The sequence below is a fragment of the Symphalangus syndactylus genome, chromosome 18 (genome assembly GCF_028878055.3).
Source record: "Symphalangus syndactylus isolate Jambi chromosome 18, NHGRI_mSymSyn1-v2.1_pri, whole genome shotgun sequence".
In the NCBI taxonomy this organism is placed as follows: Eukaryota; Metazoa; Chordata; class Mammalia; order Primates; family Hylobatidae; genus Symphalangus; species Symphalangus syndactylus.
In genome coordinates this window covers 32412065-33565497 of record NC_072440.2, presented here as the reverse complement: position 1 = coordinate 33565497, position 1153433 = coordinate 32412065, and the positions used below count along the sequence as shown (strand labels likewise).

The following is a 1153433-nucleotide window of genomic DNA, read 5'->3' as shown; positions in this document are numbered from 1 at the left end:
CACTTGAACCTAGGAGATGGAGGTTGCAGTGAGCTGAGATAGTGCCACTGCCCTCTAGCCTGGGCGAGAAGAGTGAAACTCCGTCTAAAAAAAAAAAAAGAGAATTCACATAATCAAGGTTGGGTGTGGTGGGTCACGCCTGTAATCCTAGCACTTTGGGAAGCCAGCTGAGACGAGCAGATCACCTGAGGTCAGGAGTTCGAGACCAGCCTGGCCAACATGGTGAAACCCCATTTCTACTAAAATATATATGTACATATATATATGTAATATGTACATGTTTATATACCGATATAGGTATATGTTTATATACCTATATCGGTATATGTTTATATACCGATATAGGTATATGTTTATATACCGATATAGGTATATGTTTATATACCTATATCGGTATATGTTTATATACCGATATAGGTATATGTTTATATACCTATATGTGAGTGTGTTTTTATATACATATATATATAAATTAGCCAGGTGTGGTGGCACATGCCTGCAGGAGAATCAATAACTTGAACCTGGGAGACAGAGGTTGCAGTGAGCTGAGATCGTGCCACTGCACTCCAGCCTGCGCGACAAGAGTGAAACTCCGTCTCAAAAAAAAAAAAAAAGAATTCACATAATTGAGGCTGGGCCTGGTGGCCCTCGTCTGTAATCCCAGCACTTGGCTCACGCCTGTAATCCCGGCACTTTGGGAGGCCGAGACGAGCGGATCACCTGAGGTCAGGAGTTCGAGACCAGCCTGGCCAACATGGTGAAACCACATCTCTACTAAATATATATATATATTAGCCGAGCGTGGTGGCACATGCCTGTAATCCCAGCTACTCGGGAAGCTAAAGCAGGAGAATTGCTGGAACCTGGGAGGTGGAGGTTGCAGTCAGTTGAGATCACACCACTGCACTCCAGCCTGGGCAACAGAGTGAGACTCCATCTCAGAAAAAAAAAAAGAGAGAGAATTCACATAATTGAGAAGAAAAAGAACTAAAAATCAATTTAAGCATCCATCTAAAGAAATTAGAAAATGAATGGCAAATTAAACCCAAAGAAAGAGGACAAAGGAAATTTAAGATAGAGAAGCATCAAATACAAAAAAAATTTGAAAAACTGATCAATTTATAACATTCTTTGTGAGACTGATCATGGGAAAAAGAGAGAAGTTACAATATTAGAAACAAAAAAGAGGACACCATTGTAGATCTTTTAAACATTAAATATATCATAAAGGGATATTAAGAACAACTCTATGCCAACAAATTTTCAAAGCTTGATAAATGTTCAAATTCCTAAAACACATACACATATACAACTTAGCAATACTGGTCCAAGAAAAAATATAAATATAAAATCTGAATACTTCTATAACTATTAAATTATTAAATAATTTGTACTTAAAAGCCTTTCCTCTTCTATCCTTCACCCACCCCCAACCAAAAAAAAAAAAACAAAACACTTCAGATGCTTTTTAGTGAATTCTAAAAGCCTATAGAGAGAAAAATCTGGTCACTGATAATGCTGTGAAGGCTGATAACAGACTAATCCTTAGCAACACTGATACTAGAAAATAAAGAAGCAATGATTCCAAAATCATTTTGAATAATTTTCTGTACCACCGAAGCAATCCATCAAGCACCAATCAAGCTGTCAAATAAAGAGAGCATTTTTGGATATATAAGGAGTCAGTAACTTTAGTGAAACAAATTCTTTTAGGAAGTTACCTAGGGATATACTCTAGCAAAATGAGGCAGAAAGCTAAGAAAGACAACAGAGGAAAGATGGGCAGTAAGGACAAAACCCAATCCAGGGGACTGGCACAGTATTGTTTAAAAAATAATTTATATATATAAAATACATAAAATGTATAATATAAATATACACACACATACACAAAATACTAAATATACATACAACAAAATGTTAAGTCTTCTGAGTGGTCAGATATTAGATGAGTTATTTTGTGCTTCTATGTATTTTTAAAAATATTAGAGATGTATTACCTTTTTTATTTTTTCAGAGATCAGATCTCACTATGTTGCCCAGGCTGGTCTCGAACTCCTGGGCTCAAGCAATTTTCCCTCGGCCTCAGAAAGTGCTGGGATTACAGGTGTGAGCCACCGTGCCTGGCCCAAAGATATATTACTTTTGTAATCAGATTTTATAAATGTTTTCTTTCTTTCTTTTCTTTTTTTCTTTTTTCTTTTTCTTTTCTTTCTTTCTTTCTTTTTTTTTTTTTTTTTTTTGGCTGGGGGACAGAGTCTCACTCTGTTGCTCAGGCTAGATCATGGCTCACTACAGCTTCATACTTCTGGGCTCAAGTGATCCTCCCACCTCAGCCTCTCAAACAGCTGGGATCACAGGCATGTGCTACCACACTAGCATTTGTGTGTGTGTGTGTGTGTGTGTGTATACAGGGTCTCGCTATTTTGCCCGTTAGTCTCAAACTCCTGGGCTCAAGTGATCCTCCCCTCGGCATCCCAAAGTGATACTATTACAGGTGTGAGCCACCACACCTGGCCTATAAATTTTACTTTTAGAGAAGAAACATCACTGCTCTTTTCCTATTCCCCATCTCAATTCCTTATTTAAAAAACTCTTAGTTAATTCAGTGCTAAAAATAATTAGGTCTTAATTAAACTCAGGTCTAAAAACCTCATAGTGAATTTCTGTTTCCAGAGTGATTAACTTGGTTTTTTTGCTTCAAATACATTCTTGCCTCTAGAGGTAGAGAAACTTAAGTTTGATTTGTGAAATAGTTTGGCTTCCCTTAGGGTTTAAAGGGAAAAGTCCACATTAAATTTACTTTGCAATTTTTTAAAATTCAACTTTTCCAATTCAAGATCTAGTTACTCAGGTATACCTCAGATTAACTTTCATTAAAACTTCTACTTCATGGATTTCTTATGAGGATTAAATAAGGTTGAAATGTTGAAAGTTCACTTTCTACTGAAAAGTGTTATTCCCACCTAAGTTATTACTGAGGGGGCAATGTGGAAAAATGAAAAGGGTTTTGGAGTCAAACAGACTGGAGTCATCACTCACTGGCTAGGTAATCTTGGACAAGCTTCTTAGCCTCTGGAATTTAATTCCCTGGAATGTCATCATGAAGGCAGGGGCTGTTTTGCTCTCTGTTGTGTCTCCAGCACTGAGAATAGTGCCTGACACATTCTATGCTCAACACACGTTTGTTGAACTCTCTGTGCTTTAGTTCCTTCATTTGTAAATCATAGAAAATTTGACATGTAATAAGAGTAATTTGTGTCATTTAAATCCACAATTCAGCTTTCTAGAGCTTTGGTCATATGGCAGTGTCCTCCTTAGGACTCACATACAAATGACAGGTATTTATCATGAAACTATTCCCAGAGGTGGGCAAATGCCCCTTTAAAGTCCCTTTTTAAGTTGTCTATGCCCTTTTAAAGGGCACTGGCAGGGACTTCTGGCCATGGTGTAGTAAAGAGGTCGGCAAATACTCACCTAGCAAACAGCTGGATGAAATTGTCAGAACCAGACATTTAAGCGCTCTGGAAAATTGACTAAAGGCAGACAAATTGAGAAGTGCTTATTTATGAAACACTGTTAAACCTCAGGTACGAGCAGTGGGAGTCTGTGGGGTTCTTGCCTGGGGTACTCCCATTCCCATCCCACTCCATGCTCCAGTGGCATGGAGGTTCCAGCAGGGTGGGACTGGCTGTGGAGCCTGGCGTCTTCACTGCCAAAGGAGGTTGACCTGATTTGGAGCAAAGGGCAGAAAATGCCACCTAATGGTGTAGTTAATAAAAGTAGCAAACCTGATAAGAAATGAAAGGAATAGGTCCACAATTCTACTAATCTTAGTTTCTGGTTCTGGTTGGGATGAGTGGCAGACCCACTGACTAGCAAGAAATAGAACAGTGACATATTCTGGCAATAAGAGAGCCAAGAGAGACTTGACAAGCTCTCCACACCAGGCATCTCTGGCTGACTGTAGACTGCATGCATGTACAGGGAGACCTGAGAGGGCCTAGTAAGAAGTAAGACCTGGGACAGACTTCAAAACTGCCTGAGTTTGAATGTACTCATAACCTCACATATAAACCCATTGACAGGAGTTGGAAGTCCTATTGGCTGTAGGAATTTTGGTACAGCCTCAGACTGATCAGTGGCTGACCACCAGGTTATGCAGGGGACAACACCTAAGAAGCAAGTTAAAACATAAGATAAATATTTTTTTAAAATGTAGCAGGGACATTAATGCCCACACCACAGGGGAGGCATGTTCATTTATCAGGCTACTGCCTCTTGGCTCCAAATTCACCCTGTGAAAATGAATCTGAGTACTTTAAATATTTTTCCTTTGCCAGATGGCACAATGTCAAAATTTGTCAGTAGAAGGCGCTGGAGAATCATTACAGTAGGAAAGGATTTTCCTTCCTGGTTGTGGTGTCTTTCACCGGGCAGCTCCGGTAGAATGCATGGTTTCATCAGAATACAGCCCCTGTAGTGTACACGCTTGCCTAACACCATGCTTCTGTAGCATGGGCAGCTTCTCTAGTGCTAGGATACTGCACAGCATGTCATACAAAGATACAAAAGTCTTGAGAAACATTGTCAACCTGAGGGACATTTAAAAACACTCCACCCAACAGCATAATACCCATTCTTTTCTACTGCACACAGAACAGTCTTCAGAATAGAGCATATGCTAGGCTGTAAAACAAGTCTCAATGAATTTAAAAGAACTGAAATTATACATAGTATGTTTTCTAACCAACACAAATTATAAATCAATAACAAAAAGAACTTTGGACCTGTATCATAGGTGAGACATCTACTTCTAAGCAGCCTTGCCCAATACTATGAGAAATAAATGAAGTGTTTCTCACAGTGGTTAGAGGAAAATATATACATTAAGTGACAATATCAGAAAACAAAGTCTCAACAATGTAAGCTCTACCTTAAACTAGAAGAAAAGAGCAAATTAAATCTAAAGCAAGCAGAACAAAGAAATAATAAAATCAGGCCAGGCTCAGTGGCTCACGCCTGTAATCCCAGCACTTTGGGAGGACAAGGCAGGCAGATCACCTGAGGTCAGGAGTTCGAGACCAGCCTGGCCAACATGGCGAAATAATATATTTACTAAAAATACAAAAATTAGCTGGGTATGGTGGCAGGCGCCTGTAATCCCAGCTACTCGGGAGGCTAAGGTAGGAGAATCGCTTGAACATGGGAGGCAGAGGTTGCAGTGAGCTGAGATCATGCCACTGCACTCCAGCCTGGGCAACAGAGCAAGACTCCATCTCAAAAAATAAATAAAATCAGAGTTAAAATCAATAAAACAGAAACAAAAAAATAGAGAAAAATAAGTGACATTCGAAGTTACTTATTTGAAAAGATCAACACATTTGATACATCTTTATCTAGATCAACCAAAGAAGAAAGTAGGCACAAATTACCAATATTGAGATTGAAAGAAGCTTTGGGAGGCCACGGTGGGAAGATCATTTGAAGCCAAGAGTTTAAGACCAGCCTGGGCAGCATAGTGAGACCCTGTTTCTACAAACAATTTAAAAAATTCGTTGGGCATGGTGTAACATCCCTGTAGTCCCAGCTACTCAGGAGGCTGAGGTGGGAAGATATCTTGAGCCTAGGAGTTCAAGGCTGCAGTGAGCTATGATCGCGCCACTGTTCTCCAGCCTAGGTGACAGCAAGACCGTGTCTCAAAAAAATTAAAAAAATAAAAATTGAAAGAGGGAACATCACTACTGACATTACAGAAACTGAAAGGATAATAAGGCATTTTAACACTTTTTTGTCAACAAATTATAAATTACATATTTACATACGAATTATATACTTGCAACATATAAAGATTACACACCATAATCATGTGGACTTTATCCTAGAAATATCACATAATCATGTCATTTCAAAGCATTTGGAAAATCCAGCATTAATGTATGATGAAAACTCTCAATAATCTAGGAATGTAAGGGCATTTCCTTACCTATTAAAGGGTGTCTGAAAAACTACAACATCAGCAAAATGTAGAGCTAGACTCATACTTAATGGTGAATCACTGATTGTTTTCCCTAAGGATCAGAAACAAGTCAAGGATGTCTGTTCTTATCACTTCTATTCAACATTGTACTGAAGGTTCTAGCTAATGCAATAAGAAAAGAAAAAATAAAGGCATACAGATTAGAAGGAAAGAAAGAAAACTGTTCCTGTTGATAGACCATGTGATCGTATATGTAGAAAATCCAAAAGAATCAACATACAAGCTACCAGAACTAGTTTAGCAAGGTCTCAGGACAAAAGGATGGGGTACCGCTATAAAGATATCCAAAAATGTGGAAGCAACTTTGGAACTGGGTAACAGGCAGAGGTTGGAACAGTTTGGGGTGCTCAGAAGACAGGAAAGATGTGGGAAAGTTTGGAATTTCCTAGAGACTTGTTGAATGGTTTTGACCAAAATGCTGCCAGTCTCTTTGCTAAATCTTTCCAATAACTTCCTCATCTTCATCTGAGATCACCTCAGCCTGGACTTCATTGTTCATATCACTACCCACATTTTGGTCAAAACCATTCAACAAGTCTCTGGGAAGTTCCAAACTTTCCCACACCTTCCTATCTTCTTCTGAGGCCTCCAAACTGTTCCAACCTCTGCCTGTTACCCAGTTCCAAAGTTGCTTCCACATTTTTGGGTATCTCTATAGCAGTACCCCCCTCTCAGTGGCACCAATTTACTGTATTAGTCCGTTCTTACACTGCTATAAAGAACTGCCCGAGACTAGGTAATTTATTTAAAAAAAAAAAAAAAAAAGAGGTTTAATTGACTCACAGTTCTGCATGACTGGGGAGGCCTCAAGAAATTTACAATTATGGCAGAAGGGGAAGCAGGCACTTTCTTCACAAGGTGACAGGATAGAGTGTGTGCAAGAACGAGGAAGTGCCACACTTTAAAACCATCAGCTCTCGTGAGAACTCACTATCATGAGAATAAGATGTGGGAAACCACCTCCATGATCCAATTATCTCTCACCTGGACCCTCCCCTGACATGTGGGGATTATAATTTGAGATGAGATTTGGGTGAGGACACAAAGCCAAATCATATCAAAGATCAGTATACAAAAATAATTGTAGGTTTCTACATACAAACAAGCAGTCCAAAAATAAAATTAAAAAACAATTCCTTTCCCAATAGCATCAGAAAGAATACTTTTGGAATAAATTTAACAAAGAAGCGCAAAACCAGTAGAACACAATACTGAAAGAAGACTTAACTAAATAGACATTCCATATTCACAGACAGGAAGCCTCAGTATTGTCAAATGACAATTCTTCCTAAATTGACCTATGAATTCAATGCAATCTCTATCACAATCCTGGTGGAGTTTCTTAAGAAATCGATAAGCAGATCCAGAAAGTGAAAAGAACCCAACAGTTAAAACACTTGGAAAAGTAGAATAAATCTGCATGGCTTATACTACCCAGTTTTAAAACTAACAAAACTACAGTAAGTAAGACAGTGTATCAAAGAGAGTCCAGAAATAAATCTTTCAACTTATGGTCAATCGAATTTTGACAAAGGTGCCAAACAATTTAAAGGGGGAATGTATAGTCTTTTCAATGAATGGTGCTAGAACAATTTGATACCATATGAAGGAAAAAATATATAGACCCATACACAAAATACACAAAATATAATTAAGGAGGGATCAAAGACCTAAATACAAGAGCTAAAACTATGAAATTTCTGGAAGAAAACACAGGATAAAATCTTTGTGATCTTGGATTAAACAAAGATTGCTTAATTGTGACACTAAAAACATAATACACAAAATAAAACGTTGATAATTTGAACTTCATCAAAATAAAAACCTTTTACTCTTTAAAAGATATCATTAAAAAAATGAAAATAAAAGTTACAGATTGGGCAGGAATATTTGCAAGTCATATGTCCAGATTTGCAACTAGAATTACAAAGATTAGAATTACAACTAGAATTGCAAAAATTACAGATTTGCAACTAGAATTACGAAGAGCTCTTACAACTGTATAACAAAAGATAAATGTCTCAATTTGAAAATGACAAAACATTTGAATATTGGAATAGACATTTCATCAGAGAAGAAATATGAATGGCCAATAAGCATATTAAAAGTTGCTGAACATTATTAGCCATTAGGGAAATGCAAATGAAAACCACAATGAGATACCATTACATACCCACTAGGGTGGCTATAATCAAAAAGGATAATACTGAGTGTTGGTAAGGATATGGAGCAAATGTAATGCTCTCACATCACTGGTGGGAATGTAAAATGGTACAGCCTCATTGGAAAACAGTTTGGCAGTTTCTTAAAAAGTTAAACCTAGGCCAGGAGTGGTGGCATGTGTCTGTGGTGCCAGCTACTAGGGAGGCTGAGGTGGGAGGACCACTTAAGCCTGGGAGGTCAAGGCTGCAGTGAGCCATGATCGAGCCACTGCACTCTATCTAGCCTGGGTGAAAGAGGGAGACCCTGTCTCAAAAAAAAAAAAAAAAAAAAGTTAAACTTACCATATGACTCAGAAATTCCCCTCATAAATATCTACCCAAGAGAAACAAGGCTTGTATGTGAATGTTTGCAGGGATATTATTCATATAGCTCAAAACTGGAAACAATCCAAATGTCCATCAACTGATGAATAAAAACCAAAATGTTGAATATTCAACAATGGATTGCTATTCAGCAACAAAAATTAATAAACTACTGATACATGCTCCAACATGAATGAACCTCAAAAACATGCTCAATGATAGAAGCCAGACACTAAAGACTATATGTTGTATAATTCCATTTATATATACTTTCCAGCAGAGGCAAATGTATAGACAGAGACAAAAAGCATATCAGTGCTTGCAGGAGCTGGGTGTTACCGGAGTTGATTTACCTTATCAACAGCACACTTGAGGTGGTCTATGAATGTCTGCTGCTAAAGTTCTTAGAGGTTCCCTGGTCACCTCCTTTCCTAACATTTGTGCAATTCTTCCTGCAAATCTGTTAGGTACCTTAGTCTTGTAATAAATTTTGTTTTCTTTTGTGTAGTCAAAGACTGTTAAGGTTTCTAAACATGCCTTAGTCACATCCCAAATCAAGATTTGGTTGTGCAATTATTTCCTCCACTCCATGAAATACCCTTGCCATCACTGTGTACACTTTTTTCAGTTTAAGTTAGAGTCATTTCTTTAGTAGTAAAAAGTAATGCCAATGATAAGGTTCCAGAGCTAGCCCACTAGAGACATCACGAATTGAGAGTTCTGGATCCTGAAAGGCAAAGGTCACGTGGTTTAGCACAGGAGAAGACTAAGAGTTTCTGCTTCAGTTTTGGAAGAGTACTACTCCAAAACACGTTACACATGTGCATGCACACACACACATGCACACTTATGTATGCACAGTTCTTACTCTTTTTCTGATTATTTCTAGTACAACCTATTTAGCTTTCTTCCTAAGAATATAATCAGCACCCCTCTTACAAACGTAAGACTACTTACAGATCTTTCCTTATCTGAAATTACTCCTAAATTATTCCCTACTATCAAAATTGCCTTTCAGATTCCATAGAATAGATTCATAGCAGATCTCACTCATTGAAAACCAAAACAAGAAGACTAACAGTCATCAAAGCCTCTTCTTGTAAGGACATCTCACACTTATCTTACATACTTTCCCAGCTCTAGCATTCTCTTTCTGTCCCTGTACACCCCAGAACTGCTCTCTCCAAAGTCACCTCCTGGTTCTCAGTCTAGTAAGTACCTAAAATCTATCATGTATATCTTTCTCTTGTTTTTTTTTTTTCTGTTGCTTTATTTACAGGGGTTTAGTTTTTTGAATTTTTGGTTTCTGGTTGGCTCTTGTGGGCCTGAGCCTCCTTGTGAGCAGCTTTTTTTATTTTTTTCACTGAAACTTTGCCATTACGATTCCTATGCTGTTGTATTTGAAGGTGTTGGGTTAGCATGCAGATGAAGTCAAGAGGCCTGGAGATAAAGAATAGCTGAAAATTGGAGCCATGAGAATGATTACAGAGTTTGGAAGCAGAACATGGCATGGAGGTTGGAATTTTAAAGTATATCTCAGAAGTCCATGGTAGAACAGTCACATTGGCCGGAGTGGCAGGGCTGGAATAGGCCCAGGTTTGGTAAGTTTCCCTGAGAGATTTATAGAGGGATACTGTTACCTCTTCTCCACACGGAAGAGTTTGAAACCAGCCTGGGCAGCATAGTGAGACCTCATCTCTATAACAACAACAACAAAAACAATACCCCCCAGAATCAAAAACTTTTTCTTCCTTTAAATTTTGTGACTATCCTCCCTTCCAATTTTCCTTGGGGCTTGATTTGTTTGTTTGTTTTTTTTTGGCTGTTTGTTGTATTTGTCTGTTTAATGTTGTCCACAGCACTTTTCCTGCTACAAACGTTCCTGGTGTATCTATATCTCCTCTAAATCTTAAGTCAAGTGCTATATCTTAGTTCTAGACATTTGTCCTAAATTTCATTTCAGAATGTTGTCCATAATGGATCTCAATATTTTCTGCTCTTTCCTCTCAAAGCTGCTCTTCCTTCATATTTTTGGACCTAAATTATGACACTGTTTACTTAATTCTCCAAGCCATGAATCTAAACTCCTCCTTCTGCTTTACTATTAAGAGTAGATTAAGTCCATTAAGAATACTGCTTTTACAACCTTCTAAACCAGTGGTTCTCAGCATGGAGTTTGCAGACCACAAGAAGGAGCTCACCTGGGAACTTGTTAGAAATTAAAATTTCAGGCCCCACTCCAGACTTATTGAATTAGAAACTCTGGGGATGGGACAAGCAATTTGTTGTAACATGCCCACGGGTTGATTCTGATGCACACTAAAGTCTGAGAATTGTTCAAAACTAGTTGTTAATCTGAGAGATCTATGGTTGGACTTCAGGAGGACCAGAAAGCATAAGTAATTGTAGCTAAAACTGAGTGTATGTCCATATATATTTTTCTGAGTGGACAGCTTTTATTCCTTTCATCTTCAAATGAGTTCAGTGGTTCTCAAATTTGGGGCTGTTCCTTGCTTTCCATTACTACCACCTCTTACCTTGGTCGACGACTTCATTATAGCTTATTCAGATTATTGCAATAACCTACCCAGTTTCTTTGCCTCTAGTCTATACCCTTTCCAATGTTATCTCCAGGTTGCAGTGACAGTCATCACTTTCTTTCTTTCCTTCCTTCCTTCCTTTCTTGAGACAGGGTCTTACTCTGTCACTCAGGCTGGAGTGCAGTGGCACAATCACAACTCATTTTCACTGTAGCCTTGAACCCCCAGGCTCAAGCAGTCCTCCCATCTCAGCCTCCCCCGTAGCTGGGACTACAAGCATGCACCACCATGCCTGGCTACTTTTATGTTGTTACTGTTTGGTAGAAAAGGGGTCTCTCCATGTTGCCCAGGCTGATCTCAAACTCCTGGGCTCAAGCAATCCTCCTGCCCTAGTCTCCCCAAATCCTGGGATTACAGGCATATGCCACCGCACATGGCCAGTCATTTTAGAACACGAATCTGATCATGGTCATTCTTCAGCTCAGAGGTCTTCAGTGGCTCCCAGCTTATGATAAAGTAACCTCTACCATGACAAGTAATACCCTTCATAAAGGCTTATTCCTTTGCATGCATCTCTAGTCATTTTCAGCCCAGCAATAATAGACTTTGAATCTTCTGGACCTCACTCGAGCTCTCTTTTACCTCCCTGCCTTTGTATATTCTACATGCTCAGTCTGGAATGCCCTTCACTGCTCCTCCTTCCCTCCTTGCCTGGGTAATTCCTATTTGTTCAATATTCAGCTTAAGCAATATTTCTTCTGGGAAGTCTTCCATTAGAACTAAGTCCTGTGTGCACTGAATTCCCCCATGCTTATCCCTATGGTAATAATAATTCTCAAACATTTTGGTCTTAGAGTCCCTTTACATTCTTAAAGATTATTAAGGACTCTAAAATGCTTTTATTACTATCCATATTAGAAATTAAACCTGAGAAATTTGGTATTTTGAGATTCATTTAAAAATAATTATAAGCCTCTTATGGTAATATAAATGACGCATTTTTTCCTTAGTAACTGAGAGTGAAGGCAAAATGATGCATTTTTATGATAAAATATTTTTCCAAACAATTGGTGAGAGGACTGGCATTGTTTTACATTTTTCAAATCTTTTAAATGTCTGCTTTAATAGAAGACAGCTGAATTCTCCTATCTATGTATTCTTTATTTTTTTTTAACTTTTATTGTAGGTCCAAGGGTACATGCGAAGGTTTGTTACATAGGTAAATTCATGTCATGGGGGTTTGTTGTACAGATTATTTCATCATCCAGGTATTAAGCCCAGTGCTCAATAATTTTTTCTGCTCGTCTCCCTCCTTCCACCCTCCACCCTCAAGTAGACCACAGTGACTGATGTTTCCTTCTTGTGATCATGAGTTTTCTGTGTATTCAATCTGTTGTGATATGTTTTGGTTGAAATATATGAGGGAAATCTGATCTCATAAAGATAAGGTGTTGGAAAAGGGAAAACTATAGCCTTTCCAGATAGTTCTAGATATTATTCTTTGATACTGTACCAAACTTACATGTGGTAGTTTCTTAGCCTGCATTGCAGTGTGGACTGAATCTGAAACTACATCAATTAAGCACTGAAATCCATCAATCTATCTTGCACATACCAGAGGCTTTTTGCCTTTGTAATGGCACCCACTGGCCATTTGAAAAATCGGTGTCCACTAACTTGTAAAGATCACAAAAATGTTGACATATTTCATTATATAATGTCAAAAATAAATTGTTAATATCATGCTTCTTTTACTAGAAAAGTCTTTAAGTACTGGAAAGCTGTCAAGCTCAAGTTGGTGGATACAAGTGTAACAAAATTTGTATTTTTCCGTGAAAATTCAAAGAATTACACTAGTGCTTTTTCCGGAGACAACCATTTCACGTGGGCATGTAGCGGCAGTAGTTTCCATTTTTTCACACATATTCTTTAAAAGACGTGTATGCAAGGATGGACTTGAAAAAAAATACAATTTTTAGTTCTTTGTGAAGGACATTTTAAAAGTGAAACTAGCATATTTTAAAACCTTAAATGTTGTATGATGTGAAGAATACAAAATGCAACTACCAGTACCAGACTGGCGCCACTGCCTTGATTGCTGCTAAGGTGTCAGCAGTTTAATCTTTTACGTTACCAGTGCAAATGTCAACAAAGTGAAAAAGGTCAACAAACTCTTAATATTATTATGAAAGTCGTTTTGACCTTGCCAACTTACTGAAAAGGTCTCGGTACCCTTAGGGATCTGCGGAGCGCATTTTGGGAGCAGCTGCCATGGACTCACTATTGTCTCTCATTAGGTTGCAAGTTCTATGTGAACTGTCTATAACTGTCTGTTACGTGCCCTTGCCTAGTAGTGCCTGGGACATAGCACTCAATAAAAATCAATACCTGTAGAACGAGGGAATAAAAACAGGTTATAAACAACCCCTGCACAGCCTTCATCTCACTGCCTCTTTCCTTAACTCAACCTGAACCTACGCATTTTGTAAAATTTTTTTTTTCACAATTAGGACGCCTGCCAATTTTTAAAAATAGTTGGAGTTGGGGTGCTGCCTGTATGTGATAAGGCTGCCCTATAGTTTGGTCAAGTGTTCTTCCGTGTTGCCCAAGAGTCATTCCTCCTTTACAGTCCCGCACGAGCAGGCCAGGCCGCTTGGTTTCCCAATCCGAGACTGGAAGGAACCGGGTAGACAGGAGCACAAGACTCTCATCGACTTTTGGGGAAGACAAAAAACACCGATAAAAATCCAGACGGTGAAACGAGCAGCAACAGCACCACGCACCCGGGAGCTGGAGGCCGCAGCCTCGCGAGAACCGCCGGGTTGCCGGGCGACGCTTCCGGCTGGCGCGCGCAGCCCCGGGAGCAGGGGAGTTGTGAAATGGGCGGCTAGATCTGCCCGGCGCTGTGAATTCGCCAGCGGGAGCGCGCTCGCGGCCGCGCGTTCTCCGCTTTCCCGGCTGCTTCGCTGACGCGTCGTAGACGTTGGGGAGCGGGAAGGCAGCGGCAGCGGGATCGGGATGAACAGCGGCGGCGGCTTCGGTTTGGGCTTAGGCTTCGGCCTCACCCCCACGTCGGTGATTCAGGTGACGAATCTGTCGTCGGCGGTGACCAGCGAGCAGATGCGGACGCTTTTTTCCTTCCTAGGAGAAATCGAGGAGCTGCGGCTCTACCCCCCGGAGTAAGTGCTGGAGCTCGGCTGGGGGAGGGGCACGGGCGCCATAGAGACCTCGGGAGCCGAGGCGTGGAGGAGAGCGCCGACGCGGGCGCGCAGTGCATGTCACGTGATCGCCCGGGCTTACCTTGGTGCCCATATTTGATTAGGGCACCGGGGTTCTGCCGTCCTGCTCTCCTTATTAGTCGGATTTGGGGGGTTAACTACTGCACGGAGCCCTTACCAAGGATTTAGAATGGTTGCCCTTTCCGTGCCTCCGGGACTTGTGTTCGCTGCTGGGTCTTCGAATTCCGTATCCCCTTCCTCTTATTTCCCCCCCGAACTTAAGATGGCCGCAGGTGGGCCCGGAACAGCGCTCATGGCAAACGCCTCAGAGCGTTTTTCCACTCTGAAAATCGCGGAGACCGCGCCTGAGCCACTGTCCAGTTTTTAAGGCCTTGGTGTCAGGCCGTTTTGCTGACGAGAAAGCCTGCTGCTGGTGACAAGATGGAACTGGGGCTGTATTTGTTCCCCAGGACGGTCGCACAAACTTAGCATCTTGGTTTATCTAACCGAGCGCATCCATGTTCCCAAAGATCCTGTCTGTTAGCCCTTTTGGCAACAGATTAAATTTTCCTCCTGAAAGGTCACACTGTCCCAAAGCTTTCAGAAAAAGTGTAGGTCGGTGCAGGGTTATCCCTCACGTATACATTTAAAGTCCAGACCTTGGCTGGCATTCACAGCTCGCGGCCACTTCCCAAATACTGTATTTTGGAATGGTAAAACTTCCCTCGTACGATATTATTTAGAACACTCGCAAGGGGTTTGCAGGTTGTTCACATTCTTGCACACATAAACTTTTTTTTTTAAATGATAGATCTTACAGTATTAAGATCCTCCTTTTTTTGTTCATTATATCAAAATCCTTTGAGGGAAGGGGTAATTGTTACCCAAGATTTATTTCTTTAAAAAAATTTGATTTATTTCGTAGTGATGCATTTAGACCTATTTTTCTTTAGTTTTCTATCTTAGGTTATAACAGTGCTGTTGCATAGCTATATTAAAGTTGTGTGGATATTTAAAATTTCCTTTTTAAGTTTTTCTTGTCTGCTTTTTATTTTGGAATATTTCGTGGATACAGAAAAGTTGAAAGAGTAATACACTGAAGATCCATGTTCCTTTCACGAGCATTTTGTCTATTTTTGGCTACAGTTGATTATTAAAATTTCCCCAGTTATTCTAATAATGCTTTTTTGTCTGCTTTTGATCTAGTATGTAATTAGATACACTGTCTCCCTTGAATATGCCAAGTAATCCATGTATTAATAGTTAATCTCCTTTAATCTAGGACAGTCCCGTCACCTTTTAAAGATTATAAAGTCGTGACATTGATATTTTGTTTTGTAGTTCATTTTGTCTTGTAAAATGACTCGTAATCTGAGTTTATATAGATGAGATATATAGATGAGGTATATAGAGATATGTGTATATATATATCTTTATATTCATGACGAGATTCAGGTAATAAATTTTTGACGAGAATACTGCATAAGTGCACGCACATACATTTTGATTGATTAACCGTGGCATTATTGCTTTAATTAACTTTTGGAAATGCTTTCAGCCATCTCAATTTAAGTTCTCAGAACATTTCTTAATAGTTGAGAATTGTTTGGGGGAGTGCCGTATCCTGCAGGCATTGGAACCAGTCAGTAAAATACTTTGTACATGAACCTTTGTAAATCTTGCTTTCAAGGCCGTGGTAATAAGGTATCTCATAGGTAGAAGAAATATATTGCAGAATGTTCTTCATTATCAACATAATATCATTTATTTGGTTGAAACCTGGGTTTGGGTGACAACAGATTGCCATAACTGACAGTAATGGGCCACTTTTTTGAAATCAGATATTATTACTTAGTCAAAGAGAATAAAAAGTTCTTTACTTAAACATATGGAAGATTACCGTAGCGTATTTCACAAACTGTAGCACAATAAGCAAAATTGTTGGATACGTGTAACATATATAGGCCAGGCAAAATCCTCAACTAGTTTTTCCCTAAGTGTAATACTAGATCCCTCATTCATGTTTTGCAGCAATACTGACATGCTTTATTCACAGGTTTTCTGCTTCGTAATGAAGTTGTCATTGCCTGGTCCTTATATTAGAAGACGTGTTTGCAAATTTGGACTGAAATGGATAAAAAATGCAATAGTAGTAGTTGTATTGAAAATATATTGTTTTGCGGTGTCACATAAATTATTTTATGACATCCTTAGAGCTGAGTAGAAACTTAATCGTTTTAAAATTGGAAATATATTCATATTATATTTATTTTCAAATACATATTTCCAGGTATATTGGAAATACATTAATAGAATGTGAAAATAGTTTCTCATTAAAATTTTATGATTGAGCCAGGTGTGGTGGTGTGCACCTATAGTCCCGGCTACTCAGGAGGCTGAGGTGGGAGAATAGCTTGAGCCCAGGAGTTTGATTCCAACCTAAGTAACATACTGAGATCCCTATCTCTTAAAAAAGAAATGACTTAAGTTGCTAATAAGAAAATTCAGATTTGAAATTTAATTATTTTGGCATGATGCAATGGTTGAGTTTCATCTTTATTTTTTAAACATTAATAAGGCTAGGGAATTCGCGTGAACATTCACTGTAAGCGTTAAGAATTCTTATTTGTAGTTTGTCATCCTTTTTTTGTGCTGCCAGTTGATAAATATGTAGAATTACTATTAACTTTTTGCACAGTAAATCAGTCTCACAGCTTGTGAAAACTTTCTTACACAAGTAAGAAATCCTTGTTGTTTTTTCGGTAAATTTTTCATTGAGGTTTAATGTACCTACAGAGAAGTGCACAGGTCATAAGCGCAGGTTGGTGAATCTTTACAAAGTAAACATACAGCACACAGTCAGGGTTATCTGCACCCTGTAAGTTCCCTGTGACCCCCTTCAAGTAACTAAACCCTGAAGGGTAAGCCTACCCTGATTTGTAACACTAGACATTTTTCCTGTGTTGATTTTTTTTGCTTGTTGATTTCCTTCACTTCTCTGGTCTTCAAAAGTTCTAAGAAAGAATGTAAAAATCTGTCAGCTACTTATTTAAGTTTATTTAGTTAAAAAAAATATAACCACTAAAGCCACTTTATAGAAAATAGAGAAAAGGAAAGAGCACTTGTGATCCCACCACTCTGTCAAAGCTTCTCTCCATTTCCGTGTATTTCCCTGCAGTCCTTTTCACATGCATTAATAAATATTGGACATATTACCTCATTGGTTTTAAAAATAATTGTATAGTGCTATCATTATGTAATATATGTAATATATCGTAATCAAAGGAATCACACTGTGATTTTAAACTTTTTTCACTTAATATGTCATAAGCATTTTCCATATTGCTGTTTTATTTATAGTAATAATATTTAGAGATTAGTAATTTCTGAGTGTATTGTGTGTTTTTGAAATTCTATTGTTGGATATTTTGATTGCTTTTTTTGGTATTACAAATTAGTGGATTTTAGCTAGAAATTGGGAGGTGTGTCTTTTTGATTGTCAACAATGATTAGAGAGCCTGTTGGCATTTAGTAGGTAAATGTTAGCAATTCATAAGTAGTCTTAAACAGGAGGAATTGTGCTAATCCATAGGGCCACTGAAGCCCAGTGGAGAAACCCTGTTATAAATAATGCACCAACTAATATTTTTGTACATGATACTGTATGCTTTGCTCATGTTTTGGCATATCTTTTGTGGTAGGTCCTCTGTCCTCTAAAGGATGTATATTAATGTACATAAAATATTACACATATTATTACCTCATTGGTTTTAAAAATATTGTATAGTGCTATCATTATGTTTAATAAAAGACAAAATAACCAGTTAAGGCCAAGAAATTTAATTGATGCCCAAAAAGTTGGTTCTTTGGTTTCTGCGTTTACCTACCCAGTGAGAAGTTGTAATTTTTTTTGAAAAATTGATAAGATTTTGTATTTTAAAAAACCAAAACTTAAGTCAACGAATGAGGTCAAACTAAAATCTGCTAAATTTGGGTACTGCTATTTTCTTTTTTAAAATTTATTTATTTTTATTTTATTTTTTTTATTTTTTTTGAGACGGAGTCTCGCTCTGTCTCCCAGGCTGGAGTGCAGTGGCGCAATCTTGGCTCACTACAAGCTCCGCCTTCCGGGTTCACGCCATTCTCCTGCCTCAGCCTCTCCGAGTAGCTGGGACTACAGGCGCCCGCCACCACGCCCGGCTAATTTTTTTGTATTTTTAGTAGAGACGGGATTTCACCGTGGTCTCGGTCTCCTGACCTCGTGATCCGCCCGCCTTGGCCTCCCAAAGTGCTGGGATTACAAGCGTGAGCCACCGCGCCTGGCCTAAAATTTATTTCTAAAATTTTATTTATTTAGTTAAGCAGAGACAGGATTTTACAATCGTGAGCCACCGCGCCTGGCCTAAAATTTATTTCTAAAATTTTGTTTATTTAGTTAAGCAGAGACAGGATTTCACCATGTTGCACAGGCTGGACTCAAACTCCTGGGCTTAAGCAGTCCGCCTGCTTTGCATCCTAAAGTGCTGGGATGACAGATGTGAGCCACTGTGCCTGGCCTGCTAGTTTCTATAGATGCATACATTTAGACCAAATGGAATATGTCACCCCTTTTTATGTTTTTTTTTCCCCCAAGGTCTTCCTCGGTTGCCCAGGCTGGTCTTGAACTCCTGGGCACAAGCAAGTACACATTTGTTTGATGAGCTATCTGTGTGTTGGCTTACCACTCTAATAATTTTAGTTTATAATGGTCAAAATAAAATAGTGTTACCATACCTGAAAATTTCAAATGTTTGCATTTTTATAAAGTAAATGTAAGTTGATCTTTATTTTAAGGAAGGTAATTGGAAATGAAGATTAAGAAAATTGGCCCGGTGCAGTGGTCCACGTCTGTAATCCCAGCACTTTGGAAAGCGGAGGCAGGCAGATCACGATGTCAGGAGTTCGAGACCTGTCTGGCCAACATAGTGAAATCTTGTTTCTACTAAAAATACAAAAAATTAGCTGGGTGTGGTGGTGTGCACCTGTAATCCCAGCTACTCAGGAGTCGGCAGGAGAATCGCATGAACCTGGGAGGGGGAGGTTGCAGTGAGCCGGGTTCCCGCCATTGCACTCCAGCTCGGGTGACAGTGTGAGACTGTGTCTAAAAAAGAAAAGAAAAGAAAATTGCTTCAATCAGTGGAGTAGCCATACCTAGTATCCATACTTCCATGATAATACTGTTCAGAACAGACCAACATTTTTTTAACCAGTTCCCAGGCTTCTGAAATTTTGGCGGCATATCTTCACATGTGGTTGCATTACAAATCAGACTCAGAATTCCTATTCCTGTGGATGTTTTAAGTTTGAAATGAAGTAGATTTCAACTAGGGGTATTTGGAAATGTGGTTTTAGTTTTCAGTAATGCTTACTTATGTTTACATTCCTTCACAAAAGGATCTGTTAATTTAGAAATGTTGCTTCAGAGATGACTGTCAGGCTCTTGAAGATTTCAGAGGCAAAAGAGTTATTCCTGTTGGAATTGCTAGAGCTTTAGTAGGTTATTATAATCATAGATTGTTTTTGGTTACAAAGGACAGAGACAGTGTTACTCAAGGTACATTGAGAAGAGGCATTATTATTAAAAAGAAAGATTTCACTACATTGAAAAACAGAGATTGTAGTACAGCCAGGCCTCATGGGAACTAGGACTGGGAACTGGAAGGGTATCAGCAATCAAGATGACTATCTGCTTCTTTCTCTCCAGTGTTTATTATCAGTTCGGTTTGTTTCTGTCTACTCCATTTCTTTGCATACCTATTATGTACTCATCATCTGGCTTACAGCTTACTGTAAGTCACCTTCCAGCCCAATAGAGAGAACCTGATTGATTGATGTAGCTCAGTTGGTTGAGCCTGACTTCCCAAATTAGAGGTTGCTGGTCAGCCAGGGAAATGGGCCCTTGAGACTGGTGACTAATCATTTACGGCTAGAGAAGCTTATAGGATCTTTTGAGGGTTTCATATAAGGAAACCGTGCTAAGTCCTGTGCCAAAGCAATATAGAATGTCTTGGTAGCACATGTAGGAGGCTGTACCTAATGATTGCGGTATCTTAAGATGGTTTACCAGAAGACTTGGAAATTTGAGCCTTGAAGAAAAGTGGAATTAGCATTCAAAATGGGCGTTAGGACATCATAACCAAATGGAACAGCATATATGAAGACCCATATGTTTGTGATGTGTTGCTGGAACCACAGGTAAAATTTTTGGGTGCGTTTCCATGACAAGGCAAGAACAGAATAGTACCTTTAAGGAAATTTGATTATGTGGAGTGACACAATAAAATTTCGTGTTCAGAAAGATCACTGTGGGAGCTTTTGTGGAAGACCATTAATAAGGATTTGAGGCTGGGTGCTGTGTGATTTGTTAAGAGCTGTTAAGTAATCCACATGAGAAATCATGAGGGTCTGAATTAAGGCATTGGTAATGAGAATGATGAAAAAATTAATGTGACAAATATTTACAAGGTACTCTAAGCAGGATTTATTGACCAATTGGATGAGGAGGACAGAAAGGTCAAGGATAATTTATCAGTTAGAATAAGTAGAGTTTTGGAAATAACTTCAGATCTTTGTAGTTTGACAATTTTTTTTTTTTTTTTTTTTTTGAGACACAGTTTCACTCTCTTGCCCAGGCTGGAGTGCAGTGGTGTGATCTCAGCTCACTGCAACCTTTGCCTCCCGGGTTCAAGCAATTCTTGTGCCTCAGCCTCCCAAGTAGCTGGGATTACAGGTGTGTGGCACCGCACCTAATTTTTGTATTTTTAGTAGAGATGGGGTTTCATCATGTTGGCCAGACTGGTCTCAAACTCCTGACATAAGGTGATCTGCCCGCCTCTGCCTCCCATAGTGCTAGGATTACAGGTATGAGCCACCCTGCCTGGCTGACAAAATATTTTTTAGACTAAATTCATGGGGATGGGATCTTTATTCATTGTGGTTATTCACTCTGGGATGAAGTTGATGAGTCCCAACCATCTTTTGAATGTTGCCAGTCATTGTGGCAGAGGGAAAGAGTCAAACAGTGGTTCTCAGAGCTCCTTCAGAATAGTGACACATGTCAGTTCTGCTCATATTTAACTGACCAAAGCAGGTTACATGGCCACACCTAACTTAAAGGAACAGAAAAATGGAATTTTATTGTGTACCTAGAAAGAGCTTTGGAAGTAGTTGGTGGGCAGTGCTTAGGACGGTCACACTAGTGACTCCTAGGTTTCAGACTTGGGTAATATGGTATCTTTTACTGAAATATGGAATATAGGGGACAGAGGGCAAGACTGGTAAGGAAGGAGGTTGATGAATGTATTTTCAACTTATTTAGTGACCATCAAGGTGTAATATTCCAGCAGGCACTTTTACCTGGGAGTCTAGAGCTCACAAGAGGCCTGAATTGGTGATTTGGTCATGTAAAGGTGGTGAGTTAAGTCTGGATGTGCATACAATTACCTCAGTGTCAGTACACAAGTTGCTTTGACTTAGGTGTTGGGTTGGGTAAGGCGGGATTTTTGTTGAGGGCTGAAGTGAATCCTGAATTGGATGCCCTTAGGCAGAAGTGAGTTGGATGCTAAGAGGTACATCCTTTTTCTTTTCTTTTTTTCTTTTTTTTTTTTTTTTGTGAGAAGGAGTCTCGCCCTGTCGCCCAGGCTGGAGTGCAGTGGCATGATCTCGGCTCACTGCAAGCTCCGCCTCGCGTGTTCTTTCACCGTGTTAGCCAGGATGGTCTCGATCTCCTGACCTCGTGATCCGCCCGCCTTCCGCCTTGGCCTCCCAAAGAGCTGGGATTGCAGGCGTGAGCCACTGCGCCCGGCGGTACATCTTTTATTTTCAACTTTAATTAGCCTTACTAATTGTGTTAATAATGTAAATAGTTTTAAGTTCTAAATGCAGATGCATTTTATTATCACATTGTTTGGTTAATAGCATAAATATATATAAATTTAACCGTTATTAATGTGGTTATTCTACATTGTTTAAAGATGGATTTGTTCCTGAACGTGAAGAATTACAAAGAAATCTGGATTTTTGGATTTTAAAAATGGCTAATGTTTGTGGGATTGCTAATTTAATAGTATTTCAGAATGGTTTAAAGATTCTTGATTAGTTGAATGATTACAGTTGCATGAAGTTTGGAATTAGATGATTAGACATTAGATGTTAACTTTGCCATTTACTAGTTCTGGAATTGTAGTCAGTTTTCTTTCCTGTTTTGTAAACAAAAGTAAATGACTATTAAGTCATATATATTTTTTAAGTGATCTTTTTTTAATGTGAAAATTTTAAGTGATCTCTCTTTTTTTAATGTGAAAAATCTTAAATGTTTCAAATAGATTTTAATATAAAATCTATGTTACAGATTACGTATATACTTAAGTTTTGGTCTTTTTCTTCCTGCTAAAGACAATTACAGATTTTAATGAAAAGTAATTATGGATAGGCTGACCAAATGATTGTGCATGAGGATAGTATATTTTCGAATCTAACAGGATGTATTCTAGGAAAAGTTCCTTTCATTTGTGCTTTGTCTGCTTCATTTTTACTATCTGCCTGCCTGGATTAAACTGAATCAAGTAGGACCAGTTAGAGTCTGTGTTGCCTATTAAATATGTAAGATTTTGTTTGTAAAATCTTTTGTCTGGAAAATCTTATCACTGTCCAGCTCTGGTGTATGCAAAAGACCTTAATTTAAATTCCATATTACCTGATTGTTTCTAAGACTATTGTGAAGTTTTTTAGTGATGTAAATGCTTGGGAAACACATTTAGGAAGAATTGGAATGATAAAATTTGAAATCTTGAGGATTGGAGCTTTTATAAAGGGATTTTTGCTTACATATGATACACTTTTTGAGTTAATTTTTGGGTTAAATTAGCATTTTTTACATTTCACTCAGATTAAGGATTGATTAATTTGAGTTCCAAGTTTTACAAGTAAGGCAGTAGGCCTGCCTGGATTGCCTTCTGTCGTGGTAGACAAATCACCATTAAATGACTAAGTTTCACTATTTTATGTGTTAATGATCCTTAATAACAAAAAGTTTTAAAGTCTTAATTTCGTAAGATTATGTAAAGATTAAGAAAGAAATTTTAAGTGAAAATGATAAAACTAAGCAAATGTTTATTAGTTCAATTGTTTTCTTTTTATCTTGCAGCAACGCACCTCTTGCTTTTTCCTCCAAAGTATGTTATGTTAAGTTTCGTGATCCATCAAGTGTTGGCGTGGCCCAGCATCTAACTAACACGGTTTTTATTGACAGAGCTCTGATAGTTGTTCCTTGTGCAGAAGGTTGGTATCTCGCTTTTTTTCTTCTTATTTGAATTTCTGTCCTGTCTGTTATTGCCTTTAGCTTTCCTAGAGATTGGCAAGTAGACAGTACTCTTGGTGTGTGTATGAAAGTAAGAATGAAATTTGGAGAAGGTAAACATTTTTACCTAATAGTAATATTAAAATGGTTAATTTATGACATGTACATTTGAGATTTTACAATTTAACATTCATAAATTGGCTTCTGGTTTGCTTTGGCTTTCTGTAGTCAATTTGCAGATTGCAAAGAAAGCTTTCTGAAATTAAAAAAATAATTGATATGGGAAATTATTTTAAATGCATAAAGAAGCATTTACCCTGTGTGTTCAATATTAATACTATTACAAATGAAAACAGTGTACACATTTTGGCAAATTGGGGTTAAGTGATATTTATAAGAAAAATATTTGTAATTTATACTTTCAAGTACACTCTTAAGGTAATTTACCTTAATTGTTACTATGAGATCATTATTTTATATTCAATGTAATTTGCTTTGCAACTGGAATTTAATTTTTTCTTTTATTGGCCCCAAAAAGGGCAGGAGGAGTGTTGGAAAAAAAGGAAAGCAATTTTCCAAAGCCTCCATGAAGGAAATAGTTGTTGAAGATAGGAACAAAGGCCTTAAAGTATCCATTAAATTTTATGACCTGAACTGCTTTAAGAACTAATTATTACTAATATTTTTTAGTAACTTCTGTTTACAGAGCCACTCACGTGGCTCTGTGCTGAATTTTGACACTTCTGGTGTGTAATTAACTTTTATTCAGAGCACTGACTAGCATGTGTACAGGATTTTAGAATTGGGTTATTATAAATTAAAATGTCTTAAAGTAGATTTTCTCTGGTGGATGATTGTAACTGAAACTGTTTTAAACATAAAGGTTTATGGAAAACAGTTTGATGGACTTTCATATGTAATTTTTAAAACCTCTTTTAGTGGCCAGGCTGACATTAAAATAATATATAATAAGCAGTTTGCTGCACTTTCAAGGTTTTATGCTTATTTCAGAATGCCTGTTCTGGGATGTCAAAAACATTACAGTCTAATACAGTGAGTACCAGGCTCGTATTTTTTAAGTCCCAGAATAGGACATTCTCAGTATTTTTCAGATAAATTTGGAAGTGTCTTTCCCATGCTTGGGGATTATAGTGGGTAGGGAAGAGATAAAAATGGATTAAAGTTAATTATTGGCTAAATATATCTTTATCTGCTGATCTGTAAGGCTACAGTAAGCCCCAAATTGGTGAGGTGGGAAAGGAGCTGGTGAATGGTTTCGTTCTACAAACTTTGTAGTGAAATTTCATACTGAGGGAAACTGCATGGGAAAAAAGAAATCAGGTAAAAGGTTTATTAAACTGGAATATTACTTATATCAGAAAATTAATACCACCAATAACACTGGATCTTTTATTATGTTAGCTTATTACTGAATTGGAAGGAAGAATTTTATCAGTGTTGCTTGGTTGGAACCTGCTATATTCCCATAGAATCTTTCATATGTCTGAGAAGCCCTACTGTATTTTGCTATAAATGTTCAAGATGATGGGCATGTAGATGTCCCTTTCATTGTTTATTTTACTTGATAGAGATGAATAAATGCACAGTCAGATGTACCTTTTTAATGTTTTTAATATTACAATTTGGACAGTTTTACTGTTTTTGAACAGAAAAATTTAAGCATACTTTTATTGCAATTTAGTTATAAGTAAGTAAATATTTTGAAACACTAACCTGCAGTTGGTATTGGTGAAACATTCAGATATACGTTTTTCATTAGTTGTGTTAAATACGGCAGAGATGAATTTATGGAACCTCAAGAATTTCACAGTGAGCTGTTAAAATACTGATTATGCACTACAAGCAAAGAAATAGTGCATTATTATACTAAAAAAGATAGCAGAGTGAGTGTGAAATAACCAAAGGAAAGTATTCCAGTGGAGTAAGTTCTGTAAGAGGAGATGTGCTGTGGTGCTGTAAGCAAGCAGTGTTGTGTTGACCTCACTGAATGCATCCTTTCCTTGATGTTGAACAAACAGCATCATGACATAAGTGAGAAAAACCGTAGACAAAAATTTAAGAAGTTTTTTCAGTTTCTTTGAATTGTTGTTTTTTAGTGTAGACAGTAATGTGAGAAGATCCTAAGCTGTGAAAGTAACATTTGATGTGTAACAGTTTCATGCTTATTAAGCCTTAGCCTTTGTTAATAAAACATGCCATTTCAAAATAAAATATGCTTTCATTATACTTGTCCAAATATGACCTCTTTTTGTTGTTGCGTGCATTTCAGATTTCTTTTGATAAATGTTAACACGTAGAAAAAGATACGGTCAAACATAACAAGGGTGTCAGCCTAATCATCAGTCATAACTTTATGTCCACATTTTCTGGTAGATGGATTTTGACTATTAATTTGGTTTTGTATGTTTTCTCTATGTGATATTTGTGCATTATTAGATGACTAGACTGGCCAAGGCAGACCTGTTACACTTGCCTGAGTTAGGCATTGTTTGCCATGCCACTAAACCTGCCGTCAAGTGAAACCTTCATTGGGGAAATGAGATCGGAGTCTGAACCGCAGAAGATGGACGCCCTGTCTCTGTTTTTTATTGTTTTACTTTAATTTCATTTCTTTTTCTTTATTTTGTCCCTTTTTTTTGTTTTTGTTTTTGTTTTTGTTTTGTTAAATCTCTTTCACTTTAACTTGTGAGCTGGTTTTCCCAGTTCTTTGTAAATGGTATTTCATTAAGGGTTCATAATGTGTTGCAAATTATATTGGGAGATGATTAGTAGAGCTCAACCTTAAGATAAAGCAAATTTTCATGTGGTAAATTAGGATACAGTGTTGTGAAGCTCATTGTGAGTCTTAATTCGTGTGTATGGACTGATAAGGTACATTTTATTCTTGAAACATTAAAACACTGATAAGTATCTCAGGAACACTTTCTGATCTCAGCGCAACATTTTTCTAGTTTTTTTCCCCCTAGTCTACATCTCTCATAAAAACTGATAGCTTCTAATTTTTGTCCTTCCCCCTGGAATTTTAGGCATACAAAATCATCAAGGAAAATAAGTAAATATAACAATCTGGGAGTAGAGAAGAGCCTCTCGTTTTTATGATGGTTATTTATTATAGAAATTATTTCCTTGACTTACGAAGACTTTTTGTTGCCTATGTGGGGAATGGATATTTGAGAAACTTACTTATTTGTGTGTAGGTTTTTGTTAGCTTGAATTTTTTGTTGAATATTTTTCAGAGGTTACTAGCTTCTAAATGGATTCTGAGATTAGGACTATTACTTTAATACTGTGAGAGATGTTTTCCTCAGTTGACTTTGAGGAGTATAGTTTGGGAAAAATGCTAAATGCTTATTTGTTTTATACTTTTATAAGCTCTGTTATTTGGAGGGTAAATTTGGTAGAGTTCTGTCTTGGAAATTAAGCAATGGAGCTTTTTCTTAAAGTACTTTTACCATTACCTTTAGGTAATTTGAATAAGTATATAGAGTAATTAGAATGGTAATTAAAAGTTAATTTATTAAAAAATGTGCTTATAGTGGAGTTATACATTTATAGTAGTATACTATATTTATAGTAGTATACACTTTTGAAAGGCAGTGAGAGTCTGACAACCTACTGATATTTAAGCTAAAAGTGAAAGACTTCATAATACTAAGTAGTCAACTTTTGGCCAGTGTTGAATACCCTTTTTGTTTGTATAGTCTTTCTACAATGTCTTCAATAGGTAGTTTTGCTTATTAAAGGACAAGTAATATTAAATTTGGAACATTACTAGATTAGAACTTAGTTTCTTTAGGTGCATACATTAAGGTAGTGAAGATGGAGTTTCTGCCTCAAAACCTCAATTTATCAAGAACGTTCAGGTTTTACAAACCTTTTAAGATAATACCAATTTATAACATAAAACAGGTGAAATCAATATAAATAGTATAGTGTATATGTGGGTATATATAAATACATGTGTTAATACCAATAACTAATACATATAAAGCAGATTATTGTTATTTGATGTTTTTAATAAGGCCTACCTGCCTTTTGTTGATGCATGTTAAGAAATCTGTTCTCCAGAATTTTTACTGAAATAATAAAGATAACTTTGTTTTTGAAAGTAGTAAGGTAATATAAACTTAGATGCTGCAAAGGTAGAAAATAGTAGGTTTTATTTGCTTCCTATAAATAAGGCATAGCCATTATTTAAATCAAGTTTTAAATTCCGACTTGAGTTCCATCCATGTTTAAAGATACATTCAGATAATATTGTTTAGGGATTTATCTCTGCACATGTGGTTGTTTTAAATATTTTTACAACTGAAACCAGGCATGCTGCTTGTGAAAATTTACTGCATATGCTGTATTTCAGTTTAGCATGATTTTGTGCATTGTCTTTTAGAACACTTTTGGAGAATTAATAATAGAAATGCTTTACCAGCTACCACATGAGTGTTCTTCTAAATATATCCACATGTAGTCAACTATTTAGGAATTTTTTTTTTTTTTTTTTTTGCCTAAGGGGGATAAGGAAAAATAACGTGCAAGTTGCAGTCCTTCTCAGGAGTGATTGATTAGAATTCAGCAATGAATATGAAAAATCATACTTATTTCAGAGTAAGTTTTTCATTTTTTTAGGTTGTAGGGAGTTTTTTCCTACTGAGTGTTATTAGATTATTTTAATGTTACTATTGTTATTAGGCAATTAAAATGTTTTTAAGCAAGCTTTAAGGCATTAACCTCCCTCTTCAGATAAGTATACATAAATTGGTTCTAAAAGTTAATAAGAAGTTTTCTGAAACCAGGGAACTTTTTTTTTCCTAAAACATTTTTAGTAGTTTCCCAACGCATATTTTTTGGAACTGAATTCTTTTAGGCATCTCTGATGTTGATGAGATGCCTTATTAACTGAATGGATGTAGGCTTCCTTTTACGTTGAAGTTGATTACATGGAGTAAGTTTTTGTTTTCTATTTGAAATTAAATGGAATCTGTTGGAGGGTTATCAAAATTGTTTGCATCACAAATAGGTAGTTTCAGTAACAGGATAGGGGCACTCATTAAGAAATTTCAATTCGCACATATTTGTTTTTTCTTTTTCTTTTTTTTGACTAATTTGGTTATTTGCCATTTCTGGGGATTAAACTTTAAAAAATGTTCTTCTTTTCTGTATCTGATGTTCTGTGTGCTATTAGTGATGCAGCCAACACGAACGGTTGTCATGTGTAACACAACTTTCGATCACCGCGAAAACACCGTCCTGGGAAAGCGTCCATGCTTGATATCGTTTGGTTCATGAACATTAAGTTTCCAGTACAGGTGACCCATAGCTCAAAGTGTTAAATAATTGTCTACATTATTCAATTTTTAAAATAATATTCCATTAATGAGATTGTTAATATTTGAAGTTTTGCTCACTTTTATTTTTCCTAGTAGAGCAGGATAAAAGGAAAGACTTAAGTTCTTATTTATTTCTTTATACGGATCTGATAGATAGATTCATTTATTATTATTATTTTTTAACTGCAAGGGTAATTGTAAAATCATAGTGTAAAGTTTGTGTGGTGTTTCTGCTTTTTGTAATGTTTGGAACTTGCCTCTGCAGGTAAAATCCCAGAGGAATCCAAAGCCCTCTCTTTATTGGCTCCTGCCCCAACCATGACAAGTCTGATGCCTGGTGCAGGATTGCTTCCAATACCGACCCCAAATCCTTTGACTACTGTAAGTACTATGAGCTCTCTTATGAAAGAGGTGAACGTTCAACTGCGTGTGACCAGTTGAGTAGAGAGCTTCAGATTATTTGCATTTGGATCTTCTTTTTTTTAATAGGATTCAAAATCACTGCTTAAACTTTTTTTTCCCACTTTATCACTGACTTACCCTGCGTTTTGGATTTACTCCTGAAGTAATAGGGGATTCATTTAAATTTGAAACCCAACTAGATTATTCACTAGAAAATCAGTTATTAAAACTCAATATTTTGGATAGCATAGAGGATCTAGGTAACTGTATTTCTCAGTTAATGAGGATTAAATCCATTTAAAATACGTGAAATGATACACAACTTTGGTAATGGGAAAAAATAGGTGTCTGATTTTGAGAAAATGTAATAAGGTGAAAACATGGCAAAGTATTTTTCCATTAACTATGCAGAATTAAATCATAATTTAGTAATGCTTCCTTTGTGATTTCCAAGTGGGATTAAAAAAGGATATTACCATTACTGGCTCTTGGTTTTTGCTTAAAAAATTCTGGCCATATTTATTTTAAAAGAAGTGCCATTTTTCTTCAAAAGACAACCTAAAACAAAATACAAAGCTTGCCTTAATTGGAAGTTGAATCTAGCTTTGTGGTGTTGGATAGGGATTGAACTAAGAAATGAGCTATGTGATTGTTGTTAATTTATCTAGATTGTAAGAGTGGTTTCTGAAATTTTGAAGTGCAAAATTTTAGATTTGCAGTTTTTACATAACATTGCTATGCTAAAGACCTGCATTCTGATTCTTGGGGGGAAATGTTTTTTAATTGAACTTATGTGTTCAAGGAACAGAATGGTGGTCAGTATGGTTGAAGCATAGTGAGTGAGGGTCATGAGTGTTTGAGATTGGAGGGAATAGATAGGACACAGATTATGGTAGGGCTTTTTAGACCATGGAAAGAGGGGTTCTAATTTTATTCTTAAGGTAATTAGAAATCATTGATGGGTTTTAAGCAGGGATATGACATGATTTGACATGTTTTAAAAAGATCAGACTGGCTGCTGTGATAAGAAGTGACATTGATTTCATAAACTTCCGTTTTCACCATTAGCAAGTGCCATTACTTAACAGTTGTTAAATCTTAGTTCTGTATCGTATTTGTATATATAGTCCTTAATGGTCAAAATGTTCTCTAATAGCATAAGTGGAAATGAAAAGAGTTGTCTTTTTTTCCTGGAAAGCTCTTTTCATTTATTCTGAAAAATTTTTTCTGTTTTCAAATTCTGAGATCTTATATTTCTTCTAATTTACATTCACATTAAAAATAATACGTTCCTTAATGCTGAAAGTAAAAACTGAATTTAGTAATGCTGTAGAAAGATCATTCAAAGTTTTTTTTAAGGTTTTTGTCCTTTTCCTACCATGGCATAAATAAGGTCTCAATATTTTAGATATATTTTCTTAGGTAAACTTTCAGCATGGTAATAATACCCATTTCTTAGGGTTGATAAAAGGATTAAGTTACTACCTCAGTTAAATTCGATGCTATGATAATTGTTGACTGTTAGGAACTCATACAATCTGTGTTTTTTAATGACCAAGGTACAGTTGATTCTCATTCTTTGTGAATTCTGTATTTTTGAATTCACTTAGTGAGTAAAATTTTTTTGAAATCCCCACATCAACAGTTGGAGCACTTTTGTGGTCGTTTGTGGACACAGAGTGATGAAAAATTTGGGTTTGTCTATATGCACGGAGGTCGAAGTCTTCTTGTTTTGGCACTCAGGCTGTAAACAAGCATGCAGTCTGTTTAGTGCTATGTTCTTTGAATTGTGCTTTTTGTTGGTGATTTCACTGTTAAGATGGGCCCACAAGTGTAGTGCCAAACTGCAGTGTAGTGTTCCTAAGTACAGGGAGATTGTGAAGCGCCTCATGGAGAAAATATTAAATACATGTATTAGATAAGCTTCATTCAGGCCTGAGTTGTAGCGCTGCTGACTATGAGTTCAGTGTTAATGAATCGACAATATATAACAGCTAAGGTGTCTTTAAACAGAAGCACATATAAAATAAGGTTAAATATTTTATTAATTAATGTAAATGTGACCAGAGGCTTGTAGGAACTTCAGCCTGTATTTTCCCTAGGAATAATGGTTCAATATTCAATAACTCATTGTTCGTGGAAACTATAGAACGTAGCTACCTCAAGTAATGAGAAACAGTCTATTTTTTAGGGTCAAGTTTAAAAGTGGCTAAAATATCCAGACAGTAAAATATATTTTGAATTACATTTAAAACTAATGTGACCTTACTTTTAATAAGTCAGACATATATATGACTGAAAATTTGGAGTCCCTGGTCTCCTTTCATTCTTGTTGAGTTAGTTCATTCTTTTCAAGATTAGAGAATGGTAGCTTTGGATACTGATAGAAAATATGTGTTCTGTGTGTTTTTTTGCTTCTTTCGATAGCTTGGTGTTTCACTTAGCAGTTTGGGAGCTATACCAGCAGCAGCACTAGACCCCAACATTGCAACACTTGGAGAGATACCACAGCCACCACTTATGGGAAACGTGGATCCTTCCAAAATAGATGAAATTAGGAGAACGGTTTATGTTGGAAATCTGAATTCCCAGGTAACTAACTTAAGAAGAAACAAAGCAGCAGTAGCCCTTATTCTTTTTCTCTTCTTAAAAATCGTATCAGTGGATACAGTAATATTTACCTGATTTTTTTAAATGGATATATTTTATCAGAGTGTCACTTTGTTTCCTTAGACAACGACAGCTGATCAACTACTTGAATTTTTTAAACAAGTTGGAGAAGTGAAGTTTGTGCGGATGGCAGGTGATGAGACTCAGCCAACTCGGTTTGCTTTTGTGGAATTTGCAGACCAAAATTCTGTACCAAGGGCCCTTGCTTTTAATGGAGTTATGTTTGGAGACAGGCCACTGAAGTAAGAAATCCTAAACAAAGAAATTTTAATGATTTTGAAAAAATTTAAAGTATTTTTGATGTAATTAAGGCTTTTTTTTCTTTTTAATAGTAATTGGCAATTTGTGGAAAGGAAGACTTTGTGTTAAGTATAAATGAAATACATGAGATACCATTTTAGTCTTTAAATTCCTTTATTTAGAGACACTTATTTTCTCATTTTCTGTTTTCTAGGGTCTAATTCAGTGTTAACATTATTTATATACCCTGCATAACGGTTGTAGGTCTTTTTCCATAAACTTTAATAAGTCAGGTTGGTTTTACATTATGTCTCTAAACTAATTGAGCAACTTAACATGTGGGTTGAACTATAGTACTTCCAGTAACAACTGTGGTAAATTCAAAATCTACAGAAGGAAATTATAAGTGCCCAGAAATGTTTTAAACCAGAAATTTTGACTTTTGAGGTTTGCTTGCATCCTTGTTTGTAAAACATTGATAATGGCCTTCGAGATACTCCGGACCAGAAATTCTATTTCATGCAGATTGTTGAGGCAAATATAGTTTTGCTTGAATTTCATAGGTTGCTTTAGTTGTACAATTTGATCAGGATTTTTCTGTTAAGGATAAGTTTTTAGTGGGTACTTGTCTTCTTAGTGTGGAAGGGGTAAAGCAAGACACATAATATCCATTTATGTGTATCAGAGAAGTCACTCTTACCTAGTAGAGGAAGAGTTTTATCAGATGCCTTGCACATTCAAAGCTATGTCTAACTCAGCCATGGTTCAGCGTTGGTTAAAATGGTGCACATAATGTGATATACAGGTAGCTTTCCCTTCTTCTAGAGTGTACAGGATATCAGTAAGATCTTTTGATCTGAAAATAGAAATGATTCATTTTCATATTGGTATCAGCATTTTAATTTATTTTAATTCTAAGCTATGGAAAAGCACTTAATCTAGTCTGTTTGAATTAAGTTAGCTAGGGTTCAATTTTTCTTTTCTCCCTGCTTTTGGCTGTATTAGCAAGGAATGATAGGAAGTGAGGATGAGAGATTAATCATAGTTTTGAGGTTGCTTTTGGTTTTTCTGTATATCATTCTTATGTGTTTCTGAGATGTCCTCACGTTTATAAATATGTGTATCATATAAATGTTTGTTTCATGTTTTATAAAATGTGGTGTGTATTTGTGATATGCTAATATTTTTAATTTAGAATAAATCACTCCAACAATGCAATAGTAAAACCCCCTGAGATGACACCTCAGGCTGCAGCTAAGGAGTTAGAAGAAGTAATGAAGCGAGTACGAGAAGCTCAGTCATTTATCTCAGCAGCTATTGAACCAGGTAAGTCCATAACGTTGTTACATAGGTCATAGTTTAAAGATCATAGAATCTTAGAACTGGAAGGAATTTTAGAAATCATCTTGTTCAGTCACTTCATTTTACAAACAAGAAGACAAACTCAAGAAATAGTAAGTAGCATACTCATGTCAAAGAACAACTTAGCCCATATTTGAGGCACTTTAGTCTGAGCCAATCAGCCCTGTATTTTCATAGCAAAATCAGTGCTCAGAAGTGATTTGTTGAAAGCAAAAATGTTATTGCAAGGCTAAAAAGAGTAAATATATTTAAAACGTTACTGCTCAGCAGGTTTACTTTTCCTCAGCATTTTAATTTTAAAAATAGAAAAGAGAGCCCGTGATTTAGAAAAAAATACAGATACTGTATTTTAGTAAGGTAAAGGAACACCTATTCAAACTTTTGTGTTGCTAATGAAAATAATTTAAAAACCCATTCTAAAAACATCTAGGTGGTTTACATTTGAGCAGATTTTCTAAATCAACACTCAGAATTTAAGCTTCAATTCTAGCTGAATAGGTGGAGAAAGGACTTAAAATCACTGTCACAGGAATTACAGACATGTTATAATCGTACGTTACGGCAGCAACAAAATATTACGAACAGCTGTTTATAATCATCTGGTTTATATGTACTGCTGCAGGGTGGCTGCACTCAACGAGTTTATGCAATGACTTTCTTGGATGTTTCTGAAGGAGGAGGATGTACAGAGAGTAGGCCCCTTGCACTATATGTGGTACATTCCACTTGTGCCTGATTATTAACTGGGATCTTTAATTGTTCTGAGCTTACACTGCAAAGTGATTTTTTCCTCCCAGAGTCTGGAAAGAGCAATGAAAGAAAAGGCGGTCGATCTCGTTCCCATACTCGCTCAAAATCCAGGTCTAGCTCAAAATCCCATTCTAGAAGGAAAAGATCACAATCAAAACACAGGTGAGAATTTCTGCTGTCTTATTTAAATTATTTTAGTTTTGTATTTAAAATATTAAGATTTTATGAGTTTTCGTCAGAATATCAGAAGTTAGAAATTTTAGTAGTGTACACCTGAAGTGTGGTTACCATTAAATATTGTTCTAATTGTAATACTGTATTTGAGAATGAAATTTTGTCTAATGATACTTAATTTTTAAATATTTGAACTTATCTTTGTTTTTAGAAGTTAGTTTTGTGTCTAAAGATACTCTATTCCAGATTTTTCTAAGAGTAAACTAGTCTTTATATAGAATTGACAAAAGGTGTTTTCGTTCTTCATATTGAGAAAAGGGAACATACGTAGTGACCATGCTGAAAATAATTGCTCAAGTTGCAGCTTTTTTGTTTTGTTTTCCCAGTTTATTCCAAGTCTGGGGAGCACCACCCCAGATCTTTCACACAATTCCCTATTTTCAGTACCACGTATCCAAAGGAACACTTTGAGTCCTTGGTATTGCTGGTGATAAGAGCCTCCTCTGCCCACTTTTGGACCTGAAACACAGGAGTAACTTGCAGTTTCAGCTTCAGTTGTAGTACTTTGCTTAAGCTCTGTTTATCTTATTTTTGATCATAGCTTTGTCCTTTTGGTTTTCTTTATCTGTCATTTCTTTGTCTTTGGTATAAAGGGGACCTTAAAATGCAAACTTGGTAATACCATCCTAATTGGAAGTACCCTAAAGATCATTACTAAAGTTACAAATTTTGTTGTCCTTTTTAAGGTACGGAGGGGGCTGTTGTTGAAATGTGAAAGTGTGTATAGTGGATCCTAATTGCATGTTACGTGTACATACGTACTCATATGTATGTCTTGAGAGAGCAGGGAGGGAAGAGTGTATCTGTGTATGTTGGGGTTTTAAAGAAGGAGAAAGGATTTGGGGGAGGGAAAAGGAACCAGTTTGTTTTACATTGTTTTTACCAGCAGGCTCAGTTTACTTTGTTTTTTTTATGTGTGTGTGTGTTGGTCAAGGAGATTCAAAGAATGAGGAAAAATAGGATGTTCTTTCTTAGATTCTAGTAAACAAGTATACACCAGATACACTAGTGTATACTTGTCTATTCTTCGTTTGCAAAATCTCCTTTGGAATATGGTTTTACTGCCTTTGTCCAAGGACTTACAGTAAGACACTTTCAGAACCAAGTGAAGGAGGTTGTTTCACATACAAGAATAAGGCAGTGCAGCAGAGGCCAGAATCAGGAAACGATAGTGGAACAGAAGCTGCAGTGGTACTAGACTGGATATTTCTATATGTTGACAGGATGTGGTGAGGGTAAAGGAGATCAAGGAAATAATAGAATTGGGCTGAAGAGTAATATTACAACTTCTTTTCTGAGGAAGACTGATGACCTGAATCTCGTATTGTGTTGATTGTAAGAGAGAGCTAATGTCCAAGACTGGAACAAGCCAAAACTTGATGAATAAAATTGTTGTTTCTTTGATGATCTAAGTGAAGTTTTGTGTGCTTTATGTAGATCTGTCTGTACAAATGTACACAAAATGTCTACATAGCATTAGAAATAATGTATATATGTTCCTTTTTTTCTTTGAGATGGCAGTTTCAGTCTTGCCCAGGCTGGAGTGCAGTAGCTTGATCTCGGCTCACTGCAGCCTCCACCTCCCAGGCACAAGTGATCCTCCCCCTTCAGCTTCTCGAGTAGCTGAGCCACAGATACGCACCACCACGCCTGGCTAATTTTGTATTTTTTGTAGGAACGGGGTTTTATCATACTGCCCAGGTTCGTCTTGAACTCCTGAGCTCAAGCGATCCTCCCGCCTTGGCCTCCAAAAGTGCTGGGATTACAGGCATGGTATACATGTTCTTAACTGGCATATATACATACATACATATTTTTGTCAGCATATTCTGTTTTTGTGCATGCATGTGGAAACATGTAGCCTTAAGTTCATGAACAAATGCAAAAGAGAGAATGAGTTATCTTTAAATGAGAAAAAAAAAATTCCTTACCTAAAAACATTTAACTTAAAGATTCTGACCTGGAAGGATCCCACTATCCCGCAGAAACCAGGAAGGGGATGATGATAGGCCTTTCTTGACATTTCCTCCTCTGCTAGTGGGAGTTGATATCCTTGAATCTCACCCTGACCTATTAGACTTAGCATGAGCGTGGGTTGCAGGAACCCTTTAACTTAAAGGCCCACCTTCTACTTTTTCACCATTTTGAAATGCTTCTAGAGCCGTGCTTCCTACCTCCCCACCCTCCCCCACAGCCTTTCCCTATTCCTTCCCCTTCTTATGGTTAGAGAGAGGAACGGGTTTCTTGTCACTGTGACCTTGGCTAGGACTAGGGAGGTATGTTTCCATTTTGTCCAAGTTTTGATGCCTGTTTTATTTATTGAAACATAGAAAAGATGGATAGTACTATAATTTTTATAATTTTAAGTAACCTTTATAGATTAGCACAGGAACTATAAGACATTTTATAATATTTTAATGGAAAACAACTGATTTACAAATGAACTTTGATGCAGCATAATGGTAAGTTGCTGTTTTTTTACAGTTTAAAAATAAGATTTTGCATTATTCAGAATAATACAATTTCTCATTAAAAATGAGAGCTAATGATAAATCTTTAGTTAAATTAGATCTGCTCTTGACTACTTTTAGCATTCTTAATCAGAAAACTACTAGTGGGTAGTTTTAGTAGACAAAAATATTTAACGTCACAGTTAAAATGTAATAATTACTCTTAGTCACTGTCTTTTGACATCTCAGCTGCAGGGTAAGGTTGGAAGCCAAGTGATCGGTGCTTTTTATTATTAACTTATTTATGAGAGTTATACTTAATTTTTAAAAGTAAGTTTTGCTTAAGGTTGGAAAGCATTGCTTTGAGGAAAACAAAATAATTACATTTTTAGCAAGGACAACTTAAAGCGGAAATCTTATAGTAAGACTTTTTATTAAGTGTGTAGAAGCAAAGGCACTTTAAAAGATTACCCTATGTGGATATCTATAAATGGACTAATAATGTTCTCAGTTTTGCAGTTTTGTCTTAACATGTACTCCTTAACTTTCATGGCTCTTAAGTACTAGTGATAAAGATTTCAGCAAGCTATGAATTATCTTCTTGTATTAAAAACATGATAATGTGATTTCTTATCTAGGGTCTTTGGAAAAAAATAAAAAATAATGTATGTTGAACCAAATGAGGCTAAAAAAATATATATGGAATGAAGACAATTGTGTATTATTTTTAAAGCCAAATAGTAGATGAATAGTTTAAATGGAAATTAGCTATTGAAATTTTGATTTGTAGTGTTGATTAGTATTTCAATCAATCAGCATTTTGACTAACTGAAAAATGTGTTTAAAATCAAAAAAGATTTTGTTATTAATGAGGATTATTTGAAGGTTTTTCTGGTTTCAAAGCATACCACAAAGCATGGTATTTTTTTTTTTTCTTTTCTTTTTTTGAGATGGAATCTCGCTTTGTTGCCCAGGCTGGAGTGCAGTGGTGTGATCTCGGCTCACTGCAACCTCTGCCCCCTGGGTTCAATTGATTGTCCCACCTCAGCTTCCTGAGTAACTGGGACTACAGGTGTATGCCACCATACACAGCTAATTTTTGTATTTTTAGTGGAGACGGGTTTCACTGTGTTTGGCAAGGCTGATCTTGAAATCCTGACCTCAAGTGATCCACCTGCCTTGGCCTCCCAAAGTGCTGGGATTACAGGTGTGAGCCACTGGGCCCGGCCCACTGATATTTCTTTTACTGATAATTGTTCTAAATTTATTAAAACATGACTATCAAGATGAGTTTTAGCTGTATAAAGGATACTTATAGAAGTTCATTCAGCTTCCTTGGAATACGTACATAAAGATATAAAGTTTACATTTATGTTAACTTTTAATGATGATGACATTGAGAGTTAAGAGTTTTAAATATTTACTTTGTGCTAGAGAATACCACGCAGTTTTACATACGTCATCGTTGTAATCCTCATGACAGCCCTAAGAGATGCAGGTATGATTCCTACTCCACTTTATAGAGGAAGAAACTCAGGCTTGGAGAGGTTAAGTGACTAGCCAGAATTCTCACAGGTACTGAGTTCTCCCAGGTACTGTGTGGCAGAGCTGACTTTCAGAGCCAGATTGTCAGACTCCAAAGCTGTTGAGTCTAATCACTTTGCTATTTAAGTTTGTACATCTGTTTTGTTACAATTTAATAAGTAGTTAGGATACCTCATTATGAAAAAATCACATTCTCAAAAAACTTTTTCAGTGAGAAAGGGGGCCTAGTCCATATTGGAATAACAGTTACTTTTCCTGCAATTAAATGTTTCCTGCAGTTAAAGGTTTCTTTTCGTACAGGTTGAGACTCACAAATTTGAAAATCTGAAATCCAAAAGGCTTCAAAACTTTTTGAACGCTTTCATGATAAAAGAAATGCTCGGCCGGGCGCGGTGGCTCACGCTTGTAATCCCAGCACTTTGGGAGGCCGAGGCGGGCGGATCACGAGGTCAGGAGATCAAGACCACGGTGAAACCACGTCTCTACTAAAAATACAAAAAATTAGCCGGGCGTGGTGGCGGGTGCCTGTAGTCCCAGCTACTCGGAGAGGCTGAGGCAGGAGAATGGCGTGAACCCGGGAGGCGGAGCTTGCAGTGAGCCGAGATTGCACCACTGCACTCCAGCCTGGGCGACAGAGCGAGACTCCGTCTCAAAAAAAAAAAAAAAAAGAAATGCTCACTGGAGCATTTGGATTTTTCAGTTGTGTGTTTGGGATGCTCTACCAGTTTTATATGTGTGTATATATAGAATGCAAATATTCCAAAATCTCCAAAAATGTGAAATTCAAAACACTTTTGGTTCCAAGCATTTCACATCAGGGATACTCAACTGGTAGCTATGATTAAACAGCTATAAAATCAAGGCATTGCAAATCCAATATTTGATTATATCTAGTTTTAACTTATGAGTAATGATTTTTATTTTCCTGTCACAGTAGCGCTGTCATTAGGACTGTGCTTCCTTTTATATATTCTTTTTGTTTGTTACGACAGACAGCACGCATTCACAGGAACTTCTCAACCATGTAACCACTACTCCCTGTCATGATGTGTTATGACCAGATTACATACAAGTCAACAGGGAAAAATCTTCTATACTGATTTGAGGCATAAAATGACTAGCAAAAACCACATCTGAAAATATACGAAATAACTGTTAAAATTCTTTGTTTCTTTCTCTGTTCTAGACGACGAAATAATCCAGTAAAGTTTCCAATAAATGCGTTTCAGATTATGTAACTAAAGTATTATTTAAGAGAAAATTTTAAAATATCGTTAAATACTGTTAGGACAGATTTAAAATTTTCTTTTTTGAAAGATGGTAAATTCTTAAAAGTTGAAATTCTAAGAATAAGTTTTGATATTCTAACAATTTGTTTTTCTTTAGGAGTAGATCCCATAATAGATCACGTTCAAGACAGAAAGACAGACGTAGATCTAAGAGCCCACATAAAAAACGCTCTAAATCAAGGGAGAGACGGAAGTCAAGGAGTCGTTCGCGTTCACGGTGAGTTTTAGAGAAATTAACAATAATTTTTTTTTTTCCTCAGAGTTCTATTAGTGCTAAGGGATAATATTTTAATTGGCTTCATTTGTTAAAAATCTGTTGTGGTTTAGGTTTTTAATGAGAGAAATTAAACCTTTTTTATTGTTTTAGTAATCTAGGATTAATATTGATTGCCATTGATATGAATCTGATGTCAGTGTGACTCATGAGGTTTCCAGACTACTCAATTCAGCTTGTGTAATATGAATAGCTTTGTTTAGCAGCTTCTTGTACACCTGAGCTATATAAAAATGTATATGTAAATGTCTGTAGCTACTATAAATTGTCTTGTGTTGGTAATTGTTGAAGAGAGAGAGGTCTTTTTAGAGGAGGTAGAATTATTTTAGTTATGAATTTATTTTTGTTTTTAAAGGGACAAGAGAAAAGACACTCGAGAAAAGATCAAGGAAAAGGAAAGAGTGAAAGAGAAAGACAGGGAAAAGGAGAGAGAGAGGGAAAAGGAACGTGAAAAAGAAAAGGAACGGGGTAAAAACAAAGATAAAGACCGGGACAAGGAACGGGAAAAGGACCGGGAAAAAGACAAGGAAAAGGACAGAGAGAGAGAACGGGAAAAAGAGCATGAAAAGGATCGAGACAAAGAGAAGGAAAAGGAACAGGACAAAGAAAAGGAACGAGAAAAAGACAGATCCAAAGAGATAGATGAAAAAAGAAAGAAGGATAAGAAATCCAGAACACCACCCAGGAGTTACAATGCATCGCGAAGATCTCGTAGTTCCAGCAGGTTTGATAATGCTTAAAATTTTTACAAAGGGATTTGCTGATGACAATTGGAAACAAAAATTTTTACGGAGGGAGAAAAGGTTATTGTACGCAAGTGGAACCTGTAAAGTAATATAGGAACATTTTCTTCTCATTTCAGAGTAAACATTTCTGTAGCAGAGTGGGGAAAGAGATGATACTGGGCAACATTATTTGAAAAGTTTTAGCTATTCTTTGTAACCACTATATTAATAGAATAATAATAATTGTTATTTTCTTAAGGGTGGGATGGCAGGAAAAGGTACTTTTTTTAAGAAGCACATTAAGAATTTGCCTCTTAGGCTTTTTCCTGAACTTTTTTTGAATGGCGTGATTAATTTTAATATGTAAAATGATTGCTGAAGTTGCAGTGTTAGCCCTCCTTGTCACCTGAGTTAATTTTTATCCTTATTTTGTTAAGTGCGTAACATTTAAATTTTGGTTATGTTTTATTGTCAATTTTAAGGGTTAGAGTTTTTCCTTAGGACTGTGATTTCAGTTTATTAATAGGTTTACTACCACCAGGTGGCAGCAAGTTGCCATAGTAACAGCTGTACAATGAGAACAACTTTGAGATTTGAGATTATCTAAACCCACATCCTTTACTTCAGATGATACCATGACTATAAATGGAAGTTCCTAACTTGTACTACACTATCTTAAAAATATTATATATATTAGCAAATTTTTTGAAGATTTTTTAAGATGGTTTTTTAATAGAAAATAATTTGAGGTAAAGGAATGTATGTTTCCCATTTTTAAAACTTGTGCTTTAGTAGTTTAATACCAGCCTTTGACTAGATAATAAAAGATAATCGTAGACATTTATTGTGCACTTTACTATATGCCAGACATGATGTCAGCAGACTTTTTCATGTCTCATCTTATTTAATTCTCATAACAGGCCTGGGAGAAGATTATTATCATCACTGTTTTAAAACATGAGGAAGCTGACGCTCTGTATGAGAAGTATAGTAGCCCTTTTCCTTTATTTTAGAGATTAAGTTTGAGAATTCTCTAACTAGTACTTGTACTTACTTTTAAAAACTGCCTCAGAAGCATAAAGTTGAAAGCAGTAGTATATGTTAGAACAAGGCTCAAAATAAACAGATCACTGCTGGATTTCAGCACATTGAACCACAAATTGAGGAATTAATGTAACCTCCTTTGCTGTGGGTATCGGTTACACCTTTACTGCAAAGTGATTTTATTGATTCTGTGTCACACATGCCTTTGTGTTTCTGTGATTGTTTAGACATTACCTTTCACAGCACCAAATACTATTTTAGTTCCTTTTTAATAACGAATTTACTGTTTTTGATGACATGGGAATGTTTGATTTTTCTCGGGCTATTTTAAGTTGTTTGGTGTAGAGGAAAGTTCAAGAGTTCACATTCATTCCTAAATATATATGTATATGTTTTTTGAGACAGAGTCTTGCTCTGTCGCCCAGGCTGGAGTGCAGTGTCATGATCTCGACTCACTGCAGCCTCCCCCTCCCCAGTTCAGGTGATTCTTGTACCTCAGCCTCCCACGTAGCTGGGATTACAGGTGTGCACCACCATTCCTGGCTAATTTTTGTATTTTTGCTAGAGATGGAGTTTCACCATGTTGGCCAGGTTGATCTTGAACTCCTGGCCTCAAGTGATCTGCCCTCCTTGGCCTCCCAAAGTGCTAGGATTACAGGCGTGAGTCACCGCACCTGGCTCAAATATATTCTTCAATAACAACTGGGGCCTTGAGAATAAAAGATGACTAACATTAGTGCATAAAGGCAGCAATTTGGAATGTTTCATGCTTTCAGAAGAGCTTGGTAAAGAGTTACAATTTATTTCTTTGAATTTTTTTTTTTTTTTTAGACAGAGTGTCACTTTGTCACCCAGGCTAGAATGCAGTGGCGCAATATCTGCTCACTGCAACCTCTGCCTCCTGGGTTCAAGCGATTCTCCTGCCTTAGCTTCCCGAGTAGCTGGGATTACAGGCATGTGCCACCACACTCAACTAATTTTTGTATTTTAGTAGAGATGGGGTTTCACCATGTTGGCCAGGCTGGTCTCAAACTCCTGACCTCAGGTGATCCATGCACCTCAGCCTCCCTGAGTGTTGGAATTACAGACGTGAGCCACTGCACCCAGCCAAGAGTTACAATTTCTTGTCTTTTAGCATTTTTCTGCTTTTCAGATGTTCTGATTTGTTTACTAAATGGAAAATATTTTAACTGTTCAAAAAATAGTTAATATTTTTATTTCTAACATTGTCTCCTAATTTATACTTTTAAAGAAAATGATATTAAAGAAGTTTTTAATGCTTAAAAGTTACTGTCATTAAAGGTGATACCAAGAAAGGGAAGTAGAAAACAATATTTATTGAGCACCTACTCTGTGTCACACTCTGCTTTGTACATTACAGATTTTATCCTAAATCCTCAACAACCTCAGAAGACTTGAATTATTAATTGTCTTTATTTTTCAGTTGAACAAACAGATTAGGTTAAGTAATATCCTGGTTGTGTAGCTGGGTAAGGTGTATAACTCAAATTTAAGTCTAAATCTCACCAACTTTAGTTGTTAATACAATTTCTTTCTCAAGTAATTGTCTAGATTGCTATCTATGGAGACTTTCCTCTCATTATCATCAGCTAGTAGGTATTAGACATCCACTTGTACATAGTACTTTCTGAGCAAATAAGTAAAAGAATTACACTGATCAAGGCAGAGCCATTTTGTGTAATCTTAAGGTCTGGAATACGCTGACATTCACATGCTTTGAAAAAAGTATTTTTGGTTCTTAGGCTGAGCTGTTAAGAGAATATCATTGATGTAATGAAATAATGTATCTAATTTCCACATTAGAAGTGTAGTTTTGGAGTGTCTTGGGAATAAAAGTGGGTAATGGAGGAGAGAGTCTTAGGTAGAGGTAGAATTGAGTTGTGTTCTCAGAGTTCTTGAGCTTTGTATTTTAATATATATTATATATACCATGTGAGCATTTTTTATTTTAGAAATGAAAAACTTAAAATATTTTATTAGTCTCTTAGAATCAATTTCCTGAGATGGTAAGGATAACATGAATTCCAGAGGATTTGGTTTTTCAGCTATGTGGTCACTGATTATCAGAACTTGTGAGATAGATCATTGGGTATGTCCCCATACCATATCCCTTAAATTATAGACCTAGTAAAGTTCATTGTTTCTGAGTTGAAGTAGTTTAGAATATGTATCATTTGCTAATCTGATAAGCAAAATGGTTTTTAATAATAAAAATGTAATCTATTTTGTAATTATTCCTGTCATATGTACATCTCAGATTGTAACTATTTTGCTTAAATCTAAGCAACTTGTACACTAAATTTTAAATTAATAGAACAACAGTAATGAAATGATAGGAGGTTGGGGGGAAAAGCAATTTCTCTCCAAAATGATAGTAATGTAAATGCTTTTTAAAGTAGACGTTGTTAATAATTGAGTATAGAAAGTTCACATTTTACGAGGCAATTTATGTTTCAGTTCTTGAAAAGGGCCTGTTACTTTGTTATAATCCACAGTGGGGCTCCACAGTGGGGCAGCAAGGAGCTAGATACATGACAAAGGATTTGAGAAGCGAAACATGTTTTAGCTGCTGAGAAAACATACTTAACTTGAGAGAAGCAGAAATACCATTAATACTTTTTCTACTGAAGAAATTGTTCAAATAAATGAGGTGAAAAGGAGGAGGTCTACCCTTCCTAATATGAAGTCTTAGATGATGTTTTCATCAGTCTGTAAAATTTATGGTTCATAATTTGACCCACTCTAAAGTTAGGTAATTGAACATGCTCGTAAAGGACATAAGTTTAAACTGGCCTCTAAAGAATACTGTTCATATGAGAATATCAAGGACCCTTTGGTTTTGTATATTTGAATTGCCGTTTATTTCAGTTGCTGTTTTTAAAAAGGATGTGTTTTTGGCTTTCAGGGAAAGGCGTAGGAGGAGGAGCAGGAGTTCTTCCAGATCGCCAAGAACATCGAAAACCATAAAAAGGAAATCTTCTAGATCTCCGTCCCCCAGGAGGTAGGTTGGAAGCTTGTGCTAAAACTAAACAGGAGAAAGCAATAAATATTTTTTGAAATTTTAAATTTCTGTCTTTATTTTTTAAACTTTATATTTTGAATGAATAATACATATGCATCATTCAGAAATTAAAAATAAAAGTTATATATCAGGAAGTCTTAATTTCCACTCATGCCCATCTACACTGTCCCTGACTTCATGGGGTTTTTTTGTATATGCTTCCGGTTTCATATACAGATAGCAAGATGAGAATGTATCATTTTTTTCTTATACAAAAAGCAACACAAAATCCACACTGTTGTGCACTTGGTTTTGTCATTTAACTACCAGGAAGTCTTTTTGTCACGTAACTTACTAGGTCAGAGAGAGCTTCTTCAATTCCTTTTTATAATTGCATAGGCTTCCATCGTATGGCCGTACGTTGGTTATGTAACTAGGCTACAGTAGAAGGGGTTTTTTGAATTTTCTTACCATAAATTATGTAATACTGTAATGAATAGCTTTGGACTTAAGTTGTTTTTAGTGTGAATGTGTGTAGGAAAAATCTCAAGAAATGGCATTGTTAAGTTAGATAATAAGCATGTTTGTAATTTTTGAGAGATACTTCCTAATTATCCTCTATAAGAGTTGGCAGCAGTTTGCACTCTTTAATTATGAGAGAAGTGACCACTTCGTACATTTGAAAGCCATTTGTATTTCTTTTTCTGCGAATTGTCTGTATACTCTGCCTATTTTCCTGTTGGCCTTTTTGTTTCCTTTTCTATTTCCAAGAACTCTTTTATATTAGAGAGTTTATTATTTAGTGTTGTGATTATAAATATCATTCTCAGTAATTGTAAGACTTGATTTTACAAAGGTTTTTCATTTTTAAAATAACTTTCTCTTTTTCTTTTATGACTTCTTATGTGAGTCACACTGATAAAAGGCTTTTCCTATTCCAAGATTATGATAGAACTTTCCCATTGTTTCTTCTTGTACTTTTGTGGTTTTATATTTTGCATTTAAATATTTGGTTAGAGTCTTATTCTTATGTACAATATGGCATATGGGTTCAGTTTTATTTTACAAATGCTTCCCTGTTGTTGCAGTACCATTTGTTAAAAACTCAATTTTTCTAACATTAATTTGATATGTTGCCTTTGTCATGTGCTGTGTTTTTCTATGCGTGTTTGGGTCTATTTCTGGGTCTTCTGTGCCCTTGGGTTGGTTTGACTGGCTGTTCATGTGCCGGTGTTCCACCTTTTTAATTACTGAGATTATACAGTGTTTTTAAGTATTTGGCAAGGCCTGTTCTCTATACCCCTCATTGCTTTTATGAGTATGGTTAGCTTTCCTTTCAGTGGTTATTTTTCCACTTGAACATGAGTCAGTTGTCTGCATTCCAGAAATAAAACCTATTGATGATTTGTATTACAGTTGCATTCGATTTATAAATTAACTTAGGGAAAATTGATAAACAGGTTTATTAATAAATAAAGATTCATGATGACAAGTCGTCTGTCCAGGAATGTGGTGTATCTGATGAGATTGGGCACGTTCAGGGTGATACGGCTGTAGACAAGGAATGTGGTATATCTTATTAGGCCATCGTTGGTGTTTTCAGGAGTATTTCAGCATTTGTTTCATACAGGCTTTATGCAGTTCTTAATTCCTAGAAATTTTTTTTGTTGTTGCTGTTGGAAATGAGGTATTTTCTTTCATTATGTTTAATTGGAGGTTAGGTTTGTACATAGGAAAGTTATTGATTTCTGTATATTTATTTTTTTAATCCCACTGCCTTACTAATTGGTTATGGTTTTTTAGGTGATTTTCTGTGATTTTCCAGTAGAGGGGTCTTTTGTTTATTTGCTTATAGGTTTTTGGCTTTTGTGAGAATAATGGAAGGCTTAGGATACTATAGATGCAGGCCATGTTTGTATTTTTGAAACAAATACTTTACCCAGGAAAGTCAAAACTTTTCTCTTATGAACTGAAGTTAGACAAAAAGATACATTCAGAAAACGTCACTCTTGTCTCCATTCCTTCTGCCTTGTTCCCATTCACCCTGTGTAATTGACCAATCATTTGATTGTCTTTCCTTTGTTTCTCTTTGCAAAATGAGGCAGATACATACTCATTTGGTTTTATTTTCTCCTTATTGCAGTACATAAACAAATCTTGAATATTCGAAAACTTTTAAATAGGCTATACCAAATAGTGTTTTATGAGAACACATGGTGGCCTCTGCCAAAATGACTTGTGTATACTTAAGAAACTAACTGGGTTAAGGGTGGGGTAGGTCAGGTTGTAGGACTCATTTATGTTACTTTGCAAACCAGCTTACTGTTAATGCTTATTAACAATGCATTATTTTAGATATCCAGTGTTAGAAAAGGATATTTTGTCAAGAATATAATAGATCTTACAATTTCTTAGAATTTAACTGGCATATCAATATTCTTACAGCAGAAATAAGAAGGATAAAAAGAGAGAAAAAGAAAGGGACCACATCAGTGAAAGAAGAGAGAGAGAACGTTCAACGTCTATGAGAAAGAGTTCTAATGATAGAGATGGGAAGGAGAAGTTGGAGAAGAACAGTACTTCACTTAAAGTAAGCAGCAGTCATTCGGTGTCTGGCACTTGAAATGGTTCTTTATTGCATACAAATGGTTTTAGACTGAAAGCTCTTTGGGGAACAGTGTCTTGTACATTGTTGGCATTTTAAAAATATTTAAAATATTTAATTGGTAATTTAAAAAAACTAAATGTTGAAGAGATAAGAGCCAATTAAAACTAAAAGAACTAAATCCTAATGTGGCATGCAATAAGAAAAATTTAAGAAATCAACAGTAACAAATGTATTTGATTTTATATAGATAGGATTTCTGCCTGATGCCATTTTCCTCAGTTTATGTTTCAGCAAATTTGAAAAGACTGTGTAGTTAACATTAGGTTTGTTGGGTTAGAATACCTAATGGAAAACCACATTCCACCAAGTGAGCTTTTTTGTCACTTGGATAAATATTTTAAGTAGTTGTGAATTAAGTTACTTACACTGGTAAAGTATATTTGTATTTGGAAATTATGAATTTTGGAACATCTATCTTACAGTTTTATGTACTATAATACTGATAGAGGATTATCATCATCATCAATAACATTGATAACATTTATTAAGCATTTACGATGTGCCGGCCACTGTTTGTTCTCATTTAACTCTTTTAAATTGAGGGTAGAAATTGGAGTGTTCTTGAACAGCCTTTTCCAGGAGGCATAGTGACTTCCTTTTCTACATTTCCTTATTTTTGCTGCATTGGTTTCCAGATTAAAAATCTATCCTGGCATCCTTGGAAATTATTTCACTCTTTCAATAGATCTGTCTCCGTTTTTCAAGTCTGTCAGCAACATTTACTGAGCACTTGCTTAAAATTTCTGTTCACCAATTCTAGTTAAATTTCCTTGGATTGTCCATCTTTTATGAGAATACAAAGGGGAAATTGATAGTGTTTGCATATTCGTTTTCTGTGAAAACATAATGGGAGAAAATAATACCCAGTTTTTTAAATTCACAAAAGATGAAGTTTCACATTTTTGTCGTAATAGCAGGCAGTTCTTGAGGAAAATATTAAATGCATACCTTAATTACTCATTGTAGGAGAAAGAGCACAATAAAGAACCAGATTCAAGTGTAAGCAAAGAAGTAGATGACAAGGATGCACCAAGGACTGAGGAAAACAAAGTACAGCACAATGGGAATTGTCAGCTGAATGAAGAAAACCTCTCTACCAAAACAGAAGCAGTATAGGACCGACAAGTGTACCTCTGCGCTCAATGCTGGAATCAAATCCAAAGCTTTTAATTCTCTCAACAAGATGTAAACAGGAAAGAAATCTAGTTGAGCATGAAGACAGGACCTAACAGCTTTTACAGTTGTTAGATGACTTTGTGGCCATCTTGTTATTGAGTAAGAAAATAAAGCATGGACGTCATGAAAATAACAGATGTTACCCAAACTCATCTTCTAAAATCTGTGCATTTCCATGGTGGCTGACACACTTGTCATGTGGTTTGTTAGTGTTTGCCAAGAACCATTGCAAATAAATTGAATATCAAAGATCCAAGTTTGTACTATCCCTAAAGACTGGAGATAAGCATTGGAGGCTCTTTTAAAAAATGCTAGTTACTGAATTTTGTATTGTTTTACTTTTTTTTTATTTCAGTATATACAGTTTAATGATGTGCTTGAAATTGGTGCAAATATATACACACCCTTGTAAGTGCAAAGTATGTAAGAAGTTTTAACATTTACTTCACAGGACTTATGGTGATTGTGTTAAATTCTCACTATTGTGTTTTCTTTTGCTCACTGTTTAGGACAATTTTTCTTTAAAATAGTTTTGCAGATTAAAATTGCTTAAATAAGTGGATTAAAAAACTGACAATGCATGCTACTGTTCTCTTTCAAAAGGAAGAGCAACCGTGTTGAATACTAATAATGATGAATTAGTATTCAGTGTTTAGAATCATTGGGTCTACCCACAAAGTGAGCATTTCTTTTTAAATTTTCTTGACATTTCCAAGCTTATTATGAATAATATTGCAGTGTGTCTTGTCAGCTGTAGGTGGCAAAGGTGCCCTTATAAAAAAGGAAACTGGCTTTTCAAAATGGGCTATGGGAGCACAAGCTGAAGCTTTAGTGCCTTCTACAATGTGGTATACTGTTTTCTAGAATTTTATATGTGCTAGTCATTCTCAATTCATATGGAATCTAGATGGATATTTCATTCATACCCATAGAGAAGTGTGTAAGTGGTATGTCAGAAGAGCTTCTTACTGATTTCACCTAAAATGAGAAGGAAGTCCTGTTTTCAAGAATGACGTTAGAGTCGTGCAGCTTTGGGACCATCAGTTTTATACTGTGATAATTGAAAATGAAACATGTTCTTATTTTCCTTAAATCGAAGAAAACCCTTTAGTTGTCTACATTGGATGGCCTTATTACCTCTCAATCATCTTTTCATAAATGATGTGCAGAAATTGTACTTAAGGACTTAGGAGTATATGGGAGGTTATTGGTATTATGTTTAAGGATACGTTTACTTGAGTTTAAGATACAGGTCATCCATTATTCTTAGGCTCACTTTTTACAGAAAGTATGCAAATAGTAAAGTGACAGCACTGCTAATGTTTTTCCCCAGTACTATAACTTGTGGTTTCTGAACTCATTATTGTCGTATTTCCAAAAAAGTAATACCTTTAATTAGTGTATTAAAAAATTAAGTATAATTATTTTAATGCAATCTAATACAATCAGATTACTCAGTTGCCTTACCTCATGGGAAGAGTTACTTTTTTAGATCTAAAAAGCTGAATAGCATGTTAGTTACTTGGTTTCAACTTGAGTTTTCTTTTAATGTTAATAAGATTGAAACTTAATTTAGTGGGGAATGGAAAGAGTTGCCCTTGTTGCAAGTAATGAAGCCTGATTTGATTATGAAGCTGCTTAATCACTCTTCATGTGTTCAGAATTACTGTTTGTTTGTTTGTTTGTTTTTCCTTTTTGTCACTGTGTACATTAAAATTTTGGAAGATGCTTTACTATGTAAAGTATAGATGGTCATTTTAATCATTCAGCCGTATACGGTTGGCTGGTAAACAGCTTATTCTGATACAAGAATGCTTGGGTGCATATGGAAAGATTGTGAAAGAGTGTGTCTTGCATCAACAGCTGTCTTATTTATGATATATAAGTAGAAATACAGCAAATGTTGGAATCTGTTATTTTTAGTACCATTTCTTTAATAAAGCTAAGTATTTTAGAGGAATATTTGTTTATGCATTTCAAAAAAGCATTTTAGTTTTATCCTGCTCGTTTTAGTTGGCATAGAGATTGTTGTGACGTGGAGAGTGCATGTTTGTGTGGTGTCTGTAAAGCAAGTCATTTAAGGTAAGAGGTGTTTTCTTGTACTCTGGACCTATTACATGTTTTTTTATGTTGGTAATTAACATTTAATTTAGTTCTTGCTGCTAATTATTTTCTTTGCTGATATTTATTCAGCTTTAAAATAATCGTACTATAATCTTGAAACTGATTTGTAAAAACTGAGTAGGAATACAAGAGATCTGGAGGAACAAATCAGATTGTTATTGGGGTTTGACATTTTTTTACATGGGCTTATGGAAGCAAGGCATTCTAGGGTCTAGAGGGATGTTTGTGTGTGTGTGTGTGTGTCCATGTGTGCGCATGCACACGTGTGTATCTGTTTGAGACATACTTTCTCTGTTCACTTAAAAGAGCTCATGTTTTCATTTGTTTATTCTTTCAGGGTATTTTGTTTTTTTCTTTAAGACTTCTTTTTTTTAAATCCCAGGTAGATGTTGTCAGATAAACTTGAGGTAAGGCCAAGAAGACAGACATTTTATACTTGATACTTTCTGTAATTATCTTTTGTAGCTTGATTATGTAGAGTACCCTCTGTTCCTTAAGTTGTGGTTGCTATTTATCATTGTAGACAAATTCTGTTGCCTTTCAGCAACGTACACTGAACTAGTATCATAAGATGGTGCATCAGTTCATAAGCTAGTGCATCAGTTTTGTCTCAAAACTTTTAAATCCTGAAGTTCTGCAGTTATCGTCTTAGTTATTTTCTATCTAATTAGCTTATAATTGCAAACACTAGTCAGCTTGTGATCTCTGTGTTTCAAGTTCTTCACGAGATTCAGTACCTGCTATGTTTATCTTTGGCAGTGCCAGAGGCTTAAATATTGACATGCTCAATTAAAAATAAACACTGGCGTTTATAATGAAAAGGTTTTTTTGTGGGGGGGTCAAGAGAATTTATTTTGTGATAGTAATAATTTTCAAGACCTTCAGTCATTCCTATGTCTATGTTGCTATCTTTATTTTAAAACTTAGAACTCTGATCTAACTCCCCTCTCAAGTGAAGATACTGTGTAGATTCAAGAAGTATAATGTAGAGTAATAGGCCTTTAAGTTTTTTTTTTTAATCTATTAGAAATAAAGAGCATGATTTAATTATTGTTGAATTAACAATTAAAATGAATCCCTTTGGAGGGATGGCATTGAATAACTTATAATTTCAGTGAATCATTTATGTTTTCATTGGAAGACAAGTATCTGATTTCAACTGGTGCGTTATGAAGTGGAGCCATTCCCACAAAGTAAATGTGCAGTGCCCTTATGTTTCTTGTGCTTAAATATTTTTTATTTTCACTACATATATATTATTTTCTCATGTTTATTTACTAATGTAATTTTCACTTAAAATTAGATTGTTTATTTTCAAATTTTAAAAGCTAGTGCTCTTAAAAGAGCTAAATTATATTTCTGGATCAGGAGTTTAGTATAAATGTAATAAAATTTTAAAATAAAATTGACTTCCCTACTTAATCTTGGGTTTGTGGGTGAGTTTGTTTTTAGTACACTTTTATTGGTGGTTTTGCCTGAAGAGTAATACGTTATTATTATTACTTTTCTTTTTGAGACAGGGTCTCACTCTGTCACTCAGGCTGGAGTGCAGTGACATGATCATGGCTCACTGCAATCTTGACCTTTCTCGGCATGGATGATCCTCTCACCTCAGCCTCTTGAGTAGCTGGGACCACAGACATGTGCCACCATGCCCAGTTAATTTTAGAATTTTTTTGTAGAGACAGGGTCTTGCCATGTTGCCTAGACTGGTCTCAAACTCCTGGGCTCAAACAATCTGTCTGCCTCAGCCTTCTAAAGTGCTGAGATTACTTGAGGTACTGCACCTGGCAATAGGTTATTTTAAAAGTAAACGCTAAGCCATTTATGACTTTGGTTATATTCAGTCAGTTGGATTTAGTAACTAATAACTAGCTTTCTTCCATTCTAAGGTACTTTTTTTATAGTTTCTAGCAATTAGTTTGTTACAATTAGCTTGTATCAGATATAACATTTCTTAATATAATGTTTATAAAAGGTTTTAAGTCTGTTGCCTGATTTTTAAATTTATATCTAGTTAACATTTTAATTTTAAAATTGCCAACTTTTGGGAGATTTCACATATTTTACCTCTAAATTTTATTTTTCCAGGATTGGTATGGAGGAGTAGTACCTTCTATTCTTGGTTTATTTTTATTTACTAGACATAATTTCTTAACTACATATGTAAGTATAAATTCATAAAAATCACACTGAAAGAATAGGTTGGTTTCAACCATTTTGAGGGTACTGGTAGGTAACACACTGTTGGGGAATAAACTAACGAATCTCTGATTTCTACAATAGATTTAAGTATGAAATTTGAGTATACTGTGTAGCTGTGTAGATCAACTTAATGCTTTAAAAATTACCTCCTTAATGATTAGATTAATAGAACAGTGTTAGATTATCGAGGGAAGAGTTTGGAATGTAAACAAACATGCTGCATAGGTGGTGTTTATTTGTGAGTAGGACTACTTTTAAATGGTACTAGTAAAGATTTATCAAACAATGCTGCTATTATGTTGCTATATTTTTAATAAAATGAAAGTCTTAAAATCTTGCCACTGTTGAGTAGTAATTTCAACTATTTCTGGAACAGTTATTTGCATATTTACATATTATTTCTATAACTGAAAAGTGATAATGGGCTTTTCCAGTGTTCAAGATGACTACCAAAAATGGAAGGTTTTGCATACAGGGCAATCTTCGTGTTTTGGGGCAGTTAACTCCCTTCAAGGCTTTTCATATTAAACATTTTGCAGTATCCAAGTAAGTGATAGCTGCTCTCTGAATCTGCCTTTTCCCCAGCCCCCACAAATTCAGCTTCTTGCTAGGATATTTGTACAATGAAAACTATCACGTTGTCTTTTAACCACAGGTGGAATGCCTTCTCCCATTTATAAGAGGTGTAACTCTCCATTTGGTGAATGAGCTGTGTGCTCATCAGGGTGGTCACTTAGGTAAGACAGCCTATTAGCCTGTTAGTCTAAAAAAAAAAAAAAATTACCTGTTAGATAAATTTAGAATCCTGCATGACCTGATGGCTTAGCTGGCCTAGAGATGTTGACGCTGTGTATATTGATTTATCTACATAGGCCATCTATCTTAGCTGCCTTCTGTGACTAAAGGACATGAGCCATTTTGGTTTTCTTTTTTTGTTGTTTTCTTGGTAGTTTTTTTTTTTTTTTTTTTTTTTGAGACAAAAATCTCGCTCTGTCGCCCAGACTGGAATGCAGTGGTGCTGTCTTGGCTCACTGCAACCTCCACCTTCCAGGCTCAAGCGATTCTCGTTCCTCAGCCTCCTGAATAGCTGGAACTACAGGTGCCCGACACCATGCCCAGCTAATTTTTGTATTTTTAGTGGAGATGGGGTTTTACCATGTTGGCCAGGCTGGTCTCAAACTTCTGGCCTCAAGTGAGCCTTCCACCTTGGCCTCCCAAAGTGCTGGGATTACAGATGTGAGCCACTGTGCCTGGCTGCCATTTTGGTTTTCAGATATATTAAACTGCATGTGTAGGGGTGGGAGAGCAGAGGCCTTTAAAATGCACCCCTTGCCGGTAGTGGGTTTGTGTGTGTGGCGTTCTCCACAGGACTTTTTAAAAGCAATGCCAGGTTAGAGTAGGAGCTGCTTTGAACAGCAGACTTCTACCAAATCGTAATTACTTAAGGAGTATCATTATAGTAATTTAGTTTTTATAATTATCATTTTCTTACCTTGGGAAGAACATCCTAAGATTTGCAGAAAAGTATCTCTTTCAAAAAGTATATTACTATATTTAATGTAGTAATAACCACAATTGATTATGAGAGGTGGTAAATGGAATGAATTATGTAGGCATGACCTTCAGTACCATGTTTCCCTCTCTCCTGAGCTTCAGTCACCTTTTCAACTATCTGACACTAAGAACTCACTAAATATCAGCTATTACAATACTGGGTATCTTACTAGCACACTAAACTTACCTCGTTCCAAATAAAACATTGAATTTTCAATCCCAAGTGTATGCCTTTCTGTTTATTGTCTTTCACCAGCACTACCATTTTTCTAATTCCACATTGCCATCGTTACAGGCATACATCTTTTTTTTTTTTTTTTTGAGATGGAATCTCACTCTGTTGCCCAGGCTGGAGTGCAGTGGTGTCATCTTGGCTCACTGCAACCTTTGCCTCTTAGGCTCAAGCGATTCTCCCGCCTCAGCCTCCCAACTGGCTGGGATTACAGGCACGTGCCACCATGCCCGGCTAATTTTTGTATTTTTAGTAGAGATGGGGTTTTGCCATGTTGACAAGGCTGGTCTCGAACTCCTGACCTCTGGTGATACACCCACATTGGCCTCATACTGGGATTAAAGGCATGAGCCACTGGGCCCGTCCGCATACTTCATCTTCTGGCACTTTGCAGATACTGTGTTTTTACAAATTAAAAGTTTGTGACAACCCTGCATTTGGCAAGTCTGTAGGCACCGTTTTTCCAATAGCGTGTGCTGACTTGGTGTCTCTGTCACGTTTTCGTAATTCTTGCAGTATTTCAGACTTTTCCTTATGGTGATCTATGGTCATTGATCTTTGATCTTACCATTGTAATTGATTTGGGACTCCACAAACCGTGCGCATATAAGATAGCAAAGTAATCGAGGAATGTTTGTGTTCTGACTGCTCCACTAACTGGCAGTTCTCCTGTCTTCCCCTCCTCAGGTCTCCTATTCCCTGAAACAGCAATTTTGAAATTAAGCCAATTGATAACCCTATCATGGCCTCTAAGTTTTCAAGGAAAGGACAAAATTTCATGTCTCTCACTTGAAATGAAAAGCTAAAAATGATAAAGCTTACTGAGGAAAGAATGTTGAAAGCCCAGATAGGCTGAAAGCTAAGCCTCTTGTACAATGCAGTTAGCCAGGCATGAAAGCCAAGTTATGAATTTAAAGAAGTTGAAGGAAATTCAGAGTACTACTTTGGTGAACACATGAATGATAAGAAAGCAAAACAGCCTTATTGCTGCTTTCGGTGGTCTGGATAGAAGACCAAACCAGCCACAACATTTGTTTAAGCCAAAGCCTAATCTAGAGCAAAGCCTCAACTCCAATTCTGTGAGGGCTGAGAGGTGAGGAAGCTGCAGAAGAAAAGTTGTAAGCTAGCAGACGTTAGTTCATGAGGTGAAAGGAAAGAAGCTATCTCTAACAAAAGTGTAAGGTGAAGTAGCAAGTGCTGATGTAAGAAGCTGCAGCAAGTTATCTAGAAGTAGATTTTCTAGAAGCCAAGGTCATTGACGAAGGTGGCTACATGAAACAGTAGATTTTCAATGTAGATGAAACAGTCTTATATTGGGAGAAGATGCCACCTGGGACTTACGTAGCTAGAGAGAAGTTAATGCCTGGCTTCAGAGCTTCAAAGCACAGGCTGACTCCTATTAGGAGGTAGTGCAGCTGGTGACTTTTAAGTTGAAGCCAATGCTAATTTATCATTCTGAAAATCCTAGTAGAGTCCTTAAGAATTGTGCTGAATCTATTCTGCCTGTGCTTTATAAACGGAACAAGGCCTAGATAACAACACATCAGTTTACAGCATGATTTACTATTTTAAATCCAGTTTTGAGACCTATTGCTCAAAAAAAAATTCCTTTCAGAATATTACTGTTCCTTGACAATCTCCTGGTTGCCCAAGAGCTCTGATGGAGATGTACAAGGAGATTAATGCTCTCATGCCTGTACAAACAATATTCATTCTGTAGCCCATGGATCAAGGAGTAATTTTGACTTTCTAGTCTTATTATTTAAGAAATATATTTTATAAGGCTATAGCTGTCATAGATTGCGATTCCTCCGATGGATCTGGGCAAGGTACATTGGAAACCTAGAAAAGAGTTACCATTCCAGATGCCATTAACATTTGTTATTTACAGGAAGAGAACAAAATATCAACAGGAGGCCAGGCGGGGTGGCTCACGCCTGTAATCCTAGCATGTTGGGAGGCTGAGGAGAGTGTATCAGTTGAGGTCAGGAGTTTGAGACCAGCCTGGCCAACATGGCAAAAGCCCATCTCTACTAAAATACAAAAATTAGCCAGACATTGATGGGTGCATGCATGTAATCCCAGCTACCCAGGAGGCTGAGGCACAAGAATTGCTTGAGCTTGGGAGGTGGAGGTTGCAGTGAGCTGTGATTGCGCCATTACACTCCAGCCTGGGCAACAGAGGGAAACTGTCTTAAAAATAAATAAATAAATAAAAATAAAAAAACAACATCAAGAGGAGCTTGGAAGAAGTTGCTTCCAACCCTCATGGATGGCTTTGAGGGGCTTAAGACTTAAGTGAAGGACTTCACTGCAGATGTAGAAATAGAGAACTAGAATTAGAAGTGGAGCCTGAAGATGTGACTGACTTGCTGCAATCTCATGATAGAACTTGAAGAGATGAGGAGTTATTTCTTATGGATGAGCAAAGAAAGTGGCTCCTTGAGATGTAATCTACTCCTGGTGAAGATGCTATGAATGTTGTTGAAATGACCACAAAGGATTTAGAATATTACTTAAACTTAATTGATAAAGCAGTGGCAGGGTTTGTGAAAGGATTGACTCAAATTTTAAAAGTACTACAGGGGTAAAATGCTGTCAGACAGCATCACATGCTACAGAGAAATCTGTGAAAGGGAGAGTCAATGTGGCAAACTTTATTATTTTAAGAAATCGCTACAGCTACCTCAGCCTGCACCAGTCACTACCCTGATTTATTAGCAGTTACCAACATCAAGGCAAGACCCTCTACCAGCAAAAAGATTATGACCCACTGAAGGCTTAGACAATTGCTAGCATTTTTTAAGCAGTATTTTAAATTAAGGTATGTACACTTTTTTAGATAATAGTGGTATTGCACACTCAATAGGCCATAGTTATAAAACATAACTTTTAAATGCACTAGGAAACCAAAGAATTTATGTGACTTGCTTTATTGTGATACTTACTTTATTATGGTGGCCTGGAACTGAACCCCTAATATCCCTGAGAATGCCTGCAACTTCCGTCTTGTCCCCACCCTCAGTCACATCTGCTAAGTCCTCCCAATTGTGCATTTCCTCTGGAATATCTTAAGTATGCCCTTGTATGATTTTAGTTACATGGAATAGAATCACTCTAGCAGAAAAGTAACTGTAGTATTAGAATTGTCATTTTCCTTTTAGTCTGTTTTTGTAGCCTAGTAATTGGTCTTCCAACCCCAGACCTTTTTCAAATTCATTTCAACATATGTTGCCACTTGATTAAATGTATTTAAATTGGTCTGAGTTTTTTTTGTAATTTCGTTCTGGTTTTGGTATAAGAGTCATGCTTGCCTAATAGAATGAGTTGGAAAGTAATTCCTTCCTCTTCACTTTTCTGAAGGAATTTGTGTCAAATTGTTAAGGTAGAATACCTCAAAAAAGCCAACCTGAGCCTGGAATAGTCTTTCACACTACAAATTCAGTGTTAAAACTAGATTGAGAGTTATTCATGCTATTTATTCTTAAATTCATGCTATTTATTCTTATTATTTGTTTTGTTTTAGAGTTGGGGTCTCACTGTGTGGCCCAGGCTGGTCTCAAGCTCCTGAGCTCAAGAGATCCTCCTCCTTCAGCCTCCTGAGTAGGTGGGACTACATGCACACATCCCCATGCTTGGCCCTTGTTCATTTATTCTTAAATGAGCATTGATGTTGTGTATCTTTAATGAAATTTGTCTATTTTATCTAACTTGTCAACTTTATTGCCATGAAGTTATTCATGATACTTCCTTATGACCTTTTAATACGTGTGAGATCTATAACGATGTCCTCTCTCACTCGTAATATCGTTAACTTGTGTCTTCCTCTCTTTTTATTCTGATCAGTCTAGCTAGAGGTTTATCAATTTATTTTCTCAAATAATCAGATTTCACTGTCATCAATTTTTCTTTTTTAGTTCACTGATTTCTGTTCTTTATTATTTATTTTCTTTTTCTTCTTTTGGATTTAGTTTGCCCTCTTTTCCTAGTTTAAAGTGTGAACTGGAGTCATTGACTTCAGACCTTTCCTTTCTAATATATGTATTTAGTGCTATACATTTCCTTCAAAGCACTGCTTTAGCTGTATTCTAACAAATTTTGCTATGTTGTTTTTTCATTTTCATTGAGTTCAAAATACTTCATAATTTTCCCTTAGATTTTGTCTTTGATCCATGGGTTATTGAAATGTGTGTTAATTAGTGTCCAAATATTTGGGAATTTTCAAAGATCTTTCTGTAACTGATTTCTAACTTAATTTCATCATGGTTAGGACACATCATTTGTATGATTTAATTCCTTTGAAATTATCTGAGACATGTTTTATGGTCCACAAATAATCCACTTTGGTGTTTTGCATGCACTTGAAAAGAATGTGTCTTGCTTTCGTTGAGTGAAGTAATCTGTAATACCAGTTAGGTCATGTTCGTTGATAGTGGTGTTCAAGTCTTCTATATACTTAATAATTTTCAGTCTGCTTTTTCTATCAATTCAAAGTCTTGAAATTTCCAACTGGATTGTGGATTGTTTTATTTCTTTTAGTTCTGTTTCTTTTTAATTTTTAATATTTGTGGGGTTCATAGTAGGTGTATATATTTATGGGCTATATGAGATGTTTTGATATAGGCATACAATGTGTAATAATCACATCAGAGTAAATGGGGTATCCATCACCTCAAGCATTTATCCTTTGTGTTACAAACAATCCAGATATACTCTTTTACTTATTTAAAAATGTACAATTAAATTATTATTGACTATAGTGACTGTTGTGCTATCAAATACTAGATCTTATTCATTCTTTTTTTTCTATTTTTTTTGTACCCATTAACCATCCCCACACTTCCCCTCTACCCACCTGACTACCCTTCCCAGCCTCTGGTAACCATCCTTCTACTTTCTGTCTCCATGAGTTCAATTGCTTTTATTTTTAGCTCCCACAAATAAGTGAGAACATGTGAAGCTTGTCTTTCTTTTTTTTGAGATGGAGTCTCACTCTGTTGCACAGGTTGGAGTGCAGTGGTGCAATCTCGGGTCACTGCAACCTCTGCCTCCCAGGTTGAAGCGATTCTCCTGCCTCAGCCTCCCGGGTAGCTGGGATTACAGGCATTGCCATCTTGCCCAGCTAATTTTTGTATTTTTAGTAGAGATGGGGTTTCACCATATTGGCCGGGCTGGTCTTGAACTCCTGAACTCAGGTGATCCACCTGCCTCAGCCTCCCAAAGTGCTGGGATTACAGGTGTGAGCCACCACACCTGACTGGAAGCTTGTCTTTCTATGCCTGACTTATTTCACTTAATATAATGACCTCCAGTTCCTTCTATGTTGTCACAAATGACAGGATCTCATTCTTTTTTATGGCTGAATAGTACTGCATTGTGTATATGTACCACATTTTCTTTATCCATTAGTCTCTTGATGAACACTTAGGTTGTTTCCAAATCTTGGCTATGGTGAATAATGCTGCAATAAACATGGGAATGCAGACACCTCTTCGATGTACTGATTTCTTTTCTTTTTGGTGCATACCTAGCAGTGGGATTGCTGGATTGTATGGTAGCTCTATTTTTAGGTTTTTTTTTTTTTTTTTTTTTTATGGAGTCTTGCTCTGTCCCCCAGGCTCGAGTGCAGTGGCGTGATCTCGGCTCACTGCAACCTCCTTCTCCCAGGTTCAATTGATTCTCTTCCCTCAGCCTGTCAAGTAGCTGGGACTACAGGCAAGTGCTACCACGCCTGGCTAATTTTTGTATTTTTGCTAGAGACAGAGTTTTGCCATGTTGGCCAGGCTAGTCTGAAGCTCCTGACCTCAGGTGATCCACCTGCCTTGGCCTCCCAAAGTGCTGGGATTATAGGCGTGAGCCACTATTTTTAGTTTTTTGAGGAACCTCCACACTGTTCTCTGTAGTGATTGTACTAATTTAAACTTCCACCAACAGTGTATGAGGGTTCCCGTTTCTCTACATCCTCGCCATTTGTAACTGCCTGTCTTTTGGATAAAAGCCATTTTAACTGGGGCGAGATGAAATCTCATGGTAGGTTTGATTTGCATTTCTCTGATGATCAATGATGTTGAGTACTTTCTTTCTTTCTTTTTTCTTTTTTATTACATCACAGTTCTGTAGGTCAGAGTTAAAGAAGGCTTGCCTGGGTTCTCTGCTTAAGGTCCCACAAGGCTGAAGTCAAGATGTCAGACAAGGTAGGCTCTTAGCTGGAGGCTCTGGGGATGAATCCAGTTCCATGCCCATTCAGGTTTGGGACAGATTTCGATTCCCACATCCTTCCTAGTTGTCAGCTGAGAACTGTTTTCAGCTTCTAAAGGTTACTCATATTCTTCTCAAATTCCCCTCTTCCATTTTCGAGCCAACAGCTTACGTCAGATTCTTCTCTTGCTTAGAATCTGTCTAACTTCCTTTTCTGCCACTGGCCAGAGCAAATTCTCTTTTAATGGGGGCATGTGATTTAATTGGTCCCAACTGGATAATCTCTTCTTTGGTTAACCCAAAGTCAACTGATTTAGTAATATTAATTACATCTAAAAAAATTCCCTTTTTGTCATGTAACATAACATAATAATGGGAATGGAACTAATCATATTCATAATTCAAAGAGAGGAGAATATACAAAGGCAAGGGTCATTGGGGGGTCATTCTTAGAATTCTGCCTACCCCAAGTGAGGAAGTGGGAGGACTCAAGTGACTCTTGGGATTTATGGTTAAGGTATTTGGGTGGATGGTGGGGCCGCTCAGTGAGGTAGGGAAATCCAGGGCAAGAAGTAGAGTCGGTCATTCATTCATTCATTCACTGACAGGATCTTTCTCTGTCACCCAGGCAGAAGGGCAGTGGCATGATCCTAGCTCACGGCAGCTTCAAACTCTGGGGCTCAAGTGATCCTTTTGCTTCAGCCTCCCAAGTAGCTGGGACTACAAGCGTGTCCCACCACACCTGACTATGGGGTTTAGATGTGTTGAACTTGGGGTATCTTGCTACATCTAAGTGGAGACTCCAGAAGGTAGTGGTAGATATAGACCTGAAGCTCAGAAGAGAGGTCTGGGCTAGAGATACAGATTTAGGAGTAATTTTCAAACAATTATAGTTAAAATCAGGCAAGTAGATGAGCTCACCAAGGGTGCATGTGAGAAACTGTCCAAGGAAAAGACCCTGTAGACATTTGCATTAAATGGACGGGTAGGAATAGGAGCCTGGGAATTGTTAGAACCATGGAGAACTAGATGACGATGCATCACGAGAACGCTAAAAGGCAGTTGTGGGCAGCTGTGTCAAGTGAAGCATACAGGGTCTGTTTCAAATAAAGATTTAGGATAGTAAGTCAACCAAATCCACATGATTCGAATAGTCCTTTTTGCTGGGAACAGAAAGCAAAATGTTGAGCAACTTTTCATACACCTGTTTGTCATTTGTATGTCTTCTTTTGAGAAATGTCTATTCAGATCATCTGCCCATTTTTAAATTGGATTATTAGATTTCTTTTTCCTATAGAGTTGTTTGAGCTCCTTGTATATTCTGGTTATAAATCCCTTGTCAGATGGATAGTTTGTAAATATCTTCTCCCATTCTGTGGGTAGTCTCTTCACTTTGTTGATTGTTTCATTTGCCAGGCAGATGCTTTTTAACTTGATAATTACATTTGTCCATCTTTGCTTTGGTTGCCTGTGCTTGTGGGGTATTACTCAATAAATCTTTGCCCACTCCAATGTCCTGGAGAGGTTCTCCAGTGTTTTCTTTTAGTAGTTTCATAGTTTGAGATTTCAGATTTAAGTTGGTTTTTTTTTTTTTTTTTTTGAGAAGGAGTCTCGTTCTTTCACCCAGGCTGGAGTGCAGTGGCGCGATCTCGGCTCACTGCAGGCTCCGCCCCCCGGGGTTCATGCCATTCTCCTGCCTCAGCCTCCCGAGTAGCTGGGACTACAGGCACCCGCCACCTCACTCAGCTAATTTTTTGTATTTTTAATAGAGACGGGGTTTCACCATGTTACCCAGGATGGTCTCGATCTCCTGACCTCATGATCCGCCCACCTCGGCCTCCCAAAGTGCTGGGGTTACAGGCGTGAGCCACCGCGCCCGGCCTTCAGATTTAAGTTTTTAATTTGTTTTGATTTTTGTATATGGTGAGAGGTAGGGGTCTAGTTTTATTCTTATCCAATTTTCCTAGCACCATTTAATGAGGGCTTATGCTTTCCTGAATGTATGTTTTAGGCACCTTTGTCAAAAATGAATTCACTGTAGATGTATAGATTTTCTTGTGGGTTCTCTATTTTGTTCCATTGGTCTGTGTGTCTGTCTTTATGCCAGTACCATGCTATTTTGGTTATTATAGGTCTGCAGTGTAATTTGAAGTCAGGTAATATGATTCCTCCAGCTTTGTTCTTTTTGCTCAGGATAGCTTTGGCTATTCTGTGTCTTTTGTGATTCCATATAAACTTTAGGATTTTTTTTTTCTGTTTCTGTGAAGACTGTCATTGGTATTTTGATAGGGATTGCATTAAATCTGTAGATTGCTTTGGGCAGTATGGACATTTTAACAATATTGATTCTTCCAATCCATGAACATGAGATATCTTTTCATCTTTTTGTGTGTCTTCAATTTCTTTGATCAGTGTTATATAGCTTTCATTGTAGAGATCTTTCATTTCTTTGGTTAATTCCTATGTATTTTATTTTATTTATAGCTATTATAAATGGATTACGTTCTTGATTTTTTTCAGATTGTTCACTATTGGCATATAGAAATGCTACTGATTTTTGAATGTTGATTTTGTATTCTGCAACTTTACTGAATTTGTCTATCAGCTTTAATAGTTTTTCAGTGAAGTCTTAAGTTTTTTCAAACATAAGGTCATATCATTTACAAAGAAGGATAATTGGGCTTCTTTTTGAATTTAGATGCTCTTTCTTTCTTTCCTTTTTCTGATTGCTCTAGCTGGAACTTCCAGTATTATGCTGAATACCAGTGGTGAAAGTGAGCATCCTTGTCATGTTCCAGATTGTAAAGGAAAGGCTTTCAGTTTTCCCCCATTCAGTATGATACTAGCTGTGGGTCTGTTGTACATGGCTTTTATTATGTTGAGGTATGTTCTTTCTATACGTAGCTTTTTGAGGTTTTTTTTTTTGTTTTATCATAAAAGGATGTTGAATTTGTTATCAAATGCATCTTCAGCATCAATTGAAATGATCATATAGTTTTTGTCTTCATTCTGTTGATATAATGGATTACATTGATTTGCATATGTCAAACCATTCTTGCATCCCTAGAATAAATCCCACTTGGTCATGATGAATGATCTTTTTAATGTGTTGCTGAATTTGGCTTGCTAGTATTTTATTGAGGATTTTTGTATCAATGTTTGTCAGGGACATTGGCCTGTGGTTTCTTTTTTTATGTGTCTTTGTCTAGTTTTGGTATCAAGGTAATACTGGTCTCATAGAATTAATTTGGAAGTATTCCTTCCTCCTTTATTTTTTGGAATAGTTTGAGTAGGATTGGTGTTAGTTCTTTAAATGTTTGGCAGAATTCAGCAGCAAAACCACTGGGTCCCAGGCTGTTCTTTGCTGGGAGACTTTTTATTATGGCTTCAATCACATTATTCGTTATTGGTCTGTTTGGGGTTTGGATTTCTTCATGGTTCAATCTTGGTAGATTATATGTGTCTAGAAATTTATCAATTTCTTCTAGGTTTTTCAATTTATTGGCATACTGTTGCTTATAGTAGCCTCTAATGATCCTTTGAATTTCTGTGCTGTCAGTTATAATGTCTCCTTTTTCATCTGATTTTATTTATTTGGGTATTCTCTCTTTTTTTCTTAGCCTGGTTAAAGATTTGTTCATTTTGTTTATCTTTTCAAAAAACCAACTTTTTGTTTCATTGATATTTTATATTATTTTGTTGCAATCTCATTTATATCTGATCTGATCTTTATTATTTCTTTTCTTCTACCAACTTTGGGTTTGATTTGTTCTTGGTTTTCTATACTTTAAGACTGTTAGATCATTTATTTGAAGTTTTTCTACTTTCTTGATATAGGCACTTATAGGTATAAACTTCCGTCTTAGTACTGCTTTTGCTGTATCCCATAGGTTTTGGTATGTTGTGTTTCATTTGTTTCAATAAATTTTTCAATTTCCTTCTTAATATCTTCGTTGACTCACTGGTCATTCAGGAGCATATTGTTTAATTTCCATGTATTTGTATAGTTTCCAGAATTCCTCTTGTTATTGATTTCTAGTTTTGTTCCACTGTGGTCAGAGAAGGTACTTGATATTATTTCAATTTTTTGAATGTTTTAAGATTTGTTTTGTGGCCTAACATATGTTCTATCCTTGAGAATGATCCATGTGCTAAGGAGAATGTGTATTCTGCAGCTATTGGATGAAATGTTAAGTAAATAACTATTAGGTTCGTTTGGTCTATAGAGCATGTTAAGTCCAATGTTTCTTTATTGATTTTCTGACTGAATGATGTGTCCAATGCTGAAAGTGGGGTATTGAAGTATCCAGCTATTATTGTTTTGGGTCTATCTCTCTCTTTAGCTCTAATAATATTTGCTAAACTGGGTGCTCCCAAATTGGGTGCATATATATTTACAATCGTTGTATCCCCTTCCTGAATTAACCCCTTTATCACTATATAATGACCTTCTCTGTCTCTTTATTATAGCTTTTGTCTTTAAATCTATTTTGTCTGATATAGGTATAGCTATTCCTGTTCTTTTTTGGTTTCTATTTGTGTGGAATATCTTTTTCCATCCCTTTTTATTCAGTATATGTCTTTATTGGTGAAGTGTGTTTCTTGTAGGCAACAGATTATTAAGGTCATGTTTTTTATCCATTCAGCCACATTATATCTTTTGATTTTGCTTTCTGGTTGTTTTGTGGTCTTCTCTTCTTTCCTGTCTTTATTTTAGTGTAGGTGATTTTCTCTGGTGCTTTTTATTTTTTTGTGTATTCATTGTATGTTTTTAGATTTGATGTTACCATGAAACTTGCAAATACTATCTTATAACTCATTGTTTTAAACTGATGACAACTTGATGCTGGTTGCATAAACAAACAAGCAGAAAGAAAACTAATAAAAACTACACTTTAACTTCACCTCCCCCTTTTTAAACTTTTTGTTGTTTCTATTTATATCTTACACTGCCTATGTCTTGAAAAGTTGTTGTAGTTATTGTTTTTGATTGGCTCATCTTTTCATTTTTCTCCTTAAAACATGAATTGTTTACACACCACAATTATAATGTTATAATATTCTATGTTTTTCTGTGTACTTACTATTATGTTTTGTACCTTCAGGTGATTTCTTATTGCTCATTAACATTCTTTTCTTTCAGATTGAACTCCCTTTAGCATTTCTTATAAGGCAGGTCTGATGTTGATTAAATCCCTCAACTTTTGTTTGTCTTGGAAAGTCTTTGTTTCTCCTTCATGTTTGAAGGGTATTTTCACTGAATATACTATTCTAGAATAACATTTTTTTTTTCCTTCAGCACTTTAAATATGTTATGTTGCTCTCTCCTGGCCTGTAAGTTTTCCACTGAAAAGTCTGGGGCAGATGTATTGGAGCTCCATTGTATGTTACTTTTTTTTCTTTTCTCTGGGTGATTTTAGGATCCTTTCTTTATCCTTGACTTTTGGAAGTTTGATTATTAAATACCTTGAGGTAGGTCTTCTTTTTTTTTTTTTTTTCGAGATGGAGTCTCGCTCTGTCGGCCAGGCTGGAGTGCAGTGGCGCAATCTTGGCTCACTGCAAGCTCCACCTCCTGGGTTCATGCCATTCTCCTGCCTCGGCTTTCCAAGTAACTGGGACTACAGGTGCCTGCCATAACGCCCAGCTAATTTTTTGTATTTTTAGTAGAGATGGGGTTTCACCGTGTTAGCCAGGATGGTCTTGATCGCCTGACCTCGTGATGCGCCTGCCTCGGCCTCCCAAAATGCTGGGATTACAGGCATGAGCCAGTGCACCTGGCCGAGGTAGGTCTTCTTTAGGTTAAATCTGCTTGGTGTTCTAAAACCTTCTTGTACTTGAATGTTGATATCCTTCTTTAGGTTTGGGAAGTTCTCTTTTATTATCCCTTTGGATAAACTTTCTACTCCTATCTCTCTCTACCTCCACTTTAAGGCCAATAACTCTTAGATTTGCCCTTTCAAGGCTATTTCCTAGATCTCATAGGTGTGCTTCATTCTTTTTTATTCTTTTTTCTTTTGTCTCCTCTGTGTATTTTCAAATAGCATGTCTTCAAGCTAACTAATTGTTTGTTCTGCTTAATTCTGCCATTAAGAATTCTGATGCATTCTTCGGTATGTTACTTGCATTTTTCTTTTTTTCTTTTTCGAGACGGAGTCTCGCTCTGTCACCCAGGCTGGAGTGCAGTGGCGCAATCTCGGCTCACTGCAAGCTCCGCCTCCCTGGTTCACGCCATTTTCCTGCCTCAGCCTCCCGAGTAGCTGGGACTACAGGTGCCCGCCACTGCGCGCGGCTAATTTTTTATATTTTTAGTAGAGATGGGGTTTCACTGTGTTAGCTATGATGGTCTCGATATCCTGACCTTGTGATCCACCTGTGTTGGCCTCCCAAAGTGCTGGGATTACAGGCGTGAACCACCATGCCCAGCCTGTTACTCACATTTTTCAACTCCAGAATTTCTGCTTGATTATTTTTTGATTGTTTCAATCTCTTTGATAAATGTATCTGATAGGATTCTAAATTCCTTCTCTGTGTTATCTCAGATTGCTTTGAGTTTCCTCAGAACAGCTATTTTAAATTATCTGTCTGAATAAACACATATCTCTGTTTCCCCAGGATGGTTCCTTGTGCTTTATCTAGTTCATTTGGTGAGGTCATGTTTTCCCAGATGGTCCTGATACTTATGAATGTTTATTCGTGTTTGGCCATTGAAGAGTTAGGTATTTATTGTATCTTTGCAGTCTGAGCTTGTTTGCACCTGTTCTTCTTGAGAAGACCTTCCAGGTATTTGAAGGGACTTTGGTGTTGGTATCTAAGCCATATCTACGGTAGGGCACACCTCAAGCCCAGTAATGCTGTGGTTCTTGGAGACTTATAGGGGTTCTGCCTTGGTGGTTTTGGATAAGATATGGAAGAATTCTCTGGATTACCAAGCAGTGACTCTTGTTCTCTTCCCTTACTTTCTTCCAAAGAAATTGAATATTTTTCTCTCTGTGCTGAGCTGCCTGGAGCTGGGGGAGTGGTGACACAAACACCCCGTGGCCACCACTACTGGGACTGTGCTGAGTCAGACCTGAAGCCAGCACAGCATGGGATCTTGCTCAAGGCCTGCTGTAACTACTACCTGGCTACTGTTTGCATTTGCTCAAGGCCCTAGGGTTCTGTGATCAGCAGGTGGTAAAGCCAGACAGGTTTGTGCCCTTCTCTTTAGGGCAGCAATTTCTCTCAGGCCCTGGGTGGGTCCACAGATAGTGTCAGGGAGCCACCACCGGGAGTCAGAAACCTTAGAAATCTATGTGGTGCTCTATTCTACTGTGGCTGAGCTGGCACTGAAACCACACGACAAAGTCCTTCCCACTCTTCCCTCTCCTTTCCCCAGGCAGAGGAGTCTTTCCCCATGTCAACCATCATGACAGGCCCACAAGGAGCAGTGCCAGGCTACTGCCAATGTCCACTTAAGCATCAAGGACACTTTAGGCAGTTTGTGGTGAAGGCTACCAGTCCTGAATCTCTCCCTTCAGGGCAGCGGCTCCTCTCTGGCCCAGGGTAGGTCTAGAAATGCTGTCAAAGAGCCAAGGCTTGGAATCAGGGATCCCAAGAGGCTGTTTGGTGCTCTACCCTACTGTGGCCGAACTGGTATCTAAGCTGCAAGACAAAGTCCCCTTTACTCTTCTCTCTGCTTTTCTCAAGAAGAAGGAGCCTCCCCTTGTAGCCACCACAGCTGTGAATGTGCTGGGTCACACCTGAAGCCAGTACATCTCAGAGTCTCACCCAAGGCTTACAACACCGCTAAGTATTCAGGGACCAAGAGCTCTTTAGTTAGAAGCTGATGAATCCTGCCAGGACTGTGTCTTTCCCTTCAAGGCAGTGGGTTCCCTTCTGGCCTAGGGTGTATCTGGAAATGTCATTTAGGAGATAGGGCCTGGGATGGGGCCCTCACAACTCTGCCTGGTGCCTGTCCTACTGTGGCTGAGCTGGTATCCAAGTTGCAAGACATAGTCCTCTTTACTTTCCCCTATTCCCAAGCAGAGGGAAGGGGCGTCTTTTAGAGCTGTGAGCTGCACTGCCTGGGGTTGGGGGAGGGGTGGTGCAAGCACTCCATTAGCTGCCTCAGCTGGTGTCTCACTAGGTCACATGCCCCCCAAGTCTACTAGCTCTGAGCCCAACACAGCACTAGGACATACAGTCCTTGTGGCCTAGACTGCCTTTCAAGTTTATTTAGAGCACTTTAGCCCATGGTGGTCAGGCTTGCTGACACTCAGGTTTTGACCACTGGGATGGGCGATTCCCCTCTGGCTAGGGCTTGTCTAAATGCTCCCTCTGTGGGTGTCCGCTGAGTTCTGTCTGGCGTTGACAGCACTGAGTTCCAATGCAAAGTCCCACAATTGCTGTACTTTCCCTCCTCCAAGCATACAGATTTCCTCTGCACAGTACATGTCTGCTGCTGGGGGATGGGAGAGGGGTAGCATGGCAATTCAAGACTGTCTTTTCTACCCTCTTCAGTGTCTCTTTCAGTGATATTAAGTTAAAACTAGGTACTGTGATCACTCGCTTAATTTTTGTTTCTTATGAAGATGCTTTTTTGTGTAAATAATCGTTAAATTTGGTGTTCCTGTGGGGAGGATGATCAGTGGAGGATTTTATTCAGCCATATTGCTCTGCTTCTCTCCCTTTTTGTTTTTTGTTTTTGAGATGGGGTCCTGCTCTGTCACCTGGGCTGAAGTGCAGTGGTGTGATCATAGTTTACTGCAACCTTAAACTCCTAGCCTCAAGTGATCTTCTTGCCTCATGATCCTGAGGAGGTAGGACCACAGGTGCATGCCACCATGCCCGGCTAGTAAAAAAAAAAAAAAAAATTGTAATAGATAAGGTCTTACTATGTTGCCCAGGCTGGTCTTGAACTCCTGGCCTCAAGCAATTCTCTCACATCAGCCTCCTGTGTAGGTGGGATTACAGGAATGAACTACCATCCCCAACTTAGTTTTGTTTTTGTTTTATGTATTTTGAAGCTCTGTTATTAGGTTCATAAATGTTTCAGATTGTTATGTCTTCATATTAAACTGACCCTTTAATCATTATTAAATTACCCTTTTTATTTCTGATATTTTTGTTTTAAAATCTTCTTTCTGAATTTAATACTAGCATTGCAATTACAATTTGTTTCTTGTTTTTTTTTGTATTAGCATTGTATAATCTTTTCCTATCCTTTTACTTCAAACTTCTTTGTGTTTTCATATTTACAGTGCGCTTCTTGTGTGCAGTGTATAGTTTGATGTTGCCTTTTTATCCAGTCTGACAACCTCTGCCTTTTAGTTGGAGTGTTTAAGCCAGTTGTGTTGAATGTGATTATTGAGATCACTGGATTTAAATGTGCCACCTTGCTATTGTCCTCTATTTATCTCTTCTATTTTTGTTTCCTTTTTCCTCTTTGTCTTCTTTTGAACTAATTGAATATTTTTAAAACTCCATTTTATCTTCTCTGTTGGCTTATTAGCTAACATTTTTTGTTTTAATTTTTAAGTAGTTTTAGGGTTTTGTGTGTGTGTCTGTGAAGTGAGTGTATTTTTAAAGTGATTCACTGTCTACTTTTATGTAATATTATACCATTTCATATATAGTATGAGAACCTTACAATAATATTCATTCATTTTTAAACTCCCAAATTTGTGCTAATTTTGTCCTGCATTTTACTTAACATAGGTGTTGAAATCCCCATAATATGGTGTTATTTTTGCTTTAAACAGTTTTATTAAAAAAATAAAAAATTCCTCATATTTACCCATAGATTGACAATTCATGGTACTTTTCACTTCTTTGTGTCGATTCAGATTTCTACTTCACGCTATTTCTCTCCTGCCTGAAGACATCCTTTAGCATTTCTTATAGTGCAGGTCTGCTGAGGATGGATTCTTTCACCTTGTTAAAAGAAAAAATCTTAGACAAATTACATTTAATAGAGTTTAATTGAGCAAAGAATGGTTCAAGAATTGGGCAGCAACTGAAACAGAATAGGTTCAGAGAGACTCTAGCACAGCCATATGGTAGGAGAAAATTTATGGACAGAAGAGGGAAAGTGATGCACAGAAAACAGAAGTGAGGTACAAAAACAGCCAGATTGGTTACAGCCCTGCATTTGGCTTATTTGAACACACTTTGAACAGTTGGCTGCCTTTGATTGTGTGGAACTCAGTGATTGGCTCATGAGTAGGTTATACATCCGGTTAGGTTAGAGTTCACTGTGTACAGAGAAACTGTTAGGCCAAACTTAACATGTGTAAAGAGACAGCTTTAGGCTAACGTTAACAACCTTTTGCATGCTGAACAAGTTTTTGTGTCGACTTATTTTTTAAAGATATTTTGGCTGGCTATAGAATTATACATTAATTTTTTTTCTTCTCTTAGTTCTTTAAAGATGTGCTGCCACTGAACTCTGGTTTACTTTGTTTCCAACAAGATGTCTGCCATTATTCTTGTTCCTCTACATAGAATGTGGCTTTTTTTCTGTAGCCACTTTTAAGATCTCTTTTCTCATTGGTTTAAATCAATTTGACTATAATGTGTTTGGTGTAGGTTTATTCATGTTTATTGTGCTTGTTGTTCCTTGAGCTTCTTTAGTCTGTATTTAGAGTTTTTGTTAAATGTGGAAATTTTCTAATCATTATTTCTTCAAATATGTTTTCTTTTTCCTCCCTCCCCACTTCATGGTCTCCAATTATATGTATTTTAGTCACTTGAGGTTGTCCCACAACTTGCTGATGCTTCGTTCAATTTTTTCATTGTTTCATTTTGGGTAATTCTGTTTCTGTATTTCTGAGTTTACTAGTATTATGTAGTTTCTAATCTGTTAATCTCATCTAGTGTATCTTAAAAAAAAACCCTCAGATATTGTATTTTGTAATTCTCTGGGTTCAATTTAAGTCATTTTAACATCTTCCATGTTTCTATTTTCCAAGCTTAAATGTAAAGTAATTTCAGCATGTAGAAATAATTTAGATTTTTACCTTGTTGGGTGCTGATTATTTTGGTATTCTGTAGATATTCTTGATCTTTGTTCTTAGATGCACTTCAGTTACTTGGGAACAATTTCTTTCAAAGCTTGATTTTTAAGCTTTGTTAGAGATCAGCTTTTTCTCCAGAGATAATTTTGAACATTCCTGAAGCAATATCCTTCTGAGTACTTGATGCCCTGGGAATGTTATTCCCTCCACTGCTTTCCACCAGGCTCTTAGAAACACAAGCGATTTTCTCCTCGTTTGAGCTCTAGGGATTTTTTTTTTTTAATCATTCAGATGTTTTTTCCTGGCCCTTGGTTGGTTTCTCCCTGTACATATGTTGATCATTACTTAGCTGAAGACAAAAATAGACCTACCCACAGATCTTCAAAGCCTTTTCTCTGTGCAGCTCTTTTCTCCACACTCTGTCCTGCCATCTTGGCCTCAGTGGACTCCCAGCTTCATCAGCTCAACTCAGACCACTGGGTTTCGCCTCGCTCTACTTGAGCCTGTACGCTTTTTCAAGGCAGTAAGCTGGGGCACTCATAGGGCTTACATCCTTTGTTAATAAGGGATCACTAACCTGCACTGCCTGATGTCCAATGTCTGAACCCCCCCGCCCACCACCCCCCCCATACACGTGCACACACACATATACATATCTAGTTTTTTGTTGTTTCAGGTGGGATGGTAAACACAGTTCCTGTTATTCACTTTTGGCCCAAAGTAGAAGTTCAGTGTCATAATTTTTAGCCTGTGTTTTTTGGCTGTATAGTTTTTGCTGATAATATATTTTAGTTACTACAAAAAAAAATTGACCATGTAAACACATTGCCAAGGTCCCTCCCAGAATTTTGGAAGGGGTTGGTACAAGTGAGGAGTTTCTGAAACTTAAACATTATTAGCTTCACAGTAAATCCCTGTTTGGGTCTTATTTAGGAAAAAAGGAAGGACAAGAACTAGCCTCAATCCAGCCCAATTAGACTTCCCCCAAGTGCAACGAGGCCAATGACAACCAATGATGGAGGCAGTGTTTACAAGGACCAATCTCTTGACGGATCATTTAAAAACTCTTTAAAGATTCAGGGAAACCACCCAGCCAGAATGTTGCTATCAAGACCCGATGGATCTACTGTGTCTCCAAGGTAAGGCAGCTTGGAGTCGAGGTGGCTCAGGAGGGGATAGAGATATGGGCCATCCATCCAAGAGATTGCTCACCTGCATGGAAGAGGTCTCACCTTACTCCTTGAGCTGAGTCTGTGTTGCATGCCTACGTATTTTTTGTCCTAGCTTCGAGTTTCTGTGAATTGCATGGTGTGAGAGCAAGCTGATATCGGAAACTTGACAGGGTGACTATATTCAATAATAACTTAATTGTACATTTTGAAATAACTAAAAGAGTGTAATGGGATTGTTAGTAACACAAAGGACAAATGCCTTGAGAAGCTGGATACCCCATTTTCTATGATGTGCTTGTTTCGCATTGCATGCCTGTATCAAAACATTTCATGTTCCCCACAAATATATACATGTCCTAGGTACCCACAGAAGTTAAAAGTAAAAAAATTAAAAAAAAAAAAGAAACTTGGATAGAGGTTAAAGTGAGATACACTATAATCAGGATAATATGGTTATAGAACAAATCATGAAACTAACAATTTAAGCTAAACAATTTAAATTACAGCTAACGACTTAGATTGTTGTCATGTGTATAGCTGGTGGTGCAAGGACAACTTTTGAATTTTGAAATTATATAGCTAGTGTGTTTCTTTTGAGAGTTCTCAAGGTTCATGAGCATGTAAGCTTTTCATCATTGTTAAGAATAATAATAAACAGTAGTAAATTAATAGCAATAATAAAAAATGTGTTCTTTAGCCGTCTTCTCTGAAGCAAGAAAGGAATCTGGCAGCCTCTCAAAGAAACTGTGAAACCCAGGGAGGTGGGAGCAAGACTGCTGCTAACCTCTTTGGTGCCTTTGTGCAATTAGGAAAAAGTGCTGCCACTGGGCGATGCAACCTCATGGGTGCATGGCCTGGCAAGGGGAGCTCAGTTTGGAGATCAGGCTCCTTTGTCTCGTGGACTGGGCAAGGTTGCGCAATAAATAGACTACAAAATTGTTGGTGAAGTACCGGTTGCAGGATGCTGCTTCAAGTCTCCTTCCTTCATTCCTAGCCTCTGGCTGGCCTGTTTGGCAGGCAGAGGAATGACAGGTCAGTGAGAGATTTGTTGATTTAACAAAAGGATGAAAACTTGACTATGAAATCCTGAGCCCATATAAATATGCTGCAGAGGAATGAGAACAAACTGTCCACAAGCAACAGGATTTTAGAGCTTGAAAGGATCTTGTAAATAATGCAGTTCTTTCCTTTGTACCTTTACTTTACAGCTTTGGAATCCCAAAGCCCAAAGAGGAAGTGAGGAGCCCCAGGTCCCACCATTAGGTAAGCAGCAGAGTCTGGGAAGGACCTGGGTGTTGTGATTCTAGCCCATGTTCTTTTCATGACCCAGCATTCAACCATCAGCAATTTCTTTTCCAATATTTACCACTTTTATAAATTAATATATGAATAGATTTTCTTCCAGTGTGCTTCTTAGACTACAATTGATCTTGAAAATACACATAAAAATGTAAGTTCTCTGATTCAAGGATTACAGGACTTCCAAACATCATTTATAGTATTTGAAAAACTGCAATTTTAATTTCCATGGAAATTGTGGCTTCTAGCAGTAATAATTCCATTACTCTTGATGAACCAACCGAGTCAACACAATTTGTGTTCAAAGATGTCCTAAAAGGCTGATGTAACTTTATTATCAGTACATGACTTTTAAAACTATTATAGCTATTAAAATAAACAATGAGAACATCTTCTAACATGGCTCTAATATGATTTCCTGTTCTTCCAGGTCAGGTGGCAAAAGTTTAATGAGGAATTTAATTGCTTAATGAATCAAATAGGTCGTGTTTTTGCTCCAAGGGTTGAGGTAACACTAGTTCAGATGAAATATTAGAGTTTGGGTTAGAGAGTTTTACCTTCGAGGAATAAGATGTGCTTTAGAAATCATTTTCAGGTCCTCCAAATACTTTATTGTGCTTACCTTCATACCCTTACTAATTACTATGCTTTAAAATCCACCAACCTTAGAGCTAGATTTCATTTTAGAAATATTTCGTTATCTCATTTTACCCAAATGGCATACAGTAGGGCAGCCATAACAAAGTACCACAAACACGGGGTCTTAAAACAACAGAAATTTATTCTCTCAAAGTTCTGGCTAGAAGTCTGACATCAAGGTGCCAGTAGGTCCACGCTGTCTCTGAAGGCTCAAGGGGTGAGTCTGTTCTATGCCTTTCTCTTAGCTTTTGGTGTTGTCAGCAATCCTTGATGTTACTTGGCTTATAGACACAGCTCTCCAATCTCTGCTTCCGTTGTCGCATGACATTCTCCTGGTGTGTGCCCTTGTGTATCTCTTCCTCTTCTTATAATGACACCAGTCATATTGGATTAAGGGCCCATCCTACTCTAGTATGACCTGATCTTAACTAATTATATCTGCAAAGACCCTATTTCCAAATAAGGTCACATTCGTAGGTACCAGGGGTTAGGGCTTGAGCATCTCTTTTTGGGGAACACAATTCTACCCACTGCAGCATGTGCCCCTACTGCTTCTATGAATACAGAACTTTACAGGCTGTCATTAATTACCAAAGCTTTCTGTGAGGCTCTTTTTGTTGGTAAAAGTAGGATGCAGATGCAGGGTACAGTCACATACATACACCATTACTGTCCTCAGAAGGCTTACAGTCTCATAAAAAAACTGATCGTAAATCAACCTGTAGCTATTCATTAGAAAAAGTCCTTTAAGGCTTAGTCCATTTGGACTGTTATAACAAAATACGTTAGATAGGTAACTTATAAACAACAGAAATTCATTGTTCACAGTTCTGGAGGCTGGGAAGGGCAAGATCAAGGCAGCAGCATTGATGTCTGGTGAGGGCCTGCTTCCTCATAGATGGCACTTTCTATGAGTCTTCACGTGGCAGAAGGGGCTAACAAGCTTCTTCAGGCCTCTTTTATTATATAAAAGCACTAATCCCATTCATGAGGGCTTTACCTTCAAGACCTAATTATTTCCTAAAGGTCCTGCCTCTTAATCCTATTGCATTGGGGATTAGGTTTCAATATATGAATTTTGGGGAGACGCAAACTTTCAGACCATAGCATGTAGTGACGGGAAATGCCAGGAAAACATGGTTTACATAATATGGATGGGGGGCCTCTCTGAGGATATGACATTAAACTGAGACTTGAAGGATGGCAATGAGTCAGCCATGGGAAAGATAAGGAGAATGTTCCAGGTAGAGTTAACAGCAAATACTAAGGCCCCAAGGCAGGAAAGAGCTTACCACTTTCCAGGGACTAAAGGAGCAAAGAGGGGGAGATGACAGAAGATGAGATTAAAGATGTAGGCAGGGGCCACATCTTTACTCTTTAATTGCCTAATGGGCAATGAATAGCTTCCAAACTTTTTTACTGCAACCCTACAGCTAAGAAATACCTTTGACACACTACCTGGTCCATAGACGCATATATACACAACTGGACAGTAGATGGGAAGATAGTGAATCGTTGTCAGATTTTTTTGTTGCCTTTTGGAGGTAGCATCTCCGGATCTCAAGGATTGTGCATGGGAAGGTGAAAGGATTCCAGATGATGCTCAGCAACTGGGCTTGAGTAATTGTGTTGAAGGTGGTGCCAATAAATGAAATGACAGCCTGGAGGAGGAGAAGGATTTTGTTGGGGAGGGTGTGGCTGAAAATAAACAGTTCTGTATTTGACATACTATGTTTAAGATACCTGGATAGTAGTAGGAAAGCAAACTAACTGGCTGTTTTCTTCTACTATACTCTCAACACTCAATGTAGAAAACTTCACATCAGGTCACAAAAATGTGTCAGGGTATTTCTGCAACAACCAATTCTCCAGCAGACACCAACTGGGTGTCCTGAATTCAGCTCAATTCTGACACTCTAACCTAGAGTCAGATCCCACAGGTTGGGGCTCAGTCCCACAAGACAACCTCCTATTTCCGATGCCAGTTGAAAATCCCAGGTTGTGACTTGTGCTTCTAATGAGTGGGTACAAATTGGGGATTCCCATGACCCCCTCCTCAGGTTCAATCATTTGTTAGAGCAGCTCACAGAACTCAGGAAAGTGTTTTATGTTTCCTGGCTTATTATAGAATGCATCACAAAAGATACAGATGAATGGCCAGGTGGAAGAGGTGGCGTGGTGGCACACATCTGTAACCCCAGCACTTTGGGAGGCTGAGGCAGGAGGATCATTTGAGGCCAGAAGTTTAAGACCAGTCTGGGCAACATAGCAAGACCCTGTTTCTATTTAAAAAATAATAAAAAGTTAAAATATGTATAAAATATATATAAAGGAAGAGATGCATAAGGCAAGATATAAGTAAGGTGTCTTGGAGCTTCCATGCCCTCCCTGGGTGTGCTAGCAACCTGGAAACTCTCTGAATTCTATTCTTATGGTTGCTATGAAGGCTTCATTATGTAGGCATGAGTGATTAAATCACTGGCCATTGGTGATCAACTCAACCTACAGCCTCTCTCCCCTTCCCGAAGGAGGGTGGTGTGGGGGTGCTGAAAGTTCTAACCCTCTAATCACATGGTTATTTCTCCTGGCATCTTGAGGCTCTCCATTAGTCCCCAGCTGGGGATCATCTCGCTGGCATACAAAAAGATACTTATAACTTGGGAAATTCCAAAGGTTTTAGGAGTTCTGTGCCCTGAAACTGGAAGAAGACCAAAATATGTTATTTCTTCTTATAAATCACAATATCACAGTTACTGAAGTCAAAACCACAGAGATTATCACTTAAATAAAAGGAAGCAAGCTTCTTTTGCTTCTGTCTTGCTGCATAGCTCTGAAACCCAGTCCTGCCTTTTGTAAGAATGAGTGAGTGTGTGTGCACGTGTGCTGTGCTGAAGGGCTTTTCTGAGGTAAAGCGAAGTTCATGAGCCAAGACTGAGCTGAGCTGTCCAAATTGGTTTCAGCTGATGGCCTTTGTTAGTGGAGTTTGAATTCCTGCTGTCTGTCTTGTTATTTTTTTCATTTTCTTTCCAAATTCATTTCTGGAGCTTGGGGCCTCAAAAATAACAAGTTGTTAAAATGACTGAGTATGCTGTCTGGCTCCACCGAGCCCAACTTCCCCCGCTATGTGTCCTAAGCAGGACTGTGAGTCCTTATTTTCCAGATCAAGCTCAGGGGAGAAGTGGCGGGGAACCAGGTCTGTTGATCCTCGCTCAGCTGGGGGAGGAGGGTGAGGCAGGTGGGGAGGAGGGACATGAAGGTTGGGAGGGCAAGAACACGGAGGTAAAATGGTGAGTCAGAGGCAGGTGGAGATGCTGGCAAATCCTGGCTTATGTTCCAGAGCATTCTTTAGCACTCTTAAGATGGAACTGAAGTCTGGAATTGCAGAGCGGAAGTCTTTCGGTAACAGAGGCCTCTTTGTTCTGGCTCAGATCCTCCTGGACCACAGTCACTCGAGGAAGCCTGCCCCACACTTACAAAGACAAGACCTCGCCACATAGCATCTGTCCTCTTCAAGATCTGCCCCCACCAAGGTGTGTCTCCAGACCAAAACCACAGTCAGATTGAAGCACAGCTCAGTGCAGAGGAAATACTGAACACAGAGAAAAAATGGCAAGGCCCTAAATAGTAGGTTCAGCAGGCTCCAGGGGCCGAGTGTGGAAGTGGATATTGAGGGCTTGGAACTGGTGTTGGGAAGAATAGAAGGGTGGGAAGGTGAGAATTTATGCACATGGAAGCCCTCCCAGCGAAGACACCTGGGCCCATCCTCACTGGTGCCCGGTTGCTTTCATAGCTGCGGACACAACTTAGGCCCACAGTTAACGAGGAGGAAGGCAGAGCGCGCTGAGCAGAGCACCAAGGAAGAGAGCTCGGCTAGCCGGGAACTTCCGAATGGATTTATTTGGTGAGGCCAAGGAACCCACTGCCTCCACGGTGTTCCTCCAGGAGGCTCCTCCCTTCACTAAGGCAGCAAGGAGTGTGCTGCTGAGGGGAAGGTATAGGTATTTTTCAGAGGCTCGGGGGTGGCTGAAGGCTGGGGCTGACCCTGGGCCATGTTGCCTCCAAACTGGCCTCCCTAGTGTCAGTGGGTGTGACACCAGTGGATGCAATTAATCCAATAGGCAGGGGAAACATCAACGCTGGTTTCTAGTGATAAGGACAGCAGTGCTTTCTCAGTAGACTTGACCTGAAGAAAGTGCTCCTTCTCCCACAGTCCATCTCTCAGTGAACAATTTTGCCATCAGGCAGCAGCTCAGGCCAGAAAACTGCAGCCAGTAGCCCCAAGTCATGCCCCGACTGCCACCAAGTCCTGCTGTTTGTGAACGTTACTCACACGTGAGACGTCACTCTTTTCCCTCCTGCTGCAGTTCAGGTCCTCATCAGTTCTCATTCCGATTCTTCCTGGAGCCTTTCTCCCTCCCTATGTCTAACCATTGTACACAATGGTCTTTCACAACTGCAGGCTGCTCATGCCACTCCCCTGAAGAAAATCTTTCAGCGGCTTCCCAGTGCCCTCAGGGCAAAATCCCAGCTGGGGTGTGACATGCCAGGGGCGATGACTGAGGCCTTCCAGCCACCCCAGACCTACTGGGCTACCTGGAGGAAGTTGGCCTGCAGCTGGGGAGAGTGAGGCCGACACCTGTTGGTGAGCACAGCTGAGGAAAGGAGAGAGAGAGAAATTGAGGACAGTTTTTGCACTAGGATTCAAAATGCCCGAGGCCTGCACCATCCCTGGATGGCCTGGTTATAAGAGACAATGAATTCCCTTTTTATTTTGGAATTCACCTAATTTGAATTGGGCATCAGTTACTTCCGTTGAAAGAGTCCTAATTCAGGCCGCATCAGTTGCTCCAACCTGCGTTCCTGTCTCTTTCTGTTGATGGCAGACTCTGTGCTCCACACTCTGCTCCTACCACGTGGCTCCCTTTCCTGCCCTTGCCTTCTCAGCTTGGAATGCTCTCTGTGCCCCACTGCCTCCAATCCCATTCATACAAGTGCAAATTCCACCTTTCCTTCAAGGCCCACGAAGAGTTCCCTCAGATATGATCAAATGGTTAGCCGTGGTTTCCTTCCCTGCACATTGCAGCTTTAGCCTAAAATATTCCGACATAGCAAGTGCTTCATGGTGCACAGAGAACTGTGGTCTCTCAGGAATGAACACACCGTGCTCAGATTGCAGTGCTAACAGTGCCCCCAAGACAAGACAGGATCCACACCATTTATCATAGAAATTGATTTTTCTCCAGCATGTATTACTAAGGCAGATCCATCTTACTTTGAACCTGGAATGTGCTGCAGCACAAAAATCACAATAAGTATTCAGCAGCGAGGTCAGTCGAAGGTACTGATGCCCAGAAACATAAATTGTTTCATTCTGATCTCAGTGAGACTCAAGAGTGGCTCTGCAGTTTTTGCACAAAAGTCCTTCCAACTATTTGAGCCTTTTCTTGCATGTTATTTGGCGTCTAAGAGGAGGCTTAAGAGCCATAGCCAAGACCTGCCAGTTCACAAAAATTTTACTAGCCTGTATTTTTTTTTTGAGACAGAGTCTTGCTCTGTCACCCAGGCTGGAGTACAATGGTGTGATCTCGGCTCACTGCAGCCTCCACCTCCCAGGTTCAAGTGATTCTCCTGCCTCAGCCTCCCGAGGAGCTGGGATTACAGGCGTGTGCCACCATGCCTGGCTAATTTTTTTGTACTTATATGAGAGACAGGTTTTTGCCATGTTGGCCAGGCTGGTCTCAAACTTCTGGCCTCAAGTGATCTGTCAGTCTCAGCCTCCCAAAGTGCTGGGATTACAGGCATGAGCCACTGTGCCCGGCCAAGCCTGTACTTCTTTTGAGCTTATGGATTGAACTCAATTTTGAGATAATCCAACCCAACCCAATATTGTCCATTGTAGCATTCAAGGATTAAAGTGGGAGCACATTGCTAAGGTTATTCCAGCTTGGATTCTGTGAACCAAGAAGATGCTTCAGGGTACATAGAAGTTTGCAGAACTTAGTACGTCTAATTATTGTCAATAAGACCAATGTAAAAACCACTGTCACGCACTGAGTCTGTTTCCTCTTTTGTCAAGGAAGGAATAATATTATCTGCCTTGCAGGTTTTTGTAAGAATTAGAAATAATACTTGTAAAGCACAGTATCTGGTAGAAAAAAGATAGTATATGATTGCTGTTATTATTATTAATATTACCAGTTACTGTTTATAACTCAGAGAGTTATAAACCAAATACTAAGGGGGTGCCATGGAAGAAGGAGAGAAAGGCTTCATGAAGGATTTGTGGATTTGGAAGAAAGGAAGGATGAATAAAGCTGGGCTTCTAGGGCTGGGTGTGGTGGCTAATCCCAGCACTTTGGGAGGCTGAGGTGGGCAGATCACGAGGTCAAGAGATTGACACCATCCTGGCCAACAAGGTGAAACCCCGTCTCTACTAAAAATACAAAAATTAGCTGGGCGTGGTGGTGCGTGCCTATAGTCCTTGCTACTTAGGAGGCTGAGGGAGGAGAATCATTTGAACCCGGGAGGCAGAGGTTGCAGTGAGCTGAGATCTTGCCATTGCACTCCAGCTTGGCGACAGAGCGAGACTCCATTTCAAAAAAAAAAAAAAAAAAAGCTGGGCTTCTATAGGTGAAGGTGAGAATAGGCCTTTTGGTCACAGGTCTGGCTCTCGTCTGGAGAACATTCTCCTTGCTCTCAATTCTTATCTACAGCATGAATATCTTTCCCATTCATAAAGTTATATTCTAACTTCGCCACCGCGCAGGCCCTTCACCCTCCTCTGTTGATGTGATGGTTGTATATTATGTCTGCATGCCACAAAAACCCCGGCAAACAATGTTTGCATTTTTATCTTCAATTGTTATGCATATTTTGAAGAACCCAAGAGGAGACTAATAGTCTTTCATATTTGCCAGATATTTGCCATTTCTGTTTCTCTTCCTTTGCTCCTGACAATCCAAGTTTCCTTCTGGTATCATTTCCCTCTGGTCTGAAGAACTTCCTTCAGTCGTTTTTTAAGAGCGAATCCGTTAGCAATGAATTCTCCTAGTTTTCCTCCATCTAAGAATGTCTTTCTTTACCTTTGGTCCTGAGGGATATTATCCAGGATATAGAATTCTAATAGTTCTTTTCTTTCAGCACTTACAAATATCGCTCCTCTTCCTTCTGGCCTCCGGATTTCTGAGGAGAAATCTGCATTTATTCAAATTGTTCCCTATAAGTAGTGTATCATTTTTCTCTCAGAGCTTTCAAGATGTTTTCTTTGTCTTTAGTTTTCAAGTTTGATTATGATGTGTCTGGGTGAGATTTCTCTGGGTTTTTCCTGATAGGGTTGCTGAGCTTTTTGTATCAGTAGGTTTGTGTCTTTCACCAAATTCAGGACATTTTCAGCAATTATTTCTTCAAATATTTGTTTTACACCACACTCTTCCCTCTCCTTATAAAAGTCTGATGACATGAATGTTAGACCTTTTGATGTTCCACAGGTCTGTGAATCAACCCAGGGACTCATTCTTTTTGACCTTTTTTCTCTTTTCTGCTCAAATTGTATAATTTCTATTGATGTAACTTTACATTCACGGACTCTCCTCTGTTGTCTCCACTCTGCTTTTAAACACCTTTAGTGAAGGGGCTTAAATTTAAAATTTCAGTTACTGTATTTTTTGAAATTTTCCATTGGCTCTTCTTTCTATCTTCTGTTCCTTTGCTGACATTTCCTACCTTTCCGTTCATTTCAAGAATGTTCACCCTTACTTGGTGGAGGACTTTGATAATAGCTGCTTTATGGTCTTTATCAGATAATTCCAACATCTGTGTTATCTCTGTGTTAGCATCTGTTGCTTGTCATTTTTAATGGAAATTGAGATATTCCTGGTTCTTCATATTCCAAGTATTTTTGAATTTAATATTGAAGTTTTTTTTTTTTTTTTGAGGCAGAGTCTTGCTCTGTTGTCCATAGTTCACTGCAGACTCAAACTCCTGGGCTCAAGCTGCCCTCCTGCCTCAACCTGCCAAGTAGCTAAGACCACAGGTGTGAGCTACTACACCTGGCTAATTACAATTTCTTTTTTTTGTTGAGATAGAGTCTCCCTGTGATGCCCAGGGTGGTCTCAAACTTTAGGTCCCTAGCAGTCCTCCTACCTTGGCCTCTCAAAGTGTTGAGAATTACAGGCATGAGCCACTGTGCCTGGCCTAATGTTGAACATTTTGACTATTGTGAAAATTTAAGTATTGTTAAAACTCTGAGGTGTATACGGATATATTTTCTTTGGGATTTGCAGATCCCTGCACTGGCGCCAAATTAGGTATCGTCAATTAAGATGTATATTAAAAGTCAATTGAAATAGTTCACCAAGTAAAGGTGAACATCCTTGAAATGAACGGAAAGATAGGAAGTGTCAGCAAAGGAACAGAAGATAGAAAGAAGAGCCAATGGAGAATTTCAAACAAAAAATGCAGTAACTGAAATTTTAAATTTAAGCCCCTTCACTAAAGGGGCTTCAGAGCAGAGTGGAGATGACAGAGGAGAGTCAGTGAATGTAAAGCTAGATCAACAGAAATTATACAATTTGAGCAACAAAGAGAAAAAAGATCAAGCAGAAAGTTCTTCACCAGTCTTTTGTGGATTGTGGTTTTGGTGGCAGGTGCTTTTCCAAAACTTTGCAGTGCTATTCAGATCTGTCCTACGTGTGTGCCACCTAGTGTCCTGTCTGACACCTGGGTGCTGACTTAACCCTTTGATTCAGCTCTCAAAGTCATTTCTTGGCTAGTTAGGAGCAGATCCATGCATGCACAGCTTGACCATGAGCCCAAGAGTTCATCAACAATTTTATGGGATTGATTTTCCACACTCCTTTCTCTGTGTGATTTCTTCAGTACTTTCCAGTTTCCTGGGGATCTCCTTTTTTGTATTCCCCCCAGAAAGCTGGGTTTTATTGACCCTGCTCTGTTGTTCACTCCCACAACTGCATCTGCATTCAGGGCCAAGTGCTGGGAGGACAGAGAGAAAAGAGCAATGGGGATTTGCCCCACCTTTTGGGACTATTGCTCCTCTGATCAGAGAAGAAGGTTCCCCTCCCTAACAGTTTCAGGTGTCTGGGGCCCCCTTTGCCACCACGGTCTACCAGGACACCTATTTACTGTTCCTGAAACTTGGAACTCTGCAGTGATGCCCACTCCTCCTCTCTCCACTCCTTCACCCTTCCCACCCCACCAAGGCCAAGCAAGGCTATTCTGGAGTTTAAAAAAAATGGTAAGCTCTCCACTGGTTTGGTGGTGCTTTGAGAGCCGATCCTCCTCCCCAGTCCTTTTCTGTTTTTCAGAGTTCCTAAGTTGCATTCTGTTCAGGTTTTATAACTATATTCAGTGGGGGAGAGCCAGAGGGGTCTTGCTTATGTCATTTTCCCTAGAACTAGAACCCCACTACCCAGAAATCCACATTGCCAATATTTTGGAGTCTTTTTGTGCAGTGTATATTCTGGACACACACACTCACTGTTGAAATCACACCCTATGTACCGTTTAGTCATTTACTTCTTTCAATATCATTGTGAGAATTTTCCAAAATATTATTAAAATATGAATAAAATATTTTAAATCTGATTTCAATGTATATTTGTCATTGAAATGTTAGCAAAGGAGAAAATCATAAACAATGAAACAAATATGTAGTCCACTACGCAGAAATAACTCTTAACATTTTGATGTATACCCTTCCAGGCTTCTAAACACTTTGCATGTTTAAATAACTGTGCATACTACTCTGAAAGTTGCTCTTTTTTTTGAGCTTGATAAATTGTATTAGGTTGGTGCAAAAGTAATTGCAGTTTTTGCACCAACCTAATATTTTCCATACTTTTGAATAATCTACAGGACATTTTAAAAGGCTGCACTGTCTTCTATTACATACATGTATTAGAATACATTTGACTCTTGAACAACATAGGTTTGAACTACATGGATCCACTTTTATGTGGGTTTTCTTCTGCCTCTGCCACCCCTGGGACCAATCTCACCATTTCTTCCTGCTCAGCTTACTCAATGTGAAGACAATGAGGATGAAGACCTTTGTGGTGATCCACTTGCACTTAATGAATAGCAAATATATTTTCTCTTCCTATGACTTTTTAAATCACATTTTCTTTTCTCTAGCCTATCTTGTTGTAAGAATACAGAATATAATACATATGACATGCAAAATATGTGTTAATTTGACTATGTTATTGGTGAGCTTCTGGCCAACAGGAGGCTATTAGTGGTTATGTGTGGGGGGAGTCAAAGTTATACATAGATTTTTGACTGTGCGGAGGGTTGGTGCCCCTAACCCCCATGTTGTTCAAGGGTCAATTGTATATTTAAATAACCAGAAATTGTACATTGAAGTTGCTTATAGTTTTTCCTTTTAGAAGGGAGAATTTAATTTTAGCATTTACAGAAGTGACTCTTTTTGTGCATCCCTACTTTTATTCTTAGGAAAAATCCTAACATGTAATTGCTGGGACAAAGACATCGTATACTTATTGCCAAATCATCCTTGAAAAGATTGCACCTATTTAGAATATTACCGTATCCCTGCACTTATGCCAATTATTATTCTGGAGTCTTTTGTCCAGTATACATTCTTTTAAAATATATTCTAATCTAAGAGATTAGTATAGGCCATTTTAAAATTCCACTTAGTTACTATTTTGTATATATAGTAGTCCCCACTTATCTGCAGGAAATATGGTCCAAGATCCCCAGTGGATGCCTGAAATCTTGGACAGTACTGAATTTCCATTTTAGCTAAGCACTTACCACACATGGTGGCTATAACTTTCACAGTTTGAAGTTCGACAGTAAAACTTACACAAATTTCTTTTTCCTTCTTCACAAGCTCACTAATAGGAGACTTTGTTTTGTTTTGTTTTACTGCAGATCTTAGCAATCTCAGCATGCAGTTTTTATTTTTCCTTATTAAGTCAGGAAACTTCACCCCTTTACTTAAAGGAAACACTTTATGCCTCTCTTTAGCATATCCAAACTGCCAGCATCACTACGATTGGAGTTTGGGCCATTATGAGGTAAAATAAGGGTTTCTTGAACACGAGCACTGTGATATGTCAGCAGTCGATCTGATAACCTAGCTGGCTACTAAAAGACTCATGGGCGTGTAGTGTAGACAGTGTGGAGACGCTGAACTAAGGGATGATTCATGTCCCAGGCAGGACCAAGTGGGACACTGAGAGATTCCATCATGCTGTTCAGAATGGTATGCAACTTAAAAGTTATTAGTTGTATATTTCTGGAATTTTCCACATAATATTTTTGGACTGAGGTTGACCATGGGTAACCAAAACTGCAGAAAGTGAAACTCCTGGTAAGGGGGGACTACGATGGAAAATTATTTTTTGATTGAATAATATTTCACAGTGTGGATGGAGCATTTTGTTATTATTGGAATTTTTTTGTGCCACTTTACATAATTCTATCATGAATGTATGACTCTATCACTGTCAGTCAGCCATCAGTCATCTATCTGGCATACTTTTTCCACAATCTAATTTTTTTATACTTAATGTGACAGTTTATATACAGTAAAAAAACCAGGCAGAACTAATCTATGCCATTGGTAATCAGAATAGTAGTTACTCTGAGGGGTTAATGACTAGAAGAAGTGAGCAGGCAGCTTGCTTGCAGGGGCTGGTAGCATTCTATTATTTATTTATTTATTTATTTTTTCCTTTTTAAAAATTATACTTTAAGTTCTGGGATACATGCGCAGAGCGTGCAGGTTTGTTACATAGGTATACACGTGCCATGGTAGTTTGCTGCACACATCAACCCGTCATCTACATTAGGTATTTCTCCTAATGCTATCCCTCCCCTAGCCACCCACCTCCTGACAGGCCCTGGTGTGTGATGTTCTCTTCTCTGTGTCCATGTGTTCTCATTGTTCAACTCCCAATTATGAGTGAGAACATGCGGTGTTTGGTTTTCTGTTCCTGTGTTAGTTTGCTGAGAACAATGGTTTCCAGCTTCATCCATGTCCCTGCAAAGGACATGAAATCATCTTTTTTTATGGCTGCATAGTATTCCATGGTGCATATGTGCCACATTTTCTTTATCCAGTCTATCATTGATAGGGATTTGGGTTGGTTCCAAGTCTTTGCTATTGTGAAGAGTGCTGCAATAAATACACATGTGCATGTGTCTTTATAGTAGCATGATTTATAATCCTTTGGGTATATACCCAGTAATGGGATTGCTGAGTCAAATGGTATTTCTAGTTCTAGATCCTTGAGGGATCGCCACACTGTCTTCCACAATGGTTGAACTAGTTTACAGTCCCACCAACAGTGTAAAAGCGTTCCTGTTTCTCCACATCTTCTCCAGCATCTGTTGTATCCTGACTTTTTAATGATCGCCATTCTAACTGGTGTGAGATGGTATCTCATTGTGGTTTTGATTTGCATTTCTCTGATGACCAGTCATGATGAGCATTTTTTCATGTGTCTATTGGCTGCATAGATGTCTTCATTTGAGAAGTGTCTGTTCATATCCTTTGCCCACTTTTTGATGAAGTTGTTTGTTTTTTTCTTGTAGATTTGTTTGAGTTCCTTGTAGATTCTGGATATTAGCCCTTTGTCAGATGGATAGATTGCAAAAAGTTCCTTGTAGATTCTGGGTATTAGCCCTTTGTCAGATGGATAGATTGCAAATATTTTCTCCCATTCTGTAGGTTGCCTGTTCACTCTGATGATAGTTTCTTTTGCTGTGTAGAAGCTCTTTAGTTTAATTATATCCCATTTGTCTATTTTGGCTTTTGTTGCCGTGGTGTTTTAGTCATGAAGTCTTTGCCCATGCCTATGTCCTGAATGGTATTGCCTAGGTTTTCTTCTAGGGTTTTTATGGTTTTAGGTCTTATATTTAAGTCTTTAATCCATCTTGAGTTAATTTTTGTATAAGGTGTAACAAAGGGGTCCAGTTTCAGTTTTCTGCATATGGCTAGCCAGTTTTCCCAACACCATTTATTAAACAGGGAATCCATTCCCCATTGCTTGTTTTTGTCCAGTTTGTCAAAGATCAGGTGCTTGTAGGTGTGTGGTGTTATTTCTGAGGCCTCTGTTCTGTTCCATTGGTCTATATATCTGTTTTGGTACCAGTACCATGCTGTTTTGGTTACTGTAGCCTTGTAGTATAGTTTGAAGCCAGGTAGCATGATGCCTCCAGCTTTGTTCTTTTGGCTTAGGATTGTCTTGGCTATACAGGCTCTTTTTGGGTTCCATATGAAATTTAAGCAGTTTTTCTAATTCTGTGAAGAAAGTCAGTGGTAGCTTGATGGGGATGGTGTTGAATCTATAAATTACCTTGGCAGTATGGCCATTTTCATGATACTGATTCTTCCTATCCATGAGCATGGAATGTTTTTCCGTTTGTTTGTGTCCTCTCATTTCCTTGAGCAGTGGTTTGTAGTTCTTGAAGAGGTCTCTGACATCCCTTGTGAGTTGTATTCCTAGGTATTTTATTCTCTTTGAAGCAATTGTGAATGGGAGTTCACTCATGATTTGGCTCTCTATTATTGGTGTATAGGAATTCTTGTCATTTTTGCACATTGATTTTGTATTCTGAGACTTTGCTGAAGTTGCTTATCAGCCTAAGGAGATTTTGGGCTGAGACAGTGGGGTTTTCTAAATATACAATCACGTCATCTGCAAACAGAGACAATTTGATTTCCTCTCTTCCTATTTGAACATCCTTTATTTCTTTCTCTTGCCTGATTGCCCTGGCCAGAACTTCCAACACTATGTTGAATAGGAGTGGTGAGAGAGGGCATCCTTGTCTTATGCCAGTTTTCAAAGGGAATGCTTCCAGTTTTTGCCTATTTGGTATGATATTGGCTGTGGGTTTGTCATAAATAGCTCTTATTATTTTGAGATATGTTCCATCAATACCTAGTTTATTGAGAGTTTTTATCATGAAGGGGTGTTGAATTTTATTGAAGGCCTTTTCTATATCTGTCAAGATAATCATGTGGTTGTTGTCATTGGTTCCGTTTATATGATGGATTATGTTTATTGATTTGCATGTGTTGAACCAGCCTTGCATCCCAGGGATGAAGCTGACTTGATCATGGTGTATAAGCTTTTTGATGTGCTGCTGGATTCGGTTTGCAATTATGGAGGATTTTCGCATTGATGTTTATCAGGGATATTGGCCTGAAATTTTCTTTTTTTTGTTGTGTCCCTGCCAGGTTTTGGTATCAGGATGATGTTGGCCTCGTAAAATGAGTTAGGGAGGAGTCCCTCTTTTTCTATTGATTGGAATAGTTTCAGAAGGAATGGTACCACCTTCTCTTTGTACCTCTGGTAGAATTTGGCTGTGAATCTGTCTGGTCCTGGCCTTTTTTTGGTTGATAGGCTATTAATCACTGCCTCAATTTCAGAACTTGTTATTGGTCTGTTCAGGAATTTGACTTCTTCCTGGTTTAGGCATGGGGGGATGTATGTGACTAGGAATTTATCCATTTCTTCTAGATTTTCTAGTTTATTTGTGTAGAGGTATTTTTTTTTTTTTTTTTTTTTTTTTTTGAGACGGAGTCTCGCTCTGTCGCCCAGGCTGGAGTGCAGTGGCGCCCTCTCGGCTCACTGCAAGCTCCGCCTCCCGGGTTCACGCCATTCTCCTGCCTCAGCCTCTCCGAGTAGCTGGGACTACAGGCGCCCGCCACTACGCCCGGCTAATTTTTTTGTATTTTTAGTAGAGACAGGGTTTCACCGTGGTCTCGATCTCCTGACCTCGTGATCCGCCCGTCTCGGCCTCCCAAAGTGCTGGGATTACAAGCGTGAGCCACCGCGCCCGGCTGTGTAGAGGTATTTATAGTATTCTCTGATGATAGTTTGTATTTCTATGGGATCAGTGGTGATATCCCCTTTATCATTTTTTGTTGTATCTATTTGATTCTCTCATTTTTTCTTAACAGTCTGGCTAGTGGTCTATCTATTTTGTTAATCTTTTCAAAAAACCATCCCCTGGATTCATTGATTTTTTGAAGTGTTTTTCATGTCTGTGTCTTCTTCAGTTCTGCTCTGAGCTTAGTTACTTCTTGTCTTCTGCTAGCATTTGAATTTGTTTGCTCTTGCTTCTCTAGTTCTTTTAATTGTGATGTTAGGGTGTTGCTTTTAGATCTTTCCCACTTTCTCCTGTGGGCATTTAGTGCTATAAGTTTCCCTCTAAACACTGCTTTAGTTGTGTCCCAGAGATTCTGGTTCATTGTGTCTTTGTTCTCCTTGGTTTCAAAGAACTTATTTTTTTCTGCCTTAATTTAGTTATTTACCCAGGAGTCATTCAGGAGCAGTTTGCTCAGTTTCCATGTAGTTGAGCGGTTTTGAGTGAGTTTCTTTTTTCTTTTTTTTTTTTTTTGAGACAGAGTCTCGCTGTTGCCCAGGCTGGAGTGCAGTGGCACGATCTCGGCTCACTGCAGGCTCCTCCCCCTGGGGTTCACGCCATTCTCCTGCCTCAGCCTCACAAGTAGCTGTGACTACAGGCGCCCGCCATCTCGCCCGGCTAATTTTTTGTATTTTTAGTAGAGACGGGGTTTCACTGTGTTAGCCAGGATAGTCTCGATCTCCTGACCTCGTGATCCTCCCGCCTCGGCCTCCCAAAGTGCTGGGATTACAGGCGTGAGCCACCGCGCCCGGCCTTGAGTGAGTTTCTTAATCCTGATTTCTAATTTGATTGCACTGTGGTCTGAGAGACTGTTTGTTACGATTTCCATTCTTTTGCATTTGCTGAGGAGTGTTTTACTTCCAATTATGTGGTAAATTTTAGAATAAGTACGATGTGGTGCTGAGAAGAATGTATATTCTGTTGATTTGGGGTGAAGAGTTTTATAGATATCTATTAGGTCCTCTTGTTCCAGAGCTGACTTCAAGTCCTGAATATCCTTGTTAATTTTCTATCTCGTCAATCTAATATTGACAATGGGGTGTTAAAGTCTCCCACTATTATTGTGTGGGAGTCTAGTTCTCTTTGTAGGTCTCTAAGAACTTGCTTTATGAATCTGGGTGCTCCTGTATTGGGTGCATATATATTTAGGATAGTTAGCTCTTCTTGTTGCATTGATCCCTTTACCATTATGTAATGGCCTTCTTTGCCTCTTTTGATCTTTGTTGGTTTAAAGTCTGTTTTATCAGAGACAAGGATTGCAACCCCTGCTTCTTTTTGCTTTCCATTTTTTTGATAAATATTCCTCCATCCCTTTATTTTGAGCCTATGTGTGTCTTTGCACTTGAGATCGGTTTCCTGAATACAGCACACCAATGGGTCTTGACTCTTTATCCAATTTGCCAGTCTGTGTCTTTTAATTGGGGCATTTAGCCTGTTTACATTTAAGGTTAGTATTGTTATGTGTGAATTTGATCCTGTCATTATCATGCTAGCTGGTTATTTTGCCCGTTAGTTGATACAGTTTCTTATAGTATTGATGGTTGTTACAATTTGGTATGTTTTTGCAGTGGCTGGTACTGGTTTTTCCTTTCCATATTTAGTGCTTCCTTCAGGAGGTCTTGTAAGACAGGCCTGGTGGTGACAGAATCTCTCAGCATTTGTTTGTCTGTAAATGATTTTATTTCTCCTTCGCTTATGAAGCTCAGTTTGGCTGGATATGAACTTCAGGGTTGCAAATTCTTTTCTTTAAGAATGTTGAATATTGTCCCCCACGCTCTTCTGGCTTTTAGGGTTTCTGCTAAGAGATCTGCACTTAGTCTGATGGGCTTCACTTTGTGGGTAACCCGACCTTTCTCTCTGGCTGCCCTTAACATTTTTTTGTTCATTTCAACCTTGGTGAATCTGATGATTATGTGTCTTGGTCTTCTCGAGGAGTATCTTTGTGATGTTCTCTGTATTTCCGGAATTTGAATGTTGGCTTGTCTTGCCAACATTCAAACAGATTGGGGAAGTTCTCCTGGACAATATCCTGAAGAGTATTTTCCAACTTGGTTCCATTCTCCCCATCATTTTCAGGTACACCAATCAAATGTAGGTTTGGTCTTTTCACATAGTCCCATATTTCTTGGAGGTTTTGTCCTTTCCTTTTTATTATTTTTTCTCTAATCTTGACTTCATGCATTATTTCATTAAGTTGATCTTCAATCTCTGATATCCTTCCTTCCATTTGATTGATTCGGCTATTGATACTTGTGCATGCTTCACAAAGTTCTCGTGCTGTGTTTTTCAGCTCCATCAGGTCATTTATGTTCTTCTCTAAACTGGTTATTCTAGTTAGCAATTCATCTAATCTTTTTTCAAGGTTCTTAGCTTCCTTGCATTGGGTTAGAACATGCTCCTTTAGCTCAGAGGAGTTTGTTATTATCCACCTTCTGAAGCCTACTTCTGTCAACTTGTCAAACTCATTCTCCGTCCAGTTTTGTTCCCTTGCTGGCGAGGACTTGTGGTCCTTTGGAGGGGAAGAGGCATACTGATTGTGGAATTTCCAGCCTTTTTGCACTGGTTTTTCTTCATCTTCATGGATTTATTGACCTTTGGTCTGATGTTGGTGACCTTTGGATGGGGTTTTTGTGTGGACATCCTTTTTATTAATGTTGATACTATTCCTTTTTGTTTGTTAGTTTTCTTTCTAACATTCAGGCCCCTTCAGGCCCCTCTGCTGCAAGTCTGCTCGAGTTTGCTGGAGGTCCACTCCAGACCCTGTTTGCCTGAGTATCACCAGCGGAGGCTGTAGAACAGAAAGGATTGCTACCTGTTCTTTCCTCTGGAAGCTTCATCCCAGAGGGGCGCTCACCAGGTGCCAGCTGGAGCTCTCCCGTGTGAGGTGTCTGTCGATCCCTGCTGGGAGGTGCCTCCCCATGAGGAGGCACACGCGTCAGGTACCCACTTGAGGAGACAGTCTGTCCCTTAGCAGAGCTCAAGTGCTGTGCTGGGAGATCTGCTGCTCTCTTCAGAGCCAGCAGGCAGGAACGTTTAAGTCTGCTAAAGCTGCGCCCACAGTCCCTGACTGGGGCTGCTGTCTTTCTTTCAGAAATGCCCTGCCCAGAGAGGAAGAATCTAGAGATGCAGTCTGGCTACAGCAGCTTTGCAGAGCTGCAGTGGGCTCTGCCCAGTTTGAACTTCTCAGTGGTTTTGCTTACATTGTGAGGGGAAAACCGCCTACTTAAGCCTCAGTAATGCCCTTCCCCCCACCAAGCTTGAGTGTCCCAGGTTGACTTCAGACTGCTGTGCTGGCAGCGAGACTTCAAGCCAGTGGATCATAGCTTGCTGGTCTGCACAGGGGTGTTATCCTCTGAGCAAGATCACTTGGCTCCCTAGTGTCAGCACCCCCTTTCCAGGGGAGTGAACAGTTCTGTCTCACTGGTGTTCCAGGCACTACTGGGGTATGAAAAAAAACTCTGGCAGCTAGCTTGGTGTCTGTGCAAATAGCCACCCAGTTTTGTGCTTGAAACCCAGGGCCCTGGTGGTATAGGCACCCAAGGGAATCTCCTGGTCAGCGGGTTGTGAAGACCATGGGAAAAGCATAGTATCTGGGCTGGAATGCACAGTCCAAGCATAGTATCTGGGCCGGACTGCACCGTCCCTCATGGCACAATCCCTCAGGGCTTCCCTTGGCTAGGGGAGGGAGTTCCCTGACCCCTTGCGCTTCCTGGGTGAGGCGATGCCCCACCCTGCTTCGGCTCACTGTCCGTGGGCTGCACCCACTGTCTAGCCAGTCCCAATGAGATGAACCGGGTACCTCAACTGGAAATGGCAGAAATCACCTCCCTGCTGCACTCATCTTGCTGGGAGCTGTGGACCAAAGCTGTTCCTATTTGGCCATTTTGCCAGCCACCCCCCACAATCTAATTATTTGTTTATTATAAATTTAAAGAATGAATTTACTGGATCAAAGATTATTAACTCTTTTCTTTTTGCAGACATATATATATATATATGTATGTATATATAAAGTATGATTTTTCCCTCATTATTAAAGCAGTGCTTGTTCATTACAGAACGTTTAGAAAATAAAGATACATATAAAGGAGAAGAATATCCCCTGTGGCAGAGAAGGCTCACTTTACAGTCCACCAAACGTCTTGTTCCTTTTTCCATAATTAGTCTGGGGATAGATTTTGCAGTCCCTACCTCTCACCCACTGCATCTACATGTGACCAATGATGTGTAAACAGGTCACTCTCAAGCCAAGACTTTGAAGTTACTAGTGTACTTTCCTCAAGATGTTTTTCTGTCTGCTGGAAGGAGGCAATTGATAATTAGCCTCTAGGGGATGTGAGGAACCAGGAGATAGAAGGAGTCTGGATCCTTTAATCACTGCATGGACGAGCGCCCCCTGCTGACTAAGGACCCCTGGGTTTCACTGTCACATGAAACTGTTGGGTTAAGTCCCTGGAATTTGGTGATTTATTCTTTAGAAAGAAACATTGTTAACATTTTGGTGTATTTTTTCTCAGTTTTTTTCCTATGCATTTTTTTCTCTTTAGATTGTGGAAAAAAATTTTTTAAGGCTATTAATGTGTGTTACCAAAATGCTTTTCAAAAATGCTGCTTTAATTTATACTCAAACAATACCATATGTGAGAATGGCTTGGTCAGCATTGCTTGTTTATAGTTGCTGCATTCTTACAAATATTCCTATAACAACCTACTTACAAAACCCTTCTAAAATATGTGGCAATCTTCTAGATACCTTATTTCTCTTATCAAACTGTAAAGTTTTTGAGATTTGATGTTTGAATGTCCTTCACTGTCATAATAGCTTAATCCACATTTGTTAAATGACTTTTAAGCCCAACGTTCAGAATGTTTACCAAAATCTATTTGAACATTGACATAATATAGTCCAGCAAATCATTGTTGGCTTATTAGTTTACTTTCAGAACAGCATATTTTTTTTGTCATCCTTTCAAGTTGACATTTAAAGGCTTGCCATTGATTACATCATTTTAGAGTCAGAACACTAAGCAGTTCTCTGAGCTCATCTGGCTTCCCAGTCTCCAGGGTCACTTCTGCTCCATCCCGTTCCTATTCATTGTTCACTTAATTATTCAACAAATATTTTTTCAGCACCTGCTATGTGTCAGCACCTAAGTTATGGCTGTGACCAAAACAAAGATTCCTTTCTCATGGAGCTTACATTTTAGAGGGGGAGATGGATATTAAATAATAAACACAAAAAGTAAATTTAGGTATTAGTCCGTTCTTGCTATAAAAGAATACCTAAGTTTGGGATAATTTATAAAAAACAGTGGTTTATTTTGGCTCACGGTTCTGCAGGCTGTACAGAAAGCATAGTGCTGGCATCTGCTCTTGATGAGGGCCTCAGGGAGCTTCCAATCATGGTGGAAGGTGAAGGGGAAGCAGGCACCACATGGCGAGAGTGGGCGCAAGAGTGGGGGGAGGTGTCACACTTTTTAAACAACCAGATGTTGCGTGAACTCAGAGGGAGAACTCAGCACCAAGCTATTTATGAAGGATCCGCCCCCATGACCCAAACCCATCCCCACAAGCCCCCCTCCAACACTGGGGATTACATTTCAGCTTGAGGTTTGGAGGGGACAAACATCCAAACTATATTGGACATGTTAGAAGATATGGAAGAAAAGAGGAAAAGCAGGGTAAGAGGGAGTTTGCAGTTTAAAATACAGTGTGTGTTAGGGTAGGCCTCATCAAGACAGTGACATTTAGGCAAAGACTTGAAGGAGGTAAGGAATATCAAAGAGACAAATCATTCCAAACAAAGTAAACAGTGTGTGAAAGGCCTGAGGCAGGACTGGGTTGGTGTGTTCAGGGAGTAGCAGGGAGGAGGCACTGTGTCTGCCTCAGGGTGAGGGAGGGAGGTCAGGCCCGGGGTGTGAGGCAGTGGAGCACGGGAAGGGGCATTCGAGGGCTTTGGCTCTTGCTCTGAGTGAAATGGGAAAGAGAGGAGTGACATGACCTAAGTGACACGCTGACTGCTGTGTTGAGAGTAGGCTGCAGACAGACAAGAAGAAAAGCAGAGAGCCAAACGGAAGGCTATTTCAAAATCCAGAAGAGATGACCGTGGCTTGGATCAGAATGGTAACAGTGGCTACAGGGAAAGAAGCAGGAATTTGGGTGTATTTGGAATATAGAGTCCATAGGATTTCCCAATAGACTGTGGATATGGGGGTGGAGGTGGTAAAGGTCTCTACAGGACGGGTAGAGAGACCTTTCTGAAATGTAAATCTAAATTGTAAATGGCTGAATACCTTGCAATAGCTCCGTTTCTCATTCACTATGAATAAATGTCAAACAAAACAAATAATTGACAATGTATAATGTAGCCCCATAATGTAGCCCACGACTGGTCTTATCTCTCACTTTCTTGCATTTTAAACTGATAGGAACATATACTACACTTGTTCTTAGCTAAAAGGCTGAGAAGTGGTGCCTTCTTGCACTTTCTACACTAGCCACAACCAACCACTGACTTCTCACTTTCCATCTCCACACCTTCTACAGTGCAGCTCAGGCATTTTTGTTTTCCCCCCCGGAAAGTCTTTCCCAACTTTTGGTGTATTAGTTTCCTGTGGACACTGTTACAAATGACCACAAACTTGATGGCTTAAAACACAGGAATGAATTTGGTCACAGGATTGAAGGCCAGAGTCCAAAGTCAGAATGTAGTTCAGGCCGCACACCCTCAGAAGGTTCTGGAGGAGAATCCCTTTCTTGACTGTTTCAGCTTCTGGTGGCTGCTGGCGTTCCTTGGTTTGTGGCTGCATCACTCTGATCTCTGCCTCTGTCTTCTCATGGCTGTTTCTACTGTGTGTCTGTATCAAATCTCCCTCTTTCTCTCTCATATAAGGACACTTATGATTGGATTTAGTGCCCATCAGGATAATCTCCCCATGCCAATATCCTTAGCTTAATCACATCTGCAAAGACCCCTTTTCCTTATAAGGTAACATTTACAGGTTCCAGGGATTAGGACCTGATCTGTGGGTGGCCTGAGTCAGCTTGCTATACTTGTTAGAGGCCTTATATCCCCAGCCATAGCACTTGTACACTCAGTTGTAATGACCTATTTCTGAGCATGTATACACACACAGATATTCCTACTTCTCAAGGTTTCTTAAGGCCAAGGATTACATCTTACGAATAATCACTGCTTTCCCCGCCCCCAGCAGTTTCTAGCTCACAGCTAATGGTCAGGACACATTGATTGGGTGAATGAATGAAGATTCGTGAAGCAGAGTTTGTAACTGCCGTGTACTGTTGGGACTTCATAATTTTATGAAAATGAGATCAGGATTGGATTCCTCAGTTATCTGCACAGTGGCTTTTCTTTCTTTCATTTTCTTTTCGTGTCCAGCTGTTGCATTAGAACAACCTTATTAAATGAACCTGCTCCGTCTAGGATTTGGGTCCAGTTATAGCCCTTGATAAACATAGCAATAGTTGGATAAAAGAAGAATACATATTTTCCTTTCACTGGTATATAAAACCTAGAATGCAGAATATTTGCAGTTAGCTCTGGGTGCTAAGAAAGTTGATCATGCTGCCTATTGGAAACATAAGATCTCTAAGGGTTATAGGTGGGGAGCAGGGTATCCTGATAATAGTCCTTCCTTTGTTATATGGGTGGTCATGATAGTGTGTCAGGAGGTGGGTGGGACTGCCAGGGAAGTACTTGGGAATTGACTATGGCTTTGGCTTATTTGTATGCTCCTCTGCCTATTTGGGTTAGGATTTAGCTGGGGCACTGGTTGGCTTAACATGGTGGGACACCATGAGGGACACACAGGTCAATATAATCTCCCAAGAGTCTACTTACCAAATGGTTTCTGATTTTATTTCCATTGCCCTAGGGCTTAGTCACACGCGGCTACAAGAAAAGTAGGTGTGGTGGCTGAAAAGCAAATCAGTGTTGTGCTTTTGCAGTGGATTCTGTCTGTCCAGAAAAGGCACACTATTTAATTGCCCATCTTGGAAATTTTCTTCCTGTGTTCCCATCATTTTCTTCCTATGTTCCTTTGATTATTGTGAGACATGTTTGCAGATAGCAGTGACCTACTTTGCTACATTTTTGTAAATCACATTTATTATCAACCTTGATAGGGGGCCAGACGTACTCAAACATTACACTAGTTAAAAACACACGTGCTTTCAGACGCCTGTGGGGCAAACTGTGGCACATTTAAAAATTCTTGAGCAAAGTCTGGATAAATGAAATGGTAAATCCCCCCCGCTGTTATAGAAATGCGATGATTTATATTAATAGTCTGCCTTAATGCAGAGTCCTCTTGAATGAGTTCTTTTTATTTATATCCTCCTTCCTTGTACTCTAGCAGCTTGTCCCAAATATCCATTAGGTGGCCTCAAGGCTAGGGAACATGGATCTCTTTTTTATCATTGAAAAAATTCAAAATATGTTGACAATGAGGGATTAGATGGAGAAAATGGAGTTAAAAAGGAGAGGGAAAATGACAGAGTGCTATAAGAAAGAGCTGTTTCAGCTGGACACCTTCTAGGTCCCTTTAAACTTGCTGTCACGTCTCATGACATTTCTGCAACAACTCTCACTAGAAACTAGTATTGTGGTCTCTTCTCTGCTGTGTGTGGGTAATTTAAAAGGGCCAGGAAGATCTTGAAAGCCTAGCCTCATTCCCATTAGAGGACAGGAGCAGAGTAGGAAGGAGCTGGAGTAGAAACAGAGCTGTCTAGATCCAAGAACACTGAGCCTGGTTTTGCCATCAGTGAGGACCCGCCCTTTGCATACATATTCTCTGGAGCCCTCTGCTGTGACTGCCAACTGGCAGTGCTTATTGTCTTCCCATGAGTGTCTTTAGAGCCTGTCCCCTCTCACCCCGACAGAGGATGGTCTCTGAGTCCTGGCCAGCCCTGCAGGCTCTTATCTGGCTCCCAGCTCATGCTCAACCGGTCCCCACTCAGGAGAGCTCTGTGATGGGTTAAAATGAGGACTCTCCCTGAAAGGTGTTTGCATTTTAACAGGAGACACTTAAAAAAATCTAATTCTTACTATTATATTACAAACATTATTATTGTAAATATTAGTAAGTATAACATATACACAGCTCAGAGCCCAAATTTTAAGTGTACAGCTTGAATTTTTGCAAAGTAAAACCACAATCCAGATGAAGACTAGTATGTTAGCAGCACCCTAGATGCCTTCCTTGTGCCATGTCTGGATCGCCTGGCCTGTTGCCAAAGGTGACTACTATTTTGATTCCTATAAGCACAGATTAGTTTTACCAGTGTGTGAACATTATAGCACTGGAATCATAAATATATACAGTTGACCCTTGAATAGCGCAGGGGTTAGGGACAGTGACCCTCCACATAGTTGAAAATCCATTTATAACTTTTGACTTTCCGAAAACTTTACCAGTAGCCTACTATTGGTCCGAAGTCTTACTGATAACACAAGCAGCCAATAAACGTATTTTTGTATCTATATATATTGTATACTGTATTCTTACAATAAACTAATCTAGAGAAAAGAAATTGTGATTAAGAAATCATAAAGAAGAGAAAATATAGTTACTATTTTCATTAGGAGGAAGAGTATCATCATAAAAGTCTTCATCCTTATCATCTTCACATTGAGCAGGTTGAGAAGGAGGAGGAGGAGGGGTTGGCCTTGCTGTCTGATGGGTGGCAGAGGCTGAAGAGAGTCTGAGTCTAAGTGGACCTGTGCAGTTCAAGCCCTTGTTGTTCAAGGCTCAACTGTGCTTTTTTGGATTTTTTTTTTTTTTTTTTTTTGCTCAAACTGATGTCTGTTAGAGAGTTATCAAGGTTGTTGCTAGCAGCTGTATTTGCTCTTTTTGTTGCTGTATAATATTCCATTTTGTGGGAAAACTTCATAATTTACAGACAGTCCCCAACCTCAGATGGTTTGGCTTAATGGTTTTTCCACTTCATGACAGCATGAAAGCAATGTGTGTTCAGTAGAAACCATACTTTGGGTACCCATACAACTATTCTGTTTTTTGCTTTCAGTACAGTATTCAATAAATTACATAAGTTATTCAACGTTATTATAACATAGGTTTTGTGTTGGGTAGGGGATAGGCTAAGCTACAGTGTTCAGTAAGGTTAGGTGTATTAAATGCATTTTTGACTACAATATTTTCAACTTATGATGGTTTAATTGGGACATAACATTGAAAGTCGAGGAACATCTATATTTATCCATTCTATTGTTGATGAACATTTAAATGGATTTGGGCCACAATGACTCGCACCTGTCATCCCAGCACTTTGGGAGGATGAGGTGGGCAGATCACTTGGGGCCAGGAGTTCAAGACCAGACTGGCCAACATGGCAAAACCCTGTGTCTAATAAAAATACAAAAATAAGTTGGACGTGGAGGTGGATGCCTGTAATCCCTGCTACTTAGGAGGCTGAGGCAGGAGAATTCGCTTGAACCTGGGAGGCGGAGGTTGCAGTGAGCCGAGATCATGCCACTGCACTCCAGCCTGGGTGACAGAGTGAGACTCTGTCTCAAAAAAAAAAAAAAAACTCCTGTGAATATTCTTAAACGTGTCCTCTGATGCATGTAGGAGCAGGATTGCTAGGTCACAGAGTGAACATATATTCAATTGGGTAAATATGGACAAGTTCCAGAGTGGTTCTACCAAGTTACTGTCCTACCAGCAGTGTGTGAGTCCTAATAACTACATACCTCATTGCCAGTATGTGGCAGTGTCTTTTTTTTTTTTTTTTTAGTTTTAGCCATTCCAGTGGGAAGGTAGTAGTGTTTCATTTGGTTTTAATTCACATTTTCATGGCAACTAGTGCTATTGAGCATCTTTTCATAGACTTATTGGCCTTTTGTTTATTCTCTTTTGTGTAGTGTTTGTTTAATTTGGAATAGATTTCAACAGATGGTCTACTTATCTGTATATCCATGTACATCACATATATATGTGTGTATATAGCTATATCTAGATGATATGTAGTCAGATATACATAAATTTCTGATAAAAATGTAATTGAGATAATTAGTATATACTTGTAACTGATTGAAAATTGGCCCTAATTCTCCACCTTTCCCTGTAACCACAACTTTTGCAATATAATTTGAAACTCCTCCCATCAAGAGGCAGTGTTAGTTCCCTCCAATCTTTGCTGATCTTTGACTTGTTTTGGCTGATAAGATGCATTAGAAGTGACAGTGTGCCAGTTCTAAGACCGGGCCTCAAGAGGCCTTGTGTACTTCCTGCTGCTGCCATAGTAACAGGCTGAGGTTCGCCTGATGGAGACTGAGGAGTGCTGAGGCACCCAGCTGACAGCCAGCACATTCTTATTAAAGAAGAAACATTAACATTTGGTAAATGAACATGGTATCATATTTTAATCTGTATTCCTTTGATTACTAGTAAGATAGAACATTTAAAAATCTATTTAGTGTTCTTTGCTTCTTCATATCCTTTATACATTTTCCTCTTGGAGAATTCATCTATTTGTAGAGCTTTTTAGGTAAAAAGAATATTAACTCTTTGTATTGTATACAGAAAAAATGTTCTCTAGTTTTTTATTTCCTTTTACATTTTATTTATCAACTTTTTATATGCAAAAAGTTTTAACTTTTTTTTTCACATCAGTTGGGTAATGTGCCTACATGGTAACAAGCCTTGAAGGAGGCACATTTCACACATGAGTGTGAAAACCCGGTTATCATGCTTACCAATCACAAAAAGATCATTTCAACTTTTTATGTTGTTAAATGTATTAACATGTTTCTTTTAAGTCTTTTTTTTTTTTGGTGCAATGATAAGAAAAATAGTCCCCTCTCCAAAGTTATATAGTTATTTACCCATCATCACCTATTAAGAAACACAGATATTCAAAGGAATAAATCTCTACTTGCACAGCATGGAATTGATGGGCAATTTAAGAAGATAATGTGGGCATGAAGCCAGTATTAATTAGGATGCTTTCATATGCCAGTGACAGAAACTCTGCCTCAAATTATTTAAAAATAATGACATCCTTTAGCAGCTCAACAGTTTTTTCCACAAACATGTTTGCTTTGTTTTTTTTTTCTTTCTATCACAATGCCATCCTTGTGCTGTTGCCTTTGTTTTTAGGTGGTTCTTTTCACCATCACACTGTGGCTGCCGGTGGTCAAAGGGCAACAGGCTTCCTTGTCCTATCCAGGGAAAAGTGAAGTGTTTCTCCCAGTCATGGAATGTATGCTCCTCCCTTCAGTGTAACTGGGTCATCTAAGGTCATGGACTCACCCTTAGACCAATAATTAGAGAATACTAATTAAGAATCATCTTAGATCAATCAGGATTCCCTTTGGGAATGAAAATTAGATGATTAAATATCTAACAGAATTGAGGTTTGGACAGGAAGGAGGAAAGGGAAAACAGATGTTGGACAGGTCACTGAGAGTGTTTGCTCCAGGTCCTCTGGACATCCCTCAAATTGGGTGCCACTTCCCAATTTGTAGTCTTAAAAAATGTAGCCATTTCCCACATAGTCTAAAACAATTATGGGTTTTAGAGTCAGCTGCCCCCTGGTTTGAATTCAGGCTCTGCCATTTATCATCTGTGGCACGTGATGTAAGTTATTCAATCTCTTTACATTTGTTTCCCCACCTGTAAAATGGAAATAATATCTATCTTGTCTGGCACATAGTAGATCTTCAATAAATTATTATTTTTTATTATTATGACCATTCATAAATCAGCTCATAGTTCCAGTTTCCATAGCTGTTTTTGTCTTATGACATTTAAGTCAATTTGTGGTTATGATGCTATATTCTATGTGCTTTGAGGCCAGTTTTAAACACCGAGCTGGCTTTTCTTCCCAACCATATTTTCACTTGCCCTTCCACTGTCCTTCTGTTTCTCTTGAACTTCTATGGGCTTGGGTGTTTTCTGCATTTTATACATGAACGGCATTGATTTTTTTTTTCCAGTGAATTATCTCTGACTTACAGTTCTGAGGGTTAGCATATACAAAAAATGATTCTATGGTGAAGTTACCAACTCTCTAACATATTTTAAATCATCTTTTGGTTTAATAATAAAAACCAGCTCCCTTTTCCCATTTGAAATTACATATGTAAGCCGAGTTCTTTAATTTATATCACCTCATGCTTTTCATGTGAAGCTGAGCTTCTTTGAAGCATCACCTGTTTGTGCGTGTGTGTGTGTGCGTGCGTGCTTTCCCCCAGTGTGACACAAGGTAATCTGTCATTGTGGCAGTGAAGAATGAGTCTCATAGATAGCAGGATGGAGAAGCAGAAAGTCTCCTTGTGCTGCCATTCTGGGCTGATGACCTGGGGCCCTTTCACACGTCATAGCAGTCAGCACTAACACTCGGGTCATGACCAAATGAAGTGTCTGCAGCTGGCAGCTGTGATGAACTGGTCTGGAGCTGAGGCATACCTTTGTTTTTCCTTCCAATGATGGGAGTGACTGCTTCCCCCTTTAACAAAACAATACATGAGCCATCTGGGCCTCCTTCACATATCCTGAAACACACCACACCCACTGGCCTATGGGGCGATTGTTACCTTTGCACAAAAGCAACGTGCCCCCCACCAATATTTTCAGAGGCAATTGGATCTTTCTTCCCTCACTGTGTTTTCTGTTTCTTCCTCAAGGGAGATATCCCATTAGTCCATAAGATTGGAAGGCAGTATAGACTAATGATTAAGCCTACAGGCTTAAACCGGCCTGCCCATGTTACTAGCTGTATGGCCTTGTGCAAGTTAGTTAACATGTCTGAGCTTCAGTTTTCCCATCTGCATAAAAAAGAAAACAGTACCCACCACAGAGTGTTGTTGAGAAAATGGCTTAGGGGATCCTGTACATTGTTTAGAATGGCTCCTGGCATGTAAATACCAGGTAAATACTCCACAGGTGGGAGTGTGGATAAGAGTTGGGTTTTTGTTTTTTTTTCCCTGCCATCAGGGAAATTTATGGAAGATTTACACCTGCTTACTCACTTGGGAATTCTTTTACTGCATCTTGCTCTATTTTTAAGTTGATTTTTGTTCAAACATCCAATTCTGAACACTGTGTTTTGGAGACCAGTCAACATCACTCCATTACTCTGCGGGATGGCATTAATCCTTTCAGAGGAGTTATGAAGAAGCACATCTTCATTGTTTAATAGAGAAAAACAGCCTACCTATTTAGTGAAAAGCCTTATTGTTTGTAACTTCCATTTTCCACTCTTGCTTTGTCTTTTACAGGAAAAGCTAACCTTTTGATTTGTATCCTGCAGAGTTTTATGAGATCCTATGTGCTAGGTCATCTCTGTAGCAGGAAAAGGGCTTAGAGACAAGTCTGGGCAGTGAGTGAGAGGGAAATAGTTGTTCTTCTTTGAGTCTCACTGGACCATGGAAGCCAAGTGTGTATTGGAGGAGGCTGGTTGGCGTAATCAAATGGCGTTGATTTGATTTGATCCAAATCTTGATCCCAGAACTGGGCAAAATCAAAGTTGGTGCTCCTTACTTTCTATCACTGTTTCCTATAATTGCCTAAGATTTGGAACACAGCTACACATGCAGCCTCATCACATTTTTACAGATTTAAACCAAGTGTCAGCAAATTACGACCCATGGGGTCAAATCCAGCCAGTCACCTGTTTTTTGTAAATATAGTTTTATTGGAACACAGCCGTGGCTATTCGTTTAAGTATTGTGTGTCGCGGCTTTTGTGCTACAGCCGCAGCACTGAGTGGTTGTTGAACAAATGGCCTGCAAAGCATGTGATATTTACTATCGAGCTTTTTCCAAAGTTGGTCTTGGTTTAAACAATTCCAAGTGGATTCCTTTTTATCCCTTTTCTATCCAAGAAGGGAACAACAAACTCACCATTCAATGATTTAACGTTTCTGATTGCTTCTAGTTTTGTAAACTTTCCCCAGCATGTGATGATGTGAGGCAGCGAAGTCCAGTCATGTAGAGGGCAGCTCAGCCTTGGATAAATCTGCTCTGAGCACTGCCACTTACTAACTCCATAAGCTTTGAGAAATTGCTTAATCTGCCTAAATTGATTTGTTCTCATTTATTCACACCTTAAATTAAAAATACTTACTGAATACCTACTGTGTGGCAGACACTGTTCTACGTGTTGAAGACATAGCAGTGAACAAAACAGGTAAAATCCACAACCTCATGGAGTTGTCCTTCCACCAGGTGGAGGCAGACACTCAAAAAAGAAGTAAAAGTTTGTAGTAGAAAGATGACAGTAAGTGTCATGATGAAAAAGAAAGCAAGAAAGGGGGACAGGAAATTTCAGGGCAGGGAGAGGGTGGTTGTGGGGCTGCAGTTTTAGGTAGGGTGGTCAGGGAAGCCCCAGTGAGAGTGGGATTTTTGATTGAAAACTGGAAGGAGGGAAAAGAGGAAAGTAGTGGAAATATGGAAGAAAGAACATTCCAGGTAGAGGTGTCAAAAAGGACAAGACCCTGAGGCAGAATGTGTCCAGCACACAGAAGGAACAGCAAGCAGGCCAGAGGGCCTGGAACAGGTTAAATGAAGGGGGTCTAGCAGGAGAGGAGACCTGAGTGATCAGTGCTGGGGCCGTCAAACCAGCGTCTGCTAAGTTATTGTAAAGATGTTGGCTTTTACTTTTAATGTGATGGAAAGCCAGTGGAGAGCCTTTTGAAGAAAGAGGGACTTAACCTGATTTAATTTTAAATGTTTGTTTTTTTTTGCTGTTGTTGTTGTTGTTTGTTTGTTTGCTTTTTGAGACAGATTCTCACTCTGTTGCCCAGGCTGGAGTGCAGCGGCTGGATCTGAGTTCACTGCAATCTCTGCCTCCCAGGTTCAAGCGATTCTCCTGCCTCAGCCTCCTGAGCAGCTGGGACTACAGGTGCCTGCCACCAAGCCTGGCTAATTTTTGTTATTTTTAATAGAGATGGGGTTCACCATGTTGGCCAGGCTGGCCTTGAACTCCTGACCTCAAGTGATCCACCCACCTTGGCCTCCCAAAGCGCTGGGATTACAGGTATGAGCCACCGTGCCTGGCCTAATTTTAAATGTTTTAAATGGTCCACTTCTGGCACTATGTTGAGAAGACACTGGGCGTGGGGAGAGTGGGCAAGAGTAGAAGGCGTGACCAGGCAGAAGGCGACTGAAAAATTCAGATTAGAGATTATGGGGATTCAGACCAGGATGGTTGTGGTGAATTGGAAAGATGTGGTTGGATTCTGGCTATATTTTGAAGGTAGATCCAACAGGATTGCTTGACAGGCTAGATGTGGGGTATAAGAAGTATAAAGGTTTTTGATTCATACCTGTGGAAGAATGAGACAGCAGTTGGGGCAGGTTTTGGGGAAAGATAAAAAGTTTGATTTTGGATGTGCTCAGTTTGAGACGGCCGTTAGACAAATGGGAATATTAAGTGGACAGTTGGATTTATGAGTTGGGATGCTGGAAATTGACATTATGGAGGGGTGCTTTATTGGTAATGAATGGTAAGGGTGTGACCGTGGGAGTGAGTGGCTGAGGTAGATCTTAAGGACCTGAAAAAGATCATCCACATGGGTATTAAAATCACCAAGAATTTTGATACGAGTACTGCTGAAGAAAGTGGCAGTCAGCCAGACTCAAAACTCCTACAGGAATTAGGGCAGTAATGTTGGGTGGGGGGCTCAGTAGATGACTGCCATAGAGGGTCAGTGGGTGGGAACAGTGCGATGACATAGGACATGCAGCCCAGGGGAAGGGGCTTAGGGAAGAAAAGGGATCTAGAAATGGCAGTGAAGGGCAGAGGACAGCTATCCCATCCCTGAACAGTGGTTGAAAAGGCATGAGAGAGAAAATGTCCAGCACTTAAATCAGCTGCAGGAGAAGCAGCATCCTCAGGCTTCAGTTAGAGCAAGAGGTGAAGGAAATGAGCCCAGAGGTGGCTGAGAAGAGAGGTGACTTTCTTTTCTTTTTTTTTTTTTCTTTTTTTGGAGATAGAGTCTCACTTTGTTGCCCAGGCTGAAGTGTAGTGGTGCAATCTGGGCTCACTGCAACCTCTGCCTCCCGGGTTCGAGTGATTCTCCTGTCTCAGCCTCCTGAGTAGCTGGGACTATAGGCACCCGCCACCATGCCGGCCAATTTTTGTATGTTTAGTAGAGACGGGGTTTCACTATGTTGGCCAGGCTGGTCTCAAACTCCTGACCTCAGGCAATCCGCCGGCCTCAACCTCCCAAAGTTCTGGGAGTACAGGCATGAGCCTGTGTAGTTTTAGAACCATGGGGTCTGGTAATTTGTAATCTTGCTGAGGGACAAGTTTGAATTGTTCCTGCTGTGTGTGAATCATTGGGCTCAGGAGGAAGTTGGGGATGAGGTGTGTGTGTGCTGGACAGGATGGGAGTGCTGAGGTCTGGCTAGGTCCCCAAGAAAAACGGGTGATTTTCTTGAGGACTCGTTGTATGATCCAACAGGCACGGTGGAAGAATGTCAGAAGCTATGGGTGGGTAGTTGTGGGAAATAGGGGTCAGAAAAGACATAGAGATGCTTTGGAGTCCTGGGCTTCTTATGGTGGCTGATGTAGCGGAGATAAAGGATCTGATGGTGACAAGGCAGAGGGTGTAGTCAGGGTGTGAGCGATGGGAGGAGGAAGGGCAAAGAGGTCTTGCCAGAGCACTCTGAGTCCTGCGGCCCCCCTTGGCTCCTGCAAATGGAATTGCCAAGGCTGGAGTGGGTAAGGTCTACCTTGTGGCATGGGGCTCTTCCTCATTCCTGGAGTGGGTAATGCTCCCCCTTGCCTTCTGCCATCAGAGTCACTGAGGTCATAGCAAGGAACAGAAATCTAGCTTTGGAAAAAGAGCTTGCTGGAAGATCTCTCATGGGCTGCAAGGGCTGTCTGATGTTGGCAGCGGGAGCTCTCTGTACCTCTTTCCAGTCTCTGCTGCTAAGACTTAGCAACCAACTTTCAGTCTGTCTTGCTGTCAGTTCAAATTTGGGCTTTTGAATGGCCCATTCGACAGCACCAGGTGGTAAAAGCATGTTTCTTGGGAAGTTCCATTTCTGGATTGTGGGGCAAAGATCGGGGAGTTCAGGAGATTGAAGATAATTGTGAATTGGTCAGATACTTGCCAAAGTGTCTAATTCACTAAACTTAAGCATCTCATCTGGAAGTGTGTCTGTGGGGTAACAATAGTATTCTTCTCCTTCAGTTGAGCTGAATGAAATAAATGTATAGACAGCACTTCGTACAGCCCCTGGTATCCAGTGGGTACTCTGTGCCTATCAGCCATTAGTTTTAGAACCATGGGGTCTGGTAATTTGTAATCTTGCTGAGGGACAAGTTTGAATTGTTCCTGCTGTGTGTGAATCATTGGGCTCAGGAGGAAGTTGGGGATGAGGTGTGTGTGTGCTGGACAGGATGGGAGTGCTGAGGTCTGGCTAGGTCCCCAGCAGGACTCCCAGCAATGAGCACTGACATTTCAGCATGCCTTTGTTGTTCTTTATCTGGGTCTGAAAGGTGCACACTGCATTTCTATTTGTATTTTATTGCTTTTTATTGGGGAAATTCTCCTATAGAAACTTGCTTGAACATGGGGACCCCTGATGGTCTGGGGACTCATTCTCTGCTAATGCCAAAGGCCTCGGTCAGTCTCCTTTGGTGCCGTCTGCTATAGCAGACGCTTCATCTCTCTGACCTTTACGGCTGACCTCCGCTAGCTTCTTTTGTGTGGTTTTCCACTTAGTTTCTATTAGGACAGCTCTTGAATGTGAGCAGCCATGCATTCACCCCTGGATGAGAATTTTAGTTAGCTCTTTTATTTGGTCATTTAGAATTTATTGGCTTATGTATCTATCCGAGCACTTGTGGATAAATGTGGGCATGATGCATGGGTATGCCCTCTATTGTGTGCTTTAAAGAGATCATAAATGTATCGATGGAAGTTGTATGATAAGAAAAATGAGGTTTGTGCTGAAATAATTTGGGTTCCCACTGAGAAACCTTGAGGGCACCTAAATGTACTAAGTCTGTAATGTATTATTGAAGAGGAGACTATTCTCATTCAGATCACAGTGATTTGCAGCTGCTGCAAGGTCATGGAGACCCTTTCTGTGATCGCCTCTGGATTGTCCCAGGTAGCAGAGAATGCTGAACTGCTGATATCAAATGCTGATTTTTCTGATTTCTTGCTTTATTGCTGTGGATCTTGCTGTAAAACATGGGCACAATTTTGGGGAAATAAACTGCTATAGACTTGAGGAGAAAAAGCCCTAAGGCATTTTTTTTTGACATGAGCCATAAATAAAATACAGTGGTAACTCAGAAAATAGATGGCTATAAAAATTCTTTGAGCATGTTACTGATGGTATTATTTGATCATCTTCCAACAATTTATCCCATCAAATGTCTGAAAAGAGTAGAGAGGTGACCAAAGACAGGTGTTTAAAAATAGATTATTTTGAAAATATTGGCATTTTTATGCCTACCCGCCAGTGACAAAGTTTCTAAAGCCACGGGAGTTTTCCTCATAATTATTTATGACAAGTGATGAGCCTACAATAAAGTCTCTTATTAGTACTCATGTTCAGTCGGGCATGGAATATACTGGTTTGTTCTCTTTATACTATCATGGTGTTTTGTTACTTCATTCTCTCTGGTTTTAAAGGATTTCATGGCAAAATACCTACCTTATTCCTTTAAGTGGATTTTAAAGTAACCATGCTGTGAAAAGTACTGCATGTTTATTATGAAGTATTTTGATTCCATTTGCCTGATTCTTGGAAGAGGAAAATTTATAAAGTTCTGTTATCAACTTGAATGGAAAAGAATCATATTTTTATTATGTAGAAAAAGTCATTAGGGTAAACAGGACATAAGCATTAGACTTTGTATATGGATAAATATTTCAATTGTCACAGACCATAAAACATTGCACCCATAATACACAATTAACTTAACTCTAGACTGAAAAGCAGAGGAGTCTAGTTTATTCCTGGCCCTGTGTTGGGTCCCTCTTCTCTGACCTGGCTATAGCCTGACACCCTCCATGCTATCTTGTGGCAGTTCAAAGAGCTCCTGGGCCGTGGTGGGGTAACTTGCAAAGCAGCTTTCTCACAAGCCATTGAGAGAGAATGGACAGTGTTCTAAATGTAGATTTGGTGTAGGATGCAATTTTGGCATCTGGATGGCCCTTCCTGAGTGGGCCAGGGCCGTTTTCACATGCACTTGTCAAGGCTGATGCTGGCATGCAGACTAGGGCTGCATTAGCCCCAGGGAGGCAGTGACCATGTGGCCCCCCCACAGAGATCCCTATCCACCTGCAAGACGGCAATGTTGGACTCCAAGTCCACCTCTGTGCACCTGTCCCAAAAGAACGCAGCTGTCATTTGTGTGAGATTTGACATACCTTCCCCCAAAGCCAGGATATGATAATCCCCATGTAGATGTAGTTGACATCTACGTGAGAGCCTCAAGACCGTTCCTATCATTTTTTTCCCATCTGACTTTCCCACCTGCAGGCCTTTGCACAGACTCTCCCCTCTGCCTGGAACATGCTTTTCACCAGCCCTTCTCCTGGCTACTTTCTACTTGTCTTTCAGAACTCAGCTTAAATTTCCTTCCCCTGGCAGCCTTTGGGGCCCCCAGTCCTGACTGAGGTGCTCTTCTAATCCCCCACACTTCTGTTAGTGAAGCCCTTCCTGCTCCAGAGTGAAACTTTGGTTTGTATAACTGCCTCTCCCACCAGGCTATAAACTATTTTCTCTGTACTTTCAAACACTGCTTCTCTTTTACATTTGAATATTTAACTCATCTTGACTTTGTTTTAGTGTAAAATGTGAGGTAAGGATTTGACTTTATTTTCCAGATATTACTTACAGAAGAATCCTTTCCTTAGCCTTTTCCGTATCTACACTGAGAAGATCACGACATACCATCCAAAATTTATTGAGAGACCTCTATGTGCCAGCCACAGTGGTTGATGCTGGGGATGCAGAAATGAGTAAGGTGCTGCTCCTGACCTCAAGAGGCTTCCCTTCTGTTTGAAAAGACATAAATATAAACAAGCATTCGTTGGATTATATGAAATTGTCATCTTTGTAGGTCAAAAATTGTCAAATATTGGCAATTTCACATGGCTTAACCCAATATAATACAAAATAAACACAATGTTTTAGGTTGCGTTTCTCTGAAAGTGGAACCCTAGAAAATATACACATAGATGGTTTATTTGGAAATGATTCCAGAAAGAGACTCAGGAAAGGAGGGAGAACCAATACACAAGGATGCTTTTTGGAGCTGGCTGGTGCTCAGGCCACCGCTGTTTGAGCAGCTGAAACGTCCATGGAGTTTTGTGAAATGTGCCTCAGCAGGGTCTGCACAGGGGACAAGGGGGGAAGCTTAATCCACAAGGGGCCCAGAGGGATTAGTTACCTCCCTCCAGTTCTTCTGGTGGCCCTGTGTGTGTGTCCAGGGGGTTTCTGTTGATGTGCCAGTCTTGGTATCAGAGAAGGCCTGGAGCAGGAAGTGAGAGATGAGCAGAGAGGGCTGAGTGGAAGTGCGGGTCAACTACACCTGTGTGAAACTGATCGAGTGGTCTGAGATGAGTTGCTGTAGCAGTGGCTGCAGTGAGGGATGGGGCTGAGAAGATGTGAAGAGATGTTGGGTACAAATGATAGTAGTGGTATATCCAAAGAGGAATGGTTAATTCTATGAGAGTTTGACTGGGAGGAAGTAAGGAGTAGTGACTAAGGAAACGGAGGGAACCTTCAATGATTCATTGGCACCAGCGTGGGGGGCTGGGAGTGGGCATTCTGGGTGGAGGGAGCAGCATGAAAGGACACAGCACACTGGGGGAGCTTGGAGTAGATTGACATGGTGGGCACGGGGCTGGGCGATGGGATGTGACCAGAGAGCTGCGCAGAGGCCAGAGCAAGAAGAGAACTTGGGGGTGTATGAATTTGCTAGGGCTGCTGTTACAAAGTACCACAAATCAGCAGCTGAAACAACAGAAATTTTTTGCCTGTAGGCTGGAAGTCCAAGATCAAGGTGTCAGCAGTGTTGGTTTCTTCTGAGACCTGCAAGGAAGAATCTGTTCCATGCCTCTTTCTTAGCTTCCTGTGGTTTGCTGGCAATCTTTGGTGTTCCTTGGCTTATAGAAGCATCACCCCAATCTCTGCCTCCTACCCTCTTTATACAGAACACTCTTCCTACAGTGCTGTCTCTATGTGCATGTCTGGGTCCAAATTTCCCCTTTTTATAGGGACACCAGTCACATTGGGTTAGGGCCTACCCTAATGACCTTATTTTAACTTGATTACCTCTGTAAAGACCCTCTCTCCAAAAGAATGTTACACATTGAGATACTAGGGGTAGGACTTCAGCATGTGCAGTTTTGGGGAAATCAGGGAATCTGCTGGGAGTCAGAAGCTGAACAGAGCCACCTCTGCTGGTCTTGTTGGGCTGTCAGTTTCCTTTGTCTTCCCATGTTTTGCAGGGAGCTGCAGGTGTTGAGTACTGCTTCTTATACCTGGGCTCGTTTCTCTTCCAAGGATCTTACTTGCATGTGATCTTGCAAGGCAGTTCTGTGGGGGTATATATTTGAATAGGGTTTTTAGACAATGTCTTCAAACATACGAATCTGCAACATCTTTCGGGGGCTAAATAACTCTTTGGTCAAATTTTATGCCATGGATTCGCCATGATTCTCTTTCTTTCTGGGACTTTTTAGAGGGTTATTTTGTGTGTATATGTTGTTAAAGAAGAAGGCTGGTGGTAATGAAATTGGGTTTTATTAGATACTGCAGAGCTACTTACTGACAGGCTTTAAGGCAAGAGTGGCATGATAAGATTAGTGTTTTTCAAAGATCGTTCTGAAAGCAGGATAAAAAAGGGATTTGAAGAAATCAAACCTGGAGGCAGGGGTGCGGGCAGATGACTCAGGCAATGATTCAGGCACACAGCAATGAGAGCATGAACTAAGACTTGGATGCATGGTAGAACCCCCAGGAGCTTTAAAAACGTCCCAGTGTTCAAGCCCCACCTCAGACCAATTAAACAATCCCTGGAGGCTGGGCCCACACACTGGTGTATTTTTATTGACGTTCCCTAGGTAATTCCAATCTGGGGCCAATGTCATGAATCACAAATCTAAGGCAAAGCAATGGGGAAGGTCAATGGCAGATAGGGTTAAGAGATTTTAAGAAAGTAGAGTGATGGGCAGAAAACTAACTAGAATGAATCTGGTGTCTTGCTTACTTAGGTGTTACTCTAGCTACCAAGTGTAAATTATACATTTTTAAGGAATTAGAATATGCCGAGATACACTTAACACCAGAATTGTATTAAATATGACATAATCTTTCTTTGATTCAGAAGGCATTTTGAGACCTGCCTATATATCTCTAGGACACTGTTACATACATAAATACACTTGTCATTAAACACTACACTAGATGTCCACATATAGAAAGAAAGGATTGCATCACAAACTACAGCCATCCGCATCTTCCTTGACACCATTTCACCCACATCAGTGCCCTGCTCAGAACCTTTAGTGACTCACCGGTGTTTACAAAATAAATTCCAAATTCCTTGCCTGGAGATTCAGGACTCAAGGCTTCCACCCATCCCACAGATAAACCTACTGCTCAGCCAGCCTATTTTCTATGGGTTTTAGGCTACTTCCCTATGATAATTAGTATCAATATTGGGTGTGTGATATACACCATGCACTGTTCTAGGCACCAAATACTGTATTCTTTCTAGTTCTCATAACAACACATATGGTTGGCTTTATTGTCTATCTTACATGTGAGAAAACTGAGGTTCAGTAATGTTATGCAGCTTGCCAAAGTTTTCACAGCTAGTGATGAGCAGAGCTGGGATTTAAATCCACGACTAAAGCCCATGTCATTCCCACCACACTACACTGTGCTCCAACAGCAGCACTTCAGTTTCTGCCGTTTTGCACGCTGTAATTTCCTTCTGATGTGGCCCTTCTCCAGTGCTGTGCTGGTTAATGTTTAATAGCTGGCTTTCTCAATGTAGCTTTGACATGAATGTTGGTTGGCATTTTAATTTACATTAATGAGCACATCAGAACTTGACTGTTTATCAACGATGTGAGGGACTTCTTTGCTGAATCAGATAATAATTTTTTAAGCGCTAGAAGATTTCTTCCTTTTTTGGGATCATTTGCAATATAACAACTACAGATATGAAATATTTTTAGGTTTCTTCTGCATGGTTAATATTTTTCTATCACTTTCTCACCTCTAAACAATCAACAAAACAACAACTCAAGCCATACTTTGTGGGGTTTGCAGATTTCTGTTGTGTCAATACTCCTGCTATAAAGTTAGGAAGAGATGCACGGAGACGCACTCTTATGTAGTATTTCCACTGTAGAGATGCAACCGATGTAAATAATCTCGAGAACAGAGATAACAGTAAAACATAGTAAAATAGTTAGGAAGTGATGAGTTCTGAGTATTTACTGCATTTTAAAAAATTTTTACTTTAAGTTCTGGGATACATGTGCTGAACGTGCAGGTTTGTTACACAGGTATACATGTGCCATGGTGGTTTGCTGCACCCATCAACCTGTCATCTAGGTTTTAAGCCCTGCATGCGTTATGTATTTGTCCTAATGCCCTCCCTCCCCTTGCCTCCCACCCCCGACAGGCCCGGATGTGTGGTGTTTCCTTCCCTGTGTCCATGTGTTTTCATTGTTCAACTCCCACTTATGAGTGAGAACATGTGGTGTTTGGTTTTCTGTTCTTGTGTTAGTTTGCTGAGATTGATGGTTTCCAGCTTCATCCATGTCCCTGCAAAGGACATGAACTCATTCTTTTTTTATGGCTGCGTATTTGCTGCCGTTTAAGATAGAATTTATTCATTGTAAATTTCTATAATTTAATTTTCAGTAGCCGCCACATTTAACAACTGCCTCACAATATTTCTGAGAATGTAACAATCAGCTCTCAGGAGACAGTGTGAGCCAGCTCCAGCACACCACTGCTTTCCCTCTTCCTCCCCACTGGCTCAAAGTCTACCCAGTCTTCAAAGTCCAACCATAACTCTAGCATGCTAGAAAACCTACCAGGTACATCCTTTCTTTCCTTATTGCCAGAAAAAAAGAAGAAAAAGAAAACCTACCATGTACAGTCATGCATCATTTAATGATGGAGATTATGTTCTGAGAAATGTGTTGCTAGGCAATTTCGTTGTTGTACGAACATCATAGAGTATACTTACACAAATCTAGGTGGTATAGCCTGCTACACACCTAGGCCATATGGTATAGCCTATTGCTCCTAGACTACAAACCAGTATAGCATGTTACTGTACTGAACACTGCAGGCAACTGTAACACAATGGTAAGTATTTGTGTATCTAAACACAGAAAAGGCACAGTAAAAATACTGTATAAAATATAAAAAATGACATGCCTGTACAAGGCACTTACCAGGAATGGAGCTTGCAGGACTGAAAATTGCTCTGGGTGGGTGAGTGAGTGAGTGGCAAGCGAATGGGAAGGCCTAGGACATTACTGTACACTGTTGTAGACTTTATGTATACTTAGGCTACAATAAATTTCTAAAACAATTTTTCTTCCTTCAATAATAAATTAACCATAGCTTACCATCATGTTTTTCACTTTATACACTTTTTTCCTCATTCTTTTTTAACTTGGCTTTTTTGTAATAACACTTATCTTAAAACACAAACATTGCACAGCTGCACCAAAATATTTTCATTCTTTATATCCTTATCCTATAAACTTTTTCTTCTATTTTTAAAGTTAAATTTTTTAGCTTTCTAATCTTTTTTGTTAAAAACAAAAACACAAACGCACATATTTGCCTAGGCCTCCGCAGGGTCAGAAGCATCAGGGTCACCGTCTTCCACCTCCACATCTTGTCTCACTGGGTCTTCAGGGGCAATAACACGCATGAACCTGTTATCTCCTATGATAACAATGCCTTCTTCTGGAATACCTCCTGAGGGACCTGCCTGAGGCTGTTTTACAGTTAGCTTTAAACAAATAAAGTAGAGTGAGTATACTCTAAAATAATGGTAAAAAGTATAGTATAGTAAATACATAAACCAGTAACATTGTCGTTTATAATCATTGTCAAGTATTATGTACTGTACAGAATTGTATGTGGTGTCTTTTTGTACAACCAGCAGCACAGTAGGTTGGTTTACATCAGCATCACCACAAACACATGAGTAATGAGTTGCACTGTTACACTGGCTGGCTACAATGTCACTAGGCAATAGGAGTTTTTAAGTTCCATTATAATCTTCTGGTGCCACCATCGTCTATGCAGTCTGCATTTACTGAAATGTTATGCAGTGCACGACCTCCCCACCAGGCCTTCTTTCGACCTAAATCTTTCCGAAATCCTTCAACCCTTTTAGCCGACACCAGTCCTTAGCCCTTATCTTATCCTATTGCTCCATGCTGTCTTTTGGTTTGAGTCAATCTGTTTCACCAACATTTTCTTTTTTTGTGAGACAGAGTCTCATTCTGTCTCCCAGGCTGGAGTGCAGTGGCGTGATCTCTGCCCACTGCAACCTTGGCCTCCTGGGTTCCAGCGATTCTCCTGCCTCAGCCTCCTAAGTAGCTGGGATTACAGTCTCCCACCACCACTCCCGGCTAATTTTTGTATTTTTAGTAGAGTCGGGGTTTCACCATGTTGGCCAGGCTGGTCTTGAACTCCTGACCTCAGGTGATCCACCCATCTTGGCCTCCCAAAAGTGCTGGCATTACAGGCATGAGCCACCGTGCTCAGCCTCTTTCACCAACATTCTGACCACCTGTGAGGACAGGGAGCTTGCCTAGTAACCATTGCACTTTCTGACGATACTTAGCATCATCTTCACGCATGCGGCACTTGATACTATAATATTGATCTAGTTGCTTTTTGGATGAATTACTCACACGCAGTTGTAAAATCTCCATTTGTCCCCACCTCATAAAGTTGAGCACAAAAATACCAATCTGGTTCCAGGTGAATGGGAGTTTATTTGCCTAGCTCAGACTCTGCTGACTTCAGGGGCTGCAAAACTTGCTCAGCGTGACCTTGGCATGCGCTGTTCACATCTCCAGACTCACTTTCTTTGAAAAGATCATCTTTGGCTTTCAGAACCCTGGCAGCCCACACGCAGGCATCATTACCGTACAGCATTTCCTGCCTCCCTTGGGTCACTTCATCCTTTTCTTAGGCAGGAGTTCTGTCTACCTGTTGAATTTTGAATGAAAACCCAATGGACGGAAGCTCTGCGCTGAATTCTCTCTTTTGTTCCTTGCTGAGCCTCCATGAATATGAAATACCAGCACAAAGGGGAGAGTCAGCAGGTAGAGATCAACACTATCCATATTTAATGGAGAGGGAGTCTGAGTTCACAGGTGGAAGAGCCAAGTTAGAAGAAGGCCAAGTTCAATAACTTGCCCGTGCTCACTGAGTGAGTGTCTAGCAAAAAAGGAAATGAATATCTTAAGACAAACTTCCAGGATTTGTGCTTTAACGTAGCACCATCATTTTAATGCCTAAGGAGGAGGGAAAAAGAGAAAACAAGCAAATAAGAACGGGATGAAATAACTATTGGTCATCAGAAAATGTCCCTCATCTGCAATGGAGTACAAAAGAGGGGCCAGGGGCCCACATCCTTCACCAAGAATCTCAGCTCTCTGTGACTTGGCGGCCCAGACTCTCCAACCCAATTTCTCTCTCCTTAGGAGGAAGACACGGAAACGCTCACAATCTCTACCCTCTACTAAACAGCCAAGGTGGCAGGGCAGAGCTGCCTGGAGCCCAAAGCACAGTAGTCTCCCTACTGGTCCCCAAAAGTGTGACTTTGGATGTGGAACCCACAGTGATACTGGCCAGTGGCTCTTGGTAAGGCTCTCCCAATGACTGCATGTCCCAGCTTTTTCTTCTCTGGTCCCAGTGGTTTTTGACATCTTCCCAAGAAACTCCTTTGGTGGCAGCATGATCGGTAACAGTGGCTTTAGTGACAGCACCTGCAGTTCTCAATAACTGTTCCTTCCAGAAACCCCCTTTGGGGTCCCCGACATCTCTCATGTGTCTCCAGCCTTCTCTAAGAGGTGCCAGGTTTCTCTGCAGCTGGGCAGCCATCTGTTAGCACCAAATATACAAATATATATATTCTTATAATAACCACATCGACAAATGAAACCTGGGTTCCATCATCACTTCTATTCCTAGTCACACATACTCCTTTTGCATTGGACATAGAAGCACCAACGAATATCACAACCCAGAAAGATCGAACACTTTTTTAACCTATGTTCAGTCAGACTATAGGTTGCATTCTTGTTCACATAGCTGCTTGCTTATTCAAATAGCCGATCCATTCTCCAACTACCCTGATATTTATTGAGCACCTAGTATGTGCCAGGCACCACGGCATGGAGAATTAGACCCAATCTTCCTGTTCAAGGTGCTCACAGTCTGGTAGTAATAATGATGATGATAATAATAATAATAATGGCAAATACTGATAGAATGTTTAGTATGTGCCGTTCCTCAGTAGCATGAGATAAATACTATTATTCTACCTACTTTACAGATGAGATAAGCAAGGCTCAGAGAGCCTGAGTTGTCCAACGTTCACACAGCTAGGCAAGTAAATAGACAATATTTCATGTCGTAGGCCCATGACACAGGGAAGCCCCACGTACATAAAGCGTACTCAGATTAAGGTGTGATTCAAACTTACCGTGCTTATATGCTTGCATTTAATTCCAATTATCTATCTACTATATACAGACATCTAATTCCAGGATTTTTCAGAGGTAATTAAATTTTAAAAAGAAGGAATACTTATTTTAAAGAGAACGCCACAGGGAGGCACTAACAATAAAAATGAAGTGTTCATTTCAAATGAGAAAAATGTTCAGTTTTAGGGTTAGCGTGACCTTTAATTTACATGTCTTCCAGTGCTTCTGGCAAAACTCAACCCTCTTTCTGGAGAAGTGGTCTTTACAGTGATGAATTAGAAAGGGCCAGAAAGATCTGTGATTGCTAAAGAACTCTCAGGAAACCTTTTCAAAATAGGAAAGACCAGACACATGGAGCCAATTTCCTTCCATGTGGAAGAAGGTCTGCAGACATAGACAGGAGAGAGTCTTGAAGCAGCCGAGCTGCTCTTGACACTGTGGTGTCTGCTGAATGTCACCTCCCTCTGTTGTGCTAACACTGGCAGTTTTATTCACCCAAAGGTATACCAGGTCTCCTTGCACTGATCTTTTGAGAACTGACAGAGGGCATTGGAACCTAATCATAGGACCAGCAGCTTGAGAGGCTTAATAAATACACACTCTGGCTATAGCCAGATGATGAGGGATGATACCAAATCCCTCATCAGCTCTCTCAGTTCAGCGAAGAAGAAAAATCAATACACTGCAAACTCCCCCAGGTTTCATGGGATTGAAAGAAGTTCTTCCGCTGACATATTCCGCCGTTTGTTGCGCTGTCCTGGAGAGGCAGCCCACAGTTTGCTTTCTGTCTTCTTTTGATATTCTGCTTTGGCGATCAGCTAAGAATCCTCACCATGATGAGAACTGAATCCTCCTCGTGGTATTCTTCCACACCTGTTTGGGTTTTTCCTGTCAGAAGTTTTTCCTGCCAGAAGGAACAGAGGATGGTGCCAAAAGGAAGAAGCTTCATGAGCTATTGGCAGCAACTCCACACTCATCTCTAGAAGAAAAGACTTTGCTTCCAACGTGCTTTTGCAAAGCAGTAATTCTTCACTGATGTCTTCCTAATCATACTTTCCCTAACTACAAATAGTTACAGTTAATCTTTTTAAGTAACAAAGGACATTTAACTAAAATAATGCTTTGTTTGATACTAAGAGATTTGGGGCTTTTGTCAATCTGTTTGAACTGAAGTATGAACCACTGTGTCATTTTGGCATTAATCATAATTCCTTGCCTTCCTGGCCTCTGGCAGATAATGAAGCATTTTCACATATATTTTGCTATTTTATTCTTCAGACAACTCAATTAAGTGATTAGGTCAGGCATTATATTCCTTAGTTTGAAGATAAGAAACTGATGCTCAGTAGGGTTAGGTATATCTGAACCCCCTAAGTGGCAGAGCTGGGATTGGAATGAATGTTTTATTTGCAGCACATATAGATATGCAAACATGTTTGTTTGAGACAGGGTCTCACTCTCTTGCCCAGGCTGGAGTGCAGTGACGCAAACACAGCTCACTGCAGCTTCACCCTCCAGAGCGCAAGAGATCCTCTCACATCATCCTCCCACGTAGCTGGGACCACAGGCACGCACCACCATGCCTGGCTATTTAAAAAAAATTTTTTTTGTAGGGACAGAGTCTCACTTTGTTGCTCAGGCTGGTCTTGAACTCCTAGGCTCAGATGATCCTCCTGCCTTGGCCTCCCAAAGTGCTGGGATTGCAGGCATGAGCCACCATGGCTGACCTCAAGCATGTATTTTTGTATCATATATTCTGATTTTTATTTTATTGTATTGGACATATATTTTATTGCTTAGGGTTTCCTATGATTCTCTGAAGATTTCACAATATAGGTATGACCTCCTCAACAAGATTATGAACTCTCTAAAAGCGGGGATCCTGTCTCGTGAGTACGTGGAGTTCTGTACAGGAATGATGAGAGTGTGGTACATATGGGCATAGGGAAAGGCACTAGACCAAGAATCCAGAGACTGAGGTTTAGCCTTGATGATCCTGCAGACTGGCTCTGGGACAAAAGGCAAGCTGCTCACCCTCTTTGTTGCCTATGAAGTGGGGATCACAGATACTCAATAGACAATACAATACACAACAGCGAAAACACAGTAAGACAAATAAAATGTTTAATAAACATGCAGTACATTAAATTGTTGTAAGAAGTGGGAACTCACCATGCACATATGAGGTATAATTTGTTAAAAATTTTTCACTGTAGAAACTTTAAAACACATTCAAAAGTAGGGAGAATAGCATAATGAACCCTCCAGACTCCATCTCCTAGGTACAATGATCAACTCGAGGCTTAACTTCTTCAATTTCTACCCCCATCCGTTCCCCACCCACGCTGGATGACCTTGAAGCAAATCCAAGACATCGTATCTGTATGTTTCCTAGGGCTGCCATAACAGGTGGCTCAAAACAACAGACATTTACTCTCTCCCATCCCTGGAGGCTAGAAGTCTGAGATCAAGGTGTCATAATTGGTTCCTTCTGGGTGCACTGAGGAAGCATCTGCTCACACCTCTCTCCGAGCCTCTCGTGGTTGCTGGCAGTCCTTGGGGTTCCTAGGCTTGTAGATGCATCACAACCTGCATCTTCATGTAGCATTTTCCTTGTGCTGTTGCTGTGTCTCTTCTCTTATTTTTTTTTTTTTTTTTTTTTTTTGAGACGGAGTCTCGCTCTGTCGCCCAGGCTGGAGTGCAGTGGCGCAATCTCGGCTCACTGCAAGCTCCGCCTCCCGGGTTCACGCCATTCTCCTGCCTCAGCATCTCCGAGTAGTTGGGACTACAGGCACCCGCCGCCACGCCCGGCTAATTTTTTTTTGTATTTTTAGTAGAGACGGGGTTTCACCGTGGTCTCGATCTCCTGACCTCGTGCTCTGCCCGCCTCGGCCTCCCAAAGTGCTGGGATTACAAGCGTGAGCCACCGCGCCCGGCCGTCTCTTCTCTTCTTACAAGATGCCTGTCACAATGCATTAAGGGCCTACTCTACCCCCGTATGATCTCATCTTAACTAATTATGTCCACAATGACCTTATTTCCAAATAAGTTCACATTCTAAGGATCCAGGGAAAATGTGAATTTTGAGGGTTACTATTCAATCCTCTTCAGCTGGACATATTTCTGTACACGTCTCTAAAAGAGGACTATTGCAATAAAATAAAGCCACAATACAATGATCACACCTCAAAAAAGAGCCATAATTTCCTAATATCATCAGGTATCTAATCAGACATACATTTTTCCAAGTTTGTTTAAGGCAATATCCTCATTATTTGATACACGTCCTAAAGATCTTTTAATCTACATCACACCTACTTTTGTTTTTCTTTTGCTGTATATTTTGTTGAATAAACTGGTTTGTTCATCATATAGTTTCCCATTTGAATTTTGCTGCTTGCTTTCCACTGATAGCCTCTCAAGGTGATTGATGGCTGATATGGTTTAGCTGTGTACCCACCCAACTCTCATGTTGAATTGTGATTCCCCAGTGTTGCAGGTGGGCCTGGTGGGAGGTGATTAGATCGTGGGGGTGGTTTCTAATCGTTGAGCACCATCCCCCTAGTGCTGTCTCGTGATAGAGTTCTCGGGAGATCTGGTTGTTTGAAAGTGTGTAGCACTTCCTCCTTTTCTCTCGCTCTTTCTCTTTCTCCTGCTCCACCGTGTGAAGATGTGGCCGCTTCCCCTTTGCCTTCTGCCATGATTTTAAGTTTCCTGAGGCCTCCCCAGCCGTGCTTCCTGTACAGCCTGCATAACTGTGAGTCAATTAAACCTCTTTTCTTCATAAATTACCTGGTCTCAGATAGGTCTTTGTAGCAATGTGCAGACTAACACAATGGAGTTTTAAAACACGCTGGGTGCAGTGGCTCACACCTGTAATCCAAGCACTTTTAGAGGCTGAGGCAGGCGGATCACTTAAGGCCAGGAGTTCCAGAGACCAGGCCGGCCAACATGGTGAAACCCCGTCTCTACTAAAAATACAAAAATTAGCTAGGCATCGTGGTCCACACCTGTAAACTCAACTACTTGGGAGGCTGAGGCATGAGAATCACTTGAACCCAGGAGATGGAGGTTGCAGTTAGCTGAGATTGCACCACTGCACTCCTGCCTGGGTGACAGAGTGAGACTCTGTCTCAAAAAAAATCATATGAATTCATGGATTTCATAATATTTGGTATTTTTAATACATTGCAATTATTAACCTATTAATACTCAAATAGATCCCTCTTTAGCCAGTTGGGCCTTCAGGTTGACTCCCGAATTATTTGTTTTTGTCTTTGACATGGGGCCTTAATAATCTTTGGTAGTAGCTTCCTTACTTTGTGGTATGACAAGATGTTCTAGGCTTGTCTTATATGTTTCCTGCTCCAGACTCAGAAATTTAAGAAACCTTTGTTCCTTTTAGTGAGAAAAGATACTTAGAGACCACAATCTGGGCTCTAGGTATGCTGAGCACACTGAGTTAGTCATTGCTTCTAGGTCTTGTCAGTAGATAGAGGTAGGGATTCTTATTTCAGATAAAATATATTATTAGTTCTGCCAGTCACGGTGGCTCACACCTTTAATCCCAGCACTTTAGGAGGCTGAGACTTCAAGTGGGTGGATCACTTGAAGTCAGGAGTTCGAGACCAGCCTGGCCAACATGGCAAAACCCCATCTCTACTAAAAATACAAAAATTAGCTGGGCATGATGGCAGGTTCTTGTAATCCCAGCTACTCGGGAGGCTGAGGCAGGAGAATCACTTGAACCCAGGAGGCAGAGGTTGCAGTGAGCTGAGATCGCATAGCTGCACTCCAGCCTGGGTGACAAAGTGAGACTCTGTCTCAAGAAAAAAGACTATATATATATATATACATATATACGTATATATACATTTATATATGTGTATATATACGTATATACGTATGTATATACAAATATGTATATACGTATATGTCTATACGTATATACATATATACACACATATACATATATACATATATACACATATATATACATATATACATATATACACATATATATACATATATACATATATACACATATATATACATATATACATATATACACATATATATACATATATACATATATACACATATATATACATATATACATATATATATTAGTTCATAGTAATAGTTTAAAATTAAAAAATTTAGAATAAGAGGCTTTTTAAAACCACACCAATTGTACATCAGTATCTCCTTTCTTTCAAGCTAAAAATCTTGCTTCTCAATGACAACAAAATACTCATCTGTTTTTTCCCCACAGTATGTACATAATAGTCTTAGAAAAACTATACCAACACTACAGCAATCAATAATTTGATTACAGAAAAAAAGTATAAGATTATTTTTCAGTTCTTTTGTCATTAGGATATGTCCCACTAGAGATGTACGGTCAAATAACTGGGTTTTAAAGTCAGTTGTGAATCCTCACCTACCATTTCACTCACTTTCTTTTTCTTTTACTGATCATAGATACCATTTTTCTGTAAAGTGGCATTGCCCAGTGAGTGTTTTCTACCACCAGGGCAGGCTACCTGACCTACAGACCCAGTTCTTCAGCCGTCATCAGTATTACTTAAAAAAAAAAAAGAAGATATTATAATCAAAGGAAGTTGGCAGAGTCTTATGATGGGCTATTATGTAGCCATTCAATGTGGTATTTGTGAAGAGATTGTGTTGATGTTTGAAAGCGTGTATAATAAAAATGGGGAAAGCAGGTTGTAAAAGTATGTACCCAGGAAATGAATTCTGAAATCTGCTATCCATACAATGAAACAAAAATTAGGCATACCTTTGTAAAATATAATGTTTTAACATTAAATATACCTGTTTTGCTACTCAAAAATAAAAGTCAATTGTAAAGGTACTTTCATTGTTATTATGCCACCAACTGGATACACATTTAGGCTCATTCATTTCACTTTACTTTTGATTTTATGTTTTGTAAATTTTCATTTTGTTGTATGATTATATGAAGTATATATTTGGTCTGAAAGTGACATCACAAAATAAGGCCCATTCAATGAAGTCCAAATTTTCTCTTCCCTCTTTCTTGTATCCCTTTCTCCTCTTTCCCATAAGTAACATTTTATCCTTTTTATTTATGGCTGCTGCACCATTTAGATAATATAAGCAAATACTTATAAACTATCATTCTCTTTTCTTTATAAAAATATAAATCTTTTAATATTCATCTAGTTTTTTTTACTACACGGTTTTTAGTTTGGTCTCTCTGTCACTGCTCTGCTCCCCTGACTGGTACATATTTGGTATTTAGGAAAGCTTGAAATTGTGTGTTAATGGTTACCTTTATATTAGTATCTTTACATAAAACCCTTAGTTACACCTTTTTTTGGCTATTGTCTGTTGGTTGTCTAGTAAGAGTGATGTTGAAATTAGATCGTGACAACTTCATCCCATACACTTCCAGCTTCTGATCTGAAGTCATAGCTTTTTACTCCTAGTTAATACCTAAATGTAATTAGTGAGTTTATCCTCCTTTTCATACATGATCCTCATTCTCCCTCCGTAGTTGAGAGATGTACATTACTTACGTTGTCAGAGTGTATAGCCATTATGTACTACACTGTCTCCTTTACAGCCACCAATCCTTATGTTGATGTCCCTCCGTATATTTAGTAGATGCCTTAGGAACGTTTTAATGGAAACACATTCCTTGAGTTCTTGAATGTTTGTAGTTTTTTTATGGTCTTTGTATTTGTGCATCAGTTTGTTCGGATATCAAATCCATGACAAGATGTGAAATCATTACATTTTCTATCCTTGTGTTGCTTAAATATGTTATGTAATTACTTTTTTGCATAAAGCATTATTGTCAAAAAGTCTGATGATATTTTGATTTTTATTTCCCTCAGAAGTTACTTGGTTCTTTGGCCTGGATGCCCAAAGATACTTGTCTTTTCTTTTTTAAAGACTAATTTTACTAGAATTCATCATTCTAGGCCAGTATTCCTAGGTATATAGTGATATCTCATTATGTACTTTTGTAGTTTCAGGAAAGTTTTAATTTTTTTTTTATTTTCGCAAAGCTTTACTGAATTATAGTTTTTAGTATTTGATCTGTTTCATTACTTTGATTTGGTTTTTCAAGAACTTACACAGTCTTGGATCTTGTCTGTCTTCTCTAATTGTCAATTTTCTCAAATTTCTTTTACCTCTTCATTTCTTTTTTATTTAAAAAATGTCCTGCCTTCCTTCTTATATTTCTCTTAAGGCATGCTTTTGTGTTACTTATGGCTTGGTCTTTATTTCTGAAATAAATTTTTTTTTTGTTTCTAAGTACTAATCACCTCCTTTTTATATCTTTTTTTCTCATCACCTAATTTATGAGTTTTTCTAATTCTTACTTGTTTCATAGATTCTATTATTTTCTTCCTTTTCATTTTTAAAATAGTAGGTTACAGTTCACTCTAATTGCCCAAAGGGATGTTCTGATCCTTATTCATATTTTCCTTAGAATAACTTTGAATGAAATCAACTATAATCCCCCCTCCCCAGCTTTTTTTGGTCATTTCTTTAAGTAAAATGAGTTTCCTTGTACTTTTGCACAAGAATTGAGGGAAGACTGGGCCAGAATAGTATTTTTAGAATAAGGCTTTGGAGCTTTCTCTTGTGTTGTATTTGTGAAGTGATCAAAACCTTCTGAGATCTGAGACCCTCCCTTACCTGCTTTTAACTGGGCTTTGTCTTTGCATTTCCCTATTGTTATTCTGTTTGATTTGGACTCTCCTCTTAGCAGTTTCTCTTCAGAGTGGGGCTTTCTCTTGGAAGAGAATTTTAGCTTATTATTTTTGAGAGTTTCCAGAACCCAAACTGCTTAAGCACATCCAAATTTTAAATCTCACTGTGGTCTCCTTGGACATACTTGCAAATTGTAGCTTTGCAGAACCCCTTTCCAGTTTTGGTTACCAATCTCAGGATTTTGGTATTGCTATTCTTGTTGCTTTGCATGTTCTTATGAAAGCATACTGTTATGACTGCCATCTCTCTATAATCCCCTCACTGTAGTTTAGCATTCTTCTTATTATAAATTGAGTGTGTTTTCTATACATTTAAGAGCCATTTTGCATTCCTTTCACTGTGAACTGTGTGTTTATATAGCTCTCTAGCCTATTTTTCTTTTTTAAAAATTCAGATAAAATTCACATAAAATGTAATTGTTTTCTTAATCTTATTGTAAGTTTGTTCCTTGCTAGTATATAGAAACACAGTTGCTTTTTGTATATTCATCTCGTATCAAGGATTTTTAATATGCGATCACTTCATGACTGAACAGAGATAGCTTTACTTCTTTTCTAAAGTGAATGCCTTCTATTCACTTTTCTTGCCCAGTTGCCCTGGCTATGACTTCCGTTACAGTACTGTATTAAATATAAGTATGGCTATCCTTATCTTCTTCCTGATTATAGGGGGATATTTTCCGTCTTTTACCGTTAAGTATGATGATGGTGTAGGTTTTTATATAAGTCCTTTATTAGGTTGAGGAAGTTCTTGTCTATTTTTAGTTTATTGTGTTTTTTTTTTAAATCGTGAAAGGGTGCTGAATTTTCTCAAACGCTTTTTCCGAATTCATTGATATAGTTATATTATTTTTGTTTTTTATTCAATTGATATAATGTATTACAATTATATAATGTATTACCAATTATCAATTTTATTCAATTGATATTAATGTATTGATTTTTTTTTTTTGGATGTTGAACCAACCTTTATTCCTGGGATACATCCCACTTGACCATGGTGTATAATCCTTTCCATATGCTGTTGGATTCAGCTTTCCAGTATTTCATTGAAGATTTTTGCATGTGTATTCATAAGAGACGTTGGTTGGTAGTTATCTTTTTTTGTAGCGTCTTTGTCTGTCTTTGTTACTTTGGCCTTATAGAATGAGTTGGAAAGTGTTCCATCCTCTTCTATTTTTTGGAAGAGTTTGAGAAAGATTGGTGTTAATTCTTCTTAAACATTTTGTAGAATTAGTCAGTGAAGACATTTAGTCCTGACCTTGTTGGAAATTCTTTGATTACTGATTAAATCTCTTTACTTGTTATAGATCTATTCAGATTTTCTATTTCTTCTTGAGTTAGTTATGGTAGTTTGTGTGTTTCTAGAAATTTTTTCATTTATCTAATTTGCCGACATATAATTATTCATAATATCATTTTATAGTCCTTTTTATTTCTGTAAGGCTGGTTGATAGCAATGTGTCCTCTTTCATTCCTGATTGTAGTTTTCTCTTTTTCTTCATCAGTCTAGCTAAAAGTTTTTCAATTTCTTGGTATTTTTAAAGAACTGATTTTTGGTCATTGATTGTCTCTGTTGTTTTTCTATGTTCTACTTTGTTTATGCCTGATTTAATCTTTATTACTGGCTTCCTTCTTGCTTTGGGCTTATTTTGCTTTTCTTTTTCTAGTTCCTTAAGGTAGAAAATTAAGCTATTCATTTGAGATCTTACCCTTTTGAAAAGCAGGCCTTTAAAGCCATGAATTACCATGTGGGCACTGCTTCTGCTGCACCTCATAGATTTTGCTATTGTATTTTTGTTTTCATTCATCTCAATGTATTTTCTAATTTTTCTTGAGATTTCTTCCTTGACTCGTTGGTTCTTTAGAAGTGTGGTATTTAATTTCCACATACTTGTGAATTCTTCAAATTTCCTTCTGTTGTTGATTTTCAATTTTATTCCATTGTGGTTGGGGAGCATATTTTGTACAATTTCAATATTTTAAAATTTACTGAATCTGTTTTGTGGCCTAAAATATGGTCTGTCCTTGAGAATAATCCATGTACTCTTGAGGAAAATGTGTGTTTTGCTGTTTCTGAGCGAAATGTTTCATTGATATCAGTTTAAATGTAGTTGATTTATACTGTTGTTCTAGTCATTTTTTTCTCTGTTGGTCTTCTGTCAAGTCATTCCATTATTAAAAGTGAGGTAGGAAAGTTTCCAACTATTGTTGAACCATTGATTTTTCCTTTTAATTCTGTCAATTTTTGTTTTTTGTGTTTTAGGGCACGATTGTTATATACATATATGCTTATAATTGTTATATTGTATTGATGTATTGATCATATTCCCATTATATAAAGTCCTTTGTCACTGTGACACTTTTGGTCTTGAAGTCTATTCTGATACTAGTATACTCATTTTAACTCTGTTTGCAAATAATATGTTTTTCTGTCTTTTGACTTTCAACCTGTGTTTGCCTTTCAAACTAAGTGAATCTCTTGTATATAGCAAATAGGTGTATCATGCTTTTTAGTATCCTTTCTGCCAACCTCTGCCTTTCCATTCAATAGTTTAATCTTTACATTTAATGTAATTATTAATAAGGAAAGATACCCTTCTGCCATTTTTCTATTTGCTTTCTAGTTGGATTATCTATTTTTATTCCTTAATTCCTCAATTACTGCTGTTTTGTGTGTTAAATATATATTTTCTAGGGCACCATTTAAAAATACCCTAATTTTTCTTTTCTTTTTGAAAGATAATTTGGCTAGAATTCTTGGTTGACATTTCTTTCTTTTAGTACTTTGAATACATCATCCCACTGCCTTCTGGCCTTCATGGTCTAATGAGAAATTGTTTTATTTAGAACACCTTGTATGTGGTGAGTTGCTGCTTTTTGTTTTCAAGATTTACTCTTCAACTTTCAACAATGATGTGTTTGATTTGTGTCTTGGTATATATCTCTTTGAGTTTATCTTAATTCGACTTTGTCGGCTTCTTAGATGTGGAGATCAATGTTTCTCGTCAAATTTAGGAAGTTTTTGGCCAATATTTTTTCAATTATTCTGTCTTTCTTTTCCTCTCTCTCCTGATACTCCTATTATGTATTTATTGGTATGCTTGATGGTGTCCAAAATGTTTCTCAGACTCTTTCCTTTTTCTTTCTGTTCTTCAGATTGGGTAATCTCAATTGATCTATCTTCCAGTTTACTGATTTTTTTCTTTTATTTGAAATAATTTGCTGTTGAACCTCCATTGTAAAACTTGAAGTTTCGTTATTGTACTTTTTAACTCCAGAATTTCGATTTGGTTCCTTTTAATAATTTCTATCTCTTTATTGATATTCTTTAATTGGCAAGATGTTGTTTTCATGCTTTCATTTAGTTCTTTATGCATGGTTTTTCTTAGATCCTTAAAGACATTTAAACAGCTGATTCAAAATCTACCTCAGGGACAATTTCTACTGATATTTTCCCCACTGTGTATGGACCATACTTTCTTGTTTCTTTGCATACTTCATAATTTTTTTGTTGGACACTGGCAATTTTTAATATTATAATGTGAGGATTCTGGAAATCAGACTCTTCATCTTTCCCACAGTTTCTTGTTTCTGCATGTTGCAGTTACTGTTTTTAGTGGTTTTCCTGAACTAATTTTTTAAAAGTCTGTATTTTTATCACTTGTGACCACAAAAGTGTATGTTCTGTTACCTTAGTGTTCAGCTAATGGTTGGATACAGAGTTCCTTACATGTTTTGAAATAAAAAAAATCTGCCAGTCTTTGTAGAGGGGCACTATGTGTGTGTTGGGGTACAACTTCAGTAAACAGCTTTGTTTGAGTCCTCACTTTCTGCTTATGCAGAGAGGAAAGTCAGTCAGAGGCAAGAGCTTAAGGTGTGTTTAGGTCTTTTCGGAACACGTGCCCTGTCTTGTTTGTGTGTGGTCTTCTAGATTACTAGAACTATGTTGGAGCTTTTTGAAGACCTTATTCCTCAATACATATAATTCCTCAGCCTTTTCTTCGAAGCTGTTTTGTTAGTCTATTGTTTGCCCCAACTGTTATCCATTGCTTCGCATAGCAGCAACTAAAACATTTGCCTGTAAATGTTTTTGATAAATGTCCCTTGGGTAGCAGTTATAGTGTTCAGTGAGTACCAGTTGGGTGATCAATCTGTTCTCTCACTTGTTTCTGGATTTTGAGTCACAGTGAGAAAAATTTTCCCTCTCCGTAATTCTAGAGCAATTGACCAATGTTTTCTTATGGTATTTGTATAGATTTGTTTTACATTTAAGCCTCTAATTCACTTAGGTTTTAACATAGTGTGTGGTGGGAGAAATGTATCCAATTTTATATCTTTCATATGGCTGTTTAGTTATCCTCTCTGCACTTACTATCTTTTCCTACTGATTTGAGATGCCTGCTTTATAATGTACCAAATTCCCGTGTGCCATTAGTTCTAAGTTGGTTTTCTATTCTGTTCCATTTGTTTCTCTAGTCTTGTGCTGATACGACACTGTTTTTCATTATAGAGGCTTTATAATGAAAAAAGTACTGTACTCCCCAAATTGTTTTACTTTTTTTAGTTTTTTTTTTTCTTCTTCTGGTTATTCTTGCTTGTTTGCTTTCCAAATGAACCTTGTAATAAACTTGCTTTGTGCCAGAAAAAAATTATGATGATACAGATGGTCCCTGGCTTACAATGGTTCAACTTACATTTTTTGACTTTACAATGGTGTGAAAGCAATACACATTCAGTAGAAACCGTACTTCTAACTTTGAATTTTGATCTCCTAGACTAGCAATATGCAATGAGCTGAAGCTCTCAGTCAGCCATGTGATCATGAGGGTAAACACTCCATACTCTACTACTGTGTTGCCAGTGTTTTTTGGATACTGTGATTTGTGTTTTTGCATCCCATCATGTCTACAAAACATTCATTTTTATTTTTGTTTTATTTTCCCTCCATTTCCTGGTGATGAGACAAAATATCCATTTCTGACTTACAGTATTTTCAAATTACAATAGGTTTATCTGGATGAAACCCCATCATAAGTCAAATCTGTATTTTATACTGGGAGTGTGTTTTGTGTATATATTATCTTCATAAAATCTGATGTGCCAAAACATATGTCTCTGAATTTCTTCAAGTATGCTTTTGGAACTTTAAGGGGTATTTTGTAGTTTTCTTCATAGAGGTTTTGGGCATTTCTTATTACATTTGCACACAGGTATTTTATTTCATATCTTGAGGTCATAGATGGGGGCATTTTCTTCTACTTAACTGATTTTTGTTTCTCTATATGAAACCTCTTAATTTTATAATCTGCTATTTTGCTGCGATTTCTAGTAGTTTTCCCATTGATTCTTGGGGTTTTCCAGATATAAAAAATATCAGCTGCTGGGATATATATTTGGTGGCTTTACAAGAATTGTGAAAACCCCATGTTAACAAAGTTCTGGGAGTTAGTATTCAGTAATAAGACCCATTAATCAAGTTATTCTCTCATATGCTTCAGCATTTTCTAAGATGTTACTTTGATTTTAGGCCTAGATCGGCCTCTTGCAAATATAATTTGTTTTTTCTTTTGAGACAAGGTCTCACTCTGTGACCCAGGCTGGAGTGCAGTGGCGTGATCAGAGTTCACCGAAGCCTAGACCTCCCAGACTCAGGTGATCCTCTCACCTCAGCCTCCCGAATAGCTGGGACTACAGGTGTGCACCACAACGCCCAGCTAATTTTTGTATTTTTTGTAGAGATGGGTTTCACCATGTTGCCCAGGCTGCTCTTGAACTCGTGGGATCAAGCGATCTGCCTGTCTCAGCCTCTCAAAATGCTAGGATTATAGGCGTGCAACACTGTGCCTGGCTGCAAATAGAATTTTTAAAGTAGCATTATCACAACTATCTTAGTCTGTTTGGGTTGCTATAATAAACTACCCTAACTTGGTGGCTTATAAACAACAGAAGTTTATTTCTCACAGTTCTTTAAACCAGGAAGTCCAAGATCAAGGCTCTGGCAGTTTTAGCATCTGATAAGGGTGCTTTTTTCTGGTTTGTAGATGGTGCCTTCAAGCTGTGTCCTCACATGGTGGGTGGGGCAAGGCAGTTATCAGGGGCCTCTTCCCCGCCCCCCATCACGTGCACCCCCCACCCCGAGACAGAGTCTTGCTCTGTCACCCAGGCTGGAGTGCAGTGGCGTAATCTCGGCTCACTGCGACCTCCGCCTCCAGGGTTCAAGGAATTCTACTGCCTCAGCCTCCCGAGTAGCTGGGATTACAGGTGCCCGCCACCACACTTGGCTAATTTTTGTGTTTTTAGTAGAGAATGGGGTTTCACCATGTTGACCAGGCTGGTCTCGAACTCCTGACCTTGTGATCCACCTGCCTTGGCCTCCCAAAGTGCTGGGATTCAGGGGCCTCTTTTATAAGGGCATTAATTCCACTCATGAGGGCTCTGCCCCTATGATTTGATTACCTCCCCAAAGCTCCACCTCCTAATGCCATCATATTGGTGACTGGGTTTCAATATATAAATTTTGGGGGCGCTCAAACATTCAGAACATGGCAACAACTCTTTATATCCTCAAAGACACATATGTACACAGTCATACATGATCATCTATTTTGCTTTTGAGAAATAAATGTATGTACAGGGCTGAATACATTCTACCCAATGAGGTCACCAGGTAAGTTAGTGCAGTATTTTTGAAAATGCTATGAAACCCTTCACCTATAATTTGACAAAGTTGAGGTGATAGTTCCTTAAATTTTGCTACCATTCTTTTAAATGCAATTTTGTGCCTATCATTGCTTTTTAATCATAGTAATCCAATGTCACTACATGAGAGTTTGCTATTCCATTCTAATTCTGAGAAAACAGAGGCTCAGAGGCTAGTCACCTAGCTAGGAGTGGAGCAGAAATCAGAACTCAAATTTCCTAAGTCTTAACGTTCATTCTTTCCAAGATCTCAAATACCTGCAAATCCTGTTGCTGCTCTTACAGCCCATTTCTTACCTGTCCTCAGAGGAATCAGGAAACAGCTGCTCAGCATCCTCTATTATAATATTCCTTCATATGCATGAATTCTGTGATTTTGTTCCCTTCCAGCTTCCCCTTCAGCAGATTAAATAGCCCTGATTCTGTTCCTTGTAGAGTTTATCTTCCAACTCTTTTGTCAGTTCTAACAAAGAGGTTATGACCCTTGGGTTCCTGCTCAACAGAGATCTTCCTCATTATTTTTTAACCTTTATACCTCCTTCCAGGGAGAGTTAAATAAAGCCTGTGGATTTTTGATCTGAATGTCTGGCAGGCGCACGCTCACACGGAAAGGTTTCCAGCAGGGCTTGCTGATGAAAACCTCACGCCAACTACGGAGTCTCATTCATGGCAAATGAAAGGTGGTGGCACCTCTGCTTATCCCCAAACCCACAAATGGGAACGGTGAAGGTCCAAATTCCAGAGCAAGTCCCATTTTGGCAGGAAGAGAGGTTTTAATGAGAATATTTAGAAACTAGCAACTGCTGGCTAATTACTTCAGGTGAACAATTCTTCTTTGGAAAGGCACCATCCTTTCAGCTTGCTAATCATGTGTAAAAATTACCCCGACCCAGAATTTCATTATTGCACCTGAACCAGCCTGAAAATTGGAGAAATTAAATGGCATAAAATAGAAGCAATAAAAAGGAGAATAAACCTTGAACATTAACAGCTACACAGTGTTCTGGATGCTAAAGCACAAAGCATGTCAAACACACTTCAGTGGATTTTAAGAAATCCACCAGATGCCACTTGTCCTTCAGCATCCTGGGGCTCTCTTCCTAGCCTCTTCTCTCTGTACCCACAAAAATGGTGTCCGATTTGGATAATGACAGGGTGCTTTTTATCTTCCATAAACTACTACTTGCTTTTTCTCCTTCGGGGAGTGACACGTGGCTGATATCACTGTCTTTCAGAGGAAATTGATTCATGAGTCAGAGAAATGGGTTCAAGTCAGCCTTTCATGGATGACACCAACATCTGTTATGAAGGGAACCTTCACAGACCTTTGATAAAAGGAAGCTGTGGAGAAAGCACTGTTTGGGAATAAAATGGCCTTAGTTGGAATTTTTGCTCTGCCATTAAATAGCTGGATACCTCAAGAAGTACTTCTCTGAGCCTCTAAATCAGAGTTGCAAACTGGGTCTGGCCTGTGCATCAGTTTTCACCTGCAGACATCTTTATTTTGGCTAACAAAATGTTTTATTTTTTTTCCATAGTCCCCACCACTCCCTGGAGGTCAGACTTAGCTGGCTTCACACTTTGACATCACCCACCTGGCCCCCCTAGTGTGCCATCGCTCATCTCTGCGATAAATCTTCTTAGAATAAATGTATCTATGTTTCCCTAGTTTGCTGTTGCTCACTTGAGGTTATAATTTCCTAAAGTCAGGAAACTATTTAACTTATTTTCTTCTAGCACAATATTAAGGGCAAATTAGTACTTAATAATTACTCATTGGTAACGTTTGTGTGTATTAACATACACCTTCTTTTTTCCCCTCGTTCTTTCTCGCCTTTCTGGGAAAACCTAACAGTGCTTAGAAAGCACATTTGGGGACTGGGCGCAGTGGCTCATGCTGTAATCCCAGCACTTTGGGAGGCCGAGGTGGGTGGATCATGAGGTCAGGAGGTCGAGACCATTGTAACTAACATGGTGAAACCCCGTCTCTACTAAGTAAAGTACAAAAAATTAGCTGGGCATGGTGGCACATGCCTATAGTCCCAGCTACTCAGGAGGCTGAGGCAAGAGAATCGCCTGAACCCAGGAGGTGGAGGTTGCAATGAGCCGAGATCACGCCACTGCACTCCAGCCTGGGCGGCGGAGCAAGACTCCATATAAAAAAAAAAAAGAATGAACGTGTGTTTGGGGAATGGCCATAAGGTCAGATTTTGTTTTACTTGGACTTTCCCTGCTCCAGTTTGGACCTTTCATATATTTAGAGCCACAAATGCACAGGTATCTGTGTTTGGAAGGAAATTGTTTTGGGCTCTTTTTGTTAATTGATGCTAGCACATTGGGTTGTGATGAAAGGAGACTATATGTGCAAGTAGAGCAGAGATGATCCCAGAGGTTATCTTGCTCAACACCTTTGTTTTGCAGAGGGAACAACTGAGCCCCAGATAGGGCAAGTGCCTTGCTTTGAACCCCACCCCAAGGGCTAGAGCCCAGTACTCACTCTGTTGAGCTCCAGCTTCTATGTCTCATCCACTCCAAAGAGGCTGTATTCTGCTTGGGTCTTGGCTCAAGACATTCATGTAAAGCTAATTAAATCTTTTAAATTGAATACCTGTACTGAGTTGCTAAAATTGCATTTTTAAAAATGGAGGTAATGATGTGTTCTTAGAGAACTAAAAATCTGTAGGCTAAGTTTATTTTCTCAAAAGATTTATGAGTCGAGTCACAGAAACCAGATGATTAAAGAATGTAAAGATTAACTCAATTATCATAAAATTCTGTATATTTAATCACATTTTGAGATAATCATTTAGTTATGGTAAATGTTTTTTGCTTCCATTTTCCTTTATTTTATTTAGTATGAATTATTTTATTGTTCCCAAGAGGATATAACTTTACAATGAGTTAAAATGTTACATTGCATTTTCTTTTATAACATGGAATTCTACTATACTGCATCTAATTCACTTGTGTTCACTTAAAGGCTGGATTATTTAGTGTTTTTCAAGTTACTAGAAATATAACTTCTCTTTTTCCTCATTCTCTTTTCCTTTCCTTTTTCTCCTCTTTTTCTTCATTCTTCTTCTTTCTCCTAAAATAAATCCTTTAGCATTCTCTCCTGCTGGCAAAGGTCTACAGAGCTGTAGCATATGAGAGCCAGAAGGGGCTGCAGAGATTCTCTTGTCGGGTGCTCCTGACCTGTGGTTCACCCACACATGTGAAGTCCTAGGTGGGCTTTGGTGAGAAGCCCAAGAACTTTGAAATTGTATGCAAAATTCTGTGTTCATATGCACTTCTCTGGGAAGAGGGTCTGTTGGCTTCATCACATTCTCAGAGGGGTCCTTAACCCCAAAGGTTAAGTAAGAGTCGCTGATGAGTAGAACAATGCCTCTAGAAATCCAGATAACTCATTCAGGATCACATGACTATTTGGTGACAGAACCGGGAGTAGAAAGTAAGTCTTTTGGATTCCAACACAAGGTTTATTCTGCTACACCAAGAAAGCAGTTTTAACGAAGTTTTATATATAGTTGTTATGGCTCCTTAAATCTATATTTCATGGATGGCCTAGGAATTAGAAAAAAAGTACTTATAAAATCAGATTAATTAAAACGTCTTAACCTACACAGACCAAAATGCTTTCTAAATTCCAAGGGCTTTAATTCCTTTCATATAAAATTTCACACACTCTGAGTATGTCTGGTATCATATATAACTGCATACAAATAGAGAGAGAGAGTATGTTGGAGTGGGAAAAGCAGAGAAAACTTCCCAATTAGCAAGTGTTTTCTGCTTCTTAACTCATGGGGGTACCCTTCCTTGGGAGTACCCAGGATTTCTTGAAATCCCCAGAGTATACATTCTGCGATGTCTTTCTCTTCTATTCAAAAGAGTGTAACCGAATGCAAGGGAGAATGAAGCCCTTAACAATTGCAACACCCCCGATAACTGACTGTGAAGCCATAAGGACGCTGGATACCACTGCCAGGAACCACAGTCCCATGGAGCACTCTCTTGTAAAGCCTGCAGCCACCAATCCCCTGGTCTAATAAGCCAGAAGAAGACAGTGCTTTCTGCGGTACTTTCTATCAACTCCTCTTCTACCACTCCTCATGGACACCTAATCCTGCCTGGGTGCTATGAGCCCTCCCTGTGGGCTGTGTGATCAGGAAGGATCTATGATCCTGGTGTTCACACTCCATTTTAGCAGTTTCATCAGGTAGTAGAGATTTCCAGCTTCATTGTCCACATTAATGTAAATTGTCTTCCTTTCAGGCACAAAGATCAACTCCTTCCCAAATGCTCTGATCATGGCCAGCTCATTGATTGTTAACGACTATGAATGGATATTAAAATTCATCTCTGAACCTCTGTTTAGTCCTCAATATGCAGAGAGAGGCTTTTCTCCCCCCTCCGATGGTAATAAAGATGATGATTTAATCTTTTTTTCTCCTGCTCTAATAGGATGCAGATGAATCATGCCGAGGCAGTTTAATCACATTTGTCATAATAGATGCTGTCATTCTTTGGATTCTGTTTTATTAGCAGTATTTAAAGATCTACAGCAACTCAGATTGCTGCTCAGTTGGCCCAACAGCATGACATCTATTTCCAAAAAAAAAAAAAAAAAAAAAAAGGATGAAAATAAAGGAAAGAAAGGAAGGAAGGAAAGTAGGAAGAAAGGAAGAAAGAAAAAGTTAACTAAGCCTGTGACAGAGGCTGTTTGAAGCACTGGGCCAGGCTAAGGTCTGCTTGAGAGGGTGCCAGGAGCCAAGGCTTGGGCCCAGAGAGGAGCAGCAGCGGGAGGCTGCCTTTGAGGCTGAGCCACTGACCACACACCCTTGAGTGATGGGCTCCTGAGACTTTAGGTGTGTGTGCCCCAGGGAGGACACTGAAGTTGGGTCTTCCCTACAGCTTTCAAGTCTGGACTTTTTCTTGCTGTGGTTTCCCCCCTCTGCCCACATAGATTCCAGGGTTATTGGACCTCCATGACTGATGTTTTGAGTGGGTCTTGACAGTGCTGGGCTCCTCAGATCCACCCTTTCCCTCAGCAATGAGATGATCAGGTGATTTTGCTGCTGCTTTTTCCCCACTGGATTCACCATCCCTCTCTGGGCTGTCAGGAGCAGGCAGTGAGTTTTGGCAAGATTAAGACCTCAGCAGCCCACAGAGGCATGTCTTTCAACTGTCTGGATGGGAAAATTCACTAAGCCTCGGGCTATGGTGGCAACCGTGTGGCATCACGTTCTGGAGCACACAGCACTTGGTGGCAGCACACTATTCTTAGAGGGTAGAAGGGATGAGTTTTTAATACATCATGACCATTATTTGGTCTGTGAGAAAGGCCATCTGCCAGGATCCATTTCCTAGGTGGAGGGAGGGAGAAGGATGCTACGTAGCAGGCAAGTTTCACAGTTGTATTTCCTTGGCCATTAACTTAGAGTCTGGGTTCGAAAATTAGGTATCACCCTGTAAGCCTCCCAGTATGTGAGTGGCCATTATGATATATGAATAAATCTAAGCCCCTCATGGTAGAAACTTCTTTGATTGACTTTTATACATTTTTTGGCAGAAGCCTCTTTAAGTGCTTTTCAGACTTTTTTTTCATTAAGATGGAAAAGAATTTTAGATTATCTAGCTGCAATGGTGTGTATGCGTGTGTGTGTGTGTGTGTGTGTGTGTAGAGTTTTGGATCTTGATATTGAAAGAGTGACAGTCCTATAGTCTTTCAGGGGCAGTGTTTGGGAGGAAGGCTTGTAAATAAAGAGACTTCTAGTTTATTTCTTACTAAACTATCTGTACAAAGACCCAGTACAATATGAACATTCATATCAGCACCCAAAACTAGACAACCCATGTTAGTCCATTCGGGCTGCTATAACATAAATACCAAACAAAATACTGGATGGCTTTGTAAACAACAGAAATTTATTTCTCACAGGCTTGGAGGCTGGGAAGTCCAAGGTCATGGTGCCAGCAGATTCAGTGTCTGACTAGGGTTTGTTTCCTAATTCGTAGAGGGTGCCTTCTCACTGGGTCTTCACATGGTGGAAGGGGCAAGGGGCTTCCTGGGCCTCTTTTATAAAGGTGCTAATCCATTCATGACGGCTCTGTCTTCATGACCTGATGACCTCCCAAAGGCCCCACCTCCTAATACTATCAATTTGTGGGTTAGGATTTCAACATGAATTTTGAGGAGAGATAAGCAATCAGTCCACTACACAACCCAATGACAGAATCTGGAAGGGACTTGCTGTAATTTTAAGGCAGATGGGATTGGACTAGGAAAAATCTACTAAAGTTTTAGTTTTTTTTTTCCAAAGCAGACTGAAAAAAAAAAAAAAGTCAAGAGATATTGCATGTCTCCCTACAATTTGTCCTCTCACTAAAAGAACAGGTCCTATGTAAATTGAAAACGATCAGTTTTACCTTTTGGGTACCCCTCTTTGAGGCTGGAAAAAAAATTTTTTCCCTCCCAGGTGCCTCCCTTACCATCTTTCTACATATAGGCAGAGACTAAAAAAAAAAATCTCAAAATCATTTGAGCATATGTGTGAGCGCATGTGTGTGAGAGAGCATGAACATGTAGGTACAATAGCACTATATATTCTGGGAGATGTAGTCTCCATGAATGAAGCACTAGATTGGGAGCAGAGACATGAACACATTGGCAGAATTCCAGTCTCTCATGAACTCTGTTTGTTCAAATATAAGGGAACAAGGAAGAAGATGCATGTAGATACCTCCGCAGTCAGTCAAAGGATTATTAATGAAAACTTTTACGGAACTGAGAATTAGCCTGGGAAACTGGCATATGACACTGTCTTTTGACAAACTCTGTTTAGAGAGATGCTTCATTCAAGGAAGACAGAATGATAACATGGGGCACATAAAAATATTGTGGCGAGCAAAGGAAAGGATATAATATCTGGGCAATTCAGAGGAAAATCATACCTTTCAAATCGTCACAGGCTGGGCACAGTGGCTCACGCCTGTAATCCCAGGACTTTGGGAGTCCGAGGTGGGCGGATCACGAGGTCAGGAGATTGAGACCATCCTGGCTAACGTGGTGAAACCCCGTCTCTACTAAAAATACAACACATTAGCCAGGCATGGTGGTGGGTGCCTGTAGCCCCAGCTACTTGGGAGGCTGAGGCAGGAGAATGGCATGAACCCGGGAGGCAGAGGTTGCAGTGAGCCGAGATCGAGCCACTGCACTCCAGCCTGGGCGACAGAGCGAGACTCCATCTCAACAAAAAAAAAAAAAAAAAAAAAAAAAAAGTCATCACAGAACACAGCACAGAAGAAAATTTCACAAAGATTTTGAACTTTCTTAAAATATGAATCAGGGGAGGAAGTCAAAAGTAAAAGACAGCTGGAACGAAGAGGCCATTGGACAAGATGAAAAAGGAGTTGGATGAATCAAGAGATTGGCTCATAGCTAGAAGGCAACTGCAGAATTAACAACTACATCAAAGGCAGCAAAAGCAGAATTGGGGTGAAAAAAAGCAGAGTGCAGATGTCCTACAATCGCCTTTAAAGAGATTTTATTAATAACCTAGATTTTAAACTTCAGATAAACGAAAAAATTAAAGTGGATAGAAGAGATGGAGAATGTACTCAATTCTTTATCTCTAATAGGTGAAACTGAAAAAAAAAATGCAATTATCTATTAGTTCTGAAAGAGATCTGTGGTTAAAGAATTAATTTCAGAAGCTTGAAGTTATTTAGTGGAATTAAAAAGCTGATTTTCAAAACCCTGGATAATATAAAAACCAACCAAATAAACATAACACACACACACACACACAAGAATCTAGAGAGTAAAACATAAAACATAGAATAGGAAATAAATTATCCTTACTTAAAGAAATATGTTCCATGTTCTCAGGTCAAAAAACATAATCCAACTTTATATTGTTGAGAAGCAATAGATCTAAAACAAAGTGAAGCAAATGTTTAAATATAAAAGGATAGGTATATAATGATAATATAAAAACAGAGAAGGAATATAAATATGAGGTAGAATATAAGGAACAAATTAAACAAGATTACGAGGCATTTTATATTGATAAAATAATATTTTTGCCAAAAATATATAACTCTCTTGAACCTTTATGAACTAAATAATATTGCTTTAAAATACACACAACAATTGCTGTTGGAAGTAGAAAGAGAATTCAAACATCAATAACAAAAGTTACTTTGTAACATATATAATTGCTATTGTAGAATTTACAATGAATAATTCTGGAATTTATGTATAAAATTTGGTTTGTGAATATAAATAAAAAAAATTTTCCAGCATCCATGAAAACATAATTAAAACTACTTCAAATAGATCAAAAAAAGTAAGCAAATTTTCCAAAAAGTAAAAATTAATAAAACAAAATTTAAACAATTATAGAAATTATAAAACACTTCTTTAAATAACTTTTGCGTCTAAATGGAAATAAAAACTGCAAGTACAGATGGAGGAAATAAGCATCATCCCAGAGCCTCATTATACCCTTAATTAGAATGTTCCATTTAGGAATTTATGGAATCTCTTCTCTGCATATCATTAAGAAAATACTAGAACAACTATTCTTAGAATGGATTATGTAAGATTTCTTATAGGCAATGGTTATTCTGAGGTTTCTAAATATATCTTCTTTTCTTTTTTTTGAGGTGGGGCCTCCCTCTGTCTCCCAGGCTGGAGTGCAGTGATGCCACCAGGGCTCACTGCAGCCTCAACGTCTTGGGCTCAGGCGATCCTCCCACCTCAGCCTCCTGAGTAGTTTGCACTACAGACATGCACCACCATGCTTGGCTAATTTTTGCTTTGTATATTTCGTAGAGACAGGGTTTCACCATGTTGCCCAGGCTGGTCTCAAACTCCTGCACTCAAGGGATCCTTCTGCCTTGGCCTCTCAAAGTGCTGGGATTACAGGTGTGAGCCACCCTACCTGGCTCTAAATAGATCTTCTAACTTTAGGAGGAGGCAAAGTCACCCCCTCTCTCAATTAAAAAATTATTTCTTTCAATGTCGAAAGCAAAATAAAAAACAAAATTTTATTTCCAAAATAAGCAAAAAAAAAAAAAAAACCCAAACAATAAAACAAAATAAAACACCCAATTAAAAAAAAAAAACACACAACAAACTGAAACAAAACAAGATACCACCACCACCACCAATATCCGTGTGATCTGGCACAGTGCAAGAACATTTTCCAATCCACACCCTGTCTAAGTCTCCAGTTTGTCATCAGCCCACCACTCTCTGATTGTTTCACTCATTTAAATGACCTGTGTGGCTCTGTGCATTTGAGTTTGCAATCCTTGATAAAGGCTAAGAGCTGAAGAACTTAGATACTTACTATCTTCTTTTGGGTTAACAGCTATTATGCAGGAGTTTGCACTCACTTAGCCTGCTGGTGGCAGGGCTGGGGCAGTCACCCCAGGTGCAAAATAAGTTCAGTCGAAGTCTGTACTGGGAAGGCTGCAGCAGGGCTGTGTCAAAATTCTGAGGAAAGATCACTGTCCAATCTTGATTGTGAGAAGAGTTAACTACATCTTCCTAAAGCAAAATAGAGAAATGGAAAAATGATTAAGGAATGATTGATAGTAGTTGTAGATTTATTAGAATAGTTTAAATAAGATTTCTTATAGGCCATGGCATTCTAAGTTTCTAAATATATTTTCTAGGTCTACTTCGTTCCTAGGTGTTTTGCATTCATTCATTTATACTCACCTCATTCCAAAAAGGATTTGAGGCAGTCGGTAAGGTTGTGGCATATTAATAGATGAATGGTCAGCCCCAGGGACAAGCAAAAGAGAAGTTTAAGATCAATAATAAGACTGGCTAAATGTCAGTCTGCTTTTTATTATCACGTGCACTGGCAATTCTAAACAATGTCAGTGATAAAATATTCCTCCTTGCCGAGATAGACCACTTCACTATTTGTTTTAAATACAGAAAATATTTGTATCTATTTAAAATAGGTGTTTGTACTTATTTTAAATTGCGTTTCAAAATTGTGTATCATTTCATATAAATTGGAATATAGTTTGTATCAATGCTTCATTTGTGACAAAACTTTATTTCCAGTGAAAAATACATGTGATATGCCTAAAGGATAACTGGTTGGATTTCTATAGAACCCAGCCCATGACTTGCTTAGATACATTAAACTGCCTTTCTCTTCAGAGCACTGATCAACCATCACCATTAGCCTAGCCCCATTTGTGCAGTTTAAAGTTAAGGAACTAGGAAAAAATAAGATTTTTGGCATGTGCTAGTGTTTCAAGCCTGCATTTAAAAAATGTCAGGAAATATCACCCTAATTTCTCTTTTTAAAATAGTTGTCATGTATATCTAGTGATTAGCAGGACTGACGTTGTGCTACATTTAGACTCTTAGTAAACTATTTCTTGGATGAATCTTTTCCTAAAATGGTCCATTTCTATAACTTACCTATAACTTATATCCATATGCATTTAATCATCTTTAATTTGTAACACCATTCCAAGTATTTTCTCATTGGTTCTTCTTCATCAGATTAGGATGTTTATGCTCCCTTGTGGTAAGCAAATGTCACCTTCTTCTTCATAAAGTATTTGCTTAGTGTTTCATTTGTGCTGTCTCATTCCATGAGAGGAAGGGGAGGTCTGCAAACTGAAAACCTTTTCACTCTTTGGTGTCTTGCCACTTTTCAATTGTTAGGAAGCAGGCCCCACACAGGCAGGTTAATGTCTTCACTTGACGTGGAAATATTATCAATCTGCTTATGTGACTTTCTTAAGAAGGTGTTAGGCCCTTGACTGTTCTTTGAGAAAACTAAGATAAAGCAAGTGTATTTTAACAAAATATAGTGCTTTCTGCCCACCATTCTCTTCATTTTGAGTTATGGGCTTCAGTGATACCTTGTTCCTCAAGAAAATTACTCTCCATTACTCAGTGTTCAGATCTCTGTCTGAGTGGGTGTCTACCAATTCCTTTTGGCAGTGGTGTGTGCCTGACATGGTGGGATGGTGAGGAGGGACACCTGTGCGGATTGAAGATGTGGCTCCTGCCAGCTGTAAACCTGCAGAGGTGTATTCTTTTGCTGCAATTCGATGTTCTTGTAAGTTGGTCTGTCACCATCAGGCTCATGAGGAAAGGGACCCAAGAGAAAACAGAAAGCAGCCTGAGCCCTCGAGGGTCTTATGTGTTCCATAGTTTAGGCTAGTGTTACCAGGGGGATGAAATTGTTTGCTATTGCCCAGACTCAGATGGCAAAGACAAGTGTGGCCCAGATTGAAAGGAGTGCAGGAGGGCTGTGGGCTGTGCCCAGGCTCATCCCTGACAATGCTGCCTGTTGGGTTTATCATACTGGCCACAGATAAGGCGTTTGGGCAGCTGAGCCCAGGTATTAACATGTAACTTGCATAAATTGTTCAAAGGAGCTTTGGAAAGCATCAGACAAAAGTGTTGCAAGGAGAACAACACAACTGAGAAAGGAGATAGACAGGGCTACAATCTCCTGTTTTACAGACTTTCCCGTTCCCTTCCTTACATTTTCAGAGGAAAAAAAGGCACAAAATGCAGTTGTTTTATAGCTTGCAGAGGAGTGACTTTGACAAGTTGTGGAAGGCCCACAGAGGACTGGCACTAGGGGATAGGAAGTCCTAATTGTCAGAAGGAGAAACAGGTCTAAAGGTTTTTAGACACCTCTTTAGGGGTTAATTATGAATATGACTTGGAATATCTAATATATTCTTGCAGATGCATTCAAATCCACAACAATTTTTCTTTGGTCATCTCTCCTTTCTTTATGCTTATGTCAGAGTCCTTGAAAACTTGGTTCCCTAGTATTACCACATAGCCATATATTCAGGCAAATGGTCCAATAAGGGTTATATTAAGACTGTTTAACAACTGGCAGTGCAAACACCAACCAGTCAAATGGCACCCTAATGAATCAATACAGAGGCACACAACTGGCACAGCTCTTAGTACATGCTGGCTGAGTGTCAGCCCTGGGATGACAAGGTGATCTGACCTTGGGAACTTCAGAATGTCTTCATGAGCTGCCCCACCTCACTGGAAAACAGGCGTGCTTGCTCTTTCTCTCCCTGACCATGTCTGTCTACTTCTCTCTCACACAAGAGAAATGAGATTTATCAGAACCAGATTAAGGGTCAGGCATACCAAGGCAACAATCTATAAAAAGCACTAAAACATCACTGGAATAAAAGAGAAATATTATGCCAGTTAACTTAGGGCTTCTTAAAAAACTGGTGAAGTATAAATTTCTCTCTTATTGAAATAAACAGTAACCTGAAGTGGAAATATAAGGCACTAATCTATTTTGATATATGTTTCTGTGTGGGGCAAGATTCATGTGCAAATGCAGATTGCACCACCAACTCTGAGACCTGCCAGCTGATGATTGCCTGAAGTCTGGGTCAAGTTCAGCTGAGAAATTGGAAGTAAACAAACTATGGTGTATTGCTCTATCCTAGACTTTGTAACAATGGTCATAGAATTTAGAGATTCTCAATAGTTTGTCACTGGGACGTCACACATGGGTACACATATGCTACAAGATATTGTTCCTTTCAGCCCTCAAGGTGGTTGGACAGGGCCTGCAGAGGTGGAGTTCCTGAGCAGCCTTGTATGGGGCTCCTTGGAGGGCAGTCTGAGTGGAGCAGAGTCTGTGGCTGCTCTGTGGTGCCCCTGGGTGACAAGCGTGATGAGCAACAGCCAGCACTTATAGCTCTAGGTTGATGTGTTGTGGGCGGTCATGGTGCTCTACCACTCAGAGATCACTTGAGCAGCTGCCTGCTGCAGAGTACATCGATGCTGCCTGTTGTGGACAAGGGTCCCGTGGAGCTGTTGGCGAATTTGTGGTTTTGATGCCTAAGGAGCAGATGGTTGAATGTGGGGAGGGGTAGAGGTTGTATATGGTTCCTATGGGCCCAGCTCCAGGTCCTGTTTTAGAGTTAGTCGCTCTCTCTATGTATTTTAGTCTCTCTTTCTCTGAATTAGTTCTCTATTGCTGCTGTAACACATTACCATAAATTTCGTGGCTTTTAAGTACATAGATTTACTGTCATACAGTTCTAAAGGTCAGAGTCCGTAATGGGCTTCACTAGACCAAAATAAAGGTATTGGCCAGGTTGCATTCCTTCTGGAGGCTCTAGGGAAGAACCTGTTCCCTTTCCTTTTTTAGCTTGTAGAGGACACTTGTCGGCTCATGACCCCTTCCTCCAGCATCAAAGCCGATAGCCCACCATCTTCAAGTCTCTCTCTGACTCTGCCCTCTGTTTTTGTTGTTGTATCTTCTCTGCCTGACTCTCCTGCCTACCACTTTTCCATAGAAGGACCTTTGTAGTGATATTGGGTCTACACAGATAATCAGGATAATCTCCTCAGCTTGAGATCCTTAATTTAATCACGTCCATAGGGTCCCTTACCATGTGAAATAACATATTCACAGGTCTCCGGGACTGCAGCAGACATCTTTAGTGGGCTATTATTCCACCTCCCATACATATGATGGCTGCCCTTGTCTGATCTGCAGCTGATTCACCCTGAAGGATGACATTCATGCCCTCTGTTTGAGTGTTATCATTGTTTTGAAATACTTGAAGTGAAAAAGTTTGTTGGATTATAAATCTATTCTCATCATTAAAAATATTTCATTATGATATTGGCCAATGGGGAAAAAAGAGTGGTTAGATTTTTAAAATACAATTTGAACTGTTATAAATTTTTCAAAAGTTATAAAAATGATTTAAAAATTTGTATTATCATAATTATGAGAACAAAATTTCTCATTGATGTGACTCACAGACTTGGATCATCATTAAAAACTCTTGATCACAAATTGTGTGTAGCCATTTCAGCTTTAAAATCTGGTATAAAAATGTTATGGCTGTTACGTTCATGGAAGCAAACTTGAGTTTCTAATTCTAATTTTAAAAAATGTAAAAATTGCTGGGAAAGTAATATTCAAATGCAATATTTAACATCTTTCTTAATATTTTATATTTAATTTTTTATCATGATAGCATATAAAACAAGAAAAAAGTCACAAGGTGTTTTACACCAAGCTCCAAAGAGATATACCCATACCTCCCCCAGATTACCACAGTGCACTCTACAAATATTATCATCGTGTGTGGATAATGTGAAAAAAAGTTGGAGAGAATGGATGTGAGTGAGATCATCCTTTGTGACTGTGTAGGACCAACGCATAGCCGTTTTAAAGAAAATACTACAAAATGATAGACAATTTCAATGTAAGATTGATTGCTATGTTTAGAACACATGATAGATCCCTTATTTTGACCATAAAGAAAGAACTCTATAGCTTTTATTCATAGAAATTAGCCTTTCCTAATGCCTGCTAGGGAATGTTGAACAAATTCTTATCACGTGAAGGGGTTTCCAATTATTAGTCTTCTGTGGGTACCCCATGTTTTGGTCTTTCCAAATTATTTCTGAAAGTTTCCTTAGATTCTTTTTCTTTTTTGGAGACAGGGTCTCACTCTGTTGCCCAGGCTGGAGTGCAGTGGTGGGATCATGGCTCACTGCAGCCTCGAACTCCTGGGCTCAAGTGATCCTCCCACCTCAGCCTCCCAAGTAGCTGGGACTATAGGTGTGCACCACCATGCCTGGCTAATTTTAAAATTTCCTGTAGAGATGGGGTCGGTCTTGAATTCCTCGGCTCAAACAATGTGTTGGGATTACAGGAGTGAGCCACTGCACCTAGCCCATCTTTGATTGTAAAATAAATCTATAAATTTCAAAGAATTTGAGTCAAAATGTCTGAAGAAATAAATATTTTAGGTCAGGCATGGTGGCTCATGCCTGTAATTCTAACACTTTGGGAGGCCAAAGCTGGCAGATTTTTTGAGCCCAAAAGTTCAAGACCAGCCTGGGCAACATGGCAAAACTCTGTTTCTACCAAAAAAATACAAAAGTAGCTGGGTGTGGTAATGTGCACCTACAGTCCTAGCTACTTGGGAGGCTGAGGTGAGAGGATGGCTTGAGCCTGGGAGGTGGAGGTTGCAGTGAACTGAGACTGTGCCACTGTACTCCAGCCTGGGCAACAGAGCCAGACCCTGTCTCATTTAAAACAAATTTTGTTCTAGTACGGATTGCAGTGGACACATTTATTAAGAAAGCCAGCAGAAAGGACCTCATAAACCCATGTCCTATAATGGGGTCCCTGTTCTAATGTGCATGGACACGGAGGCAGGGAAGTGGGTGCTGAAAGGCAGTTTCACACAGTTCTGGCCGCATAACATTGGACCTTGGGGCATGAACAGACACTTCAAAAGGAGGCATACAAGCAGCCAACAAACACATGAAAAAATGCTCAACTTCACTAATCATCAGAGAAATGAAGATAGCCACAGATACCACGTCACACCAGTCAGAATGACTTTTATTAAAAAGTAAAAAAAAACAAAAAAAAACAAAACCCAAACAGATATTGGCAGGGATGCAGAGTAAAGGGAACACTTATACACTGCTTGTGACAATGTAAATTAGTTCAGCCACTGTGGAGAGCAATTTGGAGATTTCTTAAAGAACTAAGACATTGAACTACCATTTGACCCAGCAATCCCATTACTGGGTTTATATCCAAAAGAAAATAGATCTACCAAAAAGACATTTGCATTCACATGCTCATTGCAGCCCTATTCACAATAGCAAAGACGTGGAATCAAGTCAAGCGTCCATCAGTGGTGGACTGGATAAAGAAAATGTGTTACATATATACCATGGAATACTATGCAGCTGTAAAAAAGAATGAAATCATATCCTTTGCAGCAACATGAATGGAGCTGGAGGCCATTATCCTAAGTAAATTAACAAAGAAACAGAAAATCAAACACCGCATGTTCTCACTTACAAGTGGGAGCTAAAAATTGGGTACACATTGACATAAAGATGAGAACAACAGCCACTGGGGAATAGGAGTGTGGCAGGAGGGAAGGGAGAAATGGTTGAAAAATGACTTATTGGGTACTATGCTCGCTACCTGGATGGATGACAGGTTCAATCGTACTCCAAACCTCAGCATCATACAACGCACCAGGTAACAAACCTGCACATGGACTCCCTGAATCTAAAATAAAAGTTTAAAAATAAACTAAAATATCTTTGTAAAACAAAAAAGAACAAACCTTGGTCCTGGAACACTTTCCTACCAAAAGATAAAGAGCCTACATGGCCTGCACTGGGTGTATTGGCTTGTGTGGAAATATCTTTCCCTGTTGCAAGCCCAATGTATGCTCCTTTGTCCTGATTGGGCAGGTGCAACACATGGCACTGGGCCAACCCCACAGCTGTATGTTTCCTCCATACGGTCCCCTCCATACAGGGAGGGGACTAGGTCCTTATACTGTGGCAGGGGTACACATAGCCAATTGCTCTGTGTGGGCTGTCAGGAGAGATCTGCTGGCCATGGGATACTGGCACACATTGCTGAAGCAGCTCTTGCTGTAGCTCTTCTCTGTGTAAGTCAAGTGTTGCTCCATCCAGTGCTTGACTGCGTCATGTTTTCCTTGGCGACTCCAGCACCATAATGCAATGGGCAAAGTGTTAGGACTTCTCTTCCTGGTGGTTGGCATAGCGGTCGTCTTTGCTATCCTCTTGGTCTTAGAAATCCTCCCTTGGGGTTGGTAACCAGTGCATGGGATTCTCCTCCCCTGGGATTGATAACGGTGAACGACATTCTGCTTAACATGGGGCACAGTGAGAGCCTCTTTGCTCCCCAGGGAACCCTTGGAAGGAGAGGCCGAGAGCAGCTTCGGCAGCACCACATGAGGATAGGTTGTAGGGAAGGAAGGCAGGAGTTACTTGGGTAACCTGTGGCCTTGGTCTGTTCCAGGCATCTGTCCTCAGGTTGGCCTCTTTCCAAGCCTACCTCTCTCTGCCAGCCCTGTCATTCCCCACCTCCAGGATCGAGAAGCTGGTAGTCCACACAGAGCTTCTGGCCCCATTTCATCTTGTAGATGTGAAGACAAAATTCTGTCCAAGTAGTCTTTTCCTGCTGAGGTTAATGCAAGTTTATTCTCTGCTCTCAATACCTTTTATTCACTGCCTGATGTTGTACCACCTCCCACCCCAGGTCAATGGTTCTGATACCTGTTTATGACATAGGGCGACATGCATAATAACTGTATCTCTTTCATTCCCCTCTTCTGATTCAGAAAGGTCAGAATCCCCAAACAGGGGTCACTTTAGTACTTGGTATATATTGATAGTAAGTGCTCAACAAATCCTTGTTGAATGAGTGAATGTATAATGAATGAAGAAATGAATTTTATGGAACAGATTAGATTGCATACTAAATGTTTAAGGGAAAATTATCAGGAACAGGAATTTATCAAGGGCAAAATCCTTAGGTCCCATTTTTCTGATGTGCCCTTTTAAGCTTACATTCCTAGAAGTTAATTATTTATTGAAAAAGCAGTTTATACTCATTGCATCTATTTTTTACAGTTACAGAAAAGTATAAAGAATAAAATAAGAACTGTTTATAATCTCTTATCTCAGAGATAATCACTCCTAGCATTGCCGTATATTTTTCTAGACTGTTTTTCTAGTCACATATGCGAGTGTGTGTGTGTGTGTGTGTGTGTGTCCGTCTGTCTGTCTGTCTGTTCCTGTGTCGCAATAACGAGATACCTCAGGCTGGGTAATTTATAAAGAAAAAGGGTTTCATTGGCTCACAGTTCTGCAGGCTGTACAGGAAGAATGACACTGGCATCTATTTGGGTTCTGGTGAGGCCTCAGGAAGCTTACTCACGGCAAAAGCGACGGGGAGCAATGTCACATGGTGAGAGTGGGAGCAAGAGAGAGAGCAGGGGAAGGTCCCAAACTCTTTTAAACAACCAAATCTCGTGTGAACTAACTGTGCCAGAGCTCACTGATCACCAAGGGGATGGTGCTAACCATTCATCAAGGATCTGCCCCCATGATCCAATCACCTCCCACCAGGCCCCAGCTCCAACAATGGGAATCACATTTCAGCATGAGATTTGGAGGGACAAACATCCAAACCATATCAATATATAGTATATATGCTTTTTACAAAAATAAAATTCTGTGATGTTGTTTTATAAGATGTAACCCTTGGCAGTACAAATAAAACAGTGTATTTAAATGTTATGTTAATGTAGATCAACCATCATCCTTCCTATATATTTAGAGTTTATGTATGTATTCACGTGTGTGTGTGTATGTATAAATATAAATATATGTATATATATGAAGACTCTTATACTTCAAGATCCCACAACTCTGGCCTCTGGCCAGGCTTCCTTGAGGCATGGGAGTCAGATAGGCTGGGGCATATCTTGGCCTCCCTCCCATATGGACCCTTGAGTGGGTTGGTCACTCAAACTTGTAGATTGCGTTTTTACCTTGCACGTTTTGTCTGCCTTATAGGATTATTGTAAAGTTAAAGGAGATGAGATGCATTCTGCATCTCATCTACAACTCCTGATGCCAATAATGATCATCCAATAAATAAACGTTAATATCCTTCTCTTTTAAACTTTTGTTTTCTTTTTGAGACAGGGTCTCACTCTGTTACCCAGGCTGGAATGCAGTGGTGTGATCCTGGCTTACTGCAGCATTGACTTTCCAGGCTCAAGGATCCTCGCATCTCAGCCTCCAGAGTAGCTGAGACTACAGGCTCACATCACCAGGCTTGGCTAATTTTTGTATTTTTTGTGGAGACAGGGTTTCCCCATGTTGCCCAGGCTGGTCTTGAACTCCTGAGCTCAAGCGATCTGCCCACCTCGGCCTCCCAAAATGCTGGGATTATAGGTGTAAACTCTTTGTTAAGAAAATGATTCATGCCTCTAAGTTATGCCTCCTGGCTTTTTTTCTTAAATAAAAAAGATCCATTTTATGAACAGATGAACTGAAATTACCATTATTTTGGTAGTTATGTCAGAATGTCTCACCACTGCACCTTCACAGTTTGCATGAATTACTGGTGCCGCCCAAGGCTAGCTGTCAGGGAGCTCAGTGCAGCAGCGAGGCAGTTTGTCACATCTTTATGTCTTTCTTCTTTCCTACACAGACACAGGCAGTCAGTTCCAAACACGCCATTTTCTAATATGAAGGGCAGCAAACAATGATGGCTAAAAGCAATTTCAGTACCTTTTCTCCACTGCCTGATCGTGCACCACCTCCCACCCCCAGGTCAATGGTTCTGATTCCTGTTTATGACCGTAAGCTCCTAAGGGAGCCTCATCTTCAGCCTTTCTTATTATGTTAAAGGCCTGTAGTCCTGCTGGGGCAGAGAGGCCCACCAGAAGAGTGAATAGTGGCTCAATGTTTCTCAGAGGCCCAGCAGTATGTAATTATTCCAGTAATCCCGTAGGCATTCAGATTGAAGTCGTCATCATCCGTGACAAATAATTATTAAGTCCCACTTTGTGTTTGCTTTCTAGGTATAATGAATGAGGTGGCAGAAGGTTTTTTGATTAAAAGGACTAAAATCCATTTAATGCCTGGATGGACATCAGAATTAGGTGACGGATGAATCATGTGACAGTCAAGGCAAGAAATGGTCTTTTCCAGAGTGGATATAAGCACTAAGGTGAGAGTCTCCAAGCATTCCTTAGACTTTCTAGTTCCCACAACCTTGGGGACTCTGCAGGTGCCTACTGGGTAAGTGCTTGTTAATTTATTGTGTTTAGTATTTTAGAATGATAGAAACTGTTCTCTACTTCGGAAATGTGCAAAATAAGTTTAAATGTTGATAGTGTGTAACGATGTCTACATTCGCAAGTGGGGAAGAATTTAGAGAATTAAAAACAAATGTGTGAGCAGCCTCTTTAGATGAGCAAGGGAGGCTGTTCTGGTGTCCACCTGTGGACAAAGTATAATAATTTGTCCTCAGGCATAGGTGCTTTGGTGTCCTCTGAATGCATCTATGTCTAGTGGGGAGGAAGAATATTACCTAGCTTCAGTTTAGGCATAAATGAATGAGAACAAAAATGCGTAGGCTTTGGCATAGTTTTGAGAAAAGATCAGTGCTTGTTAAGATTTCTAGACTCTTGGATCCTGGGAGGCAGTGGACAGAGAGTGGTGGAGAGATAACAATGACACTGCTGCCTTCTGTAAATGTCCTTATCTGCAAAATGTCTGGGTTGGACTGTCCAGCTTGAGCTCAGTGCTCCTTTCCTTCCTTGTCCATGGTTACTTCCTCCTTTGGCTCTTTCCCATTTATTTATTCATTTAACATTTACATAGTAAAGAACTGTGGGGCAAGACAGCCCCTGTCCCCCACCCCCCAACCCATGTGGCTCCAGGTAGTAGGAGAGACAGATAAATGAGCAGATGGTTGCAGTCTAGTGGGGTAGGTGACATGCAGCCTGAGGACAGCTGGAAAATGTCAGGCAAAGGGCTGTGATAGGAGAACTTGAGGAGGGTGGAGAGGGAGTATCCCAGGAGAAGCCTGGAAGTGAGGGAACAAGTGAGGTATGTGCTATCGGGGGCGCAAAGTCCTTCTATTCTCTAATTGGGGGTCTGCGAAAAGCAGGAAAGTGTATCGTGGAGAGCAGTAAAGAGGTCAGGAAAAGGCAGGACACTGGAGGTTCTTTTCCCTTCTTTTTCTTACTTTTCTTTCTTACTTTGAAACCTCTCCATTTACGTGGACTTCCTCTAGCATGGAAATATGGGGACAAATAAATCCCCGGCCCCATCCACGCCCCCCACCAGCCGAGTGCTCTCGGACATGCAGGTCGGATGGTAGGAGAAGTGGTGGTGGGCTTTGTTGTCCAGCAGAGCGGTTCTCAAGTGCTCGCAGACATCAGAATCGCCTGGAGAGCTTGCTGAAACACAGACCGCAGACCCTCACCCTTGAGTTGCAGTTTTAGCACATCTGGGGTCAGGCCCCCAAATCTAAATTTCTTACAAGTTCCCAGGGGGTGCGGCTGCTGCTGATGGGTGGTCCTCACTCTGAGACCTGCTCTAGACCCTCCTTTCTCAACCTGTAAGTCCCAGAACCAGCAGCATCAGTATGATCTGGGGCATGCTAGAAATGCAGCATCTTGGACTTTACCCCAAACCTCCTGAAGCGGAACCTGCACCACAAGCTCCCCGGTGGCTCCCATGCACGCGACAGTCAGAGAACACTGCTCTAGATGTCCAGAGCCTTTATTCCAGGACTTTGAGATGTTTCCTCCAAGCAAAAAGCCTTCCACGAGCTCCCGCTCAAGTCCTGGGCCTGTGGTGCTGAGACAGGACAGTGGTGTCTTGGTGCTCAGGCCTTGGGGTCAGGAGGGAGGAGGAAGGAGATCCCGGCCATGAGAGAGAGACCTCCGTGGCCACAGACTGCGGGCGCCATGTAGCAGAAACACTTTCTCTCCTTGGTGCATTCCCGCAGCCTGTGAGGGGCTCAACAGCACTGCTGAGCCACATCCTCCCGAGCACACAGAGAGGCAGAGGGCTGGACCCCATTCTGGATGCAGACCCCACGGCACCAGGCTGGAGAGTCCTGCCGCTTAGGTCCTCCCTGTCTGTCTGGCCCTCTCAGAAATGTGCAGTGTTGGATCTAAAACACATAAAGAATGTTTATAGATCAAAAATAAGAAGGCAAACAACCCAATAAGAAAATGGGCAAAAGGTTTGAATAGGTCTGACAGAGAAGATATATCAAATGCCAATAAGCCCATGAAAATATGCTCAACACCACTAGTCAGTAAGCAAACGCGAATAGAACCATAGTGGGATACCCCCACACTACACCCATTAGAATGGTAAAGAAATAAAACAACAGAACACAATCCTGATCATAACAAGCATTGGAGAGGATATTGGGCAGCTGGAACTCTCACATAGTGCTAGTGGAAATGTCAAATGGTACAATCACTTCCAGTTTGTCAGTTTCTTAAAAAGTTAAACGTATACTTACTGTATGAAATAGCCCTTCCGTTCCTTAGTATTTATGCAAGGAAATGAAAACGTGTATAGAAAAACGTGTACACAAATATTCACATCAGTTTTTCTGGGTAATAGCTCCAAACTGAAATGAATATCCAGAACAGGAGCATGGATAAACTAGAAAAAAAACTAGAAAATAAAATGCAGGATTGATATGCACAATGTGGATGAATCTCAAAATTATTAGGCTGAGTGAAAGATCCAGAATAACAACAGCCCATACTCTATGACTTCATTTATCTAAACTCTAGGAAATGGAAAGCAATCTATAGAGCTAGAAAGCGGCTGACAGAATGATTGCCTGATGAAGGGGTGGAGGGAGGGATGGGGCAAAGGGGTACCAGGACATTTTGCAGGGCAATGGAGATGTTTGTTATCTTGATTGTGGTGGTGCTTTTACAGTACTGTACATGTGTCAAACTGATCACATTGTGCACTCTAAATATGCGCAGTTTAGTGTACTTCCATCATACTCCAATAAAGTCGAGGGCTGTGTGCCCCATTTCAGCGTTGGGAAAGACAAGAGTGGGTGACGAAATGGCCACCCTGGGGGTATCTGATGTTCAGAGGCAAGACAGAGCCTTGGGAGTAGGAAGAGGTCTCAGCAGTGTAAGAACACCCAAAAGCTTAATGAGAAGGTTACAGTCAGAATCTGTGTGTCTGTTGACTGTGTCAGGACCCTGAATAGATTCAGGTAATTTACCAGACCTTTACTGGCCCTGTGCTGGCTTCAGAGATGGAGAACAAGAACAAGACATATATAAGAATTATTAGGCTGGTCACAGTGACTCACGTCTGTATTCTCAGCACTTTGAGAGGCGGAGGCGAGTGGATTACGTGAGGCCAGGAGTTAGAGACCAGCCTGGTCAACATGGCGTTTCTACTAAAAATGCAAAAATTAGCCAGGTGTGGTGGCACATGCCTGTAATCTCAGCTACTCAGAAGGCTGAGGCATGAGAATTGCTTCAGCCTGGGAGATGGAGGCTGGAGTGAGCTGAGATTGCATCACTGCATTCCAGCCTGGGTGACAGAGTGAGACTCTGTCTCAAAAATAAATAAATAAATAATTAAATGCAGAAATAGAGACATGCAGAAGAATGATGAAAGGGCAGGAATTAATTGTTGGCTGGTGTGGGGACACAGAGCATTTGTGCAAGAGAGAGAGAGAGTGGGAGTGCTCTGCCTGCCCCCCTGCATCCCCAGCAGGAAGTGAGAGTGAGCACAGAAGCTCCTTCATTTGCTGTCCGGAGCTGCCATTGTTTAGTAGTGTTGTATCACCTTGGTTATTTATGCCTCTACCTCAGTTTCCTTACCTGTAAAATGCGGATAATACCTATCCCATAGAGTTATAAAATTTTCTATTAATAAGCGTTATTTTTAAGAGCAGTTGTAGTTTGTGAAGAAATTTTGCAGAAAGTACAATTTCCCATATACCCCTTCTCTCCCTTTCCTATTTCATAGTTCCTCTGGGTTTCGACAAATGCATGTCATGTATTCATCATCACAGTATCATACAGAACAGTTTCACCGCTCTAAAAATCCCCCGTGCTCCATCTCTTCGTTCCTCCCTTCCTTCCTCCCCCACAACTCCTGGCAACCACTGATCTTTTTACTGTCTCTGTGGTTTTGTCTTTTCCAGAATGGCATATAGTTGGAATCACAGTAGGTAGCCTTTTTAGACTGGCTTCTTTCACTTAGAATATGCATTTAAAATTCCTCTATGTCTTTTCATTGCTTGAAAGCTCATTTCTGAATAATACTTCATTATAAATATAGACCAGTTTGCTTCTCCATTAATCTACCAAAGGGTGTCTTGGTTACTTCTGGTTTTTTGACAATTATGAATAAAGGTACTATAAAAATTTGTGTGGAGGTTTTTGTGTCGATATAAGTTTTCAATTCATGGGGGTAAATACCGTAGGAACTCGATTGCTGGAAAGTACAAGCCTATTTTAGTTTCGTAAGAAACTAAACTGTCTTTCCAAGTGGCTGTGCCATTTTGCATCCCCACTAGCAATGAGTAAGAATGCCTATTGTTCTACATCCTCACCAGCATTTGGTGTTGTCCGTGTTTTGGATCTCAGCCATCTGTAGGGTTTCCATAAGCACTGAATAAAATGATGAATGTAAATCTCTGATCACAGGCCCCGGTATAGAGGCGTTGTCGGTTTCCAGCAGCTGTTGTTACTATCTTTGAGTACCTTTCCTCCTTTCCCCATGCCCTTCCTCCTCTTCTTGGCCTGCTTTAATCCTCTGTTTTATTTGAGGCACAGTTTTCAGTTTTTAATCTTTGAAAACTCTTTCTCCTCCTCTCTGCCAGCCTCTTCCTCTGAACTCCCTGTCACTTCTAATTAGACTTGTGACATGCATGGTTCAAGAATCACTTGCAGTATTAGTCAGGATTCTACAGAGAAACAGACCTATAGGAGATTATCTACTATCTATCTATCTATCTATTATCTATTATTATCTGTCTGTCTATTATCTATCTATCTAGAAATATTTGTTTTAAGGAATTGGCTGCTCACATGGTGATAGAGACTGGCAGGTCTAAAATCTGCAGTTTGGGCTGCAGACCCAGGGGAGACCTAGGGGAGAGCAGATATGCGGTTCAAGTCTGAAGGCTATCTGATGGCAGAATTTCTTCTTGCTCAGGGGAGATCAATCTTTTGTTGTACTCAAGCCTTCAACTGACTGGATGAGGCCCACCCACATTATGAAGGGTTACTGCTTTACTACAAGCCCACCAAATCGAAATATTAATCTCATCAAAAACACCCTTACAAAAACATCCAGAATAATGTTTGACCGAATCTGTGGGCATTGTGGCCCAGCCAAATCACATAAAATCGACCATTGCAAGTATGTGGCTAGTGTTTTGATGTTAAATTAGGAGCAAGAACCTTGTTCTGAACTTTTTCCATCCCAGCCAGCTCTAGCACTGAGGCAGATTCTAAACGGGCATGATAAATACTGGCTGAAAGAACGCTTGAGGGAAAGAGTCCTTTAGTTACCTGGTTTCAGATGTAGTATGGGGGGGGATAAGGTGACTGCCATAATACCAGAGTGATCATTTACATTAAGCCATTCTTGCTTGAAGGAATTCACTACACAGAATAATTTTGAATTATGTGAAAAATTTACAGAAATTTTAAAGACAATGGTATTTCCAAATGAATTAGGGAGGCAAATTATTAACCTTTGTGATTTTGACTACCTGCCTCCTCTCCTTTTATTCCTTCTTCACTTTGGAAGGATATAAAATAGGAATGAACTGAAACTAGACTTGCAGGTGTCCAAGGTTTCTATGGAGACAGATCTTTGTCATTATTACTCTGTGGGTTGTTAGGAACTCACCTGTGAGGTACAGTGAGTGGAAAGTTCTGAGAGTCTGTGGCTTGGCCGTCGTGACTGTGTAACCAGTCTTGGTCGGTGGCCCAAGGTCTCTGTCCTTTCAGGGTTCAACCTCCAACCTTATTTCTGCATCCTTCATGTTGGAATTCACACTCTGAGGTAAATACACCATAGTACAGCTAAAGAAATAAGCAAGGAAAGGCCAAGGGGATCATAATACACAGGGTAGTCACCATGGTCAGGCAGATGTTAGCTCACAAGGACAAGAGAACAGAGGCATTTGGATAAATCCAGCCATCAGGAGCAACAACTGCTGTAAATATTGTTGAATCACACACTTTCAGAACTGCAAAGGTTTTTGAGGGAATAAGGTATAGCTGGAAGGAACACAAGATTGAAAGTCAGAAATTCTGGGTTCAGAACTTCAATCTGCCATACTTATGTGCAGTCTTAGCTGATCCAAGTGGCCTCTCTGAATTTCAGCATGTTTATTTCTATATTTGGGAAATGAGATTTTATAATTATATTTTATCTTCATAGTCTGTTGGAGCAATTGAATGAGCCACCATTTGTGAAGGCTCTATGCCAATATTATTATTGAGCTACACTCTTTCATTTTACTAGTGGGGAAGCCGAGATTCAGAGAGGTTAAGTGATTTTTCCAAGGTAGGATATTGACGCTGTAAAGCTTTGTCTTTTCTTTCAGTGCCTTGTGGTTGACTCATGGATGACGAGAATCGCTAACATTCACTGAGCAGTTACTGTGTGCCACCAACTGTGCTAAATGCTTTGTGTATATTTTTTCCTCAGCAAAACCTCATGAATTTGGTACTTGTATCAGTTTCTTTCTACTGCATAATAAACCCCCATGTCGAGTGGTTGAAAACAATGCCCGTTTATTATCTTACACTTCTGTAGCTTAGAAGTCTGGGCATGGCATGACCGAGTCCTCTGCTCAGGCTCTGATGAGGCTGAAATCAAGGTGTTAGCCAAGCTGTGTTTCTTTCTTGGGGTTTTGGGGAGAATCCACTTCGAAACTTATTCAGATTGTTGGTTGAATTTAGTTCCTTGCAGTTACAGGGGTAAGATTTCCACTTCCTTGTTGGCTGTCAGCTCGGTCTTGGAGGCCTCCTATACTTCTTGCCACTTGGCTCCTGTAGGCAGTTAACAACCTGGTCATTTCTACTTCTTTCAGGCCAGCAAGAGTTCATCACTCTGGCTTTTTTTACTCTGTGTCCAGTTGAAAATGCTCTGCTTTGAAGGAGCTCACCTGATGTGGTCAGACCCACCCAGACAGTCTCCCTTTCTTAAAGTCAATCAGTGCCATGTAACATAACCTAATCAAGTGTGTGAAATCTATCATATTTACAGTCCTGGAAATTATACACCAGGGAGTATGCATCTTGGGGCCATCTTAGAATTCTACCTACCTTGGCACTATTATTAACATGTCCATTTTACAGGTGAAGAAACAGAACATAAAGGTTAAGTAAACTGCCTGAGGCCACACAGTAGTAAATGAAAGAGCCAGGAATCAAAACTAGGACTGGCTGCTTCCAGAATCCATGCTCTTAGGCCCTCTGTTGTGCTACCTCTTGCTGCTGCCAAGACCCATGGGGCTCTTGAAAAGACCCTGTTCTTCTGATCAGGAGGGAATGATAGTGCTCCGTCTGACAAATAAATCTCTGTTGGAGATGGCCGCCTACCCATAGTCACCAAAGTTTACCCAGTGGCAATATGGGCCATGAATATGTTTCTTCTGGTTACTATGCTGCCTTAGGCCAGCAAAAACATTCTGGGGCCCTTAAGTGATACATGAATCCAATTTCAGGAAACCTGGTGGGCTACTGCAAGAGCTGATTATGTCAAATGTCCTTTTCAGTGTCTCTAAAGAGGTGTCTTGCAGGTGCTAGTCTGTTTTGCTTCCACCCAGGTAAAGCACATGCACCCCTGTATACACAGTTCTCTCTCTCTTTCTCCCCCACCCTTTTGAAAGAGGCATCATGTGTGAGGACAGCAGGTGTCACAGTCATAGCAGTACCTATAGATGCAGAGGGGAGATGCCCAAGTGGAACCCATGCTTCATGATGCCCCCCATCATATAGCCACACACCTGCCATCTCCTCCTTCATGGTGTCTGTGCCTCCCTTCTGATGAGGTGTATCTGGACCCAAATGCTGGGGCTTAGGGGATGTGGGAGGCTGGCCAAGGAGTGTTTTATTTCTGCAAGGTAGTTCCCTTACTGCTCAGAGGTGAATAAGCAGGGAAGATATCATGCTTGCATTTTATAGCCCTTACTGTTGACCACTGGAAGAGATTTTGGGTTTGAATGAAATATTCACAATCACCCACACATTGGCTTTAGTATTCATCTCCGTAGATATAATCCTTTAAAAACACAACTTAAATTCCTTGGCTTGAATTCCTAAGCTTATGTGCAGAAATCAGGAAGAGAGGATGTGCTTTGGTTGGAACTCATTGCTGATTAGGGACATGGTATTTGTATAAGGGTGGGGAGGAGTGAGATTCTTCCATGGGGGCAGGTTCTGGACCCCTCAAAGCAGCACATTCGCAAGCCCGACGTATAATTTGGAGCTTCCGTGTATGCTCTTGACGTCTTTCCAAACAAGGTCTGGTAAACTTCTCCAGGATGTTCTTCCTTATTCCTTGGAAGGTGGTTGATATGGTTTGGCTGTCTCCTCACCCAAATCTCATCTTTAATTATAATGCTCATAATCCTTATGTGTCAAGTGAGGGAACTAGTGGGAGGTGATTGGATCATGGGGCAGTTCCCCCACGCTGTTCTCCTGATAGTGAGTGAGTTCTCACGAGATCTGATGGCGTTATAAGGCAGTTTTTCCCTGCTCTTGCTTGCTCTGTCTCACCTGCCGCCATGTAAGACGTGCCTGCTTCACCTTCTGCCATGATTGTAAGTTTCCTGAGGTCTCCCCAGCCATGCAGAACTGTGAGTCAATTAAACGTCTTTTCTTTATAAATTACCCAGTCTCAGGTATGTCTTTAAAGCAGTGTGAACAAGACTTAATACAGTGGTCTCAGGGAGATGACGAGAAAAGACAGGAACTCTGTTAGCATAGTAACCCTTTGTGCTTTTGTGGCAAGCATGGTAAATAGTAACAAGAGGAACATTGATTTGTTTGCTGGGGAGGCTCAAAAGAACCAACTAGTCCCTCTAGCTTCATTGAGGGGGTCCACTGGGGAGGCATTAGGAGATTGGTTGAAAACACTGAGGGGGCTGGGCACGGTGGCTTACACCTGTAATCCCAGCACTTTGGAGGCCAAGGTGGGTAGATCATCTGTGGTCAGGAGTTCATGACCAGCCTGGGCAACATGGCAAAACTCTGTCTCTACAAAAATATTAAAATTAGCCTGGCATGGTGGCACACGCCTGTAGTCCCAGCTACTCCAGAGGCTGAGGCATGAGAATCGCTTGAACTCTGGAGGTGGAGGTTGCAATGAGCTGAGATCTCACCACTGCACTCCAGCCTGGGTGACACAGAGAGACTCCATCTCAAACAAACAAACAAGCAAAAAACATAAAAAGGTGGGGGTTGGGTAAGGGGGAGAAAACGGAAGGAAGGCCAAAGCAAATGTAAGGAAGAAAGATGTGGCCTGTGTGTGAACTGGCAGGCAAGGCAAGGGGAAAAGGGACAAACTCCTGTGAGTTGTCCATTGACTCCATGTGAATGTGAGACCACCAAACAGTAAGTGATGGACTGTGGTATCTTGCCCTTGCAGGGGTTATCTGTATAATCTGACTCTTGCCTCCTTATACTTCTCTGAGCTCCTCCATTGGATTATAGGAGTTTCTTGAACTAATATATGAAATAATCTTGAACATTACACACCTTCGTTATTCTCAAAGGCATCATGTGGTCCATATGACCTTGACCTTGGTGGCAGGGGCAGAAAAGCTCCACACACAGCCTTCCATGCTCTCTTCTCTTCCCTGGGGCTTGAAATCTGCAAACCACCCTCCCTTCCTGTTAGGTCTGCCAGTGCTCCCACAGTGGAGGGCATTCACTGGGAGCAGGTGGGGAGTACCTGCCTTAGGGAGGCCGCTGGCAGCAGCGAGTGGGTAAGGGCGGCCGTGGGCAGCTGCATCATGGCGGCTTTGGTGGCACCAGTGGGCCTGTAGGCTCCTTGGCTCCCCTTGGGCAGCAGCAGCGGCTCCTCCAGCAGGAGCACCACGTGCAAGTTCTTGTCCACAGGCAGCAGCCGCTTGCAGACGGTTGGGTAACCCCCTTTGCCTTGGTGCTCCTATGCCCAAACCAAACCTTTTCTTTCTCGTATGTTCTTCCAGGCCTTCTACCACTTCTATAACTAAGCGTCTGTTTACATCCTTTTCTCCTCAAAATATCCCCAGGGGTTTCATTTTCCTGAGCAGACACGGACCCAGCCAGCAATCTTGCCCAAGTCTAAGATCATTCCCAAAGGGGGCCCAGACTTGCCTGTTTTTGTTCTCTTAGCTTTCAGGTTCGGTGTGACAGCTCTGTGGAGCCTCGCACGTATGGTTAAGAATCGTTAATATCATTGTCTTTTTTTTTTTTAAAGGCAACCAACCAGGAGACTGATGGACATATCAATATACTGTAGTGACTAAAGCTAGGGAAGAAATTATAGGACAATGTACAGTGATAGAAATTTGAAGCTGAATTTCTCTTGACAGCCTCTGTCCTTCTACTCATCAGGATGTTAGCTGTTACACAAACTTTGTCAAAAGGTGACACAATTGTCAGTCAATGTTGTGTGATGAACTTGGGCTGACACTGGTTGCTCTACTGATTTTTCTTAAGCTATACTACAGCAGGTCCTCAGATGATGTCATTTCATTCAAAATCATTTTGTTATAACACTGATGAGAAAAAAAATTGCTTCCCAGCTGGGGCCATTGTCTATGTGGAGTTTGCATGGTCCCCCATGTCTGTGTGGGTTTTCTCTGTGTACTCCGGTTTCTTCCCACATCCCAAAGATGTGTGCATTAGGTGCACCGGCGTGTCTAAATAATCTCACCTGGAGTGAGTGTGGGTGTGTGTCAGTGCACCCTGTGATGGGATGATGTCCTGGCCAGGGCTGGTTCCAATTTTGCAGCCTGCGCTGTTAGGATAGGCTCTGACCACCTGTAACCCTGAAGTGGTATAAGTGGGTGAATAATTATCTTACTCGTTTTTATTAATATTTCTTTTTTTTTGGTGGGGGGATGGAGTTTCACTCTTGTCGCCCAGGCTGAAGTGCAGTGGCACGATCTTGGCTTACTGCAACCTCCACTTCCCGGGTTCAAGCAATTCTCCTGCCAGCCTCCTGAGTACCGGGACTACAGGTGCACACACCATGCCCGGCTAATTTTTGTATGTTTGGTAGAGACAGGGTTTCACCACGTTGGCCAGGCTGGTCTCAAACTCCTGACTTCAAGTGATCCGCCTGCCTCGGCCTCCCAAAGTGCTGGGATTACAGGCATGAGCCACTGCGCCCGGCCTATTAATATTTCTTAAATGGATGTATAGCTCACATTTATTTCAGTGTTTAACACTAGAAATGTTTTGGTCTTTATTTAGAAGTTTGATGATATTTTTGCAACCAGAAATATGCCATAGGAATTTAACTCTTGTCTGTATCAAATAGCCAATGGAAAGTTGTTATCTTTTTTTTCCTTTTTTTTTTTTTGGTGCTGGTTGTTTTGTTTTGTTTTGTTTGTTTTGTTTTGTTTAGAGACGAGGTCTTGGTCTGTGGCCCAGGCTGGACTGCATGGCATGATCATAACCCACTGTAACCTCAAACTTTTGGGCTTAAGCAATCCTCTCGTCTCAGCCTCCCAAGTGGCTAGGAGGACAGGCATGTACCACCATGCCCAGCTGATTCATTTTTTTTGGTAGAAATAGGGTCTTGCTATATTGCCCAGGCTGGTCTTGAACTCCTGTCCTCAAGCCATCCTCCTGTGTTGGCCTCCCAAAGCACTAGGGTTATAGGCAAGATTGGTTTTATTTTAAGTTGCAGTTTCCAAGAACCCACTGATGACGTTAGGTGAGGACTTACTACGTATTTCACAAAGGGGATGGGTGATATGAATATGATTTACTTTTAGAGAATGAAGCAGGGCATGAGTGATTAAGTGATAGTTTTCAAATACATATTTATTTATGTATATTATTTTGAATATATGTTTCAGGTGAGATGATTTTAATTATGAGTAAGAATAATGGCATAAAGACCTCAAAAGGACTTAAGCAAAAGAGGATTTATTGGGCTCACATGATGAGAAGTCCAGAAATGGGTAGGCATCAGTGCTGGCTTAATCCAGGGGCTTTTGCCCCATTTTCCTAAGATGTTCTTGGTTCTGCTGGCTTCTTCTTCCTGGGCTTGTAGCAATGTCTAGAGAAAGAGTTCAAGGGTTGTTTCTTCAAGCTTGAGAAGCCCTCAGAAAATCTTTTCTCATGTCTTCTAGGTCCAAATTCAGTCAAAAGCTCATCTGGAACCAATTACTGGGAAGGCATTGGAATGGCATTACCTTTGGAACATTCTGGAACTGGGAATGAGATTAGTTTTCCCATATGGGCTGCATGGAGGAGGATGTTTCCCTGAAGGAAATCAGGGTTTGGTTGGGGAAACAGAAGATAAAAAGGGGTACCTGGATAATTAAGGCTGTGGAAGAGCAAAGTCCCTTTGCTGTTCTGACTCCAAAAAGCTCCCCATGTTAGCTATGTAACTGATGGCTTACAATATTTATTCATTCAACAAACATTTATTGAGCTGTTAAATCTGTGCTGAGTACAATGCCAAATGCTAGAGATACAAAGAATAATGAAAATATTGTCCTATTCCCTCGGGGATTTTACAGTCTAGCGGAGGAGACATATCGGTGAAAAGATTATTATGAAAAATATATGAGATAGTTGTTGGATAGAGATAAAGTGAAGTGTTATGAAAACTCAGAGGAAGAAGCAACTAAATCCATGGGTAAGGGGGCTGAGGAGCAGAGGTCTGGGAGGATGGGGGAGGCCATTCCAGTCAGAGGGAACAGCATGTGCAAGGGCACAGAGGCATGGAAGAGGGTGGAATGTTCCAAAAAATAGGACTACCTGTGTGAGCATGACACAAGGTGAGCACGTGGGGAATGGTGAGAAATGAACCCTAGGATCCAGGTTATAAAGAGACTTGGGCTTCATCCTGTACACGATGGGGAGGGGAAACTTAGCAGGTAGGGGGCCACAGAATAGGAGTAGAAAGCGTGCTGTGGTTTTGGTGTGGACAATGAATTGTGGGAGGTAAGCCCGAAAGCAGGGAGATTATTTCAATGGCCAAGTGAGAAATAAGAGTCAGTGAGAACCTGAACAGAGGGATAGAGGGACTGGAGCAGAGGGGACAAATCCAAGGGAAATTTAGTGGGAAGAACCAGCTGGTCCCGGTAACTGCCTGAATCAGGGGAGAAGGGGGAGGTTGGGAGGGAGTTGAGAGAGAAGGAATGATGTGAGTCCGGAATGCCTGCTTGAGTGGCCAGATGGTGATGGTGTCGGTAACTGAGGTGGGGACCCCAGAAGGAGGAGGAACAGGTCTGGGGAAGAAGATGAGTTCAGCTGTGGACAATTGAGGACAAAATGCTGCAGCCATTGGTAGTCCTGGATGCTATCTAGGTGGCAGTTCCAGTGGCATCCAGAACTACCAGTCTGGAGATCAGGAGTAGCAAGCAGGGGAGGGTAGGATATTTGAAATAGAGGGCCAGGAAAGGCCGTTATAAAAAGGAAACATTCAAACAGACACTTGAATGAAATGATGAAGCAAGCCTTGCAAATGTTTCACACAGGTAGCTAGCCAGCTCTCCAAGCTGCTCTTCCTAATGGCATTAGGGCCATGGAACGGAGTGTTGGTGGGAAGATGCTCACTGACCAGTAAAGGCATCTTCTCCTCTCTCCTCCTCCAGGTCCATGGGGCAGGAGGCTGTTCATCTGTGAACTCCAGAGAGGCTACTGGCCTTGCTGTTGAGTGTGCGCAGGACTACAGGATTCCCCAGATCCCAGCTATGCCCTCTTCTTCCCCCTTCCCGCCCCTGATTTTTGAATCCGGCATTAGAACCTCCCAGGGCTTCCCTTTAGGGCTGGACTGTAGCCTGTATCTAGCGGCAATGCGCTCCTCTTGGTGCAGATACTGCTTCTGAACACTAGAGGGCTCTCCTGAAGACCCATCAGCCTGGATGAGATCCAGGAAAACGTGTCCTCTGAGGATGGTTTCTTGTAGGATTGTGGTACAATGGATTAAAGCAGGGGTGTCCACTCTTTTGGCTTCCCTGGACCACATTGGAAGAAGAAGAATTGTCTTGGGCCACACATAAAATAGCTAAGGCTAACAATAGCCAATGAGCTAAAAAAAAAATTGCAAAAAAATCTCATCATGTTTTGAATTTGTGTTATCTCATAAGTTTATGAATTTGTGTTGGGCTGCATTCAATGCCGTCCTGGGCCGCGGGTTGGACGAGCTTGTATTAAAGCATCATACAGCTTATGCAAGCTCAAATTATATTCTAATTTGGGCTTCAAAACCACCTTATCTGGTAAACGCAATGACTAAGACAAGAAACTCTCACGAAAGTCTTATTTCTTTTGTTGAATGAATGAATGATAAGTACTTTTGCAAAATTCCAGGAGAATTTCCAAAAAGGGATGTGAATAGGAAGTAAAGCAATTGCTGTTTTCCTATACTCAAGGCAAGCCCCAGCTGAGTGTTATTCCCTGATGACCCTTCCTGCTGTTACTACTGATTTGGGCAGAGACCTTTACTGGCTTCCTGATAATAAAGCCCTCATAGGAGGGAATCTCTCAACAGCAGAAGGCTGTGGCTACTGGAACACTGAGTTCTCTCCGACACATTGAAAAGGTATTGTCTTGCTACAGTGAAGTCTTACTGTCATGAAATACACTAGACTGGTAAGATGGAGTTTATGCTAGCCAGGTCTGAATGGTACAGTAGTAAAGAACAGCAAATTCATTGGGTAAAAGGGAGAATGTCTACCTTTTTTGGATAAAAAGCATTTTAAAAAATCTTATTATTTCGAAAGGGAACATGCTGTTTGTTCTTCAACGAGGTTATTCTTTAGTGTCATACCGTCTGCTAAGTTAGGTCTGTACCAGGCAATATATCTTAGATTTTTGACCCACAAATGCCATATTCTTGCCACTACAATTATCTACCATGTCTAAAGGAAGCAGGTTTATGGTAAGCACCAATTTAAATAAAAATGAAAAATACAGCAGGCCTGAAGATACTCTGTTTTTTTTTTTTTCTGTTACTGCTGCTACCATATTGTGCATTGGATGTGAGTTCTCAAGTTCTGGCCCATGGGGAATGGGCAAGTGAAGATGAGAATTGCAAAAGCTATACGACCAATAGGCGAGTTTGGTGAATTCATTGTTTTGCCATCCTAAAAATAATAGCCATGAAGGCTTTCATATCTGCCACCACTAGATGTCACTAGATATCAAGCTTCTTAGAACAACTGCGTTAACAGGCTTGAACAACTGCTCCCCTCATTCTATTAATATAATATTTTAAAACTGTATCTGTACTGTATACATTTTCCACATTGAATCTTGTACATTTAATGTGACATTCATTCCTAGGAACCGAGCTTCATTCTGACCATAAGGCAGCTTACTTTTTGGATAGGAATAACTCCTCTAGCCTCTCCTTTATATGACAAGTGAATTCAGATTTCCTTTGCTGTTAAAATATCCTGGTAAAGATGTGCATGATTCTGTTTTCACGTTGGCAAAATACTTGTCCTCTGATGGGTTTTGGCTGACTCAGTGCAACGTGACAAAAGTAGAAGCTTGATTGCCTTGCCTATGATTTAGGCTCCTCAGACAGTGTGATGCTTTCACAGAGGTCATTTTAGCCATCTGGGGCCTTCAGACAGGGCCACCATGTAAACCATCTGGGACGGGTGAAGAGCCTGTACTGGTTTAGAGACCTCTATAGAAAAGGTCTTTGCTAAAACAAAACCCTTTTCTTTGAAGCCCCTTATTCCCTTTATCTTTCTCCAGGCTTTCTTGTCATATTTTCTATGACAGCTCTCAGGGGACCAAAGCCAGCAGAATTTTCTATGCCTTGGGAATATCTATCTCCATCAGTAATTCAGACAGTAGGAAGGAGAACTTGTCGTGTGTTCCCAAAGGGGCCCTTCAGTTGTGATGTTGACGACTTTCTTTGTCATGAAGAATGGAATTCAGGGCTGCGCAGATCCGCAGTCTAACGCTGAAGCTTTGGAGCTATATGAGGCTTCACAATTTCCAGAGCCCTTTCACATCTACCACCTCACTTTATTCTCTTAAGGGAGGCAGGGTGGGTATTTTTATTTCCATTTCACAGGAGAGGAAACGGCAGCTCAGAGAAGTTAAATGGCTTGCCCGAGGTCCCTCAGCTACAAAAGATGGTGTCATGAACCCCGCTTGCATCTCTAGGCTCCCGGGCCTTGAGACCTCCCTCCCCCCATGACACCAAGCTGCTTCCTGTGGTGGAATTGTTAAGGGCCACAAGAAGTGGGCCTCTAGCAAGGCTGCTTCCTCAAAGCTGGCAAAGGATCAGAAATCTGGGGCGGGAGAATTCAGGGCAAGAGCAGAGGAGTCCCTGGTCTCTCTGCTGCCAACTGCCCACCTTCTCAAGGTATCCAACCAAGGCAGACTAAATGATTCGGATAATTGCTTGAGTGGCACTGCTTGCTGAAACTGTTATTTAAAAGATGTGAAAAAGATGGAAAGTACAGAGGAAGCCTATAAAAATACCTCAACAATTGCAAGGCATTTTGGGTAGAAAAAGCATTCAAGATATAAAGCTTGTTTCATTCAAAAAAGAATAATTTAGAAGGAGAATTTGAATATTGTTGTCAAATCAAAACCCAGAACTTATCCTGGCCTTGGAGTGTAAGAGAAAATGGACAGGATGGAGTAGACTGAGGCATTGGGAACAACTGTACCAGGTGGGATGAATTGACTGCCTTTCCCAACCCTGAGAGTCAGGCACGGGTGGGGGAGAGTGCTGGGAGAATTCTTTTGTCAATATCAGGAGCTACTGTTTGACCGAACTATATCTATAAAGCATTTTGCTAACCTGATGAAAACCACTAGCTAATCACTATAATAACCCGTTAATCTGTTGAGTGGGATCCCTTTCCTGATGAATAGAGACTTTGAAAAATACTGCTTAATCAATGATGACGACTGAGCTAATTTTCCACCGCAGTCAATATTTGACTGGATGGAGCTGAAATTTCCTACTTCCCAGCCATGGCTGTTGGAAGTAAAGGCACCTGTCTGGTGTTATTTCTGAAAGAGGCCCTACTAGCAAAATCCATGTTTGTGAACTCCTATGCAGCTTGCTTTTCAGGCATATTCTGAAATACCAGTCTTTTCACCAGATGCCTAATTATTTCTTAGGTCCAACCCGAGTGCCATTTGAAAAACAGGCAGTAATGTTTGCCTTTGATTTCAGCGGTTCGTTTTGCAAGACTAGCCCTTCAGTTCTCATTAGAGCCAGTGGTTTTCAACTTTGGCTGTATCTGAAAATTGCTTGGTGAGCTTTTAAAAATTGCTGATACTTGTGCTTCACTCTTGGATGTTCAGATTTAACTGGTTTGGGGTAGAGCCTGGGCACTGTTTTTGTTTTTGCCTTCTACCTAATTATTATTATTATTATACTTTAAGTCCTAGGGTACATGTGCACAACGTGCAGTTTTGTTACACATGTATACATGTGCCATGTTGGTGTGCTGCATCCATCAACTCGTCATTTACATTAAGTATATCTCCTAATGCTATCCATCCCCCAGCCTCCCACCTCCTGACAGACCCCAGTGTGTGCTGTTCCCCACCCTGTGTCCAAGTGATCTCATTGTTCAGTTCCCACCTATGAGTGAGAACATGCGGTGTTTGGTTTTCTGTCCTTGTGATAGTTTGCTGTGAATGATGGTTTCCAGCTTCCTCCATGTCCCTGCAAAGGACATGAACTCATCCTTTTTTATGGCTGCATAGTATTCCATGGTGTATATATGCCACATTTTCTTAATCCAATCTATCATTGATGGACATTTGGGTTGGTTCCAAGTCTTTGCTATTGTGAGTAGTGCTGCAATAAACATACATGTGCATGTGTCTTTATAGTAGCGTGATTTATAATCCTTTGGGTGTATACCCAGTGATGGGATTGCTGGGTCAAATGGTATTTCTAGTTCTAGATCCTTGAGGGGTCGCCACACTGTCTTCCACAATGGTTGGACTAATTTACACTCCTACCAACAGTGTAAAAGCGTTCCTACTTCTCCACATCCCCTCCAGCATCTGTTGTTTCCTGACTTTTTAATGATGGCCATTGTAACTGGTGTGAGATGGTATCTCATTGTGGGTTTGATTTGCATTTCTCTGATGACCAGTGATGATGAGCATTTTTTCATGTGTCTGTTGGCTGCATAGATGTCTTCTTTTGAGAAGTGTCTGTTCATGTCCTTTGCCCACTTTTTGATGGGGTTGTTTGTTTTTTTCTTGTAAATTTGAGTTCTTTGTAGATTCTGGATATTAGCCCTTTTTCAGATGGGTAGATTGCAAAAATTTTCTTCCATTCTGCAGGTTTTCTGTTCACTCTGATGGTAGTTTCTTTTGCTGTGCAGAAGCTCTTTAGTTTAATTAGATCCTATTTGTCTATTTTGGCTTTTGTTGTCATTGCTTCCGGTGTTTTAGTCATGAAGTCTTTGCCTTTGCCTATGTCCTGAATGGGATTGCCTAGGTTTTCTTCTAGGGTTTTTATGGTTTTAGGTCTAACATTTAAGTTTTAATCCATCTTGAATTAATTTTTGTATAAGGTATAAGGAAGGGATCCAGTTTCAGCTTCCTACATATGGCTAGCCAGTTTTCCCAGCACCATTTATTAAATAGGGAATTCTTCCCCATTTCTTATTTTTGTCAGGTTTGTCAAAGATCAGATGGTTGTTAATGTGTGGTGTCATTTCTGAGGCCTCTGTTCTGTTCCATTGGTCTATGTCTCTGTTTTGGTACCAGTACCATGCTGTTTTGGTTACTGTAGCCTTGCAGTGTAGTTTGAAGTCAGGTAGCGTGATGCCTCCAGCTTTGTTCTTTTTGCTTAGTATTGTCTTGGCAATGTGGGCTCTTTTTTTGGTTCCGTATGAACTTTAAAGTAGTTTTTTCCAATTCTATGAAGAAAGTCATTGGTAGCTTGATGGGGATGGCATTGAATCTATAAATTACCTCGTGCAGTATGGCCATATTCATGATATTGATTCTTCCTATCCATGAGCATGGAATATTCTTCCATTTGTTTGTGTCCTCTTTTATTTTGTTGAGTAGTGGTTTGTAGTTCTCCTTGAAGAGGTCCTTCACATCCCTTGTAAGTTGGATTCCTAGGTATTTTATTCTCTTTGTAGCAATTATGAATGTGAGTTCACTCATGATTTGGCTGTTTGTCTGTTATTGGTGTATAAGAATGTTTGTGATTTTTGCACATTGATTTTGTATCCTGAGACTTTGCTGAAGTTGCTTGTTAGCTTAAGCAGATTTTGGGCTGAGACAGTGGGGTTTTCTAAATATACAATCATGTCATCTGAAACAGGGACAATTTGACTTCCTCTTTTCCTAATTGAATACCCTTTATTTCTTTCTCTTGCCTGATTGCCCTGGCCAGAACTTCCAACACTATGTTGAATAGGAGTGGTGAGAGAGGGCATCCTTGTCTTGGGGCACTGGTATTTTTAATAAGCATCCCAGATGATCTCATGGGCAGTCAGGATTGAGAACCACTGCGCTGGGTGAGCTGCTTTAGAGGACGCCCTTCTCACAGGTGTGGGTAACAGAGAAGCCCAGTTAGCATAGCTTTCCACTCTAGTTTTCTGTTTCCGTGAAAGAAACTTTATTCAGATAACTTAGTGCAAACATCTACTAATCAATAATTATTTTATTTAAGAGCTAAATCACATTTTAGCACCAAATTGAAATTTCTACCATCACTAGATATAATTTGCACCACAATTTAATCCAATGTTCCTCACTGTGTTTTTTGACCATTCCTATCAGAATCCTATCAGAATCCGAATGCTTATTAACATACAGATTCCTGAGCCCCATTCTTGACCTACTGAATCAAGTACCCTGGGTGGAAGCCCAGGAATCTGCATTATAGCAATTGTTCCAGGAGAGTCAACACTAATGCTTAACTGGTTTTCAGTTAATATTAACCCTGTTTGTCCTGAGGGTAATAGTAAATCTCAGTACTTTTAGTGTTTTCTTTTGTTTTTGCAATTACAAGACTTCTAGCCCTGTGGTCTCCACCATTTCTCCATCAGAACCATACACTTTTTTTTTTTTTCTGTATAGACTGTTGACTACTGAGAGGGTGGCCTGATTTTAAACTTTCTGGCATCCTTAACCAACTAAAATGTCCCTTGTATCTTCTCTCAATTCTGTCACAAAGCAGAAAAAAAAGAAAAATGAAGTAGCAGCATGATATCACTGATCTGCTTAAGAACTCCATGATTGTCTGTTTTCAATTAGCAGTTTCCCTGCCAGCTGGCCTCTAAGTCTCTCCAAGCTTGCCCTGGTAGCAGGTATCCAGCTGCTTAGTGTTTGCTGATTTATTTGCATCAAATTGTCCCTTAATAACTGTCTCTCACAGAATCAAACACCTCTGCTTTTGGCACAGTTTTCTCTCAAGAGTTTGGAGTTACAAAGCCAAGCTCTATCCATGATGCTGGAAACCCATCATTAGAGAGCATGATGTAATTGTGAAGTAGCTGTAAAATGGTTTCTCATGCGTATGAAATATTTCAGATTCCTGCTTTACTATTGTCCCTTTCCTGGTTCTGCCCTAACAGTAAAAAGATTCTGGGTGCCTACCTCATAATTCTACTGTTATATCTCCTTAAAATCAAGTTGCCTTGAATCCAACTCCCAGCCACACTGAAGGATCAATGTGATGACTTCTGAGTGAAAAGACCAGATTAAGAATATGCTAAGAGACCATGTTTCCACACCAAACACATAGAAATGTCAGAAATATTAATAAATTATTCAGTCAAATTAAAAAGAACCAAGTTGAAATCTTAAAAATGAGAAATAGTCATTGAAATAAAAAGCTCAGTAGATGGGTTACAGTATAGCTTAGACACAGATAAAGAGAGAATTAATGATTTGGAAGATGGAACTGACAGTTTTTCATATGTAGTATAGAGAGATCAAGAGATAGAAATATGGCAGAAATTAGGAGTCATGGAGAATAGAATGAGAAACTCCAATGTATATCTAATAGAAACTCTAGGAGCAAAGAACAGAGCTCTGTAAGGAAAGAATAGCAATGATGATAAAAAGCCAAGATTCAAAGACACAGTGGCTGAGTATTGTCTAAATATGGAGATATGGGTTTCTAGAAAGAAAAATTCAGAATGTCAAGAAGGATTGAAAGAGAAAAAAAATCTTTTGATGAGTTGCATTGTGGTAGAACAGCAGAATATAAAATCCTAAAATCCACCAGAGTTAGCTATGAGTCAACAGCAATCAGACTGACAGCAGACTTTTCATTGGAAGTTGTTAGAAGACAATAGATACTACTCTGAAACACTCTAATCCTAGAATTTCATATTTAGTTGTTAGGAGCCAACCTAAGCCTTATTTTTTGGGTAAATTTTGGTGGCCTCCAGTGATTAGTAGTGAGTGAGATTTCCTTCTGCACAATCTTGCCACCGGGTAGGATATTTATAATAAAAGCAAGTATCAGGGTGAATTCTACCATGGTAACAAGCATTTTTTGGTAAGCAGGCACACATAATAGTCATGCTTGTTCTTATAAGGTCAATTAAATTGTATTTCTCCATTCTTTAGGCATTTCTACTAATGCCTAGCATAAAAGACTCTCTAGAGGCGGATATGATAATATTCTAGAAGCAGGATCAGCTGACTTTCCTGTTGGAAATTAACAGGGTCCTCTGTGAAATGGTAGAACACAGGTAGAAAGCGAGCCCATTGCTTGCAGGGAGTTCAGCTGCTGGGTGGACCTAATGTTACACCCTGTTCATGCAGAAGTGAAGGAGGTACCTGTACAATATTCCTAACCAATCTGCATAGTATGACCACCAATTATTTCAGCAATGAAAAAATATTTCTAAATCATCATGCCAATTAATGCTCTCCAGTGGTTTTAGACAGCTGTATTTACTGGGCTTGCAGAAGTTGCCTCTGAGGAGTCTAATCTTGAATGGGATCTTTCAATTCTAATTAACCAACCTTGGAGTGTTTATCATTGATTATGTACTTCCAATCTTTACCAACCACAACCATAGATTACAACTAGCATATATTCAGAAATATATGTCATGCTACTTCTTCTGAAATATTTTAAAACAAACTGTAGACTATATAACACCAGCTGGATGATATTTTAAAAGTGAGGGAAAAATGAAGATATTTTAGATATGAAATAACTTGAAGAGTTTACCAGTCACAGATAGAAATAATAAAGGATGTTGTAAAGCTGGAATAAAAATGGACCAAAAGAAAGGTATGGGATGCAAGAAGCAAACAATAACTTATTTATATGTTTAAAAGCAAAATATAACTGAAATTCTGACATAAAAATAACAAAGGTTCATTTGGGAAGGAAGTTAAAGCAAGCTAAAGTTTAGGAGACAGATACAGATACCAAATAACTTTAGACTCAGTTATAAAGATATAGTTAAGTATGTATTTTAAAATCTAAAGAGTAACCACTAAAAGAATGTACATAGAAAGTGAAACTTTTATTCTTAATTTAAATTAAAAAATTTAATTTAAAAAAAAATTGCAAGTTTTATTAAGTTAAGAATTAAGTGAGGTAAGGATGTGAACCATCGAGCACAGAGTTTGTCCCACACAAGACACTTTGGATAAATACTGCAACTGTAGTAAAAGGTCTTACTGAGGATTTATCTTGTCTTTTGCACAAGAGATGAAGTCACTGTGGTGAAACTGAAGAGGAAGCTTTGTCCTTTTTGGATGACGGTGGGAAGGAGAGAAGATGAGGTATGCGTCAGGATGGAGCGGGGAGGGGAGGATGAGAGGGGGAAGGGAGCAAAGGGAAGCTGTAGGAATTTATCCAAAGGAAAAGACATCATTATATTGAAGGGCCATCTGAACCCCTGTGTTTATTGTAGCACTATTCACAATAGCCAAGACCTGCAATCAACCTAGGTGTCCAACAACAGATGAGCAGATAAAGAAAATGTGATATATATATATATATATATATATATATGCACACACAATGGACTATTAATTAGCCATAAAAAGAATGAAATCCTGTCATTTGTGGCACCATGGAGGGAACTGGAGGACATTATGTTAAGTGAAATAAGCTAGGAACAGAAAGTTAAACACTGCATATTTTCATTTATATGTGAAAGCTAGAAAAAGTTGATCTTACAGAAATGCAAAGTAGAACAGAGGATACCAGAAGCTGGGAAGGGTTGGGGGAAGAGGGGGCTAGGGAGAGATTTGATAACGGACACAAAATTATGGCTAGATGGGAGGAGTGAGTTTTAGTGTTCTGTACCACTGTAGGATGACTGTAGTTAACAATAACATATATATATATAGTTTCAATTAGCTAGAAGCAGGGATATTGAATAGGAGGAGAACCAATGGATTTCAAAGGCTGAAAAGAAAGATCTGCTTGCTTTATAGGGGTTGGAGGCATAGGGCTGTGGATTACAGGGAATTGAAATAGTCAGAGTTCTTGCTATGTAAAACAGATTCTGACAGGCAATCCCTGGAATCCTGACACCTGGAGAAGGGAAGGAGGGAGTATCAGCTAAGAACTGCTGTCCTAGAGCCCTTGCTGGGGAGAGGGGTGCGCAGCCTTCACTGAGCTGGGTATTAAAGTTGACCATCCTCCCTCAGAGGACCAAAGGTATAGGGCCAGCACAGTGTGGAGGGAACATCGCAGGCTGTGGGGAGTCAGAGTTCAACAGCCATGCTGGTGGCAGCAAGGAACCAGGCAGGAGTGGATTATTCAGAGACCAGTGCTCTCTTTGCTGAATGTGAGAGGCGGCCTGGCCATTAATATGGGGCTGAGGTTATTAGGAAAATACTGGACTTATTGCTTTATGGTAGGTAGGTGACTGAGGCAGTTTCATTTTATTTTATTTTTAGGATATATATATATATAGAGAGAGAGAGAGAGAGAGTGAGAGAGAGAGAGCAAGAGAGAGAGAGAGAGATTGAGTGATGGATGCATGCTAGCTGTGGCCTGAATTAATGGAGCAAGTCTTTGTTCTGTGTCCTCTTGGTAAAGATAGGAGAATTCTTTAGTGCTCTAGAGTTGTCTCTTCTCACTGGGGCCTTTGGTCAGGAAAGGCGGCCATTCCGTGACGAGAAACCCAGGAGCAGGACCTGTGCCCCTCCTCACACAGGATACCTACAACAGGCATTTGTAATGACTTTGAAATTCATGCACTACTTTTCTCATTTAATTCTTATAATAACCTTGCAAATAGGCATTTGTCTCCATTTTAGAGATGAGAAAATTGAAGCCTAGAGAGGTGCAGTCATTTGCCCCGGTCTCATGTTGGAGGTGGTGCTCAAACCCAGGCTAATTTCAAATTCTGCTTTGCTTCCCATAGCCTATTCTCCCCCATGAGATTTCACAGTGCCTGTGTGAAGTGCTCCGGATGTTGGGATTGAATACAATGGCAGTTCTATTGCACACATTTTTCTTTCTTGCCGGGAGTCTAGGCTTTAAGTGCATAAATAATACATAAATTAGTATGTTGAGCTGATTCCCACAGTTTTTCAACAGACCTTCAGTTCTTCCTGAGATCAATAAAGCTTAAAATGAAAGAAAAAGCCAACTCAGCTTGTGCGTGGATCCTGGACCTTGCTCTAATACGGACCCCGCTCCTGGAGTGTAAGCCATGCTTGACGGCTCAGCTTTCTTGTCACTAATGAGGTGGGATGTGGTTGTGCATTCAAAATCTAGCAAGGACGAAGTGAGTGCACCACTGATTAAACATGGAGAGAAATTTCTTTCCAAAGGGCTGTGTAAGAGGAGAAGCAGGAGAGGTATGTAAGATTTCTCGTTTGTGCAATGCATCCTCTGAACCACTGTGATGCCACGGGCTGCTGAACTTTCCACAGGGACCATTAGGGACGCAATCACACCGATGGAATGAAAGGGAAAATAACCAAAGACAACAGCAACAGCTCAAAACACCAGAAAAAGCAGCAACACTATATCTATCCATCACTGGCCCAACTCGACATCTGGAAAAGAACCCAGAGTAGCTGCCAACCAGATGGCCCCTTGGTGTAAGTGGGAGGAGGTACCTGTCCAGGCACATGCAGCCCTACACAGGCTGAATTTCAGGCCCCCTCGTGCGGGAACCCTCTTCCCAGCTGTACATGGTCCCCTGAGCATTTGCATGTAATTCTCTCATCTTTCCAGCCATTCTTTTTCTCTTATTTTCCTTGTTTTAAAGGCTCGGTAGCTACCTTTTTTTTTTTTTTTTTTTTTTTTTAAGGACCATGAAGCTACAGCCTCTGACATGATATGTAGATAAAAGACGTCACGGGGATAAGAGCTAGAGAAAGCTTTAACGAGAAGAGCTTAGACCATTTTCAAAGCTCCTCCACAGTGCACGGAGGGGCCCAAAGCTGGCGGAGCGCTGGGTGACACGCTCCTGCTCGCACCAAGGCCTCGCTCTGATGAGCTGGGCAATTGGGAGACTGTTTGAACAGACCAAAGAAAAATATCAAAAGGCAAATTGGAGTTAGGGAGAAAATGAATAGCCCATGATCTCCAAGGGAGATTACAGAGGTAATGACAAAGCAGGCAGGTTTTTAGAGGGGCTGTTATTCCAAGAAAGGTAATTTTGTTCAACTTTTTTTTTTTTAACAGAAAAGAGGATGAAGAGATCAGCACTAGCCAAATCATCACTGTCAGATAAAAGATAAATCTTTCATTAGGAACCATATCTTTGCATGCCCTTTTGACATTGAAGAATATATTTGATGTAAGGATTTGGGGCTTTATCAAAACTATAGTATTCTAAAATAAACAAAACCACAATGTCATGTTTTATTGGAGAACAGCCATAAAAAAATGAAAAGAACTTTTAAGATTAATAGCACATTTTCCCTGTAGGAGCTTTGCTCTTTTTGATAGTTTTTTAAGATCCATACTCACAGAACGTTTGCATATTCAGCAAACATAGGCTTAGATAACAAGAAGAGCTGCCTTTAACCCCTAGAGATTCAGACTCCATCCAGTCTTCCAGTGCCTGCCAAGCTTGACAGAGGATAAAAGAAACCCTAACCAAGAAAAGACCCTCATGAAACTGTCCTGCTGCTCCACCTCCTGGGACTTGGTGCTTCCACCAGGTCCCTCCTTCCTTTCTCTATCCCTCCTCTCATCGGTCCCCCCTCTTACCTGGCCTGGACCGTGCACCTGCCAAGTCTCCCTGCGACTGGCATTGTGCCCGTGTCATGGTTCCTGCCTTTGACTTCCCTAAACCTGTGCCCCATCACCATGCAGTCTGTTCCCATCCCGCTGGGGAGAGCTCTGCCACCTGGATGGTCTCCCAACTCATTACCATTGGCTGTAATTCCCGAGTTCCTTGCCTTTCATCAGCCCCTAGCTTCTCTGGACACCATCTTCCGACCAGCCAAGTCTCCTCCTCTTGCCTGCAGCTGTGTTCCCACCTTAATATCTGTCCTACTCTGGTAGACAAATACCTTCCCCAGGTTTCTAAGCCCTTGGTCTGGCTTATAAAACACCACTTCTTTAGGAAGAGTTCATGGATCTTCATTTTTGAGCTCTGCCATTAATAGACTGAGAGACCCCCTCTCTGTGTTTCTGTTCCATTCTCTGGTGACTTAGACTCCTCATCCTCCACCCAGTGTTTTTTCTCTACCAAGAGTCTCCCTTAGTGCACGCTCCCTTAGAATGTCAGCTTCTACGTGGCCCATTTAGCTACTTTGTCTTCTCTCTCTCTGTTTCCTTCCTCCGCTCTCTATCTCCCTATCGGTTATAGGTTTACCTTTCAGCTTCCCTTGATTGTTGCCTCACTCTCTGATAGTTTTGAGAAATTTTATTTGTGCAGCTTACACCTTTTATTTATTTATTTTGCATGAGGTTCAAAACATACAAACAAAGCAAAAGACAGAATTCTCCTACGAATTGCTTGTTCATGGGACGGGTGTCTACTTCTACTCTAATCAGTCTGGCTACAGGTCGTCCATTTACAGAAAGTACTGTGGATGTGACCTGGTTTCTAGGAAGGTCTTAGGGGTGAAGCAGGCACCTGGACATGTCTAGCACTTACCATTTACTATAAAGTAAATAAAGTTCAAATTGAAAAATAATTAAGAGGATCGAGCTATTCCAGGTGGATTAAAAAATGGCCTCAGCAGGAGAATGGCATGAACCTGGGAGGCGGAGCTTGCAGTGAGCCGAGATCGCGCCACTGCACTCCAGCCTAGGCAAGAGCGAGACTCCATCTCAAAAAAAAAAAAAGGCCTCAGATCTTTCCAGACTATCAGAGTTCACCAAGTCATCCAATCCTTGGGGAAATAAAATTAATGAAATCAGATTCTGAAATATTGAAAAAAAAGAGAAAACACACAAACTCAAAAAACAAAACAAAACAAAAAACTCTGAAGAGGCAGCTTTGTGTAGTAGAAGGAGTAGTGAATGAGACCCAGAAAACTTGGGTTGGAGTTGTCTGTGGCACATTGCATGAGGCATTTCTCCGGGGCTGTAGTAGACACTGTGACCCTGCCCTGATCTGTATCACGGGCCCAGGGACCCACCTCCCAGCTACTGTGGGCACTGAGATCTAACAGCTCACAGCTGTTCCTTTCTCTGGGAACCATCCACTTCTGATAGCAGCTCCCTACTTTTTGGGGGAAAGCCTACAGCCAGAGCCCTTCAGGCCAAGACTGAACTTTCCCGAGGTCACATCTTTAACCAGCACTTGCTTCTTCCTTATACTGCTTCTCTTAGTCCCTCAGATGTTTTTCCTGAAGAGCACTCCCTCAATAAATCATGGGCACCCGAATCCCTGTCTCAGGCTCTGCTTTTAGGGAATGTGTGACCTAAGATAGCAACTCAGTTTACTTCTCTGTGGAGTGAAGTGGGAGGCTGGGTTGATTAGCTCTGAGGTCCCTTCCTACTCCGATATTCCTTGGTTCTTTTTTGTGCATTATCTCACTTCTATTTCCAAAATAGACCAAGCTTAGAAGAAAACTGGTGATAGTATTGGAATAGCTGCATTTCCAACATAACTGACATAAGCTAAGGGTGTCTTAGCTAATCAGATCTCAACACTTCCTTCGGTTACCCCTGGCAATGGGATTTGGAAGTGTTGCAGGGGTGACCACTGTGGTGTGATTTTTATCAGTGTGCTTATATTATACACACACAAAGTTCCTGGCTTTCTGAACCATGCAGACATCTCAGAGTGCTGAGTTCCTGGAATGTGAACCTATTCAGTCACTTCTATCAGCCTGCCTTGGTACTTGTCGACACCTAGGCAGATATTTGGAAGTCTCACATGGTGTTCCTCACATAGAACAATTTGTAAGTCATTTACAGCAATAGGCAGACTGTGTTCCAAGTTATTTGTATCTAAAAAATGTTGGTTGCACATGATTGTATTATTTTCATTCTTGGCTTGGGTCATGGAAAAACTGAAGATGCATTAGATCATCAAAGTTAATGGTACAAACAACCCTGCAAAAGAAAGGATCTTGTCCCAAATTAAATCTCTTATAATATAACTCCTCTATTGGATGGTTAATTCTAACTATCCAATGTCTCCCATTTTTGTCTTTAAAAGCTACCAGCCCAGGCAACATGGTGAAACCCCATTTCAACAAAAAATACAAAAAAATTAGTCGGGAGTGGTGGCATGTGCCTTTAGTCCCAGCTACTCAGGAGGCTGAGCCTGGGAGGTCGAGGCTGCAGTGAACTGTGATCATGCCACTGCACTCCAGCGGGGGTGACAGAATGAGACCCTGTCTCAAAAAAAAAAAAAAAAGTTAACAGCCTTTGCCAGAACTTTCTCATATGACCATTGCCAGGTAGCCATCAGTGACTTTCATTTAGGAAACCGTATTAAATGAACCTAGTGAACATGCAGTTTTTGGTGTGGAACTCAAGATCTGACTACTTTCTCTTCTACTGACTTCATCTTGTTAGCATAACAAGGCACTCAACACTCCTGTGACTGAATGAGTTTTGCCATCAATGGGAGATAATAATTATTCCCAAAGAGTTCTCTGAGTGTTGCTTAGGGAATTCTTAGAAAGTGCTTGCCGCACCCCCAGTAGGGCTCCTAGTAAGCTCACAGTGTTCCTTCCAAACACACAGAGCTAGCTGGGGATCATAGCAACATTGAATTCAGAAGTAAGTGGCTTACTGCTGTTTGTGTCCCCAGATCTGAAGAGTCCAGAGCAGAGACCCCCTAGGGAGCTGCCTCTGCCCTGGGCTTTTCTTTGAGCTCTGAATGGAGTCTATGGTGGGAGAAGAAAGGAGGGAGAAGAATTGGCATCTACTTACGGGCTTTGTACTAAGGGCCCTGCCTTATGCCAAAGGGATCCATGGAGTGGACTCAGGGTCTTTTACTGTGTGCTGTGTGTCCTCTTCAGTTCATTTTCCTAAAATCCAGGGCCATCCAGCTTCCAGGGTTCAGGAGAGGAATGGTTCGATGGAGATAGGACTGGGAGACAGAAGACTGGGCTCTAAAGACCAGTATGAGCTTGGCCAAGTCAGTTAACCAGCCAGGACTTAGATTTCTTCACCTGAAACAGAAGGGGCTGAGGAGAAAATGCCTCTTTCAATCACAGAATTGTGCCATTTTAGACATGGTAAAATCCCAGAAATCATCAAGACCAACCTCCTCACTGATGGATGAAGAAATGGGGTTGGAAGAGTCACTTCTGCACCTGCCAGGTCTGTGCTCAGAGTCACTCAGCATGGGAACTATCATCACCGTGACTCCTGATTGTGCACCTGCCAGGTTTGGTGCTCACACCAAGCTTTGATGATGTTGGTGACCCAGAGTCAATTTCTGGGTTTAGTTTGAAAATAAACTTTGGGACTCTCTGGACAGTTCCTGGCACCTAATTTGCATGTACTTCTCTATCCAGTGTAGGTAGAGTGGGTGTATAAGGAGAAATTTTAAAATTTTAGGTTATTGCCAATTTCCTTACATACCTGATGTTGTAATTTGAATGTGTCTCCTCCAAAATTCAGGTATTGAAACTTAATCACCAATGTGACAGAATTAAGAGATGAGGCCTTGAAGAAGTGATTAGGCCAGCAGGGCTCCTCCCACATAAATGAGATTAAAGCCCTTATAAAAGAGGCCTCACGCAGCAGTGTTTGTCTCTCTTGCCCTTCTGCCTTCCACATGGGAGGATGCAGCATTCTTCCCCTCAGGAGGACACAGCAAAAAGGCACCATCTTAGAAGAAGAGAGATAGGGCCCTCACCAACTGGTACTTTGAACTGTGACTTCCCAGGCTCTAGAACCATGAGAAATAAATTTGTTCTTTATAAGTTACCTAGTTCCAGGTATTTTGTTAAACCAGCACAAAACTGACTAAGACTCCTGAGGAGAAAGTGAGGGGTTCATTGGTACAATACTCAGTTGGGTGGTGATGGGAGTGGGCACTGGGTGCGTGTCCTACTCAGAGCATAGCACAGTGGAGGTGGAGAGAAGATGAGAAGCATGAAGGCTGGTTGGTGATAGAAGGGTATGGGTATTCCTCAGCATAATTCCTGGTGTTACTGATTAAAGGGCTGTGGATTACTTCTGTAAAAGAGCTCAGACCTTGGACACGTTCACTAATTCAATAAACAGGGACACTACTGTGGGTTGTTTTCCAGGGCTGAACTGAAAGAACACTTGGTTGTCCTACAATGATGGAGTTATAGAGTATGGAGACCCAAGATTAACCTTTCCAAAGCATGTGCTGGGAATTACTCTGGGTGTAGGTGTGGAGAAAGGAGAGAAAAACTGAGAAACTCAGAGACAGAGTTTGAAGAGGACTTTGTAAGTGAAGGTTTCTACCATCCCTTGGTAAGCGTGTCCCTTTAAGGAAGAAAGGGGCTGGCTCCCATTTGGATCTACACATCCCTGGGGAAGATATCAGAATTTTCCATTAATAAACTTAGTTTTAAGATCCATAAAGTCTGTGTGGGGAATTGAGTTGGTAGTCAAACCCTTGAATTAAAGCTTGATTTCAGAGTCTCAGTAGGTGTGGGTGAGGTGAGGTGAGGATGGCATGGGTGCCTCACCTAAACAAATGAATCATGGAAAATACCTTGAATCACCTAGCCCCACCTTCCTCCCACTGCAGGAATCCCTCACACAACAGCTCAAACAGATAATCCTGTAGCTTCTGTTTCAGTTCGTCCATTGACAGGAAACTAACAAACCTCTTAACAGTGATAGGCTTCAACAACCCACTGTGGGCTGACGTTAATTGTTAGAGGCTGCTTCCTTGCATGAAATTAAATATGCCTCCCCTTGGCCATAGTTCTGCTCTCTAGAGCTAAACAATTATATTGACTTTCAACATACTGTCATTCCAAAGAGAGCTATTCAGCCCCCACCTTACTCTCCCCCACTGTTTTCTTTTTCAGGCTAAATCTCCTCAGTTCATCCCCTTGTTGATCACAGATCACACTTCTAGATTTCTCTGAGCTCCTTTGGATGTCTTCTGATTTGTCAACATGTGCTATGGCCTGGCTTCTTTCTTCTCTCTGCAAGCCAAGAGGACCATAGTACTGGGCTTTCCTGCATGTGGCAGTTGGGAGTTTTCTGAGCCTTCTTGAATGATTTTTTTGGCACAGTCTGGCCTGCTCTGTGCCTAGTGGCTGCCAAAATGTTGGGGGACTTTGCCCAGGTTGGAATAGTCTGAACTGGAAAGCTTCTTTCCCCAAGAAGTATAGGGGAACTAGGTTGGAAAAGACTTGCCTGTCCTCTTCAGGGATCTGTCTACTCCTTAGAATAGTCTGTTCCTCTCATTTTCTCAAAGATCATGGCCTCACTAAGGCCCAAGGCCACAGCATAGAATTAATTTTGGTCCTAAAGAAGAGTAGATAATGATCTGGCATTCCTGATCTCCATCCATCCATCCATCCATCCATCCATCCATCCATCCTCACATCAATCATTTATCAGCATGCACTGAGCACTGACTTTTTCATAGGCAATGAACTAGGCAGGGAAATAGGACCTGTGAGATGCGGCTTCCTGCTGAGGAATCTCTCTTCTCTTCCTGAGCCCACCCCTCTGTAAGTAGTCAGAGACTCAAAGAAGACTTAAGAAGATCCAGGAAGATTAAGGCAGAGCCTCAAGAAGGTCACAATCTAAAGTAAGTTTATAATGAAACATTTCAATGAGGGGTGATATGGCAGTTACCCCCATGCTGCTGTTCTTGTGATAGTGAGTGGGTTCTCACAAGATCGATGGTTTTATAAGGGGCTTCCCCCTTCACTGAGCACTCATTCTCTCTCCTGCTGCCCTCTGAAGAAGCGCCTTCCTCCATGATTGTAAGTTTCCTGAGGCCTCTCCAGCCATGTGGAACTGTGAGTCGATTAAACCTGTCTTCTTTATAAATTACCCAGTCTCAGGTATTTCTTTATAGCAGCGTGAGAATGGACTAATACAGTAAACTGGTACCGAGGAAGTGATGTGCTGCTACAAGGACACCGGAAAATGTGGAAATGACTTTGGAACTGGGTAACAGGCAGAGGTTGGACCAGCTTGGAGGGCTCAGAAGAAGACAGGAAGATGTAGGAAAGTTTGGAACTTCCTAGAGACTTGTTGAATGGCTTTGACTAAAATGCTGATAGTGATATGGACAATGAAGTCCAGGCTGAGGTGGTCTTAGATGGAGATGAGGAACTTGTTGGGAACTAGAGCAAAGGTGACTCTTGCTATGCCTTAGCAACAAGCCTGGTAGCATTTTGCCCCTGCCCTAGAGATTTGTGAAACTTTGAACTTGAGAGAGATGACATAGGGTAGCTGGTGGAAGAAATTTCTTTTTTTTTTTTTTTTGGATCCATATATAAAACTTTACTGAGGTTTACAACAGTGGGGAATTTAATAAATGAGAACTGTATTACATTTCTATTTCTGCATAGCAAATTACAACAAACTTAATAGCTTAAAACAACATCTATTTACTAACTCACAGTTCTGTGAGTCAGAAGTCCAGGCATGGAATGACTAGGTTCTTAGCTCAGGATCTCACAAGACTAAAATCAAAATCAAGGTTTTTTTTTTTTTTTTAATTATACTTTAAGTTTTAGGGTACATGTGCACAACATGCAGGTTTGTTACATATGTATACATGTGCCATGTTGGTATGCTGCACCCATTAACTCGTCATTTAACATTAGGTATATCTCCTAATGCTATCCCTCCCCCCTCCCCCCGCCCCACAACAGGCCCCAGTGTGTGATGTTCCCCTTCCTGTGTCCATGTGTTCTCATTGTTCAATTCCCACCTGTGAGTGAGAACATGTGGTGTTTGGTTTTTTGTTCTTGTGTTAGTTTGCTGAGAATGATGGTTTCCAGTGTCATCCATGTCCCTACAAAGGACATGAACTCATGCATTTTTATGGCTGCATAGTATTCCATGGTATATATGTGCCACATTTTCTTAATCCAGTCTATCATTGTTGGACATTTGGGTGGGTTCCAAGTCTTTGCTATTGTGAATAGTGCTGCAATAAACATATGTGTGCATGTGTCTTTATAGCAGCATGATTTATAATCCCTTGGGTATATACCCAGTAATGGGATGGCTGGGTCAAATGGTATTTCTAGTTCTAGATCCCTGAGGAATTGCCACACTGACTTCCACAAAGGTTGAACTAGTTTACAGTCCCACCAACAGTGTAAAAGTGTTCCTATTTCTCCACATCCTCTCCAGCACCTGTTGTTTCCTGACTTTTTAATGATGGCCATTCTAACTGGTGTGAGATGGTATCTCATTGTGGTTTGATTTGCATTTCTCTGATGGCCAGTGATGATGAGCATTTTTTCATGTGTCTTTTGGCTGCATAAATGTCTTCTTTTGATAAGTGTCTGTTCGTATCCTTTGCCCACTTGTTGATGGGGTTGTTTTCTTTCTTGTAAATTTGTTTGAGTTCTTTGTATATTCTGGATATTAGCCCTTTGTCAGATGAGTAGATTGCAAAAATTTTCTCCCATTCTGTAGGTTTTCTGTTCACTCTGATGGTAGTTTCTTTTGCTGTGCAGAAGCTCTTTAGTTTAATTAGATCCCATTTGTCAATTTTGGCTTTTGTTGCCATTGCTTTTGGTGTTTTAGACATGAAGTCCTTGCCTATGCCTGTGTCCTGAACGGGATTCCCTAGGTTTTCTTCTAGGGTTTTTATGGTTTTAGGTCCAACATTTAAGTCTTTAATCCATCTTGAATTAATTTTTTATAAGGTGTAAGGAAGGGATCCAGTTTCAGCTTTCTACATATGGCTAGCCAGTTTTCCCAGCACCATTTATTAAATAGGGAATCCTTTCCCCATTGCTTGTTTTTGTCAGGTTTGTCAAAGATCAGGTAGTTGTAGATATGTAGCATTATTTCTGAGGGCTCTGTTCTTTTCCATTGGTCTATATCTCTGTTTTGGTACCAGTACCATGCTGTTTTTGTTACTGTAGCCTTGTAGTATAGTTTGAAGTCAGGTAGCATGATGCCTCCAGCTTTGTTCTTTTGGCTTAGGATTGACTTGGCAATGTGGGCTCTTTTTGGTTCCATATGAACTGTAAAGTAGTTTTTTCCAATTCTGTGAAGAAAGTCATTGGTAGCTTGATGGGGATGACATTGAATCTATAAATTACCTTGGGCATTACGGCCATTTTCATGATATTGATTCTTCCTACCCATGAGCATGGAATGTTCTTCCATTTGTTTGTATCCTCTTTCATTTCATTGAGCAGTGGTTTGTAGTTCTCCTTGAAGAGGTCCTTCACATCCCTTGTAAGTTGGATTCCTAGATATTTTATTCTCTTTGAAGCAATTGTGAATGGGAGTTCACTCATGATTTGGCTCTCTGTTTGTCTGTTATTGGTGTATAAGAATGCTTGTGATTTTTGCACATTGATTTTGTATCCTGAGACTTTGCTGAAGTTGCTAATCAGCTTAAGGAGATTTTGGGCTGAGATGATGGGGTTTTCTAGATATACAATCATGTCATCTGCAAACAGGGACAATTTGACTTCCTCTTTTCCTAATTGAATACCCTTTATTTCCTTCTCCTGCCTGATTGCCCTGGCCAGAACTTCCAGCACTATGTTGAATAGGAGTGGTGAGAGAGGGCATCCCTGTCTTGTGCCAGTTTTCAAAGGGAATGCTTCCAGTTTTTGCCCATTCAGTATGATATTGGCTGTGGGTTTGTCATAGATAGCTCTTATTATTTTGAGATACGTCCCATCAATACCTAATTTATTGAGAGTTTTTAGCATGTAGGTTGTTGAATTTTGTTAAAGACTTTTTCTGCATCTATTGAGATAATCATGGGGTTTTTGTCATTGGTTCTGTTTACATGCTGGATTATGTTTATTGATTTGCATATGTTGAACCAGCCTTGCATCCCAGGGATGAAGCGCATTTGATCATGGTGGATAACGTTTTGATGTGCTGCTGGATTCAGTTTGCCAGTATTTTATTAACGATTTTTGCATGGATGTTCATCAAGTATATTGGTCTAAAATTCTCCTTTTTTGTTGTGTCTGTGCCAGGCTTTGGTATCAGGATGATGCTGGCCTCATAAAATGAGTTAGGGAGGATTCCCTCTTTTTCTATTGATTGGAATAGTTTCAGAAGGAATGGTACCAGCTCCTCCTTGTACCTCTGGTAGAATTCGGCTGTGAATCCATCTGGTCCTGGACTTTTTTTGGTTGGTAAGCTATTAATTATTGCCTCAATTTCAGAACCTCTTATTGGTCTATTCAGAGATTCAACTTCTTCCTGGTTTAGTCTTGGGAGGGTGTATGTGTCCAGGAATTTATCCATTTCTTCTAGATTTTCTAGTTTATTTGTGTAGAGGTGTTTATAATATTCTCTGATGGTAGTTTGTATTTCTGTGGGATCAGTGGTGATATCCCCTTTATCATTTTTTATTGCGTCTATTTGATTCTTCTCTCTTTTCTTCTTTATTAGTCTTGCTAGTGGTCTATCAATTTTGTTGATCTTTTCAAAAAACCAGCTCCTGGATTCATTGATTTTTTGAAGGGTTTTTTGAGTCTCTATCTCCTTCAGTTCTGCTCCGATCTTAGTTATTTCTTGCCTTCTGCTAGCTTTTGAATGTGTTTTTTCTTGCTTCTCTAGTACTTTTAATTGTGATGTTAGGGTTTCCATTTTAGATCTTTCCTGCTTTCTCTTGTGGGCATTTAGTGCTATAAATTTCCCTCTACACACTGCTTTGAATGAGTCCCAGAGATTCTGGTATGTTGTGTTTTTGTTCTCGTTGGTTTCAAACAACATCTTTATTTCTGCCTTCATTTCATTATGTACCCAGTAGTCATTCAGGAGCAGGTTGTTCAGTGTCCATGTAGTTGAGCGGTTTTGACTGAGTTTCTTAATCCTGAGTTCTAGTTTGATTGCACTGTGGTCTGAGAGACAGTTTGTTATAATTTCTGTTCTTTTACATTTGCTGAGGAGTGCTTTACTTCCAATTATGTGGTCATTTTTGGAATAGGTGTGGTGTGGTGCTGAGAAGAATGTATATTCCATTGATTTGGGGTGGAGAGTTCTGTAGATATCTATTAGGTCCACTTGGTGCAGAGCTGAGTTCAATTCCTGGATATCCTTGTTAACTTTCTGTCTCATTGATCTGTCTAATATTGACAGTGGGGTGTTAAAGTCTCCCATTATTATTGTGTGGGAGTCTAAGTCTCTTTATAGGTCTCTAAGGACTTGCTTTATGAATCTGGGTGCTCCTGTATTGGGTGCATATATATTTAGGATAGTTGTCTCTTCTTGTTGAATCGATCCTCTTACCATTGTGTAATGGCCTTCTTTGTCTCTTTTGATCTTTGTTGGTTTAAAGTCTGTTTTATCAGAGATTAGGATTGCAACCTCTGCCTTTTTTTGTTTTCTATTTGCTTGGTAGATCTTCCTCCATGTCTTTATTTTGAGCTTTATGTGTCTCTGCACGTGAGATGGGTTTCCTGAATACAGCACACTGATGGGTCTTGACTCTTTATCTAATTTGCCAGTCTGTGCCTTTTAATTGGAGCATTTAGCCCATTTATATTTAAAGTTAATGTTGTTATGTGTGAATTTGATCCTGTCACTATGATGTTAGCTGATTATTTTGCTCATTAGTTGATGCAGTTTCTTCCTAGCCTCGATGGTCTTTACAATTTGGCATGTTTTTGCAGTGGCTGGTACCAGTTGTTCCTTTCCATGTTTAGTGCTTCCTTCAGGAGCTCTTGTAATGCAGGCCTGGTGGTGACAAAATCTCTCAGCATTTGCTTGTCTGTAGAGTATTTTATTTCTCCTTCACTTATGAAGCTTAGTTTGGCTGGATATGAAATTCTGGGTTGAAAATTCTTTTCTTTAAGAATGTTGAATATTGGCCCCCACTGTCTTCTGGCTTGTAGAGTTTCTGCTGAGAGATCAGCTGTTAGTCTGATGGGCTTCACTTTGTGGGTAACCAGACCTTTCTCTCTGGCTGCCCTTAACATTTTTTCCTTCATTTCAACTTCAGTGAATCTGACAATTATGTGTCTTGGAGTTGCTCTTTTCAAGGAGTATCTTTGTGGCGTTCTCTGTATTTCCTGAATTTGAATGTTGGCCTGCCTTGCTAGATTGGGGAAGTTCTCCTGGATAATACCCTGCAGAGTGTTTTCCAACTTGGTTCCATTCTCCCCGTCACTTTCAGGTACACCAATCAGACGTAGATTTGGTCTTTTCACATAGTCCCATATTTCTTGGACGCTTTGTTCGTTTCTTTTTATTCTTTTTTCTCTAAGCTTCTCTTCTCATTTTATTTCATTCACTTGATCTTCCATCACTGATACCCTTTCTTCCAGTTGATCACATCGGCTACTGAGGCTTGTGCATTCATCACATAGTTCTTGTGCCATGGTTTTCAACTCCTTCAGGTCCTTTAAGGACTTCTCTGCATTGGTTATTCTAGTTAACCATTCATCTAATCTTTTTTCAAAGTTTTTAACTTCTCCGCCATGGGTTCAAACTTCCTCCTTTAGCTCGGAGAAGTTTGATCATCTGCAGCCTTCTACTCTCCACTCATCAAAGTCATTCTCCGTCCAGCTTTGTTCTGTTGCTGTTGAGGAGCTGCATTCCTTTGGAGGAGGAGAGGTACTCTGATTTTTAGAATTTTCGGTTTTTCTGCTCTGTTTTTTTCCCCATCTTTGTGGTTTTATCTACCTTTGGTCTTTGATGATGGTGACGTACAGGTGGGGTTTTGGTGTGGATATTCTTTCTGTTTGTTAGTTTTCCTTCTAACAGTCAGGACCTTCAGCTGCAGGTCTGTTGGAGTTTGCCAGAGGTCCACTCCAGACCCCGTTTGCCTGGGTATCAGCAGCAGAGGCTGCAGAACAGCAAATATTGGTGAACAGCAAATGTTGCTGCCTGATCGTTCCTCCGGAAGTTTTGTCTCAGAGGAGTACCCAGCCGTGTGAGATGTCAGTCTGCCGCTAGTGGGGGGTGCCTCCCAGTTAGGCTACTTGGGGGTCGGGGACCCACTTGAGGGGGCAGTCTGTCCATTCTCAGATCTCAAGCTGTGTGCTGGGAGACCCACTACTCTCTTCAAAGCTGTCATACAGGGACATTTAAGTCTGCAGAAGTTTCTGCTGTCTTTTGTTTGGCTATGCTCTGCCCCCAGAGGTGAAGTCTACAGAGGCAGGCAGGCCTCCTTGAGCTGTGGTGGGCTCCACCTAGTTCGAGCTTCCTGTCTGCTTTGTTTACCTACTCAAGCCTCAGCAATGGCAGGCGCCCCTCCCGCAGCCTTGCTGCCACCTTGCAGTTTGATCTCAGACTGCTGTGCTAGCAATGAGCGAGGCTCTATGGGCGTAGGACCCTCCGAGCCAGGTGCGGGATATAATCTCCTGGTGTGCCGTTTGCTAAGACCATCGGAAAAGTGCAGTATTAGGGTGGGAGTGACCCAATTTTCCAGGTGCCATCTGTCACCCCTTTCCTTGGCTAGGAAAGGGAATTCCCTGACCCCTTGTGCTTCCTGGGTGAGGCGATGCCTCTTCCTGCTTCAGCTCACACTCGGTGTGCTGCACTCACTGTCCTGCACCCACTGTCTGACAATCCCCAGTGAGATGAATCTGGTACCTCAGTTGGAAATGCAGAAATCATTCGTCTTCTGTGTCACTCACTCTGGGAGCTGTAGACTGGAGCTGTTCCTATTTAGCCACCTTGGCTCAGTGAAAGAAATTTCTAAGCAGCAAGCCATTCAAGAGGTGACAGAGCATGAGATTTGGGAAAATTTGCCGCCTAATGATGCAATAGAAAAGAAAAACCCATTTTCTGGGCAGAAATTCAAGTTTGCTGCAGAAATTTGCATAAGTAACAAGGAGCTGAATATTAAGCACCAAATCTCCAGAAAATGTCAGAGACCTTCAGTGCAGCCCCTCCCATCACAGGCCCAGAGGCCTAGGAGCTAAAACTGGTTTCCAGCTCAGGACCCCACTGCTGTGTGCAGCCTAGGGACTTGGTGCCCTGTGTCCCAGCTGCTTCAGCTATGGCTAAAACAGGCTAAGGTATAGCTTGGGCCATGGCTTCAGATGGTTCAAGCCCCAAGCTGTGGCAGCTTCCATGTGGTGTTGAGCCTGCAGGTGCACAGAAGTCAACAATTGAGTTTTGGGAACCTCCACCTAGATTTCTGAGGATGTATGGAAATTCTTGGATATCCAGATAGCAGTTTGCTGGAGGGGAAGAGCCCTCATGGAGAACCTCGGCTATGGCAGTGGGGAAGGGAAATGTGGGGTCGAGTGCCCACACAGAGTCCCCACTGGGCCACTGGCTAGTGGAGCTGTGAGAAGAGGGCCACTGTCCTCCAGACCCCAGCATGGTAGATCCACCAACTGCTAGCACCATGCTCCTGGAAAAGCTGCAGAAACTCAATGCCAGCCTGTGAAAGCAGCCAGGAGGGGCATGTACCCTGCAAAGCCATGGGGATGGAGCTGCCCAAGGCCATGGGAGCCCACCATGTGGAGCCCACCACGTGGGAGCCCACCATATGAGAGCATCCACATGACCTGGATGTGAGATATGGAGTCAAAGGAGATTATTTCAGAGCTTTAAGATTTAATTACTGCCTGTTTGGATTTTGGACTTGCATGGGGACTGTAGCCCCTTCATTTTGGCTAATTACTCCCCTTTGGAATGGGTGTATTTATCCAATGCCTGTACCTCCATTTTATCTAGGAAGTAACTAACTTGCTTTTGATTGTACAGGCTCTTAGGTGGAAGGGACTTGCCTTGTCTCAGATGAGACTTTGGACTTGGACTTTTAGTTTAATGCTGGAATGAGTGAAGATTTTTGGGGAATGTTGGAAGGGCATAATTATGTTTTGAAATGTGAGGACATAAGATTTGGGAGGGGCCAGGGATGGAATGGTATGGTTTGGCTGTGTCCCCACCCAAATCTCATCTTGAATTATAGTTCCTATAATCCCCATGTGTCATGGGAGGGACCCAGTGGCAGGTGATTGAATCATGGGGTCAGTTACCCCTGTGCTGCTGTTCTCATCATAGTGAGTTAGTTCTCATGAGATCTGATGGTTTTATAAGGGGCTCCCCTCTTCACTGGGCACTTATTCTCTCTCCTGTCTTCTTGTGAAGAGATGCCTTCCACTATGATTATAAGTTTCCTGAGGCCTCTCCTGTCATGCAGAACTGTGAGTCAATTAAACCTGTTTTCTTTATACATTACCCAGTCTCAGGTACTTCTTTATAGCAGCATGAGAATCAACTGATACAAGGGGACAAAAGGGAATATCCCCTTTACAGGATATATTAAAGGAGATGTAAGAATCTCAGGCAGTAGGATAGGAAAACTGGGGAGGTAGGAAGAAATAGCAAGCTTAGTTCAAAAAGCATATACTTAGATCACCATTATGCCTTTTGTTTAATTGAAGTTGATACCCTTAATTTCCTGAAAATTTATACAACTCTAACATAGAGTAGGATGTGTTCATATTTATGACAAGGGGGCATGGATTTTTAAAAACGCCAAGAATCCCTGGCTTGAAGCTTACTGGGAAGTGTTGGGCCCTTCCCTCACTGCTTCTGTTCTCCCTTTCTCCTGAGATGGATGTAGCTATTTTTACTCTGACTGCTTATGGCTTACAGTTCACTGATTCTGAAGAATGGGGAATCTTTTCTTGGCACACCCTATAGATCAACTTCTGGGACATTTTCTACTTCAGGTCTAGCTGCTCATGGAGCGGGGAAGCTGAGGAATAGAAGAGAGGTTAGATAGCAGGAATAGACATTTTGTTGCTGTGTCCTCTACGCACTGTCTGGCTTCTCTGCAGGCCTTGCTGCTTCCGTGCCTGCAAACACCTAGTGTTCTTGGACCACCTCAAATGCTTTCCTTTAGTGAAACTGAGTCCAGGCCAAAGGTGGCAGATAGTCTACCCCCACTGCATACCACTGGGATGGTGCTGACATCCCAGAGGATGGTGCCCATGGATGCAGAACAGTCAGTACTAATCAAACTCACAGTCAGTTAGGAATTTATTAATAGCAGGCAGGGAAATATGCCAGGGTTTGCAGCATCTCATTTGGCTGCCTTGCACCAGCTGCTAGAACCAGAGGTTCCCATCCCTGCTCCCAGAATTTGCTCTATCTTCCAGGCAAACTTTCCCAGGTCGAATTGCCCAAAGATTTGTCTCATCTAGATCCCGGGGGACTTTGTTCCTTTAGCTTTGTTTGCTTTAGTCAAGCACCTGTCAGTTCCAGGTGGGGTTTTCCTGTGTATATAGTAGGTGTTCAATAAGTGTTTGTTGAATGAAAGGTATATCGGGCTGTTAAAGGAAAGGTGTATTGGGCTGATGGCAGGAATGGTTTTTGCCAGGTAGACTTCTTGAATCCTGGAAATGATTTTCATGGGGGGAAACATTCCTGTGTGTATTGAGAGTGATGAGCTGGTGTAGTTTTACTACTCAGTTCCCTGCAGAGAAGCTGGGCAGATCATGTGCATTAGAAAGTCTGGAGGTTGAGAAGGAGAGCCTAGCATGCTGAGTGTGTCCGCAAACAGAGATATTAGCGAGGCATCTGAGTCTGACCAGCTCAGGAACCTCGGAGAAGGAGGTGGGCTGCCTCAGGGGAGGTAGCTCACCAACAAAGCCCCATGAGTCTCAGTAAGTGGGAGCAGGGCTGGTTCCATAATTTTCAGGGCCCAGTTAAAATGAAAATGCTGAATCCCTTGTGGAAAAATTATAGACTTTCAAGATGGTGATGGCAGATCATTAAACTAATCACAAACTCTTCTAAGTGCAAGGCTTAGTGCAACAAGTCGGGTTACATGGCCCTGGGTAGGAGTCATTGCCTGTCCATATTTCCACTTTAAAGGTAGACCAGTGGTAGCGTTTTGGGAAAGTATTTTCAGTCAGCTCCTCTCTGATGCATTCCCTTTTTACTCTTGCCTTGACCTATTAGCATTAAGCCTGCTTTGCTCTGGTTGCAAACTCACTGTTTGTTCGGCATTACCTCCTCGCTCTGCTATTAGCAGCTAGCAAGTCTGAGGTTCTCCATGGTGAATAATATTATCTCTAATCCTTTCAGAAATGCTTAGTGGTATTTTTACCCCCATTTTACAAATAAGAAAACATATGGTCAGAGACACAAAGTAATTTGGCTAAGGCCACATAATTTGTAAATGACAGAACCATGATCAGGATGGCTTCAAAAACCCATACTCTTTCTATTCCCTACCTTTTCTTTGAGGATACAATTGTGTCTTGTTAATTTCTGTGTCATCTGCAGGGCCTCACACATAGCAGGCTTTCAATACTTTTTCTTGTGATAAGAGAACCAGTCAGAGGTGAAACTTGAAAGAGAGATTTAGGGATCTTGACTCCCAGGTAGCTCTCTGTTCACCTGGCTGTGGTACCATCCTGTCTATTTCTGAGCATCCTAAAATAAAGATAGCTGCTGCATATTAGGGGTTTCCTGGATTATGGACCTCAATTGATTTTAAGGGTTCCCTTGCTTGGGCTTGATTTGCACATCTTCCTGCCTCTCATAGGCACTGACCTCATTCCAGCCAACTGTATTGTCCTGGGTGGGTTCTCTGACTAAACCTATCTCTTCTCCTGCCCTGGGGAGCTGGGCTGATCATGCAGAAACTTAAGCAATTTGCTCTACCCTCTTTTCCCAAAGACTCAGCCAGTGCAGGTGCCTATCAGCTAGTTCTTTGCTCCCTTTCCCTCAGGCTTCACCCTGACCCCCTCAGCTTTCCAAAAGTGCCTTCCAAACAGAAGGTAAGTGCAATTGCTATCATCTCTTCAGGAAAGAGAGGAAAGAGCAAGTGAGCACATAAGCAAGGAGACCATTTTTATTTTTATTTTTATTTTTGAGACGGAGTCTCGTTCTGTCACCCAGGCTGGAATGCAGTGGCGTGATCTCGGCTCACTGCAATCTCCGCCTCCTGGGTTCACGCCATTCTCCTGCCTCATCCTCCTGAGTAGCTGGGACCACAGGTGCCTGCCACCATGCCTGGCTAATTTTTTGTATTTTTAGTAGAGATGGGGTTTCACTGTGTTAGCCAGGATGGTCTCGATCTCCTGACCTTGTGGTCCGCCTGCCTCGGCCTCCCAAAGTGCTGGGATTACAGGCATGAGCCACCACGCCCGGCCAGGAGACCATTTTTAAATGATGCCAACGAGTCTACTTCCCATTCTTGCAGGGTAGGAGGAACATGGAGGTGAGCAGTATTCCAGGTAAAGTCACTGTGTGCGGCTATGCCTCATTTTATGCCTAATCAGAGTCCATTCCAGGAGCCTGCAGGACATTGGAAGAGCAGATTTCACCAACATTGTAGATTCATGTAAAATAAAGCCTAATTGCCTTCCTACTTTCTAAAGCAAGACCCACATGTACAGGTGTTTCTTGGCTTATATGTATTAGTCCTTTTTCACGCTGCTGATAAAGACATACCCAAAACTGGGCAATTTGCAAAAGAAAGAGATTTAATTGGACTTACAGGTCCACATGGCTGAGGAAGCCTCACAATCATGGCAGAAGGCAAGGAGGAGCAAGTCACATCTTACATGGATGGCAGCAGGAAAAGAGAGAGAATGAGAGCCAAGCAAAACAGATTTCCCCTTTTCAAACCATCAGCTCTCATGAGACTCATTCACTACCGTGAGAACTGTATGGGGGAAACTGCTCCCATGATTCAACCATCTCACACTGGGTCCCTCCTACAACATGTGGCAATTCAAGATGAGATTTGGGAGGGGACACAGCCAAACCATATCAGCTTATGAAGAGGTTACATCTGATAAACCCATCATGAGTTGAAAATATTGTAAGTCGAGGTGCAATCAATACACCTAACCTACCAAATATCATAACTTAGCCTTGCCTACTTTATACGTGCTGGGAACACTTACATTAGCCTACAGTTGGGCAACATCATCTAACACAAAGCTAATTTTATAATAAAGTGTTGAATATCTCATGTAGTTTATTGAATATCTCCTGAAAGTGAAAAGCAGAATGGTTTTATAGGTACTCAAAGTACAGTTTCTACTGAACACATATTGCTTTTCCACCATTGTAAAGTTGAAAAATTGTACATCAAAGCAGCATAAGTCAGACACCTTCTGTACACTTCACTGTGCTTGACACACCCACTGTGCCTGACACACCCACTGTGCCATGGACAGGTCATGTGGCCCAGAGCCTTTGCCTTGAAAGATTGTCTACCATGCCCTGCTGCAGCCTGGACCCTTTATTAGAGCCACCTCTCTCTAAATTATTGGTGCCTTGCCTAGCTAAAATTCCCCTGAGTCTCTGAGTGTGCCCACTAATTTAAGACTCTCCAGTTCAAACTCTTCTCTCATTTTCCTTTGAGTGTGATTAGGTTAGTGCTTTGTGCAGCTTGGGATCTCACTTTGCTGAATTCCTTTTCCACTGGCTTCTGATGAAGAGTAAATTGAGAGGGCTGATAGGGGTGTTCTGCTGATTCTTATTGTTTGGCACAAGGGGATGTGTTGGCAAGTCTCATTTTGAAACTGTCACTTCTTCAGAATATGCAACAGGACAGATTTTTACATAAATAATGTGGAAAATTGATTGTATGTGCCTGCTGGGCCACAGGGAATTTCCCTTTTGGAATCAAAATTTAAGAGATGCAATTCTGAGAACACTGCAGCTAACTGAAACTTCCATTTGGAAGATCCCATTCTCTTGAGTCCTTCTATGTAAGCTGGTTAAAGGTTTATGCTGCTTTGCCCCTCTTTGTTGCTATATTTTGTAACAGCAGAGGAAGGGGGAAAAACCCTGATCTTCTGATGTTTATTTGACTATTGAGGCTAATTGTTCATTTGCTGAAAAGAATAAAAGACCAAGGGTCTCTAAAATACTACATTGTGTGTGTGTGTGTGTGTGCGCGTGTGTGTGTGCGTGTGTGTGTGCGTGTGTGTGTGCGTGTGTGTGTGTGTGCATATATGAGTATTTTTGCTTGTACATGAGCATATTCTTTGTCTGTATGTGTTAGAAAGTGAGATGTGAGCATCAAGCTTAAAAATAAAGGCAAGAACATTTTATAAAGAATATTCCCTCCACCTCTTTTTTTGTCTTTTCTCCTACAAGGCACTGCCTTCCAGCTGTAATTACACCCTGTATTTAACACTTGCAGAGAATCACTTACACATGTCCCTGCATATTCTTGCATCTTCATGTTTATCTTTCAATATATAATTGTGGTAGAAAGACAAAAGAGATGATCAGATTTCAGGAGTAAGAAGGAAGACAGAAGCAAGCTGAAATCTGAGATCACAGCTCTTTATAAATGTTTGACTCAGGAAAGAGAATTCTATCTGCTGGACTTGGCGCCCAGACAAAGCCTCAAAACACAGGCAGACCTGCGCAGGCCGTTAGAAAAACCATTTCTCCAGAATATGTGTCCGTATAGAGAGGACGAGGAAAAGGTGGTAAAAGCCTGCCTGAGATTGTAGCCACTGGAGACTGCTGATGAAAATTGTGCATAGCTGAAAGAGCAAATCGCTCTAGTTTTTCAGTGATTGCGCTGGATTTTGAAATTAAACCCAGCGGGGCGAACGTACCTGCCTGAGCTTCAAGAGATGTGGCGGGCTGGTGGACTTGTGGGCTTGTGAGCTACGAGCATCTATGTTTCAAGGTGCAGAGCTCTGTGCTTGTCCTGCTGCAGCATCCATGTGACTTGAGTCTCAGGACTGGTGATCTCTTTTTAGCCTATGGTAGTAGGCAGAAAGGAAGCAGATTCTACCTGGAGAGTGTGGTGGGAGAAGCTAAGGGCGGTGGCTTAGGCAGTAAATCACAGTTCCTTCTTTTGTTTTTTTTCCACATCAGGGAGGCTTTAATCCTACTCCTCAGGCTATGCTTAGGGGTGATTTAAACTGTTCAAAGTAAAGACCAGCTCTCAGAAAGCCTTCAAGATTTCTAATTTGATTAGAATTTACTTGGTGCTAAGCGGACAGAGGTGCTGGAGTGTCTTTTTTTTTTTAGCAAGAGTTAGGTTTTAAAGTCGGCTTGCGGGGTGAAAATTGCAGGTAGTCACAATTAGGCTTGAAAATCCTTTAACAAAGTATCCATCAAGCTGCTCAGACCGGGGAAGGGTGGGGAAAACTGTGGCTGGAGGGGATTGCCTGTTCTCCCTCTCCTCCAGGTTCACTTGGGGCATTTGCTCTCAGAGAATGGAGTAGGACTGGCAGTATTGAAGTGATTTTTCTCCCAGTCTCATCCAGCCAGCTGGGCATTCTTGAATTTGCTTAAGTTAAATCTATGTAGGATGCAGTTTTACTGCACCAATGGTGGGCCAAAAAAAAAAAATGTGCATTTGCCTTATTTGGAAGAGGAGGAGGGTGGGCAGAAAACCTGGGACTTGATATCCCCAGCCTGACTTCGGGGACCTCTGGCTTCACTGCGACACATTTTCAGGGCCTCTAGCTAACAATTAATAGCTAATATATAACACTGAAAATGTGCTAGACATTGGTGAAAAGCTCTTTATGTATATCAACCTATTCAATACCTACAATAACTCTGTAAGATAAAACTTTATTATCCCATTTTATAGATGAGGAAACCACATTTTAGAGCTCATTCACAGTTTTGTGCCCGAAGTAGCCTATGAAGATGATGAGTGTCAGGAGTGTGTGGGTAGAGGACATGGAGAGGAACTGGAAATTTCAGCCTCTTTCTTGGGGCCCAATGGGGATGTTGTTAAGTGGGAGGATCTGCACTGTTCATCCAGTGGAGTTTGGTGATGCCAGATTCAGCTGCCTTGCTCTCCGTCTCTGGGCTTTTGCACAGGCTGCTCCCTCTGCCTAGTGTACTTGTTCCCCCATTTTCACCCCGGTAACTCTTATTCATCTTGTAATTGCCATATGGGTTCTTCTGGCCTGCTGACAGACAAAACCAGTTCACCGAAACAATGGTATAGCAGTAAAGAAAGAGTTTAACTGACGTGAGGCCAACCAGGTGGGAGACAGAGTTATTACTTAAATCAATCTCCCTGAAGGCTCTGAGGCTAGAGGTTTTCAAGGATAGTTTGGTGGGCAAGGGGCTAGGGAATGGGGAATGTTGATTGGTTGGGGATGAAATCATAGGAGTGTGGAAAATGGTCCTTTTGCACTGAGCCCCCTCTGGGTGGAGGGGGTCACAGGACCAGTTGAGTTACAAGTTGCTGGTCCAGGTGGAGTCAGCCTGTAGTCAGAAATGCAGAAGTCTAAAAAGACATCTCAAAAAGCCAATCGTAGGTTCTATAATAGTTATGTTATCTATAGGAGTGATGGGAAAAGTTACAAATGTTGTGACCTCCAGAACAAGAGCTAGTTGTCATGTAACTATGCCTACATCTTAGCAGAATTAAGGACTTTCATTAGTTTTGCAAAGGCAGTTTAGTTTTGGGAAGGGCTATTATCATTCTTGCTTTAAGATTAAACTATAAACTAAATTGGTCCTGAAGTTGGTTGGTCTATGCTCAGGAATGACCAAGGAGAGCTTGGAGGTTAGAAGCAAGATGGAGTCAACTATGTCAGATTTCTCTTACTGTCATGATTTTGCAAAGTTAGTTTCAGTCTCTCCTGGGCTCCTGTAGCTGGATTAGTGCCTGTCATGCCACCTTTCAAAACTCTCACTCTGTCTCATTTACTAGACCAGATCGTTTTAGCCAAGGATGAAGACTTTCCACTGCTGTCTGCTCAGCACTCAGCACAATGCCTGGCTCACTGTAGTACTCAGTAAAGGCTTGCTAAATGGATGTTGAGTAAGTAAAGAGAATACAATTTCCTATCCAGTTCCTAAAATACAGACATCTCCCACTTAATATTAGTCATCCTCTCCTAAAATCAGATGTTGTGCACAAAAATGCTAACCAGAGCTGTTTCCTATTATTTGAAATGGGAAAAATTACAAAATGGTGCACATCAACCCCAAATCCTTAGCCAATTTCTGAAAACATAGAAAAATGCCTATATGTAACTAAAAAACTTATATTAGGGTGTAAAATGCTTAAAACATTCCTTCATGATCCCAGACCACTAATGTGGTTGTTGACAAACAGCTACTTTGTGGGCAGTAAAATCTTCTCTTCCTGTGTCATGGCTTTCCTCTCTGGTTTTACTTGCTTCTACAAGTTTTTTTCCTATACTTTCTCAAATTTTGGGGACGTTTTACAATACTAAGCAAAAATCAAGGTAAATTATCCAAGTCTGTGGAAATATGTTTGGAGCAAGCACAGCACAGGCAGAGAATGGCTCACACTGAATATGAAATCCTACCAATTGAATATGGAATTTAACTTGTCTTTTCCATACATTGTTTGGTTAAAAATAATGCCCTAGTTTTGGGTATGTAAATGTATTTTTTTCTAAAATTCATACGTCACCTGAAAAATGTTTTATCATAGCCAGTGCCTTCCTTTCTTCCTTCTGTTTTTCCTTTCTTCTTTCCTTTTTTCCTTCCTTTCTTTTTTCTTTCAAAGTATTTGAGTCCGTAAAATTTGGATATGACCAAGGAAGGGATCAGAATATGCCACGTGACATAAATATTATTTTGAGTAAAAGGCATTTGAGAATCAACAGATGCAGGAAGAGCCTTTCTCTGCACTCCCTCATCTGCCTAAAAGCAGAACCTTCCAAAAGAATTCTGCTATCATAAATCCTGATTAAAGGAATTACTAGGCGGAAAGGGTGACTCCTGTCACCGGAGATGAGAAGTTGACACTGGATGCATAAACACACCTTATTAAAATAATCCTTATTGTACTATGATGTGATTGTGGAGGCTGAGAAGTCCCATGATCTACTGTCTGCAAGCTAGAGCCTGGGATAGCTGGTAGTATCTAGTCAGAGGCCACGTCATGCCAGACTTCTATTGACTCTGATAGAAATGGCAACATGTTTGAAAGGCCAAGGAAGAGAACTAGAGACAGAGAACAAGACATAGGGTTTATTGGCATGATTTACATACAGGGATGGTCCAGTGGTGGTGGGCTGGACAGGAGAACCACTACCATTTGTAAAAAGCATGCAGTTTATATAGCATTTTCACTTAGCACCCTCCAACTAGCAACCTTCACCTAGCAACCCGCATTTAACCCAAAACAAAGGGCCTCAATTCCTTATACAGCTTGTATTCCAAGAGATAGGCCAGGGGTTCAGATGTCCTTTATACATAAGGAGTGAGTCTTTATGTTGGCCACTCCTGAATTCCTTAGCTTGAGACTCTGAATACATATTCTTCTTAGACCATAGGGTCATTCTTAGGCCATGTTTCAATTGTGGCTGTCAGGTCCCTCTGCCACACAGCCCAAAGGCCTGAACACCAGGAGAACTGATGGCTCAAGCCTAAATTTGAAGGCCTGAGAACTAGAGGAGCTGATGGTGTAAGTCCTAGTCTGCGGGCAGGAGATGAATATTCAGTTCAAGTAGCCAGGTAGAGAGAGTCTCCTTTCCTCTGCCTTTTTGTTTGATCCAGACCTTCACCAGATTGCATGGTGCCCACTCCTGTTGGGAAGGGCAGTCTGCTTTACTGAGTCCACTGATTCAAATGCTAATCTCATCTGGAAACACCCTCACAGACACACCCAGAAATAACATGGAACCAATTATCTAGGTACCGTTTGACCCAGTCTAGTTGATGCATAAAATTTACCTCTTCCCTTGCCTTCCGTTGGTTTCTTTATATATTTCTCAGTCATTTCCCACCATTTGTTGTCCCTTGAAACCCTAATCCCTTCTCCTTGTTAAAATGGTATATAAGCTCCAAGTTCTAACAGCTTCTTTGAGCCACTTTCTTTGGGAGCTCCCAAGTACATACATGAATAAACATTGTCTTTTCTTTTGCCAGTCTGTCTTTTGTTGGTTTTATTCATAGACCCCCAAATCACTGAACCTAAGAGGATAGAAGAAAAATTTTTCTTCCCTGATACTTTAAAAAGGTCCACTTATTTCAAAACAGGACAGAGAACTGTCTTTTGTGAAGTTTTTATGAATGGTGATGTCAACATGGATCACCTGTCAGTTCTTTAAGGGTGGGAGACCTGTCCCTAACTCTGAAGCCTTGGCCCTGAAGTGGGCTTGGATCCCATTTGAGAAATCTACCTACATGGCTCTTGGCTCCTGGCGATTCCTCCATCTCTCTGGTCTATGGAGATGCCCAGAATTCTTGACTCATCAGTGTGATTAAGACACTACATCTTTTGTTATAAAAGCAAATATATTACAAAAGCAGAGACATTTAATATTGGTTTTTCCCTTCTTTCACATGGTAACAGAACCCCTGAATTTTAGCTGAACATAGAATGAAGACTACATTTTCCAGCCTCCCTGGCAGTTGTTGTGGCCACATGACTGGTTCTCATCAATGGAATATGAATGGAAGTGATACGTGTCATATCTGGGGTATTGATATTTTTGGAAGCCTAGGGGTCAACAAAGATCCTCAACATTGTCATAAAGCAGTTTTTTCCAGCTAGACCTTGTGCGAACTGCTAGAGCTCAAGATTGCACAGCTCACATTTAGTGAAATCGAGAACACGTTCAGCACAGTCCCTGACATGAAGGAGGAATTCAACAAATACATGTGTTGAGTGAATGAATGGATGAATAAAAGACGTTAGAGATCTAGGTGATCATGCTGAATGTTGGTCTTCTTTCATTATTCAGGATGGATGACTTATGAGTCAAAGACAATCTTAGTTCTATTTTCAGTGCCCCTAGGCTGCTGATTGCTGTCACCTGCACCTCTCCATTACCTGTATGAGATCCCTCTAGGTGGTAGCACCCTCCTTATTTTGTGTGGCCACACATGACCCCAATCCTCTCATAGGAGTTTTGCTAATTCGTTGAGGCCTGAAAAGGAACAGAGTTGAAACTAAAGCATGTTGTTTTATGGAATTTGCCAACCTGTCTTATATCATAGCTAGTTTCTTTCTTTTAAAAATGTATTCCATGGAGTCAAGCATAGATTATCAAATAAAGGAACAGAAACTCACTCCTTGTGTAGCAGGAAGAGGGTATAGCACCTTGGGTATAACAACCTTTTCCCATACAAGATAAAGTAGAAAGGGCCCATTTGAAGCCTTCCAGAGCTCAGTTACCAAGAAGTGCAGGAGTTCTCAGAGCTTAATTTCCTTGTACCTGGTGTGGTTACCTTGAACTTTGCTCCCAATTGAATCAGGCCTTAGGGTGCACTAACCCTCCTGCATAATAGATCTAGCCACTCAGGGAGGGAGATAAGCCTGACACTAGCTAACAGAGGCTTTCTAAGCAGCCTGCCTATATCCTTAGCACTGTACCCTTGGATTTTTATCTTTTTTATTTGGAAAAAACTATTACAAGGACATGGGGCCTAACAGCTTTGATTGTCTTGATAGTTTGTTGATTAAGTCCAGGAGATGCTGGCATCTGCAAATACACCTTATTAGGTATGATCAGGCAAGTAAATTGTCCCTGCCCTCCAGCATGCTGCAATAATTAACTCTAATACCAACAACTAAAAGTTAATCACAGCAGGTGCAAAGCCAGGCTCTCTTTGTCTGCCTGCAAAACCTTTTTCCCACCATGGCTTCGTAAGGTGTTAGCTCTGAGACTTGGAACAGGTGCTTTGTAAAAGAGCCTTACCTTTCTGTAAAAGCATTCCACATATTATTATTTTAATTTAATTAGGTTTTAAAAAGGTTAACCATGACATGTTAATAGCTTAAGTTTCATATTAATGTTCTGAGAACACTGTTTAGCCCAGCCACTTATGATTCAAAAATATGTTTTTCCAGAAAATGAATTGGCTTCTAGGACAATTACAGAAAAACAGCTTTCATTTGATTAAGATGGGTATCTTGCTATTAAGAAATGTTGTTGAAATGAAATATATATAAGACATTGAAAAACATTAAAACTTTAGCTGATACAATTCATCTTTGAGAGAGGGAGATGGGGCAGTATGTTTATGGAGATTATCTCAAAGGTGGCTAATGTCCTTCAGCAACAGGCGAATTAGTGGACTGTGCTTGCGATGTGCTGTGTGTTGTCTACCTAATGTTTTATTTATTTGCCTGAGAGCCACTGTTTTCATTAGGGAGTTTAGAGAGCAAGGCAAGGTGATATTTACTAGCCTGGCAAACGAATAAGCTCTGTTCATGTTTCTTCTTTTGCTATCATGGCTAATCATTGTTTTTAAAAATAGCTGTTCAATATGCTAATGGATCCTGTGGAAACAGGAATAAACCATAACTTCCTGTAGAGGGAGGGAGCAAGGAATAATTCAGTCGTACCTGCACATATGTCTACTCTGTGCCACGCATTGTGCTAGCTCTGTGGGCACAGAGGCGATGAAGCCAGGGGCCTGCCCTCCAGATACTCCTGATGAGCAGGGAGCTGGCATCAATTATACAATTAACCCTCATTATATAGTGTAACAGGTGCTTTTCTTGCCCCAAAGAAACACAGGGGACAAGTAATGAGTTCAGTCTGGTGTGATTGGAGATGGCTGCAAAAAGCAGGGAGGAGCTGGGACTTGAAGGACTAGATGATTTTGCCAGAGGTAGACTGTTGCTTAAACCAGTGGTTCTCAAAGCTGGTGGAAGGTGTGGCGTGTGTGTGTATGTGTGTCTGTGTGTGTTTTGTGTGTGTGTGTGCACAGAGGTGTGTGTTTTAACCAGTTTTCCAGGTGATTCTGATCCTAACTAAAGCTCAGAACATGCTGATTCATGGCCTGTCTGGTCAACTGTGAGACATTTGACTTGACCAGAGCTTTGAGATTGATGGGGGTATGGAGGGATGGGGTACCAGGCTGTGAAGCTGGAAATGTCAATTGAGGTCAAGTTGGAAGCAAGGGAAGGGAAGATATTAATATTTATATTAGCTATCTGTATGTGGGCTTTTGTAATGATGGTTCTGGTGCCAGGTAACAGGAACCAGCTGGAATGAGCTTAAACAAATAGGAAATTTGTGAAAAAGATACCATGATATCTCATCGCTATCCAAGGGAGAACTCAACAACCAGGCCCCAGGAAGGTATTTTTTTTTCTTTCTCTAGTTCGTTATTTCCTTAGGATAGATTCCCAGATGTAAGATAACTGGTTCAGAGAGTATGAACAATTTCGTGGCTCTTGAGGGATGTGGCCAAGTAGCTTCTCAAAGTTTGTAGCAGTATACAAGGCCACCAGCATTGAACATAAACACTGGTTTTACCACATCCTTATCAACATTAATTTTATTGTTTCTAATTTGATAGGGGGAAATGATGCATCATTGTTGCTGTTTCAATTGATTGATGACTAATGAAGTCATTAAAAATGTGATTATTGACCAACTGTGTAGCCTTCCCTTCCTGAAAAGGATTTTTTTGTCCTTATTTTATGAGGAGAGGACCTACTCTACTCTCCAGGGATTCAGAATAACCATAATTCTATCAAAATAAAGAGGAAATCATATTGGTTTCGGTGGCTCCAGAGCTGTCAGCTTAACAATGGGAGCATCATCATTACTGTCTTCATTAGCAGCTGAAAAAGCCAAGGTGCCAAGAGAACCTGCCCAAATCCCAGCTCTGCCACTTACAGGCCTCGTGATTTGGTGTACGTTTCTGCATTCCTCTGAGCCCTAGTTTCGTCATCTGTAAAATAGGGTTAATCCGTCCTACCTACTTATATGATATTTTGAAGATCAGAATGAGGTCAGATACTTGAAAATGCTTGATAAACTGTAAAGAACTCTAAAAATGTAAGCTATTGCTATTATTATATTGGCTTGTGCAAACGAACAGTCTCCGCGACATTGCATCAGGTCAGGACTTTTACCGTTGATTGAAAAGTAGAAACTTCAGCCTTTTCACTTCTCACACATGGGATTCAATTCATAGATGCAAATTCAGGAAAGATATTTATTGTGTTTGAGATATTTTTACTCCTACCAGCAGGTGATGGGCTTCACAAATATGTAGAAGGACCTGACATTTCAGACCTCTTGGGTGCATAATTTTCTCCCGCTGTCCCTCCCTCCCTTCCGTCCTTCCAGGTGCTAAGCACTGGGAGTAAATAGCGAGCAAGAGGTGACCCAATTCCCGCTCTCATGGAGCTTGTGCGCTTATTCAGAAGGACATGCTGCCCAGTGTCCCTAGGTTTGGCGTGGGTCTTTAAGTTGATTGAACACTGCTTTACAGTTTATGAGGTAGGTTTATAGCAATCAATATATTTGATTCTTCCAACTTCATCATGAGGAAGACTAAGAGGCATAATATTTTGGAGTCAGAAAGGTGAGGCATCTTGCCTAAAATCCCATGGCAGAGTCCGTTGTGGGGCCGGGACCTGTGTCCAGTTCCTTGGTGACTAATTTGGTGACTTTTCCATGACAATACACTCCTCTGTCCTTTTCATTCTCATATATGCAAGGGGTTAAACTTAGCCCTGCTTTGATGAGGGAATCAAAATAATGGGATTCCCCTGCAGAATCCTAACTCACCTTAAAACTGGCATGGCTTTTGTGATGTGTGAAATGCTGCTCCAAACGTAATTAAGAAAAGAAAGCCTGGCAGCCAGAAATTAAAAAGCTAAAATAAAAGAGATACCGTCTGAAAAGTCCCCACTGACCTAAAGAGCCAGGTAGCGGGTCCGCTGGGGTCAGAGGGGTTGTTGCTGGGAGGTGGCTGTGGCACTGCAGCAGCTCAGCTCTGCTCTCTGATGGAAAAATGTCCTGCCAGTCAATGGAATTACTGGAGATGGTTCTGAGGGATAAAGGGAGATAAGTGAGCCAGATAGAAGAGCTTGCAGAAAATTGAACAAAACCAGAAGAAGATGAGATGGGCTAAAAAAAAGCAGTTCAGGGAACCTGGGTAAGAGACCTTAGCCTATATTCACTGAGGAGGGAGAGAAGAGGTGCAGTCTACACAACTGGCTGTTGGGGAAGGTTGGTCTGAGACATGGGCCTGGGAATGGCAGTTTCACTTCCTCCTCTGAGTCCTCTGCACATCGTGGCTGTACAGTAGGATGATTTACTCGCCTGATGATCTCCTCCACTGGGCCGTGAACCCTTACAGGGAGAACTACCGTGTTGAGCTTTTGTGTCCAGCATCTGGTAGGGTGCCCTGGGCATATCCATGCTAGCAAGCTGGCATCATGGGATTGTGTGAAGCGATGCCTGCTAAATTTCTGTTTAATATATTATAGTTTTCAAGGCTTTGAGATATTTTGAACATGAAATAATAAATGCTACTACATACCAAGTATTCCCTGACTTAAGGCAGGGCAGGAGCATAGAACTAGATTTGGGAAATAATTCTGTCCCATGAATCTGCAGGTGAAACATAGATATGGGACAATTACCCTGTAACCCAGGCCAGGGTGATTTTTTAAATACCCAAATTTCTGGGAAATGGCATCATTCTCTGCTTTAGTCTCAGGGAAGAATGGTTTGGCTGTTGGCTTCTGAATCAGATATGGGCTGTACCATCCTGCTTTCCCATGGACAGAAACAGCCTGCTCTCTGGGTTCACCTTCTGAAGGCTGCAATAGAGAAAGGTAATAATGAGTCTCTTTTCTGTACCTGCCTCCCTACTCTTTTCCTCTGTCTTTTACCTTCTCCAGCCTCATCCATACATGAATGCCTGTAACCACGACAGCAGCTTCCTGAGTGCCTCCAATTTCCCCAGCCTTTTGGGACCACCTTCCAGTTGACAGTGCAATAGAATGGCTTGAATCTTTTTCTTGGGAAGCCTAGTATTCCCCCAATATCTCCAAGAATTATGGATAGTCTTTTGTTGCTTCTCTAGCTCCAAGTCCCTGCTTTTAGTGAATTCTTTCTTCATCTTTTCTCATTGTCTTTCCTCCTGTGTATACCGTCCGTTTCCGCACATCATCTCCCCTACAGGGGCACAGCCCCTTCCTTCTCCTTTAATTCCCGGGACAACCATACACACAAAGCCATGACACCTGGCCGAATTTTGGGGTGCTGACTTTACTGAGTACCATTGATTACGTTGTCGTATCATATAACAAATGGTTTTCACAAAGTCAGAGAAAAAAAACAGATAAGATTGGAGCCTCCTCATTTTCATTAGGTCTACTAACCACCATGTTGTTTTGGGTCTTCCACTCTCTTTCCTTCTTCACATCTCTTTTTTCCTTCCCTGAATTGCTTTATTCTTCCCTTGCAGATTGCCTTTGGAAACAGACTCAGGAGAAGGATGGGGAGGAGCTGAACTGAGCCAACCCCAGTTATTCTTCTGAAGTTTGCCAATCGTGGGGTACATTTGCAAAAAATAACTCCCAAGAGGAGGGATACAAACCAGGGTGGAGAGAGGCCAGGAAAATTCTTCACTGGGAAACTATTCTAAACCTGTTGAAATGTGTTAGTTTGTCATTGTCTATTCTCAGCCCAGCCTGACAAGCTTTCATATCTAAATGTAAAACAGTAGCCAAAAGGAGACTCTGTGATTTCCAGTGTTTCACTGCTCAGATAGTTTCATAAAGTGGATTCCTTCCACATTTTAGCTGCCACTGTCACTCTTTAGATGTTAAGTGTCACATGCCAGCCAGCAGGCAGCTCAAACCGTCACTGTTGGCTTCTGTTTTCATTTATTTCAAGACAGCTGTCATTTAAAATCAACATTTATTGAGCACCTAATAATAGGTCTGGGCTAGGAATGGTGGAATATACAAATTGGATTAAGACATGCTCCCAGCCCTCAAGGGAGTCATGCTCTAGCAGAAAATAAACATAAGGTTGTGTTATATCCTCTAAAGGGCTTTTGAAAAGATTACAGTACACTACCTGTGAAGTAGGGAAGGCAGATGATGACCTGACTTGAAGAATGACACAACAGAAACTCAGAGCTATGAAGTCACTGGTCCAGACTTTCACAGCTAAGAAATGATAGAACCAGAACTAGGACCTGTGGTTTTTGACTCCTGATCTATTCTCCTTCCTTGTATCATAGGCGCACATTGGGTATATCACATTACCAGAAAGAGAAAAGAATGTTCCGAACGTTATTGGATTGGTTCCACATATGGAAGAAACTTACCAGCTCTTGGGAAAAAGAATATGTCATGGTAGGCAGTAGTTTTCCTCTTTATCTTTTTTCTTAAAAGCCGGTGTCCAAATTCATCAGCCTCAATAAACCATATTGGGATGATTGTCAGGAGAATTGTATTCCAAGGGATGTTTAGCTTTTTCATGTTAGCTAGGTATAAATTCTTGTTTTATGAAAGTTGTTATCCTATTCATGGGTAGATTTCTAAGCAAATATTACTTATGAGAGCTGAATAAAAAATTGTTGACACCCTAGAGTTCAATAAACACTTACTGAAGGTACATAATTAGGCAATTTGTATGATAAAGTCTATTTTGATATAATTTACTATTTCTTAAATCTTATTTATTTTCTCCTGGTTCAAGAAAGCACAGTGAGGAAGATGTGAACCATGAGTGTACAAAGTCTGTGAGGTGGTGAAATCCTAGAAAACAGAGAGGCAGAGCAGACACTAAATCTATTTTCAACATCATCCAAATCAGATTTTCATAGTGAACTGTCATTTTCTTTATGCAAGGCTTTATACATTCCAGAACTGCTGTCAGCCATATTGAAATGTATGTGGACTCTGTCTCCAGAGCCACAAAGCAGAGAAAGGAAGCAAACCTTCATGGCATTACTGAGCTGCTGAACAAACAGCTCTGGAAGACTGCCTTTTTCTGACTTGCTTCCTTATTGTTGGGTCAGGTTGATGTGAGGTTTTTGAGTACTTGTAAAACAAAACACCAAAACAAAACAAAACACATTTGCCATTTTAATTGTCTCTTTTACTTTACTCTTTCATTAGCATGAATAACTGAGAGTTGGACTATTCTGAGATTTCTGTCTCTGATAGTGTCAAAGTTCTTCTGTAGGACTGTACCCAGATGATCTAAACATGTGTAGGTCTTTGCTGTGATCACAGAAAAATATATGAAGGTTGTGTGTGTGTTAGTTTGTGGGAAAAAAGTCACAGTGATTGATGTAAATTAATCAGCCCCTAGCATGGTTCCTGGCATGGATGCTTGATAGTACTTATTGACTATAGATAAATACTTATTGACTATTGGGCTATAGACCTCTGATAAATGTAGAATAAATTATTATCTCTCTCTTGAAACCATCACTATGATATTAAACACTTGTCTGCATATGGCTTGTGTGGTTTAAATATGTCTTGTCATATTACTCAGTATTATTTGATAAATAATAGGATTGTTGTTTGAGAATAATAATAATCGTTACCATTTATTGTTTTGTAGGTGTTAGGATCTGTGCTAAGTATTTTGTATATGTTGCTTCATTTCATCTTATTAGTATTCTATAAGGTAGGCATTATTATCCTCATCTTAAAAATGAGGAAATCGAGGCTTTCTTTTGGTGGAAAAGTTCTTAACATAATATATTCAAATGTACCAGTCTTTTTATTTGTAATCAATCCTGTAAGTGTCTTCTTTAAGAAATCTTTCTCTATCTTAAGGTCTAAAATATATTCACCTAAATTTTCTTCTAAAAGTTTCAATTTTTTTTGACATGTAAGACTTTAATTCTTCTGGGGTTGACTTTAACATGTGGGACCTTTGATCTTATTCCATATGGACAATTATTTTATTTCCAACTCTATTTAGTTAAGAGTTTCTCCTTTCTCTTCTGACATATCTTGCCAGCTCTGACATACATCAGTGATCCACACGTGCATCCACACAATGAGGTATTCTACAGCAGGTCAAAGCAGCCTACATGCAGCGATATGAATGAATCTGTGCAATATGTGATGGACTAATGAGGAGAGCGTGTCAAGAACCAAGAAATGTGGTGAATCGAATTCTGTCCATCTGAGGTCCTAGGGGAAAAAACACAACCCAAGGTTAGAGCAAGTTGAATGATTTGCCCAGGCTCACTTGGCTGGGAAAGAGGTAGAGCTTCAAAACTGTGAAACCAGTTCATCTGAGTCCAGACGCCAAGGTTTTCCACCCGACAGTGCAGCGCAGTCCATTTTATAACCTTCCTTGAAGAGGTAACATCTATACTTCCTACTGATAAACAGAATACCATGCAGAGTTAGAAGACTCTAGAAGGTGCCTCCCTCTTGGATCCCCGAGGTCCTCGATCCATTAGCTATCTCCCCTCTCCCCTGTGTCTCCCACCCTCACCTCTTCTAGGCTCCTTTCCACTAACAGATACGCTTGAATTCTTGATTATGCTTGCATATACTTGCATCTTCGCATTACTTGCATCTTGAAGAAAGAAGAACAAACCCTCCTTTGACTTCTTCCCCCTCCCCTCTCAGCACTTGGTGTATCTTGTCATCACAGTTCTCACTTGCTTATCCCCCTCTTACACAGAAGCCCTGCAGGGCAGGGTCAGCTTTCGTGTTCACTGTTGTGCGTACTACCGAACACAGGACTGGCCTGTAGTAGGCTTTTAATAAATATTTGTCTAATTAATGAATAAAGGTGGTATACTTACATGTTTCGAATCCCCTATTTCCAGTTTTGCCTCATCCTAGACTCTTGAAAGAGTCCTGTTCTGGGGTGAGGGAATGTGAAATTGTTCTAGATGAGGAACTGATGATTTAGTAAGCCAGCCTTGTGGTCCGGCACACTGCTACCATGTCTTCCAGTTCTAGTAACCAGGTTCTTGCTTCATTCCTGGTTAATAAGCTTCTACCTCTTAGCTCAGTGTCAGTAAAGAGATCCCTGCTCAATACCTCTGGCAGCCCAAAGACATGGTCCTGCAATGAGCCTTAGTCTTCTGAACTGAGTCCCTGCCACCCTCACTACATGCTCCAACACAGTTTTTTCTCCAGCCTGCAACCCATGTACTTCTCCCCAATACACCAACTTCATTCTGCTTTGTGCCTCTTGCAGGGGCCTTCCAGAGAGCTGCCATATCTTATACACCACAAGCCATCTGCTCACTTTTCTTCATGCAAGTGCCCATTGTAACATGTCGCTGAGCCCCAGACGAATCCAGCCACTGTCCAGGGGGTCCTTAGGATCATTTCAGGCAGAACCACTGAGCCCCAGATTCTTGCTGTCCATGAAGGATGGGAAGGTTTTAGGGGGAGTGGGAGGAATGGGACAGGAAGGCAGAGGAGAAGGCAGGAGAGCCCCAGGAAGCTGGTAGTGGTCAGTCTTGGTGTAGGTCCCACACCCTGTCTGAGGAAGAGACTCTGTCACAGTGGGAGTGGGTGGCCCAAGCTGAGGAGGAAGCATATGTTATATGTCTTCTATTTCCAATACCTACCACAGAGCCTGACATAAACAGGTAGTCGGCAGATGTTAGTGGAATGGCAGGAACATATTCAGTGCAGGCTGTATCCCTAACACCCTATGTGACTTTGGACTAATCAATTCACCCTGAGCCTCAATTTTCCCATCCGTTAACTATGGATCATCATGACTCTCACGTCATTTCAAGGGTGAAATAATTTAATGCACTTGGGAATGTGACATCGATAGCCTCCAATATTTTTTCAGCATGTTGTCCTATCAGTAGTAGGTTTTAAATATACATACTCCAATGTAAGTATATTTATATATTTTAAAATTACATATTCATTCATTATTATTTACATAATACATATTTTTAAAGGATTAGGCAAAAATAAATAGAAGTTCTAATGTATTCTTCTTATAACCAAATGAATGATCTTGTGCACCCCCGGGTTGCATTTATCTTACTTTGGAGATCATGACTTTAAAGTCTGATATACACAGAAGTGGGAAGACAAAATATTAAACTGTTTTTACTCACAACACTTCTGACTGAATGCATGGTCTTTTCCAATGCCACTTCAACTCTCAGACACAAGCTGGGTGTACTAAAACTCAATTCAGTTTTGACATTAGCTACCTAGAGTCATCATCAGATCCCACAAATTAAGGATTTAGTCCCACAAGACCGTCCCCACTTTCAGATGCCAGTCACAAGTCCCAGGTTGTCACTGGCACTTCTGACCAATTGCCTATAAATTCAGAGGGTTCCCACAATACACTCTGCAGGTTCAATAATTTGCTAGAATGACTCACAGAACTCAGGAAAGCACTTTACTTAGTATTAATGGTTTATTATAAAGGATATGATGCATGAACAGCCAAATGGAAGAGAGGCATAGGCCAAGGTATGGGGGAGGGCGTGGACCTTCCATGCCTTCTCCAGGTGTGCCACCCTCCCAGCACCTCCTTGTGTTCGCCAAATCCAAAGATCTCCAAACCCATTTGTTTAGAGGGTTTTGTTTTTTTTTAAATGGAGACATGATTGATTAAATCATTGGCCACTGATGATTGAATCCAACTGTGTTAGTCCATTCTCATGCTGCCATAAAGGACTGTCCCAGACTGGATAATTTACAAAGGAAAGAGTTTTAATTGACTCACAGTTCTGCATGGCTGGGAAGGCCTCAGGAAACATACAATCATAGTGGAAGGGGAAGCAAACACGTCCTTCTTTGTGTGATGGTAGGAAGAAGTGCAGATCAAAAGGGGGAGAAGCCGTTTATAAAACCGTCAGATCTCATGAGAACTCATTCATTATCATGAAAAGAGCAGCATGGGGGTAACTGCCCTCATGATTCAATTACTTCCCACCCGGTCACTCCCATGAGACATGGCGATTATGGGAACTACAATTCAAGATGAGATTGGGTGGGGAGAGAGCCAAACCATGTCACCAATCTCCAGCCCTATCCCCTCTCCTAAGGTCCCCAGGTAGGAATGATAGTTTCAACTGTCTAATCCCATGGTTGATTCCTCTGGCAACAAGCCTTCATCCTGAAGCATTTAGGGGCCCACCAAGAGTCACCTCATTAGCATAAACTCAGGTACAGTTGAAAGGGGCTTGTTATGAATAACAAAAGATGTTCTTATTACCCCTATCACTAGGAAATTCAGGGTTTCAGAAGCTCTGTGTCAGGAACCTGGGACAAAGACCAAATATACATTTCTTATTGTATCACAGATGTCTATGGATTGCTGCTCATATTAGCATTTTAGTGGCAAAAATGTAATGCCACTAAAGTATTGCTCACCGACATTTGTCTGATCAATAAAGTACGTTGTATCAATGGTAAAAATATACACCACTCCCTCCACCCCATAGGATTCAGTAAAGTTACTTTCATATTAAATTTTAAAATGCTGATCATAAGCATTTATGTTTTTCCTGAGTTGGCTCTCAGCCAGAAAGGGTGGCTCACCACCAGTTTAATGTCACTAGTAGCCACATGTGTTTCCTGGAAATGTAAATTCTTGCACTTATTAAAGCAAAATTCTCCTTAAGGTACTATAAACAGATGTCGTGGAGGCATTACCCACAACAGCAGAGAAAACTTCCCTCTTCTTGCTCCATCAAAGAAGTCACATTGGCGATAAGCTGGGGTTCATTTGTTCCTTCACTTAACAAATACTTATGAGTGCAAGGCACTGGGATAGTCCCTGGAAATAAGAGATTAAACAGGAGTGATATGGTCTTACCCTTGTTAAAAGAAAAACCTTCAGATAAATTTAACAGAGTTTAATTGAGCAAAGAATGGTTTGTGAATTGGGCATCCGCGAACCAGAACAGGTTCAGAGACATTCTGGCATTGCCACATGGTTGAAGAAGAGTTATAAACAGAAAAAGGACAGTGACATATGGAAAACAGAAATGAGGTCCAGAAACAGCTAAATTAGTTACAGCTTGGTGTTTGCTTATTTGAACATGATTTAAACAGTTGGCCATCTTTGAGTAGCCAAAACTAGGTGATTGGTACAAGAGTAGGTTACAGCCTGTTTACACATCCAGCTGGGTTACACTTCACTATGTAGGGAGAAACCTTTAGTCTGAAATTAAAATATATAAGAAGGAGGCTTTAGGTTAAACTTAATTTAACACCTTCAGGGACTTTACACACTGAGGTGAAAGACGACCACATACAAATGAGACAATTACAGATAGGGTTAGTCTATGAAGGAAATACTCTCAGTGCTGAGATAGTGAACTGTGGGGGTAGGCATGGAACTGCCTGATGGTCAGGGAAAGCTTCTCTGAAGACGTGACAGTTCAGCCCAATCTGAAGGATGGGAAGCCTTGTGAGGAGTATGTAATCAGGCCCTGGGACAGAGTGTTGGAAAGCATGAGGTGGGAAAGGGAAAGATTGGAGAGTGGTAAGCTAAAGGGAGAGGGGCACAATGCACAGTTCAAGAGGAAGATAGAGACCATCCTTGCAGGAAGGCAGAGATCATCCATGTAGGAAGGCAGGGACCATCCAGGCAGGAGGGTAGAGACCATCCATGCAGGAAGTTAGAGACCATCCAGGCAGGAAGGCAGAGACCATATGATGCAGGAAGGCAGACAATCCACGCAGGAAGGCAGACACCATCCATTCAGGAAGGTAGAGACCATCCAGGCAGGAGGGTAGAGACCATTCATGCAGGAAGGCAGACACCATCCAGGCACAAAAGCATAGATCATCCATGCAGGATGGCAGAGACCATCGAGGCACAAAAGCAGAGACCATCCAGGCAGGAAGGCAGAGATTGTCCATGCAAGAAGGCAGAGACCATTCATGCAGGAAGGTAGAGATCTTATCATGGTTTACCTTGTGAAGTCATGGTAAGGAATTGTGATTTTTAAGTACAATAAGAGATCATTAAAATGCAGGGAAGGACACTGTTTAGGGAATATGCTGTGAATAACGGGTTGCAAGCCTGGAATTGGAATGGGCGGTTTAGTTGGTATAATGGATGTGAATCACACCTCAAGTATGCGGCAGAAATGTAACTCAGAATCTTTTCTCTAAAAATTTTGCTTCCCCATTCTTCTGGGTAGTAGAAACTTTATCTAGAGTTCAGCTTGTATAGATTCTAGACAATTGAAGACAAATGCAGTCACTTCAGTGTTTATCATTTTAGGGCTTCACTGTTCCTCCTTCTCCCCTATTCCCAAGGGCTGGTTTTGGGGTTTAGTTACATACCCTCAGGTCCCTGGGGAGCTGGATTCTGCTCCATGGACAGCATCAGGAAGCCCAGCAGCTTCCCTGAGATGAGGTCTCTGTTGGATTTTTATCATATTTTCTTCCTCTTGCCAGGTTCTTGCAAATCAATAGGCCCTAGATTATTGAGACTACCAACTCTATTATGAATTTAAAACTGTCTGCTAAGAAACTCAATTGAATTTTGTCTTTTCTCTGCACTGAGGTAGGTACAAATGCAGGTCACTATGGGACAAACTGCAATGAGAAAAAAACATTGCAAATGATTCCAAATGTTATCTCTCTACACTTTTTTTTCCTGATGAAGCTTTGAATATTTTCTTATGCTATCTCCCAGTCAACTGCTCACTTCCCACCTCATTGTCTGGCAGCAGGAAGCTGGGGCAGAAAAATAGCAAATCTACTCTTTTTGTGGATCCGTTCTTTTCACGGACTTGTTCGTGAGGCATCCATTGCATCAGGGAAGATTAGGACATCATAGCAGGGAATGCAAAGAGAAAGGAGCTTCTTTGTTCAGCTTTGAAGTATTCAAATAAGATCTTAAATATCAAAACAATAGCAACGTTTTGAGAGAAAAATATGCTCTGAACCTCTATGGGCTGAGGCCCCGGACTAAACAGTAGGCAAAGAAAATGGGTCAGCATAAGCTTTCTCCACCCCTAGAGAGCAGGTAAGGATTTCCCAGGCTACAAGGGCAGAGGCGAAGGGAAGAGTGGTGCCCAGGCCCCCATCGCAGAAAGTGGAGAGTTGTTGCTTCCAGAAAAGAGTGAGGGAAGGAGCAAAGAGTGAGGCCTGGTTTTCTGTCAGAGGAAATAATATTCCCCCATGTGCACCCCTCACACCTTGAAGTACTAGGGGGTGGGGAAAGACAGAATCCAGATGAAGAACGGAGGTCCTCAGGTCAGAGTAAGGTTTCAGTTACAGCTGGGAGGCAGGGCAGGCATTTAGTTAAAAGGGTGAGGGCTGGGGACTTTGTTTTTCCTGGAATGTGAGTTTCAGGAAAGCCTGGGTGTCAGTGTTGTATGAGAAGGTCGGGTCAGGAGAAACGAAGTGCATGGTTGGTAGAGAATACAGATAATCAGAGGGACTTAGGTCTTGGGCAGCAACCAGGGAACAGGACTGGGAGGCTTCGTGGGCTTATGTGACCCCAAGGGTTCCACCTCCAGTCACCTGGGAAGGACCTGGGTCTCCAGAGGAGCCTGGTGACTCCTACCAGCAGCCTCCTGTGACTGAGGGGGCACGAACGAGCTTATGGGCTCCAAGATGAGAATAACAGTCATGGGCAATGAGTAGTTCCACATCCTTCAGAGCGCCTTGTGCTTTGCCTGGTCCCTACAAGGTACATAGGAAATGGATAATGAGTGAATAAAAATGTGGCTTCCCATTGAATTAGTTTGCTAGGGCTGCCATAACAAAGTACCCAAAACTCGGTGGCCTGAACAATAGAAAGTTATTTTCTCACATTTCTGGAGGCTGGACATCTGGGGTCAAGGTGTTGGAGGGTTGGTTCCTTCTGAGGGCTGTAAGGGAGACACTGTTCCCTGCCTCACTGCTTAGCTTCTGCTAGGTGGCTGTCACTTTGCGTTTGTTGGCTTGTAGGCACATCACCCCACTCTCTGCCTTTGTGTTCAGTGCATTCTCTCTGTGTCTCCATCTTCACAAGGTCTCCTTAAAAGGTCTCCCACCCTATTGGATTGGGAGCCCATCCTGCTCCTGTGAGACCTCATCTTAACAAATTATATCTGCCATGACCCTGTCTGATGGGTCATATTCTGAGGAAGTGAGGGTGAGGACTTCAGCATCTGAGTTTTTGCGGGGACACAATTTAACCTGTGACACTTGTCTCCAGCTCCTCTTTTGCTGGAGCATCATCATTTGAACTACTGATATCATGTATGGAGTTAGTTTCACACTTCTCATGTGTAGAAAAGTAGCTTTTTAAGTTTTCCTTTAGCTTTACTAGATTTCTACCGCTAGTCACTATGGTAACTGGTACAGGAAGCCCAATCTAGTCATGCCCAGTTCAACTCAGTCCAATTCAGTAATTTCTCAGTCTATTTGGGTTTAAGCTCAGTCACATTCAAGTATTTCTCACTCCCCCCAACTCCTTGGTGGGACAAGACTGTTCTTCCCTTTGTGGTGATGTTACAATGCAGTGGCACTGAGGAAGTGCTTGGGTTTACGGTCATTTGAGCTGACATTCATGTTCTGTGTGCTGTCTGGTCTTGATCGTCGGCTTCTGGTGAAGACCCCCCACCAGCATTTGCTGAAGCAGGTTGGGCCTACATCTTGGGACCACGCTGCCATTAATAGCTGCATCTCACTCTTATGTCCGTAAGACTCCATCAAGCTCTTTCCCTGGAGCCTGGGAGGATCTGGTTGCTCTCCCCACAACTGCTGGGATGTACAGGATCCTGCTCTCTGGCCCAGTGTTCTGGACTCTTTAAATGGCAATCGATCCTCTGTGGGTTTATCTGCAGGGCTTTCCAATGTCCCAGAGCTGCAGGTAGAAAGTCACCATCTGCCTCTTTTATTCCTGGATTTCCTGAAACATACTTGAGGATTCAGCTGTCTGTTTTCACAGGATTCATTGTTTATGGACTGTTATTTCTTAGTCTGCCTTTAGTGAGCTGTAAGCCTCCTGTTCACCTTTGCGTCCCCTGTACCCAGCACAGTGTCTGACACATTGAAAATGTTTAGTAAAAATCTGTTGAATGAATGATGCTGGAGAGCTACCTTCTGGAGAGAATATGTGACATCTGCAGTGGATGCTATGTCTTAGACATTACAATGCAGTGGATAAATCATGGGCCCTGGAAGCAGAGTGGATCCTCATTCAGATGCCAGCCCTGCCGTCTGCTAGGTGCACCACTTTGGGCAAGTGACTCGAGCTCTCTAAGCCTTGGCTTTCTCATAGATGGGAAACGACTTCATAGGTTGGGATTGGGTGTAAATTAGATAATGTATATAAAGTACTTAGCATGCCTTCTGCTGCTTAAGTAAGCACACTGTAAAAGGATGCTTTTATTATTATATGACAGTGTTTTCTTTAGCTTCTGGGAACTCCTCAGAGCTTACAGATAAAATGGTTACCGTGAGCTCCAATGAGAGACCAATGTTGCTTTGCCTTAAATCCATGCTTGGCTAGTAGTTGAGTTGGGTTAATCAAGCTGAGCTCTTGCAGACTCTGGAAAGGAGGAGGTGAGAGCAGCCATGGCTGACACCTCCATGTTGGGTCCCCTGAGAGCCATGGCCATCTTGGGTTTGACGCTTGCAGGTCAGCCTAAAGGATGCATGATCCTGGCAGCTGCTCATGTGTTCAGAGAGAGGGAGAACAAAGTTGCTATGGTTGAAAAACAAAACCACTTTTTTTTTTCTAGAAGGTATCAGAGGGTGGATCTGGACTTCAAGTTCCAGAAGCATCAGAGATAGACTGGAAGATTCTAGGCTGTTGGGGAGGAAAAAGATGTATTTTCCTGGCAGGAGTTCCTTTTAGGATTTAGGGTATAAACCACTCTATGGTCATATGCTCTTATCACTGTAATGAAACAGTGGAATCCCCTTCTCTTCTGTCCATTTTTCTGTTCTTCACCAACTATGTACAGAAAGGCCTGGGTGAGGTGGGGGAGCGATGACATCACTCTTTTCTGTCTCTAGGTTGAGCAGAAGCCAAGTTGAAGGCTGGCTCCTATTTTCCGCAATTAGGCCTCAGTTTGTTGTGGAAATTTTCCAATGTGCCATTCTATTCTGAGCGCCACACTTTTATTTTTATGCAGGAAACTGAAAGGTGTCTATCAAGTCTGAAGGGGTAGGTGAGTTGTCATAGAATACTGACTTCCTTGTTTCTAAAATGCACAAGGGGAAAATAAAGTCATTCACAACTGGTACCAACACACCAAAAATCAATCTTATGTTCAGAGTGGAGTTTAATGGAATAAGCAGACTTCTGCAGCCAACTCCTGCAACAACTTGCTGCCTTGGTTTTCTTGATCGTAAAACGGGGACGAGAATAACAATCCTAATTAAATTACTGTTAGTTATTTCAACTCCTAATAGCAATAACTGACAGCATTTTTTCGAGTGTGATGTGCCAGGTGTTGTCCTTCACAACCACCCTCAGAGGTAGGCTTTATTATTTCCATTTTACAGGTAGAAGAAACTGAAACAAAAGGAAGTTAACTAACCTAAGTTTGCATAGCCAGGAAGTGCAGGACCAGGACTTGGATGGACTTAGACAGTCTGACCCGGGTCAGCCAGTCCCTAATCATACTTTAATCTGGGCTCAATAATAAAGACTTGCAAATGCTGCTTGCTGGCGAGTAGTACGAGGTCATCTTCTGTAGAAGTGAAGTGAAGTGATACAGGAAAAGTGAATTTTCCTGATAAGGGAAGCTTTATTCTGTAGGAATCTAAGTTTAATATTAGCCATTTGACAACATCTTTTCATGAACATCTCTCTTTTCCTCTATTCTTAAACAGAGTGTGCAAAAAGTGACATAGCCATTTATGCCCTGACGTATGTAACCTATCCTGTGAACCATGTGCCTCGCTGGCACCCCCAGGCACCTCCATCTCCTACTAACCAATGTTAAAGGGAAAAAAAACTCTCAGCAAGTTAAGTTTAGCAGAGTTTAATTGAGAAAAAACCAATTTGCAAATTGGGCAGCTTTCAAAACCAGAACAGGTTCTAAGAACTCTGGCCAGCAACACGGTTAGGCAGTATTTATGGATAGAAAACGGAAGTGAGGTGTACAGCTTAATTGGTTACAGCTTGTGCTTGCCTTATTTGAATCCGTTGGTTGCCTGTGAATGACTGAAGCTCAGCTGCTGTAATGGGCTGAGACTCAGCTGTTTGTTACAAAAGTATATTCCTAAATTAGGCTTTCAGTTAGTTTCCACACTAAGCCAGGCTGCAGTTCCTTGCTCTTTATGAAGGACCCAATTGCAGAGGCAAGCTCAGGCTAAATTTAGATCAATTTAACACCAAGGAGAAAAGCATTGATATTGACCCATTTTCCTGTTTATATAACTGAGGCACAGAGAGGTTAAACAACTGGCTCTGGGCACAGAGCCTGGATCGAGCCTGGACTTTAACTTAAGCATTTTGGCTCCAGGGCCCTGTGCTCTTCCTGACCGACATTCCGAATTATGACACGGTGGAGTCTCCATGGCCTTCTAGTGGCAGTGACCACCTTTGCTGTTTATTGATCTTTGGCTCTGTGTCAAATACTGTGCTAAAAATGCTAGAATGAGCTTGTCCATCCCGCAGCCTGTGGGCTGCATGCAGCCCAGGATGGCTTTGAATATGGACCAACACAAATTCGTAAACTTTCTTAAAACATTATGAGATTTTTTTTCTTATTAGGTCATCAGCTATAATTAGTGTTAGTTTATTTTATGTGTGGCCCAAGATAATTCTTCTTCCAGTGTGGCCCAGAGAAGCCAAAAGATTGGACATCCCTGTGCTAGAAGCTTGATGTGCTGCATCTCACTCAACCCACTCCACAATTCCTCTGAATTAGGTACTGCTGTAATCCTGTTTTAGAGCTCAGGGAACAAAGACTTAGAGAAGTTAACTAACTTGCCCAACAACACATAACTAATAAGTGGCAGAGTTAAGGTTCAAGTTAATAGATACAGCACCAAAGCTTGTGCTCTTTCAACTATGCAACTCTGCTTTTCCATACGGGCCTCAATAAAACAGATGTTCACGGTTGCTGGTGATTCACACGAGGTTTGCCCCCCGCCCCGGGGGGCTGGGCACAAGCTCCTTTGCTGCCTTCTTTCTGCTCAGCTGCTTCTACCTTCCCCAGAGTTCCAAGTCTTGGTCTGTCTCACTCAGCAGTTCCCTGGCCTGGTGGGATGCATAGAGACTGAGCCGTGCCAGTCAGTGCTGGTTATATCTAGTTCACCCTCAGGCTGAGTCTGTCATTCAGTAATTTTGCAAGATGACCTAAGAACTGGTCTCCATCCCCATCTCTGTTCTTTCATTGGGGGCAGCAATTTAGTATTTTAAAAAAATCTGTGAGGAGCCATTATTAGTGCAATTCACAGATACACAGAGACCCTGAGAGTAGTCACGTGCTCCTTTGCCCAGTAGCACTAGGGTTATCGTTTCTATGGGGAACAGGGTCAAAGTCATGCTAACAAAGGGATACGCCTTCTTCATATGGAATCAGACAATGTTGTCTTCAGAGAAAAATCAGTCCTCATGCAGCAGGCATAAACCTTTAAGTCTGAATTAGGGTGTTCAAGAATGCGGGCTCATTTAGTCCTGGAAGCCCACCCAGGTCGGGTTTGTTGTGAACACGGTCATCCTTGTTCTCATGGTCCTTAGATGTGGTGATTCCCTGCTGCCTCTGGGCCGTGCTTGACACATAGAAAACTTTGGCTTTGATTCTAGTCCAACTTGCCATGATGCACTATGCAGTCATTTTTCTCTGGAGTCTTTTTTCTTTTATATTGTGGCTGCCAGGACTTAGCTCATTTTTGCTTTTATAACCCACAGAACAATTGATCTCTATTCATTCCTTTTCTTCTTTCTTTCTTTGTCCCTCCTTCTCTCCCTCCCTTTCACCCTTTTCTTCCTTCTCTCTTTCTTTCCCTTCCACTCTTCAACACAAACCTGAAGGAAAATATCTAAAAATATGGAGATTCTAATACCTTTACATTTTTTTGTAGAAGCCCTATTCATATTTACCAAATACCACTTCTCTATGGGCTTAGGCTTTTAAGACAAAAGGCAGACATATTTGCAGGCCACGTCTGTTTTCCACTCTGCCTCTTGTTTCCTACTGACTATAGATGTACTTCGGAGATATTGCAGATTTGGTTCCAGACCACTGCAATAAAGCAAATGTCTCAATACAGGGAGTCACACGATATTTTTTGCTTTTCCAGTGCATGTAAGCTATGTTTACACTATACTGTAGTCTATTAAATGTGCAAGAGCATTATGTTTAAAAAACAATGTACATACCTGGATTAGAACATATTTTGTTGCTAAAAAATACTAACAATCATCTGAACAGTGAGCGAAGCACAATCATTTTGCTGGTGGAGGGTTTTGCCTGGTTATTGATGGCTGCTAACTGATTGGGGTGGTGGTTGCTGAAGGTTGGCTGGCTATGGAAAGTCCTTAAAATAAGACAGTAATGAGGTCTGTCATGTTGATTGACTCTCTTTCACAAAAGATTTCTCTGTAGCTTGTGATGCGTTTAATAGCATTTTACCCATATAGTAGAACTTCTTTCAAAATTGCCGTCAGTCCTCTCAAATCCTGCCACTGCTTTATCAATTATGTTTAAGTAATAGTTGAAATTTTTTATTGTCATTTCAGCAATGTTCACAGCATCTTCAGGAATAGATTTCATCTCAAGAAGCCACTTTCTTTGTTCATCCATAAAAAGCAACTCCTCATCCTTTCAAGTTTGATCATAAGATTGCAATTCATCTTATGGGTCTATTTCTAGTTCTTTTGCTATTTCTACCACATCTTCAGTTACTTCCTCCACTGAGGTTCTGAACCCCTCCAAGTAATCCATGAGGGTTAGAATCAACTTCTTCCAAATTCCTGTTATTGTTGATATTTTGACCTGTTTTTGTGAATCACAAATGTTCTTTATGGCATGTAGGATGGTGAATCCTTTTCAGAAGGTTTTCAATATACTTTACCCAGATCCACAAGAGGAATCACTATGGCAGCTATGGCCTTACAAATGTATTTCTTAAATAATAAAACTTGAAAGTCAAAATTACTTCTTGACCCATGGGCTATAGAATGGACGTTATGTTGGCAGGCAAGAAAACAACATTAATCTCCTTGTACATCTCCATCAGAGCCCTTGCATGACCAGGCTCATTGTCAATGAGAAGCAATATTTTGAAAGGAATCTTTCTATTCTGAGAAATAGGTCTCAACCAGGGGCTTAAAATAGTAAACCATGCTGTAAACAGAAGTGCTGTCATCCAGGCCTTGTTTTTCCATTTATAGGGCACAGGCAAAGTAGATTCAGCACAATTTGTAAGGGCCTTAGGATTTTCAGAATGGTTAATGAGTCTTGGCTTCAACTTGAAGTCACCAGTTGCATAGCCCCTAACAAGAGAGTCAGCTTGTTCTTTGAAGCTTGGAAGCCAAGCATTGACTTCACCTCTCTAACTAGGCAAGTCCTAGATGGCATCTTCTTCCAATGTAAGGCTGCTTCATCTACAGAAAGATCTGTTGTTTAGGGTAACTACCATCATCAATAATCTTAGCTAGACCTTCTGGACAACTCTCTGCAGTTTCTCATCGGCACTTGCTGCCTCAGCGTGCACTTTTATGTTATGGAGATAGCTTCTTTTCTTAAGCCTCGTGAGTCAATCTCTGCTAGCTTCACACTTTGCTTTTGTAGCTTCCTCACTTCTCTCAGCCTTCATAGAATTGAAGAGTGTTAGGGCCTTGCTCTGGGCTAGGCTTTGGTTTAAGGCGGTTTTGTGGCTGGTTTGATCTTCTATCTAGACCACTTAAACTTTCCCATCTCAGCAGTAAGGCTGTTTTGCCTTGTTATCATTTATGTTTTCACTGAAGTCACACTTTTAATTTCCTTCAAGAACTTCTCCTTTGCATTAAAAACTTGGCTGTTCGGCCCAAGATGCCTAGCTTTTTGCTCATCTTGGCTTTCAACATGCCTCCCTCAAGAAGCTTAATCATTTCTAATTTTTGATTTAAAGTTAGATATGTCCAGGCCTGGTGCAGTGGCTCAAGCCTGTAATCCCAGCACTTTGGGAGGCCAAGGAGAATGGATCACTTGAGGTCAGGAGTTCAAGACCAGCCTGTCCAACATGGGGAAACTCCGTCTCTACCAAAATACAAAAATTAATCAGGTGTGGTGGTGCATGCCTATGGTCCCAGCTACTTGTGAGGCTGAGGTACGAGAATCACTTGAACCCAGGAGGTGAAGGTTGCAGTGAGCTGAGATCACACCACTGCACTCCAGACTGGGCAAGAGAGTGAGACTCTGTTTCAAAAAATAAATAAAAAGAAGAATAAATAAAGTGAGATATGTGCAACTCTTCTTTTTACTTGAACAATTAGAGGCCATTATAGGATTATTAACTGGCTTAATTTCAGTATTGTTGTGTCTCAGGGAATAGGGAGACCAGAGGAGAGGGGAGAGATGGGGGAATTGCCAGTCGGTGGAACAGTCAGAACACAGACATTTACTGAGTAAGTTCACCATCTTATATGAGTACAGTTTGTGTTGCCCCAAAATAAAGATAATAGTAACATCAAAGATCGCTGCTCGCGGATTACCATTGTGGGAGGGGAAAAAGGTGACAGCGTCCCAGTCACTTCATGAGATTCAGCCAAGACAGTTAGAAGGACCCTGGTTATCTTGGGATGCCAGCAGATGTGGAGGGAATCTACGGACCGGCTATGGCCGAGAGGATTTCTCATCCCTTCAGACCTCCTTAGCACTGAGGTCACTGACTTACCTCCCTCCCATAGGTGGGCAAATAGCCTGAAGGACAGGAGACAGGGTGTTCCACATTTATTTATCCAGCAGGTTCTATCAAATAAGCCTATGTGGCAGCCAAGAAATTTTTTTCACTTTCCTTTTATGCAAAAATGAATGAGTTAGTTCTTGCCCTTGAGAAGCTCAAAGTCCAGCATAAGAAACAGAATCTTATGCAGAAAATTATAGTCCCTAGGGCTGTGTGCATGTGTACGTGTGTGTGTGTGTTGACTATTTTCTTACGTTTCTGTCTCTGCCCCAGCCTTCTCGAGGATATTGGAAATATTCTGCCCTGCCTGCCACCTCTCACCTCCTCTTTCCTGGAGCAGGAGGAGTGACTTACCTGTTTGCTGGGAAAGGGAGAAATTAACACCCACTGCTCCACATGGGAAAGAAGGATGTATTAAGTTAAAGGTCCCCATTCTTTCTCTTTGAAAACAGCTTCCTCTTAGCAGGTATGCACGCATGCATTCTCCTCTGTGTGACAAGAGATTTACTCTGTCACGGGAGGCCTAAAGTGCTCCAGCAGCTCCAGGTGACCAGGTGAATAAGTCAGGACAAAGACAGGGTGATTGTACTGGGGGTGTGTGGCATGTCAGGAAGCTTGTTTGGCTGCAGGTGCATCACTTTTCCGCGTCCAGCTTCATCTGTTAAGTAATGAAGCTGATATTGTGAGCTCCATCTCTCAGACTCATGTGCATTTCTCAATTGATTCCAAAAGCACAGGGGAGGGGTGGCATTTGTAGTTTCCCTTAAATCCTATCACAGGACGAGCACCATAACAGAAATATGAACAGAGGGCTATGGGGTCAAAGAGGAGGGGGTACTAGTCAAGAAAGCCTTCACAGAAAAGGTGACAATTGAGCTGGGACTTGAATGGAAGGCATTAGCCAGATGTGACCCAGGAGCCTGACAGCCTATCTGATTGTTTTTTCTCCCCACCTCAGCCTTAGCACAGAGCAGGGGACCCAGCAGGGGCTTCATAGCTGTCTGTGGAATAGAGAGATGACAAGCCCTGGAGAGTATTCTCCGAGAGGGATGGAGGAGTCCTGGGAAACATGGGGGGGCCACCCTTCTGTCACACATAACCTACCACCTCTGATGGCCTGAGGGCCACATGAATGGTGCACAGCAGGAAGCACAGGGCTCTGCCTCATGACTGATCTCACAGGAGGATAGCACTCAAAGCTCTGGGTGGAAGAAACTCAGAAAGCAGAGACAGCGGGATGGAGTGTGAGGAAGATCTAGCGCTGAAAGTTCGGAAATCAAGAAAATGCAGGAGCTTACCGTGAAGGGCTTTGAAAGAAATTGAGTGCTTGGAAGAGAACCAAGGAGAGCAATTCAGGTGACATGGAGTCAAGACTTTTCCTGATACAGAATGCCAACTTTGTTAGAGGATTTCTCCTGGGAATTGGTGGTCGGTAAAACATTAAAGGACTCGAGGAAAACCCACTGCACAGGCAGACAACCAACTTTCGTGGAAAACCAAGGACTAGAAAATTATTATTGAAAATTTGTTTTCTTGTGGTTAATCATTCCACGTTTGAGAGCTGGTGGTTTTTCATTGATGTAATTGGTGATTACATTTTCTAGAGGACATTTTTCATGTCAAGCAGACAGTGACTTCAAAGACGAGGAAGGATGGAACTTCATGGAGCGAAAAAGAAGTGCCATGCTGACACAGTGAAGGGGTGAAACTGGATTTGACAAAAGCACCCTCTTGCATCATCAGCTGCCTTTAAGAATCAGTAAACATGAGCTAATTTTTGAAATATAGTTGCAACTCTGTGATAACACACTCTTTGGGGTCTCCGAGTGACTTGGCTGTGTGGAACTTTGCTGGTTCAGTCCAAGTTCACCTAATCTCTCTCTTGCCTCCAGTATATACTGGTATTAAAAATAGTCTCTATTCTGACGGGGGAAGAGGACGATAACAATACAGTGTGGCAAGTGTATGGATAGATAGAATAGGATGCTATTCTTATCCCTGAGGGGACCTAACCAAGCCCAGAGGAAGGTCACTGAAGGCTTTCAAAGAGGCCGCAATGTCTGAGATGAGCTACAAGAGGAGTTACTGTGATTTATTACTTGGTGGTGGCTGTTAAAGTTTTCCTTGGAGCTAATGCTTTCAATCTGCCCTTCTTTTATGTCACTCCTAGCTCTTGACTTTTGACCACCTGCGTTACGATCTGTTTGGGGCTATTAATATCATCAGTATCAGCAGTGTCCTGGCTCCTCTGTACCCACTTCCTCACCCTTGATTGTCTCAGCTGGCCCTCGTGATGCCTGTGTGACAACTGACCATGGGTAGCTGGTATGACCCAAGGGCCTTGTTCTGTTTAGGCCCCTTGTGTATTAATTAGGCTCTCCCAGACGTGAGGACCAAAGCCATGCTCCAGGATTGGAAGGCTATGTGAAGGTCACTGGAATTAAGGGGACAGCAGATGTCTCAGCAGCTGTGCAGTCAAGACTCCTGGAGATCTGGGACATGGTTCTGGAGTGATCAGCCTGGCATTTCCTTATAATAGAAGCTCTGGCTCCTGGCTCCAGTGACTCTCCTGGGCTTGACGGTTAGCCTGTCAGTCTCGGAGCTGTCACTGCCTCTGCTGCTGCTGTTTTCCCCTGCTCCTCCTTCCCCCTGTCTCTTGCATTTGAGCATCCTCAAGGAATTGCTTCCCCAAATTCTGGGTCTAGTTGACATTGCTTGGGTAGCAGCTTTTCTTTTCTTTTCTTTTCTTTTCTTTTCTTTTCTTTTCTTTTCTTTTCTTTTCTTCTTTTGTTGTATTATTTTACCAACGTCTATATTAAAGACACAGAGTAGCAGGTTTTCTTGAATCAAATATGACAATGTATGTGCCAGGAGCCACCCCATGTCTGCTTTGCCCAGAAGGGGACCCGGGGCATGCCAGCAACCTAGGTCTCCACCTAGGACTGCCTGGTCGTGGGGAGGAGTTTCCATTCCTGACCACACCCTTGGTGCCAGAATGTCCAAGTATTCTGATCACAGCTCATAGAGTTTAGCCTGTACTAGGATTTCAACAGGATTCTCTACCTTGCATCCCCAGTCTTGATTTCATCCTCACTGTGACATCATAGTTCACTGCCATTAACATTTTATTAGGTTGGTGCAAAAGTAATTGTGGTTTTTGCCATTAAAGGTAAAACTTAATACCTTCTCAAGCTATTATTCTTCTAAAACAACACAGTCATGCCTTAAGATGGACCATGAGAGCTACTTTTTTCTAGGCTTGGTGGTTGGCCCTGCCTCAAAGGCGCTCAGCCTTTCAATCCATGGCTCAGCTCTGACTCCTCACATGCCCTGGGCACTTACTCGCTGGGCTTTCCTTCCTCTCAGCAGACTTCATCTTACTCCTATCCCTCTACTTGTTATAGTTCTAGGTTATATTTCTTTTAAAATTTGCATCATATCACCAATTTTCATCTTTTTCTTTTTAAATTTTATGAATATTTTACTTTATTTATAGAGACAGAGTCTCACTATGTTGCCCAGGCTGATCTCAAACTCCTGTACGCACATGATCCTCCTGCTTTGGCCTCCCAAAGTGTTGGGATTATAGGCATGAAGCACTGCACCCGGCCAGTTTTCATATTTTAAAATGGGAAATAGAAAGTCCCAAGCTAGGGGTGCAGCCCAGGGGCTACCCCAGGCACGGACAAGGTAGGCCAACCCCATAGAGTCCAGATCCCCCATACGATCCATACGATCTTCCTCCCGTTCCTGGAAAGCCTTCTAGGTTGCAAAGCCAGCCATCTGGGACAGCCACACCACATGACACTCTTTTGGAAACTCTGCAGAGATGAAGAAGAAAGACTCCATCTAGAGGACAATAAGTCCAGCCTCAAAAGTAACTCAGTAGAGCTACTGGATGTGGCTGAGTTATTAAAGGCCATTCAGGGTGTATGCTAAGGTGATTTTTGACCGTCATAGGAGGTCTCCAGCTTTCTGCTATTGGCCAGGTCTGCAAGCAGCATATATTATGAACTTAAGGGGATATGGGTAGTGTTGCTCTAATTTCAGTCTTTCATATGCTCATCTTCATCATTTTGACTTTACATCACCTAGACTATGATTTATATTTATTATTATGCTATTATTATTAATTTGTTTAAATCTACTGAAACAACTATAACATAATATTCACTTTAATCTTATAATAAGTAGTATCTGTGAAATCATATTTCTGATATATTACTTATATTTTTCCTAATTAATATTAAATAAATTCAGAACAATTATAATAAAATATTTGCTTGTGTACATGTTAAGCATTAAGTCCTCTTGTATACCTACATGGGGACACATACCACATTTTGTAAAACACAGCCACAGAGGACCTTTAAGTGCCTGGAATGGAACACTTTCTATGTCAGCAGACTCCATTCTATTCAATTGATTCATCTCTACTTGAGAAGACTTCCAGAGGAGTCTCCTTGATGCGGCTATTCCTGATGCTTTGTCATTGTGGAAACCAAGGTCACTTTCACCAGGAACTTTAGTACCTTACATGTGACAGACTTCAAACTCTCTCAGCTCAACAAATATTTGCTTGCTCACTATATGCAAGGTGCCATGCGAGGTGCTATGGATGGGGCACTCACTCATGGCCCTACCTCTAAGCAGCTCCCTTCCTCTGTGATGTTACGAGGAAAGCTTATTTCCAGAGGATGATGGCAAAGAAAAGTTACTAGGATACGATGCTGTGCCAGAAACCCCACTGAGGAAGTCTGTGGCTTAGGCTGGAGGTCTAAAGGGAACCTCTCCCTCCCCTAAAACCCAAACCTTCTGACCATTCTTCAGCCCATCAAAGGACAGAAAATGAAACAGGGAGCATGGGAGAGAAGAGGAGAGAGAGATAGATGGCTAGACCTCCTCAGGTCCATTTACGTCTGCCACAAGGTCTAGTCATGTCCTAGGATTTCCAGTTCAGAGCCTCCCACCACCATCCCTGCATGGGGAGCAAGAAGAAGGGATAACAGAGAAGCCTATCTGGAGAAAGTGCCATTGAGGCAGATCCCTGAAGGCGGGTAATGTTTCCAAATTCATAAGTGGATTTAAAGCCCCCTTTAAGGACAGAAATGTTAGTTCTTTCGGCCATTACCTCTCTGGTCAGCCTCCATTCATCTGGTATCTAAGTAGAAATTAAGTCCATAAATATCCGCAACAGAAAATTATTATGGTAGGGATCCCTGGAACAATCTTCCCTATGGCCTGGGTAGCTCTATGAAAATGCCACTGTGCAATGAGACTTCCTGTCTTTGGTCACCAGTCTGTCTTGTAGAGTAGGAGAAGTATGTAGCCTTAGATATGAGCCTGGTTAATGCACTATTGGAATACTGAAGTTTGATTTTGTGCCAATGCCATGATAAGCATAGTGTGTGTATGTTCTGTAAGCCTGTATTTGAAAGTGTCACTCAGCAACAGTTAGGACCATACTCAGGTGGTCTCATTTGAGGAGAAGCCCCATGCCCATCTCTTGGGGTCAGCTTAAGCCAACAGGATCTGTGTTGGGTCCTGGCCACTGCTGTTCCACCTGCTGGGACTCCATGAAAAGTTAAGATGGCATCACCTGTCCCTTTCTGCCATCAATGTGAGCATAACTCTGCCTAGGTGGTAAGAAATTATAACCCTGAACTCCTAACTTCATCTGGGGACACTTCCTTTTCCTCTCCACTGGGTCTGGGGAGAATAGGAAGTAGAATGAAAGCTTAATTGGTTTTTTGCCTGCACTGTGAGTCTGGCTCTTTTTGTAAACTCCCATTAGATAGAAGAAAAAGAACCCACTTTATTTCTGCCACAGGAATGAGCAAATTAGTCCTTAAGCGGATGAATGCAACATCAACTCTGTCACCAGCTCACCAGCTGTCTAAAGAGAACGGATGACTCTTTAGACAACAACAACAAACACAGCACTTCATACACTTGTGAGAGACTCAACTGGAAGTTGTCTGCAACCTAGCAATTGCTAAAGGCTACACGAGACATCTGTCACTTGAAAGAGATAGTCTAAGGGACATGCTCCACATCACTTTCACTGAATCCTCTAAGTACCATTTGTATATTAATTCAGGAAGCAGCAAGTGAATGCTTTCGAGGTCCTTAAAGAAAAGTCTAGCAGGAGTTAAGACTGAATATTACGCTTTTGAAAGTCTTGAGAGTTGATGGAACAAAGATCATTTTGCAAGTGTCTTCGTATTTTTTGTATGTTTATTTTTGAAAGTGTTACTGGTTATGCGAGTCATGTTACATTTTCTAAAATTCATTGATAGGAAAAAAAAAAAACATCTTTGACCAGATTAATGTATTAATTCTCCCAACAAACCTTTATGGAATGTTTTTTTGTGCACCAGGCTCTGGGCTAGGTATTGGAAAATGGATGAAAAAGTATGTTTTCTTTTGTCTGAAATAAGCTCTGGGTAGCCCAAGCTGCATTCGTTTTTGCTATATCTGGCAGGAGCACCAAACTAAATTTAGTGTTCGAGTACATTAACTTCTACTTCCCACGCACAAGTATTTTATTTTTGTTATTAATAAAATGAACTCTTATTTTTCTTATTGAAAAAACTATATTGTAAAGAGTTATTTCACATTGTAAAATTTTCATATAGTACCGAAAATTTTGTCAGCTCTCTCTTCTTTATACATCCTCTTATTGTACTTCTTAGTGACATCATTAATTCAGTGTTATCCATGAGTCCAGCTGTGAAATACACGTACACATTCACTGTCACACACACTTGTGTTTTATGCCAGACGTTTCACACACACACACACACACACACACACACACACACACACACACACACCCCGAGAGCAAGGAGATTGGAATGGAGTACCCCAGGTGCAGGCAATAAGGAGGTGCATTGTTATAAGACAATTGTAAAAAATAACCTTCTAAAAGTAAATATGCTTTTTTTTTTTTTCTGTTGCCCAGTCTGGAGTGCAGTGGTGCGATCTCGGCTCACTGCAACCTCCACCTCCCTGGTTCAAGCGATTCTCCTGCCTCAGCCTCCTGAGTAGCTGGAACTACAGGCACCCGCCAGCACGCCCAGCTAATTTTCGTATTTTTTAGGAGAGATGGGGTTTCACCATGTTGGTCAGGCTGGTCTCGAACTCCTGACCTCGTGATCCGCCCACCTCAGCCTCCCAAAGTGCTGGGATTACAGGCGTGAGCCACTGCACCCAGCTGTAAATATGCTTTTTATTAGCACCATGAACCACTAATTCTAAACAATGTCAGGGATAAAATACTCCTCCTTATGAGGTAAACTTCTGTCCCCAGTCCCCCTCCCCTGCTGCTAAACTTCTGAACATACACACATTTATACATAGGCAAACACATTTATATAGGCAAATGTATAAAAATATATGTGCACAACATGTCTTTTGTAAAATACAATTGGAATAATATGTATTATTCTTGAAATATTTTTCTATTAATTTATATTGGACTTCTTTCTACATCATTTCTTATATATCAAATTCTTTCTTAATGACTGTCATATATTCTATCATATGAATGTACCATAAATTTTCTATCCAAGTCCCCTATGTATGTATATATATTTACTATTACCATGAAAGATAGATGAGTTTTGTTAATCCAGACTGATAGTCTTTTTCTTTTAGTAGGTAAGTTTACCTCATTTATATATTTTTAAATAACAGATATATGGGTTGCGCCTAATTTTGTCACACTATTTATTTGGTTACAGTATATTTATATTTTCTGTTTATATTGTTTCCTTACCTTTTTTTTGCTATTTGTTCTGTGCTTTCTTTTTCCTTGTCTTCTAATAATAACATTTGAAATTTTGATATAGTTAAACTTCTAATTTTTGCTTTATCAATCTTCGACAGTTTTTATACCGCATCATAAAGGAAGAGGAAAAGTTATATTTCATACTTTCTTCCAGCTCCTTCCCCTCATCTTACTTTGTATTTTTTTTATGCTACTGAGATTTATAAAGCATACCAAGCTGAGCTCTGGGAGCATTATTATACACTCAGTGGTCACCAGCACTTCCTTCATCCATGACTTTCCCATTCACGACCTGACTTTAAACACTTCTTACTTATCTTTGGGTTGGGTTGGCTAGATTTTGTCATCAAGTGTCTTTTTTTTTTTTTTTTTAAGGACCCATATATGTGCTATGTTATTAGAATTTTACATTATTAAAATTATTTTTCTGCTACTTTTAAACATAAAACATGTGTTTCTTGGGCCACGCATTTTTTTCCCCATCAGAATTCTGTAGAAATTGTTTCACCAACTTTTTGCACTGAATGTTGCCATCGAGAAGACTGAGGTCAGGGGTTTTCTGTTTTTGGGGAACATGCTTTTAATTTTTGAATGACTGTAGGACTCTTTCTTTATTCTTAACTTCAGGGTCCCCACTAAGATAGGGTTCAAACTTGAGGCTGTATTTTCCCTTGAACAAACACTGTGTGTTCTACAGATTGTAGTCAGTAGATTTTTATATTTTTCTGTATTTCAGGTTTGCTTTTTTATATCTTTGAATATTTGTTTGTTTCTCCACATTAGGAAGATCGTAGACATGAAGAACATCCTTACAGTGACTATATTGTCAGTATCATCTATTCTTCTGGCTACTTCTAATGCAAGTATCTTCTCTATAATCTCTTTAATCATCTGTTATTTTCCATTTAATTTTGTATGAATTTCTTGAGCTATACCTCCATATTCCTGTTTTCAGTATTATATTTTCTTCTTGCTACCTTTAATGTGACTGATTTTTATTCCTATGTTTGTATTATTTTAAATTTCTTCCAATACTTCTTCCGTTCATTTTAAATTTTCTTTTTATTCTTTCGTTCTCTAATCTTTGATTCTATGGTTTTTTTAAAAATTTTATTATTATACTTTAGGTTTTAGGGTACATGTGCATAATGTGCAGGTTTGTTACATATGTATCCATGTGCCATGTTGGTTTGCTGCACCCATTAACTCATCATTTAGCATTAGGTATATCTCCTAATGCTCTCCCTCCCCCCTCCCCCACCCCACAACACTCCCCAGAGTGTGATGTTCCCCTTCCTGTGTCCATGAGTTCTCATTGTTCAATTCCCACCTATGAGTGAGAACATGCGGTGTTTGGTTTTTTGTCCTTGCGATAGTTTACTGAGAATGATGTTTTCCAGTTTCATCCATGTCTCTACAAAGGACATGAACTCATCCTTTTTTATGGCTGTATAGTATTCCATGGTGTATATGTGCCACATTTTCTTAATCCAGTCTATCGTTGTTGGACATTTGGGTTGGTTCCAACTCTTTGCTATTGTGAATAGTGCCGCAATAAACATACGTGTGCATGTGTCTTTACAGCAGCATGATTTATAGTCCTTTGGGTATATACCCAGTAATGGGATGGCTGGGTCAAATGGTATTTCTAGTTCTAGATCCCTGAGGAATCGCCACACTGACTTCCACAATGGTTGAACTGGTTTACAGTCCCACCAACAGTGTAAAAGTGTTCCTATTTCTCCACATCCTCTCCAGCACCTGTTGTTTCCTGACTTTTTAATGATGGCCATTCTAACTGGTGTGAGATGGTATCTCATTGTGGTTTTGATTTGCATTTCTCTGATGGCCAGTGATGATGAGCATTTTTTTCATGTGTTTTTTGGCTGCATAAATGTCTTCTTTTGAGAAGTGTCTGTTCATGTCCTCTGCCCACTTTTTGATGGGGTTGTTTGTTTTTTTCTTGTAAATTTGTTTGAGTTCATTGTAGATTCTGGATATTAGCCCTTTGTCAGATGAGTGGGTTGCAAAAATTTTCTCCCATTGTGTAGGTTGCCTGTTCACTCTGATGATAGTTTCTTTTGCTGTGCAGAAGCTCTTTAGTTTAATGAGATCCCATTTGTCGATTTTGGCTTTTGTTGCCATTGCTTTTGGTGTTTTAGACATGAAAAGACTGCCTTTTTTTGTTGTTCCTAAACAGACGCCTGTAAGATAGAAGGCCACCCATTTCCCCAGGCAGCCTCCCTCACTCTGACAATGTAAATTAACAGCACATCTTCTCAGGTACAGGACAAAGACAAGACTAGAAATTGTCCCTCTGCCTACCCAGGAGACAAATGCATGTTTGACTTCTTCCACTACCCTATGTTTATCTTACCTTATGTAAAATGCAGATTCACGAGAATGTGACCACTCACCTCACTACAATACCCTTTCTCTTTTTTTTTCTTTTCTCTTTCCCCTCCTGTCCATTTTTCCCCCTTTAAATATTGAAGCCTTCAAAACCCTCTTTGGAAAAAGCGGGGGCCACAGATCCTACTGTGACTTGTGTCTCTTTTTCCTGGGTGCATCCTCAACCTTGGCAAAATAAACCTCTACATTGATTGAGATCTATCTCAGACATTTTTCTGGTTTACAACATTATAAGAGTTGAGACAGGAAGGCCTTGTGGACCTCAACTTGGGACCTGCATGTTGGGCAGCTCAAATTTTTCACTGTTCTGCACATGCCCATGAATGACGGTGAAAGCCCCCAACCTTGATTCTGAGGTCACAAGCAGATTTTAGTAAGTAGGCAAATTTGCAAATTTGGAATCCATCAATGATGAGGATCAACTGAATTTTGCTTCTGAAATATTGCTTTTTGCCCAGCTTTAAGTTTTAACTTGTGGACTTTGGTAGATTGATCTCACCAATGGCCTTCATATCGGTCTCCCAGTGTCAGACCCCACCCTGCAACTCTTGGTTCCCTCCTACTTTGATTCCAGGCTTGGATTAATGAACCTGATATGAGCAGAAGCTTGACAAGCACATGTGCATTTTCTCCTTCTCTTTTGGACCTCAGCCATCACCATGAGAACATGCCGGGTTCACCTGAAACAAGGGTAAGAGAGACAAATGGAAAGCAGAGTTGCCCCATATGAGAGCGTTCTAGACCAGACAACCCTGAGCAGCCCACTGGCTGCCCACAGGAGAATGAGAGAGCCCAGTTGAGATCACCCCAGCCCCATTCTGGATCCAGAGACAACGAGAAATAATCAGTCATTTTTGGTTTAAGCCACTATGTCTTGGATGGTTTGTTGTACATCAGTAACGAACTGATATGAGACTTGAGCATCTCTAGTTTCAATTTAGGGATGATTCAAGATCTTCTGGAAGATCTTCTGGAAGAGCACCAGGCAGCTATTGATACTACAGCTACAGATCAATGTCTCTGTCTTTCCATCATGTGGAAGGTGGAAAAGGAGCTCAATCATTTCAACATAGAACAGGGCTTGAGTAGAACTGAGAGTATGGTTTTTCACATCTAGCTTTCCCAGGCCTTGATGAGTGGGTGCTCGTTCCTTTTTTTCTTTCTCTCTCTCTCTTTTTTTTTTTTTTTTGAGATGTAGTCTCGCTCTGTCACCCAGGCTGAAGTGCAGTGGTGTGACCTTGGCTCACTGCAACCCTTGGCTCACTGCAACCTCCACCTCCCGGGTTCAAGCAATTCTCCTGCCTCAGCCTCCTGAGTAGCTGGGACTACAGGCGAGAACCACCATGCTCAGCTTATTTTTGTATTTTTAGTAGAGATGGGGTTTCACCATATTGGTCAGGCTGGTCTGGAACTCCTGACCTCAGGTGATCTACCCACCTCGGCCTCCCAAAGTGCTGGGATTACAGGTGTGAGCCACCACGTGCTGCCGGTGCTCATTCTTTTAATTGAGCTTTAGCTTGATTAAAACACAACATGTTATTTTTAAAAATTCCACTGATAATGGTAGTTATTTTATTAATTTTGCACTGAAAGAAAAAAATCAGGCAGGAAAAAGGGGGGGAAGGTAGAGGCGGAAAAAAGGAAGGGAAATAATTTCTCATGTTCCAGCCTCAGAACATGAAGGGAAATTCACAAGGGGTACAATACATCAATAACTACAGTATATTTCTCTAGAAAAGCTGCCGGCCCCAAGGCATAATAAAAGTTACACTTAAGAAGACCATAAGCCTTTTAAAAGTCACGTTTTGAATCAAAATAATTTTCTTATAAAATATTAATTCTCAAAAGGAGTCGTAAAATATGAACACAAAATGGCTTAGGCTATTTTTATTTCTGGCAATAAAGCTAAAAATTCTTAGAGAAAATGACAGCTACTAGAATGTAATTCTCAGAGTCAATTAGTGAAAATGTGAGTCTGAAATTCACTCAGATTTGATTGAATCTTGGAGTGCACAGTTAGTGGACAGCAGCAGGCTCTGTGCTAGGCACTGTAGGGCTCACTCATCCAGGCTGTCAGAGAAACCTCAAAATACAGCTGGAACTCAAAATGCAGTTATCATTGTTTGGTTGCTCTGAATTTATTTTCTGGACACTGAATTTTAAAAATGAAAAGGTAGGTATGAACTAAAGACACAAACTAGAGGTAATTATTTAAAAACAGAAAAAACCCAAACTCACTTATTAAAGAACAGCTCTCAGTGGAACTGAAAGTTCTTTAATTAACTGAAAATTACCTTATGAAAATTTATGCAAATATGATACTTTTCAGTTAATGCCAAAACGATCAGTTGCCTGTCTTATGAATTTTACTATTGAGGTTTTGGGTACAATAAATATTCATTTTATGATGCAGTCCTGTAACAGTATGAGTCCCTGAAGTCAGACTCTCTGGGCTCAAATCTTAACTTTACCACTTATAAAATATAGATTTTAGGTAAGTTTCTTATCTGCTCTGGGCACCAATTGCCTAATATGTTAAATGGAGATATTAATATCACCTGCTTCATATCTTTGCAATGTGCATTAAATGAGATGATATAAGTAAGTGTTCATTCTATGTTAACTATTAATAAGTATACATTAGCTGCAACCAAGAACAAGGCCTTTCTCCGATATTTTCCAAATCCATTCTCTGACCCATCCCTAGTGTTGGTTCCAGTTCCATCCGTGTTAATGCCTTCCTCTTCTTTTCCCCAGTAGTGAGTGAATTTCAGGTATTTCTGTGAGAATCCCACCAGGTGCACTTCCCTCCCTAGAACATGTGAAATCGAACACTAGTCTTTCCAGATTTGGCTGACTACACCTAAATCAGCTTCTTGGAGTGGGAGACTAGAGGAAATGGGGACCAATGGTCTCAAGACTGTTCAAAGAACCTGTTCCCGGGCTGCTGCTGAACCCTATAATGCCACTCTCCTCTCCTCCCAAACTCTGCCCATCTTTTCCTGCCTCAACTTCCCTGCTTGTCTGCCTCAACCTAGAAGTCCCCCCTGGTTGCTGGATCTGTGAATTCCCTGCGAAGGGATGGGCCCTATTGATGACAGTCTCTAAAGCTATTTAAAGTATTTGTTTACATCCTTGTTGGATTTCCATGTGCTATATTTGAAAGTAACCAAACTTTAATTCTTTATAAATTCGTTCATTCATATTTTTTCTACATTGAAATAATCTACTTGCTTATGGCCCCAAATTTCCAGGGATTTTCCGCCCAACCCTAGGAAATCCTGTGCACCTGGTAGACTCTGAGGCCAAAATGTACCTGAGTAAACTGAATGTATATCCTTGTTCTCCTCTTAACACTTTTTCAAATCTATTTAAGTGCAATTCCAGTCCAGAGCCTCTGGCAACTCCCTATTGGACTTGCTGAGCCGACCTCCTGATTGACTGTCAATAGAACAATTCTCATCTTGCCTTATTTAACGTATATGCTCTCTTGAGCTCTTGTTACATAAGCAACATAAAGTGTGGGGGGTCACGAGGGGTAAGAAGTAATTTAGAGTTGTAGGATGAGGTACAATTTGGAAAGGCCTGACTTCAGCTGACCCAGCCTCTGGCCATAATTCCACGTCGCCGTCCACACCGACTGTCATCAATCTTTCCTCTTCCAATTAGCCCCCTTCCCTAAAGAACAGTGACTCACCCACAGTTACATGGCATCCAGTACCAAAGCTAATTAGAAGTTAGGTCTCCAAGCACTTCCTTCTTTTCCTTAGCAAAAATTCCTTGTGTTTTCAGAAACTGGGGTTTAAAACAAAGCAAAACAAAAAATGCTGTGATAGAGGATAATGATGCCCCTTTGTGTAATGGAATCTACATTTGCATGCCAGCGTGTTTGTTTGGGATTAATAAAAGAACAAAGGAAGACTGAGGCAGGCTGTAATATTGTTTAAATCATCGTAATAACAGTAATGGCTAACATTTATTCAGCATGTACAATAAGCCACACATTGTGGCGAGAGCTTTCCATATTTTATCTCATTTTGACCGCCACCACCCTCACAACAACCCTATTTTTCATTTAAAAGACCTATAGTAGTGCTTACCATGCCCTTGATAAATAAAGCATAATACAGATGTGACAGGGATAATATTTTCCAAATATTAAGCCAGTGCATTGGAATTCTTCTCCTCTGTAGTCCCGGGTAGCCATTTTCTACCTTATTTTGTCCCTGGGAAAGGGGCAGGATTTGATGTGATGTAAGGAAGGTCAAGGATAGAAAGAAAGAGGAAGAGGAAATCCTTTTCCCTCCATCCCCAGGGGCTGTGGGAAGAAGAAGGGGATCATATAGGGGAATGAATAAAGTGATAGAAACATGAGGCCTCTGTGCTTCCTCTGGCTGGAGTCCAGGGAGATGTGTGAATGTGTGTTTGTGGTGGGACGAAGGAACACTGTTAGTTGAGGTAAAACTTGAAATCAGAGGAGATCCTGGTGAGACATCCTGTTTGGGACTCAGGGTGAAAACTGCCTTGCTGAATGAATGACAACCTGAGCAGCCAGGCTATAAGGTGGAGAGAATGCCTGGGGCCTGAATGGCATGAAACAGGTCAGCAGTGATGACTGAATAGCTCCCTACTGTTCATGCCTTTGTCTTCCTAAGTAACAGAATTCCAATTTGGGGGTAGTCATTGACTCAGTTAAAAGACTACTTTTCCCAGTCACCATTGCAGCTGGAGTGGCCATAGAACTAAGTTATGGACAATGGAATGTAAGCAAAATTTGAGTGGAACTTCTGGGAAGCCCTCTTAAAGGAAACCAGCCTGGTAGGGAGATCCTTCCCATCCTTATATCTATTATGTCCTATAAATTTCTATTGCATTATGCCCAGAAAACCAGACATAATGGCTGGAGTGGCAGCTGCCATCTTGTCCCACAAGTTGATCTTGAGGACAGAAACGTGCAACAAAGCAAACAGAGAGAAAGCCTGGCTCCATGATGGCTTCATGGAACCACCACACAAACCCTGGATTATCTCCCTCTAGATTTTTTAAAATAAGAGACTTAAGCCTCCTGCTTTAACCCAACACTGTTTTAGTTTTTTGTTAGCTAGAGCTGAATGTGATCCTAAGAGATAGAGCCTACTTCGTGTTAGGCTGAAGAGATTGTGGAGCAGGTGGGCATGAGGAGGGAAGTTCACAGTGATTGAGGTGAAGTAAAACTGCAGCTAAGGGCTGAGAGGCTGGCTGCTTAATCTGGGGATTGAATGGGAGCCACAGCAGATTCCAGGAATTCACAGTTCCAGCAAGGGCCCACCTGAGGCCCAGTCAGCAGAGAAGGTTCACCAGGCTGTGATTTAGCCAAGGGAATGGACAACATGAGAGACAGACACCACCAATGGATAGCAGTGGCCACCCTGCACCCAGGTGAAGAAGGGGTATCAGACGAGTCAGTAGACAGCACAAGGGTAAGCCCAGGTGGATCAGATTTCCCCAGAAAGCCCCACAAAGGCCAGCTGTTACCATAAGAAGGAGAAACGGAAGGGAGAGAAACGGTGAAAGATTTGGTGTTAATCTGAGAAAGACTGAATTAACTAAAGAAACTGCTATAAATGTTTGACTGGGCTTATTCTCACTGGATTGGACTAAATTTGTTGTCTTCTCCTACTATCCAGTTGGCAGTGAAGGGTATGAAAAGGATCAGTTCAGACACAGAAAAAACAGATACTAGATACATTTGTTTTGCAGATCTGAGTATGGTGCCTAAATTGGCACCATATTTTTATCTCCATTTCACAGATGAGGAAACGGAAACTTGGAGTTCAGTAAATTTAAAGTCACACAGCTATTAATCATGCCCATACTTAGTATTTCCATGTCTAACAAGTTTTCGATATGGGTGTCCAACCTGCTTCAGTCCAAGAGAAGAAGGATTGGGTAGTTTGTACAGCCAGAGTTTACTTGCTTTGTGTGTTCAGTGTTGGGTAGCGGATTGAATTAGAATTCATTTTCAGAGCCTCTCCAAATTCTAAACTCCTTTGTGCTAGATTATGCAGCATTTAGGAACTCAGTGATCTTGATCTCACCCCAAAATATATCAGCATATGGATATAAACCTATCATTCTTGTCCACTGAGATTGTCAACATATACCTGATTTTTTAAATGAAAGTCAAAAGCCTATAGATTGGCTCCAAACATAAAGCGGAAAACTGAGTCTAATAGATTTAAGGGATACTGATTTATCAGGGTATAGCTAAAAGGAAGTGAGAATGGCAAATCCTAAAACACTGACCTTGGATCCTTGAGCAAGTCCCCATAGCTATGTTTTTCATTTTTCATGCATTTATTCATTCATCAAATTTTTTTTGCCTCCAATAAGCCAGGCACAGATTGAGTGGGAAAGAAAATAACTAGGAATAGCGGGTAGAGGCTGATCTCTCCATGCCCTATTATCTCTTTGTCATTTCTGCAACCTTTCCTACCTCAAATATGCCAATTATTCCAGAAAATTCTATTCAAGCCCTCAAAATAGAGAACATCTAAAATACAAACATCTTGTAAATTAAATGTCTAGGGTAAGAGAAAAGGTGAGAGAAATGAATACATAACACCTCCCAAAGGAAGGATTGCTCTCAAATTCTAGACTTCAGTTCTACACGTTATCAGTAATATCTGTATTTATGATTTATATACTTGATATATGTATTTATAATTATGATTTATGTATATTTGTCTATAAAATGTTAAATTATTAATTTGACTTCCTCTTTTCCTAATTGAATATCCTTTGCTTCTTTCTCTTGCCTGATTGCCCTGGCCAGAACTTCCAATACTATGTTGAATAGGAGTGGTGAAAAAAACCATGATTATCTCAATAGATGCAAAAAAGGCTTTCGATGAAATCGAATCTTAGGAATTTTTTTTTTTTTTTTGAGATGGAGTCTTGCTCTGTTGCCCAGGCTGGAATGCAGTGGCATGATCTCAGCTCACTGCAACCTCTGCCTCCCAGGTTCAGGTGATTCTTCTGCCTCAGCACCCCGAGTAGTTGGGATTACAGGATTGTGCCACCACACTCTGCTAATTTTTGTACTTTTAGTGGAGATGGGGTTTCATGATGTTGGTCAGGCTGTTGCTGGTCTCGAGCTCCTGATCTCGTGATCCACCTGCCTCGGCCTCTCAAAGTGCTGGGATTACAGGAGGAATTTATCTTTTATTGTTATTATTATTATACTTTGAGTTCTGGGGTACATGTGCAGAAGTGCAGGTTTGTTACATAGCTATATATGTGCCATGGTGGTTTGCTGCACCCATCAACCCGTCATTTACATTAGGTATTTCTCCTAATGCTATCCATCCCCTAGCCCCTAACTGGTGACAGGCCCTGGCATGTGGTGTTCCCCGCCTTGTGTTCACGTGTTCTATTGTTCAACTCCCACTTATGAGTGAGAACATGCGGTGTTTGGTTTTCTGTTCTTGTGTTAGTTTGCTAAGAATGTTGGTTTCCAGCTTCATCCATGTCCCTGCATAGGACATGAACTCATCCTTTTTATGGCTACATCGTATTCCATGGTGTATATGTGCCACATTTTATTTATCCAGTCTATCATTGATGGGCATTTGGGTCGGTTCCAAGTCTTTGCTATTGTGAACAGTGCCACAATAAACATATGTGTGCATGTGTCTTTATAGTAGAATAATCTATAATCCTTTGGGTATATATTCAGTAATGGGATCGCCGGGTCAAATGGTATTTCTAGTTCTACATCCTTGAGGAATTGCCACACTGTCTTCCACAATGGTTGAACTAATTTACACTCCCACCAACGGTGTAAAAGCATTCCTATTTCTCCACATCCTCTCCAACATCTGTTGTTACCTGACTTTTTAATGATCACCATTATAACTGGCGTGAGATGGTATCTCATTGTGATTTTGATTTGCATTTCTCTAATGACCAGTGATGATGAGCATTTTTTCATATGTTTGTTGGCTGCATAAATGTCTTCTTTTGAGAAGTGTCTGTTCATCCATGTTTGGATGGGGTTTTTTCTTGTAAATTTATTTAAGTTCTCTGTAGATTCTGGATATTAGCCCTTTGTCAGATGGATAGATTGCAAAAATTTTCTCCCATTCTGTAGGTTGCCTGTTCACTCTGTTGATAGTTTCTTTTGCTGTGCAGAAGCTCTTTAGTTTAATTAGATCCCATTTGTCAATTTTGGCTTTGTTGCCATTGCTTTTGGTGTTTTAGTGATGAAGTCTTTACCCATGCCTATGTCCTGAATGGTATTGCCTAGGTTTTCTTCTAGGGTTTTTATGGCTTTACATCTTACATTTAAGTTTTTAATCCATCTTGAGTGGATTTTTGTATAACGTGTAAGGAAAGGATCCAGTTTCAGCTTTCTGCATATGGCTAGCCAGTTTTCACAACACCATTTGTTAAATAAGGGAATCCTTTCCCCATTTCTTGTTTTTGTCAGGTTTGTCAAATATCAGATGGTTGTAGATGTGTGGTGTTATTTCTGAGGCCTCTGTTCTGTTGCATTGGTCTATATATATGTTTCGGTACCAGTACCATGCTATTTTTGTTACTGTAGCCTTGTAGTATAGTTTGAAGTCAGGTAGCGTGATGCCTCCAGCTTTGTTCTTTTTCTTAGGGTTGTCTTGCCTATACAGGCTCTTTTTTGGTTCCATATGAAATTTAAAGTAATTTTTTCCAGTTCTGTGAAGGAAGTCAGTGGTTGCTCGATGGGGATAGCATTGAATCTATAAATTACTTTGGGCAGTATGGCCATTTTCACAATATTGATTCTTCCTATCCATGAGCATGGAATGTTTTTCCATTTGTTTGTGTCCTCTCTTATTTCCTTGAGCAGTGGTTTGTAGTTCTCTTTAAAGAGGTCCTTCACATTGTTGTATTCCTAGGTATTTTATTCTCTTTGTAGCAATTGTGAATGGGAGTTCACTCATGATTTGGCTCTCTGTTTGTCTCTTATTGGTGTACAGGAATGCTTGTGATTTTTGCACGTTGATTTTGTATCTTGACAGTTTGCTGAAGTTGCTTATCAGCTTAAGGAGATTTTGGGCTGAGATGATGGGGTTTTCTAAATATACAGTTATGTCATCTGCAAACAGAGACAATTTGACTTCCTCTTTTCCTAAATGAATACCCTTTACTTCTTTCTCTTGCCTGATTACCCTGGCCAGAACTTCCAATACTATGTTGAATAGGAGTGGTGAAAGAGGGCATACTTGTCTTGTGCCAGTTTTCAAAGAGAATGCTTCCAGTTTTTGCCCATTCAGTATGATATTGGCTGTGGGTTTGTCATAAATAGCTCTTATTATTTTGAGATACGTTCCATCAACACCTAGTTTATTGAGAGTTTTTAGCATGAAGGGCTGTTGAATTTCGTTGAAGGCCTTTTCTGCATCTATTGAGATAATTGTGGTTTCTGTCATTGGTTCTGTTTATGTGATGGATTACATTTATTGATTTGCATATGTTGAACCAGCCTTGCATCCCAGGGATGAAGCTGACTTGATCATGGTGGGTAAGCTTTTTGATGTGCTGCTGGATTTGGTTTGCCAGTATTTTATTGAGGATTTTCGCATTGATGTTCATCAGGGATATTGACCTGAAATTTTGTTTTTTTGTTGTGTCTCTGCGAGGTTTTGGTATTACGATAATGCTGGCCTCATAAAATGAGTTCAGGAGGAGTCCCTCTTTTTCTATTGTTTGGAATAATTTCAGAAGGAATGGTACCAGCTCCTCTTTGTACCTCTGGTAGAATTCAGCTATGAATTCATCTGGTCCTGGGCTTTTTTTTGGTTGGTAGGCTATTAATTGCTGCCTCAATTTCAGAACTTGTCATTGGTCTATTCAGGGGTTTGAGTTCTTCCTAGTTTAGTCTTGGGAGGGCATATGTGTCCAGGAGTATATCCATTTCTTCTAGATTTTCTAGTTTATTTGTGTAGAGGTATTTATAGTATTCTCTGATGGTAGTTTGTATTTCTGTAGTATTGGTGGTGATATCTGCTTTATCTTTTTTTATTGCATCTATTTGAGTCTTCTCTCTTTTCTTCTTTATTAGTCTTGCTAGTGGTGTATCTATTTTGATCTTTTCAAAGAAACAGCTCCTGGAATCATAGATTTTTTGGAGGATTTTTCGTGTCCCTGTCTCCTTCAGTTCTGCTCTGATATTAGTTATTTCTTGTCTTCTACTAGCTTTTGAATTTGTTTGCTGTTGCTTCTCTAGTTCTTTTAATTGTGATGTTAGGGTGTTGATTTTAGATCTTTCCTGCATTCTCTTCTGGGCATTTAGTGCTATAAATTTCCCTTTACACATTGCTTTAAATGTGTCCCAGAGATTCTGGTACATTGTGTCTTTGTTCTCATTGTTTCCAAAGAACATCTTTATTTCTACCTTAATTTTATTATTTACCCAGTAGTCATTTGGGAGCAGGTTGTTCAGTTTCCATGTAGTTGTGTGGTTTTGAGTGAGTTTCTTAATCCTGATTTCTAATTTGATTGCACTGTGGTCTGAGAGACTGTTTGTTGTGATTTCCATTCTTTTGCATTTGCTGAGGAGTGTTTTAATTCCAATTATGTGGCCAATTTTAATGTGACGTGGTGCTGAGAAGAATGTATATTCTGTTGATTTGGGGTGGAGCATTCTGTAGATGTCTATTAGGTCCGCTTGGTCTAGAGCTGAGTTCAAGTCCTAGATATTCTTCTTAATTTTCTGTCTCGTTGATCTGTCTAATATTGACAGTGGGGTGTTAAAATCTCCCACTATTATTGTGTGGGAGTCTAAGCCTTTTGTAGGTCTCTAAGGACTTGCTTTATGAATCTGGGTGCTTCTGTATTGGGAGCATATATATTTAGGATAGTTAGTCCTTCTTGTTGCAGTGATCCCTTTACCATTATGTAATGGCCTTCTTTGTCTCTTTTGATTTTTGTTGGTTTAAAGTCTGTTTTATCAGAGATTAGGATTGTATAGGATTGCAGCCCCTGCTTTTTTTTTTTTTTTTTTTTTTTTTTTGCTTTCCATTTGCTTGGTAAATCTTCCTTCATCCCTTTATTTTGAGCCTATGTGTGTCTTTGCATGTGAGATGGGTTTCCTGAATACAGCACACCAATAGGTCTTGATTCTTTATCCAATTTGCCAGTCTGTGTCCTTTAATTGGGGTATTTAGCCCACTTACATTTAAGGTTAATATTGTTGTGTGTGAATCTGATCCTGTAATTATGATGTTAGCTGGTTATTTTGCCCATTAGTTGATGCAATTTCTTATAGTATTAATGGTCTTTATAATTTGGTATGTTTTTGCAGTGGCTGGTACCAGTTGTTCCTTTCCCTGTTTAGTGCTTCGTTCAGGATCTCTTGTAAGGCAGGCCTGGTGGTGACAAAGTCTCTCAGCATTTGCTTGTCTGTAAAGGATTTTATTTCTCCTTTGCTTATGAAGCTTAGTTTGGCTAGATACGAAGTTCTGGGTTGAAAATTCTCTTCTTTAATAATGTTGAATATTGGGCCCCACTCTCTTCTGGTTTGTAGGGTTTCTGCTGAGAGGTCCACTGTTTGTCTGATGGGCTTCCCTTTGTAGGTAACCCAACCTTTCTCTCTGGCTGCCCTTAACATTTTTTCCTTCATTTCAACCTTGGGGAATCTGATGATTATATGTCTTGGGGTTGCTCTTCTTGAGGAGTATCTTTGTGGTATTCTGTATTTCCTGAATTTGAATGTTGGCCTGCGTTGCTAGATTGGGGAAGTTCTCCTGGATAATATAGTGAAGTGTGTTTTCCAGCTTGGTTCCATTCTCCCTGTCACTTTCAGGTACACCAATCAAACGTAGATTTGGTCTTTTTACATAGTCCCATATTTCCTGGATGCTTCGTTCATTTCTTTTCACTCTTTTTTCTCTAATCTTGTCTTCTCACTTTATTTCACTGGGTTGATCTTCAATCTCTGATACCCTTTCTTCTGCTTGATCTATTTGGCTACTGATACTTGTGTATGTTTCACGAAGTTCTTGTGCTGTGTTTTTCAGCTCCATCAGGTCATTTATGTTCTTCTCTAAACTGGTTATTCTAGTTAGCAATTCCTCTAACCTTTTTTCAAGGTTCTCAGCTTCCTTGCATTGGGTTAGAATGTGCACCTTTAGCTGGGAGGAGTTTGTCATTATCCACCTTGTGAAGCCTACTTCTGTCAATTTGTCAAACTCATTCTCCATCCAGTTTTGTTCCCTTGCTTGCAAGGAGTTGTGATCCTTTGGAGGAGGAGAGGCATTCTACTTTTGGGAATTTTCAGCCTTTTTGCGCTAGTTTCTCCCCATCCTCGTGGATTTATCTGCCTTTGGTCTTTGATGTTGGTGACCTTCAGATGGGGTCACCACTCTGAGTGGGTGTTCTTTTTGTTGATGTTGATACTATTCCTTTCTGTTTATTAGTTTTTCTTGTAATAGTCAGGCCCCTCTGCTGCAGGTCTGCTGGAGTTTGCTGGAGGTCCACTCCAGACCCTGTTTGCCTGGGTATCACCAGTGGAGGCTACAGAACAGCAAAGATTGCTGCCTGTTCCTTCCTCTGGAAAATTTGTCCCAGAAGGGCACCCGCCAGATGCCAGCGAGAGCTCTCTTGTGTGAGGTGTCTGTTGGCCCCTAATGGGAGATGTCTCCCAGTCAGGATATATGGGAGTCAGGGACCCACTTGAGGAGGCAGCCTGTCACTTATCAGAGCTTGAATGCTGTGCTGGGAGGTCCGCTGCTCTCTTCAGAGCTGTCAGGCTGGGTCGTTTAAGTCTGCTGAAGCTGCACCCACAGCTGCACCTTCCCCCAGGTACTCTGTCCCAGGGAGATGGGGTTTTATCTATAAGTCCCTTACTGGGGCTGCTGACTTTTTTTCAGAGATGCCCTGCCTGGAGAGAAGGAATCTAGAGAGGTAGTCTGCTTTGCTGAGCTGTGGTGGGCTCCGCCTAGTTTGAACTTCCCATTGGTTTTGTTTGCACTGTGAGGGTAAAACCACCTACTCAAGCCTCAGCAATGGCAGATGCCCCTCCCCTCACCAAGCTGGAGCATCCCAGGTCGACTTCAGACTGCTGTGCTGGCAGTGAGAATTTCAAGCCAGTGGGTCTTAGCTTGCTGGGCTCTGTGGGGTGGGACCTGCCGAGCCAGACACCGGAGGGAATCTCCTGATCTGCCGGTTGTGAATACTGTGGGAAAAGCACAGTATCTGGGCCAGAGTGTACTGTTCCTCCCAGTACAGTCTCTCACAGCTTCCCTTGGCTAGGAAAGGGAAATCTCCTGACCCCTTGCCCTTCCGGGTGAGGCAATGCCCCACCCTGCTTTGGCTCACTCTCCGTGGGCTGCACCCACTGTCCAACCAGTCCCAATGAGATGAACCAGGTACCTCAGTTGGAAATGCAGAAATCACCCACCTTCTGTGTCAATCTTGCTGGGAGCTGCAGACTGGAGATGTTCCTTTTTGGCCATCTTGCCAGCTCTCCCTTTTTTTTTGTTTTGAGATGGAGTCTCAGTCTGTTGCCCAGGCTGGAGTGCAGTGATGTCATCTTGGCTGACTGCAACCTCCGCCCCTGGGTTCAAGTGATTCTCCTGCCTCAGCCTCCTGAGTAGCTGGGATTACAGGTATGAGCCACGACACCCGGCTAATTTTTGTATTTTTAGTGGAGACGGGGTTTCACCATGTTGGTCAGACTGGTCTTGAACTCCTGACCTCAGGTGATCCATCCACCTTGGCCTCCCAAAGTGCTGGGATTACAGGTGTAAGCCACTGCGCCCAGCCAAAATTTATCTTTATAGATATATTTGAACATGTGCCGAAAGATATTTGCTATAACATTGTGTAAAATAACAGAAGTCAGAAATAATCTGAGTGTCCATGAATATGGAACTGATGAAATAAATTAAAGTATATTTCTACAGTGGAATACTCTGCAGCCATCAATAAGACTGAAGTAGAACTAGAGATCGACTTTTATAGATCTTACATGGGACTGTTTTAGCACTTTGTTAAGTGAGAAAATTCAAGGGTCTTCTGTATGTCAGTATGATGCTATTGTTTGATAATAGCCCGTGAGGTGGGAAATTTATAAAGGAAACAAAAAAAGAAAGAAATGTTTCTTTCTCGTTATTGAAAAGCACTTGCTAGATGAAAAACCCTGAATTTGTGCTGTATGTGCTGAATGTGAGTCTAAACCGCAAATTGGTTCCTTATATTAACATAGATCTCTACAGTCAGCTAAACGTTTTAATGCTTATGATGTGCCTGAGATAGGCAGGAGCATAAACCAGGAGTCAGACTGCCTGTGGGTTCCCACCAGGTACTGTCCTTGCTTTTTCTCTGGGTGAAGCAGGAAGGAGTGTGAGGAAAGCAGAACAGAGTTCAGAAGAATCTGGTGGAAACAAAATGGGGAACGGGCGGTAGAAAGCCTGAGACAAGGGCACTACACGCCTTTGTCTCTCCATCGATCTCTCTCTGGTCTCCATCTGGTCTCTCTATCTGATCTTCTCTCAGCAGGAACACCTCCCAGTCTGGATATGCTGCCCCATGGCCCATATGTGGAGCTGATGTGCTGAAGGATAGAGAGGAAGAGAAAGCTGTAGTTCCTCACCAGAGCAAAGCAGCCCCTCTGAGAGGGCGAGTTAACCAGGCATCCCCACAGCCTGTCCCAGCAACTTTATGTGCCTGGCATTTAGGGTTCATTAATCATTCAGTGGGACAGATTCATCGTAGCCAAACAGCTCTGTGTCACCGTTTCCCTTGTGAATAGAATGTGAACATAATTAAATATTTGCAAAAGGCGGGCGACAGATGGGCTGTTTAGAACAGCCTCATTTATGGTCATTAAATCGGACTTTTTGAGACAGAGCACCTGGAATGGTGATGGTCTCCTTCCGGGAAGGAATTGTAAACCCCACACTATCTGGTGTCCGGTTCCATGAGCTTTCCCAGAATCCCAAGCGACTTTCCCACAGTCCCCCACCCAGGTCCCCAGGTCTCCCCTCCCTAACCCATGCCACTGTGGATCCTGCTTTCTTTCTTTCCCTGTCTCAGTACACAGGGACTCATCCAATACCGCTCAGGTCCTTCACTGCAGAGGCGCAGTTTTCAGCTCTTGGAGAGCAGACAGTGGGGGGATATGGGCCCTTACCTCTGGTGGCATGATGCATAGTCACCTCTGCTTTAGCTTGGCCCATTCCTGAATCTTCTTCCTTTCTTAATTGTGCTTGGGAGTGAGGTACTAAACTACAAATACTGGTATACAGCTCATTTGTGGAAGTAATAAACAGCTCTCATGAGAAGGCTGACGCACATTAGGCTCTGCGGGCATGGAGATGTCCCAGAGTCCTGGAATCTGCATGTCTGAACTGCAAGGGATGATGGAGGCCTAACTCCTCCTTTGGCATGTTTGGGACCCAAGTTCAAGAGTTGTGAAGTGCTGTCTAAGGATGCACAGCTGGTCCTCAATACAGCTGCACTGGAAGCCAGTTTGTTCAATTTCAGAGGTGTGCTTAGACACAGTGATTTGATATGTGGGTGGGGTGGAAGGAGGTTAGTTTTCCAAGGAAAAGGGAAAGGCTCTATTTTGTGGTTTCTTTTATTCTATGGTAACATTAGAGCCCTGCAGGAGTCAGACCCAAGGACATTAAATTCCTACATTAAACTCTGAGGCCTCATGCGTTCCTTCACACTCTCATCCTAAGGCGCCCAGTCTCCTCTAGAGCTTCAGCCACAAATGATCCCATGCCACCCTCCCTACCTCCCTCATGCATCCAGTCATCCCACCTGAAGGCCCAGGGCCTCCTTCTCTCTGAAATCCTCCTAGCAGCCCCTGCCAGCCTCCACCACTCCTGAGGAGCTTTTTTTTTTAGATGGAGTCCCGCTCTCTTGCCCAGGCTAGAGTGCAGTGGCGCGATCTCGGCTCACCGCAACCTCCACCTCCTGGGATCAAGCGATTCTCCTGCCTCAGCCTCCCAGGTAGCTGGGATTATAGGTGTGTGCCACCACGCTGAGCTAATTTTTGTATTTTTAGTTGAGACAGCGTTTCTCCATGTTGGCCAGGCTGGTTTCGAACTCCTGACCTCAGGTGATCTGTCTGCCTTGGCCTCCCAAAATGCTGGGATTACAGGCATGAGCCACTGAGGATCTTTTTATACTCTGATAGAAGTGTTGGTAGATTCTGCATGTCTGTCCTCTCTTCTCAACCTGCTTTAAGGAACTTGCGAGCCATGTTTGAAAAGGACAATGAAGGCTGGTGAAGCACAAGTGCCACGAGCTTCATAGGGGCCTCATGGGGCCTAGAATCCCTGCAAATTTGACCTCCTGCTCCACGGCACCTGCTTTTCCTCAGGCTCCAGCAGAGGAAAAGTCAAGTGGGCCAGGCCCTGCAGCAGGCAGCTCATGGGAAAGCTTGAGTGGAAACAGGCTGGCTTGTGCTCCTGTTCTCTTTCTTGATTTGCTTCTTTTCTTCATTGTCCATCTCTGACTTGTAGTCTTTAGCTCCAAGCTGGTTTCTGCTGCACCATCTAGGAGTGTGGCATTAGAGGAGATGGGCTACTAGGAGGTCTAAAGTTCCTACTTCTGCCACTATCAACTATAGGCCAAAGTATTGAGGAAAAAGAATAAGATGAGAGATTTCAGTGAGATGTGGGAAAGAACTTTTCAATCATTCTGGTTACCTACAGCCATCAGCACACTCAGAATTTTTGAAACTCTACCCAGAAAGCCTTAAGGATGGCACAGGAGGAATCTGTATCATTTAGTTTAGGTGTGATTCTGTTCTGAGGTGGAAGGATGTATTAGAGCTGTGTTTTCCAAACATGGTATTGTATGCATCCAATGAACCATATATGTTTTAGCCCGTTCTCACACTGCTGATAAATACATACCCGAGACTGGGTAATTTACAAAGAAAAAGAGGTGTAATGGACTCACAGTTCCACGTGGCTGGGGAGGCCTCACAATCATGGTGGAAGGCAAAAGGCATGACTTACATGGCAACAGGTGAGAGAGAGTGAGAGCAAAGTGAAAGGGGAAACCCGTTCTAAAACCATCAGATCTCGTGAGACTTATTCACTACCATGAGAACAGTGTTGGGGGAATTGCCCCCGTGATGCAGTTATCTCTCATCTGGCCCCTCCCATAACACGTGGGAATTATGGGAGCTACAATTTAAGATGAGATATGGGTGGGGACACAGCCAAACCATATCAACATACAAAATATTAGATGATATGTGGATCAACATTGCTTATTTTAATATTAAATATCCTAATTTTAATTAAATAAGTATCCTAATTTCAATATGTATTAGAAAAAGGTATAACTACCACAACTAAATTCTAGTTTTATGGTTATTATAGCCTAGGATGAGTCTAAATAAAGGTGAATCAATGTATAGTTGATTTAGGAAAAAATATTAAATGAATAGAATTATAGGCATGATGCAGGAATGGCAAAAACCACAGAGGTGGCACACAGAGGGCAGAAGCCAGGGAAATGGCGGGCTCCGTGACAGAGCTCCCACCCTAGTTTCTCACTCCCACAACCTTTGTAAGAGTCTCAGCATCATTTAGATATTGAAGGTCTCCTTTCACCAACTGTCAGTGTTAAAGGCATTGTGACGGGGAAGATTTCGCCTGGCTAATGTGAATTTCAGGTGTTTGGTGAGGAGGCCCCTCAGCCTGACCTGGGTAATGAAGAGCTCTTCTCCCTGGCAGCAGAGGCTGCTCATCATCTGCCATGCAGCGTTGGGTGCACGGCCACTGATGAAGATAGAATGACCAGGCCTGCACCATTATTAATGCCCGTGTTGGATCTTTGAGCATCTGTAAGTGAAACAGTGACATGCCCTTCACTTAAGCCCAGGAGGACAATGAAAGCTAGCGTGCAGCTTGGATGGGAGCCAGAATCAGGCCTGTTGTCAGAGTAAAGAAATTCATTAAAGAAGATCTCATAGCAAGGGCTGAAGAGAGGAAAAAAAGAGGAGGTGGGTGCTGATGGAGAGGCAGCACATTAAAACTTTGTCCCTTGTGACAGGATGCACAAATGTCCCTGCCGCTTGAGGAGATTTATGACAGAGGCCTGGGAGGGTTTTGTGAATGCTGTTGATTACCTAGCCACACATCTGTCAACCCTCCTACTCCCAAGTCATAGGCCCATTTGCCTTCTAGAATCAGAAGAAAGGACTATGATGACATCTCTGTACAGGCAGTAAGATGGTAGAATTCCCATCAGGAGGGTGTGCACCCAACAGAGAATGAAGGCATCTCAAGTCCAGCACAGATAGTAAAATGATAGTTTGGGATCCAGATGTTAGTATGCCTTGTACAAGTTTGCAAACTTAAAGGGGCAAGGCAAGTCATATAACTTGAAGTGTGCCAGGAATACAGGTGATAGGAAGCGCCAGAGATCATGCCGCCCACCTGGAGGGCTCCGTGCCCCATTTAAAGGGGCAGCCACTGCTTAGCACCAGCCAATTGTTTCAATAAGGGAATTCAGGTCTTTGTTCCTAGACCTCTGAGGTTTCAGGAAAAGCTAGACATAGATATTTTTAAAATATATAAAATCTTCCAATTTGAAAACATTTAATTTACAGTTAAAAATTTTTTTGAAATCTTAAAAAAAAAAGAGAAAATACTAGGTGGATCAAACAAAACACATCTGTGGACTGAATTTGGCCCGTGGGCCTCTGTGGTAGGCAAAATAATGGTCACCCAAATATGGCCATGTCCTAATCCCCAGAATCTGTGGATATGTTATGTTACATGGCAAAGGAAAATTAAGGTTATAGATGGAATTCAGTTGCTAGCCAGCTGACCTTGAGACGGAGAGGTCCCTGGATCACACAGGTGGGCCCCATGTAATCACAAGGATCCTTAAAAGTGGATGAGAGAGACAGAAGAGTCAGAGACAAAGTGATTTGATGTGAAGAAGATGCAGTGCAACATTGTTGGCTTTGAAGATGGATGGGGGCCATGAGCCAAGGAATGCAGGAAGCACTGGAAGCTGGCAAGGGCAGGGAAACAGATTCTCCCCTCCAGCCTCCAGAGAAGAACACGGCCCTGTTGACACGTTGATTTTAGTCCAGGAAAACCTGTTTTGGACTTCTCCACTACAGAACTGTAAGGTGATGAGTTTGTGTTGTTTAAGTCACCAAATTTGTGTGAATTTGTTATAGCAGCAATAGGAAACCAGTACAGTCTCTATTTTCAAACTCTGATATAGAGATTGAGAGGGGGAATGGTAAATACAGTGACAATAGAGGAATACTGTAAAACTCTGTTTGTCTTTTCTAATAATGAGGGATAAATGCAGAGGATAAATGCTAGGCTTGGCTGCTTAAGTTCCTTAGTGGCCATTTTGATTAAAAAATACCTGCCCAGTTAAGCAGATGCATCTGAACTTTTAACTATGAGACACCAAGGCCAATACCAGGGGCAGTTTTTGGATCAATGGCTCAGGGGATCTCTAAGTCAATAGTACCCAGTTTACAGTGGCAGAGATCCTTAGGGTTTACCACTATCTGTGAGGTCTGCTGTATTTCTCTGCCTCCCTTGTGGTTGGGTTGGGGCCATATGGCCAAAGAGGTGTGGGCAAAAGTGACAGAAGCTACTTTGAGGCCTGATCCTTCAATAATCCCATATGATTTCCTCACTGTTTCTCCGCTATGGTCACCCTGGAGGCCTTGTATTCCAGTTGATGAAGCTACAAGATAGAGAAGGGCTGTTCCACCTGTGCCATAAGCAAGAAATATACTTTTGTTTTGTTGAACCACTAAGATTCTGGGGCTGTCTGTGGCAACATTATTTACTCATTAGTTACTGAGTCTACAAAATGAACAAAACAAGATGGCAGAGTGGATGTGGAGAGACAAGTGAGTTGAAAACCCAGGAGAGATGTGTGCAATGGTTCAGAGTAGGACCATGTTTTGCCAAGTGTGATCCATAAACCTCTAATGAAGACTGAACACAGGTAGGTGGCAAACAGAACATTAAAAAAAAGTTCATAAGCACGCATTTATTTGACTATGTATTAGAAGATATTTTATCCAGCCTATATATCCACCCTGTAATTTCATAGATATTTTTTGCCTAGGAGTCAACTAGGAGTTTTATATTTTAGATATAAAAATTATTAAATAAAAATATACAAGTGGTATATAGGTATGGAAGAAAAATATGAAGGTGGCATTTGAATAACTGAAATTTGGGGACGATGGAAGGAGGCATAGGAAAATAAAGGTAGGTTGCAGTATATCACTGGAAAGAAAAGACAGCCACCATGGCCACCGTGGCCACTATAGGTCAGACACATTTTTTAGCTCTAAAATTCTAGGACTTAAAGGAGACCTAAAACTACCAGCTCCTTGTTGCCTATAAAATCATGTCCAACTTCTTACGCCTGGCATTCAAGACATTCTAGATATCTGAAATCTAACAATAGCTTAACTTGCCAGTTTAATTTCTATTGATCTGTGTACATGATTCTACCACCGAATTCCACCCAACTTGTAAGGCACAGCTCAAATCCCATTTCCTCCATGAAGCTTTATGATATTGCCCCCAAATAAAAGTGATTTTACCGTCTTTAAAAGTCTTAGGGCACCTATTCCTGGTACCACCCAGACATTTGGTCTTTAAGTAGAGTTACTTGTGTAAGCATCTTGCCTTTCCATTTAAATCGTAAGCTCCTGAACAAGATTAAGTTCATTAAATTTTTCATACTTCCTGATAATTTTCAGGAACATCAACATATTCGTTGTTACTTTTTGTTGTTAAAACATCTGTTTCTCATGCTTCAGAGATTTTCAAAACACAAGCCAAAAATTGCTAGATATAGCAGAATTGAGCTCTCCTGTGACATGAGGATAATTTATTAAGCTTTATGTTTGAAGAAATTTCTAGGCTTTAATGAAGATGGCTGTTGGGAATTTCACGAGGTTTGCTATTCTGTAGTTTATTAAAATGGTCAGACTGTTGGTGAAATGTTTTCAGGCAGGGTGTTCAAATAATAGCAACTGCTTAAACAAATAAGACCTCAAATTTAAATAACAGAATTTTATTTCTCACTTATCTAATAGTCAAAGCAAGTCAGCTTTCCTTGACTGACTGGAATGTGGTCGTCAGCGTGTGGTTCCTTCGGTCTCATGGAAGAGAATGGCTTAGCCATTCTCTAAGACCTTGTCATGTGTATCCAGCTGGCAAAGATAAAACAGAATGTCAGGTGATGACAACAGGATTGCAACTCACAGCCATGGGTAAAACTAGTTACATGGCCACAGCTAGATGTTATAGGGATAGGAAATGTAATCCCTAGGTGCTTTCCATCACAATTCCTAATTGTGCATGCTCTCTAGTCCATAGTTAAGAAATAGGACAGCCCACCAGCTGTCTTCCAGGTTTACCCATCACTTAATTTGACTTACAAAGAAATGTGGAGGGGTTTGGGAAATAATTGGAAAAACAAAGGAAAACACGAGGGAGTAAGATGACCTGAGAAACAGATGAAACATAAACAAAGCCCATCTGGAACCTTAAATTGCTCTCTTAATATTTTTAGGAGATGAAGAAAGCTCAGGTACTGGAGTGCAGGTATGCTGAGTTCTGGAATGGGAGAAGCATGGAGGGAGTGTGGCTCCTTTAGTCTGTGTGTTTCTAAGTAGATTTATTTTGGGATTCCCATCAAGTGGAGGAGCAGAGTTGCCAGGCACTTCCATCTGGACAGCTGGCCAGGATATGCTGCTTCTGTGATTGTAACTACTGGATATGGGAGAAAAGAGCAAATAGCACCGGCACTCAGGTAGAACACTATTTTCTTTCATTGCATTTTCAGCTGTTCTTTTATTTGAACTTTAAAATAATTTGGTGTAATAGGGAATGTTACCATTTAACAGATTAGAAAAGTGAGGCATGGAAATGACCCAAGACCTCTCATTAATGTCTGAGTCAGGACTAGACCCTAAATTTCCCAACTCTGCGTTCAAGGCCAACTCTATTACAACACAATCTACTCTCTGGGAAATAGTTGGTTTTAGGCAAACATGAGAAATAGGTCAATTCTGTTCTCCAATCTTCCAGATTTTCTCTTCTATATGCTTTTGCCATCTCAAAGATCAGTTCACTAGTTTCAGTCAACACTTGCTCTTATTCCCTTGGTTGTGCTAACTTGTCCCTCTCCTAGGGCCATTGGCTTTTTTTCGTAGGCTAAATCTAAAGAGATGTGGCTCTATGAGTGGACATCCTATGGGAGGATCTTGGGAGCATGAGGGCCTGTTCCAGCACCTATGAAATGTAATTAGACAATCACATGCTCCATAAATCCAGTTCTGCCTTCAACCAGCATTGTCAGAACCATTACTTCTTGCCAAAGTATAAATCACACAAGTTGAATTTTATAGCTGTGAAGAATTTTGGAAATCAGCCAATCTAGCTATTTATGTTTTGGCAATAAATATATGAGTACTTGAAAAGACATTCAATTCCACTAGTGATCAGAACAATGCAATTAAAATGAGAAGATAGTTTTTCCCTGTCAGATTGGCAAAACCAAAAATTTATCCAGTGTTAGAAGGGGTTTGGGAAAATTGGCTCTCTTTTGAGAGAGCCAGTCTACACCTATGTTGTTGTATGTGTAGATTAGTAAATTTTTTTTGGGGGGGGTGGTACTTTGGCACATTTCAAAGCAAAAATTTAAATATTGGTGGACATAGCAATTTTACATCCAAGAATCCCTATACCTACAGAGGTGCATAAAGTTATTTATGTTCATAAATAATTGTGATTAATTATAATGAAAAAATAGAAAACACCTAAATGTATTTCAATAGAGGAAGGGTTAAATTAATTATGGAACATTTATATTGCCATATTGTGAAATTTTGTGAAATTATTAAAAAGAATGAGTTAAAAATGTAAAATGGTACAATTGCTTTGGAAAACACTTGGCAGTTCCTCAAAAAGTTAAACAAAGAGTTACCATATGACTCAGCAGAATATACCCAAGAGTACTGAAAACATATGCCCACATAAAAACTTGTGCATGAATATTCACACAGCATTATTTATAATAGCCAACAAATAGAAACAACCCAAATGTCCATCAGTTGATGAATGAATAAGCAAAATGTGGTATATTCATAAAAAGAAATATTATTTAGCCATAAGAATAAGTATTGATGTATGCTACAGTGAGGATCAACCTTGAAAATATTAAACTAAGTGAAAGAAACCAGGCACAAAAGGCCACATATTATATGATTCTATTTATTTGAAATGTCTGGAAGAGGCAAATCCATAGAGACAAAACATAGATTGATAAGTTCCAGGGACTGGGGAGAGGAAGAGAATGAGGACTGACTGCTAATTGGTATAGGGTTTCTTTTGATGATGATTAAAATATTCTGGAATTAGATAGTGGTAATGGTTGTACAACTTTGTGAATAATATACTAAAAACTAATGAACTATACACTTTAAAAGGGCAAATTTTATGGTATTGAATTATATAATATCTCAATAAAAAAGAATGAATTAGATTTAGTTGTCTGAAATTGAGAGATGTCTCTGGTCCATTGTAGGGTTAAGGAACAAGTTGTGTGGAACAGTATATAGCCTATTCTTACAACATAACAAAACAAACTATATCAGTCATGGTCCAACCAGAAAAATAGAAAGCCCTATAAATATTTAAAACAGAGGAAATCTAATACAGGGAATTGATCGAAAAGGTAAAAGGTACCCTACAAACTTAGGTGATAATATTATCAGAGCCCAGATGCTGAGGCCGCTTATTGTAAGCAGGAACCACAGAAGGTCTTTCCAATGGGAGCTGAAGCCATAGAAAAATTGCAGCTACCACCAGAGATGCCACAACAACCAGGGTGACGGGGAGAAAGGCTTTTGGCTTCTCTCTTCCTCCCACCCTCCAGTCTTACCATATCACCTCACCCCCGCCTCCCCGCCACACACACACACACACACACACACACACACACACTCGTCATATCTACTTAGAAGCCAGAGGGAAAGAGAACCTGAGAAAGCAGTTCCCAGAATAGAGAAAATGTGGACCAAAGCATGGATATAAAAACAAACAGGCAGTTGCCCTACATGATCAACCCCTTTTGCAACCTGGCATTTATTCTTACTTGCCTAGCGAGGCATTTGTCATACAAAATCAAAATGTTCTCACTCTCTCCCAACAAGGGGAGACCCAAGGTCCCACTAGTTGTCATATCCATTTCAAGTGCATGATTTCCAACTGAAATTATCCTTCCCAAAGGTCTGGATGCTGCTTCTCCTAGTCTAGATGCCTGTTGACTTAGTTGTAAAGTTAAATATCACCAACAATCGTCATTTAAAAAAAAGGGAAAAGGAAAGTAAAAGGAAATAATTGAATAATATAAACCTAACAAAAATGTTTATAGCTGCTAGGGTCCTCATTTCTGTCACTGGTCATGAGACAACAGTTAATTTTTGTAACATCCTCTTTCTGTCACCCATTCTCTGTCACCTTGCCCTTACTCAGCACTCCACCTGGTTGGGGTCCTTGACCTGGTGGGGTGACTGAAAACACAATTCCTAAAGGCTCTGAGTCTTTAGTGGCCATGCCTTTGTTGGATTGTTTTAGTCTTTTACTGATCTTTACTTGGAAGCAATAAGAGGCATCTCAGCATATCTTCTGGCTCCAATGATGGCCTCTTTACCTCCATTGTGTAGTAGGAACCCAATTTTCCCCTTGTTAATTTAAATTGATTTCATTTTCTGTGTTTTGATGCAGTGACATGAGGAAATCCAAATAGCTAGATGGCAGTTTCCCCTTCTCCTTCCTGTCAAAGCACTCCTCACCTGGAGACAACTCCAAGATTGCAGGAACAGGAAGCAAATCTCTAAGAACAGGTGTAATAGTTAATGGGATCGATCCTTATTCCTTGGTTCCCAGAGTCATGTGTTCTGGCTACACAAGAAAGAGCACCAACCGTTTGTTGCAGTTAAAAGCATATATTGCATTCTATAGCATGGTACCAAACCTCACAGGGTGTTGTCTTTCATCTCGCACTGTAACTTGATAGGCCAGCTGCTTCTGGGCAATTGAGGAATATGGTAAGGCTGGTAAATTCCGTGAGTGTGAAGCCATTGCTGTACTTCCTTTAGTATAAAATGTATTACTTGCTCAGAATGTTATGTGAGATATCATGATGATAAATGAAGAACTCCTTAAGACAGTTCCCTAAGAACTCCATGGACAGTGGTGCTGACAGAAGAATGCAGAGCTCATTATATCAGGGAAGTTTTGGCATCCTGTTGTAATTGAATGTAGGCAGTTGAATCCAAGTTTCAGTCAACCAATCAAGAAAACTGTAGAAACTGTTTCCAGCTGCATGAGCTAGAACATTGTCTGGAATCTTGAGTAAGTGAATCCTTATTGATAAATTCAGCCTCATCTCATGTTATTTTCTATTCTTGGACTCTCATCCTTACAATTTACTTGCACAGCTGTTCTCCAGGTTCCTGCTCATATGAATTAGCATGATCTTACATTTCCTTTGGTGCATAAAATATTTCTTCCCAGAACAGATCTTGCTGTTCTTCCCTGAGAGTACAGTGGCATCTAATTCTATTTATGCATCCAGAGCAATGAGAACTGATAGGAGTAGGTCTGGAGGAGAATAGTATCCTGTTGCAGGAAGTTGCCTGAGATTTGATTTTTACATTACAGAATTTAAACAAGGGAAGGCTAGCTTTCACAGACAGGAGAAGCCGGTCTGGCTCCACAGAAAGGGGGCCCAGAGGGATTTGTCAGTTCAAGCTTGTAAGCATTGGCAAACTACCCAAATGTCCTCTCAAGGCTCGGGATCCCATGTCTTCTCAACTAATGTCCTAACATTAGCCTATGAGACGTGGCTAGGTTTTGTGTTAGTTTACACTGTAACTTGCAACATGCACAATCAGATTTTCGGCCAAATCTTTAGCTGTCCACTCAGTGGTTACTAGAAATAAGAGATTATTTTAAGGATGCTAAAGAAACCCATTGGTTCTGTACCTGTGCCTGAGCTGATAGTTTCTTTTCTGTGTTTGGTACCTTTAGAAGCAGAAGCCACCTAACAGCTTATGCCCATTGAGTGAAAGAGTTACAGTTGTTGTTTAATTACAAAGACATGCTCTGAGAAATGTGTCCTTAGGTGCACTTTCACAAACTTAGATGGTATGGCCAACTGCTCCAATCACCATGGTATATGAGGTCTGTTGTTGACAGAAACATTATTATGTGGTGCATGACTGTATTTGATTTTCCAAAGCCCTGTCTTAACTGGCACATTATCCCAAGCAACCTTTAGGTGACAATTTAAGTAAATGTGTTGCCACTGCCTGCTACATTTTACTTCTATTTGCAAGGATAATCACTATATTTATGCTCTACCAGGTGAGCAACCCAAACCAGAATTTGTCTCTTCCTCCACCTTCCCCCCTCCCTCCTCCTTCTCCTTCTTATTCTTCCTCCTCCTCCTCTTCCTCCTCTTCCTCTTCTCTTTCTTCCTCTTCTTCTTCCTCCTCTTCTTTCAATAGTTTTTGGGGGAACAGGTCGTGTTTGGTTACATGGATAAGTTCTTTAGGTGTGATTTCTGAGACTTTGGTGCACCCATCACTCAAGCAGTGTGCACTGCACCCTGTGTATTATTTTATGCCCCACCCCCTGCCGCCCTTCCTCCCAATTCTCCAGAGTCCATTATATCATTCTTATGCCTTTGCATCCTCATAGCTTATGAGAATATACGATGTTTGGTTTTCCATTCCTCAGTTACTGCACTTAGGATAATGGTCTCCAGCTCCATCCAGGTTGATGTGAATGCTATTATTTCATTTCTTTTTATGGTTGAGTAGTATTCCATGGTGTGTGTGTGTGTGTGTGTGTGTGTGTGTGTGTGTGTGTGTATCTATATATATATCTATATATTGCATTTTCTTTATCCACTCATTTGATGAGCATTTGGGCTGGTTCCATATTTTTGCAATTGTGAATTGTGCTGCTATAAGCATGCATGTACAGGTGTTTTTTTCATATAATGACTTATTTTCCTCTGGATAGATACCCAGTAGTGTGATTGCTGGATCAAATGGTATAAATGGTTCTACTTTTAGTTCTTTAAGGAATCTCCATACTATTTTCCATTGTGGTTGTACTAGTTTACATTCCCACCAGCAGTGTAAGAATGTTCCCTTTTCACCACATCCACACCGGCATCAATTTTTTTTTATTTTTAAATTATGGCCATTCTTGCAGGAGTAAGGTGGTGTCGCACTGTAGTTTTGATTTGCATTTCCCTGATAATTAGTGATGTTGACTATTTTTTCATGTGTTTGCTGGCCATTTATATATCTTCTTTTGAAAGTTGTTTATTCATGTCCTTAGCCCACTTTTTGATGGGATTATTTGTTTTTTTCTTGCTGATTTGTTTGAGTTCCTTGTAGATTCTGGACATTAGTCCGTTGTTGGATGTATAGATTGCAAAGATTTTCTCCCACTTCCTGGGTTGCGTGTTTACTCTGCTGATTATTTCTTTTGCTGTATAGAAGCTTTTTGGTTAAATTAAGTCCCATCTATTTATCTTTGTTTTTGTTGCATTTGCTTTTGGGTTCTTAGTCATGAACTCTTTGCCTAGGCCAATGTCTACAAGAGTTTTTCCAATGCTATCTTCTATAATAGAATTCTTATGGTTTCAGGTCTTGGATTTAAGTCTTTGATTTTTGTATAAGGTGAGAGATGATGATCCAGTTTCATTCTTCTACATGTGGTGTGCCAATTATCCAGCACCATTTGTTGAATAGGGTGTCCTTTCCCCACTTTATGTTTTTGTTTGCTTTGGTTGGAGATCAGTTGGCTGTATTTGGCTTTATTTCTGGGTTCTCTATTCTGTTCCATTGGTCTATGTGCATGTTTTTATACCAGTTCCACGCTGTTCTGCTAACTATAGGCTTGTAATATAGTTTGAGGTTAGGTAATGTGATGTCTCCAGATTTGCTCTTTTTGCTTAGTCTTGCTTCAGCTACGAGGGCTCTTTTTTTTGTTCCATATAAATTTTAGAATTTTTGTTTTTTTTTTAGTTCTGTAAAAAATCATGGTGGTATTTTGATGAGAATTGCATTAAATTTATAGATTGCTTTTGACAGTATGGTCATTTTCACAATATTGATTCTACCTATCCGTGAGCATAAGATGTGTTTCCATTTGTTTGTGTCATCTATGATTTTTTTCAGCAGTTTTGTAGATTTGCTTCTAGGGATCTTTCACCTTTTTGGTTAGGTATGTTCCTAACTATTTTATTTTATATTATTGCAGTTGTTGTAAAAGAGGTTGAGTTCTTGATTTGATTCTCAGCCTGATTGCTGTTGCTGTATAGCAGTGCTACTGATTTGTGTATATTGATTTTGTATCCTGAAACTTTACTGAAGAATTTGTTTCTTAATTCAGAATCTGGTTCTTAAAACTTGTGCAAGAACTATATCATCCAGCAAAATAGAAACTTTTCTGGTGCCTAAAACAAAATGAATCTGCAACAAGGTGAATACACTTAACACTACTGAACTGTACACTTAGAAATGGTGAAGATGGTAAATTTTATGTTACGTGTTTTTTAACCACAATTTAAAAAAACTAGTGTGAGTCTAGTATAGAGAACTGGTTTCATTCATGAGTAGCAAGTGAAAGAAGCAAATAGGAGAGAAACCATCCAGTGATCAGCAGGAAGCCACTCCTGCCCCTCTGCTGGAGGGACAGAGGGAGGGGATCATGTTTCTGGACCTTCAAATCAAGGTCATCCTCTGGGAGTTGGAACCTGAAGCTGAGGAGGAGGTGCCAGAGAAGGCAGAGAGAGGCTCTTCTTCCCTCCTACCCTCTAATCTTGTGTTAGTGCCTCCCATTGGCAGAGCTGGCCAAGAGCCCATACAAAAGCAGAGCAGGAGAAGGGCAACCAGTCACTTGACCTGTGTGTTAATCTTTTTGTAGAGAGATGTAAATGCACAGAAATAGTCTCCAACAACAAACTTATAAAAAATAATGCACATAATATTCACTAACAATAGTATATTACTAGCCACTGCAGAGACAACCTATAGTCCCTGCCCACAAGAAAATTATCATTTGGGTTCAGGGTTGAGGGAGGAAACGGAGTTATGAAAGAATATAACACAAATAGGTTTTTGAGGTATATACAATATTGAAAGAGCATAGTGAAGAGAACTGTGCTCTGTTGGGGGCTAGGGGTCATCAATGAACACATCATGGAGTGAGTAAATTCTGACTGGGCTTTAAGGCCTGAGTAAGAAGTTTCCAGGCAGAAAAGGGGAGGAGGTATATTCCAGGCAAAGGAATCATCATGTGCAACTAAACAGTTGTATAAAGATTGGTTTGAGTTATTATTGACTAGTTATTCTAAGTATGAGGTTCTTTGATTAAATACATTGTATTAATTTGATCAGATTTCTTTTTTGATTTTGGAATTATCTTTTGTTCTCAAGTCTCAGACATTTTCAGAGGTCCTTAAAAATCCAATGGACCATAGCACTATGCCTGTGGTGTCTAATGTTTAAAACAGTCCTATCTGGCCCCAAAGACAAGAAGCTATAACCATGCCAACAGGCTGTTCCATTCTTCTGTGCCAGGACATGTGGCAGCTCAGTATCTAAGAGGGCACACAAAAGGCCATCTTCCTGCCTCTGCTGATCTCCCACAGACTCCTCTGTAGCACATCTCAGGCCCTTTTCAGGTGGCACACATAGAGCAGAAGCCCCAGGAACTATGCCTTTTATTTTGGAAGAGAGGATGGTCAGTAACCAAAAATGACACCTAAGCAGTCAACTGATCCCATGCGTGACCCACTTCACTTCTCCACCTGCACATTGGAAAGCTCCAGGCAACTGCTGGTGATATCAGGGGTAAAGTGGGGAGTAAAGGGTCCTAGCCCTTCCATTCACAAGTTAACACATGCACACACTCCCAAAGAATGTTTTATCCAATCTGTGTGTTATGAACTGAATCATGTCACCTCCAAATTTATATGTTGAGGTCTTAACCTATAATGTGACTATATTTGAAGATAGGGCCCACAAGGAAGTAATAAAGATTAAGTCATAATGATGGGTCCTTTGTGTGATAAACTGGTTTCCTTATAAAAAGAGGAAGAGACACCAGATCTCTAAACCTCTTCCCCATACCAGCATAAAGAAGACGCCATGTGAGGGCACAGTGAGAAGGTGGCCGACTACAAGCCAAGAAGCAAGCCCTTGCCAGAAATCAACCCCGACAGCAGCACTGCCCAGTCAGTGGTGGTTGTTATGGCAGCCCGAGCTGACTAATACACTGTTCTTTAGATTTAAGTGATGTATTCTAAATTACATATAAAGTCCAAAGGGTGTTAGGGAATTGGAAGTTGGGTCTGTAAGCCTTTCAACCTATTATAGTCTCTCTAGTTTCTAGGGATGATCATGAGACAGAAAATATAAAAAATAAAACAAAACAAAAAAGATAAATAATTGTAAATGAAAATCACAAAACTCATAGGAATCAAATGCTACAAAAAGAGTACAGTGAACAATTTGGAAAAAATTCACCTAAAAAATTAATTTTATAAAACAATCTTACAAAGTATTTATAATAGTGCTTAAAATATTCAAAGAGCTAAATTTAAAAAGAATCCATAATAAAACATAAAACTCTGAAACAACAAAGGAGAAATGAAACAATAAGTGAATATGAGAAAAGATTAAATTAGAATATTGGAAATAAAAAAATGTGATAATTGAAAATTTAAAAACCCAATAGATAAGATAAAACTTTAGGCTGGTCAAAATCAAAGATGGAATTAATGGATTTGAATGTAGTATTGAAGAATTCATCAGGATGCAACATAGAGATTGAAGAGAATTTTTTTAAAAATGTGAAAGTACATTTGGGGGACAAAACAGATAAATAAGAAACCGTAACAGATATCTAAATAGGGTTTCCAGAAGAAGAAGGGAATAATGAAGAGCAATCTTTGAAAATATAACAGCTGAGGATATTCCTGAATTGAAGGAAGACATGGTTTTGATTGAAAATGCACCTGAGAAACAAATAGGATAAATAAAAGTAAGCCAACACTGAGACACATTATGGTGAAACTAAAAAACACCAAGGATAAAGCCAAGAATGCTCTTACAAGTGATCAGACACAAAAGGCACTTTATCTACAAAGAGAAACCAGTAAGACTGACAGCAGACTTCTCATCAGCAACGATATTTGCCAGAAGACAGTAGATTAAGTTCCTGAAAGCATGGGGAGGAATTAACAGTCAACATAATATTTTACAGTCATTTAAACTATTATTCAAGAGTGAGAGAAAAATAAAAATTGTTAGAAATGCCGCATCTAAAAGAGTTTACCATTCTCAGAAATAAATCATTACTTTTCTTTTTTGAGACATGAGCTCACTGTCATTCAGGTTAGAGTGCAGTGGCATGATCTATAGCTCACTGTAGCCTTGATCTCCCAGGCTCAAGTGATCCTCCCCTCTCAGCCTCCCCAGTAGCTGAGACTACAGGCACGTACCACCAGGCCTAGCTAATTTTTTTGATTTTTTAGTAGAGATGAGGTCTTGCTATACTGCCCAGGCTGGTCTTGAACTCCTGAGCTCAAGCAATCCTACGTCCTCAGCTTCCCAAAGTGCTGAGATTACCGGCATGAGACAACGTACCCAGCTTAAAAAAAAAACTTCTTTAAGATGAAAGCAAGCCCAGAGAAAAGGCTGAATTACAGTAAACAATTTTGTGCATGCAAATAAATAAGTCTATTTTAGAAAATTGTTTTTTAAGAAAAAATTTTTATTTTTTATTTCAATAAGTTTTTGGGGCAACAGGTGGTATTTGGTTACATTAATAAGTCATTTAGTGGTGATTTCTGAGATGTTGGTGCACCCATCACCCAAGCAGTGTACACAGTACCCAATGTGTAGTCTTTTATCCCTTGCCAACCCCCACCCTTTCCCCCGAGTCTCCAAAGTCCAAAGTATATGTATCATTCTTTGCCTTTGTGTTTCATAGCTTAGCTCCCACACATGAGTAAGAACATGCAATGTTTGGTTTTCCATTCCTGGGTTATTTCACCTAGAATAATAGTCTCCAGTTCCATCCAAGTTGCTGTGAATGTCATTATTTCATTCCTTTTTATGGCTGAGTAGTATTCCATGGTAATATATATACCACATTTTCTTTATCCACTGGGCATTTGGGCTGGTTCCATAGTTTTGCAATTGCAAATTTGTATGTGCACAATTGTTTCTTGTAGCTACTTATTTATTTTTATGCACACAATTTATTACCACTGAGATGGTTCTTTCATAAAAAGATGGTTCTTTAAAAAAGTTGGTAAATTTAACAATTTGTTTAAAAATAATTAAAATTTTTTTTGTGTGTTGAAAATTTGAGGGTTAAAAAAGGATAAATAACCAGATGGGGAAAGGGGGTGGTCATTGTTAGTTAAACTGTGCTAAGCCCTTTTCATGTTCTAGAGGAGGATAGAAATAATGAACAAATTTAGACTTTGTGAGAAAATTTATGGCTAAATGTTTATGTTAAAAATTTAAAGATAACTGCCAAAGAAGATAAACACGGTTTATAGATTGCAAGCCAGCAGAGGCAGGGAAAGCAGAAATATAGAAAAATGTTATCAATCCAACAGAAGGTGGTAAAAGGGATAGGAAATAAAGATAAAGGATGGTAAGCAGAAACACAAAATGTAGTGGCAAAACTAACTCCAACTCTATCAGTGACCAGAATAAATGCAATAAGATTAAATTCACCTATTAAAAGATAGATTATCTGATTGGATTTTTAAAAGAGAAAGACAAGTTATATGCTGCACACAAGAGCTGCACTTAAAGGCTGAAAAGAAAGCATGGGAAAAGATATGGCAGGCAGAAACTATGCAGAAGAAAGCTGGGATTTCAAACTAACTTGAATTTAAGGTGGAAAGCAGATGATTCTAAAATCTCAGATTTTCTCTTTCATTTTTCTTGAGGATTCCACAGTGACCTACTGCATGTCTATTCAGGGTCTCACAGTTATCTCCAACTCAGTTTTGCAAAACTGACACCATTTTCCTTTCTAGGCTGTCTCTGAAGCAACTACTGACCCTACTCTCCACATAGCTGCCCAGTTACCTTTGGTCCCCAGGCCTGTCACTTTTCTCATTTGGTCTTGCATTGAGTATTAGGGCAACCAAAACATAGACCATATTTCTCACCAGGGCCCAGAGGCTTCCTGGAAAATGCATGCACTCACACCTTTGAGGAGAGTGCCCCACTGGAGTGCCAAGAGCAGAGGCAGGCTCCCTGCAGGCGGACGCAGTCAGCAGCAAAGAAATTGGGACTGAGCTTTCCTGTCAAAATTGGGTCCTGGAACTCCTGTCTTCTTTCTCTGATCCAGCTTTACCAAGAAGGAGCAGAATGGAGCAGCAATGCTGGCAAAGCCCACAGCAGAAAAGAAAGCTCTGCTGAGAGGTGAGAAGTGGCTTAAGGGGGACAGAGGCTGGGAGAACAGCGAGTGCTGTAAGGGTAGTGGGTGGGTGGTAGGGAAGGAAACTGCCGGATACAGACCCACCACTGTCAGTGTGTCAAATCCTAGCCCATCTGCATGCCTGCCTCAGAGAAGACAGGAAGGGGGAAGCGGGGGCAGGAAGTGTGGAAGCCTCAGAATATTTTGGCCCTGCTTGTATTTGACTATGTCAGTTCCAAAATGTTCACCTCAATCTGGCAGACGACAGTGCCTTTTACAGCAACACAAATCAAATATTCTATTGGGTCGATGCAGAGCAGTCATTAAGTGACCCACCTTGGGGACTTGGATGCATCATTGTCGTCAAACTGGTACTTCACTGTCAAGCAGGCACACGTCCGACTGCTAAGGCATGGTTATTCCATGACCCAGACTCGACCACGGGGACAGTAGCTGCAGCGCCCTTGTAAACCCCAGCCTTCGTTCTGCATAGATCCGCACTCTGCCTTAAGTGAATTACGTAAATATTTATTTTTTAAAATGCAACAATGAGGCAATTGCTTAAACAGAATACATGCATTTTTGGTGGCTGTTTCTCTTCTGTACTTAAGGGGTCAAAGGCAAGGCAACCCTCAAATAGTCTGCAATTCTGGGAGTGGCCAGAACATAGAAAAGTGTCTGAAGAGCAGGAAGGAAGCCCCTCACTTTGACAGGCCTATGGGATTCCCCCAGGGGCTTAATTACTCTGCTGTCATGATCCTCTGTTGCTGGCCAGAGATTGAGGCATGGAGAGACACTTGCACAGTTCGAACACACGCCTTCCCATCCTGGCCCTCGTTTGAAGGGGAAGCAGCCAGGGCCCTGGGCCCCAGGAAGACCAGAGGAGGTAAGGGCCCCACCTCCTCCAAGCCCCCAGTGGTGGGCCACTGAGGCCTGCCTATCTGCCACGCTGCCTTGGTTTTAATGAAAACTGTCCATGTGCTGCTACTCACTCCTAATTATTTGTGCTCTGGCCTGGCTGGCTGACGTGTTTATTTTGTGGCTGCCAGAATGGTGGAGATGGTTCTTTCATAAAGAATCACACCGCTTTCAAGTTGAGTTTTCTTTTTGCCCATCATTTGTTTTTGCAAACATTTCAGGATTAATTGAACACTGTTCCCCCTTCCAACCAAAACACATGCTTGCCTTCCCTGCACAATATGGCGATCTTGGCATTCGATCATCTCTGCACACTTTCATTTCTGAGTCCCTAGCGCTGACAAAAGACCAGTCTCAAGTAACCCCAGGCTGCTGTGTGGGAGAAAATTGAGTTTCATTTCAGATTAGCCTCTTCAGTTTCTGTCTCTGAAAAGCTCATTTTCTATAAATCTACGTTTGGATACCTTCAGGCTCACCTTGAGCATGCAGCTGCATATCTTTTGCTCATCTTTTTAATTATCACTATGGGTTTGGAAGCTTCTACAATATGTCATGTTTTGAGTAAGGGAAGAAGGAAGAAAAGAGTTAGCTCTGGGCAGACATTAGAAAGTGTCAAATAAAAATTGTTCTTCTCTAACATAATTTCACTATTAAGATGCCATTGAAAAAAAGTAGCTAGGGATTAAAATGACTGTCTCCTTTATTTCTCCTATTGCACACCTCATCTTGTAAAACAAAACAAAAACCAAAAAACTTTCTATCAACCCCATTTTCACCCCCTCTGTCTTTCTAGTGTTGCTTAATCCCAGTTGCACAGAAGAATCACCTGGGTGTTTTAAAATGTAGCAGTGCGTGGTAGGCAGAATAATGGCCTTTCAAAGATGTTCCCATCCTGACCTCCAGGATCCGCTGCCTTCCATGTGATTAAGTTAAGGATCTTAGGTGGGAAGACTATCCTGGATTATCCAGGTGGGCTCCAAAAGTAATCACAAGTGTTCTTAAAAATAGAAAAAGGAGGCAGAAGAAGAGAGTCAGAGTGAGATGTTACCACGGAAAAAAGGCACAGAGAGATGCAAATTTGTTGCCTTTGAAGAGGGAAGAAGGAGGTCTTTGGAGGTTTGAAAGGGAAAAGAGGCCAGGCACAGTGGCTCATCCCTGTAATCCCAGCACTTTGGGAGACAGAGGTGAGAGGGTCACTTGAGGCCAGGAGTTTGAGACCAGCCTGGGCCACATACTGAGACCCCATCTCTACAAAAAATAAAAACATTACTTGGGTGTGGTGGCATGCACCTGTAGTCCCAGCTACTTGGGAGGCTGAGGTGGGAGGATGGGAGGATTGCTTGAGGGTAGGAGATTGAGGCTGCAGTGAGCCGTGATCATGTTACTACACTCCAGCAGCTTGGGTGATGGAGTGAGACCATGTCTAAAAAACAAAAAAGGCAAGGAAACAGATTCTTAGAGTCTCTGGAAAGGTCTGTAGCCCTTCTGACACACTGAATTTAGCCCAGTGAGACCTGTGTTGAACTTGTGACCTATAGAATTAGAAGATGATAAAATTGCATTGTTCTAAGCCGCTAAGTTTGTGGTAATTCATTTGCAGCAACCATGTAGGAAATTGATACATCGTGTACATTTTCTCTAGACTACCTGAACCCAAATTCTGTGAGGTGGAGCTGAGGCATTAATAAGGGTTGAAAGCTCTGCAGGTGATTCTCTTGTGCAGCAGGACTGGGCACCACTGGGTTGCACTGTTTCCAGGTCCTCATTCCTCCCTGCTCCTCAGCCCCTTACAATCTGCTGCTGGGCTCCCAAGTGCCTCCGAAGCTCTTCTCACACACCGGTTGCCTCCTTGCTGACAAATCCCCTGGACACTTCTCCCTTCTTACTTTACTTAACACTGGACACTTGACCATTTCCCCATCCTGGAGCAGTCGCCTGCTTCAGCTTCCCAGACACCACGCGTCTACTGTTTCCTTCGCCTCTCCTGTCATCCTTGTGATTGGCTGCTGCTTTTCCTTGGACCAATCCTTAAGTGTCGATGCTGGGAAGGCTGCACGTTAGGGTCTGTTCTCTTCTCACTCTCTGTACTCTTCCCAGGATGTTTCCTCTATCCCTTTGGCTTCTAGGTAGTGATGGATACCTACCCTAAATCTTTTGCTCTGATCTCTTTCCTGCCTTTCACAGCCATATATTCAACCATCTATCTCAAGCCCACTGTATCTAATGCTGAACCCATTTTCTCTACCATAATTTCCTTCATCTGTCTATGATGTTGTTATCCCTGTGGCAACTCAAGCCAGAAACCTGGAAAGCATCCTGTCTCCTTCCACTCCCTTGCCTGTTCCTCACTCAAATCTGATGAATCACTTCTCTCCATCCACTCACTACCATCTTGGTTCAGGCTACCTTCATCTCTATCTGAATTATTGCAAGAGCCAAAGCCATCACTCAAAGACAAAAATGCCATGACTCTGTGTAAAATACTTTAACATCTCTCTCATTCTAAGGAATGAACTCCAGCTTTTCACTTGTTTTCAAGACATAGTGGCACTTTGCTCCTATTTTCCTGTCCAGTGGCACCTCCTCCCATGCTGGCCTCTATCCTCAGCCCACCCTCTCTCCAAACTCTATCCCCAGGCCATTATGAACCACCGTACTTTAGTCATCTGAATTCAATATGCTTCCTCTTACCTCAGGCTTTGTACATGCCAGTCTCTCTTCCTAAACATATTCTTGTCCCACTCTGGGACTAGCTAAGTCATCCCAGGCATTGATCGCAACCTAGCTGCTGCCATGGACTTTTGTCATTTTTTTAGCTACTTAGCATCCATTCATCCTTCCTTCAGTATCCTGATTTCCTTCTGGAGAATTAACCCTTTTATCCTTTGTGTCCCCTTGGTTGGATGGTAAATCCATGTGTCAGGCCCCTGTTGCAGAAGCTAAAGGGTGTAAACTCATTTCTCTCATGGCCCTGGTACAAGGAGGTAGATGAGCTGTGACCTAAGCTGGTCAATCAGACGCTTTCTTCCAGGATTTTGAATCTTGTACAAATAGCGCAAGGATGAATGAAATTGAAATCCCTCCATGTTAGTGGCAGAGCTCTGACCAGAGTGTTCTGGCTTAGAGATCCTCCCTGGGTTCCTGCTTCCTAACCCTTCAAAGCTGCTTTTCTTTCTGCCCTTTATAAGCCTGTTTCTCCAGATTTTCTGTTTGTGCTCAGTACCCTTCCATTAAATTCTTTTATATTTAAGTTAGAAAAACTTGGTTTCTCTTAGCTCTTTAACTATATTTTCTCCGACTTTGTAGCCTGGATGAAAGGCCTCTCCTATGGGCTTATCCTACTCATGGTAGTTATTATTTATCTTTTTATTTTTTTATTTTTTATGGAGACAGAGTCTCGCTCTGTCACCCAGGCTGGAGTGCAATGGCGCGGTCTCAGCTCACTGCAACCTCCGCCTCTTGGGTTCAAGCAATTCTCCTACCTCAGCCTTCCCAGTAGCTGGGACTATAGGCACATGCTGCCATGCCTGGCTAATTTTTTGTATTTTAGTAGAGACAGGGTTTCCCCATGTTGCCCATGCTGGTCTCAAACTCCTGAGCCCAGGCAATCCGCCTGCCCCAGCCTCCCAAAGTGGTAGGATTACAGGCATGAGCCACTACACCCGGCCCTCATGGTAGATATTACAGTGTATTAAAATGGCACTTTACTTCTCTTTCTCTCCTACTAGACATAAGCTTTTTGCGAGCAGGGACAATACCTTGTTTATTATTGTATACCCAATGCCAAGGACTGCGCCTGAGATATAGTAAGCATTCAACAAGCCTTTGAGAACAGTGCAAATGCAGTTTCATCCTTTTATGTGAGCAGAATAAATGTGGAAAAGGCTCATAGTCTATTGGTTCCAATGTTTCCAAACAAGCTATTGCCAGCTTATTTAAATTATTGCCAAAAGTTTTCATTAACACTTCCCCTGCCCATGGACAAAGCGTGTAGACAATTGTGCAAAGTGTAAAGCAAACCAAATCAAACCCAAACTGAAAATATCAAAATAGACACTTCCACTTCCAGGAAAATGAGTAGACATACTTTTCCCTATTCCATCCCCTAAATGCAGCAAAACTTCCTGGACAATATATATAAAACAAATATAAGGAGATTCTGAAAGATGGAGAGAAGAAGGCAAACCAACGAGGGCCTCCAGAACTCATGCAGTGATGTGGTGGTGAGTTCTCTGAGTTTTCTTTTTGCTTCATATGTCTCAGACTCAGAGCTGAAGAAGCTAGCAACCTGGAAACACTAATGTACACTAATGTACAGACAGAAAGAACTCCAGCAAAAACCTGTTCTGTCTAGGCAAAGGACCAAAAAAGGGATAGCCTAGCAATAGCTGCCCTATTCCAGTCAAACACCATAGAAAACTATGGCCCCATCCCCACCAACACTAGAGAAGGATGAGTGGGGAGCCTAGGATGTCAAGAGGTACCCAACTTCACTCCTGCTGGGGTGCTGTCAGAGAAGGCTGAGTGGGGAGCCAGGACTTTCATCCCCAATGGGTGGTAACAAGCACCTTCTTTTCTCCACATGATATTAGTGGGAACCACCCAGGGAACCTGGACTTTCACCTCCACATGGCAATAACAAGGTGTGTATTTCCCCTTCCAGCTGGGGAGGATTTGTGGAGGCCTACTGGGGATGCAGAACTCCCATCCCACCTAACAATAATGAGTAGCTCCCTTCTCCAACCAAATGGAGCCTGTATGGAGAACACAGACTTAAACGCCCAGTTGGAATTAATAAAGTGATGCCCTTGTGTACCCTGCCAGAGTGGTGTCAGAGCAAGCCAACTAAAACAAGCCTTAAATAAGATCCCAAACCACAGTACATATTGTCTAAACTATCTAGGTTTTTTGTTTGTTTGTTTGTTTGAGACGGAGTTTTGCTCTTGTTACCCAAGCTAAAGTGCAATGGTGTGATCTTGGCTCACTGCAACCTCTGCTGCCAGGTTCAAGCTATTCTCCTGCCTCAGCCTCCCAAGTAGCTGGGATTACAGGCATGCACCACCACATGCAGCTAATTTTGTATTTTTAGTAGAGATGGGGTTTCTCCATGTTGGTCAGGCTGGTCTTGAACTCCTGACCTCAGGTGATCCACCCGCCTCAGCCTCCCAAAGTGCTGGGATTACAGGTGTGAGCCACTGCACCCAGCCAAAATATCTAGGTTTTAGTAGAAAAAAATAGATTTTTTAAAATAGAAATTTTATTGAATTTATTAAAAATAGATTTTTAATAGATTCATTATCACAAGAACCAGTAAGATCTAAAATAAAGAAACACAATCATCAGGATGACACAGTTGTTAGAATTATATGACAAAGATTTTAAAGGAGGTATCATAAAAATGCCTCAACTATCAATTACAAATGCACATGAAACAAATGAAAAAACAAAACATCTTGTCAAAGAAATATAAAACCTCAGCAAAGAAAGAGAAGCTATAAAGAATAACTAGATGGAAATTTTAGAAGTGAAAAATATAATAACCAAAATGAAAAGCTCAGTTGATGGACTAAACAACAAAATAAAGATGAGAGAGGAAAGAGTCAATGAATTGACAATCATAGGAATATCCAATTTTTAAGAATTGTGCAAAATAGATGTACATAGTTTCAGGGTACAAATGATGATATAATACACTCATATAATTTGTAAAGATAAAATCAGTGCACTTAGTGTATCCATCTCCTTGAGTATTTGTCTTTTCTTTATGTTAGAACCATTTAAATTTTTCTCTTGTAGCTATTTTGAAATATACAATAGACTAGTGTAAACTATAGTCATCCTCTTTAGGACAGACCTAAAGAAGCAAAGTAAAGACTTTGCTTTAGAAACTGAACTAATAATTACTATCCAAAGAAGGTGTATTAGTCCATTCTCATACTGCTATAAAGAACTACCTGAAACTGGGTAACTTATGAAGAAAAGAGGTTTAGTTGACTCACAGTTCTGCAGGCTAAATAGGAAGCATGGCTGGGAGGCCTCAGGAAACTTACAATCATGGAGGAAGATGAAGGGGAAGCAAGCACATCTTACTGTGGTGGAGCAGGAGAGAGCGAGCTAAGGGGGAAGTACCCCACACTTATAAATCATCAGATTTCGTGAGAACTTACTCACTATCATGAGAACAGCAAGGGGGAAATCTCTCCCCCTGATCCAATCACCTCTCACCAGATCCCTCCTGCAACACTGGGAATTACAAGATTTGGGTGGGGACACAGAGCCAAACCATATCAGAAGGTGAGACAGTATTTACAGTCTGAACCTAACCAGATTGATGACCTGCTAAAATAACAACAGCAGCAGCAAAATCAACACGCTACAAATGATTTTAACTGGAATGAAAGTCTACACAACAAAACATCACATTGTCAGGATGCAATCCCGAATTACTCAGTAAACAAAGAACCCAGAAATGTGACCAATTCTCAAGGGAAAAAACAATCAATAAATGCCAACCTATGTAAACCAGACATTCGATTTATCAGACAAAGACTTTGAAGTATGAGTATGCTCTAATGAGAGAACATAAGCATACCTGAAATGAGAGGAAAGATAGACATCCTCAGCAGAGAAAGAGAAACCATAAAAAGAGCAAACTGGACATTTTCAAACTGAAAAATACAATATCTGAAATTAAAAATTCACTGGATTGGCTCATTAATAAAATGGAGAGGATAGAAAAGTCAGTGGGAAGCTAAATCTGCAGAAATTATTCAATCTAAATGACAGGGGAAAAAAATTGTTCTCTTCAGTTCATTAAAATGTGTATGACTATTAAAAGGAAAAACTATAACATTGTCCGGTGGGATTTTTAACATACGCATATATAATACATATGTGTATAATACATATGACAACTATGACATAAAGATCAGTGCTGGAGGCTAAAAGGATCTGTGTGGTTTTAAGACACCTACATTTTACTTGATGTAAAATATTAATTCAAAATAGAGTGTGACAAGTCAGGAGGGTATGTTGTAATTCCCAGAGAAACCACTAAAAAAATAATAATTCAGAGATATATCCAAAATGCCAATAAATAAAGTGAAATTTAAACTAAAACATTTAAATTAAATGAAACTCAAATAACCCCAAAGAAGGAAGAAATGAAGAAAAAGAGGAGCAAAAACAGATGACCTACACAGAAAACAAATAATAAAATGAAGACCTAAATCCAACCGTATCAAAAATTAAATAAAGTATAAATTTAAGCACACCGAGAAATTCACTTTAAAGGCATAAACTAAGAAGATAGTAAAAGATGCATCAAACAATAATAGAAGGCTGGAGTGGCTATATTAATATTAGACAAAGCAGACTTGAAAACAGGGAATTTTACCAGCAGTAAAAGGGGGCATTAAATAATGAAAAAGGTATATAAGGGGATCTAACACTTCTAAATATATATTCAGGAGTTGTTGTATTAATAGTTTGATTAAGAAAACTAGTTGATTATAATTTTTTTTTTTTTTGAGACAGAATCTTACTCTGTTGCCCAGGCTGGAGTGCAATGGCACGAACTTGGCTCACTGCAACATCCGCCTCCCAGATCCAAGACATTCTCCTGCCTCAGTCTTCCAAATAGCTTGGACTACAGGTGCACACCACTACACCTGGCTAATTTTTGTATTTTTAGTAGAGACAGGGTTTCACCATGTTGGCTAGGCTGGTCTCGAACTCTTGACCTCAAGTGATCCACCTGTCTGGACCTCCCAAAGTGTGGGATTACAGGTGTGAGCCACGGAGCCCAGCCTGATTAGAATTTTTAACAGCTTGTCTTGGTAATGTAGGCAGAGTCTAAAAAGAAAGAGTGTAGTCTTTATTGGAAATTTAAAAATAGTAATTATGGTATCCCATCAGTTGTTTCCCAGTCTGTGAAACATCCCTTGGAAGAGCTTGTTCTGCCATCATACAGGGTAGGAATCTTGAGCCAATGTAACAGATGGTTTCTGACCGGCTGACCCCTCATTTCTCCCCTAACAGGTGTGAGTGTTTGACACTGTAACTTTGACCTGGCATGAGTAATCATAAATGATCCTACCTGCTAACAGCAATATTCTACTTATTGCCCTCAGTTCTAGTTTGCAGAATGCTTTCTGCCTACCAACTTACTGAAAGAGATACTGCTGGAAACCAAAGCCAGGGCCTTGGAGATTCTCTCATCTCCCAGCTTGCATGGCCCCCTCCTTCTTGACTGCAGGAGACCCCGGTGGGTATGTCTGGCTTGACATGCCACTAGCAGGTGTTTCTTGAGTGTTCTTCTTTCCTGGGGTGGAGAGTCATGATCTGATTCTGATTCTTTCTATATTTTCTCTCAAGGTAAGGGAGAGATTATGGGCCAGCCTATCTACTGGCCTTTGACCCATTTACCAACTGTTCTTCAAGTCACAGTATAGAATCTACAAAGGAAAGTTGGGAATCAAAAAAGATGTTGGTGGATTGCTGCAATTAAATAAAACAATGAGGGAATTTTAAGAAATAAACATCAAGTCCAGGTTTATGTTTATTCTTTTCTTATCTTTTTTCTTCTACCCCAAAGATATTGCAGGTTTATGTTTAAAAGATCAATTTCATTAAAATCAGCATACAGGAGGCCACTGTAAGGAGCCCTGAGAAAATTGGTAGCAAGGTCACTAAGAGTGAAGCTAGCAAAAATCAACTTTAAATGGATGAGGACAAAGAGCACACACATACCCACATACACACATAAACCTACGGACTATTCTCATTCATGACGATCATTGCCACAACCCTCAATAAAATGTGTGCAAACAGGTAGCATATTAAAAGATTAATATTACATGACCAAAGGAATTTATTCCATGAATATAAGGGTGTTTCAATATTTGTATGTTTATTAATATATTTCACATTAATGGATTCAAATATTATAGAAAGATTTCCATCAGTTTTTTGAGAAAATTCAACATCTATTCTTGATTTTTAAAAAAAGTTTTAATAAAATAGGATTTAATAGATATTACTGTGTTATGCAAAACCCAGTATTATGCCTATCAGGAAAAGAGTAGAAGCATTCCTATTAAAATCAGGAACAAGGAAAGAACACAGCATCACTACTGTAATTTATCATGGCCTAGTGGAATTTTTCAGCACAATTAGAGAAGAGAAAGAAATGGATGGTTCAAAAGTTGGGATATAGGACATAAAGTTATAATTATTAGCAGATTTATTTGCTTCAAAAAATCCAAGAGACAATAAATTGAAATACTGTTATAGTCAGGGAATGTAGCAAGGTAACTAAATAAAGGTAGTATATGGAAATCAATAGCCTTCATATATGCAAATTATAATCAATAAGAACAAGAGGCCCCCAAGGGCAAATACAAAATACGTGAAATACTTAAGAATAAACTTAAGAAATGTACAAGATTTATAGGATGAAAACTTTAAATACTAATGAGGATCACAAAAGGACACTTGAACAAATAATATACTAAACTGATAGAAAATTATATCATTATAAAGATATTAATTCTCTTTAAGGTAAACTAAATGTATAACATACTGTCAATAAAATGCAAACTGCAGTTTTTTTGGAACTAGACAAGCTAATTCTAAAACTTATATGGCCCTGATTGCTTAACAGGTAAGGCTTTGGCCTCCTAAAATTTATATGGAAAAAATAAACAATCCAGGAAAGCTAGGAAAGTTATGAAAAAAAATGAGGCAACTGTTTCTACTAGATATAAAAACATAATATTCAAAACAATGTGACACTGAATGTTAAGTAGATAAATTAATGGAAAAAAATTAGTCTAGGAAAAGATCCTCAAGCATTGAGGAATTTATTTTGTGATTTTTCAAAGCAGAGGGTGAGCCGATTATATGTTGGCATTTACCCCCATTCCCAACCTTCCATGCTCCCTTCTGCCACAAATATGCTGGCTGGAAGCCAGAGTGCCACACTTCTGGATTTTCTTGTCAGCTGCCTATGGTAAGTTTCTGCAACTGAGGGGCACTCACTGGTTGGGACTGAGGAACAAGAGGTGAGAAGGAGCCATTTTTCTGCTTCTGGTGCCTCTTCTGTCCGCAGGAGTAGCTTCAACAGCAGGTAACGTGGGCTCCACCAGCATTAGTAAGAATGGTGGTAGTTTGAGCAGCATCCTTAGACTGTAAGTTCCTGGGTTCCTGCTCAATGTCTACAGGAATGTTCCAAAAAAGCAATGGCCCTGCAGCCAGCAGCTCAGCAGTGAAAATAAACTGTTGGTTTCCAGCCCAGGGGCACTAGCAGCATCATGATCACAGACTAATATCCCTTTCCCCTGTTGCTTCTTTAGCCCTTCCAATTCTTTGTAACAAATTGTTTGCATTAATTTATTCTCTGCTGGAAATATCTAGAGTACTTCCACATTTCCTAACAGGACACTAGCTGATCAAAGGAGAACATAGCAATTATTCAACAAATGATATTGGTGAAACTAGGTACAGTAACTCTTCACTTAACATTGTCTATAGCAGGGGTCCCCAACCCCTGCTATCAGTCTGTGGCCTGTTAGGAACCAGGCTGCACAGCCCGAGATGAGTGGCAGGTGAGCATTATGGCCTAAGCTCCACCTCCTGTCAGAACAGCTGCAGCATTAGATTCTCACAGGAATATGAACCCTATTGTGAACTGCACATGTGAGGGATCTAGGTTGCACACTCCTTATGAGAATCTAATGCCTGATCATCTAAGGTGGAACAGTTTCATCTTTAAACCATCCCCTGCCACCCTGGCCCATGGAAAAATTGTCTTTCATGAAACTGGTCTCTGGTGCCAAAAAAATTTGGGGACTGCTGGTCTATAGGTAACTGGAAACTGGACACATAATGAAACTAATTTTACCATAGGCTAATTAGGAGAAACAAGAACTAAGTTCCTATGGCATATTTCTGGCACAAAAAAAATCACCAAACTTCTAAATAAATATCCCCAACAGTTCTAATCTTAAACATTGAAATAAGTATGAGCTATACAAACATTTAAGAAAGATTAATAAAAATCAGTAAATGACTAGTCAATTTGTGGTGAGTCAGTGAGTAATGGCAGGTGTAGTGGTGGGTTAAATGAAGGAATAAATGTTTGCAAAGTGAAAATCGTGAAGAGCATCTCTTGCCACTATGCAGTTCCAAAACAGTCATAAATGTGGCAGATTTGCTGAGTGCTTTTGTACCTCATCGTTTATTGTTGTGCATTTGCATGATTATTGAATACTTTATGAACTTTTACTTTACAATAATTTGTATTCATTCATTCCTTTTCCAGCCGGCTTATTTCAGTTCAGGGTCAGGGTGGCCAGAGCCTATCTTGGCATCTCAGGGCATAAGAGGGGAACCAACTTTGGATAGGATGTCATCCCATCACAGGGCACACTCCCACGCACTCACTCTTGCTCACACTGGGACAATTTAGACACGCCAATAAACCTGAGGTGCATATCTTTGGGATGTGGGTAGAAACTAAAGTACCTGGAGAAAGCCCATGTGGATGTGGGGAGAAGGTACAAGCACCACGTAGAGAGTGGCTCTGGCTGGAAAGCAATTTATTTTTCTCGTCAATGTTATGAAGAAATGGTGAACTAAACAATGTTATTCGAGGATCTGCAGTCAACTTCTGGAACTAAAAAAAAGATTTGATTCCTTACCTCACAGCTTATACCAAAACATAGTTTAGGTGAATCAAAGATTTGAATATAGAAAAAAATACACCACAAAAATATAGAAGAAAACAGGCCAGGCACAGCAGTTCATGCCTGTAATCCCAGGACTTCGGGAGGCCAAGAAGGGAGGATCACTTGAGCCCAAGAGTTTGAGACCACTCTGGGCAACACAGTGAGACCTGTCTCCACAAAAATTAAAAAACTAGCTGAGCATGGTGGTATGCAACTGCAGTCCCAGCTACTCAGGAGGCTGATGTGGGAGGATTGCTTCAGTCTCAGCTACTCAGGAGGCTGAAGTGGGAGGATTGCAGTGAGCCATGATCATGCCACTGCACTGCAGTCTGGGTGACAAAGCAAGACCTTGTTCCCCCACCAAAAAAGAAAACACACACACACACACACACACACACACACACACGTATGTGTATATATATGAACACATGGCAGATTGTTAACCATATGCTCAGAGAGCTGAAGGTCTTTCTTTCTTTCTTTCTTTTTTTTGAGATGGAGTTTTGCTCTTGTTGCCCAGGCTGGAGTACAATGACATAATCTTGGCTTACTGCAACCTCTGCGTCCCGGGATCAAGCGATCCTCCTGTCTCTGCCTCCCCAGTAGCTGGGATTACAGGCATGTGCCACCACATCCAGCTAATACTGTATTTTCAGTAGAGATGGGATTTCGCCATGTTGGTCAGGCTGGTCTTGAACTCCTGACCCCAGGTGATCTGCCCACCTCAGCCTCCCAAAATGCTGGGATTACAGGTCTGAGCCACCGCACCTGGCCCTAAAGGTCTTTCTAAGTTGCTCCAAATAATAGAAACATTCGAAAATTTAATTTCATAAGAAAGTTGGCATGAAAAAAAAAATCCCACCACAGAGGAAGTTAACAGACAAACAGGGAAAATATTTGCAATTCATATTCTCAGACAAATATCAAAACCCCAACAGAAAAATCAACAAAGTTAATGGACAGACAGTTTACAGAAAGGAAATATGAATGGTTTTCTTTTTCCAAAAAAAAAAAAATCAGAATTCATGAATGAAGCCATCTGGTCCTGAGCTTTTCTTTCTCGGGAATTTTTAAATTCATGATTCAATCTCCTTACTCACTATTGATCTGTTCAGATTTTCTATTTATTCATGATTCAGTCTTGGTAGGTTGTATGTATCTAGAAATTTATCTGCTTCTTCCAGGTTATCCAATTTGTTGTGATATCATTTTCCGTACTACTCTCTTATGATCCTTTTAATTTCTGTGGCATCAGTGCAAGGTCTCCTCTTTTGTTTCTGATTTTATTAACTTGAGTTGTCTCCCTCTTTTTCTTAATCTAGCTAAAGATTAGTCAATTTTGTTTATCTTGTAAGGTGTTGAATATCTATTACCTTGATTGTGGTGATGAGATCATGGGTGTTTGCATATGTTCTAACTCATCAAATTGTACACATTAAATATGTGCAGTTTTTATATATCAATTATACCTCAATAAAGCTGTTAAAAAACTCACAATAAGGAAATTGCACATTAAAATCACAATAGATACCATTTCCACCTATCATATTGGCAAAGATAAAAACAAGTTTGATAACTCACGGTGGCAGTTTTAAAATACATCCACAAATTCTTAGATACTCCTTTGCTTTAAGAGGTAGAGCTTAATTTGTCTCCCTGTGAATGTGGTTGGACTCAGCAACTCACTTCTAATGAATAAAACATAGCAGACATGGTGGTTTGTGGCTTCTGAGACTGTCATGAAAGGCACGGCTATATCCTACTTGCTCTCTCTCTTGGATCACTCTCTCTGGGAAAGGCCAGTTGCTGTCAGGAGGACACTCAAGAAGTCCTGCAGAGAAGTCCACATTGCAAGGAACTGAGGCTTTCTGCCAATCGTCATGTGAGTGAGACGTTTTAGAAGTGGATCCTCCCACCCTGGATGACTGCGGCGTTGTCCAACCTCATAAGAGTCAGCGAGGCAGAACCACCCAACTAAGTTCCTTTAAATTCCTGACTCACAGAAACTGAGAGATGAGATAATGTATGCTATTTTAAGCTATTTAGCATTGTGGTAATTTTTTTTCTCTGTGGCCCAGGCTGGAGTACAGTGATCTCAGCTCACTGCCACTTCCACCTCCTGGGTTCAAGCAGTCCTCCCCCTTCAGCCTCCCAAGTAGCTGGGACCACAGGCACAAGCCACTACATCCAGCTGATTTTTTGTGATTTTGTAGAGATGGGGGTCTCACCATGTTGCCCAAGCTGGTCTCAAACTCCTGGGCTCAAGCAATCCGCCCACCTTGGCCTCCTACAGTGCAGGGATTATAGGCAGAGCCAGTGTGCACAGCCTACTGTTACTTTTTACACAGCAATAGATAACTAATGAACTCTTTCTGTAGTGAGGTGTGTGGGAATAGGCACCCTCATAAATTGCTAGTAAAAATATAAATCAGATCAATGTTTGGAGACATATTAGACAATATTACAGTAAAAATGTAATTCCACATTTAGGAATTGTTTAATTAATATTTCACACCTGTGCAAGTGTAGCATCCAAAAATACACTTGCACAGGTGTGAAATATTAATTAAACAATCTTATTTATTGTAGCAGTCTTTGTAATGACCAAGGACTGAAAACAATCTAAATGTGTATCATTACTAGGACTAGTTAAATAAAGGTGGTACATCTATATGATGAAATTCTACACAGCTATTACAGAGAATAATGTAATTCTAGAAACAAAGAACAAAACCATGTGCACAGTACACTACCATTATATTATACAAAATAAAAGAATGTGTATAGATTATCTTTGGATAGATACACAAGAGACTGATAGTGGAAAAGATGGGATACAGGAGTGGGAGAGAACTTTTCACTGTATGTCTTTTTTTGATACTTTTTGAAAGACAGTTATTTTATTATGTGTGTATATTAACTATTCCAAAAATGAAAGTATTAGAAAACTAAAATAGATGAAAGGTCATTCATGTTAAGAGAATGTTTATAATGTGTTGCTGAACTAAAAGCCTGGAAAGCATTCTACTACAATCATGATAGCTAGGAGAATATCTTCATGCATGGAATATAACTTAAAGTCATGACCTAAGTCATTGTATTTCCTTCTGTCTAGAGGAAGAATAGATTTATAGGAGGTGGATGGTCTGCTTAGAGGCTAGACAAAGAGAAATCTAATAGGAAGGGTTTGTTGGTGTTTACACAGACCATGAGAGAAAGGCAGTATTTAGCAGACATAAGTAAGTACTTTAATATTAGGGCAGTATACTTTACGTGATTCAAGAACATTCTGCTTTTTTTTTGTTTTTTGTTTAAGTTCTGTGCTCAGTAAACTTTTAATTACTAATTGTTTCCCTAGGTTTTTACAAGCTATCTGCTTAATATTAGACACAAGTATCAGTCACTGCAAAAATATAGATCTCATTAGAAATTTTTAAAAGGCATTTTCCTTTATACATCAATCTTTTTGGAGTTGGATTTGTGTGAATCAGGCCAAAGAGCCAGAACAGCAATGACTGCTCTAATATGATGGAGTTTCTAGACACATAAAACTGAGAAGGAGAATCCACTTAGATTCCATCTCCCTCTGAGGCCTAGTAGAGTAGCCAGCCAATCTCTCTAGGAGAGTTTACTCTCAACTTCTAAAATGCAATAAGCATAATAGAGCAAAAAGAAGAGCATGCTGAGTAGCAGTTCATCTGAAAAATCCCCATGTGGTTTGATGATGTGATCCAGCTAAGAAGGCTGATGAAAGCTCAGTACCCATCATTACATAGGGACCACATAATTGAAAATCATCACCTTCCTGGGTTCTTTTTCTATTTGGAAAATCTTTGACTTTTATAATTTGAGAGGGGTGTGACCTAAGATGCTGTCAAATTTCCAGATTTTCTGGCACCATTATAGGATATCATTGGCACTATGAAATACATGCATAATAAAAGTCAAATTAAGATTTGGATATGGGGAAGTCAGCTAGGCTCACTCACTTGCTGGATGATTTAAATGACTTAAAGGTTACACTAACCTGGTAGCATCAGTTCCATTTTGTTTTGTTTGTTTGTTCCATAACCATAAATGGCTACATTGGATAGGCCTTTAGAGTCACTCACAAATAACTGAAACTGCAAATGTTAACTTGGTGACTGTCAAAAGCCAACTCTACTGACCCTAGCTCTGGGCACCTCACTTAAAGGAATCATTGACTAACTTGAGAGGTTGAGCAGGGGAATATTTGTGTTTACCTATACATTATCCATCCATTCACTTACTCATTTGTTTAACTTATATTTATTGAACATCGCTTTGCCAAGAGCTATAGTATGTTTTTGGTAATCTGCTGCTAGAAACAGTAGAGGGAACTTCAGATGCACTGCCAAAAAGATTTAAAGGGGACATGACAGCTGTTTTCAATTTAAAGGGGACATGACAGCTGTTTTCAATCAAGGGGACATGACAGGGAGAAGGCTTATCTATGTTTTTCCAGAGGGCACAATTAGGTAAAGTGAGTAGTGATAAGAGGAGTCAGACTTGGGCATAAATTACAGAAGAATCTTTACCTTTGTGAGCTGACCAACAATGGAATCCACTGCATTGCAAAACCATCTTTCGGCAGGTCAAGAAAACTGCCAAAGCACAGATAAGGAAGATGGGGCCCAGAAAGATTTAGTGACCTAGACAAGGGCACATGGCCAGTGAATGGAGGGCCTGGCTTGGAATCCAGAATGCAAGGCAGTCCAGGTCATTCAACCCTTGGCCGGTAATGATTTTAATTTTTGCTTTTTCAACCACAAAGCTTCATGATGGATTATAATTTTGATGAAGTACATGCTCTAAGGCGAATGTGTGGGAGTGAGTCTCTGAGCTAGCAAGTAAATACCCACATCTCAAACAGACTTTGAAGTTCCATACATGTGGAATACACAATAATTCTTGTGATGTATAATAATTTCCTTTTGCTTCATTATGAAAAGCAGTTAGTGCTTATGGTAATGAACAAAAAGTAAACTAAGAAAGTGAAGTTTCCTATCAGAAATATGAAGGTTTGCATTAATTAGAGTGGCATGTTAAATTCAATGATGATATGCATCTGTGAGGTGCAATTGCTTCATTGAATTTTCCATAGTTTTGGCTGTCTGTCACAGGAGCATTTCAAATGTTCAAGGAAATGATCAAGAAGAACAAGTATTCTGTACTCATTCCATTGTTTTCCACAAGTTCCCTTGTTCTTTTGCTCTAAATAATTTGAACACTAGTTGTGGGGAAAAAGAAAAGATCCCTAATCAATTCTTACGAAGTGTGGGGAGGTGTTGCACACAGGTGTCTCATGACATGTGGCTTCCCTGGAGGTCCACACAGCCCATAAAAGTCCCTGGCTCCTCTGACTTGTCAGATGTTCTGGGTTGGTGTGACTCCAAATACAGTCTCAAGGACAGACACCAAGTCTGAGATGTTTCTGCCTTTCCCTTTAAGGAACAGGCCTATTCTTGTCAGCTCTAGGCCTGAAGGCATTGTTTCAGAGGCAATCACTTTAAACATTTCCCCCAGGACAGCAGAGGCAATTCAAGCTTAAACAGTGAAGCCATAGCAGGACTTTTCTGGAACTTCCCAGCCCTCCATGTTTCCCTAACATAGTATTCTCAGAGAGCAGGCTGCAGATCACTACCAGCAGCAGCAGCATTAAGGAACTTGTTAGAGATGCAAATTTTCGATCCCCACCCCTGAGGCACTGCATCATAAACTCTAGGGGAGGCCTCAATGAGCTGTGTTTTAACAAGCCCTCCTAGTGATACTGATGCAAGCTGGAACTGGAGAGCTGCTAGAAGTCCTTCAGGAGCAGAAAGAGTGACTTGGGTTTAAATGGTTGGTTTGATGTCCGATCTTGGCCAGCCAGCTCTTTCTCCCCCAAAAGAGTGCTCACGGAAGCCAAAAATGATCTGAACATCTCTGTGTGCATCAAGAATCTACAGGGTTTGTCTGGGATTTCCCGGAACATAGAGCAGTAAGTAGAAAATGCTATTAGATGCCTTCTGTTTGGCTCCCTGTGGTCTTGCCAAGGTTTAAGTGGCACTCTGATTTTTCATAAAAGGAAATAGAGATGTCAGCACACCCATGATGAACCACGAACAGTGATCCAGCTTGTATAAGCTGTGCCGAGACCCCCAGACCAGCTGCTTTTTGTATATTTCTACCTACAAAGCTGTCAATGCAGTAATTTTGCCAGCTCCAATTTTACATGAGAAAACCAAAACCCAACCATTTATATGATTCATATCTTTTATTACTAGAACTTTACCAAATTAAATGTTCAATAACTAAAATAACAAATTCTCTGCCTCTCTGTTGCTCACCTAGTAAATACTTCAATCTCCGTCATTTCCCTCCTCCCTTCCTCACTTGGTTCTTGTTTTTCTTCTTTATGGCAGGCTGTGTTTATGTGACAGCTGTTTTACATTGATATAAACATGCACCCCACTCCAACTGAATAAATGTCAAGAGAACAGCAGGAAGCCTATTTCTTCCCATTACATCCTATCCCTGCTATCAATGTGTGTGCCCACTAATGACAAGCAACATTTGCAGAGGCCACACGTGGAAGGTTGTCCACATTCCAAGAGAGACCAGGGATAAGAGAGGTCTGAGTTATAAACCCAGAGTGGACCCTCCTCAGCAATACTTGGTCATACCTGCTCCCTGTTTATATTGTCCGTGTGTTTACCAAGGCCAGGGTAAAAAACCGGAGACTGCTAAGAGGGGAAGAGATGCAGAGGAATAGGGTGGTGGAAGGGGAAGACCTGAACTCGCATCAGCAACCCTGAAGCAATGTCTCCATAATTCAGTGGTTTGTGATTTGGAGAGAGACCACCAACACTTTGGGATTTTTAAAACAAAAAACATGACATTGGTCTGAAGTGTCATATTTCCAGGTGGTGCTCTGTGAGCAGAGGGTTAACTGTTTAATAAAGTCTTTCTCTTTTCATTGAAGGCAGTTGATTTCAAAATTTAACCCTGAAATGTCTGCTTTTTTCCCTGTGATCTGGAGGAAAGAAAGAGGGAAGGAAGGGGGGAAAATACTATAATTTAGATATTCATAAATTCTAAAGAGAGTCCTGAATACATGTTCTCACTGAAAAATTAACACTAAAACCTTGAGGTGTGGTTCCCTCCAGCTGGAAAGGGCTCAGGAGGCTCTCCTGTGCATTTTCCCTCAATCCCTGGCTGGAGGGCTTGGGGTCAAATAAGGAACCAGTCCTTGTTCCACTGCTTAAGTGATGCTTGTTGACAGCCTGCGTGAAGTAAACTTTGGGTTTGTGGATGAAAGTGGGCCTCTTCCTATAAACCTCTCCCTGGCAGTTAAAGAAAACACAATCTGTTATGAATAGACCAATCTGGGTTGGCCTTTACCTGGATGGCAGAATTCATTCTCTAGTGAATTTTTTGTTTGTTTGTTTTTGTGTTTTTTTTTAACCAAACTCCATGTGCTAAATAAAGGTCAGTGAAACAGTAGGCAGCCTGTTTCATTCTATTATGTCTCTTTCTTGCTACAGACCAGTTTAGCCTCCAGATCTTCCTGACAATACAAGGCTTTGAGGGTGGTGCTGCCACAGAGCTCTGCATGGCAGGGCTGTCCTGCTGTTCTATTAAGAGTCAAGTTCCTGAACAGCATCAGGATCCCGTGGAAGCTGGGGTGAGTGAAATTGTACCTAAACTGTGGGGCAGGGTCTGACTCAAGCTCTTGGAGGGTCTTGTGCCCCCACTGGTGTCCCCAACATGGAAACTTCCCCCTTAAACAAAATTCTGGGGCTGGGGGTTGTGGGTTGGCAGGGGGTTGTTTGGGAGAAAAGATCCAGTATGTGGTTAATGTAAAGACGGTACATAGGTTATGAAATGGAGGGCATTCCTAAAAAAATGGGGGCCCCAGAGCAAATCAGTGTGTTATTTCCCCATATAGTTTACCATGTACAATTAATTACACTAGAGTGAATTACAGTAGGAGCCCTGAAGGTAACATATAGAGCACATGCTATGTGCCTAGGCATTGTTCATAATATACATGCGAATTGTCCTTAATACTATGGATTCTCTCATTTGATCCTCTTAATAATCCTCTCATGCAGACACTCTTATTGTCCCCAATTTCACAAATGAGTGAATGAAGTTTAAGTAATGTGCCTGGGGTCACACGAGTAATTTAAGTGGAAAACCAGGGGATTCTAAATCAGGTGCTGTAAACCTAGCCTTTAAGCTTGACCACTATTAAGAATGAATCTCAACCTTTAATGGGCAACGAGTCCTCTAGAGAGCTTGTTAATAGCAGAAATGGATTCCTAAGGTCCGAGGTAGGACCTGGGATTCTGCATTTCTATCAGGCTCTCAGGAGCTGCTGGTGCTGCAGAGCTGCTCCAGGCTTCTGGCCACCTCTGGGTAAGAGGAAAACAATTGCCCAAGGGCCCCGGGCCTGGCCTCCCCTTTCTGAGCAGTGTGTTTCCCATTTCACCACCAGTCCTCCCCTCCCTGAAACCCAGGAAGGAGACAGGGAAAGGAACACCTGGAATTTTGGCTGTGACACTTACTCCTGGACTTTGGAGAAGGCCTCTGCATACATGGCCATGCATCTCACCCCCTTCCTTTCTTCATGACCCTAGGGGACAGAGTGTCTAGCAGCAAGAACATCAAAGCTGTACCGCACAAGGCTGTTGATTTCCCAGCCCCAACCCCTACCCTTGTCTCTGTTCTGATAATTTAAACTACATCTTACAGCCACAAGAAAACATTTTTGTGCATTTCTCATCTGTACTACTAGTGTAATGGAAACCAGCCTAGATTGGAAGGCAGGGGCTTGAGTTCCATCCCTAGTTCACATCTTTTTTCACTCAGAGGCTAGAAGCTTAAACTTTCTAGGCCTTCATTTTTTCTATTTTTAAATGGAGCTAGTGAAACTCATATGGCTTGGGTCTGTGGCCCCACCCAAATCTCATGTCAAATTGTAATCCCCAATGTTGGAGATGGGGCCTGGTGGGAAGTGATTGAATCATGGGGGTGGATTACCCTTTTGGCACTGTTCTCATAATAGAAAGTGAGTCATTGTGAGATCTGATTGTTTAAAAGTGTGTAGCACCTCCCCACTCTCTCTCTTCCTCCTGCTCTGGCCATGTGAAGACATTCTGCTTCCTCTTTACCTTCTGCCAAGATTGTAAGTTTCCTGAGGCCTCCCCAGCCATGCTTCCTGTATAGCGTGCAGAACCATGAGCCAATTAAACCTCTTTTCTTTATAAATTACCCAGTTTCAGGTTGTTCTTTATAATAGTGTGAGAATGGACTAATACAAAAACTAATCCCCAATGTGTGGCCTAGGGATACTCTAAGGACTAAGAAACTTGCATTTATGAAACAATTTGAGCTTCCTTGGAAAGAAGTACTCATTATGGAAATGTGTAAATAATAATATAGGTATTGCCAAAGTCTATGAATGCCTTCTGTGGCATTCAGCAACTTATTAGGCTTAATGAACAGTTCTCCTTCTGTTTGGTGTTAAAAACCTTACTCATTACAGCATTTCCCTGAAGTAGTCAAAGGAAGTGGCTTGCTTGAAATTCATATTTGATTTCATCATCAGTCAAATCCCACTCCAGTGCCAAGACACTGCATTTCTAGAGACTGAATTCCCTAGGCCAACTCAAGCTGTAGTATCAGTGAGTGGCCGGGCTTCTATACATAAACAGGCAAAAACGGGACAATTCCATTGGCTGTACTAGAGGCAGACACCCTGTAATGGAACCCAAACTGTTTCTTTGTTTCCCTAAAAATAGCCAGTCATTTGGTGAGTTCCAGACAGGTTCATATTCCCATCGCCAGTTTGGGGGAGGCGGGGCTGGAATCGTTAGAACAGCAAGAAGAAGTTTTCCCAGCATTCTGGGAAGGAATGTAGGCTGAAGAATGTGTGTGACAGGCACTTTCAATTTCTATCCGAAGTGCCACTTGGCACTTCCTCTACAATGTGTGGGAAAATTGTTTTTTGTCTTAGGGCACGATTGCTTTCTTCAGAAGAGGAGACATGTGCCTGGAGCATTGTCTGCCTGGGAGTCGGGCAATCACGTTGTTGAGACGGTGATTTCTCTTGTACATGGAATGTCTTAACAATCTTTCTATGACTTCATTACAAAGTTATGTTTTTACCTCCCCTGTCTCTTGGCATACAGCATGGAGTTCTCCTGCCTTTTCCCATTTGATTTTCTTTTGTTCCCCTGCCAAATGCATTGCAAAGTGAAGGGTTCACATTGCTGGTGATAAGGCTGTGGAATCAGAAATCATTGATAAGCATGGGGCAGGGCTGCACAAATCTAAATGCACTAAGAGACCTGAAGGGTTGGTTGGTTGGTTTCCTGCCACACAGATTATCTTTCAATTTCATGTAAAGAGATGAAATGGTATGTGGGGTTTATAATTCACCGAATGTCCCTCAATCTAATCAGTCACCTCTCACACAGACCATCCCCTAAAGGCTGGTATATCTGGCTGCTCTGGTCTGCTTCTCTCATTTGTTGCCCACCTTTCCTAGGCTTCCTCTATTTCCTCTTCCCTCCGCTTCCTCTCTTTTTCTTCTTTTAAGTCTTTACTTTGTGTCTGGGACAGCCTCCCACTTTCCTCCCCACCTCACTTAAGACTGAAGTCAAGATGTTCTCCTCTCGTAAATTTGACTACTAGTCAGAGTTATATCTAGATATAATCCACTATGCAATCCCAGCATGCCCACCTCAATTTTCCTTTCCCCTCTAGTTTCCAATTATCTTTAAAAAAAAGTCGGAATTAACTGTTACCTCTCTTGGTAGGTGTGAATCCAATATAGTGTTCCAAATATGAAAATATGCCTCTTTTCTATAATCCCAGCACTCTGAGAGACTAAGGCAGGTGGATTCCTTTGGCCTAGGAGTTCAAGACCAGCCTGGGCAACATAGCGAGACCCTGTCTCTACAAAATTAACAAAATTAGCTGGGCATGGTAGTGTGTGCCTGTGGTCCCAACTACTTGGGAGGCTAAGGTGGAATGAGTGGAATGAGCTGTGATTGCGCCCGTGCACTCCAGCCTGGGTGACCTGTCTCAAAAAACAAGGGTGGGGGGATGGAGAAAGAAAATATGCTTCCAGTGGTTGTGAAAACAAAACCAATTCCTTGTAATGTACACAAGTATCCCCTGCACCCAGGTTGTGTTTTGGTTCTGTCTAAATTGACCAGTGCTGTCTTCTACCCAGTTCCCTTTTTGCCCTCTCCAGAGAGCAACACACTCAAGGGCCCAGGGAGGATTGGTTTATTTCAAAGTTCAAGATGCCCCATTCTTTATGAACAGCCAGAATCGGAGTCTTTCTGGTGTAGCTTTCTCAGTTGCTGGCTACTGCAGGTGAGCATGTGTTTCACCACCCGCTTCTTGATGGCTGTTTGACCTTGACCTTGCAAAACAGGAATGATAGTATATACCATGTGGGATTATTGTTAAGGCTAAGACAAAATAATTTATGTAAAATATTTAGCACGGAGTCTGGCATATATTAATGGAAATGAAAATTTGTTAATTCTTTCGTTTGTCAAATACCTACAAAGCATGGAAAGAAGTTCCATTTATGACATGAAAATGCCTTTGCCCACTCTCCCCCACCATGCACAGCCCCTCCTCACTCTATAGGGAACGATTTTGATTCACAAATCAATTCTCCCTTCTCCACTCTCAACTTTTATTTTTGGCCCTGGAGGCCGATACGTTCCAGCATCCTAGCTAGAGCTGGCTATGACTCAATACCAGTGAAGAACCATAATAATCATTGTTGTTATGAGATGGACAAAAGTCCCCTCCTGACTTTTGGGGAAGACTTTGTCTATATGGCTTTGGAGTGCTCTGTTTTTACCTTTCTACCCACAAAGAGTTGGTTGACATAAAGCATACAAAATAGTTTGCATTTCCTTTACATGAAGAGATCTTCTCTCACTTATCCAACTCAGTGCATTTGGTAAGGCATATTTTTAAGAAAACTTTTCCAACAGTGGAGGCAGCTGCTGGAAAGTTTTTTGTTTTTTTTTTTTCTTTCATCCTGATAAAAGCACTCAGGACACTGCCCTGGTCTCTCATGTATGTATTCTTGCTGGTAACATACTTCGGAGGCATTGTTTTACTTTCATTGTAAGTGCTTTGGACTTTAGGGAATTGAGTCTTGTTGTGTTTTGATTTGTTTTAGTTTAGATGTGTGTGTGTATTTGGCAGGGGGTGGGTGAGGGGTGGGTGTTTCATTGCCTGCCAGCCAGCCTGTCCTCTTCCCACTTTCTTACCTTTGCTCTTTTCTATCTATCTTTTCTTAAGGCTTCTTTTCCCAAAGGAATGAACAGTATCTATGTACTTCTCAAACACTCAGTAAGACTCAGCCCCTATCCAACTCTAGAACATCCTTCTTGGTAATTTAAAATAAGGATGCAGAGAGTATGGTCTCACATAATGAGCCCTGTCCAAGTTCTAAATCAGTTAATTCAATGGTCAATACACTGACCACATGCAGGTCAGTTGCTCCATAATCACTAGCCCTTGATGTGATTTGATTTACCTAGATTGACCATTTTGGCTTGACAACTTAACTGTTCTGCAATGTAATATATTGTTTTTCTATTATTAATTATGACTGTGGAAATAGCCAATTAGAGAAGAAAACTATTGAATAGGGATACCAGGAGGACACTTCTAAATCTGTCTGTCAAAATCACTTTCAGCTGGAACAAATGTACACTAAGGCTCTGAACAAAATTTCTGGGCTGATCACTTTTGATTGATTTGACTGCTTAATTTAGTCAAAATACCTACCAATTTGATCAGGTGGCCAATTTGACTGATAATGTATATCTGACACTGCATGTACCCAACAGTGCATTCAAAATGGTCTCTATAGCAACCGTTTTCATTTGTTCATTTACTTATTAATCCAACATATATTTATTGAGCATCTTACTGCATTCTAGGGGTTCTAAAAACTGGAGCTACAATAACAAACAAAATAGTCCTTGTCGTCATGGAGTTATGTTCTGTGGGGAAATAGACCATAATCAGGAAAGCAAATAATCCATATAGTAATTTTATTTTTTATTTTTATTTAATTAATTAATTAATTATTTTTGAGTCAGAGTCTTGCTTTTTCACCCAGGCTTGAGTGCAGTGGCACCATCACAGCTCAGTGCAACCTCAACTTCCTGGGCTCCAGCAATCCTCCCACCTCAGCATCCCAAGTAGCTGGGAGTGCAGGTATAGGCCACCATGACTGGCTAATTTTTACATTTTTTTTAGAGACAGGGTCTCACTATGTTGCCCAGGCTGGTCTCAAACTCCTGGGCTCAAGCGAGCAATTCTTCTGCCTCAACCTCCCAAAGTGCTCGGATTACAGGTGTGAGTCACCACACTCAGCCTGTATAGTAATTTTAACAGAGAGAGGGGCTCTAAAGAAAAAGAAGGCAAAGGGTTGGAGAACAATAAAGAAGATCATTTTATATTAAGTGATGACAGTGAGCCAGTCTGCAAAAGTGACATTTGAGTCAGTATGGCAAACCCACTATGATGATCTCTTCCTGTCTACCCATTTTCTTCTGGAAGAAATCCTGGAAAATTTTAGGTTTAAATCAATTTCCCTAATATTTACAAAAATTACTTCTAAACTGGCACACCACGTCTGTTTCTAGAGCTTTCATTTCTTCAGGTTTTACCAATTGTAGAAGATAGTGTAGATGAGCAGATTTTTCTGAAAGCCACAGTTTATGATCTCTTCTTTGTCCATTCAAACATGTCTTCTCTAATTTTTGCTTTCATTTGTGATTTAAGAGTCTTTATCTTCCCACAAAATAACATATATTTAAATAGAGCTTAAGCAAGTGCTCAGGCAAAAGTCCATTTCAGAATGTAGAGATGAAACAATTATACCACAAAGTGTCTCTTCCTTCCCAATCCTACTTCTTAAATAACATTTTAGTCAAATCTCCCAAGCCTTATTCCAAAAAAGAAAATGTCTTTGAAATTCCTGTAGTTCCAACCATGAAATATGTCTGTTGTGAGTTTTTAGTTTCCTGTCAAAGGTTTTTTCTTCCTTACTGAAATCATCTAAAGAAAGTATCTGAAGCAATTGGGATTTGCCCACAGTTTGTTTAGTTGAACTGAGAGGCTAATTGGATTTAGGAGTTTTTCCAAGGGGAGACCATGGTTGCATGAATGAATCATTGCCTACCCGTGCGGATTCAACATGTATAAAAGAGAAAGATGCAGTTCTGTGCACATATGGAAGCAGATTCCCTCAGGGCCATTCTTCAGAAATAATAATAACTAGCATTTATTAGTGCTTTCCAAGTGCCAGGTATTGTTCTAAAACTTTTTAAAACTTATTTTTCAAACTCTGTGATTATCTTCCTTTTATAGATAAGGAAACTGAGATGCAGAGAATTTTAGTAACCATTCCAAGATCACACAGCTAGAATGGGCAGAACCAGGAATAGAACCTAAGTTGACCAGATCTGGCACTCACCCTCTTTACCTCTCTTTATACAACCTCTCAGTGGCAATCTGTGGGAGTTGCAGCATATGCAGCCAGTGTGTACAAGTGTGACATCATGAGTTGCTTATGTCCTGGCATCCTTCCTGGTTAGTTTGTAGCCCATTCTGATTGGTAGGTACCTGTGCCATACTGATTGCTAAAAATTTTGATTCTATGGCAGCTTTAATCCACTTACCACATCTCCAAGCTCTGGCTCTATGTCTTATATGTCGTTTGCTGCAGAGGCCAACAGGATGTCAATTTTGCTGCTCAATTGTAGCAGAAATATGGTACACAAACTGAAAATGTTCTTTGTATTCTTTGAAGATTTGCTGTTTCATCTTACTCATTTGATACATTAGGAAACTGGGACTCAAAAGTGAGAAGAGGTCCCCAGATGCACTCAGCTCTGTCCTTGGTCTAGAACCCAGGTTTCCTAATCACTGTGCATCCTACTGTATACACCTTCTTCCTCCCCTCAACTCCTTCCACGAACTGTGGCCTCAGAAAAGCTCAGAGCATAGACAGAGATTAGGGAGGGCATTTGAGAAGGGTAAAGAAAGGTGGAGAAGGAGAGTAGCATATTTGTGACGTGGTATCCCATCAAAGCATTTTGAGATATTGCCATAATGATGGATTTCCATGAAACTGCTCTACCTGGTCCTACTGATCACTCCTCTCTGGTCTACTGTGTGGCTTCATTGCCCCTCCCCTAATATATAATATTGATGCTCTCCAGGGGTCTCTTTCAAAGAATACATTCAAGCCTATTCTCCTGGCCAACTTTTAACTGACATGACTTTACTTACCAATGACACATCAATGATTTATATCTATTTCTAGGCTCCTCTCAAGATATTTCAAGCTGTCTATGGCCTCAGTGGCTCCAGCTCAACATATCAAAAAATAAAACCCATTATTTCCTCCCCAAATCTAATCTTCCTCCAATATCCCTCCTCCATGACCCCTATCTTGGTTACCACCAACACCATGAACCTGGCATTTGAAACACTGTTGCTCCCTAACTCACCTTCTATTAATTGTCAAGACCTATTGATTATACTGATGAAATCTCTCAAATCTGTCTTCTTCCACCATACATTAATGCAGGCCTCCTTATCTTTCTCCTGCATTGAAAAACAATGTTGAATTAAGTCTAATATACATATACATTTAGTATACAAATAATTGTACACATGAACATACCCATATGACCAACACCCAGAATCAAGAAGCATAGTATTACCTGAACTACATCTAAGTCCTACCTTCTCAAAGACTGGTGGCTGAAATTCCACTGCTGATGTTTGTTCATTTTCAGGCCCTAATAGTTACCAAAATTCAGATATCCAAGGTGTAGTAGTATTTCCACCTATCATCAGTTAATGTATAGCTAAGTGTGCGAATGATTTAAGAGCACAGTTAATAAATACAGGGAGAAAGAGCATGGGCCACTGGGGAATTGAGAGACAGAAATTTACCCAAGGGTTGGAGGATTTTGAGAGAAGTGGCTGGAGATGCTGATCTACACTGCCAAAGACAAACCAGCTGCCTGACTGTTTCACTGAGGACAGGCTCCTGTGGTAATGAAATAGGGTAATGATATCCCCTTGCCCCCAAGTGTTCTGCTCATTATTTGGATTCAGTGATTTGTTGTAGAACTTGAAGGAGTTAGAAATAATAACAGCAGAAATAAAAGTGAGGGTGAAACTCCTGAAGCCTTTGAAGTTACAGTAGGTGAGACCCGAGACCTCCGAAGTCAGAGTAGGTAAGACCAAAGAATTGAAAATCCATTTATGAGCGTTTACCTAACTCATGTTATATCAAGTTCATTCTCTGCCTTACAACAGATCAAAGCAAAATTCTCTGTGTTGAACTGCATTTCAGGGAAGATCTTAAACAGCACATTACTTATCCGTAATTTGGTCCACAGGAAGGAGCACCTTACAGCAAGGCTTGTATAGATAGCTTTCTTGTTCCTTTTCTGCAGGGGCCTCTTTCTCTAACCTTAAGGTTGCAATTTTACCCCCAACTATATTTATGCTTTTGGCTACTACTGCCACAATCCTACCTATTTAAATAGCTATTTGTGTAGAAAAACTCTCTAGTTTTCTTTATAGCCATTAGAAGAACACTCAGATTTATTTTTGATGACTTGAATATTGATTAATATTGCTGGTTAAAGATTTTGAAAAAAGGGTCTTCTTTAGGCTGGCTCTCATGCCAAGAAAAATTGATACATGCCATGGAGTTATGTCAGAATAATTTTTAAGCCCAATTGAATAGTGAGAAAAATTTTCAAACGCAATTGAGTTGATCCCAGCTCTATCAGACACTATTCAATTGCCCTTGAAGATATAAAGAGGCAACCAATTCCATTTGATTTCTTCAGAAACGATGGGATGGCTGCTGAGTGACAACTGATTCTCACCTTCTCAGGCAGAACTCAGTTATATTAAAAAAAAAATGAAGGACATGTGGTTAAAGGAATACTTAGTGGATGTCAGTTAACAATTAATCAGATGCCTCTTTGCCCTGCAAAAGTTGGGCTGTAGTGATGAAAGGAAATACTTAGGATACAGTAGCACTCACATACCACACATTTATTCCTTCATTAAGCAGTCTATGCAGTGCCAGGCACTGTGCTAGGTGCTAAGGCTGTAGAGATCAGGTAGAAAGACTACAGTCATTTATCTCCCCGGCTCTATTCTCCTTTCTCTGGTGACAGTCCCTGATTTGGGGATGGGGAATCCACCCTCCATGCTGAATCTGTGCAATCTAAAGACGTTTATCCCAAAATTTAGGGGTAGAATGTGTGATCTTGGCTTAAGCCAATTACTGCATTACATTCCTCTGGCCACAATAATTGATTTAAGAGATGCCACGTAGCCTAAACTGGTCTAATCAGAGTGAACCTCAGACTTTTAATAGAGCTTTCCACAATGAATCTTGCTCTTTTTTCCACCTGAAAGTTGTTGGCCAGTAAGTTCATTTCACCAGCACAAAGAGAGAGCTCAAAGAACTTTGGGCTCATCATGGAGCTTAAGCATTAAGCCTGAAGAAGGCTCAGCCAAGGAATGGTGAAGAGTGGTTACAGTGAATTATTTAAGCTCGGAATCTAATTGTAGTGGAAGCTAATCCTAAACCCCTATACCTTATAGCCCCATATCCAACTTTTTGGGTAAGAGATCAGCAGGAATTGCTCAGTGGATCTAGACAGAAAAAAAAAAAAGCCTGAGCTGAGTCTATCTTCAATCTGTATTAACTTAGGATCAAGAAAACTGAGGTTGGTAGAAAGAGAGCAATAGAAATATAATAATATTTATGGGGGGGAAAAGGAGTGGTTGGATTCTTTCCTTCCCTTTATATGCACTTCATCTTCAGGATGATACTGACTCAACTGAATGAAAAGTGAAAAAAACAGTTAAGATTTCTAAATCTGTGACCCTAAGTAACCAGTACAGTCCCCGGCTTTTTAGTGAATTGATTTGCTGTCTGAGTGACCTAGCCAAATCAGGGACAAACAGCCTTAGTATAAGCCTTTAGAGTGTAAAATACATAGAAAGTAACCAACAACTCTGAAAGATCTTAATGTGACACTATGGAATGAAGTGGAGAACCCCCTAGTTTACTCAAAATGCATGGTCTTCTGTGAAATACAAATTGAAGCAGAAGAGTGGAGGGCTTGGTTACTGAGACAGCCTGGAGAGACAGTGGGTACTGGCTGATTCTGAGATGCAATTTGAGGGACACAAAGAAAGTCCCTTCTCTAACCTCATGATTTTGCTAGGAATTTGGGTCCATTTAATGTAACGGGAGAAATGTACTGCCTAATAACAATCTAAGAGGAGGCATGAAATCATGTGGCCACGTCATATGGCTTCAAATGCTGCTAGATCATGTATGTGGCAATGACAGCTGCTAGCCCATGTATATAAATTTTAACATTGTCATCATCACTTTCATCATGATGGCAAATGTGAGAAAAATGGGGCATGGGCACTCAACTTCTAGCACTCTATCTGGTATGCCTTCCTATTCTTCAGAAGCTGGAGAGCTAAAAGAAGCATTTGCTAAACACCCTTGCAGCTAGAGTTCTTGATGACATTAGTTTTCTTTAACCAGATCCACCCAAAGGAGATTTGAAAGGCAGAAGTGAGGCATTGGACATCTTTCTACTGTTTTTGCAATATTTTTCTGGCAAGCACACTTGTGAAGGTGCTCCACAGCACCTTCTGTGGAGGATTTTCTGCAGCAGGATTCCAGTGTCCAGTCGCTGGCTTCATGGGCATCAAGAGGTGGTGAGGTGTGGCGCACCCTGTTTTTTTTTTTTTTTTTTTTTTTTTTCCAGTGCACATCTAGCAGGCATGGGTGGAATCTTGGAGCTTCCAGTTGCAGCATCAGTAATGTCCCAATCCCTGGATCACAGCAAGGATACCACTGGGAAGTCAGCAATTCTAGTGGGAACCTTATGAGTAGCTACTTTCCTGCCTGAGGTCAAGGTAGCAGTTCCCCCTAATGACCAGTTGCGTAGGGTTGTTCTTGTAGGCCCAATCTAGCTCCCTATTCTAGCCTTTCTCATGAATTTGCGAGTACCCATGACTTTCTACTAAATCTGCTTTCACTTAAGGTAGCTAGAGTGCTTTGTATTTTCTGCCAGTGAATGCCAATTGACACAATCACCATGATCCAAAAGATACACATTGAAAAGGTAGAAAATACTTGGCAGGGGGTGGGAGGATGAGAATACACAAAGTGACTGAGTTTTGTGCCCAAACTTAGTAAAGTGAGGAGAAATAATTAAAATCAGGAAATCTTCAAGCAAAAAAGAAAAATGAAGTGAGATCCTAACCTTACAGCATACACAGAAATTTATTTATTGATTGATTGATTGATTGATTGATTGATTGTTTTGAGATGAAGTCTTGCTCTGTCACCCAGGCTGGAGTGCGGTGGCGCAATCTTGGCTCACTGCAACCTCTGCACCTCCAGGTTCAAGCAATTCTCTAACTCAGCCTCCACAGTAGCTGGGATCACAGGCGTGTGCCACCATGCCTGGCTAATTTTTCAGCACACACAGAAATTAACTCGAAATCTATTAAAGACATTAATGTATGACTAAAACTATAAAACTCTTAGAGGAAAACACAGGGGTAAAGTGTCACAATATTGGATTTGGCAATGATTTTTTTCTTGGATATGACACCAAAGAAAGGCAACAATAGAAAAACTAGGTAAGTTGGACTTCATCAAAATTTAAAACTTGTGCATCAAAGGACAATGCCAACAGACTGAAAAGACAACCCACAGGCTAGGAGAAAATATCTTCAAGTCATATATGTGATAGGGTTTAATATCTATAATAGGTATTTTTAAAACTCCTACAATTCAACAACAACAAAAAAATAAACAACCTGATTCAAAAAATGGGTAAGGAACTTGAATAGACATTTCTTCAAAGAAGATATACAAATGTCCAATAAGCACATGAAAAAATGCTCCATGTCACTAGTTCATTGAGGGAATGCAATTTAAACCATAAGGAAGTATCACTTCACACACATTATGATGACTATTATAAAAAGCCATCATAATCAGAATAAATCTGATTATTTGAAACCAAATAATCAGAAAATAACAAGTGTTGGTGAGGTTATGGAGAAATTGGAACACTTGTGTACTATTGGTGAGAATGTGAAGTGGTTCAGTCCCTGTGGAAAATGATATGGTGGTTCCTCAAAAAATTAAAAATAGAAATCACAATATGATCCAGCAATTCCACTTCTGGGTATATATCCAAAAGAAATGAAAGCAGGGTCTTGAACACATATTTGTATGCCCATGATCATTGCAACATTATTCAAAATAGCTAAATGGTGGAAGCAATTCAAGGATTCTTCAGGGGAAAAATGTATAAACAAACTGTGATATATACATGCTATGGAATATTACTCGGCCTTAAAAAGAAAGGAAATTCTGGCCAGGTACGGTGGCTCATGCCTGTAATCCCAGCACTTTGGGAGGCCGAGGTGGGTGGATCATGAGGTCAGAAGATTGAGACCATCCTGGCCAACATGGTGAAACCCCGTCTCTACTGAAAATACAAAAATTAGCTGGGCATGGTGGCACACACCTGTAGTCCTAGCTACTCGGGAGACTGAGGCAGACTGAGAATCACTTAAACCCAGGAGGCAGAGGTTGCAATGAGCCAAGATCATGCCACTGCACTCCAGCCTGGGGACAGAGTGAGACTCCGTCTCAAAAAAAAGGAAAAAGAAAGGAAATTCTAACTTGCCTCCTTTGGAGAGGCTAATCAGAAACTCAAAAGAATGCAAGCATTCATCTCTTATCTACCTATGACCTAGAAGCCTCCTCCCTCCTTCAGGTTTTCCCACCTTTTCTTCCAGTGGTCCCACCTTTCTGGACCAAACCAATGTTCATCTTACATATGTTGATTGATGTCTCATGTCACTTTAAACTGTATGAAACCACTATGCTCTACCTTGGGCTACAACAAGGACGAATCTTGAAGACATTACACTAGGTGAAATAAGCCAGCATAAATTACATGCTTCCACTTTTATGAGGTATCTGGAGAAGTCAAATTCATAGAGGCAGAAATTAGAATGGAGTGTGAGCCCCGAATATCTGAGACAGGTCTCAGTTAATTTAGAAAGTTTATTTTGCCAAGATTGAGGATGCACTCCCATGACACAGCCTTAGGAGGAGGTCCTGACGACACATGCCCAAGGAAGAGCACAGTGGTTTTATACATTTTAAAGTGACGTGAGACATCAATCAACATATGTAAGATGAACATTGGTTTGGTCCAGAAAGGTAGGACCACTGGAAGAAAAGGTGGGAAAACTTGAAGGAGGGAGGAGGCCTCTAGGTCATAGGTAGATAAGAGATGAATGCTTGCATTCTTTTGAGTTTCTGATTAGCCTCTCCAAAGGAGGCAATCAGATATGCATTTATCTCAGTGAGCAAGGGGTGACTGAATAGAATGTGAGGCAGGTTTTCCCTGAGCAGTGCCCAGCTTGACTTTTCCCTTTAGCTTAATGATTTTGGGGCCCCAATATTTATTTTCCTTGCACATTTCCCCCCTGTTTCTTTTTAAAAATCTTTTGGAGAAAGCATTTTAGAAGAAAATGAGTCTCTGGTCCCTGGTTTAGTCTGATCTCTCTTGGCTAGAATGGTTTATTCCTAAACAGTAGGTCCTGAGTTATAAGGAAATTTCATTTTTAGCAGGTTGTGAAGTCTCATGTCCTATGAAGAGAAAATAGGGGGAGGAAGGGAGAAGAAAAACAACAGACAAAAGAACACTCCTGGAAAATCAGTAGGCCACATTACTCTGAAATCCATACATCAGCAGGAAGGTATGAAAATTGCAGTTCTTTTCTTTTCTTTTCTTTTTTTTGAGACAGAGTCTTACTCTGTCACCCAGGCTGGAGTACAATGGCACGATCTCAGCTCACTGCAACTTCCACTTACCAGGTTCAAGTGATTCTCCTGCCTCAGCTTCCTGAGTAGCTGGGATTACAGGCACGCACCACAAGACCTGGCTAATTTTTGTATTTTTAGTAGAGATGGAGTTTCACCATGTTGGTCAGACTGGTCTCAAACTCCTGACCTTGTGATATGCCCGCCTTGGCCTTCCAAAGTGCTGAGCCACTGTGCCCAGACAGGTTCCTGTTATTTTCTTCTGAAGTTTGAGTTGTTTAGCTTCAGTTCCCAGAGCTTTACAAAAGCACAGGTTAGTTTTCAGTGACTCCAAATTAGGATAAATGGAGGAAAACATTGAAAACATTATTTTGAAGCCTTGTAGCAAAAAAATTAGAATTTGGTCCAAACTGTAGAAAATAATAAAAATGGAAAAACGTTAGGCAAGACTGGAATCTAATTTTTCTGTCTCCAGTTTACCATTTTTATTAAAAACAAATCATGGTAGGACTGATTTGCTTTATTGTACTTGGCCCAATTATTTATATATGGTGTAGAAGGAATAAGTATTTTTTACATAGGCTTTTAAATTGGCTTTGATGGAACTTTGTTCCGTAGAAGGAATTTCAGACAAGACTTTTTTAAAGCCGAGTGCAGCCATGGATTTTTACCATCAAATACCTGTGAGTTGGGTGAATTCCTCTCCTCTTGAGGTTCCAAGATAAACTTGGGGGCTCCTGGGCCTGTCAGAAAGTGGCATTCTTTACTTACCACAGGTCAGGAACCCTGTACAGGGACTGTATAGACAAGGTGTGAGGCAAGTTTTCCCAAGGGACTTTTATTGTCTCCATAAATCAAGTTTGATTCCTTAAAAGAAAGCACACCATTCTGGCCAAAGCCTTGGTAAAATAACCAGTTTCTCCAATTGTGCCCTGTTATAAAGGAAAACAGATTCTTATTGCACTTACGCAAATAAATGTATTGCCATAAGTTAAGAATACTCACAAATAGTTTCCAAATTCTAGAGAAATCAGGTACAAAGGAACAAATGTGTTCTAAATTTTGTTCATAGTATACTGAATTGTTAAAAGCTGTTAATAGCTCGAAAGAAAAGTTTCCTTGACTCTGAAAAAAACAAAACAAAGGATCAGCAACCTTTCAAGCAAAAAGTAAAAAAGATTACTTCAGTCGTCGACTAGTTCAATCCATGTAGTTAATTCCTGCTCTGCTTGACAATCATGAATATTTTAGTTCTCCATGAGCCCTGAAAGTTTTTCTTTTATTCTGGTGTCATAATCTACAAAGTTATCAAAAACTTGTATTCAAGAGCACCTGTTAGAGTTTTATAGCTGATTATAAAACAACCTTCTGAAGAGGACCAAAACAAGATAACAATTGTCTGTGAAAGACAAAAACTTTTAGGGCAGCCATAATCAAAGACATGATTGAGAAGTAAATTTGTTAACTCAGTGGCACACAATAATTTAACATAACAATTATAATTATTACTGATAATATACATTAAGTTATATCAGAATTATAGGAGTTTGCCATAATTTCAGAATGCATACAAATAACATTTATATAAATACAGGTCAAAGAAAACAAACACCACTTCAAATTTGACAATGTTTCTTGTATAATTTTTATACCAATAAGCCAAATTATATCACTTTTGGACTCTAGGAAACCTAATATCTTAAAAGATTAAGTCTGTCAGAAAAAGACAGAATTTAAAATTTGATTTTTGAAAGTTTATCAAATATCAAAGGTTTAAAACACTTGATATCACAGGTCATTGTAAAATAAGTCATTCGTTTGAAAAAAGTAATAATGCAAGGATTTCAAAAAAAGGGCAGAAACCTTAATTCTTTGAGAGAGGAGACTTAACTTTCCAAACAAGCTCTAATAAAACAGCATGAATCCAAATTATTTTTTTTTCAAAAATTTATAAACAATGTATAAAATTTTAATCTTGATCATAAGATGTAACTTCCATAAGCCTTTTATAACCATTATACACTTGATTAAGGAGTAGGTTAATGCTTCTAGAAAACCTTGTTAATCTGACACAGGGATCCATATGCTGGTCTTGCATCAGTGTGCCTTTGATATTAATGATTAATTTTTAGAGAAACTGAACTTATTTTATCTCTCAAAATTGGCCCTTACAATTGCACATGCCCACCTCTTCCGTGATAGTCCCTGGGCCTTGAGAAGTTGAATAGCTTTAACTTCTGTCCCTGTGTCTTAGGAATGCAGTTTATTTTGATTGGCATCTTCTACCGGGCCTGAAGATGAGGCTTTAATTGCTGTCAGTGTTTAAAATTTAGCAGAACTTGGTGTCCTTTTTAGACCCAGGAGTCAAAACCCTGTAACTCAATGTCACAAGTACTTTAAAAGCACATACAGAAAGATACACAGATGTAATAACCTTAACTAAAAAAAAAATTTTTAATCTCAGTTTTTTCCATAAGCAAAGAAAAACTTAATAATAATGGCATGGGAATTGCTTCAATAAACTGTAAAATCTGTTAGTTACCAAAAGGCAAAAGAAAAGATCTTCTGGACTGCACAGAATATTATGTTGGAAGAAAACACTTCCTTTAGACCTTTAAGAAAACATTGTTAGCATTAGGTCACTACAAACAGAACTCAAGGACAGAACTTATATGAGCTGAAAGTGAGTTGAAGGAGAACATTACTATTTCACACCCATTAAAAGGAGAGAAAAGCCAGATATAGTGACTCATGCCTGTAATCCAAGCACTTTGGGAGGCTGAGGTGGGTGTATCTCTTGAGGTCAGGAGTTCAAGACCAGCCTGGCCAATGTGGTGAAACCCCGTCTCTATTAAAAATACAAAAATTAGCGTGGCATGGTGGTGCACACCTGTAGTCTCAGCTACTTGGGAGGCTGAGGCAGGAGAATTGCTTGAACCTGGGAGGCAGAGATTGCAGTGAGCCGAGATCGTGCTACTGCACTCCAGCCTGGGTGAAAGAACTAGAGATGGTCTCAAAAAAAAAAAAAAGAGAGAGAGAGAAAACCAAAATAGTTTAACTTTAGGTTAAAAAAATTAAAATCTCATATAATTTATTAAGAATAAGTCGATCCCTTAAGAAAATTTCATTGTTCTAACCAATTATTTAGTGTTTAAGTGTTTTTTTTACATCAAGTCCAATCTCTAGAAAGGCCATTGTAATTTCCCTTTAATTATAAACAACATGATCTTATAAAAGCTTTTTTTTTATTGTGACTTACACAGACCATACATGATATGCTTGGACTTTCTAGTTTGTCCTGAACATCCGTCTTCCTTAAACAACCAGTCATTTTATTCTAGGACTAAATTTACCATACAAGATTCTTTCTCTATAAAGTTATTTCTCTTAAGCTTTCTTACAAAAAACAAAACAAAACAAAAACCTTTATTTTTATAACTTTCTTTACATCTCTCTTATTTCCTGGCTCCTTTTACCTCATATATAACCTTTAAATAAGCTTTGAATTAGATAAAAATTGTTCACCTTTTTAAAAAGGAAGCACATTTTTTGAAAGAATGTTTTCCTACAAATACATTTGTATTGGAAAATACCCAAATAATGAAATATCTATTATTATTATTACTATTTTTGAGATGGAGTCTTGCTCTGTTACCCAGGTTGGAGTGCAGTGGCATAATCTCAGCTCACTGCAACCTCTGCCTTCTGGGTTCAAGTGATTCTCCTGCCTCAGCCTTCAGAGTAACTGGGATTACAGGCATGCACCACCATGCCCCACTAATTTTTGTATTTTTAGTAGAGGAGGGGTTTTGCCATGTTGGCCAGGCTGGTCTCGAATGCCTGACCTCAGGTGATCCATCTGCCTCGGCCTCCCACAGTGTGGGGATTACAGGTGTAAGCCACTGCACCCAACCTGAAATATCTATTATTTAATTTAATATAAGTTTAGATTCTAAATTATGATGAGTTTGTCTACAAGTATTTATCCAATTACATTTACCCAATTATTTTATTTTGATCATTTACCTAGATTATTTATGAAAACTGTGATTGTCATTATATAAAGTTGTGGAACCACCACTGCAAAATTATAACTGAGACAATGAAAAAGATCTGACCTAACTGACTCCATCTTGCTTTTAACCTCCAAACTGTCCTTGTTTATTCCTGGGTGCAGGCCAAACTAACTTTCGGGGGAACTTAGTTTGTACTTTAGCTTTGAAACAAAGACAATAACAGTCCTTTCCCAAAACAAATATTACTGCCTGTGGACTAGACTGCCTAAAGCCACAAGATTAGAAGTTGTGGTGATCTTACTAAATTCAAGATGTAGCTATTTTCATTAAACCAATATCAATGTCTTATTTATTAAAAATTACACAAGTAAAGATCATCCTGTCTTGGGCTTGGTTTGTAGTTTTTTAAACCCTATACCAAATTTTGACACCTTATAGTATTTGGCAGGGATAAGTATGAAACTGCTTAAGTAATAAATGCAAACAAAAATATATGCTGGCAATTCTTCAGACATTTCTAATATTATTATACTTTACCAATAATTTTTAAAATAGCGTATTTATTAAAAATTTTACTTAAGTTACATAAACTTGACAAAGCATTTGACTACCTTTTATTTTTTCCTTATAATAATTAGAGCTCTTTTATATATTTTCAGTAGTGAAATATTGGGTACACAACACATAAACACATAGATGTATTAGGCATGCCAATAGAAGTACATCTTATAGATTCATAAAAACCTTTTCCCCCATCTTATACTTTCAAATTCTTGATAACCTGTTTCAATAGGTAACCTATATCAATTCTTGATAACCCTGGGCAGTTGTCAGCTAAATAGTTTTAAATTTGCATGTTAAAGGAAACAACTCAGGTGAAAATAAAATAGTAAAATTTACATCACAAGGTATGGAGAGAAAAAGTCTGGTGTGCTAGAGAGAAATGAAAATGGATTTAATTGCCAATTAAACACACACACACACACACACACACACACACACACACACACATCCTATAGCTTTTACTTCAGAAATTTAGCCATGAGATAAATACAAATTCACTGGCTTGCAAATAAAAAACCTATTGGATCCAAACTGTGGTTTTTTTTTTTAAATCACAATAGAAAAATAACAGCAGATTTAAAGCAGGCAGAAAATAAAATAGAGAAAAAGGAGAACTTAGGAACTCTATAGTTTGCAGGTCAACCTTAGGGCTCCTTTTCTTTAATGTAAATGTGCACAAAGACGATATTACTTCCATTTTACATAAACTCTGGCAAGTACAGGTACCATAAAACCTACAGAGTGCTCGCAAGAGGGTCATTCTTCTTTTCTCCTCTTTCTTAAATTATTTGTTTCACACTTTTTTTTTTCTTAAGAGAAGGAACTGAGCTGTAGCCTAGGGTTTTTGTGTGGTGGATTGATGTGTGCTGCTTGTAGACAGAACTCCACAGTGTAGGCCGGGTGCGGTGGCTCATGCTTGTAATCCCAGCACTTTGGGAGGCCGAGGCAGGCGGATCATGAGGTCAGGAGATCGAGACCACAGTGAAACCCCGTCTCTACTAAAAATACAAAAAAATTAGCTGGGCTGGTGGCAGGCGCCTGTAGTCCCAGCTACTCGGAGAGGCTGAGGCAGGAGAATGGCTTGAACCCGGGAGGTGGAGCTTGCAGTGAGCCAAGATTGCGCCACTGCACTCCAGCCTGGGTGAAAGAGTGAGACTCCATCTCAAAAAAAAAAAAAAAAAAAAAAAGAACTCCACAGTGTGTCACCAGTGAGTTGTTTCTGTCCTGTTATGTGTCTCAGTTTCTCTCTCCAGAGGTCTATGACCTCTGAGAGGGCTCCAAACACCGGGTGATCAGGCCTTATTTGCATTTCCTAGATGATGCTTTTTTTAAAAATTATTTTTTGTTGGGGATTACCCTTCAGGGTAATTGATCTTTAAACAATAATTTCCTATGAGGAAAAAAAATAACAGCCAAGACTACTTCCTGTAAACTGTGCTCAGCCACCCCTACTTTGTAGCTCTCATTCACCATTACACATGCCAAGGTCAAATCCTTTCACAGTACAAGGTAATCTCTGGTATCCCCGAAGCCAAAGAGGTCAGGTCGTGCAATACAAGAAAACAGAGCTTTAGACCTAAGAAGAGTCTGCCTATGACTCTTGAAACTCCACAAAGGAAACAGAACACCCCAAAAGGGGGTGAGTGGCACCTTTGTTCTGAATTCTTTAAAGAAGTTCAAGTCATTAGAAGCCTTCTCTAGATTTTTGGTATTGTAGATGGCAAAAGGGGGTAGGACATATAAGGTGGGAGAAAATAAGTGAAAGAACACTTTTTTTTGAAGACAGGAAGGCAAACACAGAAACCAAGTGCATATTTTTGGGGTTTTTTGGGTCTCCCCCTTTGCAGCTGGGAGGAATTTTAGCCAGATTAGAGAGGCTTTGTTAAACTGTAATTTGGAATTCTCACTTGGATTTGACCAAGTCAGGAAGAGTTGGTCAAATCTGATGGGAGAAAGACCAGAACAAACAACAACAACAAAAACCCCCAACAATATGATCACTGAGCGCTCTAATGGTAAGGAGAAATTAAGACCAGCTGGTTGTTTAACTTTAGCCAAGACAAAACCCCAATTCTGCTACTTACCTAAGGATGGGTCTCAGGCTGAAGACTGCCCTCTACCATCCTAGAAGCAGGAAAAAATCTCAAACTTGTCCTCTCTCCTGGGAGCGAGCTCAAACTCCATAAAGAAGTTACCTGCCTTCCATTGTCATGGAAACCAGAAATCTTGCCTTCCTTGTTGGAAGCAAGTAAAACTCCAAAAAAAAAAATGGGGTTGGGGGAGTTGTACAGCAAAATAAACTTTAGATCTTGACCAAATTTTGGGAGATCAGGGATTCTCTGGAGGATGTGCTCTCAGATCTCAGCAAATTGTCCTATTGGCTTAAGCCATAAAGTTAGCTCATGCTGGTACCAAACACCAATAGGAGATTTGTCAGAATCCCTTCACGGTTACCAAAAATGTGAACCCTGAGTATCTAAGACAGGTCTCAGTTAATTTAGAAAGTTTATTTTGCCAGGGTTGAGGACACATGCCTGTGACACAGCCTCAGGAAGTCCTGATGACATGTGCACAAGATGGTCAGAGCACAGTTTGGTTTTATACATTTTGGGAGACATGAGACATCAGTGAACATATGTAAGATGAACATTGGTTTGGTCCAGAAAGGCAGGACCACTCAAAGCTAAGGCAGGATGATTTGAAGCAGGGAGAAGACTTCCAGGTCATAGGTAGATAGGATAAGATGGTTGCATTCTTTTGAGTTTCTGATTAGCTTCTCCAAAGGAGGCAATCAGATATGCATTTTTTTTTTCTTTTGAGAGGGAGTCTTGCTCTGCTGCCCAGGCTGGAGTGCAATGGCACAATCTTGGCTCACTGCAACCTCCGCCTTCCAGGTTCAAGCAATTCTCCTGCCTCAGCCTCCCAAGTAGCTGGGATTACAGGCACGCACCACCATGCCTGGCTAATTTTTGTATTTTTTTTTGTTTTTTTTTTTTTTTAGTAGAGATGGGGTTTCACCATGTTGGTCAGGCTGGTCTCGAACTCCTGACCTCGTGATCCACCAGCCTCAGCCTCCCAAAGTGCTGGGATTACAGGCATGAGTATCTCAGTTAAGCAAGGGGTGACTTTGAATAGAATGAGAGGCAGGTTTGCCCTGAGCAGTTCCCAGCTTGTCTTTTCCCTTTAGCTTAGTGATTTTGGGGCCCCAAGATTGATTTTCCTTTCACAGGTGGTTGCTGATTGGGGAGCAGATGGGAAGTAATTGTTTAATAGGTACAAAGTTTTAGTTGGAGAAGATGAAAAAGTTTTGGAGATGAATGGTGGTGATGGTTTCATGACAATGTGAATGTACTGAATGTCACAGACTGTACCCTTAAATGGCTAAAATGGTAAATTATAGTTATGTATATTTTAACACCATTTCAAAAAAAAACAAGAGGAAAAATCTAGGTGATAGGTTTTCATTAGGAAATACTAAAAGAGACCTTGGTAGGATGTGGAGAAAGAAAGACTTAAGAGGCAAAATATAAAATAATGGGAGAGAAGTTCTTGGGTAGCTTGGAGAACAGATTTCATTATTTGAGAGTCACCTATCTCTAAACTTTTAGAAGAGGAATATATAAATATATTTCAGTTAGTATTATTGTATTTTAAATGAGAAGTAATATACATTTGTATAATGTTGATGTGTGTTACACTCAAGACAGAATTTCATGGATCCCATATGTCCATGTTTAGGTCTCAGACTTAATTCCCCAGTAGGACATTTTAATCTATTTACAATGTAAAATAATAATGATAATAATATAATTTGAGAATTGGCGAGGAGTAATTGTCCAGGTTAACTTGTAATAGTACACCATGTATTTGCTGTAACTCTTCTGTGTGACATCATAGTGAAGATTTGATTCAATTATGAAAGATAATCTGTTGGGAAGAAGTGCCAATGATGTTTTTAAAAGAACCTGTGAGTCCTGGAATACTTTGATTTCAAAGTAATTAATTCCAAGGGGAAACTTTCTGAGATGAATAATGAAGTTATTTGGCTACGAGAGCTTTCATAGTCATGAGGAAAAAAGGAAGCACAATTCTTTTGTTAAATTAGCATTGCATCACAAAAAAGAGCTAAAAAATGATTGATTGCAAGTATAATGTAGGGAATAGAAGCATCTGGTTCAGGCATAAATAACGAGGCTCTTCAACAGATGGCACTAATCTGCGTTTAAGCCTCTGTAATCTCACCTTTTCAAATTGCTATGCCTTTCTCAAGATGGGCTACTCTGGGTATCAATGTGGAGCAGATAGCACAGGGGAGAGCAAGTGTCTTCCTGGCCTGTCTCTCTGTGAGGAAGAGGTGTTCAGTGTTAAGAAAGGGCTTGTGGCAAGTATATGTCTCTGGCTCCAATTCAGCCACAATCACAGCTGAAATCCGGGAATGAAATGGCATTAAGTCCAGTCAGAAGGTTTTAAAGGTTTAAATTCTCCCCATTTCTAATGCAAAACTGAAAACCTAGCTTTGGCAAAGCACAAAAAGATAACTTGTTTTTTTTTAAGTCCTGCATCTCCATACCAAAGAGAGTTAGATTACATTTAGAGTCTAACTTTAACAAAACCAGAAAGGACTAAACAGCCCCTTCAAAGTTGGTGGCATTGAATGGATCTTCCTTTTCTTTTCTCTTGAAGAAGAGTTGCAGCAACATCCCTTCCAACTGCGGTGTGTCTGCCTTCAGGCTTTCTTAACCTCCAGGCAGCCACGCAAACCCTGGACACTGGGCCTCTGAACTCTGCTTCTAACAACTCACAGCGTAAGAAACTGGGAAAAAATACCTTTGCAGAGAGGGCTGTAGATGCCCAGTATTTCTGAGATCATATAGGGTTATGTTTCCTTTGGATTTAACTATTGAGAAAAATGTCTCTTTGGGAGACATTTCTCCTCGGGTAATGCCACATCTAGGCCTGGCTTCCCTCGATTTTCTGCGGAAAGGCTTCTAACCCATGGCAGGATCCAGCCTGCTTCACTCTCAACCTGACCCTGACTCAAGGCAGCTCGGTTCCTCAGCCAGCTGCAGCCATGATCTTTGGCATCATAATGCAGGTTACGTCCTTTCTCTAATCTTTGGGAACAAGTCCTGTTCTTATAAACAGCCACCCTGTCTTCTCATGGGAGAAACTGCGTAAATTTTCATGACCCTTTCTCATCAATTGAATTTTTAAATTGATTTTTTGGTAAAATAAAACAATAAAAAAAAAGTTGTTCTCTGAGCTGACTGGTTGCCTGTCTCCCTCTGGCCTGCCCCCTGCCACTCCTGAGCAGGAGTCTCACACAAAGTCGCAAGTGCCCGGGGCTAAAAATGAAGCTTTACCAGCTCTAAACCTTTTCATATCGAGTATCTCTAATGGTTAAGATAAATATTTGTCTTTTCATTTTTTTGCTTCATTGCCGACACACTTGAATTTTCCTGACAGTAGAATGCTGAGTCTTATCTCTTATCTCTTTGTTGGGGGAGTAGCTTTTATTTCATGTTCTGCGCCAGGGAAACACAAGCAACTGATTTTATAGAATTTTTCTCCCTCAGAAATGACTCATATAATTGAGGGTTTTGAGGCTGTGTAGACGTAGCATATACTTTCTCCACTTTTCAATACTTGAAAAACCTCATATTGGTGTCTGATACATTTTTAATTACTGATTTTAGCTCAGATTTTCAAACTATAAAGCTCTTGCTATATTCGAAAGTTATCTCTCAAAGATTTATATTCTTTGCTGGGTGTGGTGGTTCATGTCTGTAATCCCAGCACTTTGGGAGGCTGAGATGGGTGGAACACCTGAGGTCAGGAGTTCAAGACCAGCCTGGCCAACGTGGTGAAACCCTGTCTCTACTAAAAATACAGAAAAATTAGCTGGGCATGGTGGTGGGCTCCTGTAATGCCAGCTACTCTGGACCTCAGGCACGAGAATTGCTTGAACCTGGGAGGTGGAGGTTACAGTGAGCCAAGATCACGCCACTGTACTCCAGCCTGGGTGGAGAGACTCCGTCTCAAAAAAAAAAAAAAAAACGCTTTATAATCTCCATGAAAGTCTATCAACTGAATAGTATATGAAAACATAAGTTTGAATCCCTAATAATTCCCTGCTGCAGTAAATACAAATGACCAACTGAAATACAAACAAACAACACCTTCTTGTCCAGTTTATTTTTTCCTGTATATGTGATGGCTGCTAAACATGTTCATTTCCCCGGTAAACTGCTCTTCTTAAAGAGAATATCCCAGTAGACTGGGGGAGGGGATAATTTAGGGGACACAAGATGAATGAAGGTGTATCTGTGTTAAACTCCATGTGACTACTCCTATTCTGGAAACTGAATTATATTTGCCCAGATTACAAAAATTGATTATTTGCACACATTTCCGGCAAAACTTTGGAAATGCCGAATTATACCAGTTAGGACTTTCAGATTATAGGTTGAACGCATGGTCAAATGTATTTGGTAAACATAACAGCTACTTGTTGTCTCTGTGGCAGCAAAAGCTCTGGAAAAATCTGCAGCTGGGAAGGTGATGAAAGGTTCTGGACACTTGGTGCTTTCTAGAATGGAGTTGTGGCTCTGTACAGCACTTTAGAAAGCCAGAAGCAGCTGTCAGCTTGGGCAGGCTGAAAAAGTGCATGACATCAGATCAGTCTGAGCCTCTCTCATTATTATGCTTGAAAACTAAGCTCTGATTTTTTCTTATCTTGCCCAAATTCCTATCTAAGGGGTCTGGGGAGTCATGAACTACAAACCATAAATTCTCATCAGATGGGTTTTATTTAACCCTTTATATTGTGACTTACTTTCCAATCTGACTCTGGCATAATATTATGTGACAAAGAAGAAAATCAAAATATTTTACCCCAAAACATGTTTCTTTGCCATACTTTGAAATGACCCTGCAAAACCGTCCTTTGTGGAGAAAAATTTGCATCTGTAAAGAACCTCTATTAAGATAGCTAGATCTTTTTTCTTCCAGGCCCTCCCAATCCTGAAGAGATTAACTGAAAGTCTAGCACCTTTTAAAGATCTGAATAAGAAACATGTGTCATCTATTGTCTCTCAGGGCAGCCACTATGAGACTTCAAAAGAACCTTGGTCTCACAGTCTTATCTCAACCAGAACATTTCCTTTCTATTGATCCCAGGTCTTTTTTTTTTTTTTTTTTGAGATGGAGTCTCACTCTGTTGCCCAGGCTGGAGTGCAGTGAGGTGATCTCCGCTCACTGCAACCTCTGCCTCCCGGGTTCACGCCATTCTTCTGCTTCAGCCTCCCGAGTAGCTGGGACTACAGGTGCCCGCCACCATGCCCGGCTAATTTTTTCTGTTTTTTAATAGAGACAGGGTTTCACCGTGTTAGCCAGGATGGTCTTGATCTCCTGACCTTGTGATCCGCCTGCCTCGGCCTCCCAAAGTGCTGGGATTACAGGCATGAGCCACCACGCCTGGCCAATCCCAGGTCTTTAGACAAATTCAACCAATTGTCAATCAGTCAACCAGAAAATGTTTACATTTACCTATAGCCTGGAAGCCCCGCCTCTCTGGACCAAACTAATGTATTTCTTAAATGTATTTGATTGATGTCCCATGCCACCCTAAAAGTATAAACCCAAGCTGCACCCCAGCCACCTTGGGCACATGTTCTCAGGATCTCCTAAGGGCTATGTCATGTGCCATAGACACTCATATTTGGCTCAGAATAAATCTCTTCAATTATTTTACAGCATTTGACTCTTCATCGACATGCTTCATCTAGGTGCTAAATCTGATTAAATCGAATGAAACTTTAAAAAAACAACCTCTGTGTTTTAACAGGAGTTATAAAAATTATCCATAGCAAAAAGAGTTATTCATGTAAAATTTCGGGGGACTTTGCATGTTTACTAGATGATTGAGAAAGTGACTCTACTTTTGCAAGCTATTTAATTCTTTTTCTATTTATTTTCTTCTTCACTTTATTATTACAAAGAAGAGGCACTATGCCAGAAGTTAGCTAATGTGAGCACTATCTAGGCATAGTTTGTATATGGGAAATATAGGTAATTAAATGAAAACATAACTTTTATAAATACTCAGTAACAAATGAACCCCATGGGAACCTTCTGCTTTGTTTGTTCCCTTCTAAATTCACCTTTTGCTTTCCTGTGCCTTTTCCATTTGTCCCAGCTTGTACTTTCTCCCCGTCTCTACCTGTTAATATTACATGATATTATTACAGCACAAAACACGATCCTTTATGAGGCAAGATATGATCTCCACCTTTGACCTTCATACAACTTAATTTCTGTGCCAGGCACTTGACACTTATCCTGAGAAATGGCTTGCATTAGAGTTAACACAACAAAGGTCCTGATTTGACTTGGGGCAGTCCAGATTTACCTCAGTTCCTGGCATCCCTTCTTATTTACCATTTGCCCTCATTTTTTTTTTTTTAACAAAGACTTAATGTCATTAAAATGAGCCAGGATGGGTTTCATAGATCTCCACTTCGCACTTCCACTTTATGCCACAATGTCATCTAGCAGTTTGGGGGATTCACACACTGAACAGAATTCTCACTTGAACATGTAGTTAATTATAAAGATGACTAGTGGTAGTCTCTGTCTTTCCCTAATTTTTTTTTTATTATACTTAAAGTTCTAGGGTACATGTGCACAACATACAGGTTTGTTACATATATGCTTGTGGTGTATACATATGTATACATGTGCCATGTTGTTTTGCTGCGCCCATTAACTCCTCATTTACATTAGGTATTTCTTCTAATGCTATCCCTCCCCCATCCCCCACCCCACAACAGGCCCCGGTGTGTGATGTTCCCCGCCCTGTGTCCAAGTGTACTCATTGTTCAATTCCCACCTATAAGCAAGAACATGCAGTGTTTGGTTTTCTGTCCTTGCGATAGTTTGCTCAGAATGATGGTTTCCAGCTTCATCCAAGTCCCTACAAAGGACATGAACTCAACCTTTTTTTATGGCTGCATAGTATTCCATGGTGTATATGTGCCACATTTTCTTAATCCAGTCTATCACTGATGGCCATTTGGGTTGGTTCCAAGTCTTTGCTATTGTGAAGAGTGCTGCAATAAACATATGTGTGCCTGTGTCTTTATAGTAGCATGATTTATAATCCTTTGGGTATATACCCAGTAATGCGATGGCTAGGTCAAATGGTATTTCTAGTTCTAAATCCTTGAGGAATCGCCACACTGTCTTCCACAATGGTTGAACTAGTTTACACTCACCATCAGTGTAAAAGTGTTTCTATTTCTCCACATCCTCTCCAGCACCTGTTGTTTCCTGACTTTTTAATAATTGTCATTCTACCTGGTGTGAGATGGTATCTCATTGTGGTTTTGATTTGCATTTCTCTGATGACCAGTGATGATGAGCATTTTTTTATGTGTCTGTTGGCTGCATAAATGTCTTCTTTCCAAAAGTGTCTGTTCATATCCTTTGCCCACTTTTTGATGGGTTGTTTGATATTTTTCTTGTAAATTTGTTTAAGTTCTTTGTAGATTCTGAATATTAGCCCTTTGTCAGATGGGTAGATTGCAAAAATTTTCTCCCATTCTATAGGTTGCCTGTTCACTCTGATGGTAGTTTCTTTTGCTGTGCAGAAGCTCTTTAGTTAAATTAGATCCCATTTGCCTATTTTGGCTTTTGTTGCCATTGCTTTTGGTATTTTAGACATGAAGTCTTTGCCCATGCCTATGTCCTGAATGGTATTGCCTAGGTTTTCTTCTAGAGTTTTTATGGTTTTTGGTCTAAAATTTAAGTCTTTAATCCATCTTGAATTAATTTTTGTATAAGGTGTAAGGAAGGGATTCAGTTTCAGCTTTCTACATATGGCTAGCCAGTTTTCCTAGCACCATTGACTAAATAGGGAATCCTTTCCTCATTTCTTGTTTTTGTCAGGTTTGTCAAAGATCAGATGGTTGTAGATGTGTGGTGTTATTTCTGAGGCCTCTGTTCTGTTCCATTGGTCTATATATCTGTTTTGGTACCAGTATCATGCTGTTTTGGTTACTGTAGCCTTGTAGTATAGTTTGAAGTCAGGTAGTGTGAAGCCTCCAGCTTTGCTCTTTTGGCTTAGGATTGACTTGGCAATGTGGGCTCTTTTTTGGTTCCATATAAACTTTAAAGTAGTTTTTTCCAATTCTGTGAAGAAAGTCATTGGTAGCTTGATGGGGATGGCATTGAATTTATAAATTACCTTGAGCAGTATGGCCATTTTCACGATATTGATTCGTCCTATCTGTGAGCATGGAATGTTCTTCCATTTGTTTGTGTCCTCTTTTATTTCGTTGAGCAGTGGTTTGTAGTTCTCCTTGAAGAGGTCCTTTACATCCTTTGTAAGTTGGATTCCTAGGTATTTTATTCTCTTTGTAGCAATTGTGAATGTGAGTTCACTCATGATTTGGCTCTCTGTTTGTCTGTTATTGGTGTATAAGAATGCTTGTGATTTTTGCACATTGATTTTGTATCCTGAGACCAAGATGGCCAAATAGGAATAGCTCTGGTCTGCAGCTCCCAGTGTGATCAACACAGTAGATGGGTGATTTCTGCATTTCCAACTGAGGTACCTGGTTCATCTCATTGGGACTGGTTGGACAGTGGGTGCAGCCCGCGGAGAGCAAGCCGAAGCAGGGCGGGGCATTGCCTCACCCAGGAAGCTCAAGGGGTCAGGGGATTTCCCTTTCCTAGCCAAGGGAAGCCATGACAGACTGTACCAGGAAAATTGGGACACTGCCACGTAAATACTGTGCTTTTCCAGTGGTCTTAGCAAATGGCACACCAGGAGATTATTTCCCCGACATTTTTAAGATGTAGTGTCAACTAACATTTTCCTTTCAAGGACAGCTGGCAGGACACTCACTGATTAAAGCAAGTGCTTGAGATGCAGGCAATGGAGGACAGCCTGCTCCTGCCAGCCTCAGGTGGTGGTGGGAGGGATTGACACTGTCACTCCAGCTGGACACAGGGGTGCTCCAGCTGAACAGTCCTGACATCCCTCATGCACAGACAGAAGGTTGTTGAAATGCTCTTATGCAGCAGTTCTCTCCTTTATCATATGGTGCACACAAATATTGATTTATTTTATTGTTTGGTAACACTTTTTTATTTCACAAAAAATCCTATCATCAGCTCATCAGCATGAGCTTTATTATTATTATTAAGATAAAACCCACAAACAAAGAAATCCCACTATTTTAACCAGTTTGAAATGTAAAACTCACTAGTTTTTTAGTATATCTGCAACTTTATGTAACCACCACCACTAATTTCACATTTCCATCATGCAAAAAAAAAAAAAGAAAGCCTTGTACCTGTTAACAGTCACTCTCCACCTCCCTCTCCACCTGTTCTCTAGCAATCACCAGTCTATTTTCTGTCTTCAGGGACTTGCCTATTCTGGATATTCCATAGAAATAGAATAACAGAATATATAGTCTTTTGTGTCTGGCTTCTTTCACTTAGCACAATGTTTTCCAGGTTCGTCCATGTTGTAGCATATACTGGTACTTCATACCTTATTATGGTTGAATAATATTCCCCCGTATGAATAAATCGCATTTTATTTATCCATTCATCAATGAGTGAACATTTATGTTAATTCCACTTTTTTACTATTATGGATAATGCATCTGTGAACATTTGTATATACAACATGTTTTCCATTCTCTTGAGTAGATCACTAGGAATGGAATTATTGAATCATAGGGTAACTATGTCTAACTTTTTGAGAAACTGCAGAAGCGTTTTCCAAAGTGGCTATACCATTTTACCTTCCTACCAGGAATGGAATGTATGAGGGTTCCAATGTCTGCACATCCATGCCAACACTTGTTAATGTCTGCCTATTTGATTATAGCCATCCTAGTAGGTGTGAAGTGATATGTCATTTGGCTTTGGTTTAAATATACTTAATGACTAATGATGCTAAAAGTCTTTTCATGTGTATGTTGGACACTTGTGTCTCTTCTTTGGAGAAATGTGCATCCAAATCCCTTGCCCATTTTTTAACTTAGGTGGCTTGTCTTTTTATTATTGAATTTAAGACTTCATTATATGTTTGGATCTTAGACCCTTATCAGATATATGATTTGCAAATACTTTCTCCCACCAGTGGGCTGTCTGTTCATTCTCTTGATAGTTTTTTTTGAAGTACAAATGCTCTTAATTTTGATGAAGTCCAATTTACCTATTTTCTCTTTTGTTGCTCATGATTTTGGTGTCATATTTCAGAAACCATTGCCTAATTCAAGGTCATTAAAACTTATACCCATGTTTTTTTCTAAGGATCTTATAGTTTTATCTTTTACATTTAGTTTTTTTTTTTTTTTTGTCCCTTTTGAGTTAATGTTTCTATATGGTATCAGGTAAGTGTCCAAATGTATTCTTCTCTTATTGATATTCAGTTGTTCCAGCATCATTTGTTGAAAAGACTATTCTTCCTCCAGTGAATGGTCTTGGCATCCATAGTTATAGGATATTGCTGGACTCTCTCTATTCCATTGACCTATATATCTGTCTATCTTTATGCCAGTAGTACACTGTTTTGAATACTGTAACTTTGTAGTAAGTTTTGAAATCAGGAAGTATGAATCCTCTGATTTTGCTCTTTGTTTTCATAATTGTTTCTGGGTATTCAAGGTCCCACTTTGTCTTAGCTTCATGTTCAGTTAGTGATTAAATAAAGATTGCTTTCAATGCCTGGAACCAAAAAAAATTCCCAGTCTTTCTAGAGAGTCCCTGTTTGTGTGTCAGGTTTGCCTTCAACACAACCAGAATGTTTACTCCCCTGCTTTAGTCTGTACTTCACACTTCTACAGAGATCTTTCCTGAGCACGGACATAGCTCTGGGCATACATGTAATCTGCTAGATTCTTAGGACTATGTCAGAGCTTTTCAAAGACCTTATTCCCTAAAGCATCTCACTCCCAACACTTTTCTCTCAAATATTTTGGTTCATCTATTATTTGCCCCAGCTGTTATTAATATGTATTGCTTCAGCAGGGACTGAAACATTTGCCCATAAATGTTTTTGATAAAAGTTTTCTGCTCCTGTATCAGCGTTATCACAAGGGGAGAGTATCAGTCAGATGACATCAAGGTAAGCCATTTGAGCAGGTCTTCCAGGGAGCCAACAGACCGATCAACTGACGACAATTTACAGATGATGTGTTTTCAGCACTCTCCTCTCCTGGTAAGGTACAGGGAATGTAAGCTATTACTATTAAGGCTACCACTGAGATAGGGATTGGAGGATTGGACTAGGGTAGGTTAAGATGCCACAAAGCTCATTGTTGTTACTGAGATCCAGCTCATTTTTCTTGAATAAGTGCTCTCTGCGTTGCTGCAAGCTTTTAGTTAGTTTTCAAAGTTCCAAAAAATTTGTGATTATTTTTGCCAGTTTTTTTCATTGCTTTTATGGAGGAATGGGCTTTGGGAGCTCCTTATCCATCATCAATTTTCTCTCAGCAACAAGCTTTTTAAGAACACATGTTTAATAAAAAATTAAGAACTGAATTTTAGTTTCTCAAGAAAATCAATGGTAGATGTATAATCTTGGCAAAAAAACAATTCATTTTTACCATTCACCAAAGAGGTAGTGATGATTTTCCTGACCACTTGAATGCAGACGATACAAATTTGCTGAAGAATTATCAAGATCTACTTTCAAAGTAGTTATTCTATGAAGACTGTATCTGAGACAATTTCACATGTGTAGCTGCAGAAGTTTATTTACATATTACAATCTGAAATATGACTTTTTAAAAATAAAATGATTGCTATTCTAAATAGATTTCTCTCATTGTGACTCCTAAGTTCTCTTGTGTATATACAAAAGATAGAGTGATAACTGTCAATGTGTTGGGTCCATTAGCAAAGCAAGAAACTTACAAACAGATAACTGAGGCCTGTTTTATATTTGTGACATCAGATGCTTCAGAGAGAAAAATCAGTCAAATTGATAGAAATGGTGGTTCATTTTTTTCATCAAATTCATGGGGTCAAATTAAATCTTTTGAAAGTTCATTGCATTTAATTTGAAATACTTGACATCAATGTAGATTTTATTGTAAATACAGTTCAAAAGTTTAACACTGAAAATAAAATAATTTGTTTTTATAGTGTTAATATAAATACAAATTTTGGTAGAACACAGCATTACAGCAATAGCAATGTTCTTACTAAATTAGGAAACAGAGCAGAAATGTATTTGAAATGGGTTTTGTGCAAACACAATTGATAATTTTGTGTTCAAACAAGCTGCAGTATTCTACCAGTCAAAATAGAAGTTTTAGTTATCAGGATTTACAAATATTTTTATACATGCACAGAGTAACAGAACTATAAAATTTTCTGACAAAGCTGATGCTGAATACAGAAAAATAGTTCAATTTGGCTGTAAAATATTTTCTGTCTTCATTGTCCTTCATCAGTCGGAATTTAGAAAATGCTGTGCCTTTGGAGAACTACTTTGTAAATGTACCTAAGCGACCTAACATGGTAGTATGTTATTTTGTAAATAAGTCCTTCAAATTTCGACTGCATTTTGTTCAAAAGCTAGCATTTACTAATACACAGAAGCAACATCCTTGACAAATTTTATCCTACAAAATTAATTGCCAAAGAAAATTAGTCTGAATAGAGACAGAAAGGCAGTGCTTATGAAAATATTGAACTCAAATATTTATACATTTTAATTTTTAAAGGTAGAATTGATGCTATCCTCCATTTAGTAGAATTTACTTTGAGCTTCCTGTATACCTCGGCTCCTGTAAGAGTGTATTTTCTAATCTAAAATGTTATAGCTGGGCCAGGTGTGGTGGCTCACGCCTATAATCCCAGCACTTTGGGAGACCAAGGCGGGTGGATCGCTTGAGCCCAGGAGTTCAAGACCAGTCTGGGCAGCATGGCAAAACCCTGTCTTTACTAAAAATACAAAAATTAGCTGGGCATGGTGGCATATGCCTGTAGTCCCAGCTACTTGGGAGGCTGAGGCGGGAGGATCACTTAAGACAGGAAGGTTGGGGCTACAGTGAGTTGTGATCGTGCCACTGCACTCCAGACTCCAGACTGGGTGACAGAGAGTGATCCTGTCTAAAAAAAAGAAAAAGAAAAAATATATATATAGTCTACCAGGAGAATTCAGTTTAAGATATCAACAATATCAAATTTAGTAATTATAAATGCAACTTTGAAAATATTAGAATAAATTTTATGAAAAATAAGGAAACATTATACAAAATATACTTTAAAAAGTATGTGGGTCAGAAAAATAACAATTATATACCATTAGAAAACAGATGTAAATTTGAAAATTAATTAAAATACATGAATATGTTCCAGGAATCATTATTCTGTTGTTTAATGTTCAAATAATCAATATAAGAAATTTTTGAAAATTTCACTTTAATATACATGGACATGTAATTTTGTTTGTGAATATGTTCATTTAAATTTCCTAGAAAGTTTTTATATTTGAAAATAGTTTGAACAGAACAGCTTTGTTGATCCAGTTATATCATGATGCCAATTTGTTAGTTAATAAGAGAAAGTCTGTAAAAATTATGTAACTGTAGTTATTCTTAGTGCCTTTTTACTCTCAATGTCCTGGTTTGGATGATGAATTACATTACCCTAGTTATAATTATTTGTCATGTACTCAGAATGCCTGGACTTCTGGGTAATAACAATAAATTGATGTTAAGTTCTGTCTCCTATAAAGCCCACCAAAATGACTTAAGGGAATAAAATGCTTTAAGTCCATAAAGCCAAAGAGTAGAGGCATGGAAACAAAGAATGCAAAATGGCAAAAATTGTTGTAAGATTTAAGGCAGATGGATGGGGGTACCTTATTAAACAGAGCCAAGAGGCTTCAACCCACATTTGTGCCTACAGAGGGGCAAGCCCATCACTCCGAAAAACCCCAACAGCTTCAGGACATGTAGAAAAGCACAGGTCAGGCATGAGGGTGAAAACCACCGGTGTTACTGAGAGAGCCTGGGTAATGTAATTATTACCAGCCTTTCTCAACTGGGCATTCTGCAGAGGATTAAACCCTGCAGAAAATGGTTTGAGCTACTCATCTCTCAATTCTCCCAAGGACCACACAAACTTACTGCCTCTCTCCATGTATAGAAGAGAAGTTTATTCATTCCCTATAATGGATGGCTTAGCACATCAGAGCTGAAGCCTCTTGCAGCACCCCAGCTTAGAAAGACCAGCTGGAACCTTCAGGGCCGCCTGCCACTCTGAGTAGATACTGTTGAAAACACTGAATTCTGAAGCCCTTGGGCCCCTTCCTCCAGCTTGCTTTCTGAATGCCAGCAACAGGATTTATACTCTGCTGAGGCAGATTAAAAGATTCTTCCCTGGGGAGATTGAAGAACTACAGAGAAAAGACCTACAAATACTGATAGTGAAACCCTCCAGTTGACAAGCCCTGCCCAGACCCCAAGTTTTCAATCAACATTTTAGAGTCTCCCTATTGTATATGAGTGTCAACAGATTGCCAGAGGTTTGAAGGAGCCATAGGTGTGAAAGACAAAGGCCAATATCAGCAAATAGAAGAAAATAAATTCCGAGGCAGCAGAGACAATGAGAAATTGCAAGCTTTAAAGTAACTGTTAACTAAAAGCCTCAGAGATACATTGCATCCATGAAACAAAAAGAGTCAGAAATGTGTTGGATATAAACGTTTCTGAAGAACATTTTGAAGATAAAGTTGTGGAAATCTGCCAGAAAACAATAGAAAAAAAAGGAAAATAGGAGAAAAAAAGAAGAAAATTAGAGAATGAATTGAGGATCTAAAAAGAATTTTAGAGCTAAAACATAAAACGGAGAGGAAATTATTAAGGAAAGTATATAAGATTCCCTAGACTGAAGGACTCACATCTCTAGATATAGAAGGTTCTATCAAATTCCCTGCATAAATAATAATTTCAAAATTATCCATATTAATGCATGTTAAAGAGGGAATAAAGCAGGTCACATGCAAATGATGAGGAATCAGCCAGGCATGTGGCTAATACCTGTACTCCCAGCACTTTGGGAGGCCACAGCGGAAGGATTGCTTGAGCCCAGGAGTTTGAGACCACGCTGTGCAACATGGCAAGACCCTATCTCTATAAAAAATTTAAAAATTAGTTGGGCATGGTAACATGTGCCTGTGGTACCAGCTACTTGAGAGGCTGAGGTGGGAGGATAACTTGAGCCTGAGAGGTTGAAGTTGCAGTGAGCTATGATTGCCACACTGCCCTCCAGCCTGGGCAACAGAGTGAGAGGCCATCTCAAAAAAAAAAAAAAAGGAAAAAAGGGAATCAAAGTGACAACAGGTATCTCATTGGCACCACAGAAAGCTTGAAGGCAATGGAGCAAGACCTTCAAAATCTGAGAAAAAGAGTCTATGTTTCGTTTCTATAGTGGAGCCAAACATACTGTTATTCTAACCTCCTTGGCTATTGTTTTAAGCTACTATGAACCTCTTGCTCTTCAAGTTTCTTATTTACTTCTCAGGGCTAGCACGTATCCAGAGTTTCCCTTGAAAGAACCCAAGATTTTCCCTTATTTCCATGCTTGGGTGGCCTGCAGGCCCCTAAGAGGCATCCCTACTCCCAACCTAAAATTCTTAACCCAGATAAATTATCAATCAAATATGAGGGAAGAATAAAAATATTTTCAGACACTTACCTCCCATGCATCCTTAAAGAGTAGCTAGAAGATGTTATTTAGGGAAACAAAATAAGATGAAATAGTTCCCTTGACCCGTTTGCGGGACTCATGAATGGATGGCTCATTTACTCTGTCCACAGTGCTCAAGCCCCTTGCAGGAAGGGGAGCATGCAGGTAAGCAGGTGCAGGAGGTGGGGTGAGTGTCTTTGGGAACTAGCAGGGACAAACCCTGTAATGGCCTGTGGCAGTGTCTAGGGGTTGCCTGTGACCTCTAAAGCCCCAGAGGGCATGTGTTACAGTGTGCTTTTTTAGCTTTGCTGTCCAAGGATGGCTTACATGTTAAACAGCTCAGTGGAGAGTCAGTGTGACAGCCTCTTGCACCCACACGGGTCCTTATCCAGTGCCCAAGAAGAAAGAGATCACATGGACTTGAAGGATGATGAATGTGGAGATTTTATTGAGTAGGGGAAGTGGCTTTCAGCGGATGGGGAGCTGGAAAGGGGATGGAGTGGGAAGGCGGTCTTCTCCTGACGGTAGTCTTTGACCATACTACTTCCCCAATCATAGTTTCTGATGTCCAGCTACTTCTTTTCCTCTCAAAGGTCAGACACTTCTCTCTTCTGTGTGTATGTCCTTCTCTGTCACGCTGCTCTGCTCCTCTGCCAGTGGAGCTTAGAGTTTTTATGGGCACAGCTTAGGGTTTTTATGGCCAGGCCAAAAGGCAACATTTGGGTGGGAAAACAGAAATGTGAAGTTCTCATTTAGGGCCATGAGTTCAGGCTTGAGGGCAGAGCCCTTGCTAGGGACCCTGCCCTCTTCTACTTCCTCTACTCAGTATTTCCCTGCCTCATGTCTGTATCAAAGGGACTAAATCAAGAAAAAAGGAGTCAAGAGATCCGGAAATGAAAATCCAATAGCAGTGAAGAGAAGTCCCAGGATACCTGTGTGCAGCAGCCTGGGTGTCAATCAGCTCCCAATGGGACAGAAGGACCGGGGATGCCAGGAGGGAGGTCTCCAGGAATGAATTGCAACCAATAGATGTTGTAATAAGTCTGACTAATGAAAAATATTGTCAAGAGCAGTCTTATAGAGCTGTTGGAACTGTAGGAAGAATCAGCAAAAGGCACACTGAAAATTAAGCAAATGGGAAAACAATAAGATCAAATGAAGAAAATCATAAACATTACTTGGCTTAGCAATACACAACATTCATTCAACCATAATTGTATACACCTTAGTATTAAGTAAACAAAAAATTGTGATTTAATCACTTTGAGAGATTGACAGTAGAGGAAAGGAACCAAAGTCATAAATGAATCTGTTTGTAAAAAACACTTTCAACAAAACTTTACCAGGCTCCTGTTGTGTGTCCAGCTTTGTGCTAGGCTGAGAGAGCAAGGTGATGAAGATGTGTCTGTAAGGATTGCACAGTCTGATGGGAGAGATTGCAAATTAATTTGTGTTAATAAGCTGTTTCCAGCAAATTCCCTGAGGCCTTGGTTACAGGTATGCCCATTCCTTTCTGAAAGCTCGAATCCTTTAAATGGATGGCAATTTACACTTGAAAAAGGATTCTTAAGTTAGCAATATTTTCACCGCAGGGACCTTTTCATTGTGAGCTTTTGGTACATTTAGTATTGATTTATACACAGTTAAGTGTTGTATAAAGTTAGAGACAGGCTGCAATCCTAAATTTCCCTTCCCAACCAGGTAGAGTGTTATATCCTTGGATTTTAAATATACTCAAGGAATTGCATAACTTTCTCCTCACTACTCTATATTTATCTCTTGGCAGGGGACTAAGCTCCACTAGGCTTGCCCATTTCCTTGGGCCTCTATGAGTACTATAGTTCCCCTAGGATTCATTGTATTTATGGAACACTTACATGATTCACTTGATTCAGAAACAGGATGATAGTCCTGCTTTAACATACCATTGGGAGGAGGTCTGGCAAGGTCTGAAGGTGAACAACCTCTTTGACAAGAAAGGAGGGCATTTCCTGGTAGGAAAATGTGATTTTAAAAAAATTAAGCCATTGGACCTCTCCATCGGAAAATGAAATCTTGAATCTTTGAAATTTCTATCCAATAGAATGTTCTGTGATATGGAAATGTTCTGTGCTGTCTAATACCTTAGCCCCTATGGAATTGGATTTGTGTGACTATATAGCACATTGGACTATGAGGCTATTTAGTTTTTAAAATGTGATTGGTGAGAACAAGAAACAAGTTTTAATTTCATTTAACTTTAATTCATTTAAGTTTATAATTAAATGGCCACATGTGGCTAGTAGCTACCATGTGGGACAATGCAGGTCTAGAGAGAAGCTGTGTTATTTGGTTCAATAAGTCACTAGATAATTTTTTCGGATTTTCTGAACCTCTTATTTAGGAACTAATAATAAGAACCTAGAACTATAAGGGCCTGATTGATTATTTTAGAGAGAATGTAAAAAGGGAGAAGTAGAGATAGGCTTAGGGAATAAAATAATCCAAAGTGGAGGCTGAGGTAGCAGCTAGACATGAGAAAGACAAAAGTAGTGTCTTTGAAAGATGAGAGTGATGGGGTGGGGGAGGGAAGGAAAGGGAGGGAGGTTGAGGGGGAGAAAGGAGGGAGAAAGGAAAAAAGGAAAGAAGAAAAGAAGGAAAGGAAGGAAGGAAGGGCCCAGTGGACCTTCCTTGCCTGCTGCCTAGACAGAGACAATTTATCAAGACGGGAATTGCAGTAGAGAAAGAATTTAATTTGTGCAGAGCCGACTGTAGGGGAGACCATGGTTTTATTATTACCCACTCAAATCAGTCTCTCCAAGAATTCAGGGATAAGGGTTTTTCAAGACAATTTGGTGAGTAGGGGCCAGTGAGTCAGGAGTGCTGATTGGTTGAGTTGGAGATGAAGTCATAGGGAGTTAGAGCTGTCTCCCTGCACTGAGTCAGTTCCTGAGTGAGGGCCCACAAGACCAGATGAGCCAGCTTATCCATCTGGGTGGTGTCACCTGATCCACTGGGGCTGCAAAGTATCTAAGCACTCATCTTATATTTTTCAATAGTGATGTTATCCCCAGGAGCCCCTAGCTACATGACTCCTAAACTATAACTTCTAATCTTGTAGCTAATTTGTTAGACCTACAAAGGCAGTCTAGTCCCCAGGCAAGAAGGGGGTTTGTTTTGGGAAAGGGCTGTTACCATCTTTGTTTCAAAGTTAAAGTATAATCTAAATTCCTCCCAAAGTTAGTTTGGCCTATGCATACGAATGAACAAGGACAGCATGGAGGTTAGAAGCCAGATGGAGTCGGTTAGGTCAGATCTCTTTCACTGTAATAATTTTCTCAGTTATAATTTTTGCAAAGGCAGTTTCAGAATGAAGGAAGGAACCAAGGAAGAAAGCTTAGAAAACACATCATTGATGAATGACTGAGCCTGGGGGCTACAGGCTGCTGGGAGAACCCAGCTTACTGACAGATCACACTACAAGTAGTGAGAACTCAATTCTTTTATTCATCTTATCAAATTAACCACTCATTTATCTGAGTAATGTCTTCAAGTTTAAACATTTACATTGCCATGAATAAATGAAAATGTATTTCACCTTGGTTAGCATAATCAAAGCCATAATTTTCTTTAAAATTAATAGATGAAGTCTAATATATACATTTACTAATTAGCTATTTGAACACCATGTGCACAATGGTACATGTACACAAACACACACTGATAATCTTACCTTACCTCATTTCCATAAATTACCTAAATCTCTCCTTAATTTATTGACTGAAGAAATATGAGCAAAGAGCCCAAGGAATTTCCTGTCATTTCTCTAGAATGCATATGTCTTCCCCTCAGCTTGGCAGTAAGGGGCCCTAACCTGAAATGTAGAACTTGAAAATTTTTCACACACACACACACACACATGTGATGCTTAGTTTTTAAATAAGTCTTTGGGTAAATGAATAGATGACCAAAATCATCTGGGAGCTTACTTTCTATCAGAAGAAATAGCAAGTTTCTTTGGTCCAGATTTGGACAAATGCCTTTTGTCTTCAGAAAAGTATTAAAATTTATCCTAAATTATCGTAGATCTGTAAATCTAGGCTCCAAAAGTTACTCCCTTTGGAAAGTAAAATGTAATAAAATTTTAATAATTCAAGTTTGACTCACAACATTATTACCAGGGCTCATTGCCTCAGAGAAACCATTACTACATCAAAGGTGACTGTAGCAAGAATTAGTTAAAACTCTGTAGGCTGATGAACAAGAATTGATTCAATGGTGTTTATAATGAACACAAATATCTATAGCAATACTTGAAGTAATATGCTTAATTATGTTTAGAACTTTATGCTGGGTTCTGAAACACTTGTTGACTTCTTTCAAAAGTCAAGACTTGCTCAACAAGTCTTTATTTAAAGCGCTTAAGATATTGGCAGGTTAGCAAATTTCAGCAGATTAGTGGGAAAAAAACAGCACTGTTCAGGAAAAGAAAAAACAGACATTTTGGATAAAATATTCTTCAGAGAGGCTGAAATTTTAGCACCTTTTCTTTCTCAGCTTCTTCAGTTCTTGTACTAGAAAATTATAAGGGTACAGATACATTTACAGTGACATACATTTGTCAGTCAGTGACATTTATTGGGTCTGCCCTCTGCAGAAATGTGAACTGACATAATGTGAGGTATTCAAAAGAACTGCAAGACCAGATCTTCCTCTCAAGAAATTGCACCTGAAAATAAATGAAAAGCATATTCATAGAATAACACAGCAAGAGCATATGAATAGAGTAAAATCTCTAGGTACATAATTAATGAAGGCTCATTGAGTAGAGGAATTAAGAGAATTGGGTCAAGTTAATCAGGAAAAGTTCTCAAGGAGTGATTTTAAAGCCAGATTTGAAAGGTGAGAAAGAGTTTAATGGAATGGGGTGAGAGGATACATCCCTCATTGCTTGCCTATCCCCGCTTACAGATGAGTGTAATTTGGGGCTTGTGCAGCCAATGTCATTCTTCACATTGGTTAATGGTGTAACTGAAGCAAGGCAGCGTTACACTGAAAATGCTGCTCAAGTGCCATGTTACAGGGCAGGCAGGGGACAGGTTGGTATTCTATGATCCTACTCTCTGAATGGCAACTTCCAAGCTAACCTCAGATCAAAAGGAATAACGAGTACAGAGGCTTCTTTCTTTTTTTTTTTTTTTTTTTGAGACGGAGTCCCGCTCTGTCTCCAGGCTGGAGTGCAGTGGTGCAATCTGGGCTCACCGCAAGCTCCGCCTTCCGGGTTCACGCCATTCTCCTGCCTCAGCCTCCCGAGTAGCTGGGACTACAGGCGCCCGCCACTACGCCCGGCTAATTTTTTGTATTTTTAGTAGAGATGGGGTTTCACCGCGTTAGCGAGGATGGTCTGGATCTCCTGACCTCGTGATCCGCCTGCCTTGGCCTCCCAAAGTGCTGGGATTACAGGTGTGAGCCACTGCACCCGGCCAGAGCCTTCTTAAGAAGAGGCAACTGAGGTTAGGAAAGCATGCTGTCCATTTTGAAACAAAACAGTTGCTAAGCAGAGCTGACTGGAGGCACCATGAAAGAAGGAGGGCCCGTAGGGGAGTGCGCCCCCTGTGGACCACGGGGGTGGCAATGGAGCGAAAGGAAGCCCAGGTGTTCCCTACAAGGTAGAGAGGAAGTGTGTTGCTAACTACCAGGTGCCAAATACCTGCTTCTGCTCAGGTAAGGTGATTGCCCTCTCAAGGAGCAGGGATGGCCTGGGGGCGGTGGGTGGCATGAAAGGTTATGAGTTCAGGCGATTATGATATGGTGTAGCAAATATTATCCTAGAGGTGAGTGAGAACACAGTGAGGACCCAGGGACATGTGTTGCCTGGGAGATGTCTGAAGACCACAGAGCTTGTGAGTGACATTTGACTTTTGAATCAGGCCATGAAGACTCAGTAGTCATTTTCTAGGTAAAGAAGGTTGGGAGGTCATTTCAGGCAGCGGGACAAGCCAGTAAGAAAATACAGAAGCATGAAAGTGATGTTTCATGTTTAAATTATACATTTATTTTGTGAGATGTTTCTGTGTCTAAAAAGGCACAATCTGCACCTTAGAGGAAAGACCCCTACCTTCCGGGCAAAGGAGAGATAAGGAAGAAACGTTGGTCAGCACACTTGTGTAAAGTAAAGCAGTCTCATGAATCCAGCTGCTCATCTGTAGGAAATCCCAAGGTCAGAAGAACACGTTGGACTGCACCATCAGAGAGCTGTCAGCAAAATCCGGACTGTGGCAACTCAACTGGCCCCACTTGCACTGTAAGGCAAAGAAAAGGACTGTGGAGGTGTCTGTAGGTCAAAAGAAATTTAAAACACATTAGTGAAAAACTGGGCCAGACAGAACTATAGTTTTTGTCACTTGGTGAAAAGGAAAAACATAAAGGAACACAAGAAAGAGACTTCTATGAGAATTTGGGACCAGGGCACATGATGGGATTTTTGCAGTCACTGGAAATTTCTTTTCTTAGTCTGAATGGTGGTTATAAGGGTGTCTGCTTTAATTGTTCATTAAGCTTAACATTTGTGAGGTTTTCTGTAGAAAAAAAATTTTAAATAAAATTGTAAGTAAAGCTTTTCCAAGGGTGAACTGAGTTCCATGCAGAGATGAGTCTCACTTGTAGACAGAGGTCTTGCTGGAGCCAAACCCAGGACCATCTTAACTGAACCAGAGAGAGTCTGACAGGAAAGATTGAACCTGCTAAAGGCAGCAGAGATCAGCTCTGCCTTCCTCTGGCTGTGAGAGCACCGATGCTGGAGGCACACTGCCCCGCCTGGTGAGCCATCCGCTTCCACACCTGTCTTTCCCAAGGCAGCAGTTTGTATCAAAAAACAGCCAAATAACAAACTATATGCATTATCCTAGGTTCTCCTTGCTAGAATGCAGCAGATATTTGATTCCTCCAATTACTGAGTAACTTTTAATTTTAGGTACGTTGGCTGAAAGTGTATTCATTAACTCTTCAGTTTGCCTTTTAAGATGGAGATCAATGTGGGTCTAGGGCAGAAAATAAAAATAAAAGCATGTGCAGTTCTCTCTTACCAATAATCTATGCATTGTGCAGGCCTGGTGTTGACTTTCAGATCACATCTCCCAGTTCCTGAGACACTCGCACATGTTTGTTTTGTACTAAGGAGTTAAACATCTCAAATGGTAGGTGTCAGCATTCAGTGTACACGAGTGCAGCCAGACATTAAGCAGGATAATAATAAAGCAATAAGTAATATGGTTAAACAAAGACATTCCCAGTTGCCCTTGTCTTCTTCAAACATCTAATGCAGATGTTTCCGTCCTTATTAGTTCAGTGCTTTGGTCTCTCTCTGCTTTTCCCCTGGCATGGTGGAAGCAGTGTGTCTTGAAGAGAGCTTTCACATAGAGAAGGCTGTCAGCCTCTCTTAAATATAAGCAAGTAAAAGTAACTAAGGACTGTTTGTGTGTGTGTGATGCTTTTGATACTGGTCCCTGTAGTCATTCTGGCTTGCTCATTTTAATGAGTAGGGTTTGGTCCTTGCTGTCTTTGTATGTATTTTTAACTCCACACACGGAGGTAGGGAGGATATGTAGGAATAACAAATCAAGGATCAGATGCTTCAGGTCAACAGGACGTTCACAAACATACACTTTTCAATGTCATGACCAAGGTCAATTGAAACTGTAACACCACTTGGCAGAGGGAGAAGAGACATAGGAAGAGCTTTCAAAGTTTAGAGGAATGAACCAGCAAAAGTTAGCCAGCATGTATTAGTTATTCATGTAAGAGAGAGCTCACTTTAAATATTAGTTTTCATGCTGATCTTTTGTACAGAATTTGTGGGAGGCTAAAACCTCAGCTTCCTGGTATCCTTTTGAAATGAGTTATTCCAGATAGCTGAGCACAATGAATAGCCAGAAATTCATCTAATTAAGCACAAAATATTTTTAAAAGCTTATTGGGTGGAACTTTCTGGAAAATGTTTTATGTGCTCTTCTGAGTGGCCAATAGAAAGAGTGCAGACTTTATGTTCCATTGTTCAATTCCCACCTATGAGTGAGAACATGTGGTGTTTGGTTTTCTGTCCTTGCGATAGTTTGCTCAGAATGATGGTTTCTAGCTTCATCCATGTCCCTACAAAGGGCATGAATTCATCCTTTTTTATGGCTGCATAGTATTCCATGGCATATATGTGCCACATTTTCTTAATCCAGTCTATCATTGATGGACATTTGGGTTGGTTCCAAGTCTTTGCTATTATGAATAGTGCTGCAATAAACATACATGTGCATGTGTCTTTATAGCAGCATGATGGTGCCTGTCGTGGGGTGGGGGGAGGGGAGAGGGACAGCATTAGGAGATATATCTAATGTAAATGATGAGTTAATGGATGCAGCCCACCAACATGGCACATGTACACATATGTAACAAACCTGCATGTTGTGTACATGTACCCTAGAACTTAAAGTATAAAATGTTATAATAATAATATTTTAAAAAAAGGAAAAGAAAGAGTGCATACTTTAAAAACCAAGAAAGCTGGAATACTCACAGCCCCATTTACTAATTCAATGTTCTTTGGTAAATTAATTATCTTACTGAGCTTCCGTTTCTTAACCCTGTAAAATGGGCACAATTGCATTATATAGTTAAGTATCAAGTAAATATTGGTTAATTGTGAGAACTCTTCATTGCTGACCTCTCTTAGGCTACCAGCCTGGCTCCAGTCTTTCACATTTTAGAAAGACATTGTCAGCAGGGCACAGTGGCTGATGCCTCTAACCCCAACACTTTGAGAGGCCAAGGCAGGCGGATCACCTGAGGTCAGGAGTTCAAGACTAGCCTAGCCAACATGGCAAAACCCTATCTCTTCTGAAAATACAAAAATTAGCTGGGCATGGTGGCAGGTGCCTGTAATCCCAGCTACTCGGGAGGCTGAGGCAGAAGAATTGCTTGAACTCAGGAGGCAGAGGCTGCAGTGAGCTGGCTGAGATCGCACCACTGCACTCCAGCCTGGGAGACAGATGGAGACCCTGTCTCCAAAACAAACAAACAAAAAAACAAAAAAAGAAAGACATTGTCTGGAAAAATGCTAATGTCTCACCCGGAAGGTCACAGAAACGGTGGAAGGATACACTTGACGAAGTTGGAAGAATCCGTGGTTTGAGGGGTTCTAGAAGGAACTGGGATGTTTGTGTAGAGCTGGTTCTTAGGGCTGAGTATGCAGCATCTGTGTGATATGGTTGAGAACTGAAAGTTTCCCCTGCCATCTACCTACCGTCATAGGATGCCCTTTTGGGGTAAGACATTAGTCCTCTAGAACTTTTTTATTACACAGGGTCTTAGAAGGTATGTGACAGACATGGCAAGACAACACAGGGATCCCTCTTCAAGGAAGGACACGCTACCCAACTGCAAGGTGTGTGCTTAGCCACAGCTTCCAGCTGTTAATTCAGGGTCAGCCTCAGCTTACTGGCCAAGATCACATTCTTTTTGGAACATCTGCCAGCCAGTGTCTGAGCAAGCGGATGATAGCTGAGGGCACTGACAGCATGCTTTCTTCTTCATGTCTTTCAGCCAATGACTTTGGAAGACAGTGGTGCTAGGCCCTGGCCATTTTGGCCCAACTTTGGAGCCCTCTACTGGGCAGTAGCTCCCATTGGAATGGCAGAGACTGTCATGTCTGTATCACCATCGGGGGTTCTTCCTGCCCGATCTTGTTTCCTCTTCTTTCCTTTCATAGTGTTATTCCCTAGTAAACCTTTTGTACACCTAACCCTGTCTCAGCATCTGTCTGCTTCCTGGAACAGAATGGGTCTCACGTCAGCTAGGGCGGGGAGGAAGCATTAGCACAGTTTAGACCAGTGAGTCAGGGTCCAAGAATGGGGCAGACCTCTGCACATTTAAAAGAGGTTTAAATGAGTTTAAAGAGGATGAGAAAAGTTGTGAGGGCACATTAGGGGAGACTCCAGGCAGCCAGGAGACAGCTGCAAGAGTTGGGGTTAGGGAAGAGGGCAGTGCTGTCTTCTTCACCATGAGCTGAGGACCGGATATAGAGGGGGGTCCACTCAGGGTCAACCAGGAACGGGGACAGACACAAGGCAGGCAGGGAAGTTGCTGAACTGTGCTTTACACAGGTGATCTTCAACCTCACAATAACTGCCAAGTTCGATACAAATAAGAAAAAATGAGACCCAGACAGGTTTGATATTCATTTAAGCTGGTAAATGGTGAGAGTCAGCCTGTAGCTCCCTTGAGCTGAGATGCCTCTGGAAAGAAGGAGATGAATATTTCATACTTTTTTTGGGTCCACTCAGCATCTTTCGCCTTTGGGAATGGGTGGTATTCATGCAGCCCTGCCTTTCTCATGGTGAAAGGTGGGAGGCAGGGAGTGGCAGAATGCAGGCTGACCAATCAGATTACTCAAAACCCCTGGATTTAGGGAATGATCTGGGGAGAGCATGTGACCCAAAGGGGCCAATCAATGTATTACCCTGCCTAGGAAATGATTTGCTAGTGCAGTACTACTGGGTCTAGGGTGTTCTGAAATGTTCTGAAGGGATTTTTGGTGACTTCCTTAAAAGGAAGATGTCAACTAAAGTTTAACTACTATAGTTGGCAGATACTGTATAATCTTAGAAATGGGAGGTATAAGGACAAGTTTTAATTGTTCAATACACAATAGTTAAAAAGGAAGGGCCGGGAGCAGTGGCTCAGGTCTATAATCCCAGCTACTCTGGAGGCTGAGGTGGGAGGATCACTTGAGCCTGTAGGAGTTTGAGGCCAGCCTGGGCAACATATCAAGACCTCCATCTTAAGAAAACAAAATAACTTGAAGGGAGGGTTGTTGAGTATTATTCCAGACTTGTACATGGAAAATAGATACTGTCTAGGCCTGAACTCCTAGACTCCAATGGCTGGTTTTATACCTGTCCCATCGTCAGGCGCCACTGAGCTGCTGCTTCATGTCTCATTGGTTTTATGAAACACTTGGATTAGCTGGTGGTTACGGTAGTTCTACCCTCAGGGAAAGTGCTGCTGCTTCTTCTCTGGTTCTAAGATGATATATCTGACAGGATCCTTGAAAGTACCTCTAGCACTCCTTGTTTCAAAGACTGTGAGTCGTATTGTACACGGTTACTCCTACGCCACCTCTACCCCCAGGGTTTGGTTTGAGAGATGCATTCAGTGTTCAGCCCATCACCCTCGACTGCTGACTTGCTGGCTTCCCCAGCTCTCTATTTCACTGTCTCCCACCCTCCACCACATCATAGTATTCAACAGCTCATTAATATATGTAGTAATTAATTATACATTAATTATTGTATGTAATAATAAACAGAGCCAATAGACTTGGCCTTGTTTTAGGTATTGCGGATACAATGGTGCACAAGACAGACAAGTATTTGACTCCTTAGGGTTTCTATTCTCGGGATAACTCACAATTAAATGCAAGTTGACATTCAATTAAATGGCCCACCTTATTCCGTAAACACACTTCTCTGTGTCCACATACATCCTTCTCCATGTCTTGGGGGAGAAACTGTCCCTCTACCTACCACTTGGTTACCTGGGATATTTCCTATCCCCTCTTGATTCCTCATGGAAATTTCTCAGTAAATCAATTCCTCACTTGGTTTGCTAGTGTCTTCATTTGATTGGCTAATTCCCTCTGCATGTAAATATAAGCCAATAAAGTGAAGGGCTCATATAGCCCAGTCTTTGGGTGTTACTAAGAAAACAAATGTGGCAATACAGGTAGAGATTGCATGAAAAGCAAATACCCTGTACAAACATTAATGCATTTTATCCTTTATTATGTGTCATTAATCAGATTTCTAGAACCTTTTTGAATGAAAAAAAAATTAAACTCTTGACAAATAGTGGTCTCACAAAGATGCTACCAACTGGTAAAGTCTTTCTGAAATAATTAGCTCTTCCCATTTTCTGATAATTCTGTCTAAATGTGCTTTATATATATTGAGGCTATTTGGTTAGATGCATACAAATCCAAAATTGGTTTTTAAAAAAATTTTTGGTTAATTTCTTCCAATTATCGGAGCATGAAGGCCTGTTTTATGCCTAGTTATTGCCTTAAAGTTTATTTTTTCTGGCAATATTGTCACAAATCTCTTTTATTATTCCCTTATTATATCACTGCTATCTCCTTATGTTTAAACATTCTGTGTTGCTAAGTTTCAGACATGACCCTTTTAAATAGCTTATAATTTGATTTAGTTTAGTTTTAAAAAAGAAACTAAACACGAGAGCCCCCTGTCTTTTAAAGAAGTTGAATTCATCTACATGTGATACAATTTCTGAGGTATTTGAATTTATTCTGCCTTTTATGTTGTGTTTTCCATGTATCATTGTTTGTATTTCCCTTTTGTTTCCTCTTCTGACTTCTATTGGGTTTAAACTTTTTTAAAAATCAACTTTTTTTTTTTTTACGAGTTTGGAAGCTACACATTTCATTTCTATTTTTGTGAGTTTTTTCTTTAAAAATTTTAACATGCACAGCTACCGAAATCTAAATTATTGTTGCTTAGTATTTTAGTTCCATCTTATTTTCAAAACCTTGGCCAAACCTGTTCACTGCTTGTTTTTGCAAATACAATTTTCCTGGAACCTAGCCACACACATTTATTCATATAATGTTTATGGCTGCTTTTGTGCTACAACTGCAGACTTGAGTAGTCGTGACAGATTATATGGCCCATGAAGCCTAAAATATTTACTGCTAATTTCTTTACGGAAAAAGTTTGACAACCTCTGCTCTAGACCCTCATTCTGAAACTTCTATTAGACATAAGTGGGCTTCATTCTCTACTTTGTGTCTTTAATCCCTAGTTTTCATTTTTTTATAATTTTATCTCTCTGTGCTGCATTCTGGGTAATTTTCTCTGGATTATGTTTTAGTTAATACATTCCTTTAAAATTATGTGTAATCTAATATTTAGTCCATCAATAGAATTATTTATTCAGTGATATTTTTCGTTTCTGGAAACTTTTTAATTAAATTTTAAAATCTGTTTGTTCTTTGCTCATTATGGCATCTATTCTCCACCTCCATTGCCCATTTTGAATGTTTTTAAATTGACTCATCACCTTGAGTTTTTATGGTAGTTAACCTTCTGTTTGTATCTGCTGGCTCTTATTATGGTGCGTCATTTCCTTTAGTGGCACGTTGCTTTTGTTCATGAGCTCATCTTCAGTGAAGATTTGATTTTTCTTCCTGTAGTATTTTAGTGTGTCCCGGGGTTTTGGACATATCTTACTAGAGAAGTTTTAATTTTGCTTTTTTTCAGATATCTCAGGGATTCACTGCTCTGGAATCAATGTTTACATTAATTTCTTGGCTTCATAACTCCTGCACCTGTGAGCAATGAAAATTTGCACTGCATGTTGGTACATGGTATAGGCTTGGGATTTGGATTTTTTTTTAACTGTAGACTTTTATCTCTCTACTCAGACCCGTAATAGAGATAAGCATCCTGTGCCTTACCATTTACTTTTCTGAGCCTGTAGCAAGAAGTTTGAAGTTTGTTGGGACACCTTTTCATCAAGGAGGCAACTCTTCCAGGGTTCCAATTTTGGCTGGAATCTTGTTTTCATGATTTTACCTTGAGGAGCACAAGGACACATTTCCTGCTCTCTATTCTGACCCCTAGCTTGGGATAGTGCCCTATCCAGGTTTGATTCCTGGATTCTGTCTTCTACCATGTCCACTCACAAGCATAGCACTCTGGCTTCTGTTCCTCATCATTTCCTTAAAAAACACAAACAAACTCCTAACATATAGTAAAGTTGGCATTTTTGAGGTTAGACTTCTATGAATTTTAATACATACAAATTTGTGTGATTAGGATACGGAACGTTTCCATCATGGCAAATTTTCTCATCATTTCTTGCAGCTAGACATTTATTTTCAGTTCAGCATTGTATTCACTTTTTATGTTGTCATTTATGTATTATTTCTGTGTGTGTGTTTTAGGAGTGGGGGCCGGTTAACTCAGTTTGCCATGTTTTCAGGACCACAAGTTGGCCCATGCGCCTTCTAACCAAAACGCTCATGGTAGTCATCAACAAATAATCCAATCATCTCATGTAGTAGTCAGGGTTCTCCAGAGAAACAGGCCTATAGGATGTGCGAATGAATATATACAAAGAGGTTTTATTTAAGAAATTGGCTCATACAATTACAGAGGCTGGTAAGTCCAAAATCTTTAAAGTAGGCTGTCAGGTTGGAGACCCAGGAAAGAGCCGATGTTGCAGTTCAAGTCTGAAGGCCATCTGTTTCAGAAGTCTCTTTCCTCGGGGAGGTCGGGCTTTTGTTCTATTTAGGTCTAGAACTGATGGGATGAGGCCCATCCACATAAGGCAGGGCAATCTGCTTTACTCAAAGTTATCCAATTTAAATGTTAATCTCATCCCAAAACACTCTCGCCCAAACATCCAGAATAATGTTTGATCACATATCTAGGCACAGTCAAGTTGACAGATTAAAATTAAGCATCACAAGTCTGTCCCTTGTCAACTTGGCACCCATATGCATCTTCTTAAACCATACTTAATCATAAAAATAAAGACAATAACAGAGTCACATTTCCACCTAACATGATACAACTATCTCTTTTTTTGTTTGTTTTTTGAGATGGAGTCTCACTCTGTTGCCCAGGCTAGAGTGCACTGGCGTGATCTCGGCTCACTGCAACCTCCACCACCCGGCTGAAGTGATTCTCCTGCCTCAGCCTCCCAAGTAGCTGGGATTACAGGCGCCCACCACCACGCCTGGCTAATTTTTTTGGTATTTTTAGTAGAGGCGAGATTTCACCATGTTGGCCAGTCTGATCTTGAACTCCTGACCTTAGGTGATCCTCCCGCCTCGGCCTCCCAAAGTGCTGGGATTACAGGTGTGAGATACAACTATCTTACATACAAGTGAAAATGTACTACTCCTTTCCCCAGAAGAGGATTCAAAGTCCCTGGGTGTTGCCTACTCTTTTCCTTGGTATCTCAGAACTTAAATACTTTGATAAAGACAAGCTAAATACTATGATATATATATCTTATGTTAGGTGATAAAGGGATAAGAGTAGGAAGAAAACAAAGATGTTTGATACACACATGCACATATAACAAAATAAAGAAGAAATGCTCATGTGAATGACAGTCCTTATTTCTGTAGCGGGTCATGTGGTTGTAGCTGGTATTTATAACTGCCTTCTTCCACTACCTATTCCATATTCCCTTTGTTCTCATCAAGCACCTTAGCTTGTTATAGTTCTTTACCTGAAAACAGGGGGGTGGGGATGACATCCAAATCCTTCATTCCTAAGGAGTCTGGGCCATTCGTAGCCCAGCCCAGATTGGATTATTGTAGTTTTCCACTGACTTTAATCACAGGACATTGTAATAACAAGAGATGCCTTAAGGGAACTCCTATATTCCCCATGTAGTCTTCATTACCTCCACTGTGGGATAGCAGTCTTATTTCTCCCTGGTAGTCAGAATCAACCACCCTAGCTGGTATAGCAACACCCTTCATTGTCTGTTGATTTAGAGGCATAAGGATCCCAAAACAGCTGCATGGCAGAATCATTACTGTGATCCTGGTTGAACTAAAACCTCTAGGCTAGCAGAGCATAAGGTCACAGGGACAGAAAACATTTTGCTAGTGAGTCAGTAGTAGTAATAATGATGCCACTCCATTACCATCCTTTGATTCCTGGACCCACGAATCTTGGCTATGAGTACTATACATCCAATTGTACTATATATTGGATACTGATTTAAAGTGTATACAGCCTTACAGAGAACCTTGCCCCAGCCCTGCAAGATATTGCCACCTAGATGGCATGAAACTGTAAGGCCTACCTGTAACGGAGTCTTCAAAAGGCCATACCAGTGTTCCATCAAGCCAGCTTCTTAAGAATGATGGGGGACATGGTAAGACCAGTGAATTCCCTGAGCATGGGCCCATTGCCACACTTGATTTGCTGTGAAGTAATTTCCCGGATCAGAAGCAATGCTGTGTGGAATACCATGATGGTGGATAAGGCATTCTGTAAGTTCACAGATGGTAGTTTTGGCAGAAGCATTATGTATAGGGAAAGCAAATCTGTATCCATAGCAGTGTCTTTTTATTTCTCCTAGCACATAATGTTCTGGGTCAATCCTCCTTTCTAAAACAGTATACAAACATAAACACAGCTTATTGACTTGTTGCAGGTACCATAAAAAAAACTGGCAATATGGAAAGCCCATGAAAGAATTAACAGTATTTAAAAACCAGAACAAATTTAATAACCCTTTGTATAAATTTGCTGCATCCACAAAAGTATGGAAACATTCACATTCCAGAAATCAACCTGAGTTACAGAAGTTAAAGCCTCTCCAAATACGTCCCCAATTTTCCCTGATACTAAACACAGTCATCTTCCAGAAAGAAACACCAGTGACCCATATTTTAAACTAAAGCACACACCACCGCTTTTCGTAAAAAAGCAAAGTCATTTAAAGCAGCTAATTAAAATACCATTTAAGCAATTGCAGTGGGTAACAGGATCATAAAATCATTATTAAAGTAGAAGTTTGTCACTGAAGCTTCCACATGATCTTATAGACTGGAAGTAGACTGGTCAGGCTTCATAGACATCAGCTAAGTGAAGGCACCAAACTCCATTAAGTCCTCAAATTTCAGTGTCTTCTTTTTTTTTTCTGAGCGTCACTAGAACAAGAAAGAAAAAGCAACGGTAAGAGAAATATACCATGACCTACGATAGGGATTAGTTTGAAATTTTAGCTATAAAAGCTTAGTGTTGGTTTTTTTTTTATATGTATAAGCCATCTAGGTCAAATACTTACTGAATACTTATATATGTTTGTGCTTTGCTGGCCATTCTGGGGAAGGATAAAAGAGGTATTCAATGCTATGAGGTGCTTCAGCCTAACTGAAAAGACGTGGACAATTAAAGCTCAGGGCAGTGAGTATGACAGAGTACCAGTTAGATGTGAGAGGCAGTGACTGCAGCAGATCTCAGGGAACTGTGAGATGCTGACCAGTAGCACTCCACCCTTAGCAGCTATTCACAGCAAGGATGAATTCACGACCACAAATAAATTATGTATTGTTTGGTTCGAATTTGGATAAAATATTTTTATAACTTAAACTACCCAGTCATCTGTGTTGCCTGGAACAAGAACTTTCTAGGAGGCCCAGGGATTCTGCCCTGCTTCAATTATAAATTCCATGCCCCATGGAGTTCTTATTCTTAAACCTGTAAGTCCTGGCCTAGACACTCCCAGGCAGGTGGCGGACAGTGTGAAAGGACAGGCTAGCAAAGAGCCTCTGCCCTGGGAGCAGCACATATCTTGGTGCAGCCTTCTTGCCAGTGCTATTCTCCCTAGCTTTGAACTTCCAAAGTCCCTCTGCCTAGGTGTTCCAGCTATACCTGATCCTTTTACATTTCCTGTTCTCTGGATGGTACTTGCCTGACTGCTGGGGTTGGCCTCCTATTTCCAGTTCCATCTACTTCCCTCCATGTCCTTCAGGGCTTCTCTGACCTGTCGTGCCAACAGATTGCTCATGTTGGTAGAGCTCTGAATCCTAAACAGCCGCTCTGAAGCCTGCATTCACTCTATTCTGGATGATTTCACTCTTTTGATCTGGAAAAGGAAGAAAAGCCTTTGAGTGATTGTCCTCAGAGGTACCGTGTTGGTGTTCTGCTCCGCTTATGCTTTCAATGTGGCTGTGCCTCAGGCTCCTGGCTGCAGCCCATTTCTTTTCTCACCTCCACTCTCTCTCCCTGGACAATCTCATTCCCCTATGCCTGTAAGCTTCGTCTTTCCTCTGATGAATCCCCAGTCCCTCCTCCAGGTTTTAGAGTATCTGAGCTGGCCAGGGACCTAAGCTGCAAGACACAGAGGCTAACTGAAGCACTAAAGTAAATTATCAAAGAGATATTGTGTAGCTCCCAGAGTTGTTCGAAAAACTGGAGAACAAGACATAGAAAATAGGCTGGAAGAAAGGGAGGCAGAGCTAAGCCACAGCATTTGTCCAAGGAGGTCCCTACTGCCCCAAACACTGGACACCGCAGTTTGTTCTGCCAGTGTTACTCCTTGGGAAATGGGTGTTGTTGCCACTTCCAGAATGAATTATCTACTGACCTTGCTTCTTTGAGCAACTTGCCCCTAATTCAGACTCTCAGATGGGTGCATCTGATTGGCCAAACCTAGATCATGTGTACATATCCTAGCTGCAAGGGGGCCAGGAAAACAAAAATCTGGCCTTTTAAGATTTTACATTGGGATATGGATGCATTCAGTGGGGAATTTTCCATCTATCCAAAGCAGATGACATTGGACAATAGAAATAAGTGAGAGAGAAAGGGAAAGCAAAGAATGGAAAGGAAAGGAAGAAAACAAACGTCCACCACAGAGACATGTTTTCAGTTGCCCACTGTACAGCTTTACTAGATCTCCTACAAATACCTCAAACTGTGTGTCCAAAAGGGAACCCTCCATCATTTATCCCCAATGTATTCCTCCTCCTCTCTTTTCTTTCTTGGTATCTGATTGTTTCCTCATTCATCCAGTCACTCAAGCCCCTAAACTCAGTTATTCTCCCTCCCTTCTAATGACTCTGGTCATCAAATGCTTTGGATTACATATACTTTATGTTTCTAAAATACATCTCTTTTTCTGAAAGGTCACTGCCATTCCTTCAGGTCCAACACTCATCAGCTTTTGTCCAGATGAGCACAGAAGCTCCCCACTATTCTCCCAGCCTCTAACATTGCTCCATGGCACTTGTCACAGTTGCCATTGCATTTGTTATGGGATTGATTGTCTGCTCCCCATCATCTTCCTGTTCTACTTGATTCTGCCCTCTTAATGCCAACTCTTCAGTTATCTAACAGTAGAACAGTGAGAGAACCATCTCTAAATAAATGGAATTAGGCTTTTTTATTAGAATCTCAGATGACTACCTTCTGCCTTTCCTCACCCTGAGAATTGTGACTATGGAGTCACAATGTTGCCCTGTAAACCTGACTCCTAGAAAGAAAGTAAACTGAAAGGAAACAAATGAGAGGCTAAGTACATCAAATTTCTTCTCAGGTCACCCTGAGTTCACTAGACCTGGAATGGAGCATGGTGCTTATTCTCACTGTTGAGTTAGAAGTGTGGTAACTAGTCTGTTAGATGGTGCCCAGTGGGACACATGTCTTAGTATATATCCTTTTCTCTTCTCTCCCGCACTGAACCTGAACTGGACCTGTGACTCTCTTTAACCAACAGAACTTGGCAGAATCTAGTGCTGGTCCTGGAACTAAGTCTTGAGAAGACCTGGAGGCTTCCACTTCTGTGCTTTTGGAAATGCTGAGCTTCCGTGTTAGAAGAGTAGCTACCTTTCCGGAGACACTACATGGAAAGACCTCATGAAGAGGCCATATGGAAAGGGAGAAGCCTTGTCCAACCATCTCCACCAAGGCCCCAGGCATATGAGAGAGCCAACTTGGACAATCTGGTCCTGTTGAGCCCCCAGATGCCCATAGTCTCAGTTGACAATATGTGGAGCAGAAGAACTGCCCAGATGAGCCCAGTCAACCCAGTGAATCATGAGAATAAGGAAATGGTTTTTGTTTAAAGCTTTTGTTTTGAAGTGGTTCCTTATGCAGCAGTAGATATCTGAAACAGGGGGCATTGATTAGGTGTGTGGTCTTCTTTAATTATTCATTTAACTGAACTCCACTTCCAGGCATTTAGTATGTTCTTCTGTGGGTTGATATTAGCTATTGAATGCAAAACCCCTCTAGTTCACAATCAGCACAAGTCTTTGATTTTTTTTAAAAGACGAGCTCATTTGATGGCCCTTATCAATATTTGAAGCCCAGAAAAGCACATACATAACAAAACCAGAGCTTCAGGCTATAAATGGAATTGGCTCGATTCTTCTTGCTCTGTTCTGCATCAGCCTTAGCATGGCACCATTACTGTGGTCCATGAGATAGCTGTTTAGGGCCCTGAAATAGATGGATCTGAAGTTCCCTTGGCAAGGAATAAAGACAATAATAGGTAGAAGGATGAAGAAGTTTTAATTTAGAGAAATTTTACGAAGTAAGAAGGAAAATAAAAGAAAGCCACCAAATTGAATAATGTCCATCGTGTTTAAAGATGCTAATTCGACCCACTAGCACCAGGGAATGAACCTTATCTTGTGTTGACATTCCTCCTTACATAAAGTAGATTTGTCACTGAGAGGCAGCTGTCTGGCCAGGAACTGTGTCTCCCAGCACCCTCTGCATCTAGGTGTGGCCATATGACTAGTACTTACCAATGGAATGTCAGTGGAAGTGACATGTGTCACAATGAGCCATGGCTTTTAAGAAGTCATTATTTCTTTTCCATGTTCCCTTTCCCATTACGCTGGCTGGATATAAATGATGTCAAGGCCCTAGGGGATGGCAGAACTCCCAAATGGAAGAAAGCTGGATGTCTGAGTCATGGCAAGGAGAGCCATTCACCAACTAGGGAACCACCTAGAAATATTCCATGGGAGAAATAAACTTTTGTTGTATTTGAGCATTTCAAAACCTGAGGTTTATTTGTTGTAGCAGCTAGCATTTCCCTAATGAATATAGTTGTTCACTTATTTGAAAATTCACATAGATTTTTCATAGATGAGATCATTACTAGTTCTGAAATTAGGAGGGAAGTTCATTCATTTTCCTTCTCCTCTGTTCTTACATCTGTGAAATGGGGCTAATGCTCTGTATCTCCAAGGATTGTTCTCATACCAAATGAGACACTATGGTATTCACAATAAATGAGATACTATAGAGAAATTTTATGAAGTAAGAAGGAAAATAAAAGAAAGCCACCAAATTGAATAATGTCCATCATGTTTAAAGATGCTAATTCGACCCACTGGCACCAGGGAATGAACCTTATCTTGTATTGACATTCCTCCTTACATAAAGTAGATTTGTCACTGAGAGATACTATAGTATCTCATTTATTGAACATTACCATAAACCGGGCCCTATACAAAGCACTTTACTTACCTTATCTCATTGAATCATCCCAATAATCCTATGAAGTAATTTCAGTTAGCCTCCATATTTCACACATGAGAAAACAGAAGCTTAGAGAGATTAAGTACTGGTCCCATGTTACACAGCTAGTCATGGCAAAGCTAGTAATCGAACACAGGCAGCCTGACTTCAGAGGCCACATGCCCAGCACCAGGCCTCTCTGACTAGGACAATATAGAGCACTCAGCATGGAGCCTGATACATAATAAATGAACAATAAACACGAATTTTGTTTTCCCTCTGCTTTGAAGAAAGAGACAGTAAAAAACCCAAGTATAAACATACACATTTTTGGTTAAGTGCACAAAATACACACATAAGCAAATTTACACAACCTTCACTTTATTCACAGTCATATTCAGCTAGTATGTTTAAACTAGAACTAACACTAGAATTTCCTGGAGTTCATGGACAGCACTGCTGTACAACATACATAGGTCATCTCAGCCAAGAAGGTTGTTTTGTGCTCATAGCCCAGCTGCAGCTGCATGCTTCGAAGAAGCAGCAAGAACACTGAAGAAATGAATCCCAACATGACTAATGCATTTTAAAGTTGCTTGTGAAACATTCATGTTATCGATCTGCGGGAGGAAAACTGACAGAAAACCTAGCTGAGGGATGGACATTACTGTAGGAAGTGCAGGAACACTGGGTCCCTAAAGTCTTTCTCATTTCATTTTATATACCACATATTTCTTGAAGCAAACTAGTTTAAACACCTAGTCTGAACTATATCTTAGAAATAGACCGAACTTGATAGTTTTGGTCATGCAGCACTTTGTATACCTGAAGTACTTTTTAAAAAATGGGAATGCTAGTGCTTTCTCTAAAGTCCTATCAACTATTATTAGATTGTCTATAGAACCCAAGCTCAGAGTGCTTTTTCAAAGAAGGTGCAGCAATTTTCCCCATTCTAATTGCCATACCAAGAGTAATCTGTCTTCTGGGCTTTGGAGCTGCTGAACCACTTTATTCTTTTGCCTGAAGTTTCATCAAGGCAATATGCTTAATCAATGTTTGCTGATGTTTATGGTCTAATGCCTACTGACAGCAGGTGCAAAAAGAAAAAAAACACAAAGTGAATCTCCATTTGCATGAAAACCTTCCTTAAATTCACCAGCAAGCTGTTTTGCTGTAATTTTAGTAGACAGGTGATTTTTCATGGCACCTTCATGAGTTGCTTTCTCCCCTGTCACTGGCTCCATTTCTCTCCCTGCTGTTCCCAGAAGCTGTGGTCTTATTTATGCCACATGTGGTAGCCCCTTTCAGACTATCTACTTGGCTCGTTGATCAACTCTCCTTAGTGCTTGATTTTCATATTCTGGTCCAGGAAACAGACTCTATCCCTGAGTAACTTAGAAGCTGTTGCTAACTTATGTGTTAAGCCATGCCAAAGGTGGGCTATGGGATTGTACAGGCATACCTCAGAGATAGGTGTGTTTGGTTCCAGACCACCACAATAAAGTGAGTCACATGAATTTTTTTGTTTCCCAGCACATATAAAAATTATGTTTACATTATATTGTAGTTTATTAAGTGTGCAATAGCATTATGTCCAAAAATATATATTTATACCTTAATTTAAAATACTTTATTGATTAAAAAATGCTAACAATCTGAGCCTTCAGTGAGTCATAATCTTTTTGCCAGTGAGGGGTCTTTCTCCATGTTGCTGGCTGCTGACTGATCAGGGTGGTGTTGCTGAAGATTGGCGTAGCTGTGCCAATTTCTTAAAATAAGAAAACAAGAAAGTTTGCCACACCAGTTGGCTCTTCTTTCCATGAAATATTTCTCTGTAGGATGTGATGCTGTTTGACAACATTTTACCCACAATAGAATTTTTTCAAAACTGGAGTCAATCTCTTCAAAGCCTGCCACTGCTTTTTCAAATAAGTTTAGATAATGTTCTGAATCCTTTGTTGTCATCTCAACAATGTGCACAGAATCTTCACCAGGAGTAGATTCCATCTCAAGACATCATTTTCTTTGCTCATCCATAAGAAGCAACTCCTCATCCATTGAAGTTTGGTCATGAGATTGCAGCAATTCAGTCCCATCTTCACGCTCCACTTCTCATTCTTGTTCTCTTGCTATTTCCACTGCATCTGCAGTTACTTCCTCTACTGGTCTTGGGCTCGTTACAGTCATCCACAAGGATAGAAATCAATTTCTTCCAAGCTCCTGTTAGTGTTGATATTTTGACCTCCTTGCATGAATCATGCATGTTCTTAATGACATCTAGAATTGTGAATCCTTTCCGAAAGGTTTTCAATGTACTTTGCTGAGATCCATCAGTGGGATCACTACTTGTGGCAGCTATAACCTTACAAAATGTATTTCTTAAGTAATAAGACTTGAAAGTTGAAATTTCTCCTTTCAACTGGGCTACAGAATGGTTGCTATGTTGGCAGGCTTGAAAAAAATTTAGTTGCTTTGTACATCTCTATCAGGGCTCTTGGGTGACCAGGTGCATTGTCAATGAGAAGTAATATTTTGAAAGAAATCTTTTTTTCTGAGCACTAGGCTCAACATGGACTTAAAATAGTCAGTAAACCATGCTGTAAACAGATGTGCTGTCATCCAGGCCCTGTTGTTCCATTTATAGGGCACAGGCAGAGTAGATTCAGCATAATTCTTAAGGGCCCTACGATTTTCAGAATGGTAAATTGGCTTCAACTTAATGTCACCAGCTGCATTACTCTCTTAATGGGAGAGTAAGCCTGTCCTTTGAAGCCAAGCATTTACTTATCTCTAGCTATGAAAATTTTAGATGGCATCTTCTTCCATTAAAAGATTATTTCATTTAAACTGAAAATGTGTTTAGCGGTAGCCACCTTCATCAATGATCTCAGCTAGATCTTCTGGATAACTTGCTGCACCTTCTACATCAGCCCTTGTTGCTTTACCTTGCACTTTTATGTTGCGGTGACAGCTTCTTTCCTTAAACCTCATGAACCAAGCTCTGCTAGCTTCCAACTTTTCTTCTGCAGTTTCCTCACCTCTCTCAGCCTTCATTGAACTGAAGAGTGTTAGGGCCTTGCTTGGGTTAGGCTTTGGCTTAATGGAATGTTGTGGCTGGTTTGATCAGGTTTCCGGAGTACTCAAACTTTCTCCATCTCAGCAATAAGCCTGTTTCACTTTCTTACTTTCTTATATCGCATGTATTCACTGGAGTGGCACTTTTAACTTCCTTCATGAACTTTCTCTTTGCATTCACAACTTGGCTGACTGGCACAGAGGCCTAGTTTTTGGCCTAGCCCAGCTTGCTACATGCCTTCCTCATCAAGCTTCACTGTTTCTAGCTTTTCATTTAAAGTGACAGATATACGACTCTTCCTTTCACTTGAACACTTAGAGACCATTGTAGGGTTATTAACTGTCCTAATTTTAGTATTGTATCTCAGGGAATAGGGAGGCCTGAAGAAGGGGGGAGCGATGGGGAAACAGGAGACAGACAGGGAAGCGTACACAGCATTTATCAACTAAGTTAGTTCACTATCTTTGGCGCTTGATTTAAGGCACTCCAAAAATATTACAACAGTAAAATCAAAGGTCCCTGATCATAGATCACCATAACACATATAATAACAATGAAAAAATGTGACACAGACACGAAGTGAGCACATGCTGTTGGAAAAATGGTGCCAACAACTAGATGCAAGGTTGCCGCAAACCTTCAATTTGTTAAAAAAAAAAAAAAAAGCGATACCTGCAAAGCACAATAAAATAAAAATGAAGCACAATAAAACAAGGTATGCCTGTATCTTTTCAGAGACCTCAGAATAGCTTCACTGACCCAGACAATCTATTTCCAATGGTATACGATGGAAGGGAACTTAACCTAGGGAAGTCCATTAACCTTAATGATAGTCACTTAGCTAATTACCCTTCAATGTGCATCTAACTATAGCCTTGTCCTCTTTCTTTCTTGCTTGCTTGCTTGCTTGCTTGCTTGCTTTGCTGAAGCAAGGGAGATGAGTGGTTCACCTTTCTGCTCCCCATTAGGGAAGGGTAGCTGATAAACTGAAGACAGTGTACAGTGCTTCAGGCAGGCATTTTTTCACTTTGGCTTCTTTATTTCAGTTGACCTTAGATTCTTTTAGGCTAAGGTGACAGTTTATTATCCATTTCTGTTAAAGGGGGAAAGAGGAGAAGAGCTTGGCCTCTTAGAAAAACTCTTATTGATTCTCTGGGTTATTAGTGTTTCCATGTCTACTCCTGTCCTGCCAATATGCAGGGTTGCATTGAAGATCATGCAAACTCCAAGGTCGGTTTTAAACATTAAAGTAGTATTCAAAGTTAAGGCATTACTTTATCATGCAGAACTCTTAAAATTTTGGTAGCACCATGCATTCACAGCAGACTGCTTTGAATCTCAGGGAGCTACAATTAAGGCAGCAAAATAGAACCACAACGTTAAATGACTGTTTAGTTTGCTCTTTCTTGAGGCGGGGAAAAACACACCAACTGCCTTAAACAGAAGCACTTCACAGACTCCCTGAGGACATGATACACATTTGAAAACAACTGAGCTGTGAATGCACCACTGCTTCTCCACCTGTGTGGCTTCTCCCTCTACCACACATTATTTCTAAAACACTATAGGAAGATCTTGCTAAATCAGTTTTAAAAAATAATTTATAAAAAAGAAAAAGAGATGGGGGTGGAAACAAAGTCCTTCAGGGGGTTCAAAGGCTAGGCACAGAACGACAAGGAAAGAGAATTAAACAAAGCCATGCGAGAGAAATCTCAAAACAAGATGCTTCAGAACCAGTAGAAATTCAAGATCAATTGTGTCAGCAGATCAAAGACAAGACCCAGCATAGTGAAGAGTATTAACTATCACCAGGGGAGACGCATCCTACTTACTAGAGTGAAACAGACACTTTGTTCCTCTAAGGTGATAAGGCTGGCTTTTGAGTAAAGATCAACCAAACTGAGCAAAGCAGTTACATTTTCCCAGAAGACTGTGGTTAGGAACTGAAGAAAAGGTAAATTCGCTTTATAAAAAGAATTCTAGGCAGCTTAGTTACCAGAAAATTTAGAGGCAAGAGTTCAGCCTCCCTGTTAGAGGAGCTATTGTATCTAAACAGGGTCTACATCCCCTTGGCAGGTATTTTGTAGGAAGATCTCCTCTGGCTGTGCTTTAGTGAGTGACCCTTGCTGTTTGTCTGGCAGGTACGCAAAAAACCTATTCCTCAATTTTAATTTAGCAGACTTCAATAAATGTATTGTTGGCTAAGAATCAGGAGCATGGCGTGATGGTAACAGTCAAGGTAGAAAGACTTGGCAGGAACTACTGGACAGATTTGTCCAGACTCTATTTAGAGACCTGCAGGAGATGGAGAGTGATAGCCTGCCAGTGCTCTGTCTAGCCACCAGGAGTCTGTATTCATCCCAGTACTGGAATACTTAAAACAATGCTTGAAATGAACCATACTGTTCATGCAGTGCCAATGATATGCATACCTAGAAAAGTAAAAAGGTAACCAAGTATAACTAAAACTGAAGTCTTCTGAATGTCTATCTTTTTGGTTAAGATAAGGAAGAGTGCTCTCTTACCAAGATGTGATAAGTACCCATATTCCTGATGGCCCATAGTCAATAGTAAAATAATTCTCAATTCTAAGGAGCAGATGGTGTAAACAGAGATAAAGTATCATGAATGGCAAGTGTGATTAAGCAAATGATTCAAAATGCAACGCAACTGTCATATAGTGGTTATCAATGTTGATATTTGCTATATAGCAGTTCCATTGCATTTTCTAATAGATGAAGATAGAAAAATGGGACACTTTGGCTATTAATTGAATATTTGTGTGGGCTGGGAAATTATTGTTATTGTGAAGTAAATTATCATTGCCATGGGGTACATGAGAAAACGGGACCACAGAGGAGTAAGTTCAGCCAATTTGTTCTAAGGGATGGGTAGGTGTGTCTGGAATGATAGTCCAGCTTCAGATTTGTTGATTACCTCATTGTAACATAGTTCCTACCACTGCTAAGTCCATGTCAGGAATGTTTATCACAGACACAGTCTCGTAAGTTCATAAATAGGTTGATTTGGAAAATTATGAGATTCCAGACAGCTTGTCCTTCCTGGTCCCCTCCCCAAATCTCTCAGTTGATAGAGTTTAGGCAGAGGTTGGATGAAAAACCTTAAGATTTCTGATTAAACTTGGCATTCACGTTAATTTCTTTGGCTTGAATTATCATTTGGAACAATTTCTTTGATAGATTTTGTATTCTACTCAGAGCAAAGCATCTAGCACACTTCTTACCTGTTGAATGAAGACGCCAAAGAGATTAAATGAACTGATAAGCTAATTCACTTACTCTCAAAGTATTTTTAAATCTCCCAGTTGGATTGTGGATGCATCCACTGCTTCTTGAAGTGCTTTACATTTTTGCTCTATATTCTAAGACTATATTATTATATGTGAACAAATTGAGTGAGCCTGCGCCTCTAGACTGTGAACTTCACAAGCGCTTCTCAGTGCCCGCTGTGGGACAGGACAGTTAAAGCAGGCTGGAGTTAGGCATTTCTCTTACCCCAGGTTAACTTCTGATAAAACCCCAGCAGGTTAGAGTCTGGTTAGAGTTTCTCCTGAGAGCAGGCCTTGTTAAGAACAGACTGCTTCTGGCATATTTCCAAAGCATTCCTTTTCTCCTCCCATTACCAGAAGCATGAGGGGGATTTTCCTTTGATACTTACTATGAGAACCTGGTCAAGCCCCAGGAGATAAAACCCACAAAAGTATGAGAACTTCTCTATGACTGGGTTTCTCTGGAATTGTTTTTAACTCTCAGACTTGTCTACACATAGCTTCCAGCAATTTGACAATTACAGTTCAGGATTTCCTACCCAAGGACTGGTTTCCGGGGCAGTTGCCACCAAGTCTTTGGTAAGTCTTGAGTACGCACGCACATTTAAAACAATTTTTTCTTTCTGGTGAATGGAATATTTTATCTTTATAAAGTATCCCTCTTCATCTCTGATAATGCTTTTGCCTTAAATTTTACCTTTTCTAATGTAGTCACAGTATTTTTATTTTGGTTAGTGTTTAGATGTTATATTTTTTTCCATTGTTTTGCTTTCAATCTTTCTATATGCTGATTTTTTAATGTTATCTCTTATCATCATATTTTTTTTGTAAATTCTAGCTGCTGACCTTTGTCTTTTAATGGAAACATTCAGGTCACTTAATTGTTGATGTGTCAGGAATTAAATCTACCATTTTATTACATTCTTGTTATTTCCATCTTTCTTGCCATCTTTTAGACTGACTAGAGTAGTTTTTATTATTCCATTTCTCACCCTGCCCCTGGCTTGGTGGCTGTTCTGATTATCTGTTGTTACATAACAAACCACCCCAAAACTGAATAATTTATAACAACCATTTTAGTTTGGTCATAATTTTGTAAGTCGGGAACTCATGGAAGGATTTGGCTGGGCAGGTGATTTTTGATCCACATGGCATGGCCGTGGAATGAACTTCTAAGATGGCTTCTTTACTCACATATCCAGGCCATGGTGCTCTTTAGCCAGTCTCTCACTCCCTACCTTCCACTCACTCCACATTGTGACTCATCTTGTAGAGTCTCCCCATGTGGCTTGTTCTTCTCACTGCACAGTTATTTAAAATACAGTCATCCCTTGGTAGCTATTGGGGATTGTTTCTAGGACCTTCTGCATATAGCAAAATCCAAAGATGCCTAAGTCCCTTTTATAAAATGACATAGTAGTATATGCATATATTAAGCACATCCTATCATACACTTTAAATCATCTCTAGATTCTTTATAATACCTAATACAATGTAAATGCTGTGTAAATAGTTGTTATACTGTATTGGGAATAATGACCAAAAAAAGTTTTTACATGTTCAGTACAGGAGCAACAATTTAGATTTTTTTCAAATATTTCTGATTTGCAGTTTGTTGAATCCATGGATGTGGAACCCACAGAATACAGAGGGCTGACTGTAGTCACATTTACATGAAGGCTGGCTTCCATGAGGCAGAAGTAGAAGCTGTTAGACTAGTTTATGGATTTCTTGGAATTGACACAGCATCACTTTTGTCATACTCTTTGTCATATACTTTGTCACAAAGAAGTGACAGAGCCCACCCAAATTCAGGACAGTAGAGAAATAGAGTCCATCTCTTTTTAGGAGAGAGGCAATATCACATTGCCAAAAAACACGTGGGAAGATAGATATTGCTGTGGCCATACATCTGCCACTGATTATACATATTCAAAATTATATATTTTTAAACTGTTTTTGTTTTGTTTTGCTGCTTGCCTAGGGGTGGAAACATACATACTGACTTATTATAATTTAGTATACATTAATACTTTTACCTCTTACTGGCCAATGAAAAGATCTTAGAACACTTTAAATCTCTCCATTCCTACATTTATGCCATTGTGTTTATGTATTTTATTTCTGCATTTAGTTAGAATCACACCAGAAATTATTACCACTGTTTCATACATCAATATTCACTTAGATTTTTCCACATATTTGCCCTTTGGTTGCTTTTCATTCTTTCCTATATCTTTGAGCTTCCAGCTAGAATCATTTTCATTGTATTTCCTTTAGTGTTTCTTATAATGTGTGTCTGTCAGTCACAAATTAAGTTTGTATCTTCTTTTTTGTGTATTTCACTTTCATTTTTGAAATTCTTTTTACTGATTACAGATTTATATTTTGCAGGTATTTTGAGGACATCATTCTATCATTCTATTGTCTGTTGACTTTCATTGTCTCTGTAGAGAAATGTGATGTTAATCTAATTGTTGCTTTGAAGCTCCTTTGGCTGATTTTAAGATTTTTCTTCTTTCTTTCTCTTCCTTCCTTCCTTCCTGATTGTTTGTTTGCTTGCTTGCTTTTAGTAATTTTGTCATTATATGTCTTGTGATTTTATACTGAATTATTCTGCTTGACATTTTTGGAGCTTCTTGAAAAGGAGGCTTCATGATTTCACTATTTTTTGGAAAATTATCAGCCATTATCTCTTTAAATATGGTTTGTGTCCTTTTCCCTTAATCTTATCCTTCTGGTACTTCCGGTACATGTATTTTAGATCTTTTTCAGTGAACTCCTGTCTCTTACACTCTTTCTTATATTTTCTATCCTTTTTTATTTCTGTGTTTCGTTCCAGATATCTTCTTCTTCTAGTTCATGAATTCCCTCTTCCACTCTATCTAGTGTAAAATTAAGCATGTAATGAGTTTTTAATTTTAATTATTGTATTTTCCGAGTTCTAGATTTTACATTTTATTCTTTTAAAATATAGTATCCAGATCCAACATGGGACTATTTATAATGTCTATTATTTCTCTTGGTTTTAAATTGCATGTTCTTGTTGGTTCATGTGCCTGATTATTTTTTGCCATCTACTGGTGATTATATATTTTAAGATATAGAAATAACTTGAACCATAAGAGGATTTACCTTTATTCTTGGAAGGCAACAAGGGACATGGCTATTCCTTAATCTTAATATAGGGATCGATATTATTTAAAGCTAGTCTTCAGTCCCAGTGAGGGCCAGATTATTCTAGTTCACCTTTGTTTCTAAGTTACAGCTTCTGGGGGTTCTAACAAAAATCATGAAAGTTTATTTGGGACCTTCCTCTTTAATGGTTCCTGGATTCCAATTTTTATTTACTTGATGAGGCTAACAAAAATCTCCGCTTGGCCAGGCATAGTGGCTCACACCTGTAATCCCAGCACTTTGGGAGGCCGAGGCCGGTGGATCACCTGAGGTCAGGAGTTCAGGATCAGCCTGGCAAACATGGTGAAAACCTGTCTGTACTAAAAATACAAAAATGAGCCAGGTGTGGTGGTACATGCCTGTAATCCCAGCTACTTGGGAGGCTGGGGCAGGAGAATCACTTGAAACTAGGAGGTGGAGGTTGCAGTGAGCCAAGACTGTGCCACTGCACTCCAGCCTGGGCAACACAGTGAGACTCCATTAAAAAATATATATTTTTTTAGTGTTTATATATAAATATATATATTTTATATATTTATATATAAAATATATTAAATATAAATATCTTTTTTATATATTATATATATATATATATAATATATGTAAACTTCTCAGTTTCTCAGATGACTTATTAAATTGTCAATGCTCCCAGGAGATAAGCAGATTTAAGTGCTGAGCTTACCTCTCTGGTCTTTCTTTCTTCTGTATCTTTACCTCATAATTTTTCATTGTTTTACTAGTTCCCCTGTGTTTTCAATTTTCCTCGTTAGAGGGATGTTCCACATTACCCAGTCCAATATTGAAAGAAACAAGAAGCCTAGTCTCAAGTAATTTAATTATAAAACAAGTTTTGAATTTTACCTCATCCTCATTAGAACTGGGATTGAATCAGAAAATAATGCAAATATTGAAATATATGCTAGTTTCCAGTTATTTTTTAAACACAATAGAATGTGTGAGGCTTAACTTTTCACAAAAGTCAAAGCAATCATAAACTGTTAAATAACAAATTGCCCCATTTTAAGTTCTTATACCATTCTCACCCACCCATGTTAAACCTTCCAATTTACATGACGAAATCAGCCTCTATTTCAAAATGAACTTTTATGCTTGCAGAGAGAAGCAAAAAATCACTTTCACAATCCAGAAAAGGTCAATTCGGCACCACAAATGGAAAGGACAATAATTGATAACTGCTTGTAATGCTCACAGCTCAAGTGAAAAGCAATATCTAAAGAACACATTTTATGTAATTTTAAAACATCTATTGAGCAATTCCTGGCTATAAGAGAGTATGCTAAGTTCTACAGTTGATTCACAAAGATGAATGAGTCATAGTCTTTACTATAGACAATTAAAAGTTTTTCAGAAATTTATAATTATCTATTATTCAAAGCAGAGTCCTACCTGATATTAAGATACGTATTATAAAGGGATAGTACAATACAAAAGTGTGTTACTTGTCAGGAACAGGCAGATGACCCAATGAAACAAAAAAGAAAGCCCATTAAAAGACTCATAAGTACCTGAAAACTTGGTATATAATGAGGTGACATCCCAAATCAATCTAGAAAGAAGGGGTTAGTCAATAAATTATCCTGGGACAAATGGCTTTCCACCTGAAAACTGAAATTGATCTTGCACATCGAGTAGAATATATAAACCAAATGTAAAAAGTAAAATCACAAAGTTAATGAAAAAAAGAGAGAGAATGCCTTTGTGACTTAAATTAAGAATCTCTTAAATAAAACTTAAGAAAGCATAACCCCCCAAAAAATTAATGGGTTTGTATCAATATTAAAGATTTCTGAATAACAATAGGAACCATCAATAGAGTTAACAGATGAGTAACCTTCTTTTTTTTTTTTTTTTTTGAGACGGAGTCTTGCTCTGTTGCCCAGGCTGGAGTGCAGTGGCACGATCTCGGCTCACTGCAACCTCCACCTCCCGGGTTCAAGTGATTCTCCTGCCTCAGCCTCCTGAGTAGCTGGGACTACAGGCGCATGCCACCACGCCCGGCTAATTTTTGTATTTTTAGTAGAGATGGGGTTTCACCGTGTTGGCCAGGATGGTCTTGATCTCCTGACCTGTGATCCGCCTGCCTCCGCATCCCAAAGTGCTGGGATTACAGGCATGAGCCACTGTGCCTGGCCTACAGATGAGTAACCTTCTGCGAAAAGATATTTATGGCATCTAAAATGGACAAATGGTTAATAAACAGCATATACGAGTAATCCCTTATTCAGGTCTCTACCCAAATATTACCACCTCAGAGAAGACTTCCTTGAGTTTCTGAACACCACTGCCTCCTTACTGTCTATTCCTTTAACTTACTTTATTTTTCTTCATAACACCTATGAAACCCCAACATCATATTATATGATTATTTGTTCATTGTTCTTTCCCTTCCCTAATAAATTCTAAGCTCTATGAGGTAAAGGGTTTTTATCTGTTTTGCTGAATTTATTGTCTTAGCACCTAGAACAATGCCTGACACACAGTACATGTTCAATAAAAATTTGTTAAAAATGAGTGAACAAACTTCTAAAAATGGACAATCCCACAGAAAAGCACCAAAAGACAAGTATAGGCAATTCCAGGAGGGGGAAATCTAAATGGCAAATATATGAGGAGATGGTTAGTCTGACATCAAAAAATGTAAAGAAGCTTGAGAAAGCATTCTATGTCCACCAGATGGGCAAAAATTCAAAAGTCCGAAAATAAAAAGGGAAGTGGGCAAGTGGAATCTCCTAAACACTGCTAGTGGGAATGTAAATTGGTACAGCCATTCTGGAAAGTCATCTGAAAGCATTCAATAATACTGAGTGTGTACATATCCTACAACCCTAATTACCCCACTCCTGGATGTATAACCAGAATAACTCTCACACTGATCCAAGAGGGGTAATGTATGCAGATGTCTATGGAAGCATTGTTTGAGGTAGCAAAACACAGGAAACACTCTACATGTACTTTAGTAAAAGACTGAAACAATATAATATGGCAAGTGTATTCAATGGAATATCATGCATCAGTCAGATGTAACAGACTAAATTTACACATAACACCATGGAAAGAGATTTTCGTTCCTTTTTCCTAATTAAAATAAAGTAATAGAATATTTTAAATACAATGTATTGTCTAAAAGCAGGTAGACAAAATAAATGGCTCTCTGATGATTACATAATTTTTCTGAGTCTGTGGCTCTTGGTAGGAAAAAGATTCCTTATTTCTCATAAATACTTTTTTTTTTTTAAGCAATTTTGGGAGCCTAACATCTACTCATCCTAATCAGTTTGTTTATATTCAGGAGACTCATTTTCATCTGCTAATTCTGGTCAGTTTTAGAATCTGTTTAATATCTACCTTGGGGAATGAAGGGCTATCCAGTATTGTTTCTGGATCTTAATTTACATCATAGCTTTGAAATTGAACAAAATTTACTACTTCAAGGTCTCTCCAACTGGGAATGTTGTTAAAATGCAAATTTGGATTCATTAGATCTGGAAGGACCTGAGATTCCACATTTCTGAAAAGCTCTAAAGTATGGCTAATGCCATGGATTCTCAGACCACACTTTATGGAAGGGGTTGTTCTTAGAGAATCTGAGATCTCACCCAGGGTCCAGGACAATCCCTAGATTTATGTACATTTAGCAGAAGATTGCTGAAGGGGCATCTGGGGAACTGTAATGTACGGCTTGCTCCCCAATGTCAGACTGGAAAGATGAACATGTTACTCTAAAGAGCTCCTGTGTAGGAGATACTGATGCTGGCTCACACCTGAGCCAACTGCATGCATCTCATCCCAACTCCATGTTTAGTGACATCCCACTGGTATTAATAGCTTGAATTATTATTATTAATATTAATAGCTTGAAATCAGTCTTGGGGTCAGTATTTACACTATGAAAATTGGCAAATGCTACAATTTAGGGCTCTCTCCCCAACCCTGCAGAGAGCCAGTCTACCAGTACACCACTCTGACCAGTATTCAGTAGGAAGATCACTACAGATGACCTTGGTGTGGACCCTGAACAGCACAAGTGGGACCTATAATTTCCCACCATGGTTTCTGGTTGGGATAAGAATCCAATTTTAGAAGAATCAAATAATAACCACCCCTGACAGAGAAACAGAGAGAGTTACATGGGAAAATAGAAAATAGGGCTTTAAAAAGAAAGTTCATTTCCCTACATCCATGTTCCTCACTCCAAGCATGTGTAGGCCAACAGTAAAGGAACATTACACTTGCAGCAAGGGGTCTGCAGCAGGAGCTGATGAACTTTTCAAAACAAATTTATCATTTTAAGTATTCACACATATTAAAGTCAGGGAGGGAAAAATAGAGGAAATATATTATTTAGAACAGGAACACTTTCATTAAAGAATCAGTAAGTCTTTAGTGTTAGCTAAGAGCACAGAGGAATCAGTGCAGTAACTGGGTGGTTGAGTTCCTATTAAGAAATTCCTGCTAAGAAATTGCTTCAACTTATATTTAATGGGTTTAGACAAGTTCTGTGCATTTTGGGGGGCCACATTTTCCTAGCTTGTAAAGTAAGACTAAAAATAGCTTTCGCCCATCTCACCTCTCCACAAGTTCCATAGCATGTTGGGATAATAAATTAGGTTGGAAGTTAGGAAATATCTGAAAATGACTTTGATTTAGAAATAAATGCCTATGTACTAGTTATTATTACCTGCAGTCAGAGACTCATGTCTTCCTTGGGTAGATTCAATCCTAATAAAGCCCAATTAGAAAGTATAGTAAGTACGTAAAAGAAGTAAAGGCTGTGGAAAATCTCAGTGAGCCACCGCAGGAATGAGCAAAGAGACTGACTAACATCCCTCATCCCAAAAATGTATTGTCATCATTGTTACACTGCTATATTACACAAAAAAAGTCCTATATTATAGCCACTAGCTGTGTAATTAATGTCTGTTCAGTGGCCAACTCAGGGCTTTCATTGCTTCTTCTAGGCATTTATTAAATTAATATTTGCAAACATTTTAGGAGGTTGAACTTTGAGATGCCTTCTCAAGGAACCAGTCTTGTCACGTATAATTTATATTCAGATTCAAAATTATAGAAAAACAGCAGTTACAAGAGGTATAAAATATAATCTTAAGTTTGCTAAAAGTAAAAGTAAACGATAATCATATGTGCCTTCAAAAATATGGGAGACTATTTAACAAATTATTTCTATGGCTCTCTCAGGATGCTGGGATTATGGATGATACTGATTTTCTTTTATATATTTTGCTTCTTTTTCTAAATTTTAAAAAATAAAGATTTATTATCAGAACAAAAACCCACACTCTTTTTTGGGGGGGTCAGTTTTCCATGTTTAAATCTGACACTTTCAACAACATTTCATAAGACCTCAGATTTATAAGGCAATACCTTCAGAAAGAGTTAGGGCATGTAATTTGATTGTTCTTCCATACTGCCAGAGAATTTTATATCTGGGATATATTTTGAAGCATCAATGAAAACTTGTAGAGCCCCATAGCTCTACAAGAAGCTTTTGCTTAGATGATGAATTGACATTTTAGAATAAGCTGATTTGTCGAGTCACAGTTGAAAGTGAAGATTTTCTATCTCACTCTCCAGCACTTCATCTTCTGGTTCATTCTGCTTCTTTCTGTTCCTAAAATCCTATAACTTGCACAGGCACGGCTTGCCAGCTGGAACTAGAGTTATGGCAAACTAAGCATTGACATCATCTGGCCAAACACAGAGCCAAGGAAATGAACATGGCTGATATATGTGTATCCTGATTTACTTTGGAACAGTATTCTATGGCTCAGAGAAAGTCAGTTGTACTTTTCCACATTACATCCCAAAACCCACACACCACTGGCCAAAGATGAGAGCGTTACAAATGGTAAGGAAAGACAGGAAAATTCACCATATCATACGTACTCTGAACTGTCTGATTAGGGAAAGATCATGTCTTTGGTATTATGTTTAGAATATTTTAATTCCAGAATTTCCATTCTAGACTATGTGACTTCACCTGCTTGTAATTTGCATTTTACGAAAAGAATCTGCAGCCCCTTAGGAGACATCACTTCATCAATCCTCCCTATGGTCCTCTGGGAGAGATGGGTTCAGGCATGTTAGGGAAGAGAAAGCAGAAATTAGGCTTTCTCTTAGGAACTCTGTTTAGAGGCTTGGACCCCAGTTCAGAAAGGAACGTGAGCTCCCGAGTCCATTGCTGGGGTTCCTGCACCGGGGAACCCCTCAGGGAAGTAGCTCCTTTACTTCAGCGCACCCCGTCTCTGATCCATACAGTGGATTTAAGGGACCTTCTGGTAGAAGCTCCACTCTTCATCAGTCTCTTTCCCCACAATTTCTTTAACTCCCCAGTGTATTCTCAAATCCCTTTTGAATTTAGCTCAAACCTATAAACTATTTTGTTTGGTCCCCTAGTGTTGACTTGTGGTTTTCAGGCTCTTTATTCAAATTGAAAAAAAAAAAAATGTTTAACACAGGGATGGTATTTTATGATTTCTGCCACTATTCACAGCACCTGCCTAGCACAGCATAACATATACCGTATCCTCCACCTATCTCATCCTCTACCTTCTCATAACTCCACCTATCTCATCCTTCACCTTCTCATACCTCCACCTATCTCATCCTCTACCTTCTCATACCTCCACCTATCTCATCCTTCTCTTCTCCTTCACCCAGCATTATTTTCTGATTTGTACTTATTGCTTATTGTGTGTCTTCCCCCCACTAAAATGTAACTTCCTTGAGGCAGGGGCTTTCTCTGTTTGGTTCATTGCTGAATCCCCAATGCCTAGCCTAGAATAGGGCCTGGTACAGTGGAGATCCTCAATAAATATTCACTGAAGAAAAGAAACTAATGCTTAAAGGAGGTGTTCAGTAAATGCAGTATGTAGGATGTATATTTTTGTTATAACTGATTGTTGGGAGCTGGTTCTCCAGTTACTCTGCTCGGATGTCTTTTTTTTTTTTTAATCTTGCTTGCAGAATAACCAAGCAAAAGATCATAATTGATAGCTTTGGAGTTTACAGAGATGATGAGCCCATTTTTAATGGAGACTAGATGAAGGAGGGCAGAGGAAAGTCAGTTGAATTTCGTATTTAGAGGAGACACGTTTTCTGGCATTGAAGAAAGCTCTCAGCCCAAACAATTCAGAAAAATGTACCACCTAATAGAGGGGCCAGAGGGAGGCGCCACTGAGATGCAAATAGGGAATCAAACACTTTGCATTTCCTCAGGTTTAAAGAATCTTAGCACAGGCTGCACCTGCAGGATACTTGAGGTGAAGAAACTGGAGTGCAGGGAGATGAATTTACTCAATGTTGCCCAGTGACATAACATCGGAGCTGACTTCCAGTCAATGCGGTATACAAAATACTCTTTAAGAAGTATTAATTTAAAAATAAATCTATTGGTATCCCACACGTAGAAAGCTTCTGTGGTTTCTCTTAATCCAAAAAGTATCTTAGTTTTACAGAGTCACTGATCATGTAGAATTGAGTGCAGCATTTTGTACAAGCTTCTGGTTGCAATCAGCTCAAACTAGGTTATACCTTGGTTTAGGTAAGTGAAGCAAACCTTATAGGAAGACAAAAGTTCCTAATCTCACAGAACACTTAAGTAGAAATCAATTTGTTCCAGCAGATACTTAAATTGCCTGCAGCCTGTGAGTACAGGAATAATCATCATGCAGGAGTGCTCTTCAGGGCCCCAGCTGTGAGCCTCTCTCTCAAAAAGCTGAGCAGAGGTTGAATCTGTCACTTCCTACCAGGCTGACAGCTTCAGGGCTGCTTACTGACAAGGAGCAGGGCAGAAATGCTGTGCAGATGACCTGCACAGGCCTTGAAGTCCTACAAGTCAAGATATCGGCAGGGCTGAGCTCTTTCTGGAGACTCTGTTTCCTTGCTATATTAGTGTATTCTCACATTGCTATAAAGAAATAGCTGAGACTAGGCAATTTATAAAGAAATGAGGTTTAATTGGCTCATGATTCTGCAGGCTGTACAGAGAGCATGATGCTGGCATCTGCTCGGTTTCTGGGGACACCTCAGGAAACTTACCACCATGACAGAAGGTGAAGGTGGAGCCAGCACTTCACATGGCCAGAGTGGAGGAAAAGAAGATGGGGGACGTGCTACAGACTTTAAAACAAAAAAACTCCTGAGAACTCACTATCACGAGAACAGCACCAAGGGGATGGTGCTAAATCATTCCTGAAGGATCCACCTACCATGATCCAATCAATTCCTGCCAGTCCCCACCTCCAACACTGGTGATTACAATTCAACAAAAGATTTGGGTGGGGACAACATCCAAACCATATCACTTACCTTTTTCAGCTTCTGGTGGCCATCATCATTCCTGGCTCATAGTCCCTTCATTCATGTTAAAAGTCAGGAATGCAGCATCTTCAAACCTCTTCTCTCTCTGGCTTCTGCTTCCATCATCACATCTCGTCTGACTCTGACCCTCCTGCCTCCTTATAGAGACCACTGTGATTACATTGGGCCCACCCAGATAATCCAGGAAATCTCCTCATCTCAATTCCTTACGTTAATTACATAGGAAAAATCCCTTTTGCCATGCCATATGGACATTTTTAGGAGCGATTATTCTTGGGTTTTTTTTGTTTGTTTGTTTTTTTGAGACGGAGTCTCGCTCTGTCACCCAGGCTGGAATGCAGTGGCACGATCTCGGCTCACTGCAACTTCTGCCTCCTGAGTTCAAGGGATTCTCCTACCTCAGCCTCCTGAGTAACTATGATTACAGGCACCCGCCACCACACCCAGCTAATTTTTGTATTTTTAGTAGAAATGGGGTTTCACCGTGTTAGCAAGCGGTCTCCAACTCGTGATCTCATGTGATCCACCTGCCTTGGCCTCCCAAAGTGCTGGGATTACAGGTGTGAACCACTGCACCCAGCCCATTATTCTTTATACCACAGTGATCCCAGAGGCAAGTCACTGGCTTGAACATTCTCATTCAAAGAACAATCAGCCTTCGGTCCTCTTGTGGGAATGAGCTTAGTTTCCCAAAACAAAACTAATAAATACACGGGCACGGTCTTGCTTCTGGGTGAACTGTAGTCTAAAGATGATTTGGTTTGGAGAAAGTTGGAGCAGTGGCATGGTCGAGCAGAGTTTTAGCATACACCAGACTCAGGGTTTAAAGCCCAGCTGTCGCACTTGCTATAGGACCTTGGGTATGTTTGTTTAATTATAAGCAAACATTTCTTTTCTTAATTATAAGATGGGATTAATAACTCTTCCCTCATAGGGTTATAGGATTAAATAAAATTATATATATAATAATACTTAGTATGATGCCTGGTCCATAGATAATGCTTCATAAGAGTTATTTCTTTTAACTCCTTCCTTAGTGATTAGACTGAAGGTCAAGAATGTAATTACAGTATGGCCAAAAGTAATTAGGTTGAGAGTAATAAAATAGACGTTGAGCAATGATATTTTAAAGTAAACTCAGAGGACACACCCACACAATCTAATGGGGACTGGCAAAATCTATTTCTTCTCATCTGGCTTTAGTCTAATTACATTCTATGTGTCTAGATTGAATGAGGCTGTGTAAAGGAAAACCTGACCTGTCTCATGCTTTTGCTTGAAGAATCGTAGAAACCAATTGGAATTTCTGCCATTCCCAAATTTGATTGAAACATATGATCTCAGGATTCAATCAGTCTTTAGGAATCATCCAGAACAATCTTCCAACAATGTCAGCATTCTTTGCTTGTCTTTGCTCAAGCATTTTCCACAATGAGAATTTCTCTGCCTTTTGAAATAGTTCATTGCATTGTTGGCCAGTTCTCACTAGAAAGTTTCTCCTTATTTTTAGCCAAAAAACTAATTTCCTAAAGTTTGTATATTTTGATTCTAATTCTGCCCCCTAAATTTATAAAAACTCAATATAATTTTCATATAACAATTTACCCACTCTGACCCTTTTCATCTCTAAGTTAAAATTCCAAACTTTCTTCAAACATTTGTTATTTACTATTGTTTTCAGGTCTTTCTAAATCTCCTAGTTGCCCTTCTCTTATTCTTCTCTGATTTATCAATGTCCCTCCCAAATTGGGTCACCCAGAGCTAAACAGAGTATTCGAGATGTGATTATATTCATGCACTATATCTGAAACATTTATTTTTGTTGGATCTGGATTATATGTCGATTGATGAATTCTGATTGCATCAGTTTTGTTCAAAGTAGTCACATAAGACTGTCATTTGGCTAATTACAAGCTTATAGTCAATCAAATCCCCAGGTTCTTTGTAAATAAGCATTTGTTTCCCCCATTCTTATCTGTTCAATTGATCTATTATGTTTGTTGTACAAACTGTTCCAAAATGATAGATAACAAGGAAATAAGTGACCCAGAATCTTACTAACGTGACATCAGCAGTTTTCAGTTGTCCATGTTCTCACACATATGCTTATATAAATTTTATATAGTTTTCATCATAACCTAGATAACATTTCATACCCTGACTTTAAAGTGTAATATATTCACATTTTCCCAAACTACTACACTATCTTTTATAATTATATCTACCCAGGCTGGAGTGCAGTGGCATGACCATAGCTCATTGCAGCCTTGAACTCCTGGGTTCAGGCAATCCTCCTGCTTCAGCCTCCTGAGTAGCTAGGACTATGGTAGCATGCCACCATGCCCAGCTAATTTTTTAATTTTTTGAGGAGACGGTGTTTCACTATGTTGCTCAAGCTGGTCTCAAACTCCTGGCCTCAGGCAATCCTCCTGCCTTGGTCTCCCAAAGCACTGAGATTACAGATGTGAGCCATTGCATCTGGCCCTGTAATTATATATTAAAATAGCTGCATTAAATTCCATAGTAAGATGTATCATATTTATCCAACCATTCCCTGTCTTGGACAGGGAACTGAGGTTGTTCTATCATTTTACATAAAATTTTTTCCTTTGGGGGATTTTAATATGGTCCTTGAAATTAAATGACTCCTTGGGCCCAAAATCATAATTTTATATTACTCTGTTTTAAATTTCCTCCTTTTTAGTTTTATTCCTGGTCCAGATTTCTATGAGATGGCTTTTCTAATCCCCTTCCTCCTTTTCACCTAACATCTTTCAATTTGGAACAAATATAATAGAAAGTAAGTAAGACAAGACCCTGAGACTTTAAGCTTTAATATCCAGTTTAATTCCTTCAGGGAGCTCATGACTATCTCACACTCATGCAACAACCTCTATCAGTGCCAGCCTAAGAGCTCCTATTTCAGGGGCAGATAGGAAAGCCATCCCTATCGCAAATATTCCTTTCATACTGGCCAGCTGATGCCTGCAATTAGTGGAGGCCAAATTTTGTAAGTTAGTTGGAGGCAGGCTGTGTGTCGCTTTCACGTACTGTGTTCCCAATTAGTCATTGGAGGATCTCAGTGAATATTTATTAGTAGAAAGAATGAAAGAATACAGTATAATTAAAGATAAGACTTAACAATTTAAATCAGCCTGGGGGAGATACCACTTCATTCACACTAATGAGTAAATTGCTGGTATTAGTTATTTCCCTGGGAACAGGTTTTACTATAAGGAAGAAAGTGTAGGAAGCACTCCAGTTCTGTTTGAGAGAAGAAAGTGATGGGCTTGGGACACCTAAAAAAAAAAAATACATTATAATTTTGCCTATGGCCAGCCTTGTACTTTATAAACCTATCTATTAGTGCTATTACTAACCATAGAGACTTGTAACTTGTAGGGCCTGTAGAGTCTGCATTATAAAATGTATGAGATGCTTTTGTAGCCTTCTATGTATGATTTCTGACTGGCCTATTTAACTTGGGCTGATGCCACTAAATAACTGAACCTGCCTTTGATGTTACTACAGAAATGTCTGGGGGTGGAGTTAAGACAATGGGTAAAAGTAAAGACTTGATAGTGTGTATGCGTATAAAGCTCTGCTACTTTTTGCTAAAGATCCAGCAGGGTGTAGATGGTAGATTGGTATCCTTTCCTGACATTCTTCACTCAAGTCAGGATCTGACCTAGGTAGGAAGGAATATTAGGGTGACCAATTGTCTGAATTTGCCCAGGATTCTCCAAGTTTTAATACCGAAAGTTCCACGTCCAGGAGCCCCTCAGTCCTGGGATAATGGAGACAATTACCCAGTCCAGGAGCTGTCAGCAGTTTGATTGTCTGAGAATTAAGTTGAAAAGGGTCAAAATATCCCCAGATTTTTAGATTGTATGGTCATGCCCCTTGGCATGTTCTATGGAGGGACCGTGCTACTGCAGATTAACTCATTTGTATTTCCATTCATATTTGCATTAGTATGTTCACCAAACCATCACTTAGAACTGTGTTCTGAAATTAGAGGACAGCTGATAGGAATATTCTGATGGGCCCAGGGAAGTAAGTATATGTCTGGGAGTGATGCTGTAGAGGGTACCTCAGTGGCACTTTCTGTCCAACCAGAGCAGTAAGAAACAATAGGTCCCCTGAAAAAGAATGCAAAGGCACCAGTTATTTATAATTCAACTTAGGATTTGTGTTGATTCATCTTTGGGTTCCAGAATAGAGACACTCTCCAAGTTACAAACTTAGACTTTCAACATTCATATAATTAGTGGGACACTGCTTTTCCTCTTGCCTCAGAACAGCCACACTGCCCCAGCATTTGGGTCTCATTTATTAGAGCATCACAAGCTGTGCTGGGTTGGAAACATCTCCTGGTGGTAGATTCATGTCTTTATCCTCTTTTTTTGTTCTCTTTTGTTTTTTGATATCCAAAGATTAACTCATTACCTCTTCTATACACACATGTTGTTTTTAACTTCCCCTCTTCCCCTAATTTTCTAGTCATCTCAGAAAACATTTTCTTTTGCCATATTATCCTCTTTTTCCCATCCTGTTTGCCTTTTACAAGTATCTACGTTCATATGTGTGTGTTTCTGTGTACGAATATGTGTGTGTACACACACAGATACCTATATCGTCGTAGCCTGCTTAGATACAGCTGTTTCAAATAAAAAGGAGGGGCAGAGATTTGAGTTAAATGTATTATAGTAAAAGGCCGGGCATGGTGGCTCACGCCTGTAATCTCAGTACTTTGGGAGGCCAAGGCAGGCAGATCACCTGACGTGAGGAGTTCGAGACCAGCCTAGCCAACATGGTGAAACTCCATCTCTAGTAAAAATACAAAAAATTAGCTGGGCATGGTGTTGCTCACCTGTAATCCCAGCTACTCAGGAGGCTGAGGCAGGAGAATTGCGTGAGCCCAGGAAGTGGAGGTTGCAGTGAGCTGAAATCGTGCTACTGCACTCCAGCATGGGCGATAGAGAAAGACTGTCTCAAAAAACAAAAAAACAAAACGAAACAAAAAAAACGGTATTATAGTAAAAGCTGAGGACCTTCAATTTCTAGAGCACTTGGAAGTGCTTGAAACATTTCCTTCATAATTTTTACAAAAATTTTACAAAAAAAAATTATTCATCTGCTCCTTTGCTTTCTACTAATTTAACCATCCCTTTATCAAACATGGTATTCAAAATAATAGAAGAAAATAATTTCCTACTCATATTTTCTTGTTTTCTTTTTAGAAAATTATAGGTAGCATTGTAGTAGCACTATTTTCTATTTTTTGTTCTAAATCTAAGGCATATGCATCAATATTAGGTGTTAAGGCTTTATGCAGTACATGAAAATGTAAGCACTATTTTATTAGGAATCATTAGAAACCGAGGGAAAACAGGTGTTGAGGTGGTCTGTAGAATGCTTCTAGATGTTTGGGGTAATAACAGGGAAAAGCACATCAGGATTTTGTGCTGTGGGCCTTTATTTGTTATGGGAGAGGCCTCAGAAGTCTTCAAAAAGAGACCCGCAACCTCGGATGTGCTTGGAAATATAGCAGAGTCCCACTATGTTCCAGCAAGTTTTATTATACTCTGGTGGGTTCCGGCCTGAGACCATAATTGAGGGTGCTACTAAGAGGATATCAGTCCTGTGTGAGCAAGAAGTGATCAGAGTTGTGGATGTGTTCTGTAAGCGCAACATCTCCTGGCCCATAAGGAAAGAAGGGGCATTTGTCTTGCCCTTCCAGCTGAATCTGCTTTCCTGGGATCCTGACTGATGGAATGAGGAGGGCAGTTCTAGGCCATTGGAGTTCCAAACAAAGACTTAAGTTACATTTGTATGCCAGAGACTTCTTGTGTTTTATGAAGGTCTTTTATTAAATCACATAGCAAACCTGTAAAACACAGCTATTATCACTATTTTATAGATGCTAAGTAATTTGCCGAAGTTAATCGTATATTTGACTTCTCTCTCTCCCCTCCCTCAGCTCCAAAGAATCAAAGCCCCATTAATTTTTCCTTCAATATGTTATGCGTGCTCCCCTGTCATTGTCACACCATCAACCCTGTTCCCAGCCACTGTCGCTTCATGCCTACTTCCTGCAATCACCTCCTAACCACTCTCCTGTCTCCAGCCTGCCTTGGCATCAGGACATTCGAATAGTCAAACATTGCTGCTAGGGTTCAGTGTTAGAGTCAATGTCATGAAACTGCTTTAGCTATGTCACTTCCCTATTCAAATTGTTCAATGACACCTCTGCCCCCATCCCTCTACAGGGTAACAAACAAACTCTTCAGCTTGACATCCACTGTCTTCCATGATATGTCCTCAGCCTACTTTTTCAGCTTTAGTTCCTCTAACCCTGCGTGACAAACTCTTTGTATCTTAAACAATTCTTACCCTCCACGTCCACACTTCTGCTTATCGTGTTTCCTCACCTGAAATTCCACCTCTCCTTGCAGATATCCTCATGTTTCCCTGAAAAGCCTTACTTAGGGTCTATACCACCCCACTGCTATTAATTTGTAGAGCCAGGTGACATCTCTTTCGTTTCTCTTTAATGTTGTTACTTTATTCTTTATGGTTATTAACTTTTCATGAATTTCCTTATTTTTCATGTTTTCTCAGTTATATAGGCAGCTTGGAGGCAAAAACCATGTTTTCAACTATTTTGATGTAGAAAGATAGTATTTTGAAATACTAATCTTTGTGCTTTTGTTTTCTTCTTGTCCTTGTAAGTGACTTTCCTCCTCTCAGGCAGAGGCGTCCACACTGCCTCAAGCAGAAAGATGCGAGCAAAAGAAAAGCAAGAGATTGTCAATGTTCTTGGTGTGTTTTTTGTTTTTTAAACTTTTTTAAAATTTGTTTAAACAGATTAATTGTTAAAAACAGATTGTTTAATCTGTTTATATAGATTTTTTTTTAAAGAATTAATGGGGAAAGTATGAGGGTTTTACACCATACCCAGAGTTTATACCATAAAAATGGAATTGGAAAGAGGATGTGGCTTTCTTTTTTTTTTTTTTTTTTGAGATGGGGTCTCGCTCTGTCGCCCAGCCCGGAGTGCAGTGGCGCAATCTCCGCTCACTGCAAGCTCCGCCTCCCGGGTTCACGCCATTCTCCTGCCTCAGCCCCCCGAGTTGCTGGAACTACAGGCACCCGCCACTGTGCCTGGCTAATTTTTTGTATTTTTAGTAGAGACAGGGTTTCACCATGTTAACCAGGATGGTCTTGATCTCCTGACCTCGTGATCCGCCCGCCTCGGCCTCCCAAAGCGCTGGGATTACAGGCGTGAGCCACCGCGCCCGACCAGGATGTGGCTTTCTAGAGGCCTGCATGGTGTTCATGGTGCACTCAGCCAAGGAGGCCTCTGTCTGTCTCAAGATTGTACTGACACCTATTCACAATGATCCACAAAGACACCTACTGCTAATACCATGGTCCAAGACATTCATGACAGCACCAACAACCCTCAAAGATGATGAAGGCTTTGATGCCCTGGGGGAGATGGAAACACGAAGAAAAAGCCCAGCACTAAGACTTGGGCAGGACCTTGTATTCTACTCTCCTTGTATCTGTGGTGTCCCAACCAGTGGTCACTAGCCATGTGTGGCTATTGAGCACTTGAAATGGGACAAGTGTGACTAAGGAATTGAACTAAATAGCCACATGTGGCTAGTGGCTACTGTATTGGATAGAGAGGCTTTAGAGAGCCTGACCCAGTCTACCTGATTCTAATGACTATCAGTGTCCAGCATAATTCCTGACACATAGTAGTCACTCAATAAATATGTCTGGAATGAATTGATGATTCACACTGTACAAGTACTAAATACATGTTGACCACTGTTCAAGATGGACGTGAAGCCTGTCAGCTTCAATGTTCTCTATCTACTGATCTTATAGAAGAGACTGCAGCTTCTATGGAAAAAAAAAAAACTATAGGAATTGATTTTTCTAGGGTTGCATGATTCTCAAACAATTAACATCAACAGATAGCTAGTTATTGGGCCTGACAATCACTATACTGCTTTGAATCTGAAAGCATTTAAACCAGGTTTGCCAAAGGTTTAAATACTTCCTTTGTAACACTGGGAACAGAAGTTAGGTAACATGCTTTCTTACTTCTTCTGGTTAGTTCAGTGTTATTGTATATTATACATGTAACCTAATTGTCCCAGATGTCTGTGCATAGAGACAAGGTCACATTAATATTGAAATCACAGTGCTGCAGTAGTTCAGCGTCTCTTCATGTCTCTCTGGTATTCTTACCAGTATTTCTGCCGCTGCTGCTTTGTAATAGAACACTCTCTAACTGGACAAAGCCTCCTTGCCCTGGGAGCCGCCCCAAGCCCTCAGATGGCCAAGCCTTCAAGAACACCCTCAGCCCAAGGCTGGGCTCCATTTTGCTTCCTAGGCCCTGAAGCAGCTGTCTATGTTCCAAGTCTCATTACAAGTTTTATATTTCTTTGTTTCATTTCATTTTGCTTTGCCTTAATGAACAAATAAACCTTTGAGCTTCTGGCTCACCCAAGTCTTTTGAGGCTCAAAAGCAGTTCATCAAGCCAAAATAGTAGGCTGAATCAAGTAATCAACAAATACTTGTGGGCTCTACCATGTGTAAAACTTCTATCTTTTTCAACCGGTAGATACTGATTCCACACCATAACACTTAATAGCTAGACATTTTGCCATACTCCTACCTTCCATGTCCTGTTCCTTCATCTTGAAAACCTGAAACTCCTGTGCATCTCAGTCCATGGAGATACAGACCCATTCAGGATCACCAGTTACACAAGCAGACAGATGCCAAACCAGACTGGGCGCAGCTGGGAATCAGTACAAATCATTCCTTTAATCCAGAGGCTGTCAACCCTTCTTGAGGATCAGAATCACCTGCAGGGCTTGTTAAAACACAGATTGCAGGGCCCCACTCCCAGAGTTTCTGATTTAGTCTTGGGTGTGACCCATGATGTTGCATTGCCAACAAGTTTCCACGTGATACTGGTACTCATCTGAGAAAAACACTTGGAAAACCATTGCCTTAATTATTTGTTGGCTAGCTTTCTGGGGGGGAAAAAAGAAGCATATTTGGATTGGATGTATGATAGTCCTCCAACTTCATCCTAGCTTTCACATGCCGTAAAACATTCCTCAGTAAAGATCTTTCTTGCCTTAATCCAAGAAAACAACAAGTTTGAAATATGAGAATTATTTTCTCAGTTCTAAAAAAAAAAAAAAATCGGCCTGTTTAGGGTTTCTGTAAGCTCTTGGGCAACTTGGTTTGTAGGTGGTAGAAAGCAGTGATTCACTGCTTTCTGTCAAGACATTGTCACTGTCAAGACATTGAGTCATTTAAGTAAATCCTACCATAAAGACTTGACTAATTAGGTGGCGCTCTATCTGCCATGTGAGCCCGTAAGAGTCCACTGTCAGATGGAGGGTGTTATTCCAATGATATAACAAATTACTGCAAAACAATGTAAAACAGAAAACAACTCATTTTCTTTTCATCATTTGGATAAAATTTCCCAAAAGCCACGAAACATTTACTTAGTTCAATTAATCCATTAACAAATCCCGTTATAAAACAGATGTTTTATCCACAGGACAGTCAGCTGGATGAAATGTTCACTATCACCAGATGTTTCGCTGTCAGGAAGCCACAGCATCACTTGAAATGTTTTAAGAACCTGGATTTTTCTCTGTATTTAATCACTCTTCTGGTCAATAAATTCTACTTTCAGTGTAACAAAACTTCAGTATGACAATTTAAACTCCTTTCTCCTCGTTTCTATCTTGTGTATTGGTAATGAGCAATAGTGTTAATTATCTATCAGTAATTATTCTTAATTTATTTGAAGACAGTCACTCTTTATCTTTTTCATGCAAAATTACCTTCAGCCCCTTTTTAAATTTCCCTCATAGATCCTAATTTCAACCCTTAATTTGTTCATAACTGTTCTCTAGGCTTTATTTTTTCCAGGTTCTTCTTTGAAAGCTCAGACGCAAATTGGGAATCCCTTGCTCCTAACTGACGTGCCCTCATCACATGGGTCCTGATGTGAGGGCTCCTACTCCAGGCTCTTCAAGGAGCCTCCTTAATTCCTGGATGCCCCAGCCTTGTTTTGCTAAATCTCCCACCTATGAATTGGCAAAACTTTGCATCCACATCTCCTCAGGTTTGAGGAACATGGTGATGTTGCAGGGTTTTGTTTTTTAATAGTTAATTTAAAAAATATCAATGAATTCAAAGAGGCTACTAGTTTTATCCAAATTGATTCAGTTCACAGTTAAGTAAAACTAACACTGAGTCCAATTAATGAATGCAGCTCTGCTTGGTTCATTTTCATTTGGGGTACACTTTAGTTTATTTTAAGGTGAGTTTTACATAAATGAAAGTTAAGACAGCTCTCATGGATATGTGATGAAAATCATAATTATCTTTTTAACTGTGAGAAACCTATGGCTCTAGGCTACCCCTATGAAAGAATCAAGCTACAGATAACAATGGCAGTGTCCTTCATTCTAATCCTCACCTACCCACTTAGTTACTGAAGCCTGAGGCCTTCCAGCCTCCTTTCTTCCAGCAGATTCTCAAATCTCTGGACAGCAGTTACCATTTTTTTAAAAATGATTCTGCTAGTTATGATAGAAGAGGATGAAGTTCTTTCCTCACAAATCACACTCAGATTGGCAATTATCAACCTTGGCTGCTATGTTAGTTATTGCTGAGTAGCAAATTTCCCCACAACTTGGTGGCTTTAATCACCCTTTGTTACCTCACAGGTTTTGTGGGTCAAGAATCTAAGCACAGCTTAGATTGTGGATCCTCTAGCTGTGGGTCTCTCGCAAGGCTACAATCACTGAAGACTCTCCACTTCCCAGTTCTCTCACATGATTGTTGGCAGAATTTAGTTTCTCATGTGTTGTTAGTCTGAGGTCTCAGTTCCTTCTGACCTTTTGGCTGGAGACCTCCCTTAGTTCCTTACCATATGGCCTTTCCATAGAGTACCTTACATCATGGGGGCCTGCTTCAAGGGCGAGAAGCAAGAGGGCAGGAGACAGTGTCGGCAGGACACAACAGTACCAGTCACATGACCACTGCAGTCTTTAGTAATGGAATTACAGAAGTGGTGTCCCATCACTTTTGCTGATTTCTGTTTGTTAGAAGCAAGTCACTAGGTCCAGCCCACACTCAAAGAGGGGATTACACAAGAGCAAGAAACACCAGAGTCAGGGACTATCAGGGTTCTGCCTACAACTACTACTTTACAACTACAAGTACAACCACAATGTTAGAATCATGTGGGGGAGGAGCACTTAAACACCCATGCCCATCCTGCACCCCAGACCATTTAAATTAGTTTTTATCCATGAATGAGGTATAACTTAGATATAATAAGTACACAGTTTAATTACCACCACAATCATAATATAGATTATTTCAATAACCCAGATAATTCCCTTGTACCCTTTTATAGTCAATCCACTTCCCTCCTCCAGCCCCCAGTAACCACTGATCTACTTTCAGTCACCACAGTTTTGCCGTTTCTAGAAATTCATGGAAGTAGAATCATATAGTACATAGTCTTTTGTGGTTTTTACTTAAAAGAATGCTTTTGAGATTCATCAATGTGGTTGTATGTATCAGTAGTTTGTTCCTTTTTTGTTGTTGAGTAGTATTTCATTGCATGCATCTATGATCATTTACTTGTCTAAGTCGGTTGATGGGCTTTGGATTGGTATTTGGCTGCTATGACCATATAAATATAAGTCTTTGTGCGAACATACATTTTTGTTTCTCTTGAACAAATACATAAGAGTAATTGTGGGTCACATGGTAAGTGTATGTTTAACTTTACACAAAATTACCAAACTGTTTTCCAAAATGGCTACTGCATTTTGCATTCTGACCAGTAATGTATGTGAGTTCCAGTTGATCCACACCCTCACCAACACTTGGCAGGCTTTTAAACTTTAGCCATTCTGATGAGTGTGCAGTGACATTTCATGATGGTTTTAATTTGCATTTCCCTAATGACTAATGCTACTGAGCATCTTTTCATGTCCTCTTTTTTTTTTTGCAAATATTTTGCCCATTCTTAAAAAATTTGGAGTTTATCTTCTTATTATTGAATTGTAAGTGTTCTCTATATTATCTGGATACAAGGCATTTAACAGATCTGTGTTTAACAAACATGTTTTCCAAGTCTGTGTCTTGCCTTTTCATTTGCAAGACAGTGTCTTTGAAAGCAGGGGTCCCCAACCCCCAGGCCATGTTCCTCTCAGGAACCAGGCCACGCAGCAGGAGGTGAGCAGCGGGCAGACAAGGGAAGCTTCATTTGTGTTAATAGCTGCTCCCCATCACTTGCATTACCGCATTACCACCTGAGCTCCACCTCCTGTCAGATCAGTGTTGGCATTAGATTCTCACAGGAGCACAAACCCTATTGTGAACTGTGCATGCGAGGGATCTAGGTTGCATGCTCCTTATGAGAATCTAATGCCTGATGATCTGTTACTGTGTCCCATCATCCCCAGATGGGACTGTCTAGTTTCAGGGAAACAAACTTGGGGCTCCCAGTGATTCTACATTATGGCAAGTTGTATAATTATTTCATTATATATTACAATGTAATAATAGAAATGAAGTGCACAATAAATGTACTGCACTGGAATCATCCCAAAACTGTCTCCACCATCCCCCCAACCCCTGGTCTGTTTGTCTTCCACGAAACTGGTTCCTGGTGCGAAAAATGTTGGGGATCACTGTTTTAAAGAGCAGTTTTTTTATTTTAATGGAGTCAAATTTACTTTTTTTTTCCTTTATAGTTTGTGATTTTTGTGTCCTAAGTAATCTTTGCCTAATGTGAGGTCACAAATATTTTTTCCTATGTTTTCTTTGAGAAGTTTTATAGTTTTAGCTCTTACATCAAGGTCTATGATCCATTTTGAGTTAATTTTTATGGGTGATGTAAGGTAAGGGCCACGTTTCTTTTCTTTCCTTATGAATGTCCAATTGTTCTACATAATTATTTCACTACTGAATTCCTTTGGTACTTTTATTGAAAACCAGTTGACCATACATTAGTGAGTGTTTTTATGGACTCTGCTATGATCCGTTGATTTAAATGCCTATTCTTACATAAATATCATATTTTCTTATTGTAGCTTTGTAGGAAGTCTTAAAATCAGTTAGTGTAAGGTGTCCAACTTTGATCTGTCTTTACCAAATGTTTTGTCTGGTACATGCCACTTCCATTGCCTTATAAGTTTTAGAAAGAGCTTGTATATTTCTACAAAAAGACTGCTGAGAGTTTGAGATTGCATTGAATCTATAGAGCAATTTAGAAAGAAATGACATCTTTACAAAATTAAATGTTCTAATGCATAAGCATGGTATACGTCTCCATTTTACATCTTTTTAAGTTTCTTGCTGCAATGTTTTACAATTTTCATTGTACAAATATTGTACATATTTTGTTAAATTAATATGTAAGTCTTTCATATGTTAGTGCTGTTATAAATGCTGTTGGATTTTTTAAGTTTAATTTCCAAATGTTCCTTAATAGTGTTTAGAATTACAATTGATTTTGTATATTAGCTTTGTATGCTATAACCTTGTAAAAATCACTTATTTGTACTAGTAGCTATCTTTTTACATTTTTTAGGACTTTTTACATAGCCTGTTTCACTGCTTCTTTCCTAATACATATTTTATTTCTTTCTACTGTTCATTGTAATTTTACTGCTTTCTTTCCAATCTATATGCCTTTTATTTCTTTTCTTGCCTTTCTGCATGATTTTAAGCATGATTTTAGCTGTAGAGTTTTTTGCACATGCCCTTTATCGGGCTAAAGAAGTTTGTTTCTATTTCTAGTTGGCTGTGAGTTATTATTCTTAGATGCTGGATTATGTCAAATCTTTTCCTGACATCTGTTGAGATCATCATATGTTTGGTTTTTCATTTTGTTTTTAGTTTGCTAATATTGTGGGTTACATTAATTGATTTTCAAAGTTAAACTAACCTTACATTCTTGGAATGATATCCACATGGTCATGATATATTATACATTGTATATATAGCTGGGTTTAATTTGCTAAAATCTTATTAAAATTTTATTATTGTTGGACCTTTATTTAAAAGGGATATTAGTTCTGTTGCTTTCCTCTCTTTGAGTTTTTTTGTTTTGGTATTAAAATTAAAACAATGCTGACTTCTTAAAATGGAAATACCTGAATAGAATTTGTATTATTTCTTTCTTAAGTGTTTGGTAAAGTTCATCAATGAAACAGTCTAGGTTTGACATTTTCTTTGTGAGAAGGTCAAATTACAAATTCAGTTACTTTTCTAGATATGAGACTGTTCAAATGGTCTACCTTTTGGATGAGCTTTGATTATTTTTATCTTTCAAGGAATTGATCCTATTAATCTGTCAAAATTATTGGTAAAAAATTATTCATAATATTTTCTTATTATCCTTTTAACATTCACAAGATAACTCTTGATATTGGTAATTTGTGTTATATATTTTTAAAGTAATCAGTCTGGCTAGAGCCTTATCAATTTTATTGATCTTTTCAATAACCACATTTTTGTTTCACTGATTTTTCTCCAGTTTTTTTTGTTTCATTTATTTCTGCTCTTGTCTTTTTATTTCTTTTATTCTACTTATTTTAGTTACAATCTGCTCTTATTTTTCTTGTTTGTTAAGATGAGAAGCTTAGATAATTAAATTGAGATCTTTTATCTTTTCTAACATAAGCATTTAATACAATAAATTCCCCTCCAAGGACATTTTAAACTGCATCCTACACATTTTGATATTTTTTGTTTTCATTTTTATTCCATTTAAAATATTTCTCATTTCTCTTATAGTTCCTTCTTTGTCTTCATGTGTTATTTAGAAGTATTTTATAATTTCTAAATATTTGACCATTTCCCAGATATCTTTTTGGTATTTATCTCTAGTTTCATTCTTTTGTGGTCAGGAAACATACGTCATGTGACTTCAATTTATTAAAGACTTGTTTTGGCTCAAAATATTATCTATTTTGGTGAATTTCAATGTGTGCTTTAAAAATATGTATTCTGCTATTATTGGATGAACTATTAAACATAGTTTCAAACAGAATCAATTATGTTAATTCATTGATGGTGTTTCAAGTCTTTTATATCTTTATTATTTCCTGTTTACTTGTTTTATCAGTCACTAAGATTAGAATTTTAAAATCTACAATATAATTTTAGTTTTATCTATTTCTTCCTTTGGTTCTATCAGTTTTATTATACTTCATGTATTTTGAAGGTCTATTATTATATGCATATATGTTTAGGATTTTTATGTCTTTCTGTGAAATATCCTCTCATTACTGTGAAATGTATTATTTCTTGCTCTAAAGTAGGACTGTCCAGTCTTTTGTCTTCCCTAGACCACACTGGAAGAAGAATTGTCTTGGGCCACGTATAAAATACACTAACAGTAACAATAGCTGATGAACTAAAAAAAGAAATAGCAAAAAAAAACAAAAAATCTCATAATGTTTTAAGAAAGTTTACAAATTGGTGCTGGGCTGCATTCAAAGCCATCCTAGGCTGCATGCGGCCTACAGGTCATGATTTAGACAAGCTTGCTCTAAAGTCTATTTTGTCTGATACTAACACAGCTATTCTGGTTTTTTGTACTTAGTGTTTGCATGGTAAATATTTTTCAATTCCTTTACTCTTAACCTATCTTTGTCTATACATTTAAAGTTAGTTTCTTTTTTTTTTGTAAAGGCATCATACAGTTGGGTCTTGCTCTTACTTTTTCTTAAAATCTCTGCCTTTTAATTAAAGTACTTAGGCTATTTACATTTAATGTAATTATTTCTATGGCTGGGCTTAAATATAATAATTGACTATTTGTTTTTATGTTTGTTCTATCTACTCATTTCTTTTCTATTTCCAGTCTTCTTTTAGATTAATACTTTTTAAATGATTTCATTTTATTCCCACTCTTGGCTTATTAGTGATACCTGTTTGTTTTATTTATTTTTAATGGTTACTCTAATGTTTACATTATACATTTTTATTTTATCAAAGACTGATGTCAAATAATATACCATTTTACATATGGTTTATGAACCTTGTACCTGTTACTTGCACTTCTGCACTTTCACTGTGTGTAATTGTTGCTATCAGTTTTACTTCTTCATATGGTTTGTTTTGCGTGTTTAGAATATATATTTTTTTACTTTAAACAGTCAATATTTTTTGTATACGATTTTTAAAAGGAGATAAAAGCAATATTTTGTGTTTACTCACATACTTACAATTTCTGGCTCTCTTTAGTACTTTATGGACTTCCATCTGGTATCACTGAACTTCCTTTAATTTTGCTTATAATTCATGTTGGTTGGTAATGAATTTTGGTTGTTTAAAATATCTCTAGTTTGCTTTCAAATTTGAAGATATTTTTATGTGTAAAGATTTTTTTATTTTTATTTAAATTAGTTTATTTTTAATTTTTGTGGCTACATAGTAGGTGTACATATTTATGGGGTACATGAGATTTATTAATATAGGCCTGCAACGCGTAATAATCACATCATGGAGAATGGGGTATCTATCCCCTCAAGTGTTTGTTCTTTGTGTTACAAACAATCCAATTACATTATTTTTAGTTATTTTTAAATGTACAATTAAGTTATTATCAACTAAGTTATTAGTCACCCTGTTGTGGTATTAAATAGTAGGTCTTATTCATTCATTTTAACTATTTTTTTATACTCATTAACCATCCCCACCTCCCCAGGAAAGATTTTTAGATTGACATTTTGTTCTTTTCATATGTTAAAGATGGCTTACCATTGTCTTCTGACTTGCATAGTTTCTTGTAAGAAGCTTGATACCATTCTTGTCATTATCCCTTTTTACATATAATATCTTTCTTCTCTGGTGACTTTAAAAAATTTTTTCTTTATCAATTGATTTTAGTAATTTAATTATAATGTGGCAAAGTACATTTTCTTTATTTCATTCTGCTTGAATTAATTGAGCTTCTTGAATCTGAAAGTTTATAGGTTTTATTAAATTTGGAAAATTTTGACCATTGTTTAAATATTTTTTGTTCCCTCCCCTCTTTTTTTCTGAGGCTCTAATTACACATATATTGGCCCACTTGATAGTGTCCCACAGGTCACTATTACCCTCTTCTTATTTTTTCATTTGTTTTTCTGTTTCATTTTGGTTATTTCCATTACTATGCCTTCAAATTTATTGCTATTTCCTTTTCAGTGTCTATTTACTATTAATTCTACACAGTGTATTTTTTATTTAAGATGTTATATTTTTTTTCTTCAGTAGTTTATTTGGATCTGTTTTATAGAATTAATTTTTTTGTCCATGTCATGGTCATGTTTTCCTTTATCTTCTTAAACATATAGAGCATATTTATAATAGCTATTCTAACATTTTTTTTTTCAGATTCTTGTCTGCTAGTTCCACCATCTCTGTCATTTCAGGCTATTTCTGTTAATTGAGTTTTCTCATGCATTTAGTTCTTATTTTCCTACTTTATTGTAAGTCTGTTAATTGGTTATTGGTTGCTAGATGTTATGAATTTTACATTGTTGATTGCTGGATTTTGTGGTATTCTTTTTAATAGTGCTGGATTTTTGTGCTGGTGTACAATTAATTTACTTGGAATCAGTCAAATCTTTTAAAGACTTCATTTTAAGTTTTGTTAAATTAAAAGAGTGGCCTTTAGTAGTATGGGGCTAAAGAATATCTCATTCCATCCTACACCTTATAGATTATGAGTACTTTCCACTCTCACTCTGCATAAACTCTGGGAATTGTTCTGCCTAAATATCCTGATGGTTATTTTCCTGGCCTCAGATAGTTTCTGCTCAGACACACACAGATGGGTATGCAGACAAAGACTCAAGAGGACCCCTCTATAGAGCTCGTGAGCTTTTTCTTTGGGCAACTAGTACTTTGACCAACAATATTTTACTGCCTCAGCCTCCCTGAACTCTTCTTCCTGTATTTTTACCTCAAAGAGACTACTGAACTTTGATTTCTTCATCTCTGCACTGCAATCTAAACTGCCTCCTAAGCAATAAACTGGTACATTATTCAGCTGACCTTATTTGTTTACCCTCTGTCAGGAATCACAGTCTCTTGATATCTGCTGTTCAACATCTGTGTAGTAGGCACCTTCTAAGATGGCCCCTAATGATCCCAGCTGTTATGGTTTGGCTCTGTGTCCCCACCCAAAACTCATCTCGAATTGTAATCCTCACAGATCAAGGGAGGGACCTGTAATCTCCATATGTCGAGGAACGGAAGTGATTGGATTATGGCGGTAGTTTCCTGCATGCTGTTCTTGTGACAATGAGTGAATTCTCACAAGAACTGATGGTTTTATAAATAGTAGTTTTTCCTGCGCACTCACATTCTCTCCTGCTGCCATGTGAGAAGTCCCAGCTTGCCTCCCCTTCACCTTCCACCATGATTGCAAGTTTCCAGAGGCATCCCCAGCCATGAGGAACTGTGAGTCAACTAAACCTCTTTTCTTTATAAATTACCCAGTCTTGGGTATTTCCTTAGAGCGGTGCAAGAACAGACTAATACACCAGCCTACTGGCATTTGTACTTATATAACCCCCTCCTCTTGAGAGTGGGCTGGACCTAGTGACTAACAAATAGAATAAAGCAAGTGTGATAGGATGTTACTTCTAAGATTAGGTTACAGAAGACTATGACCTAACTTGCAGCAGACTCATGCTGGCTTTTGATGAGGCAAGCTGCCATGTTGTAGAGGACCAGATGGCAAGGAACTGAGGGCAGCCTTTGGCAAACAGCCAGCGAGTAACAGAGGACCTCAGTCCAATGGCCGGCCCACAAGGAACTGAATCCTGCCGACAACCACCTGAGTGAGCTTAGAAATGGATCCTTTTCCAGTTGAGCATTCAGATGAGACCACAGCACTGAATGCCTTGATTGCAGCCTTATGAGAGACCCTGAGCCCAAGGACCCAGTTAAAACATGCCTGGATTCCCAAACCACAAGAATGGTGAGACAAAAAATTGTGGTTGTTTTAAGCTGCTAAGTTTTGGAGTAACTTTTTACTCAGCAATGGATAACTAATTTCATCTGAAAATCATTATTTTATATATTCTGTCTGTTTTTGTCCTGTCATTTAAGATATAAGGATAAATGAGGTCTTTGTTACGCTATCTAGGTCAGACAGAAGTCCCAAACCATTCAAATTAATATCTCTAAAGACAGGACCAAGATATTAATAGTTTGTAAAGCTTTTCAGATGATTTCAATATACAGTCAACTACAGAAGCCACCATCTTAAATCAGTGATTCATAACCTTTAATGTTTATGTGAATCACCTGGGAATCTTGCTAAATTAAAAATCCTGTAATCCCAGCACTTTGGGAGGCTGAGGTGGGTGGATCACCTGAGGTCAGGAGTTTGAGACCAGCCTGACCAATGTGGTGAAACCCCATCTTTACTAAAAATACAAAATTAGCCAGGCATGGTGGCAGGCACCTGTAATCCCAACTACTCAGGAGGCTGAGGCAGGAGAATTGCTTGAACCTGGGAGACAGAGGTTGCAGTGAGCCAAGATCATGCATTGCACTCTAGCCTGGGCAACAAGAGCAAAACTCCTTCTCAAAAAATAAAAATAAAAATAAAAAAATCCTGATTCAGTAGGTCTGTAATAGGACCTGGGATTTTGCATTTGCAACAAACTCCCAGATCATGCTGATGCTGCTGGTTTGTGGACCACATCTTGAAGAGCAAGGATTTAGATTATTGAGTGCCTTCTGTTTATTTCATCTGTTGAGAAATTTTAAGTTTCTTAACATCTCTACTAAAAGATATTTGAGTAGCTTTACTCTCCAATTCAAAAACACAACTCTCCATTATTGAGTGTCTCATTAAGTAATTAATTCAGCAAACATTTTTTTTATATTTCTTGTATGACAACCTCTTTGCTAGATGAATGAGACACGGCCCCCTATCCCTTGTAATCTGCAGCCATTCTCAGTTTAATGGATAAGGCAGACATGTAAGGACGTACTTTATAATGCAGGCAGATAAGTGCAAAACTAGAAGCACAAACTAATTATGAACTCTCTGTTAGGGTGCAATGATCAGGGAGTCTTTTGAAGAGGTGATGTTTAAGTTAGGTTTGAAGATATGAATGGCCTTCCCAATGTGTGAGTTGGAGAAGCGATGTTCGAAGAGAGTAAATACTAGGACTTCCAGCTCTGCTTCCTCTCACAGCTGGAGAGCCTTAATCTTAGTGTCTCAGGTCTGGATTTTGAGGCCTCAGGCCCAGATTACTGTTTGCTGTCATGCAAATTGGATTCTTGGTGGTCTTCACTGAAGTCTTAGAACCTGGAGATAGGTATGCAGATTACACCTCATTGTCTTCACCCTCTGTGTTTAAGCAAACAAATTTAAGAGATATTATCTTACTTTTAGTCTCAAGTTGGTTTTATTATCAAAAAGTTTCAACTGTCAAAAATTAACATTTTTATCTCTACTCATTTTATCAGAGTGGAGCGTAGGGGCGGGGAGTGGAACAGATAGACAACGCATGCTTCACATTTATTTTATATTTATCAGTGTTCCTGACTGTTCCCATCAGGAGAAATATATGTTGTGAAACTTCTTTCAACGCCCTTCCAAAATATTTCAGATTAACAAATGAAAGTAATCGATGACCCTAACTATGCAGAAAGCAAAGCAGAAAAGTTCAAGCTTTTCTCTACTGGGACCATAGGTAAGAGACTGTTAGCTTCCTTTGTGCAATGTAGGCTTATGAACTGACGATAACGTAGAGTTTTTCCCCTTGAGGTGGAAAAATCAGTCGCTCTGTATCTCTCCACAATTTCTCAATAAAGATTGGAGAGAAGAACAGTACTAGGTCCTCCCCAGAATTAGAACCTGAGGCCTCTTTGCTGTTGCTACAATGAGCCTAAACTCAGTGCGGCTAAGGGAATAAAACGTATACTTTCTAAGTATTCTGTGAGGTTTGTGGGCACTTCCCATCTAGGCTAGCTTAGCTGAGTCCAGATGATTTGCATTGGCATCACTTATACACATCTGGATTATTTAGGAATGCCTGGGACAGAGCTTCTATCTGATAGGTCTTTCATCCTCCAAAAGGCTAGCCCAGGCTTACTCACACAGTGGTGGAAGAATTCCCAGAGAGCAGCAGGAGACAGAAAATGCCAACGTGCAAGCAGTTTCAAGCTTCTGCTTGCGTCACATTTGCTAATGACCCACTTGCTAAAGCTAGTTATGTGATTACAGATCCAAGTGATGAAATTTACTCCACCTCTTGATGAGAAGGCAGCAAAGTCACGTCAAAAAGGGTATACATATAAAGAATTGCAGTCCACTATAGGCAGCCACATCTTGCTTCTATTCTCAACACTCAGGTTAAATCATCCCGCACATCAGTTGTTCCTAGCCAGTCAAGTAAGTACAGGCTGGTCACTAATGGTAAGTTTCAGAATTACTTGTTTGTTCATCTGCAAGCTTGACCCACTTGTTATTCATCTCCTACCACATAGCCACTTAAGTGGCTGCTCCTTTGAAATCTTGTCTTGTCTCTTGTCTTGTTCACTCTCATTTGCTCACTGTTTTACCCCAAACACCTAACAATTCTGGCCTCTGCACATGTAGTTTCTTCAGGCTGGAAGGCCCTTCTACAGTTTATTCCTCTAATGAATGCCAATGCGTATGCTAACCCATAACTCAAGTATCTCTGCCGTTCAATCCTTTCATGACCTCCTCAGCTGGATCTAGATAAGCTCTTACACCTGTGCTCTCAGGTCACCTCATGTATAACACTAGGGTTGCACTGTAACATCACATCAAAATCCTGTATCACTCCCACTGGCCTGTAAGTCTCCAAGGTCAAAGAGGGCTTTTGGTCTTCTTCATCTTTCTGTTCCTCGTGCCTAGCCCAGGGTCTGGCTTGCAGTAGATGCCCAGTAATTGTTGATTGAGTACATATGGTGCATAGTAAATAAGACATAAGTAACGCCATATGCAGATAGTTTATACGGTCTGGTTGGAAAGACAATATATTTCCCTGTGAAACATCTGGAGAACAATATAAATTATTTGCTGCAAGAAATAAGAGAGGGAAAAAATATTTCCTAATTCAGTTTCCGGCATCTTATCTACCTTAAGTTCTTCCCTTTCCATCATATCTTTTTGTCTCTCTCCACCACCAAATCTAGTCTGTCATCATTTTTCTGCAGCTCCAGTAACAGGCCCTTTGGGTTCCAATCCTGGTCACTTTTTGACCTCATACAAGTTACAGGTTATCCTCTGAAAATCTCCTTTTCTTCTTCTGTTTTCTGAGGATCTGTGAGGATTAAATAAATCAAGACACCTAAAAGCACTTGGCCCAGTTCTTGATTCACAGGAGGGCTCAGTAAATATTAGTGTTTCTTAAGGTGCACAACATCATTATTGTTGTTATGTTTCCAGGTCACTTCTACTGCTTTTGTTCTGTCCCTAGTAATTCCTTTCCTGAGTCATTACAATCACATTCTGAGACTCTTTCCTCTAACCCATCCTGCAACTTTTACCTGTTTGCCTTTTCTAAAAGAAATCTGACCACATATTTTGCATGCTTCAAAACCTTCCTTGTTTTCCATTGCCTGCAGAATTCAGTTGGAATTCTGGCTAAGGAGGCCAGAACCTGAAGGGGATGGGTTCCTAGAGCCAGAGCCCCTGGGAGGAGGTACTCACCCAACTATCACATCCCTGCTCCAGTGAAAGAGGACTGCCACTCAAGAGGGCTCATTTCTGGAGTATTTACTGTATGCCAGGACTATACTGAACACTGTACCTGCCTGTATCTCCTTTAATCCTCTCAATACCCCTATGATGGCAATGCTATTGCTATCCTCATGTTATAAATGAGTAAACAGGCTCACAGGACTGAAGTAATTTGCCCAAAGTTGCAGGTAGGGAAAAAAAAAAAAAAGGTGCTAGGGTATTTTAAACCCTTGAACTCAACCAGTACTTCTCTTCAATCATCTAAAACCATTTTAGGGTCTATTTATTTTAAGACATTATTAACAAAAAAATGCCTAAAGTAATATTTAGTGCTCAAAGACATCACAAATTCTACCAAAGTGGCAGAGAGGCTTCATTCACTCTTGTTAGCTCATTTAGCACCAAGATTTGCTTAGTTTTATCTTTTGTTCCCATGCCAAACCACAGTTAAATCTTGGTGTTTCGTGGATGCTTTTCCTGAGCGCCACGTTGCGTATAATCTAAATCTCTGTAGAACTGTTTGTGTTCCTGTAGGTAAATCCCTTTACCTGGAGTTTTCTGTAGTTGGCTCTGGGAATGCTGAGAGTGCACGCTTCATCCTAAGTATGCGCATGCACTGCTTCTCTTTGGCCAAATTGTGCTTACCCATAGCTATGTTGTACCTGGTTTCATTTCCCCAAGTATGTGGTTTTCTGCCCTCATCAAAGCCAAGGATGAGTGGAGCAGTGAGTCACACGTGTGATCGTCACTGTTTTCTCTACATTTTACAAGAGAACCCACAGAGACTTACATGTTTCCATTCTTTTACCGGCTCCTTCTTACATATAATAAGAGATCAGAGAAAAGTGCTGTGAATCACTTGGCAATGATGAAAAATGGCCTACGGCAGAGAAATGAATATGTCAGTTGTGTGGTTTTTCCAAACCTAAAATATTTGCTTTCAATGCACTTAGCAGAGTGTTAATTACAGGGTGTTAAACCCTTGGAGGTGTCATGGTTACTCAGCACTCAATTTGATGATCGTATGTAAAATAATAATAGCTTTATTGAGATGCAGTTTACGTATATTCACAAAGTTGTGTGACCATCACCACTATCTAATTTCAGAACATTCTCATACTCCAGTAACAAGCTCTGTATTCATCAGCTATCACTTTTATTATGCCCCTCCTCCAGCTCCTGGCAACCACTAGTCTACTTTTTGTCTCTGTGAATTTGCCCATTCTGGACATTTTATAGAAATAAAATCATACAGCATGTGGTCTTTTGTGATTGGATTCCTTCACTTGGCATAATGAGTTAAAGGTCCGTTCATGTTGTAGCACATATCTGTACTGCATTCCTTTTTATTGCCAAATAATATTCCATTGTATGGATATACCACATTTAGTTTATTGTCTCATCAGTTACTGGATATCTGGGTTCTTTTCACTTTGGGATATTATGAGTAATGCTACAATGAACACTCATGTACAGTTTTCTGTGTGAACATATGCTTTCTGCTGTCTTAGATATAGACCTGGGAGTGGAACTGCTGGGTCATATGGCAACTCTGTTTAGCTGTTTGAGAGACTGCCAGACTATTTTTCTAAGTGGCTGCATCATTTTACATTCCCACAGTGTATGAGGGTTCCAATTTCTCCACATTCTTGCTGACATTTATAATTTATTATTTTGATTATAGCCACGTAGTAGCTATGAAGTAGCATATCTTTCTGGTTTTTAATTTTTACTTTTTGCAATGGACTGAATGTTTGTCTCTCCCCCATCTTTCTCCTCCACCTGCCATGTGAGGAAATCAGGAAGAGGGCTCTCACCAGAACCTCACCATGCTGGCCCCTGATCTCAGACCTCCCAGCCTCCAGAACTATGAGAAATAAAAGGCTGTTTCTTAAACCACTTAGTCTGTGTTATTCTTGTTACAGCAGCCCAAACTGGCTAAGACATCATGGTAAATAGACATAAGATAAAGCTGATCATTTAACCATTTATAGGGTGCAATTCAATGGCATTAAGTGCATTTACAGTGTTGTGCAACCATCACCACTATCTATTTCCAGAACTGTTTGTTTCTCAAGCAGAAACTCTATAATCAATGAACAATAAATTCCCCATGTCCTTCTTTCCCCATTGAGGTTTTGACTTGTGTTTTGCTAAAGGCTAATGATATTAAACATCTTTTCATGTGCTTATTGGCCATTTATATATATATATATCTTCTTTGGAAATATGTCTGTTCAAATCTCAGCTCACTGCAACCTCCGCCTCCCAGGTTCAAGCAATTCTCCTGCTTCAGCCTCCGGAGTAGCCAGTTTTAACAGGCACACGCCACCACCCCCAACTAATTTTTGTATTTTTAGTAGAGACGGGGTTCCATCATGTCGGCCAGGCTGGTCTTGAACTCCTGACCTCAAGTGATCTGCCCGCCTCAGCCTCCCAAAGTGCTGGGATTATAGGTGTGAGCCACTGAGCCTGGCCCCTTTGATCATTTTTAAATTGGGTCATTTCTCCTTTTATTGTTGAGTTATATATTCTGACTACAAGGCTACTATCAGGTATGTTATTTACAAATATTTTCCCTCATTCCATGGTTTCACTTTCTTGGTGAAGAAAGCACAAGTTAGTAATTTTGATAAAGTTCCATTTACCTATTTTTGTTGTTGTTGTGCTTTTGGTATCATATCTGAGAAGCCATTGCCTAATCCAAAGTCATAAAAATGTACCCCCATATTTTCTCTAAGAGTTTTGTAATTTTAGTTCTTATATTTAGCTCTATGATCCATTTTGAGTTAATTTTTGTATATGGTGTGATGTAGGGATCCAACTTTATTTTTGCATGTGAATGTTTAGTTGTCACAGCACCATTTGTTGGAAAGCCTATTCTTTCCCCCATTGAATTGTCTGGCACCATGACTAAAAATTAATTAACTGCAAATGGACTTTCACATGTATTCCATTGATCTGTATGTCTTTCTTTATGCCAGAACGACACTGTCTTGATTACTGCAGTTTGTAGTAAGTTTTAAAACTGAGAAGTGTGAGTCCTCCAACTTTATTTGTATGTTTCAAGATTGACTTGGTTCTTTTGGGTCCCTTACATTTCCATATGAATTTCATGATCAGCTTGTCAATTTCTGCAAAAAAGCCAGTTAGGATTTTTATGGAGATTGTATTGAATTTATATATCAGTGTTGGTAGTTTTCCCATCTTAATAATACTATGTCTTTACACCCATGAAGATAGTTTTCCATTTATTTAGGTCTTCTTTAGTTGATTTAAATACTGTTTTATAGTTTTCAGCATATAAGTCTTGCACTACTTTTGTTAAATTTATCCCTATTTTATTGTTTTGATGCTATTACAACTGTAATTATGTTCTTAATTTCATATTTGGGTTGTTTGCTGCCAGAAATACAATTGATTTGTGAATATTGACCTTCTATCCTGAAACCTTGCTAAAAGTGTTTATTTGTTCTAATAGTGGTTTTTGGTGGATTCTTCAAGATTTTCTAAATATAAGATCATGTCATCTGCTATAGAGATAATTTTACTTCTTCCTGTCCAACCTAAATGCATTTATTTCTTTTATTTTCTTTCTTTGCTTTTCCTTGACCAATTTATTTTATTTTAATTTTTTTAGAGATGGGGGTCTTATTCTGTCACCCAGGCTCTAGTGCGGTGGAGCCATCATAGCTCACTGCAGCTTCAAACTTGGGCTCAAGTGATCTTCCCATCTCAGCCTTCTGAGTAGCTGATACTACAGGCATGCACCACCATGCCTGGCTAATTTTTTCTCATTATATTTTGTAGAGAGAGGGTCTCACTATTGCTCAGGCTGGTCTTGAACTCTGGGCGTCAAATGATTCTCCCACTTCGGCTTCTCAAAGAGCTGAGATTACAGGCATGAGCCACTGCAACCAGTCTAGAATTTCTTTTGTCAGAAGACAAAAAGTCAAGAAGGGCAAGGCCAAGAATGTCTAGGAGCCCAGTACTTGCAAATAAATCTATTTGTTGATATTTGTATTTTCTCATTCCCTGATTAAGAGATCTCCTTCTCTGATTCTCCCATTTAGGAAGGAATGCGTAACTTAAGGCAGAGTACTTCTTTTAAAACATGTTCTTGGATGTTACCCAGTGATCCATCAACCAGCACTCAACCAATTGTCTTTCACCTCCAATCTCCTGTCTTATCCTAAACCACTGTGTTGGACACAAGGGGTAGAAAATATAAAATTTAAACAATAGAAACCGATGAACTTAGGTTGCTTTTCATTTGTGTACCCCAACCACCAGATTATGGTTATCAGTTTCTTCTTTTTGGCATCCTCACCCTAGCTTGTGATATCTGATATATATTTTTTTCTGTATACCCATCTATGTCGGTGTTGGGAAATAAATGTCCCAACTTTGGAGGCTATGTTTATCATCTGGCCTCTGCTGCACCTGTGTTACTTAGCCTCCTTATTACCTGGCCAATGTAGAGAATTTAAAATGTCTTCATAAATCTAATTTTAATTTTCTCTCAATAAGAACTGGAAAATATGTCTAATTATAAGGATGCTATAGACTACAGTAGAAGAATATTGAATTCCTACTAATAACCCTGAGAAGTCTGAAATAATGTGTTATTTTTGGAATTACTATATTACACTTTAGGCTGGCACAGCTATTTTTCAGGGAAGCAGCTGTAAAATAATAGAAAGAACAGTATGTTATGAGTGCAGTCCTGGGTTCTGGTTCTTCTGCAATTAGCTTGGTGTGTGGCCTTGGCTAAGTTATCACTTGAGCTCTCTGGGCCGGAAATGAAACGTTTGAACTAAAGAATCCCTCAAGCACTGATATTCCACGATCCTGTGATGTGAATGAGAGGTGCTGTATGTAAGCCTAGTAAAGTGGGTCTGTATGCAAGCCAGTGCAAGAAGGCCATAACTTTCAGGAAGCACACTGCAGAAATGTCATCATAGCTACCAGGGCACCAGAGTCTCTTGAAGAAGGACTTGCATGACAGTTTCAATTTTACATCCCAGCACACTAGCTGGCATCATCTTTCCCTCCAAAGACCACAAAGCGGGAAGGGAAGCATATGACAATATATGGTACTGGAGCATGTATTCTGGATGAGATAATTCTTAAGAACAGAGTTCATCTAAGCAGAAGGCAATACAAATTCACAATCTCCTGAAGATTGTGAGTGTACAGCCTAGGGAGTTTCCTCTTTGATGTTCCTCCCACTCTAGCCTAATGGCCATCCTGCAGTAGGGTCAGAGGAAGGCCCAGAAAAGGTCCCCTAGCTATATGCTTGGAGCCATTGCTCACCAATATGTGGCATGTCCCAGTTTGCCCAAGGCAGAGTCAGTTGTTATATTAGTCCATTCTCGCACTGCTATAAATACCTGAGACTGGATAATTTATAAAGAAAAGAGGTTTAATTGGCTCACGGTTCTGCAGGCTGTACAGGAAGCATAGTGGCTTCTGCTGCTGGGGAGGCTTCAGGAAGCTTCCAATCACGGCAGAAGACAAAGCAGGAATGAGGTGTTTCACATAACGGGAGCAGTGCAAGGGGGTGTGGGAGGTGCCACACACTTTTAAACAACCAGAACTCACTATCACAAGGACAGCACCAAGTGGGGGATGGTGCTAAACCATTCATGAGAACTCCACCCCCATGATCCAGTAACCTCCCACCAGGCCCCTCCTCCAACACTGAGGACTATAATTCGATATGCGATTTGGTGAGGACACAAATCCAAACCATATCACCTATTATCTCAGATTATTATTATTATTGTTATTATCATTTTGAGATGGTGTCTCGCTCTGTCACCCAGGCTGGAGTGCAGTGGCGTGATCTCAGCTCACTGCAACCTCTGCCTCCTGGGTTGAAGCAATTCTCCTGCCTCAGCCTCCCAAGTAGCTGGGATTACAGGTACCTGCCACCACACCTGGCTAAGTTTTGTATTTTTAGTAGACACGGGATTTCACCACGTTGGCCAGGCTAGTCTCTAACTCCTGACCTCAGGTGATCCGCCCACCTCGGCCTCCCAAAGTGCTGGGATTACAGGCATGAGCCACTGTGCCCAGCCTCAGATAATATTAATAGGACCTTTCTCCTCTTTAAAGTCTCCTGGCTCAGACAATAGATTATATGATCACCATAAGAGCATGCTTATTCCTTGGTCCACCCATTTGTTTTTTTAAGTAATAAAATAAAATATTGTTCAAATCCCTTCACTTGCTTCATTTTCTAACAGTATCAGCTTCCATCTATTGTGTACCCACTTGCAGCATGCTCTGGGCCAAGGTTTTAGACATGAAATCTTATTCACAGCGCCTTAGAGTGTATCATTAGTCCCCTTTAGATATGGGGAAACTGAGGCTCTGAGAGGAGAAAAATAGCAGATCCAGTATTTGAACCTAGGTCTGTTGGCATCAGAAGCCTTTTGTCATTATGCTGCTCTGTGTTAAAAAAAAAAAAAAGAAGAAAGAAAGAAAAGAAAAAAGAAAAAAAAAAAACAGAACAAAGTATTTTTAACCTTCAAAAAAGGTACTTTGTCTCATTTGTATTTTTAGATTTAGAATGATGATTAGTGAAACACTTCAGATCCTGGCATCAACAGCCATCGTGTCTTCTCTCTGTTCCTCAGTTTCCTCTTTAGGAAAATGGGACTAATAGTAGTTTCTACCTCATGGCAGGGTTGTAAGGATTAAGAACTAATATACACAGAGTGCTTAGAACAGTGCCTGGTGCACTGCAGTCTCTTCTTAACTGTTAGTGTGATTGTCATCATCACCACCACCATCATCACGTGATCGTTTATACTTGAACGAAGTGCCCCCACTGTGCATGCTTCACTAATAAAGCTCCTGCTGTCCAGCACCCTCGGCTCTTCCCAACTGCTGCACCTCAGCCCGCCTGCCAGTTTCCACTTACCTTGCCATCTGTCTCTGGTTGTATTAATTTCTCATTAACATCCTTTCGTTGTTATAATTTCAATGAGTACCAAATATGTAAGAATTTTATGTTTTTACTGCAGAAACATAGTTTTTCTCCTTCTATCTACCATCTGATTCATCCAGCTTTGAAAAACTGCAGGGCTCTGCAGCAATACTTGAAACATTATAACTTGAAGAGGTAAGAAAACAGGGGTCTGTGTGACCATTTCTCAATTTTGCAATAATTCACAGTATCACTTCACACCCTAGTGTCTTTAGCTCTGAAATGGAAAGAACAACATTTAGTTTTGAAATTCTTTTTTTTTTTTTTTTTTTTTTTTTTTTGAGATGGAGTCTTGCTCTGTCGCCCAGGCTGGAGTGCAGTGGCGCAGTCTCGGCTCACTGCAAGCTCCACCTCCCGGGTTCACGCCATTCTCCTGCCTCAGCCTCTCCGAGTAGCTGGGACTACAGGCGCCCGCCACCACGCCCGGCTAAGTTTTTGTATTTTTAGTAGAGACGGGGTTTCACCGTGGTCTCGATCTCCTGACCTCGTGATCCACCCGCCTCGGCCTCCCAAAGTGCTGGGATTACAAGCGTGAGCCACCGCGCCCGGCCTAGTTTTGAAATTCTTATACGGAAGTTATAGTCTTAAGGTAAAGAATTGGTAGATAACTATTGACTTAGGCATCATAATGGTTGAAGAACTTAAAATGTTGAGAATCACATGGAAAACATACATTTAAAGTTAAATATAATCTTTTTCTTATTACTCAAAAGAATAAAATGTTCATTGTTATATCTTATTTTCATATATGTGTATTTCTAAATTGTGTGTGTATATATAAACAAAAATGAGATCAAACTGAAGTACTGTTTTGCAGTCTGCTTTTTTCCTGTTACAAAGTACTGTAAACATCTTTCTATTCCAATAATATTCAGTTCTTTTTCAACTATTTTTGGCAGCAGAACTAATTTTCTGAAAGGAACCACCCTGCATAAGACAGATAAAATTGAAGTTTCTGAGGTTGAAAAAGGAATGTGAGAGCCAGGGCATCATCCACTCTGTCTCCCACTGGTGTTTTTCTTCCCCACCCTCCAGTTGTTGCCCCTGCTATGGTTTGGATATGGGTTGTTTGTCCTCACCAAAGTTCATGTTGAAATTCGATACCTGGTGTGATGGTGTCGGGAGGTGGGGCCTAGTAGGGGATGTGTAATTTGTGAAGGCAGAGCCCTTTTGGGGCTCTTTTGGTAGTGAATGTGTTCACATTCTAGAGAGACTGGCTTAGTACAGGGGAATGGATGAGTTGTTATAAAGCCAGAAGGCCCTATGTTTCTCTCTTAACATATGTCTGCTTCCCCTTGAGTTTCTCCGCCATGTTGTAACACAGCATGAAATCCCTGCCAGAAGCCAGGGCCATGACCTTGAACTTCTCAGCCTGCAGAACTCTGAGCCAAATAAACCTCTTTACTTTATAAATTACCCAGTTTCAGGTGTTCTTTTGTTGCAACACAGAATGAACTACGGCATCTGAGGCATCACCAAAGAACCCTGTGGATCCAAGGATCATTACAGCATGCCATTATATATTTAACAAGCATCTCTTCGTTTAGGTTATTTCCAATTTTTTTCTGTCATAAACAACACTGCAGTGAACATCCTTATAGCTAATCTTGGCATGTGTTATTTATTTATTTATTTCCTCAGAACACCTTTTTAGAAGCAGAATTTCTGAGTTACAGTATAAATTTTTTAAAAAATCAGTATTGCAAAAAATGTCTTTTTAGAAAGTCTGTACAAATTAACCTACTAACCTTGGGTGTTTTCATTGCAAAAAAATCTTGGCCAAATGTTTTGGTTAATGGCAAAACCAGAAAATTTAGAGGAAACACTAGATACCATTAAATAGAGGAAGAGAGACGAGAATCTGTCACCCCACCCTCTCTTTCCCCTCCATACTCCCTCCTTCCCTCAGTCTCCACTTCCCTCCCAAAGGAATTTTGTTCTTTAATGTTTGCAGAGATCTTGAAAGCAAAGGCCCTACCCTCTAAGAGCTTGTGTTTTAAGGTTAAAAGATAATAAAATGTGGAGAAAAGTTTGCTCATTCCTATGAACTAGGCTTAGGACAAGCTCTAACATAGAAAACACTCTTGAAGTAGGAATTCAAGAGTCAAATGACCCTAAGAAGGTAGGCATTTTGGAAAAACATGGCTGGTAGGGGCAGATAGATACAACCTGGCCATATAATGTAGGCTTACCCACCATGATAATCATTCATTTGGCCCACCGGGCACTGGACCTATGACTTTAGTGTTCCCAGTTTAATGAGAAGTCCTTAAAAAGCCATCTAGGAGACCCTTCACGAAATCACTTCCAGCTACCTGAGGGAAAAGTGCTGTTTCCAGTCATCTGCCACATCACCTACAACTCTGAGATATCATGGTGTCAATAAAATCACACTGGGTTGGGGGAGCAGCCGTGGGTGACGAAACTGTGAAATATCATCTCCTTCAAGTTGGGTAGCATTTTTTTCCCTTTTTCCTCTTAAAGAAGAAATTGGCCTAATTTTCCCAGGAGATTCTTATGTGCTTTGCATTGAATATCTTTTGAATTCAGGGAGATCTCTACAGATTTCTCTGTGGAGGGAAAAGAACTTGAGGAGAGAGTTGGTAGTGGTAACCTTGGATACACAGCAATGCTTTAGTTTTCTATTTGATTTCTTCTATTTTAGTAGGTCTCTGAAGGTCTTTAAGCTAGCATTGTACATGCACTTCAAAGAACTTCTAAATTAAACTAAAAGTCTTTCCACAACAATTTCCTAAGATATAAATCATCTGTTATACCATAGGTTACCAGAGACCCCCAACTCCAGACTCAATACTGCACCAGGGCAGTTGTACAGAACTGACTGCCTTTTTGAAAACCTGAAGCACACCTCATCTACTTGACTCTGCTTTCCTAAAGATTCTCAATGCTGGCTGCACATACATTGGCACCACTTGGAGGACTTTAGTAAGAGATGCCTGAGCCAGCCCCTGATATTTGGACACAATTGGCCTGGGGTAGGGCTGGACATCAGACTGTTTTAGGAGTTCCCCAGATGATTCTGCCAGATTCCTTTGAACCAGAGCAACTCCATCTTAAATAGGAGCTAGGTAAAATGAGGCTGAGACCTACTGGGCTGCAATCCCAGATGGTTAAGGCATTCTAAGTCACAGGGTGAGAGATAGGAGGTCAGCACAAGATACAGGTCATAAAGACTTTGCTGATAAAAAAGGTTGCAGTAAAGAAGCTAGCCAAAACCCACTGAAACCAAGATGGTCACAAGAGTAACCTCTGGTCATCCTCACTGCTACCCTCCCACCAGCACATTTACAAATGCCATGGCAACATAAGGAAGTTATCTACGTGGTCTAAAAAGGGAAGGCATGAATAATCCACCCCTTGTTTAGCATATAATCCAGAAACAACCATAAAAATGGGCAACCAGCAGTCCTTAGGACTGCTCTGTCTATGGAGTAGCCATTCTCTTATTTCTTTACTTTCCTAATAAACTTGCTTTCACTTTACTCTATGGACTCGCCCGGAATTCTTTCTTGCATGAGATCCAAGAACCCACTCTTGGGGTCTGGATGGGGATCCCTTTCCTGTAACAATTTCGATTAAGAATCTTGAACTTTACCAAGTACTTCTCTAATTTCATCTTTTTGTCTAAGAATTGGGTTGAATTTAAAGTAGTCACTTTAAGGAAATTAAGAAAAATAAAGAGAAAGATTAGAAGAGAAAAATTTCTTCATTTTAACAATGCGTTTCACTCTCCTAAAATAAAGTATAAATATTAGGGCAAGGTCATTAACTTACCTGGAGGAAGGCCAAGCACTGGGGCAAGGACATGGGCAGTGTGGGAGGAGACAATATGACATTAAGATTGGTTTAACATATGAAACACCTTCTTACAGTGTCACTGCTAAATAGCTGGAATGGTTAAGGGCAATCATTCCAACCCAAGTTCTTGGCGCTTCAGAAGGCTGCCATACTTTTTCCTCTGGATCAAGCACTTAATTACTTCATTTGTCTGAGATCTCATTGTGGAACTCATTACTAAATCCATCAGGACCTAGAGGGTGTCAGGATGATGTAGCAGTCTTATAAATTTCTTTATATTATCTAGTAATTCTTATTGTACATTAAATGCTTCAGAATGACAGGAAGATGTAACTTATCATTGTGACTGGGAATGACTTTGAAAACATCTTTTTCTCCTTTTAAGAGGAGAAAAGAACAATGGAAAGAGTCTTTTAAATCTCCAAATTAGTATTTAACTAAGTTAGCACGAAACCTGTTCTCTTTCAAGCCCTTGATTGCTTTATTAGAAGTAATTGCTTATCTCGGTTTAAGAAAATTGGTTGAGACAGGTTACTTGCTTTCATGTCTCATTCATATCCACTTTATATTGAGTATTTTGAATGTATTTTTAACCCTTAATGTTTTGCAGACTAGACAGGAACCTACAGAAAGAAGAGATATGTTCTTTTAACATCAATATATTACTCTTATTAAAAATATTATTCTCACTAATGTCAAATGGTCTTTTCCTACCTAATGATCTTGACAAGAACAAATACAACCATGTGGATTTGGAATCAGGAGAGAATAGGGTCATTTATCTGTGGTGCTGTGGGAGAGACATTTTCTTTTTCAATTTTCTTCTCCGTTTTCTTATTACAATTACTGTTTGGGTTCATTATGACAGCTCCCATCATTATGACTGTTCCAGCTCACAAGCTGGAGAAAGATTAATGGTAGAAGAAAATACAGTCTTTGGCATCAGAGTTACATCTAGCTGTTAATATAACAGAGTAGAAATACATGAAATCCATTTATAAGATTTATGCTTGTGATGGAGAAAGTAGTACAGGTATAAAATGTTAAGATGTAGAACCTGAAATGTTGGCAGGTAGCATGCGAATTTCAATCACTTATTCATTCACTCATTCTTTCAACAAATCTTGAGCATTAATTATGCGTTCATCTTGTACACTGAGCTTGAAATGAACTCTAATAAGACCCAGCCTGATAAGGGATGTGGGATGAGAAGTATGCACGCGGTGGCAGTTGGGGATAGAGGGCTTACTTATCTGGTTTTGACCATTCTGAAGACTTGAGTTTTGATTCTGATTATCTGGTGGGAAGCTCTGGGTCTAGGTGTCTATTATAGTGATAACTAGTTTGTTTGTTTGTTTTTAACACAAAGCTTTGTTGTGAATAACCAAATCTACAAATGAAAACTGTATATTTACTAATTCATACTGTAATACAGAAACAATAAAAGCTCCACAGTGAGTCAACACAAGCCTCTAATTTCTCCTCACCTAAGAAATTCTTCTTTAACTGTTGTAATTCTTCTTTAACTGTTGTAACAATGAGAAAAGTTTGGTGCAGGCTGGGTTACTTTCTTCCAACATAGTAGTGTGTCCATGTAGTTGCCTCCTTTGATGTCTTTAGAGATGCTTTCCTTTTTGCAGTCCCCTTGTAACTAATTTCAGAGAGTTAAACTTTGTTTTTTTAACCTTGGGAAGGTCTGCTGTAGGTCTTGTTTATGGGAGCACTCCAAATGTTCCCTCTGTGGGATTTTCTTTCTCAGCTCTATAGCTTTGGGTGGGGTGTTCTAAAAACCTTTGAAGCAGAAGAGTCATTTCCTGTTTGGAGGCCTAAGTGTAAAGAAAGCCCTTTGTCATTGCTCAGAAATGGGGAGTCCATGACAATTGTTGTGCAAGAGCATTCAACACTCACCCAGGTAGAAATGGGTAGATGGGGATGTTGCCCTTTAATCACTTCTTGCTCAACATCATGTAGGTTATAATCAGCACCATTCTAGACACTGGAGATGCAACAAAAGGCAATGTTCCTAGCCCCAAGGAGCTTATAGTCTGGTGAGGGAGTCAGACAATTATGGAACCATGTGACTAGTGCTATGATAGAGGTATGCAGGCAGGGGGTGGGTGCCATGGGATCGTAGAGAAAGGTTACTTAATCCAGAAAAGTTCAAAGCATTTAAACTTTTGTTAAGTAGCACAATTTTTTGAAAGTTGATTACTCCAAAATAATCTGGGAACTTTCTCTAAGATATTTTGTAGTTCTATATTAAAATATATACATATATATGTAAGTATATTTATAAAATAATGAATAAGTTTTGTACCATGTTTGTTAAGGTAGCATTTTGTTATTATTCAATTTCATTAAACTTTAAAATGTGAGATCTATCAGTAGGCAGTCAGGGAAGTTTTCCTACGAAGATCTTACCAAAGCTGAGACCTACAGAACAAGTGTCAGTAAGCCAGAGAAAGCCAAAAAGGGGAGAGGGTATGTTCTGTAAAGGGAAACAGCACATACAAAGGCTGGGAGAGGTAGGGCGTGGTGGCTCATGCCTGTAATCCCAGGACTTTGGGAGGCCAAGGTGGGTGCGTCACCTGAGGTCAGGAGTTTGAGACCAGCTTGGCCAACATCGTGAAACCCCGTCTCTACTAAAAATACAAAAATTAGCTGGTGTGGTGGTGCATGCCTGTAATTCCAGCTACTTGGGAGGCAGAGGCAGGAGAATTATTTGAACCTGGGGGGCGGAGGTTGCAGTAAGCTGAGATGGTGCCATTGCACGCTAGCCTGGGTGACAGAGCAAGACTCCATCTAAAAAAAAAAAGGCTGGGAGACAAGAAGCAATGGGTTGGGAAAGCTGGGTTAGTGCTTCCCAACCTGCATTAAAGAGGGAAGCCTAGAAGTAGGATGGAAGGGGGTGGAAGAGTAAGCAGGGCTATGACAGTGGAGAACCGTATATGTTTAACAAGGAGTCCAGGCTTTATCCTGAAGCCAATGGAAGAAGAGGGGATAATAAAGGCATTTGAACAGGACTGAGGTAAGATTCGATTTTTGGAGGATGAATTGGAAGAAAAAGACTGGAGGCAGGAAGACCGAGGGGGACGCTGATGTAATAAGCCAGGGAAGAGAAGATGGCAGTGTGAACTTAGGCAAGGGTCGTGGAGACCTGAAAGAGATGACGGACTAGACAGTTACTTGAACTGGATTTGGTGACTGGCCAATGAGGGGATGAGAAAGAGGGGAGAATCCTATTCCACCTTGGCCACAGCCTGTGGGTCCAGGATGTTTTGTAGGTAGAAATGAGTTTTAGATATATGAGTCTAATTATACATATTTTAGGTAAATTTGCTGTAGAGACCAAGATAGCTTTTCCTTTCAAATCTCTACTGTATGAAATCACTTTCTAGCTTAGACATCTTAAAATGCAAATCTCAGGAGGCTTACTTCCCCAGGGAGGTACATCTGTTCTTTCTACCGATTGGCGTGGGTTTTGGACTTTGTTATTTTTGAATCAGTTACAGTCTCCCTGCCAACTGAGGGCACGTAACGTTTCATTACTGGCAATATTGGAGTCAAGGAGCCCTGCCTATCCTAACTCTAGGTCTGGAGTTAGAGCCCATTGAGTCTGTGGTAGTTCCTTTTGCTTTTGATGTTTAGTAGGAAAACTGAGAGGATATTGAATTTCATTAACACTTTCTTAGAAGCATGTTTCCTTAGAAGCATGAATATTGCTTGGATTCTGAACACTCTGAATCTTCACCAAGAGAAGAAACAAAATGCTGTGGCAAAAGGGTAGGAGTTGTCTCTGGTTCTCCTTTAGCTCCAGTCCACTTCTTGACATAAGCTCCCTCCATCCTTGCAGACCTACCCCCCATTCGGTATCTATTGACCTTCATTGCGCCCTAACCTGCCTTCCCCTCCCCTTTTCTTGAGAATTTTACATATTTTGCCTTTCCACGTTGAACTATGTGTATCCCCTTCCTCCTCGGCCCTCCCCACCGTAATTGTGCTGTTGTATTTCATCCATAAGACAGGCACTCTGCCCTATTCCAGCTCTTAAACCCTAGTGTGCTTCAGAATCACTGGAGATGCTTATTAAACTCCTGGGCCACTCATCCTGTGTTTCTGAATCAGGAGTGCTGGCCAGGGCCTAGGAATCTGCATTTTAACAGAAGGTACCCTCCCCGGCTCCAGGTGATTCTGACTTGGTAAGGAGACCACTCTTTGAGCAACCCCACACTCTGCTGTAGCAGAACAGCCCTGCTTTTTGGTCAGGAGACCTGGGTTTAGTTCCAGTGATGCCCTCCACCGGTCCTGTGGCTTTAGGGAAGTCACTTCAACTCCCTGGGCTTCTATTTCCTCATCTAAATCCTGGAGAAGCAGGGAGATACATTACACTAGAGACCTAAACTCCCTTGCCCCATGGCTTTCCCTTCTTTCCTGGCTAGAAAACCCCAAATCTGGATGGATCTACTCTCTGCCTTCTCTTCCCTGCACACAGGCTACTGAATGTGCTGAGAGAAAGTCACGGGCCCAGGCCAGTGGTGCTGCCCAGACTAGCTTTCAATACCATGCAAAGGATCACGGCCCTCCTCCTGTCAGCAAACTCTCTCCTGCCTTACCAAATGCTCTTCTTTCTCCTCAAATGTCAGGCCCAGCCATTCTTCCTGCATCTTAACATGTGAACTTACCTTTCAACCTACAGAGAAAGTAGAAGCCACAACAGGAAATCCCTTAACTTCCTACCACACCTGCAAATGCACCAGCTTCCATACCTGTCCTTTCCTGCTTCCTTCTATTGCATTGTCTCTCCTCTGGGATGCATCATTTTTATCTCAGATGCTCTGGATCTTGCTCTTTCAGGTTCCTCTGTCTCTCCTGTATCTTCCACCTCTTCCCCTCTTCAGTTATATTCCTACCACCCAGAGATTTGTGCTGTTAGCATATTGATATAATCCTTTCAGGTTTTTTAAAATATGTGTAAGAGTACATTTTATTACACCTCATTGGAATTTTTATCAATTAAAGTTCAAAATGGAGTAGGGGGAGCAGAGTTACTATGTTATGGGACTTATAGGAATTGGGCCTTACAACTGTGGGAGGAGAGAAATGAAGGCCCGAGACGAGAAAATTGGAGGAAGAGAGCAGTCATTTGTCAGTCATCTGAGAAGCCAAGCGTTTCCTCCTGGATTATCCAGGTGGGTCCAATGTGACAACAAGCGTCCTTGTAAGAGGGAGGCAGAAGGATGTGACTACAGTAGTAGGAAATGTGATGACAACTGGAGCCACGCGAGGATAGGGACCTGAGCCAACACATGCAGGTGGCCTCCAGAACTTAGAAAAAGCAAGGGAATGAATTCTCCCCTAGAGCCTCCAGAAGATACCAGCCCTGCTGACACCTTGCTGTTAGCCCAGAGAAACTGATTTCAGACATCTGGACTCCAGAACTGTAAGAAAATAAGTTTGCATTGTTTTAAGCCACCAAGTTTGTGGTAATTTGTTGTAAGAGCCCTAGGAAACAAATGCACATATCCAGCCACAAAGGGAGACTACCAAGGGAGCATCTCTGGAGAAGTCTGTTGAAAGCTGCTGCCTCTGTAGTTATGTGCTCTAGGGATCTGCAGGCATCTGGTGCTGGGCCTGGGACCACTGTTGGTTGGTCAGCAGGGCTAGAAACAAGAAGACTTGGACACAGAGTGGAGGAGAACTGGACCCCACTAGACACTCCTTTGTCTGTCCTTACTACATCTGACTGAAAATACCTGCAGAAAACAATGGTCACTTTGTCACCTCTAAATTTCACACAAACTCCTCTTGAGCCAGCTTTAGCCCATATAGGGAACAGAACTCTGGGACCCATAGTTTCCACCTTAACCAAGTTGACACAGCACATTCCAATATAGGATTGTATGGTTTTATTGGTTTCCCACCATACTGAACATTATGGCAAGAGCAGTTTACTATATCGTGGGATATTCTTCCAAACTAATTTAGAAGAAATTCTGATGAACCATTATTTATTTAACTTTCCTTCTATTATTGTTAACTTAGGATGTTTTCCATTTTTCTCTGTCACAAACAGTGCTGCAGCAACTCTCTGTGCATACAAATATTTGTCAGTATCTCTGACATTTCCTGGGAATGGATTCCTAGAAAGGAGATTACTAAATTAAAGGAAGTGAATTTCTACGGAGCTTGATGATTCCTGCCAAACTGCTTTCCAGAAGTGATGTATCAGTTTTCATTCCTATTAACATTGGGCTCAGGCCAGCATTGAATATTATATTTTAAATCTTTTCAAAGAGACATTTCTTGACTATCTCTGATACTGGTGATCATTACTGGCTCAGGAATTGGATGTAAAGTGAGCTAGCTGGACTGGTGACACCTTCCTTTTACCTCCGTGGGTTCCTACACCTTCAGAAGCTGCACCCTTGATGAAAGGGGACAACCTGTTCTGGTGAGGAATCTAGCATCTTTCAGTCAAGAACTTTGGGGAAGTATGTTGCTTAAAAATTAAATACATCCTCAGTAAACACGTTACGCACAAGAAAAACTGCTGTTCCTATATCAGAAATATAGAAACTGAAATAGAAAGCAAGTGACTTTCCCAGGTATAGCTAGCAAGTCCCTAGCAGAGTCACACTTAGCATTTACTTTCCTAAAATTTTCCATCATGATTTAAGACATTTCAAAGCATCTATATTGTGCCAAAAATTAGATTCTGCATCACACATAGGAAAGCACAATTTTTGGCTTATTGCTTAAATGCTAAATCACATTAATTGGCTGTTTCCCATTGCAAATATTTGAATTAATAAGGATCTTCTTAATCACACATAATTTTAAATGATCTTTTTGATTTTCAGCTTTGCTGCAACACAGATGGAACAAAAACAAAATTGTATAAAGCTGAAGTGACCCAAGGAGAAAACCTCTCACACAGATAATTTTGTGCAGAGAGTGAGTAAGCAGTCTATGCCACATCTTTCCCCAAATTTATATTTTAGCTGAAATGTAATGGTTAGACAGATAGTCAGTAATTGATACAGTGAGAAATTAGTTCTGACTTATCTTCTCTCCAAACTGCAAAGTGTATTTTTATATACAATTTCAGAATGATAATAAAATGATCTAGTTTCCACTTATCAAAATGAGCGATGCTGAATGTCTGATGACTGGCTTGCTTTTTGAAATCTTATTTTAGAGTTATCAGACTGTCTGAGATCTTTGGGAAACTTCTGCATTAAGTGAGCCAATTGGCAAATAAACATCACTTAACATATACAAAACTATACAAGGCTGAGATACAGGGGATGCGGCAGAGATTATCACTGGTTATCTCAGAATGGTCTCTGAACCAGCAGCATCAGCAGCACCTTGGAACTAATCAGAAATTATTCACAATAGCAAAGAGTTGGAACCAACCCAAATGTCCAACAACGATAGACTGGATTAAGAAAATGTGGCACATATACACCATGGAATACTATGCAGCCATAAAAAATGATGAGTTCGTGTCCTTTGTAGGGACATGGATGAAACTGGAAAACATCATTCTCAGTAAACTATCGCAAGGACAAAAAACCAAACACCGCATGTTCTCACTCATAGGTGGGAATTGAACAATGAGAACTCATGGACACAGGAAGGGGAACATCACACTCCGGGGACTGTTGTGGGGCGGGGGGAGGGGGGAGGGACAGCATTAGGAGATACACCTAATGCTAAATGACGAGTTAATGGGTGCAGGAAATCAACATGGCACATGGATACATATGTAACAAACCTGCACATTGTGCACATGTACCCTAAAACCCTAAAGTATAATAAAAAAAAAAAAAAAAAAAAGATAAATTCCTCATCTGGAAATTGGAGAGAAAAAAAAAAAAAAAAGAAATGCTTACCTTACACATAATGGATCAGAAACACTACGGAGAGGCTGGGCAGTTGTGTTTTAACAAGCCCCATGATGTACTCTAAAGTTATCTAAGAATTCTGATCCCGAGAAACAACTTAAAACACACACACACACAGGAGTCAGCTCTGGAAAAGATGAAATATTGTGTCATTAGCATATCAGAAAATTTGAAGAAGCTCTGAAAGAGCAAAGCTGATGTGTTCGCATTGGCAGAGGAAACCATAGCCCAAATAATGCAGAAAAAAATATATTAGTAAGGGAATGAGAATGTTTCAGGAGGAACTCCAGAATAGGAGAATACTAAAAATGGCAGGGGCAAAAAAATAAAAAAATAAAAAAAATCAAAGAAATAATATAAGAAAAATTCCCAGCAGAAGCCGCAGCCGCCAGGAGCCCTGTACTCTCAGCCATGGTGAACCCACCGTGTTTTTCCACATTCCAGTGGACAGCAAGCCCTTTGGCCGCGTCTCCTTCGAGCTGTTTGCAGACAAGTTTCCAAAGACAGCAGAAAACTTTCGTGCTCTGAGCACTGGAGAGAAAGGATTTGGTTCTAAGGGTTCTTGCTTTCACAGAATTATTCCAGGGTTTATGTGTCAGGGTGATGACTTCACACGCCATAATGGCACTGGTGGCAAGTCCGTCTACAGGGAGAAATTTGATGATGAGAACTTCATTCTAAAGCATACAGGTCCTGGCAATCTTGTCCATGGCAAATGCTGGACCCAACACAAACGGTTCCCAGTTTTTCACCTGCACTGCCAAGACTGAGTGGTTGGATGACACGCATGTGGTCTTTGGCAAGGCGAAAGAAGGCACGAGTATTGTGGAGGCCATGGAGCGCTCTGGGTCCAGGAATGGCAAGACCAGCAAGAAGATCACCATTTCTGACTGTGGACAACTCTAATAAATTTGACTTGTGTTTTATCTTAACCACCAGACCATTCCATCTGTAGCTCAGGAGAGCAGCCCTCCACCCCATTTGCTCGCAGTATCCTAGAATCTTTGTGCTGTCGCTGCAGTTCCCTTTGGGTCCCATGTTTTCCTTGTTCCCTTCCATGACTAGCTGGATTGCAGAGTTGAATTAAGTTTATGATTATGAAATAAAAACTAAATTACAAAAAGAAAGAAAAATTCCCAGAGCTGAACAATGACACGTTTTCAGGTTAAAAGTACCCACAAAATGCTAAGCAGGTTGGAATAGACACATCTTGATGAAGTTTCAGACACTAAGGATGAAGAGAAAGTTTCTAGAGAGAGAGGAGAAAAAAGAGATTACTGAAACAGGAGAATCAGTTTGGCGTCAGAATTCTCATCAGAAATTCTGAAGACTAACAAGCACTAAGGAATCACTTCAAAAATTTATGAAAAAAGTATTTTGAATGAAGTATTGGGTTCCTGGAAAACTAACATTCAAGTTAGAGGGCAACAAGAAAACGACAATTTTAAGCACAAGAAAGTCTTGTTGCATTAAAGAATTTACGAAGGGGTTAAAGTTTAAAAATATTGAGCCAGCTGGGAAACTGTATTTTAGTTTGAGAGAAAGAAATATTTGGATTACTGTCAGAATAATTCCCAAGAGAACATTTAGCAAAATTACACATGTTTAAAAACAAAAGCAAGAATAAAAGAGAGAGAGAGAAAGAGGAAGAGGAAGAAAGGAAGGAAAGGGAGAGAGGGAGGAAGGAAGGAAGTAAGGAAGGAAAGGGAACGAAAGGGAAGGAAAGAAGGAAGGGAAGGTGGGAGGGAGGAAGGAAGGAGGGAGGAGAGGAAGGAGGGAGGGAGGAAAGAAAGGAGGGAGGGAGGATGGAAAGGAGGAAAGGGAAGGAAAGAAGGAAGGGAAGGAAGGAGGGAGGGAGGGAGGAGAAAACGGAGGAAGGAAGGAAGGAAGGAAGGAAGGAAGGAAGGAAAATTTAGGAACGAGTTCAGATTTAGCAGCTTAGTTGAGTGGCAGAGAAAAGCTATTACCCTCTGATATCCATTTAGTGGCTTATGTGAAATGAACCGGTTTTGAAGTCCAGTTTCTTCCACTTGGAATTTTGGGTTTTACATGCACAGCAAGTGTGGCTAGTACTGCATCCTTGTCCTCCCTTCCATGGCAAGGGCAAAGGGCAAAAAACAGATGGACTTCCCTAAAGATTCATCATTGTCACCAGAAGAATAGCTGAGTTTCCTATAAGAGACTAGATGCCGTCTTCCTTTATTTATGCAACTGGGGGACAGGAAAGGTATTGTTTGTCCTGTGCATCAGTAGAGCACTGGTTTCCTCGCATACCCATATAGAACAGCTGGTTGTGCTCACTTTGTCTCCCTTATTCCAGCATACAGAGAGTGTACAACTCAGCCATTCAGTGACAGTAGTTTTTTGACCCTGAAATATGTAAACAGAAGGACGGTCCAAAGGAATCACGAAGTAATCCTCTCATAAAAGTAGTAACAGCTAGCTTTGTGTACAGATAGATTTCACATAATTCTGATGCAAGGTTCACAAACAGTCCCATGAAGTGAGAAAGAAATATAATCATTATATATTTTTTTACAGAAGAATAATTTGAGGCTCAGAGGATTAAATAAAACATTCAAGAACATGCAGCAAGTTAGTCAGTCTGTCTCACTTAGTGAGGACTTTCTGTGTGTCAGAACTTGCTGTTCCGAACACGTCATTTAAAAAGGGAGGTAAGTCCCTCAATGGGGAATTTATTGGCTAGCAGAGGCAGATGGGTGGTAAACATGTAAGGACATAGCCATAAAAATAATTTTAGGTATGGGAGATTGCCATGAAGAGGATGAAATAAGTCAAGTCACAGGGGATGACTTGAGCTACGGTGGGAGAGGGGCTGCTGCTTCAGCGTGGGTGGAGTTGGGGAAATTCTCTGGATTGAGACCTGAATGTTGAGAGGAAGGCATAAGAGGATTGGGGAAAGAGCAACCCTTACAGAGGAACAAGCCCCTTGAGACAGCAATGAACTTGGCATGTACAAGGGGTACAAAAACAGACCAGTGTAGCTGGAACGCAGTGACCAAAGACAAGGCTGGTAGGAGACAGGGTCCAAGAGGTAGGAAGAAGCCAATCATGTAGAACTTTGTGAGCCACGATAAGGAGTTTCGGTTTGGGTTTTATTCTAAGTGTAATGAGAAGTTTTGTTTACTTGTTTTCTTAAACATCTTTACTAAGGTAAATTTTATATATCATAAAATTCAACTGTTTTGAGTGTGCAATTCAATGATTTTTATAATTGAATTAATTTATAATTATATATTAATTAATTATAATTCAGGACAGCCACCATCAACATAAATCAGTTTTAGAATATTCTTATTCTTCCAATAAGATCCCTCAGCCCACTGACAGTTATTCCTTTTTCCATGCAACTGCTAATCTACATTCTGCCTCTCTAAATTTGTCTTTTCTGGGCATTTCTATAAATAGAATCATACACTATATGGACTCTGGTGCCTGGCTTCTTTCACCAGGCATAATGTTTTTGAGGTTAGGTAGGATATGTTAGTAGTCTGCTGTTTTTTATTGCTGAACAGTGTTCCATTGTATGGATGTGCCACAATTTGTTTATCCGTTTATCTGTTGATGAACAGCTAGGTTGTTTCCAGTTTTTGACTATTGTGAATAATGAATGCTGCTATGAACAGTTGTGTACAAGTCTTTATGTGAACATGTTTTCTTTCATTCCTCTTGAATACATACCTATAAATGGAATTGCTGGGCTATATAGGAATTTCAGACATTGCCAAACTGTTTTCCAAAGTGACTGCACCATTTTATATTCTCACCAGGAGTGTATGAAGCTTCTCATTTCTCAACTCACCAACATTTTTTGTTGTCTGTCTTATTTATGGTAACCATTCCAGTGGGCATGCAACTATATCTCATTGTGGACTGAATTTGCATTTCCTTAACAGTCGACTAATGATGTTGATCGTCTTTTCATGTCCTCCATTACCAACGGAAGAGTTGTAAGCAAGGGAAAAGATATGATATGATTTGTGCTTTGAAGACCACTCTGGTTACTAAATGGCAAGTAGACTATGGGCAGTTGGCCAGTTAGGAGATGATTGCTATAATCCAGAGGGAGATAATAGTGTCTTAGACTTGGGTTGTAATAATGGAGGTGAAGAGAAGGAGTTTGAATAGAGATACATTATGAAGGTAGAGACAGTGGAAGTGGCTGATGGATTGGATATGGGATGTGGGGAAGAGAGGTATTTAGGCAAACAACTGGGTAGGTAGTGGTGCCATTTTTTTGCCAAGGGGAAGCCTGATGGGGGAGTAAATATGGTGGTGATACTGGGGGGTTGGTCATAAACAATACCTATTTTGATCACACTACATTTTTGGCATCTATTAGACATCCAAGAGGAAATGTTGAATATGTAAGTAATCAGGAGCTCAGGGGAGAGTTCTGAGCAAGAGATAGAAATTTGAATCATCAGCATATAGAGGGAATTTAAAGCTTTAGAACCCAGGGAGAGAGTGTGGATAAAAGAGAATGGAGTGGAGAATGAAACCCCAGACGCATTTTGGAAAAGTTGCTTGTGGAGATCAGAGGGTAAGGATGAAAATTTGAAAATTAGGATTAAGGTAAAGTTAGGCTAAGGGAAGCATCAAGAAATATGTTCATTGACTGTACTGTCCATGACGTAGCCACTAACCCATGTGGTTCAGTGAGCACTTGAAATGTGGCTTGTTGAATTGAGATGTAAGTATAAAACACATATTGAATTTTGAATACTTAGACAAAAACAGAAAAGTCTCAGTAGTAATTGTTGAAATGATATTTTAGATATACTGGGTTCGATAAACTGTTATTAAAATTAATTTCACCTATTTGTGCTTTTAAAAATGTGGATACTAGAACATTTAAAATTGCATATGTGGCTCATATTATATATATATTTTTTGGGGGGGCAGTACTAGTCTAAAATGTTCTACTCACAGTCTCATCCTGGTTTTCCAGAAATGTTACTGTGGCACCTTAAGGCCTGTGTAGGAACTTGAATTTATATAAGAATTCTGTATTTCCCCCCTTCTCACTACTGCACTTGATTATTAAAAAATTTTTTAAAAATAATTCTGTAGATATTTGCTACAAAGCTTTCTTAAGGTGCTACTAGGCATAGATGACATCCACAACCTAAAAGAAGAGTGTCAGTATCTTGGGTATTTTGAGTATGTGTTTACATTGTACAGACAGACCAATATTTTAGCAAAGACAAAGCCACATGGATCATTTGATTTCTGTTGAGCTGGGAGACTGCAGTTAAAATGGAGATACTGGCCGGGTGCCGTGGCTCATGCCTGTAATCCCAGCACTTTGGGAGGGCGAGGTGGGCGGATCACCTGAGGTCAGGAGTTCGACACCAGCCTGGCCAACATGGTGAATCCCCATCTCTACTAAAAATACAAAAGTTAGCTGGGCGTGGTGGTAGGCACCTGTAATCCCAGCTACTCAGGAGGCTGAGGCATGAGAATCACTTGAACTTGGGAGGTGGAGGTTGCGGTTAGCCGAGATTACACCATCACATTCCAGCCTGGGCAAAAAGAGTGAAACTCCGTCTCAAAAAAAAAAAAAAAAAATTGGAGATACCATATCCTTAATATTTGTAAGACTAACATGTCCTTGCTGGCTACAAAAAAGATTCAATCAAATAAATTCTTTCTTCCATCTGGTTAAATACAACTTGATTACATGAAGAGAAACTTAATTGTTTAATAAGGTCACCATATGAAATGACTTGATTTTTTTTCTTTTCTTTATCATCTTTGAGATTCTTTACATACAACAAAAATCAGTTTTTCATCAAGTTCTTGTCCTATTGCTATTATGGCAAGAGTTTCCCTTTAGAAATAAGAAGAATTCCCTTTGGCTGGAAATCATAGAGGCAAACTGTGCAGATACAAGGTGGTGAGACTTCTTCACTCTTTTCCCTTTCCCCAGTGAATGAGGTCATTTGAACAAAGTAATTCCTTCAAAGGGGTAGAGTTACACTGTTTTCATGGTTTACATGACAGATGATTGAGCAGATTTCATAAATAACCCCGTGGGAGATTTTGCAGTCTCAATATAGAAATTTCTCTGCTTCTGATTAAAATACAGAATCAAGAGCTATAGTAACAGCCCATCCATTCAGTTCAATGAAGGATTGGAGGCTGAGTTTTGTATAGGTTGTTAGAAAATGGGAGCTAGGGCCGGGCACAGTGGCTCACACCTATAATCTCAGCACTTTGGGAGGCCAAGGCAGGAGGATTGCTTGAGCCCAGGAGTTCAAGACCACACTGGGCAACATAGTGAGACCCTGTTTCTACAAAAAATATTTAAAAATTAGCTGGTTATGGTGGCACACACCTGTAGTCTCAGCTACATGGGAGGCTGAAGCAGGAAGCTCACCTGAGCCCAGGAGGTCAAGGCTGCAGTAATATGTGATCGTGCTATTGCACTCCAGCCTTGGTGACAGAGCGAGACCCTGTCTCAAAAAAAAAAAAAAAAAAAAAAAAAGAAAAGAAAAAGAAAAAGAGAAAAAAAATGAGTGTTAGAAAATATTATTAATCTGTCATATTGATCCAGGTTTCCAGGTGGTCATTTCTATAAGGCTAGATCCTGCCTGTCCTACATGTGGAAGTTCTCTGAGATTTTACAGTACGTTCCTCAGACAAACTTTTGGAAGAAGTATGACTTTTCTGGATGTAGAATACAAAAATTGTTCATTTACTGCTTTGGTTCCATGTATGACGACCTTTTCCATTTTAGTTTGCTGTAGTCCTTTTAGAGTTCTACTTTCTGTTAATATTTGTAACTGCTCTTAATATTCTATTATTTTGTGTGTTATATAAACACAGTTAACATAAGGAGGAGAGGGTTCAAATTTCTATCACTTAATTTTTGAAGATCTTGAAAAGAGATGGTTCTTTTATTTAGCTCAGGACTGAAGGTAGGGGGTTTTTAAAAACATGTTGCTGGGCTCCTGAGAGTAAACCTTATGTCAGCAACCCCTTTATATGTTTGATACATTTTAAGGGGAAGAGAGATCATTAAAGAAAGAAAGTGGTCATGTTCTTCAACTCTATAGTCCTGGGAACCAGCCACAGGAATAATAGTGTTCCAGCCAGAGTCATCAGAGCAGATATGGCTAATAGATTTCAACCTGAGTTGAAATAATAAATGATTGATAGGAGCTGCCTGCAGCACAGCTGTGTTAGAAAGGATTTTGAGGCCACATCTGGGTTCATAGGACAAAGTGTGATTAATGACGTCTGCCATGGTTGTGAGAGGAGGTAGTGGTGGTAGCCATGCCATGTATTTTTAATCCCTGAATGATAATCTTCTGATGAACAGAACTATTCATCCATGAGGTTTCCAGATTGCAGTCGGAAGATTATGGGCATATTTGGACAGCATGGAGATAACATGCTAATTCTATTTGGGCTGATTTTATTCAACTTGTAGTCAGAATGATTTCCTGACTTGCCTGAGCCAGTAAATTGGAGAATAAAGTATGTAATATCTGTATTCCCACTGCTTGGCTTAAACTTAAACACAGGACCATAATGCATCCCAATACAGGCACAAATAGGATGTTACACAGAAAATGGGATATTAGGCTGTTTGAATTATCATTTTAATAAAAATCTTGTGTTCTAGAAGGTAGGGATGGATTCCTTTTTACTTGCCTTGTTTTATGCTTTGTTTAGTCAACACATGGAAATGTAAAGAAGAGAGTAATATTTACCCATAATGCCTCTGCCAGAGATAAATATTGCTAATATTTTGGTGTGGAACCTTCTAGAGTCTTTGCTATGTATATGTTTAAATTTGTTGGGATTATATCATAGATCCTGTTTATAGCCTGAAGTTTTCACTTAACAGAATTTAGACTTCCTTCTAAGTTAATAAATATGACTGCATTATAGTATTTAATGGATCAATAATACCATCACTTTGATGAATACCCTTGTATATAAATATTGCACACTAATTATTTCCTTAGCATAATTTTCTAGAAAAGCATTTGCTAGGTCAAATTTATAAATTTTTGTTTTTATTTTAAGGGCTTTGATACTGTCTTCCAAAAAAGTATTAGCAATATACTTGATAATTCTTGAAGAGTATGACATGAAAAGCCCAATGCATTTGCTAAGATTGCTACTCTGAGAGGACAAGACAGCCCGAGCTGCCCCATCCACACACCCACACAGTCTCTTTCTCTACTCGATGATATTATATATCTCGATTGTAGAGACCATAATAATTCAAAACTGCAGCAGCCAATTCAGAAGCAGGTATGTGCACTTGGAGCCTATGGAGTGGAATTGGATAAGATCACAGCGGGTTGCTCGATGCCACAGACTAAGCATAGTTCCAGCTGTCCCAAGACTGCTGAGCTCTCCCAAGGAACCAAGCAATTCTGCCTTGTACTTCCTAGGACTTGCTGGGCTCATGCAGACAGATTATGCAGATCCCCTGCTTCCTTCTATTGATTAATCTTTGAGGTTACCTGCAAGCCTGTGGAGTTTGAGAGGCTGGGGAATGGAGAGCTGAAGTCTAGAGGAAGACTGGACTTGGATTTCCTGGGAGTGCTTCCCCTCAGGATGAACATTCTAAGGAGGGTGGAGTTAGTGACCTCCTTCAAGGAAGGCTCCCACTGTCAGTGGGTCAGTTTTATTTTATCCAAATGTCTTTTCTTTTCTTTCTTTCTTTTTTATTTGTATAAATTTAAAGGGTACAAGTACAGTTTATTCCTCCTGAGACGTATCTATCTTTATCCCATTCCATCATTTTATTTTTCCTTTGTTATTTGTGGCATCTGAACAAGTGTTCAGTGTTGTGTATAAAAATAAAATTAAATGACTCATACATCATAGTTAACAGTATCTATAATAAGTAGGAAATTAAACCTTAAATAATCTATGGCTATACAATTTAGGGGAAAAAGTTGTTACTGTTTCATTTTCAAATAATAGAATCAGTATTTTGTGATTCTAACTTCAGAGGTTTCATTCTCCCTATAAATTGTTGTGTTGGTACCTTTTTAAAACTAGTAACCAGAGCAACTAGAGCTACCTCTGCACATTGGAATGAAGAGTGAGCTAGAAGGCATGATAGAAGACTGTGAGCTCATGATTTGCAGGGCGAGTTTCCAAACACACCCAGCCTGGAATGAACAGTCATTATCAGTGGTGACAGAGTTTAGTTTCTGACCTAGAAAATCCATTGTGGAAACACACACACACACAGACACACACACACACACACACCCTTCCCAAGATACTAGATAAAGAGTGCAAATTTTCAAATTCCATTTGTTTTCTTTTTTCTTTCTTTCTTTTTTTTTTTTGAGATGGAGTCTTGCTCTGTCACCCAGGCTGGAGTGCAGTGATGCGATCTTGGCTCACTGAAAACTTCCCCTCCTGGGTTCAAGTGATTCTCATGCCTCAGCTTCCCAAGCACTGGGATTACAGGTGTCTGCCACCATGCCTGGCTAATTTTTGTATTTTTAGTAGAGATAGGGTTTTACCATGTTGACCAGGCTGGTCTCGAACTCCTGACCTCAAGTGATCCACCTGCCTCAACGTCCTAAAGTGGTGGGATTACATGAGCCACCGTGCCTGGCCCCATTTGTTTTCTAAAAACAAATTTAAAAACTTTTAATTTCTTATTATCAGGCTACAAATAGATTTGATTCCTTTCCTAATATGTGTGGACTATGCTATATTGTTTGGAATTGTGCCATTTAACTTGACTTCTTTTTACAAACATTTTTTAGTTTCATTAAATATTTTTCAAAAATATGACTTTTAATGACTGTATAGTTTTCCACAAAATAATCAGATTAATTTGACCAATTTCCAAATTATTTCTTTTATATTATAATAAATTCTATAATAAACATCTGTATACATAAATCTTTCTATGCATTTCTGATTCTTTTCTTAGGTTAAAAATTAGAATTGAGCCAGTCTGAAGAATTTTGTCCCATTTATATTTTAACTTATTTTTAAAAATTGAGATTATATTGCATATATAGACTGTCACTCAGATTTTTCGCTTGGCAAGCTGTGGGCATTGTTCCATGTCATTAAATATTTACTGAAAACATGATGGTCTGTTTTAGGGGCCATGTGATAATGTACCTTTTGAATATACCATTATTGATCCTTTTTTAAAGCCATTTTCCTACTATTGAATAATCCAGTTGTTTCTACTTTTTTGATGTTATAAGTATTGCCACTGTGGACATCCTTGCACATATACTTTATTTCATTAAGAAAACGTTCTATCACCAAGCTTCAACAGTTACCGGCTCATGGCCATGTGTTTTGCCTATAACTTCCAAATCTCCATTTCCCAGTGGATTATTTTGAAGAAAATAGCCCAGGACATTTTTGTTTCATAAAGTACAATAGGAAAGTGATCATTTGGGGGCAGATAACAGCATTACGGGGTCTTTTTGTTGGACATATCTGAAGTTTTTAAGTTGGTAATTTCTTAGAAAAGTCTTAGAAGATTCACAAGAAGTAGAAAACAACATTGTTAAAAAAATGTGATTTTCAAGTAAACACACTGTTCTTAATTTTATATTAGTCAATTTTATGTTTTGCCCGATTGTCTGAAAACAAAGAAGTCATCATTAGGATATTCTGGCCAAAGACTGAGATAGAGAAAGTAATTGCTGCCCTTCCTAAATAAGCAAATATTACCTTCTGAATATCCATAAATGGTAAAAAGAGAAAATGCTAAATATAACTAGAAGACGTATTTACTTTATAAATTGTGTAAAATGTTCTGTAATTTCACTTAATGCTTTTAGTGCTGTATGTAGGAAGAAAGAGAGGAAATGTGTGGTTCATAGGAGGAGAAAAACTGTTCGTTATGATTCTCTAGAAATGCAGTAACAGGCTTTTTAGAGTGTGATGTATCATGTACCCACCCACTCTGAGCTGTGTGAGGGAAACTAAAACTATAAACACATCCCTAAAATATTTAAGTACGTCAGAGATCAGGTATCAGTAACAGACACTCCCCATCCTTAGAATCCAGCCATATTATCCCTGCACAGAAAATTGTCAGCCTCTTTCTCACCCACACTCGCCAGCTTCCTCACAGAAGCTCCTTTCCTAGTTAGTCAACAAATGTGTATTCATTACTCACGAGGTTCCAAGAAGATGTTAGGTCTTGCTTTTAAATCTTTCCATTCACAATACTATTAGATCAAAATTATTTTTTCCAAACATAGGACCAATATTTCCTTAATTTCGTTTTTGAAACCATCTGTCTGCTTCCTCTTTTCTTCCCTCACTAACTTTAAGCTTTTTGGTCTCTCTTTGAAGCAGTCATATTCAGCCTTCTTTTCTTCTCTTGTTTTCTTTAGTAGCTTTTTGTTTTCTTATTTATTCCCACCATTTTTGTTTTATTTTCAACATTATTTTCCCAACTTTGTTCTATTTTCAGGCTGCCACGTAAGATTTGATTGACTCTTACCTTATCAACTGCTCTCCCTTTACATCCTGGTAAAAAAAAAAAAACCAAAAACAAAGCAAAATAAAAACAATAAAAACTACTGTCAAGGCCAAACATTCACCCCTAAAATTATTGCCTTGCTTTTCTGCTAGTGGAAAGTTAGCCCTACTAAGGTAAACTTATTTTATATATCTTTATTAAAAATCATAAATTCTAACTAGAAAAGGTAACTTTGGAAAAGCTTTGCTTTGTAACCCCAGACCATTTGGAAAGCAATTTTACATACAAAATCGTGATTCAGGATTGATTGCTCAAAACAGAATCAGAGACTTGAAGAGATGGTAAGAACTTGTAGCTTGGGGAAGAAAATGTCCTAGGATACTCATGCTGTAATTGCAGAGGAAATATCAATTTCCACTAAGATTTGTAGAAATTTGGAAAGTAGGTGGGGAGGGAGAGGAACAGGGATGTGTTCTAAAAAGAAGAGAGCTAGAGGAGAATTGCTTTATCAATAGCCTAGAAAAATAAGTGGTTACAGGAATGTTCCATAATCAGAAATAAACAGAGATGTATCAATAAAGGAAAGTGATCCAGAAATTTAAGATTTGATTCTTAGGAGGATAAAGGGTAAGTGAATCCTATTTAAACTCAGGATAAACCCACGATTAAATTAAGCAGTGATTAATAACAAGGATTATGAGAAAGGAAGATGCAATTGTATCAAGTATCTGACATTTCTTTAAATCACTTATATGATTCTTTAAATCAATTATATGTCCTATTTAAACAGAGCAATTAGTAATACTAATAAATATTTGTGCTTGTCTGTTTTAATAAAGAATTTTACTTTCATGGACAGAAGCACAATTACAGGGGAAAACATACTGATCTTTCTCACTTAATAATGCTTATGGGACATCATTTCTGGGAGCAACAAAACCATAACCACCACTAACAATATGGCAGCTAACACTATTTATAGTTTAAATGTTTATAGTCCAAGTCCTAGTGATGGAATAGAGTTCTTTAAGGAATGACCTTAGAAACCCAAATTTACAAAATGATAGCAAATGCGAGGCCAACTAAGAAATAAGTAAGTTGCCTTTTTCCTAACAAATAATCATCAGCAAACATTTCAAATTATATAATTTGATCACTTATTATGTGCCTAACCAATGTACTTGTATAATACCTTTGAAATATTAGCTAATGTATTTTTTGGTTCCTGTAAAGTCTTAGTTGCCCTGTTTCCTCCCCATTGTATCAAAGGTATTTATTGTCTAAGAAATGTTGTATACTGTCTAGAATAAATCAAGTTTTACATTCAAGAAAGTTTTCAAAGTCCAAAGCAAAGCAAATAGGACTGGGAGTTCAGGAAGAGAATGTGTGGAGTGTTCTAATTATTATTATTGCATAACAAATCACCCCCAAACTTAGTAACTTAAAACAACCATTCAGTTTGCTTATGATTTGGGAGTCAGGAATTTGGGAAGGGCTTGCTGGAGGGATCCTGAGATACTGATGAGGGCTCCAGTCGTCAGAAGGCCTGACTGGGCTGAATATCCAGGGCATCTTCCTCCTTGAAAAGCAATTATACTAGAGCTCACCTGGGCTCACCAGAGTGTCTACATGTGGTCTCTCCAGCATGGTATTCTCAAGGTGTTTGGACTTCTTCTATGGTGCCTAGCTTCCCCTGGAGCAACATTCCAAGAAAAACAGGTGGAAGCTACATGGCCACTAATGACAGGACCTTCCAACTTATGCAACAATTCTTCTTTTGGTTAAGAGCATTCCATTAACTAATAGAGCATTCTATTGGTTAAGAGCAAATCCCTAAAGTCAACCCATATTTAAGCAGAGAGGACCTAAATCTCACCTTTCAGTGGGAGGAGTATCAAATAATTGGAGGACATGTTTAAACTGTCCCCCAAGGGACTGGATCTTAGTACAGTTTTGTCAGACCTATAGACTTCGAATAGTTGTCAAATTGTTATGGTGGAGAGAAAGGCTGAACAGGATTCTAAGTATATAGACACTTATGGGAGAGAGACTGGAATAGAGTCCAGTGAATAATCTAGTTGGCAGGAGTGCAAGGTTTGTGGAGAGAGGTCGAGAAAGTGAACCTGAAAAGATTGTGGGTATTTGCATGCTAGGCTAAGAATTTTGGCATTTACCTTATTATCAGTGGGTAACCCTTGACACACAGGAGAGTGGCATGATCAAGGCAGTGTTTCCAAAAGATTGATCTGGCATGGAGGTACAAGAACATTGGAAGGGCCAGACTATAAGAAGGGAAGTCATTTATAAGGCTGTTGGAGTAATCTTAGAGGTGATGGGGCTTACTTGAGTCAAGGAAATGGAATTTGACATGAGAAAGAAAGGATGATTGGAGAGTTATGGGAAGGAAAAGTCAACAGACTTGATGACTGATTGGTTATGGAGAAAATCTTGCCAACCGGAGAGTCAGTTGCATCCTATGGAGACAACACAATGTAGCTCAGGTTTCCTGTGTGGGCAGCAATGTGAAGAATTCTTCAGCTCTTGAGGAGGTAGCTCCTGTTCCTACACTAGACATCTGATTAAATAAGTACAGTTAATCTTCATTCAAGCAATATAATATGTAAGATCATGGTTTTAAATTAGGAACTGCAATAGGTCACCATAATTGTGAATTTCTTCATATTTTTATTTATAAAAAGCACTCAAGAAAACATAATAATAACATTGAGAACAACAGCAACCAACAATTGAATTTCATACTATCTGGAATTTTACCCTATTCAAGAAGAGCTCTTGGCTTCCCCTGTTGGTAATCCATATTTCCATTGGTATGAACAGGCTAAGAATGGATACCCCTCAGTGTTTTTATTTATGGTCAATTCTACAGCTTTGAAATTAAGTTGACATTGGGTGTTAGCAGATACTCATTATCTTTCTAAAATGCCACTTAAAAAACTGATTGCTTGGGGAGTAGGTGGCAAAGGAGAAATCTCATACTCAGATGGTTGATCCCATTCATAAAAGGCTACATTTAGAAATTCTCCTGTATTTACGGTGCATACTGTTACTTCTACTAGTGGGCCAGCCTGACTCTCCTGGGCTTCTTTGCATCTTTTCTGTTTTAAAATAATCTTTATCTTGTTTCTGGAGTAAAGCTTTTGTGTTCTGTAAAATATTATGCATGTTGACAGCAAGATATAAATAATGAACCATCTAAAGCAACATTCCAGCTAGCTAACATAATATGAGAGGCTGATTTATACTGGAATTTTCAAAAAAAGCACAACAAATGAAAAGGAGGGAAGAAAAAACCCACTAGAAATGAAAAAAATAAGATATAAACAAATCTTTCTTCATAAAGAACATCCCACATATGGATGCCTGTGAGACTCAGAAATTACTCAGTCCTAGAAGTTGTGAGCCAAGTCTTCTCTGAGGTGCTTTTCTTTCCCCTCAAAGAAGTCATAACAGGTATATATAGAGAGATCTATAACGCCCTTCTGTTGGGGAAATGAAAGTACTTTCAAAACAATCTCATAACATCATGATGGAGGAAATGATGGCAGGTTTTATAACACCCCATCATGCAGGTGATGGAGGCCCTGATAAATGGAGTCAGTGGCAAAGTCACATATAGCAGCCGGGCCTTCTGATGTACAGCTAAGACTTCAGTAGTTAAACGAAAAATATGTTCCTGCTTTGCTCAGCCCTTTCTCATCTTTCAGACAGAATGTTTCTCATTGATTTTAACCTTTGTTCATTCCAGCACAGACATGCATTCCCCCCACTTCCAAGAGACAGGGCTCTTGACTCTAATTTTAAATTTGAATCTTATATTACAAAATTATATCACAAATAATAAATGCTAAGATGAAACATCAAAAATATAGTTGGAGAGTCAAACTCATAAAAGCAGAAAGTAAAATGTTGGTTGCCTGGGGCTAAGGGGAGGGGAGATGGGAAGTTGCTGTTCAATGGGTATTGTTTCAGTTATATGAAAGAGTTCTGGATACCTGCTGTAAAACATTGTGCCTGCAGTTAATGATAATGTTCTGTAAATAAAAATTTGTTAAGAGGCTAATTTCATGTCATGTGAGTTTTTTAACCCCAATTAAAAAAATATAATTGGAATATACCCCTGCCCCAACAATAATAGCTTTACGACCATATGACCATAAACTGACCTACTACAACTTTGGGGAGTGCAGTGATACTTTACCATTTGGCGAGTTATACACCCCTTTTGAATCTGATAAAAGCTGTGCATGATCTCCCCAGAAAGATACACATCCACAATTACACAGGCTCCTGAAGCCACTTCCATGGTTCCATGAAAATCTTGGTTAAGAACCCAATATAGAAGGGAGAGCATGGACTTGAGAGAGACCTTGGATTAAATCTTTGCCCCATCTTACTGTGTGACTTTGAGAAAAACTATTTAATTTCTCAGCACTCATTTTTCTACTTGTAAAATGGGAATTATGCCCTTGAAGTGGGGTTATTGAGGAGATTAAATACATAATGCATATAAAGCATTTAGTAGAGTGTCTAGCATACAGAATGTGTTTAGTACGTGATAATTCTTTTCCCTGATGAGATATTTAGTGGAGAAATGACTCTAATGTTTGGAGCAGGCATGCTGAAGCTGATGCTCAGGCCCACATCTACCTGATGGCTGAAAACATTATGCTAGGGGCAGATTGGTACAATTAATCAAGGGTTGGAGCCTTTTAAAGTCAAATCATTTTGGTTTACCCTGTTAGCCAAATCTTTTAATACTCCTTCTACATTATGGTGGTTCCCCGTGGTGTGAATCCCATCTTCCCAAGATAGCATGCAAAGCTCCCACATTTCTCAGTTTCTTTGCCGCCAGGGTGCAGTCATGTGACTTGGGTTCTGCTAATCAGATGCACATACAGAGATGCGGATACAGAAGTGATGCATATGAGGAAGCAGGTGGGGTGCAGGACATCAATTCTGCAGGCACAGATGGTGGGAAAGCCAACATGGTTTTGGAATCGTGAGGAACAGCCATTTCCTTCCCTGCCAGTTCTGCATTGAGTTTCTGCGGACTGTGGAAGCTCACTCCAGAGCCTGTTTCTTCACTTCTTCCAAAGACTCAGTGAGCGTTCTAATGTCTTTTAATAATCCACTTCCTATTTAAACCAAATAGAATAGATTCCATGATTGGCAATTAAGAACCTTGACTTTCATAATGCTGATGTCCCACTATTTCATTTTATCTTCCTCTTGCCACAATTCCCTTGTTAATTCTGCAACAAGAATAAGTGTAATAAGGGATCCTGATATTCTTACATGAGTGAAATTTACATAAGAATGGGGTTTTCTATAAACAAGGGGCATAGACTCTTCCCACCTTGATTAGTGTCCTGAGCGATGTCTTTGGGATGCCTGCAAGAAGAATTTTGCAGCTTTAGTCTCGAGAGCTCCTTAAGTGTTCCTTCCACCCTATTCACCATATTCATGCAAGCATTGCTTATTAATTTGGATGTTTTAGGAAGGCAAATAGTTGCAAAGAAACTACTATGAGCATGACAGAATAATAGTGGTTTGAATGGAAGCGTTCTATGCAATTATTATTTTTATTCAAATGAAGGACTATTCAGGAACGAGGCCACTTTACTAAACAGATGCTTTTTTCCTCCTAAAATATTTTGGGTTCATTTGATCAGCCTATACAATGCTTAAACTTTTTTTTTTTTGATAAACACAGACTTTTAACAAAGCTGGTTTAAAGTTGCATGGTGGCAATGTTCTCAATTCATTCAATAAGTATTTATCGTGAACTACCATATGCCAGATACTGTGCTAGGTGCTAGCGCAAATAAGATGCTGAATCAGTAAGATGCAGTAAGCTCTCTTGCCCTCAAGACTCTTATAACCTAGTAGGAAGACAGACAGACAACTCTAACATAGTGTGGTGCTAGGATCTGTTTCTCCCATTACTGGAAATGGTCTTTTTTTATGCCAGGGCACTCTTTTTTTTTTTTTTTTTTTTTTTTTTTTTAAGTAGTTCAACCTCCAGTAAGAGGGATTTCTTCTTATACCTGAAATGTTGATAAGACTGCTAAAATTTGGTGGAAACAGCACTCTTATCAAGGTCAGGAATACATCATTAAGTTTAGTATCATTAATAGCTTTTGGATTGCATTCAGATATCTTATTTCCACCTGGATGGGTGGAAATACAGGTCAGCACAACTGTATTTCTTAGGGCTCCTTGGTGGCAAGAAACTGCTGACTTTAGCTAATTCAGTCAGAAGAAAGTTTAATGGTAGCTCAGAAAACCAAAGGAAAAGCTGGAGAGTAAGACTTGGAAAAGTCCTGGAACCATAGCCGCTCTGGATCTGGTTAATGGGAACTAATTGATAGTCTTGTCCAGACACCACTGATCTTGTGTTATTCTTCTCAAGATTCAAAGTCCAAAGATAGTCCAATCCTGGGTTGACAAGGTTGAGACTGCTCAAAAGGAAATATGTAATTCCTTAAAAATAAACTGGGATGTTCTCACCAAAAGAAAGCAGAATGGTTATAGGCAGCCAGATTCCAAATATGTCTACCATTATGTTTATGCTTTGAGTATGAGATTCTCATGGTGTTATCCATGGACATTTTCCTGGGTGGAGATTGGCTTTGAACAGTGATGTTGCTACTTACAATGTTGTTCTCGACCCAAGCTTGGCCACTTGGTTAAGGCAAGATAGGAAAAAAAATTATTTTCCTTGTGTAAGGAGAAAGGAGGAAGGGAGCAATGGGGTCACTGAGGGCTGAAGTGGTAGTTCTCAATCTTGGCCACCATCAGCATTATTGAGGGACTTTTGCATTTTAATTATTTATTTTAAACTAATTTTAGACTTTAGAAAAGTTAAAAAAAAAAAAAAAAAACCGAAAGAGTTCCCTAGTACCCTTTACCCTGCTTTTCCTAGTAACATAATTATAATAACAATGTAATTATCAAGAACAGGCAATTAGCATCGGTACAGTATTATTTAGTAAACCACGGATTTTTCACCATTTTTTTTCCTCATGTACTTTTTTTTTTTATTCCAGGATCTTACCCAAGATCCCAAATTGTATTTAGGTGTACTTTTTAGTTCCTGAAATGGTTCATCACACTTTAATTATCTTTCACAACCCTGATACTTCTGAAGAGTAAGAACAGTCATTCTGTATGATGCCCCTCAATTTGGGTTTGCTGTGTTTTCTCATGACTGAAGTTATGCATTTTTGTCAAGAATACCACAAAGGTGAGGTTGTGCATTATAGCAAGGGGCTCAGGATGTTGATATGTATTAATAGTGATGTTTCTATGGTGAAGTTGCTGTTTCCTAAGGTTTTCATTGTAAAGTGACTGTCTTTGTATTGGTAAGTATGTTAGGGGAAGGATTTTAAGTCTATACAAATCCTTTTCTTCTCAGACTTTTGCCCACAAATTTTGATGTACATTTTTGGGTCCTATCAACCCAAAACAATGATTGCTGTGGTGTTCTCCTAACGGTGGTTCTCTATTTCCCTCTTTTCTATGTTTATTAATTGGAACTCTATTGTGAGGAAGAGCTGTCTCTGCTCCTCTGCTTACTTTTAAATTTATTTCATTATTTATTTATATGAGTGTGGACTCATGGATATTTATTTTAGTCTATGACTTATAACCCAACGCTATCATTATTTGTTATTGTAATTTGAATTTATTATTCAAATTGCTCCAGCTTTGGCCATTGAGAGCTCCCTTAGACTGGGATCTGCTTTCTTTCAGTAAGATCCCATCTTTTGTTGAGCATTTCCTTAATTTGTGCATTATGAATTATTGAAGGATTATCTTGTATTTTACCTGCTTCAGCCCTAAAATCAACCACTTCCCACCTGGGGAAGTCGTTAAATCCTAGTGTCCATACCCCAGTCCAAGCCAATCAAATCAGAAGAGCTGGGGTGAGACCGAGGTGCAAGTAGTTTTAAAAGTTCCACAGGTGATTCTAATGTGCAGCTGAGTTTAAAAATCGCTGGACTAGAGTGGTACTCTGCTAACGTTAATGTGTCTATGAAGCCCCTGGGAATCTTATTAAGACTGATTGAGTAGGTCTGGGGCAGGGACCAAGAGTCTGCATTTCTAACAAGCTCCCACATCTGCTCATTGGCAGATCGCACACTGAGAAAAAAGGGGCTAGAAGATAGTATTTCTTCAAGTACCAAAAGCCTTAAAAAGTATTCCCAGGGTTGCAAAGTGGCTTGTGGCTGCAGAGAAACTCACTATTTGCTAGCTAACTATTCAGCATTATTTTATTTTCTAATTAGTTGGCATTAGTGGTAGAAAGAACTACTTGCCATATAGCATAGATAGTCAAGGAGATTGCTCTAAGAATTGAAAATAGAAAATGACTCAGAAAGCAAACCTCCTTAATGAATAAAAGCTAGTAAATGTATTTGCCTGTCTTCTATTTCCTCAACAGGCAGAGAGTACTGAATACATCTTTTGGAAAAATGACAAGTGATAAAAGAACATTTCATGCTGAAAGCATAGCAAGAAAATCCCAGATGTGAGTATCCATTTTGGAAAGACAAATGCAAAAGATTGGAGTCTTCTGTGGGAAATAGGTCACCATTTTGTATTTTGTTTAAACAGAATCCTCAAGGGAACATCATCCTCAGTTCTTTTTGTGTATTAGCTCAGATTTTCCAGCTGTTTTTAGAGCATGCATATTCCTGTCCAGCTGCTAAGCTGTCTTTGTCTCCTCAAGGTGGTTGGTCTCTAGGAGAATAAGAAAGAAGTCCAAAGAGACACAAGGTGCAGTCAAGATGATTCCAACCACCTTCTTTCTACAGAGCCAGGCACATTTGTCCCATAAAATGTCTCTTTGATCTCCAAATTAGGCTCATCTTCAGTAATACTCAAGGCTCAGAATACTTGATACTTCTTTGGGGTAGTCCTTTAAAAATACAGATTCCCAGATCTTTGGGTGGGGCCAGGAAGCCAGCATCTCCCGCTCCCCTGGTCATCTGATGCAAGTGTTCCACATACAACACATTCAGAAACTTTGATCAGGGAGATCAGATTAGCAGCATACTCCTCTTTGGTCCATCACAGGCTTGTTTTAATTCGCTAACTTAGCTTAGTTTCCCATCCTTCTCAACACCTAGGTCAGAGAACCCAACAGCAGCAATTCACATTATTCCGCTTCCTCCCCTGTTCTTTTTGACCATCATTTAAAAATTCTTTGACTTATCTTCTGGAGCTTTGTACAGTAACACTCATTCCTTTCCTTAGATACAAACAAAAGCTTGAGAGGCTCCAGGGGCTTTTCCTCCTGGCTGGATGATCAGAAACTCCCATGGTCTGTATCATGCTACACCGTCGGGTATAAATCAGAAACCCCAATCTAGCGCACCTCAACAGCCACCTTTTGATAGATGCTTACTTTGTCTTGAAATTGTACTTTATTAGTCATAGGGCAGTAGGCAAATCCATCATTAATAATGATAATAAATATAGTCTACCAAAGTTGGATAATATAATCATGTTCATAATTCAAAGATAATCTGATATGTAGGATTTTTAGTGCATTAAATAGAAACATATTTACTTGCGATTTTGCAAAAATGTTCGTTCTGAGTTCATGATGTTCTAATTTCATCTATGTAAGAAAGAAGGATAACTGACCTTCCTCCCAACCTAATGTTTGGGAGAAAGGTCATGACACCGGGAGTAGACTTAAGGGTATGATGACTTTGCTGGAACATCCTCCATCTGGCAGAGACAGCTTGACATTCACAATAGGCCTCACCTACACGGCAGAGACAACAGAGACCCCCAGAGGAAATGTCTCCCATCACTTCTGAGAAAAACATAGAAACCGGAGGGGAGCGTTCAATCACAAAACACAATGAATACTTACCGGATTCCCAGGGGTGCTGTCCTTGAATCAAATACTTTGGGAGCATGTCTCACAGAACACATGGAAACTGATTACCTTGGAGTACGCTGACCTTGTCTCTCCTCGCCTTAGGCTAGTCTGGTTCTGTCATGTGACGCTACACTATTGGCTTTTCAGGAGTTGTGATGATGTTGTTTTTATTTTTCTGGCTCCTGCCTATGGTGACGCCGCAGAGAAAAAGCTGTGCTTTCACACTCACCTCTGGTCCCACAGCCTCCAACACCAGACACATTTATAAAAAGATCTCTTGGAGAGGGCACATTTCTGACCACTGAGGAAAATATTATTTAATTAACAAGATAGGAAAGTTGCACTTCAGGATTTAGATAAATCAAAACTGATTTTGGTCCAGTGGTTTGGCCACACCCCAGGAAATTTATCCATGGGTCTAACCAGGATACTTTTGGGGAACTATCCTGACTCTCTAGTCATCTTCTATTTATAGTTATCCTTTGAGTTGGCCCAGTTCTTGTCTGGATGCTCTTAGCCTGAACTGTGAGTTTATTTCCCTCATAGGTGAGTGTGGAGATGAACAAGTACACTTTTAAACTGCAAATTTGAAGCAGAGTTTGAAATCTACTTAGTGGACTACAACTAGCATCTTTATTTTTAATAAAATATAAATTTCAGGGTACATTGCTTAAAGGATGGGTAAGTATTGTCTCATGACATTTTATTTGTATTTGTACATATGCATATGTGTCATGAGTTCCAGTGTGAAATATATTTCTTATTTGAGGTTCAGGTTTAAAAAGTTCAAGAAATACTGATCTAGTACTTGACTTTGATCTGTAGAGGTTAACAGCACAAATGCTGGGACCAAATGTTCAAATCTGAATCCTGGGTCCATCATTTGCTAGCTGTGTGACTTTAGCTGAATTACTTAACTTCTCTGTCATAGTTTTCACATATTTCACAAATATGATATGAGAATAGTAATAGTAGCTACCTCATTGGGCTGATATGAGAATTGAGTACATTAACATTGTAAAATGCTTAAAATCCTGCCTGGCACATAGTAAGTGCCGTAAAAATGTTTGTGGGAAAAACAAGTATGTTCCTCAAGTATTTTCTTTTACATATTGAATCAGTACAGCAAAGTTTCTTCCCTATGGATATTTATAATATGGTATATACATATATATTTGAAAAAGCTCTCTGTTTTGAGTGGCATTGTATTAATACTGGAATGCCTAGGAAAGATGCCTTGGAATCAGATTGCTGAGTTCCAAACCACAGCTCCACTGCTTACTTGCTGTGTGACCTTTGCAGATCCTCAGTTTCTTAATCAATAAAGTGGGACTAATAGAATCTGTTTCACAAGGTTGTTGCCAGGATTAAATGAGACTATCCAGAGAAGATGCAGAGGACTCAGGCGATAATAACTATTGTCGTTCTTGCTGTCAGTTATTCAGACCATGACCTTGCTTCTTATTTCCCTATGTATTGAAAAGCAACTCCTCCTCTTCTTTTATGTGCATGGCTGAAATTGTCATTTCAGCTCAGCTCTGGTGAATCAACCACGTAGGGGCTCAGATAAAGACCAGAACTCCTAAATAGGAAAGTAATTGTGAGGCCCGGGTTAAAAATTCGGACTGCCCCACTGCGCTCTCTCTTTAGCCTTGCTCTCACAACTTAGCTGCCACTAGACTTGACCTTTTGCCTCAGCAGGTCTTCATATCCCTGTGAATAATTCAGAAGCGTCACAATGAAAGCCTGACAACCGGAGTCCATTTTGCAGTATGGCTGTCTGAAGCAAGATGGACACATCGTATTTCCTTCCCCTTCATCTTGAGGGGAGGAAACTGATCAGGACAAAGGTTGCTGTCCAATGTGATGAAGCCCCTGTGTGATGTATCACTTGTAAATACCATGATAGCATGAAAGGCTCATTAGCTGAAGGGGCTTTCAATTAGGGTCCTCCAGTTCTTAAGGACCTTTGGCAAGGCTGCTCTGACAAAGAGAAATCTAAGATGCTCAAGGACCTGCTACTGTTTTTCTGTAACTCTTTCCTCTTCTCCCTCACACATTTTTCCTGTATCACTTATCACAGCTTCTAAAATGGATACGGGAGCTATATTATGCATTATCAATCTCTCCCTTGATCATAAGCTGCTCAAGGGCAGGGGACCTGACTTATTAATCTTTGTATCCCCTGCACCTGGCACACATTTCAATCAACGTACATGGAACTGAGGCGGTTGAATTCATATCCCAGGTCACTGTGCCAGTGCTCAGAATGGGACTAGAGCTGAAGGCAAGAGAGGAATCATTTATTTCCCACTGCTGAGCTGAGTGTTGGCTTCCAAGGAAATTCCGGTCACCGGACAGGCAGCATCCTCCAGCCCCAGGGAAGGCCTTAAGGGTATTCTATTGGTACCTTTAGTGAAAGTTCTTTCTCCTAGTTCTTAGAGGTAAGGAAAATGAAGCAATCTGTCCTGTATCCTGTTGGTTTACAACCCAGGGCTAGGAGAATGCACATTGGAAAGTGAATCCTTTTCATCCTCTGCTTAGCTGATCATACCGAGACAATGAGTAGGACCACGGAGCTTGGTCCTAATTAAATACAAGGACATACTTTGTTATATTCCTCCCTATCAAAAGGTTCAAGTCTCAGACTTAACTTTTTAGTTTACAAACAGAAATAAAGACAGGAAATAGTCTTTTAAAAACGCTCCATGTATCCAAGCCAGGCACTTTGCTGATGCATTATATATATTTGCTCTAAGCCTGCCAAGACCCGTAGCAATGTAGCCATTTACAGTTGAGGAAAGTGAGGCCCAAAGAGCTTGAACGGAAAAGCAGAGATTAGAGGTCACCCCCCTTTGGGTCCGCTCACTATACCACGAAGTTTCTACCCTTTTCCTCCAACACGCTGGTGAGTCTGTGTGCGTGGGTGACTGTGTGTGTGTGGTTCCTTTTTTCCCTATAGATCCCTCCTTCTTCTGGTCCGTTTTCTTGATTCCACTTTTTGGAGACAAAGTCCAGTTCTTCTCCAAGGTCTCACCATCCGCTCGTCGTCTCCCTCTGACGTCCCAAGGACGGTCAGCCACTGCGCCGCTAAGTTCGGAGTCTCAGTCCTTGGCTCCGATTCTGGGCTCCGCCCCCCACCCTCCGGGGATCCCCGCCTGGTCCCTGTCCCCCGCGCCCAGGCGCTCCTGCGGGACCACGGCCGGCGCCCAGGCCGCGCCTCCCCTACCTGAGGCCCGCATGGCTGGGGGCGTCGCAGCCTCCGCCCACCAGCGTGCCTGCCCTGCCATTGGCTGTGCGGGCTGCCCGTCTCCTCGCTCCGTCCCGGAGGCAGGTTTTGCAACGAGAGGCCGCAGTCCCGGCGGCTAGGGTGCAACGCGGGAGCACAGTGGAGCGCAGATCGCGAACGCGAGCGGGCATGTCCCCGCGCGCTGGAGCCTCCGTTTGCCGCCGGGCCCGGGCGGCTGTGAACTTAGCAGCGGGATCCTGCGGCCCCGTCACTGCCATGTAGTCGCCGGCGGGGCTCCCTGAAGCCCGGGAGCGGCAGTGCCAGTGAGCCTGAGCCCAGGAGCCCGCGTCTTCCCCGGGAGGCGCTGAGTGCGCGCCGCGCCCCCGCCGCTCGGGAGACACTTTGGGCCAGACAGGGAAATGGGGGAGAAAGTTTCAGAGGCGCCAGAGCCGGTGCCCCGCGGCTGCAGTGGCCACGGCAGCCGGACTCCAGCCTCTGCGCTGGTCGCCGCGTCCTCTCCGGGTGCTTCCTCGGCCGAGTCCTCCTCGGGCTCAGAAACTCTGTCGGAGGAAGGGGAGCCCGGCGGCTTCTCCAGAGAGCAGCAGCAGCCGCCGCCGCCGCCGCCGCCGTCGGGAGGCGCCCTGGGCGCCCGGCAGCCCGCCGCATGGGCTCCGGCAAGCGTGCTGCTGGAGCGCGGAGTCCTTGCGCTGCCGCCACCGCCCCCCGGAGGAGCTGTGCCGCCCGCGCCCCGGGGCAGCAGCGCGTCCCAGGAGGAGCAGGACGAGGAGGTGGGCCTTTCCCCAGCTTGCCCACTCTGGGTTCCGGCAGCCGGGCGACCCCAGCTTCCCATCCTGCGTACAGGCGGTGGGCAGGAGAGCGCTGTGGCCTGGAGATAGGGAGGGACCCCAAGCGCTCTGCCCCAAGCACGGGACAACGATAGTTAGGATCCCCCCTGTGGGTTATTGACTTCCCTGTGGTTGTTACCCCCGTGTGTGTGTCTCCGTGTGCTGCCTGATGGTGTGTTTTTTAAATGTCAGAGAAGCAAACTCCTTCGCGTCTGTATCTGACTTGGTCGATCTGTGAATGGATGCGATCTGGACATGTGGCGTGTCCCCACAACTCAGCTCTGATTCTCCAAAGTGGGCGTTGTTTCCCACCGAGGCGCTTGGGCCGAGGAGCAGGGAGTTGAGGGGGAGAAATGGTGCCTTGGGGGTAGGAGGCAGGGGTGGGGTGGGGGGCAGCGGTAGCCGCAGAGTTGCACGCGGGGGTTTCAGTGGCGCCAGCCCCCTGGGGTCGCCCGCGGGTGGTTTTGGCGCGTCCCCGCAGCGTCGGTCCTCTGGGAGAAGAGGACTCCCTGCGCTCCCTCGGTGGCGCGGGCGTGCGCGCCTGCAGCTCCCGTTCAGACTTGTTTCCAGCGTGTCTAGATGAACGCTTGTCACCAAACCGAGTACGGATCGTCTTACCTTTCGCGGAGCGGGGTGGGGGATCTGTATCTGCCCAGTTTCCTGGAAGGATGTTTCTCCAGAACTTGTGGGTCGCTTCCTGACACACTGAGCATAGGACTCTGGTGTCCTCCTGGCTGCTCTGTCCGGCTTATTTTCTGCTTTTGGAGGACAGTTAAAGAAGTGTACAATTCTTCACGTCTCAGAGCCAGACTCAGTTTAAAAAAAAAAAAAAAGATTGTTTGCTTTGGACGTTTCTTGTGGGGAAGTCATCTTGATCAGGCAGGGCCACAAATAAAACATCACCTTAACATAGACTTCTTGTGAAATTAATTCCTGAGTGCCAGTGTTGTATTTTCCTCATCTTGGATAGGGTTAGCTTTAGTAAATAATTGCCTTTGTCCCTTAGAGTAAGCAATCAGAGGCCCCCAGCCTGGAAGCAAAAACTGGATGTGGCACAAGGTTGAGAGGAGGCGAGTCCTAGCCTGGCAGAGATGGAACAAGCCTTAGCTGCTTAGCTGGTTCTTGGCCAAGCCACTTGCAGTAACCATGACCCATTCCCTAATTCCCCTAAGCCCCCATTGCAAGGATCCTGGATAAGTGTCTGGAGGCCTGCTTTCTAGAACTGTCTCTGCTACTGAGTGGTGAGACCTTGGGTATATCATTTCACTCCTCTGAGGTTCAGTTCTATAACCTGTAAAAGGAGGAGCTTCAAGGGAAAGTTCATTTTCACACTCATACTCCTGTTTCGAATCAGAATTTCAGATGAATCCATAGCTCCAAATCGATCCTAGCGGCGGGATGTCAGGAGTTTGCTGAGTGCCTCACCCACCACAGAGCTACATCCTAGCAGAGATGATCAAACCCTGTACTGTCCCAGCGTTCCTCGCTGATTACATCTCCCTTTCAAGATGAGAGGCATGTGCCACGTGTTTGCCCCTTAACTTCTGCCTCCACTTCTAGAGATGAGCACACTGGCACTGGGAAGCTGGGGGTGTACCCTAACTTAGTGATTCACCAATAGATCCTAATTTAGTATTGCCGCTGGTAGAGAGTAGTTAGTTGCTTTATGTTTTCTCTTTAGCTAGGAGGGTGCTCCATGGTAACTGACGTGGTCTTGCAGGTGGAGGGGAGGGATGTTGTCGGGGAACTTCTGATCCCCATTCTGTCGCTGATTTATTGCCTGGCCTCAGGGTGACAGTGCTTTGCTTTGTTGGAAGTGGATATAATGATAACTTATTTCACAGGCAGTACAGTGAGAACTGGTTGGTTGAAACACATTTTGGAAAGTGGAATGATTAAATAACATGGGTCACTATTTGCGAAATCTCAGAATTGCGTGTAAACTGATACAGTATTGCAATTTATTATGTAACTTAACCTGTGGCATGGGATGCTGGAAATTGCCTAGGAGCAAAATCTTGACTTGCTCTGAGAATTTTAAAGTGAAATGAAAACCAAACCGTGTAGTTTTTTCCCCTCTTGTGGAGTAGAGGAGTGATAGTCTTTGTGAAAGGGGTTGAAGTACAGTGTGCGTTTTCTGGTTTTTACACTGTTGATGGTATGGGGCAGGGGAGTCTTCACCTTCACTATTTGTGGGGTTGTGGGCCTCTTTAAGGAGCAAATGAAAACTCTTTTGCCCCTCTCCTCAAAAAGCACACCAGAGGATTCAGGAATGCCGGGTGATAAGCACTCAGTTTAGTGGAAAGACGTGGGTTTGATTTCTAGCTCTGCCACCTTGACCAGTTGTGGGATGGTGGACCATTCAACTTCTGCAAATCTCAGTTTTCCTACCTTTAATGGGAATAATAGCAATAGAGTTAGGCATTTTACGCAGGCTATCTGATTTAATCCTAGCACAGTAGCTAACATATAGCATCAAATGCCGAGTAAGTGTAAGTAAATATTAATTTTTTAAGGTCACTTTTGATGACATTTTGCAAAATAGGAATACAAAGTTGGGTTATCCTGTTATTTTATTGTTGCGTAAGTTATATGCTACCTACTGTCAGAGAATCGGAGGCTATGTCTACTTAGCTTATACTCATAAAATGGGAATAAACTGGGAAACAGTTTTTATTTGTCTCCAGTTATTTTGTGACAAGGCGTTGTGAGTGTAATGTTTATTGTAGAAAGGCACTGAGTATAAAGCATTAAAAGGCTTGTGTGCAACTCAAAAAATGGAAAGAGGTTCATTTAAAATTGTTATGTCTAGCTTGGGAAATTGATTATTTCTAAAGGTTGTGTGTGTGTGTGTGTGTGTGTGTTTACAGTAACTTATTGTATCAAATTTTGAAGAGCAGCAAAATTCAAGTTTCTAGTATATTACGGCAGTGCTAATTTCTTTGGCAACCTTGTTAAAACTATTTTGAATGTATTTAGTAATGTCGAGAGAGTTTGACCTATTTTTTACTTTATCTTACGGTCAATAATTGTATAAACTTCCAAAGTCTCACACACTTAAGTCTGCCCTTTAAGCTTTTGGTGTATTAAAAACAGTAGTTTAATGTGACAGTAATGGTAGTTTTTATGTCAAACACATGACAGCTAGACATACAGCATGACTTTTGTTTAAGGAAACTGTATCTGACTTCCGCTCTTTCCCCAAACCTTTGAATTTGGGGTCCGTGTGTGTTGAGGAGGTAGCACACTTCATTTCTGAGAGTTAACACTGTCTAGATTGAAGGACTGTTCCCCTGATGACATCTCTGAGATTTGCCTTTAGGCATTCTGCCTTGTCCTTTTCCAAAACACCCTGTGATGATTTTAAGAAAGTACTTGGGTGCTGTTTGGTAACTGTCTCAGCAAACTGGCCGAGGGCAGGAATTTTGTCTTTGTAGGCCTAGCACGGTACAGTTGATATATTAGTAGGGGCTCAGTAAATATATGTTGAATGAATGAGAAAAAATGGCATCTATGAAAACAGTTGCACATTTGATTGAAGGGTGCCTGCGTGTACTCATTTATTTTATCTGTTGTGAATTATGTTATGCAAACCTCTAGATCTCTTATCAAGAGAAACATTGTGGATCACAGTGAGAAACGTACAATTTTTTCCAGGTAAATTTTGAACAAAGTCAAATCACTGAGGTTCCACTCAGAATACTTTTGAAGAGACTTGTATATTAACTGTTACTGACTCCTTTTCACTGTGTTTATTAGAACTTGAAACGTGCAGGGATCTTTAGAATGGCAGAAAAGGGCTTAATAATTAAAAGGATTTCCAACTCAACAAGAGACAACCCATGCATACTCTGCTACACTAAGGGACTTATTTTGTTGGTATAAGTTAGGAAACGGTTTCTCTTATTAACAATAGGCTTACAGTGATAGGATGACTTTAAATTGTTCTATTAAGTGGTATATGAGCATGACAACTGCTTTTAATATTTTGGATGTGTGTATGGAGTGGGGGGGTTTCCCACGTGGTACTAATGCAGTAGATGAGTTTCTGGTGTTTGTTGGTTAAGACATTAATAGCAAAAAGCAAGCAAGAATTCAGCAAAGCTTTTCATTGAATTTATATTTTATTAATCACAGAAGCTACATAATTCTAAAAGAGAAGTAGTGCATAAATCTTGGCATATTTATTATTTAGTCTACTTTTGGACTCTACCAAATTCAGTAAGAGCCACAAGATCAGAAAATCAGTCAACCAAAATGTATTGAGTCTGACTCTGAGACATCGTCCTGGGCACAGAGATGGTTTTGACCCCAGGGAGCTTCAACTCTAGTTGGGGAGATAGTCACTAAGTACATGATTATGAATTAATTGGTTTCAAAAAGTGGCAAATGGGGAACAGGCTGTGAGGTAGCATGTGGCTGCACTTGTAACTCTCTGAGTCTGGTGTTAAGGACTGAGTCACTGAGGAAGTGATCTGTGAGCTGAGACCCCCAGGATGAGCTGGAGTTAGGTGGGGGAGGGCAAGGGAAGGACAGGTGTGATCCAGGTAGCAGGAGGCCTTGAAGCAGGAGAGAGCATGGGTCCATGGCTCTGAGAGGATTCTGAGTTGTTAGGTGTGGAGGAGAGAAGAGCATGACATCTCATGACGTTTGTTAGAGAAGCAGCAGCCGGGTCATACAGAGCTGTCTGGACTTTATTCTAAAGGCAGTGGGAGCCATTGAAGGATGTGAAGCAAGGAAGTGACATGATCAGATCTGTATTTTGGGAGGGTCAGGAAGTATGAAGCCCACCTGCTGGGAACTGTTGGTATAGCCTAATTGTTCCAGAGTTGGAATTGATAACCTGAGAAGATGTCCCTTTAGTAAATTGTGTGGGGCTGAGATGGGATTGTCCCCAGTAGCTCAGGTAGTCCAGGGATATACATATACCTATGAAATACATACATATGAATACATATGAAATACGTATGAAATACAATATGAAAATACGTATCAAATACTTTTGATCAGTTGAAGAGAACATCTTAGTGTTAATATTAATGCTACTTTTCACTGCCATACCGTTGTAACTCCAGTATTGAAGGAAAAACTTTATTGCCATGACGGGAGAGTGAGGAGAGGGCCTTGTGAATGCTCATTTCCAGAGTAAATTTCAGGGACAGATTTACCTGGGGTGAGTATGAGGGGAGATGATCAGAGGTTGTGCCTCTCGGTTGACAGGAAGTGTGGTGTTTGGGTACTAACATGCATTACCAGAGTCTTTCTTGGATTTTCCTAAAGAGGAAAAGGTCACTACCAAAGAACGAAGGCTTTTACCCTTTCCACCTCTGGTCTGAGGTACTCCAGGGAATGTCAAATACTTAACATTTTGCCAGTGTTTTAGAGCCTGTGACAAAGGCTATCCACTCAGACCTAGTGGATACAGTGCAGGAATTCAGGTGGATTTTTTTTTTTTTCTAGTTTGGCTTTGTAAGGAAGGGCATGGAAGTGGGGTATAAAGATGATACACTGGAAAAAGAATCCTCATAGGACGTGTCCCACAGTGAGAAGGGTCCATGACCTGGTGGCTTGGCCTTAGAGAAAGCTGAGCGGGGGCTAGGGGGTGTGCATCTTAGAAGAGATGATTGTTTTAGATGAAAACCACCCTGTGTGTTTTCTGATTATGTTCTTACATTCTATAGTGTTGCCAGAAAGGGCTTGCGTTCTTTTTTTTTTTGAGACGGAGTCTCGCTCTGTCGCCCAGGCTGGAGTGCAGTGGCGCAATCTCGGCTCGCTGCAAGCTCCGCCTCCCGGGTTCACGCCATTCTCCTGCCTCAGCCTCTCCGAGTAGCTGGGACTACAGGCGCCCGCCACCACGCCCGGCTTATTTTTTTTTGTATTTTTAGTAGAGACGGGGTTTCACCGTGGTCTCGATCTCCTGACCTCGTGATCCGCCCGCCTCGGCCTTCCAAAGTGCTGGGATTACAAGTGTGAGCCACCGCGCCTGGCCAGGGTTTGAATTCTTTTCCTCCATCCCTTCAGAGCTAGGAGCCAGTGTTTCCCTGCTCTGAGGTCAGAGTCTGTAGTGACTAAGGGGACAGACTTTGGCTAGGTTCTTATTGCTGAGGCTGTTTCCTCATCTGTAAAATGGGCATGTAGTTTTTATTCCTGAGGGTCATTATGAGGATTAATGAGGTGTTTTATGTAGAGTACCCAGCATGGTGTGTGGTGCATCGTAAGCACTCCATAATGGTATTTGCTACTATTACTGAGTGTGGAAAAGCTGGTTTATGCAGAGTATTGGTACCATCAGCACCATAGGCAGGTACATAATAAGCAAGAAACCTACAAGTCCCTTCCCTGATGGATTATGCTTCTAGCATATTTTGTTGGTAGTCCTGGCAGGCTCTTTCATTCATGAGTGGGTAGATATGTAACAGTTATCCCTTTTAATTTCATGGGCAGAACATTCCTTATGAGGTACTAAGAGCAAAGCTTTATGATATATGATTCATTAACCCTTCTATTAAGACACCGTTTCTCTTTTGCTCATGGAAACTGTTTTTAGTGATCATTATTAAATAATATGCTGCAAGACTTTATGAACATGTAAATTACTAGCCGCACCCAGAGATTTAGTCAGAAGGCAGTGTGTCAACGGTGTGCTGGGGCTAGTGACATGACCATGTACTTCATTTCAGCTTCCTAGAATAATGATTTGGGGGATGAGAAAGGAGTAGGAAGGAAATCAGGTGATTATCTGGAAGTCAGCCTTGGTTCATAAAAGCATGAAAGATGGGGCAAGGCAGATGGTATGCAGCCATCCCAACTTCTCAGAGGGGAAAAATCTATTAGGAATGCAATAGAACTTTCAAAAATACAAGAACTCCTGTATGCAGATTACCTAACACAAATTCTGTTTTGTCCCCTTGGAACAGTATAAACATTTTGGTTTTTAAGACAAAAATGCAAATAACCTAGTAGCCCTTTTGGTATAACTCAAGCTGGTGCAGTGATTGCAGTTCACTTCTCTGCCAAACAACTGGTGTTCTGCTGTGTGCACTTGTTCAGGCTGACATTTACACAACTTTGCATCATTTAGTTCAGAGGATCTTGTTCTCTTTTATGTGTCCAGTATTGTCTAGCTTCTTATTTGATGATGTTATTTTAGGTTATAGCATACCAAAACACAAAATTAAGCAGAAGTCAGTTTCGCCAACAGCTGCTGCGCATTTGTGTTTCTCCCTTTCTTCACCCTTCTCTCCTCGCCCTCTCACCTGGTTCGGAATTCCTAGGAGGGATTGGATAATAGTCACCTGTGCTTCCAGGGTTAGGAGAGAAAGCCATGCCCTAAATGTAAAATGCTGGTTCAGGACTGTGGTCCTTGGTACAGACACGTACTCTGAAGTCACATTTAAGTTTATGGAACTTGTGTGAAATTCCTGCTGGCTATTCCAGCCTCCCTTAATGAAAAGCAGTCACTGCTTATTTAATGATTTGAATTCATAACTAGACACATGTCTGTGAGACAGCTTATAAATTTGTATCCTAGGCCTGTACTCTTGCCAGCCCATCAATTCCCCTCTCAGACACAGTTGATATAATTTTGATTATGATACTTACCTCCACTGAACTTTTCAGTGCAAATGCTTTGTAATGATACTGGGGAAGGGGGACGATGGTAGGTGGGAGGGAAGATGGAATACTGACAAATTGAACTTCTTTTCTTAACTAATTTTATAGGCTATCACATGGAAAATGAAAATTGTAATGTTCTTGGTTTGTGCTTTTGTGGTGTTTTCAGTGGGCAGCACGATCACAGGTGCACCCAATTTAGTGTGGGTAGATGACTGTTAAACTCACATCAGATGTGGGTCTTTTGGCCTCTGCCTTAGAACTTGGCTAGCTCCTTTTTCTAATAAGCTGAGAAGTTAGGTGTGTTCCTTTCTGGCTGGTGATTTTGTGCCTCTTTGTGTTTGTCTAACAAAAATAATCTCAGACTTCCTTCGTAACATTTTTCTTTTCAGGCATTTCTCCATACAGAGATAGATGTACCTGCTGCAATGCAGGAAGGGCCTCAGGGCCTCATAGTGGTAGGGAAACTAAGTTAAATTGGGTGAAAATTGGAGGTTAAACTATTATGTCGGTGTACACAGTCACTGAGACTGACATTCACAAAATCCTCACATTTGAAATTACTTCTTAGGGCAGTCATAGCCAGCGAAGTTGCATTATGGTATTGAAATGGAATGAAGTTGTGATAAAATCTATTTTGTGTATAAAAGTTCAACGACTAATTTCACAAATTAGTGTATGAAATAAATTAGTTCCCTATAAGCATATCTAGCTCCTGCACAAGACAAACTCACAAAATTTGCTTTTTACTCACATACTTTTAGCTGGAGTGGCTTGATTGAAATAACCTGAGCCCTCACCTGGGCTTCATTTGAAGCGTGGCTCTGAGGATACTTAGACGCAGCCAAGAAGAGGAGGGGAGGATTGCTCTAGAGGAAAACCCAGCCCCAGAGAAAGAAATACAGAAAGGTTTTACTTCAAGAGGAGAGTTTCAGACGTCCTAAATGAGCAGAATATATACCTGCAAAACCCAAGAAAATGTTGACTTTCCTGTCCTCATGGCTGCTAGCAGACTAGTAAGTAGAAGCGCCCTGTTGAGTCTATGCAACCTGAGTTTGAAAATTGAGGGTGCCTGAGCAGGAGAGCGAATGAGAGGAAAATTACTTGTCAAGTAAGACTGTCCCTTTGCCTTACATTTTGGTACTTTACTGTTCAAAATACTACATTGGTAAATTTTAATTCACATACTTTTTTCTTTCCTTGGAATTGCTTGGTTATCTGTTCTACAGTCATTTACCAAGTTTCCCCAATTGGCTACCCTGGTTTATTGTTGCTTGGGGAGTGGGACAGCCCCCAAAGAGCCTGTAAGACCCCCTGAGGGTCAGCTTTAATCCACGGTGATTCTTGGGTTCTCCCTACGATGCATGCAGATTCCCTTTTCAGAGGACAAGGGATTAAAGGGAAATTACAACTTTGAAGTCTTGATTTTTCTCCTTGGAAACCTCAATATCATTTTTGTTTTCAAGATTTCCACTTTTGACATTAAAACATTTCCACCTAAAGAAAGCTTAGCCTAAGTGTGTGAGCAGCCTGAGGGCAACCGTTTTAGAATTATCAGGTAAGACTGGGTGGGAAGAGTTACGCTAGTAGAGTAACAACGATGATAATTTTGTAACCTGCTAAAATCATACCGTTTTATATTCTTCTAAAGTTATTTCTGAATCACCAGTTTCTGTGTATCAGGTTACCTGTCATTCCTTGTTCTTATTCTTGCTTCTTTTTTCTTCTTCTCTATCTATAGTTTTATCATCAGACCTTTAAAAAGAACACAACAAACGCTTTAGCTAGAAGATGGCAGAAAAGCCTCTTGTTAAACAGAATGGGGGCAAAGCCTTTTTTGGTTACTGAATTTTATGATTCATAAAAGATTAATTTGAAGGTTCTTTTTGTTCTCACCTTGTTGCTTACCTCTTTTTCTAGAATGTCACGGTATGTTTTCTTGCCTTATTCTGTGCTGAACAAGCTATTTTTTTTTTTTTTTTTTTTTAATAATTGGACGTCTTGTAGTGCTTTAGGGCTCTCTGGCCATCAATCATCTTTGAAAACTATTGAAGATGTGAAGGTAGAAAGTGAGTATAAAATTTTGCTGTTAACAAAAGTAGTTACCTTGATTTCTCTTTTCTCACTTTAAAAGCTGAAGTTAGCAAAATAAGTTCTGTTTTTGGAGGGTTGTGCTGCATTATCTTTGTTCCTGCATTGTGCCAGGTTTTGCATATATGTTGTTAATATTTGTAGTACTTAGAGTTTGCACAGCCTTTTCTCATATTGCCTATTTTCTATAAATTTCTCTTTGTAAATCTCTCCCACTAGTTTGTGAACCCCTCAGGTGGAAACCATGTCATATCAACTCAAACCTTGCAACAGGGAGGGTGCATGGCATATAGTGGGTAAAAATAATACATCACACAAAATTGCAGTTGAGACATAATGTGTGGCAAAGCAACATTCTGAATGTGAATTTACTCATTTAAATTAAATATTAAATGAGTATATGAATTTACTCATTTAGTTTTTACACAAGCCTTTTTGAAATTCAATTGATAATTAAATTGGTCTACACTACCATGTTACAGCTAAGTGACCCATTCAACCTCATACAAGTGAGGAGGAGAATAGTAGGGAGATACTGGGACAAGGGCAGCTTTGAGGAGATCATCAAGCCTCTTGGTCATCTCTGCATCCCAGAGCCTAGCACAGAACCTTGCATGATGTGGCACACAGTGATCAGTTGCTGAATAAATGAGGAGGATGCCGTTTAGGGGATAGGTCCCTCTGCACTGAGCATAAAGGTTTAGATTGTCTGTAGAACTTTTGTTAAGGTTAGTGCTAAAACATAAAGCTGCTGTAATCCTGGGTTTTAGGACACCAGTTAACGGGATAAGTGAGTTTCTACAAATGAAAGAGTTTGCCTGTAACCCAATTCTTATTTTCCTGTTGGCTTTGGGGAGTTGTATTTTGCCAGGACAATTCTTGGTTATTCATTAAAATCATACTTGTAGCAGTTAAGGCATTTTTGGCCACATGTTAAAAGGAATTATTTTGATTTCTGATGAAGTATTGACAGCTAGCTTTAACATATTAACAGTAATATTGGGCTGTACTCAGTTCTCAGGGTAATGCTGCTGTGAGTGGAAATGGATTGCAGGAATTTCATCAGTAGTGAAAGTACTGGCCCGGAAATTGGGAAATCTGAACTCCTGCCTTGGCTTCTTGCTAGGCAGGTTATTAGCATCTCTGATCCTCATCTGTGATGAAATAAGAGGTCCTTCTTAGCTACATTTTTTATTTGCCTCTTATTACAAAATATTACCTTTAAAACTTAGTTTTCGTCACTCTATACTTTTTTAGGAACTGTTGATTGATATTTTCCTCTTGACAGACTTGATAATTGGTGTTTTCTGATTTGTCAATAGGCACCTATTCTTCCTGTCCCACCTAGCTTTATTAAAGTATAATTGACAAAAATGTATATATTTATGGTGTACAACACGATGTTCTGATATGTATACATTGTGAAATGAAATGATTAAATCAAGCAAATTATATCCATCACTTCACATGCTTGCTTTTTTTTTTTTTTTTTTTTTTTTTGAGACAGAGTCTCTGTCGCCCAGGCTGGAGTGCAGTGGCGCTGTCTTGGCTCACTGCAACCTCTGCCTCCCTGGTTCAAGTGATTCTCATGCCTCAGCCTCCAAAGTAGCTGGGATTACAGGCGTGCCACCATGTCTGGCTAATTTTTGTATTTTTAGTAGAGACGGGGTTTCACCATGTTGGCCAGGCTGGTCTCAAGCTCCTGACCTCAGGTGATCCACCTGCCTTGGTCTCCCAAAGTGCTGGGATTACAGGCATGAACCACTGTGCCTGGCCTTTTTTTTTTTTTTTTTTTTTTTTTTTGGTGGAGAGAACATTAAGATCTATATATACATTCTTGACAGGAATTCTCACAAGGATCCTTACTTATGAATTCTACCTTTCAGATAATGCTTATATAGGAAAATATGGATGGACTTATATGTTCTGCTTTAATTCTTTTACACTTATTTGGTATGTCTCTGTCAGTAGCCCTAGCAAGTGTTGAGGGTACTGTCTCTCACCTCCCAATCCCTGTGGAGGAGTTTGACTGCAGAGGACATGGTCAGTTCTGTGTTTGTCTTGATGCTGGAGCACTCTGTTGTGTCATCTCACCCATTCAAATGCTAAGGCTTCTGTGTGGCTTTTGAAATACTTAGACTTTGAATAGTCATTCTGAGCATGGCACGTCAGTTTTAGAATAAGTCTTGTAATAGACGGCTGGTAGAAGCAGCAGGGGAAAGCGGAGGGGGGAGAACGTGAGTCTTCTTCTCAGTACAGGGTAACTTTAGAACCTATGACTTAGGATCTTAACTGTCTGACCTAGGAGTGTCCTTTAGAAAATGCTGTGGTGTGGCTATCTGTTGAGTTGTTTTTGAAGTAATCTCAACACTAGAAGATATTGTTCTAGATGGAATCACAAAGGATGGTTTTTGGTGCCAGCCCTTGGAGACTGAATGTGGAATTGGATCTTCCTTAGATTTTTTTTTTTTTTTTTTTCCTGCAAATCCTTGGATCAGTGGCAGAGTCTGCAGGCTCCAAACAGAAGGACTTGGGTTTGGATTTTTCCTGCTGCCTGGGATGATTTTCCTTGGGTTACATGTCACAAGTCTATCACTCCTGTGTCCTAGACCAGCTACTTCTGATTTAAAAAAGTTAATCTTTTATTTAAAAAGGCTTGTAGGATCTCCATTTCCCTGGGCAGCCAGGGCTTTCCTGTACGTTCTGGACATTAGCTGCCCAGCCCTTAAAGTGGACTGAAAGTCTATTTGCACAGTTAAATTGAAATCTATCAAAACTTGTTTTGTACCAATGCACTACTTTTATTTTGTTTTTGAGACAGCCTGGCTCTGTTTCCCAGACTGAAGTGCAGTGGGACCATCTCAGCTCACTGCAGACTACAGCCTCTGCCTCCCAGGATCAAGCCATCCTCCCACCTTAGTCTCACAAGTACCTGGGGCTACAGGCGCGTACTACTACGCCCAGCTAATTCTTTTTTTCTTTTTTTAAACACTGGGTTTTGCCATGCTGCCGAGGCTGGTCTTGAACTCCTGGGCTCTAGTGATCCACCCACCCTAGCCTCCCACAGTGCAGGGATTACAGGAGTAACCCACCGTGCCCCGCCTGGTGTTTTTTTTTTTTTTTTAAACAAAGGCAGACAGTTCTCAGTTCTGGACTAAGCTGTTGGTGAGTTGTTTCATAAGTTTGTTTGAAAGTCACTTTGGAACTTGGAGTGTATAGTACCATACACTTCACACCCAAAACTAATGGGTGTGAAGCCAGCCAAAAGAAACCACCATCTTGGCATGCATCTGTGCTTTAGTTTCCTTTAGTGCCACTACAAAGTACCATACATTAGGTGACTTAAGCAACAGAAATTTATTGTCTCACAGTTCTGGTGGTTAGAAGTCCAAAATCAAGGTGTTGGCAGGGTTTTATTAGGTTGGTGCAAAATTATTTGCGGTTTTTGCCATTAAAGGGCAACAACTGCAATTACTTTTGCACCACCCTAATGGTGATTGGTTTTAAATCACCATTTAAAGGAACGATCTGTTCCACGCCTCTTTGTCAGCTTCTGGTAGCCTCAGGTGCTCCTTGGTTTGCAGATGGCCACCTTCTCCCAGTGTTCTCACATTTTTCTCTCGGTACATGTCTGTCTCTGTCCACATTTCCCCATTTTATAAGGATACCAGTCATTTTGGATTAGGGCTTACCCTAGAGACCCAGCTTGATTACCTCTGTAATCCTTGTCTACTTCCACATAGTTTTAAATGGTGATTCGGTTTCCAGATCAGCCTACAAAAGCCTAGTTAGTTCCCAGGATGATAAATTCCTAGGAATGGGGTAATAGTGCTAGAAATGGTGAAGAAGAAAAGGTGAATTTTGAACCTGAAAAGCCAAAGGCTGTTTTACACCCTGTGTTCCCCAGAGAGGTTGAGTGATACCTGGCCCCGAGCATCGCCAGGGCCCTCTGCCTCTGTGAGCCGCTCCTGCCCCTTTGTGCAGTGCAGCCTCTAGCTTTTTGTTAGAACACGAGTTCCATTGGGGGTGCTGAAGGCATGTCTGTCTTCGCTATAGTGTTGGCCAGTACAGCAGCTTCTGAGGTGGGTGACTATGCACAGGTAATTCTCAACATCTGCACACCTAGAAGAGCAGGGCCCTACCTCCTAGGTGTTCTGAGTGAGGGAACAGGTAAGCTGGAAGAAGGAACCCACACATTCAGCCTTCACTCCCAGCCACGTTGTGGCTCTCGGGAGCCTCTTGAAGACATGGCCATGATCTTTCTTTGTCTTTAGGACATCTTCATTGGATGCCCAAGACTCCTTCACAAATGGGGGCAAATAATTTTAACACAAAGCTAAATGTCTCCTACTGCTTTTCAGCTCACTTCTAACAAGAGATGCCGGTGAAGGCTCAGAATTTAAGACACAAAGCGGTCACTTCAGAAAATCCATCAGAATGCCTTCAAAAATAAACCAAATGCTATTACTAGAAATAGTTACAGCCAAGGGCCCTTTGTCCGTAACATTTTTTTCTTTGTGTAACAGAATTTCTTTATGCAACGCGTTCTAATTTGCATGTTGTCTCCTCACCAGCAGACTTTAAGACTTTAAATTCTCTCATGGTTTTTCTTTGAGTTTAAACTCAGATAGTGGGATAGCTGCTGTAGATGAGGCTTTAAATAATTGGTACATGTCCTTGTTCCAGTGGCGACCTTACACTCAATTGTGTGTTTTTAGGGGCCTCTTTGTTTTTGGAACTCAGACCCACAGAGTTTGTGGATGGATGTCTGCATCATTTCAATGTTTTTATTTATTATGCTGCAAGCTGCTGGTTTTCTCTCCTCTTCTCCTCTTCCTCTTTCTATCCTGTCATGAAAGGGTTAACGCTGCATTGTGGAGTTAGTGCAATTTGTTCTTCTAAGAGATGGCAAAGGCCCCATCACAGTAGTCTATAGTCAAGTTCTAGCAATGAGAGCGAATCCTTCAGAGCCTCTCTTGATATCTCTTTAGGGATCTTCTGTGGTATTTAAAAGGAAAGTGAAATATGGGTTTTAAAAAATGATAAGTACGGTCTTACCAGTTGATTTCATAATGAGAGGTGTAAGCCATTGCTGGGATACATCAGAAGGTGCTCGCTTTGTACTCTTGAAAAACCTGTAATCAGATGGGCGCTGTCTTGAATTGTTAAAATACTGTTACCTGCAGTTTTTAGAAATTTATTTTGACATTTAAGGACATCTAAAGATGTATATTTAATTACTACTGCTGCTTTCTTTTCATTTGAATGAAAAGTGGTGGATTATATAACAATTGCCACTAAGATAAGTTTTCTTAAATCTGAGTGTCATGGATGTTCAAAATTTTGTATCTAAATGTGTAATACAGATTAATAACTTAAACTGTTAGATCTTGGGCAGTCAGAATAATTTGAATTTTGAGGGGTAGCTTTAACAGCTTCCCATTTAGGATGTCCTAGAAAATGAGGGCTTGATTACAGCAAGGTTTTGTGTGTATGGCTTGTTTTAACCCAAATTAGCAGGCTGGAGCTATATCTCTGGCAGTGTTTAAAGTACTGGGGAGGTGAGTGGGTTGAGCCAAATCAACTTCTGAGATTTAGGCTTCTTTTTTGCAGTGTTTCTTTTTCTTTCCTTTGCCTGCTCACTTGAACTTCTGAAGGGCAGAAAAGGAGGAAATATTGTTAGAGTACTGAGTGGGTGAAACGTAGGGTCCTGGAGAGCAAGGGTATTATCTTTGCACTGTTTCACATAACGAGTGCTGGTGAAGACTCCCTTATTGGTGGTGAGGTTTGGGACTCCCCTCAGTACCCTGGCTGCTGCCAACTCGGCTTGCTCTGGGGGTAGAGCTGGTGTGAAACTGCCAGTTCTTTTTCTTTGTCAAGTCTACAGGTATTGAACCTTGCTACTTTCAAAGGGCTGTAGGAGTTGGTGGGTGGGGAGGGAAGGAAGATGCAAAAGAAAGAATAGATCTGGTCAGTTCCTAAAGCAGCCTGTAGTTGGGTTAGGAGACAGAGCACACACACTGACTTGACCTGAATGTGCATAGTACACTATCAAGTGAACAATGTGAGTTAAGCTGAAAGTGCCTACGGGGAGGGAACCAACCTGATGGATTTATCTGTAAGTGGATTTTCCATGGTGCCTTGACGATTTTAAATCTGAGGTCATATCAGATTTAAATTATTTGGCCTATCAGATATCTTTGCTATAAACAGTTACAGTCTTAAGAAAGTCTTCTGCTTTTCTCTTTAAAAGTCATATTTAGGAGGAATATAATTGACAGGTTGTGTTTTACGTATTTTATAGGTAATTTTGTGTCTAATTAAAAATTACTGAAACAACATACTATGAAGATTGTAATGTTTTCTCTATTACCAGCTTATTTATGGCTCTGTGTCTTATCAAGAGTACTGTTTTTTTAAAAAGATTTGTATCTTGCTAGGTAATTAATGTTTACAATTAATATATTTATGTTTAAATAGAGACAGGGTCTGGCTGTGTAGCCCAGGCATTCTTGAACTCCTGGCCTCAAGCAATCTTCCTACCTCGGCCTCCCAAAGTTCTAGGATTACAGGTGTGAGCCAGTGTGCCCGGCACAATTAATACCATCTAAGTCATTATCTAAGGAACTCTTCATTTCTGTTTGTTGTGGGGCCAGACTTTGGGAAGAAGTTCTGTTTGATAAGAATTTATCAGGTAACCCATTTTTTTTTGTAATATCTCTTTGGGATAGCATTTTCTTCCCCTGCTTTGGGATGTCTTTTGGTTACTCATTACTTGAAATTTGCCAAATTTAGGGTGGTGATGATTTTGGCCCAATTAGAATTTCAAACACCACTTCTGTCTCCCCTAGAGTATAGCTGGAAAAACTTCTTCAAGGAGAAACTCTCAGCCCCTGAGCTCTTGGCAGGAATCGTGGCCCCCATCACAGTGGAGGCCCCCTACGTGGGTGAGGTCTTGATGTCCTTGTGGCCAGGCTGCCCCAGGCCCCAGGAGCTTTCTGAGACCTCTGAGCTGTGTGGACTTGCTGTGTGGCTGTTCTCAGCAGCCACAGAATAACTGGTCTTATAAAGCGGAGCCTGTGATTTTATAAGGTAGTTTCTCCGGGCCTCAAACCTTCAGGGTGGCTAATTCTTGGTGTTTGCAGGTGGAGAGGGAAGTTAACCTACTGAGGAAAAACCTAATCTGTTAAACAAAAACAAAAAAAACCTTCCGGGTTTTATATGTCTCTATCAGTATTCTATAAGCATAGGGGAAAAATTCCTTCCTCACAGGGTTAGTGGATGCCAGTCATGGTTTACTGGTATGGGGCCATCTGTGGCAGCGTGGCTGCTCCCAAAAGCCATGCAAATTTATAAAGCAAGGCAGCCAAGGGGACTGGTGAAAATGAGTTTATAGCATGAATGGGGAACACTTAAAGGAGAAGGTGCTAGGTATAAATGTCTAAGCCAAGATGGAACAATTAGGGCAGTTCAGCTTTTATAATTAACATTAAACTCCCAAAGGAACTTCTCTTTCACCCTACTTACTCTTCCCTGGCCCAGCACATCTTATCCTTCACCTTTCCCTCCGGAAAAATAACTATGAAAACAGTCTGTGAGGCCCCGCGTGGGTGTCTGGCCAGTTCCACTACTTCAAAGATTCTCTGTCTCAGTTATTTTTATTATAACCACAGTGTGTACTCTGGACTTTTGAAATTCGTAGCTACAACCATGCTATTAATCTTAACTTTAAAAACTAAATATTCATCCTCTCTACCTGGAGCTCACAGACAACCTAGTACATGCATGAAATGATAGAATAGAAGCTATTCCTGAAGACTTTAGTTTTGGGGTATGTGAAGCCAAGGAGTTTATCAGCCCTTATTGAATTGGTATTTGGAATCTCTAGAATTCTTTGAGTCTTGATGAGGGCCATGAGATCCCAATCTTTGGATTAAGTTTTGAGAAGAATTCTATTGGAGATTTTCTGTGTTGCATAAGAGAAGACCATTTAAGGGACTCTCAATTTTCTCGTTCCCTGGAGAGTAAGTTCCCTCTTGTCATTTGAACTGGCGGATTTCTTTTGTGCCAAAAAGAGACAAAAAGACATGGTACTTCCTACACCTCCCAACGTGATGGGGCTGCCAGGATGCAGGTTTGGGGAGAGCAGGGACCTCATGGGACACATGCAGGGAGAGATCTATAGTTCCCTCGTGCTGGGAGGTGGTGGGGTTCCCCTGCTGGAGATGTTTTTGTCTGCAGTGAAAGACAAGACATCCTTTCCGATGCTTTGTTTGGGGGTGGGGCACATGTGGCAAAATAATCTTTTTTGAGCTGTTAAATCTGGGTCTTTCACTTTGTGTCGTCTTTTTCTGGTATTTCACACAGGAACCAGGACCCTCGTAAGGCCTTGCCTTGGGGATATTTGCCTGGCAGGAAACTGAAGCAGTTTGAAGTTGAGGCTCCTCTCAGTTGCTTTGTAAAAAGTTAAAACCTACAGAAGAGAGAATGCTGTGTGTCCTGGTGTGGAGGGTGGTTTGTTTGTTTTGAGGGAAGAGAGAGAGAAAGTGAGCAGATTTACCTGGGCCAGGAAGGGAGTCAAGATTAGTGGGTCCTGGGTTACAGGGGTTGGGGCCCAGTAAACCTTTTGGTGGCAGCATGAGGCAACAGACGACACTGGCTACTTGGTGGGTCTGGGGAGGCTGGACTTTAGACACCGAGTTTCCTGCCTGGCAGAGGTTCAGGTGCCATAGAAGTACAGATATGCTGATTTTACCGGCCTGTGGGTGACCATGAGGATTTTGGCAGCAAGCACAACAGGCTAGAGGCCCTTTGTTTTCTGTAACATCCCAGAATAGCTCTGAGGGATCAGTTTCTACCATAGGCCTTGGAATCAGAATGAGTTTGATATCAAGAGAAAAGTGGCCAGGCATGGTGGCTCACACTTGTGATTCAAGCACTTTGGGAGGCTGAGGCGGGAGGATCATTTGAGGCCAGAAGTTCAAGACCAGCTGGGCAACATAGTAAGACCCAGTCTCCCTAAAAAAAAAAAAAATTAGCTGAGTATGGTGGTTCATGCCTGTAGTCCCAGCTATTTGGAAGGTTGAGACGGAGGATTGAGCCCAGGAATTTGAGGCTGCAGTGGGCTGTGATAGCACCACTGCACTGCAATCTGGGCAACACAGGGAAATCCTTGACTCAAAGAAAGAAAGAAAGTATTGAGATCCAGACAGACTGAAAAGGATCTCTTATCTCAAAGGTCATATTTTTCCTTCTATCCCTCCCATTTGCCTGCCCTCAGCAAGGTAGTTGCTTCTTGCATTTGGGCATTACCCAAAGGTCTGTTAATGAACGTACCCTTGCCGTGTTGTGATGTTTTCTCCCCTTTCCAGTCTGCGAGCTACATGAGAGCAGAGCCCTTGCTTGTCTTATTCATCTTCATAGCCACAGCAGTTGCCTCCCAGTATGCAGTAAATCTTTGTTGAACAAATAAATGCACAGAAGAAAACTTTATTCTGTAGCTTAAGGGAAGTTGAAGCTCTGAAACAAATGCCAGCCACTCAGAGACTGATAGGAGAACTCTAGGAAAGAGGTCCCTCACTTTACCACGTGGATCACAGGCAGGTGTGGTGCATGCATTTTTCACATTCAGTCCGTGTGACTCCCCTACCCCCCAACCAGCCCCTATCAAGGTGAGCAGTTCAGAGTTGGATTCAAAGAAGAGATGTTTTAAATTTTTTTCCCTTAAATTTTAAGTATGATATGTTCAAATAATACATAGGAATTAGTTTCTAGACATCTGGCATTCTAGCTGGCCAGTTGTCACCCATTAGGCAGAACTGTCTCGGATAAGACCAGCTCAGGCTGGCTGGACATCTGGGGCAGGTGTCTCAGGGCTCCTGGTTCTCTTCCCAAGGGCCTTCTCAGAGTGCTGGTTTAGGAGGATGAAGCCCAGAGTGGGCCTCTTCTGGACTGGACTGGAGGGTGAAGGGCTTCTCTTCTGGACTGACAAGTTCTGTAAAACCCCCAAGAACCAGGGTTTTGCTTTCTCAAGTTCCTGAACAGCAGCTGGCCGGGGCCTCTGTGTGAAGGAACAGCTTAAGAGAGTGCCTGGACACTGCACACTCTATCTTCTGAATAGGCACACATTTCAAAATGTTTGCAAAAGCAAATTCTGGACAAGAAGAGTAAGACTTCCTCATGTAAATAGTAAGTACTGCCCCTTTCTTTCCTTTTACTAATAAGTTTCCCCGACAGCACTGCTTGCTGGCAGCTCTTCTCTACAATTGGTTGTTGAATTGCAATGCTCAATTATCTGTGTAATAGGGCATACTATAAAAACATAGAAAGCCAGGAAAAAATGGTTTTAACTAAAGTGGTTGAGCCTTGAAAAGAGACATCTTGCACATTCACATCTGGACTGAAAGGAGAACGTTAAATCTGTCATTAATGATTTAATTGACTGGATTTTTTTTCTAAAAGGTAAAGGAAAGCATTAAAATGGAGTATGAGGCACTCAAATTACCTTCCAATACAACCAGGAGCAGTATCTCATTAAAATGTTCGGGTTTTCTGATGCCATTAATGAGAAGTGATTCTCTGTGGCTGTTTAGCTTTTGAAAATGTGGCTAATGCATCATAGCATGCTGTATGCCTCCAAGAAGGCCAATATTGAGCACTGCACAGTTGCTTTATGTGCATTATGGCATTCAATTCCATCCTCAATCTTGCCAGTAAGGTGGGGAATATCGCCATTTCCTGGTTAAGGAAAGTGAAACTTACAGAGATTAAATTTACTCAGGATTCGTGTGACTTCGAAACCAGTGTTCTTTCACACTTTGGGTCATTAAAAGCAGAGAGGGTTTTTTTTTTTTTTCTTTTAAAAGTTTCTCATGAATGGACGTATCAATTTATTAACAGTTACTTTTAAAAATGTAAAAGATTATGTAGAGCGTAATTGCTGAGCTGTGCCTGAATTCCTGGCTCACAAAATTGTGAGTGAAAATGAAACAGTAGTGGTTTTAAGCCTCTAAACTTTGGGACAGTCTGTAGTACCCAGTAGATAACCATACCCTTTGTTCTTTCTGTTCCTCTTGTCCACATGCATGCTCACCCTCTCTCCACAATCCACCCCTCCCCATGGTACCCGCTTGAGAATCTTACCATAGAAGCACAGATTTGGAAAGGCCAGTGACCATTAACAAAGTAAAACATCAACGCATACTAATAAAGGGAGAAAGACAATGCTCAGGAAGGCCAGGAATGCAATAAGCAGAATACTTAGCTTGTGTTCCTGGCAGCTGGGGTTGGATAGGGAACTAGGTGCTAGGGCAGTATTTTTGGTCCCTGCTTTGACTCCATTCGAATCCCCTGTGGAGCTTTGACATTGTCTACACTGGGAGACCCTGATTCTGGGAGGAATCGGGGAGGCCCCTGACTCTGTGTGTCTATGTGTGTTAAAGGCCTGCCACGTGGTTCTGTGAGTGACTAGGGTTGTACGAGCACTGGCCTCCTGCCCGTTGGCTTGTGGAGAAAGAGAATCTTTACTGCCGAGTGCTCTTTCCTGCCCACGGCCTTTTCTGTGCAGGAACTACGCTAGATGTTTGCATGCATCAGCCCTTTGATCCTCACATCAAGTCTGAGGGTGCAGGGTAGTAGTCCCGTTTTATAGGTGAGAAAACGGGGATTTCAGAGAACTCAAGTCACTGGGTCTTCCAGTAAGTGACAGGGATAGGATTTGAACCTGTTTGCCTTTCAAGTGTCTGACTTTGTTACTTTCTGATTTTCCCTGACCTTCTCCCTCAGTGTAACAAAGGATTTTGGACACTTGGTTCTACTTGCATTGTTCATGACTATTTTTGTAACATGTAGAAGACTCTAGATTTTAGTGTGTATGCTTTTGCTTAAATTTAAATACAAATTTATGTCACCGTCCCAGCCTAACCTGTTGGATGGACATTAATGTCTCATTACAGAACTAAACACTTCCCTGTGTATTGAAGGGAGACAGACACGCTGGTTTAAAAGGCTTCAGATTAAGTAGATGCGACTTTTGATGTTTACCCTGATCATTTTTGAGTGGCTCCTCAAATAGCAAGGCAGCTATTAAAAGTGTTACTCCCATTAGGAATATCGTGCTTTTCATTTCCTTTAGTAGTTTGAGAATCACTAGTGCACGTTTTATAAAAAGAAAAGGATTTTTTTTTTCTAACTTAATTTTGCTGAACTGATGGATATTTGAGTATGTGAAGAGAGAGGAAACTGAGAAGGAAGCCTGTCTCTCTCCCTTTCCAGGGCATCAGTGTCTTTCTGTGGTCTGTAAGCCTGGAAAAGAATGTTTTCCAACAAAAGCACCATTTTGTAAATATAGTATTCTTTTCTTGGCAACGCACTAAATGCTGGCCTGTCACCCCAAGTCTTGTGGAGAGTAGTAGGGACAGTGGAAATAGAAGAAATTAGCAGGTGAAGAAAATAACACTTGTCTATCTAATACTTTTTGGTCATTTGTTAGTGCTTTGTTCCTCAAATAGAAGAATGGCCATTGTGAGAGAGTAACTTTTCCAGGAGTAACTATAGTAGACGGTTTTGCATTTGGGGACTTGACGGGGTTTTTGCTCCTGAATCTTTGAGCTCAAAACACATCAGGGGCTTGCTGGGTACCAAATGATGCCTGTGCCACCCTCAGAGTAGGGACTTGGTGAGTGAGAGCCCCAGGGTATACGTGTTTCACTCACTCGGAGCTGTCAGGTCTTATCAACCTTCGTTAGGAATATTTTTCTCCCTGAAAACTCATAAAAATTCATGTTGTAATATCAATGCCTGCAGGATGCTGTGGAATTTTGTTGAGCTGCTTATACCCTTTTCTCCTAATAGAGATATAGAGAATGATACATTCTCCTCCTATACACGGGTACAGATGTGTGCTTGTGAGTCTATACAGGAAGCTCATGTATGTGGCAAAGTAAGTTTGTTGAGGGGAATGAAATTAATTTTCCCTCCACTGAGTCAATATGACTAAGATATTTCTATGCATAGTCCCAGAAGACTCTATTCTGGGGAATATTTTAAATTTTATTAACCTTGTACATATTTTGCCAGATTCCTATTCAGCATACTTCTTTATTTTATTACCATAGTGATGCTTTGTTTATTCATATATCTGGAAAGAAAATAATTTAGATTTAATTCTTTAAAAAAATTTATATCAAGGTCACCTTTTTTGTTGTTTGAAACAATAGATTTGTAAATTCTTACCAACACTGTATATGTCCTTGAGTCCTATAAAGAAAAAAGTGTTTTATATATTGTAAATATATATAAAATATCAGAAAGTAGGATATATATTATACAAGATATATAGAATATATGGGATATATATTTTACCATAAATTTAGTATTTTAAATATAGTTCTTAAATGGAATGAAAGACTTAGGTTTTTTTTTTTTTTTTGATGGAGTAAGGAAAGTACTTAAAAATAATTGTTACCTGGTAATTATAGTTCACTGTTAGCAAAATATTCTATAGGACACATCATATCCCATTATGCTGAAAATGAAACCTGGTACAGTAGAAGGTGGATGCTTGTGTTTTCTCTAGCACTTTCACAACAAAGCAATTGTATTGTGTGTAAATATTTGTGAGTGGGGAAAATATATAGAAGTCTACAATACTACTTTCCCTCCACATTAAAACCATATGAAGTTATGCCTACAAATTAAAATATTGTAAAAGCTCAATACAGTTTTAAATTTTCAACAAAGTTATGTAGTACTTCTTTATTCGTAATAATAAAAACTATCATTGTGTGAAATTGGTATGGGAACATTATCTGTAATACTTGCTGTTAATAATGGCATTGAACCCTAACTGATGGCCTTTAAAACAACAACAAAGCATGGCCTTTAGTAAAACAAAACGATATGTAACATTTCTGTAGAAATGCTGTAGTCGAGAAAAATTGAGCTCTGTGAGCAGTAGTCTCATTTATGGGAATGGTAATTATCTGTAAGTTGAGACTTAACATTTTTGTAGGTTTTATGAGAAAATATTTGCTAGTCCTTGTTTTTACATCTTTTTTTCCTCCTGCCTCTGTGTCTATCTCTCTTTTCTCCACCTTATATGGGGACAATTCTGTTTTTACAGGTCCTGATTTTTTTTTTTTAATGTCTCACCAGAAGTGATAACTCATTTTGTTGGAATGGTAGGGAGCTCAAAAGTGGAGGATTGTGACTTTAGTTGTGGCTTAATCAGCCCAAGCAGGTGCATTCTAAGTAAAAGAGATACTGTTTTAATGCAAATGTCCCCCCTAATTCAGAGAAAGAGAGACATGTATAGGAAATGACACAGCAGTTAAGTCAGAATTGTTTCTAAATAGATTGTTTTTTTTTCCCCCTGAATTCTCTGAGCGCCAGCAGCAGTGTCTTGTTAAAGTGAAGAGAGATATAAATGAAGAGGAGTTGAGGATGACTGTGTTAATTTTTTGTTCTGAGCTATCAGAAATACTTAAGAAAAACGAAGTCGGAGATTTACATAAATAGGTGGGAGCCTCGGTAGTGTCATGTTCATTTGAGAATAGAATTTGATTCTGGGGACCTCAAATAACAGAAGATGATTATATTCAAAATGTCCAAGGCACTACTGTAAGGCAACTTCAACTTAAATGGCATGTGCCTTAACAGGGTGGCTTTGTAGTGAGGTTCTGGAATTCTTCTCATTCTTTTTTCTCGTAGTGTGCTATTGTATGAGTAGCAGTGAGAAAATGTTTGGATAGCATGTCTAAGAACCAGAGCATGCAGAGAAAACAGGGCTCTTATTCTACTTTGCATCTTAGTTAATTTGGTTTTTAGAGAAGCACACTATTTTGACTTGAAAGGCATTAGCCATATCTTCTTATTTACTTGAGTGGTGGTTATAAGAGTATTCTATATTTGTTGATTACACTTTGCTTTTATGTTTTAGGTTTTTTTTGCATATTTCACAATAAAAATGGTTAAAAAAAGGTGACTAGTGTATTCTAGGCCTTTCAAGCCAACCATACCAATTTATTCATTCCTCCATCTACCCATCAAATACTAATTGAGCACCTACTGTGCATTGGGTACTGTTACTGGCACTGGGAATACAGTAATGAACAAAGCAAGCAAAAGTCCCGGGTCTCATGGGGTTTATATTGCATGGAGGGGAGGCAGATAATATGTTAGGCAGTGGGTTAGAGCAGGAGTTGACAATCGTCTTCTATAGAGGGCCAAATAGTAAATACTTCAGGCTTTGTGGGCCAGATGGTTTCTGTTGCAACTATTCAACCCTGCCACTGTAGTGTGAGAGCAGCCATAGCCAATACGTCCATGAAAGGGTATAGCTGTGTTCCAACAACACTGCTATTTACAGAATCATGCAGTGGGCCAGATTTGGCCCACAGTCCTCCATAGTTTGCAGACCCCTGTGTTAGATGGTAGTGTACCCTAAGGAGAAAAAAAAATGGAATATAGAGTGCTGGGGTGTAGGGTGAGGGATATTTATAGTTTCTGACAGCATGGTCGAGGAAGATGTTTCTGTGAAAGTGACTTATGTAAAGATTTGAACAAGATTGATGTGTTTGGACTTGTGTCTATCTGGAGAGAAGGGGAAACAGCAAGTGCAAAGGTCCTGAGATGGAACATATCTGGAGAATTCGAGGAATGGTAAGAAGGCGAGAGTGGAGCAGAACGAGTGTGGGAGAGAGTTGTAGGAGATGAGATCAAAGGCTAGGAATGAAGTAAGGCCATGTCATGTGACCTTGTAGGTCCTTGTAAGGCTTTTTTTTTTTTTTTTTTTTCTAGCTTGGAAGTCAGTTGCATAGTCACTGGAAGGTTTTAAGTAGAAGGGTGACAAGATCTAATTTTTAGCAGGCTCACTGGCTTCTGTATGGATAATAGATTAAAGAGGCTTGGAGTGAAAACAGAGAATCAGTTAAGGGTTACTGCAGTAATCAGGTGAGAGGTGATGGTGCTTGGAGCAGGTTGACAGTAGAGGTGGTAAGGAGCAAAGAGGCTCCCGATGTGTATTGAACATAAACTTGACAGGTTTTGCTCACAGTGAAAATGGGAGATAACTGGAAAAATCAAAGAGGACTTCTAAGTTTTTGGCCAGGTGAACTCAAAGGGTGGAGTGCCATTTATGAAGTGGGGAAGATGTCGGGCAAGCAGCCTAATGACAACCTCGCACAGAATCCCAGACCCAATAAAGCACCAGACTGAGATGTCAAGCTAACCAAGGTTATGCCATCTTCTGGGTTTGTGTGTGCCCTGATGGCCATAGGTGCCCTGTTCCTATGGCTGCAGCTTGTGCTGTCCGCGGTGGGGTTTGCTCATAGCCTTCAGTCTGTTGCTAAGTTATGGACTTTGTGCTACTATGGGTCCCTGAGAGTCCTGAATTCCTATGGGACAGGTGAAGATGACACAGATCCTTTGGGTGAATCCCTTTTGATCCATAAAGTTATCAAAAGAAACTCTGATATCCAGTGGGTCACCAGGGAAGCCGTCAAACAGAGAGACATGTGTAGGCTCACATCTGGTAGCTACAAGGGTTATGGCCTTATAAGAACCATGGTTCAAAAAACTAATACCAAGCTCTCTTAAATGCTTTTCAAGAAGTAGAAGAGGGAACCTTCCCAGACTCTTTATGAGGCCAGTGTCACCCTGATTCCAAAGCCAGACAAAGATACCACAAGAAAATAAAACTACAGGCTATAATCTCTGATAAACATAGATGCAAAAATCCTCAATAAAGTACTAGCAAATAACATTCAGTAGCACATTTTAAGGATCATACATCATGACCAAGTGGGATTTATCCCTGGGATGCAAGGATGGTTCAATGTACATACAATGTGATATGCCACATTCATAGCATAGAAGATAAAAACATCATTTCAGCAGATGCAGAAAAAATACTTGACAAAATTTAACATTATTTTATGATTAAAAACTCTGAACCAAATAGGCATAAGAGGAACTTAGTAAAAGCCTTATATGAAGACCAACTAACGCTATAATCAGTGGGCTAAAACTTAGTTTTTCCTCTAAGATTTGGAGCAAGGCAAGGATGCCATATGTTATCACTTCTCTTTGACATTGTCCTGGAAGTCCTAGGCAGAGAAAACAGACAGGAAAAAGAAAAGGCATGCAAATTGGAAGAGAAGAGGCAAAATTATCTGTTTGCAGATGTCATGATCATATATACATAGAAAATCCCAAATACTTCACAAAAACTGTTAGAACTGATCAGTGAATTCAGTAAAGTAAGATATAAAAATTAACATACAAAAACAGTGGCATATCTATACATCAACAATAAACTCTCTGAAAGGAAAATTAAGAGAATCTCATTTACATTAGCAAGAAAAAGAATAAAATACTTAGGAATTAAGGAGATGAGAGACTTGCACATTTAATTATAAAATATTGATGAAGGAAATTTAAAACAAATGGAAAGATCTCATGTTCACAGACTGGAAGAATTAATATTGTTAAAATGGTTTTTTTTGTTTTGTTTTGTTTTTTTTTTTTTTTTTTTTTTTTTTTTTTTTTTTTTTTTTTTTTTTTTTTTTTTGAGATGGAGTCTTGCTTTGTTGCCCAGGCTGGAGTGCAGTGGCATGATCTCAGCTCACTACAAGCTCCGCCTCCCGGTTTCATGCCATTCTCCTGCCTCAGCCTCCCTAGCAGCTGGGACTACAGGCACATGCTGCCACGCCTGGCTAATTTTTTTGTATTTTTAGTAGAGATGGGGTTTCACTGTGTTAGCCAGGATGGTCTCAATCTCCTGACCTCGTGATCTGCCCGCCTCGGCCTCCCAAAGTGCTGGGATTATAGGTGTGAGCCACAGTGCCCGGCCTGTTTAAATGTTTATACTACCCCAAACTACAGATTCAAAGTAATTCCTATCAAACTCTCAATGGTATCTTTTACAGAAATAAAAAAGCTAACCCTAAAATGTATATGGGACCACAAAAGACCCTGAATAGCCAAAACAATCTTGAGCAAGAAGAACAAAGCTGGAGGCATCCAACTTCCTGACTTCAAATTATATTACAACGCTATAGTAATCACAACAGCATGGTACTGCTATAAAAGCAGATACATTGGCCAGTGGAAAAGAATAGAGAGCCCAGAAATAAACCTACATATTTATGGTCAACAATTTCTGTAAGAGTGCCAAGTGTGCAACGGGGAAAGGATAGCCTTTTCAGCAAAAGAATAAAATTGGACCCCTGTCTCACACTGGTCACAGAAATCAACTCAAAATGGATCAAAGACTTTAACATAAGACTTAGAATTGTAAAACTCCTAGAAGAAAACAGGCAAAAGCTTGACCTTGGTCTTGGCATTAATTTTTTGGATATGGCAACAAAAGCAAAAATGGTATTACATAAAACTAAAAAGCTTCGGCATAGCAAAGGAAATAATCAAAATGAAGTGTTTTTTTTTTTTTTTTTTTTGTACATGCAAAGCTCTAGAGCACGACCTAGCATACAAAAAACATTAAATGACTATATTAATTCTCCTAACTCTGGTGGTCTCCCCAGCTCACTGTGACACTTGGCCTTATTGTTCCTTTCCTCTGTGTGTGTGTGTGTGTGTGTGTGTGTGTGTGTGTGTGTGTGTGTCTTCTCCAGCAAGATTATATTGAATATGGGATTTAGGTTGAGATAAATGAAAAGACAACCTACAGAATGGGAGAAAACCTACCTCTCTTGCATTCAGTTTCCTTTTGTGGTCTTTAAGCCTGCAGAAGGATGTTTTCCAACAAAAGCACCATTTATAAATACAATATTTCTCATGGCAACACTATAAATGCTGGCCTGTCACCCCCATGACAGGGATATAACCCTTGTTGAGTAAAAATATTAGCAAACTGTATATTTGATAAGGGGTTAACATCTAAAATATATAAAGAGTGAATACAACTCAATACCAAAAATACAAATAATCCAATTAAACAAGCAAAGTACCTAAATAGGTACTTGTCAAAAGAAAAAATTTAAATGGCTAACAGGTATATGTAAAGGTGCTCAACATCTTTCATCATCAGGAAAAAGAGTCAAAACCATAAAAAGACAACAGATAAATGTTGGCGAGTATATGGAGAAAAGGGAATCCTAGTACACAGTTGGGAATGTAAATTAGTATAGCCATTATGGAAAACAGTATGGAAATTCCTCAGAAAATTAAAAAAGGAAGCACCATGGGGCCCAGCAATCCTACTTCTGGTTATATATTCAAAGGAACTGAAATCAGGATCATAAAGAGATACTTGCATTCATGTTCTTAGCATTATTCACAGTAACAAAGATGTAGAAACAACCTAAATGTCAATCAACAGATGAGTAAAGAAAATGTGGTATATATGTGTACAATGGAATATTATTCTGCCTTTAAAAAGAAGGAAATCCTATTTGCAACAACATGGATGGAGCCAGAGGACATTATGCTAAGCAAAATGAGACACAGAAAGAAATATTGCATGATATAACTTAACGTAGAATCTAACAATCTAAAATCTAAAACTTATAGAAGCAGAGAGGAGAGTTGTTATGGGATGATATTAGTCAAAGGGTACAAAGTTTGATTTATGGTAGATGAAGTTCTGAAGATCTAATGTACAGCATGTTGATAATATTGTATTATATACTTAGAATTTGCTAAAAGGGTAGATCTTAAATCTTCTCATATACACACGTGCACAAATGGTAACTGTAGAGGTAATAGAGATGCATTTCACAATGTATATGTTTTCCAAAGCATCAAGTTGTACCCCTTAAATACAGTTTTCGTGTTCACAATATTTAAATAGAGCTGTTAAAGAAAAATCATGGGTTCCGTGCACTACTGATGGTTCTCACTGTATATCTTGGAGAAGGTGCAATACTCTTCGGCTGCACTGTTAGTACATTTAAGTAACATGTAAAATACAGCACCAATAAGCAATTTGGGACAGTAATATCTGCTTAAAATGTTCTGTAAATTCTCAGCTAGAACATTTGCAAATTGTTTCCCAAATGCATAGCAAATTTGTGACAGTTAAAGTGCAGTAATGATTTAAAGACTGTAAGCAGTGTTTCCTGTATCTCATAAGACAAATGCTTTAGTCTTACCTTTATCTTATTAGAGAGTTATATGTCAGTGCTGAAAATGCCATGCTGTAAGGTATAAAAGGTATAAAATCCTTTCAAGGGGTGAGGGTTGAGATTTCTGTCAAACACCTAAGTGGAGATGTGAGGAAAAAAGTTGGATAAAAGCCTGGAAGTCAGGAAGGGACACCCAAGCAAGGGATCTTTGGGGAGTCTGCTGGTAGGGAAAGCTGTGGGACCAATGGGATCATTGGGATAGTTAGCAATGCCCAAGGCACTTCATGACTTACAGGTCGGGAGACACAAAGCAACTAGCAAAGGATACTAGGTCAAATGGCCAAAGATAGGAGGTTTGTATTAGTTTGTTCTCATGCTGCTAATAAAGACATGTGAGACTGGGTAATTTATAAAGGAAAGCAGCTTAATTGACTCACAGTTCAGCAAGGCTGGGGAGGCCTTAGGAAACTTACAATTTGGGCGGAAGGGGAAGCAAACATGTCGTTCTTCACATGCAGCAGCAAGGAGAAGTGCCAAGCAAAAGGGAGAAAAGACCCTTATAAAGCTATCAGATCTTGTGAGAACTCACTATCACAAGAAAGGCAGCATGGGGATAACTACTCCCATTCTTCAATTACTTCCCACCAGGTCCTTCCGATGACACGTGGAGATTATGGGAACTAAAAGATGAGATTTGGGTGGGTTCACGCCAAACCCTATAAAGGTTTTATAAAAGGAAAACGGTGGTGTCCTGGAAGGAGTGTAAAATGATGTTTTGAGGAAGAGGATGTGATCAACCATTTTCAATGCTACTGAAAGGCAAGACTGAGAAGTAAGACTTCACCAGGGTAGCAGTCATAGATTACTTGGTTTAGAACATTGTAGATGGAGCGATGTGTTCATGTGAGAACTTTTAGATCAATGGCTGCAAATAAACTCAGCATATGCAATTTGGGCATCTGTGACCTGCATTAATAACTGCCATCTTCTAACCATTTATCATGATCATTATCATTTTAGTATTATTAAAGAAAAAACTTCTAGCAAAAACTAGAGTTTATCTGTTAAAAAAAAGCTGAAATAGGGAGCTGTAAAGCTGCTTTTAGAACATTTTCGTTGGTTTATTCCCAGTTAAGTCATGTGACTGTGGGATCTTGCATATTGTCACCCCGGTTTCATTGGGTTCACACCATGCTCTTTCAGATTTACAGGAAGTTTGAACAGATTAAGTACCTTTCAACTCCTCTGGACAAAATGCCATCTGTGTTCTACCCCCCATCCCACCCCCACCAATTGCTATTTTATGTTGCTAAAAACAAAACTTTCTTTGATTTTTTAAAATTTTTTAAAATTGATTTTTAAGTGTTTTTTGTTGTTGTTGTTTCTTGTTTTAGAGACAGAGTTTTGCTCTGTCGCCCAGACTATAGTTCAGTGGTGTAATCATAGCTCCCTGCAGCCTTGAGTCTCCTGAGCTCAAGTGATCCTCCCACCCTAGCCTCCTAAGTAGCTAGGACTATAGGCACACGCCACCACACTGGCTAAATACTGTTTATTTTTTGTGAAGGTGGGGTTTCACTATGTTGCCTAGGCTGGTCTCAAACTCCTAGGTTCAAGCGTTCATCCCGCCTTGACCTTCCAAAGTGCTGGAGTGACAAGCATGAGCCACGGTGCCTGGCTTTTTTTTTTTTTTTTTTTTTTTTAAGTAGGCTCCAGAACTGTAAAATAAGGTCATTGTGAGTAGATCAAAGATGTAGGGGGAAAATGCTGCTTATCTATTTAGCTAAAATGACATGTTGATTATTTACAGTGATTTCATCTAACGCACTCAGGTTGAATTCCTTCCTGTTGATTATAGAGGGAATTCTACTTGCGCTCAGAGGTTAAAATTAATAGATGGGGAAATTGGAGCAAAGGAAAAATTATTATTGTTATTTTTTTACCTTCAATCAACTTGCCCCAGCAAAGGGAAAACTAAAGGTGGGGGGGGGGGGAGGTCATGGCGAAGTTAGCATACAAGAATGTATGATAGCAGATCCTATGTATTTGCTGGAAGAGGAGGGCCAAAACTTGCTTCTGGATTTCATAGCATTATAACAGCCTTGGCAAAGAAGGAAACATGATTACGTGATTCAGTGTTCTGAAAGCAAAAGCAAAGCAGTTAAGAGAAGCAGAGCTTTTCTTAGTATTGAGGTCTGATAAAATTTTCCATAACATAGGAAATGTTGAATAGTGAACGTACAGTGTCCTCAGCAATGTCCCTGCAATAGATAGTCCAGAGTTACCTAGAATTGTATGATATCTTACACTGAGAGATCATGCTAAGGCATGATTACATTAGGGACCCAAACAGTGTTATCATTTTTTGGAGAAAAACCTTTACAGCAGATACTGGTGTTGTCCACTTAAGGTCATCTTCATGTGCTTTGAAAGTTGAGAGAGAGCGTGCAGGCTGAGGTCTTTTGGAAATTGAGCCTGCATTGATAATCACCAATATCCAGGAACAGAAAGCCAAGGAAGGCTGGGCTTTTACTGGAATCTCTTTAGATAAAAGAAACACACTTGGCAGATAAAATATGTTCTCCTTGCACCCACATTCCTGAAGAAGGCTGGTTGCAAATTCTGGTTTTGACACTGGTGGTTTTACTGCAAACTGGAAGAGGTGAGCATATTTTCAGGGAGATCTGCATTTGTTACCTGTGCAGTTAGCTCTGTGATGAGCCTGGCGGACTTGTGCCTTGGCCTCTGCCTTTGGAAGTCTTTTTCTTTCCAATGCCAGCTGTCCTGCTCTGCTCAAGTTTTAGCAAATTACTGAGAGCATTTCATATTTAAGATTTTGAACCATTTCCACCTGGGCCCACACATATCTCCATTTATCTCAGTGAAAGAATTTCAAGTGGAGCTTCAGTGTGTTTTACCACATTTATAGCAGCTGCTGTCTGCCTGTCTCCCATTCCATTGGTATAAATCGAAATGTGGTGGAATACTCTGAGATATTGTCAGGCCACAAGGAATCGTCTGCCCATGGCCTCTGGCTCCTGGGAGCTGATGAAAGAATGGGAACTTGTGGACTAATATTAAAACACCTTATTAACAAGTTGTTGTAGTGTTCAATAATTTTAACCAACTGGAAAGATGTCTATGAGTAGTTAATCATATTTGAATAGGAATATAGTTTTATTATCGCTTCTTGGCCTTTTGGTTAAGATCAATTGTAGGAATATAGTTTTATTTTGAAACTTTGAAATATTTGCCTTAACTATTAACTTGTAAGTAACAAGGATGGAGTGGTGGGCTTTTTCAGAATGGGGTAAAAGGTTTAATACCAATTTTTAGCTTGTTAGGTCGGATCTTTATAGATAAGAAAGAACCATACTAGGGAGTGGTTCTCAACACTGGGTGCATATTAGATTCATTAGAGGAACTTGGAAAAAAAAAATCCTTGGTCCCACTGTCTAGACCAATCAAATCAGACTCCTGGATATGGGGCCTAGGTATTGCTAAAGTTCCCCAGGTGCTTCTGATATGCAACCAGGGGTGAAAACCACCGCTCTAGGATGTTACAGACTCTGGCCATCAGAATGCAGTGACATCAAAGCATAACTTTGTGGTTATAGACAATTAGTAAAGTCTTTAAAACTTGATCACTTTTGTTCTGCAGCGTTATCATGTCAACTCCGCATCCTGTTTTCATCATTTTGGGAAAATTGTGACTCTTTAAATACAATGGGGAATAGTTACAATTTTGGGTTTTGTGATTTGGGGGGACGTGACTTGGGTAGTATCTAAACTGAAGTTTATCCTTGTTCCATCTTGAAAAGGAGACTTTGTTAAAGGCAGCATAAACAGAGTTGTAAGAGGAGTTTAATATAGGTTATAAAACAAATTTACAAATAATTTAGAGTTTATGTTGAAATTCAAAGTATTCACATATTGTAAATATTTTCTCTAAAGGTTCTGTAAGGTTCCACCTGGAAAATCTCATTAATTGGTTTTTATCACGGTATGTATAGTTAAACTTGGACTATTTAGAGCTCTTTGAGAAAACATTATTTCATTATCTCAGTTTTCTCAGTTAGCTTATCCCAGCAGAGAACATTAGTACTTAAAAATAAAGAAGTGGTTCCATGGAGTGATCTCTCTGAATCTCTCGTGCCTTATAGATTTCCAGATAACTAAACTGTTTAACATTGGCTCAGGAATAAAATTACAGACACATGTGCTAGGCCATAAAGGCATTGCATTCAGGAGCAATTAGGAAGGCTGCTGTTTGTCCTTTTTCTGAGCGCCTTCAGACTACAGAGGTTTGGGATCTACCTTATTTTTATTTTTATTTTTTACTTTAAGCCTTGATCTGGCCCATACGTTATTTTTATAGTTTTTCTCCAGTAGCCTCCATGTTTTTTTCTCTTTTAATTTGTTGATTCTAATCCGCCATGGATCTGGAAACCAGGTTAGTATTGTGGGCTAGTCAGAATTATGAGTTAGAATTGTGCATCAAAAAGAATGAATAGGTTGTCAGTAAAGGCCTAAGGACTTCAACAAATACAGTCTATGAGTTGCCATAAATGGACTGAACTGACTTTTTGTTTGTTGTCTTCTGGTCCTTTACCTGTGTCCAAGAAAGCTGCACTCGATGGTAATTTCTAAGTAGGGGGTAAGGAGTTGCTATACATAAAGCAGGGAATGAGGTATTAAATGAAAAACATTCTGGAATTTGGAGTTTCTGTGTTTTGTGTATGCTTTTATTTCAAAGTCTGAATCTCTTATTTCAATACTGGGTCTTGCTGAGGAGGTAAGACACATATATACATGAAGGAAAGGAGCCACAGTAGGGCTGAGTATCACAGTGAGCTGTGGAAAAACAGTTGGGAGAGTGAATCATTATGTAATGCCTTTTGTGTGCTAGGTAATACTTCGTGTGTACAATAAGCTCCCCAACAACACCCCCAAATAATGTAACTTTGGACATAAAGCTCTTGGTGATTCTTGGGTGCTTTGGAGCCAGGCTAACAGCAAAAGCTGGCCCTATATATAACCTCACAAGGAGAAGATTTTTACATTTTGCATGATTTAACATCTTGGACCCTTTATATAGTGTTGTGATGAGATTTTATTGTACTTATTTAATTCTTGAAAGAAACTATGAAGTAGATACTGCCATCTCCATTTTACCAAAGGGGAAAATGAACCAAAGAGAATTTAAATAATCTGCCAAAAGTCGTTCAGTTAATAATTGTCAGACCTGGGATTTGAACTGAACCCAGGCAGTCTGACTTGGGACCCCCATGCTCCTACAAGCTATTCTCTGTCGTGTTGGGAGATGCTTGAGAGTGTTCTATTCGTCAGTTGATTTTGAGTTTTTATTACAGTGATATGCTTAACATCACAAAATTTTTCTCCTTTGGATTATTTTCCTGGGAAAAATCCTTAAAATCTAGGTGTCATGGGTTAGATTGTAATTGCCTAAAATTTATATGTTGGAGTCCTAAGCCCCACCACTTCAGAATATGGTGCTATTGATAGTTCTACTGTTGTCAGCTTCTGAAGAAAGCTGTTAGAAGTAATGTAGAATTATTTCCTTAGTGTTTTTCATTTGTTCTTTTGCAAAGTAACTCTACTGGAGTGGTAGAAATCTGGGGAGTATTTTTCAAATGCCAGCCCTAATGATAAGATTCATGTTATTAATAGAAATTCAGTAGGGGCTTTAGAGAAGTCATCTGGGCTAAAATCCCAGCCGTGAAATGGGAATGGCAGTGTTTGTCTAATGTGGTGTTTATTTAGTAGGTGGAGGGTATTAGCCATTATTCACCCCTACATTTGTGTACAGTGCACCCCTCTGCACACTGTCTGCAACCTAGAGATCTCATTTCTAGTTTATCCATGTAGTTCATTACAAAGTTCTACTGCTTAAGTTATTTTGATAAAGTGAGCTCTCCGTGTGTATGTATATATGTGTGTTTTATGGCTGATGTAGATACTTGGTACTACTCAGTATAAAATATTTTCAAGACTAAAAATTATTTTGGCTTCGATATATAGAAGAATTATGTAATTCAGGAATTGTTGATAAGTATTAAATGAGGTGTTTTATATATAGATAGGCAAAATACACATATACATATTTGTATAGATAAAACAGACATATAAATAGAATGATAAATCTAAAATAACAGGTAAAATACACAAATACACATAATATACACACCTATGTGAATTTAGTGCAAATGAGTTTGAATTTTTTTCTTTTCATTCATTAACCAGTAATTTATGTTAATTTTCTGGTAGTCTATTCAAATATCCTAAATTTAAACGACTACTTACCACTGTAAAAGGGATGCTTTAGAAAAACGCACCACCTTTCTTCTGTGGCTTACATATTCACATCACCAGTCATGCACTCCGTGAGGCTCCAGTACCCCAGTTTGAGAGTCTGATTCTGGGGCCTTCATTGCCCCTTTGCTCTTGTGTCTGAAAAGACCTTCAAGTTAATTTTTGAAGACAATCTGGTCATGCCTGTAGCTATTTCTTTGAATGACTTTTCTGCAAAGGTGAGAAGCCATCTTTTCAGGAAAGGTTTCCTCAGCACTACCACATCCAGGTTGTATGAGCTGTAAAACATTTGAATTTGTACTTGACTGGCACCCGAAAGATAAACATCAGGTATGTTACAGGGTGTACAACTGGGAATTCATAGACATGCAGTGATCTAACCAGATTGGGAGGGTAAGAGTTATGGAGACTTGTCTGCAGGTTATACAGTCAATCCAATGTTTTTTAATTAAAAATATTTTATCACCATGCTTTCTTTGCCTGTCAGTTAGCCCATTTGTATGGCAATATCACGGGTTTCCAAAAGTCCCTCTGGCATCCTATTGGATTCTGTTGCTGGGAATGTTAGATTTTTAGTAATTAAAAACTTCTAAAGATAGTTTCAAGAATTCAAATACTTTGTCAAAGCATTCACTGGGGGCTAGGTTTGTTTGTTTTCCAACTAGGTTACCCGCCTTTGTTGCTCAATTTATTTTTTTAAATATATGCCTATCATCTTCATTTTTTCATATATGCTAAAATTTGTTGCTGGATCAGTTCAGCCTACCAGACAGCTGATTGCTGAAAACCTAGTTTTAGACTTGGTTCTTCTGAATGATGTTTTGGTGCAAGGCCGTCAGCTTGCACTGTGGCACACTCCTGAGAAAAATCCCTGTGAAACCCTTATTTACCATGAGGATCATGTTACACAGCTGCCTCATTATGAGGACACAGGAGAGACCTTCCCCTGCTCTCAGTACTGAAAGGAGTTGCGTTGTTCTAGAGTAACTGGTTTGTTTTTTTCTTCTTTTCCATTTATTTATTTATTTATTTAGAGACGGAGTTACACCCTTGTTGCCTAGGCTACAGTCCAGTGGTGCAATCTCGGCTCACCGCAACCTCCACCTCCTGGGTTCAAGCGATTCTCCTGCCTCAGCCTCCTGAGTAGCTGGGATTACAGGCATGCGCCACCATGCCCGGCTAATTTTGTATTTTTAGTAGAGACAAGGTTTCTCCATGTTGGTCAGGCTGGTCTTGAACTCCTGACCTCAGGTGATCCGCCTACCTTGGCCTCCCATAGTGCTGGGATTACAGGTGTGAGCCACTGCGCCCAGCCGTGGTTTGTTTTTTCCTTAGGAACATTGTTTTTCATGCAACTCATCCTGTTTCTTCTTCCCGTTGTCCATGGCCACACAGCCACAAGGCCTCGCTATAGTGCCTAGAACTTCACATCATGGATTTTTGTTGTTTTGATTCTTTAAAAAAATTAAATTCAGTGTTGTGCTCATCTTTTTTAAATTTTAAAAGATTCCTTTTTCCTGCTGATTTCTTCTCTCATAGAAAAAAATGCCCCACTTTTTGGGGACTGCTGTAGGTGCTTTTTGGGACATGTTAGGGAGCAAATAATCATAACAGGCACTCAGTGAATGTTGAAGCCAATTTCATGTGGTCTCGGCAATGAGCAATGGAAGTTGTTTACACTTTGTTGCAGCTACCTGAACCTTGGGGCTGTTGTGAGGACGTTGGGCTGGGCCCAGGGTAGGGCCTGAGTAGTGGAATCAGTCTACCCCAGTTACTCTGTGTTGCCCAACCGGGCCCAATATTCTGAAGCCCAGTGTGAGCCCTCTGCTTCCTTCTCTTAGGACAGTGCTCTTCAGGGCTCCCTGGTGGTCCTGCCCCATCAGTACTCCAGATGTGGCCAGATGTGGAGAAAACCCAATCCTGCCTCTGGGATGCAGGTCCTGCCATCCTAGTTTTGCCTTTGAAAAGCTTGGGGCCTTCATTCACAAGTGAACAGAGGTCTATAGCGTCTCATTGTTGTACATCAGGTGCATCATTCTTGTTAGGCTAGGTTATACTGCACACCTAAAGAGCACCAAATCTTCCTGGCTTAAAACAGCATTATGTTGCATATCACAGGTCCATAGGGGACTCAGGCTCCCTGAGCAGCCGCCATTTCCAACCTTGCTGGTAACCATGCCAGAGTGAAAGAGCTCTGGGAAGTTACTATCAGCGGTTAAATGTCCTGGTGTGGAAATGACACATTAGTTTTGTTTGCAGCTTATTTGCTAGAACTTGATACCTGTTCCAGGCAATTCTGTTATGTTACTGGAAAAGGAGAGAACCAGAAATATTTGGTTCGTCACACTAATGACTAGATTTTGTAATTAGCATTATGTTTTCTTTTATTGCTTATACTTACCTTCCTGCTTGTGTTCCAGAAAAATATTTTCTAGGATATTTAAACTTCAGAAAAACAAGGAAGTTTGGGGCAGAAATTAGTACAGGAATATGAACTGGAATCAGGTGTGCAACTGTTGCAACATGTGCATCAAAACAAACCGTGTTTGTTGAAGGTGGACATTGAAAGCTAAACTTTCCAGCAGCCCATGTGAAAAGGAAACTTGTGAGATAGAAACTTGACCCATAAGATTGTGGATTTTTTCTTTTTTGTTTTCTTTTTTTTTTTGAGACAGAGTTGCCCAAGCTGGAGTGCAGTGGCGTGATCTTGGCTCACTGCAACCTCTGCCAAGATTGGGGATTCTTAACATGGAGACAGGGGAGATGTCTCTGAGTTCCCTGAAATTGTATGCAAAGTCTGGCTTGTGTACATGCAGAGAGAGGAGTCATAGCTTTAATCAGATTCTCAGGGTTATATGTGACCACACTCCCTACCCAAGGTTAAAAATCACTGTGTAAGAGAAATACAGACTTTTTTTTTTCTTTTTCTGAGACAGAGTCTTGCTCTGTCGCCAGGCTAGAGTGCAGTGGCGTGATCTCAGCTCACTGCAACCTCCGCCTCCGGGGTTCAAGCGATTCTTCTGCCTCAGCCTCCCGAGTAGCTGGGACTACAGGCGCATGCCACCATGCCCAGCTAATTTTTGTATTTTTAGTAGAGGTGGGGTTTCACCATGTTGGCCAGGATGGTCTTGATCTCTTGACCTCATGATCCGCCTGCCTCTGCCTCCCAAGTGCTGGGATTACAGGCACGAGCCACGGTGCCTGGCCAAATATAGACCTTTTAATCAGAAGATGCACCCTTGACTTCTGATGCTTAGCCCAAGCAGGAATTCCTCCCCCTGGTAATTTTAGGAGATGGCAGTGTAACAAGTATCTCCTGCACTTACAGTAGACATGATGAATTTCATAGGCACGTTTATTACAGTGCTTTGCAATATAAGCTGATGGGATACCACAGAAGCTAATTCAATAAAAGCAAATATGTGAGGGAGGTGGGGAGGGTTGATACTCATTGGTGGTGGTGGTTGGAACAATGAGATATGAGGCCAAACTGCTTTTCTGCTGATCTGCCTAATCTAGATGCAGATTAGAGAAGAACAAGTATAAGAATGTCATGCTACCTCCACTTGGAGATGAGCTGAAGGTGTGTCTGCAGAAGGGCTGAGATTGTCCTTAGAAATCTTTCTCTTGCTTAAGAGGATGGTTAGCTTCCATCTTTCTCTATGTCCCAGAACATTTTAAACATGCAGATTATATTGTCTGAAAGGTAAATACTTTATTAAAGTAATGTGTCATTATTGTTAAAATCTCAGAAACTTAAAATATAAAAAAAATTTGTATATACCAGTGATCTAGAGATAATGCCACTGTGGAAATGTTGGTAGCCTTCTAGACTTTACGTACATGCATACGCTTTTTATAAAACCAAACTGAATAATAAAAGACATGATTTAGCAATCTAGTTTTTTCCCCCCGCTTAAGCATTTTTCCATATTAGAAACGCTAGACTTGTAAAAAGTGATTCTGTATTGTATAGATATACTAAAGTGTAACTGATTTTCTATTGGGCATAGGATTATTTCCATTCTTCTTCTTTTTTTTAATGTTGCAGTTGCAAACCATGCTTTGATTACACTTTAACATAAGTATTCCTGTTTGATCCTCTCCTTAGGATAAATTCCTGGAAGTCAAATTGGTGGGACAAAGAGTAGATATGTTTTTAAAATGTTGGATATGTATTGTCACATCATCCTTTAAAAAAGTAATATAATATATATTAGTATTTTTCTCATGTTTGTGGGTAGCTTGCTTTTTTTCCTCCAGTGTGCTTGGGTCCTTGGACATTTTTCTATTAGGCAATCAGTCTTTCTCTTACTGATTTGTAAGAGCTGCAGATATTTTTAGAGTATCGATGTATTGATCCCTTCCTATCAAAGTTAGAAATTGTTATATTGGGGAAGTTTTCCAGTTGTTTTTGTAGCTTGAAAATTTTATTTTTTTTATTTTAAAACTTTCTTCTGTTACAGATAGGAAGTTTTGATATATCTTCTTTTTCTTTCTTTTTTTTTCTTTTGAGACAGGGTCTCACTCTGCCTCCCAGGCTGGAGTGCAGTGGCGTGCTCACAGCTGACTTTAACCTTGACTTCCTAGGTTCAAACTATCTGAACCTCCCACCTCAACCTCCTTAGTAGCTGGTACCACAGGCACTTGCCACCACACCCAGCTAACTTTTGTATTTTTTGTAGAGGTGGGGTCTCACCATGTTACCCAGGCTGATCTCAAGTTCAAGTGATCTGCCTGCCTTGGCCTCCCAAAGAACTGGGATTATAGATGTGAAGATGTGAGCCACCATGCCCAGCCTTTTGATATGTCTTCTTTAGCTGTAATTTATTCCTCAGTTTTCTTAATTAAATTTTTATTGTTTTTGTTTCTGTATCAAATACTTCAGATTAAATGAGCTGCCTAATCACTGTTAGGAACCTTCAAGAGCTCCTTCCTCTTACACTTGTGGCAGCTCCCACTCAGGGGTTCCTACCCTTCTTTGTGTCCTGAATTCCTTTGGCAGTCTGGGCAGGTCTTTGGCAGTGGTGGTCCCAGCCAGGAATGGTGGGAGTGATCCCTGCTGTGTGTAGGCAAAATGCAGATGCATGGTCTAGAGATAGTTTAAGGACAATATTAAAACTGACAAACAGCTGGCTTCCTTTTCTGTGCTGACAGTCTAAGTAAGTCAACGATAGAATGCCTCTCTCCCCTCATTATACCTCTGTAGGGTAAGTATCCCTTGTCTGAAATGCTTGGGACCAGCAGTGTTTTAGATTTTTAAAAAATATTTTCGAATATTTCTATATACATAATGAGATATCTTAGAAATAGGACCCAAGTCTAAGCAGAAAATTCATTTATGTTTCTTATATACCTTATACACATAGCCTGAAGGTAATTTATACCATACTTTAAATAATTCTGGGTAGCAAAGAAAATTTGTGGACACTGAACTATTGGAAAGCAAAGGTATTACTCTCCCAGCCATCTCTGTGGACAATCTCATCACCATCATTCCTGACTCTGAATCTGTATGCCTACTGATAAGCAGTTATTTTCTTACACTTGTACTGTGACCTGCCTTGCGAGGTTAGGTGTGGGATTTTCTACTTGTGATGTCCTGTCGGTGCTCAAAAGTTTCAAGGATGATGCTTGGGTTTTTGGTGTAATTGGGTGCCATTTACTGAGATGGGGGAAACGAAGAACACTTTTGGGGGAAAAGCAGTGGTTAAGGGTTCTGTTTTGTACGTGTTAAGTTTGGGATAGTTATTAGATCACTAAGTACCAAAGTTTAGTGGATGATTGGGTACTTGAGTTGGAAGCTCAGATAGCATGTAGATGATATTTAATGGCATAGGAATTGATGAATTGTATAGAGAGAAGAGAATGGGTCTTGGCTTAATCCTGAGGAACTCTAATAGGTAGGGGTTTGGAAGAAGGGAACAATTAGGAGAGTAAGAAGGAAAAACCAGGGAACTGAGGAAAAACCTAGATGGAATGATGTCATGGGAACCAAGAGAGGAGAGTATTTCAAGGAGGAAGTGGTCAGTGTGTTGATTAGTACTGAGAGGCAGCTTGTGTGTGTGTGTGTGTGTGTCTGTGTGTGTGTGTGTGTGTGTGTTTTAAGAAGGAACAGAAAACTGGACAACAACAAAAAATTGGAGAAGGAAACGTAGAAGAGGAAACACACACCATGTTTTGTACATTTGATTTTTGGAATTAAGTGTTTTACATAATTGTAAAGCAAAATTAAGACTTAATCCTTCAAAAGCAACATGTAACAAATGCACATAATTATATTGAGAAAGTGGTGTAACTATGTTTGGTGAAACTGTATCAAATGACTTGAAGCATGGTGTTTTAGTATATGCCTAAGGACAAAAAACAGCCCCAAAATGTTTCAAATGCTTTTAATAATCATATTGTTGATAATAGTGTTTCACTATTCTGAGACTGTTATGTGTGTATGTGGGATAAAACAAATGAACTATTTTGGTGTTCAGAACTGGGATTTTTGATGTGTTTATGAAAAGAGATAAAAATGTAAGGTTAAAGCTAAGTGAGAACCTTGTAATCTTGAATTTAAATCAGTATTATCAGTATGAATTCATGATTTATTTTTAATTTAAAATTTTTGTTGTATATATTTAAAGCACGACGTGTTTTTATATTAATAGTGAAATGATTTGTACAGTGAAGCCAATTGATATATCTATCATCTCACATGGTTACCTTTTTGTGTGTGGTAAGAGCACTAAACACTATTCTCAACAAATTTCCAATATATAATACAATATGATTATAGTCCCCATGCTGTACATTTGATCTTTAGACTAATTCATCCTACAAAACTGCAACTTTGTATCCTTTGACCTACATCTCCCCATCCCCCCCACCTCTATTCTGCTTCCTTTTTCTATGTATACAGCTGCTATTTTTAGATTCCACATATGAGATAATGTGGTATTTTTCATCCTGTGTCTGGCTTTCTTCATTTAGCATAATGTCCTCCTGGTTTATCCCTATTGTCACAAATGGCAGGATCTCTTCCTTGAGGGCTAATATTCCACTATTTGTGTAGATAGATGGATATCTCACAATTTCTTTTTCTATTTTTTTTTTTTTTTTTGAGACGGAGTGTCACTCTGTTGCCCAGGCTGCAGTGCAGTGGCACAGTCTCGGCTCACTGCAGGCTCTACCTCCTGGGTTCATGCCATTCTCCTGCCTCAGCCTCCCGAGTAGCTGGGACTACAGGCACCTGCCACCACGCCCAGCTAATTTTTTTGTATATTTAGTAGAGACAGGGTTTCACTGTGTTAGCTAGGATGGTCTCGATCTCCTGACCTTGTGATCCGCCCGCCTCGGCCTCCCAAAGTGCTGGGATTACAGGCATGAGCCACCGCGCCCAGCCCACAATTTCTTTATCCAGTCGTCTGTTGATGAACGCTCAGGTTATTTCCATATATTGGCTATTGTGAATAATGCTGCTATGAACGTGGGATTGACAATGTCTCTATGAGGTGCTGATTTCATTTCCTTTGGGTGTGTACCTAGAAAGGAGATTGCTGGACCATATGGTGGTTCTATGTTTAATTTTTTGAGGAACTCTCATACTGTTTTTCATAGTGGCTGTACTTTACAGTCCATTGGCAATGTACCAGGGTTCCCTTTTCCCTACACCCTCTCCAGCTGTTGTCTCTTGGTCTTTTTGGTAATAGTCATCCTAACATGTGTAAGATGGTATCTCATTGTGGTTTTGATTTACATTTTCCTGATTATTAGAGAGTTTGAGCACCTGTTAGCCATTTGAATTTCCTCTTTTGAGAAATGTCTCTTTAGGTCCTTCGCCCATTGTTAAATTGGATTATTCAGTTCTTTTGGCATTGAGTTGCCTGAGTTTCTCATATATTCAGTCAGTGGACTGAATTTTGGATGTTCACCTCTTACCGGATATGTGGTGTGCTCATTATTTATTTTTTATTTTTTGAGACAGGGTCTCACTCTCTCACCCAGGCTGAAGTGCGGTGGTATGATCTCAGCTCATTGTAACCTTTGCCTCCTGGGTACAAGCAATTCTTGTGCCTCAGCCTCCTGAGTAGCTGGGACTATGGGCATGTGCTACTGTGCCTGGCTAATTTTTTGTATTTTATTTTTAGTAGAGACAGGATTTCGCTATGTTGGCTAGCTGGTCTTGAACTCCTGGCCTCAAATGATCTGCCTGCCTCAGCCTCCCAAAGTGCTGGGATTACAGGTGTGAGCCACTGCACCTGTTCTCATGATATATTTTAAAAATGTATTTTCTTGTTCCTCCAGTAAAAAGGCTTAGAAATAATGTTCAGTCCGGTGGCAGTGAGCATCCCTAGTGCTCAGATTGCGGTCTGTAAATATTACTTCCCAGCAAGAGGAACTAGGCTTTCTGGGAGAAATGGCTGATTCCAGGTCTGGCGTGGAAAATATAAATGATGAATCAGAAACAGCTTGTCAAACCAGAAAACAAGCTGTCAAAGACTAGTGAGGTTGTACTCAAAAGGATTCAGGAATCTCGCATTAGTTATAAATGTGACAGTTTGGAGATCAATAAAAATAACAACTATAGAGGGTTGAAACACATTCAATATATTAAAATCTATAACTTCAAAATTATACCAAAACAACCTAGTCACCTTTGAAGGATTGGCTTGTTACTTCGAAAATGATAAATAGGAAAAAATAACCAGTCTGCCTTTCCAATCGGAATTGCACCTCAGGATGATGAATAATTAATAATTTTCTCTTTATAGAAGTATTTTAGCTAATAAATGAAGAATTGATACATTTAGAATATTACTGTTTTGCACACCCTAATAAAATAATGTATTTAGGCAATGATCATTAATAACTTCTAATATCACACAGAGACAACTAGACATTATGTATTTCCTGATGGAAGTAGAGAGCACCACCTAGGATATATTCTTGAAAAACATTGAACCTAATTCTGTTCAAGCCTCTGGATCTAACTGCCAATTTATAAGAAATATAGTGGAAAGGGGAACATGTTTAATGATACCATGTGGATGCATTCAGAAAAATCTGAACCGGGGAAACTGTGCATAGGACAAATCATAGAGTTTCTTCAAATAAAAAATGATGAGAACATGGAGGAACCTCAACATTATAAAAAACTTAAGTGTATCAATTGTAATATATGAACATTATTTTCATCTTGGTTCAAACAGACCAACATCATCTTCAGACAATTAGGGAAATTGGACAATGACTAGATATTTGATATTAAGGAATTACTATTCATTTTTTTAGGTGTGATAATGATATTGTGGTTATGTTTAAAAAGAGTTATCTTTTAGAGAGACGTACAGAAACTTGATGATATGATGTCTGGGGAAGTGGGCAAGGACAGAGGAAACAAGAATGACCGCAGATTTATAATGGAAGCTGGATTTCTCTACTTGAAGTTGTTTCTTTTAAAAGTGACTCTTATTCTCACCCCTATCAAGAATAGCTAGATATAATTATGATGTTATTACTCATGATTATAAACACTGAGAATACTCAGTTCCGAGACTATTCAAACAAAATTGGTGGCTGAGCATTTTGTCAAATATTGGTTCTGAATTGTGTATTGCACTGTCTTACAACACCTGGTGTTTTTCCTCTGGGAGTTTAGGATGGGTGTGATGTTAATAATACCTTGGAGTGTTATTTGCTGTGGTTTCTATGTTGTTATTTCTTATATAGCTGGAAAGCTGGGAAGAAGGGGCGCCATGCCATTAGTTTAAATTGAACCATACCTTTTGAACATAAACCATCATGTAAATATGAATTTCAGAACATGGGCCATTTAATTTCTCTTTCAATGGACTGAATGATTGTTTAAAAAACATATATGGCTGACATGCTAAGATCTGTATTCTAGGGTAGAAATGTTTTTTGCTTGTCAGTTATCTGACATTATAGAATTAAACATAAAACCTACTTGCAGGATAGACTTAGAAAAAATCCACTTGATATGTTTGTTTGCTTCCCATAAAATGTCGGGAACCATATTTTCTCAGAAGGAGGGACTATTTGGACTTCCAGGAGTGCTGACTTCAGGAAATCTGTGCGGAGCTTCCCTTATTATTGAGTTGAAGCTCATTAATATCTGTTAAAGCTATTGCTGTGTCCCTGTGATATGAAAGAGACTATATAATGCCCACATTTGTCTTCTATTTAAAAAATTTTGTTTTTCAGCATTACTCTCACATGTAAGTTCAAGGTAGCAAAAAGAATTAAAAAGAGCCACAGTTTAAAACTGAAAGTAAACAAAATGGATATTTGAGAGGATTTTAGTGAGAGTGATTTTCAGTAATTTATTGTTGTGCAGAGGACAGATACCCCATATTGCATCACCTTCAGACCAGGCCTCAGGCTGTATGTTTACATTTCTCTTTGGTTTCAGCTGTTTTTTTCTTTGCCAGATTTTCCCTTTTGACATGCTTTTTGTTTTGCTAGTCAAAGTGAGTTTCTTTTTTTTTTTTTCTTAAACATCATACTCCTCTTGGTTCAATCTACCTCTGAAAAATTAAACTGTATTCATTTTGTTTGTCATGATTAAGTTTTCCATTTGCATTCCTAAATTGTTGCTGTTGTTTCTGATTCTAAGGGATTTCTTGAGCAGGAAAGAAGAGTTTTTTTTTTTTTCTTTAAATTACATTTGGGTGACCCAAATAGCCTTCAGAAGTATAAAATGAATTTTGAGCAAGAGTTATATTAGTCATTATTGGCTATATGAGTTAATAATGTGTCCTATATTCTAGAATCCTCTTATAAATAAAAGTGTTCATCTGTAAGCTTTAAAAAAAAAAGAAATCTGTGTTCTTAGATTGTTAGTACCTCCTGTATTTTATTTTATTTTTTTTTGAGACGGAGTCTCGCTCTGTCGCCCAGGCTGGAGTGCAGTGGCTCAATCTTGGCTCACTGCAAGCTCCGCCTCCTGGGTTCACGCCGTTCTCCTGCCTCAGCCTCTGCGAGTAGCTGGGACTACAGGCGCCCGCCACCACGCCCGGCTAATTTTTTGTATTTTTTTTAATAGAGACGGGGTTTCACCGTGGTCTCGATTTCCTGACCTCGTGATCTGCCCGCCTTGGCCTCCCAAAGTGCTGGGATTACAAGCGTGAGCCACCGCGTCCGGCCTACCTCCTGTATTTTAGTAGTCAGTAAACTGTTGCAGAAAAGTCTAGTTTGACTTGATTGTTTTTTTTTTTTTCAGATCTAGAAGGAAAATTAAGATCCTACTAGATATATGTATGAACAATATCCATAGCTTGTCAAATCTTAAATTCTTGGAATAGTAGCAAACAGCTTTATTTAATAGGGATTTACTTACCAGACCTTCATTTCTCTGGGGATTATATTCAAGGGATATTTAGGAGATTGTTGGCTTTATGGCCAGTTTGCATTTAGGCAGAGGAAAGGAGGCAAATGCTGATTACAAAAGCTTACTGTGCCAATCAAAGTCTGTGCTTTAGGTAACTTTTGTTCATACATTCCCACCATTTTTCTCTAGTTGCTTTGTTTCTTCATTCAACTTACTGAGAGAGAAATCTCTTTGGCTTAGCTTAGTTTAGAGATTGAATTTCCCTGAGACAGGTACTTACACCTTGTGGAATTATTATTGTTCCCGAACGGTAGTATTCCATCCGGTATGGTTGGCCTCCAAAGGATACAAGTAGGAATCGTCAAGCCTAAAGAAGCTGGAATCCAAACTGACACTATACAGTCTCCCAAATAGGGTTCTGGAAGAGATGACCATGAGGGCACAGTTCTGATGAGTTATGATTCTTTGTTTTGGATAGCTACATTTGAAGTAGTTTTTTTTTTTTTTTTTTGTAAATGGAAATTAGATAAGATGTCAGGTATAGGATATTCTTAGGTCTTTGAAATGTACTTGTGCGTTGTCATTGCCAGACTCTGACTGTGGTGGGTATGGCCCAGTCTTTTAATTTTGGGAGGTAATTTATCAAGGGGTAATACCCTGGTGACAGTATTAGAGTATCAGAACTAAGTGGAACCTTATGAATATTCCCCTAGAAGGATTACAGGTGGAGTCAGTGGATGAGCTTCTTGGGGGTGGGGGCTTGGAGGTTGGGGGAACTGGTCTGTGTGCCCAGAGTCAAACAGAAAGTGTTGAGCGTGTGTCTGTTTCTTTTTGAAGGTGGGATGGGGAGGGGAGACACTGAGTCTTTAATCGAAATAATGGCATCTGTGCCCAGGAAAGATTAGAACCACTCTAAACCAAACTCTTTCATTTTGCAGATGGTAAAACTAAGGCCCAGAAGGATGAAGAGCTGTACTTCAAGTCATTTTTCTGAGTCACTGGACAACTCTAGATTATGATCTAAGTTTCTTTTACTCTGTCTGTTGTTTGTATAGGCACACTGATTCTTATAGACAGTTATCTAAAACGTGGCATTATAAATTTCATTCTTGAAGACTGTGAAGTGGATGGGGAAAAAGTTATTCCAGTTATTTCTCAGAATGAAGTGCAAAGACGATGCCTAGGCCAATGTTATTTTAATAATATGATTACAAACTCAGCTGGGGCTTTGGGGAAGTAGTAGTGGTGTTAGAAAGTTGAAAGTTGTGGAATATTTCTTTCACTTTTATTTTCAAGTACATGTGTTGACCATTCTCAACCAGTGGAACATAGAGAAGGTATTTTACGCTTTAATTAATTTAGCAAATGTCTACATATAGAGGGACTTTAACACATTTTTTTCTCCCAACCACTTAAATATCTTGAAATCACACATAGTATTTGTTTAGCAGCCCCTTTATTATTAAAAAAGTAAAGGTAAATTACGTTTAAAGTTATGTGCTTTTATTATAAAAAAGTTTGAACTGCAGCATTTACAATTTTACTTTTCAAATGCTGAAAACTTTTTGTCCTTCAAATTCTAATCCATTTCACCTTTCTTTCCTTTTCCTCCTTTTCTCATATATGGAACATTCTTCGCAGATTTGAAATTTTTTCCATCTTTGGTTTTAAAATGTTTTAGACAGAAATATTTTCTTCACATAAGACTTAAAATAGTTGTCTTTTGTTCTATATTGCTAATGTTCTGATTTTACTATAATAGGTTAAAATGTTCTGGAATTGAGATTGAGAGGATAAGAAATTATAGGGCATTTGCCAATAATTGAAACAATGAGATTTTTTTGTAGTCAAATTCCCCCTCCCCCATTTCATAGTCATCCATGCTACAACATGCAGTAGGTAAATGTTATGAACACTTTTTGCCATTCAATCAGATATCAGGATTAGAGAATATTTTGGTTATTAATCATTATTAATGGATATATTTTAAAAAATGTTTCATGATAAATCATTTTCATTGTTTTTAGAGCCCAACATTTATAAGGGATGCCACTGATTATAGGCAGACATCAGAAATTGAACTGTGACAGCAACATAGCAACATATATCTTAAATCCCAATTATAGGCTCTGATTTTAACCCTTCTTACCGAAGCCTTGAGCTTCTCTAAGTGCTAAAAATTCTCTTCAGTTGCTAGACTTAAAAAGGTGACATTCTGTCCCTGCTTGTCATTTTGGTTTATGTAGGAATAAAAAAAAAGTGATAAGGTATAAACCTAATATATTTTTTCTAGGAAGCTAGTATTGTAAGGAAGAATATAGCATTTACTACCAATATTCATAGAGATATTAAGTTTTTAATTCTGTTTTAACACCATATATAAGAAAATCATTGTACCCTCTACTTCCTACTTAACTCTAATTCATGTTTCACTTATTCCTCAGCTTCAGTGATGATGTCAGATGTGTCAAGAGCGCTTTATGAAACCATTTATCATGACTGTGTAAGAATAGGGCAAATAACTCCAGAGTGCTGTAGCCCCAAGCAGCTCCGCTCCGCTGACAGAAGCAAATGTCAGATTAAAGATAGACATCAGGTTTCTTTGTAATGCTGGGCTATATAACTTTAAGAGCTTATTGTTATCAATGTGATTGAAAATTTAAATGACTTAAAATAACCTTTAAATAAGGTGTCTTTCTTAGCTGTTTGTCTAAGTCATTCCTGTTGATTTCCTTTTTGGAGATATGCCCCTGCTTCCAAATGTAATATAACATCCATTGGTTTTCCTAGCACACTTAACTGGTCATAATATTATAGGGTTAAGATTTGGGGTTACGAATGTTAGTGCTTTGTATACTGAATTTCTGGCCAAGTCAACTGCCTCTTCGTAGCCTATGTCCCCATTCTCTCCTGAACACTTAGGATGCTTTTCTAAAGTTTGGCTCCAGGATCTGATTGGGACATCATTTAAATATTTTATACTTCTTAAACAAATCTTCAAATGTTTAAAGAAATGATGGGGTAGGAGAGCCCTCTCTAACACTAGTCATTCTGGCCTCTGATTGACCTCTCCTCCCATTCCCCAGTGACTACCCCATGTCCTTGAGTACAACATCAAAACATTTCTTTTTGTTTTCATTGCAAAATATCTAAGAAGTTGTTTTTACCAAGTGACAGTGGGTATTGAATAAAAAGTCAATAATGTATACAGAAGGTTCAAAGTTATTACCCAGTGTTTTACATAAATAAACCAAATCTAAAAAATTTTATCTAGAATTATCTGCATTATTTCAAATAAGGAAAAAAAAGTTAAAATGTCCTAAATAATCTGTGGCATTAAGTGGTTTGTAGTTTGATTGAAGACTTAGTATTGGTATAATCAAACAAAATTCCTGTGGTGTGGGAGTGATGTGGGATTCCCGGCTCCCGAACATAGCACAGGAAGTAAATGCTCAATTATATACTCACACCTGGCAAGCTCCTGCCTCTTTTGCCACTGGCGGGCCATAAATGCTTCTTGAGAATTTACTACACCTTTCACTTTTCATGCCTCTACTCTTTATTGGCTTAAACATAAAGGAAAATATCTGGGTTTTTTAGTCGAATTTTAGAAATGTAGAGGGAAAGGTGGGAATTGAACCTAATACTAACTATCTGTACTTTAATTACTTCTGATAAGTCATTTACATTATTGATGTTCTACAACTTGAGGGAAATTTCTGACTTCATTTGAGTGGTTAATGTAGGCCTGTGTGTGTGTGTGTGTGAGAGAGAGAGAGAGAGAGATTTAGTATTTCCTCTTTATTTTCAGGTTTTGTGGCAATGTAATTTAGGCCATAATATAAAAAAAAATCACAATTCTGAAGCTGTTTTTTGCTATAGATACCAGTCATTTTAGGGAAGCTTTACTCAGTTATTTTTACTGGAGTTTTCTGTGCTATGATTAGAACAAGGAGATTTGGGAAAGTTTAACTTGGCATGGCAAAGAAGGAGCTGAGCAGAAAAATATTTGGTGAAAAAAGAACCAAATGAACAGGATGCTCAAGGGTGAAGTTCGGCAGAAGCAGGAAAATAGGGCACCTGTGTTACGTCTCTTCCATAATTTATATTTTGGTTTTTATACTGGGAATGCCTTAGGTGTATATTTAACGGTAGCAGAGAAAGACAGTAATGGCTTGGTGACTTTTTTTTTTCTTAAACGAAATTATTCTGTTTTATCTTGGCATTCCTATTGAGTTTTTTACCCAAGACTCCAAAGAAAATGGCCTTATTAATTTTAATATTTCATTGCAGACTAACAATCTCAAAAGAATAGATTGGTGCTCGATTGAACTGTGTCCTGAGATGTTTCTAAATGAAAGCCTTGTCAAATATTTTATTTTTCTTCTGTGTTTCAATATTTGGATTGTCATCTGGTAGAATGACTTTAGTATGCTTGATTTACCAGTGCTGCCAAAATGAAGTTGGTTTTTACATTATTTGCAGGGTAGTCATACTTGTAGAATTAGTTCTTGAAGTAAAAATCTTAATAGTAAGTCTTGATGTTTTATGTTTATGACCATTCAGTATGAATTGGGGCTGTTTAAATTAAAAATGTTTAAATTTTAAAAACCTTTAAATTTCATTTTTCTACTTAGAATTGCTTAGCTGGGTGTCTGGACATACCTTCAGAAGTATAAGTAATAGGTGTATGCTTTAGATTTCAAAAAGTATATAAAGAATGTGGTGGTCTCCAAATGCCTGTGTTCTCTCCCTTGGTTGGGAGTTCAGAGTATTTCAGCTTTTGTGGTTAAGTGTTTCATGGAAGCCATTGCCCTAACACTGAATCAATCAACTTGGTTGTCTTGCCACTTGTAGAGGGTACTTGTGTATAAATCCTCTTATTAAATATGGGCCAAATTTGAGCTGTTGAGTTTTGTTACTCTGACATACTCAGGATTGTCTGTCAGGTAAATGGATAAAGCATCAAATGAGAGGTAAGAACAATTGTGTAATCAGTGCCTGAACACGTGTTGGGCCAGGTTCTGTGCGTGTCTCTTCTGGTAAGTAGATGCACAGGAGTCTTCTATGAGTGGCCTCCACTTGATGTGGAAGAGCAGAAGGGCTATACCCTTACCCTTTTGGTGTTCACAGCCATCTGTGATGCCTTTGATCGAATCATCTGTCAAGTCCAGCCCATGTCTTATCTCTTCTTTTCATTATAGTAGCTCTTCATATTTTAGCCTTTAGTTATTTTAATTGAACTATTGGAGCATTCTCTGCTCAGAGATTATTTCCACCGGGGAGGACTTCCCTGGTCTCATGAACTGGGTCACATCCTCTCCTGTGTGCATCTGTAACACCCTGCCTTTGTTCTTTCTGCTGCCTCTTAGCACTCTGGACCATACTGGCCTCTGTAATGACTGTTTCTCACTCCTCTGTAAGGACCTTGACTATAAGCACTCCCTCTTTCACTCTGAATCCACAGTGTCTGCTATAATCCCAGCACTTTGGGAGTCTGAGGTGGGTGGATTGCAGGAGCCCAGGAGTTCGAGATCAGTTAGTCAATACTGCCATCTCATACACTGTGCTATTTGGGGCATGACATTTTATCAATTTCTCAGTGATTGCCCGTTGGCTTCTCACTTTCAGGGCCTATACCAATTCACCTTTTTTTTTTTTTTTTTCAAATGGCAGTCTAACCACTTCTTATAGGCTAATTGACCATGCTCCAACTTGGACCACGTGTTTCAGTCAACCATTGCCACAATAATGTTGAATAACACCATCCCCTAAGTCAGCCTATTCAATAAACATTTATTCTCAGACTCATGGTCCTGCTAGTTGGATATGGACTGACAGATCTAGGCTCAGCTTGGCTGGTGGCTCTGCTTCAAGCTGTGGTCTGGCCAAACTTGTCTCTTTGCTCTGGCTTGGCATATATGAATATGATCCTTCTCAGGTGCCCCAGGATGAAACAGCAGAGACTACTAGGAAGCATTTCTCATGGTGATAGAAGCCTACCTGGCTCTATGGAAGAAAAGATACAGCCTGATTTGTAGCATTTGCCCATTTCTGTGGAGCAAATACTCCCACCACAGCCAATTTCAAGCCACCGATATGACATCACTGGAAAGAACAGCACAGTAGCATATCATTGTATAATATTTTTCATCATACAGCTAAAATAGACAACCTCAAAAGCATAAGTAATAGTAAAATGTAGTAAAATAAGTTATGAATTTTGAGTATCATTGTTTTGCTATAATTCTAAGCTACTGTAATTTTTATTAGTATGTTTAGCCAACTGTAAGTTCCTGAAAATTTAATCAGCATCATGACCTGGTGCAAACTGGCTCCAGTACATCAGTGGGTTAGCCCAAATACACACATGGAATACACTTATACAGCAGTACTCCAGAACATCACTGGGTTAACACAAATATATAACATGGAATACTCCACTTAATACATCAGTATTCTAATACATCGCTGGGTTAACCCAAATACATGCGGTAAAACCTAGGCTCCAGACTGGCACATTGCCACTTCTGTTCATATCCCGTTGATCAAAACAAGTCTCATGGCAGAGCTCAAAGTAATTGGATGGGCAAGCACACTCTGACTCTAGGAGGAGGAACTGCAGTCCCATGGCAAAGGGTGTGGCTACATGAAGGGTGAAGAATTGGGGCCAGTGATTCAGTGAATCACTCACATACTTGCCGTGTCACATAGTAGAGCAAAATCTATATTATGTTAACTGCACTTAATCCCATCTTTGAAGTGTTTAAATCATACTGCTGTGGGAGTACCCATGGCTGTGAGTTCTGTTAGCAGATTTGATTGAGAATCTTTTTTTTTTTTTGAAAAAAGTATGTCTCATACAGTGTAATAGCTGCTATTCAGGAAAGATTTGGGGGTAAAAAATGAAGTCTGAATTTTTACTCTCCATGTTGTGAGGCTTTCTCAGGAATTATAGATGCAGATTGTCACTTCCTAGTAGATTGCTACTTTATCATTTGATTTTTTTATACTTTTTCCCCTGAGGACCTTTGTCTGATATTATATACCCAGTCCTTTTCTCCCATGTTTTAACTTTGTGTGTCTTAAGTAGCATTGATATCTTCATAAAATTTGTTAAAATTCCTTTTTTGATAGTTTTTAATTCACTTCTAATTTGGGACAGCAACCAATAGTGATTGTTACCATTGGCAACTTAATTAGATAAATTTCAGATATACTAGATGACAATGGATAAAAGATAGATTACTTTATTGCTGTGTGACAAATTCCTCCAAAATGTAGAAGCTTTAAACAGCATTATCTGCTGGTTTCTGGTGATCAGGAATCTGGATGTAGCTTAGCTGGGTGCCTTGGCCTCAACTCTTTCACAGCACTACACTCTAGGTGTCAAGCCAGGACTGCAGTCTCATCCGAAAGCTCAGCTGGGGGAAGACCTACTTCCTAACTCACTCATGTACTTATTGCTAAGATTCACTTCCTCACTGTTGTGGGACTGAGGGCCTCAGTTCCTCGCTGGCTGTTGGCCAGAGAATGCCCTCAGTTCTGTGCTATGTGGACCTCTCCATGGAGTGAGCAAAACAAGTCACAGTTTCTTTGTATGTTTCTAATGTTGGAAGTGATAGTCTACAATTTTGCCATGTTCTGGTCATCTGAAGCAAGTCACTAGGTCCAGCCCACATTTAAGGGGAGGGGATTGCCTAGGAACATCAATCTGAGGAGGTGTTGATTATTGGGGGCCATTTTAATTGTTGCCTACCATAATTATATTGTTGTATACTGGGTAAGATTGTTTCCCTTTTACAGATTAGGAAGTAAGGGAGCAAAGAAGTTAAATTGTTTCAAGCCCCGGGCCCTAGCACACAATATAACTGGTTTTTCAGCTTGGATCTTCTTCATCCAAGAAGGCTATTTGAAACTTTGAGGTCAAAGCAAATGCTAGAATGTAAGCTGTATAAAGGAGATAGATGTTCATTGTAATCATATCACCCTGCATAGTGCCAGGAATGTAATAAGTATTTCATAAGTGCTTGTACTGAATGAATGATTAAATGTCAATGAGAGTATGACTTTCTTAGCTGTTCCTGTTCTCGTTTTCTTTGTGTTTATTTCCTTGACAACAGAAAAAGAGATGGTACAAACTAATGAACATTTAAATTAAAAAAGTTCATTAGCTTGGCTTATTTATATTATTGCAACTTGTTTAAAAATGGTTGCTCTGTTTTCCTAGGACTAAAGACTAAAACAACAAATTTGACAAAGTAGTTATAATTAAAATTTGTTCTTTATTTCTGAAAAAGATGTAAAAAACAATTTATCTACCTAAATATCCATGTTGCCTAAGAAATAGAATTCAATCTTTAATGCAAGCTGAGAGAGAATAACATCATTTCCTAATTTATTTTTGTTGCCAGTTCTTAGCTCATAGTAGGTCTTAAGAATTCAGTTGCCTAAATGTTGTATGTCTGTTTATTTCCTTTTAACAATATGCCTGGCTTTGAGAATTGTCTTTGGAGTTTGGGCATAAACTAATATTACATTTAGCTTTCTTTAGGTTCCTCTTTTTATCTGAGGGAAAAAAATTTGTTTGCTCTCTTTGAGGCAAGTGCTCTCATTGCTTCTCCCCGCTAAGTACCAACCTTGAACATTTGAATCACTATCATCTTGATCTTTACCTTATTTATGTGGATGTCGATGCCTTTTTCAGGCCATGCAGCTCTGTCTGTAGGGAGTAGTTTATATCATAGCCTATGATGTCATAACCTTTCAAAAGAGCAGAGCTGTGCTAGATCCATAATAGATTTTCAATAGTTCATTCTTGCCATCAACCTCATTTAGCTAGTCTTAAGTGTTACCAGTTGATATAAGGACTTAAATATTCATCATTAATAGCACTATGTTGTCTCATCTCCCAGGGCATGGTAGTGTACCTTCATCTGATGCAAATGATGCATGTTAATTCTTATTCCCACTAAAATCACATCATTTCTCCATTTCTGCTTTTATCCCCTTTTACCGACCAAGAGGTGGCAGTTGTGGGAACTTGCACAGTCTTCAGTGTTTGTTACTTCTTTCTCTTGTCAGTACCTTAGTGACCATTCCACCTTTGTTGGTCTCCTGGCCTCCCGTCTTTTCTTACTTGGTGGATCCTGTAACTGCTGGGCCAGCCCCCTCACAGTGCCAGCATGACATTTCCTAATCAACCTGTGGAGGTTTCCTTTTGATGATGTCAGATGTAAATACTTCAGTGTTGCATTCAAGGCTCTGTCTAATCTGGCCCTTCATAATCTGTTGCCGTGCTGCCCAGCTTGCTCTCTGTTCAGCAGCATGAGTCTCACATGTGTCATTTCCAGATGGGCCAGGGTGATTCACCTCTCCTTCCTTGGCATCTGCTTTGTCGGCCTCCTCTCACTGTGCAAGGCCATCTGAACTCTTCTCAAGCCCTAATTTAATTCCTCCACCAAAGTCCAGCATAAGTCTGGCTTTCTCCATGTATCCTCTGATAGCTACGTTCAGTCATTTGTCTCTTTCTTCCTGGGTGCTTGGAATCTATACCATACCTTTTGACAGTGTGCATTTTTATCTAGCTAGTGTGTCTTGTTTCTTCAATAAAGTTGTAAGTTCTCTATTACTTTTTTCCTTAGAGCCTGGCATAGTGCTGAACCACATACGTGTCCCAGAATTCATTGTTCAACAATTATATATTGAATACTTGTGTTTTAAGAAACACTGTACCAGACATTCAGCCTCCATTGTTAAATGAATCAGATAAAGTTCTTGCCCTCATGGGGATTACAGATTAGGGAAGGAAGCAGACATTAAATAAACACATGCTGTGATAAGTGCTGTCAAGGAATTGGTGTGCTGCGATAAAGAATAGGGGCTACAGATGGGATGGCCAGGGGAGACACCTCTGAGGAGTAATGTTTACTAATGTTCTGATGCTAAAGTTTAGTGTCTGGGACATAGAAGTGGTACAGAATAATCCTCCCTTAAGCAATTAGAAGGGAGAGTGGTATCCATCAAACATCTTTCACCCCAGTCGTTTTTATAAGGCAATCAAAAGTAGTTTGGTTCTAAAGGACTGTGGTTGCTGTGGAGTAAGTAGATCTCTCCAGTAGCTTCATAAAAGGACTGGGAGCCCAGAGGTAGAGATGGAGTGGTCAGAGAAGAGACTGGGAGCTTGAAGATGAGGACAGAGCTACAGAAGGTGCTGTTTTGCAGTTCTTGATTCAGAGGAGAAATGAGATAAGGGAAATGTTCAGGTGCACAGAGGCGATAGGGAAAATTAAAGATTTAACTGTTGAAGTTTCTTTTGAATACAAATTAATTATCAAATACAAATTAAGAAATGAAGTTTAGAGGAAAGAATAATTTGCTACATCAATAAAACCATTTTAATAGAACGAATAACTTTTCATTTTATTGGTAGGTGGCTTTATTCAGAATTATGTTAAGATTGTTTTTAAGCAGGAAACAAACAAGATTTAGCTCAACGATGAGAGAATCACACAAAATTAAATATGGAAATTCTAGGTTGCTGGGATATGCTTTCTGTGATTATGTTTGGTTAGTGGCCAACAAGTGAATGCATCATTTCTTTTTTTTAGGGAATTTATGAATAGACTGAGTTCTGTCAACTTATTTACATTGAAATTTTAGGTTTTAATGAAAATCTAGGGACCTAGGTTCAATTATGTTTCAATATTATAAATAATAATAATAGCTAGTATTTATTGAGTGCTTTACTAAATGCTCAACATTGAGCTAAATGTTTTCCATTCATTCCTTGGTTTTACCTTCACCACAGCAGCAACATTGTGAAGTAGGCACTGATTTTGGCTCCTGTGATCAGCTCAGACGTGTTGCATTGTGATGGGAGTCTTAGAACTTTGGTGTTAAGTGCTTCATAACTGTCTTTAGGGTGTTGATGCTTTCATGTTAGAAGATTGCTACACATTAAAATGAAAATTGGGGTTCATGTGATTTTCATAGATGAATAAGTTTAAGCATATTGTAGTTGAAGGAGTCGAAAGAAATGGAAGTGATTTACCCAAGTTAATGTAGCTGGATAGTAGCAGAGCTGGAACCAGAACCCAGATACTTGGTTCCTGGTCAGTAATAAAAGATGACAAAGAGCCAGTTTTTTATTTTTTATTTTTTATTTATTTTTATTTTTATTTTTGAGATGGAGTCTCGCTCTGTCGCCCAGGCTGGAGTGTGGTGGCACAATGTCGGCTCACTGCAAGCTCCGCCTCCCAGGTTCACGCCATTCTCCTGCCTCAGCCTCTCCGAGTAGCTGGGACTACAGGCGCCCGCCACCACGCCCGGCTAACTTTTTTGTATTTTTAGTAGAGACGGGGTTTCACCATGGTCTCGATCTCCTGACCTCGTGATCCGCCCGCCTCGGCCTCCCAAAGTGCTGGGATTACAGGCGTGAGCCACCGCGCCCGGCCGACAAAGAGCCAGTTTTAGAAATTGAGAGTTACTAGGGAGAACAGTAATCTGGATGTTGAGATTTCAGTTCTAGGAGTGAGTTTGCCAGAGACCAGTGATCTCAATGCAACGCAACCTTTTGTCCCAAGTTTCTTTGGCAGGAAACCAATCTCAGGGTGGGTCCAGCCTGATTGGCCAGCAAATACGTAAACCTAGGGCTCCCTGAGGAGAGAATACAAAGACAGCTCTTTGCTACAAAGAAAGCACCTAGAGTAGTTTCTCTCTCAAGTTTACACCCCAATTTGGGAAACGAAATGCATCAACTTTGTAATTATTCTACACTTACTCATGCATCATAATGTGGTGTGAAGTGCATGTGTGTTAACATTCATACTGTGAAAATTGCCTCATTAGTAAACAGGCCAACCTAGCTGAAGCATGGTAGCTAGTATCTATTGTGAGGGCCAAAAATGGCCTGATGCAGAACTTTTAATATGTTTAAAAAATTGCCGTCCACAAACTATTAGCAATATCTCCCCCTATATTTATTTTTTTAACTTGGAAAATATTTATTGAAAATGTAAGCCCTTAGAAATTTAATGGTTTTGAAAGTTCAATAGTAGTGTATAAAAGCTGGGAATGGCATCTTGAAGGAGACAAACCAAGAAACTGGGAATGAAGAAAGCAGGGCATGTGACTTCCCAGAGGATTTGAGAAAGGCAGGCTTGGTGGAGGCAGCCGCAGGTGGGCCAGAGGCACGAGGGGGCCTGGTGCAGCAGAGGGGCTAGCAGACCTTTCTGGTCTGTACTTATCTTAATAATGGACTGACCACTGCATGTCAAATATTGCTCAGGGTTAGAGTCTATTTAATTTTTTTTACAACCCTGAAATAATATAAATGTTGTCTCACATTATCTTTCATAAGATTTGCCTTCTCTAGCATGTTTTCCTCAGAAATTGCCTGTTTGCTTGCTGATGAAGTTGGGAACGTTGTTAAATCCTGTTTCATTAAATTCTACATTTAACCCTTTTCCATTTAGACAGTAATTGCAATAGCTTCCCTGGGTATATTAACTCCATTTAACAGGGAAAAATAAGCTTGTATGTCTCACCCATCAGTCACAGGGTTGTCTGGTCTTTTGTAATTGGGCAAGAGGAAGCATTGAGGAATATTGATGAGAAGACTGTGGGGGTGGGACTCTAGATTCGATTAAAAAAACTCTGATATCCTCTCTTGATTAGGTTCACTGATTTTTCCATGCAATGCAGAGACAATTCTAATGTAGCTCACTGTTTTGGCTAAAAGCATGCTTTTTGCATTGCAAGCGCACCTGCTTTCTGCTGTGTCTTGACTTTATGAAGTAAGAATACCTCCCAGTTTTAAAGTACTCTAAAGTGTTAGGCCCACATATATTTTATAAATTACTAAGCGAAATGTTTTTCTTCTCTAGTGCCTTGGAAAGGAAAAACACCTTTGTTTATACCTGTGAGACATAATTCTTGGGTATGTAATGCATGTAAGTTCAGATATTAGGTGTAGTGGTTTCATTTTTCCCAAGCAGAATTGTATTTTGAGAGCTCATATGTCTTACTTTGCCCAGTAGTATCAAATCTCTCTCTCCTTTATCTATTTATTTTTGCAGTTACTGATTAAATATTATTCACCCTGTTTCTGAGAAGATTCAGTAAAGGTAGGAAACTTAAAAATGTTCATTCCAGAGGTTTTATGAATTATTTCTACTTCATGGATTGATTGCTGATCAGCTGAATAAATCATCTGTCTTTGCCTTCTTTTGATGACTGAATCTAGTCACTATTCATTGTTGTTTGGGTATTTGGATGTCCAGCCTAAATCAATAGCCTGTCTAGTTTACTGAGAGACAAGTATAGATAAAGATTATCATTGTTTTAACAGAGGACACTGTCTTATCACCAAGGAGAATATCTTCAGAGTCTGTAATAGTTTAGCAATCTGCAAACCGATTACAATTGGACAATACCCAGAGACCCCTTAACATTCTAATTGTATCCTCATGGAATAAATTTATTTCTATGCTAATACTGCTTAGAAAAGAAATTGCATATTCTGTGTTGATGTGCTGATATTCTATCCACCTCCCCCATTCAGTAGTAATATTTTTCTTCAGCATTTTACAAATGAAGGTAAAATCGGTATTTGTAGTATAATTTCCTGTATACATTTCCAGTTAATTGAATTTGCTTCTGTAAATGTATGGCTCTGAATGAAAGATAACTTGTGTGAGTAATATCAGCAAGGGAAGTTTAATTTCCATTCAGCTTGAGTTCTGCTTATTTCTGTGTTCTTTCTTCCTGCTTTGCTGCCTGTCATTTCCCTTATCCATGAAGATGACTGGAGAATGTGCCGTGGTTACTGATGGTTGTACAGGTTCCTTCGTTCTAATGGAATGTGACAAAACACAGAAATGGTTAAATGGACCCCACCCATACAGGTTGGGAGATGGCAAAGCAGAAAATAAATGAGGAAAGTAAAAAGTTGAAACATACTTCTTAAAATCCTCCATAGTGCTTTTATGTGGGGGAATATGTTTGTGTTAAACTATACGAAGAATAATTATATACAAGTTTAGTGTACGCATGTATATATTTATGTTATGGATACTAGTGAACTTTTGATGATCAGTTTGCATTTTCCAGTCCAAGGTAACCTGGTGCTGCCACTTTAGGACCTGCTGGTCATGCTGAAGAGAAGCATTAAGTGGAATATATCCAGTGTATAAAGAGAGCTGAGGAATAGGAATAATTGAATACAGGCTATGTTTTTCTGCTTTTTAAAATTTGCATCATAAAAATATATAGGTTACATAGTTGGCTTTTAGGCATAATTGTGGACATACCTTTGATTCTTCAGCTAAACATTTTAGGTTGGCCTGTCCGGACTAAAAAGGAATGCAGTTCCATTCTTGAGAAAAACAAAGTGTTACAAAGACAGGCCTATTTCCCACCAAGTTTTATGTGAGCTTAAATGTGTTAATTGTAGAACTGTTATGGGTTTTTTTCCCTTCTTTCCTTTTAAATCAATATCAAATTAAACCTAAGTAAGTGGAATTGTCAAGGCAACAACTAGCATATAGTTTTTCAAGGAAAACACTTTACTGAGAAAAGAATAACCAGTGTTGTTAACATGAATTTGCAGAAAAGCAGCATTTTGTAAAATAAGCATTATGAGCTTGCAGGGTGTGGTGGGAAAAAAGCCTAGTCTTTGAGTTCAAACACTGTCTCTTTAATGGTTCCTTCATTAGTGACATTTGCATGCCCCCTGGGTGCCAGACACTGTACTCTGGTTTAGGGATGCAGCAACAAATACTTTTAGCTGGTGGGATGGCTCACGCTTGTAATCCCAGCAGTTTAGGAGGCCAAGGTGGGAGGATCACTTTAGCCCAGGAGTTCCAGACTAGCCTGAGCAACATAGTGAGACCTAGTCTCTGCAAAAAAAATTAAAGAATTAGCTGGACATGGTGTTGCATGCCTGTAGTCCCAGCTACTTGAGAGGCAGAGGCAGGAGGATTGCTTGAATCCAGGAGTTCAAGGCTGCAGTGATCTATGATTGTACCACTGCACTCCATCCTGAGCGATAGAGCAAGACTCTGTTAAAAAAATAAATAATTAAAAATTCTCACAATAGCTTGCAAAGCAGGTGCGGAAGCTACCTTGCCAGTAGCCTGGATGCCATGGATGGCATGTTGATGGTGGCAGGAGGCAGACAGGTTCCTGGGTGGGAAGGGGTGGGTCCCTGGTAAAACCCTTCCTTCAAGCCAGGAACAGCCTGAAGCCTGGGGACTGGGCTGCCAGTTCTGGGGGAAGTCCACAGCCTGGAGTGAGAACTTCCTTGATGACTATTTGGCCAATCGGATGGTGGGAAGTATAGCTTCCTTGTTTGATAGCTGGGAAGTAGCAAGGCTGGGACTTGAACGTGGGTCATCCGATTTTGAATCTGTTTTCACTGATGTATCACATTGCCATATGTATCCATCTTAATTGGATGCCGTAGGCAATGAGACAGTGGATTTGTAAACACATGTTAAAGTGTTTTTAATCTAAAAGCTGGTCTTAATATGCAGAGTTTTAAAAGATTTGTAGGCCAAATGGTGAGCTAAGCAACCCTGCATTTTCCTTTAAAGATTCTGTTTAAAGTCAGTTTGGGTTTATGTAGACCCTATAAGTCATAACTTAAATTCTTATGCATTTTTTGTCATCATGTATTTATTGAATCATTCATTTTGTCATTTGGCCAATATTGATATTTTTCCGTGTCTTTCATAGACTCTAGAGATGCAAAGATGAAGACAGCATAGTCTTCACAAGCAGCTTACAGCCAAACAAGAGATCCATAAGTAGGTAATGATAATGCTGTGTCGCGCATGTGCCAGCAGAGGTGTGAATAACATACTGAGGGGATGACCTCACAAAGAGGACAAGACATTTGTTCTGGGTATCTTAGGATGAGTAGGAGTTTACTGGGTGGGAAAGTGAAAGAGTGGCACTTGAAAGTGCCACATGCTTGTGAACACATAGAGATGTGGTTGCTTTTGAAGACGTGCTTGTGAAGACGTAGAGATGTGGTTCACTGCTATATGTTATCCACAGATGGGTATTTGTTCTGGGTATCTTAGGATGAGTAGGAGTTTGCTGGGTGGGAAAGGAAAAAGTGGCACATGAAAGTGCTACATGCATGGCTGGGCACGGTGGCTCACACCTGTAATCCCAGCACTTTGGGTAGCCAAGGCGGGTGGACTACCTGAGATCAGGAGTTCGAGACCAGCCTGACCAACATGGAGAAACCCCATCTCTACTGAAAATACAAAATTAGCAGGGCATGCTGGTGCATGCCTGTAATCCCAGCTACTCAGGAGGTTGAGGCATGAGAATCGCTTGAACCCAGGAGGCAGAGGTTGCAGTCAGCCGAGATCACGCCATAGCACTCCAGCCTGGACAAGAGTGAAACTCTGTCTCAAAAATGTCATATGCTTGTGAAGACATAGAGATGTGGTTCACTGCTATACATTATCCATAGATGAGTATTTAGCCTCTCTATTCTCCAAAATCAGGGGATATGGGATTATAAAAGTCAAGCCTCACATCATCTCCAGCCTGACCATAACCGGGACTTAGAGAACATCTGTAAATATTTAGTAAAACTTCACTCCCTGTTGTCTGCAGTATCTTGAAATTTGTGGTAAATACAATAAAGCTGGTATGACTTGCCTGACCACGGTCTAGGAAACATTGTCTTCATTTGCAAGTCAGTAGTTTTTGTAAGCCTTGGGAAGGATTTTAATTTGGGGGATAAAACTATTTTTTTGATGGTAGCAAATATTTTAGAAACATTATATACAAATAATTATATTGCTTATTACTAAAATAAAAGTAATATAATTAAATTCTGTAATTCAGACTTGTCAGTAATGGTGATTGGATTTCCCGACTCCTGTGTGAATTTCTAAAGTTAATTTCATTTAATAAAAAATGTGTCTTCTTGAAAGCTTAATTTCTCTTAGCACCAGGCTATTGCAGTCAGGCTTTCAATATTACTGCTTTGCTAAAATGTGAAAAATCACATGTTAGCACGTAGCGTTTTTTTATTGCAGTAAATATGCTGAGTTAATAAGTTTTGGGAGAGTGGTATTTCCTCTGATCCTCTAGTCATCCCTAATGTCCGTATCAGTCAGGATTAGATTCAGTGGCAAGAAATGCAACGTGAACATAGTGGCTTTACCCTAATAGAGGTTCTCTATATTCTCATTGAAGGAAACATGAGGTGGGCAGTCCACAGCTGGTACAGTGACTCCGATGTTCCTTTTGGAAATCCAGGCCCTTCTCTCCTGACATTCAGTCATCCTTGGCATGTGTGTGTTCCCTCCTGGTCTTCAGATGATTGCTTCAGTTCTAGTAATTGCATCTGCCTTCCACGCGGGATGAAGGGGGGAGGGAAAAGACATGCTCCTGCTGTCTGCTTAGCTGGAAGTCCCTCTGACCACTGTTTAAATTCCTGTCACTGGCCAGGACTATTTTGTGGCTACTCATAGTTACAAAGGTGTCCAGGGAATGTAGATTTATTTTTTTCCTTTAGTTTTTGCCAGGCAAGTTGCTCTTCTGAAATAACTTGGAACTCGGCTAATGAGAAAGAAAAGGAGGATATTTGGTGCCTGCCTATAGTATTTGTTGCACTGCCTGCCCCATCTAAGGGTTTTCAGATCTGCCTGTTCAGAGCCTGGGTCTTTCATGCATTTACCACATCACCTTTGGAGATGGAATTAATATTTCATCTGGCAAGAGAAAGACCAAAAAAGAAAACTCGAAGCCATAGTAGACACCTGTATTTGCCCTTCATAAGTTAGGAAATGAAATGTGGTACAAAAAAGAATTTAATATTTTTAATCAAAGGGTACACTCTGAAGTATTTAGCAATGATTGAATTGCAAGAGCTGTGGTCAATTTTACTAATAGGTCCACCTAAGTTTTTTTTTTGAAAGAAACAGCGAGATGTCATAATATTCTCTGTTATAAGCTAATATACTTTTTGGATGCAAACCAAACCAAAAGAGAGTCATGCATTATAGGTGATGCTTCTTTAGTGGTGATAATCAAAACAAGTGGGTTTGCCCTATACTGTGCCCAGTATTCAGCGTACTAGTTAATCCTTTTTTTTTTTTTTTTTTTTTTTTTTTTTTAAATGAGCACTTATCAGCCACTATTCTAGGCTCTGGGGATGTAACAGTGAAGAAAACAGACATCTCTGCCTTCATAGAGCTTGAAATATAGAGTGTTGAGTGAATTCTATATTATCTGATAATTGGGGCTATTTAAAAAAAACACACACAACACTCTTTGGACTATTCTTACTGCCCTTCCATTTTGCTTTCCTATCTTTCAGAGTTTTGTTGGCTATATGTGAGACATACTGGTTAATTAAGTTATAGTCTTCCATTTCAGAGAGGCAATCAAAAGTTGTGAGAGAAAGACTTGTCTTTAGAGTCTGTCAAATCATTTCATTTTAAGCTCTTCATTTCACATTTCCATCGTGTAAAGTACCTTAATTACAGAATCTTTTTTATTTTCTAATTAAATATTGTAATATAGTCAAGGATTTTAGTTCTGTAGACACTTCGTAATATGCTTAAGAGCTCTTAATATTTTGAACTTTGGGCAATCCACAAATACAGTTTGTTTTAAAGATAGAGGGACAGTAGTATTTTAAAAGCTGTAGTTTAGTAATTAGAATGGGAAGCATGCTAGATGCCTTTTATTGCTTCCATCTGTTTAAAGATAATGAAAATAAGAAATTGGAAAAAAAAAAACCTTCCAGGAGACTGTAGATTATTAGCCACAGAATATTCCCTTCTTTTGAAAAAATTGGGTAATCCCTTAAAGATATTTAGTGATAGTCCCTTAAAGATATAAAGATATTTAGTGAAGTCTTTGATAATTTTTTGTTTTGTTTTGTTTTGTTTTGAGACAGTCTCTGTTGCCCAGGCTGGAGTACAGTGGCTCAATCTTGGCTCACTGTAACCTCAGCCTCCCAGGTTCAAGTGATTCTCCTACTTCAGCCTCCCAAGTAGCTGGGATTACAGGCGCCCACCATCACACCCAGTTAATTTTTGTATTTTTAGTAGAGATGAGGTTTCACCATGTTGGTCAGGCTGGTCTCGAACTCCTGACCTCAGGTTTTCCACCCGCCTCGGCTTCCCACAGTGCTGGGAGCCACCGCATCTGACCTCTTTGGTAATTGTGGTCTTTGCTTGCTGGGCCCTCAGGATTGTATACTTGTGCTTATGCTGTATGCCACCCGCCTCAGTGCATGTGTGTATACATAGATTGTTTTAGTATCTTAATCACCAGCTCCTTTTTAGGAATGGTCTCCTTTGTGATACATTTATTTTTTAGGAGTGGTCTTCACCTATTTCTGATTACTTAGCAGTGAACAAAACAGACAAAATTCCTGCCTTCATGGAGTTTCAAATGTAGAAAGGAGACAATTAAACTTAATTTAAAAAATTGATGTCAAATGGAGAAAAATAAAGCAGGTTAAGGGAGATAGGAAGTGATGAGAAGAGTTGCTGTCTTTTACTGGTCAGTTATGGGAAGTATCCTTGAGATGATAGCATTTGAATAAAGAGCTGGAGGAAGTGAGGGGTGATTCATATGGATGTCAAGGGAAAGGGTGTTCAAGGCAGAGGCAACAAAAGGTGCACAGCCCTGAAAGGAGCATGTCTGACTTCTGACTTGTTCAAGGAACAACAGCAGTGGAAGCCACTGTGGCTGGAATAGAGTGGGCAAGGGACATTATCAGAGAGATAATGGGGCAGATTATATAGGACCTGTGGGCCATTTTTAGAACTTTGCTTTTTATACTGGTTAAGAAAAAAAAGTCAGTGGAAGGTTTTGAGCAAAGGAATGAAAGACATTTCTTAAGTTTTAAAACCAAGATCACTCTGGCTACCATGTTGAGGATAGATTGTGGGAGGCCAAGGTGGAAGGAGGAGGCCAGCTGGAGTTACTGCAGTGATACCCAGGAGTGGGGATGGTGTTTGGGCCAGGGTGGTGGTGGTGGAGGTGGTGAGAAGTAACCAGAGTTGCATCCCATATGCATTTTGAAGATGAATTCAAAGATTCACTGATGGACTGGATGTGTAGGGTGTAAGAAAGAGAGGAGGTAACAAGAGTTTCTGGTGTGAGAATAGAATTGGCATTTACTGAGCTGTGGAAGATTGCTAGAAGAGAAGGTGCTGAAAATCAGGAGTTTGAGGTTGGGTGCCGTGGCTCATGCCTGTAATCCTAGCACTTTGGGAGGCGAAGGCAGGTGAATCACCTGAGGTCAGGAGTTCAAGACCAGCCTGGCCAACATGGTGAAACCCCATCTCTAATAAAAATACAAAAATAGCTGGACGTGGTGACGGGCACTGGTAATCTCAACTATTTGTGAGGCTGAGGTAGGAGAATCACTTGAACCCGGGAGACAGAGGTTGCAGTGAGCTGAGATGGCACCATTGCCCTCCAGCCTGGGCAACAATAGTGAAACCATTTCGAAAAAAGAAAAGAAAGAAAATAGAAAATCAGGAGTTCGGTTTTGGCCATATTAACTTTGATGATGGGCTTACAAGACAGCCAAGTGTAGCTATCTAGTAGGCAGAGGGATCTAAGAATCTGAAGTTAAGGGGAAAGAGCTAGAAATAGTACTTTGGGAATTATTAGCATAAAGAAGTTATTTAAAGCCACAAGACTGGATGAGGCCATCAACTTGTAGTGTAGATAGAGAAGAACAAGGGGAAGATAAGACTTGCTCAAAAACCAAGAGAAGAAAAAACCCAGAATAGAAACGTACAATTCAGAAAATGGGCACAGATTTTAAAATAAACTATCAGTATGTTCAAGGAATTAAAAGATGAGACTGTGAATTTTGTTAGGAGAACTGGAAATTTAAAAACAAATGGAAACATTACAACCAGACAGTGAAATAGTCAAAATAAAGAACTTAATGGAAGATTAGACTCACCTGAAAAGAGAGTTAACTGGAAGGCAAGTCAGATGGACATCTTCAGGCTGAAGCACAGATAAGAGCTGAAGAGGTATGTGTAATGTGGGTGGAAGGTGTAACATACATGTCAGCGGAGTCTGAAAGAAGAGGAAAGGTGGAATAGAACAGAGCACTGTTAGACGAGGCAGTGGGTGAGAATTCCTCAAAACCCATTAAAGAGGAATGGGAAGAGAACTTGATATAGTGCATACAGAGAATATTTTTGAAGAGTTTTGTGTAAAAACAGAGGTAATAGCTATTGGGACGTGGGGACAAGCAAGTTTTTGATTGTTTGTTTCTTTTTAGGTATTAGAGCATGCTTATATGCTGATAGGAATGATCCAGGAGGGAGACTAGTGGAACAGGAGAGAATGGGGACAGTTGCATGTCATGTGCTATGTCTTTTAACGGCTAACAATGGCTGGGATCCAGTGGCAAGAACAAGATGAACATTTCTTCATGACCATCTCCAAATCCCTATTTGCCTTTAAATTAAATAATTAATGAAGAAAGTAGATCTGCTGTAAGAATACTGTTTCTTAGCAGAGAAGTATTTTAAATGGTATGATTCTTACTATCTTTTATTTGCTCTAGTTTTAATAACATATTTAATAGCAACATCTCTCTCATGCCGTCACTCTGGTGATCACCTAACCCCCAGCCCCGATAGACTTCTTTGGTATGGAGGCACTTAGGACATCTCGGGATGTCTTTAATGGTAGTATTTGAACTACAGAGTGGTTAAGACGGGCAACTTGGGAGATTGATAGCTGAGATTTGAATCACATTTTCTTCACTTATTGGGTGTGGAATTTTGGGCAGATTATGTAATCCTTCTGAGCCTCAGTTTCCTCATTGGTAAAATGTGGTGGGATGGTATATTAGTATCTATTCTATGGCGTTATTCTGAGTATTGAATGAGATAATAAATATATGTTCCTAGAGCAGTGCCTAGCACGTAGAAAATAGTCCATAAATGCTTCTTGCAGCAATCTCTGGTTCTGGAAAAACCTATTGGAAGTAGAAGAGTAGTTCTCACGTTGAATGTACATTAGAGCCCCATTGGGGCTTTTCAAAAACACCAATACATGGGTACTCTCCTTTGAAATTCTAGTTTAATTGGTTTAGGTCAGATCCGAACACTTCAGTTTTTCTAATTTGCAACCAGGGTTGCAGTGGTCCAGGAAGGTTATTCATTTAGTTATTCAGTATATTCCTGCCCCCAAGAATCTTTGTGTTAGTCTTACATTTGCCAAGACCACGTTTACAAAGGTACTTTTGATTGAGCCTCTAAACCTTGGCTCATATTTTTATTCTGGATTACTTGGAAATGTCTGTGATGGTAATGATGTTTTTCTCTTCAGACCGCTCTCTGATGGTAATGATGTTTATCCCTCCAGACTTGCAGTCAGCTAGAAGTGTACCATTCTTGCTTCCCATGTCATATCTGGTCATCTGTATTCTGCTGTATGATTCTCTTTCGTGGAACTTGTAGCCTAATAAAAATTGCACAAATCACACCAAATGAATTGTGTAGTATGCCCCAAATAAAATGGAGTATTCATTGTTGCACATTTGCTTTTTTCATTTGACTTAAAATATACAGCCTTTGGGACAGTTGTTATCACATTGACTCTACTATGGCAAGGAAAGCTAATTTAGTAGAGAAGTTGGCTGGAGTGTCTCATCTAATAGAAGTAAGCATGAAACCACTTTGGTGTCTCTTCTTTTCAAGGACTGCTGTTTTTCCATAAGATGTATAAGCCCACAGTTTGATATGATACTGAAGCCCCTATAATTCATGCGGCTGTGACTTTATCACTTTAAATATTACTTTCCTGTAAATTAATAGTCCTGAGAAATGTGAGGCCATTTAAAAATCACAGCATGCAAATGAAATTTTGGAATAAACTTTTGGCACAGCTAGTAAAGGGGCCAGGTGAGTAAACAGGTGCCTATAATGAAGTGTCACCAATGCTAGGGTAAGAATAAGGGTTGGTTTGTGTGCACCCAGGTAGCAGGGCAGTCACTGGGGCTTGACTGGCAGCCCGCCAGAAAGAGGCAGTGTCTACAGTGAGAGCTGCAGGATGAGGAGGTGTAGCCAGATGCAAAGGGAAGGAAAGAGGCGAACATCATGCTTTGGGCTAAGGAGAAGAGCATGTGGGGGTCAGAAAACAGTGTGGTCAAACGGAAGTTTGACCATACCTGTGTATGCCTGTCTTGCATAATTATGAATAGCCCCTTTTTACTCAGAAAAATGAACTGCTTTAGACCATGAGTTATGTATCTAGTCTCTCTACCCATGGTTGAAATGGAAACTTGTACAAAGGAATGATACAAGAAAATGTATGGGCGTTTGATTCGTTAGTTGCTCTTCTTTCAGATGGCCCCTCATTCACACCTAGCTAATTACTCCATTTAGAAATAGTAGGTTATACTTAATATACTACTGTACTATAACTGCTAGTATCTTGTTCCTCTGGGAGAAATCTTCTTTGTCTTATTTTTCTTTTTCTTGAGATTCAGTCGCATTTTAGGATATGTGATGATGTTTGCTGCTTATTACATTTCTCTCATCTTTTTATATGGCCAGAACTAGGCCCCCAAATGCTGCTGGCAGAAATTATTGAATGCAGTGATATCCACTTAGCAACCCCAGAGTCAGTTTGTTGCCAATTCTCACCTAGTTAATTCTCTGTTCTTGTTGATGTCGAGTTCCTACTCCACCACTTATGGTCAGTGAATTTTAGTCTGTTCTTCATTTTACTGCAGACAGACTGAAATCTTAGGAACACTACCTATATGCTTAATACATTAGTCTATGGAATGTGGCTGCTGCTACTAATAGCATCTCCAGCAAATTATAATTGATTTTTTTTTGTTCTTCAGCAAGTGGTGAAGAAATCTGGTATTCACCTTGTCAAAATGCAATCCACTTTCATGTATTCATTGTAAATTAAAAATATTAAGGGCCAGGTCCAGTATTTATCAATAGTGAGCCTAGCTTTTAAAAGAATCGCATTTTGAAGTTTGCCTTATTTATTGAATCATTTCCTATTCACTATATGGTAAGGAAAATCTTCCATTTGAATTTAAATGAGGAAGTAATTCCATGGGATCAGTGAGTTGCTTCATGGCTTTGTACCAAATGCCAGATCACTCAGAGCACAATCAAAGCTGTGCTAATTTGGAACAGTTTTTTTTTATGATAACAACTGGAAATGTAAAGAAAGAATTAAGAGTTATACTTTCTATCTTTGGCTTAATATTCTGTAATTAGGTGTCAATACCTATGGTCACAAGGCCTAATGTAGGGAACTCTAATTTCTGAGTGGATTTTATACAGAATTTTTTATCCTGAGAGTCTTGTTTACAGCCTTTCTGAGTGTTAGTATCTCCTTTGCTTAATTACTTGCTTTGACTTTTAGTCTCCTTGCTTGTAGCAGATATGCAAGATGTTTGAAACTTAATCTCCAGGCTTTTTACTGACTTTATAGAAAGGGTTTGAAAGATCGCTTTTCTGCCTCAGTTGGTAATTTGTATCCATTTAAGAAGGGAGTCTAGAGTGGGTTGTGGAGAGATGCTGAATCGGGGGTATGTTAGAGGGAACTAAGCAGATTTGCCACCTGTCCTAGTTAGATTTCCCCAAGAGGAAGATGACTCTTCTCTGTAAAATGGGGACAATAATAGTACTAACCCCACAAGGTGATTGTGAGGTCTGAGTGTTAATTCGTGTAAACTGTTTAGCATATTGCCTGGTACATAGCAAGTGCTGGAATGTTAATTGTTGGTTTGGTATAATTTTGTTTAAGAGAATCTTCAGGACATCAGACTTTCTCAAGAGAACTGTCCATGTTTCTGAAATATGATTTTTTTAATATTTAGAGGTAGTAGGAGGAAGCCGGAGGTGGGAGGAAACCTGGCTTTGACCAAATTTGATTGACAGCTCCTGGTTGCTGAGAGACTAGCAACAGTGGGACTTAGCAGATCTGCTTTGGCACAGTGGAAGGAGCTAGCGCGGGAGGAATCTCAAAACTACCCTAGACTTGCAGAGGGAAAAAAGCACCCAGGAAGTATCCAGAGCTCTAAAAATAAGGAGCTTACTGGATATAGTGAGACTGCAGCATCCTTAGTACATGTTCCTTTTTCTAAATCTCAGTCTAGTGCCTGTATAAGAATTCAGTTAGAGGAAAACTGTAGAATCAGCATGAGAATTTCCTTCTCCTCCAGCATCTACCACATCTCAGGCTTAGTTTTCAGGGAAGCTGGTCTTAAAGAGATAGAAGGGTGATCTCTGGGGCGGGGATGCTGCTTGAAGACTCAACAATCTCGAAATGTGCCATAGCTTCTACAGAGTGGGTGCTCCTGGTGGAGAAGGGGGTGTACCCTATGCGTATTTATTTAAAATGAGAAGAGATCAGTGGGTGTAGTGAAAAGTACCAGTTTCCACACAGCTCCTTTTCTTTGCAACACTGCATGGGTAAAACACGTCTGAGGCTATTTGAGGTTGGTTGCTGTGGGAGGAAGCAGGTGAGGATCACATACAAAGGACTGTGGAGTGTTGCAACCCAGTTGAGAGTCTCCCTCCTGGGCTCAGCAGCAGTGGGAGAGGTAGGGGGCAAATACCAGGAAAGCAGGGTAGATCTAAGGCTGCCTGGCGTTGGGCTGGGAAGTTGGACAGGTGAGGAGGATCTGAACTTGAAGCTACTAGCTAAAGAAGGTGTTTGAAGTGCTGCTCGCAGTGTCTGCACTGGAGAAAAGGAAACTGTTGAGGGCCTGGAGAGCTTGCAAGAGCCAAGAGGCACTGTTTCTGGAATGAGAGCGAGAAGTACAGTGGGGGTGGGGGTGTGGAGGAAGGAGTTTTGCTTTTGGGCTGGGTTACTGGGCGTCGGCATTTGAAAGGTGACATTTGAGGTAAGCCTTGAATGAAGAATAGGTTTGCCAGGAAAAAATGGGCAAAGGCCAAGTCTGAGGACGAAGTTTATCTTCTTAGTGTGAAGTTGAATGTCTGTCCAGCATTCAGGTAGTAGGAAGAAATGACAGGTGAGCCTGGGAAGCCAGGTGACTGCTGGGACGTGCAGAGTTTTCTAAAGCCTTGCTCAGATTTGGTTGTTTACACTGCAGAATTGGGGTGAGTTCCAGCAAAGGTGTGGCAATTAACCTTTTGCACTGCCTGGTTATAATTTTTGGAAGGCTGTTATGGAAAGTGACAGTCCTGTGCATCTTCATCTTTTTCAAAGGAAGTATAGGAGCAAATATGCCAAGGTCAAATATAAACGGCTCTTGGAGTTACTGTGATTTTTGGATTAGTCATAGCTCTTGCAGACTCTTCTCCAGTGCTACAAATAACCACTCCTTTGTTGTGTATGGGTCTCAGTTTTAAGAAACATATAATTAAAATATTTTAATTTTTAATACAATCATACTACTTTGCAATAATTTACCAACTCCTAATCATTGATTTACTTTTCTCTTAGGTGAATTGATTCCTTCCAGAGTTTATTATAAATCAGGATTGTGGAAGCCATTTAATTATGTTATTTGGTGAACACAAACTATTATATTTTGGATAAAATATACCACTTGACATGAAAGTTTTGGCTGGGGAATTTCTCAGAAAAACTTTTTAATTGAAGGCATAAAGAAAAATAGTAAGCAAGAAATTTTCTTTTCCTTGAGGATGCCGGGCAGTGTATCTCACTAGAACTATTTTGCACTGACCTCCCTATAAGAACAAAGACAGAATAAGTTCCCAAGAAGATGAAGGGCTATGATTAGGCGGTCGGCTGGAAAAAGTAAGCATGATTTTTTTTTTTTTTTTTTTTTTTTGCCCTTTTGTAACTCAAAAGGTGAGATAAGGATGTTACCTGAAAGTTTTCAAACAAACGAAAAACATTACTCACATATTATAGCTTGCCTGGGACAATCTCTATTTACACTTACCTCAGCATAATTATTAATAGCGCCCTTTCGCTCTGAAGTGTCCCAATTTGGAAAGATAAATCATTTTGTCACTTTACCCATCCATAGGCCTACCTCCTTGACACAACCATTTTTACACTGATGTTGTATTTTAATATTTTACCATGCATTAGTGTTTTCTTATATGGTTGCTGTGATAGTGTGTGCGTGTGCCGTTTCATGGTCTTGTTCACTTGATCTGTTATAAGCATTTTCTACTTCGCTGCACAGTTTTTGTATTTTTTAAATTGCTGCTGTGTCAGTTAAAAATGCATTTAGGTAAAACCCAACTGATAGTATCTTAACCAATAAGAAGTTTGTCTATTTCTATTTCACTTGGCAAGGGCTGGTGCAGTTGCTCTAGGACATTACCAAGGATGGAGACCTCGTCTTCCCATTCTTTCGTTCTTTGTGGCCTTTTATCCTCCTGCTGTGTTTCCAGCATCACGTTTGTGTTCCAGTGTGAAGAGGGTACAAGAGTGAAGGGTAAAAGGGAACCTGCCAGCTAAGTCTGTCCCTTGGCAGAAATCTTTCCCTAAGACCTATCTAGTAACTTCTCTGAATGTTTTCTTGGTTGGAACTGACTCCCATGTTTACCCTAAGCTGCAGGAGTATCTGGGAAAATTTCCAATTCTGCATTGGAGGATGACCAGGAAGAAGGGGCTGTTAATGGCTTTTTGGTAGCCAGTCCACAAACTCTGCCACAGCCATAAAATATGGTTTTGCCTTAATGTGGGAATATGGTTTCAGAGAGAATAATTTTCTTTCAAGAATTAACCACTGCCATAGCACTACAAAACTCTATAATATCCATGACTGAGCAAGAGTGATGAGAGGTTAAATTAAGCTCTTTCAAGTGAGGTGCAGTGATCTTACACAAAGTCCAAGTTAATTTTTTTCCTAATGTAATTCTGAAAATAAAACCAACTAATTCACTCACTCTTTAAAGAGTGTGTTTCATTATCCTAGATTGTGGTGAGCCCGACCAACTTTAGAAGATCATTAAAAATGTGAAAAAAATGCTGTTTAATTTTTAAAAGCATCTTGTAATGTCAGTGTCTTACACTGGCAAACTATAATTTCTCCCATTTTTAGCTCAGTTAGAAACCCACCAATGATGTGCATGAATATTTTAACTTGTTCAGATCCTTCTAAGTGTCTTAATTTTGTTTGATTTAAACATGTAGTGTATTTTATTAAATATCTGTTGCTGTTGTGAATCCAAACCATGTTCAGTAAATTTTGGATACAAATAATGAGATATAATGCATTTACACACAGACATATGTAGGTTTTAGCTCACCATGTTTACCCAGATCATGTGTGCATATATGCATAAGCTTCCTCCCCCTGAAGAAAAACTACCCATAACTATTGACACCTGGGAAACATCTTTTCGTCAGTTAAAAGCTTTGTTAAGTGAAATGTCCTTTCTTTTTCCCTCCCTATCCTTTTATCCCATGGTCAATTTTTATTCTTTCCCATCCCCCACAGGCAATCATTTTAATGTACATCTTTTTATTTGAATGAGTTATTGCACAACCAATATTGTTTCATTTGAATGTATTTTTGTTTTCTATCTTGCATTGCTTATATTATTTGCATTTTTAAAAAGGTATATATCCCCAAGGATTTTGGAAGAAATCAGGAGAGAGAAAGGATAAGTAGTATCTTAAATTACACATTACGTGAATCACCATGTTTCTCAGGCCCCTTTTATATTGGCCTGTGTGCATACAGTTCTTGTCTCTTTCTGCCGCCTGTGATGCAGTCATTGCAGTTTACTAACCACTTTCTCGTTGATGGGTTGCTTTTAACTTCTGGCCACCACAAAGAGCGCTCCAGTGAACATTTCTGTCCTCGTTGCCTTCTGGACCCGAGTGAGGAATTCCATGAGATTTATCCCCAGGGGCAGGGCTGTTAAGTCATAGAATAATTATATACAGTACATCATTTTATAATACTTAATGCCTGATTGATCTCTCTAGTGGCCTGTCAGGTACATATCCCCCAGCCCTTACATGAGGGGTCCCCTGTCCCCCACATCCCTGTCAGCCCTTGGTATCTTTCAGCTTCCTGATATCTGCTGATCTGATTGGTATAGAGTAGTAACTTTTTGTTTTAATTAGCTTTTCTCTAATTACCACTGTTTGAGCATATCATCAAGTGCGTATTATTTTGTGTGTGAGTGTTTTTCTCTTCAGTACATTGCTTTTCATATCCTTTGGCCATTTTTTTTTTAACTGGAATTATTTTTTGTTGATCTGTAGGGGTTGGGTATTGTAAAATTTAATCTTTTGTCAGTTTTATACACTTAAATTATCTGCTTACACTTTCTCAGCTGCTTATTAATTTTGTCCATAGTGGTCTTCTTTAGATAGAAATTCTAAAATTTGGTGTTATTATCGTCACCATTTTTATTGTTTTTTTGCAGATTCCTAGCCAATTACCTGTCTCCTTTCTTCTTTTGTTGTTAGATGTTCTAAAAGTATTTATTGTATCTTAATTTTGAAGAAACATGATTTTTACTTAGCATCTTTTGAAGTTACCATCCCTTTCTGAAACATAAATTGCTATATATTTATCTATTGGAACTACAATAGGCTAGTTTTTTTTGTTTTGTTTTGTTTTGAGACAGAGTCTTGCTCTGTCACCCAGGCTAGAGTGAAGTGGCGCGATCTCAGCTCACTGCAACTTTCACCTCCTGAGTAGCTGGGATTACAGGCGCGTGCTGCCACACTCTGCTAATTTTTTGTATTTTTAATAGAGACGAGGTTTCACCATGTTGGCCAGGCTGGTCTCAAACTCCTGACCTCCACCTGCCTTGGCCTCCCAGAATGCTGGGGTTATAGGCGTGAGCCACTGCACCCTGCCTAGGCTAGATTTTTTTTGAAAGATTTCTAGATGGAGTAGCTAAAACTTAATAGAAATGGAAAGTTTTAATTTCCTTCATGGCTTTTGAGCCTTCATCTTTCATTAGCATAACAAAGTGGTCATCTACATGAAACTATACCTTGTATTTTTATGTTAGTTAAAAATTTAAAAACAGCATTATATAATGTAAGGCTCTCAGGATTACATAAAGTCTGAAAAAGTGATGAGTTGGAAAAGTCTATTCAACTTTGTTTCTCCAGAAAAGAACTTAGATACATAATGCAAAAGTTAAAACTTGACAAGAATGTGGCTAATCATTAGGTCATACAACCTGATATTCCCTTAAAAATAGGAATGGTTATACTGCCTTGGAATTTTGAGAATATAAACTTAGGAAGGATGACTTGGGAATTAAATGCTTTATTGACCTATGCTGGAATAAAGTGTGATGACTAAGTTTTTTGGGGGAGGAAAAAGGTAGTAAGGCAGGAGAGAGTAACTTTCTTTTAAATATATCCAGAGGCCAACCACCTGCTGTTTGCTGTAAGAGTGTTTCTGGACCCTCGTGGGCAAAGGACACTTAGCTGTTCAAAGAAAAAAGCACAGGGATCCAAGACTACTACTGGGAGTTCTGGATCCGTTATGAAGGAAAAATATTACATTTCTTGGTTGGTTTTGTATTCTTGTTAAAGAGACTGATAAAATGATTGGAAACGGTGGGAACAAGCCTTGGTAAGAGAGATTAGAAACATAAGACAAGTGAAAAGATTAGAGAAATAGCACCTTTCGGTCTACATGAGTTCAGAATCTCTCTTTTGGATGAATTGCATCCCAGTGTCCTGAGAAAACCTGTAGATGGAATTGCTGAGCTTACAGCTGACCCATCTTTCAGAATTCCTGGGGAATGAGAACAGTGCCAGAATTTGAGATAGTCACTTCTCCTTTTCAAAAGGGGTAGGGGTGGATTCTGCTGTGTTGCTATGGACCCTGGGCAGAATTCTAGATTGATTAATCAATAGATTCGTAGGCTGTTGTCAGAGTCCTTGGTTGCAAACAACAGCAACCAAATCTGAATAACTTAAGTACAAACGAATATTTTTAGAAGGATATTGGATATCTTGATGGAAAAACTAGAGAGCCTCTCTCAGAAAATGGCAGGCACCAGGAGAGGCCAGGTAGCTAGGAACACAGCCAGCTTGTGCTGAGGGAATGGAGACATTAGAAGGCTGCCACAGTGCGCCTGCTATAGGACGGTCACTGCTGCTTGCTGGACTCTTGACTCTGCCTGCCGTATGCATTCTGAACTGCTCTCACCTTCTGTGCCATGCACTCCAAATGCAGTCCTACGTAGGCACACCTATTTGCTGAGCCTGGGTAAATTCTCTGTGCTCTAGCTGCCTGGGTTCTGTGAGACTATACATGTATTTAGCTTCCTTTTTACCTTCATTAGTAGAAGGTGGAGTTCCCTCATCCCCACTAGGTCTCTCTCATTGGCAGAACCCTCAAACATAGGAAGGGTGTTCAGAAACTGGACATCCAAAAGGAACGGCAAAGCTTCACTGCAGTAGTCCAGAAGAAGGGAAAGAGATTGCCCGTGGAAACCGGTGTGGTTAATGATGAGCCATTCATATCAGAGGAAATTCATCCTTTTTGATAGGATTTCTCAGGAAATGGTTGTGCTGAATTTTAGAAAGGCCTTTCCTGAACTCCCCCACAAATCTCATGTCTGAAGTCTCATGTACAAGCCATAACTGATGGAGCATCTGAATCCAAAGAGTGTTGGGTAATGTGAGTGATGCCTGGAGGCATCTCCAGGGAGTAATCCTGGGCTCCTTAATGACTTGGCCAAGAACATCATGAGGAGGCTCATCAAATCTGCTTTTGAAGTTAAGCTGGAAGGGCTAGGGAGTGCGTTGACGAAGAGAATTAGGATCCAAAAAGATCCCTGTGAGCTAGAACAAAGAGCTGAATCTAACAGAATGAAATTTAACAGGGAATAAATATTACATCTTGTTCTGATGTTCAGGAAACCAGCTGCGTCTACGTGATGAATAAAGGAGCCACTTTACAGCATCTCGTGTGAAAATGTCTTTAACATTTTAGTTGAATGTAAGTATATGAGTCAAAAGTTTGACACCTTTTTAAAAACAACTCCTAGGGTGATCTTACAGTGTGTTAGTGGGAATCACATGTGTCCATCACGAAGTAGAGATTTGCCTTATTTTGTGTGGCTTAGGTGACACATGAAATCTTCATTGATTTTTGGACACACTCAAGAATGCTTTTTTGGGCAGAGAGTGACCAAAATGCAAGTGGATATAAAAGTTTGGCATGTGCAGGGCAATTAAAACAGTGAGTTGTTACCCTTGAGATCTGGGAGACATGTTAGCTATCTACAAATACAGGCAAGTGTCTGGAAGGAAGCACAGGTGGTGTGACCGTGGAGGGGAAGAGCTAGACCGGTGGATGTCAGTTGCAAAGAGGGAGATTTACAATACGGTGCACTGACTGTGCCTTGATGGAAAGTAGTAACTCGCACATCACTTGTGACCACTACTTGTGGCCAACTAGCCTCTTGGGGGATATTCAAATATTTCACGAGCATATTTGCCCATGTTACTTTCACAGGTCTTAAGTCTCCCTGAATGTTGATCTTCCCCAAGACTCTTTTCCTCATAAAGCTATTGAAAATTTTAATATCTTCGTGGGTTAGTGAAAGACTCAGAATAGCTTTCAGACCTGGGAATATGAATTCATCATAAAGCTGGAAGAGAAAGTCTTAATAGAGAGCAACATGAGACAGTAAATATTTGACTTGAAAAGATGGGATCATAAACCAATCAGCGGAGCACTTGCTGAGAATGAAGTTTTTTCTTAATTGGTGCCAGGCTGCCATAACACAAGTGGCCGCTCTTTAGGAGCTTGTAGTTTTCACATTAAAGGCATTTTATTTTAAACGTATTTTCATCCTAAGATGTCAGTATATAGAATTGCCTGACCGATCAAGGAAATTCTAAAGGTAATTGCTATGGGAGTTTAACTTGCCAGAGACCTAGAGAAGTCTCTTTCATACTTTAAAAGATATAAACAAGTTGCAAAATAATGGTTCTGTCAAGAAAATCACATATTGATTCATCATCCAGTATTGGGAGTTGGGCTAAAGGGTTTATAAAACATCTCCTTTTTGAAGGTCATCTGGTGGAGGGGTGGCTTTAGGATTTTGTAGATTTGCAGACTGCATGATCACCTTTCTCAATAGACATTTATTGAGTGCCCCCTGCAACCATTATTGCAACCGAGGAAAATTTTGGCACAAATACCCAGAATGGAAGTTAAAAGTTTTGAAAGTGGTATTTTCAAGGTTTTTGGCCTTTACAGTGCAAACAAGTACATGTATCTTCTCTAGCAATAGTATTTATTGAGAGAGATTAGCATAAATATAGTTAGCTTGCAGCACGATTTGAAAATTATAGCCTTGTAAAGGATCCCCAAGCTACAACGGCAGTCACCAGAAACTGCATTGTAAAATTCTGTGCTGGTGTTTGGACTAATTTCATTCCTTTGGCATTGCTCCTCCCTGTTTTCTAACCTCTGTTTTAGTTTATTGTTCTGGAATAATGAAAAACTGTCTGAGGGTAAACACTGCCAGATATCCATTTTGCATTTGCTCAAAGTTTATGCCTTTGTTCGTTTATTCAAAATTTGGTCAGCAACATTTATTGGGTGCCTACTGAGTGTCAGGGTACTAGTGGTGATTTTAAAAAATCCCTCTCTCTTGCATCTCTGAGACTAGTAAGAGAGAAAAGGAAATCTAATGTGTTGTGTCTGCTATGCAGAGGGAGCTTGGGATGCCCAGAGCAGAGGTGTGTGTGTCTGAGGAAGTGTTCCCAAAGAAGTGATGTTTAAACCATGTCTGGAAAAGCGAGTAGAAATGAGCCAGGCAAACTTAAATGGCAGGGTGACTCCAGTAGAGATTAGAATAGCATCTGCAGAGATTTGGTGGAGGAGGTGGTGGGCCTGGAGATGGATTTGGAAAGCGTGAACTTTAGGGCAGGGTTCTTGTGATGTAGCTGTCTATCAGAATCACCCGATGAACTTGTTGAAAAAGCAGATTCCCGCATCCAATCCCTCCCCCTCCCCTTAAGATCAGTTTTTCTGGAAGTGGGACCAGGCATATATGGTTGTGAAGTCAGGCAGAGTTTGAGAATCTTCTTCTATAGGAATTGGAAGAATTGAAGAATTTAAAGCTGCAAGTGCTGTGACCAGGTGAGATTTTTAGGAAGATTTTTCTAATCTAATTTGCTGCAACATGGATGAACCCGGAGGACATTATGTTAACTGAAATCAGCCAGGCACAGAAAGACACATACTGCATGATTTCGCTTACTCGTGGAATCTAAAAAAGTTGAACTCACAGAAGCAGAGAGTAGAATGGGGGTTGTCTGGGGCTGGTGGGGGTGTGTATGGGGGGAATGGAGAGAAGTTGGTCACAGAGTACAAAGTTAGGAAGGATAAGTTCTGAAGATCTATTGTACCACAGTGACTATAGTTAATAATTATACTTAAAAATTGCTAAGTAGATCCTAATTGCTGACCAATAAAAATTGCTAAGTAGATCCTCACACACACAACTGTGTGAGGCAAGTATGTTCATTAGCTTGAGTTAAGCATTTCACAAGGTGTATACATATCAACTACAATTTTTTTTTTTTTTTTTTTTTTGAGATGGAATCTTATTCTGTTGCCAGGCTGGAGTGCAGTGACACGATCTCGGCTCTGCAACCTGTGCCTTCCGGGTTCAAGCAATTCTCCTGCCTCAACCTGCCAAGTAGCTGGGACTACCGGTGCACGCCAGCACACCCAGCTAATTTTTGTATTTTTAATAGAGACAGGGTTTCACCATGTTGGCCAGGATGGTCTCGATCTCTTGATCTCGTGATCCTCCCGCCTTGGCCTCCCAAAGTGCTGGATTACAGGTGTGGCCCACCGCGCCTGCCCCCAATTTTTTTTTTTTTTTTTTTTTTTTTTTGAGACAGAGGATCACTCTGTCGCCCAGGCTAGAGTGCAGTGGCATGATCTCTGCCCATTGCAACCTCCGCCTCCTGGGTTTAAGCAATTCTCCTGCCTCAGCCTCTCAAGTAGCTGGGATTACAGGCATGCACCACCATATCCTGGTAATTTTTGTATTTTTAATAGAGACAGGGTTTTGCCATGTTGGCCAGGCTGGTCTCAAACTCCTGACCTCAGGTGATATGCCTGCCTCGGCCTCCTGAAGTCTGGGATTACAGGTGTAAGCCACTGCTGGTAGCCTCAACTACAATTTTTATTTGTCAATTATACCTTAATAAAGCTGGGGAGGGAGATGGTAAGAAAAGATTACTCTGACATGAAGTCAGGTGAAACTGATGTGAGCCTGGAGGCAGAGGGGACATTGAGAGTTCAGGGGAGAGGTAAGGGCAGGGATTAAAGCTCTAGTGGGGGTTGGCAAGGAAAGCAACAAATCTAAATCATATAGAAGATAGAATTGGCCAAATTTAGTGGTCAATTGCATGTGGTTAAGTAGGGACAACTCCTCAGTTTCTGGTAGAAATCAAAGACACCTTGTGCTCAGAGAGACATCGGGAGCACTGTTGTGGGAGCTGCCCTGGTGGCAGGTGTAGGCTGGGAGCAGCTTCTGTGTCAGAGTGTTTTGCCCTCTCTCATTTCCTGAGAAAAGAAGATGGTATGTGTATAAACTCTGCTGAAGAGGAGACCTGGTGAGATTTTTCTCTTCTTCATTTGTATACTTTCACCTCTCTTGCTTCCCCACTAAATATCAGTGTATTTGGCAGTTCTGAAGTGAACCTGTCGCATGGAAATCATCCCTAGTTACACCATTCCAGTGATTCTGAAGAGGTGGAAGCTGTAGGCTTCTCGGTGAGGGTGTGTGGGGTTGCAGGCTCTCCAGTTGGGGAGGCACTTACCTCTGTATTCTGAGCATATATGCTTTGCATATGTCCTTCACAGCAGGCACTCAGCCTGCCACGTGCACAACTATTATTTGGCTCTAACCTTGACCACTGTCCTTGGGTTGATGGTGGAATTCATCGTCCTTCAAAGCCCATATTCTGAATTACTGAGCTCAGTGTGCACTTTTTTCATTATGTTACAGTTAATATTACTTATATTATTTTTCTATTACACATAAACTTACAAACTCTCTGCATGTAAATTGGTTCCTTCTATCCCCTTTGGGTAAAGACTGATCATGAACAGCTTGAAGAAAAAAGGAGAGTCTTCTATCCTTAACAGAGAACCCAGGTTTATTTGTTTGGATTGGGCCTCTGGCCTAAATTTGAAAAGATGCACTTAAACTAGAGGTGAGCTGAGGAAAGGCTGAGAATAAATACACTTTGTTCTGAACTGGGGTCCCTCCTAATTTGCTAGTTCCTGGCTCCTTTCATACTGGAAGGATGTGTTAAATTGAGGCAGAGTTCTGTTGACTTTCTTTTTTAGAGGATTCACTGGTTTGTAATCTAATTTATTGGGTTGTCTTAGAAGAAAATAAGGGAAAAGCAACGCAGCAGTTGCTAACCCTGTAGCTGTGCTGTCATTCATTGTCTTTCCTGACTCCTTTTGTCCTCCAGGGTACTTCCTAACCTCATTGACAATCCCCTCGGTGTCTGCCGCCAGTGCCCCTCCTCCCTTAGTAATTAAAGAGGGAATGAGAATGTCAATTCAACTTCTCACTGAGGGCTAGCGCTAACCACACATCTTATTTTAGGGCAAGGCCTTTCCCCTCTAGCTTCTTTAAATCCCCTGTTAATTCAGATGCTTTATTTACTGAACCAACAAGCTGTGATTTCACAGAGAACAGTGAACAGGGGCTATACTTCTGGGGGAGAGAAAAATAAAGCTCTTTGTGCTGTTCTGCTCATGCTGAAGCATGGGAGAGGTTTTCCCCCCTTCTTTGTGGTGTCACCCCCCAAAAAAGGCAAACCCGAGGGAGAAAGAGTAAAGAGTGCAGCAGTGTCCTGGTGGTTTTGATAAAAGTCCTGTTTATGGGCAAGATCTTTCAGGAGCCTCTTCCAGAGGAGGAGTCACCTTGAGCTGGAGCAAGTGCACCCAAAGACATGCCACTTGGTCTGAATGCCCAAGGGCTTGGGCCTCCCTGCCACCTGGGCTGGTCGTTGACACTCTTCTGAGCACAGTCCTCTGACCTCCCAGTCATGGTGGCGCATGACTTTGGCCACAAGGGGGACCAAGGCATAGTATGATTCCACTCCAGAAGGTATTAACAATGTGATACCACTCCCAAATCCAGCTTCACATTACGTCTCATACCTACCTGGGCTGTGCATATGCATACCAAAGGTGCTAACTTTGCAAGTTTGTGAAGCAAAAATATATCGGGCTATCAGATTTAGTCTCAAAAGCACTTTTCACAGTGACAGTGTTTCAGAGCTAGAAGAGATCCTTAGCATTTCCATTCTCCTTATTTAACAGAAAAAGACCCAGAAATATTAAATGATTTGACTCAGGCCCTGTAACTTCTAAGCACTTATAAGTAACTGAGTCACAAAGTGAATCCAGGTCTCCCAGTAGTACTTCTAGATTTGCTTCCCCAGCTGCTGGGCAGGGATGACTTGAGTCAGAGTTTGAGCCAGTGTTGTCCAGGCCACCTGCATCAGATCACCTGGGGTCCATTGAGAATGCAGGTTCCTGGGCCCCTACTCCAGAGTGACTGAGTCAGCATCCTGGTGGGGGTGACTCAGCAACCTGCATTTGAAACAAACTTCCCAGGTGCCTGTCACCACACTGGTGTTTGCAAATTGTTGTCGGAAGTCCTCAAACTGAACTTGGGCTCTGCCCTTGTTCAGCTGCAGGCTTCTTCCTGAATGTGCTTCTTTGGCCCTAATTCTTTATATTTGTGCTTCTCATACAAAAAGGCACAGCTTGACTGATGAGAGGGCATTGCAGGAGGATCTGGGTGTTTTGGAAAGGAACTGTGGTGGGGATAGTGCAGTTAGTGCTTACCCATCTATATCTCTGCTGTCTTCTCTGTCCTCCCAAGCTGCCTCTTCATTAAACAACAAACATTTTTAATTGTCATTGTTTTTCTGCACATCTTTCCTCTAAGGGGCATTGGGCTCCCCTAGGTAGTTTTAGCATCATAAACTCAAGTTGGGCTTATTTAGGGGGTGGGTGATGATGCCTGGAGCATCAGTTAAGGTGACTGGTTACTCCAGAGAAGGCAGGAGGACTGGACAGCCAGACAGTCTATCGTGTGTGTGTGCTAACTGCTTAAATGTGTACACAGGTGTCCAGGCTTTATTTCACATCATAAACACATGTGTTCCCTGCCCTACATGAGGCCATCTAGCTTGGACAGGCCTGCCGCCACTCTCTGGGATGAAGCTTCACATAGAAGCTATAAGACTGCCCCACAGGTCAAGACCAAGAGTAGTCGTGAGTGGCCCCACACCCCACAAGTGGATTAGAGTACGCACCTGGCTTTGAGTGGTTGGTGCCTGAACTGCAGAGGCACTGAGGTTAATATCATCAGCATTTTCATGAATACAAATTACAGTTTACATGCCTTCTTGTTCTTATGAATTCTCAAAGAACAATGTGAGGAATCGCCTAAACATTAAATGTTTTCACACATGAAAGGTGCTGTGTCAGTGCTGCTAACAGTGAATTGCGTCAACAGCTGAGCTGAAAGTAAAGATGGGTTCAGTTGAATTAGGGCTCTGGAGTCAGATCTGCTTTGAATTCTGGGTCTACTGTGTGCCTAGCATTATAACTGGGAAAAGAGGACAGTAGTAGGGACTATCCTTAGAACTGTTACGTTAGATAATGCCTAAAAGCATCTACTATAGTGCCTGGCAAAGAGTAAGGAGAGAAGTGGGCATTAGGTGTTGTTGCCTTAGAGAGAGTGCCCTTGGTAGCAATCTACTTACCTGAAGAGGTGAAGGGGTGGGGAACAAATAACTGCATAAGTAAGCAAAGCAGACCATTTTTTTCCCCCTAAGACAAAGAGGTCTTGCTATGTTGCCCAGACTGACCTCAAACTCCTGGGCTTATATGATCCTCAGGCTCCTGAGTAGCTGGGACTACAGGCCTATGCCACTGCACCCCGCTTCATGTGGATTTTAATTCCTCAAAGGCCCATCTTTGAGAAGGCTTTTTGTTGTATTCTAGATTGTTCTTTGGCTGTCCTCTTGGCTGGTGGTAATGAGGAACCCTGGATAGAATAAAGGGCAGGCGAAGGGGTGGTGGGGCCTTTGGAGGAAAGGAAGACTCACTGGAGCAGTCCTACACCCGGGGCCTCCCTACATCAGGAACAAGACCCTGAGTTTTAGTGTTGGGTATGCAGTCCCTTCTGATTCATCAGCATCCATCTCACTGTCCCAAAGCATAAGCTCCTCTTACTCTGAGGTCTCATCAGCATCATTTTGGCTGCCACGTAAAAATTAAATTCCTTAAACTTCCAATTCTAAATATGGAAGTTAGCCCTCTGACATCACTTAGGTTGAAGCAAGAATACCATTAAGAGCTAACTCTTGGATGCCCCTTTGCAGTTTACTTACTTTGATTTTTATTCTGGTCCATTGGACTGTTAAATGCTTTCTGTGGGCTGGTGACCCTTTGCATTTAAAAGGTACATGTAGTGGTGTTTCCCAGATTAACCTAGCATCTAGCACCTGACCTGATGCAGCAAACATCTGTCTCCATAGTGCTGTTCTTAAACGTACTGTCCTGTCCTCTCTTAGTTGTCTTGCCTTCAAGGCCTTTTCAAGCTAGGATCAAGTTGATAGTTTACCAAAAGTAATGTAAGATGAAGATCTCAAAGGTAACTTTGTTGTCATGCTGGCGTTTCTGTGGCAGATGTCCCTGAGCAGCCGTGCTCACCTAAAAACCACTCCGGATACATGCAGATGACCTGCCTTGGGGTTGTTGAGAATTGTGTGCCCCCAGAGGATTACCTGGGACTGGGATTTGATTTGCCCCAGGATAAGTAAGTTCGACTCCTGGGATCCATCCTCCAGCTTGCTTTTCTAGCTCTGAAATAACCAGTAGGCCAAAGGTTGAACATTAATGTTCCCCTTGGTAGTATGAGGCAGGCTGACAGATGCTGCAGAGACTGATATTCCCATCCACCTGGCACCCAAGCGTGTTCTTCAGGATGAAAGAAAAGTTGGAGTGGAGGGCAGGGGATTGTGCTGTGAAAGTAGGTATGATGCCTTAGGAATGACAGTGTCAGATCACATGAGTTGTGTGTTTTTCACTGTAATCTTTTAGATGTTGGAGAACAAGCTTTGCAACATTAAGTACTAATGTGGCCATCTATTTTAAAAGACATAGTAGAGTGAGAGGATGTTTAAAGAAGGTCAGTGGGTTGTGTTCCTCACTTCTGATGAAAGCTGGGGCAGTGCTTGCTCTGCAGAGCCTTTTTAAAACATCTTTCCATCCAACTAGGGCACAGATCTAAGTGGCCCTCTTCCTGCATGGCCGTCCTGGGTAGCCTACCACAGCACTTAAAGGCTGACAATGAAATTGGAGGAAAGGGAAGGAATCTATTTTACAGTTGTCGGAGGGAAAATGTAATTGCTTCTTTTCTTCCAGCTATACCAGGAGCTTTTTTTTTCTCTTTTCTTTTTTATGTTCTATTCTCAAAGAGTACTAGTTAATAATTCACATGCAGTTACCAATTAAGTAGAAATTTCATTTGAAGCGACAGTAGGTTCAATTAAATGCGTTTGGAAATCAGGTACCTAAATTGCTCTGGAAGGAGTCTGAATATTTATGTATATATGCATTGTGAATGTGGGTGTAGGTGCATGTATGTTTTATACATACACATTTGAATAAAAGGGTTGAAAACCTGCCTAAAGGACTAATTGCCAGTCACATGTCTAATTAATCACACATGTAAAATGTAACCCTAGCTTTGTGGGCTATAAGCAGAGAGATTTTCATTTTCATCCCAGTGTTCCTGGAAAGAGTAATGCTAGTAATTTTGGGGGGCTTACGATATAAAAGTTGGGGAAAGAGGAAGAGGGGTCACTGTCTCAGTTTAGAAATGCTGCAGACAGCCAGCAGTTGATGGTTATTGAGTCGGCACCTGCTGCTCAGCGCTTTTGGGAGGTAAAAGGGCGTGATGCTGACTGCCACAATTCTAGTAAGTTCTTCTGGCATAAGAGCAAGAACAAATGGATATGGGGTTGGGCATGAGTATTTACAAAAAGAATAGCTGGCCAGGTGGGGTGGCTCATGCCTGTAACCCCAGCACGTTGGGAGGCCAAGGCAGGCAGATTGCTTGAGCTCAGGAGTTCAAGACCAGCCTGGGCAACATGGTGAAACCCTGTCTCTACAAAAGTACAAAAATTAGTTAGGTGCCATGGTGCACACTTGTAGTCCCAACTACTTGGGGAGGCTGAGGTGGGAGAATCGCTTGAGACTGGGAGGCAGTGGTTGCAGTGAGCTGAGATCACACCACTGCACTCCAGCCTGGGTGACAGAGTGAGACCTAGTCTCAAAAAAAAAAAAAAAAAAAAAAAAACCCCCAAAAAGAATAGCTAAACACACAGTCAAATGAGTTCTTCACAGATCATTTGGTGTATTTTAAAGGATCAGAATATAAAAAGAGCTGCAAGAAATTCATAGGGATTAACAAAACATTTGCAGAATTGTTTTAATGGAGACAAACACAGTTGACAATTTTGCTTTCTTCCTAGAGAATTTTCTCCTAAAAGAAATCATTGATAAAATAAGGAAAGAAAAAAAAATCATTGATCAAACTAGGGAACAAAATTCCCCCACAGAGTGGTAGTGATTAAGTAGGTGTTTCATGGAAACAACTGGGTTCATTATAAGTTTGTCCTTTGAGTTGTCTCGGGGAACCATGTTTAGGAGAGAGAGCTTATTACCACATCCATTGCTATACAAAGAGATGTGCTTTCTACTAAAGTTTGCTCCAGAAGAAAGGGTAATGCTTGATCCTGTCACTTAACATAGAGGTTAAAAATGTGCACTTTAGAGCAGTGGTCCCCAATCTTTGTGGCACCAGGAACCGGTTTTGTGGAAGACAGTTTTTCCATAGACTGGGAGGAGGGGTTTGGGGGGATGGTTTCAGGATGAAACTGTTCCACCTCAGATCATTAGGCATTAGTTAGATTCTCAAAAGGAGCACACAACCTGTGAGAATTTATTGCCGCCACTGATCTGACAGGAGGCGGGGTTCAGACGGTAATGCTTGCTCACCTGTCACTCACCTCCTGCTGTGGGGCTCACTTCCTAACAGGCCACGGACTGGTCTGTGGCCTGGGTGTTGCGGACCTCTGCTCTAGAGTCACACCACCCAGCTTAAAATCTTGGCCTTGACAATATCTTTGTGACCTTAGGGTAGTATTAACCTCTCTAAGCCTCAGTTTCTTTATTGGTAAATGAGGATAACATTATTCACCTCATAGGTGGCTGTAAGATTAACTGCATTACGTAGAACAGTACCCAGCACAGTAATCTGTTTAACGAATGTTAGCCATTAGTAGTTATTTCTATTATTATTGTTATTGTATCATTATGGCTGTGTACACTTCCAAAAGTAGATGAAAAGTTTACAGAAAAGCCTTTCTGAGTAAGCAAACTAGAGTCCTAACAAATTTGCTAATTTTGAGATTTAAAAATGGGGTCAAAAAACTGTCATGAAACTAAAGCTATTTTAATAACACTTAAGAATTGTTCCTTAACGTTACTCAGCCATTCCCCATGAGGACAGGATTTTTCTTCATTAACTCTGCTGCCAGGATGGCATTTAAAAGTAGCACATTTTCTGGTATCAGGATTCCAATTGGATGCTTTGGATTGGATTGCTTCCTCATTAGCCCATAACCAGCTTTTCCCCTTTGATTCTTCCCTGCCCTCCAACCTACATTTTATGCTCTTTTAAAAAATTGCTTTGTATGTTTCAGTCTTTCCCGGAAGTTGCCCCACCCCACTATCTTGTAAGAGTTTGTGAGCTCAGAGGGTAGGGACTACAGCTTATACATCTTTGGTATCACCAAATACCTAAGTTGGTGCCATGTACATAGAAGACATTTGTACAAAATTTAAAAATTAAGAGTATTGCCATTGTATGTCAGTATATTTAGCTAATTAAAAAAATTCATTTCTAGGGGTTTTTAACTTTTGTCATTTGTAAGACTGAAAGTCAAGTGTGCAAAGAATGTTCCTAAATTTTTTTTCAGCGGATTAGTGGAAATCCTAATTTCAACTAGATGTTTGATTTTGTAGCTTTCTTATTTCTAACAGCTTTTTTTTGTTGTTATTTTAGATTCAGCGGGTGTGTGCACAGGTTTGCTACATGGATATATTTTTTGATGGTGTGGTTTGGGTTTCTAGTGAACCCATCACCTGAATAGTGAACATTGTACCCAATACATAGTTTTTAAACCTTCACCCCCTTCTTTTCCCTCATCCTTTTGGGGTCCACAGTGTCTGTCATTGCCATCTTTGTCTATGCACACCGATTGTTTAGCTCCCACTTATAAATGAGAACATGCAGTATTTGATTTTCTGTTTCTGAGTTATTTCACTTAGGATAAAGGTCTTTGACTCCATCCGTGTTGCTGCAAAGGACATGATTTCATTCGTTTTTATGGCTGCACAGCATTCCACGGTATGTATGTATGTGTGTATGTATATATACATAGATGTGTGTATGTATGTATACATAGATGTGTGTGCGTGTGTGTGTGTGTGTGTGTGTATATATATATATAGATATATAGGTATATGCACCACATTTTCATTATCCAATCAACTGTTGATGGACACTTTGGTTGAATCCATGGCTTTGCTATTGTGAATAGTGCTGTGATAAACATAACAGTGCAGGAATCTTTTTGATAAAACAATTCCTTTTCCTTTGAGTAAATAGTAGTGGGATTTCTAGCAGCAATTTTATTTTTAAGGATGATGTTTATCTTAAAAAATGACTCGATGTTAACTTCAACTGATGTTTTTGTTTGAAGATGATGTGGCAGTTTTTCAGGCGCACAGGTGTGGCACACAATGTTAGCTCATGATAAAGTCGTTGCATAAGTAGTTGGACTCTCCTTATGTCCAAATCTTATATCCATGAAAATTGTTGAGCATGTTCTCTGTTGGGTAAACCTTTAGCTTGGTTTGGATGTTAATATGGAATGGCCCACTCTCCATCTCTGGTCATGGTAGCTTTTAGATTTGGCTTTTTAGCACACTTCCCAGTAGGTTCACGAGTCTCTGCCTTGGAGCATGTTGATGTCAAATCTACCAAAAGGAATGGCTATTTTCCAAGACTGCGATGCCACATTGGTGTCAACTGGGCACATCAGTAAGGATGCCTGCAGTGATTTGACACACCCACTCAAATGGATATGAAGTAACCTTAGGAATGTCCTGGCAGTCATATCTCCTGAAGTGCTGTCTGCATCTGATTCAGTCATATCTCCTGAAGTGCTATCTGGAAGTGCTATAATGGTTTCAGACCAAGTTTGGATGAACTGAGCCTTATTAGGCAGGCTAATTTCCACAGTTGCCATGTTGGAGGGCTGAATTCTGCAGAAGTTGAACTAGAGGGGGTGACTGGGACCCTGACCTATGTTGAGAAGAGGTTGCTGTCTCTTTATACCTCTTATTCTGTTTCCTTGGACAAGAAAAGTACGTCTTTCCAGAGACTCTCTTAGATCATTGGTGAGTAGAGTGCTATCTTTTTTAGCACTTCTGGAATAAGACAGAGGGAAGTATCATGTCTGTATGGTACCAAATTTACTTAGGGAAAAATTATTCCCATTCTAGTTTCAGTGATTTCAGGAGCTGAGAGCTAGGGTGACTTTGCGGACTCTTAGGCAATGGGAGGGTTGGGGAAGAACCTTGCTTATACTAAGACTGGCTGCTAAGGCCAGTAGGACAGAGCCTGTGAGGACCTTCCCATGACAGCCCTAATAGTATGTTGGGACCAGGGATATAGTTAACTGAAGAGGAACATTATATGAAATTGAGCCGAAAAGCCCTACATTTACAAGTATGTCTCTACCTCTCCTCATCAGAATAGAACCTCAAAAGGGCTTTTTTCCAAGCTTTTCAATGTTTATTCTATCCTTAGGAGAAAGTTTTATAAGGAGGATCTGAGGGTCTCTTAGTAACAGTGTCTTCAGTGTCAGTAACTGCCTTGCTTAAACAGTTCCTTTTTTTGCAATTTAAGCTTTGGTGAAAATTAAAACAGTGGGTTACTTTGATCTTTAGAAAATTTCTTCATATTTGTGAAGACCATTAATTGGCACTTAGTATTCTTGTCTTCAGGTTATCTGACCTGATGTTGCTTTATCATTCTATCTTCTGAAACATCTTATGAGCTCTAGAAGAGAGACCAGGGTCAGGTGCAATCTCTGCTGTCCCCTAATCAGAGTTTCTTCAAATCCAGGAAGAGGGGAAGATTTGTCTCCTTGGAGTACTCACTTAAACTGAGCCCTCATCCACAACTTAGTGCTTTTGCCTACTCTTGCCCTTCCTGTCTATTGACTTTTATCACCTTTAGGTGAGCTTTTCCCTTCCCAGGTGTTTCTCTTTCTCTTACTTTGCTTTCCTTCCTAAACCTACCAGTGCTCTGTCTTCCCTGTTAAACTTCAGCCCAGTGCCTTATTGTTTATTTGACCTGCCTTGATCTGAAATATCCAGTGGCTTTGAAAGTCATTTGGAGTTCTAAGCCTGCCCTTGTCCAATGTACGCTGGTTACCTTTTAGAGTTTGTCTGTCCCCAAGGTTGATAAATAACATCTCCAGTGACTATGTAACTTTAGCTCAGCATTTCTGATTAAACCATTTACTGTTTACCCCAACAGTCATTAAAATGTACAGTGCCTGGTAGTGTATTGCACAGTGCTGACCATGTGGAAAGCATAAGGAGTGCGAGAAGGTGATGCCATCTCCAATTATATTTTTTGAGTATCCTACTAAGCCTACTGAGTAGTAGTAACCATAGGTCTTTTAGGCTTTTTTCACATGAATTGGGCACACCTAGACTTGGCCTTCTCTATTGGAAAGCTGCAAGTGTATCATAGGCCATGCTGTGGAAACTTTGAATAGCTAGAATCCTTTCAGTTGCATTAATCACCATAAGTAATGATTAATCTGTGTGAGACGATGGAAAACCTCTGACTTAGGGAAACTCCACTCCTGTTCCCTCACTTACTGGGCATGTGACCTTGGACAAGTCATTAGCGTTTTATATCTCAGTTTTGTCATTCATCAAATAAGAACCACCATACTTGCCTTGTTTGCTGCAGAAAATTGTTAATTTGAGGGTCAAATAATGACTGTAGAAGCTCTGAAGAACTTTGGAAACTCTTGTCAGGGTAAGATATTCTGTGTTGCTGTTTAGTAGTAAGTATTATAGGATTCTGAAATCTGGGAAGGGGATTAATTTATATGCTTCTCTTATTTTAGAAACTCCACAACCCTTAATTGAGGAATTGTTGAAGTTTGTTTTCATTGTCTAGGATTAGAAAGGGCTTGCTGTATTTTTCTTCTACTTATTGCTTCACAGCCACGAGCTAAAATTTCAAATGCCACTGGCTAGCAGTTTTTGGAAGATTTTCAACTTCCTTTTCTTCAAATACAAGAATGTTCTGAATGACCCTATGTTCCTTTCTCTTCCCTGGATTACGGTCACTTCAAGCAATTTTAGCCTTTCTTCAGATACTTGTTTGTAGTTCTGAGAGAAGAAAACACCGTCATTTAAAGAACTTCTTATCTAGCACTGTTGAACAATTGAGGAGGTGATTTTTAAGAGAGCCAGAGCAATGGAGGTTTTGGTGAAGGTGTCATCTGTACTTTGATAACCTCATTCCTCTTCTTCTGGAATATGAAGGTGTTCACTGGTGGTTCTGCTGATGACGCCTTTACAGGGGTGGCTACTCTTTCTCCAGCAATAGGTGTCCTGTGGGGCATCTTGAAGTAGAATGTTGATAGTTGCTTTCAATTTTAGACTGGTAAATAAGAATTGGGCATTTGAATTTCAATGTACTCACTGTGTAACTGTTATTGAGTATGCTTTAAGTGACCTATAATACTGCTTCATTTAACTTTATCGTCCTAATAACTCTCTTAGAGTGACAATAACTTAGGTTAGCCTAGGGTTCTGAAACCAAGTAAATGGTGGAGCTGGAATTGCTGTGGTTGTCAGTCATTAGACTAGGTAGGTTTTCTTCTTCCTACAAATTTATCTACTAAAAAATTTTGAAAAAAGACATTTTTCTTTGGGAAAAATAGGGAATGTCAGATCCCTTTGGAGATGGTTTATTAAGAATTCAGTACCTTTTCAGTACCTATTGGCTATGATAGCTTAATTTTAAATTACTACTTTTTCAAGTGTCTTAACTCCTCTATGGTTTTTGCCAACTCCAAAGAAATATCTCACATTACTGCCATTTTTTGATGTGCAAAGACTGAATTGAGTAAAAACTTCTCAGAGTAGATGGATTACAGTAAATAAAATGGCTACATAAGAAATGAACTTGGTGTCTTAGTCCATTCAGGTTCCTATAACAGAATACTATAGACTGGGTGACTTATAAACAACAGGAAATATATTTTGCACAATTCTGGAAGTTGGGAAGTTCAAGGTTAAGATGCCAGCAGATTCATTGTCTCGTTAGGGCCCACGTTCTGGTTCATGGATGGCTGACTTCTTGCTGTGTCGTCACTTGGCCGAAAGGCAGGCAAGGGACCTCCCTGAGATAGCTTTTATAAGGGCATTAATCCTATTATGAGGGGACCTGCCTTCATGGCCCAATCACCCCCTCCACAAAGCCCTGCCTCCTAATACTATCACATTGGGGGTTAGGATTTCAGTATGAATTTTGGTGGAACACAGACATTCAGTCTATTGTTCTTAGTAATGGCCATCTCTTCATTCTCTGTGGTAATGATTGTGAGTGTCCTAGGCTGAGAGTTTATTAAGAATGTACAGTGAGTGCTGCACAGTTTTATTTGACTCTCCCCAGGGCAAGAATTTTACATGCGTATGTGTAAAAATTACAGGAACCCAAGGACGTATATAAAATGTCTCTAGTGAAAGTCATTGTTTGTTTTGTGTAGCCGCGAAAGATGCTAAAGGCTGTACTGCACTCTCGGGTGTATTATATAAAGTGTGCTGCTTGCGTCTTTGCGCTCCCTCTCGTGCTCTCGCTCATGTGCCCTGTCTCTTGCTCGCTTGCTCTCGATCTCTTAGGTGTCCAATTGCACGGTGAGAGAAACATCCCAAGAATTATAAGAACATTTAACCTCAGTTCTAACTTCACTGGGCCTGAGACTTGAGCACGCTTATTCTTTATATTGCTTTTCTGTATCCCGTCTCCCTATATAAGCTCTTTTGTGCTCATATTTTGTTTTTTGTTCAAATCCACTTCTCTTGATGAGTCTCTCCTCTCTTGCTCTCTTTTTTTTTTACTTTATTGTAGGGCTGTCCTGAGTCATATAGGCTAGACCCAGCTTGGGGAATAGCCCATGTTCATCTTCCATCCCTGGGAGATGAACCAGGGCTATTCCGCAAGCTGGGCTTCCATCCTTTGAATATTCGAGGCAATAGGTGTTCCACCATCAGAATGCTTAAGCTAGTCTGTTACTTCTGCAGTGGACTCATTAAATCATTTTGCTAGGGGTCCTAATATATAAAACAACCAACTTGTTTGCGTATCATTCCTCGCCTTTTGATTCCCTTACCGTTCTGCAATCATCCCATTTTGAGGGCTCTGGTCAGGGCCTGCTTTCTAGCTAATTGCTGACTTTCTTGCTATGTCCTGACTTGGTGGAAGGGGCAAGGGAGTATATACATACTCAAAGTATATATATACTTCAAAGTATTCCAGTGTGCTTTGAAGTAGGTTGGTGGTAGCTGTCAGCCAGCTAAGAAGAAAAGAGAAGGAGTGTGCTTACACAGTCATCTGTCCGTTGAATAATGAAATCTGTTGCTCATATAAATATATTTCTCTGATTTTAAAGTCTGTAATTTTTTTTTTTTTTTTTGCTTCACTAACATGCTTGCAGGTGAACTGTAACAATGAATATCCACAATAGTACGAAGGTTACAAAATTTTACACGATATCTTCCAGGGATCAGCAGGTCTCTTGCTCTATTTAATATGTTATTGGGACTGAAAATTTGAAAGTGTGAATTTAACAGCCAATCCTCTGGGAACACATTACTAATGTTTCTTGTCATGCTTTGCCTTGCTTTCAACAAGTCATTAAAGATCAGTGTTGTAATCACGTGAATTATAAATGTTTTACAAATGTTGACTGTGTTTGATCAGTTTTACATTTGTAAGGCATCTAAAAAAAATCTAAGAGTAAAGTATTCCAAAAAATGTGGAAGTTTTTTAGGTATAACAAAAGCTGCAAAGTAAAGACTTTATTATTTATCTTTGTATTCTTTTAATAAGTTAAGCTCTTTTGGGAAAACCATGATTTGGAAATGAAATTGTTGAACTACCAAGTGTGTGTTTTGTTTTCACTTCACCACAAGAAAATGAAAGAAGTGCATTTGCCACAATTCACTAACAAGATGAACAAGATGTGATTTTAGGAAGATTTGTTAAGTGCCTACTATTATAAAACACAGTGCTAGATGCTATCAAATGTCTTAAGATTATAAAACAAAGTGCTAGATGCTATCAAGTGTCTTAAGATTATAAAACAAAGTGCTAGATGCTATCAAATCTCTTCAGATTATTAAACAGTGCTAGATGCTATCAAATGTCTTAAGATTATAAAACAAAGTGCTAGATGCTATCAAATGTCTTAAGATTATAAAACAAACTGCTAGATGCTGTCAAATGTCTTCAGATTATTAAACAGTGCTAGGTGCTATCAAATGTCTTAAGATTATAAAACAAAGTGCTAGATGCTATAAAATGTCTTAAGATTATAAAACAAAGTGCTAGATGCTATCAAATCTCTTAAGATTATTAAACAGTGCTAGATGCCATCAAATGTCCTCAGATTATTAAACAGTGCCAGATGCTATCAAGTGTCTTAAGATTACCAAACAAAGTGCTAGACGCTATCAAATCTCTTAAGATACAGTCCTTGCTCTCCTCGAATGTTTGATCTAGAAGGGGTGCCTTTAGAGAACAAAAAAACTGTAAGTGTACAAATGTGGAAAGAGAAACAAGCTAGCGAGTACTTTGGGAGGAATAGGAAGTTCTTACCCAAAGTTGTGGTAATCACACAAAAAAAGCTTTATACAAGGGGAGGGATTTGCTCTAACACTGAAGTACGGAAAAGGCTTAGGTAGCTGAGGATATAATATTTTAGGCAAAGGGAATGGTACATGAACATACCTGAGGGGAAAACTCAAGCTAGATTTAAGTTGGCTAGACTGGAGGCTTACAGAGAAGATTAAGTTCAAATTCATGGTGGCTGGGACTGGTTTTCAAGATGGACTAAGCATCAGAATCGTCAGGGAGTGCATTGAAAGAATAAAGATACACGGGACCCACCCTGGACATCTTGAATTTGAATTTCTTGGAATAGAGCCTGCAGCTTGGGTGTTTTTACAAAAGCTCCCCAGCTGAGTCTGAGGTGTGGGCCTGTCTGAGAACCATGACATTGGCATGAGAAGCCAGTAAAAGTGTGCTGAAGGTCCACCCCTTCAGTGGTTTCTGGCAGCCAACAGTTCCTCTCCCTTAGCTCATATAAGTCAGCTTGGAAGTAGGGAAGGTATTCTCCCTGCTGCTATTGCCACTTCCAAGCTACTGTTCTTTCTCCTTTAAAAATTTGCACTCCTCTAATGATCAGTGATGTTGAGCTTTTTTTTTTCTTTTTTTCTTTTTTTCTTTTTTTGAGTTGGAATCTCACTCTGTTGACCAGGCCAGAGTGCAGTGGCACGATCTCGGTTCACTGCAACCTCCGCCTTCCGGGTTCAAGTGATTCTCCTGCCTCAGCCTCCCGAGTAGCTGGGACTACAGGCGAGTGCCACCATGCCCTGCTAATTTTTGTATTTTTAGTAGAGATGGGTTTTCGCCATGTTGGCCAGGCTGGTCTTGAACTCCTGATTTCAGGAGTTCTGCCCGCCTTGGCCTTCCAAAGTGGTGGGATTACAGGCGTGAGCCACCACGCCCAGCCAATCTTGAGCTTTTTCTCAGATGTTTTTGGCTGCATAAATGTCTTATATTGAGAGATGTCCATGTCCTTTGCCCATTTTTAATGCCTTTTTTTCTTGTAAATTTGAGTTCCTTGTAGATTCTGGATATTAGACCTTTGTTAGATGGATAGATTGCAGAAATTTTCTCCCATTCTGTAGCTTGTCTGTTCACTCTGATGATAGTTTCTTTTGCTGTGCAGAAGCTCTTTAGTTTAATTAGGTCCCTTTTTTCGATTTTTGCTTTTGTTGTAATTGTTTTTGATGCTTTTGTCATGAAATCTTTGCCTGTGCCTATGTCCTGAATGGCATTTTCTAGATTTTCTTCTAGTGTTTTTATAGTTTTGCATTTTACATTTAAGTCTTTAATCCATCTTGAGTTAATTGTCTAAGGTGTAAGGAAAGGCTTCAATTTTAATTTTCTGCATATGGCTAGCCAGTTTTCCCAGCACCATTTTTAAATAGGGAATCCTTTCCTCATTGCTTGTTTTTGTCAGGTTTGCCGAAGATTGGATGGTTGTAGATGTGTGGTCTTGTTTCTGAGAACTCTATTCTGTTCCACTGGTCTATGTGTCCTTTTTTTGTACCAGTACTATACTGTTTTGGTTACTGTCACCTTGTAGTATAGTTTGAAGTCGGGTAGCATGATCCCTCTATTTTTGTTCTTTTTGCTTAGGATTGTCTTGGCTATATGGGCTCTTTTTTGGTTCCATATGCATTTTAAAGTAGTTTTTTTCTAATTAGGTGAAGAATGTCACTGGTAGTTTAATGTGAATAGCATTGAATCTGTAAATTACTTTGGGCAGTATGGCCATTTTCATGATACTGATTTTTCCAAACCATAATGAGACACCGTCTCATAAAAGTCAAGAAACAACAGATGCTGGCAAGGCTGTGGAGAAATAGGAACGCTTTTACACTGTTGGTAGGTATCTAAATTAGTTCAACCATTGTGGAAGACAGTGTGGCAATTCTTCAAAGACCTAGAACCAGAAATATCATTTGACCCAGTAATCCCATTATTGGTTATATACCCAAAGGAATATAAGTCATTCTATTATAAAGATACATGCACACATATGTTTATTGCAGTACTATTCACAATAGCAAAGACATGGAATCAACCCAAATGCCCATCAATGATAGACTGGATAAAGAAAATGTGGTGCATATACACTGTGGAATACTATGCAGCCATAAAAAGGAATGAGATCATGTTCTTTGCAGGGACATGGATGGAGGTGGAAGCCATTATCCTCAGCAAACTAACACAGAAACAGAAAACCAAACACTGCATGTTCTCACTTATAAGTGGGAGCTGAACAATGAGAACGCATGGGGATATGGAGGGGAAAAACACACACTGGGGTCTGTCGGGGCAGGGGGTGGGAGGAGGGAGAGCATCAGGATAAATAGCTAAAGCATGCAGGGCTTAATACTTAGGTGATGGATTGATAGGTGCAGCAAATCACCATGGCACACATTTGCCTATGCAACAAACCTACACGTCCTCCACATGTATCCCAGAACTTAAAAAAAAAAAAAAAAGTCTGTACTCATTAAAGCACTTGTTCTTTAGGCTTTAGCACCTCCTATGGGTTTTAGTATCAACCTCCTAGTCACACCCACTTGTTCAGTGATGTCATTCCTTCCTCCCTCACCTTTCACCCCTTTTCCTGGATACTTCTGTCATTTTTATAACTTGAGCATCAACATGATGGTCAAGTCAACATTCTGACCTCTCTGGTGCTTGGCTTCCTCAGTCCAACTATGTTTTCTTCCCCCAACTTCAGCTGCACACATGCATTCATGGCCATACTGTATGCTAGCAATTGGTTCTCAAAGTATGGTGGGTCACCCACTAGATCCTTTCAAGAATCTGAAAGATTAAAATTGTTCTTATAATAATACCGAGACACCATCTGCATTTTTTTCACTGCATTTACATTTGCACTGATTGGCAAAAGCAATAGTGAGTAAAATTGCTAGCACTCTAGTGTCCAACAACAGTACTAGTAGTTATTGTATCCTTCTGTCACTCACTTGCAGTAAATAATGACACTTTCACTTAATATCCTGATGAAGCAGTAAAAAAATTCTTAATTTTATTGTATCTTAACCCTTGAGAGTACTTTTAAAAATATTCTGTGTGATGAAATGGGAAGTATGCATACAGCATTTCTGCACAATGAAATATGGTTGTCTCAAGGAAAAGCACTTGTGCGATTGGTGGACTAGACTATGGTTATCAGATGTAGACATTTGGCAGACACTTTCTTGAATGGAAAGAAGTCAACTTCTCACTTCAAGGAAAACAACTGTACTTGTTGCCAGTGATTTGAAGTCTTCAAGTGAAAATTAGGATTTTGGAAAACTTATATCTGCTACACTGAACTTGAGAGCTTCCCAATATTTAAAGACTTTTTTCATGTGTCTGTTTTTGGAACATCTGTATAACTTAAGGAACCAGTGTTTTCCAAGTGACTGATGTATGATGTTTCAAAATTATGCATGGATAAAAGATCCATTAAAAATGCAAAATAGACTAATACGTTAATGATATAGAAAACAGAAAGTTCATTGATATGGTTTGAAATTTTAATTACAAATAACCTTTAAGAAACTAGTACTTGTTGAGTTTTAGTGTAGTGTTGAAGAATATCCACAATTATCTGAAAGTCTGTTACAATAGTCCTAACTTTTTGCAACCACATGTGTCTGTGCAAGGGCAAATTTTCTTCAGGCAGTTGAACCAAAATAAGATACCACAATAGATTGAGTGCAGAAGGAGATATGAGAATGCAGCTGTCTTTTAAGCTGGACACCCAAGAGATTTGCAAAAAGGTAAAACCAACAGCACTCTTTCACCATTATGCTAACATGTAATAGATTTATTTTTAAATGAATTATTATTTTTTCTTTTCTTCTCTGGTGCTTGAATCAGGGCAAACTAATATTTTTTAAATGTCTGCTTTAATTTCTAATATGGTAAATATCAACAGATATAATCACAAGGATTTATCATAGATATGACACCTAATAACATTTATGAGTACAAAGGGGGACTGAAACCAATGTCTTCAGGAGCTGCTGCTGTCCTAAGCTTAGTCAACACCCATAAGCTACAGCACCTCCCAACTCGATTCCCAACATTCCATGATCTAACCACCGCTTTCTATCCTTCCACTCGTGTGTACTTCATTTCTCCTTGGGAACCTCTGCTTCAGTGGCTCCACCTGTTTCGCTACCCACCACCCATCTCGTGGCCTGGCTTCCCTACTAACCCACTTTAGAGTATGTAGTCTGGACTCCTGCAAAATCCCTTGCCTCTCCCTCACCTGATGGACCGGGCTTAACACAGCCCTGACTTTGTAAATCCAAGTACCCACACTCTCAGTTCCCACAACTGAGTATCCTGGAGACAGCTGAGTAATCAGTCTCACTGGTGTAACCTCAGCTCTGCTGTCCCATCTTACTCATTCTCATTCCCTCATCTCTCCTTGTCTCAACCCTACTCTCAGCTGTCTTACCCACCCCTTTCCACCCATCCCCACTCCTGCCCCTCCCTTCTTAGGCTACTGTGTCCCTATCTGTTCTTGGCTGTCCTACCCCCTTGCTGGCTGCTGCTTCTCTATCTCTTTTACAGGTACCTCTTTCTCTGCCTAGTCTGTGGAGGTTGGAGTAGTTCGGGGTTTTATCCTTGGCTCTCTCCTCCATCTAGACATTTGCTTTAAGTGATGCAGCTATCTAGCCCTCAACTCTAAATACTGCCTGTAAGGAGTGTCTCCTGTACCTCTGGCTCCAGCACTGATCTCTCCCAGGGACTCCATATTTATGATCCATTTGTCTGCCTGGCATCTCCACTTGGATATCTGCTGGGCATCTTAGTAAGCATAACAGAGCTTTTGCTTCCCCATCTCATAAATGGCACCACCACATACCCTTAGACCCCCAAGAAGTGAATTGTTGTTCATTCCCTTAGTGTTCTTCACATCCCTCACACAAGTTCTGTGGCCACTGCCTTTAAACTCTGCCTCCATGGCCATAACCCTCTTGTGGGACACCCCTGTTCTCACTTGAACTCATGTACTTCCTTGGTCTCTCTGCTTCCACTTTTACCTCCCTATAGTCCACTCTCTGTCTGTCAGCTTTTATCTTGTTTAAAGTATAAACCAGTTTATATCATTTCTCTGCTTAAAATCTATTGATAGCATCTTAGTACAACTAGGATACTAGTTTACCACCTCCAGGCCCTATGTGATCCAGTCCCCATCTTCCACTCTGATCCTGCCTCCAGCACAATCTCCCCTAGCCACGTTCGTCCTCTGTCTTCCTCGCTGGTACCCTGTTCTCATCTCAGAGTCTTTGGGTTTACTGTTATTTCTTCCTTAAATGTTGCCTTCCTTAGATCTTATAGTCACACTATCTTATCATTTAATTCTCTGTCAAATGTTATCTTTCTCAGAAGTTTCCTGACTGCCCCAGCAGCACACCCTCCCCCAAGCCCTGGAATTCTTTAGCACATTGCCCTGTTTTATTTTTTCTTCAGAGAACTGCAGGCCCTAAGGGGTGCAGTTGATGTTGATGTTCATCCATCTCACTTTGAGCAGAAGTTCCAGAGGGATTTTTTTCTCAGTCACCAATCCATTAATTCTCTTTGTCTCATGGAACCAACCCAAATGCCCATCAATGATAGACTGGATAAAGAAAATATGGTACATATACATCATGGAATACTGTGCAGCCATAGAAAGGAATGAGATCATGTCCTTGGTAGAGTCATGGATGAAGCTGGAAACCATCAGTCTTAGCAGACTAACACAGGAACAGAAAGCCAAACACCACGTGTTCTCACTCGTAAGTGGAAGCTGAACAATGAGAACACATGGACACAGGGAGGGGAACAACACACACCAGGGCCTGTTGATGGGGTGGGGTGGGGAGGAAGGGAGGGAGAATATCAGGATAGATAGCTAATGCATGCAGGGCTTAATACCTAGGTGATGGGTTGATGGGTGCAGCAAACCACCATGGCACACGTTTGCCTGTGTAACAAGCCTGCATGTTCTGCACATATATCCCGGAACTTAAAAAAACAAAACCCAAAACTCTTTGTCTCATAGTAGGTATACAACACATTTTTCTTGTATGAATGAGTCAATTATTAACAGTGCAGCTGTGATTGTGAAACTAGATATATGATGGAAGCTGCATGGTTGCTGTTACAGACATTTTTGGTGTTCACTGCAGCCCAGTGTCTTCTGCTCTGTGGCCTTGCCTCTATTTCCCTCCCCTTCTCCCTTGAGGCATAATAAGGGTGTTACGACCAAAATGGAAACTGATAATTTTGTTTTCTCTATTGGCAGCAAAGAGAATAATTAACTGTAGTTTGAAACGCAGAATTATATTACCTTTGCGTTTCTTAGCAAGATATTTTATAGAAATGATTCTATTATTTCATGATGGAAAATTGTGATGGTTTATCACTCCATTGTAACCCCATACAAATTTTTGTTCTCGCCGTCTTTTTTTTTGTATTCAGATTATATTTAATCTTGGTAAAATCCTTTAAGCCTTACATTTGGTATGATACGCTTAAATGTTTTGAATTTTCTGTTAACCTTGTCAGAACTTGTTAAAATTAGGTAGACTATTGGAATTTTATAAGCTACAAAGTCACACAGAAACAGAAAAACATTGCATATTGGAAGCCTGTATTAATAGTTAAAATATTTGCTACTTTTAAAAAACTTCCCAATGTAATGCTTGTGTGGACCATTTAACAGTTTAAACCATTTAAAAGTATGACTTTCTAGTCAGTTTCTCCCAAAGATTCTCCTGCATGAATGTGTATCTTCTCCAAGTGGCCTTTTGACTGAATATTCACCGGTTACGATGTGATGCAAAAGTGACTGGGCCAGGCACGGTGGCTCATGCCTTAATCCCAGCACTTTGGGAGGCCAAGGTGGGTGGATCACCTGAGGTCAGGAGTTCGAGACCAGCCTGGCCAACATGGCAAAACCCCACCTCTACTAAAAATATAAAAACTAGCCGGGCTGGTGGTAGTGGGCACCTGTAATCCCAGCTAACTTGGAGGCCGAGGCACGAGAATTGCTTGAACCCAAGAGGCAGAGGTTGCAGTGAGCGGAGATCGTGCCATTGCACTGCAGCCTGGGCAACAACAGAGTGAGACTCCGTCTCTCAAACAAAACAAAAAAACACAAACAACAACTGACTCTGAGCAAGTCCTTTCTCTGTATGGAAATGTGGCTGTGAGATTTAAAAAAAAAAAAAAATATATATATATATATATTTACACATCGGTGTATTAGAACTTCTGGATAACATTCAAGTGTCCTTTTATTTGTATAAAATGGATTGCTTATGGCTCTTTAGATCTTCTAATATTAATATACTGAGATTATCTTGGGAATTATTTAAGACTGATTTGCAAATATGTTTTTAATCTTTTGTGTTGCATTATAAGTGCTATTTACACTTCCTAATAATAAAGCACATTTATTAATCATGAATATAATCATTAATGTAATTAATTACCAAAATAATTATTGGTTATCATTACTATTTTATTGAAGTCATTACTAGTGCATTTTTGAACATGTTTCGACAAATCATGATTAACTTAAGGTTTGCATTCTAGCAAGTGACCAAAACTTGGCTGTTTCTCTTTATAGGTTGCATGGGCATGCAGTGATTCCCATGACCTTTGAGATAAGTCATACAACTTGCTTTTTAATGAATTTATGTTAAATACATTTTGAGAGATTATGGAACTGCTACTCAATGTCTTATAGTACCCTGCTGTGTTTTCTTTGTTGTTCTGCCTGGTTCTTTACAATTAGTAAGGTGCATCCCCATGTCTGTCCTCACAGAGAGGGGTCTGTAGTTCTTATGTCTAATTTTCTGTTTCACTTCCTTGCTTATCTGTATTTCAAGCCCAGGTGTGTTTACCTGTCTAGTTTTTGTGGTACATTAGGCCTTGGTTTTCTGATCTAGCACACTGAGTTTCTCAAGAGTTCAAAGCCATTGCTATTTGCATTTGGATGCTTCTTTAGTTAAGTCTTCATTTCAAAGATTACTTTTTCTGTTTTCTGAACTTGGTTTTCTGTAAACACAACATAAATCATGGAAAAAGTAGTGCATTTGAAATAAAAAATAAGGCCAGGTCCTGATGCTGGAATTTCACTGCCTTGAGCGAGTTGCTTCAGCTTTTTTAACCTCCATCTATTATTTTTTCAAATGGAAATGGTGATCATATCAACCTTATAGGTTATAGGATTTTTTTTTAATGAAAATTTCCTATGAGAATTAGTTTTCACCTTTTTAGAGGACTCTACTCTACCTAAAACATGAACTTTGCAAGTTAAAAACTTTAGAAAATTAAATTCATATACAGTTCAAAATATACTAGACTTTTACGTTCACTTTTGTCTTTATTCTTGTTACTGAAAAAATATTTTTCCCTGTGGAAATGTTTTGGGATATGATTGCTTTTGCTCAGATAATTGTGAGTCCTGAGTGAGTGCTACTCCCAGGAGCAGATTTAGAAGTTTCATGATAGAAAAAGTCTCTAATGTTGATTGGCTCCTTGGCCCTTTCCTCTTTCTGCCATCAGGGGATGGGAGCATCGGCTGCTGGACCTGCTGGCCCAGGAGTGGGTAACTGCCTTATGCAGAGCAGCGGATCCTCATCCCAGTGGTCCCTCGACTGCCATGGGGTTCACTCTTGTTTTTGTTCACTTACTACCACCAAGTATTTATTTAGAACTTTCTACGGGCAGGCTCCATTCCAGGCTCTGAAGATAGTCTTTCCTCTCATGGAGCTGACATTAGGGGGAGAGGGAATGTGGAGATGGGCAACACAGAAATAGTTATGTTATGTCAGTGGTCCAGTGGCGTGCTAAGATAAAAATAAAGCAGGGTAGGAGGGCCATGGACGGATGCTGTGTGTGTATGTGGGGAGTGATATTTTAGATAAGTTAGTCAAGGAAGGCCTTTCGGTTAGGGTAACATTTGGGTGGAGGCCAGAATGAAATGAGACAGCCAACTTTTAAGGCAATCTGCGGCAGGAGGCTTCCAGGCAGAAGAGCAGCAAGTGCAAAGACCCTGAGGCAGGACTGTGTTTGAAGATAAAGAGGTGAGTGTGGCTGGAGCAGAACAGGCAAGAAAGGAAGGGCAGGTTGACAGAGGAAATCAGAAAGTTACTAGAGACCTAATCAGGTAGGACCTTGAGGCCATTGTTCAGTCTTGGCCTTTTCTACTGAGTGGATGCAAAGCCACTGGAGGGTTTCAGTGTGAGGAGTAATATAATTCAACGTAACGTTCTGAGAGGATCACTCTGGCTGCTGTGTTGAGAACAGACCACAGGAAAGTTGGTGGAAGTGGGGAGATAGTGAAGATGCCCTTGTAGGAGTTCAGAAGGGGGATGACAGTGGCTTTACAAGGAAGTGGCCAGATGTGACCAGAACCTGGACCTATTTGAAGGGTGGACGTGTCAGGATTCAGTATGGATTAAATGCACATCCTTGTGGCTCCCCTCCCCTGATGGGGTGGCTGGCGTAGCACTGCTAATGCATTCTCCAACATTCATGAGTGTGTTCCTCATGTGGGGAGGGGAGTGGGGGGTAGGAGCTCTCAGCTTCTCAAGAATTCCTTTGGCATTTTGAGAAAGGCTTGATTCCCAGCAAACAGATTCAGGAAGAAGATGACGCTGACATGATAAGAGTTGTTAAGTTTTAAGCTTACTTTGTGCAGCATTTATGGCATGAGCAGCCTGAAAAATGATGCTTTTACTAAGTCATGTAAAAACGATAATATTGACCATGTTATATATATGCATGGATGATCATTGTCATAAAATCACTTTCCATTTTGAGTAATATCTAGGTTTATTAGTTGAATCGGTGGGAGCGTGGGGGTGTAGGGATAGGGAATGGGAGTAGCAAGATCAGCACTTTCTCTCCAGAGCCAGTGACCCAACTTCTGCAGGGTGAACCCTATGGGGATGCAGCAATGGAGTGTTGTTTTTTTAACAGCTTTATTGGGATATACTTTATACACATAAAATGTGCTCATCTTGTGTGTACCATTCAATGAGTTTTTAGTAAACATACAGAGTTGTTGCCCTCATGCTCATTTACAGTCACTCCCTGTTTCCTCCCGAAGAGTGGTTTTGTTATTCTTAGGCATGTCTAAGGTTCGGAAATAGTCATTAAGCTAGTATACAGGAGATCAGATCAGGAGGAAAGAAGTATGTTTATCTCTGCTCCAGTTTGATCTCTTTAGGCAATCAGAAAATGTGAGCTGTCTTGGAAACACAAAGATCATAACATTTTGAGTCACAAACTTTTATAGGAACCTGAAGCATTAACACAACAAACAGCATTACCTTGTCCATATTTTACATAAAGTACAAGAGTGTCGTAGGTGGATGATGTTGGTCAGTGTGTTTTTAGTGATTGCCAGGGTAGAGGAAGGCCAAATAGACCAGTTTTCATTAACATTATAATGTTCCTAGGTTAGTATGTTCCAGAGTTTTATGATTAAGAAACACACTTAAGTACCTGAGGTTTTTTCCCCTGTAACCATTTGTATCTCATTTTATTATACCACATCTATTTGGAGTGCTCAAATCACCCTTGCAGAAGGACACACAGTTGGGTTGACTCATTTGTTCATCAGAAAAATAGCTGTAGTGTATCAGGTACGTACTAAGTGCCAAGTGTTCAACATCAGTTTCCTTATCTGTGAAATGGGGATCCTGAGAACTACCTCATGGGTTGCATATAAATCAATTAATAAGTTATTCCTGTCTATGTAACAGGCCTCAGTTTTGAGCTACAGGCTAGACTTCGTTGACCATAGAGCTGCTATTCCATCCTTCATCTCTGTTGAAAGCTCCTTTCTTCTGCATCCTCCTGGTTGCTTGTTGCTCTGCTCTTCCATTCTTTTTTTTTTTTTTTTTTTTTTTTTTGAGACGGAGTCTCGCTCTGTTGCCCAGGTGGATGGAGTGCAGTGGCACAATCTCGGCTCACTGCAAGCTCTGCCTCCCAGGTTCACACCATTCTCCCGCCTCAGCCTCTGGAGTAGCTGGGACTACAGGCGCTCACCACCATGCCTGGCTAATTTTTTGTATTTTTAATAGAGACAGGGTTTGACCATGTGAGCCAGGATGGTCTCCATCTCCTGACCTCGTGATCTGCCTGCCTCAGCCTCCCGAAGTGCTGGGATTACAGGCGTGTCTTCCACTCTTAAAAGCTTGCTGCTAATCACTGTTGTTCTTGCTCCGTCACTTTCCTCTTTCTTGACTTCCGTGTATTCTTTTCACATGTAAGAATCTTGAGCTCGCTTCCCAGGAAGCAGTCAGGGAGAAGTTTCAGCTGTTTTAGAGTGCTAAGCAGTCCTAGAGGTGGGGGTCACTCAACCCAGCATGAGAGTTTTTGTGCTTCCTGGCCTAGGATCAAGCTGTGAATGTTAGGTGCCCACCAAGCCACAGAAATTGTTGCTCCACAGTCATCCATAGTTCCTCTGCTGACCTAGTTCTTGGACGGAAACTCATTCCAGAAATGTCCCGTAAGCCATCTCTAGAGAGTGGAAATTGGAGGATTAGGTTTCCTGCTTTTTATTTACATGTGGTATTTTGGAATTCTGCTTGCACAAATTCACTTGAGATTATCTAAAGATTAAACTTACTGTGGTGCTGTCTGCATTTCCTGTAGCTTCCTTTTTTCTGTTTTTAATGGGTATAGCATGTTCAGAATGATAGCACCAGAAACCTCACTGTAATTAAATACATGTGCTGCTTCAGTTCTAGAAAACTCCCAGGTGTGTTTCTAATCTCTGCTGTATGTAGGGATTTTTTTAAAGATAAAAACAAAAGATATAAATGATAAAAGGAAATCTGAGCCAAATATGTAATTATACAGATTAATGTTGTGGTGTTATATTGGACAGCAGAGTCAAATCATGTTTCACAGGAACGGTTTCAGGTTCCCCTGAGTCTACTTTGACACTTCCATTTAAAATGCTGTGAAATGAAAACCTAGTTGACTACAAAACTGCATTTTCAGAATGTATTTTTGTAGCCATATGCCTGGCACTTACCATTAACTATTATTTAAAAACTGAGCACTCAAAGCTTCATGATTTTTTAATCAGAAGATATGTTTTCCTGATTCCCTTACCATATATTCATTTTGCTGTAATAAAGGGTTAATCAGTCATGCAACGAAAATTAATAAATTCAAAACCCTTTTGCATATCATATGAATAGCTAGCACTTTTGAATACTTGCTATATGTTAGGCAGTGTTTGATGGTATGTATGTTATTTTGTGTCATTCTTTAATACTTCTTGGAGGTAGGTACTGTTATTATCCCCAATATTTAGGTAGGGAATCAAGGCTTAGTAAGGCAAAGTAACTTTCCCGTGGTTACACATGATGTAAATAACAGTGCTGGATTCTAAGCCAGTGGCCCTAGCAGGTTCTCTGTGCTGCTTTGCATCTTAAAATATACTCAGAAAAAGAATCAGTTGTGGAATTTTAGTACTGTGAAGATTCCTAGGCTCTACTTTAAGTCACAACATCTAGCCCCCCCAGATGATGCTAGTTAAGTTGATCCAGGGATATATCTTTGAGAAATATTGCCATACTATCCCCCAAATATGTTTTATCATCAACAGGACAAAGGACATCAACAGGACAAAAGGACATTAGGGAAATGCGAGACCTTAGATGAGTGAATCCATGCATTTGATGATGGCTGTAATCCTCACCAGGGGCAGAGAGGATTCAGTAAGTGTCACTAAATGAGTTTGAGGACAGAGCCAAGCCCCAAAGCCACCATTATTCATAATGCCATATGAAACGGGAGGGCAACTTAAAATTTAAAATTAAATTCATGAGAAGAGGAGGCAGTATTTGAGCTTCATAAGACACGTTATCCTATATGTTCTTTTAAGGGACATTTAGTACTTATTATAATGAGTACTGTTCATAACTTCCTTCTGCTGAATGATATTCCACAAAAGTATAGAATTTTTCAAGAAAGTGTGTGTTCTGAGTAATGATGAAAGAAAGTAAATTTTTTTTTGTTGTTAAAGTGATGAGGTAAAACCCTCAAACTAATGATTCATAAACATTCTTCATCTTCAGTTAGTCCATTTTATTCTCCATACCTGGCTGTTTTGGTAGTTGCCATTATATGAAAAAGAGACTTAGCTCCCTGGTGTTGATCCAAAGGTTTTGACTTCGATTGATACATAGCTGTTGCAGAATTACTCATTGTTTATTAAATATCTTGATTATAAGAAACTTTGCTTTTAGGCCTCATTAGAATGTTTAATAATAATAGTTTCTTCATACTCTGATGTATGTTAGAGTTTGTAGTCAAGATACATGTCAGATTTGTAGTCAAGAAACTATGGATGCCATGCTAGCCTTTCAGTTACTGTAATTTCTGCTTGGAGTTATACTCACAGGAACATTCAAAGCTTTGTGGTGGTCTTGGACATTCAGAGTGTGGGGCTCTGTCTTCTGTCCCTTAACCTGCTTTCCTGCAGAGAGGCCCTCGCCGTGAAGAGAGCCCATTGTCTTAATAAGATTCCAGTAAGAGGCTCCTGAATTCTAGTCCCTCCTTGGGGAGTCCTGTCAACTGGCCAGTGATGTTGAAAGTGCTAGAAGATGTTGCCCTTTTGTGGACTGGAAATACGTCACAAACGGGCTTCCGGCTCACCACTCATTTGTTTCAAGCCATTGTTTCCAGCCAGGATTCTGATACCAGGTGCTGTGATAGTAGAGCCACAGCTGTGTGTTCCTCATCCCTGGGTTGGGCTGCCATTCAGAGAAGAGGTCACTTGGTGGGTATAACAGTTTGCTAAGTCTGCTGTAACAAAGTACCACCACCAAGGGGGCCTTAAAAACAGATATGAATTTTCTCATAGTTCTGGAGGCTGGAAGTTCACGATCAAGGTGCCAGCAGGGTTGGTTTCATTATGAGTCCTTGCTTCTCAGTTTGTGATTGGCTTTCTTCTCTCTTTATCTTAACATATCCCTCTTTATCTTCCATGCCTGGCTGTCCTAATTTCCTCTTCTTATAAGAACACCTGTCATATTGGATTAGCTACTTAACCTAAATACCTCTCTAAAGCCCCTATCTCCAAATACAATGAATTCTGAAGTTCTGGGGGTTAGGACGTCAACATGATTTTGGGGTATGGTGGTAGGGGGGAGCAGAATGTAATTCAGCTGATAACAGTGGGAAAATGTTAGCTTATAGACTGATGGAAACCAAGAGCAGGGGTGTGTGCTGTGGTAACGAACAGTGGCTTCTACACCCTGGAACCCAGATTGATTTCTTTTGGTAGTATTTGCTCAGGACTGCTTTATGAAAGACTTACCGTGAAGACAGAACCTGTATTACCATTGATGACAGTAACAGCTACGGTTTGAGTGCCTGTTTGTACCAGAGTCTTTACACGTCAACTCTGGTCCCCACAAGGACGAGGATGTTGCTGGTAGGTCCATTTTAGAGAAGACTGAAATTCAAAATAATTAAATGACTTTTCTGAGTGTGAAACACCAACCTAGATTCAAACACAGCTTTGCAAAGCTAGTCCTAGTTTCACTACACTGTGTGGCCTCTATGTCTTGCTTACTTTTATTTGTGGAAAGAGTGCAGGACTTGGAGCTGGAAGATGAGGTTCATGCCTTAGCTTAACTATCGAAGTCTGACTACCTTGGGGCAAATTTAACTCTGTCTGAACTTTAGTTTCTTGACTGGTCACATGGTATTGGTGATAATATCTCTATCACTGGAAGTGTAAGCATTACATGAGAGTGTGAACAAACCTCTCATAAGCTCTAGGTCATGTTGAATTTTGTTGTTAAAGGAGCAGTCCATAATTACACAGAGAATCTGGTAGTGGAGCCCATCATACCTAACAGACTCTGGGTGAGCCACTCTGAGCTTTAGTTACCTGTTCTTTAAAAAGGAAAGTAGTACCTGGCATGCGGTAGCCAGTGTAGTCTGTTCTGACCTCCTTATCTGAATTGAGTTTGCTGTTGGTTTCTGTTTTGTCTAAACTTATCCTTCCATTTTCTGTTATTATGAGCACCAAGCATTCATTTTCCCCTGGTGATAGTGAGCTGCATGTTTGGCTAGTAAGGTTTTAGATGGGCAGGCTGTTGCAAACCTGTTTAGTAGCCATTAATCATTTAAAACAAAACTACTATCCAGAATAGTGGAGTTTCAGTTTTCCATGCAGTGCCTTTGACCATAAGTGAATTTATTTCCTGGGTGGTAGCAGTGTTTCTAAAAATACAAATGAGCGGGGGAAAAAAGCATTAAATGCTAAAATTCCTTAATAATGGGCAAATGGGATAGAAAATCAGTTTGTAATAAGAATTTTATATTGAGAGATAATTATGTCCTGTGCAGGCATAGTGCATATAACTTTCTTTACTAGGACCACAACTAGTTTTCAAACTTGGTGTTCTCTTTCCTCTATGTCTGTCACTTCTTTATTCCAAAGGCACCTGAAATATTTTTTTGCAGGTGGCTGTATTATAGAAATATTCAGTGACATTAATTTTTCTTTCTTCTGTTGAAATTATGAAATATTACACATTTCCAGGAAAGCACTAAGAATATTGCAGATACCACCTAGATTTTGCTATTGCTGATATTTTGTTTGTTTGAAATTAAAAAAAAATTCTGAAGCTTAAAATTTACTGCCCTACTTTACAGGCACCAGGGAATTTGTTATGTTCAGGAATACTGAAGCATCAAAATGAATTTTTTTTTGAGACAGGATCTTGCTGTTTTGCCCAGGCTGGAGTGTAGAGGTGTAATCATAGCTTACTGTAACCTCAAACTTCAGGGCTCAAGCAATCTTCCTGACTCAGCCTCCCAACTAGCTGGGACTACAGGCATGTGCCACTATGCCTGGCTAATTTTTTTCATTTTTTGTAGAGACGGGGTCTTGCTGTGTTGTCCAGGGTGGTCTTGAACTCTGGCCTCAAGCAGTACTCCCATCTCGGCCTCCCAAAGTGCTGGCGTTATGAGCATGAGCCACCATATGCAGCCCCCAAAATGAATGTTTAAGGCCAAATTGGCATCTGGCTCTTTGTCTCTGTTTCTTTTTATAATTATTATAAAACATATCAATTATATAAATTCAATTAAGTTATATGTAAAATACTTATTTTGGTCAAATATTATAAAAAATAATCACTAGACTGTGTGAATCCCCACTTTATAACTTACTAGCTTTCTGATTCCTAACCTCTCTGAGCCTCCTGTGGCACCTGCGGGTATTAAAGAGATTTTAAGCTTTAGAAAATGAAGTATTCCACCCAAATTTGGTGCCATACAGGCAAGTGGGCTGTGAGCCATTTTAATGTTAGGACTGGCTGTCTCCTTTTCCAGCCAATGTTTTCTAGTGGCCCACCATATAGCTTGATACCCTTGACTCTCACAATAAAAGGAGAGAGAAGTTCTGGTCTCCACTGCCTCTCTCCTTACTTCACTGAAGTCGGCCCTTGCCGTCTGTGGAATTAGTGTGATCCATTTCTGCTTTGATCCTACTGACAGTGCTGCAAGTTTAGCTGCTTCCATTTCTCTCCTGAATTTAGTAATTTTTAGTTGTAGAAGTGATGTGACTGCATTGAGATTCATCCTGATCTGATTTTCCAGAGGAAGCAAGCAATATTTGGTTTTCCAGATGGAGAAATATTGTGTTTTTTTAAACTCTCCCCGCAATAGGCAGTGTCTGTTTTATAATATATATTATACCATGTCAAGGTCAGACTATTTAGACTTTTATTCTTCTATTACTTGATAAGTGGACAAAAGAGAAGGGCACTTTCGTAGCATCTTGACCTTGTTAGGTGGCTGGGATTTTTCTTACTGATCATTTTCCTTTTCTTTTCATCTTTCTTCCTTAGATGTGGGTCTACAGACACACATTACATCTTCCGTAGCCCAGGGAATTCCCTGGACTTGCCTACTAAATTCTTATTCTATTTTTGTTATATAAAATAATAGGCTGATTTTTTGGGGGAAAAATCTAGGTTATGGAGTCTTTTTTATTCAGAAATAGGTATCTTCCTTCTGTGAAAAGCATTGGTTGGTTGGTTTGCCAGGAATGTACTTCTCTCTCTTGTGGACCCACTGTCTGGGTTGTCAGTGGTCTTATCTTTCCCTTACTGTGTTAGAACAGCCAAGCTCTGGCATTGCTCCCAGGAGGTGCTTCCCCAGAAGGGATTTATTCTATGAGTCATTTGAATCTAATAATTAAAACAAAACAAAACAACCTGTAGCTTTTAAAAAATTTGTTATTTATGTATCATATATAGAGAGAACAGTATGCACATTATGTGCACACAATTTGATGAATTTTCTCAAAGTGAATATGCCTGTGTAACCAGCACCCATATTAAGAAAGCAGTTATTCCAGAAGCACCCTCACCTCCTTCAAGTCAGTGCCTCTTCCCTGAGATGAGCACTAACCTCTAACATTGTGGATTAGTTTCGCTAGTCTTTGAACTCTATATAAATGTCATCATACAGGATGTGCCATTGTGTCTTGCTTCATCTACCAAATGCTGCGTCCATGAGGATCATCCTTGTGGTGTGTGGCAATAGTTTATTCTTTCTCATTTCTGCATGGTTTTGCCATTCTATTGTTATTTACCTATTGTGCTTGCGACAAATTATGACAAACTTAGTGGCTTAAGGCAATACAAGTTACTTCTTTTCTGGTTCTAGAGGTCAGAAGTCCAAAATCAGTTTCACTGGGCAAAAATCAAGGTATTGGCAGGGCTCATTCCTTTTGCAGGGTCTGGGGGAAGAATCAGTTTCCTTGACTTTCCAGCTTCTGATGGCCGCTGAGATTCTTTGGCATGTGGCCCCTTCTTCCATCCTCAAAGCGTATAATTCCAATATCTGTTGCCTTTTCATATCACCTTCTCCTCTTCTGTCATCAAATCTTCCTGCCTCCTCCTTATAAAGACGCTTTTGAGGCCCAGAGCAGTGGCTCATGCTTGTAATCCCAGCAAATTGGGAGGCCAAGGCAGGTGGATCACTTGAGGTCAGGAGTTTGAGACCAGCCTGGCCAACATGGTGAAACCCCGTCTCCACTGAAAATACAAGAATTAGCTGGGCTTGGTGGTGGTCACCTGTAATCCCAGCTACTCAGGAGGCTTACGCAGGAGAATTGCTTGAACCCGGGAGGCGGAGGTTGCAGTGTGCCGAGATCATGCCATTGCACTTAAGCCTGGGTTACAGAGTGAGACTCTGCCCCCCCCCAAAAAAAAGATGCTTTGGATTATATTCAGGGCCTGCCTGGATGATCTTGAATAATCTCCCCATCGCAAGACTCTTAATTTAATCACATCTGTAAAGTCTCTTGGCACGTAGAATAACGTTCACCAGTTCAGGAGATTAGGATGTAGATATTTTGGGGGTCCATTTTTCAGATTGCCATACCCATTGTGTGAAGATACTATCATTTATCCATTCTACTGTTGATGGACTTTTTGTGTTGTTTTCATTTTGAAGCTATTATTAATCATGCTGCATGAGTATTCTTAGTATTCTTGTGCTTGTTGTTCTGTGACTGTTATACACACATGCTAGTGTGTGCATGCCCATACACAACGCACACCTATGTGGTAGGTATGTATTTAGGAACCAGTCACATGGTAAATGTAAGTTTAACCTTAGAACATAATGTCAAACAGTTTTCCAAAGTGGTTGTACCAACTTCTGCCCCTGCTAGTAGTATATGAGGGTGCCAGATGTCTTTTATAAAGAATAGAGCATAGTTTGGACCTAGCAGTTTTGTTCCAGAATTATACCCATTGTTAGCCTCCATTTTAGACCCTTTTCATGTGTTCCAGGATTTTCCAAAGTGTGTTTAGATGAATAGGAATCTGCAGAGACTGTCGGAGGAAAGATTTATTTGTCTTATTTTATCAAATGAATTACTGGACTTTGCTAGGAGCCTCACACTGCAGATAAACACATTAAAGGTCTTAATCTTGTTTAACTTTATATTTGTTTGCTTTATGTCTGCCAAAGTGAATTGAACTTTGACTCAGTTTCCCTCTTTTGATATCTCAAAGAAATAGAGTTCCAAGAAATACCCTTTGAAAATTCTGGAATGAATCATAACTCAGAATGTTCTTTATGAAAAAGTAATGAGAAGTTTACTTTTAGAAGGAAAAGATAAACCCACTAGTATGTCTTTGAGTATTCACTCCACAAAGACCTATCTATAAGGAAATAAAAACTATCAGAAAATGGGTTGAATTTGCTCCTATTTGGTTTTGTTTTAGTGAAACCTATACATTAGGGAAAGTTGATTTGCAATACTGCAATCTTAAATGTCACATCAAGGAACCCAATATAAGAAATAGTTTCTGGTAACTGAGAACAGTGTCAGTGGGATTCATCCAAAAATGTTTGTCCCTGATGTACTTATTTTCCATCTGGATCTCTCCACATATTCCCCTATGCCTACCCCTGTTCTTACCTTTTTTTACTTCTCTAAATCAGCATGTCACAGAACAATCTGCTTCTTATTTTTTCTTTCTTTTGATATTTGTTTTTTTGTTTTTGTTGTTTATTTAAATTCTAATCTTGTTCGTATGGGTAATGGTTCTCTTTGTACCATATAAAGGTCAAGATCCTTGCTCTGGGGCACACAGCCCACCTGGAAGATACCCAGCTCTCCTTCCTCAAACAGTCCTGTACCTTTCCTGGATCACACAGTAATCTGCTGATGGTGATCTGGGGAGGACAGGCTGAGGCTGATGGGACCATAGAATATGAATAGAAGAAGCACTGAGAGTGGCTGAAATTTAGATTTGAGGTTAAAATAACCAGTGTATGGATACCCCTGAGGATGAGCTCTATAATTACTTCACCCTTCTGCCTTGGCTTATGTTGAGTATCAAGCTAGACTTGAATATATTACTCAAATATTAGGAAATACATTACTCAAATAGTATTTTACACTATGAAGTTTGGGCTTGTTTACCCTCCTCCATTTCCTTTGCATTTCTTCTTCAATTGAATCAACATCTTTACTAGAACTTTTTAAAAAGGTTTTAGTTTGTGCATTACTTATTGCAAACGTTTCCTAATATGCCCTTGTGTGGGGTATATTGTGATGCTTTTATTAGTATATTAGTTGTCAGTATTTATCTCTTTCCACAGTGGCTGGTGAGACAAGTGGAGAATTGGAACTGAGGTTCTAATCTAGTTTGGTGATCTCAGCTTTAGATCTGAAGACTTAGAAATGAGGCCTGGACCAGATGGCCTCTTAAGTTGTTTTTTTCATAATGGTCTAGTTCTGTCTCAATGATGACAATCACAATAGCTGAAATTTATTTCCGTGTGCCTGATACTCTCATAAATACCTTATATATATCTCAACTCATTTAATCCTGATGATAATTCCATGATAAAAGTACTTTTGTATTCCCATTTTACAGATAGGAAAGTTGAGACACAGAGCTTTAAGATCACCCAGATGGTAAGTGGAGGAGCCACCATTCACACATAGGTGTCTGACACCAAGTCCCTCTACTTAGTCTTTCTGCTAAACTGCCTCTCTCTGGCTACACAGATGACTCACCCAAGCTGCTCTTTAGTCTCCAGTCTTTTTCGACTACTTGATATACAAGGGGGAGACATGAGTCACCTGCTGGTGTGAAAATCAGGCCCTTTGCTAGTTGCGCATGGATGTGTTCTTGGTGGCCTAGGAGACTTCACTAGCCACCGGTCTCTGTGCCTGTGCCTGTATCATCGAAACTGTCCATTAGGTTTTGGTGTTTTCTCCTTAGAGAACACAAGAATGAGGCTCTCTGACTTTAAAAATCTAGGAACTGAGAAGAACAGACCTCCCATTTATGAAGATAACATTGAGCACCTCTCTCTTGATGTGCCAGTGTCTGCACAGGCCTGGATGAATCCTGCAGCACAGTGATTCGAGTCATTGTCTTCCTTTCTTCATCTGCATCTTACTTTGGTCCTGTGCTCATACTTGCCATTTCCTTCTGCTGGCAAGTCTTGTTTCTCCACTGAAAGTGAATTCCTTGCATTTTCTTAAATCCATAACTGAATATAATACCTATAACTTTCTTCCATAGCTTTTTCTGCTGTTACTGCTTTTTTAAACAATACCACTTTTTGGATAATGAATTGTTGCTTTGCCGCACGCTGAGTGGGAGCCCTTGCTCATGTCCGGTCACTGGAGAAACAGTCTGGTCTGTCTGTGGTACTTTGTGGTCCCCACACGTCCTACCTGTGGTTTTGCTGGGCTTGTTTGGTCTTCTGCCCTGCTAAAGCATTGGCTTCTCTCATGTACATTCTCTCCTTCCATTGGTATTTGAATCTGTTTCCCCCACCTAAGGACAGACCTCTGGCAGACTGGTCTTTGAAGTCAACAGATATGGGTTTATGTTACCCCTGGGGTCCATGATGACTTTCCAAGAGGCCCTGGGCCCATGGAGAGTAACAAGGAAATTATTTCAGATGTTCAGCTTCCCTATATACTCTTTCCCAAAACAGATCCACCTGGGGCACAACTGGACTAATGGGTTGCCTGGCTTTACCTTTCCCAAATCTCATCATGTCATGTAGTCACAGGAAGTAACCCCCACTCCTCAGGGTGCCAGAAAAAGGGACAATGAGAAGATTGTTGTATAGAGGGCATGAATCTAATGTCTTATAAATTAGTCCTTTTGCAAATCAAATGTCTTCTAATTTTTTTAAACAAAACTGAACATGACCCTGAACAGTTTGTCAAAAAATGATGATTATCATGTAATGTCTTTATGATTTTTTTTGCATAAATCTCAGGAATTTAAAGAATTAAGGGCCACAGTTATCACAACACTTCTTTTATTCCCATCAACTTATTTACATGAACAAGGCTTTTACTTTAATACCAAAAAATGGAGTGGAATTACTGTTGAAATATTGCTTATGCTGACAATAAAAATACTCATTTATGGATACAGATATCAAATTATCCTATCCATCTCATTGAGGAATGCATTTCCAATAAAAATTTACTTTAATGATTTAACTTTTAATCATTATGAAATTATACATTTGTTCTGTCAAATTGCATTCTACCAATAGTTTTAATGATTAGATTAATTTTTTAACATTTATAACCATTTGGTCACAGGAAATAAAAAATACATTTTAATTTTCATAACTATTTTTGTTGCAGAAGGAGTATGATAGTATGATCAATAAAAAACCCTAAAACATAAAAGTGTCTTATTAGGATAAAATTCTGTGGGAGAAATGGAATGGAAATATAAATTTAAGGAAAAAAAGGAACTATAAAAATTTTATCGTAAAAGGAAAGCTTCTTCATGTATTTTAAATAACAATGGATACATTTAAAAGCTTGAATAAAAGCAGTTTCATTTTAAAATTTCAATATTTACAGTATGCAAGAAATTATATACCATGCCACTATTTAAACCTAGGATGAACAATTTTAGATTTGATCTCTCTCTCTATGTGTGTGTGTGTATGTGTATGTATGTATGTGTGTATTTAGAGAGGGGGTCTTACTCGGTTGCCCAGCCTGGAGTGCAATGGTGCAATCACTTACTTCGAACTCATGAGCTCAAGCAATCCTCCTATGTCAGCCTCCCAAGTAGCTGGGACTACAGGTGCACATCACTGTGCCCAGCTAATTAAAAAAAAAAATTTCTTTTTTTTTTTTTTTTCTGTAGAGACAGGGTCTCCCTATATTACCCAGGCTGGTCTTGAACTCCTGGCCTCAAGCAATCCTTCCGCCTTGGCCTCCCAAAGTGCTGGGATTACAGGCACAAGCCATTGTGCCCAGCCTAGATTTTGACTTTAAATTGTGTTAGAAGATATATGTATTTTAAAATTCTTTGTAGACCACTTCTCCAGGGCATCTGACCTGGACAGGTAGGGCTCATGATGGAAGCATACATCCCTTGTTTGTTGTGTTTTTTGTCTATCACCTTGACTACATTAACCATTGTAGTAGAGTCCCATGACCAGAACTGATGTCACCTTTATCATGTATATCTTTCCCTTCTGTTTTGACTCAATTCCCAATAAGCCAAGCAATATCCATTCAACAAACACATGTCTCCTAGTGCATTATGCATGGGTCTCACAGGTGAAGAGGACAAAATTCTCCCTCAAGGAGCTCATTCTGTAGGGGAAGACCAGCCCTACTGATCCCAGATGATGGGTATTAAGCTGGAGGGAAGCAAGGCTTTCCATGGCACACTGGACCCTGAAGAGGAGGGTTTCCTAGAGGAGCCTGGACTTCAGGCTAAGCAGAGCCCTGGAGGATGGAGACCCAGGATGGGCCCAGGACTATCCAGCCAGGTGAGGGAGGAGGCTATCCTATACTCTGTGGCTTGGAGGTGGAGAGGAGGGATTCATTCCTGGCAAAAATGCTGCTATTAAGATAGAAAGATAGCCATCATTCTTGAATTAGGGGTTAAGGGGGCAGAGAGATGCCCATTTCTGTGGTTTTTAAAACATTTCTTCTTTAATTTTCTTATGTAGGCAAAGGTCAAAGTGGATATTTTTACTATTATAAATTAGTAGCTATGCCTATATTCATAAAGAAAAGCCTCCTTTGGCACTTTTAGTTTTGACTGTTTTCTAGCAAATTGTGGGTGAGTACCTTATCCAATGTATTAATTTTGACATATGGTTACACCCAGTGCAGCCTCAGCCAGTCTCTTGGGGTTACAAAGGCATAGGGTTAAATTTCCCAAGTTGGAAAAAGGCTTTCAGAAACGAGTTTCTCACTCCACTTGAAGTGGCTTTGCTACCGTTTCCCTGGGGTGGTTGCTAGGCATTTAATAGATCTCCATGTTAGGAAAATAAATTCTTTCTAGCATTGCAGTCTAAGGTGTTTTTCTCCCACTCCTTGGCCTCAGATTTGTGTGGTGGAGGCCGCAGCTAATCTCCTTTATGTTTATATTTATAAAATGTTTCCAGATGATTATCTCTTCCTGGTATCATTTGGCTAGTCCCAGGTATTCATTGTCTCAATCATTCCCGGTTAGGCATAGCCCTGCTCACTGCCTGAGGGAAGGAAGGAGCCCGTGGGACCGCTGGGTCTAAGCCTCGTTCCCACCACCTCCCCACAGCTGTTAGCCTTCCTCTGTCCCTGAGTTCTCACTGGGACATGAGGGACTGCGTTTCAGCTGTGACAGTATTTTGTTGCTCTTGGCCATTGCACAGTGGCTTACATCCTGTGTGCTTTAAAAAAATGTCTCTTTGAAAGGCTCTTTTCAGAGTCTATGGGATGAGATGCACAGAGACAGACTACATATATTTAAAACCAGTGGGTTTTTTTTTTTTTTTGCTTTGCTGAGAAAAAGCATAAGCAAATGGGAGGGACTCTATTTGAAGGTTTTTGTTTTTTGGTTTTTTTTGAAAGCACCTTTTACAGCTTGTCTTTCAGTATAAATGATTAAATTATAATGTCATCTTGCTCCTTAGACACACGGCTTCTTCTACATGCTGGCATTTTGGTATGGTGAAGGCTCTTTTGGTGTCTCCTGAACCTGAGGACCCCATGAGGGCCTGGGCCAGTTCAGGTGCCCAGGAGAGGCTGATATGAGAGTGAGTGTGCTTGGCCCCGTGTGTGGCGGTATCTGTCTCAGGGCCCCTGGCTCTGGCAAGGTCATGTGGTATATAGCCTTTTCAGAGAAAGGGCCTGAGGGTTTTGTGGACAGCCTTAAAGATATCTATTACAGTGTTGTTTTTTCTCTTTGAAAATAAGAAAATTGAGCTGTTTTGAGAAATATCACTGAATATTTTACGAATGCCTCATCTCCCCAAGTTTATCTGGATGTGCTCTGTTCCGGTAAGGCCAAGTTCCTGTAAAGCTTCGTTATCCTCCTTGAATCTTCTTCCTCTTTTGTATCATGCATTCGAGGTCTTGTTCCCTCTTGTTCCCTCTCCAGCTATTCCATTTCTCTTCTGTGCTTCTTGCTTGACTTCGAGTATAGTTTGTGAGTGCAGCTCTGCATTTTGAAAGCATGACCTGGCATCATTCTTAGTAATAGCTTTGTAAATTCACATGCTTAATCATGTAGACTGTAACTTCCCTCTTCTTTGGTCTTTAACACCAAGCAGAGTCATACACTAGCATTACCTAAGCAACATCCAATTTCCGGAAGTGTCTAGAGGAGAAGCGGCAGGTATTTCAAATGCAGAATGGTTGGGGTGAGTTATGGGAAGTGAACTGCATGTTTGGGAATTATTTTCCTTTTGGGGGCTAAGAATCTAGTTACAGTGGACCAGTATGAGGTTGCATTGCTGTAGGGCTAACCACCACCAAAAGGCACTGCCTTGGGTACCTCCTCTTGCTTGGCTGTTTTAAAAGCTTTCTCAAACCTAATGAGTTGTAAGAAAAGACATAACTTTTTCTTTTTGGAGAAAATATAAACTATTTTTTTTTCCCCTTATGAGTCTTCTTCCCAATGGGAAATCAGAGAGAAACAGGGCGGGGAAGGAGGAATAAGTTTTAAAAGTTTTCTTCCCTAGGCTGAAGAATTTCCTATTTGTAAACTATCAGCTGAGTAAACTGTAAGACCAAGTGTTTAATGGGTTATACATTATTGTAAACTGTTTACAAAATGAGGTGAAATCTTGTCCTGTTGTTCAGTGTTTTACAGATATGCTTTTCTTTTTCTTTGTTTCAATTTATTTTACTTTAAGTTCTGGGATACATGTGCTGAACATGCAGGTTTGTTACATAGGTATACAAATGCCATGGTGGTTTGCTGCACCCATCAACCTGTCATCTAGGTTTTAAGCCCCACGTGCATTAGGTATTTGTCCTAATGCTCTCCCTCCCCTTGTTCCCCACCCCCTGCTTGTCTTAATTCATTGAAATTTGGGCAAACACTAAGATCTACTACATTGTTGAAACAAAATGCAATTAAACCAGACTTTTTTTTTCCTTAAAGTATTTGTGTTTTGTGTTTTGTTTCAGAAAGATTTGTAATTACTTTGCCTGAATTTATGCTCGAGAATTTTCAAGCAGTTGTCGTAGTCATTGTACCATTGCCTCCTTTGAGGAGAGGGAAGAGTTATCCTTATAGAGAGTTATGTATCAGCAGTAGGAACAGATATTCTTGTTCAAATGTAATCATAATAATAATACCATTAATATTGCAGCTAATGCTTATTAAGCACTTATGTATTTCTGAGGTTAATGCAAAGGCCTTCGGTAGTTCATTGTGAAATAGGATCTCAGATGTTTATTAGTGATCCATGTTGTTTAATATGAGTTTATTAAAGTTTTTTTATCAGGAATGATAATTTTTTTTCAAATGGAATGTTGGTATTAACAATATGGTCACATATTTCTTGTGCAATTTTATGAAGTTTTGATACCAAGGTTATGCTGACTTCTGTAAAAAATGAAATGGGGAAACTTTCCTTGATTTTTCTATACCATGTAACATTTTCAATAGCATAAAAATTCCATTTAAAAAAAATTTGATAGTGTTCCCCTGTAAATTATTGTCAGCATTGTCTATTTCCATATAGTTATTGAATTTTTCAGAGTCTACTTTGTGAATCAATTTTTGATAATTTATATTTTCTTAGGAATCGTCTCTTTGATTCAATGTATTTTAATTTTCAGCATAAAATTGTATATATTCTGTATACTTGTATTAAGTTTCCTTTGTCTCTTTGGCTCTATCCATCTTCTTATTTCCTAGGTTGTATAATTGTATTTTTTCTCTTCCTTGATGAGCCTTGCAAGAGGTTTGTGTATTTTATTGATCTTTTCAAAGAACCAGCTGTTCCACTGTTTATATTCTAACCCTTTAATTTCTGCTTTTATCTTTTTAATGATTCTTTCCTTTGTTTCCCTGAAGTTTATTTGGCGGGGGTTTTTTCAGCTTGTTGAGTGGAATAATTTTTTATTTTCTTGTTTAATAATTTTTAAGGTGACTTTTTCTCATTTTCTCTCTCCTCAAACTTTAAACATCTGTCCTTTCAGCTTTGCTTTTAGCGGATGACCTTGATGCCTGCATTGGTGAGAAAATGGAAACAGAAGAGAGCATCCAGAGACTCCCCCAGCCCATTTCCCCACTGTCAGCATCGCCACTCCCACCCTCTCTTCCTGCTTGTTTTCTTAGGTAACTATTCACGCTTCTGCCTAGAGCCAGTCCTTTCCTGTTCCCTATCCTGTCTCCTCTCGCCTAGTCAAAAGAAACCTCCCAGCATTTCTCCCCACCTCTTACATCATCAGACTTTCCTTCTTTCCTGCATTGTGAGTGTCCACACACAAGTATGCTGTCATTGTTTCATCTTCCATTAAGCTTCTCTTGCCCCCACTTCCTCACCAGATGGCTCTAATTTTACTGATCTCCTGTGCAGTCACATTCCTCTGGAGTTATACTTGTCTCAAATTCACCTCCCCCTACTCTCTCTTGAACCCAGACTATAAGGCTTTCATCCCTTGCTCCGTAGAGACTACTCTTGTCAATGTGGTAATCAGTGCTCTCCCCTGGTCATTGAAACATAATGGTCAATTCTCAGGCCTCATCTGGCATGACACAATAAGTTCTCTCTTTTGTAATGTGTGGTCCTCGCTTGGCCTCCGGGACACCTCCAACTCTTAGTTGTCTTCCCACCTCACTAGTTGCTCCTTCTCACTCTCCTTTGCTGGTTCTTCTTTTCTCCTTGACCTCTTAATGTTAGAGTCCCAGAGTGTAGTCATAGTCCTTCTCTCTGATCTATTTTTACCGTGTCTTTGTGGTCTAGTGTAATGGCCACCACCTATAAACTTAGATCCCCTGAATTTATATCTCTAGCTCTGAGATGTCTCACAAACTCCAGATGTGCACATCTGACTGCTTACTCAATATCTCTACTCAAATGCCTGGTAGGTACCTCCAACTTAACCCGTGTCCGGAACTGAACTTCTCGTCTACCCACCAGTCCTGTTCTGCTGGACTCCTCCATCCCAGGAAATGCCTGCTTCATCTTGCTAGTTGCTGAAGCTACATTGAAATCATTCTTTACTATTTATACTCCATGTCTAGGCTATTGGGCAACTCTTTTTGCTTCACCTTCAAATATATCCAGAATCTCATCACTTCTCCCCTTCTGCATTGCTGCTACCCTGGTCTTAAAGCAACCATTTCTCATTGCAAGTACTCCTGTAGTCTCCTAAGTGGTCTCCTTGCTTCCATCCCTGCCCTCTGCCACCTGTGCCACCCCCATGGTGTGTGCTCAACAGACCAGCCAGAGTGATCCTTTTGAGATGTCAGCCAGACCACTCTTCTTCTCAGACCTCTGAAGTTTTGAGTAAAAACCAAAATTCTTACATGTGACTTGGCCCCTGTTACTCCTCAGACCTTGCCAACTCCTATTTTTTTTTGTCCCTCATTCCGCTCCAGCCATGTGCTTTCCGTGTTTTTTAGATGTGCCATGCTCTTGCCTCCTGGCTATTTTGAGCCTCTGTGTAGAAATTTTTCCCCTGTGTAGGGGCTAATTCCCTTAACTCCTTTGAGTCTTCACCAAATGTTATCTTCTCCATGGGGCTTAGAGTGACCACCTGTTTAAACTGTAGTCCTTCTCCTTACCCATTTACCTGGTTCTGTTTTTTTTTTTGGTAGTATTTTAAATTATCTATCAAATTATATAATTTATATTATTATCCACCTCTCTCATCAGAATGTGAATTCCAGCAGGGTAGGGATCTGTGTCTCTGTTTTCACTAATGTGACCCAAGCACAAAGAACAGTGCCTGGAACACTGAGGGAGCTCCATGAATATTTGTTAATATTTGTTAAATAAATGAGTGAATTAAGGCTATGATTTTGCTGCAAGAAATATTGGCTGCAGCTCATAAAATTTTATATCCAGCATCCTCATTGTACTTAGTTTCTAACTAGTTTTCTGGGATTTGTAATCTATTTCTGAGTGGAGAGATGACTGTTTAGGGAGGCAATCATAGCTGCATAGCGAGGGAGAGGTGTCTGGGGAGAGATACCCTCCTTACTTCCGAGTCAGAGTCTAAGGCGGAGAATGGGACACCTGCCAGATACGTAGTTGAAAAGGGATGTGTCTGAGTCAAGGAAGTGGTGGAATTATGAAGCAACTTCTCTTCATTTTAAATAAAATCTATTAATGGAGTGAAGTGAGGGTGTTATAAGCAGAAGCATGGGTATATTTCTGCCTTTTCATCACAGTAGGTACTTTTCAGATTCTGGCAGTAATTTGTGCTTTCAGCAGCCTTGGTTTTTGGAGGTAATATGAATATTTACTCCTACGTCTTCAGTGGCACTTCAGTGAGAAATTGGGAGAAGTAGCACCAGGAACTTAGGTACCATTTTAAATCAGGAATCTGTTAAAGTTCTTGGAAGCCCTTGTCCAGAATGTTAGTTGACCATTTCTCAGTCCTAAAGGGTTCTTCTTTCTATTGGTAATTGAAATGATTCTTCCTAAACACAATGGGATCTATTTCAGATTCTAGAATCTTGCTCTCTCATATTAAGCCCTATTTATTAAATGTCATGAGAAATGGCCTAGAACTAAGTTTGTTCCACTGCTATAGAAGTGGCAGTGCTGTAGACTATAATTGCTGAAAGAAGGGTTAGCTATGGAACTGCTGACTTTGCCCTTTCAGAAGGCTTCCTTCTGGAATTTTTAAACAATGGCATCAAACCTAATAAGAAAGATGCTAATTATTTTTTATTTTTGATCACATATCGAGATGAGAAGAATTTGATTTATTAATGGAAAGTGCCTGTTCCCTTATGAAAAATTTGAGCTTTCATTATGGCTTTATGAATCCATGAAAATGGGAGTCTTTGGAGATGCTACTTGTGTGCTTTTTCAAGGAATGATCTTAAGTGGATTGTTCCTTTTTACTTTTTAATTAGAGATTCTTGTATAAAATTTTTCTCACCCAGATCATTTAAGAGGAAAGACCAAATTACATAAAACAAAATTACATTTTTATTAAAACATTGCAGGTTATGACTTCCTAGTTTGTTTCAGTCTCATTTGTAGGAAGAACATTTGGTGATGGTGAAATTTATGTCAGGCAGATTGTCCCCTAAGCAGTTGCTGGACTACCTCCTTATACCCCCACCCCTCTTCGCCAAAAACATGGCCAGGATATTTCTGGGGATGGTGAGTTGAAGGGAAACAAGGGGGATATTTTAAAAGTTTGATGCAAGAATATGAAATACAAAATTGTCACTCTTAGTGGAATTATTCTCATTTTATTTATTTATTTATTTTTTCGAGATGGAGTCTCGCTCTGTCACCCAGGCTGGAGTGCAATGGCACAATCTCGGCTCACTGCAAACTCTGCCTTCCGGGTTGACGCCATTCCCCTGCCTCAGCCTCTCCGAGTAGCTGGGACTACAGGCGCCCGCCACCACGCCCGGCTAATTTTTTTGTATTTTTAGTAGAGACGGGGTTTCACCGTGGTCTCGATCTCCTGACCTCGTGATCCGCCCGCCTCGGCCTCCCAAAGTGCTGGGATTACAAGCGTGAGCCACCGCGCCCGGCCTATTCTCATTTTATTTCTAAGCAAACATGCTGATTGCATGTTGGCCCACTTTACCAAGCAAGGTATTAATTTTCTTCCTAGCAGAGGAAAGAGCTCAGTTCACTGTGTTCTCTTTCCTTTTACAACAGTTACAACAACATTTGATTCGTGATATTTTAGTTGTAGGTTGTTGATTTAAAAATACACTTAGAAGGTGTGGAGCACAGAGGAATACAGGCCATGGTTTTGTGTACTGACCTGTCAACCTGGTTAACTAGGATATCACAAAGCAGGTTTTAAACTCAAATACAGTAAATTATCCAGGTGGGATTCTGGCCACTTGTGATGAGTTATGGATTTGGATTTGGATCATTCTTGCCCTAGCTTAGTAACAGGGGAGTGTATTTATGTATTATGAAATGTAAAACCTTTTCAAATAGTATTATGGTCATGTGTCACTCATGAATGGGGATACGTTCTGAGAAGCATGTCATTAAGCAATTTTGTCATTTTGCAAGCATCATAGAGTGTACTTCTACAAACTTAGATGGTGTAGCTTACTACATACCTAGGCTATATGGTATAGCCTATTGCTACTGGGCTACAAACCTGTATAGCTTGTTACTGTACTGAACACTGTAAGCAGTTGTAACACAATCGTAAGTATTTTTATATCTAAATGTATCTAAACATAGAAAAGGTACAGCAAAAATATGATATTAGAATCTTTTATAATATATAATTATATGTGGTCTGTGGTTGGTTGAAACATTATACAGCACTGACTGACTGACTGTATCTTAAATGGTCAATAATTTTTGCTTAAAGAAATCTTAACTAGTTGATGGCTTCAAAGATTAGGCTGCCTCTGTAGGCCACAGCCATCCCTTTGTTTCTCTTTGCGTGTTCTTTTCTTTTTGAGAACGCTTAAAATTATTATTTCCTTATTTTTCAGCTAATTCTGCCTTGTTCTTAATGAAATATTATTTCATTTTAAAGAAATAGTGGTGTTTCTGGTCATATGATTTTTCTGTTTTTTTTTTTTAAATTTTTAAATTTCTGCCAATTTTGTTCAATTGATATCTTAAGGACAAAGTGATACTGTATACTTTTTTAAAAAATTCAAAACATATTAATTTTTTGCTCAGACAGTTTAAAAGATGGCTTTATGCTTTTTTTCTAATTGTAAGTATTGTTTGCAAATTTGTGTTTTAATAAAAATACATGTGAGATTTAAACTTAAAGAACACATGCATATTTTATCCTTCTTGTTACATTTTTGATTTTTAAAATGATCATAAATATTGGATGTGCCTATGACTTGTCAAATAAAAGCCTCCTTCCCCCAAAGAATAAGATGCCTGATGGTTCACTTGCTTCAGCTGCTGTCTGAGCTTTAATGGTTCTATTATCAACAAATATGAATGCTCAAAATATGGATACTAAAAGCCCTGTCCTTTGTGCCTTCATGCTGAAAAAGAGAATGTCTTTTCAAAATAGTATTAACTTCCAAGAAACACTTCTTTGACTTCTAAAACTTCTTAGATGAGCTGCCTGTACAGCAGGTGTATGATATTGTAACATTTCTGCTTTCTTTTGGTCAGCTAGCTGGTCTGTCTAGCCTTATATTTCTTTCCATTCTGTGTCTGTTGAATGAGATAATATGAGGCAAAAAGAATGCATCATATGTGAGTTTCCATTTTCACTTTTTAAAATGCAAATATTTATTGTGTACCAACTCTGCAGGAGGCACTATGATATATGCCAGGGATTCAAAATTGAAATAGGTGTAATCTCTGATGTTGATGATGTTCACTCATTTATTCATTGAGCAAGTATTTTTTGAGTGCCTCTTATGTAACAGTAATAAAACAGACAAATAAATGAGCTGGCATTCCTAGTTGTGGAGATACACACAAACTAGATAATAAGTTGAAATCTGTATACATATACAAACATTTTGTGTGTGTGTGTGTGTGAAGATGTACACATAAGTTAGATTATAGTAATAAGGGGAAAAAAGAGAAACCAGTGGAGGGAGCTAGGAAAGGGGTGGGGAGGCAATGATAGATTGAAAATTTAGATAAGGTGGTCAGGGAAGGGAGGGAGGGTCTCACTGAAGTGATGTTTAAGACTTGGAGGAAGTAGATAAAATCCTTCTTGCCTAGTGGAAGTGGCAGGCGTATAGGTAATCTAATTTTCTTGGGGGCAGGAGAGCAGAGAGATGTAGAAATAGAGTATGCTGGAGCCCAGAGTAGATTCACTTACCCACATTCCAAGGTTCCAGCAAGCCTCTCTAGAAGAAAAGACTCCTGAGTGGAATCTCAAGAGGAAGAGCACAGAGGCAAGGAAATGATAAGATAGCTGCTTGGGTGTTCCCACTGAGCAGTTATTGAGGCTGGAGTTGCAGTGGAATTTGGAAGGTGCTTGGGGTCAGTTTGTGAAGTACCTGGTACACCATCCTAAGGGAACTTTGATTTGATTCTATAGACACTGAAGGCCTTTCAGCTGGGGACTGACAGAGTCAGGTCTGCATTTCAAATAGATCAGGGGTCCCTAACCCCTGATCTAAGGTTCTTACTGGTCCATGGCCTCTTAGGACCTAGGTCATACAGCAGGAGGTAAGCAACGAGCAAACGAGCATTACCACCTGAGCTCTGCCTCCTGTCAGATCAGTAGCATTAGATTATCATAGGAGCGTGAACCCTATTATGAACTGCGCATACGAGGGATCTAGGTTGTGTGCTCCTTATGAGAATCTAATCCTGCCCCTACCCCCAGTCCATGGAAAAATTGTCTTACATGAAACTGGTCCCTGGTGCCAAAAAGGTTGGGGACTGTTGAAATAGATCATTTGGCAGAGGGGTGGAGGCTGATTTAAGGGGACCATACAATATAGTGTAGAAGGGTTTGGAGACTGTTCCAATGGTTCTGTGAGAGATAATGACCTTAGTTAGGAAGTGGTGTGCACAGGGAGGGGAACATAGTGGCCAGGATAGATTTAGGAAGAAAAGTCAGCAGAACTTGGTGGTTGCATGTAAGGAATGAAGATGAAGAGTCAAGTGTGTTTTAAACTTATGGTGAAAAATACATTTATATCACAACCTGGTACACATGCTACCAACACACACATAACTAACTGATCATAGAATATGTTGCTGAAACAAAGTTTCATGAAACAATATTTTACCTTACTGTAACATACTCTGATATTTTCTCTTCCATTCTATTTCAATTTCTGCAAAATGCTATTCTATTCTATTTCAATTTCTGCAAAATGACTCTGCATTGATTCCACTAATGGGTCAAGACCATGGTCTGAAAGTCACCTGCACAGGCTTCTCCAGGTTATCCTGCAATGGACAGGATGTTTCTTCCTCCTTGGATTTCTTTGTGGTCCAGTATATCCAGATACCTTTCACTCAGTGGAGGGGAGAGAGGAGGAGGGCAGTAAAAAGTATTGTTTCCAAGTTCAGTGCACTATAGAAAATTTGAGGCAAAATTGTGCTGACCACTTGGTGAGCCAACTGATGGCCACATGGTGAGACAGTTAAAGAGCTGCACACAAGGATGCGTCACGACACCTCTGCCAAGAGGATGGTTATTTGTGTTGCACATGTCATTTATGTGGATTTTTTTGGAGGGAGGGGAGAGGGCTATCGTTTTTTTTCTACTCCCTTTGCTGCCAGAATGCCTGTTCTCATTAGAATACAGAGTTGGTAGAGTTTTGAGTGCTGGAAGGGCCTCAGAGATCATGAGTCCACAGGTCCCTTGTCCAAAACTAGTGACTACTTGGTGTTGCCTGTGGTCATGGGTCACTGCCAACTCCTTGTGACTCACTTGGATCACTCTTTATAATGTTGCAGTGGAAAGCCCCCTGCAGCTGTGGTGTTTGCTTCTGGGACTCTGGGTTGGGTTCATGTTGAAAACCATTGTTGGTTTTCTCTGATCAAATAACTGAGGTTTTTAAGCTCTAAAATGGGGGATAATACCATATACTCGGTTTGTTCGTTTCATGAGGATTAAATGAGACAACATGCAGAAAGTATAGTGTCTGAGGCATAGGAAACATTTAAAATAAATGGCTACTGTTATTTTCTTCCTGTAACTAAAATATTATGGACATTGGCCTACTTTGCTCATTTTAATTTGCGCTAGGAAAGATGTGGAGCCTTTCTCACTTTCATATATAGAATGAGCTAAAATTAAAGTTCTTCTGTTGGTGTGTGCTGAAATTTTTAACAGTATAGAAATTTCCATGGAAAATAAAAATGCATTTGAATTCAGGAAGAAGGATACTAAAATACATCCAAGTTGAGATGGTTCCGTAGGTAGCTTCTTAAAGACCTCAGTTTTGAATTTGCTTAGGGTGAACAAAGCTGTTCAACAGTGCTGGCTTTATGCCCGTGAATGACATATACATATCTATAATATGGAATATTTTAATTTACTTTTGCTATAGTCCTTTGCATCGTAGGTCTACGGTGCATGTCTAATGACTAAAAAAATTTTAGACATGAGATTTATTTGAGTGATGGAAATGTCATGACTAAGAGATTGATTTCTTCTGACTAGTGCAAGTTAGAGTTCAGCTCAAATCATTAGTAGAAGTCCATGGAAAAAGGTAACAAACAAAGGACACCTTCATTGGAGGAATTTTATTGGGACCAGTTTTTATGTTCCCTTTAAGTCAAATGTGGAAGACAAGATGAAGGAATGTTATTTTCCTTTGGAAAACATGGCAAAATCTCCTTAATAGAAGTCATGATGGCTTGCTTTATACCAGTAGGTGGTATGTATGGGTTTCTAAGGAAATAACACCAAAAGTCTGTCCCTTCTGTTTGGGTCCCGTGGAGGGGATAGAGGCTTACACTGAGGGGAGGAAGGAAAGAAGATTGTTGAATGCTGTTTGGTTCCTGGGTTCCTTGGGTGCCATCAGCTTTTTGATAATTTTTCTCTGTTTTGTAAACAAAATACTGTATTCTCAGGGAAGTTAAAGCAAAACCACATAATATTGAGCTCTTAAATTTGCATTTTAGAAAAGGGAAAAAAGTGCAACAGCACTTAATTGACCCATTTGAAAGGAAGGATAAGGTAAGTGTGTGTTTTATGTCAGTGAATGCAATGATTATGCAATTAGGAATATTTAGGTATGAATTTTGTACTGTGATTTGAGTAAGAATAGTATAGCTTTTATTAATGCTAGGCTTTGAAAACGGATATCTGTTAAATGATGGCGCACATTAGAAATCAGGTATTGGGGGTATATGTGTTAATATGAACATTTACATTACAAATGAAATATCTGAACAGGCATTGTTAGACAAATGATGCTGTTGATTAGCTTTATGCCTTGAAATTCTATATATTTAAACAGCTTGGTACTTGTTTTGCTTCTGTTCAGCAGTGTGCCCACACATTTGGTCTGACTACAGCATTCTTTTTTCATAATGAAATGTATATTAACTATGCAGGCCCCTCATAGAGCAGTGTTTTAATCATTCTGTATTGATTTATACATCACATCAATGCTGCATATTGAGGGCCTCTTATTCTAAGTCTGCTTTACTGGGATTCTCATTCTGTCTACCTGACTTGCATAATGTTCTGAGACCCTCTTAATTTTTCCCCACACTGTGGGAAGCTGTCGTGATTAGGAAGGCACAAAAGATTAGACGTATCCTTGTTTTCTCTCAGCTTTCTGAGGTGCATAGGAGAAATAATGGGCTTAGAGAAATATTGTCATTGTCCATAACTGATAATAGGTATCAGAACTTATTTAAAATTAATAAATGCTGAGTTTCGAGCTTTGGCATGAGCCTGAATGATTTATTGCAAGCCACAGATGCCAAGAGAACGTTTTGCATTTACCAAAGCAGTAGGGTAATGACAAGAGGACTGTCAGGGAGCAGCCTCATGAACGGTGGTTGTTCTTTGAACCTAGGGTTGTTGCTACAAGCTGGCCAATACGAACGGGAATGTTTTATTTTTTTTCTTTTAATGTTAATTTTAGAGAGAGGAAGTATAGATCTGGTGGATGTGGATGAAGGATGCCTACATGTGCTTGAATAAATAAATCAAATCCCCTGACCTCTGCCTGCAACTTAGAATCTCATTTAGATTGAAAGACTAGAGCGAGATTTTACACATGAAGAAAACTCTGCTCACTTCATTATTATTCATGGTGAAATCCCCAATTCTCCTCCCTGAAGAGATGTATTCTTCCCAGCAAATTAAAACATCCTCTTTTTTTAGAGGCCAAGTGATGATGGTGTCAACTATTGATGAAGATGAATAGGTAATTCTTTTCTCAATTTATACATTCCCCCCCACCCCCCTCTACTGTTCAGGATGGGATTTACTCATTTAAACCAAGATCCAATATTTCACTTACTCCACTCTCGGTAGGTTGTTCGCATTGTGTAAATCTCCTGGTCAGGTAATGGAGGAAAATGTTTGAAAATGTGATAGCTCATTATAAGGGCATTTGACATAAGCATATTTGCTGATGACGGATTGCCGATCAGTGGTAATTTAAACGGATTCTGAGCAGTAGTTAAGGCAGAACATTTTCCTCAAATTAATCAGTTAAGATCAGGATAGCTTAAATTACAAACATCTTTCTTTTTTTTTTTTTTTTTTTTTTTTTTTATTATACTTTAGGGTTTTAGGGTACATGTGCACAATGTGCAGGTTTGTTACATATGTATCCATGTGCCATGTTGATTTCCTGCACCCATTAACTCGTCATTTAGCATTAGGTGTATCTCCTAATGCTCTCCCTCCCCCCTCCCCCCACCCCACAACAGTCTCCGGAGCGTGATGTTCCCCTTCCTGTGTCCATGAGTTCTCATTGTTCAATTCCCACCTATGAGTGAGAACATGCGGTGTTTGGTTTTTTGTCCTTGCGATAGTTTACTGAGAATGATGTTTTCCAGTTTCATCCATGTCCCTACAAAGGACACGAACTCATCATTTTTTATGGCTGCATAGTATTCCATGGTGTATATGTGCCACATTTTCTTAATCCAGTCTATCGTTGTTGGACATTTGGGTTGGTTCCAACTCTTTGCTATTGTGAATAGTGCCGCAATAAACATACGTGTGCATGTGTCTTTATAGCAGCATGATTTATAGTCCTTTGGGTATATACCCAGTAATGGGATGGCTGGGTCAAATGGTATTTCTAGTTCGAGATCCCAACAGAGCCAAATCATGAGTGAACTCCCATTCACAATTGCTTCAAAGAGAATAAAATACCTAGGAATCCAACTTACCAGGGATGTGAAGGACCTCTTCAAGGAGAACTACAAACCACTGCTCAATGAAATAAAAGAGGATACAAACAAATGGAAGAACATTCCATGCTCATGGGTTGGAAGAATCAATATTGTGAAAATGGCCATACTGCCCAAGGTAATTTATAGATTCAATGCCATCCCCATCAAGCTACCAATGACTTTCTTCACAGAATTGGAAAAAACTACTTTAAAGTTCATATGGAACCAAAAAAGAGCCCGCATCGCCAAGTCAATCCTAAGCCAAAAGAACAAAGCTGGAGGCATCACGCTACCTGACTTTAAACTATACTACAAGGCTACAGTAACCAAAACAGCATGGTACTGGTACCACAACAGAGACATAGATCAATGGAACAGAACAGAGCCCTCAGAAATGATGCCGCATAGCTACAACTACCTGATCTTTGACAAACCTGACAAAAACAAGAAATGGGGAAAGGATTCCCTATTTAACAAACATCTTTCAAAGTCTGTAAGGAAAATGTAGATTTTGGAAGCGGATCATCCTGTGAATATACATACCCCTTATGCCTGCCTACTGTGTGTGTGTGTGTGTGTGTGTTTTTCTCAATTGAATTATGAAAAGAAATGTTGGTTGACAACATGCCATTTTGCTTTGTGGATCCACATATACCAACACCTCCCCCCCCAAAAAAAAAAATAGGGAAAAGAGTACTTTACACAAATGTTGGAAAATGAGAAACTGGGACTAGAATGGGAGAGTTGGCTTTTAAAGTTATCTAGATATTGGCAATAGAAATAGGTATCAAGTCCTACCTAAGTAGGTATTGGAACTTTAATCAAGTATGTTTTTACCAGTTTAACCTAGTTTATACATACTATATAAAATAAGCGTTAGCCCACCTCTGAAAATTATTTCAGTTTTTGTTTATGAAAAAACTTACATTGGCCACAGGTGAGTAATTGTTGTTTAGAGGCATTTTGGAGCTCCCATAGGGATACACAATTGAATAATAACACTTCAGTTTAATCATGACATGCTTTATGATAAAGTAGCATTGGGTGCAGCTTAGCAATATCCAAAGATCAGAACATCTGTTATCTGCAGAGACACTGGGGTATATCTGTCAGACGTTTGCATCTAGAACAAGGTGTTTCAGTTAATGTGTCATGATAGTTTAATTACATCACCTTTCTCGAGAGTTGCTTGATTCTAGGTTCAAGAGAATCCAATGAGATGGCAACCTATCAATTTTTCTTTCTTCACCAGCCTTCACTTATGCTATTGCTTAGTTAAGTTATATCTGCTTATTTCTAAAACATACATATAGAAAAAGAAAAAAATAGGTGCCCATCATTCTATTCAGCTTTTCTATGGCATTTAATCTTGGTTTTGAAAACCACTTTGTCTTTTTTCTCTTCCAACTTTTTTTTTGTTGTTAACAAAAGGCAGTCTCTTCCTCTGGCTTATAGTCTTCTAGTGATCCTCCCTCCTTAAATAGTGGTTGTCTCACCTTTGTCTCCACTCTCATTTCTCTTGTGGTTTCTATATTGCAACTCCCAAACTGATTGTTTCTGCTTGATTTCTCTCCTCTTCCTCTTAGCTGGATTTTCACCTGCTTTCTTGATAAATCCATTAGGGTGTCCCAGAGGCAACCTGACTTCAACATGTGCAAGAACAAATTTCCTGTCTTTCCTCCTCAAGGCCCAGCCACCCTTGCTCCCCACAAGTAAGAGCCCCATGGAGATCTGTGACTCTGTCCTCCTTCGCCTTCCCTTCAGGTAGGCAGAAAGACTGTTCACTTTACTTTCCAAGTATCTGCCCAAGTGTTCTCCCTTCCTGTGATACCAGTCCCACGCAGGCCCTTATGTCTCAACAGCTTCCTCACTGGCCTCTTTTCCTGATTCATCTCCTCTATCCAGTTCACTTCCTAGACTACTGCTTGTGTGGTCTTTCTGAAGCATGTGCCTAATTTTTACTATTTCTTAGCTTTACAATGTCCGGTTTCCTATTGCCTTTCAGTTACTGCTGATCATTGTCAGCACTGGTTGGAAGACTAGTTCACAAACTAGTCCCAACTTCCTCTTCTGGCAGATTCTCCTTCCTACTGCCCTTTCTCCCACCTTCTCCATCTCTCCTCCAAGCCTCATTTTCTGGTCCCATTCATCATTTCTTCTACATACCACCCACTGTTCAGGCTTCCCCAGTTTGCCTACACTGTTACCTCTGATAGAAAAGCTTTTCTTAACATTGCCTCCTCTTCCTGGAAGCCTTTGCTGACCCAGGCAGAACCACTCACTGCATCTTGTGTGTTCCTCTAGCACTTTGGACACACCTCTCTCCTAGCACCGATCACTTTGTGCTGTAGTTATTTGCTTAGGAAGCTGGCTTCTGACTGGTTTCTTAAGGGCAAGGACAATGCTTTGTGAACTTTATATGTCTGGTGCCTGCAATATGTAGGCAATCAACATTTGTTCTTTGAATGAAAAACTGAACAGATGCATACTCCATCTGTAGATGCTCAGCATCTGGATGTGTTCGGGACTGGGGACAGAGATTGTCCCTTTTTCCACTTGAGCTTTGGTCTATTCTAGCTCATGAGGAAAATAAGTAGATCGGATGGGACTCATGTGGTTGTGGAGTGGGTTGATCCGCTTGCTTCTGTCTCTTGCTCAGCTGCACCTTTCCTTTAGCTTTCTTCTTAGTATTTCACCATTCGGTCTCTAAAGCTCTGCTTGTTTGGGAAGATATGAGAATTATTTTTTCTGGTCCAATTTGAAAGTCCTGCTGTTTTCTCTGCCTGCACCCCACTCCCCCTTTTTCTCAGCATCATAATCCAGGTCTTCCCTTCGTTGTGTTTGTTTTTCATGCTTCAACCTCCATGGCTGGCCTTCCAACTCCAAGTCTTGTTCCAAGGCCACATTCTCCAGAGCTACCAGGCAAATCTGTCCCAACCTTTGCTTTAAACAAAAATACGGGTTCCTTTTGCCTGTCAAATACAGGCATTACATGTAAGACTTTTCACTAAACAACCCCTCCGATTGTCCTGCCTCTGTCTCCCTGACTCCTCCCTCCAACTCTTCTCTCTCTTCCTCTGACTATTCCTCTCCGGCTCCCTCTAACTTTTTCCATTTCCCCTCCCTCTTCCCCCCACCACACACATGCGCATAGAGTTTTCTAATCCTATTTTTGCAAATATGGTTTCCTTTCTTCAGATAGATAATTTACCAATTCCTACCACAGAAATTCATCTTATAGATATCTTTCATTCTGTGGGTTGGAACCCATGAATGGGTCATAAAATTGGCTTAATGGGTCATTAAGCGAGGGAGTCATCCAGGCTGGAGTGCAGTGGCACCATCTCGGCTCGCTGCAACCTCCGCCTCCTGGGTTCAAGCGATTCTCCTGCCTCAGCCTTCCAAGTAGTGGGGATTACAGGTGCCTGCCACCACGCCCAGCTAATTTTTTGTATTTTTAGTAGAGATGGGGTTTTGCCATGTGGGGCAGGCTGGTCTCGAACTCCTGACCTCAGGTGATCGACCCACCTCGGCCTCCCAAAGTGCTGGGATTACAGGCATGAGCCACTGTGCCCGGCCAGCTTGTGTTTTTTTAAAAGTGAAATTATAATAGAAGATATCAGAAAATGTACATTGTAGTATGGCTAAATTATTGCTTTGCGAAATGTTTACTTAGTGGTATATGCCTACTGGATAATAATCTAAAATGTCTTAGTATGGTTTGCAGTTAAATAATTTTAAAAGTTACTGACATACAGTAATACAAAACCATTAGTTTCTTCAATATTTAACTAAAAGCTTACTTCCTTCATGAACCCTTTTGTGACAAGATAATAGGCTGTACATGTCCCTGTCATCTAAGCTTTTCTGTTACCTTCCTTTTTACCAAATTTTAAACAATTTTATGGCTCAAACTTTGCTTTTCTCCTTCTGTACTATGTCACCTCTGCATTTTAAATGAAAAGTTGTTACTCTGTGACCTTGTATGTATCTACGTATTTTGTAATTCTTCCATAGTTACTGTGTGAGGCTTCTAAAACTCCCCAATTAGATCGCAGACTTTTGGGGGGGCTTTTAGAGACTTCTGGGCACCAAGTCAGATAATACTTATTAGGAACTTGGTACATACTGTTATTGGCTGGTAAGGAAGAATAATCCGTAGAACTTCCACTGGTTTGGAAGCTCCTGAACTTGAATATCAGATGGAGTCCAGGGTGTCCTAGGCTATATTGTGTAATGTGGGCCATTTATCCATTACACTCAAAATTCTTAATCTTAACTGTTTTCTACCTCATTTGCATCATTTTACCTTCCTTTATAAATAGAAGAACTTAGCTGAAAATGATGTATCTGTGAATCTGTGTACTTTCTGTTCAAGACCAAGTAACTTCTTAATGTTTTCTGGGTGCTCACTTTATAGAGTATTGCTGTCCAATAGAGCTTTCTGAGATGATAGAAATGTTCTATATTCTGCAGCGTCCAGTATGGTAGCCATTAGCCGCATGTGGCTTTTGAGCTCTGAAAACAGGCTAGTGCAACTGAGGAACTGAATTTTTAGTTTAAATTAAATCTAAATAGCCACATGTGGTCAGTGGCCACTGTATTGGACGGCACAGTGTTGGAAGCTTGAAAACACATCAGTTTGTATTTCTTTTTCTCCTATTTTCTGGCTGTCTGGACTCTCCCCACCCCTTGCAGTGTCATTCTTTCTCTTTGTTCTAGTTATTCCTTAATTCTTCCCCTGGACACCTGTTAGTGTTCCATGCTCCACCCTTAGGAATATCCTCTGACCTGTATCCAAGAGCCTGTCTTGGAAGACACTGCAGAAACTATGAGATGAGACTTTATTTTTATATTTTTAAAATCCTTGGTGCCTAATTAATTCACTTGTCATTCCTGTTTTCTTTCTGACAGCATACATGCAGTTTATGTAGAGAAACTGAGCTTTTTTAAAAAGGGAAACATTCAGGTGAATGTTTTTTTCTACGAGTATTATAGCTCCAAATTATTTAAACCATTGAAACTAATAAGAAGTGCTCAGCTTGCTATCTTATAATATAAAGAATATACAGAAAATGTTTTATATTCAGAATTAATCACACAAAATAATTATACTTAGTATAAGGATGAGGTTAAAAATGTAGATCTCACAAATTTAGGTTTCATGCAGATTTCATTTTAGTTCAGTTACTATTGCTTGTAAAAAATGATGCCAGAAATATTAGTAAATGTTAATTTTATAAGTTACTTTTATATGAACATATGTATTTTGTCATCTGTGAGATTTGGTGTACAATAAGATGGAAGGTGGTGTTTTCAGCTACTTGGAAGAGAGGCTAGGCTAATATCTAATCTTACATATGATACTTGCTTATTAAATAAAATCTTGTATTTTTTTCTCCTGGTAGAGCAAGATATACTTATCCTAGGATCCATGCACTTTGACAATTTATGGATAACCTGAATTTGTTAGCAAAATTTTGTTTTTATCTGTATATGTTTTTATATGTATATTTGGAGAGAAGTATAGGATTTACAAAGGGATCTGCGACTCTTAAAGGTTAAAAGTCACTTGTTAGGTTGAGAGATTCTTGACTGTAGGAGCTATGTTTATCACTGTACCCCCACCACCATTCGTAGTGTAATGTCATAACACAGAGTAATTACTCAAGAAATGCTTTTGAAATGGAATTGGAAACCATTTCTTTCACGGGTGACACACTGCCTTTCTTTTTAAGCAGAAGGAATCTGTGAAGACCTTTATTGTTTCATGCTTCTGATGTTAGGTTTCCATTATTGCTACAAGATGGGGTGATATGGAACATTTAATCTTAGAGCAAATAGCTGTGGGATTTGGGGGATCTGAAGAAGTTATTTTTCCCATTTCTATCACTTGTTTTCAGATATCCTGTTTCAAAGCTGACTCCATGGCAGACCCTAGCACCATCTTGTTTGTTTTAACCTTACCTGCATACCATTGATCCTTCCTTTCCATCCTGATTCATAAACATTGTTACAGAAGTTAAACCAAACCTTGGGCTGCTTAATGATCGTCTCCCTGCTACCACTTATACTCCAACTAAGAAAGAGGCAAAAGATGCAGAATGCCAGGAGATGGAGAATACTTTGGCAACCATGTAGTGAGGGATTTTTTTGTTTGTTTGTTTGTTTTTGGTCCTTGTATGTGTGTGCCTTGCCTTATATGTGCCTCTTAGCCTGCTGACACACACACACACAACTGGAGTTGTAGGTTGGCTCTAGGTCAGTCACTGAATTACTATTTAATAAAATAGCAAATTACCCAGAGAATAAAATGCAAGTTCTTAGGCAGGGAAGAAAGGTAGCAACAATGATTCAGCTGCTGAAGTTGGCAATGGGTCAGTGTCAGGGAAAGTGATTCCTGCTAGGGCTATTTTACTAAGTTCTTTAAGTCTTTTTTAAGACAAAGGTAGAGTGTGAGGACATAAGGATTAACGTAGTTTTTCTGCAGTCCTGCATTCAGGTACTGTTAACAGTGGTCTATTCTTTTCTTTGCTCTTTTGCAGTTCTTCAAGAGTTTGAGTCATGAAGTGTGAAGCCTAGAGATGGTGTGATACACAGAGATGAAACTGGTTTTCACAGGTGATAGATGGAAGGCTGTTTTCAAAAGATCAAGGTAGCAATGAAGGGTACTACTCTTGTACATTTACATATGATGAATAGGAAAACCTAGGGTTAGCAACCAGAGAATGCTGTACTTGGTTGAACATGTTTGCATCCCCTCTGTAATATCCGAGCCATGTGGGTTGGTGTATAGTCCAATCTGTAAAGTCACTATGAACACATAATTTGTATAACATACGCATACACTCAGGCCAGAGGATACTTGATGTAGCAGTTACCTTTTCCTGTGTAAGAAATTATCCCCTAAATTGAGTAGCTTAAAAAAGTTTTTTCCCAGTTTTTTGAGTTAGGAATTCAGGAGTAGCTTAGCTGGTTGGGGGGCTCTGAGTAATTCAGGAAGGTGCAGCCAGGACTGCAGTCCTCTGATGGTTTGACTGGGGCTGGAGGATCCACTTCCAAGATAGTTCCTCTGTGTTGCTGGCACATTGGTGTGGGCTGTTGTCAGGAAGCCTCAGACCATGTGGACCTGTCCATTGGGCTGCTGACCGTCCTTGTGTTGTCCTTATCAATGAGAGAAAATGCAAAGAGGAAGCCACAATGCCTCTTACAGTTGAGCCTCAGAAATTACACACCAGTATTTATGTTGTGTTTTGTTTTTCAAAAGTAAGCCACTAAGTACAGCCTGCACTCAAGGGGAGGAGGGTACTACCTCTTGAAAAGAGGAGTACCAAGGAATTTGTCTGCCTATTATGAGATCACCACGCCTGGGCAGCTGAGAGTCCCTCCTTGGCCTTGTATCTCTCTGTGTACTTTGATCCCTTCTGTCTTCTACTTCTGGATTCTTTCTATGTCTAGGGTACATACTGAAGAGGCTGCTTCATCCTTTGAGGTCCTGTGCTTTTATGGAAGGAGCTTTAGGCTCATTAGAGGCTTCTGAGTGATACCTCTACAAGACAAGCCTTTCTTTTGCTAATATTGATCACTCCTTACAGCGTAATTTCCAAGTCACTCTCTTGCCTTCAGTCAAGCAGAGAATTCCTTAGGACCGCTTGAGGCAGATAGGAAAAGAAGAGAGTGAGGCTGATTAGGAAAGAAAAAACCAAAAAGTCCTGCCTGTACCCTGACCTGCCATTTGGATTCTTCAAGAACATACTTTTTGACTTTGTACCAGGAAGGACATGTGAGTTGTTCCAAATTAGAACGGGGTGCATTGTGAGCACATAGGTCCCCTCGGAACTCATTATGCTGGATGAGCTGTGCAAAGAGAGCTGACAAATTCAACCACAGATTTTTACTGAATGCCTCCCGTATCAGTTGGGAAGGGTGATGACAACCCGTGACATAAAGCACAAAAGTTTATTTCTTACTGGTGCTTTATATCCATTGTGGGTTGACTGAGGCTCTACCTGGCAGTGTGCTCACTCTGGGATAGGCTGACAGAGCAGCCCCCATTTGGAGCAAGCAGTCACTGAAGCAGAGCTAGGTAAGAGTGTTCTGGAGGATCTCACACCCACAATTTAGTGCTTTAGCCTGGAAAGGACACACCCTGCCTTTTCTCACACTCACTGGTCAGACTTTGTCACCTGGCCCTGTCCAACCACAAGGAGCTGGAGAGTATAATATTATTGTATGCCCAGAAGGTGGAGAGCCCAAAAGAGTCTACTTGGCACTATTGGCTTTCATACCTGCTATGTGCCAGGCCCCTCTTCTAGCCTCTGGGGATTCATCAGGGAGCGAAACAGACCCTGCCTTCATGAAGCTTATGTTCTAATGGAGGAGGGAGACAATAAGCCAGCAAGTAAAATGTGCAGTGTGTTAGATGCTAGGTACGGCGGAGGAGAATATAGCAGGAGCAGGTGAAGAATGGGTTCTGTGTTGCAAACATGTTTAATGGAGGCCAGTGTAGGTGGTTACGATGCCCTCCTCCCGGTTGAAAGTGCTCTGAAGCAGGTCTGCTTTCTCAGATCTTGATTGTGCTGAATACTCAGCTGCTGCCAGGTCTTTTGCACTGTGAACCACGCCATACTTTTAGGCTGTTCATAAATCCCTTTCTTCTTCTTTGAACTTTTATTTCTAACTTAAGTACCATTGTTGTTTAAATTTTTGTTATGAGATATTGTGACTACATAAGACCGAATTGTAAGAAACCTTAGAAGGTTTTTAGTCAATTACTTCCTTCTTTTAGAGCAGTTATTGAAGTCTTAAATTATTGATACCTTCATTGCCATTTTCCTATAGATCTTTTTTTTTTTGCTTAATTAGCTACTGTGATGAAGAGTACTTTATTATCAAGTAAAAAAGGCCGTCACTTAAATGCATTTGTGTGATTTATGTGACAGTCATTCCTAAGTTTTCAAAAGTAATTTTTTAGAGTTGAATTTCCTGCTTTTTCCTATATTCTCATTCATTGTGAAAATGGGGAAATGGCACATAGTTCTCATTTTCAGTGAAATATCATTTATGTAACATAAAGTGTAAAATTATGTTACACTTCCTTCCTCAGAGGACACCCAGTTGTTTAGTCGTATCTTTCTTCGGTTGTGGGGGCAGCAGTCATTCTTGTTTAGTTTCCTTGACCTCTGTATTTCCTAGGGCAGGAATTCTTGGGAGAAAAAGAGGAGATGAGTAACACTGGTTTGCCTTAATCACAAAGGGGTAGAAATAGGTGGTAGAGAATGACTGGGGCCCTTCTTGACCTTGCTTCAAGGAATTTTTAGAAATAGCCAGCCCTCCTCTCTTTTCACATATATAGAGGCATTTCGACTTTACTTCAGTCTTCTCTTCACTCCCCCTCAACAGCACATCTCTCAACGCCCTAGGGTAGTTGTCATCTAATAATGTCAAGTATAAGTAAATGTTTATTTCTATGACATGTATACTAGATGTTAAATATGTTAAGCCTTTTGGTCAGTGTTGGGGGCCACACATAAGACATCAGGATTCAGAGCAGGCAGCGACCTATTAAGGAAGAATGGGATTATGTTTTCCCATGGCAAATGCTAAAACAGAAGAATCAGCTAAGCATTTTTGTACATGTTTTTTTTTTTTTTTTTCTGCCAAGCAGGATGTTATTTTCCATCACTCTTGTTTTTTTTTTTTAGTCTGCTTTTTGTAGGTGACATTTATTGAGGAATACTTCCTCTCCAAGATGTGCTGCTATTGAAGTTTGTTGTGAATGATTTTTAGGTTTCTTAGTAGTATTATGTTTAAGGCTATACCGGGGAATTAATCCATATCCTTTGTCTTGGGAATGTTGGGAGGTAGTGAGAAGTCACCAAGAGGTGTAACTGCCTGAGGGCTGCTAGGCCTGTGGGAGGAACTGAGTGTGGATGTGGGTGGGTGGCTGCTGGAGGACTCATCAGTTGTGCCCTGCATGAAGTTGAAACCCTAAATAAAGTCGAAAGGCCATCTCATCACATGAGGAAAGCATTAGAGGCTGATGTAAACTCTTAAAAGAGACAGAGGAGGCTGGTGGAATGCAGCAGAGAACACGTTGTGAGGCAGGAAAGATTAGGAAGTTGCTGTATGTCTTGGCTCAGAACACTGGCTGATGATTGATCTTGAGGAACACAGTGAAAACGTGCTGTCTCTTAAATTTAAATTATGTTTGCTGTGGAGACTCCTCAAACAATTCCTCCTTGTGGAATGCACAGGTCCACATGGAAAATGCTGTAATTTCTACCTTAATATTCTCATTAACCATCATCTCCCAGAAAGAAGGTCCACAGAGTGCTTGTTACTTCTGTGCTTGGCTCACAGAAGGCCTGCAAATGTTTGTTCCATTTCTCCTTTCTTCTGTCCCATCCATCGATCTTCCATAGCTTGGCTGTTTGTTTTGGAGGTGATCTTAGGAGGCTTACATAAATGTGGAGGTGGAGGAAATAGAGAAATTCAGTGAGAACATGATTCAAAAAAGCAGAGTGGAAAAGGAAGCAGGCCCAGTGGAGCCTCTTCCACCTGTGCAACTTGGATCAGGTACAGTCGTCGCTCAAGCTGTTGGTCTGTGGCTGGGTGACAGTGCTGGTGCTGCCTGCGGGAATATGGAGTGGAAAACAGTTCGGGAATGGCTTGTGTTTGACAGCTAACTGTGGGTCTCTGATACCTTGGGCAAGTCACTTATAAGCTTCGAAAACCTCAGTTTCCTTATCTGTGAAATGGGAGTGATAATACCACATCAGAGGGTTGTTTTAAAGATCAAATGAGATAATGTTCTGAAAACACTTAAGATGGTGCCTGGCCTGTTTGGGAGAGGGCTGCTAGATTGTGACCATGGAGAAAGGAGACATTGCTCACCCACCTTGCTTGCTTTTTCTCAAACATACTGAATGCACTCTGACTTCAGGGCCTTGATACTTGCCATTTCCTTGGCCTGGAAGCTTCCACTCCCTGTGCAGCTCACCCCCTTCCTTCCTTTGGGTCTTTGTTCAAATGTCCCCCTCTTCAGAGCAGTCTTCTCTGGTCACTAATATGATAGACTAACCCACGTTCTCTGTCGCATCTCCTGCTTTCTTCTTCACAGACCTTATTACCACCTGAAGAAAGGAACTTTGTTCTGGTCACTGCTGTCTGCACAGTGGCCAAATCACACTTGGCACGTAGTAGATGCTCAGTGAATTTATATAAATCAGGCACCCACAAACTTGTTCTATAAAGGGCCAGATAGTAAATATTTTAGGCTTTGTGGGCTATATGGTCTCTGCGGCAGCTGCTCAACTCTGCTATAGCAGGCAGCATGTAGACACAACATAAAGAACGAGTGGGGCTGTGGTCCAATAAAATTTTATTTGGCACACAGGCTGTGTTTGCCAATCCCTGGAATGTCAATAACAGTGAAGGTCAGGAATGTACCTTTAGTGGATATAGTGGTTTGAGCTTTGTGAGAATGGGACCTCTCAACAGTGGACTCTAAAGGTGACTGTAACCTTTAGAGAAATATGTGGAATTGGAGGAAAAAGAACCCCATAGCCCTGGTGAGGAGGTGGCCTGGCTTCTGGCAGCTGTAATCATACTCATGGTCAAGGGATTGGTGTGCTTCATCAGCCAGGCCAGTCAGATGGGTACATCCTCCTAAATCAGAGCTGTTCTTTCATTTCTTGTGAACTGATTTTTGTTAATTTTTAAACACTTACATGGCGGAGGAATTCATTGCTTAAAATCCCTGTTATAAGGAGAGGAAATCGAGTTGATCTACTGTAAGTTCAGGTTGTTATATACTAGAGCCCTAGATTTATTGAAAGGATGAGCATCTGTACCCCCAGAGCGGAGTGCTGTGTTCTCAGGCAATTTCAAGCTCGCACTTAGAAGCTTCCCCTTAGCTTGTCTCTTGTTTCCAGCCTTTCCATCCACACGCCTTCATTGAAGAGCTGGTCTACCAGCGAGGTGCAGGCAGGAATGGGAAAATAGAGACTTGGAGCGTGGGAGACGGAGCTGGATCAGATGCTGACCATACAGTTGCTCTCGCGGTTCATCTGCCCGAGTCTGTTTTCAGAGTGTTTCAGATGCCAGTGTGTTCACGCTTCCCGAGGCGGTGACTGGTCGGCACTCAAGCTCATTAAGTTGTTCCCTGGGGTTCTTGTGTATTGGTGTGTTTTGTTTTTGCCCATTAGGGGGAAAGGAAACAGAATTGCTACTCTTACTGGCTAAGATTGGTTGTAATTTTATTAATAATTTTAGAATAAAATTGTTTATAGACATGGTTAAAAAACCAAAAAGGAATGTGATACAACCCTCAAAGCTCCTGAGCGCTCCTCCAGCTGCTGCCTTGGCCTTATTTAGGCAACCCCACCCAGTCCTTGGGGGCTGCCTGGAAGACTCAGGGGACTCTTGACAATAAATTATTTTCTGTTTTTACTGCACTGTGGCTTCTGGTGAATACTTCTTTTAGTGGAGTTGTGAACCTGTACCCGAAGGCGAAATCTTTTCCTTTCCTGATTGCGTGTGAAGGTGGGAACATCTTGCGTAACTTTGTGCTCTTGTAACCTACAGGAGAGTTTTCTTCTGGCAAGCGGAGGGGTCAGGCCTGTTTGGAGCCGGATCTTGTCGTCAAGAACAAATACATGGAGGAGGTTTGAGGAATGGTCGGTCAGCTAATCAGAATTCAGAGTATAGTGTCATCAAGTTGCTCACATGCTCATAACCCCAGGTGAATAGTAGAATAGGAAGAAAAGTTCAAGTAGATTTGTTTTCTGGGGAAATCTATCAAGCTATTAATTGTGAATAGTAGCTTGCACTCTGAATGCACTCTCACTTCAGGGCCTTGACACTTGCCGATTTCCTGGCCTGGAAGCTTCCACTCCCTGTGCAGTTCACCAGCTTCCTTCCTTTGGGTCTTTGTTCAAATGCCACATCTTCAGAGCAGCCTTCTCTGATCACTCATATGATAGAGCAGCCCTTGTTCTCTGTCCCATCTCCTGCTTTCTTCTTCTTCACAGCCTTTTCTTCTTTTTCTTTTGTTTTTCTCATTGCATTTCCCACGCCCCCTCTTCCTCCTCATGTATGTGTTTCTGTCATTTTCTCCTTCCCCTTTTTCTCTAGTTCATGTTCCCTTGAGAGGTGTGCAGGTTAGACCTGGCTCGTCTCCTGGGGACTGGGAATCCATGTAGGGAAGGTTGCCTTGGGATTCAGCCCTGGGGTGGCGTGACCTGGGAAGAGAGAAGCTGGGGTGTCAGTGCTATTACTCAAAGTTTTAAAGCAAGCCCTAAGTTCCTGTGTGCCTCCCAAAGAGGTGGGGTGGGCATTTGGAAGTGCTTTGGGCAGGCTGGCGGCACAGGCCTGGCACTGGGTCAGAGTCCAGTCCTCCACAGGCTGCGTTTCAGTGGCGGGAGTCAGTCAATGCAGGACGCTGGGCACAGGGTGGCCCCCAGACCTGGAGTTCTGGGGACACAGGGTAGGGAGACTAGTAATGGAGAGGCAGAGACTCAGCCCAGGAAAACAGGAGGATAGCAGGGCAGAAACCCAGTCAGATAGAATTCAGGGGTAAGACGGATCTGTGCTGAGCCAGGGAGCTGCTGGTTTAAGGTCTTGGAATTTTAAAATTTGTTCTTGTGGGTTATACTTATAATTATTTGTTAATAGATATTTATTAAAATTGCATATTATGTGTTGTTTCGGCTAGGAGAGAGATGATTAGTCTTTGGTTCTACAGTCGGACATAGCTTCAAGTGGAAGGGGGAGAGGACACAGCTCTGGGGAACTCGGGAGCTAAGCAGGGCATTGCATTTTCTGAACGTCTCTTATTTGGCCACTTTCTTCTCTTTTCCTCTTCCCCTCTCTCTTCTTTATCCCTCAGTCATTTCCTTCTCTTTCTTCACTATTCCCTTCATGTTTTCTGGTTATTTTTTCCCTTTAAGAAGAAATAAAGCTGATAAGATAGCTCAAATGGCCCAGTGCCCCTCCATCCCCCAGAGCCATTTCACCCTCTTACCATTTGCCAGTTGCTCAGCGGTTGTCTTTCTGTGTCTTTCTGAATGATTTCCATTTTACCCACGTGGGGCCCCTGGGCTGCCGATAATTCGTGACTCATGTTTCTTAAGAATGCTTTTCTTAAGAACGTGTATTTTGCCTCTTGGGTCAGAGCTATCCACTGTAGAATTCCTCAAACAGCTCGTTTTCCCTCTTAATATGAAGTCATGAAATGAATATTAATTTTCAGCATTTTTTCAGTTAAAGAGCTTAAACATTATTTTATAAGAAGTATGTATTAGTTCTTGCATTGCTATAAAGCAATACCTGAGTGAGTAATTTATAAGGAAAAGAGGTTTAACTGGCTCATAGTTGTGCAGGCTGTACAGGAAACATGGCAGCTTCTGCTTCTGGTAAGGCCTCAGGAAACTTATGATCATGATGAAAGGTGAAGGGGAAGCAATGCATGTCTTACATGGCAGGAACAAGAGTAAAGGAATGCTACATACTTTTAAAACAACCAGATCTCAGGATAACTCACTCACTATCACCAGAACAGCACCTAGAGAATGGCGCTAACTCATTCATGAAGGATCTACCCCTATGACCAATCACCTCCCACCAGGCTCTTCCTCCAACATTGGGGATTACAATTCAAAATGAGATTTGGGTGGGGATACAGACTCAAACAATATCAAAGAGTTTATTTTAAAGCTTTTTCCAGAAACTTGTATGAAGTTTATTTTTGGCTTCGATGCATGTTATTGAACAGAAGGTCAACAATTGATTGTTTTCCTTTATAGTTCTGAGAAAATGTACTAGGCTAAGAAAAGGTAGGGAAGGGGAAGAGAATAAGCAGTTGAGAGCCTTTTTGGTGTCAGATATGATCCCAGGGGCTGTATATTGATCATTAATTGACCAAGATCCTGTGAGGATGATATAATTATCCTTATTTTATAGCTGAAATTAAAACTTGTTCACCATAAATTTATATGGCTGATAAGTGGCTGGATGAAGTCCCAGCTGTGGGCTTGCCTCAAACCACTGCCTTCCTCCTTACCACTGTTTTCTTTTTTTTTTGTAATTTTTTTTAAAATTTTATTATTATACTTTTTTAGGGTACATGTGCTAAATGGCGAGTTAGTGGGTGCAGCACACCAACATGGCACATGTATACATATGTAACAAACCTGCACGTTGTGCACATGTACTCACCACTGTTTTCTGATCCTTTTGGGTGGTGTAATGTGATGAGCTGCACCATGCCTTCAGCATCTGGTCCATAGGAAGCAGTCGCTGCCTAAAGAAGGGTAGATGTTTAGGATCTTAAAGGCCCACATTATGATGTGTGGTGCCCGTGGAATGGGAGAGACTGCTCTTTCTCTCTTACGTCTTAGAACGTGGTGGATGGATTTGAAAAGCCCCCAATCAGAAGGAAAATAATTATAGCGTGTTTAGATACCACTAATTATCAAGTAATCGATCATCGATTAATGATCAATATACAGCTCCGTACTGCTCTGTGCTCCATCCTGGACTGGCTTCTGGGTACCTGAGAAGACTGTAACCTATGTGAGTAAATGCAATTGAAGGTATTAAGCAATACCAGCATTGCCCAGCCAACAAGATAAGGAAAATAATTTATTAGGTGCTGGACCACAGCTCTGCTCAAAGCTGTAGAATTGCTTATACCTGACTCTGTCCCGACTTTTGCCATGTTGTCTTAATGGTTGTGGTTTTGTGTCTGTGGACTTGGATGGAAGTGTCCCAAGGAAGATGACTGTATCTTTTCTGTTTTCTAGCTTTAACCTTTAATGCAATGTCTAGTCCATAGTAGACATTTGGGTAAACAAATTTTTTTAAAGCAATTCTGGGTTGATAGAGTAGGTAGGAATAGAAAACCAGAGGAAGTCGTACACTTGATTGTAGCAGAGTGATGAATACTGCGGGACTGCAGGAAGCACAGCACATAGACAGTAGGTTGTGGGTGTAGAAATTCGGGTTCTGGTCTGCGTTTGTGCACCAGTCATCTTTCTAAATCCGGGCAGTTCATTTGACTTGTCTGGGCCTCCATCTTCCAGAAAAACCAGGACATTTAGACGACAGATGATTTTTAGGTCCTTTCCACTGCTTAATGTTTTGTGACTCTGTAATTCTCACTTAAAAATTGCCGCCATAGAAACCCTAGAAACTACTTGGGTAGCCAGCCAATTAGGATTGAACTGCATCATTTGGATTGGTTGACACCAGGTTCTAAGAATCCTGTCTTTGTGGAGTCTTCTCAGACTGGGGATGTAAGAGGAGGTTAAGGTTGACTTTCCAAGGCTTTGGGCACCTTGCCACAGTGAGCCTTTCTGGAACACAGTCCAACAGAGGAAGAAATGTGGGCTTTGTAGTTGGGCATCTTGGGCTTGATTCCTCATAGTACCTCCTAATGAGCTGAGAGCCGTGAAGGATTTATCTTTCTGAATCCATTCCCTCTTTGGTAAAATGGGATTACTACTGCCTAGTAGGGAGTCTACTTTCTCTCCCAAAGCTGGAAGCAGGCACATAACGTCAGGTTTTGTGACATCATGTAGGAATATTCCCCTCTGACTTTAAATGGAAGGAAGATGACTGGTGAGCAGTATATTCTCTTCCTGCTGGTTAAGCGTGGTCAGACTCTTTAGTTATGTTGCTGATGGGGACTTGATGGTATCAGGGCAATTTAATGACTTCAGATAGGTAAACAACTTCAGGCATAGATCAAACACCTAAATAAAGGTCAAGGAAACATCTAGAATATTAAAGTGGCAGGAAAACAGGTGATGTATATGCAAAATCAAATTAGTATTTTCCATGTTCTCCCAGTGTCATTGTTCCTAAAGTAAGCTTTGAGAAATGATTCATAATTTGAAAACTATGCACAAAGTGTGCCATGTTTTAAAAAAACTATAAAATGATACTAGCTTTATTTATTTATTTATTTTTACATCTTTAGACTGTTGACTTTATTGCTTAATCACAGTCAGTTGCAGTTAAATGCCTACAGTGTGGTGCTCTGTCCTTGGGGCTGTGATGAAATTGTACTGCTGGTGGTGGATGTGTGCATGCGCACTGTGTGTGTGTGTGTGTGTTTATATGTGTGTGCAGAGAAAAGCAATCGACTTTCTTGAAGTTGAGTTGACAGACAATTATGAGATAACAGTTATCAAAGTGCTAATTTACATATTTCTCTTGGAAGGGAACAGAGAAAATCAATTCTCTTAAGAAATGAAACTGGTGATACAGCTCTGTTTATGTGAATGCCACTGTAGTTTGATCTAATACTGTATTTTGGGATGTTTCTGAAACACTTCTTATATTTCTATTGAAGTTTGTGATTCAGAGAATTAATTATAAAACCAAAGATGGAAAACGATATTGGTATCTAGTACATCTTCTAGTTTAAACACATTCTATTGATGCATTCTTTCTTAAAAAATATAGACATTCATTGAGAAAGTGAATTGCAGTGAACAGTTAAATAGTTTGGGTAAATTGATGCTGCTCAGCAAATTATTTGTTTACCAAATCTTTGGTGGCATGAACAATTTTTGCTGAGATTCTATCTGTGCTATTCCTCTGTCCCGCTTCCTTTTCTCAAAAGGTTTTAGGATGACCTACAACCACACATAACTCAGCAAGGTGACGCACTCAAAACTAGGTGAAGAGAGACAAAAAGGAAAGTGAGTGTAAGGTGGGGGTTCTCAACAATGGCATTGCGGGTGCCTTGAGCTGGATAATTCTTTGTTGTGGGAAGCTGTCCCGTGCATTGCAGGAAATTTAGTTAGCTTCCCTGGCCTGTAGCCATCCCAAGTTGTGACAACCAAAAATGGGTTCAGATACTGCCCTGTGTCTTCTGAAGGGTGAGGTGGTGGAGGGAAAATCACTATGAGTTCAGAACTGCTGGTTTAGAGGGTAAGGTGAAATCTGGACCAAGGTTAGCACAGCAGATGGACCCGTGAAGTCTCAGTTGGACATAGGACATGCTATGCTTGTTGACGATGGGGCGTGGGCTTTGCCAGGGGATTTCTAGGGACTGAAGTAGAGAAACATGACCAGGTATGTGGGTTATGGTGTTCCCAGGATAAAAACTGTCTTAATGCAAGGAACTGAAAGGATTTTCTCCAGATATTCCTCTCCCCAGCTCCAATGAAGCTCCCAGTGGGCAGGGATTTTTGTCTGTTTCATTCTTTGCCCTTTTGCCAACTGCTGTGTCCAGAGCAATACCTGGCACACAGCCGCTTAATAAGTGTCTATAAAAAGAGATGAGTCTTCATAAGGAAGGATGCTATGCAATATAGGCCCTTCTTTACTTGTTATAAGAACAGAGCAGCAGGATTTATAGGACCCCTTCCTTCCTTCCTTCCTTCCTTCCTTCCTTCCTTCCTTCCTTCCTTCCTCCCTCCCTCCCTCCCTCCCTCCCTCCCTCCCTTTTCTTTTTCTTAGACGGAGTCTCACTCTGTCACCAGGCTGGAGTGCAGTGGTGCGATCTCGGCTCACTGCAACCTCTGCCTCTCAGGTTCAAGCAGTTCTCCTGCCTCAGCCTCCCAAGTAGCTGGGACTACAGGCGTGCACCACCACACCCAGCTAATTTTTGTATTTTTAGTAGAGACGGGGTTTCACTATGTTGGCCAAGATGGTCTTGATCTCTTCACCTCATGATCCACCTGCCTCTGCCTCCCAAAGTGCTGGGATTACAGGTGTAAGCCACCATGCCTGGCTGGGACCATTTCTTATAGTATCATTAAATGGAAGAATGCATTCTGGGTGGTATAATCCAACATGACTATCAGCAGAATCAATTAATAGGTCCCAGGATGGTGTGGTCTAGGACTGTAGAGGTCTTGGGGGTCTGACTCAGTCTATAGTTAGATTTTAAGATGCTAGGGAAGGGGCCTTGCATATTCTTCAGGCACTGCAGAGAATAATAAATGTTTTTCTATTCTCCGAGTGGTATAGAACAGAGATAAGAGTGCCTGAGAGGTGCCACTCAGGAGGGCCAGTTAAATAGAGCTGCAGGTTGTAACAGACATCAGGCCAAGGGAAGGGGAGGGAGACTTGAGCTGAGCCTAGGGTGATAGTGACAGTTATCAGTATCACTTGTTACTGAGTGTGTCTGTGTGCCGGCTCTTTTCATGCATCATCTCTCTGCATCCTAACTGCATCTCTGAGGTCCAGTCTCAGAGAGAGATAGCTTGCCCAGGACATGACATTGGGATTCTGTTCCTGGCAATTCCCACTGGGGCTAGGTCCCTCACCACTGTACTGCTCCGCTTCATGCCAAAAACATAGCTGCAGATGCACATAGCATAGGTGATCACGCCCTAGAATTCTGTGCTCTGGAATACAGGTATGAGCATTACAGCCTGAAATAATGTAAAAGCGGTTTAAATCAGATTCTCACTTGAGCCATAAAAACAAAACACAAACCAAAACCTTGGTACAATTGTAAAGAGTTTAATTTCCTTGTGAACCGTTGATGATGATGTACACTCACAGAGATGTTTGCCTAGGCAACGAAGTGACTTACTAAAGGACAGTGATATTAATAACCATAGCTGTCATTCATGGTGCACTTCCTTTGTGCCAAGCACTGTCTTAGGTGCTTTACATATATGTACTGTCTTCATCCTTACTGCCACCCCAGGAGATAGATATTTATTGTTACTAACATCTCTTGGTTGAGGAAACAGGTGCAGAAATAGTTAAATATCTTAATTAGGATAGTAAGTGTTGGCTCTCGTCTGGGCTCCTAACCACTGTGGAATTAGTATGAAATGAATAATGAGTGTTTTAACTATAGAAGCCTGTTCTATCAAATTTTAAAATATTGATTATAGGCTTTGGTTTAAAAGTAAATAAAATCCAATTTTGAAATAGTCATTTCAGGTTGCCAATTTGATTTTTTTTTTTTTTGGGGGGGTATCTAATTTTTTTTTTTTTTTTTTACCTTTCATTGCCATTCTTTTTTATTATTATACTTTAGGTTTTAGGGTACATGTGCACAATGTGCAGGTTTGTTACATATGTATCCATGTTCCATGTCGTTTTGCTGCACCCATTAACTCGTCATTTAGCATTAGGTATATGTCAATTTGATTCTTTATTGGGCGGCAGGGATGAGAGAGAGAGAGAGCAGTTAATTAGGATTATAAGCATAGTCTCTGCAGTTTTATAATTTATTTTCATATCTTTGGTTTCTTAAGATAATATCAAGAAACAGAATAACTGAACAATGTCGTCATAATCTATGTTATGAATCAGTCTCTTTCTCTTTTTTTAAGCATAAAAAGGACTTTACTGGTGAGCCTCTCATGTATGCAGATGACATTGGTGATCCCTTTGAACTAATGAACTTTGGCCTTAGGGCACGTGCATTCTGGATGAGTCTTTAAAATGCATGTGCTACATCTTGGGGATGAATGCGGGCTTACAGAAAAGAGGAGTGGAGTAGGAAAAGATTGGATTGATTTGGACAAATATATATGCTAGCAGGGATACAGTTAAAAAGTTGAATGGTTATTTAGGAATTATCTTTGGAGTTAGCCATGTTCAAAAATTAGCATATTAGTTTGGTATATGGAACAGATTCTTTCAAATGATGTGGTTTGCCATAACCTAAGGGTCTTTTCCATACATGAAGTGTTCAGTTTGTCAAAATACTGGAGACTCACTTCAGTTTCCAGTATGTTACCTTGAATAACATTTAATATAATTTTATTCTATTTTTTCAATAATTAAATCCCTTTATGGCGTGTGTTTTCTGTTTTTTTCCTGTTATATTTTAAAGTGCATATCAGAGATTTGCAATTGATTTGCTCTTTCCACCAATATTTACAGGTGCTTTTTATGTAGTTTGCAGTGTTCTAGGGACACAGCAGTGGACAAAACAACATAGTGCATAATTTCATGTAACTTTAATTTTAGCAGGGGGAGAAGAGCAAGAAACAAGTACCAAAGATCTCATATGTCATGTGGTGATGCTCTGAAGAAAAATAAGAACAAGGAATAAAGGTTGAGCGTGCTGTTTTACATAGGCATTTACAGAGGGCATCCCAGGAAAAGTGACATTTGAATAGAGACCCAGAGGACAGAGGGGGCACAATAGCTAATATCTGGAATGTGTCGCAGGTAGAGGAAATGATAAATGTGAGGTCCTGGGTGGGAAGAGCCTGGGGCATCCAAGGTCTGGCAAGAGACCAAGGTGGATTGAGTGGAGTGGCAGGAGCTGGGACTAGAGAGAAGGACTCCAGCAGTGGAATTGGAACATCTGGCTGCATGGTTTAGAAGGGTCACTGCTGTGGTGCTGAGAGGATGGAAGCACAGAGACCTCTTGAGATGCTATTGCAAGAGAGAAAGGGGATGGCAGGGACAAGGGTGGTAGGCATAGAAATGGTGAAGTGATCTTGGGTGTATTTTGGAAGTTGAACCTGGACGATTTACTGGTTGGATATGGAGTGTGAAAGAGAAGTTAAGAACAACTGAAAGATTTTGTGACCTAAGTAGCTAGAGAAAACAGAATTGCCATTTACTGAAATTGGAAAAAGCTTTCTCTTTCTGCTTATATGACCACTGTTAATATTTAAAAACTATGAATTACAGAACCCACGTGCTTGGGAATAGAAGTGTCTGAAAATGAGGTCGGAGAAAATTGTCAGTTAAGAGGCTGAAAGTTCTGTGTTTGTGGACAGTTCTAATATGCCTTTTTATAGACAGATGGGTGGTATTACTAGGGCATATAGCCGTAGATAAAGAAATCTGTGGTCCATATTTGCAGATGGTCGTGATGGTGATGGCGGAGACATTAACAAAAATTAGATCGAGGCTTGTAAATGATGTGCCTTCATTTTTACTTTTTAAAATTTATTCTTTTAATTGAAAAATAAAAATTCTACATATGTATATGCATCATAATGTCTTAAAATATTTATGTATTGTGGAATGGCTAAATCAAGCTAATTAACATATGTATTACCTCACATGCTTATTTTTGGGGAGTGAGAACACTTAAATCTACTCTGTGATTTTCAAGAATACAGTACATTGCTATTAAATATTAACTATGTGCTTTTAATTCATCTTCATTGATATGGCCAAGCCACAATGTCATCGTGGAGGATCTGTTTTTTTCTCAGCCTGATAATTTGTACAACAGCATATAATGGGTGGGGGCAGTAAATATAGAAAATATAGGTATAGAATTCTGGTGATCGGCATTTCTATAGAACTGACAGTTTTGGAAACTTTCTTTCAATTCTGCCTCACACTTTCCTTGGTTATATACTTTTTATCCCTTAAGATGCTAACATGTTTCCTGTGATAAACTGCTAGCAAGAGCGGGTGTACATCCCTCACTTGTAGGTGGTATGCTGTGCCCCTGTCTGACTTCTGCATTCAATAATATTAAAGGAACCCTTCCAACTTTTCTATGGCTCTTGTTGGAGGGGGTAAGAACTAACGTAGGAAATTTTAAGCAAATCCAGTCACACAAATCAGTATTTACTGTTGGTGCATGAGGTAAGGACATGTTGCTGTTTCAATGCAGGATACTTTGTGGTCGGCAGCATGTAGGTGACCATGGAGTAGGACCTGGCCCTCTAGGAGTACACAGCCTGCTTAGGGAGAGGAACCACAAGTATTTGAAGCAGGGGTATCATGCCCAGGCTTAGATGCCCTTGAACATCAGTGAAAGTTTCAAGACAGCCTCTGTCTTTAGTTCAACTCCTCATAGTATGAAGACTTTGGGAGTCTGGAAAAGTTGGAAAACATTAAAATGGAATCATTTAAAGGACGAAGTCCAAAGTGACATGTTTGATGTCTACCATAAGCTCTAGGGTGTGATGAAGTGTCTTAAAAGGGATCATGAGTATTTGATTCAGGACAAAAAATGAAAAATAAATTGCAGGGCTGCAGTGGACCATTTTGAGAAGCTTTGACTAATTGTAGAAAGAATAGTAAAGCCACTGACAACAGAGCAAATTTGGAAAAATCTATTTAGAGAGAGCCCTGTTGGGAATGTGATTGGATGTGAAGAGGAAATGGGGTCTTGGAGCATTGCACTATGCTTACAGGTTTTCTGCTCATACTGTGCCTGAAACATTGGCAGCCCTCACAGTTCACTGCCTCAATTTTCCCAGATTTAAAATAATACTCCCTTCTTGGGGTTGTGATTTTGATTAAAAACCTTGGCTTGTGGACTAATAGCTCATGTCTATATATGTGTGATATGTGATCAGTTAGGTTTTTTTTCTGTTTTCTCCTTGATTTCCTTCTCTTTCTTCCACATTTGTTTCATGTCTTTTATGGCTTTGTTGGAAATATGTATGAAAATTCCCTAATTCCTATTTAGGAATTATCTTCTTTCCTCTGCTTGTTTTTCTACCTGCTGTTAATTTGTAATACAACAGTCTTCCCCAGAGTAATCAATTGTAATTCTACAAGCTGAAAAAATTTAACTTCAGGTGAAAAATAAGTAGCAGATGCTGATGAACCTTAAATGAGAAATATTTATATTTTATGCAGCTGTCACTCATAATTAAGAGAAAATAACTAAGTAGAATGGACCCTAACTTGTTTGATTGCTTCACAGGGTAGGCATCCATTCTTAGTGCATTTACTAGGACTATTAAATAGCTGTTATGGAATATTTTGTTCAATGTCTATGGCACATTGCCACCTTGTGGCTGCAAATTTGTCTTGTAATGTAAAAGTAAATTTTTTAATGTTAAGTCTACCTGATATAATCTTCTGTTACATTTTTCCTGGTATTCATACTTTACCTTGCTCACAAAAGATTTGAGACACCTTATAAGACTATATAGTATATAGGATAGGAAACAAGAGAATATTCTTGTTCTTAGAAGAGGCCTGTTGAAGTATTTGGGGGAGAGGGTGGCGGGGAGGGGAGTGGTGAAGAATCATACTGCCTGCAACCAACAGTCCCCGTGCATGTGTGAAGAGGAGAGAGGGCAAAAGCCGTGTGGCAAAAGGTTAACTCGCCATTGAGAATGTGGGTGTTTACTGTTCCTGTAACTTTTCTGTAGTTGCAAATGTTTTTCTGAAAAGTTTCTAATTTAAAAATTGGCAGAAAAAATAATTGGGGTATGAGCACAAAATGGAGCCAAAAAGGAGGCAAAAATAACCTCTACATTCTTTAATGATCTGACTCTAGATGAACTCAGTGATTTGGTTCTGCATTTTCTAGAGGCTATATGGAAACTTCTCCTTGGAGGCCCTCCTAAATAGGACACTGATGTAATGAACAGCAGCCCTTGACAAATACCTTGTGATAAGTTCAGCTCTGCATTTGAAAGCGTGTGTTTTCTTTTGTTCCTTTTTCCCAAGTGCACTCTGGAGTCCCTTTTTCCTACTGATCTGGCTTTGATCTTGGAGTGGATGGGCTGCTAGTTCTTAAAGGGCCTCTCCCTAAAATACTGACCGGCAATGAGTGTGAGATGGTACTTACAGAGAAGTGCTTGAAATCCAGGTGTTAGGTCTTACTAATGAATACAGTTATGCTTAGGGGAATCTTTTAGTAGCTGAGCTGTTGAGGTCTGTTCTATTTCAACTAACTTGGGAAGGGTTGCTCATAAACAGGATCAAATTTCCTTTTGTGCAGTAGTTTTTATTTTATTTCTATTTAATTATTTTTTATTTATTTTTTGAGACGGGGTCTTGCTCTGTTTCTCATGCTGGAGTGCAGTGCTGCAATCATGGCTCACTGTAGACTTGACCTCCTGGGCTTAAGACCTGCCTTGGCTTCCCAAAATCCTAGGATTATTGATGTGAGCCACTGCAGTTGGCCTGTGCAATGACTTTGAATATGATGCAGTTCATGGACAGACGAAATGGATGACCTAGTCTCCAGACTTCTATTTCTTATAAATACATCCATGATAATCTTAAACTGAAAAAATTTGCCAGGTATAACCAGGTGACCACCGCTTTTCCCCATGAAAACAAAACAAATCTCAGTGAAACGGCTCTTAAAATGCCCGGCTTTGAATAATGTTACTTGACTTTTCTGTTTTTAAATTTCTACAGAGTTAACCTTTTTATGTACTGGTTTGAGGGATCTTTAATAACTAACTGGACTTACGTAGGTGTACATGAAAATTTTTGTCCTTTGCAACTATCTTAGACACATATTCATATGTACTTAATTGAAGGTGAACATTTTTTTTTTTTTTTTTTTTTTTTTTTTTTTTTTTTTTTTGAGACGGAGTCTCGCTCTGTCGCCCAGGCTAGAGTGCAGTGGCGCGATCTCGGCTCACTGCAAGCTCCAAAGGTGAACATTTTAGATGGTACGGCTCTATTAAGTATGAGAGGCTTTCTTATAAATACAGGCAGATCTTGAAATAAGTGTTGTGACACAAGGGATTCTTTTGTAGAATGCTGTCTCTTGAAGTGACTTGTTTCTCTGATTCTTGTGACAGGTTTTCTTTTACAAAGCTATAAAGTGATGTAGGGATGTATTGATTTCCATTAATGGCTAGGGTGCTTAGAAATTTCTCTCCTGTACAACATATATTTGTGAGCAATATGTGAATTTTCTTTTGTAACCAAATAAGAGAGTATTCGATTGCTTCTCTGTAGAGTGACAATCTTCAATTTTGGGGGAGACCATGTACAGAACGACATGTTTTATATAGTGACCTAGGATACACACACATACACGTATAACTGAATAAAACATTTCATGAAACAATACTTTCCCTTTCTTCATTGGACTGTGATAATTTCTATTCTATTGCATTAAAAAACACCAGTCACAATCTACCTAACTTGATTTCATGACCCACTAATGTGCTGTGACCCACAGTTTGAAAATCACTGCTGTCGAGATTTTGCAGCAAGCCAGACTCTGTTTTGGATGGAAGATGTGACAGTGAAATTCTGAATTCTCTAACGTAGCAAAATTGAACACAGTGTTGGGAGAATGGAGTTTGAGAAGAAAAGAAAGGAAAAAGTGGGAATGATTGGTCTTTCATTCTAGGCTGTGTTGATGCCCTAGCCAGTGATACCATTCTTCCTCTTTCTGCAGCTTGACCATATATTATCCCCTCCACCCATGCCGTTTCGGAAATGCAGCAACCCAGATGTGGCTTCTGGCCCTGGAAAATCACTGAAGTATAAAAGACAGCTGAGTGAGGATGGAAGACAGCTAAGGCGAGGGAGCCTGGGAGGAGCCCTGACTGGTGAGTTGCGGTGGCTTGGATGAGAGAAGGAATTGCATTTCTTTACAAGGTCCTGCATGGCCCCAGAGTTCCACATATAATCAGCTTGCTTAAGAATGGGCCTGCCTCTGCAGACCATTTCATAAAAATCTTATCCAATCCAGAAAGCAGTTAAATTGAAAATTTTATTAATAAACTTTGCTGAAATATAATTTACATGCAGTGACAGTATCCCCAATTTATTTATTTATTGAATTATTATTTTTTTTTTTGACACAGAGTCTCGCTCCATCGCTAGGCTGGAGTGCAGTGGTGTGGCGTGATCTCAGCTCACTGCAACCTCTGCCTCCCAGGTTCAAGCGATTCTCCTGCCTCAGCCTCCTGTGTAGCTGGGACTACAGGCACACACCACCACGCCCAGCTAATTTTTGTATTTTCAGTAGAGATGGGATTTCACCATGTTGGCCAAGATGGTAGTGATCTCTTGACCTCATGATCTGCCTGCCTCAGCCTCCCAAAGTGCTGGGATTACAGGTGTGAGCCACTGCGCCCGGCCAATATCCCCAATTTTAAGTTTACATTTGGATGGATTTTTGCAAATTTATACCTCAGTTTAACTACTGCCGTGATCAGGATATAAAATGTTTCCCATGCTCTTCCTAGTCAAACCCACCCTCTACTGCCACCCTCAACTCCAAATCCTTGGCCCTAGGCAGCCATAGATCTGCTCTGTTGTTGTGGATTGGATATACCTTATCAAGGGGTTTACATTAATGGAAGCAGAGTGTCTGCTCCTTTGTGTCTGGATTCTTTTGCTCAGTGTGATGTTTTTAAGATTCACCCATGTTGCTGCGTGTGTTAGTAGTGTATGTTTAACTTTATAAGAATAGGTTCTAGTGTTTTACACTACTGTAGGATAACTGTAGTTAACAATTATATATGATTTCAAATAGCTAGAGGAATGATATTGAATGTTCCCAACAAAAGGAAATGAATAATGTTTGAGATGATGGATATGCTAACTACCCTGATCTGATCGCTCTACATTATATGATTGGAACATCACTAGTACCTCATGAATATGTATAAATTATTCTTTGTTAATAAAAATAAAATTAGAAAAGAAATTGCCAAATGGTTTTCTAAAATCGTGCCATTTTACATTCCTGACAGGTATGGATGAATGATCCAATTGCTGTGCGTTCTTGCTAACCTGTGGTATTGCCAGTTTTAAAAATTTTAGCCGTTTTCAATGTTATATAGATGCGTCACATTGTGGGTTTCATTTATGTTCCCTTGGTGACTAGATAATATAGAACACCTTTTCAAGTGCTTATTGGACAATTGTTTGTATTTGGTGAAGTATCGGTTCAATTCTTTCACCCCTTTTTAAATTTCATTGTTAAAATTGAGAAATTTTCAAATCCGGAAAACTCACAGATTATTTTTGACTGCAAAATAGCCAAATTAAGATAAGTTAAAGCCTAGCTTTTAAAAGGTAACTCACCACTTAAAATTGTACGTTACTAACTATATACCACTGAAAGCTGGATTTCTGTTATTTCATCAGAGTATTTTTTCCTCTAGATATAAATATTTTCAAGGAGCTTTGTTTCTTAAAACCCCCAAACAGGGTTTTCTTTCTACATGATGATCTTGTCTACCAGTTTAAAAATGGCCTGGAAAGTAAGTTGAATTACTCTTTTTTTTTTTTTTTTTTTTTTTTTTGGAGAAAGGTATGGATTTTGACTTTTTGAAGATGAAATTTCTGGGAACAGAATTGCTACTGCCACATGATTAGTGGAGTCTGGGACATCTGACCCAGTGTGCCACTCTGCTGGAACAAAAGGCCAAACTACCTCAGGCCAAGGGGGAGAAATTCATCAAAAAAACTGCTGTAGTTTAAGGCAAATCTTTTCCCTTGAGTTTACTGATGCTCTTCTAATGCTTGTTAGGATATTTTTCTTTGCTTTTGTTTCATAAATGCAGACTATTTGCTTTTTAAAGTAGGAGATCCCAAAGATTATTCTCTTATAGGTAAGAAAATTAAATCTTAAAGGTTAAAAGACTCATCCTCTTATTTATTAATCTCACTTAGGAAATTTACTTACCTTGATTCAACTATTTTTGATAGACAGGAGGGGCAGTAATTGTTCTATCCACTTTTGCTAAAGCAGTTTACATAAAGCTTTAAAATAATGCAAGGGTATGGCTGTTGATGCAGATATATGATCTCAAACATGAAATTTGGCCTTTAGCTTTGAAAATAAATAGCTGGACTTGATTCTCTTGTCATAATTTTAACAGCTCTAGCAAGTCTATCCTTAGACAATTAGTTTGCCACACAATTATTTTTGGTAACTAAATCTTTGGTCAGATAATTTTTTAAAAATATTTAATAGTCCTTAGAAGAGCTAAAAAAAAAATCCATTGAACGTCAGCCTGTTTTTGAAGACAGTTCCTTGAAAATTATATTAGAATATGAAAAAAACATTTTTAATTGTTCCTCTATATGGTTTAGCTGAAGATTTAATGAAATAATATATACAAAGCAGCTAGCCCAGGCAGCTGTTAGTATTGTGTGCATAACTAACTGAATTTGGGGGGCTTTGGAGTTGATGGGTGGCATGGGCTCATGGAAATGAGTTTGGTACCCTTATCGACTGGATTGCTACTTTGTGTTAGGCACTGTGTTCATGTCAGGCTAGTGTCAGATGTTGGAGCACGGAGAAGACAGCATCTTCCCTGATCTTTTAAAAAATGTGTTTTCCACTAGTTTTAGGTAACCAAATAATCACATGTGATCTCATCTTGGGACATACCCTGTTGCTAAACTTAAAATAAGTCATACTGGTTTTTCCATCAGAGGCCCATGCCTTATCTAATCTGTTACTTAACAACTGACCACCTTCTCATTGTTTTACTTTGTTTTAATCCAAGGATCTTTTCTTTGGCAGCATTCTACTTTCCTTAAAACAAAGATTTTTAGTTTCTGGTTGGACAGTTTTGCCAACCAATTATCCTTGATAAGGTTCACTAAACTTGTAGCTTTTTGAAAGGAAGATCTGTGATCAATATATATATTTATCCCTAATAATGATAGCTAATATTAAAAGCTTACTGTGTAGCAGGCATTGTGTTTAGGGAATTATATTTATTGGCTTATTTAATCCTTACAGCATCTCTGTGTCTCTATGAGGGAGACACTGTTAGCTCATTTTACACATGAGAACACTGAGGCACAGGCAGGTTGAGTAACTTCCTTGAGGTCACAGTCCTCACAACAGAAGGCGAGGATGTGAACCCAGGCATCGTGGCTCCAGAGTTCATGCTCACAACTGCTACACTGTTCCTAACATAGTCAGTATCTAGTAGGTTTCAAATAAACTCTTAATTCCAGCAGTATTAACTGGAGTGAATCTTAGGTGGGAAAGTTGTTCACTCAGTTCAAATTTGCAGCTGGCTCAATCTGTAGGGCTCCCAGTCATTTAATTGTAAAAATAAAGTAAAACTAGGCAATTAGTACGTATTTAAAACCTTAAAATTCACACATTGGTTAACCCAGAAATTTGACTTCTCAGAATTCATCACAAGGAAATAGTCGTATGTCAAGAGAATTAACCTTAGTTATATTTAAAGCAGTACCATTTATAATAATTAAAATTTCATATTATCTAAATAGCTGGCAAATAAATACTGCTTAAACATATTATGGTATGCACATAAAATGGAAAACAATTGTAAACATTTAAAGTCTTATTATAAAAAATATATTTTAATATTGAAAGAGACTCACAATATATTAATGTGAAATCCCATTGTTAAATGGTCTCATAGTGTCTCATACTTCCTAAGACTTACTGTATTTGTAATTAAATAATTGTATACAGACGGTCCCCCACTTACTATGGCGTGGCTTTTGACTTTTCAACTTTATGATGAGTTTAGTGGAGTATGAAATGCATTATTGACTTAAGATATTTTTTACTTCTGATGGGTTTATCTGGATGTAACCCCACTGTAAGATGAGAAGCATCTGTCTTTAATGAGGAGGAGGAAAACAATTAGTTTCTGGTAAGGAATTTTCTCAAACTGGAGTGATGGTTGAGTAGGCTCCCTTTAAAAATGGGCAAGTGAAGGATGCTATGGCCTTTTTTATACCCTGCAGCTTAATCCATGAGATAGTTTTTGAACCTGAGTTTTTCTGTGGCATTTGGTGGTATATCAGTCAGCAACAGTAATGTTGCATAACTGCAAACATCTCAATGGTAGACAACAAGAAGTATTTTTTTCTTGTTCAGGTGGCTATAGGTCAGTTGGGGTTTGGCTGTAGGTCACTCTGGGCCCTGCTGGGCTTGGTTCCAGGATGCAGTTTGGGTCCAGATTTGCTCTATGTGCCTACCTTCTTCTTTAGACCAGCAGCTACCAAAGGCATCATCTCCTTATGAAAGACAGGAGCATGAGAGGGCAAGTTCTCCTGTACAGGCACATTTTAAGGTTCTGCTGGTGTCATATCTGCTAATTTTATATTGGCTAAAGCAAACGGCATGGTCAAGCCCAGAGTCAAGGGGTAGAAGCACACTTCACCTTGATACCTTGTCCAGGATGCAGGTACAGTCATGTGCCACATAAAGTCATTTTGGTCAGTGATGGGCCGTATATGTGACAGTGGTCCCATAAGATTACAATGGAACTGAAAAGCTCCTATTATATGATAATGTCTAGATGATCCTGACTCTGTGTAGGCCTAGGCTACTGTGTTCGTGTCTTAGTTTTTAAACAAAAAAGTTTAAAAAGTAAAAGAAAAAAATAGAAAAAAAAGCTTATAGAATAAGGATATAAAGAAGAAAATGTTTTTGTACAGCTCTGCAATGTGTTTGTATTTTAAGCTAAGCGTTATTACAAAAGTCAGAAAGTTTAAAATTAAGAAGTTTGTAAAGTAAAAGTTACAGTAGGATAAGGTTAATTTATTAAAGAAAGAAAAATATTTTTTAAATCAGTGTAGCCTAAGTGTACAGTGTTTCTAAAGTCTACAGTGATGCCCTAGGTCTTCACATTCACTCACCACTCACTGACTCACCCATAGCAACTTCTATTCCTGCAAACTCTATTCATGGCAAGTATCCTATGCAGGTGTACCACTGTTTATCTTTTATTTTATATTTTAAGGTAGCTTTTCTATGTTTAGATATGCACATACTGATCATTGTGTTGCAGTTGCCTACAGTATTAGGTGCGGTTGCATGCTATACACGTTTGTAGCCTAGGAGTAATAGGCTATATACCCTGTAGTTTGGTTGCATAGTAGGCTACACCATCTAAGTTTGTATAAGTACACCCTATGTTGTTTGCACAATGACAGAATTGCCTAAGGAAGCATTTCTCAGAATGTATCCTTTTTGCTAAGCAATGCATAACTGTATATAGAGTTGTCCCTCAGTAGCCACAGCTTCCAGGTTCCAGGATACCGAAGTTCATAGTTGCTCAAGTCACTGATATAAAATGGTGTAGTATTTGCATGTAACCTATGCATATCCTCCTGTAAGCTTTAAATCATCTCTAGGTGATTTATATCACCGAATAAATGTAAATATTAATATTCTATAAATAGTTGCTGTACTGTATTTTAACATTTGTATTATTTTTATCGTATCAATATTTATGTTTTTTCCAAGTATTTTTGATCCACAGTTTGTTGAATCTGGATGTGACAGCTGACTGTAATGTTACTCCAGGGGAGTAAAGAATTGGAACTGATAATTCAGTCTATCCTAGTTAGCTTCTTAAAAAAAATCTTTTACAATGAAATATTTTATTTAACTATTTTTGTTTCAAAGTAATATGTATTCAATGTAGACAATTTAGAAAATACAGAACACTATAATGAAAAAGCCCCAAACCCCATAATTTCACTATGCATAGACACTCATGATTGAAATGTTCACGTTTTTCTCCCTAGCTAAACTTTTGAATCACTAAGGGCGTTAGATTAAAGACAAGAAAATAACCAGTGCCTTTTTTGCAGGTCTGGCATTTAAACAATAGACCTGGAGCTTACTATGCACATTACTGCCTGGATTTTTATTTTAGAGTCTGATGTGTTTCCTATCTTGAAGGTCCACAGCTTGCTAAATAGGCACCTAGAAGCCTCATGTAAACATTGACTGAGGTTTGGAGCCCCCTGATGAGGAAGTGGAGGATTATTCTAATCATTATACAGACCCTTAAGTCTGGGCATGGATATTGTTGGTAATATGCCTGACAGCTCACAGTGAGGAAGCTGCAGAATGAAGGACAGAATCTCAGGATCTTGAATCCTGGCTTCTTGATATGCAAATGCATGCCCCAAATCTTTGTCCTGCATTCTACAGCTGTGATGTATGTTGCAGCCTTAACAGCCAGAGAGTGAGTGCTGCTTTTCTCCAGGAAGAGAGTTGTGTTTTTTTTTTTTTTCCCCAAATGTTTGGGTTGGTTGGAATGTAAAAGAAAGACGAAAATCTATATACGTATATAACATGCACATAATAATAAGAAATCAGCTTTGCAGACAATATAAACTAGAATTTTAAAGCTGTTAGAATCATGATGTTCTATCTTGGGAAGAAAGTTGAGAGGGTTTTCTTTTTTGGTCTATGGAAATCAATTTGGAATAACGTCTGAAAATTTTTAAAAAGGCATTTTTTAGTGTTTTTTTTTTTTTAACTTGAAGAGAGAAAGGAAGAACACAATCCCAGAAAACATTCTTTCCTTTAAAATTAACCTGGAAGCTATTGCTTTTAATTACCGTGTAGTACCCAATGGGTTTCTCATCCTAAAGCCCTCCTTAGCTTAGTGGGCAAGCCTGAAATAATTCAGATTAAAGATAATTTATATAAAGTATGGCTGTTTTATGGGTAGCTTTGGTATTTACTAAATATCACACTTAAATACAACTGAAAGTTTACTATACACTCTAGATTTCTTCAGTTTTGTAGCACCATCAAAAGAATGCCTGTATAAAAATGGTGCGTGTTAAGATAATGCTACATGCTATGACAAACCAGAAAATATCAATGGCTTAACACAATAGTAGTTTATTTTTTGCTCATGTAGTAGTTCAAATTAAATGTTTGAGTTCATAGGCAACTCTCCTCCTGTGGTGACTCGGGGACCCACATTCCATCTTCTGGTTTTGCTCTTAATAGCCTTTGAGGTACCCTGTTTGCAGTTGGCAGAAGTGGAAAGAGAGAGGAGAAACCCTTCTGACTTCTTAAAAGTCCCAGCCTGTAAGAGACATGCTAATTTCCGTTCCTATTCTTTTAGAAAGACCTAATTACGTGGTCACAGATGCATGTAAAGTGCACGTGTGTGTGTGTGTTGGAGGGGTGCTAGAGAAATATGGTCCCTGCTGGCCTTGCCTCAGCATTCAGCTAGATAAGAGATAGAGGGAGCAGGGCACTTACTAAGTCAGGAAAGACTAGGAGAGAAACAGATTTTAACAAAGACACAGGATGTGATGAATTCCGTTTTGAGTATGTTTGAAATGCCCGATGAGACATGCTAAATAGGCATGTCAAGTAGGACTGTGGAATCACAGAAGGAGAGAAGCATCTGCAGAGGAGGAAATGATGGCAAGCTGTGTATTGGCTGCATGTGAGAGAGTAAAATGAGGACAGGAAAGTCTCATTGGATAGGACAGTGTAGTCACTGAGTAGTCTTGGTCCTGGAGAGAGTATTAGGGTTCTCTAGAGGGACAGAACTATATATATGTATATATGTATATATATATACACACATATGTGTGTATATACGTATATATGTATATATGTATACACACACATATATACATACACACACACACACACACACATATATAAAGGGGAGTTTATTAAGTATTAACTCATATGATCACCAGGTCCCACAATAGGCCATCCGCAAGCTGAGGTGCAAGGAGAGCCAGTCCAGTCTCAAAACTGGAGAACTTAAGAGTCTGATGTTTGAGGGCTCGAGGGCAGGAAGCATCCAGCATGAGAGAAAGATGTAGGCTGGGAAGGTAGGCCAGTCTTGTCTTTTAATGTTTTTCTTCCTGCTTATATTCTAGCCACGCTGGCAGCTAATTAGATAGTATCCACCCAGATTAAGTGTGGGTCTGCCTTTCCCAGGCCACTGACTCAAATGTTAATCTCCTTTGGCAGCACCCTCATAGACACACCCAGGATCCACACTTTACATCCTTCAATTCAATCAAGTTGACACTCAGTATTAACCATCACAAGTAGGGAAGTGCAGACAGAAGCGAGAGTGGGATGGGATAAGACAAAATGGTCATTAAGGAATCAGAGATGGCTTATATCTGGATAAACAGAAGTACAGATAACTCTTTTGAGAAGAAAGTGTGCGATGAAAGGGACTAGAAATATAAAGTATGAGCTGGAAGGGTATGAAAGGTCAGTGAGATCCATCTTAATGTGGGAGTCATGAGAACTTGTTTGTGAAATACTGAAGATGGTTTGGGTGAGACAGGACAGCTGAAGAAGGTGTTTGGAGGAACAGGGCTGGGTATCCAGAGCACATGTGAAAGGGTTGATCTTTTATAGGAGGAGGGGCACTTCCTACATTGTCACAGGAGGAAGGAGGAGAAAATAGATGCCAAAGCAGGTAGTTCAAGTGCACCTATACCATGGAATACTACTTGGCAGTAAAAAGGAACAACTGTTGATACATGCGGCCATCTGGATGAATGTCCAGAAAATTAAGTGAAAAAGTCAGTCCAAAGAGGGTATACTGTATAATTCCACTAATATATAACATTCTTACAATGATAAAATTATAGAACTGGAGGACTGATTCGTGGTTGCCAGGCATTAAGGAGGGGATGAGGTAGGAGGGAAGTAGGTATGGCTATAAAAGGGCAACATGAGGGATCCTTGTGATGATGGAAATGGTCTTTATCTTGACGGTGTCAATGTCCGTTCTTGGGTTGTGATATTGTACTAAGGTTTTTCAAGATGTTACCATTGGGGAAACTGGGTAAAGAGAAGTACCTGGGATCTTTCTGTATTATTTCTTGTAGCTGCTTGTATAATTATATCAAAATGAGGTAATTTTAAAAATTATATCAGTAATCTTAATACATTTGCTTTAAAAAAGCAGAGAGTTATTGGATTTAATGGCTTCATTTTTCTCAGTGCCTTGTGAGAGACCATGGGGGGAAGGGGTGCAGTTGAGAGGGTTATATGGGAATTGAGAAGGAGAGATGACCTAGTCTTGAAGAGTAAGAAGGGAAGCTATAAATGTAGTAGGATTTCTTGAAAGCATTGACAGCCCATTTAAAGTCTGAGATCATGAATTGAAAGGGAAGCCAGTCTACGTGTTTGTGCAAAAGGTTAAAGCACCAGGGAAATTCATGTACTGGGTATACTGGTTCCAGAAAACAGAGAGAGGCCTGGTCAAGGGTCATTCATAAGAGTGGTGAGGAGGGTGGACCTGAGCTGTACAGGAATGAGAGGCAGTTTTAGTGCCCATGGTGGGATATTTCTGGGGCTTGAGCCAAAGCCAGTGGGAATTTGGAAAGAGGACTAGAAGCTGGGACTTGGACGCATGGTGGGGCTGGGGAGTGAGTAGCAGGTGGACTGAGTTTGACTTAATCAGCCCCTGAAGGATGACTGAAATGTTAATATATAGTCATGCATCACTTAATGAGGGGGATACATTTAGAGAATGTGATTTCCTAATGCAAACATCATAGAGTATACTTACACAAACCTACCTGGTTTAGCCTACTGTAACCTGTTGCTCCTGGGCTACACATCTTTACAGCATGTTACTGTACTGCATACCGTAGCAACTGTAGCACAATGTATAACAAAATGTAACACAAGTATTTATGTGTCTGACATACCTAACATAGAAAAGGTCCAGTAAAGATACAATATTATGCTGTTACAGGACCACCCTCCTATGTGTAGTCCATTGTTGACCAAGACATTTTTACACGGTACATGACTATGTTTTGAAATTTGGCACCATTTGAAATTTTTAAAGGGCAAAGATCTTTACAATTCTCATGATGGTGCTGTCTTGTGATACTCCCAATTTGGGTTCTTGGCTCTTGGCCAACCAGAAGAAAAAGCCCAGATCCACATAGAATTTACACTTAAGGTTTTACTGACGTAAAAACATCCTGCTGGTATTTGTTTTACTAGTTCTTAATACATATAAAATCGCTATGCTGAAGGCACATAACTAAGGACAAGAATTCTCTTGAGTCGGTCTAGTGTTGTTTTAGAACTTAAAAAATTGTGTAGTTCATCAGTAATAGCTTATGAAGCTGAAGAATGTCTCTATGTATTTTTCTGAGTCACCAGGCAATAAACAGGCAATTCTGTTAGCATCTTCTTCCCGGTGACAAGGCATGATTTTAAGAAGCTTTAAAACCATTTATTGTCTTTACTGCTCCTATGACAGTTTATATCCTGGATATTTTGTTTGCTATCTAGGTGTTCTAAATAGAAGGTGTGACTATTTTGATGTATTTTTGTTAAGTGTTGCAATTCCTCCATGTCAGCAGTAGGAAGGTCTCATGAGACCTCGACTTAATGGGAGGCGCAGCTGTCAGCGAGTTCCTTTGGCAGATGCTGCCTCCCAGTGGCTCTCTGTCAGGGAGCCTTCTGCCGGAGCGCATCTCCCATGCAGATGGTCTACCGATGAGTCATTGCCCCTCTAACAGGCTCACGTGGTGGTTCCCAGACCCAGGTCACCTGCCACTTAGAAACTGCCAAGTGGCCACCACCTCGTTCAGAGCCAGGCTGCAGCCTCTTGGAAGCCCAAATCTCTCCTTCAGGCATTTTGCATCAGTGACAAGACAGGCATGAGGGGAAAATTAAGGAAAGAGGCTGAATGAGGACTTTAAGAATCAAAGTCATTTCTCTTATACCCGGGGCAGGTGAGAGACTGGGCTCTTTGCTTTGATGTGTACCTGAGCCCTGGACAGTGTTGGGAGCCACGCTTCGTTAGCAAATCGGGCACTTCAGAAATCAGTTTTACAGTTGTGTACCTGACAGTTTGAAAAACTTAACACTTGGACCTTGAGTGTTAGTTAATGTTTTCCATAGGAGGCCCAGTTTCTCTTAAGATGCTTGAAGCCCCCTTTGCAGAGCAAAAGGTAACATAGGCCTTCAATCACTGTTGACATAGAATTTCAAGATTACTGGGGCAGGAAAATACTCAGATACAGCTAAACCATTATCAGCTGCAAAATATGTTGGCTATCTGGACCTTTGGCTGGGTGTGTTAAATGTGGCAAACCAAACCAAGTAACTGGAATTCTTCAACATACATCAGACAGGAGGATGTCTGGTCGTCATTTAAAGTTTTTTCTGGCATGATTTTCAAAGTTGTATGTGTGTAAATATATTTCTTTCTTTTCTTTTTTTTTCCTTTTTTCTTTTCTTTTTATTTTTTTTTTTTGAGACGGAGTCTTGCTCTGTCGCCCAGGCTGGAGTGCAGTGGTGCAATCTCGGCTCACTGCAAGCTCCGCCTCCCAGGTTCACGCCATTCTCCTGCCTCAGCCTCCCAAGTAGCTGGGACTGTAGGCGCCCGCCACCATGCCTGGCTAATTTTTTTGTATTTTTAGTAGAGACGGGGTTTCACTGTGTTAGCCAGGATGGTCTTGATCTCCTGACCTCGTGATCCTCCTGCCTTGGCCTCCCAAAGTGCTGGGATTACAGGCATGAGCCACCACGCCTGGCCTGTGTGTAAATATATTTCTATCAGGAGGCTCCGTATGCCAATTAGGCTAATGAAACAAAACAAAAATGTATAGAGTAACAGGATCCGTGAACAGAAGGCTTCCTCCCCCCACTCCCCTGCTCATTTCTTAGGTTCTAGCGTGATTCTACAAATAATGGGCTTTGGTTCTTCCCGAGGAAACAAGATTAATTTATTGAATCCATATATTAAAAATCTAAGTTGCTTTGTTCTTAAAATTCCCTTTAGAATAAGAAACTGGTTTCAGGGCTTTTTTTTTTTTTTTAACCTGTTATCAAGGTGTTGAGCTTTTTGGACGAGGTGTAATCATATTCCTTTTCCTTTCCACTGCTTTTTAGTTTTGTCTTTTTAGTACTTTCCTGAAACTCTATTTTCTTCTGACAGGATAGACTGTGGCCCAGGCACGGGTGGGTATGGCTTTCCTATCCTTCATGCATTGTGCTCCTTTAGGTTCTGAAAAGCACACTGATCCATGCTCATCTTCTCAGTTCCTTATATGTGTAGCCCCTCAGAGATGAAGTGGCTTTAGGTCCTCTGTGAGTCTTTAGTAGAGATGAGGAAGCCACAAACAATGACTTGATTATATTACAATTAACAGCGTGAAAGATTTATTGAAATACTAGAAAATTAGTATGAACTAGGAAATCTCACACTTCACGTCCTTGAGGTACTGGGGAGGAGGAGATAAGGTTGGGAAAGGTAAGAAGATGGTGGGTGGTGCCATTTCACGCAACACTGGAACCCACTTAGAGAGTTGGACGTAGGTAACTGGCTCTTCTGGTGATGTTTCAGTTTCTATTTTATACTTTTCTTTTTCCCTTTCTTCATGTTTCAATTTATGTTTTTTTAAGATTTTACCCTCTTATAGGAAACATGGGGAAAGGCTATGTGGCTTGACATACGCTACTGGGTTCCAAAGTATAAAAGGCCAGTGACACCTTATTTCATACAGTCAAACTGCAGTGCTAATGAGCTGCTAACTGCTCGTGTACTGGAATTGGTAAATTGCAGTACACATGAATCCCCTGGACAACAAAGGCAGAGAGTAACAGGGTACAATACAGTAGGGAGTGGGGAGATGTAGATCAGAGAGAGAATGGGATCACTGAATTAAATGGAACAGAATTTAAAGAAAGCAAGTGACTTGCCTGGGTGGAGATAGCATCTTGCCATCTTTTACTGCTGTTTCAGGGTGTAAATGGAAGGACATGAACTGGAGATCTGAGGCCCAGATTCTAGTCCCAAGTCAACTTCTAAGTGGCTTTCATTGCTGGGTCTTAGTTTCTTCATCTGTAAAGTGAGTGGGTTGGATCCTATATTCTCAAGGTCCCTTTGAGTTGAGTAGTAAATAATTTTAGCTACCATGGTGAGGGAGGGAAAGTCTTTGTAGAAAATGGGTTTTCTTCATTTTCTAGCCCCCGCACCCTCCCTTGAACCCCTGTGCAAACACACATGCTTTATTTGTTGCTATGCAAGGAAGCCCACCTTTGCCTCTATCAGAGCTGCTGGTAGGTGTCCTGTCACTCGAGCATACCTGGGCCATTCATCTCTTGCTTACAGTTCATTTTTGGTGGCCAATCAAAGCCACTGGGAATGTAAAATTTTTTTTAACTTCCCAGTTGGAAACTGAAAATGATGCTGACTTTATGTCAGTTCCACAGTGAAAAGAGTAGGTAAAGAAATGCAACCAACCGGGAAGTTGAAAGATTTATAAAAGTTAGTGTTTCTGATATATTAATGACTTTGGTGGCAGTAGCCTGCATTTGTCATTGTCATGTTCCATTGTCATTCAAGTACTTAATCACCACACATTGTCAGGGCTAAATTTATTTTCTTGTGTCTGCCTAGCAAGATAATTTCTCTATTCTTTGACAGTATTGTCTCAGGCGCCCGAATCAGACCTAAGCCTGAAGGGAGAGCAGAGGGTAAGTCCCCTCCTTGCATTTAACTCATTGCTGACTTGTGAAAGAGAGAATATTATTTAAATGTCTGTTTCCTTCTTTGAGTAAGAATACAGGGGGAATCATGTCATGGTTTGTGTCCTCTCTAAAATTCGAGTGTTGCCAGTTTGATTGTATTTAGAAGTAGGGCCTTTAAGAGATGATTAGGCTATCCTAGGGCTGCTCCCTCATGAATGGGACTAAGACCCTCTTAAAAGAGATTTCTTTTACACAGCAGCTTTCGGGGAGCTTGCCATTCATTCTCCTTCTGCCATGTGAGGATGCAGCAAGAACGCCCTCACCAGACCACATGCCAGTACCTTGATCTTGAACTTCCAGCCTCCACAACTGTGAGAAATAAATTTCTGTTCTTCATAAATTACCCAGTCTCTGTTATTTTGTTGTAGTGGCACAAACTAAGACAAACTGTGACTGCTGTAAATTATTAATGCTGCACCCAATTCAGCTTTAAGAAGGATTTTGCATAAGGTTGTGCAGCTCCCAGCTTCCCAGTCTGTGTAAAGAAGAGGCATGTATGTAAGTAACATACATGGACATTTATGTGTTTACATGTATGCATGCACACACCGCATTGCACCCTTGGTTTTTATTTAGTTCCAGTAATGTAGGATGGCCTGTATTTTTGCCCTTAATTACTCTGAAGGACAGTTAACAATTACGTATGTCATTGACCTTTTATTAAAACTTCTGAAACAAGTTTATCTGTGCTCACATCAAGGAAAAAGGGTTTAGATTGGTCTGATAAATTTGAATTATTCTTTTGTTAAATAATGAGAGCTGGGTAAACCCACTGTTTCTGTTTTTGTCTTGGTTGCCAGGAATCTCAGTGCAAAGTATTTTGTTTTGGTTTTGCTCCATTTTGCTAGCTTTTGGCTGCAGTGGTGTATATGTAAATAACACTAAACAAAGGGGGGAATAATACCTCATGCACATACCTGTGGCTATGAGTGTTGTTGTGCCCCTGCCCTCTTAGGTGTATAAACTGATAATGAATCATGGAATCTTTAAGGCCTTTTTTTACATTCAGATTCCATTCCAAACACCTTCCTGTTACTTTTGCTGATTCTTCCACCTCTCTCTCCTCTGATACCATCTTAATGTTGTTCTTTTCTTAAAAGAGAGATTACTTTTAATTTTTATTATTTGTGTACCTATCATTCCATTTGCTAGTTTATAAATTTCTTGAGGACTTTTTCCTTGTATCCTCAAAGCAAAGCCTTCTGCATTTCTAATTCTAATATGATTGCCAGATAAAATATGGGGTATCCAATTAAATTTTAACTCAGATAAGCAGCTAATAATATTTTTAGTATCCAGTGCTATATTAGCATACATATTCAAGTTTACTTGAATTTAAATATAGGTATGCATCCTGTATTTTTATTTGCTAAATCTGGCCATCTTATCAATAAATACTGGAATGGTTCTGTGCCTAGGCATTATCAGACATGTAGTCTCATAGGTACAGGCATGGTATGAATGGCAAGTGTTTAGAGGCATTACACATAGACATTCGTTCAGTATCCTTTTCCTGTGTGTGTATGTGTGTGTGTGTGTGTGTGTGTATGTGTGTGTTTTCCCCCTGTAGCTGCTTAGTCACATGAGAGGCAGCTCTGATATATGATATACTGTACTCTTTGATGTCTAAAAGTCTGTGTGCATATGCCCTATTACAATGCCTTCAATAGTCACAGTGTTCTTTGTGGATCAAATAATGGGAGATTTAATGCATTTAATGAAATGGCTAGAAGAATATGACCTGGCTTTCAAGCTTGAGAGATGGCCATTTGGCGGGTGACTGGAGAAACCAAAAGACTACCTTCCCCCAACTCAGCCCTCTGATTTCCCCATAAGCATGGCTGAATTCGCTAAAAGGGAATGCTAAGTAGCTGGCAGAACTGTTACTGTAAAACATGAGGCATTGACCTTGGAGTTCAGGGCTACTTAACATCATCTGAGCTTTCAGAAGTTGTCAGTGGCTAAATGATAGACCAGAAATGGAAAGGATGAATTCCAACCCTACACCTACCATTAATTTTCAAGCATGGCTGAGGCAATCATGATGCTAATCTTGGCTTCAACTTTTCTCATCTTAAAAACAAGGGCATTGTTTTGTGAAGCAATTGGCGGTTTGTTAGGATTTAATTCAGTGTGCAGGGTTGGATAACAATGGTTCTTAGAAATGGTTCTTCAAAAAAACAATGGTACTTTTGCTTTGAAACCAGGCAGAATGGGCATTAACTTTCCTCATAAGGGAGGAGGGAGAGCAGGTTACACAGTTCCTAATTGAGATCTCTCACTTCAGAAGTAGGGACCTTTAACAAATGGCCATTTGGAGGCGCTGGGGGAGATGTACTCTGTAGTATTTTTGAGGAAATATTTTATGATTGTGCTCTAGGTTTCTTGCTTATTCATTGATCAATATTGACAAGCATTTCTTAAGACAAAAATATTACATTCTTCAGGTAGCATACATAGATATTGTTGAGAAGGAATTTGAAATGTACGGGAATAGACCTAGCATGGAACTAGAAAGTGTTCCAAAGAAATAGATGTGATTACATGATTATGAAATACACGATTATGTGAATTAGACTGTATGTAAGAGTTTCCTTATAAAAATAGAGAACTTGTTAGGAAATTTAGACTTGTCTGGAAGTTTCTGCATAGGTTGTGATATGGAGTTTATTTTGTCACCTCTATGGCGGCTTTTGTTCTTTTTGTTTCTCTTGTAAAACTACTGGTCCCCAACTCCTTAACCTCTGTCATAACTGTTTAGATGTAGGATGGTTGTCAGAAATGTTTTGCATCTCAAGGTTGCCAGTGACATTTGAGTGCATCCATCAAAGCATCTTGGTGAGCAAAAGAGCGTCATTGAGTAGGATTCATAATTTCTCCAAGAAGTAAGATATCAAATGTAAGTTGTCCTCTGGGGTATTGAGGTTAATTAGCTTACCTTGAAAATAGGCATTATATTGTGAAGATGGTAGACTCTTTTTGAGATGGTTTTTAGAAGAGAAAATCAAAGCTATAAGAAGTGACACAGTCCCTTCCATATCAAATTTAAGGCCTCTGAGTTTTCTTCATTATTGTTATCATAAAACAAACACTTGAGCCAAACTTAAATATTCTTCTAGGCAGTGTGTAACTAAACAATAATGAAAAATATGATCCTTGGGAGAAATATAAATGAGAGACAGATGGAAAGTCAATACACACAGACTTAAATATCTGGTTCTGTAAAGACTAGTGTGTTTCACATGCAGGATATTGTGCTAGCTGTGACCTGGGGCTACAAAAACAGATGAGATACAGAAGTTACAGTGTAGTAGAACATACTGCATACTGAAATAAATGGCACTCTGTACATGTGCACCCACACATAGCAGTGGGTGGTGTGATGGGGGGAGGTAAAGGTAGTAGCCTTCCTGGTTGGCACCATTGGCACTGAATCCTGCTTGTGGATTCAATGCCAGTGGTGCCAGAATGGGTAAAAGCATCCTGGAGGGGGACCTGAACTATCACTGAGCACAAATTCTGTGTTCAATTTTGTGCTAGGCACTTTAACATGTGTTACCTACTATCATCATCACTAGAGGTGAGGAAATCGAAGCTCAGAGAGGTCAAGGTATTTATCCAGAGCTCTCTAGCTAATAAATGGTGAAAGGAGGATGCAGACTGATGTCTGACTGCTTTTCCGTTCTGTACTCCGGAGTCTACCTGTTGGATGGAACAAGAACCAGGTATGCTCCAAGTTCCCAGTGCTGGAGAGAATTTGATCCGAAGATGACACCAAGGAGGAGGACCATTGCCAGGAGGAGCTGTTTAACAGTGAAAAGTAGACTGGATAAAAAGTAATAATTTATTTTGGGCCTTTTGTCAGATGATAGGTTCTTTGTTTACATTCTGAATTCTCATCACCTCATAAGATTGGTATCATCGCCATTGTACAGCATATTTATGGTAACCGAGGCTTAGAAGGTTAAGCCTATCCAAGGTCACACGGTGGATACATGATAGTAGTCAGGGTTTGATTTTAGGATTTAAATCTTGTGCCTGAGACCTTTGGTGATGGACTTGAAATCAACAGTTTGATTTTATGAATTTAGAAATTAAGGGTCTTTCAAGGATCTGGAGGGGGCAGTGAACACATTTAGATGGAGTGAAGTCTTAGAAAGGGTTGCACTGACTGGATTGAGAAGTCAGAGTGTGATGGGGAGGAGGAAGAGATGACTCTTCTTCATTTGATTATTATTTTAAAGAAGGCCAGGTACTGGTCCTTAGGGAGGTTTTAGAAAGGTGTAGATAAGGCAGCTGGGGAGAGGGAGGATGAGGAGGAAGACAGAAGAGGGAGCTGACAAGTAGTTTAACAGCTGTTCCACATATCCACAAAATGACTCTGAGAAAAAATGGTTCTATTTATTTGCTGTTTCCTTCCATATATCTTGCCAGCAGCATTCATCAATATCTGTCATTTCCCAGGGGGGTTAGACATGTCTAGCAATTCATTCTACTGAATTATATTTCAATACGCGAATTGAGGGAGGCCAGATTGCAGATGTTAACACTGACCTCTGCCCAGCATTGCTCAGACACCAGCACCACCCACCTCTTTGGGTGCCCTCACTCAGGCAGACATTCATTCTCAGCAACGCTGCTTGATGTTAGAATCTTGTTACCATGTTCTCATTAGTGTAGGCTCTATTTAATACTTCTTTAAAAATCAATTTTAAGTTGTCACATTAGTCTTTAGTCTATGCAACTGGAGTTTGGGGCCAAACCATTATTTATTTTTTGATAACAATTTTAAATCCAGAAAAATGCCACCTGAAGGACACCTGCCTTGGTGGTCTTGGTAAAACAGGGAGTTGGTGGCCAGGGCTGGGCCTCATTGCAGAATGGGAGAATTTGCTGGGTGTTGGTAAACCCAAAGGCAGTGATATGCTTGTAATAATAGAAACATTACAGCTTACCAAGCTTTATTGCATGCATTAATTTGGTCCTAATATCTGCCCTTATTAGAATTGACTGAGAGTGATAATCTTGGTACATAAGAAGAAATAGTTTTTTATGAACAAGTTAAGGGAAAGTAAAAGAAAGGTCAAATATATTTCTCTTTCAGTCCGACTTTAATGTGTTTCCATTTAAAAATAAACTATGTGTTAGCATTTTTGCTCTTTTATCATATGGCAAGAGTAACAGGGTGGCTATCTATGATTGAGGGTGAAAAGATGACTGTATCTTTGAATCACCTTGCCATATTACCCATACCAAAAATTATTCTTAACACTGCAGCTCTGGTTCACAGTGGCAGTGGCAACTTGGGTTTCTGCTCCATAGCCTCATGATTTGTTCAAAGACCTTGGTTTCTGTATTGTAGACATGTATGTTCTGTCGTTTTTCACCCGTCCCTAGTTCTCTCACAGCATGGAACTGGGCTCTTTAGTGACTCCTTAAGACATCTGTCAGGTACTTAGTCTGTCTGGGCCCACGTGAAAGAAAAACTTCTGGTACCCGTCCCCCTTGCTAGGAGCTTCCTTTCACAGCAATGCTCTGACTTGCTCACCAGGCAAATTTTATAGTTAGCAATGTTGTGTTGGCATTCTAGGTTAAGTATAGAATGCTGGTGATAATATTCTAAAAAGTGAAATTGGGCATCTCTGGTGGATTTGAGTCTTGTGGAAACATAGTTTAGCAAATAAATTTCAGTCTTACAGTCTTAAGACCTTGATGCCCTCTTGGCGTCACCCTACTCCCAATACCAGCCTTCCAAAAGACTTGCAGCTGCTGTTGGTCCAGCTTTCAGTTTCCTTGTCAGTTGGAGATCATTGGTCAGTAGTCAGTGATGTCTTTGAGCACTTAGAGTCAAGGCTCTGCTTTGGACTTCCCTTTTGTGAGTAAACACACAGCACTTTTTTTTTTTTTTTTTTTTTTTTTAAGGCTAGAATAGCAGTGCAATATAGGAGTCAGTGAACTTCTGCTCTTTCTGGTCACAGGTCTGTTGGTTTCTCAAATTGTATTCATTTATGCCATTAAGAAGGGTGATTTAGCAGCATTGTTGATGCTGTCTAGGTACGGTCATTCTTTTGCAGTGAGGACAGGAAATTGGAAGTCAGTCACCCATGTGAGTGGAAGATGAAGGGAACCATGTCTCTGTTGTGGGAGCGCAGCTGAAGATGAATAAGGGAAGCTGTAATTGCCCATGAGGATGAGAGTCAGGACGATGAGGGAACAAATGTTTAGGAGTGAGCAATGGGGCAGAGAAGAAGAATCTCTTGATGGTGATGGAATTAGGGTTATGGCTGCTGAGTCATGAATTCTGCCCAGATTTAGACAGTGACTCTTTGCGGTCTTTGCCCCTTCTTCATTTCTTAAGTTTGACAGGTTCTTTAAAAACTCATTTCCCCTAACTTATAAATGATTGGGAGGGCTTATGTTATAAAGTATAATTTGCAAAAGCAGGTGGTGTTATAGTTAATGTGGATACCTCCTTTTGGACAACAAAAAGGATCCCGTTATTTTTTTCCTCTATAAGGTACAGTGGTATTGGCCAAGCAGGGGATTGGGGGCAGACAGGTTAAACATTGTGGTAAAATATATACATAACAAAGTTTACCATTTAACTATTTTTACATGTATAATTTAACAGCATTAAGTACAACCATCAGCACTATCCATCTCCAGAACATTTTCATCATCCCAAACTGAAACTTTGTACCCATTAGACAGGAACTTCCCATTCCCCACTCCCCCCAGCCCCTGTAAACCACTGTTACACTTTCTATGAAAGAATGCATTTGACTATTCTGGGTACTTCACATAAATGGAATCATACTGTGTCCAGAATTGGTTCCTTCCAGTGGGTTCTTGGTCTCACTGACTTGAAGAATGAAGCTGCGGACCTTCGTGGCGAGTGTTACAGTTTTTAAAGATGGTGTGTCCGGAGTTTGTTCCTTCAGATGTGTCCAGAGTTTCTTCCTTCCCGTGGGCTCGTGGTCTCGCTGACTTCAAGAATGAAGCCGCGGACCTTTGTGGCGAGTGTTACAGCTCTTAAAGGTGGTGCGGACCCAAAGAGTGAGCAGCAGCAAGGTTTATTGTGAAGAGTAAAAGAACAAAGCTTCCACAGTGTGGAAGGGGACGCAAGCAGGTTGCTGCTGCTGGCTCAGGTGGCCAGCTTTTATTCCCTTACTTGACTCTGCCCGTGTCCTGCTGATTGGTCCATTTTACAGAGCGCTGATTGGTCCATTTTACAGAGTGCTGATTGGTGCATTTACAATCCTTTAGCTAGACACAGAGTGCTGATTTGGTTCCTTTTTACAGAGTGCTGATTGGTGCATTTACAATCCTTTAGCTAGACACAGAGCACTGATTGGTGCGTTTACAATCCTTTAGCTAGACACAGAGTGCTGATTTGGTTCCTTTTTACAGAGTGCTGATTGGTGCATTTACAATCCTTTAGCTAGACACAGAGCACTGATTGGTGCGTTTACAGTCCTCTAGCTAGACAGAGAAGTTCTCCAAGTCCCCACTCAACCCAGGAAGGTCCAGCTGGCTTCACCTCTCAATACAATATCTGACCTTTTGTGACTGGTTTATTTCTTTCAGCATGTCTCCAAGGTTCCTCCATGTTGTAACACACGTCAGAGTTACCTACCTTTTTGAGGCTGAGTATATTCCATTGCACTCTATTCATCCCTCAGTGAATACTTGAGTTGTTTCCTCCTTTTAGCTATTGTGACTAATGCTGCCATGAACATGGGAGTACAATTATCTATTTGAGCCCCTACTTTTACTTCCTTTGTGGATTTACCCAGAAGTGAGATTAAGCAAGGGAGATTTTACTAGACACAGGGAAGGTAAAATGATGAGAATGTCCTTGCTCCCAGGTTAGTGGTGAGTGTAAACTTTCTGGGAGCTGTTCTGAGAGTTTCAGTAGAGATATCTAGGCGAAGAGAGGCTGTTAGCCAAAACCTATTAACCTATATACCTGTAAAGATATAGGACAAGAGAACAAGGCTTGGCAACAGAGCCTGTGCCCTGTCTGCCTGCTCATGGCACCAATTCAGTGCCAGCTTACCACTGTTCTTTTTGTTTCTAGTCCCTTAACTTCTGCAGTGCTACCCCTGTTCTTCTTGCCTTCCTTTTATGGCTGTCCTTAAAATCTCCCCAAAACCCTTGAGAGCGATATCTGGGCCACTTCAGCTTCCCCTTTTCCTGGTTGGTACCTTAGAGGGATGTACACATTTTTTCAGAGTCCTCCTGTATGACTGAGAACCAGAAGTCACATCAAGAGAGAGGTTTGTTATATAGTTACTAGGTCTTATTTTCTCTTTGATGTCCTACTTATAGTCCAAGAAAAATCACCCAAAATTTAAGACTATGGATTGGCTACTAAATATATGTTGCACTTCAGGTGTACGGAACTTTTTTAATGGAAGCTTTCAAATCTAGTCAGGTACCATTATTCCCCAATGATAAAGTAGATCTCCAGAGGCTATATTTAATTCTTTATATGGCCATTCTGCTAAAATTATTGCAGACTTGGTATTTTTCTACTTCAGAGGGATACTTCCAGCTTTGGGGTGCTTTGAAAGCATGTATCGTGGCTGGGCACAGTGGCTCACACCTGTAACACTCCCAGCACTTTGGGAGGCCGAGGTGGGTGGATCACTTGAGGTCAGGAGTTCGAGGCCAGCCTGGCCAACATGGTGAAACCCTGTCTCTACTAAAAATACAAAAATTAGGCAGGCATGGTGGTGGGCGCCTGTAATCCCAGCTACTTGGGAGGCTGAGGCAGAAAAATCACTTGAACCCGGGAGGTGGAGGTTGCAGTGAGCCAAGATCATGCCACTGCACTCCAGCCTGGGGGACAAGAGCGAGACTTTGTCTCAAAAAAAAAAAAAAAAGACATTCTAGGAGAGTTCATATATAGTGTGGATAGAACCAAGGCATGACCTGGGTCTAGATTCAGTAATGTATTTATTTTAATGTACATATAACCGTACAAGGCTACAGAACTTTCCACTCTAACTCTGTTAACTAGAGGCCTTTGGCTAAAACAGCAAAAATAACCATTACAAAAAGTCCATTCAAACAACCCACACCTCTGTGGTTGAGACCTGACACGCTCTTGTATCAATCCGTCCAGCTGATTCCAGCTTTAATACAGACCTTTATTTATTGCTTCTAAATTTCTAGTCATGCCAGTAGAAAACATTTGATACATGTTTCAATAAGCGTAGTAGAATTTTGGAAACATTTTTCCAAAGAACACAGAGCTAATCCAGTTCCAATTGTAACAACAAGCTCAATTCAGTATTAAAATAGAGCAGCCAGATTGCTAGACAAGCTCACCTCTCATACAACAAATTAGAAATGGTATTATCCATTAATTTCCACCCTATGCAGCTGAATAATGCCATTGACAGATGCTAATTTTCTTAAATTGTAGGCAGCAAATGATGCATGAATACGACAGCAACACACTCTTTAGAGGCTTTTGATAGTCATCAAAAAGTGAATTTATATAAAGTTCGATGTAATCGCTATCAACTGTGGTATCATGTTAGTGCCTTCTAATGATTGTCTGAAATCCATCTGTTGTCCTCTTTTCTCTGTTAACACTAATGGGAGTCTAGGCAGGAATAAAATATCCCATGTGTTGTATTAACAGACCCTCAAATTTATAACATTCATATGATTCCTCAGGACAAGACCTACGCAAATCACGACATCTAAAATCTAACCCATCTTTGCAGGCATTTCATTGTATATGTATATAAGTGCTTCCTAATTTTTTCCAGTGGCTTAACAAAATTTTATTTCTGCTCACTTTATAATTTAATGTGTGTTGGATAGCTCTTGGTGTTTCTTATTTTTTAAGCTTATATTTATTGAGTGTTCATTCTATATTTTCTATTTTTAGATTTTACAACAGCCCTACAAGTTTGGCCCTGTTCTACTCAGGAACTTGAGGTTTGGAGAAGTTCATGTTATAAGTGATGGAATCAGTTTGGGAATTTAGAATAGGAACTCAGCAGTCTGACATTAAAGTCAACCACGACTAGAGCAATTAATTTTTACGATTACTGGCAAGGATCTTTCTATCCTCTTGGGCTTGAAGAAGGTGTTATATAAGAATATGGGCTAAGGACAGATCAGTTACTGGATGTCAAAGTCTTGTCTTTTGGGTTAGGCTGTTGAGGTAACAAAGGAATTGAAGGCACACCTTTGGTCTTGTTACCAAGATTGGACTTTCACGAGATAGCCACAAATAAAATGTACATAATAATGTTAAATTGAGTTATGTCAGAGAAGGACGAGATGGCATGCATGCTTGTTCTCAGTGGTCCTGCTTGCTTTACAATGTCCTGTGAGATGTAAGAAAACTGCAGTATTGAAAGCGTGGCTCAGAAAGTGGGGAGAGAAAGGGCATGGCTCAGGTGTTCCTTTCTTTGTGTTCCCCAGCACTGGGTGCTGGTTCTGGATTCTGTTCAGAGTCCAACTTCTCATTGAACCATGCTTGGTCTCATTGAGCCAGGGTCCTAGCCTATGAATTTCCTGTACTGAGGCTTTACCTGGGAGTTATGCCTGTGTTTGTTCTGCCCTCCACTGGCAGAGAGAGAGCCTTTCCCAGTCCCTGTTGCTTTGACTTTGATGTTGAGATTCCTCGTGGTACCTCTTTGCTCCCGTTCCCCAACAAATCTCTCCCCTGGCTCCTTGCTTTTCGACTTAGGACGTAGGAGTCCTCCACAATCACCCAGACCTCTGGGGTCCCTGACCTGGGCCATAGGAACTACCATCTTGAGCAGTCGAGGGAATGTGCTCCTGGCCAGTTTGCCATGCAAGAATACAAAACACATTTTTTGCTAGGAATTATTAAAAGTAATATTATAAAATATGTACAGAAATTAATAGAGAATAATTCTATGCAACCCCATATACCTGTTAGCCAGCTTTATCAAAGCTTAATATTTGCTACATTCTCCAGATACATTAAAAAATTTCATATTAAATTTATTAAAGCCACAAGTCAAAAACTTAATTCTTCATTTACACTTCTCTTTTTTTTTTTTTTTTTTTTATTATACTTTAGGTTTTAGGGTACATGTGCACAATGCACAGGTTTGTCACATATGTATCCATGTGCCGTGTTGGTTTGCTGCACCCATTAACTTGTCATTTAGCATTAGGTATATCTCCTAATGCTGTCCCTCCCCCCTCCCCCCAACCTACAACAGTCCCTGGAGTGTGATGTTCCCCTTCCTGTGTCCATGAGTTCTCATTGTTCAATTCCCACCTATGAGTGAGAACATGCGGTGTTTGGTTTTTTGTCCTTGCGATAGTTTACTGAGAATGATGTTTTCCAGTTTCATCCATGTCCCTACAAAGGACATGAACTCATCATTTTTTATGGCTGCATAGTATTCCATGGTGTATATGTGCCACAGTTTCTTAATCCAGTCTATCGTTGTTGGACATTTGGGTTGGTTCTAAGTCTTTGCTATTGTGAATAGTGCCGCAACAAACATACGTGTGCATGTGTCTTTATAGCAGCATGATTTATAGTCCTTTGGGTATATACCCAGTAATGGGATGGCTGGGTCAAGTGGTATTTCTAGTTCTAGATCCCTGAGGAATCGCCACACTGACTTCCACAATGGTTGAACTAGTTTACAGTCCCACCAACAGTGTAAAAGTGTTCCTATTTCTCCACATCCTCTCCAGCACCTGTTGTTTCCTGACTTTTTAATGATGGCCATTCTAACTGGTGTGAGATGGTATCTCATTGTGGTTTTGATTTGCATTTCTCTGATGGCCAGTGATGATGAGCATTTTTGCATGTGTTTTTTGGCTGCATAAATGTCTTCATTTACACTTCTAAGTTGAAGTAGCAAACCCTATTATTCCCTGCTGGTAATTTTTTAAATAATAAAATATTACAGATCTAGCATACTCCTCCCTGCACCCACCCCTCATTTTCTCTGCCAGAGATGACTACAATTCTGAATTTGCTGTTTATCACTTACAAGAAGAAATGTTATTTGTTTCAATATCTTTCAATATTATTCTTTTTTGTGTGTGTGACCTGGCCTAAGAACCCAGTTACCGTGTTTTATTCTGTTGCTATGGTGGTGGTGGATGATGCAGGTCTTACGATAATATGAAGTGTGACAGTACATTGACTGCTTTTCCATGTCCTAGGTGGAGTGACTAAGTGTATTGTCTCCTTTAATCTTATCTGCCACTTTGTAAGGTATTATCCCCCTTTTAGAGATGGGAATATTGGGGGCTTGGAACTAAATAAGTTGCTCAACTGCATGTGATTGTAAAAACTGGGTTGCAGATTGAGCATGGCGGCTCATGCCTGTAATCCCAACACTTTGGGAGGCTTAGGTGGGTGGATCACTTGAGGCCAGGAGGTGGAGGTTGCAGTGAGCCAAGATTGTGCCGTTTTACAACATGGTAAAACCCTGTGTCTACTAAAAACAAAAATTAGCTGGGCATGGTGGTGTGTGCCTGTAATCCCAGCTACTTGGGAGGCTGAGGCAGGAGAATTGCTTGAACCCGGGAGGCGGAGGTTGTAGTGAGCCGAGATTGCGCCAGCCTGAGTGACAGAGTGAGACCCTGTCTCAAAAAACAAAACAAAACAAAAAACGCTAGGTTGCAGACCCATTTGTGCCTGATTCCAAGCCTGTAGTTTGAATCACTCTGCTCCCATCTTTCCAGGTGCTTTTCTCTTTATAAATAATATATGTTATTTTTGTATAAATATAGAATCATTCTGTCTTAATTTATAACTTGTTCTTCACCTAAACATATGTGATGAATATTTTCCTAGGGTAGATGGGGCTTTCGAGTCAGAATCCTGATTTTTGCCCATTTGTATAGCTGTATCCTCTTGCCTAGTTATGTACCTCTCTGGGTTTAAACTGGAGATGGTAATACCTATCCCATACGATTGTTAGGATGTTGCAGTGCCTGGTATATAATAAGGCCTCAATGTATTTTAGCTACTACTTTATACTTATAAAGGAAGTTTAAGACAATTATCTGTTCAGTGGTTTTCTTCCTGTTGAGACTTGATCAAGTATTGTTCTAATAGTATGGTTTCCCTGCATTTCAGTCAACAAACATTTATTGAGCATTTACTAGGTGCCAGGCCCTATAATAGGTACTGGAGATACAGAAAAGAATAAACTTATTTCCTCACGTCAGGAGAATTATACAGAGACAGTCTAATAATTACTTTGTGTTGTATTATTATTGTTATTATTATTATTTTATTTGTTGAGATAGGGTCTCACTCTGTCACCCAGGCTGGAGTGCATTGGTGCAATCTTGGCTCACTGCAACCTCTGCCTCCTAGGCTCAAGAGGTCCTCCCTTCTCAGCCTCCTGAGTAGCTGGGACCACAGATGTGTGCCACCACGCCTGGCTAACTTTTTAATTTTTTGTAGAGACGGGGCCTCACTATGTTGCCCAGGCTGGTCTTGAACCCTTAGGCTCGAGGGATCTGCTCACCTTGGCCTCCCAAAGTGTTGGTATTACAGGCGTGAGCCACTGCACCTAGCCTAATAATTATTTTCTACTAAAGGAAAAAAAGATTTTTCGAATTCTTCACTGAGTAAAAATACTTTGCCTTTAATTTTTTCTATTGTACATTAAATTCTCCCAAGTTTTTTTTTTTTAATCTACCTTCAGTTTTCTTTAAAATGAAGCATATGGAGGCAGAACAACAGTGAGGCTATAGTGGGTTCTCTCCGTCATATAATCTGTGGCATCATGTAGCTTCTGTACCTCTCATGATGCCCTTTCCCAAAACATAAAGAAAATGCAAATAAAATACAAATAAATAAATACAAATAAAATATAGAAAATGACATAGGGAGAAAAAAATGGATTCAGATTATTAGAGGTTTTTATATTTTTAACAAGTGAGTCCTTCAAATACTGAGCGATTTCTGTATTAAGGAAACCATTTATTCCTGTAATATTAATGCAACATTCCTAAATGCAGTCTATCGTTTTCCTGCTCTTCCTCATTAGTTACCTGCCTTTGGACCTACAGGGGACCGATTTCTCAAAGCTGTTCTTAGTTCAGGTTTTAGTGTACATTTCAAAATAAGGAAAGGAAAAAATTAAAATTCTAGACTTCATATGCAACATACCTTGCCCAAAAATATGTCTGAATGTTTTTGAGATGGTGATCAGAACTACAGAAGTTCACTGTCATTGAATTTTCAATGATAGTGTTTAAATTAATTGACATTTGCTACATTTATTTGCTTGGAAAAAGTCAATCTATTATATCGGGTTGGTAGGAAGCAGGTGACAAAAATCAGTATCACATTTTTTTGCAAGAAAATATAGGTTGTAGAAAGTAAGTCTAGAGGAAAATCACTAAGAGTGTTGATCGTGGTTTTCTCTGGTGTGATGATAGGTAATTTTTGTTTCTTTGTATGTATTTGCATTTTCTTCTCGTGAATGAAAAGCCCATCCCAAATAAAGAAGATACTTTTCATTTTTACTTCTGTTATGGCTAAGTAGTTAACAGTTACTGAGTACTTACAAAATTCTCTGATCCCCTCAATAACTTTACATAGTCAAGTCTATCACCCCCATTTTAGAGATGGAAAAATCAAGTCCAGGAGAGATTGACTAACTTTCCCAGTGTCATTCAGCTACAGAGCAGGATTTCAAAAGGAGATCTAATTTTTCTCCAGAGTCTGTGCTTTCACTCTATAATAAAAGAGTGAAAAAGCAATTTTGGCAAAAGAAGCCATTTTTTCCTCAGCAACTAAAATACAAATTTTTGAAAGCACTTGACGTAAATAAAGCAATGGGCTTCTTCACATGGACAATTGATGGGAGATGCCCCTAGCTCCTGTGCTTTGGCAGTGCTGGTAGTTAGCATGTGCAGTAATGGTAAACTAGCTAATATACTGCAATCGTTATTAACCAGTACAATATGCTTGTGAGATGCATGCCTGAGGGAAAAATGAGGAACAGATGTTACCTGTGCTGCAGGACCACCAGCTACGCATGCTGCAATCCCTCATGATTCTGGACAGGAATGAGGCTGGGGCGCCCAACACATGGCCCTAAGATGAGATTCTTTGTGTGGTCTGCCATCTTTTCATTGTCTGTTTTTTTTGGAAGGAAATGTCTACATGTTCTTTCATCGTTTAGTAAATATTTATTGAGCAGCTATTATGGCCAGTAATTCTGCTAATATTGGGGCAAAGCAGATGAAAATTGAACACAGTCTCTACTTTTACTGACCTTTATTGCTATGTGAATATTCATGTCCATCCTAACTTTCCTGGAGTCAAAAACTATCATTTCTTGTGTGTTAATGTTAGTCAAGGCCGTGTACCAAGGAAGTAACGTGGTGTGAATTGGTTCAGCTGTTTGACTTTTAAAAACATATGTGTATATATTAGAGTTCAAGGTTGATGGAAATTACTCAGTGAACCTAGACTGACATTGATGTCCTGATTTATGCAAATGGATATGATTATGTATCCCACAGACACAGTTGGATGGCCACCTGCACTTGAGAGAAAAAAGGAGCTGGGGGGAGAGGCACCAGCCCCATTTCATCTTGAAATAATTCTGTTTCCTTTTGTTGGTCATGATCTCCACTTTGTAGATTATTTTATAATTGAGTCCTAGATCACTTTCCATATTAGATTTTTTCAAAGAACACTTACAAATGCATGCACTTACTTCTGGATGCTGAGAATGCGTTGTGTACTTACATATATTCTCAACGCATTACCTTGGTATAGGCAGATGGGAAAAAAACACCTCATCCTACCTTGATGAGGCTACACTCATGCAGGAGATGATGTTGGAGGTCAGGGCCAGACCCTGCCACTGGATCTCCTGACTTAATTAGAACAAGTTTTCCCAGGTTGCTATTAATGTTATTACTGGGTATGGCAGAAGTAATACAGAACAAGGTTGGCCAGGAAGAGACACCCCACCCCCACCCCCATTGCAATAAGACTACTACCGTCTGCCTGTCACTTACATTTTCTTCTCTTTAACTCCAACAGGGAGGTACCTCCTTCCAAACCCGGTGGCGGGACAGGCCTGGCCGGCCTCTGCAGAGACGTCCAACCTCGTGCGCATGCGCAGCCAGGCCCTGGGCCAGTCGGCACCCTCACTCACCGCCAGCCTGGTGAGTGTACGCGGGCGCCAGTGGAGGCTGCTCCAGCTCACCACCTCCCTAGGGACAATTTAAGTTAATTGAGTTTAACTATATTTAAACTTACCCACATGTGACGTTAAGCACATACTTGGCAATGTGAAATTTCTTGCTTTCAATGTGCTAATTTCTGCACCTGTACCCAGTTTGGAGGATTTCTGTCAATTTTGGCCTCATCTCTACCCTTCTCCCAAAAGAAATGAAAATATTTCTAGGCCTTTTTGTAGCTTTTTATTTGGAAATAATATAAAACTCATGGAAAAGTTGCAAGAATAAGAAAAATTCTTAGAATACCAGTTTATCCTTTATCTAGATCTGACTAATTAACACCTTGCCCAATTAGCTTCATAATTTCCTTTCTCTTTGTGTATATGTGTATGTATATGCGTATGTGTACATACACACATGATTTTTTGAGGTATTTGAGAGTGCATCATTTATATATCATAGACCTTTGTTATCACAGTTATCAACTGGAGTAAATTTATGACCGATACAGTCCAGTTATCTACTCTGCCATCTGTATTTCAGTTTTATCAATTGACTCATTAATGTCTTTTATAGCATTTTCCCTCTTTCAGTGGAGGATCCAGTCTAGGGTCATGTGTTGCATTAAATTGTCCCTCTCTTTAGTCTCTTTTAATCTGGGATGTTTCCACAGTCTTTGTCTTTTATGACATTTGACATTTTTGAAGAATTTTTTAATGGCTTATATTTAAGGGAATAGTTCTCATATATGTTTGCTCTCTCCTCATGGTGAGATTCAGGTTTTTGCATTCCAGGCAAGAATACGACACTGGTGATGTCATGTCCTCTTAAGGAGTGAGGTCTGGAGGCCCATCACATCCATCTGCCCGTCTCTGTGATGTTAATTATGATCATCCAGTCAAAGTGTTGCCTGATTTCTCCACTGTAGTTACCACTTTCTCTCCCGCGATCTGTGGGCAACCTGGGAGGTACTTTTAAGCAATGCAAATATGCTTTTCATCAAAATTTTCCCCAAGCATCCATTGGTGATTCTTGCCTGGATCGCTCTTTTCTGTGTTTGAAAATGGTGATTTGTCCAACTTCAGCACTCTCCATAAATATGTGTGTATTTGTTAGCAGCATGGATTCGCACATTTCTGTTTTTTCCCCGGTGTAGACCTTTATATTTAACATGCTTATTAGAATTTTTTTTTTTTTTTTTTTTGCTGGTGGGTCCTTCTTTGTTTTGGCCTTTGGCTCAGCTTAGAAGTCCGTACAAGTTACTTTTGCATGGGTGGTGGGGTTGTATGATATGGAAATAGATTTTAAACACCTTTTATTGATGAAGATTCAAATGATATGTAAATCAATGTATTGTGTCTTATAATTTTATGCATTGGTAATAAATTATGTTGGATATTTGGAAATAATGCAGTAATGGATGCAGATTTTGTTCAGGTCTAGCCTCTAGTCCTGCTTTTGCCATTAGATAGCTGTGTAAACTTGGACAAGTCCGTTTCTCAAATTCTCTCACCTCATTTGTACCTGTAAGATGAAAAGAGGCATTAAACAGTCTATAAAGTCCCTTTCTTCTCTGGAATTCCGTGATTCTTCTTTCAGAATAATTTTGAATGTATGAAATAATTATCTTTAAAGAAATTTCTTTCAGGATAGTTTATGATTTCAAGATTGACTATTTAAACCAAAATTCATATTTTTTCTCTCATGAAAATATTGGGACTTTTAGTTCATTTTTATTTTCGTTTTTAGGGACAAAGTCTTGCTTTTTTGCCCAGGCTGGAATACAGTGGCACCATCATAGCTCACTGCCACCTCAAACTCCTGGGCTCAAGAGATCCTCCTGCCTCAGCCTCTTGAGTAGCTGGGACTACAGGCGCATGCTACTGTGCCCGGCTAGGGCTTATTTTTAAAAGATACAATTAACCTGATGGTAGAGAGCATTTTCCTCCATCCCATCCCCAAGTCCAAAGTGGCTTTTTCTCCTTAGGGAATTTTATTACGAGCTTATTTTACTCTGATTATTTACTTTTTAAGGAAAGAGGAAAATGCTTCACAATTTATGATTTTTTTTTTTTTTTTGACAGAAGTACTTTTTTAGCCACGGCAACATTATTCTTTACACCTAAATAGTAATCCTGTATGTTTATTGCCAAGTCAATCATTGTAATTCAAACAACACTGTCACAAAATAATATGTTTTCTTAAGTAATGTTTTTTTGTTTGTTTTTTGAGATGGAGTTTCGCTCTTGTTGCCCAGGCTGGAGTGTGGTGGCACAGTCTTGGCTCACTGCAACCTCCGTCTTCCGGGTTCAGGTGATTCTCCTGCCTCAGCCTCCCGAGTAGCTGGGATTACAAGAGTACCCCACCACGCCTGACTAATTTTTGCATTTTTAGTAGAGATGGCATTTTGCCACGTTGGCCAGGCTCGTCACAGCCTCCTGACCTCAGGTGATATGCCTGCTTCGGCCTCCCAAAGTGCTGAGATTACAGGCATTAGCCACCATGTCCAGCCATTCTTAAGTAATATATCTTCTTACTAATACTAATGGTCACATACCAAGAAACAGAAACTGACTTATTCATTGATGAAACGCATGTCACCTGACCTAAGATATTTGGGAAGAGGATGCAGTAAGAACTATTAATAGAAAACATGAGAAGAGTACCTCCCAAAATCTATCAGATGACATTGTTATCGAGGAATCGCTTAAATTATTAGCTTGTTTACCTGCAGGTTTTTACGTTTATAGTGTTTGCTTAATATAATACTGGGGAAGATGCTGAAATGCCATGTAGAAAAAACTTATAATAGTACCTGGCATATAACAATCACAAATGTTAGCAATATTATTATTTCTGTTGTTGTTATTATATTGTAGGTAAGCTTGGGCCCAGAAGCCAGAATGTGATTAGTCATTTACTACTAGATAGTGAAGGTTTAAAATTTAACCCTTATCTTTCCCTTCAGAGAGTTCATTAGTTCCTAATTATAGTCTACAGAAAACTATTTGCCCCTCACCTTCTGTTGTATTAAGAGCAGCAGCCAGAGGAGAGCTGCCAGACGGACGACCATCTTGATTTCCTTATTAATCTGCTGCCATGTGCCGAGATTTGGATGCCCTATCACTTATTTTGACATGTCACTCAAGTACATGTTAGTGACCTTTCCTGCTTTTAGTACCGCTTTTCGAACCACACAGCTAAAGGGGCATTAAAGTTGATCTGTTTCGTGTTTCTGCCTCATTAGATTGGATTATATCAAAATTATCTCTGCCAATTACAACTAATAGATCTGAGAGAGAATTGTGCTGAAGAGGTGGGAATGTACACCTTGTAGAATTTTTTCTTTTTCCTTCTTCTCTTTGGCTTTCTCTTTTCCTTGTCTTCCAAACAAATTGACATTTGCGGAGGTGCGTTGTGCAGTAGAACATTCCTCATGCTGATGATCCTTTCCTCCTGGCCTCTCTGTCTACCCCTTGCGCCTGTCATAGAGCTGTAAGCCATCCTTCCCCCAACTCTGCCTGACATATATCATGGCACACCTTCGTTTTTGTTCTTTGTGTTTATGCCGAATACCTCCCTGCTAGACTGCAAGCCCCTTGAGGGCAGAATTCTTGTCTGATTTTTACTTTCTACTTTTCACTGCTCTCAGGACAATGCCTTGCACATAGAAGGCATTCAATAAATAATGTTGAAGGAACAAATCATTATTTATGGAAAAGTGACTTTTTTTTTTAGTTGCAAGGTGAGCACGATGGTGTGATTCTTCATGCTGTAATGGGTAACCTAATAAGACCATCCATCTAAAATCTCTATGGCTTTGCTGTTCAGTGTGCATCTTACAGTTGTGATTGGCCTTAAAGTCCATGTTACAGCTTAAATCCTATTTAGTTTCATATCAGCCACTCAAAAAATATGGTGACAAAATTTGTGAAGAGATTATTAGTGTCTACATTCAAGGAAATTTCATTAGTCTGCTTTTAAGCAATCATGTAGTCACATTTGTTTATATATTTTGATTCATTGACTAAGTTGAAGTGATGTATGTGTTCAAGTATGGGGGGGATTGGAAAAACAAGGAACCAAACTGGTTTATGTCCAGATGATAGCATTACACTCAATATGACAGTTCCGTGCCCAATTGCAACAAAATACATTTCAGAAAAGTATAGGCCCTCAACGTGAGAGGTATTAATATGTTAGTAAGATATAAATGAAGGCCCTGAGGTTTGGTAGGTATGAATTTTAGTAAATGCATGACCTTTAGTGATTTAAATGCCATAGGCAAGCTTGAAGGTATTGCTAACTACCTTCTCAAGGAGGAGATTAATTCCTAGCCTGAAGTATCTAGTTTTCCTTGGCAATGCTAAATGTAGTTGTGTTCCCTTTCCCAGACACATTGGGCATTTCAGATAAATGGCATGTTACCAATTCATCCTAAGTAGCCTGGTAGCTGGCAGAATACATGCTCAGCCAGTGTCCGCCTGCTGGGACACCAGCCGGGAGTGCTGATGAAGTGTCAGATGTATACTTCATATACATTAATCTGAAGAGGGGAAAACTCATTTTCCCATTTGCTTCTTCCATCTTTCTGTCCCTCCTCACACACATGGGTAGTTTATCACAGAAGTCATAGTCGTCAAAAGCCGGGGGATTTATACAGATGCTGCTTTCTGGCAAGAAAGATGGAAATTTCAGGAGGCAAAAGCAGGACCAGTGGCAACTTATTTCTTTGTAGGAAAATAAGGGTGTAAGCCTTGATGATGGAAGTTTAAAATGGCTATGTGGCCATCATCAGAAATATTCACTCCATTTGTACTTGGGAGTAATAGACAGATGACAGAAGCACCATGAACATTAGTTTCTGGTATTTTTCTCCAATTTTCTGGTTGGTTGGAATCCTGTGCCTCATCTTTTTTGTGTGAAGGTTTCATTCACATTCTTCCCATTGAGGTCTTCCTTGACCATCCTGTTTCAAACTGTTCCCTATATTGCTTGCGACATATTTCATTTCCTTCATTCATTTTTCACCATAGCTTATCACTGTCCAGTATACCATATCGTTTGCTTGTTATATATCTCTTACTACTCTAATGTAAATTTCATGAAGGCAGAGATAATTCTGTTTTCCAAGCTGTCTCCTCAGTGCCTAGAATAGTGCCTGGCACACAGTAGGGTGCTCAGTGAACTCGTTGAATGCATAAACATATGTCTCCTTTCTGTACATTTTCAGTGCTCTAGAACAGACTCTTGTATATTTATGGTTTTGTTTTTAATCTGTGACAAATTTTTTGGTTACACTATGTAGCCTTACCAAGAAGCTATTCTTCAAGCCAGAGAGAAATTAATTATGGAAACCTTATTCAGGAATTAAGCTGTAATCATTCAGTTAGAAAATGAGAATGAAAGGGAAAAGCAGAGTGGTTGAGAGCATGGGCTGCCTGAGCTCAACTCCAGCTTCTGCCATTTATTAGTCTCAGTTAGGGCTGACTGTGTGGACTTCAGCTTCTTCCTTTGTGAAATGGGGCTAATGGTTGTAATAACCTCAAAAGGTTATTGTGAGGATTAAATGAATGAACTCTAGTGCAGTACCTTGCATAGTGCCTGTCACTCAAGAAATGCTGTCATCAGTGTTCTTGGGGTTGGTAGAAAAAGTGTTTCTTGGAGACTGTGAGGTAGCTTTAGGTGGGATGGTATTATCCAGAATGGAAGAAAACAAGCACTTTTCCCTTAGATCATTTGAATTGAGGTAGGAATTTAACCTTTTTGTCCTTACTTGCATGATGTGGGAGTAGCTTGTTTCTTTCTTATCTTTACTCAAAATGTGCCAACCAAACTGAAAAACGTCTTTCTAGAATTCGTAACTTTTTTGAAAGGACAAGGTGCTTTCAAAAGCTATATTCTAACTTTTAAATATTAGGTTAAGTGGCATAATTTTATGTTTCTTTAGTGGCTGTCTTTTGACATCGTATACGTTTCTTTTAATGGAGAAATTATATTTCATGATGTTCTATAAATATTAAAACCAAACTATTTAAACTGTAATATATTCAAAGAGCCTTGATGAATATTCATCTTTTTCATTTGCAAAAAAGAAATGCATTATAAGAAGTCAGGGAAAATTTACTAAATGTATGCAAAAGTGTATTTTTCCTTTTTAATTCATTCAGAATGTAGAGACATAATGTCAGCATTTATTTAGGGTACAGACTTTATTTGCAGTCATTTAATATTATATCAATACTTCATTAGCCTTATAGCCCAAAACCAAAAACCTGATCCGAAGTCCAATTAGTTAACTCTGAGAGAGTATCTGTTAAATATTGATGTCGGAACAATTTGAATGCCCTTGAATAAATTGCTTAACCAAAGTTGTAGAATTCATCTATGATTAACATTTCTCTATTGCCATTATGGCTCAATTTAAAGGCTGCATAATATTCCAGTATGTGGATTTATCATAATTTACTAAACTGTTCCCTTTAGGTTATTTCCAAGTTTTTCCTACTGCAAATAATGGTGATGAGTAGATTTTAAATAAGTCCTTATTCACCTCTAATGATTTCTTCAGGTAGATTCTTGGAGTGGGATTATTGGGGCAAAGAATATAAGCATTGTTGACATTCTCCATAGCTCTTGCTAAGCTGTTTCTAGTAATACCATACAAATTTATACTTTTAGATCGGTAAAGTGCATCTCACTATACCCTGGTCAGCAGTCAATACTGTTATATTTAAAACTTTGTTGGTTTGGTTATAAAATTATTATTTTAAATGTATGCTTTAGTGAAATCAATATGGTTATTGGACCTGTTGAACTCTTATGATAATGTCAGTAGATAGATAAAGCGAATGTGAAATTAGGGTTATCTGTGCTGCCTCCTATAACATTTTTCCTTTATTCCCTAAATCAGCTTACTAAACCAACTGTTGGTAACCTGTATTGCTCTTGGGATACAGGAACTGCTGAGTGTGATTACAGTGTGTGTAGCTGAAGGCATTATTCCAGAGCTCAGAATTTTTTTTCATCAGGAAAGTAGTAATCTCAATTGTGAAATAGTGCCTTCAGCTGTGGACATTACAATCAGAGTCTCTGGAGTGCCTGTATTCGAGGAGTAATACATCTCATAGTTATTACCCTCTGAGCTAGGTTCTGTTTATAGTGAAGGGATGAATTTTCATAACTCAGTGCTGAAATAGCAGTAGGGAGCCCTGAGCAGATTATTATAGGTCAGGCCTAATCCATGAACATAAATCTCATTATAGGCTCACCTGAGCCAAACCACAGAGTAGCTGGTTTAACATGAATCTGTAAATCAAAGATCAGCTTAAAATGAAGTCTAAAATCCTCTCTGTAATCCAACTATTGTCTCTGTGAAAAGATACTCTAAATGTGTATTCTTATTGTAAACACGGCTGGGTGCCCAATGGGTAATTAGCAGGCATGTGAAGGGCATTGCGATTCGGTCTAAGAACGAGTGAAGAACTACATATTTGGGGGAGAAGTTTATTTTTCCTAAAATGAAATTCCACTCAGAGCAGTCACTTAAAATGTCCCCGTGTCTTAGTTTTTTTTCTTCTTTTCATTTTGCAGAGGTTGAAAAATGTTCATTACCTTCTTTAGGTGTTGTCCTTCCTGGAAAGGATTGGGCACCAGCTGGAGTGTTTCCTTCCTGGAAAGGATTGGCACCCTCTCTGCGTGGGTCTCTGCATGGGTGTGCCTGGACAGACCAGTCAAGTGTGACTTCTTGTTATCAAAGGCCCATTTGACAGTGAGGCAAACAGTGTCCATATGCATTATGTGGGAACTAAAGAATAGAAACACATGCTCTCTTTTAATTGTTTACCATCACAGAGTGGAGCAAAACAAATTTGGAACAGCAATACTACACATATATGTACATAGATCTCTGCATAGTAGAGCCTATTTGTTACCTGTTTACCCAACTGGTGTGCCCATTTAGGAGGTGGACAGCTTGTCCACCAAGTATGAAGAGATGATCCATAGGGTGGTAAATGCCTGCACCTAGCTGTACTATTCCTTACTGTATCTGTAGCACCAAGGACAGTGCCTGGTCTGTAGTTAGTACTTAGAAAATAGTTGTTTATGAAAGGAACACTGAGGAGATCTTAATTCTGTTTCTGTCATTTTCAGAGGCTCCTGGTGCCAAGACTAGCTAAATGGTTAGGCTGTTCAGGATTTTACTGGTTTCCGTGTCCGAGGAAATGATTAAAATAATGTGGCAAAGTAGTGACGGCCGCTGTTAATGGAAATGCCCACTGATGTGGACAGGTTCCCCTCTGGTGGACTGCTGGGGTGGCACAGCTTGTCCTTCTGGCATCCTATTTCCTCCCATGTTAAAATACCAGCATTGACCTATTGCTATCTTATTCTCAAAAGAAACCAAGAAACCCATAATAATTAGACAGCGGTTTGTTGGGGGAAAGATACTGGGATGTAGCATTTCCTGTCTTGGGAAAAATGAAAAATTATCCTTTTACTTCAGAGACTTCTTAGGAAATCCCTGGTTATTGTGGCTCTGGGAAAACATGCCTCAATATGTTTCCTACCTTGCTTTTTCTAGATATAGTTTTATGGTTAGTATAATGAGTAGTAGCGGTAATTATACTTATTCCGGGTTCATTGGCACCTGAAGCTTCAGTCTACTCTGGGATTCTGAATCAGTGTATTCCCCAGGATGCTTATTGATCAGTTAATCGGCTATTAATGGATTCCCTCTTACATGACTAGTATGAAAAGCTGTACGAAACGTGGTCTTTCTTTTAAGGAGCCTATAAACTAGTTGGAAGAAGACTTTTGGGAAATCCAAGATCAAGGTAGAAGATAACAACATGCTGGAGAGTTTGCAGCCATGAGAATTCATAGAAGCCGAAGAATGACTTGACCTGCAGGTGTCTGGGAAAACTTTGCAACTTGAACTGAATGTTAAATGTTGAGTAGGTTTTGGTTAGGCAAGCTTCAAGGCAAAGTGGAAACTGCATACGGTGTGATGGGGTCGGGAGTGGTAGATAAAGGTGGACAGTGCAGTGGACAATAATGTTTCTTCTTAATGTGATATTTCTAGGATAGTTGAGAAGGCAGAGGAACCACCAGAAAACTCAGAGGCTCATGGATATCAGTGATGAAATGAGTTCTGACTTAGTCTGCATCCTAGAATACCACCACCACCACTCATGGTGATGCCATATAAGGTGGATGGTGAGCCTTCACGTCATTTTCCTAAGTTAAGCTAGCCTTTCTAATTTAGGAAATCTCCAAGGTGGAAAGCGTGGTATTTTCTGGTACTTTAGCCAAAAGGAAGTAAGTCTGTGCATTTGTTAGATTCAGTGGCTACATATTCATCATGGCCTACTGGACTGTGAGATCTTTGTGATCTGACACTGGTAATTTGTTTTTAAGTGAAATGTGGAGCAGTGTGGTAACGTCCAATTTAGCTACTTGGGATCTACTAAATCTTTTATTGTTCAGGGTACCTCGGCTTCCATTAAAAAAAGTCTTCAACAGGGAGTGCTAAGTAGTGGCAGACATTTTTACAAATAATACGTAGAGCATAAAGCCCTTGCTCAAGTTTTGATAATTCTGAACCCATACTAGGACTGGTTGTCATTCCAAGCCCTAATACTTCTTCAGGTTTGTTTCCTCAGATCCCAGACTTCTGTTCCTCCTGTCTGTCATTTACTTATTTGTCTCTGTAACTTTCTTTCCAAGATGATTCACCAACAAAACTTGAATTCTTCTCTGGATAGTGTATGTTCTACACAGTCTAAGAATTGAAGGTACATTACTGTTTTCACAGTAGAATTCTGTATTTAATGAGTAATAATTGGGTTCTAGTATGTCATGGATGAATCTGTAACCCTAAGAAAACTGGGGTGTACATTTATCATTCTTTTCACAAGAATTAATGCCTTAAGTATGAAATATCTCTTCATTGCCTGTAACCAACTTGTTTTCCTTTGATTAGAGATGCCTTCTGCCTTGTTGATATGGGTGCTTAGTTAGGTTTGTACGGGTATTTCTTTGCTTGTTTGTGTAAGTGTAAGTCAGCATTTTCCCCCCTTTGGTTCCTATATAAAGTAATGAAGTTTAGCTTTATAAATAATGTTGAACAAGTGATACTTTGTACCCCCTTTTTATAAAGCTCTGATTTTAAAGTCAAAAGTTAAACTTTAAAAAACCTCCGAGTTTTGTTCCTGTTTTCTGGACACATTCATCTCCTTGACAGATTCACACGATGGAGGGTTGAGGTTTCTCATCTTTAAGTGCTTCTGGAGTTTGTCAGAATAATGGGTGGTAGTGAACCACCTGCCATTCGTTCCTCCGACCTCGGACTCCTCTTCCCAGGCTCTTCCTTATTCCGGAAAGAAAACTCTTCTCTGTGTAACTCTCTTCTCTGCCTGGACAATACCTGTCTGTACTTCAGTGTACACACTGCCTCTTCCTTGCCCTCTTTACCCACCCTCACCCCAACCCAGGTTACATGACCCTCCTTGGAACAGTGCATATCGGAACCAAAGCATTTATTATATAATTAAGTAGGACTGGAAGCGTCTCTTCCTGCCTTCTCCCCCTTCTCTCATCATCCCCAAAATGGCCTGAATGCCTAAAGAGCTCAGGAAAATGAGCTGTACCTGTTGAAGATGTGAATCTAGGATATTTCCTTGGGTGGACTCTTTTAAATGACACCAGATGCAATATCATGGACTTATATTTGGTTTTGCCCATAGCACCTCTACATTTTAATTGAACTTTGAGAGCTCTGCTTTTGAATATGAACTCTGTTATTGGAGAATTTCTTGGATGGAACAGATAGACCTTGGCTCACCCCTTTCCCATTGTCCAGAGAGATCATGCTCTGCTGTGGCCCTAACCCGAATTGTGGTCAGTTGTGTAAGTACTTGATTTAGAATTTAATTATTATAGGCAGTTTAGAGTAATGTTTAAGAGCATGGGCTCCAGTGCCTGGCTGCCTGGGTTGGAGTCTTGACCTTACCACTTACTAGATATGTGAACTTGACCAAAGAACATAACCTTCCTGTGCATCTGGAAAATGGAAATATTAATAGTACCTATCTCATGTTGTTGTTGCTGGAGTCAAGTGAGATCATACAACTGAGGATATCCACTTGGAACACATAAGAACACAATAAATATTAACTATTATTGTCATCTTGGACAAGAGCTGATGTATTATTAGATTACGGAATTTGAGTTTCATTAAATGTACATCCAAAGTTTATGATTTATAGAACTGATTAAGCTGGCCTTGTGACGATAAGCTTTTCTATGATTCTTTTCAGATAACTGCAGATTTGCCATGTTTTCTGCAGGATAACTTGTCAGACATAAGGCTTGTTTGAAATTAGAAGTTATGGGGGAAGGATAATATAACATTTTTGACATGAGTAGACTTTATAAGAGATGCCTTTACAAAATAAAAAGGCATTCTTTCAGTTACATTTTGGTAGATGGGACAAAGAAAATGTGGGTGCAGATACACCATGGAATATTATGCAGCCATAGCAATGAACAAGATCATGTCCTTTGCAGGAACATGGATGGAGCTGGAGGCCATTATCCTTAGCAAATTATCACAGGAACAGAAAACCAAATACCGCATGTTCTAACTTATAAGTGGGAGCTAAATGATGAGAACACGTGGGCACAAAGTTTGGAACACCAGACACTGGGGCCTGCTTGAGGGTGGAGGGTGGGAGGAGGGAGAGGATCAGGAAAAATAATGGGTACTGGGGTTAATACCTGGGTGATGAAATAATCTGTACAACAAACCCCCATGACACAGGTTTACCTATGTAACTAACCTGCATTTGTACCCCTGAACTTAAAAGTTAAAAAACACTAAATAAATAAATAAAAAGTCCACTAGAAAAAAGAAACTCTACTCATATCTTTTCATTCTTCTCACTGGATTACACGGAAGATTACACCAAAGATAAGGATCCTGTTCTTCATGAATCTTCTTTTTGCATAAAAAATATGACTTGTAGGTGTTCACCATATACAACAAATATGTGACTTGAACAGATGTCTTGCTTTCTTTTGAATTAACGTTTTGTATGCTACTACCACACTACCTGTATATTTGGACCTTTAGAAGATTAGCAATATTTACTAAAAGTGTTATTAATATTCCCATCTTATTTGCCTTTGCCAAATTTGGCTATCATTTGCCCAGGTGTAACAAAGTTAGAAGATGCCTGTTAGGCCTCTAACATTTTTTTCTGGCTCAGCCCATCAGTAAAAACATTTTTTAGTAAGCATCCCTGATATGTAAATGTATTTTAAAGTGATTGTTATGTGCTTAGAGGAGATACTGAAAGTATTTTAACAGGCCTGTGTATCTCCACTAGGAAACTGTTAGAGGGGACATTTACTGTAGAATTTCAGAAGGGACTTGGAGGCAAATTCGGTTGCCACCATCACCGAGAGGATTGAAGAATCCTGGGGTAGGTGATAGGGAGGTTAGAGTGTACTTGGAGTGTTTGCGGCAGTGGCTATCAGCCAACCTGTAAGGAAGTGTGTTAGCCTTCAGTACTGGTACATACCAGCTATCAGCTTCAATATCAACATATGAAATGTTCTAAAACCAATAAGAGATGTTAAAAAATGAAAACTGATGTTCTAATATTTGTTTTCTAAACCCCAGTTGATTATATTGTGCACCACTGGGGTACTCATACCCTGATTTTTAGACCCCTGGAATAAACTACAAGATCTGCTTTTTAAATCATCTGGAAGAGAGCTTTACTGGTTAAAAAGAGTTTTAAATATTCAGTGAGGCTGCCTGTCTTTTCTTTTTAGAAAGGTTTATTTTATTTTTAAGTGGAAAAAATAGCAGATCTTTGTTACACATGTCATTAACTGCCACTAAATTGACACAAGTGTTGACAGCTATTGTGAGAACTATTTCAAAGCTAATTATGTTAATTAGAATGTAACATACCAGTAATTGCATGTATTCAAACATCATACCATCACTTTTTGTGTTTTCTTTTCCAGATGTAAGACATTCATTTGTTGCTTGAAAAGCTGCAGAATTATAACTAAGATAACAAATAATTGTCAGCAAATAAAATTGGTTCCTTAGAAATATACTCTAATTGGTTAGCTATGTAAAAGACAGAAACAAATGTTAGCATGTTAAGAATATAAATTAGGAACATTGCTTATGAAATCCTTAGTTTTGGGCTTTTCATTTAAATAAGCCCTCTTATTGCAATTAATATTATCGTTTGGTTTATGACCCTTGAAAATATATTCCCTTTCAGCATTTCTTGGGGTTCTAATTTAGCTTTCTTATACATGTTAGACGATTTGCAATTTAGATTTTAATTTGATTTCTATTCTTTCAAATACCATTTTTCTTGTATTTCATTTTTATTTAAAGCATGATTCTCTCTGTATTCATGGAAGCTGGGCATAAACAAACTGCTGGAAAAATCAAGCTATTAAATGAGCTGCGAACATAAAACATTTTAATAGAAATTTCATATAACTAAACTAAGTATTTGAGAGCCCAACCAGAGAATTATGGCTCTTTGAAAACAAACTTTATGGGACTTAGTGTTCCTAGTCTACCCTCTATTACAATTCTTAAAAAAAAAAATAGCATTTCTGTCGTTGACTTTAAATCTTTGTCACTTCTTGCATATGTAAGGGGTTAGATGTGTCTCTGCTTAATGACTTGGGGGCCATATCTGTTCGAAGACTGAGTTTTGGTCTCTGTAGGTCTTTAGAGTTTAGAGTCTATTTTTTTCTACTGAGAGTCTTAGCGTGAGTGTCTCTCTACTAATTTGGGAGTGTGGGGGATTGTTTTGTTTTTCCAGTTGTGATCTTCATAAATCACCCCAACACTTTCAGTGTCATGACCTTAATTCTCTAGGACATGCAATATACCTTTCCCAATTAAGTGGACTCATGGTCTGGCTCAAGAGTGATATTCTCAGAACGGAAGAGCGCCTCTTCCTGACCCCTCTTAGAATGACCACTGTGTAATTCTGCTTGCCTACTTTTCTGCTAAGATTTTTTATTCGGTGGTTTGGAGGCAACTATCATCCTTAGCATGTAGGCTCTTTGCTTTGCTTTATTAACTGTTCTTCAGAACATAGCAGATGATGAAAAAGACTGGTATGTTTGAGGGTGAGAAACTTAGGACTGAATTCTAGTACTGACATTTCTCAGCTCTGTAATTTTGGACATCTGTCCCTTAACCTCGTGAGGTCTGGGGGTGTCCATTAGTAAAAGAGGAATGGTTAATCTTGGCAACATTGTTGTAACAATTGAAGGACATAATTCATATCAGAACAGATTTCTAAGTATTGGGTGTATTTCTCCATATACATGAGTCTGTTTCTGGGCCCCATTTTGTAGTTGGTCAATCCATCTGTCCCTGTGCCAATGTCACACTTTCTTAATTACTGTAACTTTTAACAAGCCTAAATAACTGGTCAAGAAAGTTCCCTCATGCCATGGTTGTTCTTCAAAAGTGTTGGCTGTTTTTGGCAGGTTTATCTTCTGTGTAAATTTGCTCATGAAATTCTGTAAGCTGATTGAGATTTTGATTAAAATTACATTAAATGTGTAGACCAATTGGGGGAAATTGACAGTTTTATTATGCTGAGTTTTACTATTCTAGAGCATGGTATATTGCTCTGTTTACTTAGGACTTTAATATTTTTCAATAAGGTTTTATTTTTTACAGAAAGAATTTGTACATCCTTTGTTAGATTATTCTTAGTAACCTTAATATCCTTTAAAAATAAACGTTTCTAGCTGTTTGCCAATGTATGGGAATTCAGTTGGCTTTATTAAATTAAGATTACTAACTTATAATGATTCTTATCTGTAGATTTGGAGGAGGGGGTAATTTTGCAAATAATAATCTGCAAGTAATAACAGCTTTGCTTTTTCCTTTTCCAATCTTTGTAGCTTTTCTTTCTTTTTTCTTATTTTCACTAATTAGGACTTCCAGGATTAAGCTGAATAGACGTGGTGATACTACACATCCTTGTCTTAATCATAAAGAGAATGCTTTCCACATTGTATACTGAGTATGATAAATGCTATGGGCTTTTTTTAAAAGCTCTGTATCAGGTGAAGAATACCCCTTTTCTTCTTTCTTAAATTTTTCTTTTGCTATTAAGTGCTTTTTCTACATTTATTGATAGCCATTAATCTTACATTTTCAGAAAAAAATGCAACATTGTCATGGCAAATATGTTTATACAATATTTTCGTGCATTTGGTTTATTAATAATTTGCTTAGGATTTTTCTCTGTTTACAAGTGGCATTAACCTGTAATTTTCATTTTTTGTACTGTATTTGTCTAGTTTTAATATGAAGGTTATGGTAGCTGAACAAAGTAGGAATGTATATCAGCCAACTATTACTATAATAGGGCTGCATAATAAATCACAATTCCCCAGTGGCATGCATTAATAAGGATTTCTTGCTGTGAGTCTGTGTGTTGGTTGGGTCAGCCCTGCTTGCCACGGATCTGTGGTTGGCATGGCTTCCATCCAGACTGCAGGTACGATGTCTGTCTGGCCTACTTGTCTTCCCGTGGGACTCAGGTGGAAGGGCAGCACTTATCTGTGGTATGTTTTTCACATGCTGAAGGTTGGAGACTCCTAGAGTGGTGAGCAGAAACAAGGACTAGACTTGGAACTGTCACAGTGTCACTTCTGCCCACTGGCCAAAGCAAGCCACATGATTAAGTCTGGCATCAGTGGAGTGGGGAAGTCTATCCTTCCCATGGAAGTAGAGAGTGGGAAGGGTGTATTTGCTAAACAGTAATTTGATCTACCATAGGGAAACTTCCCTTTTTGTCTAATCTCTGGAAGGGTTTAAGAATGGACTTTTCTGTATGTTGCCTATAAAGGCATCTGGACTTGATATTTCCTTTGTGGGGAGACTTTTAATCCAAATTTTTAATGGTTATAGGACTATTCTGATTTTTAAATTTTTTCTTAATTTGGTGTTTTATGATTTTATGGAAATTTGGTTATTTAAGTTTGAAAATTATCTGGTTTTGCATTCTATGTGACATCTTCAGTTTTAAGTCTTTCTTCCTTCTTAGTATTGTTTAGTTTTGTCTTCTCTCTCTCACTTTGTTCGTTTTTCCAGAGATTTGTCTACTTCATTAATTTGAAGTGGCTTCTGAGTTTCATGTCATGCTTAGAAAGATATTTTGTCATCTTCAATTCTAACAATACTGTCTCATATTTTCTTCTCATATCTTTAGGGGTTAATATTTAGTGTTTAACCTGTTTGGAACTCATTTTTTAAAGGAGTAAAGGAGCGATTCATCTTCTTCCTCTTTTTCCAGAGATAGCCAGTTATTCCAGCATTATTACTGGACAACTTGACTAACCTATAATACTACCTTTCGCATATACTACATTCCTAAGTACATTATAGGGCTGTTTCTTGACTGTTCTAGTCCTTTGATTTGTCTTCCTGTGTTTGTATCACATCATCAAATTCTTCTCATTTCATGGTGTGTTTAACATCTAAGTAGGACTGGTAGAGGAGCCTTATCATGCTTGCAGTTAAACTTATTTTCACTTACATTTAAAAGACTTCTCCTCATTTTAACATTTTTATGTCTCTGGCAGTATCTTCATCATTTTCTTTGAAAACCAGTGAGAAAAAAATCATCCCTTGTGAAAATATTGAACTGCAGCTACTTTTCTATAGTCATCGTCCTTTTGGGTTGTCACTGGGGAGAGAAACTAGGTTTGTCCGTTTTCCTTGTTCAGCTCCTAGCCTGGGTACTGCAGTGTTGAAAGGCCATCCCCAAGGCTGATGTGACTAGTTCTCTTGGAGTTTTATGACACATAACCCTGGACCTTGTTGCTTCCTGGAGCAGAACTCAGTGATGACTGCAGCCATCAGCCTGCGAAGCTGGACCTGGGTGGTGGCAGGTCTCCAAAGGCTGGGGATATTTTCAGAGACAGGCGTTGAGATTGTGAGGTCCAGATCTTTTCGACGTGGAAGTTTGCTTCCATTGCCAATCTCAGGGGCTACTGCTTTGATTTTATGAAGGGAGAGACCAAGTTTCCTTTTAGTTTGCAGTTGTGAAATTATAAATGCCTCCAACTGCCATGCTAGTTGTAGCAGTGTTTTCTGCTATGGAAACTTTGTTGGTGGCAGTGTCACAGGAGCCAACTAAAGGAGAAGTGAAACGTTAATGACTGCCCCACTTTGCTGGGCACAAGCTTTTTCCGTAAACTGTCTCTACCCTGAGTTATTCAGAACATCCTCTGCCTCTTGTGCTGATGAGAAGGATGTGCTCAAAGGGGGATGGGTGCTGACAGCACATCAGGAATAAGTCCCCTCATCCATCAAGCCTGACAACCCTTGGATTCCTTACCCTGTCAGAGCACGGAGAGGCTTGAGCCGGATTGAATGGTCCCCACTTGTCTGGCATTTTAAACAAATCTGCATCTGATAGAAAATTAACTAGATGCAGCTGAAGTTGCTGATGGCAACAGTTTTCACTAAAGTCGGAAGCTTCTAACCTGTCCCACAGGCTGTGGAGTGTCACACACTTGCATCTAAATTATGGCATCATCTGTGCCCCGTCTGTGCTGAAAGCTCTTCATTAAGAGGGAAAGGCTGAGAGTCCTACACCAGGGCAAATAAAATCATGTTGTTGATCAGGTAGAACTTAATTTAGCTTCCTCTCTCAGGATCATAGATCCACTTGATCAGTTGGGAAATGAAGGATTAGATAACTTCTGCATTCTTTATTGAATATTTTCTATCATAAGTTGAAAAATTCCCATAGACAATTTTAAAAAATGTTCTTAAACTGGAGAAAAATCATGCATTAATATACAACCATTCTTAACATATTTAAACATACATTTTCTTGTTGTGCATCCTTGTAACGTGTGATAGAAAATGTGTACTTTTTTATTACATCTCTTGTTTTCCCCAAGATGCCAGTCTTGGGCTGAATTTCGTATCTCCTTGGTTTTCTTGCCTGTGTGATTCTAATTTCTGCCTTTGGCTTTCTCTCTAACCCCATTTTCCTTTCCTGTGGTTCATAATCTGGCAGTGGAACTCTGAGGGCTTCCATGTGGTAGCAGGTACTAACCCTTTGTCCTGGGTACCATGTCTCACATCACTCTTATCTACATTAAATTTTTAAAAAGCTTTTAATTTTTGTGGGTACATAGTAGGTACATATAGTCATGGGGTACATGAGATGTTTTGATAAAGACACGCAATGAGTAATAATCACATCATGGAGAAAGAGTATCCATCCCCTCAAGCATTTATCCTTCGTGTTAAAAATCCAATTATACTCTTTCAGTTATTTAAAAACGTACAATTAAATCATTACGGACTGCAGTCACCCTGTTGTGCTTTCATATAGTAGGTCTTATTCATTCTTTCTATTTTTATGTGTATCCGTTAAGCGTTCCCACATTTGATCTCTTCCCACTCATTCCTCTGATTCCCTGTGCCCCACTTTCCCTGCATAGAGGAATTTGCATTCTCATGCTCACGGGAACCGTGGGGCTAAAGGCATCCTGTCTGTTGGGCATTTCGTCCTCGCCCTCCCCCTAAACCGGGTGAGGACCTGGTTCCAGAAAGAATGTGTCCCTCAGGCAGCTGCTTCCATAAGACTGTGCCGTCTTCCATCCACTCCCATCAGTGCTTTTGTGTTGGCTGCATTGATATCAAAGCCAATATTCCTGGATATCTCTAGATGGCAGCATCCACCTCCCTCTGCCTTGAGGCTATGATGGAAAAGAACATTTGACTCGCTCCAAGGATAATGTTTACTGTGCCACCCTGGTCTTCACTGCACATGTTTTTCCTTACCCTTTCTTCTATTTCCACATGTGTTTGAAACTCTGCAGACAGTCTTGAGGTGGAATGTTCAGTACACTCTTTCCCTGGCTTCCCTGTCACAGTCTTCAGCTCACCAAGTCGGAGACATGAATCTAATCATTCCATCGTGCTCAGTCCTGTGGAATTTTGTGGGAAGAGCATTGCTTTACACTGCAGCCTGAGGTTGTTAGGAAGTTTTTTACAGGAGTGCTCAGGGGGACTCGTGGGTAGCACTGCTGTCTCATGAAGGAAGTGAAGTGTTAAATGGCAGGTCCCATTCTCATAGGCATGCCCCATGCAGGCTGGGCAGCCCCTCTGGCTTGCAAAGCTCTGTTTTGGTTTTCCAAACAACCCAGTTTAACATTCATGTCAAATAGCCCCTGTTAACCAAATTAGGTTGTTTTTTTGGTTCAGAATACTTTACATTTAAAGATAATGCAGAGGTCAAATCAAGCACAGAAGAATGTTCTGTTTTTAAAAGTAGTATTGTGTGGGAATTGTAGGCTAATTATACTTTTTGTTAACCTACCTGTTCTCCCGTGAAACTTTGGACTCCTTGAAGCCCAGCCAGTGTCGTGTCACCATATCCTCTGCCGTTGCCAGTTCAGGGCCGGGACACAAGAGAGTGCTTCAGAAACATCACTCGCATTCACAGCATCCTTTTGCCCTGCATTTGGTAGTGCCTGATCCTGTAGCCCAGACATTTATCTCAGAATATTTAAACACACATTTTCTCTGCCTTACCTTCTGTGTTCTGGTGGAATCGTGTTCAGGTGATTTAAACAAAATCTGGAGCAGCTCAGGAGGCGCCTGTGTTCTACTGGAGGCGGTGCATGTGTCCCAGGCCAGCCTTTTCCCTGCCTTCGTGGAAATTAAACCCACGCAACAGAGATGAGCCAGACTCTGAATTGTAAGAAGCATTTTTGTATAGCGCTTCATTGGGAGCTGTACAGGTGGAAGAGGTATTTCTTTTCTGAGGGTACTTAAAAAATGAGACCTAGAATTTCTCCTTGGATCAGAGGGATCATTCCTAACTGTTGATTACACTGTGGCTGCCTATCAGCAGGTACATCCCCTTCATTCTACATTTTTCTTTCTTGATGCCTTTCTCTACATAGTTTGAAACAGAACTTCCCCTCAGCCACCAAAATGTGGTGTTCAGATAGTTGGCTTTGGACTCAGAGGGAAAGGCATATGAATTCATCTGGGAGAAAACTTACGTGGAGCTGGCCCTTAAGGCATTTCTACAGTGATCACTAATTAGAAATGTTCTTGCCACATGTCACTTTTCTAATCAACTAGAGGAGCCTTAATAGTCACCCATGTCACCATTACAAATTCAGAACTGTATAGTTGTGATTGGCAGTCGATCAACAACAACTCATAGTGTCCTCATTTGGGGGATAATCTTCCTGGGAGGAAGAGGTTCAGTCATCCTGTTGTCATGTTCCTTCCTTCATCGCTGCTGATTTGCATTTTCACAGTAGCTTTTTAAATAGAGGGATGTATGAGAAAGAAAAAGGTAGCCCACAGTGTTGCTATTCCATTGACATTTTTGTAAGAAGTAATATATATACAATATTAGAAAATCCCAAGAATACAGAAAGGTATAAAATAAAAAACGATTCCTTTATCCCTTTCTTCTTCCTATGAGTAATTATTGCTATTTGTTTCTTGTTCCAGAAAAAAACTACGTACAGTTAAAACATATGACTTTTTTTTGTTTGCTTTCGGAGACAGAGTCTTGCTCTGTTGCCAGGCTGGAGTCCAGTGGTGCAATATTGGCTCACTGCAACCTCCAACTCCCTGGTTCAAGCAATTCTCCTGCCTCAGCTTCCCGAGTAGCTGGGATTACAGGCACGCACCAGCACACCCAGGTAATTTTTGTATTTTTAGTAGAGATGGGGTATACACAGTTTGAGACTTGCTTTTGAACTTATTCTGAAGATCTCTTATAGTAGTACTTACAACTTTCCTGTGTCCTTTTTAATAGTGGCAGAGTATGTCATTGCACAGATAAACCATTGTATAAATTGTCTGACCAGTCCCTGGGGGGTGGACTCTCAACAGTTTTAAAGCCTGTAAGTTCTATGACGTCCGGTGTGAGAATGCTTGGCATACCATTACTTTTAGTTGTAAGGGGATTTGTAGTTGGTGAGGTAAGTCTTCTCCTGGTGTTTAATCAGGATGCCTTAGAGTGTGTTGTGTTGTATTAAATGATGGATGGTGTAACAAATACACTTGAAGTTCTCACTGGCTTAACATAAAGAGTTAGTTTCTTCCTTACCTACGGGCCATTTTTGCAGGCCCATGCTCTGTCCCACACGGTCACTCAGGCTGACAGATGTTCTGCTATCTTTATGTCACTTCCAAGGTCCCGCTGGGTGTTGACACCCTGATTGGGATATGGGAGAAGGAGTGCATGGGAAGCGTTAATGGGCCAGATCTTGAAGACTGGCACACATCTACCCATATTCCATTGTCTGGAACTCAGTCTGGTGACCACACCTACTGCAAGGAAGGCTGGGAAATTTATTCTAGCTGTGTCCTCAGAAGAACAAATAAGTAGCCAGTTAATGTGGCCAAAAGCATGAATAGGAGTGCCACCAAAGCATCTGCTGCCCTGAGAAGTGGTGTGTCTGGGCTGCCTGCCTTCTTCTCCAGTGTAGCCAGCATTGGGCCTACTGGCAACAGTTCTGGAAGGGCTGCTACCCACTCCGCTCTCCAATTCTTTCTGCCTTCCCTGCACCATCATAGGCTTTACTGACTGTCATAGGGTATTGGCCATATGTGGAGGTTTTGATCCATATGTGTGGCTGAACTTGAGCAGAGAGGGGAGGTAGCAAAGTGGGATGGGAAAGTGTCTGCGGAGTCCTCCAGAGGACTTCCCTGTGAAAGCAGAAGTTATGATAGTGCTGCTATCACTTTGCAGAATGACCGCATCCTTTCCCTCTATTCTTCTAAGTGGGGACTCTTTGCAGGAAAAACATCACTAGGGGCTTTTCAGGCAATGGCTTTCTGGAATAGAGCAGGGCTAGGCACGCACAGGAACCGGGCAGAGGCTTGGAGGATCTGCCAGGCAGAAGTGGCTTATGTTGGCCTCTCCTGTGCGGCCACCTGGGCTCCCTCACAGTTGGCCTCTGAGCACTGCAGAGAGAGATGTCAGTAATGCTCTGCTGCCTCTCAACTCTGCTGCTGAGGAATCCTAGCCTGGCTGTGGCCAGGAATAAACAGCTTATGGCCACATGCAGCTTGATTGTTTGCAAATTAGTGAAGGTAATATATTACTCTGCAACAGCACTCTGCTTTTTGTTTTTAATGACACCATTTTTGGGTAGGAGGGAAAAATAAAAAGCAGCCTATATTCATGAAAATAATACCTAAAGGACAGACTTATCTAAACACATTAGAACTTTAACTGAGAAAATGATCCAGGGAAGGTTGGGAAATAGGTTCTTTGTCCCTCTACCCAGCCCCCTTCTTTGCCACTTTTCTTTGTTTTTATTCAAATAAATTGGATGCATTTCCAAGCTGGGGAAAGCCTCGGAGTATTTCTGATGTCTTGATAGAAGCTATAATACATTCTGGGTAGGTTAACATCTGTTATCTTAAGCTTTTTGGTAGTTAGTCATGTCAAGAAAGTCTAATCCGGTGAACATCTTGATTTAGCCATCTGTTGGGTCCTAGTGCACTCGCATGTAAAGGGCGCAAACGGGCAATGAAAATGAGTTTGACCTGTTACTCTCAAACGATGAAGGCATTACACACTCTAAATAATGGTACCTGTCAGGTTTTTGGATGCTTTCCTCAGAAAGAAGAAAAGATATTTAAAAGATAGCTGCAAATGCAGCAGGGGTGGGTAGAGAACCTGGTGACTTTAGGAATCAATACTGGAATTGTGTATCTGGGCTATAATTTATCAAAACATCTCCCAGTATTTTACAGAGGAGGACGTGAGTGCCCTAATTTTACAAATGAAGCAATTGATAGCTGTAAACTGCTTCTTAGCCATGGTCTAGGGCTGTGTTTGGGTCAGGAGGGAGAGAACCGCAAACAACATGATGCAAGGCTGGCGTGGGCTAGTTGGATAATGGTGAAATCTTATGCATTAGAAGGCCATCGATAAGTCTCATTACCACACAGCCATTGGGTACAGAGCTGACTGCTGAGCCACACCAGACCAGGAAGTATGCCAAGGAAACAATCAATAGAATCAATAGAGTAGATATATTACTGAAAATTAATATTCTGCTGCTGAATTATTTTTATTGATTTAGGGATTGTGAAAATGGCCTTAGATAGTTTTATGAACAAAAAGCCTTTGTATTTCTTGAGTGGAAGACCAAAATAACAGAGGAAATCCCATCGCTAACACAAAACCTTGAAACATGGCCCAGGAAACAGAACACTTATCGTCTGTCCTCAGGAGAGCCCCTGCCTATGTTTACTTAGAGAGGTAGGTTATCTTGCAGAGCCACACGGGTACAGCTTCATTGCCGTGGTCAAATCTTGGCTCCGATAGAACCTGTGTTTAGGAAATAATCAGAAGAAACATTAATAGCATAATCTACAAAGTGGAAAAATACAAATGCTTGCATCTTGTGAAGTGGGTCAGACCGTTGAATTAGGGAGATGTAGGGCTGAGGGTGAATGTGTGGATTTTGAACATTTGGGAGTAAAAGGCCGTGGTTTGCTTAGATGGACAGCTCTTCTGCATTGCCCTTGGTATGTAGTAATGCTGTGTGCTGCGGGGCGCTGTCAGTGGGTTTTGGGAGCTGGTGCTCTTGACAATGTGTTGTTACCTGCTCCTTCTCCCTTCTGTTCCCATCTTCCCTATTCTCTCCTTTTCCTTCTGAAGTCACCACCTCTCTTGTAGTTTAGAAGTGTATTATTTATGGGAAATAAAAAGTTAGTGCTGATAAGAAGCAGCATCACTGGGGCTCAGTTTGCACATCACTAAAATGGAGCATTTGAAACACATGGTTTCCAGCTCCGAAGTGGAATGTTTCTAGGATTCAGCTAAGACTGATCTTTCTTATGGAAGCATTTCCTGGAAAGTGTTAATGAGAATGCTGTTGCATTCCAAGAGCTTTGAGGAAATCTAATTCCTGACAAAAAATTTTCTTAGGAAATCTTGCTCAATATGTAGTTATTAACCTTTTATCACCTTCTTGTGGGGAGCTTTTCATCTCAAGACTTTTCTATTAAATTGAAAAAAATTGTGTTTGGGATGTATTTTCACAAAATATGTATCGCAATTATAGAGGAATGTTCACATTTGCTGAATCTGGGTATAAGCATGTTTATTCTTCCAACTTTACTGGAGGTTTGAAAAATTTTAAACTAAAATATTGGAGAGTAAAACCAGACAAGTATATTTTTCCCTCCTTCAAGGAAACTAAGACAAATGAAAGGAAACAGTTTATTAACTGAGTTTTCCACAGTCATACAAGAGTGTAGTGGAAGAACCAGAAAGAGATTCCAGCTGTTCAGTTGCCTTTCTTGTACTTTTCGGCTATCTCTGCTCCCTTAGGAAAGGCAGATGCAGGAGAGTTTCCTCCAGGTGCAGCTTCTGAACAGAATATCTCTTGAGTCTTGCAACATTGCCATGTATTTTTACTTATAAATTATCCAAATGGGAAAAGCAGGAGATTGGTACTTAAGTGTCAGTTTTGCAAAACTGCTGATTACATGGCATTGAGTAGATATTTCACCTACTGAGAAGAAATAGGTGGTTTTAGCTCTGAACCTGGAATTTTTATTTCTGACAGCTTGAAACAGAAAAATGAGTCCATGGGAAGTGGTATTTAGTTGTGAAAGAAGGAATGTTAGATGCAAATCTAGTAGTTTGATGGGGAGACAAAATAAGAATTGCATGTTGCACTCTTACATTGCTTTCAGAATTGTTTTGTTGGAAGGTTATTGGGAACATGAGATACTGTGATAAGGTCTTTAATTATCCTGCTTGTCTGTCATCTCTGGAAAGTTAGGAGAGAGGAGTTGAACACTTCCTGCTTCACCTGATCCCGGGGACCTGTGTGGGTTAAGAGGAGGATGGGCCTCCAGGGGCCACTTCTCAGGAGCAGACAGTGCTGTTTGGTTCCTTCTGTCTCCCCTGGGACCTTAGGGAAGGAGATATTTTTCAGTTTTGTGATGTTACCTGGCCTAGTAACAAATTATGAAATCAGAATAACCTGTTTATGATCAACATGTACTTCAAACATTTGGAAAAAGTAAAGAATTGCTTACTGTGCCTCGTCAGTGCCACCTCAGTGCTAGGGACCTCTTCTTTGCTGGGTCATCAACGTGGGAGGGAGGTGATCACTTTCATTCTGGCCTCGGGCAAGCATTGTCCTGTTGTGGGGCTTTTTTCACCTTTGGCTACCACCCTTGCGCCTAATCAAGTATGAGGAGCAGCCACAGATAAGTAAAAGAGGCCAGCACTCCCTTCTGGCTCATTGAGAGCATCACCTTCTAAAACACCTTTGATGGGACAGGCTCCGCATTTCTCATTAGATGATCCTCTGAAATATATTTTTTCTGATCTTTATCTCCAGAGACAAGGTGAAATGCACTGCTGAAGGTGGTATTTTGCCCACTAGGTGGCATATCAGCAAATCTCCTTTGCAAGGGGTGGAGGTAAAAATGTTGGGCATTTTTTAAAAGATGCATCCATCAAGCATGTGAGATAAAGGTATGCCCTATGTGCAAGGTGATGTGCTAAGTCAACTGGGGGAAGAAAATGTTCTAATTCTGTCATTGTGACAAAATTGCCAGGAAAAACTTTTTAAATGCTAATAGACTCGTTGAAATTAAAAAGCTTTATGATGCATCCTGGAGATTTTTTTTTCCCCACAAAAGTTGGGCTGCAGATCACTGCTGCAAGTAAGAGAATGCTGTTAATCTTGCTAGCATTCTCAGTATATAGAATAATGTATGGAAGATGTTTAGACATCCGAGGTTTTTATATTTGAATTATGTTCTGAAAATGGTGCATACTTGAGCTAGAGGGATTCCTACCAGTAACTTTTAAAAACATTAGTGGAACATGTTAGCTGTAACTTACATTTGAAGGAATAGACTTCATGTTGCTAGAATGCATTATCAGTAATTCTTATTGCATGCACAACTAAACATAGCTAAATGAATAACTCCATGCTGAGCACATATTAGTTATGATTTTTATACCAAAATGTTTAAAAATACTTCTTTAGAAGCATATAAAGGAAGCGACATTTCTATTTCTTAATCCAAGTATCCCTTCTGAAAACCGAGTGGTAAAATTAGTAACATATTCCCCCCTTATCTGAGGCTTGACTTTCTGTGGTTTAAATAGGTGAATACAGTACAGTATTTTGACAGATTACATTCATATGACTTTTATTACAGCATAGTTATAATTGTGCTATTTTATTGTTGTTAATCTCTTACTGTACCTAATTTATAAATTAAACTTTATCATACGTATGTATATATTTTAATAGAAAAAAACAGTATATATGGGGCTTGGTACTATCTGTGGTTTCAGGCATTCACCAGGCATCCTGGAACTTATCCCTGGAGTGTAAGGGGAGACTGCTTTACTTGTATTTCAGAAGACAAATAACGTTTTTAAAAAAATTCTGCTTTCTGGTAAAGTATTCAGATTTTATTGTATTTTTCCCCCTAAAGAAATTGGTATTATTTCTGATGGCTTAGGGTATTGCTTTACAAATAAGAATCAGATTTAATTTATTAGGTTTGTCTGTAGGTAAAACAGTATACATACATCCTTTTGAATCCAGCTGTCTTTAGAGGACAGTTGAAGTGTACAGTTAACAGGCTCCTCACAAACGTCCTTACCTGCTGTCCCAGAGGAGAGTGGTGACAGGTTTTCAGGGTTGTCAGGTAAAGTATGGAATCATCACCAGTGTTCAGGTGGCATTAGAGAAACCTCAAGGAGGAAAAGAAGGAGCAATCTGTTTGCTTTTAATAATTGAGTCATTAATGTGTTTAGTAAAGCCAAGATAGACAGGACTTATCCAGTTCACCGAACTTCAATTTTAGAGGAAGATTGAGGAAAAGTGCCTTGCCTTTCCATGCAAATGCTAGTCTTTGGTGAAAAGAGATTAAAAATATTATTTTATGGCATGCTTGTCTAACCCGCAGTCCAGGACGGCTTTGAATGCAGCCTAACACAAATTTGTAAACTTTCTTAAAACATTATGAGATTTTTTTTGTGATTCTTTTTTTTTTTTAAGCTCATCAGCTATTGTTAGTGTATTTTATGTGTGGTCTAAGACAATTCTTCTTCCGATGTGGCTTAGGGAAGCCAAAAGACTGGACACCCCTGTTCACAGCCACAGGAATCAGTGCTTCCTTTCCCTCTGTTTCTCATCAATCACCTCTCTCATCCCCTCACCTTTCCTCAAGTTTTATAATCACTTATGGTAAATATTACAGGAACATAGTAGGAAAGTCTTTTAGGTATTTGAGCTGTTTTATGTAAGAGTGTAGTAAGTAGAAGGAAATTACACTCTGCGAACCTGGAAAGAGGGAAAGGGGCAGAATTTGTGGGGTCTGGTTTTGTAGATCTGTACAGGTATCAAAGTCCAGGATGGTTTGAGGTTGGAGAGAATGGCTGCCTTTAGGAGCCAGGCCCACTGTACCCTGGCTGCCATCACAATGCATTTTCAGCTCCACTACCCATGTTTGCCTTTGCACATGCTGCTCTCTGGGCTTGGCGTGCTTCCCCCAGCTCCCCATCCGTCCTCTACCCCACTTAGAATTTCTGCTTCCGTTAGACTTGGGATTTCTAAACTTGTCTGCACTTTGGGATCACCTGGGGTGACTTCAGAAACTACTTACTTCCAGAGATTGTGATTTAATTGGCCCGTTTGTGCCCTTAGTTGTTTTGAAATTTATAAAAGACCCTCCAGTGATTCTAATGTGCAGATAAATTTGAGAACTGCTGTTTTGGACTCTGTTCACCTCCTCTCTCAAACCTACCCTTACTCTCTACCCACCCTTCTGAGTTATTCCCTTCCTTGGTGCTTCTGCCCCACCAGCACCTGGAGTGTCTTGTCCCTGTGTCTCCACTTATCTCCTTGTATTTTGTTTGTTTATCCATGTGTCTTGCGACCCCATGACTGCATTCTGGTGGGACTGAGCCTTTTTCCTCTTTCTATTCTTAACATCCATCATAATGCCTGATTCATAGTAGATATTTAGTGATTGGTTTTTGAATCAAGGGGACAAAATAAAATAGTAATACAACGATTTAAACGAATCAATTCATGTACTTCTGACTCAGGACATTTTTATGGCCCAGGTAGATATTTCTCCTTTATTTGAAAAACCATTGATTCCCTAATCTCCTGTCATTGCTTAAAGCCATGATAAGTATATAAAATTAAAGAGGAATATGTTTTGTTGTGTGGTATTAGCTTGAGTCACAAAAGTCAGCTTTAGATAAGGGGACAAAGAGGGCTAAGCCAATATTCAATAAAGCTCAAGGATGTGAGAGTAAAGTGCTGTCAATTTCTAACAAGATAATTCCCCATTGTCTTACTTAAAGAATATTAATTTATCTAATTGATGATAATCTGGTCAATTTATTATAGCATTAAAAATGCAAATCAGTTAATATACCAAAATATTCATTGTCGTGCCTGAGAATTTTTAAATTTTATTTTATTTTATTAGGTGATAATGGGAGGCATAATTGTGAATGTTTGATTCTGGCAAAATACAATTAGTTTCTGTGAAACACATTGTGCATTAATGATACCATTAAGATTAATGAATATAAATGAATGAGCTGGAGATTTCAAACAGAACAGAGGGACTTTATATCAGTGTATAAAACTTGAGATAGATTGCCTTGATTTTTAAGGATAATGTGCTAGAGCCCCTATTAAATTCTTATATAAGCTAGAGAGAAAATAAATCCAAGAAGTTAAATCAACTTCCAGAAGGGTCAAACTTCTTAAACATCTACTGTCATTTTTTGGAAGACTGTTGTAAATGGATTTTGGTAAAAGAAAGCCATCCTTAAATTTTACTTTAAGAGCTATTTTAAAGACAACTTTTAATAGTAGTTTCCAGGTCCTGTATACGTAAGAGTGCATGTACATTTGGTTATAAATCATTGCTCATTTAAATTAGATATGACTTTAGAGTGTTCTTGTATCTTCCAGATGTTCTACCATAGACATCTATTACTTTTATAATTTTAAAATGTTATTAAGAAAACTAGACATATGTTTGTTTTTCTTGAACTAAGAGATGGAGAAAGGCAAAAGAGCAGCTGCTGATCAGGGTCTTAGGGAAAAGCCATGAACTCAGTGTATACCCTGACCCCAAGAATCATATGGTATTTTGAGTATTGATGCTCGACTCTGTGGTTTCATAGTATAAAGAGAAACTTTGCCACTAAAAATAAAAAAAAAAACAGAACAGATTTCACTATGGTCTGTGCCCTTGTAGTTTAAACATTGTAATTTCCACATCCTCTTGCTCAACTAGATAAATACAAATACTGTGTCCTCAGGTGGTACTTAACGTGACTTCTTCCTATGTATATCTCCTTGGTTTGATCTTCACTTAATGCTTCTGTTTCTCCCACTATATGCATATGTATGTGTGGGTACGCGCACATTTGGATTTTTATTCGTTTGTGTGTCTATCTGCAAGTTCTGCAGGGCAGCACTTGCCCTTGGATTGCTACTGCAGTGGTGATGAGAAGGACGAGGAAAGTGCAGGAAGAAGGGGAGGTGTTCAGGAACATGGCGGCCACCTCGGCCCTGCGTTCTGACCTACGAAGCCTGAATTCTCTTGTTAGCTCTGCCTTTTTTACTATTTTCATGACCTTGGGCTCTCCTTGGAACCTCATTGTCTCACTTTCCTGATTGGTAAATTGGACCAGTCTCTTTTCTTTCTACTTCTCAAGAAACTGATGAGAATTAATGAGATAGAATCTGGAGCCCATTTTGTGTTGAAGAGTCCACTTAAGGGATGCTAGAAGACGGAGTTAGTGTCAGAGAGAAGGGGAACACACATTGCTTGCCGTGTTATGCGATAGAGTCTCAGGGAGCACTTCTCTTTAACTGTTAACTGTTAACTAGTTGGCAGGTGGCAGCCTCATTTCTATTTGTGTCTGAAATGGATGACATGTGAGTGCAGGATGATAGGAAGTCAAACCAAATGTAGGGACCGGTGGAATGACGAGCAAGATTCATGGGGGAACATCTAGCCTTCTGCATTGCTACCTGAAAGAAACTTAGCTATTTAAAAAACAATAATTTATATATACCTCTCAAACCTATTTGGCTGCTCAGTATTTGTGAAAGTCACCAGAAGTGCTTGGCTATATGTGTGTAATCCAAACAAAATCAGAGTGAAGCTTGTGGTCAAAATCTCAGAATTCATTTAAAGTGATGCCTGTAGGTAGGCTAAGGCTGAAGACATGATCCTAAAGTTAGGGTTTAAAATAGTCAGCTTGCACAGGCGCTTCAGATCTATGTGTAATGCCTGTCAATATGAAAACACAGATGTAAGAAAGAATGCTTGATTAATTCACATGAGGGATTCCATACTGATTTTAGTTAACATATATGTCTTTGGTCAATCATATTTTAAATTCTAGGGTGACCAGATTGGTTTTTCTCCTTAGAAAATTTTCCAGAGTTTTTTCCATTTTGTGTTTACATTTTTTTTTTTTTTTTTGAGAAGTTTGTCTAGGCAACAGTCCATTTAACCTAGAACTTAGTTTCTCCTCACCGTGGGATTTTTTTTCTTTTTTTCAACAGAGTCTCACTCTGTCCCCCAGGCTGGAGTGCACTGGTGCGATCTCAGCTCATTGCTGTTTAGATCTCCCAGGCTCAGTTGATCCTCCCACCTCAGCCTCCCAAGTAGCTGGGACTACAGGCACACAGCACCACACCCAGCCAATTTTTGTGGGTTTTTTTTTTTTTTTTTTTGGTAGAGATGGGGTTTCAAACTTCTTGAACATTACAAACTATGTTGCCCAGGCCTGTCTCGAACTCCTGGGCTAAAGCAATCCACCTGCCTCGGCCCCTCAAAGTGCTGGGATTATAGGTGTGCATCCCTGCTCTCAGCCACTGTGGGATTTTTAAATACATATATAGCCTGAACGTGCTTTTCTAATCTCTGATGTAGTAGCTATACTTGGAATATAGAGTACAAAACTAAAAAAAAAAAATTTCCTTGATCTTTTATCTCTAGGTATATCTTTTCACTTTAGGGATAATTGTAGGAATCTCTGTTTCAGAAGCTCATAAAATACTTAGATGATGCCAGCAGTATTATCTTGAGTAAATATACATGTTAACATATGAGTTTCTAAAGCTTGTGCAATTGACAGGTATCATACAATGGCAGTACTGCCAACATCGCTTCACTCATCTATTTCCTTCTTAATCTATATATTAATATGATATATGGGACTTTGCTAAATATTAGTTCATGGTCCCAGTGTTGGCTGTGCATCATTTAGACATGAAGGGACATAATTGAAAAAATATATATTGGAGCTATTTCCAATCGTCAGATCTTCATAAACACTCTCGTATGAAAAAAATGAAGTTCTATTACCCAGTTTTATTAGAAATGCTATATTTTGTTGGATTCGTGTGTTTGCAAAGTAGAGGATATTTTCCTGCTGTGATTGATGTTAGGGCATTTATGAGGATAGTCTGCTATATTTCATATGTATATGAGGGTGTCATTGTTAAAATGTTCAAAAGAAAATTATGTATGTGATTTATATTTTATTATTTCCTCCTAGGATGTAATTTTTTCAATACCATGATTCCTGTCATATTGTCAGTAGTGATTTGATGGCTAATATGCCAGAAATAATTAGATAAAAAAAGATGATGCAAACGTCAAGGCAATATAGCTTTCTTGTGAAAAGCCTTAAGCAAAATCACGCATGTTACGTTGTAGAAATCACCAACTGCATACATTTAAGAAGTCCTCAGGATTGCAGGTGGGAAGGAAAACAGAGCTGAATGCAGGAAACATGGGATGCGGCATATTTCATAGGCATATGCTTGCTACTGACCCCACCTGCAATTTTTGCTACATGAAATGTGTTTTAGAAAATGCTACTGTTTGGATAAATTCCGACTTTGATGTATTATCAGTGGGAAGGTGTTAGACTCTCTCTTTTCTTTGGAGTGGGAAAAATTCCTTCGTTCCCTAGAAGGCAGACTGCCCCTTATTTTAGTCTTTCTGACAGGCTTAAAGTCTGTTTTATTTGGTGAGATAAAAGACATATACAGTACACGTCTGCTGTTTCTTTACCTTTGTTAACTTTAGAGGTTAGAACTTTATTTTAAAATTTCAAATGACTATTTTAAAATATAGGGGAAGAAAATTTGTGGTTTTGGTATTTGTTCCTGAGTGTAATATCTCCTGGTACTTTAAATAGTGTGGAACCTGTTGCCAGGTGTCATTTTACTTTTGAGTTTTGATGACACTGGTAATTAATATCTGGTTCATTTGTATGTTATTTTAATGAGTAGTACATATTCCTAAAGATTAGCCATTAATAACAGGGAGTAATATTATAATATTATGGCATTAATTTTATATGGTAATAAAGATTCGTGTCAACCTTAGCTAAGGATTTAACCTGTTCTCAGAGTGAACATTAATGCTGTAGTGTGTGTTTTAGGCATGTGAGGCTCAGCTCATCACTGGTTTCTGAGCTCTGCTGTCTGACTTGGGAGACTGGTGTTGAGGAGGGGCTGATGGGAAACCTCGGTGCCCTCCTCAGCCTTGAGCATGTTCGGGGCAGGATCCTTGAAGCCAGGAAGGTAGCTGAGCAGCTGTGTGAAGCAGATGCTTGGTGAGATGGTAATGGCCTGGAGGAAGATGGGGAGGGTTGGGAGACAGGACTGTGGGTTCAGTAGGGAGGGACCAGGTGTCCCCAGTGAGGGGCATGGGCTGCCCTTACCTGGAGGGCAGTGAGACCAGTTTCTCAATTTCCCAGAAGGTTGCCTCTTCTTCACTTCCCCAGCTTCCTGATGATAAGCCCATAATATTTTCATTTTACAAATGAGAAACCAGAGCTCAAGGAAGTTCAGGGATTTGCCCAGCCTACCGGGTTTCTCTTTGGCAAAGCCTACGTGGGGACTGGCTCTCAGCACCGGGTACTTCTAAGTACACTGGGGAGGCATGGCTTCCGGGAAATCAAGGCAGATGTCAGAGTTGGGGTTTTTCCTCCTTTCTTCCCAGAACTGCTCAGAACAGAGTGAGCAGCCTTGCCCTGAGTCATTTCACCTAAACGGAAAGAGAATTAAGGAGTTGCCTTCAATGGTAAATTCCAGAAAAAGCATCAGACTAGAAAATGAAGAGCTGCCAGAACCCCCGCAAGTTAGCAGGGATGTGTATTATGCCTGGCATGGCAATGGAAAGAGTGCTCTTGGTTTTGTGGAATCCACTTGATTGTAAATAAATGTGTTATAATTAGGACTGTATAATTTTGAAGTCAGAAGGATGAAGAGTTGTTCAAACTCAGAGTGGAGGCCCAGAGACATTTAAGAGGAAAGTAGAAAGAAGCCTGTTTCTGACCAGCCCTCTTCCTCCACCCCTCCTGCCCAGGGGGGTATCTCTAGTTTCCCCTCTAAAGTAGCTAGGGCCCGGCTGCTTTTCTCTTTTATAGGCACATGGCTCAGAGAACTGGGGATTCAGAATCTTCTTTCTGGTGTGTTTTGACCATTGACAACTTAGGATATGCTCATTTTTTCTTAGGAGCTAAAGGATCTGACACCTTGCACGTTATTAATTCACTTTGAAAGCCCTGTTTCCTTCTTTGTTTAAACTCCAAGAGGCAGTAGAGCATGGTGTTAGGAGCCCAAATTCTGGAGTCAACCTGATCAAGGTTGGTATTGTATCCCAGTATCCCAGCTGATATGGTTTGGCTTTGTGTCCCCAGCCAAATCTCATCTTGAATTATAATCTTCATAATCCCCATGTGTCAAGGGAGAGATCAGATAGAGGTAACTGGATCATGGGGGCAGTTTCCCCATGCTGTTCTCATGATAGTGAAGTGAGTTTTTATGAGATCTGGTGGTTTTATAAAGGGCTCTTCCCTTCCTCACTTGGCACTTCTACTTTCTGCCACATCGTGAAGAAGGTGGCTTGCTTCCCCTTCACCTTCTGCTGTGATTGTAAGCTTCCTGAGGCCTCCCCAGCCATGCTGAACTGTTAGTCAATTAAACCTCTTTCCTTTATAAATTTTCCAGTCTCAGGCAGTTCTTTTAGGTAGTATGAAAATGGACTAATACACTACCTCTACCTTGTCTTGGCTGTGGAATCTAAGGGAGTTATTTAGCTTCTCTGAGTGTTGATTCCTCATCTGTGAAATGGGGATTATAACGGTTCCTCACTTATGTGGTGAGGATTTGATGAGATGATACATATAAAGTACTTAACAGCAATGACTGGCATGTAATGTGATCAACAAATGTTGGCCTTTTTTTTTTTTTTTTTTTTTTTGAGACTGAGTCTTGCTGTGTCGCTCAGGCAGGAGTGCGGTGGCACCATCTCGGCTCACTGCAACCTCCACCTCCTGGGTTGAAGAGATTCTCATGCCTCAGCCTCCTGAGTAGCTGGGATTATGGGTGTGTGCCACCACATCCCACTAATTTTTATATTTTTAGTAGAGATGGGGTTTCACCATGTTGGCTAGGCTGGTCTCAAACTCCTGACCTCAGGTGATCCACCTGCCTCGGCCTCTGAAAGTGTTGGGATTACAGGCATGAACCATGGTGCCCGGCCGGCCATTGTTATTAATATTTAGAAGTGAAACATGGGGGAAAATTGGGTACAAAAATTAAGAAGGAATTTAAATGTAGACACTAATCTCACAGCTGTGTTGCTCTTTGGCATTCAAGATATGATTATATTCACAATACTGGATGTATGTATTTTCATGAATCATCTGTTTCTCCTTTGTAATCTTTTATGAGCTAATACAACATATTCATTGGCCACTGGCAGTTATCTATGAATGGAAAGAAGTAATCAGTGAATGAATGGAGATATTCATCCACTTGGCCATAGTGACTTACCTCTGAATGAACATTTAGAGAGACATATGAACCCTTGGTCTGTTGTCTACAGGTAACCAACAGGATATTTATTTTATGGCTGTCTACCTTGTTGAGAAGTAGTGATCACGGTCACACTTAACTCAAGAAGATGTTTAGGAGAGACCCCACCCCGGATTGTAGTGATGGTGTTGGAAATCACATTCCTAGCACACCAAGAACTCTGACTAGTGGGATGAGGAGTACAGTGGTACTCCTCTCCGTCACTCCTCTATCACTCTTTCTTCTGGCTAGTGTGGCGGGAGAAACAACTTTACTAGAGGACGATCCTCTCCACTGCCCTCCGACTTCAGCTCCCATGGCTTTTGGATAGGCAGTTCAGCGAGAGCTGCTGGATGGGGCTGGATTAGGCCAGTGGAGTGGAGTGGGAACTCCTCAGATGTTCCTCACAGCAGTTCCTCAATGAACATTTCAGTTGCTGAGGAATGGGTAACATCAGAAGATTTGTTTACTTTGGGGTAACCAACACAGAACTAGTGAAGAGAGGTAAGTTATTTCTAAGTACAGTCATGTGTCACTTAACAAGGACATGTGCTGAGAAATGTGTTGCTAGGTGATTTCATTGTTGTGTGAACATCATTGAGTGTACTTACACAAACCTAGATGGTATAGCCTATTGCTCCTAGTCTGCAAACCTATACAGCATGTTATTGTACTGAATACATAGTCAGTTGCAACACAATGGCAAGTATTTTTGTATCGAAACATAGAAAACATACCTTAAAAATACAATATAAAAGGTATTTTATATCTGTATAGGGCACTTATGAATGGAGCTTGCAGGATTGGAAGTTGCTGTGGGTGAGTCAATGAGTGAGTGGTGAGTGAATGTGAAGGCCTTCTACATTACAGTGCACTACTGTAGACTTTACAAATAATGTACACTTAGGCTACACTGAATTTATAAACAATATTTTTCTTTATTCAATAATAAATTAACCTTAGCTTACTGTAACCTTTTTACTTTATAGACTTTTTAATTTTAAAAACTTTTAAATTCTTTTGCTTTCACTTACCTTAAAACACAGATTATGTGGCTGTAGCAAAATATTTTTTTCTTTATATTCTTTAAGCTTTTTTCTATTTAAAAATGTATTTTTTAACTTTTTAAACTTTTTTGTTAAAAACTGAGACACACACACACACACACACACACACACACACACACACACACACACACACACTGGCCTAGTCCTACACAGAGTCAGGATCATCAAGGTGTCATTAGGCAAAAGGATTGTTTTAGCCCTATTATAATCTTATGGGACCATCATATATGTGGCCCATCATTGGCTGAAATGTCAGTATGTAGCACATGACTGCATGTGAAAAATATCTGGCCATGTAAATCAGAGGAGAACCCATATCCTTGTACCAAACATCACTGTGGACAATATTACAAAATCTCAATGTACGCTTTTTTGAAATGTGTTCAACCAAACGTTTTCTTTCCCCCTGGTTTTTCTCAGTTGGTATTTGGAGTTGTTTTTGTTTCGTAAACCATTTAATTGCAATCATTCTTAAAATTTAAATTTGACCTTTATTACAGTGGCCATGGATTTTGAGTATTCCAGGAAGTAAATTACGCTTATAATAGAGTAGGTATGTGGTGTATCCATACAAATCATTTTTTTAATGAAATACTGCAAAGCCCCTGGCTTTAGATTACAATTAATGACAAAGCCTACCAGATTTTATGATTTGAATACACATGTAAAAGCAATACATATTGAGGCTGGTACTTTGTGAATTGACTCATAATATTGTGAATATATTCCATGAAGGTATAAAATCACAGGAAAAATGAGTTTATTAATGGAAATTAGGCTAGATCCTAATTATTACCTGTGAATCGTATCATCATTTGAAGTTTTTATTGCATTTTAACACATGGCTTATCTTGATGAGAAAATATATAGCAAAGGGTAAATGTAGCAATTTTCCTTTTACTATTCCCTCCGCTAAGCTATTATTGCTTGATGTTATTTTTCAGCAGCCTTTCATTTTTGTCCCAAATGTTTTTGCCTCTGGCTGGTTTTATTTCTTTAAAATGTATGTGTATCACTTCTCAAAATGATACATTTTGACAGGTAATCGATATTTTTTCATACTAGATTTGATGGTATGATGGTCATGATCCTCATTTTAGACTTAGTTAATGGTGGAACACTCACTTAGATTTTATCTCAAAATATTCCTTTGTTAAGAAACATACTTTTCATCCTTAGCCAGATTCCTATTTATCGCTCCCACCACCTCCCAAACACCTCGAGCTGCAGAGTGCCTAAGATGCATGCACGTCAGCTGACGTTTTGACAGTGTGTCCTCCAAATGTCTTCTGATAGTACTTCCAACTAGCTTACACGATTGGTCACAGAAAAGATACTTCTGGGCTCTCTACCTGTTTTGTTTTGTTCTCCTGATGACTCGATTTGTGTTTCAAGGGGAAAACTGGTTTGTCCTCCCACGCCCCCCCCCATCCCGTCTCTTTCTCTGTAGCGGGAACTTGGTGCCCTCCTCTAGACCCTAGTTTTTCTAGAAGGACCAGCACAATGGCGATTGTAGTCCTCAGAGTAGAAGTTATGTGAGTACACCACGCTCGGCTTTTGCTTTTAAGAACTGAGCTTCTCGGGTCAAGATTTTTTCCAAAATCGGTCAGGACTTCCTTTTGCCTCTGTGGGCAGATAGCAATGACACTGTAAGCTGGTAAATATATTCGGAGCTGCTGCCAAGGCTTTGTCTAAAACAACTCTTGACATTCAGGGAACTTTCTGTGCTCCTCTCTCAGGAGGGTGACTTGAGGGAGAAAGCGGGCAACAATTGTCATTCCCTTTGTTTTCACTGAAGAGCCAGATTTTCTCTTTGCAGGAACAGATTAAAGTGCAGGTGAGCCTGTGAGGGGTGGGGGTCTGTTCTCCACCAGCATTACAGATTGCCAAAAGATAGAACAAGGCTGGCCCTTTCTCCCTCTCTTAGATGGTTTTTGTTTCTTTTAAATTTGTCCTTTTTAAAGGATTTAAAAAACGTAGTTTTAAAAATCTTTTTTAAAAATTCATTTGTGCTAGAATTTGTTGATACACTTTGACTTGAAGAATGACCAGTTTTTGTGCTGTATTTTGCTTTAGAGATGATATTACTCCTTCACATACAAGCGAGAGCTAAAAACTCTCTGGGGTTTTCTTCCTTAAGTGGTATCAAATCAACATGCCTAAGTGGAAAAACACTCTGAGACCCTTCTCTGCTAGGGGTGGCATTTCTTGACAGGCTCCTCTTTGTATGTCTGGAGATATATGTAAAGACCGTTTGGGAACATAAAATGCAATCAATTTTCCTCAGTGGTTAGATTCATAAATCCCTGAGCTATTTTTAATGACATAATCTAATCAATTGATAGCAAGCCTAATAGTGTGTTGACAGAAAGAGATGGAAAACCAGTGGAATAGCAGGTGAATGGGTAGGGAACCACTAGACACTTCCTTCCCCTCTCACACATTTAAACATCACTAGATAACTGGGTTAAGTAAAATCCAGGAGTTACTGATTTAAAAAAATGTTTATACTTGTCTTCCTAACTTTCAAGAAAAATAATTATTCTAATGGATAGAGTGAAAGAGGTAGTTCTTAGACAAAGTACAGTTAGTCCTTGTGTCTCTCTCAGGATCGAACTATTCTCTCAATTTAAATATCTTTAGAATAGACACCAAGGAGGAATAATTTATTATAAATTGGTAGTGTCGTATGTTATTACTCCTGTGCCATGCCAGTAATGAGAACTTAATATTCATCTCTTGGTTGCTTTCCATTGAAATAAGATGAGGATGAATGGAGTAAACAAGCTGAAACAGACTGTGAAATTGCACATGATGGGAATTTTTTTTTAGCTGCTTATAGACTATACATAGGTTAAATATTCCAACTAACGATGGCTCTTAGAATCCCCTCCACCCCGCCTTTTTACATTTTGGTCAGGTATCAGCAGAACTAAGTTATTATCATGAGGGAAATTAAAATCTAAACTGTTTCTTTCTTTGGGCTAGGAACTGAAGGGCAGGTATTTATGTAAATGAATGGGCTTTCATGCTGGGAGGTGTAAAGGGTTTGGTGGCTGGAGAGCAGCTGCCCTGAGCCCTCCGTTTTCAGGTTTGCAGGCAGCATGTGTGTTCTGCTACATTTTTGTTTTCTTTGATGCCTTCAGAAGAGATGAGCACCAGGCATAGTGGTGCTGCTTGGCTGACCAGCTGTGCCCTAGTTTTTCACCATCCCAATCAGCGGCTGCCTTTTACAGAGGTGTCTGTCACCGCTGATTTACTTAGCCACTGTGACCTTATAGTTGCTTCAGATGGGGCTTGACCCAAAGCTACTGCTGAAAGCCATTTAGTGGTCTCCTGGAATGCCACAGCCAGCATTTTGAAGAAGAGAAAACAAGGATCTCACGATTTCCTGTCTAATAGCAAGAGCCTCCTCCGCCTGGATAAATGCATTAGGTATCTGAGCCCACTTGCTGCTCTCTCGCACCGAACTGCAAGCATCCGTGATCTCCGAAGTTGCTGGAGTGAATAACTAAGCTGGACCAGCTGACTCCGGGCTCCAATCAGCTAGAGCGTGATGTAAGTGTTTAGCAGCTGCCGGGCTCTGAATTAGCGTGCCGAAGTAGAGGTAGTACAGCATGGCTAGACTGTTGTGAGAGGCTGAGAGAAAGCAGAGGGTGAGATGGATGAGTCCAGCATTCTAAGACGAAGAGGGCTCCAGGTAGGAGACTGCTCCATTCTTGACATGTAGCATTGTCAGTGGCCAGCCATTGAGGATTTCAAAGTTCCCTTGTCATTCCTTTACTGGGCATGAATATGTGCATAATTCTTAGTATCTACATGGCAACGCTATACGGAGTTTCTAGTTACAGGTATGACACATCACAGGGTTCAGTGAGGAAGGTGCTTTTGTCAGAGACAATAGATACGACTTTTAGTTTGACACTTTGGTGGTTTGTTTTTCTACTGGTTATTCAAGAATAGTTAAATCGTGGCTGGCGGTGACAGCTGATGCACTGCTCTGGCATGCTGTCAAGTGTCTGGGAAGTCTGTCGAGGGGTAGCAACTCCTTTCAATTCTGGGAACACAGGACTCAGTTTTGTGTCGGGATCAACCTCCGCTCGGCGGCATCTGTCTGATCGGCTTGCAGTTGTGTGCAGCTGCTGGGAATTTTCTCCGTCAGTGAAATGAAAGTTTTTGCTGGCAGCTCAATCAAAGTTTGCTGTAATTTGTTTATGTTGAGATGAGAAAAGATATGTATCTCACTGCCTTGTTTTTTTGTGCCCAAGTTTCTGTAATGAAATTACTCTGACTTTTTTGTACAAATACATTCTGAGTTAAAACTTAGCAAATCAGAAGACTTGGAAAAAAAACAACAAAACATCTGCTTGGCAGTTTATAAGTTTAAGGAAGCCAGAACATAAGTATGTTCAACATTAGTATGGTTAACTTCTGCACATCTCTTTGTCCTCTGTATAAGTGATATTTTTCTTTGTGAAAGAATCTAATCATTAGCCATTTTTAAACTCTTATATATTATTTTGATACTAAAAAAAAATGCTTGGAATACAGAATATACTGCACGTTTAGAAAGGTTTCCTTAATATTAAGTCTTTGAATTTCAGCTGGTCTAGCTGTCTGCTTTTTGTTCTAAGTATCAATTATTAATACTAATATTCATATTACTATAATATTAATATTATAGGCAACTAAAGGATTATTTGCAGCTAAACAAAAGAAGGATTAGAGAAGTTGGGGTTACATACCATCTATTGTTCAAACCTAAGTAAACAGACTACCTCCTTAATGAATTTCAGTGTGGTCATTGTTTTTGAATGCACAGTGTGGTTAGTCACTGCTGTGGATTTCCTTTTCTTTGTTTTCATCACCTCTATAAAGTTCTGGTAACGCACAGCTGTTTGTGTCCACGTCCTCTTTGGGGTCACTTGTTAAATATGGAAAGGCTCTTTGTTAAAAAGATGATTAACTCCGTTAAACTCGGATTATTAGTGACTGGATAGTAATTCTTCTGTGAGTTTTCTCTTTCCTTTAATTCATTTTAAATGATCTGAAAATGTGTTTTTCAGAAGAAATTTCTTTTTTGAGTTTTTATTATTTCTGTAATATGTCTATTATCACAACTTCAGAGGAGATAGTTGAAGCATATGGTGCTTGTGAGGTGCGTGGATCTAATGGGCCTTTAATTTTAGAAATAAAGGAATCATTATTTTTCACTAAAATAATGGAGCTATTTTCTATTTAAAAGATTTGCTACAAAACAAAGGAATACTTGCTAATATATTATTAGAGTGCTAGGTTTTTATTGTACTTAATATACTTTTTCTACACCTGCCATCCTCTGTATAATGGATAAGGAATATTTTCTCTTCTGGATGAGATAAGTCTTCATGCTGTGAAAAATAACACCATAAAAGTGCTTAAAAGTTCTGCCACTTCATGGTTACAAGTTTACTGTGGCTTAATACAAAACCTATTTTGCTTTTACTCCCATTGCATCTAACATTTAAAGAAAGACATTACATACAGTAGCTGTTCTTAGAAATTCCAGTGTAAGGAAACTATTTACAGAATACACACTTTATGTATTTGTATTACTACAGATGTCACTGTAGAGTTCATAAGAGTAACGCCACCTAGTGAATTTGAGAATTAAGTTAATTTACAAATATAGATAGCTATGTGGAACATTTGAACCTGCCGATGAGGTATATCTGTGTTGGTAAAGCTAGGCTGAAACCTGCATATCTCTATTCCTGGCTCCAATCCTATGTTGTGAGGTAATCCTGACACACCCTCTTGGTGTCTGTGTATTATTCTGTAAAATGCATACTGTAATGTATGACTTTTGAGTGTACTAAATAAGTAGATGGGTAGAGTTGAGTTCTTTAAAGTTAAGGGTCATATAATAAATGTACTAGCATCTAGGAGGAACCCAATAAATATTGTTGAAAACCAAGGGATGATTTATATTCTCTATAACATTCCATATCATTGCTTATGAAATGAACTTGTTGTATTTATACACCATGTTTGTTGTCTGAATTTGTCCTTAAGTTAGAACAGTTATCAGTAAACCTAGTAAACATTTATTTACAGGGATCATTATGACAGGCTAATATAGGGGCGTTTACATTGTTTTAAAAAGCATCTGTGCATTGAATAGATACATAGTATGTGAGACGAACCAGCTCTTTAACTTAAAGCCCAGTGTCAAAAATCTGGAGTATACACTATTCTAATTCTCAAATCTAATTTTACAATAATGTATTATGTGTTTGGTATAAAATGATGCAGTATGTATTTAGGACCAATTTTAAAAAGTTCAGTACCTCTAGTTTTTAAAACACGAGACTATTAGTGGTGTTTTTAAAATTTGGACTTTGAAAAATTATTTTCAGTCAGAACATATAATTTCTCAAAGCATGACAAGCTCATAAAATGGCAGCACAACTGAGTTGTTCATCTTAAGTGACTGCACTTTTCCATCTTTTCTATGGACTGTATTAATATTTCCAGTACTACCGATAGCACTTCAATCACTGCCTTTGAAATGAGAATGAGAGAAAGCAGCCCTCGTGGTTTCCAGTGTTAGAATCTAGGAAACTTTTCAGATTGCATCGCAAAACATAGGAAATTCTGATGGATGGATGGGCTTGGGCCGACCTTGTACTTGGGGCAATTTGAATTTCTAGACAGGTCTAATTCATCAAGGGATAACTGGTTCCTTTTGGGCCTAATATTCCTCATATGTGGATCATATTTTTTAACTGTCAGGGAAATTAATTGTTTCAGTGATTTCTGTTATATGTTTCTCTTTATTTGTTTTAATGAAAGTGTCCCTATCCCTAATGTGGTAGATCCTAAGGCTGGAGAACAATGAACAACAGGCATCATAAGGCAGGCATGACTTACTAAAAGAGAGGGGCATCCCAGAGCGGCTGACGATGCCTTTCCTGCCATCCTCTGGTGCTTTGCTCTGCCTGGCATCATCTTCTCATGATCACCTCCCCACACACACCCCCCAATTAAATGTTACCATTTCCATCCACTTCCAGACTCTCACATGCAGCTGGAATGTGAAAAAATGTTTTCCCCAAATTTCCTCTATGATGCAGTTAAACATCAACAAAAAGCAATGAAATGTTTATTGTTTAGACTTCTAGATCTGTGAGTGTGTTTAGGTTTTTTTGTTTTGTTTGCTTCTCTTTCTTCTAAACCCGACTTCACACCCCCTACCCCTGTCCCCTGCCCTTCCCACCTTATTTAAAACAACAACAAAAAGATAACGTTCTTACCCTGGCCTAGTCTCTGATTTTCCACTGGCCTTGGTCTATAATTTAATTTTAGGAAACAAAATAGCAGATAGATTCTTATGTTCTAACTGAGCATCAGACTGCCTCTGTCTCATGGTGCATGAATGTATATTCAAGTCACAACGTCTCAATGTTTCTTCCGTGTCAACCTTAATATAATTATGGGTATGTTTACACTTTACCTGAAATTCAATAGTAGGATCATTACATGGGAGGATTACTCTGTCTATATTCATTTGAAGACTCTGAGTGGCTATAGGGAAGAAGTCTAGTTGGAGGATTATAATAGAAACATTTATGATAATATTAATTCATCTTTGGGATAAAGCACTTTTGTTCTTCAGCAATTCCAGAAGGACATTGAGACTTCTTTGGGACAGGAAGTATCCAGATGGCAAATGAACTTTTTGCAGTTGTGGGTCCTTAGTTTATGAGACAAATCAATGCCACATCCGAATGGTGTTTCTTACCCATTGGAGGAGTTCAATTTCTGCCTCTGAAATAGATACAGTACTGTAGTTTCTATTTCCTGATCCTTAGGGGATAAAAATGGCATGTCCTCAAAATCTTGTGTTCAGAAAAAATTCTATTTTATACTCTAAGAGTTGATTTTAACTGTAAAATAAACAAATTTGTTTACTAGCTCCTCTTTTGCACCTTCTGGCTCTCTGGTATAATTGTTAATAAACCACAATATTGTCATCTCTGTATTTTGGTCAGTGAAACAGCAATTCTCCAAGTCATTCTAGTTCCCACATTTGATTTCTCCATCTCTTGACTCCTGTCACCAAACCCTGTCAATTCTACTATCAAAGTATGTCTAGAGTCTGGGCCTAACTTCTCGCACACCTGGATTTTGGAAATGTCTGGTACGCCACTGAACCCAGACCCATCTCCAATTCATCCTGCTTTTTAGCCCAGAGTCCATATCACTGCCCTGGTGTAAGATCCTCCTACGACTTTTCCTGATCTACTCCAGGGTAGGCTAAAAATGCATACTGTGAGTTTAGTCACAGTCTTCCTTTCAGGTTTCACCTGTAAATCTTTGCCTTCCAGATTCCTGTTTCATGACCTGTTCTCCCAGTGTTTGGAACCTCCAAACTGCATGTATCCCCTTTACCTACAATATCCTTTCTTTATTTTGCACACGTTCTTCTGCTTATTAGCGATTAATGTGAATTTCAATTTTCATGAAATTTTCTGTATTTACTGCATTCCGTTCTGAACTTGATAATAGTCATGATTTTATTTATTTACAATCTAATCCTATAACATGCAGTATTTTAAATAATTTAAAATTATTTCATGTAGGAGTATGTTACACTGAAACTATAAAACCATGGACCATTGCTGGTTTTAGAGTCAGATATGTGTTCAGTGACATTGAATAGCTCTGTAACTTGTGTTAAGTTTCTTGACCACTCTGAATCTCCATGTCCACGTCTGTAAAATGGAGATAACTAAATGAGGCATTTAAAGATTGAAGGAGATTATGAATCTTTTATCACAGTGCCTGGCACGTTGTACTTAGTTGATCTTAGCTCTCTTCCCTCTATCACCACTAAGACTTGCACAGCAATTTTAAGTAATTAAATATGGGTATCAGGCAGGGTCCAGGCAATGAAAAGATGGCATACGTGTCTTAGATAATTTGAGAAGAACTTAATAGAGGGATTGTTGTAAAAGGGATGGGCAGGAATTGGGAAAATTTAAGGGATGTTGCAGTACCAGGAGCTAGAAGTGACGGGGAGCCATTACCACCTGGAGGCCTAAAGGGGTGAGAGAGGGAACAGTTGTAGAACCCGGAGACGCGAAGATGTGAGACAGGACCTGTGACCTTAGGTAAAAGGACACAGCCAGTCATATCTGCAGGGAGGTACCAGGGGGTATCTCAACCTTATTTTCTGAACCCTTGTTGTGCTCCCCATTAGCAGAAGCCAGCTTAGACACCAGAGGGAAAGGGAGCCGGTGGATGTTGTCCATGCAGGCCAGACTCCAGGGCCCAGCATGGGGTGTAGAGTAGATCCAGATGGGCAGATGAAGTACACCTAACATGGTTTATAAGGAACACATGCTGGGCTGCCCCTTACTCTTAGCATTTTGCAAGCCAAAGTCAGTGTTCAGGTGTTCATGGCCTATATCACTGGGGCCTGAACAGTTCAGGAATTTGAACAGATTCTAAGCTGCTTTTCATGAAAAGCCATGGCCCCCAGCCATTGCCCACTGTTGTATGAGATAACATAGACTCTCCAATCAGGCTCTTAATCCTCATGGGAAAATGTTAGTTCATCCCCTTCCATTTTAGTATCTGAAGCACATGGCGCTCCTTTGAATCAATAATGCAGGATACCTGTGCTGCAGGTCCTGCAAGCAGTCTCAATTTTAAATTGCTCTGCTCTACAGATCCTGTGATAGCTTGGCTCAGAGAAGTGATGTGTGAGAGGAATAGCCCAGGAGACCTCTTACCATTTATCTCCCGGATTCCCAGGGGTCTGCCCTACAGCAGGTCCTATCACCAGAATGCAATGCACCTACACCACCCATCTCTGCTCCCCTTGAAACCCCTTACAGGATTACAACTTCACATTATGTCCTTGGCTTTTATTGAGTGTTGCTAAAAGGAATGACTGTGAGAAAACGTCTTTGTGCTTTTTGTAAATCTCCCTTTGAAGTCTCATCCATTATGTTGTGCCCTGTCTCTTATATTAGGCCCACATGATAAATTAGCTTAGAGTTCAGCACTAAAAAAGTTTCTCCCTCTCTAAGTGAACCAGTTTACTTCTTTTAATCACATAATGAGAGCTGTGACCTATCCTGTGTCTTTCCATTCTTGCCTTAGCTGTCCAGACCTGAGTTTCATGCTCAGTTGCAATAGCTTTCTAGATAAAATTAGCCACCACTTCATTATTAATCTTATGGTTCCTTTTTAAGAGTAGTGTGGTTTTATTTATTATATAAAAAAATAAGTTGCCTCAAAAGATTTCTTACGATGACCAAAAATTTTTGATATTGCATTTAAAACAGTAAAATTATTTGAAAGAATGACAAAAGACAAAGGAGACTGAAAGCCCAGCTAATCAATAAACTAGATAAACTATAAAAATTGAGAATTACATGAACTTAGGAAGATCAATATGCATGCAACCACCAGTCATTTTGTTGTTAGCACTAGAGCGTAACTAAATAAGATGTTTGAATTTACTTGAAACTTAAATTTCAAATTATATGTAATCATAGAGCTTTTTAAAGTGTCTTAGAAATCACTTTTTAATTTTTGGGAGCAATCAAAATCATGGAGATTGGCAGGTAACATGAGATAACAGATATTAGAGGACCACATTGCCATTAAAATCATGCTTTTGGGATAGGTGCAGTGGCTTACACCTGTAATCCCAACATTTTGGGAGGCCAAGGTGGGCGGATTGCTTGAGCCCAGAAATTCGAGATCAGCCTGGGCAACATAGTGAAAACTTGTCTCTACAAAAAAAATACAAAAATTAGCCAGATGTGGTGGTGTGCACCTGTAGTCCCAATTACCTGGGAGACTGAGGCCAGAGGATCGCTTGAGCCTGGGAGGTTGAAGCTGCAGTGAGCTGTGTTCGTGCTACTGCACTCCAGCCTTGGTGACAAAGTGAGACCCTGTCTGAAAAAAAAAATCATGCTTTTGACAAATATTTAATGATATGGGGAAAAGCTGAAAATAGCGTCAAGTGAAAAGAAGAGCAGGCTATGTAATGTATGTACAGATCATTTAAAATATGCATTATATGTTGGTGAGGTGCAGAGAAAAGGCAATGCTTATACACTGTGGGTGGGAACATAAATTAGTTCGGCCACTGTGGAAAGCAGTTTGGCAGTTTCTCTAAGAATTTAAATTAGAACTACCATTTGACCCAGCAATTCCATTATTTGGGATGTATCCAAAGGAATATAAATTGTTCTATCATGAAACACATGCATGCATGTGTTCACTGTAGTGCTGTTTACAATAGCAATGACATGGAGTCAACCTAAATGCCCATCAATGGTAGACTGGATAAAGAAAATGTGGTACATATACAATATGGAATACTGCACAGCTGTAAAAATGAATGAGATCATGTCCTTTGCAGCAACATGGATGGTCCTGGAGGCTGTTATCCTAAGCATACTAACAAAGGAACAGAAAAGCAAATACTGCATGTTCTCACTTTCAAATGGGAGCTAAACACTTGAGTACCCATGGACAAAAAGAAGGGAACTTAAGACACCAGAACCTACTTGAGGTTGGGAGGAGGGTGAGGACAAAAAATGACAGACACACAATTTACCTGTGAAACAAACCACGTGTACCCCAGAACCTAAAATAAAAGTTAAAGCAAATAAAATGTGCATCATACACAGATACATAGACATACATACATGCGTCTGGGTAAAAGACCATGCAGGATCGTGTGCGTGTGTGTGTGTGTGTGTGTGTGTGTGTATACTGTAGCCTAGTGGAATAGAAGGAAAGAGCATTCATGAGCTTTTGAATGTTAACATTGTCTCTACCTCTTACTGCCTGATGTTGGCTAGGCTATTTAATTCCTCACCAATAAAACACTAGCACTTAATTTTAGGAGAGTTGCTGAGTATGAATTCAAATGAGGTATAGAAAGCTTAAAAATATTTATTGTTGCTAACGTTGAGAACCTATTTTCTTTTTCTTCATCATTATCATCTAAAATAACATGAAAATGTACTAAAATGTTAATATTCATTATATCTTAGTGGGATATAAATTTTTCTTTGAACCATCCAACAGTAAGCATGTTTTACTTTATAATTAGTTAAATAAGTGGGTTTTGAGTGCCTGTTTTTAACTTTGCTTCCCCTCATTGTCTAAGAAAAGCCTTTATGTAGTATTTAGCACCATCAGTGAAAGGTCCTTAAAGGCTCTTTTCTATTTTGTGCCATCTTTTGGAGTTGAGCAAGATAAATCAACTTTAATCTGGTGCATGTCTCTAAACCTTAGGACTTGGTTCACCTGTAGCTGGCTGCCCTATTGAACCACCTGGAAAGCTTTCTAAAGCCTTTAGTCTGGATACAATCGCAGCAATTCAATTAGCATCTCTCAGTGGTGTGCAGCCAGAGTTGAAACCCACTGCTCTTAGGGGATTAGGGGTCCAAGTAACTCCCAAATCATCAAACCTACAACTTCTTAATATCCAAATGTAAAGTTTGACAGCCTTTAAAATGTATGTCAGTGTTTTGGTCTCCTTTCTATCAAGTCTCAAGTGAGACTTGATTATATATATATATTTTTTAATGTGGAGGTGTTTGGAAGGTGGATATACTCACCATATTTGTTTGATGAGCTTCCAAATAACAACAATGATAGTAACATGAGAGCTCAAACCATTAACCAATCTGCCTTGGGGGGCAATTATCATAGTGGGCTCTAGACCATTACCTCGAAGGGACCCATGGCACTGGTAGTGTCCAGGTGCAGTTTTATGTTTTTAAAATTGCTGGCATGTGCTCCATGGTTTCCATTAGAAAACCACCTCCAGGGCACGATGAGACAGTTGCTTTGTCCCTTGAAATGTTTTCCTAATGCTAGAGACAATAATGCCTGTGATTTGGAAACCTTTGTCATAGATACTCTTCAATAATATACATGTTTGAGCTCTCAAAACATTGGCTATTTTACTTAGATTGTGAATGTGTGTGCTTTTTTGATGAGGCAGTCAAGGACAGAAGCCCATTCTTTGCTTTTCTTTCAACAAATGTTTAATAATAATAATACCATATATTGAACTGTTTGTGTCAGAGAACTGTGTGCTGTGTCTTAAACTTACACTATTGTACTTTTGTCTTAGACTCTAGCAGTACAAAAATGAGTGGAATATGACACTGACCTGCGAAGGGTTTCTATTATGGTAGGTGAGATAGACAACAGTTTCTGAAATAGCAAGTGCTACAACTATCATCAGTCAAGATACAGGGGCCTTGAGCATGGCACCCTGCTCTGTTGAAGGAGGCTGGGAAGGCTTCATGGAGGTGGAGGTATTTCTGCCAGATGGTGAAGGATGAACAGGCGCTGATTAGGCAAGATGAGGATTCTAGGCGGAGGAAGCAACAGTGTGTGCAAGGTGTGGTGGCTGAACAGGGTGCATCTTTTTCGAGGAACTGCAAACAGTGCATGTGGGAAGCAGGAAGTGATTAGCAGAGTCTCAAGAATGGTGCTGTCTGTGTTCAGGGATTTGGGCCTCATAGTCTAGCAATAGGAAGCCATTGAAAGACTGTAATCAGGGCATAGAAATATTTTATCAACTGAACTATTCTGTCAACTATTAATGAAGAATGCTTGGGAAGAGGCCAAGAATAGAAGTAAGATAAACAGCTGGGAATTTAGAAATGAGGAGGTGGTAGATGATGCTGCTGGACTGAGGTGGTGACAGTAGAATGGAGAAAAGGCAACTGAAGGTAGAATTAACAGGACATGGTGACCTGTTGATGCTTGGCAATGGAGAGATGGAAGAAGCTTGAGGTGACTGTATGGTTTCAGGAATTAGGGATTAGGAACAAGAGCAAAAGATAAATGTGACTTGGATGCTGAGAAGAGAATTAGTTTGTTCTGTGAATCTTGAGTTTGAAGTACCTGTGGAAGCCATCTAGGTACAGATGTTCAGTAAGCAGTTGGATATGTAGTTTTAGACTTCTAAAGAGAGCTCAAGCCTGGAGAGAGACTGTAAAGTTACCAACTATAATAATTAATTGAACTAGACTATGAATAAAGAGAAAATGCAATTTCTCCCAGACTCATAGATTTCTGTTAGAATAGTTTTCAAGAATTGTACCATAATGTGTATTTTAACACTTATTTTGCAGGAATGGTTAAAATTACATGGTGCACAAAGTAGTTCTGTGGTTTAGTATCAGGCCTTGAAAATAATATGTCCAGCTTTGAAGATGTGTAGGTTTTTTTTTTCTTCCCCAAATTGCTTCCAACTTTGACAACTTGCCTAGAAGTCTCATTCCAATACGGTTTTTAAAAGGCAGAATGAAACATCTCAAACTAGAGGCTGTAATGGAAAAAGCAATTTATTTTTAAATGAAGATGATGAGGTTGGTGTACTGTATTGCTTGAACAGTGAGTGAATTTGAATGAGTGAGATTACATCAAATTCAGCCAAGATTTTTGTTCCATTTGAATGGAGTATCTGTAATTGAAGATGGGGGGTTCAACTAAGAAAAACACATGACATGTACATTTTTATCAGTTTTCTTGCACTCTGTTTCCAGTTTCTTTGTGCATGTGTGTGTGTGTGTGTGTGTTCACAAAGCCATTACATCATATTGATAATTAAAAAAAAAAAACTGACGCGTTCTTGGGCAACAAATGAGAATACAAGCTTAATTTTACTAGCATCACTTTTTTTTTGAGCTTTGGCCTGGTAGTTTAGTATGCTGAGAATATGCACTCCTCAGGAAAGTGGTAGGAAGTCAGAGGTAGAATCTGTAACAATTAGCTCAAAATGATTAGAGAAAACATTAAATATTTCCTAATTGGAAATTTTAAAATGAAAAATTTTTAGCTTTGTGCTAAAATTTAGAAGCTAGGTCTAGAACTATTTCATTGTATATTTTTATCTTAACATTTTTCATGATGAGATAGTGATTGTTTTATCTTTTATAATTACCTATTTTCTCAATTTTAGCATCGTTGTGAATGGAGGTAAAGATTGAATTATATTGATTCAAGATTGATTTGACTCTGTTTTTTCTTTAAAACTGTATTCTAAATATAGATTGTTAAGCTCACAGATTCATTTTCCATTTCTGTTTAGCAATCAAGCTAAGAGACAATATGGTTACTATGCATCAAACTTGGATACTGTGATAGATTCAATCCTCTTAATTTTTTACTTCCTGTAATAGACATGTACATGTGTTCCCTTGCTTGGCCTCACGATAGGCAGAGATACTCCTGCCCTTCATCTCTTGACGCTGGGCTCAGCCATGTGACTGTTCACTGGCCAATGAGCTATTAGTGGATGTATCATGAGCAGAGGCTTAAAATATGCTTCTGCAGTTTCCAGGTCTTGTGCTTTGGTCATCTATCTTGAGAAGAATATACCCAGGGTAGCTACTGCCTGTTTATTCTGGGTCCCAGAACAAACCCGTGTGGAGCTGACCTGTGTAAACCTGTAGCCTGGAGTCAAGACCAACAGACCCACATTCTCCCTCTAGACCTACAAATGTGAGAATAAGCCACTAAGTTTTGTAATGAGTTGTTACCCAGCTTTATGATGACAAAGATGACTAATATGGGGCACAAGCATATGTTGTGGTTAAGAGCACTGAAGCACACTACTAGAAGCACTGAAGTCTATTAAATTTCTGTTTGAATGTTGGCCCACCACTTATTGGCTTTATTTTCTTGGGCATGCTATTTTCTTCTAAACTTTATTTTGCCATCAATAAGGTATATTACTTGCCTCCCAGGAATGTGGTAAAACTAAATAAGATGTGTGCATGTAAATTACTTAAAGCAGTATGAAGCAGAAAGTAAAAACACCACAAGTTCCTAATAAGTTGTGGCTGCTGTTACTGTTGTATTTGTAGACAGCTGAGCCTCCTCTTCTCCTTCCCTTGCATCATACGGCTTTCCCAAATTCTACATTTATGACTCTGGAGGAGGTTAAAACTTTTCTGAGGCTTAGTTTCCATAATATGAAGATACTAAAAATTACCTGACAGGATTATTACGATGACTATACCAATGGTAGGCAAATATCTAACTGTCTTAGTCGGTTCTGGCTGCTCTAACAAAATGACATAGACTGTGTGGTGTGAACAGCAGACATTTGTTGCCCACAGTTTTGGAGACTCAGAAGTCTAAATCAAGGTGCCAGCAGATTTGGTTTCTGGGGACGGCTCTCCTCCTTGTTTGCAGAGAGTTGCCTTCTTGCTATATGATGAGAAGAGATCTCATGTCTTTTCTGTTTTTAATAAGGGCATTAATCCCATCCTGAGGGCCCCACCTTCATAACCTAATTTAATCCTAATTACCTCCCAAAGGCCCCATCTATAAATGTTAATACCATCACTTTGTGGATTAGGGCATCAACATATGAACTTTGAGGAGGGGGATACACACATTGAGACCACAGGGTTAGCTCTGGCTAGGCGTATGGGTACTTAATAAAAATAGCTTTATTATGTTCACAATCCATATATTCCTTCATTCCCTTATTTACTCATTTCTTTAACCTTAGTTTTCCATTCCTAGTTTTTGAGTTTCTATTATGAGCCATACGTAAGGCCTTGTACTTTTGACTTCATTCTTGGTTTCTAGCAATCCTTGTTTTCATTACAATGAAATAAGAAAGACTGTGGAAGGCAGAAATTGAAGGAACAGAAGTGCTGCAATTAGGAAGGCATGATATATTAATAAGGTCATTCAAATAGTACTTGTGTATTTATTATACTATCCTTTTGCTGCTGTGGGCTTTAAAACAGTAACTCTTTGGAATAAGGGGATTTATAAATGGCAAGGAGTTGCTAATGTGGAACCAGTAAAGGCTTTTGATTGCAGAATTACAAAATGCAAATTAGTAGAGATTCAGCATTAGAGGGCATGGTGACTGGGGTGGGGTGTGGAATCACAGGGGGCCTCGTATGTATAGCATGTCTCTATTAATCAGTGTAGCAGAGATGGCATCTAAAATGCTTTTGTTTTAAATGGACAAAATTTGCCAAACCCCTTTTTACCTTTCTGCCTGGAAAAATGTTTTGATGTGTTGGCTTTCCATCTCCTGATTTTTGTGTGTGGTTCCTCCCCACTACCCCCTCCCGCCCCGCCAAATGTTGTTGTACGCTGCCTTGTCTGTTTCATTTCCACGTGGTCAGGTTTCATTCCCTGACCACATTAGCTAGTAGCTCCTGGTATTGTATGCTTCCTATCCAGAATTTGTTCCATAGAAAACTTGTGTCTTCAACACACTTGCTTTGAAATTATTTTGATCTGTATCAGTGGGAATAGGTTTTGAGATCCTGGATATTAACTTCTGGGTGCCACTCTCTCTAGAAGTTAATTGACTGATTTGAGGTGGAGGCGAGATGAGAGTCTATACATTTGACCAGTTTCACAGAGCTTACCTTGCAAGCTATTGAAATGCAAATACAGACTAGCATAGAGATTCTAGGAATTCACACATTCAGTTCTTTGTTTTTTTCTGAAAAATAAGCATTCAAAATTCATGCACATTCTATTATTCATGTGCCTTATATTTAGGTTCCGCTTGTAGGTCTAGATAAATCTTATCACCATTATTTAAAATTTCATGAATGAAACTTTGCATCTTTAATACTAACACTAGCCTAGACCAATCAAAATAATTTGAAATGCAGCCCTTAAATGAACTCCTGTGTGTGTCTGTATATATACATTTACACCTTTGCCATTGCCTTATCTACAACTGTCTTTTAAATCTACTCCATGTAAAACGAGTAACAATTCAAAACCTCTTTTATATTGTTGTGCCTCAGAAAAAAACAGAATCTTTGGAATGTGCTGCTTAAAAGGCTTCTATGAGATAGAACATTAATGTCAAAGCACATTTTCTTTGTTTGATAGTTGTCACATTGGTGGTCCTGAAACAGGATACTCTTTTCTGTGCTGTCCATTCATTTGTATTTTTTTTTTTTTTTCTTCGAGATGGAGTCTGTCTCTGTCGCCCAGGCTGGAGTGCAGTGGCGCAATCTCGGTACACTGCAAGCTCCGCCTCCTGGGTTCACGCCATTCTCCTGTCTCAGCCTCTCCGAGTAGCTGGGACTACAGGCGCCCGCCACCACGCCCGGCTAATTTTTTGTATTTTTAGTAGAGACGGGGTTTCACCGTGGTCTCGATCTCCTGACCTCGTGATCCGCCCGCCTCGGCCTCCCGAAGTGCTGGAATTACAAGCGTGAGCCACCGCGCCCGGCCTCATTTGTATTTTTAAGTCATCCACCACTTTTCATTTGTCAAGCACTTTAAAAAAGAATATTGTGTGTCAGCAAGATAGTTCCTCTGTCATTTGATCTACAAGTTAGCCTTCCTGAAGAGTTAATGCCTTCAGAATCCTTTTTTTCTCTGAGCCATGGTCACTTAACAGAGAGGAGAATGATTTTCTTAGCCAGATCCAAGACTCCCCCAACTGAGTCTACTGCCTAATGCCTATTGGTGCTAGCACTAACATTTTCTGATACAGTCTTCAATATGTGATGAGGCTGAGTATCCGGCATTAAGTTTGGAAGAAGGAACATAGACTTAAGTGAAGTTCTTTGTTAAGCCTTATGTCCCCATAGAGTGTTGATGATGGTTTGAATTGAGTCACTTTCTGTCACTTTCTGGGAGCCATATCAAAAAAGACTTTATCAGTTCTCTTTGCTGCCTTTGAAGTTCTGTAATTTCTAGGTAGGGTCAATTTTCTGGGAAAAATAACAAATATTCGTGGGAATTTTGATACACAGCCAGGGTATATTAGTGGCTCATACTTGGAGCACAAAGCGGTTGCACAAAGTAATGGAATTGGACCCTCTTTCCTAGTTTCATGAATTGTCTCAGGTTTTAGCTCCCCTCACCCCCAGGCTTTCAGATTTGCTCAGATGGATGTGCTGGCGGGGATAATGGTGGTGGTGCCCGGTGGCTGCATCATTTCCTGCCTCCTCATGCAAGGAGGGTGTCTTTCATTATAATAGCCCTTCCCGTCATTGTCAGATACTTTCCTTAAGTTGTTCTAAACTGAAAGCTGGTGTGAAGTCTGGCATTCATCTTTAACAGCTGGTCCCAGTCAGTCATGTGTGTGTGTGTGTGTGTGTGTTGGGGCGGGGGTGATTATGGGTTGTTGGTTTTTGCTATCCACAGTTCCCCCTACCTCCTGGGTTTTCTCAGTTACGGACTCCTGTGACCTTTTCAGCTTTCAAATGCAGGCACACATTTATGTTCTTTTCATCAGTATTAATGGAACCACTTTGGACATAGTATAAGAATGTTGATTTCTTGGAGCATCTTTGGATTTTATCTGTATGCTGAAAACAGTGATCACCTACATTCTTCCTAGTACTGTGGTCTCTTGGTATTAACTTGTGATCTACAGGAAGTGTTTTAGCTCTGTGGGGTCATCATTGGACCAGTCTTATGGGAACATTCATTCACTCACCCAACGGATATTTGTTGTGCATTTTTGCTTTGTGCCAGGCTGGTTAAACAAGGACAAATAAGACCCAATTCTGGTTGTCTTCCGGGAGCTTATGGCCAGAAATGGAGATGGCAGACTGGTAACTAGACAATGCAGAGTGAGTACTATGATGGTTAGCCTGACATGATACATAGTAGATGCTCAAGAAAGGGATAAGTAGATGAGTATAAAGAGTGCTGTAAGAGTACCTAAGAGGATGCTCATCCAGCTACGGAGTTATCAGAAGCCTGGCATCAGTGGTTGAGTTTGGCAATGATTATTGTTCCATTCACCTTACATTTTGGGTCCTATTGAGAAATTCAAAGGGAAAGATGCACTAGACAAGAAGGATATATATGAGCTGGGAGAGATAAGGATGCAAATGGCCTAGAGATAACAATCTAGGTGTCATTATCTTATGGGTGCTAAAGGAAGCCATGGGAGTGGAGGAGATTACCCAGGGAAAGCCTGAGGCACAAGAAGAAAGGAGGACCTGGAAAATAACACTGACCCATTAAGGTCACTAATCTTTATATATATATATATACACACACACACACACATATATATATATACACACACATATATATATACACACATATATATATACACACATATATATACACACATATATATACACATATATATACACACATATATATATACACATATATGTATATACACACAAACATACATACACACTCAATTTAAGTTCTAGGGTACATGTGCACAATGTGCAGGTTTGTTACATATGTATACATGTGCTGTATTGGTTTGCTGCACCCATTAACTCATCATTTACATTAGGTATTTCTCCTAATGCTGTCCCTCACCCATCCCTCCACCTCACAACAGGCCCCCGTGTATGATGTTCCCCACCCTGTGTCCAAGTGTTCTTATTGTTCTATTTCCCACCTATGAGTGAGAAGATGCGGTGTTTGGTTTTCTGTCCTTGCGATAGTTTGCTCAGTATGATGGTTTCCAGCTTCCTGTCACTACAAAGGACATGAGCTCATCCTTTTTTATGGCTGCATAGTATTCCATGTTGTATATGTGCCACATTTTCTTAATCCAATCTATCATTGATGGACATTTGGGTTGGTTCCAAGTCTTTGCTATTGTGAATAGTGCCGCAGTAAACATACATGCGCATGTGTCTTTATAGCAACATGATTTATAATCCTTTGGGTATATACCCAGTAATGGATGGCTGGGTCAAATGGTATTTCTAGTTCTAGATCCTTGAGGGATCACCACACTGTCTTCCACGATAGTTGAACTAGTTTACACTCCCACCAACAGTGTAAAAGCATTCCTATTTCTCCACATCCTCTCCAGCACCTGTTGTTTCCTGATAAGGTCACTAATCTTTAGGAACATTTTAAGATTAGTGGACCAAATGAATAAATAAATAGACATTTATTTATTGGGCGGTATATATTTGGCCCTCGTCTGTGCTGGGACTTCAAGGATGCTTTTGAAAATTGTATCCTATGAAAGAATTATAACATTTATTGAACTTCTAAGTGCCAGGTGCCATTCTGAGTGCTTTACATGTATCAGTTTATTTCATTTCTACCACATACCCTTGGAGGAGGTGCTGCTGTCCTCAGTTTTTAGAGAAAACTGGAGAGTTACCTGACCTTTAGTGAATTCATAGAATTAATAAGTGACAGAGTCTGGCTTCAAACCTAGATACCTGGATTCAAATCCAGAGAGTTTGGCCACATTCTTAATGGTTTTATGTTTTTTTGCCTCTCTGAAGTAGGCCAGACTGATGGCCCAACTTATAGTTATCATCCACTGTGACAAGTTCAGTAGAAGTTGTATCCGGGATAACATGGAAGCTCAGAGATGGGTGTGGTTAGGGTATCTATGCGAAGGTGGTTAGTTGGGTAGAAAAATTGTGATGAGTTCCACATATCCATACTTCTCCAATAGCCTTGAGGAGCTAAAGCTGTGATGTATTTTTTTCAGTTGTAGGCTTAGAGAGGGATATTAGTTCTTGATATTTTATCCATGAGAGGCAGGATGAGATAATGTCCATTATACTAAGAGGCAGGCTTTCCTGGTCTACGGAGGTACAGCTAGTTTGTTGCTAGAGATTAATGACTTGAGTCCTGGAGAAAATAGAGTTAATCCATGACTGTAAATTATAAAGTATGTAATTGTATCAGAAGAGGTATGTTATGGTATAAAATTTCTGGAACATTCTCTTGAAGGCTGAATTCCGTAAATTAGTTGGTATATGGAGAGTCAGGCTGGTAAACAGAAAAATGAATAAGGCGAGAAAAAGGAGATTTAAAATTTTAGTTGATGTTTAAGTTAATTTTAGTTCTTGTAAGATAGGATGAAAGACATCTAAGGGGCTCATGGAGGTAAAATGGTGTTTGGAACATTTATTAATTTTATTATGGAAAATAATTTTGAGTTGTATATAATTTGCCTATAACTTTGTATGTCTTAACTAAATTCAGATCTTCCTGCATTAGAACGTGTGGTTCCCTGGTGGTGTCTACCTCCCTGGCACTCATTTCCCCAGTGCCTTCTTTATCAGCCCCGTTTTTTGCATTTGGGAAAGATTTTCTTTGTTACTGGACTTTAATTAGGAAATACGTGGCCTCAACAATAACTCAGAGCTATTTTGAGTGTTTAAAGAAAGCTTGTTTAGGGAGATGGCAGTGCCATGAAAAGTAGGGCCAAAAGATGGTTTTGGAAAAGTTGACACGGACCCCAATCTAGGGGAGCATTTGATGTAGATCTGTCTTAATTCTGTCCCAGGGACCACAAGGATGGCATGTGACCTACACTAAGTCTAGCAGAGTGAATTTCTGTCCCATTACTGGGACTGCTGAGGCAAAGATGCTTTTTCTTGTTGGACATTAATTGGGAGATACAAAACCTTAACAGGGCCAGGCATGGTGGCTCATGCCTGTAATCCCAGCATTTTGGGAGACTGAGGCAGGCAGGTCACCAAGATCAGGAGTTTAAGACCAGCCTTGCCAACATGGCAAAACCCTATCTCTACTAAGTAATACAAAAATTAGCCAGGCGTGGTAGTGGACGCCTGTAATTCCAGATACTTGGGAAGCTGAGGCAGGGAGAATTGCTTGAACCCAGGAGGCAAAGGTTGCAGTGAGCCGAGATCATGCCACTGCATTTCAGCCTGGGTGACAGAGCGAGACTCCATCTCAAAAAATAAAATAAAACAAAACAAAACAACAACAACAAAAACACAAATATTAGCTGGATGTGGTGGTGGGAACCTGTAATCCCAGCTACTTGGGAGGCTGAGGCACTAGAATCACTTGAACTCGGGAGGTGGAAGTTGCAGTGAGCTGAGATTGTGCCACTACTCTCCAGGCTGGGCGCTGGAACAAGACTCCTTCTCAAAAAAAAAAAAAAAAAAAAAAAGAAAAGAAAAGAAAAACCTTAACAGTAGCTCAAAGGTACACTGGGTGTGTGAAGAAAGACTGTTTTAGGAAAATGGCAGCGCTGTGAAAGGTGAGGCCAAGACTTGGAAAGAAATCAAGTTCTTACAGCCACTGTAAGGCCACTGGATCAAATGTTGTTCTAAGCAAAACCTCATGCTGGACTTTTGTGTTGCACCAGTGGACAAATCTTTTATATTGTTTAAGTCACTGTGATTTGGGTATTTTGTTACTTGGAACAAAAAGTGTCCTACTCTTTTGGGGTTTTAATTTGCTTAAGATTTTTTTCTTTTGAATATTCAGAAATTTTTATTTTGGTGTCAAAGTAAATTTAGTGTATCCCCTTTCTAAAATGTCTTGCTTTTTTCTTCTACAAAGTTTTCTTATCCTTAGTTATTTTACAATTAAAACATGTTTTATATATAAATAATTTGTTTATGATGAGGTTAGAAGAGGCAGAAAAAAGGCGATAACTTAAGGAATGCAAATTTATTTCAGTAACATTTGTCATAAATATTAATTTTTTTCTTCTTTGAAGGATTAGTATATTTGTGCTTTTACTCTGCTAACCTCTTAAAAGCAGGCAGGTGGTTTTTTTTGTTTGTTTACTAAGAATTATTAGGCATGACTTCACCAATGATCAGTTAGCCTCTGTTATTACAATTTTTAACCTAAATGATTTGACAGTGATAAATAGCTGAGGTGGCAAGTCTGTGAAAAGCTTTATATTGTTATTGCCTTTTATCACTTGTGCTCTAAATAACTGTTCTCATCTGTCGACTCTTAGATGCAGTTTTGTGAGGATTAGGATGTATGGAAGAGAAAATCCTGCCTAGTGATTTTTTAAAATTCTCTATTTCTTTTCCTTCTTTTCTTCCTAGTTTTCTTCCTCTTCTCTCCAGTGTGTTTACTTCTGAAAGTTGTACTCATGATTTAAGATCCAATTCCATAGACCCTCTTGCCAGACCACATGTATGTCTTTAGCTGCAGCATTTATACACATGGCACGAGCAGCTGGGATGTCTGGTGTGCTCATATCAGAAAACTCTGTCAAACATGTGAAGATGATTGCCTTTTATGCTGCCTTCCCCAGCGTTATGCTCTTCCTGCATCATGAGTTGAAGCGATGGAATTTTGTCCAGGGTCAGAGCCTCTGCAAAACAGGAAACCTGCTGGACTCAGTGAAATAATGACTCTCAATATCCCCATTACGGATAATTAGGGGTGTCCTTGCTCTAGGTTTCCTTGGCTCCTTTATTCATCTTTGTATTGTGATGAGGGGGTCATAAGCCAAACTGGGGTTCCATGTCTAGAGGCTACCCTGCGGCATTGTTGCAGAGCTGATGGAAGTTTTGGGGAGTTCTGTCTAGTTTTGTCCAGTTTGTTCTATTCTGGTTCGTACCCCAATTCGAAGCTGAGGAAGCAGGCAGAAACTACAGTCTATCCAGTCTTCGCTAAGGAAACATCTGTGTCCTCCTGAGGAGTCGTCTCTCCATTTGTTGGCTGGTTCTCCTTCTTTCTGCATCCAGTTCCCTCCTCCTGTCTATTCTCCCCTCCACCTCCCCTTTCCCCTTTCCCCTCTCTCTTTCCCCTGCTCCTCTTCTGCTTCCCCCCCCCCCTTTTCTCTTCTGTCCTTTTTCATTTACTCTATCTCTTCCTTTCCTGGAGTTCACTTGAGCATTTTTTTGCCCAGACAAGTAAGCCAGGGTAAGGCGTTCCTTCTGCAGGCCCCCATCACCTAGCCAAGCTCTGGCGAGAGTCTGTGGAACTGCCTTTTGCCTGTCTTTTTCCACCCCATGGGTCTGTAAACTTCTTGAGATCAAGAAAATTGTCTTGCCCCTGTTATATCCCCAATACATGGTCAATAAATTTTTGTTATTTTCAAGGGCTGGAGTTAGCAGTTGATTTTAATTCTCTTTGTGTTTTTGAGCTATTCCATTAGGAATCTATGTTATGTATTTTTTTATAATCAGGGCAGAAAGTTTAAAAAGAATTATAATTTGATAAAAGCTGTGTGCACAGTAGAGGAGACTCTCAAGGTCTGCTTAGATATTAATGGGGTCCTTGGCAAAAGCATATTACCTCACAGGCATGAGGCAATTATTTATAGTGGTTACATCAGCCAGAATAAAGATGATGAATTTTGGATTCTTGTCCCTGCACCTCCTCTGACTCACTGCAGAATTCCAGGTAAAGAATTTGCCTGATTTGCCTTTTATTGTCTCTGTAACTCCTCCAGGGTTCAAGCTTAGAGCTTGTCTGTTAAAAAATAAAAAATAAAGCATTATTTTTTCTCAACAGCTGAAGACTGAGGTGCTTCAGAATTAGAGAATTGTAGAATTTTAAGTCTAGGAGAGAAACCTTTGATTTACTCTAGCTTCATTACTTCATCTTTCGGCTAAGAACACTGAATTTCAGAGAAATAAAATGAACTGGAGTTAGCAAAATAGTGAATGTCAAAATCAAGGTGTTTCTGTTCGTAGTCGTCAAACATTCCTTTGTTTGTTTGCTCTGTCTGTCTACACGTAGCCGATGCTTGAGTTCTTCTGTGTGGCCACATTGAACTACAGATAGAGCATCTCTTATCTGAAAATCCAAAATTTGAAATGCTGTAAAACTGGAAACTTTCTGAATGCCAACATGATGCTACAAATGGAAAATTCCACACCTGACCTCGTGTGTGGATTGGTCACAGTCAAACCACAGTCAACCTTGTTTCATGTACAAAATTATTAAAATGACCTTCCGGATATGTGTATAAGGTGTGTAAGAAGCACAAATGAATTTCATGTTTAGACTTGGGTCTTTTCCCCAAGGTGTCTCATTATATGCAAATATTCCCAAATCTCCCCAAATTTGAAACACTTCTGGTTCTAAGCATTTTGGAGAAGGATTACTTAACCTGTATACTTTTTTTTAAAAAAGGAACCAGTTCTTGCCTAATAGAAATTACTCCATTTCAGAGTGTTCATTAGTATCCTTCAGTGTGTCTTCTGATTCAACTTAAATTGCAAAACCCTGACCCAAGATGTTGCCACTGTTTTAAGCCTTTTTTTTTTTGAAGAAAAAAAATGCACACATGTGAGAAATGTGTTGTTTTATAATGGAGAGAGGGTTTCTCCTGCAAGTAGAGGCTGCTTAGGCAGTATTTATACTCGGTGCATGCCCAGCAACATTTCCCCATGGATGATAATGTCTTTTACAATTTCGACTGGTTTTAAAACATTCTCAAATCAAATGGGATTTTGGCACAATATTCCATCTTGGCCCTGTTTATTGTAAGAGCCATAATCTAATCTTATCTGTCTATTATGTCCAAACATTCTGTAATATTTCCCAAATCAACTACTTTGAAGTCTACATTTTCTATTTTCTCTCTGTTTGTATCTATCTATTCAAAGCCTCAGCAAAAAGGCTCAGAGAAGAGAAAAAGAGTTGGGTAGAGCATCTCTTTAACCAGGGTTTAATAGGAGGGTGGGCAGGAGCAGCAGTCTAATTTATTAGGCTGCTGGGCAATTTGAGGCAACCTCTTAGTAACAAATTTTTGTTACACAAAATTTAACACTTATGGCAAGAACCATGAGGGTGCTTTGAGTAGCCTCAGATGCATTCTTTTTCTGTTGGCCGTTGCTCTTAACGGACAGTTTAATTCGTGTGAGATACTGTTGCAGCTTGCTATCCCTTTTATTTCTTGGGAAATAACTCTTCAGAGTCACCGTTTTCTTAATGTTTTAAAAACCTGTGATACATATCTAAATCCCTTTTTATTTTTATTAACACCACATATCACTGGATTACTATAGTGCCTGCACTTCTCTTAGTGGAGCCCCTATTTCTATCAGCATTTCCTTGGTACAGACTTCCTTCTGAAAATGAGCAGTAGCTAATTTTGGAATAATTCTTTTTGGGAACATTTTTGTCTATACCCTTCTTTTTGACTGTTTTCAGACTTGCTAAGTGTGCCTAATTTCATTGTGTTATTTATTTTAGAGCTAGATAGGTTCTGGAGGTTCCTTTAGTTTGATCTCCTTGTCGTATAATCAGGCGAGGTTATCTGACATTAGCTAAACTCTCAGTATATTTAATGAATAGTAATTTCCATGAACACTTTTAGTACTGGGTTCAATGTGGTGGACTATTTTGAAAATATATAATAACCTACCATGTTGTAATGGAAGTTTACTAAATAGTAAATGTGCTAGACACTGTGTATATATATAGATATATAAGCTGTAATCCTCAAAATGGCTAGGCATTATTAACTCCATTTTTTTTTTTTGAGATGAGGTCTCACTCTGTCTCCCAGGCTGGAGTGCAGTGGTGTGATCATGGCTTACTGCAGCCTCGACCTCCCAGGCTCAGGTGGTCCTCCCACCACAGCCTCCCGAGTAGCTGAGACTACACACATGCACTGCTGTGAGCTAATTTGTGTACTTTTTGTTGAGACGGGGTTTCGCCATGTTGCCCAGGGTGGTCTCAAATTCCTGGGCTCAAGCGGATCTGCTTTCCTCGACCTCCAAAAAGGCTGACATTACAGGCATGAGCCACCGTGCCTGGCCTATTAACTCCATTTTATAGAAGAGGAAACTGAGGCTCAGAGATATATGACAAATTGCCTGGACACCATAACGCTTGTCTGTGTGGATACAAATCTGTATCTCTTTGGCTTCACAATTTGTACCATGGTCTGGCCCTTTCTTACTGCAAAATGATTTTGAGGGAGAAGTTGGGCTGGATTTTTGCACAACTGAAATTCATTTAGACTATGCTTTTGGCTACATTTTTCCCCCATATTAGAAACACAGATAAATCTTTTGTATAGAAAATACCATTGCAATGCAAGTTCTTGGAGCTCCATTGTGTCCGTGGGTTTAAGTAAGTTACAGAGATAGTTGTCGGTAATCTTCAAAGGATATCCTAATGAAATGTAAACTATCTTCCCTCTCTAAGTAGAATTCTCATTATATTCCCTTTGGTGAGTGAAGAAAGAGGTATGCAGAAAATATGATGAGCTGAAGAGGAAGACTGTAGGATCCTGTTTGAAAGTGGAAAACAGAGATGACATATTCTTCTGAACAGTGTCATAGTGGATGACTATGGTCAAAGCCCAGAGTGGGTCTTAAAAGGAGGGTGGGTAATAAATCAAGTCCCTTTGTGATTTTCCTCCCATATATTCTGGCTTCTATTCCTTCATTCATGGCCTTCTGCCATGACTGGTAGAGAGTCAAGTTATTGCTTCTAATGAAAGTGAACTTGTGTTCAAGTCATGTTGGTTAAAGTGGATTCTATTAATGGGAAGAAAATAGAGGCATGTTCGAAAAGCCTGCTTAACCAGTGCGATAATTTAACTTACCTGGAGTAAGTGTAACTGGTCTAGTCATAGGTTTAATAGGTCCCGTGTGTGTGTGTGTGTGTGTAGGTCATTGAAAAATCATTTACCCATATCTTTGTTTTCTATTTATTCTAAATGATCATATTTCTTTAAGTAGGATGCTTAGGATTCTGTGGAAAAGCTGATGGTATTTTTAAAAATAAATAGTATTAAAGAAGTATCTTATGAATAAGTGAGAAAGAACCCTCATGTTTTTATGGGTTTGTCCCTTCTTGTTAGTATCTGGTGAGAGGGAAAAGTTATATCACAGAAGATGGAAGTCTCACATAAGTAACCTTGTTCAGTAATGCTTACATGTTTATTCTGAGTTTGTGCAGAAGTTACTAAGTCTCATCAGAAAGAGGAGAATGTAGAGTTCAAAATAGTTGATTTGGAAAATATTACAGAATGTTTGGACATAAAGTTTTTCAATTCACTGCTTCATGGGTTTTCTGCCTGTGGGAATAGTTTTTTGAATGAATGGAAGGAAAAGACCTAATTCCTGCAAGGATTTTTTGTGGAAAAGGAAATCAGAATTCTTTTCTAAATATATAACTTATGTTTTAAACAGGTTGAATAAACCTTTAAGTATCTTGCATCAAACATAAAGTGCATTTAATTTAGCAAAGCTATTTTAATTATATATTTAATAAATTACTTAAAAGGTCAGTAGAAATTAAACATTTATAACAAATCATAGTTTAAAATAAGTTAGGGAAGTTGCATAAATAGATTTGCTACAAATTTTGCAAATTTGCCTTTTCCACAAAGGCAGGGACTGACATATTTATTTATTTATTTATTTATTATTTTTATAAAAGGTGGTGTCTCCCCATGTTGCCCAGGCTGGTTTTAACCTCCCCAGTAGCAGGATTGCAGGTGTGCACCACTGCCCCCGGCTAGTGTCATTTTTAAAAGTTAAGCTTTGTGCCTATACTGCCTAGCACATAGTAGATGTTTATTGCATGAGTATGTGAAAGAACAAGAATCAGGTATCAGACACTCTTTGCCTAGATTATTTATCCATATTTTGGTGATTTAATATCATGATTAGTGTGTGTACTGGTTATTTATGGAGTTGTGACAAATGACTCCAAAACATATCTGCTTCAAACAACAAATATTTATCATGTCATAGTTTTTGTGAATCAGGAATCCGGATGCAGCTCAGCTGGGTGATCTGGCACCAGGTCTGTTACAAGGCTAATATCAAGGTATCGGCTGGGGCTGCAGCCACTTCAAGGCTGGACTGGGGCACCACCTGCTTTCCAGGCCCACTCAGATCCTTGTCATGTTGTTCTCCTCACAGGACAGCTCATAGCATGACAACTCACTTCCATCAGATGGAGCATGGGAGAGAGCAAGAGAGGGCAGGCAGGTGACCCCTTCTTGGAAAGGAGAAGTTACAGTCTTGTAACCTAATCTAGGAAGTGAAACCTCCTCACTTTTGTTGTATTCTAGTCCTTAGAAGTGAACCACTAAATCCCGTACTCAAGGACAGACTAAAAAAAGGTATGAAGACCAGGAGCCAAGGATGATTGGAAACCATTGTAAATGCTGCCCAATCAGTTAGAAGAGGAAAAAGACGTGAGCTGGGAGCATAAGACGTGAGCTGGGAGCATCTCCATAAGCAGAAGCAGTCACCCTTTCCTCAGTGCTTTGGTATATTTTGTACCCGCCTTGCCATTAGCCATTGTCACATTTTGTGACAAGTGTGTGTGTGAATTCTGCCTTGCTAGATTTGTGAGTTCCATGACGACAGAGACTTCATCCTGTTTGTTTTTGTGTCTGTGTTCACATGCTGTTTGACACTCAAGTATTTAGAAAATAGTGCTATGGTTTGGGTCCGTGGCCCTGCCAAATCTCATGTTGAAATGTAATCCCCAGCGTTGGAGGTGGGCCCTGGTGGGAGATGTTGGATTGTGGGGTGGGATCCCTCATGAATGGCTTAGAGCCATCCCCTTGGTGATCAGTGAGCTTTTGTGGGATCTGATAGTTAAAAGCGTGTGGCACCTTCCCCACCTGCCTCTCTCTTGCTCCCGCTATTGCCATGTTAGACTCCTGTTCCTCCTTCACCTTCTGCTATGATTAAAAGCTCCCTGAGGCTTCCCCAGAAGCTGAGCAGATGCCAGCACCAACCTCTTTTCTTTATAAATTACCCAATCTTAGATACTTCTTTATAGCAATGGAAGAATGGCCTAATGCAAGTAGAATCCACGATTAAGAAAAATACATTTAGAGCTGGACTAGGTGGTGGTTGCTCACTTCATTTGTGTTCTCTTGAGAACAGAGCTGAGATGAGAATTTGAAGGCAAGCAGCTTTGGGATGTTGTCAAGAAGCAGGAATGAGGGAGGAGAGATAAGGAAGCCATGCCAGTGTAAGGGTGCTGTGATGGGCAATGGGAATGTCATTTGACTGACACCTCTCATTTGACTGACACACACCGAAAGAAGTACTCTGGAATTGGCTACCTGAAGGACTGTTATTGGAAACCAGAGCATTTATCCACCACCAGCTCCTGTGCTCATTGGTTGATGGTTGTTCTCCCAGGGGAATGGACTTTGTTTCACTTCCACGCCTTAGGCTTACATGGTTTTGGAGAATGTCTGGGGCAGAAGAAGAAAAGTGTGCCTATTTGAGATGGGATACTTGGCCAGGCCTGATGGCTCATGCCTGTAATCCCAGCACTTTGGGAGGCTGAGTTGGGAGGATCACTGGATCCCAGGAGTTTGAGACCAGTCTGGACAACATAGCAAGACCCTATCTCTAGAAAAAGATATTAAAAATTAGCCAGGTGTGGTGGTGTGTGCCTGTGGTCCCACTTGGGAGGCTCAGGTGGGAGGATTGCTTGAGCTCAGGAGTCTGAGGCTGCAGTGAGCCATGATTGCACCACTGCACTCCAGCCTGGGTGACAGAGCAAGGCCCTGTTTCAAAAACCAAAACAAAAGGGAGAGAGACAGATGGGACACTCTTTGCATGAGGTTAGTCCGAGCTTGCACTGAGTCTCCACTGTGGCTAAGGCTGATATCAAAGGGTGCAGGGAGAACCTGTGGGCTGCGATGCAGGCCTCCCGACTCCCGATTGTGTGGTGTAGGGGTCAGCTGCACTTGCAGACAGAGCCCTAAGGCCTGATCCCAAGTTTGACCTTGATGGTTTGGATGGGAAAATGTGGGAGATCAGAGACGTGGTTAGCTTTCACCCGGAGCTTAAATGGAGAAATCCTTTTGTTTAGTAGTTACTGGAAGTTTTAAGTTGATTTATTTACTGTTTCCACTTGAACAGAAAGAAAAGTGAGATATTGGTCTCAGTTTTGAAGAGTTATTAATTGCCCTCACATGTGCCAGTCAATGTCAGTGCTGTCTGGAGGAAAAGATTAGAAGTTCCTGTGTGTTGCCTTTATCAGGAAGACACATACTGACTGATTGCCTTCCTGATTTTGAATCTGATTTTGCTTATATCTGATTTTGAGTCAAATACTGTGCATTTGCACAAAGACAGCCCTTATGCCCATATTACTGGAGGAAGATCTTTTGATTGTGCTTTTTATTAAATTAGACTCTCCTCTTGTCTTAAATATTGACATAGACAAGAATTATGGTGATATGGCTACATGTCCAGCTGTTAAATGCGGTCTTTAAAATAATTTGAAAAGGTTGTGAAATGCTGAATAACATAGAGAATGATATAACAAACACCTATCTGACATCTAAAATTAAAGTTTACATTTTGTCATTTTTCTTCAGAGAGTATTCTTTATAAAAGCAATTGGATATTATAAAAAGAAGAAAACTTAAAACATGAAGGAAATGTAACAGGACCGAAAATCCTTCTTCAGTCTTTTGTTCCCTTCTCTGCCCTCCCTCCCAGAAGCAAACACTGTCGTAGATTTGATATGTACATTTCTAGTTTGTGTTTTTATTCTGTCATGGACATTTTGGAACTTTTTTTCCCCACTCAGAATAGGTTTTTAGATATCTACATTGATGCATACAGGTTGAGTTCATTCATTTTAAGTGCTGGTTACTATCTCATCTCATGAATATACCACAGTTTATCCTTTCCCCTAACAATAAACATGTTAGGTGTGTCTAGTTTGGGTTTTTGTTTTCACTATTACAAACGATGCGTCAGTGGATATCTATGTGTGGATTGCTTGCTGTCTGTAGGTGAGTATGATTGTAGGATCTATGCCAAGAAGCAGAATTTGCTGGGTTGTATAGTATACACATTTTTAACCTTAATGGATATTGCAATAAACTTGTCAAAGTTCTGAATCATTGTACACTTCTACCAGCAGATCTGTTTTCTTTTATACCAACATTTTGAGACTTTTTGATTTTCACTATTCTGATGGGTGTGAAGTGATGACTTTGTTGTTTTACTTTAGTTTTTACTAAATTACACCAAAGAGGTTATGTATCTTTTTATATGTTTAGTGGTCATTTTGGGTTTCATCTATTCTAAGTTGTTGGGTCATATATTTTGCCCACTAATTTTATTATTTCCCTTTTGTATTAATGTATATATTTTAGATATTGGAAATATCTTATTTCAGCCTGCTATTTTCTTTGAAATTTACTTATGGTGTCATTTGTCATGTAGCAGATTGAATTTTAATGCAGTTCAATTTGTCACTCCTTTTTTATGAGTTTTACTTTCTCTACCTATTTAAGAAATATTTTCCTATTTATAGGTCATAAAATATCTTTTTTTCTAAATTTATTTTTTCATTTTTTTATTTTTTTGAGATGGAGTCTTACTCCTCCACCCAGGCTGGAGTGCAGTGGTGCAGTCTCAGCTCACTGCAACCTCCACCTCCTGGGTTCAACCGATTCTTCTACTTCAGCCTCCTAAGTAGCTGGGACTGCAGGTGCATGCCACCATGCCTGGCTAATTTTTATATTTTTTACATAATGTAAATACTTTTGTATTTTGTATTTTTAGTAGAGACAGATTTTACCATCTCTACTAAAGATGGTTGGCCAGGCTGGTCTGAAACTCCTGGGCTAAAGTGATCCTCCCGCCTCAGCCTCCCAGAGTGCTGGGATTACAGGTGGTGAGCTACCACAACCAGCCTTTTTTTTTCTAAAATTTTAAAGTTGTGTTTTGGCATTGTTTTTAATTCATCTGATTTTTGTTTTGAGTATGGTGTGAGGTATGGATTGAATTTATTTTTCCAGGCAGAGAGTGAATCTTTGGTGTATCATTTACTTAGTGTGTCTTTTTTTCTTGTATGTTTCACCACCTCCAGTTCATACTACATTCACACTGGTGTTGGGGTCTGTTTTTCAGTTCTCTACTTGTCCCAGTCTATTTATTCGTGAGTGAATCCCACATGATTTAACAACTGCAATTTTGTAATCAATCTTGACTTTTGTAGGGCACGTCTGTTATTTTTGTTCTTCTTTTATTTAGAATTGATTTGGATATTTTTGGCTATTTATGCTTTTAAGTAAATTTTTTAAATTGTTTAATTTCACCAAAACAAATCTACTTATAATTTTGGTTAGAATTACAGTGGCTCTTGAAATTAATTTGGGGAGTATTTGAGCCTTTCCTTCTATGTATATGGTATATGTTTCTGTTCTGTATTCATTTGTGCCTATTAAGCTGTTTTACACTTTTCACTATATAGATGGTGTTCATCCTTTGATAGATGTATCTCTAGATACCTTACGATTTTTATTGCTATTGTAAATTATATCATTTTTCCTTTAATGTTTTTCTAGTTGGTTATTACTAGTATATATAAATACTATTTATTTTTGTATATTGATCTTGTATCTAAAATCTGAGCTCTTTTAATCAAAAAATAATATGTGTATTAACAGAATCTCATGATATTTTAGTAGAGACATTCTGTCAACTACAAATAGAATAGCTTTCTAATTATTTGCTTCTTAATTTTTCTTCTGTTGCATTAGTGAGGACTTTTAGTATCTTGATAAATCACAACAATATAACGCTTCTTATTTTGTTGTGCATCATGAGAACTAAATAATGCCTCTTTTTCTTGTCTCTAATCTTCCTTTCTGTAATCTGTTAGACATACATTAAGATTTCTTATTCTGTCCTCTCTGTTGATGATTACCATTCTACCTTTTTGGTATTTTGACATTCCTTAATACTATACTATATTTAAATATTAAAATACTGGAGTTTTTATTGGTGTTAGTACTTTTATTTAAGACACAGGTCAGTGTCTTCATTGGCCCTTGGTTCTCTCTCCAATCCCACCACCCCTGTCCTTCCTTGCCTCCCCATTGCCTTAAACCTATTACCTTTCCCATAAACTCCCAGAACTGTCGATTCATTGACATCTTTAGACTATGTAACAGTTTAAGGGGCATCTGTATTTTACCACTATTTTTATCAAATTCAAAGATAATTAGAAAGCAGTGATACTAAGGAATGAATTAAATGTCTGGTTTGGAGGAAGCTGGGTGAAGGCTTGTCACTGAGTGCAATATCACATGAGATGAGTGATTTAAATACAAGAGGAAGAATAACTTAATGAAGACAGCACAGTCCATGAGCATCTCACATCCTCAGAGTGTGAGTGACAGCAGTGATGGCAGAAGAGAGTGCCGTGCTGCCTAAGGGCCCATCATCCTAAAAGTTAGGCAGGCATGCCTGAGACTGTAGGTCATATTATTTATGGCTCTTTTAGAATTGGACTTTTAATAGAGCAATAGATTTTGGTTTGAGTAGTTACTTGGAAGTCCCCAAAATATCTCAGCATACTTGAGGTCACTGAATTTAAAAAGTCAAACTCAGTGCCACCTTAAATAAATGATTTGATATATTTTATTAATCAGTTATGACTAAGGAGAGGCTCTTTGGGGTGGTCGTTAAGAGCACAGGCCCTGGCCAAATTAGATTCGAATTCCAGCTCCACTTATCAGCTCTGTGACTTCAGACACATTTTTAAACCTTTTACACCTTTATTTTCTCATCTGTAAAATGGGCATAAAAATAGCATTTCCTAGGGCTGTTATAAACATTACAGTAGTTGATACATGTAATACACAACAGAGTGTAACACATAGGAACTGCTATATGTAACTGCTAACTATCTAAAAAATCGTAGATCCACAAGGGTATTTGCTCTTTTAGAGAGCAAATTATTGCCTTGCAATTTTATTGAGGCAATAAAAAATGCTATCCTGGCATTTTATTTTTGCCCATAACAGAGGTTCACAATTATGAGAAGTCGTGCTCATAGCTATAGGTCATGGAATACTCCTTATTCCTTTGGGAATGCTTCAGGATTAAGAATTAAGGAGTTAAAGACAGAAATCTTACAATGTTTCTTTAAATATCTTTCAGCTGCATAAGATTAGCACATTTTTCTTGGCAAAGATCACCTTTTTCGTTTTTTTTCTGGAGTATTTTTCGTCAGCAGCCTTTCTTGTTTTTCCTTCCAAACACTTCCTGTGCTTCTGTCTTTCTGTCATCTGCCCTTATTCTATTCCCCATGCCTCAGCACTTCCCTCCCACCTCTTCACAGCCTCGAACTTACAAAAAAAACAAAAAAAAACAACAAAAAAACCAAGTTTGTTCATTGATTGTTTAGCATGCTTCCTTCCTACTTTGCATGCCACTAGACATCTGGGACAATCAGAGTGGAAGTGTGCTGACAGCATGGGAAAGGCGTTGTGGATGGCGGAGGCACTTTCATGATGGAGTTGGGATCCCTGGCTGGTGGGCAACAAAATGCAGCAGCTGAGTCTGGTGCTAGGAAGGCCAGCTATGGGGCCATCTGCTCCTAGTCTGGAGTCACTGCTCAGTTATTTTCAAAGAGGTTTGCTCAGGATTTGCCTTGTAATTGGGTCACAGTAACTGGAGGCACCTATTACATCCTTCTGCTACATGTGATTTATTTAGGTGAAGATGGGGGATCTGAGACATCAGTGGTCCCACAAAGTCTGGAGCTCATGGGGACCTGAAGCCCCTATCTGGGCTCTAGTGCTTTCATTCAAAAATGTAAAAAATGCTCAAAATCCCCATGAAATCAATTATGTGGAGTTTATAACTGGAAGTGAATTGGGTCAGTGTTAAAGGTGACACAAATCAGCAGGTGCTGAGAGCCTTCTCTGTGCCACTAATAACCAACATTTATGAAGTGTTTACTCATGCTGGGGATGTGCTGAATATGGCATAGGCATAATGTATCTGACAGCCCTATGGAGGTAGCTGTTATTATCCCCATTTTACAGATGGGGAAGCTGAGGCTCTGCTAGGCATGTAGAGCCAGAATACAAACATCTGTCGGTCATTGAGACCTTTTTCACTGTGATAGAATGCCTTCCACACATGCTATGTGAACCCCACAGGGCAAAGCCTAGCAGTGGAACCACTGGGGAGCCAAAATGCCCTGTTTTACATTCTCCTGGTGAAAGTAGGTGTTAAAGAGTACAGAATGACATTATGGCAGTGTGACCTAAACATGAATGAGGATGATTTCATTTGCATTTGTTTGAAATATACAGAGTTCATGTCTTCTGAGCCTTGGGCCTTTTATTAATAAGAGGGGGAGGGATAAGATGACCTTTCATCCATATGCCCCACCCTAGGATTTATAGTGATTACACCCCGGTAGAAGATGTAATTATTGTTGTGTTATAGATTAACACTGTCCTGTTAGGTGTTCAGTGCTGTAATGATGATTGGTGTGTGTGTGGGCTCTTCATCTGTTTCACATAGGAATCTGTGTGGTAAGAAACTGCCAGATGAGAGTTCAGATAGATGCTATCCTACCCCAATCTGCAAAGCCAAGTTGCTTCTCCTTTCCTGGGACCCTGGCCATTCTCTTCATGCCTGCTAGGACAAATGAAACAAGTCAAAACAGGTTTGAGGAGTGTAGCACATCCCCTGCTTAATTTAAACACCAATCAAGTCTAATTATCAGAGCCATATTACTTGCTGGCAATAATTTGCTTTGGGTACAACTTAGAGCTATGTTGAAAATTTTATTTTGCCTTCAGAAAATTGGTTTACCTTTAGATTTCCCCCCCGAATTTCCCTGTGGAAAATTGGTTCTCTTAATTTAGGTGTCTTGTAATTTCACTCATTAAAAAATGTGTGCCGTGTGATATCATTAGATTTTTTTCTAAACTGAAGGGACATAAGTGGGCTGACATATGTGCTGCAGTATAATTGTGCTGTGTTTTTGGAGCTCCAGTCAGTAATTACAACCATAAACTTATTGTCTATGGTAAAATATGTTAACTGGTATTTGACATAAAATTCATTAATTTGAATCGATATGTAATGTTTTAAAATGCTCTAACAGAAGATCATTGACCAATGGATATAATATAGTCTAAGACCCACACATTTCTCTATGAACAGCAGTCAAGGTAAATGTTTTCTAAATAGTTTGTCAATGCCATGATTTCCAAAACACACATATTATGAAGGCTACAAGAAATTTGAACTATGATGTGAGCCCAATAATTGAATTTACTCATCTATAAAACAGAGGGTCTTGGATATTTTTGATCGTTGTAAAATTGAACTAGCTTTCAGGCAGGGTCTTGGAATTTCAGACTTCAAATCTTCGTGCCTAATTACAGATTTGGAAGCTGAGGTCCAGGAAGGCTGAGTGACTTGTCCCTGTAGGTACCACCAGTTTGTGGCCAAGGGGAGAATTGTGTCAGTTTCCCTTCCTGCTATCCCTCAGAGAACTCTCTTCTCCATGGAATCTGAGTGGATTCTGTATAGAATGGCTTTTCTACTTTCCTAATGTTGAATAACTTTAAAAGGTAAATTGAAGTATAACAGGGTTGGGAAGTAAATTTGAATGCAAAGTAAGAATTGCATCAGGAATCCAATCTCAGGGTTTTCTTTTGAGTTGAGACTGCAGACCTACAAAAATTGCAGTAATGTGAAACCTTGACAAAAGAAAACTCCTGGTGATTAGATATGTGGGCTTCACAGATAATATCTAGTTCGCCCCTTCAGCATTTCTGGGAAGTGAGAGCCAGAGGAGAAAAACTATTGTGCAGCTTCCCCACTCAAATTGTTTGCCTCTCCTCCCATCAGACACATAGGCACGTCCACAGTGTTTGTCTAAAACAGAAAAATTTTGAAGGTGAAAAACACTTGCTCTTTAAAAAACTGGGACTGGGCAGAGAAGGAATAAGGGAAGGAGTCACTGTGGTTGCAGCTGCCTTTGGCCCAGTGATTGTGCAGGTGCCTTCCGGCTTCGGTCTGACCACCAGATCACTTTGCACCTTTCCCCATATCTCCCTCCTCCTTGTTTCCCTCTCTCTCCTCCCACCCCTACCTCTTTCCCTTTTTCTTTTCCTTTTTCTTTTCCTCTCCCCATTTCTCATGCTTTCTTTTCTTCCCTCTGCACCCTTCCTTCTTCTTCCTTTTTCCTTCTCCCACCTCATCAGCTGCCACACATCAGGCCTCTGGTGTCTGGTTGCGTTCAGCCCCATGGGGAGATCCTGGCAGGAGACAAGAGACAAGAAGGAGGGAGAATAGAGAATGTGATCGAAATCATTGCTCCCTGGCTCCCTGCTGGTGGCTTTAGCACTGGATGGCTGAATGCTTTACTGAAAAAAGAAGGGCACCTGTCAAGTGACCTCTTCTCTTTTAGGTTCTGGAAGCAGCTTCCTCCCTTTTCCTCTTCTGGCCTAGGGCTGGAAAAAGAGCCCTACTCCTTTGTAAGTAATCCCTTAATCAAATTCTTCTCAAGCCACCCAATGTGAGAGTTCAATCTGTGTTTTGCAGGAATCCTGACTGAAACACTGGGTGTGGTTGAGCTGATGATGGGTAACTATGCATCCCACACACACATACACACTTATGATTGGTTTAATAAATATTTATTTAACACCTACTAAGTGCCAGGTAGAAAACAAATGAGACAAAGTTCCTGGCTTTGTGGAGCTTACAGAAAGACAAACACATACATATACCGTATTATGTCCAGTAATAATAAATGTTATAATGTAAAGGAAGATGGGGAAAAGGAGTGATGGGAGCATCCCTCTTTTAGAGGAGGGGACATTTGAGCATTCCTGAATGAAGCATGGGCATTCTTTGCAAAATACTTAAGGGAATGTTTTCCAGTGAAGGGAATCCCAGAGATCCTGGGTTGAGAACATTCTGGGAGAGGTTTGGGAACAGCTCAAAGACCAGTGTGGCTGCAGTGAAGTAAGAGCTGGGAGCGGGCGAGCCATAGGAATCCAGACAGGCCGCCAGGCTGGACCCAGAGAGTAGAGGGAAGGGCAGGGGAGGTTTGGGAGGAAAGTGACATGGTTTGTCTGATGAGGGGATCTTTGCATATTACAGCATCTGCCCTTGGTAGAATACAGAGAGCAAAAGTAACGGAAGAGAGATATGAGGCTATTGCTGGAGTCGGATGACTCAGATGGTGTTATGGGTTGAATTATGTCCCCCCCGAAAATACATGGAAGTCCTAACCCCCGATACTGCAGATGGAATGAAGACACAAGGAGAAGACAGGCATCTAGAGGCCAAAATGAGGCTTGGAAGAGTTCCTTCCCTCAGCCAGCAGAAGAACCAACCCTGCCAACATCTTCATGTTAGACGTCTGGCCTCCAGAGCTATGAGACAGTTTCTGTTGTTGAAGCTACCCAGTTTATGGTACTGTGTTACAGCAGCCCTAGCAAACTGACACAAATGGCTTAGATGAGGTTGAGGACACTGGAAGTAAGAAAGGGTTGAATTTGTAATATATTATGAAGTTATAACCAGTAGGATTTGCTGAGGCATTAGACATAGGTGCAGTGCTAGTTGTTTGGCCCATGAAAGAGAGAAACTGAGATCAAGGGTGAGACAGTAATGTTGACTCCTGAGTCATTGGAGCCACTGGGTAGATGGTGGTGGTCTTTGCTGGAGATGACAAACACCGGGGAAGGTGGATTTGGTGGGCAAAAGTCAAGAATTGGCAAGGGACATGTGACATTTGCAGTCCTTGTTTGACATCTCAGATAGTTGGAAATGTCAAGGAGATGTGACAGAGTCATACATGCCAGCTATGGTGACCATCACACTCTACCACTGCTGTCTCTGAAACTATAAAGCTTGGACCACTCATTTCCACTGAGAGCCATGCTTTAGAATTGGTTTTTCAGAGGTAGGGTGGGCACCACTGGTTGCACACAAGATTACACTGGTCAGTACACAAATAGTTTTAATTTAGCATTTAATATTTTTAAATATGTATAAGGAAAAATTCATATTACAAAGACATGTTTTCAAGATGTTATTACATAGGCCATCATTAAAGTTGAAGTATTTAAGTTTTTTTAAAAAGTCATCTATTTAAATAAAACTATTAAGAAATTATCACATGTAGTATATGTAATAGTACTTGTAGTGCTACATGGATATGGGAAAAATTAATAAATGACTGAAAGTTTGGTATACAACCTAAAGCATTTATAATGAGCTCCCTAGCCCTGTCTCATCACAGTCTAAAAACCACTTTCTTAGGGCTGTTTTTAATTACAAGTCACATCATCAATTCAGTAAGTAGAGACCAGCATTTGTTTGAAAAATCTGGAAATAGGCTGGGCGCGGTGGCTCACGCCTGTAATCCCAGCACTTTGGGAGGCCAAGGCGGGCGGATCACTTGAGGTCAGGAGTTCAAGACCAGCCTGGCCGACATGGTGAAACCCCATCTTTACCAAAAATACGAAAATTAGCTGGGTGTGGTGGCGCATGCCTGTAATCCCAGCTACTTGGGAGACTGAGGCAGGAGAATCGCTTGAACCCTGGGGATGGAGGTTGCAGTGAGCCTAGATTGTGCCACCGCGCTCCAGACTGGGTGACAGAAACTCCATCTCAAAAAAAAAAAAAAAAAATCAGGAAATAGAGTACATTGCTGGTAGTTGCTGCGTAAAGTATTGGCAAGTATTGTTTCATGATGTAAAATATGAACGTTATGGTGAAAAAAGTTAGCTGCCGTCTTAGGGTCTGCATTTCAGTGATGAGGGTATCCCATTTTGGTGACTCACTTCATTTGAAAAGTCTGCGTTTAACTGGACTTTTCTGGAGATGAGGGAAAATGATCTCTTCTCCTTATAGGGTTATTAATAATAGAAGTTTCATAAATTGTAATTAGCTCTATGGGTTTTTAGAAGCCTATGATGTCATAATTGAAAATGTGCTCTACTTCTAAACGGCACATTTCTTTGATGTTCATTTGGGCTTCTGATCCGTATTTTGATAGGCTTGATAATGGTTAAATCTCCCTGTCTTACAGATTCTATCAATTGATTTATTTTCATGGAATATTTTTGACTTTGTATAATCCTCTATGGCTTTACTGATGTTCAGGGATCTCTTTCATAGCCTATTTGTAATAGCTTTGTTACATTTAAGTACAGTGTTTAGTAAGAGCTTTGGTTGGGGGTGAGATATAAACTATCTCAGAAGTGAGTAGATAAGTTTATTCTTCTCTGAAAATGCATGTGATTCTTTTCAGAATTAAAACTCTTTTTTTTTGTTGTCATTTTTGTTTTTTCTTTTGAGCCCGGGTCTCGTCCCATCATCCAGGCTGGAGTGCAGTGCGTGATCATGGCTCACTGCAGCCTTGAACTCCTGGGCCCAAGTGATCCTCCTGCCTCAGCCTCTCAGGTAGCCAGGACCATAGGCATGGGCTACCACGGCAGGCTATTTTTTTTTTTAAGTAGTACTCCTCATGTTGCCCAGGCTGGCCTCAAACTCCTGAGTTGAAGGGATCCGCCCACTTCAGCCTTCCAAAGTGCTAGGGTTACAGGCGTGAGCCACTATGCCCAGCTAATTAAAACGCTTTTGAATGGACTTTTAAGAAGCAGGCTGGGAGGCCTTCAAATATTTGTATGCTCTGATATATGATTTTCTGGTTTTCTAGGCTAGAAATGCCTAATGACAGATTTTTTTTTTAATGGAACTAATGCTAAAATTACAGATATACTTAGTTTTAAATTTTCCTTGTGCCTCTCATTTTGATATAGAATAACTTATACCTGATTTAAAGAATTAGGCTTTTATAAATCATCTGGTGTTAGCAACTAAATTCACTGGGCACCCATTATTTCACGCCTGATACATTGTTTTCCATAGAGCATTCTTGTAAATATGTTTACATGATGCAAATTAAGCTAAAGTACTAAGCTATCAGATCTGTAATGTTAGGGGAACAATAATTTATTTAAAAAGTGTGATCTGTAGTGTTAAGGGATATTTATAATTTCTAAAATGACTTAATAGGAGAAGTCTTAGTGAAAGCGTTTAGCATAGAGATGAAATATGTCTCATTAAGTTTCTTCATTATGCACATGTCAACTCTTCTTTTGTTAGTCTCTGAGAGTTTATTTACATAACTGAGAGTTGCTTCTTTTATTAGTGATAGTTATCCCAGCAAAATGATTTTGGTTGGGTTCACCTGAGCAATAGAATGTGCTTCCTTTTCCACAAAACTAATGGTGAGGAATCCACCCCTTCCTCAGCCAGCTCCCCTTTCAGTGAAGAGCCCTATTTGCATATGTAAATAAGCCATTCAGTTTACAGCCCTGTGGGGCTGGCCCAGGTCTAATTTGTTATTTTGCTGATGTTGATGGCATTAACCAGGAGGTAAGTGATACCAGGAGACTGATGTCTCAGTCTGGAATGACAGTACCAGAGTCTGAAGGCTGTCATTTAGAAAGAGAAATGGATTATTAGAACTTAGAATTTGGGAAAATGAAGTCACAAATTTTGCCTTTAGTATTGAGTGACATAATTTAATGTTTTCCTGAACACAGAAAGCTATGTGAACAAATCCGGTATATAGGATCGTCAGTTCCCTGTGATACCACTTATGAGAGCCCTGTTTGCTTTTTCAAAAATGTATAAAGTACTACATAATTGAACTGATAATAGCTGTACTTACATGACTAAGCTCAAAGGTTTAGAGTTTGTACCTTTCTTGGATGTGTCATAGGATCTGGTAGGTAGCAAGACTGGGAATAGGGAAAGAAAAATATTTTCAGGTAGGATCTCCCTATAGTGAAGAAGCAGGCATGTTCAGCTTCTAAGGAATTAAATTCTTCTCAAAGGTTCCCATCCTGGATCTAGCTATGTGCACCTTTCCACAAAGTCTCAGTGTCACCAAACTAACATATATATGTATATATATGTATATACGTATATGCGTATATATGTATATGCATATGTGTATATATGTATATGCGTATATGTGTGTATATATGTATATACATATATGTATATACATATATGTATATATATGTATATACATATATGTATATACATATATATACATATATGTATATACATATATATACATATATGTATATACATATATATACATATATATACATATATGTATATACATATATATACATATATACTCAAATAACCATCACAAACTTTTTTTTTTTTTTTTTTTTTAGCAATAGGATACCAAGTGACTAGTTCATTGAAAATTAAGGTTAGTTTAAGGTATCAGTCACATGGAGAAAAACTTGTGGTGAGCTGTTTACATTTCCTTTATTTTCACTGCATGTGCAATTTATTAAATGACTTTAATCCTCTGGGCTCTTCCTGGTTTCTATGAAGATGTATTACTGGAATCTCTGTGTAAATACATTGATTATTTCATAGCCTTATTTGTTCATTACAAGCAGACTATTGTTACAGATTTATGGTACTTGAAAATAAACTAGATAAAATGGACACCAGGTTTCAAAAACCTAACCCTTGAAGGATGTGCTTGCTCTCTTTAAACTAGTCTCCCACCTACTGGGAGTTTAAGATTCAGATCCTGGGTTTAATATCAACATCTGCCCCCTGCTGAGTTCATGGTACAATTAGCTAATTAAAAAATAAAATAACATTTTCACCTTGGAGTCAGAAGAAGAGCAATAAACCACAGGCTCAGGATTTAGTTAATTTGCACATTGACTGTAATTGTGTATTTAATGCTAAGATTAATTTTTTTCTGATGAGTAGCAGTCTGGCCCTGTGCTTTGAAACTCTTAAATCAGTTGTAATCATTCCATAGGGAAGGTTAATAAAGGCGGTTCTTCAGATAGATTAATGAGGATAATTATTTATTTACATTTGATAACTTCTTTTAGGGGCAAAAAGAGCTTTAAAATCACCTTCTGATAAACCATTAAGTTGAAAGGAGCACTTTCACATCAAACTAAATAAATAATCCATGATGCTTTTTTCCAAACACTGTATTTCTCATGTGAAAACTCTTGACTCTATGGAAATGGGAAGACGTGCTCAGGTTTTTGCTTGGTTTTGTTTTGCTCAGTAGTCAGTGAGTCAGTGGATAGATTCTCTGTTCTTAAAGCTTTGGTACATTTTCTAGGTCAGCCGAGTTTCAAGACTATTTCCTTGCATTTTTTTTCCCAGAGAAGGTAGAGAAAGAATCCATGTTGGCAGGGCGGTTACTAGGAAAAACATAATCCTGACTGGCAATCTGCTACTTATAACATTTCCTTTTTGAAAGGTAAGCATTATACTGTGAACGCCAAAGCAGTGATTATGGGCAACTCAAGTGGGTGCGATTGATACACGTCTTAAAAGTATAGAGCTGTTATTCCTAGACGAAGAAGAAAAAGAATACTTAAGTATTGTAATATAGAAATTGCATTTTTATCTAAGGAGGTCTTTTCACCCTCCTCTGTTAAGAGAGCTGAGCAAATGCTAGCCCTCATCTGAGGGTCATTTCGCTGCTGGTGTTGGCTCTCACTTGCATGGGGCCTTTAAACCCAGGGATTTTGTGAGACCATCTCTTGGTTGCTTTCATCTCCCTTTCCCTGGAGTTAGTGCCCACAGTGGGTAGGACTTGCTTCTTAAGTTCTCGTTCACTGTTGTCCAGCTCTGAGAGGTGGAGAAGTAAAACTCTATACCATTAACGAGGCCCTATTCCAAACTTCCCTTTTAAAATATAGTACCTTGGGTGGTATGTTTGTGTGTTTGGCATGGAATGAATAATAGGAAGGTGTAATGCCTTTCCATGTGACCCATTTGTCCAATATGTATACGAGGGCATTAACCGGATCGGTCTTAGGAGAGACCACTCTTTTACATAGGTTTAAATTACAGACTTAATGCTAAATCTCTGTTTCAGCCAATAAAATATAATGTGCATTTAGGGGCAGAGTTTTTGGTGGCTGTCGGGCACCATGAATTCTGCCAGGATGATGGACACAGGAGCTTCTGAGGCAGGAGACTTGTCATGGTTTGAAGGAAGATTGTGATTTCCACATCGTTTTTTTCATATCTAAATGGGTGGGAAGTCTAACCCTAAGAAGGCTCTGCAGTGCTTTCTGTTATTTCAGGAAGATGGACTTCAGAGAAATCATGTCCCAGTTTCCCTTAGTATTTTTGAAATACAGACAATTATCAAATAATAGGAAAATGAAGATGTGATGGGAAATCTCAATACTGGGTTGTGTTTGTGACTTTATTACACACTTGCACATACAAGTTTGTTTATAATAAAATAACTTGCACATCACATATGCTTTTGTGGGGGAGAACGTGTCTTGTGTTTTTGTTATTGATGTTTAGCTAAAACAAAATACAGTGCTGTTAAACACTGTCCCTCTCCCTTTTCTGACCATTTCTCCATCATCCCACAACCCACCTTCTCCCTTCCCACCTCTCGTTCACTCCCCATCTTCCATTCACTGTCAGGAAGGGCAGCCTCCGAAGAGCCATTTCAACTCAGCTCGACATCGCCAGAGACTAGTGGACCCAGCTGCTTCAAAAGTGAGTGTGTCCTGTTGCCCTGGGCAGCGGGTGTGCATGGCGGCATGGTCCCGCTGCAGTAAACAGGGTGTGGGGTTTTATTTATGCTGGTATATTCCAGGGCTTTAGAATATGGATATTGAGAGGAGTCAAAGTCTTCTCTATTAAATCAAGACCATACACGTCAGTGGTGTTCTGGTAAGTGTTTAACAACCAGTCCTGAAAAACGAAACAAATCCCTGATGGTAGCATTTGCTGGATTCCCTGGTGTAGATACTCCCACCCTGGCCAGTTTCCAGTACCAGTGTGACATCACTGAACTCAAAGCTGGGAAGAGGGGCCCAGTGGAGCACTATTGTATAGTTGTATTATGTAGTTTTTCCACCATATAAATACAATTGATGTAAACCCTCTTAAAATGTAGCAAACTACATAGGAAGTGTATCAGTTTTAAGTATGTATTACCCTTGTTTTCAATATAATATATTTACTTTAAATTTAGATATTTTTAATTCACAGTAATGGCTATTTTTAACAACTGGCTTGGAAAACTCCTGAAAATTTACCAAGCTGGGGTGGGTTGGCTTCAGGGCAGCAGTTATACATGTTACGTACATGTTGAGAATAGTCTTAAGCCAATTGGTCATGCCCAACTCTTTTTAATAGATAGCAGTAGCCACAGAAAAGTGGCTGAAGTTTTGTGTGAGGATTTGCTCATCCCACGCAGCTCAACTAAGTCTCAGGCCAGTTCTGTGTAACAGACTTTAATTGAACAGTTATTAGTAGACAGGCAGGAAGCATTCATGAAGCCTGTCCTGTAAACTCAAGTTCCAGCTTGCTGGCGTTTTTAAGTGCTCCAGTCAAATTTTTCCGGACAGTTCCACTCCAGGTCAATGTGTCAACTTTCGAGAGGCAGGATTCTCTCACCTTTTTAGTGGGCACCAAGGAATGGGAATCCTCTGACCCAGTTGCTGGACATAAGGCCATTTAGCAACTGATCATCAGATGTCCTGAGGGTATAAGCTGTAGACATCCCTAGATTCTCATGCTCTGTTTATATAAGGGTGGAAAATTTTGCCAATTCACTTATCTTAAATGCCACTAGTTTCATTGACGAAAGCCTGTTTTTAAACATCTGCCATGTGAGCAGCAAGCCACTGATACTGATTTCACCAATGAAAATCCATTTGAGTATGCCAATTAGCAAAATCTCTGGTGTTGACTAAGACACAGATACCTCTGATATAATGCTAGTTTACCATCCTTGGGAAGTAAATTCTGATTAGAACCACTGACTGTGTATAGGATATAATTGTTTTTGTTTGTTTTGTTCTGTTTTTTTTGAGTCAAAGTCTCACTCTGTCACCCAGGCTGGAGTGCGGTGGCATGATCTCGGCTCACTGCAACCTCCACCTCCTGGGTTGAAGTGATTCTCCTGCCTCAGCCTCCCAAGTAGCTGGGACTATAGGTGCCTGCCACCATGCCCGGCTAGTTTTTGTATCTTTAGTAGAGATGGGTTTTCACCATGTTGGCCAGGCTGGTCTCGAACTCCTGACCTCAGGTGATCCACCTGCCTCGGCCTCCCAAAGTACTAGGATTACACGCGTGAGCCACCACACCTGTCCAGGATATAATTTTAATCTATAAATATATTACATTGCCTATGCTGAAGTGTTTGAAACTAGACTACAGATGTCATAGCTCTTTGTCACATTTATTAAGTGTCTAGGGCATCCCTTCCCACCGAGCCCCAGACAACTCGCTTTAGCTCAGTAGCATCGAGATGAAGTCATGGAAGTTCTATTGGTACATGAAGGAAAAAATAGACTAGCTTTGAATAAGGCATATGGTTTCATCATGTGACATGTGAATTTTGCTAACGTAGAGCACAACTCAGAGTATGGCAGGGCCTTCTTGGACCCTGCCTAAGAGTTTTCACTAATGAGGCACTAAAATACTGGGTGCATTAAGTACATCCACCGTTATACACAGCATGCACCTCATGATCAGTGGTGTTCTAAGGACTCAGCTCGGCATGTACTTTTGTTCCCCCTCTTTCTTTTGTCCTGTATTCATTTCATTCTGTCTTGGCATTTGCAGAAATACTGTGCCTCACCATGCAGTGTGTTCTATAGTACACTATAAATTAGCTAACTTTCTTCTACTGGTGGTGAGAGTCTTTTTGCTGTTGCATTTTGTTTTGAGCAAGAATCATGGCTTCTTTTTCTAGACAGACTTTAAGAGGAACTCATTAAACTGCCACAGAGAAGATGTCTGTTGCCTTAATGTGCCGTGTGAATTGGTTCAGCCACGTTACCAAATAGGTTTAAAAGGTCACATTCTTTCCTCCTCAAAACACTGCAGTAGTAGAAATTTGAGGAGGGCCTAAAAATGTTTTCTAACATTAGGAAGCCATAGGAGAAGCCACATTTTGCTGTGTGGATGCATTACTTGGACAGTAAATGGCAAATGGAAATGTGCATGTATGCAGCTAGTGACCTTTCTTTATAAGCACACTTTGCTTAGATTCTGCACTATGTCATTTTCAACTCAATAACCTGAGCCGTAGTGAAGAATTCTTACAAATTACAGGTTCCTATATTCTGGGGGTCAGTAACAAATTACGGTAAACCAGCTGCCAAATCTTTTGAGAACATTGATTTTATTGTGACTCTACGTTGAAGAAGTGTGTTCCGATAGAAATGTTTAGCTTTACAATGGCAATATGATATGGTGCAAATAATAGACTGGACTGGATTGTGTGTTAGGCTTTGTCATTAACCAGCTCTGTGGACTTGGGTGATCATTTAACACTGAGCCCCATTGCTCTAGATTTTCTCATCTATGAGGAGAGTACAAGAAATGTTCTGTTAATCAAATTATGGAATTGTTGCATTTTTCCACTAAGGCTCCTTATAACTAGATATATCAACATGTAGTCTGAGGTTTTCGACTGGTATTTCTCAATCCTAAAAATCTCTTTACACATGTCATTCCTTATTCCTTCAAAGTATTATTATTAGGCAGTCTTCTCCCAGTATCTTCAGAGGAAGTTAATTTTTAAAAGAGAAATTACTTTAAAGCTATAGGGAAAATATGGGCCAGAAATAAGGGGCTCATTTTCTGCTCAAGGAGTTGGCTTTTTTTTAGCCTGATTTTTTTGTTTGTCGTAGAAAGCCTTTTGTGCTTTGAGTATAGAAAAACAAGCTTTTAAATCTGTTTTATTTGAATAAGAGTAAAGGGTTAGGGGGAAAACAAAGATAAGTATTGTGCCTCTGATTGGCTAAGCTTGTCTGCTGGGAATTTCTAAAGTGCCTTTCACTTTGAGAATATGTTCACCTGTCTGTCCCTCAGTATGAGCGCTGTAATACAGCAAATGAACAAAGAATGAAGCAAAACGGGCAATAGGAATAGTAGTTCAAAGACCATGGAGCAGTTATTTGTAGAGCTGGTAAAGGCCTCTGTTAAATAAAAATCTATTTGATATGGGAGCATCAGGGACATGATCTGGTGGACAGAAGGGAACACGAGAGTGTACAGAGGATTAGTTTTCAAATCTCCTGGCATTTCAGCACAAAAGAATGATGAAGATTTATTCTAGATGAGCTGTCATTTTACATTGGAAGCTTTGCTGATCCAGAATAAACAGGTTCATAAAGATGGTATGAGATTTTGAGTATGTGAGAGCAAATAGTGGTAGGCATAGCATCTGATCAATTTCAAAACCCGAAAGTGTTGTAACAGTCTACCCTTCTTTAAAAAACAAACCAAACTACCCAAATTCACAGATAATCTAACTTTATGTAAACCTGCATATAATTCTAAAATACATTGTTTCATTCTGCTGTAGGGCTTGAAAATCTTTTATCCTAATTCTCAGCAATTTCTTTACCTTTCTCTAATGATAACAAGGTTTCTAAAACCTGGGCTTTCCTGCTGGGAAAATCAGCCCAGAGCTATCTCAGAGCAGATGGTCTTCTTTTCTCACTACTATAAATCTTTTAGGATTGATCCTTTTTTTCATTTTTACCTATCTGAAGAATAAGTGTCTTTGAGACCTTAGAAACCCACTGTTCACAGGGGACAAGAGGCTGCCTTGGCCAGAGTTCATAGTTGCATAGATGATATGATATAATGGTAATGGAAAATCAAGGAATTGTGTTTCTGTCTGTAGCATCAAAAAAAATAGGTTGATTTTTAAGCACTAAGGGGATAGGCTTTAAAATATCTATATTTTTGAGCCTTATTATGCACTGAGTTTCTGGATGGTAATTAACACCTTCCTAGTCTTAGGAATTTCAAGTGTTAAAGAATAATTTCTTCTTTTTCAGAGGGTGCAACACTTGTTACTATATTTAAGGACATAGAAAGATGAGGAAGGGATTGTAAGACTGGTTGCCATAATTATTCTGGGAGTATTTTAGTCACATAAAATGTTGTACTATGTAAACTTTGTAAAAGCCTTCGGGGATGATAAATTTCTAATAGAAAATTCTGAGGCAGCTTATAGTTTTTTTGTGTTGTTACATCAGTCATGCATAAATTATCTTTGGTCCTAACTAAAATGAGCATGAATCTCATTTCTGAAACTTATTAACCATGACTTTGAGTCAATTACTTAATCACCCTGAGAAAACCACAGCTTCCTCATCTGAGAAATAGGGAACAAAATAATCTCAATCTCATCAGGTTATTTTGAAGATTAAATGAGATAGTGCATAAAAAATTTTTACCACATGGTCAGGCACTTAATGAGTACCAAATTATAACAATCTTTTGAGTTATGATTACTGTTACCATAGTTATTTGGTAATCATTTTTTCTCTCATTTGTAAATAAGCGGTTAGTATCACATGATTGTTGAGGTAAAATGTCTGCATTATTAAAAGTCTATACAGTTCTATGTATTTTTTTATTAAAAAATAATTTTAGAGACAGAGTCTCACTTTGTCACTCAGGCTGGAGTACGGTAGCACAGTCTTAGCTCAGTGTGGTCTCTTAAGTCGTGGGTTCAGGTGATCCTCATGCCTCAGACTCCCAAGTAGCTAGGACTACAGGTGCACACTGTCACACCCAGCTCACATTTTTATTTTTATTTTGGTAAAGACGGTCTTGCTATGTTGCCTAGAAATGCTTTCAAACTCTGGGGCTCAAGCAATCCTCCTGCCTTGGCCACCCAAAGTGCTGGGATTACAGGTGTGAGCCACTGTGCCTGGCCCCAGTTCTACTATACTTTTTAAAAAAAATGCTTATCGTACACTCAGCAGTGTGTTAGCCCTGGAGGAATATAAATTACATTGTTTAATTCTTACCCCCTAGAGTGCCATTTAACTGGCAAAAATAAATAAATGAAGCAGGGACAATAATGAATTGCCTGGTAAACACTATCAATGCAATGTTGATTTTGAGTGGAGGGAGATCTGAGTGGCAGCCAGAGAAGGTGTCCTGGAGGTGGTGGTTTTCCATGTGGGCCTATAAGGTGAGGTGGGACTTTTTAAACAGTATGAGCTTAGGCATGTCCATTATGTGAATGCATGCAGTAGTCATCGGTCGGGCCAGGAGATAGGGGATGTGACACAGGCCAAGATGAGGTGGAAGGTATGCTCTTGTCATGGCCCTCTGTGGTGGGAGACACTGCAGCTCCGAGGTCATGTGCCCTATTTTCAAATTGTGTGTACCAGCTATGAAGCCAAGGGAAAATCTTTTATCAGTAGAATGGGGGAAGTCACACCATGTACCTCATTAGGAATGTTATAATTAGATGATCTGTTGAAGCCACTCCATAGAGTCATCAGGCTGTTTTGGCCTAAGTACAGCCAGTACTTAGCTAAATGAGACATAGTCTGCCCTATGACCCAGCGGCCTCAATCCTGAAGAGGGCGTGTTTGTATAAGGCATGTACCCAGATGCCTTTTGCAGCATTGTCGTGACAGAAAGTCAGAGGTTTTGTGGGCATTGACAGTTGTGGGTGGTTGGGTAAATGGGGGAATGTCATAGAGTACCATTTAGCCTTTGGAAGCAACAGCCCGAAGGAACACGCAGCAATGCGGATAGAGCTTAAAACGTAGCACTGTGTGGAACCAAGCTTAAAAAATCAATTCTGCAGTATCGTACTTTTAATGTCAATCAATTAAAAGTACACACCACACAATGTACATTTTATAGGAGCATGTGCAGATAGCTGAATATCCATCAGATGCAGAGAAAGATTGCTTGGAGGCAGGAGGGGAGGGCCTAGGACTGGAAAGTAGCCATGCAGGTAAGTAAACTGATGGGTGATTGAGGAGGAGGAGTCAGCCTACTCTCTCCTCTACACTTGGATCTCCACAAGAAGAAATTGGTAAGCAAAGAAATATAATGTAAGGGAGGCTTAAATGCTTGAGTAGTGGATGCAGCCACCTGTAAAGTGAGTACTGCTGTGGGGAGCAAGTGGGATAGCTAATACTGACACAGTACTCACATGGGCCCAGCATGCTTCCAGTTGCTTTATACACATGTGAACCGCTTTCATCTGTACAGCAACCTGAGGATTTTGGGTGCTGTTAGCACCATGTTGCAGATGAGGAAACTGAAGCAGGGTGAAGTTCAGTAAATTCCACAGGGTCGCACAGCTGGTAAAAGTGAAGCCTGTATTCAAGCCCGATCAGTCTGGCTTTAAGCCCCTGTTCTTAACCACTAAGCCTTGCTGACTCCTGATGGATGTAACTAAAGTGGAGACAAGAGGTAAAAATGCCTCCCACAGGTGGTACCACCGGCACAGGCCTGGCATTCACAACTGTTTCCTCTTTGTGGAGGCTGACCATTTTCTTTCAGTGTGTGCACATGTATATAAAACTTCTTATTGAAATATAATATAGACTTGTTAGTGTACAGCTTGATGAATTTCCACAAACCGAACAAGATCAAGCAACACAGAGCAAGATGGACAGCCCTGAAAAACTAAGGAAAACAAAAACCTCTGTCATTTGTACTGGGTACTAAATTATGATGCTGGAAAACAACGTCATGAAAAACATAAGCCTTTAAAAGCAGAAACAATAGAAATGTAAAACTTTCTGAAATTGCTGGAGGTGTCAGGCGTTCCTAAGGCATAGAAAAAGCCCTCTACCTTTAAATTGATTTTTTTTACTACAGTCAGTTGCTTCTGTTCTGACTGGCCGGGAGGCATGGATGACTCATGAAGGAAAGCAGAAAAATCTCTCAGTGAATTTAAAGGCAGCCTCCTGTTATCAAAGGATAAAGCAGTTTGAGCTGCAAGCATTAGTTAGACATAAATAAATAGATAAATACCTATCATGATTGGATCACAAGGAAGACCTTGCAGTGGCCAGATCCATGAATTTTCTTCTCTCCTGGTCATTGTTTAACTCTATGGGACAACTGCCTTAGATGTTCAATGTCAATTCCTGTGGGCCACATTTGCCAGTTTGCAGGACAAAGCTATGACAACGTGTATCACACTAAAAGGATAATGTTTTCCCATATTTCAAATGGTCAATTCTATGTCCAGAAAAAGTATCATGTTGTGTTTTGGGGCTACTCTTAACGTATCTTCTACCTACCTGGCAAATTTGTACACAACAATTCAGAACCTTTGGGCAGTGAGGTTAAATAACTCACACAAGATCCCAGAGCTAGTAAAAGGCGAAGCCGGGATTCAGACCAGTTAATCTCTGTACTTTGCCATCATAGCCTAGTCCTTGCCACTAACATCTAGGAAGGGCTTGGCCTCTTTCCTGGGGCATGGACTGTGCTGGGCAATGCAAGATTTCTCAGGGTTCAAGAAGAAGGCAACCACTATACCTTCTTTTTTTTCACTTTTAGCCTCAAGTAATTCATGATGTTCTTTTTACCTAAATGTCAGAGAACTCATTTGGCCTAGATACCACTCTTCTGGCCCCTGGCTCCTATGGACCTAGGTAAAGCTGCAAAGCTGATGGAAGAGTGTTCATTCTCCTTATGGTTCCTAGCCCAGTTTACAAGGATTTTTTGTCACCGATGGCTTTAACAAGAACTGCAGACCCCTAACAATTCTATTGAAAAATGCGCAAAGGAAACAAATGAGCAGTTCACAGAAAAGCAAATATGAATAAATGGCTCATATGCAAGGGAAATGATTCTCAACTACCCTTATAAGAAAAGTACAATGGGCCGGGCCCGGTGGCTCATGCCTGTAATCCCAGCACTTTGGGAGGCCGAGGTGGGCGGATCATGAGATCAGGAGATGGAGACCATCCTGGCCAACATGGTGAAACCCTGTCTCTACTAAAAATACAAAAAATTAGCCGGGTGTGGTGGCGGGCGCCTGTAGTTCCAGCTACTCAGGAGGCTGAGGCAGGAGGATGGCGTGAACCCGGGAGGCGGAGCTTGCAGTGAGCCGAGATTGCACCACTGCACTCCAGCCTGGGTGACAGAGCAAGACTCCGTCTCAAAAAAAAGTACAAATTAAAAATTGTACATATATATATATATAAAATATGTTTAAAATATATACACACACACACACGCACACACACATATGTATATATATATAAATTACCTATTGGGTTGGCAAAAATCTAAAACTAGGAGTATTTCCGGTTTCTAAAACTGGAAATCTAAAACAAAGTATTTTGCAGCTGTACTTTCTGGGAAGATAGCTTGCTTTCTTTGTTTTGTTTTTTGAGATAAAGTCTCACTCTCTCACCAAAGCTAGAGTGCAATGGTGCCATCACTCACGGCTCACTGTAGCCTCGACCTCCCCAGGCTCAGGTGATCCTCCTACGTCAGCCTTCTGAGTAGCTAGGACAACAGGCACACATCACCACGCCCAGATAATTTTTGTATTTTTTGTAGAGATGGGATTTTGCGATGATGCCTAGGCTGGTCTCAAACTCCTGGGTTGAATCAATCCACCAGCCTTGGCCTCCCAAAGTTCTGGGATTACAGGCATGAGCCACTGGTCTGGGAAATAGCTTTCTTACTTATAACTCTGGTGGGAGTGTAGGTTAGAACAACTTCTGCAGATGGCAAATTGTCACTGTTAATCAAAATACATGTACCCTTTGACCCATCAGTTCCTCTCTGGGACATAAAGCCGTCAGATAGACAGTGTACATGCTGAACGAGTCCTGGAAAAGATTGCTTATTATAGCATCCTTTTTAATAGCAAAAGATTGGAAACAACCCAAACATCTTTTAGTAGTTAAGTGGATAAACAAATTATGTTTCATTCGTGCTATGGAATACCATACAGCTATGTAAAAGACTGAGGGCTTTGCACTGATATAAAAGGATCTCCTGATCAGAGGGAAAAGTCAAAGGGCCAAAGAGTAGGCTTAATATGTTTCATTTGCTGTAAAAGCAGGAGGGGAATGAGAGTATATACTCATTGGCTTATGTAGTCAGGTATTACATATTTGCTCATATTTTGCTCATAAATTCTAGACAAGTTCATACAAAACTTAGAGCAGTGGTTCTCTCTGGGAGAGTAATATGGGAACTAGGTGAATTGGGGACTAGGATGGAAAGGAGTTTTTTAAAAACTAAATGCTTCTCTATACTTTATAGACTGTGGTAATATATTAACCATTCCAAAAAAATGGGTTTTTTTTAAACATGAAGAAACCCAGAGCCCTTGACTTAGAGTTTCTTCCTTTCATTCTGAGCCAGCTGCTAAACCTCCCTGGTCAGTTCTAACTTCTACTGGATTCCTCCTGAATTGCCTAGCTTCCCCTTAACAATGGACGTTTGGGGACATTCACCATCCTCTAAAGTTTATTGCAACAAAAGGACGAGAAGAAGTAGACTATAGAGCTTATCTCATTTGTTTTCAGCCTAACATCTCTCTACTCAGACCCATACAAGCAATTCTAAGGAGAGTGGATTCCACTTATTTTCCATGATGCTTTGTATAAGATAGGAAAGAAACACAGTATTAAAGCACTCAAAAATACCAAAGGTAAAAAATATCTTTGAAACTCATTTCCACTAATGCAGTATATACTGACATTCACTTTGTGGCCAGGCACTGTGCTAAGTGCTGGAGATTTAGTACTTAGACTGGAAGGTGAGTATAGCCAGCCGCCTTTTGAAGAATCACTCCCTCCCATAGATCTTGAACACTGTTTTATTTCTGTTGTAAGAGTAACACATATCCAGAAAAGTGCAAATATTAATGAACTTTCACAAATTGACTCTACTCATGTAATCAGCACCAAGATTGAAAACAAAACAGCATCACCAGCACCCAGAAGATCCCATTGTGCTATCTTTGTAGCAAATTTTATAATTCTATTTTGAATTTTCTATTGTTTTGAAGTTTTTGTTTTCAAAATCTCATATTTTTCATGATACTGCTTCCCAACATTATAATTTATTATCCAGCAAAATGACAGCTGTTTTGGTTTTTCTGTGTTTTTAAGGAAAGGATGGGATTGACTTTCAGAACATGTGTAAAATAAAGAATACGTGTAAAGATCATACTCAATATGGCTATTAAGATTTCAACTGCTGCAATTTCTATGTTAAGTCCACTTGAATATTGTGACCAAAAACATCTGGGAGGAAAATGATATTTAGTCCATTTCTCTTTCCTAACAGAAGAATGCAGTTATTTTTCTCCTATTTTGCAGCTGGCAAAAGTTGAGTATGCTTAGGTGAATTGTGACAGCCCCACCTCTCCTATCCTTATCAGAATTTTTATTTTTAAAGACTTAAAAAAATTGGGGAATTATCATTTGTTGACTTTTCCCAGTCATCGGAGTTGTGCTTGCCAAAGACTTGTGTAACAGGAAGTTTGCCAAGATGGGATTAGTAATTTGTTTGGAGAAAGGGTGTAGGAAATATTTTAAATTTAAAGGTGAAAAGATCACAGACAAGGTTAAGTACAAGTTACTCAGTTTGGCTTCTATTTACGAAGAACTACTGAAATTATCCCTTTACCTTTAGGGACTTCTGTGTTTCATTTGCACCTAAGTCCCCTTACCCGTCAGGCAAAAAGGAGAACAAGTCAAAACATAACCAGCAACTCTTTAAAACAAATTAAGCATTTAACCAGGCAAGTTTTATCAAGTTTTGTCCTGCTTCTGTGGATTCTGGAAGCAGTCTGTTTCCCAGTAGTGCTTGAGAAGAGAAACCTGGCACAGATTTTGCTGGCCAGTGCTCAGAGGCCAGTGATAACTTTTAGTAACTGGTTTCAGTATCTTGATAACTCTGTTGCATGTTTTAACATTTTTTAGGTTAATGTGTTTTGAGATTTTTAAATTTTATTTTATAGACACTCCCTTTCCATTACCTCACATACCTTTACCTATTTCCTGCCTAAAAAAGAGATTTGACTCTGATGTGCCCAAGTATAGTTTTCCTAGAATTTATTGTGCCTAGCATTTGCTGAGCCTCTAGGGTATGTGGATTAATGATTTTCATGAAATTTGGGGACGTACTTGGACATTATCTACTTAAATACATCTTTTAAACCAGTTTCTCTTCTCTCCTGGGACTCCATTTATATTAGGAAGTTTAATATTGTCCCACAGATCTTAGGCATTCTTTGTATTTTTGTTTTGTTTTTGCTTTTTTTCTTGGCAATTCATTTGGGATAATTTCTATTATTTTGACTTAACTGTGCTGATCATTTATTTTGCTTTACTCTGCCAATTAGCCCATTTCATTGTTAGTAAGCCCATTTCATTCTAATATATTCTTCAGGCTAGATTTTTCTTTTTTGTTTTTATAATACAATCTCTCTGCTAAAAATTCCCATGTCTTCTTTATGTTGCCATACATTTGCCATTGTATCCTTTAGCATACTTTTTAGTCTGTCTGATAACACCAGCATCTTGACTATCTCTGTATCTGTGTGTCTTCTCTTGACCATGGGTCATAACAATATCCAAACCTAGCTCAAGCAGGGAGCAGAATGACTCAGCACCCTACTAGACTGTATGATGCAGAAGAGGCATACCTTTTTCTGAAGCTAAGTAGTATTTATCTCAGCATCAGTTTCTACCGAGATTTAAAATGTTTAGCACCTACTTGAAAATTACCGATACGAGAAGAAGCGAAAACTCCTATTTCTGAGATTTCCTTTACCACTTAGGAGGTAGACTATGTCCAGGGACCATTGCTCTCACTCCTACAGTCAAAATAAGCTGGGTAAGTAATAAAAATCATAGTTTAAAAAATCATAAAATATGCTAAGGACATAAATAAACCTTGAAAAAGTAAATTCCAGAAATTGGCAAACTCTTCAAAGGAAAGAAGAGGCCCATGGTTTCTCTCACCCCTAGTGGATTGGCAGGAGCAGGAGGAATCTGCCATGGATGGGGTAAGAAGGAATCAGCCAAACTGAAAACCTACTTTTCACTTCTAGCTTTTCTTTCTATCTTCACTCATGTTGTGAGCAGTGGTCTCTTGTGATTGTTTACGTCCTATGTGGAAGTCTCAGAAATAGGAAATTTGTTCAAGGAGACTAGGAAATTTGCCAATAGGGAAAAGAGAACAAAGATAAGCCTTGGCCATTGATAAATAGGGCACAGTTGTGTTGTTCTGTCATTTTTTTTTTTTTTTTTTTTTTTTTTTTGAGACGGAGTCTCCCTCTGTTGCCCAGGCTGGAGTGCAATGGCGCGATCTCGGCTCACTGCAACCTCTGCCTCCTGGGTTCAAGTGATTCTCCTGCCTCAGCCTCCTGAGTAGCTGGGACTACAGGTGCGCACCACCAGGCCCAGCTAATTTTTGTATTTTTAGTAGAGACAGGATTTCACCATGTTGGTCAGGCTGGTCTCGAACTCCTGACCTCGTGATCCACCCACCTTGGCCTCCCAAAGTGCTGGGATTATAGACATAAGCCACTGCGCCCGGCTTTTATAAACGCATGGACATGGTAACACTCCTTATTTTCTGGGTTTATCTTTCATGTGAACTGCAGGCCTACCTATGGCATGGTAGTCATGTATTTTTATTCCTTGTGTTTATTTCTTTAGAGATTTGATCACTGTAGTACACAAGGGATTTGTTTCTGTAGCTCTTGCTTTTAGTATTTTTTTGGATTCTTTGCTGCAATCTTGCAAGTGTACAAAAGGACAGTTTATTGAATTACATCGTAAGCCACCTGCCTCTTTCATCGTAGCACAATTCAAGACTGAAATTCTAAGTTACTAAGTACAATAGCTGGTATATGGTGTGGCAATAACTTAGTCTCCGTTTTCGTTGTGGTCATTCTATGATTGCACTAAAATTAGGGCTCATTTAAACCTCCATTTCTCAAAGTATATTCTTTCAGAAGCACATCCTATGTTTTCCCAAAAAGTGTTTCATATTAAATTTGGGTAGCACCAGAGATTATATTACTTGCTCTTAGAAAATAAAATGCTAATGATTGTAAAAAGTCTTGGGGAAATCTTAAAATAAGTAAATCCTTTAAGCTGTGTTTAATTAGGTGTTTCTCAAACTTACTTGAATACAGAAACTTTTAGCAAAGAAACCTTAAGTTTTTCTTGTCAAAGCCATTCACAAAGTGCAGAACACTCTTTGGGGAAGTGTTGAGTTAAATGGACTCTGTTGCTCTATATTTTGGGGAGTATGAATAATTCACATTGGACTGTCATTCTGTACCCCTGGAAAACATCTTCTCCACTGTTTCCTGAGAAGGACCTGGGAAGAAGAGCTCTAACCCAGAAGCCTGTTTGGTTATAGCATTATTGCTTGGGTCACCTCATTGTAAGTGTTAATGTTGTAATTCTCTGCTACTGTAGGGGTATACTGGTCTCAGCTGCCTGACTTGTCCAGGGACTGTCCTAGTTTGTTAGTCCAGAAAAATAAGCTAGGTCAGCTGTCATATCCCCTCAAATGAAAAAGGACAGCTAGCTGCCTAGACTGCAATTGGAAGGAAAGGTCAATCAATATATTACCTTTCTTTCCATGTGTTCCTTGGCCGCCGGCAGAGTTGTGCCTTCTCACTAGTGGTAATCTCTCCTGCTAAATTTTATTTTAACCTTGTAAATAGGTGAAAGGAAGGGCACAGTTAATAATGTCTTCCCCCATATACCTCTGAGCATATCATTTGGGCTGAATCTTGCCCCTCCTTCCCCTAGCAGTAAGCCCTGCACAGTCCTGCTTCGACGGAGTGTTATGCAAGTAGCTGGTTTTATTTACTGCGGGAATTTCTCCTAGAGATCTGTCATGCTCTTGCACAGACAGAATGCAAACATTTTTGTGACTTTTGACAGTAGCTGGGATCTATGTGGAATAGGGGGTTTTCAAAACATTTCTCAGTCAATATGTTTACTCTACTTCACCAGCCATGCAGTGTGATACGGTGCATCACCAATACTTGAAATAGACTGCAACAGGAGGTCAGAATGGAGCATAGATTTTCTCACACAGCATGTTAGATGAAATGATTTTGTGTACTTTGAAGTGGAAAATTCAATCAGAATTTTCCACACTTTTTAGTTAAAGCAACACTTATTTATTGATGAAAGGTAGACTGAGAAAAATACAAAATGCAGAGTCTAGCATATTGTTCCTGGTCATAGCAAGAAATACTTTTTCTCTTGTAATGAAAGCTATGCAAGATAAAAAGGGTCTGCTTAAAATATACAGCTATGGAATGCTTCGAACATATGCCAATATGTTTAGCATGTGGGTGGATAAAAATGGAATCCAGCTTTGTAAGAAGTTTGTTTTTCATTAAGAAATGGACTTCATGCTTGATAAACGGCGGTTACAATTGCCCAGGTAATCAATTTTGGCTTAGTTTTAAAGTAGCAGAGTTCATTTAAAAGCACCTGAGAGTATCAATAATAAATTTAAGAATAGATTCTCTAAGTTTTCATTGAAGTAGGCTTAGATAATATTTAAATTTATTACTAGTTTTCATCTGTCCTTTGGTGCACTGAAGATACATCAGCATAACTACCTATTACGTAGATGAGTAGTTTATACTTCCAAATTGCAAAACCTTAGGGTTGTGATGTCAGATTTGTGCATGAATATTTAAGATAGAATAATAATCTAATATTAGAGTGCTCAGTGTGTGCCAGTTACTTTTCTAGATGCTTTACATAATTATTTAGTCCTCACAACAACTCTGACTTCTCAAATCTACAATATCCAGCGACACAAGAAAGCCACAGAGAGGGTAGGTAGTTTACCCAAGGCCATATGGAAAGACGAGGCTGGCACTCACTTTGGCATGCAGACTCCCAAGCCACTCTGCCAGGCCATGTACCTGAAGCTCTGCCACTTCAACATTTTCATCCTGGTGGTCCTAAGTAGGGGTAAGTAAGCCACTTAATTCAATTAGCATATAGGACTTTTGTTTTTAGATTCTTTCTTTAAAAGAGGCACAATTCTTCAAGAGTTTGTTTTACTCCAGCTACTGTTATTTTTTTCTGGTTGCTACACAATTCAACTCAGTGTAATTCAGTTTTCTTTTTTAAACTAGCATTTAAAGTGACAGAACCATTTAAAAGTATTAGTGCAAGTTCATCAACTTGTCCAAATAGTGTAACTTCAAATGATAGTTTAGGCTGCCTAAAACTTTGTGTTGTTCGAAGTTCCTTTGTTCTAACGTCGATTCTCCCCACCCCTTTTGTTAAAACTATTTTATATCATCAGTTTTTGTTGTTGCTGTGTGTGCGTGTCTATACTTTTATACTGAAGAAAGTGAGTCCAGAGTCAACTATCAGTTTGATGTATCCAAGGCAGTCCAGTGTAATTCTGTGTAAAAACACATACCTTCTGTGTAATTCGTTAAGCATGCCAATCCGATATGATCTAGTATGCTTTTTATTTTTCGAAAGAAGAACCTAGTTAGTATAATAGAAACTAAAGTGAAAACCACCTAAACTCATCCATACATTGCAGATGGCTGCATTCACATGTATTTAGGGTAGGGTCTTCTTGCTTGGAAATGACTTGATTCTTTTGGTTAACAAAAGTAAGAGGCCACCTTATGAACATTTTCTTAAGTCTTAAAAATAAGTGTCCACTCAGTTGTATAGTCTTTCTGATCCCAAAAAACCATGGGGGATCATTTTGACTTTGAGGGAAGGATTCTGTCTTTGTAGTGAGAACAAAATTTAGTCTTTAGGAAGAAGCAAGTAAAACCCCAGAGCCTTTTATTGCTTTTGATGCTTTTTAAAAACAAAAACAAACAAAAAACAAAATCTCACTGCACTGAAATATTTTCTGCTAATTAACTGTCACAAATGTGATGCCACTAAGCTTGGACTCTCTTTGGTTAACTTCAAAGTCACTAACACACACTGTGCAGCCCTCCCAAATATATTTTTAAAAAGGGAAACAATTTGAAAGATCTGTAATCAATGTTTTCAAGGATTTTGTTTCTCACAGAACCTAATCCTGATTTAAGAACACTTGTTCATTTTCTTTGGATAACATGCACTAGCCTTTATGATGCCAGGGTTGTGCTGATGTCTGGTGTGTATTTGGATACACTATTCCAAAGCTAATTTGCAAAGTTTATTTAGTGCTAGTATTAGCTAGGAATATACTTAGCTGCAGGTCACAGAAAAGCCAACTAATAGTAGCTTAAATAAATAGAGATTTATTTTTCTCATATAAAAATATTTGTTGGTAGAATGTCCAGGGCTGGTGCCGTATGGAAACAGCATCATCAAGGGCCCTGGCTACTTTTGTCTTTGCTCTTCTGTTTTTAATGTGAGGACCCTGACCTTGGGCAAATCATGACATAACTCTCCTAATACTCAATTTCCCCATCTGAAAAAATACTGAACATTCTTCCTATAGTTGCAGGATAGTGGTAAGGCTTACATGAAATCCTATATGAGAAAATGTCCCTTTCAAGAATAAAGTTGATTTTTAACACTGCAATGGCAGCCACAGCTGTACTAGTTTTCACAGTGGTGATGGGTAGGGGAGGGTGTGAAATAGGAAATAGGGAATCTTACCTTAACCCATGGTCTTCATTCTCAAAGTTCTCAATTCCTGCATACTTCCAGATGATGTTATTTAAAATTGTACATTGGAGAAAATACTTTAAAAAATGGCAGGTACTGTACCCTGTAACAAATAGAATCTTCACTTATTAAGTGATATATATCTTCTATAAACTAATTGTTTATTCTGTGACCTCTTTACAATAAATTTTGGTACCATTAGAGGCTTAAGTTTACATTATTGATTATTTGAATATGTGTGTCATTCATCTTCCGTCATGCTCATACATTTTATATGTACATTTTAAGTGTCGTTTTTGCATTTAGATGGAGAGGAATGGCCAGAAGAAAATAGACTTGTGGGTATTAGCTTCATACAGCACTTCAAGAGGTCCCTTGAGCTGATTTGCCAGTAAATTTCTACACTAAAATAGGCTTTCAGAATAGGGACTGCTAGATAAACCACAAGGTGTCTGTAGTAAATAAAAATGATTAATCTCAGCAGAGTAAATTCACTATCACTTGTCAAATAGTCTCATCCAATTCTGTTTCCTGGTTCTATAAAAAGCCTTTTTCTTTTTGTATTAAGGTTGTCTGTAATTTTAATAGAACACTTGAATTATTATCTGATTTTAAAAAATTGGTTCATAAAAGAATATTGATTCTTCAAATTAGGGGCAGTTGAAATGTACATTTATTAGCAAACTCGTCCCCTGATGGGTCCTGGAAAGCCCTGTCAAGAAAACTCATCTTAAATCTATGTGAGAGACACAATTCTTAATGATTGGCTGTGGATTGGACGGTGAGGTTGGTGTAGAAATGCAAGTGAACTGAAAAGTGAAAGTAGAAATCTGTTAAGCAGGGTTCTTTCTAGTTGCTGAGTTTTTATTCCACATCATTGATATTCACTTCTTTCCCAGGGCATTTTCCTGGGTAATGAGAAGACTCTAAAATCAAATAAAGCTTTTGAACATTGAAGATGTTTGCCACTGTTCTGTTGAAGAATCCTATAGATTTATAGTGATTCTAAAAGGTGTCTCATATCCACTATATTAACTAGCTTTTTAGAAGCTTATGAACATTGTAGCTTTTATTGATTCTAGGGAATTGGACCCAACAATAAGCAATAAAAGTCGATGGTAACTTTCTTCCCATATAGGGTTGTGCAGATCAATACTTCGAATTTACTGTAATTTGCTGGTAATGGATGGAAGAACTGAAAAAATTGTGGAGCCTTGTGGGGCACAGCTGTGTGGTGTTGCCTTTTTATCTAAGCTCACTGTAGGTCACGGGCTTTCCCAAGTAATAAGAAACATAGTTAAGTGGCAGGGCTGATACGCATATTTATCAAGAGCCTTCATAAATCATTCTAAGGAAAAAAGAAATCACAAAGGTTGTCCACAATGACTTTAATTTTATAGAGATCCTGAAGGACCTCTAAATTTGCACTATCTTAAAGGCAATTAAAATTCTAAATATGTAACTAGCATTGGTGTTTGATCTCCTTCTGCTAAAGTAATTTTCTCACTGATTAATAGCAGGGTATGTGATTTCACTGAAGTCTAATTTGCTTGCAATTTTCAAATGTATTCATAGCCCTTTGCCCAGGTTCAGTATTTAGAGGTGGAGAAGATGTGTGGGTCACATACCCTTGCTCTTTTATTGAGTCCGTGCTGTCTCTTTACCGTAACTCTGTAGTTGTGCCCTAGATTCCTTCTTCTAATTCAAGCAGTGCACTTAAATAGTCATAGCTGACACGAAGGGTGCTGTTAGGTTTAGGAGCTGTGCCGCATGCAGGACATGTGTTAGCATTGATCTTCTCAACACCCCGTAAGATAAGCTGTATTATCTTCATTTTGTAATTTTGGAAATTGAATCGTAGGGAAGTTAAAGTTTCTGAAGGATGCTTCCTGGCATTGGCTTGGATTAGAATATGGGTATGTTTGAATCCTGATCCTATTTGTTTAATCACTAGGAAGCATGCAATTGACTTAAGCAAGGATTGTTTTAAGCTTTGAGTTCAATTGATCTAATATGTGTTTTATATTTTAGCTGCTTTTTTTATGAAGGACTGTGCCTTCTCTAATTTGACCAAAACTAGTTTCTTTAATTCTAAAAATGATGCAGAAACTTTTGCTTGAAAGAGAGAGTTCTTTTGTTCTTTGAGAACAAAGTGAGCACACAAAGTACGATATGACTGTGGACTGCAAGCTATTAACCTTGATACAATAAATGCACTTCACTTAGTATATAATAAACAATAAACTAGAGCTGTTAGTCATGTAAGTGTTGGCTACTACTCAGCAAAACCCTGCAGAGAAGCATGTAAACTTTGACTTAGGAGACATATTCCTCCTAGGTCATACTGACTTGGAAGACAGTATGTGTACAAATGTCTGATTCTCAAGCTCGATTTTGACATCAAGGGTATTATGTGTTAGGAAGCATCAAAACCCATAATAATTGACTAGAAGGAAAACTTGTTTCATTTGTCCATTTACTTGAGGTTAGCTCATTATTTGACTTGTTTCGCTTCTTCTGCTTTAAAAGGTCTGTGTTAAAAGTAACATTCACAGGGCTTTGGTTCAAATAAAATCAGAGTCTCTAAAAATGAGTGTGAAATTTGCTTAGAAAGAGTTGCCAAGGTCTGTGTTGTGTCTCTCCTAAGAGTAATTGACAGTGTGTTACCAACTATGAATGCAGCTTGATAGCCTACAGGAGGGGTCTGTGGTGCAAATGTATCAAGTCATTACTTGGTGATGAAAAATAATTAACATACTCTGGACTTGGGCAGATGTGGATTCAAAGACAAGCTAAGCCTTCTACCAGCTCTATGACCTTGTATGAGTTACTTAGCCTGTCTGTGCCTCAGTTCTCTCATCTGTAAAATGAGAATAATAGTGAAGTTTAAATAAGATAATGTATGTCACCGTGCAGTAAATGTGAGATGCCATTATTAAGGTAGTGAAGGTAGATGAGCTAGTAAGGAAAGACAGTTCCCACTATTTGTGTAAGAAATTTAAAGTGGAAAAGGTGGTTGTTATGGATGATGTTTAACTTTTCATCTAAGCAAAATCTGGGATTTTATCTTACAATTTGTCTCATATTCCTGCTCATCAGGGACTCGCTGGTGTAACTTAAATGGTTTGCCGTCTTTTCATCCACTTTCAGATTTTCATTACGTTGAACTTCTGAAAGGCCCTCAGTGCTTTTAGACAGTCTTTTTTCCTCATCTCTGGATGGTACGCTGTCCTGAGCTCCACCACAACTATTCTAAATCAGCCCAGGAGTTAAGCATTTCCACTCAACTCCTGTGGATCCTATACACACATTTCTGTCTTGACTCTGCCCCTCCTCCTCCTCCTCACTGCCTCTTCCTTGTTCCTGGCCCTCAGCCATGCTTCCTGGATAATTAAAGAAGTGTCCTAACTTCTCTCCCATGTTGCCTTCCCGGAGCCATGTGACACCCTAATGCCAGACTAATCTTTTTTAACATGTTGATGAGACCATCTTATTCTCCTCTTTAAAATGTTCCATGAGCTCACCATTGCCTATAAGATAAAGGCAGCCACTTCCAAAACCCTTCTATGATGTGGCCCTGTCCCTGCCTCCTACTCCTGTCCTGCTGATTTTTCATTCCTGATCTCTGTTCCAGCCGTGTTGTTTCCTGAGTGTGTTCTGTTTCACTCCACCCTACCTGACTACGTCTGTTCTCTCTTCTGGAATTCCCCTTCCTCACCTCCTCCCAAGGCTGCCTGGCTAATTCCCAGACATTGCAAAAGAAAGACCAGGCTCAAGTATTGTGTCACTTAGGAATTTTTGAATTGCAAAGACTAGAAAACACAAGTTAAACTGGTTTAAACAATAAAGAGACTCGATTGGCTCATGTACCAGAGAAGTCCAAATACACGCAAGGGTAGATGTATTGTTTCGGAGATTTCACCCAAGACCCAGTTTCTACCAGGCTTTCTTGTCTGCCACCTGTGATGCCTATTCTTGTGGCTGCCATTAGTTTTGTGGGTTTAATGCTACTTCTTTCCCGTTAGCTCTCTCGGACAAGGGAGGAAGTTCTTTCCCAGAAGCCCTGAGCAAACATCATTTTGCATCTTATTTACTCAGGTTGAGTCACATGTCATCTTTAAACCAATTACTTTGACCAAAGCAGTGAGTTTTGTCATTAGTTTAGTTGGAGCTTATCCTTGAGGTTGAAGGTAGTATCAGTTCCACTGTATTTTGTTAGCATGAATAACAAGAAACATTGGGGAAGAAACAGTCCTGACCCTCCTCAAAGAAACTGATCACCCTCCTCCCTTTTGTATTACCGCATACTTTGAAAAGACCTCTATTCCAGGCCTTTTCACACTGTATTTTACAGTGAGTAAAGTCCTTTATCCCCAGTGTCTGGCACAGCACCAGCCATATCCACCTTTACTAAAAAGTGTGTGATTGAATAAAGGAAACCCATTTTGTTTGCTTTAATCCCCAAATGTGCCCTTGCCTTTGCCCTTGGTAGAAGATTTTTGCCCTCTGTATTACTGAAATTACAGAACTTCAAGTGAATTGCTTCAGTTTTACTTTGCTCATCTTTGAAAAGTACCTGTTTTCACCTGTTCCTTTTTTCCTCCTTAGGGGAAAGAGTGTCCTCTTTATTATCAGTACCAGCCCTCCCTGCTTGTGTATTTATTCAAACCTCTCCTTTCAGTTGCTCACATCACCACTGTCTCCCACTCTCTGACATTTCCGTGGTGGAATATAGGGGAAAAAATTGGAACTGGATGATATAGGTTCATTTGATTCCACTATCTCATGGCTTTGCAACTCTGGTCAATTGCTGATCTCCTTTGGGCTTTCCATGGGAAGGCTTGTGTGTCCTGTCCAGGTAGCCAGCTGATTTTGTGATGAAGCTTATAGACTCAGTTTATGATAAAATCTTAATAAACCACACTAGATAGTCATATCATGACTCAGAGACTTTGTCTGTATAAAGGGCTTATGAGAACTGATACCACAGTCTTGTTCATTTAGCTTTATGGCAGAAAAAGCCAACTTGGAAAGAAAGGAATAAGGTAGCTAATTTCTTTATTTTTCAAAGAAAGTGAGTGTTGTGGTTTTGATCAAATAAAATTTATATATAAACCCAGCAAGCATTTTGTTTTAGCCTTTTGTGGTTTATTTTTATTTTTATTTTTATTTTTTTTTAAGACAGAGTCTTGCTCTTTAGCCCAGGCTGGAGTGCTATGGTGCCATCTCGGCTCACTGCAACCTCTGCCTTCCGGGTTCAAGTGATTCTCCTGCCTCAGCCTCCTGAGTAGCTGAGACCACAGTCACGTGCCACCATGCCTGGCTAATTTTTTTTTTTTTTTTTTTGTATTTTTTTTTTTTTTTTTTAGTAGGGACGGGTTTCGCCATTTTGGCCAGGCTGGTCTTGAACTCCTGACGTCAAGTGATCCACCCGTCTCGGCCTCCCAAAATCCTGAGAGATTATAGGCATGAGCCACTGTGCCTGGCTGGTTTATTTTGCTTAACTCGAGTAGCACAAATAAATATATGAAAGTGCATTATGATTATAGATACAAAAAGAAAATTAAATAAAATCTGTGAAAAGAGAAAGATAATTTAGGATTCTCCATCCATCTCATATTTCCCACAAGGATTTTACTGTTATTTTACAGATTGGGTGGTTTGACTGTTCAGGCATTTCTATAGGGATCTCCCTACTGGTTTTCCAGCTTGACTACTGTCTTCATTTAGGAAAGCATGTATTTATGAGCAAGTTGTTAGAATGTAGACCATTTTTGCCTTCTGATGATTTACAGCCAAGCCCTGTGTAAGATCTGGTTCTATGGTATGAACTTTTTTGTCCTCTGCTTCTGCCTTCACAAGTGACTCTCAGAAATGCAGACCAGAAAAATGGCACCCAAAGCATTTCTTTAGGAGATCCTATCCCTGGATGAGCCTGTACACCCAGCTAATTTTATGCTTTGTCAGGTAGTGAGAGCTCCATTTTGAGTACCTTTCCTTGCCTCACACTGCTTCCCACTTGCAAAGGAAATAACTAAAAACCTGAAACTTTACCTCTGTAATGACAGCCTAGAAAATTAATATTCCCTAAAGAGAAAAACAATGCAAAGGCAAATGGTTTATGCAAACCAATAGTCCTTAGGGGGACTTAAAAGTACCAACCTCTAATAAACAGCATACGCAAACCACTTTCTCTCTAGATCTCTAGGGGTGGGGCTCAGGCGTTAGTATTTTTAAAAACTCCCTGGGTGACATTAATGTGTCAACAGGCTTCAGAATCACTGCTTGAGCTGAATTATCTCATTCCTTTTTATTTTCTCTCCTCTGTTAGCATTTACACATTCAAGTAAGACTGCATAATCTTGCACCTGGTGATAACTCTTTTGTTTTATATATGTGTGTGTATGTTGCCCCAGCTAGCTTTTAAATGTGTTTTGTTTTTCCTCATGTGTCCCTAAAAGCACCTGATATACTGCCTTACACATCTTGGCTTCTTTGAACTCTTTTCCTAAATTAATTGTTAGTGCAGAGTACTTGCAGTAACTCAGTCATAGGATGAGGCCACCAATGATTAATGAAAGAAAGGTGATGATGGGGAAGTGCATGCTCTTGAAATTCATTGGTGTCAGGAAAGTGGTGAGGGAATGGTGTGTACTGGACGTTGCCACTCTGTTTCTACATGGGGTTTGGGAGTGGTGGTGCAGAAGGCAAGTTGCTCAACTTCCAAATTCCCTTTGTTTTTTTGGAGGAACTCCCAAAGTGTGGATCTTGGTAGCCTTGGCCCTACCTCCCACTATACTAGTGAGGGAGCCAATATTCCTTTTTCCTGCCCACTTGGAAGCTGGGGCAGAGACCCAGGTGTAATCATGTAACCCTCACAGACACCTGCGTGGAGAGATGAAGTGAAGGTATGTGGGGGCAGTTAGAGATTGTTCCTGGAGGCTGAGCTCCCACTCAGTGTTCAGCTGCAGAGGTGTCCTAACTGGGCTGTTCCCTGGGTGTGGTCATACTTTCTGGGTTTAATTTTTTGGTTCCTGCCCACTTTCTGACCTTGTCTGCCCAACCATCCTATTGCCTTCGGGGGTGCAAGTAGCCTTCCATACATTGGTTGTTTACTTGTCAGTCTCATTCAATTTCTGTTGCTTTCAAGAACCCCAGCTGCTGGGTAGAGCAACAGGTCAGTTAACGGTGTATAGCACAATCCTCCCTTCTTCTTTATTTTAAATGGCGAAGTCCCTGTGGCTTTGTAACCAGGTGTATCTGTTTTCCTTTTTCTATCAATTCTGTCTATTTCATCCAGTCCCATGGCTTTACATACCATCTTAGTGTTAATGACTCCAAAATCTACCTCCAGCCTTAACCTTTTTCTTGCATCCAGATTCGTTTTTCTAGTTGCCTGTTTGGATTCTTCTGCTTGGAATCCTTACAGACAGACATCTTGAATGTAGCATGTCAAAGCTGAACTGTTTTTCCATCAAACTCCATTTGCTCAGGCCAAAAACCTGAGACTTCTTGCTTTCTCTTTCACGCTCCACATCCAGTTTCTCTGTAAATCTTATGAAAACATACCTCAAATCTGACTACTCCTTACCATCTTCATTGCTGGTTCTAGCTAGAATCTCTCTCACCTACAGTATTTCTATAGCTTCCTAAAAAGTTGATATTAAATATGGCCTTAAAGTAAGCTTATAATATTTAGATATTTATATGTTCATTTCTTCTGTCCTCTAGCCCCACACCAGTCTTCCCTTCTCCCTGTCTCCCCCTTTTGATACGCTTTCTTTCACATTTTGGAATAATTTTAAAATTTACAGAACATTTACAATACAGCTCAGAAAATTATTGTACACCCTTGTTCCAGTCCCTCAAAATGTTGACATCATATATAACCTTAATACATTTGTCAAAATCGTGACTTTAACATTGGTACATTGTTATCATCTAAACTACATACTTTATTTAGATATCACCAAGTTTTCCACTAATGTCCTTCTTCTGATTGAGAATCCAATTCAAGATTTTTCATTCATTCAAGATTCTTTATTGCCTTTAGCCACCCTTAGTCTTCTCCCATCTGTGACAGTTGGTCAATTTATTCTTGTTTTTTACAGCCTTGACAGCTTCAAGGAGCACAGGTCAGATGTTTTTAGAAGGTCCCTCCATTTGGGTTCGCCTGAGGCTTTTTCACGATTAGACTGGGGTTCTGGATTTTAGAGATAATACCACAGGCATGAAGTGTTCTTCTCACCACATCATATCAGAGGATAGCAGCGTGATGTCAGCGTGACTTACCACTGATGATGTGAACCTTGATCACTCAGTTATAGTGGTGTCTGCGGGTTTCCCCACTATAATGTTGCTATTGTTCCCTTTCTCTATTCTATTATTTGGAAGTGAGTCACTAGGTCCCAGCCCACTCTCAAAGAGAGGAGATTGAAGCTCTACCATTTGAAGAAGGGAGTATCTACATATATTATTTGGGCTTCCGTAAATGTCCTCTTTTAAATCATAAATTTACCCTTAGTTAGAAAAGAAGCATTCAGAGATTCTCTAAACACGTGTGGCATGTATAGCCATATTGTTTTGTTTGTCTATGAATAGCTGTTAAATACCAAAAATTATAAATAGTTTTAAACTTACCACTGTGGCAATTGCTTGTACATGTAAAACATTACAGTTTTCTCCCCTGTCTTCATGAATGAGATGTTGCCTTCTCTTTTTGAAACTAAGGATGGCTGGGCGAAAAGAGCAGGATCATTTACCCTTCTTTCTTCTCAGACTCTCCATGAGTTTTCTTCCTGGATTGGAGGGATCTTTTGGTATCCTCAGGTATACTGAGAGATCTCAAAAATAACAGGATTCTCAGACAAGATTAATTTTATTTAATCTTTATCCTTAATGCAAATATTTGCTAGTTAACACTTAAAAGTCTGGGGGTAGGATACAATATCAAGCAAGTAATGATAAACAGCAACTCTAAAAACTTCTAAACGTCATTGAGTCATCAATATCAATGAAAATCTAGAAATTTTTAATCTTAAGAATTTCTTTAATCCAGTGTCAATAATTAGCATATTGTTCAGTTCAGATGGATACTTCTTGCTGTTTTTTTCTTTTTTCCCTTTTTCTTTCCTCCTCCAATTCTTACCTGGCAGTAAATTTTTAACACATACTCCACATATGTCAAGCACAAGCTTGGGTTTGTGACCCAGGCCAATACCACGTCTTATCTAATTATCTAAGTATGTGTTAGTGACCTTATCCTGACATTAAGAAAATAAAATGAGGACACATACACAAAGTACCGCAGGGACTTTGGTGATAAAATGACTTGATGCCGTTCGTTTACATCTGACAGGTGCAGATTTATCAGCATGTGGCCCTCATCCATTAGGGCAGGAGCTGCTCCCTGCTCAGGCTGCAATTGCTTAGCTCTCCTGGTATTTGCAGACTTTTGCAGCTACTGTTCACAAGGTCTTGGCCACGGCACATTCATTTCTCTCACTTTATTACCATCACATCTGATTCCAATTTGCTACCAAATTGAGTTTCCATTCCTGAGCCTGACATTCAAGCCATCGGGTGGATTAGCTCCTACAGCTTGGTTAGTGTGGTAGCTTCAGGTCAGTTGACAGTGGCCTATTAAATGTCCTTTGCTCCTCATCTTGGAATCTCGGCTGCCATCCCGTGGAGCAGCAGTGCTGGGTTACCCACTGTAACCTTTCTCCTTGTTTAGAACTTATAATTCTAGACCTACTGGAAAGACTTCTGATTAAAAACAGAGTTGGTTTTTATCCCTTATCTTGCTGTTTCAGCAGCTTTTTCTCAGAGCAAAGTAGCCAGTTTATGCTCGGGTCATTTGGTGGAATATGATTGATGGAACTATTTGGGTCATTCATTTGGTCGCTTTCCTCTTATATCTTCTGAGTGATCTATTTGCATATATAATTGAAATAACATCTGATTTATTATTTTGTTGTTATTAATGATAACACCTCAGGCACCTTTTATGCGGCTGTCAGATCAACTTACTGGACAGAGCAGTATTATTCATTTGGTCTCTAGGCCTTTTGCTCTGCACTAGTATCAATGCCTTTCTAGGAGAAATGGCCGGAGCCTGGTACAGTGTGGTGTATTTTGTAATCTCAGCTACTCAGGAGGCTGAGGCAGGAGGATGCTTGGAGGCAGGAGGATGCTCGAACCCAGGAGTTTGAGATGAGCTTGGGCCATGTAGTGAGACCTCATCCTAAAAATAAATAAAAATTAAAAAAATAAAAGATACAGTGTGGTGAGCTATTACTTCTAGGAAGTTCTCTCTTTTTGTTTTCTTTAACCTGAATACAACACTGATTTCTCAATGCTTATCGTAACCAAAGACCATGTATAGAAAATTACTCATTGGTTTTCTATTTATGTTTCGGTTCCCAAGGAAAACTGTCTTGGGCAGAGACTTTTCTCTTGTCATTAGAGGTTTTAGTAAATGAAGGTATAGTTATGTTTCAGAATCAGGGAGCCAAGTTCAGCAAACACTATAATTTCTTGGAGCTAATCAAGGATTAAAGAAAAAAGCAAAGCAAAACAAAACAAAAAGCACTTTACCACTGAACCCTAGAGCCCTTGAAAAGAAAAGGTTTGCTATTGGGAGAAAGAAGACGGCACTTCTTTCCTAAAATTGCGGATTGTTTTTCTTGCTTTTGAACAGTTATATGGTTACTGTAACTCTGTATGGAAATATATTTGCCAGTTAATAAGTAAGGCCTGCTGTGTTTAAAGCAGCAGCCACAGAGCTCTCTTTCCCTCTGGTCTGATGCTCTCACTGCCACTTTCTGTAAGCTGTGCTGGAGTAAGTTGTGCTGTGGAAAAGTGATAGCTGAGCCTGCTGTCCATGACAAACATTGAAATATTCAATAAAAATCAGAGACAGAAAAGGTGAGTTTGAAGCTGATGGGGAAATACCTTTCAAAGGATAGTGCTCAAGCACCTGAAAGGCAGAACAATAAATGAGAATTATGGGCATGAATAACCAAATTTAGTCATAGTGTGCTTCATTTTGAGTTTAAATAGCCAAATGACTCATTGCTTCCTATTCTTTAATAATTGACAGCAAGTAATTATTCTTGAGCTTTGAAAACTTCATTAGTGGATAAGAGGTATTTCTGAATCTATTTTTGTTTATTTATTTGGTTGGCTTGTTTTCTTGGGTGGTTTTTTGGTTTTCCACAGCCTCTTGATGATTAGGTAGGTAAGAATTTTAAAAAGTGTGAAGGCACCCTTTTAAAACTATGAAGCACTCTAATAATTGTCGTGGTTGTCTGATTACCTTTTAGAAGTTGATTAAGCTACTTTTAAATATCCCAAGGAGGCCGGGCGTGGTGGATCACGCCTGTAATCCCAGCACTTTGGGAGGCCGAGGCAGGCGGATCACAAGGTCAGGAGATCGAGACCATCCTGGCTAACGTGGTGAAACCCTGTCTCTACTAAAAATACAAAAAATTAGCCGGGCATGGTGGTGGGTGCCTGTAGTCCCAGCTACTCGGGAGGCTGAGGCAGGAGAATGGCGTGAATCCGGGAGGTGGAGGTTGCAATGAGTCGAGACTGTGCCAGTGCACTCCAGCCTGGGCAACAGAGCAAGACTCTGTCTCAAAATAAATAAATAAATAAATATCCCAAGGAATAAATGGATGTTTTGAGAAATAATACCAAAAGGAAATCTTTTCCATTATTATTTTAAAAATAGAAAGTACAATGTTTGGTATGCATAATGTTTGCATGAATATATTTCTTTTGAGGGCAAATAGTTTGATTTAATTGTCCTTTTCATTGCACCTTTCATTTAATTATAATCCTGCAAAATGTCTCCTACTTCTTATAGTTAAATCCTGTTTGGATAAGTTCTTTGCTTCTTCACATTTTCCGTATGCTCAATTGTAGGGCCATGTAACTCAACTCAGTATTTTACTGTAGTTGCTTTGGGAAGATTGATGGTTTTTCTGCTCTGGAATTCAGATAAGCTGTGTTTGTACCTTAAACACAGTGTGTAAAGAGAACTGTGTAAGAGGGGATCCAGCATAAAATTATGACATTAAAATGTTTTCAGTATAAGAAATGCCAAATCAAACATAATGAAGGATGGTACATTCTATGTTATCCATTTGGTATCCTAGTAATCTAAGGTTAATGCAGCACTGCTTATATATGGGTTTTTTTTTCTTTTGCAGAAGGAGCTGAGTCTCCCCAGAAGAGGAAGTTTGTAAGTAGTAGTATTTTGTTTCCTTGTTTTCTTTTTATTAATATATAGTTTATAGTATGATTCTACTCTGATTCATTAGTGGCAATTATAAAATGAATGATAATCAACTGAAGAAAACAAAAAACTGAATTTATTTATAAAAGTCAAACAGTAGTAATGATTTCATAATTTCCAGGGTTTGTTCCACATGGGCATTGTAAACCTAAATGTATATTTATTCCTCGGAGAATCTTAATTTTTTAAATGCTGTTATATAATCAAGCAAAAACATTATTTGGTCAGGAGACAGTATACATTGATTTGAATCAAGAATTAGTGTTCTTTATGTTCTGAAATCTATAATTTTTCTTTATACTATGGATTTTATATGGAGTAAATTATGTACTTTTGAATCTGAATTGGAGACTTTGAATCAGTTAAACTTTCCATTATTAGATCTAGATCTTATTGAACAGATTCATGTAATGACCTTGTATTAAAATAATGGATTTATGAACTTTGACTTGATTTCTTTATAGTGTGTTTTATTCTTTTATTTTTAAGGCCAATAATATATTTGCATAAATCATAATTTTTTCCGTTAGCAAGTTGCAGAATAAAATTGAGGACAGAATTAACTACCCTCAATATTTGACTACATTTAAGGTCGAATTTGTTATCCAATCGTACTGTGTAAGGGCTGATCTGGAAACATTTACATTTGATGTCTGATTTAAGTTGAAGAAATTAGTAGATGGAGCACCTCCTTTAAAAAAATAGTATTTAAGATAAGTTTTTGCAACTCTCCTCTTGGAGGGTTAGAAAAATATGTGGCAACTGTTGAAATATAGGATTTATTCTAGGCTAAATTTTGGAAAATTTCAGCCTTTGCATCTAAGAACCAAAAATTCATCAGCTGTGAACATTTCATTACTGTCCATTTTGCTTCCTGTCTTTTGTACAAGTTTAGGCTGCCAGGCAGACACTGGATTATTATTTTTGGAGAATGTGCCTAGATAAATTGTCACTAGCTTTCAGCTTCCATCTCCCTGTGCTAGAGTTTAACAGAAAATAGTTTGCTATAGGAAATGGACTTAGAATTAAACTCTTTCCTCTTCTGCATCATGATTAGGACTCTGTTGCCTAAACTTGGAAAAGCCCAAACTTTTTGATATTTCGCATCATGATGAGACAAAAGAAAAATAGAAAACTACATGAAATACTTTTATAGAAAAAAATCTTATTTTTTTGTACTTTAAGGCTTAAACACGGTCTTTTATTTGAAAACTTCAGAACTTCAGTCAAATCTTGCTTTTAGCCTTTTTAATAGATTGCACATGGGTTTTGTTTTTTGTTTCTTGTTTTATCATATTAGTGTTTCCAATAATATTATAAAGATTATGTTAATTACAGAATTAGATTTCATATTTCTATTTAAGGGTAATTTCCTCTTTTACACTTGAGTAAGTCTCAATTCTGTTAATGTTAGCTGATAGCCATGAGTTGATGTGAAAATATGTGATAGGGAAAGTATTTAAGTTTATTTGAGAAAATGGGATCTTTAGTGAAAAAAGAATAATGACATAAGTTTGTTTGGAGCCTATCCTTTGGAAACATAGTAAGAGAAAGTTTGAATTACATCAGAGCCATTTAAACTCTCCTCCCTATTAAAAGTCAATTGAGCATTCAGATGATGAGCATGAAGCACACTGTATGTGTATATGTGAACACAAATCTACTTTTTTAGTGAATTCTGGGAAAATTAATACTTTCAAGTGAGGTAAACCAAAAATAAACATGCTATTTTATATTTTCTATTAAACACAAATATTCCCCAGAGAATTAATGATGCCTGATATAGCTGTGCTAGAACCCAGTGTCACTCAACATTTTTAGTGAATACTGTGCAGAATGCCAGTAATTACTCTCCTCATGCAAGGTTCTTTTATGACTTTGAGAAAGGGAAAATGCTTTTTAAAATAAATGCTAGACTGATTTTATACAAATTTAAGGAAGAAAGGCACAAATGTATCTTTATTAGTATCAGTTAGCCAACATAATAGTACCTGGTAATTAAACCTGTTAACACTTTCTTAGTTTATTTACTGCATACATGCCTCCTCCGTAAATGCTTTGAAATCTTTTTCTATCTTCTCTCAGAAAGATTGGGGATTTGCTCCTGCAAAAGAAATCCCCAAAGTTCTTTTCAGTCTTTTTGTTATTGTTGTTCCACATCTTAACAGTAAGCAACTGCACACAGTGCGATGTATTTCTTACTGTCTTTGCTTATACAGCAATGTGATCCAACTTGTTAGAGAGTGTGTACCTTGATAAAGGCTGAAAAGGCCTCTATTTTGATATATCTGCTGCTTCAAATTTGTATGTCTTGAAAGATAGTAGCTTTAAAACTGCATTTTCAGCATTCTGAAACTTACGGGGTTTTCTGAATTTTTTTGAAAAATTCGAATATTGCTTTAAATAAGCTTAAAGGTAACTTTTATATCCAGAATCATGGTAAAAACATATATTAAATTGAAAGCTTTCAGAAATGAAAGACCACAGGAAATTTTTTTGTTATTAATTGAAAGTATAAAAAGCAAACTATTCTGTGTAGAAAAAGAAATTCAGATCTTCACTAATTTATTGTTTACAATCATTTTAATGAGAACTAACTTGAAGACTCTCTTGTTTTATATACATTTTTAAAAGGTGCAGAAGCAATGATTGTGACTGGGTAATAGAGAAGAGAAGTGAGGGAAACTGCTTTCTAGGCAAGACGCTGTTATGAGATTATCAAGTAACTCCAGATCACTTTTCCAGAGGCATCCCAGCTTCCTAGACGGCTGGATTTTAGCTATGTCTCTTCTTTTTCCATTCAACGGATAGCCATTTGCCAAGGCTTCCTCTGATCCCAGATTCTTCCTGTACTTTCCCCCTCATTCTCCTTGGAAATAAAGTTATCACATTGTCCTATCCCCCTCCTTCCAGTTACCTGTCAAAATCATAATATAGTCAGATAATGAAATATTATACAGCAGGTAAAGTAACCGAACCAGAGTATACATACCAGCAGGTATAATTGCCAAGAATAGGATGATAAGCAAGTGCTAAAAGCAAATTCCAGGTACAAGATGGCATTTATATTATAAAACTTAAAAATATGCAAAACAATATGTTGTTTCTGAATACAGGCATTTACAGTAAAGGTCTAAAACATGCATGGAAAGCAAGTTTATGATAAAGGTCACTTACTAGTGGAGAGAATGAAAGACATTGGATTTGAGAGGCCTCTGCAAGGAGTTTCACGTACATCATTAATGTGGTAGTGTGTATATGGGTGTTTATATTATACCCTCTATATTTTTGGTATTCTTGAAATATTTTATGTAAAATACTCAGTGATTGTTTCAAAGTAGGATTCAAATTGCTTTAATCAAGTATTTATGTAGATTTTTAAGTAATTTGAATAACAATTATGTAAACATTCTATTTTGAATAAGAAACTATATCACACCTGTGTTTTTGTGTCTGTGTGTGTGTGTGTGTATTTGGTTCACTTTGTCTCATAATGAAGATTGCTCCAAATAAATATGATTTGACAATAACTGAAATATCTACAATGGCAGACACCAATTGGTTCTTGCCAGAACATCATAGAAAAAATTATGATGATAAATTGTGATAATCTTGAAATGCTTTAGTATATACTACCTCAAGCCAGGGGATGAAGCAAATGAGATAATAGCATTTATGATGGTATATTACTACACTTAGCTTCAGAACTAGATTTGTTGCTTTAGATTTTTATCCCACTTTATCCATCAAAGAGATGTGACTCTGAATGCCTGTTCTTTGTGTTCAGCAAAGTGCCCAGTATAATAACTACATAGTGCACACATTTGTGGAGTCTGTACAAATCTATCTCCCCCTCCTGGATTGGGAACCTCCAAGCAGTGGACCTGCCCTGTTCTCCTAGGTTCTGTCACTGTGCCTGCTCCCTGAGCACAAGTGGTGATGCCATGGCTGGATGGCTAGTGCCAGATCCTTCATGGTTTCAATTCAGTGTGGAACACATCAACCTTCTGCATGTTGTTTGATTCAGATTTTTCTAATAATGAATTTGTACTGTCTGTATTTATGAAAGTGCCGTTATTGTTGTGGTACTTTTTTTCACCCATATTTTGAATGTAAGTGCTGAAATTACATTTCTAAGTGGAAAAATTCACAGGGAAGTGTTTGTTTTCAGGCAAGGAAAGTGCAAAAAGTGGAAAAGCCCAAGATGTGAGCCCAAGATGATTAGGAGCAAAACCAAGATGTCCCTGGCAGCCACTATTTATTTTTAAAGGACCCCTTTGTGTTTGGTTAATTGCCTGAATAAACAGCTCTCCAGGACAGAGAGGCTTCTTTTTTCATGGAATTCCCTAGAGTGCCTTGATGGTGTTTATACCCTGGAGAGAGGAGCAGGAAATCAGCTCAGGCCATCGGCTCAGGCCAGCTCCTGTGCCTCCTCCTGCTTTTAAGCGGTCTTTCAGATGTCTCCGTATAGAGAAGAAGGAAACTGTACTATGTATTCTTAGCAAATAGATTCTCCCTGCTACTTAAAATGACCTTTCCTCCACCTTGTTTAATTATAAGCCTTGGTGCATTGTTTCATGGCCTTGTAGGTCCCGGATCTATAAAATTATCTGCAATTATCACTTCATTTTAATAGAAGCAGTGACTGACACTTGGCAGTTTCTTAGCTTTAAGTTCTCTGGCCACACATGCTTGCTTGCTTGCTTGATTGATTGGTGGATTGGTTTATGATATTTGATTGTGACAGCTGTTTTAAATTTATTTTTATTTAAAAAATTTTTCCAACTCTTTTGAAAAATAATTTCAACTTCTAGGTTCAGGAAGTACATGTGTAGATTTGCTACAGGAGTATATTGCATGACACTAAGGTTTGGGGTAAAAATGACCCTCACACCCAGGTAGTGAGTGAATATAGTACCCAAGCGGTAGTTTTCCAGCCCTTTCCCCCTTGCCTCCCTGCACTAATAGATCTAGTAGACCCCGGTGTCTATTGTTCCCGTCTTTATGTCCACACACATGCTTTAAGGATGCTTTTAAAGGAATATCCAAGGCCAGGCGCGGTGGCTCACGCCTGTAATCCTAGCACTTTGGGAGGCCGAGGCAGGTGGATCACCTGAGGTCAGGAGTTCAAGACCAGCCTAGTCAACATGGTAAAACCCCATGTCTACTGAAAAACTCAAAAATTAACTGGGCTTGGAGGCGCATGCCTGTAATCCCAGCTACTCTGGAGGCTGAGGCAGGAGAATCACTTGCATCCAGAAGGTGGAGGTTGCAGTGAGCCGAGAGGGCGCCCACGCCAGCCTGGGCAACAGAGTGAGACTCTGTCTCAAAAAAATAATAGTAATAATAAAAAGGAATATCTAGCAGCAGGAACCCAAAGCAGAAGCAGCTCCCAGTATGTATAGTAGTCCTGGAAAAGTATGTCTCTGCATGCTGAGGAATTGCTGAGAGTATTCAAATTATCCCAGAGGCAATTTAAAAGGTTTTGCTTATTTTAATTAACTGATCTAGCAACACTACTAGCAGCTGGTAACAGTATTCCTCTTTATAGAGTTTGTCAATGAAAGAGTCAAACTCTGTAAAATATTTGAAGGGATTTATTCTGAGCTCAATACGAGCGACCAAGGCCTGAGGTCCTGAGAGGTCCTGAGAACATGTGCCCAAGGTGGTTGGGTTACACTTGGCGTCATTCATTTTCAGGAAACATAAGACACCAATCGATACATGTAAATTATGCATTGATTTGGTCTGGAAAGGTGGGATAGCTGGGTGGGTAGTGCTTACAGATCATAGGTGGATTCAAAGATTTTCTGATATTGGCAATTGGTTGAAAGAGTTATTATCTAAGACCTGGAATCAGTAGAAAGGAGTGTCTGGGTTAAGATAAGTGATTGTGGAAACTGGGGTTCTTATTATGTAGAATAGATGGTAAATGTCTCTTGTCAGGCCTTAAAAGGTATCAGACTCTTAATCTGTCCTGGATCAGGAAAAGTCCTGGAAAAGGAAGAGATTCTCTACAGAATATAGATTTTCTCCACAAGAGACAGATTTGCAGAGCCATTTAAAAATGTGTCCAAAATATATGTTGGGGTAAAGTACTTGAATTTCTTTCAGGGCCTGCTGTCTGTCATGTGATGCTGCACTAGAGTCACATTGGAATTTGGTCTCTTATGCTACAAAGAGCCTGTTTTATCAGTCTTAAGATCTCTGTTTTAACGTCAGCTGGTCGATTGTGCTGAATTCCAAAGGGAAGGAGGGTATCATGAGGCATGTCCGACCCTCTCTTCTTATCATGGCCTGAACTAGTTTTTCAGGTTTACTTTGGAATGCCATTGGCTGAGAAGGGGGATTCATTCAGTCAGATGGGGGACTTAGAATTTTATATTTGGTTTACATGTTTTTATGATTTTTCTCCATTCACCCTTTCATTATTCCTCTGAGAGTGGTTGGAGTCTATTAGGGCTGGCCTTGGAATAAGTGGACTAGGTATCTACTGGCATTTGATAGTTTCAGGTCTGCTAGGAGGTCAACCCCCTCTGACCACAAGGGGGATTTCCATCTTAAACACATCTACCACGTGTCAAACATTCCAGTACTAGAAATTCATTCTGCTGGATCTTGGAGATGTCTTTGGTACCTCACTGAAATGTACATACCTTTGGTCAGGGCAGGTTGTCACCCAAACTAAATTTAGCACAGCAGAAGACAATTCATTAATGGGATGCTTCTGGTGAACTGGCAAGAAACAAGGCTAGCAGAAAGTTGAGCAGGAATTGAGAACCATTTTACCATATGAATACATTAATAAATGTATGAAAAGAATAATGAACTTATTTTACCGCTTTCTAATTTTGCCTTTCTTGGTTAGGGACAGTAAAGGGTGTCCAGAGATGAGATGGAAGATGAGAGTGACCAACAGAGGGAGAAAATATTGTCAAAAAGTAGTTAAGACTACAAAGCAGGGGATCTTGATGGTAGCTTCTGGGTGGAGCTGGGCCTGCTAGACTTCTGAAATAGAGTTTGTCTTATAGTAGATGGATTTGTTGGAGAACTTTCTCCTTGGTTCAACTAAAACTGGGTTTTTATCACACAACCAGGAAAGATTAGGCTCGTGGACATATAGAAGGGTGGGGAAAATGGAATTTACTGAGTGAAAAGGAAAAATAACTCTCAGCAAAGTGAGAGAGAGTCCTGCTAGGAGGTTTCCCACTTCACAGGTAGAATCCCAGGTCACCACACAGGAACAGAAGAGGCCAGGCTTCTCCCCATTGCAAAGGGTGCAAACTTCCTGAGGCTTCATCTCATCCTCCCAGAGTGCAGGTGGGCATTACTTAGAAAGAATCAGTCGGGAAAGGGTGGGCTTCATCCAGGATCAGCAGTTCGGTATTTCAGCCTCCATGCTGTTTTAGGCTTGAAAGTGGGATTTCGCCAGGAACCCTTGGCTGTCTCCTGTCTCAATCATATTGAATTGTATGTATTGGATTAGGGTATTTCTAAAATTGGAATTTCTAATTTTGACACAAGATAGGAAGTGAGCTTCTATATAATTGAATGGGCATATGTTGATTGTGTGTGTGTGTGTGTGTGTGTGTGTGTATTTTTTAAAAAGAAGACTTACATTCAGGCCTGTTATATATCAGAAAATACTGCCTTGACTGCCTGTCTAGAAAAGTAGTTTGAGTAAAGTGAGATTATTTCTAGAAGGCAAGGAAAGGGAATCACCTTGGTTTTTAACTTACTTGAATTACATTTGTGAGATTTTCAGCAAAGTAAAGGCAATATTTCCTGAGAGGGAAAGAGTTTAATTCAAACAAAATAAAGGACATGTAAACCATATTTGAATAAATTTTAAAATAAATTTAGTTTTCTTCTTAGCACTTTCTGTCCTCCCACCCCCACAAATATTGAAGCAAAAATTCAAAATATCTATTGTCAAAGTCACATGGAAGTCCAGTGTCATTTTGAATGTTAGAAACCCAAAAACAAAACAAAGAAAAAAATCGAGTGTCGCATCTGAATTAGCATTTAAAGTGGCATGTTTATATAAAAAGAGAACAGTGTAATCTATCCTGAGAGTAAAGAGAGGATTTCAGACTGTAGAAGAATGTCAATTGCATTTATGTATTCATCCAATAGCCAGTTTGGTATTTGGCACATATTTGCAGCTTTCCTTATCACACATGAATTTGTCTTCTGTGAAGTGGGTAGGGAAGAGATTTGGGATATAGGAACAATGTAGGATTGATCTTCTTACCTTTGAAAATTATATGAAGACCTTAGTTTTGTCCCAGGGGAGAGGGTTAGGTTACCTGTGGGGAGGTTTGTCAAAATCTGTGTGCATTGCCAAACACCCTCGGGAATGCAAATCAGAATCTAGTGTGTATTGAGGGCAGGGTAAGGTAGAGGCTTGAGTACTTTTAATCAGTTTTTGAGGTGAATCTAAAATGCCACTCTCAGTTGAGAATTAATGTTCTTAGAGTTTCGGGGGGTGTGCGTAGTGGTGAAGTGTGCTTTTGGATAGCCAAAGGCAAGAGCAGAAGTTCCCTATTTCATATTACTGGAATAACTTTTTAGCAAATAAGAATCAAGTAGGATTGGGGGAAAGTTTATTAGTGAGCAGTCCTTTTCAGCAACGCGTATTTAGAGTGACCCATTGAGAGAGGCAGATAATCTGTGCTGTCTCACTAAAAGTCACCTTCTCACATCTGTTAATCAATAGGCAATCAATCACTGAGTAGCATTTTGGAGCATGGACTCAGAAGTCACGCTGCCTAGGTTTGAATCCTGTCTCTGCCATTTAGCCAGCTGTGTGACCTTAACCTCTATGTGCCATAGTTTCCTAAAGTAGAATGAGAATATTATTGTGTCCCCAAATTGTTTAGAGGATTAAATTAATATTTGTAAAGTGTTTATAACAGTACCTGGCATATAATAAGTGCTGTATGTTTTCTTAAATAAATAAAATATATTGGGAATTATGCCCTTCTTTCTCTCCCCCCAGATTATTTTTGTCCTTTTGAGTTAGGCAAAAGACCACAAAGTAGGCTGGGGAAGTCCCCTTAAAGCCAGATCGTTGGAGTAGCATTTTCTCAGGGGCTGTTCTGTTTCCATGAAGAGATGTGAAAGGGGCAGTTGACCCCACGTCCTTGGATAGATCTTGCACTTGTACCCTGTGTTGGTAACCCTAGAGACATGAGCTTTCTACATTGCTGTGGAGACAGATCACACATGTGTTCTGGCTCAGTATTATGAGGCCGTGAAGGAACTCACTCCCTGTCCTCAGTGGCCCCTCTATCAGATTTAAGCCATCTCTTCTCAGCAGGGTAATCAGGATACTCCTTGAAATTGTGTTTTGCGACTGAGAGGCGTTGATAGAATAATATGGTATATTATAGTGTCTATATGGAAAATTTTAATCATAGAATTTCAGAGCTGGAAGAAGCCTTAAGAGAAGTCTGACTGAAAATATCTTTATTTAGTAAACAAGGAACTAATGACTCAGAGAATTTGAGGCTTACTTGTGCTCAGGGAGTATATATGTTGATTGCAAACCATGACCAAAATTGAGGGTTCCTAACTCCCAGGGTCTGGCAAGCAGCCTTTCCTTTTTGAGGTCAACATGCTTGGGTTAGAAACATAGATATCAACAAGGGAGTGGGTACTGATATCATTTGGCTGTGTCCCCACCCAAATCTCACCTTGAATTGTAAAAATCCCCACGTGTCAAAGGTAGGGCCAGGTGGAGATAATTGAATGATGGAGCTAGCTTCCCCCACACCATTCTCATGGTGGCGAAAAAGTCTCACAAGATCCAATGGTTTTATAAATGGGAGTTCTTCTGAACAAGCTCTCTTCCCTGCCACCATGTAAGACATGACTTGCTCCTCCTTCACCTTCCACCATGATTGTTGGGACTCTCAAGCCATGTGGACCTATGAGTCTATTGAACCTCTTTCCTTTATAAATTACCCAGTCTTGGGTATGTCTTTAGTAGCAGCATGAGAACAGACTAATACAGGTATGTTTTGTTTTATAAAGAAATGTGAGCATCAACACCCACAGTATGAACCCAATAAAGGGTAGACCTCACAGAGTTTGCTTGACTTCACCATGTTTGTCATAGTTTCTTTGAACACTTTGGAAAGCAAAGCCTCAAACTTGCCTTAAAAGCATACCCTTCACAGTAGCTGAAGGGGAAACCTGCAGCCACACAACCAGCACTACCAGGATGCTGAGTTTACCTCAGACTGTAAAGAGAATAGTGACAGCCACACTGGTGTGGTGTAATGGTCCCAGCTGCAGTAACTGGCAGTCCCCACATATATTCATTATCCAATTAGCCATGTGAGCAGAGCAGCTGAATTCTGTATTGTTCTCTCCTTACCTCTGTTGTGTGGTAGCAAGTTGGGCCCTGGTAGCTCTAACAGGGAACTGTGGAGAGGTAGGACTTCTCTTGTGTCCTGGTGTTTCTTGGAAACTGTGCCATCTCCTCTGCCATTTTGACTCTTGAGATTTAAATTCTTCTTTTACTCCATGTGGCAGTAGACTATCAGAGTTAAGTAACTACAGGAAAATACCACACCAAACGGTTTTTAGGGTTTCTTTCTCTACTTTTCTGAGTTAGGGACCTCACCCTCTGAGGATTTTGGTGGGCCATTTTTTTTCCATCTGAATATACATGTGTTTTCTTTCTTTCTTTTTTTTTTTCTTTTTCTTTTTCTTTTCTTTTTTTTTTTTTTTTTGAGATGGAGTCTCAAAAAATTGCAGTGGTGCAATCTCGGCTCACTGCAGTCTCTGCCTCCCTTCAGGCGATTCTCCTGCCTCAGCCTCCCAAGTAGCTGGGACTACAGGCGCGTGCCACCAAGCCCAGCTAATGTTTGCATTTTTAGTAGAGACAGGGTTTCACCATGTTGGCCAGGATGGTCTCGATCTCTTGACCTCATGATCCGCCCACATTGGCCTCCCAAAGTATTGGGATTACAGGCGTGAGCCACTGTGCCCGGCCCATGTTTTCTTTTAATAAGTTGTTTTATGATGTTACCTCTTCTGGGATGATGTTGAGGGCTTTCCCATGCTTAAGTACAGGAACATGAGACAAATCCATGGAAATGCCAGTAACTGCACACTTCCTCCCAGTGGCCGTGTGAGCTCTGCTTCATCCCGCGCATCGCTCACATAACTTTTGACCAGCACTGTAAGGAAATTCTGTGCAGATAGTTTTGTGAACACATTTGCATGACAAGAAAAAGTTTTATTGACTACAGTCTATATGTTTGATTTGCATGTGGAATCACATGCAAATGGTGGCAGGAATCTGACGTAGCATAGACACATTTAAAACTTTTTTTAGATTGCAAATTCTAATAATAAATTCAGGCTGGATGCAGTGGCTTACTCCTATAATGCCAGCACTTGGAGAGGCCAAGACGGGGATTGCTTGAGGTCTGGAGTTGGAAACCAGCCCGGGCAAAATAACAAGACTGTCTCTCCAAAAAAAAAAAAAAGAAAACCAAAAAACAACAACAAAACCCCCCCAAAAAAATTAGCTAGGCATGGTGGCGTGTATAGTCCTAGCTACTAGGGAGGCTGAGGCTGGAGGATTGCTTGAACCGAGGAGTTTGAGGTAATTGAGCTGTGATCATACCACTGCACTTTAGCCTGGGCAACAGAGTGGGACCCTGTCTCTAAAAAATAAATAAATGAATGAATTTAAACATATGTATTATAGAAATATAAAGTAATCTTTCAAGAAATACTTACATATTTTGTAGATGTTATGTGAAGATGTCCTTTATCAGAAAATACTAATGTAGCTTATGCTTTGTGCTCTTTATCGTGCAGAAAAAATGATTTTTAACTTTTGGTGTGTCATAGAAATCAATGGGATTAACCTTTTGGTAACATTAGCATCGGGTGCCTAACTCTCCCTAAACCCTGATTTTCCAATGCAGTCTTAATTATTGTTATTGAGGGTGGTGGTATATGCTTTTACTTGGAGGGGTCAGCTTTGAGGCAGAGATTATCTTCTAGATTTATTTATTTATTTATTTATTTATTTGTTTTTAGGAAATTGAGGAGGGCATTTGATTTGAGAAATTGGTACTGTGTACCTTCCATATGTGGCTGCTGTGGAACAAGTGGTAATGTTAATTGCAGGGAGAGTGGGACCTTCCCACTGGACTAGCAGCAGGGCAAAGTGAGGGAGAGTTTTGCTCCTTTTCTCAGCTCCTTTTGGCCTCTCTCCCTAGGCAGTAAACATTCAAGTTTGCTTTGCATGGGGCACATGAGTGGGTTTACCAGGGGGTTTGTATTTCAGCATATAAACCATAGTGTTTAGTATCTTAACAAATCAAGAATCAATTATCTGCAAGAATAAGCAGAAGGTTTTTTTTTATATCTAGAATAAATTAGCTCAAATGCTAAAACCAGTCCTTGTGGATTAAAGAAGCACTTGGAAGCAATGAAGTGTATTTTTAAAATGCACTTGACATCATACACTGGAATGAAATTAATAGATCACTACGCAGTTTTCATGTCTTAGAGGAATAGTGGTGGCTTTTTAAGGTGGATTTCTAAGGTACTACCAATATGTATGTAAATGTAGTTGACTTTGATAGAATCATGGGGAGAAATGCCATCAAACACCTGGTTAAAAGCATATTACTTAATTATTATCTTTGAGAATTCAGGCCACTTAACTTTATTCTATTTTTTTCTCTTTTTTTGTTTTGCTGAAAGATGTTGGTTGAACATACCTTTAAGATGATGGTGGTGATTGTCTTGGGAGGTACTTAAAAGGAGAATTAAAACAAAGAGACTTCAAATTGGTTTTCTTAAGGGTCTAAGTCTTTCCCTCCCAACACACACCACATCTACTATTTAATATCATCTAGGCTGTATTATGTTCATGTAACCAAGAATTGTGATTTCTGTTTGTGTTAACCCACAGAGGAATTTAAAACCACAAAACAAAACCTCTAAAACTGCTTCCTTTCATGGATTCCCAAGTAGCACGAACCAGTTTCAGCTGTCCCTACATGGTATAGTAGTGAGGTTTTCCCCAATAGCTAGCATTGCATTTCTCTCTTAAAAAAGTATTATTGAGACATAATTGGCATACAATAAACTGTACATAATTTAAAGTGCACAATTTCATAAGTTGATATGTGTATACGCTCGTGAAACCACCAGCACAGTTGAGATAATAAAATACCCATCTCCCCCAGAAGTTTTCTCCTGCCCCTTTGTCATTGCTCCCCCACCCCCACATCCCCAACCAACTACCAATGCTTTCCATCCCTAAAAACTAGTTTGCATTTTTTTTAAAATTTTACATAACTGAGTGATATTGTATGCACCCTTGTTTTAGGTCTGGCTTCTCACTCAGCATAATTATTTTGAGATTCGTCCATGTCATAGCATATGTTAATCATTTATTAGGGTTTTTTTGCTAAGTAATATCCTATTGAATGACTGTGTCAGTTTCATTAGTCTCTTGCCACTGGACATTTGGGTTGTTTATAGCTTTTGGCCATTATAAATAAACCTGATATATGTGATCTGTAAATGTTTTCTCCCAGCCTGTAGCTTGTGTTTTTATTCTCTTTATAGCATCTATTGAAGAGCAAAAGCTTTATTAATTCGTTCTTTAAATGCTTTTGGTGTTGGAGCTAAGCCATCTTTCTCTAATCCAAGGTCACAAAGGTTTTCTTCTATGTTTTCTTCCAGAAGTTTTGTAGTTTTAGATTGTACATTTAGGTCTATGATTAATGTTAGTTGATTTTTATACATGGAGGGTGAGATATGGATTGAAGTTCATTTCTGCATACACGTCTCTAATTGTTCCCGCACCATTTGTTGAACAGGCTTTTTTTTTCTCCACTGAAATGCTTTGAACTTTTGTCAAAAATTAGTTTTCTGTGTATTTGTGTTTCCATTTACAGACTTTTTATTTCATTGATTTGTCTTTACATCAATCTACTGTCTCGATCATTATAGCTTTATAATAAGTCTTGATCTCAGAAGCATTAGTATTCCAACTTTGTTCATCTTTTTTCAAAGTTGTTTTGGCTGTTCTAGTTGCCTTAATTGTAGAATCAGTTTGTCAGCTTCTACGAAAAAAAAAGCCTGTTGATATTTTTATTGAAATCGTATTGAATCCATAGATGAATCTGAGGAGCTATGAAAAGTTGACCAGTACTTATACTGAAATTCTAGTCTTAGAGATGGATGAAAGAGGACAATGTGTAAGCTGATACAGTGTGGAAAGATGGGATGGAATGGCCCCCAAGGTGTGCTGATGGAGGAGAAGGACCAGGCTGGGGAGACTGAGTTGAGGAATGAGTGATCATAAATGAGCAAATACTTGTCCAAAAAGCCCCTCAGAGAAGTGCAAGGGACGTAGTTGGGTGGGTGGTTCAGGGAGTAGCTCAAGTGATGATTTGAAGCTGAAGTCAGAAGGAACTAGCCACATTTCTTCTAGAAAGAACTACAATGGAGAGCTCACGCTTAGCATAGAGAGGGGGTAGAAGAGGAAGAAGGTGACCAGAGGAGGTTCAGTGGCTGGGGAGGGAACCACGGGTCCAAAATGTGATGCAGGGGACACAGAGGGTTACATCATGCTTTAATGATTGCTACATTGCCTGAGTCTGATACAACAATGAAGGTCAGTTATACACTTGAACTGATTGCTTGTCTAGGACAGTGGGTCTCAACTGGGGGTGATTTTACCCCCCAAAGATGACATTTGACAATATCTAGAGACCTTTTTGGTTGTGACAACTATTTGGGGACCAGGGTTTCTCTCACTATCTTCTAGTGGAGAGAGGTCAGGGATACCGCTAAACACCTACAGTGAACAAGACAACCCCGAAGAATTATCTGCCCAAAATGTCAGTAGTGCTGAGGATGAGAAACTCTGATCTAGAAATCGAGAATCAGAAAAGAAGGTGGAGGCCCGGCGAGGTGGCTCACGCCTATAATCCCAGCACTTTGGGAGGCAGAGGCGGGTGGATCACTTGAGTTCAGGAGTTGGAGACCAGCTGGTCAACATGATGAGACCCTATCTCACCTAAAAATACAAAAATTAGCCGGGCATGGGGTGGTGCACACTTGTAATCCCAGCTATTCAGGAGGCTGATGCGGGAGAATCACTTGAACCCGGGAGGCAGAGATGAGCTGAGATCGTGCCACTGCATTCCAGCCTGGGCTTCAGATTGAGACTCCATCTCAAAAAAAAAAAAAAAAAAAAATGTGGAATGAGAGCTGATTGTTTGCTCTGAGATTTCATGTTTTCTTCTGAGGAGAAATATTTGTTCTCTTGTATAGTGACTGTGGGATGTTTCCCTGGATGATAAGAAATTAGTCTGTGGGACTCCTCTTCGGGGATATTTTCAGAAGATTTCTAAAAAGGTTATCAAATAAAGCTAGTTTAACAAAAGAATAGCTTGACTAAAAGTAATTGGAAGAAAATTTTAGCATTTGAACTAATGTACTTAAGAAAATTATTCTCTTTGGACATGGCATTGTCCATAGATGAGTTTGTCAATTAATGTGCTTTTCAATACAAGTAATAGAAAACCTAACTCAAAGTGATTGGAGGAAAAAATTGCCAGCTGTGTAACTAAACAGTTGAGGCTGCACGGGTGCACTGGTCCCGAGGCTCAGTGCTGTCTCAGGGCCACAGGTCCTCTTGCACTGGGGGGCTGGTCCTGAGGCTCACTGCTGTCTCAGGGACACAGGTCCTCCTACTCTGGGGGGCTGGTCCCGAGGCTCACTGCTGTCTCAGGGACACAGGTCCTCCTGCTCTGGGGGGGCTGGTCCTCAGGCTCACTGCTGTCTCAGGGACACAGGTCCTCCTGCTCTGGGGGGGCTGGTCCTCAGGCTCACTGCTGTCTCAGGGACACAGGTCCTCCTGCACTGGCTGCAGGCTTCCTTCCTGGCTCACCCCTCAGTGTCTGCCTGCAGTTTCCAGAGTTAATGGAAGAAGAAGAGATTTTCTTCTCCTACCATTATGGGTTTCTCTTCGATTGGACCATTTTAAATTATGTGTTGAATCATGAACATGGGAGTGTTTCTAGCATCACTGTCATTAGCTTAGACCTGCAGTGTCCAGTGCTGTAGCCACTAGCCACATGTGGCTCTTAAGCTCTTACAATGCGGCTGGTCCAAACTGAGATCCAGAAGAAGAATGCGAAATATCTCATTAGTAATTCTTATGTTAATATCATGCTGAAATGATAGTATTTGTGGATATATTGGGTTAAATGTTACTAAAATTATGTTAACCTGTTTCTTTAAAAATAATTTTAATGTGACTACTAGAAAATTTTAAATTGTGTAAGTGGCTCTGAATTGTATTTCTGGTGGAGAACAGTGGCTTAGCGCGTCCAGGAGTCCTTGGAAATGGAGTGTAGTCAGTTCCACCCAAACTACATGGCTGATACGCAGGGGGGAAAGAGATGGAATGGAAATTAAGTAGCCCCAAATGGACACAATGGGGAGACTGGCATAGGCAAAGAATGTCTGTTCATTGCTACTCTTTTACTAAAGGTGAATGTATAGAAATGCTACTGTACTACCATTTATAAAAGTTAATAACATAGTTTTGAAAATTATGAAATTACTATTGTGCTTATAGTAACTAGTGAAACAGCACAAAGATATACAAAGAGGAAGTAAATGATCCCCATCCCTTCCAATCCCTGTCTCTATCCACAACCTTAGGTAGTCATTGTTAGACTGGTGTGTATTCTTCCATTCTTCACTTCACATGCATACAGGTGCAGGTACCTTCGTATACATTGATGCGTTGCAGTTGTTGCTACTACCTGTCTTAAACAAGATGTGAAGCACCCACTCTTCAATTTTCTTTTGTCACCTTATCAGTCTTCCAAGTCAGTAGATACAAATTTATCCCATTTATTTTAATAATTATGTTATGTTCTACATTATAGGTGTACCACATTTTATTTAACCATTTTCCTATTGACATTCTTGTTTTCAGTACTCCCTTTCTCCCATCCCCACAACAAACAATGCTACAATAAACAATTTTTTAAACCTATATCCTTACGTACTGGTCCTTTTTTCTCCTATAGGATAGATTCCCAGAAGTGGAATTGCTTGGTCAAACGGTATGTGTATTTCTAATTTTAATAGCTATCACTTTACCCAAAAGAATAGAAAATCACCTTCACCTATAAGAATGCCCATTTCCTACATTCTCACCAGCACTCGATGTCACTGCCCTTAATTCTTTCCAATCTTATTACGCCTGGTCATTACTTTAAATTGCATTTCCTTCACTACCACTGATGTTGAGTATATTTTCATATGTTTACTGTTCATTTACATTTCTCTTTTCTTCATTTCATGCTCATTTTCACTGCCCATTTTTCCATTTAGTAGTGTTTTTCTTTTTCAGTTTCTACAAACTCTTACGTGAAAGTATTAATCTGTTGTTGTATGTGTGCAAATGTCTTTGCAGTTTTTATCTGTTTATGATGTCTTTTGCCAAATGAAATTGTTAATTATTATTTAATCAAATATGTCTTTTTCTTTATCGCTTCTGAATTATTTGTTTTGCTCAGAATGGTTTTGTCCACTCTAAGGTCATGCAGACTTTCTTTTAAATTTTCTCACCATTTTTAAAAAAACGTTCAATCTTCAACTTAAAATTTTGTACACGAGATGAGGTAGGATTCTCTTTCTTTTTTTTTTCCCTAGATGGATGACCAGTTACTTAAGTCCTAGTTAATACAAGAAAATTTATTTTTCATGGGATTGAAATGTTGTCTTTGTGACATATAAAGATGCCATATATATTTGGAACTATTTCTGGACTCTCTAGTCTGCTCCTATCTGTCTGTTTCTGTGCCAACACCATTCTGTTTTGAATACACTGGCTTTTCTAGTGACTTATAATTTCTGGTAAGTTCTCCTTCACTCTCCTTTCATACTTTCATGACTTTTTTTAGCCAGTTATTTTTCCACATTGTTCTGGTTAAATTAAAAATTTAAAATTGAAGGAGTTTTATCTTAAATGCTTTTAAAATGAAAGGTAATATAACACTACTCAATACGTAGAACCAAAAATTTAATATTTCTCAGCGTGGGGATCTCTTTACTTGATGCCACTAATTGGAAAAATATTTACTGAGAAACTAAAGGTTACTACTTCTGTCAGTTTTAATTCTTTAAAAGTGATTTACTTTATCTCTGTGATAATTGTACAATTATGCCAAGATGCAAATATTGGGATACAGCCATGACTTTTTAATTATCCAATAATTATATTATCGCATTAAAGCTTAAGGGGTTGAAGTTTTCAGTGAATGTAAGTTTTTAGTTTGTATGTCTGTTTATGTACCAAATTATGAAGTATACCCATATCTGGATTGGTTGAGAGATATGTAAATATGATGTGAACAAAGAACTATAACTGAAGTGCACAATAAACCATGCACTTTGGAATCTTTTGTGACTTAATTCTTTTTAAGCTTAATGTTGAATATTACGTGGACTTTAGAAATTGTCACACTTGAAACTGTGGATAAAGTTTTCGAGTATTTGATATGCTTTTGACCATTCTTAACTTTTAATTTACACTGTATTAATATGATATTAACTTAATTGTTTTTACTGACATTCTTAATTGCTTTTTGGAATTCATTAGCTGGTATAATACTAAAGTGATAAATACCTTGTGTTTTTCTAAAGACATCTGAAATAGTGGAGCTAAATACTAAAACTGGGATAAAAATAATGGTAATTTTAGCTTACAAATAAAGACAAATGTGAGGTCTCTATTTTACTTTAATGGAAGTAGAAGGACATCCTCAGTAGGTTCTACCTATGTTTACTTGATTAAGTAGGAAAAATGATTAGTTTATTCTGTAGTGAAAAATAAAATGGTGAAATGGTTGGTATATATTATTGAATGGTATATATATAGTGAATGCTATATATGTTAATGATATACTTAGATAAAATAAAATTGTTTCAAAAATTGAGATTTTGTTCATGACCAGCTTGGCCAACATGGCGAAACCCTGTCTCTATTAAAAATACAAAAAATGGCTGGGCATGGTGGCACGTGCCTGTAATCCCAGCTACTTGGGAGGCTGAGATGGGAGAATTACTTAAATCTGGGAGGCGGAGGTTGCAGTGAGCCGAGATCACGCCACTGCACTCCAGCCTGGGTGACAGAGCGAGACTCTCAACACACACACACACACACACACACACACACACACACACACACACAAATTTGAGATTCCTTCTAATTTTAATAGTAGTATAATTCACATAAATAGATTGATATGGTACTTTCTTACATGTATATGAATATTAAAGATAATTAGAAAAGGGGAAATTAAGTTACTTGCATTAAGAACAAAAAAGGACAGTCAACATAGAGTTAAACTGAAACCTTCCACATGAACTTATCATCTTTACTAAATCAAAACAATTTTCCATCTCAGTCTAAAGAAGGTAATAAACAGGCTGGGTGTGGTGGCTCACACCTGTAATCCCAGAACTTTGGGAGGCCAAGGTGGGCAGATCACTTAAGGTCAGGAATTTGTGACCAGCCTGGCCAACATGTTGAACCCTATCTCTACTAAAAATACAAAAAACTAGCCAGGCATGGTGGCACGTGCCTGTAATCTCAGCTACTTGGGAGGCTGAGGCAGGAGAATCGCTTGAACCCATGAGGCAGAGGTTGCAGTGAGCCAAGATCATCACTGCACTCCAGCCTAGGCAACAGAGCAAGACTCCATCACAGAAAAAAGGAAAAAAAAAAAAAGGAGAAAGGTGATAAACAGTTACCTTCTCTAGTACTCATATAAAAAACTAATAGGCACTGTATTTACCCCTGATTTTGGTCTCTAATATTATTCTCCACTAAAGGTCACCAGGACTGTTTTTGGAACGTAACTGGATGTCATGATTGAAACAGGCAGAATTTTGTTGGAACATTTTCTTTTTTTGGAACTCTTTCTCTCTCTGTTTTTTCCCTTCCTTCCTTCCTTCCTTCCTTCCTTCCCTCCCTCCCTCCCTCCTTTCCTTCCCTCCCTCCCTTCCTTCCCTCCCTCCTTTCCTTCCCTCCCTCCTTTCCTTCCCTCCCTCCCTTCCTTCCCTCCCTCCCTCCCTCTCTCTCTCTTTCTCTCTTTCTAATGAACAAGGATGCTTTTAACAATGTATGGAAGTTAAGCAGATGAACCAAATTGAGGTAACTTATGCTGGCTAATAGTGAAAATTTAGGTAGCAAAGAGGAAAGTAATTATAAGCCATTTTAACAAGCTGAACCTCTCAAAAGCCAAGAGTCAATCATGATATATTCAGAGGTGACAAATGATACAAACTACGCTAAATAAAAGGCATATTGTGTTTCCAGTATTTTCAAATAAGCTGCATTTTGATCAACTCAAATTGTGTTTCCCTACACTCGTTTTAATCATTATCAAAATTGACAGTTGATAAACATAAATATAAAAAAAATTAGAGTATATTTTAAATATAATTATGTGTATCTGTGTAAATTCCACATTGTTAATTTTAAGGTAAAATTGTTTTAAAATACAAGTAGAATCAGATTTAAAAACAGTAAAAATCAATAAATAATAGGTATCATAAGATTAACACTTGTTTCTTTTATAATACTTGCATTTAAGTGTTATTTATATGTTTCTCTTATAATACCTACATTGAAACATTGAATGTTTCTTTTCTTATTTTTTTTTTTTTTTTTTGAGATGGAGTTTTGCTCTTTTTGCCCAGGCTAGAGTGCCATGGTGTGATCTCAGCTCACCGCAACCTCCGCCTTCCGAATTCAGGCGATTCTCTTGCCTCAGCCTCCCGAGTAGCTGGGATTACAGGCATGCGCCACCATGCCTGGCTAATTTTTGTGTTTTTAGTAGAGACAGGGTTTCTCCGTGTTGGTGAGGCTGGCCTCGAACTCCGTACCTCAGGGGATCCGCCCCCCTCAGCCTCCCAAAGTGCTGGGATTACAGGCGTGAAAATGTTTCTTTTATAATACTTATATTTAACCGTTGAATTTGTTCCAGGGCTGCCTAATTTCTAATGACTCTGGAAGAGAGAGTCATTAGAATAGAGACCTTTTCTGTTTTTGTGAAACAAATAAACATAAACAACCAGAAAGCCTGGGGGTTGGAGTGAGGATTGGAGTGCGCAGACAGTGCTGTGACTATGGAGTTTATTATTCCCAAAGCCAGAAAAATCACAGTGGCTGCAGTGGACCAAGATGCCCAAAAAGCCACTTATGATTAGAGGGTACAAAGTGGTAAGTTGCGATGCACTAGAATAGTAAAACAATGCTCACATGACAAAGAATAAGGTCGGGTGGCAGGGGGGTTGCCCTAAAACTGCAATATTGGGTTAAAAAAAATCACGTATGTTCATTTAAATGAATCAACTAAGGTTATGTTATTAGAGCCCCTAAGTCTGACATAAGGATACTAAGTAAATGAGTATTCTGTGCTGACTAGAAAACAATAATATACCTCCAAAAATATTTCAGGCCTCATGTTCAAAGCGGTACTCCGTAAAGGCCGGGGACATCACTCCTGGACCTAATGAGGTGAGGTAAACTGCAGCCCACCTTCATTCAGAGGCTTTCTTAATTTATATCAAACTGAAATAAAACCCTTATGTGACATTGTAAAAGATGAAAAAATAGTACAACTAAAGATTAAAACTGCGGCCAGGCATGATGGCTCACACTTGAAATCCCAGCATTTTGGAAGCCCGAGTCGGGCAGATCACTTGAGCTCAGGAATTCGAGACCAGCCTGGCCAACATGGTGAAACCTCATCTCTACTAAAAAATACAAAAAATTAGCCAGTATGGTGGCGCATGCCTGTAATCCCAGCTACTCAGGAGGCTGAGGTGGGAGGATGGCTTGAGCCTGGGAGGCGAAGGTTGCAGTGATCCTAGATCATTCCACTGTACTTCAGCCTGAGTGACAGAGTGGGACCCCACCTCAAAAGAAAAAAATGAATCAAGATCAATGTTTTGCATGCATTAATTATCAATGTAAGACTTGTAAAGTTTGCGTACAAATGGCCAAGATAAAATGTAACTTCATGTAACGTTCTAATTAAATAATATTATCTTCTTGTGAAAATGCTGCCTTTATTCAATATTACTTTCATGTATTTGGTAAGATGGTACCATCTTAGATTGTCTCAAAATGAAATGCCACCAGTCTTCCATCTTTATTTTGCCTTAGTCCACTGCTGGAGTATGTTAAGCCTCCTACACACAGGAGGTAGCAAATTACTGACACAACAGATTCAGTGCCTGTGTGGGACTTCCATATTGCTGAAATTTTAAATGGCTCTGTCAATGGGAAAGCGTAGCATCCTAAGAGAAGATGCAGTTCTTTTGGAGTACAGATCCATTTTGTTTCTGGGCTTGCTGTGGAAATTGTAAATCAGCTGTAATTTTGACCTGAGTGCTCGTCTTCCCTGCTATCATGTCTTCTTCCTATTAAGAGATGAGTTGAGACTGCTCCATTTATTGGGATGCAGCCATTGGGTCAGTAGTCAGTGACCCTTATTCTCTGTGCCTTAAAGAGAAATAGCCTCTTTCCTTTGGGAACCTGTTGTGAGCTGGTGACATGTACTGCCAGCTGCATGTAACTTCCAGGTTAACTCATGTCAAAGGACTATCTTTTAAAGTGACACATTGAATTTGGTCCCTACTTATGAATCCCCACAATACTTGTGTACATCTAAATGTTTAAATGTCAACCTCTTCTCCATTTTCTGCTGTCATTTCTGCTAAAAGTGACAAAAATTGTAATGAATGAAATAACTACTTGCAAAAAAATATACTGTCTCTTCTAGCATTGCCTTTGTTAAAGGTCAGCTTACTATTGCTTAGAAAGGGATAGGACTATTGAGATGTGTGAATAGAAAACTTCAAAAGTGAAGCTGTCAAAGTAATGGAAAATAAAGATATTTTAAATATAATTGCAGTTGAATTCAGTAGTGAAAAAAAGTCAAAGGATTTCTACTTAATGCCATCCTGAGGTGTGGAACATTTTCTAAGAATGAGTAGGATATTCACAGAAAGGAGAGCACCTCAGCGTTCTCCAATTTAGGGCGGCATATGTTCCCCAACCTCCAATTTATCTGACCAGGTCTCCACAGTATCTGTTAAGACCCCTTCCTTTTCATCTTCTCAGGCGTCCAGCCGTGGAGCATAAGATCACATTTGTTAGGGACACTGTGACTGAACAAATATTTTCTTTTACATGGTGCTTTCAGAAGAATTCTTTTATCTCCTAGATGGCCAGGCTCCTTGGAAGCCTGAACAATAAAATCTGAGCGATCTATTTCGGCACCAGAATCCTGTGAGCTCAACACACTTTGAAGCGGATTGCTCCCCATTGTGGGGCCACAATAAAAAGTGGGGTTTTTCATAGTCCTCGTATTAATGTCTGCAAAGCCAGATGGCTTTGTAAAATGAGTGCAAAAGCAGTATAACTGATTAAAAGAAATGCTGGGTAGTTAAAGGCTTTCATACCCAATGTGAGTTTGGCAGAAAGCACTGTCCTCTTGGGATATGTTAATATTGGGGACTCTCACTCTCCTATCTTCAAGGGTCAGCCGAAGATAATCGAGACAGGTGTTGGTCACAGGAGCCTTCAACATGAAGGCTGAAAAAATATGTCTAGCTGGCCATTGAAAGAATTGCCACAAAACAAAATAATGCAACTGGTTGGTGAGGGAAGTGCTTTCTGTAGGTAGAACTTTCTGAGGTTGTGGCTATCACATTGTTCTCTTTTTCCTGGTTTTTTATTGTGGTCCTAAATCTGCATCCTCTTGTAACCCCCAGATTCCACTGTCTTATACCTAAGGGTAACCAAACTCATGCTTCTTCTCAGTATAGTCTGAATGACTCGAGAGGTTGCAAAGATCTTGCTTTTTGGTTGCTGCTCTAGACATCATCCTGCCTGTGTTTGTAAGCCTGCCTGCTGACCTTAACCTCACAACACAGTCATATATTTCAAGTTGTTTGGGGAGAAGGGGGTTGATGAAACCTGGCCTTGTACATAAAGGGATTCAGAGATGTGGCAAATTGTTCTCTGGTTTTATAAGCTATCATCATTCAGTTATTGGGAAATGGCGTTCAGGACCGAAGGAGCAAAAAGCTCATCTTAAGATGTGCTTTTAAAACCTTTTGTAAAAGAGTTAGTTGGCCCCTGATTTAGTTGCTTTTCCATCATCAGGAAACCCTTTAATCCTTCAGTGAATGACATATGATAAGGTTTTAAAAACCAAGCCACCTTGCTGTTCCATTTTCTCCTTGTTGCCATCTCATCTTCCTGACTCATCAGATTTGGTGCTGATCTGCTTGCAAAGTAGGAAAGGCAGATGGCCTGGCACCTGTGTATTCAGTTGAAATAGCCAATTTCAGAAGAGTTTGTACATTTTGACCTTTCTGAACTTCTATGGATCCTTTTGAAGAGGGAAGTAATTCTAACGTGGAGGCATTCCCAATAATTATTTTGGAGAATAAACTGATATGTGTATCCCTGTTATTGTGGTCTATCTTTTGAGTAAAAATATAGAATTTATAACATTTTAATAGGACTAGTTGGTCTTTGTTGAAAATAATTTTTTTTTTTTTTTTTTTTTTTTTGAGACAGAGTCTGGCTCTGTCGCCCAGGCTGGAGTGCAGTGGCGCAATCTCGGCTCACTGCAAGCTCCGCCTCCCAGGTTCACACCATTCTCCTGCCTCAGCCTCCCAAGTAGCTGGGACTACAGGCGTCCACCACCGCACCCAGCTAATTTTTTGTATTTTTAGTAGAGACGGGGTTTCACCATGGTTTCGATCTCCTGACCTCATGATCCACCCGCCTCTGCCTCCCAAAGTGCTGGGATTACAGGCGTGAGCCACCTCACCGGTCCTGTAGAAAATAATTTAAACAATATTTCAATTGATCATGTAGGTGGTCGTTTTAGAAAAACTAGAAAATACAGATAAGAAAAAATGCATTTAAAATTATCCCATATTTTATCACTTAGGGAAAAGATAGTTTACAAAGCAGAGAACTAAGCTTTTACTTCTATCTTTTGATGTATTAAATAATTTTTCCTTTAAGTACTTTCGGTGTTACAGTCTCAGCATTCAAGAAATAGGATGACGTTTTATTTTACTGTGAAAATTCTTAGATCATAAAGCATGGATCATTTTTTTCTGAGTATTTATATTACAGAAAAATATAGAAATGTGAAGAATAAGATAGTTTTTACCCATAATCTAACCATGTAGGATAGTTGGCACAGATGTTTTTGTATATACTTTTAGACTTTTTTTCTAAATTCTTATTTGATAATTATTGATTCTTGGCGTGTGTTTTCTTTCCAGCTTGAAGTACTTTCTGCACAGACAATTTGTGTATTAGTTGAGTGCTCTGCTTGCCCACTAAATTTGCTGCATCTTGAAACAGAAAAAGCCAGGAGAGCTAAGTGTTAGACAGTTTTTAGTGGTCATGTATAGTTGTTTAGGGTACTGAGGCATTTCCTCAGTTTCAGTAATTCATTTTATGAAATTTCAAAAGGTAACATTTTTCCTTCAACTGTTGGTGATATTTGTTTAGGTTCAGGAAAGCTTTTACATTTTATGTGCAGGAAATCACTCTAAACAGCACATTTAGTAGGTTCCAGTAGTCGACAGAGATGCTATATTCATTTAGGGAATATAACAGATTTTCTTTGTTTTGCGTTAACACGTGGGGCTTTATAAGATTTCCCCAGAAACCAGCACTGTAGCCATTCTTAGCCAAGTTACGATGTATAGAGTGATTTATTGATCATGGAAGATTTCCCAGAGTTCCTCAGGATATGTCATTAATGTAACTTTGTATATATTGTCCTGCTGGAGTGGAGGTTCCCTAGGGGTAAGAAGTTTTGTTCCCTGCACTGTGCCTAGCATGTAACAGGTGTTCCATAAATATTTGTAGAATATTGTTTTGTGGGATTTTTAAATCATGTGTCTCCCTTACTGCCTAGCACTCTCATTGACTAACCCTTTAATCGATCAAGTAATTATTGAATTCCTACATTAAATTGCTCCAACTTTTTTTTTTTTTTTTTGAGACGGAGTCTTGCTCTGTCGCCCAGGCTGGAGTGCAGTGGCGCGATCTCGGCTCACTGCAAGCTCCGCCTCCCGGGTTCCCGCCATTCTCCTGCCTCAGCATCTCCGAGTAGCTCGGACTACAGGCGCCCGCCACCACGCCCGGCTAATTTTTTTTTTGTATTTTTAGTAGAGACGGGGTTTCACTGTGGTCTCGATCTCCTGACCTCGTGATCCGCCCGCCTCGGCCTCCCAAAGTGCTGGGATTACAGGCGTGAGCCACTGCGCCCGGCCAAATTGCTCCAACTTTTAATAAGAACATGCTATGCTCCAAATATAATGGTGAATGTTGAGTCCTCTATATAATGAGCTTCCACCCTAGTACAATTTTTTTTTTTTTTGCATTAAAGTCTTTTATGAGAACAGATGAGTGATGGATTTACTACTGATTAATGTTTGACCAGTCTTCTATATAAAGGAATACAATTCTCATCCATTTGGGCTTTTTGTCAAGGAGAGATTTCAGCATAGGTGATGTAGGCTCCCATTTACAGGGATGAATTAAGGAGTTCCAGAAATAGATGACTATGCAAATTATTTCCAATTAGTCTGTCTTATGTCACAGCCTTATTGGTGGTGGAGATGGTGAGATAATACAGGTAAAAAATAGATATCAGCTGATAGGAATAAAATTAAATTGTTTTCCGGCTGGGCGCAGTGGCTCATGCCTATAATCCCAGCACTTTGGGAGGCCGAGATGGGTGGATCACCTGAGGTCAGGAGTTCAAGGCCAGCCTGACAAAATGGTGAAACCCCACCTCTACTAAAAACACGAAAATTAGCCGGCATGGTGATGTGCACCTGTAGTCTCAGCTACGCGGGAGCCTGAGCCAGGAGAATTGCTTGTACCTGGGAAGCAGAGGTTGCAGTTAGCTGAGATCGCGCCACTGCGGTCCAGCCTGGGTGACAGAGCAAGACTCCATCTCTCTGTCTCTCTCTCTCTCTCTCTACATATATATATATATATACACACACACACACACATACACACACATATACACATATATGTATATATGTATGTATATGTATATATGTGTATATATGTATATATATGTGTATATGTATATATGTGTATATATGTATATATATGTGTATATGTATATATATATATATGTGTGTGTATATATATATATTTCCATTATTGTTCCTATGGCTTGAATACATTGATAGATTTTTTGTTTTTTGTTTTTTTTTTTTTTGCTATATGAAGGAAAAAGGAAAGAAAATGTTAAAACGAATGAAAGTGATAGGACTGTGGCCGAAGAGCACCATCAGTTTGCGTGGGTTTTCTTTGTACTAAAAGTGTAAAGACATGCTCGAGAGTAATTACCAAATTTACATCAGTGGTTACATCTGAGGGGAGAGAGGGAAACTGAGATCAGAGAGAGTTGCCGGAGCCTTCAGCTGTGTTTACGTATGATTTATCAAGTTGGGTAGTGAATATACAGGTAGGTATTCATTATGTGATTCCCTTCCTATGTTTTTTAATTAAAAAAAATAAAATCTGGGGAATGGATATGCATGGAAGTGAGATTTCCTCTCGTTTTCTTTTATCATTAAAGGGTTTGGCTTTCTTCTCCAGCTTTTTTAGCCTCTTCTATTTCCTGTGTCTTCCAGACAGCTCCTGTGGCAAGATGGCCAGGAGAAGGAAAGAAAGAGAAATGTTATGGAAGCAGAGAAGTACATTTAAGAGACAGTGACCCATAGAATACACTGAGATATTTGACCTTGTTGAATCCTCAGAAGTGAGCAGTTGTAATACCTCCAGATATGTAATTATTCACTTGTACTCTTCTTTCACTCAATTGGTTTCTGTTGCTACGTAAGCCTTTGACAGCTACATATCCAGGTGTTAACATCACATGTGCAGGTTTTGAAATGTAGGTACCCAATTTAGCAGCATCTGACTTCTCATTTTCTTGCTCATAGTAGTCAGGATGGAGGGGCCCTGTGCCTGTCCCTTACTCTCAACCAGTGAATATTCCTGGAACCACCCCTGAAGTCTGCATGGCTGGAGCCCCATGTGTGTAAATGATGGTGGCTGAAGGGGCTTGAGAAGTAACTTGGCGGAGACAGAGAGCGGGCAGAGAGTCACACACAATGATGTGGATGGACACTTGAAAGGAAGCAATGTACTGGACCCAGGAAGGTGCTTGAAGATGCTCCGTCTGCCTCACGTATCAGTTTGCTAGGGTTGCCATGACAAAGTATCACAAATCAGGTGGCTTGAACAACAGAAATTTATTATCTCACATTCCAGAAGCTAGAAATCCAAGATCATAATGTTTGCAGGTTCGATTCCTACTGAGGACTATGAGGGAGAACCTGTTCCATGCCTCTTCTAGCTTCTGGTGGTTTGTGGGCAATCTTTGACTTTCCTTGGCTTGCAGAAGCATCACCTCCATCTCTGCTTTTATCTTAACATGACATTTCTCTGGTCTGTATGTCTACTGTGTCAAAATTCCACTTTTTTTTTTATAAGGACACAGTTATATTGATTTAGTGTCCACCCTAATGACTCCGTCTGACCTTGATCATCAGCAAAGACCCTATTTCCACATAAGGTCAAATTCAAAGGTACCAGGTGTTAGGACTTCAACAGCTTTCCAGGGGCACAATTCAATGCATAATACCCCCTCCATTCTCATCCCTACTGCTCAAGTCTAGAAGGCAGATTCCACCTGCCAGTAGACATGGCCCAATGAAGCATGTTGTGGTTTGTGGAATGTCTCCTCTTTTCTTACTGAGTTCTTCAGAATGGGATCCATAGTCTCACTGATAGTGAAAGGACTGTAGAAAAACACAGGGATAAGACAAATTACTTGTTGGGGAGAGGACAATTGAAGGGTTCATTTACCAGATTGCAAAGTCAGAAAGAAGTACGAGTTGCTCTTCGCTGCTCTTTCTTTCACGCTCAATCCAGGCTTTTCTCCACAGCTCATTAAGGCAAAATCTAGTTTATCAAAATCCAGACAGTTCCACTTTCAATAATGGCAAATAAATACCATCTCTATTACATTACCTGTTAAATTGGCCTTTGTGGGTAAACCTAGAAACCTCCCGGCTGTTTATAACATTGTTTCTCTAAGAATGTTGTCTGGTTTCTCAAACTTATAGATGCACCTTCAGAGCACAGCTTCGTATGTTGTGGAGATTAGCTGGGGAAATAGGGGTTGGTCAAGACTAGGGGTCATGCCAGCCTTAATTCTTTTTCCATGTTGAGTGCTTCTGGAAAGATGCAGAGGGACACTCTGGGCAAGGGTGCTCTTCTGTGCTAGAAGGCCATTGCCCACTCAGTAGTGGTGTCTCCTTGGTGAATGATGATTCCCCTGAGGTGGAGGACATCATGCTCATGCCCAGAATTAAAACTGGCTGGGTGACTGGGAGAAGCATCAGCTAACCCAGAGTCTGTGTGTATTAGCTGTGTTCTCCAGACAGAACCAATAGGGGATGGGTGGGTGGGTAAGAGGGGATTGATTAGGGAAATCTTTACATGATTATGGAGCTTGAGAAGTCCTACAGCAAGCCGTCTACAAGCTGGAAACCCTGGAGTGACAGTAGCATGGTTCAGCACAGTACAAGTCTGAAAGCCTCAGACGCAGGGAAACTGATGGTGTAATTATCAGTCTGAGGCAGAAGGCCTGAGAACCTTGGGGGCCATTAGGGTAAGTCCTGGATTCCAAAGGCTGGAGAGTCTGGAGTTCTGATGTTCAAGGGCAGGAGAAGACACATGTCCCACCTCTAGGAAATAGGAGGAAATCACCTTTCCTCTGTCTTTTTTGTTCTATCTGGGCCACCATCTGATTGGGTAGTGCCTGCCCACATTGAGAGAAAATCTTCTTCACTTAGTTCATGGACTCACATGTCAATCAGTCTCCTCTGGAAACACCCTCAAAGACACACTCAGAAATAATGCTTTACCAGTTCTCCAGATGTTTCTTAATCCAGTCAAGTTGACATCTAAAATTAACCATCACACTGTACTTCCCCTTTGCCTTAATGATAAAACTCTGCTTTTTGTCAGGATGGTAATGTTTTCAGCTAAAAGGATATACTTATCAGCCTCCCTCTCTCACAGCTATATACAGTTATGTTACTATATTCTGGCTGATGAGATGGAAGCAGAGGGAATTAAATTCAAGGGATAGACAGCTGGTTGGGGACCTTTTATCTTTTCTCCTTTATCTGGAATGAATTTATGTTGGCCAGAGCTCCAGCAGCTGTATTGGTCCATGAAATAAACATGAAGGTAGACTCTACATGCTAAGGATGATGGAACTGCAAGGTAGAAGTAGCTTGAGTCTGATGATTTGGTAGCTGCCAAACCACCCCTGCTTCTGAACTTCTTTTACCTAATGAAGTGATAAACTATTTTGCTTAATCACTTATTTGACTTCCCAGTTATCTGCAGCCAATTCTAACCCATACCGAGACCTTTCCATAGGAACCCCAATCACTATCCTGTAGAGGATATAGTATGTTCAAAAATAAAGGCCAACAAGTGGAACAAAGAAGAGAGAATCACTTTCCAAGACCTAAAGAACAACAGGTCTGCTAAGAACAACGGGTCTGCTATGTGCCATGGTATCTTTTCCCCAAAGCATCTTGAATGAGAGCAGGAAGAGACGACCAAAACTGTGCCCCCTTTAGCTACTTCCTTATTTCATCAAATTTCGCTTTTATCTAATACCATAGATGGTGTTGGCCGTTGCCATTTTCTGCTGGCTCACACTGAGTTACAGCAGCAACAGCATCTTGGCAGTAAAACACTGTTTTGAGTACTTCATTGCTTTTTACTGTTGTTGCAGAAAGGTGAGTAGAAAACAGAAGTATGTGTTGATTATCTGGTAAGAAGTGTAGTTCCCGCAAACTAAATGCAGCTGACACCACAGGGAAATTATCTGGCTTTCCAAAAAGGTCTAATCTTTAGTTTCAGTAAGACATTCATTGTATTTGGTCCAGTGGTGTGTGTATATGATTGTGAATGAGAAGAACAAAGGTAAAGGATTTGAACAGATCGGAAGTATATCAATGAGTATATGAGGAAGAATTAGGAAGTTTGAAATTTTTTGTGTGTCAAGGAATAAAAACTTCCCTGACAATATATATTTGACTCTTTGACGTGCTTTCAGGAATGTATGAAGCAGGAAAGTAAAGAGGTGCCTTTATACCATTCTATCTGGGTTCACTGTCTTTCAGCAACTGAGCGATTCTCTGATAGAACATCGTGGATTGAGAGGAAATAAGGATGGGTGTGCCTGCTTTAGGATTACACAGTGCTGGACCTTTGAGGAAGGAGAAGCAGAGATGAATAGAATTGTTGGGGCAGAACTGAGCTTGCATACTTGGTCCTGTGGAGGGTATCCACTCTCCTTCCAGCTGTGCAGGGTGAATAAAGGTTATTGTAAAGCTTCTTTATCTGTCTTGAATTATTCATGTTTCTCTGCATCTTTGCATTTACAGCCAACCCTCAGAGATGAAGATTTTCATGGAGGACCAGATTTAGGGGAAATATAGCTTTTGAGAACTTATTTTATCTGTAACAAGGCCAAGTCAGTTTCTAAGTGTCTCATTTTAAAGTCACAATGATATGAGACCCTAAGTAGTATCTACTGCTTGGGGAACTGAGAAGGCAATTGGTGCTATCCATTTATACTTACCGAAGTATATAAAATGACATATTTTCTCACTGAATGTGTTTATCCTTATTTGTATGGAGTTTCAGACATTTACAAGGGTTTTTTAAGGGTTTATTTCGGATCGCAGATCCTAGTACCCTGTTTTTCCCAGTTGTGAGTTTTTTCCAGTTGTGAATTTACTTTTCTTGTTGCTTATCAGGAACCTAATTCTTTGTTGTGAGGGTGGAATTTCTGTACTGGGTTTGTGGAAATCTCTTCTTTCCTGTATCTTTTTTTGGGAGGGAGAGATGTTGCAATGAGGTTGGTGAAAGGAGCTGAGCTAACTCTAACAGTTTTCTTAATATATTTCTAATGAAGTTGTTATAGCTGTCACTTGCTGATGAAACAAGATTGACCTAGACACTATGTTGGATTTCATTTATTGATTTCTAGTTATTCCATGGCAATCTAGAAAGTTTGGAAATGGTGTTTTCTTTTTTCATGCAATACCTGGCCTCCATCACAAAAAATATTTAGCTCATATTGAAGATAGCATTGCTGCCTGAAGGGCACGTATATATTAGTACACTGTATTTAAAAAAAAGAGGAAATAGCATCCAATTTCCCCAGTGCAGGACTATAATAGTTTCCTACTGAAATTACAACCAGAATAATACTGACACCTGGTGATCCCGTAGCGTGATCTCACCAAAGCTTTAAAAGTACGTGGAAGGAGCCCTGAAACCATGTTATCTTCAGGGAATTATAGTTAGAATCTAGTTTTGTTTTTTCAGGGGTGAGGAGGAGTGGCATGAAGTATATCTTCAATAGCTTAGCTGGTAAGAAACATCATATTGACTTCCTCCTTCAGTGAACTATCCCTACTGAATTGCTCTACATAAAATCTTAAGTAATGAGGGCTTTTTATAGATAATCTGTTTGTCAAACTGCAATTTGAATTATTTGAGAGGTTTCTAAAGATGAGTAGGTAAAAAGTCTTCATCAGGTCTGTCACCATTATCAGAAACATGCCAAAACCTTATCAGTTTATATGAGGTTGGCCTTTTCATTGGGAATTCCCAATTGGGCATGGAGAGAGGGGTTCAGTCCTAGAAATGAATGGCTTGTTTTATCTTCTAGTTTACTTACTCAAACAGTAAATTCATAAGATGGCTTTTCCGTAGAAGACTTCAGTTTCATTAGTTTATTTTAGCTGGATAACATGTGATTTTGGAAGTGGAGGTGACTGAGATCTCAAGGCTACCCCACAGGTTGTATATTTCAAGAAATAACGGTTTGTTTTCTCATGAAAATTAAAAGGGAAAAGTAGAGAAAAAACGATATGAGATAAACACGTGTTGAAATTGTGCTTATGCTTTGAATTAAATTCCTTGCATGGCTGATTCTTATTTAAGGCCAGAAATGATGAAACCTTGATCTGAAAGCTGCATTATAAACTGAAGAGGTGATGAAAGTTTCATCTGTATTGGGGTTGGTAATTAGCTATGCGTGGGTCATGGGTTGATGATTAGTTCTGTTCCTCAGAGCATGTCTGCAATCTTTGATATCTACTTAAGCTATGTAAATAATTTACACAGTTTTTATTATAATTTTTCTATTAGTCTTTGATAGAGTGAAACCTGATATTTTCTCTGACAAACCATGAAATTTAGCAATTAAATCCTTTTATTCATCTAAAGTCTGTACTTGGTGAAAATAAGTCTCAACAAAACATTGTGTTGGGGCTTTCAAAATATTATTTAGTGGTTCTTTGGCATCTAGTAAACATAGCTTTTCATAATTATTTCTAATCTCCTCATAGTTATAGCCTTTAATTCTCACCTAAATAAGAATCATATTTTGAAACCCATAGACATTGGGAAACCAGAGATTTTTTGCCTCTTCAACACCTGACTTTTGCATATCTCATGTTTATTATTTATTACTACATTTCGTCTTCCATAGATTCTGTTCATATTTCTTTAACTAAAGTAAGCTAAGTACTTATAGTTCTGATAAACTCCCTATACCTTCATTGCGCTTATATGCCCCTTTTATATGGAAAAATCTCTAGTAAATATTTCAGTGGTGATGAGTTATTTTCATAATTTGAGTCACTGGAAGTGAGATCGCGAGATTTAGAATTGCAGATACATGTGTTTCAACTTCCATCAGCAAATTGTTCCACATTCTTTTACTGCTGCAGAAAAAAATTATTTTTGGTCCCAATTTATTTTTCTCTTGATTGCATGCCATCATCTTCTCCTTATTAATTAAATAATGCACCTCGTAGAAACTATTCTTATTATCTCTTGTTTGGGTATTCTTATCTTGGAATCAGTGGATAGCTTTCTGGAGTCTGTGAATTCCCTGAAATTGTATATAAACACGTGTGCATGTTGCTCTCTCATGGACCTTCTCCCTCTTCCTATATCTTAGGCTTCTTGTGGTACTGTGATCTGCCTGACACTTGTTCATTATGGAGTACCTAATGGCAAAGTGGCTGCATGTGGAGATTGCTGAGTTCAGTGCTTCCCAAACCAAGTGGTAGTAGTTTGTCTTTATATTTAGAGGTATTCTTCTAATTTAAATAATGTATGAATGTCTTTAAAAGAAAAAAATCCATACCCACAATGTCGACTTAAATAGTTTTTATTTTAATGATACTTTTTTTGCTTTTATTTATTTTTTTGAAATTAGCTCTTGCTGTGTTGCCCTGGGTGGTGTTGAACTCCTGGCTTCAAGTGATTCTCCAGCCTCAGCCTCCTGAGTAGCTGGGATTACAGGCGTGAGCCACCACACCTGGCTTTAATGCTACTTTGTTTATAAAGAAAAAAGTCAGATATAAACTTCTGTGTTTAACAGTTTTTCTGCTAAAACAATTTAAAACAAATACAACATAACTGCAAAAAAAGTATCATGTAAAGTAACAATATGAAGTTAATACTGCATATTAATGATGATACTCTGCTGAGACTAAATCACCCTTTACAATATGAACATAGTATAGACTGTAGCTGAGGCTTCCCTTATTTTATTTTTTGAGTTGGTATATTTATCATTGGCAATCTCAATTCTCCTATAACTTTTCTGATACAAAGCCTTTAGTGATGATTCCATGATATTCCGTAATATCATTTGGTCCTCACTTCATTTGTGTATTAGACCTCTGATCTGTTCTCATTAGCTCCGGGAAATTGAAGTAATATTTAGCCAACTTGATTATTAGTACATATGAAATATGGCACTGAAATCATGGGGCAGTCTGAAATTAAAGGATAGTAATCATACATTTCCTGTTTTGTAAGACTGTTAATGACACGGCAACAAAATTTTTAAAAATGTATTAAGTATTCATATATCCTGGAAATATTTTTTTCAGATTGCAGTTTGAGGAAGACTGGCATAGCATATACTAAGAGTAAGAATTGGTGCAAATTACTTTCAGTGGATTAACTGCATAAACCTAAGCTTTGTATTTTTTGGTATTTGGCTTTGGCTGTGTCTTTTTCTAAACCCAGTCTTGCTCTTAGCTGTCTCATCTGCTACAGGTAAACTAACCTGGCAGCAAAGGGGGAATTCAAAGGGTGGGGTGGCAGAGAATGTTGTCAAACCACGAGCTCTGATGAGTAAAAAGGTCTCTGCCGTCAGTGGTAACATGGGACTCTTTACTGAGTGATTCTATAATTTCCATAAATACGTTTCCCAAAGACATATGCATTTGAAAGCGATAATTACTATAGTTAGGATCATATCCACGGTGTTTTTTCAGGAGGTAAGGCTGTCTTCCAATCTAGTTCTGCCACTTTGTAGCTGTATGACTTTGCCTCTGCTAAAATGGGAATGGTGGAAATAGGACCAATCTGAGGCTTTCGTGAGAGGGTGTATCAAAAATGCTTTTCACAGTCCTTGGCTTACACTTGGCACCAGTGGATGTTTGCTGACTCCTAATGCCACTACCAGTACTACAAGAAAAATATTCCCAGTAACGACTCTTTGAATTCATTTCACGTACAGAGAATACAAGTGAAGGTCTGAGACAGGCATCCCCATTTCTCAACTTGCAGTTAGTCGTTAGATTTTGATACTATGTGGTATGATGTTTTTAGCGTGGAAGGTGGTGTGTTATCATTAGCTTTTTTATGAGAGTAATTAGCATCTTCTAGGATACCTATGGAGGCCAATTATATTGGAACCTTGTAACCTCATTACTACCCTCTGAATCTGACCTTTTGCCCTTTTCCAGCCTGGTTAGCCCTCCTTTAAATTCTCTCAGCTGTCGTTCTAGTGTGTCCTTTCTTCCCTTTCTGTCCCGGGGAAGGCTAAGGGAAGCTTTGTCAGCTCAGTACTCAGTGTCCCACTTATTGCCAAAGCAGTTGTAGCTGCATTTGCCACCATTGTTCTAACTTCGTGCTCCTCAGTTGTCAGATGCTTCTCCATAGACATTTTTCTCCCTGAGTCTTTTTTTTTTTTTTTTTTTTTCTGAGACAGTCTCGTTCTGTTGCCCAGGCTGGAGTGAAGTGGCACAATCTCAGTTCACTGCAGGCTCCGCTTCCCGGGTTCAAGCAATTCTCCTGCCTCAAAGCCTCCCGAGTAGCTGGGATTACAGACGTGTGCCACCACGCCCGGCTAATTTTTGTATTTTTAGTAGAGACGGGGTTTCATCATGTTAGCCAGGCTGGTCTCAAACTCCTAACCTCAAATGATCCAGCTACCTCTGCCTCCCAAAGTGCTGGGATTACAGGCATGAGCCACTGCACCCGGCCCCGAGTCTTTAATCCTAAGGTCAGGTTGCGTTGTCTCCATTTAACTGATGTGAACACCAAGGCCTAGAATGATTATTTAGCCTACCCAGGGTCTCAAAGCTAGTAACTGACAGAGGATCCAAACTCCAGTGTTTATCACTTCTTTGACAGTTCCCCTATTTTCTTGTCTTTGTGTTATTCTGGTTTCAAAACGAGAAAGTGGGAATTTGTGTTGGGCAGGGTCATGCGTTTCAAATGCAATCTATCGATGGGAACATATTTATAACAGGCTGGGTTTAATTCCTGGCTTTGCCGTGTAATAGTTGCACGATCTTGGACAAGTTACTTAACATCTCTGATCCTTACTGTCTTCACCTGTACAATGGAAATAGTCATAATAGCATGCTTATTTTGGGTTGTTACACAGATTGAATGAAGTGATATATATAAATGCACCTTAAACAATTACTGATGCATATTAACCTTTATGTGGGTATGTTAAATAACAATAAAAGTGACTTCCAATATAAATCAATGAAAAAGTCTTTTTAAAATTTATTTTCCCAGCATCATCATTTTCTTAGATAACCTTCAGTGCTGAACTCCTTATGCAGCCCAAATCCTTGCTTTCAGAAAGACCTAAGACTGATGTATCTGGGACCTCGCTTATATGCTCTTTATTTTTAGCAATATCTTCTCTGCTACTTGGAAGCTCTTGAACCCGTTTCTTAATTACTCAGCCCTTCCTCCTGGATGCCCTCTCTCCTCCTCACTACAGTGTGCCTTTAATTAAATCTCCCACTGCTTGCTTTCTCTTTAATCACTCTGCAAAGGACAAATTCCAGTAAGCTTTCACTCATTGGCAGTGGAAGGACAAGAATCCAGGATTTACCATGGGAAACACAGACAGGCACTCATGTTATTTTAAAACACTTATGGTACTTTACTATTTAATAAATATTTGAGCCCCTACTGTATATCAAACACTGTACATTTAGGTGTGAAAATATTGGGGAGGTACAGTGAACAGGAGAGACATGGCCCCTTCTAAACTTCATAAGTACTCATTCAAATTAGGAGAACAAAATTGCTCTCTCCAGAAGGGCTAAGGGGTACCTCAGTGCACGCTCATATGTACTGCTCCATTTATTGCACTACCAGACTGTCTTCCCATCTTTGAATCTCCAAGACCTAAAAGTATATCGCACGTAGTAGGCATGGAACAAATGTTAATGGTGTAATGGATCGGGCATTTCTTTTGGTGCATAGTTGGATAACATTTTCTTCCCCTTTTGCTAAACACTTTCTCCTCCAATTACTTAATAATCCTCCTCCCCTCACAGAAATTCTTTCAGGTTCTGTGATCTGTATTTCTTTAGCCATTACTACAGTATTTTTTAACAAGGGTAGACATATGTTTCTATATTTGCTCTTCTTTTACAGGTTTTTATGTAGTACGTTCATCTCATTTTTTCAACTATTCATTTTTTTCTAGATAAGATAGAATCATGGTTGAGGTTCTACCTCCATGCTGTATTTCCCTAAGGCACATATTAAAAGTATACATTTTAAAAATTTTTTTTATTATTATACTTTAAGTTTTAGGGTACATGTGCACAACATACAGGTTTGTTACATATGTATACATGTGCCATGTTGGTGTGCTGCACCCATTAACTCATCATTTAGCATTAGGTATATCTTCTAATGCTATCCCTCCCCCCTCCCCCCACCCCACAACAGTCCCTGGTGTGTGATGTTCCCCTTCCTGTGTCCATGTGTTCTCATTGTTCAATTCCCACCTATGAGTGAGAACGTGTGTTGTTTGGTTTTTTGTCCTTGTGATAGGTTGCTGAGAATGATGGTTTCCAGCTTCATCTATGTCCCTACAAAGGACATGAACTCATCCTTTTTTATGGCTGCATAGTATTACATGGTGTATATGTGCCACATTTTCTTAATCCAGTCTATCGTTGTTGGACATTTGGGTTGGTTCCAAGTCTTTGCTATTGTGAATAGTGCCACAGTAAACATACGTGTGCATCTGTCTTTATAGCAGCATGATTTATAATCCTTTGGGTATATACCCAGTAATGGGATGGCTGGGTCAAATGGTATTTCTGGTTCTGGATCCCTGAGGAATCGCCACACTGACTTCCACAATGGTTGAACTACTTGACAGTCCCACCAACAGTATAAAAGTGTTCCTATTTCTCCACATCCTCTCCAGCACCTGTTGTTTTCTGACTTTTTAATGATGGCCATTCTAACTGGTGTGAGATGGTATCTCATTGTGGTTTTGATTTGCATTTCTCTGATGGCCAGTGATGATGAGCATTTTTTCATGTGTGTTTTTGGCTGCATAAATGTCTTCTTTTGAAAAGTGTCCGTTCATATCCTTCGCCCACTTTTTGATGGGGTTGTTTTTTTCTTGTAAATTTGTTTGAGTTCATTGTAGATTCTGGATAATAGCCCTTTGTCAGATAAGTAGGTTGCAAAAATTTTCTCCCATTTTGTAGGTTGCCTGTTCACTCTGATGGTGGTTTCTTTTGCTGTGCAGAAGCTCTTTAGTTTAATTAGATACCATTTGTCAATGTTGGCTTTTGTTGCCATTGCTTTTGGTGTTTTAGACATGAAGTCCTTGCCCACACCTATGTCCTGAATGGTATTGCCTAGGTTGTCTTCTAGGGCTTTTATGGTTTTAGGTCTAACATGTAAGTCTTTAATCCATCTTGAATTGATTTTTGTATAATGTGTAAGGAAGGGATCCAGTTTCAGCTTTCTACATATGGCTAGCCAGTTTTCCCAGCACCATTTATTAAATAGGGAATCCTTTCCCCATTGCTTGTTTTTGTCAGGTTTGTCAAAGATCAGATAATTGTAGATATGTGGCATTATTTCTGAGGGCTCTATTCTGTTCCATTGGTCTATATCTCTGTTTTGGTACCAGTACCGTGCTGTTTTGGTGGCTGTAGCCTTGTAGTATAATTTGAAGTCAGGTAGTGTGATGCCTCCAGCTTTGTTCTTTTGGCTTAGGATTGACTTGGCAATGCAGGCTCTTTTTTGTTTCCATATGAACTTTAAAGTAGTTTTTTCCAATTCTGTGAAGAAAGTCATAGGTAGCTTGATGGGGATGGCATTGAATCTATAAATTACCTTGGGCAGTATGGCCATTTTCATGATATAGATTCTTCCTACCCATGAGCATGGAATGTTCTTCCATTTGTTTGTATCCTCTTTTATTTCATTGAGCAGTGGTTTGTAGTTCTTCTTGAAGAGGTCCTTCACATCCCTTGTAATTTGGGTCCTAGGTATTTTATTCTCTTTGAAGCAATTGTGAATGGGAGTTCACTCATGATTTGGCTCTCTGTTTGTCTGTGATTGGTGTATAAGAATGCTTGTGATTTTTGCACATTGATTTTGTATCCTGAGACTTTGCTGAAGTTGCTAATCAGCTTAAGGAGATTTTGGGCTGAGATGATGGGGTTTTCTAAATATACAATCATATCATCTGCAATCAGGGACAATTTGACTTCCTCTTTTCCTAACTGAATGCCCTTTATTTCCTTCTCCTGCCTGATTGCCCTGGCCAGAACTTCCAATACTATGTTGAATAGGAGTGGTGAGAGAGGGCATCCCTGTCTTGTGCCTGTTTTCAAAGGGAATGCTTCCAGTTTTTGTCCATTCAGTATGATATTGGCTGTGGGTTTGTCATGGATAGCTCTTATTATTTTGAGATACATCCCATCAATACCTAATTTATTGAGAGTTTTTAGCATGAAGGGCTGTTGAATTTTGTCAAAGGCCTTTTCTGCATCTATTGAGATAATCATGTGGTTTTTGTCTTTGGTTCTGTTTATATGCTGGATTACATTTATTGATTTGCATATGTTGAACCAGCCTTGCATCCCAGGGATGAAGCCCACTTGGTCATGGTGGATAAGCTTTTTGATGTGCTGCTGGATTCAGTTTGCCAGTATTTTATTGAGGATTTTTGCATCAGTGTTCATCAAGGATATTGGTCTAAAATTCTCTTTTTTTGTTGTGACTCTGCCAGGCTTTGGTGTCAGGATGATGCTGGCTTCATAAAATGAGTTACGGAGGATTCCCTGTTTTTCTATTGATTGGAATAGTTTCAGAAGGAATGGTACCAGTTCCTCCTTGTACCTCTGGTAGAATTCGGCTGTGAATCCATCTGGTCCTGGACTTTTTTTGGTAGGTAAGCTATTAATTATTGCCTCAATTTCAGAGCCTGTTATTGGTCTATTCAGAGATTCAACTTCTTCCTGGTTTAGTCTTGGGAGGGTGTATGTGTCAAGGAATTTATCCATTTCTTCTAGATTTTCTAGTTTATTTGCATAGAGGTGTTTATAGTATTCTCTGATGGTAGCTTGTATTTCTGTAGGATCAGTGGTGATATCCCCTTTATCATTTTTTATTGGGTCTGTTTGATTCTTCTCTCTTCTTTATTAGTCTTGCTAGTGGTCTATCAATTTTGTTGATCTTTTCAAAGAACCAGCTCCTGGATTCATTGATTTTTTTGAAGGGTTTTTTATGTCTCTATCTCCTTCAGTTCTGCTCTGATCTTAGTTATTTCTTGCCTTCTGCTAGCTTTTGAATGTGTTTGCTCTTGCTTCTCTAGTTCTTTTAATTGTGATGTTAAGGTGTCAGTTTTAGATCTTTCCTTCTTTCTCTTGTGGGCATTTAGTGCTATAAATTTCCCTCTACACACTGCTTTGAATGTGTCCCAGAGATTCTGGTATGTTGTGTCTTTGTGTTCGTTGGTTTCAAAGAACATCTTTATTTCTGCCTTCATTTCATTATGTACCCAATAGTCATTCAGGAGCAGGTTGTTCAGTTTCCATGTAGTTGAGCGGTTTTGAGTGAGTTTCTTAATCCTGAGTTCTAGTTTGATTGCACTGTGGTCTGAGAGACAGTTTGTTATAATTTCTGTTCTTTTACATTTGCTGAGGAGTGCTTTACTTCCAACTATGTGGTCAATTTTGGAATAGGCATGGTGTGGTGCTGAAAAGAATGTATATTCTGTTGATTTGGGGTGGAGAGTTCTGTAGATGTCTGTTAGGTCCACTTGGTGCAGAGCTGAGTTCAATTCCTGGGTATCCTTGTTAACTTTCTGTCTCATTGATCTGTCTAATGTTGACAGTGGGGTGTTAAAGTCTCCCATTATTATTGTGTGGGAGTCTAAGTCTCTTTGTAGGTCACGAAGGACTTGCTTTATGAATCTGGGTGCTCCTGTATTGGGTACATATATATTTCGGATAGTTAGCTCTTCTTGTTGAATTGATCCCTTTACCATTATGCAATGGCCTTCTTTGTCTCTTTTGATCTTTGTTGGTTTAAAGTCTCCTTTATCAGAGACTAGGATTGCAACCCCTGCCTTTTTTTGTTTTCCATTTGCTTGATAGATCTTCCTCCATCCCTTTATTTTGAGCCTATGTGTGTCTCTGCACGTGAGATGGGTTTCCTGAATATAGCACACTGATGGGTCTTGACTCTTTATCCAATTTGCCAGTCTGTGCCTTTTAATTGGAGCATTAAGCCTATTTGCATTTAAGGTTAGTATTGTTATGTGTGAGTTTGATCCTGTCATTATGATGTTACCTGGTTGTTTTGCTCATTAGTTGATGAAGTTTCTTCCTAGCCTTGGTGGTCTTTACAATTTGGCATGTTTTTGCTGTGGCTGGTACCGGTTGTTCCTTTCCGTGTTTAGTGCTTCCTTCAGGAGCTCTTTTAGGGCAGGCCTGGTGGTGACAAAAGCTCTCAGCATTTGCTCGTCTGTAAAGGATTTTATTTCTCCTTCACTTATGAAGCTTAGTTTGTCTGGATATGAAATTCTGGGTTGAAAATTCTTTTCTTTAGGAATGTTGAATATTGGCCCCCACTCTCTTCTGGCTTGTAGAGTTTCTGCTGAGAGATCAGCTGTCAGTCTGATGGGCTTCCCTTTGTGGGTAACCCAACCTTTCTCTCTGGCTGCCCTTAACATTTTTTCCTTCATTTCAACTTTAGTGAATCTGACAATTATGTGTCTTGGAGTTGCTCTTCTCAAGGCGTATCTTTGTGGCGTTCTCTGAATTTCCTGAATTTGAATGTTGGCCTGCCTTGCTAGATTGGGGAAGTTCTCCTGGACAATATCCTGCAGAGTGTTTTCCAACTTGGTTCCATTCTCTCTGTCACTTTCAGGTATGCCAGTTAGACGTAGATTTGGTCTTTTCACATAGTCCCATATTTCTTGGAGGCTTCGTTCATTTCCTTTTATTCTTTTTTCTCTAAACTTCTCTTCATGGTTCATTTCATCTTCCATCACTGATACCCTTTCTTCCAGTTGATTGCATCGGCTACTGAGGGTTGTGCATTCGTCACATAGTTCTCGTGCCTTGGTTTTTAGCTCCATCAGGTCCTTTAAGGACTTCTCTGCATTGCTTATTCTAGTTAGTCATTCGTCTAATTTTTTTTCAAAGTTTTTAACTTCTTTGCCATTAGTTCCAGCTTCCTCCTTTAGCTCAGAGTAGTTTGATCTTCTGAAGTCTTCTTCTCTCAACTCGTCAAAGTCATTCTCCATCCAGCTTTGTTCCATTGCTGGTGAGGAGCTGCGTTTCTTTGGAGGAGGAGAGGCGCTCTGATTTTTAGAGTTTCCGGTTTTTCTGCTCTGTTTTTTCCCCATCTTTGTGGTTTTATCTCCCTTTGGTCTTTGATGATGGTGATGTACAGATGGGATTTTGGTGTGGATGTCCTTTCTGTTTGTTAGTTTTTCTTCTAAGAGTGAGGACCCTCAGCTGCAGGTCTGTTGGAGTTTGCTGGAGGTCCCCTCCAGACCCTGTTTGCGTAGGTATCAGCTGCGGCGGCTGCAGAACAGCGGATATTGTTGAACGGCAAATGCTGCTGCCTGATCGTTCCTCTCGAAATTTTGTCTCAGAGGAGTACCCGGCCGTGTGAGGTGTCAGTCCACCCCTACTGGGGGGTGCCTCCCAGTAAGGCTACTCGGGGGTCAGGGACCCACTTGAGGAGGCAGTCTTTCCATTCTCAGTTCTCAAGCTGCATGCTGGGAGAACCACTGCTCTCTTCAAAGCTGTCAGACGGGGACATTTAAGTCTGCAGAGGTTATTGCTGTCTTTTGTTTGTCTGTGCCCTGCCCCCAGAGGTGGAGCCTGCAGAGGCAGGCAGGCAGGCCTCCTAGAGCTGTGGTGGGCTCCACCCAGTTCGAACTTCCTGGCCACTTTGTTTACCTAGTCAAGCCTGGGCAATGGCAGGCACCCCTCCCCCAGCCTGGCTGCCGCCTTGCAGTTTGATCTCAGACTGCTGTGCTAGCACTGAGCGAGGCTCCGTGGGCATAGGACCCTCCAAGGCAGGTGCGGGATATAATCTCCTGGTGTGCCGTTTGTGAAGCCCATTGGAAAAGCACAGTATTAGGGTGGGAGTAACCCAATTTTCCAGGTGCCGTCTGTCACCCCTTTCTTTGACTAATAAAGGGAATTCCCTGACCCCTTGTGCTTCCCAGGTGAGGCGATGCCTCACCCTGCTTCAGCTCATGCACGGAGGACTGCACCCACTGTCCTGCACCTACTCTCTGGCACTCCCCAGTGAGATGAACCTGGTACCTCAGTTGGAAATGCAGAAATTACCTGTTTTCTGCCTCGCTCACGCTGGGAGCTGTAGACTGGAGCTGTTCCTATTTGGCCATCTTGGCTCCACCCCCTCAAAAGTATACATTTTATTTAGGAGAAAGTATCTCCTGTGGCATCTAATTTTTTCTTCTAGAAACATTTTTTATATTCAGTCTGATGACACTGGTATTAGTTTCTTTTTCTAAAGTGTTTTTTTTTCCTTGTAGTTAACCCATTTTTTTATGATTATACCTTTTATATTAGTTTTGTTTTTATATTAATAGTTTCTTCTTTTATACCACCTTTTCTTGTTGGCATTGGTAGCAAAACTGGAATTTTATGTTTTTGTATGGGATCCATTCAGGGCATTTAACTTTTATATTAATTCCAGTAGTTTTTCAGTTGAATCTGTTTGGTTTTCTAGATATAAAACTATGTACAAATAATGATAAGTTTTCTTCTTTTTCAATATTTTTACCTCTTTTAGAACTGCCATATTGCATTGAATCTTATTCCAAATCAGCATTACATAATGATTATGGTAGTTGGTTTTTTCTTATAATGCTTTTAGTGCCTTATTAAGATAAATCTATACTGTTAGTGTAAAATATGCCCTCAAGTATAAGAAATATTAAAATTTAAAATGCCACATAACTGAAAATTTGTTTTTAGTTATATGGTAATTTTGTCACATAGTGCCTTTTTCATATTTAAGTGAAAGCTTCTTGCTATCCAGAAAGAGAAAATGGCTTCAAGAGAAGAAAAAATTGACTGAATTTAATGGACCTATATCTTTTAATCAGAAGAACACTGTCTAGTTGGCTTTGCAATGGTAATGATTGTGTTCTGTTCATGAGTTTAAAGAGGAGTTGGGCAAAGGCCCACCAAGCTGTCTGTTGAAAACCCAGGGAGACCTTCACCCTGGGAACAGGGCCAAATCTGAGATACACCAAATTACACCTAAACCGTAACCAGCCTTGGCTCAGCTCAGCCATGACTGTGCTAAGGTGGTTAATTCTCTGTCTGCCTGTATGAGGAGGAGTAACATGCTCTTGTAGAAAATAACATCTTTTAGAGAATGTGTTCTCAATAGGCACAAGATTGGTTCTTCCAGTGTGAAACAAATATTAAATGTTACAGTGATTTTTGGACCTTCAGAAACCCACAACACATAAACAGATACAACTGGCAGGTTGGGGAAATTAGTAACAAAAAGTCTAATAAAGTTCTTTATGGAGATAATAGTGAAAAAATAAAGCTTGGGGAACCCTTATTTAGAGACTTTTCAGTTTTTTGGTATAATACCTGATAATTAAAAGTTATAGATATTCTAAAAGGCAAAAACATGTGACCAAAAGACAGTAAACTGATGATATAATGTGCATTTGCAGTTTTGCTCCAGAGATTAGAGCTAGAACATAGGGACTTAAAAATATATAATTAATGTTAACTTATGTTAATCAGTTAACAAATATGTAAAAGAAAAACGATGGAAATTTGGAAAATTTCATCAGAGAATTGAAATTTGTGAAGAGAGAAACAAATAAAAAACTGAGAAGCATAATATCTGAAATTAAGCACTCTCTTGATGGGTTTAACAGTTGATTAAACACAGTAGAAGACAGGATTAGTAAACTGGAAAACAGGTTAATAGAAAATAATCAAACTAAACCAGAGTGGAAATAATATATAAATGTGTTCCATTTGCAAACTGTTTGCAAAGTACCGTCTTTTTCCATATCCTTGCCAAATATATGTATTTTAACAGTGTTTATATTTTGCCAATTTCTGTGTAAAGTGATATCTCATTGTTAATTTAATTTGAATTTCACTCACAGCATTTTACCTTTTCATTGTATTTTGCTAGTCAGGTGTTCTTTTCTGAGAAATACCAATTCATATTTTGTCATTATGTATCTGGGGTCATTCGTATCAATTTGTAATTTTTTTCTGAGGTAATAATCTTTTGTCATTTCTGTTACAGATAAATTTTCTAGATCTATATATAAAACAGTTGTGATGAATATACTGTTTTATTTTACAACAAAGAAATCTGGATTTATTTGTATACAAGATACCTCAGAGATATTGCTGGTTTTTTTTTTTTTTCCCAGACCACTGCAGTAAAGTGACTGCAATAAAATGAACGTCACAATAAAGCAGCACACAACCTTTTTGATATCCCAGTGCATATAAAATTATGTGTACACTGTATTGTAGTCTATTAAGTGGGCAATAGCATTCTGTCTACAAAAACAATGTACATTAGCCAAGCTGTGGTGGCTCATACCTGCAGTCGCAGCTACACAGTAGCCTAGGGCAGGAGGATACCTTGAGCCTAGGAGTACGAGGCTGCAGTGAGCTATGATCATGCTCCTACACTGCAGTCTGAGCAACAGAGCAAGACCCTGTCTCATAAATATATATATATTTAGATATATATATCTAATATAGATAGATATATATGGATATCTATAGATATATGTAGATATATATATATACACACACATATACACACACATAATTTAAAAATAATTTATTGCTAAAAAATAAGACCCTCTGAGTGTTCAGCGAGTCATAATCTTTTTGCTGATGGAGGGTCTTGCCTTGATGTTGATGGCTGTTGATTCATCAGGGTGGTGGTTACTGAAGGTTGGGGTGACTATGCCAATTTCTTGAAATAATTCAACAGTGAGGTTGCCACAGCAATGGACTCTTTCTTTCACAAAAGATTATCTGTAGCAGTCAATGCTATTTGTTAGCATTTTATCCACAGTAGAACTCCTTTCAAAATTGGAGTCAGCCTTCTCAAACCCTGCTATTGCTTTATCAACTAAGTTTATGTAATACTCTAAATCCTTTGGTTTTATGTCAACAATGTTCACAGCATCTTCATTAGGAGTAAATTCTACCTCAAGAAATAACTTTCTTTCTCATCATTAAGAAGCAACTCTTCATCCGTTCAAGTTTTATCATTAAAGTATAACAATTCAGTCACATCTTCACGCTCCATTTCTAATTCCGATTTTCTTTCTATTTCCACTACATCTGCAGTTCCTTTTTTCACTGAAGTCTTGAAACCCTCCCAGTCATCTGTGAGAGTTGGAATCAACTTCTTCCACACTTCTGTTTAGGTTGCTATTTTGACTTCTTTTTATGACCTTTTTAGAAGTTTTCAGTGTACTTTGCCCAGATCCATTAGAGGAATCATTATAGCCACCATAGACGTGGGAAAAATATTTCTTAAATAACCCAACTTGGGAGTCAGAATTACTCCTTAATCCATGGGTTGCAGAGTAGGTGTTTTGTTAGCAGGCATGAAAACAACATTAATTTCTTTGTACATCTTCAGCAGAGCTCTTGGGTGACGAGGTGCATTGCCAAAGAGCAGTAATACCTTGAGAGGCATCTTTTTTTCTGAGCACTAGGTCTCAACAGTGAGCCTAAAATATTTCATAAACTGTGCTGTGAATAGATATGCTGTCATCTAGGCTTTGTTGCTGTATGTATGGAGCACAGGCAGAGCAGATTTACCATAATTTTGAAGGGCCTTGGGATTTTCAGAATGGTAAATGAGCATTGGCGTCAACTTAAAGTCACCAGTTGCATTAGTTCCTAAAGAGGGATTCAGGCTGTCCTTTGAAGCTTTGAAGTCAAAGCTTTGAGGCATTGACTTCTCCTCTCTAGCTATGAAAGTCCCAGAAGGCTGTATTGTCTACATTGATAATCTGTTGTTTCGTGTGGCTAGATCTTCTGGATAACTTGCTGCAGCTTCTACATCACTTGCTGCTGCTTTTTGAACTTTTATGGTATGGAGATGGCTTCTTTCCTTAAACTTCTGCTAGCTTCCATCTTCTGCAACTTCCTCACCCCTCTTGGCTCTGATAGAATTGAAGAGAGTTAAGTCTTTGCTCTAGATTAGGCTTTGGCTTAAGGAAATGTTGTGGCTGATATAATCCTCTATTCAGACCACCAAAACTTTCTTCATATCAGCAAGAAGGCTGTTTCACTTTCTTATCGTTTGTGTGTTCACTGGAGCAGCACTTTCAGTTTCTTCAAGAACTTTTCCTTTGCATTCACAGCTTGGCCACCTGTTTGGTGCAGAAGATCTAGCTTTCCATCTGTCTTGGCTTTTGACATTCCTCATGAAACATAATCGTTTTTAGTTTTTGATTGAAAATGAGAGACGTGTGTCTCTTCCATTTTCACTTGAACACTTAGAAGCCATTGTAGGGTTAACTAAATGGCCAAATTTAATGTTGTTGTGTCTCAGGAAACAGAAAGCCCCATGGAGAAGGAAAGAGATGGGGGAACGGCTGGTCAGTCAGTCAGAACCATACAACAATTATCAATTCAGTTCATTGTCTTATATGACACTGTTTGTGGTGCCCCAAAACAGTGATAAAAATAACAACAAAGATCATTGATCATAGATTATCATTAAAGATGTAATAATAATGAAAACATTAGAAATATTGGAAGAATTACCAAAATGTGACATAGAGGCATGAAGTGAGTACATGCTGTTGGAAAGATGGTGCTGATAGATTTGCTCTCTGCAGGGTTACCATACATCTTCAATTTGTTAAAAAAAAAAAAAAAAAAAGCAATTTTCTGCAAAGCACAATATAACTAGGTATGTCTATTCTGAAAATTAGACTGGAAGACTACGATGATAAAAAAGGAGCTTTCACAACATGTTCTAAACAACATTGATAAGCATATAGTTATTATGTTCTACATTCCAGACTGTCATACGTGTTTGTATGTGCATATTTCTGATAGTTACCCATGGTAATTTAGCTTGATGACAAAATCTGTTGGGGAATCCCAGTTAGGTTTCTTCATGACCACCTCCTTGGTCTTGGATTAATTATGTCAGGTTACTTTATGATCAAAAATTAATATAACCATTTTCTGACTTGCAAATTTAAAAGTTATTTAGGTATAATTAGCTAGTGGCTGTCGTGCAGTGTGAAATAACACTGTTGATGCTGGTATGAAAATGTGGGTGAAAGAGAGAGTGAGCATGTTGTACCCTTCCAAATCTAAAACTGTTTGATTATTGGCATACATGTGTACAAAGATTATTGTAATGTTTATTGGCATACATGTGTACAAAAAATGTTTATTGATCTCTTCCTGTCATGATAAAGCATGATCAATGTCATGCTTCCAATGTTTGAATAAGGGTAGTTATGTCATGAACAACAGTATAACATAAGGATTAGTTCTTTTGTCTTTGGAGGTTGACTTTCTTAGTCCATTCAGGCAAGTATAACAAAATATATAAGCTGGGTGGCTTATAAACAGAAACTTATTTCTTAAATTTCTGGTGACTGAGAAGTCCAAGATCAAGATGCTGGAAGATTCTGGTGAGGGGCTCTTTCCTTTTCATAGATGGCCATCTTCTTGCTGTGTCTTCTTCATATGGCTGTAGGTAGAAAGGGGTGTGGCAGCTCTCTGGGGCCTCTTTTATAAGGTACTGATGCCATTTATGAGGGTCCTTCCACATGACCTAATCACCTTCCCCTTCCAAATACCATCATATTGGGGGGTAGGATTTTGGTTGAAATGCAAACATTCAAACCATAGCACTGGCCATCTCCATTCTACCTCTTATCACCCCACTTAACATTAGAAAAGTTAAGTATCCCTTCTATGTCTTAATTTCATTACCAGTGAAATGAGGTTGATAATAGTATCTACCTCACTGAATTAAATGTGATAATGCACATCGGGTGCTAGCCCAGAGCAACCATTTATAAATGGAAGCTATGGTTAGTATTTCTAGCAAAAATGCATGTTCTCATTGTGTTTAGTGTACAGGGTGTTAAAGAAGACTCTGAGATAAAGGAATATTTAAAGGTGCTTCCCCATTTTATGAAGTTAATTTTTTTTAAGCAGGCATTGAGTGCAGGGAAGTTTCAGGAGCCCAAATAGATATTTTCATTATCCCATGTACTCTATAGCATACAGTTGAAATCTATTTATGTAAAATTAAGATAGTAGCAAATTTAAAGAGGCTCATTTGTTTAATGAAACAGCTTGGTGAATGCATTTCTCCAAGTTTTGTGTTTAAGCAAGAATTATTACTAATAGTACTTAAAACTTTTTAGTATTTATTTGAATAATTTTATTATCTCTCCAGGAACACTAGGATATCAATTATAGTGCTGGGAAATGTGTGCTTAGAGGAAAAAAAAGTGCTGCCTTTTCCCTGTGGTAGCATTCTGAAAGGTTTTGAGGCTACTCTTGATGAGCATGCCTTTTTTTCCCAAAGAATCAAAGTTAGAGCACGATAAATGAAAGAAATTTCAAAATCATTATGCAAGGTGTGTTTTGTATTTACTGGTCTTCTCTGATGAGTGAATTTCCATTTTTAAGCAATCTCAAGCATTCTTATAACATTAATCTTGGGTTTGACATAGAGGTTGAGACTTCTTAAAGTACAGGTAACCATCTCCCTGTTCTTTGCTGTATTGATTTGTTAAAGTTGACGTGTAAAATTCCTAGTTTTAAAACATTTCGAGTGTATTTTCTGATTTTGCTATTTTTTAAAAATAGTTTACACTTCCTGTTTCCTTCTGAATATCTTTGGTGCAGCTATTTGCTTTCTGCATGGCCACATGAGTTGCATTGCATCTGTTTCTAAAATAATGTGTTTAATTTTCCACCAGTACTGCAAGTTGGTCCTGAATTGCCTTATATGATAAACAAATGGGTTTGTAAAGTTGCTTCAAAGGTCACCATCTTCTACCCTTTGGTGGTGGTTCTGAGTACTTTTAAAATAAAAATCTTCAAAGCCATCTTTAGATGATAGCCTTGCTTTCAATCATGATAATGAAATTAAAAATGTTATTAAATTGGTAGTAACTTGACTTTAAATTGAAACTCTGTATTAGCATAATAGAAGGCTCTAGAACTCCTTTCTAAATAAGACTTTCTTTGCAAGAGATAACATTTGTAAAACATCTACCAGAGTGGCATAATAAATCTCAAATCTCTTGCCTTATTTTTATTTTTCTCTTTCTAATATGTGTTTTGTATTACTTCTGATGTCTCATCTCCCTGTAGTTATAGAAACACAGAGACTTTTACCTAGGTTCTGTTATTAGTTTCTTATTGCTGTGTAACAATTTATTATAAACTTAATGGCTTAAAACACCCATGTATTATCTCACAGTTCTGTCAATCAGAAGCCTAGACAGGGCTCAGCTGGGTCCTCTTCCAAGCTCTCCTGGCTGTTGGCAGAATTCATTTCCTTGCAAGAGTAGAAGCGCTTCCATGTTCTTTGGGGTTGGCAGTTCTCTGATGCTTCCCCCTCTTTTAAAGGACTTATCTGCTTAGGTTAGACCCGCCTAGTATAATCTCCTTTTTGATTTAGTCAAAGATGATTGACTGATAGCCTCGTTATGGGAGTCATATCTCATCCTTTCCACAGGCTCTGCCCACAGTCCACAGGACTGTGGGGATTATACAGAGTGTCAGTCATTGGGGGGGGGGTCTTAGAATTTTGCCTGTTATATCCTGGGTTTTAAAACTTTTATATGGGGAAAGTCATTTAAGGAAGAAAGTAAATGAACATCTGTTGACTAGGTTGCTAGGTACAATGGTGTGACTTCCATTTTATAAATGAGTGAAACTTAAATTTGCAGAGACTGATTGGCTCGAGATATCACTGACTTAAAGGGCTGAACAGACATTCTTAGAGGCAAAAGCTCCAGTTGAGTGAGAGTCTGATTTTTAGTTGGTTTTTCCTAAGCAGTTCAAGTTTCGAATGAGCTCTTTTTAAACAGTTCACATTCAGGGGTTGTTTAAAACCTACGAACATATTTCCCCACAGAAATCATGCTATAAATGCTAAGTCCCCAGTTGGCTCCACAAAATCCAACTTTACACATACTCTCAGGAAAATTGTCTTCAGATTCATCCAGAACCTCTTGGGGCCTAATCCCTGTGCCCCATGAAGGTAACTGAGGTCTTATGGCTGCCTTGTGTGGGGACTACCCCTCAGAGATGAAAGTAAACTATGACTCATCCAGGGACAAGGAGAAGCACATGCTGTGCCCTTAGCTGTCTCTGTGTCTGCTGGAGGTAGGTGAAGGCACTGGCTGCATCCACTCTGTTTTGATAGGGAAAGCTTCTAACACTGAGCATTGGGATCATATTTAATTTGTCAATTAGGTAATTGTGGTATACCCTATATACAGAATCTTCCTGGCTGAATGATCTTTTATAGAGATTGTGTAGTGATAGTAGGTTTTTAAATGGTGCCCATTAAACTTGCACATAACTTGCACAGCAGGTTATGTGCTAAACTATTTAACAAGCATTTTTATCCTTCAGCTGGTTTCTTCAACTGTGTCCCTTTGAATCCATATAAAGAGATGGCTTATAAGGTTTATTTCAAACAGATATTTACGTGTTAGGTAGAAGGGTTTCAAAATAACGCAGCCTCTCTTTTTCTCTTCTTCCCATCTTGAGTTCTCTCATGTTCTTCCTGTCTTTAAAACGTGCTTGAGAAAAGAGGGAGAAACATGAACAATTCCCAGGGAATCCCCACAGGAAGGAGGAACCACTCTCAAACTGAAATTATTGAAGAGAACCATCATGCTGCTCATGACTGGAATACAGAGGAGCTGTGTGTGTGGAAGGTCAGGCAGAAGGTGACTGAGAAGGAAAAAAGTCAGAGGAAGGAATATCTGGTTTTATTTTCTTGAACTCTTTTTATTGCTTTGGTCTCTGTTTTTCTATCTCAGTGTCATGCTTTGTGACTTAGATGAAATTATTGAACTTCTTTATAGCTCTTACGAACAAGATATTGATGTTTTCCTAAATTTAGACCTCTCCTAATTCTAAATTTTAGTTTCTTTTCATTTACCGCCTCAGGTAAAATAAATAAATAAATGAATTATATTCCCTTTTGATCTTCATTTCAGGTTATTCAAAATGTATGGCTGACAGCCTTCAAAGGAGTGATACAGGCATTGGATGTTTTATTCAGTATATTGCTGCTCTGTCCTTTTGTGCAGCTATTCAAATTGCTATAGAAGTGCCTGAAAGATTGTCATGGATTTTGTCAACAGTAAATGACAAGCAGTAATATATATGGTGAATGTTCCAGGTGTATTGGAAATTACCGTCGCAGCTTCTATTTCATGGAAGTTTGTTTTTCACGTAATGCTAAAAGTTCAGTCTAAATTCTTTAGTCAGATAGATTCAGGTCTTACCTCACATGTAATATGTGGAGTAAAAATAATTCAGAATTCATTACTAGTCGGGAATGCATAAAAGCACATAGTAACTTTTAAAACAGATTGTTTTTAATGATTCTGTGCCTTTGGGACAAATGACATTCTTTTTTTATGCCCTCCCCACTTTAGACGTCCACTTTCTTTTTCATTGGCCGCAGTGAAACTTTGGAAGATCATTACCTTAGTGCCCCCTAATGAGATGTAAATAAAATGAATGATTATAGCTTGATTATGGTCCAGTATTTATGAGGCTCCTGGTAACTTGCTGCATAAATTTAAGTATGTGAGTAAATTCTCTTAGGGACAGTCAATGTGAGAGTATTTTATTTTTCTTTCTTATTTTTTATGATGTACTAATTCTTTTCACCTCTGGATTCTTTATTGTTGTTTCTGCCCTAGAAGAAGTAGGACCGTGGAAAATGTGTATATTTTTTCTGCATGACTTTTATGGTCCCTGTAGGGTTGGACCAGACCTGAGTTGCTGCCTGATCCGGACATGTCAAGGAACATTGAAATAAAGGAATATGGTTTGTTTGTTTTTTTTTTCTTCCTGTGCCATATCCATCTCCCTACAAAGAAAAATGTATGAACATTTCTCTCTTCTGCCTTTTCTTATAAAGTGCATCAAGTTTCAAGTCTGAGCTTTTGTGGAAATCACAGTGTAATGGGTTAACAGTCTTCTCTGATTCTTCGAGGTTTTGAATATTTTAAGCTTTTTACTTTGCCATCTAGATATTGGAAGCTAACCTCCCACTCACTTTACTACTCAACGCTGCTTCTCTGTGCTGCCTCTTCTTTCTAGAATTGTTATTATAGTGAAATATCCATAGGAGTCTCTTCCTTGCCTTATATAATCCTCCTCCGACCTGCAAAGCATTTCCCCATGGCAGGAGACAGCTTTTTTACTAAAGCTTAAGCCTGGTTGGGTAGTGTATCCCAGACCCCACAGGAAAAGTAAGCTGATTTTTTATTTAGATTTGAGACCATGGGTATATTTTAATTCTTAATGTTGGGTCTCAAGAATTTCCCCTATTCAGAGTCAGTAGCTGATGATGTGAGGAGGCAACATGGGACTGAAATTGGTAAAGATACATTAATACTTATTGAATAATCTCATGTCGTCTGGAGACTTTTTAAAAAATCTAATCTCTTTCCCCTGCAAAATACAAAGGAAAATAGAGTGTCTGGATGACAGAGTTCTTGTATAAAGTGGACCCTCTCTCTTATGCACAAGCCAAGTGTCACAGGTTCCATTCCGTCCTGCATACCCTGCATATAAAGAAGGGGTGGGTGATGCAGAAGGCTGGCAGCTTAAAGACTTAAACAGGCTGAGGAACTAAGTTCCCAAGTTGGCTGAGCAGATAGAAAAGGAAAGGCAAGATGAGAACCCGTGCCACATTCCGAATTGAATTACCTGTTACAGAGCCAAAGACTGAGTTCCAAAGAACCAAAGTTGGAGTGTGAGGATGATAAGATACGTGTGCAATCTGATTCCAGATTTTAGATTATCTAGAGAGGGGGGAGACATTACTAGCGTTCATATATAAAGTCTCTGTGTAATATCACCAGAGATTGCTCTTCAGTAGCTCTCTGCTTGTTTGGTTACTGAATTATCCAAACATGTGTTCTTGTACTTCTTTTCCACCTCCTGAAACCCAGAGGCTTTTGTTGTCCCCCCTGCTCCCCAAGCTTATGTAGGGCACAGCAAAGTCCCTCAGCCTGTCCTTTTCAGGGCAGCTTGCACCGTTCCTCCACAGCACTTTCCAAGCCATGTAACTACTCTTGGTACTCACAAGCCATGTCGCTGGGCTTTAAAATGCCATCTGTGTCCACTGGTGTGGCTGGAGCTGAGTAAAACATGGCAAGCTGGACTTCTTAAGATGGCCCAGAGTAATGTGAATTTCTCTAGTCAAGAATGGGTAAATAAGCCATCTGGAAATAGTCTCCCAGTTGAATTTAACACCCCTTCTGACTGTACTTTTAGTAATCTTTGTTAGCTAATTAGCTCTTTGCTTTGTCAAGTATTTATTGAGTGCCCACTCTGTGTGCGGGCATGGTGTTAAGCACTTAATATTAAAACAGTGACTATAAGGACATGTGACTCCTGCCTTCATGGGGCATTTAATTCACACCCCCCAACAATTTTTTTAATAGCACTTTTGAAAACATTGCATAAAGTCAGATATATATATATATATATATATATTGGATATACATGCCAAAAGGTAAGCTGGAGGTACTTGTCAAAGAACTACGAATGCAAACAATAATAAATAGACAAAAATATTAAATTAATGAATACATTACCTGGAAAAATACTACTGGAATTGTTTTCAAGCAACTTGTCCATACTATGATCTGGAAAAGCATAGCTTACTACAGTAGAAAGAATGCAGTAGTTGGAGTCAGAACTGATTTCAAGTCCCAGCTCAATCACTTATTAACTGTTGATGTTGGGCAATGATATGGTTTTGCCCTGTGTCCCCGCCCAGATCTCGCCTTGAATTGTAATGATCCCTACATGTCAAGGGCAGGACCAGGTGGAGATAATTGCATCATGGTGGTGGTTTAGCTTATGCTCTTCTCATGGTAGTGAGTGAGTTCTCTTGAGATCTGATGGTTTTATTACATAAGGGGCTTCCGCCTTCACTCGGCACTTCTTTCTCCTGCTGCAATGTGAAGTAGAATGTGCTTGCTTCTCCTTCTGCCATGATTGTAAGTTTCCTGAGGCTTCTCAGGCCATGCTGAACTGTGAGTCACTTAAACCTCTTGCCTTTATAAATTACCCAGTCTCAGGTATGTCTATTAGCGGAGTGAGAACAGACTAACACAGGCAAGTAGTTAATTATTTTGGTCACAGATAGCTCTGTAAAAATTATCCCTTTAAGATTCTGTATTTTCTGTTATACTTAGGGTTCTATATTTTCCCATGGATTTGCCTTTTAATCCTATTTTTCGTGGTTCTGATTTAATTTAATTTTCTACTTTGCTTCATTTGTTGGTTTAACAAAAAGTTACTGAGTAGTCTGTGTATGTGTGTATTCTTATGTATTGCCTCAAATCCTAGATGGCATGATGCTGAGTATAAATAACTTTTTTAAAGAGGGAGTATATTTGAGAAGTGTCTGAAAGCTGTAAAACCTCTAAAATAGATTCTTTGCTTTACGAGAGCTGCAGCTTGAGACTTTGAGGAATCCCCAAATTCACAAGCTTGGAGAATTTTCACAAACTGCAACCAGCACATAGGAAACAGAACATGATTCTTGCCTTAGAACTCCCCTTTGAAAATCCTGCCACTACCTCACCCCACCCTACCCCATATTCCACCACCTTAACCACTATCCTGACTCTAATAGCATAGGTTGCTATTAGAATTTGAAGTCAAATATATAAGTAGAGTCATAGGATAAGTAAACTAGTATACTTTTTTTTCTTTTTTTTTCTTAGTTCTGGAGAATATACCTAGCATAAAATTTTTGTTTTAGCCATTTTTAAGCATTCAATTCTGTGCCATTAAGTAAATTCACAGAGTAGTGTATCACTGCCATGCATCTCGAGAACTTTTTCATCTTTCCCAACTGAAACTTTTTCCATTAAACACTAACTTCTCATTTCCCCTTCCCCTAGTCTCTGACGATAGCCATTCCACTTTGTCTCTATGAATTCGACTACTATAGACTAGCCAAAATAGAGTAGTAGCTACCTAGAGTAGCTAGCATAACAATATTTGTCCTTTTGCGTCTGGCTTATTTCACTTAGTGTAATGTCTTCATAGTTCGTCCATGTTGTAATACGTGTCAGAATTTCTCTTCCTTTTAAGGCTGAATAATGTTCTATTGTATGGATAATACCACATTTTGCTCATCTATTCATCTGTCAATCGAAGCCTGACTTGCTTCCACTTTTGGCTATTGTGAATCATGCTGCTGTGAAAATGGGTATATACATATCTGAGTTCCTGCCTCCATTTCTTTGGGTGTATACCCAGAAGTGGAATTGCCAGATCATATAGTAATTCTATGTTTAAGTTTCTGAGAAGCTGCCATACCATTTTCTGCATTGGCCGCACCATTTTACATTTCCACAGTTATACTTCCTTTAGCTTAACATTATGCTTCACATTATGTTTGCAACGTTCATCCACATTACTGCATGCAGTTGTGGGTCATTCAGTCTCATCGCTGTGTAGTGTTTCATCATGTGAATGTGCCATAATGTACTTAGCCATTTTACTATTGATAAGCACTTGGGTAATTTTCAGTTTGGGGTTATTACAAGCACTGCTACTATTAGAGGGCATTTAAAAATTAGGCCTTAAGGTTCTGTAGCTTTGTTATTTTCTTATGGAAAGGAAAGCATTAAATCGAATACGTTGTTTGAACAACAACTCATAAAGCTTTCTGGTTGTATCACTTGGTAATTTTTGTAGCACAAGTGATGGAATACCCAATCCATGTTGTCCTAAGAAAAGGGGACTTGCTTATCTATGACTGGAAAGTTTAGTTGTCCAGCTTCCAGCAACACTGACCTTATTCCTTGCCTCCTGGCCACATCAGTCCAACCTCTGCTTTTGTCACATCTCCTTCTCTAACTGTGTCTCTTGTATCCCTCTTTTATCTTATGGGAAATCATGTTTACACTGGGTCCACACAGACAATACAGAATAATCTCTTCATTTCAAGACTCTTAATCACATCAGCAAAGCCCCTTTAGTCATGTAAAATAATATATTCACAGGTTCTGAGGATTGCTACATCTTTAGAGAGGCCATTATTTTGCCTCCCATGATATGTGTGTGTGTGTGTGTGTGTGTGTGTGTGTGTGTGTGTTTTCCCACTGATGAACCAACGATAATGTTCCTCTCCTTTATAACTTTGTGCTTTTCTTTGGAGTTAGTAATTGGGGTGTTTTTCTTCTTTTTAGATTTTATGTAGCTGTCATGAATCCTTTCCACACTCTTCAATAGAACTATAAAACTCTTGTTTGCACTTCCTATATTATCAAACATATCAGATAACCTGTAAGTTTTTTTCTGAAAGCCTCTTCCTGGACCCTCCATTTTTTCTGTTCCAAGCTGGACGGTGTGCTATCTAGGTCTCCTGCATGGCGGCAGCTTTTGGTGATTTTCCTCACCCTCATTAACGTGGTAATTCCCTTCGTCTCTCTCTGTGTTCTGCCCTTTCTTTGATCTCATGCATTTCTCTTAAATGGTTTATTTCATTGTTCATGTGGAGCATATCCTGCAGGAGCTTCTTGAGAAGAGGTGTACAGGTGGCAAACCTGACACCTTAGATGACAATGATGAACCCTCTCTGAGGAGAAAGGGGCCCATGTTTTCTGGGGAAGGAAGAGAAGCAGGAGAGAAGGATGAGAGAGAGACAGATGAGGAAGAGAGGAAAATGTTTCCACCCTGGTCTTTTCTCCTAATGCCTCTGTAGGCCAAAGTCGTGTCTTAGTAATTTTGCTTCTTTAATGCTTTGCCCACAGTGAACACTTAACAGATGTTCTTCAATGAATGAACACACACAGATAGCCTCATATTTCCTGCTCTTTGAAGTGATAGAGAGTCCTTAGAAGCCATTAGTCAGCTTCTTATAAAGACCTGCTCGAAAAATGAACTCCAGTTATTAAAAGATGCCACCAAAATCAAACCTATTTCTTACCTCCTCATCATATAGAACATAAATCTGATCCCCTCCCCCATTAACTTTTATTCTACTCTCCCTGCTTCGCCAGATGATACAATCCTTGAGACCCAAACTAGCATATGATTCATCTTTGCATCCCTGATAATGCCATGCATTGTATAATTCTCACTAAAGGTTTGTTCAATGACTCTTCATCACACACATGGCCTTTCTGATATGCATTGAATGAGCCTGCCTTGTTCTAGCATCAGAGACTTTACAATTGCTGCTCCCTCTGCCTGCAGCACTCTTTCCCTGACTCATGACCTGGCAATTTTCATCCTGCAGATGAAGCTTGCCCATCATCTTATCTTCCCAGCCCGATCTAAAGATACTGTCTGTTCCCTGACCCATTGCCCATCATCCTGTGATGGGAGTACCTGTCATTATCAGAAATGACCTTATGTGTGTCTTTATTTATTTTCCCTGATAAATGGAGACTCTATAGATGTACCTTTCTGTCTCATCCACTGCTGTATCTCCACACCTAGAACAGGGTCTGCTGAATAAAAGTGTATTAAATGAACAATATGAGCTGTTGAGAGAATGACAATGTTAATAACTTCGTCTAACCTTTACTGGATTACGTGAGTGGTTAGAGAGCACATACACATTCACCTTCTTTGAAAGTTTTCCTCAACCATGCACACTTTTTAAGAATATAGAAATAATTGAACATTCAGGGAACAAGATTACCCTAAGATTTTGTGTATTCCTTATGGATGCCTTGGATCTAGAAAGGAAAGAGGTGAGCAAATATTGCATTGAGGAGATCTGTCCCTTGAATTTCATCTGAGAAATCAAAAGTCGTACGTTTAAATCCTGTCTGCCCAGGTGCCTCAGACACATACAACTGGCTTTACTCTTAAGTCAGCCTATTTAACTATGCCCTCAAAATAAGCAGTGGTGAAACTTATTTTGTATGTAGTTTGGATCATATTGCTTTTAAGAATTCCATATCTAGGTTGCTGTTCCTGTATGGCATGGAGACCCTGATAATTAGGTTTCTGTGACTTAGAGACGGTCTGAAGCTCTGTCTATAAAAAGCCATTCCTCCTGAAAACAGGACAGAAGTATATACATACACTGAAGTAATATTCCCAGAGAAGAAATGTGGCATGAGAAGCAAGACAGTTTGAGTGCTCCTCCCTCGCCCCATTTGAGTGCAATGAAATCAGAATCGACATGTTAAAACTAGTCAGTGATGCCGAGGGTCCTGCAGAAATTGACCCTTGTCTCTAGAGCAAGGTTTCTAGAATAGCACTTTTGATTTGGGGCTGGATAATTCTTTGTTGTGGGGCAGTATCTGTGTGCTATAGGATGTTTAGCGGCATCCCTGGCCTCTACTCACTACATGCCAATAGCAGCAACCCCCTCATTCCCTGCTGCAAAGGGTAAAACCAAAAATGTCTTCAGACATTGCAAAACCTGGTTGAGAACCACTACTCTAGAAAATGCATAGAGGATCTAGCCTTAAACTATGCCTCTGGGTTTGTTTAAACCCCATTATTTCCACCATTAATGCAGCAGTGGTAGGGAAGACTCCTTAACTTCCACCTTGTCATGTGTATATGTCTTCTCAGTCATATCAAAGTACTGTGGTTTAAACCAATGTCCCCCCCAACCCACCCACCTCTACTGATAAAAATATATCACACTACTCTAGTGCAGCCTTAGGTTCCTCTTCTGCACACACATGTGTACAGCCTGTCCATGATGTATGCCTTCCAGCTGGCAAAGGTCTTTTCTGGGTCTTCGTGTGGTATCTGAACATGTCCCAATTCTCTATTTTCTTAAGACCCCTCTTTGAGGTCATTGCTCTGACACTGTTTAGTTATGTAACACTGTGGTGAGCTACAATTATTTAAACAATGAAAAATCTCCTGAGTTGGTGGTTTCTGCAATATAGGGAGGGTCATTCATTCATTTTCAGCACATATTTATTGAATATTTATGTGGGCTGCTCTTGGCACTGGGAATAAACAGCTGTAAACAACGCACAACACACTTGCCTTCTTGGAGCCTACACTCTGATAGGGGAAGACAGACAATAAATAAATATAATATATGTTAGGTGAAAAATACATCAACATGAGAATAAAGGCTGGGCGTGGTGTCTCACACATGTAATCCCAGCACTTCGGGAGGCTGAGGCGGGAGGAGCACGTGAGCCCAGGAGTTCAAGAGAACCCTGGCCAGCACGGTGAGACCCCATCTCTACTGAAAATATAAAAATTAGCTGCGTGTGATGGCATGTGCCTGTAGTTCCAGCTACTCAGGAGGCTGAGACAGGAGAATTGCTCGAACCCGGGAGATGGAGGTTGCAGTGAGCTGAGATCGCACTACTGCACTCCAGCATGGGCAACAGAGCAAGACTCTGTCTCAAAAAAAAAAAGGAGAAAGGCCGGATATGGTGGCTTCTGCCTGTAATCCCAGCACTTTGAGAGGCCGAGGTGGGTGGATCACTTGAGTCCGGGAGTTTGAGACCAGCTTGGGCAACATAGTGAAACCCATCTCTACAAAAAATGCACACACAGAAATTAGCTGGGCATGGTAGAATGTGTCTGTGGTCCCAGTTGCTCAGGAGGCTGAGGTGAGAGGATTGTTTGAATCCAGGAGGTGGAGGCAGAGGTTGCAGTGAGCCATGATTGTGCCATTGGACTCCAGCCTGGGTGACAGAGTGAAATCTTGTCTCAAAAAAAAGATGAGGAGAAGGAACACTAGATGAGGGAGCCTTGTGTTTTCAAATAGGGTCAAGCAAGATGTAAAGGAAGTTCAGGAGCAGGATGTTTGGACATCTCAGGGGAGAAGAGTTCTAGGCAGTGGGAACCGTAAGTGCAAAGGGCAAGAGGCAGGAGTGTGCTTGGTATATGTGAAGGGTAGTGAGGAGTGTCAGGGAGAGAGCTGTAGAAGAGGGGGTGTGGAGGTGTGGTATGAACATACCATATAGAGCTTTAGAGGCCTGTTGAGACTCTTCTTCAATTTTTTATAAGACAAAATTTCAAACATACACTAAAGTACAGAGAATAGTATAATGAACCCCTTATTTGCCTGTTATCCAAGTTTAATAAATAGTAACCAAAGCCACTTTAATTTTATATACTCTTACTCCCCCTCCCCAGATCATTTGGAAGCAAACTCTATATGTATTACTTCATATGTAAATATTTTTGTATGTATCTATAAAAGGGAATTAAAGGTGATCATGATCCAATATTATCTTTAAGATGATTGGCTAGTTTTATCAGATATCCAAACCATGTGTGTATATATATGCACACGTATATACATATACTCAATATATATTTCAGGCTGAAGTGTGTACATATACAATATCATGCTGATTATTTCCTAAATACCTGATTATGTGTGCATTTGTTTATAGTTTGATTGGTTTGATATCAGGACCCATTAAAAAGTTCATATATTACAATTAGTTGATATGTCTCTTAAGGTTTTTTTTTTTTTTTTTTTTTTTTTTTTTTTATGGTAAAGACAGGGTCTTGCTATGTTGCCCATGCTGGTCTCGAGCTCCTGGCCTCAAGTAATCCTCCCACCTCAGCCTCCCAACATGCTGGAATTACAGGCATGAGCCACTGTGCCTGGCCTTCTCTTAAACTTTGGATTCCCCTTCCATCTTTTCTTCCTCCCCATTAAAATTTTAAGAAACTAGGTCATTTGTTGTGACTTTTGTATCTAACTTTTGCTGATCACGTCTCTGTGATATTGTTTAACACATTCCCTTGTCTCTAACCTGTAACTTGATATTTTGATGTAGAGGCTTGGTTCTATCCAGGGGTGCTGGAGTCTTTTTGGTAAGACTACTTCATGTGTGTTGTCTTGAGAAGCTCACAGTGTCCAGGGTTTCTCTCTTTGTGATGTCAGCAGTCACTGATGATCATGGCTTAGATTCCCTGGGGTTCTTTAGAGTATACAAAATTTTGATATTTTATGACCGCAGTTCCCCCTTTATTCACCAATCGGAATGCATCTATAAAGTGAATGATTTCCCCATCTGTGAGGTGTAACTCATAGGGAATGCAGGGGATGTGCTTGATTCTTTCCCTGTATCAGCTTTCAAGATTACTGCAGCAGTTCTCTAGCATCCTCTCAAGGTGACGTAACTTTCTCTTCTTGAACTCATGACATTTGATATGTTGTAATACATTACCATTGTTGTTCCTATTGATGCTTGATTATCCCATTTGGGGCCAAATGTCCTAAATTTGTGGCTTCTACTCACAGGGAAGATGTTGGAGATTTTGAACAGCAGAGTGACATATTCTGAAAGTGATCACTCTGGAGTTTATGTGGTCACCAAGGTGTAGAGGGTACCTGGGAGGAAGTAGACCAGTTAAGAGGAATAATCTAGCCAAGATACAATGTATTTGGGGTCAATGTATTTTGACATTAGGTGGAAATAATGGTGGCATTCTGGATATTTTACATTGAAAGGAAGCTTATTTTGGAGTTTTGGAGGGCAGGATGGTGAGTTTTCTTTTGGGTTTGTTAAATTAGGGGTAGTAATAGGAAACTGAAGTGAAAATGTATTGTAGTCCATTGGCTATATGGAACTGAAGTTTACCTCAGAAGATCTGTGTGTAGAAGGCTATTGAATAATATTCTAATGTGTTTCCTGAGATGAAGGTCTACCTTAAAAGTTAAAGAATTTGAGGATTTTGCTTTATTTTTTGTTATAGGGTGGTAACTGATTTTTTTCTTTTATTTATCATAATCTGGCTGTGACACCCATGCTTTCGAACTTTCCCTGACCAACTTTCCTAAGGAAAGTTGAGGCCTCTTTTTTGTGCTCTATTATATCTTGTTTGTTTGTTTGAGATGGAGTCTTGCTGTGTTGCCCAGGCTGGTCTCAAAACTGCTGGACTCAAGCAGTCTTCCCGCCTCAACCTTCTGAGTAGCTGGGATCCATTATATCTTTTTAGTATTTCCTTTTGTGATGCTTTTTTCTACTAAATTACAATTACTTTTTACATCTCTATCTGCCTCTCTATGGAGTCAGTGACTATATTTCAAGTATGGATTTGTTCCCTCCAAAGGGTAGGAGGATTGGTTGGTTCTGTGAGCTCACACTGAGAGATAAGCTGGTACCTAGTTAACATTAACAAATGCCCCAGAGCAAGTTGATAGTTAAGGATGTAGAAAAGAGTTCTGAGAGTATCCTATAAACCTCCACTGGCCCATATGCACCTTTGTGGAGTTAGAAACGGGTAGCCCTCCAGAAGGGCACAGAGCTGAGGGAGACTTCGTGAAAATGAGAAAAATGGAGTGGAAGAAGCCCAGAGCCAGGTGCAGGCATAAAACCATGGAAAGCAGACTCAATGTTGGTTCCCACTTCCCTCCTTGCCCAGGGCACAACCTGAACAGCTACCTGTGGCATCCCTGCCTAGACAGGCCTCTGGGATAAGAGTAAATTCACAGACCAGGATCTAATCCTAGTATAGCCGCCAACTGTGTGCCCTCAGTTTCTTCATCTGTAAAAAGACGGAGTTTGACTTCATAGCCTTTGAAATATAACTGCTTGAATATACTTGCTATTTTACCGCAGTTTGGCTCTCTCTCTCTCTCTTTTTGCGTGTGTGTGTATGTGTGAGAGAGAAAGAGAGAGAAAGAGAAAGAGATGCCTTGTAGTACTTGAAAATTAGAATTCTTGATAAAATTAAACTCTAATTTGTTCTAGTATTTCTTCTCAACAAACCAGGGGTTGCCAAGTTTTAAAACATTTTAAAATGCATTATAGGAAGTGAGTCAGTTACGTTCTTCATACACTACAATGGAAGTACACTTAGTTCCAAGTTATGAATGCTGTGAAAAATTAGGTTCTTTGAATAAATACAAGATGAAACTTTCAGGCTTTCAAAATTCATGTTCTTTCTTTCTCTCCTTATTCATATTAGATTGCTTTTGTAAAGTATACAGCACTGCGATCTTAAAAATGAGCTTTTTGAAAATAAAAATCCAAGTGCCTATCTCTTGCATTTCCAGTTGGTAGTTTCCTATCGGGTTTGCCTGTTCACACAAGTCTTTGCTGCACAACGGAGTCTGACTTCCCCCAAATTAATGCAGTTAGTTTATTCCTCGTTCTGATGATTGCCATATTTAGAGAAAGATCTAATTATTTTTATGTGGCACTATCCTCATTTCTTTCTTGGGGACTATGAGTGATTTAGTTAACTCCACCAAGGGAAGTGTAAGACGAGCCTCCTCAGGGTGGCTGAATTCTATTTGAGAGCATCACAGGGAGGTGGGGAATAGTTGACGTGTGCTGAGATAAACTCTTTTACAAGTATGACACTGTTGCTTTATTTTTTTGCCCCAGTCTGCAGGGTGAAAAGGACTTTTCATTTCACTGAAGTGAAAAGTGGGTCTGTGAGTAGAGCGACTTTCTTAAAAAAAAAAAAAAATCAGAAACCAATTACTTGATATGCAGAGCTGCAAGCCTCGTTCCTTTAACAAAATCAGTGCAGTGTGCACTGCCGTTAACCTGAGGAAAGCAGCTGACATCTCTTGATTACGGCTAGAGGTGGAAGGACCCAAACTTGCAGCCTCCCCCTCCCCCTCGAGAGAGTGTTAGTCCAGTCCTTTAGAGAGGTTCGGTTTGGCTCTCTGTCATCACCGGGACGCTGGCAGGGAGTGTGTGTCATGGTTACAATAGAGTGTGCTAACATATAACAACCATGAAAGCCCAGCGGGAAAGGCTACAGATTCCGGGGCTGACCTTGGAGTAAGTATTGTCTGTCTTTAATATTTTAATGCTTTCTGCATGGCACTCGCTTTCCGGCGACCAATAGCTATTTAGCATTTGTTTGTACTGACAGCCTCAGAGCACTGCAGTGTGAGGTGGAGGAACATGTCTTAAATGCATGGCATTTGGTTTCAGCTAATGTGGACACCCAGACCAGCATTTTGCATTGCAGTCAGAGGAAAAGCATTGCTGCATATTTAAAGTTACTAAACCCCAGTTCTGGAAACATCTTAACAGCTCATTGTGAAAGAATGTATCACTAGGCCATGGTGTATCTGTCTTTTTCTCCTTCTCTCTTACTGTTTATCCCTATGTTGCCTTTTTCTAAAGAAAGGCCTCTGTCTGCATTGAATAATAGAAGACATTACAATGGATTAGAGTGCAAGAGAAGGGTTATTTGTGACGTTCATTAGATGTGATCCATGTTTTATCTGTGCAACAGAATATTAATGAACTGTGGTACATTTAGAATCCTGTCTGCAGAATCTCCAGCCACTGCATGCAATGTGTTTACCTAGTTGAGCTGTGTGTTTGCTTAGCTGCTTTTTTTTTAACCCATTAACTCATCTGACTGCCTTCTGATGTGATGTAGCTACGTGAACATGTCCACATCTAATTTGTGGTGCAGAAGTTAGACATCTGTGATGCAGGAAGTGTCAGCAAATTTTTATTTTAAATCTGTTAGTCAAAGATGCAGAAGCTGTGAGTTAGTCTGTGCTGTCACAGTTAAAATAATAAACAGCAAAATATAAATCCAGTAGACAAATATAAATATCCCTCTTTCTAACTTACAGCACAGATATAAAATTACATTTTAGTGAAATCTGTATAGTCCCAATAATCTCATACTGGACTGTCTCCAGAAAGAGACTGCAGGATGAGAACTATGCTTGGTTCTGAGGATTTATTATTCCTCTTGAATTTTGTAGATGCATCATACAAGAGAAATCATTTCCTTAATTAATAAAAGCATGACATTCTGAAGTGAATACTTTTCTAACCAGTCTTTGCTCTAAAATTGTGCCCTGATTTTATACTAACGAGGGGCTCACTTACAAGAAGTTAGAGGGCTCTCACAACCTTCTTGCTAGCTGTGACATTCTTCATATTAGAGGTACGAATAGTATTTACCCATTGCCCTAACATTTCTCCCATCTCCACCCCCACCCTAACATTCAACTCTCACCATCTGTGTGGAATATTTTAGTGGCATGCACTCATTCTTCTACTTAACCCTCCTCTCTCTAGCTGGAAATGCATAACTGAGCCATAGCTCTATGTTTAAAACCCAGAGGCATTAACCTCCAGCTTTGCTTTTGCCTCTGTTTTTTGTTGTGCTGTTTCCTGGTTGTTTTCTTTGGACTTAGTAGATATCATTTCACATGAGGCTTTTTCTTTCTTTCCTCTTCTTCCTTTCCTTTTTTTCTTTCTTTTTTCAATCTTGTCTACATTTAGAGGAGACAATTCAAAGTAACTTTTTAAAAATATGAACTCAGTTGTATCAAACATTCCATTTTATGATTAGAAGGACTGAATTATGCCACGAGTTTTATGACCTTGCCAGCGTCGACACAGGACATAACAGTCAGCTAAACACAGGGGATCTTTGGATGTTGTTTTCGTATCAGGCCACGCCCCCTCCTTCTATCCTCTTATCTTGGTAAATATTACTGTGCCTTTAAAATAGATAATTCTGTTTGCCTAGGGAGCGTGAGAGTGGAATAGAGAATCACTCTTAATATCATCGTAGTATTAGCATGTGATTTACTTTGAACATTTTGTTTACCTTGAAATGCAAAATTACTCTAAAATAGACATAGCTAACTTTACATTCACTCATGGAGAAAGCTAATTCTGCAGTCTTTGAGTAAATTCAACTTCTAGCCACTGCAGAGGAATGCTATAATGGAAAGTCTTATCACTGATTCTATTAAAAGCAGATTTAATGTATATAAATTTAATTATTTGGGAATTTTAGTCTTAACTCACACAGCAAATGTGTAGAGCAGCTTTTGAATGTTCGTTCATGAGACATTACTGTTTTTCTTTCAGAAGAGTTTATTCCATAAGCACTGCAGCTGTGGAGTATTATATGAGCCTATTTTATGCTCTGTAGATGCAATCTAGAATTTTCCATTGGATTTATCAATAAACACAGGGCAGTTTCTGATTCCTGTTTCAGATATTGAAATCTTAGGTGTGAGACATCAAATATATATTTCAGAAATTAATAAGTTGTTAATTTATACAGAAATTTATGATGCCTGAATAGCCTATGCCTGGCTTTCCAGTTTCTGAGAAAGGTAGATTTGTTTTTTCTTTTTTCATTGTTAAGTATAGAATTGGGTACATAGACACTTCATAGCACTCATCATGTGTGTTTCCGCATGGAGACGGGGAGCGGCGTTAGTGCCTATGCATGCCGATTTTAGGACCGGAAGGAATAGATAAGACTGTACTTAGACAAAATGACGGACATATCAGGGGACATTCCTGAGAGCTTTCCAATGAGCTGTTAAGTTAGAGTACAGCATGTTGAAGAGCAGCAGCTTTTGAATATGCTCTGAGTGTATAAGGAAGATAATTCCTTACTAATTACAAGTGCTGGTACCAGATCAGAGAATGGTCTTAGAAGATATAAAACTTTACTCTGTTGAAACATTATATTTTTTAAATTAGAGCATTTGAACAATAATTTTATATTTTAGTTTAAAACAAATACAGCCAAGTCTCAATTATCCATATAATGGGAGACAAGGATGGCATTTAGAATTTGCAAACCATAGTAAGCCCACATCTGACTTTAGCCATCATTGCCAACCCTCTGTGCCAATGAAGAGCACAACCAGCTTGAATCAACCAAAATGCAGCTCTGTTTCAAGACCTCATTCTCTGAGATAGGAAAACATGATACAGTGTAGAGCCATCGTCCAGCAGAGAGGCAAAATAACATTCTTTAAGAAACTCTCTGCACTAGCTAGGCACGGTGGTGCGTGCCTATAGTTCTTGCTACTCAGGAGGCTGAGATGGAAAGCTCTCTTGAGCCCAGCAGTGCAAGTTCAGCCTGGGAGGCATATCGAGACCCCATCTCTAAAAAAGGAAAAAGGCAGCCACAGTGGCTTACGCCTATAATCCCAGCACTTCGAGAGGCTGAAGCGGGAGAATCACTTGAGCCCAGGAGTTTGAGATCAGGCTGAGCAACACGGGGAAACCCCATCTCTACAAAAAATACAAAAATTGGCCAGGTATGGTTGTGTGTGCTTATAGTCCTGGCTACTTGGGAGGCCAAGGTGGGGGGATCACTTTGAGCCCAGGAGGTGGAGGCTGCAGTAAGCCACTACACTCCAGCCTGGGTGACTAGAGTGAGACCTTGTCTCAAAAAGAACAACAGAAAATAAAAAAGGAAAGGAAAGAAACTCATTGCACTATAGCAGGAGTTTCTATTGCTCACTTGAGTCTTAGAGTTGGGGCCAGAATACCTACAGAATACTTAGCTAATTTTTACTTTGATTTTGCCATGTAAAAATAGTTGGTAACTGACTAGCATCAACTTCATGCTTTAATAGATCTATTAGATCTATTGGTTAAATTGTTATACTGTATCTAATTTAAGTTTTATCTCCCTAAAAATAGAGACATGAGGCCAGAAAGAAAAAAAGATTAAATGAACTCTATTCCAACCACACTGTGATGAATATTTGAGAATTGGCTGGAATAATCGTGGTGGTTTGGATGGGTGCGTGGGGAGTGGGGGTGGCAGGGATTATAATGGTTCGTTGACAGTTGGATTTGAGAAGACCTCTCTGGAAGGTAAAATAATGTATAACTACATGTAATAATATTTGAAATTATTTATTTTGAATATACGCATAGGAACACTTTTTATCATTGCCCCTGAGGATTAGATAAAATATTGGGTCTTTGCTATAAGGAAGACTTGTTTTTCCTTGCAAAAGTGCTTAAAAACATATCTTCCTATGTGGAGTTGCTTTGCTTTTTAAAAACTACTATATTTCACCTAAATTTTTATTTGCATTGTCTTCTTAATCTAGAATAAAATATACTCAATATAAAATGGCACTGGATTTTCTTTGATGCAAAAATCACATGTCAAAGATATCTGCCAAGTTGCTTTGTGACAAAGAAAAGGCTCAAATAAAAATGGCAGCTGTAGTTTTTAAAATGTAAATTTCAGCAGGAAGCATTTTACTTGTTCTGTATTTTAGAGCTGAAAAGGGCAAGTGATTAGATGATTACCTAGTGGTGTTGATAAGCTTGCCATAGTGATTCTGGCCTAAAGGGAACACAGTCCCTTAACTGAGCTATGCTATTTTTTACTGCAATCAATTCTCCCACTTGGAATGACATTATTTTAACTTTCAGTCTCACTCCCAGGAGCCTGAGTCCAACCCCATCCAGCCCAGGCAGTCCTTGTAGTCCTCTCTTGGCCTTTCACTTTTGGAGGTAAGCATGCTCCAGGGCTTGCCCAGGGCTGCTTTGTCTTTCTGTTGCCCTATTTCCCACCACCAGCATTTGATTACTTCAGACTCTGCAATCCACAATACACAGGGTGAGGAAACTGGTTGAATTGTTTACTTGGTGACTTACTTGATCACTTACTCTATTTAGCATATTTACTCATATTTCACTTGCTGTCTCTTGACTCGTTGTTCAATGTGTGTGTATATATGACAGTTTTTCATTTTGCTTTCTTAGGAAATGATCTGCACTGAATTCTGTAAGTTTTGATCAATATAAAGATATAATTTATTAGTTTCTAGAAAACATTTCCTAATTCCTATGAGAGTATTATAATACCTGTTGCCTCAAACTATTTTATACCCTATTATTTACAGGATAATGTATTTAAATTGTCGAAAGGGTTAATATTTTTTAAATTATTTTTTAGAACTCCAAGGTATATACTCCTACCCCCTCACTCATAGGCTGATTATATTCACTCTTCTCTGTTTGTTAGATAAATATCCCCAGGGAACTCTTACATTTTAGCATAGTTTGTTATAAGAATACATGATAGAAAATACTGCTGCTATAGTATCTATAGTATGTATATTCTAATAGACTTTTCATGAATTCACTCTTTATGGATATAGTGAATCTTCCTGTATCTAATCGGAAGACACACATAGAGTACCCAGCATCCCTTTCCCCTTTTTAAAAATCCTAATCCTGTGGGGCTGGGCGCGGTGGCTCACACCTATAATCCCAGCACTTTGGGAGATCGAGGCGGGCGGATCACGAGGTCAGGAGATCGAGACCATCCTGGCTAACATGGTGAAACTCCTTCTCATTAAACATACAAAAAATTAGCTGGGAGTGGTGTCGGGCGCCCTAGTCCCAGCTACCCCATGGGAGGCTGAGGCAGGAGAATGGTGTGAACCCGGGAGCCGGAGCTTGCAGTGAGTGGAGATGTGGCCACTGCACTCCAGCCTGGGCGAAAGAGTGAGACTCTGTGTTTCAAAAAGAAAAAAATAAAATAAAATCCTACAGAAGAAAGTAGAATCAAATTATCTGTTGATGCAAAGGGCAACTTAAATTTTTTTATGAACACTTTTTATTTCGTAAATGTAAATGAATGACGAATTTGCCACTTATGGCCACTTCCTTAAAAATATCAATTTACAAGCTTTAGATGATATCAGTGGGACAATTTAACAAATTTGTTTCTTTCATATTTCTAATGTAAGGCTGAACTGAAATCTGCAAAGAATAATTGACTAGGGAAACAAATTAATGACTTGGAACTTTAGTTCTACTCTTGCTGATGGGATTGTATTTATTATTGTAAAAGTGACTTTCAACATGAGAGTTTTGTGTAATAGCTTTTATACAGCATCCTCTTGAATTTAATAGATCCTAAAACATAAGAGTAATTTTTTTTTTCCCCCTATCTGGAGAATTCCTTTGCTCTTCTAATGTGTCCATTTTGGTTATCCAACTGCAAGAAATTGAACTGTGTCCTGAACTTTTTTTCTTTAGTGTAATATGTTTTCATTAAATACAATACTCGTATTTCCTTTTCTTTATTCTTCCTAAAGGCAATAGGCTATATATGAAGATGCCATCATTAGCAGAAGAGAAAAGAGAATTAGATTCAGTGCTAAGGTCGTGCAGAGGAGGATGAGGTTCTGAAGAGTGTTTTGGGGAAAAAGTTTTAGGGAACTGGTTGCATTTGAGCTGGACCTTGAAAAATCTTGGAGGTTCAGTGAGGAGGGATTGGTGGGGGCGGGGGGGGGGTGGTGAAAGATAAAATCAGACAGAGAAAAAAAATCTAGGATGTAAGAAAACATAGCATATGGTAGAAATAATGTGTGTCACTAGGACATAGGATAGGTGAAATAGAAGAAAAGTTTGGAACTGTATAGAGATTGATATAAACTTGAAAATTAATTTGGGGGCATGCATGCTATGTAAGGCCATGAATACTAAAGCTAAAAAGTTCAATTTTCATTTTGTAAGTGTTCAGGAGTCAGAAGATGTTTTGAATAAGTAAATGACCAATCCAAGTTCAAACTGAGGAAACGTACCCTATCAATATTAAGAATAGATTGTATTTTAGGCAGAAACTCCAATGAGGATGCTAGTACAATATATAATGAGTAATAGGTCTGGGATTAGGACAACTGCAATAAACTAAATTAAAATTTGCAAAGTTCTTTATAGTTGGCCAACTGGTTTTATATACGTGGTTTCATTCCATTTAATCCACCCAACATTACGCGAGACAGAAATGAATACTGCCTTTGTTTACAGATGAAAATGTGAACACATACAGAGATTAAATAGTAGCCTAGGACACAAAACAAAGTCTCAAATCTTTCCACTGTGACTAACTTAAGACATACACATGTTGCTCTGAGATCATTTATATTGAGTTTTAATTATCTGGTTTAGGTAGACCTTGTGACCTTCTTTAGTCATTTTTATTTCCCCAAGTGCCTCACTCTATATATGGAATGTACTGTTTGAAAAAAATGCTTATTAAAGAATGAATAAATGAGTGAATAAGAAATAGAAGTTGTATTAGTTACAGTGCTGCTAATATGCCAACCACCAAATAAACACACAATGGCTCAAATACAATGGAATTGCATTGTTCACTCATAGATGAAGGGTTTGCGGGAGGATCTGCTCCATGGAGTCATTAAGGGATCCAGGGGGATCTTTAACCGGTGGCCTTCAAGGATGCCTTGGGCATCAACATTTAGCTGGTGGAAAGGGAAAGAGCATGGAGGATGGTGCACTGACAGAGCTGAAGGTGGCACACATCACTTCCATTCACATTTCATGGCCTAGAATGTGGTATTCTGACTGTATCTAACAATAGGGAAGCCTGGGAAATATGGCTTGCTGGTGTTCAGGAAAAGGAGGAAATAAGTTTGGTTAAATAGTTAGCAGTCTTTGTTGTAGACGTTGATGAAATAAAGGTGCCCCATAGCAGGTGTTCAGTAAATAATTTTCAATGAATGACTTACTTACACTGCGATTTGTAGCATTAATGACTTGAACCCAAAAAAAAACAGAGTTGGGGAGGGAGGAAAATATTGTAATGATGAGTCTGGTCATAAACACAGTGAGAAAGTTCTAGGTAGAGATATCTGGTTGGCAGCTTGAAATTGGGTATCTCTGATAGTGTGCCCCAAAATGATGGTCTAATATTATAAATTGCAAGACTCCAAATATGTTCATGCTATTACCACTGCAAAAGCATGTATTGTATCCCTGCACAGATTTTGTTTTCCTACCGTTGATTGTGATGGGTCAGATTTGTTCTTTATTCCTTTTTCATGAATGGGGCTTGAAGGTCTAGGACAGAGTGGTGGTGGTGGTGAGTATCACAGTGTCTGTGCCCTTTTGAGGTGCTGACACACAGAGTTTCTAAATATGGCAATGGAAGATTCTATTCTTTTCATAGTAAAACCCTGGAGGCAGGCTGTGCAGAGACATGAGTCAGCTCTCCATCTCCAGTGGAACTCCAGGGGCTTCTCCAGGCCAGGCTTCCTGAAGGTTGGCCAGAAATAAGACATCTGCAGCTTCCAGGACAGCTCAGTTGCTAAATAGGACTTACGTTTTGTTTAGTATGTCTGGGTAATAAGACCTTGCCCTGCCGTATGGAGGTTATGGTAAGACAAATTTGGGCTCAGTGTGAAGGAAAGAATTTTCTAAGGAAGCTTTCTGAACTTTTAATGGGCTGCCTCATCAGACCATCAGGAAGGCCAGGCACCTAGTGAGCTGGAAAGATGCAGACTGTATTCCTGTACTGAGCAGAGGATTGGACTACATTATTCTCAAAAGCCCTTCCATCTTGAAAATCTCACACTCCTTAAAAAAAAAAAAAAAAAAGAAAAACTCTTGCATCAGGACTGGAGAAATAGGCAAAATACACACTTTGTCTATAAACTAAATATATATATATATATATATATATGGCCCTAAATATCAGTTTATTAGTTACCAGTGTGACAGAGAGCATCTTCAAGACCTTAAGTGGAATTTATGTACATCTTTGCTTTCCTCCTTCTGAGGCAACCATAACCACTCAGAATTTGTCATGACCCCCAGTACTTAATAAATTGGCTACCACTTAGGAGCTGTTTGTATAATGGTGACATCAGTGGCTCCTGAGTAATATAGATGTGACTTGTGCCAGCTCCTAATCTGGACTGTGATTAGATAGCAAGATTCCAGAAGAAGCGATCTCATTTCACATTCTCAGTGTCTTTCTTGGCGCTGAGCATGCCTTGCCATCAATAGGGACCCAGTAAGTAGCTGTAGGCTGGAACACCATCACTCAGTGGCCAAGTTTCTGTTATGCCATAGTGATGTTCTTTTGTACTTCTGCTTCATTCCTCAACATCTCCCTGGATGATAATCACTCGAGAACCTGCTGGCTGCATGTCCTGTGTTCCTTGTATTTTACTTCTTCCATATTCTTTTTTGCATCTCCCTTTGGTTTCGGGAGTCTCGGAGTGGTAAACACACAGTCAGCTGTGCCAGAGTTGGCAGTAGAGAAGGTATGCTGTTTCTTCTCCTTCCATCTCCCAAATCTCTCTCTCCCTGTTTCAGCTGTGACTGCAAACACACATGCCATGTTGCTGGTAGGATATAGTACTACTTCCAGAGAAGAATATTATCACTGTGCTATCAACTCCACAAGGACAGCCATTTTTGTCTACTTTTTCACACATGTATCCACAAAACCTAAAATAGTTCCTGACTTACGTAGGAGAGGCTCCGTAAGTATGTATTGATTTAATGAATGAATGTGTTATTCCCTGGGACTCAAGCCTGTTCTGATATTTTCACCTGTGCTTAAACGTGAGATTGAGTTGTAGGTATGTTTTGAGAGCAGTGCTGGCACCTTGAGAGAAAGGGCTTATTTTTTATTCTTCTATAAATAGTAAGTTATAGCCATCAAAATGTAAAAACTGAGTAGATATCAATTATCTAGGACAAAGTAGAAAGTCACTGTTAATTAAAGTTAGACCCCAGCTTATATTAACAGATATGCCTGGCTATGGTGAGGGACAGAGAAAATGATACAGAAGTCGGCAGATCACACACAGAAGAGGATAAGTCACTCTAAGGAAGAATAGTAGCATGTAAGCTCTGGAGGGCAAGGCCTGTCTGTCTTACATACTGCTGTCTCCCTAGCCCATGTAGCATAATGTGGTACTAAATAACTAGGTACTAAACAAATTATTTGGTTGTCATTAAATATGCTTTGAAGCAATAAGAGAATTGTGAATTGGGGGCTGCTTTTAAAAACCCAAAGCCCTTCAGTGAGTCTGTGTTCCTTTGCAGCCACATTCTGTCTGTGGCTGGGTCCCTGCAGCACGTTTTAAAGCTGCTCTTCTCCATTTCAGCATAGACCCCACCTAGTTGGCTTCATTCACAGTACCTGACTGGCCCTGGAGACACTTGAGTTTGAGACTCCACAGACTAGGAGTCATAGTGCCTGAGTCTTGGTCACAGACCTCACCACATATAAGCTTTGTGACCTTGGGCAAGTGTTAAAATTCTTGGATGCTCATTGTCTTTATCTGTGAATCCCCTACCTCGTTGGCAATGTAAGAACTGTAGCTTATAGGTTTTTAGTGCAATAACTTTTTGTGAGCAAGAATGGAGCATATGGTGGTCCTAAGAGTGATGGGCAGGAAAGGTAGACAGCACCTTAACAGGGAGGCATCCAGCATTATTCTCACCTGGTCCCATTTTGCCAAGAGCTGGCCTGTTTGTCCTTTTGCTGCTTGGAAAGGTTACTGGGTATCCATGGCTGTCTGAATCCCCCTCACTTCACTTGTTGCCATGGTGAGGGGCAGACATCATAGGCATTTACCAAACACATGGCAATATGTTGTGATTTTGTGTCTCCTTTTCACAGGGAACCTGTAGGACTGGGAAAGTCACCTGACGGCTAAACCACTAAACCCTTTTAGCTTCTTTCGCTTTTTAGGATGAGAGGGCCCATTTGTCTTTTTTATTCTATTTTTCCCCTTCACTTTGTGGAGAACATTGAAAAAATCTGAAGATGCTCGTACCAGATGGTAATTTCTTTGTACTCTACAGACACTAGTTCCTGTGCTTTTGTGAATGTGATGGTTTAATGAATTCCCGGAATTTTATTTCTGAATTGTCATATAGGATCGAATCTGTGTCGTGCAGGCAGTCTTAGGAATGGCTCAGCCAAGCAGAGATGAGCTTGATTATGAACACAGTGCCAGCCCTGTGGGTGTGGGGCTGGGGAGAGATGAGGAAGGTTGCCAGTCTCAGCTGTCACTGGGGTGGTGTAGACAGGCCACTTAGCACTTCCCTCCACCTCACCCTTGCTGGTTTCTGCCAGTGCCACCACCTGGAGGCTTCCCTTGCTTAGTAAGAAAGAGGATGTGTGTGCGGTGCTCCAGAGGAGGACAGGGTGGGGTAGGAGACTTCAAGTGGGTAGCAGTAATGGGGAAGGGCAAGCATAATAAACTTACTGCAGAAAGGTTGTTTCCTTTGATTTTTCTGAAATATAGTATTTCTAAAATGGATATTATAAGCTCATCTGCTATAAAGTTGCAGAACCTAGGGGATGAAGTCTTGTGAGGTCAGACGGCAAGCAGAGCTTTCAGGTCTGTGGGGTCCTGGCACAGCTGAGTCCCTGCAGCGCCTTCACTCATCTGTGTGTAGACACCTACATGTTCCAGGCCCAGACAGCCATTCCAGGGCCATGTTGTTTGTCGTGATGATTTGTGTTTTTTCTCTATGCACTCACCTTTTCACATTAACTTTTCTGTTTTGTCTACTGACTTGAGTTAAAGGCCCAAATTACTAAGCTAGATATTTGCATGTGCAGCGGCTTAGTGTCCAGCATTGATGGGAGCTTGCTACATGCCTGGCACTGTTCTTAGTGCTGCACATATGTTAACTCACACAGTTTTCACCCTGTGGCTGGGAGGCAGGTACTGTCTTCATTTTACAGATGTGAAAACTAAGGCACAGAGACAGATTTATCTGTGGAGCCCACACGTCTCAGTTTGCCCAGATAGGGATTGATGTATGCCTTTTTTTCCCAGTGTGATGCTCGAAAGCACTCCCGTTTCACTTTCAAAACCTCCGGGTTCGACCAACAGACCAATGTCTAGAAAGTGACCTGGTCTGGTTCAAGCTCAGGCATCTGGCTGGAGAGCCTGTGCCTCTATTTCTTCGGGACTTCAATTTGTGGTCATTTTCATTTGCATTCACAGTGTAAAATTCCACTTACTGGCAGGTGGATTTGTTACTGTGTCTGGAGCTTGCTTGGTTCCCTAGATGTTTTAGTCCTCAAGAGTGCATTCATGGGTATGAGGAGCATGTTTTGACTTGTGAAGCCCGATGTTACTTTTTTAAAATTTTGTATTGGACAGAGCCTAGGTGATGCAAAAAAAGGTTAAATTGGGTTTGCTTTGGAAATCAGGCCATGGGCCATAGCAACCCCAGTCTGAGCAGCCTGTGCCTTGTTCCCTCAGCCTGGGCCACCCTGCTACTCCCCTGGGGGTGACAGTGTTCTCACCATTGCTGTGTTATTGAGAGGGCTCTGGGAGTCCTTTTAGGAGACCAGCCTCTTCAGGCCTGGGTAAGGATATTCCCCAACCCGTTTGCAAGGAGCCCGGACACTTTCTTGATACCATCCACTCTTAAACGTTTCTTTGGACCTCATAGCTCAAGATGATTCATTACTGTGTAGTCTTTTCTGGGCCAAATATTGTGACTACTTTACTTAAGTAACTTTTTAAATTTTGGTTTTTGAATATATTGAAATTATTCTATGGAGGCTTAACAGTTATCTTCTTTAGTAGATCTTCTTGGGGTGAATAAAAATTTACTTTGCTGTGTGTGTGTGCATGTGCATGTGTGTGTTGGGGGAAGTTATGTCCTATGTTCCATTTTGTTAAGGCATTTCTTTGTGACAGGAGAAAAAGACATTTCACATCATTTTAAAAATCCTATTTCCAACATTTAAAACATGGATACAGCCATTAACACCCACCCTGTTGATATGAGAATTAAGTTGTGATGTTCTTGGAAAGCATAAGATGGTGATGATAATGTGAAATTCAGACATGCCTCAGTAAAAGGAGTAATACAAATGCGAAAACTTTAAAAAAAATGTCAAGTTTCTCCAGCAGTAACATAGATAATAATGCCTCTTGGAGGTGGTGTAAGAATTAATTAGGTAATGTATGTGAAATGTTCCAAGAAGAGTGTTCTGTTTTGTTATTATTAGTGTCATATCGTTCTTGCAACCCAGCATTCAAAATGAACTACAGAACCTGACCTTTGTATCAAGGATGTTGCATATTCTAATTGAAGCGATAGTGAATGATGAGGTATTATGAAACTGGGAGAGCTGTACTAATGGTCTCGGGTGAAAAGGAGATGAGCTAAATTTCATGGATTCTTAGGCTTTTCTACTTATTTCTCTGACAATTTGCTTAGCTGAATCATTACTGGCTCCAGTTAATAAAACATTATGGAGATACCCCACATTGAGAAGAACATTTATTTTCTCACAGTGGTATTGCTTTTTTCTCTCCTCTTTATATAAAATACAAGTTTGGCTCAACTTTAATCAAGCTCTGAGTCAAAAGCCATCTGTAATTCTTCCCTTTTAATAATCTTTGCAGTGTGCACACGTGTGGATTGGGGGGCATGTGCGCATCATCCACTAGGAAGTCCTGTTGATTCTGCCTTCGCAATATGCGATGCCGACTGCCTCTCCTATCCCACCTTAGTCTGAGCCACTGCCATTTATCCCTAGATTTGTGTAGTAGTAGCCTCCCAGCATGTCTTCCTGCTTTATTTCAACCTTTGCCCTCCTATGATCAGTCTCCGTCCAGCTCTCAGAGTGATTTTTGTGGAGTGTGAGCTGCTCCTGCTCAGAGCCTTCCAGTGGATGCCCTCTGTCTTCCGTGATCCGGCTTCCTGCCGTGTCTCACTCATTCCCTCTAGCCTCATTGGACTCTGCCTTTTCTTGAGCACTTCAAGCGTGTTCCTGTGTCAGGGCTGATTATTCCATGTTTCTAAAATACTCTCTTCCTACCCCTTCAACTTTCTTTTTTTAAATCCCAAACCTGTTTTTAAAGAGTTGAAAAAATTGTATGACCATGTTCATCTTGATGCACCAGTTAACACTTGCCACATTTGCTCTTTTTCCCGTTCCTTCTCTCTTAGCCCCTAGATGTATTTAAACATGTTTTTCTCCTGGATTGTTTGAGAGTAATTTGCAGACATTCAGACACTTCACCCCTAAATACTTAAGCATGTATCTCCTAAGAATAAGTATATTCTCCTATATAACTATATTATTATTATGGCCTTCAAATTGAACATTATTATATGGGCTATGTCACCTTTCTCCTGTTGTTTCAAAAAATGTGCCGGTAAAAGTTTTTTTTTTTTTATGTCAGAATCCAGTTAAAGATCATATGTTCCATTGAGTTGTTGTATCTCTTTCTTTAATCTCCTTCAATTTAGAAAGTTATACTGTCTTTCTTCTTCCCTCAGTACTAGACAACTTTTCTGTTGAACATCCCACAATTTCAGTTTGTCTGATGGCTTTGTCATCTTTAGATTCAGGTTAAACATATTTGCCAAGAACAAGATGTCCTCCTCATAGCATCACACCAGGAAGTCCAAAAGCTGGTGTCTGCCAGATTTTCCCTTTATGGTGATTATGCCCTTACCTTATTAAGTAATCTCTGGGGTAAAATTTTTAGTCCATATGAATATACTCTTCCCAACAAGATTTCACCCAGTGGTTTTTGCATTCATTGATGACCTTCCTCAAATCATTTATTACATAGCTGTTTGTCACAGTTTTTTATTTCTACTAATTGGTGTTCTTCAGTTGAAGAATATTCCCTCATTTCTCTCCCTTCATTTTTAGGAAGAATGACTCATGCATTTTTCTATAGAATAAAATGGAAGACAAATATATATTTGATGTGTAATAATCTATAACCAGCATTCCTCTTTTTGTTGGTCAAGTTGTCCTAAAATTCATCAGTGGGAAGCGGAAGCCTTTTAAGCTGGCCTCTGGGTCCTTTTAACATGATGCAATTAATCTTTGAGCACCTCCTCACCTTCTGGCACAAGATGTTCTAGCTGTCCAGAACAGCTAAAGGAACACTGAAATGATACCTGAATGGCGCTCTCCTTCACTTCCTTAGCGTCTGTACTAAATGTTACTGTATCAAAGGCCTTCCCCGGCCGCTCTATGAGAGCACCACCACCACCTTTTGGACTGCTTCATGATATTTCTTATAGCGAATATCTCACCTGATATATAACATTTATTTATTTGTTTGTTATTTATCCTACCCAACTAGCATGAAACCTACAAATTACAAGGGATTTGCCTATTTTGGTTATCATCAAGTCCCTAGTATATGGCATATAATGTGACCTCAACAACTACTTGTTATAGAAATGAATGAATGAATGAATTTATCCCCACCTTGAGCCTACATCAAGCTTTTCCAGATGAGCTGCCACTGCTTTTCTATTTCATGACACTGAGATGAATCCGACGGACTGCAAGGGGTTTATAGATGTTTGTCTGGAGTTCATTGCAATTTTGCTTCCAGTAGTTTTCCTGCCTTTGGGTTCTGGTAGTATTCGGAAATATTACTAACAACACGTTACAAATGACACTCACTGCAAGGCACTTGTCACGGACAGTGGAAACATTTTATGATGCATTTCCTTCTTCTCCAGCTTCTCTGAACAGAAGGTTTGGCCATTTTAGAAATAAAAAATGAAACACTTGACTATGTTAGAACTTTTTACCATGGAATCTAATGCTGGCAACTAAAAATTGAGTAGAGTAAGGGTTTTATTTTCTAAATGGAAAAAAATAACTATTTGTTCTGTACATAATACCTTGAAAGCTTTCATGGGATTTGCAAAGTATAAGAGTTTCTTATCTTCAAAGAATTTCTATTCTAGCTGAGATGATAAGAATTAAGAGTATGGGGTGGGAATTGTGCATTAACACTTAATATAGCTGATGTATGTCATGGGCTGAATGGTGGCCCCAAAGATATCAGGTTCTAACCTCTGAAACCTGTAAACATTACCTTACTTAGGAAAAAAGGAGTCTTTACAGATGTGATTAATTTAAGGATTTTGAGATGGGGGGATTATCCTGGATTATCTCAATAGTTCCTAAATTCAATCATAAGTGTCCTCGTAAGAGAGGCCGAGGGAGATTTGGCCCACAGAGAAGCCAGAAGATGCAAGGAGCAGATTCTCCCTGAGAGCCTCACAGTGAGCCTGGCCTATTGACACCTTGATTTCAGCCCTTTGACACTGATTTCAGATTTCTGGCCTCCAGACTGGGAGAATATATCTCTATTGTTTTAAGCCAACAAGTTTGTTGTCATTTGTTACAGCTGCTGCAGGAAACAAATGCAATGGTAAACTGCTTTCTCTTGTTTTTCCTGGGACCCCGAAATGACAAAGTGAGGGCAGTGTGGTGGGCACTTTTGCATTCATGTTACAGAATAAGGAGCCCAGGGGTGAGGGAGCCCAGTGACTTAAACCAGCTTTTCCAACTCTAAGCCCAGTGTGCCTTTCACTGTGGCCCCCTGCCTCCTCCTAGTGACTAGAACCAGTGCTCACAGAGTGCTCATCGTGATAGTTTAAAAAAGACAGACCACTGTGGCTGGAGAGATTAAGGACAAATGTGTGTAAGGTGGAAACACAAAGGCATCCTTAAAGGAGAAAAATATTGAGAGAGTCAGAACATGACCAGTCCTGCTTCCCACGGTCCAGGGATGTATTCCCTGCTTAAATGCTGTTTAGGCCGGGCATGGTGGCTCATGCCTGTAATCCCAGCACTTTGGGAGGCCGAAGCAGGTGGATCACCTGAGGTCAGGAGTTCAAGACCAGCCTGGCCAACATGGTGAAACCCCCTTCTCTACTAAAAATACAAAAATTAGCTGGGCTTGGTGGTGCATACCTGTAATTCCAGTTACTCGGGAGACTGAGGCATGAGAATTGCTTGAATCCAGGAGGCAGATGAGGTTGCAGTGAGCCAAGATTGCACCGCTGCACTCCAGCCTGGGTGACAGAGCTAGACTCCATCTAAAAAAAAAGATGCTGTTTAACCTTCCAGGTGTTGGATGCCTCTGAGCATTGTATCCATGTGTCTGTCTGTGCATGGAGAAGAGAATCCCTTGCCATGTAGTTGACAGCACATTTTATCTTTACCTCATGGGATCGTTGCCTCTGCTGTTGCCATGTGCATGTACCATGTACGTGTGGGTAACACTAACATGAGACTCCAAGCAAAAGCCACGGGATGAACTGGATGGTTCCAGCCCTGCGAGGCATTACCCCTTTCTGGAAGGCACTCAGATGGGCTCACTCCTTCTTCCTGGCAGCCATCAGAGTTCTCCTGCTGCAGGCCCTGCTGTGAACTGCTCCAGGCCTCTTGATCCGCACTGCTGCCACCTCTGCATATATGATAGGGCCTTCCTGTTCTCTAGTTGACTGAACAGTCATTTTGCTTCTGTGAGCCAAGCACAATACTGGGGAGATGAAGATTAAAAAGGATTCCATCGCTCCCCTCAGGGAGCTCTCAGACTTGTATGGGAAATAGAAAGGGAACTAGCTTGACTGAAGTGTGATAGCAGAAGTATGGAGACAGTAATCTCATGCTCTCCCTCTGCCTACAAGTTTGGAGAAAAGAACAATGTGTTTAATGCACAGGTCTTTGCAGGCTCATCTGGGAACCAGGAGACAGAAGAGATTCCATAGGCTGTGGCATTCAGGAGGGAGATCTGGACAATTAACATCCCCACAGTGTTGATCTGGAGATTTTAGTGTGATGATTATAATGTGTTATAATTCTTTACCCATGACCTTTATGAGACTTGTAAACTACCTGGGAGCGTTGATCCTGTGGGCTTCCTATTGAGCTCAGTTTGAGATTAAATAGAATATGGATAACTAAGTACCCTTTTTAACACTTTTAGTAGCCACTGACCCCTATCCTCAGATTCTTTGCATCTATAGTTTTCTATTGATGATGGTTGGAAATATAAAAGGAACTAAATTGTATAGACATCACGTAGAGAGTGGCAGGCCAAGAGCTTTAAACCAAGCTACAGATCTCTGTGGCATTGGGGTGTAGGGTCAGCATCAGGGCTGATATAGAAAGTCTCACCTTCATGAATATGGGAATCCTTTCTATTATCAGACTTTTTTTTTTTTTTTTTGAGACAGTTTCGCTCTTTTTGCCCAGACTGGAGTGCAATGGTGCAATCTCGGCTCGCCGTAACTTCCGCCTCCTGGGTTCAAATGATTCTCCTGCCCCAGCCTCCCTAGTAGCTGGGATTACAGGCATGCGCCACCACACCTGGCCAATTTTGTATTTTTAGTAGAGATGGTGTTTCTCCATGTTTGTCAGGCAGGTCTCTAACTCCCAACCTCAGGTGATCCACCCACCTCAGCCTCCCAAACTGCTGGGATTACAGGAGTGAGCCATCACACCCGGCTATCAGACATTTTTAGAACACCCCACATGATCTCTTGATTGAGAAAGTAGAAAAAGCAGAAAATGACTGCAACTTCAGACCATTTAATTTTTTTTTTTAATTTTATTGATCACAACAGCAGCTGTACACACTTGGCGGGGGGGAATACCTCCTGCCCCTATGCATGATCTTGTTTATTCAGTTTATTGTCAGTGTTTAGACCCATAAATCCCTCATAATAGCTTCTTGGGCATGAGTCCCTGTTCCTCACCTTGATGGTCCCCATCAAGTTCTGCTCTTGGGTTTACATTGGCTGTTGTTTCTTTCCAAAAGGAAAAAAGATTATATGTGACTACAGTTAGAGAAATAAATGAAATGTCATTTGATTCTGTTAGTTTTTTGTGAAAACAGAATTGAAAGGCTTTGGCATAAAATGTAGTTTATTGTTTTGTCAGTTCTGTGTATAGGTTTGTGCATTCCAGTGACATCTTAGAAAATGCTGGCAACTGCACAGGATTCGAACTCAGAACCTAGAACCCAGTGATCATCTTATCTCCAAAGGCATTTTTATTTCTATTCTCTGCTTCTTTGAAGCTTCAAAGTAGATTTTCTTTTTCAGTGTAAAATCAGCTGCCTAAAGTAGTTGCTGTAAAATCACACACATAAATTTTTATATTGGTTGCTTATTTTGAGGCATTGTTTTGTTAAACATTTGCAGAAGTTTATTAATTTGACTATGAATGAACATGAAAGAAGATATACTTTGAAATCATTGTGGTCACTTTAACACAGAACTAAAAACTAAAATCAGAAATCTTTCTAGTAAAGTAAAAGGCACTCCTGTATTCTCCCCTTCACTTTCTGAATTTTACAGTTTTTTAAGTACATCCAAGGATGGGTGAGTTGTAGTAATGAGAGTAGGGTTTACTAAAGGAAGTAAAGACCTAAAATGCTCCTATTCTAGTTATTCTGTGTTTTAAAATCAGTCTTTAGGAAGTCTTCTTAAAACTTTTTGTAAGCTACGGCGTATCAGCAAATATAACCCACTTTTGTTAGGTTGCCGTACTAATGCTGTGGGAAGGATACCAAGAAGAGAAGATGTTCTTATTTTAGTTTTAAGTAACAATTTAGTTAAGTTAGACACCTGAAAAAATGTACAGAGCTATGAATGCTACATGAGTGGTACAACCAGAGGCCATGAGAATTTAGGATCAGGATTTAAACTGGACTATGAAGGTTGATTTGGGGCTAAGTACATGGAAAGGAGGAGAGAAGATCACTGGGGATGAGCAGAAGGGTAGGAGTGAAAGGGATGATGTAGACATGTTCAAGGATGCTGGGTAAGCCAGCTTGCCTGAGAGCTTATATAAAGTCAGCATGAGGACAGAAGGGATTTTTGTGGAAGAGGAACATTGGGAATAGACTATAGTGTTTCACATGCTAGTCTTGAGTTTTCCTTTTTCAGTGTAGGACATGTCTGGAGGTTTTTTAACTAGCAAAATAGAATAACATGGTAGCTTAGTAAGATTTCTGCATGGGAGAAACTTGTTCTGAATAGAGTAGAAGGAAAGTGCAGAAAAGGAATGATGAAGAGCTGAAGAAAGGCAGGCTTGAGAAGGGGAAGGAAGAATGGACGGCATTGTGAAAGAAGAGTTGACAGGACCTGCTGAAGGATGGGAGGCTTTTTACGCAGATTGGGAGAATTGTGATATCTCAGATAGAAGCAGGGATAACAATCCATTTTGAAGATAACAGTTTCACTTTTAGCTATGGTTAGTAATATCGAACCTAAAAATGATGGCACAGCAGCCAAGTAGAAAGGTCCAGCCTGCTGTTGGAGATGCACCGCAGGGAGAATGTTCGGAACTTCATATATAATGTAGATGAAGGTGTAGGAGGTGTCAACAGAGACACTGAGTCCTCTTTAAAATTGTGAGTAGCGGGGGCAGATGCTCGGCAAAATCCACCTTGCTCCTTGTTCCTGTGGTTTAGGTCTGGACTAAGAAAAAAAATAGTCATTAGTTTGGGGAAGCATGTTCAGCTGCAACCTGCAACTGAGATTTCTTGAGTTCAGTTAACTAGGGAGTAAGCCTGGTGTTCTGCTTTGGAGAAACACCGGAATGGCCTTAAGGTCCAATTTGGGTTCACCCTCTAGATCCGCTAGAGATGCCCCAGAAGCTAGAGAATGATCCTTGGTTGTGGGGGCAGGGACACATTTGTTTGTTCTTTCTACTACTAGGATTGGGCTACTGGAATTGAATGTCGTTAATACATCAAACTAGCTGTCAAGAGACCAAATGAGCTTGCTTTTGAGGTCCTTTTCACACTCCAGATACTGAAATTTCAGGCAATAATTTGTCCACCTTGCAGGTGCTCTACATGTATTATTAGAAAATGTCATTGAACTTTGTGAGAAACAATGGTTATTGGAGCTCTTCTAGCCCCGTGGCTCACAGTCATTAAGTGTGTAATTAACATGTGTATAGAATACATTTAACTCAGAACTGTCTGCCTAATATGAGTACAGACAGTTGTTACGGATCTGACCAAATTTTGCAGAACAACTCTGAATGATGTCATCTTTAATTTGTCAAGGGAAAATCATTGTCAGGCACCACTATTATTGCAAGATTTTTGGTGTGTAGAAGTTATCTGAGGAAGATTATATGCCTTCCTAACTTCAAGCTACTTGCTGGATGCAAAATTCTGTTTGGATATAAAGAAATGTTTTATCAGTTCTGAATAGCTGGGCTGGGGGGAGCAGATGAAATTTACTGTCTCTTGCGGTGGCTGAGATGTACATATCTGGCCAGAGATAAGTCCCCCAAGGGTCAAGGATGGCCTGATGAGTAGAGCCAGCTGCAGCCACAATGCTAGATGCATGACAATGCCTCACACTTGGCTGTGTGTTCATCACTTATACCCACCTCCTTTGAAAAGGATTTAAGGTAGTTTACAATAGAAACATACATATGAAATCAGTTAAAAAGGATAAGCAAGAACTCAAACTCTGAGATACTTTTATGTGGCACTTGAGTAAGATAACTAATTGAGGTCTGAATTTAACTTAGTTTCTAACAGTCAAAGCTAAAAGGGAAACAGGATTGATCCCACTGACTAGAGAAGCCATGTGTGGTTTTGGAGCTCTATGCCTTGTCCTCATGTGGAATTTCACAAGAAATCTTTCATGAAATGGCTGATGACCTCAATTCATCAGAAAGGGTGAAAATATATTTTAAACGAGTCCTTTTTAGTATGGTTCAACAAAGAAGGTTGTAAGTTCTGTATTTGTTGCAAGAATATTGCTTTCCAGCAATGATCTAATTCATCTAGGGCCAGAACTCAGAGATATGTTTATGCAGCGTGTCTCTCTTTGCCTTTCAGTTATCACTCTTCTCCACCTAATTTCGATCATTTCCAAGGAATCTTCAGTTTTAGAATAAATGCTCCAGCTGGGCCTAGAAAGTGTAGGTATTCTGGGTCAGTCAAGAAGAGAGCCTTCTGCTTTTGATGCTGGCAAGGAACCTGAGGACTGGCAGTAACAAGTCACCCCCTCTTACCCGAGGAAGTGAACTGCAGGGATGTTTACTGATCAGGACATTTTTTTTTTTCTCATGAAAGAATAAAGACTATGCTAAAGAAAAAATAGTGCTGGATTGAGACTCCAAATCTCTGCACAGTGGAGTATGGGAGAGATCATTTGGGCATAGAAATTTTAAAGTCATGTTTGTAACCCTGTACCTTTTCCATTTACCTCATAATATGGTAAAACATGTGACTTTGAGTGGCATCACTTATTTTTAAGCCTCCAAGTGGGAATTTTTTGCAAAATGTTACCTGGAATAGCTGAATATATTAATTTGATGAATACAACTATTTAATAATGTTTTTATTTATTGGAAATTATCAGCTCAAAATAGAAATTTGTTTTGGAAAGACATTGGACTATGCAGTCAATTGTTCGTTTCTCTACTTTACGAATGGCTAATAATAGATACTTTCCAACCACATCCACTCAGAACTTTGTGTTGAGAAAGATTCTGAGGCTCTGTCTGGGACTTAGTGGCTGAAAACTGTATAATCAATCAGCAGTATTTACTGCGGTGATGGAAGAATGGGGGTGGGGATGGCAGCACCTGTGCCAGGGATTTGCCAATGGAAATTGCGTTCAGAAACTGGCAGAGTTGCGTTGAATTTATTTTGTCAGAAATTGGCCAGAAGCTTCAGATGCTTCTAAAAACATCCTTAGTTTGTTGTTCTTGGAGAACATGGATTTCATAGCCCTATAAACAGATTTGGGTTTTTGAGAGAGAATGCAGACTAGGGCCAAGCTTATTTTTGCCCCATTTAAATTTGAGATTTCATTTTTCAAGAGAGGCTCTGACCCACTTTGATTCTGAGGGCTGTAAAGTAGTATTGCTTCTGGAGGAGCTTTAAAAACTTGGTGTCTCTGCCAAGATCAATTGGCTCAGTAATTGTTAAGTGCTCTCTAATTTGAGGACACTTCTCACACACGAACTCTTATTTGATTCTCATAAAAACCCGATGAGATCATTCTTACTCTTTGTTTATTTGAACTTTATCCCATGATTTTTTATTGTGTTTGAGGCAGCCATAAAATGATTTGAGGCCTCAATTTTGTGGGAATAGGTAGAATAGGTAGAGTTGTTTGATGATGTTATTCTTACTTTAAAGATGAGGAAATCAGCATTTACAGAGAGAGATTAACTTGTCCGGAGTCTTACAAACTAGGAAGTGGCAAGACCAGGATCCAGTCTGCCCCTGGATAATGGCCTTGCACACCTCAGCTTTCTGTAGGTGACGTGTTCTTTTTTCCTTTTACATCATCAGCCTTATCCCATTCTGAACCACGAGCATCCTGGGTTTGAGAGTGTGTGCTTTCTTTTAACTTCTCCATTTTTCCTTACTTCGGGAGACTAAAGTCGATTCTAATAACAATTTGGTAAAGTGTCTCACTTGGCATGGAGGGTCACTCAGAGATGTAATATCGAGTGATCTGAATGTATCTGGACACCATGACCTGCCTAAGTAGGAAAATTATGTCATAAAAGAGTATTTATTTATTAAAGTGTGTATTTCTGAAGCCACCATGACAATCTATTAGAATCTCCTGTTGGTAGTCAGGGAGAACTAGCACATCCTAAAAAAAATGACATCAATAAAAAGCACTTAAAGAGCTGACATTAGAAACAAAACTCATGTTCCCCTTGAGAATGTTATATTGCAGCTTAAGCCCATACCCTGGGCTGTCTTGGCTTAGTAACAGCATCTTGCTTTGACAGCCTTTTGTTCTCCCTAGCTGATATTTTGGCGGCGGATATCAGCACATCAGTTAATGTGCTTTCCCTCCTGTAGGAACTGATTTGACTACAGTTATGTTAGCTCATATTTTCTCCCTCATTAAAGTGCCTATTTGCAATTTGTTCGAAGGAGGTTGCCAGCCTGCAACCACTGTTGGAGCGTGGTGCCCTTTTACTGGTGATTAATTTGCACAACTATACAGGGTTCATTGTCTAGCCGGATTTAGTTTTCATATGAATCTGAACTACACTAAAATAGATATCAAGGAATGCTGCCCCATTCATCAGAGAGTTATAGCTTTTACTGAGCACATAGCATTTATATAGCATTTTTATTTAGGAAGCTAAGTGGTGAGTATTGCCTTGACTATGTAGCTGACTTCATTTCATGGAGGTAGATACATGATTTCAAGTTCCAACCCTTTGCTGCCACGGAGCTTTTCTTGTGCTCTTTATACCTATATGTACCTTCTTCATTAGGAGGATATGAAATGTCAGAAGTAGTCAGTTTCTGCTCTAGGCAGCATTTGGGGGTGAGATCCCTGGTCAAACCAATGCATAGATTTAGTTTTGGAGACCCTGGTTAATGTCACTTATTTCTGAGGAGCTGCTTTTCCATGATCACAGATGGCCATACCTTAGCTTTGTTCCAGAATCTGTACGTGTGACTTTGGAGCTGATCATTTTCATGATTTTGATAAAAGCTAGAATTTGGGATTCTGCTTTACTGGCGAAGAGAAGGTTATTTCAATATGCCTGGATCTCCCTCTGAGATACTTTAACCTACCATTTGCATGACACTTGCTTTAAGGGACTTGGGGCTATTTGTGTAGTATCTCTAAGTGCCAGTTTCCTCATCTATATATTGGGGAAGTTAACGTTAATCTTTCCATGTTTGAGGATCATTAAGTACCAGGCACAGGGGAAATGATTAGTAAATAGTTTCTTCAAAACTGAAGAGGAGGGGAAGGGGGGGGGATTAGAGGTATTTGCTTATGTCATGTTGTGATTTGGTTATTTCATTATGTAATGTTGTGATTTGTCAACAGAGGGTTTATGCCAGTGTTATGACTTTATACAAAGCCTTAGTAGAGGTGGAGCTCCTGAAGGAATACAAAGATGTACCCTGTGACTTCAGATAGTGGAGCTTACAGAGTGAAATACTGTTCAGTTCAAACAGAGGAGGACAGAGAAAGAAGTCCTGGACCATGCCTCTCAAAATCTTTTGGCTGACAGTGTTTATTGGTAACACAGAGGAGGCACTGTGTTCATTCACACAGTCTTCATTTCAGCAAGTGTTTTTGAGAAGCTACCACCAGCCAGGCTGTGTTCTAGGCTTTAGGGATACAGTAACAGACAGGATAGAGAAAGTCTCTGCTCTCATGGACCTTATATCCCAGTGGGGTGCAGGGATTGGGAGAAGAGAATGTAACATAAACCAGAAAAACACTGGAGGAGTGACAGGTGAGCCTGCAGAGAAGTAAAACAGGGGAGTCCATGGCTTCTTTCTTCCTGAAAGAGTGGCATGTGAGCTGGAACTAAATGACCAGAAGGCAACAGCCATGAGAAAACCAAAGCAAAAGCCTCCCAAGTGAAGAGGCCACCCGGGGCAGAAGCAAGCTAAAGAAGAGTGGTGTGGGCACAGGGCACACATGTGGATGAGTGGGCAGAGAGGCAGGGCCAGGTCCACAGGATGTCATAAGTTGGAGTAAGGAGATTGGGCTTTCCTTTAAGCAGGATGGAAAGAAAGCACTTGATATTTTTATTTTTTTATTTTAATTTCCGGGATATAAGTGCAGAATGCGTAGGTTTGTTACGTAGGTATACATGGAAAACACTTGATATTGTAAAGTAGGGTAATAAAATAATCTGATTTGCCTCTTTAAAGTTTCCCTGGTTTCTGTGTAGAGGGTAGATTGAGCTCAAAAAGTATCTTAGAATGAGAGAGAATGTTGCCTTGGACTACAGGGGTAAATAGTGAAATTGGAGAGAGGTAGATGGATTCAGGCTGCATTCTGAAGGGGAAATGTGTAGGGCTTGCCAAAGGATGAGCTGGAGGATAGGGGCTGGGCGGGGTCATTGAGGGAAACAGCAAAAACAAGGATGGGTCCTAGATTATCCACTGGACTAACAGAAGATCAGGGTTCTGTTTACGCAGGTGGGGAAGACTTGAGAGGGCGGGGAGCAGGATCCTGGCAGAAAATTAGAAGTTTTGTTTTGTTTGTGTTGAATTTGAGATCCTTATATCATACTCATGTGGAGTATGGAATTCTAAGGAGAAGTTAGGTCTGGAGAAGTAAATTTGGGACATTTAGGAAAGTAGGTGGTGTACAGGGCCAGGGGACTGGATGAAGTGAACTAGAGAGAAGTAGCTTCAGGACAGATTCCTGAGACACTACAGATTGAAAGGCCGGGCGCGGTGGCTCACGCTTGTAATCCCAGCACTTTGGGAGGCTGAGGCGGGCAGATCATGAGGTCAGGAGATCGAGACTGCAGTGAAACCTCGTTTCTACTAAAAAATACAAAAAAATTAGCCGGGTGTGGTGGCGGGCGCCTGTAGTCCCAGCTACTCGGAGAGGCTGAGGCAGGAGAATGGCGTGAACCCGGGAGGCGGAGCTTGCAGTGAGCCGAGATTGCACCACTGCACTCCAGCCTGGGCGACAGAGCGAGACTCCATCTCAAGAAAAAAAAAAAAAAAAAAAAAAATGTCATGCTGAGGATCTGGAGGAGGCATGGCCAGAGATTAAGAGGAAGACCAGCCAGGTGATTTCAAAGAAGCAGAATGAAGGAGGAGTTTCACACAGGAGAGTGGTCTCCTGTTGTGGAGTGATGCTGATCCTCCATTAGGAGGATATGAATGTTGGATGCTGAAAGGTCTATGCCCATCTGTGCACAGACCATGGAATTAAAGGACCATTTTGGGGAGGGTTCAGGAGAGGTAGGTGAGTAGAAGGTAGAATGCAGGTGCTGGAAGAAATGTTGGATCAAAGACAAAGGCCCTTAACATGCCAGCAGCTTGAGGGGCTCTAGATTTTCCTGCTGGGCAAATTGGAGTTCTGGATCTTTGAAAGGTACCGAAGAACTTTCCTTTTTGATGCCTTTCCCTTCTTTGTTACCAAATCAGGTTTATTTTTAGTGCCAGCCTTATCTGAGTAGTAGGCCTGGAATGATTTTATAACCTACCTATTTATTTTCCTTTAACCTCTAGCCTGCTTGTGTGTGTCTGTATAGCTGAAAGAGACTTTGGAGTAGGTAAGATACGAGGTTGGGCTTAGAGGAAAGATTAGGTTTTGGGGTAAATGGAACAAGGGTGTATGGGGTGGGAAAGGGAATCAAAACAAAGGCAGAGAAGGTAAAAATAACTTTCATATGTGGGGCTGCTTCCTGTGTCGTTGAATCAGAAAAAGATAAAATGGCAATGTATTTAGCGTAGCAGTGAAAACTCCAGCAGGTGGTATAGCAACAAGGGAAACCTGAGCTTCATTGATTGCTTGCATCTCACCTACTTCTAAAAAAGACTCAGGTCACCTACATGTAGACAGCACAGTGTAGAACTACTCATTCATCCTGTAAACATACACTGATTGCCAATAATGATCCCACAGTAGAGGCTGGGCTACCAAGATGGGTGACCCAGGACCTTCCCTCAAGGAAAACAGACAAAAACAGCTGTAATATAATAACAGACCAGAGGAAAGAAGATTAATTCTGTCTAATTCCGTTTGACCAGGATGTAGAAGTTTGAAAAGTTGTCTATAAGGAAGAGAGGAGGAGGTAGCGAGGAATCCCTTGCTGGGCAGGGCGGGGTCACAGCAGGAGCAGAGTGCAGGGCAGGTCGCTGGGGAGCACAGTGCTGGGAAGGGCAAGGAAGAAGTGTTAAGTGCAGAGTCTGGAAAGGGAAACTGAGCCCAAGCGGGACTTGACTTTTGTAGAAAGTATGGATCCATATGTTTTTACACAGAGAAATACTTGCTTTTTATTTTAGAAAGAAAATCTGTAAATGTGCATCATATCACTCTGTCTTTTTCTCTGTTTATTTTTAGCCCTGTGTGTCCAAATGCTGGGAGAACATCACCCCTTGGATGAATTGCCACCACATTAAATAAAACATATCCAAAGCTCATATTGTTTCCTTTCCAGTACTTTCTGTCTCTCCATATAGACATATATATATTAAAAAATATATGTATAAATTTATATATATATATATATTATTTTGAGACGGGGTCTCACTCTGTTGCTCAGGCTGGAGGGCAGTGACATGATCATAGCTCACTGCAGCCTCAAGCTCCTGGGTTCAGTTGATCCTCTCACTTCCTGAGTAGCTGGGACTACAGGTGCACATCACCATGCCTGGCTAATTTTTTATTTTTTAGAGATAGGGTCTCGCTATGTTGGTGAGACTGGTCTTGACCTCCTGGCCTCAAGCAATGCTCCCACCTCAGCCGCCTGAGAAGCTAGGATTGTAGACATAAGCCACCAGGTCCAGCTAAACGTGTCTATATTTTGTTTCAAACAAATGTGCATGTACACGTGTATGCTCTTACCTCTCAAAATCTTAAGGAAGTGTGAGATTATATAAACTTACTAGATTCTTCATGGTGTTGCATGTGCTAGAGCAAATCTTCCTCAATGCTTGTCTATTTAATAGCCTGAAAGAATAAATTTTTTTCTAATGGGCATATTTTAGCTGAGGTTTTTTTTAAGTCAAATATGTATGTAAGTATGTGTAAAGTTTATGTGAAAGAAACGAGAGCCTTGTTTTCAGAAGCTATTCTGTGTCTTGAAGGTGACATGTTTTTGCTTTCTTAAGTGACTTTACAGACGAAAAAGGAGTCACACTTTTACAGTTGATTTGGTGTAACCCTCCTTCATCAGTATCTAGCATATAGGGTATGCCGATGAGTCATGTGCAATGTGTTTTGAAAATCAGAACTTTTCAGATGAGCTGGAGGCCTGGATGCCTGAAATGGCTTAGGACATAAACTGCTTAAAAATAATTATAATACTCTTTTTTTTGTCATTTTTTTCTACTTTTTTTTTTTAGGTGCTCTGCAGGTTCAGAGAAACTTCTCTAGTAACAGACTGAGAAATGGTCCCTAAAGTATGGTGTTTAATTTCAATACTCTTAAAGAAAATCCAGTTTCCTTTGTAAAATGTTCCTTATGTAACAAAACTGTACTGAAAAAATATGGTATTTTTCTTTCTCTTTATTTTGTCTCCCTATACCACTGAGAAGTTAATGGTTTAAGGAAAATATTTCAAGCCCTACAGATCATGTCAAATATTTGGTTTGGTAGGATTAATATTTTACTGCACAGTGACAGTGCTAGTGCTGTCCTAGTTTTAGGGATGATTATGTAAACTAATGAGCCCCATCCATTAAAAAACTTTGAGAAACAAAGAGCTATTTATTATGTGGATTACACTGACTATAGTTAGGATTACACTGACTATAGTTAGGACATGGAAGTGTGAAATAGTTACAACGTGGTTGCATTTAATTAAAGTTGCTCTTTTTGTGATGCTAAGGTTAATAATTATGACACTGTGCAAATGTTTAATATTGCATTATTAAAAAAAATTCAAATTCAATGTTTTGTTGTTTTGTGCCTAGCTCTCCACTGGCCTAAAGCTGACTTCTCACTTAAGTTTACCATCCTCTGAATTATTTCCATTACAACAGATCTTAAGAATGACAGTTGGCTGGGGGCATTGTAATTGTATACTTCAGCCACTAGAGGGAAGAGACTCTAGTATTTATTCTGGAGAAAGAAAAGGTGCTTCATCTCTCTGATTCTGTCACTGACCTTTAATCTGAAGGGGGGTTATCCTTAGCATTGGGATTACCCTTCTTCCTCTTTTAGAGAAAAAACTTTGGGAAGGAAAAGGTAGAATTAAGGATATTGGACCAGGGCTTGGTATATGGCTATATCTGCCTGAAATTTGTTCATCCAGTTCCTTCAAGACAGCTTCCAAGGGGCAAGCAGCTTTGTTGGGGGAAGTGAGTGATTCTTCCAGAACTATTTTATCTGTTAGGTATAAAATAACAGTAACATGACTAACATTTCTGGAATATTAGACACGGTTTTAAATACTTTAAAAATACTAACTATCCTAGCAACAGTCCTATGAGGTAAGTACTATTATCCCCATTTTACAGAATAGGAAACTAAGGTACTTAGAGGTTAAGTAACTTATCCAAGATCATAGAACTAGAAACTACTGATATTGTAGTTAAAAACATGGGCAGTGGCTCCAGGATTTGTGTTCTCAAGGACTGTACAATACTGCTTTCCACTTATGCCCAGTTTCTCAAGCACGAAGAGACATTCACAGAATTTTGACAAGTTTGAGTCTACAAAGAGGAGAGAGATTTTGGTTGAAAACTACAACAAGAAAACTGTAGAATCAAAATTTATACCATAATTTACCTAGGAACGCATACATTGTTCACATTTTAACATTTCTAGAATCAGGTTGTGGCTTACAGCTTTATTCAGGGAAATAAGACATATTTGTAAACAATATACCAACTTCATTAATTGTTAAATTTTATGCTCACAAAAACGTATTTGAAAATAATTTCTATTTTAGATCTTTGTACTTCGTGAGAATTCCCAAGTGTGTGTGAGGATTACTGAGATTTGAAGTGAAAATATAAAATACTTGTATTTTAGAGGAAAAAAAGGTAATGTGGGATGTTGGTGTGTTTTAGTTTGTTTGACAGTATGTCAGATGGGGCTTCCAAAGGTAAGAGTTTCTAGGACCTTCATGTTGTTAAATGGCCTTGGATCCTGCCTCTTCTCCAGGATTCACAGAAGCATTTTCAAACTGCACCTGCCTCTCCTTATACCTCCTTGCTTATAATCAGGCTTAGGCTCCTTACTTTCCCTTCAGGAAGTCAGTTATTCTCATCAAGGCTTCAGAAATAGTCCTAGTGTTGAACACGTGGGAGAGCTGCTTGTCTTCAGAGTGGTTTGACCCAGTCATTGATGAGTTGAAGTTTTCACTGTCTCACTGAGGCATGTGGCAGCTCAGAATTCAATCAAGCAAACTGGGCAGAGTCTGTGGTATTCGGGAATGGAGGCACAGCAGGAATGCAGGTCTGTGGCTTTGATCAAAACCCCTATCCACAAACAAGCAGAGCCCTGTGAATATGGTGAAGCATAATTTTTTCCCCACTGACGTTTTGAAACCAGCTCCCTTACAGAAAGAAATACAGTTTTGGACAAACTTCAGGGAGTTTCCAAGAATTTTCAATAAACAACACAGTCACACTAAGCAAAATTTTTTTTCACTCCAAGAAGAATAAAACATTTTTCTAGAATATATAAAATATGGTAGTTTTATTTAGTAAAAATATAAAGGAACTTGTAAACTATCTTAAATCTCTGTTTTAAAGGATTTTTATTTCATCTCTCACATTCTTTAAATTTTAAAATTTGTAATCAATGGCAGAATATTCAGAGACCAGGCACATAAATAAATGAGCTGAGAAATGTGCTTTTTTAGCTTTATTCTTGATCTCCACCTTAGGGCATTTCTGTGCTCTCCAGCAAGCCCTCACAGGTTTCATAGGGAGACACGGAGGATTGAGACTTAGAATTTGCCAGCTGTTGACAGATCTGTGGAAGAGTCAGTGTGGTGAGAAGTTAATTTCATAAAATAAAATTTATGAATTATCGATGGGTTTCTATTATTCATGCTTGTTTTCTCTTAAAGACCTCTTTAAAAATGTATATGGCCTTAGAAACTATTGATTTTGTTTGGAAATTTTAAATACTTTAAAAATACTAACTATCCTAGCAACAGTCCTATGAGGTAAGTACTATTATTTCCATTTTACAGAATAGGTAACTAAGGTACCTAGAGGTTAAGTAACTTATCCAAGATCATAGAACTAGAAACTATAATAAACCTCAGAAATATAGTCTAGGTTGGGTATGGTGGCTCACACCCATAATCCCAACACTTTGGGAGGCTGAGGCAGGAGGATCACTTGAGCCCAGGCGGTCAAGACCACCCTGGGAAAACATAGGGAGACCGCATCTCTACATAGAATTTTTTAAAATTTATCAGATGTGGTGGCATATGCCTGTGGTCCCAGCTACCAGGGAGGCTGAGTTGGGAAGATTACTTGAGCCAGGGAGATCGAGGCTGCAGTGAGCTACGATTATGCCCCTGCACTCCAGCCTGGGAGACAGAGGCCTTGTCTCCCCATCACAAAAAAACTATTTATTAAGTTAGTTTATATTCAAATTTAAAGAGTCGTGTGAGCATTCTGTATCACTTAGTTGTTGATAAACTTACCTGGTCATGTTTCTCTATGAGACTTTTTCTTAAGTTACTTGACTTGTAAGCTTCTAGGTATAAATATGTTCTAGAGTTTCCTGGAATCTGACAGATAGAGTACATGTGATTTCTTTGGGGAAACAGATATTGCTTTATTTATTGGACTATTTCTTAGAGACATAGTTATGAATTTATTCCCTATTGAAATGGTGATTCTTTGGATTAAAAAAAAAGTAGGTTCAGAATTATTTGAGTGAAAGCTTCTCAAAAATAATGACTCTGAAATGTAGGACCTTAAATTGCTACCTCACTCAAAGAAGAAATTGTGTCCTAAACTGCTCTGAAGTATCAGTGGGTTGAGAGAAGGGATGTTACAGAGACTACAGGCATGAAACAGTCTTCTGATACTTTGCCATTAGAAAAACTGGCTGGCTGGTTTGCATATTCTGGTCTATTCATTTGTTCACTGTTTCGCACTTGTTCTTTCATTTGCTTCCGTTGGAGAGTAGCAAGTTGAAAAAAATTCAGTAGTTTTGGCATGGCTCATATTTAGGAAATGCCACCAAAAGTTCTTTTTCCTTTCTCCTCGAAAATTGCCCTTGTTTGGATACTTACTTGTTATATGATGGGCATAACCCCTGGTTCCAATGTTGACAGATGAGTATTAGACTCACCCAGAATATTATCTGTCTTATATCTTTGAAGCACATATGAAATAGCCTTTGTGATTTGAGTGACTGGGCCAGTGTTCTCCATTATGTGCAGCAGGCTTCACTCCCCAATAAAGCTGAACGAACTTCACTCCCCAATAAGGCTGAAAGTAACAGACAATACCTCAAGTTTTAGGTACTTTACAGATACCTGGCAGCTCACTGAAGTATATCCAATCCTGTTTCTGGGACAAAATCACTGGATGGATCTTTCTGAGCCATGATTTTTGCAGTAATGTTTCTGAAGCTATAGCACTAGATACAAAGGATAAATAGAAAAATGATTATTTTGAAAGGGGAGAGAAAGGACTCTGGCAGTATCTGATGCCACTGTAGATGTTAAATGTGGTTATGTTTACCTTTTAGCCCCAGGCAGTTTATAGTTTAGGATTTTTGAATGATTGAAGGATGTGCCTCCATGAGCCCTCACCAGAGACAGCCTGGGCCTTCCTGCTTTTTTCTGTGTGTTTTGCATCAAGCAGTGTTATTTGAAGGTAGCTGTAGTTCCTTCAGGGAAGATGAGTTGGCAGCAAGGCAGACAGATATAGTCATGGAGCAAGTTACTAAAGACTTGTAAATCACTCTCAAAATATATAATGTGACTTAATATGTATTAAAACAATCATAGCAGAAATAAATAATAAATCACATAGGATGAACTATTTTCAGTTTTCCATGATGCCTACAAATCTTTTTCTGTATGCATACATGATTATTGCAATCATAATACAGGTGCACTTTTTTCTGTTGTTTTTTCATGTAACATATTACCATGCTGCTATATAATCTTCATAATGATCATTTTTGGTATCTGCATAATTAGTAAATAAGTCACCTACTCTTGATAACTATGAGGAAAATAAAAGAGATAGTGTCCATATCAAGGACTGATGTCCTTTTCAGTGTTTTGCATCTTCACTTCCGGTTTTCTCTAACGAAAAGAATTAGGGAGATGGAGTGATAGCTACCACTCCTTGGGAAGCCTGTCTCTAAATTCTGATGGGCAGCATCATCTACTAAACTCAGACTTCCGAAGTCATGGGCGGCAGACTTTCCCCATCACCTATACCTTGCACTTTCATCTTAAAGTTTCAGTCCCCTCTAAACTGTAAAGCCAGCTAGATGGTCACATCTTCTACGTTATCAACTAAACGTTAATTCTTAGTTATCAATCTTATCTAAAGCCTTAGGTGAGATTGATTGTCTGTGCAATACAGGCAAGAACAAGATGTAGGAACGGGCAGTTGTGAAAGGGGAAGAAGTGTGCTAGGAGAGGAGATGAACAGAGGGAACTGATTGTGAAACGTTACTCAGATGAGCTGATCTGAAGTCTGTTCAACTTTGTAACTCCTTCTAAGTGTGACGGAAGGTTTTACTGGGTAAGCTGACATTTCTGAGCCAGGAGCCCCAGACTGTGAGGTGGTGGCCAGCAGATTGCAAACCTTGAGCAGTGTTGATGTAGCACTCTTGATTCTCATCTGTTCTCTGCTATGGCTGTGTGTGTTGATCATGTTTCCAGCAGGATTGAGTTTCTACCTTGGAAAAAGGTCACTCTGCTCAAGTTCCTGTTTTTATTCATCTTTTTAGAGAAGACAAACTACACTTTACTTCAGCCATACTTATTGGGAAGGAAAGTAAAAACCCAATAGTGGCGTTTGGTTCATTTATTAATAAACTTTTTAAATATGCCTGAATATCATGGACTTTTTATTGATCATTTTATTTACTCATTACGAAGATTGTCAATAATGACAGTGCTTTAAAAGAAAAATCATCCAGCCAATTGACAAATGTAACCTGATTTTGGAAGCATCCCTTAGGGCTTATCTGTAGAAGTTGGAAAAATAGAAAAATAACTGTTTTTGGTTTTAGTTAACCTTAGAAAAATGTATGTGTAACCATTCATTCAGCTGAGTGTCTGGTGTGTACTTTGAGACATACACAGATGAATAGAAACGGTCCTTGTACTTGGAGAGCTTTAAGCATAGCAGGGCATTAGACCTGTAAACACATAATTGTGCTGCAGTGGAATGACTGGTAAAAGAAGAGGCATGCATACGAATAAAATTCATTGGGGAGCCAGGAGAAAAACCATTCATGTCTGCAGGAAAAAGTCAGGACCACTTTGCTGGAGAGGTGACCTTACAGCTCATGCTTGAAAGATGTGCAGGTTTCCAAGCAGAGGAGCTGGAAATTCTAGGAAGAGGAGCAGGATGTGCAAAGGCAGTGAGGTGTGGCAGAGCTTACTGTGTCTGAGGAGCTTAAAGTAATCCAGTATTTCTGACAGGTACATAAACAACAGAGGGCACGTGTTAAGGGATGAGGCAGGAGAAATAACAGGGGATTATAGCATAAAATATTCCATTAAAAGAGGTTTCGATATTTTTGTGGAGTACCCCTCAAACTTTAAGAATCACCTGGACATTTTAGTAGAATGCAGATTTCTGGGCTGTACTTCCAGAATTGTAGAATCAATGGGTGTGCAGAAGACCCCACCCCACCAAATCTGCATTTCTAACAAGCACTCCAGATGATTCAATGATGGTAAGACAGAAACCATGTGTGGAGAAATATTGCTGTAGAACAATGGGGACCCATTCAACTTTGTTTCATGGGAGAGTGATATGACTGCGTGCACCTGTTTGAGCCAAGCAGTTTTGGAAGAATGGTTTCACATTGACAGTGAGGAGCACCAAGAGGAAGGAATGGTACTGCATTAATCTACACAAGAGATCACGGAAGCATGAGAAGTGAGGAGAAGACATGAAAATCTGTTGTTCCTTTATCATTTTATATAGAGCGAAAACTTTTACCCAATTTTATTTTCCAATCTAATGTATTTTTCAGCCACTTTTAAATGGGATTTGCTTTTCTTTTCAATTTTCTATTACTGCTGTGCACATGTCCTCTGGCCTTGTTTTTCTTTCTCCTTCGTATATTAGCATTCTTAATAATTCTGTATGTACTTCATTTCCTAAAAGCTACTTATAAAAACAATTCTTGTTTCACATTCATTCATTCGTCACTCACCTGTCAGTATACTGAGTAACTTGACTGGCTGCTGTTCTCATTCCTATTAACTGGAGTAACTTCTCTTTCAAAGTTTTTTGATCACCAGGAACTTTAATATAGTTGTCTTCTGTAACATGTATGACAATACATTGAATACAAGTATATTTCTATGGTTGGCAGCAGAAACGTCGTCTTTACCTTTCAGTACTCTCAGTCTAACTATATAAAGACAGTTAAAACTGAATTACCTAATCTCATGGGAAATAACAAGTTTGGGTGTTTTGGAGAAAGGAGGAAGTAATCCCAAATTATAGCTATTTCATTCTTGGAAATGAAGAGCATCATTTTTTATTATATACATGTCTAGATAATGTTAAAAGTAAGTTTGCTTCTCAAGAGCTCATGTTTTTTTTGAGCAGTGAAAGAAAGCTTTTTCATTGTACAACATGACAGAGGGAAGCAAGTCTGGAATTCAAAACTGTTCACATAAATGCACAGCCTCACCAATTTGCAAATAATGACACATATATTCAAACAAAAGCAAAGCACTGCATGGATTTAAAGCCCAGTCGGCTTTGAAAATACCCATTTGCCCAGTTGCCATAGACAAGGTAGTAGGGTTTATATCTAGAAAACAGATATTTTTCATTTTCATATTATAAAATTCCTGGGAGTAGGAAAGACTTCTTTTTAAAAGCAATTTTTGTATTTATTTCCAAGACTCGTAGAGCTTTTATTAATACATATGCATTATTTCATGTGTCAAAAATATCAATCAAATTTTATTAAAATACCAGAGTAAAAGTGTGTATTGTTTTCTTAAGTTTGTAAACTCTTCAAAGCATTCTAAAATCCTCAGGAACTTGAACTTTCAGGTCATGATAATAGGACTGTCAAATGTGTGGCTCCCGGAAATCAGAAATTTTTTTGTCTGTTTGTTTTTGTGATGGAGTCTCACTCTGTCTCTCAGGCTGGAGTGCAGTGCTGTGATGTTGGCTCACTGCAAAATCCACCTCCGGGTTCAAGTGATTCTCCTGCCTCAGCCTTCCAAGTAGCTGGGACTATCGGCACCTGCCACCAGGCCCAGCTAATTTTTGTGTTTTTAGTAGAGATGGGGTTTCACCATGTTGGCCAGGATGGTCTCAATCTCTTGACCTTGTGATCCACCTGCCTCGGCCTTCCAAAGTGCTGAGATTACAGTCGTGAGCCACCATGCCCAGCCGAAAATTTTTTTAATTTAAAACAACCTAGGCATAGCACAGTGGCTCATATGTGTAATCCCAACACTTTGGGAGGCTGAGACAGGAGGATTGCATAAAGCCTGGAGTTGGAGGTTGCAGTGAGCCATGATTTCACCAGTATACTCCAGCCTGAGAGACAGAGCAAGATGCTCTCTCAAAACACACTCACATACACACACATACGCACATAAACTTGTAAAAAAAAAAAAAAAAAACATAAGAAGTATATAAAAGAGGATAAATCATAATTCTGTACTTGCAGATTTTCATTAAAAATACTTTGTTGGCCAGGCATGGTGGCCGACGCCTATAATCCCAACACTTTGGGAGGCTGCAGTGCGTGGATCACCTGAGGTCAGGAGTTTGAGACCCGCCTGGCCAACATAGTGAAACCCTGTCTCTACTAAAAATACAAAAAATTAGCTGCGCGTGGTGGCAGGCACCTGTAATCCCAGCTACTCGGGAGGCTGAGGCAGGAGAATTGCTTGAACCCCAGAGGCGGACGTTGCAGTGAGTCGAGATCGTGCCATTGCACACTCCAGCCTGGGCAACAAGAATGAAACTCCATCTCAAAAAAAATATATATATATATATACTTTGTTGATTTCCATCATTTTTATTCATATATAACCATATAATATCTTTAGATCATAGAACTTCATTTTTTCTCTGATTTTAAAATATTACTTCAGGAGCATTTCCTATTTATTACATACTTTTTAAAAATATCATTCTTTTAGTTTCTTCTGGTTACTATAACAAATTATGACAAACTAGCTTAAAACTAGCTTATATTTATTTATTCTGTTAGAATTTTAAAGGTCAGAAGTCCGAAATCAATTTCCATGCGCTGAAATCAAGGTGTCGGCTGGGCTGAGCTCCCTTTAGAAACGCTGAGGTGGAATCTGTTTCCCTGCCTTCTCCAGCTCCTAGAGCTGCATTCCTTGCAGTGTTTTGGCTCTTGGCCCCTTCCTCCATCTTCAGGCCCAGCAGCCTAGCATCTCGTTTCAGTGCCACATTGCTGCCTTCTTCAAGTATCCCTCTGCCTCACTTTCATAGAGACACTTGTGATTACGTTTAAGGCCCACCTGGATAACCTAGTACCAACTCCTCATCTCAAGATTCTTAATTACATCTGCAAAACTCTTCTTGCTATATAAGGTAATGTATTCACAGGTTCCAGAGATTAGAACCTGGATATCTAAGGAATCTATTATTCAGCCTACTGTAATTCTCATTCTTTACTGGCTTTCTAAAATTCTATTTTGTGGCTGTTTTAGGATGTATTAACAATTGCCCTTGTCTTGAACCTTTGGCTGTTTCCCAATATTATGCTATTATAAGCAATTCTGAGATTAATTTCCATATCCACAAATCTTTGTGTGCATACTTGATTGTATCTTTTGTATAAACATTGCATATTATAATTCAAATATATGTATGTATATATTATATGTACATGTATATATGGACACATACATTTATATATGTTTCAACACATACACATATGTGCCTACTACATGTATATATATGTATATGACCATATATGGGTCCATGTGTGTATATGTTTTCATTCTCCAAATTACCTTCCAGAAAGTTAGTAGAGAGTACTTATTTTCCCCATGTCCTTACCAACATTGAGTATTATCTTTTTTTGATCTTTAGCAGTGAAACAGGTAAAATTGATACCTAATTAATGTGGTTTTTTTTTTCTTTTTTCTTTTTTCTTTTTTTTTTTTTTTTTTGAGATAGAGTTTCGCTCTGTTGCCCAGGCTGGAGTGCAGTGGTGTGATCTCTGCTCACTGCAACCTCCATCTCCGGGGTTCAAGCAATTCTCCTGTCTCAGCCTCCCAACTAGCTGGGATTACAGGCACCTGCCACCATGCCCGGCTAATTTTTTGTATTTTTAGTAGAGACGGGGTTTCGCCACGTTGGCCAGGCTGGTTTTGAACTCCTGACCTCAGGTGCACCACCTGCCTCTGCCTCCCAAAGTGCTGGGATTGTAGGTGTGAGCCACCGTGCCCAGCCTGATTGATGTTTTAATTACATTTTATGATAACTAGTAAGAGTTAACACTTGTCATGCCTGACATTATATTTATACCCCTATGAATTAACATTTCCTTTAAACTTTTTGTTGGTATAGAAATGATATAACTTAATAGAACTCCTTGACTAACTTCATGTCCTCCCTGACATATTATCTTCTGATGTGTGGAATAATTGGAATTGATCTTAGCAATGGAAGGAAATTCTGATTGTTACAGAAGCATGTGATTTCTACCTCTGTATATGCTCCCTGTATGGTACTTCGATGAAAACTCATACTTCTCATTTTAATGGCATAATGTTCCATAACTTTAGATGTATGGCCTGGCAAAAATATTCAAGAAAAGAAGAACGGATAAATTAACCTTAATCTTAAATTACAGAAAGGTCTTAGTGTCAGCTACTAAAGGGCTAATTATAACCATGCTGACCCACTTAAACCAAATTGACACTTCTTATAATTGTACTATAATTCATGCTCAAGAGCTGTATAAGAAATGATGTACCTTAGACCCAAGCTTCTGGATCAAGAAGCACCTTGTCCTTGAAGTTAATTCCAGATTGAGCATCTAATGCAATGATTAGTAACCATGGTTCACTGTTACCATCAAAAAGCATTTAGCACTTCATACACAACTAGTTGTATATTTATACTTAAACACAATTCGTTACATATCATGGTCTCTGTTGAGATTTTGAAATTTGAAACAATAGACCTGCCTAATAGGTACAGCTTATATAGATAATGGAATGGACTCACAGGCCCATGAAACTGAAATTGAAATAGACAGTAAAAGGTTTTTAAAACATGTATAGGGTCAGTCTTTAAAATATTAGGCAGGTAGCCCTAACTTTGTTATCACACATCTTTCTAACCTGTAGCAAATCCATCCTCAATCTCTTCTTTCCCCTGCCCACCCCTACATCCCCAATCCTTCCTCTATCTTTTGTTCCCTTTCTCCCTTTGCTTAATATTCATCCCAATGGTGGTAGTGATAGTTTAAAGATGAGGGGATAAAGCCCCTGCCCTCAAGGAGCTCTTACTGTAATAGGGACTGAAAATGTGCACAGAATAATTTGGATTTTGATACAGTGGAAGAACCCTTTCATGCAGGAGCTCTCAGGAGCAGAGCCCAGTAGAGGGATATCTAATTCATTGGGGATGGGGGGCTCCCGTGAAGGCTGCCTGAAGTGACAACAAGGTTGGTCTTAAAACAAGATAGGAGTTAGGCTTTCCGTTTGCCTGGTGATGCCTGGTGATCTCCAAGTGTTGCTGTCTACTTCATAATTGGATTGCTAGCTTGGGTGGAGGCCAGTGCTCCACGTGGTTTATTGATGGATCTTCCAGACAGCTGTTCTAGAATGGAGAGATACACTCATCTCTGGATCTCGCCCAGTAGGCTCCTTCTTTTGCATGACCCCTTCATCCCTGTAAGGATGCTATGTGTTTTCTGGCAGTGCGTTCAGCTGTTCTCCCATGGGGTGGAACTCTGTTGGGACTAAGCTATGGGGCTTCTCCCAGGAACTTCCCCTGCTTGAAAGTCAGAAGGTAGAGTGCTGGAGTGTGCTTGCAAGACGTGATTCTGTACCTTCCCCAGTCCTATGGGCTATGTGCCATATATGTATTCTACTCTAATTATCAATCATACATATCAAGGAGTCACTCACTGCCTTGGGAGATAAGTGCTTCATTTCCCATATCTATGCACTGTCTTCTCTTATATTTTGTTAGTTTATAGGTTATCTGCTAATCTTTTCTGTGTCTCTGATTCTCCTGGGATCCAGAGAATGCCTGAGAAAGACCTTGCATTCTCTTCCCATTCTGGCCAGTCTTTAGCATGTCCTTTACTTGCTTCCGACTGTATCCTTTACACTACCTTTGGAGATTGTGTAGTTCTTTGCTCAACCCATCAGGAAATAGAATTCTTATTTTGTTTCCTTTGTTTTGTTTTTTTCCTTTTCCTTTTTTGCTTCCAGGTTAATGTTTCTTTCATTTTACTCATTCACTTTAAAAATCTGAACCTTTCTTACCTTGTGGTATTATTTTAAAATATTTTTTGGTATTTTCCAGGATGATACAACCTTGCCTATTATCTGTCTTAGTTTTCAGCATTCAGGCCTATCCCTACAAGTTAATTTTTGTCTATCTTTTTGTCTTCCTCCATATTTTAGCATTGTGAGTGCAAATTTGTTTAATAATACTAGAAGCGCATTCTTCAACCTGTACCTCATTGATGTAGGTTTCTTCCCATTTCTGTCTCAGTATTAAGCTTTATTTCTTGGGATGTACAAAATGATTACAAGGATTGCTTATTCAGGACAGCCAGTTTGCTGTTCACAGTTCTAGCCTGAAACTCTCAAGACCACATTTAGAAGGTGACCAAAGTGGACTTGAAGGTGTGGACAGTCCTGGGGAGCTTGTCACTTCTAGGTGCCCTGAAAATGGGGATGGGAAGAGGTCAAAGTTAGTTTAGGGCAAAATCCTTAGAATAGGCCAGGGATCAGGTAGAGTGCTTAGGAAATCTCGACTTAGTGTCTTATTGGGCATGGCCTCATGGCCTAAGTGTCCTGCACAGGGAGCTGACAGCTTTGCAGACTTCACATCCACACTAGAAAACTGAGTCTTTTCATAGAATCTAAGTTCAAGACAAGACTCCAGGCATATTATCTTTTAACATTGTTCTATGTGGACTGGAGAAAACCCCTTCTTAAAGGGCCTGTGTTGTCGGGTGTGGTAGCTCACGCCTGTAAGCACTTTGGGAGGCTGAGGCGGGTGGATTGCCTGCAGTCAGGAGTTCGAGACCAGCCTGCCCAACATGGCGAAACCCCGTCCCTACTAAAAATACAAAAAATTAGCTGGGCGTGGTGGCGAGTGCCTGTAATCCCAGCTACTTGGGAGGCTGAGGCAGGAGAACCGCTTGAATCTGAGAGGCAGAGGTTGCAGTAAGCCAAGATCACGCCACTGCACTCCAGCCTGAGCGACAAGATTGAAACTCTGTCTAAAAAAAAGGTGGCAGGGGTGCTCGTGTCAACAGGTGGTCAGTAGACAGAATTCAAGTCAGTAAAAAGGACCTGGCATTTTTTGTATGTAGGAGGGGAGGTAACAGTAAAGGATTTGACCCTTTCTTAAATACTTATTTCTTCCTAAGCTTGCATTTCAGTAGGATGACAAGCTTGTTTTTCAGTTTCATTTACCTTATAAAACCAATGGCTGACAATGTCATCCTGATTAAATGAATGAAAGTTCTGAACCACAAAGCTTGTCCATTGTTGTATAGGCTTAGTTGTTACACAATAGAAAATCTTGCTGAATATCTGTATATTGACCTAGACCAGCTATAGTCTTAAGAATTTCCAATAATCTCAGTTCCCTTTTTGTTCTGCAGTTGAGTTTTACTGCAGTCGCAACTATAGTTTCTGCCTATATAATTATTTTGTAGGAAAATGTCAGTAGTTTTGACAATTTTAATTCTTGTGTTTACTGACGGCTCTACCTTCTGAATCATATGTAACCAAGTCAAGTCAAACAGGTTAGAAGACAAGTCACACTTCAGTGTCACATCTACTCTTCATGAGTGTGGGAATGTACCATCCACTTTCACTCACTATATTAATTCATCCTGGCTCCTCATGTACTTAACGTATTTTTATTTTTTCAGTTTGGATACAACCCAAATCCTCTCAAGCCTTTTAAATGCAAAAAAAAAAAATAAATTTAAAGTATATGTAGTTAAAAATACTCATGTCTTTACCCATTCCTTTGAGAATTTCTGTAGAGGTTTTCTCAAATTGCAGAGAGTGGAGGCAGTCATAACATCTGATGCCTGCAGATTGGGGTATCTGTCATTTAATCAAGAGAAGAAATAAACATTTTATGTCATTGATTTATCCATTTTAGTTGCTATCATCTTAATAGGTTATGCCCCAATACGTGGGCTTTTCTAGAAAAACTATAGAGAATATGAGAGTTGGGAGGTATTGGAGTCCTCAGGTCTTCAAACCACTTACAGGTTGTGTTCTACTCACTGTATCTCCTTCAGGTTATCTCTGCTCAAACAGCTCTCAGAAAATCCACTCTTGTGTCAGCCCTTTTCATCTTTGGATCCAAACCCTCTTTCACATAGTTCTCACAGTTTCACATAGTTGTATTCAACTACTGCTTATTCCCTAAATTTTTTCTTCTCTACTTTCCACACGGAGTTCTTCAACCCATAACTTGTATAGCACAAGTTCATGTCCACCTTGATTACTCTTCTCCCTGCAGCTTATAATATGTAATTATCCCTCTTGATCTTGGATACCTACAAGTGAGCACAAAAAGTTATTCTCTGGGCTTGCCTTTGAGGAGGGGACATGGAAGTCAAAGGAAGTTCCCCTTGAGTTTGATTGTGACATTTCTTAGAGCCATGTAAAGACCTGAGGAATGTTAGCACTGATATCTTTCCAGCTACATGATATAGACACAAATAAGTCAGTAAGAGAAAGTCTTTAGAATTTAACATCTTCATGGGATTCTCAAAAATTCAGTATTCTTTGAGAATACAGATCTACTAGTACTAATAGTTTCAGTGCATCTTAAAAGAAATGAGATACTTGGGCTTCTGAAGTATCCATTCAAAAAGGATTTACTAATATTAAATGCCTATATAAACTCAGGAGCTGTCAGGTTCTGAAAATATGAAGATCAGTAAAATGTGACTTTAGCCTTGAGGAACTCAGACTAATAGGAAAGACAGCAGTAAACAGTCAGTTATACACAGTGTGATCAGCAGCCCGGTAGAGACATGTTGAAGACTCTAGAGAGCAGAAAGAAGCACATTGTGGGGGGTCCTCTGCTCCAGTCTTATGCCTGTCAGCATAGTATTCTTTTAGCTTCTGTATACTGCCTACATTTATGTGCAGTGTGTGTGTAGACATTGCATGAAAGGGCTTATGTATGCCATCTCCTCTTCATTTATGTATATCAGCCTCTTAGAGGTTGGTCCTATTATGGACCCCGTATTGCAGTTGGGGAAAATGGGAAGAGATTTAAGGTCACAGTAAGTGTTGTATCCAGAATTCAGACCCAAACTTTTTGCTCTAAACCAGTGCTCTGTATCACCCCTCTCAGAGAAGCTTTATCTGGAGCAATGGTTCCCAACCAGGGGTGATTTTACCTCCCAAGGGACATTTGGCAATGTCCTCAGACATGTTTAATTGTCAGCACTGGCATCTAGTAGGTCGAGGTCAGCAATGCTGCTAAACATCCTCCAATGCACAAGAAAGCTCCTCAGACAAAGAATTATCCAGCCTATGTCAACAGTGCTGAGGTCTAGAAACTGCTCCGGAGCACAGGGACTGTCTTTTGTGTCAACCTTCAAAACATCTTTTGCAATACTTAGAAACATTTTTTAAAAGAAGAGCATGGGGCAAAAATGCTGGACCAAGCTCATTAATATCTGTTGAAATGTGTTTTGTCATTTAATGTCCCTGAATGTTTGAGATAAAGTCCCAAATGTAAAATTGAGAAAATAATGCCTTTTTTGTCCACCTCTGTGGGTTGCAAGGATCTGTGGAGGCTCTGTAAGAATGTGAGGAGATAATGCATACGAAAGCCTTGGACACGAAACATCATCCAGAACTCTTGGAGTCCTTGGTGTGAAAATATTAATGTGGGCCACAAGAATTAGATAAAGAAGATACCACAGCAGGCATCTTTTTGTTTACCCCGCCTACCTTGTCGGCTTACACCCCCTCCTCCTTCTCTTTATCCTCCCATTTTTGTAAGCGAGTTTGTTCCTGGTATTTACTGCATGGACTAAGCCATTTTTAGATGTAATTTTTGCTGAATATATACTTTTTTGATTTAGTATTTCTTGCCATATTACACCAGACTTAAGGCAGCTAATTTAAATTATATTTTTTCTTTATGTACTTTATACAAACATTCATGGATAAGGGGAGATATTTAAATACCATGCCCTTCTTCAAAATGAATAACAAGAACATTCAGCCCCCCCCTTCATTCTGTCCTTTCAAGGTCTAATGTACTTGAAGGGGCAATACTTGTAGCATTTGCCACATAAATGCCAGGTAGTGTCTTTCCATGTCGTGCCTCACCATTACCTAGATCTGTAGTTGCCGGCCATGAAGCCAAACAGGTGTGCACCGTGATCATTGATGGAACAGATGTAAACTCATAAATTTAGTTTACAGAGGTTTTCGGGGAGTGTGGCTTCCCGACCGCGTGCTTTTTCTATACAACCAGCGGCGTCCTGGCAGAGGAGTCACTGTGGACTTCCCCAGAGCGTTGTCACTGCCATCCCTCCCGCGTTGAATCACAGGTCGGCCTCAGGTGCGCGCAGCACACACCCTGAGCAGCCTCGGGTTTATTTATTTATTTCCGGGACGGATCCATTCCGGGCTCCGGGGAGGGGGAGCGGCGGCCCAGGCTGCGGGGCTGTCCCGGCACCGGCTGGGGTCGCGTCGCGGCCGCCTGCTCCGTTTCCCGTGAGCCCCCGCTCCCCAGGCGCGGCCGGGGCTGGTGGGGGGTGGGGGAAAGCTGGGGGCGCGGCCACCAAGCTGTCCAGGGACAAGGCCCTGCCGCCTCCTCCCAGCCGGACCCTGGAAGGGTCCACAAAGGTGTCAGGTTCAAGTCCTCCAATAGGCCCATTTTTTAAAAGTGCTTTCAAGTTTCCGCTTTTTTCAGGAGGGGAGGGCAAGAGCAGCTTTTTCTATTCAAATTCTTTTCCTTGTATGTAGATACCAAAAGGAAACTCGGCACTGGGCATGTTCGGATGTGAATGGTTTTGCTGATAAGCAACAGCCTCCGGAACCAAAGCCTCAAAATAGTCGTCTCCCCCGCCCCCCGCAGAAGCTGCGAATGGTATCTGCCAAACAGATGACAAAGTAGCTCGGACTGAATCCCACAGACAGCGTTTTGAGCAGAACGCACGGCTCAACTCTTGTAATTACTGTTTATAGCTGGCCGAGCCTGACTAGGAGAGGGCAGACCCGAGAGGAAATCAGTTTCCCGGACCTTTGAGAGAGGAGGCTGTGTGTTAATTAAAGGCTAGGACGGGACGGGTACTTCTCAGGCATGCTCCAAGTTGTTCTTGAGATCACAGTTCCCATCACGTTTTCTCTGGAGGGAGTGAGTAGATAATTGGGATTTTTTTTTTTTATTTTTGGCCTTGTCTTTCTTCCTTTTTTTTTTTCTTTTTCTTTTTCTTTTACCTCTCCCCATTTTAGTCATATGGCCTTGAACCCACAGTGAATTGAAGAGAGAAAGAAATGGATATGTCTGACCCCAATTTTTGGACTGTGCTCTCAAACTTTACTTTGCCTCATTTGAGGAGTGGGAACAGGCTTCGGCGAACACAAAGGTAAAAACGCGGGGATCTCTGCCTGGAGAGGGAATGCTTTCACTAACCAGGGGCCCACAGGCAGAGCTGCCTGAGCCCCTCAGGAGCTGGGGTTTTGTGTATTGGGTGACACTTTGAAAAGTTTATGCCCTGCTAGGGAAGGGGGTACAGTTTCAGGTATTTCATCATCCCTGTGGTTTCCTGGGTAACCCTGATAAATGTGCTTTTCATAGGTTTTCTCCTTTTGAAATGTGGATAATCAGACATTTCCTTGTAAGAGGTGGGGACAGAAAAAGGGAAAGAGGAGGAGGTACTTTGTCGAAGTCTGTCCCTTTGATCTGATCATGTTTATCCATTTCATTCACCCAGTCATTGAGGCTTCTGGTATTTTTCGTTGAGCCCTTCAGATGTTCCTCTCTATTAAATATTTGACCTTTATAAGATGCAGATATACGATGCAAGGATAGCCCAGGTTAGCTATTTCATACTATCTGTGGAGAGGCAGATCTACATAACTTTGTCATTTTGATTTTTCAATGGTTTGCTGGCATTTATTACTAATACAGGACTGGCCTTTTCATTTTGTAACGTGTATTTGACAGAAAAGATGGGGAAAGAAAAAGAATTTTAAAGTCAAGAAGAAGCTCATGCCACAAGTGACAGGCAGTTCCAAGAGTTTGCTGACACTTGTATTGAGAGACTATGATTTTAAAGGAGGCATTTCTCACCACATTTGTGTCCAACACAGAAAAGTAAGATTGTTGTACTTTTTGAGGGGCACACCTTCTGAGTTGTGTTAATACTGATTCTTTGTTTTCCTTCAAAACTTGCCTTGCATGTACATGTGAACATTCATGAGAGCAACTTTGCAGTCAGATAAACAGGATGCAGGCTGTCAGATTTGGAGCTTCACAATCTCTATGCTTCAGTGTTCAAAGAACCTAAGAAAATGGTTTGTTCTTTTTGGTTATACCTGTAACTTTTTGTAGTATAAATGTGGATATGTGATACTTTAGAAAACTTAGTTTTTCCTTTTGAACTTTTTCATGGTGTTTCTTACATTTGAGAAACATCCTGGAATACTCACATACACTGTTTATATACACGGGTGCACACACAAATCACATGTGCACCTGTGTGTATGAGAAAGACATCTGGCAGGTTTCAAAGTCATATTTGCTTTTTGATGCAGTTTGAAGTGTTGATACCACTAAACTATGTTGGATTCTGAAGTTGTACCTTTTAAATAACGTGACTATGTTTTTCTCGTTCTACCATATATGGTCAGAGACCCTCTCTTGTAGTATTGCTCATTTTGTAGTATTGCTCATCAAGTTGTTTCAACCATGCACCAAACCTCCAAGACAACTAATAAAGTTGAAGAGAGATACATGCTACACATGAACTAGGCCACTGCTCAACACGGTGATAATTCGTATAATTTCTTACCATTTCAGCTTGACAGAATGCCTTAAATATTTCTGAGTTGTGTAGTCCTGGCTGCCGGACAGCCTCTACTCTTACCTGGAACCAGTTCTTAGAGAGAGAGAAGTCTGTTCTGGCATCATATGTGTGTGTCTGAACCTGTAGAGCAGTTGGAGCCTTTCTTCTTCCTACCTACCTGTTGATAGTATTATTGGAGAGAGTCAGATGCAGGAGGAGTCTCAGGCTGCTCTGAGCCTGGCTTTAGGGCAGTGCCTATCCAGCCTGAACACTCCAATTCAGACAGCTCACACTGACAGAGAGCCTAGGTTCTAAGGTAACCTGAATTCTTCCCAGTAAAATGAGAGAGCATTGGGTGGGCTGTTTCCACCCCAAGTCGTGAACCCATATCTTCAATGTGGCAAAATAGAGAGGGAAGTGGATTTTCTTCTCCCCCTTTTAAGAGGAGAGGTTATGACAGCCTGTTCGTTGCTGGAGATTTTCAGGTTTTGCACTTTGGAAATAAACATCCCAAAGATCGTCTCTACATCCATCGAGTCATTGTCTGTCTCAAAGGGCTAGCACTGCTTTATATTTATTATGTAGATTCAGAAGGCCAGGTGTCCTCATCTCCAGGGCAGTGTATGTGGCTATTGCATCCTGTTATTATACAGTGATCAATTCTGGCTCCATGTCCTTCCCTAAGGACATGAAACATGTGCTTACATTGTGACTTCTGCTTTTGGGATGCCCCTTAGCTGTTCTAAATCCTGTTTCCTTTTCCAAGTCTAACCCCGTACCTTACCTGGCTGAATAGTTTGTCTCCTTTCCAAAGGACCTTTCTGTTCCCAAGTTGTTATGTTTTGCCATCCTCGATAAGGGTGTCCCCAGTGTCCATGTGAGGATGCCTTGCTGTCACCATCAGTCAGATATGCCTTAATCCTTGAGATATCTGTCGTTCCCAAACTTAGTTGCTTTCCTACACACTTGCTGACTTGTGTGACAGATTGTTCATTTTGAATATTTTATCCCAGCTGTTTGTTCTGATTAACATTGTAATCTGGAGGACTTTATCTTAGCTTTTTCTTTAATATCAGCTTCTTGCAGCTATCAAAGTGAAATTCAGCTTTGAGCCTATGAGTGAGCATCTTAGAACTCATAAGGGTATAATGTTTGTCACACTTAAACGAGAGCTTGAATGGTTTCAGACTCTTACCTTAAACCTTTATTATGGTAGAAATTGTCATCATGGAAACTTTTGGTTTACTACGTTACGTTTGCCTTATAGTTCAATGTGATGCTGGTTTGTTAGTTTGTACTCTCAGAGAAAAATATTGAAGGTTTTTCTTACAACCTACAGCCCTACTTGTGCCTGTAACTCTTGGGGTTCCTGGGGAAAGAAGCCTACAGACATACTCTCAGGCCTAGGTTCTCAAAGATGACACAGTACTGATGAACTGAAAGACTCTGTCCCTTGTGCTATGTCCCAAGGACAGTATATTATGCCCTTCATTCTTTTTTGTCTTGACCATGGCAGACATGAGATTGTTGGGATGCATACCGGCTTTTGTCTACTGTTTTGCTGTATAGCTTACATGTTCCGTTGGAAATAGTTCCTTCTATATAACTGGCTTTGTCCTTCTCTCCCTTCCCCTCATTTCCTCAAGGTAGTCTCAGTACAGCCATTCACCTGCTGCTTTGAGGGACAGAAACCTAGGCTTAAATGAAGAGACTTTATACCAAAACTTGTTGCTTTAGACTGAAGTAATGATTGCATGTTTCAGAGATTTTCAGTTTCCTAGGTCTGTGGCTATTCCGTTCATTGAGGATCCTCTCACAACTCAGAATGGAAATTAGTTGGCCTGCATTCATGTCACTGCTTATGTTTCTAGCATCTTTTCTTTGCCCATTGGATTAAAAACTTGGGGGAAATGAATCAAGCTTCTCTTTTGATTATATCTGCTCTCTGTCACACCTTAAGGAAAGGGCTACAATTGATTTCTAAATGTTCCTGCTAAGTTTTGAGTTGGGCCTTTAGTTTTGCTGAAGTGCAGTCTTGAGAATCCAGAAGATGCTTGTGTTTTAACCTTAATGTTTAGAAATCTGTCGTGTTTTCATTTTGCTTAATGATAATCTCTCAACCTTGATGACACCTAAATCAATAGAACCATTATCCATGCCGATGGGTAGTTTGTGACTCAGTTCATCACTTTGAGCAAGTTTCCAAATGTATTTTTCTGAGAACAAAAAAAGAAGTTTTTTGGGGTTTTTATTTTGGTGGTTGTTTTTCGCAGAATTCACATTACTCAGTAATTGCTATGAACAGCAGGTACCTTCAGGGATCTTAAACTAAATCCTGTAGTTGTCAGGATGTATTGAATTTTTTATGCATTCGGCATCTTCCCTTTAGAAACATCTGTAGTGTTCGATGAGTTTTTCCTTTGTTTTGCTCATGAATGTATGTCATGACTATGAGAACTATAGAGAATCCTCTTCCCTCTTGCCCTGGTATTCCAGGTGTTAGTAAACCTGTACTCACCCCTTTTACCCAAATCCCAATTAACTCCACATTTATTAAGCACCTATTATGTACCTGGGCACTGTGACCCAATTTTGAAAGCCGTAGGCATGCTTTCAATGAAGACAAGTAAATGAATCATTGCAAACCAGGACAATCAAGAAGTATTTACAAGGTACATATAAGCCATAGGAGCGGTCAGTGGGTAAGAGAGAATTTGGCCTCAGGGAGCCAGAAGAGACATCACATAGAAAAGGTTTTGAAAGATATTTGGTGTTGACGAAAGTGAAGAACAGGGCCTTTCCAAGGGGCAGGAGAAATGGTGTGTACAAAGGCCTGGTGACCTTGACAACACAGAGTTCCAGGAACTAGACATGGCTTAGTATTGCTGAAGCAGAGAGTTGGAAGGGGCAGTACTGCACAGTGGTTAAGAGGGTCGTTCTGAAGCCCATTTACCTGGGTTAACATCTTGACTGTATGAGATTGGTTATGTTAACTTTGGACTTCACTTGTTCCGTCTATAAAATAGGGATAAGTATTTATCTTATAGGATTGTTGTGAAGATTAAAATGCATTCGTATGTGTAGAATGCTTAATGAAATGACTGGCATATAAAAATTCTCAATAAATTTTAGCTGTTAATATTACTGCTGTTATTACAAATGAAGATGAGTAGTGGGTGGTGAAGCTGGGGAGGAGAGCTGAGGTGCTTGGCATATGAGGGAGTTTGGTTTTGATCCTGTGCTGGGGAGTCATGTCTAGCCACACTGGGGTTTAGGTCTGGGAGTGGGGATGAGACCTGGAAGTCAGTTAATAAGTTCTTGGAGTAGTCTATTTAAAAGATTTTGCAGGGCTAGATAAAGAATGAAGTGAGACTGTGCCTTTGAGAGATATGAAGGCTATGACATTGATAGAAGTCGATGAACCATTGACTCTGAGGGGAGAAGGAATATTCCATGATGGCCCTGGGGTTTTTGACTCCAGGAACCAGGGAGAGGGAGAAACCACCTGTACTTATGAGAGTGAGGCAGGGGAAAACACAAGAACCTATATTATACTTGCCCCTTTTTTCCCCTAAAGCTCAGTTATTCACATTTATTGAAGATCTGTTGTGCACTGAATACCATGGGATATTTATTCCTTCATTCAGCCAATATCCCAACCTTGTATCCCATGCTGGTCAAGGGATACAGTGATAAACGAGATAGACGGAGTAGTTAGGCCTCACCAATAAACAAGTATCCAACTAAGTCAATTGCCAATGTGGTCAGTATTCCAATGTCTGTAAGCAAGAGCCGAGATAAGAACATAACCCTGTGGGGTGATGATGGGGGTTACTTCAGATAACGTGGTCAGGGAAGGTCTTTCAAGAAGATAATATTTAAGGGAGCCCTCAAGGAGGAGAAAGAGCCATCGTGGGAGGAGTTTGGGGACAGGCATCTGGGAACATGAAAGGCACTGAGACTGGAAAGAAAGAGCCCCCTAGGCAGGCAGCTGAGTACATAAATCCAGAGCACTCAGGCAGGCCGTGCCAAAATAATAAACACAGGACTCACCATTAAGACCATCTGAGAAATACATCAGATTAATACATGGGAGAATTAAAGATACCCCGCTTAAGGAGTAGGCAGAAATACAGCGAGGTACGGGAAAAGAGACTTAGTCGGAAAAAGTCCCCTAAGAAGGGAGGGGACCAGGAGGGTGCTGCCCTGGAAATCCCAGGAGGAAAATGGTCAACACCCCCAGCACTCCACAGAGAGTTGAAGTGAAGGTGTGTGTTGTATCTGGCAACTGGAAACTCATGGATGACTTGAGCGTGAACAGGTGCCCCAGGGTGGGGGTGTCATAACCCAGAAAAGAGTGAAGCAAGGACTTGGAGAACAGGGGAGGTGGCCACTCTCCGTGGGCAGCTAAATACAGCAGCAGCACAGCTATGATGGCCTTGCCTCTGCACATTCGTGGCTGGCCTGTCAGCCCTCCTCCCTGAATCATATCCCCTTACTCACTGTTGCTCACTTTGTTGTCTGCTTCATTGCCCAAATTGGCAATGACAGTTTCCTTTTCACCTCCCTCTGGAAGCTCAAATTTCTTCCATGGCCTTATGACTGTTCCTTTGTGACATGTTTAGGTTTGGAGTTTCTCTTACTGTAAAGCCCTGACCGAGCGTCTCTGGCTCCCACACACCACCTCTTGCTCTCCTCCTGAGGCCCTGGTACCCCAGCCCCTCCCCTGCAGCTTAGTCCACAGGAGACGGAAGCCTGGCCCCACTTGTTGCTCCTCTCCTCCTCTCCACGCCTGACCTGCAGGCTCTGCCCCTCCCTGAGTCCCTGAGCCCATTTCCTCCCACTCCTTGCTTTGCCCAGACCTGTTTCATAGTTGCTTCCTTTCATCCTTGTACTTTCTTTATGCTCTTGACTGTCTTCTGCAGGCAGGACAGACTTAGAAATCATGCAAGGCTCGCCCCTTCAGTCCTTCTCTCATTTCTAGTTAGCTCTCACGTTGCTAATATTCTGTGACGCCGTCCAGCAACCTGGGCTGCCCTTGCTCCTGACCCCCCCTTCCCCAGCCTGGTCAGGGATACACCTAGAGCAGAGGAGAAAAACTGAGCTCCAAGCCCAGAGCTTCCAGCAGCTGAGTGGCTCCTGTTGAGAGCCTGGCTGTCCCAACTGTGGCAGCATTCTGCAGATTCTGGGCATTTTAGGCTTACCAGATACAAAGGATGGAAGTGGAAATATGCACAGTTCAAAAATGTTGCTTTTAGCTTCTACTGTGAAACTTACAATAGGAGATCACAGACTGTTTTGCCCCTGGAATATGTAGATCCTTTGTGAGACAAGGGGGAGGGAGGAAGTGAGAAAAGAGTGAGAGAGAAGGGGAGAGAGAAATGTGTGAGAGTGCAAAAAGTAGATTTCAAAAGAAATTCATTAAAAATAAAACATAAGAATTATGGAGCATATGCTGCATGGGGAGGCATGGACTATTCACTGCTATTGTGTGTGTGAGAGAGAGTGTGTTTCTGTGTGTGTCTTCACTCAAGGCAATGGTGGGAGTAGTATAATGATAAGTGCACAGTGATGGGTAGAACAGTATATTCTTTAATGGTTTTGCTTGCTTCTCTTTACACATCTATCCTGTTATCAGAAGCTCAATGATACCTTTAAACAGGAATAGTAAGCTTCAAGATAGAGACCATTTGCCTTCTGGGTTAAAGATTGACAGGTGCTGGGGTCAAGGAATCATTTGAGTTCCTGTGTGGCGATGGCCCATAGAAGAGGAAGCTTGGAATAGGACTCAATCTGATAATTTGGGAAAGTCCTTCTTCTGTTGGTTGAGATAGAAATAGCTGGTGTTTCACAGAGATGGAAACCGGAGGCTCTGGACCCCAGCCTCACCCTCCATACACACCCATCTCTAGTGTGAGTAAGCATGTACAAAGCTTTGTTAATCTGAGCTGTCTTCACTACCTGTAACTAGTCATTTGGGAGTGACATCATAGTAACTGAGTAATCCTTTTGAAACTTAAATAGTAGAGCCAAGATATTAAAATGATCCTGGGGCTACCTAGATGAAAGTAGATACAAAGTGTGCATAAAATTGTCTACTAAAAGTAGAGCAGTCTCTATCAGTAGGAACTTGGTTTTTGTGATAATGTAGTACATTTTGTAACTAGATAGATCTCAAAAGTTCATACATTTGTTAATACTTGTAGTTCTGGTACTCTTCTTATTTCCAGGCAGATAGAAGAAAAGAAAAGAAAAAAGTTCCACTAGGAACTTGGTTGTAAATTATGAAAATGTTGACCTTAAACCTTATTAATAGAATAAAAGGACCTGTGGGAATTTTAGCTACATTAATGTCTATTGGACATGCCTCTTTGAGAAAGTAATTATACTAATATCACAACTGACATATCATGGTTTTATTTTAAAGAAAAAAGACCATAGCAGAGAATTTAGGCTTTGATCAGTACTTGAAGGTAAAATAGATTGGTAAGAAGAACAGGCAGTCATTAATGTATATCTCTTATCTGAAGCACCCCATTGCTTACTTTATTATAGAATCCTGGGAATTTTTACATTCTGCTTTGTGGTCCTACATTTATCAGTGACTGATTTTGTCAGAGTTTGGGGGCTCTTAGCAAACTGTAACTGCAGGCACCTAGTACAAGCAAAATGTAGATCTTGACATCTGGTAGGCCAACCACCATTTTTATTCTGAAGTTCTTGAATAAGCTTTTAGCTGTTCAAAGTAAGTACCAGCACCCTGTGCCCCTGGAAAATTTCTAGTTCAAGTGGCAGTATCTTTTAGAGGTAGTATATTGGGTTCTGAGTGAATCACCTAGGTGGAGGGAATGAGAAACTGAAAACTGGTGAAATTTGCTGAGGTCTCTTAGGGTCATAGAATTAGAAGGGGAAGAAAGCTGATGGATTTACCAGGCCCATTTTGCCACATGAGTATTTGTTGAAGCTATCAAACAAAACAAAAGCTGTAAAGAAGTATGCTTTATTCTATCTAATTTTAAATGTTACAGTGTATGTTTATGTCTGACGCTTTACTGAGTTTCTTCCTTAAGAGTCATTATTGGAATATTATCTAGCCACTGACATTTCTCAGCTATGAAATCTGTAGAAAATCACTGGATCCATAGCTTACATAAAAATCACTTATGCCCCTTTCACGTTAATGTCTTCTAAAATACAATATGATGGATATATTTAAATGGTGAATTATAATAATTAAAAGTTTTACTTTTATAGATGTATGAAGGGGTTGAGGGAAAAAATTATGTTTGGCATGGGAAAAACTGCCAGCTGAATAAAGCACTCGAGGAAATATGGTAAATGAAGCCTTTGTTACTGTAAAACAATAGCCATTAAGTGGCTATTATGTAATGTTATTTCTTATGTCTGATTTGAGTGGCTTGTTGATCTTGGAACTTGAGATATAATTCCTGTAAAAATATAACTTTCACTTGGCTAATCTCAAGACTTTTGATACAAAAATCAAAGACTTTTCCAAATAGATTACCTAGATCAGGAACTAAGTACTGGAGCTACTGAAGCTATGTCAGATTTTTTTTTTCCCATGTAAGGACTGATTTTATCTACTTGCTATTCCCTATCCTAGTACCCATCCAGATAAACACAAGTAATTTGCTAACCCAAAAACTGGTTTATTGTAAAATTAACCTAGGCTTGCTCAACCACTGCAAAGGGCAGGCATGTGGCAAAACAATTGATAGGCACATCAGCTGCCTTAGCAAGTTGAATGGATGCTTGTAAAGTTCGCATTTCCATAGTAGGTCCCTAAACAGAAGGATTTCTCATCTTTGATGTCAAATGTCCTTAGTGACCAGTGGAGCTAAACAGTTGTGGGATAATGTGGGTGCTTTAGGTAATAGTTCTTGTTATGGATTCTGCAAAATAAGCCTCTAAGTGTATGAATCATAATTTCCTATATGTTTTAGGATTTGATGTCTGGGGTTACGTATTTGAACCATAGAATAAAAGTTGCCATGTTTTTACTGTGTGGCCTATAAAACTTATATGTAGCATTCTTTCTCAGTAGATGCCTTCTCTCCTGTGAAGTTCAGGCAGGTTAGCCTTTGAAATCAAAGATTTTTAAAGTGAAAAATCAATAGTGGTTTTCTTAACATTGGAATCCGGGCTTAAGATCGGAGACCTGCGCTCTTCAGTCCAGTTCTTGGATCTTAGTGCTTTAATGCTATTTTACCAGCATAGCCATGGCCAAAATGCCATTTTAGCAGGTAGACTTCATTTTTCTATAACATTGTGATTATGTATTATTTGATGGCTTATAGAGGAAGCTCTTTAATCAAGAGCAGTTGTGGTTTTTCTTACCTTTTGAGATTTAACCTTATAATTAGTCTACCTTCTCACATCAGATCTAAGGTGATTTGGGGGTCAAAAGAAATAGATACTGAACTGGTTAGATATTAGTATGATACAACTTTTTTATGCCATTTCTAGGATATAGAAACATTCCATGGAATGGGTCCCAGGTTCGAAATCCATGAGGGAAAAGGGTTCTGACTCTTGGCACTGATAAACATATTCAGAAATGTTGTATTCCAGCCAGAGTAAATATATATGCCCTTTATACTTTTTTTCAGTTAGCAGAAGTTACTTCTAAACACTTATTTTGGCAGTAAGGAAGCTCGTCATGACCTATTGTTCCAGAAAGATTATAGTCCTCGTTTTAAGCCAGTTCTTTAGTTCCCATGTAAGTGGCATGCCCAGCCTGGAGCTGAAGAAACAACTCCTGCTTTTCAAACCTTCCATTCTTATAGGTGTGTCCAGCAGGCAGTGGCTTGTAGCTGTTCCTTCAGCCACTTAACAGGTTTGATTTCAAAGCTTTTTAATAGAGAAACTAACATGTTTGGAGGGGATTCATGGCCCAACATTTATGGATTTTCTTGGGAAGTCTCAGGTGTGTATTTATCTTAAGTATATATTAAGGCCTATTAGACGAAAGTAATTGTTTGTGCTTTGCTCTGTTTTGTTTTTGCCTTCTGGTCCTAGACTGAATTTTTTAAGATTATCTTAGGGATTGGATTGGGAGGGAGTAGTTCCGAGTCCTGAAGGCTATATATCTCCACTTGCAGTTCCTTTTCTTTGGCTGCCTAAAGAGGAGCACTAAAGAGGAGTCAAGTGATTATAAATTCGGCCAAAAGACAGAGAAACCAAGAGCTGGGCGATTAACCTCTGAAACATAGGAAGTTAATTACATTTACAAATACTTGGAGGGGTTATTTATGAGTCATGCATCTCTCTGTGACCCTTTTACTGCTTTGGGAGCTTGTGGATGAGGCTGAATCACTCTCTGAAACCTGATAACCTGATAACCTAGTTTGGCTAAGTTTGGCTTCTGTGAACAGGGTCTGAGGATTTATCACATCACTTCATTTTTTATTTGTATGCCAAATATTTATTGAGTACCTTTTATGTGATCAGGGCTATGATTTTCACCTGGGAAACAAAGCTATGTATAGCATGATCCTTTTCTTCAAGTAGCTCAATCTAGTGGGCTTTAGACAGTAATACAAAGAATTAGAGTAACATGCGGTAACTGGTAGATCTACCAACATCAGCCGAGGAGGAGGGAGGGTGAGAGTATCTGTGGAGACAGTTTGATATAGTCTCATTTAATCCTCACAACAACTCCATGAAGAATATATTATTATATTTATGATACAGATGAAAAAATTGAGGATTACAGAAATTACTTAACTGTCCCCAAATCTCACCAGTAGTGAGTAGTGAATTTGGATAAAAACTTTACTGTCTTTCTTATGGCCAAAAGAAATATAGCTCCAACAACATTCTAATTACTGAAAATAATATTTGTAAAGCAAGATTTTGGTACCTTTTTAATTTTATAGGACAGTACGCTCTTGGCAATTCAAAAGATATTTGTGGAATATAGAGCTGTGATAATTTTGATCTTTGGTATAGAAAATGCTGCTGCTGTCTGAGGGAAGAGTGAAAAATAGAAGTAGGTTTTACTTTGTTTTAAGATTGCCACCTGCTGATTCTCTTTCCTATTAATGGAAATTGTAAATGTATTCTGCTGTAATTTCCTCATCTTAAAGTATCACAGTTTATGATGGTGTTTAAATGGGTTTGTGCTTTTAAATTGAAGCTTTACTTACGGTGTAGCTCTGCACAGCTGCTGTCTTCCAGGCCTTTGAATGAGTAACACCCCATGCACTCAGGCTTATTTTCCTGAGCTTTCACTGTATGTATTATAAAATCCTGCACATTCACATAAGTGTATATGTTATCCACACATTTCAAAATCCATGCCGATCTTGTAATAATGCCTATAGTTCATCCCTTAGAAAGGACAAAAATTCTTTCTGATTATGGATGGCAATACAATGGGTATGCCAGTAAATATCTGTTGGGAGATTTTAGAGATGAATTACTTATAGGCTTCTTTCCTTTTAAAAAATGTAATAATTCGTCTTGAAGGTACTATTGCTAACTGTTTTTAAGGAGGAGATGACTCGATGGCACTCAAATACATCTTTTCCTTTGAGAAAATTACTGTGTTTAGAGAATGGAAAAGTAACTGCTTTGTAATACATAAAAAAATTGCATAAGAATAGACTATAAATAATCTACAACACACAAAGGACACAAATATTGTGTCCAGAATTCTCTAAACCACACACACACACACACAGAAAAACTTTACTGGCCATCTCTTAGCTTTTGGTGATACAATATGTGAACTGTTTTTGAGGAATAGCTGCCCCTACCTAAAGACGGAATGAAAGAAGTCTTCCCTTTAGGAATTTTGTTAAGGGTTAAAGAAAGTGTGTTTTATTACTATTAACCTAGGCCCAAGAGTCACTCAGATGTGTACTGACACAGGGTTTACCACTTGTATCAGGCAACTGGGTGTTAGTTTTGTTTTGTTGAGACAGGTTTGTTGAGATACAGTTTACACACGGTAAAATCATCCTTTTTCAGGTATGTAGTTCAATAAGTTTTAACAAAGTTATGTAGCTAACATACAGGGAAAGATATAGAATATTTCTTTCTTTCTTTCTTTTTTGTTTTTTTTTTTTTTTTTTTTTTTTTTTTTTGAGACAGAGTCTCACCCTGTCACCCAGGCTGGAGTGCGATGGTGTGATCTCAGCTCAGTGCAACCTCTGCCTCCCAGGTTCAAGCGATTCGCCTGCCTCGGCCTCCCAAGTAGCTTACAGGTGTGCGCACTATGCCCAGCTAATTTTTGTGTTTTTAGTAGAGACGGGGTTTCTCCATGTTGGTCAGGCTGGTCTGGAACTCCTAACCTCATGATCCGCCCACCTCGGCCTCCCAAAGTGCAGGGATTGCAGTCGTGAGCCACCGCACCCGGCCGAGTATTTCTATTACCTCAAAAAATTTTATATAGATTGAGCAGTTTGATAATGCTGACATACGATTAGAGTAAGACATTTTGTTTTGCTTTCCTTCCTATTTTATAGTTAAGCTTTACATTTTATTAACATTTCACAATTTTTTCCTAATATCCTTTTTCTATTCCATCTAGGATACTATGGTACAGTGTCATCCTCTTTAAAAATAATTTTTATGAGGAATTGATTAAAACATAGATTACATGGTGATATTGTCAAGTGAAGTACCGGAAAAATGCATCAGAATGAGATACTTGAAAGATGAGCAAACTAAATTGTGTGGTCCACTATTAATATATAATAGCTCATTTGGACAGATACAGTTGCTTATGCTTGTAATTCCAGCACTTTGAGAAGCAGGAGGGTCATTTGAGCCCTGGAGTTCAATACCAGCCTGGGCAATATAGGGAGAGCATTGTCTCCATAAAAAATTTTAAACATGCGTGCCTGTGGTCCCAGCTACTCTGGAGGCTGAGGCAGGAGGATTGCTTGAGCCCGAGAGGTCGCAGCTGCAGTGAGCAATGACTGTGCGACTGCACTTCAACCTGGGCGACAGAACAAGACCCTGTCTCAAAAAAAAAAAGTCCCTTTGATACTACATAGATGAAAAACTTGTAAGAAACCAGATAAACAGATTTGACTAGCAGGAAGTTGTAAAAATAATTTGGGGGTGTTTACTGGGGAAGGAAACAGGGCCTTGACAGTGGAGGACTTGGAAGACGTGTAATTTAAGATATAGATTATGATTGTTGGAAAATAAGCATGGAGATCCAGAAGGAATCTTAAGAGTTTTTCTATGCAATTGAAGCTGGAAGAAAATATGTATTTTACAAAAGATAAATTACAAGTACCTTATTTGCTTTGCAAAATAACTTATCATGTTCTTCCACTATTTTTATTATAATTTTAATGAAACATATAACCTTTAAACTAAATTTTAAACTAATACATGCTCAAGACAAAAAAATGGGGAAAATATTTTTTAAAAAATCACCCCAAATCCTAGTACTCAGACATAACCACCATTACAAACTTGGCAGAGTAATATTTTTCCTGTCTGCATGTGTGCATACATGTGTGCATGCATACCACAAAGTAGATATTTTATTGTACCTCCTGGTTTATTATCTGCTTTTTTCCCTTAATGAAATTCTTTTAAATGCCCAACTTTGCAATGGTAAGATTTCTAGAAACTTTTAAAAAACCTATAGTATACAAGAAGACTGGGGCGAGTTGACGGTAAGTCCCGGGACACATTGGAAAGGCGTCCAGAGGCCGCTGTGCTAATTAATGCGCAGCTGCACCCATTGTGGACATGTCCACAGCCGGCTTCCTGGTTTACAGTGGAGATGGGCCCATTGACACTAGTGAAGGGACCCTGGATGGGCTCACATTTCAGATCCTGTTTTTCTCCAACTGTATTTGGATCTCTCTTGAAATGCTCCCTTTAAAAATACTAATGCTAGCTCAGAAAGACTCCAATTACCATCTTCCCCACAGGCTTAAATGTTGAACCTCAAGATCTTAAGTTTATCCCTTATGTATGTGAGCAGGCTTGCCAGATGGCAGGCCAATTAATATATTTTTGCAAGGTGTAGAAATGTTTTTTCTCCATAGGGGAACAATGAATCCATCTGCTGTACATCTTCCTTTCCCCTCTGTCTTTTGGGGAAAATCATTATTTAATTTTCAGACATAAGTTGTGCAACTTTGTAAGTGATACTTTCTGCTTTTTTAGGGAAGTAGCTTTAAGAATTGAAACTTTTTTTTAAACTATAAAGATGTGAAGAACCCTGTCATGGACTAAAATATATGGACATCTAAGTTCTATCTGGGAAATTACTTTTTTTGAAAGTTGGGTATATAGAGTCGTATGTTGAAAATCTGATTCATGGAGGTATAATCTGGAATAGACTTTCAAAAACGTCTGGTTGAACCCCCTCATTGTGAGATGAGGAAATTAATGTTTAGGTAACAAAATTTCAGGCTGGTAAACAACAGAGATGGTCTGGAAACCTTGTCTTCAGGTTCCAAAGTAGGACAACCATGGTGAAAATAGAATCTTTAATCTCTTGAGGGGAAAACCTAGTTAAGATTCAACTAGGAGAAGTATGCTCGCTCATATTTATGCCTATTCTCCCTTGAGTTTCAGGCACTGAACTGTACATGTCACCTCTACAGTGTCTTTTTGCCCTCAAGTGGCAATTCAGATCAGCAGGTAATTAACTGTTTAGTGACTATGCCTTGCTTCCCAGTTCTGTTGAAAGTTCCTGAAGGACAATTGCCACATCCTCTTTTAAAGTACTTATGGATGGTGTACTACCTGGTCATGGAATGAATGAATTACTGACTATATAAATATCAATGAGGTTGTTTTACAAAATTCTCTCAGAGAGTGTTGGAATTCTAGGAACATGACCACATTATAGCCTTCCCACAATCTGCCACATTATCATACAGAATTTGGTTTCTTTCCCCTTTGGTATGAAGGAATTTACCACTGACTATTCCTGAAGCTTCTCTTGGAAGGATTGTTTCACCTGTTTACCAGCATGTTTGATGTCCTCCATATTTTGGGATAGATGGGCTTACATCAGCTACTGCTAGACAAGAAGGAAGGATTTAGACTTGGCATTTTTTCTTTTATTCAAGTTGACGCCTCTTCCTCGGTTTTCACACTAAGAGTCCTTTCTCATATAGTAGAAAGGGTTTAGAGTTTGGATTTGGACAGACAGTTGGAATCCTGAGTTAGACTTGTGACCTCGGCAGGCCATCTCACCTATGATACTTGGTTTCCTCATCTTTCAGTATGGAAAATAATCAACAAGCCTTTTTTGTACCATAAGTAAAATGGATTGTGACGCACTTAGAGCAGGTGTAGACAGACTACGGCCTGCAGGCCCCATCTGGCCACTGCCTGGTTTTGTGTACTGACCTTTATTAGAACACAGCTACACTGATTCCTATGGGATGGTCTGTGGCTCTTTGTGTTACAATGACAGAGTCAAGTAGTTACCACAGAAACTCTGGCCTGCAATTATCTGGCCCTTGACAGAAAGACTTTGCCAACCTCTTACCTAGGACAATCCCTAGCAAATACAGAGACTCAATAAATTGTAATTTTACCCCTTTTCCATTGGTTGTCTGAAGTTCAGTCTTTCCTTTAGGCACTCTTTCAAGAAAGTTAGTTCAGGCATGGCCTTCTCTGGTAACCCTTCTACAGCCCTATCCCACTTCTGGAGTATAGCCAAGGCCTTGAGCCATGGTACAGGACAGAATATGTTGAAAGAGGTATCTTCATGGCCCCCACACCCTGATATGTATCATGTCCTGACTTGAATTGAATGTTGTGCATGTTACAGGAATAGAATTTTCTCTTATCCAAGTGTAAATACAGGCATGCTATATAGATTGCAACATATCCCAATTTAGCTTAGATTATTTCTCACTATATATTGCAGGGTGAGTCCAGTCTATGCTTCTTCACAAGCTTCTAAACACATTTGAAAATACACTAAAAATAATCATTACAAATTACAAATACCATATTTAGCAAGGGACCTTCTGAAATCTTAAACGAGGAAATTCTGAAGCGACTCTGAGCTATTTGAACAAAAAAGTTCTCAAAGGAGCAATAAGATTTTTTTGGTGTGTTTATTTTGCTTTGTTTTTTTAAGCAAAGTGAATTCACAGTTTCTTAGCAGTTTTGGTTAGGGACACCCTGGTGTCTGGTAGAAGACTAAGACTGAGAATAGACTGTGGTAGAATGTGCCAGGTGAGGACTTACTGATTGATTACCACACTCTAACTCCCACACGCAGTAGAGAGAAAGATGAGGACTTCTGAGAGCTGCTAAAGGCAGTTATGTGTGCTTTTTTTATTTTAAAAAATGTATTGAGGAGTCATTTTTCAGGATACTAAAAGGATTTATTTGTTCAATATTTTAACATTTCCTTGTGTCTTAAAAAATACTGAAGAAATTATAACAGCATTACCCAAAATTTTATAAAGTTCTCCTTGATTCTCTCTGTCCCCTACTCCCTGCTTATTTTAATGTTTCTTTTGCTCTCACACATTCCTCAGTTAGCATTCATTCCAACATGTTGTAATTCTGTATATACTTATCTGAATTCCAAGCTGACTGTGAGTGTCTTGAGACATAGACTTTATGCCAGCATAGTGCCTGGCACATAATAGACACTTAATAAAGGTTTATTGAATGAAAGCACCCCACAGTGAGCATATTCGTGCGTATAGCTTTTTCTATCTTTTGGACTATGTCCTTAGGATAATTTCCCAGAATAGAGATTTCTATGCCAAAGTGACGTCAACATGTTTATGAATCTTAATACATCATGCCAAGTAGCTTTTTGTCTACTTGAGGTACCTTCCAAGTTTGTGACTCTCATATTGCATGGTACATTATTGCTAGAATGTCAGGCTTGTGTTCCCTATTTTCTCTACCAAAAAAAAAAAAAAAAAAAATGACAGTAGGGTACATTATTGCCAAATTCAAGTTTGGAATGAACATTGCATATACTTTAGGACGAAGAGCCTCTAAAGAATAAAATTCCCTCATGTGGAACTTGGGAAACAGGGAGGCAGGCAGCAGGGGCGAGGTACTGGATAAAAGATACTGTTACGGGGCAAAGAACTTCTGGAGTTTCATTACTACTATGAACCTTTACTGAATTGTCATCAGTATTTCAAGGAAACAATTGAATATTTTTGTTTACTTTTCCCCTTTAACACATTTAATGTTCAAATACGAAACATTACTAAATGCAAATTGCTGTTAATGCACATTCCAAGGTCTGCTTTTCACAGAGTCTGAAACTGTGTAACGTATGATGCATTTCCATCTTCAATTGATCTGATTTGTGTGTGTGAAATAAGACTGAGCCTCCATGCTGTGACCTTGAGCAACAGTAGCTTTTTTTTTTTGAGTTTGATATTTCCCCTCCCACACACCTAGAATATGGCAGGCCCATAAATTACCAATGATAAATAGGCATATCTACCTTTTGGTGCAAGCATGTAATTGATGAACACATAGAATCACCCAAGTGGCCGGGCGCAGTGGCTCACGCTTGTAATCCCAGCACTTTGGGAGGCCAAGGTGGGCGGATCACAAGGTCAGGAGATTGAGACCACGGTGAAACCCCGTCTCTACTAAAAATACAAAAAATTAGTCGGGCGTGGTGGCGGGCGCCTGTAGTCCCAGCTACTCAGAGAGGCTGAGGCAGGAGAATGGCGTGAACCCGGGAGGCGGAGCTTGAGAGTGAGCCGAGATTGCGCCACTGCACTCCAGCCTGGGCGACAGAGCGAGACTCCGTCTCAAAAAAAAAAAAAAAAAAAAAAAAAAAAGAATCACCCAAGTGATGCTTTATAAGATGGCATGTAAAATTTGTGGGGTCCAAGCTAAATAGAACAAGAACAATGTTCTGTGGAGATTGATGATTCTAATGAATAGGAATGTTCAACAGATATTCTAAATAACTATGATTTATGATTACTCTAAGTTACATATTCCATTGTATATATATTATTGTCCAGCTTAGGTTCCACCCACATTAAGCTATGACTTCAGTTTCTGGAGAGATAGTGAGATAAAGGAATGAGAAGAACTTCTTACGTTGTAGGTCTAGCTTTCAGATAATATCCCTCATCTTTTCTAGCAATCTAGAGTCTGTGGGCCTTGACCTACTTGGACATTTTTAGGAGAATCTTTGAGAAGCCAATAATTACATGGTAGCACATGATCATACGTTGGTCATTCCAAGCCTAACAGTTGAAAAGGACTCTATGAACAATGATGTCAGTGTTTCCAGAGCCCATTGCTTCAAGACCTTAAAGATACATCTAGGTGGCTCATGGAGAATCAAAGTGAGAAAGTTTTTCTGTGGACCCTGGGTCCTATTATTTAGACAGAGCCAGATGAATCTTCATTATGTGGATCGGAGTGTACATGGTGGAGGACTAAGAACAGATCCTCCTAACCCAATGGCTTTAACTCTTTTGAGATGAGTATTTTTATTCTGAGTTATTTGCACACTTATGAGTGGAGGGCAGGATGGTGGGGTAATTATGATGTGATATTTTGAGTGTTTGAAAGACTGGCAAATGTAGGATAAATATGCCTCCTTAGCTTATTCATATTCGGTACTCAGTTTTTTTTTAAATTTTTGTCCAATTACTGCTCCATCTCTTCTCCATTCTGTTCATGTCTTTTATTATTTTTTAGGATAGAAAAAAATGTTTAATTGTATACACATACAGTTTACCATCTTGGCCATTTTTAAGTGTACACTTTAGTAGTGTTAAGTACATTTACAGTGCTGTGCAACCACAGAACTCCTTTCATCCTGCAAAACAAACTCTACTCATTAAAGAGCAATTCCCCATTCCCCCTCCCCCAACCCCTGGCCACTCCCATTCTAACTTTCTGTCTCTATGAATTTGACTACTCTAGGTACCCCATTTAAGTGGACTTATGTAGTAGTTGTCTTTTTGTGGCTTGCTTATTTCATTTAGCACAATGTCCTCAAGGTTCACCCGTGTTGTAGAATGTGTTGGAATTTTCTTCCCTGTTTCAGGCTGAACAGTATTCCATCCACACATGATGGAAGGAAGATATATGTATCTATATATATATACAGACACACATATAGATAGCTGTATATGTACACACACGATATATATCTATATGTATACACATACATAATCGTACAAGCATGTATATGGAGGGTACACTGTTGTGCTCAAAATGTGGGGTGTGTATATATAGATATATACGTATATGTATGTATATATATCTATATATACACATTCAAAAGACTTTCAAATGTATTTTCTAGAAAGGATTGCGTTATCTTCATCCTAAGTAATGTTTTAAGTACTATTTGCAGTCATTGAGGATAATCCTCTTTGGTGGTAAATAGGCGAACTGATTTTCTGTTTCTTAGATGTTTGAGTTTTAACACTTAATATCTAAACTTGCTTTTGAATACCTTGAACGAAGAAGCTGATAGGTCCACACATACTGATGATGATGAAAGATTGTAAGAACGAAAGGGATGATGCATGTGAGAACCCAGTGCCTCATTCAGTGCCTAGAACATACTTCCATTTTATGTTCTTTCTTTTGGGGATCCCATGTTTTTTTTTATTTTTAGCTAAGGTCATCTGGAATGAAACAGCGTAATGAGATGAGCCCTGAAGTATGACTCCAGAGATCTTGTTTTATATAACTGTGTACCCCATGAATATGTACAATTATTTGTCCATTAAAAATAAGAATTTAAAAAGGGATCTTGTTTCTATTCACGTTTCTGCCACTAACTAGTTGTGTGACATTGGCAAGACATTGTGGATTCTCTATTGCTTACCTGTTTTTTTTTTTATTTTTTAATTAAAGATTCCATTGGCAGTATAGTAAAGCCTATGGATGTAATTTCAGAATAATATTTTTAAATGCATAACATAATATACATAATATTGTAAAGGAAACCAATTATAATGAAATAGTCATGAACACATTAAAATATTTGTGATATATGTGGTTCTTTATTAGCACATCAGATATCAAGATCTAGAGGCATGTCTAGTAACTACCGTAACTTTGAAGTGATAATGAATACAAATCAGTTTTTAATATATCTGCAACAACTGTTAATGTGATATGGAAAATACATGGCTAATATTGTGATGACAGATGTATAAATGAAGGAAATGTTACATTTCAGTTTCTGGTTAGTGAAAATAATAATTTTTTTAAACAAGCCAAGTTCATGGACCCAGTGAGTTCTATTCATAGACATCTTGGAAGTCCACAGACTCCAGGTCAGAAGTTCTCTGGTGTCTCTGGTGGCTTAAACACTAGTAGTGGAGTGAAAAGCTGACCCAGGTGGCCTCTGGAGTTTGTTATGAAACTTGATTTTCAGGGGCCTGGCATAATTGAGGGGATGTTATACAAAAAAAGTAACCTTTGATTTACCTGGTCAGCACTCCAGTCAGAAAAGTGCTGGCTTTCATCAGTTACGTTTACCTAGCGTGTAGCTAGGAAAGCCCAGGAGTATATGAAAACAAAGAAGAACTGTATGAAAGGAGTAGAGTAATTATCACCCACATCATGTGCCTCTGGAGGGCCCCAAGGCCAGGACTTGTGGAAATGTGACTGTGTCCCCTGTACTTCTTGTAGTACTTTAAAGGAGCCTGTGTCTGTCAGCATCTCACCATTCCTTTGTCATAACTGCATGCTTTTCCCTAATTAAATGTGGCCATGAATGTGTAAAGATTGTGTACTGCACCTACCTACTCGTCAGGCTTGAATTGGTACTGCTCAGCTGGAAAGTAAAATCTTTGAAATACAAAAAAGCTAAAGAATAATATTGATAAAACACTTCTCATCTGTTAGTCTTAAAGCAGTTTTCTTTCCTAGAGTTTGTAAGTGTTTTAATGATCAAGGTCTAAATATATAATGAATAAGACAAGTGGCGAGCAAAATTTATCCTAACCTTTTCAGAGGAGTGAAGACATTTCTTCTCATTACCTACATACCTACCACCTTCGATGCTACATTTTAGAGGGGAAAAAATATTTTAAGAGGCAAAGCCTCAAATGCTTTTAAATGCCATGCCACTTGCCTACCACAACAGCATCTCACAACAGTTTCTAATGGAGAGAAGCATTCTTTTTGGCTTTACAGCTGCTGCATAAATGCCTCTGTGTTAATTTGGGTACAGACTCAGCCTGATAGACTGGGGAGTAGAGCAAAGTGCAGAGATTGATTTGTCTATCTGCTGGTGAAATGTGATTCATGCAACCATCAGCAGAATGCTTTGTAAACATGGAATTATTTTCAGGTTATAAGATCCTCTACTAAATTAGATAGGAAGCTTGAAGCATAGACTGTAAGTAATTTTTCCTCATTTAGTTGTTGCTATAGATCAATACATTTTATTGACTCTTCTAGGGTTTGCATACAGTTTTCTATCATGGTCATTTATGCTAATCAACATGAGACAGAATAATTGTAAATCATAACCCCTTAGGCACACTTCTGGAATATTTGAGACCACAGAATTCTGTTTTAAAAAGATGGAAAAAACAATTCATCATTTTTTTAATGACTCATGGAAGCTGACACAGATGTGGAGGGCAAAGACTCCCTCCCTCCTTATCTTTGGGCCTCACCTTATATTAATATTTTAATTCTTGATGCAGATGAAAAAGAAACTCTTTGAAAAGAAATCGGGTTTAAATTAGCCAGTCACCTTTATTTGTGAAAATCCAAATATATCATGTTAAATATGGAAGGCAGAATATAATATATCCTATTTTTAATGATTTTATATAAGATTATTGTTATCTTCAAGAACACATGTTTATATAATTATTGTAAAATATTAGAGTTATTGCTACAAAATATGTAAGGATATTTATCTATATTTTTAATGGTACAATTCAGAGAATTAGTATAGAAGACAGCAGTTTTATATTTTAAAGTTGTACTAAGAAAGGTGATTTGAGTGCTGTTTGTATGTATTGGCAGTACTGAATTCATTGAAATATATAATTATTACAAAAAGAAAATAAACTATAACTCTCTTGACCAGCAGTTCATACAGATGTTTTTTATTCTCATCAGATTCCCAACTATGCTGTGGAAGCAAAGTTGAGTCTGGCCACATACCATATCTCTGTATGCACTCACAGATGAACGTAAATATACGTTGTGCACATAAGGATCTGGGGGGCTAATGATACCTCCTGGTACAACTGCAAAAAGAAACACAGTTTAGTGATGGAGTCTTAGACATGGTTCCTGAATGCACAGTTGATTCTAACCATAGAACTACATCAAAGATGGCAGAGCTTCCTTCTAGTTTTCTTTTGATAATTCCAAATAAAAACTTTACCTGTCAGAGTAAAAAGTAGAAGCTGTGTACTTTCTAAGAATAAGCCTTTTCACCATAAGGGTTTTCAGTCTAAAAACATATGTTTGTGGATTGTTAATGAATAGAGTTGGATGAAGAAGGAATTTTTTGACTTCTAGTCTGTATTAAGCAATTCAGATATGAAATATCCTTACTTCCTGGAAGGTACTCTTTAGGATAGGATCTGTTGTTACAACCACCTCTAAATTTAAGATATGCAGAGGAGATTTCACTTGGAGATGAAGCTTGGAATTTGGAGCTGAGTGTAGTTGACTCTCCATCCTCTGCATTTATTTGTTCATTAATTCAGTAATATTAGTTGAGCACCTTCCATGTGTTAGGGATTGTGCTGGAGAGGCAGTGGTGAAGGAGACAGATGAGTCTCTACCTTCTTGAGCGCTTGCAGCTTTATGGGAAATGCTGTGAAGTTGCGTGTGGAGACAGGAAAACACAAAGAAGTAACAGAATTTACAGTATCATGTGTGAGTATATGTCTATCTTACTCCTTCTTAGCCGTGCATGGTGGGGATTATAGTGGACTTTGAGGGCATCCAGGAGACACACAACAAAAAAGTGGGCTGTGAAAGAAGTAAACAACCTTGATGGGTGAGAGAGCATTGAAATGTGGAAGACTACAATCCAGGCAAAACAACAACAATACAAAACAAATAGCTATAGTACAAAGAGACTCGAGGGAGAGTTGAGGAGAAATTCAATTAGAGTGACAAACAGAAAATGTACTCTGAGGGTAGGAGGTGCCACTGAAGAGTTTTGTACAGGACAGTAAGATCACATTTGCCCATAGGAAAGATTCCTAGCAATGAGGGATTGAACTGGAGTTGTGCAAAAAGGAGTCCAGGATCGGAGTTAGAGCAAGCATCATGGGCTTCTGGGGCAGATGGTGATGATGCCACAAGCAGGTTGGTGACCGTGAGAATGAAGGGAGATGCTCAGGAAGTGGATTCTGCAAGACTGGATGACTGAATGATTAGCGTGAAGAAGAGCTAAAGTGGAGGTTGTGCTCATAGTTCTGCTTTAGACTGTTAGACAATGGTACCAATTACTGAAATTGGGAACACAGAAGCAAGACACGTTGGATGAAGATGATAACTTCAGTTTGGGATTCATTGGATTGGAGCTTCTGTAGACACACTCAAGTGGAGATGCTGGATATGTGGATCTGGATGGAAGGCAAGAGAGTTCCAGATTGGGGATTAAGAGTCATCCATCGCCGGGCATGGTGACTTATGCCTGTAATCCCAGCACATTAGGAGGCCCAAGTGGGTGAATCACTTAAGCCAAGGAGTTCAAGACCAGCCTGGGGCAACATGGCAAAACCCCATCTCTACAAAAATAAAAGATAAATAAATTAGCTAGGCATGGTGTCATGTGCCTGTAGTGCCAGCTACCTGAGATGCTGAAGTGGGAAGATCATTTGAGCCTGGGAGGTTGAGACTACAGGCAGCCATGATCGTGTAACTACACCCAGCCTGGGCAGCAGAACAAGACACTGTCTCAAAAAAAAAAAAAAAAAAAAGTCATATACATGAAGATGAATGAAGAGTGCCAAAGGTAATTAGTGTTGAATATTTATTTTCCAGCAGCTTCAAGTATTTGTGGTATGCTTAGACCCAGGTCAGAGTCTAATATTTCTGGCCCTCTGCATTCCCAAGAGAAATGGAGGTGGAGATGGGGAGACAATTTGTACATGATTTAAAAAGTGTTTTCGGCCGGGCGCGGTGGCTCACGCTTGTAATCCCAGCACTTTGGGAGGCCGAGGCGGGCGGATCACGAGGTCAGGAGATCGAGACCACGGTGAAACCCCGTCTCTACTAAAAATACAAAAAATTAGCCGGGCGCGGTGGCGGGCGCCTGTAGTCCCAGCTACTCGGAGAGGCTGAGGCAGGAGAATGGCGTGAACCCGGGAGGCGGAGCTTGCAGTGAGCCGAGATTGCGCCACTGCACTCCAGCCTGGGCGACAGAGCGAGACTCCGTCTCAAAAAAAAAAAAAAAAAAAAAGTGTTTTCTAGGAAGGACAAGCCATAGAGCCATCCATATACTTATGTTTCCCATAGGCATATATGTTTTGTTTTACTTTGGAGTAATATTTGGGATGTAAACATCTTTGCTTGTAGGAGGATCAGATACCTACTGAAATTTCATCAAACTGCTAGCATGTTTCTTTTAGTTAAGTATATTGAGGGACCTCACCATTCTGTGTATTTTATCTCTAAGAAAAAGGAAATGAGGCTGGAGAGGTTTGAAAGAAATTGAGCAGGAAATTGGGGTTGCAAAATTCTATGGCAAGATGATGGTGTTTTTTGATTGTTGGGTTTTTATTTATTTTTTGATAAGAACAAAAAGTGTTTGCTACTTAGAAAACCTTTATTGGCAGCATGATTTCTCTGTCCATGAAGAATAAAAGTGAGGTGGACAGAATAGTAGGAGTTTTAGAAGGAAAGTACATTTCCTCACGTGAAAAAGGTAGGAGAAAGGAAAATATAAATTCATTGCTGTTGACTTTATAATTTGATATTAACAACATTATTGAAATTGCTGTGGACTTGAAAAGTTTGTCCTGTTTACGAGTTTGTACAAAGTTAATCCTAATTATTCTGAAACTAAGACTTATATATTATTGTTATACATTTGAATCTCTCTAAATTATATACTTAAATTTGTTTAATGAAATTTTTTCAATTAAATAAAAATGTATGTTTAAGGTTGAAATTTACTAGTATTTCACATGATTCCTCGTTAAGTGTTATATATATTTAGGAGCATCTAGGAAATTGTAAAACCAAATTTCAAATTAAATGTGTATTTTTATTATCTAAATATTTTGTATACATATGGGTCATTCACATCCTTATAGGTTTTTATTTAACAAATCGTTTCTCAGGGCAATACAGCATAAAGGCTCTATAGTTAATTTAGTAATAGCATGGTGCGATACCTCTATTCTGTATCTCTTTTGTTTATAGTGTTACAAGCAATATTGATGGTTTAGGGTTTTTTTCTTTTTAAACTTTGGCTTGAACCAGGTTAGCACTGAATGAGAGCTCTGAGATGACTATCTGATGTTTATTAGTTAGCTACAGTGAAATGATATAATCATCATTTTGGTTTTGAAGAGGTAACCATAGCACTGGTGGCAAAAATAGATCATCTGAGTGACGTTTTAACTCAGAAAATAAATACCTTTTCATTTCTGTACATCACCATTCCAGAGCAGGCCTGGGGCAACTTGGTCAGAGTCCCAAGGGGTGATATTTAGAATAAGATCTGTTTTGTATTAGTAATGAGGTTGTGGTTTTAAGCCCTTCCATTCTGTTTTGTAGTTTCAAGGGAGTTTAGTTTAAAACATTAAAACCATACAAACATTGTATATTTGGAACACCTAACGTCTTCTAAGTGTTCTGTACCTCAGCACTTTTTTATCTTGGGTGTTTGTGCCACTCTCTTACAATGTCTCCTTTTATAAAGCCTTGGGTATCTCAATCCCTATGTTTTTAGTTAGTATTTTAGTTCAATAGAACATTGTGCTAAAGAGGCCAAGGGCATGGGTGTTGATTCTATGCCAATTAACTGTTATGGTGAAATTTTTTTCCTGTAGCTTTAGCTGGTATTTCAGAACTTGCTAGAATTTGACTACTTTTGTTTAAAGTGTGGATAATGCTGCCTAACTCATTAACTGTCCTGTAAAAAGTAAAATTGATGTCTATTGGGGATAACACTTCCACATAGGATATTTTTTTCCTATGTGAAAGAAAGCATTTACTTTCATCTGTGGATGATCTCTGACTAGACTAAAATGTATGCATTTATTAAATAGATTAATATCAGTTCCTGGTGGGTGGAGATTATCAGTCTTTAAATTGCTACCCTTTGCTGCTGTCCTCTGCATAGATACAGAGAATCTGTCAGCTCCCTGGCTAGTCCAGCAGAAAGCACTGGGCATTTCCCAGAGTTGATGGCAGAGGAGGGTCGTCTCTTGTCACCTTTTTAGCCTGATTTATTGCCCTTGAATTTTTTAATAAGGACGTATTTTAAGTTCTGTCTGGGGACTGAGGGCTTGGATCATTCATGCAGTGAACTTTGAATAAGTTGAAAAGATTGGCTGGGCCCTATTATCATAATGGATGGTGACTATTTGACATTTACAGTGGTATGCTCCATTTGCACTAAAATAAATGAATTTGTATTTAGAAATGATTTGCAAAATTTTTCCCTATCACATTTAAAGTAGAGGTTATTTGCATTCAAAGTTAAACACTGAAAAACTGCGCACAGACTTAGTGAAGATTTGTAAAATACATGTTAATTGGTATAACACCATTAAACCTGATTGTGCTGATCTGTTAGCTGGAGAACGAGCAGGAATCATCTTGATCCCATATCCCTGCAATCTAAATTGTTAGAGTTTCTAAAGACGGGGAACTTCTCTGAAGTGAATATTCCTGTCAGGCCTGTTGACCTTACTGCCTAGTGACCTATTCATAGGTCAGGATGGCAGTTCTCCCTGCTGGGTCAGTTTTTATTCCACCTTCTTTCTTGAGAGAACTAATTTGTACAGCTCTTACAGGTGGAGAACTAGATCACTGGTGTCCTTTACTGCCTCTGATATATGTGGAAATGAGTCAGTGGAAAATTCAGTTACTCATCGTGACCTACTTCTGTCACTTGCGTTGAAGGGGTGCTTATTTGTCAAAAGCAATCTGCCCCCCTTCCAAAAACTCTTGCTCCATGGCTGCTTTAACTCATTAAACCTATAGATTCTTTCAGAATGTTTGCAGTTGCCTAAATCTTTCTGTGAATTATCTTTCTGTACCTGTAATCCATTTTACATTGAGCCTCTGGAGGCCAATGAAAAAATCTGACGTTGTTACCTCTCAGCACAGCCTGACCCACAATCTCTGCTTTCTAATGAAGATTCTAGGATCTTTAGGAGAAACTGTAAAATGGAAACTTCCATTAATTTAAGAAGGGGGAGATTTAACAAAGGTTAGGTTTTGTTATGACTAAACTTCCCCACCCACGTTTTCAGCAAAATTTATATTTTCTCATTTTTATTGGCTTATTCTTTCAAAATATTCATTTATTCAGCAAGGTTTAATTAAGCATGCCTCTGTACCAGGTATTGCATTAGGGTCACAGAATGAACAAGATATATGCTTGTCTGCAGTGCCTAGTAGGAGAGCTATAAGGTATTATGTTAGAATAAATAAGACCAGTTTTAAACACCATTTTTATTTTGGGGGAGGGCAGAATTATTTTACATTAAGACCAAAATAAGGGTTACTTCTTACCTGACTTGATGATTTTTCAGCAGCATAGTCTGGTCTGTCTGGATCAGTGGGTTTACCTGTTTGATATGGTCACATGTGTCAGTATGTACAATGGTTATTTACCATAGACTTTTAGGTAAATGATGAGAGGATTATTGAGAACAACAGAATTCAAAACCCTTGAAAATGATGTGTGTCTATATTTTAAGCAGAAATACACAAACACACTTATAGTAACTACAAATAACATCTAGTAGCTCAGATCTATTGCCGTTTATTTCATGTCCAATATCGTACAGACAACAAGCTATGAAAAGTGATGTACCGTATTTATATGTATACAAGGTGAATTTCAATCCAACATTAAGATAAATACTTTTTGCCCTGTTCTAACCATGCTTACAAAGACTTTCAGATTAAGAATGAATGGTCATACTTAAAATAAATAGAAATTAATATTTGAGGAGAACAGTATTCCTTTGGAAACCCATCTCATTCTTGGCAGTTAATTAGTTCTTACTGTGAACATCTAACCCTTAAAAAAAAAAAAAGAAAGAAAAACACTCTTGCTGACTTGATAACACTTTTTAAAAAGTGGCAGCTATTACATTAAAATAACTGAAATTTTTCTCTCAGCTAACTGATCGAGTTGTAAGGATTACTTTTTTGGGTTTTCATTTGTGTGTGTGTGTGTGTGTGTGTGTGTGTGTTTGTGTATGTGTGTGTGTTTGTGTGTGTGTGGCTTTTTTTTTCAGATTGTTACAGATACTTCTCTTTTTGAAGAAACTACACAGACAAAAAAAAAAGCAGTCAAGCTGAGCTAGTTTGGCATAGTATATTGCAACATAGGCATAGGCAGGATTTATATTCTCAAAAATATTCTGTGTTTTTTGGCCAGGGAACAGAAACTCCTGGTCAGAGTCATAAATGAAGCAGCAAATTCAGAAGTAGCTGAGTGTTAGTTTACACTAGTGAAACAGTTACGATGCTAAAGCAGTGATGTGTGGTGCCCTATGAATTTTGTTACATTACAGTGATCTACATTTCGTTATGTGATAAGCTGATTAACTTTGACTCTCCCCTGGGAAGACAGTCTGACTGTGGGTTTTGTTTGTTTGTTTGTTTGTTTGTTTCTCTTTACCATTGCCACCTTTGTCCTGGCTTTTGTAACCACATTCAGTGATAAGGAAAATAAGTTTAGGTTTCAAAGAAAAGTATCAGTTTATTGTCAAATAATACGGCATTGTGAATCTGCATCTACATATGCCATCCATCTGCAGATGGATGTAAACAATGAAGTATGAGAATAGATTTTTTAACTCTTATTTCATTTTAGATTTGTAACCCTGTTTATCTATTTGGTCTTAAATGAAAGAAGCCCTTCGCAGCAGCTTACTCTTTACAGCAGACCACATTTCAAATAAGAGATTTAGAGCATAAACCAGTTGGCCGGCGACTTAGGTACAAAATGTCTCATCTAGCTTTGTACAGTCTATCCATTTAAACAACTTGCCTAAAAGGCTTATATCTTTTGTTGTGGTGTCATCACAAGCCACACCTAGAGAGTTTGTAATTGTTCCTTAGAGCTTATTCAGATGTTTTCTGCTAAATTGCCTTTACGTAAGGTGCTGAAAGCCACCTGGACCCTGAACTCCTGACATGATTGAAATGCTCTTTGTCACCACAAAAGCATGGCATTTCTGCAACCTATATGGAAAGGGCTCAAGAAGGAAATGGACGGGATCCATGTCAGGTGATACTTGTGGGCCTGTTTAGGCTGGGTAGAGATAGGGGTAGGGGTTACGTAACAATGATTTCAAACCCACAACATCCCTTCATTCTCTCTGGTGCTGGATTCCTAACTTATGTGTTTGCTCCATCAGTTCTCTAGCCAGAAGTTCAATAGCGAGAGTCAGGTGACCTTCCTGAAATGTCAGACACTGCAGTAACAGATAATTCAGTTCATTTCACTAACCCCAGGACTGCGAGCTTTAAGCTTTAACAAGTGACAATGTGATTCTAGTTAGATTTGGCATTGCAGCTTTGACTTTGTAAGTTTTCTGCAAATTGGATGTGCGACACTTTATATTCCAATGCAATATGATAATCACTGCCCAAATATAAATTCAGTAATTAAAGCTCCAAAAGGAATGAATATATTTAACAATAAAAGCTGGGAAAAGATGACGTCTGTGGAGTTCTTTATTATTTTAGAGTAGCTGGTTATGTCTAGCACTATAAAAATTGTGTGCTCTATGTGGATTTTCTAAAATGATAGTATCTTCATTGATGAGTGTACCCCTGTAACTCAGAGAGTTAATTTATAAACCAAAAAGAAAGTTCCCCTATAGGACTGCTGGTTTAGAGTGAACCATAGAGACATAGAGATAACCTGCATTCACTTTCAAATCTCTGCAACTCAAGTTGTGTTTTTTTTTCAAACCTCTTCAACTCAAGTTCTGTTTCTGTTTTTTGCATTTTAAGTAAAGGAGTCCTTTTTCTTTTGGCTTTGCTATTTCTGAAGTTCACCAAACCTGCCAAAGTCTGGCTGTGTCTCTCCCACATCATCAATAACTATTAGAATGGGCCTGGCCTGGCTTGGCTTTGATTAGCGTTGCTGTGACTACTTAAGGAACAGCCATTGGATTATAATTTAAGGGGTGCAAACAATTCCTTTCATTAGCAAACTACGGTCAGCATTCTGTGCTTTGTTTTTGTTTTCACATTTTAAATCAGGTTCTGAGGAGGGATAGACTTTGGCTAAAAAAAAGTGGCATACAGTATATTGATAATTTACTGAGAAAGACAGTTTGCTGGTATTCTGGGTTGTCATTGAGTAAGTTAGGGTTGGCTGGTACTTCTCAAGCAAGCAGGATCTACTATGTCAAGTTTTCTACTGTAGCTGCTTGATGTAGCCTTTATGATGTGGTCAAGTGACACAGAAACCAGGAATCACTTCCTACTCATCAGAGTTACTTATTGTCCAAGCCCACGTGGAGTGATGTTGCCTGTTTTAAGCTGGGATGTGGTCCTCCTTGATGCCCTTGGTGGGCAGGAACATCTGTAATTGGCACTTACAAAGTAAGCCTGGCTTCCTTTCTTCGCTGTGTGTTGCTCACCTCTATCCCCAAGCCACACAGTGCCCACCATGGAGCCTGTCATCTTCCACCCCTTGGAGTCCTTCAGTGGAAAGGAGTAACAGGTCTTTGTTACTCACATGGTTAGCTACATGATCAGACACTACTGCATTTAAATCATATCTAGGGTACTTATAACACCTAATACAATGTAAATGCTATGGGGAGGCCAGACACCACTGCCTCCCTCATTCCCTACCCCAGTCTCAGGAAAGCAGACCCCTCTAGGCTTGAGAAGCTTACCCACTGCACTCCCTGTGGGAGTGTCTCAGGAAAGAGCCTGGGTTGGTGCTTGCTATTAGCATGCCTCCCAACATCCACTCCCTTTCCTGGGACCAAAATGCATTAAATACCCTTCAAGGCCCAGGAGGCCAGACTCTGAATACAAAGACTTGGTATAGAGGAATGAAAAAATACTTTTCACTCTCTTCCTGCAGAAAGAATACCACAAATTAATATCTCAATAAAGTATCTTGTTGCAGGACCCATTGCCCACCCTTTCTAGCTTCTGCCTTTCTGCTTAGAAATTGTGGCTAGCAGTATTTAAAAGGACATCAGCTTTTCTTTATAAAACTCACATGTTCCAGGTTAAGAGGTTAAAATATTCATGATTAAAAATTTTTGAAAACTAGAGCACAAGCATACATACATTCATACTCCCATATTCCTGCCACTGAGAATTAATCACTATTGATTTATGTGCATTTTCTTCCTATTCGTCTTCTTTGCATTCTCTATGCAGTAGTCCCTCAGTGTCCTGAGGAGTTGGTTCCAGGACCTCCCTTGGAAACCAAAATCTGAGGATGTTCAAAATCTGATATAAGATGGCCTAGTATTTGCATATAACCTACCCATATCCTCCTATATACTTTAAATCATCTGTAGGGTTCCTATAACACCTAATGCAATGTAAATACTGTGTATATAGATCTTATACTGTATTGTGTAGGGAATAATGACAAGAAAAAAATTGTATGTGTTTAGTACAGATGCAATTTTTTTCACCAAGTATTTTCTGTCTGAATTTGTTTGAATCCATGAATGCATGACTCACGGATACAGAGACTGATGTTTAATATCAGCCTTTGGATGGTATGTATTTTCTCCTATGTCTTTGTAAGCATTTTTGGAGTAATCCCATCTTGTGGTTATAGTATAGCTTGACTACATTTTATTCAGGGTTTTTAGGAGAAAGAGACTAATCATTTGTCCTACACTGTCTTTTGTTCATTGTCATCATAGAAAAAGGCCAAAAAGGGATGTATGTATAGGGGAGATTGGTTGTTAATTGGCTTGATTAGAAACAAAAACCTGCCACATAAAAGAGGCCGTCAATTCCAGGGTGGTTGCTGAGTGGTCTCCAGTTAAAAGGAAAGGTCGGGTGCAGTGGCTCAAGCTTGTAATGCCAGCACTTTGGGAGGCTGAGGTAGGAGAATCACTTCAGCCCAGGTGTTCAAGACCATCCAGGCAACATAGCAAGACCCCATCTCCATAAAATAAAAAGAAGAAACGAGAAAGTTAGTGGCTAAGCAGAGAGGTGATTGTTGAGGGTTCCAGCTTCCCAGTTCTTGGAGGGCAAGCCTGTTCTGTGTCAGGTTTAGTCCTTGTTCTCTTTTGAAATGCCCTCTTTTCCCTCTAGACTTTGTCATCATTTGGTTTTAGGCTGGTGCGACTCAGACAGAACTAGATCTGTATTGTGGAGTAGAGTATTAAAAATACATAGCTCATTTAGTACATAAAAAGCATTTGGAGGACAGAAGCAAAAAATGAGCTATCCTAAGAAACGTTGTCAACCCTATTTCTATTCCTGGATCTTATCAATTTTTAATAAAACATTTAAAAAAGATCAGGGAAGCAGTTTTCTTCATTTCTATACAAATTGATTAACTCTTTCTCCTGGATGAGCTAGAGATTAATCTTTTTGAGGTAAAATCATCTCTTAGAAGAGAGAGTAGAAAACTAATCAATGTTCTTTCTCTAAGAGGAAGTTTTAACAGTTGAAAAATGACCCATCTCTGAAGCAAGGCTTTGACAACAAGAGCCAGGAGAATTTGAGAGATAGAGTTATCATTTATAATTAATATATCATTAATTCTTTCTAACTATGATGCTAGACTCATTGCCTAGGGATTTTTTTTTCTTTTTTAAAACTTGAACACAAACATTAATTGTTGGTTCTTCTGGTGTTTGCTGTGATACAGTAATCCAAAAAAAAATTTCGTAAGTGGAATTATGTTTTGTTTAACAATATATTATGGACACATTAAATAATCTTCCTAGAGACCTCTTCCATCCACCTTTTTCATATTTCTTTTTTTTTTTTTTTTTTTTTTTTTTTGAGACGGAGTCTTGCTGTGTCGCCCAGGCTGGAGTGCAGTGGCGCAATCTCGGCTCACTGCAAGCTACGCCTCCCGGGTTCACGCCATTCTCCTGCCTCAGCCTCTCCAAGTAGCTGGGACTACAGGCGCCCGCCACCACGCCCGGCTAATTTTTTTTTTTGTATTTTTAGTAGAGACGGGGTTTCACCGTGGTCTCGATCTCCTGACCTCGTGATCCGCCCGCCTCGGCCTCCCAAAGTGCTGGGATTACAAGCGTGAGCCACCGCGCCCGGCCCTTTTTTCATATTTCTTAATGATAAAAAGAAATTTGCTTCTTTGTTAAATATCTTCTCTTTCTACAGCATTTATTTCATAAAATGCCTTAACCTAAGATGGGAACACTTTGTCTACCTGGCTTTTGAAATCTTTCTCTAACAGTTGCAGTTCTAGTTTAGATGATTTTATATGCTGCTTTGCCTTTAGTTTCTCTCTCTTTTTTTTTTTTTTTAACACAGCTTTTGTCAAATCTTAGGTAGACTGATTTTTATTATTTATTTTTGTCCTCCCAGTTACACAAAGTCGCTTAACTGAACAATGGATCTATTTAATAATGCAAGGAAAAGTCACCCTCCCTAGATTTCCTGATTACAAACTCCTTGTAAGCACTTGTCTTGGGCCCTGGTACCAGTCCTCTGCCTGGGGCAAGATACTCTAAAAACTGTTGGGGGATTTTTGGTGGAGTAACATGGCTACTTACACATCAGAAAAACAAGTTACCTTAAAACAATAAAACCAAATTGATGATGGTATTGATGGAGTGGAGTGGAAGTTAACATTGTCCTATGAAACTGTTTATCACCAAGTGCTAGTCTTCAATTTGTAAAAAGACGGGATAACCTCATGCTTACCACTCATCTCCCTTCTTATACATTATTTTAAAATATTGACACATTTAGATACAAAAATAGGTGCTCATGTGATTTTTTTAAAAAAATAAAATGAAAATCATTTCTTATTATTTGAAATACATAGCATCAAATTTTTGGTGTACTGTCCATGAGGCAAGCTAATAGTACAATATGTTTTTGCTCCTTACCATATACTTTTGTGAGTTCAGAAAACATTGCAGCCTATTGTAATAAATAGTCACTGAAGCTAGTATCTGAAGACCCAGGGCTCTGGAGAGAGATCTTTAATTTAAGGACATAGAAAACACTGTTTCTTTTATATAAATGAGCTCCACAATTTTATGATTATACTTGAATGAAAATATGTTATGACCACAAAGCCAAAGGAATGACTCGCTTGGTAGCTATCGACAGGTTTTATTTTCAAGATGGATTTAACTGCGTTGTTGTTTTCAGATGTATTTTACCCTTTCAATAGGATTTAGGGTCTATTTAGAAAAATAATAAGTGGAAGTAAGCAATAGAAGAGTTCATGTTTATTTCTTTCATAGTACCATTGATTTCTTTTCAGTAAGTTGAGGCATCCTAATTCTGGTCTTGATATGCAGTTTAATTTCATGTGGGTGAATTATTCACAGTCCCTTTCAATATGGAAAGTTGACACAGTGGGGTGCCATCTGTCTATACCATTGAATTTCTGCTTAGCAATACTTCCATGTGAAGGTCAGGGATTCCATAGCTTTCATAAACAGGAATCCAGGGACACAATGAACAGGAACTCTCTAAGTCACTGCAGGGAATGCAGAATGAGTTTAGGTTGGGTGTCTGGTGAATATGGCAAGGAGGAATTGATGTGTTATCGTGGAGCTTGGAGTACTTACTGATAAGGACCAAATCTCAGGCTAGGGATGAATGAGTTCTCTCATTAAACAGAAGGCTGTACCTGTGAGAAACAAGTGGTCGTACCTATAAGAGGCAGGCGGCAGATCTGAAAGTGACTGAAACCACAGTTAAACTTTTCCTTATTAACTGAAGCACTCTGTCTCATCCCATCTCCTGCCATAGTTTTAATCTAATCCACACAATTTAGTGAGGCCTCTTTCTACACACAGATCCCTCTCCTGTCTGCTTTCTTAGAGTCTAGGGAGTTCTTGGAGGACAGTAGTGGTGGAAGATAACCAGACTAAAGGAGTAACATCTTGAAAGAATAAGTGTAACTGAAGAATCTACAATTTGGGGTTACAAGGCTATAAGATTTGTAAATATGAGATTTTTTACTATTGAGTTTGCTTTATTTTGAGATTTTATATATATATGTGTATATATATGTGTGTGTATATATTATATATGTATATATATAAACTTGTCTCACTAATGCAATCAGTATATCTTATTCTGATTTGCTGGCCAAATTTGCTTTCTGATGCATGTTACAATGTGGGCATCAGTTCTTCTTTTCCCCAAAGCCAGTGCTATACAAGGATGCTTCATATCACAAATCTGATTTCTGGGTTCTCTTGAACACTGAGAGTGAGTTATCTAGAAATAAGAAACCAAAAAAGTCATATAAAAGGAGGCATGATCCAGAAATGTGGATTTGATTTTGAAATCCACTAAAAAACGGTAGAACAAAAAAAAATCTGCTGCATGCATAAACACAGTTCTCTCCAGAGAGCTGTGTCTGGCTAGATCTGTTGGTTTGGGCAGGGATAAGGAAGGAAGTGCCTGGTTGACGTGGGTATTTCGTATGTTGGATCATCTACCTATGGATCTTTGAGAATACACTGTGGAGGAAGGAGTGTCTATATCGTGTCCACATCCTGCCTGTCTACCATGAGCCTGAAAAATCTGTACAGAAGTGTATCCTGGGATAAAACTTTTGCCCTACTTGGTAATATTGGACTGTCTGTCCAGCAGGGTCAGACTTACTGCCTCCAGAAAAACCTCACAATCTCATGTAAAGCTCCATAGCTTGAACCATCTCTTGTACCTCACCCTCATGCTACAGACTCAAAAGTCTGGTTTGGTTGGTATCCCAAGTACCAACTCCATCTCTTAGGTGTGGATTCCTAGTTACCACGCTCATGTGATTTCTATGTATGACCAGAATGGTGAGATATTAATTTATAAGTCTACATATAATCATTATTGGGCCTAGGCCCTTCGAAGGTCTTATTCTCTGCTTTGTAGACAGTCTAGCAAGATTGTTAAAAACACAGATTCTGAACGCAGACTGCCTGGGTTTAGATCCCGGTTCTCCCACTTACTAGTTCTGTGATCTTGGACAAGTTACTGAACTTCTCAGTTCTTCAATTTTCACATCTATAAAGATGTGGGTAAAAATAATTCCTATCTTATAGGATTGTCATGAAAATTAAACCATTGCTTGGAGTGTGTTAAACGCTTTGTCAATGTTAGCAGTTATTATTATTTTTGTTCTTTTTAATCACTTTTGGGCAGACCTCTCCATGAAGCTAATCAGAAGGTTGTCTGGGGACTATGGTAGCAGAGCAAGATTGGGCTGATGTGCGTGATTTTGACAGTTGTTCCAAATCACTGAAGTCTGTTGATTGCAGTCTTCAGCAGACTTGCGTGTTGCTCCACCTTGATGTTGACAATTAGAAGCCCTTGGCCAGTGTTTGAGTGGATACTTTGAACTTGTGGTTCTGAAGCTTTTGTTTTTCTGTGTTTCTAAAGCCCACCCATTATACTTCTTACTGGCACCTTCTTTCTATAACTGGGATAATGTTTACATTTACCATCAAGCCTTGCTGCCCTAGAACTAACCTCTTGTTTGAAAACAAATATGCCTGAGAGAATGTATACCAGGGAGAAAGACCAAATATTTTATTTTCTTCTTTTTTCTTCCACAACATCAAGTACTCTAGAATTATTTTGATGGCCAAGATTTATAAAGCACTTGCTGTGTGCCAGGCACTATGATAATTTTTTTACATAAATTATCTCAGTTAATCTCCACATAGCCCTCTGTGGTCACTGATATTCTTTTGCTTTTTGTGACAGAGTCTTGCTCTGTCGCCCAGACGGAGTGCAGTGGTGCGATCTCAGCTCACTGCAATCTCCGCCTCCCAGGTTCAAGTGATCCTTCTGCCTCAGCCTCCTGAGTAGCTGGAATTACAGGCATGTGCCACCGCACCCAGCTAATTTTTGTATTTTTAATATAGACAAGGTTTTGCCATGTTGGCCAGGCTGGTCTCAAACTCCTGACCTCAAGTGATCTGTCTGCCTCGGCTCCCAAAGTGCTGGGATTACAGGCATGAGCCACTGTGCCTAGCCATGGTTATTGATATTATTATCCCTGCTCTACAGATCAGTAAATTGAGGCTTAGCGGGTTTGGAATTCAACAGTAGATCTACTAATGGCAAGTCCTTGTATTTCATGGCTGCATTCTCCTAAGAAACTGAGTCCATTTAATTTAAAACAGCACTATCTCTTCCTTTGTAGAACAGAGTTACTGTATGTTCACATAAGAAGTAGTCAAGTATATCCATATGTCTCATGCAGATTTCTACCTTCCAATGTACCCTGGTTGTGGGAGCCACTTAACCTCTCTTCTTAGGCTCTGTTTGCCACTAATTGGTGGTGCTACGTTGGCAAGTCACTTCATTGTCTTCCAGACCTAAAATTCTGTTACCCCCATAAATAACAACAGCAAGGAACTCTCATTACCCAGACTGAATACTGAGCATCTTAAAGGCCAGCATCTTCTGGTAATTCCCCAGTCCTCCTGTCTTTAGCAACAGAATTGGTTCCTTGTGGCCAATTTCGTCTTTGCAAAATGAGAGAATGACTAAGAAAACATTAGTGGATGCAAATGAGGAAAAGAAAAGACATCTGTCAAGTTAATTAAGGGAAAACATTCCTTTGACCTCTTTTTTTTTTTTTTTCCGTGCGTTTCATCAAGGTGGGCTATTCTTCGCTCCTTGGAGACTACTTCCCTTTTCGTGGTAGAAACAAATAGTAGGGACCAAGCACTAAAGTATGGGATAAACACACAACTAATTTTAATATCCATTTGGCAGTTTTCCTGTTGCTTCTCCATTTTGGAAACATTTTCTTCTACTTCTGCCCATTATCACAGCTTTGACATTCATGTCATTAACAGAATGCCATTTTGCAAGATACTGAATTAGGAGCAGCTAGCAACAAAATATGCTGAACAGAAAGACACTGGCTTTTTGCCACATGACTTCTCACAAAAAAGAACAAAGTGGAGCTCTGGTGTCGGTTTCTTATATTTGTATGTTTGTGTTCCGATTGTGGAGGCACATGAAATCAGGGACAGTTCACTTGTGGGCAGAATGTTATGCCAAACTGCTATATAAAAGCCAAATGCTGTAGAGCTGGGAGGTGTTAAATAGTCATGCTGTTCATTCTGGGCTTGAAATAAATTTCTGTTGAGTGTCATAAAAGGAGATTTGGTGGTCACGGAAGTAAACCCCCTTGCCTTTTGTGGGTCAAAAAGAAGTGGTCCTTGGGTCCTCGAAAGCAGAAGGAAGGAAGAGACACCTTTATTTTTTTGGTTAGTGATTAGCTATGTAGCTAAATTATAGACTAAAATATATTCACCAAATTAAATAGTTCTAGTGGTAGCAAGTTAAACTGAGATTTAATTTCTGTATAGAGAAGGCTGAAATGGGTAAAACTATAATAATTTAGTTGCTATGTGTATATTCAAATAAGTTTTGGATATAAGGACATCTCCCAATCAAGCTTTCTAAAGTCAATGACCATTTCATAAAAGCAATGCAAGTGAGACATGAGGTACAGGAGAAAAAAGTTAATAGTAAAATTTTACTGTGTTATTTCCAAAAAGGAAGACTGGAACATTAGATTTAAGTTATTGCATTAAGTCTGGCTTGGGACTGCCACCACTGTCTAAGGTCTTTTTAAGAGTTACTTCCTTATCTCTGGCCAGTTGAGAATAATCTAATGCCATTAAATTAAACTGATTAAAGTAATTTTAACAGTAGGACTTTGAACTTGGTTTTTCTGCTACTTGGAAAAAGATATACCAAATTGTGAATTTAATATACTTATATTGAGTACAAAACACGGAAGTTAAAAACAAAAAACAACTTGTTTATGTCGCACACATCTTCCCTACCCCCAGCACACACTTGTAAAGTAGAGGTTTAGAAAACCATGAATTTGTGTTTTATGTATCTTTTCTTAATTCCCCAGAATGTTGACTTCTCTTTGGTCCCTAATAATAACTGACCTATGGACAGCCAACCATTTGGATGTCTGTCTCATAGGTATTTGATCTGACCTTTCCCCCTGTTATAAAACTGGCTCCACCACCTCCACCTTTCCCCCAACTTTGCTACTTTGATAACCCAGCTCTAGGTAGGGCCAGCCAGGTCATAGCCACTCTTTATCCTTGCAGGCTAGATTAGGTCATGTGAGTTTTGAATGACTTTATACTATGTTTTAGGTAGCATCAGCCCTTGGAGAAATTTCCCAAGTTACAGCACATGCCCTTTATCTCTTAGAGATAATTACTGGCCTTTCCAGTACTCTCTTCCCATCTTCATCTCAAATGGTAACACTCTTTATTGTGTGTCTTTGATCTTTGGGCTGTTGTACTAATCTGAAATCCAAAAGCCATCTCCGTCATTGACTCTCCCAGCCCTTGAGGTCCTTCCTGTAAATACATCACCTGCGCCGATGACCTAGAATCCCTGGGGCGGGCATGCAGACTAGGTATCTCTTATGACTCATGTTGCAGATAAATTGCACTAAACAATTAATAGGCAATGAGATATAGGCCCTTCTCACATTGATTACTTTTTTACTTCTAACATTTAAAAACTTGGATTTATTCTGCTACTATAAATCCTTCCTTCCTCCCCACCTTTTTTTTTTTTTTAATTAGAGAGGGTCTTGCTCTATTGTCCGGGCTGGAATGCAGTGGAGTGATCAAGGCTCACTGCAGTCTCAAACTCCTAGGCTCAAGTTATCCTCCAGCCTCAGCCACCTGAGTAGTTGGGACTAAGGCACACACCACCACGCCTAGCTATTTTTAAAAGTATTTTACAGAGTGGGGTTTCCCTATGTTAACCAAGCTGGTTTCAGACTCCTGGCCTCAATGAGCCCTCCTGCCTTGGCCACCCAAAGTGTTGGGATTACAGGTGTGAGCCATACAAATCCCATTATATCCAGCTTCTACTTGACTTCGATCATTGTGTCTTTCTCCCTCTTTTAATTAGACCGATGATCCTATTGCAGTTTTATTCAGAATGATATGTATGTTGATTTTTCCAGTAGGATGTTTCATACCATGCATCCAGCACCACAGACTTCGTCAGCTCTTTGTGTTTTCTTAACTATGTACATTGCCTTGATCAATCCAGTAGTATTGGACTATATTATGTCATTTTAAATCAGTTTAGTCTTGTAAGTTGTAGTATATGTTTGTCCTCCAAGTTAAATTATAAACTTCTTGAAGGCAGGGACCACATTTAGCCAGTCATTCAAAAGTATTTAATGTATTTCTATTCAACTAATCTTTTTTCTATGTTCTTCTGGGTATCCAAAGGGATTCAGTGTTACATAAAATATAATCCTTGTTCTCAAAAAATTTATAGTCCACTCCTAGGTTGTAAGCTTCATGTACAATCCCAAGTTATATGTTGTGACCACCAAGTGATACTGTGCTTGCCAGGTTTGCTGCAATACGACAAGGTGAATGTCAGCCACCAATGACACGTGCTAATACTATGACATCAGAGCCCACCGTGTTAGCCATGTAGAAATAGCTATGCCGACATGTCTAACTTTGAAATAGAGCCACGAAATGGAGAATAACTCAGGAGAAATGAGTTGTTAAAAATGTACACTCATACAACAGTGTAACATTTCAGTCAACAACAGACCACATATATGAAGGACTGCATATACACAGGTGGTCCCACATGATTGTAATGCCATATTTTTACTGTACCTCTATGTTTAGATCCTGTCAACCTGAAAGGAAAAGTCCAAGGCAAAATTAAGATAAGTAGAGAGTTTCATTGGGGCTAAGTTTGAGGATTGCAACCCTGAGCGTAGATTCAAGTTGCTCTGCATATACACTCCAATTAGCAGCAGTTACAGGTAGATTTTTAAAGGAAAAGAAGAGGTAGTTCCTAAATTGTTTACCAAGAATTTATGTTAAAATAACACAAGCTAGGCCAGGCGCGGTGGCTCACGCTTGTAATCCCAGCACTTTGGGAGGCCGAGGCGGGCGGATCACGAGGTCAGGAGATCGAGACCACGGTGAAACCCCGTCTCTACTAAAAAATACAAAAAATGAGCCGGGCCTGGTGGCGGGCGCCTGTAGTCCCAGCGACTCGGAGAGGCTGAGGCAGGAGAATGGCGTGAACCCGGGAGGCGGAGCTTGCAGTGAGCCGACATTGCACCACTGCACTCCAGCCTGGGTGATAGAGCGAGACTCGTCTCAAAAAAAATAAATAAATAAAATAACACAAGCTATTAATTGTGTATACATTGTTATTTCTGTCATAAATTCCAGGAACGTGAAGATAATGAGTGAAGCAACTAGTCAGAAACAAAATGCCTTTAAACGATTGTCCCCCAGGCAAGGTGGGGATGTGACTGAAGTCCCTACTCCTGTCTCTCTGGGCCTGATACATTTTGCATGTTTCACGTAGCTCTGACTGCTCTGAGCTATTTTTCTTTTCTCAATACACAAATACCATTGTGTTGCAGTTGCCTCCAGTGTTGAGTACAGTAACATGCTATACAGGTTTGTAGCCTGGGGTCCATAGACTGTCCCATATAGCCTCAGTGTGCAGTAGGCTCTACCATCTAGGTTTGTGTAAGCGCGCTCTGTGATGTTTGCATGAGGACAAAATAGCCTAACGAGGCATTTCTCCGAATGTATCCCTGCTAAGCAACAAGGGACTGTATTTTCATCAGGCAGATGACTGAAATTATGAGATTATTTAGGGAAGTCCTATGAAATGGATGGATAATCTGCAATGCATAGTATGTTCTGTAAAATTCTAGTGTTTATTGTTTATGAAAATGTGTTTAAAAGCTGAATGGGAATTTATCTCACACTTCAGCAGCAAATTTTTGTTCTATCTCTTTTCCAGATTCTGCCTTATAGTCTAGTTATCTGTGAATCAGTCTTATCTCTCCTTTTATACTTTAAACACTTTGAAACAGCTTCATTTTCTTATCTCACACAGTACTTTGTACATGGGAATAGACATTCCAGAAATATTATATTGGATAGTGCCTTTTCTAATACCTACATGTTCAGCTGTTTTTCTTTTCTTCTATGAAGACGGAGAATTGGGCCAGACCTCACTGTGGATTTATCTTAATGGATTAGATATATTTCCAGGAAGTACTATATGAGGTAATATATATTTTCCTATTGACTTTCTTCAGAATTTTTGAAAGCTTATCCCTTTCTCTAGCTATTGAAATTAGCTTAATTTTTTTTTTGTTCATAGGTGAAAGCAGTGTAGGCAACCATTCATTCCCATTATAATTAATGCCTTTAGAAGAGTTTTTCTGCTAATAGAAAAGTTCAAGTATCAAGCCATTAGTGTCAATAATTACATCCCCCTGATCACTATGACCTGGATCATTACATTGATACAAATATGGAAAGGCCTTAGGCCCTCAGGCTGATACCTAAGTATCAGCGCTTGCTATTTCTCCAAGTTTTTTGAGGCTGTACCAAAGAGCACAGACTGATGTAACACTTGCATTGAATTTTGGAGCTGCTTTTGTATAAACTAATTTTTACAGTAAAATACTATATTTGAAAGCAGAATCACAGGCGGTAAGAGTACATTCAAGGTGCACATCAATTCGACATCCTAACTGGTCCTCCTGCTTCCTCCTTTTAATCTAGCAGCCAGAATGATTCTCTAAAAACAAAAGTCAGGTTATGTTCAGAACCTTCCAACAGCTTCCCTTGTCACTCAGGCTAAAAACCAGACTCTGCACTGTGGCCTGCAGGCTGCTGCAGACCTGCCTCCTGCCATGGCTCTACCGTCCTCTGCCTGGCTCTCTGCATGCCTGCCATGCTGGCCTGCCTGCTGCTGTTAGAACACTCTGGCCTCAGGGCCTCTGCTCTTGCTGAATGCTCACTTCCTTGCTTTCTGGTCTTATCCTCTCTCACCTCCCCAGTGAGGCCTTTCCTGACCACCTGTTTGAAATTGTGAACTCCCACCCCTGCACTCTCTGTCCTACTTTGTGCATTATTTTTCCTCCATCGCTCTCATGTACCACAAATTTTACAAATTTGTTATGTTCATTTTCTGCTTTTCCCTCCAAAATGTAAGCTCCCTTGAGAGCAGAGATTTTTGTTTGTTTAGAATAGGGCCTAGCATATCTTAGGCACTCAGAAAGTAATTTATTGAAGTAATTAATGAAAGCCTGGGAGGAGCTCTGATTTCATGGGCCATAGGGAAGATGATCCCAGCGAGTTCCTTAACTTCACATTAGTAGCAAAGGGTGTGTGACAAAGGCAGAGAACAGCTTTGTTGTTTGTCTCTGCTGCCTTCTAAGGAGGAATAGTGCGTATCCAGCCAGCTACTAGGTGTGGCCTTGTGCTATTCAGAAAAAGTGGTGGAGATGTAGACTTGCAGATGCCTAGAAAGAAAGGATTGACTGATTTACATGAGAAAGACAGTTATTTCTGGGAGAAGACAACAGAATGTAGGCAAAAATAGAGATATCCGGGTGAAGCAGCAATAAGCAAGATTTGGGGACGAGGTGTCCAAAGATTTCAAGAAATATTTGCTTTATGTTGCATGATATAATTTTTCTTTCAAATATAGCCTCTTATCAAAGACATTTTTCAAATCTTTTTCAATCAAATGCACAGAGTTCTAGATCTTTAATGTTGCAAAGAGGAAAAAGAAATGTCCATGATATATAATTTTAGTGCATTTAGGAATCCTAAAATTTGCTTCAAAGGAATAATCTAAAAAAGGAATGAATTAGACCCATATTTACGTTGCCATGGTTAAACCTCAAAAACATAATGTTGAGTGAAAAAAAAAGTAAGTTACAGAATATCTAATTCTGTAGATATTCATCCAAAAGTATAATTCATCCAAAAGTCAAAAACATGACTGTCATACAAATATGAAGTGAACATGTATCAAATATTTTGTTTAACATATCAGTGAGGGCAGCAGTAACATATTAAAACAGGTTCAAAGAGATTTTTAAAGATCAGACATATGAAATATATACATATATAGTCAGGAATTATGAAACAAATTTGCTCATAGATGCAAAATTAGTATCTTACAGGACAGTGATAGTAAATATTTGAGGTCATCTTTCCTTGGGGTGGACATTAATTGTATCTTCACCAGATAGAATTCATTTACATTATTATGGATGAGAATCATTTGCATTACTCCCAGTTTTCTACTTAACTTCAGCTTCTACAGAGTTTTTAAATCACCTAGTCAATAGAAAAACAATGTGTATACCTTTACAGAATCAAATAATTCCCAGGGATCGTCTACTGTACAAAGCCCAACAAGCCACTAAAAGGTAACTGTTAATTTCTTTTGTACAGTTTCAAGTCTCTGTTTTTTCTGTTATGTGATACTACTAGTGAAAAGTGGAAGCACACACATCTAGTGTGGTTATACATATAGCATATATATATATGTATATATACTACCATACCAAGAATGAATGGGCAAGCTGCAAGCCCCAGTTCTTTCAGTAGTTGCCTTTTGGGGACTGGAATATGTTATTGGTTTGGACTTCAGAGAGTACATTTTGTTCTCTCCCTAGTTTCTACATCTTTTTTAAAGATTGGAAACAAATAGCACAAGTGATACAGTTGCTTGTTCCAGTGTGGTAGGATTTGTTGGATTATTTTTCTATTTTATTAAAATTTTTGATACCAAAAAAAGTAAGTTTATGAATGTTTCTCTCATCTGTTTCAACCCCTTCATTGTGAAGAAATGGAGACAGAAACCTGCTTAGTTCGTAACATTTATGCAGCATTACCACGTTAGCTAGACAATTTCTGGCTCCTGGTCATGCCCTATTTCTTCCACTTCAGCCTTCTTCTTTAAGAAATATTCCAATGTTCATCTTCTCTTAAGGTGTGAGGAAATAGTTAGCAGATGTTCATGGACAGTAAAGCTTTGGTCTATGATTGGTCTCCTGTGCAAATTTATCAAATTTTCATCAGGACAAAGTAATAATTCTAGCTTTACAGAATTACCGAGGCCCCTCTTACTCAATTCACTATATTATTACTGCCCCTCAATGGTGGTTAGTCTTATGTTTTACTGAATGTTGACCTTTCAAGTCAGCTGTGAATGTAAAAATCGCTGCCTGTTGGGGTTTCCTCTCTTCATTGTTCTTGCCATGGTCAGAAATGATCAGAATTTATGTCTCAAAGTGAATGTAATTTAAAATTAAGTTGGATTTCAGCTACTCAGAGTAATTGGAAAAGGCCACAGCCTGGTGGGCTTCACAGCTTTTAGAGACCTGGTAGGGGATGGCTAACAGGTTCTTCTGCCAGGAGACAAGTGGCAGACCCAGGTGTGAAACTTTTACAGGTCCCACCAAGCCTTTCTTATGGAGCACAGAGCATAAGGACAACTTCTGCAGAACGGAACGGGGTACTTGGAACCAAAAATACATACACCTCCTTCTCCACCTGCCTCCAGCTTAGTAGTCATCTTTGTCCCTCACACTGAGCCAGGCCTGACTTAGATGATGAAATGCATGGCCTCTTTACCTTCCTAGCAAATGGGAGGTGCTGTTAGCAGTAATTAAGAAATTGAGAAGCTCCTTGTGAAACTGTTTTGGCGACAGTAATAGTGAACTCAGGGAGCAGGTGTCGTGCCTTGTTCAGTCCTCATTTCACCTGTCTGAGCAAAAACCATGCAGACAAATAAAACGCTTCCTGGTGGTGACCTCATGTCACTCCAAAGCATCTCCACCCAAGCACCCGTTCAGCTGTGACATTCTTACATGCAGTGTTCTGTCCATGCCTGCTCACCTCGTGCCTCTCAGTGGCAGCCAGTCCTTCTCCCTCAATGGTCCTATCATCAGAACATCTTTTCCCCTTCCCATTCTTCTCAGATTCTGTAGTGAGCAAGGTGCATTTCTTGTGCTGTGTGCCTAAGTTATCTTTCTGTGCCTCATAGTTGCCCCTAGGAGGAGCTTCCCAAGGAGGTACCAGATAAAGGAATGAAGTAAAAATAAATGCTTACTTGTGATCATCAGCTCCTGTCCTAATCCATTGTTTATGCCATTGTCTCAAGTTGTTATATGACTGTCTTCTCAGCCTAAATTCTGAATTTGCAAGTAGTGACTGTGTGCCATTGTGTTAATAGAACAATAGTTGTCACCTTCCAAATTCAGAGAACAAACTGCATCTTATCCACAGGAAAGTAAGTTTTTCCATGTGCTGCTTCAACTGGAGAACTGAGAGAGGGTACTTCGTGGGAGTTGGTTAGTCTCATGTTGGGCTTTCAGATCGGAGCATGGGCATGGTGAATGGCTTCTAGCTGTTGAAAAATGAAGTCAAAAGAATGTATCTGGGGATGGAATAGCTGCAATTTGAGTTCATAACTTTTCTTTAGTTTCATTTTTGCGGTCATGTCCCTGTATCCCTGAGGATGAAAACTGGAGATAACTGTTTACAAGCTCAAATGCTTAGATAAGGGTGAATTATAAAGAAGAGATTTCTGCTACAGGAGAAGTAGTATTCATGTTTAATCTGGTCGGACATCACCTGTTTTTCCCTTGGGTGACTTTGCTTGAAAAAAAAAAAAAAAAAAAAAAAAGCAAGGCAGAATTGACTTAGCTGTGCCGGTGAAAAGGAAGGAGCCTTTAATTTGCCTGAGTGGAGATGTTTCCACTGTTTTATCATTTAATGGATTAAATGAGTAGGTGTGGCCATGAACACCTGGAGAGACTGCCTGACTTGCAGGTGCCATAAACTTCTGCTTTCATGGGCAGGAAAGTGTGTGATACCTGGAGGACAGAGGTCAGCTCAGCATTTTGCACCACTGTTATTATTAATGTGGGCATTGCCAGGTGCTGTGGCAACCTAGGTGGCAGATGCAGTTCCAACCCACTTGAAGTTTTCTTACTGTTGGGGTTAAGTGCAGATTTTAATTCATTTATTGGGAATCAGGTACTTAGAGTATTAAGATTAGGTGACTGTCAGATATCCCAGACGCAGGTGATACTGAGATTGGATGACCCTTCCTTCCTGTACCTGGGAAAGGTTTTCTACAGAATATCTCAGTAGGGTCCTAGGATTTTAAAAGTATTTAGATATATATATATATGTATATATATATATCAAGATACAGGTATTTGGGAATGAAATGCAGTGTAAAGTGTCCCTCTACCCTTGAAAATTTTAGCAACAAATTCATTCGTAAGGCTAAGACCCCATTTCATAAGTATAGAGATTTATTTCATGTACATATGGAAATATATCAGCCTATATTATATAAACACTGGCTTTGCTACTTTGGGATCATTTGATGTTTAAAAGCTTTCTATTTCATTATTGAGAGAGATTCCAGAAAGTTCCAAGTCTGTTGTGATTTTAATATCATCTCTAGCTTCATGTTGAAAGGAAAAAAGATTAGAGGAGACACTTTCAGTGATGAATTATGCTTTGATTATTCATGGCATTTGTCAATAAGATATACCTTCGATAATTTGTTTTGTGTAACATACTACCCATACCTTAAATATGGTAAAGTGTTCAAATTCTGAGGTAATTTGTTTTTAACTTCTCTTCTTGTAACTTGCTCATGTATTCATAGATGAAGTAGCCTGTTTTCTTTCACTCTACGTTGCATTCATAATGAATCATCTATTTATAAAGATTAGAAGTCTGTATAGAGGAGTAGACACACCCAGGATGACTGTAATGTAAATCTGTTTGTATATTGACCAAACAAGTATATTTTATTTGGGGGTTTTATTTGGACATTTCTTTTTGAGATTTTTTTTGAATCACGTTTTTGAAATCACTTTTCTACCCCTTTTTGATAGACTTTAAATAACTAATGCAATCGTGAGGGTTTGTTGTTCATGTTTTCATTTTTTAAAAAATCTAAATTGTTCACTGTTTTGCCTGTTGTGGTAGTGTATGTACCTTAGTATGTATGGTAGTGTACGTTTCTTAGAAATTTTTAAAGTTTTTCTTAAATAACATTTTCTAAATTTAGTTTTAAGTATATCAGCCTATTTCGCTGATATAACTGGTTAAGATATTTATTAGATTATTTGCATTGATACACATTTATGAATTTTATTTATACATATAAACAATAAATATGTTGAAAAGATCTTTATGCATGATGTAGATCAAATGCTAAACACGAAAAAATGTAGCCATTTTTATAATAACCTGAATTTCAGTTAATTTGCTGAAAGAAGTTCGCTGACATTTCTGGGACATAAATCTGTCATTTATAATTTCTTCTATTACCATCAGCAAGTTAATATATTTAATATTTCTGTATTGGAATGAAAGGAGACATTAATTTGAATTAACAGTGAATACATTATACAGTATCTTTTAAAACCAATCAGACTGATTTAATGATTGTGAATTTAATAGGTTGAATACATACATTTCTTGATAGATGAGTTGATAATATCTAACCCACCTTCATAATTAAATATCAAAACTCTATTCTTATTAACAACTGCTTTAAGGCTGAGTAAACATGATCTTAATTAAACTCACAGATAATACTAGGGGATGCTGATTGCTGCACTAAGGAAAATAAAGTGATGCAGCCTGACCTTAAGAAATTATAAATATGGGACTGTTGACAAATGATAATAAGCAGCAAACATCTAAGAGAAGATAACTCCCAAGTCTGTATTGCTGAAAGAAATTGGGTTTGGTTTCGAAATGTATTATTTGAATATTTAGAAATGTTATCTCACTGTACCTAAATTAGAAGTCCAGTGAAAATTCCTGTTTCAGGAATCTGGTATAACAGAGGTCTGTCCTGCACTAGGAAGGCATTGCAATAAACTCCTAATGGTGGTTGAGGGCAGCACAGTGTAGGAGGATAGAAGCACAGAGCCCTCAGCCTTGTTATAGGTGAATTAAATGAGGTAACTTGCTGGGTTTTATCATCCTCCTCTGACTACTCTATTGCTAATAGAGAATGAAGTGCCAGTCTATTTTGAAGAAAAGCAAATGAAAATAAGATAATATCCACTTCACCCATCCTCCAGTTTTGTATTTGTCTTATTCTTTAAGGCTTGTGAAAGTTACTTTGAAATCAGATTAGCCATTTTATAACTTCCTACTAGCAGAAACAGGAACAAATTGTTGCCCTGTGCCCATGTGTACTAATTTATTTCTACACTCTGGGTACTCAGGATAAAACCAGTAGCTAGCATGCTTGTGAAAGAGGACCATCACTATTATTTTAATACACTGGGATATGATTTTATGATTCCAGAACATTTACCTTAATAAAGAATTTGTGAATGCCATATACAAGATGAAAAAGTGAATGAATGGTGAGATACATTTATCTTAGGCATCAGCTATTCTATTGACAAAAGACACAAATAAGAACTTTGTCTAAATAATTAGATTTTTAATTAGTGCATCATTATAAGATTAATGTCATTGCGCTTCATTGCGTGTAATTTTGTATTAGAAATTTTGTGTCAACAAAGATGCTACCTGTGGTTTGCTGATTTGAATCCTTAATTTATCACTTGTGTGTATGGCATGTTACATATTTGCAGTCAAGCGCTGGAAGAAGGCATTTGATTATTGCTCCACTGGTGGTGAGGAATATTGATGGTGTTGTGCTATATGAATACATAATATTTTCTAATGTTCAAAAGGCAGCCACCCCTCAAATATTAGTGAATGCATAATTGTAATAATTTTAACAATAACACGAGCATATAGGTTTCTCAACCTGGTCCATGTCTACCTGGAACATGCTTGAACATTATTGATGCTATATTCTTTTTAAACTTTGTTTTTTCTTTCCTTTTGATAGTTGCCGAACAAGCAACCGGAAAAGCTTAATAGGCAATGGACAGTCACCAGCATTGCCTCGACCACACTCACCTCTCTCTGCTCATGCAGGTAATTGGTTACCATTTCTTGAGTTTTGTTTTATTTCTTTATTTGTTGGTTTTTTAAAATAATTAATGCATTTTGATATTCGGTATGTCTTCACATGTTATCTTTGTTTTCCTGTTGTTTTATGCCTAAGTTGTTCTTTGCGATATGTTAGCCCAAATCTTATCCTCTCTGTTTAAGTGTTTGGACTCTAAAATACAGAATTCCTTTTTATATGGGGTCCCTTTTTAATTATTTCTTTCTCCATTTCTAAATGCCTGGATGATACGACACATGGTTTCCATGTTAGGAATATCCTTGGGAAGTGTAAACATGATAACTCATATGAAAAGTACTAATGTTAAGAACTGTTCAGCATATTTCTCCCTAAAATTGAACCTGTCTTATATATTGTGATGGTCATTTTAGGGACAAGGAAGATTTAAGAGAAAGCCTTTGGCCTCAAGTACTTTATAGAATTATAAGGAAGGCTAGAGCAGTACTGTAAAAACTAGACAATGAAAACTGCTTTATATGCTGGGTTTTTTTTTTTTTTTCAAAGTTCTATCCATGGTGATGCAAAGAAGAGAAGGGTTAATTCCAATAAAGAAAGTCTGGAAGAGTTTAAAGAAGCCATTTGCCCAAGATGTTGAAAGATGAGCAAGACTTTGTTGGCTGGTAGAGATGGAGTGAGAGAAAGGGAATTCTCAGTGTATGGCTAGAGTGTGGGATGTGTGTACTTCATTAAGAGAACATAAGGATGGAAAGGCAGAGGAAGGTCAGGAAGTGGGAGGAAGTTTGACTTTGAAGCCCTTTCAAGGGTTTTGAGGAGGATCTGTGTTATAGGAAGCTATCTTCAGGATTGTGAAGGATAAAGGTCAGAAGAATGAGCTCTTAGCCCTACTTCACTGTACTCTTGTGAAAACTCTAATTTGATACTCATGTGTTCTCAGATGATCTTGACCTTAAATGCAGGGCTACCACTCTCACCCAGAAAGCAGTTCGTAGGCTCAAGGGGCCTTTCAAGTTGAGATTGGGAGTTGTCTGTTATATTACTGGGGAGAAGAAGGGAGAGAAAAGTAGTTGCTCCTTTGGAGTGAAATTTTATTTTCTCTGTAGAAATAATTAAAGGGATTGAAGGTGGTAAAGTAAAAAGGTAAAAGATAGATAAAATTATGACACTGTAAAAAGACCACTAACATCTAGAAAGGCCTCTCCCAGGTAAAACCTTAGAGTTGGAGAAGCTCTTACACAGATGAAGACAAGTTCTAGACCACTCATAGCAGCATCATCTGTAATAGCTAAACATTTGAAGTAACCTAACGATCTATCGCTTGGAAAATGGATAAATGAATTGTGGCATAGTTATATCCAAAACACACTGTGCACATAGAAAACAAGTGAACACTACTCAGATTTGTGTGGATGAAACTCAAATATATTGTTGGACAACAAAAGCGAGTCACAAAAGAATATTATGTAAGCCTTTCACATAAAGTTAACATGCTACATACAATATTTTGTTTAGGGATATATATGTGTACATGATGTATATTATATATCCTATAATATGATTATATTCTATATATTCACTGTATTATATTTTATATATTTTTATAATATAAGAGCCTAAAGCAAAACATGGTAATGTTAAAGACTGATTTCATGATAGTAGTTACCTCTGAGAGGGCATGAGACGGATATAATTAGGGAACGGGTGTAAGCAGTGGTAACATTATATTTCCAAGGCTATGTGATGAGGATATATTACTTCATTACTTCTATTACTACCATTTCTGTTTTTGAGATTGATATTACACCACTGTCATTAAAATCCTACAGAGGGTCAGACAGTGCCAGATACCTTACTTGGGACATTACTCTAGCACCCAGCACAGTGCACAGCAGTGTATGCTAGATGCTAAGTGAATGGTGGATTCTGTTTTTTAGTATATAATTCTGTGATTTAAATATTTTAATCTCGCTCCTCTTTATAGTATTTATAGCAATTTCACCATCATTTATGTGCCTGTTGATTCGTCTTTTATAGCTGTGATTTTCTCAACTTCTAATATTGAGAAGACAGAACATGTGGTTAAGACTTTAATGATCCTTTTAATTATTTTTCTTTTCTTTCATAGACTTAGCTTAAGTTCTTTCTCCTTCAACATTAATTTAGAATTTAATCAGAGGAATGGGCAGAGGGAAGCCTGTCATTCAGGTTCTAAGAGTGTTTTGTTTTTGTTTTTGAGACAAAATCTACCTCTGTTGCTCAGGCTGGAGTGCAGTGGCACGATCTCAGCTAACTTTAACTTCTGCCTCCCAGGTTCAAGAGATTCTCGTGCCTCAGCCTCTCGAGTAGCTGGCATTATAGGCCATGCTACCATGCCTGGCTAATTTTTTTTTTTTTTTTTTTTTTTTTGTATTTTTAGTAGGGAGAAGATTTCGCCCTGTTGGCCAGGCTGGTCTCAAACTCCTGTGCTCAAGCATTCCTCCCGCCTCAGCCACCCAAAGTGCTGGGATCATAGGCATGAGCCACCGCACCGCACCCAGCACTGTTTTTCTTTATGTTATGGAGCCAACATGTTGTTGTTCTCTCAGAGGCAGTGGAAGCCTGTCAGACTTTCTGTGAGAAGTGGCATTTGTTACTGTCTGGTAGATTCCTATTTCTGTATAAAAAGAAGAAAAACATGTGAATACGATGCAGGACCAGGCCTCACATCCTGATAACATGCAGTGCCTCTTCACCGGCCGTGCCTTTTGCCTCACCCTTTCTGTTGCTACGTTCTCTATCCTGCATTGGACACAGAGTGTCAGGCGAGGTTTTCTAGGCATCTTCATCAAAACGAGAAGGAAAAACCTCCATCTCTCAGCACTTATTAACCTAAAAGATAAAGTTGCACTTTCTACTTTTCTTAGGTGGGGATTACAAGAGCCCCGCCAGTCATCACGGACACATCGTTTGTACCTATCAAATGTATCAGTAGGGATGGGGACATTAATTTGTGTAGGGATGGGGACATTAATTTGTGTAGGGATGGGGACATTAATTTGTGTAGGGGTGTTAGCAGTGCTCTGGGGAGAAAGAGATATTGGCATACACAGTGGTCTGGAGCACGTCTTCACAAAATAGTGTTTGTGGGGAGCCAGAGATTCCTAAAAGAACAGTGAATAGGACAGTCTCATTAAAAAAAATAATAAAAATAAAAAAAAGGAAGGGAAGAAAAGAAAAGAAGGCATAGAAAATCACAGGCTCTTATGTCTAGGAAGATTCTAAGCATGAAAAATAATCCAGAAGTCCCAAAGGGAAAAGACTAGTGTACCTCTCTTACAATGAAAATTTCTGTATCAAAAACAAACTCAAAAGAAATCAAAGTATGAAAAATGTTTGTGCCCATGACTGATTGCCAGTTTACATGAAGAAATTGTGTAAATTGATATGAAATGGTGAATACACCCATAGAAAAATGGGCAAAAGGTGCAAATAGCATGACATAAGGAAAAAATAGCCAACAAAACATGAAATGATATGTCATTGCAATTATAAAAAAAAAAGTGCCCAGGCACAGTGGTCACACTTGTGATTGCAGCACTGTGGGAGACTGAGGCAGGAGGATTGCCTGAGCCCAGGAGTTTGAGCCTAGATGACATAGTGAGACCTCATCTCTACAAAATTTCTAAAAATTACCCAGGCATGGTGGCACATGCCTGTGGTCCCAGCTACTCAGGAGGCTGAGGTGGGAGGATCGCCTGAGCTGGGAAGGTCTAGGCTGCAGTGAGCTATAATGGTGCCACTGAACTCCACCATGGGTGAAGGAGATAGTATCATTCACCTAGCATGGGGTCAAAAACCTTTTTTAATTGATAAAATTCAGTGATAGCAAAGATATGGGAAAGCGGTCCCTTTCCCATGATCTAAGGGTTGATGTGAATTAGTGTAACCATTTTGGTTAGAGGTTTTCAGTATTGGTGAATATTTCAAATGTGTTTACCCTTTTGCCCAGCAAATTAATGTAAAGGAAATTATCTTACTGATAGTCTCATAAAATAACAGAAAATTATAAGTATAGCATGGCTTTTGTACCTAGCAAATGGAAAGGTACCAGTTTTTTATTTAAATTTTTCTTCAGTAATGGATTAGTTAAGTAAATAATGATTCAGGGGTATAACCCAGCATTACATAGTTGTTACAAAGAACAAGGTGGGCTTTTTATGTGCTGGTATTGGAAGGATACACAAGATACATTGTTAGGTGAAAACATTGCATGTTGTCATTTCATGTGCATCTGTGTTTTAGAGTGTGTATACACAGATGAAAGCACACTTGTATATTCATGCATAGTCATAGAAATTTGTGGAAAAGGAAAGGAGAAACTGTTAATTGTTTAGGGAATAAGAAAGTAAGGAAATTAGCACATAGTGCCTTTCTAATAAAAAGAAGGCTCTAAAAATAAAACCCATAAGAAAACAATATAATATCTGCAGTAGTTTTCTATTGCTGAGTAACAAATTACTCATAATTTACTGTTTTAAACAACATGCATTTATTAATCTTACAGTTCTTCAGGGCAGAAGTCTGGGCAGGCTCACCTGGGTTCTCTGCTCAGGGTATTATGAGGCCAAAATCAAGGTGTTGGTTGAGCTAGGCTCTTACCTGGAGGCTGGGAAAGAACTCACTTCCAAGCCCACGCAGGTGTGGACAGATTTAGGTCATTGCCTTTGTAGGACTGAGTTCCCTGCTTCACGCTGGCTATCAGCAAGGAGCTGCTTTTCAGCTCCTAGAAGCTGGCTGCCCTCTGAGCTCTTGTAGCCAGCAGAGGCACATCCGGTCATTCTCATACTTCAAATCTGACTGCTCCTCCTTCCATCAACCAGAGAAAACTCTTGCTTTTAAAAGGCTCACTTGGTTGGGTGAGGCCCCACTCAGATAGTCTCTATACTTGAAGGTCAGCTGACTTGGGACAATTACAGCTAAAAAAATCTCTTCATGGTAGTATTCATTTTTTGTTGAATAACTAGGGGACTGGAATTTTGAGGAGACCATGGTTAGAATTCTGCCTACCACAGTAACACTTCATATTGTGTTTTGATTTAAATGAGTAAAAGAAGGAGCTCTAAGAGTGATACTTAAGAGGATGAGCCACAGAGGAAGAGGAGATAAAAACTGAGACACAGTGACTCCAGGCTGTTAAAGTGCTTAGGTAGCAAATGTAACCCTGTTGGCCAAAATACCTATTTTCTGTGTCTTCAAAAGTTGTTTTACTGTGAATTTGCAGGTGGCTACTTTGATGTATTTTTAAAAGGGTTTCTGTAAGGAAGGATGGAAAGGAGTTTCACTTTCTGTTGGGCAATTTTAAGAGTTATTAAAGATAGGAAATATCCCTAAATCTCTGTCTATGTGTATATATAGATTTAGATTACAAAGAGACTTCATTTCTTAAGGGTTAGTCACCACTGTATTTATGCAGCTGTGTTCTGCTTGTTTCGGGTGGGCACATGGGGTTTGGGCAACAAAACAAAACATCCCGAATCCCACTCTTCAAAATGAATCACATGAACATTTTAACGCACATCACTTCATTATCTGCTCTTCCTCCCACCCCACAACCACCCATGGGGCTTTGACTTAACAAATAAAACTCAGCTTGAAACTTAGAGGATTTCCAAGGAGAAACTATATGACATCATGTACATTTTTAAACATAATATCTTCATTATTTCGGAAAACTCTGAAGGACCTTTCTCCTTTTGATTTCTTTTAGAGTCTCTTTTTGAGCCATACATGAGAATTGTTTGCACCTTGCTCACTTTGCACTTCAGCTGTATCAGTTCCACTCCCCTCAATCTTGCAACTCGTTCATTAGATGAGATACTAAATTGGACGGTGGTAAAGTCAATGGTTTTATAAACAGGCATGTTAAGGCAAATAATTGAAAGTTAATAGTCTGGCAATAAGATGGAGATAGGGAAAAATAAACAAGGCAGACTAATGAATTCAGAGAAGACAGTCTGGGGTAGAACAGGGTAAGTAGATATTCCATTGTGCCAGAGATACTCCTGGGAGTATCACAATTTTTTTTTTTTTTTTTGAAACAGTCTCGCTCTGTCGCCCAGGCTGGAGTGCAGTGCCGCGATCTCCGCTCACTGTAAGCTCCGCCTCCCAGGTTCACACCATTCTCCTGCCTCAGCTTCCCGAGTAACTGGGACTACAGGCGCCCGCCACCACGCCTCGCTAATTTTTTATATTTTTAGTAGAGACGGGGTTTCACCGTGTTACCCAGGATGGTCTCGATCTCCGGACCTCGTGATCCACCCGACTCAGCCTCCCAAAGTGGAGAGTATCACTATTATAACCCAGTGCCATCCTTGATATCAGCATGAAACTTTGTAATATTCTACAGCTCCAGGACTTTAACCTTGGAAGATGTGTAGTTGGGCCATAAGGGATTTAGTAAAACCTGAAATTTTGGCACATAATGCCAACCAAGCACTTATCTGTTTACTAATATGCATATGACTGGTGGCGGGCGCCTGTAGTCCCAGCTACTCGGAGAGGCTGAGGCAGGAGAATGGCGTGAACCTGGGAGGCGGAGCTTGCAGTGAGCCGAGATTGCGCCACTGCACTCCAGCCTGGGCGACAGAGCGAGACTCCGTCTCAAAAAAAAAAAAAATGTCAAGAGAGTTTATAGGCTATGTTGTCATGACTCTAATCTTCAAGGCTTGTTTGCTTTAGAAGCGTGAGTTTCTGACTATAACAGTAAAGCTAATAGTTTGTAAGAAATACGAGAAATCATCTGGGAAATATAAATCCTCTATCAACCCATTACTCGGAGATAACGCCTATTACCAGTTTATTGTATCTCTTCAGTCTTTTTCCCTGTATGTGCTCTGTGTGTGTGTGTGTCCATCTGAACATGTGACTGAAATGCCTGTGCTGAAACTTTTATTCCCCCCTTATCACCACCGAATAGTACAGTGTTGAATAGTCCATCAATACAAGCCAAACATAATATCTTAGTATTTGTAATGTACATATTTTATTTCTATGGGATTTAGACATTTTCCATACTCATTAACCATTTGTATCTCCTTTTAATATTTACCTTTATTTTTATCCTTGGTCCCTCTCTTTTGTTTAACTTTTATTTTATTGGCTTATAAGAAGTGAGAACTGATATTAATCTTTTATAATCTCACCAGTATCCTTTTTCAGTTTGCCATTTCCCTTTTTATAACAGTGAGTTGTTTTTTTTTTTACTAATAGAAGTTTTTATTTTTCATTTTGTGCATGTGTGTGTGGTCCAATCTGTCAGTTTTTTTTTTTTCTGATTTCTTCCATGTTTGTTGTTATGTATAGTTGTACAGAGTTTTGCTTTTTTAACAAGACTGGTCTTGCTCTCAGCATCTCCTGCTCTGATCTCATTGCTTCCCCTCCCTCTTTCTGCTTGACAAGTTCAGCGTCAGTGATGCGTTTCTTTACCTTTTCATACTCTTAGTCTGTCAGTATAGGGTGACGGTTTTCCTAAGCAGTGAGCAAGTTCTTGGGCAAAAAAAAAAAAAAAAAAAAAAATCTGAATTCTTTCTAAACCGTATTGGTGAGCCTACAAAGGAAGGAAGTCTGTAAGCCAAATGGGCATTACAACAGTTTTTTCCACCTCCCCAGACTCCTGGAGTTGACTTACACACACACCTTTCTGCTCAGGTATTTGTGGTACCATCAGATTTTCATGCAGTGCTCAAAGGAGAGGCTATTACTTATGAATTTTAGTTTGCTGGTGAGAACAATTTAGTCATTAGAGATGAATGATCTTTAGGTGCCAGTGAAAGAATTCTCTTTATAAGATGAGACTGGGCTGGGCGCGGTGGCTCACGCCTGTAATCCCAGCACTTTGGGAGGCTAAGGCGGGTGGATCACGAGGTTGGGAGATCCAGACCATCCTGGCCAACATGGTGAAACCATCTTTACTAAAAATACAAAAATTAGCCGGGCGTGGTGGCACACACCTGTATTCCCAGCTACTCAGGAAGCTGAGGCAGGAGAATCGCTTGAACCCAGGAGGCGGAGGCTGCAGTGAGCCGAGATCATGCCACTGCACTCCAGCCTGGGTGACACAGCGAGACTGTCTCAAAAAAAAAAAAAAAAAGGTGAGGCTGGAGACATGGCCCTGAGTGAAATATTGCCTTTGTTGTGTTTATTTTGTGACTTTCATTCAAAAGCCTTCAGCAGATTTTCCATGCTTGAAATATTATTTCCCAAATGTTTGAACCTGCTTTATAGATCTTTAATAAAAATGTTCCTTCAGCAAGGCAATGACCTCCTTTGGCTGCATAGACACGATAGTACAAGACAAATAGTTCCCTTGCCTCTTTAAATTTGGGGAATAGGACAAAGGAAAATTAGGTGCTCACAGAGTCATAACAGATTAATTGTTAGCCTTAATAGGAATTAAGTTTCCTGGTGCCCCACATAACCACTGTTTCTTTAAAATAATAGTAACTTTCTTTTTTGTTTTTTCAAAGGGATTTCTGACATCATACATTTCCTTTTTTAAAAAAAAATATGTCAGTCTCAACAAAATCAACTTGTAAAACCTTATCTTCAATTTAGAGCACCTTGTTGTCATCCTTGTAGAGTGTCATTTTATGTTGGTAAAATAGGCAAATCATGAGGCTAAGCTTTATCCAGGTGATTCCTTTAGTCAGCCATGGGTAGAGCATCACCTTGGAATCATCTAATTTTATTAAAACCTTTTTCACTGAGCCCCAGGATCAGATTTCTTATAGTGTGTATGTCCAAGCTATATCATTTCACAGTGCATCTATTCTGTGATTTCAAGTCATTTCATTAATAAGTTTCTCGGCATTACAGAGAATACCATCTTTATGTTCCATGCTGTACTCACTTTTTTTTTTGTCCTTAGCCTTTGTGTAATTGCCAATTGTTACTTAAGTAATGACACATCTAGCCCTTCCTGCTTAAGGAAAAGAATGATAAAATCAGATGGACTGACGTCAGCCAGTGTGTTTTCCTAGTCTGGGGTACTGCCTTGTGTCGAGGCAATAATCGGGTGTATATAGCAACATCATCAGTCTTTGTTAATTCCTTTATGCAGATCCATCTGCCCTGTGCCCTTCATTTATCATTTTGGCCCTTTAAGAAGTCTGTAATGTTGATGTATAATCTATTCCTAGTAATAATTCAGTGCATTGTTCATATTTCCCTAATCTCTGGGTGTAAGAGAATTTAATCTGAATGGCCTTTGATTTAGATTTTTATTCTCTCCTTTATTATAAATTAAAGCTGTTGGAAACTGATGCCTACTTTTAATTTTAAGGCTCCCCCATGTTAACAAACGTGGTAGCGACTTTTTTTTTTTTGTAAGAACATGGGTCATCCTGGGCAGCCATCCATAGGGCAGGTTTTTCATTCTGTTTAATTTTGCTTTTCAATCAAAATTTTGCAGCATTTTTGTTGTGTTTATGTATCCACTGGGGACTGTGTTTAGCTAGGGTTGGTTGCTGAAGTCCCAGCTGGATCTTAATTACATATTTTCCATGTTAGAATTGACAGTCCTTAAGGAAAGATTGGATGTGGGGTGAGAGAGAGTTGATCAAAGGTGACTTCCAGCTTGCTGAGAATATGGAAGACTGGACGGGACGTTTCTCAAGATGGAAGAAACAAGAAAAATGAATCAGAGGTCATACTTAAGAGTTCACTTTGCTGCATATTGGGCCAACTTGCTCATGAGACATTCAAGTGATGTAAATAGGCAGTTGTTACATAGGTCTGAAACTCAGAGGTTGCCTCTGTGTTGGCGATGTCAGTTGGAAGCCATTAATTCACTGATGGTATTTAAAGCCGTGAGAGGGGAGGAAGTCATTGAAGGGAGAGTTGGAGTGAGAAGAAGCCAAAGCCTGGCTCTACAATGCTAACATTTTAAGGTCCTGAGAGGACACATGGCTAGCAGGAGACTGAGAAGCAGAAACCTGAGAGGCAGGAGGGAAGGTGGAGAATGCAGTGCCATAGAATCCAAGAGCAGACGGGTGCCCACAATGAGGGAGGCGTCCATCTTAACATCAAGTCAGCCAGCCCTATCAGGTGCTTCACAGATGTTCACTGAAAGAATAAATAATTGTTTATAGATAAATGGCCAAAGACTCATTTGACTCTTAGAACCAAAAATGCAGCATGTGCCCTAATGCAAGTAAAGGATTACTTTCCCCCAAAAGAGGGAGTCTTCCTTAATACTGAAGTACCACAAAGCCCCATACATCATACATTATCTTAATTACTTTATTTTGAAAGTAGTTTTAGCAAATCTTTCATTTGCCTTGTCCATAATATAATCCATTTCAACCATTGCTAAGCTGAATGGAGGCTGTTGCCTTTCAAACTCTTCCATAATTTAGTTGCCAAGGTAAGACTGATATACAACCTGCCAAGTCCAAAAAGCAGCCAACCAGGGCAGTGCTTCACCTAAAACAAGGAAATCTAAAACTTTCTATTTTTGACAGAAAATCGACATTGGGAACTCTGGAGGTTACTTTTTCTGTGAGAAGAGATTCTTATAAATTTTAGAGAGGAGAAGAACTCTTGAAAAACTAGAGTCTCAGAATAGTCAACTTCTTGAAAGTTACTGAGAATAATCTTTTTAATATCAAATTTTGTCAAAAAATACAATTGGAAATTAAAATAATTGGTTTATCTACTTTGGCCATTTTTATATTCGACATTTTCAGATTTAAATCTGGTGCAGCATATAATTACATATTTTATTGCTTAAAACATCTAAATTAATAAATAGTATAAATAACAATGTATTAGTGTATATATTCTAAATCCCTAAAAGTTTATATATTCAAACTGGGAAAAATAATTTTCTCATCTGCTAGTTGAAAATGAGAAATTGCCTTGTGTCCAGGGTTGCTTTTGTTCTAAAATATGATCAGTGACAACCTAGAAAGTAAAAGGTATATTTAAAATTCTTACTAGTCCCCTCTCACTCTTGTGGTTTTGAGAAAATGGTAGTCTCTGACGGGACAGTTTCAGTGACCATCACAGTGATTTCTGTGGCTTTGGCTTTTCTGCTCCTAGCTCACTCGTCAGCAGTTTACTCTCAGGTTTATCTCTGAATTTGAGTTAGAAATCCTCAGCTGTATGTCAACAGAGACTGTCTTCCTCCAGTCATTAGCTGGTGAGAGAGTGTGGATTTGTATCACAGGCAAACTAACTGTTCCACAGAGACAAAAGGACATGAGGCAGGGGCTCCGTTAGCGTGGGGATCAGCCAGCTGCCTTCATTAAGTGCCCAGTGCCATAGACAGAAGGCTGAATGCTCAACACAGCCACAGTGGCCTGCACCCATCAGGCAACCAGTAAGGGAAGTTTAAAAGTCTGTATCTTAAAATCAAGTATATATGCTAAAAAGCATTTTCTTTTTTTGGCACGTTTAAATATCATGTACAGGAATGATATCTGTATCTTTGAACTTATTCATTCTGGCATAATTGCAGCTTCAGCTTTATGATGCTTTAATGCAGATTTTAAAAACTGACTACAGCAATGTATGAGTACTTCTCTACAAAAGCCATGTAAACTGCAGGCTTTCAAGTTCTAAGCTTTCACGTTTGGAGTAACAGTGGGTAATTGCAGAGCTTGTCATGAAGTGTTCAGGTGTGCACACACTGGTAACCCAGAAGTTTAGAGGGTTCAAGCCTCAGGGGGAGGAGCCCATCAACACTCTCACTGGAGTTGGTAGCATATTTTGGTTTCCCTAGTCAAGGGAGGAGAGAGGTGGATACAATTTAGAAGTGTATAAATACAAGAACAGTCATATAGTTTTAGAGGGGAGAGATGAATTTTGCTTGAAAAAAGTCTGAACTATTTTAGATGTTTTTAAAAATATGTTTAAAAACTTCTATTTACAAAAGCTGTATATATTCAGTGTAGAAAACTTGGAAAATATAAGAACAAAGAAGAATTGAAAAATCATCTATATCGTCCCCCTTAAAAGAAACATATAGGTAAAAGAAAATAGAAATAAATAAATATAAGTCATCTATATTCTTATCCATTACTCAGAATTAACTATTTAACATTTGAATGTATGTCTGTGCATTTTATATATCTACTATAATATTTATAACATCCTTACATAAATTTCTCTATATAAACATGATTTATTTATATACATTTGTATATACATGTATAAATGTATAATCACAAATATAATTTTATGTCTATATCATTTTCTTTTAGCGTTATGTTTTGACTGTTTTTATATGTCATTAAATATCTTTTTTCCCCTAATAGTTGGTTTCAAAATATACAAAATATTCTATTTTATGAAAGTGCCATAACTGCCTCCCCCTAATGGACATTCTGGCTGTTCCCAGTATTTTTGTCCTTATAAGTAATGCTGTGGTGAATAGCATTATTCATGAATCTTTGTGATCAACTCTGATTAGTTTCTCAGCTTAATCCAAGAAAAATGTTCTTTCAGGTGTTGGCCTTTTATTGTCTTGTATTTGTGTTGTTGGGCTTTCCATTATTTCTTTACTTAGATTTTTGAGGCCCCAGAAGCCAGAGATTGTATCCACAGGAAATGCTCTTTAATGCTTGCTGCAAATGACATTTAATAAGCATCAAGAATGTATTGTATAGGCACCAAGATAACTTTACACATATCTAAGTACCTCTCCATTATGTTCTCCCTAGCTGAAACAATAGCCAGTTGTGTTAAACTTCCAGGAACTTTGTACCCAGTGACATCATGATGACCTGGTGATGTCAGTGAGATGAATGAGGAAGGAACTATTGCAGGAGGCTACAGAGCCTGTCACACTTTTGTTCCTGCCAGACATTGAGGACTATACTTGAGTGTAGAAACCTCCATCTACTATGTAACTCAGAAATTCTGCTACCCGAACCCTTTTGATTTTGAGGTGGCTGACAATGATATGCTAAATGGTGTACATAATAAACACTGGACCTCAGGGTAAAAGATCTGGTCTTTACCTAGCCCTCCCAGTTAGCAGCAATTCTACTTTGGGCAGTTCACTCTCTGGGTCTCAACCTCCTCATCTATCAAATGGAAGTGGTCAAACTTGCTCTTGGAACCTCATATGATTGTTTAAATGGGAAAGTATTTTCAGTATTATAAAGTACAACAACAGTGTCAAGTTTTAAGAAACTACCAGAGGATTATTACAACCAATCTGAATTTATAGCTAGAAATTTGTAGCTAGAAATGATACGACATCATAGTGTGTAAATACAAAGCAAATTAGGACACAGGCTTATTGCCATCTCCAAGTGGATTATTGACAAAGGCATGTGTCATCCATGTAACCAAGTCTCTGCTGGGACACACTTGCAGTAGTCTGTGATGTTTTCATTTTGGTATACCAACCTTCGGAGGTCCCTTTGCTGGTACAGTTACTCTGGTTTAGAGCTGATTTGGGAAATTAATGGCATTTAAAAAAAAATCAACTCCAGTAGATCAGAACCACGGCAGTTCCAGAGAGGCTGCTTCAGTGATAGGGAGTGGCAAGGGTGATCTGGTAGTGGGATTCACAGCCCCTACCCCACCTTTGCTTCATTCAACCAGAGAAGCTCAACCTGTCCCATTTTGGACTAAGGAGTAATCTTTTGCTTGAACTGAAGAATCGGTGTACACACACGTACACACACACAGGCTTGAAACCATTCTAGGAAACGGAGACCCAGTGCATCTAGTGTCCAGGATCCTGTGACTTGCTGGTATCTGAGCCATCTCTGGAGCTCTGCTCCCCAGATCTCTGCATCTTGCACCCCTCCCAGTGAGGCCCTGGAATCTATCCCTGAAGATGCCTTCTAGAAGAATCAGGAAAGACCTGGGACATCTCCAGAGTGAGCCTTGATTCACTCTTCTCTCTGGGTCCTGAACACAGTGTTTAGATGAATGATTTTCTTCATTTATGTTTCATCTGTCCTATTCTGTTATATTAGTCTGTTCTCATGCTGCTATGAAGAAATTCTCGAGACTGGGTAATTTATAAAGGAGAGGTTTAATTGACTCACAGTTCTGCATGGCTGGGAAGGCCTCAGGAAACTTACAATCATGGCAGAAGGTGAAGGGGAAGAAAGGTACCTTATTCACAGGGCGGCAGGAAAGAGTGAGAGCAAGCAGGGGAAATGCCAGATGACATAAGGCTATCAGATCTTGTGAGACTCACTCCCTATCACGAGAATAGAATGGGAGAAACCATCTCCATGATCCAGTCACTTTCCCCTGGGTCCCTCCCACAACATGTGGGGATTATAGAAAGTACAATTCAAAATGAGATTTTGGGTGGGGACACAGCCAAACCATACTGTCTGTCAAAGAACTTGGGTCCCCCACTTAAATAGATAGTGGTGGTGGGGTGGGAAGAAACCTCAATTTTCCAAAATGAAATACAGGCATTTTTTTGTTTACAGTCATTTTGTTGTGATATTTATCATTTATGGGATGTTTTAAGCATAGAAAAAATTCTAGTATTATTTTAGGAATGAACTATATTGCTGTGGTACATTAAAACAGTAGTCGAGATAAGCAAGGTAATAGTAAGCTAACAGGACTCATGCAACTAAATCAGGTCAAGAATAGTCAGCAGGAGATGGCACCCACCTGAGAAACACGTGGGCTGAGAGAGGAAAACTTCCTAACCATTGTAATAAAAGCCATGCATTTCCTAAGTATTCTGCTGACCCTCCTGGTGACATCCTTCTCGTTGGTGGAGAGTCACTGATACACGTACACCTAAGGACGTCCCCAAAGCATGAGCATTCTAAAGTGGTCCATGTATTAAGGTGTCAGATGTTGATGAACAGAGAGACTGGCACTTAATTACATGGACTCTGCTCATCTTTTATCCTTAGATATAAAGAAGTTATATTTCAGGTTAATTTTCTTAAAGTTTTATCATGGTCTGCTAAAAATCAAATATGACTTTGAACAATTCTCTTAACTTGGCTTTAATTTCCTTTTCTATTAAAGGAGGAGATTGGATATATATATATAAAATTTTAAAATATTCCTTCTAAGGCTGTACCTTCATATTTCTAGTTCTTTGGCTTTAAAGAAGATTTTCTTTCACCCTGTGTTCTCAGGATTAATTTATACCTGCATATGTTCTCCATTGGAGTCATGCTTTTAGTATTCCAGCTCTGATGACAAATGACACTCTCAGCATCTAAAATATTAAAGAGAAAAGAATGGGTTAGCTGGTTGGGCCCAACAGACATAAGATGTAAGGGCATGCCCGAGTGACCCTCAGCATGTTCTGGATATGCACTCCGCATTTCATCAGCATCTGAGGATGGATGTGCCCTTTGGAAGGAATTTTGAGAGGAAAACAGGTTGTCCTGTGGACCGTGCCTCCCAGGAACTTTGAAGGCCAGGTATCCCCTTGTTTATCTGGAGAAGCAACACATCCCAGTTTGTGGTAGTTATATCTATCCGCTGGAACAAAGGCCTAAAACCTATTTTTGCACATGTGAGAATGTACTGGAAGTCCTGCAATAGTTACCAGAGTGACCGGCCAGTGTCTGAAGGAATGAACGTAGTTTTGAAGGCTTTGAGAGACAGTGTGTGTGTGTATGTGTGTGTGTGTGTGTGTGTGTGTGTGTGTGTGTGTGTGTGTGTTCCTCAGCAAAAGAACATGGCCTACTTCAGTGTTTAGAGATGCAAATCATCTTAAATAGGCCAAATGCAGGAAATGAAACAAGTTCCTTAATTGGTAAAAAGCCCACTTCCTCATGGGATCAGTAATTTGGCTTGGGAATGCACACATTCCAGCATCCTTGAAATTGAAAGACAAAAAAATAGGTGAATTAATTCACATTTGGTGCTCTTATGCCATTATTTCAGTAGGAAATGTGGGTTTTAAGCTTATCATTTGATTTGACAGTTTTGATTTCCAAAAGAGAAGGACCAAATGCAAATTTTTCTCCCTTCTCTGTAGACATAGGCGGACTTTTAACATCAAGAGATGTACATACCTCCCCTGACAACACATTTCACATAAGCAGTATCAGTCTCCCCTGTCAGTGGTTCTGTGAAGCTGTTTATTTCATCCTACTTTTCTTATTGTTGACAAAAGTGAGGGATGTTCATTTCTTCTAGTGATGTGGGCTTTAACTATTTCTGTCATGAGTGCAGTGTGCCTATCTAACCTGAATCCTACTTACCATTCATTTCCTGAAATTGTCTTTACTAGCAGGGTAGAAGTTACAGTATCTAAGTTGCTGACCTTTATTTACTTCAGAATGAGCAGTTGACTTGTGAGTTTATGTTTGACAACTAATCATGCATTCTGCTTTTTATTAGAATACCCATAACATCTGCCACCACCCCTTATTTGTAAAACTGCTATAATACTGGAAACTAAGAACATACCAATGATCATTCACATCTTGGGTAGGAATGAATGCTGTTACCTGTGGCAACACAAAATCTTGTGTCAGTAATCAGCTCGTGTCTAGACCACAGAAACAGTATGATAGCGAGACAGGCAGGAGACAGAAGGTGGATTTCACCTTCCTGGACTGCATACCCTGACATCAGAGACTTTATACCTGTCCCCACAATCAAAATATCTGGCAGTCACCACCCAACCCCGCACCACAAAGAAGCCACATTTTGTGCTGATCAGAGCCATCCATTGCCCTCCCAACAGTATTATCTTTCTGTAGGAAATTTAAGAAACTATACTTTCCAGTATTAAACATCCCACATCAGATAAATTGGGGATTCATTTATTAATCTGTAATAATATGCCTTTTTGGTGGGGGAGCCAGATTAATGGAACAAAGTCAATGATCAAAAATACTATCATTGAAGACTTTGATAAGTCGGTTAACAGTAAAATTGGTACAGATAGTGGAAACAAACAAAACTCTGCTCTGGAGATAGTCTTGTGGCTTTTAAATTTTTAAGCAATGAAGGCAAAAGACCTACAAACAACTGAAACTATCTGAACAGGAAATAAAATAAAATAATTGCTAACAAAGGAATAAAATGCATGCTAACCTCAGTCATACCTTTCACTGCTAGATAATGATGTAATGGCTAGAGAACTCTATTTGCTAAGAAGATGTGGATAGGTAGGGAGGGAGGTAGATAGATAGATAAAATCATATATTCAAGAACACACAAAATAACAATCCATGGATCTTTCCTGGAAAAGTCACTTAAAGATATACAGAAGATGGCTGGGCGCCGTGGCTCATGCCTGTAATCCCAGCACTTTGGAAGGCCAAGGTGGGTGTATCACCTGAGATCAGGAATTCAAGACCAGCCTGACCAATATGGCAAAACTCCGTCTCTACTAAAAATACAAAAATTAGCCAGGCGTGGTGGCATGCACCTGTAGTCCCAGCTACCGAGGAGACTGAGGCAGAAGAATTGCTTGAACCCGGGAGGCGAAGGTTGCAGTGAGCCGAGATCGTGCTGCTGCACTCCAGCCTGGGTGACAGAGCGAGACTCCATCTCAAAAAAAAAAAAAAAAAAGGATTTACAGAAGATGACTGAAAAATTGAACTTAAATTGGAAAGATGAGTTATAAAAGTACTATAGTATTGATAGGAAAATGAAAGTTTAAAAAGATGCTTTAAAATGTAGTATAAATAATAATTCGCTAATAGCAATACAGATCTAGAACTCAAATTAACTAAGATCAGAGACAAGGGTGACAGAAGCACACATGTGCAAAGTTCCTTAACTTACTTTGAGGCATGGGGGAGGAAATAAGAATAAATACTGTATTTCTTCTCAACTCATTAATTAAAATATGCATGCATGTGTGTTTTTTAAACATTTCAGAATAAAACTTACTAGCATGAAAAGCAATTCTTTCCTTTTATGTTACTGAAAAAAAAAAAAAGTAACCATCCAGCAAGGAATAAAAAAATTACCAACTTTACTTTGAAATATAAATGTTAAAAGTTGGTAGAACAGTGTAAGAATTATTTACTGTGAATTTTTGGGATTCTAAGAGTGCTGATTAGTTTAATATTATAAACACTGTTAATACATCATAGCAGCGTGTCATATGTTCATCTGAATAGACATTGAAAAAGCCCTTGATAAAATTAAACATCCATTTCTGCTAAAAATTATTTAGAAAATGAGAATGAATTGAGAAATCCATAATGTAGAAAGACATCTAAATCTAATTTAGACTAATGGCCAATGTCTTACTTTAGTGAAAAACCAGAAGCATTCTGTTAAAATCTTTCCCCATTAATACAACACTTTATTCTACACATTCTTTGCAGTCAGATAACACATAAAATGGAAACAAAATGTATAATTCAAAGATGGTAAAATTTGTTATATTCATATGACATAAAGAATCCAGAAAATCCAAGAGAATTCAGTGAATAAGTTCTAAAATTAATAATGAAGTAGGTTGTATACAAGATGGATATATAGAGGTTAATGCTGTTGTATATTACCAACTATGACAAGTAAGAAATGATAGTGGGAGAAAGGAGTGATATTCTGTGACAGTATTCCATGCCCTTTTCCCATAACCCCACCCCCACTGCCCACCCTCCAAAAGGGCAGAAAATATCATGCTTTGAAATAACCAGAAGACTTGAAAGGGATTGCTATGAAAACACAGCAAGACTTTATTTGAAAACTAAACTGTTATGAATAATGGAAAGGTATGTCCTGTTCATTGGAGAAAAGGCTATATATTGTTATTTTCCCCAAATTATAGTTCTGATGTACTTTCAATTAGACTTTTCATGAGTATGTATATGTGTGTTTAACTGTTTTCTTTATTGCAAACACTGAATGCACTCTGTCTGGTTTAAGCAGGGGAGGAATTATTAAAGTATATTAGGTAGCTCACAGAATTAGTATTAGTACAGGAGAGTGAGCGTTGGAGGCCAAATACCCTAGAAGAACACCCAGCCCACACCATGGCACTGTGCCAGAGCAGGTCCAGCTCCAGCTCCTGCTGCTCCTGACCTCTGGGTTGCAGAAACTTTTGACACTGATGCTCCCCAAAAGGAATGCCTCTACTGCTACTTTTGTCATCAAAATTGATTTCTTTGGCAGGTATTCTTATTATTGTATTGTTTCAAGCCAAAGTTGAGTTTAGCTTAAAAACTCAAAAAAAGCCTAGTCTATATTCTAACTGCAAGGAAAGTTGGAAAAGTGGGTGGTGGCATCAGCCCTGCAGAGGCAGAACCCGGCTCACGATATGGGAAATTCCTCTTACGTAGGGAGGTTGCTTAGAAGATAACTGGGGGCCATAAAGATGACAAATGCTTACAGTGGTAACTTGATGTAATGACCCCAGGGTACATCTAGAAAACTCAGTAGATACAATTAGCCAGATAAATCAGTGAGTTGGACCTGACCTGTGTGAGATTAACACATATCAGAAAGTGACAATCCAAGCATTCATATATGAATAAGAACAGGAAGGAATGGATGAAGATATGTTGAAGAAAGCATCACAAACCCCTGCAAAGGAAATAGTTTAATCAACAAATGATACTGGGAAAAGTATATGAAAAATACTTAAGGTGAGCTTCTTTCATACTATATATATATACTAAAATGATTCATATGGCTTTTAAATTACCTGTAAAAATTAAATGCTAAAAAGTAAAACTAATGTATAGTTGAACATTTAATATATTTAGGATGGAGAAATAATTTCTGAGTATGAAAAAGCAGAAGAAATCACTAAAAGGAAAAGATTGATATTAGAAATTTAAAATTCTGTAAGTTAAAAAATACTGTAAACAAAATTAATACACTAACAAATAACTTAGGACATATCTACAAGAAGTATAACGGGCAGAGGATCAATATTGTTAAGTCACGAAGAGCTTTTTTTAATGAACGTATGAAAATACTACCCCACTAAATAAATAGGCAAAGGACATGAACGGACATCTCAGAAAAGAAATAGAAATGACAGATAAACAGATGAAAAGTTCAACCTCTTATTAATCAAATAAATGTACATCAAAATGATGAGACATCAGTTTTCACCTGATTTGCAAATATTAAACAGCAAACATGGTAATATTCATTTCTGATGATGGTATACTGAAATGGATATTTTCACTACACTAATGTAAATTTACAATGGTTTTAGAAAGCAGCTTGATACTTTATGTCAAGAGCCCTAAAAATAGTTCACGTCACTTGAACTATTATTGCATTTTATGAAATATAATTTAAGGAAATAATCAGAAAAGTACTCAACTGTATATTTTAAGATGTTAATTGCAGCATTAATTTGTAGTAGTACAAAATTGGAAACACCCTAAGCATTCAATACTAAGAAGATTGATGGTTAAATTGTAGTCCATCTGTATAATGGAATAATTTGTAGCCATTTAAAAATCACATTTCTGAAAAATATTTAATAGCATAGGAAGATTGTAATTATAACCTAATTATAAAGAGCAGGACACAAAACTGAGTATGGTTTATGATCTAATTTGAAAGTATATTTGTATATACATGTATACACTGTCAAAAAATAAAGACACTACAATATTACATTAGGATTATCAATTTCATTTTTATACTTTAATGTATTTTGCAGATCCTCTGCCATGATCATGTGTTAGAGTCAGATTTTTAAAAATTATTTTAAAGGTGAGCAGTTCTTTTCCTATGGATTTTAAACATTTCATCAGAAAAATTCATGTGCATATTGCTTTCACCCTCACCATCTGCCTCAGTCTAAAACCGTTAAACAGATTTATGTGTAGTGTTTTCCAATATTAGTAGCAGTACTAAACTTATCCCCTCAGTCTAATTTGTCCTTAGTCAGCCCCATGGTAGTGATGGGCATATGCTACTATCTTTTCCTAACATCCACCTAGAAACGTATATGTCTGCCGGAGGTTAGTGTACCATCTGAATGAAGATTGGAATGATTTTTTTTGTTGTTGTTGTTCCTTTTTAGAGAGAGTTTTGCTCTGTCATCTAAGCTGGAGTGCAATGGCATGATCATGGCTCCCTGCAGCCTTGAACTCCCCAGGCTCAGGTGATCCTCCCACCTCAGCCTCCTTAGTAACTGAGAACTACAGGCATGTACCACCATGCCTGGCCAACTTATTTGTATTTTTTGTAGAGACAGGGTTTCTCCATGTTACCCAGGCTGGTCTTGAACCTCCTGGGCTCAAGTGATCCACCGACCTCAGCCTACCAAAGTGCTGAGATTACAGACATGAACCACCACACCTGGCTTTGGAGTGTTTTTTATGACATGCATTGCTGAATAAAAACGTCATTGGTGGGGAGTTGAGTTAATTGATGTAAAATATTACAAAACTATTTAGCAGAAGTTTGTCGTCTTTATCTTTTAGAAAAAAAAAGTAAATAAATGGCCTAAGAAACATTGTTCTCCATTAGGATTCCAAAATGATAAATCTGCTAGCCTATAGGGGAAAGGTCAAAATTTTGTTTTGCTGTGACTATATGTCATAAAATATAAAAGCTAAGCACTCCCTTAGGCATTATCTCACACATTTTTCCACTTGCTAGCACAGTTTTAAGTTTTTAAAATCATACTATGAAATGATTAGCTATTATAACATTTGAAGTTTTTTAATTTTTGAAATTATAATTTAAATTAATAACCAAATGTAGATCTTGTTATTATCTTTATTACATGTCTTGGCAAAACAGAGCCAGGAGTTCCCACTGTAGTAGTCCTGGAAAACTAGTCCAGGTGTAACATTGCCCATGATTAATTGGTGATGTACTCAGGCATGACACCATCCCACTCTACTGCTCCACTGTGGGAGATGCACCTTGATTGCCCAGTGGCCTAATCTAATCCAATGACCTCTTTCTGGGAAAGAAAAAAAAAAATTGAGCCTGAGCACCCTGCAGTATTTGACACCAGGAACCATCTCCAATTTCTTGAGTAGTCTTCTCTTGCTTCCTATGGTGCTTGCTTCTGTATTTCTGTTCTTATTGGCTCCTTTTGCTTCTGCCATTTTAACTATCGGAATCCCTTGGATCACATTCTCTGTCACACTTAATTGTGGCATAAACTCTTTTACCAAGGTCCTCTCTTTCATGCATGTGCTGATTTTTCCCACAGCTTTATCTTGGGTCTGAACATTTCTCCTGAACACAGATGCAGGTGTCCGTTTACTAATCGTCTCTCCATCTGATTGTGTCCTACCAGCACCTCAAATCCAGCTGTTATCCAATACCAAATTTATTTTCTCCAATTTCTGTTTATTCTCTGTTATTAGCAACATCATCCACCTTGTCACTCAAACTAGAAATCTCAGTATCATTTTCTGTTACACCCTCTCTCCCACTTTCCCTCTGAGAAGTGTTTTATACCTGACCCCCCTCCCCAGTGCCACAGCCACTGGTTCCAGGATGTTGCAGTGACAGAGAACTGGGAGCCTGCTTTGGCACTTCCTGGGCTCCACCTCCATCAAATCTCTCTCAGACATTGAAGCTCATTTTTTTGAAAGACATGAACTTAATTATGTCTTTGACCTAATGTAAAACATTTCATGTTTCATCATGACGTACAGGAGTATAGTGGTTATTAAAGTGATTCCCAGATGAACAGCAGCATCCGTCGCCACCACCACAGACTAGTTAGCAATACAAACTCTGAGGCTCAACCCAGATCTACTAAGTAAGTAACTGTGGGGGGTGGTGCCCAGCACTCTGTGGTCTAACACATTTTCCAGGTGATCTCTGATACACTCTACCGTTGGAGAATTACTGCCCTGTAGGTTCTAAAGCCTGGCTGTGCATTTGAGTCACATGTGGAACTTAAAGACATACCCAGACCTAAGGCCAATTAAGTCAGAAACTTAAGGTGTCTGGCCTGGCCTATATCTTTTTAAAAGCTCCCCAGAGATTTTGATACAGAGTAATGGTAGAGAACAACTTAAACTGTAAAATTCACTTTTTTTTTTCCCAGCAGAATCTAAAGTAGTGTTTCTGAAACTTGAATGCACACTGGAGTCACCTGGGAAGCTTTAAAAATGACTGATGATTGCCCTCCACCTCCCTCCCCATTCTGATTTAATTGGTTTGCAGTGTGACTTGGGCTTTGGGGTTTTTTAAGTTCCCTAGGCTATTTTAATATGAAGCCAAGGTTAAGATCACTGTTCTAAAGCTAGGATTCAGAAACACTATTGTGCCTAAGAAGCACCTGGAGTACTTGATAAAAATAAGGGCCTCACTCAGGTGACGAATCACCTGGAGTACTGCCCTAAAGAGTATTTCCAACTGGCCCCTGACTGTTGTAGTTACGCTTTCATGCATCCGCTTTGCTCCTCACCATTCACTGCTCTGCCTTAATTTCCTACAACTCTCTGTCCATGGCATCAGATTACTTCACTTTACTTAAGTGTGTCTTGCTTAAATCACTGGAAGGAAGTGTAGGTTATTCAAGCCAATAAATTGTCCTAAATCAATTGATTAGCCATTTGGAAAAGAGGTAAGCCAGACTGCTATCTTGCTCCTTACAGGAAATAAGCCCCATATAGATTTTAAGAAATGAATTAAACCATAAAAGTACTAGGAAAAGGCCAGGTGCAGTGGCTCATGCCTGTAATCCCGCACTTTGGGAGGCCGAGATGGGTGGATCACCTGAGGTCAGGAGTTTGAGACCAGCCTGACCAACATGGTGAAACCCCATCTCTACTAAATACAACAAAATAGCTGGGCAGGAGGTGGGCGCCTGTATTGCCAGCTACTAGGGAGGCTGAGGCAGGAGAATCGCTTGAACCTGGGAGGCAGAGGTTACAGTGAGCCAAGATTGTGCCATTGCACTCCAGCCTGGGCAACGAGGGCAAAACTATCTCAAAGATAAATAAATAAATAAATAAATAGAAAAAATATGGATACATGTGGAAAATAATTTGGGATTGAAGAAGGCCTTTCCAAACAAGATAAAACACCTAAAAGCCATAAAGGAAAGTAGTTGACAAATTTGATTAGATAAAAACTTTTCCACAGAAAAGTTACCATAGGTAACATTAAAAGATAAACACAGATGAATATTGACAGGGTTGCCTTGATGTGGAAAAAAAAAAAAAGTAACAATAAAAGACTAACAGAAGAACTCAGTGGAATAAAGTACAAACTCTGGGTAGTTTGTACAAAAAGAAACACAAATCGTCAGTTAACATTAAAAGATGCTTAGCTTTACTCATAATCTTCTGAAGAAACATAAAACGTTATATGAGGTGATGGCTATGTTAATTAGCTTGATTGTGGTAATCATTTTATAATTGTATAGCAAAACATTACATTGTACACCTTAAATATGTATAATTTTTGTCAGTTCAATAAAGCTGGAAATATATATAAAGCAATCTGATATTATCTGTCAAATTGCCAAAATCTGAAAAAATTTAGTATTGGCAAGGTGGAAGGTAGACAGCATCCTGTATGTCACTAGTGAAAATATCAGTGCAATGTCTTTGGAGAGCAATTTAGTGAGAAGGACGAAAGTGAAAAGTGCACTGTACTCAACTGTACCCACAGTTTTGCTCATAGGAATTTAGCTCTTGGAAGTACGTAAATATTTAGAAGTCAAAACACTAAAATCAGTATAAACATTGATAAAATACTAAGCAAATGATGCTAACTGAAATATTGGGATATTTGGTGCTGAAAGATGATAATAGAGATTTAGATGGGCTAACACAGAAAGTTATAGATAATTAAAAAATAGCAAATAATAGAACTTTAAGCTATATAAATGTAGAGCATTATATTTGATAAGGTATTATTTTGGGAAGAATTTTATACACATATGCTTGTGAATATACACATATTTCTAGATAGGTACATACCCTATCAAATAGAGGTCACTTCTGAATTGTAGGACTGGGGATGGGGAGGTGGAGGTGGGACTCAAAGTCTGGTACAGAGCCTGACACAGAAGTGTTTGAATGAACCAGTGAATAACAGTCAGAGGTTGAGAGAGGTTTTTTGGCTTTATCGTATGTCTACTTGAGTCATTTGAATTTTTTTCCATGTATATATCATTGCTTTTGTAATAATTAAAACACGTAAAAATGTGCAGTTCATTTTTGGGACTCTGTCCCTTCATTTTCCTCTGCCTCAAAGCCTCCTTTCCTTTCACTTTTCCTTCTAGATGCAGATCAAAGGTTGCCCCTGCAAAGCTATCCATTATTGTCTCTTCAGAATTCACATTTTCCTTAATTTATCCTTACCACCATGAACACAGAGTTCCACATGCTGGGTCTCTCTTCCTTGCCTCATGGGTTAGAGGCTTGTGGTCAGAGATGGTCTGATTCAGCCTTCTTTCTGCAAAGGCTACCAGGGGTCTGCAAAAAGGGAAGGAAAAGTGGCAGTACTTTACTGTCCAGCTTCTTAGCGCTAGTCTGCCTTAGAGTCACACCTGACCTGATGCACAAAATAATTCACCACTTCTGACCCATTGAGTATTCTCAGAATACAAAGCTTTGGCTTCATTAAACACAACCTTCAGAAAGGTTAGCATTCCATTGCATCCATTGTCACTGCCAACATCACTTGAAGGAAGCCCCAGGTATCCTTTGTCTTTGACTTTCTGGCCCTAGCAAAGTGTCCAGCATATATTAACTCTGCATAAGTGCTTTCCAAATGATTTAAAAGTTTTAAATATGTGCCTTTTATGTACCTACTTTTTCATTCAAAGAGGGACTTAAAGACCCTGTCATGTTCTTTAAGAGAATAATCACAACTTTTTTTCTCCCATCTCAGTTTGTCCCAGAATACCCCCTTCAACACCTTGCAATAGTAACTGTGGCTGTGTTAAGGTAGTGATTCTCTGAAGGTTGACATTTGTGCACATAGAATCTCAAGAGTTGTGTGTGGCTTAAAACAAGCTCCACTAATCACACTTATCAATTATTTTCAGATTGTCTACTAAAGATATCATGGATGCATGTACAGAATGTAAATGAAAGGGCACGAAAGACCATGTTCCTATTATGAATAAAGGCAAATTATGTTTTATGCAAGAAGGAATGATAAGAAGAATTAGAGTGAATATTCTTAGTTTTGCTTCTGATAATCAGTTGTTGAATCTAGATCCCGTGCCTTGATTTTAACTGTTTTAATAATTTTAAATATTATAATATTACATGGACCATATAATAGGCATTCTGCCTCAAAAAAAATGAAAGCAACATGAAATGCACAGATTTTAAGTCAAATATTCATGTTTGTTAGGTATGATTAAAATGAAAACTGGTTTGAACAAACATGAATAAAGTTGATAGTGAAAATGTAATTATGGTTAATTAATGTTTTCTTTCATTATATATATTATATAATATTATATATAATTGTATATACTATATATATATATTTTTAACAGAGGTTTTAAATCTTAACCCAGGAACACAGGAGCAATAGAAGCTTAGCATGTGGAGAGGGGTTCCTATTTTAGAGGGAAGGGAAAACTGTGCATATAATTGGGTAAGAGTAGCAATAGGATTTGGGGTGGGGGAGGTTATGTACCTGCTTAACCCAGGAGGATACCTGTGGGCATTTGGGACTTCTGGATAATTGACATGGTATGATATACTATTTGTTTGGTTTGATAGGGAAGGAATTTCAGGTCTTAATGCTGTTTTGAGAATACTTAGAGGTCAAAGTGAGGTGAATGTAAAACAGGCATCGAACTAGTGTGATTGAGACAAGGAAGAAGAGATGCTGAATTATGGGAGAAAATAGGGAAGTGAAAAAAAATGTTAAGACTTCCTGGTTCAGTGCTATCAGGGACAAGTGGAAGCTTAGAACCTGATTTACAGTATACAAGAAATTCTAAGGCTGTGGTTCTCAACCCTGGCTGCACATTAGAATTATCTCATTTAAAAGGGATGGGCCAACTTCACCACTATGTAATATATCTCTGTAACAACTGCACTTGCACCTCCAAAACTATAAAAATAATTTTTTTCAAATGTTGACATATATAGTATTTGATTTTTAAATATTCTAGTGTGATAAAGCATACTTTTGTGAAAATAAAGTTTCTATGCCCCAGACATTATATGGAAAGGTAATGTTGTATAAATAAGATGGCAATTTTTCTATTACTTGTAATGACATTTTAACTGTGTTTCAGAAAGTGCCTGGGATTAATCACAAAGGGAAAAATAATAACTTGACAGTGGAGAACTGGTGGACACCACCTTAGCCACGTGACCAAAGTTATCAATAACAGGATAAATCAACCTCATGTACCTCTGGATATGTTACACTGAGAAAGATACTTCATCACTTACATGATATTGCTCCCCCACAAATTTCATAACCTGAATCTAGTTAGAAGGAAATACTGTGCAACCCAAATTGAGGGACATTCTGCAAAACAACTACGTGCAATCTTTTTTTTTTTTTTTTTTTTTGAGACAGTCTCACTCTGTCGTCAGGCTGGAGTGCAGTGGTGCGATCTCAGCTCACTGCAACTTCTGCCTCCGGGGTGCAAGGGATTCTCCTGCCTCAGCCTCCTGAGTAGCTGGGACTACAGGCATGTGCCACCACGCCCAGCTAATTTTTGATGGGGTTTCACCAGGTTGGCCAGGATGGTCTCCATCTCTTCACCTCATGATCCGCCCGCTTTGGCCTCCCAAAGTGCTGGGATTACAGGTGTGAGCCACCGTGGCCAGCCTACCTGCAATCTTTAAAAGTGTCAAGGGCATTAAGGCAGAGGTACAACTGAGGAACTGTTTCAGACTGAATGAAACCAGAGAGACATAGCAACTAAATGCAGTGTGAGATGCTGGATCAGATACTAAGTCAAGAGAAGAGAATAGTTCTAAAGGACATTATTTGGACAATTGGTGAGATTAAATGTAAATATGGAGTGCAGATTAGATAATAACATTGTATCAATATTGTATTTCCTAATTTTGAAAATCGGACTGTGGGCATGTAAGAGAATGTCCTTGGTCATGGGACATATATACAAAAATTTAGAGTTATAAGACCATGTTTCTGACTTATTTAAATAATATTAAAATCCAAATTTAAAAATATGGAGAGAATTAGTAACAAAGTAATTGTAAATGTTAAACAGGTGAATCTGAGTAAAGAGAGCAGAAGCTCTCTGTACTATTCTTACAACTTTCCTGTAAATTTGAAACATTAAAATAAAAAGTCACCAAAAAGGGAGATTGGGATAGGGCCTGAGTGTTAGCATTTTTAAAGCTTCAAAGGTGATTCTGATATGCAGTTCCCATTGACACCTGTTTATTGATCTAAGGAAATGGAGGAAGTGAGTGTGAGAAAAACATTAGAGGAATAAATATCTACAGGCCAAGAGTTTCCAAGATTTCCTGTGTGGTTTGTGGGAACTGAAAAGTCAGAATTCTGATTTGGTAGATTCTTGGCACATCACATATTATTTTATTATGAAGCAACAGGGTTAAATGCCTTTGATCCTTTAAATCTGAACACACTTCTGAAGTTGGAAATTGAAAAATGATTAACTTAAAAGGAAAAGGAAAACAGCTTTGCACATATTTTGCTTCTTCCAGATGGAATTCATGTGTACCAGAGGCAAACAAAATGTTTAGCATTTGTTAAATGGGGCCACATTAAATTTAGTATTTATTTTTTAACTGAGAGCCAAAAGAAAGCAATTTATAATAGAGAATAGATGGCATTTAGAAAGTTATATGGATATGTGTTTCATTTAAATACTTTCTCTTTGACTAGAAATTACTCAGCAATTGAAACAAACAGTCTGAGAAAAACCCATTTCCTGATAATATCCACCCTTCTAGGAAAAAGGGGGAATTCTTTGTATCTAATTATGTTAAGGAATTAAATCCCTTCATGTAAGATAGAAAAAAAAATACGAACACATTAGGTTACATTCTTTAACTCAGAGTTTTATCCAGATTCAGTCTATAATTAATTATGTAAGATTAATAGAATGAATCAAGTTTCATGAAATTACGTGAAGCTTAGGAATATCTGTTACAGTGGCTATGTTCTTACCTCCCTTCCTTGACCTTACAAATGCTACTCAGTAACTTTAAACAAGGGGTAAAAGTAATCTCTTCTCTGTTGCTAGGAAGATAAATTACTGTAGATGGGAGGAAAACATACAACTTAAAATCAACTTTCTTTATCACTCTTGACATTCACCAGTCTTTACTTGTGATCACCTTGAGATGGGACATCAATTCAGAGTAATAAGGAAGGGTCAATGAAAAGCTAAACATTCTCAAGAACCCATTATAACACATCTCCAAGGGATTCCTGTCAATGCCACAGCATTTCAAATACAGTACACAAGTTCCAGAGAAACAGCTTCATGAAATGGAGACAATGGGTATCTGTGCGGGTCTTATGACAAGAAATTGACCTCTTATTGGGTCTCTCTTCCACTCCCTACATGTTTTTCTCTCTATAACTTCATGAGTAATTCCTTAGAAAACATTACATGTCCATTTATCAACAGTCTATTGTGAAACAGTACATTTTCTGTATACTGTTGTCATTGGCAGGGTTTTCTTAAAAAGTAAGTATATTTAAGAGCTTTGACTTAAGAAAGTTTCTTTGTCACGTGGATAAGGATCCAGAATTGATTTCACGAAGTGAGTTTGGAGTTGGATATACACATCTGTATCTATCAGTAGATGTTTAGCTCTTTACATTGTGTTCACCTATAATCTGTTCTAGCAGATAGCTCAAAGCCCTGTGCATAAAAAGAACTTAATAAATAATTATTAAAGTAGAAAAAAACTATTTTCAGTTTGCTATGTAACAGGGATGAGATTAGACACTGAGAACTCAAAGTACACTTTTTGTGTATCTAGATGTATAACTGGAGTTTATCCCTTACCATCACTTACAGTTATAAATTATTTAGAGAAAGAAGTGGAATATTGTCTGCCTATTGTTATATTCCATTTAGTTTTACTTATGGGGACAGGAGACAGAATGATTAAAATGATCATTATCCAAACTTTAATATTTAGCCTGTAGAATTTTCCTTCTCTACAAATATTTTACTTAGCATTGTTGACTAGTTTAAATGTCTGAAATAGATTAGGGCCATGAAATTCATTATGCACTAAATAATATGAGATTTAAAAGTGTTATTTGCTCTAATGTACAATAAGAAAATTGTAATGGGATTCTTAAATGTTCAGGTAGTCTAAATGTTACATATGAGAACTGCAATTAAATGTAACATTGTTACATATAATTGCGTAATTGTGGACTATGAGCACATTTAATATATTTGAAATTATTTTGTGGAGCCTCCATAAGTAAAAATGACTAAAGCTTGCCCAGGTGTTCAAGTTTTGCTCTTAATTCTCTCTCACACTGATGAACCATATTCTCCCTCAGTCTTCTCCATCTCAATTAATGCCACCATATAGCCATTTGCTTCTAAAATCTTGAAGTCTTCTTTGTGTTCTTTTCCCCTTTATTCCACGCAATCCCATTTTTCAGCAAATCCTGTTGGCTCTGCTGCCAAAACATAACAGCTCTTCAATCACTCTATCTAAATCACCATCTCTCTTACCTTGTCTGTGCTGGTAGCCTCCTAACTCATCCCCCTGCTTCCACTCTTGCCTGCTTAAAGCCCACTGGCCACAGAACAGCTAGAAGGCTCTTTCTAAAATGTAAATAAAATCATGTTATCCCTCTCTATAGAGTAGATGATTAGTAAATATTTGTTGGCTCAATTAGTCAAGCAGTGAGTAATGGTGCTATAGCTATGGAAGGGTCAATAAGACAGGGACAGGAAAAACCAAAGATTCAGGGAGCCCAGATTATAAGAAAGCCTTGATTCATTGTGTATAATTCTGTCTTTACTTGAAACTTAAGCATATGAGTCTACTTCTATTCATTGGCCTTCCTGTGAACACTTGACAGCTTACCCAGAGAATTCCACTGACGGCCAATCAAGGTTTTTTTCTTGGCCACTTAGAGTCGAAACAGCTGCCCAGGTTTAATTAATAGTCTGCAGTTATATCTGGAGAGGAGCCAGTTTGAGACAGGTGTCTAAATGAAAGGGAGATTCCTAGCTCTTTTCATGAGTCACCTGTCTGGGTCTGGTGAGATAGACTCAAAGTTCTCAGGGGGGACGGAACTGTTATTTTGGAGTTCACTCAGGTTGAGGTTCCTGCATCGTGTTCCAGTGCCCACTTTATCTGCTGGTATTCATCATACAAGGAGATCCTAGGTTTGATTCTGTGAAGTTTGGTTTCAGGGTTTTTAAGCAGTATCCATTTGCCAGGAATCTCCAACAAAGCAATAAGAAACACAGCACTGATTGTTATGGTGCAAATGTCACAACTCATTTAAGGGGATCATCAAGTGATGACAACAAGGATTCAAATGAGGGCTTACTCTTTGATCCACCAGGAGTTTAAATGGCAATTATCATTAATTCTTGGATTCCCCCAGTCCTGATAGAAATTCGAGCTATCAGAAACTATCATTTCGCAAGCAGACAGCTATTAAAAGCACATTAATAATCTATAGAGGGCATAGCATATGCCTTTTAAAAAGATTTGCAGCTTGCTTCTATGTGGCAAAGACACGGGACTTCTCCAATCTAATTACAAAGCAATCAGACAATTTAATTAATCTGGAAATCACTTTCTTAACAATAGCTGCCACTAAAATGAGGCACCCTGTGTAGTGCCGTTAGGTAAAGTATGTTTTTCCTACACTGCTTATGTATTAGCCATGCTAGTTCCCCAGGGGGATCATGGAGTTAATTACCTGCCTAATGCCTGACCACTACTAAGGTTTACTTTACCAGGTCAGAAACAGCAGCAGCGATACCAGCAGTCTATAAAGTGTCCTAGCACTCAAGCATCCAAGAGCCAGCAAATCCCTGGGAGCAGCAGGATTTTAGTTATAAGCAAGTGCTGCACATATGGGCAGAGAATTAACTGGCACCAGTTTTCATTTGGGAGTCTCTCAGGTATTGCTTTGCAGATGGGTGGATGAATTCAGAGAGCAGTGCTATGATGAGTGAAGGTCATGTATAGGACTCAGGTTTCACTCCTTACTCTCATCCTGGGGAAGCACTGTGCATGTGCACAGCAGTCAAGTCCTCATCGCTGAGTTTAGAATATATAATATGTGCTTTATAATTTGGCCTGTTCTAAATTAGCAGTATTTTGATCACTGTATAACAAAATAGTATTGCTAAGTCTTCAGAGACTGAGTAGGAACCAATTTTTATTTCAAATAAGAACAAAGACTTCAGAGATTGACTTCTACCTGCCTAGTCTGCTAGTCTTATAATTCCCCGTAAGGAAAATGGAGGAATTTCTGTAATAAGTAACACGGAAGTCTATAGAATGCTCATTTACCCTTTTCTTCTGTTACCACCACCACTCCATTTCTCCCCCAAAATTTCCTATTAGAGGGTCAGTCATTTTCCCAATCTACCCACATTGGAAACATCAGTCACTTTTTTAGCCTGTATCCTTTTTCACTTGTTTCTAATCCGCTAACGACTATGCTTGGTTTGCTCATCAGAATATCCTTTCTATTGACCTTCCATGTCCTGGTCTAGGTCCCTCCTCCTCTGCTACTTTCCTGGCCACCCATACCAATTACACTCAGGCCAGTTTAGAACCTCTGCCATCTCTCTCTTGCCTCCAGGTAGTTCTTAAAGCCTCTAACTTATCAGTACCAATAAACACAGCTCATTGGCTTTCCCAGTCTGAATTCCCTTCAGCCAGGGAAACTGTCTCGATTGCCTTGCCCTACTGTGTTTGGGTCGTTTCTGACTCCTTGCTGAAGTCGCCTTCTGTTTCTCCTCTTACCTAAAACCTGCTAAACTGCCCTCAAATTGAGCTAGAGTCCCTTGTCCTTAAGGAATTATCAGTTGCTCTAGCCCACATCACTCTCACTCATTTTCTCTAATATCCTCTGACAGCTAAGAGCCTTAATGATAATCTGTGTGTGTGTGTCTGTGTGTGTATACATATATATATATATATATATACATATTTGCATTTTAATTTAGCTTTTTGGTCTGACATGAAACAGAAACATCTGCGATTGGTAAGATAGAACCAACACCTCTATAGTCTTGAAGTTGAAGATGTGGGAATTTAAGTTAGGTTTTACAGCAGTATAGTAGATGAGAAGAAAATGAGGGAAATGTTCAAGCCATGGACCTAGAAAGGCAGCCTAAGATGCGAAGGCAAAATCTGAATATGGGAAATGGTTAATGGCAGCCTTGTTTTTTTTTTTATTTTATTTATTTTTTAGAGCAGAGTTAAATTCACCTCTTTATCTATATCTCTGCCCATTCATCCTGAAGATGATGGGTCAGCATGGGGACCATTCACTAATATCCCTAAAAGTGAAAAGGGTTTTAAGTCAATTCCTTGTTTCTTCCTTCTTCAGATTAAAAAATATATGTTAATAAGCTCTCTGTATTGTTCTAGTTGATCACATTGTAATCTCCAGGTATAGTGTTTTCTTTACAAATAACACAGGGCTAAGAATTTGTTGCCAGGTTTCATTGGCCTTATGATTTCATTTTAAGTGAATAGGTGTAGCAGGGATTGTTCTTAGAATGTTTTGGCTTCAGATAATCAGTTATTGTGTTACATCTAATTATTTACTGGTAGTTTGCTCTATATGGTGTGTGAGCAAATTGAACACTTTTCCCAAATGAAAAACAAAATTTATATGAATATTTCTGGCATTAGATTATTTCCTTTAGAAAACAAAATTTTTAGCCATCTTGAAATTTGAGATTTTTAAAGGAATATGAAGAGAAATATACAAGCTAAATTAGGGGTGTCGGGAGAGGGGATGAAGGCTATTGAGAGAAGTTGAAAGAACTTAATTTAGCTGTGTGTAGATAAATGGACAAAATGAATCCTGGATTACTGGATGGCAAAAGCAGAATTCATTTCTCCAGGGGCCCAAGGAATAACAGATGCAAAGCTGTGATAAATTTCATTGCAGCAGGGGGAAAAATGCTTCATGATTCTCTATCCATAAAGAAATGGGCTTCTCAGCGCTTCCCAGTTAAATGGCTGTGATTGTGCTGTCTGTCATAAAGTTAATGTCATTTGTTGAAGACATCACTATAAAATTTGCAACCTTAAGTTAATTGAAAAATTTCAGTAGAGATATAGCCAGTCCAAAAGTCGTCAAGGTAACACTAAACTTATCCTCCTTAATGTGTTAGGCTATTCTTTCTGCACACTGGTAATAAATTGTTTACCTTTATAGCCAAGTACTGACTTTGACGTAAAATCTTGTATTCCTTACACCCAATTACAATAGTCACTTTCATTAAGAAACCAGTAATGTGGCAATTGGCTTGCCCTTAGGGATTAAACATAGCTTCCTGATTTATTTTTCCTTTTTCTAGAAGGTACAGGATTGCTTTGCAGCCTTTCCTTGCCCACTTACTTAAACCAGCTACAGTTCCATGTGGTCCTCAGACAATTCCGCCAATCTAATTAAACATGCAGAGGGAAGCAGGGTGGTCTGGAGTGTCCTGAACTTGCCCTCGCCAGCTGCTGGCCAAGCTTTCTCAGTGATCAGCAGCAGGTTGAGTGGGCTAATGGAGAAAGTAACAAGCCCCAGAGGAGCTGCCCTCCTTCCAACGAGCAATCACTGCCCCACACCACCCCTGAAGGCCTGGGGAAGATGAACTCTGCCAGCCTTTGTGTGGCTGTGGCTTTTTGAGGCTGCCTGGCCAGTCACAGTCCAGCTGCTTAGGAGCAGAGGGATTGTTGAGGAAAATATTGACAACGGGTAATCCTGCTGAGCCACTTGTCAATGCTGAGATAGATCTGGGTCATTGAGAAATAGGTCCAAACTGCTGTGGTCTTCCCAGTGTTTTACAACTAGTTCTGACACATCCACCTTTAAAATATGTGCTTCAGAATATGAGGATTTATCTTCAGGACTCTTATTCATTCTACTGTAAACAAAAAGTACTAAGGCTGCCTGCTAAAATGGAAAACACCTCCAGTTGCAGCATATGCTTACCCATGCTTCGTGCTCATTGAAATGTTCGCATCTGGAGGGTCACAAGCAAGACTTGTATATATTCATTACTCTATCAGATTGAAATATTTGTATTGTTATATCCATGCAGGACTCCTGGTTGGTGATATAGCTGAAAGTGTTTATTCATGTGTCTTGCACACTTAGAAAGCTGTGCTGGAACTCATGCTCCCCCATCCCCATCTCCTCCCCACCCACCCACCCCACCATCCCTGGTCCAGGTAAAACTAAAGCATTATTGGAGGAAAGGACATTCTACAGAAATGTAAATAAACTTATTTCTAATGAGAGAATTCTTGATGTGGAAATGATACACAAAATCATGTAGTAAATTTTTCTCTTTTCTCTCTCTCTAGGAAATAGCCCTCAAGATAGTCCAAGAAATTTCTCCCCCAGTGCCTCAGCCCATTTTTCATTTGCACGGAGGTAAGGACTTTTTGTGAGTGGAGGCATAAGGTTTTATAGAGAGAATCCCATTTTCCTCTCCCCCTCCCCACTTCTCCCCCTCCCTACTTCTTCCCGTCCCCACTTCTCCCCCTCCCCACTTCCCCTTCTCCCCACTTCCCCTTCTCCCCCTCCCCACTTCCCCTTCTCCCCCTCCCCACTTCCCCTTCTCCCCACTTCCCCTTCTCTCCCTCCCCACTTCCCCTTCTCCCCACTTCCCCTTCTCCCCCTCCCCACTTCCCCTTCTCCCCACTTCCCCTTCTCCCCACTTCCCCTTCTCCCCACTTCCCCTTCTCCCCCTCCCCACTTCCCCTTCTCCCCACTTCCCCTTCTCCCCCTCCCCACTTCCCCTTCTCCCCCTCCCCACTTTTCCTTCTCCCCCTCCCCACTTCCCCTTCTCCCCCTCCCCACTTTTCCTTCTCCCCCCCCACTTTTCCTTCTCCCCCTCCCCACTTTTCCTTCTCCCCCTCCCCACTTCCCCTTCTCCCCCTCCCCACTTCCCCTTCTCCCCCTCCCCACTTCCCCTTCTCCCCCTCCCCACTTCCCCTTCTCCCCCTCCCCACTTCCCCTTCTCCCCCATCCCACTTCTCCCCTCCCCCTCCCTGCTTCTCCCCCTCCCCTGCTCCGTGCCTTGTGAGGTCCTGCTCATTCTTCTGTAAGGCCTTCTCCAAAGCCCCACTGGCCAAAGAGCTTAGACTGCCACAAAGCTTTGTTTTAACACACCTGTTTTAACAGTTTCAAGGCAGCAATTTAGTGATCCCATTGAGAAAAAGCCATGCATGGGCTATAGGATGTTTTCTGCTTTCTCTTCCTATCATGTTTGCAATTGGGCACCAGACGTCAAAGATAGATGTCTCATAATGGGACCACTGAGTCAAGAGGAAGTGTTTTCATTGTTCAGAGAATAGCAGGCACACAATGTCTTGTCACACCATGTTCATTGTGGATTTTCTGCTATGACGTAGCCAAGTCAGAGGAGTGTGCACAGTCATTTCTTCTGTGTTCTGCATGTGGAATTCATCTGCTTCGCCCTGTCAGATGCAATCCTTCACCTTCCTGGGCTCCTTCATCCCTCTCACATGCGTAGCTTGTCCTCTTCTGCCCAGGAAAAACACTGAGAAAACAAAATGGCACCTTCAGCCAAGTTTCTGAATATTCAGGATAAACTCAGTTTATGGTCTGAATGCCCTAGATATTTGCTCAGTTTTCCTCAGAGACCTAACTATATCCTGAAGTGGATTAAAGCAGCACTTAATAAAGACATATAGGTAGGTTAAAAAAAATACTTGTTCTTACACATGTGACTAACCAGCAAAACTTGCAGTGCCCTCAAGACCGTTTGTCAGCATGTCATGCATTTTACATTACTAAGTCTAGAAAAAAAAGTTGCAGCATTTTCAGAGTTCTGTGTAATTAAGATTTCATTATAAATCTGATGTAAAAAAGTTTGTTCTTTCATAGTTTAGTTGTTTCCCATCATGTGTTAAATGCCTTTATGTATCTCACCATGGGGACAATACAAGAGTGATAAAAACGTCATCTCCGGGGAACTTATTGAGACCCACACACTGTTTTTACCCCCAGCTCCAGCTTTTCTTTTTTTAGCTTATTTAGTGCTGTAAGAAAATGTACTGGTCCCAGAAAGCCTGTTTACCCAATGAATATTAATTCATAGTAGTGCTACTATTCCAAGTGGAAAAAAATCCTATCAAAAATGATAAATAAGTGTTTACTATAGTCTTTAAAACATATCTCTATAAAGGGGAGAATGCATTTAATTATTATAAGTAATAAGAAAAATGGAAATCTCATGGAGTGCACTTAAACATGACAGAAATCACAGTATCTTAATCCTGGCAGATTTATAAAAATGAAGAGAATCTAATAATTAAATAGGTGACTGAAGGACACGTGAATCTGGTTTCCATGCTATTAAAAAAATACATAACCCCCCCTCCCCCGCCCGCCAGGCATGTTAATTTTTGACAAACCATAAACCGTGACAGGAGATTATCACAGGAGACCTCTAGTTCATTTTGCATGAATTTCCGAATGGAACTCCCTCCACACTCTTCAAAAAGTATTAATTTAGATTGGGACATGAGCGATCATCATTTTAAACTGTTACTCAAGTAAACAGAACCCCGTGTTATGAAAACTCAAATTGGTATATTTTTATGTAACATCTGGGATATTTCTCTCCATTTTAGAGTTGATTTTTCCTCAGGCAACATGGAGATTCCACTCCTAGGCCTCTGTTACCTTCCATTTGGTGCACATTGCTGAGCCTTTAAGAAGTAATGTCATTTTGAGACTCCCACATTTTATTGTTTTGTAAAATTTAGTCCAATTGAGGAAATATTGCTCTGTTTTTAAAAGTAGTCTTGGGTAAAGGGATAAAAGTCTGGCTTATTAATCTTTTCTGACCTTTCTTACCTTATGTGATAATACTTCCCTAGTAGCCACCCCTTGTAACAAAATAGTCCAAGTATAGACTAGAAAGTATAATGACACAGACTTGCTTTCTATATTTTCAAATGCAGATTTGAGAGTGAAATTATTGAATTAATTTTTTACTATTAAGTAAAATAAAAGATGAAAGTGAGAACCATAGTATAGATTTTGTCTGCAGCAAGGAAACATTTTCACATTGCTAATTGTGGTATTAATTTGCAATCCACCTGATTGTGGACCTACTTAATCCCTTTTTCCCTGGCTGTAAAATGGAGATTAAAAATACTCTCCTGCCTTTCCCAGAAGTTGTGGAAGTTTATGTATTGCAGATTGCTTTCACTTTTGGTGGAAACATAGAGCCCTCCAAGAAATGCTGTGGTTCTCTCCGAGTTGCCTAGTTATTATGCACTAAGTTGAGTCTCCAAGTGTATTTCCACAAGCAAATTACTACAACAAACTTGCCTGCTGAGTTCAGGTCATCAGACAGTTGTTGAGTACTGAGCTGGAAGTCAGGCCTACTAAAGATCATTGGCTCTGGTTATCGGTTTCCAGATGATCCTGTTTTTCCTGCTCCCTTTCTGTTTTTACTCATTTGAATCTGCTGAGTCTGATCGTTGTAACCTCCCAGTTACACCTTCAGAATTCTGGAGTAGATTTTAGTTAGCTATATTGGCATAGTTCAACTTGTTCCAACATCAACTAGAATATTCGGTCTATCATTCCAGGCAACTATAACAATAAATCTGCTTCCTCTTCATACAGTTAGAATAGCCAGGTTGATACTGGAACTTTTCATTCTTTCTTTGTTGTATACCATATTAATGTAAATTTTTGTGAGTGGTATTGAAATGAGGGTTGTTTTTTTTTTTGCTGCTCTTTTTTGTGTCCCGTGTTCCCATCAGATGTTTTTCCCTTCTTACTTTTTCATTTAATGTAACACCAAGATTCCCACCCACAAGGAAAAAGACTCTTTTCAAAAAAGGCTTGTTGCATTGGCAAGAGTGTAGTCTTGTTTTCCTATAACATTTTATTGGTAGCTACTGCAAAGAAAAGACAACACTGTTAGCAGGATCCAAATTGTACTTGTGTGATAGCTTTCTTGAAGAAAGGGCATGTTCTCTCTTAAGTGCTGTATATAGCATGTCTAGTAACTTCTGATGTGCAGTTTTCTTGGTGATGAAAATGCAGTGGTCCTTTGTGCCCCATTTGAGTAAATAGACCCAGAAACTTAGGGAACTTTGTGAGTTGTAAATTACACAGAGTACTGAGCACATTCTTGTGTAAACATCTTTCTAGTTGTGTGTTTTCCGGAGCAAGCAAATGTAATTTATGCTTCAGAACTAATAAGAACATGTCTTCTCTTGGAATTGCTCATTCATCTGAAATATGTTCATTGATACGTGAGGGGTAGGAGAGTTAATGAATCACAAAACAAAATCATGGTGGGGAGAAATTGTGTCCCTCACTCTTTCCAGAGACTAATTTCTGATAATTGCTATTAAATGGACTGAATAATTCTTTTAAAATCATATCCTTTATCAAATTGCAGGTGTTTAAAATATATAGTGCAGGTATGGATTCTTAACTCTTTAATAAGTAGCCAAATAAAATAATATCAACCAGTGTCCATTTAATAATCAAATATCTTTATAAGCATGTTATTATAATTACTTTCTTCTTAAATCATTAACATTTTCAGTTGTTTAAAAGTATTTCAAAAGAACATATAACTTATTTCAATATCTTTTATCTGGTATATTTACATACATCTTATTTTGCTTCTTTTTTTTAACATACTTGATTCAATTGTACTCCAATCATGGTACAGAAATGACAGGTAAATTTTACTAAAATCTTAACATTGTAGTAGTTCTGTGATTTGTCCACTTGAATTTTTCCGTTTTGTCTTTGTGGACCATTTGCATTTATTGGAGGTTACATCCATGGCAGCCTATAATTTTATTTTCCCATGAATATAAATTTAGGCTAAAATGTCAGTTTTTTACATTAACATCTAACTGTGACATTTCTCAAATTCAAGCCTAATGTTGAATTCCCTAACTTCAACTTGCTGTGAATGTATCTCTGGTAAATTTTGTCCACTCTTGTCACTTGGCAAGTTAACATGATAACAAACGTAATAACATGAATTACAAAATGTCCATATGTGACACTGCAGTCTTATTGATCTAAAAATGCAATGTTGCTTTTTTTAAAGTGTGTTTTTCCTTTTTTTTGCCCTTTGACAAATTTGCATAGAACATTCAAAATGTTCTGTGGCTTTTAAGGCACAGTCTTATTCAAAATTGCATTTAAAGTAATAGCTCTGGAATGCCAGAGATTTCAGAAAATGTGCTTTCTGGTGTCCCCTTCCCTCTGCAGCAGTGTTGTTTCTACTGCTGTATTCACTCATCTGAGACCCTTGTAATGACCCTTATTCACAGCCAAACTCCAACTGAGAAACCACCCATTCTATCATCACTTGAAGATAAAAACCACCCTTTTCATGGCTCCTGCCAGCTTTGCCTCTAAGACTGAGGCAAACAACTTTACTCTTTGCATTAAGTTCTATCACTGGTGGAGAAGGTTTCACTCTGCCCCCACTGTTAACTGGCCAGAGCTGGGCTGCATGCTCAAAGACTCTGCAGGAGGCTTTGCTGTAACAAGCCAGGTCATGTCCCAAGGCAGTAACTCTTAAGAGATTCTAAGCATAAGGTCAGTTACTTACTTAATGCTAAAGTTATTTGACACTTCAGGCCTGAGCCAGCCATGAGCCTAATGAACCCTTCTTCCCTAAGCATGATGAGTAGAACTGTTCCTTGAAAATAATAAGCAGAAAGTGTTTTGGTTGCAAAGAAAGTCCCCGCAGGGCCTTGTGCCGTGCCGGAAGTCAGACCCTTCCAAAGATCATTTGCTCTGATTATCAGCTTCCAGATGAGGGTTTTCCTCCTCCCTTTCTGTTCTTATTCATTTGAATCTGCTGAGTCTGACCATTGTAATTATCCCTGGTATTCATTTTGTCAAAGTATATTAGTGAGACATCAATAATATGGATCAACCCATTCACTTTCTACTTGTTTGGTTGTATTGATTCAGTTTAAATAAAAGTCAACCTACTGTATAATGTTTGTTTACCCTGACCCTTGCTGAACATTTCCACATCCTCACAGACTATGTTTGTGTCATCTGTTTGACTAAAAATACTTAGTTTCCCTGGGGTTCCCATGTGATAGTACGCCAGTGTTGGCCTAAGCTAAACTCACTTTCTCAATAGGACTGATGGACGCCGCTGGTCGTTGGCTTCTCTCCCTTCCTCTGGCTATGGGACAAACACACCCAGCTCCACGGTCTCTGTAAGTGCCTGACTTTTTTTTTTTTTTTTTTCTCTTCCTCACAACAACAGAGCTATTACACAGGCAGTGTTTTCTCTGGGTGTTTCCTGGTAGGGAGGAGAAGATAAATTCTGCATGTCTGCCACTCTGAATAAGTGACGCATCAAATGATGGCCTGACAAAAATAAAAAGGACATACTTTCGCTACAAGCTTTTAAACTGTAGTGCATAAATTGAGTAAGTTTCAGGATCACAGGTTTGGAGGAGACTGGAAGCTTTCATTTTAATAACATTTGGTATAGTTTGGGGAAAGAAAACACAGTCTAGTTTTATTGCTTTGGTTCCATGCCAGTGACATTAGTGCTAAAAATGCCATTGAACTTTGATAGACTGGGTCTTTCTTCCTATTAGATAGAGGTTTGTTTTGTTTTGTTTTCTTTCTCCTTCAAAGAAAAAAAAAGGCAAGTCTTAATTTGTCTGTGCCTTCTAGGTAAGAACTTTCTTTTCTTCTTTTTCTTTTTTTTTTTTTTTGAGATGGAGTCTCGCCCTGTCGCCCAGGCTGGAGTGCAGTGGCGCGATCTCGGCTCACTGCAAGCTCCGCCTCCTGGGTTCACGCCATTCTCCTGCCTCAGCCTCTCCGAGTAGCTGGGACTACAGGCACCTGCCACCACGCCCGGCTAATTTTTTGTATTTTTAGGAGAGACGGGGTTTCACCATGGTCTCGATCTCCTGACCTCGTGATCCGCCCGCCTCGGCCTCCCAAAGTGCTGGGATTACAAGCATGAGCCACCGCGCCCGGCCAGAACTTTCTTTTAAGAAGGAATTAAAACAACTTAGAAGAAGGTTAAGATAAATAAAGACATGGTGGAATTGTGAAAATAGGATAGAGGAAAATGGATAATCTTGCCCCAAACTATAACATTTCAACAAGAGACCTAGCAATTACTGGAAACAACTCAGTAGGTTAGATGTATGTTTTTTTTAGTTTACATTAGTAATCATGTGGGATAACTGTATCTGCAGGGCTATAGAAACAAGGTGGTCATTTAGAAGGGCCTAGTAGGTTGCAGGTGTTCAATATATGGAGTGATCTGGCTCTCTTTGTACCAGCGAGGAATGTGGACCTAGAGCTTCATTTTGTCAAAACCTCTGGTTTATTGTTTAGGGATATCCATCTATTATATTTTTTATAGCCCCCAGCACTCCATTAAGCACATAGATTTAGCCGCTTAATAACACTTGAATGACAAGAAACTACAGTTAAATAGATAAATTCTATCACCTCTGCCTTATACTGATGTATTTCCAGAATTCCAAGTATAATAATATAACGTAGATTTTCTGGAGTACCTTTAAAACCAAATTGTTAAAAGCTGTTGGGTTATTTTACCATCTCTTTATGGTATTTCATTGAGCAGAGGTAATTTATTTTTCTATCCATTATTCCATTTTGTTGTGATATATGAGTCTATTGTCCATTTAGATCATATTTTTAGAAACATCCTAACAACCTTGAGTAGTTTCAGAGGCACATCAACATCAGTAAAAGATGCTTAAGAATCCTGAATAGCGTGAATGAACAAAACTGTCAGTAAATAATAGTGAAGTCATCCTTGATTCTTATGGCAGTCACTTTCAGTGGTTACTGGCCAATATTTTAGACGTGTCTTTTAACTCCAAATTGTTTTTTTTTTATTTCAACTTTGTCACCTTGCATTGCCTTCAGTCAAGTTTTATTATAACTTGGACATAGAAGTCTCTCTTTTGCAAGAAAAATAGGAGCGAGTTCAGGATTTGTATTCGTTCCATCTTTAGTAAGTCATTTATCATTTTTAAAAGTGAATCCATTAAAAAAGATGAGCTACGTAAAATCAGACCCTGTTTGGTACAAGTAATGTTTAAAATAATTTTGTTTTATAAATACTTGTTATATGCCGGGTACTGATCTAAATTCTTAAAATGCGTTGGCTCATTTAATCTTAGTAACATCCTCTATCATGTAATTGCTGTTGTTTTTTTCATTGTATGGGCCAGAAATCTGAGGCACAGAGAGACTGTTTAACTGAGTGACTGTTTACTGTTCCCTGGTTTTCTCAGTAAGAATACGGTAAGCAGTTTTAGAACCTAGTCTCTTGGCTCTTTTAAAGGAATTTACATGGCGTTTTTTTCAGATAAACCTTGTAATTAATAAAGCTGACCTGGTCGTCAGTCAAAATGAAATCGTTGCTGTCTCTAAATTCTATATGTGCCTACGGAAGACACCCCCAAGACTGTTTTTAGTCATACACACATACTTTGTGTTTCTAACAGCTCTTCTCTGAAGTGTTTATTTTATTGAAGACATTAGTATCGTATAATTATTGGGCTCAACGTTCCTATTTTTTCCTCCAAAATGAAATTTTAGCTTCCAGAATTACTGCTTTTGCCAACAGACAGAAGGGACTATTAAGATGATGGACTGCAGGTGCTGTAGTGTGAAAGTTCAATTATTTTTTCTCCTTACTGATTGTTGATAAAAGTGATGAGCGAAAACAAGAAAAGCTACTTCTCTATTTTTCTCAGTTTCTTTGTGTTTCTGTTCTTTAAATATTAGGGCAAAAAGTGTGTAAAATTTCTTAGTAGTTGCAGGTTTTTCTTTTCTAAAGCTAAGCTGAATCACTCTTAGATCCTTATTTCCCTGGGTTAACTGTTAGTCATTTAGCCAATCAGAAATGTACTTTAACTATTTAAAAAATCAAAATGTAGAATATATACAAATAAAATTACAAGCACTTTGAAAATATAGTTTAAACTTTACAGATAATTTCAGCTGTTGTCTGAGTGCCAGACTGAAATGTAAACATTATAATATCTGTATCCTTTGGCTATTATGGAAACTGCAAAATTGCTAAATGTTAAAAATGCTATATTCTGAAATTTGAAAGATTTAGCCAGATGAAGTAAATCAGTCATCCCAGAGAATATTCAGTGTTGTGGTTTCTTGAAACATCACAGTTTGCAGTTAAAATTAATTTGTGGAGCTTTTCCAATATGATATCCAGATAATTCTTAATTTTGAAATAAGTACTATAGAATTGTAGCAGTAGGAAGACATTCTCCGATATGTTTCTTACCAGATAAATTATTTTCTGCTGAAAGTACAGAAATAAGAATATAAATACTCATAAAAATATGAGGTATGTCTATAAAATGATATGATTTAATAAAAAGTAGAAACTTGTATGTGCATATGAATAGTATCCTTTGCAAAATGGTTACCTGGAGAGACTAAATGCTTACTGAACGATATCATGACTCAGAACATGGTTTTGGAACTCTAATTGCCTTAAGAACTAGCAGCATAATTTTTTGTGTAAATCTTCATTCTTTGGACCCCTCTCTGAAGTCAATAGATACTGTTCCTGTGCAAGTACGGTTGCATGGTATCTTGAGCCTGGTGTGTTTTGGAATTTTCATTTTTAGAAAGGTAACATCCCTGTCCTGTACGTAACAGACCAGCAACAGTGGGGCCAGCCGCTCATAATCAAATATATTAATATTTCTGCAGCAGTTTGAATCAACATTCATACTAAGTAGATTAAATAAATATTTTAAACAGCTTCCCATCGGTTCAGTTGGTGCTTTGCCACCAAAAGAGATTACTGTAAACTTAGGAACAAACTTCTGAGTTTGTGGGTTTTGAAATCTTGGATACAGGATTGTGGACATTTATTTACCTTTGAAACATATCTGTAGATTCTTAATTCTGTTTTTCTATTTGCTAATTTCCTTATCTTTTATCACCACTGCTTATCTCCTGCTTGCATTGATTTTATTTTTTTCTCGATTTCCTGACTTGTGATTTAGTTCATGTGTTTTATTTCTTTTTTCTTAGTGAAAAGTGTTTAAGGCCATGACTATACTTACTGAATAGAGCTTTGATTTATCTCATAAGTCTAGTAGTGCTCTCATTTTTTTATTGCTTGTAAAATAATCTCATTACATTATAAAAATCCCTGTCTCAATATGTACTTAGTAAGATGTTTTATAATTTCAAGTTATAGGAATAATTTTTAAGCTTTAGGCATTAATTTCTAGTTTTGCTGCATTGCAATGTTTCAGTATTTATGAAGGATACTCTTAATATAATGATTTTTTAAAAAAATGCGTACTAGAACTGACATTTTAAAATAAGTGGTATCTTTCAAAATATGCTTATTCTAACCATGTTTCCATTTACTAAAAAATTTCTCAGTCTGTTTTATTAGAATTACTTAGGGGGTTTACCTCCGACTAAAAATGAAAACAATTAGTTTCTTTGCTTTTTAGTTAAATGTTTCAGATTGATTAAAAGCAAGGTTCTTTAGCTGTTCGTCTTTCCTGTCTTTCCTTGTTCCAAATGTTGAATGACGATTTTCAAAAAGCAAATCTACAGGCATGGAACAAAAAACTCACCACCACTTGAAGGTTTTTTTTTTTTATTTTAAGTTATAGTCTCAGCCCCCCACTGCCCCCAAAGAAAAGGAAGAAAGAAAACTCAATTCCAGATTTTAAAACAGTGGCTTTATTGAGAAAAGGATCTTCTTTAACCCCTCCCCTGTTTTGCTCATGCCACACACTGATGCATTGTAAAGAGAGGTTTCATTGCCTGATTGACGATCTCACATCATACCATTTATTTCATGTTATTTACCTAAAAGTCAGCATTTGATTTTGAGCAGCAGTAAACTCAGGGGTGCCATGTTCAATTGAGAACTAATCTGTGATACAGTGCTCCCTAATGTCACTCCAGTGGTCGCTTTCTTGCTTTGGCTTTGACTGGTTCCGATCCATTTTCAGAGCCTGGGTTTTCTCCAGAGAGAAAACCATCTTTTGGGAAATTATAAACAAATGAGGCAAAATATGGAAAGCATTTTGAACTCCAAGAGAGAACCTCAAGTTATACATTTAGGCAGTCGTTCTTATAACTTTAACATGAAAAAGAAACAATAAAAATGGTGGTATCACCCAAGTTTAACTCATCGATCTCTCCTGTTCATTTGAAGAGTTTCTTTCTGAGGTAGTTATGTGACCTCACTTTGGTTTTTTTCAGTCATCCTGTTCCTCCCAGGAGAAGTTGCATCAGTTACCATACCAACCAACACCAGACGAGTTACACTTCTTATCGAAACATTTCTGTACCACCGAAAGCATCGCCACTGAGAACAGATGCAGGAACACGCCAATGCGCCCCCGTTCCCGAAGTCTGAGGTGTGTGGGCCTGGCTGAAAACCATTACTTAATTGGATTCTCTATTTTCAAACATTTGAGTGAACACTTCGGTCCTTTAGGTCATATGTGTGTTAACTGACTTGCAAACTATTACAAATATAGTGTGAGGTTTCCATGTACAGATAATATTGTTAATTACCATTGAAAGGCATCTTATAATTTTCCTTTTCAGTTCTCACAGTTTGCTGATTGCAGCAGTAGTAGTAATCATGATGGTCTTGGGACTACCTATGAAAATGTGTAGCCACTGGAAATTTCAAGGCAGTGCAAAAGCAGTTAATGTTATTATGTTAAGAGGTAACAGCTTGGTGGAAATAGAAGGACAACAAGAATAGGAGGATTTTTTAAAATTCCAGATTCCATATTACAGAATATCTTTTTATTCTTTCTTCCCATCATAAGTCTTACTTTCTCTAAGACTGTGAACACATTTTTAGGAGTTTGTGTCACCTGAAGTTTGTGGATGCCAAATGTAGTCCACCTAACTCTGAGTAGGGCCAGTTTTACTGTAAGTTTGTTTCTTCAGGAAGCAGAATCTAAAACAGAGCTTCTTGTTCAGGATGTTTCTTAGGGAGTGCTTCTGAAATTAGCACCTGTGGGAGGGAAGGGAGAGGCAGGATTGGGCAGAGGGAAAAGTCCAGCAGCCTTAGCTGACTCCATGGAGAGCTCGGGAACGACAGGACTCAGCAGAGTTGCTCCCCTGGCCCAAATGCAACTTCTTTTATATCCCTACCTCAGTCACCGGGTCCCTCACTGGATGTGGCACCCTGGGAAAGACTCAGCCTTAGGCGAGATGGCTTCTTGCAGCTGATGCCATCCCTGCAGGGACTGACAGCTGAAGGTTTCTGTGGACAGCACTCCCAGAAGCCAGGCAACAGGTCCTTCTTTGAAGGAGGGATCAGGATAGGGCATCACCTTATCTGCTGCAGTGTGAGATCTTGATGCTATAGAATTAGTGCACTTTGATATATTAAGGTTTTGTTATATTAAAAAATAGCTTGTTTATTAGGTGGTCAGTTGAATATCAAAGTTTAATGAGAAGCAATTTTCCTTTGTACTTTTTGTCTTTACTTAGTCTCATAAACTAATACTAAATATAGCCACACTGGATAATTATGAGACGTGTTAGATTATTCTGAGATATGGAATTAACAACTGGTTTTACTATTTCATCTACAGGCGCCACGTTTTACTACATTGGTGCCATTTTTTGTTTTATTAAAGGAATTCCTAAGGTGCGTAGTATAAGCTGTATCCACTTAGGAATATAAACACACTGAAGTTGCACAACTATATATCACTAGGAAGGAAGATAAACCTACTATTGAAAGAGTAAAGAAGAATGCACAATAGTTGTATGCCTCTGTTTCATATAATACATAATGCCTACCTCAGCATCCTAGATAAATATTTGCTAGGCTAGAAAATGGATTTCAATTATGACACCTGTGCCATGGAAGACTCTCAGACCTCTTTAGTGATGTGTGGCAGACCGCAAATGTATGATAAAAGTGTGAAATTACACTGTTAAACGTGTCCTAGATGTTGCTCTTTGTAGCTACCCTATTTTATTTTATTTTGCAGTTTGTTAATTGTTTTCCAGATCTTATGCAAGCTCATACTACATGCAGAATATAATTTCAATTTACAAACATTTTCTGAACTAGTATTGTATTGTAACTATGATGATTTTGTGGCATTTCACTTCTTGAGCTTTCTTTTTCAGTCCTATTCAGAGTGTCTCTGTGTTTGTGGGAATGTATGTGTGCCCGTGTACTAATGACTGATTTTGTAGTTTATTATCTAATACACTTTTCTTACAAAGGTTGCATAGTACTTTTGATGCAACTGACTGTTTATAAATAAAAAGCTTATTTTCATTTCATGCTGTGGCAAGTTTAAAAGGGTAATTTGCTTTGCTTGCAGCCCTGGACGTTCTCCCGCCTGCTGTGACCATGAAATAATTATGATGAACCATGTCTACAAAGAAAGGTTCCCAAAGGTAATGAATTGAATTGAAGATGCCTAACATCTAAACGAACAGGCACCATAGGTTTAGAGTCTGTAAGGTTGTTTTGTTGTAGGAAGTAAGGGTCCAATCTAGTAATGATTTGCATAAAACAGCTCCATAGTCTTCTTAGAAAGAGAAAATAACTAAAAAAAAATGTTAAGCAACAACTGCTGAGAACTAGCTGTGCTCTATGTGTGCTGAGCTGGCTCTAAAGTGAACCTGCCACTTCTGCACCACACACGGGGTGGGCCTGGTGAGGTGCCGCAGGGAGGGTCTACTTTGAAAGGCCTCTAGACTGTGCACTTTGTACCCATATTCTGGGCCTGCTGCCATATTGCTAAGTAGAGACTGTTTTTCTCCGTTAGAAGCCTGTAGATTGGTGTGTCATGAGAGTTGTTGTTGTTGTTTTTCCACATTACTTTTCTGTGATTTCCTATCTCTTTAGACATTGTATTTCTAAACCTATTAATTTAGAAGAGAAGGCACAGTTGTCGTGTTCTCCAATTAGGCTGGTAAAGGAACGTGAATTGAGAGACAATTGTGAAGAGCTGCTGCCAAGCCCCTGGCTGCAAGGACCTGCTCTCAGATGGTCCCATTAGCTCACCTTGTTTCCACATCTTTCCCACCAAAGCATTTCCGCACATTTGGGAGAAGGCCACTCTCCATGTTTTTCTGATCCGCCCCCACAGCCTGTGTTGCCCTAATCAGGAGAACAAATGAAAATCTTTGGTTTCATAAATCAAGAGTAGAGTACTTATTATTTGCAACTAACCCAACATTGATGTCATTGATTAAAGTTGTTTTAGCTGTTTATCACATGTCACTTGCTCACCAGGGAAACAGATACTGACTGTTACCTAGTTAATGCAGGTTAGGATATTAGAAGGGAGGAGGAGGGAGGAAGGAGAGGGAGTCTCCTTGCATATATAATTAATGTAAGCAAGGAATATGGATTAGGCAGTAGGTGACCAGAGAGAATGAAATGAAAGTTGGAAAGGAAATTTTAGATTTATTTTACCAAGGGAGTCCCCTGGGACTTTTACATAGGATGTAGCTTTTTGGCAAAAGAAGGTGATATAAGATGTGTGCTCCTGGCACATTAAAACCTATCCAAAAAGATACATTTTTAGCTTAGGTTGTGGAACTCTAGCAACAACCTGATGTTTAAGTACAAAAACATAAATGTTTGATATTTTGGACAGTCCATCTGAAAGAGCCCAAGATCTTAAATGAAAGCATAACAATTCACAGATATAATTTGAGTTATTTGAAGAAGCTTACAGAGACCATTTTACGTTTGATAGAACACAGAAAAGGGAGATTATCATTCTGAAATATTGATTTCACTTATGTATCCTCAGATCTGTATTTCACATGCTGAGGCTGCTGCTTTTTTAAAGCAACTTTTTAAGAACAGTTTTAGCTTCACAAAACAAAATTGAGCAGAAGGTACAGAGATTTCCCATGTACCTGGGAAGGCTGTGCATGAATGCCCCCCACATGCATTAGGGTTCATTCAGCCTTTGTGTTGTATAATCAATGGGTTCAGACAAATGTCTGATGACATGTATGTACCATTATTTTATCAGAAGTGAGGCTTCTTTTAAATTTGATTTCTAGAATCCTATATAACGACTTGTGGAGGTCTCTGAAAATGCTATAAAAATGTGATGATCGAATTGTGTACATGTGTGTTTCCTTGTATTACATCTGTGTTTGTGTGTCTTCTCTATATAGGCTACAGCTCAGATGGAAGAACGTCTAAAGGAAATCATCACCAGCTACTCTCCTGACAACGTTCTACCCCTAGCAGATGGAGTGCTTAGTTTCACTCACCACCAGATTATTGAACTGGCTCGAGATTGCTTGGATAAATCCCACCAGGGCCTCATCACCTCACGATACTTCCTTGAATTACAGCACAAATTAGATAAGTTGCTACAGGAGGTAAGAACCATGTACCATATAGTTTTCTGATGTATTTTGCTTTTCCCTGAAAACAATTTCTTTTTGCTTACAAGCTATAACCATGAAATGGAGTTCACATTCCAGAGAAGCAAAAAAGAAAAAAAAAAACTCACCTGATTGCTACTTGCTATAAATTGATTCTGGTCATTATTTATAGTAATAGAAAATTAATGTAATAACCTTTACAGGAATCTTGGGACCCAACAATCTATGACTCTAGGATAAGTGAATTGTGAAGGATTTTGAAGCAGTGATTTTTCCCCCTTTAACCATAAACTTATAAATTACCTGAGCGTATGTGTGTTATTTGATGATGCTATCTAGTTCTATATCTGAAAAAGCTAAATGGAAAATTGCTGGCTTCTTCCAGGCTGTGTGTTCTATTAATTAACCTGCATGTGGTGTTGGGTAGTAAATGGCAACTTATATTTTCATTAGTGTCAGTTATTCTTCTAACAAAATATCCAATTTCCAAAATGACAGATAAATACAGGACCCGTCTAGGCCTAACACTTGCATGCCTAGCACCTGATAACACCCAGGACAGGAAGAGAGTCTGTATGGGGGAATGGAATGCATGTATAATATTGCTCTTCTGGCTGAAATTGTCCAGCCACAGCCTAAAAAGAAACCTATTTAGTCTATGTATTTGTATATATTGTATTTTTGTATCTCACAGGGCACAAATTATACCTTTGCAAACATAATTATAGATAGTTTTCTCTAGACATGAATATGTAAATAATTGCAGAAAACTGAAGGAAAATATTAGCGTCCTGATTTTTGAGAACTCTATCTGTCCTTGCCCCTGCAGAATTTAGCTGGCGAGATAATATGCTTCTCTGGCTGGCAGCCGCTGCTTTTCTCCCCTTTGCCATCTAGGCCTTCTATACTCTTTCCCGATTTCTCACATTGCAACCGACTGCAGTCCACTGATGCAGTCCCTTTCAGACTATCCTTAGGGGTGAACACATTGTTTTGGGGATTTCTGTTAATTTCTAACTTGGCATGGACCTGTTCTCTCCCATAAACTAAAAGGAAAATTTTACAGGAAAATGATCATGCACTTGGGTTTCCCGGCAAAGTAAAATTGCTAAATGAGTTACCTTACAATGTAAAATTGCTGTAAGAGTTGCCCCATGCTTACGCTTAAAATTGTACTTATCTCATCACACACAGATAACAGTCGTGGACTGTTCCCAGTCCACAGGCTGCCCTTTGACTTCTCTACACTAGAGTATAAAGTCTCTGTGGACAGGGATGTTATCTGCTTTGTTCACCTAGGATGGTGTGTGACACATAGAAGGACTTTAACATTTTTTGAGTGAATGACTTCTGATACCCCTCAACTCACTGACATCCTCCTTATTGTCATATCCACTGGACATTTTACTGGAATATTACTGCATTCAGCAGTGTTAAAACCCTCCTTTTCTCTGCCTTCCTTTTAATTTATTATTCTTGGGACATCTGACCATTTCTTCTCTGCCTCTTCCAGGGGTTTCTCTTCCAACTCCTGTTTTCTACAAGTTTTCTCACGATCTCGTCTTTAGTCTACTCCTCCTCCCTCTCTCCTAGTGATCTTGTTGGCTGTCTTGGATCAAAGACCTATAGACTCTAATGGCTTCAAATCCTTACCTCAGACCAGTAGTCATCTCTCACATTTCAGAATCATGGATCCACCTGTCTACTGAATATCTTTCTACCTGGACAGCCCGCTGAAGCAGCAGTCCCAACCTATATAAAACTAGACAGCATTTCCTCAACCACACATGCTTCTCCCACGTTCTTTTCATCCATCATTGGCACCGCCGTCTACCCAGTCACCTGCTAGAACTCTGAGAATACTAGACTCCCTCTCTCCCTTCATCAAGCAACCCATTAGACGTTCATAGTTTACTTCCTAAATATTTCTACAACCCTTCTTTCCTGTTCTATAATCACTACCTGGCTCAGACCCTCATCCAGCTCAGACCCTCATCTTCACCAATCTGCCTCCCTCCAGTCTTAACTCTTCAAATTCATACTTTTATGCAGCTGCAAGAATATCTATCTAAAACTCTTTATTGGCTCTATCTTGCCCATAAGTAAAACCATAACATGGCCCGTTGCTGTGCCCTTCCTCTCAATGCATTTAGCCATAATGAATTGTACTGACTTCTGCGGTCTCACTTTACCAGCAGACAGGGGGCTCTTTGAGCAACACGAGTCACCTCTACCTCCCTGGTGCTGAGTTCAGTGCCTGGTGTTTATCGGTTCCTCAGAAACCATGGAAGGGAGGAAGGAAGAAAATAGATACGACTGCATGCCAAAATATTCAGTCTATTAGGATGTATCAAGTAATCTAATTCTGCTGTTGCTTTAATCAAATCAGAGTCCAGAAAATGCTGGAAACACTATGCATATTACTATTTATGAGAATATTTTGAAAGTTATGTTTGCTAAATGGTGCGCTTTTGAACAGAAGAGGCAGACACAGGAATTCTGTAGTCAGCCTCTGTGAGATACTCCTAATTCTGCAATTCTGTCCCAGGATATTACCATAGTTACCAGCTTAGTCCTGTGTTTTTCATTCCTTTATAGGCATGCCCTGAAAAGGGTAGGATTGCTATCCAAAGCTATTTACACTGAAATTCCCTACTTAATTTTGTTTCTGTGACAGACGCAGCAGATTGTTTCATGACAATTAAAATAAAATATTAGGGTTTCACAGATCATGTGAATGGATCCTATTATTATTTTTAAAATACTGATTTTTAAAGAAATTTCTTTTTTGGCCAGAGAAGCATGTATACTTGTGGCATAAAGGTCTTGTTGGGTATAAATAAGAATGGTTTCTTGTTTAGCTTTACAGATAAAGAGCTTCCTTCAGTCCTTTTGTAAAAATTTAAACTATTTGCATAATCACATTTACAGTATTTTTCCAGAACTCGGAGCTAATCCATTGCAGGGGGCCTGCCCTTTTTAGATAGAGCCAAATTGTGGAACTTGCCTTGGTTTCCCCAGGATGCAGTTAATCAGTTCCCAACTGTGACATTCTGTGCTCTGTAGGCCTATCTCCTAGCCATTTTTCCCATTGTCTGTCTTTTGCATAACCCAGGTAAAATCCCCCTAAGGTTTGAGCAGCTTAATGCCTTTTTAAAGTCCTGAGGCCTAAGACAATTCCAGATGAATGGTTTTATGTCTCCATACTTTTTTGCACTTAGAGAAGTTTAGCCAAAGACAATAAAATACATAGGAAGCTCTAACCTACTCTCAAATCTGGGTCATGGTTATGTTTTGTAGTGGCCAACCCTTAAAATACAGACACAGGGTATCCGTTAGTGTTTCCCCTTTGGAGCTTGCTGGTAACAGCCGGGAAGAAATTTCCCTTCACGGGCTAATCGTGTCTTTATTTTGTGTCGTTTTAACAGGGCTCCTTCTCTCCACTTAAGTTAGTAGATAAAATACTGTTTGAGTTAATGTAAATTATATGTTTTATCCTTGGTTATGGCTGATCATTCTTAGAACTAAGAAGTTAGAATGAACTGATTACGATTTTTGAAATGGAATTTATTTAATCTAAACTGACTTTTTAAGTTTATTAAGATACAAAATTCTCATTTCTCTTTGAAGAGAATCCAAAATGTGTTTAGGCTTTTCAGATTTTCTTTATATTCCTGAATTTATAAACCAAAAATTATTATAGTAGAAGAAAGTTCAGTATCCTGCCCAAAATGTCAACTAAGAAGTTACGTGTTTTTTTGCTTCATCTTTAAAGTTTTTTGTTTAGTTTGGTTGAGGATAAATCATAAAGAAGATGTAACCATATTTTTTGGCATTCACTGGATCTTCCAAAAATCTGTTTTTGTTGCAAAGCAAAAATTGGGAAGAAAATTTAAAGACAGTTTCAATATTTGAGATGTATATATATGTGCATCCTTATATATGTCCTAGCATCCTTCCTGGTTACTAGGACCTGTCGTTATATTTACTAGTTGGTGTTCTTTGAACACTTTCTATTCTACGATTATTCACCAATGGTCATTTTTCCTTTTATCTTAACGTCAAAAGTTAACTGTTTTACTTTTGCCTGTCTATGGTTTTTGTACCTGTGTTTTGGAAAATGGCTTTTAATTTGATGGCTTAAATTCAGCAGACATATTACTTCTGAGTACAATCATTTTTTATAAATTTGGTCTGTGCCAGTTCTTTTCATGGGGGTACGGGATTGTTCCTTGTCATGGTAAAGCACCTTCAAGAATGATTGTAAATGTTTATTACTGTGTCTGTGAAATTATATTGTACCAGCATCACAATGAAATGTTATTTTTTAATCCTTAGAGGAAAGTAAATCATAAAAACAAAGATTAAGAAAGCCTAAAATTGAACATACAGAGAAGTTTATGTTAAAACCTCTAAAACTTGTTTTATGCCTGTCTTGATACAGATTTATCTGATTTTTTTCAAGAAAATATTATTGAAAATTTAAATGACTATTAACAAACTGCTTCACGCTCAGAATATTTGTTGTGCTTGGGCAATATATAAAATAAAATTTTAAAAGATTTTAAGTTAAATTTTACTAACTTAAGTGCCTAGGTATTATTTATTCAATGTGTGAAACTGAATTCACATTTATATACCCAGGTATAGGTTGAGCATTCAAATTCCAAAATGCTCCAGAAGATGAAACTTTTAAAGCACCAACTTGATAACACAAGTGGAAATTCTCATACCTGACCTCATGTGATGAGTGCACAAAATTCTTAAAAAATATCCTATAAATTTACCTTCAGGCTATGTGTATTAGGTGTATATGAAACATGAATGAATTTTTGTGTTGAGACTTGGATACCCTCCTCAAGATATCTCATTATGTATATGCAAATATTCTAAAATTTGAAAAAAATCCAAAGACTTGTGGTCCCAAGCATTTTGGATAAAGGTTACTCAACTGGTATGTACTTTATCCAGCTAACACTTGAAAAAAGCATTGCACACTTCTTACGTGTGATAATATAACTAATTTATAGGCAAATCATATTGTATATATGAAATATACTTCAAGAATGGGTTAAGCGTCCAGGATAAAAGCAGTCCTTCACTATATTAGCCATTTCTTATGTCTAAGATGGTCTTAACTGGAAAATCAAGGTTCTTGATCAGCTTCCCACTCTACTTGTACCGTGTGCTTAATGTGTCAGAAACTTTTAATGTCTCCTTCATTCATGGTTCACATTAAGCACCCTTTGATTTTTAGCACAGATAATATATCAGAGTTTTGCAATTAAGATTTAGTTAATAGAAAGATTTTGTAGATATAGGCGTTTAATAGTGTCCATTTATACACACATAATGTCTGTTTATCAATCTTTTAATAGCATTTTCTAAATTACTCGATTTTTGAACATTTGCAATGATCTAATTAGCATGCTTTGCTGATTTTCTTTTCCATTTAATGGAACAACTCTGCATCATCACTCCCTTTATTGCTTTTTCATAGGCTCATGATCGTTCAGAAAGTGGAGAATTGGCATTTATTAAACAACTAGTTCAAAAGATCCTAATTGTTATTGCCCGCCCTGCTCGGTTATTAGAGTGCCTGGTAAGTTGCCCCTCGATATGACTACATTATTTATTGTTAACTGGGAAAGCAGTTACCGTCAGAAAGCTCCAGCTTCATTTGGTTTCCAGCACCAGAGCTAAATGGAAAGAGTCAAAGGGAATTACAACTTGTGAACGTTTATGATGATGTCGATATGTGACTTGTCCTTTTTAATTTTAGAGAGACTTCTAGGACTTTTCCTCTATTAAGTGATGGTTATATCATATTCTAGTCAAACTTGAAATATAATCATAAAATAATGTGCTTGACCTTATCTCAGCATAATTACTTTATGTCACAGCTAGTTTTAAAAAAAAAAACCCTTGCTGTACCACACTTTTTTGGAGTTGCCAAGATGCAGAGAAGGAATAGAGATAAATGCAGAGATAAACAGTGACGTGTGATTTATAATTATTATTTGTTTTAAAATGTGGCAAGTTAGAAAATAAGATGCTAACCATCCCATTTGGGAAAATACAGTAGAGCCTCATGCAGACCTGAAGGAATGAGATTTTTATAGATGATTAGTTCATGTTAACAATTATATGTTTTTGGCTGGGCGTGGTGGCCCACGCCTGTAATCCGAGCACTTTGGGAGGCCAAGACAGGCAGATCAGCTGAGGTCAGGAGTTCCAGACCAGCCTGGCCAACTTGGTGACACTCCGTCTCTACTAAAAATACAAAAATTAGCCAGGTGTGGTGGTGCACACCTGTAATCCCAGCTACTTGGGAGGCTGAGGCAGGAGAATTGCTTGAACCCAGGAAGCGGAGGTTGCAGTGAGCTGAGATCGTGCCACTACATTCCAGCCTGAGTGACAGAATGAGACTTCATCTCAAAAAATAAAAAAAATTAAATTAAAGATAAATACAATGATATATTTTTGGCCAGTGGTCATTTTCCTATTTAAAAGTTTATGTTTTATGAAATTTTGATTTGAGGTTTCAGTTAAAAACTGTGAACAAATATTTATCTGTGAACATAAGAATTATTTTAAGGATCTAGTAATACAGCATCAAAATTCACTTTGAAGTTCCACTGGCTATTAAAGTAATTATAACACCACATACAATACAGCTTTTCAGAAATACACACATACATACATACATAATACATATATGGTTGCAGTGCTTTGGTCTTGCCCTTATTTTAACTACCATCCATAATAATTTACAGTAGTGAAATATTTGCAGCACCATAAATATGTACTAGTGCCTTGTAAGACACAGAGGGAAAATCTTGAGGAGAAAGGTAGGGAGTTGGGAGGTGTAGCGAAGGGCTTTCTATGAATGGTGAGGACCCTTAGAATCATAGAATCAAACACACCATTTGGCATTGAGTATCTCTGGAAGGCTAAAAGGAAAAAAAAATCTTGAATGCCTCAGGGAGAACTGGGTGACTGGTAAATCCAGGTAGAAGGGTTAGTTAACTTTTTACTGCCTCTCCTGTTGTAGCTTTTGAATTATGGACCACATGTTTGTACTTCCCACAATTGTTTAATTTAGGGGAAAGTGTCATTTACCATTAAAACCTGTTTTTCTGGACAACAGCACATATGCTAAGAGCAGATCTTGCTTTAAAGGAGGAAATTAAAATTTTACAGTAATCACTCATAATCAGAGGAGAAAAAGTATAGCTTCCCAAAGATAGAAACAAGTGAACTTACAAGTAGCTCGGAAATATTGCTGCTTTCAAAGTACTCTTTAAAGCTTAGATGAAACTGGAGTTTCATAGTATTAGGAGATGCTTCCCCCAACCTATCACCTTATCCCTACTGTACCCAGGCTTACTCTGTCAGTCATTGTAATAGGTATGTATGTAAAGGCTCTGAATATTTACAGTGGTTTGACTTTACTCCGTTTGCAGCAAGTTTTTTTTTTTTCTTTTTTATATGGCCTTTAGAAACTCTTGAGTAATTCTCAGGTGAAATGCTGAGATTCCAAAGTTGCCTATTTTGGGCGTTAACCAAAATGGGAAAGATCCTGGGGGAAAAAATCCAGGAAATATATCTGAAATTGATAACTGGGTTTTAAGTCAATAAGCATAATTGTTTACAACACATAAATCCATGGCATCCCTTTGGGCATAGGGGGAAAAACCAAACTCGGTTTCTCCTGCTGTGCTCTCACAACATGATTCTGACACCAGTTATGTGGGAGCCCCACACAACAAGCAAGCAAGCCATTCCGCAGCAGACACCAGCTGGGTGTCCTCCAATTCCATGCCAACACTGTCTACCCAGAGATGGTGTCAGATCCCACAGGTTGAGGGGTCAGTTCCACAAGAGTGCCCCTACTTCCAATGCCAGTCGCAAGCTCCAGATGGTTTTACCTGTGCCTCTCACTGTCTGGCTGTAAACCAAGGTTCTTATGACCCCCTCTCTGGGTTTGATTAGTTTGCTAGAGTGGTTCATAGAACTCAGAGAAACACTGAAGGTTACCAATTTATTATGAAATACATTAAAAACTATACAGATAATGAGATGCATAGGGTGAAGCATGAGGAAAGGAGTGCAAAGCTCCCTGGCTGCACTGCCTTCCAGGAAACTCCACATGTTCAGCTATCCGGAAGCTCCCCAACTGCAGTCTTTTTGGGTTTTTATGGAAGCTTCATTACATAGGTATGTTTGATGATATCACTGGCCATTGGTGATCCACTTAACCTTCAGCCCCTCTCTGAAGTGGAAATGAGGATGGGGCTGCAACTCCCAACCCTATCATCATATGGTAGGTTCCCCTGACAACCAGCCCTCTTCCAGAGGCTACCCAGGAGTGCCCAGCCAGCAGTCAACTCACTAGAATACAAAAAGCCACTTATTACTTTGGAGATTCCAAGGGTTTCAGGAGTGGTATTTCAGAAAACAGGGATGAAGGCTGGGCGCGGTGGCTCACGCCTGTAATCCCAGCACTTTGGGAGGCCAAGGTGGGTGGATCACGAAGTCAGGAGATCGAGACCATCCTGGCTAGCTCGGTGAAACCCCGTCTCTACTAAAAAATACAAAAAATTAGCGGGGCGTGGTGTTGGGCGCCTGTAGTCCCAGCTACTAGGGGGGCTGAGGCAGGAGAATGGCGTGAACCTGGGAGGCGGAGCTTGCAGTGAGCCGAGATCGCACCACTGCACTCCAGCCTGGGTGACAGAGCGAGACTCCGTCTCAAAAAAAAAAAAAAACAGGGATGAAGACCAAAAATACATTTGATAGTATCACAACATCCATCTAGAGTGTGGTGATCCTGAAGATTTTTATTACACACTAGAAGCAACAGGTAGCCACATACACACACAAAAATTAAATAGATAGGAAAAATATATCCCAAAGTTTTATAGGAGACAGAGGCTTTAATTTCCTATTTTTCTTTCTTGGTCTTTATGTGAATAGTGGTAACTTAATTTTATAGTTAACTAATAAAAAATGGTAACTTTGAAGTTTTTCTTTCTAATGTTTTTGGATACTTCTATATTAAGAGAGTCTCCTGCAGTATTTTTGAGTAAATATATTCTAACATTCCTTTTGTTGCTGGTTGGGTGGAAAGAGAAATTGAATCTCAAATCTTCTGGATGGAAATTCCCAGATTTTACAACTTTGCTACAAAGGTACAATTAAAAATCAGACCTGTTTATTTCTGACGAGCGAGATCTTAAGTGGAGCATAGTACCTTTGTAGTTACATTACAAGCAAATTGGAAATGATCGTTATCTTTGGGTTACCATGTGCATAAATGTGTTGGCTTAGAATATGAATAGGCTTCACATATGAAGTGAGAATTACATACTTTTTAAAGCCATTTGCCTCCTTTCTGCATAAGTAACTTACAGCCATGTATATCCAGCAGTTTTATTGTGAATGAGATTTACGTAATAAAACCTCAGACAATTTTGGCTCAAAGAAGTATCCATCTGTGTTTGTCTTCTGCTAGGAATTTGATCCGGAAGAATTTTACTACCTATTGGAAGCAGCAGAAGGCCATGCCAAAGAAGGACAGGGTATTAAAACCGACATTCCCAGGTACATCATTAGCCAACTGGGACTCAATAAGGATCCCTTGGAAGGTGAGTCCCTGGGTTGCCCCTACCTTTGACTTAGTTTATGCACTGTTGCCTCATAGAAGAAATCTAAGTGGCAAATCTTTATTTTTCCTCATGTTTTGGCTCTATCTATTGATAAGTCCATATTTGGGGACTGGTTGCTATTTGAAGGAAATAGCCATAAATTGGGTCCTGAGACACAAATGAGCATGACCCATTTTGTGTCTACCTAGAGTGTGGGTCAGGCCTTGACATCTTAGAAGCCTGTCAGCCTGAGAATGCCAGAGTGTCTCAGAAGGGTTTCAATTTCAGTCTTCACTGAGTAGTTTTTCTCGTGCAGAGCTCAGTTGGGCTCTTGAGAGTACTTCTAATTTTTAAAATGTTGCTAAAGAAATTATCATTAATTAAACTGACATTTAAATTTAATTTGGAAGTAATGCAATTGATGGTAGGTTACTTTAAATTGAGTACAGTATTCATAGGTATATTCTTGTTTACTTAAAATATAAAACATAGTACTATACAGGAGAGACAATAAAAATGTTTTTTTAAGCTTATAAAAGGATTTATGGGCTGGGCACAGTGGCTCACGCCTGTAATCTCAGGACTTTGGGAGGCCGAGGTGGGTGGATCATGAGATCAGGAGTTCCAGACCAGCCTGGCCAATATAGTGAAACCCTGTCTCTACTAAAAATGCAAAAATTAGCTGGGCATGGTGATGTGCACCTGTAGTCCCAGCTACTCGGGAGATTGAGGCAGAAGAATCGCTTGAACCCAGGAGGCGGAGGTTGCAGTGAACTGAGATCATGCCACTGCACTCCAGCCTGGGCGACAGAGTGAGACTCTGACTCAAAAAAATAAAAAAAGATTTATGGTTGATTCACATTTTAAAATAATAATATCAAATTAAATACAGAGAATAGGAAGCATCTTGTCAGTGAACTTTTAAAAATCTGATATTGGTAAACCACTCCCCCGACAACCTGTTCCTGTTCATGATTGTTTAGGATTATTATTCATAACATTTAGGTTATATACTCCCCAAAAAGACTCAAAAACTATCATTGACTCCTTCATTCAAAATTATCTTCCTGGTTCATTAAATTGAATTTGCAAACAGTGTTTATCTTGTTAAATTGTTTGTAATGGTGGTAAATGTTGGCACAGAGATTTTCCCATCTAAAGCCCGGGAACCTGCTGCTCTCTGCCCTGCTCTCCTGTTTCCCGGCTTTGTTTGCTCCTATGGCCATCGTATCTTTGCTTCCAGTGAAATGATGCATGCATTACTGTGAGATAATGCCAGATAAATTTATACTGTACTGAAAGCAATTCCACAACAGATTCATCACTTATCAGAGACTGGTGGCTGCTTTTCTGAAAAGTTCCCTGGGGAGAGATTTTTCCCCATGGCTTTTAAATTACCATCTTTACCTTTTTGAATCATGAGTCTTCAGAAATGGTTTAAATCAATGAAATAAAAAGGGCAGATGTTTAATGGTATTTAGATGAGTTTTAAAAATCACTTCAGGCATTACAAAATGATGCCTTAGCTTCCTGCTTCAAAAGCTGACTCTTGGTTCCATTCCATTACTACCCACTGCTTACAAATAATATGTATTTCTCAGAAAATAGTTATTTAGCAGAAACTCTATTTAAAACAGAACCATCTTTTCTTTTTTTTTTTTTTAATGAAAATAGTTGGAATTGGGGAGGCTGTCAAAGTAGATTATAGTGACTCTTCACGCTGGTATAGTTAAGATTGCATCAGCTCTTGAATTGTGGACCCAGTGAGTTCTTTAGTTTTCTTACCTGGCAATCACTGTAGGCTGAACTTTGGTAGGTGAATAATCTGAGGCCCATGTATAAACTAGCTTTCTAGAGGCTCTAAAGAAAACATGAATAGTGATCTTTGACAAGTTCGGAGTTTAATCACTGGGAGTTGTGTTTTTAACTCTTGACAATTTAAGATCTGAGGCTAGTTTTTTTTGTTTGTTTGTTTTGTTTGTTTTGTTTTGTTTTGTTTTGGAGACGAAGTCTTGCTTCATTGCCCAGGCTAGAGTGCAGTGGCATGATCTTGGCTCACTGCAACCACCACCTCCTCAGTTCAAGTGATTCTCCTGCCTCAGCCTTCCAAGTATCTGGGATTACAGACATGTGTCACCATGCCTGGCTAATTTTTGTATTTTTAGTAGAGACAAGATTTCGCCATGTTGGCCAGGCTGGTCTTGAACTCCTAACCTCAGGTGATCTGCCTGCCTTAGCCTCCCAAAGTGCTGGGATTACAGGTGTGAGCCACTGCACCTGGCCCTGAGACTAGTTTTTAATCTGTTTGTTAACATTTGAAATATGACTTCTCCAGGTAATTTAATAAACAAATTGCACCTCACTGAGTGGATCACCTGAGGTCAGGAGTTCGAGAGTAGCCTGGCCAACATGGTGAAACCCATCTCCACTAAAAATACAAAAATTAGCTGGGCATGGTGGCACACACCTGTAGTCCCAGCTACTCAGGAGGCTGAGGCAGGAGAATCGCTCGAACCCAGGAGGTGGAGGTTGCAGTGAGCCGAGATGGCGCCATTGCACTACAGTGTGAGTGACAGAACAAGACTTCGTCTCAAGAAATAAAACATAAATGATTACAGACTCTGATTGTTCTACACTTGTTTCCCTTTCTTGTCAGCATCTAAACTAACATACCTTAGACCTGTCCTTTGAAGGTTAGGAATTGGGAGTTCTGGAGCTGGGCTGCCAGGTCAGCACCCTAAGCCAACACTGCAGGCTGTATGAACCTTGACCATCCAAATTGATGCACCTCTTTGTGCCTCAGTTACTTCCATAAAAATGAGATAATAATAGTATCTATTTATAGAATTGTTTTGAGGATTCTATGTTTATCTTTGTAATTGCTTAACATAGTAAGTGTTTAATAGATGTTAGCTGTTGTTGCTGTTTTATTTAAATACTACTAATTTTTGCACCTTTCCTTGAGATCCTTTCTAACTAAATGCATTTTAGTTCACCTCTAAGTCCATAAATCTAAGGTGCTAGTCATATTGGATATTGACATCATTTGAATGAGACCAAGAAAGTACATAGTTTGTGCTAAGCTCCTTTTTTTTCTGGAATTTCCCCTGTAGGTAAACTGAGAAAGTTATTGTCAATGTCCAGTTATTCCAGAATCTAGAATTTATAAATTTTTATCTAAAGGTAGTACTCCAATGTCATTTTGCTTCATATCTTTTAGGCATAATGTCTGCCCAGAAGAGATGATCATATTTATAAGAACATGAATACATAAAATAAGAACCTAAGAAATAATTTTTTAATTATTTAATTAATTAAATAATATCACCTGGTAAATTAAATAATTAAATTTAAATAAATAAATTAAATTAAATAATTAAATAATATCACCTAGTAAAATTAAGTTTATTTAAATTGAAAATTAAATATATTTAGATGCACACAAAATATGTAACTAAAAACTATGACTTTTATTATGCATGTTCAATTTTGAAAAATTGGAAAGTACAAGTAAAAGAAGAAAATATTAATTGTCTGTGATCCTATCACTCAGATAAGACCTATCATAGATTTAGAGAAAATTATTTCATGTTTTTTAAATAAAACATGATTTTTTAAAAGTATAAAAAAGAAAATGAACAGTAAAAGAATTTGTCTCATCTACTTCTATAAATTCAAGTATGCCTTCCAATGTGAATTGATCAATTTAGACACCTTTGTCTCTTTTAAATCGTCAGGGTAGTACTTAAAGCTGGTGTCAAGCATGTGATATTCAATCCAAGACTGATTACACAATATGATTAATAATAAATAACAACATTTAATGAGCACTTAATTTTTGTTAGTATGCTAAGAGCTTTACATGCATTATCACATACAGTACAAAAAGCTCTAAGAAGTAAGTAATATTGTTTACATTTTACAGGGGAAAAGCTTGAAGTTAAAAGGTCAGTCAGTCAGTAAGTGCAGATAGTAGTGGTAACCTAAGTCTTTTAATCTCCAAATCCCTCTTAACCACCGTTATTACTTCCTCTCTGACAAATTTCAAATTCTTAGTGTCTTTGGCAGGGTATTTCTCAGTAGATATGAAGGAATGGAACGCGAGATATGCACCACAACTTAAGAATCATTCCCTAGTTGTAGTCAGTACTACTTTGATGCCCTCCAGAGCCTGGAAAGATGTGCCTCTCTCAGATATCTGATTCTAAGCAGAGCTGTTGACTCACCGAAGCCTTTCCAAGCTGTGGTGATTGCATCAGCCAATGAGTTCCTATGCCCAGCCTCTAAAGTTCCTATGTCTAGGTGTTTGCAAGAAATGGGGTTCCAGGGAGGAGTGTGTAGTGAACAATTTCAAAGTACCAATTGCTGCCTTTTTTTAGATTTAAGATTTTCCCATGGGGACATTGGAGTATAGAGCAATTTTTTTAATATGGGAGAAACTATTTTTCTTTTGTTTCAGCTTAGTATTCTTATCCAATTGCAATATTTTTATTAAGCTTAACTTTTTTTTTTTTTTAACTTAGAAATGGCTCAATTGGGAAACTACGATAGTGGGACAGCAGAAACACCAGAAACAGATGAATCAGTGAGTGTAAGTATATTTCTTGATGAAATATGATGTTGGTTTTTCTGTTTAGCATCTGGAGACTTTGGCTGTGTTTATTTATTCAACAAATGTTTATTATGCTTCTATGTGAATATATGAATAAGAATATGGATAAAATCTATGAAGAAAAAAGACCATGTGCTACCATAACGTAAAGATATTTGCCATAGTCTGTCCAGTCCCAAAAGATTTCCCAATCTTTTCCAAGGAAATGGCACTTGAGCTAAACGTAACAGATCACTAGGGTAAGAAGGGGCAAAAGGAACATTCCAGACACAGGCTACATCAGAGGACTAAGCAAAGGAGACGGCAGAAACTAGAGCACTTGAGTAAAAACTGGATGCTTAGGTCCCTGTTGTTCATGTTTGTCAGGTTTTTTGTTTTTGTTTTCTAAGAGCAATGGGAAGTGACTGAACTTTGGAGGAGGTGTACGGGTATATGAGGGTGGGAGGAGTGGACAGGGAGATAATCCAATCAGAGTTATGGCTTGAAAAAAATCACACTGACTGCAGTGCAGAAAGCAGTGTGGGGTGGGAGGAGAAGGGAAGGGTGACAATGTGGAAGCCAGTTCAGAGGCTGCTGCCGTGGCACAGGTGAGAGGCCCTGGATGCTGGTGCCATTCTCCTCAATTGTGAACACCAAAAGAGGAAGCAGGGTGCATCAGATTAGGGGTTAGGAAAGCAGGAGCAGTCTCTGTAGCCTGGGGGATAAGAACCCAGGCTTTGGAGTCAGGTTGCCTAGATTTGAAAACACTCTGCTTTCTACCAGCTGGGGGGTGGGGGAAATTTCTCCGTGCCTCAGTTTCCCTGTTTGTAAAAGATTAAATGAGATTTTTATGTAAAATGGTTGGGACAGTATCACCTAGTAAGTGCTAAATAAATGATAGCTGTTTTATTATCTGACTCGTAATTTTGAATGTATCGAGACTAAAGTTCCTTTGAAACATTAAAGAAGATCCATCAAACCGGCAACTGTAGATAAGGTCTGATATCTTCTGGCACTCAGAGGGAGAGTTTCTGGTGGAGGTGGAAGTGACTTAGGAGTCATCCATGAACATAAATGAGATCACTCATATAGGAAAGAGTTAATAAGATTAGAGAGCCTTGGACAGAGGCTTGCAGCCCAAACCCATGAAAGAGCAGTAATAGTGAGTGAATTATCTCTGAGCCAGTGCAAAGTAGATAAGAAAATAAAAAATAAAAAAAGAATAAAAAGATTAAAAGAGTAATAGTGAGTGACTAAACAAATAAGTGGTCCCAGTCTTGAAGTCTGTTTTCTGTGATGGAGCATTGGCAGGTGATGACTAGATAGATCCAGATCTTAGGGCCAGAGGCCAAGGGGGAGCAGAGGAAACAGATGGTTCAAGTTGAAGAGGTCAAGTAGCCTGGAGGCCAGAGTGTTGGGTGGGTTATCTGTGTAGACAGTGAAGTCACCCTGGATGATGAGAGAGCTCTTGGCAGAGAGGAAGGTGGGTAGCCAAGTCTTCCAAAGATGAGTGGGATGACAGGGTCAGCGATGACAGCGCTGAGTTGAGGATGACGGCGCCCACACAGGGTTTCTTCCAAAACAATAGGAAGGGAATTCTGCACTCTTGCAGAGAGGAGCAAAGAGCTGGTAACTCCCTCTCCATGCTAAGATAAATGGGGCATGAGAGAATTTTTTTAAAGCATTTTTTTCTATTCCCATCCTTTGAGCTAAACTTTTTAAAGAGCTGTCTTTTTGAAACTTGTTTTGTAAGCCATGTTAGATTTCTGGCATGGAAATAAAGAAAAGCAGGCATTCTGCACTTGCGTGTTCCATGTGTTGCCTACTGCTTTTCTGAGCAATGAAGATTGCCACAGGAATGAAAGAGACATGTTCTGTCAGGGGTAGAGCCCCATGTAGAGCCACTCCGGCCCATTCTTTTTTGGCTGACAGAAACCAAAAGGAAAGCTTGGCATTTTGGAGTTAAATCCCAAAATGTTAAAAGACTAGGACAAGGCCAACCTGAGTAGTTTACAAAAGGAAATTAATATCAGGAATTGTCCTTGATTGCCTGGAAATGTGGATTCGCTTAAGTGACAGTGTCACAAGGAGTTTGTCAGCATTGCTGTGGATGATGGCTCTGTAAAGCTCTATCCCTCAGGTTCCTGTGGCTGGAATACTGTACTTCAACATATTACATAACAGCGTGTCATTCAAATATTATCTATTTTGCTGATAAAATAATTTTCTTAATTCTAAACTACTTTTTAACTTCCATATTTTGTTTCCAAGAGCTCTAATACCTCCCTGAAACTTCGAAGGAAACCTCGGGAAAGTGATTTTGAAACGATTAAATTGATTAGCAATGGAGCCTATGGGTGAGTAATTCAAGAAAAGCTCTCTATTGTGTTTCTGCACACTCAAGTAATATATTTATTCTTCACATTTATCTAAGGCCAAATAGAAGCTGTATAGGGACTTGACTTTTCAGATCACTGCTCCTTTCCTGAGGCTTGTACTGGGCAGCCAAAATCACTTCTTACTGGACACCTCATCAGAAAACATGCCAAGTGACCAAGCAGTTACTTTAGAGGGTTGGAGAGAAAGACTTTCAAGGAAAAATTTTATTTACCCTTGTTTCTGCCTCCTTCATTTTTGCCCTTTTAGGTTAAAAGAAATACCTGACTCTTGATTGAGATATATATGTATATATTAAATACTATAGTATATATAATCATATATTTATAATTTTCTATATAGTATTACTACATGACGGTTAGCCTGTATTTCATGTCTGACCAGCAGACAACCTTAAGATAAATGTCTTTAAATAAGTCTGGTTGAAGCTTTAGAGCAGGAGTGTCCAATCTTTTGTCTTACCTGGGCCACGTTGGAAGAAGAACTGTCTTGGGCCACACATAAAATACATTAACATGAACAACAGCTGATGACCTGAAAAAAAAAATCACAAAAAACTCATAATATTTTCAGCAAATTTACAAATTTTTGTTGGTCTGCATTCAAAGCCATCCTGGGTTGCATGCAGCCCACAGGCTGCAGGTTGGAAAAGTTTGATTTAGAGCAATATATTTGTTTTTGTCTTTATTACACCAGGATTTTGTTTTTTTAAAAATTTAATTTTTTTTTTTTTTTTTGAGACTAGGTCTTGCTCTGTCCCTCAGGCTGGAGTGCAGTGGTGTAATCATAGCTCACTCACCGCAGTTTTAACTCCTACACCAGGATTTTCAAAATTGAACTGTATCCTAAATAATCTAATGATATTAATGGTGTTCCTTCCTTGATCCCTTTTTATAGACACATAATTTTCTCCTTGTGGCGGTAAACAGTGACAAGATTCTTCTGAGTTACTAATAGTTTAGAAGGGTAATTAATGCACAAACTGTGACCTGATCCATTTTAGACAGCCCAAGAATTCTAGTTTAATTAAATATTAATCCCAATTCTATTTGTATATAAAGAGCAATAAACAATCTCATTGACATTTATTGCCATTTATCACACAGATGAGCAGATGAAACAAAAGAGGTTTTTGTTGTGCCACAAGTGATGTTTCTGTTACCATTTTTTCACCTCGAATATTTTCCACACCATTAACTTAAGAACTTAAATATTTGTGAGTCCCTTCTATGCTTCACTGATTTGTTTTCAGGATATGTCAGATGCCATATTTCCTATTGTGGCTTATAAATGTTTTCTGATGTTGTATTTTTGCAATATTTTATTTTTCAAGGACCTCATTGAAACTTTTCTACCTAGGAAGATGGTTCTAGCATGCAATTGTTTGTGGTTTCTACTTGCTTATCATTTGTTTTTTAGTTCTTTACACTTTTGGAAATGACCTGAAGATTTCTTTCTTCATTAGGGAAAAGATTAAACTTTGATTTAATGGGTGTATGGGTTTGAGCACTGCTAGATTTTATTAGCAGTGGAATTCTGGAATAAGATTATCTGTGAAGCACTACTTTTAAAAATTTGGGCATATATCTTAGCAGTATTTTGAGTTCTAACTGGTTGAGTAAACTCATTTGTAGTGCAATTAAACCACTGTATAGTAGATGAGGTATATCACACTTTGGGGAATAGTTGGGAATATACAAGAAGTTAAACAAGCTGTGAATCAGTAAACACCCAGGATGCAGGCCAAGTCATTAATGGACTCACAAGCTGCCTGTGGGAGTCTCTGCTGATCAGCCACAACTCTTTTTTTCTTTTTCTCTTCTCAGATTTAATCTCTCATTATATTTCTGATAGATTTTCTCCACGTTTTAATAATCTTTAATTTGAAATTTGATTGGAACCACCCCCACTGGTTCACCCAGTCATTGAAGCTGACTGCAGGCTTATGGGAACTGGCTGAACAAATGTATCCCGCTATGGGTGGCTGAACTGGCCCTTCTAGAGGCTTTCCTAGGTATCCATGTACAGGGTCTACCACTCACATCAGTGGCTCAGAGAGACACCGATTCCATGACTCCTCAAAAGCTGGTGGAGCTGGAAACTAGCCCTGTCATTAAGAAGGGCTTCTATCTGTAGTGCTAAAACACACATGGCTTTCTCAGCATCATACTTGGTGAAAATTCATGTTATAAAGCCAATTTGATAAACATCTGATTTCCTTCTCTGTTTAACACACTTCTGATCCCTGACTGGAAGTTAAACGTGTCTTTTTGTCAACTTAGTGCTTTATAAAAAGTGCTATGTGCCTGGCGCTGTGCTGGTTTCTTTATATATGTTCTCTTCTCACAAGAGCCCTTCTGTGGTAGTTGATATTATTTCCACTCACATGTAGGGAAGGAGAGGCCCAGAGACAGAGTCACGGATACCCTGATTCTAAGCGGAGCTCTCTTCTCTCTGTAAGGTATCCATTTGCTAAATGTTTAGCCATACTAATTGGAGTTGTAGAGGTCCTACCTCTTCCAGTGAACACTTCCACCAGGATCTTTAAGTCATAACTTCAAATGTTGTCAGAGTAAAAGAATAAAATTGACTTAAAATTTTTAAAAGTAAAAAACTAATTTTGAAAGGCACACCATTTCTCCCCCACTTTGCCTTTCCTTCTAATCTTGATGCACATGATTCTCTTTTACCTGTGATGGGGCCCAGGACATGTCCCAAAGAGGCACATGTGCGTAAGTGGCATACGCCCTGTCTCCCACATGCTCTCCCTGTAGTCTTTCTCTCAACTTGCCTCTGGCACACGCACCCTCCTTCCCACATGGAGATTTGCTAGCATGGAGTCACGTATTGGGCTCTCAGAGTCGTGCATAATTTTATACACGCTAGACATTCATGCTCGCAATAGGGCTGATTCATTCTGCTCTAGATCCTGTCAGCTTCTAGTTCCACTTCTCCCCACCCTCCCACACCTCAGTTCTGCACGGGTGGGGAGAAGCTTGGCTCAGAGAGAACTAGGGTCTTTGGTTACGTCTTCCCTGCCCCTCTACCTTCTACCCTTGGGTTTTCCTGTTTCACAGGGAGGTCAGTGTAGGAAGAGAGACAGAAGCAGCCTCTTCAAAGAAAGCACAACCTCTGGGACCAGAAAGCAGAGAAGAAATGTGGAGCCATATCAGTTCAGTACAACTTTTAACACTGGGAGGTTTACAGTCCACTTAACAGTGTTATATGTCTGGCTGTCAGTGGCTGTCGGATCTCTCCTTGTTTCTCTCTGTCTCTCTCTCTTTGCTAACTTTAAGCTCATTTGGAACATCAACTTAAAAGACAAGGTATATGTGAGAGACAACAATTATTACTAAATAAACAAATTTCAACATGACGAGTAATATTCCCAAAGCAATACAGAAATGTAAAAACCCAGGTACAGAAAACAACAACAAAAAATCCACCCACAACTACTTCTAATTAGGAAGTCTGTTTGACCTTTGTGACTTGATCAAGATAAGCATGTCCTGAGGCAGCGATATCTCAAGCTACTCATAGGATTCTTTTAAATTGGTTTAGGTTGGTTTTCCCAAGGATTAACTGATTATTGTAAGTACATCATAGCAAGGGAAAGCAGAAAGTCAAACAAAGTTTTATGAACTGAAAATCTGAGAATAAAGACTAAAGCCATTTTTTATACAGTGCCACAGAGAGACCCAGTCAGGATGCTGGTCATATTGGGCCAGAGGCATCTTTGTCTTTTATTCTTTCATAAAATCATGGATAAGTCCATTCTTCTTCCTTCACTTCTTATTCTCAAACATATTGCAGAGCAGTTATTTATGTAATAAATGGTGATTCTTGATTGAAAATCAGAATGGCCACCTGTGATCATCTGTGAAATTCATAACATACATCTAAGGCTCTTCAGCACTACTCAAAACCAGCTATTGAAGGAAGAGATGGTAAGTGGTATGCCAATTTACACTCCAAAATAGGCAAGCTATAAAAGAAAGATACTGGTTTCTCCCTGTCAGTATTTTAAATTCTAACTTTCATTTTAAAATATATATTTCCTGTTTGAAAGCCCCCTTTTTTGGTTCTTTTTTTTTTGTTATTATACTTTAAGTTCTAGGGTACATGTTCAGAACATGCAGGTTTGTTACATAGGTATACACATGCCATGGTGGTTTGCTGCACCCATCAACCCGTCATCTACATTAGGTATTTCTCCTAATGCTATCCCGCCCCTAGCCCCCAACTCCCCGACAGGCCCTGGTGTGTGATATTCCCCTCCCTATGTCCATGTGTTCTCATTGTTCAACTTCCACTTATGAGTGAGAACATGCAGTGTTTGGTTTTCTGTTCCTGTGTTAGTTTTCTGAGAATGATGGTTTCCAGCTTCATCCATGTCCCTGTAAAGGACATGAACTCATTCTTTTTTATGGCTGCATAGTATTCCATGGTGTATATATGCCACATTTTCTTTATTCAGTCTATCATTGATGGGCATTTGGGTTGGTTCCAAGTCTTTGCTATTGTGAACAGTGCCACAATAAATATATGTGTGCGTGTGTCTTAATAGCAGAATGATTTATATTCCTTTGAGTATATACCCAGTAATGGGATTGCTGGGTCAAATGATGTTTCTAGTCCTAGATCCTTGAGGAATCGCCACACTGTCTTCCACAGTGGTTGAACTAATTTACACTCCCACCAACAGTGTAAAAGTGTTCCTGTTTCTCCACATCCTCTCCAGCATCTGTTGTTTCCTGACTTTTTAAGGATCACCATTCTAACTGGCATGAGATGGTATCTCATTGTGGTTTTGATTTGCATTTCTCTAATGACCAGTGATGTTGAGCTTTTTTTCATATGTTTGTTGGCTGCGTAAATGTCTTCTTTTGAGAAATGTCTGTTCATATGCTTTGCCCACTTGTTGATGGAGTTGTTGTTTTCTTGTAAATTTGTTTAAGTTCTCTGTAGAGTCTGGATATTAGCCCTTTATCAGATGGATAGATTGCAAAAATTTTCTCCCATTCTTTGGGTTGCGTGTTCACTCTGATGATAATTTCTTTTGCTGTGCAGAGGCTCTTTAGTTTAATTAGATCCCATTTGTCCATTTTGGCTTGTGTTGCCATTGCTTTTTGTGTTTTAGTCATGAAGTCTCTGCCCATGCCTATGTCCTGAATGGTATTGCCTAGGTTTTCCTCTAGGGTGTTTATGGTTTTAGGCCTTACATTTAAGTCTTTAATCCATCTTGAGTTAACTTTTGTATGAGGTGTAAGGAAGGCATCTGGTTTCAGCTTTCTGCATATGGCTAGCCAGTTTTCCCAATACCATTTTAAATAGGGAATCCTTTCCCCATTGCTTGTTTGTGTCAGGTTTGTCAAAGATCAGATAGTTATAGATTGTATGGCATTATTTCTGAGCCCTCTGTTTTGTTCCATTGGTCTATATATCTCTTTTGGTACCAGTACCATGCTGTTTTTCTTATGGTAGCCTTGTAGTATAGTTTGAAGTCAGGTAACGTGATGCTTCCATTTTTGTCTTTTGGCTTATGATTGTCTTGCCTACGCAGGCTCTTTTCTGGTTCCCTATGAAATTTAAAGAAGTTTTTTCCAATTCTGTGAAGAAAGTCAATGGTAGCTTGATGGGGAATAACATTCAATCTATAAATTGCTTTGGGCAGTATGGCCATTTTCACAATATTGATTTTTCTGTCCATGATCATGGAATGTTTTTCCATTTGTTTGTGTCCTCTCTTACTTCCTTGAGCAGTGGTTTGTAGTTCTCCTTGAAGAGTTCCTTTATATCCCTTGTAAGTTGTATTCCTAGGTATTTTATTCTCTTTGTAGAGTTGTGAATGGGAGTTCACTCATGATTTGGCTCTCTGTTTGTCTGTTACTGGTGTATAGGATTTTTGCACATTGGTTTTGTATCCTGAGACTTTGCTGAAGTTGCTTATCAGCTTAAGGAGATTTTGGGCTGAGACGATGGGGTTTTCTAAATATACAGTCATGTCATCTGCAAACAGCAACAATTGACTTCCTCTTTTCCTAATTGAATACAATTTATTTATTTCTCTTGCCTGATTGCCCTGGCCAGAATTTCCAATGCTATGTTGAATAGGAGTGGTGAGAGTGGACATCCTTGTCTGGTGCCTGTTTTCAAAGGGAATGCTTCCAGTTTTTGCCCATTCAGTATGTTATTGGCTGTGGGTTTGTCATAAATAGCTCTTATTATTTTGAGATACGTTCCATCAATACCTAGTTTATTGAGAGTTTTTAGTATGAAGGGCTGCTGAATTTTGTTGAAGGCCTTTTCTGCATCTATTGAGATAATCATGTGGTTTTTGTGATTGGTTCTGTTTATGTGATCGATTACGTTTATTGATTTGCGTATGTTGAACTAGCCTTGCATCCCGGGGATGAAACTGACTTGATCGCAGTGGATAAAATGACAACATTTGTATATCAGTGCTTATCTTCTATTTGAGGGATGGCCAAGTTGTTTTCTGTGCTCCTTTGTATGTCTGTCCTGCTACCATCATCTGATTAGGAGCAACTCAAGTTATCTGTGGATTCTTGATAGTATCTGATCAGTAGCTGATAAAAGAAAAATATACTAAAAGCCTTTAATCTGATACAAAAATAACTAGTAGTTGGTTGTTTAATTTAAAAGTTGGTCAAAGTACGAAATAATTTGAAAAGATACGTATTTTAAACATTTTAATGTAACCTAAATATACATAAATTTCCTAGTCTTTTGATGGAAGGCCTTTTCAAGAAAGCCAGTGTAAACCAGGCTTACAATACATTGTTTCTGTTTTCCAATTTAACTTCTTTAATGGTGAAACAAGAAATTGAAGCAATATGAATGTAGGAATCTAGATTTTTGTTATTTTTTTCAACTTTTGCAAATCTCGTCACCCACATTAAATCAACAGGAACTTAATTTAGTAACTGACATTTATTAAGACTTTCTAAAACATTCGTTTACTTTTCTGATAAGCAATAGTGCTTTCCCTTTTTACACTCATGTTCCTGTTTAAATATTTGTTTAAATTAGTTAATCTTAATATCAAATGTAGCCAGCAAAACAGGTGTGGGAATCACTCAGAATGGTGGGAGCCCAAGGCTTTGGTCATCCTGAAGAGTACCACCAGTCGGCGTAGAAAGCGCTGGGCACCCAGCTGGCTGGTTTGCAGTGGGAGTAACGGCACTAGATCATTCAGTGCATTGATTATAGGAGGTATGGTTAAGAGAGTTTTTTACTATACTGTGAAGGAAGAACTAGAAAACCAAAGAAATGAGAAGAAAAATATGAGCAAAGCAAAAATAATAATAATGTTTAGACCGAGACAAAAATATAGATGTGTGATTTGCCGAATAAAGGAAAAAGATGAGCATGATGAGAAGACAGAGATAAAGATAAACATTCATGAAAGAAAAAGTAATTCCAAGCTGAACACTTAAGGAAAGAATATTAACATTGATTGAATTGGGATTGAATATAGTTGAAATTTATTTCAGTGAATCACCCTGATATATTGATTGAGCAGGAGCATAGGGTGTTCTAGGCCTCCTTGCAGTCATTGTTCAGGGACGGCTAAGTAACTAGTGGAAAATCCATTTCAGGTCACATACCCCCTATTTTATAAGGTGGGCACTGGACATACTTCACTGTGATTGATGGCTCTTCAGGTAAATGATTTCTTGTTTGATCATTGGAGATTTCAAACTTGTTCTCCCATGATATTGACAGGTGAGGAGGACTTGTGAGAAAGGAGCCCATCCAAGACATGTTCCTTGTTGCTCATCATTTTCAGATGAGCTGTTAAGACTCCTTCTGATTCTCTTCTTTACTTTATCCCAAGCCTCATTGGGTCCCTTGTCTTCACCTAGACATAATTGGCTCTATAAAGTATTTGGGTGAAGCTTTAGGTAGAGATTGAGTGTAGCTTGGTCTGGTTATAGAGTTCCCTGACACCTTGACCGTGGGTCTGAGAAAACAGAAATACAGCTCTATCGTTGGCCCACTCTTATGCTGGGACATGCATTTCTTGTTGAAACGGCCGTGGGGTAGCACATGCTGAGGACTGTAGTGAGGAAGTATGCTACCCTTTGTTGCAGGACAGCCCCATATAATGTGTTAAACACATACTTCTCATTTATCTGGAAATTTCTTTGGAAGTAAATGTCTCTGAATTGGAAGCCAGATACTCTAAGAAGCTATGGGGTTTTTTGCGGATCCCAACGGTATCATTTAGAAAATTATTGCTTTAGGGTTCAGGCACGGTGGCACACGCCTGTAATCCTAGCACTTTGGGAGGCCAAGGAGGGCATATCACTTGAGGTCAGAAGTTCAAGACCAGCCTGGCCAACATGGTGAAACTCTGTCTCTACCAAAAAACATGCAAAAAATTAGCTGGGCATGGTGGTGTGCACCTGTAATCCCATCTACTTAGGAGGCCGAGGCACAAGAATCTTATGAACCCAGGAGTCAGAGGTTGCAGTGAGCTGAGATCATGCCACTGTACTCCAGGCTGGGCGACAGAGCAAGACTCCACCTCAAAAAAAAAAAAAATTATTGCTTTAGTTGGTTGAGAAAAAGTGTCTAATATATATCTAATGCTAGAAAGGATCTAGCTTGTTATATGTGTGTAACTTTGTTAATTCTTTCCTGTTCTGACATATATCGGATTTTGATGTGTTCGTGGAAAAACTGAAAATGTCAGCTAGGTATTAGGAAACAGCTCACTTTGGGGACTGCTTTTTTCCTTCCTTTAGCAGTGAAGATGAATCTGATGCCTGAATGTGACCCTTGACCTTTAACTGAAAGAATTTGAAAAAAAAATCAATCTAGCCAAAGGAGTTTAGCCTGGGATGGGATGTTTGTAGCTGCCAGCTTGTGTAAGCTACATTCCACCTGCCGTGGGAACTTTTAAAAAGTTGATGATTTATATGGTTTACTGTATCCCCAAAACATCCTTACTTTCTCTCCTCCTGTCAACCCCAATACTTCTGCTCCTTTTCAGGGCAGTCTACTTTGTTCGGCATAAAGAATCCCGGCAGAGGTTTGCCATGAAGAAGATTAATAAACAGAACCTCATCCTTCGAAACCAGATCCAGCAGGCCTTTGTGGAGCGGGATATCCTGACTTTTGCAGAAAACCCCTTTGTTGTCAGCATGTATTGCTCCTTTGAAACAAGGCGCCACTTGTGCATGGTCATGGAATATGTGGAAGGTATCTGACACGGAAAACATGACACCTGTACCTAGAAATCCCTTGCTCATTTGTGTTGTTGAAGCTTTCTGTGTTTGTGCCACATAATGGCTGTATCCACCTAGGAACTGAAACCAGGCAATGAGATGGCTGTATTCCCAGTCATTATCTTCTGATAATTGCTTGTAAAGTGCCTGCTCTACTATAACAAAGGGAAAATTAGCGCTATCTGGAAAAAAGGTTGTTTATCTTTTTTAATAGTTTTTAATCCTAACTACCTCCTCTCAATTGGTCATTAAAGTTGGAATATAGGTGATGGGATTTTTTTCTACTTATTTTTATTACATATCATAAAAGTACTCATCACAATTAGTCTTCTTACAGAAAGAAATATATATTCTTTTCAGTCTATGGTATGAAATAAAATGGAAAAGGAGATACAGTCAAGAAAATGCAGCCAGTCTTACTGATTTTTAGCTTTTTTTTTCTTTCTTTAAGAGGTTTATGGACTACCTTTTCAATGCTCCAAGTAATCTTATTTCCATCAATTTTATATTAAGTTTCTGAGTTCAAGTGACCATGACTTGTTGACATAAAGTTAATAAGATGAATAGATTGGTAACAATTTCAAAGCATCTAATTTAAGCTGTTGTCATTGAACAGAATCCCAAAACTATAAAACTCAAAGAAACATTAGATATCCTTTTAGTTTAACCTTTCCACTTCATAGATGAGCGAAATAAAGTCCAAGAAAGGAAGACTTACTAGATAGAGTGGTAGATAAAAGACAAAAATGTAGCTTGCCTTATTTTCACCCGGTGTTCTTTCTGCCACACCAATATTTTGCTTTTTTAACCTCTGTTGTGGTTATCTTAACAAAAACAATTACTAACATTTATCACACATTTAATATGTGATATGTGTTGGGCAATATCTTAAATTCTTTATATAGATTATCTCATTTAATTCTCCTAAAAATTCTAACAAAGATGGCATTATTACCATCCTCGTATTACAGGTGAAGGAACCAAGAGTAGTTTGCCTAGGATGTCTCAGCTGGTAAGAGGCAGAGCTAGAATTTGGATTCAGGTAGCCTGATTCTAGAATCCATGTTTTATGCTGGTATATTTTAAATTGTTACCATGATCCTAAAATTATGCTAGCAGTTCTTTAAAGTACAGTTTCACTTCAGAGCCAAACCTCCTCTCTTATGAATACTACTTCTTAAATAAAAGTCTGTATTTTCTCCATATCATGTCTTAGTTAGAAACATGGTAGGTTAATACACAGACTCCAGTTGTGACTATGATATGCTGTGTCTATGGGTAGAGATGATTTCACCTTGAAATTCTGCAGTCTAAACTAGTTTTCTCCATTAAGCCTTGATCCTATAGCTATTAACTCTTTTTCCTGTGTTATAGGGGGAGACTGTGCTACTTTAATGAAAAACATGGGTCCTCTCCCTGTTGATATGGCCAGAATGTACTTTGCTGAGACGGTCTTGGCCTTGGAATATTTACATAATTATGGAATTGTACACAGGGATTTGAAACCAGACAAGTATGTACACAAATGAAATATATGCCTTCTTTTGCCCAATACAAAGTTCTCATATGTTTATAAAGCTGTTTTCTTTTAATGCAATGTACATTTTTAAATTCTTCCATAATGTCCAAAATGAGTTGTTTTAACAGTATATACGGTAATTTGTATGTAAATCTTTAAAAGATATGCTTATTTGAAGTTCAGGAAACTCATGGAAAAAAGGATACAATGCATATATATGTATATTTTTTTCTTTTTTATACTTTAAGTTCTGGGATACATGTGCAGAACGTGCAGGTTTGTTACATAGGTATACACACGCCATGGTGGTGTATGCTGCACCCATCAGTCCATCATCTACATTAGGTATTTCTCCTAATGTAATCCCTCCTCTAGTTCCCCACCCCCAATGACAAGAGAAAAAGATAATGATAAAGCCAGAGTTCATTTTTTTAAGTTTTTTTTTTAATGGTGTAAATGTGATAATAGCTTCATAGAATGCTACTAGTTGTTTTCTGGATAGTTTCTTTATTTGGTGTCATACTTAGATTGCCTTTTCCTACTCCAAGATGAAGTGCTTGATATTACATTCTATTTTACTCACAATTTAATTTTTTAGTAATTTTTAATTTATGTGGAATTGATTTTGGTATCTGATTTGAGATACAGATAGACTTTTTTTCCCGGATGACTAGCTATTCATCTTGACACCATTTATTAAATATTTCATGTTTTCTCCACTAATTTGAGAAGCCTCTAAAAACATTACATATTAATATGTAAAGACTTTAAGTGTGCTGAAAAGTGTATGATAAAATTGACTCATGCTCATTCTACAAAATTTGAAAAATTCAGGGGAAAAAAAGAAAAAATTTATCTGCAACATTACCAAAGACAACTATTAAAATTTTGGGATATTTCCATCCAATAGCTTTTTAAAAAATACCTCTATTCTTTTAATTTTAAAATTACTGTAATACTGTATATACTATTTAAACTTTTTATTTTCCCACTTAAAATAAAAAGTTTTAAATATATTTAATTGCAGATTCTTTGCATGTGTAAGAAATATAGGTTTTGTGCTTAATGAGTAGAAATTTAAATTAGAGATGGAAGTTGAAATCTGAAACAATACAGTATTTTTCTGTTTTTCTTTATCTTACGTCTCATTTGAATCACAAATGGGTTCCTTAGTTCCTGGTGTATGCCCTTCCTTTTTTATTTTCTTATTGTGAAAATGGAAAGGGATCAGAGTTTCATACTTGAATTTTTCTAAGAGTTTCAAAGTGTTAGAAATGATGCTTTATGTGGCTGTTCCAACAAAGATTAGCTACACCTTGTCTCTAGCCCTCCCTTGTGAATTACACTCAGCTGCTAGACGGAGGTATTTGACATCTTTGTGTGACTCCATCTCTTTCCAGGCCAGGTTTGGTAATAAGCTTGATGCCCATGTATTAAATAGTCTTAGAAATTGATGGGGGTAGAGAAGAAATGAAAATAGATAACCAGCTTATAAACTGATTATTGTGTTATATGTCCTTCTGCCTCATAGCTTGTTGGTTACCTCCATGGGGCACATAAAGCTGACAGATTTTGGATTATCTAAGGTGGGACTAATGAGCATGACTACCAACCTTTACGAGGGTCATATTGAGAAGGATGCTCGAGAGTTCCTGGATAAACAGGTAAGCTTGGGTGCCATGTAGTTTATTGAGAAATACCAAGTATGGTATTGCCAGTGAAGTTCCGAATCAACTTGTGTGGGCCATCTTCACGTTAGTGCTGGTGGTTTAGATGTCTGTAAAAACTTTACATTTAATAAAGTGCAAATTGCTCCCATTTTTCTCCCTGGGCCTCTTTGAATTGTCTGCTCCATCTACATTCCTCCCCCAACATTATGGTCTATTAGCAAGACGAACGATCTAATTGCACACAAGTGAGAGTGTGAGAGAGACAAATGGAATACTGTTTTTGTAAGGAATTCAGGAGTCTCAGTAGAGTACTCGTGAAACTCATGATGCATTGTACCATCACGGGTGCTAAATCCAAGCCACGGCCCATTTCCCTTTAAGCATGCCTCATTACCATGTGTCCACAATCTGTTCATTGTAAAATTACTTAAGGTAAACGCATCTCAACTGTCATTGCTTTTATGAAATAACCTGTGTGTGAATGTATTTTGGTCATATAGATACTAAAACTCTCTCTGACAATGACAAACTTAAAAATGCATTATTATTTTAAATGTAAGGATTATAAGTGGTTTTAATATTGTATAATAGGTAAAACTACCAAACAGGGTCAGATTCTCAATTTGAAAGTAAACATTACATATAATTTAACATTAGAGCAGAACTGTAAACTTCCCATCTTTGGTAATAATTCTTTGCCTTGGTATTTTAAATATCTTTTTATAATTGTTGCTCTTAAGTTCTTTGTCCATGTGGTTCCATGGTGCATTCTGGGCAAAATAATTGGTGACTAGCCACCTTGCTCATTTTAATTCATGTCTAATATTCCAATTATTCTAATATTGCAATTATCTTTTAGGTCTGTGGCACACCTGAATACATTGCACCAGAAGTTATTCTGAGGCAGGGTTATGGAAAGCCGGTGGACTGGTGGGCCATGGGGATTATCCTCTATGAATTTCTGGTTGGATGCGTGCCATTCTTTGGGGATACTCCAGAAGAGCTATTTGGACAAGTCATCAGTGGTAAATATCATCAGGAGTTATCTTTAAGTCACTGTTGGGAAGCAGCTATTTAATGTAAATCTGTTGAGTGTCACATTTTTCACTACTAAAATGTTAACTTTTATCAAACAGTTGAGCCAAGAAATTGAAAGAACTGACTCATCAAAGCATATAACTGGCATTCTTAATCTCAGGAGAGCAATTTTTGTTGAAAATTGATCTGAAGAAATGTTTTTAACATGGAATTTGGAAATGTACTAGCAACAAAACCATTTTTTATCGTGTGCTTTTTCTGCAAAGGAATTTGGTGTGGGATTTACAGGCAATTTAATTGCCATCCAGTCTTCCTTTCCATGATAAGAAAGTTGCACCAGAGAATAAAAGGTTAATGTGGGTAACATTTACATAAATGGGGAAAATGGTTAATGGCATAATGAAGAAATTAACAAAAATGTAATAAACTCTAAAACAAATGTCTACCAAATAATAAATAATGAGAATGGGAAAGAAGCAAGTTGAATCCACAGATTGTTAACGATTTCATTGGTAGTTGTTATGGTGTAATGTTATTTCTGTAACAGCTGTTCATCTTTCATTTAAAATTAAATAACTTTTAGATCTTAACCTGCAAGCTGACCCTAACTATTGTATGTGGCCTGTGGCAAAACTAAATGATAATTAAATAGGGTTTATCACTACCCTACCTGCCGATTTTATAAATTTCCTTGGAACATAGATCAGAAAGGCCTCTCTTCTTGAAAGTTTGTCAGGCATCACTGACATCTTTACCAGCCACGTAGAGTCTATTTGAACTGTGTTTACAAGGTCTAGCAGTGGAAGTAGGGGAAAAATTCATTTTGCATATGAGGAGCCCCTTTATCACAGTATTCTTTTCTATCTTTGACTTTGCAAGCCGGGCATATTTGTAAACTTTAACAAAGCAGAATTGTGAGTTGCCTGCAGTGTATGACCCCTTTATACAATATCTGAGCTGTTTATGGATTTATAACTAGGCTGTTTTCTGATATACTGAAGCCTGAATGGCAAAGGGAATCAACTGTTTAATTAACACAAACAGCAAATGCTGGCTTTGTTCTTGATGCCTTACGGCTCAGATGCATATTCATGTTTTATTTTCCAAATCAGATTTAAACTGCAGCAGAGGAAGCTAGAGGCAGGCACACACAGAAATAACTCATGTTTTTATTGCATTTCCGTACACACAAGCACGCACACCTATCTTCAGGCAAACTCCTTCAGAATGAGAATGTATTCTTAATATTTATGACAGATTTTAAATACTTCCATTACTATGATTACTTTGGTTTTTTTTTTCTTTTTCTTCCGTCTTAGCACTTTGACCTTTTTGTTTGTTTGTTTCTGGAAATAGTTATTTTTACAAAATTACTTCTTGCTTCTTAGAGCCGAAGAACTCTATGGCTGTGGCCAAATTCTCAGTTGAGGAAATTAAGAGAGAAAAATCTTACCCTGAGATAATCCCTGGATGGATATATTAGCCACCGAAATGGAGGTGTTGAGAGTTTCTATTATTTTAAGTCTTTTAATAACTAGAGAGGCAACTTTTTGGAAGCCAATTCTTTGAAAGAAAAATGAATTTAAAAAGCAAATGAAAGATGTGCTTATTGAAATATTCTCTTCCTACCTTGTAAAAAATCTGTGCTACTTATGTCTTGTAAAAGAATGCTTCTCAAACATGACTGTGTTTAGGAATCTATTGAAGATGAAATGCAGACTCTGATTTAGTAGGTCTGGAGTGGGCCTGAAATTCTGCTTTTCTGACAAATTCCCAGGTGATGTCCATGTTGCTGGGACCTGGACCCTCTTGTGAACAATATGGTTATAAACAACTTTTCTTCCTTCTAGATGAGATCAACTGGCCTGAGAAGGATGAGGCACCCCCACCTGATGCCCAGGATCTGATTACCTTACTCCTCAGGCAGAATCCCCTGGAGAGGCTGGGGACAGGTTAGAGCCCATGTGTTTTAATTTTGCTAATATGCAAGAAATAATGTCTACATGGAGCGCTCGGAAGCTTTTGTTGTTTTGCTTTTGCATACGCAACATCTGTTAGTTGATGTAGAACATGACTGCAACACATTATAGCAATAATATTTTGGATTTTGTTTTCTGATTCAAAACAGTGTGTACACTAAGAGGGTTGGTTGGTTGTCTTTGTTTCTTGTTGTTTTTGTGTTTGGCAAAGCAGAAATTTTGCTTAATTTGTTTCAATAAATAAAGCTTCTCTGGAAGAAAACCTCAAAGGCACATGTAACTCTTCCATCCTGAAAAGCGTGCATCTTAAATAACTTGAAACAGAGGGTTCGATATTTGGAACTCTTTTTGTTGTTGTCTTTAAATATACATCCCCATACGGATTTGACCCAGCACGTTACTATACACAGGCTTTGAAATGGGTTATCAGTACTTGGACTAATTACTAGAAATGAGTGTCTGGGGTTGAACCATGCTGTCCTATCACAGATGTCAGCACCATGACCCAAGAAAGAGAATTAAAAACCACTGCCTTTCAGGATTAACAAGATAGTAGATTTGTTTCTTGCTGATTATTTTTTCTGACTGTTCTGCCAGCATTTTATTCCCTTTTCTTCTCTGTATTCTGAATAGACAGACTTAGCGATCCCAGTATAGAGTCCCAGTCTGCCCGAGTATGTGAATTTATGTAGATGAGACTAAATATTAAATATAAATGCACATAGTCTAGGCAGCAGCCATAATTTTCATCAGTGAAAAGTGTTGGCTTGATGGGTTGTTTACTCTGGGCTATTTCATTCTACCCCCATTTTAATAGAAATAACAGAAAATACTGAAGAAAATAATTTTCTCCCCCATTTTTTTCCAAGACAAAAATTTGAAACAGTTCCAAATATTTATTGTATCGTATTCTCCACATTCACCCACCGATTCTCCTGTTGGAGGACTCTGTTCTTACCTAAGTATAGATGAATGCTGTCCTACTAGAGTTTATGATAATGCATTACAGCAAGGGTCAGCAAGCTACAGCCAGATTTGTCCCACAGCCTGGTATTATAAATAAAGCGTTACTGAAACACCTCCATGTCCACTCATTTAGGTATTGTATGGCTGCTTTCATGCTACAAGGGCAAAGTTAGGTAGTCATGACAGACCGCATGCCCTGCAAAGACTGAAATGTTTACTGTTTTGCCCTTTACACAAAAGCTTTGGAGACCCTGCATTAGAGAATCCAAGAAGGCTTAAAATTAGGACTTGACTAGAAAACTTCTTTTAGTTGAGCCTCTCACTAGAGCACCTTGTGCCTTTTTTTACCTTTTTCAGTGGATGAGTGGACTTTTAACCTGAAAAGCCAATATAAATTGAGGTTGAGAGCATAAACTCCGCAGTCAGCTAGCCTGGGTTTAAATCTCGGCTGTATGACCCTGGACAGGTTACTTCTTTTTTCATTGCTCATCTCCTCATTTGTGGCAAGGAGCTTTTCGAAGTGCTACCTCATAGGATTATTATAAGGATAAAAACAGATCATTCTAGGGAAGAGGAGGCATTCTGCTGGATGGCTTTTTAAAACATTTCCTCCAGAGTCATCTGCTTCATTAACAACAGTTTTATCTTAGAATTATTTTTTAAGTTCATAAACTGACATGATTTCTTATTCTGTTATGAATGCATACTGTCCTAGTCCTTCAATAAGCCCATAATATGTGTTTTTTGTTTGGCTTTTGGTTGGTGGGTGGGTGGGGTGGTTTGTTTGTTTGTTTATTTAGAGATGGCACCTCGCTCTGTTACCCAGGCTGGAGTGCAGTGGTGCGATCTCGGCCCACTGCAACCTCCGCCTCCCAGGTTCAAGTGATTCTCATGCCTAAGCCTCCTGAGTAGCTGGGGCCACAAGCGCATGCCACCACAGCCAACTACTTTTTGTATTTTTAGTAGAGATGGGATTTTGCCTTGTTGGCCAGGCTGGTCTTGAACTCCTGGCCTCAAGTGATCCACCCACCTTGGCCTTTTCCTAAAGTGCTGGGATTACAGGCATGAGCCATCATGCCTGGCCCCATCATATATGTTTTAATCCCTGTTACCTGAGGTCAGGTGTGGAATTTGCCACTTGTGGTGTCATATTGGTGCTCAAAAAGTTTCAGATTTTGGAGCATTTCGGATTTTAAATGTTCAGACTAAGGATGTTCAGCCTGTATTCTGCCCTGTATTTATTCCTCCGGGAAAACTTGGATTCTTGGTTGGGCTTGATTTAACTAGACAAGGATGTGATAATGATCAGCATCTCTGTGTTTATAAATCATAGGCTGCAAGTTACTTCTCTGCACATTTTCTTGTTGACTGCTACTTTCAGTCTTTTTAGGGTTTGACAGTTTGAAGAACAAATCCCCTAACAGAAATCCAGAAGAGACATTTAAAAGACCCTACCCAAGCTCTTAGAATTGTCAAGTGCTTGCCAAACAGGCCAGTCCAACATGACAGGTCCCAGTAGGGCCCAGAGACTGAGGCTGAGAATCCCGCAGGCCTGCCATGCTGCTTCCAATGACAGCGTTTTGTGTTTAATGCATATTTAGTGGGCAAAATAATGCACCGTGAAAATGTGCGAATGCACATTTGCCCAAGAGATTAGAGAGGCTGAGAAAAAGGGTGTGAAGAACATAATGGATGTTTAAGAAACTTCCATGAAAGGAGAGAAAAGGGAAAGTGTTAGTGTCAAAGCATAACTTGCAATTTGGGAGCTTGTCCTACTGGAACTATACTTTTGAACTTGTAGAATATTGAGTTGGCAGCCTGACTCCCTGGACTTCAGAGCTGCTCAGATGTCACTGCTACCCATGTCTTGAATAGTTTCTTCATTGTCCTGAGTCTCAGTTTCCTAGTCTATGGAAATGGGCATTTTATATACTTCACAGGATTATTGTGAGGAGTAAATGCAAAAATGTTCATGAAGGTATCTACATTTACTAAGTACCTAACAGGAGCTCAAGGTATAATGTTTCTTTTACCTTCATAATGAATTCTTACAGTGAGAACTATCATTTGCATGAGTGATTTGTTTTTAGCTCACCATGCTATCACCCGTATTTTACCAAAAGTTTAGCCCAGAGGTCATTTTCCCCCAATTTGTCCCTTTCTTTTCTTCCTTATCTCTCCACAAGTGCCTGAGAAACTGGACCCACTGATACCAGTTTCTCATAAGTGAGGCACAAAGGCCAAAGGGTGAGAAATGTGAACTAAATCAACCATGGGCTGTAAGTCCTTGAGGAGGACCCGTTTGTCATTGTCTACAGAGATGAAACGAAGGCTCTCAGCAGCTTGGGTCCCAGAGGATAGCAGGCAGGGGGTAAAACCCCCGACACTGGCTGCAGTCTGGTTGAGCTCTTGGCCCTAGAGAAGCTGCTTTTCTGATAAAATTGAGCAACCCAAAATGTGAGGGCTGGGCTGCTGATGTGGCCCCATGAGCAGCAGCTGAAGTGATAGTCATTATGGTCTAGTGGAACCATCACTGCACCTAGGAGTCCAGAGATGTGTGTTGTGGGCCACTAACTAGGGCTTTCCCTACCCAACATCTGCACTGTGCTGACGACCTCCATGTTGGATAGGGAAACAGTTAAGCCCTCTTAGCTTGCATATTCTGTTTCTCCAAGTAAAAGAGCACTAGAAGAAAATGAGATGGGCAGTTGTGTATACGGACATTGATTAGGGATAGGTGAGAACAAGGATGCATGGTGGGCTGGAATGAGGCTCTCCAGAGGTGCTGTAGAACAGCCACATGAGTTGGCTCTTAGGCTCAGGTCCCCAGTATTGGCAGTTCTGAATCTGTTTGCAAAGCGATGCAAGAGAGATGGTGGAGTAGGAACAAATTAAAGCATGTGTCCGCCTTATATGTGGCACTGAGGTTGGGCCTGGGTGTTTTTAGGCAGGCCTAGGTTCAGCCTTGAATCTTTGCCCTCTGGGGGTTCGTGGTCCATGGTGCTTTATTGCTTATGCTTCATTTCCACATCCACAAAAGGTGTTGTAATGCCCACTTCATGTGGTTATATTTGATGATTTAATTAAAGGAAACAAGACACTTGTCCTGTAGCATCTAGTGCAGTACTTGTCACAAGTTGGCCCTCAGTCGTAGCTGCTCATGCTTACTGTCAGACTTCAGTATTTTGCTAGAAATGTGAAACCACCTGGATAGAATATGGGGTAAAGATTCTAATTAAATGTTTTATAAAGAAGAATCCATTTCCCCCCTTTTTGGGTAGTTTCTTCACTTTGCTGTTTTCACTCCAATCCATCATTTTCAGAACACCAATTTGCCCTGGCTGGATTTAGAGCTAGGGCTGACACTATGTCTTGTGCTAGAGGGGTCCAACGAGGACAGAGTCCAATCTTTGATCACAGACAGCAACCCCCAACCAAGATTCACAGCTAATTTTGCATTCAACTTGGCATTTCTCATCCTATTTTTTTGGACTCCATAGAGGACAGGATGGGAGGCCTGGGTGACAACTACAAGAAAGAGGCATTTACTTGCACCTAGCAGAGATCTTTTGGCAGGGAGGCTGATTAGTCCCTGTATTAGCTTCTCAGAAATCTCTCTTCTTAGAGTTTTTTCAGGATTGATTCTTTGTTATCTCTCTCTTCAACAATAAGTGTGCTGGTGGCAGGGCAGGGGTCTGATTCTTACGCTATGATATTATAATATGTACCTTTTTCTCTTTATATGGGGTATGGCGTTCATATTTTCGATGGCCTGTCCTTTAAAATCACTCTTTAAAATTATGAGCTGAATTGAAAACATTTCACTGAATTATGCTTTCATGCTGACTTGGCAAAAAGAAGCCTAAAACTTGGAAATGGTGATTGATATTTTGGAGGCATTAAAAGTCTATAAAACAGATTTGTCAGTTTCCTACTCACGAATCAGTAATCCACAGAATCTAATTCTTATCTATGTTAGTGAGCAATCCAATAAAATTGAATGGTAGCCCCTATAAATAATATTTAGGAAAAATTTATCAATATTCACTTTACCTCCAGAGGAAATGTTGCTCTGAACACATTTTGCACCTTGTTAGAATTTCTCTCGGTTTTTAATGAGTGAGTCTGCTGTGGGCCAATATTTATCTACATCTCCAGGTTCAGCATAATGTGATTTTAAGTGGCCATATCATTAACCTTTGAAAAATGGAGGAAGTCATGGAAAAAACTAACAAAGAAAAACAGTGCCATAGCAACTGCTGTTAGCAACATCAAATCTCCTACTGATAAATTATCAGAAAAATTTGTGGGGCTTTGGTTGTAGAATGAAAAAGTATGATTTTCATGTCTGTATTTCTTTGCTGATATGTTCTCAAAATTGTTGTTAAAAACTGATGTTTGCCTTTGCTTAGTGGGGATAGTTTAACACTTTCCTCTTTGTCCCTACCTGCCCCCTTCCAGGTGGTGCATATGAAGTCAAACAGCATCGATTCTTCCGTTCTTTAGACTGGAACAGTTTGCTGAGACAGAAGGCAGAATTTATTCCCCAACTGGAATCTGAGGATGACACAAGTTATTTTGATAGTATGTGCTTTATCTGACATAAAACATTGTTTGGCCTTTACTCGATAAATAATTATCTTTGCTTTTGAACCTTCTCGTATCTCTGAGTTCTTAAACACAATGTTGATACAGAAACTCATAATTAAAATATCTAAATGCTGAAAACCTGAGTAACTGGACCTGTTCCCAAACGTTTCACTGCAGCTCGGTCTGAGAAGTATCATCATATGGAAACGGAGGAAGAAGATGACACAAATGATGAAGACTTTAATGTGGAAATAAGGCAGTTTTCTTCATGTTCACACAGGTTTTCAAAAGTAAGTGAAATGTGGCATAAACACACAGTCTGTCTGGGAGGATCTCTCGCTGGCCAGATAGTATCCCCGAACAGCTGGACACTTACCGTTTTCCAGGGTTTGAGGTCTCCTATGCTTAAACTTCCTTTTTGTTGAAGAAAAGTGACCCCCTCAGCTTACAGTCTGTCCCTATCCCCTAGGCTTTTAGACCACCATTTAACCTTCTCTCTTTCCTATGAGAACAGAGATTCAGAGATAGCTGAGACCTTGGGCTTACCTGAGCTCCGATCCCCTTCAGGAACCCCGGCACCAATATATTTCTCTCTCCACAAATTAAGATATTGTTTTCTTAGCGGCATAGCCTTGCACCCACGGTCTTGTTTTTGGAGTGTGTGACTGCTACTTACGTGATGAACTTGCCTTGAATGTCTCTCACCTGGCTCAGTGCCAGGCTGCAGAGGCATCACTCATTGCTTTCAACCCAGGATGAAGAGTGTGAGGTTCACTGTGTACAGTCATCTCCTAGGTATTACACAGAGTACAACAAAAGGAGAAGGCTCAGTCCTTGACATAAGCAAAGATACCTGGGGACAGTTGACCGTAGGATTGTAAAGTCTCATAACTGCCAGGCACAGTGGCTCATGCCTCTAATCCCAGCACTTACAGAGGCAGAGGCAAGAAGATAGCTGAAGCCCAGGAGTTCAAGACCAGCCCGGGCAGTATAGCGAGACCCCGTTCTCCACATAAAGGAAAAAAAAAAGCCAAAAAAAAAACAGTCTTGTAACCAATAAACAGAAATTATAAGCCATATTGAAAAGGCAGTAGGAAGCCAAGCTAGAATCATTTAGATAATAAAATTGATGCTTGAGAAAGATGCCTTTTTACCAGTAGAGGTAAGAGTAAAAAAACAATTAAAACAAAGAAAACTGATAGTACTGAGACAGAACAGGGCCCTAGGAAAAATGGAAACCAACCTGAGGGCACCCTCCCTCCCTTTTGCTATTTTCAGTAGCTACATATTTTCTGTTGCCATGGCATTTTGCACGATTATTGTTTAGCTTTTCTATAACATTTAGTGATTTTAAAGTGCTCTGTAGCTTTTTCTAAATGATTACCTAGATGCACCTGCAAATTGGCCAGCACTACCCTCCCTGTGTATGGGAATGGCATCGAAGTAAGCATTTCCCTGGAGAAGGTGGTAGCCAGTCTGTCCTAGAGCCAGGACAGAAGCTTTGCTAAGTGTGGACTCAGACCAGGACTGTTCTCTGGGCCATCAAAGACAACAATGCCAACCCCTGTACACTGCCTTCTTTGCCTTGATGGTATTTCATTTTCCCACCATCTCCTGTTCTTTAGCCACTTTCCTGCTATTCCTAGTAGATTATAGGAGGCCTGAGGACCATTCCCATGAGAGCAGCAAGTATCTGAGCAGGGCAGTAGGGAGTGCTTCCTGCCCTAGGTTCTTAGACCCCCATTTTACCTTCTCTCTTTATGAGACAACAGAGATTCAGAGATAGCTGAGACCTTGGGCTTACCTGAACTCCAATCCCCTTCAGGAACCCCGGCACCAACATAGGAAACTGCCTGTCTATAGATGTGATTTGTAAGCGAAACAAATACCTCTGGCTCTTATAACGAAATATGTACTGCATCCTTGCCACACCACCACCCAGTCTTGAAACAGATAATTTATTCTTCTGTTTGCACTCAATTCCAGTTCATTTTTCTTCTTCCCACCCCTGACTGGTGGCCATTAAATCTTTTTCTCTGTTATTTTCTTTTTCCAGTTGACTTCATGGTTAAAAAGTAATCAAGATGTGCATTGATCCCGAGGCCTAGAAACTCCACTGCATCTGTGGATTTTGTTTGCAGATACAAAGTCCGCAACAAGATATGATGAGAGGATGATGAATTCATAGCTCCCTATTCGTATATATGTACGCACACACACACACTCACTCACTCTGACCCTTCCTCTCAGGATTCTGGTCAACAACACTGGAAAGTACTTTCTGAATACGCAATCTTAGTTCAGAATTTAGTTATCCTCTCAAGTTTTCCTCCCAAGACTTGGAGTGTTTTTCTGACAAACTCTTTTTAGTAGATATTAATAAGCACCGATTATTTGCCTTCCAGGTTTTCAGCAGTATAGATCGAATCACTCAGAATTCAGCAGAAGAGAAGGAAGACTCTGGGGACAAAACCAAAAGCACAACCTTGCCATCCACAGAAACACTGAGCTGGAGTTCAGAATATTCTGAAATGTATGTAAAATGCCTCTTAAGTAATATAAGCAGTAGCTACTAGAGCAGAGCTTCTTAAACTTTAGTGAGCATCAGAATACCTGGGGGGATTGTTAAAACACAGATCTCCCACCTCCAGAGTTTCTCATCCAGTAGATCTAGGGTAGAGCCTGAAAATGTGCATTTCTGACAAGTACCCAGATTATGCAGATGTTGCTGCTCTGGGTACCATACATTAAGAACCATTGCACTAGACATCTCTTGGTTAGGCTTATCCAAGTCCAATTTTCACCTGGTTTCTTCCAAAATTCACCTTTAACACAGTTTTCTAGTATGTGTATATGACTTTGTTTTTGCTTTTAATTAAGGCAACAGCTATCAACATCCAACTCTTCAGATACTGAAAGCAACAGACATAAACTCAGTTCTGGCCTACTTCCCAAACTGGCTATTTCAACAGAGGGAGAGCAAGATGAAGCTGCCTCCTGCCCTGGAGACCCCCATGAGGAGCCAGGAAAGCCAGCCCTTCCTCCTGAAGAGTGTGCCCAGGAGGAGCCTGAGGTCACCACCCCAGCCAGCACCATCAGCAGCTCCACCCTGTCAGGTAAGCCCCGGGCCATAGTGCCTGCTGTCTTCCTCACCACACTAAGTGACTCCTAGTGCTCAGTCCCAGAGCGGGCCTCGCCAGGCAGCAAAGATGGGTGTTTTATGCTGCTAGACTTTCTCCATGGCCTCAGTCCTTAGGCTTGGGACACGATCTTCTGAGAGCTAAGATCAGATGTCTCAGACCATTCCTCGGTGCTCAGCCATGCAGCAAACTGTTATTGCTTCAGTTTGACCTTGGGGCCAAACCTCACTTTCTCAGCCAGGTTGCAGGGGATCTTTTAAGGGAAGTCAGAATGTGCTAAGGGAGCGTGTTCTCAGTTGTTGATGCAAAGGTATGTCTTATGCAGTTGCATCTAACTCAAAGTTCAGTGTAAGAGCCAGTATCAAGTAGTCAGCTTGTCAAAATTACCCTTAAAGATGTCTTGAATCACCCGTAAGGCACAGTATAAAGCCAGGTTTCTCTCTAGCATTGAAATGGATGGTTGTTTCTTTGATGGAGCTGGCTTTTGTTAAAGGGTTATCTTGTACCAAATAATTTCTCTCTCCACACTAGACTCAGTGCAGGCTGAGTGCAGCAAGACGCTTAATGCTGTTCTGGTCCATCTAGGACTAAGGATGGCAAAGGGGAGTCAGAAATACCAACATGATTTAAATTGATAGTTTACGTGCATATGAAATAACTCCACTGAAGACAAAAGTTACCTTCCCCATCTCTGGGTAGTTGGAGTAAGAAACTCTGGGTAATTGGAGTAACAAACTCCTGAGACATCTTTGCGTTTTTGGGAGGCAGCCAAGGGGGCTTGGGCCTTTGAAAGCACTTTTTAAATGTTACCTTTGTGTGACGCAACCTTCCTGACAAGAGGAACAGTGTCTTCACAGATTTTTAAGGAGCTTAATATATCATGGATACTTGCTGGTCATTAGTAATGGAGGTATCCTCACTAGATAATCAAACTTGCAATTAATTGCACCAGAACAAGCCTCTTAAGTTCATTTAAAATATCATTTGATTTATAAAAATTTTATGCACAGCATATTCTTCTATAGAGTATGTGCGTTTATGCTTTTTCAAAAAATAAAAGATGTATATGGCTTAGAATTGCTATAATGAATGTTTTCATTAAGCTACATTCAGTATGCTGTATTGATAACCATGAATGATTCCAAGATTTTTCATCAACATTTTTTAAACTAACTGAATATTCATAGTGTAAGCTTTTTTTTAATCATTTCAAGAAAAACAAATTTTATGGGCTGGATTTATTTCAACCTCACTAAGAAGTTTGGATCTGTGAAGCTTCACATGTGCTTATAGTTTATTGTGGGGGAAAATAATGTTGGATTTTCTTCCCTCTCTTCACTTCATTTCTGTTTTCATGTTGCATAATTCCACTTATCCTAACCATAAAGCCAAGAGAACAGCAATGAGGAAGTAGTGTAAAGGCAACCTATTAGACTAAGATTCCTGACCATCTCTAGCTCATGTTGATGCTCAGATCACATGTAGATATCTTGGTATTTTCTATTCCTGGTTACAAAGGCCTTTATCTGGTTCTTAGTTACCTTACTCTGAATAGAGTATGTTCACCTTCATTTAAAATTTTTTCTTAATGTAGTGAACTGTTTACTATCTCTTAGTCTCCTCAGCCTGCTCACTACCGGAAGAGTAGGAGGGGAAGGGAGAGGAATCATGTCTAAGCATTTGATTGATTACTTTCATAATTAAAAAAAAATTCACCTAGGTCCTGCCATGCATTTTGATTAATAGATTCACACCATCTTTCTCTCTCTCTCCCCCATACACACACTAAAAATAATCAAAGGCCTTGGGGGCTGTGCAGAATAGAGAGATGAGCTGATTTGCTTATAGCCAAGGGTAATTAGGGAGTCTGAAAACCGTGACTGTAGTAAAATTAACTTTGTTGATTTTTATATTGCTCCACCACCAAAAAGAAGGAACCCTTGACATTTAGAGAACGTTAAAGTGACATTATCTACCATTGGCAGAAAAGAAGCTCACGCTTATATGCAGTGCTGCAAAATGAGATGGCAGAGGCAAGGTTGTGTATCCACACTCTGGCATTTAGGGAAGTACAACTTTATACATGTTTCTCTTTTATCATGACTACATTGTGTTTGAAGCCATGAAAAATAAACGTCTTGAAGTCTTAGGTGTAGGGGTCAAATGTATCCAACAATTACTCATTGTAAAGGGATTCAGCTTTTCATTTTATATTTGTCAGTGATCCCATCCAAACAAAATTACAAAGAAGGAAGTGTGTACCTTACTCAATGGGAAGCTTAAGTTTTGTGAGATGAGATTTATTACTTGAGAAGCAGTTTTTATCAAGACCTTCAGTAGTTGATTTCTGTAAGAGAATGGAATATACTGTTAAATGAGAATGAATTTAGCATATAGGAGTAAAAAGATTGATATTTGCCTTAAGGTTATCTCCCTTTGTTGGTCAGATGCGTGTTATGTGGAAGTCCACGAGTCTTTTCCTGTACATACGCACAGTAGATGACCACAAAGTGTGCTGTGACTAAAGCTGCTGTCCAAGTTCCCAGCTACCCTTAGCCCAGACCACAGCTGTAAGATCTGAACTTTGTGCATGAGCTTGGGCCAAACTACAGCCATACCGCTGAGTGGTGTATAGATAGCAGTGTAAGAGAAACGCTAGTTGAGTCTAAGTTTAAGTCTTTCCCAGGCAAACAGTGTCATATGGTCAGCACTTCGAAATGTGCTGGCCACTCTTTCAAAGGATCGTTTATAGCGGTGTTAATACTCTGCATGGATTGTATCTCTAAAGGTGATGAGACAGTTGATGATTTTTAAGCACATGGGGCTTATAATGTAGCATGTAGAAGTAAAATGAGATGAGCATTGTCTCTCCTGGATGGACAAAAATGTGCTATCAATGATGTTTTTAAAGAAAAACAAGATAGAAAACCGATACCTGGGAAAGAAAGAGTAGGACAAATCAAAAGGAATAGCTGTTCAGTTTCCTTCTGGGGGACTCAACATGTCACCCTGCTGCAGAGCTGTCTTTACCCTCGGCCTCTGCATTCACCAGACCAGCATCAGTGATGTTCCATTTCTGCACCCACCTCCATATTTATCCTCTCTTATGCTCCGTTGTTGAGGGAAGTCCTAATTTTTTTAAGTTAAAAATAACTCCAGTTTATATTAAGGATTCACAAAATTAAAAGTAAAGAAGTGGTTTAGAGGGAAGAGGAAATAGCATGAGGGAGGATCAGCATATGATACGCTGGATTAAAAGCCAGGAGGATGAAGTGAGCTTGAGTAATGGAGGGAGTAATATCCTTTGTCTTGCTTGTCCTTTGAAATGTACAGGTTGCTTAGAATGAAAGGAGGCATATGGCCTGAGAAGTGAGAAGAGACACTTTAGGCACTTGTCTATCAGTTACTTGCCTCAGCCTAGTATGAGGTGTGTTCTAAGAGCACAGACGTTAAGTCTGCAGGGAGTGATGAAAAAATGTCCAGGGGTCAAAATTATGATTAACAGCATTGATAATGATTATCATCAGTATCATAAGGTAATCACAGTATGAAGTGGGTGGCCATGGTGTTTGGGATGTAATATTTGATTCATGGCACAGCCTTTCATGGTACGTGGGGGTAGGGGCACCAGAATTATCTCCGCAAGGTTTCAAAAATATAGATTGTTGAAAGAAACTAATTCCTCTGGTTAAATGGAGTCATGGATTGAGAATTAGCAGACTTGTGTGCAGGTAGAATGAAGTCTGAATAGATGCCTCTTCCATCACTTCCTCCTCCACGTCACCTTTCTCAAACCAATTACATGTTGTTAATGTTCACCTGACACTGTCTGGACTTACTGGCCACATAGGAGTATGTTCTCTGGCATTTACTCTTCCTGCTGTCTCTCTCTTCCCCTCTTCCCACCTCTCCTATCCTGGATTTTCCTGAACCCGTTTATCCCTTCTTCTTTGTACAGTTGGCAGTTTTTCAGAGCACTTGGATCAGATAAATGGACGAAGCGAGTGTGTGGACAGTACTGACAATTCCTCAAAGCCATCCAGTGAACCCGCTTCTCACATGGCTCGGCAGCGATTAGAAAGCACAGAAAAAAAGAAAATCTCGGGGAAAGTCACAAAGTCCCTCTCTGCCAGTGCTCTTTCCCTCATGATCCCAGGAGGTAGAGAGATACTACTTGCATGAAATTGTGTGATTTGTGCATGTGGTCCCGTCCCTCCTCTCCCAATTTGGAATGCTGAATGAGATGCAAGATTGCTTGAAGTAATAAAGGGTCATGTCCCAGGACAGCTCTTGAGAGCTTCTGGCTGCAGACTCTGAATTCTTCCTGCAGGATTTGTAGGGCCCCCAAGGAGCACTTTGGCCTATTTCATCTCACTTTCTGCATCAGGGGTACAAGAGAGGCTTCCTTCCCTTGAAAGCTTGTTTCCATTTTGTTTCCTTTCCTTTTCTCCCTCCAAGTTAAGTGATAAATTTTCCTTCCTTGAATAATTTTTTTTCTCTAGACTATGTATAATTTATACACTTTATAGGGCTGTTTACAGCATTTGTGTTGGAAAGCTACGTATTTAGTTTTTCTCATCTAATTAATGAGGAAAATAGTTAAGCTTTTCATTTCTGGAGATAGAGTCACAGACAGCTTTGAAATTCTAGGTTTTCCCAACCCTGTCAGTTGAGCTATGCTTCCTCCTACTGGTAGCAAATCATCTTCTGCCCTGTTTTGGAAAACTGGGCTTAATTAAGGTTTTGTTGAATTGTAGTATTTTCCCACACACTGGTTTTGCCTCTACTGATCACTAATTCTTTAGTAATCCCACTGGCAGAAATGAAATATACACCCTGATGGTTGTGATATCACTCAAATGACAGCAAGAGAGTAGAATGGGACTTGAATTATATTGCAGATGGCTTGTTTTTGGAAGAATACAGATCATGTCTAAAAGGGATTGTTTTATGTTTTTGAAGTTTCATATTTGTGCAGAAAGCAATTTGACATAAACAAATGCTCATTTGGGAGTAGTGCTCAATCTAGCAGATTCAGTTTCTGGGTGGTATCCTGTTTAGCACCATAAAACAAACACCTGTATCCCTAGTCTGTGTGACTCTTCATAAGCTGAAGATGATGGTCCCGGTGCAGCTGCACAGATGGGAAAGTAAGTTGGATATGGGCCAGTGTAGTTTTGAAAGCTGAGGAAGCCCATACTTTGGTAGAATAAAGAAATTATTCAATTTGGGGAGATAAGGGAGACCATCAGAAGGTAAAGAAGTAGGGGCCTGGCCTTTCAGCAGTTTGGGATCTGTATGTGTCCACAGTGTCCTCCTCCCACCTGCATGTCTTGAAGTTCCCTGCCTGCCAGCATGCATCTCTTCACCTGTCCTTTGATTAGACAGAAGGGAGCCAGCAGAAGGCAGCCAAGATGCTACATGAAGTCAGAGAGGGAAGGAGCATGGGTCATGATACAGTTGGCTTTGCTCTTCTTTGAACAAGCATAAGAATTGAAATAGTGGGTAGTATGGATACTTTCAGCTTACAGTAGCCGCAGTGGAACTCACCACACCCTGGTGAGCCTTCAATAGCACTGGGAACTTTGTAGCCTGGCTCCAACTGAGCTCGTGTTTAAACCGCAGCATGTTTTGTAGATTATTCTGCCTTTTCTCAAGTGCACACACACACACAGACAGTTTCACATGAACAGTTAAGATCTGTTTAGATTCACGCAGATGAAACAGGGATATGAACTAAAAATAAAAGCATTCATTTATGCTGCTATAACAAAATGCTTTAGACTGGGTAAGGTATAAATAACAGAATTTGTTGATCACAGTTCTGGAGCCTGGGAAGTCCAAGATCAAGGTGGCAACAGTTTCAGTATCTGACAAGGGCTTGTTCCTCATGGACAGCACCTTCTCTATGTCCTCACATGGCAGAAGGGAAGAACGAGCTCTCTCCAGCCTCTTGTATAAGGGCACTAATTCATTTATGAGGGGCAGAGCCCTCATGACCTAATCACCTCCCAGAGGCCCCACCTCTTAAAACCATTACCTTGGGGGTTAGGTTTCAACATAGGAATTTTAGGGGGACACAAACATTCAGAGCATAGCGGTTTGTTTCTAAAACAAAGAAAGCAGTAGATTTGATGTTTTGGAATATGCAATGAGATTCTCTTCAGGTTTCTCTATCTTACCGGTATTATCCTCTCAGAAACCTTATTAGAATTGCGAGTAATATATGAAGAGAATCAGTTGTCACCACAGTAATGTTATTCGTTTATAGAGAAGTCACCACTTCATTGTTTTCCTGATTAAAATTTCTTTCCTTTCCTTTTTTTTTTTTTATTTTTTGAGATAGGGTCTTGCTCTGTCGCCTAGGCTGGAGTGCCATGGCACAGTCACGGCTCACTGCAGCCTCCACCTCCCAGGCTCAGGTGATCCTCTCACCCCAGTCTCCCAGGCAGCTGGGACTACAGGCACATGCCACCTTTCCTGGCTATTTTTTTTTGTATTATTTGTAGAGACAGGGTTTAGCCATATTACCTGGCTGGTCTTGAACTCCTGGGCTCAAGTGACCAGCCCACCTTGGCCTCTCAAAAGTGCTGGGATTACAGGTGTGAGCCACTATACCCGGCCAGTTAAAATTCTTTAATCAGTATTCATTCAATAGCATTGTAGAAATCAGCTGGTAAATTGATAAATTGCTTTCCTGGCCATGTGTGTTGAAAAGGACCATGTTAAAATTGTTTAGTGAAGAATTTGGAATCCAGTATCTGTTAATATAATACATACAGTCTTCTCCACATGAAGACATACTTGAAATATATGCATCTATGATTTATTTCTTTACTTAAAATAAAACATTAAGTAAAAATGTCACAGCCAGAGGCTAATCTTTGTGGTGTCTTTTAATAAGCATAGAAACTAAAAAATTATGAGAGTATTGAAATTTCTTTCTCTTTCCTAACTGAAAAATTAGTTAAAATAGCAACACTCTTAAAGTTTGACGGTTTTGGAATTCTTGCTAGTTACTGATAGAAACATTTTTATATTATTTCGTCTTCATTTTGCTATTGGAAACAAATGGATTTGTGTTGTGACTGTGCCCTCAGTCCTGGCAGGGCTCAAGGGGTGAGGGTTGCCTGCATGGATGCTTGTGTGAGCCACATGGGCTTTGATGACTGGCTTCTTTGTTACAGATATGTTTGCTGTTTCCCCTCTGGGAAGTCCAATGTCTCCCCATTCTCTGTCCTCGGACCCTTCTTCTTCACGAGATTCCTCTCCCAGTCGAGATTCCTCAGCAGCTTCTGCCAGTCCACATCAGCCGATTGTGATCCACAGTTCGGGGAAGAACTACGGCTTTACCATCCGAGCCATCCGGGTATACGTGGGAGACAGTGACATCTATACAGTGCACCATATCGTCTGGGTAAGACCTGCATGTCTCGCACTTGGGATTTTTCATTTCCAGCCAAGCTGGAGAGTGGATAGGTTGGCTGATAAATAGCAAATATATTTACTTTTAAGCTTGCATTTGTGACCTGTTTCATTTTCCTTTTAGAGCTCCATCCCTGTATGTATATGGTGGAACTGAATTTAGGAAAAACGAATATCTCATAATTCTGTCCAGTTTTCATATTTGATTGTTCTTTCTTACATACCAAGCTGGTAGACATAGTCGAAGGCCATCCTATTTCCATCCTTCTTTTATTTTATCATTTTTTCCTAACCTTCTTTTTAAAAATGACCTTCTCAAATCACCTGAAATGTTTTGGTCATTCATTTCTTTTTTCTTTGTGGCTCTGGTACTTTCAGTCTGAATCACCTGAAAATTTCTAAGTACCATGGAAAGTTTCCTATTTTAGAATAATGATAGAATAGGAATAGTAAACATACCAGTTAGATTTTCTATTAGAAGCTTAGGACATTTGCTAATTAACTCATTATTCTTCCAGAAGACACAGTAGGTGTTAGAGTTGTCATTTGTTTGCCTACAAATATCCTCTCCTCTTGGACTTTAGAATGTAGAAGAAGGGAGTCCGGCATGCCAGGCAGGACTGAAGGCTGGAGATCTTATCACACACATCAATGGAGAACCAGTGCATGGACTCGTCCACACAGAAGTTATAGAGCTCCTACTGAAGGTATTGTGTTCTATGTCAGGGCCATGCTGATGAGACAGGCAGCCCAAAGGGGCTAGTACCAGGAGATTGATTTCCCTGTGTCACATCCATGTCTGATTACTGAGAAAGTATTCAGTAGTCTCAAGTTTAAAGACAAAGATATTATCAATTCTCTGGTTTTATGTCATGAAATAATGTCCTTATATCTGCATACTCATTCCCTAATTTAATTTTGCTTCTCATTCTAAATTGTAAGTAGTAAGAATTCTCTTTGTTTATATACCTTACACAGTGACATTTATTGGGGAGTCACCTATCCTAAAGGTGACTTTCTTCAGGAACTTCTAACAGGTTTCATTCTAGTATACTAGAAGACAAAATTGTATTAAACTGTGAGGTTCGATCTGAAGGTTTAGTCTGAGAATTAGAGTTCCTTTGAAAGACGAAATTGTAAATATATACACATGTACTATAAATTATAAAAAATAAGTGGTACTGAAAGAAGAAGTTCTAGCAATTATTAGGCCTCCCTCCCCACCATACAAATTAACTTAAATAGGGATCAATTTCTATTTAAAATGTAAGCTGAATAGAGCATATGGAGTAAGAAGGTCACAGGAAGCATGGCTGTAAATGGAGAGAGAGAAAGGACACACACTGACCCTCAGATAGTTCTCAGATAGTTCTGTTCAGTTATTTCATTTGTCTTCTTCATTCTTTATAGCAGCGTTGTATTTTATGCAGAACAGCTCCTGCGACAGCATATCTCTAGATAGTATCATATGTCTGTTCACAACATCAGAATAAGAAATAATATACTGAAATATATATATTGAGAAGTATACATTTGCTTATTTTGCTGAGACATAATTGATCACTTTTGTGATTTATTTTGTAAAGTATTTTAATAGAATTCTGTATTTTAAAACTTCTCTTCCTGCTTCTATGAAATTTGAATGTGTATTTCCCCTAGAGGACCCTGGCAAGGTCTCTTAGCAGACTCAGATGATCCCATTTCTATTGTCTTGCCCTCATCTGGCTATGGAGCACCTCGCACAACCCAAAGCCTTCATTTCTGGATGCAGTCGATGAGTGTCACTGAAACTGCTTAAACATAGTGGAGCGGAGAGCCATTGGCACCCTTTGAAGCCATGGTGTACTCTGTCACAAATCCAAAGAACATCCTGCCTGTGTTCGTAAAGGAAGCACTCAAGAAGAGTAAGCAATGTCATGAAAACAAGAGGATACAAGGGATTTAATTATCTTCCCAGTGAACTGTGTAATCTTGCAGCTTCCTTCCAAATTTAACCAGTGACTCTTGAAATCAGAGTATTAAGTGACTAGTGTCAGTGCTGGGCTCCTGTGTGCCTTCATTGGTTTAACAGCAGGGAAGTTGGCTGTATTATGGTACTCTCGAATGCTGTTTACACAGTGTTTCATACTTGGAAAGGACTTTACGGAATGTCATGGCAGTCTTAGAGAAAGGCGGAGAAGTCCTGACAGAGGGGTGTAGGTGTATGTTTAGAACTGCGTGACTACCTGTATAGTGTTTGTCTTTTGGATTATGAATATGGTAAGCATTTTCCATGTTTCGTAGATTCACATTTGGTCTTGTTTACCTTCACAACTTCAAAGTGAACCCGCTACGGGAGCACTATCTTCCATGCATAGGCAAACTTGTCCAAAGTCGCTCAGCATCCTCGATCCATGGAATTATAAAATGTGATGGTTATCCAGTTCAGCTCCCCACTGGCTATGTGAGTCCCTGACACTGTGCTCCTTCAGCTTCACCTCAAAGCTTTCCTGCCATGAGGAAAGCTTTTAGACAGCATCAATCTTTCTAAAAACAACTTTTTAAGTAGACCGAGGTCATTCTTCACCCACTAGCATTACAGGTGGAGACGATGCTTGGCCCAGTCCCATTACCTGTTCCAATTAGCCAGGCTTAACTTCTGTGATCTGAGAAACTTTCTTTTCAACCAAATTGCTTTTTAAGTATAGCATTAGTTTAAATCCCCAATGCATAGGAGAAGCCGTAAAACTTTACCAGCCTCTGCTTCAGAAATTTCCTTTCCATGGACACTGGGGAGCTTCAGTGTACTAAAATGGGGGCCATCAAATAGCTTGATTACCATCCTCCGATATCTGTCAAGCCCCTGATATGCACAGAGCCTTGTGCAAAATACTGCAAGGGCCAAACAAAAATGACACATAAGGGCCAGGCACAGTGGCTCATGTCTGTAATCCCAGCACTTTGGGAGGCCGAGGTGGGTGGATCACGAGGTCAGGAGTTCAAGACCAGCCTGGCCAAGATGGTGAAACCCCATCTTACTAAAAGTACAAAAATTAGCTGGGCGTGGTGGTGGGTGCCTGTAATCCCAGCTACTCAGGAGGCTGAGACAGAGAATTTCTTGAACCTGGGAGGTGGAGGTTGCAGTGAGCCAAGATAGCGCCACTGCACTCCAGCCTGGGCGACAGAGTGAGATTCCGTCTCAAGAAAAAAAAAAAAAAAAAAAAAAAAAAAGACACATAAGGATAATAGTTAATGGGGCAAGAGCGCTTGATGCCTGCCACACTCTTGTCAGTGGTTTTACGGGAATAAACGCGTGTAATCCAAACAGTTACCTTCTGAGGTAGGTGCTATAAATATAAATGTTCCCATTTCACAAATGAAAAAAACAAAAGCAGAAGAAGATAACAAAGCAATCTAAGCTTATCTGCTGGAAAGGAATATAAGATGATTTGCACCCAGGCGGTGTAGCTCCGGAGCCCGCACTTTTCACTACCACAGCACACTGCTCTACATGTGTGCTGTACATACTCTCCAGTTGCCAGTAACTTAGAGTCTAATGTTCACAGGGGGAAACAGTGGCCATACCAGGCTAAAATCAAAGTGTTCAACTTAAGTAACAGACTATAAACACGGCAGAAGTTCCGAAAGAGGGAGATGGCTTTTCTCCAGGGTGGACAGGAATGGTGTCAAAGAATAGAGGGTTATCTGTGCAAGGCTTTGATGGATGAGTGGCAATTCAGTATATAGTCAGGGGTACAGGATAGTCTAGGCCAAATGATGAGGTGTGTAAACAAGAGGACAGGAGATCTCAAGGTTTATGAGGTATACGAGTGAACCAGCAGGCTGAAGCCTGGGTTAATGTGAGGGTACAGTGTGCAAAATGGCTGAGATTGGGTAGTGAAGGGGTTGAGGCCACAGGGATGCAGTGGGCCCGTCCCCCATCTGTGCTTTCCAGAGAAGGAAATGCAAAAGCAGTTGTTCAGTGAGTTACCCAGGGCCAAACTGATAAGTTAACTTAGAGCCAGACCCAGAGAAGAAATTGGACAGCCTGACTTCTGCTATTGTATTCAATTCTGGCAACTTGAAATAATTTTCTTCACACTATGCACCAGTCATGAAAATAGTTTAAAGTAAAAGTGAATTAATTGAACATTTAACAGTCTGCCAGCTGCATTTTTGTTATTTTTTAAACAAGTGCTACAGAAATTCTTCTATACAAGGTCAGTCATTAATCAAGAGAAGTTAATTGTGGGTAAACCGACCTAGAAAGCCACCTTGAGCAGTTCAGGTAGCACTCGCTGTAGCTGGATGGATCCACCAGGTGGCAGGCTTCACAAATCTCGCCTATCATTTTTCCAATCATTTACCATTTTTGTAACCATTAATGCTTCCAACCTAATTATTGTACTCTGCATCCTTTGTGTCTGTATTTCCCCTTAGAGAAGTTGTCTTTGGCATATGCCTGTAAGTTAAATGAATTTTCCTCTGGAACAGTCATGTGTGGAGACAAGAAACAGAACTGGGTTTGGTCTTCATAGGAGTAGGAGCATTTGTACTGAGTCTAGTGATGTGCTGTCATTTAGCAAGCCCTGGTCTTCACTATTTTCTGATGATAAGTATGTTGAGGACTTATATGTGTCTCATACTATTTTATATGTTTATGGCTCCTTCATTATATCTTGACAGTCTTATACTTTAACCATGCCACATGCAATCAAGTGCCTGTTTCCCTCACCGCCACTCATTAAGTACCAGCTATGCACTGTGCCAGGCTCAGGAGAGGTGGAGAGGACTGGGGGGCATTCCCTGCCCACAGGGAGCGGGTTTGGTATGAGGAGTGTTGGGGGTGAACAGCAAGAGAACCAGCGTGGACTCTTCCACTGGACCCTCAGTGACCTTGGGAAACAAGAACCTCGTCTCAGAATCCATTTTCTTCACCTGTAAAGGAAGGATAACAAACTCTTCCAGGCCATGAGGGTGAAACAAACAGCCCTTACGACTTGTTTGTGAAAATAAATTTAGAGAATATATATGAAAATGGTTTAAAAATAAATATATGCTTTTAAAAAGTCAATCCTGAATTGTATTAGAAAAGAGCGGAACTGGATTCCAGCTCTAGTGGCACAGATGATAGAATAGCCCCAGTGATCATTATGGTTCTGCACGTCCACTCTCCGCATATGGAAGAGGACTGAAGGAACATCAGTGACACAGGAACTCGCCATGCTTGTTGGCCCTTTCCTTCACCACAGGAAATACTAAAATTTCAGCATGGCCTCAATTTGTGAAGAGAAGACCCCACTCCAAAAAACCTTCAATGGTAGACCTCACATACTTACAAAATGATTTTTCTCATTAAAGAACAAATAGAATGCAATCTCTACTATCAGATAAAGGTTTATTTTTAATGTTTTGGGGCTCGCATAAGGAATGTTTATTATTTTGCAATAGAAAACAAAATAAACTTTTTTCTCTTGTTGAAGTTAAATCCCCCTTTCCCTAAAATATTTCCTGCAAATATGACATTAGGTATGAAAGTATATTGTCTTAAACATACACAGAATTCTAAGTCAGCCATGTTTATGTGCTCCTGTAATCCCAGCTACTCAGAGGGTGAGGCAGGAGGATTGCTTGAGCCCAGGAGTTCAAGGCTGCGGTGAGCTGTGATCACACCACTGCACTCCAACCTGGGCAACAGAGCAAAACCCCATCTCAAAAAAAGTTTTTTTTAATTAAAAAAAATTAAAGAACTCTAAAACTAATAATAAAAAACTAAGACCTTCCAATATGAAACTGGATGTAAGACTGAATAAATCATTTCTTAAAGAAATACAAATAACCAGACAAAATAAGGGACAACATCAAACCATATAAGAATTTAAACATAGAAAATAATCGGCTGGGCACGGTAGCTCATGCCTGTAATCCCAGCACTTTGGGAGGCCAAGGCAAGCAGATCGCCTGAGGTCAGGACTTCAAGACCAGCCTGACTAACGTGGAGGAACCCCGTCTTTACTAAAAATACAAAATTAGCCAGGCCTGGTTGCACATGCCTGTAATTCCAGCTACCTGGGAGGCTGAGGCAGGAGAATCACTTGAACCTGGGAGGCAGAGGTTGCAGTGAGCCGAGATCATGCCGTTGCACTCCAGCCTGGGCAACAAGAGTGAAACTGTGTCTCAAAAAACAAACAAAAAAAAGAGAACAATAGCAGTAAGGAAATATTACATAATTTTGATTAACCCATCTGATAGGATATATTGCTCAGCCAGTAAAAATCTGTTTTTAAAGATTATTTAATGATAAAGGGAAAATTTTTCCAAATTATATAATGTGCAATGAAAAAGCAACATAAAGCTGTAAATAAACTGAGATTTAAATTAGTTATAAAGCATGTGTGCATATGTGCCTATTTAAACATGGGTGAGAAAAGACCAGCAGGAAATATACTGAAATATGACTAGTGGTTGGGTGGTAAGCTTCTCAATGTTTTTTTTATACTTTCCTATTGTCTTCTTACCGTAGCGTGGATTACTTCCCAAATCAAGGGGGAAGTTAGATGCTACCTTTAAGACAGTCATTCCCTGTCTTTTCAATCCTCTGCTGCCACCATGTCTAACTCCCCCTAACTCCACTCCACTTGGTACCATGTTTAGCTGAGCTCTAGGTATATTCCAGGCATGGGCCTTTGAAAAGATCCTTTTCCTTGTACCTCTTGTACTTTCATGGTAGTTGGGGCCATCTGTGACCTTGAAAGGACAGGTTTCTCCCCTGGTTATTATGAAATTCAGGAAGGGTAATTGATGCCAGGGACTACCCACCTGCCCTGGGCCCCCCTCGGCCTGACTGCTCACTCCACGCTCAGTTCCATCCCTAGAGGCTGCCCAGCAAGCCCCTTCCCAGGATTGAGAGAAAGGGCACCGAAACTCACCAGAAATTACCTTACCCTGTATGACCTGGTTAAAAAGAGGTTTCCTACTGGCTGGCATAAATGTTCCAGCTCTGCAAACTGACAGGTTTTATGGTGATAGAAAAGGAGCCTTTTAAAATAATTAAAAATAAAAGTCTCATTCAGTTTTGTTACTCTACAATTTTTAGGCCAAAGGAAAAACACAAAAAGGAGAAAAAAGAAAAATCAACCAAGAGCAGCCAGCCACTGGGCACATTAGTATTTAATACCTGTGGAAGAAGTAGTTATCTTATTTATAGTGTTCTTTCCTTGTGTTGCACTGGGTGCAAAAGGCTTTACAGACTTGCTCTCATGTGATCCTCAAATTAGCCCTAGGAGATAGGTAGGATTATATTGTTAATTGGTACAGGAAGTTGAGGTGTAGGGAGGGTAGCAGCCTGGTAAGGGCACAGAGCTTAGATTTGAACTCACATCTGTGGACTCCAGAGCTCACCCTCTTAAAGAAACTTCATATTTTGCCTTCCATCCAGTTTGTATTCTGGCAGGACTTCTTTGATTGAAGGGTTATTTAGAAACAGAAGGCCTTTTTTATGTATGTTCCTTTCTATTTGTATTTGTCTATGAATCTCTCATCTCTGTTCTGATCTTGCTTCATCACAGCATTTCCCTTTAATACCACCTCATCTTTTCTATAGAGTGGGAATAAGGTATCAATCACTACTACCCCATTTGAAAACACATCAATTAAAACTGGACCAGCCAGGAGAAACAGCTATAAGAGCCGGATGGTGAGGCGGAGCAAGAAATCCAAGAAGAAAGAAAGTCTCGAAAGGTTAGTAAAACCAGTATTCTTTGTAAGTTTGGTGTATACCTATGTTGGGGAAAAGTTACCCCTTAATTAAATGCTTACATATGAAGAAGATCTATTTTTCTGTGAGAAATTTTATGTTATGGTTCACATATACATATATATATATATATATATATATATACACTAAAGTCCATATTCATAATAGCATTAATTTCCATAGTAAAAGGATTTACATATTTACACTGTAGAAGGATTCAGATTGTTTTTTATCATGTGTGAATGTCAGGAAAAGCCCTTTACTGTGTTTTAAGGCTCTTCACTTCATTTCAGTTGAGTTGGATTGAAGAACTGGATCTTCAGGCGGTTTTTAACATTAAATCTACATTTAAAATGTCCTTTACATTATCAAAAAACAAACAGTTGCTATTTTTAAAATGCCAGATATTCTAAAATTACCGTATCTTTAAAGGTTCCGAGTAAGCCTAGAAATAAAAGGGCTTTGTTTTACTCACTGAAAAACAAACTAGCTTATATACTTCTGTAGCCTGGGAAGCACTGATCAGTATCTTTTTGTGCTGCTTGCAGACACTAGCAAGATGTATGTGTTTCTGGCAGGGCTGTTTCTTGCCAGGCAGCTCTCTGGGTGTGCCTCCTTTGCAATGCCACAGCATTTCTTTACCCAATTGGACCTGATGAGTCACATCATATTAAAAGGATTTTTGATGATAGAAATGTAGAAAAACCACGTATTAACTCTGGGGGGAAAAATAAAGTTATACAAGAAAGGAACAGAATTATGTTTCATATGGCCCAGCTGTGAACAATATTTATAATATAAAATAAAATACCGGCCGTTTTTCTAACCAAACATTTTGCTTTTGCTATATTGGGAAGAATAGAAAAGGGGAAATATATTTGGTTGCAAGGTAGAAGGGGGTTGTATAAGTGCTTAATTATCATCTTTCGTAGTAGAAAATCAACAGGTAATTTCTAAAACTGAAAAACTAAAAAATAGCAGTGTACATTTAGCAATATGTAGACGAATGGGAGAGGAAACAGGTAAAAGAATACAAAGCGACTTCTTTGGGGAGTAGAGAAAAATTTGAGTAGAGGAGTTGCTGTTTTTCATTGTACGTTTATAGAACTATTTGACTTTTTCACCCAAGTACATTTATTACTCTGATTAAAATTATACACACACAAGTTCTTCTTTATTATTATGCTTTACATTTTGGCTGTGCTTTAAATCATTTAGAACAAATTGTTTCAAGGGCTAGCAACCAGAAACTTTCTGTTTTCAGCTTATGTGGAGTGGGTTAGATCTTACCATATATAGGCTTATATGGTAAAAGAACTTTGCCCAGCCCGATGCCCTGCTAAGGTGTCAGAAGCTGTGCTTTTGCCTTAAGACGTGCTCGTTGAGTACCCAATCCACATTTGCTTCTGCTGCAGTGCAGTGTCTGCTGCCCTGCTCATACGATACGCTTCAGCTTCACCTTTCTCGGTTTTTCTGTCGTTGTACAGCCTGCATTGTTGTTAGGAATATTCAAGAGCCCACAATGGAATAAGCACAGCACATAGCCCTTCATTGGCCTCTGCGCAGCCTATCACCATTAAAGAATTTGATTTCCAATACAATGGTTTTGCTTCCAGAGGTTTACTTTGTATTATCTCTGTACTCAGAAGCTTTCAAGCAAATAACATCCTCCTCATATACCTAACAAGTAAATGAATGTATTTTTAATACATTTTATATTTTTCCTATTTTCCCAACTCTTGGGAGTTGAGAGAGTCTCCATTGTCTACTATCAAATACTCTTCCCTTTACATGTCATAAGAAAGTTTCTAATAGGAAAGTGGTGTTCTTCTCTTTAATAGGATCTGCTATTGTATCCCTGTCCCTCACACGGAGTTATTGAACTGAGCACACTGGTATTTTGGGGAGGTAGCAGTAGTTCTGAAAGAAGACTGAACAATTTTTTCTGTTTTTGCTGTAGGAGGAGATCTCTTTTCAAAAAGCTAGCGAAGCAGCCTTCTCCTTTACTCCACACCAGCCGAAGTTTCTCCTGCTTGAACAGATCCCTGTCGTCGGGTGAGAGCCTCCCAGGTTCCCCCACTCATAGCTTGTCTCCCCGGTCTCCAACACCAAGCTACCGCTCCACCCCGGACTTCCCATCTGGTGAGTGAGTCTCCTGGTCTAAACAGCAGAGGGGAGGGGAGGGGAGGTAAAGTCATGTAAGGTCCCCAAAAAACATGAAGCTTGTTCCAGCTGAAAAAAAGCAGGTTGAAGATGTAAATTATAAAGACAGATTTATAGAGGTCATAAGATGTGGCTATTCTGACCAATCAAATAAGTCAAGAAGTATGGGGCTAAACCTTGGTCTGGAGAGGTTTATCTGAAAAGTGTTCATTCCACTAGTTAAATGCTGAGACAATTTGCTGACCTTACCTGGCCTTACCTAATACAGTCTGGGCTACAACTGTGAAAAAAAGGGGGAAATGACCATGGATGCTCACAGCCTTCTGTTTTCCATCCACAGGTACTAATTCCTCCCAGAGCAGCTCCCCTAGTTCTAGTGCCCCCAATTCCCCGGCAGGGTCCGGGCACATCCGGCCCAGCACTCTCCACGGTCTCGCACCCAAACTCGGCGGACAGCGGTACCGGTCCGGAAGGCGAAAGTCGGCCGGCAACATCCCACTGTCCCCGCTGGCCCGGACGCCCTCTCCAACTCCGCAACCCACCTCGCCGCAGCGGTCACCATCCCCTCTTCTGGGGCACTCACTGGGCAATTCCAAGATCGCGCAAGCCTTTCCCAGCAAGATGCACTCCCCGCCCACCATCGTCAGACACATCGTGAGGCCCAAGAGTGCGGAGCCCCCCAGGTCCCCGCTGCTCAAGCGCGTGCAGTCCGAGGAGAAGCTGTCGCCCTCTTACGGCAGTGACAAGAAGCACCTGTGCTCCCGCAAGCACAGCCTGGAGGTGACCCAAGAGGAGGTGCAGCGGGAGCAGTCCCAGCGGGAGGCGCCGCTGCAGAGCCTGGACGAGAATGTGTGCGACGTGCCGCCGCTCAGCCGTGCCCGGCCCGTGGAGCAAGGCTGCCTGAAACGACCCGTCTCCCGGAAGCTGGGCCGCCAGGAGTCTGTGGACGACCTGGACCGCGACAAGCTGAAGGCCAAGGTGGTGGTGAAGAAGCCAGACGGCTTCCCAGAGAAACAGGAATCCCACCAGAAATCCCATGGACCCGGGTGTGATTTGGAAAACTTTGCTCTGTTTAAGCTGGAAGAGAGAGAGAAGAAAATCTATCCGAAGGCTGTGGAAAGGTCAAGTCCTTTTGAAAACAAAGCTTCTATGCAGGAGGCACCACCGCTGGGCAGCCTGCTGAAGGACGCTCTTCACAAGCAGGCCAGCGTGCGCGCCAGCGAGGGTGCGACGTCGGACGGCCCGGTGCCTGCGGAGCACGGCCAGGGTGGCGGGGACTTCAGACGGGCCCCCACTCCTGGCACCCTCCAGGATGGTCTCTGCCACTCCCTGGACAGGGGCATCTCTGGGAAGGGGGAAGGCACGGAGAAGGCCTCCCAGGCCAAGGAGCTTCTCCGATGTGAGAAGTTAGACAGCAAGCTGGCCAACATCGATTACCTCCGAAAGAAAATGTCACTTGAGGACAAAGATGACAACCTCTGCCCTGTGCTGAAGCCCAAGATGACAGCTAGCGCCCACGAATGCCTGCCAGGGAACCCAGTCCGACCCATGGGTGGGCAGCAGGAGCCCCTGCCAGCTTCTGAAAGCCGAGCTTTTGTCAGCAGCACCCATGCAGCTCAGATGAACGCCGTCTCTTTTGTTCCCCTCAAGGCCTTAACAGGCCGGGTGGACAGTGGAACGGAGAAGCCTGGCTTGGTTGCTCCTGAGTCCCCTGTTAGGAAGAGCCCCTCCGAGTATAAGCTGGAAGGTAGGTCTGTCTCATGCCTGAAGCCGATTGAGGGCACTCTGGACATTGCTCTCCTGTCCGGACCTCAGGCCTCCAAGACAGAACTGCCTTCCCCGGAGTCTGCACAGAGCCCCAGCCCAAGTGGTGACGTGAGGCCCTCTGTGCCACCAGCTCTCCCAAGCAGCAGTGGGAAAAAGAGTGATACCACCAGTGCAAGAGAGCTTTCTCCTTCCAGCTTAAAGATGAATAAATCCTACCTGCTTGAGCCTCGGTTCCTGCCCCCCAGCCGGGGTCTCCAGAATTCATCAGCAGTTTCCCTGCCTGACCCAGAGTTAAAGAGGGACAGGAAAGGTCCCCATCCTACTGCCAGGAGCCCTGCAACAGTCATGGAAAGCAATCCCCAACAGAGAGAGGGCAGCTCCCCTAAATACCAAGACCACACCACCGACCCCAAGATTCTGACCTGCCTGGGGCAGAATCTCCACAGTGCTGACCTGGCCAGGCCACGCTGCCCACTCCCACGTGAAGCTTCCACCTCAAGGGAGAAGCCAGGCCTGAGGGAATCATCTGAAAGAGGCCCTCCCACAGCCAGAAGCGAGCGCTCTGCTGCGAGGGCTGACACATGCAGAGAGCCCTCCATGGAACTGTGCTTTCCAGAAACTGCGAAAACCAGTGACAACTCCAAAAATCTCCTCTCTGTGGGAAGGACCCACCCAGATTTCTATACACAGGCCCAGGCCGTGGAGAAAGCATGGGCACCGAGCGGGAAAACGAACCACAAAGATGGCCCAGATGAGGCGAGGCCCCTGCCCAGAGACAACTCCTTTCTGCACTCAGCTGGAATTCCCTGTGAGAAGGAGCTGGGCACAGTGAAGCATGGTGTGGAACCCAAGCCCGAAGCCCTTCCTGCCAGGCGGTCTCTGCAGCCACCTGGAATTGAGAGTGAGAAGAGTGAAAAGCTCTCCAGTTTCCCATCTTTGCAGAAAGATGGTGCCAAGGAACCTGAAAGGAAGGAGCAGCCTCTACAAAGGCATCCCAGCAGCATCCCTCTGCCCCCTCTGACTGCCAAAGACCTGCCCAGCCCAGCTGCCAGGCAGCATTGCAGTTCCCCAAGCCACACTTCTGGCAGAGAGCCAGGGGCCAAGCCCGGCACTGCAGAGCCCAGCCCGAGCCCCCAGGACCCTCCCAAGCCTGTTGCTGCGCACAGTGAAAGTGGCAGCCACAAGCCCCGGCCTGGCCCTGACCTGGGCCCTCCAAAGTCTAAGCACCCCGACCGGTCCCTCTCCTCTCAGAAACCAAGTGTCGGGGCCACAAAGGGCAAAGAGCCTGCCACTCAGTCCCTCGGTGGCTCTAGCAGAGAGGGGAAGGGCCACAGTAAGAGTGGGCCCGATGTGTTTCCTGCTACCCCAGGCTCCCAGAACAAAGCCAGCGATGGGATTGGCCAGGGAGAAAGTGGGCCCTCTGTCCCACTGCACACTGACAGGGGTCCTCTAGATTCCAAGCCACAACCCACCAGTGGTGGGCGGCCCCTGGAGGTGCTGGAGAAGCCCGTGCATTTGCCAAGGCCGGGACACCCAGGGCCTGGTGAGCCAGCGGACCAGAAACTGTCCACTGTTGGTGAAAAGCAAACCCTGTCTCCAAAGCACCCCAAACCATCCACTGTGAAAGATTGCCCCACCCTGTGCAAACAGACAGACAAAAGCCCGAGTCAGCCGGCCGCCAACACCGACAGAAGGGCGGAAGGGAAGAAATGCACTGAAGCACTTTATGCTCCAGCAGAGGGCGACAAGCTCGAGGCCGGGCTTTCCTTTGCGCACAGCGAGGCCCGGTTGAAAGGCGCGGATCGGCCAGCCGCGGGGGTGGGGAAGGGCTTCCCTGAGGCCAGAGGTAAAGGGCCCGGTCCCCAGAAGCCACCGACGGAGGCAGACAAGCCCAATGGCATGAAACGGTCCCCCTCAGCCACCGGGCAGAGTTCTTTCCGATCCGCGGCCCTCCCGGAAAAGTCTCTGAGCTGCTCCTCCAGCTTCTCTGAAACCAGGGCCGGAGTTAGAGAGGCCTCTGCAGCCAGCAGCGACACCTCTTCTGCCAAGGCCGCCGGGGGCGTGCTGGAGCCTCCAGCCCCCAGCAATAGGGACCATAGGAAGGCTCAGCCTGCTGGGGAGGGCCGAACCCACATGACAAAGAGTGACTCTCTGCCCTCCTTCCGGGTCTCCACCCTGCCTCTGGAGTCACACCACCCCGACCCAAACACCATGGGCGGAGCCAGCCACCGGGACAGGGCTCTCTCGGCGACTGCCACCGTAGGGGAAACCAAAGGGAAGGACCCTGCCCTAGCCCAGCCTCCCCCAGCTAGGAAACAGAACGTGGGCAGAGACGTGACCAAGCCATCCCCAGCCCCAAACCCTGACCGCCCCATCTCCCTTTCTAATGAGAAGGACTTTGTGGTACGGCAGAGACGGGGGAAAGAGAGTTTGCGTAGCAGTCCTCACAAAAAGGCCTTGTAACGGGGAGAGCCCCGGGGCAGGACTGTGGAGACCCGTCCTGAACGGGCGACTGTGTCTTGACTACCTTTCAAAACCAGCACTGTGTGGGAATGCCCGCCAGGCAGAGCTTGAAGCCTCATTGAGACAGGAGAGAGAAAGACAAAGAGGGGACCTTCTTCCAGATGCCTTCCCAGTTGTAACCGGTAAAACTGTTACCAGATAGTGTTTGTACCAAAAAAAAAAAAAAAAAAATTACCTTTACAGTTGAGGGTTGTTGAGGAAAACGATTTTCTCTGTAAATATATAGCATTGTGTTTGGTTTGGGATGTAGAGTCTATACCTGGCTGCTGATTGCGTCGTTTACTACAGCTTTTTTTAAATAAGATTTTTGCTTTACCATTTATCATAATGTAGTAATGAAGCAAAATGGTCGAAACTGGGTGTGTGTGAACAGAGATACACCCATATTCGTGTATATACACATCCACCTACATGTTTTGGTCTGTGGTTTAAGAGACTATTTCAAGGTTCCATTTTTATAAGCTAAAACATTCTAAGTAAAGATGGGAGAAAGCCCTAAACACAGTAGATTGTGAGTTTTTATGTGCATTTTAACCAGAGTTTCTGATAGTACTGTATCTGGCTACCTATATTTCCAGATCTAAAGCAAGAACTACTCTAAGTACTGCATTTGGAATCCTCCTCCATTAGGAATGGCCAGGACAAGTGGAGCTAGCCATTTTCATTACACGGCCATCCCAATGGACACCGGATCCCTGGTCCAACTGTCTAAAAGGCCAGTTATTCCTTTCTGTGGATGTGGATGTCTGGCCTTCACCTGAGGTAGAGCGGGGACTATAAACACACATCAGCTTTCTTTCTGTTTGCTTTCTTTTCCTTCTTTTCAAACTGTTAAACTCAGGCCTTTATGCTGTGAGTGACTAGTCCAAGAAGCACACATTTTGTAGTAGTCCTGCACCAGCCCTGCTCTTTAATAAAAATGAAAATTACTGGCTGCACCCAAATCTTCTAGTACTTGAGTAATAAGCATCAGGCATTGGAAGAGGTTTTAAATTTGCTTTTTTGAGGAAAAGAACTGGGGGTGGATTTTTGGCATCGTAGCATATGGATTAAGGAATAATCAGGACATCAGATACATTTTAATACATAGCTGGGGCCTTATGTTGTAGACGAAGCTTGCTGTTTTTAGCAAGTTCCTGGGTTTCACATTCATTTCTGATGCATCTAGTAGCTCCACACATTTCATAACCTGATCTCTTTATTTGTATGCAAAAAATACTGTCTTAATAACAGCAGCATTTTTGTAACAAAGAGACTCGCTGGAGCTATTTGGTGCTTGAATGTGACCATCCTTTTTACTTTTGCTAAGCCTTATTTAAATTTTGTATCCCGTGGAATATGTAGAACTTGTCAAATCATTTTAGTGCTGAAGGTTTTTGATTTTTTGTTTTTGTTGTTGCAGTTTCTTTGGTGGCTTGTTTTGTATTGTAAGATGGCACTTGCTGATATAAGTACTAAGGCACTAAGAGAAAATACAGATAAGTATTTATAAGATGCTTGGGAACCATAGCAGCATTTTTTGTTTGGTTTTGTAAGAGAAAAAAAATTACCAATAAATAACTAATCTAGCACCCAAAATCTCTTGGGGATGTCTTAGTATCTTCAGGCTATAAAATTGTTCATCTAAGCATAGCATCATCTTACGGCCTTATGGATTGTAAATCTTCTAGTGAGGCGGTAAACTCCACTCTGAAAACAAAGGCATAACTTAACCGACTGCTCGGTTGTCCTTCGTTGTAAAATGAATTGGCATTGGGAAAAAGGAAAAAAACAAACAAAAAAAGAAAAAGTCTCCTCCTTGCCCCTAATTTTTTTTCCATATGTTTTAGCCATTCCCCATAACTACTTTGTGAAGCTGTAAAAAAAATATATATATACTTTACAAGACTTTAAGTGGATTTCAAAACTGGTCTCAACGTTTATAATACATATCTGTGTTTGGCAGTTGTCATAACCCAGTCCTACATTCAGCCATCGGGACAGGTCTATCGGGGAGGTAGTTCATGATTTACAAGCCTTTGCTTTTTAACTGTCCAATTTCCTTTAAAGCACAACTAGCTATTTGTTTACAAATGATATTTTTATGTATATTTTGTATAGTGTATCCTTTTTGCCAAATACGTTTTTCATTATGAATGAGTAAAGAGTACTTAAGGTTGCATTCATGTATTACATGTTTGTTGTTGTAAACCTCTCCAATCAGCTGGTAGAAATTCTCCTCATTGTGTTCTGTTTGGTCAGTCTCTGTGTGATTGTAGGATGTGCTCCTTGGTAGTACTCCCAGCTGTAGATTTACCAGCCTAAAAGTTTGTTAGGATCTGTGCAATAAAGTGTTTGCAGTCTTATTTTCTCTAAGAAATTCCTTATGGATGTCATAATTGTTGTATATTGAACAAAATATTTATACTTATGCAGTTGCATAACATTGAAATAAAAATTTAGCATGAAAAGATAATGACTAGTAAGTTTTTTCTAATATACTCATATACATTCCACCTCCAAAAAATATTACTGATTATTACTCTGGTATTATGGAAAGGATAGGTTTTTGCAGATTACTTTTTGCTGAGTGGAACAGTTTGCCTTCTTTTTTTTAAAAAAATGTACACAAATATTCTTCAACATTCAGTCCTTTAGCTGGGCATAGTGGTGCTCACCTGTAGTCCTAGCTACTTGGGAGTCTTAAGGCAGGAAGATGGCTTCAGCTGAGGAGTTGGAGACCAACCTGGGCAACATAGACCCTATCTCTACAAAAACTTGAAAAATTAGCTGGGTGTGGTGGTGTATGCCTATTGTCCCAGATACTCGGGAGGCCGAGGTAGGAGAATTACTTGAACCCGTAAGTTCAAGGCTGCAGTGAACAAGCTATAACTGTGCTCTTGCATTCCAGCCTGGGCAACAGAGCGAGACCCTATCTCCAAAAAAAAAAAAAAAAAGATTAAGTCCTCCTTTAACTTCTTCCTATTTTTTTCTACCAACCTTTTCCCTTGCCTGCAGAACTTACCAACTTCTACGCTCACACTCACCATCTTCCCACACTCAGGGGGTCTTGATTCTCCTTTCTCTGTGACACCACCACCACCTCCTCTCATTCTCTCACGAACTTGCTCCATCAATTACCGTAGTCTGCCTCAGCATTCTCTTTTTCCTCCCCACCTGTCTCTTTCCTTTCAGAAAACTCTTTCTTTACCTGGCCTTTTCCCTCTGTCCCTTCTCAGGTGACATCCTACAAGAGGAGTCTGCACTTAGTATTTTTGGGTCTTCACCCCTTTGAAACCTGGCTCTGTCACCCATGCCATCAACATTGTTCTGGCAGAGGTCACCAGTGACACAGCTGACTCTAAAGCCCTCTTGTCAAGACATCACTTCAGTAGACCGTCTTGAGAACCGGTCTGTCCCTGATAGCCCTCTCTCCTAGTTGTCTTCAACCTGTTCTTTTTCTCTCTTTGGAGAATTTCTTCCTTGTCCTCTTGCCCCTTTAAATACTGGTGTTCCCTGGGTTCATCCTTGGTCCCTGAGCATTTCAACTTGGCTCAGGCACCTCACACTCAAAATGTCCAAAAATGTGCTTATCTTGGTGCCCCTTCTCTCAAAGCTCACTGTATTCCCCATCTTTTCTCCAAGTCAGATCCTAGATTTCTGCCTAAACTCTTCTTTCTTGCCTTACATCTTAAAAAAAAAAGCTTCATTGATTTCACAACATACTCTTCTGTGCAATCCATGTCCCATCACTATTGTGCTACTGGCAGCCTTAGTTTGGTCGCTATCATAGTCTCTCTCCAGATGACCTCAACAGCCTCCTAACTGGTTTTCTTGCCTTCGCTCTTACCCCTTCTAGTCTGTTCTTCACAACGTCCCTAGAGCGATGTTGCTCAAGTGTAAGCACACCATGTTACTATCCTGCTTTAAACCTTTAGGTAGCACCCATATTCTTTGGGTAAAGGCCAGTTCCTTAAATGTATCCTTACCCTAGATCACTCCAGCTCAGCATGTATGCTGGACTCAGACATCTGGAGGAAGCCTTTTGGAAAGGCCTGGACTGACCTGTGGACCCTCTTTGCTTCACTGTGTATCTGCCTCATGGCACTCTGCATTATTTTGGAGTTACCTTTCTACGTATCTATCTTCTTTGCTAGACTTCAAGCTCCCTAGTTCTCTGTCTTGTTTTTCACTTCTAGGACAAAGCACATCGGAGACATCAATAAATATTTGCTGATATGGTTAGGCTTTGTGTCTTCACCCAAATTTCATCTTAAATTGTAACCCCTATAATTCCCACGTGTCAAGGGAGAGACGAGGTGGAGTAACTGAATCATGGGGGCAGTTTCCCTCATGCTGTTCTCATGATAGTAAGTTCTCATGAGAACTGATGGTTTTATAAGGAGCTCTTCCCCACCCTTCGCTCAGCACTTCTTCCTGCTGCCGTGTGAAGAAGGTGGCTTGCTTCCCCTTTGCCTTTTGCCATGATTGTCAGTTTCCTGAGGCCTCCCCAGCCATGCCGAACTATGAGTCAATTAAACCTCTTTCCTTTATAAATTACCCAGTCTTGAGCAGTTCTTTATAGCAGTGTGAGAACAGACTAATACATTTGCTGAACCGAATTGAACAAGAAAGGAAGTATTAGTAGTCGCTACTGTTCGTAGCACATTTACTAGAAGCCAAGTAACGCACTAAATACTTTATTTCCATCTTCTCATTTAATCTCCATGCCATTTGAACTATACATTGCTTCATTTTATAAATTAGGAAGCCAAAACTCGGAAAGAGGTTAAGTGACTAACCCTCATGATTGGCAGGACCGAGGCTTTGAACTCAAGCAATCTGACTGGACGGCCCATACATTTAACCTCTACCATTAGATGAGACCTGCCTCCTCCCACACACCATTCTACTACAATATAAATTGCAAGATGAAACGGGACAGAATCATGACCGTGTTTTTCACGCCTGCATGATGTGGTTTTCCCTGCTTAGAGGAACCCACTCTGCTAAGATTCACAGTTTTTAAAAGTAAGCATGGAAATGGTCATTTTAATGGGACTTGGTATCACGCTATGCAGAAAAGTCGGTCTTCACCATGAAAGAAAAAACCCACAAAGGATATTAAGTACACACATCAGAGAGCCAATAATGGCCCTAGCAAGTGCTACTAAGTGAACAACCAGTTTAGAGCGAATACATAAAAGCAACTTTAAATGAAAAGCAAGAGATTGAAGTTTTAAAGGTATTTACCTTGAGCTAGACCAGGTAAAACTAATGGGATCATTAAAGGGCAAACAATTAGACATGCTTTTATGGGTCTGGCCAGTCTGGGGCACAATTTCTTGTACCGTATTTTCAGCACCCACGTAGTGGTATTTTATCTTATTTGGGATCTTAAAAAATTGAAATGTAGCTAAATATGTGTTTGGGTGTATAATATTTCCCTAATAAATTGAGGGCTACCTCTTTTAAGCCCAAGGCATTTTTTTAAAAGAGACATGGGTTGCCCATGCTGGCCTCAAACCCCTGGGCTCAAGGGATCCTCTCCGCTCAGCCTCTCGAGTACCTGGGACTACAAGGGTGCCCAGCTCTTCAAGGCATTATTTTTCCTTCTTTATAACAATGTAAGCACAATGTGATGCAGCCTCCAAAAATTACAAGTTCTCCCTTTTGGAAGGGGCATGATATGGGGACATGGGGCAAGACCATCAAGAGGACCAGAGAATTCATGAACTAGCGATAGGAATTAAAGTAAGGAGAAATCACTTCTAAAAATAGTACTAACCCTCCCACAGGGGGCAATGGCAGCTTCCCTTGGCTGTTGAGCACTGAATTGCCAAGCATTTACAAGAAGAAAAGGGATTGGCTTGAAGACTTCAGGTGAGGCAGCACATCTCAGCTCTAACATGCACATGATTCATGTGGGATCTTGCTAATTCCGGTTCAGAAGGCCTATGATAGCGCAGAAAATTCTAACAAGCTCTTCTCAGATGACTCAGATGCTGCCTGCCTGTTGACCACATGAATGTCCTGCCTGGTCACACCAGGGAGTTAGAATCTCTGAAGATTGGGCCTAGGCATCTGTAATTAAAAAATAATAAAATAACTTCCACAGGTGGTTCTAGTGTGCATTCAAGATTGAAAAGCAAAAACAAATTTCCCAGCTGGAGGATGACACTTGAATCATTCTACCTCAACATGAAATCATCATGAACAGAGCTTGAAGACATTTCCCATATAACTGCTGGTCCAGTTGAGCCCTAAGAACACTTTCCACTCAAAGTGTGGTCCTCAGACCAGCAACATCTGCGTCACCTGGGAAGGTGTTGGGAATGCAGAATCTTAGTCCCCTGACCCCCTGCCTTCCCCATCCCCGGACCTGCTGATTTTCTGCATTTCCATGATAGCCAAGTAATTTGCTTGCCCTTCAAAATTTGAGAAACATTGTTATCACTACTCCCCAAACTTCCTAGAAGATGAGAATTACTTGGAATATTTGTTAAAAATACGAGTTTCTAGACCTCATCGCTGATGCACTCACTCAAAAATCTCTAGGACAAGGCCTGAGAAACTGGGTTTATAATCAGTGGACATGAGGGGCAGGTGATTCTTATCTGGGAGGCATGGGCAATTGTAATATAAGAGTATATTTACCATCTCTGCTCAAATTTGTCTCCAGCTAAAGTCTACTACGATGATTATTAGTGTTTTTTAAGCCCTTGGGCATAGAAAACTCAAAAACCATTGAAACCATCAGGAAGACAGCAACCTAAACACTTCTTGTCCACCTACTGTATGTGTGTGTATACATATATACATACTCAGTACTAAGCATGTGTGTATACACGCACACATATATGTGCTTAGTACTGAGCAAGATGCTTTTCATCTGCCCTCTGACTTAAACATCAACACAATTCTCAAACCTGGTGGTGCCATTCCCATTTTATAGATGAGAAATCAGGCCCAGCCAGGCTATGTCGTTTGCTTAACATATACCCTGGAAAAAGAGCTTGGATTAGAATCTGAATTTTTCTGGTTCTGAAGCTCTTGACCTTTCTCAGTGTTACCAGGTGTCATTAAATTGAATTCAGATTCAGGCCCCTCTATGAATAATCTAAGCTATCTTATTTCCTCTTTGCATGTAGAAAAATCATATGGTGCTAAATTATGAATTTGATGATTGGTGGGAAACAGTAAGTGAAGGAAGCTAATCGTTCTCTGTAATAGGGCTTCTTTATCAGTTCTAATTAATCAGTAGAAAATTTCTCATCTAGCATTTTCAGTTCACAACGCAAATGTAACATGAAAACGTGTAGCTATAGTAACTACAGAAATTTGCTTCCTTCATTCTAGGCCAGGCATTAAGAAAATCTATGGTAGGGCAGTTCTCTGAATTTCATTTCCCTCCTGCCAGGATGTTTTTTTTTTTTCCTCAAAGCAATCATTTTGTGTTATTCCTCTCTTTCTCTACCCCCTACATGTCTCATGTATCTAGAAAATTTGGAAATGACCAAGGCTTTGTCAGACCTTGGTTTGATTACGTTTTGTATGCTGAAAGCCAATCAGCCTGACCCATGATCAAGTTCTCTGGCAGTTGAGACACCTCAATGAACTGGAGTCATTAGCACTATTCCTTATAGGAAAACACTCAGCAACATTTTGCTGATTTCTGAGACCCAACATTTCAAAAGACAAGATGACTATCTCTTACAACACCACTGGCTGATGTTGGGGCTGTCAATACCAATACTTGTATGCAGGCAAGCACTTGAAAAAGGGGATGGGTCCCAAGACTGAAGTTCTCTGTACACTCTGTGACATGCCAGTTTAGTATGTCCAGACGTGGGAAAAAGATCTGTTGCGGCCGGGCGCGGTGGCTCACGCTTGTAATCCCAGCACTTTGGGAGGCCGAGGCGGGCGGATCACGAGGTCAGGAGATCGAGACCACGGTGAAACCCCGTCTCTACTAAAAAATACAAAAAATTAGCCGGGCGCGGTGGCGGGCGCCTGTAGTCCCAGCTACTCGGAGGCTGAGGCAGGAGAATGGCGTGAACCCGGGAGGCGGAGCTTGCAGTGAGCCGAGATTGCGCCACTGCACTCCAGCCCGGGCGACAGAGCAAGACTCTGTCTCAAAAAAAAAAAAAAAAAAAAAGATCTGTTGCATATGGTTACAAGTTATCACCCCACACAGCTTGATGAAATGTCTATTGCTCTTGTAAAGCTGAAAGCCTCTAACAAATAGTCATCTGCCATTTCATTACGCGCTGCCAGGAGATGGCTGTCAACATCTGGGAAAGGAAGAATGAAAAGATGTTTGCAAGGCCTGCAGCAAGCATGTTGCAGCTACAAAGTCTGCATATGTCAGGCTGGCATCACCATATCCTCCAGCCTTAACATGTCTAAATAAAAATCATTTGCCTTAAAGTTCTGTCCTTTAGAATACGTATGCTGTGTTAAACAGTGCTGTACTGAAGTAATTTTCCTAAGTTGGAGACATAATCTACTCCTGTTGGGGCTGGAGGCAGCTCTGTGGACACCCCCTGTAATGCATGTCTTACTACCCCATTCAAATGGGGATCCTTAGAACAGCTATGGCTCCCTTTGTTCCCTCAAAGCTTGGGCTTTACCATTTGCATTTGAAAACACAAAGCCTTAGAAAAACACTGCCTCCTTTTCAGTACCTGTACATTCTCACAACCGATGATCTCTGTTTTTTCTTCTTTTTAAAAGCAAAAGTCTTCCTTAAAAAAAAATTCCTTTTTCTCCTTATTGCCCAGACCTGGTCATTGAAGGCATGTTGGAAATATAGATGAGAAGAAAGTATTTGAATCCCTGAAATCCTACCAGCCACTCTGTTTCTTTAACTTATAGGTATTTTTTTTGTTTTGCTGAATAATAAAATAACAGTGGGCATGCTCTTTAGCCCACTCTTCTGCTCTTCCACTTGTGTCACCAAAACACCAGGGGTTTGGTCTAGGTCCTGATGCTCACTGCACAAAAAGCCAACCACTGAGATGACAGGTGTCTCCAAGGAAGAAGGCTTTAATTGAGTGATGCAGCAGAGGAGAGGAAAGCTCAGTCTCAAATCCATCTCCCTGACCAACTAAAACCAAGGGTTTATATAGCACACAAAAAAATGTAACAATGTGTAAGAAAACAGGAACTTGGGAGGGGCAAGGAAGCAATCATAGTGAATGAGGGGTGGGGCATCTGGTGTGGCAATCTGGTTTCAGTTCTTTGATACTTTTTGTGAGAGGCCTGAAGGTCATTTCTTGAGAAAGGAACTCAGATAAAACAAATACAAGTTTCAAGCTTTAACAGCAGAAGGGTCCATATCTATGTTTATCCAAAAGCAACTCTCTATGAAACTCTTAGGCCAGTTTCACTTGGATATTAAAACAAATATATTTCAATGTTTATAAGCAAACTTCTGCAATATGTGTATAATGGCTGCATGGTGTTTCATTATACCTTTGAGCCATACCACTTTCTTTCCTGTAGTATGGCTTTCTTTCAATAAATGTGTTTCCTTTCTTTCAATAAATGTGTTAGAGAGTCTCAGGTGCAGACCATGGAGGCCATCTTAACTCTTCTGTTCCTGGCACATCAACCTTGGCTTATTCTAAGGTTCATTTAATTATCCCAACAGCCCCTTCCATTCTCCACCACCACCCCATAAGCAATTATGTTAATGGTTTATCTTTTTGTTTTTGCTCCTGCAAAATGTATGTATCATTGTTTTTATGCATGCTTTTTTAAGTTACATGGATAACCATGTTAATATATTATTTTATTGGCCGGGTGCAGTGGCTCATGCCTGTAATCCCAACAATTTGGGAGCCTGAGGCAGGTAGATTACGAGGTCAAGAGATCAAGACCATCCTGGCCAACATGGTGAAACCCCGTCTCTACTAAAAATACAAAAATTAGCTGTGCATGGTGGTGTATGCCTATAGTCCCAGCTACTTGGGAGGCTGAGGCAGGAGAATCGCTTGAACCTGGGAGGCAGAGGTTGCAGTGAGCCAAGATGGTGCCACTGAACTCTAGCCTGGTGACAGAGTGAGACTGTCAAAAAAAAAAAAAAATATATATATATATACACACACACACACACACACATATATACACACACATATATATATATATACACACATATGTATAAAATTTTGTTTTTTCCCATTAAGTTCTATATGTTTACGATTCAGCTACGTTGCTATGGCTGCATCTAAGACACTGCTTCTAACTACTGTCTAGTGCTGCCCGTCTTGAGCATCTTCCCCATTTTACCCACCTACTTTCTAGTACAGAACACTCAAATTGCTGTGAACTTTCCCCTCCACAAATAATGCTGTAGTTAATCTCTTTGTGGACATATGATGCTTTCTTGGGAAAAAAACCCAGAGCAGTTTGTGGGTAATTGTTGCCAGATGGTCCTAGAATGGCTGTACCAGTCTACATCCCCGTAATCAGGGCATGTAGTTCCTAAAACCCCACAGCCCCAACTACACTATCATCTAGCTTTCTCTTTTTGCCGGTCCAATAGATATAAACATTTATCTCATTTCAACTTGTATTTCTCTGATTGCTAATAGAATCAACATATTTTTAGGGTTATGATGTTCCACCTAAGAGCATGGAGTATCTCCTCATTTATTCAGATCATCTAATATCCTTAATCATTTATCTATTTTTGCACATTTAGGTTCTCTCCAAGGAAGAGAGAAAGAGAAAAAGCGAGACCTAATTTATTTAGAAAGCCCATTAATCACCATAAAGGGCGGAGGAGGAGATGGAATGGATGCTCTGGTGGCCACTTGTCCTCTGCTTACCTTTGCAGGATCCAGCCAAGTGCTCAGAGAACATTAACCAAAGATGGGGAGGATTGGAGGACGGTGTTCGATGAACTTCACTGCTTAGTCATTCATGAGCAATAACAGCTTTTAAATAGAATATGTAGATTAATTCTTACCTTTATCAAGTTCCACAGTATTCAATAAATGATTTCAAATTGTCAATAGCTAGGATAAAGTGGAGTGGGTGGGAGAGCAGGGTGGCTTTAGGAGCAGGGTCTCGGAGGATGGCAGTGACGGCAGAAGGGACTAACGAGCCGCCTGACCAGGACGTTTCGCCCTTGGATTTGAGGGTTCCTTAGGGCTTTTTCCCCATTTTGTTAAGAAATTTCCTCTTATGGGATATGGAGCAATTCTCCAGCTCATCTGACTCATGGAGCCTAATATATACTTCTGCCTATTGGTTGATAACAAGATAAGGGAAGCATTTTACATGGCTGAGAGTCCAGGGCCAATCCCAGTCTAACAGAATCCCAATATCTAGGGGTGCAGCACAGGAATCTGTTTTGTAAAGAAGTCCCCCAATTATTCTGGTGTTAAACTAGAACAGCCCACTGGCTCATCTGTTCCTCCACTGCCTTCAGGCTAACTACCACCATGTTACACTTTCATACTCTTAACATGTCAGGCAATCAACTCCAGCCCAACACTTGGGACCCCCCTGTCATGACTTGCTAAGAAACAGCCACATCCCCTCTTGCTATAATTCAGTTTCTATTCAGCATTCAGGGCCAAACAACGTCAGTTACCCTTCTTGCACACTATACTAATATAGGAAAACATTCAAGAGCCATTTGTTTCATACTTTTATAAACATCAAAATTGCAAACAACACTGACTGGAGAGTTGGACAAATAAGAATGGCATGACAGTTTTCTGTCTTGGAATTTTACAGATACTGCCTGTGTTCAAGGGCTGTGCTGTACTAAGCAGTGGCTGCTGGCACAGGGAAAGGTGTAATTCTCTCCTGGGTTGTAGGAGTTGCAGCTCATGCAGAGAGTCCTCTGTGATGGAGGCCAGTCAGCTTTTATGGACTTCAATGCTATTTGCTTCAGTACCCTTTGAAATGCAGGGTCAGCTCACTGAGCTACATCATGCAATAATAACACATTTTTATAGGAGTAGCTTGTCAGAGCAGCAACAACATGCAATACATAAAACCAATAAACACACCATGTTACAGATTCTATCCTAGTAAACAGGATAAAGCAATAAAGTTGACAGCAGCCATCAAAAAGCTCCCTTTCTGACTTTGTAGGGTGAATTTACTGTTGCTTAAAACAGAGGAGCTGTCACAAAGCCTTAGATCAGTTACGGAGCAGCAAGCTGCATCGCATGGAAGGGAGCGGGCCTGAGAAGTGAAAGCAGGATGGGCAATTATGCTTTGCTAAGGCCTGGGCCCCCTTCATTGTTAGTGTGATGTAATTCACATCAGAGATTTTCTACAGAATTATTTCGTTTTTCCAAGTTACATATTAAATATTATGGAGGGCAGTATGTCTATGGGTTGGTAAATCAGCAATTAGTATTTTCCATCTGCAGCTTAAATCCCTAAGGCAAGAAAGAGCTTACCTGTGCCAGAATATGCAGGGACTCAATGGGTTGATGCTATCTAACACTGGATTCTTAGAGTTTGGACTTTCCACATTTTACATGGAATAATTTGGCTGGGAACCCTGAGCCAACCTCAGTCCAACAGAATCTCAGTATCTAGGGGTGAGGCCTGGCAATCCATTTTGTAAAAACTTCCCTAGGAGATGCCAGTGAAAATCATGTGGGAGGCCCAGGAAAACGTGGAGAGGTCAGGAGCTAAGAGGCAGCGGCATGCGCATGGTGGCAGAACTAGGAGCTAATAAAGGCTCAGGGATCAGCACATATTAAAAATATATTGAGTCTTGGCCAGGCACGATGGCTCACATCTGTAATCCCAGCACTTTGGGAGGCTGAGGTGGGTGGATCACTTGAGGTCAGGAGTTCAAGACCAGCCTGGCCAACATGGTGAAACCCCAACTCTACTAAAAATACAAAAATTAGCCAGGCGTGGTGGTGGGTGCCTGTAATCCCAGCTACTTGGGAGGCTGAGGCAGGAGAATCACTGGAACCTGGGAGGCGGAGGTTACAGTGAACCAAGATCATACCATAGCACTCCAGCCTGGGTGACAGAGCAAGACTCGGTCTCAAAAAAAAAGTGTATATATATATATATATATATATATATACACTTTATATATATATATATACTTTATATATATATACTTTATATATATATACTTTATATATATATACTTTATATATATGTACTTTATATATATACTTTATATATATGTACTTTATATATATACTTTATATATGTACTTTATATATATTTACTTTATATATATGTACTTTATATATATACTTTATATATATGTACTTTATATATATTTACTTTATATATATGTACTTTATATATATACTTTATATATATACTTTATATATACTTTATATATATATACTTTATATATATACTTTATAATATATACTTTATATATACTTTATATATATACTTTGTGTATATATATATACACTTTGTGTGTGTATATATTGTATATACAAAGTATATACAATATATACACGCACACACACACACACACATATGGAGAGAGAGAGAGAGAGAGTCCTTACTATGTCCCAGGCATGTTCTAGGGTATCCTTGGGCAAAGACCCTCTCATGGCGCTTGTATTTGAGAGAGACAAGACAAGACAAACTAAAACAAATGAAGAAGTTAATTCCAAACACTGATAAGCATTATAAAGGTAGTAAAACCAGGTGAGGCATAGAGGTTGCTTTGGATTAGCCAGGTCAGAGAAGAACTCCCTCAAAGGAGAAAATATTAGCACTGAAATCTCACGGAGATGAAGGAAGGAGCCATTTGGAGGCCAATGGCAGCATCTTCCAGGCAAAGGAAAGAGCAAGTGCGAAGGCCTGAAATCCCTGAGCAGGGAAGAGGTTCACCCACTGCTGTACCCTGCCTGCCCTGCTGGGGATGAAGAGACAAAGAGGATGACCCCCAAGTTTCCACTCTGTTATGATGTCCCACTAGTATGCCCTCAACTTAAGGACTAATATATTCTGATTGGTTGGATCCATTTTTACTTTGTTAGCTTATCAGAATTTCATAACTATAAGTTACAATCTCTATCTCTACCCTAAAATTGATTACTGAACAGAACGATGCACCACTTGAGTCGAGGAGCTCCTGCCAAGCTTGTCTGGCAATCAAGACTTCAGAACATAGAGGCCTGTGTGAGTATGGCCCTAATTAAGCCTAAGTCATGATAGTGCTCTTTGTCTATCTGCATTCAGTGGTCCAGGCCCCTGTCCATGGCTGGTGTGATCTTTGGTGACATCCCCAGCCTCAACAGAAACCACTTCTCACTAAGCCAGCTTTACTGTGTTCCCAACAGCTAGCATGCAGGGATGTCTTCTTCTTCGTTTTCATGTAAATGTGCTATTTCAAATGCTCTCCGAAGCAAATAGGATTTTAAGAGCGAGCCTGAGAACCAAACCACCATTTATTTCATGGTTCTTCTGGACAAGAGGCTTCTAAGAACCAGATGCCCAAGTAGAAGAGCATTTTGCGTCACAGCCCACCTGCAAGTTAGGATCTGTAACGTAAGAGCCGGAACATCAGATAGGCAGAGAGAGCCTGCCTGGTTTCTGAACTGAGTGAGGCAAATATGGAAGAAATTCTAAACCTTGGGGGTGGGTTCTTTTTTTTTATAGCCATTCGCACCCTAGGGGCATTACAGAGACCTTACAGACCTAGGGATTAAGAAGATTAATGGAGTCGATTTGATACCAAGTTTCATTTCTCAGCCTTTTCTTTTAAATTTATTATGCTTTTCTTTTTTCATTTAAAATAAGGATTGAGACTTTGTCCCCTAGTAAGTTTCTCAAACGGCTGCATTACTGAGAACCCAGACCGAAGCGCAATGCTGTAGTGGGGGTGGGTAGTGGGCTGGCTTCAGCTCTGCCAAATTGTGGGGGCTGACGACCTCCTTTCAGGGGCGGGGTGTGCGGTGCTGGGAGGGATGTGGGTGAGTAGAAGGGGAATGGCCTCCCTGTGGGAGACTCCGGGTCCCGGCAGTCCTTGCCCAGCCCCTCCCTCTGCTTCCTCCCACTCTTCCCCATGCGGAAAGGGCTCTGTGCCTCTCACAGCAGCGTCTGACCCTCTGGCCTGAGTCGTTCGGTGTACTTGCCTAGAAGGTTCTTTAGCTCTGGGACTCCCAGGAGTAAGAAGCTCAGAAAAGCGCAGTGAGTCCCTGCCCAGTTCCAGGAAGCGATCTGAAAAGTCTGGTCTGGTCACCAGCAGATGACAGTTCCTTCACTTAGAGCAATTTTGCTAAGCACATTTATCTGCTTTCTCTGGAAACCTTCAGCCCTAAATGTGTTGATATTTCCACCTGAGAAAGTATTTAACTGCAAAAAACAGCAGAATAGCCAACAATAATAAAAATACTATGAGAAAGAAAATGCTTATGGCTGTAATCCCACAGGACAGCTTGACATCAGATAGCTTAACTCCCCTCAGAGATGGGGGGTTCGCACACGTGGTCTCCTCCGAGCCTTCAAATTTGTGCAGGTTTTCTTTGTACCATGTTAAGAAATGAATATTCGAGCAGGTGCAGTCCAGGGGGTTATGACTTAAATTAATGGTGCTCTGCTGGGACAAGATGGGGAGGAGATGGGGTGAGATGATGTTAATGTTGTTGGCAGCCAGATTGAGGTAGATTCCCTTAAGATGGCTAAGAGAATCAATGCTGTCGCATGTCAGGCTGTTGTGGCTTAAGTCTACATGGCTCATTTTTCCCAAACTGTGGAATGCTTGCTGGTCTATAGAGAGGAGACCACAGGAGGATAAAATCAGAATCTCCAAGCTGCCCACGGTCTGAAGTAGGTTGGTCTTTGTGATAGTCCCATCTTGAAAGTGATTCCCTTTTAAGTTGAGATGCTGGAGAACTGGTAGGCCTGCTAGAAGATGCTGATTGCTGGTATCAAGGAAGCAGTAAGTGAGATTCAGAACCTGAAGGAAATGGAGGTTTTGGAAGGGACTTTGTGGAGCATTAATGTGTAAGCGGGTAAACGCCAAATCAAGGAGTTCTAGCTCAGGACATTCTTTGAATGCCTGACTCTGGAGACCAAGAGGCTCATTGTGGCTCAGGTTTAAGGTTTGCAAGCGGGACAGGTTTTTGAGTTGCAGACTGCAGCAGTCAGAAGCCTCTATGTCATTATGGCTTAAATCAAGTGTCTGAAGGTTTCCTAGTTTCTCCAAGCAGCCAACACCGAGGTGAAGTTTCTTCACGTTGCCTCTGATGTAGAGGTGTGTAAGGGAGGGGAAATTGGCAGCACTGATTTGACACAATTGGTCAAAATGATTTACACTAAGAACTAATTTCTTGAGCAAGTTCAGACCCTTAATCCCAGAGGGTAACCCTTTCAAGTGAGTTGCTGTCAGATCCAATTCCTGGATTTGGGTGAAGCACTGAAATGTGGTGGATGAGACGTCAGAGAAGTGGTGTTTCTGCAGGTTGAGGCTCTCAACAGACATTTCACAGAGTCCCTCGAGTGTGGCTGAACTAATGTCTTCGTCATCAATGTCCTCAAATGTTCCCAGCCAGAGAGACTGAGTAGTAGAGTTCTGCAGACCCTTGAATATAACAGACAAATTTGGAGTTCCTCCAAAGTTCAGACTTTGGAAGACGGTTGAATCAAAAGCCCCAAGCTCAATACCTTTTACATTATTGCCATTGAAGTTCAGGCTTAGGTTGGTGGCCTGCTCCAGAGACCTCATGTCTTCTCTAGAGAGGTAGTGTATAGCATTATTCTGAAAATCCAGTACTTTCAGATTCTGTGCTGGGAAGTCTTTGGGGAACTTAATGGAGGAAATATGGTTGCTTCCAAGATACAAGCTTTCCAGGTTTTCCAGATTGTGCACTGGAATAAACTCGAGATTGGATATTCCCGTTTGGATTAAGAAAAGATGCTTCAGTGACTTGGGCCCACTAAGCGATGTTTCTGCCATGAATATCAGGGGATTTCCAGTTAACACAAGTGTGCTCAATTGATGATGGCTTTGAAAAGTGTCTTCGTGTATCCAGTTAATCTGGCACCTTGAAAAGGTAATCGTATTTAACAATAAATCATTTGAAAAAAAGGAAAAAATACTTTACAGTGACACACATTAACAAAGTCATCTTTTGTATCATTCAAAATCAAACATAAGAACTTTCTTCAGCTGGGCGCAGTGGCTCACGCTTGTAATCCCAGCACTTTGGGAGAATGAGGCGGGCGGATCACGAGGTCAGGAGATCGAGACCACGGTGAAACCCCGTCTCTACTAAAAATACAAAAAATTAGCCGGGCGTGGTGGCGGGCGCCTGTAATCCCAGCTACTCGGAGAGGCTGAGGCAGGAGAATGGCGTGAACCCGGGAGGTGGAGCTTGCAGTGAGCCGAGATGGCGCCACTGCACTCCAGCCTGGGTGACAGAGCGAGACTCCATCTCAAAAAAAAAAGTAAAAAAAAAAGAACTTTCTTCAGTATCAACAGATGGCCTATTGCAGGAATTAATTAGTAGCCTCACTTCTGAACACTCCGATCTACATTTTTTTCCAGGTATCTCACCCCTTAGATTGAACCCTCAGAGGTTTGTGCCTGTATTCTAATGAACCATGGGTCATTTGATTGTGGGCAAAAATCAAATTATTATTTACTGTTTTAAGTAATAAAAAATATATGGTATAGAATGCATAATAGATAATATACATATATATTTATGTATTTTATACCATATATTATCTATTATGCATTCTATACCATATATTTTTTATTACTTATTTTTTACTTTTTTTTTTTTTTTTTTTTTTTTGAGACGGAGTCTCACTCTGTCACCCAGGCTGGAGTGCAGTGGCGCAATCTCGGCTCACTGCAAGCTCCGCCTCCCGGGTTCACGCCATTCTCCTGCCTCAGCCTCTCCGAGTAGCTGAGACTACAGGCGCCCGCCACCACGCCCGGCTAATTTTTTTGTATTTTTAGTAGAGATGGGGTTTCACCGTGGTCTCGATCTCCTGACCTCGTGATCCGTCCGCCTCGGCCTCCCAAAGTGCTGGCATTACAAGCGTGAGCCACCGCGCCCGGCCATTTTTTACTTATTTTTTATTACTTATTTTATTACTTATATTTTTTGTATATATATATATATATATATATATATATATACAAAAATCTGTGTCATCCCGGGCAAGTTACAACTTTTCTCAACCTCTGTATTTTCATCTGAGAAAACTATCCTGGTGTGGCACCTAAAAATACTGAATTACACACACACACACACAGACACACACACACACACACACACACACAGATGGCCTCCTCATCTAACCGTAAGTTGGATGTTACTATGCACCATGGAACCTCACAGTGGTGGTTTTAAAAATGAAGCGGTACTATGGATGTGGACATTCTGTCCACAGAAGCTGAAGTTGAAGGGCAAAATAGAAGAAGTAGAACTGCCGCAAAGGGTGCAGACTGCAGGTACACGCAGAGCCTGTCCCCTCTTACACACACACACACGCACACACACACAGACACACACACACTGTATAGCCCTTTCATTTTCTTCCCTTATTTTCTTGTAATGCTTCTTCCTACTGGTTCTCAAACACTGGCTCAGCATGTGGAATCCCAATTATGCCACTATAGCAAAATAATGGGACTCATTTTCCAATTTGAAGGGGGGGAAAGTAGATGGTGTGCTTTTCTCCTAGAAATTTTTCTTAAAAGTCATTACCCAAAAATAAACGATGCCAAAATTTAGCATAGTTTGGCATCTGATTTAGTACAGGATTATTTTCATTTTTGCTATCATTATTCCTTAGAACTGCTCAAACAGTACTATTGATGCAACTAGTTTGAGAGCAATCCACTTTCCTCTCCATTGGTTGATGTTTATTTAAATTACATTTCACCCACATAGAAGTATTTCATGGGGAGGCGTAAACATGTAGTATAAGCAGATTGTCCCTGGGCCCCCCAAAAAGGTCCTGCAAATAAATTGAGCACATACTGTATTTTAACTTAAATATCAAGAGCACACAAATAACTCAGATACATACCTAGTTAAATCCAAAAAGGTAAGATTCATGAGTCTGCTGAAGGTTCTATTGTGAATTGTAGGCAAAAAATTAAAGCTGAATTCTAAAAATTCTGTTGTGTTTGGTAGAGTGTCAGGGATTTCACTGAGACCTAAATTTTCACAGTTAAATGTTTTGTTGGCTTCTTTCTGATGAGAGAAAAAAAGTAAATTCTTATTAGACTTAATAATTTTATAGACTATCTAGCAAAATTATATGTTTTACCTTCCGAGCAGCAATCGTACTTCTAGTAATCTTTACCAAATATACACTTGCCAAGATGATGAATGCACACTGTTAACTGTAGTACTTTTTTTGTAATAGCAAGATTGACAATGACCAGCCTATTCATCAATATGGGACCTACTTGAACAAAACATGGTACATCTACAAAACGGAATCCTCTAAGACTGAAAAAAATTAAAAAAAAACTCCATCTGTTGATATGGAGTGATATCTGGGATATATTTCAAGGTGAAAAAAGCAAAATGCAGAACAATATATGTAGTGTATATGGTATACAGTATGTAGTATAATGTACAGAGTATGCCTTTTGTGTAAGAAAGGTATGTGTGAATTTTCTTATATTTGTTAAAACAAACCATGCAAAAACCCAAAAACTGATTGCCTTTCAGAAGAGGGAAGAGACCAGATAGAAGAGCAGGGATAGATGTGAGACTTCTCTGAATGCACTTGGTTTTACAGTTTTGATTTTGGTTGAATGGAAATGTTTAATTTCAGTTTGAAACAAACAAATCAGCCTTAGATAAGCATCACCAAAATAAGACAATCAAACATTACATACTTTTGGATGTGAGACAATGTGAGGTATACAGCATTGTCTATGAAGTATTCTTGCCAAAAAAATAATTAAACTTGAAACTCATCAAGATTTTAGGTTTAACTTCACATCTCAAAGTGATATGGTGGATTTAAGTGGGACATTCTATAGAACAACTGACTTTGTTTTATCTGTGTGTGTGTGTGTGTGTGAGAGAGAGAGAGAGAGAATGAGAGAGGAGATAGTGCTTGTTAAAAGACACAGAGATATAAGATCTACTTAAGAGACATAACCATCAAATAATAGAGTAGCCCTCATTTAGATCCTGATCCAAATAAAGCAGTTCAAAAAGGCATTTTATAGACTGTCAGTTAATTTTGAATGACGACAGAATTCGATGATATTAAGGAATTCTGGATTTTGTTAATGACAGTGGACTTGTGGTTATTTAAAAGAAATGTTCTTATTCTTTTGAGATGCATATTTAAATATTTAGGAGTAAAACAGCATGACGTTGGAACTGACTTTAAAATAATCTGGCAAAAAAGGAGGAGAGGAATGTAGAGATGAAGTGAGTAGGCAAAATGCTTATGATTGTCGAATATTGAGGTTCTTTGTTACTATTTTTGTATATGTTTAACATTTTTTCTTAACACAATGCTTAAAAAAACTAGCAGGGTGGCATAGACCTGAGGCCTTGCAATCTTGAAGTATGAATTAATTTTAGATCTCTGTATTTGTAGGCTGCTGATACCAGACAGTAGGCTTTTGGGCACAACCCTACACGTAAGTACAGATAACTTCCTCATCCTGTGCCCCAGGGTAGTCATGTATTCTGAAGCCTGCCAATCATGTCCTAACACAAGTTATGTTTTGAATTAAGTAGGTAAAAATGGGAAGTGGTTTTTTAGAAGCCTGTAGAACTGTGGGGTCATTATTTATCTGGCTAATGCTTTAAGATGAAGGGTAGTGGGGAAAATAGGAAGGTCTGACAGGGCAGGTATGAAAGTCTGATGGAGTATATTTTGCCTGTGGAGTCTCCTTGGAAAGATATAAATGATCTCTAGGGAAAGTTCCTGCTATGCATTGAATATGTCCTCCAAAGTTCATGTGTTGAAAATTTAATTGCCATTGTAATACTAAGAGGTGAGGCCTTTGGGAGGTGATTGGATCATGAAGATTCCACACTCAAGAATGAGTTAATACTATTATTGCAGAGTGGGTTAGATATCGCGGGACTGGACTCCTGATAAAGCGAATAAGTTATTGGGTGGCTGAGGCGGGCAGATCACAAGGTCAGGAGTTCAAGACCATCCTGGCCAACATGGCGAAACCCCGTCTCTACTAAAAATACAAAAATTAGCTGGGCGTGGTTGTGCATGCCTGTAATCCCAGCTACTCGGGAGGCTGAGGCAGGAGAATCACTTGAACCAGGGAGTCAGAGGTTGCAGTGAGCCAAGGTTGCACCACTGCACTCCAGCCTGGCCACAGAGTGAGACTCTGTCTCAAAAAAAAAACAGAAGGTGGGGGGTAAGTTAGGCCTCCATTTGCTCTGTCCACATGCTAGCTTTCACCTTCCTCCATGGAATCACACAGCAAGAAGGTCCTCACCAGATACCAGAGCCAGGCTCTTGGACTTCCTAACTCCCAACTATGAGAAATAAGTTACTTTTCTATACAAATTACCCAGGCTGTGGCATTCTGTGATAGCAGCAGGAAACCAACTAAGACAGTGACCTTGGAGGCACAAGAACAAGGACTTCCCAGGACCTTGGGCCAGCTCTCAGATCATCTCAGGCTCCAGGTGAGTTCATTCAACCTTCCAGCCCCTGCCTTGCCCTGACACATAGGGGTTCACCTGAAGCCCCACTGAGACTTCCTTGGCCTGGAAAAGATCTACTCTGTTACGGACTCCAAATCAGTGGCTTTTCTTATGCTGAGTTACAAACAGATCTGCTTAGTGAGAAACAGAACTGCACACATCTTGCTTTGCTTTGAAGCAGGAGGCTTTTGAGATGTCACCATTGTAACCTCATTTTCTTTCACTCCAATTTCTGCTTAGCGATGCAGTTTTTTGTAGCTACAGAACATGCTCATCTACAGAAAGTCACCAGTTGTCTTTGATATTGTGACAACATTATAACTGTCACTGAAGAAAATGCTTTATTTATATGTCCTTGTAATTTATTCTTCATTTTATAGGCCCAAAGTCCTCCAGGCACTGCCACAAATCCACATAATGTCCTTGAAATGCACACTTTGCATTGAAAACTGAGATTTAGCTTTACTGGTGGGGAAAACAACCACGTGTTGCCAGACCCATCCTCGGTGCCCATGAATATGGACGACCCAGAGAGAATATACATGTGCAGCTGCTGCCCCAATAGTTGCAAAGGTGCTGATTAGCTTAGGGGAGACATTTTTCTTTTCTGGTCTCCTTTGGCATAACTGATGTCACATACGGCTGGAGAAAAGAGACTTCCTCAGTTTGTCTCACTCTATTCTGGCCCTACAGCAAAAGGCTCAATGCTGTCATTTCCCTCCTCCTGAATATGTAAGTGCCCATGATACCTAAATTATTCTGTGCCTCAGCCTTTTGTGTGCTTTACTGAGCACTTTACTGCACTAATGTGATGCAGAAGATTGAGAATCCAGGAGGAGCTCTGCTAAGCCAGTGGCCTGAGTGAGCTCCTTGAAAATAGAAAGCAGGTAAATGAAGTAGCTTGGTTTCAACCCAGTGAAAAACTGATAACGAGTGGATGACGCTACCAAGAGGATCAAGAAGGCCACCATGAGCCTGTGCCATAATATTGAATCATCTCTGGTTAGGTGGAAATGGCAATAGATCCTGTGCCTTTGATTTCTAGGAGAAAGAGGCAAGTGACAAGAAACACAGCTAATAAGAGAATTTAGAAACCAAACACATTTTAGAGAATGTCTAGGGCTCAGCATACACGTAGCCCTTCTCTTATAGCTTTTATAATCACAATTGTATCATCAAAGTGGCCACGATGATAGAGGCATCAAAGCACCACGTGCTCTGGAATTATCTAGGATGCATTAGATTGTTTTCAGACTATTGTAATTTTTTAAGGCAGAAAGTACACACACATGCATGCACACACACACTATTATTCACATTCTTTTTGATTGAGAGTACACTACTGACATCATGACCCTTAAGCCCTATACACCAACGTTTATATATCCTAAAAACAAGGATATTGTATGACTACAGTGCCATTATGAAATTCAAGATATTTAATATTGATACAATGTTATTATCCAACATACTGTCTGTATCCAAATTTTGCCAATTGTCTCATTATTGTTCTTTATAGTAATTTTTGTTTTTCCAATCCAGGATCACACATTGCATTTAGTTGTTGTATCTCCTTAGACTCCTTTAATCTGAGGCAGTTCCTCAGCCTTTGTCTTTCACGACGTGAGTGTCTCTTGAAGAATGCAGGCTTATATTTTGCAGAATGTCCCAGTTATGGGTTTGCATGTTCCTCATAATTTGACTCTGGTTATACATTTTTGGTAGAAATACTGCATTAGTAAGGGTGTGTCATTCTCCCTGTCAATATTCAAATGAAACATTTTTGAGCATAAGTTCTGATAGCCAGGGTTCCAGAACAGCACAATGGTAATGCAACAGAGAGTGAAAGGACGAGAGGCAGAGAAGGAACACTGGGCCCCAGCAGACAGCATGGCCACTGCCAGGACCATGTGCTTCTGTTACTTTTTCCAGGCAGACACCCACTACCATTGCAGTTTCTCGGATCTCCACATGACCATTTCCTATAAACCCAGCCTTCTCTTCCTAGAGAAATCTAGAAATGTGGTCAATTTCCAAAGTCCCTTTCTCACCTCTCTGCTTCTGCTGGCTCCACTGCAGATGGGACTTCTCGATGTGAAATCACACAGCGAGCAGAGCTGTGGCAAGGCCGTGTGGTATTCATGACAATTGCCTCATGTCCATCACTATTCTAAGTCAAGGGGCATTCGCTTGGGACCCACTGTGCAGCGAGATCTGTGTCATCTGCTTTGTCTCCAGCTCTGTCTCAGAGCTGTGCTCCCAGAGCTACATCTGTATTTGCAATCCCTTTTCCCTCTAGGTATTCATTTGCATTTTTTCAATCAGGCTCTTATTTTCCTCCCTTCTGCTGTATATCTAACTCCCTCTCATCCCACTGTATTTTCTTTCCTCTCAAGTGTTGAAACATTTTCTAATTTGGAACTCTTTGAATTTCACTCAAGCGCTTATTCTCACCTTTTCGGATTTCTCATCTGCGCTTGACACACGCAGCAGCCACCTCCCCATGCATCAGAAGTCTGGGACACTGACCTCCAACCCTTCCTCATTAATTATGCCTCCATCCAAGATAGAGCAATTCGACTGAGCCAAATCCCAGAGCAACAATTACTCTCTGAAAACAAAACAAACATTCCCTAGAGAGCACATCCCTATAACTTCGTTGTCAATCTGATTCCTCCAGGCAAAGGACATTACAGTTGCATGCACTTTATTTTCTGTTTGTCTGTAAAGTCAGACAGCTTGGGTTCAAATCCTCGCTCTCAACCACCAAGCTGTGTTCTCTGAGCCTCCCTTTTCCACAAATGTAGATTGAGGTTAGGAACTTCACCCTGCAAGTTTACTGTGAGGATTAATGCGATAATGTGTGTCAGCACTAAACAAGAAGAGTTAGCGTTTAACTGGATCATCACAACCTCACATCATTATCGAAACCTATTGGGAAGCCCTTGTGTCTATGAACTTGGAGTTCCTTTCAAAAAAGAGCTCTGCTAACCAGCCCCCATCCCACACCTAGGGACTGAAGGGCTCACTTCTATCATAGTTTTAAGGGAAAAGGATGGCCCAGCTGAGCTCACTTGAAAAGGGGAGGCATGCCCACATTCCCAAGCAAATATTTCAAGAGTGCATCTAAAATGATACCACAATCCAAATCACAGAACACTGAATTCCAGCTGCTCTTTGCATATTTATCAGCTTCCAAAGACTTGATACGGGTCCTAATATTTTTGCTTAAGTCACACATATACAGGGACACAAACATTCACAGAGAGAGAGAGACAGAGAGAGAAAACATGTAGCATTTGACAATGGAAGAATCTATGTAGACCATGGGTGTTCACTGTAATAGTCTCAGAACTTGTAGGTAGGTTTGGATAGTTTTCCAAACAAAAAGTTTTATTTAAAAATTAATCTTGACTCCTACTTGTATGTAAAAAATGAAAACAATTTTGATCCATCTAAATGTGAAACCTAGAAATAGAAAATAAATACAAACCAATAAAGCTTCTAGAAGAAACACGGGATAATATCACGGTTTTGAGGTAGGCAAAGATTTCTTAAACAGGACAGAAATGTACTGAAAATACAGGAAAAAAAATAAGTTGAGGTATATTAAAATTAAGAACTTTGGGGCTGGGCGCGGTGGCTCAAACCTGTAATCCCAGCACTTTGGGAGGCCAAGGCGGGTGGATCACGAGGTCAGGAGATCAAGACCATCCTGGCTAACATGGTGAAACCCCCGTCTCTACTAAAAATACAAAAAATTAGCTGGGTGTGGTGGCGGGCACCTGTGGTCCCAGCTACTCGGGAGGCTGAGGCAGGTAAATGGCATGAACCCGGGAGGCGGAGCTTGCAGTGAGCCAAGATCACGCCACTGCACTCCAGCCTGAGTGACAGAGACTCTGTCTCAAAAAAACAAAAACAAAAACAAAAAAAAAAACAAGAAAAAAAGGAAAAAAAAGGAAATACTCAGTACTGCTTAATTTATAAAGAAAAGAAGTCTAATTGCCTCACTGGTCTGCAGGCTCTACAGGAAGCACAGTGCTGGCATCTGCTTGGCTTCTGGGGAGGTCTTAAGATGCTTACAATCATGGCAGAAGGCAGACGGGGAGCAGGCATGCTGCATGGTGAAAGCAGGAGAGAGAGAATGACAGAGGAGGTGCCACTCTTTTCAATGACCAGATCTCAGGAGAAATCATCATCACCAAGGCAGCACCAAGCTGTGACGGAGCTGCCCCCACACGCCTCCCACCAGGCCCTGCCTCCACCACTGGGGATTACAATTCAACTTGAGATCTGGGCAGGGACACAGATCCAAACTATATCAGATCCCAAGTGGCGAACTGGGCCTAAATTTTAAATAGAGCCAAGCAGCCGCTTGCTGACTAGAGGTCACACATGTACTCTGAGTTTCGGAAAACCCCCATCTCTGTTTAATTTTGGAACTTTCTGATCTCACCTGAACCAACCAATCAGGGCTCAGTTTTATCAACCAGTCAGGGCCCAGCTGCACCAACCGATCAGAACTAAGCAAGTTTGAATCCTTCCACTGCATAAATGAATATGACTGGGAAGCTGAGTGGGAAATTTCTCTCAATGGAGGCCAAGTTCCTCATTTGTTCCCTGGAATGCACGTGCCAAAGGCCGTGTCTCCTCAGTTTGCGAACTGTTCATTGGAATAAAGTCTCCTTCCTCAAATTCCACCTCAGAGAACTTTTGTTCACAGGCTTAATAGGGTAATGGCGGTCGCACGAACATGCAGACACTATGTGGTTAACTATGCATGAGCTGAGTGAGGAAGAAGAAAAGAGGAAAGGAAAGCAGCTGCGAAGGGTGAGTAAAGTTCGGGGTAATTTACCCTTGAAACACGGCCAAACCCTTAAGTCAAAGGCAAGAGTTTATTCTTTTAGCCACCCCTCCTTTTATCCCTTGCCAGCAGCCTGGAAAGTTCCAGACTCTCAGGAATACGTTCCATTTGTCTTTCCATCCCCCAGCTCCCTCCCTAGTATCCACACAGTAACAAGGGCTCCCTAAACAGCCTTAGAATCTTGTTCTTGAGAACTCACACATGATGGATGAAACAAAACAAAATACAGATCTGATGCCAACTGAATAGCTGACAAGGTCATTTAAAATCAGACTTCTTTCAGAGGGAGGGCTGCAGGAAGGTTTCAGTTTCATCTGGCTTATCCAAAAAGGAAAGACTTTGCTGCCACACACAGGGTTAGGCTTGCAGGCCCTAGAACCCTGAGCACCAGTCCTGAGACACGAATAGCACTGAAGGCCCCAGAACAGGCAGCCAAAGGACTAGGGGGCCTCCCCGCAATGCAAGGATTTCAGAGTTAAACTTGTAGGTGTATAAGAGTGGGGCATTTAAAACAACCTGCTTCCCAATGAGCTGGAATTAAATGGTGATGTTATCCTATTGGAGGCTGTCGCCTGGAAGTGATAACCTATGTTCCTGATCACTGGGGGGATGGTGCCCTCATTCCTACCCACTTGTCATGCCTCCCAAAAGTCTGTATGACATTGACCTGAAACCACCTTTGCAAAATTATGACAGCAAGAGAAATAGGACATAGTTGACTCCATCTTACTTCTAACCTCCACTTTCTCCTTGGTCATTCCTGTGTGTAGACCAAGCTGAATTTGGGATGAATTTAGTTTATAGTTTAACCTTAAAGCAAGGATGATAATAGCCCGTCTTAAAACAAAAGCACCTTTTTAAAACTAAAGAAAGGTCACCAGTTAGGATTATGAGAGGGGCTTGAATTCACCTAAGATGTTGGCATAGTTACTCCTTACTGTTCAGGAGTCATGTGGCCAGAGGTCACAAGATTTGTGACTTCCCCAGTTACTCCTGTAGATAACATCATATTATAGAATCTAATTTTTTTTTTGAGATATCTTTCAGACTAACCCCACCCAGACTCCTGAATCACCCCATCCTGTGGCCTCACCCAGAGGTGGACTCAGAACTGAGGACCATTTTCCAAAACCTTATGACTTCTTCCCCAACCAGTCAACATTTACCATTCCCATGTACCCTGGCCACCAAACTATGTTTGAAAACTCCTAATCTCCAAGACTTTGGAGTGATTGATTTGAGTAATAACTCTGTCTCCCACCTGGTGTGGCCAGTCTCACATCAATTAAGCTTTCTTTACTGCAATGCCATAGTCTCAGTGGATTGATTTTGTCTGGGCAGTGGGCAGGAAGAACTTGTCAGGCAATTACAGACCTTCCAACCTGAAGGATGAGGGGACAGCCTTCTGGGGCTGATAGAAACGTCTTACTCTTCTCCTTCTGTAATGGGCTGAATTTTCTCTCCCCCACCACCAAATTCATATGTTGAAGTCCTAACCCACAGGACCTCAGAATGTGACTGTATTTAGAGACAGGGCCTTTAAAGAGGACATAAAGGGAAGCTGAGGTCATATAGGTGGGCCCTAATCCAATCTGACTTGAGTCCTTTAAAGGTGAGGACATTTGGACAAACAAAAAGACACCAGGGACGCTCATGCACCCAGGAAAGGCCATGAGAGGACACAGAGAGAAGATGGCCATCTGCATGCCAGGGAGTGAGGGTGCAGAAGAAGCAAACTCTGCCAACACCTTGATCTTGAAATTCCAGCCTCCAGAACTGTGAAACAATCAATTTCTCTTAAGTCACCTAGTCTATGGTATTCAGGTTTTTTTTTGTTTGTTTTTGTTTTTTGGTGTATTTTTTGTTTGTTTGTTTTAAGACAGAGTCTTGCTCTGTTGCCGAGGCTGGAGTGCGGTGGCACAATCACAGCTCACTGCAACCTCTGCCTCCCGGGTTTGAGTGATTCTCCTGCCTCAGCCTCCCAAGTAGTTGGGATTACAGGCATGTGCCACCATGCCCAGCTAATATTTGTATTTTTAGTACAGACGGGGTTTTGCCACGTTGCCCAGACTGGTCTCGAACTCCCAGTCTCAAGGCATACACCCACCTTGGCCTCCCAAAGTGCTGGGATTATAGGCGTGAGCCACCACGCCTGGCCCAGTCTGTGGCATTTGTTATGACAGCCCAAGCAAACCAACACCCACCTTCCCAGCCTTCATTTCTCATTGGCATGATGCCTCCTCTTGGCCTGCTGCTGATTCCATCCTAATGCCAGACCAACAAGGCTCTGCTCATCCAGCTCTGAGCCTTAACCCCGCGCTGGCTTTGCTCTGCTCTTCCTGATCCTCTGATTTCCTTCTAGCCTTGCCCCAGGGCAACTCCACATCTGGCTACTCCTGGCTCCTACTCTTCTTTTTACCTCAACCCAGACCAGCAGCTCACCAAGCCACCAAGACTCATGGTTCCTCCTGTATGCAGCCCTTGTCTGACAGGCCACGTGGTATTGATCACTTGTGGGGTCAGAGAAAGCGGGAGGAAGTTTGAAGCATTTTAGAGGATGGCAAGAGACGGAGGCCCTTCTCCTTTTTCTCTCATCACCCCCTCCAAGAACTTCCCACAGGGCCGGGCGCGGTGGCTCACGCTTGTAATCCCAGCACTTTAGGAGGCCGAGGCGGGCGGATCACAAGGTCAGGAGATCGAGACCACGGTGAAACCCCGTCTCTACTAAAAATACAAAAAAAATTAGCCGGGCGTGGTGGCGGGCACCTATAGTCCCAGCTACTCGGAGAGGCTGAGGCAGGAGAATGGCGTGAACCCAGGAGGCGGAGCTTTCAGTGAGCCGAGATTGCGCCACTGCACTCCAGCCTGGGCGACAGAGCGAGACTCCGTCTCAAAAAAAAAAAAAAAAAAAAAAAAAAAAAAAAGAACTTCCCACAGGTTGATAAATATTGCTATGGTCCAAAACAGAAGGTGCAATTTGGCTCTATTCTCAGATTTTCCTCCTATGGGTTAGTAAAACAGATGGAGGGCTGTCCAAGTCGAGAAGAGAGCCAGACTCATTCAGAGTGATCTTTTCAATGCTCGAAAACCTGGCACAGCCCTGTCTTTACTAATTCTCACCCTGAGAGTCAGGAGACCAAAGGACTCATTGGGATAGTGGCCATGTGAGAGTGGGGATGTTAAACTAACAGCTCCCCCAGGTTGAGGCAGGTTTAGGGGTCTGCTTTGTGCACAAAGACCCTATTAATATCTTATGACCCACTTGGGATTATTTGGGTGGAATTGTTTGAAGAGGAGAAAAATCCTCATTGCTTCCTGTTAAGATGCCACCAGATGATCCCCTGGCAGAGTTCTTTGGCTCCTTTCTCACAATAATGGAAAAATTATGTATACACCTCATTTCCTTTATTAAAGACGCTAGATATTGGGATGCCAAGGCTCAGAATGGACTGCGTGCTAAATATCACAATTTTCAGACAGTTTAATCTGCATAAAGACAAACAGTTTGGACTCACCTCAATGCACATCTGATCCAAGGAGGTGATGACTTTACAGCCGGCAGAAAAGAGCACCACCCAAAAGAAGCAGCTGACGTCAAACGCCATCACAGGACCGGTGCAATCCTAGCTTGGTGGGTTTACCTAATGCTTGGAGTTGAGAAATGGAATCAAACTATGAAGGCCCTGGCAATTTGGCAGCCAGAGAGGTACTCAGAAGGGTGATCTTGGAACAAGAAATGCTGTTGACTGCTCAGCATTCTGTGGCTCTGTGCTGAAAAAAAAAAAAAAAAGGAAGTCCCTTTTGCATACCACCCATCTTTGCCAAAAATAACTGAGGACCCAGCCCAAGAATGGCCCGTTGCATTTCCTGGCACTGAACATGAATCAGTTGTGCAGTCCTTTTGGGCTGATCACACAGACTCTCATTGTGATGGTTCCAATTGACTTTATGCCAACTTCAAGCATTTGGCCAACTCTAACAGCTTCTGGTCCTTTTCCCCGAGAGGCTGTGGAAGCTCTACTCACCAAGGAGGCCACTTTCTTAGTTGTCCTAGGTCAGTGAATAGAAGAGGTGTCGGAGAACATGGAAGGGTAGAGCACTCTGTGGGGGCAGACTGAAGAACTGAGCTCTTCAGTGGCATCTGCTGAGCTGGGAACTGGAGCAGGAGGGAGCAGGCTTGAGAGTGTATCTGCTCCTTGAGCCTCAGCTGCTGCCTTGGCCACCTTGTCCATCCCCACCTCTGGTCTTCGTATAGGGGGAAGATTACTTCATCTCTTGACCTGGCGGTTCAGGCTTGTTAAAGCAGTTGGGGTGAACTCCTCTCTTGTTCCCTCCTAACCTGGCCTGGGGAAGTAGGGGACACTGCCACAGATAGAGCAGCCTGGCTAAAGGAGAGTAGAGTTAGGGATGCCAGCCTTGGCTCTATTTCTTCTTAGAAATAGCTTTGAAGCAGGATTACAATTACTCTTATTATGGAGTGAGATGTGGCAATGATTAAAGAAAGCCAAAGTTCAAACATTCCTCAATAGGCTGCATTTAGCTACCTGTTCTGTCTGTTCTTCAGCCCTCTGGCATACAGGATATATTTGGTGTTGCTGTTCTCCCACTCCGTTTCCAAGAGCCCAGTTCTTAGTATCAGAGTTCACGATGACTTAACTACTACTACTACTACTACTACTACTACCACCACCACCTCTACTGTATTACTATGATGAATCAAATGACTATAGTATCTGCCATTTATTGAGTCCTTACTATGTGTCAGACACTGGGTCAGGTTTAATGCAGTTTTTTGCTGCATTTTCCTATCCTCGAATATTTCCCCATATTCTATAAAAGAGATGTTATTCCCTCATTTTATAGATGTAGAAATGATGCTTAAGAGAAATTAAATGATCTCTCCAAGCCACACAATTAGAGAGTGGTAGATTAGGGCTTCAGATCCAGAAAATCTGCAGAGAGTATGCTGCTACTCTTCATGGTTTAAGAAAGGACTTTACCTCCTGAAGGAGCTGAAGAGTAGATGAGGTGGAGAATGTTGTTCATCTGGAGATTTCAGAAAAGAAGCTAAAAAGCAGAGGGGATTGGAGGAAATATGTACTTGGGAGTCTGCTAAGCCTGCTACACACATTTGGGCTTTTCCTGGTCACCCTTAAAATGCCATCTTCATCAACAAAATCACCTCTGAAGATGCTATCAGCAAGACACAGTCTAAGCAAACCCAGATCAATGACAGGCTACCTTGCTTCAAATAAGACATCCATCAGCGTATATTAGGAAGAGCTGAGGACTGGGAAAGGTCTAGTGCTAGACCGCAGATCCTTGCTTACCAACTGAGTGACCTTGGGCAAGTCATTTCACTTCTCTAAGTCCGTTTTCGCATCTGAAAAACAAGAATTATAATTCCTGTTCTGCCTACGTCACAGAGTAATTATGAGGATCAAATAGGATCATGTATGTGAAAATGCTTTTCTTACCTTAAAGTCCCACATAAATATGCAGAATGTGAGGCAAAGACTGAGTAATGAATTCCGATGTCACGTAAATATCACTCTCAGGAAATTGCCTCCTGCCCCATAGATGTTGAAAGGCATATTACTTTCCTTTTTAAAGAAAGGTCTGATGGCTCAGTTAAGGCCATCAGATTTTGTCATTTTCTGAGGCCATATCATTTGCATATGATTTATGTGTGTTTGCATAATGCATTCAAAAGACTCACTGCAAGTATATAAGAGTAAAATAAAATGAATGAATATGAGTGACCTTCTGCCACAGTATTCAAATCACATATTCAGGGCATAATACCCTGAAATATGAAATAGATTAAAATGTAAACTATTGCAAACAGATGAGAAGATAGGTTTTAGAGTTTAGAGGCAAGAATGAAACTCTTATTTGGTCCCAGAATTTGGATATAAAGAACCACATCCTCTTACAGGTCACCCCATCCAAATGATGTTCGTGCATGAATTCTCTCCTACACACCCCTTAATTCACCCCTCTCTGTAGACAAAAACATACTCTCTGAATTATTTTTCAGTCTATTCTGAAATGCCTCGGGTGACAGAAAACTCATCATCCCTCACCCCCCAATGGTTTTGGCCAAGTTTGACTGTTTAAAAGGTTTTATCTTATATTGAACTGTTAAAGTCTCCTTTGGCTAACAGAATAAGTTCAAGGCCTTTTCTACCTTCAAGTATTTGAAAATAGCTACCATGTCCCTGAATCTTTCTCTTTCTAGGTTAAAAATCTCTAGTTCCTCAAACTATGTCATAAATTCATGTATTACAACCCCTAGCAGGGGCTGTTTATCTAAATGTTTTCCCAATTGCCCAAGAAAAGCACTGACTTGAATTTTAATCCCAGCTTTGCCACTCACTGGTTGTGTGTCACTGGCGCAGTCTCTCAGTCTCAATTTACTTACCTGCGAAATTATGGGTTTAACTAGCTTATCAACAAGGTACTTCTTTATTTAAAACTCCATTACTCTATTTCAAAACTATGATTTCCAATTTACTTTTGTAACAGAGTTTTTGGCTTGAGCCAATAATATTGAGTTACACTTGATTTTTGTTAATAATCTGCTCTTTCTTTTTCCAGGTAGTCTCACATCTTCTTGGCAAACAAAAATTAGAGAAAGAAGTTTGGCTGAGTGATGGGCGCCATGATTTCTGCAATCCCAGTTGACTCACAGTGCCATTAAGGGATCAAACTGCCATCACCCATGCTGAGAAACAGTTCTTGCAGAGATATGGAGAGGGAGAAGAGAACATGAGAAAACACACCAGAAATGTATTTATTTCTACTGATCAGCATCCATTTCAGTGAGGAAACAACACACTGTGGGCCCCAGAAGTTTTCAAAAGTTCAAGCATCCTTATATTAGGTATTAACATATATTTACATACAAATCTCAAATCATTGTTTTTGTTGTTGTGCTGTCTTTTATTCTACTACATTTGCATGCAGTTCATCCCTTGTGATCAGCTGTGTCCCAATGGGCGACCCCATAGAACTACCCAATTTCCTGTCTGGTGAGGCCCTTACATTCACTTCCTTGTTGCCACATATTTATAATCTGGGAGTGATTTGGGGTCCTAGAACACTTTATTTGGCTCTTCAAGCTCTTTCCTGGTGATAACTCAAAGGCTAATGTACTTTTTTTTTTTTTTTTTTTTTTTTTTGAGACGGAGTCTTTGCTCTTTCACCCAGGCTGGAGTGCAGTGGCGCAATCTCGGCTCACTGCAAGCTCCGCCTCCCGGGTTCATGCCATTCTCCTGCCTCAGCCTCTCCGAGTAGCTGGGACTACAGGCGCCCGCCACCACGCCCGGCTAATTTTTTGTATTTTTTAGTAGAGACGGGGTTTCACCGTGGTCTCGATCTCCTGACCTTGTGATCCGCCCGCCTCGGCCTCCCAAAGTGCTGGGATTACAAGCGTGAGCCACCGCGCCCGGCCGTACTTTCTTTTAAGGATGCGCAAACCAAAATATTCTGATCTAAGTTTAGCAAAAAGCGAGATTTTTTAAAATAATTTCATTAGGGAATTAAAACAATAATTTATATTATATCTTATGGGCACCTGTTGATATTAAACTGACCTATATTTTTCCCCTCTCTACATTTAGTTGTAGTTCTGCTTTTTGTTCAAGCCTGCTTTCCTGCCTCCAGATGGTTATGTTTATTTGCATCTAAAATTTTACGTGAATATTTTAAATATCGTATGGTCAATTTTACTCTTTATCGTTATATTTCCCAATATATGTTTGTTTATTTTATTTTATTATTATTATTTTTTCAGATGAAGTCTTGCTCTGTCACCCAGGCTGGAGTGCATTGGTGCGATTTCAGCTCACTGCAACCTTGCCTCCCAGGTTCAAGAGATTCTACTTCCTCAGCCTCCTGAATAGCTGGGATTACAGGTGTGTGTCACCATGCTTGGCTAATTTTTGTATTTTTAGTACAGATGGGGTTTCACTATGTTGGCCAGGCTGGTCTTGAACTCCTGACCTCAGGTGATCCACCTGCCTCAGCCTCCCAAAATTCTGGGATTACAGGTGTGAGCCACCGTGTCCGGCCTGTTTATTTTTTAAATCAAATTATTATAACCCAAGGTTCAGAGCCATAAGGGCCCAAAGTCAAGCTTGCCTCTCTCTGAGGGTTATTGTTGTGCTGCTTCATGAGTGCACCAGAACAAAGCCATCTGTTCCTCTACTCCTGCCTTCTTGTCATGCTGCTTTTGCTTCTGTCTTTGTGGTTGATGATGCTTGTGAGGCCACCAGGCTAGACAGAGCAAGTGATGGTGATGCTCCTCTCACACCTTGAGAGGAGACAGGGCTCCCCTCATGTCTGGCTTGATTTTACAGGGGAAGAAAGACTTTTCCTCTACCCTCTTTGGTTCTCAGACTGGAGCCTGTGAATTGAACTGACAAAAGACAGATTAACAGGAGAAAAAGCATAATAATTTTATTTGATGTCAATATTTTTATGTGGCACAAGGGCTTCCTAGAAAGACAGGAAGCTCCCAAAGAGGCGGTTAGACCCAGAGGATTACATACCATTTTAACAAAGAGCAATCAACTGTGGAGATGTGACAAGACAAAGGAAAAAGGGATTTGAGCTAGGAGCAGTAAATTGTGGGAAAGTGACTGGGAAATATATGGAGAAAATTAATGAAAGGTAAAGGTTAAGTAAGGTCTGTTTTGACTCCTTGTCTCCAGTGATAAGAATATTCTCTTATTCCTGGTACAGGAATGGCACCTTTCTCATGGGAAATTTATGTCCTGTTTTTAGGTAAAAATGGGGAGGGCAGGAAGCCTCTCCTACATCTGCAATTTCTCAGTTACTTTCAGGTCAGAATAATCAACACATCAAAGTGGTGAATTTTGGGGTATTATGTTCTGGTCTCTTTCAATTTCAAGCTCAGCTGTGTACTTTTGAAGCTGAACAGGCTTGTGATGCTGACCCTCATCCAGAACTTGACTATTTCTCTGCACTGTTTTTTTTGTTTTTTTTTTTTTGAGACAGAATTTCACTCTTGTTGCCCAGGCTGGAGTACAATGGCACAATCTTGGCTCACTGCAACCTCTGCTGCCTGGGTTCAAGCAATTCTCCTGCCTCAGCCTCCCAACTGCCTGTAGTTCCAGCTAGTTGAGGGGCTGAAGCAAGAGGATTGCCTGAGCCCAGGAGGTCAAGGCTGCAGTGAGCTGAGATCGCACCACAGTACTACAGCCTGAGTGACAGAGTGAGCCCGTCTCTAAAAAAAAATAAATTACAAAAATAGTAATTAAAAAAAATATTTTTATAGGCAGAGTTCTCGCTGTGTTCCAGACTGGTCTTGAACTCCTGGCCTCAAGTGATCCTCCTGCCTCAGCCTCTTGAGTAGCTGGCATTACAGGCATGAGCCACCATGCTTGGCAAGAATTACGTGTTATTTCTAGCATAAAGCATGTGTGAGTGACCAGGCTGATTTATTGTCCATATTCAGTTTGTGGTTTTAAGGAGCAGCTCCTCAGGAGGCAAAGTAAAAGGAAGAGCAAAAATAAAATGTATATAGGGAATACAGACTATATGCCGGTACTCTTGTAAACACTTGATGTGTTTATCACATATAATTTCAGAACTACTTGTTGATGTAGGTCCTTTTTTTTTTTTTTTGAGATGGATCCTTGCTCTGTCGCCCAGGCTGGAGTGCAGTGGCGCCATCTCGGCTCACTGCTAGCTCCACCTCCCGGGTTCACGCAATGTAGGTCCTATTTTTATCCCAAATGTATCGATGAGTACACCAAGGTTAGAGCGGTTCAGAAATACACGCAAGGTCGCAGGTCAGAAAGTGGAAGTTCCAGGGCTCTTAACTCTCTCTGTCTGATCCCAGACTCACTCTTGCTCCCCACCATACTGCTTCTCAAGAAATCCCCTTGCTTGTAGTGGAAAGAATCCCAGAACCCCAGCCATATGGCAGGAAATGTGTTCAGCGCGGACTTCTCAGGCGCTCAGGTTTGCATTCAGGCGCTCCCAGTTTGCGGTCCTCTGTGGGGATTCTTTCTGGCACTTATCTGACAACCACATTTCATAGGATGGAGAGGGTATTTGGAAGAGATGTCAGCCTTAGAAATTTAATCAGCTGGGCCAAAAGCAATCAAGATGCCATCTGGACAGGCTCTGACTTCCTGCCCAGAAGATAAAGACATCTGGACTTAGTAAATGCCAAGGACATGCTGACTTGGTCCCCAGGCCCGTGGGCCACTCCTCGCTTCATGCAGATGTATTTTCTTAATTGCACAGAATCTATGGGCTGTGAGCGACTGCCGGGACCACTGAGTGCCTATTGCTGTTGACCACCAAAGTAAACACTGCAAGCTGTAGTGACTTCCCAGTGCTAAGGAGATGGAGTGACTGCAAAGGCCACAGTAAATAGGACTCTTTAATGACAGGGCAGGAGGAGGCTGCCCCAGGCCCGATTTATTTTTGATACAGTCTCTGCATTAGGGCACATGATGACTGCTGATCGTTAAGTAGGGCTGCGAGGAAATGTTTGTACATATGAAGAAGCTAATTAAGGTGGCTTGCCAGGTCTGCATACTCAATCTCTGCTTATTGAGACTTCTTCCTCCTGTGAGGGAGGCTCTCTCCAATCACGTAAGATCTCCGGCAGTCATCCTGCATGTGAGTGCCCTGGGTAGAATATGAAGGGGCTCGGGGACGAGCTTGGGAACTAGAAGTAAATGGTTAAGATTCTGCAGAGGGCTTTTATTGTGGCAATATCTGAACATTTGCACAAATTTTCTAAATATCTTTCTAGAAATGACTTGAATCTCACATACCTGTTTCTGTTTATTTTAAAGCAGAGTTTGAGTCCTTCCAATAAGTGCCCAAAGCCACCAAATTTGGTATAGCTGGGACCAAAATGCTTTGCTTTTCCCCGATAACTTCCCCAGAGAAAAGTGCTACTTGCTCTAAGTAGACTCATGAGATTTCTGTTTTATAAATAACACTGATCAAAACTATTGTAAATAGTTCTCTTTCAGCTCCTGCATGGCTGGAACATATGTAAGATTTTTAGGTTTTTGAGATTTGCTAGTTTGGGGCAATTTACATTTGGGAGTTTTAATTTCAAAATAATAAAAAATATTGAATGTTTTCCAAGTTTTCGATTCTAGCCTAAGATCTGGAAACAACTATCATTTCTGACTTAAGAACAAAACCAAACCAGCCCCAGTCACAGAAATGTATCACTTTGTTATATGGAGATTGATGGAGAGTTGGTCAAAACCTTGCTCAATTCCTCTGACCTCCATGCTCAGGAAAACACATTTTCATTATTTGTCTTTGATTTTTATAGGTTGCATTTGTTTCTTTGCCTGTCATTCATTTCACTTTGATTGCATTTTCTTTCTGAAAGTCTTTTTCCCGTAGGGCCGGTTTGGTCAGCATTCAGTTCTCGCTTTAATTGGGCCTATCTCTTTAAGCTTTCGTCCCCTCAGATTTTTATATTCATTTTTATTGTTGAACCTCACTTTAAGCTGTGGCTTTTCATTGTCGTGCCTTCCCATTTGTTCCTCATTCACCAGAACTTTGTTTCTGTGGGATCATCATCTTTCTTGATCTGTGGAAGGCCCAGGTAGCACCCATTTATTTTCTTCCCTCGGTGTCTTGTTGGGGCCCACTCATCTGAGTCCTTGGGGTTGCTCAGATGCCTGATCATCTCAGCAGCCAGCACCATCAAAGAGGAAACCTGCCTGAGATCCCGGCTTTGAGCTTATTCCAGTTCGGGGTCTGGGACCTAGTGGCCACCTGAGGCAGCATGGGATGTGTTTGTAGGAGGTAAGTTAGGGAGTGGTGGGCACCAGCCCCCTGAGATGTGACATGCCCCCCGGCCCTGACATTGGCCAATGCGGTAGGCAGTTCACCTGTGAGGTGGGGCAAATCTAGCTTTTTGACTTTTGTTCCCAAATGAGATGCAAGATATGGAGCCCATGGCGAAGAAAAGAAGAAGCTAAGAACTGGTGTGTCTTGGGTTTTCAACCAGAGAAAAAATCCAGTTTATATTGCAGAATAAGCATATACCATGATCAGACCAGCCATAAACAGACATCAAGGTAGAGAAAAAGTCCTTACAGAGAGATACCATCAGCAATGGCCAAGTATGGTGATATTCTAACATTCTAGTTTCAAATTCTAGCATAGTTTTTCTCGTTGGAACATAACTACTGTAGTTCCTGTCGTAGTCTATAATTAATGAACAAACAAACAAAAAAAGAAGTAAAAAGAGGAAACTGTAAAATTCCTGTTCCCACCTTCTAAATATAGTTTAATTTGCTTTAAACAAATCTACCATAACACTTTTAATTTGTAGAACTGATAAACATTATTTTATCAAAGGACTCATAATTATTTGTGACTGTGCTCACAGAATAGAGTTCCTTATAGAATTTCTTTAAACTGTAACAAACCTGGTGCAGGTTTTTTGATGACTTGATTTTTAAAAATTTAACTGCACGTATCTTGGCTGTATAAAGCGAGGCTGACTTGTAACTTTGAAACATGCACATTAAATAGTCAAGAGTCAATACAGAAACTGAACAAATGACAAAAAATGTTTGCTTCAAGTGAGTCAGTCATGTCAAAACTACTCTCAGAATTGATTTGGAGATAGCCTAGGCTGTAGTTTTCAGAGAAACCTGTACAGCCGGGTGGGGCATTGTGGTTTGCTAGTTTCTGGAGAGGTCAAAATGTGAAGTCAAAATGGTGTGCTGATATGGGAAATGACTGAGCTCCATTGCAATTCAGACCTATAACAAGTGATTAAGGCACCTGCTATCCCCAGGCCTCAAGCTCTGTGTGGGTGCAGTGGAGCTGGATACTTGAAGAGCTGGTTGTTTTCCAGGGCAGGAGATGGCCCACTGCCAATCCAGAATTCTACCAAGAAAATAGCCTGGCCATGGCCCACATTTCCCAAACAGATGCACCTTTTTTTTTTGGATTGTCACGTTTTTAAAAAAATACATATGCTTTCATCAGCAGAATTGAATGTGGAAGGTTGCTGATGTTTTTTAAATTAATAGAATATGAAGCATTTACCATCTTCATAAGAAAGTTCATTAAAATATTACCTTTTATCCCCCTGTCTTCTGAGAAATGAATATCTAGCACACAGTGCTTACGATTGCCAGGTACTGTCCTAAGTATTGTAGAGATGCAAACTAATGTAATCCTATGCCTCGACTCTGAGTAGTCTTTTCTAGGCAAAGAAACACAAGGAAGCTAAGTAAATTGCCCAAGGTCATTCACTATATGGATGGGTTGGGGCTTGAACCTAGGGAGTCTGGCCGCAGAGATCAAACAAGAGAAAGAAGGTATCAGGGAAGCCTGAAGAAGTGAAAAAAACCACCAGAACAACCAGTTTTGCCTAATGCTTTGAAGAAAACTTTGAATCCTGTCTCCTTCCTTGCCCATGAAAAATGTCCATTTAGTCATATTCGGGGTCAAGGGCAGAGCGAGGTGGGAGAGTGCCAGCCCGATGCTCTGTGACCCCACCCCAGCCTCGTCCCCTAGGCTTTCTCTTATGCAGTGCTCTCCCAGCCTCTGTCATCTCCTTAAACACGGGTCTCCTTGCCTGGGCCAACCCTGTACATCCTTCTGAGCAGCACTGCCCAATAGAAATGGGAGCCACATATGCAACTGTAAGTTTTCTAGTGGCCCATCTTAGAAAGAAAAACAAATCACCAAACAAACAAATCTGTCATTGCTTTATTCTTCCACATTTTGCTTTTTAAACTTGTGTTTTATTTTTAAGTTTTTTACTTTAAAAAAATGCCCAAAAAGTAGACAGAAAACAGCTCCTGGAAGAATTTACAACCAACTGCATCAGGGTCTGGAAAACTGGACCAGGGTGGCGATGAGTGGAAGGGAAGGGGTCTCCTTTAGTCACTGCAGCCCCACTGGAAGACCAAGGGAGCAGGGATTCTTCAGTCAAAAGGGAGGCAGGGAAGAGAAGTGGGAGGAGGGAGAGGAGGTGGGAATTGGGTGGTTGGAGGAGATGAACAGAAAATAAAATGTCATTGTTGTCTGGTTGAATCCAGAGAAAAATATCTGGCCCTGTATGGAGGGAGGATGCCCTTCCTAGGGGAGGGAGGGGGTCTGGAGGGAAGCAGGGTAGGGAGGCTGCCCTGGGCAGGCCCTGGTGGAGGAAGCGGGCAGGCAGGGGCCTCCGGGACTGTGGGACACGCTAGCTATCGTGTTCTTGTGCCATCACCCTGTGTCTTCCCAGAGCAGCTCCTTGCTTCATTTTGCTTTCTCTTAATAAATGACATGGCAGTCCTCCCTGCCCCAAAGTGAAAAATTAATTAATTTCAGGAATATATTTTATTTAACTCAATATATCAAAATATTATTGCAATCATATAAAATCAACATAACTGATGTGAAATATTAATGAGATGTTCACCTTCTAACTTCATACTATGTCTTCAAAATCCAGGGCTTGTTTTACATTTCCATCACATCTCAATCTTGGCACTATATTTTCATTGGAAATATTTGATCTGGATTTAGATTTCATAAAATTCATAGCCAAAAAACTAGATTGACATAACCAAATTGTTCCAGGCACACTTAAAAGTTTTTCAACCACTGAATCAAGTAATAATGTTTAGTGTTTAAACAAGTTAAAATGAAATAAAATTCAATATTGTTTCTCAGTCTACATTTCAAGTGCTCAAGAGGCACATGTGAGCTGGAGAGAAATGAAACCAAATAAACACGGGCTAGTGAGTTCAGATTAAACAGCCACCTGAAATCATCATTGACTGATGACTCTTGCTGGCTACCTCGGCGCAGCAAACTGCAGGCAGGCCTGGAAGCTTGGGTTTTTGGCATAGAGTGTTGTCAGGTTCATTCCTACACTGTAGGCAGTGGCAGGAGTTATTTTGCAAATGTTATCCCTGCCACCTAGTGGCCACTTTCTGAATGTCACTTCAAGATTACCACCTGAAAATTCGTGTTGGCCTCAGCCTTGCCGCCCCTTCCAGACTTTCTCCTGCTTGGAGGCCTCCATGTGGCTCGGTGCTGCTGATGTGTCATAACTGTTTTGGGGCTGCGTTAGCGATCCCTGGAGGATACGGACTGAGTTGTATCTCCCTTTGTCTTCCCACAACAGTAAGGTGCTTGGAGATCAAGGAGCATGTCTCAGGAGCATTCTATGTGCCGAGGGGATGGCTTCTGTCTCCCCAAGGGTTAGAGTTCCCAATTTCTCTTGTGTCTGACTCAATGGTAGCACCTGAATCTTCTGTTTGTTAATATGTGTCCTTTCTCCATTGAACTGAGAAATCTGTGAGGTCAGGGACAATGTCTTTCTTATGTTTGAGCCCCATCCCCTAGTTTGGTATCTGCCTGACAACTGTCAGGGGAATGAATGAATGGCTGGATGGCATGGCTATAAACTCCCAGTCTGCCCAGCATTCTTGCCATAGTTCTCCAGATGGGGCATCTTCCCTTTTTCACTCTCAGGATGAACTGTGTCATCTTTATGTTTCTTCACCCCTTAGGCTCCCCCTTCTTCCATTACATGTTCAGCACATGCTTAGTACATGACCTTGCCTTGAGTTTTGGAAATAGAAAGCTGAAGTTAGGAACTCCTTAATTTACACCCACCAAATCTTCAAACCTACCTATCCGTGTACCAGCACATGCACCTGGATGCACTGCCACACCTTCCAAGTGTGCTCTGAATCCCCGGAACCACTCATTGGGATCACCTGGGCAGCTTTGCCAATGATTCATGCCTGGGTTCCAAATCAAAAAGTCTGATGTCTCATGTCTGTAATCCCAGCACTTTGGGAGGCCGAGGCGGGCGGATCACGAGGTCAGGAGATCAAGGCCATCCTGGCTAACACGGTGAAACTCCGTCTCTACTAAAAATATGTAGTCCCAGCTACTTGGGAGGCTGAGGCAGGAGAATGGCGTGAACCCGGGAGGCGGAGCTTGCAGTGAGCCGAGATCGCGCCACTGAACTCCAGCCTGGGCGACACAGCAAGACACTGTCTTCAAGGAAAAAAAAAGTCTGATGTCATTTGTCTTGGGTTTAGGCTGGGTATGGGGATTTTTAAAAAATGTCCCCAGGGGATCCTAAACCACAGCCAGGATTGAGACCTGCTTTCTGAATCCTCCGTTTCTGCCTTCTCAGCCTTCAGCAGGTAGCCCCACTCTTACCTGCATTTCCAACCATTTCTGTTTTTGGGTCATTTTCCAAATCATATGGAATTGCCCTAAACTCTGCCATATGAAAATAAGAATTTACAAAAGCTTTCCTGGATCCAATATTCACAGCAACTGTCTGCTTTCTTTATGTACTTTCCAGGCCAAACTTCAAGAATAAGTCACCCACACAGGCTGTTTCTGCTTCCTCCTCATCCTTATCATAAAATGTACTCCAGATTGGATTCTGTTCCAGGGATGATCACCATGTCATTCAAAACGACTCACCTCCCTTGGCCTCCAAGACCCCATGTTCTCCTAGTTTCTTTCTCAGGCTACCTTTCCACCTGAACTCCCAATGTTGAGAGCTCCTCAGGACACGTGCTTGGCTGTCTTTCTTTCTGACTTCACTTCCCATAGCTTTTCAGTCCCTGGGACTTTGGAACTTCAAGCCTGTGCTCAGACCATTCTGTCAGTCTCATACCTGCATATCCAAATCCCCATTTGGCCTTCCTTTCCAGAGGCATGTGCTAGACATCTCCGATTTCATGTTCCAAATGGAATTTTAAAAAATTAATTAATTAATTAATTAGTTTATTTTTTGAGATGGAGTCTCACTTTGTCACCCAGACTGGAGTGCAGTGGCGCGATCTCGGCTCACTGCAAGCTCCGCCTGCTGGGTTCACGCCATTCTCCTGCCTCAGCCTCCCGAGTAGCTGGAACTACAGGCACCCGCTACCACGCCTGGCTAATTTTTTTGTGTGCTTTTAGTAGAGACGGTTTCATCATGTTTGGCCAGGATGGTCTCGATCTCCTGACCTCTTGATCCACCCGCCTTGGCCTCCCAAAGTGCTGGGATTACAGGCATGAGCCACCACGCCCGGCCTAAAAAATTTATTTTAATTTTTTTTTTTTTTGAGACAGAGTCTCACTCTGTCACCCAGGCTGGAGTGTGGTGGCATGATCTTGGCTTACTGCAACCTCCACCTCCTGGGTTCAAGCGGTTCTCCTGCCTTAGCCTCCTGAATAGCAGGGATTACAGGTGCACACCACCATGCCCAGAAAATTTTTGTATTTTTAGGTAGAGATGAGGTTTTGCCATGTTGGCCAGGCGGGTCTTGAACTCCTCACCTCAGGTAATCCACCTGCCTCGGCCTCCCAAAGTGCTGGGATTACAGGCGTGAGCCACCATGCCTGTCCCCAGATGAAATCTTGATACACCACCCCCCCACACACTTAGACTCTTCTTGTATAATAGTTCCTATTGTATTAATTTCCTGTGGCTTCTGTAATAAATTACTAAAAATGAGCTGACTTAACCCAGCACACATTTATTTTCTCATAGTCTTGGAGGCCAGAAATCTAAAATCAATTCCTCTGGGTTGAAATCAAGGTGTTGGCAGGGCTGTACTCCCTCTGGAGCCTTAGGGGTGAATGTGTTCCTTGCCTTTTACTGTTCCTGTTAGCTGCTGGCATTCTTTGGTGTATTAGTCAGGATTCTCCCAAGAAACAGAACCAATAGGGTCCAACTGTCTCCCTAGAGAAGACCAATGCTCCAGCTCATGCAGTCACATGAGAGAAATTCCCTCTTGGCCTTTTTCTTCAACTCCGATCTTCAATTGATTGAATGAGGCCGGCCCACTTTGGCGAGGGTAATATACTTTACTCAGTCTATTCATTTAAATGTTAATCTCAACCAGAAACACCTTCACAGTCACATTAAAAATCATGTTTGGTCAAATGTCTGGGCACTCCATGGCCCAGTCAAGTTGACACATAAAATTAATTGTCACACTTCGCTTGTGGTGGCGTCACTCCAATCTTGGAGGCCAGCATCTTCAATTCTCTTTCCGCCCTGTCTTTACGTAGCCTTCTCCTCTGTGTGTGTGTATGTGTTTTAATCTCCTTCTGCCTCTTTTTCATAAGGATACAAGTGACTGCATTTAGGTTCCACCTAGATAATCCAAGATCATCTCCCCATCTCAAGATCCTCAATTACATCTACAAAGACTATTTTTTTTTTTTTTCCAAATAAGAGAACTTTTACAGGTCCCAGGGATTAAGACATGAATTTCTTCGGAGGACCATTATTCAGCCTATTACATCAATTCATACAACAACAATTTTATCCACCCAATGTCTTAAGCCAGAAATTTGGAACTCACATTTGTCATAAAATTCTCCTCAACACCATTTAATCCTGCCATAACTCCTGTATTTTCTTTTAAAAAGTCTTTTGTTTTTCAAGATCACCAGGTTCTCATAAATAAATCTTAATTCTCCTCAGTAATTTCCCTCTCCTCTGCCACCAACCTAACCCAAAACATAATATCTTTCCCATTCTTTTTTTTTTTTTTTTTGAAACAGAGTCTTGCTCTGTCACCCAGGCTGGATTGCAGTGGCCCAATCTTGGCTCACTGCAACCTCTGCCTTCTGGGTTCAAGCAATTCTCTGCCTCAGCCTCCCAAATAGCTGGGATTACAGGCGCCCACAACCACGACCGGCTAATTATTGTATGTTTAGTAGAAACGGAGTTTCACCATATTGGCCAGGCTGGTCTTGAACTCCTAACCTCGTGATCCACCTGCCTCGGCCTCCCAAAGTGCTGGGATTACAGGCTTGAGCCACCACACCTGGCTCCCATTCTTATTTTAATAGTTCATTTATGCCCATTGTAATTTTCTCTTTATTTGTGATGCTGTTAAGTGTCTGTCTCTAGTCACTAGATTATTGGTGTTGTGAAGGCAGGACCATACATGTTTTGTTCATCATTATATTTTAGGTCTCAGCATAGTGCTTAGTACAGAGTAGATACTCAATAAATATTTAACATATATATTATATATATTAATAGATGGATGGCACATTTTCCACCATGAGGAAACTCCCAGTCTGGTAAAGGGACCATTAAAAAATATATATCTATATATATCTATCTATCTATATATATAGATAGATATATATAGATATAGATATATATTTTTTTGAGATGCAGTCTTGCTCTGTTGCCCAGGCTGGAGTCCAGTGGCACTATCTTGGCTCACTGCAAGCTCTGCCTTCCGGGTTCGTGCCACTCTCCTGCCTCAGCCTCCCGAGTAGCTGGGACTACAGGCGTTCACCACCATGCCCAGCTAATATTTTTGTATATTTAGTAGAGAGGGGGTTTCCCCATGTTAGCCAGGATGGTCTCGACTCCTGACATGGTGATCTACCCGCCTTGGCCTCCCAAAGTGCTGGGATTACAGGCTTGAGCCACCACGCCCAACCTAAATATATTTTTTAAACCCTAAATTACTTTGTTGATTTAAACTGTTCCTATTGAGAACCATCTATCTGCCAGACATTGTATTAAGCTCACAGGATCTACTAATTAACACATAATATGAAATTCCTTGTTTTCACAGAGCTTTACCTTTTAGCTTGGGAGAAGACAGATAAAGGTATAATAAATACATAATAAATGCATTTTATGTATGTATATGTGCTTAAATATAACCTTAGAAAGGGAAAAGTGATGTGAGAAAAATAGAGCAGTTTAGAGAAGGGTTGTATACATTTGCAATTTTTAGATGGTGCAGAGCTTTTTGAGAAGTTGAAATTTGAGAAAAGGCCTGAAGGAGCTGAGGAGGTGGCTGAGTCATGAATGCATCTCGGGAAGGAGTTCCCCAGGCTGAGGGAGCTGCACCTGAGGAAGCCCAGGAGGCAAAGGTGGTCCTGGTCAAGACAGATGAGGAGGCCGGCGTGGCTGCAGCACGTGAGCTAGGTGGAGAGAGGCAATAGATGAGGGCACAGCTACTGTGGGAGCCAAACGTGTAGGATCTTTTAGGGCAGTGAAAGGACGTTGGTTTCTTGCAGCAGAGAAGGGACATCATCTGACATATTTTAAAAGTATCTCTCCGGCTCCCTTGTGGACTCTAAGCGACCAACAGTTGAAACAAGCACCCAGGAGGAGTCCTTCCAGCAACTGAGGTGAGAGATGATGGTGGCTCGGACCAGGGTGACAGCAACGGAGGTGCTGAGAAATAATTAGATTTTGGATACATTTTGAAAACAGGGCCAATAGGAATTTCTGATAAATTGGATATGGAGGTGTGGGGGTTTGGGGGAAGAGAGAGAGAGAAGAGAGAGGTCAAGAATATCACCAAGGTTTTTGGCTCATGTAACGGAAAGCTAGCCTAAATTCAGAGTTTTGTCTGGAACTTCTACCCCAAACATCTTAATTTCCTAAAGTCACTGGAATGGCTCAACAGCGCTGAACTTTCCAGACAGCTGCATGGAGTTGTCATCCATCCTTCTCTGGAGAGTGTTTGATCCCTTCTCTAAACTTATGCCCTGCTCCTCTCCCCCATCTGTGCACAGAGGACTTGGTCCGATTCTACCTCCAGAACAATGCTCAGCCCACAGCCCTCATTCCCTCCTTGATGAACAGTAACTGTGGACCTTTGACCTTCCTCTTGAGGTTGGTCTGAGTCTTGGCATTTACACCCACGGCTCTAGGTAAGGACATGCTTTGGGGTGTCTTTCTGGCCCTTGCCTTTGCGTTTGCGCACAGGGCTCTAGTGGCCCAATTATGTTGTTGCAGTAAAGTTTCTCCTTGTTCTGGTCTGGAGCAGTTGAGGTCATTCAGCCCCTGGATCTCTGTTGGCACAGGTGGCTTGGCTGAATGCCACTTTAGGTAACTGTGACCTGTTTACTCAACTTCTTCCTGGAGTTTTGATATTCTTGTTGTCAGGGCCTTTGGGAAAGTTTATACGATGGGCTCAGTGAATAAGCCGCAGCTGTTCTGAAATTAGGCTCCTTTCCCCGTGAATGTGCAGCTATGTGCGTGTGTGGATCAGGTGCACAGGGCTTTGAGGAATGTGGCGGAGACTCAGTGGCAAGAACAGTTGTCTGTGATTGCTGGGCCTTGTTTTGACCCAGTCCCTCACCCCACATAAGCCTCTCAGCGAGGAACATGGAAGGGTCAGGCCTCTCACGTTTCCTCCCCTGTGAGATTGGATTGCCACTGTGATGGCATTTCTCCCCATCTGCAGTTGCCGGGCAGACCCTGCATGTGTGCGCACACGTCCATGAGCCCACAACACTTGCGTATTTGCAGCGAAAGTCTCTGGGGAGAATGAATTTAAATGGACTCTCGACTGTTTGTTCTGGAGCGGCATGTGTTTACTTAAGTCACCAGGCTCCTTTCTAAATGTAGTCACGAGCTCTCCCAAACTCCACAGACACCCAAACAACCAAATATTCAGAAAGCCTGTGCCCTTCCCCTGCTTCGGCCCCACAGCCCGGCCTGGGTTGCTGGTCTGACCCGTAGCCGGCTGGGCAGGGTGGCTGTGAGCTGCCGGTGTGGCCCCAGGCAAGTGAAAGGGTCCTCGGTGTTCAACAACAGGAAGTGCTGGCAGGCTTCCCTTGCTAGGGAACTGAAAGTGGTGAAAACAGAGGATGTGTTCTTCAGGCTATCAGATAAAGCCCTCTGCACTGAGAACTGCTTCCGACAAGGAACAGAGACTTCACTGGTCTCTTCCCCATGCCTTGCCCTTGCCCTAATTAACTTCTGAATTTACATCACCTGTGAGTTCTGCTCTACTTCAGGGACTTGGGTGGAGAGGTTTCGGACAGTGGCCAAAAGCAAGGGACTGTCCACATGAGCTTTTAGAAACACCTGTGACCTGGTGCAGAGCTGAGCCAGCTTTGGCCACACTGTCTGGGATGCTGACTCAACACAGCTCTTTATATCTGATTGAATTTATCTTTCATTACCATGCGATCAAATTAAAGGGCAAGAAGGGATTTTTCTCAGTTTTCTGAAAGTGGTTGCAGCAAAACCCACTATGAAGCATTTATTTCTTGTATTGTTTAGACTGCACAGAATCAGAGGGAGGTAGGTGTGTGACTTTGTTTAGGGGAAGGTGAGCTCTGATGGCAATATTTTCTCCAAATGCCACACATGAAGTGGGAGAGGTGACAGCCAAGCCTGCAGGGACCCTATCTCTGAAAATGTGAGTGGAACAAAGCACCTCTGGGCTCTGGATGATTTTCTTGTGTGCTCCTGGGGTCTAGTTGGTTTAAACTCTTGAAGGCTGCAGTGTGTTTTTTGATATACCCCCATGTGAAGGGACATTTATTTAGCATTAACTACGGGCTTGGCACTGTTCTAAGGGCTTTGCATGTATTCACTTAGATTTACAAATTACTGAATATTGTTAAGAACAAAACCTAAGGAGCACAGGAGTGTTCACTGTGTTCTTTTGTTCCTATAAAAACAGCAATCGTTCCATTGCAAGTGAGGGAAAAGTGGAAAGGTACCCAAGAAAATGGTAGAGTGGTTGTCTGTGAGGAGATGAACTCAGGGACTGTGGTGTGGGAGAGAGACTTTTCACTGAATACACACTCTGCTCTGTTTGAATTATGTTTGACCATGTGGGATGCATTCTTGTTTCAATATAAACACACTGCTTTTATTTTTAAAGGGAACAAAATGAAAATTTTATAGGCCAAGGCAACTTTATGGGTCAGATCCTGGGCGCTGAATCCTGGAGTAGGGCAAGTCCAAGGCAATATTGTGTGTAGAATGGCGGGATGGGAGGGAGACCTTTGAGAACTATTTTTCTTCAGACAAAAAGACACAAAAGAGCTTGCTATCCTGGTGACTAAGAAATAGTTCTAATCTCAAATTGGAAGCTAGAAATTTAGGAAGGAGAACTCAAAATAGCAGTAAAGTCCACTTGATGTGAACCAGTGTCAAGGTAAAATTAGAAATGTGAGCCCACCCCTGTAACTCACCCGCTATGTATGTGTTGTTCTAATTCCGAGATTTCCTCACTCTGCAAGTCAGGCAGGCCTCACTTTCCCATCCTACCAGACTCAGACCCAGCTGATGAAAACCTACAATGTGCCTATTATACATACAGTCAGAACACTGGCCCAGTCATCTGGTCCTCAGGTATATGTATTATAGATGGAGGTTACTGTGCTAGGGTTGTGTAGAAGCCAAGACAGATGGGACTCAAAGCCTGCCACTCCTGGAAACCACCCACTACAAGGATAACACATGCATCAGAAACTCTAACGGAGAACTGACTATGATTAGGACCACCAGAGGAATAGGTAGAGGGGAATAGGGTTTCAGAGAAGAGAAGGATTACATTAGTCCAGAAGCAACTGGGACATTCAAAATGGGCTTTGCTTGTCATTGGAATTTTGGTAGAGGGAAGGAAGAATATTTCATGCAGAGAGAGTGGCTTAAGCAGGGAGAGCCAGGTGTGTTTAGGGAACAGGTATAGAAGTGGTTGAAATGCATTGGAAAGGGAGTGGAGGGAGAGCAGCCTGGAAAGATAGGGAAGGGTAAGCTCACAGGGGGTCTTGAAGTTATACATTCTGTATAAGCAATGGGAAGTCATTTCATTGTTCCAAGCAGAGGAGTGACAGGACTTGAGTTGCAGTGCAGCAGAGGGGAAGAGGTAAGAATGAGGGTTTGGGAAATGGATATGGAGGCTTTGGAATTCATGGTCCAGCTGACAGCTAGTGAGAGTAGAAGCAGAAGGAAGGAAAAGAAGCCATTAATGACAGATTTTTCAAAAAGAAGAAAAGAGAAATGACAATTCATTGGGTTCAGAATAGAGGGAGCAAGGGGTGAAGTTTTGTGCCTGGTTTATCAGGAAGAAAGGGCTGGTATAAGCAAGTTTGGGAGCAACGGTGCCAAGGAAGATGATGAGTTAGCACAGGGATTTTGGGGGTCTTGCACACAACACAGAAAAGTCTGAGACTGGAACTGAGCAGAGGAGCTAGATATATTTTTGGGAGTGACTTCTGTAGTTGAAATAGTCCCAGCCCAAAGAATAGATGATCTTAGTAATTAAAGATTTTTGAAAGGAGAAAAAAGAATATGATCTGGCAACGTAAGTCAAAGAAAGAGGAGACAAGACAGAATAAGAAGTGGAAAGTGGAGTCATGGAATCATCATAGTTCTGGCAGTGCAACACAGGAGTTTGTGATAAAATTTGCTACACGCACAGAAGTTTGAGGAGGATGAGATGAGAAAGGCCTCTGTTAAAGGCAGCTCAGAGGTCACTGGTGACCTTTAAGAGTACTGTTTTTGGAGAGCATTGGGTGAAGGAGACAAAAGGTTTAAAGCATAGTTTGCAAATTTCAGCACCATAGGTTGAATTTGACAAGAAGTATTTATTTGATCCTCAACACTTAAAACATCAGATAAATTTATAACATTTAAAAATTGGTAGCTTTCACATAAAAATTCATAATTCCAAACACACGTGATCTGGTCCCTCAGATCGCGTGGGTTTGGGATATGGCCTGTCATTCCTCTGTAGCTGGGTGTTGGCTGGAGCTCTTCTAGCAGAGGCATGGGTCAGGGAGGTAAGTGGAGCTGCCTCCTCTGTAAATGCAGGACCAGCCCAAACTGGGCCTACTCTGTTGATAAGGGAATGTCAAGTTACCTTGTAGGTAGAACAGAGCCAAACTGCAAGTCATATAGCCTGGGCCGGCGCAATAGAAAAACACCTAACAACACCTGGAACCAACAATTCCTCCCCATGGAACCAGGAAGATCGTGACATGACTCAAACCTGAATACTGGAACCCTTTCAAAAGTGAAGGGGCCATTGGCCCAGAAGATTTGGGTATAAAATCCATCTCAACATACTTTACCGTAAATGGTCAAATTTTTTTTTTTTTTTTTTTCGAGTTGGAGTCTCACTCTCCCAGGCTGGAGTGCAGTAGTGCGATCTCGGCTCACTGCAAGCTCCGCCTCCCCGGTTCACGCCATTCTCCTGCCTCAGCCTCCCCAGTAGCTGGGACTACAGGCACCCGCTACCATGCCTGGCTAATTTTTTTGTGTTTTTAGTAGAGAAGGGGTTTCACCATGTTCGCCAGGATGGTCTCGATCTCCTGACCTTGTGATCTGCCCACCTCGGCCTCCCAAAGTGCTGGGATTACAGGCGTGTAAATGGTCAAATTTGAATCCGTCCAATCAGACCCTTCTAAGCCAACGTTCCGAAATCCTCTCCCTTGCCCTATGACCCCCCTTAAATCTTGCTCTAGACCCCAGATTGAGGAGGCAGATTTGAGCATCTCCTGTCTCCTTGCTGGCCACACTTGCAGTCAAGCCTTTCTTTTCTCAAAAGCTGATGCCGCAGTATTGGTTTTTTGCTCATCTGGCAGTGAGCCCCTTTGCTCTATGACACCTCCAATGTGCCCCAGCCCCAGCTGGTCTGGCTCTCTCAACTCCACTGCCTGTCTGTTTGCACTTCTGGTGAAAGCATGTGGAGGTGGCGAGGGAATACAGGTTTTTTACACAGACGATGCCTTTGGATGTTTGGAGATGATGTGTAGAAAAGAAAGAGGATAGTAAATCAGGGTCCTGGGGAGGGGAAAATGTGTGTGTTCGGATAAGGCAGACTCAGGCCCTTTCTGGTGTTTCCCAAGGGGAAGGACTTAAGTAAAGAACAGGGGACAGAAGAGATGAGAGAGAAAATGACTGATAACCTCATAATTCAATGTGGGAACTAAGAAAGAAGCAGCTTTGGAAAGGAGGAGGAACCTCTGCCTTTGAAGTAGGAAAGAGAGCAAAGCACAGAAGTGGCTCAGGTTGGGGCCACTTTAAGGAGAGGAGAGGGTCAGGCGTGGGGGTTCATGCCTGTAATCCCAAGACTGGGAGACTGAGGTGGGCGGATCACTTGAGGTCAGGAGTTCAAGACCAGCCTGGCCAACAGCGCGAAACCCCATCTCTACTAAAAATAGAAAATTAGCTGGGCATGGTGGCGGGTACCTGTAATCCCAGCTACTAGGGAGGCTGAGGCAGGAGAATCGCTTGAACCTGGGAGGCAGAGGTTGTAGTGGGCTGAGATAATCCCATTGCACTCCAGTCTGGGGGATAGAGTGAGACTCTGTCTCAAAAAAAAAAAAAAAAAAAAAAAAAAAAAAAAGAGGGAGGGGTTGCAGGAGAAGAGCTGGGATAATGTTCCTTGCTGGGCATGCTAATAAAATGGGGCTTCAGTCAAGGTGAATCAGCACATGTTGGGGGGATTCTGGGGCAGAGCAATAATTTGGTGGTCCTCAACTGGATCTTCTTTGTTTGTCCAATAGCCATTTTGTGATGGCAAGGAAATGTCAATTTTCTCTTTAAAACATTGCATGCCTATGTTTATATTTTGAAATTTAGGCTTGTTCCATACACTGAATGTAGTATATCACTTAGGTGAAATTGTCTTTCACCTCACATGTTTGCTGTAGGCACTCCCATTTACTAAGTATGGAGAAAGTTACAAGGACAGTAACATTTTTTTTCAAAATGTATTTAGTGGCCGTTTTGTAAAATCTCACATCCATGAGAGCAAAACATTTTCTTTAGTTTTTTGGTCCACTCTCTCTCTCTCTTTTTTTTTTAATTTGAGACCGAGTCTTGCTCTGTTGCCAGGCTGGAGTGCAGTGGCGTGATCTCGGCTCACTGCAACCTCTGCCTCCCGAGTTCAAGTGATTCTTGTGCCTCAGCCTCCCAAGTAGCTGGGATTACAGGCACGCGCCACCACACCCAGCTATTTTTTTTTTATTTTTAGCAGAGACAGGGTTGGTGAAACAACAGGATGTTTCACCAGGAGATCACCAGGATGGTCTTGATCTCCTGACTTCGTGATCCACCCAACTTGGCCTCCCAAAGTGCTGGGATTACAGGTGTGAGACACTGTGCCTGGCCATTTTTTTTTTTTTTTTTTTTTTGAGATTTTTTTTGTCTGAACCAGACAACTTCCTAGGAGACTTATTAGAGTTAATTGCATTGAGATAATAGAGTGAGCAACTGTGACTGGTAAATGAGACTGCAGCTGGCATTGTGCAGTGTCTGTATTTCCTTAGCTCCTCAAGTGTGCCAGGATCTCCAGATCTAATCCCAGGATCTGTGATTTTGTCTGTGCTGAACCATCCAAGGTGCTGGCGTGTGCCACAGAGAAAGGTCATGTCGTGCAGAATGCTTTTAACTTTACACATTGGTAGGAACCAGGATTGGGCTTCTATTTGGCCGGCGATGTGAAGAGTGTCATGTGGAAAGCTGAAGTCACGGACAACATATTGTAGATTTATTTCCCTGTTGGTTTAGTTCCCCTTTCTGATATATTGGCAGCTGTAGTAGCTGGCCCACTCCTTCATCTGAATTTGAATGGGGTTTGGGCTCAATATGGAATTGGTTTGCTGTCAGTATTGCTGAGGATACAAAAGGAGGTCTCTTCAAGGTAAATGAAAGGACCACAAAGCCTCAGATAGGAAGCTTCAGATCTGTGGCAAAGGCAGAGACCAGAATGATTGTCTCAAGAGGCCAGCAGGGTGAGCATGACTGAAATGACAGGACTTGCAGGCTCTTGTGGAGCTAGACTTGCGTGTGGACTGATGGTGGCCGGGGGTGGGGGTTGGCTGGGAAGGGAAAGATAGAAAACTAGAAGTACAGAAGTACGGGAAGCTATAATCAGATTTCGGAATTCTAGTCTCTATTATTGTTGTAGTGAAATCTTTTCAAAGTCTCTTTTTTTAAAGTACAGTTTGGAGGCTGAGTGATTCAAACTTGTAATCTCAAAACCTTCAGAGGGTGAGGCAAGAGGATTTATTGAGGCCAAGAATTTGAGACTAGCCTGGGCAACACAGTGAGACCCTGGGCAACATAGAGAGACCCCATCTCTAACAAAATAAAAAATTAGCTGGCTGTGGTGGTGCAGCTCTAACTACTCAGGAGGCTGAGAGGGGAGAATCACTCTAGCCCAGGAGTTTGAGCTATGACTGTGCCACTGCACTCCAGTGTGGGTAAAGAAAGAAGACTCTGTCTCTAAAAAACAAAAAAACAACAAAGTACAGTCCTATAAAATGATAATTTCAAAAACACTTGGTCTGTGATATGTGAATTGCTCTGAGGACTGTCACCATAAAAGTTTCATGTCACTAAAACACTTCCTGTTTCCATATTGCCTTTGGTCTGATGTGAACATCCAAATTGTAATACAGTTGTGGCAACCTCCAAAATAATGCATTTCTCACGTGATGGAACATGACACATCACTTTACCTTTCATTTTACTTTTTTATTAATCATAGCTGAGTAGCATAGCATTGGTCACTTACACCTATTGACAAGAGAGGCAGCCTTCCTGGATATATTTACATCTTATTAAAATCATGTAATTAGCATTCGAAGAGGGAGGAGACACATCATCATGATTATGGCCATGGGTTAAGCTCCCTGGGTCTTGGTTTCCTTATTGTAAACTCTGGAGGACTGACGGTGGGTGGGCTGGAGAGTTTCTAAAGCACCTTCTCCTTTTTAAATGTCTGAAAACATGACAAAAGCTAAGATGGTGTTTAGGACTGAGTTTGAATGTTTCTGATAAGCAGGCAGCAGCACAAATGTCTCAGGTTGGGATTTGTATTTGCCTGTTTTTTTCTTAGGAAAATAGGCCATTTGTATCATTACCTCAAAAAACTCTTGTGAACTGCAAGAAGGCAATTATTGTCCATTACATGTTTAATGGACATAGCTGGGATGTACATTTGTAGGCTGAATACAATAGAGCTCTTTAGAGAACACTGGAAGGCCTTATATAATCAGTGTGAACAATGTATTTACTCTCATTTTGTAGGATTTAGGATATGGCATTACTACTTTAAGTGATTCTGGAGGCTGTGGGTTTTGCTTCCTTGTTTGCTATGGATTGTGTGATGCTACTGATGTCCAAGATCTGGTGCAAGGACCTATGAATGGGATGTGTCTTTCCTGAAATGATTCTACTCTACGGCCCCACAAGAATGGAAACTTTCCCAGGGAACTTTTTAAGGAATGTTTCAAGTCCCAATTTCTGTGGTTTTACTTATTTCCCCTTTTTGAAGCAGTCAGCTTTCAAGCATTGCCCTTCTGCTAGTGATCACTGGCATATTGCTAGCCAACATGGGTGAACCCTGAGAGTAAGAAAACCTTGCCGACTCCAACTGGATACCCCCTTTAAGGGTCAGAATCCCACACTTTCCAAATCAGCATATTGATCTAATCCACAGAAATGGTGTGGTAGCCCAATTTTTCTTCTGTCTGCTTCCACCTTGGAAACTGCATTGGAATGTGTCTCCTGCTGGTTGCACTTACTGAAGGTCATAAGGAAATACTTGATGAATTCTGGTTACCTGATATTTATTTACCAGGTCCCCTAAAACCTCATTTCTGGTGGGCAAGTCATCTGAATCCCATAGCACAAAATGCTGTCATTTAATCAACCATTTCATTACCACATATTGTGAACAGCTGGCTTCTCATCCTGGCCTAAGGAAGTACTTAGTGCAGTGCACTTTGAAAATGGGGACTAAGGCCAGGAGTGGTGGCTCATGCCTGTAATCCCAGCACTTTGGGAGGCTGAGGTGGGTGATCACCTGAGGTCAGGAGTTCAAAACCAGCCTGGCCAACATGTTGAAACCCCATCTCTACTAAAAATAAAAAATTAGCCAGGTGTGGTGGCATGCACCTGTAGTCCCAGCTACTGGGGAGGCTGAGGCAGGAGAATCACCTGAACCCAGGAGGCAGAGGTTGCAGTGAGCTGAGATTGTGCCACTGCACTCCAGCCTGGGTGACAGAGCAACTCTGTGTCAAAAAAAAAAAAAAAAAAAAAAAGAAAAAAGGAAAATAGGGACTAGAAATCAAACAGAATTCTCTTTAACTCTGTGGGTCTGGGTTAGATACCCTGAGAATTTTTGGTACCTAGTGATGTCAAAGTTTAAGTTTTGAAGGTATGTGCTATGAGTGGCAAGTGAACAACAGGATAGGTGTAGTTGTGTGTTTATATATATGTGTGTGTGTGTGAGAGAGAGAGAGAGAGAGAGGTTTGGAAAGATGGGGCTATGAAAAGATTTTCGTTTTGTTGAGTTTCCCTATAGAAGGCATGGTTTAGAAATCATTGCACTATATTCTCGTTGATAGCTTTACTAATCATATATGTGGCTATTGTGGAGGTACGTGGTCCTGCATTGTTTTTATACAGCTTCCACGTAGGGTCTCAGCCAGGAGGAGAGGGACACACTTTCCTTCCAGAGTCTCTCTAACCAGGGTATGGTGCATGATAGAAGTGCCTCACTATAGCTGGGAAAGCAAGATTTTTTTTTTGTTATTATTATTTTTTTAATTATACTTTAAGTTTTAGGGTACATGTGCACAGCGTGCAGGTTTGTTACATATGTATACGTGTGCCATGTTGGTGTGCTGCATCCATTAACTCGTCATTTAACATTAGGTATATCTCCTAATGCTGTCCCTCCCCGCTCCCCCCACCCCACAACAGGCTCCGGAGTGTGATGTTCCCCTCCCTGTGTCCATGTGTTCTCATTGTTCAATTCCCACCTATGAGTGAGAACATGCGGTGTTTGGTTTTTTGTCCTTGCGATAGTTTGCTGAGAATGATGGTTTCCAGCTTCATCCATGTCCCTACAAAGGACATGAACTCATCATTTTTTATGGCTGCATAGTATTCCATGGTATATATGTGCCACATTTTCTTAATCCAGTCTATCATTATTGGACATTTGGGTTGGTTCCAAGTCTTTGCTATTGTGAATAGTGCCGCAATAAACATACGTGTGCATGTGTCTTTATAGCAGCATGATTTATAATCCTTTGGGTATATACCCAGTAATGGGATGGCTGGGTCAAATCGTATTTCTAGTTCAAGATCCCTGAGGAATCGCCACACTGACTTCCACAATGGTTGAACTAGTTTACAGTCCCACCAACAGTGTAAAAGTGTTCCTATTTCTCCACATCCTCTCCAGCACCTGTTGTTTCCTGACTTTTTAACGATTGCCATTCTAACTGGTGTGAGATGGTATCTCATTGTGGTTTTGATTTGCATCTCTCTGATGGCCAGTGATGATGAGCATTTTTTCATGTGTCTTTTGGCTGCATAAATGTCTTCTTTTGAGAAGTGTCTGTTCATATCCTTCGCCCACTTTTTGATGGGGTTGTTTTTTTTTTCTTCTAAATTTGTTTGAGTTAATTGCAGATTCTGGATATTAGCCCTTTGTCAGATGAGTAGATTGCAAAAATTTTCTCCCATTCTGTAGGTTGCCTGTTCACTCTGATGGTAGTTTCTTTTGCTGTGCAGAAGCTCTTTAGTTTAATTAGATCCCATTTATCAATTTTGGCTTTTGTTGCCATTGCTTTTGCTGTTTTAGACATGAAGTCTTTGCCCATGCCTGTGTTCTGAATGGTATTGCCTAGGTTTTCTTCTAGGGTTTTTATGGTTTTAGGTCTAACATGTAAGTCTTTAATCCATCTTGAATTAATTTTTGTATAAGGTGTAAGGAAGGGATCCAGTTTCAGCTTTCTACATATGGCTAGCCAGTTTTCCCAGCACCATTTATTAAATAGGGAATCCTTTCCCCAATTCTTGTTTTTGTCAGGTTTGTCAAAGATCAGATAGTTGTAGATATGTGGCATTATTTCTGAGGGCTCTATTCTGTTCCATTGGTCTATATCTCTGTTGTGGTACAGTACCATGCTGTTTTGGTTACTGTAGCCTTGTAGCATAGTTTGAAGTCAGGTAGCATGATGCCTCCAGCTTTGTTCTTTTGGCTTAGGATTGACTTGGCAATGCGGGCTCTTTTTTGGTTCCATATGAACTTTAAAGTAGTTCTTTCCAATTCTGTGAAAAAAGTCATTGGTAGCTTGATGGGGATGGCATTGAATCTATAAATTACTTTGGGCAGTATGGCCATTTTCACAATATTGATTCTTCCTACCCATGAGCATGGAATGTTCTTCCATTTGTTTGTATCCTCTTTTATTTCATTGAGCAGTGGTTTGTAGTTCTCCTTGAAGAGGTCCTTCCCATCCCTTGTAAGTTGGATTCCTAGGTATTTTATTCTCTTTGAAGCAATTGTGAATGGGAGTTAACTCATGATTAGGCTGTTTGTTATTGGTGTATAAAAATGCTTGTGATTTTTGCACATTGATTTTGTATCCTGAGACTTTGCTGAAGTTGCTTATCAGCTTAAGGAGATTTTGGGCTGAGATGATGGGGTTTTCTAGATATACAATCATGTCATCTGCAAACAGGGACAATTTGACTTCCTCTTTTCCTAATTGAATACCCTTTATTTCCTTCTCCTGCCTGATTGCCCTGGCCAGAACTTCCAGCACTGTGTTGAATAGGAGTGGTGAGAGAGGGCATCCCTGTCTTGTGCCAGTTTTCAAAGGGAATGCTTCCAGTTTTTGCCCATTCAGTATAATATTGGCTGTGGGTTTGTCATAGATAGCTCTTATTATTTTGAGACACGTCCCATCAATACCTAATTTATTGAGAGTTTTTAGCATGAAGGGTTGTTGAATTTTGTCAAAGGTCTTTTCTGCATCTATTGAGATAATCATGTGGTTTTTGTCTTGGGTTCTGTTTATATGCTGGATTACATTTCTTGATTTGTGTATGTTGAACCAGCCTTGCATCCCAGGGATGAAGCCCACTTGTTCATGGTGTATAAGCTTTTTGATGTGCTGCTGGATTCAGTTTGCCAGTATTTTATTGAGGATTTTTGCACTGATGTTCATCAGGGATATTGGTCTAAAATTCTCTTTTTTTGTTGTATTTCTGCCAGGCTTTGGTATCAGGATGATGCTGGCCTCATCAAATGAGTTAGGGGGGATTCCCTCTTTTTCTATTGATTGGAATAGTTTCAGAAGGAATAGTACCAGCTCCTCCTTCTACCTCTGGTAGCATTCGGCTGTGAATCCATCTGGTCCTGGACTTTTTTTGGTTGGTGAGCTATTAATTATTGCCTCAATTTCAGAGCCTGTTATTGGTCTATTCAGAGATTCAACTTCTTCCTGGTTTAGTATTGGGAAGGTGTATGTGTTGAGGAATTTATCCATTTCTTCTAGATTTTCTAGTTTATTTGCATAGAGGTGTTTGTAGTATTCTCTGATGGTAGTTTGTATTTCTGTGGGATTGGTGGTGATATCCCCTTTATCATTTTTTATTGCATCTATTTGATTCTTCTCTCTTCTCTTCTTTATTAGTCTTGCTAGTGGTCTATCAATTTTGTTGAACTTTTCAAAAAACCAGCTCCTGGATTCATTGATTTTTTTGAAGGGTTTTTTCGTGTTTCTATTTCCTTCAGTTCTGCTCTGATCTTAGTTATTTCTTGCCTTCTGCTAGCTTTTGAATGTGTTTGCTCTTGCTTCTCTAGTTCTTTTAATTATGATGTTAGGGTGTCAGTTTTAGATCTTTTCTCTTTCTCTTGTGTGCTATAAATTTCCCTCTACACACTGCTTTGAATGTGTCCCAGAGATTCTGGTATGTTGTGTCTTTGTTCTCGTTGGTTTCAAAGAACATCTTTATTTCTGCCTTCATTTCGTTATGTACCCAGTAGTCATGCAGGAGCAGGTTGTTCAGTTTCCATGTAGTTGAGTGGTTTTGAGTGAGTTTCTTAATCCTGAGTTCTAGTTTGATTGCACTGTGGTCTAAGAGAGTGCTTTACTTCCAACTATGTGGTCAATTTTGGAATTGGTGTGATGTGGTGCTGAGAAGAATGTATCTTCTGTTGATTTGGGGTGGAGAGTTCTGTACGTGTCTATTAGGTCCACTTGGTGCAGAGCTGAGTTCAATTCCTGGGTATCCTTGTTAACTTTCTGTCTTGTTGATCTGTCTAATGTTGACAGTGGGGTGTTAAAGTCTCCCATTATTATTGTGTGGGAGTCTAAGTCTCTTTGTAGGTCACTAAGGACTTGCTTTTTGAATCTGGGTGCTCCTGTATTGGGTGCATATATATTTAGAATAGTTAGCTTTTCTTGATGAATCAATGCCTTTACCATTATGTAATGGCCTTCTTTGTCTCTTTTGATCTTTGTTGGTTTAAAGTCTATTTTATCAGAGACTAGGATTGCAACCCCTGCCTTTTTTTGTTTTCCATTTGCTTGGTAGATCTTCCTCCATACCTTTATTTTGAGCCTGTGTGTGTCTCTGCACATGAGATGGGTCTCCTGAATACAGCACACTGATGGGTCTTGACTCTTTATAGAATTTGCCAGTCTGTGTCTTTTAATTGGAGCATTTAGCCCATTTACATTTAAGGTTAATATTGTTATATGTGAGTTTGATTCTGTCATTATGATGTTAGCTGGTTGTTTTGCTCATTAGTTGATGCAGTTTTTTTCCTAGCCTCAATGGTCTTTACAATTTGGCATGTTTTTGCAGTGGCTGGTACTGGTTGTTCCTTTCCATGTTTAGTGCTTCCTTCAGGAGATCTTGTAGGGCAGGCCTGGTGGTGACACAATCTCTCAGCATTTGCTTGTCTATGAAGGATTTTATTTCTTCATCACTTATGAAGCTTAGTTTGGCTGGATATGAAATTCTGGGTTGAAAATTCTTTTCTTTAACAATGTTGAATATTGGCCGCCACTCTCTTCTGGCTTGTAGAGTTTCTGCAGAGAGATCAACTGTTAGTCTGATGGGCTTCCCTTTGTGGGTAACCCGGCCTTTCTCTCTGGCTGCCCTTAACATTTTTTCCTTCATTTCAACTTTGGTGAATCTGACAATTATGTGTCTTGGAGTTGCTCTTCTTAAGGAGTATCTTTGTGGCATTCTCTGTATTTCCTGAATTTGAATGTTGGCCTGCCTTGCTAGATTGGGGAAGTTCTCCTGGATAATATCCTGCAGAGTGTTTTCCAACTTGGTTCCATTCTCCCCGTCGCTTTCAGATACACCAATCAGACATAGATTTGGTCTTTTCACATAGTCCCATATTTCTTGGAGGCTTTGTCCATTTCTTTTTATTCTTTTTTCTCCAAACTTCTCTTCTCACTTCATTTCATTCATTTGATCTTCCATCACTGATACCCTTTCTTCCAGTTGAACGAATTGGCTACAGAAGCTTGTGCATTCATCACGTAGTTCTCGTGCCATAGTTTTCAGCTCCATCAGGTCATTTAAGGACTTCTCTACACTGATTATTCTAGTTAGCCATTCATCTAATCTTTTTTCAAGGTTTTTAACTTCTTTGCCATGGGTTCAAACTTCCTCCTGTAGCTCGGAGTAGTTTGATCATCCGAAGCCTTCTTCTCTCAACTTGTCAAAGTCATTCTCTGTCCAGTTTGTTCCATTGCTGGTGAGGAGCTGCATTCCTTTGGAGGAGGAGAAGCACTTGGATTTTTAGAATTTTCAGTTTTTCTGCTCTGTTTTTTCCCCATCTTTGTGGTTTTATCTATCTTTGGTCTTTGATGATAGTGACGTAAAGATGGGATTTTGTTGTGGATGTCCTTTCTGTTTGTTAGTTTTCCTTCTAACAGTCAGGACCCTCAGCTGCAGGTCTGTTGGAGTTTGCCAGAGGTCCACTCCAGACCCTGTTTGCCTGGGTATCAGCAGCAGAGGCTGCAGAACAGTGGATATTGGTGAACAGCAAATGTTGCTGCCTCATCGTTCCTCTAGAAGTTTTGTCTCAGTGGAGTAGCCAGCCATGTGAGGTGTCAGTCTGCCCCTACTGGGGTATGCCTCCCAGTTAGGCTACTCGAGGGTCAGGGACCCACTTGAGGAGGCAGTCTGTCAGTTCTCAGATCTCAAGCTGCATGCTAGGAGAACGACTACTCTCTTCAAAGCTGTCAGACAGGGACATTTATGTCTGCAGAGGTTTTTGCTGCCTTTTGTTTGGCTAAGCCCTTCCCCCAGAGGTGGAGTCTACAGAGGCAGGCAGGCCTCCTTGAGCTGCAGTGGGCTCCACCTAGTTCGAGCTTCCTGGCTGCTTTGTTTACCTACTCAAGCCTCGGCAATGGCAGGTGCCGCTCCCCCAGCCTCATTGCCGCCTTGCAGTTTGATCTCAGACTGCCGTGCTAGCAATGAGGAAGGCTCTGTTGGCGTGGGACCCTCCAAGCCAGGCATGGGATATAATCTCCTGGTGTGCCATTTGCTAAGACCGTCAGAAAAGCACAGTATTAGGGTGGGGGTGACCTGAGTTTCCAGGTGCCGTCTGTCACTCCTTTCCTTGGCTAGGAAAGGGAATTCCCTGTCCCCTTGCACTTCCCAGGTGAGGTGATGCCTCGCCCTGCTTTGGCTCATGCTCGGTGTGCTGCACCCACTCTCCTGCACCCACTTTCTGACACTCCCCAGTGAGATGAACCTGGTACCTCAGTTGGAAATGCAGAAATCATTCATCTTCTTTGTCACTCATGCTGGGAGCTGTAGACTGGAGCTGTTCCTATTCGGCCATCTTGGCTCCACCACAGCAAGATTATTATCCTTGTCTCCAACACTAGCATAATGGTGGAAATCCTCCTGCAAATGTCTATGGCATGTATTTTTGAGTACTTTATTTAAATACATTTGGAAATGGTACATCCTTTTACTTTCTGCTAGAATTGTAAGGGTGTTTATCATTCCATTCAGGTTTGACTTCTGAATCTAAATATAATGGCATCTTAGAATCTAGGCAGAGTGACTAGGAAGGTGGAAGATCAACATGGCACCAGGGAGACCTGGGTTTGACTTTCTCTCCCCCTGGTCATTGATTGAATGACCTTCTGCAAGGTATTTTGCTTCTGTGGTATCTATACACCTGGGAAAATGGTGCCTACCCTTAAAAAAATTCACCACAAGATAATTTCAAATAGGGGTGTCTACAGGGAGTTGCTTTTACATGAGTGGAATTGTAGATATAATTACTGTTATTCCTCCTTCTATCCTGAAGCCTGATTTGTCGCCTGACTTCAGATGTTTCAGCCACTGCCCATGACGTTGGACTGACCAGTAAGGCAAGGCATGATATTGTTCTTGAGGACAATGATTTCTAAACTAGAAGTAGTGTGAATGAACATCCCTGTCTTGTTCCTGATTATGGAGGGGAGCACATCCAGTATTTTCACATGAAGTATGATGTTAGCTGGAGGTTTTTCATAGATGCTCTTTGTCTTAATGAGGAGGCTCCTTTCTACTCCTGGTCTGCTGATAGATTTTTATGATGAATGGATGTGGAATCTTGTCATAAGTTTCGCTGCATCTATGGTGATGATTCTATGGTTTTCTCCTTTGTTCTGTTAATGTGGCAAATTGCATTGGATAATTTTTGAATATTGAACTAATCTTGGATTCCTAGAATGATACCCATTTGGTCATGAGGTATTATCTCTTTTATATGTTGCAGATTTTTATTTACTAATATTTAAAGACCTTTGAATCTGTGTTCATAAATGATATCAATCTGCAAATTTCTCTTTGTAATGTCTGTCAGATTTCCATATCAGGGTTAGTCTGGCTTTAGATTTTTCTGAAAGACTGTGTAAGATTGATATTATTTTCATCTCAAATGTTTGATGGAACTCATTAGTAAAAGTTATCTGGGCCATCAGCTTTCTTGGAGGTAAGGTCTCTAATCACAAATTTAATTTCCTTAATAGGTAAACTAGATACATAAATTTAATAAACTCAATAAAGTAAATTTAATAAACAGATATATTCAGATTTTTGTATTTATTCTTGTTCTTTCATAAATTACATTTTGCGGAGATTTATTCATTTCCCTTAAATTGCCAAATTGATTAGTGTAATTTTTAAAATAATATGCCATTATTATCTTTTAATAACAGCTGTCATAACTATACTGACAGACCTTTAAGTCTGTTATTGATAATTTGTATTTTCTATTTTTTTCCTTGATCAACCTTTCCAGGAATTTTAAAATTTAACGAATGTTTTAAAACATAGTGTTTTCTATTTGTTGTTTGTTAGCTCATCATTGTCTGCTTTTGCTGCGGCTGGATGGTTGGCTAGTTTTAATTTGTTGTGTTAGAGATCTGCTTCACAGTGCTGTTAGGGGATTATAATAGTGAATAATAACTAACAACTAATAATAAGCTACTTACCAAACTTCCTAGGGGACAGGTTACCATGTCACGTACTTTACACAGATCATCTCTAATCTTCCATGCAAAGTTAGGTATTATTTTACCAATTTTGCTAGGATGAAACGGAAGTTTGGAAAGGTCACATGCCTTGCCTAGGGTCACACAACTAGCAGTGGCTGACCAGGGGTTGGGAACCTGCTGCCTGCTAAGCCTGTGAGATTTCCTCTCTACCATGTTGTTTCTCTGCAGGGCTTGAAGGGATTCTGGTGAGTTCATGGATTTGATTTCTCTTGTCTCCAGCTTTTTTCTAGCCTTCCACTCATGTGCTCCTCAGACAGAATGTCCTCTCCCCTCTGTCAGAACATATCCCTACTAATTTAAAACCTGGTTAAACACTCAACTCCTCTTCAAAGCAAGTACGACTCAACCTCACCTGACTATGATAAAACTGTCCAAGTGCAGGTGTTCTGGTTCCAAGTCTGCAGATGAGGCCTGAGAGCATGATTTTATCCTTAAAGATAATTCAGTTAAGTAATACAGATTTATTAAACAAAAGTTAATTTATCATGGTTTTTAATGATTTCTACTTGTCTAATTCCAAAAACTATACCAGACAGCTTAAAGCAGCATGCGTAACACTGTGCTAGACTTTATTTATATTAGTCCTTGTCCCCACGGAAATCCCATGAGGAAGGGATTATTATTCTTTTCCAAGTTCATATAATGAGAAATGAGCAGGTTCAAATTCATGCCTCCTTTCTCCACTGCCTATGCTTTTTATCACACCCTGCCTATTTACTATTTATACCATAGAGCAAGAAAGATAATTAAAAATATAAGTCATGCAAAAGTTGTTTATAATTTTGAAACTGTCTTTGCAAAAGTATGATGGAGACAGTGAAAGAGATCTAACTTAACTGACTCCATCTTGCTTCTAATCTCCAAGCTGTCTTTGTTCATTCCTGGGCTTAGGCCGAACTAATTTTGGGAGAAATTTAGTTTATGGTTTAAACAAAGACAGTAACAGCCCTTTTCCAAAGCAGACCTCCTTCTTGCCTGGGGACTAGATTGCCTTTGTAGGACTAACATTAGCTGGAAGATTAGAAATTATGGTTTTGGAGTCATGCAGCTGCAGGCTACAAGATTCTGACCCTCCCTAAACTGCTCCTAAGATCAGTGCTTGAGATATTTTGCAGACTCTGTACTTGACGGATCCGCTGGCACCACCCAGATTAATAAACTGGCCCATTTGATTTTTGGCCCCACCCAGGAACTGACTCAGAGCAAGAGGACAGCTTCAATTCCCTATGATTTCATCTCTGACCAATCAGGATTCCTGGCTCACTGGCTTCCCTCCACCCACTGAGTTATCCTTAAAAACTCTGCTCCCTAAATGCTCGGGGAGACTGATTTGAGTAATAATAAAACTCTGGTCTCCCGCAGAGGCTGCTCTGGTGAATTTTTCTTTCTCTATTGCAGTTTCCCTGTCTTGATGAATTGGCTCTGTCTAGGCAGGGGGCAAGGTGAACCCCTTGGGCGGTTTCAATATTAGTGACCAGATTCTACCTCTGTTACATTAATATTTGGAGATCAACACAAAAACTTGCTCTGAGCTTCCTGGTAGGAAGGAAAAAAAAAAGAGAGAGAGATAGACCTATGTGCTTACACATTTAAACATATTTAAACATAAATTTATGGTGGTAAATTTCATGAGGAACTTTACACTTAATTAAAAAGTCAGACTGTAGTTCAATGAAAAATATTTGAAGTCACTGTTACTCAGTTTCAAAATGTTTTAAAAGTAGATTGTTTAAATCATAATCAATCCTGAATAACACAGTTTACTAAAAGTACAGAGCTCAAATTAATAAGAAACAGCCAAATTTCTACTCACTTTGTGCTGTGTAGACCCTGCTAGTCTCCTGTGCCTATTCAAGAAGCTGTGGTGGAAATATGGGCATTAGAAAGAAAAGACCTGGGTTTTCCTCCTGGAACTGTCACCTACCACCAGATGGACATGTGGCGTGTTAATTGCTACGAAATCTCCCTTGCTTCTAGGATCCTCTACCTCTATCTCCAGCTCCTTGCAAGTGTACCTTCTCTGAGCATCTCAGATTGGAGTTTCATTCTTCAATCAGATTCTGTTTTTCCTCTTTCCAGGATTCCTTACAGTTTATGGTCCATGGGAAGATTCCTACTCTTGTCTCTGAATACATATATATGTATATGTATGCACGTACATGTGTGTGCATATATGTATTTGTAAGTATGCACGTGTATGTGTGTGTGTGTGTTTCTGTCATTTATAAGGATCTAGAACAGGAGAACACTGTGTGTGCTTAGTCCACCTTCTTGTACCTTTCAGAGCCTGCTTTCAAATAATGACTTAAAGGAGCTGTGCAACTAGAAAGCAAATAAAAGTCTTATAAAAAATAGACTGTTTAAAGCACTGAATGAAATCCCACGCCACCCCTGCTCCTTTAATGGACAAGTTCTAGATGCCAATCTGTAGATGATGTCACCTATTTGCAGAAAAACCAATTGATCACAAGGTCCCTAATATGTGTGTGTAATACAATAATTGTATATCACCATTTTGTTTATTGTTATATATTTTTTTGTCTTCACCTCTGGATTATAAACTCCTCATGGGTGGAGACCCCTTTTCTAGATCTCTCAGATCCTTTTGGGAAACATATCAGAAGCAGGCCCAGGAAATTCTCACTAAATACTGGTAGACGCTAGTCTAAAGTACTTTGAGGCCATGACAGGAGACATTTAGTAAACAGGGGGGAAAAAAGATGACTTAGACGCCTGGTGGGAGAGACAAATCATGCAAGAGGGAAACAGGTTAGGCAGCCTCGCCGTCTGCTTGCAGGACTTCTTATTTAGGCTTCAGCAACCTCAGATGGAGAGATTACAGCACTTCATACTGTTCCCCTCCCCTGCTTGGTGGAAGGGACACTTGGTGGGGTCATTAGGCAGCTGTGATCTGCCATAACTCCAGGTTGGGTGTGGATATTGAGGGAGATATTTGTTTTTTGAACAACCAGACAGGCTGTCTCCTGAGATCTGACCAAAACTGGAACTTGGAGGAGATTCAACTGGCTTTGGTTCAAAGCAGAAAAACTGAAACAATGCTAATAGCCCGGGAAGGAACGGTGAGAAATGCTTACTCATCTTCAGCCCATAGTCTATAAACTCTTAGCATAAGGATTTGAGTAGCCTGGGGTCCCCTGTGGATACCCTCACTATGCAGAATTATGAATTCAAGTTCCCTTATGGGGAAGAATGATAGCTAAAAATTTATAATAACATTAAGTGATATTGTAGCTATGTGGACATATCACGGCCACAGGTAAAAATGACAACAGCACATTCACAATGTGGAAGGTTCTTAGGCTGTAGACAATCAGACCACACTCCCTCAAGAAATCCTAACAATGCCATGTATTGAGTGTTGACCACGACCGAAATGTCAGGCACATCTAACTGTCTGGACTCAAGTGGGTGAAAAATAAAATGTCTCCTAAGATGGAAATAAAATGGAGGGGCGAATTGGCAAGAATGTTGTTTATGTTTGTCAGTGCTTTGGAAGCAGGTGGCCTGTTCAAGCTAGTGGCAGCCTGCTGTGGCCCTGTGGACCTGGTGCCTAATCCTTGTGCATTATACAGTCTTCCGTTTGTGTCAGAAGATTTCTAGCTTGCGTTAGTTTGTGCTAGCTTGAAGCACAGCAGCCAGGCAAATTCTATGGCTTCTATGTCTCTCTGTCTCTGTCTCTCTCTGTCTCTGTCTCTCTCTGTTTCTATCTCTTTCTGTCTCTCTCTCACACACTCACACACATACACACACACGCACATGTATGAGGGAGAGCAAGGTGGAACAGAGAATGTGGTTTAAATTTCACAGCCTTAAACGAGAACTTCTTTGTTAGTGAAAAGCAAACAAAGCAAACGGCGCACGGGGTCAACGTACTGTGGAATGCAGAATTGTTTGTCCCCAGTCAAAGAGCCGCCTGATGTTGAGTTTACATGATATTTCAGCAAACCGAAACAATGAGGACGTTTACCATTAACTCCAGGCCTTAGCCATAAAGTTAGGATGTAGAAGATCAGGGTCACTAACTCTGATCCTTAAGGTTCTCAGCAAACAGCTCTACCCAGCTACTTAGACCAAGTCATCCAAGTTTATTAAACACCTAGTCTTTTGCCACAGACTCCGCGGATGCAAAGCTGGACAGACCCAAGCTTCTTCATAGGGCATGCCTTTAAGGACCCTGTTGAGGTCCAGCTGAAGACAGAAAAGCAAACAATGGTGATGTGATTTTGTTAAAGTGATATTCATTTTAAACGCAATGTCCAGTTTGACTATAGCAGAAGGAAGTTCAGAAAAGTTTCCAAGGGGAGGTAGCATTTGAGTTGAAACTTGAAGGAAGAGTAGAAGTTTGCCAGGATGGCACCCTGGAGGTGATGGGGTAGGAGCGGAGGTGCATGCTGGACAGAAGGTGAAGTAAGTGTGACGCGTGAGGAGAACGGTCATCCCAGAAACTGCTGCACATAATTTAGTATTGTCAAGGTGGATGTGGGGATGTCAGGGGATGGGGGTTGGGAAGGTGGTAGCCAGATCAGGAAGGGTGTTCTGCATAGATCAGCCTGGGTGCTCTCCCTGTGGAAGGAGGGATGCCAGTGAAATATTTTGAGCAGAGGGAAAGGCTTGGCCATCTTTGCTTCTTAGAAAGATCAGTGGCCTCAGGAGGACAGGTTGCAGGATGGGTGGCTAGAGGAGGTGATGTGGTTCTATAGGGAAAGGGAGGGCAAGTTTGCAGTGCACACTGGCTGGGAACCTCTGAGGCCCAGTTGAATGATCAGAGACTGACACAGGTAGCTATGGGGATTGTGAGGAGGAGAGTGGGACAGCGGGAGTGGGATGGTGGTCAGCCCTGGCTCTGAGCTGCTCCAGGGCCTTACCCCTGCCTGGCTTCTGACAGCTGTTTTCCCTGCTGGACAGTGGCTTCACCACTGGCCTGGGGCAGCAGGGGCTGGATAACCAGATCATGTCAGCTTTAAGAGGGACATCTGATATATGCTTCTTTGCAGTGTCTAGAGTTCAATGGTAGGTTTTAATAAATATTTGCTAATTCAACGGAGTCAAACTCTGGTATGTGAACTGGGGGTGCAGTCGTGAAGAAATCACAGCAAAACCCTGTCCTTGGAGAACACATATTCCAGGTGATGAGACAGGAAATCAGCAATAGAAATAAAACACATGGAAAGCTAGGTGGTGAAATGTGCCATAAAGAAAAAGTAAGGTTGGGAAGGTGGTTTGCAATTTTAGATGACGTGGCGAAGGAAGGCTTCTCTGAGCAAAGACCTTCAGGATGGAAGGGGCCGTGGTTTTGAGATGTGAGAGAAAAGCATTTCAAGAAAAGGGGAGAATTTGTGCCAAGATCTCGAGATGGGTATGCATTTAGCATATTAGGGCACAGCAAAAAGGCTGGCATGGCTGCAGGGGGAGTCTGGGGGGGCTGGAAAGTGGGGTGCTGGGTACATTGTATGTACGCGAGTAGACTTGGCCCTCCACGCCGTGTGAGATGGAAAGTCAAATGTATTCTGCTGACCCTTGCTGTGCACAACTCTCTTCTCCTGCCCTTCCAGTTGCAACTCACCCATGCTCAGTGTGGGACATTTTGTAAGACAACAGGCCTGGACACATGTAAAAAAGTCACTATCATTAAAATAAAAGGTAAGAGAACTGGTCTTTATTAAAAGGGCCTAAAGAGCTATAGTAAACACCATGCTTGAGTTTTTGGGATAAGGAAAGCTATTGGAATATGGACTAGCAGTAGATGATATTATGAATTATTCTTAATTTGTTAGGTGTGATAATGGTATTAAAGTCATGTAAGAGAATGTCCTTATTTTGAGAAAAATGCTGTGAAATATAGGGGTGAAGTGTCATGATATCGGCAACTTACTTTTAAAGGGTAAGGCCAACACACACACATAAGATCAAATGGATACATAGGTAGATAAAGCAAAAAAATGCTGAAATATGAGCACTTGGTGAGTGTAGGTGATGGGTGTGTATGTATTTGTTGTACTAGTCTATCGCCTTTCATTTTTGAACATTTTCATATTAAAAAGTTGGGAAAATCATCTATGCTATGGTCTGTTTCTTTTGGATCTGTTTTTGGTTGCTGTTATTTATTCTCATGAGTTTCTGTCCAGCCCCCTAGGCCATTTATTTACTCCAGATGGGAAATGTTTGCTGTGGGAGACTCAAAGGAGACACTGAGTGCAAGGATTTGGGTGAGGTGTCAGAGTGGGTGGCATTCCAAACCCTTTTGGGCTGGTGGGCCCCTAACAGGATAGGACTGGGAGTGAAAGGTTGGCTGATGCCTCACAATTTTATGAGACACTTCCAGGACAAGGAGAAGGCAAAGGAGAGATGCAGCCTTGGAGAGCCTAATTCCTCTCTGGAGTGCATGCTTTTCCCTGATGTCAAGATTCTAAATTATTCCACTGTTTACCTGCTGCGTGACTTGACAAAAGGGTAATGTGATTTAGAAACTCAGCGGTCATCCAGAAAGTCTATTTTCAGCCAGGCGGTTACTAGGCAATGTCAGGGGATTGGACTCTGCTGTGTTAAATCCCAAATTTAATCCAGGAGCTGATGTGTCTGTGAATATCAGAAAAGCACAACAGCCTTTTGCATGGGTCGTATCAATTCCATACAGTATTTTCCTTGCGGAAGTAAGAATTAACACATCCAGAAAGCTAGGCTTAGCACCTTTGGATCGCCTGATGAAAATTTCAGCATATTGTTAGGATGTGAGCATTTATATACATACCCTGCTCTGCCTGCTACACAAGACAGAAAAATAAAAAATTACCCTGGAAGAATAACTTAGATCTTGGAGAAAACAAGAATGCAGGTGGCAATATATAAAGAATTCCCTAAAGATACAGTTTGCAGCCTTTTACTTTGTTTTAAAAAGTCTTTTGTTTTGCTGCAGCAATAGAAATAAAATATAAACATAATTTGAAAGTAAGAGAAGCAGCAGAAAGATAGTCTTTGTTCGTAGGTTTGTCTGTTTTTGAGACAGTAATCATAATGGCAAACCCAAGGACAGCTAACATTTATTGAGTGCCTACTGTGTGCCAGGCATAATAAGCACTTTATACCCTTAACTAATTTAATCCCTGTGACAAACCTATTAGGAAGCTGCTATTATTATCCTCATTTTAAGGGAGCTGAGGCCCAGAGAAATTAAACAACTTGTGCAAGGCCACATGGCCAGTAATTAACAGACATAGTATTCAAACTGTCTCTTGAGGTAAGCTAAATAAAACTCTATCCTATTTTCTGTAGAGCCATATATCTTTATTCTGTCCTTTCACTATGGTAAAGTTTGTTCTGGTCCCTCTGTAGGATTACAATATGTTGAAAATGCGGGTCCCAGGTAATTCTACCAAGTCAGATCACTAAGTAGCATTGTCAGGGGAGGGGTTCCCAATCCATGACTCTGGACCTTGGGGCATTAATGATTTATTGTTATCACTAACAATAGCTCGCTATGTGTCATGTCTTCTGCTACATATTTTATGTTTTATTTCAGCTTCTAACAAGATTTTCATGATTCATGATTGTTGTAAAGCAGGAATAGGCTATATATACATATTTGAAATGAAAGTTTCACAAAACATCATTTACCTTTACTATGTGCGACACACTTTGCTATTTTTCTTTTAATCTATTTTATTTAAACATGCTGACTGTGGCCAAGTGCAGTAGCTCACACCTGTAATCCCAGCACTTTGGGAGGCTGAGGCGGGTGCATCACCTGAGGTCTGAAGTTCGAGATTAGCCTGGCCAACATGGTGAAACCCTGTCTCTACTAAAAATAAAAAATTAGCCAGGTGTGGTGGCACATGCCTGTAGTCCCAGCTACTTGGGAGGCTGAGGCAGGCGAATCGCTTGAACCCAGAAGGCAGACTTTGCAGTGAACCGAGATGGTGCCACTATACTGTAGCCTGGGCACCAAGAGCAAGACTCTGTCTCAGAAAAAAAAAAAAAAAAAAAAAAAAAAATGCTGGCTGTGACATGCTAATTGATTTTATATCTTCCTAAATGGTTTAAGAAAACACTTCTTTAGCTCATTTTGGTTTTCACAAGAATCTTATGAAGTCAATATGATTTTAATACTCATTTTACAGATGAGAAAACTGAGTTAATTTGCTCAGAGTCATGCAGAGAAACCAAAGTCCATTACTTATACTTTGCATTATATTCCTTTTTCCAAACAGATTTAGTTATGTTAAAGAAACAGCTTTCCAAATTTTTATGTACTTAGTGCATTGCCTGTGGACTGAATAAATACAAGATCTTGCACATATGTGTGTATGGATACTGTTCTAGATCTAAAATATACAGATGGTGTTGTGATTTACAAAAATAAAATATTCCTAAGTACATTTAACTTTACTGTAGGTTTAGTTATTATGCATGTTTTCAATCAAATGATTAAAAATTACATCTTCTAATACACAACAATCTAAGAAATTATTTGAAATTAGAATTTCTTTTTTACCCCAGGAAATGGATTGAAAGACAGAGGCCACACTTCAGAAGAAGTAGGCTTAACCAGGGATTTATGAGTTGTAGTTTTAGTTTCACCAAACTTAGCATATGCATCAATTATTGGTAGACAACTACAGCAGTATTAGAATATAGGAATTTGCCATCAATAGAAATTACTGATATTTTCGTATCATCTCACAATGTTGCAAATATTCCAAAATGTCATCCATGCACATTATCACATCAAAATTACGCTAGTTATCAGATCCACCATTAGATATTAATATTTAGTGCATTGATAAAAAAAACCACTTGCATTAGATTAGTATATCACAAAATTTGTTTTGTAATATTTTGATTGATAATTAAATTTCAATATAATTTTATGCATTCAAATACATTATAATAGAAAAATAGGAATATAAAAAGGATTCCCTGGCCTCACCAGATGTCCGAAGTGGGACATGGCTCCAAAATAGATGAAGGCTTTAGCTAGAGCAGGGGGAGGGGCTTCAACATAGCTGATGGTCTGTGGATTGCCTCTTTAGAACTGGGTCATCTTCCTGGCTACCCAACAGCAACATCAATTATTGTGAACCGTCTGGCAAAGGGGCAAATGGGGTGCCATTTCTAGGAGAGGTGGAAATTGATGAGGCACAGTGAGTTGTTTGGTCCTTTAAGTCTTTCTCTGGTCTCCAGTCTGCCCCTCCTGTTTCAGTGTCACATCTTTGTTGTCTTATTCCCCATGTTGTGCCTCTGCCTCTTGTATTTACCACACAGACTCATGTAAGGAACTTAGAATTAATCACTGTGTTTTGCTGAATTTCAGTTGAGAAAAGTCAACGTGGCTTATTGGATGCTCATTGTTCCTGGTCTCAGCAAGAAACCAACATGACTGATTTTCTTCAGAACAGGGTGGCAGAAGCCTTCATTTCTGGACTGAGTCCTGGCATTAGTCTTCTTAAATTATATTGCCTCACAGAAATAAAAGGCTAGGGAATTGACCAGTGGTTTAAATTATCTCTAGGCCAGCATTGTCAAGTGCTGTGAACACTAAATAATAAATAACAGACCTACATGCTCACAAAAGTCTCTGCTTTGATGAAGCCTTGTGATGGTTTTCATTTGTGGTGTTAAATTTAGTCATAATGTTCTGTATGTTTACAGAAAAACAGATTATTGTATGATCTATGAATTTAAATGTTTGACAGAGCAGAATTATTTTTATCTTGGGATCATAAAAATACACTAGCTTTTATTTACCTCTGAAATTCCTTTGCGATGGTATAAACTACATGATATTATCACAGTTATCTTTCTTAAAAGCAAACTGAATTACTCCCTCCTCCTTTACAGTCTTCCATGTTCCTCTACTGTCGATAGGTTGGAGTTGGACGTTTTTAGGATGGAATCCAGTGTTCATGGTCTGGGATCTACCTACCTCTTCCACTTCATGGTTGACCATTTCCCCACATGTATTTCTATTTTAATCTTACCAATGGTATTTTGCATTTTCCTGCACACATTTTGACTTCTCCAACTTGTATGACTCTGCACAGGCTATTCAATCTTCTTTCCTGCATTACTTCCTAGAAAACACCTATTGGTCCTTTGAAACAACTCTCAGGCTTTACGTTCATTCTGAAGACTTCCTTTATGTTGACCTCCATTCACTGCTACCCATCCATTGTAAGTAGGAGAATCTGTCTGTGTTCTCCTGTTAACTGACAGTGTTGATCTGAATGCATTAAAATGGTTCATTAGCACAAGAACAGTGTCTTCATCTCTATTTCAGGTGCCCAGGATGTGGCAGAGGCATATATGATGTTGAAGGACTATTGCAATTACACTTACCTAACTGATGGCATGTTGGGTGAAGGATGGAGTAGTACAATTTAAGGATTTCATGCTGTATGGATCACTGCTTGTACCCTTTCTTACATCCTCTTAGCCTACCTTTTGACTCCAGGCATTGCTGTGATGACTGTGTGGTTATAACCTATCAGCCTCTCCCTTCAGCTTCACTACCAAACTCTTGCTTTCTGACCTGGGGCTTCTCTGAGGCTGTTGCTGACTGTGCAGAAACCAGGTTAGCCATTCTGCCCTATGCACACACCGGAAGTGGGAATGAATGAAAACCCCATGGGGGCAATGATGGGAGCTGATGATAGTACTTCCCTTGGCATCCCTTAGAAAGACATATGAGGGACTCATTTGGCAAGACAACCCAAAGCATCCCAAGAGGGGGGCACCTCACTTGCCTATACCAGTGATCAGCTCAGTAAAAGACCTCTGGATTGGCTTTCCCTCCCACTGTTTCAATCTGCCTTGTTCTTTCCTCCTGTTCTTTGGAATCATTTCCCAAAATAAACTCTTGTCTCAGGCCCAGCTTTTGGAGAGAACCCAGACTAAGACAGCTTATTTAAAATCAGCTTTACTCGGCCGGCGCAGTGGGTCATGCCTGTAATCCCAGCACTTTGGGAGGCCGAGGCGGGCAGACCACGAGGTCAGGAGATCGAGACCATCCTGGCTAACATGGTGAAACCCTGTCTCTACTAAAAATACAACAACAACAAAAATTAGCCAGGCGTGGTGGCAGTCGCCTGTAGTCCCAGCTACTCGGGAGGCTGAGGCAGGAGAATGGCGTGAACCCGGGAGGTGGAGCTTACAGTGAGCCGAGATTGCACCATTGCACTCCAGCCTGGGCGACAGAGTGAGACTCTGTCTCAACAAAAAAAAAAAAAAAAAGGAGAAATCAGATTTACTCAGTTAACTTTTTCTTAGATTTAGAGATGTTTGGAAACTATTTGCAAGGCTCATAAAATAAACACTAAATAAAGATGGCATAGAAAACAAGTAAATAGGGTGGCATCCATTATATTGTATGTAAATGTGCTATAAAGTGTGAAGTGTTTTGTGAATTAGGCATTCTTCTTTCTTCAGTCAGGAGACAGACTCAGACAATTGCTTAGTTTTGTTAAAACATTTCTCCATAATTCTACAGCTGTGTCTTAGATGGTAACTGAATAGTAATATTTTGATTACAGATTTGCAGATGTTGAGGCCCTAGACACAGCAGCTTTCTTCAGTCAAGTGGTGAGGCCCTAGAAGACACATGTCTTTCCTGTAGGTCAGTGCAAGCATCTTGAGCATGAAACACTATGCTCAGAGCAGTGGGCTGGAAGGCTTGCTCCAGTGTATGTGTGTATGTTTGCATGTGTGTGAGTGTGTGTGCATGTGTCTGTGCCTGCATGTGTGTATGTTTCTTTCTGTGTAAGCACGAAGTATGGATTCCAGTGTAATTATTTTATATACCACCATCTTTGGATTACAAATAGAAAAATGACATTTCTTTTGGGAATGGAGAGTATTGGATAGTAAAATTGATATCTGAAACCCTGTGCATTACCAATCGCTTAAACCACAGAATTTTTGTATCTTTTGCAGCTAGAAGAGACATTCAAGTTCACTCAGTGCTACAGACCTAGATCGTTTCTAACAGAGAGCAACGCTAGAACCAGGCGTTTGGAGGCCCCTTCTCAAGGTCCTTCTGGCATATCACACAGCCTTCTCTTAATGATCCTGCTTTTAAACCAGAGGTCAGCAACCTTTTTCGTAAAGGGCAAGATAGTAAATAATTTTGGCTTCGCAGGCCAGTGGTCTCTGTTGCAGTTGCTCAACTCTGCCATTGTTGTGTGAAAGCAGTGGTAGAAGATACTTAAATAAACGAGTGTGGCTGTGTTCCAGTAAAGGTTTATTTACAAACATAGGTATAGGTCTGACTTGGCCCACAGTCTGTAGTTTCCTGAACCCAGTTTTATACCGTTGAAGTCATGACAATTTCTGTTTGATGGCCACTAAAAGGCTATTGGGTCTTAGAAAGTCAAAGCTACCACCTAGCCTGGTGGTAAGGTGAGCTGTTTCATCACAGTCCCCATGACTTGGCTTCTTTCCAGACCTGGGTATGCTCAGATCTCCAGCAGCCAGGAGAGTGGGCCTGGCTCCCACAGTGCTCCAGTTTCCAAAAGGAATCACATATTCCCTTCCTGTGCAGATAAAAGAACAATTGGACCATGAGAGAACTTACTGGAAAGTAATGCAAGGTCACCAGGAAGGAACAGGAATTCACTCCTCAGTCAGAGTCTTCATAGTCTGATTGGGGAGTCAATCAGATCTAAAAAGGTCAGTGAGAATGCATGTCTGACTTTGGCAGGCTTCCAGTGCCTTACAGTCATGGAATAGTGTGTTGGGTTGTAGTTATTTCCAGAGCCTATTCAGAACTTCCTTTGGCTGCTCTAGCCATGTCAGCTTCCTCACACTGCCACCCCACCACTATTTTCCCCTCACTTATTATCTGTCAATTCAAAGCTGTTGTTCCCGTTAACTAAAATCACCAATAAACAAAGATTTTTTTTTTTTCTCTCCATTTCATTTTCCATAAAACTTGACTTTCAGGTCCTTTCCCTTGTACCCTCGTCTCTGGGAGCTGGTCCCAGGTCTCAGGCCCTAGAAAGCAAACATCTTCCATAAAAGGTCAGTGCAGAGAGTTTAGGTGAAACCTCATGCTGATACAAATGGGCTAGATGATTGCTCTGGTGATTGTGTAGATTCATGTGTGTACACGTGTGTGTGTATGTGTGCATCTGTGTGTCTGATTCTGACCTTTAAATTAGGCTTCTTCCCTGGGCCTCTGCTGAAGGAAGTTCTTTCAGCAGCCTGGGTGCCCTTGGTTAGCCTCCGGGTAGACATACTCTCTTCATTATTGTCAAGTCTTCATTCTGTCCCTCCCATTTTTCACCACGTGAATCCACCTTATGATCTGTTTCAAAGTTGAACAAGACGGGAATTTTCAAAGGCTGGATGAAGGATGGAATTTTCAATGAATTTAATGACCTAATTCTCAAAAAGGTACATGCCAAAAAAAAAGTTAAAAAGATATCTGCAGTTACTTGTTCTCTTTTTTTTTTGCCCCGATTGCATCATCTCTAAAGTTGCCTTTCTTGATGATCAACTGGCCAGATGTGTAAAGGGGCATAAGGTGCTAATGGGTCCTTGGAGTTGAAGTGATTTAGGGAAAAAAATCCTACATTATTATTATTTTCCCCAAGTAGCGCTCTGATGCCTGGGGAGAGGGGTGCTGGTAGTTGTGTGAGAAGCGGCAGAAATGAGGAGGTAGGAAGGAAGGAAGGAAGGAAGGAATATTTGATTATTTCTTCATAAACAACCAATTCCTTTAGCACCTGCTATGGTTCCTGCTGCTGTGAGAGGAATATCAATGGCTTCAATATTCCATTGTTTGTGACTGAGAAGCATTTGCCTGCTGTTCTGGGCTGCTTAGTTTTCAGACTGGCCACAAGGCAGAAAATGTGGCAGATATAAAAGGAAAATGTTGGCCAACATGCCCTACATCAGGTGAGTTTTCTCTCTAAATCCCATTTTGGAGTTACTGCCTCTCCGCTTTTTGTTTCTTCACAGCCTTTTGTCGATTTTTAGTTACATTTCTTTTCCCTGATGAGTGGCACACCCTTAAGTGTGCAGGTTCTACTGTTCTGCTCACATTAACACTTTTGTTAGTTTTTTTGTAATAGCCTACTTTGCTTTGATAAAATCATTACTTTCTTCAGCAACACTAATGCAAAGCAATGATTCGTGAATACAAACAAAAGAAACAGCTTACAAAACAGAGGAGAAAAGGTGAGGAAAGAGAAGTTATGTTGGGTACTTGAAATAGATCATTACCACCAGGTGGCGCTATTAAAACACCTCATTTTAAAATCCTAAACAGGGTTGCAAATAAGGAAAATGCAAAATTAGAGTCTTTCACAGAGAAAATACTTTTTATCAAAGAGAGGTGTGTGTGTGTGTGTGTGTGTGTGTGTAGAACGTAATTGTTTTAGGAAGAAGTAAATATTATGGGAAGTGGTGATACTTTTTAGAAAGGTGGCTCACAGTTGATATTCTTGTAAGTTAAATACTAAAGCTTTTGAATATAAATATATTTAATTCCAGCTAATTTTCTAGAATCTTCTGAAGCATGACATTGTAGACATCAGAAAGATGGTTGACTTTTACCATTCCTCAACCCACTTTCATTCTACATAGAGAGCTTGCACAGTGGGGACATTTATGTGAAAACAATTAGTACCCCATTAGGGGAAACATGAAGCCTACAGGTCTCAGATGTTCTTGACTGCTTTGGGAACTTGGCATGTAGAAAGCTGGTAAATTAATACTCCGTGGAAGAGAATTCTTTACTTTAAAACATGTTGTCTATTATGTGACTCCCTGCTGCTGGTACCATTGTTATTTAAAGTAGACATTTTCGTGTTTGTGCATTCTGTATGTGCATAAGGTATCCATTTACTGACAGAGAGATGAAAAGCTGATAATTCACATGTTTGTACATCAAAGATAGGGTGTTGATATACTGGTCCAGATAATCTTACACTTGAAGAAAGGCCAGGAGTAGAAAGTGATCTAACACAAAAAAGCATTAACGCCCCGAATTTTACATTGATTCTCCCTTATTTCAGCCCCAGAGCAACTCTCTGAATCAGATGATGCTGATAACTCCATTCTTAAGGCAAGGCTCCAGGAAGTTAAATAACTTGTCAATTGTCACAAAGCCACACTATATGACAGAATCAGGAGTTAAGCTCAGAAATTATTCTAGGGAGAAAAAAATGCAAGAAGATGAAAGGGAAAAGACCTACGTTGTTTTGCAATTTGTATTTAGATAAAATAATGTGGATAGCCTTGAAAGAAAGTGGAAAGAGACATACATATATGTATTCATTTTACTTGTCTTACGTAATTTTTATCAATTCTATCTCAGCATACTATAACATATTCCATCATCCACAAAGCAGGAAGCCTGGGGAGACTGCTGGGTTTTTCTATACTTGGGGAAGACAATACAAGTTGCTCATGAAAGTTGTAGCTGTGATAGCTCCCACATAATTCACACTACAGAGGCATTGACCCAGCTGAAATGCAATGCATTATATAGAAATCAGCTGGTCCCTACCTAGAACAATATATGTTAATGGGAATATGTGACTCCAAGGATAGTGCCTGGTATATACTAGACATTCAACATGTTGGCAGGATCTGAGCCTACAGCAATATAAAACCGACAACTTTATATTGTTTTGAAGTATCTGATGAACTCTATATTTCTTGTTAGAGTTTCTAATTGAATTGTATTTAGGGTAACGGTTTTTAGCCAAATTTTGCAGAGACGCTTCTGTATCCACCTGGGAAGTTGTATGGAGGAAAGATTGTGTATAGGGGGCAATGGTATGTGTGGTGGGGGAGTGGGCTTTGCCATCCACCCTAGCTTATGTTAGAGTAGGTGGGCTATTTCTGATACATGCGACATTTCTAATACTGTGCTTGCATATTTTGAATACTTAATTTTGATGTCAAGTCCTATAATATATCAGGGATTTAAGTGATTTATTTGAAACAATTCATCACTTAAAAGATTATACTTAAAAGATTCAGACCCTTTATGATTTTTTAAAAATGATAAAAGATCCCCTGTGTTCTATGGTTATCAGAATTGAAGGTGATACAATATCTGAAAAGAAAAAAATCGTTATATGTCTCAGAGAGATGCGTCACAAAGGAATTTAATTCCTAATTTGATAAAAATGAAAAGAATCTGATTCTTTGATGATAAATCTTGAATCAGCTGGAGGCTGATTAATGTATATAGAAGTAAGAGCAACTAAAAAGTGTTTTGACAGAAGCAGAAGACCTGGGGCTTATGTTGAAGTTTCTGATTATGTCCTCTAATGGTTCTGAAACATGGCTAGGAATGCCATTTTTTTATTTGTTTCTTTGTTCACTTATTCGTTCATATGTATTCTGAGGGGGAGTCTTTTTTTTTTTTTTTTTTTTTTTTCTGGAGACAGGGTCTTGCCTGTTGCTGAGGCTGGAGTGTAGTGCAGCAATCACAGCTCACTGCAGCCCGACCTCCTGGACTCAATTGATCCTCCCACCTCAGCCTCCGACATAGCTGGGACTACAGACACACACCATCACGCCTGGCTAATTTTTAAATTTTTTGTAGAGACCGGGTCTTGCTATGTTGCCCAGGCTGATCTTGAACTCCTGGGCTAAGGGGGCCTTAAAAGGTGTGCTGTTCATATTCTAGCCTAGTGATTGTGTTTTCAGTCATTGGTGTCACAGAAGTGCCACCTGTCTGTTGTTCCACTTGCACTGTTACCACTTGCCTATTTTGCTAATGGTTTGCTACAGTTGACACATGGTGTGATTTGGTTTAGCTTCCAGCTCCCAGAGACCACAGGAAACACAGACAGGTACATGCTTGATCCTCCCAAGCTGCATCCATTCCTGGGCGTGTGTTGGGCAGTACACACTGTACTTCCTGTGTCATGCCCGCATCCAGCTGTCAGGCCCTCACCCCTGAGGGCTTGGGGGATACATGGGAGAGGTTTGTTGATTTGGGCTCGAGGTCAAGCAGTCTATTTTAGAAACCTTAGGAGACTTAGTTTAAAGAGTATTAAAAGGTCTCATAAAAGAGATTTGTAAGGTTGGCTAGCAGTTGATTTGTTATGAGATGGGAGAGTCATACATTATCTTAGTATTTAATCAGTTAATAAATTGTTTCAATATGGTATATCCTTTTTCTCTTAAAGCAGTTTTTTTCCTAATAGCAAAGGATGCCAAGATAATTGCAATCTTTGGTAATCTCCTGTGAAATATGCCCTTTGCATTTCTTTTCATGAGTTCCCACCCTTCCCAGTATCAAGAAACAACAGAGGAGGGGAAAAAAACATTTAGGGATAATCACCAAATGCAGAGTCAGGAATCAAATTGAGATTTTCAGGCTCCAAGTCCAGAATACCATGTTGACATTATAAATAGCCAACTAGGTATTTAATAGCTTATCACTAAGAGCTTGAGACTGTGGCTCCGGTTTTGAGACTCACATACGCCAAAAACCAACTGTTAGGGAGCGACCCCTAAGGTGCACATGTATTGCTGATTTATTTACACAAAACCTCATTCCATAAAGGAAATAAAGTGGTCTGCAACAATAACATGTGCCGTATAATAATGGTAAAATGTCATACCGAGGAACCAAAAGATAAAGATCAGGATAAAAGGCTGATACGAGCTTAACCAAAGGACTTCAAGTATGTTATGAGGGCTCAGACAGCTGTTACAATCCAGCCTCATATCTGGAAGCAAGCCAAACTGAATTCAAGCGTGAAGGGGGCCATGAGACAAAAAGTAAGAAGCACAGGCTTTCTCTGACAAAACATTTCATCTCTGAGTACTCAGAATTTTCGTTGCTCGTTAAATCACTCATTTCACTGCACACTAGACAGCAAAATAGTTTAATAGTACTAATTTCTCTCTATATCAAATCGCCACTTATTGTTAGAGAAAGGGGCCCAAGCAGGTAAGTTTTGTTGGCCAAAGAAGGTCAGGTCAGGAGCCAGGCAGGCAACCCGAAAGGCTTGGAACCTGGCCAGGGAGACAGAAGTATGAAGCCAAGGAGCTCTGATGACAAATGTGTTCTACATCACAGTTTTGTCTTTGTTTTCTAGCATTGGTCCTGGTGTTGTTGATTGCAAAGTGAAAGTAAGGAAAGGGTTTATAATTGCTTGGTAGAGAAATATATACTCTTAGTTCTAAGAAAAGAAAGAAAGTAGTTAGGAGATGCTCTCTTACTACACAGGAAGATATAGAAAACTTTTGTTTGATGTTAGCTATAACAGGATCATTCTAATAAGGCCATGTTAAGACCCAGGGAAGCAAAGAATTCATGTGAGCATGATTTTATTTCCCTGTGATATAGTTTGGCTCTGTGTCCCCACCCAAATCTCATCTCCAATTATAATCCCCATTGTAGGGAGAGAGGGACTTTTAATCCCCACGTGTCAAGGGAGGGAGGTGATTAGATCATGGGGGTGGTTTCCCCCATGCTGTTCTCACGATAGTGAGTTCTCGCAAGATCTGATGGTTTTATAAGGGGATCTTCCCCCTTTGCTTTCTCCTCTCTCTCCTGCTACCATGTGAGACGTGCCTGCTTCCCCTTCCGCCATGATTGTAAGTTTTCTGAGGCCTCCCAGCCATGCAGAATTGTGAGTCAATTAAACCTCTTTTCTTCATAGATTACCCACTGTGAAAATGGACTAATACACCCAGTCCTTCACAAACTTTCATGTGTCAAGTTGTGATGCAAGGAACAGGTATCTGCAAATGACCTCAGGTGCCCACTTTGGGTTGCCTTGACAAAGATTCACTGGTACTGAGGGCTTACCCTCTACTAGTGGGAGATGCTGTGCCCAAGCTCAGCTTCTCTCATCTGGCATCTATACCCAGACCACCTAGCATGCAGAAGTCTCTCTGTACTCCCTGTAAGAAGGCCACTTTCTCATGTATACCCTTAAAAATGGTATAGAGACAGGGGCGTGGGTTCCTTTAGTGGAATGTAAGCCATGCTGCTTGTCCAGCAGAGTGCCTTGGCCCACAAATCCATGGGGACAGTGGGTGACCCCAGCCTCCTCTGCTGTTGTGGAGCCTAGCTGTGCAAGTCTCCATTTTCCACACTAAAGCCCTTTCCTTAACTCATACTTTGAGGCTTCATGGCATTCCCTCTAAGCTCCACACGTGACAGGTTGCAATCCATAAGAGACTCAAATTTGGAACAACTGTTCTGAAGCCAACAGAAATGGGCATCTTTTAGAGCCTAGGTTTACATTGTGACCCAGAGGTCTGTTGAATAACAGCAAAATGGCATTTTCTTTATTATTAAAAATTCTCTTATGTGTTCAGGGTTAATTCTCATCACGAAGCTAACTGACTCTTTTTAGGCACCATGATTTAGCCTCACAGGGTAAAATGCTCCCTCTACTTAAATTCTCACCTCATTGCTGTTAATTGTGTTTTTCTCTGTAGGTAAGTACTAACTAGGCCATAAAAAGAATTGCTTCTGATCAAATTTCATATTGACTCTGAAGTGAATGATGTGGCACACTGTAGAAGGCCTTGTCAATGCAATCGCTGTCACTAATGATTATTTCTCCAGCTCAAGGAGGTGCTCTGCTGGGCTGGCTGCATGCTGAGTGAATTCTTGCATTGGTGACAAGCACAGGCTCTAATGTCATGAAAACAGTGCAGTCTTATGCAAGTGTAAATCATCTCTGGGTTAGTATTCTTTTTATTGTTGTTGGAACATTGGTTAATTCAATTCTGTCTCTGAATTGAACTTTAGGGTTTGTTTTTATGACAACTAAGAGCATTGCTCATAAATGAAGGAAAATGAGGATTGAATTGGTTTTCACAAGTCTTTCTTTTAACGCTGTGTCTGAATATAGTAGAACTGTGTGGTTCTTGTGGTTGTTTTAGCATAGTTTACTATGTAGGTTCAAAAACTTCCTGAGTCCATAATGTCCCTGAAAATAGAACATCTGCTTATACAAAGCCTTATATTGCATATTAAGCCCATTTAGGTGTATTCAGCTCTATATATCTACCACTTTCAACATTAACAAAAGATTTTGAGTTTTAGACAAAAATCTAAATCATTAGGTGGAATAAAAAACAGTGCTATTTAAGTTGAATTGCCATAAACATTATCATAATAGATCGAGGATTATACGTTGCAGGAAGATTTTATTTTTTTACCCCTAGGTGCACAGAATTTTATTGATATTCATCATAATCTTTGGTTCAAGAAATATATGGTTCAATATTTTTAATAATATAATGAATATCCAGGAACCCATTGCCCAACCCCAGAGCAAGAACATCACCAAAAGTAAAATCTACTGTTACTATTACTCTTTATTAACTTGTATTGTCCCCTACTGGTTGTTTTAATTATCATCATCATCATAATTTTATTGAGGCTGAGCAACACCAGCACATAGATTTTAAAATGTATCAGCTATTAAATTTTACTCCTACAAGCTATGTAAACTACATGCTGCAGAAGATTAAGCTAATACAACCAATACTGCACACTTTTGGTCAATCAAAAAATATCACGCTCCTTTGGGAATTCTCTATTTGCAATTGCAGCCTAAACTGCAGACCTCGTGAGAGAATTCTACTCCTGGCAGGTATCAATATCCCACATCCCTGAGCCTATGTGACTGTGTAGTTGCCATCTCGGTTCTTCCACCTATTCATTTATTCAGAGGAAATTTCCTGAGCATCAGACACTGGGCTTTTTACCAGGGTTTCAAACGCAAAATGGAGGAGGCCAAGTGGCGGAGAGATCATTGTAATTTGAACTAATAAGTATGAGAAAAGCTCTGTGCTAAGGAGGTGGTTTTAGCAGGAGAAAGGAAACGTACTTCTTTCTGTTCTGGGAGTGTTAGGGAAGGCAACCAGAGAAGGTGATGTTGACATGAGGATTTTCCTGATGAAGAAGAGGCGGAAGTTTAACACAACACTGAATAAAGTTACTTCAATGGAGAATGGGGAGGGAGATTTGAGACGACTCTTCTTCCTCCTCTGAAAGCCTGCTAGCTATGTCCAGTTGTTTTCACCTGCCACTAGTCAGAGAAGGAAAGACTTCAAACTACTCTGAGACCCCATCCCTTAGTTGGGATTTCTTCTGTGCAGATGCTATTGGAGCTCAGGTTTTTTTGAACAAATGGAAAGATATACTTGTACTGTCTCAGAATGTGCCATGTATAAATATAATGAGCAGAAAGCATATAATTGGGAGAAGCCACTGTGGATCCAACATCTTTACTAACCCCAAGGATAAAAGACTGTCCTGTAATTATCAGTGATACTACAGTGCCCTTCCAGAAGTAGCTGCCCTTCTGTCTCTTAAGCAGGTACACAGTTTTGTCTTTTCTCCAATGGAAGTACAGAATGCATTTGGAAAACTCCCAAGAACCAAACAGAGCCATGTCCCCTGAGTCTCCTACCTCACCTGCCTGCTGGAGATAATGGGGGAAAGACTAGTAACCAAGGATTCGAAAATCACATTGGGAGCCTATATAATGATGCCGTGGCAACAGTTCTTTGTTTCTTATAGTAATTGAGTCAAAGGCTTATAGTAATATGATTCTACAGCCAGAGCAGACAGCAGATTTCTGTGGACCTTACTCTCTCAATTAGATTTCTGTGGCTTAGCCACAGGAAGCCATCAGAGGTTAAAGACTTCATTTTTCTCAATGGTGTGTCCTGAAGAAAAATGATCAGTATGCAGTTTTCCTACTGCCTCTATGTCTTGTAACATTTCAGTTTATCTTTCCTTTCCTGCCATTGTCATTATGGCTATTTATTATTATGGTTGTGATAAATGGGCTGACGGTGTCCTTGTTCTCGCTTTCTGGGATTATCCTCTAGTTTGAAGAGTCTGCCCTGTGTGCTGGGAGACACACAGTTCATCCAGACTGACCCCAAATCTTCTTTAATGGGCATGGGTTAGATTCACAAAGTTCATTTGCTGTTCCCCTTCATAAACCTTCGTTTTAAAATCACCCCCATCTGGTGGTAAAGAAATTCATTCAGAAGATTCATTTAAATTTCCTCTCAGCAGATGGAAACAATGGACTTTCGTGGACTTGGCTGAAAGTTATTTTCAGTTTTCAAAAACACCAACCAGTATTCGTGGGCAAGGGTAAGATATAACAGGACAACGAGTGGTAAGGTGCAGGGCATGATCTAATTGATACTTGGAAGATGCTTGGAGGGTTCTTTTCCATGCTTTATAATCTTGAGAGCATTAGAATGGTGTTACCTTATTTTCCTTCTTCTGACTCCGTGGGGGCCCTCTAAGGTGAAGATTTGGATATTCTGCATTGTGCCGAGCAATGAAAACTTACCATCAGGAGCTGTGCCCTGAGAACCGGTCGTGATTTGTAATGACACCTGCAGAAAGTCACAGGGAGGGCTGGAAACCAGAAAACCACAATTCAATTTCTGCATCTCTCTTTGATTCTAAAGGCAAATGGCACTGGATTTTTTTAAATTCATTTCACTTATTGTGATGATTAATTTTATGTGTCCACTTGACTGCCCAGAGAGCTGGTAAAACATTATTTCTGGGTGTGTCTGTGAAGGTATTTCTGGAAGATATTAGCGTTGGAATTCTAGTAAAGAGGATCTGTCCTCACCAGTGTGGGTGGGCATCATCCAATCCATTGGAGGCCCAAATAGAACAAAAAGGCAGAGGAAGGATGAATTCTCTTTTCTCGAGCAGAAACATCCATCTTCTCCTGCCCTCTGACATCAGAGTTCCTAATTCTTGGGCTTTTGGACTGCAGGACTTAACAACAGCAATTCTCAGGCCTTTGTCCTTGGACTGGGAGTTACACCATGGTCTCACCTGGTTTTTGAGCCTTTGGACTCAGACTGAATTACACTCCTGGCTTTCTTGGTTTTCTACCTTGCAAATGACAGGTGGTAGAATTTTCTGGCCTCCACAATCTTGTGAGCCAATTCCCATGATAAATAAATCTCCTTTGAGGTATCTCCCGCTCTCTTTCTTTCTTTCTTTTCTTTTCTTTCTCTCTCTGTCTCTCTTTTCTTGTTGGTTCTCTTTCTCTAGAAAATCCTTACTAATACATTTATGCCAGTTTTTTGTTTATTTATAGAAGTGAGTGGATGACTCAGGTTTACCTTTTCTACCTTGTGAGACAAGGTATAGAAAGTCCCTGTTCCTCACACCCACTAAGGGCGGGGAAAGACATTTATCACTATCTCTTCCCTTCCTTCTTAGGACACAAGTTCACAGAAAAAAAAAAAAAAAAAAAAAAAAAAAAAAACCGTGAAAAATCTCCCATGAGTTATCTTTGAGTTACACAAGAGCTTCAATAAGCTTTCCCGAGTTCCTTACAAATCCTCACACATTGGATTCTCTTTGCAACATTATGATGTAGGTGTGATTATCATTCCCGGTTTGTAGACGAGAATACTGAGGCACAGAAGGGTTAAGTAACTTTCTTAAGTTCACACAGCTAGTGAGATGTGGAACAGGGATTCAAACTAGATAGGTTATTCTGGATACCCCACCCTCAGTCTCTACACTTGGCTGGCTCTTCTCTAGTATTTCTTAGATAAATATATGCCACACGTCTGTTTAAAAAGCAAAGAAGCTTACATGCACATACAACTTCTTTATTATCAGAGGTGACTGGTAATTTTGTGCCCACCATTTTCCAAGTACAGTGAGCCCTGATCCTAACTAAGGCCACTGACAATTTGGAGGGTGCCACAAACAGTATTGTTGGCTGTTTTATTGACCAGCCTACCCTTCCTAAGATTTAGGAAAATTGTGTCCATAAGCTCAAACCCCAAAGGTATTAACGAATCAAAACAAAATGAACAGGCTTCTCAATTATAAACTCCAAAGGAAAGTGTAGAATAAGCAATGGCGGTGTTTTGATAGTCAAGGTCAAAGAATTCATTTCCTTTTTCAGAATGAACCACTTTCACTGTGTCAGACTTTATAGTCTTGTATAATTTATGTACTCCCCTGATGTTGGAGGTTCATGGAAATTCAATGAAATTGCTCTAGGAAACCATAATCATCAATTTATTGAATTTTGGATCCTCCTCTGGGGATTACGTTTAATGCCCCCTTTTATAATTCCAGTGTACTATGTGACATCTGAGCAATGAGTATTTTCCCCTAATGTGGTATTAAGATTACAGACCCAAACTGTGTTGATTTGTAGCAAAATGGCAGTTATTTGTTGACTCATTTGACTGTCCTCGTCTTGGACTCTACGTTCCAGTATAGGGTAGGGAATAAATTGCTGAAATGTCTATTCTCTCTGAATTTCAGAAAACAAATTGCAACAGAGACCTATCCCAAATTAAGTGTACTTCCTGTTTTCCACTTGATTTGGAAGTTTCATTTAATCTAATAATAATGCTTTCTTGGCATTAAATTCCACAGCTCCCCGCTGTAAAAGACAACATAGGTAAAGATGCTAGCTGGTGAGTGAAAATAGCTCAGGAATGGGTAAAAAGCTAACGTATCGTGAGTATCTACTGTGTGCCAAGAATGATACTAGTGCTTTATAGTATAAAGCCAATTCTCAAACCAATCCTATTAGACGGTTAGTAATCACATCATTTTATGACTAAAGAAAGCAATATTCTAAGACTTTGAGTATTTTTCCCATAGGTTCAAGTTAAATAAGGACCAAAGCTGACATGCAAATATGGGTCGGCCTGTTGTAACATGTGTGCTTCTTCCATCAAACAATGCCCACCACGAGTCAGAAGATCTGGATTTGTTCATTCATCCATTTATTCCGCAGATTTTTTTCTTGCGCACCTACTATGTGCCAGTTACTCTTCTAGTCTCAGCAGTTCAACAGTATTCAAGATAGAAATTCTGACTCTTCTAAATCCTTGCCTTCAAGGTGGTGATGAGGGGCAGGTTGAGGGGAGATGATACACAATACGCAAATAAATAAAATTTATAATATACGTTCTTATGAAAATAAAACAATGAGATTTCCTCTAGATTGAATGGTCAGGGAGCACCTCGTTGAACAGGTGGCATGGTGAATTTGATCAGAAGGAGCAGCTATCAGGGAGAAGAGCTTCCAGGTAGAGGGCACAGCTTGTTATAAAGACCCTAAGGAGGAAATGTGTACATGGACAACTGAAAGAAGGAAAGGGTGGTGAAGCACGCTGAGCAAGGGGAGAGCAGGCAGGAAATGTGGCTGGAAATGTATGGGGTGCTCCCGTCATGTATAGCCTCACTGGCCAGAGGAACATGTTTGGACTTTTTAATGTGTTATGGGAAGCACCTGGAGGGTGCTAAACAGGGGATTGATATAACTTGTTCATTTCTGAAATCCAAAGAATGGGTTAAAGGGGGAATTGTGGAATTGAGAGGACCAGTTAGGTAGTTATAATACTGACAAGACAGGCAAAAGTCGCTGGTGCCTCCACCAGGGTGGTGGCAATGGAGATGGGGAAAAGTGGATTATTTAGAAAGGAATCCTGGAGACAGACTCATCAGGACTAGGTGGTGCCTCTATATGCTAAGTTTTGTTGCACAGGAAATGGGGGACTTTTCAAAGTAGTATCGCTGGGCATCAACCTTGTAAAAATGAAGACTAGTTGGATTCCAGTTGTTTAAGTTTCACAATAAGCAGTTGTAAAATATAACAGGGAGGAGGTTCCATTCACATAAAAGCAGACATGAAGAAAGCGAATGCATTATTGAGAGAAGACAAAGAAAACTCGAATATATAGACACAATTTGCTTTTCCTGGAAGGAACAATTTACTCAAATTATAAGGTTATCAGTTCTTTTGAAATTATACCAATAGTGCAACAAAATTCTGACCATAAAAACATTTTTTTGAAAACAGAATAATTTTTAAATGCATTTAAATGAATGAACAGTTGGTAATAATGAAGAGAAAACTGCCATCTGAGACATTAATATGGCTTATAAAACTATAATAATGAAAATAGATAATAGTGGCATAGGAACCAGGACAAAAGCCTATGAAATGGAGCAGTAATTCTAGATATAAACAGAATTATATATAGTGTTTTAGTATAAAATACAGATCTAATTTTAAATGAGTTATGGATTGACAGATCGTATAGTAAATATTGTTGTGACATTTGGCTTAATAAATTAAGTACATCTTACATCAAAAAATGCTGCATAATTTAAACATTTCAATTTAAAAAATAGTTTGGAAGTACAAGAAGAAAATTTAGGTGAGTATTTTTATAACTTTGAAGTAGAGAGAGATTCTTTCTAAAGATATCAACGATAGAAACCAAAGAAGAAAGACAAAAATTTAAGTTCTCTGCAATTAAAACAATTAAAAATTAAAAGCAAATGAAATAATTTGGAGAAATATATTGGACACATTATTTTGGCAAGCAATTACTATACAACGAGCCCTGAAAGAAAAATAAACTATTGACGTGAGTAGGGATTTCACAAAAGGCGTGATACTTATCCCAAAGAACATAGGAAAAATGTCTCACCCAGTAATAATTAAGACAAATAAAGCATTGGTGAGATCTTATTATTTCCCCATCCAAATTGGCAAAGATGATAAAATGCCTATATCCAATGTTGATAATGATGTGCAGAAAAGGACATTGCTGAGGGAATGAATATTCATATACTTTCCCCAGGCAATTTGGCAATATGTGAAAAATGCACATTTTGTTTCTAGGAATTTATCCTAAAGAGATAAAAGTGTGTGTAAGAATGTACCTATTAGAATATTTATCACAGTACTCTGTATAAGACCCATGAGGTCCAAGAATTGCTTACATACATTATGGTACACGGATAACCATGGAAACCAGTATTAAATATGATGTGGTAGAAATGTATTTACTGATGTAAAAAGACCTCCACAAGGTATTTCAAATGAAAATACAAAGCTTATACAACAGTACATGAAGCATGATCTCCATCCTCCTTTTTTGTGAAATTGTGAGTATATGTAGAGTGTACGTTTGTAGGAGAGGTTTTGTAAACTTATCCCTGGGTGAATATGGATCTACAGTTGACCTGGAACAACACACAGGGTAAGGGAGCTGACCCCAACCACAGTTGAAAATCCTAGTATAACTTTTGATTTCCCTCCAAATTTAGCTGCGAATAGTCTACTGTTGACTGGAAGCCTGACTGATAGCATAAAGAACTGATTAACACATATTTTATATGCTATATTTATTATATACTACATTCTTATAATAAAGTAAGCTAGAGAAAAGAAAATGGTAAGAAAATCGTAAGGAAGAGAAAATATATTTACCATTCACTAAGTGAAAGTCGGCCATCATAGAGGTTTTTCTCCTCGACATCATCTTGTTGGCTTAGAAGGAGGAGGAGGGGAAGGGTTTGGGCGTGCTGTCTCTGGAGTGGCAGAGGTGAAAGAAAATCCACTTATAAGTGGGCCCATGCAGTTCAAACCATGTTGTTCAAGGGTCAGCTATGGTTGTTTTTGTTCTCCTTTTTAATGTGGCTAATTAAAAAAATTTCTATTATCAACCTATTTGAAAGTGTGGGCTCTGGATTCAGGTGGACCTGTGTATATCTTCACACCGGGAGAGTTAACTAACATAACCTCAAGCTTTCACCTATAAAACGTATATGCAGTTGTATACCACATAATGACACTTTGATCAATGACAAAATGCTTATACATGGGTGTATCATATGCTTATACATAAGATTATAAAGGAGCTGAAAAATTTCTATCACACAAATACTTACCATTGTGTTACTATTTCCTTACACTATTTAGTGCAGTAACATGCTGTGCAGGTTTTCAGTCTAGGAGTGATAGGCTGTACCATATAGCCCAGGTGTGTAGTAGGCTATACCATCTAGGTTTGTGTAAGTATACTCCACGATGTTTGCACAACAACAAAATTGCCTAACAGTGCATTTATCAGAATGTATCCCTGTCATGAAGTGACTCGTGAGTATATTTCTTATTTCTCACCTGTGTCAAAGAGTGTCACCATGCAGGTTGCCAACAGCCAGGGCAATGCAGTGATCACTTTGGGAGGATGATAAAACTACCCTGAAATTACTGTTTCAGAGTGTAACTGAGAGTGCCACATCCTCTACAGTTTCAGTTGATCAGCTGTGAAACTAGTTGATTTTGGAGAAAAATAGGCTAGGAATAGCATCTGTAAACACTTTTAAGTAGTTTTCATGTTTTTCTACATGATAGATAAGCAAGATATAGCATATTAAAGCAATAGTGAGAGAATTTAAAAATCTGGTTTGCTTCAAAGGGTTTGTGATACAAACACACTGCATGTGATTCCTTCTGAAATATGCCTTGAAAGGGGCAGGGACCAGTCTGTGGGTTATTTATCCCTAAAGGTGTCTTTGTTCAGACCCATGGTCATGCCATTCATGTTTCAAGAAATAATATTTTCCAAAGTGGTGCCTCTTAAGCTTTTGTTTAGTTATACTTCCAGTTCTCTGGGGCTGAAGGTAAGAAGGGAGGATTAATTATGCCTCAGATGAATGTCCTTTTGCCTTTAAACTCTTGACTCCTTACTCTGCTTTTCTTCTCTTGCTCAATTTCTTCTTTCTTCACCTTATCTGTGAAACACATTAATCTCTTATTATCAGTCTTTCATGCAGGAATAGATAGACTTAACAGTTACAGAGGAATGCTTTATCCACACTTTTTTCATATTTTTCATGTGCATAAATGCGTTCTTCTATCTGAAGATTGCAGGAAGCAGGGTGATCATGAGTTATAGAACCTCTTTGTCTAGCCAAGGAATGCCACCAGAAGTTTTAAAGGAGCTTCCCATCTAGTCCTTTAAGCTAAAAAAGTGGGTGATTCTGGAAATGGCCTGTAGATTTTTTTTTTGCAACAGGCATTCATTTTAGTTGCAAGAGAAGAACTGGAGCCAATGAAATATATACAGGCTGAGAAGTGGCTTCTTTGAGTTAATATGGAAAAATACAAAATAATGGGAACTAGGTCAAAAATGGCAAAAGGGATTATAGCTTAAATGGAGACAGGCTTCCAGACAATGAAGGGAAGAGGGTTTGGTAGTAATAGTGTCTGTAAACCCATACCCATCAGCTTCACATCTGGTGGTAAGTAGGATGCCAAAGGAATACTGTGATGAATCGACAGATGACAAAAATGGAAATGAGAAAGAGTTGTTAGGCTCTGTGGAGCTGGGTGGACGTACAGAGGATGAGGAGGGCTTGAGTTAGGAGAAGGCAGGGGAGCTTCTTTTCCAGTCTCTTCATGGGTGGCCAGGTGACTGACACACAGGAGATGACAGGGAGGCAGAATGGTAGATGGAAGGAATGGTGAGACGATGGGCATGGAATTTCCTGTTGCAATGACCTGCTGGGAGTTCAGATGTCACCACCTGTGACTTCTTCAGATACTCCAGTTTTTCCCCCTGTGAGCCTTGTGGCTTTTCTGTCACTGTTAATTTGCAGCAGTCTCCTTGAAATCAGACTCCAGGAAGAAGTTAACTACTAAGTAGGGTCCTTCTTAGCTAGGACCCCTGCATCTTCGCTAACATCCTGTTACTCAGTCTTTTTCCCTCCAGCCTCCTGCCTCCTAGGGAGGCCATGCATGCTCAGACATGACAGCCTTTTGGACTTTAGCACTGATTCTCCAAGCTTTGCCAGTCTCTTCCATTATTGAACCAGGACACACACCAGCTGGGTTTAAGAGAGCAGCTGGATGCCTTTCAAGACTCATCTGAACTTCAGCTGCAGTGTTTTTTTGTGTGTGTTTGTCTACATTAGGGATGTCTGTTCATGCTGGGAAGCTGAGCAGGAATCCTTTATTTTCTACTTGCTCTGCAGAATGCCATGTGAAGGAGTGTCCAGTCAATACTCTAAGGTAGTTAGGATTCCTACAGAAACAAGGGAATGGACTGTACAAAAATAATCAAAGGCTCAAATATAGACATGCTGAGCTCTGGAATATGAATTCAAATGTGGCTCTTTGGCATTTGAAACCAATATGATGTCCCAGGAGGATGAGGAAAGCATAGTCCATAGAGTGCTTTTGTCAAGTCGGTCCCCAGCAGGGTTGGGTTGATGCTCTGAGGCCTCTTAAGGTGTAAGAGAAATATCAAACAGCCAAGTTTAGGAAGGTCCATCCTAAGGGAGGGGCATGAACTCTCATGGATCAACTGAAATGCTCATAGTTCCTTTACCAGCAATGACTTAGGCACTGGCCCCCAAATCTGAGGACAATTCTTACTGTGAGGACAATCAGATGGCTCACATGGACTGTGTCTCCTGATAAGCCTTCATAACGGTTTGATGCCTGGTTGTATGACAATGGATGTCGTGATTCTGAGATTTCTTTCATGTTTGTCTTTCAGAGTGCTTCCTAGTTACCAAGATATGCAGTCTCAGCCAACCCTTTCAAAACTAAAGTTAATTTATTCAATTGGAAATAAGCACCGTCTAAGGCGTTGAGAGATACAGCCATCAAGAAAAACCCCGTAGATTCTTGCTTTCAAGGCTCAGACATTCTTGTAGGTGGTGAGGGGAAATGCATAATTAACAAGTTATTGCCTAGATAATAAATGGGAATAAGTACTAAGAAAAAGAAAGGCAAGAAGGGCTTAGAAAGTGTAGGGAGGGTTGACTTTGATTGTCGTAAAATATTCAGGTGTTTAGTAGTACACAGACACAATTTTTGATGTCTTGGTGATTACTTTCAAGTTATATTCAGTTTGGGTGAATAATATGAGATTTGCATAACACATAATTTTCAAAGCACTTTCATATTTATTATTTCCACAAACTTCACCAATCTCATGTAGATAACTATCTTGCTCCATTCAGGCTCAGATTTGAACTATATTAAAGGTAGTCTGTACAATGTATTTAGGTGATTACTGAAAAAATGCTGTGTACCACCTTATGACTGTCTCATAGTGAACTGCACCAAGCATTCCTTCAGGAAGCCGAAGAATGGGACATCTCCCCAGTGGTCTGGTGGACTGTTAAGAAGCTCTGGAGTAGGGAGTTGTTGTTGAACACATCAGCATGCCAGTGTTCTATTACATGGCCTGGGATATTTTTGAGGATAATCTTCTTCCTCCTTCATGGATTTGGATCATGTAAGTGACAGAGAGATCCTGCAGACCATCACAGTCACGTATGTGTGGACATTTCACAATGATTGTCGTGCCCAGCCTCTGATATTCCAGCTCGGCTGTGCATTTCTCCTTGGTTGTCCTACTTTTCATAGCAAATTCAACTTGTCTAAATGAAGCTCATCCTCCTCTGCTGGACCTTTTCCATCTGGCTTTTCGTTTTGAATCTTAAATCTTGGAGGATTCTTTACATCCCTTACCACACGTCCCCACCAACCCAATTAGAAATCTGCTCATTTTCCTGTCCTTTCTTCTGATTGCCTGTGGGCCAGTTCAGGACTTATAAACTCTGAACACACATGTGGTGAATGGTGATAGTCTCCTCTCTGGTCACCTCAATGTCAGTTTCAATCTTCTCTTCCTTCTGTTTGGCCTCCTATTCTCTGTGGGCATAAACCTCATGCCCTAATTAGACCAATCTGAAAATGCCTGGCAGGTTTCCATTTTCTGTGTGCTTTGCTTATCATCCCTCCTGCTGGTCCCCAGTTAGGAGAACAAGTTTCCCTTCTCTCTGTCCTCTCTAAATTTGACTCATCTTTCAAGATCTTGCTGAAATGCACAGCCTTCTCAAAGATAGGGTTGCTAGATAAAGTACAGAACACTCAGTGACATGTGAATTTCAGATAAACAAATATTTTTTTTTTCTATAAGTATTTCTTAAACACTGCATGGGGCATGCACTAAGAAAGCATTTGTTGCTTATCTGAAATTGAAATTTAACTAGGCATCTTATATTGTAATTTGCCGTATCTGGCAACTCTTCTCCATGAAGTTCTCTTTGACTACTCTGTCCTTCACAGAGCTTGGTTTTGGTTTCAGTGCAGGGCCTGCAGCACTTACAACCTTGAATCTTTTTACAAGAAAGTAGAGTGTAACTAGAAAATTAAAAATGAGCACTGGAGCCAGAGCCAGGTGCAGTGGCTCATGTCTATAATCCCAGCACTTTGGGAGTCTGAGGTGGGAGTATCTCTTGACTCCAGGAGTTTGAGATCAGCTTGGGCAACATAGGGAGAACCTGTCCCTACAAAAAAATAAAAAATAAGCCAAGCATGGTATGTATGCCTGTGGTTTCAACTACTTGGGAGGTTGAGATGGGAAGATCACTTGAGCCCAGGAGGTTGAGGTTGCAGTGTGACATGATCACGCCACTGCACTCCAGCCTGGGCAACAGAATGAGATGCTGTCTCAAAAAAAAATAAAAAAAAAACAAAGCACTGTTTTTATTCCTTAATTCAGATATGACTGAAAATCTACTATGTGGCAGGAAGGGTGTAAGGCAGTATGGACATAAGGATAAAACATGGTCTCTGTTCTCAAGAATCACCTAGTGTAGCAGGCCCCACCAGCACACAAGCTCTGTGAAGGACATTTTGGGCTGAGAAAGATGTGCAAAGGCCCGGATGAGGGAGAAATTATGGAATGACCAGGAATTTGAAAGAAATTCATTGTCACTTGAGGGGGAGTGTGAGTCGTATAAGGTAACGCAGTGGTATGTCTGCAGGTGTGCTTGTTAAACATTTACCAGCATATCCCTGAAGATGAGGTTTGGAAGGTGGACAAAAACCAGATCATGAAGATTTTGCATGTCATGCTCAGGAGGCTGAGTTTTATCCTGAAAGCCAGGGAGAGCTGTTGGACCATTTAGGGTAGAGGCATGCTCAGATTTAGGTTTTAGAAAGATAACTCAGAGAATGGACAGTCATAAGAATGGACTGATAGGCAGCTGTGGTGGTCAGGCTAGAGCTATTGAGTATGGTGGTGGTGGGGTGGGGGCAAAACATTCGAGTGATGCTAAGGGTGTATCATCAATAGGGCCCGGTGGTCAAGTTGGATATGCATGGTGATACAGGGGGAGACCTGGTCTTTTCTGGCTTTGACAACTGTGGGGATGGCAGACACATACCTCAAGTTAGAGGATATGGAAAGATAAGCAGGCTTTGGGCGTGAGGATTATTAGGAGCTCTGTCTAAACTTGTTTTATCTCATATTTGGCCTTTAGTATGGTTTTTATTGTATTTTGTTACTCATCTTTTTAGGTGGACTCTGATCCTTCTGAGGTCCTGGATCAGATTAACCAACGTGGGTATGCCCCGCACCTTTCACTCATTACCACCCCTCAAAAGGTCACTTTGCCAAACATGAGTACATGAGCCCCCACGCTAAGCCTGTGAGCAGCTGCAAGCCATGTCATCTGCACAGTTGAGCACGGCAGGAACTTTGAACCAGGACCCAATTTCACCCCGAGGATGTGCTTCTCTGAGGGGAGCAAAGCCCCTGGCTTGACCTGGCTCCTTTCTGGGAGCGAGGACCACGTCTCAATTTGACAGCAAGAGGCTGTAGGTCAGTGGGGTGATGACCTGGCCCTAGGAGACCTGCTCTTTCTCTCAGCAGAACCCCATAAATCCTTCAAAAGGAAGTAAGTAATTCCCTCGGGATCAAGAGAGCCCTCCGCATTCTTGAAATAAATGAAGGCAAAATGTACAGGGATTTCTGAGAAAAGTAAATGTGGTGTGAGCATGATCCCTGGGTGTTACTATGCACAGAAAAGGCTTTTTTTTTTTTTTTTTTTTTTTTCCCCTCCCCTGAATGGTGTTCTTTGCTCTCAAGTTAACTCATGCACTGGATTTGGTCCAAGTACATTTTGTTTCTTGATTTCCAGCCAGGCTTCTCTCAGTTGTGATGCATTCTCTTCTTTGCTTCCCTCCTTCCCCAGTCCTGTTCTCTCTTTTTATAATGCTTTCAACTTTTCCATGTGACTGAACCAACACAGAGGAAAACCCACCGGCTTAGGTAGGGCTTCCACCAGAATGGGGCCAGAGGGACTTCTTTGTGAACGGCCAGCCCCTCACTCAGCCCGGCCTGCATGGCAAGGTTTGTCTGAGGCAGCTGAAGCAGAAAGCATTTGAACTCTGCCCTCTACCAAACGATTTCCAGATGTGTAAACCCCAGCCTCCCGCTGCACTCTGACTGTAGCCCTGCCAACGTACATCTGCAGATTCCTAGTGCACAGGAAACTTGAAAGAGTATCTTTACAACATCTGCTGTCTTTTCCCAGCTCTCCCTCTCTGCCTTCTCGGACTTTGCCCCATATTTTATATCCTTTCTTCAACAAATCCATTAGAGAACCACTGCACAGCCCTTCTTGGCTCACAGATGCCCGCTGTCTGTTTCATCCCAGAGCCTGTTCTTGGCTCTCTCAAGCACCACTAGAATCATTGACCGAAGCGCCACTAGAATCATTAAAGAAGCTTATTGGGCTCATGGAGGGGAAAAAAGGACCAAGTTTTCTCCATTGGATTAGTGCCAGTCCACAAGCTGCAAAGGGAGATTTAGCCATAAGGAGGTCAGAGCAGAGCCCTAAAGATGGAAACACGAGTTTGCATGGAGAGTTTGCCTGGTATACTTGAGAGAAGGTGAGGTCTGCTTATAGGGGGAACCTTTATCCATGGACATTCAGTTTCTTGGAACAAACAAGGCAGGCTTCTGTAAAATGGGAAGTATTGATGTATGGAATGAATTCCTTGCCTTCCCCTTCCCTAGGGCATGCTACCCATCAAGCTAAGAGGCCAGAAGAGGATCTTTTTATAATGTAACTCAAAGGAGGGGAGAAAAGAGCCAGAGACCCTTTTAGCATAATGGAGCAGATGATTTTTACTGAGGCGTGCACTCTCACTAGGGAAATGGCTTGATTGCTGTGTAAATGGATGCTTGACCTTCATCCTGCCATTCATCCATATGGACCCTAAACGCTCTCCAGCTCCATCCTAGGGGACATGGAATGGAGGCAAGTGTCAAAATCTTGGCAAGGAAAAGAGGGTGCACTATAGAAGGGAGCAGAGAATTGAATGGGCCTATGAGCTCAGGAGCCTCAGGGAGGAACAGTTACAGGTGAGAGGTCCCCACCTACATGGAACCTATGCCCTAAGCATGCAGGCCTACCTGGGATGCAGTGAGCTAGCTGGGTTAGGGAAAACTGTTCCTGATTGCCACCCATGGTGGGTGTAGTGTGGATTAAGAGGTGACTTTCTGGTCCCTGGTAAGACCATCTCACCCTCTTATCTGCAGGACATAATAGTAAGTGGGTGACACTTATATTTTCTGCTTCAATAGTCCCAAACACTTTAGACAGACTGAGGCTCTCAGATGAAGCCCTATGACTTGGCTGACTTGCTGCCACAGTAGCCTCCCTATTTACAGAAACAAAAACAAAAACAAAATCCACCAAAACACATTGGCCTTGCACTTCAAGCAGGAAATATAAGAAAAACAGGGGAAGAGATAAGGCAGGTTACGGAATTCCTTTCCTTCACCCGTATCTTTCCTTACAGGTTTTCCAAAGACATTGGAACACCCCTGTAGCCATAGTAGTTCTTTTTTAAAGAGTAGAGGAATCTGTAGATTCTTTCATTTGAGGGTGGGTGAGTAAAAGTTAAGCAAACCATTTCCTTGTGCATGATTATTTAATTTATGGTGAACCTATGGTTAACTGTGAAGCTCTGATACTCTGGCAACCTCCTAAGGGTAGAATTCAAACTCCATTTCCAGGCAGCATTGCTGATGATAAAAATGACCCCTGATCGGTAGATTGCATGTGGACTGGGAGGAACCATAAACAAACCATAATATCTGCCAGGGACGTGATGCTTTGTGCTTCCCTGAATGTGGTTACATTTTTAAGGTGCATCTTGGGGCAATAAAAGCAATGTCTAGGGAGTTGTCTCAGGAGGTATTGGCTCCTTTGAGGAGTGAGCTTTCTAATCAGGTTAGCCCTCACATCTGCCCAATGTGGAACTCGTCCCTCATACCTGAACTGCCTCTGGGTAGAAGAAAATGCTGAATGGCTGTGAGTTGAGAGGATTCGAAATAGAACACAAAGTATATTTGATACACCTAATCCCAGGGTCAGACAGATTCTAAGCTAGTCCTGGGTGATGATCTCTACCTCCTAGTATTGTATAATCTTTCCCCTTGAGTAACTTACTTCTAACAAATAGAATATGCAATATTGAAGGTGTTACTTCTGTTACTAGGTTACACAAATTGTGATTTCTGTCTTGTTAGCAAATTCTTTCTCTTTTTGGCTTTGATGAAGTAAGTTGCTATGTTAGAGAGGCCCACATGGCAAAGAACTGAGGGCACCATGGCATTCACAGTTAGCAAGCAACCAGATTCTTCATTCCAGAGCCTTTGAGGAACGAAATCCTGCCAACAACCACATAAGTGAGTTTGGAAGCAAATCTTCCTTTAGTCAAACCTTCAGATGAGATCTCAGCCCTATCTGACACCTTGGTTGCAGTCTTGTGAGAGTCTTAAAGTAGAATTCTAGCTAAGCTCTCCCTGCATTCTTGACTCTCAGGAACTGTGAGATAATATATATATATATATATATATATATATATATTATTTTAAGGTGATAAATTTTAGGGTAGTTTGTTACTAGGATGACCAACAGTGTTGGTTTGCCTAAGACTAACTCAAGACTGTCCCAGTTCTGGCACTGATAATCCTGAGTTCCAGTAAATCTCTCGGCCTTGGACAAACTGGAACAATTGTTACTCTATTTGTGATAGACGATTAGTACATATATGCATATGTTATTTCTCAAGCAAGTGTATCTTCAAGATAGACTCCTAGAAGTGGGTTTTTGGGGTCTAAACAGTGAATTCACCTGGAATTTTATGTTTCCAAATTCCTCTTCATAAGGTTTGTACCATTTTGTACTGTCATCTGCAAGATGAAAATGCTTGTTTCTCCATGGTCTCCTGTTTTCATTACCAGTTTATTTGCTAATTAAAGCAATTTAGTCTTTTGTTATCTAAGTATAAGCTGATTCATAGTCTCTTAGAATAAAGAAATACATTTAAACATTAATTAACACTTGTAGAATTGAACTGCATGATTTATACTTTATTTCAATGAATGCATTTCACTGAATATACTAAGAGAAACAAATTTAACTGAATGTAGTCAGACTGTCATTCTGTGTGTGTGCATGTGAGTGTCTCCTCCACCTCCTTCCCCCATAACTTGGTCTCATATAACTGATTGTCTGGTCTTTCAATTTCATAATCATTCGGTTGCTCTATCATGAGTATAATTAGCCCAAATGGCATGTTTACCTTCAGTAGCAGATTGGGGCACCAAAAGAACAGGTAATGTGGTGGAAGAAAAGGTAGTGGTTTGAGTGGACCACTTTGTGATTGCTATCAGAGTTGCAAGTTCAAATGTCTATATCGTCAGGCAGATAACTCAAGGAAACGAGCATGGCTGGGTTGGGAAGCCAGTGAGCTATATAGCATATACCCTGTCTAGGCAATCAATTCCAGCCTTCTTGTGGCCAGGGAGGGATGCAGCCCAGTTTGCTATTGCAGTTTTTCAAGATAAACTGGAATTAGAGTTTTAGGAAACCTTCAATTGTGACTCCTGACAGCAGAAAAAGAAGAACACAAGATTCAGCAAAAACCATGTCTATAGGCTGGCACTGACCTGCAGGCTGCCAGTCTGGAGATGTGGAAATGTGGAAAAGAGAAAAATAAATCAGCATTTACTGAGCACGTGTGGGCCATTGTTTCTCACCTAATGCTGGGATACATGCCTTATTAACCTAATTTTCTGATCAGGACACTGATGCTCATGGAAATAACTGGTCTAAGATGATCTAGCAAAACAGTGGCAGATCCGTGGCCAAGTCTTTAGATCCCTAAGTCTCTATTCTTTTCACTCTACCAAGCCATGGTTGGCACCCTCTCTGGTGTAAGTGATCTTTCAGTTTTCTTTAGAAAGCAGGTTCCAGAGCCGAAATAAAAAAGCATTATCCCCATTCCTCTTAACTTTGTTATCCAGTGGCATAAACCACACAGATACACTTGAGTTTGCAATTGTTTGGGAAGTGTTCTCGGGTGGTTCCCTGGGCAAGACTCCATGGAGTGCCATCCTCGGTGTGTGTACAGTGGCTTCCTTTCAGCTGGAAGGGCAAGGAGCAAAAACCTTTCAGTTTTTATTTCCCCTGTACTGGTTCGAACCCCCTTCTAAGAACCATTATGGGTTTAAAGAAATGCAAACGCAGGTAAAATTAGATTCTAAGCCCAGCATAGATGAGGGTTCTGCCTTAGGCCCTGTGCCTGGCAGGGCTTGCAATCTTGTTTATTAGCCTCCTGTTTATAGTCCCTGCATTCCCCAGATTGCTTCCCCAGTCAGTCTGGGAGGTGGTGTGAGTGGAGGATTTGTGAAATGGTGTGAGTGGGGCTCTTGTAAACAGATATGATGCTGAGAAGGTTCAGACCCAATGGCAATCAGTTATACTAGCTGCTGGTCCTCTTTGCATTTTATAACCTAGAGGTTCTTTTATTATTTTTATCATTTCTTTCAGTTATTCTTTCATAAATCTGCTTTTGAGCTCTTCTATCAGCAATTCTCCCTATTCTTTCCACTCATCTGGGGCGTCATTTTTTTTTTTTTTTTTAAGGTTTTGGAACTTGTACCTTTATCCTATTTTGTAGATTTAATTATGTTTGCAACGGTTCGGAGAAAATTGTCTGCATTCTTTATAGTCCAAATAAGTCAGCCTCTACAAAATGCATAGTTTTATAGTTTAGTAGAATGTGTTTTGATGTTCTTTGAGTACATTGAGTATTAATATAAGAGGATGGGTGAAGTTAGTAATTTGGCTGCTAAGGTAACTTCTTCCTGGTTTGCAGCAAGTAACAGAGCTGGGTACTCTTTTCATGCAGTTCTGGAGACACGGAGAAGTGTGACTTGTAACTTATATGATTGTCTTCATTTTCTGTTTAATTGAAAAAGAAAAGGGAGATCAGCAAAGTAAAATAATAGAAATATCCTATGACATCAGCAAATGTGTTTTCTGAAAGCTGACCCAGGCAAAAAATCATGCTATCAACAACTTTTCATTTTTAACGTTCTCTCTCTAGTTTTTGGTATCATTTGATAAAGTTAATTAGACCCTGGAATAAGTTAGGAATTGCTTTGGATTGCTACTAAGTGAGACATTAACAAAATAAGGCCTTGTGTGTTTCCTGTCATGTGAAACAGAAGCAAGGAGTCTAGGACTGTGACGGCAGCTCTGCAGTCGTCAGGAGCCCAGGCTCCTTGTGGGTGTTCTGCTCCTCTGTCCTCAGTGCTTGGTTGCTGTATTCGAGGTTACCTCACTGCTGAGAGATGGCTGCTGCTGGAGCTCATTCCATCATTTCTGCCTTGCCGACATCAGGACAAAGGCAGGGAGATGGAGATAGGCACTGGCGACCCACATGAATCAACTTCTTTTGAAACATTCAAAATGTTTCCCTGAAACATTCACTGATAACTTCTGCTTCATTTGCCAGCAACCTGCATCTGGAAGAGGGGTTTGGAAATGTCATTTTCAGCTGGAAACACTGCAAGGCGTAATCATGCAGGTGGGGGTTACTAAAAAGAAGGTGGAATGGCTGGTGGGTGGGGAAGTAGCAGCTTCTGCTGCAATCCCTGTGCCTGACTCCTGGCTCTCCTGCCCATTTGGGGAAGGCCTAGCACTCTGGGGGTGATGGTGATGGTAGGGAGAACAATCCAAGCAACAGGCTACCTTGGTCAGTACAGTATGAGATGAACTCACACAAGGCCACAAGGCCTGCTTCTGTGGCCAAATTAGCCATGTATACCCATATCCTTGTATTACCATATCGTTACCATGTGGTGTATTAATTTCCTATGGCTTATGGCTGCTGTCACAAATTACCACAAATTTGGTGGCTGAAAGCAACAGAATTTTTTATTTTTATTTTTATTTTTGTACAGTTCTGAAGGCTAGAAGCCCAAAGGCAGTTTCACTGAGCTGAAATCAAGGCATGTACAAGGCTGTGCTCCCTCTGGGGAATAATATAGAGGAGAACCATTTCTTGCCTCTTTCAGCTTCTTGCAGCTGCCAGCAGTATTGGGCTTGTGGCTACATCACTCCAACCTCTTCCTCTGTCTTTACATTCTTCTCTGTGTTTCAAAACTCCTTTCCTTATAAAGATGTATGTGACTACGTGTAGGACAGACCCAGATAATTCAGGAGAAGAATGCCTCTCAAGACTAATAGCTTAATCACACCTTTTGTCATAAGGTAATATTCACCGGTTCTGAGGATTAGGATTTGAGCATGTCCTTTTGGGGCTACCATTCAGCCCACTACATCTGAGGAATAGTTTGTACCCTAAAATATCTTGTCTTGCATCTATGTAAAAATTTTTTTCTCACTGATAACCCTAAGGCTAGTTGGTTTTCTTCCAAGTATATGAAAATATATTATACATATGTGATCAAAATCATACAAAGAACCATATATTTATCTTCTTGTATATGTTACAGATATCAGGTAGTGTTAAATTGACTTGTCAGTTAGTATGACCTTGGATTTTTGGTTCTGATTGTTTTGTTATTGTTGTGTGTATTTTTTTCTTAGTTTTTTTTTTTTTCTACAATAAGGTTTATCAAAGTATAGTTTACACACAATAGAAGTCACTCATTTTAGGCATACAGTTCTATGAGTTTTGAGTAATATATACAGGTATATAGTCCCACCAAAACCAAGAAATAGAGTATTTCCTTCATCCCAAAAAGTTTCCCCATGCTCCTTTATAATTAATCCCTACCCTCCCTGGAAACCACTGGTCTGATTTTACTTCCTGCAGCTTTTACCTTTTCAGTAATGTCATAAAAATGGAATAATAGAGTACATGGCCTTTTGTATCTCATTTCTTTCACGGAAAATGATACTTTTGAAATTCATCCAGGTTATTGCACATATCAGTAGTTTATCCCTTTTTCACTGCTGAATAGTATTCCAATGTATGTATGTACCACAATTTATCTATTTCCTAGTTGATATTCACATGTGTTGTTTCCAGTTTTTGACGATTATGAATAAAGATGCTATAAATATTTTTGTGTAGTTTTTTGCATGAATATATATTTTCATTTCTTTGTGATAAATGCCTAGGAGTGGGATATTGCTAGGTTGTATAGAAAATGTATATTTGACTTTCTAAGAAACTGCCTAAGAGTTTTCCAAAATGGCTGTACCTTTTTGTGTGTCACTGGTAAAATATGAGAGTTCTAGGGCTTTGCATTCCTGCCAGCCCGTGGTAATGACAGCTTTTTGTTGTTTGCTTACATTCTAAGAACTGTGTAGTGTTATCTTGCTATGATATATATGCAGAAAATTTAATGTACATGTTCCTAATGACTAACAATTTTGTGCATCTTTTTATTTGCTTATCTGCCCTCTGTATCTCTGTGATGAAGTGTCTCTTCAAATGTTTTTCCCATTTTTCAATAAGATGGTTTATTTTCTTTTTATTATGTTGTGAGAGATCTTTATGTATTCTGAATAGCAGTCCATTATCAGATATGTATTTTGTAAGTATTCTCTTACAGCCTTTGCTTCTGTTTCCATTTTCTCAACTATCTTTTATGCAGCAGAAACTTAATTTTGATGACGTTCAGTTTATCAGTTTTTTCTTTCATGGTTCATACTTTTCTGTCCTATCAGAGAAACCTTTGCCTAACCCAGTTTTGCAAAGATTTTCTCCAATGTTTTCTTCTAGAAATTTTGTAGACTTAAGATTTTATTCTGAGGTATATGACCTATTTAGAGTTAATTTTTGTATGTAGTATGAGGTATGAGTTGAGGTTTATTTTTTTGCATATGGATGTTCAAATTTTCCAGCATCATTTGTTGGAAAGACTATCCTTTCTCCTTACCTCCAACATCTTTGTCAAAAAAACAATTGACCATATATCTGTGGGTCTTCTGTTTCTTTGTGTGTGTTTATCCTTTCGCCAGTACCATACTGTCTTGATATTGTCTTGATAAGAAATCTTGAAATTAGGTAGTGATAGTTCTCCACCTTTCTTTTCCAAAAGTATTTTGGCTATTTCAGGTTTTTACTTTTCCATAAAACTTTTGGAATCAGCTTGTCAATTTCTTCAAATAAGCCTTCTGGGATTTTCATTGGGTTTGCAATGAAACTATAGATTAAGTCAGAGAGAATTGGCATCTTAACTATATATGCATAAATATATATACATACATATGCATATATAGTTAAGATACCAATTTGAGACAGATACATATATATGAGATAGGGTCTCACTCTGTCGCCAAGATGGACTGCTTGATGAGATCACAGCTCATTGCAGCCTAGACCTCCTGGGCTCAAGTGATCCTCCCATCTCAGCCTCCTGAGTAGCTGGGACCACAGGCGAGCACCACCCACCCAGCTAATTTTAAAATTTTATGTAGTAACAGGATCTCCCTATATTGGCCAGGCTGGTCTTGAACTCCGTGGCTCAAGGAATCCTCCCACTTCAGCCTCCCAGGGTGGATTGGGTGGATTACAGATGTGAGCCACTGTGCCTGGCCACCTTTACAATATTGAGCCTTCCAAATTTCTGGACATGTCAGGCTCTCCTCTCCATTTATTTAGGTCTTTTTGTAAATCTACTTAAAAACGTTTCAATTTGTAATTGCTTATTTTTTGTATATAAAAATTACAATTAAAAATATTGGCCTAGTATTCTAAGACTTTGGTAAAGTCACGTATTAATTTTTGCAGCTTTTTTTGTGTGAATTCATTAGGATTTTCTATGTAGGAATCATATTTTTCTGGATATAGAGACAGTTTTATTCCTTGTGCTGCAATCTGGATGCCTTTTATTTCTTTTGGTGCCTTATTGCACTGGCCAGGACCTCTAGTAATATGTTAAATAGGAGTGGTGGGAGTGGATATTCTTGCTTGCTCCCAACTTTAGGGGAGAAGTATTCATTCTCATAACATGAAGTATGCTATTAGCTATAGGCTTTCCATAGATACCCCTTATCAATGTGAGGAAGTTCTTTTCTAAGTTTTCTGAGAGTGTGTCTCATAAATGGGTGCTAAAATTTATCAGTTCTATTTCTGCATCTGTTGAGATGATGATGTGGTGTGTTTTAGCCTGTGATGTGGTGATTTTTGAATGTTGAGCCAATTTTTCATTTCTGGGATAAATCCCACATGGTGATAACATATTATTCTATTCACATATTGCTAGTTCAATTTGCTCATGTTTTGTTACATTCCCAAGGGATATTGGTCTGTAGTTTTCTTGTAATATCTATGTTGAGTTTTGGTATCAGAATACTGCTATTTTCTCCTCTGCATATTGTTAATTCTACTTATTTGGGAGGTTTCTCAAACTGGCTTTTGTATTCTGTTTTATTCTCCATCATTTTTAATCTTTAAATAGGTCACCAGGACACTTTCCCCAAGTTGATCTTTCTATATATATATTTTTAAATATGAATATTAAACATATACCATAAATAAACATGTTGAAAATATGTTATCATTTACCCACCTATTTATAAACTCTGATATCCCTAAAAATACCAGTAGCAAAGGGAGGAATAGTGTAGGGGGAGAAACAGTGTTTGTGTAAGAGCATAGGGCTTCTGTCCTGGTTTTGCTTCTACCTTTCTATTTGCCTCCACTGATTGTATGAGATCTGTGTTCTAGAAACTGTGTTTAAATATACTTTATGTACTTTGCCTCATATTCTTCCTTACATCATTCATGTAAAGAATTTGTATTTTTCCACTTAACAGGTGAGGAAACTAAGGGCTAGATGCGTTAGCTTGTCCAAAATAATCCTCTCAGTAGGAATTTGAAGCAAGTCTGCTCCATCACTCCCAGCTTTGGCATTTAAAGACAGAGGGGGCCGCCCTCACTGGTGTCCACTGACTTGTGACTGACACTCTTCCCTCCATGCAGTGAGCCTGAGGAGGCCTGGCCCAACTTTCCCTACCACATCTTCTTTCTGGCATTCAGTGACATGTAAAAGTTTCCAAGAAGAGTAAATTGTAAAGCAGATGGCAGAATATTTCTCTTTTTGTACCCATCTTCTCTTTTAGACCCAGCAGGTGAAGCTCCCTACCGGGAGAGGGGAAATCCCTGTGGGATGGGAGAGCTCATGAATAAGAAACCTGTGACCCACAGAGCCGAGGAAACCTCCCCCAACACACACAATTGAGGCCAACAGTAAGGACAGAGAATCAGGGGCAAGGAGTGCGGGAGAGGGAAGGGTGAAGTGAGCCAAAAGTATGCAGCAGCTCAGTGGGTAGAAAAGGGGCTAGGGAGAGGCATGTCTGAGATACAAGGGCATTGGTGCATTTCCTTCTCCTGGGTCTCCGTTGTGCAGAATGTGTGGCCCAGAGACATAGAAGCCATGGGGCATCTTTCCAGGCGCTCAGGGGTGTGTCCAGTATGCTCCCCCTCCACAGGGAAATTAACAGAGCCTTAATGGGTAGAAAGTATCTGTAATGAGAAAAACTTGGAATTATATTAAGAAAACTTTCCCCCAACCACAAGGGGTGCCAAGAGATCAAAGAATGACTCAGACAAGTCCAGCTTGGCAAGTAGGTGAGATTATTAGAACTTTCATACAAGATGCTCCTGGAGGGCAGCAGGGCAGCTATACATATCCATGCCGCCTCCCATTCCTAAGCTGCTTTGAAGCTAATGTTCTGACTCTTTGCCTATTGTTTGTGTGTGTAATGGGACTGTTTGCCTTGATAAGTTCTCAGATACTATGCAGGACATTTGGGTTCTCAGGAACAACTGCTCCTTGGCTGGGCACCATGGTCTTGGCTCACAGCCTGGCCTTCAGGGTTCAGGCAGCAGATATACACCCTTTAGTGACTGGGTGGGGGAGCTGTCACACGACAGCACCTCTTGGGAAAAGGCTAGGATTTAGAATACAGAGGCTGTGGAGTAGGGCGTTTGTTGGAGTTTGAAAAGCTGAGGAGGTGGAACTGCTCAGGGAGGCTCCCTCCATTTCTCCAGTATACAGTTCCATCACATCTTTCTGAAAAGCTGACTTGATAACATTCATGGAGCTGCTCATCTCAACATGGGAAACTGTGAGCTAATATGGCTTCCTCTTCTTAAGACCCATTCCCACGGACTGCCTTCAGTGGCATTTCCATAGCTCTTCTACTCCACCGGCCTGGAGCCAACCCAGGCATCAATTCCTTTCTTAGACCACACTCTTCCACCCTGCAGCACCTCATGCTGTGAACACTCCTGGGTTACCCACTGCTCCCGAGGCACTGTGGCCCCAAGTCCCTATTACTGGCCCTTGGGGACAGCTCTCAGCATTTCCTCTCATCCTAAGCTCATCTCTGCCATTTTTCATTCCAGTACGTACATTCTAATTGCCAAGATTTTGGTTCCTGAAAATGGTTGGAGCTTAAGGTCTTTTTTTTTTTTTTTTCTTTTGAGATGGAGTCTCGCTCTGTCACCCAGGCTGGAGTGCAGTGGTGCAATCTCATCTCACTGCCAGCTCCGTCTCCCGGGTTCACACCATTCTCCTGCCCCAGCCTTCCGAGTAACTGGGACTACAGGTGCCTGCCACCATGCCTGGCTAATTTTTTGTATTTTTAGTAGAGACGGGGTTTCACCGTGTTAGCCAGGATGGTCTCGATCTCCTGACCTCGTGATCCACCCACCTCGGCCTCCCAAAGTGCTGGGATTACAGGCATGAGCCACTGTGCCCAGCCTGTGCTTAAGATGTTAAAGTGGCCAGACCCAGCCACCCTTCTTATTTCCTCTGTGGAAAAAAAGGATGATTTTCTGATCATGCAAAAATGTGAAGATGAAGAAAAGCATAAGTGGAAATGAAAGTCACCCATAACTTAACACTCAGAACTACCACCAATATTTTGTTGAATTTTCTTATTTCTTATTTTTCTTTTTAAAAATGTATTTTACAATCGAGGTTTGTATTCTATTTTTTCACTTAATATTTTTTATCACGAATATTTCCTCACCGGGCTTGGTGGCTCACGCCTGTAATCCCAGCACTTTGGGAGGCTGAGGTGGGCGGATCACCTGAGGTCAGGAGTTCGAAACCATCCTGGCCAACATGGTGAAACCCCGTCTCTACTAAATCTACAAAAATTAGCCAGGTGTGGTAGTGCATGCCTGTAATGCCAGCTACTCAAGAGGCTGAGTCACGAGAATCGCTTGAACCCAGGAGACAGAGGTTGTAGTGAGCCGAGATTGTGCCGTGGCACTCCAGCCTGGGTGACAGAGCAAGACTCTGTCAAAAAAAAAAAAAAAAAAAAAATCCTCTTTCTTTAAATATCACTTGAAGATAAATTTTAAATGGCTACAGAGTATTCTATTGTATAGATGCAAAATAATTTAGTCTACTATTGTTGGATATTTGTATTGCTTAAAGGATAGATACCCAGAGTTGGGATTATTGGGAAAAATGGAATATTTTAAAGATATATATTGCCAAGTTTCTTTATAGAGAGGTTGTCCCAATGTGTACCCAAAGTAGACGTACACGGGATGTACGTCTAGCCACAACAGCCAAGGATTCGGTTCTATGCTTGCCAATTGTGTAGATAATTAACAGCCATCCCTTGAATCAGTCAGTTCATTAGTCAACCTATGTGCTTACGGCTGAGCTCTGCCAGTGACTATTTGGATGATCTTTGGTATCTGGCCTTTCTATCTATAACAGCAAAATGGAGAATTTTAAAAACAGGTAGAGTCTTTATAGTTTCTTTGCTTTCATTTCAGATGGTTTGATAAATAAAAACTGAAAAATATTTTTATAAACCATAAAGCATTATCCGAACATAGTAAGCACTGCTGCATGGCCAGTAATCTTTTTGACCTTGGGGGAGAAGGGATGTAAGCAATATATGGAGCATCATTCTTATAATTCAAGAGCTTTAAAAATTGGTAATGGTCTACATGTGGCATCCTTACACCAACCATGCATCCAGGATTTCTTGGAAATGTCCTCCCTCTCCCTGAAAAGTCCATGTGCCAGACATTGTGTCTCAATTTTTGGTTCTGAAATATATTAATTACAGACATAATGTCTATCTTTTAGGAAAGTTTATAAACCTCATTGAAGTTAATAGGTTTAAGTATGATTTCTGTAATAATGTAAATTTTTTTAGTTTTGAAAGATGAAAAAGGCTAGTTGCATAAATATATTCCTTCCTTTGCTTTTGGTGAGTCTGAAACATTGTATGTGTGTATCTGTGTCTGCATATGTAAATATGTACATACACATATTTTTGTACATATGTACATACACATATTTTTTTAACTGGCAAAAATTGTCTTTCAGATTTGTACTACATGATTAGTTTCATTTTCCTTCCTTTAATATAAAGTTGATTTCAAATCAACTAAGCACAAATGAGTGTTTTCACTCAAGTGTCCTTCCCTTCCTTTCCCTTCTTCCTTCCCCCTTCCCCCTTTCCCCTTCCTTTTTCCTTCCCTTTTTCCTTTCCTTTCCTTTCCTTTCCTTTCCTTTCCTTTCCTTTCCTTTCCTTTCCTTTCCTTTTTCCTCTCCTTCTTTCCTTTCCTAACTTGATCCAGCCAAGTAAAGATCATCCATCTCGGCCAAAAGTTTGTTGGCAAACTGCTATTATCCTACAGTGCCATCCTGAAAGAAACAGTTTTTGCTGAAGGTAAAAGTTTTATAAAAGAAAGCATTTTCATAAAGAAAGTAAGTCCTGTTTTACTTTGTTTCTGTGGCATTGCTGAGTTGGACAGCAAGTTTAGCTCACTGATGTCCACACAAGTAGGTACATCGAGGAACAAATGTTATTCTCATGATGACTCCAGCAGCTGTGATCATGGTGAGCTCTGATGGCCAACCAACAACACGGTTCAAGATTTTGATAGGAAATGTGTTCATTGTGTCTTCTCAAACACAAAAATTTTAAATGACTGCATCATTAAAAACATCCTACTTGTCTACTTCTTCCTGGTCTTCTCTGAAGTAAAACCTAAGCAGAAACCTCCTAAATTAGTTGTGTTGTTTTTGAGGGCTTATTGCTCTAACTGTACCTGACACAAACATGTACAAAGTCAAACACGTAAGTTCCTAGCCTCAGGGATCTCCACCTGGATTCTGGGGCTTCTTTGGATAGAGATTCTGGAAAATGGATGAAGAGGTTGAAAGGAATTGGGTTCTTCTCATCCCTGCCCACCCACTCCCCTCATTTATCCTACTCCTCCTCTACCATCAAGGACCCCTTGCATCCTTCCCTAGGGAACCTGAACATCCTGGGAGGAGCTGGCTTTGAAGGCCAGACACTCCCCACACTCTATGTCCTCCAACTCTCCTCTAAGCCCAGATGGGAGTGGTTGGACCTATATTATCTCAATACAGATAAAAGGCTTTAAACAGATAATTTACTGAGTAGATAAGTCAAGAAGTATCCCTTGGTTAGGCCTAATCATTCCTGCCAAAGTCCTGGAAGTGGGAACATCAGGGAAACCTTGTGTGGAATCAAGATCTGATGGCCTGGGACCACTCAGTCATTGCCAGATTCTGGCATTCTCCTACCTGAATACACCTTTGGGCTAGAACAAGGCCAAGGAAAGAAATGAGACTCAAGTGCCCCAACCTGCTCCACTGAGGCCTTTCATTGCAGCAATTGTCAGCTGCGGTATGGGAGGACAGTAGAACCTTTGTGAACCATACATTCCTGCAGAGTTTATATATATTTTTAATTGGTAAAAAGTAAAAATATATTAAAATTATATATTAAAAGTTAAAAATATATTTTGCTCCAGCCCCGACTAACTCCTTTGTTAGTCATGGCCCTGGTGAGCAATGTTTTTGATTAACAGGTGTCACCTCCCTTAGGTGAGTTGGGGATGAAAAAAAGTTGAGAACAACTTTGCTAGTGGACTTTGTAATGTCATGGGCTTGTGATCTTTGCCCATTCCCAAATCACTCTAGGCTGAGCTGCTAAGTCCAGGAGCACGATAGGCAAGGATTTATGTAACAGGAGAACAAAGCACCAAACACTCAGAAGGATGACTTTAATATGGAAACCTCTTCTTTCCACAAATCTGTGCCCATGCAGCCGCCACAACAAATGGGGATATAAACAATGCCAATTGTGCTGACTTCACAGCACCCATAGATTGCAGCCACTTCTCAGATTCATTTTAACAAAGGGGTAAATCGAACTTGTTGTCGGCTAACAATCCCGCATTGTCTTGCCTCTCTCTCGCTACATTCTCAGAGCTCTAAGAAGCACTGAATGCTTGGATACAAAACCCCATGTGACAGTAGATACATGCCAACTACCCCAAGATCCAGACTTGCTGGACACTTGATCTGAACATGAGCGTAACAGCAGCATTAAAACCTTTCATCCAAGTAATATTCATCTACGGAGAGTCTTTTTATCAACAAGCCTAGTCCAGAGGTCTCTGCCCTGGTGGGCATGTGGAATGTCTAACACATTACTCAGCCCAGTGCCACAAACTGGGGGACCATTTTTCTCTTTCTTCCTCCTCAGTGTTTAGCAGATATAATCACACGTTTGTGTGATTACAGTGTGTTATTTACCGTGAAATGATAGGGTGGCCAAAGCAGCTTGAGTGCAGGAATTGAAAATGCACAGATCATTTACTTTAATGGCTACACAACGTTGGAAATTGTCGGAGGGTCAGAATTTCATGACAGAGTAGCTTATCTCAGGTCTCAGCATCCAAGAGGAACATGGCCTCTGGATTCTCTGCCTTGGTGAAGGAATCCTTAATGGGGAAAACAAAACTCTCCCTTGTGGTCCCTGGAAAGGCACCAGAAGGCTCCCTTTTCTTATCTGTCCCTCTCCTGGTGATGCTGCAGAGAAATGGACAACTTTTGTAAAGAGCCAGCTCTTAGGCTTTGTGAGCCGTAAGCTCTATATTCAGTTCTTCCAATGTAGCACACAAGTAGCCATAGAAAACACAATACATGAATGAGGGGGGCTGTGTTCCAATAACATTTTATTTATAGACACTGAAATCTTTGAATTTCACATAATTTTTCAGCATGACAAAATGTCCTTCTTTTGATTTTTCAGCCACTTAAAGATGTAAAAACCATTCTTAGCTGACAATTCATACTAAAATAGGTAGCAGACTGGTTTGGCCTGCAGGCTGTCATTTGCTGACCCTTGTCTTAGAGCATCTCAAGATGTGATATGGAATTTGGAAAGGAAAGCTCCTGCAGGGCTCCTTCTAGCCATGAGGATCTGACATTTGGGTAGAAAAGCCTTATGCCTGGCCTGAAGGAGCCTGGCCTTAGTGTTCTCATCTTTTCTCTTGGGCTACCCTTATTTCTCTAGCAGTCTGATTTAGGAATAAACTAATGATAATGAAGTCCTCAAAGGAGCACGAATTCACTTTCAAACATCTTTTACATTGTGACTTTTTTCTCGAATTCATTGTGGTTTTGAAACATTTTATTCCTCTTTAGCCAACTGTTCTGAGAGTGTTGTTGGCTTTGAAAATTGTAGTAGTTTCAATGAGATAAGCTTGTCAGATTTTTGAAGCAAAGAAAGGTGTGAAAAGTCACTGAATGTCAACACACCAATGGGGCCACTTTAGGTTCTGCTGAGTGCCCAGTGGAGCCCACTTAAAAGCTTTGTCTTTTGTCCATTTCTCTGTTCTTGTGTCTGCATAGAAAAAAAACCTTTCTTCAAATATCTTTTGGTTTTCAGTGATATATTGCTTTTGTGAAGCTTTCAATGAAAGAAATAGTTTTGAACATCTATGTGTCAGGTTCTATACTTGAAAATATAACAGACCCTTTGGATAAGATTCCTTGTGAGAACTTAACGATGACTTATAATTTTCTTTTGTGGAGCTGAACAACCTTTAATATGCCTTTAATTTTGTTACCTCTGAGGATTTCAGGCTCCCTCACCTCAGATAAAAGACCAGTATATGGGAATAAGAAAAGGTGAATTGATCACAAAAGGCCTGTCTTGCCCTTGCCTGCACTGAATCTGTCCTTACAAAGGAGCTAAGAGAGATGAGCCTACAAGATGCTGTCATCCTTCTGTCAGAGACGAGGGTTGTACCAACACAGTCCCCTCTCTCTCATTTTTTTGGCAAAGAAAGAAGGCAATAGTTGAGTCCTTTTTAATGCACATAGGTTTGAAAAGGATTTTGAAGCACAGTTTAGTACAATTAGAATGAAAGTCTTAATGTCGTTCTTCATGAAAACGTTGCATGGCTTCTGAAAATGCTCAATAGCTTTATCAGCCACATTCAAAACTTCAGCAAGCAAGCAAGGCCTTCTCCCTCAGCCTGCCTGGTTCAGACACACCGAAGGGCCCAGTGCTGAGCTGAGTAGCCCTGGGCCAGGGAGCAGTCCATGGTCCCAAACAGAGTCCAACCCTGGACAATTGTTAATGAGTTTCAGGGTTATTCTCAGCAAAAGGGAAGCAGCTTTTCTATGCCCCCTATCCTCAGGTGGGTGCAGGCAGCCTTGAGTGCAGACAGTTGTTTCCAGCCTAGAGGGAGGGAATAATCACAGGACTTGGACATTTTAAGGCAGTGACTAAGAATTTGCTCTTCCCCAGTTTCAATTTTACCTGTAAATGTGACATGATGATTTCTGCCAACAGTGACTGGCACAGAGGAACTTGGAAAAACAGGAACTTCAGGCATTGACACACACTTCCTGGTTCGTTCTGACAACCTATTATCCCTATCTGAGAGTTAGTCCTTATGTTTTTTTCTGTGTCCTCATCTCTCTCTCCCTACCTCACATGCATGAACACACATACGTACACATGCAGGCACAAATTTCGTACTTGACCTGTGGCTAGACATAGTGGTCATCCACAAACTATACAACACATTGACCGTATGTAGGTGGTGGGAAGGCCAACCTTCAATAGCAAACCGAGCAAGTGCACCCTCTAAGCCCTGAATACTGTTCCTCTCACTGCCTGCCACACAAATACTATTAAAGGTGGTTTGCATTTCTATTCCCTGTTCTACCTCCTACCAAGAAATAGAACGATTGGTTCCATGTAAGATGTGAAAAGCATTCCTATTATATCCAATGTTGACTGAGTGATTACTACATGCCAGGCCCTGAGCTAGAGATAAGGATTTGAGTGATGAGACAAAAAAAGATTTGCCACTCTCTGGGCCACAGATTACGTGTGTAACCTTCTTGGGCAAGTCTCTGAACTTCTCTGGGCTGAATCTCTAGGATTGGCACCTGCTCTGATAGTCTAAGAATTCAACAGAAATGGGGAAGCAGGAGGGAAAGTAGCTTTGGTGTCAAGAGCAGAAATGACTCCTGGAGAAATGTTTGTTTTGTGACAATACTATCTAGAAGAAAGAATGAGAAAACAGTAAATGAGGTAACAGCCACCTGGACACGAGGAGAGAGCAGCCCATTGTCAAGGGAATTGACCAGAATTTGGAGATTCCCTTCAGAAATGGATCATTTGCCTCTGAAAATAAGGAGTTCTTCCACCTGCACAGGTTGCTTACAAGGGGCAGGAGAGGAGTTTTCCTCTTCTTTGGTTGGTTGTTGACTTGGTCCTCTGTCCGTTCTTTGAATAGACCAAGGGATCTAAGTAACTTTCAGCAAGTGGATGCTCCTTGAGTATGGAGGGTTTGGAATGGAAACGAAGCATAGGAAGAAAAGTACAAGTCTTAAAGCCACTAAAAGCAGCCTTCAGTCACACTCTTTAATGACTTCTTGGACCATCATAGACAAACTTTTAAATCTCTGTTTGTCTTTGTTTCCTCCTTTTTACAAAGAGGGCTGATAGGAATTCTTCCTGTTTGGATAAGGATTTACAGTTTTCATATGTGTGCTCATTTAACTTCACGTGGGAGGTAGATGGAAAGGAAGACAGATGCTAATTTGTTCAAATCCTTTGATAATAGGCTGTCCTGTGAACAGTTAGCTATAAGAAGCATTTGAACTAGAGTCCTAGTCTATTTGGAGCAACTTTTAAATTGATCTTTTAGGAGCCTTTCAACCGTGAGGTCCCTTTGAACTTATAGCCATTCTAAGAGTGGTTATTATAAATGTAATTACCCACACATTACACAAGATTCCAGCTCTGCACATAACAAGAGATAGACTTATCTCTAAGAAGTGTGTCACTGTATTTCATCCAGCTGGTACAATAAGCTCTTGGAAGAATTAAACACTACTGAGACAGGCATGGGGGATTCTAGATGCATTGAGCTTGTACTTCCCAGGTGGCTGGCTTTGTAGATAAAGCACCTAGCACAGCATAAGTGGTTGGTTCTTCCATTTAGTTTGTCTCTAACCCTTCAGGATGAACTTAAGAATGAAACAGCAATTTCTTTATTCTCCATCCCAATAGAATTTTGAAGGATTCTTGCTGTATTGTGCATGGAAAGCCCTCATTAGCAATGCAAGCACTTCAGAAGGCAATGAGTGACTCATACAAGGTCCAGAAATAGTACTGAGGAAAATTGCTTTTATGTAATTTTTTTCTCAGAATGTCATGCTGTGAATACTTATCATCTCAGCAGAAACACGTGGGAAAGATCACATCTTCCTGGGCCTGCAGGGTGTTCTGTCTCTAAGGGTCATGTCACTGCCTCACAGGCCTCCAGGAGCCACCAGAAATTTGAAGGAAGCTGTTTAAGCACAACAGGGGAGTGAATAAATGCAGGGTATATGTAAGCAGTAACTCATATCTTCAGTTTTCATAGTAATGTATTCAGCACGTTTCCTTTGGTTTATGTTTTGTTAGTCTTGTTTTTGCTCCCTGAGGTAGACTTAAACATTTCAGAAAAAAACTGTGTTAAAATATAAATGATACGAAAATTACCATTTTAATAATTTTTAAGTATACTTTTCAGTGACATTAAGTACATACACTTTTTTTTTTTTTTTTTTTTTTGAGACAGAGTCTCGCTCTGTCACCCAGGCTGGAGTGCAGTGGCGTGATCTTGGCTCACTGCAACCTCTGCCTCCTGGGTTCAAGGGATTCTCCTGCCTAAGCTTCCCGAGTAGCTGGGATCACAGGCATGTGCCGCCACGCCCAACTAATTTTTTGTATTTTTAGTAGAGTCGGGGTTTCACTGTGTTAGCCAGGATGGTCTTGATCTCCTGACCTTGGGATCCACCCCCCTCGGCCTCCCAAAGTGCTGGGATTACAGGCATGAGCCACCATGCCCGGCCAAGTACATGCACATTTTTGCGATGCCATCACCAACGTCCATCTCCAGAGTTTTTCATCTTCACAAACTGAAACTCTACACCCATTAAACAGTAACTTCCCATTTCCCACCCCTCAGTCCCTGGCAATCACCACTTTGCTTTCTGTTTCTGTAAATGCGAGTGTTTTTAGGTACCTTATATGAGGGGAATCACACAACATTTGGACTTTTGTGATTTGCTTATTTCACTTAGCATAATGTCTGCAAGGTTTAGCCATGTTGTAGCATGTATAGGACTTTCATTTCATTTTAGTCTGAACGATGTTCTCTCATATGTATATAACACATTTTGTTTATCCATTCACCCATCAAAAGACACTTAGGTTGCTCCCACTTTTTGGCTATTGTGAAGAATGCTGCTATGAACATGCTTTCACTTTGGGGAGTTATATACCCAGTGGAATTGTCAAAAATAGATTCTTGAAAAGGCAAGATCCTGAGAGAAGTAGGTGATACAATTTTTACTCCATCAATAAATTAGAGAAAGAGCAGAAGTATATGATCCAGGACTCTGAACCTAGTGAGATGGATGGAGGAGGTCACACAGCCAGGGTAGGGAAGGAGAGAGGGGCAGGCTTGATCTAAAAGGAGGTCAAGCTATTGGCAGGTTGATATTTAGGCCTTAAAACATTCCTTGGAGAGGCTGTAGCCAGCTTAGAAGGAGCTCTCGAAAGCTGAGCCAGGGCGAGCACATCCAGGGGCCATTTGAATGGATACTACCAGGTGCTCATTCAGAAGACTGACACCAGATCTGTCTCCTTCACTGCTGAGTGAGGTCCTGTCATGGATAGCTCTGCTCATAGCCCAGTGATTACCCAGCAGCAGGATGTCTGCCGGTTTTCCCTAAGCAAGAAAAAGGTGTGACCTTGAAGTGTTCTGAGTTGAAAGCTGTCTTGGAGTGGAAGGGATGGACACATTTCCTGCAGCTTCCTGGATTCAATTGGCCATTGAGAGCCAAATCAGACTCTGGAGCTTAACACACGGTTTCTAAGGAGTCCCCAAAGGGTGACTCTGCTGTGTGCAGCATTCCCAGCTGTGAAAAGCATGTGGGTTGGAAGGTGGATGAGATGGGGGTAAGCATGGAAGTCATAGCAAAAGCTTAGGATGGTCACCCTTGGTGGACTGGACTAGTCTGACCTGGCACTAGAACCTGTCCTCCCTGGGGCAGGCCCAGCTGGTGCCCCAAGGACTTGCATTTTGTTCCATGCAGCCTCTTGCATTAGGCAATGACTATAGCACCCTGGATAATGACCACTCTTGGAAAGATTAGCATTCTACATACTTAGTTTTTGAAAAAAATTACGTAACTGGTGTTCTACTTTTTCCTAGAATCTTTGCCTCTCTAAGGACAAGTCTTTGCTCTTGTAAAGGCAGAAAGGGATCCAAAAAAATATTGGTATGCAGTAATTTTTGATTAGCATCCCTAGCCAAGTGATAAAGATATATTACATGCTCCGAAATTCTACAAGAGCCCACCGAACTCCCTCATTCATTGCCTGAAGGGGCCCTTTGCAACACAATAGCTTACACTTCAGGCCCATATTTCAAGAGGACCCATTAATCAGTGATGTCAGGTGGTGAGCGAGAGGGTTTGGCCCCATGACAACTTGGAAAGTTTGCCATGATTTGGAAAGAACAGCAGCCCACATTCTGAATAGAGAAAGGGAAAAGGGGACAGAATTCTCTGCTGAACAATAATGAGAATAAGATGGAACTGCTTCAAAAAGATGTCCAGCCAGCAGTAGACGAGTACACCTGTGCATATGGCAAATGTTGGGGTCCAGGCTTGGTCACGGTCACGTCTGGAAACAGACTGACAGGAATCAATGGGATGCTCACTTTCAGAGTATCTAGGTAGCTGTCATAAGAATGTGTTTTATTCAGAATAAAAAAAAAATCACTGTGTTTGTAAAAACAAGGATGTTCTTGTTTAGTTGTCTAGGTTTCTGACATTTTGACTTGTGGCTCCTTGAGACGAGTGGCAGCGGAGATATTAATTTTTATGCATGTTGGGCATGAGATATAAACAAAGTAGTTATTTCCTTTATGATTCGCAAAGTAGTGGAAAGGATTCTGCTTTAAGAATCGGGCAATGGAGCTAATTCTGCTGCCTTGCTGCAACTGTATTTGAAGCTATGATGTATTATTTTACCCATCAGGCCCTCTGCTTCCTCACATCATTATGGGGTGGGAGCGGATGGAAGGTAGCTGGGTTAGATGTCTTTTATTCATGACCCAGAGGGCTTCAGAGATCTTGCCAGCCCTCTGGAATAGTTTATAATATGTTATGTCTTTGTGGATTTAAGTATTTTTTCTCAAAAGAAGGCTTATTGCTTTTATCACATTTTCTAAAGTGGTCTGTGGCTCCCCAAATGTTAAGAACTCTTGTACTAGATCGCTAAACATCTCCTCTCTTAGAGTCCTTGAATATGCTGTTGCACATCTGTGACTCTAAGGTTAATCTGGATTATTATGAGAGGTGACTGTGATGGTATCTTCCCTAAATCTGTTTTGTTTCATTGTAATGTGAGAAAAGTTGCAGGAATGTGAACTTTCCTAGTTCATTCTCATTTTCTGGACTCAGCTGGCCTTTCTTGGGAAAAATAATTGAAAAGTAGGAAATGGGCATCTTTAGCCCCCTTAATCTTTGCAACTCCTGATTGTGTCTGCTCATCCCACCTCACAGGGTCTCACACAGCCCCATTGTGAAGCCCAAGCAGATTTCTGCTCTCAGCTCTTTTCTCGTTGATCCCTTTCTGCCTTCACCCCACCCTCACTCCAGTCTTCCACCCAGATAGATGCTCCTTGACTTACAGTGGAACTGCATCCTGATAAGTTAGTAGTAGATGTTCCTTTACCAGACACAGAGGGGATCCTGGAGGTATTAAAAGGTTGATCCACTGAAGGCTGAAAATGCATTTAATACACCTGACCCACCAAACATCAAAGCTTAGCCTTGTCCACTTTAAATGCACTCAGAACACAAATTTACAATTGGACAATAATCATCGAGCAACCCAGTACACTGCAGAGTACCGGTGTTTACTCTTGTGACTGGGAGCTGTGGCTCGCTGCCACCGCCCAGCATCATGAGAGAGCATTGTACTGCATGTAGCTAGCCAGAAAAAAGAGGAAAATTCAACACTCAATGATTTCTATGAACATGTATTTCTTTTGCGTTGACATAAAGTCAAAAAATTGTTAAGTTGAAGCATTGTAAATCACGGGCCATCTTAATGCCCATTCTACATCTATTCTTTAAACAACTGACTTTAATTGAAAAGCTAAATGGGGAATGATCTTCGAGCAGGTGAATCTTTTAACACCTCCAGGATCCCCTCTGCGTCTGATAAAGGAACATCTACTACTAACTTATTGACCTCTGCATGTGCAAAAGGAGGTGGAGATGGAGGGATATGTTGTTTCTGAAGGGGAGAGTTCCTGGTGCAGATTTCTCACTGGCTAAACTTGCTGGAAACACCCACAGAAGTGGCACATCAGACCATTCTGCCCACAAGCATTTTAAAATAAAAATGAAATCAAATGATCCTCTGTTCGACATACACAAAATTCACTGTTTCAAAAGCACTTTCAAGATGATTTTTGTTCCTTTAGATTTCTCATTCCAAGGATTTTGCCCCACCCAGCAGGGGAATTACTGAGTATTCTGAGAACTGTGTCTTCTGCCCTGAGAGTGACCTTCTCAGTGTAACGCCATGCCTCAGGGATGGTCACGGACAGAGCATGGGTCTTCCTAATGGAAGTGAGAGAGTATGTGTGGTAGGGGGAGGGTGGAGAGAGAGTTTTGCCAATACTACTATCTCTGTTCATTAGCAATATTCACAGCTTCACTTTCTTTGATTTGTGGGAAAACTCTTTTCGTGAAATGACACCTGAGACTGTCCAATTCTAAGGCACAGGGTGAAGTAAACTGATAGAGAAGTCGATAGGGCACTGCTATTACAGGTTACCTTGTACCTGTTTTGCAAAACTTGCTGAAGTACGAGCTGGATGGTGCAATAGTGAGAGCTTCCTGTGTTCTCTCACAGGCACCCTGATTTTGTTTTCAGAGGATAAAAATTCATTTTAAGCCATTTGAAATTCTGAAAACCATGGAATTTCTTTTTTCTTCTCCTTTCTAAAACAAAAGTTCTTCTCCATCTAAGATACATTAAATGTACAATTTTTTTTAAAGGAATTACTTGCGAAAACAAGTTCATGGATTCAATATTAGACTTCTTATTCTTAATGTTTCCAGCACCTATCTACAGGAACACATGTGGCCCCACAATTCACCATTTATGCAGGCTACATTTCAACGTAGGGGGCAGTTAACCTTTTGCCTTCCATTTGGTGATTCTCTTTACCAGCTTTCTTTATTTCCTGTAGAATGTTTTTAAAAAGAAAATGTAGGAGACATTTCTATTCACATCACATGTTGTCAAAGCCTTCTTGTGGGATGCGGTTTAACTCTTTAACAGTGGCCCTTTGATAGCTAAAAATTTGATGTTCAGCAATTACTGCTTTTTGAGAACTCCAAGTACACCCAGCATTGCAGTTTTTTTAAACAATCGGCTCTTTTTTTCTGGGTCCATTTCTCATCTCTCTTGGCTTCCCATAGAGATATGAGACAGGCCCTCTGTTTCTATTGAAGTAGAACAACTGACATTTATGGCTCAGCTGGAAGTAGAGAGGTGGATTGACTGATTCAGGCTTTCATTTTTTTTTTTTCAACTGAAAATGTGATATGGGTTTGTTATGTTTGCTTAAACTTATTTCAGGCTCCCCTATAAAAATCCTGGTGGGAGAAAGAAAGCAGAGCATCAGCATATGTGTTGAACTTGGAATAAGAAACTTTAATCCTCGGAAAAATGGTATTGTGTAAATTCCAAGTTGTAACTCGTCCCAATATATTCAGACAGTGGCAGGAACATTTTATTTTTTGTTTTAATGCTCCATTCACACAATAGTGCATTAAAGTGGCCTTTTGAATGCTTATTTCCCTTAACTTCTCTTTAGGCCTATATTTATTTTATTTGACAGAAACCCTACTGCCTTACATGAAGTAAAGCAGATGTTTTGCATTTACAGATGGTGCACCTGACAGTCAGAGGTTGAGCAGGTTTGCTAGTGGCCAGCTGTTTGCTCGTGCCCTCAGCATCGGTATATTTTTTGATTGCAGAGAGCAAATAAAACGGTCTATTGATTGGGCACTTATGTGCTGAGCCCTGTGCTGCACACTTCGGGTTCATTGGTGAATTTAGGACTTACAAGATCCTGTGAGGCAGGTCTCCTTAACAGCCTACCACTTTATTGTTGAGGAAAGTGTGAATCAGAGAAGAGAAATAGCTTTTCCAAGGTCACATTTGAAGTTAGGAAGCAAAGGGGGGTGTCTGAGTACAAATCACTACTATGTTATATCACTTTGACTCAAATGTCAGATGGAGCTCCTCTTGCCACTTCAAAACAAGATTGCCTTGAAATCTACCCCCATCCAAAAATCTGAGGAAAAGTTCAATAGCATTGTGTGTGTTCATGGGATGTATCATCTTCAGGAGAGGTGGTTCAGCTGAGTGATGAAGAGCCTGGGGTCTGGAGCATGTTACTCAATCTCCCAAGCCTCGCCTCCCCCACCTAGAACATGGAGGTCAGAATAGCTTCTATGTCAGATGGTTGTCATGAGGATGCAACTGGCCCTTTCATGCCACAGATATTGTGCCTCAGGGCAGTCCTTAGTCCATGGCCGTGCTTGGGCGTCAGCCCTGTTGATTATTGTGGATGTCACTTCTAGACTGGCTCTCCTGGCTCTGCTTCAGGGTATGAATGGTCTCATCCTTGGTACTTGCGTCTCACCTGTGTCAACCCTGACAAAGAGCTTAGCCGTTTTGATTTTCATAAAACTACCACTATTTCTCCAGTCCCCACCCCCTCTGTGTGTGTGTGTGTGTGTGTGTGTTTTAGGTGTTACCAAGGGTTTGAGGGAATCAGAGAAGAATGTTACATTTTCACGTCTCAGTAAAGCACATGACCTCAGTTGAGAGTTAGATGTGCTTTTTCTTAAAAGTCTACATTGTTCATGTCATATTTTTGATTGCCTTGTCTCCTGCTAACCCTTGTCCTCACATTCTCCTACCTTCTTGTTTTCATAAAGAAACAGTTTTCTAAAGAGAATTCTGGAGCTATCTGTTAAGGTAATTTCTTTTAAACTCTAACACTGACTTCAGGAAAGGGAAGCCTTTTTGTTTTTGTTGCTGGTTCTTTCCTTCTTTTCTTTTCCCCTCCTCTTCCTTTCCCCTCCTCTTCCTTTCCTTTCTTCTCTCCCTCTCTCCCTTCCTTCTTTCTTTCCATCTTCCAAAACATAAGGAAAGTGCAAAAGTAACTGATTGGGTATTTTTTATATCAGGAAAAATAGGTGTCTTGAAATGTGATTCATCCCTTTCTAGTGCTATTGAATTTTCAGAGATTTTTTTCCTTCTTCTGCTAATTACCTCTTAGAAGAGTGTATTTGTCGTACTCACCACCTAGCTCAACACAGACTGATGGTGGAGGCACTGCAGAACTCTTATCTGAGAGCAAGTTGCTCCCCTCAGCGGGACATCCTCAGTGTGCCCTCCACGCACGATTTCATCTCCCCACTGGCTCTATGGTGCTAACGCAGGATGGCTGGTGAGGGGCGGGATGCTCTTTCTAGATGGCCTCCCTCCCCTCAAGATATGAGCCCACTGCCTTGGGGAAGAGAAGCAGGAAAAAAGTGAGAAGATGCCGGCGGCTTAAAGAGAGGAGGGAAGAGCCTGGGCAAAGAAGAGAGGAAATGACTATAGCTGGACTGATCTAGCAGAAGTGTGGTTAATATACAATATCTCTCTCTCTGTGTGTGTGTGTGTGTATGCACACAAGCACAGATAGTTATGTAACTATTTTTCTAATTGCATAATTAATACATGTAAACTAATTTGGTTAGGAAAACATGAAAAGAAACCCAAAAGAGATCAATAAAGAATATTCATAATTTCACCACCCAGAGAAATCTCTGCTGAAATGTTGCAATATGTTTTTGCATTGTCTTTTGGTGACTATACACACGCAAATATAATGTATCTTTTAGATCAGAAATGAACATACATCGGTTCACTATCTATAACACTATTTAGGACAAAGCAGAATAAATATGTCTTTTGCCTGACAAAGGGAGCTTGCTCCCTGCTCATCACGGTGTTGTGGGAGCCTCTGTTTCTTTCGAGTGAGCTCACCATTTTGTAGAATTCACTCAGCTCAGTCATGTGTATCTCATCGTTTGCTTCTCTACTCATCCTCTTGCGTCCACTCTCTTCACCCTTTAGTTAATTCTACATATCCTCAACTCTCTGTGCATCATCTGGCCTCATCTGGAGCTTCACAGATTGAAGTGCCTATTTGCAAAAGTTTTTACACATGGATGATCTGCAAGAGACACCTACTGTTTTTTCGTAGGTGCCTGTGAAATGTATCATTTCAACATTGAAAAGTAAAGCAGGATAATATCCAGTTTGGAGGTGCAATTTCTGAAGGCAGGCAGGCATAGGTTCGGGTTCCTTTTTTAGCCACAGTTTTATCATCAGCAAAATGGTAAATTAAAAGTGAGAACTTTACTCTGAATTACTATAAAGATTCAATGAGGTAACCTGGGACATGTGCTCAGTACAACATGTGGAGAGTATTCAGTTTGTGAATATAATGGTTCAGCTGCAAGATCATAGAACAAAGTAATGGGCAGTGTTTGTATGATATTTTCCCAAGGTGAACCAGACAAGATTGAACTTCCCTGCAAATAACTGACATCAAGGTGAGCTGAAGTAGTTGTAACAATGCAATATGATAGTAGCAATAGCTACCTGAGTACTTCATACAACCCCAGCACTTCACGGCATTTCATTTAATTTTCACTGCAATCCTATGAAAAGGTTACCAGCATTTTGTCAGTTACGATATTTGAACCAGTTAGGAAGCTGGTTTAAATGATGAGAAACCATGACAAGAAGTCCAGAATTAGATCAGTCTGCAGAGTTGGTTGATTCAGTAATCCAAAATGTCAAGTGCAGTCCTCATCCTTTCTCTCTGTTCTGCCATCTCCTCCACTGGCTTCACTCTAAGGCTGGAAGCAAGATGGCGGCAGCAGTTTCAGACATTACAGCCAAACATAGCAAAGTCCAGAGTGAGACCATCTGTTCATGTGCTTCTCTCTTAGAAGTGAGAAATATTTCTCCAAATGTCTGCAGCAGATTTTTCTCTCTGTTTTATTGTTTAGAATTTTGCCCATTTCTGAACCAATCATTGGGAAAGCAAATGGAATTACTCTTAGATCAACCAGGTCTACTCCCTTCTGGAGTGAAGGGTGGGATAAGCTCCTGTGGGGCTCATGGCTATATGAAAAGGGGCAGATACCTGTGAAAACTGGAGTTTTGTTATGAAAGAAGAATGAAAGCAGTATTGGCACCCAACTTAAAGGATCGGCCCTATTTTTTAAATGAGGAAATGGCAGTCAAAAATCTTAAGTAGAGTGCCTGAAATCCTGTGGCTAGCAAGGGACAGAGACAAAATTCTAATCCATGGTTCATCTGACTCTAATGATTACACATATCTTTAAAACAGGTAAACCTATAGCTTGCCCTGTGTCTTTTGAAAATATTCAAGCCATGAGACTGCATTAAGCAAGATTATTTTAGGAGGTTGTAGAAGCTTATAGACCAACTGAAGCTAACACTTTGCAATGTAGATGCTGAGAAGCCATGTGCAGCCAGCGTGATCTGGCATGGAGCCAGAAATGGAGTGGCACCTCTGGAGAAGCCGTGGAGGTGAAAAGGTGGATCCTTCTACAGTGACAGGTCATACAAAGAACATGTCTGGTCTTGTCCCAGAGTCCAAGCTGTGGCAAGGATAGCGAGACAGGAAGTAGTGTCCCCATTACCCATCAGTGATGTTTCCAGTACCAGCTTCCAGGCTCTCTATCCTTCACAGATGTTTACTGAGCTGTTTAACAAGAGAGCCAATAGACAGAAACAGTCTTCTCATCAATATGTTTGGTGAAAAGGAGAGTCAAATGTTAACATGAAGTCCGAGTTAGAACCAAAGTCCCCTGGCCAAGTGCTCTAACCACATTCCTGTCTCTCTCACAGCTCCATCAGCTGCCCCACTTTGTGTTCCCTGGGATTCCATCCTTGACCTTTCCTTGACTTTATGTGCCCTCCCCAACTATCTTCAAAGACAACCTGGATGCCAGTGACATTTAGTGACATGTTGCAGACTCCTGTCTTTTGCGTAAACTCTAGGGCTTGGTCCCACCTATCTTTGTTTGCCTTCATCTGATGACTTCATAGGGTTTTCAAACTCAGTATGTCCACATACATCTGTGTCTGTCACCACTCCCACCCAAAACACAATAGCAATGTTTGTTTCTATTCCTTCTGGCTGTTTGTCCAGGAATAGAATCCTTGGGCTCATTTTGACTCTGAAGTCCTAACAGACATCTCAGTAGTTGACACGTCCTGGTCCTATTCAGCCATCTCCATCTTTCCACCTGTCGACTCCATCCTAGTTCAGGCTTCATCCTTTCATACTTAGGCTATTTCAGTAGTCTTTGCCTTGTCGTCCCTCTGATCTTTCTGCACCATCAAACCCATACTCCGCACTGTCACTAAAGGTATCTTTCTGAAACATAGACATGGGCCCACTACTTCAGTGAGTAAACTCTGGAAGTGTTCTCCATTGTCTACAGGGTAAAATTAATCCTCTTCAGAATATCATATAAGGCCATTCACAGTATTGTCCCACTTTATCCTTAGAGAATTTTCTTATCCTTTAAAGAACTAATACCTATCTTTTAAGACCCAGCACACATATGCCCCCAGATCTTCCAGGTAGAACTAATCATTCCTTTTCTGTGCTCCTCCAGTGCTTTGTGCATACGCTGGTGCTCTGACACTGTGCTTGGAGCATTATATTGTAATGCCTCATTTTTAGGCTGTGCCCCTCTAAACAGTGAGGATCATGTTTCTCTTTATATTAGCATCTCCCATTTAGCTAGTGGTATTTGGAAGACAAGTGTTGTTGGAAAGGAAATAACGTCTTTCGGCTATGTGCAGTGAATGTTCATAGCAAAACATTAAACTAACCAATGCCTGTATTTCAGTTGTTCTTTTACTTATTTTTTAACCTTCACATTGTTCATGTAGGAAACACACAACCTTTGTAACAACTTTAATTTTTGGTAGTGATCCTCACCCTTAGACAAGAGGGTAGATGGAGGTACTCCTTCCTCCTTGTTTCTAGAACATTACTGCTCTGTACTGTTATAGATAGGTTTAAAATCTTATAAGTTATCAGTTTTAAGTTCATATCATGTGCCAGACTTTGTTCCTCATTGTTGTACATGTATTAACTCATTTATTTTAATTATTTCAATAACTCAATGATCATAGTACTACTCTTTCCGCAATTTACAAATGAGGAAATTAACGCACAGAGAGGTTAAGTAACTTGACCAAGATCACACACTCAATAAGTGATGAAACAGGGATGTGAATCCAGGCAGTCTTCTGCCAGAACCAATGATCTTGACCACTAATGGCCTCTGGAACCAATAATGACAGCCTTGTTTTTATCTTATAGTCACAGTTAATCATTCGTTTTCACAAAAGATGTGACACCTCAATTAAAATCATTAGTGGTCAGGAGCAAATGTGAATATGTTTGAATTTCTTGCTTTTGGCATCTTCTATCTGGGACTGTTGTAATCAACACATTCTTCTACTGATACATGGAATCAAGGCATTTCGTCTCACACTCACTTAAGTTAACAAATGATCACTTGTCACGGATGTGGGTAACAAGAGATCTGAGTCACTAATTTGCTAAAATGTTTTCCCCATTGTGAACTTTAAATCTTTTCTCTTTTATCCTCATAATAACACACATATTTTTACCCCATGTACCCTGATAAATAACAGAGAATCTTGCTACAGACTAGAAATTCACTGACTCGGACCTTGAGGAGGAAAGTAAAGGGAATGCACTCCCAACCAACGACCATTAAAGGCAAAGGAGGAGAAGGGCTCTAATTATTCTGCTGGAACTGGAACCCATGGTTACAGGGTTCTGAGCATTTGAAACCCTCAGGCTGAAAAATCACTTAACTTTCTGCTATGTGTGTGTGTGCATCGTGGGGCTGGGTTGTGCTGAAGGAAAGGAATAAAATAAAATCCATTTCAAGTTCAGAATTCACCATCATTTTGCTTACACTCTGGAGAGAAGAAAAATGATCCTGTCACTTTAAATATAGCATAGACTGCCATATAGATCTTATTTTTCATTCTTTCATATTTTCTTCCTTTTCCCTCCCACCATCCCTCCCTCTCTTTGCCTCCCTCTCCCTCTCTTTGTATGTTGTTAGCCCACAGTTTTTCCTTGTTCTGCTATTGAAGGCACTTTGCTGTTTCTTTGCATTTGTTTTGGGATCATTCTGCATGTTTGTGTGCTCTCTCCTTATCTAGAAGGCCCACCCTTCGTATCTGCTTGTTTCTTCTCCACACTACCCACTTAGGATATAATTTTGGGTATGAAAATGTGTGCTAAGCAGTGGCTTGGGAACAAATTCCCTCTGCAGATAGCCAAAGCCCTGCACTCCTGGGCCAGTGGTTGAAGAATTCTCCTTTCATGGTGTACAGCCTTCCTTGTTTTGTGGGTTTGCATTTTTGCCTCTAATCGAGTGTCTCTGTTTAAAATCAGTAAGACTACGTGAGGGCTGATTCTGAGAATTACAAGGCACTGGGATGGAAAAAGTCATAAATGTATAGGGCTGGGCAGCCCAAGGTCTGATTTGTTCAAATTAAGTGAGATAAACCCCATGGAATACTTAGAAGAGAGATCGGCATATTCAGGCACTGACCAATGTTTTCTTCCCTTCTTTTAATTGCTCCCTCAATTATTTTTCTCCATAAACACTTAATGTCTGCTCAAGCTTTCCAGGGGGAAGAGTGCGTTTTTGGGGGCAGGTGGGGGTGTAAGGATGGGATAGCTTAAAAAATGCATAGATAGAAACTCATTCAAGCCCATTTGATGATGTGATATTGTTTGTTAGGTTCTACATTGACAAGTTTTCATTTTTACTCCACGTCATGGGTTGATTTTGGGATATTTAAGTCTCATTCTTCCTGTGATATTTAAGTCTCAGTCGTTCCACCTGGGGAGGCAGAAGGACAGAGAACATACAAAACATACACAAAAAAAGCCTTGTGGTGAACACAGGTAGAATGCCATGTAAAAACCAAGGCAGGGATATGGGTGACGCTTGCGTAAGCCAAGAAATGTTAAAGATTGCCAGCAAACCACCGGCAGCTGGGAGCCAGGCATGGAACAGAGTTCTCCTCACAGCCTTCAGAAGGAACCAACCTTCTGACACCTTGATCTCAGGATCCTAGCCTCTAGAACAGGGAGACAATATATTTCTGTTGTTTAAGCCAAAAAATAAAAATAGAAAACAAAAATAATCCTCTCATGATTTACTCTTCTGTGGAGCCTGAAGGGGATGAGACACCACATGTTAAAATTCCCAGCCCAGTGGTCATGAGTTTCTCACATGCTGGGTTGCACAGGCCTTCCCTATATGGTTGAGGTCTGTTGAGATATTCTGAGTGTTGGAGGCCTTTCCAGGGCCACCCTCAGGAGAGAGAAATCCTGCTGCAGGGTTAACTCCCTAAGATTAGAAAAATGTAGCTTCGCTGGCCAACTGAAGCAAGGAATGATTCATTTCCCGTCATTAACAGAGTGAGAAAGATGTCGTTCACAAAGTTCTTTAAGCTGGAAAAGCACATTACATGAAATACTCAATTTCCTGATGCAGATGGCATTAACTCTCCTAACCTGCCTTTCAGCAGCAGCATTGCTTCTGGACAGTTCCAGATTCTGGGGGCTGTTGGGTCACATGCTAAGTGGCTCAAGTGCCTGATGTGCAATTAGTTGGGGGAGAAAGGACATTATGCTAATTCAACCCTGGGTTAAAATAATGACCTCGGCTATCCCCTGGATGGTGTATCGATGTTTAATCCTCAAGTCGCTATAGAACATTTCTAAATATTTAGCAACCGGATTGCAAGTTAAAACTTTAATGTTCAGGCTCTTCTGGTTAAAAATCAGCTAAAACAAAACAAAACAAAGCAAACTAAAAAACGAAAGACCAAAAACTCAACCTCGCATTTAAAATTGTGCTGGTTATTATTTGTAGATAATCCCTTCTCGGTGGACTAATCTTTTCCCTCGAAAAACAAGTTTACATCATATAGTCTATTTAGCTTACTTTCTGATATTGCCAGATTATATAATCATAGGTTTGAATTGATAGAACACTCCTTTTTAAGGAGCTGAAAGAATTTAATCTTCTTTCCTATTTAGTTGCAGAATGCCCACAGGAGAAACAAGATGGCAACTAAATTTCCTTTTTTACAGGTGCCAAAGAGCCTATAGTTACAGAGAGGGTAAGTAATTTGCCTAGGATCACACAGCTAGAATTGGGATGTGGTATAAAAACCTAGGTGCTGTTTGCAGTTGAATGCTGCCAGCACTTGGCACTGATACCCCATCTTGAATGACTAATAATCTCTGTGTATGAAGTACCTGAAGAATATGACCTAGGCTGTCCATCCCTGGGGCTTCCAAATGATACCTTACTTCATCACCACAAGAGTTTTATGATGTTGGCATTTTTATCCCCATTTCACAGGTGAGAAAATTGAGGCTCAGGGTCTAATAGTGGGCAGAAGTAGAGATAGGGTTTGAACTCCAATCTACCTGACCACGTTATCCACTGCCTCTGGAACATATATAAGAAAAGATATCTGGACATGAAACATACAACAAGCAGTGGTTCAATGACATCCAGGAGTCAGTATTCTGGCAGAAACTGAAAAGTAAACATTTTAAATAAATGTTTATTTTCTGGCTCCTGGTTATAATAAAATTGTTAGTTTGTGTTTCCTTGTAGCCAGAGTTAATATTCTAAAAGAAAGTGAGAGTTGCAGCTAACAGAGTTTTTATATAAGAGGGAAAATAAAAAGAGCACAAAAAGGAAAGGAGGGTACTTGAAAGCAACTTCCACGCAGTGTGGCATTGGCCAGTCCTGAATGGCTTTGGAGAGATCTGATTTTGGGCAAGGACACTGGACAGAGAGGGAGAAGGGGTAGGGAAGGCATCACTGGCAAGATACAGCTAGACTTCATGAGCCTCAGGGCCCTCCTCACTTCAGTCAGAAACACAGCAATACCACCTAAATGCCAAAATCCCAGAGGGGAAACAGTTAAAACCCAAGACACTCAAGGAGAGAAGGGTTCTGGAAATGCCAACAAGAGAAAAAAAGATTTTCCTGACTCAGGCCCTCTTTGATGACCTAGGAAAACTGGCTTGGGAATCAAAGTAGGGTGAAGTATGGTCCTCGTATCAGCATCACTTGGGAGCTTCTTAGAAATCAAATGCTCAGGCCTTACCCCAGAACTACTGAATCAGGAATGTTGTGTGGGGCCCTGCTGTCCAGGTTTGAGTTAGCCCTGCAGGTTTTGGATGCACCTAATCTTTGAGAAACACCACTCTGGAACATACAGAGGTGAGCCCTGGGCAAAAGGGTGAGAGAGAAGCTTGTCCCAGGTATACCTTTAACATTTACTAATGTGATTATTTGATTCATAGCCATGTGCCCTTCTAGGCTGGAAGTCAGACTGTGTGGCACACAGGAAGATACATTACTCAGCTTCTTTTGCAGTCAGATTGGAGCCATGTGATTGGGTGCTGGCCAATGGAATGTCATGGAAGTGAGGTCATCCATGTCAAAGCTGGGGTCCTGGTTGGTATATGGCCAGCCTGTATGAGGACTCTGACAAATAAACTCATATGAGGCCGCTACGATCTGGAGGTTGTTTTTCACAGCAGCTTCATTTCCCTGATTAATACAGGCTATGAGCAAAAAAGTGGGCAAGGTCTGATCTGTTTTTGCTTGTGATTATGTTCAGGGTGATCGTCGAAATGTTAACCAGTGCTGTGTCAGTGGGACCAGTCACTCTACACAGACACTGACCACAGGACTTATAGGGTCCTGCAGGACCTCTGAATTGCCATAGTTAACCCTTTAGATCAGGGATTTGGGGGAGCTCCAGAGGTTCAGAGGGAGAGGGCATTGGCTGGGACAGTATAGAAGAACTTCAGTATTTTAACAACCCATACAGCTGTACTGATGCATGCCAATTGTATCACTAATATTCAATACAGTTGTGACACAAGTAGGCAGACAACAAATGCTTTTTTGAATCAAAACCAGATAATTTGAACATAATGTAGTTAGGGTCCTATTGAACACTGAAGATAACCATTGCAGACATCTGTTAGGAGTCTCCCGTGGAATAAATTGTCTACGGAATCTACAGGCATCCATGTGGGCTCCATTTGACCCACTTCCTTACTCTAAAAGATGGATGGAGACCTCCCTTTAGAATGGAAGTCCTTGACTTTGTTGGGTTTCTGAATCCCTTTGGTGTCTAATTTGAGCTCCTTTCCTAAACAAATGCACATATACCCATAAACATAAGGATGTAGATACTGTTTTAGGGGGTTCATATGTCCTTTGGGCTCCATCTCCAGGAATGAAAAGTAAAACAAAGAGGAAAAAATTCCTGGAAGTGGCTAAGTGTGAACCAGGACCTATTTGCCTTTGAGCGTAGAATATGTGTAAATTGCAAAACCAGGACTTAGCGAGGTTTCTGCAGCGTCTATAACTTTCATGACATTTTATTTTCTCGGTTCCCGTCTTCTCATCTGTAGTGAATAGCAATATAAACTCTTAAAAAAAAAAAAAACAGAAAAGAGTGTTGCAGCTTTGTGTAGAAATGGGTATTAGCATTCATGTCATAATTTGTAAATTGAGTTTGACTTATATATCAAGGCAACGTATAAAAATGCTGCACGGGGTGCTCAGGCACTTCCTTCTCTGTCTCAGCTTCTTAGAGCTACAAGAGGTTCTTCACGCTTCCAGACCCTGTTTATTTTAACATCCACCATAGGGGACCCGTCTTCCTGTTTCCCCACTGGATATAAAAACTGTTGGATGGTGAATCCTGCAGATCTGACAGGAGGAATTTCTGGCTAGTGGGAGGTGGAATGATTCACTTACTGATGTTAGTGCAGTGAGAAAAATCTCATTCATAAATGTTCTCTCACTTGCAGCAACTTTAGCTTTACAACGTTTTTATTACTGGATCATTCCAGAACCTGATGAGTCTTTGGCATGATCTAGATGGATGTGAGGAAACTTGCTATTCCACAATGGCCTCTTTAAGGAATAGTGGGCACTCCAGGGACGAGAGGTAGATAGTCATCCTGAAACAGAGGTCAAGGTTATGCTTGACAAAACAAAGCATCAGTTTTATTATTAATATTATTTTTGGATGATGTAAGTCAAAAATCAACTCCCACTGAGGTTAAAAAAAGTTCTGGCTGCCTAGCCCTGTTGCTGTCACAGGAGCCCTCATTTTCTCAAGCCTGAGAATTGAGTATTTTAGGGAAAGAACTTTAGAGGCCTTCTGCAATTTGCAGATGTGCTTGAAGTCCTGGGAGATGAAAGAACTTGCTAAAGGCCAGTGTCTGTCCAGGGGATGACAATACTGCCGCTTGGCAAGGGCAGGTTTTTTTGTGGAGAGGTGTAATAGGGAAAAGGTGAAGCGTGGCCAAAGGAAGGGGTGCGGGTAAGTTTGGAAAGGATTTGTGCTTAATCCTGGGAACCATAAAACATTACTCAAGATCTCTGAGAATGAGGGAACAAGTGCCAGGATTTGTCCATGAGATAAGTTGAGAGGGGAACAGAGAGGGCACATGTGGTGAATGTGTGGAAACAAATCACCTGATTAGTAATTTTGCCTTGAGCCTACCACGAGTTTGGTGCTCAAACTCAGGGCAGTCCTCACCCACACACCCCGGAGGGGTCCCCTCCACATGTGATGGGCTGGCGAGGCTGAGCCAAGGACAGGGGTGATCAGGGAAGGAGGACATGGTGCCAGCAATAAGAGAAGCAAAGTAGAGGCCGGGGTGAGGGGGTAAACAAAACTGGAACAAGGGAGGATGCCAGTGTTCCTAGAATCATGATCCATCAGGAGCTGAGGAGCTTGTGGGATTTGGAGATCCTCACAGTGTAGCTCATCAAATCCAGGGCACAAAGGCAGACCACCAGTCTCCGGAGAAAGAAAAGGTGCTGGGCCTGGGGCACGGGCATGGTGTTCTGTGCCCACTGACTCATTGCCTGCTGAGTCTCAGGGAGGTTTGGTTATGTACACTCAATTACACATCTTAACTGCAAATGTTGGCACTAGGATGTAGGCCCCTCTTCCATTGGTTTTAGTTGCAATCAGATAGGAAAAGGAACAGATTAGTGCCTGACATAGAGTTAAGTCCTCAAAAATGTTGAGATGCGAGCACCTTGTTTGTAATGATGTTGCTAGCTCACTGCTATCCATTTTCACATTAGCAAAGAGTCATTTCTCATGTTAACCTGGGAAGGTGGCACTGAGTAGAGATATCATGGTGGGGATAGAGCTTACAAAGAGAGAATTCTGATGGGGCTCCCTGGAGGAGTGAGAGAGTACCACGCCTGAAAAATTGCTTATTAGCTGGTGAAATAAATGCTCTTGGATTACTCAGTGCAGGAAGTGAGTTGCACAGTAGATAATGAGGGGGAATTTCCTCCCCAGCTATGGCCCTAGTGAAAATGTAGACCAAACCTCAGAAGTCAAGGTGGTGAAGGGGCGAAGTGAAGGGAGACAGACGAAGAGGGGTGGGATGGATGCTGTCAGCTAGAAGCAGAGTGGAACCTCATCTCAAACAGGAGATAGCACATGGACTGGCATTGAAAGTCCTGCTTAGAGGCTCTATGTGAGGCCCCATGAAAAAGCTTATTGCCTAGATGTGACATTTTAATGTGATTAAAACGAGCCTTGACAAAGTTGAGTCAGATGGGAGTCAGGGAGTGGGGATGACCTGTGCACTCCAGCTTTTTGTGAAGTGAAGAGAATGTATATAAATTCTCTAAAAAGCCTCAGCAGACCAGTAACTGCAGATTTTGTGTAGTTCTAATGAGAAAGCATTTTAGTTTGGCAAACACATCAGTGCTGTGTGTCCCCAAAGCCCAGTGGTATTTGCCTGCTTAGTTTTTGAACTCTGAGAGGTGGTACAGCAATCTCCAGTGAGCACAGGAGATTTCAGGTCACCAATAGGTTTGTACAAGGAACATCTTAGCACATGGCTTAAGAAAACCTCACACTCTAATTAGGTGCTGAAAAAGGTCATTGCGCAGAATTTCCTAAGAAGAATTCCAGTGTTTCCTACAGAGAGGCTTGCAGGCTGAGGCCATTGTGACATCCTGCTGTAAAGCCAGTTTTTTTGTGCAATTTCCATGGAAAAGTGGGGAAGAACTCTATAGCCATGAAGTCTATGTGAATTTGGAATGCTGCTTCTTCTAGCAGAAGCTCTTTGGTAATAAGATTCTAAGGGAGTGATGTATATGGAAAAAGTGGGCAGATTTTGAAGATTTAAAAATAACACATTCTTGGGGTTCATGTGACTCTACAACTCTATTGTGTGGTTTCTTTGAAGTGCTGGGTCTTTGGACTGAAATTTTAAATTCATCTCACTGTGGCCTTTGGAAACAGAGCATTAAACCTCTGTCATGCACGTTAATGCTGGGCAGAAGAGGACAGAAGATAATTGTATTCCTCAATACTCACGGTATTTTTAGATTAGGGAGGGTGAGCACTTGTTTTAGAGAGTGTATGTTTGTGTCACTTTTCTGAATCTTATACAGGATACAGCAATCATGTGATGATTGCCAGGTTGCACAAGATCACTAAGGCCACAAGAGGCGGTGGATGAAAACTTCAGTGGGTTTCGGGTATCTGGGGTATCGGCAGGCAGCAAACCTATACATGTCTCTAAGGCAAGGTCTAATTGTATGTGCATGTTAGTGAGAGGGTGAGTCTTATTTCAGTATATTTTGTCCTGTGGTTATGTAGGGCTGAAGTTACCTGTGTAGACAGACTTATCTGGCAGGGCAATAGCTCTAGAAGGTTTGAGATGAGCAGATTCTATGTCAGAGCAAAGACCCTTTTTAGAGGCAGTCACCAGTGAAGGTGTTTTCTAAAATAACGTTAAGACTTCTCACTTACTGTGTTGACATCTACTAGGGTTTCTGTTACTACTGTAATTGGACTTCTTAGATCCAGAGTCCAAAGCCCTGAGTGCCCTGGGAACTGACTTCCAGCTTTGAGCATGGCATTACTTCTCTTCAGCCAGCCATACCTCTTACCTTCCTCCTACTGTTGACAGAACAATTATTGATCACCCATTAGGTGTTTCTCATCATATTCTCTGTTGCTTTATTCCTGGTAGTGCCTCAGCTTTTCTAGGATGGAAAGTGAAAGGCTTGTTACTTGGTCCCATGGAGGGTTTTTCTATTTGCTGGTGCAGCCTGTAGAGTATAGAACATAGCACAAAAACATAAGTGCTATTTGCCAAATACTTCCAGTTCTTCTCTCTCCTGCTCACTTGTGTGGGCTGCATATCTCAGCCCCCTTGTGGTTGGGAGGGGTCATCTAAATAGGTCTGGCCAATGAGTTGTGAGCAAAGCAACATACATCACCTCTGAGTTGGAATATGTCATTGTCAATGTGAGACCCTCCAGAGCTCTCCCTTACTTCTGGGAAATGCTTAAGATAGTGACCTGACTATTATAAACAGCCCTTCTGCTGACCCGTGATAAGATACCTGCAATGCTTAAAGTCACTAAAATTTTGGATTGTTATTGCAGCATAATCTGACTCTTCTAGACCAATTTAGACAGTTCCCTTTTATGAAATTCAGGATCTTCTTCCCTGTTGGGGAGTAGCCTGTTATGATTTTAGAGGTTTCAGAAAGGGTGTTCTACTTCAGAATATCACCACCTCTACATATCTCCTATACCAGCCCCTGAGCTTCCCACACCTACCTGAAGCTATGTGACTCAGGGCAACTCATTCTTTGTCTTTCTGAGCCTTTGCACTCCAGAATGAAAGATTGGAGGAGATGACCTCCGGGGCCACACACAGCTGGCTTTCTGTCAAAGGCAAATTGTTCTCCTAGGCACCTATTCTGGTAAGACTAACAGCCTGAGATGGGCTTTGCAGAGTTTATGGATCCTTCTTTAAGGCCACAAATGTTTCTGCCCTTTGTTCATTCTAACGTCAAGGTCTTTGCATGTTTTATTTCTTCTGCCTTAATTACTCAGGCTCAGGGATCTCAACTGTCATCTCCCAAGAGACACCCAACGTGACACAATTTACTCACTCATATTACCCAATTTCATTTTCACCAAGGCCCTTAATAGTGCTTGCAATAGTCATATCTGTAGATTATTTTATTGTGTAGAAAATAAACTGCACTAGAGCAAGGAGCTTGTCTTTTTCATTCATGGCTGTATTTTCAGTACTTACAACTGAGCCTGGCACATGGTGGCCCTCAGTTAATACTGGTTGAATTAATGACTCCCATGCTAGTTTATCCCATGCTAGGGGCTGGATAAACTAAAGGAAACAACAGCCTGAACTATATGTGAGCAGGCCCAGATGTCACAATAAGCAAGCTGCCATCCATGTGCTTGCTCTTCTGGGCAGAGTCTGTACACGAGAACTGGTTTGTTGGGAGCCTAATAAAAACAAATAGAAGCATTTCCCCTGGTGATTCCTACACCTGGAGAACCAAATTCATAGAAGGTGTTTCTGTTAAGGTAGAGTTTGGGTGTTTGACAGCAAAAAAGGAACAGTCCTACAAGCCAGAAGAGACTGGGGGCCTATATTCAACATTCTTCTTCTTCTTCTTCTTTTTTTTTTGAGAGGGAGTCTTGCTCTGTTGCCTAGGCTGGAGTTCAGCGGCGCGATCTTGGCTCACTGCAAGTCTGCCTCCCAGGTTCATGCTATTATCCTGCCTCAGCCTCCCGAGTAGCTGGGATTATAGGCGCCCGCCACCATGCTCGGCTAATTTTTTGTATTTTTAGTAGAGATGGGGTTTCACTGTGTTAGCCAGGATGGTCTTGATCTCCTGACCTCGTGATCTGCCCCCCTCGGCCTCCTAAAGTGCTGGGATTACAGGTGTGAGCCACTGTGCCTGGCCTATATTCAACATTCTTAAAGAAAAAGAAACTCCAACCAAGAATTTCATATCCAGTCAAACTAAACTTTGTAAGTGAAAGAGAAGTAAGATCCTCTTTCAGACAAGCAAATGCTAAGAGAGTTCATCAGTACCAGACATGCATTATAAGAGGTCCTTAAGAGAGTGTTAAATATGTAAATAGAAGACCATTACCAGCCACCACAAAACACACTTAAGTACATAGACCATTGACACTATAAAGCAACTACACAATCAAGTCTGCATAACCAGCTAACAACATGATGACAGGATCAAATCCACACATATCAATATTAACCTTGAATGTAAGTGGGCTAAATGCCCAAATTAAAAGGCACAGAGTTGCAGGTTGGATAAAGAAGGAAGACTCAATGGTATGCTGTCTTCAAGAGATCCATCTCACATGCAATAACACCAATAGGCTCAAAGTAAAGGGGTGGGGAAATATCTTCTAAGACATTGAAAAATAAAAAAAAGCCGTGGTTGCTATTCTAATTTTAGACAAAACAGACTTTAAATAAAAAATGATCAAAAAAGATAAGGGCATTACATAATTGTAAAGAGTTCAATTCAACAAGAAGACTTAACTATCCTAAATATATATGCATCCAACACAGGAGCGCTAAGATTCATATAACAATTCTTAGAGACCTACATAGAGACTTAGGCAACCACACAATAATAGTGGGAGACCTCAATACTCCATTGACAGTATTAGACAAATCATCAAGGTAGAAAAATAACAAAGATATTCAGGACCTAAACTCAACACTTGAGTAAATGGACCTAATAGACATGTACAGAACTCTCCACCCAAACCCAGTAGAATATACATTTTTCTCATCTGCACTTGGCACATACTCTAAAATCAACCACATAATAGGCTACAAAACAATTCTCAGCAAGTAAAAAACAACAAAAACAAAAACTGAAATCATACCAACCACATTCTCAGACTACAGTGCCTGTGGTCCTAATAAAAATAGAACTATGAACACAAAGAAACAAACAACAGACATTGGGCTGTACTTCACCAGGGAGGGGAGGAGAGGGGAGAGGAGCAGAAAAGATAACTATTGGGTACTGCGCTTAATACCTCAGTGATGAAATAATGTGCACAACAAACTCCCATGACATGTGTTTACCTATGTAACACACTTTCACATGTACCTCCAAACCTAAAATAAAAGTTAAAGAAATAAAGAAAAATTAATACTAAGAAAACCATACAATTCCATGGAAATCAAACAACCAGTTCTTGAATGACTTCTGGATAAACAATGAAATTAAGGCAGAAATCGAGAAATTCTTTGAAATGAATAAGGACAAAGATACAACATACCAGAATCTCTGGGACACAGCTAAAACAGTGTAAAGAGGAAACCTTGTAATGCTAAACACCCACGTCAAAAACTAGAAAGATCTCTAATTAACAACTAACATCACACTTTGAAAAACTAGAAAAAGAAGTGCAAACCAACCCGAAAGCTAGCAGAAGAAAAGAAATAACAAAAATCAGAGCTGAACTGAGTAAAATTGAGATGTAAAAAAACCAAAGGAAATATCAACAAAACCAGAAGTTGGCTTTTTGAAAGATTAAATAAGATTGATAGATTGTTGTCTAGACTACTAAAGAAAAAAAGAAGATCCAAATAAACACAATCAGAAATGACCAAAGGGACATTACCACGCAACCCACAGAAATGCAAACACCACTCAGAGACTATAACATATACCTTTATGTGCACAAACTAGAAAACATACAAGAAATGGATAAATTTCGGAAAACATACAACCTTCCAAGATTGAACCAGGAAGAAA

The 1153433-nt window shown here is 39.9% G+C and overlaps 3 protein-coding genes, 3 long non-coding RNA genes, 1 other non-coding gene and 2 pseudogenes across 23 annotated transcripts; 4 read left to right on the top strand and 5 right to left on the bottom strand.

Moving 5' to 3' along the window:
* The first annotated feature begins 13916 nt into the window (after positions 1-13916).
* On the top strand, positions 13917-50819 carry SREK1 (splicing regulatory glutamic acid and lysine rich protein 1). 4 transcript variants are annotated; one of them, XM_055251695.2, is made up of 12 exons: positions 13917-14284; positions 23508-23641; positions 29274-29389; positions 31838-32002; positions 32144-32322; positions 33516-33646; positions 34480-34594; positions 40048-40167; positions 40580-40948; positions 44920-45015; positions 47464-47605; positions 48650-50819. In XM_055251695.2, exons 1-12 carry the CDS (start codon positions 14124-14126, stop codon positions 48797-48799), a joined length of 1878 nt encoding a protein of 625 aa, XP_055107670.1. In that variant the 5' UTR covers positions 13917-14123; the 3' UTR covers positions 48800-50819. The 4 variants fall into 4 exon arrangements, with proteins under 4 accessions (XP_055107670.1, XP_055107669.1, XP_055107671.1 ...); XM_055251694.2 differs by having other exon boundaries at positions 47461-47605; XM_055251696.2 differs by lacking the exons at positions 13917-14284; positions 23508-23641 and adding an exon at positions 23648-28987 and having other exon boundaries at positions 47461-47605.
* A 45654-nt stretch (positions 50820-96473) lies between these two features.
* LOC129468755 (uncharacterized) lies at positions 96474-96674 on the bottom strand (annotated as a pseudogene).
* A 5175-nt stretch (positions 96675-101849) lies between these two features.
* On the bottom strand, positions 101850-101953 carry LOC129468741 (small nucleolar RNA U13). The gene has a single exon (XR_008652817.2). It is a non-coding gene; the product is annotated as a small nucleolar RNA U13 (small nucleolar RNA).
* A 303282-nt stretch (positions 101954-405235) lies between these two features.
* LOC129467445 (peptidyl-prolyl cis-trans isomerase A-like) lies at positions 405236-409160 on the top strand (annotated as a pseudogene).
* Positions 409161-432824: 23664 nt separating this feature from the next.
* Positions 432825-1014064, top strand: MAST4 (microtubule associated serine/threonine kinase family member 4). 13 transcript variants are annotated; one of them, XM_063623229.1, is made up of 34 exons: positions 432847-433496; positions 594933-595086; positions 624838-624962; positions 707020-707094; positions 736217-736248; positions 753402-753437; positions 806547-806627; positions 898656-898744; positions 934115-934184; positions 938485-938493; positions 939931-940009; positions 945060-945217; positions 947165-947240; positions 948987-949196; positions 954703-954804; positions 958717-958849; positions 963373-963440; positions 965712-965797; positions 974860-975068; positions 976469-976607; positions 978145-978277; positions 979143-979308; positions 981172-981273; positions 986728-986850; positions 987034-987146; positions 989262-989389; positions 989737-989972; positions 993955-994155; positions 997184-997413; positions 998006-998128; positions 1005004-1005140; positions 1005712-1005717; positions 1007117-1007298; positions 1007660-1014064. In XM_063623229.1, the coding sequence occupies exons 1-34, from the start codon at positions 433128-433130 to the stop codon at positions 1011547-1011549; spliced, it is 8070 nt and encodes a 2689-aa protein (XP_063479299.1). In that variant the 5' UTR covers positions 432847-433127; the 3' UTR covers positions 1011550-1014064. The 13 variants fall into 13 exon arrangements, with proteins under 13 accessions (XP_055107491.1, XP_055107492.1, XP_063479299.1 ...); XM_055251507.2 differs by lacking the exons at positions 707020-707094; positions 753402-753437; positions 806547-806627; positions 1005712-1005717; XM_055251508.2 differs by lacking the exons at positions 707020-707094; positions 753402-753437; positions 806547-806627; positions 938485-938493; positions 1005712-1005717.
* Positions 582581-584174, bottom strand: LOC129467249 (uncharacterized). Its single transcript, XR_008652342.2, has 3 exons — positions 584081-584174; positions 582888-583078; positions 582581-582806 (listed from the first exon to the last, which is right to left on the bottom strand). It is a non-coding gene; the product is annotated as an uncharacterized lncRNA (long non-coding RNA).
* Positions 841033-847444, bottom strand: LOC134733527 (uncharacterized). Its single transcript, XR_010117094.1, has 3 exons — positions 846919-847444; positions 844840-845114; positions 841033-844653 (listed from the first exon to the last, which is right to left on the bottom strand). It is a non-coding gene; the product is annotated as an uncharacterized lncRNA (long non-coding RNA).
* Positions 1014065-1026290: 12226 nt separating the features above from the next.
* CD180 (CD180 molecule) lies at positions 1026291-1042364 on the bottom strand. 2 transcript variants are annotated; one of them, XM_055253307.2, is made up of 4 exons: positions 1042110-1042364; positions 1041600-1041855; positions 1030600-1030766; positions 1026291-1028597 (listed from the first exon to the last, which is right to left on the bottom strand). In XM_055253307.2, the coding sequence occupies exons 2-4, from the start codon at positions 1041687-1041689 to the stop codon at positions 1026869-1026871; spliced, it is 1986 nt and encodes a 661-aa protein (XP_055109282.2). In that variant the 5' UTR covers positions 1041690-1041855; positions 1042110-1042364; the 3' UTR covers positions 1026291-1026868. The 2 variants fall into 2 exon arrangements, with proteins under 2 accessions (XP_055109282.2, XP_063479310.1); XM_063623240.1 differs by lacking the exons at positions 1030600-1030766; positions 1042110-1042364.
* Positions 1042047-1084426, top strand: LOC134733528 (uncharacterized). Its single transcript, XR_010117095.1, has 4 exons — positions 1042047-1042138; positions 1044685-1044970; positions 1045883-1046003; positions 1084344-1084426. It is a non-coding gene; the product is annotated as an uncharacterized lncRNA (long non-coding RNA).
* Positions 1084427-1153433: the final 69007 nt, after the last annotated feature.

Coding starts and splice junctions, on each gene's coding strand:
- SREK1 (XM_055251694.2), top strand. CDS start 14,124: ATGAACAGCGGCGGCGGCTTCGGTTTGGGCTTAGGCTTCGGCCTCACC. Junction 32,003..32,143: donor TTGGAAATCTGAATTCCCAG/GTAACTAACTTA, acceptor TTGTTTCCTTAG/ACAACGACAGCTGATCAACT. Junction 33,647..34,479: donor CTCAGCAGCTATTGAACCAG/GTAAGTCCATAA, acceptor TTTTCCTCCCAG/AGTCTGGAAAGAGCAATGAA.
- MAST4 (XM_063623229.1), top strand. CDS start 433,128: ATGGGGGAGAAAGTTTCAGAGGCGCCAGAGCCGGTGCCCCGCGGCTGC. Junction 965,798..974,859: donor ATTAGCAATGGAGCCTATGG/GTGAGTAATTCA, acceptor GCTCCTTTTCAG/GGCAGTCTACTTTGTTCGGC. Junction 981,274..986,727: donor CCTGGAGAGGCTGGGGACAG/GTTAGAGCCCAT, acceptor GCCCCCTTCCAG/GTGGTGCATATGAAGTCAAA.
- CD180 (XM_055253307.2), bottom strand. CDS start 1,041,689: ATGGCGTTTGACGTCAGCTGCTTCTTTTGGGTGGTGCTCTTTTCTGCC. Junction 1,030,767..1,041,599: donor TGGATCAGATGTGCATTGAG/GTGAGTCCAAAC, acceptor TTCTCTCATCAG/AAAGAAGCCAACAAAACATT. Junction 1,028,598..1,030,599: donor ACCTTTTTGGATTTAACTAG/GTATGTATCTGA, acceptor TACCTTTTCAAG/GTGCCAGATTAACTGGATAC.